This window comes from Ctenopharyngodon idella, chromosome 4 (assembly GCF_019924925.1).
Source record: "Ctenopharyngodon idella isolate HZGC_01 chromosome 4, HZGC01, whole genome shotgun sequence".
NCBI lineage: Eukaryota > Metazoa > Chordata > Actinopteri > Cypriniformes > Xenocyprididae > Ctenopharyngodon > Ctenopharyngodon idella.
Genome location: NC_067223.1, coordinates 19,992,562 through 20,941,170, shown reverse-complemented (window position 1 = coordinate 20,941,170; position 948,609 = coordinate 19,992,562). Strand labels below are relative to the sequence as shown.

The 948,609-nt window shown below is 37.9% G+C and overlaps 31 protein-coding genes, 3 long non-coding RNA genes and 1 pseudogene across 133 annotated transcripts; 20 read left to right on the top strand and 15 right to left on the bottom strand.

The window, feature by feature from the left end:
• Positions 1–10,488: 10,488 nt before the first annotated feature.
• LOC127510639 (gastrula zinc finger protein XlCGF8.2DB-like) lies at positions 10,489–77,129 on the bottom strand. Of its 12 annotated transcripts, none has more exons than XR_007929688.1 (4): positions 76,975–77,088; positions 76,318–76,463; positions 73,135–73,837; positions 10,489–10,694 (listed from the first exon to the last, which is right to left on the bottom strand). XR_007929688.1 is itself a non-coding variant. In XM_051890489.1 (4 exons), the coding sequence occupies exons 2-4, from the start codon at positions 36,076–36,078 to the stop codon at positions 30,060–30,062; spliced, it is 1,071 nt and encodes a 356-aa protein (XP_051746449.1). In that variant the 5' UTR covers positions 36,079–36,141; positions 76,975–77,129; the 3' UTR covers positions 29,733–30,059. The 12 variants fall into 12 exon arrangements, 11 of the variants coding, with proteins under 11 accessions (XP_051746445.1, XP_051746444.1, XP_051746443.1 ...); XM_051890489.1 differs by lacking the exons at positions 10,489–10,694; positions 73,135–73,837; positions 76,318–76,463 and adding exons at positions 29,733–30,189; positions 30,275–31,130; positions 35,994–36,141 and having other exon boundaries at positions 76,975–77,129; XM_051890485.1 differs by lacking the exons at positions 73,135–73,837; positions 76,318–76,463 and adding an exon at positions 35,994–36,141 and having other exon boundaries at positions 10,489–11,982; positions 76,975–77,028.
• Positions 44,425–68,715, top strand: LOC127510602 (uncharacterized). 12 transcript variants are annotated; one of them, XM_051890363.1, is made up of 15 exons: positions 44,425–44,508; positions 44,601–44,698; positions 44,907–45,040; positions 49,732–49,894; positions 51,122–51,221; positions 51,316–51,494; positions 53,491–53,624; positions 53,847–53,988; positions 56,748–56,881; positions 62,457–62,619; positions 63,845–63,944; positions 64,039–64,217; positions 64,956–65,089; positions 65,301–65,436; positions 68,406–68,715. In XM_051890363.1, exons 2-15 carry the CDS (start codon positions 44,623–44,625, stop codon positions 68,432–68,434), a joined length of 1,803 nt encoding a protein of 600 aa, XP_051746323.1. In that variant the 5' UTR covers positions 44,425–44,508; positions 44,601–44,622; the 3' UTR covers positions 68,435–68,715. The 12 variants fall into 12 exon arrangements, with proteins under 12 accessions (XP_051746323.1, XP_051746334.1, XP_051746322.1 ...); XM_051890362.1 differs by having other exon boundaries at positions 44,435–44,698; XM_051890374.1 differs by lacking the exons at positions 44,907–45,040; positions 49,732–49,894; positions 51,122–51,221; ... (1 more) ...; positions 53,491–53,624; positions 53,847–53,988 and having other exon boundaries at positions 44,432–44,508.
• A 775-nt stretch (positions 77,130–77,904) lies between the features above and the next one.
• On the bottom strand, positions 77,905–909,928 carry LOC127511450 (oocyte zinc finger protein XlCOF6-like). Its single transcript, XM_051892262.1, has 7 exons — positions 909,262–909,928; positions 908,553–908,705; positions 904,084–904,168; positions 403,731–403,777; positions 121,115–122,004; positions 85,661–85,745; positions 77,905–81,917 (listed from the first exon to the last, which is right to left on the bottom strand). Exons 2-7 carry the CDS (start codon positions 908,671–908,673, stop codon positions 81,013–81,015), a joined length of 2,133 nt encoding a protein of 710 aa, XP_051748222.1. The 5' UTR covers positions 908,674–908,705; positions 909,262–909,928; the 3' UTR covers positions 77,905–81,012.
• Positions 88,157–102,133, bottom strand: LOC127510606 (uromodulin-like). 5 transcript variants are annotated; one of them, XM_051890387.1, is made up of 13 exons: positions 102,016–102,133; positions 101,814–101,969; positions 101,504–101,668; positions 98,860–98,991; positions 98,549–98,713; positions 95,253–95,384; positions 94,937–95,101; positions 93,014–93,112; positions 91,908–92,092; positions 91,642–91,805; positions 90,868–91,110; positions 88,869–89,031; positions 88,157–88,692 (listed from the first exon to the last, which is right to left on the bottom strand). In XM_051890387.1, the coding sequence occupies exons 2-13, from the start codon at positions 101,860–101,862 to the stop codon at positions 88,603–88,605; spliced, it is 1,752 nt and encodes a 583-aa protein (XP_051746347.1). In that variant the 5' UTR covers positions 101,863–101,969; positions 102,016–102,133; the 3' UTR covers positions 88,157–88,602. The 5 variants fall into 5 exon arrangements, with proteins under 5 accessions (XP_051746347.1, XP_051746350.1, XP_051746349.1 ...); XM_051890390.1 differs by lacking the exons at positions 94,937–95,101; positions 95,253–95,384; XM_051890389.1 differs by lacking the exons at positions 95,253–95,384; positions 98,549–98,713.
• Positions 105,008–108,121, top strand: LOC127510723 (uncharacterized). 2 transcript variants are annotated; one of them, XR_007929723.1, is made up of 6 exons: positions 105,008–105,320; positions 105,401–105,474; positions 105,563–105,636; positions 106,090–106,143; positions 106,365–106,459; positions 107,757–108,121. It is a non-coding gene; the product is annotated as an uncharacterized LOC127510723 (long non-coding RNA). The 2 variants fall into 2 exon arrangements; XR_007929724.1 differs by having other exon boundaries at positions 105,008–105,474.
• LOC127510631 (gastrula zinc finger protein XlCGF57.1-like) lies at positions 129,769–148,581 on the top strand. 4 transcript variants are annotated; one of them, XR_007929683.1, is made up of 4 exons: positions 129,769–129,898; positions 131,650–131,797; positions 134,970–137,138; positions 137,257–137,816. XR_007929683.1 is itself a non-coding variant. In XM_051890452.1 (3 exons), exons 2-3 carry the CDS (start codon positions 131,713–131,715, stop codon positions 136,403–136,405), a joined length of 1,521 nt encoding a protein of 506 aa, XP_051746412.1. In that variant the 5' UTR covers positions 129,769–129,898; positions 131,650–131,712; the 3' UTR covers positions 136,406–137,816. The 4 variants fall into 4 exon arrangements, 3 of the variants coding, with proteins under 3 accessions (XP_051746412.1, XP_051746414.1, XP_051746413.1); XM_051890452.1 differs by having other exon boundaries at positions 134,970–137,816; XM_051890454.1 differs by lacking the exons at positions 131,650–131,797; positions 134,970–137,138; positions 137,257–137,816 and adding exons at positions 142,926–143,073; positions 145,958–148,581 and having other exon boundaries at positions 129,783–129,898.
• LOC127510621 (tripartite motif-containing protein 16-like) lies at positions 165,276–183,494 on the top strand. 4 transcript variants are annotated; one of them, XM_051890422.1, is made up of 6 exons: positions 165,276–166,036; positions 167,117–167,212; positions 167,299–167,532; positions 174,217–174,376; positions 178,389–178,445; positions 179,490–179,537. In XM_051890422.1, the coding sequence occupies exons 1-5, from the start codon at positions 165,461–165,463 to the stop codon at positions 178,394–178,396; spliced, it is 1,074 nt and encodes a 357-aa protein (XP_051746382.1). In that variant the 5' UTR covers positions 165,276–165,460; the 3' UTR covers positions 178,397–178,445; positions 179,490–179,537. The 4 variants fall into 4 exon arrangements, with proteins under 4 accessions (XP_051746382.1, XP_051746381.1, XP_051746380.1 ...); XM_051890420.1 differs by lacking the exon at positions 178,389–178,445 and adding an exon at positions 179,774–183,494 and having other exon boundaries at positions 165,281–166,036; positions 167,311–167,532; XM_051890419.1 differs by lacking the exon at positions 178,389–178,445 and adding an exon at positions 179,774–183,494 and having other exon boundaries at positions 165,286–166,036.
• On the top strand, positions 188,584–293,912 carry LOC127510594 (nuclear GTPase SLIP-GC-like). Of its 44 annotated transcripts, XR_007929679.1 has the most exons (19): positions 213,507–213,593; positions 221,338–221,366; positions 221,464–221,526; positions 222,140–222,447; positions 222,812–223,018; positions 223,134–223,328; positions 223,421–223,599; positions 223,748–223,787; positions 224,015–224,092; positions 224,231–224,324; positions 224,473–224,609; positions 224,707–224,877; positions 224,970–225,115; positions 226,082–226,205; positions 226,445–226,553; positions 227,197–227,330; positions 227,419–227,503; positions 227,639–227,928; positions 249,103–249,456. XR_007929679.1 is itself a non-coding variant. In XM_051890316.1 (18 exons), exons 2-18 carry the CDS (start codon positions 242,683–242,685, stop codon positions 273,549–273,551), a joined length of 2,130 nt encoding a protein of 709 aa, XP_051746276.1. In that variant the 5' UTR covers positions 188,584–188,642; positions 242,667–242,682; the 3' UTR covers positions 273,552–274,282. The 44 variants fall into 44 exon arrangements, 42 of the variants coding, with proteins under 42 accessions (XP_051746276.1, XP_051746283.1, XP_051746277.1 ...); XM_051890316.1 differs by lacking the exons at positions 213,507–213,593; positions 221,338–221,366; positions 221,464–221,526; ... (14 more) ...; positions 227,639–227,928; positions 249,103–249,456 and adding exons at positions 188,584–188,642; positions 242,667–242,695; positions 267,330–267,392; ... (13 more) ...; positions 273,285–273,369; positions 273,505–274,282; XM_051890323.1 differs by lacking the exons at positions 213,507–213,593; positions 221,338–221,366; positions 221,464–221,526; ... (14 more) ...; positions 227,639–227,928; positions 249,103–249,456 and adding exons at positions 188,584–188,642; positions 242,667–242,695; positions 242,793–242,855; ... (13 more) ...; positions 273,285–273,369; positions 273,505–274,282.
• LOC127510691 (aerolysin-like protein) lies at positions 310,788–333,543 on the top strand. Of its 2 annotated transcripts, none has more exons than XM_051890618.1 (2): positions 310,788–310,856; positions 332,281–333,543. In XM_051890618.1, exon 2 carries the CDS (start codon positions 332,298–332,300, stop codon positions 333,243–333,245), a length of 948 nt encoding a protein of 315 aa, XP_051746578.1. In that variant the 5' UTR covers positions 310,788–310,856; positions 332,281–332,297; the 3' UTR covers positions 333,246–333,543. The 2 variants fall into 2 exon arrangements, with proteins under 2 accessions (XP_051746578.1, XP_051746577.1); XM_051890617.1 differs by lacking the exon at positions 310,788–310,856 and adding an exon at positions 328,233–328,494.
• LOC127510715 (uncharacterized) lies at positions 345,881–355,432 on the bottom strand. 2 transcript variants are annotated; one of them, XR_007929707.1, is made up of 4 exons: positions 355,412–355,432; positions 347,604–347,740; positions 347,496–347,522; positions 345,881–346,082 (listed from the first exon to the last, which is right to left on the bottom strand). It is a non-coding gene; the product is annotated as an uncharacterized LOC127510715 (long non-coding RNA). The 2 variants fall into 2 exon arrangements; XR_007929708.1 differs by lacking the exon at positions 345,881–346,082 and adding an exon at positions 346,089–346,443.
• LOC127510705 (up-regulator of cell proliferation-like) lies at positions 381,763–390,236 on the bottom strand. Its single transcript, XM_051890643.1, has 3 exons — positions 390,016–390,236; positions 389,795–389,864; positions 381,763–387,129 (listed from the first exon to the last, which is right to left on the bottom strand). The coding sequence occupies exon 3, from the start codon at positions 387,119–387,121 to the stop codon at positions 383,528–383,530; it is 3,594 nt and encodes a 1,197-aa protein (XP_051746603.1). The 5' UTR covers positions 387,122–387,129; positions 389,795–389,864; positions 390,016–390,236; the 3' UTR covers positions 381,763–383,527.
• On the bottom strand, positions 396,984–400,972 carry LOC127510618 (gastrula zinc finger protein XlCGF57.1-like). Its single transcript, XM_051890416.1, has one exon. It carries the CDS (start codon positions 400,622–400,624, stop codon positions 398,951–398,953), a length of 1,674 nt encoding a protein of 557 aa, XP_051746376.1. The 5' UTR covers positions 400,625–400,972; the 3' UTR covers positions 396,984–398,950.
• On the top strand, positions 411,688–417,078 carry LOC127510644 (gastrula zinc finger protein XlCGF57.1-like). Its single transcript, XM_051890496.1, has 3 exons — positions 411,688–411,832; positions 412,523–412,668; positions 415,662–417,078. The coding sequence occupies exons 2-3, from the start codon at positions 412,584–412,586 to the stop codon at positions 416,918–416,920; spliced, it is 1,344 nt and encodes a 447-aa protein (XP_051746456.1). The 5' UTR covers positions 411,688–411,832; positions 412,523–412,583; the 3' UTR covers positions 416,921–417,078.
• On the top strand, positions 420,663–424,518 carry LOC127510686 (gastrula zinc finger protein XlCGF8.2DB-like). Its single transcript, XM_051890602.1, has 3 exons — positions 420,663–420,800; positions 421,453–421,577; positions 423,301–424,518. Exons 2-3 carry the CDS (start codon positions 421,481–421,483, stop codon positions 424,176–424,178), a joined length of 975 nt encoding a protein of 324 aa, XP_051746562.1. The 5' UTR covers positions 420,663–420,800; positions 421,453–421,480; the 3' UTR covers positions 424,179–424,518.
• On the top strand, positions 426,771–432,331 carry LOC127510701 (membrane-spanning 4-domains subfamily A member 4A-like). The gene is made up of 8 exons (XM_051890640.1): positions 426,771–426,855; positions 427,308–427,512; positions 427,866–427,991; positions 428,116–428,184; positions 428,840–428,956; positions 429,217–429,333; positions 430,220–430,300; positions 432,083–432,331. Exons 2-8 carry the CDS (start codon positions 427,333–427,335, stop codon positions 432,140–432,142), a joined length of 750 nt encoding a protein of 249 aa, XP_051746600.1. The 5' UTR covers positions 426,771–426,855; positions 427,308–427,332; the 3' UTR covers positions 432,143–432,331.
• LOC127510700 (membrane-spanning 4-domains subfamily A member 4A-like) lies at positions 447,324–492,847 on the top strand. Of its 5 annotated transcripts, none has more exons than XM_051890636.1 (8): positions 447,324–447,464; positions 447,896–448,100; positions 448,531–448,641; positions 448,743–448,811; positions 451,531–451,674; positions 451,921–452,034; positions 452,310–452,384; positions 452,515–452,888. In XM_051890636.1, the coding sequence occupies exons 2-8, from the start codon at positions 447,921–447,923 to the stop codon at positions 452,581–452,583; spliced, it is 762 nt and encodes a 253-aa protein (XP_051746596.1). In that variant the 5' UTR covers positions 447,324–447,464; positions 447,896–447,920; the 3' UTR covers positions 452,584–452,888. The 5 variants fall into 5 exon arrangements, with proteins under 5 accessions (XP_051746596.1, XP_051746595.1, XP_051746598.1 ...); XM_051890635.1 differs by having other exon boundaries at positions 452,304–452,384; positions 452,515–452,884; XM_051890638.1 differs by lacking the exons at positions 448,531–448,641; positions 448,743–448,811; positions 451,531–451,674; ... (1 more) ...; positions 452,310–452,384; positions 452,515–452,888 and adding exons at positions 484,871–484,981; positions 485,078–485,146; positions 489,655–489,798; positions 489,957–490,070; positions 492,517–492,773.
• LOC127510699 (membrane-spanning 4-domains subfamily A member 4A-like) lies at positions 508,145–577,536 on the top strand. Of its 5 annotated transcripts, XR_007929699.1 has the most exons (10): positions 518,520–519,258; positions 521,997–522,272; positions 542,241–542,298; positions 550,689–550,794; positions 550,972–551,082; positions 551,178–551,246; positions 562,453–562,569; positions 569,564–569,689; positions 574,823–574,932; positions 575,416–577,536. XR_007929699.1 is itself a non-coding variant. In XM_051890634.1 (9 exons), the coding sequence occupies exons 2-9, from the start codon at positions 522,017–522,019 to the stop codon at positions 574,835–574,837; spliced, it is 858 nt and encodes a 285-aa protein (XP_051746594.1). In that variant the 5' UTR covers positions 508,145–508,233; positions 521,997–522,016; the 3' UTR covers positions 574,838–577,536. The 5 variants fall into 5 exon arrangements, 2 of the variants coding, with proteins under 2 accessions (XP_051746594.1, XP_051746592.1); XM_051890634.1 differs by lacking the exon at positions 518,520–519,258 and adding an exon at positions 508,145–508,233 and having other exon boundaries at positions 574,823–577,536; XM_051890632.1 differs by having other exon boundaries at positions 574,823–577,536.
• LOC127510643 (uncharacterized) lies at positions 583,540–588,297 on the bottom strand. The gene is made up of 2 exons (XM_051890495.1): positions 588,131–588,297; positions 583,540–585,445 (listed from the first exon to the last, which is right to left on the bottom strand). The coding sequence occupies exons 1-2, from the start codon at positions 588,173–588,175 to the stop codon at positions 584,288–584,290; spliced, it is 1,203 nt and encodes a 400-aa protein (XP_051746455.1). The 5' UTR covers positions 588,176–588,297; the 3' UTR covers positions 583,540–584,287.
• LOC127510620 (tripartite motif-containing protein 16-like) lies at positions 607,351–612,304 on the top strand. The gene is made up of 6 exons (XM_051890418.1): positions 607,351–607,987; positions 609,092–609,187; positions 609,274–609,507; positions 609,881–610,040; positions 610,941–610,988; positions 611,208–612,304. Exons 1-6 carry the CDS (start codon positions 607,415–607,417, stop codon positions 611,744–611,746), a joined length of 1,650 nt encoding a protein of 549 aa, XP_051746378.1. The 5' UTR covers positions 607,351–607,414; the 3' UTR covers positions 611,747–612,304.
• Positions 627,450–647,769, top strand: LOC127510632 (E3 ubiquitin/ISG15 ligase TRIM25-like). Of its 5 annotated transcripts, XM_051890456.1 has the most exons (9): positions 627,456–628,942; positions 630,914–631,009; positions 631,656–631,889; positions 636,533–636,580; positions 639,156–639,230; positions 639,336–639,465; positions 640,315–640,517; positions 643,770–643,806; positions 643,918–644,217. In XM_051890456.1, exons 1-9 carry the CDS (start codon positions 628,370–628,372, stop codon positions 643,983–643,985), a joined length of 1,464 nt encoding a protein of 487 aa, XP_051746416.1. In that variant the 5' UTR covers positions 627,456–628,369; the 3' UTR covers positions 643,986–644,217. The 5 variants fall into 5 exon arrangements, 3 of the variants coding, with proteins under 3 accessions (XP_051746416.1, XP_051746418.1, XP_051746417.1); XR_007929684.1 differs by having other exon boundaries at positions 627,453–628,942; positions 640,315–643,806; positions 643,918–644,127; XM_051890458.1 differs by lacking the exon at positions 640,315–640,517 and having other exon boundaries at positions 627,461–628,942; positions 643,918–644,150.
• Positions 649,058–662,526, top strand: LOC127510677 (gastrula zinc finger protein XlCGF7.1-like). Of its 2 annotated transcripts, none has more exons than XM_051890581.1 (3): positions 649,058–649,069; positions 659,042–659,210; positions 661,424–662,526. In XM_051890581.1, the coding sequence occupies exons 2-3, from the start codon at positions 659,090–659,092 to the stop codon at positions 662,302–662,304; spliced, it is 1,002 nt and encodes a 333-aa protein (XP_051746541.1). In that variant the 5' UTR covers positions 649,058–649,069; positions 659,042–659,089; the 3' UTR covers positions 662,305–662,526. The 2 variants fall into 2 exon arrangements, with proteins under 2 accessions (XP_051746541.1, XP_051746539.1); XM_051890579.1 differs by lacking the exon at positions 649,058–649,069 and adding an exon at positions 656,611–656,685.
• LOC127510657 (gastrula zinc finger protein XlCGF8.2DB-like) lies at positions 649,408–652,747 on the top strand. The gene is made up of 2 exons (XM_051890512.1): positions 649,408–650,104; positions 651,392–652,747. Exons 1-2 carry the CDS (start codon positions 649,984–649,986, stop codon positions 652,447–652,449), a joined length of 1,179 nt encoding a protein of 392 aa, XP_051746472.1. The 5' UTR covers positions 649,408–649,983; the 3' UTR covers positions 652,450–652,747.
• Positions 663,024–681,456, bottom strand: LOC127510719 (uncharacterized). The gene is made up of 2 exons (XR_007929719.1): positions 679,134–681,456; positions 663,024–663,673 (listed from the first exon to the last, which is right to left on the bottom strand). It is a non-coding gene; the product is annotated as an uncharacterized LOC127510719 (long non-coding RNA).
• On the top strand, positions 667,919–678,068 carry LOC127510635 (gastrula zinc finger protein XlCGF57.1-like). The gene is made up of 3 exons (XM_051890467.1): positions 667,919–667,995; positions 668,794–669,013; positions 676,596–678,068. The coding sequence occupies exons 2-3, from the start codon at positions 668,842–668,844 to the stop codon at positions 677,849–677,851; spliced, it is 1,428 nt and encodes a 475-aa protein (XP_051746427.1). The 5' UTR covers positions 667,919–667,995; positions 668,794–668,841; the 3' UTR covers positions 677,852–678,068.
• LOC127510653 (gastrula zinc finger protein XlCGF57.1-like) lies at positions 689,700–695,630 on the bottom strand. 2 transcript variants are annotated; one of them, XM_051890507.1, is made up of 3 exons: positions 695,533–695,630; positions 693,927–694,068; positions 689,700–692,619 (listed from the first exon to the last, which is right to left on the bottom strand). In XM_051890507.1, exons 2-3 carry the CDS (start codon positions 694,009–694,011, stop codon positions 691,478–691,480), a joined length of 1,227 nt encoding a protein of 408 aa, XP_051746467.1. In that variant the 5' UTR covers positions 694,012–694,068; positions 695,533–695,630; the 3' UTR covers positions 689,700–691,477. The 2 variants fall into 2 exon arrangements, with proteins under 2 accessions (XP_051746467.1, XP_051746468.1); XM_051890508.1 differs by having other exon boundaries at positions 695,414–695,544.
• Positions 700,811–705,377, bottom strand: LOC127510598 (extracellular calcium-sensing receptor). Its single transcript, XM_051890349.1, has 6 exons — positions 705,286–705,377; positions 704,815–705,103; positions 703,882–704,718; positions 703,575–703,805; positions 703,184–703,307; positions 700,811–701,709 (listed from the first exon to the last, which is right to left on the bottom strand). Exons 1-6 carry the CDS (start codon positions 705,360–705,362, stop codon positions 700,811–700,813), a joined length of 2,457 nt encoding a protein of 818 aa, XP_051746309.1. The 5' UTR covers positions 705,363–705,377.
• LOC127510569 (interferon-induced very large GTPase 1-like) lies at positions 723,678–735,250 on the top strand. Its single transcript, XM_051890156.1, has 6 exons — positions 723,678–723,949; positions 724,117–724,195; positions 724,284–724,377; positions 728,597–729,199; positions 729,549–729,607; positions 730,610–735,250. Exons 3-6 carry the CDS (start codon positions 724,374–724,376, stop codon positions 735,116–735,118), a joined length of 5,175 nt encoding a protein of 1,724 aa, XP_051746116.1. The 5' UTR covers positions 723,678–723,949; positions 724,117–724,195; positions 724,284–724,373; the 3' UTR covers positions 735,119–735,250.
• On the top strand, positions 759,019–760,753 carry LOC127510708 (uncharacterized). The gene is made up of 4 exons (XM_051890647.1): positions 759,019–759,402; positions 759,543–759,596; positions 759,690–759,821; positions 760,019–760,753. Exons 1-4 carry the CDS (start codon positions 759,081–759,083, stop codon positions 760,306–760,308), a joined length of 798 nt encoding a protein of 265 aa, XP_051746607.1. The 5' UTR covers positions 759,019–759,080; the 3' UTR covers positions 760,309–760,753.
• On the top strand, positions 770,117–829,732 carry LOC127510577 (NACHT, LRR and PYD domains-containing protein 3). Of its 3 annotated transcripts, XM_051890221.1 has the most exons (11): positions 770,117–770,285; positions 777,836–778,171; positions 782,177–782,332; positions 785,864–786,019; positions 805,240–807,108; positions 820,051–820,224; positions 820,389–820,562; positions 820,832–821,002; positions 826,533–826,694; positions 827,357–827,403; positions 827,521–829,732. In XM_051890221.1, the coding sequence occupies exons 3-11, from the start codon at positions 782,190–782,192 to the stop codon at positions 828,081–828,083; spliced, it is 3,459 nt and encodes a 1,152-aa protein (XP_051746181.1). In that variant the 5' UTR covers positions 770,117–770,285; positions 777,836–778,171; positions 782,177–782,189; the 3' UTR covers positions 828,084–829,732. The 3 variants fall into 3 exon arrangements, with proteins under 3 accessions (XP_051746181.1, XP_051746180.1, XP_051746182.1); XM_051890220.1 differs by lacking the exon at positions 777,836–778,171; XM_051890222.1 differs by lacking the exons at positions 777,836–778,171; positions 785,864–786,019.
• LOC127510636 (gastrula zinc finger protein XlCGF57.1-like) lies at positions 842,247–851,374 on the top strand (annotated as a pseudogene).
• On the bottom strand, positions 869,496–875,513 carry LOC127510612 (gastrula zinc finger protein XlCGF26.1-like). Of its 3 annotated transcripts, none has more exons than XM_051890406.1 (3): positions 875,431–875,513; positions 874,549–874,703; positions 869,496–871,702 (listed from the first exon to the last, which is right to left on the bottom strand). In XM_051890406.1, exons 2-3 carry the CDS (start codon positions 874,631–874,633, stop codon positions 870,090–870,092), a joined length of 1,698 nt encoding a protein of 565 aa, XP_051746366.1. In that variant the 5' UTR covers positions 874,634–874,703; positions 875,431–875,513; the 3' UTR covers positions 869,496–870,089. The 3 variants fall into 3 exon arrangements, with proteins under 3 accessions (XP_051746366.1, XP_051746368.1, XP_051746367.1); XM_051890408.1 differs by having other exon boundaries at positions 874,549–874,698; positions 875,431–875,503; XM_051890407.1 differs by having other exon boundaries at positions 875,348–875,442.
• On the bottom strand, positions 883,072–890,369 carry LOC127510670 (gastrula zinc finger protein XlCGF8.2DB-like). Its single transcript, XM_051890570.1, has 3 exons — positions 890,294–890,369; positions 889,032–889,180; positions 883,072–885,448 (listed from the first exon to the last, which is right to left on the bottom strand). Exons 2-3 carry the CDS (start codon positions 889,114–889,116, stop codon positions 884,514–884,516), a joined length of 1,020 nt encoding a protein of 339 aa, XP_051746530.1. The 5' UTR covers positions 889,117–889,180; positions 890,294–890,369; the 3' UTR covers positions 883,072–884,513.
• Positions 909,929–920,850: 10,922 nt separating the features above from the next.
• LOC127510661 (gastrula zinc finger protein XlCGF8.2DB-like) lies at positions 920,851–926,596 on the bottom strand. 4 transcript variants are annotated; one of them, XM_051890522.1, is made up of 3 exons: positions 926,457–926,596; positions 925,712–925,835; positions 920,851–921,967 (listed from the first exon to the last, which is right to left on the bottom strand). In XM_051890522.1, exons 2-3 carry the CDS (start codon positions 925,794–925,796, stop codon positions 920,964–920,966), a joined length of 1,089 nt encoding a protein of 362 aa, XP_051746482.1. In that variant the 5' UTR covers positions 925,797–925,835; positions 926,457–926,596; the 3' UTR covers positions 920,851–920,963. The 4 variants fall into 4 exon arrangements, with proteins under 4 accessions (XP_051746482.1, XP_051746481.1, XP_051746480.1 ...); XM_051890521.1 differs by having other exon boundaries at positions 925,712–925,852; positions 926,457–926,507; XM_051890520.1 differs by having other exon boundaries at positions 925,712–925,848; positions 926,457–926,506.
• Positions 926,597–931,210: 4,614 nt separating this feature from the next.
• LOC127510684 (gastrula zinc finger protein XlCGF8.2DB-like) lies at positions 931,211–935,801 on the bottom strand. Its single transcript, XM_051890601.1, has 2 exons — positions 934,983–935,801; positions 931,211–932,814 (listed from the first exon to the last, which is right to left on the bottom strand). The coding sequence occupies exons 1-2, from the start codon at positions 935,065–935,067 to the stop codon at positions 931,907–931,909; spliced, it is 993 nt and encodes a 330-aa protein (XP_051746561.1). The 5' UTR covers positions 935,068–935,801; the 3' UTR covers positions 931,211–931,906.
• Positions 935,802–942,965: 7,164 nt separating this feature from the next.
• LOC127510650 (gastrula zinc finger protein XlCGF57.1-like) lies at positions 942,966–947,507 on the bottom strand. Its single transcript, XM_051890501.1, has 3 exons — positions 947,447–947,507; positions 946,595–946,785; positions 942,966–944,502 (listed from the first exon to the last, which is right to left on the bottom strand). Exons 2-3 carry the CDS (start codon positions 946,713–946,715, stop codon positions 943,382–943,384), a joined length of 1,242 nt encoding a protein of 413 aa, XP_051746461.1. The 5' UTR covers positions 946,716–946,785; positions 947,447–947,507; the 3' UTR covers positions 942,966–943,381.
• Between the last annotated feature and the right edge of the window lie 1,102 nt (positions 947,508–948,609).

Here is a 948,609-nt window from a genome sequence, read left to right as displayed (position 1 = left end):
CCTTCTGCTCACCTGCTCACACTCAGCAATCACCCGCACCTGATCATCATCACCTCATCGCACAAGCAGCATTTAAGCACACACTTTACTCTGGCACTTTGTCTGGTCTCGTTTGAAGAAGGACTCACTTACCTACTCTACTTACCTGCATGTATTGTCGCTCCATTGTCTCTCCTGATCCTCCGTGCCTCCAGCATCTCCCTGATCGTCTGTGTCTCCAGCATCTTCATTCCCCGGTCTCCTTCCATGCTTCACCATTATCACCGAAGTGTGTGCTCGGCTGCTTATGTCCACAATCTCCTCAACTCCAGCATATGCTGATAAGGTAGGTTTTGAAGCTGGTATGGGGCACCTACAAAGAACTGTCAGTATTACCATTCATTATTGCATTGCTGCTTCGACTGATATACTCACCTGCCTGTTTGCTTTACCTGCCACGTCTAATAAACACTCTTATTCATTTCTGCTGTAGTTCAGCAGTGGTCTGCAGAAGAGACCAACGCTCTCCTCGCCATCTGGTCAATGAGGGAAATCCAAAAGGAACTAGAAAGTAGTGTGAGAAGAAAAAAAAAGTCAAGATGCCCTCATTATTGCCGTTAAGGACGTGGCAGCTGGCCTATGATTCTTTGAATAAATTGCTAGCATTGCTTAGCAGTCAAATAAATGCATCTGTATGTCAAGTCAAGTCATCTTCATTTATATAGTGCTTTTCACAATACAGAATGTTTCAAAGCAGCTTCACAGTGATAGTAGGAAAATTAAGGGACTGAGATCATAAATAAAATATAATAAAATGAATAAAATATTCTGGGAGCGTACGTCTACTCACCAAGAAGCCATCCCTCTCCAGCAGCTCCAGCTTCCAAGCGCTGTCCTAAATAACTGTTCTGTAAAATGAAGGAATCGTGAGTTCCTCCAGGCCAGCGTGCAACAACGTTTATTATGGCATCGCAGACTATTTGAACTTTGATGGAATGATTTTTTTTCTGGTCACATAGTTAACTGCATTTGTGGATGGTGCTTTGATATGCACATGGGTACAGTCTATTGCACCAATGGTATTATGTATGCCACTCATCTCGTGGAAACCTGTCTTAACTACCATCTGGTGTGCCACACCGTAGGGAAATTACATAAGCCTTGTAATAGCTTTTACCACTTTGTGAATGGCACGGCTTATGGAGGGTTGAGAAATTCCTGCTCGGTCTCCTATTTCCCTTTGGAATGTTCCTGTGGCAAGAAACCCAATGGTAGCTAGATCTTGGAGATGTGGTGCTATGGGGCGAGAGCGGTTAGTGAAATGGCTTAGGTGTGGTTCCAGAGTTGCATGAATCAACAAGGACTTCTCTCAGCAACCTAAAGCGACTGAACAGCCATTCTTCACTCCCAGCAAACATGTCCATGCTCTCTCTAGAGATGTGCTCTCTCCTGAGAGCTCGCAGCGCAATGTCTTCGAGCAATGCCAAGTGTGCCATGCATCTTAAAAACAAGTTGAGACACACTAATTACCCTTTATATAGGTGTAGATCAGGTGATTGTCGTTTGGACCTATAAATACATATAATGTGTATAATAAAAATTGAATTTTCACATACGCACATATATTTATATACACTGATCAGGCAAAACATTATGATCACCTTCTTAATATTGTGTTGGTCCCCTTTTGCTGCCAAAACAGCCCTGACCTGTCGAGGCATGGACTCCACTAGACCCCTGAAGGTGTGCTGTGGTATCTGCACCAAGATGTTAGCAGCAGATCCTTTAAGTCCTGTAAGTTGTGAGGTGGAGCCTCCATGGACGGACTTGTTTGTTCAGCACATCTCACAGATGCTCGATTGGATTGAGATCTGGGGAATTTGGAGGTCAAGCCAACACCTCAAACTCATTGTTGTGCTCCTCAAACCATTCCTGAACCATTTTTGCTTTGTGGCAGGAGCATTATCCTGCTGAAAGAGGCCACAGCCACCAGGGAATACCGTTTCCATGAAAGGGTGTACATGGTCTGCAACAATGCTTAGGTAGGTGGTGCGTGTCAAAGTAACATCCACATGGATGGCAGGACCCAAGGTTTCCCAGCAGAACATTGCACAGAGCATCACACTGCCTCTGCCGGCTTGTCTTCTCCGCATAGTGGATCTTGGTGCCATGTCTTCCCCAGGTAAGTGACGCACACGCACCCGGCCATCCAGGTGATGTAAAAGAAAACATGATTCATCAGACCAGGCCACCTTCTTCCATTGCGCCGTGGTCCAGTTCTTATGCTTACGTGCCCACTGTTGGTGCTTTCGGCGGTGAACAGGGGTCAGCATGGGCACCCTGACTGGTATGCGGCTATGCAGCCCCATACGCAACGTATTCTGACACCTTTCTATCAGAACCAGCATTAACTTCTTGAGCAATTTGAGCTACAGTAGCTCGTCTGTTGGATTCGCTCCCCACGTGCATTAGTGAGCCTTGACCGCCCATGACCCTGTCGCCGGTTCACCACTGTTCCTTCCTTGGACCACTTTTGATAGATACTGACCACTGCAGACCGGGAACACCCCACAAGAGCTGCAGTTTTGGAGATGCTCTGACCCAGTCGTCTCGCCATCACAATTTGGCCCTTGTCAAACTCGCTCAAATCCTTACGCTTCACTTCACTTGATCCAGCAGTGTGCAGTCCACTTACACAGTTTAAACATAACAATAATACACAGTACACATACAACAATAAACAATGTTTATGTGTACTGTGTATTATGCATAAAGTAGATTGTGCAATGTGTGTAGTTTGACTTGTAAAGTGTAAATAGTGTGAGTGGACTGAACGCTGTTGGAACAAGCATTAAAGAAATTCACTCACTGTAGTAATACAACCATCAGGCTAAATTACAAACCTTCAGTTAACATATAACTGACCTGCATGAGGAAGAAAATGGAGGAAGCAGAGTCATCCACCAGCAGTACTGCCTTGTCCATGCTCAGGTACTGGCTGAACATGTTTGACCTCAGTGTAGACGATAGAGGTGATCCACACTGAAACTGTCTCCATGTTCCTCACAGACATTATGGAGCACACAGCAGGTCAGCACCATCTTCTTTACAAGTTCCAGGCTCCAATCATTTCTCTTCAGGAGACAGCGCAATCGTCCTTTCAGCCTCTCAAAGCTCATCTCCGCTACAGACCTTGCACTGCTTAATCTGTATGTCTGTTGTTGGGGGGTCAATCTGCCGGTGTCTGACAAGAGTTTCATTACTCTGCAGGGGGTGAGCAGGGTCTCCTATTAGGTAATGTCCAACATCACAGCCAGCAATGTTCACTTTGTTTTGACCCAACAGATGTCCATCAAGTCAAGTCATCTTCATATTCTTAATAGGAAAATGAATGGACAGAGATTGTTTTGGCTTTACAGCAGCTCTAGGAAAAAGTTATTATCAAGCTAAAGTAGGTTTTTTTTTAACTTTTTTATTAGGCCTTTATTATGATAGGACAGTGATTAGACAGGAAGCGAAGTGAGAGAGAGAGAGGGGGACGGGACCGGGAAAGGACCACGAGCCGGGACTCGAACTCGGGTCGCCCGAAGAGCATTTACGCTACATGTCGGCGCCGACCTAAAGTAGGTTTTTGATAGAATCCCTTCCGTTGTAAAAATCGTTAAATATTAACTTGAATGACACCTTTTTAACTAAAAACAAAGCGTTCTTGCCACAGGGGATAGTTTAGTTAATCACGTCGACGGTTTTAAAGGGATAGTTCACCCAAAAATGAAAATTTGATGTTTATCTGCTTACCCCCAGGGTATCCAAGATGTAGGTGACTTTGTTTCTTCAGTAGAACACAAATGATGATTTTTAACTCCAACCGTTGCGGTCTGTCAGTCGTATAATGCATTGAAACGGTAACACCATCTATAAGTGTCAAAAAAACATGCGAAGACAAATCCAAATTAAACCCTGCGGCTCGTGACGACACATTGATGTCCTAAGACACGAAACAATCGAGAAACCGAACAATATTTATATCATTGTTTTACCTCTAATACACCACTATGTCCAACTGCATTCAGCATCCAGTTAGTGAGGTCAAAAAACGAGCTCTGATGACGGAAGTGATCTCTCACGCTTATACTTCAATGAGTGCGAGACATCACTTCCGTTGTCAGAGCGCGATCAGACCTCACTAACCGGATCTGCAGAGCAGTTGGACATGGTGTTTTAGAGGTAAAAAATGATATAAATACTGTTCGGTTTCTCGCACAAACCGATCGATTCGTGTCTTAGGACATCAATGTGTCGTCACGAGCCGCAGGGTTTAATTTGGATTTGTCTGTGCATGTTTTTTTGACTCTTATAGATGGAGTTCCCATTGACAAGCATTATACAACTGACAGACCGCAACGGTTGGAGTTAAAAATCATCATTTGTGTTCTACTGAAGAAACAAAGTCACCTACATCTTGGACGCCCTGGGGATAAGCAGATAAACATCACATTTTCATTTTTGGGTGAACTATCCCTTTAACTATGTTTTTACTACCTTTCTGGACCTTGAATGACAGTAATTATGTAAAAAAAAAAAAAACTCTTGGATTTCATCAAAAATATCTTAATTTGTGTTCTGAAGATGAACGAAGGTCTTATGGGTGTCTGATGACATGAGGGTGATGAATTAATGACAGAAATTTCATTTTTGGGTAAACTAACCTTTTAAGGCCGACAGGCCACATCTTGAAAGACATATCATCAGATTTAGAAGACCATTGTCTGTGGAACAGCAAGTTTCAGTGTGTATCTGGAGGCTGGCTACAAACCTGGAATTCAGGTCACTTTCACATTTATTTGGGATTGGATTGTCCACTGCTTTTATGGTAACAAAACATGTAACATCAGTCATTGTACAGGAATGGCTCCAGGTGTACATCAAAACACCTTCTGAAGATGAATTCAAGGTCATCATTCAAGGTTTTCGTGACCATTGGGGTTTCCCACAATGTAGAGGGGCTGTAGATGGTACCCACATTAGTATTTTATGTCCACCTGACAGCCCTGCAGACTATTATAACCGTAAAGGCTTTTATTCAGTCATTCTACATCGAATGAGGTTTTGGGACAACTGTGTTTATGTTTTCGTCAGCCCATACATCTAACTTTCGCGATTTGGTACGATTGCGTTCATAATATCAGCAGCGAACCGTACCGGGGTTCACTTGAACCGCACCCCAGACCACCCTTTTTAAGTGGACTCTGGTGGGCACCCGAGTTCATTAGACTATCATCCAAACGTACCGAACTCTGACGTCAATCGAACCCGGTTGCGCACAAAAAAGTGCTAATATGAAAGCACCCTTAATTATTTGAGAACTTTTACTCATATTTAGGCAGTTGCTTATTGCTGTGGTTTACTTAAAAGATTTTGGTCATATTTCCCACCCTAAATGATCATTTTATTAAAGCTGTATAGCATTGGACTAGCCTCTTTTTTTTTTGGTAAAATAGAAAAAAAAATATTTATATGCATTTTGTTTGTCATGTGTGACTATTGTACATCTAACATAGTACATAATCTGTGCTGTCCTAATTATAAATAAAAAATTTGATTGATAAATATGATATCATGAGTGTTTCAAAGCAAGCATTGTTGGGGAAATATTCATGAAAATATGAGGAAAATAAAATGACACAATATTCTCTCATTTATTTATGTAGGATAAAGAGATACAGATCAAGAATCAGTAACAAACTACACTTAAAATGTAATACTTTAACATTCTATATTTACTATTTGAGTAACGTGATATTCATGTCTGTGTCAGTGCTGAAACTCTTCATACAAAGTTACATGTATAGACAGCTCAGACGTTTGTACAGACTTTTATACAGTAATCTATTTCAAATTTCAAACACACATTGGTTCTCATTAATACAGGTTCATATGTTAATGATTCTTCATGATTTTCATCTTAATTCATACGCTGAAGGTTCAGAATTATTGGAATCACATTCTGCAAAGCTCCTGTTATCTTAATGGAAACAGTAGAAAACCACTGAAAGTGTTGAAGTTATTCTGGCTATCACCATATATCCTCCTGCCAGACCAAAGTCTCACATAGACAACATCTCCAACCTCCAGGATCAACACAACTCCATTTGAGGCGTTTAACCGATCCTGAGCCTGAATATCATGTGCTACAACCACCTTCTCTCCATTCTTATAAATGGAGGCAGTCGCTGTAGCTCCACCATGACCATATACAGAGACTCTGAACATGTACGCTCCTTTCAGTGGGGCTGTGAAAATACCTGAATCAAATAACAAGAGATACAGAATCAGCTGTTTCCTGTATTATTGCTCAATTACCAAACACACTGTGTAATAGTTTTGAAAGATGACAGATCATTTAATTCTCTTAAACACATTACACAATGCAGAGAGGTCTGAATGGAGCAGAAGGTTTTATGACTCCATTTCATTGATAATTACCTGTAACTGGGTTGTAGGCGTTCCCTATGTTTGTGAAAACTTTCCTGTAGGTTAGTGTGATTTCAGTGGTAAAAGGACCAATATGACCACTGCTCGATTGCATCAGTCCAGCTGAAAAAGCTATTTCTCTGTCTGTTAATGAAAAACATTAGCAATATTGTGATATATTACTCTATTATGTTGAGAATGTATACACTGATTTTAACATCATTCAAGCACACTTTCACCTCTATTTTCCTTTCTCAACTCCTCCACTTGACTCAGAGTAAGATTTGAAATTTCTGTGAAGGAATAAAGATTCTGTTAAATGACATTTACACTGATTATTGTAATAGATAACACAAATTACACAGTATACACTAAACTTTACACTAACATTTACACTATGTAATGTATTGTATTGGTGTTTTACTTTGAGGATCATTGATAAAAGAGTGAATGTTTTGATGAGGTACCATCATTTTTCTTGTTCAGCTCTTCCAGGATAAATGTCTGTTGTTCTGCAGCTTACTCAGCTTCCCTCAGTCGCGTCTCTAGAGCTCTGATGTTTGCTTTCTGCTCTGTAACGGTGGCGGTCAGTTCTCTCAGTGCTGCATGGATGTCAGGGATGCCCAGATTGCAGTATTGTTGGCTGTCAGTTGAAGCTTCAGCTCTCAAAGTGTCTGTTTGAGGTGGATTCTGTCTTCCGTCCTCAGAGCTGATCTGTTGACTGATCTCATTCTCATTGAGTCCTCCATCTACCTGCTGCTGGACGACAAACACAAAGGTTTCCAACAGCAGCAGTATACATACTAAAGCCTTCATTCTTCACTGAGGTTTGTTTCCAGCTCTTGCTCTGTCATCCCCACAGCCTCTCATTGTTCCTTTTATAGTGTCCTGGTTTACTGTCTTTTGCACATGATTTATATTACTCCGGATGATGAAAGTAACTCAAGCTAATTGTTAACCATAATTAAAGGAATGTTCCAGGCTCAGCAGATGTTTAGCTCTATTCACAATATTTGTGGCACTATGTTTGACTCAAAGTTTTTTTTTTTTTTAAATCTATATAGGTCAGCTGTCCTTATGGGACACGGAGGGATAATCATGGAAGCTTGCACCTGTGAAAGGATTGTCTGATCTGCACGCTAGCGCAGGTTAAAATCTCACACTTTAATAATATTTATAGCACCTAACTAAATAAAACAGACTGTGTGACTGTAAGGAATGATTACCTCAAAATGTACGTCCATGTGTGAGTTTGAGTGAATTTATTTAAATTAAATACATTAGTTATTGTCACGTGCCAGTGATTATCTTGACCTCTGATATATTTCTGACCTCTGGTATAGATGGTCACTCCACTCTCTGGTATCCATGTGCATATCTTACAGCAGTTACCAGGTTTATCAGCTTTATATTATGGCAAAAAAAAAAAAAAAAAGAGGAAACAATGGTTGTAAATTTGCACAGAGAAAATTAGTAAGATATGTTTACATATATAATGTTTAAGCCTTGTGGCTAAACTATTGAAACAGTGTGCGTTTAAATGTTTACTGCTTGGCCCATTTACATCAATTGTAAGTGCTTGACAATTTTCTAACTAAAGAACGAGTTGACATTTTTTCTGTGGTGATTGATATCATGCCACAAATGTTGCTGATGGAGTTCAAATTGTGTTGAATCCACAAAATTCCTTTAAATATTATTTTATAACAACATCCTGTATCAACAGATGTAAAACTGAATAAATGCATAAAACTTGTCAACTTAAATTTAATGACATGTATAAAAACATAAAATATAATTATTAACCTGATTTACAACTTTTGACAAGCAAGAATGCCCTAGATTTTGGGAAAGTGTATTTATGCACTAAGGATAAGTTTGACATTGGCTTGTTTTATGATATCATAATATGAGCTGTGTTTTTACCTTTGTTAATTATTACTCACTTATAGGTTCTGTCAGAGAGTTCAACCTTTTCTACATTTACACATTTGATTAAATGTATTTTTCTTCTTTTTTCTTTTGGACATGTTTATTCAGCGTTAATATGGTCAGTGTACAAAGAGAGGGAATAAAAACACCTCATAACAAACATGAACCCCTCACTAAAGTCTCCAAACAAGGAGAATGATATAAAATGAGTAGACCTACAAAAAAAAACACACTATATTGCCAAAAGTTTTGGGACGCCTGCCTTTACGTGCACATGAACTTTAATGACATCCCATTCTTAATCTGTCAGGTTTAATATGGAGTTGGCCCACCCTTTGCAGCTATAACAGCTTCAACTCTTCTGGGAAGGCTTTCCACAAGGTTTAGGAGTGTGTTTATGTGAATTTTTGACCATTCTTCTAGAAGCGCATTTGTGAGGTCAGGCAGTGATGTTGGCGAGAAGGCCTGGCTCACAGTCTCCGCTCTAATTCATCCCAAAGGTGTTCTATCGGGTTGAGGTCAGGACTCTGTGCAGGCCAGACAAGTTCCTCCACACCAAACTTGCTCATCCATGTCGTTATGGACCTTGCTTTGTGCACTGGTGCACAGTCATACTACCATTTTATACACCTGTGGCCATGGAATTGATTGGAACACCTGAATTCAATGATTTGGAGGGGTGTCCCAATACTTTTGGCAATATAGTGTAGATAGAGACTGTTATAGAGTGACTAAAATATTTTTGTAATGAGAAGTGTAATGAGTACCTTAACAGTTGTTTATTGAGAAGAATGAAAATTTTCTCTTCCTCGTGGCAGCATGTCGCTATAAAGATGGGTGATTTCTAGGTTGTCTCCAATGTGAAGATCACAGAGAGCTTGGGGACCAGACTGCAGCTTGAGATTCAGAATGGGAATCTCTAAAAATGCAGTCAACCAAATATAGAAAAAGTTATTCGGCTCATATTGTCTGTTGTACAATCTTGACTACTGCTCTACCGTCAGTGTTGGGGTAACGCATTACAAGTAACTTGAGTTACGTAATCAGATTACTTTTTTGAAATGTCTTTTGCTAATGTCCTCAAAGGCAGTCTTGGTACCTTAGGCAAAGACACTGCATGCCAATTTCAAGTCAATCACACTTAGGGTTGTGTAGTTATAGCCATTTCTATGTTATTTCCATGATATAGCGCCACCAAGTGGCCAGTCGCTGCATGCTTTTTCACACAATCCACAGAATGAGCTCTTACATATGTGTGCCTAGTTTGGTAAATAAACAAGTTAAAGCCATTTTAGTAGAATTGGCTCCGCCCACTTCAAACATTTTGGTGGCCTTTAGAGACTGTGAATTGAAATTTCAACTTTTTTTGATAATTATTGACTGTTACGTGCTTGGATTGTTGTTCCCTCCCCTTTTGTTATTGCTTGCTGTGTTTCTCCCCTTTGTTATTGGTTTCTTCCCGTTTTCCCGCTAAGACTTACAGTTCGGTCTGCCGATCACTTTGTGAACCAAATGGCCCATACAGATGTATGGCCCACAGAAACTGATGGGTGTGAATGACAAAGAAACAGCATTGCTCAGAGTAGATTGCAGGGTAGATCGATCTCCTGTGGGAGGTCCTAACAGTGTTCTATTGTTTGTAGCCCTTTTGTCTTCATGTATAAAGTTCTGTCCTACAGACAGAACTTTTGGTTAAGATATTTTGAAGGCCGACATGCTGACATTGCTGCTGAAGAACTATGCTACACTACTACCTTCAATAAATTCTTCTCCCCACAAGAACTCTGGTCAAGCTTACTTATGTATTAGAGAAATCAAATACATTGGCGAGCCACCCAATAGACTGCTCAGCCAAATACAAGTCTACAACAGTAGACCTACCATTGGTCCGTGGTGATTATGTAATAGGTAGGTGTGCTCTGGGGCTTCATCTTCTTTAATGAGGGCTGCTCTATAGTAGAAATTGAAGTTGTAATTCTATTGAAAGTGACACAATCACTTTTTCATGTTTAATACTGTAAAGCTGCTTGATTTAAAACAATCTACTGTGACTGGGAAGCTGAATTGCAGATCTGGTGCAAACATATCCACATCACTATGATCTGAAGCTTTCACAACTGCACTTTTTCCTCGCATTTATTTTGTTACTGAAAGGAAAATGCACAGCACATATTTACACATTCATTTAAATGCCACAAGAGATATTCACTTAAGTCCGCTGGCACAAAGCAAAGACTGGAAAAGAACTTTGCAGTGAGTATATCAGGGCTGGTACAAGACCTCTCTATAACAAAAACTCTTATGTGAACCTTGAGTGAAGGCTCACGTGGTACTTTAAGGTTCCTTTATATTTAAAACTCTTTCCACATAGATCACATATGAACGGATTCTCCCCAGTGTGAATTCTCATGTGCATGTTAAGGGTTCCTGATTGGTTTAAACTTTTTGTGTGAGTTCTCATGTGGCCTTTAAGGTGGCCTTTTAGTCTGAAACTCCTTCCACACTGAGGGCAGGTGTAAGGCTTCTCTCCAGTGTGAATTCTCATGTGCATGTTAAGGGTTCCTGATTGGTTGAAACATTTTCCACATTGTTGGCAGCAGAAAGGGAGCTCTCCAGTGTGAATTCTCATGTGGTCTTTAAACGGACCTTTGCGACTGAAACTCTTTCCACACTGAGGGCACGTGTAGGGTTTCTCTCCTGTGTGAATTCTCATGTGGTCTTTAAGGTGTCCTTTTAGTTTGAAACTCCTTCCACACTGAGGGCAGGTGTAAGGCTTCTCTCCAGTGTGAATTCTCATGTGTGTGTTAAGGATTGCTTTTTGCTTGAAACTTTTCCCACATTGTTGGCAGGTGAAAGGTTTCTCTCCAGTGTGAATTCTTATGTGGTCTTTAAAGGGTCCTTTGCGACTGAAACTCTTTCCACACTGAGGGCACGTGTAGGGTTTCTCTCCTGTGTGAATTCTCATATGGTCTTTAAGGTGTGCTTTTAGTTTGAAACTTTTCCCACATTGTTGGCATGAGAAAGGGAGCTCTCCTGTGTGAATTCTCATGTGGACTTGAAGGTGTCCTTTTAGTTTGAAACTTTTTCCACACTGAGGGCAGGTGAAAGGCTTCTCTTCAGTGTGAATTTTCATGTGGTAATTAAGTCTTCCTTTTCGGTTGAAACTTTTTCCACACTGAGGGCAGGTGAAATGCTTCTCTCCAGTATGAACGCTCATGTGGCAGTTAAGACTTCTTTTTAGGTTAAAAACTTTCCCACACTGTTGACAGGTGTAAGACTTCTCTCTAGTGTGAATTCCCATGTGCCTTTTCAAGTTTCCTTTTCGAGTGAAACTTATTCCACACTGTTGGCAGGCATAACGGCTCTCTCCAGTGTGAACGTTCATGTGGACTTTAAGGTTTCCTTTTCGGTTGAAACTCTTACCACACTGTTTACAGATGAAATGACTTCTAGTCTCTCTTTTTTGTGAGGAAGTCTTTTCAGTCTGTGAGCAACTAAAAGATTTTTCTTCAGTTATGAAATCATGTTGTTTCTCATTCAGATCTTTCTCTTTCATGTCATTCAGATCTTGACTGTCCTCTTCCAGCGCCATCAGGTCTAAGGCAAAAAAGACAAAGATTAACCCCAGTTTGAATGGCACAAAGCAACAGACATTAAGGGTGTATTCACACTAGGCATGGTTTCCTTGTATAATGAACGATTTTTATTTATTTTTTGCCCTCATAGTTCACAGACAATGTTTGTACTGTAAATATGCTTTAATATTAAATATGGGATATTTTTTCCTAATGAAAGAGTGCTCCGACATAACTAGTGAAAGTGAACTGTTATTTTTGGCTTGTGATATTTCTGCTCATTGTAAATCAGATACAGATAAATTAGCACAGTACCAGTACATTTATTTGAATGCATTAATGAGAGAGTGGTTGAGAGTGGTTGTGAATTAGTCATACCATCTCACTATTAATTGTGAAGCTGTGGGTTGTAAGTAGTTACTTCAAAAGTAGAAAAATATATATCTTTTGAGTTTCTAAGCTACTTAAGTGATAAATCTTAGGACAGCATCGACGAGTTTCTGCACTCCTATCTGTGCACGCGATCTTCACGTGTTGTGTAGCTACTATCTGTATGAGTGTTAGTGTACCACAATGCATCAGCGCAGTAGCTCAATATAATGATACACATCCAATGGTCTAAAATGGCTTAATTGTCCAAAATGGCAAGCCTTAAAACACATACAGTTGACAAAGTTTAGTGAAGATGCAAGTGAAAGTGATTTCACTTCGGGGCTCGCCGCTCGCACACTGTCTGTGTGTGCTGACTCAGCTTTTGAGTTCGCCTCCTTGTTGCTTCCATGCCGCTGACTGAACGGGGCAGAGTCAACAACATACGTGGTAGTATGTTTTTAAGGGGAAAGTATTAACAGGATTAAATAACTGATATGGGAAAATTACGTTGGTTAGAGGTTCTGAATTTGATTAATCGTCCAGCCCTAATACGCCTTACCCAACAAACAAACTTACAGTTCTTCAACTCCGTAATCCCCAAACTGTAACCCCAAACCAGGTACTGGTTACTATAGCAGCAAAAACACATCAGCAAGATAAGACCGAAGGAATTTGTGACCGAAAAGAATTTTAGAGAGTTGCACTCTCACTTCACTTTCAAACAAATACACTTGAGAAATTGATAAACGTATCCAAGTTTCCCATCTCTAGATTTTCCTTTTTTATTGTTTTTGCCTATGAATCAATTCACACTCTTTTGAAACAGTGTTTTAGAATTGCTCACTGTAGTTAACAAAGATCACATGTATAGCATGTTTAGTATCTATGATCTGCAATTTTAACACGCACGACTTCAAATCCTCTTATGAGACGAACACCATCATCAAGTTTGCAGACGACACAATCGTTGTAGGCAGAATAACCAAAAACAACGAATCAGCCTACAGAGCAGAGGTCAAGAACTAAGAGAGCTGGAGCCGAAATAACAACTTGATCCTCAATGCAACAAAGATGACGGAGAAGATCCTGGACTTCAGAGGGCTGAAACCCTCTGCCCATTGCCCCATAGACATCAATGGTGAGAGAGTGAAGGTGGTGCAGAGTTTCAAATACCTGGGAGTCCATATCAGCCAGGATGTTACCTAACCACAATCTGGACCTGAAAGATCCTGCAACAAATCATTGATTCAGAAAAACCCTTCTCTCCAAGCCAAGGACACCGACAAGGAGATCCCCATTTTAAAGTCGACAAGCAAGTACCTCCAGATTCTAAAGCTGAACTGGTGCACTAAATTAATGATTCATGGTTTGTTCAGGTCAGGTCTTTTGAAGTGCATACTTTGCTAGAAAATGCTCATTTCATTACATCTCTTAAAACTCATTCTCATTTCCTTTCTTTCTGCAACGTGTATGAATGTTTGTGTGTGTGAGTGCGGGTTTTGTGTTAGATTAGTTTGTGTTAGAATAATCAATAAAGTCTCCTGTAGATTTTAAAAGAAAGTGTCTTGTGTTTGTGCTTGTAAATTTAATGTCTTAAACTGTCAATCTTGTTACCGAGCTACTAATTAGTGTTTTCACGATAGTTGAATATTCATATCTGCTACAAGAGCTTATTACTGCCTGAGCAAATGAACACTGGACGATTCAGTTACTCAGTCGTAAACTAAATGACTCTTTATAATTCCCTATAAATTAATTATTTCATTTGAGCTGATTTGTTCTTACATTTATAAGCCACTTTATATAGAACTATATAGGAATCTAGTGGTTACAACATGGCATTACAAAAGTTCCTTTTATTTTACTCCCACCAGATGGCACTAACCTATCTTCAGTTACATTGGGAGTTACATTTTAAAGCTTCGGTCATTTTTGAACACGAAGAAGCCAAGTGTGACTCCTAACGAAGAGGACCAGAGGGTTAAACACAGATAGCAATGTGTGCTGTTCAGGTCTCACCTGCGCTCGCGCCCAATCAACATCCGGTGATGATGCCGTAAAATGACTGCTCATATAGAGCACTTGGCACTCGCATTGAACCAAGTTTAGGGGAAGCCAGAATGCGTATCCATCGACAGAAACTGTCGAACTGCGTGTGAGTGCGTGGGCATCTGCGATAGAGGCTATTTAGTTTGTTTAATGAAAGAAAAAGGTATAGACCTGTTCTATAGGAAAGGTAACCTTAAATGACTTCTGTTGTGATCTGGCGCTATATAGAAAATAAAATTAAATAAAATTAAGTTGAACTTCAAAGGGGGAATTTGTGCATGTCTGATTGGTCCAGATGCTACATCTCATAGTACCCAGTTAAAAAAAAAAAAGTATTATTGCATTCATAGAGCGAGGCTTTCACTGATAATTTTCAGCTTAACGGAAGTTACACCCATAATCCGTGCCAAGAGTCATGGGGCGTAGGAACTGGGAACTAACATGAACAAACAATGAACAACTGTATTTTCATTAACTAACATTAATGAAGATTAGTTAATACAGTAACAAAAGTATTGCTCACGGTTAGTTCATGTTAGTTACATTAACTAATATTTAACTAATGAACCTTATTGTAATACGTTACCAAAAATTGTGATGCTTAAAGTCATCATGAAATCAAAATTGACCCATTTACTTTGTTAGCACATATTACTAGTCTTGTGGTGAACAATTAATTTTTGCAAGTCAATATACAGAAAAAAAAAATGTTGTCGTGGTAATCTTTAATCAAAATCTGAAAAGTTACTTCCGGTCTGAAATTGTGTTCCTTCTCTGATGACGTCAGTTTGACGGCTTGTGTTGAAAACGTTTAAACCACTCCCCTTCAACCGTTAGTCTATGAGCCAGAGATGGAGAGAAGGAGCGCTAAAGTAAAACCCTGCCCTCTATTCAATATTCAGTTTCACCAGGAAATACGTCAGAACACTGGAGAAAAGTCGTTTGCAATTTACTGTTGTAGCGTCTGCGCAGGATCAGGTTCATCAACACAACTTTAAATTAAAGAAAGCTTTTTAACGTTTGACCTCCTTCGTATAACTCACAGACCATGGCTCCGACAAGTCTGGGTCAGATTGCCCCATTGGCATCTTTGTTGCCTCATTGAAGCTAAGCAGAAGACATCCTCACCAGCTCCGGGGACTTCAAAAGAGGCACCCTTGTTCACCCCATGTTGGGTTAATGGCCATGTGCCCACAGATACTGACCAAAACCCCAATACACATCACACACACACACATACAGACACACACACACATGGAGACTGTATTTACATGTAGCCTCAAAATATGACTATGCCAAAGTGTACCCGTTGTTGTATTCAAGTGTGCATGCATGTATCCATACTATATAAGTTTAGTTATGACGATACTTGTGTGAGTTGTACCCCCAAACATTTAGATGCGAGTGCAAGACTGTATCTCTGTCTTTATGTCTTTTTCACACTGTCATGTTTAGTCTTAAATGAATCCTCTCAGGATGCTTTAATTAACTATGTGTGTTCTGTTACGATACCATGCATTAGTCTATTTCTAAGGTCTTTTGGAGTAAAAGTTACCAATTCTGAAACCATCATAAATTATGCAAATTGAGCCGCAAGACCAGACAAAGAGAACTTTTCCCTACTCAAAATCCACACTGGACATTGGCTGTTCAATAGGGCTGGGTAAAAAATATCGATTTCCGGATTTTAATCGATTCTCATTTTTACGAACCGATATCGATTCCTAAATCCCAAGAATCGATTAGTCTGTTTTCAGTTTATGAATGAGCAGAATATGTACTGCACCTCCCATCCAATAAATCGCAATTATCTTTGTGCTTTGTTACTTTTGATATGAAGCAAAGTCTCAGATTTTATTCATTGTAGGCTATTAATTCATTCTTATGATTTGAAAAACAAAGAAATGAAAAAAAAAAAATAGGCTAAAAGGTAGCCACAAATTAGCTACAGTGGAATTAAAACGCAGGGACGAAATATCCCAATAAAATGGCCTCATGTTTCAACTAAAGCGAATGATTAATGCGCGAGTTTATGACTGAGTTCAGTTTAAGAGAGTGAAACCAACCTGTTTGTGTCTCAATTTCTTCTTGTTTCACACTGAATGTTTCTTCAATCTTCATGTCTTCATTTTTCTCTTTATTAAATGTCATCTTTATAATAGTGTGTCATGTGGATCTCAGTCGCTTCATCAGGAGTTTTTCTGTGTGTTTGTCCTGTTTAATTAACAGAAAGAAAAATAAATCCACACTAAATCTCTGTGTGTCTCAATTAGCTCTAGTTCAGTAGTTGAGCACACTGGTAAGAGAGTCAGAGTGAGAGTTAATGGACTTTAATCATCTGATTAGACTAAAAACATTAGAAAACTAGAATTGCAAATCAATAAAGGAACAAATTATACAAACTCTATATTTAATCATATTATGATTTATTACATTTTCTGTAGTCTACATTTATTAGATTACACAGATTAACATCAGCAGTTAATTAGTTATATTATTCATTTCACATGTCTGTTTGTTTACATTTGGTTCAATTGACTCGGAGTTTCGAAAAGCTCCGAAATCTGATTCACTAAATGAGACGAACCTTTTCTGTTACTCATGTGTGAATACGATTTACTGTTTAATCTTGTTATTATATACACAAATTCACAGTTGTCTGCAAACTGTCTCAATTTAAACACTTTGAATGACTACAAACACAAACCTTTCTTCAGTCGAATCACATCAGATGCAGCAGCAGCGCGACGCAGTTTTTTGACGTCACACAGCCACACCAAAATAAAAGTCCCGGACGAACGCTAAAACTAATAGAAATCTTCAAACAGAAAAACATTCATATTGTTGATTTATGGGATGAATCAGAGATTCCAAAAGTTATCGATACCATACCGTTTTTCAAGAGCTTCTGGCTTATATCTAAATGTAAGCAAGTGTGAACTGCTCTCAGTTCAATAATCTACAAAGCACTGATATTCTCAGTCAAGGATAAAGTCAAAATTCTTGGTCTTCATATTACAAAGGATTGTAAAGAACTTTAAAATATTTTAAACTCATTAAAAGAATTTGTAGATCAAAATTAAATGTGTAATTGCAGAGAGATCTAACTAATAGAAATATGTATTTATTCCATCTCAATTTCTCCACAGAATATCGGGGCAATAAAATTAAATTTGGTAATGTATTTGGTATTTAATATAATTAAATTCTGAATGGAGTACTTAAATTAAAATGGTTAAAATAATTTATTCTAAATTGTTAATTAACTTTAGCTTACGTTTCCTTTGATTATCTTAAAAAAAAAAAATGTGACTATAATATAAACAAGTTCCCTATTAAGCTCTAAGATTTCCATTAATTAAGGTTGGACATTGATTTACAAACATAATTTTACTCCCCACAATAACGGGTACATACTGAAGAGTAACAAAGGATTGGATAGAAATGAACATATGATTAGTCTTTGATCTTACTAATAATGTTCTTTTATATGAGCAGTTATTCCTTCATACAGCAAAAAAAAGTTTATGATTCACTAGATTAAAGTCATAGCTTGGTTTCTTCAATTGTTACTCCACTTATTGAGAGAGAATGGTGTTAAGTTTCTAAATAATGCAGGTCCATCAAGACCCCCAAAGTTTCACAGTCCTATAGCTCATCCTGGGTCGACATTTCATTCAGTAACATTAGGCAGTTTTGATTTATATGCCGTTTAATCTTGATGATCATGTATTTTACATATGCGTATGCTTACATAGGTTATCGCTTGTTTCTGCTTCTTCACCTGTGTTTTGATCAGGAGATTCAGTACTCTTTCAGAAGATGCGCAATAGTACCCCCTAGCGTATAACAGTGAAAACACAGAAAGCCAAAACTTTCCATCAATGGCGGGGAAGCGTTTTCTCATAAACAATAAAAAATTTCTGTCAAAGGCAGGAAAAGAGTTAAAGGGTTAGTTCACCTAAACATGAAAACAATGTCATTACTCACCCTTATGTCATCCACACCCGTAAGACCTTCGTTCATCTTCGGAACACAAATTAAGATATTTTTAATGAAATCCGATGACTCAGTGGGGCCTCCATAGATAGCAAGATCATCGACACTTTCAAATACCCAGAAAGGTACCAAAACAAAAAGTATTCTCGTCGCTTTATAATATCAAGGTAGAACCACTATACTCACATGAACTGTTTGAAATATGTTTTAGTACCTCTCTGGGCGTTTGAAAGTGTAAATTAACTTGCTGTCTATGGAGGCCTCACTGAGCAATCGGATTTTATCAAAAAATATCTTAAATTGTGTTGATGAAGAAGGTCTTACAAGTGTAGAACTACATGAGTGTGAGTAATAAATGACATTATTTTCATTTTTGGGTGAACTAACCCTTTAAATGAAAGAGAAAATGAACAGAACAGAAAGTAACAGAAGCTTGTACAATACATTTATAAGGCATAATTAAGCATGAAAATAACTGAAGGAAATGCATATTTGCTAAACAAATTAAACCAATGAATAGGATTCATATTATTTTGGTTTCTCCATCTAATATATTTAAAAATTACAAATGCAATGATAATACAGGTATCGTATCGATGAGTACCAAATATCAAAGTATCAGTATCAGAATAGTTCTGGAAAAAGTGGTATCGGTGCATCTCTAATAATATTATATTAATTACTGTGCACTTTCATTTTAGTTCCTCTTCAGAATAACCATCGTTTTTTTTCTTTCCCCCAAACCTTACGTTGTTTTTACCTTTTTATTATCTGTGATTAATTTTTATTTTATTGATGAATAGAAAAAAATTAATATGAAAAACATTTACATGTTCCATTCTGAGGCTCCACCTTCTTTAATGAGGGCTGCTTCTTAGTAGGAATTGAAGTTGTAATTCTATTTAAAGTGACACTATCTCTGTTTTTTCCATGTTTAATACTGTAAAGCTGCTTGATTTAAAGCAATCTGTATAATTGTGTGTGTGACGTGACTGGGGAGCTGAACTGCAGATCTGGTGCAAACATCCACATCACTATGATCTGAAGCTTTCACAACTGCACTTTTTCCTCGCATTTATTTTGTTACCGAAAGGAAAAATGCACAGCACATATTTACACATTCATTTAAATGCCACATGAGATGTTCACTTAAGTCCGCTGCTACTAAGCAAAGACTGGAAAAGAACTTTGCAGTGAGTATATCAGGGCTGGTACAAGACCTCTCTATAACAAAAACTCTTATGTGAACCTTGAGTGAAGGCTCACGTGGTACTTTAAGGTTCCTTTATATTTAAAACTCTTTCCACATAGATCACATATGAACGGATTCTCCCCAGTGTGAATTCCCATGTGCATGTTAAGGGTTCCTGATTGGTTGAAACTTTTTGTGTGAATTCTCATGTGGTCTTTAAGGTGTCCTTTTAGTCTGAAACTCCTTCCACACTGAGGGCAGGTGTAAGGCTTCTCTCCAGTGTGAATTCTCATGTGTGTGTTAAGGATTGCTTTTTGGTTGAAACTTTTTCCACATTGTTGGCAGGTGAAAGGCTTCTCTCCAGTGTGAATTCTTATGTGGTCTTTAAATTGTCCTTTGCGACTGAAACTCTTTCCACACTGAGGGCACGTGTAGGGTTTCTCTCCTGTGTGAATTCTCATATGGTCTTTAAGGTGCGCTTTTAGTTTGAAACTTTTTCCACATTGTTGGCAGGAGAAAGGGAGCTCTCCTGTGTGAATTCTCAAGTGGTCTTTAAGGGTTCCTTTTAGTTTGAAACTTTTTCCACACTGAGGGCAGGTGAAAGGCATCTCTTCAGTGTGAATTTTCATGTGGTAATTAAGTCGTCCTTTTTGGTTGAAACTTTTTCCACACTGTTGGCAGCTGAAATGCTTCTCTCCAGTATGAACGTTCATGTGGCAATTAAGACTTCTTTTTAGGCTAAAAACTTTCCCACACTGTTGGCAGGTGTAAGACTTCTCTCTAGTGTGAATTCCCATGTGCCTTTTTAAGTTTCCTTTTCGAGTGAAATTTATTCCACACCGTGGGCAGGCATAAAGGCCCTCTCCGTTGTGAACTCCGATGTGGACTTCAAGGTTTTTTTGCTGACTGAAACACTTTCCACACTGTTTGCAGAGGAAATGACTGCTAGTTTCTGTCTTTTGAGCTCTTTTTTGTGAGGAAGTCTTTTCAGTCTGTGAGCAACTAAAAGATTTTTCTTCAGTTATGAAATTCTGCTGTTTCTCATACAGATCTTTCTCTTTCATGTCATTCAGATCTTGACCCAGCACCATGAGGCCTAAGGCAAAAAATGCAAATAAAAGTTATCCCCAGTTTAAATGGCACAAAGCAACAGACATTAAGGGTGTATTCACATTAGGCATGGTTTCCTTGTACTGTACCCTGACGAGATTGTTCTCACACCCCCGCTGGCCCGCACTCACATTGCACTTAACGCTTTGGAGCATGCTTAAGTTATTTACAATGCAACTTTTTGTTTTGAAGAAAACAGGAAAAACGCACTTTCGCTAACAGACTGCCTAATAGATTTATCATTCATGCCGTGCAGCGATTTTCACTTGATTGCAGTGTGGATGGTTGAGCAAAATGTGCCGAGGAATGATACGAAGCGACCACACTAGTCAAACAAACCAGACTTGAGGTCAAACACGGTCAGAGTTAGAGTTCTTCATGGTTAGATTTCTTCAACTCCGTAATCCCCAAACCGGTTACCATAGCAGCGAAAACACATTAGCAAGATCAGACTATTTTATGACCGAAAGGAATTTTAGAAAGTTGCAATAAAATAAACTTGGATAAACGTATTCAAGTTTCCCATCTCTAGATTTTCTTTTTGTATTGTTTTTGTATATGAATTAATTCACACTCTTTTGAAATAATGTTTTAGGATTGCTAAACCAGTTTGGGGTTACAGTTTGGGGATTACATTGACGTCCCCGGCAAGACATTAAACTGCGTCCAAAGCACTCTGAGAGGAGATGGGCGCCACCGAGTTCCCTTAGCCCACTGAAAGGACATGATGAAGCAGAAGAAAAAGAATGCCATGACAGATTGGTCGAGGACCGGATTACCAACGACCATGCATCCCACTGACTCCCTTCAAGGTGGGCGTGCCAAGTTAGCTACTGGAGGAAAAACACCAACAGAAGAAACACCAACATGTAGTGGCCTTCCTTGTAAGAAAAGACATCAAGGGCAGCATCATCAGCTGCACACCCATTTCCAGCAGGATCATATCCATCAGGATCTCTGTCAAACCACACAACATGACCATCGTACAAGTCTATGCCCCAACCTCTGACTACACAGATGAGAAATTGAAAAGTTTTATGAACAGCTTGAGTCTGTGGTAGCGAAAGTCCCCAAAAAAGATAATGCTGATGCAAAGGTGACTGGAATGCAAAGGTTGGCCCAGAAGCATATGAGAGCTGGTCAGGCACAGTAGGGCGATTCGGCCTCGGAGAAACTAAAGACTGTGGCATGAGATTTCTGGAGTTTGCCAGAAGCCATCAACTCACCCTGGCCAACACTCCCCAACAAGCTGTCCAGAACTGTAACATGGCACTCACCAAATGGGCAGATCCACAACCAAATCTTGCACCCCAACACTTCAAGTCTAGCATCAACAAGGCCCGCACAAGGACTTTTCCGGTGGCTGACATAGGCAGTGACCATGACCTTGTCATGATGACATTCAGCCTGAAGCTGAACTCCAAATGACGCTCCAAAAATCCTCGCATTCACTTCAACCTTGAAAAGCTTAAAGACCCAGATGTCGCAGAAATCTTCCAGGCCTTAGTCGGAGGAAAGTTTGCAGCCCTTAACTTACTGGACAGTGATGTAGACACACTTGCAAGCTCCATCAGTGATGTGCTATACACCACAGCTCAAGAGGTTCTGGGCAGGCAACGCAAGAAAATTCAATCATGGGTCACAGATGAAGGTCTTGGAGCTCTGTGACAAGAGAAGAGAGCTGAGAAGAAAGAAGCATTCGAGTGACGAGAACAGGATGAAGTACAAGTCTGCCACCAGAAAAGTCAGGAAGAGGAAGAGTGGATAGAACAGCAATTTGATGCCATCGACGGGGGCATGGAATCAGGTAACAGTAAGCAGGCCTACAGTAAATGTCCTCTCCAAGAACGGCCGGCCCAGAGGTTCTGTAATAGAAGACAAGAATGGCAAGCTCCTGACAGATAGAGACGATGTCATAAAGAGGTGGACGGAATACTGTGATGAGCTATACAACTTCTCGCTGAACCCAGACACCTCCATGCTGCAAGACCACTGGACCTGCACTAGTGACGTGGCTGAAAGTCCACCAGTATTGAGGGATGAGGTTGAGGAAGCAATGAGATGACTCAAGCCAGGCAAGTCTCCCAGAGTTGACAGCGTCCCTGCAGAACTTGTGAAAAGTGGAGGAGAACAAACAGCTAAAGCTCTGACCAGACTCTGTCAAATGATATGGCAGCAGAAGAAATGGCCAATGATATGGACACAGTCACTGGTTATACAGTTACCAAAAAATGGAAACAACACACAGTGCCAGAACCATCGGACCATTAGCCTGATTAGCCATCCAAGCAAAGTAATGCACCGTGTCATCCTCAACAGACTAAAGGACAAATCAGAGGAACTTTTGTCTGAAGAACAAGCTGGGTTCAAAGCAAGACGGAACACAGTGGAGGACATCTTCAACTGCAGAGTCCTCATTGAGAAACACCTCCAACACCAAAGAGACCTGTTCCACAACTTCATAGACTTTAAAAAGACGTTTGAGAGAGTGTGGCACGATAGTCTCTTAGGATAAACCATAACCTTTTAACATAGATGAAGGATTAGTCCAGGTCATTCAGGGCCTTTATGAGCATTCCAACAGCACTGTCCTACTAAACAAGATAGGACAGCCCTTCCTAACAAAAGTTGATGTAAGGCAATGGTGCATCCTCTCACCTATGCTGTTCAACCTATTCTTGGAGAGAATTATCCAAGAAACACTCCAGGAACATCATACATCAATACAAACATAGATCTCATGGGCCACGTACACACTGTAAGTTTCAGGAGTGACAACCGCATTTAAATGCGGGAGTGAATCCCCTAAATTATCATTACATGTGTGTACGGAACACAACTCTCAGAGTTTATGGAGTTTATGCTTGTATAGTGTGATGGCCAGAAGGAAGCAGGTCACCTTCAGGACCATGGAAAGCACCATCAGAGCTACCCAGTGATGTTCAGGACCAGGGATAGCTCCTCCAACACAGGTGTGCACAGTTTCCCCTCTGACAGGGAGCCTCAACTGCAGGCTGTTGGGCCCAATCAGCAGCCACATAGAAGAGAACAAAGAAGCCACAGTAGAGCAGAAGCAGGGGAGGTGAGCAGACACAGAGTGCTGAATGTTCCACAGCCCAGGCATTGGACCAGTCCTAACCGAGACAAGCTCATGAGGGTAGAGGCCTAGTGAAGGATGTGAGTAGTCTGAACCACCTTGACTAATCATTAATCTCTTCTGCCTTCCCTCCAGATGTAATTTGATGCCACAAGAAGCAACTTGAGAAAGAAGAAATACCTGAGTTACAGTTTTCTCCATATTCCCCTCTCCTATACCTTATGAAGTATAAAGAATGTTAAGTTTTGCTTCACTGAAAGTCTGCCTGGTGAATTGTTTACTTTGACCTCTTGAGTTAAACCCTCCAATCTTGTATGTGAAGGTTACAATAGCCAGTTTCACACAGCGCGTGGCACTCTTTCTGTGTTGCCATAGTCACCCATTATAAGTGTTTTGGGCTTGTTGTTTAAGCTCGATTAAGGACTAAAAGGTGAACTGACAACCGAATTTAGCTGCAGTGTGTACCTGGCCATAGGTGGCAACAACACAGAACTATAAGACCTAACAGACAAGCTTGTGCACAGGGCAGGTGCGTATGGCATGGAGGTCAGCACAGAGAAGTAAAAAGTTACGGTGAATAATACAACTGATACAAGGGCCAACATCACAATGAATGGGAAACAGCTAGAAGAAGTCATAAACTTCAAATATTTGGGGGTGACCCTGTCAAAGGATGGTACCTGTTCACAAGAGATTCGTATTCGGCTCGCCACAGCTACAGCTGCCATGGCCAGACTCAACAAGAATGTGGATGAGCGACATCAGCTTGTGCAACAAGTACAACTTTTTAAATCACTTGTCGTCTCCATTTTTCTCTACGGATGCGAGACACGGACACTGTTGACAAAGACTGAAAGACAAATCCAGACTTTTGAGACCAAAAGCCTGAGGAAATTGCTCTGCATCATCTACAAAGACCATAAGACCAATGAATACGTGCGAAGTATGGTCAACTCGTGGGTCCTCAAGAACCACTCCTGGCTACAGTCAAAAGGCAGAAACTGGCATGGTTCAGCCACGTTACCAGACACGACAGCCTGTCCAAGACCATCCTGCAAGGAACTGTGGAAGGCAGTCACAGACGAGGCCGACAGAGGAAAAGCTGGACTGATAACATCAAAGAATGGACAGACATGACCATGCCGACCCTCCTGAAGACAGCCACAGACAGATCCTTGTAGAGGACAACTGTTTGAATTGCTTACCGTAGTTAACAAAGATTACATGTATATCATGTTTAGTCTCTATGAGCTGCAATTTTAATTTTCTGTATGTTTGTTTACATTATATTTTGCTAACTTGGTTACATATTACTATTAAAAGAAAAAGTTCTTCCCTCAACACCCAATCAAATTTATGCAAAACACCCACTAAAAGACAAAAGGAACGCAAACTTTCCTTCTGAAAATACAACTCCTTATTCGCTCACTCACCTCCTAAGGTGTGTGTATATATATGAATATCAAATACTAGCATAACTTAATTCTTTTATTCTTTGCCCTGCTTCAGTCTAAACCTTCTTGCTACATCAAACTCAAACTGTATGCTTGTGTATTAAGTTAGAAAAGTTAAAGTGTTTAGTGTAGTTACTACTTTGTTTGTATCACACTTTAGGTTGTTCATTGGTTTGCACCTAAATGGAGTCCCTAATCATGCTGATCACAGCTACATGCTCGTACAAGGTGTTGCATAAGTATTAGGATTTTACTGTCTATGGCCAAGGGAGTATTATCCTACTATAGACCAGTGGTCTCAAACTCATCTCCTGGAGGGCCACTGTCCTGCAGAGTTTAGCTCCAACCCTATTTAAATACACCTGATCCAGCTAATCAAGTTCTCCACGGTTACTAGAAACTTCCAGGCAGGTGAGTTAAAGGTGGATGGAGCTAAAATCTGCAGGACCGTGGCCCTCCAGTAGCGGAGATTGAGACCACTGATATTGACGCTCTCACTAAACTACACTGGACGAGTGTTGGCAGGACGTTTAAGACAGATTCCATCAGGAATCCCTTAAATCATTTACTTGATCCAAATATTCTTACTAGGGCTATCAATAGATTAAAATGTTTAAATCACAATTAATTGCATGCCTTTCATCAAGTTAAGTATACATCATATATCTTGTTTAACGTATTTATTTTGTCAGCACTTGCTATGTCCTGCAGTAAACTATCAGATTGAAGGTGATTTACAAAAAAATATATATATTTTCTGCAAGCTTTTTAAAGCAAATTTAGGTGTCTTAAAGTCCTCCTGTAGTCAATTTTATCCCTTAAAACTAATCTTCGATCGTCTAAAAGGCATATTTAAAAATTTTACTCATGAAACAGTGCTTCAAAGATTCTGCTACTGCACAGGAGTAAATACTAGCGGTCACTCTCCCACGTCAAGGACTCATTTTTACACACATTTTAAGACTCTTCCCTCACTAACTTTTCTCCAGATTTTGTTAGATACTGTTGTATAATTGATATAAATTAATGGTTTTTATTGTTTTCCAATCAGAAGTTGATTTTTGGGTTTAATGTCACAAGAAATTGTAAAAGGCTACTTCTGTATTATTTTTCCTAATTTAACGCGTCATAATAACGGATGGAAGTGGGATCTTCTCAGGTTGAGGGCAGCATTAGTATTTGTCTGGTCATGTGATCTCAACATGTCTGTTCACACGAAGTCACCCGAATAAATAAAACCACTTTAATATGACATTATTCAAAAACATCATTCATTTCTGTAGAGCTGGACATTTTAATAAGGATCAAATGACTGATTTCAGCTTTGAGAATGAAACAAACCTGTTTGTTCCTCAGTTTCTTCTTGTTTCACACTGACTGTTTCTTCAATCCTCATGTCTTCATTCTTCTCCTTAATAAATGCCATCTTTATAATAGTGTGTCACGTGGATCTCAGTCGCTTCACCAGGAGTTTTTCTGTGTGTTTGTCCTGATTAAGATGAGAATAATTACCAGAAAGAAAAATAAATCCACACTAAATCTCTGTGTGTCTCAATCAGCTCTAGTTCAGTAGTTGCACACTGGGAAGAGAGTCAGAGTCAGAGTTAATGAACTTAAATTATCTGATTAGACTAAAAACATTAGAAAACTAGAATTACAAATCAATAAAAGAACACTAATTATACAAACTCTACATTTAATTATATTTTGTATTATTAAATCTTAAGTAAATTATTAATCATTTAATACATTACACAGATAAACATCAGCAGTTGTCATGTAGCGTTTGTTTGTTTACATTTGGTTCAATTGACTGAGAATGAGACGAACCTTTTCTGTTACTCATGTGTGAATAAGCTTTACTAACAAAAACAACGTTCATTCGTGTTATTATATACACTAACAGTTGTCTATAAACTGTGAAATGGTTGCATTAATGTAAACACTTTAAATGAATACAAACACAAACCTTTCTTCAGTCGAATCACATCAGATGCCGGAGAGCGACGCAGGTTTTTGACGTCTCACCGCCACACCAAAATAAAAGTCCCGTCTGCACGCTAACACTAATAGGAATCTACATACAATATTTAAAAATATTTTTTTGCTGTATAAAGAAATATGATTCACTAGATTAAAGCCATAGCCCAGTTTCTTCAATTGTCGTTTCATTCAGTTGATACTCCTCATCTACACTTATTATGAGTGAATGGTGTTAAGTTTCTAAATAAAAGATTCAATAACCAGTTTATTAGAAATATGATCTCTAGGGGCCGGTTTCACAGACAAGGTGATTAAGCCAGGAGTAGGCCTTAGTTCAATTAGGACATTTAAGTAACGTCTGAGATATTGAGACAAAACAACACCACTGACAAATTTTCAGATATGTCAGAGCAAGTTGCTTTCAGTTCAAACATGCATTTTAGTCTGAGACTAGCTTAAGCCTTGTCTGTGAAATCAGGCATAGAAGTATATTAATAGTGAAATTAAAGATCTGAGAACAAAATCCCTACAATATCCAGTTACACCTGTAGCAAACACAGATGTGAAGACCAGGAGACTCTGAATCTTCAGCTGGATTCTTTATTGAGATCGTACTGTGTCTCGCTGCAGTCATCAAGCCTGACTAAAAATGAAACTTTTTGTTTAATCTGCATTTTAGGAGCCTGTCCTTACAGGTGAATACAAAGAGCTCATGTCACAAGTATAAAGCATAAACAAGGCATGTAAAGGATGTAAGCATTTTTTATTTCATCACTGCCCGCGTCCCTTTACCCCACATTGTGGGTCTCTACAGATTGTAAATATTATAAATACTTTTCCACTCATCCACATTTTGTATTAGCTTTACCAATTCTGAAAATAGAGTACACTGCCAGAACAGCTGGCTAACAAGTGCTATAGAGGTATACGTTCATTTTTACTGATTATTACATTTGATTTATTATCTATTAGTGTATATCTAAGGTTTATACATAATTTCCATTACAGAATTCAAGATAAATCCTTTCATCTTACTACTGGAGCTGCCAGTTTGCTAAGTTTCAAATGATTATTAAACAGCGAGCACAAATTATGAAAAAGCGGCAGCCCTTCCTGTGCACTCAGTGTCCGAATTCACTCACTCCTTTTCACTTTTCACTGTAGGGAATAGTGAATGATGGTATAGGGGCGATTTCGAATTCAGCCACAATCATCTACATTAAAAGTAACGAGACTACATGACCTTACCAACTTTTTTTGATAATTATTGACATTCAGACTCATTCAGGTCAGTTGTTCAAAAAGTTTAATCTGGATCAGAATGATCTGGATTTAGAAATGTTTTGCTATCCAGGATCAGGTAATCCATTTTACTTTTGTGCTGGTTTTTGGATTGGATCACCCTGATCCAGATACACACTTTTTCAGATTACCAAATCTGGATTACTAGTACTCTACGGAGCCCCTAAAGTGACAGGGTGAAAAGAAAGAATATGAGATGGTCAATGCTTTTGCATTCTCTCAGAAAAGTTCAGTGTAGCGTTCACCCGAGAAACTTTAAACCTGATATTTTATGGCACCAAAATCTCTTTTTTACTTTACAGTAGGTTAATGAAAGGCTAAATATTTAGCCTAATGTCTACTTCTAATTCATTACATTAACAATTAAACTAATCAAGAGCAAAATAAAAAATGTGTCTATGTATGTATATTGCATGGTAAAAATGTTGTTTTATTACATTTTTGTTCCTGAAATCCACCCTTCTGATGGGATCAGTACAATCCAGATTTTTTTGGATCAGAGATATCCCAATCTTACTAAAAAGTTCTGAACAACACAAACAGATGATTTTATCCAGACCAAAACCAAGATTGGATTTTGTGATCTAATCTGATTTCAGAATCCTTTTTTCCTTTTGAAGAACCCATTTTCAAGATTTGATCCAATCCGATCAGATTACTTTTGAACAACTGGCCTCTGAGTCTCATGTGTATCTGTATTTTTTTTAATAACACTGAGCAAAATTTAAATGTTTTACTCCAGTCAATACACTATTTTGTAAACCTCTAGAAATGTAATAAATGTTACATTTCAAAAAGGTTTTCAATAAACTTCAAGAGAAATTGAAGAACAAACTGGTGTGACGTCTTTTACAACAAAATCAGGCCAAAACGAAGTTTGTTCGGAGTTCGAAACAGCTTCCCAAAATGAACTTTCCTGAAATGTTCTGGTGGGTAGACACTGGTGGGTCGAACTACTATTGGTCTATGGTGATTATGTAATAGGTAGGTGTCCTCTGGGGCTCCATCTTCTTTAATGAGGGCTGCTTCATAGTAGAAATTGAAGTTGTAATTCTATTGAAAGTGACACTATCTCTGTTTTTTTAATGTTTAATACTGTAAAGCTGCTTGATTTAAAGCAATCTGTGTAATTGTGTATGTGACGTGACTGGAGAGCTGAATTGCAGATCTGGTGCAAACATCCACATCACTATGATCTGAAGCTTTCACAACTGCACTTTTCCCACCACATTTATTTTGTTACTGAAAAGAAAAAGCACAGCACATATTTACACATTCATTTAAATGCCACAAGAGATGTTCACTTAAGTCCGCTGCTACTAAGCGAAGACTGGAAAAGAACTTTGCAGTGAGTATATCAGGGCTGGTACAAGACCTCTCTATAACAAAAACTCTTATGTGAACATCAAGGTTTGCTTTGTTTCTGTAAATCTTTCCATTGATGACACATGAAAGGCTTCTCTCTGGTATAAGTTATTACATGAACCCAAGGCTTTTCTGTAACTCATTCCACAGTGATGACATATAAAACCGTTCTCTCATTAGTGAAGACTCATGTGGTACTTTAAGGTTACTTTATATCTAAAACCCTTTCCACATTGATCACATATGAACGGATTCTCTCCAGTGTGAATTCTCATGTGCATGTTAAGGGTTCCTGGTTGGTTGAAACTTTTTCCACACTGAGGACATGTGTAGGGTTTCTCTCCTGTGTGAATTCTCATGTGGTCTTTAAGGTGTGCTTTTAGTTTGAAACTTTTTCCCACACTGAGGGCAGGTGTAAGGCTTCTCTCCAGTGTGAGTTCTCATGTGCGTGTTAAGGGCTGCTTTTTGGTTGAAACTTTTCCCACATTGTTGGCAGGTGAAAGGCTTCTCTCCAGTGTGAATTCTTATGTGATCTTTAAATTGTCCTTTGCGACTAAAACTCTTTCCACACTGAGGGCATGTGTAGGGTTTCTCTCCTGTGTGAATTCTCATGTGGTCTTTAAGGGTTCCTTTTAGTTTGAAACTTTTTCCACATTGTTGGCAGGTGAAAGGGAGCTCTCCTGTGTGAATTCTCAAGTGATCTTTAAAGTGTCCTTTTCGTTTGAAACTTTTTCCACACTGAGGGCAGGTGTAAGACTTCTCTCCAGTGTGAACTCTCATGTGGTAATTAAGTCTTCCTTTTTGGTTGAAACTTTTTCCACATTGCTGGCAAGTGAAATGCTTCTCTCCAGTATGAACGGTCATGTGGTCTTTAAGGGTTCCTTTTCGTTTAAAACTTTTTCCACATTGTTGGCAGGTAAAAGGCTTCTCTCCAGTGTGAACTCTAATGTGGTCTTTAAGGTGTCCTTTTTGGTTGAAACTTTTTCCACACTGTTGGCAGGTGTAAGGCTTCTTTCCAGTTTGAATTCCCATGTGGACTTCAAGGTTTTTATGCTGACAGAAACTCTTTCCACACTGTTTGCAGATGAAATCACTGCTAGTTTCTGTATTTTGAGCTCTTTTTTGTGAGGAAGTCTTTTGAGTCTGTGAGCAACTAAAAGATTTTTCTTCAGTTATGAAATCATGCTGTTTCTTATACAGATCTTTCTCTTTCATGTCATTTAGATCTTGACTCAGCGCCATCAGGTCTAAGGCAAAAAAAGACAAATAAAGGTTAACCCCAGTTTAAATGGCACAAAGCAACAGACATTAAGGGTGAATTTACACTAGGCATGGTTTCCTTGTACTGTACCCTGACGAGATTGTCCCCGCTCCCCCGATGGCCCGCACTCACATTGCACTTAATACTCCAGGCCGGAGCACGCTTACATAATTTATGATGCAACTTTTTGTTTTGAAGAAAACAGGAAGAAAGCACTTTCGCTAATAGACTGCCTAATAGGATTTATCATTCATGCCGTGCAGCGATTTCCAATTAATTGCAGTGTAGACGGTTAAACAAACAGCACACAGGCATGGTGAAGGCGACCACACTAGTCAACTAGACTTTGGAGGTCAAACACGCTTGGGCGCGGTTCAGATTGCCTAGTGTGAGTACACCCTTAGACGAACTCTGAAAGTGCGCCACAGGTGCTAAAGTGACTGAGACAGATCAGACACAATTATTTACTATAGTTAATAAACAATCCACAATACCCTTCACCCAACAAGCAAACTATGAGTTAGAGTTCTTCAACTCCGTAATCCCCAAACTGGTCACCTTAGCAGCAAAAACACATCAGCAAGATAAGACTGTTTTATGACCGAAAGGAATTTTAGAGAGTTGCACTCTCACTCTTTCAAACAAACAAGTACACTTGAGAAATGGATAAATGTATTCAAGTTTCCCATCTCTACATTTTCCTTTTATATTGTTTTTGCATATGGATTAATTCACACTCTTTTGGAATAATGTTTTACAATTGCTAAACCAGTTTGGGGTTACAGTTTGGGGATTACATTGACGTCCCAGGCAAAACGTTAAACTGTGTCCAAAGCACTCTGAGAGGAGATGGGCATCACCGAGTTCCCCTAGCCTACTGAAAGGACATGATGAAGCAGAAGAAAAACAATGCCATGCTGGATTGGTCGAGGACCGGATTACCAATGACCACACATCCCACTAACTCCCTTCAGGGTCGGCGTGCCAAGTTAGCTACTGGAGGGAAAACCACCATCAAACTGCCAATAGAACGAATGGCAGTCAGCACATGGAACATCCGTACTCTTCAGGCATTTAGAAGAATACAAGAGCTAATCCATGCACTAAAGCACTAGCGCTGAGACATTATCGGACTGTGCGAAGTCAGACTCACAAGCTTTGGGAAGATAACAGAAGATGGACATAAGCTGTGGTTCTCTGGAGAAGAGAAGAAACACCAACATGTAGTGGCCTTCCTTGTAAGGAAAGACATCGAGGGCAGCATCATCAGCTGCACACCATGACCATCATACAAGTCTATGCCCCAACCTCTGTCTACACAGATGAAGAAATTGAAGAGTTTTATGAACAGTTTGAGTCTGTGGTAGTGAAAGTCCCCAAAAAAGATAATGCTGGTGCGAAGGTTGGCCCAGATGCATATGAGAGCTGGTCAGGCACATATATATTATATATATATATATATATATATATATATATATATATTTTATATATAAAATATATATATTTTATATATAAAATATATATATATATATCCTTATGGAAAAAATGCTGCGTTCGTTCCGTAAGTAGAATAGGGAAGGCGTAGGACATACAGCGTAAGCTTTTTGAAGAATACGAAAATACAGTTTTGGCGGAGGCACTTGGAAGGCGAACTTTTGTTTATATAAAGCATATACATTTACATTTTTTTTTTAAAAATTACCGATCGTTTCGCTAGATAAGACCCTTATTCCTCGTCTGGTATCCTTTAAAGCCTTTTGAAGCTGCACTGAAACTGTCATTTTGACCTTCAACCGTCTGGAGGCCACTGAAGTCCACTATAAGAAGAAAAATCCTGGAATGTTTTTATCAAAAACCTTAATTTCTTTTCGACTGACAAAAGAAAGACATGAACATCTTGGATGACATGGAGGTGAGTAAATTATCAGGAAAATTTTATATGAAAGTGAACTAACCCTTTAAGAAAGTTAAAAGGCAGAATCAGGTACTTATGAAAAAACTGAAAGAAGGACACTCCAAAGCAGAAAGATACAGGAAAAAACGTGAACGGAAAATAGAGCAAAAGCCTGCTCGCACTATAAGTGAGAAGTTTCACCCCCGAGCAGCTAAAAAAATGTCAAGTGAGAAGAAAAAAAGGGTTGAGGCTTTTCTGCAATTGGATGAGAACAGCATTTTGCTTCCTGGAAAAAAGACACAATTGGAAGAAAAGAGAAGAAACAAAGAAGAATCCTTACAAGCACACTTCAAGACCTTCACAAAGTCTTCAATGATAAGAGTAATAAACTGCACAAAATGTCTTACAGGCAGTTCACCAGATACAAACCATTCTACATCACTCCACCAAAATCATGCGATTGCTGAGAGGGTCACATGGGAACAGTGGAAGAGAGAGCCTATTACAGTCAGAGAAAAAACTACAAGAACTGGGTTAAAAGAACCAAAGCGGGATCAATTGAAGAACTGCTAAAAGTGTTCCAGAAAGACCTTGAGGAACTGGCTAGTCATCATTACAATTGGATTCACCAAGTTAAAGAGTTCAGACATCTCAAGGAGAACGTGCAAAACAATGAAATGGTCCTTCATATTGATTTTAGTGAAAACTATGCTTGCAAGCTTAACTCTGAATTCAAGCCTTTCACTTTGGAGGCAACAGGCAACAAGCAACGCTACACGCAGGGGTGGCCTATGGTATGGGTGGGTCACAGAGCTATGCAACTCTATCACAGTCTCTGAGACATGATGAAAGGGCAGTGTGGGCTCACATCAAGCCAGTTATAGAAGATTTTAAGGCCAAGAGTGATCATGAAATTGATACACTCCACATCCTAAGTGATGGTCCTGCAACCCAGTATCGTAATAGTGCAAACTGCTTTCTTCTTAGAAGCATTCCATACTCTTGGGGTTTCAAAATGGAACTTTTCTGAGAGGTCACATGGCAAAGGGGCTCCTGATGGAGTAAGCGGAGCTCTCAAGCGCATTGCTGACAAGTATGTCCATGGAGGTGGAGATCTTCAAACACCTAAAGATTTGTTCAATTATCTTTGCCAAAACACAGAAAGGATGACCATTAAATGGGTTGAAGAAGATGAAATCTCTACCATAGATAGCTTGCTTGCTTCCTTCAACAGTGTGCCCAGTGGTTGGAATAAGTAACACACACCAAGTGCTCTCCTTTTCACCTGGGGAAATACTATACAGACACCTGAGTTGCTTTTGCAAGTACTAGAGATGTGTCTTTATTATCAGCCAAAGAAACTTCACATTGATGTCTCTGCTTCTAAAGCTGGCAATGTGGAACAGCAAAGTGATCTTCTCCAAGATGTTACCTGTGTGCAACCAAAAGAAGCAACCCACCCAGCTGAAGCAGAATGCACTGATTCCGATGATGACTCCAGCCACACTGTTGGAAAGTTAGTCATTGTCAACTACAATGATAGGCTATATGTGGCCCAGATCATGAAGATATGTTACAACGAGGCAGAGATTAATTGCATGAAGCAAGCTGGTGACAAGAATATCTTTATCTGGCTAAATAACCCATACTGCATATTTTACAGCTGTGATCAAATAGTTTGAACAATATCTGAGCCAGAACCTCTTCACAGATCTGCCAAGCTCTCTCAGATTGACTGACTGAAGTTTAATATGGTCTGAAATGTTTTCGTCTTTCAGCTTCCACTGATGTTTAAAGATCCCATGTGAATCTGTTATTACTAATACTATAAATGTTTATGAATTTTAAATCTAAAACATTCAACTAATTGTAAATTTATAATGTACTTTTATTGTTTAACAATTATAATTGCTGTTACAACACACACTCTCCTCTACTTTTAAAATGTTCATGTTAAAGTTTGTTGACATGAGATGGTGTTTGATTTACTCATATTTCTAAGTTTTATAAATACAATTTAAAAAATTTGTTATATAGTGTGACACTAAATCATTTGATGTGACATTCAGAATTCTGACAATAAAAAGACCTTTTTAGTTATAAATCATAAAAAAGTCAATAGAACAAAAGAGAAATAGTATCAGCAAGAGTCACAAGCATTTTGTTAGATTTATAACAGGGCTTGTCAGAATTAATCTAAAATATCTGGAAAGGCTGAGGAGAGATGTCTTACTTTGCATGATGATTTAGAAAAATAATACAAAATCTAATGGATCTGCACAAAAAAAAAAAAAGTTAAGTCTGAAGATAGAAATAATAAAGATTTATGGTGAAGTTAGTTACTTAGGGAGAGTATATCCCATTTTTATTTTATATAGAATAACTTTTATGTCACACCATATGACAATTTTAGGCACGAATGCAACAAATTGATGAATAAATCCAATTTCCAATACAAAATCTAAAAGACCACATATATTTTTGGAAATTCAAGAGTCAGTACAACACAATTTTTATGCCTAATATTTGAAGTTTAAAAAAAAAAAAAAAAAATCAGGCTTATATGTCAACCACCCAAATGTAAATCTGATATTTCATGCTCTGATTTAAGCAAAATTAAGATTTTGTTAGATACTGTTGTATAATTAAGTGATATAAATTAAGGGTTTTCATTGTTTTCCAATCAGAAGTGGATTTTTGGGTTTAATGTCACAAGAAATTGTAAAAGGCTACTTCTGTATTATTTTTTCTCATTTAATATGTGTCATAATAACGAATGGAAGGGGGATCTTCTCAGGTTGAGGGCAACATAGTATTTATCTGGTCATGTGATCTCAACATGTCTGTGCACATGAGATGACCCGAATAAATAAAATCACTTTAATTAAGACACTCATATGACATTATTCAAAAATATCATTTACAACTGAGTTCAGCTTCGAGAATGAAACCAACCTGTTTGTTCCTCAGTATCTTCATGTTCCACACTGAATGTTTCTTCAATCTTCATGTCTTCATTCTTCTCTTTATTAAATGTCATCTTTATAATAGTGTGTCATGTGGATCTCAGTCGCTTCATCAGGAGTTTTTCTTTGTGTTTGTCCTGTTTAAGGTGAGAATAATTAATATAAAGAAAAATAAATCCACACTAAATCTCTGGGTGTGTCTCAATCAGCTCTAGTTCAGCGCACTGGTGAGAGAGTCAGAGTTAATGGACTTAAATCACCTGATCAGACAAAAAACACTAGAAAACTAGAATTACAAATCAATAAAAGAACACAAATTATACAAAGTCTATATTTTATATTATTAAATGTTCTTTAGGTTACATTACTACACAGATAAACATCAGCAGTTAGTTTGTTTTCATTTGGTTCAATTGACTCAGAGTTTCTAAAAGGTCCGAAAACTGATTCATTAAATGAGACAAACCTTTTTCTGTTACTCATGTGTGAATACGCTTTACTGTTTAATCTTGTTATTATATACACACATTCACAGTTGTCTATAAACTGTCTGAAATAGTTACATTAATTTAAACACTTTAAATAAATATGAACACAAACCTTTCTTCAGTTGAATCATATTGGATGCATCAGGAGCACGGCGCAGTTTTTTGACGTCACACAGCCACACCAAAATAAAAGTCCTGTCTGCATGCTTAAACTAATAGAAATCTACATACAGAAAAACATTCAAATATTGATTTACAGGATGAATCAGAGATTCTAAAAGTTATCAATACCATACCGTTTTTCAAGAGTTTCTGGCTTATATCTAAGCAAGAGTGAACTGCTCTCAATTCAATAATACCAATACAAAGCACTGATATTGTCAGTTAAGGATAAAGTCAAAATTCTTGGTCTTCATATTACAAAGGATTCTCATCCACATTTTGTATTAGCTTTACCAATTCTGAAAATAGAGTACACTGCCAGAACAGTTGGCTGACAAGTGGTATAGAGGTATACATTCATTTTTAATTGATTATTAAATTGTTTATCTATGGTTTATACATAATTTCCATAACAGAATTTAAGAAAAATCCTTTCATCTTACTACTGGAGCTGCCAGTTTGCTAAGTTTCAAATGATTATTAAACAGCGAGCACAAATTATGCAAAAGCGGCAGAATTCACTCACTCCTTCAAGTGAACTGCATTAGTGAACTAATGTAGGGAATAGTGAATGAGGGTATAGGGGCGATTTCGAATTCAGCCACAATCATTTACATTAAAAGTAACAAGACTAAAATATAGCTGCAAGCAGCGATGACGGGCCTAAGCCCAGTGGCACCACCACCCCGGTGGCTTTAGGGCAACTGTGCACGGTGGGCAATGGCATTTAAAATGGTTAAACATAAAAGGTCTATGTCAAATTCACACCACATTTACTGCAGCAACTGATGCCCATATGATCCACAACAGCCTCAAAGCATTGATCTCAAAGCATTTTGAAAGTGACACACTTCCTGCTGCCAGTTGGTGGCGCTATAACTTTGACTCACAGTAGTCACATCCATGTGATCAGCCTCATACAACAAACACACAGCCGAAGCTTCATAAAAATCAATCAATGTATGATAAATTTCCTGTCTCCCTTTTCTCACCATAAATTTGTAAACGGCCAAACTGTTCGAGATATCAAAAATCCGTTGGCAATTTTTCATCATCAATGTCTTGACTTCATGCTGACCGAGTTTGGTGGTGATCAGATTAATCGCCTAGGAGGAGTATATCAAATTCCAGAGCATGTGTTTTTCAAACAACCCATAATAGCTGACTTCCTGTTGAGCTGGCGTATAACTTAGAGCACGAAAGTTGTTAGGCCCAATGAGGTCTATATGTGTAGCAAGTTTCATACGAATACATGCAAGCGTGTTTGATATACGGACCAAGTTTTTGGACTCCGTTCAAGGGGGTGCTGTCGAGCCCCCCTGCCAAGCCTGGGTCCCAGCTTCTGTGGCGTCCTAATGGCCGCAGATTCCAAAGTGTGTGCCAATTTTCAAGAGTTTTTGAGCATGTTAAGGACCCCCAAAAGCCCCGGATGGTTGAAAAAAAAATAATTCTCCTTAAAAAAACAATAGGGCCCTGCACCTTGGGCCCTAAAAACAAAACAACAGCCAACTATAGCTGCAAGCAGCGATGACGGGCCCAAGCCCGGTGGCACCGCCACCCCGGTGGCTTCAGGGCAAATGTGCACAGCCGGCAATAGGCATTTAAAACGATTAAACATCACAGGACTATTTCAAATTCACTCCACATTTACTGCACTATAAGGTGGCGCTATAGAGCCCCTCCTCCCCGCCCATTTCTAAGGTTTGCCCATGTCTACTGGATAACAATCCTGACGTGTTTCGAGTTTCATGCAATTTGAAGCATGCTAAGAGTCTCAAAAGCATCCAAAACGAATATTAAAGTTTGATGCTTTGCCATGGCAACAATATCACGATTCTTTTCACAGGTTTACATCTGCCAAGTTGACATTATTCTGATAAAGTCTGAAGCAAATCAGGTAAAAATAAGAGGGTGATCTCAAAGCAAGTTGAAAGTGACACACTTCCTGCTGCCAGTTGGTGACGCTATAACTTTGACTCACAATAGTCACATCCATGTGATCAGCCTTGTACAATGAACACACAGCCGAAGTTTCATCAAAATCAATTAATGTGTGCAGAAGTTATAACACACTTCCTGTTTCTCTGCACCTATGACTGTGAACCACAACAGCCACATCCATGAGATCATTTAAATTTAGATTAATATCATGTCATAGGACATCATAGGTCACTTTGAAATGAGTGCAAAGTTATCTTTTGCAGCTCAAAATTTTGTAAGTGTAAATCCAGTGTAAATCTAAGTCCAGTGTTTATCTTAAGTTTTTTTATATATATATTTTCTAAACCATTAAAGGTGTCACCCCTCCGTGTGACCACGGAGGTGAATCGGATGGGCATTCAGCGGACAGACACCCTTTTTTTACAGTCTATGACAGACACCGACACACTGTATTTTTTTTGTTTTGTTTTTTGTATTTATTTCAACAAATGACAACCAAAATCAAACCCATAGAAGCTTGTGAACAGTTTTGAAGCGGCTGCGTACAAGTTATACTCATTCACAAGCCAAGTGAGGGTCATACTCGCAAATGTAATGTTAATTATTAAACCAAACAAAATACAACACTTTCAAAAACACTCAGCTTTGTGATTATTTTATTGAGTGATAGGGAGTGGGTTCAATCAGTGACATTATTAGATTATATATACGGCGTCTCCCAGTCACCACCTCAACCTGCTTCCCTTAGTGTTTTTACACGTAGAAAAGGCGAAAAACACCGTCCAGTTTTTTCCCTGAACGATGATGTGAGCTCCTGTTGCAATTCTCAATTCATTTTTCACAATCACAAAAGAAAATCAAAAATACTGCCCTTAACGTCACTGTAGAAAGGCAGCACGACATAAACAAACCCAGACCAGAACGTGACGGCAGCTTCACATTCTCTATCTACCTCCTCGATGGCAGTCAAGTCTTTCAATTCAGTAGAAAAATCGCTCCTCTTCATAACATAAGGTTCACGTCCAAAATATGTTGTGATTTTCTGTTTATACCTTTCTAAACCAGCACAGTACAGACTTTTCCCCATCTCTTCCATTCTAATTTTCACTGCTTGCCCTCCACATTAATTTCGCTCGTCACCAGAACCACGTGATTGCAAACAACCTATTCTGAAACCCATATCAGACGTAAATTTTCACCACTTCTGACACGTGTGCAAAGTTTCATGAGTTTTCGAGCATGTTTAGGCCCTCAAAAATGTGATTCATTTCGGAAAAGAAGAAGAAGAATTGGCCGAGCAATTACAATAGGGTCCTCACACCATCGGTGCTCGAGCCCTAATAATCCTAAAGAAAACAATAGAGCCTTCGCCTTGGGCCCTAATAATAATCCTAAAGAAAACAATAGGGCCTTTGCCCTTTACATGGCTTGGGCCCTAATAATCCTTAGAAAACCAAGAGGGCCCTGCACCACCAGTGGCTTGGGCCCTAATAATCCTAAAGAAAACAATAGGGCCTTCACCTTCGGCTTGAGCCCTAATAATAATCCTAAAGAAAACAATAGGGCCTTCACCTTCAGCTTGGGCCCTAATAATAATCCTAAAGAAAACAATAGGGCCTTTGCCCTTTACATGGCTTGGGCCCTAATAATCCTTAGAAAAACAAGAGGGCCCTGCACCACCAGTGGCTTGGGCCCTAATAATCCTAAAGAAAACAATAGGGCCTTCACCTTTGGCTTGGGCCCTAATAATCCTTAGAAAAACAAGAGGGCCCTGCGCCACCAGTGGCTTGGGCCCTAATAATCCTAAAGAAAACAATAGGGCCTTCACCTTTGGCTTGGGCCCTAATAATCCTTAGAAAAACAAGAGGGCCCTGCGCCACCAGTGGCTTGGGCCCTAATAATCCTAAAGAAAACAATAGGGCCTTCACCTTTGGCTTGGGCCCTAATAATCCTTAGAAAAACAAGAGGGCCCTGCGCCACCAGTGGCTTGGGCCCTAATAATCCTTAGGGGATCAAGAGGGCCCTGCACCACCAGTGGCTTGGGCCCTAATAATAATAATCCTTAGAAAAACAAGAGATAATGATAGAGAGGGACGATTTGGGAAGATATCCAGTCAGGACTGCTGTCCTGTGTGGAAGATGCGCACATTTCAAGTGTAATGTGCTGATCTAACCGCGGGAAAAGCGGCGCTGTTGCGCACTCTACAGGCTCGCGCAGCAGCACTTCAGACTGCTTTGCAATTAATCAGTCCCTCCACGATTTCGCGATTCTGCGATCGCTGAATTTATTGCAAAATCAAGTAAACTCCGCAGTAATCGGAGGATCTTGCATTTTTTCTTAATTGCTGCAGATTTTCCGCAGATTTTGGGCTTGGACACGTCCCGTGACGTCACCGCAACATGCATTTAGTCAACTCGTTTGAGCTGAGCAGCTCGGACCAATAATAGACAACCGGTTGCGACTGGAGTTCAGAGCAGCGGGCTGATCTCGATCACACAACAACATTTCTACACGAGCGCTGAAAGGAAACCACTGGAATTCACCGCAGAATTTAATCACTGTGAAATCTTGTGAGAAACATTCATATTCGTCACAGAACTCTCTGTTAAACCACAGATATCAGATCAAACGATGCCTCTCTGGAAACTGTTTGATCTGATCTGTGGTTTAACAGAGAATTCTGCAACGAATTTACCCTAAATGCTTCTCACAAGATTTCGCAGTGATGTTATTAATTCTGTAGTGAATTCAAGCGGTTTCTTCCCAGCGCACATGTAATCTGGAAACCATGAGAAACATTGTGACACTAACAGAAATGACTTATGGCAGAAATGGTCTAATGTTTTCGAGTGCTTTTAAGTGCTTCGCACAACTTTTCCCAGCACTTCAAAGCTTTAAATATTGCCCAGTTTGAATGTTATTTTTAATGTGATGTCCAAAACATTATTTGTTCATACTTCATAGTTTGTCCCCATTTGTAAAACTAAAAGTTTCACAATGTAGGAAAGCAAACACTTATTTAGAAATAAAAAAGAATAAATTACCACTGTAGTAGATGCTGCAGAGGAGCCCTTATTGGCTTATTAGCCATTTCCACACCCTAGTATATATTTTTAATATTTATTAATGATAATAAAAAAAGTTAATATTATCTGCATCTTTACTCAAGCTCAGTGCTTTTCTGTCAGTCCTCACAGCACTGCCAAATCAGGGGCTGGTGCCACCTTAGAACTTAAAAGGTTAGTTCACCCAAAAATGAAATTATAAAAAATAAATAAAACGATAAAAAAAAACCCAAAACGGTCGTGATTTAAAATGTAAAATTGTCTGTTTGCGTTCAGGTTTGTCCGATGTCTTAGGGCTATTTAAATACATATGGAAATATGAAGAAGTCAAATGAATGAAGCGCTAAATGTAAAACAGTACCCAAACATTACCCAATATATCCTAACTAAAATACTAAACAGATAATAAGATATGATTAGAGTTAGCACTTAATATTTCTGTATACACAAAATCATTCACAAAATCGTACATAAAGGAATGCGCATGATCAGGCTCGTTCGAAGTGTCTACCAATAAAATTTGCTGTATTACAAACCAATGATATTTGGGTTGGCAGGGCGACACGTGTCATTCCGCCCCAATGTGTCGCCCCGCCCCATCGTCCAGGCTGCACTCTGGGGTACTTGCATCAGTCTGACAGTCCAAGAAGCTCCAGTCGCTAGGGATGGGCGATACCACTTATTTTGTTTTCGATACCGATACTTTCAAGGCCATTATCGCCGATATCGATACCGATATGATACCTCTAATATGAACTTATAGATTCCCAGACGGCAACATAGTCTGGCCCAGACCCGGCCCACATCTGGTACATGTGGATTATACACGGACCAGATGCGGGCCGGATCTGTGCCGACACTATGTTGCTGTCAGGGTTTTAACATTTATTCAATTATTGAATTACTAAGAGTAAAATGGGTTATGATACCCACTTAACATTATATTTGAAAGGCATTTTAACATTCAATATGCCTTAATTGCAGTTTATTAGATTATATTTTTGTTTACACGTCGTTAAAATGTTTACTTGGTAAACCATGGAAAATCTAGAAATAAGCCTACTATATGCCTAGCTGAACTATGGTCACTGTAGTAATGGTTCATTTTCATAAGCTGCCAATGACAGGCTGTTGCACCCATAAAATGAAACATTTGTATTCTGACAGAACATCAATATGAACTTTTAACCTTCAATTTAAATAAATGTAATTGCACAAACTATGTAGGCTACTATTTCATTTTGTTTATTGTGAAATAACTAATATTATATCTTTCTGTCTTCTGTTAAGCACTGTTCTGGGCTGCGTTTCCCAAAAGCATCAATGGTTTCTTGCGATACTAAACGCAGCCCTGTTTGAATGTAGTGTCGGCAGTGCGCGAACGCTCTCTGTGATTGATTGGTTCTGACTCGCAGCATTTTCAATTCAATTCAATTCACATTTATTTGTATAGCGCTTTTCACGATACATATCGTTTCAAAGCAGCTTTACAGAGAATGCATATCAACATTACAATTTGGAGACTGCAGTTAGCTAATAATGTAATAATTTAGGCGATTAACATACAATCACTGTTAGCAATTTAATTGGAGGTAGAAGCAAAGAGCTCCTGGAAAAATGAATTACATATTAACAATAATTAGGATTTATAGAATGTGAATGTGCGTGTTGATCCAGATGTTGCATCTTCTGAAGTCATCGCAGGAGTTGGCTTGGCTGAAGAGATGTGTCTTTAATCTAGATTTAAACTGGGTGAGCGAGTCTGAGCCCCGAACATTATCAGGAAGGCTATTCCAGAGTTTAGGAGCCAAATGTGAAAACGCTCTCCCTCCTTTAGAGGACTTAGCTATCCTAGGTACAACCAGAAGTCCAGAGTTTTGTGATCTTAAAGAGCGTGAAGGATTGTAGGGCGATAAAAGGTCGGTTAAGTACACAGGAGCTAAACCATTTAGAGCCTTATAGGTCATTAGCAGTACTTTATAATCGATACGGAACTTAAAAGGTAACCAGTGAAGAGATGATAAAATTGGTGTTATATGATCATATTTTCTTGACCTGGTAAGAACTCTAGCAGCTGCATTTTGTACCAATTGTAGCTTGTTTATTGAGGAAGCAGGACAACCAGCTAGTAATGCATTACAGTAATCTAGTCTAGATGTCATGAAAGCATGAACTAACTTTTCTGCATCAGAAACAGATAACATATTCCGTATCTTAGCAATGTTTCTGAGGTGGAAGAAGGCTGTTTTTGTAACATATGAAATATGATTTTCAAAGGACAAGTTGCTGTCTAATATAACACCCAGGTCTTTAACTGTCGAGGATGGAGTAACAGTACATCCTTCTAAATGCAAATTGTAGTCTGAGAGATTCTGTGTACAGGTTTTTGGCCCAATAAGTAATACTTCAGTCTTATCTGAATTTAATAGAAGAAAATTACTAGTCATCCAATGTTTTACTTCTTTAACACACTCTGTCAGATTGGATAATTTAGAGTTTTCATCTGGTTGTGCTGAAATATATAATTGAGTATCATCGGCATTTGCCTGTTCAGATGAGCAGGAAAATACTTCTACTATAAATTATTCGCTAACATAGGTTATTTGTCCAATTCAATGCATATTGTATGCATTAAATTTATTGTTAAATAAACAAAATAACTGGTAAAAAAAAACACACCTTAGTATCGATATTTTAATTTGAGTATCGATACTTTAAATACTCAACGTCAGTATCGATATATCGATACTTCATATCGATCTGCCCATCCCTACGGCAGTCGCACTTCTGTTTTGAGCGCGAGGCTGACGGACGTACTTTACTCTTGTTGAGTTAAGCCAAGCACGGGTACGACCACTTGAGAGTAAATATAAATATAAAAATATCGCGTTTAGTATATCAACACAGTATTACGGGATTTCACTTTGAATTTTACACAGATTATCCGACAAAACTGTCGAAATGTGTCGATTTTGGATATCCTTGATGATATGCTTCTCTGTCTCCGTTATGTTCGTCGGAGGTGATAACATATCAGGTGGGTTTACTGTTGTTTTGTTGTGTTTGTTAGGAACGCTTTCCCCTTAAGTTTCCCAATGACAGCTCTTGCGGGGTATCCTGTATAATTCCCAAAACTTGCTCCCTTTGAATTTTAGTTTAATTTGTTGTTGAACGCTGTTCTTATTTTATATTTTTCTCTTTTTCCCTCTTGGTCTTCTCTTGTTTCTCTCTTCTAAAAACCTTAGAACTCCCTCCTCCTCCGAAGAATCTGATTTTTATATGGGAAACACCTTTTCGGCTTAGTTTGACATGGGAAAAGCCTGATGATCTGGATCGTAGCTGTATAGTGAACTACATGGTAAATGTGCATCATTCGCAGGTGAGTCGCTCTCGATCCGAAGAATTTTCTCTCGGTGGATACAGTCGCATTAGAAAGTGAACTCTTAATGTAAAATTCTACATACTTTTATTGAAATCGCTAATTTGTTCAGATCTTATCAATTTCGAGTGATCGTGATTATATTTTATTATTTTTAAAATATTATTTAAGCTATTTACTGTTGGAGAAAGAGGTAAGGTGTTTCAATTAACATGCAGTACCCACATTAAAAAATACTATAGTAGTTTATAGTAAATACTATAGTGTTTTTGAACCACTGAACCAAAGTATTTACAACACTTTGTTAATAAATGCTACAGCATACTGTAGTATTAACTATAGTGACTGATAAACTATAATAAATACTGTAGTATACTTTAGTTTTTACTAGTGTACTGTAGTATAATATACCCTATAGTTGTAGAAAACTTAGTACAGTATTGGGTAATTTGTTTATATTACTATAGTTGTTATATTACCACAGCAACTATAGAATTACCACAACAAATTCAAGTACTTTACTATAGTATGGTTCCAAAACACTATAGTATTTATTACACATTACTATAGTATTTTTTTCATGTGGGACAGAATATAAACCTGGGTCTTCTCAGTTGAAGTCTGATCCTTGTCACAACAAAGGTTTGACGGAGTTTGCTATTCATTGGTCAAAAATGTTTTTAGGGTCCACCAATCTACTGAACAGCTGCATCATCCAAAAAAAGTTTTTTCTGGGTATAGCACTTGAGATGAAGATCTCAGGTGAATAAAATCGTATAGACTTTTTATAGTATATATGATGCATTATATTTATCTATTTAATGTTATGTTATGTAACATAAGTAACAGGACCATTTTGAATCATATTTTTTGCCTTTTAAATAGTCCTGCAGTTTTACAGATAAACATTTAAAAAGTAGGCTACTTATATTCCATGTGAGCGCTCAATTAATAGTATGCCATTAAACTATGCATACTTAAAATAAGTGCTGTTTAATTTAATATTTTTCACGTTGATTGATATCATATAATGGTGAAACAGTAATAAAGAAAATGTCTTCGTTGTTCCACATTTCACTCAGTTTTATGATCATACTTGAGTCAAAACAAGGCTAATCTTAGTATGTGACCTTAACACACATATATGCAGCAAAGTTTTTCTCTCTGTAAACATGAGAAGCACTGAACAAACGCTGAACTGGAGTTTAAGTCAATAAAACAAAATCAGGTCTGATCTAATCTAAACTCAAAGTCAACATTGGGTTTGTCATTTACTCATATATTACGTGTGTTAAAGGCAGATTCCACCCTCCCTTCAGAGCGCTCTCCAAAGCCACGCCTCCTTCAAAACACATGAACGCACAAGGAAGGCAGGCAAATTCTGCAAAGCGTCACAAGACTATAGAAGGTGTTAAATTACTTCATGTCTCGAAGCACATAACATTAAAATAATAATGAATGTAAACAACTTACAGAGCTCTAGTTGTATCACCTGACTGCTGCAGATTCATTTCGGTGTTGATAGTGTTGACACAGAAACACATAAATACAGCTCCAGGTAGTCACGGCTTGCCATCTCGGTTTCGACATGGCGTGAATGCAACATAAGCTCGTTAGAAGACGGGGCATCTTCAATTTCAGTTTCGGCCGAACTCATGTTGTCCTACTAATGTTCAGTTCAAGCGAATTCTGCAACTGTGGTGAAAGCACACGCGACACTGTTGCAGAGTAGGTCATGTTGGCAGCTCAACCAATAGGATTAGACTGCCGACATATTGTAAAAGTATCGCCACCACTCTATGATGCATATCGTAACATATTTGCATCGTGAAATATCGTACTGCGATATATCGTTACACCCCTAATGTTGGAGCAATGTGGGAAAAAAGGTTACTAATAGCATACTTGAAATCAAACAAGCTTTTATGAGATGTGTTTTGAGTTTTCGCCAGTACACATGAAACTTGAAACAAAAATATCTGTAGCCATTTGAAATTAGAGGCAATCACTGAATTTAATCACAATACAAACAAACAAAGATGCTACACACGTAGCATGAGCAGTTGTTTTTGATTTGACCTAGATTGTATAATATCAAGATTTAAGGCAAATCATAATTCTGACAGATCATAAGAATCTAGAGTATTTGAAATCCGCAAAACGTCTGAGTCCTCGTCAGGCCAGGTGGGCGCTCTTCTTCACTCGCTTCCTCTTCACTGTCACTTACCGACCGGGCTCCAAGAACACCAAAGCCGACGCCCTGTCCAGAATTCATGAGGGGAGTGAACCGATCAATACTCCAGAGACCATTATTCCCAAGAATCTGCTAGTCGCACCTGTCCAGTGGGATGTTACTACAGAGCTCAATATCACCAACGCTCAAACACAACCCCTGCCCGAATGTCCACCAGAACGCACTTATGTCCCAGAACCACTCAGAAATAAGCTGCTGCATAATATCCATGACAACCCAAGCGCCGGTCACCCAGGTATCACAGCTACTCTTCACTTATTAAAGAACAGATACTGGTGGTCAACAATGCCCGAGGACACCGCACACTTCATAACCAACTGTACCATCTGCAACACTTCCAAATCTTCGCACCAAGTTCCAGCCGGTTTGCTCCAACCATTGCCCATACCACAGCGTCCCTGGTCACACATCGCAATTGACTTTGTCACAGACCTCCCCAACTCACATGGTAACACCACAATATTAACTGTAGTCGATCGTTTCTCCAAGTCATGCCGCTTAATCCCTCTGCCCAAGCTCCCCACAGCTATGGAGACCGCCGAAGCACTGTGTAACTACGTGTTCAGATTTTATGGGTTGCCTGAGGACATAGTGTCCGACCGGGGTCCACAATTCACGTCCCTGGTGTGGTCAGCCTTCTTCCGCCTCCTTAACGTCAATGTCAGTCTTACCTCCGGTTACCACCCACAATCCAACGGGCAAACAGAATGTTTAAACCAAGAACTCACTCGTTTCTTGCGAACATACTGCCAGAACAACCAATCTGATTGAAGTCGATACCTCATGTGGGCTGAATACGCACAGAACTCGCTACAAAAACCTACTACTGGACTCACCCCATTCAAATGTGTGCTAGGCTTCCAACCTTCGTTGTTGCCCTGGTCAGGAGAATCGTCTGAATTACCAGCTGTCAACGAATGGTTACGACACAGTGAAGAGATCTGGAATCGAGCCCACATTCATCTTCAACGTGCTGTAAGGCGACTGGAGGTTCAAGCCAACCGTCATCACCGCCCTGGTCCTGTGGGTCTGGTTGTCCACCAGGGATCTCCGCCTCCGGCTGCCGTGTAAGAAGCTCAATCCTAGGTATGCGAGTCCATTCAAAATTCTCAGAAAAATTACACCAGTGTCGTTCCGTTTAGAATCGCCTGCTAAGTACTGCATTTCTCCCACTTTTCATGTATCCCTGCTGAAACCTGCTGGCGGTCCGGGAGAGGGTCAGGAACCCCCAGGCACCGAGGACCAGAGACCTCCGCCCTTGCTGGTCGATGACAAGGAGGTATATCAGGTTCGGAACCTGCTCGACTCTCGAAGTCGCAACGGGCCCCTACAATATCTGGTCGACTGGGAGGGTTTCGGCCCGGAGGAGCGGTCCAGGGTCAATGCCAAGGACATCCTCGACCCCACACTCACTGAGGAGTTTCATAGGACGCATCCGGAGAAGCCGGCCCCCAGACCCAGAGGGAGACCCCGACATCACTTGCCTCCTCGCGTCAGGAGCCGCTCGCAGGGTGGGGGCTCTGTCACGATTAAGTCACCTGCACCAGATCTCTCGAGCCGCCAGAGGGAGCCGTCACCCGAATATTAGCTCTCATTGGACTACATTTCCCATGCACCCACATATCTGGGACTGATCACCTGCGCACCTGCAGCCAATCATCTCTCTTACTCTCACTATTTAAGCTGCTCTCACACTCACTCTCATTGCGAAGTCTTGATTAGCCACGGTTGTCATTTCTGAGCGTTATTTCCTGTTTGATTTATTGTTACTGACTTGGACTGTTTCCCGTTTTGTGATTCTTGCTGCCTGCCCCGAACTTTGCCTGTGTACTGTTTATTCCTGTCTGCCACCTGCCTCGACCTCCTGCCTGTTTCAGTTCATGCTGTCTGCCGCCTGCCACGACCCTTTGCCTGTTACCTGGTTTATGTCTTTGTCTGAGCACTTCAATAAACTGCAAATGGATCAACACCCTTCTGACTCGTCACAATCATCATAGATGTTCGATTTTTGATTGTTATTCTACCTTTTGGTTTTATTACATTTTTCCATTATCGATTTGAAGTTCTCATGTTATTTCAAATTTAAATTCAATAAATAAATAATTTTTCATCAATGTCATCGGCTGCCTGGATCTCATTTTCACAAGTTTTTGAATCAGTTAGTTCATGTTAGTTAATACATTAGTTAATGTTACCAAATTAATCTTATTGTAAAGTGTTATTGAGGAAATGTTTGTAAAAAAAAAAAAAAAAAAAAAAAATGTATTTAATTGTTTGGAAAGGAATAACAGGAGGGTGGGGAGGCTTTCATGAGAAAGTGACTCATCTTTACTCAGTATGGAGTAATGCACAAACAAAGCAACACAAAATGAACACAAGTACAAACATACTATATCTTACAGTAGTAATTAACACAAAAATCCTCTTTCACCAACAGGAATGTTCAGGAAAATATGATTCCAGAAGATTCCATACCCTGGGCTATAAATTGCATATCTCCACTGAGAATGGACTGTGCATCAATGTTACAACAAACCTTGAAAACTGTGGAAAAAGTGGCAGTAGTCAAGCGACGAACATTAGCATAGCTCCACCTTCAGGTACTTGACACTATAGCCAACTAGCTAATGTAAATTGTGTCCATTTTTTTGTCATTCTATACTGATCCAGAGGCAGCAAACTCAATTTTGATCATGAGCAGTATGTTATTAGTTTATTCTGTCTTAAGACGTTCAGGGAATTAAATTGGTTAATGTTTTATCTTACCTTACTGTATTTATGGTATCCTGTTTTTGCATGTATAGTATTTGATTGTGTTATGGTATTATTGGATACAGATTGCAGAATCCTTTGATTCATTTTAACAAAGAAGAAAGTCACAAGATGAAAAGTTATTATCAAGAGCTGCAGGTTAAATATTGAGTCCACTATAGTTTTTAACTCATCCATCCTACAATAAAAACCCTTTTTTGAAGTCTGCATTACATTGTGACACTATGATCATAAAACAATCTGTGCTGAACAAGAACCAACGCTTTAGATCACACTGAATCTCTGCTTTCTCCCTCTGCAGTAGTACCTTGTATTGTTTTTAAAAGTGGCATTTGTCAGATATGCAGTTAAACAAGTTTTTAGATGTCTAATTAAATGTCAGACTTACTTCCATGAACACTGCAAATTTTTACAAATCAAGCAAGATTTCAAACCCTTCTGCAACTGGTCATTATGTCTAATACAAATCATAATCATTCCAAACTGTATGAAAAATTAGCGTTGCCTCGTCTTTACTTGAGAAAATGCGATTCCAAGTGCACACAACCAGTGCATTGTTGGTTGGTTACAGTGTGTACTTTCTTTTTTTTTTCATCTATTTTAGCAAGTTTTTATATATATTTTAAATTGTTACATTTTTTACAAATTAAATAAAAAAATGAATAAATAAAAATAAGACTACATTTTAAAATTTAAAAAATTCAAATTATTTTAGTAAATATGTCAAATAAATGTTAATTTTATTGCAGCATGTGTTATTTACTATCTATAAATTAAATTATGTGATATCATATATTTTGGCCATTTTGCTCTGTAAAAAAAATCCCCATATAGGTTGACAACAAATAGGCTGAATATCAGGTGAATAGCAGCACATTTTACTTTTATTGTTAGTTCTTCTGGTTTTTAGGAATAATGGCATCTATGATACATCAGGGAACTCAAACATTAAGATTCACTTTTTCCATAATCCACAGATGAATCTCATATTCCAAATGTTTCACTTTTGCAATCTAATCTCGAGCACTGATTTGAAATCTGCAAACTTATTTCAGTGAGGCTGGTGGAAAACAGAAACTACGAATATTCCCACAGCAAGATGAAATGCACTTGGAATCCTGTTGTTGATGTTGAAGACCTCAGTTTATATTACTGGTTTGTCATTTTCTGTTTTGCTTTGTATATTTCCCTTTTTATTTGTCATTTAAGTTCCTTGCATACATGAACTGGTTGTAAACGTGTGTTTCAGGCTACCTCGTTATGAATCAGTAAAAAAGTGTATACCTGATGAGACGTTGAAGCCCAGAGGATGTATCATACACGATGAATTTCTCAAGGACACGTTGGACATATTCTATCTGTTCAACGGCACTTACAATGGTGCTTCCGTAATCAACACGTTCACGGGTGAACGTCCAGTAAAATACGGTAAACATGCACCTTTTCACTTTTCCTCAATTACAGTGTCATGAAAAATTGACTCCCCTCCCAGAAATCGGGTCTTCTTTAGGACCCAGGCTGATCAAAATTTGTTATCGTGATGTCTTTAACTAATTATAACCTATTTCACTGTTGTGTGATGTTTATTACATTAAGTGCACAAACAACATGCTTGAAATATAAAATGAATGCCTATGTATTGAATAATAAAACAACCTGGAAACAGATATTGGAAGCAAAAAACACACACAGATGTATATTATGCTGGTACATAAGAATGAGAAATGCTTAATTTCACAACCCATAGCTTCAGTTATATACTATGAACCATGTAATTTGAAAGACATTAATGCTCATTATAACGCATTTTATACGATATAAATCATAAAGTGATTTTGCAGGAATTATAATCAGGCACTAAAAATACTACTTATAAAAAGCCCGTTGAATCATTAGGATCACTCGGGGTCCTAAAGGAGACCCGATTCCTGGGGGGACACGATTTCTCACCACAACTGCACATTATTCATTGTTTTCACCTGACGTCACACTCGTATAGGAATGCCCACCTGGAGGTAGAGGTCTTCACAGGTCCACTTGAATCCAATAAACCGAGGTCCCACCTGAGACCCGAGCGGGTTGCCACGAGTGCCACGGGTCGGGTATTAGTGGCCTCTGGTCTAGGGTAATTTAAAATAAATGTGCTTTTTCTGAATGGACCCGAGAAGACCCAAAAAATTTTTAAACTATGTTGGGCATTTAACAACATTTTATTATTTAAAACAATTCTATGACAGCATTATTATCTCACTTTTTCTAAGTTCTCTCTGAATCCGCCCTTCTATGTGCACAGTTGCTTCCGCATTTAGACTCTCTATTAATTCAAACATAATTTACATTACTTTTAAGAATAATAAAACAAAGGTTGTGAAAGTGATATCATTGTTCCTTTTGCTTTAAACTTCTAAATTCATCCCAGCTCCTTCCATTTGTCATCATTATCACTTTGGGTTTGAGGATAAAAAAATCACTGCTTGATTGGTGAGTATCCCTGAATTTATATTTAGAAAAATAAACTTTAATCATCTTATGGTCAGGTAAATAACATTACGCCAAAAGTTATAGGACGTAATTACAGTGATGAGTGATTAACATTTCAGCACTTCAGCGCATACTTGCGTGTTCGTGTTAAGTGCATTTTTGAGAAACGCATGTAGAAAAGGAACAAACGTTTGTAACCTCGCACACAGAAATCCATCTTATAGCTATGAGATCCATCAAAAAAAGCTACTCCGGATATGCAGACAATACTAGCGAATCCATGATTTATTAGGCTATCTATTTAATTTTTATCGAGCTATCACGTTTATTTTTCCAATCCACTGGTCACAATTGAAAGCCAAACTTGGAAATAACTTGTATTCATCAGGCAGGCAATAATATAAAGTAATAATAAACAAGTAAATAAATAAATGAATGTAATAGAGCAGCGGACAAAGCATTCAGTAGGACATTGTGATTTTTCCTGACCTACTGCGGGGCTACAGGCTGTGGACACGTCATTGCCGTTTATGTTCGGGTCCATTCGGGTTCGCATAATTTTCCCCCCAAAATAGTTTAGCAGAAACTCTGCCATACAGCTAATTTCATTGGTTAAGGTTAGAAAATAAATGCCGTTGGACCTGTGCTGCAGTTCTGTGGATGTTGTGCCCTCCAGGTCTCTGCGCCAGTCACGTGACTGAAAACTATGAATATCGAGAGTTGTCATTTTCATAACAGCAAACTATTTGAAAAAAAAAAAAAAAAAAAAAAAAAGTTGATCACATTGATGTGTGGGATTACATTGAGTAAAACCTTCAATAATACTGCAATAACTGTATTATTAATGTAAGTTTTTCTAATGCAAGTTTCTTCTGTTTCCTTAAATAGACAGATACATACATTAACAAAAAGTATCTTTTTCTTTTTTGGACTTATTTTGCAGTGAAACTAAACAAACCTCAACTTACAGTCCATCAAGAGAGGCAAAAACTCATTTTTCAAGCAAATGGATTAGATTTAGATGAGTTTGTAAAGGAATGCTACAATTACCAATACACAATCAACATATGCAATAAGGTAAATCATGTCCTCTACATTTTTATTTAATAGTACAGGATCAGGTCCTCTCCATTCTCACTAAAAGTCACAGTTCAAGCATGACCTCAGCAGAGCTATTATTGTGCCATGTAGTGGAGTACAAAATGTCATGTTAAACAAGATCCAGAAAAAAAAAAGTTTTTTTTTTTTGTTTGTTTGTTTGTTTTTTTATCCAATATTTTTCTGTTGTTGTGTTTACAGAATTATACTGTAGAGGAAAAAGAAAAGTCTCAGCACGAGGTGCAGTATAACCCAGCCTGCAAGTACAGAGCCAGAGTGCAGGTCTTCTTCTCACAAAAGTGTGGTGCCGGGAGTAGTGATCTGAGTGACGAGGTGGAATATGGTACGTCTGGACCTAGTAACCTGCATTATAATCAGCTATAATAATCACTCTTTGTTTAGTTTGTCAAAGTTTTAAGAACGTAAGTCATATTTCATGGTATATTCTCATAGTATAAGGAAGCCTGCAACAAGGGTGTCATGATTACCAGCGGGAGTGCCCTTGATAGCCACCAGAGGGCACTCCACCCAGGACTACTGCCTCACTATCACAGACTCAATTTCCCATAATCCACTGCCCGGACTTATTAGCCATGATTACATTCAGCTGTTGTTCATTACCTTGTTAGTTTCTGCCTATATAAACCTGGTTCATTCAGTCACTCATCGCTAGTGGCCTGTTGCATGAGTTTCAGAGTAGGTTTAGAGTTGACAAATCCAGATAAATCCAAACTGGTTAACACTCTGGAGTCGGGTAACGCGCTGGTGCGTTTTGCAGGATTTTTTTCACATTGCAGCAAAACAGGCTTAAAATACTCCATCATTTTTTGTCATAGAGACATAAGTAATATATCAATTGAAACTATAGAATGTCTTTTTATTTGTGTACACTCAAAGTAAAAACAAAATGTTGTGCTTTTTGCAAAATAAAGAAAACTAACATGATGCGTGATCTGTTGTCTCCCTCTGAACGAAGTCCAATCTGATAGTTCTCAGAAAATGAACTATAACTTAGTAAATACTAATGACACAAAAATGAGACTTATGTCTAAAGAAACGTTGAAATGTCAGGTTTTAAATCGTGTAAGTCAAATCAAAAACAAAAATTCTCTGTTTATGTAATCTATATGAAAACAGAGACATGTCAGACTTTAATAGGCCTATACAAAATTATCTTGCATGCATGAGATCACAAAAATCATGTTTTGTTTTGTTTTTTGTCAAGAGTGGACATTATATTAACTTTAATACAATAGCTGATGTGATCCTGTTATCAGAGGGTTTTTTCACATAGCCTACCTGACTGAAAGGACTCATTATGCGGATCTTTTGTCTTCTCAGGTGTGAATCACAGCATTATTCATGAAGATTCACGCCTCCATGCATACTGTGTTTCTTGACAAAAAGTGTCTTAGAAAATTGAAATCTCTCTATTGTTTTATATGAACAAGTAGGCAGGATAATTGCCTGGATAATTCCTTCAAAAACACAAACATGTTCCTCACATATTATGGTAGCCTAGTTTGTGCTGAATACAGTGTAATGACACTTTTTCCATTAATATGTTTATGAACAACTGAAAAAAGCACAAATGTCAGGGCATGTCAAAACTTCTCCAGGGCCCCGAAAATCCTCAGACCCCAGAGGGTTAATTACTCACCCTCATGTCATTCCACACCCGTAAGATCTCCGTTCATCTTCAGAACACAAATTAAGATATTTTTGATAAAATCCGATGGCTCAGTGAGGCGTCCATTTACAGCAAGTTAATTTACACTTTCATTGCCCAGAAAGCTACTAAAAACATATTTAAAACAGTTAATGTGACTACAGTGGTTCAACCTTAATGCTATGAAGCGACGAGAATACTATTACCAATTTAACCAATAGCCCACACCATATTTTTTGTGCGTACAATAGAAACCTTGCAATGCTGAAAAAAATACATCTTCGCATTTATTTTGTATGCAAAGATGTATTTTTTTTTTTTTACTAAAACAGATGTTGTTATGTCGATCTGTAGCAAATAGTATTATTTATGTGCTCAAGTATTTCAGCAATGAATGTTCATATCACTTCTCTGCTTGGTATTTTTCAAGTCCTAACGTTATTGCACAGATTTACAGATGCACGTGATTTTTTATTTTATTTTATTTTTTTGTAGTTTTGCAGCTATGGCTATACAGTGAGTGGTGATTTTAATCTTTTTTCACTCGTACATACGCAGATTATAACACAATTTGGGGGTTGATAAATAAATAATTGGATTTTTAATACCACTTATTTATGCCTACTATAAAATAGGAACCTTTAAAAACTATAACATAGGCCTACAGAACAAATAGGCCAGCATATTTTATTAACAGGTAAACAAGGAAACGAGTTTGCCATTAAACATTTTATTAGCACTTTACAAAGTAATGCAAGCATTGGAAAGCAAATCATCTCGTTAAAAAACGATAAAAAAAAAAAAAACTCAAAACGGTCGTGATTTAAATTGTAAAATAAGCCATTCGGGTTTGTCTGATGTCTTAGGACAACTAAAATACTAAACAGATAATACGATATGATTAGAGTTAGCGCTTAATATTTCTGTATACACAAAATCATTCACAAAATCGTACATAAAGGAATGCGCATGCTCAGGCCCGTTCGACATCTCGAGGCTGACGGACGTACTTTACTCTTGTTGAGTTATGCCAAGCACGGGTACGACCACTTGAGAGTAAAGTAAAAATATCGCGTTTAGCGTATATCAACACAGTATTACGGGATTTCACTTTGAATTTTACACAGATTATCCGACAAAACTGTCGAAATGTGTCGATTTTGGATATCCTTGATGATATGCTTCCCTGTCTCCGTTATGTTCGTCGGAGGTGATAACATATCAGGTGGGTTTACTGTTGTTTTGTTGTGTTTGTTAGGAACGCTTTCCCCTTAAGTTTCCCAATGACAGCTCTTGCGGGGTATCCTGTATAATTCCCAAAACTTGCTCCCTTTGAATTTTAGTTTAATTTGTTGTTGAACGCTGTTCTTATTTTATATTTTTCTCTTTTTCCCTCTTGGTCTTCTCTTGTTTCTCTCTTCTAAAAACCTTAGAACTCCCTCCTCCTCCGAAGAATCTGATTTTTATATGGGAAACACCTTTTCGGCTTAATTTGACATGGGAAAAGCCTGATGATCTGGATCGTAGCTGTATAGTGAACTACATGGTAAATGTGCATCATTCGCAGGTGAGTCGCTCTCGATCCGTCGCTCACTCTTCGAAGAATTTTCTCTCGGTGGATACAGTCGCATTAGAAAGTGAACTCTTAATGTAAAATTCTACATACTTTTATTGAAATCGCTAATTTGTTCAGATCTTATCAATTTCGAGTGATCGTGATTATATTTTATTATTTTTAAAATATTATTTAAGCTATTTACTGTTGGAGAAAGAGGTAAGGTGTTTCAATTAACATGCAATACCCACATTAAAAAATACTATAGTAGTTTATAGTAAATACTATAGTGTTTTTGAACCACTGAACCAAAGTTTTTACAACACTTTGTTAATGAATGCTACAGCATTCTGTAGTATTAACTATAGTGACTGATAAACTATAATAAATACTGTAGTATACTTTAGTTTTTACTAGTGTACTGTAGTATAATATACCCTATAATTGTAGAAAACTTAGTACAGTATTGGGTCATTTGTTTATATTACTATAGTTGTTATATTACCACAGCAACTATAGAATTACCACAACAAATTAATTCAAGTACTTTACTATAGTATGGTTCCAAAACACTATAGTATTTATTACAAATTACTATAGTATTTTTTTCATGTGGGACAGAATATAAACCTGGGTCTTCTCAGTTGAAGTCTGATCCTCGTCACAACAAAGGTTTGACGGAGTTTGCTATTCATTGGTCAAAAATGTTTTTAGGGTCCACCAATCTACTGAACAGCTGCATCATCCAAAAAAAATGTTTATCTGGGTATAGCACTTGAGATGAAGATCTCAGGTGAATAAAATCGTATAGACTTCTTATAGTATATATGATGCATTATATTTATCTATTTAATGTTATGTTATGTAACATAAGTAACAGGACCATTTTGAATCATATTTTTTGCCTTTTAAATAGTCCTGCAGTTTTACAGATAAACATTTAAAAAGTAGGTTACTTATATTCCATGTGAGCGCTCAATTAATAGTATGCCATTAAACTATGCATACTTAAAATAAGTGCTGTTTAATTTAATATTTTTCACGTTGATTGATATCATATAATGGTGAAACAGTAATAAAGAAAATGCCTTCGTTGTCCCACATTTCACTCAGTTTTATGATCATACTTGAGTCAAAACAAGGCTAATTTTAGTTCGTGACCTTGACACACTTATATTCAGCAAAGTTTTTCTCTCTGTAAACATGAGAAGCACTGAACAAACGCTGAACTGGAGTTTTAAGTTCATTTCGGTGTTCATTTCGGTGTTGATAGTGTTGACATAGAAACACATAAATGCAGCTCCAGGTAGAACGTCACGGCTTGCCATCTCGGTTTCGACATGGCGTGAATGGAACATAAGCTCGTTGTTTTGGTTCAGGACTGTAGAAAGGCGGCTGCTGTTTGTTTGTGGCACTCGGTGACTGTCTGTGTACAACTTTGCATAGCCTTACGGAACAAGCTGATGACGTGATGTCTGCGCAAGCAGGGTGCACGGAGGTATGGAAATACATATGTTGACAGGCAGGTAGGACATCGTATCATTCCTTTGGATGAACATTTTTTGGTCCTGAGACTTCCACAGAGGATATTTGTACATGTTTTAATATTTACACCACTTCTATTATTGCTTGCTATCAGGATATGAAGAGAGTTTCAACCAGTATAACAAAAAGTGTTTATAAAACCCTACCTTTAAGTTTCATTTTTCATTTATGAGCCCTGTAAACCTGGCAGCTCTTTGTCCTTTGCCTTAAAGGTGCACTATGTAATATTTTCTGTCCACTAGAGGCCTATTCAAAACAAAGGCGTAGCTTGATGACGCCAAGTTTGAGCGCAGAATCTTGGGACATGTGGTCTTTACCTCAACGGCCGGTGGAAAAGAATTGAGACAGGACTCGGTAAGAAATCATGTTCATGGATGCGATTATTAACGTTACAGTAGTATGAAGCAGAGCAGGACCGAGTGTTGTGGGAGCTGAACGAGGCCGCTGGAGTGATTGCGCAACACACGCCTCACAAGCAGCGGAACGTTTATTATGCCACAGTCGCCGGCGCCGCTTCCGCTTTTCCGGTCATGAGTATGAGGTAACGCAGCTCTGTTTATCATATTAGATACATTTGAGTGTGTTAAAAATGTACAAACCCGATTCCAAAAAAGTTGGGACACTGTACAAATTGTGAATAAAAAAGGAATGCAATAATTTACAAATCTCATAAACTTATATTTTATTCACAATAGAATATAGATAACATATCAAATGTTGAAAGTGAGACATTTTGAAATGTCATGCCAAATATTGGCTCATTTTGGATTTCATGAGAGCTACACATTCCAAAAAAGTTAGCAATAAGAGGCCGGAAAAGTTAAAAAAGAAAAAGAAAAAAAGGAACAGCTGGAGGACCAGTTTGCAACTTATTAGGTCAATTGGCAACATGATTGGGTATAAAAAGAGCCTCTCAGAGTGGCAGTGTCTAGATGTCAAGATGGGCAGAGGATCACCAATTCCCCCAATGCTGTGGCGAAAAATAGACGGCACTGCATCACATACAGGAATGCTACTGTAATGGAAATCACAACATGGGCTCAGGAATACTTCCAGAAAACATTGTCGGTGAACACAATCCACCGTGCCATTTGCTGTTGGCGGCTAAAACTCTATAGGTCAAAAAAGAAGCCATATCTAAACATGATCCAGAAGCGCAGGCATTTTCTCTGGGCCAAGGCTCATTTAAAATGGACTGTGGCAAAGTGGAAAACTGTTCTGTGGTCAGACGAATCAAAATTTGAAGTTCTTTTTGGAAAACTGGGATGCCATGTCATCCGGACTAAAGAGGACAAGGACAACCCAAGTTGTTATCAGCGCTCAGTTCAGAAGCCTGCATCTATGATGGTATGGGGTTGCATGAGTGCGTGTGGCATGGGCAGCTTACACATCTGGAAAAGCACCATCAATGCTGAAAGGTATATCCAAGTTCTAGAACAACATATGCTCCCATCCAGACGTCGTCTCTTTCAGGGAAGACCTTGCATTTTACAACATGACAATGCCAGACCACATACTGCATCAATTACAACATCATGGCTGCGTAGAAGAAGGATCCGGGTACTGAAATGGCCAGCCTGCAGTCCAGATCTTTCACCCATAGAAAACATTTGGCGCATCATAAAGAGGAAGATGCGACAAAGAAGACCTAAGACAGTTGAGCAACTAGAAGCCTGTATTAGACAAGAATGGGACAACAATCCTATTCCTAAACTTGAGCAACTTGTCTCCTCAGTCCCCAGACGTTTGCAGACTGTTATAAAAAGAAGAGGGGATGCCACACAGTGGTAAAAATGGCCTTGTCCCAACTTTTTTGAAAACACTGCGGAAGTCAATGGGTCCATCAACTGTTTGCTTAACGACTTTTTTCAAAACATGTTTTGTGTTCGGCAGAAGTCCGGAATAGAGATGGACCAAAATAAAGCAAAAAAAAAAAAAAGCTTGTTCTGATTTATAGCCAGTCAACCGGTGCATCTCTAGCCTCTGGCATTTTAGGGACTTTCAGAGTTAAACATCCTTCTGAATGTCAGAAGTCACTTCCTTCTCGGAGAGCCAATCAGGTTAGCAAAGAGTATGACCAGTTGTACTGACACTGTAAAGCTTGACAAAGGCTACATTTAAATTTACATTTACATTTACATTTAGAAAAACTGTTCATAAAACCAGTCATTTATATTCACATTGATGTCACATTATGTTACTTTGACCATTAAAGTAGACCAGCTTCCAAGTCTAAGACCCTGATCAACACACACATTATACACAATAACAAGGTTTGGTGAAGTGAGAGGAAGAGGAAAATTTTGGTGATTGTTTTTGTTTGTGTGTTTTGTATGTATATGAAATAAGGGAATAATGAAAGAGAATAAATGCAAATTAGTTTGTGTGATTTGTCCAACTACATGATGCAATACTTTGGTTATGCTCTTGTGTAGTTTGAGGTGGTCAGCCACTGCTTGTTCAAAATGAAACCAGTTGCTTTCACTGTAATTCAATGAAAGCACAAAAGTTCCTGAATAATATTACACACATTTCAGCCAAGTCTTGTTCCCTAGTAAAGAGGAAATGGCAACTCCTTAAGGTTCATTAGTTAACATGAACTAATAATGAACTGCACTTCTACAGCATTTATTAATCTTTGTTAATGTTAATTTCAACATTTACTAATAGATTATTAAAATCAAGAGTTGTATTTGTTAACATTAGTTAATGCGCTGTGAAGTAACATGAATAAACTATGAACAGCTGTATTTTCATTAACAAAGATTAACAAATACAGTAACAAATGTATTGTTCATGGTTAGTGGTGAATCCAAAATGGTCAATATTCATATTGTGCATTTTATTCATATCCTATATTAATCATTTATTATCATTTATGACTTATGATTTTTAATATTACTTATTATTTCAAGTATTCATATAGTCTTACTCAGTGTACTCAATTACTATCATATAACCACATATAATCACATATCTACTCCATATTTTCTCCTTATTGTACTCATTTGTTATTTGATGATCTTTGTATTTTCTTTTACCTGCAGAACTTTGTGTGTTATCATTTTCCAAGTGAACTTTAAGTGTTTCTAGGTAATGGGTCATGGTGACACTTGTGGTTAACTTTGGACGCTTGCCATATTCTGCCGAAGCGAAGATATTCTCAGAACTGATGTTCTTGTGCACATGATGTACCTTTTCCTGCAATAAAATTTGTATTCCAATGAAAGGGGATATTTGAAATGTGTTAACGTTGCTATTATGTTGTTCCAACAAAGGTGTTAAACCCGCTCTTTGGGTGCTATTTTTTAATCTGGTAATGTCAACAGTCACGGGACCATAAAATTACCCAATGACTGTTTTGATAGCAGGAAACCATAAAATGTCATAAATGCCCATAAATTCTCCAAAACAACGGAAAGGTTCAAGCTGACCTTTCTTATCTATCCAAACAGACCTAGAAGGGTGTGATGTAAGATTTTCCTAATGCTTAAGGTATATAACTGGCTTGTTCCTTCAATTGGTACCCTTACTCTTATCCTGACTTGCATCTTGCTGTCTCTCGTGATGCCACTTCTAATGACTTTCTTTCAGATTACTCAGATTCCAGAATTTTATCATCATAGATGTTTGATTTTTGATTGTTATTCTACCTTTTGGTTTTATTAAATTTTTCCATTATCGATTTGAAGTTCTCATGTTATTTCAAATTTAAATTCAATAAATAAATAATTTTTCATCAATGTCATCGGCTGCCTGGATCTCATTTTCACAAGTTTTTGAATCAGTTAGTTTATGTTAGTTAATACATTAACTAATGTTACCAAATGAATCTTATTGTAAAGTGTTATTAAGGGGAAAAATTTTTTATTTAATTGTTTGGAAAGGAATAACAGGAGGGTGGGGAGGCTTTCATGAGAAAGTGACTCATCTTTACTCAGTATGGAGTAATGCACAAACACAGCAACACAAAATGAACACAAGTACAAACATACTATATCTTACAGCAGTAATTAACACAAAAATCCTCTTTCACCAACAGGAATGTTCAGGAAAATATGATTCCAGAAGATTCCAAACCCTGGGCTGTAAATTGAATGTCTCCAATGAGAAAGGACTGTGCATCAGTGTTACAACAAACCTTGAAAACTGTGGAAAAAGCGGCAGTAGTCAAGCGACGAACATTAGCATAGCTCCACCTTCAGGTACTCAACACTATAGCCAACTATCTAATGTAAATTGTGTCCATTTTTTTGTCATTCTATACTGATCCAGTGGCAGCAAACTCAATTTTGATCATGAGCAGTATGTTATTAGTTTATTCCGTCTTAAGACGTTGAGGTAATTAAATTGGTTAATGTTATATCTTACCTTACTGTATTTATGGTATCCTGTTTTTGCATGTATAGTATTTGATTGTGTTATGGTATTATTGGATACAGATTGCAGAATCCTTTGATTCATTTTAACAAAGAAGAAAGTCACAAGATGAAAAGTTATTATCAAGAGCTGCAGGTTAAATATTGAGTCCACTATAGTTTTTAACTCATCCATCCTACAATAAAAACCCTTTTTTGAAGTCTGCATTACATTGTGACACTATGATCATAAAACAATCTGTGCTGAACAAGAACCAACGCTTTAGATCACACTGAATCTCTGCTTTCTCCCTCTGCAGTAGTACCTTGTATTGTTTTTAAAAGTGGCATTTGTCAAATATGCAGTTAAACAAGTGTTTAGATGTCTAATTAAATGTCATACTTACTTCCATGAACACTGCAAATTTTTACAAATCAAGCAAGATGTCAAACCCTTCTGCAACTGGTCATTATGTCTAATACAAATCATAATCATTCCAAACTGTATGAAAAATTAGCGTTGCCTCGTCTTTACTTGAGAAAATGCGATTCCAAGTGCACACAACCAGTGCATTGTTGGTTGGTTACAGTGTGTACTTTCTTTTTTTTTTTTCATCTATTTTAGGAAGTTTTTATATATATTTTAAATTGTTACATTTTTTACAAATTAAATAAAAAAATGAATAAATAAAAATAAGACTACATTTTAAAATTTCAAAAATTCAAATTATTTTAGTAAATATGTCAAATGTTAATTTTATTGCAGCATGTGTTATTTACTATCTATAAATTAAATTATGTGATATCATATATTTTGGCCATTTTGCTCTGTAAAAAAAATCCCCATATAGGTTGACAACAAATAGGCTGAATATCAGGTGAATAGCAGCACATTTTACTTTTATTGTTAGTTCTTCTGGTTTTTAGGAATAATGGCATCTATGATACATCAGGGAACTCAAACATTAAGATTCACTTTTTCCATAATCCACAGATGAATCTCATATTCCAAATGTTTCACTTTTGCAATCTAATCTCGAGCACTGATTTGAAATCTGCAAATTTATTTCAGTGAGGCTGGTGGAAAACAGAAGCTACGAATATTCCCACAGCAAGATGAAATGCACTTGGAATCCTGTTGTTGATGTTGAAAACCTCAGTTTATATTACTGGTTTGTCATTTTCTGTTTTGCTTTGTATATTTCCCTTTTTATTTGTCATTTAAGTTCCTTGCATACATGAACTGGTTGTAAACGTGTGTTTCAGGCTACCTCGTTATGAATCAGTAAAAAAGTGTATACCTGATGAGACGTTGAAGCCCAGAGGATGTATCATACACGATGAATTTCTCAAGGACACGTTGGACATATTCTATCTGTTCAACGGCACTTACAATGGTGCTTCCGTAATCAACACGTTTACGGATGAACGTCCAGTAAAATACGGTAAACATGCACCTTTTCACTTTTCCTCAATTACAGTGTCATGAAAAATGGACTCCCCTCCCAGAAATCGGGTCTCCTTTAGGACCCAGGCTGATCAAAATTTGTTATCGTGATGTCTTTAACTAATTTAAACTAATTTTTCCAATCCACTGGTCACAACTGAAAGCCAAACTTGGAAATAACTTGTATTCATCAGGCAGGCAATAATATAAAGTAATAATAAACAAGTAAATAAATAAATGAAAGTAATAGAGCAGCGGACAAATCATTCAGTAGGACACTGGGATTTTTCCTGACCTACTGCGGGGCTACAGGCTGTGGACATGTCATTGCCGTTTATGTTTGGGTCCATTCGGGTTCGCATAATTTCCCCCCCAAAACAGTTTAGCAGAAACTCTGCCATACAGCTAATTTCATTGGTTAAGGTTAGAAAATAAATGCCGTCGGACCTGTGCTGCGGTTCTGTGGATGTTGTGCCCTCCAGGTCTCTGTGCCAGTCACGTGACTGAAAACTATGAATATCGAGAGTTGTCATTTTCATAACAGCAAACTATTTGGAAAAAAAAAAAAAAAGTTGATCACATTGATGTGTGGGATTACATTGAGTAAAACCTTCAATAATACTGCAATAACTGTATTATTAATGTAAGTTTTTCTAATGTAAGTTTCTTCTGTTTCCTTAAATAGACAGATACATTAACAAAAAGTATCTTTTTCTTTTTTGGACTTATTTTGCAGTGAAACTAAACAAACCTCAACTTACAGTCCATCAAGAGAGGCAAAAACTCATTTTTCAAGCAAATGGATCAGATTTAGATGAGTTTGCAAATGAATGCTACAATTACCAATACACAATCAACATATGCAATAAGGTAAATCATGTCCTCTACATTTTTATTTAATAGTACAGGATCAGGTCCTCTGCATTCTCACTAAAAGTCACAGTTCAAGCATGACCTCAGCAGAGCTATTATTGTGCCATGTAGTGGAGTACAAAATGTCATGTTAAACAAGATCCAGAAAAAAAAGTTGTTGGTTTTTTTTTTTTTTTAATCCTATATTTTTCTGTTGTTGTGTTTACAGAATTATACTGTAAAGGACAAAGAACATTATGAGGTGCAGTATAACCCAGCCTGCAAGTACAGAGCCAGAGTGCAGGTCAACTTCTCACAAAAATGTGGTGCCGGGAGTAGTGATCCGAGTGACGAGGTGGAATATGGTACGTCTGGACCTAGTAACCTGCATTATAATCAGCTATAATAATCACTCTTTGTTTAGTTTGTCAAAGTTTTAAGAATGTAAGTCATATTTCATGATATATTCTCATAGTATAAGGAAGCCTGCAACAAGGGTGTCTTGATTACCAGCGGGAGTGCCCTTGATAGCCACCAGAGGGCACTCCACCCAGGACTACTGCCTCACTATCACAGACTCAATTTCCCATAATCCACTGCTCGGACTTATTAGCCATGATTACATTCAGCTGTTGTTCATTACCTAGTTAGTTTCTGCCTATATAAACCTGGTTCATTCAGTCACTCATCGCTAGTGGCCTGTTGCATGAAGCTAGTTGAACAAACTCCGAGTTTCAGAGTAGGTTTAGAGTTGACAAATCCAGATAAATCCAAACTGGTTAACACTCTGGAGTCGGGTAAGGCGCCGGTGCGTTTTGCAGGATTTTTTTCACATTGCAGTAAAACAGACTTAAAATACTCCGTCATTATTTGTCATAGAGACATAAGTAATATATCAATTGAAACTACAGAATGTCTTCTTTTATTTCTTCTTTTATTTGTGTACACTCAGAGTAAAAACAAAATGTTGTGCTTTTTGCAAAATAAAGAAAACTAACACGATGCGTGATCTGTTATCTCCCTCTGAACGAAGTCCAATCTGATAGTTCTCAGAAAATGAAGTGTAACTTAGTGAATATTAATGACACAAAAATGAGACTTATGTCTAAAGAAACGTTGAAATGTCAGGTTTTAAATCGTGTAAGTCAAATGAAAAACAAAAATTCTCTGTTTATGGTGTTTATGTAATCTGTATGAAAACAGAGACATGTCAGACGTCCGTGAGTCAGCTCATTATCCGCTAATGCGGCCACACCCACGGAGCGAGCGCTATTCAGACGCAAATTCTGAGGCAATACATGTATACATCGTCGCAATCATGTATTTATTATCTTCAAAAGTGTTTATCTGCATGTTATAGCCATGATTATAGCGATCTCTGGAAGCCTCTGTTAGTTCCTGGAATGTCACATGGTATGCCTGTTCTTCATTAGAGTCATTTGTGGACTAAATGTGCACAGAGCGCCCTCCGGCTGCAAGTATGAATTGAAAACACAGTATCCAGCGCACATAGGGATGACAATAAATATTGAATAAATATTACTCTTTATAGAAAATTGACATAAACATATGAGAATCCATCATTATTTCTCCAAATGTGCATGCTTTTAAGCTAAAAGCTTATATGAAATGCCATAAAGGTAACATGAATGTTCAGACGCTTTGCATCACAGAAATACATTATATTTTAAAGTATATTGAAATAGAAAACCATTATTTGGTTTGAGACTTGAGACTTCTTTTAAAAACATTATAACAGTAATGCGTCCAATCTTTTGACTGGTACTATAATTTAAACTATAATAGATCTATACAAAATTTTCTTCACATGATGTGCAATTATACGCGCATGCATGAGATCACAAAAATCATGTTTTGTTTTTTTTTGTGAAGAGTGGACATTATATTAACTTTAATACAATAGCTGATGTGATCCTGTTATCAGAGGGTTTTTTTTCCACATAGCCTACCTGACTGAAAGGGCTCATTATGCGGGTCATTATGCAGGTCATTATGCGGATCCTTTGTCTTCTCAGGTGTGAATCACAGCATTATTCATGAAGATTCGCGCCTCCATGCATACTGTGTTTCTTGACAAAAAGTGTCTTAGAAAATTGAAATCTCTCTATTGTTTTATATGAACAAGTAGGCAGGATAATTTTTTACATCATTTTGAAGCAAAAATTCTATTCTACAACCTCCAATACCCAGAAGTCTTGTGAACACATATGTAATATTTGCTTTTTGGCCTTTTTTCAATAACCACGCATAAACGTTATTATTTATAAACGTAACAATTATAAACGTAACAATAAAAACATGTACATATATGTTGCTCACATATTATGGTAGCCTAGTTCGTGCTGAATACAGTGTAATGACACCTTTTCCATTAATATGTTTATGAACAACTGAAAAAAGCACAAATGTCAGGGCATGTCAAAACTTCTCCAGGGCCCCAAATCAGGATCAGATGTTGCACAACGCTCGGTATAAACTTTCTCTGTCAACTCAGGTTTAATCCAGAGTTTGCGAAATTAAATTAAAGCTGCAAGCAGTGATAAAAGGGCCCTCGCACCCGGGCTCACCGCCACCTGTTGGCCTCAGGAAAACAGTGAACAGCATGTAAGCGAGTAAATACAGGAGAATAATGGCAAAGTCATTTCAAAGGGCCACACTTTTTGCTGCCAACAGGTGGCGCTTTGATTGTAACTGAATATTGCCACGTAGATGTCTTCAGGCCAGGAATGTTACCAAATAAATAAAGTTTGGAGCAGATCGGACATTGTATGCCTGAGTTACAACAACTTCCTGTTTTGTGGCGTTAATCACATACATTAGCACTTAGCCAAGTGTTGCATTATATAATGTGTTTCTAATATGTTTGGTACTTAGTGACATATTGAAATGTGTTCCTGGGAGTGAATTAAAGTGTAAAGCATGCCATTTCCTGTTGCCAGCAGGTGGCGCTATGACTAACCGAATATTGGCAGATAGATGTCTTTAGACCAGGACTCTTATTACACATGTGAAGTCATCTTCGGAACGCAAATTAAGATATTTTTGTTATCCGATGGCTCAGTGAGGCCTACATAGCCAGCAATGACATTTCCTCTCTCAAGATCCATTAATGTACTAAAAACATATTTAAATCAGTTCATGTGAGTACAGTGGTTCAATATTAATATTATAAAATGACGAGAATATTTTTGGTGCGCCAAAAAAACTAAATTACGACTTAAATAGTGATGGCTATATATATGATGTTGATCTGGTTAAATGTCTATGAGGAGTTAATCACAGTGTAAAACATGTAATTTCCTCTTGTCCGCAGGTATGACTGAATATTGCCAAGTCAAGTAGATGACTTCAGGCCAGGACTCTAATAAATCATATGAAGTTTGGGGCAGATCCGACATTGTATACCTGAGTTACAACAGCTTCCTGTTTCATGGCGAAACACTGAACTTTGTCAGGCCGCCACGGACACGTCCTTTGGTGAAAAGTCTGGATCTTCGCAATTTAATGACTTAATATGATGTTGATCTGATTAAAGCTCTAAGAGGAGTTTGTTAAAGTACAACGTGTGGAAATGGCAAAAATTGCACAAATTTTGTAAAGTTAATTAAAAATATCTGACTTCCTGTTCAGTTTCAGTTTTTTGCTCCAAGAGACTTTTTTGTAGGTATTGGGCTGTTACATGTTTGTACCGAACTTCATACCTGTACGTGAAACATAGCGTAAGGGGCACTTTGTTGAAATTTTGTAGGTGCCGCTATTGAGCCATTTTGCCACGCCTAATTCTGAGACCCATAACAGACGTAAATTTTCATCACTTCTGATGCGTGTTCAAAGTTTCATGAGTTTTCGGGCACGTTTAGGCCCTCAAAAATGCAATCCATTTTTGAGAAGAAGAGGAAGAATAAATATAGCTGCAAGCAGCAATGGCGGGCCCAAGCCCGGTGGCACCACCACCCCGGTGGCTTCAGGGCAACTGTGCACGGACTTATTGCACAGGTGGCAACCTATCATGGTACCACGCTTGAATTCACTGAGCTCCTGAAAGCAACCCATTCTTTCACAAATGTTTGTAGAAGTAGTCTGCATGCCTAATTCCATGATTTGGAGGGGTGTCCCAATACTTTTGGCAATATAGTGTATGTGTGCCTAGTTTGGTGAATAAATATTTCCGTTCACAAGTTATAGTAGAAGTTTTAGTAGAAGTGGCTCCACACTTTTTCAGATTACCAAATTTGGATTACTATTGCTCTACGGAGCCCCTAAAGGGACATGGTGATAGAAAGAATATGATATAGGGGGAAAAAACACATTTCAATGCTTTTGCATTCACCCAAGAAACTTAGGTTCACTCGCAAAAAACTTTTGACTGGTTCATCTCTTATGATTATGCCAATGTAGTTTACAAACAATGATTAAAAAAATCCTTTGAATCAAATATTTAAATTTATTTGATATTTACAGCTGTTTGGGGTTCTTTTTTTTACGTTACAGTAGGTTACTGAAAGGCTAAATATGTAACCTAATGTCTACTTCTAATTTATTAGAAGTCAAACTAATCAAGAGCAAAATAAAAAATGTGTATGTATATTACATGATAAAAACGTATTTTTGACCAGTTTTGAAGTTTTATTATATTTTTGTTCCTGAAATCCACCCTTCTGATGGGATCAGTATAATCCAGATTAATTTGGATCAAAGGTATCCCAATCTTACTAAAAAGTTTTAAACAACACAAACTGATGATTTTATCCAGATCAAAACCAAGATTGGATTTTGTAATCTAATTTGATTTCAAAATCCTTTTTTTCCTTTTGAACAACCCATTTTCAAGATTTGGTCCAATCAGATTACTTTTGAACAACTGGCCCCTGAGAATCTTGCTGCACTGGTTTGGTTCCGATGAGGCCAAAAACCTAGGATTAGTTCAAAAAGTAGGTTTTTCGAAAAATCCAAAATACCCAAAAATTTCACCAGAGTGAGATCAAATATGAGGACAAAAGAATAAAAAACACCGCTGTAGTGCCCCCATCAGGCCGATCAGGGCGAGCCTTGTTTATGTTGTAGGTGGTGTGCCGGTTCATTCAACAGTCATCCGTCTGGAAAGCCGTCAGCTCGGACAAACTGACTGATCTAAGACACTCTGAGATTGGTTCAGAGGATGTGTTTTTTCTCAAGGAGCACATTCAGGAAACACAGTTTGGAATTGACAACCATCATTTTTCTCTCTTGTCATTAGTTGTTGTGTCTGTGTTTCACAAACTGAGGATGCACCACATTGCCAAACTGAACAGAGTGGCAACTCAAGAAAAAAGCTCTGCTAAGCAGTTCTGTTCAAAGGATTCTCGATTTTAGATGATTGATGGAAAATGTATAGCCTTTTGTTGTTATTATTATACCAATACTATATTATTATTGTACTAGTCACTATTTAATTTACTATTTTTATTATTGTCTATATTATTTTGCAATTGATATTACATTGTATTTGCTATTATTATACCAATACTTGAGATTATCAATCTATTATAGTTATGCTGTTATATTATTGTCTGTATTCTGTAAATGATACTACATATTCTATTGCTATTATTATAGTATTATTATTATACTATATGCTATTATCAATATATTATTATATTATTGTACTTATACTATTATAGAATTGTACTATTCATTACTATTTTGTTTGCTGTATACTGTTTGTTTATTGACAATATTATATACTACACAAACTATTTACTATTCTCACTTTATCTTATATTTACTATTTGCATTGCACTGTTGTACCATATATGGATTACCATAAGCGATCCATCAGTTATCGTTGTTGTTGTATGTTTTGGAGTATCTATCTATAAATATCTGTATCATTTTAGTGCTATAAAAATACAGAAAGCAGCCTGTGTATTTGATGATTTGTTTCAAGAAAAGCTAAAATTGGGTTAAAGCAAAGACTATAGAATAACACAAGACGTGCCACTCGTATTGTTTTGAATGGGAGAAAGTGTAACGCGGAATAAGTCCCGCCTTCAAAATAAGAGCCAATCGCCGACTGGTAAAGTCATCGCGTCACTGCAGCGGCCGTTAGAAGCTCCGGTTTCTATAGAAACAGTCAGATGCGCGCCTCCGAAACGAGGCACAAGAGACGCGCATTTAGGTCTGCACATGCGCATTAGCTTGATCCAGCCTAAAAAATAGTTTTTTTGTCATGATTCGAGCGTTTGGAAAAAAAAATTGATGAGACAGTTGTTGTCAGATTTCATTGGTGATTTCAAATATGAAATTGAATCGAAAGCTTGGCCAAACAGCTTTGGAGAATTTGATGTTTCCCCATTCAAAGAGATAGGAGCTGCACTTGAATGCCCGAGAGGCATTTCAAAGATGGCCGCCGAGTGAAATGACTTGTCTTAAAGGGACTTTGGTTAAAGACAGAAAATGCCTTTTCCACAATAAGAAAACTTTATTTCGTTTAATGTGAAAATTAAATTATATCTCAGTATGGGCGTTTTCACAATTTCTATACAAGAATAAAGCAGCCAAATACATGACAAGCCTGAGCTTTGACTATTTCTTATTAAATTAAATATTTTATATGTCTAACTACAGAGATTTTAAGTAACTAGATCTTTTTGTACACCATGTACATTATAAAGCACTGAAATCGGCTGATAAATGTAAACAAATTTGTTTTTATCCAGAAAAACTGCAGCTCACCCGTTTACTTGCATTTGTTTACAGAGCAGTCTTGCCCCACACAATATGGCGGACTTGTTGACGTAACAGTCCAAAGAGGCCAATAGGGGGTCTAGTGTTTATTATAATGTCTATGCGCTTGAACTATGCTTCTTCTTCACCTGTGTTTTTATCAGGAGGTTCAGTACTCTTTCAGAAGATGCGTAATAGCCCCCCCTACTGTATAACAATGAAAACACAGAAAGCCAGAAATGTCTGTCAATGGCGGGAAAAGAGTTAAATGAAAGATATAATGATAGAGCAATAGAATGAACAGTGAAAGTAACAGAAGCTTGTACAATACATTTATCAGGCATAATTAAGCATGAAAATAACTGAAGGAAATACATATTAGCTAAACAAATTAAACCTATGAATATTCTTTTGGTTTCTCTAGTATATTTAAAAATGACAAACGCAATGAAAATACAGGTATAGTATCAACGAGTACCAAATATGAAAGTATCTGTATCAGCTTAGTTCTGGTGCATCGCTAATAATATTATTTATTTATCTCTAATAATATTATTAATAAGTTTATTATTATCTTTTTTCAAACCATACTTTGGATTTATTGGTGACATTTTTACATATAAAACAGTTCTTAGGACTTTTTATAATCTGTTATTAAGTTTTATTTTATTAATAAAAAGGAAAAATATGAAAAACTTTACATGTTCCATTGCATTTATTTTATATTTTTTGTAAGTACTAAGCTTGCAGTTCACATGTAAAAATGAGTATTTCCGTGAGTAATGACATCACAAAATCATATATCTGTATTTTTTAATAACACTGAGCAAAATTTAAATGTTTTTCCCCTCAGTCAATACATAAGTGATTTTTGAAATTGCTCTATTTTGTAAACCTCTAGAAATGTAATAAATGTTACATTTCAATAAGGTTTTTGATCCACTTGAGGGCTGCTTCATAGTTCATAGTAGAAATTAAAGTTGTAATTCTATTGAAAGTGACACTATCTCTGTTTTTTCATGTTTAATACTGTAAAGCTGCTTGATTTAAAGCAATCTGTGTAATTGTGTATGTGACGTGACTGGGGAGCTGAGCTGCAGATCTGGTGCAAACATCTACATCACTATGATCTGAAGATTTCACAACTACACTTTTTCCTCGCATTTATTTTGTTACCGAAAGGAAAAAGCACAACACATATTTACACATTCATTTAAATGCTACTTGGGATGTTCAATTAAGTCCGCTGCTACTAAGCGAAGACTGGAAAAGAACTTTGTTGTGAGTATATCAGGGCTGGTACAAGACCTCTCTTTAACAAAAACTCTTATGTGAACATCAAGGTTTGCTTTGTTTCTGTAAATCTTTCCATTGATGGCACATGAAAGGCTTCTCTCCCGTAAAAGTTTTTACATGAAGGTTTTTCTGAAACTCATTTCACACTGATGACAAAACCATTCTCTCATAAGTGAAGGCCCATGTGGTACTTTAAGGTTTCTTTGTATCTAAAACTCTTTCCACATTGATCACATATGAACCGATTATCTCCAGTGTGAATTCTCATGTGCATGTTAAGGCTTCCTGGTTGGTTGAAACTCTTTCCACAATGATGGCATATGTAGGGTTTCTCTCCAGTGTGAATTCTTATGTGGGCTTTAAATTGTCCTTTGTAACTGAAACTCTTTCCACACTGAGGGCATGTGTAGGGTTTTTCTCCAGTGTGAACTCTCATGTGGTCTGTAAGGTGTCCTTTTTGGTTGAAACTTTTTCCACACTGTTGGCAGGTGTAAGGCTTCTTTCCCGTGTGAACTCTCATGTGGACTTCAAGGTTTTTATGCTGACAGAAACTCTTTCCACACTGTTTGCAGATAAAATCACTGCTAGTTTCTGTATTTTGAGCTCTTTTTTGTGAGGAAGTCTTTTCAGTCAGTGAGGAATTAAAAGATTTTTCTTCAGTTATGAAATCATGCTGTTTCTCATATAGATCTTTCTCTTTCATGTCATTCAGATCTTGATCCTCCTCTTTCAGCACCATCAGGTCTAAGGCAAAAAAAAGACAAATAAAAGTTAACCCAAGTTTAAATGGCACAAAGCAATAGACATTAAGGGTGTATTCACACTAGGCACGGTTTCCTTCTACCGTGCCCTGGCGTGATTGTCCCCACTCCCCTGCACTCAGTTTTGAAGAAAACAGGAAGAAAAGCACTATCGCTAATAGACTGCCTAATAGATTTCTGCCATGACAACTCTCTGAGTGTTTGGCATGGTAATGGGTATGACAATGTAAATATGTTTGGTCATGGTGGAATAGATCTGCTATGCTGCTGCTTTTACATGACATGCTGCCATAAGCAAGTAAGAGATGCTGCTGCTGCTTTACAATATAGTGTACATAAATTACCCATAGCAGATCTATACAGGTGGAGCTGGGGAAGGAGGAGGGTTTCTGAAGCACGCTGCACTGCTAAGGCAATGCTACCAAAGTATTTTGAAGTTTGAGCACACAAGCTCATTGACTACTGATACAGCAAGAAACAATCATCCGTGTCCTATAGATAACGATGTGATTACGAGCAGGTTAAATTAGAGGACCTATTAGCCTGCGAAATCTAGAGTTTCATGACAGAACTTTGTATTTCTGTCATGACAACTCTCTGAGTGTTTGGCACGGTAATGTGTACGACAATGTTGATGTGTTTGGTCTTAGTGGAATAGCTACGCTGCTGCTTTTATTGCTGCTGCTGCTGTAGGTTATTGCTGCTGCAGAGCAAGTACAGGACTTGCTACTGCTAAAATATACACAACACACTGCTGTGAGCAATTAAGAGATGCTGCTGCTGTACAATATAGTGTACATGAATTACCCCCCAACAGAGCAGCTGACATGAAATTTGAACAATGCAAACCAAGTGTACTGTAGGTCAGAAAATCCCCCAACATGCGGGAGGCAAATTGGCGATGGGCCTTAATTGCCAAATGGCTTAACTCTATTAGCCTATGACTGTGTGCCTGGGGTACCACGCTGAATGGCTTAACTCTAGTGGCCTATGACTATGTGTGCCTGAGCCAAAAAGCTCAAACATATCCAATTAGAATATGCATTTTGTGTGGCTTTAACAAATGACAACACGTTGAAGGCTAATAGAGATGAGAAATGAAATTTGGACAACATAATTCAACTGCACCAAGAGTTCTACAGAAAAACAGCAGTGTTTATGTACATGGCTGCCTGTGTCATGTTTTACACAACACTACAAAGCAGTCTTACCAAAAGTCTTACCTTTGCTGAGGTAAGAGTGTAGGCTGGATATTTAAAGAGTTACGTTGCAAAAACCTCTAAGGGGTTGTTCACACACAACACGTTTTTCAATTCCAATGTGCTACTTTTCCATTGTTTTTCGTTAGACGGACATGCAAAACCATTGCGCTGATGTCTTTTGCAGTGTTTCGTGCATGACATGGCGTTCTAAAAACGCGGCGCTCAAGTTAAAATCAGCTCGACTTTTAGAAAAACGCATTTCGAGACCTTGCGTCTTTTCCCCATTCCACTTTAAATTAGCATATTTTACCAAGCTCCTATATTTAGGTTCAGTAAGTTCACTTTGATTGGCAATGAAAAGGTTATTAGTCACTTATTGAAATATCTTACTTTCAAAAATGTCACTTTAGTCAATTCATTGGTATTTAACAAATTTTACTGTCTTTGTGTACTTTTTTTGTGCAAAAACATTTAAGTCCACCTCTTTGGACAAAAAGACATAGTAAAACATCAGTTTCTGTCAGTTTACAGCAGCAAAAGGAACAATTATTTGCTACTGGCGGAATCCTGTCACTGCCACTGTAACAATGGACAAAACTTGCAGCTCTGCAATTGAATGCCAGCTCATACTCTCTGAGCTGGCGTGAGCGAGTGGAGGCGGGGCTAATTTGCATATTCATTGATCCTTGTATATTAAATAAGGCAAGGGTGTAGAGTTACATTAAAGCTATTTTAAGGCATGAAGAAAAAAAATTCACTGGAAAATGTTTTTAAATATGTCATTTTGGTGATCAGAGATGAATTTTAAGGGATAAAATAATTGACTACAGGGGGAATTCGTTGACTAACAAATATAAATCTGATCACTCACATTTCATGCTTTCCTTTATGCAAAATAAAGATTTTGTTAGATACTGTTGTATAATTAAGTGATATAAATTAATGGTTTTCATTGTTTTCCAATCAGAAGTTAATTTTTGGGTTTAATGTCACACAAGAAATTGTAAAAGGCTACTTCTGTATTATTTTTCCTAATTTAATATGTGTCATAATAACGGATGGAAGTGGGATCTTCTCAGGTTGAAGGCAGCATTAGTATTTGTCTGGTCATGTGATCTCAACATGTCTGTCCACACGAGGTGACCCGAATAAATAAAACCACTTTAATATGACATTATTCAAAAATATCATTCATTTCTGTTTAGCTGGACATTTTAATAAGGATAAAATTACTGAGTTCAGCTTTGAGAATGAAACTGACCTGTTTGTTCCTCAGTTTCTTCTTGTTTCACACTGAATGTTTCTTCAATCTTCATGTCTTCATTCTCCTCTTTAATAAACGGCATCTTTATAAAAGTGTGTCATATGGATCTCAGTCGCTTCACCTGGAGTTTTTATGTGTTTGTCCTTTTTAAGAAGAGAATAAATAACAAAGAAAAATAAATCCACACTAAATCTCTGGGTGTGTCTCAATCAGCTCTAGTTCAGTAGTTGAGCACACTGGGAAGAGAGTCAGAGTCAGAGTTAATGAACTTAAATTATCTGATTAGACTAAAAACATTAGAAAACTAGAATTACAAATCAATAAAAGAACATTAATTATACAAACACTATTGTTTTTTATTATAAAATATTCTGTTACATTTAATAGATTACACAGATAAACATCAGCAGCTTGTTTGTTGTTATTTTATATTAGTTTCACATGTTTGTTTACATTTGGTTCAATTGACTGAGAATGAGAGCCTTTTCAGTTACTCATGTGTGAATAAGCTTTACTAACAAAAACAACGTTCATTCTTGTTATTATATACATTACAGTGCTACATTCAATAATAATAATAATATCACAGTTGTCTATAAACTGTCTGAAATGGTTGCATTAATTTAAACACTTTAAATAAATACGAACACAAACCTTTCTTCAGTTGAATCATATTGGATGCATCAGGAGCACGGCGCAGTTTTTTGACGTCACACAGCCACACCAAAATAAAAGTCCTGTCTGCATGCTTAAACTAATATAAGTCTACATACAGAAAATAAATTCAAATGTTGATTTATGGGATGAATCAGAGATTCTAAAAGCTATCAATACCATACCGTTTTTCAAGAGCTTCTGGCTTATATCTAAATGTAAGCAAGTGTGAACTGCTCTCAGTTCAATAATCTTCAAAGCACTGATATTCTCAGTCAAGGATAAAGTCAAAATTCTTGGTCTTCATATTACAAAGCATTGTAAAGAACTTTAGAATATTTTAAACTTTAAAAATTAAAATTAAATATGTGATTGCAGAGAGATCTAACTATTAGAATTATCTATTTATTCCATCTAAATTTCTCCACAGAATATTGGGGCAATGAATCAAATCAAATTTCAACTTTATTTGGTTAAAGTGCATAACTGTAAAGGATATTACATTAATGGGGGATTTAATACAATTGATTTCCCTTCTCTGTATAAAGGAATATGATTCACTAGATTAAAGCCTTAAATTTTCAGATATGTCAGCACAAGTTGCTTTCAGTTCAAACATGCATTTTAGTCTGGGACTAGCTTAAGCCTTGTCTGTGAAACCAGGCATAGAAGTATATTAATAGTGAAATTAAAGATCTGAGAACAAAATCCCTACAATATCCAGTTACACCTGTAGCAAACACAGATGTGAAGACCAGGAGACTCTGAATCTTCAGCTGGATTCTTTATTGAGATCGTACTGTGTCTCGCTGCAGTCATTAAGTCTGACTGAAAATGAAACATTGTAGTTTTATATGTATTTTAGGAGCCTGTCCTTACAGGTGAATACAAAGAGCTCATGTCACAAGTATAAAGCATAAACAAGGCATGTAAAGGATGTAAGCATTTCTTTTATTTCATCACTGCCCATGTTCTCAAAGACAACAAAATTAACAGCTAAAGTGTGATTGAGGTAGTGATAGTAGCTTCTTGACGGGGCGCCGTCACCATACTTCAGGGAAGTATTGGACTGTATTGTAAGTATTCAGGAATTCAGGGAATTACCTTCGAGATACTGTAGTATTATATTAACAACTAGGAGTTGTTTAAATTCTCTCAAAAGTTCAGCGTAGCGTTTACTCGCAATGAACTTTTGACTGGTCCATCGCTAATGATTGTGCCAATGTAGTTTACAAACAGTGATAAAAAAAAATTAAAAAAAATTTGTTTGATAATTACAGCTGTTTGGGGATTATTTTATGGCCCCAAAATCTCTTTTTACTTTACAGCAGGTTACTAAAAGGCTAAATATGTAGCCTAATGCCTATTTCTGATTTAGTATTTTAACAGTTAAACTAATCAAGAGCAAAATAAAAAAATTAAAAAAAAGTGTGTATGTATATTGATTACATGTATACCAATTACATGATAAAAATGTTGTATTTTTGACCAGTTTTATTACATTTTTGTTCCTGATATCCACCCTTCTGATGGGATCAGTATAATCCAGATTTTCTGGATCAAATGTATCCCAATCTTACTAAAAAGTTTTGAACAACACAAACTGATGATTTTATCCAGATCAAAACCAAGATTGGATTTTGTGATCTAATCTGATTTCAGAATGCTTTTTTCCTTTTCAAGAACCCATTTTCAAGATTTGATCCAATCCGATAGCTGAAATCCCATCAGATTACTTTTGAACAACTGGCCCCCGAGAATCTTGTTGCACTTGTTTGGTTCCGATGGGGCCAAAAACCTAGGATTAGTTCATGAAGTAGTTTTTTCAAAAAAATACCCGAAAATTTCACCAGCACAAGATCAAATATGAGGACAAAATATGGAAAATTTGTCCATCTTGAGCCAAGGATTCCAATGATATAACACACTTGAGCCTACGCCTAACGGTTTAAGAGTTATTAGGGATTTCATACTTTTCACTGCTGTAGCACCCCCGTCAGGCCGATCGGGACGAGCCTTGGTGACATTGTAGGCGGTATGAGTATTACCAGCCCTTAAAGTTTCAGATCTCTATGACTTACGGTTTGGTCTGCCCGATCACTTTTAGAGGAGAATGTTGATATGTGCTTTCTCTGCTCTTGACTGAATAACTTTTGTAAATTGTAAGCATTAATCTGTATTTAATTTTTACAAGGAAGACTATCCAGTGTTATTTTACATTTGATTACTTCCATTTCTATAGTATTTCTTACCTGAACACTATAGCATATCTCTCTTTATACTATTGCATTTATTTGTGCTGTTGTTTGCAATTTGTTTGTTCTTATTTTATTACTGACTTGTTTATGAAAAAAAAAATTTTCATTGAAGAAAAGTAGATTTTTGTTTGTATGTACTGTCAATTATAGTGCTTAGAAAGAAAATCTAAATCGGCAAAAATCGGTATCAGCAGGTCCATCAAGACCCCTAAAGCTTCACAGTCCTATAGCTCTTCCTGGGTTTCATTCAGTAACGTTAGTTTTGATTTATATGCCATTTAGGGTGCTTTAACATTAGCACTTTTGGTGCGCACCCAGGTTCAATTACATTTGGATGATGTGAACACTGTCTTCTAAACTCGGGTGTGCACCCACAAACCGTACCCGAGTCCGCTTAAAAAGGGTGGTCTGGGGTACGGTTCGCATCTGATATGAACGCAAATGTACCAAATCGCGGAAGTGAACCGGTGCGTTCACACTTGTAGTTCGGTTCGTTTGGTTCATTTGGTCCGGACCAAAAAAGAAAAAAAAAACATTTAGTCCTGGTCCAATTAGCGTTCAGATTGGCATTTTTATCACCGAACCAAAAGATACCGAACCTAAAGGCATAGGGATACGTTCACAACCTGATTGGTCGTATTTTATGACGTATTGCCTAATTTGAGACGGAACTTACCGAACATCCAAAACAATGCTGTGTGCTGAGGTAAATGCGCTCGTTGTGTGTGCGTAGTCTGCATACGATGGTATTTTTGGCCAGCTGGGAACTCGTGAAGAGCTTATAAAATGTGTAAAGGAGTCAAAACAGTGGCGGGAATCCATTCGTCACACACACAAACGATCTGCTGCCTGTGACGGGCAAACTCATGACTATAACGAGAGAAAACCGATATGCGTGAGGATTCTGTCCTTTTTAGGGTCTCATCTTCCTGTTTTTATATCATTTAAATGTCTTTGGCCCGTTTTGCGTTCATATATCATTCAACCGCACCAGAGTTCGTTTGGAAGTGGACCGAGACCCATCTTTTCAGCGGTCTCGGTCCGCTTGTTTGGTGCGTGCCAGGGTTCGGATGGCAGCGTTCACATATGCTCAAATGAACCGCACTAACAGAGCAATCGCACCAGGTTTCGTTTTAATTGAACCAAATATGACAAGTGTGAACGCACCCTAAATGTTGGCAGGTCGAACTACTATTGGTCTATGGTGATTATGTAATAGGTAGGTGTGCTCTGGGGCTCCATCTTCTTTAATGAGGGCTGCTCTATAGTAGAAATTGAAGTTATAATTTTATTATAAGTGACACTATCTCTGTTTTTTTTAATGTTTAATACTATAAAGCTGCTTGATTTAAAGCAATCTGTATAATTGTGTATGTGACGTGACTGGGGAGCTGAGCTGCAGATCTGGTGCAAACATCCACATCACTATGATCTGAAGCTTTCACAACTGCACTTTTCCCACCGCATTTATTTTGTTACCGAAAGGAAAAAGCACAACACATATTTACATATTCATTTAAATGCAACACTCGGGATGTTCAATTAAGTCCGCTGCTACTAAGCGAAGACTGGAAAAGAACTTTGCAGTGAGTATATCAGGGCTGGTACAAGACCTCTCTATAACAAAAACTCTTATGTGAACATCAAGGTTTGCTTTGTTTCTGTAAATCTTTCCATTGATGGCACATGAAAAGGCTTCTCTCCGGTTTAAGTTATTACATGAACCCAAGGTTTTTCTGTAACTCATTCCACAATGATGACATATAAAACCGTTCTCTCATTAGTGAAGACTCATGTGGTACTTAAAGGTTCCTTTATATCTAAAACTCTTTCCACATTGATCACATATGAACGGATTATCTCCAGTGTGAATTCTCATGTGCATGTTAAGGGTTCCTGGTTGGTTGAAACTCTTTCCACATTGAGGGCATATGTAGGGTTTCTCTCCTGTGTGAATTCTTATGTGGGCTTTAAATTGTCCTTTGTGACCAAAACTCTTTCCACACTGAGGGCACGTGTAGCGTTTCTCTCCTGTGTGAATTCTCATGTGGTCTTTAAGGGTTCCTTTTATTTTGAAACTTTTTCCACATTGTTGGCAGGTGAAAGGGAGCTCTCCTGTGTGAATTCTCATATGGTCTTTAAGGTGTCCTTTTCGTTTGAAAGTTTTTCCACACTGAGGACAGGTGTTAGGCTTCTCTCCAGTGTGAACGCTCATGTGGACTTTAAGGTGTCCTTTTCGTTTGAAACTTTTTCCACATTGTTTGCAGGTAAAATGGCTCTCTCCAGTATGAACATTCATGTGGCCTTTAAGGTGGTCTTTACGTTTAAAACTTTTTCCACATTGTTGGCAGGTAAAAGGCTTCTCTCCTGTGTGAATTCTCATGTGGTCTGTAAGGTGTCCTTTTTGGTTGAAACTTTTTCCACACTGTTGGCAGGTGTAAGGCTTCTTTCCTGTGTGAACTCCCATGTGGACTTCAAGGTTTTTATGCTGACAGAAACTCTTTCCACACTGTTTGCAGATGAAATCACTGCTAGTTTCTGTATTTTGAGCTTTTTGTGTGGAAGTCTTTTCAGTTTGTGAGAAATTAAAAGATTTTTCTTCAGTTATGAAATCATGTTTCTCATTCAGATCTTTCTCTTTCATGTCATTCAGATCTTGACTCTCCTCTTCCAGCACCATCAGGTCTAAGGCAAAAAAGACAAATAAAAGTTAACCGCAGTTTAAATTGCACAAAGCAACAGACATTAAGGGTGTATTCACACTAGGCACGGCTTTCTTGTACCATGCCCTTGTACCTCACATTGCACTTTGCTCTGGGCCGGAGCACGCTTGCGTCATTTATGATGCAACTTTTTTTTTTTTAAGAAAACAGGAAGAAAAGCACTTTCGCAAATATACTGCCTAATAGATTTCTGTCATGACAACTTCCGGAGTGTTTGGCATGGTAATGGGTATGAATATGTTGATATGTTTGGTCATGGCGGAATAGATCTGCTACACTGCTGCTGTAGGTTATTGCTACTGCTGCTGTAGGTTATTGCTACTGCTGCAGAGCAAGTACGGGACTTGTTACTACCAATACATACACGACACGCTGCCATGAGCAAGACATGCTGCTGTACAATATAGTGTACATGAATTACCGTAGCAGATCTATACAGGTGAAGCTGGGGAAGGAGGAGGGTTTCTGAAGCACGCTGCACTGCTAAGGCAATGCTACCAAAGTATTTTGAAGTTTGAGCACACAAGCTCATTGGCTACTGATACAGCAGGAAACAATCATCCGTGTCCTATAGATAATGATGTGATTACGAGCAGGTTGAGTTAAAGGACCTATTAGCCTGTGCCATCTAGAGTTTCATGACAGAACTTTGTATTTCTGTCATGACAACTCTCACTGTGTTTGGCATGGTAATGGGTACTACGATGTTGATATGTTTGTTCTTGGCAGAATAGATCTGCTACGCTGGACTTGCTACTGCTAAAACATACACGACATGCTGCTGTGAGCAAGTAAGAGAGCAGGTGACATGAAATTTGAACAAAGCAAGCCAAGTGTATGGCAGGAGGCAAGTTGACGATGGGCCTGCTTTGCTGAATGGCTTAACTCTATTGGCCTATGACTATAGCCGCTTTTCCACCGTCCAGCCGAACGGTTCTTAGAATGGTAAGGAACGGTTCCAGTTGTGTTTCCACTTGAGCCTGGTACGGCACGGCAGTCTAACCGTGCTGAATCGTGCTGGTAGAATCCGTGAAGTGACGTTGCTACTCAGGATTGGTCACTTATCTGTTGCGTGGCTACCAGTTTCTCTGTAGCTGGCTAAGCACTCTATTTGAGTGACATAAACAAATTAATAATAAAATGACTGACGCTTTTGTATTACATTCAAAGAGCGGCCGTTATCAGCCCCACAGTGGAAAATGAAACCGCAACCGTACCAGCTGGCCCGGATCGGCACGGAATAGAACGGTTACGCAATAAGAACCGTTCGGCCCGATGGTGGAAAAGCGGCTTATGTGTGCCTGAGCCAAAAAGCTCAAACATATCCAATTAGAATGCCCATTATGTGTGGCTTTAACAAATGCTAACACATAGGCTAATAGAGATCAGTAAAGAAACCCCCTACAACCACCTGAGCATAGTAAGATGATATAGCATCATTTGATAATTGGCATGTTCAAAACCCTCAATACTCAAATTTGTTAAAGCGGAGGTCATTTGGACAACGGATGAATGACTGTCAAAGGACATCAGGGACAAGATTGTAGACCTGCACAAGGCTGGAATGGGCTACAAGACCATCAGCAAGAAGCTTGGAAGAAGACAACTGTTGGTGTGATTATTCGAAAGTGGAAGAAATACAAAATAACCATCAATCGCCCTCGGTTTGGAGCTCCATGCAAGATCTCGCCTCATGGGGTAAAAATGATGAGAAAGGTGAGGGATCAGCCCAGAACTACACGGGAGGAGCTTGTAAATGATCTCAAGGCAGTTGGGACCACAGTCACCAAGAAAACCATTGGTAACACTACACCACCATGGATTGAAATCCTGCAGTGCCCGCATGGTCGCCATGCTCAAAAAGGCACATGTACAGGCCCATCTGAAATTTGCCAATGAACATCTAAATGATTCAAAGAAGGCTTGGGAGAAAGCGCTGTGGTCAGATGAGACCAAAATTTAGCTCTTTGGCATCAACTCAACTCGCCGTGTTTGGAGGGAGAGAAATGCTGACTATGACCCCAAGAACACCATCCCTACAGTCAAGCATGGAGGTGGAAACATTATGCTTTGGGGCTGTTTCTCTGCTAAGGGTACAGGACGACTTCACCCCATTGAGGGGCCAATGAACAGGGCTATGTACTATAAAAATCTTGGACGAGAACCTCCTTCCCTCAGGCAGAACACTGAAGATGGGTCGTGGATGGGTGTTCCAGCATGACAATGACCCAAAACATTCCGCCAAGGCAACAAATGAGTGGCTCAAGAAGAAGCACATTAAGGTCATGGAGTGGCCTAGCCAGTCTCCAGACCTTAATCCTATCTAAAATCTGTGGAGGGAGCTGAAACTTTGAGTTGCCAAGCGGCAGCCAAGAAACATTAAGGATTTAGAGAGGATCTGTAAAGAGGAGTGGACCAAAATCCCTCCTGAGATGTGTGCAAACCTGGTGACCAACTACAATGTAGTCGTAAACTTTGGACAACACAGTTCAATTGCGGCAAGAGTTCTACAGAAAAACAGCAGTGTACATTTTACACAACACTGCAAAGCAAGCAGGTCTTACCTTTGCCGAGGTAAGAGTGTGGGGCTAGATATTTGAAGAGTTACATTGCAAAAACCTCTAAGGGTCCGTTCACACAGAAAAACAATGGAAAAGGAGCACACTGGAATGGAAAAATGCATTCTATGTAAACACGCTAGACAGACAAAAACCATTGTGCTGGAGTCTTGCGTCTTTTGCAGCATCTCACAAATGACATGGCATTCTAAAAACATGGCGTTCTTTTAAACGAGCACATTTTACCAAGCTCCTATGTTTAGATTCAGTAATTTCATTTTAATGGTAATGAAAAGGTTATTAGTCAGTTATTGAAATGCCTCATCTTCAAAAATGTCACTTTAGTCAATTAATTGGTATTTAACCAATTTTACTGTCTTTTGCTGAAAAACAGCCCATTTTTTTGTGCAAAAAACTCCAAGTCTAACTCTTTGGACAACAAGACATAGTAAAACGTCCATTTCTGTCAGTTTTATAGCAGCAAAAGGAACACTGTTGTGTTTACTTGCTACTCGCAAAATCCTGTCATTGGCACTATAACGATGGACAAAACATGATAAAAACTTCCAGATCTGCAATTGAATGCCGGATCATACGCACACCATCATTCATCTTGAAATCACATGATTTGAGTCTACCAATTGGTTCTTCTGTGAACTTAGAGGCTTTTGCTGACAAAGGTAAGTGGCGTTTAACGGTTTCTGCAAACGAACCAGTATTTCTGAATGAGCTTACGCTAGGTTTTAGCGAATATATAAAAATGTCAATACAATGTAAAGTATTTGACCTGGCTCTTGTTTTAAATTTTATTCTGTTATTATGCTCCTTGTCATCTGTTGTACAAGCAGGATGTGCCAAATGGTCAGTGTAATTTTTGTCCACTGTGATTGGATGGCTGGGTAAAAAGTGACAGTGATGAGTGTTGCGTTTTACCCAAAGTTAAACATTCTTCAAATATCAGCGGCCGGTAAAAAAACGCTAAAGCGCTCACTGTGAAATGACCACATGAAGTGACCCGAATAAATAAAACCACTTTAATTAAGAATAATATCATATGATATTATTCAAAAGTATCACTCATTTCTGTAGAGCTGGACATTTTAATAAGAATCAAATGACTGAGTTCAGCTTTGAGAATGAAACCGACCTGTTTGTTCCTCAGTTTCTTCTTGTTTCACACTGAATGTTTCTTCAATCCTCATGTCTTCATTCTTCTCCTTAATAAAAGCCATCTTTATAATAGTGTGTCACGTGGATCTCAGTCGCTTCATCGAGAGTTTTTCTTTGTGTTTTTCCTGTTTAAGATGAGAATAATTAACAGAAAGAAAAATAAATCCACACTAAATCTCTGGGTGTGTCTCAATCAGCTCTAGTTCAGTAGTTCAGCACACTGGGAAGAGAGTCAGAGTTAATGAACTTAAATTATCTGATTAGATTAAAAACACTCGAAATTAGAATTACAAATAGAACACAAATTATACAAACTGTGTATTTTATAATATTCTGTTACATTTAATACATTACACAGATAAACATCAGCAGCTAGTTTGTTATATTAGTTTCACATGTGTGTTTGTTTACATTTGGTTCAATTGACATTGCGAAATGAGACGAACCTTTTTCAGTTACTCATGTGTGAAAAAGCTTTACTTACAAAAACAACGTTCATTCGTGTTATTATATACATTACAGTGCTACATTCAACAGCAATAATAATAGTAATAACCATTTCACAGTTGTCTATAAACTGTCTAAAATGGTTGCATTAATTTAAACACTTTAAATGAATAAAACACAAACCTTTCTTCAATCGAATCACATCAGATGCATCAGGAGCGCGACGCAGTTTTTAGACGTCACACTACCACACCAAAATAAAAGTCCTGTCTGCATGCTAAAACTAATAGAAATATACACAGAAAAACATATTGTTGATTTATGGGATGAATCAGAGATTCCAAAAGTTATCAATGCCATACCGTTTTTCAAGAGCTTCTGGCTTATATCTAAATGTAAGCAAGTGTGAACTGCTCTCAGTTCAATAATCTTCAAAGCACTGATATTCTCAGTCAAGGATAAAGTCAAAATTCTTGTTTTTTTATATTACAAAAGATTGTAAAGAACTTTAGAATATTTTAAACTCATTACAAATTTGTAGATCAAAATGAATTGTTTGATTGCAGAGAGATCTAACTATCAGAAATATCTATTTATTCCATCTCAATTTCTCCACAGAATATTGGGGCAATAAATAAAATCAAATTTCAACTTTATTTGGTTGAAGTGCATAACTGTAAAAGATATTACATTAATTGGGGATTTAATACAATTGATTTTGTTTGTCTGAATGGAGTACTTAAATTAAAATGGTTAAAATAATTTAATAAACTGAGTCAGCTCACTTGAGGATTGCTTGCTCTGGATTCAGGTTCTTGTATAGTGCTGGTTTTGATACTATTGACCATATCATTTTTCTTGAATGACTATAATGTATGGTAGGTGTCAAAGACAATGTATTACAATGGTTTGCTTCTTTCCTTAAGAATAGGACTTTTTCTGTAAATTTAGGGAATTTTTCCTCATCATCTGCACCTGTTTTGTGTGGTGTGCCCCAGGGATCCATTTTGGGACCTTTATTGTTTTCCATTTATATGCTTCCCTTGGCCCACATTTTTCAGAAATACAACATTTCATATCAATGTTATGCAAACAATTCTCAGTTTTACCTTCCAGTAAAGCTTGACACCACTGATTCATTTGATGTGGATCAAGAGGTGGATGACAAATTATTGCAGCTAAATGAGGATAAAACAGAGGTTTTAATTTTAGGTTGTCCTGCAAATTACTCCCCTGATCTTGAAGCCCAGTTAGGTCCTCTCTCAACCAATGTACGCAAACAAATCAAAAACCTTGGAGTGATCTTTGACTCTTCACTATTTTTTGATAAACAAATTAGCGCTGATATTAGAGGAAACTTTTTTCATTTAAGATCTATTGCAAAGTTGAAGAATCCTCTTTCAAGAAATGATCTTCTTGTGTCATACTGTCCTGCTAGGGCACTTAGACCTTCTAATCACTTGCTCTTAACTGCGTCACGGTGTCGCTACAAATCAAAGAGTGATCGGGCCTTTTCTGTGGCTAGGGCCAGGCTTCGGAATGGTCTCCCCTATCATGTGAGGTCTGCTCCTTCATTGGACATTTTTAAATCTACATTTTAAATCATATTTTTATTCTTTAGCTTTTGGGAACATGTAATTGTTGTCTTTATTGTGTAGACTTCATAGATTTCTACAGGGAGGTGGTGTGTGTACGTGTGTGTATGTAATTGTGTGTGTCAGTTGTGGATGTTTCCCTGTTTGGGTGTCTTGTCCTGTCGTGTCTTGCCTGCCTTGCCGACACATTTATACTACATTGAGTGGAACAGCTCATATTTATCTCTGGATGGGTGTAACTTATTTTTAATGAGCACACAAGTACAGTAAATACTATTGTTCTTACTCTGTCAGAACTACCAGTTACATTTTAAGAGAGTGACATGTTCATTCCCTGCAATGTTATGTACTCTGTAAGTAGCACTTAAATATTTAATTCAGTCAAAACACATGAAACTAAAACTAAAAAAAAAGTCACAAAGTTTTTTCTTCATTGCTAAGAGTTTTATTAAAGGTTAGTTTGGTATAATGTGTTCCAAGATTACTCCTTGAACAAAGAGAAAGAGAGACAGCTAATTATTTCATTTAATTCCATTTATAGTAAATATCCACCCAAATTTAACCCATATACACCCAACAATATAGTTTTGTATATACTGTTTTGAATAACACTTCATCTATAACTATAAAGCAAAACATGTATACAGAGTTATTTTTAAAAGAATTAATTTGTTTTCTCTGGGTTAAATGTAGTTCCTCCAAAATCCTTTTTCACCAACTAGTTAATTTTCATAAGTGATATGTTTATTTAAAATATCTGCAATATTTCTCTTTGAAATCTAGATGTTTAAAGACAAGGAAGTTCTTTAAAACATTTATATTTCTTTTTTTAACAGAGTATTTTGATTAAATTTGTAGGATCTTTCATTTATCAGGTTTACTGAGCTTTCAGACCCATGGAGATTGCTGCAGAGTGGAGGAAGTCCAAAGATCTGTGCCTTCTACTTCTATATCCATGGTTGCATGACTGAAAATGACAGACAAGAAAAATTAAATTTCATGACGGGGTTCATGCTTTCTACAATGCAAAAGCTGTTGAGTTTGTTTTCTTTTAGAAAGACCTGTCGTAAAAAGTTCACAATTTGCTTGAAGGCTATTGTCAGTAATGCAGCATTGTAGTTAAGATTTACTGTCTAAACTTACCAGTGCACATCGGCCGTTCTGTACAAGGCAAAGATGAACCTCACAGTGCAGGAAGACGTGGTCAGAAATTCCTGAGAAGGTGAACATCCTGAAGGAGAAATGGCTCGTTGTATCAATACCATTCTGAAGAACTTCCACTGTGGTATCTTCAGGGTTTGGACATCTAGGAAGTGAGGAAAGTTTTAGAAAGGAAGTTAATAAAAGGAAAATTAGAGCATGACAAAATTTGAATGTCTTGTTTATGATGTACTTTGTCAACAGGGCTGTTTCTAGGCATAGGCGAACTTGGCGGCAACACTTTAGAATAATGGACCATCATTGATAGGTAATCCTGGTAAGTGCTCATTCTCAACATGACTAGACATGACGGCGTTCTTCTTCCACGAGGGGGTTTGGCGTCATGGCATTTGTTTCCAGGCGGACCATTAAAGAACGTGACACGCGTCTCCCGAACATCCTGTAGAATTCAACCAACCAGATGATGACTTCAAACTCCTTAAGTGTTTACAGATAAGTGTGCCATATGCCTCAGACATTCAGCCAACGGTCCGTGGGCATGACGTCTGAGGCTGAGACTAGTTCAAGTGTGACCTAGGTGACTGTACGACCATTTTTTTTTTTTTTTTTTTTTTAAAGCAATGGTTGTTTTTTATGGTATGTAACATGAATACATTTCCTTAAATAGATATGAGGCACAACTTTTTCTGAAGATGCATTTTATAACCATATTCAGACTAAAAAATAGATAATTGCTCACGTTGTCAATAGTAATTAATTGGTAATTCTTTATAATTGGTCAGGGGTAGTTAATAGTCTAAGGAGGCTAATCTCAATCAGTGATTAATGATTACCTAATAAGGAACTATTTTAGCCCTAAATTCACTATTACTTGATTAGTTCATCTTCTTTCCATATTAGTTAAAAGTAGTAATTACAGTGTTAATGTAGTACTAATTTTTAAAGGTGGGGTAAGCCATTTTTCAAAAACGCTGTTGGACGTTGTTGATATTTGAAGTCAACCCAAACAAACCCACCCCTCTCTTCATTGCTCCGCCTCCAAAACTCACCCTCCAGTCCAAACCACCCTGCTCCGAGTCAGTCTCGAACCCCGGCCCGATCGCTGCTGGCATGCGAGGCTAGTGCACTGACAATGACACTAAGCACCTCATTCTCTTGCGGCCGTCAGTGCGCAGTGGTTTAACTGCAGAACTCTCACTATCTGTGAGATGAAGTGGATGTCTGTTTATCACAGCTGACGCGCAACAAAATGCTTCACGAAAAATGAAGTGCAGTTGATGAACGAACGACAAGAAAACACAAAAAATCAAAGTACAGTACTAGGGCTGTAGCTAACGATTATTTTGGTAATCGAGTAATCGTTCGATTATTCTCGATTATCCTCAAGTAATCGCGCCAGATAATAATGCGTTTCATGGATTCTCGTTCGTGGAAAGCGCCACTTCCGGTATTTTACCAGTTACTCGACGCGGGCAAATTGAAATATTCGAATTTAATCGAGGAATCGTTACAGCCCTATACAGTACACAAGAGTAAATACAAACAAGTGTTCGTTGTTAGTCACCAACAGCACAGCAGCTCCAGATAATCAATGACACTCAAACCCAGTTTTACTCACATGAAGGAATCAAAGCAGCCTCCGCGTCTGTTTTCAGGCCTTCCCACTTAGCTCTCTCCAGCGCTGGAAAGATTTTCTAATATAAACGTGGGTCCTAAAGCGCTTGCCCAGTCATAAACCTTCATTCCAGTGATATTCTTTTGGGCTCTTTTGTATTGTGTCTCATCTCTCTTTCTATATCTCTCTTTCTGTTTTTCTTCATATCTCCCTCTTGCTCGTTCTGTCTCCTCGACCGTCATACCCCCATACCTTTAATGCATTACTTCATGCATAGTTACCTATTAATGATGGACTATTTTTATACATTGTATTCACTTTCTGAGATTGTAATCATAGAACTATTTAAACCATCAAGTCACTCACTCTCTACTAATGAGATTCCAGCGAACATGATATTCAGGATCATTAACTGGTGTGGCCCAGCAGTTGTCCAGAACTGTTGCGATTTGATTTCTATCCACTCCTTCCACCTCAACAGCCACATACATCTGCTGGTTCACTTGCACTTGCTCCTCCAAGTATGGGCTAGTAAACTGTGCATCATGGTAGGGCATCATGCGGATTTGGTATGTGCCCTGGCCAGCAGGAAGTTCATTACTTATCACACTGTAGGCAAAAACAAAAAAATATCAGCAGCCATGACTTAAGGAAATTGTAATGGTGATAGCCTTATGAGATTCAAACCACCAGCCTTTCAATTTTTTTTAGCCCTGAGCCTTAGTAGGAATGTAAACCTACTTTCACTGTAACCTTATCAACACTTTTAACCCATTTTGCATTAGGTGGAAATTCTCTGTAAAGTCCTAAATCATCAACCCACAATGAGCAATACATTTGTTACATAATTTATTAATCTTTAACGTTAGTTCATAAAATTACAGCTGTTCATTCTTATTTCATATTAATTCAGGTCCATTACATAACTTTAACAACTTTTGATTTTAATAATGTATTAGTAAAAATTAACATTAACTAAGATTAATAAATGCTTTAGAAGTAATTATCATTGTTAGCTCATGTTAAGTAATGTAGTTAATTAATGTTAACATGGAACCTTAATGTAAAATGTTACCTAAAAAAATTATAGATTGTCTGAATACTACACATTGTTATTCAGAAGACACTGAGTACCCTTACCCGCCTTCGGCTCGGAAACCCATGGGCATAGATAGGGTCTGGATCAGAGGGTACGCACAAGAAAATGTCATGTTCATCCATATATCTCTTGAAATGATGCTCTGTTCAGTGTTCCTCGGGTTAGACTGAATGGAGTTTTGGTAGATGAAGTGAGTACTGTTGCTCTATGAGGAGGTGAACAAATGTCAGTTACACATTACACATATGCATGGATAGGCATCTCATTAGTAGTTTTAGTGATGAAATAGAAATGAAAAGATCATTACCGTCAGAGTGGTACCACATATGTGGCCTTCATTGTCAAAATAAAACAGAAGTCTGCCATTCTCAAGAGTTCCTTTGCAGCTTGGGTCATTTAGGTGCAGCGTCTCAGGATAAAAACCAGATTCAAAGAGCTGGCATCGGGAGAGAGATATGGAGCCAGTGCTGCTGGCACAAGACTCCACAGCATCTGAGCAGATAGAGGATTTCAAAGATACATATATCTATATGTGTGGTTTAAAATTTAATTTGAGATCACATTAAGATTTAGGTGGCAATTTTATTGTGAAAATCAGTGTTGGGTTATCACTAGCAGTTAACAATCCTTTAAACAATCTGAGAGACTGAACAGAGGATTGGAGACCCATGTTTTGTGATTTAACATCTATTAACTCTTTCCCCATCATTGACGGAAATTTCTGGCAATCCATGTTTTCACTGTAACAATGTATCTTTTTCATGAAACTTGCCCACATTCAAGTGAATACATGAAGATATATATATATATATATTTTTTTTAAGCAGTCTCTGTTCTTTCGATATATCGTATGTTCAGATATTCATACAAAAAAATATTCAGGGGGCCATGACAGTTTTGTGAAAATGATCAAAAATTCTAGCGCTGACTGGCAGCTTTTAAAAAATGCGATCTCAAATTCAACTTTAAACCACAGATGTAAGAATTTTACCTGTTTTTGCCCTGTAAATCAGTACATTTTTACAGTGATCAGATTTCCTCAAGAGACTATGTATGACAGTGGTTTCAATATTTAATTTAAACTGATTGTGTTACAACTGACCACACCTTACAATTAACCCTGAGTTTCTCTATACAAACCATTAAAATCAAATGGAGAAAATTGGGTGACATTCTGATGAAAAACAACAAATGTATTTTTTTTATTCAATAAACAATAGTTAAATATCAAACATGCATAATAGTGCTGTAAATCGATTAAAAAATATTATCTAAGGTATATATCTGATTAATTATTTTAATATAAATATGTTTAATATTCTTTTAATAAAGTCAACAAATCAACATTATGGCCAGTATTGACAATACTGATACAAATACAGATACAAGAACAACAAGTGTGAGAGCACTAACCAAAGATTTCAGGATTTGGTCTTTGTCCTTGCAAGCAACCACAGCCATAGACGCCACCTCTCTCCTGGCAAGCCTCATTTTCAGTGCAGTTATCACAAACTAAAACAGACAAGAAGAAAACCATTGCACAAAAAGACATGGAAGCATGCAGTGATTTGGATCTTGACCTATCCATACGTGTTAAAATATATCAGTACATCAGAATGGCTGATGCTATTACCGTTGTATTTACACATTGAAAACAGTTTGGTCCTGCTTCATTAACAGTTTGTAGCAGTAAACGAAGAGATGTCATAATGATCACAAGTTCAGTGTGGAGTACCACAAGGCTCAGTACTAGGCCCGTTGCTGTTCACTTTGTACATGCTACCCTTGAGAGATATCATTAGGCAGCATGGCGTTAGTTTTCACTGTTACGCTGATGATGCTCAGCTCTATATTTCTTTGCGCCCTGACGAAACTTACCAATTCACAAAATTAACGAAATGCATAGCTGATATAAAAAATTAGATGACAAGTAATTTCCTACTAAATTCAGAAAAAAACAGAGATTCTAATTATTTGACCAAAAACCTCTGCACGAAATAACCTAGAATCTAACACTTGATGGCTGCTCTGTTAAGTCTTCGTCGTCAGCTAGGAACCTGGGTGTGCTCTTTGATATATCTAAACTATGGCATATGCTCTCAATGACAAATGCAGAACAGTTAGTTCATGCAATCATGACCTCAAGGCTAGATTACTGTAATGTTCTACTGGGTGGTTGCCCTGCACGCTTAATAAACAAGCTACAGTAGCTAGAGTTCTTACTAGAAGCAGGAAGTATGACCACATTAGCCCGGTTATGTCAACACTGCATTGGCTCAATATTAAACACTGTATAAATTTTAAAATCTTGCTAATTACTTTTAAAGCACTAAATGGTTTAGCTCCCCAGTACTTGAGCGAGCTGTTAACGCATTATAGTCCTTCACGACTATTGCGATCTCAGTATTCTGGCCAGTTGATAATACCTAGAATATCAAAATCAACCAAGATCTAAAAAAAAAAAATCAATCAAGGGAGTAGATCCTTTTCCTATTTAGCACCTAAACTCTGGAACAATCTTCCTAGCGTTGTTCGGGAAGCAGACACACTCTGTCAGTAAATCTTGACAAAAAATACATCTCTTTAACCTGGAATACACGTAACACATTATCAATTTATATTTTCAAATACGTTAAAGGATTGTTACGCTGCATAAATTAGGTCAGCCGGAACTGGGATATCCTACTGCACCTTTAACTGTTGTATAAAATCAATATCACATTTGTAATTGTGCAGATATTCGGAAAACAGCTTGTGTGATATTGCTGAACTATATCATATGATATAAATGTAAGACAAAAACCCCTCCTGGGGCAATTTTGCGCTCATTTCACGAGTTCACACTTACAAATATTCAGATAGAGTAAAAGAATGCGTATTTGGCGTGTTGTCCGAGGAGATTTGGTATTTGGCCCGAACCCAGAGTACTCCCCCCGTATCTTTGGTTAGGATAGTAACCAGGCAAGTGTGAGGAGATGGGGTGGTGGAGGGATGCAGAAAAACAATCGAGCAACATTGGTCAGTCAGCTACATATTTATAGGCCTCCTCTTATACTGATTGGGTAGATCATTTGAACGTTGCTCCTCCTGAACTTTGTTAATAAAACATATCTTGAATTTTAGGGGCATATAACTATATTGTAATAGACTTCATCAGTTGTCGTCCTGCATCATGTTCATCAGCGACTGCATGCAATGCAGCAGGGTGTGTTAAATGTGTTAATAGTTTAAAAAAAAATGTCCCCCCATAATTGATTTGCACCAAATTAACACGTTAAATCAACAGCCCTAGATACAGCCAATGAAATACATTTTTGAAATGGTTAAATCAGTCACCTGATGATGAAGATGTTGGAGGGGTTGGCGATGGTGAGGATGATGTTGTTGGTGCGGAGGATTGTGAAGGTGACGAGGATGATGAAGATGGTCCCAAAATTGGTGAGTCTGGTGAGGTCAATGTTGGTGGAGATGGTGAGGATGGTAAGGAAGGTTGTGAATTCGCTGGTGATGGTAGGGATGAGGAAAATTATGTAGAATTAGCTTCTGTGACATTAAAGTGTTGTGATTTTTAACAGTTTTTTTTTTTTTTTTTAATTTATTAAGACTTCCTGGATGGATGTTTTGTGTTGAGAATATTACATTTTAGTCTTACATTGATTGCATGTCTGATAGTAGTCAGGACAGCAGTCACCAGCAGTCATGCAGATCTCGTCACAGTAACACCCACCACGGTTACATCCCAAACTTCCAGGACAGCAGAGCGCTGTGGGCACTGAACACTGACCTGAAAGACATTAAACCCAAGAGGCTGACACAGAGGACATGTCAAAGAGTTGTGTACAGATCCTAAAATTATCAAGACATGGGAAAATCAATACTTGTTGATCCAAATATACAGCATAAAGAAAAAGAAACATCTTTTGACAGATTTCAGGTCAACTTCACAGCTTTGGAATTTATTACCTTAATTAATTGATTTGTTCATTTTTGTTAATTGTTTTTGTTCTATTTATTTTTCCCCACAAATACCTCTCCTTGTTGTATTTAAATTTATACCACAATAATAGACTTTCAAAATAATAGATAGTAGAATTTTAAAGTTTGTGTTCCTTAAAATACTATTTAAATTTTTAATACAAAAAACACCCTCAATTTTCAACACACACACACACACACATTGGGTTTCCATGTTTTATGGGGATTTTACATAGCCTGATATTTATACTGTATAACCTGTATATGTATACAGCACTCCCTGGTAGAAGAGATTTACATATCAATGGGATTATTCCTGGTAAAATAAAGGATAAATAAAATATTCTATCTCCTAACCCTAAACTTACCCCTAAGCAAAACCCTCACAGAAAGCTTTCTGCATTATTACATTTAAAAAAAAAAAAAAAAACATTCTGTTTGATTTATAAGCTTTTTTCCTTATGAAGACCAAAAAATGTCCCCACAAGGTCAAAGATTTCTGGTTTTGTTATCCCCATAATGTAGGCTTTACCAAGACCACATGTTTGTTTCACTATATTACTGAGGACATTGTATAGACTTCCACTGAATTTATATCAGGATAATGATATTTTCTATCGCCTAACCCAACCCTTTACCCAACCCCTAAACCTACCCATCACAGAAACATGCAAAAAATATATATTTAAATAAAAACATGGTTTGGCCATGTCCTCACTAGTTGGTTGTCATATTTTACTAAGTGAGGACATTTGGCCCTCACAAGTATAATCAAACCTGTACACACACACACACACAAACACACACAGTTAGCACATTTTGTAAAATGCAAAAAAAAACAAAAAAAAAAACAAGAATTTGTGATTTGCTAATTCTCCTTAACTTTTATTTAACTGACAAAAGTACAAAGAAAAGATTTTCGCTGACCAACTTATGCGTATTTTGTAAATATAAACAAATTTTGATTTGGATGGCTGCAACACACTCTAAAAAAAGTTGGGACAGAGGCACGTTTACCACTGTCACATCACATTTTTTAATTTTACTTTTTAATCATTTGGGAATCGAGGATACTAATTGTTGCTGTTTTGCAGTTTTTATCCTTGGGACAAACATTTTCAAAAAGGAGACCAATCTGGACTGCAGGCAGGCAGACAAACACATCCACTTTATGGTGTAAAGTGTCTACGAAACCAGAACATGCAGAATGAGGCCTGGCATTGTCTTGCTTCCCAGGAAAGATGTCATCTTGATGGCAGTATATATCTGTGTTCAATCTCAATATACACCTCCATGTCAATGGTACCTTGCACTGATGCAACCCATATACCATGACAGATGTTTTCTTTTTGCACCTGTCACTGATGAAATTTTGGATGGTCTCTTTCATCTATGAGACTGATGTCCAGCTGTAACGTGGACTCATCTGACCACAGCACACATTTCCACTGTCTTTTAGACCATCTGAGATGAGCTCGGACCCAGAGAATCTCTGCATTGAACAGATGTGTACTTTCTCCTTGTGTAACAGAGATTCAAGTTGGATTTCTTGATGCAGCGTCAGACTGTTAAGTGACAACAGTTTTCCAAAGTACTGCTGAGTCCATGTGGCTGTATTTACCACATTAGCATGATGGTTTCTCATGCAGTGCCATCTGAGGACTCAAAGGTCATGCACATTCAACAGAGGTTTTCTGCCTGGCCCTACACAGACTGAGATTTCTCTGAATTCCCTGAATCTTTTCACAATATTATGTATGGTAGATGGTGAATGACCCAAGTTCTTTGCAATCTTGATTTGAGAAATGTGATTTTTGAATTGTTTGACAATTCTCTCATGAAATGTGAGCAATGACCCATCTGCGCTTGCAAAGACTAAGCCTTTGGTGGACGCTCCTTTTATATCCAAACACGATACCCTCACCTTTTACCAATTCACCTGCTTATTGTGGACTGTTTCAAAACAGTTTTTCTTGTACAATAACATTTTCACCTTTATTTTGCCTGAGTGTGTTGTAGCCATCAAAATCAAAATTGGTTTATATTTACAAAGTATAATTAAGTTGGTCAGCGAAAACATTGGAAATCTTTTCTTTGTACTTTTGTTGGTTAAAATAAAGAGAATTAACAAATCATAGATTCTTGGTTTCATTGCATTTTACAAAAAAAAACTTTTCTAGAAATAGAATTGGAGTTAAGTAAAGCCTTAAAATAAAATCAAGTAATATTGAATATTCATTGTAAGAGCCATAATTTTAATAATTAAAATGTAACACTAAATATTTATATGAAGTAGGTATTTAAATTTGTTTAGGTTTATGTTAATTATGTACATTTCTTGAGCACCCCCTGTTTATTTTGTAACTGTTTGCTCTGTTTTACTATTAGACTGCCATTAAAGGATTATTTAACTTTAAAATGAAAATTACCCCATGATTTACTCATTTTCAAGTTTGGAAATATTTTTGTTGGCAAAAAAAAAATACTGTGTCTAAAACGTAACAGTATTGAACTGTTGTATAAAATCAATGTCACATTTGTAATCGTGCAGATATTCTGAAAAAACTGCACTCTTGCTTGTGTGATATTACTGAACTACTGCATATCATATGATATAAATAGTAGTCAAAAACTTATACATGGGCAATTTTGCCCTCATATCTTGAATTTTAGGGGCATATAACTACATTCTAATAGGCTTCATCACGCAGTCAGTCGTCGTCCTGCATCATGTTCGTCAGCAACTGCATGCAATGTAAGATGACATACAGGTCTGGGCCGGGGATGGGTGTGTTAAATGTGTTAATAATTTTATCACATTATTTTTTTTTTTCATAATTGATTTGCACCAAATTAACATGTTAAATCAACGGCCCTAGTTATCTCAAGTAAAAACCATGCAGTAACAGGGTAACATGTACAATGTGGGATACAGCCAATGAAATACATTTTTGAAATGGTTAAATCAGTCACCTGATGATGAAGATGTTGGAGGGGTTGGCGATGGTGAGGATGATGTTGTTGGTGCGGAGGATTTTGAAGCTGACGAGGATGATGAAGATGGTCCCAAAATTGGTGAGTCTGGTGAGGTCGATGTTGGTGGAGATGGTGAGGATGGTATGGAAGGTTGTGAATTCGCTGGTGATGGTAGGGATGAGGAAAATTATGTAGAATTAGCTTCTGTGACATTAAAGTGTTGTGATTTTTAACAGTTTTTTTTTTAAAATTTATTAAGACTTCCTGGATGGATGTTTTGTGTTGAGAATATTACATTTTAGTCTTACATTGATTGCATGTCTGATAGTAGTCAGGACAGCAGTCACCAGCAGTCATGCAGATCTCGTCACAGTAACACCCACCACGGTTACATCCCAAACTTCCAGGACAGCAGAGCGCTGTGGGCACTGAACACTGACCTGAAAGACATTAAACCCAAGAGGCTGACACAGAGGACATGTCAAAGAGTTGTGTACAGATCCTAAAATTATCAAGACATGGGAAAATCAATACTTGTTGATCCAAATATACAGCATAAAGAAAAAGAAACATCTTTTGACAGATTTCAGGTCAACTTCACAGCTTTGGAATTTATTACCTTAATTAATTGATTTGTTCATTTTTGTTAATTGTTTTTGTTTATTTATTTTTCCCCACAAATACCTCTCCTTGTTGTATTTAAATTTATACCACAATAATAGACTTTCAAAATAATAGATAGTAGAATTTTAAAGTTTGTGTTCCTTAAAATACTTGTCGTGAATATGGCTCCCACGGCTCATCCTCCGGACCGCCGGAGGGAGCCATCTCCGGAATATTGACTCCCTGCCATTCGGACTCCATTTCCCATAGGCCCTCATTCCTGGGACTGATCGCACTTTCACCTGCACCACATCACGCACACACTATTTAAGACACGCACACACACCACATCTTCGCGAAGTCTTGATTTGCTACGGTAGTCATTTCCGAGCGTTATTTCTGTGGACTGATATCTTGTTATTATCCGGACTGTTTATTATCTGTGAACCTCTGCCGCCTGCCCTGAACTTTGCCTGTCCTCTGGACTGTGATTGTTTGCCGCCTGTCTTGATCTCTGCCTGTGACCCGTCTCTGATCCCTGCTGCCAGCCTCGACCCCTGCCTGTCCCTGACTACGGTATTGCTCTGCCCTTGTCTGTACTGCTGCTGTGTTTAATAAAGCTGCTAATGGATCCACACACTGTTGACCCATCATTACAATACTATTTAAATTTTTAATACAAAAATCCCCCTCAATTTTCAACACACACACACACACACACACACTGGGTTTCCATGTTGTTATGGGGATTTTACATAGCCTGATATTTATACTGTATAAACTGTATATGTATACAGGACTCCCCTGGTAGAAGAGATTTACATATCAATGGGATTATTCCTGGTAAAATAAAGGATAAATAAAATATTCTATCTCCTAACCCTAAAATTACCCCTAAGCACAACCCTCACAGAAAGCTTTCTGCATTATTACATTTAAAAAAAAAAAAAAAAAACATTCTGTTTGATTTATAAGCTTTTTTCCTTATGAAGACCAAAAAACGTCCCCACAAGGTCAAAGATTTCTGGTTTTGCCATCCCCATAATGTAGGCTTTACCAAGACCACATGTTTGTTTCACTATATTACTGAGGACATTGTATAGACTTCCACTGAATTTATATCAGGATAATGATATTTTCTATCGCCTAACCCAACCCTTTACCCAACCCCTAAACCTACCCATCACAGAAACATGCAAAAAATATAGGCTACATTTCTTGAGCACCCCCTGTTTATTTTGTAACTGTTTGCTCTGTTTTACTATTAGACTGCCATTAAAGGATTATTTAACTTTAAAATGAAAATTACCCCCATGATTTACTCATTTTCAAGTTTGGAAATATTTTTGTTGGGAAAAAAAATACTGTCTAAAACGTAACAGTATTAACTTCTTTATTGAACTGTTGCAAAGACTATAGAATAACACAAGACGTGTCACTCGTATTGTTTTGAATTGGAGAAAGTGTAACGCTCAATATGGCGGAATAAGTCCCGCCTTCAAAATAAGAGCCAATCGCCGACCTGTAAAGTCATCGCGTCACTGCAGCGGCCGTTAGAAGCACCGGTTTCTATAGAAACAGTCAGACCCGCGCCTCCGAAATGAGGCACAAGAGACGCGCATTTAGGTCTGCGCATGCGCTTTAGTTTGATCCAGCCTAAATACTGTTTTTTTGTCATGATTTGAGCGTTTGGAAAAAAAATGTATGAGACAGTTGTTGTCAGATTTCATTGGTGATTTCAAATATGAAATTTAATCGAAAGCTTGGCAAACAGCTTTGGAGAATTTGATGATTCCCCATTCAAAGAGATAGGAGCTGCATGATGCCCAGGATGCCCGAGAGGCGTTTCAAAGATGGCCGCCGAGTGAAATGACTTGTCTTAAAGGGACTTTGACTGTTGTATAAAATCAATATCACATTTGTAATCGTGCAGGTATTCTGAAAAAACTGCACTCTTGCTTGTGTGATATTACTGAACTACTGCATATCATATGATATAAATAGTAGTCAAAAACTTATACATGGGCAATTTTGCCCTCATATCTTGAATTTTAGGGGCATATAACTACATTCTAATAGGCTTCATCACGCAGTCAGTCGTCGTCCTGCATCATGTTCGTCAACAACTGCATGCAATGTAAGATGACATACAGGTCTGGGCCGGGGATGGGTGTGTTAAATGTGTTAATAATTTTATCACATTATTTTTTCCATAATTGATTTGCACCAAATTAACATGTTAAATCAACGGCCCTAGTTATCTCAAGTAAAAACCATGCAGTAACAGGGTAACGTACAATGTGGGATACAGCCAATGAAATACATTTTTGAAATGGTTAAATCAGTCACCTGATGATGAAGATGTTGGAGGGGTTGGCGATGGTGAGGATGATGTTGTTGGTGCGGAGGATTTTGAAGCTGACGAGGATGATGAAGATGGTCCCAAAATTGGTGAGTCTGGTGAGGTCGATGTTGGTGGAGATGGTGAGGATGGTAAGGAAGGTTGTGAATTCGCTGGTGATGGTAGGGATGAGGAAAATTATGTAGAATTAGCTTCTGTGACATTAAAGTGTTGTGATTTTTAACAGGTTTTTTTTTTAATTTATTAAGACTTCCTGGATGGATGTTTTGTGTTGAGAATATTAAATTTTAGTCTTACATTGATTGCATGTCTGATAGTAGTCAGGACAGCAGTCACCAGAAGTCATGCAGATCTCGTCACAGTAACACCCACCACGGTTACATCCCAAACTTCCAGGACAGCAGAGCGCTGTGGGCACTGAACACTGACCTGAAAGACATTAAACCCAAGAGGCTGACACAGAGGACATGTCAAAGAGTTGTGTTTATATCAGTCTCACCTGATATAAAACAGTTGCTGAACAGTCTGTGGTCATCATTGTCTTATTCTCCTTTCATGATGGGACAAACAGTTTCGATAGTAGACCAATCTGGACTACAGACAGGCATTCAAACACATCCACTCAATGCACTGATGCAACCCATATACTATGACAAATGTTTGCTTTTGCACCTGTCACTGATGAAATTCTGTCTTTGGGACTGAGAACTCCAGAAAGGTATTAAAGACATCATTAAAATAGTCCACGTGACTACAGTGGTTCAACCTTAATTTTATGAAGCGACGAGAATACTTTTTTTGTGCAAAAAAAAAATTAAATAAAATAACTTTATTCAACAAATCTCTCCCTTGTCATTCTGCTCCGCTATTTACATTGCAGCACTTCCAGGTTCTACGTCAGAACGCTGGGGTGGGGCAGTCATATTCCAGGTGCCGGTGCCACCCCTCTAGATATGCCCCTAGATACTCACATACCTGAATGAAAGAGGTTCATTATGAAAGAGGTTCATTATGTGGCTCATTATGCAGGTCTTTGCATCTTTAGATGTGAATTACAGCATTATTCAGGATTATTCACGCCTCCACGCATATTGTCTTTCTAAACAAAAAGTGTCTTACAAAATGTAAATCAATATATTGTTTTATGTGAATAAGTAGTCAGGATTATTTTCTTATCATTTTAAAGCAAAATCTCTAGGCTACTAAACTGAGTTCTCAAAAGTCTTGTGGACACATATTTACTATGCGTTTTGTGGCCTTATTTCAGTGATGTAAATTTTTTGTTTTTTTCAGTAACCACACAAATGTTACTCTCTCAAAAATTCAAACATGTACATACATGTTGTTCAGTTCGTGCTGAATACAGTGTAAAGAGACTTTAGCCATTAATGTGTCTGTAAGCAACTGAAAAAAGCACAAATGCTAGGGCATGTCAAAACTTCTCCAGGGCCCCAAAAATCCCCAGACCCCAGACATAGGGTGACCACCCGTCCCGCATTTTGTGGGACAGTCCCGAAACTGGGAGCTTTGTCCCGCAAGATGCATGTAGTGTCCCGCATTTCAGTTATGTCTGTATTATTATTATTTTTTCATACCTGAAATTACAAAATCACAACAAGAAATTTAATAAAAACTGTGACTGGCATTGAAAAATCTATTTGTGCAGCCATCATTTTCTAGCTGTGAAAATAACCAACCAACGCAATCATAGAGAGAGGTTTTCCCGCTGATAACAACTGAGTGGACAGCGCAAAGGAATAAGTGCGGGGCTCATCGGTTGGTAAAAGTCGGTAAACACAGCTACACCAGCAAGGATTTCATCTTACATACTGGATAAGAACCTCAAGAGCTGCTCAAAGCTGCCCAAATTGATGATTTAAAGCTTGTAATCATCCATTCTCATGGCAAATATTTCAAACGAATATGCGCCGATGCCGTGGATGCTCGGAAAAAGTCGAGCACCTATGGAAAAACGCAAGATATTTTCCATTTTAACCAATAAAAAAACTTGATTGCAACTTTCAGACATGACTTTCTACTCACGATAATAGTTCATTTAAGGCGGTTTCTATGGTGTTAGTATAATGAAAAATGTCGAGAGTGCATCAAATGCACGAGCAGGAATCTCTCCGCTCACAGGCGGATTCCCTTCTCGAGCAAAACTGGACGCGCGCTCTCTCACTCAAATATTACATGTGCTTGCTCAAACTTTGTCCTCCTTTATGTGCACTCGTGAATCTAGAATCGTCTTCTCTCCAGGATTTAATGTTGTCAGAAGCGCAACATTATAGTGTGGGCACCACCAGCAGAAACATTAATAGGCGCATAGCCTATGCCAAGTTTGCCAACGAATGTACATCAATATTTACATAACATAATTTATCTGTCTCACACGTGTCCCGCAAAATCACATCTACTGTCCTGCAACAGATCAATAGCCAGGTGGTCATCCTACCCAGACACCTTTGAGAAAGATTATTGCTACTATTGTGTGTCAATGGCAAAAATAAATAAATAAATAATAGTAATCACAGTTGCTCTTTACAGACACTGAGGTTTTACTTTGGTTGTAGATAGAAAATAATGCACCACTTGTTATGTTGTGTTTTTATTTATTTATTTTTGTTCCCTGTAGTTTGTCACAGAGCATGTATACATATTAAGTTAGTTTAGGAGCGTTGTCTGTCTTACCTGCAGCCAGGATCCTGTTTCTTAGGCACAGGAGCAGTAAGAGAAGCCAAATGTGGACAACTAAAACCTTCATTCTGGTCCAGGTATGTGTGTCTAACTTAACTCAGTTTATAGTCACTTCACCATGGACACAAATACGAGGTAATGTGTGTGAGCTTTTATATAGGTGGAGAAAATTTGGCTGAACAAAAAACATTCTTTGTTTAGTGTCAAGTTACATGCAACTTAAATCAATTACATACTGTTATGCACCTGCCTCTGACAAAGAATGTTTCATTATGCATCAAAGTGGCATTTGTCATAAAGCCTAAAGTCTAAAAGTATGACAGGAATGCTGGAAAAAGCTATTCTATGATTTTGTAATTCAAACATTTTATTTGAGTAATTTACAGAGTTAAGTGAAAGAAAGAGGACCTTAACATGAGTTCAGTGAATTAAGTTAAAATGTTTATTAAATAAATGCCCAAAACTGTACAGTGTGGAATATTTTTATTATTCAGAATAAAAATTAAATAAGTATAATATAGTCAAGTTTTTCTATTATTAAAATTATGCATTTAACTGTGTACAAAGGTCTGTAAAAGAAGGGAATGTGCTCACATACTGAGTCTCCAGAAGTGCCTCCAGAAGTCAAAGGATTTTTTTTTATTTATATTTTTGTGCATATCCGATTGAAATCTGATCAGATTTAGTGAACAGCTGGTTTAGTGAATTCGACTGGTAGTCATATTAGCACCAATTAAAAATCAAAAAATCTAAATCGTTTTGTGTGTGGGGCACCGAACAAAGGGGTGTCTACACTGTAAAAAGTGATTCGTTGGCTCAACATCTATTAATTATCAAGATAAATAGAATAAACTCAAAAATATATATATTCATAACATTTCAAGCTCTACTTAACATTTTCTAGTGTATGCAACACAAAAATGTAAATTAAAAGGTAATTAAAAGTAACATCAACCAGCATTAAAACTTGGTTAAAATTAAGTAAACCTAACATAAAATTTTACGTATTTGTGAGCTGCGTGATATGCAAATATTCTATCCAGCCAATGAGCGAAGCTGGAGCCATTTTGAAGCGTGATGTGGTGAAGACAGCGAGTACTCTGTCAGGTAAGCTGTCTTTAAAGAAAACTAAATAAAATATTAGAGTTTGACTATTTAAACATTCATAAACACGTTTATTGTGTTAGTGGGGTGTATTCCTTAACCGGAAGTGCAACACAACATTTTCTGAAGTTCGATGTGGTGAAGATGGAGATAAGAGGTAAGCTAAAGCTTAGCTTTATATTAACAAAGTAAAACATTAGATTTTGACTTTTTTAACATTCATTAACACTCATTTATTGTGTTAGTGGGGTGTATTCGTAAACTGGAAGCACAACGCAACGTTTTCTGAAGCGCAGTGTGGTGACGATGGTGAAAGGAGGTAAGCTAAAGCTTCGCTTTATATTAACGAAATAAAATATAAGTGTGTCGTTTAATGTCCACTCGTTTATTGCATTTGTAGTCACTGGGGATTTGTTAAACTTGTATTTTTAATTGATATGAATTATTCAACAATCAGAAACATGTTACTTATGAATACTTTGCAACTATTTCTATCTCAAGTTTTGCATGTGATTCAGGAAACCGGTTTGCACGCGATTATATAACATTATATATATTTATAAATGTGCATGCTTCCATCGAACGTATTGAGTGCTTATGCAGTGTTTGTATTCACGAAGACTGCTTAAGGTAAAAGTATCGAGTTTGCACTAATGCATATGCATTAATGCATTGAGTTTTCACACAGCTCCAAAAATAATACATAATAAAAATTGAAAAAGCATTTTTTATGTTGTTTGATACTGTTGTTTTTCTCTATCTGTCTCTCCAGTGCGAACATTTGTGGTGCAACAATAGAAGGATATGGTGCATCCTGTTTTTGGAGGTATACAATTTTGTTAATTTCACACTTGACTATTAATTGTTTTTGACAAATTGGCTTTGCCAAAATAAAAGGTGAACCTGGCATATTTTCTGCATTTTGGGTGATTTGTCTGCTTTTAAAGGCATCATATTTTTTTTCTCAGTCAGTTAAGATACAGTATAAAAGCTTGTGTAAGGAACATGAAAATCAACTTTTTTGTTTCATGTACTTGTACTTTTCAGTCCAATGCTGTCTGCGGAAATACACCGAGAAGTTGATTCAGTGTTTAATGGTGTACATCTCTGACAATGCTGATAATCTCATCAGGCATTATCAGGTGAGTGTCTGGAATACATTGAATGCTATACATAAGGCAGTTGTATTTAAACCTGGTCTTGGGGACCCCCTGCTCTGCACATTTTTGCATGCCTCCCTTATTTAACACCCCTGATTCAGATCATCAGCTTGTTAGGAGAGAGCTTCATGAACTAAGAGAGACATAAGCCCTATACAGTAACTGTTATATACTTTTTTCCCCTAATTTTCCATATATTTGTATTATCCTACGCACATTTAATAGCAAAACAACCTATTTGCAAATTAGCATAAATCACATTAATACATTTTACAGTCCTACTAGCCTGTTGTTGCCACAGTTATGTTCAGTTTTCACAAACTTTTTAGTTTGTTTTCATCCGTCACATCTCCTTTGTCTTAGTTTCTCACCACTCATCTGTTACCATGGACAATTCATCATTTAGTTCATCACCATTACATATTTAAGTTGCTCTTGTTCACTCAGTGTTTGTTCGGTCGCGTTTAAGGGTATATTTACACGACAACGATGTACTAAAAACGTAAAGTTTTTTCTTTCTACAGATGACAGTGTTAATAAAACTATCCCCATTCACACGGGTTTGCAAAAATGGCAAAAAAAAAAAAAAAAAAAAAACTGTATTATGTATGCCAGACAAGTAGTTGGCAATGTCACTTTGAAAAGAAACTAATCGCCTGCACATACGCATTCTATTACAGAGCACTTGCAGAAAACACCTTACCTTTGCGTTGAAAAGTAAGGTAGGATAGACTAAACACGTAATACGCATGTGCGTGCTATCACTGTTTTCACAGATTCTTGTTTTTGCAGTTTATACGGAGATGACAATTGTATCGTTTTCAAAAACTTTTGAAACCCATTTTCAAAAGTTTGTGTTTTCAGGCCACCAAAATGCTGTTGTGTAAATGAACGGCCATAACAGCTAAAAAAGTTTTCCATTTTTTGTTGAAAACGGTTTTGTGTAAACAGCCCCTAAGTTAAGTGTGTTGCATCCTGTTCGCCTGTCATTTGGATTATTGTTATTAAAGCTTTGTGTTGGCACCTTCTTCTTCATCTTCGTCTGTTTGCCTGCAACCACCCGTGACAGTTGTTTAGAGTAAAATAAAATAAAACCGAAATAAAACGATAAACTAACATTTATTTTATTTATTAAATATAAAGGTGATTTCTTGTTATTTCAAAACATTCTATCTCATTTTGTGTTATATAAATACATTATATTTTTCCCACTGTAAAACAATCTGAAACTACCACGTAATGTTGTAAGTAAATACACATTTGCTATGCTTTTCTTTAGGATAGCCATGGTGACCTAAAGGAACTGAAACAGCACACACACTGAGGATTATCACAAAGGTGGCTTCATGGACGATCCTTTAGAGACTGTAACTTTCTTTTGGTCAAATTGTCACTTTTTTCAGAAGTACTACAGTCATGATTTTTGGTTTTAGACTATTTAAGTTGCTGTTTCCAGAATAGTATTGCAATCTCTGTCAGAAAACCTAAAATGCTTTATTTTTGTACTGATTTTACTAATTGTACTAATTGTGTGAAAACCTTTTGTTGAAATGCTGTCCAAAAATTAGGTAAAATGCTGTTTTGTGTTTATTGTATATTTTGTACTTATTTTAAGACATTGAATGTTCTAGAGCAGTACAGTAAGGTCTACAATTAATTAATTTTAAGTTTGTTCAACTCAATTGACTGTCTTTTTTTTAATGTAAATTAGCTTAAATGTTAAGTTAACACAACTTGCTATTACTTGGTAAATTCAACTTGTGTTTTTAAGTAAAGAATGTTGAGTAAACAAATATATTTAAGTACCTATAACAAAGGATTTCTTGTTAGTTTTACATAAATTTGCTTCAAGTTGGATTTACTTAAAAAGTGTGATGCAAAAATAGTGCATATGTATTTTAAGTAAATCCAACACATCATTTTTTACAGTGTATGTAGGTCCGTAAATTTTTGAAAAGCATGTGACTTGAGGCTGAGCTCTAATTTTATTATAGTTTCATAAAGTTCAATAAAGCCCAATTTAATAAGTTTGCAAAAACTGTGATCTCCAGAATACTTAGTAGCTTTCTTCTCTGGCAAACTTGAAGGGGCCACCGCTTCTAACCCTATAATTGATGGAGTGTGTAGCTTTTATTTTCTTAAACAACCATGTAGGAAAACACATCATTGCCATATTCCAGGACAACAATGTTGTGATTTATCAGGCTCAGATTGTGAAAGAATAAATAATACATCATTGTTTACGAACTTGTAGATGAACCGGTTTTACACGTCACTCAAACAAAGAACCAGGAAACACATTTTCTTATAGTTTCATAAAGTTTAATAAAGCTCAAGTTTGCAAATACTGTGATCTCCAAAATACTTATAAGACCATAAGGACAATCTGAAACAAGCCAATTGGAGCTCAGCCTCAAGTCACATGTGCTTCAAAACTTTATGGACCTACATAGACACCCTTTTGTCCGGCACCCCAGACACAAAACGAAAATTATTATTATTATTATTTTTTTAATAGCTGCTAACATAACTACCAGTCGGATATTATGACTAAATAATGTTATTTCATAATTATTGTGCAATAAAGATTTAATTTATTTTTAACAGAATTTAATTTATTTTTTAATTTATTTAGATTTAATTTATCTGAAGTAGCCTACTTCTCTAACTTAAAGGGGACCAGCTGCCACTGCTTCTAACCCTAATTGATGGAGGGTGTAGCTTTTCATATCTTAAACAAACATGTAGGAAAACACATCATGGCCATATTCCAGGATGACAATGTCAAGATTCATCAGGCTTAAATTGTGAAAGAATACACAATACATCATTGTTTACAAACTTGTAGATGAACCGGTTTTACACACATCACTCAAACAAAGAACCAGGAAACATTTCAACTCATCAGTTGAGGAAAAGAGAAACTTACAGTTGTGGTCATAGGTTTTCATTAAAAAGGAAGGAAAAGTTGTCACACCAATGGTGTGTAATAGTCAGTGGATATCAAGCCCAGTTTCAGTGAGATTAACATTAACATCTAAAAAATGTATTGTCAAAAATTAATTTCTAAAAAAAATATTGTCACAACACAATAAATTAAATGAATGGATTAAATGCTTTATTGTACACAAACTGTTCTTCAAACAGGCCACAGAATAAAGATGCAAAACACTGAGCCATTTACTTCATGCTCTGCTGATTGAAAACCCTTCAAAAGGGACATTTGTGTACAAAGCTTGAAGGCAGTTGTACAGATCAGATGATCTCAATGAGATCCATTGTATCCCCAAAAAGGCAGAGAACAAAATCTATGATCATCCTGGAATATGGCCATGATTTGTATTCCTACATGGTTGTTTAAGAAATTAAAATCTACACACTCCATCAATTAGGGTTAGAAGAACTGTTGCCAAACACATAACATGCTAGAAACATAATAATCACAGCAATAATGATCCAATCATAGAAACTTAAACATTTGCCTATTTAAATCCAAACAGCAACTTTTTTATTTTATTATTATTATTATAATTTTGGCTGGGCAGTGTTTATAAAATGTTAGAAAATAATCTGAAAGAAGTATTAACAATCCAATTTAAATATACTTCAACCGGGCTTCATATACAGTGCATCCGGAAAGTATTAAGAGCTCTTCACTTTTTCCACATTTTGTTATGTTACAGCCTTATTCCAAAATTGATTAAATTAATTATTTTCGTCAAAATTCTACAAACAATACCCCATAATGACAACATGAAAGAAGTTTGTTTGAAATCTTTGCAAATTTATTTTAAATAAATGAAAAAAATCACATGTACATAAGAATTCACAGCCTTTGCCATGACACTCAAAATTGAGCTGAGGTGCATCCTGTTTCCACTTATCATCCTTGAAATGTTTCTACAACTTGATTGGAGTCCACCTGTGGTAAATTCAGTTGAGTGGACATAATTTGGAAAGGAACACATCTGTCTATATAAGGTCCCACAGTTAACAGTGCATGTCAGAGCACAATATAAGCCATGAAGTCCTAGGAATTGTCTGTAGACCGACGAGACAGGATTGTATCGAGGCACAGATCTGGGGAAGGGTACAGAAAAATTTCTGCAGCATTGAAGGTCCCAATGAGCACACTGGCCTCCATCTGTAAATAGAAGAAATTTGGAACCACTAGGACTCTTTCTAGAGCGGGCTGCCCAGCCAAACTGAGCGATCGAGGAGGGCCTTAGTCAGGGAGGTGACCAAGAACCCAATGGTCACTCTGTCAGAGCTCCAGCGTTTCTCTATGGAGAAAAACAACCATCTCTGCAGCACTCCATCAATCAGGCCTGTATGGTAGAGTGGCCACACGGAAGCCACTCCTCAGTATAAGGCACATGACAGCCCACCTGGAGTTTGCCGAAAGGCATCTGAAGGACTCTCAGACCATGAGAAACTAAATTCTCTGGTCTGATGAAACAAAGATTGAACTCTTTGGCCTGAATAGCAAGCATCATCTCTGGAGGAAACCAGGCAGTGCTCATCACCAGGCCAGTACCATCCCTACAGTGAAGCATGGTGGTGGCAGCATCATGCTGTGGGGATGTTTTTTAGCGGCAGGAACTGGGAGACTAGTCAGGATGAAGGGAATGATGAATGCAGCAATGTACAGAGACATCCTTGATGAAAACCTGCTCCAGAGCGCTCTGGACCTCAGACTGGGGTGAAGGTTCATCTTCCAACAGGACAACCACTCTAAGCACACAGCCAAGATAACAAAGGAGTGGCTACGGGACAACTCTGTGAACGTCCTTGAGTGGCCCAGCCAGAGCCCAGACCTGAACCCGATTGAACATCTCTGGAGAGATCTGAAAATGGCTGTGCATCGACGCTCCCCATCCAACCTGATGGAGCTTGAGAGGTCCTGCAAAGAAGAATGGGAGAAACTGCCCAAAAATAGATGTTCCAAGCTTGTAGCATCATACCCAAAAAGACCTGAGGCTGTAATGCCAAAGATGGATGTATGCCAAAGGTGCTTCAACAAAGTTTTGAGCAAAGGCTAAATTGTAAAAATAAAACAATACTAATAATATTATTAAATCTAGTATATAGATAAGAATATTTGTTTTCTTTGTTCAGAGGCATTCATGGAAATGTTTCATAAAGTGCAGAAAAGATGTTTGTGATAAGACATGCTAGAAATTAATATGTTAGATGTGACAACAGATAGTTCTTGTATTAGCACAAAACTTGAATTTGGAGCATGGAATTACACTCTGCAGGAATGAGGAACCTACTTAAACTTGTAGACGAACCTGTTTTACACACGTCACTCAAACACACAAGCAGAAAACATTTCAATTCATCAGATGAGGGAAAAAGAAACTTACAGTTGTGGTCATAGGTTTATATAACATTACATTATTAAAGGTACACTATGCAACTTTTTTTGTTAAAAATTTATATAATGAGCCAATGCATCATGAATTCATCTTAACTCAACTCACTGTGTAGACAAAGCAAATTTGGCAGGCAAACAGAAATAACCTAAAGGCCCAATATACTTCAAAAGAAATTGAAGAACGAACTGATGTGTTGTGGGAATTCGAAACGGCTTGTCAAAGTGAACTCTCATGAAAATTTTGCTCCAACTGCAAAACACATTCGTACTACCATTGGTCCGTGATAATAGCGTAATAGGAGGTGTGTGCTGAGGCTCCGCCTTCTTTCACGTGGAACTCTTCTCTGACTCATTTCGTCTTTTGAGTCCGTCGTGGTAAGATCTCCACGGGTGAAAACTGAACACACTGGATAAGTGCTTTATAGTAGAAAATGAGGCACTGACACTGTTTTTCATGTTTGATACTGTAAATCTGCTTGCTTTTAAGCAATCTATTGAATAAAATGCCATATAAATAAACGTGACATGACTTTACTGGAGTGCTAATTTGCAGAGTTCGCGCTAACATACCCATGTTGTTATGATCAGATGCTTTTGCTTTCTATAAAAAAAAGAAGCCTGCTGTTTTCTTATTTTTGTTGTTTATTATTTAGTTACTGAGAGGAAAGCATGCAGCACATATTTACATATTCATCTAACTGTAGCTCTCAGCAGTGTGGGCAGAGTCAGATGTTCGATAACAGTATATTGCTGCTCACATATTTCGAACTTCGTTTCACCCCTAAACAAAGAACCTCACTGTGAGTATATCGGGGCCTTAACTTTCCTTCTGAACTGACAAAAAGTAGCAAAGGATCTACGAAAAAAGAGAAGGCTACAATGAAAAAAACGTCTGGATCAAAAAAGAGCTAAAACCAGAATTAATATCGGTGTTGATTTTCCACGCTGGAGACAACTGCAGGAGTCAAAGGATCTGAAAGATGATGCCATAGTTGCAGTATTTCTTTTGAACAGGTAGGTACATGATATGATTCGATTTTTTGTGTTTAACGCATAATGTAGCTTATGTAGTTTGTGTAGCTTTACGAATTAGCTCAATGACAGCAGCACCCTAGCATCTATTTGGGAAATATTTATATGTTTCCAAAGTTTTCTCACCGGCAAATGACACATGATGTAATCCAATAACATTGTTTCTGGTATGTGCGCGTTCATGTGTTTTGGAGGAGGTGTGGCTTTGGATGGCGATTTGCAGGGTGGGTGGGATCGTATGCTTTTAGTGCTAGCACTCTAAAGTTAGCATTTTCCCAGATCAACTACTGCACCTTTAAATAACTGCTAGAGTTCCAAAAGATACATAGTGTACCTTTAACATTACAAAATATAAATATACTGTAATTCAGTGCATGGTATTATTACAGTAACATGTAGTATGTATTAAGTAGATTACAGTAAAGACTGTAAGATTAAAAGTAAAGTACTGTCAGCTGGGGTTACAGGAGTATTTTATTTTATATATAAAACAATCGCTTCTCCTACAGCATTTGAGAGCTCTTTCTTGGCCATATTTGCTACTCAACTTTACCACAAGCATGGTCTAAACTAGCAAATTAAGTGCCAGTATAGAGTTCCCAAAGGCTTAATTGTGTTGAGGGCTGTCACATTTCAATTTCGATTATTAACTCTCTGGGGACCAACATACTGCACTCTAAGGTCCGCCAGGTAGATCATGTCAAAGCCTACTCCCTTCTCATGGAGATGTGTTTTTGACTGCCCTGAATGCCTGAATTTTCCTGATGATTGCAATCGAGAAATGCTCTTGCAACCAAAAAAGTCCTAAAGATTTTTTTTATGACGGTTGGCTTAGGGATTAGTTTATTGTTTACAATGTAAATAACACAGAATGCAAGGAAATGTGGACCTCTTGATCTAGCTTCATGTTTTCCATTTGAGAAATTTTTAGGTAAAATGGTACAAAAAAAGATCCAGTTCACCAAGTTTTAAAACGTGTACATGAAAAACAGAAAGTGAAGGCAAATAGACAGGAGAATAGTGTCAATCATCATAAAAAAAAAACCTCTCTGGTCCTGTACCTCAGGGATTTGAAGCATGTAAATAATACAAACATTACTATACGGTATGTATTTCTTGTGGAACAGGTGACATTTGTTTTGAGGGAAAGATTGGCCTTGAAAATAATATATTGTACAGTTAATCTGGAGGCACGCATTTAAAGTTCCTTCCTTGGGGCTTTACAAACATAGAAACAGTTTGATTATCCTATTGACTCTTCAGCTCTTGGAATCAGACTTGTACATGGAATACATGGACCTGAGAGTGGAACTGCAAGTTATACCTGTAAGAGAATTCACAAAGAAAATAGTCCTTTTACCAAAAAATGAAGCTTTTGTAGCCTTGCCTCTGCTACATGACTGCTGACAATACGGAATTAATTTGTTTAGCAAAATGCTGTCCTTTGCTGTTGTGGAATTTCAGGATTCCCGGCCTGTCGCCATTATACCAAGACACTAGTTTACTGGGCCAGAGGAAGAGGAGTGTTGCTGGCCACCATCCTCCACTGCCAACATTGACCGTGTAACGCATAGTCAGCGGAGTGAGGATCCATCTGCAGCTTTATTATAACCAGAGTCAAACAGTACAGGGTCGTTACACAGCAATGGCAATAGCGGAGACGAAACTGAATCGTAAACAGGGGCAGGCTTAGGTCGAGGCAGGCGGCAAACATACACAGTCCAGGAAAACAGGCAAAGGGTCAGAGCAGGCAGAGTACAATCACAATCCAAAGAACAGGCAATAGTCAGGGTAGGCAGCAGAGAATCAGGCAACAGGAAAACAGACCAAGATCAAACACAGTATAACAATCCACAAAGAAAACGCTCAGAAATGACCACCATAGCAAATCAAGACTTCACGATGGTGGTGGTGTGTGTCTTGCTTAAATAGCGTGTGTGTGATGAGCTGCAGGTGTGTGCGCAATCAGTCCCAGGTATGAGGGTTTATGGGAGATGGAGTCCAAAAGCAACAGTCAATATTCTGGTGAGAGCTCCCTCTGATGATCCGGAGGAAGCGGAGAGGGAGCCTCACCTGTGACAGACCGATTCATTAGAGAGGGAAGAGGCCCACAAGAAGATTGGTAAAAATTCAGAGTGCAGGTTTTGGCAAAAGTGGATAAATTTGCACATGTTTTTAAGCTTTGCCAATTTAAATATTCAAGTGCAAGAATACACAAAAGAGAACTCAAATCGGTACTCACTCGCTGTGTGAGAAGTTTTGTATGCGCAATCATCCAAAGCGCACACATATTTTATTTGTTATATAAAAATAACCAAAATGCTACAATCCCTGATTGTATTATAGTTCAATTGAAGCTGTTCATCTCTGTCCGGCATGCTAACATTTCTTTACGTATAAACTGATTAGGTTGTTGGTCATTTTGGACGACACACATGAAGATGTTTGTTTTCAGTACACTTCACCAAACCCACACTACAAAAGAATCAAAGTATCATCAAAAACCCAGTAAACCTTGAGTGACATAAGAACAAAATAATAAATGGATAAGAGAATATATGTATAGTCTTTTAGATATTTTCTGATTTCATTAAACAATTTCATGAACACTATTTTCTTTTTTATTAAACATGGACCTTTATTTTCATTAAAAAAATGGATGAAAATTAAAATTAATAAAAGGCGTATTTTGAAAGTATAAGCAATTTAGACAAGCGCAAAATGGGTGCTGATACAGTTAGAGGTTGCCCCGTATCTTCGGAAGCGGAGCCACGCGTCAAAATTCGTGCACACAGTCACACAAAATGGCGCCTTGCGCACTTAATACGCATATCTGCCCACAATGCAATGATGTCATTTTAGCCGTGCACACCTTTGAGCTCATGTGGACGTGGCGTTTATAAACCAGGCTTGGGGGCCGTTCACATGTCTTGTTTAAAAATGTGGAAAACGGAGCTTCCGCTGTGAAACCATCTCTCCTGCCCAATGTCTCTGCATTACATTTTTAATAAAACTGAATAATTTATTAATCTGTTCAGTTGTTTTAAAAACACAATCAGATGCATTAAAAATTCAACATTATATAAATATATATATATATATATTTTTTTTTTAAATCGGACAAAGACTACATTAATTAGACCATGAAAATGTGTTTGTGTCAGTCACCCTGTCTCCACTGACTATAACCCCCTCTACTCACTCAAACTCTGCTTCATAGAGAATTCACTCTATTTTCGTCCGCGCTTTAGCTTTTTTTTGCTGAGACAATCTTTTAAATGTTTCAACAAGGCTCATGAAATGAGGTTCATCATAGTCTTGGGGTTTACTCAGGCTCCTCAGAATGGATTTCTGAGAGGTCTGGCTCTGTACAACTCTTGGACGAAATCGGCCTCTCCTTCACAAATCGCCATGCTACAACACTGTTGATTTTTTGAGAGTCCAAAACAGGAACAAAATAAACTCATTGTGAATTATTATCTAAAGAACAATGTGGCCTATCTTTCATCCCCACACCTATGGGAGTTAAAACTCAAAAAAATTTCAGTTGTTAAAGGATATGCAGGCCTACCACCGCAGAATTAATTTAGAAACATTCTTTGAGGGTAAAAAGAGTCAAAAACAAAAAATTCCCTTCTCAAGAGCTTCAGATCCAGCCTCCCAAAGCAGATTACACAAATAATTAGAGCGGACAACTACACAAACACCTAAACTGGGGCCTAAAAACCTCACAAGAGGTAAAAGAAAAGCTCTCTTAGTTAAAAAGAAACAGGGAATTTATTATCAAACCTGCTGATAAGGGGAACGCAACGGTTATTATGGATAAAACTCAATATATTTAGGAAGGACAGAGACAGTTAGCAGTGAATAAACACTACTGCACCCTAGAGGAACCAATATATCCATAAACTAGAATTATGGTAGAAGAGATAATAGATGAAATGCTTGATAAAAAAAAATTATTAGTGGGGCTCAAAAAGATTATTTATTAGGAGATAGCCCCCCCAGGCCTAGAAGATTTTATTTATTGGCTAAAATTCATAAAGAGCCTGAAAAATGGAGCATCCCCTGAGAAATATAGTATCAGATTATACCAGTGAGACATATTTCACAGCTGAATATATAGAATATTTTTTGAACCGCATATCTATACGTCACCTTAGCTATTTAAAGGATACCTATGATTTCATATCTAAAATTAAAAATACCTAAAGATGCATTTCTCTTCACCATAGATATAGATAGCTTATATTTACAAATATAGAAACTGAGGTAGGCCTCAAAGCTGTAAAGAAGTTTATGGAAAAGTACCCAGACCCCAAAAAGCCAGATCAATATATTCTCAAATTATGAGAGATCAATCTTACAAGAAATTACGTCTAATTTGATTCTAAATTTTATTTGCAGACCAAGGGGACAGCAATGGGCAAGAAATTTGCGCCCTTTTATGCCAATAAATTTATGGCAGACTGGGAAGAATCAGCTTTAACCTCAGCTATTAAAGATGAAAATAAAGAAAAAAATCTCACAAAAGGCATGGATTATTATCCATATAAATATATTGAGCTGGGATTGCTGAAAACTCACCTGCTGTATCATCATCAGCTGTAGCACTGGCACTTGGGACAGGTGGCATTGGTTGTGTCCCACCTCCAAAATATACACAAATCCACTGTCTGCAGAGCTGTCCATTGAGTGGCCTTAGCCCTGTTTCGCCGAATTGACACATATGTGAAATTTAATATTAAAAATATGTTTGTGTATTTATACATATGGGTATAAATGGCACTTTATGACAAAAAGGTTGCAAAGCATGTCTCACATCTAATTTAGATTTGTGACTTTATTTGGCCTTCATGCTTGCCATCTTCTGGGACATCTTTTTAGTCCTTAAGGTATGACTATTTATTAAAATGTTTTTGTATCATTATGGACTTTTTCAATGATACTCATTTGACTGTTTAATTAAGGTCACCCATGTGAGCCATTGGGCAACATAAAAGACAGGCAATTGCCTGCTGATCACTTACTAAGGGAAGAAGTCCAGTAGGGAGTTTGTTGGCCTTGTCACTGATTCAGATCTTGATGGGTTTGAAATGCAATTTCCAAGGAGAAATAATGCACTGGGCTTTGTCTATATTCTGCCCACAATGGAGGACAAGTTGTGGGTGGAGAAAGAACAAATTATCCAACTTCTCAATCCTTTTGTTGACAACAGAGGCCATTATAATTTTAAAGAGGCTGTACTGGCAGAATAAATGAATGAAAAAGATCCATGAAGAAGAATATTCATGAATTATAATATTAATAAAAGAAAAGTGTTAAGCTTTATCCAAAAACAAAATCCCCAGTGTTAAACTAATACTGCTGTTTATGAGTGTAAAAAAGTAACACTGAAGCAGCGTTGAAGTTAATTAAGTGATTAATCGAGTGATGATTTAGCATTAGTGATGAACACCTGCTGTTAACAAGAATCACTGAAAGAAAGAGGAACAGAAAGAAGAGAAAAACTACAACTACAGCGACAACTGCTAATATTACAGCATTCTTACACATACCCCTTTTCCAATGTATCTAAACAGAGAGAGGTGTGAAGGTGCCCCAAGTTTGGTCATGCAGTTGGGGTTTGCAAGAGATTGCCTTCTCAAACTTGGAAAAGACAGCGTGAACTGGCCATCGCTCAGGCACAACTTGGCTTGCCTGGTCATAAACTCATTGCTGCTACAACATGATGGGCCTCCAGGCAACAAATGATCGAAAGGGCATTAGAGCAGGAGAAAGCTCTAACACAAGTCCTGCAAGCTGACAAAAAGACCAGACATTTAGCTCCAACATGGCAGGACAGGGATTTTCTCGAATATGTGAATAAAGCATTATGCCTTAAATAAAACATTCACAGATGCCTTGTCTGGGGAACAGTATGTAAGTTTTTATACTTGAAACCTGTGCTTAATCTTTCCAATGAGCAGGTTCTTAAGCCACATGATGATTAAGGTGAGCATTCTTGACTGTTTGAATGAGAAATATCAAAGTCCCTTTAAGACAAGTCATTTCACTCGGCAGCCATCTTTGAAATGCCTCTCGGGCATGCAAGTGCAACTCCTATCTCTTTGAATGGGAAACATCAAATTCTCCAAAGCTGTTTGCCAAGCTTTTGATTAAATTTCATATTTGAAATCACCAATGAAATCTGACAACATCTGTCTCGTAATTTTTTTTCCAAACGCTCGAATCATGACGAAAAAACTGTATTTTTTAGGCTGGATCAAGCTAATGCGCGTGCGCAGACCTAAATGCGCGTCTCTTGTGCCTCGTTTCGGAGGCGCGCGTCTGACTGTTTCTATAGAAACCGGTGCTTCTAACGGCCGCTGCAGTGACGCGATGACTTTACCAGTCGGCGATTGTCTCTTATTTTGAAGGCGGGACTTATTCCGCCATATTGCACTTTACACTTTCTCCCATTCAAAACAATACGAGAGACTCGTCTTGTGTTATTCTATAGTCTTTGGAAATATACAGACCAGTCCACCCAGGAGCTGCTTGACATGGCTTCCCTTCTCGACACTCACTTTAAAATTTGTGTTATGTGGGTTAGTAAGACTTTATGTATTCTTGACTTAAAATAAAGTCAGTTTTGTTAAGTCTCAACTTTGTTCATGCCTCTTCATCACAACCACACACAACTAAGCCTCATGTTGTTTGTAAGATTTCGTCCTCTGCAAATAAGCTTAATAAAGCCTGAACCTCATCATCAGTCCATCAGTTGTATTTTTTAAACTCCATTGTTGATTCGAATAGCAAACAACTCTTTCTGTTGCGGTGCATGCAGTCTTTAAAAAACGATGGTTGAAATAAAATGCTGCGTGGAGTCAACCAATCAGCATGTTCAGCACGCAAGTCCCACCCCGAAAGCTCCGGAACTTTGAAAAAGTACTACCTAGCAAGCAGGTACTTTCAGAGCGAGAATTTTTTACCCGGAACATCATTTAGACCCTGGTTCCTGCGGTCGAAACACACCGAGTACCACCCCAAAGTTCCTAGTTCCTGGGTAAAGTTCCTGTGGTTGAAACGCGGTTTACCACTTGCTTTTTACTTTTTTGAGAATAAAACAACTTTAATTTTAAACTAAAATATGTTGTTATTGTGTTTGTGTCACAGGAAACTGAAGATGGGACAAAAGCAGTCTCTGATGGCATTCCCAATGTGTTGGAAGATAACACCCAAACAAGCTTAAGCGCTTTCATCCACCCAGGTGCCAGAGGTGGAATACGACATACAGATCTCCGTGGACCTTCAGAGTCTGCTTCTTACGCAAGCCGGTTCCTCAGGACTTCAGAAACTGTCCCCTTTCAGGTCAATTTAGCGCAAATGGAATTATTAATTCATTTATAAGGAATTTTGAATGAATCACTACTTTTACGACCAAGCAAATGAACCGTCCAGCGATCATTTGAATGGGCCATAACATCAATTCTGCAGTGTATATTTATATCCAAACTATAGTGAAAACACTATTTATTAGCAAGGTAACTAAGATCAGCAGTTTAAGGCTATAATATATAATATAATCTTGGTTCTAGTAAGCACTCTTGCTGCTGCATGTTAGAATAGCTGAAGTTTATTAAGCTTGCAGGACTACCACCCAGTAATGCAATGGTCCTAATACTGAGCCTTGTGGTACTCCACAACAAACACGCAATCAGTATGAAACCGCTTCATTTATACTATCAAGATGTCAACTGTAAGACTTTTGTTCATCTTAAGAACACAAATGAAGATATTTTTTATAAAATCTGAGCAAATCTGATTTCTGTTCCTCAATTGACAGCTACGCAACTACCACTTTGATGCTTCAAAAAGTTCATAAAGAGATTGTAAAACTAATCCATATGAATTGAATGGTTTCATCCAAATTTTCTGAAGAGACACGATCGCTTTATATGATGGCTTTTACTAATAAATATTAAATCAAAGCACAGAATTATGATAAATGGAAGGTCATGCATACTTGCTAGAAGTGCAAGTACCAATAAGGTAAGCTTGCACCCATCAAGCAGTTTCGGGTGAGCTTGTTTATGTTTGCTAATCAATGTTTATATGTGAATAAAAGCTTAAATTTCATATGTTCATCATATAAAGCGATCGTTTTGTGTGCGTGTTTTATTGCTATGTTTATGTAAACCTCTTTACCACACTGAGGAACACTGCAATTAATTTTCAGAATGAGTTTTCAAATGCAGTTTCAGGTCTCTTTGATATGTGAAACTCTTTTCACATTGAAGACACGTGAATGGTTTCTCTCCAGTATGAAGTCTCATGTGAATGTTAAGGCTTCCATTTTGAGTGAAACTCTTTCCACACTGTTTGCAGGTGAAAGGGCTCTCTCCAGTGTGAATTCTCATGTGGACTTGAAGATTTCCTTTTCGATTGAAACTCTTTCCACACTGTTGGCAGGTGAAAGGGTTTTCTCCAGTGTGAATTATCATGTGGACTTTAAGGTTTCCAAAGTGATCGAAACTCTTTCCGCACTGAGAGCATATGTAAGGGTTCTCTCCAGTGTGAATTCTAATGTGGGCAATAAGAGTTTGTTTGTGCGTGAAACTCTTTCCACACTGAGAGCATGCGTAAGGCATCATTCCAGTGTGAATTATCATGTGGCTTTCAAGGCTTTCTTTTCGACTGAAACTCTTTCCACACTGTTTGCATGTGAAAGGCTTTTCTCCAGTGTGAATTCTCATGTGGACTTTTAGGTTTTCTTTTCTGTTGAAACTCTTTCCACACTGTTGGCAAGTGAAAAAGCTCTCTCCAGTGTGAATTCTCATGTGGACTTTAAGGTTTCCTTTTTGATGAAATCTCTTTCCACACTGTTTGCAGGCGAAACGCTTCTCTTCGGTGTGAATTCTCATGTGGACATTAAGACTTCCATGTTGAGTGAAACTCTTTCCACACTGTTGGCAGGTGAAATAACTTCTGGTTCCTGTCTTTTGAGCTCTTTTTTGTGCAGAAGTCTTTTCATTCTCGGAGCAACTAAAAGATTTTTTTCTAATTATGAAATCATACTGATCTTTCTCTGTTTCATTCGGTTCTTGACTCTCCTCTTTCAGTGGCATCATGTCTGGGGTGAAAAGAGAGATATGCAAGTTAACCCCAGTTAACACTCATCATACAAAATTCAACAATGGTGACGATCAACACAATATTCAGATCAACAGGGAAACCATCAGGGAACTATTGCCAGAACTTGATAAAATGTAATCAATTTATTTGTCCAATGACAAGCAAGTGCTTCAGAATTAAATCTTGTATCACCTGCACCACTCTATATGTTAAAGAGTCCTTGTCAAAAGATATACAGTATATTAGAAAATCATCACGACAATTGAAATTACAGCTTAATGAACAAATCAGGATATCAAGATATAACTTCTCCATTCGCTAGACATTTCAACGAGCTGGGACATAACATCAAACAAATGGAATGTATAAGGATAGAGGAAGTTTTAGGATCAAGAGGTGGTGATATAAATAAAGAATTATCGAAACGAGAAGCATTTTGGATCTATAACTTGAAATCACTGGCTCCTAATGGTATGAATGAGGAATTAGAGTTTTCTGTTTTTCTATAATGTGATGTAGAGAAAGCTGCATTAAATGATTTTTATTTTTACAAATATCACAAAATAAATTAAATATTCTAAGTGTGAAAACCAATGACGATGGATTTCTGATGACTTCAAGCATTAAGTTTTTTTCACTACTGTGTATTTACTGAATTGATGTGTAAGGTTTTTTGGTCTAATTGACTAATTTATGATTTTTTTTAATTGTAGGATCTTCTGTTATCTTGCTTGGTGTGGGATTGTGCTTTGTACTTTGAACTTCATGAATATTATGTCTTTTGTTGCATATAAATTGTTAGTGGATGCATTCGTCATTCGTAACAAGTATTCTTTTTTCAGAAACATTTACAGACAAATTATGAAAAATGTAAAAATTAAGTTCATAAAATTAACAAATGTAATAAGCTAACCCTGCTAAATCCAACAACTTTTTAAATATGCAAGTCCCCTCCAAGTATTGTAAATATGTGAAATGTATCAACTTTTATCAGAAGGTGAGTAGATTTCCCACTACAGGTGGTCACGTTGATTTTAAATGCTGCCCGTAAGCTACACACACACAAAATGAACAAAGTAACCAGATCTAAATATCTAAAACACCCTTTCAACATGAAACCACAAAATGAGACCCAAACTTTCCCTGCCTCTCAAATGTTTGTATCCCCCAGGATAAGTCGCCCCTTTTAGGGTTAATGAGATTGATTGATTGATTGATTTATAATTAATTAATTGTTTAAATAGCAGGTGGAGGGATTAGAGCATTAGACACACTGAGGAAGGAAGGCCTGTGAGCCAAAATGTCTGTTTTTATTCCCCTGTGAATAATGAGATAAAATATGAAATAAAGTGTCTAAAAGTTTGAGTGCAGATCACAGCTATATTCTTGATTCAATGCAGAGACATTAAAATAATTTATGTCTAGGTATGTTATACTATGTATTGTCAACCGTTCAACTGCATCACAAATCTCTTATGAATTCTTATCCCAGAATTCAGACTACACAATATTTGTGTCTGTTATGATAGTCACCGTGTCAGATAATGTGATTTTGACTCCTAAATTCTTGTGGTGGACAAGACTACATATTCCTGACCAATAATCGGAACTAGTGACTGACAGGTGTTGTTAATGTGACACTCATATGACATTAAAAAAAATATTCATTTCTGTCAAGCTGGAAATTTTAATAAGGATCAAATGACTGAGTTCAGCTTTGAGAATAAAACCAACCTGTTTGTTTCTCAGTTTCTTCTTGTTTCACACTGAATGTTTCTTCAATCTTCATTTCTTCACTCTCCTCTTTAATGAACGCCATCTTTATAATAGTGTGTCACGTGGATCTCAGGAGTTTTTCCGTTTGGACGTATGGTTTGACAGTCTGTCATGTTTAAGATGATAATAATTAACAGAAATAAATAAATCCAAACTAATATCTGGGTGTGTCTCAATCAGCTCTAGTTTAGTAGTTGAGCGCACTAGTAAGAGAGTCTGTCAGAGTCAGAGTAAATGGTCTAAATGACCCGATTAGGCAAAAACACTCAAAAATTAGCAGTTCAAATTAATAAAAGAACACAATTTATATTGAAAGTGTATAGGTTTGATGTATATTGGTATCTAACATTAGCAGTTGGTTTGCAAAATTCTCTTCACATGTTTGTGTTTGTTCTTCTCGTTGCATTTACACTGTTTTGACCAGCATGTCTCATCAGCGCGCGGTGATTCGAGCGAATCGAATCACTGAATCATTTTGCGAAGCATTTGGTTCAATTGACTCGGAGTTTAAAAAGCTCCGTTTCTCCATCGCTACTTGGCAGTGAGTGACCGAATTCATGTTTATGATAAACTGATTCACGATATAGCGAAGAAATGAAACGCACCTTTTGTGTTACTCGCGTGTGGACACGCTTTACTCTTAAAAAGCAACGTTCATAGATGATGAATAAAGCATTACTATGTTACACTGAATAAATAATTAATTCTACATCGCTTGTAAAATACAAAATGGATTTAACCGTTTGTACAGATTTTAACATTTAAAACACAGACCTTTCAGTCGAATTACAACAGGAGCGCGGCGCAGCCTTGTGACGCCACATCGTCGGGACAAAATAAAGGTCCCGTTCACGCGCTGCTGTGTTTAAGATTAAAAGTATGTAGAAGTGTACATAACATTATAATAAATTAGATGTCAGAATAATTTGGTGAAATAATTAAAGGTTGTCCAATGATGTGCACAAAAATATTTGGAACAACTAATAAAAGAGTGTGAGATTTTGTACAACTGTAATGTTTGGGGGCAGAAACCATGTATTCCAGATATCCCTGTATTAAAGTAGTGACAAACGTGATTACAAAAACATGTTAAAAAAGAGTGTTTGAGTTCATAAAGCAGAGTTCATATTGGAGAGTCATTATTATTATTGTCAGTTTTATTCCAATTTATAAATTGTCTGGAAATAGCTATATAATGTCTAAAAATGATTTTCCTAGAATCAGTAGAAGATAAAAAGAAGCAATTAAGATAAAGTATAAATGTAAGGATAAATTCTTTAAATACCAAAAAGCATTTCTAAAAATGTTCACATTTTTGTAAAGCAATAGTAAGTCACGGATGTCAAGGTGTATTTTTGTGTGATTTGCTGATAATGTAGAGTGATTCAAATCGCTCACTAATGAGTGAAAACAGACACAATTCACACTCGCTGAACTCCACAGAAAGATCTGCAGATTTCCTAAAATATATAATTGATCTTAATTATTTTACAGGACATCTGGAGTATACAGATATGAAGAGGATGTGATGGGTGAAGGTGAGGAGAAGTAAAACAAGTGAGAGACGAGGAAGATGAAGAAGAGCTTCATATGATCCTAACATTTTTCACGGGGACAAGAATTGAACCGAATCACTGCATTGTTCTCAATTTGCCTCACAGCACCATCCTTTTAATCTTTTGAACCTTTGTCACTCTGTTGGCTAGAAGATTAATATTAATAAATTGGAATCGAAAATGCCTCCATCACACGCTCGCTGGTTATCAGATGTTCTTTACTGTTTTAAGTTAGAAAAGATAAGACTTCCCCTCAGGAAGTGTTTAAATAAGTTTTGGAAATTGTGGCGTCCTCACTTTCGGTTTATTAAAGAGATTGATTTCTCATCTAGTCCTAATTAGGACATATATTTTGATTGTTTCATTTTAAATATCATAAACGGCTCAAATAATCAATAACTTATAAGTTATTCTGATTGTGGTTTGGTTGGTTTTAAACTATTTCTGCTGTTTTGTGATCCTCTTCTTGAAGTGCACAACATACAATTTAACTGGCAGTTTTGCCAACATATCATCAAGTGATACTGTGTACACATCAGGGGACATCATGTATTCTTTAAAGTCTTTTGTCAAAGGCAGAGCCCATCTTCTATTTCTGACACTCGAATCACTTGAATTTCTTCCTTAGTGTGCTTTTGTTCAGTAAACCAGGACTAAATGACAATAATAAATACAATTTAGAGTGAAAATCACATGTCCTAACAATATAGACCTTACACCAGATTTAAGAAGATATTAGAACATATTGAAGAAAGTACACAAGTGTACTGTGTATAAAATGTCTTGAAGAACAGAGCAATCTTTGTTCCCTCTTCTGCTGGAAATTATATGATGTTCTGAATTTCAGTCTGACATCCAATCTAATGTAACACACTCTTCTTCTCTTAGCATGGCAGTAGCCATGACATTGAAAATCATGGCTCTCTCTCCACAGTGACTGAAATTTTTGGAAAAATTCAAGAAGCATTCATGTCTGCTTTGTCGACTTCCTCATAGGTGATAGACTCCTATAAAAGGAAAAAGACAGCTGAGACCAGTATACTTGAGATGTTTATAGTACTGAGAATCAAGCACTGTAAACAATAAAAAAGCAACTAATCTCTCCATTCTGATGCTTTTCGATATCTAAACTCTGATCAATATTTACATTTTACAGGTCAACTGATCTAATTTCTATAACGCGTCGATTTATGGGTTTTAAACGGATTGGAAATCAGATCATCTGCATTACCAGAGAAGATGTTTTCTGGGATTGCGTAGACCATTGATTTGCTGCTCAGGAAGTGGTTAGGTTCAGCTCCAAAATGCATGTTTTACTCAAATGGCATAGCAGAAGTAGTGTTGTGCATTATCTTCACAGATGTGTATGCTGACGAGTGAAATTTTCCTTGCCCATTATTGAGGATGCAGGAATGAAGGTGGGTAAGAACCTACATAGAGGTCAGTCAGTGCCTCATCCCACCACAACAACACATCCAGAACTTTTTCTCCACTCTTCAGCTGAAGATCCAGAATAGGAACGTGAGTGTGTGTCATCCTCACACCACACAGCTAGAAAATTATGTTCCTGGACATTTATAATTTTTCTTTTATTTAATTCATCAAATTCTGGCAGCAACATAGTGTCGGCCCAGATCCAGCCCACATCTGGTCCGCGTGTAATCTACATGTACCAGAAGTGGGCCGGATCTGGGCCACACTATTTTGCTGTCTGGGATAATTCACCTTATTTGTTTTCCGAATAAGGAAGACCTACAGAACATGCAGTGTAATAGGAACCAGCCAAGAGTGAGGAGTTGGGGGGTGGCGGAGGAATGCAGAAAACTGTGAAGGAACATAATTTTGTGTATATATAGGCATCCTCTCATGCTGGTTGGATAAATCATCTGAACGTATTCCTCCTGAACTTTGCTAATAAAACTATTTATTTATTTGATGGATAGACAGACAGGCAGATGTATTTAGACTTGTTCAGTTTCAGATAGTAAGTTGCTATGGTTATTCACCCTCGTTATCAAGTCTTCTATTGTGGAAGATGGTATTCACATAGCGCTTGAGGTGTCCTAAGGAACGCTATTGGTGAGTTTGTTAGGGGCTTTCACTACTTTGCGCTTTCACCAGTTTATTTTGTGATTTTCGATGTTCCTCTCATATAGGTCATAGCATTTAAGTGAGCCAGCCACAGTCAATAGGCAGAGATCAGCCAGTGTCCATAGTCCCCTTCCAGATGGTCTATACAGGAGCCCACGGCTCGAAATTATGATGGGGAGATGCTTTATTGGGGCTCCAAGCTAGGATTGCTGCAGTATTACTTTGAGAGACATCTAAATATTTTGTTTCCAGGTCCCCTTCATCTTGTACCCAGCTACCACAGACACATCCATTACCATCATTGCCCGGCTGTGTTCTGTGATCAGGCCGTTGGCTGTCGAGCGTCGGTTTGGTGTGTCAGGGCAACTTTGGACCCAGACGCTGCCGACATGAGCCAACCCCGCACTCTGCTTTCGATGGCACACCTTGCATCGTGGGTCACTTCACATCTTTGCAAAATGTGGTTTAAAGTCTCTTTTGTGTTGCATGCTCCTCTGCAGATGGTATCCATTGCTGGGTTTTGTCTTCCCCTTACTCTCCTCAACTTTGTTGACAGCACTCCACCTCTTATCTGGATCCCATGGAGGTGATGCTTGGGAAAGATTTTGTCTGGCTTATCCAGCCAGTGATGACTTGCGTCCATGGAGAGCTTTAGCTGGGCTGCCTATTGGATCCTGGCTTTTCCCATTGTCGTTACCGCTTTTTTTCCTAATCTGTATGGCAGGTTTATTTGCTGCAGGATCTTCTTAAAGGATGTCTGCTCGGTCAACACTTTGTGGGCCAGGAGCTTGTTAGCTTATTAACAGTAGTCATAATAAGCCTATTTCCAGTAGCTACGGGCCTCAGGCTTGCATTGTATCATGAACTCACTCTTTAGACTCCACGGTAATCCTCTGCAAACTTCAATAGTCAGTTGGACCGGCTCATTTGTTTTTTTTTTTTGAGTCCTATGTGCTACTTCGGCTGTGCGTCTTGCATCATCAACCTGGAATTAACGTTTGATTCAGTTCGATTAGTGAACGGGCTTGACCAGTTACTTCCTGAGAACCGGCTCAAAAGAACAATTTGTTCAAGGATCGAATATCACTACTGCAAAGAAACAGAGTGCAGGTCCTGACTGGTCTGGGAAGTAAAGATGCAAGTCTCTGATCTATTACCCACAGTAGATGGAGGTAATGCTCTATTTAAATGCAGAAACACACCAAGCCGATGCCAACGAACCAGTGGCGACGAAAGCAGACTGTGGGGTTGGCTCATGTCGGCAGCGTCTGGGTCCAAAGTTGCCCTGACACACCAAACCGACGCTTGACAGCCAACGGCCAAGTAGCACGTCCGTTCTGCGCCTGAGTAAGATGAAACGTCTTTCCGTACCAGCAGGTGGCAGTAGCTGAACAGCCAATCAGAATGATCAGATGGCCCGACTGACCGACGAGCTCCGACACCGATTCAACATGTCGAATCGGCTGGAAAAAAGCCGGCGAGGACCAACTTCAGCCAACGGTGCAGAACACACTGAGAAAACTTAGTCGGCCGACGAACAAAAACTGCCCGACGGCCGACCGTCGGCTTAGTGTGTTCCGCACACACCAAGACTCTGTTTCAAAAAAATGAAACCGGTCAATGAAATTATTGTGATCAGGCAGAAATAATAGAGCATGTTTTAATAAAATGTAAAAAAAAAAAAAAAACAATTAAAAGGAAAGATTTAAACTCATTAAGGAAGTACGAAACATGGGCGTTGGATCATTTAATATGCAAAGCCTTTTGAAAGACCATGCAGAACAAGGTAAATATGGTGCAATCATAAAATATATTAAAGAAATAGGATTAGACTGGAGAATTTATTCTTATTATTTTTTAATTAATTAGTGCTCCACACTCCAGTCCAGTTGGTGGCGGTAATGCACGGAAAGTTGGTTTGCCAACCGCCATAAAACGTCATTAGAAGAGGAAGAAGCATAAAGGAATAATGGGGAAAAGGGTAGATTTCTTTACAGTTTAAATAATAAAGTAAATCGAAAGATAAAATGTCAATCAGGAAATAAGAGTTTATTTATAATAGAATAATGTTAGGACATTCAAATTTAAATTGCACACTTAAAATTATAAGCGAAACATCCAGACTGGTTATGTGAACACTGTCATGTTGAAGAAACAATACCTCATGTGATTCTTGAATGTATTAAGTATGAACAAGAAAGGAACAATATGATAGAAGAAATAAAGAAAAATGGAATTCAAGAATTAAATTTTAAGGTTTTAATAAAATAATCAAGTGAAATTAATAGTGAAGCTTTCTTTGATTTTATTAGGGAGACGGGGCTGATAAGTAGAATGTAAATCTGTCTGCTCCACACTCCGGAGCAGAAGGTGGCGGTAATGCACCTATTACGCTGGTTGCCAGCCGCCGTAGAAGAAGAAGATGGCTGTGCCGCGCTCCTGCCTCTGTTGTGATTCGGCTGAAGAAAGGTTTGTGTTTCTAAGCATTTAAAGTGTTTAAATTGATACAAACTGTTCAGACAATGTTATAGTTTTTGGAAGCGTTGTAAAATTAATGGATTGTTAATCTGTGTACATTGTAATGCTGCATCTAACATTTATTAGTGCTGTTTTTGTGAATAAAGCGCATCCACACAAAAGTAACAGACGAGATGGTCATATTTACTTGCTTAATAACTGTGGAGACGTCCCAAATGTGATATAATTCAATGCACATGAAATGTTCATAAGGTTTTTCGTTGTGGAAATGGCTTTTTCTGTCACAAACACAGCTCGTGCACTTTGAAACACCAAAAAAGCTAAATAATGTTTTAATTGACCATATTGAGAAAAACGAGAGAAAATAAAAAATTACAAATTAAAAAGTGACACTGGCAGTCAGTCTGTTTTCTATATTTTTTATAGCAACCAAAAGATACAGGTATAATCCAAAACAAATAGTTAGAAGATAATCCTTAATGGATCCAGTAAAATAGTTACAGCGACAGAACATTTATGTATTATGGTAAAAAAAACACAGTATAAATTATATGAAATATAGATATTAACATTATAAATTGAAGCTATGGACCTCTAGTAACTAAGTTTTGCACCTCGATCTAAACACATCATCCACGGTTTACAATCATTAACTGGAAACATGATAAAAACAAAGAAAAAAATGGTTGTTATTCCGGTGGATATTTGATCATTTAAAGTGGAGCACACAAGCCTGATCACATTATTTACTAAAGAAATGCAAGAAAAGAATACAAACATCACATTAAGAGCTTTAGACTTTAAACAAGGTTATACATCCCATAAACTATTAATTATGTGTAAAGACTGTACAAATTAAACAACAGTAATGTTCACATTGCTTTCATGCACTTACTTCACTTTATGATCCAATCATCAAGTATAACAACTAGGGATGTTGACGATTAATCGGCGATTGATTAATTGCCAATAATACATTTGATCGATAACTTAATGATCATCGATTAAGCAGGTTCATGTGCGTGCTGCTCAACTGCGAAACATGTAAAGCAGATACAAGGAAAAATGAAGCAAGTGCGCCGGGTATATATTTGAGACCACAGCTAGAGTTACACCTTCTTCATGACTATGAGTTTGCGTGTGCATTCACAGCCTTTTGCTTTGTGCAAATGTAAGTTGTAATATTGTGTTTATTTTGTGTAGGCCTATCTATATCTGATTTATCTCATATAGGATGCATTTGGTTTTGAATTAATGCTGTAGTAAAGCGTGGTGGTGATCATCGCCTTCAGCCTTCATGCGCAACTAATAATGACTGATTGGAACTGTCATGTTAAATTATAAAGAGAACAATATTGTAATAAAACATTGTGAGTTATTTATACATGTTTCAGCGTGTTGCTCCAGGAAGAGCGCGTCCAAAACAGGAGTCACACATTCTGAGTCACACGTAACTTAGTTGAAGACCGAATGCAATGATTGGATGAACTTTTTTTTTTTTTTGGTTCTGAGACTTCAACAGAAGATTTATGTACATGTTTTAATATTTAGACCACTTTTATAACTGATTGCTATCAGAATGTGAAGAGAGTTTGAACCAGAAAAACAAAAAATTGCCTACCCTACCTTTAACTCTCACTGACTCCCTTACCAGTACACTGAACTAGGAGCTGATTGAGACAGATCCAGAGATTTAGTTTGGATTTATTTTTCTTTCTGTTAATTATTTTAATCTTAAATAGGACAGAGTGTCCGAACACAGAAAAACTCCTGGTGAAGCAGCTGAGATCCACGTGACACACAAGATGGCGTTGATTAAAGAGGAGAGTGAAGAAATGAAGATTGAAGAAGTATTCAGTTTGAAACAAGAAGATACCGAGGAACAAATAGGTTGGTTTTATTCTCAAAGATTAACTTGTTTAAAATACAGGAATGATATATTTTTAAAAAATGTCATACGAGTGTCCTATTTAAAGTATTTTTATATGACATATAGTGTGTCGCCTCTTGTGCAGTTGGGTAAGAATCGCTTGGCACCTCAGGATTCGATTACGATTCAGAGGGCTGTGATGATAAAATGATTATTGCTACATCTTGATGCATTTTTTTTTTTTTCTATACAGGATTTCTTTTTTTTCTGAATGTGACACTAGGTGAATCTTTAGGCACCGATTCTTGATCTACCTTTTCTGAGATTTTAACAGATGTATTTGTGTTGAACATCATTGAACACAATGTTAGCATCTTTTAGATTTAATTGTAGAGGGAAAGCGGTTGATTTTGAGTTTTTTTTTTTTCTGCTATTTTCATCTTCCGGGTTTAAAATCTACACCGGACGGGGCGGTGCACTATAACACTTTGATGACGCGTCGGTGTCTCATAATTAATGAGACTGAGTTTTCTTATCCTATGAGAAGACACGTCTCTTAATTATTCAGGACAACACATGGTTCTTTCAAATGACAGACATGTCGATCGCGCAGTAGATGAGAGAGGCGTTTATGGGTCGCAAGTGTTTGTTTTCATGGTGTAAAAGTTCGGGTGTGTTGCATTGCTTTCCCCACAATGCTGCCAGGGCTAGACTGCCTGCGGGCGGTTGGTGGGCCATCAACTACCGACACATCAAAACTGTTTGTGTGTGGCAAGCATTTTTCTCAAGAGAGCTACGAGAACTGGAGAAAGGTGGACTTTGGCCTTATTCATCCTCTGACAGGTGTTTCAAATAGTGAGATTGCATACAATAAGGTAGCGATGCATTAATGGATCAAAAACAAGTGTTTGTTTTTGCTTTGTAATGGGGCGTTCACATCAGACGCGACTTGCGCAAATAAATTGCGCGTAGTTGGATGCTTGAACATTTTGAGTTTACTCTTCATTTGCGTGTGAAATTCACTTAACAGACGCGAATTCACGTCATGGGAGGGGCTTCTGCCAGGCAGCTCCAGTCTCGTTGCGAAATGGCTGACATGGATTTTGTTGAGAGGGTAGCTGCGCTTTATGTGCTATGGAAGGCTGAAAAACGGCATAGACCATCCATTGTTGTTTCGGATTTCTGCCTTTGCTCGCTACGTCGTAATCATGTCACTACTAGAGCAAGCTCCTGATTGGTTAATGTGGCGCGAATATTCGTCAATGTTCAGATTTTTCAACTTGCACGAATCACGCGTTATGCGCGTCAAACGCTCGATTCGCGAATCGCGCCGCAGGATGTCTATTGCGTCTTTGCATTGACTTAACATGTAATAATAGAGATTTTCCTGTACTGAAAATATACTAATCTATATTATATAATCTATTTTTCATGTTTTTGGAGCATTTAGACATATGTTGAGCATGTGAACGCTATTGTCAATCAGGGGCCGTATTCACAAAACCTTTTATCTTACCACTAAGAGTTCTCCTAAATATCAGTAAAAGTTCTTAGCTAAGAGTTTTCTCTTAAAACCTATTCACAAAGCTGCTGAGCCAAACTTTTACTAAGGAATAGACTGAAGTCTTAAGCTAAGAGTAAGGGTGAGGTTGACCTCACTGCCATTGACTATGCACACAGTGATTGGCTGATGAGGGAGGAGTCAGCGATTTAATCATAGAAATATTGTAGAATGAGGTGTCATGTTTCCATATTAAAATAAAGGTTTTAAAATACAAATGTTGCCCTATTCAAAGAAATATTTTTTTTAATAAAAATGTTGCCATATTCAAATAAAGGTTTTAAAATGTAGGCTAAGTGTCACTAATTAAACTAGTATATACAGTTAATTGTCCACCTCTTAGGTGTCTGCATCTCAAGAGATTGCAGAATTCAAGCAACAAAGTTTGGGAGGAACACATTCAAACGGTCTATCTAATCAGCTCGAGAGGAGGTATATATATACACAGACGAGAGCTGACTAACCTGTAATTACCTCGACAGTTTTCTGCATCCCTCCGCCACCCCACTCCTCACTCTCGGCTGGTGATACGGGGAGAACTTTGGGTTTGGGCTAAATTCCAAGCTTGTAGCCCTCGATGTCCTTGGACAGCACACCAAATACGCTTATATATATTTTTTACTCTATTCAATCATTTGTAAGTGTGAACTCATGAAAACCACTGCCACAGGTAATCGGACAATATTTATTTATTTGTTAAAGATTTATTTTTGGCGTCTCATCGTAGATTCAGATCTATAAATCAAAATGTATTGCATTTATGAAGAAAAGGTTCAGCACCTAAGGCTCTATCGCTATTGCCTCATGGTGTACAGTGTCTTTGGGAGGATTAGGACTTTGTGATTTGATCTTAGTGACTTAGGAGTCCTCTTGACTACTCCTAACGTTTAACAGATTTAGGAGCTAGTTTTAGCGCTAAAATGCTTTGTGAAATACTCTTAGAGCAAAAATTTAGGACTCCTAAAATTAGGACTGACACACCCTTTTTTTTTTTTTTAAGAGTTTCTCCTAAATCGGCGATTTAGGAGCTACTTTTAGCCTTAAGATGTTTTGTGAATACGGCCCCAGATGTTTAAGTTAATCCCCTCGACAGCACTGAGATTGTTCAGCACGAGTTCTGCCCTCTCACGGATCCTTTCATTATAACGTAGACAGCTTCACTGATTTATAATGGTATCGATCTTTACTTGCTTTCTGTATGTATACTTTCTGATTGTTTGTCAAACTGTATGTCAAATGATCTGTGAATTTAGTCTTGGAGAGTAAATACAAAGTTATATCCCTGCAACTTTTTCTATGTAACGTTACTTTGTTCATTTTATTTCTTTTCAAATCAGTCACTCAGTGACTTTTTAAAGGCAGTATTATTAAGGTGATATTACATACTGTTTCTTTGCATTTATTTTGGATTTATTGTCAGAACTGGGCTCGCAGTTCACATAGGTAGGATACTTTGTACTGTATGTGTTTGTCCACCACCATCGAAGACAATTTTTGACCCAGGAAAAATCCTGGATTAGATATAGCACACATGTTTTTGGTTTTGATGCTTTTTTTGTTAACTATTCTGATGTCTTTTGCTTTGTGGCATTAAACTGTTGTTAACTTGTCAAATGTCTTTTTCACTTTAGACCTGATGGTGCTGAAAGAGGAGGGTCAAGAGCTGAATGAAATAGAAGAGAAAGATCATAATGAAAAACATCATGATTTCTTGGCTGGAAAAAAGTCTGCACAGATTGAAAAGATCTCACAAAAAAGAGCTAAAAAGACAGGAAATAAAAATAAATTCACCTGTCAACAATGTGGAAAGAGTTTTGATCAGCGCGGAAACCTTAAAGTCCACATGAGACTTCACACTGGAGAGAGGCCTCACACCTGCAACCAGTGTGGAAGGAGTTTCAATGAAAAAGGAAACCTTAATGTTCACATGAGAATTCACACTGGAGAGAAGCCTTACACCTGTGAACAATGTGGAAAAAGTTTCACTCAAAAAGGAAAAATTAAAATCCACATGAGAATTCACACTGGAGAGAGCTCTCTCACCTGCCAACTGTGTGGAAAGTATTTCAGTGAAAAGGAAAACCTTCTAACCCACATGAGAATTCACACGGACTCTCTTACCTGCCAACAGTGTGGAAAGATTTTCACTCAAACAGGAAACCTTAAAACCCACATGAGAATTCACAATGCAGAAAACTCTTTCACCTGCCAACAATGTGGAAAGAGTTTCACTCAAAAAGGAGGCCTTAAAATCCACATGAGAATTCACACTGGAGAAAAGCCTTTCACCTGCCAACAGTGTGGAAAGAGTTTCAGTGAAAAGGGAAACCTTTCAAAGCACATGAAAATTCACACTGGAGAGAGGCCTTATACCTGCAAACTCTGCGGGAAGAGCTTCTCACAGGAGCTTCACCTTAGGTATCACATGAACGCTCACACTGGAAAAAAGCCGTTTGTATGTACTCAGTGTGGAAAGAGTTTCATACATAAAGTGGAGCTTGAGACCCACATGAGAGTTCACACTGGAGAGAAGCCGTTCAAATGTGTTCAGTGTGGAAAAAGTTTCAGAGGTCAAATAAACCTTAATAGGCACGTGATGAGGATTCACACAAGAGAGAACTGTTTTAAATGTCGTCAGTGCGGAAAAAGTATCAGAGGCATTAATCGTTTTAATAATCATTTAAAAACTCACACTGGAAAGAAGTCTTTCATGTGCCAACACTGTGGAAAGTATTTTATAAATGAAGGAAAGCTTAAAACTCACATGAGATTTCGCAACGGAAAAAGGCCTTTCACATGTCTTAAGCGTGAGAAAAGTTTCACACGTAAGAGAGACATGAAACGACATTTGAAAATGCCCTCTGGAGGAAAGAAATTGAAGTGTGATCAGTGTAAGAAAAAATTTCTTTCGCCATTACACTTAAAGATACACCTGAAAAGTCACACAGATTTGAAACCCTATTCGTGTTCTTCATGTGGAAAGAGTTTCAAATGGCCCTACAATTTAAAATGGCACCAGAAAATACGTATCTGTGTGAAATACCGGCTACGTTCACACAGCAGATGAATGTGGGCCAAATAGGATTTTCTGCTTAATGTTTATTTGTTTATTTTTTGGGATGAGACCGTTCACATGACCTTTATATACTCACCGGCCACTTTATTAAGTACACTTGTTACTACTTGTTAATGCAAATATCTAATCATCCTGTCACATGACAGCAAATGAATGCATGTAGACATGGTCAAGACGATCTACTGAAGTTCAAACTGAGCATCAGAATGGGGAAGAAAGATGATTTTAGTGACTTTGAACGTGGAATGGTTTTTGGTGCTAGATAGGCTGGTCTAAGTATTTCAAAAACTGCTGATCTACTGGAATTTTCATGTATAACCATCTCTAGGATTTACAGAGAATGCTCAGAAAAAGAAAATATCTAGTGAGTGACAGTTCTGTGGGTGAAAAGGCCTTGTTGATGTCAGAGGATGATGGCAAGACTGTGTCAGGTGAGGTTTTTGCAACTCTAAACACAAAACACTTCGAACCTTGAAGCAGATGGGCAACAGCTGCAGAAGATCACACAGAGTGCCACCCCTGACAGCTTAGAACAAGAAACCGGCTACAATTTGGATGGGTTCAACAACATTGGATGATTGGAAAAAATGTTGCCTGGTCTAATGAGTCTCGATTTCTGCTGTGACATTCACATGATTGGGTCATAATTTGGCGCAAACAAAATGAAAGCATGGATCCATCTTGCCTTGTATCAACGGTTCAGGCTTGTGGTGGTGGTCTGATGGTATGGAGGATAATTTCTTTGCACACTTTGGGGCACTTGGTACCAACTGAGTATTGTTTAATTGCCACAGCCTACCTGAGTATTGTTGCTCACCATGTCCATCCCTTTATGACCACAGTGAACCCATCTTCTGATGACTACTTCCAGCAGGATAACGCATCGTGTCACAAAGCTCAGGTCACCTCAAACTGGTTTCTTAAACATGAAAATGAGTTCACTACTCAAATGGCCTCCACAGTCTCCAGATCTCAATCCAATAGAGCAGCTTTGGAATGTGGTGGAATGGGAGATTCACATGATGGATGTGCAGACAACAAATCTGCAACAGCTGCATGATACTATAATGTCACTATGGACCAAAATCTCCAGCACATTTTGAATCTATGCCACAAAGAATTACGGCAGTTCTGAAGGCAAAGAACTGGTACTAGCAAGTTGTACCTAATAAAGTGACAGTTGAATGTATGTGATCCAGATCAGATCATCATATGATCAGCTACAACACTCAACTCTGTTTGTCACATCTATCTTTCAGTGAGTTGCAGTAGACACCCTCTAATTTCCTTTGTATAGAGACATTGCTCCATTTCATATATTTATACTATCGAATCAAAATATTAAACTTCTGTTTTGCAGTGAAACGCTGCCATGTGAATAAAGACAAACTGAATGGAAAAATGTGCATTATTTGAATTCATTTTTCGTGAACGCATACACAGGTAAACATAAATGGGTAATTCTTTGTAAACTCAACCAGAGGCCCCTGGGTAAAAAAAAAAAAAAAAATGTTGATGGTTTTTTTTTTTTCTTGTGGAAGAACTACATAATTGAATGAAAAAGAAAACAAACTATGGATGAGTAAATATTGTGTAATTCACTCTTTTGTTGAGGGGGGTCAAAATATTAAGGGGGGAGGTTATGGCTTCATTTTATTTTTGCACACAGGCAGGTGAGTCAATTCATAAATGCACTATAAGCTTATTGTGATTAAAAAATGGGGGAAAAAAGCACTTTCCGTGTTTTAACTCAAGAAGTATTAGAAGTATCTCAATATCCTTTCAGATTCTGGTTCTTAATGTAGTTTCAGATATTGGTTCGGGAGGAGTCTAATCATTCAGTCATAGGCAAGATGGCGCTCCCCTGTGTGCGACATAGAATAGCGCTCCAAGTCAAGCTTTACCTACAGTAGTTTACTGTCCTTTAATGTATGGTATGTTAGAGCTCATGTTAAGTTTTATCGAGGGACTTTGTAACTAGGTGAACTACAGTGCATCCGGAAAGTATTCACTCACTTTTTGTAATGTTATAACCAAAATGGATTAAATTCATTTTCCTTAAAATTCTACAAACAATACCCCATAATGACATCGTGAAAGAAGTTTGTTTGAAATCTTTGCAAAATTTATTAGAAAAAAAAATATAAAAAAAATCACATGGACATAAGTATACACAGCCTTTGCCATGACGCTTAAAATTGAGCTCAGGTGTATCCTGTTTCCACTGATCATCCTTGAGATGTTTCTACAACTTGATTGGAGTCCCCCTGTGGTAAATTCAGTTGAGTGGACATGATTTAGAAAGGCACACACCTGTCTATATAAGGTCCCACAGTTAACAGTGCATGTCAGAGCACAATATAAGCCATGAAGTCCAAGGAATTGTCTGTAGACCTCCGAGACAGGATTGTATCGAGGCACAGATCTGGGGAAGGGTACAGAAAAATTTCTGCAGCGTTGAAGGTCCCAGTGAGCACAGTGGCCTCCATCATCCATAAATGGAAGAAGTTTGGAACCACCAGGACTCTTCCTAGAGCAGGCCACCTGGCCAAACTGAGCGATCGAGGGAGAAGGGCCTTAGTCAGGGAGGTGACCAAGAACCCGATGGTCACTCTGACAGAGCTCCAGCATTTCTGTGGAGAGAGGAGAACCTTCCAGAAGAACAACCATCTCTGCAGCACTCCACCATTCAGGCCTGTATGGTAGAGTGGCCAGACAGAAGCCACTCAGTATAAGGCACATGACAGCCCACCTGGAGTTTGCTAAAAGCATAGATGTAAACTCCTTTCAAAAATTCACCTTTTTGAGATCGAAATAGGTCACCTACGAGGGGAGGATCATGCCTTCTCAGTTGCCCAAAAAAAAAAAACCTCTGACCTCCTGGCTTCACACCACATGCAACGCTCCTGGGAAGAGTGCACAACGGATGAGAGTCATCTCCACTAGGTCTGCCCGCATGCCTTAACGTAAGAATCTCGTAAAGTAGTGTTATGATAACCTTCCTTTAATTGGCATAAGTATAGCATCTGACTGGGCTGGGCTCTTAAACTTGCAGCTGCCCCAAAAAACATCATACTACAACATACAGGCAAGCTACCTCATTCCGGTGATTGAAGCAGCATACAAGAAGCAGGAATACATCATAAAAGCGCGACTAATCTGCCAGACTCAGGATGGTGAGGGAGTGCAGCTCTGCGGAGATGGGAGAAGTGACAGCCCAGGCCATTTATGCAAATATACAACCTATTTCTTCATGGATGACTCCTCCAATCAGATAGTTGTTTTTGATCTGGTTCAGGTAAACAAATGGACACAACACTAGAATCAATTTACTAAAGAGTTTTGTCTAAAATGTCATAATCTGTAAACTTGTTCCCTCTAGGTGTCCCAGGCCACGAGTTCCATAGCAATGGAACCAATGGGGTTCAGGAAAGGGCTGGAGAGGCTCTTGGATGAAGGCATTGACATCAAAGTGATTACAACGGATAGACATCCATCCACTATCTAATGAAGTGGTTGGTAAGCTAGCTAAGAAATAGATGTACAAGTGACTCTTAGCAAAAATGAGGTTAAAGGGAAAACTAAAGAATTCATAAATAACAAATGGCAAGAAGTGTGGAACTGTGATAGCAAGGGCAGATTTATATATAACATTCAGCAGCGAGTAGGAAATGGAAGAAGTGTTTTTTTCATGTTTTCCTATATTAAACAATGTATTTATTGTAAGCAGGCAGAAACAATAGAGCATGTTTTAATGTAAAAAAAAAAAATGAAAAAGTAAGGTTAAAACTCATTAATGAAGTTTTAAAAAAATGGGTGTTGACAAGCCTTTTGAAAGAACATGCAAAACAAGATAGAATTTATGGTGCTATTATAAAATATATTAAAGAAATAGGAATAGTCAGTAGAATTTAGTTTTTTTTTTTTTTTAATGAGCTGTCTATTAGTGCTTCACACTCCAGTCCAGTTGGTGGCGGTAAATGCACCAAAAGTTGGTTTGCCATCCGCCATAAAAGATCATTGGAAGAAGATGGCTGTGCCGCGGTCCTGCCTCTGTTGTGATTCGGCTGAAGAAAGGTTTGTGTTTCTAAGCATTTAAAGTGTTTAAATTGATACAAACCGTTCAGACAATGTTATAGTTTTTGGAAGCGTTGTAAAATTAATGGATTGTTAATCTGTGTACATTGTAATGCTGCATCTAACATTTATTAGTGCTGTTTTTGTGAGTAAAGTGCATCCACACAAAAGTAACAGACGAGATGCTCATATTTACTTGCTTAATAACTGTGGAGACGTCCCAAATGTGATATAATTTAATGCATATGAAATGTTCATAAAGGTTTTTCGTTGTGGAAATGGCTTTTTCTGTCACAAACACAGCTCGTGCACTTTGAAATACCAAAAAAGCTAAATAATGTTTTAATTGACCATCATTAAAAACGGGAGAAAATCAGCAAATACAAATTAAAAAGTGAGACACTGGCAGTCAGTCTGTTTTCTGTATTTTTATAGCAACAAAGAGACACAGGTATAATCCAAAACAAACAAATAAAGATAGTCAGAATGGATCCAGTAAAATAGTTACAGCGACAGAACATTTATGTAATATGGTGTTAAAAAAAAACAAAAAACAGCATAAATTATATGAAATATAGATATTAACGTTATAAATTGAAGTCTATAGTAACACATCATCCACAGTTTACAATCAATAATTGGTAATATGGTGAAAAAAAAACAAAAAAAAAAACAATGGTTTTGTTATTCCAGTGCATATTTGATGATTTAAAGTGGAGCACACAATCCTACTGTATGTGTATGTGCAATACTTCAGTCTGATCACATTATTTATTAAAGAAATGCAAGAAAAGAATACAAGCAACATATCGCGTTAAGAGCTTTAGATTTAGACAAGGTTATACATCCCATAACATTATTATCGTGTAAAGACTGTACAAATTAAACAGTAGTAATGTTCACACTGCTTTCATGCACTATGAGTTTGCGTGTGCATTCACAACCTTTTGTTTTCTGCAAATGTAAGTTGTAATATAGTGTTTATTTTGTGTAGGCCTATCTATATCTGATTTATCTCATATAGGATGCATTTGGTGAAGAATTAATGCTGCACAATACGAGTCACACGTTCTGAATAGCACCTAACTTAGTTCAAGTTTACTTGTACATTTGCATCACGTTGTGCAGATATAATTTGTGATATTTTTATTTTGTATATATCAGATTAATGTCATATAGGATGTTTCATTAAGTGCAGCGAGAACACAGGTGTAATGACAACTTTTACAAACTAATAGCAAATTTTTTCATGAGTGTAATGTATTAAATATTATCTGCAAATCAATAAATATCAAATATTAATCATAAATGCCTAAATATGAAATACTGTATAATAATCTGTATAATTTGTGTTCTAGTTTTATTTTTGTGTGTTTTTTTTGGCTAATCTGGTCATTTAAGGCCATTAAAGGTAGGGTAGGGAATTTCAGAGAGGCTAGCATTAGCAAGCTAGCTTTGAAAGCATAATAGCGCTTTTCCGCTGCATGGTATGGCTCAATTTTGGGGGGTTTTCCACTGTTTATAGTACCTAGTACCTGGTACTTTTTTTAGTACCACCTCGATTGAGGTTCCAAGCGAGCCATACCGATACTAAAATGTGACGTTTAAACACTGCAGATCACTGATTGGTCAGAGAGAATCGTCACTACCCGCGTCATTGGTTTTGTGACATGAGACGCCAAACCTGCTAGATCTAAATAGTCAGCAACAGCAGTATCATTTGTTCGCACAACTGTTTTTAAACAACTTTCTTTAAACGACCGTCGCACGCAACTTGAAAAAATAAACGGCTATATCATGGTCAGTAGACGAGGCGCAGAAGTTCCTCTCATTGGTAGCGTCTACAATGATGTCACAGTAGTAGAGGCTGCGCAATTATAATGATCAGTCTATAATCCCACCCACTTTGAAGCGGTACTAACTGCAGTGGAAAAGCAAAGTAAAGCGAGCTGAGGCATACCATGTAGAGAAAAAGTGCCTTTAGATCCCAATCTCCCTTCAGAGCCTTTCCAAAGCCACAATTTACTTTCAAAATACACAAACTCACACAGCAGAGTCCGCAAAGCATCATGAGAGATGGTGTTACATTTAGGGATGTGCGAACAGGGTGCACGGATGTATGAAAATACATATGTTGACAGGCAGTTAGGACATCCTATCATTGCATTCGGACCACATTTTTTTGGTCCTGAGATTTCAACAGAAGATTTATGTACATGTTTTAATATTTAGACCATTTTTATAACTGATTGCTATCAGGATGTGAAGAGAGTTTCAACCAGAAAAACAAAGTGTTTAAAAAAAATTGCCTACCCTACCTTTAACTCTCACTGACTCACTTACCAGTGCACTGAACTAGGAGCTGATTAAGACAGACCCAGAGATTTAGTTTGGATTTATTTTTCTTTCTGTTAATTATTCTCATCTTAAATAGGACAGAGTGTCCGAACACAGAAAAACTCCTGGTGAAGCAGCTGAGGTCCACGTGACACACAAGATGGCATTGATTAAAGAGGAGAGTGAAGAAATGAAGATTGAAGAAGTGTTTAGTTTGAAACAAGAAGATACTGAGGAACAAATAGGTTGGTTTCATTCTTACAGAGTCAGTCATTTAAAATACAGGAATGATATATATTTTTTTTAAAATGTCCTGTGAGTATCCTATTTAAAGTATTTTTATTTGACATATAGTGTGTCGCCTCTTGGGCAGTTGGGTAAGAATCTCTTGGCACCTCAGGATTCAATTACGATTCAGAAGCAACTTTTTTTAATGCATCTTTTTTTTCTATACAGGATTTCTTTCTTTTTTTCTTTTTTTCTAAATGTGACAAGGTGAATCTTTAGGCACCTCATTGATTCTTGATCTACTTTTTTTAGGGGTTCAACTAATGATTATTTTGATAATTGATTCATCTGTCAGTAAATACAAAATTGCAGTTTCAGTGCAGCTTCAGAGGGCTTTAAATGATACCAGATGAGGAATAAGGGTCTTATCTAGCAAAATGATCAGTCATTTTTTAAAAAATTAAAAATGAATATGCTTTATAAAGAAATGCTCGCCTTGAAAGTGCTTCCGCCAGACCGCCTTCCGTATTCTTCAAAAAGCTTACGCTGTAAGTCCTACATCTTCCCTATTCAACTTACGGAACTAACGCGGCAATTTAAATAAATAATTTGAATATGGAAAGCGTCATGGCGGAAGCTAGATATTTGACTTCATAACTTGATTAAATATGGATTTTTTTTTTTTTTTTTTATACAAATGCTTCGCTTCAGAAGGCCTTTATTAACCCCCCAAAGTATGCAGTTTTTCCAGTATTTCCATATTCAAAAATGTATTTCAAATATTAATCTCTTAACATTATTTATTGCAGTTGTAATTTTGCTGTGTAAATTATTTCATATATTAAGCATATATACAGTATCTCACAGAAGTGAGTACACCCCTCACATTTTTGTAAATATTTTATTATATCTTTACAAGTGACAACACTGAAGAAATGACATTTTGCTACAATGTAGAGTAGTGAGTGTACAGCTTGTATAACAGTGTAAATTTTCTGTCCCCTCAAAATAACTCAACACACAGCCATTAATGTCTAAACCGCTGGCCACAAAAGTGAGTACACCCCTAAGTGAAAATGTCCAAATTGGGCCCAGAGTGTCAATATTTTGTGTGGCCACCATTATTTTTGGGCATGGAGTTCACCAGAGCTTCACAGGTTGCCACTGGAGTCCTCTTCCACTCCTCCATGACGACATCACGGAGCTGGTGGATGTTAGAGACCTTGCGCTCCTCCACCTTCCTGTTTGAGGATGCCCCACAGATGCTCAATAGGGTTTAGGTCTGGAGACATGCTTGGCCAGTCCATCACCTTTACCCTCAGCTTCTTTAGCAAGGCAGTGGTCATCTTGAAGGTGTGTTTGGGGTCGTTATCATGTTGGAATACTGCCCTGTGGCCCAATCTCCGAAGGGAGGGGGATCATGCTCTGCCTCAGTATGTCACAGTACATGTTGGCATTCATGGTTCCCTCAATGAACTGTAGCTCCCCAGTGCCGGCAGCACTCATGCAGCCCCAGACCATGACACTCCCACCACCATGCTTGACTGTAGGCAAGACACACTTGTCTTTGTATTCCTCACCTGGTTGCTGCCACACACGCTTGACACCATCTGAACCAAATAAGTTTCTTTGGTCTCATCCGACAACAGGACATGGTTCCAGTAATCCATGTCCCTAATCTGCTTGCCTTCAGCAAACTGTTTGCAGGCTTTCTTGTGCATCATCTTTAGAAGAGGCTTCCTTATGGGACGACAGCCATGCAGATCAATTTGATGCAGTGTGCGGCGTATGGTCTGAGCACTGACAGGCTGACCCCCCACCCCTTCAACCTCTGCAGCAATGCTGGCAGCACTCATACGTCTTTTTCCAAACACAACCTCTGGATATGACGCTGAGCATGTGCACTCAACTTCTTTGGTTGACCATGGCAAGGCCTGTTCTGAGTGGAACCTGTCCTGTTAAACCGCTGTATGGTCTTGGCCACCGTGCTGCAGCTCAGTTTCAGGGTCTTGGCAATTTTGTTATAGCCTACGCCATCTTTATGTAGAGCAACAATTCTTTTTTTCAGATCCTCAGAGTTCTTTGCCATGAGGTGCCATGTTGAACTTCCAGTGACCAGTATGAGAGTGAGAGCGATAACACCAAATTTAACACACCTGCTTCCCATTCACACCTGAGACCTTGTAACACTAACGAGTCACAACGAGTTAATCCCCCCCGACACCGCTGAGATTGTTCAGTACGAGTTCTGCCCTCTCACGTATCCTTTCATTATAACGTAGACGGCTTCATTGATTATAACGGGAGTTTTCACAAGTGCAGATTTGTGTACCTCTTGTAGTAATTGACAGTTTCAGTGATTATGATGGCATCGACCTTTGCTTGCTTTTTGTATGTATGCTTTCTTATTGTTTAACTCTATGTCAAATGATCTGTGAATTAATAATAAAAATAATAGCCCTGCAACTTTTTCTATGTAACGTTACTTTATCATTTTATTCCTAACTTTCCAGATCAGTCACTCAGTGACTTTTTACATATAAATTTACAGATTTTTAAATATAAAATGGCCCTAAGCACATTGCCTGTACAGATCATAAAACAATGAATATTTTTTTTATTTCATGGAGAAATAGGATATTACATACAGTTTCTTTGCATTTATTTTGGATTTATTGTCAGAACTGGGCTTGTAGTTCACATAGGTTGGGTACTTTGTACTGTGTGTGTGATGTACTTGTTTGTACACCACCATCAAAGACAATTTTTCACCCAGGAAAAATCCTGGATAAGATATAGCATACATGTTTTTGGTTTTGATGCTTTCTTTTAACTATTTTGATGTCTTTTGCTTTGTGGTATTAAACTGTTGTCAACTGGTATTTGTCTTTTTCACTTTAGACCTGATGGCGCTGAAAGAGGAGGATCAAGAACTGAATGAAATAGAAGAGAAAGATCATGATGAAAAACATCATGATTTCATGACTAGAAATAAGTCTACACAGATTGAAAAGACCTCACAAAAAAGAGCTAAAAAGACAGGAAATAAAAGTAATTTCACCTGTCAACAGTGTGGAAGGAGTTTTGATCAGCGTGGAAACCTTGAAGTCCACATAAGACTTCACACTGGAGAGAAGCCTCACACCTGCAACCAGTGTGGAAGGAGTTTCAATCAAAAAGGAACCCTTAATGTTCACATGAGAATTCACACTGGAGAGAAGCCTTACACCTGTGAACAATGTGGAAAAAGTTTTGCTCAAAAAGGAAAAATTAAAATCCACATGAGAATTCACACTGGAGAGAGCTCTCTCACCTGCCAACTGTGTGGAAAGTATTTCAGTGAAAAGGAAAACCTTCTAACCCACATGAGAATTCACGCAAACTCTCTCACCTGCCAACAGTGTGGAAAGATTTTCACTCAAACAGGAAACCTTAAAACCCACATGAGAGTTCACAATGCAGAAAACTCTTTTACCTGCCAACAGTGTGGAAAGGGTTTCACTCAAAAAGGAAACCTTAAAGCCCACATGAGAGTTCACACCGGAGAAAAGCCTTTCACCTGCCAACAGTGTGGAAAGAGTTTCAGTGAAAAGGGAAACCTTAAAAAGCACATGAGGATTCACACCGGAGAGAAACCTTTTACTTGCAAACTCTGCGGGAAGAGCTTCTCACAGGAGCTTATCCTTAGGTATCACATGAACGCTCACACTGGAAAAAAGCCGTTCGTATGTAGTCAGTGTGGAAAGAGTTTCATACATAAAGTGGAGCTTGAGACCCACATGAGAGTTCACACTGGAGAGAAGCCGTTCAAATGTGTTCAGTGTGGAAAAAGTTTCAGAGGTCAAATAAATCTTAATAGGCACGTGATGAGGATGCACATAAGAGAGAACTGTTTTAAATGTCGTCAGTGCGGAAAAAGTATCAGAGGCATCAATCGTTTTAATAATCATTTAAAAACTCACACTGGAAAGAAGTCTTTCAAGTGCAATAAATGTAGAAAGAGTTTTACAAGTAAAGCAAAGCTTAAAACTCACATGAGACTTCACAATGGAAAAAGGCCTTTCACATGTCTTCAGCGTGAGAAAAGTTTCACATATAAGAGAGACATGAAACGACATTTGCAAATTCCTTCTGGAGGAAAGAAATTGAAGTGTGACCAGTGTAAGAAAAAATTTCTTTCGCCATTACACTTAAGGATACACCTGAGAAGTCACACAGATTTCAGACCCTATTCGTGTTCTTCATGTGGAAAGAGTTTCAAATGGCTCTACAATTTAAAATGGCACCAGAAAATACGTATCTGTGTGAAATACCGGCTACGTTCACACAGCAGATGAATGTGGGCCAAATCGGATTTTCTGCTCAATGTTTATTTGTTTATTTTTTGGGATGAGACCGTTTACATGACCTTTATATACTCACCGGCCACTTTATTAAGTACACTTGTTAATGCAAATATCTAATCATCCAATCACATGGCAGCAATTCATTGCATTTAGGCATGTAGACATGGTCAAGACGATCTGATGAAGTTCAAACTGAGCATCAGAATGGGGAAGAAAGATGATTTTAGTGACTTCAAATGTGGAATGGTTGTTGGTGCTAGACGGGCTGGTCTGAGTATTTCAGAAACTGCTGATCTACTGGGATTTTCATTTGGCTACATTTTGGATGGGTTCAACAACATTGGATGACTGGAAAAATGTTGCCTGGTCTAATGAGTCTTGATTTCTGCTGTGACATTCACATGATAGGGACAGAATTTGGCGCAAACAAAATGAAAGCATGGATCCATCTTGCCTTGTATCAACGGTTCAGGCTTGTGGTGGTGGTCTGATGGTATGGAGGATAATTTCTTTGCACACTTTGGGGCACTTGGTACCAATTGAGCATTGTTTAATTGCCACAGCCTACCTGAATATTGTTGCTCACCATGTCCATCCCTTTATGACCACAGTGAACCCATCTTCTGATGACTACTTCCAGCAGGATAACGCATCGTGTCACAAAGCTCAGGTCACCTCAAACTGGTTTCTTGAACATGAAAATGAGTTCACTACTCAAATGGCCTCCACAGTCTCCAGATCTCAATCCAATAGAGCAGCTTTGGAATGTGGTGGAATGGGAGATTCACATGATGGATGTGCAGACAACAAATCTGCAACAGCTGCATGATACTATAATGTCACTATGGACCAAAATCTCCAGCACATTTTGAATCTATGCCACAAAGAATTACGGCAGTTCTGAAGGCAAAGAACTGGTACTAGCAAGTTGTACCTAATAAAGTGGCAGTTGAATGTATGTGATCCAGATCAGATCATCATATGATCAGCTACAACACTCCACTCTGTTTGTCACATCTATCTTTCAGTGAGTTGCAGTAGACACCCTCTAATTTCCTTTGTATAGAGACATTGCTCCATTTCATAAATTGATACTTTAGAATCAAAATATTAATTAAACTTCTGTTTTCCAGTGAAATGCTGCCATGTGAATAAAGACAAACTGAATGGAAAAATGAACATTGCACTGCATTATTTGATTCATTCTTAGTGAATGCATACACAGGTAAACATAAATGGGTAATTCTGTGTAAACTCAACCAGAGGCCCCTGGGTAAAAAGAAAAAAAAATTAATATATATATGGATGAGTAATTATTGTGTAATTCACTGTTTTGTTGAGGGGGGTCAAAATATTAAGGGGGGAGGTTATGGCTTCATTTTTTTTTTACACACAGGCAGGTGAGTCAATTCATAAATGCACTTAATGCTTATTGTGATAGTTCAAAAATGGGGGAAAAAGCACTTTCCGTTTTTTTTTTTTTTTTCTCATGAAGATGGTGTGCCTATAACTCAAGAAGTATTAGAAGTATCTCAATATCCTTTCAGATTCTGGTTCTTAATGAAGTTTCAGATATTGGTTAGAGAGAAGTCTAATCAATCAGTCATAGTCAAGATGGCACTCCCTTATATGCGACATAGAATCTTCGAGTCAAGCTTTACCTAATTTTTGTTTTGTTAGCGTCTTTACTGTCCTTTAATGTATGGTATGTTAGAGCTCATGTTAAGTTTTATCGAGGGACTTTGTTACAACTAGGTGAACTACAGCGCATCCGGAAAGTATTCACTCACTTTTTATGTTATAGCCTTATTCCAAAATGGATTAAATTCATTATTTTCCTCAAAATTCTACAAACAATACCTCATAATGACAACATGAAAGAGGTTTATTTGTAATGTTTGCAAATTTATAAAAAATAAAAAAAATCACATGTACATAAGTATTCACAGCCTTTGCCATTACGCTCAAAATTAAGCTCAGGTGCATCCTGTTTCCACTGATCATCCTTGAGATGTTTCTACAACTTGATTGGAGTCCACCTGTGGTAAATTCAGTTGATTGGACATGATTCGGAAAGGCACACACCTGTCTATATAAGGTCTCACAGTTAACAGTGCATGTCAGAGCACAAACCAAGATATGAAGTCCAAAGAATTGTCTGTAGACCTCCGAGACAAGATTGTTTCGAGGCACAAATCTGGGGAAGGGTACCGAAAAATTTCTGCAGCATTGAAGGTCCCAATGAGCACAGTGGCTTCCATCATCCGCAAATAGAAGAAGTTTGGAACCACCAGGACTCTTCCTAGAGCGGGCCACCCGGCCAAACTGAGTGATCAGGGGAGAAGGGCCTTAGTCAGGGAGGTGACCAAGAACCCGATGGTCACTCTGACAGAGCTCCAGCATTTCTCTGTGGAGAGAGGAGAACCTTCCAGAAGAACAACCATGTCTGCAGAACTCCACCAATCAGGCCTGTATGGTAGAGTGGCCATACGGAAGCCACTCCTCAGTAAAAAGCACATGACAGCCCACCTGGAGTTTGCCAGAAGGCATCTGAAGGACTCAGACCATGAGAAACCAAATTCTCTGGTCTGATGAAACAAAGATTGAACTCTTTGGCCTGAATAGTAAGCGTCATCTCTGGAGGAAATCACCTGGCCAATACCATCCCTACAGTGAAGCATCGTGGTGGCAGCAGCATGCTGTGGGGATGTTTTTCAGCGGCAGGAACTGGGAGACTAGTCAGGATCGAGGGAAAGATGAACGCAGCAATGTACAGAGACATCCTTAATGAAGTCCAGAGCGCTCTGGAGCAGGTTCTCAGCCTGGGGCGAAGGTTTATCTTCCAACAGGACAACAACCCTAAGCACACAGCCAAGATAGCAAAGGAGTGGCTACGGGACTACTCTGTGAATGTCCTTGAGTGGCCCAGCCAGAGCACAGACTTGGAACTTGATTGAACATCTCTGGAGAGATCTGAAAATGGCTGTGCACCAACGCTCCCCATCCAACCTGATGGAGCTTGAGAAGTCTTGCAAAGAAGAATGGGAGAAACTGCCCAAAAATTGGTGTGCCAAGCTTGTACCCTCATACTCAAAAAGACTTGAGGCTGTATTTGGTGCCAAAGGTGCTTCAACATTGAGCAAAGGCTGTGAATACTTATGTACATGTGTTTTTTTTGTTTTTAATGTTTAATAAATTTGCAAAGATTTCAAACCAACTTCTTGTTGTAATTATGGGCTATTGTTTGTGTAAATTTGAGGAAAGTAATAAATTTAATCCATTTTGGAATAAGGCTGTAACATGACAAAATGTGGAAAAGATGAAGCGCTGTGAATACTTTCAGGATGCCCTGTAGACTTAAAGCTCAGTACATCAAAACCAGCTCCCATTGCGGTCAAACTTTTTGACTTTAAGTTGTAAACTCAAAAAATTGACAAAGATTGTTTGACCTTCTTCGCGCACATACTCCGTGTAGATTTGACAACATGAATCAAGGGTGCCCAACCCTGTTCCTGGAGATCTACCTACCTGCAAAGTTTAGCTCAACCCTGATAAAACACACCTGAATCAGCTAATTAAGATCTTCAGGAGCACTTGATAATTACAGACAGGTGTGTTGAGCAGGACTGGAGCTGAACTCTGCAGGAAGGTAGAGCCGTTTCTCAATATGCGTTCTTGTCTGTACTTTTGTTCTTGTGGACTTGTGAAACGTCATCAGTCGCTGTCCAAGCACTGTTCCAATTCAAAGTTCACATCTAGCCAAGTACAGTTAAAATCCCTGGATGTGTTCTTGATCCGCCCCTTTTATCGAGGATGCATCGAGAGGTGACTTTTGTAGACTTGAGACAGCCAGGTATCCCAGAATGCATCTCACACTAACAGAAAACCCGTGTAATTTAAACATATTACTGTTTTTATGTCATATGTAGTTTTAAGAGTTTTCCAGGCAACAATGCACAGGTTTAAAGCTCAAATGTGTGGTTTATTGCTAAAGATAGCGCTGACGTTTTTGTAGTTGTGAGATCCAGGTGATCACTGAGCGCTCGGCGCTCATGTACCCAGCCAAGTACAGCTTTACCTCGGCTAGTCCTTCTGACATTTGCCGCTGGCTCTATGTCTCTGTAGTGGTTAAACATGACATAATTTGTCTTGTGTATATCTAACGGGCGATCTTTGGTCTCATAAATCTATAATTTGCTTCTTGGAAAATCGTTTTGGCTGAGGGCAAAGTGACGTTTCATAACTTTATATATTTAGGCTCTTTAAATTTACCGTTGTAACCTACTAAAGCACTGACTTGTAAGTTTGACTGAATTATTTGCTTCTTATACTTTTTGCTTATACTTTTATAATGGCTATTATCATTAAAACTAACATTTAACCAAAAGAGACAGGGTTGTGTTTTATGTTACATTTCATTTTATTACAGTGAAGATAATCAGAGTATGCACATACTGCCTGAACCACATATTAATATGTTTAATACTTTTTAAAATGTAAAACAGGCAGGGTTGGAGTGTTTTATATTTCATTTTGTTATAAATGCTATACACGCAGTAAAGATAATCAATGAATGTGTTGCCTAAACCACATTTGTGAGGCTATTAATGTTTAATGTTTTTCAGAATCACCGGACTTGCGTCCTCCCGTCCTCGGGAGTCCGTTCTCCTGAGTCGAACTTGCCAAGTCCGAACTACCAAGGACGCTAGTCCGAACTTCGCATACTTGGTATTGAGAAACGCCTAGGATCTCCAGGAACAAGGTTGGGCACCCCTGACATAAATACATTATGCACCCTCAAGTGGCATGAAATAAAAACTACACAAAATAAAACAAATGGCTCTTACACAGAGCTTTTCGAAACATGTCCTTTGTGCAAGCATAACTGCGATGTCAACTTGGGACATTTGTGTCATTCAGTCAGATCTGCGACCACTGCCAATATACTAAAAAATGGCAGAGCCAGCCTGTGAGAGGAAGCACCCCAGTTGGAAACCTGCAAACATCAGCAGCAGTTTACTTCACTGCTGAATCATTCATTCAAATGGATAAAGTATTTTTTTGGATTATTGTGTGCACACTGTTTTTTTTTTTTTTAAATCACTAAGAATAAACACCGTAATGCCTTGTTCACTTTTAGACACTGTTGCCAAGAATGCACACATTCAACACTACCAAAAATGTAGAATGGCTTACAGTAAAAGGAAACTGAATTATAAAAACAGTGGATTTCATATTGTCTGCAGTTAAAACTAAAACATGGCGAGTTATGCATTTTTCGTAATGCCATCAACTATTAGTATTCTGACAGTCATTGCGCTATGATTGACTATATGCTAATGTTAGATGGAAAACTAGTGCTAGCATTTAGACAGGTTGATTCAATTTTGAGTTGGATTTGCTGTATTTTGAAAAAAAAAAAAAATGTTTTTAGCGTTTTGAAATTGTATTTATTCAACAAATTGTGGTTTTGGCCAGAAAATTAATTATTTGCCCAACTGTGTAATGTAGGTGTGTTGCTGTGCAGAAAAAAATGAGGAAAAGTACTTTAAGTATTGGTAAACACTTGTTAGCAACTGTACAAAAAAAAAATTGCCCTTGACCCTAACCCACTGCTGGTGAAAATGTTGTAAAAGTATTTTCCAATTGACCCTTCGCCAGGAGTTTGATTGACAAGCCATCTAACCAATCATAACGCCGAATCCGCCATTTTGTCCGACAAAGCAGTCAGGAGTTAGAAGATTAACCTCAGTGGACTTGAACTTGAAAAATGGTGTGTATTTACGTCTTTCCGTGTTTTAAACAACATTCCTTCTCATGTTCATTCATGTTTATTTGATGCTATACATTAACTAGTACAGCAATCTGTCACGACACATTAAAGAGCCACAAAAAGGTTTTTATTGTTTGGATTTCTTAAACAAAAATTACACCATTTGAAAGCTGTGACTTTGTTTAATGTCATAAGTAACCTGCTCTGTCTTGTCTGTCGACGTGTTGTCAGTGTCCTCTTTGCTCCGCGATGTATTTTACATTGTGTGTGGCATGACAGCGCCATGGCTTGTCGGACAAAGCAACGCTAAGGGGGGCGGGTCTTTGCGAAGGGTCAATTGTTCTCACCTACACAACAACTCAAAACATCTGGTATTGTCTGTTTTTTTAATAGTAAAATTTGGCTCAATTTCACAGGTGATTAACTAGGCATCCTGAAGGTGATGATACACGGGGCAACTTCAATGTTGCCGAGCAATGTTGCTTGTGCACTTTCCCATTGAGAATAAGCGACAAATTTATATCTGGATACTTTAGATCCATCGTGGGCATTTTTTTGAGATCCTCCAATCAGAATGCTAGCAGCCGATCACATGACCGGCTTGGAGATTTAAGAAGGAATTCAAACAAGATGGTGGCCTCTCAGCGGCAGTGGAGCGAAGAAAAGGAGAGTGAACTTATATCTTTATACGCTGTCATGTGTCAACCCATAACAGGGAATTTACCTCACTTAATGCTTAAAATAGCAACAGATGTCCAATTTAATGTGCATAGGCTGTAATGTAGCCATCGAACGTTTTCAGTTAAATACTAAAAAGATGAGTTCTGCTTAACGTTTTTTGTGGTATAGGCTATAGGGCGTATGGCACGTGAATGAAGCTTTTGACGCGATTGATGCAGGTTCTAATCCGCCTTTTGCCAAACTCACTCTTCTCCCTTTTCCTTCACAAATCAGATCGGAAAAGCATTTATATTTAATAAAAACGAAGAAAATATTTGAAAAGTTGAAATAAAGTGCCTAACAAATGTTTATAATAAAGTATTTATTGGGTTACTTTGAGAAACTACACAACTACACAATAGTGATTCTCCACATAGGAACAAACGACATCACAAGTGGAGTCGACTGTCGTCCAGCGAATGAAAACTCTCATATCAAGAATCTCATTGGTCAATCCACACATTCTGTATTTCGCAATCAGCGCTATTTTACCACGATTGAATGATGACTCCATGATGAAAACTACAATCAAACAATGCAACAGCTTGATTCAACACTGGACTTCACAAACAAGAAATATTCTGTTTCTAAACACTACAAAACCATTTCTCAAAAATGGAAAAATAGTCCAAAACCTTTACAAAGACGACGGACTTCACCTCAATCAAGAAGGAAAACACAAGCTTTTTTCATACTTTCAGCGTTTCCTCTGGCATTTTTGCCAGTTACCACGTGCAAAACATATGAAACATCTCTCATGAAAATATTTCAACACAAACTTGACTTGGTTAATAGATTTGTGAAGCAATAAAATACATTTCACTTAAAGCCTCACATGTTCTTATTGTATTGTTTCCTGAAAAAATTCAATTGAAAGTTTGAAATCAAGCTAACTCGAGCTGTTGCAACAAAATGTCCCCATTGTAAAAACACCCCATTGTTTTTCTTGGAGTGGGCGGGTTTTGATGAGCTTTTGGGCTGGAAATCATCGACCAAATATGGCAACCAGAGGCGGACTTAGTGATTTGGGGGGGATTAAGCGATTCCAGGTATGGGGCCCCAACATTTCCACCATTTTTCATATTAATGAAGTAATTACTGTTTGTGAATCGTCGGCCATTATTGTTCACAGGGAAATTTTATTTTATTTAAATGGGCCCTCTCTTAATATGCTCACAGCACTCATTATCTGACAGGTGTTTCGGCCAGAAAGCACGATCGTCACGATCGTTAAAACTCCCTGTGTGCTATTCGCGTCTGTGTGCTGTTCATGTTCACGGGCTACACTGTATACTCACCGGCACATTGTCATAATTTCCCGGGGCCGTGAATAAACTCATCCCTGTGTTTTGCAGATGTGGGAGAGGGGCTGCTGCAGTTTCTGTGGGAGCAACATTGACTTTGTTGGAAAAAAAGAAGTGACTTTTGCGAGTTAAGCCACAATTTGTACATATCTTCTTTTTTCAGCTCCGCTGGGGTAGCTACATTTCATTCCAAAACCCAGACCAGAAACCCAGTTATTCCGCACTAGTCAACCACTTAGTCTAAAAACCACTGGTCACCTTTTTTCTACAAACATGCCTGTAGAAACATGACCGTTGTGCCCGAGGATGTACACCTGCCTCAGCCAGCACAAAGTTATCGCACACAAAACAGCAAACAAAGAAGAAAGGAAGGTGCTCTTGGCCATAGAGTCAGGCAGGATCAAGGCTCTGCCAATTCTGGCGTGTGGAAAGTTTTCCAACAGACTTGACCACCACATTCGCGCACACGGCAAGATCTTGGTGGTGGCACAGGATGATGCACTCATGTGGTGCAAGAGGAGGGCAGTCATCACCAAGGTGGTCTCGACTTAAGACCTAGAGGAGCAGCTAGGGATGCACGAAGATCTGTCTTTCCCCCAAGACCCAGAAGAGCTAGAGAGGAAGAATGTGACAACATAGGCTGTAAGAAGCAAAAGGAACTTCTCAGGACGCAGGTAGCAGACCTAAATAAACATGTCGATACCCTCACCGAGATGCTGCGGATGGTCACAAGGCGGTACCAGCTGCTGAAGAAGAGGTCCAGTGACTTGGGTGCAGTCAGAATGGGACAGGTGGCCCAAAAGCTCCTCTCCTCAGCTGATGAGGGCGATGCCCCTGCAGAAGAGGACGTGAGGTTCAGCAGTCAGCCCTCTTCACCCGAGGAGCCCTCTGCGACTCAGCAGCCCTCTGACAGCGAGATGACTTTGAGATAGAAGCCCCACACCAACAGCAAGAAGCCCTCCACCAGTCAGCACCTGCAGGACAAAGACCAACCACAGTATGGACAAGGAGAATGTCTGCTGTCATATCTACCACATTAAAAATTAATTGCCTTCATGTCTGGGGGAAAGAGCTAGCTTGCTGACTTCACTTGTAACTTTTCCCTTTGTTGGCTCGGTGCCAAAAAAATTTTATCACTTCTTTAACCCACTGAGCATTTGTCTTCTCACAGTTGGGTCAGCTCCCTCCGACAGGCCAAGATGACTGTGACGACAATACGGCACTACATGTTAATCATCTGTGGCTTCGTTTGTTTCCTCTCCGAAACCCCTCTCGCCTCTTCTGAGTGGTTTGTGTGTTTTTGATGTGTCCACAGGTTACCCAGCACAAGACCAACCAGGCATTCAGCCTGGCCCAGATCGTGTCGACCAACAGGGAGTACAATTGGGTGCAGCGGTTCCTCCGCATCAGCTGCCGGGCATGTCCACGGCGAAGTACCTGTTCTTCACTTCCACCCACAACCCTTGCAAGAACCTCAATAATTACTTTCAGGATGCCCTAAAAAATAAAACGTCACTATGTGATTACTGAAGCACAGACCCCATGCTCTTGACACCTTTTTTCGTCTCCATTTTTGAAGGACCACTGCCTTTTGCTCCTCTGCTGTAACAACATACAAGACTTTGCAAAGAATAAGTGAAAAACACAGGGCTTATATAGGCAGAGTTAACAAGGGTAATGAGAAACAGCTAAAAGTAATCAGGCATAATGAGTCCAGGCTTTGGGAAATGCAGTCCATTATGGCCCTGTCCCAAATGGCACACTTCATGTGCACTTTCTGTCTTGTGGACTTACAATGGCCACTGCAAGACCGCTACAAGACCGTAGGGTGTCCCATTCGGCATTTAAGCTTAAAGAAGGGTGCTTGTGAGCACGCACTTCAGCTGAGCCCGCAAGTTTGCAAGCTACGCAGAGGACTTTACCCAACAGTCAAAGCGGCATTACGCTGTGAAAGTGCGGATTCAGAGGAAGACCGTGAGGGTTTAGGGTGCCATTTGGGACAGGGCCGATGAGATAAAGATGGAAGGAGTGATGAAGATCATGGGCACTCCAGCTGGTGGATGTAACAAAATCATTAAAGCTGCTGTCCGTAACTTTTTTGTGTGTTCAAAATTTACAAAAAATTATAAAATAAGAATGTACAACATGAATCCATTTTCCAAACCGTGTTTTTGTCTTACCCTGAATCATTATGGTACACTTATAATAAAAGTTTATATTCTGACTATTTTAGACCGGTCTGGTAGGAATCGCTGCGGAGTAGCACAGTATGTGCTTGAACCTTCATAGACATAAACAGAGAGAAGTAGCTCCGGCTACAATGTTCTTCTGCAAGACGCATGCAGTTCTATTTATTAACCTCCAGAGCGCCAAAAGTTACTGTCTGCAGCTTTAAAATGGTATGTTTGTGCTATAGCCTAATGATGATGCCATTTTCACCATGGCTCGTATCATGACTCGTGTGAATAAAGGTCTATCACCTTGCAATTCAAATTATTTTTAAAATAATTTTCACTGAAGAGTAATTCTTATTTTTAAATTTAGTTTTTTCCACTACAACAGCTAGATCGTTTTGTGCATATTGTTAGTCGGTGTGACCATTTATAGTACACCTTTTAACCCTAGGATTATTCAGGTAGGGTAAGGAAAGTCAAATCTAGTGTAAACCATAAGATACTCACCTGCCGGCAGGTTGAAGTCCTTCAGGAATGACGTAGAAGACTACCTTGTGGTTGTTCTTTATCGAGGCTCAGTTTATAGTTATAAGTAAAGTCTCACGGAAGGCAAATGTAACAATAAAATATCTCTTTTATTGATTACAATACAAAGCAGTTAATGCAAAATAAAACAAAATAAAACTTAAATCAGCTTAAGCTAAAAAGCTCTATATCATAGCTTTACCCAGCAATATTGGAGATGCTGTTAATCGCCCCTCGTTAGGGTATAAGATGTCCTTCTACTCCTCAGACTTTTATACTAATTTTTGGGACATTCCAACTTCATATTACTCATCAATTGATCAATGCCTATGATCCAATCTTCCTGCTGTAGGTGTATCAGTCTCTGTATCTCTTGCTTACTAAGCCGGATGTCCTTCCTTTGTCGTCTACGCTGTCGTCGTCGTCTTCTAGCACTCTTCCTCTTCTTCACCGAAGTCTTCGTCTGGCTCACCTCCACTTGAGGTTGCAACACACTCTCTTTATCCTTATTGTTGACCTTTGTGGTTGGCTACAATCATCAAACTCATAAACCTAACTCTCACAACTGTTGCTTAGTCATCTTATCTTATAACAAACAAAGGAAGTATTGCAGTTACTTAATTTCATAATAATTCAAGCATATATGGCCTTAACTTAAAAGCAAGCAAATAACAACATTGAAACAAGTAAATAGCAATATCAACATCAAAATCCAAAACAATATTTACATATATAAATATTCATTTGAAGCATATTGTACATTTTATACACAGCGAAAGTAGCCTGCATTTGACCGAAATTACAGAATTGTCAGCAAGCGAACTATCTGGATATCATCATAAATGTTTATATGGTTGTCAGTTCAGGGGACACTACATTTAATTTTGGTTTTAATAAGATTTTCACAATAAATAGGCAAGAATAAACCTGACATCCTCCATTATTCCTGTTCATTCCGACAACAAAGCACCTGAATGCATACATTTGTTATCTAAATTTATGTAGAAGAATGCTCTTAATAAACTGAATATTGTCTTTGTCATATGAAAGAAAGAACTGCTATTTCATTTAAATGTATTTTCTTGCTTTTTATTTTAAGAGAACATGGTGTGACAGATCACACAATTGACCGTGCAGTTTCAGTGTACAAGAACGTTGTAAGTGTATTTTCCTTCAGCTGGAAAAAGAGAAGGGATCTTGCATCTATACAGGCTGAGCTTGGCCTGCCTTCTCATCAGCTCATTACACCACCAGGTGAGGTTCAAGGCAAAAGATGATTGAGAGGGTTTTGGAGCAGGAGAAAGCTTGGGTCCTTGGCTCTGATTAAAAAAAAATAATAATAATAATAAAAAAAATTGTTCCAATTAGGCAAGACATCAATGTCATGGAGTCTGTAAATAAAGCTGTAATTCCTATGCTAGAATTGACAGGTGAAGCATAAGTGAGAGTCTCATACCTCAAAGAGAGGTCGGTTTACCCGGACAGTCCGGATCAAGTGCTCAGACCTCACAGTTTGAGCTGGAACTATCTCAGGCAGGGCTAGAGAAGAAAGTGGTATCAGTGGCAGAGAACTGCAAAATAAGTGCGTATATTGCTGTTGATTTGTTATATTTGTATGCAGTATTCAAAAAGCTATATGAAATATTGCAGTTCTTACCATTACCTGCTGTAAATTATGTTCAACATTTCATGTGCTACTTATTCACAGAGGAAGAGTTCCCCAAACTTCACCCACTTCAAGGATGGTGGATGTAATCAACAATTTATTAAATACTATTAAACTATTAATGATGGGTGTTTCAATAAACTGAAACCACTCCATTGTCAGATACAACCATTGCTCTGCAGATTGATGAAATGGCATCTGATGTGAGGGCGCAATTGGTAGAGAAATATAAGTTAGCAGAGGCCTTTGCATTACAGCTGGATGAGACTACAAATGTCACAACTATGAGCAGCTTTTGGCATTTGTACACTTTGCAGATGAAAATGAAATGCAGGAAGAATTTGTTTTGTAAAAAGCTGCCTGAACGCACAACAAGCTTTGAAATTTTCAAAGTAATTGATGAGTTTTCCAAGAAAATGACATACCCTGGGCAAAATGTATACTGATGGTGCAAGATCCATGGCCAGATTAAAAAGTGGACTAATAGCGCTTGTCAAACAAGTAGCCCCAAATGTGCTGTGGACTCATTGCATGTCTCTGGCTGCGAAAGAGATGAGTGGTGAATTTGCACCGATTTGCAGACATGATGGATTCTGTTGTAAAAGCTGTTAATTTTATTAAGAGGAGCAAACACACCTTTTCGCTTCTCTGTGTGCTGCTGCGGGAGAAGGACACACACACACACAACGCTGCTTTATCATTTTAAGGGTTACACATCTGACACAGTCCATGGGTTAAAAGTCAACTGATGTAGGTAACCGATGTAATCTTTTTTTTTTAATCTCAACTTGGCAACTGGTGACACTTACCACACTATATCAGGGTGAGGCAAAAACAATGAAATTACAATGAAAGCTCCTGCTGATTCTGGGTCCCTTTATTATAACTACAAGGGACAGTTCTCTATTGTTTTTCTGGCAGTGGTGGATGCCAACTACCTCTTCAGAGTACTCAGTCCGTGTATAAAATGCATTATCTTTATTTAAAGCAAACTCCTGGTTTCCCTGGGTAGACGGGAGAGAGCTGGGTGAATGCAATTGAGAAAGCTGCTTACATCATCCTCTTTTCTCTTTTCTTTTACAATGGACATTATTTCGCTTTCAAATTCATCCATGGCACTTGATTTTCTTTTCTTTTTTTTAAGATCCAGTGGTGCCCTGGCTGCTGGTGACTGATACAGGGATGTGGTGACTTGGGACCTGGCTGCTGGTGCTGCCAACCTGGCTGTTGGGGACTAGGCTGTTGGGGACCTGGCTGTTGGGGACTAGGCTGTTGGGGACCTGGATGTTGGGGACCTGGCTGTTGGGGACCTGGATGTTGGGGACCTGGCTGTTGGGGGCCTGGATGTTGGGGACCTGGCTGTTGGGGACCTGGCTGTAGTGATGTTGCATTCTGTGCCGAGGCTTCGGAGTGTGTGTCGAGAAATCCCAGAAGCTTTCAGTAAAGCGCATATCGAGGCTTGTATTGCTTTAAACCAATGGCACCATTGATGACGTCCGAAACCTTGCTTCCACCTGACTGTTTCAGGAAGTGGTTTGAATCTTGGTGCGACATTTTGACATATATAAACCCATGGGATTCCCTCAAAATGTGTGGTTTTAGAATTATAATATCTCCCCTACTGCCTATTATGATCAAAGAATTGATTTACACACATTTGATAGCCCCATTCATTTCAAGCCAATGTGTTTATTACACAGTTAAGTTATACAATCATCATATACCACCAGGAAATACACATTATAAATAGATTAGTCTATGTGGAAATTGATTTTTTTTCTTCACTGTTACTTCTAAAAAGCCAAAATACAGTGTATCACAGATCACATCAGGTCATCTGTAATGTATCTGTTTTACACTCTTTGACCACCAGGTGGTATTGTGAGCAAATGAAGCCTTGAGAAATTAAACCTTTTGTGAACCACTTGGCTGAAAAGCTTCAATGCTTCATGAGGCTTCATCTCACCACCACTAACTGGCTGCTTGAGACCTGCCTGCTGATGCTGGTGACCTGGCTGCACTGGACCTGGCTGTTAAGGACCTGCCTGCTCGGGACCTGGATGCTTATGTTGGGGACTTGGTAGCTCACATTTTGGACCTGTGACTCAGGGACCTGTCAAGTCAAATTTATTTGTATAGCTCTTTTCACAATACACATTGTTTGAAAGCAGCTTTACAAAAAGTCATACTGTTATTTTACAGTGTATTGGGCACACACCTGAGCTCTTAAATGTAAAAAAAAAAAAGTATTAAATGAAATTACACGGTAGTCAAAGTCTAATTTCGGGCAGAATTGCTATATTGTGATTTCTACCTGGCTGCTGGTTCTTGGAGTCTGGCTGCTGAGGACCTGACTGCTGGGATACCTGGAATTTGCATTTTACAATATGATGTCTCGGAAAGGTCATGAATTTTTTTAATTTTTTTTTTATAATAATACATTTATATTTTTTCATAAGTCACAATAGGGAACTATTCTGCAATTGTTTCTGCACCTGTTTGCTTGTGCCTGCACTTGATCCCTGCCTGATGGCCTGTTCTTTTTCTTGAAGTATTTGTGGATAATTCCCACTTCTGGGTCTTTCTGCCACAAATACTTCAATACAACTCATTATATCAAAAAAAATTCATCTTGTTCTGTGTCCTTCTTCACTTCCACTTCTCTTACTGTCTTTTTCAGTCCTTCTCTCTCTCATATAGGTGTCTCTGAGCCCACGGCATTTTTTTCTTGCAAGTTTCAAATGAAAAATAAAAGAATATTGCCAAGTTCATGCAACAAAGTCTTTTGCTTTTGGAGTCTGTTTGGGTAGTTGGACCACACTTTTGTAGCATGTAGAAAAAAAAGTTTCGGAGCAGATGCAGTGAAATCTGAGAAGTTGAGATTTCACAATTCCCCAAAATGTATGTTTCAGGAGAAAGTCCAAGCAACCGGTTTCACGTCTAGAAAATTGACCTCTTTCAGATCAAGCATATACTTGATGGACTTCTGATGGTTGTGAAGGTATTGAGTAAAAGCCAAAAATTCCTCTTTAGAGTGAGTCCACTCACCCCAAATGTCATCGAGGAACTGGAAATACGAGAAAGGCTTAAGAGGGTGGGACGCTAAAGCCGACTCTTCCCACTGCGCCATGAAGATGTTGGCGCATGATGCTGCAAACCTTTTACCCAATTGCCGTTCCTTTTGTTTGCAAATAAAATGGAGTCGAATTCGAAATCGTTTTTAGTCAATTGTTCTCTGGCTGTTTGGGGTCTGGGTATTTTATGAAGAATTTCTTAACAGCCTCCACACCATCATCAAAACTGGTGTTGGTGTGAAAGGCTGTCAAATTTATGAAAAGAACTGTGAGGATGGATAGCTGAATCTCCTGTCTGCTCAACAAATTTACCCTCGGCTACTAATAAAGACACCTTGAACTTTAGTATAGAACGCTGGTCAGGTATCAAGATAAATGTTTTACACAAATTCAGATCATTTTTTAAGTTTAAAGACTTGGTCCAATACAGCAGAATCGACTTTGCGGTGACGGGCCCCCAATTGATCCCGTCTTTTTCCAACACAAAGTATTCGGAAGGGAGGGACAGTTCTTCTGAATATATACGTTCAAATCCTCTATCATCTGCTGTTCTGCAAATGGGAGGCTCTGGAAAAATTGATACCAAAATGTCCACATTGGAAAATCTGTCACAAGTCACTTTAACAAGGTTCTGTAGTTCTTTGATCACTCTGATCTTAAACCTCTATTGGTGATTATTGAGTCAGAAAGAAAGAATGATTTTTTTCAGGGACTTCTGTGATTTGCGCCCACTGGATTAGGTTCGCTGCGTGCTGAACTTGCGTACTGAATGTTTTGCCAGGTTCCCTTAAATACCCAGAGCAGATCTTAAAACCTGTATATATTTACCACAAAAATTTTTGAGAATTGTGTTGGGCCATTTCATGTGCCACAAAGGGCTGCACCTGGTTTTGCAGGAGAGGAGCAATGATTATCAAATATCCACTGATATCCCCCATCAAGGACACCACCCACAACACAAGAACTGAATTCTCCCAAGTTTTCAGTCTTTCAGTTTTTCACATAATACATAATAGAATACACAGCTGTAAAATTGAGACCATTTTACCAATCACACTAAAACATTTAAAATGATACCAAACATAAAAGGGAAAAATAATAGATTCACAACGTACATCAGATGTGATATATAGACATTCTTGGTAAATTTTCAGTGACTTGATTCGGGGTAGAAGGAGTAGGAAGAGGGGAAATCGTAGATAAGCAAGGAGAGAAAGAAGTTTGGGCAAGGGGGTGTCCTATGCTCTTTCTTTGAGATCTTCTCTCCAGATTACTGAGTTTATCAATACGTCCATAATATCATGCTCTTTAATTGAACCTCTGGTGATTAGCCATAACTGCTGCTTTCTGCTAGTAAATAAGTTAATAGATGCTTTGAATTATTTTGTTTTATTACTTTTTGTTACTTACAGACCAGGACCTGGGACTTTCTGACAGTGGAATTCTACGACTTCATTCTTTACTTGAGAAAACACTATATTACCTCAGAAGTCACATCTCCTCTGTACATCAGTTTTACTGTTTAGACAACAATTGTGAGCTTTTGGAAAGATAATAATCTCAGAAAAATCAACATGGATGAGGAGGATATCCAGTATTGTTCTGATAAGTAGAGTCAATTTTCAGTCAGTATAAAAATTGTCCACTCTGTCATCTAGTGAAGTTGCTCAAATGTTTTACCATTCGATCAGTGGCTGCAGTTGAACAACTATGAATGCTATAATAAATGGGTTATACAGAAATGCGGCAGTGCACAGTTCTGATTTGTCGTACATAAGGTAGATGGCGAGAGATGGCGCAGGCAAAAGGAGGATACCAAAGAGGAAAGAAAAGCATGAAAAAGAGGAAAGACCAAGATGGGGAAGATTGGGGAAAACTTGTCACCCAGTTTTCCCCCCCAAAAAAGGTGATTTATGTTCCCAGTTTTGTGCTATGATTCTGAAGCTAGCCCGCATGAAGCTGATTTAATTAACAATTAACAATTCCTCAGCCCAACTTTAATCCACTGGAAGTTTAACAATATTTCCAAGTATGTATGTTTTTCCATGCAATCGAGCAATAGTAATGGAGCACTGACCTTCAAAAACAGTAAAACAATAAAACTGACAATGATAAATTGATATATTCAGGCTTTCCCAAACCTTAGAACCAATTTATGTGAGGAATCGATTGAAATTTACTATGTAGTATTAGTCATATACATCTGCTTTAATTGAAAAGGGCAGGCCACCTTGACAACAAGTCCTCAGCCATTCATTTAAATATGACTCCAGTTGCTAATCCACTGCTTCAAACATGAAGTATGACTACACAATACAATTGCATTGGCAATAAAACAGAGTGCATACATACCACAGACAAAAGGATTTTAAGTGTGCTGAGGTTCTTCTCTCTTAATAAGTACCTACATACCAATTCACTCACTAAATGAGAAACATTTCCTAAAGGAAAGACACCATGAGGAGAAACTACAAACTTTGAGGTAATGTGTGAAAATGTATGTCCAAGACATGCAGCAATAATTGTCCATATTTACCATTGACATGACTTAATATTTCATGATAAACAAAATTAAAACTTTCTTTGGGAATGAAGGAACTGTAACTTGTAACTTGTTGTAGTTTTTATTGTGTTGTCTGCTTATCTATTACATATATTCTTTGAGTGTCTGTTTTAGGCTGACATCTAGTGGACGTTTTATTATCTGTGACCTTTAGGCTGGCAGAGAAAATTGTTTGCTACACGTCACTCAAACACAGAATCAGGAAACAGGAACTCACGTGTTCAGAGAAAGAGAAAGTGAAGTGTAGTTGAGCTGTAAAATGGCAGAAGCCAGAATTTCAGTGGATCAGAATCAGTTCAAGTGTTCAGTGTGTCTGGATCTCCTGAAGGATCCAGTGACCATTCCCTGTGGACACAGTTACTGTAAGATCTGTATTACAGACTGCTGGGATCAGGAGGATCAGATGAGAGTCTACAGCTGTCCTCAGTGCAGACAGACCTTCAGTCCAAGACCTGGTTTAGCTAAAAACACCATGCTGGCTGAACTGGTGGAGAAACTGAAGAAGACTAAACTTCCTGCTGACTGTTACGCTGGAGCTGGAGATGTGCAGTGTGACATCTGTACTGGAAGAAAACACAAAGCCGTCAAGTCCTGTCTGGTGTGTCTGAACTCTTACTGTCAGAATCACCTCGAACAACATGAGAGTTGGTTTAAAGGAAAGAGACACAATCTGACTGAAGCCACCGGACGACTGCAGGAGATGATCTGCCCAAAACACGACAAGATCCTTGAGGTTTTCTGCCGCACTGACCAGAAGTGTATATGTGTGCTGTGTATGGATGAACATAAAAACCACGACACTGTATCAGCTGCAGCACAGAGGACAGAGAAACAGGTATGAATCTACAACTAGACATAGATGAAATAATATAGATGCACTTGTAGTTTTAATTTTATTAACAAAATCTATGATGAAAAGTGTTCATCGACAACCTTTTTTTCCACGATTAAGGGTGTTTACACGGGTGTTTTGGCCATTCATTTACATGACATCGGTGTTTTGGGGGCCTGAAAACGCAAGCTTTTGAAAATGAGTTTCAAAGTGAAAGGTTCTGAAAACGATGACTTTACCGTCTCCATGTAAACAACAAAAATGTCAATTTGTGAAAACTGCATATTAAGTATTCGCGGGGTGTTTCTTGACAAAGTGACATTGCCAACTACTGGCCTAGCCTGCATAATACAGCCTTTTTAGTCATTTTTGCAGATCCATGTGAACGGGGATCGTTTTGACAACAATCGTCTGTTTTTAGTACATCTTTGTTGCGTAAACATACCATACAAGACGAGACCATGACGAGACAACACCAACATCATTAAACGATAAATGTGACTATATTAACATGCAGTATCATTGACGAAAAAGACGAGACTAAAATGTAGTTAAAAAATAAAAAAATTGACCAAAATTCCTCTTTGTTTTTGTCAGAAAAAAGAGGAGACAAAATTTCAACTTTCATGCTTACGGTTGCCAAATTTATAAATATATAGAAATGTATATTTTTTTGTCAATATTGCACACCCCTACAACACTTATGCTATATGTTCATTCATAATCTAATTTCAGGAAACTATGAATCCATGTTTTGAACTAGGGATGCACTGATACTGCGCTCGTGTACTCATACTCATTAAAATGCTCGGATACCAAAAACTGATACCACACAGAGTGTGTACAGTGTTTGTGTCCACTGTCCAAACAAAGAAACGGGTATCCGTACCCAGTATCGGAAAGTGACAAAAATTAAAGTAAGTATTCAGACTAATTCTGAAAAAAGTTGTATCAGTGCATCTCTAGTTTGAACCTTTGAACATTTCCATTCTAGATCTCACCTTCAATATTTGATTCATATCAGCTGTTCACATGATGATTTTGTGGTTGTATTACTGTCACTGTTATTGGTTTGTCATTTAGCACCAGCTGAAGGAGACACAGAGGTTGTTCCAGCAGAGGATTCAGCAGAGAGAGAAAGATCTTCAGCAGCTGAGAGAGGCTGTGGAGTCTCATAAGGTGAGTCTTTAGAAGAAGAGAAGTTTGAGAAGTCTCAGTCAGGACTCACTGAAGCCACTGTGTGATTGTGTTGTGTGTCCTAACAGCGCTCTGCACAGACAGCAGTGGAGGACAGTGAGAGGATCTTCACTGAGCTCATCCGCTCCATTGAGAGAAGCCGCTCTGAGGTCACACAGCGGATCAGAGATCAGGAAAAGACTGCAGTGAGTCGAGCTGAAGGACGACTAGAGCGACTGGAGCAGGAGATCAATGATCTGAGAAGGACAGACGCTGAGCTGGAGCAGCTTTCACACACACAGGATCACATCCATTTCCTGCAGGTAACAGAGATCTAGAGGTGCTGGTCATATAATTAGAATATCATCAAAAAGTTGATTTATTTCACTAATTCCATTCAAAAAGTGAAACTTGTATATTATATTCATTCATTACACACAGACTGATATATTTCAAATGTTTCTTTTAATTTTGATGATTATAACTGACAACTAAGGAAAATCCCAAATTCAGTATCTCAGAAAATTAGAATATTGTGAAAAGGTTCAATATTGAAGACACCTGGTGCCACACTCTAATCAGCTAATTAACTCAAAACACCTGCAAAGGCCTTTAAATGGTCTCTCAGTCTAGTTCTGTATGCTACACAATCATGGGGAAGACTGCTGACTTGACAGTTGTCCAAAAGACGACCATTGACACCTTGCACAAGGAGGGCAAGACACAAAAGTTCATTGCAAAAGAGGCTGGCTGTTCACAGAGCTCTGTGTCCAAGCACATTAATAGAGAGGCGAAGGGAAGGAAAAGATGTGGTAGAAAAAAGTGTACAAGCAATAGGGATAACCGCACCCTGGAGAGGATTGTGAAACAAAACCCGTTCAAAAATGTGGGGGAGATTCACAAAGAGTGGACTGCAGCTGGAGTCAGTGCTTCAAGAACCACCACGCACAGACGTATGCAAGACATGGGTTTCAGCTGTTGCGTTCCTTGTGTCAAGCCACTCTTGAACAACAGACAGCGTCAGAAGCGCCTCACCTGGGCTAAAGACAAAAAGGACTGGACTGCTGCTGAGTGGTCCAAATTTATGTTCTCTGATGAAAGTAAATTTTGCATTTCCTTTGGAAATCAGGGTCCCAGAGTCTGGAGGAAGAGAGGAGAGGCACACAATCCACGTTGCTTGAGGTCCAGTGTAAAGTTTCCACAGTCAGTGATGGTTTGGGGTGCCATGTCATCTGCTGGTGTTGGTCCACTGTGTTTTCTGAGGTCCAAGGTCAACGCAGCCGTATACCAGGAAGTTTTAGAGCACTTCATGCTTCCTGCTGCTGACCAACTTTATGGAGATGCAGATTTCATTTTCCAACAGGACTTGGCACCTGCACATAGTGCCAAAGCTACCAGTACCTGGTTTAAGGGCCATGGTATCCCTGTTCTGGTGCCACACTAGTCGCCTGACCTTAACCCCATAGAAAATCTATGGGGTATTGTGAAGAGGAAGATGCGATATGCCAGACCCAACAATGCAGAAGAGCTGAAGGCCACTATCAGAGCAACCTGGGCTCTTATAACACCTGAGCAGTGCCACAGACTGATCGACTCCATGCCACGCCGCATTGCTGCAGTAATTCAGGCAAAAGGAGCCCCAACTAAGTATTGAGTGCTGTACATGCTCATACTTTTCATGTTCATACTTTTCAGTTGGCCAAGATTTCTAAAAATCCTTTCTTTGTGTTGGTCTTAAGTAATATTCTAATTTTCTGAGATACTGAATTTGGGATTTTCCTTAGTTGTCAGTTATAATCATCAAAATTAAAAGAAATAAACATTTGAAATATATCAGTCTGTGTGTAATGAATGTATATAATATACAAGTTTCACTTTTTGAATGGAATTAATGAAATAAATCAACTTTTTGATGATATTCTAATTATATGACCAGCACCTGTAGAAGAACAGGATCATAGTGGACTTGAGCAAGAGACTCACAGAGAAATATTTCATGAGAGCAGAATGAGCCGTTAAAGAAGTGTTGATCTGTGTGTTCGGTTATTATATAATCATCAGTCAGACTCTCATTTGATAATCTTCTATTGAAAGAGACACTTATAAATGCAGTTCAGCTCTGGAAATCTTAGTAAACATTTTTCTGAGCTCTTTCTTCTGGAAGATGTATTGAGCTTCCAGACAGCAACAGCTCAAAACCTTACTAATTTTTTTTTACAACAATGTGAAATCCATTAACGTGATGGAAGCATTCAACAAACACAATTTTTTTTTTTTTTTTTTTTACAACTTTTCACAATGCTGTATTTTGGTTGCAATTAGGTAATGTTGCAAGACAAGATTTTAAAAACATTTTAAAACCAAATGTACACAATGTGTTGAACATGTATTAATATCTCATGTTTACTACGAAAACAAAACCAGACCACATTGCAACTTTTGAGAGACATATTATCTGGTTGTTAAAAAAAAACATAATATGTACATTGGAATAAGATACACCCCCAGGTTTAATCATTGTGGGTGTTTTCACATATAGTTCATTTTACAAGAACCAAACCCAGTTCCCACTCAGAAAGGGAACCAGCCAAAAGTGACCTCAGTCCTTTTGTTGACTGACATGTAGGCTATAATGGGCGAAGATAAAAATCTTTTTCTTTACTTTACCTTTGTTATTAAAAATAAGAACAAAAATACACATTACAAATACACAGCATAATACGCAAATGAAATAAACTGCTTTTTGTTTGGCCACAGTAGGTGTGTATTTAACAGCAACATTCTAGAAAGAAATTGAATAAACAAATGTAAAAATACATAGACTTCACTGTATAAATTACACATTGATTCTTATTAAAGCTACTGAAGTTCTTCAGTGAAGAGCAGTGAGTGATTTTCTCTTGTTGTTTTAACATTAAGGACTAGCAGCAGTTTGTTTATTATTAGGCTGCAGTCACTTTAAGAGCTCAAGCACGGCATAACTCATGCACTGCGAATAACTGCAGCGTCACGTGAGTGTAACTCTACCACTGCGGTAACGTGTGATGTGAATGTACACTATATTGCCAAAAATTTTGGGACGCCTGCCTACGTGCACATGAACTTTAATGATATCCCTTTCTTAATCCATAGGGGTTTGCAGCTATAACAGCCTCAACTCTTCTGGGAAGGCTGTCCTCAAGGTTTAGGAGTGTGTTTATGGGAATTTTTGACCATTTTTCTAGAAGTGCATTTGTGAGGTCAGGCAGTGATGTTGGCAAGAAGGCCTGGCTCTCAGTCTCCGCTCTAATTCATCCCAAAGGTGTTCTATCGGGTTGAGGTCAGGACTCTGTGCAGGTCAGTCAAGTTCCTCCACACCAAACTCGCTTATCCATGTCTTTATGGACCTTGCTTTGTGCACTGGTGCACAGTCATGTTGGAACAGGAAGGGGCCATCCCCAAACTGTTCCCACAAAGTTGGGAGCGTGAAATTGTTTAAAATTTCTTGGTATGCTGAAGCATTAAGAGTTCCTTTCACTGGAACTAAGGGGCCAAGCCTAAACCCTGAAAAACAACCCCACACCATAATCCCCCCTCCACCAAACTTTACACTTGGCACAATGCAGTCAGTCAAGTACTGTTCTCCTGGCAACCGCCAAACCCAGACTCATCCATCGGAATGCCGGACAGAGAAGCGTGATTCGTCACTCCAGAGAACACGTCTCCACTGCTCTAGAGTCCAGTGGCGGTGTGCTTTACACCACTGCATCTGACACTTTGAATTGCACTTGGTGATGTAAGGCTTGGATGCAGCTGCTCGGCCATGGAAACCCATTCCATGAAGCTCTTTACGCACTGTTCTTGAGCTAATCTGAAGGCCACACGAAGTTTGGAGCCCTGTAGCTATTGACTCTGCAGAAAGTTGGCGACTTCTCTACACTGTGCGCCTCAGCATGCGCTGACCCCACTCTGTGATTTTATGTGGCCTATCACTTCGTGGCTGAGTTGCTGTTGTTCCCAATTGCTTCCACTTTGTTATGATACCACTAACAGTTAACCGTGGAATATTCAGTAGTGAGGAAATTTTATTTATTGCACAGGTGGCAACCTATCATGGTACCACGCTTGAATTCACTGAGCTCCTAAGAGTGACCCATTCTTTCGCAAATGTTTGTAGAAGCAGTTTGCATGCCTAGGTGCTTGATTTTATACACCTGTGGCCATGGAAGTGATTGGAACACCTGAATTCAGTGATTTAGAGGGGTGTCCCAATACTTTTGGCAATATAGTGTATGTCGCATTGTACAGTATTTTGGGATGGAGGCTAGGGGTGGGAATCGCAGGGTACCTCACGATACGATACGATCACGATACATGGCTCACGATAACGATAATATGATACAGCGATTCTGCGATAATCGATATATTAATAGACAATCCTATAATGATACATCACAATATCTAACTATGAAAACAAAATGCCAGTGAACAGGTTAGGTGCAGGTTTTCTCTCTTTATCCGCAAAACGGATAAATCCGATCTTCAGTTCCCACTCTATATGCAGATTTAATTGAGTTCACGTCACTGAAGCAACAAATATGAGGTGTATTTAATTGACCATCAGGTAATTTCAAAATCAAAGACTGCAACAGGAGAGAGAGCGGCAACAGCACTGGTAAGGTCTCATTATTTTTAATTAAGATAACTGTGTGTCAAGCATCTGTGACTTACTTTCACTTTCATATACGGCAGTTTGCGCGTCAGCTTGCTGAAGAGATACTCAGCTGCGGTGATGCGTGATGCAGTAGCGCTGTCGTATCTAACATGTTATTTAGCCTATAACACGCTCTCACAGGTTTCTTTTTTATTATTTTTGGGAGAAGTAAAATTTACATACGTGGTTTCAACAACCAGATGCATAGACTGATGCAGAGACAGTTTTGACTGGAATGCGTCCCAGACCACCTCCTGAAGTGGTTTGAGTGTTCGGATTTACATTCATCTCAAATGCATTTCTGAGGGCATTTAGACCAGCTATCCAATCAGAGAAAATGCATGAAGTGACCAGGTGTAAACAGACCCTTTGACACTCATCATTCATCACGCTTTGACACGCTTACAGATTCACATGGGAGTGTTTGAAAGTAGGTGTCTATCAGCCGATTCCTAATATACCCGCTGATAGACGAATCTGCTGCTAGACCCCTGATTTCAAACACTCCCATGTAGAGTATCTGTGTAAGCACTCAGTGAAGAACGTCAAATCCTAGAATGTCTACGTTTGTCACATCAATGGTGTAAAAGTGCGTCCAGACTTTGAACTTAAACGTGGCTGGGGCAGCTATTATTTTAATCACACTGCTGTCCGCCATCCCATTAAAAACCTCTTTTTCTTACGCTAGTTAACTTTTGTTCACGTTTCCTTCATTCATGTGTTGAGCGCGGCCTTGAAATAGCGATGCTACTATTTAGAGTGCCTTATTTTATTAATTAAAATAGATATTTGGTACAGCGTATCGATTCTCATATCGCACAGAGAAGGACGATGATATATCGCCATATCGATATTTTGTCCCACCCCTAAAGGAGGCACCAGAACTGCAAAAGATACAATGCACTGTAGCGCAATTATTTCTTCAAAAGCAGATTTTGGAGACATTTTATTCATTCACAATCTAAAATCGTGATATCGCACACCTCAAGCCTCTTTCCTGCAGTTTTTGAGAAAACAAAAGAAACATGTTTATGTTCTTATGTGTTGAGAATAGTTGGATTTAAATGCAATCCTCTTTCCCAATATCAAGAAGCGTCTCCTGAAGCCACACAACCCGTAACCTGACAAAAGTTTTGTGTTGTTTTCAGCAGTGACGGAGCATGGCTGCAGCTATGGCAAGCCTCCAGGTTCACGTCAAAACGTAATGCAAAGTGAACTAGGATGTGCGGATTACTTCATCCTTCACTTGTTTCATACTGAGTGGCATTTTCTTAGCCGCAAATGGCCTGCCTGCCCCAGGCCCTCCTGTCACCAATCCACTGTCCGTCGGACCAAATTCCCTCACAGTTCTTCCATTCAATGTCATGTAGAAATGAATCCAATGTGGCAAAAAATTGCTCAACTGTTGCATGTTTCGGGAAGAGGGCAACAGAGCAGTAAATCTTCCGCAATTTGTCCTTCATTGACAAATCTTACGTAAACCAATAATTGTGCTTCTCCGGCAATCTCGGTGCTTTCGTCAAAAATGACCTCAATTTAATTTTGATTATCTGCTCTTTCACATTTGCTGCTATTAGTCCAATACGATTAGTCACTGTATCATTTGAAACTGGAATCAATAGTAATTGATCAGCAGTGCTATGTCCACTCATTACAGAAACTTTAGTCTCTTTAGTGTACGGTAGGAAAAAAGTCCATGTGACTACTTCCAATCAGCTGTTAATTTGGTGCCAGTAGGTGGTGAGTATTTTATACACAAGTTCAAAATAAAAGTTTTCCCTGCTACCTGGAACAGAGTATAGACAAAAAAGAGAATTCTCATTACAAATTTTGGAAGACAATTGGCACATGTTGCGTTATCAACATCCTAATCTTGACACTTGATGAGTGATCATTTTGAGATCCTAAGGATATACAGAATACAACCACTACATGGAGCCGCGAGCTCATGCAGAGCCATAGGAAGCAAGCCATGCATAAAATAAATGTATAAGAAAACCCTGCATTTGCTGTTTGTTTAGTAATTGCTTCCAGCAATTTTGGTATCCATACAGTTGGATTAACACAGTTTACATGGATCCAAGTTCCAAAAATACGGATTTACTAGACAGTTCATATTTAGTGTAAGTGAAATATGCTATAATTTGTTGCTCTATTGTGATATAATGAATATGAGAAGAATGAAGCTGATGCTGTGAAAGTGCTGGATTGAGGAGAGTTACTAAAGATCAACAAGAGCTGCTCAAATCTGACAGTAGTGCAGGTTATTGTCTGAAGTGTGGAGGTGATGAGCTTTGTTTTCTGCTTTCTGTAGAGTTTCCAGTCTCTCTCGGCTCCTCCTGAATCTACAGACATAAATGACGATCCCTTCAGTTCTCTCTCCACTTTTGATGTTGTGAGAGAATCTGTCCTTCAGCTGAGAGAAAAACTGGAGGGTTTCTGCAAAGAGGAGCTCAAGAAGATCTCTGACAGAGGTAAAGTCCTGGGGCCTGATGTTTTGTACACACAAAAAAAGGCACTGAAACGTGCCCACACAATTCCCTTTCGAAAGGGAACTCAACACTGCGTTTAACACGCTTTGGGGAACATCACCACGTGAACCATTGTCTGAAAGCAATTATCAAATCTCACCAATCCTATTGGCCGGCGACAGCCTATGACATCATAATAGACGTGACCCAGAAGTATAAAAGGAGTGCCTAGAAAAGCAGTCAGTATCTTTTTCGTCTTCAGGGACTGCTTTGTTTGATTGTGATTCTTCAAATCTGGTAAGACATTATGTCTACAAACGTTTCAGGAAGTGTGTGGATCCGTGTCCCAGGTTTTTGACACCTGATGACACACACAATCTCCGCTCTCGTTTGACCCTCTTCTCGAGGGAAGAGGGGCCGGCCTCTGTGCCTTGTGGTTCTGGTCCCGCCCGTGCTGAGGCAGAGCGGCGACTGAAATCATGGGGCTCGCAGATGGAGCTTGCTGAGGAGTTTGAGAGAGGTGTAAATCTCTCGCAACCCCCAGTGGCTGACGAGGGTGAGCTCCTGGATGATGATGTTCTTTCTTTGATATCATCGGATCCAGCAGCGAGTGCTCTTCTGGCTTCAAGCCCAAGAGAACAGGAGATGGCTGTTGAAGGTGAGAAGGTGAGCCTTCTGAAACTTCAAGGATTTGAGGGAGGTAACCAATTACAGACGCCAGCAGTGTCAGTGATTGATTTTTCCTCCACGAGGGTAGTTACATCTGCCCTCTCCTTTCTTCTTCTGCCTCCTGAGTAATGATAAAATCTTACCCAGGTGCTTCTTACAATCAGGCCAAGGGCTGGACCCATGATGAAATTTTTCTGATGGCTTGCCTTCTGGCTTGGTAGTAAAGGGGCACTTTCAGGCTCGAAAGAACCAAAGATTCCTCAGAGTTTCCTCATATTTCTCAGAGTTTTCTCAGAGGCTGAGTTTTGAGCCCCAGGCAGATCTATGCTTATGTGTGGACCTATGAGCCCACAGCTATAGCTGGCCTAGGCTGGAACTAGGGTTTAGGTGATATACTGAAGCATTTCACCCTTTATTACTACCCCTGTCAGGTGAGTGTAATTTTTCCTAGTTCTGGCCTCCTCTTATATAGTTTTTTAGGCCAAGGCCCATTTCCCCCTTTTTGGTGTAGGTGCAAGATAGATAGCAGCTAAGGTAGCAGACTTGCTAAAGTTTCCCTGGTGCCGTTGTCTCAGATGGTAGGCCCCTTATCACTATGTGAATAAGTAAATCTTTGTGTTGCTGTGGCCCCACTTCTCTAGAACTTTTTCGTTCTATTCCTCTGAACCGCCTGAATTAGGATTCAAGCTTGAGTGTAACAGTGTTAGCTTTCTTTAAGCTCCTGTTCCCTAGGGTTCAGTGCAGATGTTTCTGTCTTTGGTGAAGAGTACCCACCCTTGATATTGTCTCAGGGTAGAATGAATGAAAAGTAAAGCATTCCCCTGTCTCTCAGGGTTGTTAATGCTCTGGTTCTATTTTGCCCTACACAGTGTGAGCCCAATAACTATTGCTGCCACAGGTTAGTACCTGTTTCTGTAGTAGTAGGCCTTTTTCTGGCCTCCTTCAGAGCATGGTGACTAAGTTTACTCTCCTTTCTGTAAGGGTAAAAAGTGTTTTTACTGAGTATATTGCCTGTTGGAATGCATAACTCAGGTTGAGTTTGCTTAGTGAACCTCACTTTTCAGTTTGGTTCTTATGTAGCTCCCTTTAGAGTTTGAACACTGCCACAAGATGTTGATTGTTGTTTGGAGTAGAAGGCTCTTGTTTGGGCTTCCTTCAGAGCACAATAGCTTGCTGTATCACAAGTTTTGTTGGTAGATGTTTAGTCAGAGTTTGCTCACTTAATACTAGCACTGCCACAGGTTTATGCCCGTGATCATTTGAAGTAGTAGGCCGTTTTTGGCCTCCTTCAGAGCATATGGTGTAATTTTGTACTCCTCTTACTTAAAGAGTAAAAAGTATTTTACTGAGTACATTGCCTGTTGGAATGTGTGAATAGAATTAAGCTCAGGTTGAGTTAAATAGTAAACCTCACTGGATAGTTTGGTTCTCATGTATGGCTCCCTTAGAGCTTAGACACTGCCACTAGCTGACGCCACGTGTCTTTCTGGAGTTGCAGGCCCTGTTTGGGCCTCCTTCAGAGCATGATGGCGTAAGTTTGTACTCTTGCTTAAAGAGTAAAAAGTGTTTTTACTGAGTACACTGCTTGTTGGAATGTGTTGAGGTAGACTGTTATGTGGGCACTCTACAGTCTTATCTGCTAGCTAAACTCGGCTGCAATCAGAACGAGTTCCCATGTTTTGTGGGCTCTTGCATTTTCAGCAATTGAGCTGCTTTAGGTGTGTGGCCTTCACAGGCTGCCCTGTAAGCGAATCCCCCACATCTGGGTGTCTTTAGCAGATTAAGCATGTAGTTTTCACATGGCTGGCCTTTGCAAGGCTGCGGTGATATATTCTACATTGTGTAGAATTAGTTCATGTTGTAGGCTCTCTGGGAGCCTCCATGATTTTGTGCCTACAGTATAGTTTATCTGCTAGGTTGAGCCTAGTACTCCCCTCGTTTAGAGGGTTATTCTGCAGACAGTACTTAGCTCCCTAAGTCTGGTCAGTGGTTGAAGGCCTCTCTGAGGCCTCCCTGTTGAGGATCAGCCCCTAGGCTGCTGTACTCCCCTGTGTTGGGTTCCTTTAGAGTGCACAGCCTCCTCAGTGCAAATAATCAAGCACTGAGTAGATCCTAGGATTGAGCAGAGTTTTACTCCCTTCACTGGTAAGGGTAAAAAGCGCTAAGCTGAGTCCTGCTCTCCAGGATGCCCGTCTCTACGATCTAGTCTGAGATGGTTACTGCCTCTTTGCAGTCCCTCTTACTGGATATCTTCTCTGAAGAATGTGAATTGAGACTCTGTGTACAGACAGGTTGTTGGCCAAGACTTGGTTACTTTAATTTGACCAGGTCAGCCTCCCTGGTGGCAATCAGGGTTGACTTTTTTCCCCTGACAAGTGACTGGCTAGGGTTCCTTCGGGCCCCCCGGCTACATTCCCTTAGAGGTACCCTCTTTCTTTGAAAGGAAGTTTGGTCCCAGAAGCCTTTGAGCGGCCTTGGTAGGCCTTCTTTTGGAAGGCCTCTTAGAGGCTTATAGCTTGTGCTGTTGGCCATAGGGAATGCTGTCACTGACAGCCTATGTGTGACCCGTAGGGGGAGTGGTTCTGGCATTTCAGTTGAAACTGCTAGTTCTGACGTTTGTCTAGCCATTTGTTGGCATGCACTCCCCTCAAGCATGGCGGTGTGGGTATATCGTTCCCCAAAGCATGTCAAACGCAGTGTTGAGTTCCCTTTTGAAAGGGAATGTCTCAGGTTACGTATGTAACCATGGTTCCCTGAGAACAGGGAACGAGACACTGCGTTACCTGCCATACATCGGGGTTGCCTGCTGAGCAGTCCCTTCATATGAAATAGATACTGACTGCTTCTCTAGGCGTTCCTTTTATACTTCCGGGTCACGTCTATTATGACGTCATAGGCTGTCGCCAGCCAATAGGATTGGTGAGATTTGATAATTGCTTTCAGACACTGGTTCACATGGTGACGTTCCCCAAAGCATATCAAACGCAGTGTCTTGCTCCCTGTTCTCAGGGAACCATTTTTACATTTACATTTTTACGTAACCTGAGACGTTTTCCCCACACATTTCGGTACTTAGCAAAAATATGTGTGCACAATACAGACACTCTAGAGTCTAGACCGTGCATCTTTTACTGGAGGGAGAGAAGTAATGAAGTAAGCAGAATGATTTTAAACTCCGTTTTCATTTTGATATACACATTTAGATGAATATTTCACTCTAATGGAGTTAAGCACTAAAATGACAGAGTCATTATCCAGAAGTTGAACAAAAATTATATGAATTTAGAAATATTTGTAGTGGATGCGCTGTTTTTGAACACTTTGCCTGTGTCATGCTACGTTTCAGTGTCTTAATGACAAAGTGTAAGGATAGTCCACTGGAGGCAAGTCTCGACGAACCCAGGTGCAGTTTTATTTCTACAAACAATCAAACGTAAAGACTTGGCTTGGCATGGCATGGCATGGCATGGCATGGCATGGCATGCATGGCTTGGCACAAAAAAAACAAGGAGCTCACCCAAAGTGGTTACACTGACAATACTTGACAAGGATGCAGAGCAAACATGAGGGCTTAAATATACAGAATAATGACAAAACAAGGGACACCTGTGCACAATTAAACCAATGAACCAATGAAACCTGAGACAATGGAAACACAGATGTGCATTTGACTCTGATATTGTGGCGGACACATTAGTTCAGTGATCAAACAGTCAGCATCCTAATGATAACTTCTTCTGTGATCTTCCCAACATTATGAAAAATGCTATTGTATTTAAAGGATAGAATCTAAAGGAAACTGTAATTTTTTTTTTTTAATGTTTTGTCAGTGACACGCTGAGTCAGACAATTATATTTACAGTGCAAAAAACAAAAACAAAAAACAAAAAAAAACCCAAACCTATCTGTTTCCATTAAAAATATACTGTATAAACATCCTAAAACATATGTTTACATTATAGGCAACATTGCATAAATTTGATCCGTTTAAAACAATTAAATACTATTTATAACTCTTCTCTAAAATTTTGATATATTCTAAAACAAGACAAGGACAATAAATGATTTTTAAGCAATGTAATGTGACTACACAAATGGCATTTATAGTGCGTATCTCATATTTTTCTAATGTCTTGTATCGTTAAACAAGGTATCACGTGGATGGGAATATGAATATGAAAATGTTATGTAGTTGAGGATATGAATAGTAAAAGCATTGTAAGCACTACCTTCCGCTGACTGGGTTTTATAAAGGGAATTTTGCAAAGGATGAAATCTACATAAAGTTTTATACATGAGGCCCCTGGAGATTCATCTGCTCTCAGAAATGATCCTCCATCATTTCATATCATGTAGAAGATCATATTAGAAATGTCTTAAGAACGGATGCAGGATCATTTTCTCTTGACATGATAATCACATTCTTCATGTCTGTTGATTTCCACAGTCACTTTCACCAACATTGTTCCCAGAACCAGGAACGACTTCCTACAATGTAAGTCACTAAGAAAACAAGCAGAAAAATCACTGAGTGTGTTCATGTTCTTCCTGTAGAACGAGAAAGAAAACATGACAGAAGAGTTTTATAGTTGATCATATAAATGATGATTTTCACAGGATATCTGGTAAACTGTACTGAGACACTACTAATATACTGAACATGAAGAGTTCAGCTACAATAAAAGATCAGATTCATAAATTCCTGATTCTGATGTGTTTTATCTCCATCAGATTCCCATCAGCTCAATCTGGATCTGAACACAGTGCATAAACTCCTCCGTCTGTCTGAGGATAACAGAGTGGTTACTAACGCTTACAGAGAGCAGCCGTATCCTGATCATCCAGACAGATTTGATGTGCGTCTTCAGGTGTTGTGTAGAGAGAGTGTGTGTGGACGCTGTTACTGGGAGATTGAGTGGTATGGAAGCTGTGTGCATATATCAGTGTCATATAAGAGCATCAGAAGGAAGGGATGGGATATTGAGTGTTTGTTTGGACGTAATTATCAGTCCTGGAGTTTGTTCTGCTCTTCCTCTAGTTATTTTTTAACGCACAATAGCATAGAGACTAAACTCGCTGTAAGGCCCATCAGATGCGGTATAATAGGAGTGTATGTGGATCACAGTGCAGGAACTCTGTCCTTCTACAGCGTCTCTGGAGACACAATGAGCCTCATCCACACAGTCCAGACCACATTCACTCAACCGCTCTATCCTGGGTTTACTGTTTGTTGTAATTCATTAGTGAAACTGTACTGATTTAGAACTTCAGTCATTGAAATAACATGTTACAATGAAATCATGCAATAAATCCTCATATAGAAAGTAATAACTGTGTCATGGTGGCAATGTGTACACAGCAAAAGAGTTAAATTAACAGTGTTCAGTGTTTACATAAGTCCACGCTAGAAAGTGTTACGCCAGGTACACTGCACGATTAGCCCCATTTTTCACTTGCTCATTCACATGAGTGACAATCATGTAGTGTGTACTATCAAAGACTCAAAAGAGAGGCTGATGCGCCACTGATGCCTGTGGTTTATTTAGCATGCTAAATATCTGGACCTGCCTCCAACTCGAGTCATGCAGTGTGAAATGTGTTTTGACTGGAAATTACATCAGTGACAACCTACAGCCAATGACAGAGCAAGATACAAGGAAAGGGATAGTTCTTTTTTTTTTTTTTTTTTTTTGCTGCAAATCAGCGCACAGAAAACTTGGATCACAAGCTTGCATGCATCATTTTAGCAAGAAGAAATCCAGTCTCGCGCATGAACTTGTGTTATTTCCTGTATCAATTCTCGCGTGTTTGGTTATGAAACATAGTTTGTAGACCAGAGTTGTTGGCAGTTCTTCCTACTGAAATGCTGTGTAATGTGATCTATTGACTTTGAAAATCATGTAGGGTGTACCCGACATTAAAGTAATACTAAGCAATGTTGCCGTTTTTGAGATAATTAAATGATTAAGGGATGATTGAGCATTAGTGAATCATTGCAGGAAAGAGGAACAACAAGAACAAAAAGAGAAGACATGAGCAGAAACACAACAACTACAACTGACTTACTGCACAGACACACAGCTTTAGATAAAATTAACTGAAAATAAAAGACATTAAATCTCAGCACAGGATGAGCAGCATTACCATCTTCACTCATTACTAACCAGTTTGACTTTATTTCTTTCATACTTCTACAAACATTCTTCTTGAGAATTAAAAGAGGTTTAGCTCTAGATGTTTTATTGGTTTCATAATGGTAATCATTATGGTGATTTAATGTTTCTTTTAATTGAACTCTTGACCCTAAACATTTTTAAATATTTCAATAATGTTTCACTGACAATTTTTACATTGCTAAAGAAAGAGATTTATAAAGAAGACCTGCTAAAGTTGCCTGCTTGTATGATATTTAAATAAATGCCAAAGTGGTCACTGCCAATTTTTAATTGAAATATACTTGTTTTATTGAATACTTAATCACTAAAATATCTCATTAACTGCAACACTGCTTAAGTGTTACTTTATCACTGTAGATTGAGACAATATGGACTCAGGATGGACTTTGAGCAGTGTTAATTTAATACTGAGGATTTTGCAGTGTGTCTGTGCTTTTCTCAAAATCTATTTGCTTTGATGGAAATCTCACCCCCTGGTTTCACAGACAAGGCTTAAGACTAGTGCCAGACTAAAATGCATGTTTGAGCTTTTTTTAAATGAAAGCAACTTGCTCTGACATACCTTAAAATATGTCAGCAGCATTGTTTTGTCTCAAGATGCACACCAGTAATGTAAATGTTTTCTAAGGCACATTTATATAAGCTACTTAAATGCCCTAATTGAACTAAGGCCTAATCTTGGCTTAGGCTAAGTCCTGTTTGTGAAACCGGGCCTCAGTCATTTAGTTTTTATTGTAGTGTCACATATCATTTTATTATATAAAATTACCTTATTAAGTACCTTTGAGTTGAAATTGACCATGCACTTGATTCATTGAAAGATTTGTCCCATGTATACACTAAATGCTTAATTCTGATTTGCTTATAGATGTTTAAAAGCTCTGGGGTCTGAGGTGTTTTCTGGGCCCTCGATATTTTGACATGCCCTGACATTTGTGCTTATTTCTGTTACTTATAACAATTTCATGGCTATGGCCTTATTTGATAGCTATTTTGCAAAAAAAAAAAATTAATTTTAGTCCTAAATTTATTTATATGATGTATAGAATCTATTTGTGATAGAATCACAAATGAGAGCGTTATTGTTTTGGCAGGTGAATAGTACATCTCCACCTGCATAGATACAAATTTAAAATTAAAGCTGAAAGCAGCGATGAAAGGGCTCTCGCACCTGGGGCCACCGTCACCCGTTGGCCTTAGGAAAACAGTGAACAGTGGGCAACATGCATGTAAGTAGGTAAATACAGTTGAAATATGGCAAAGTCATTTCGACGTGCCACACTTCCTGCTGCCAACAGGTGGCGCTTTGACTGTAACTGAATATTGCCATGTAGATGTCTTTAGGCCAGGACTATTATCGAACGTGAAGTTTGGGGCAGATCTGACATTGTATGCCCAAGTTACAACAACTTTTCGTTTCATGGAGAAACATCAAACTTTGTCAGGCCGCCACGGACACGCCCTTCAGTGAAAACTATAGATCTTCGCAATTTAACATAGCTAAGGCCTTTAGATTAGACTGACCATATATGATGTTGATCTGATAAGATCTCTAGGAGGACTTCGTTGAAGTACAACGTCTGGAAATGGCAAAAAATGCAAAAAATTTGCAGAGAATATTCAAAATATGTCACTTCCTGTTGGGTTTTCAGATTTTGCACCCAGGAACTTTTTTGTAGGTATTGGGCTGTTACATGTGTCGCCGAATTTCATACCTGTACGTGAAACGTTAATCAAGTAACGTTAATCAAGCAAGCTAGTATGCATAGGCCATGAAGTGTTGGCGAAATAACACATTAGCAGACTGGAGGGAATAATATTGAATTTTTTCCAGAAAACTTCTTCCATAACAAACAGAAATTCAAGCACTTTCAAGGACCTGTATCTGTCACGGAGTCACAGCCAATGCCCATCAACATCCAAGCATCGTCAACGGATCTTGACATGCCACCCACTCGTTCACAATCTCCTGAGTACTAATCACCTGCACCTCATCACCCATGGACTATATAAAGCCATTCACTTCCCTCACTCATTTGCCTGGTCTCGTCTACGTACCTGGACTCCTTACCGTCCACTCACCTGAGATCACCGTGTTCCCATCCTGTCGTCTTACGTCTCCATTCCTTTGTCCTCTGTGTTCTCCAGCATCTGCAAAGACATTACCCAGTTATTCTACCAGCTAAGTGACTGTTTCAAAGTGCTTGTTCCAATACTCACCTGCATCCACTGTCTGCCTGTGTTCATGCCTCTGTTCAATAAACTTGTTACACTTACCTCTCTGCCTCCGTCTGTGTCCTGACAGTATCTATGTATGTTTATTTTTTAAACTTTGGAGGGCTTTGTTTTTTTTCCCTTTCATTTCAGATTCACAAACTTTCAAGGATTTCAAGGACCCATGGGAACTGTAATTTCCAAAGCGCTGGAATAATCTACCTCTATATCTTAGACTGTCTCCTTTTCTAGGTTATTTAATCTCCTTGCATTCTATATGAATTTTAATGAGAAAGCTGGTTAGTCATGGCCACATTTATCTTAAAATATAGTTAATGAAAGGTTCAGGATACTCCATAACCAGAATAGTCTATTCGGAGTCTTCAAACCACTCAAGTATTTGTATAACACGGGGGCTGGGAGGTTCCTTCATCAGCTGCATCAGAACCACTTCTAAAATGATTTGGTAGGAATAGCCAGGCTAGAGAAAAAGTGTTCAACAGCAGGTTAGCTGGATGTCTCTATAATCTTGTTATTTTAATATTATTTGTATTCATATATTATCTATACTGCTGTGGATACATCTTTGAAAGTTCTGTTTGGTGCTTCAAATTTACTATACTTACGAGATAATCCACTTCTTCATACCCAGTTTTATTTATAAATTGATGGTGACCTGTGGTTCAAAAGATGGAGAGCATAAGTCACCAACTTGTAATTCTTTCAACTTTATCAAAACAGTGGACACAGATCTACACTGATCCGCAATCACTGTACTCACAAAAAAAGAAAGGAAGGTCTACCTTTCTGTGATCAGACTTCCGAATTCCCATTTTGACACAGCCAAAGGATCCCCGTCCCAGCTCACCAAGCACATCATATTTCGAATGTACTGAAAGATAAATGACAACATGTTAATATAAGTATGATTCTTGTTGTGCCTGAGCAGATTAAAAGAATGTGGATGGGTCTTAATGAGAGTTTCTTTTCAATTCAGATCAGCTACTATAAGGGTGTACTCACACTAGGCACGGTTGCCTTGAACCGAGCCCGAGCGCGATTGTCCCCGCGATTGATTACCCAGCTGAAAAATCCAGCTAAAACCAGCCTAAGCTGGTTGGCTGGTCTTAGCTGGTTTAAGCTGGAAATAGCTGGTCTCCCAGCCTGGGTTAGCTGGTGTTCAGCTGGTTTAAGCTGGTCTTAACCAGGCTGGCAGACCAGCTAAAACCAGCCTGACCAGCTTAGGCTGGTTTTAGCTGGATTTTTCAGCAGGGTAGTGTACTATCAGAGTAGTAAAAAAGATGTTTGCCATCGTAATGATGACAGTAGTACGCACAAAAGTAGCAGCTATTCCGTGCTCAGGCACGGTTTGCGCTCACACTGCGCTCACACTCACACTGCTCACACCACCTCTTCCAAGCAGGCCAGGGCCGGCTAAATGAACCATGCCCGGGCACAGTTTGGACACTAGTCAAACGAACCGGGCTTTGGGGGTCAAACGTGCTCGGACACGGTTCAGAGTGCGTAGTGTGAGTACACCCTAAGATAAAGTAAACTGAAATCAGAATCCACATTTCTTTGCACTTTACGTACTCTGCACATATGGTGCAGGCAGGTAAATGAATCTAACTGCAAATGTTTCAAGTCAATATATTTTTTTGAGTCAGGCGATGGTGTCAGACCTGTGAATGGGTTGCACAATGATACTTGTTATCAATCAGTTACGTGCTTGACATAATTCATGATTAATTGGTGATTCAGTAATAACAAGATGAATCTTTAAGCCGTTTTTTTTGTGTAAATTATATGGTTTTCCTCTAATATGAAAATTAGGGCTGTGACGAAATATTAAAACATGGCAATATTTTTTTGTTGAGGTAAAAAGCAGTTAAATAAACATTTAAACCCTTGCTCTGAACTTGCATGTTTTGATATCCACATGTTATTGTTAAAGAAATAACAGTGGCTGTAGCATTTCTATCGTAAAGTGGCCAAATATTAAAGATTAAGCGTCCAGGTCCAGACTCAGGTAGCCCATTAGGCAAAGTCAGTCTCTGGGAGCTGCCATCAATTTGGATGATCCTCAGAATTGCAGGAGTTGACATAATGCCTCATAATCTGTATAAATGTAATAAAGAAAAAGGTCAAGTATTAGTTATTAGTATAGAATAGCATTCAAATTGCTTTGGAAGACCTGCAGAATTAGGGCTGCACAGTGATGTTTGAACTGTTAATGATGATTATTTTCCTCAGAGGTTGTGTAAGTTCACAATACAGGTGAGGATTCATGTTTGGATTATTAGTTCATCACTGACAAGGTCTGGTCACAGATTTAGTAACAGCAAACAGAGCTGACTGTATTACAATTTCATTAGACAATACCTCAGAATATCTCAGGAGACTAAATCTCCGAAGGTACCCACTAAATAACACACTCAGCAACATATTTCATTAATAATGATAAATAGATGATGACAGAAAATATTGAGTTTTTTAAATTTTATTTTATTTATTTATTTTTTTGTTAGTATCACAAACCTCTACCTCTTATTTGGATGTGCCATTTCAAAGTAACCATATGGGCTGATCCAACGATGTAGTCCACTAGCGGACAACTGTCAGCCAGTTCACAGAGTGCAACCAGAGAGATTTTTTTAAACTCAAGAAGTAGTAAGAGAGAGAAGTAGTTACTACTGGTATCAGTAGTAAGCTCAAAGGATCTATAATGCTCTTTGTACCAACCACAAAGTTCCTTTACAATAAAGTGTACACTACTGTGTAAAGGGCAAATTTGTGAAATTTCAGCAAAATCAGGCAATCCACCAACTGAATTGTGGGAAACTATCATTCCAGTCCTGTGTGTAATGCCCTTACTTGTAACAGAGTGAGTAAGTTGAACCTCCTGCATGTCAGGGTACTTCTGTTTAACAGCCAGAGCTATTTTTTTATTGAGTATCCCTCAGAACATTGTACCAAGAAGAAACCTCAAGCTCAGACTTGCTAAGACATGGAGAACACAAATGATATGCAATCATCATCTGAGGCTTTGAGGCTAATAAGAAAGGCAGATATTTGAAACATTTTGTGTGCCTAACAACCTGCTTAAAGAAGCTGTGTTTGGCCTCGAATCTAACTGTACACTGCCTCAGAAGTGGACCAAAACACCTTATTAAATATGGATAGTGTTCCAGGTAATGGTGTTTAGGGAGAGGCTTAATGCCAAGGAACAACTGTCGGTATCTTTGCCTGTACATAGATATTTTGCTTTCCAGATAAGCAAAAAAGGCACATAAATATAACTTAAAAAAAAAAAAAAAACTCTGTCATTTTTGGTCATACAGATATCAATAATCCAACATTCAAATCCGTAAACTCACAATAAAAATAAAATGTTGTGCTTTTGTAAAATAATGAAAACAAACAGGATGCGCTTTCTGGTGTCTTGTGAACTTGAGCATGTCACAAAAATGAATCGAAACTCAGTATATACTTGCCTCACAGACATGAGAAATATATATCTATGGAAAGCTTGAAATGTCTATTTTTAAATGAACGAATTCAAATGCATATACTCCTGTCCTTCAGATGAGACATTAACCGAGGTCCTGACTCTATGTGGTCATTAAAAATCCCAGGATGTCCTTCGAAAAAGAGTAGGGGTTTACCCCAGCGTCCTGGCCCAATGTGCCTCATGGCCTCCTAATCATCCCCATATACTGATTGGCTTAATCACTCTGTCTCCTCTCCACCAATAAGCATTTCTTATTTTGAATTGTTCAAAGCCTTTTATTCTGGTCAGACCAGTGGTGGGTGGGCCACAGCCATAACTGTGCTCCTGTGCACATTTTTACATTAATTTATTTTTGACCTTTTGTATTTTTGCAAATATCTGTGTTGTATTTGTATTTATATTGCTGGATGTAGCAGAAGTTGGGGCTTTATTTGTAGCTTGAATGTAAATGTGTCTAGGTTCAGTGTGAAATCTATGTGTGTGCAATATTCATGGGATATAACCCATATATAAGTAGAAGTCATAGAGTGAATTGGGCCCAACCTATCACCCGGTGTAATCCTGTTTGAAATTCATGTTGGCAACTGGCATGGGTCCATTATGGAAAACAGATTCCAGTCCCTGTAGCGCCCACGTAGAGCTTGAAGATGGGACCCAAATGGGTTTTTTCATGTTATATAGTTGGGCCCTACCGAACACCCAGTGAAATCCTGAATATAATATACATGGGAAATTGCCAACATGGAAACCATGGACAATCCCACTTACAACCCAAATTTCAAGCCCATGTAGTCACCATGTACCCACATAAAACTTAAAGCTGGGACCCGGATGGGTCTTGCACATGTTGCCCAGTTGGGGCCCACCTAGTGGCAAGTGAAATCCTGCATGAAATCCATGTGGGCAACTGGCATGGGGCCATTATGGAACCTGCGGACAATCCTACATGGGGTCCATTTTTCTGCCCATTTCATACCCATATGGGTCCCACGTACCAATATTGGCTGGGAGTATACAGCTTCAGCACCCCCTCATGATTAAATGTATATCGCTTTCATTTAACATTTCAACTGACTTGACATGTCACATATTTTTATCGATTTTCAACTGGCTCAGAGTGCATCGTTACATTCCTAATTGGAATGTTATTCTTTATTACTTGTCTCGCCTGACTCACGGGCGAGTCATGTGCAGATATAACTGCACATCAATATCGTGTGCTCTTGTAGAATGTCCTGCGCCCCGGCACCGTTCAAGACCAGCAAGTTTTAGGGCTGAAGTTAAACCAATCTGTTCCACCTTTTCTACAGTGGAAATGCACAGACCAGTTTGTCTGAGTTTTGTCGATAGCCGGAGGCGGCCACGTCGTAATCCTCTATGCAGGAAAAACCTCCATAAGTAATCCATATGACTCATACTCTGTCATGATTTGCATTAACGGTCAAACACAACTTTAATGTAGATGCAAAAGAGAGATGCAAAGAATAGGCAAACTCATGTGTTTCCTTGTTAACACAATGCATAATGGTTATGAGGCTTTAACTTCATGTACTTTCACTTTATGTTTTAAGAAGTCCACACCCAAAAGCCGAGTCTGTGTACAGGCAGGTCTAATATCAGATCTCTCATCGGTGCTCAACTTGATAGCAGATTTGACATCAGTGTCCTGTTCCACAGACATTATCCTGAGACATACAAGGTAACACTTCCCTCAAATTATTAGGGATCTTAACTTTTGTTAACATTTAAAAACATAACTGTTAATAGCATTTTGGTTTTAGTTAGTGTTACATAAGTGGTGTTAACTGTTTAATTCACATTTATTTGTATAGTGCTTATCATAATACATATTGTTTCAAAGAACCTAACCTAAAATGCATATCTACATTACAGTTTAGAGTGATCTGTTATCAGAGGTGACTGTGTCCAAATTATGTAATTTCAGAATACATATACAAGTCATGCAGTTAGCTAACAATGTATTAATTTAAGGCAGAAACAATGAACTTATTGAAGTAAAACTGTATCTGTTAATAAATAAAAGATAGAAAGAAAAAAAAGTTTAATAATGAAACGATGTTGAAGCAAAAAGTGTTACAGTCATTCCAGGTCTCCCCTATATATCTAATAAAGAATCCTTTTTCTTTAATAAAGAATCCTTACAGGATAATTAGATAAAATCACCTGTTAAATAAATTAAAAAGTAAATGTTAATGATGTTCCATTTCTGATATAAGAGCAGCATGTTAACCCTAAAAAGGTTTTTGTATCCTGGAGGATACAAACATTTGAGAGGCTGTGGGGAGAGGCAGTGAAAGTTTAGGTCTCATTTTGTGGTTTCATGTTGAAAGAGTGTTTGTTGTGAATATTTAGATCTGGTGACTTTGTTCATACATTCTTTGTTTAGTTCAGGGGCAGCATTTAAAATCAACATGACCACCTGTAGTGGGAAATCTACTCACCTTCTGATAAAAGTGGATATTGATCTATTCCACATATTTACAATACTTGGAGGGAACTTACATGATTAAAAAGTTGTTAAGCATTAGCTTATTATGTTCATTTTTAATTTTATTAATTTAATTTTTTATAATTTGTATGTAAATGTTTATTGACTATACTCTGGCCTGTTTTATAAATTTGGTTCAACACTTTCAATACAAAATTATACTCAATCATTTAGTCATTAATATTCATTTAGTTAGCTATACTGAATTCAGTTTTAGGTCAACAATACATGGACTTTTCAGGCTTTTTTTTTTTAAGCTCACACAAAAACACATGCAAACTTGTGTGTTTGTGAGCGTGTATGAAATATGATACTCAACGCAAACACATGCAAAATTATGTGTGTGTGTGTGTGTGTATGAAATACAATACTCAAAAAACATGCAAAAAAATAAAATAAATAATATATATGTATATAAATGTATATATAAATGTGTGTGTGTGTGTGTGAGAGAGAAAGAGTGTTTTTGTGACATATCAGGACACAAATTTGTATAATGACATGGGTATTACAAGGAGAGGGTGACTTATGAGGACATTACCCCATGTCCCCATTTTTCAAAAGGCTTATAAATCATACAGAATGAGTTTTTTTGAGAAAGTAAAAATGTGCACAGTTTCCTGTGATGGGTAGGTTTAGGGGTAGGGTTGGTGTAGGGCAATAGAAAATACGGTTTGTACAGTATAAAAACCATTATGCCTATGGAATGTCCTCACAATTCACAAAAACAAACCTGTGTGTAGGTATGTGTGTTTTGAGTATCATATTTCATACATCAGGCTTTTATGGCTAATATATGCAATTCATTGCAATACAACAAATAAATGTTCCCCAAAAGCCTGTGTCATATTTGACATTTACTTTAACATGAATTTTAACATTAAAAAATTATGTATAATTATTCAAGTAAACCCAAGTTGCTTCAGTCCAATAAATGTTCTTCTTACATTTACTTTATAAAAACTATTAAAGATTTCACAGCACAAGACAACTTTACTTAATAAAAACAAAGAATGAATTATCAATCAGAGGACAGAAGGAATGAAGTAGATTGTGTACAAAAGGTCATATTGATAATTTATAGGCCCTAGAAGTTTCAGTATTAAATATGATACAGTAGGCTGATATACTCATAAAAAGACATTATACTTACTGTTCAGCGATGCAAACACAGGAGAAAAAGGTGAGAAAAATGCCAAATATATTATATTTTCTTTTAGACATAATTTATGATTCTGGATAATCTGGATTTTTTTTTAATACAGATCACGGTTCTCCCAGGACTCTCCCATGCATTTTAGACAGCTAAACAAAATAACATGTAATTTACTTGAGGTTCTGACAAAATGTTATAAATCTATTTATAAATGTCTAAAATTTTATAAAAAAAAATATTTATTACTTTAAATTAATTCATTGTGTAAAAATCATTTGAAATTAACAAATCTATTGAACAAATCTCTATCAAGTACATTTTAAAAGTCACTGGTCTCCACCTACTGGCATAACAATGTAATAAAATCTTTATTTGAAGCGTAACATTAGTTTCAAAGGTCATTTACTCATTTTAATCGCTGGTGCAAAATCAGTGTTTATATCTGGCCTGCTAAAATGCGGCAGATCATTGTTACAAGGTGGTTCTTTCCTTTTTACACTGGGGTTGTTTACCCCACATTATTGTGTTTCTTGGGTCTGCGCTATTCTCTTCAAAGCAAACAAACCAGCATGACTTTATTTGTTGTTTAGTGATGGTTGTGTTAGCAGGTGCTGCTCAATTCGGCTATTTTTAATATTAATGTTAACTTATGAATTGAATATGTGCACTAAATCTGCGCAGATTACATAAACTTCACAGCAAATTGAGTGAACATCATTTGTAAAACATAACCTGATTTTTACCCATAATTTACGAGTGTTCATTTTAAACCCTGTCATTATGAAATTGCATAATGCTTGCGTGTGTAAAAGCAAACTGTTCAATTACGTTATGACAATATAGTGTAGAGCTCAACTAAAGTAGTATTCGTTAGCAAAATGGTAATGTTAGTAGCGTTATACAAGTTATATTTGGAATAAAAAGTATGTTCGATTGAGTGGAAGAAACGCTAACAACTGTTAAAATCAAAACAAATCAGCCATGTCAGGCTTATTAACAGTCCCAAGATTTACATATTGATACTTATGCCAATTAAATGAAGATTATCATAACGTTACTTTACGCTACTTTAGTTTTCCCAGGAGCATTGCACGTGGTGCAAAGCCAGGAAGTCAGAGCTTTCTTTTTTTTTGGACAACTGAGAAGGCGTGATTCTCATGATTTCATTCCCTATGACTCTGTCTCTCTATGGTCTTCCTTTTTAGGGTTAACAATGGGGTACATAAAGTTGGGGGTGCCCAACCCTGTTCCTGGAGATCTACCTACCAACAAAGTTTAGCTTCAACCCTAATAAAACACACCTGAATCAGCTAATTAAGATCTTCAGGAGCACTTGATAATTATAGACAGGTGTGTTGAGCTGAACCAAAGCCACTGGAAGGCAAGCCTGCAACCTTTAGCCAAAAAAGCGTATCGGCTAATGCCAACGCTCCGCCTCTGGCGGTACACAAGGAAGGAGACCAGGGAATGTTGCGACTGATGTCACTGCCATTACACGATAGGCTGAGAGGTGCCACATGTGATTAAGTTACGCTTTCTCCAATGGTAAGAGATACAGACCCTCTTATCTCCCTGTAATAATACGATCTCTGGCTGAACTCTGCAGGAAGGTAGATCTCCAGGAACAGGGTTGGGCACCCCTGATTTAGACCATGTGCTTGATCTGAGTGTATGTTTTTTCCCCTTCAGGATCACCAATCTCACAATGGCTAGCCAAGGTATGAAAAAGTTTCTAAAAAAAAACATTATTGTTTGCTTTACAGCCACTGATTGATGAAATATAACGAGTGAAATGAATTCTCTCATAGGTACAAAAAGAAGGCGTGATAGTGAATCATCCAACTCGAGCATGGACTCACCACCGAATATGGGCAAGTAAAACCTGAATCTGTCCACTTTTATTTTAATTTAGAGACAAAGTACAGAGCAAATATGCAAATTACTCCTGCCTCCACTCACTCATACAGGCTTGTCTACAAGTCAGTCATCAGAATGGTAATGCGTTTTATGTATATCTCTACAACGTCAGACACATCGTAATTAATATGATTAGCCTTTTGCTTGACTACTTTATCAAACGGCTGCTAATAATATGTTGCTAATGTTACACAAACCATGTTCCCGTTCAGCCTCTCAAATCTCAGTCTGCCTTCTAAAAATCAATATTCTTAGAAATGCTTCAAACATCATAGAACTTCAGTGAAGAAAGACATAAAGTTCATCACAACATCTTAATATACATCATGTACATAATTCACCCGCTATATTGCTAAATGTACCCGATTTTTCATAGCAACAGAAAAATATATCGGGATAACCTGGCTTCTCTTAAGACCCTCCTGCTTTCCAACACAGTAATGATGTGCTAAAGCTTGCCGACGCATTGTGATTGGTTACAAGGTTGTTTGTGACATACGAAACACTGATGAAATCAAACCACGTTTTAGATACTGTCTTTGGTTTACTTCAGTTTTGAAGAAAAAATACTCAGCAATGGTGCTGACTTATGAATTTGCACATTGTTTGTTTCTAACTACATTAAAAACTTGATTTTCACCACAGGAGGGTCTTGAAGTTCTCTATGTTTCAGTTCAATTTGCTTCTGGTTTAATTAAAGACTTTCGGAATCTTCATCTTCATGTGTTTGTATACAGAGTGGTGACACTGAGGAAAACATAAGTATTTCAAACTGTTTCCAAGATTGCGCACTTGTAAAACATCTACAATAGTACAATTAAAGGTGGGGTAAGCCATTTTTTCAACTACGCTGTTGGACATTGTTGATATTTGAAATCAACCCAATCAAACCCACCCCTTCATTGCTCCACCTCCAAAACTCACACTCCAATCCTAACCACCCTGCTCCGAGTTGGTCTTGAACCCCGGCCTGATCGCAGCTGGCCGGTGAGGTGAGTTCAATGATGCTAAACACAGCATTCTCTAGCAGGCATCAGTGTGCAGCCGTTTAACTGCAAAACTCTCACTATCTGGCCACTGTTACACTCGCAATGCAAGAGTGGATGTCTGTTTATCACAGCTGACGCGTGACAAAATGCTTCATGAAAAATAAAGCGCAGTTGATGAACGAACGACAAGGAAGCACAAAAAATGAGCGTACAGTACACAAGAGTAAATACAAAGTGTTCGTTGTTAATCGCCAACAGCACAGCAGCTAAAGACAATCAAACCCAGTGTTACTCACATGAGAAGCGAGATCAAAGCAGCCTCCGCGTCTGTTTTCAGGCCTTCCCGCTTAGCTCTCTCCAGCACTGGAAAGCTTTTCTAATAATAACGCGGGTCCTAAAGCGCTTGCCCAGTCATAAACCTTCATTCCAGTGATATTCTTTTGATTCTCTTGCTCATTCTGTCTCCTCGACCATCATACACCACCTAATGCTGTTTGCTTACATGTTTGTTGTTGGTGTCGGCCTGACTAACTTCCAAACAATATTTTTGAAAAATGGATACCCCACCTTTAAATATCTGTGATTCATATGTTTCTTGACTGATTTTGAATAGCTGTCAATGGAGAAAGATGAGTTTTGCTTATATACTGGTGTAGTTACGGCACCTATCAGCAGGGGCTAACTGGATTACGTTCATCTGTTACATATTAGTTGAATAAAACAAAGTTAAAAAATAAAATTAGGAAAAAATTATTTTAAAACCCTCCCCACTGTGATTCCCTTCTTCACTGCACACAGCTATGAAGATCATGGAGAATGTGAAGAACACCATAAATAGAGCCACTGATAACTCATATGAAGCTTCTATGATTCGAGACATCATTTCAAAGATAAATCAAATGGATAAAGTCAGCAGGAAGAAAGCAACCATTGGGATTTTTGGAAAATCAGGAGAAGGGAAGAGCTCCCTATTGAATGCAGTCTTAGGGAAAAAGGATCTACTGCCATCTGGTTGCTTTGGTGCCTGTACAGCTGTTGTTACTCAGGTGGAAACCAATCTGGAGGACTCCAACTACATAGCAGAGATCGAACTCTTCTCTAAAGAGGTTTCCTCATTTTTAGCTTACCATGCCTTTAGTCAGAGTTCTTTATTAATATGTTAACAAATAAAAACAAACCAAAAAAAAGAAAAAAAGAAAGAAAAAAAATCCTTATTTTCTATATTGTACCTCTGCAGGAGTGGGAGAAAGAGCTCAATGATCTTTTCACAGTTTTGTCAGATGAAAGTGAGGACAGGGATGATGAATTGTTTGACAATGCTGTAGAAAAGATTACTGCGCTGTTTGGAGATGATGCAGAGAAGAAAACTTTAGAAGAGCTCAAGAAAGATGACAAATTTGCTGAGATTGAAACCTTTTTGTCCTTCAGTAAGAAAATCTCAAAAAGTGATGTAAGTTTTTATGATAGTAAATATGTTTAACACTAAAGGTTTCATTACAGTATCAAATGTATAATAATGTATTCTGAATTCTTGTTTGGCAGTGAAGTTAACAATTTCTCCACAGGTCTCTGAATTTACCAATGTTGTTGCAAGTTACATTCAACACAGTGAGTCCAGTCCTGGTGACTGGTACTGGCCGCTTGTGAAGAGTGTGACGATCAAGATTCCAGGTTGTCATGAACTCCTGAAACACATTGCGTTTGTTGATATTCCTGGAACTGGAGACTGCAGTAAGATTAGAGATGACAAGTGGAAATCTGTAAATATTTTACTACACGTTTCAAATCATTATAGAAACACAATCAATTATGCTACTACAACCATGTCATCTAAATCACTATTTCAATCTTGTAGACACTGAGAGAGTGCTCTATTGTTTGGATTGTAAGTGATATCAATCGAGCAATCACTGACAAAGACCCCTGGGGGATTTTAAAGCACTGTACTACAGAACTGGGACCAGGAGGAGAATGCAGACGCATTAACTTCATCTGTACAAAGACTGATGAGATCAATGTACCAGCCTATGTGAGGTATTTGGTTAAAATTACATATGAAGTGAAGGGGAAGAATCTTATAAGAATCCTGATATTAGTAACATACAGCACCTCTTAATACAGCATGTGTTTTAGTCTTGTACTGCAAAGATCAGAATTTCAAGAAAAACAATTTGCGACTTATTTCCTTTCAACATTTCTTTTTAGATCGGCAAGGCTTACTACAGATCAACTCACAGGAGACAAGGTTTGGAAAATTTATTGTTATAGCAAACATTGTTCTCTGAGTAAATTTACTGGTCAGTGAGATCTTTCATATCATTGTAACTGCAATTTAATTAATTTACTGAGAGTAATATCTGCTATTCAGTATAGTGCATAATCAACCACTACAGCAGATTTTTACAATACTTCTATAAAAAACAACTTACACGCATATATTGGTGTATTTAATCATTCTTCAGGATCAGGATAAAACAGTATGCATACTTCATAGAAATGAACATGCCAAGAAGAGGGTCAAAGGAAAGTTTGAACAATCCCATATTAAGGTTTTTGTATTTCCTAATTCTCTTTATTGTTATCAGTATTTTGAATGAATTTTACTCACACGTTTTTTTTTTAATACAACTATTTGATTTATTTATTTATTTATTTTTTATTTATTTTTTTTAGAAAATATTCAGAACTGACAATGATTTTCAAGTTTTTACTGTAAGTTCCAAAGCATTCTTTGACCCTAAATGTAATCTGGAACCTAATGAAACGGGTAAAGTATCCCTATTACCATTTTACCACATTATTCAAGAGAAAAATACATTTTTTAATCTAAAGTTGAATACTTTATGAACCAGACAAAGCTCTGATCACATCCAAATCTTGCCCTTGTGTTTGGAAATGGTTTATACCTGTAGAAATCCCAAAGCTGCAGGATGATCTGGGGATTCTTAACGAGGACATTACCAGAGAACTGACTAGAGATTATGTCAATGAAGCAAAGGGAGTTTTGTCCTTGATCCAAAGTGTCCAATCGGACACAGACAAGGAAACGGTATGAGTCAGAGTTGCTGATATTTTACATGCATGTCTTCAGAATGCTGCCAATATACATTATTATGTAATTCACTGCTGTTTCATGGATGTTTTAGGTTAAAATGAAAGACAAAGTCTCCATGGAGTTTGAGGAGAGCCTGATGAAGGCACTAAATGAATTGGACAGTCGTTTTAACACCATTTATAGTGTTCTGGAACAGTGTCTCTCAAAGGGAGTGGAAAAATCTGTCGAATTATGTGTTGCTTCCACAAATACTGTGATTCAAGTGAGTGTGATTCAAGTGTTGTAAATATTCAGTCACAATTTTCTTGCCTTTTTAACCTTTTTTTTTTTTTTTTTTTTTTTGCTGTCACTCAGAATGTACTTCATCAAACCCTCAGAGCTTTGTGCAGGTATGGTGGGCGCTATTTCTCAAAATCCAAGAATGAACTCCTAGACCTGAACAAGACATTGGCCGAAAACCTGCATGAATGTCTTGAAGAAGATTTCAAACAGATTTTTCCGTAAGAGCTGATTCTTCATTTCACTAGTGCCCCTTCGTTCAGTTTAGAATAGAATAAAATGAAAATAATCTACAATGATCAGTGACTAAGGATGTTTAAGGCTTCAGCATTATAGATATAGATAAGTGCATACAGGTGCTGGTCATATAATTAGAATATCATCAAAAAGTTGATTTATTTCACTAATTCCATTCAAAAAGTGAAACTTGTATATTATATTCATTCATTACACACAGACTGATATATTTCAAATGTTTATTTCTTTTAATTTTGATGATTATAACTGACAACTAAGGAAAATCCCAAATTCAGTATTTCAGAAAATTACAATATTACTTAAGATCAATACAAAGAAAGGATTTTTAGAAATCTTGGCCAACTGAAAAGTATGAACATGAAAAGTATGAGCATGTACAGCACTCAATACTTAGTTGGGGCTCCTTTTGCCTGAATTACTGCAGTAATGCGGCGTGGCATGGAGTCGATCAGTCTGTGGCACTGCTCAGGTGTTATAAGAGCCCAGGTTGCTCTGATAGTGGCCTTCAGCTCTTCTGAATTGTTGGGTCTGGCATCTCTATCACATCTTCCTCTTCACAATACCCCATAGATTTTCTATGGGGTTAAGGTCAGGCGAGTTTGCTGGCCAATTAAGAACAGGGATACCATGGTCCTTAAACCAGGTACTGGTAGCTTTGGCACTGTGTGCAGGTGCCAAATCCTGTTGGAAAATAAAATCTGCATCTCCATAAAGTTGGTCAGCAGCAGGAAGCATGAAGTGCTCTAAAACTTCCTGGTATACGGCTGCGTTGACCTTGGACCTCAGAAAACACAGTGGACCAACACCAGCAGATGACATGGCACCCCAAACCATCACTGACTGTGGAAACTTTACACTGGACCTCAAGCAACGTGGATTGTGTGCCTCTCCTCTCTTCCTCCAGACTCTGGGACCCTGATTTCCAAAGGAAATGCAAAGTTTACTTTCATCAGAGAACATAACTTTGGACCACTCTGCAGTAGTCCAGTCCTTTTTGTCTTTAGCCCAGGCGAGACGCTTCTGACGCCGTCTGTTGTTCAAGAGTGGCTTGACACAAGGAATACGACAGCTGAAACCCATGTCTTGCATACGTCTGTGCGTAGTGGTTCTTGAAGCACTGACTCCAGCTGCAGTCCACTCTTTGTGAATCTCCCCCACATTTTTGAATGGGTTTTGTTTCACAATCCTCTCCAGGGTGCGGTTATCCCTATTGCTTGTACACTTTTTTCTACCACATCTTTTCCTTCCCTTCGCCTCTCTATTAATGTGCTTGGACACAGAGCTCTGTGAACAGCCAGCCTCTTTTGCAATGACCTTTTGTGTCTTGCCCTCCTTGTGCAAGGTGTCAATGGTTGTCTTTTGGACAACTGTCAAGTCAGCAGTCTTCCCCATGATTGTGTAGCCTACAGAACTAGACTGAGAGACCATTTAAAGGCCTTTGCAGGTGTTTTGAGTTAATTAGCTGATTAGAGTGTGGCACCAGGTGTCTTCAATATTGAACCTTTTCACAATATTCTAATTTTCTGAGATACTGAATTTGGGATTTTCCTTAGTTGTCAGTTATAATCACCAAAATTAAAAGAAATAAACATTTGAAATATATCAGTCTGTGTGTAATGAATGAATATAATATACAAGTTTCACTTTTTGAATGGAATTAGTGAAATAAATCAGCTTTTTGATGATATTCTAATTATATGACCAGCACCTGTAAAATTAAGATGAGGCTGTTGACATTACGTTTACAACTAACATTAAATTGGAGCATGATTAATGATTTTAAACATGGACCAACTGCAGACTGCATTTAGAACAGAAAACCAGCAAATGACTCTGTTGCCCAGGAAAATACAGATTGGGTTTAGTGGCAATGCCAGATTAATTTGAATCCAAATGTTTTGTGAAGTAAACATCCTTATGTTTGTTTCCTATGATGTCCAGGCAAGAACAAAAATATGATTGGGCTTGTACTGGCTTTCCCTCTAGCGATGGGTCATTCGTGACAGCAACATTCACTCTACAGAAAACAGAAATGATTAGTTTCACCTCCCAAATCCCCACTGTGTCTTCTGGTTTAAGTCTTTTGTTCATTTGTCACATGAGAGCTGCATAGGTTCTGTATATAGAAAACAGAAATTAGTTAATATTTAGTTTTATATGGTTACTTACAGTTACACAATCCTTTAAATCTGTATGAGTGGGAAAATGAACCTTCACAAAGCAAGATGTCTTAATTGTAGCCCAGTAATAAACTGTTTACAGTTTATTAACAACGTTTATTTTCCCATCAGAAATTATCATAAAATATAAAAGGTACCTTGTGTGATTGAATAGATTTTGAATACAAACCCGATTCCAAAAAAGTTGGGACACTGTACAAATTGTGAATAAAAAAGGAATGCAATAATTTTCAAATCTCATAAACTTATATTTTATTCACAATAGAATATAGATAACATATCAAATGTTGAAAGTGAGACATTTTGAAATGTCATGCCAAATATTGGCTCATTTTGGATTTCATGAGAGCTACACATTCCAAAAAAGTTGGGACAGGTAGCAATAAGAGGCCGGAAAAGTTAAATGTACATATAAGGAACAGCTGGAGGACCAATTTGCAACTTATTAGGTCAACTGGCAACATGATTGGGTATAAAAAGGAATCAGGAATACTTCCAGAAAACATTGTCGGTGAACACAATCCACTGTGTCATTCGCCGTTGCCGGCTTAAACTCTATAGGTCAAAAAAGAAGCCATATCTAAACATGATCCAGAAGCGCAGGCGTTTTCTCTGGGCCAAGGCTCATTTAAAATGGACTGTGGCAAAGTGGAAAACTGTTCTGTGGTCAGACGAATCAAAGTTTGAAGTTCTTTTTGGAAAACTTGGACGCCATGTCATCCGGACTAAAGAGGACAAGGACAACCCAAGTTGTTATCAGCACTCCGTTCAGAAGCCTGCATCTCTGATGGTATGGGGTTGCATGAGTGCGTGTGGCATGGGCAGCTTACACATCTGGAAAGGCACCATCAATGCTGAAAGGTATATCCAAGTTCTAGAACAACATATGCTCCCATCCAGACGTCGTCTCTTTCAGGAAAGACCTTGCATTTTCCAACATGACAATGCCAGACCACATACTGCATCAATTACAACATCATGGCTGTGTAGAAGAAGGATCCGGGTACTGAAATGGCCAGCCTGCAGTCCAGATCTTTCACCCATAGAAAACATTTGGCACATCCATAAAGAGGAAGATGCGACAAAGAAGACCTAAGACAGTCGAGCAACTAGAAGCCTGTATTAGACAAGAATGGGACAACATTCCTATTCCTGAACTTGAGCAACTTGTCTCCTCAGTCCCCAGACGTTTGCAGACTGTTATAAAAAGAAGAGGGGATGCCACACAGTGGTAAACGTGTCACAGACACGCCAGGCTCCAACACCCACCAATCACAGCACACTCCATCTCCCGAGTACTGATCACACGCACCTGCACCTCATCAGCACGCTCATCACCATCAGTACAAAGGACACTCACACACATTCAGTCACTGTCCGGTCTCGTTCGCATCTAGACTTACCTACATGCTTACCTCAAGGACTCCCAGCGATCTACTCACTTGTCTCCAGCGTCTTCTAGTCTCTCCTCGTGTTCCCAGTCTGTGTGTGAGTGTCTCCAGTCTCCAGCAAAGTGTGTTCTCCGCCGTCTTCCAGGATCCTCACCTATTCAACACAAAAGGACAGTATCATCTACTCTCATCTCACCATTCATCTGCAAAGTTCACTGTATACTCATCTGCACGTCTGTTTACTCTGCTGTTATCTAATAAAACTACCATCTCTGCCATCTTCTGTCTCCGATCCTTCTGTATTGTAACAACATGGCCTTGTCCCAACTTTTTTGAGATGTGTTGATGCCATGAAATTTAAAATCAACTTTTTTCCCTTAAAATGACACATTTTCTCAGTTTAAACATTTGATATGTCATCTATGTTGTATTCTGAATAAAATATTGAAATTTGAAACTTCCACATTATTGCATTCCTTTTTTATTCACAATTTGTATAGTGTCCCAACCTTTTTGGAATCAGGTTTGTAAACTGAAATGCATTTCCCCCTCATTATGCATCCCTTTGTTGTTTGGTTTATGTCTTTCTTTTTTCTAACACATTGTTACTGAGGAAAAAAAGATAACCACCTCACAAGGGTTTTCTGGTCATTCTTCTGGAGCCTATGCAGGTATCACTTTTTTTTTTTTTTTTTTGTATGAAGCTCTATTTTGTTTTCTCTTGGCTTCAGAGTGAGTGGACAAACAGGGAAGTCAGTGCAGGAAGAGATTGACAAGTTCAGTGTCATCCAGAGTGATTCTGCTTCTTTCAGATCTCCAACATTAAATCACATTCAGAAATTCATCAAAACAGAGGTGAGTTCAGTTATCTGTAATCTGGGCCTTTTCCTCTGTGCCTGTCTTTACTTTCATTGAAAAATATGTAAACTCTGTTTCCATTTTACAATTAAACAGGCTGGTTTCATAAACCAGTTGGTGTTGAAATGTACAGAACAAACCATTCATTTAGGACTAAAGTAGCCTCCAGCCATCCAGCCTCTGGATGTTTCATGATATTTCTGACTTATTTGTGGCTTTTTTCCACTTTTTGAAAGGAAACTAAACTGAAGGCATCGCTCAACAGAGAAGTTGTTGAAACAAAGAAGCACATCTACTCATCAATCCAAAATACTATTGAGAATGAAATGGCGTCTTGCTATGAAAGTAAGATAACGTTAAGGCCTGGTTTCACAGACAAGGTTTAGCTTAAGCCAGGATTAGACTTTAGTTCAATTAGGATATTTAAGTAGCTTTTTATAAACGTGCCTTAGAAAAAAACATTACTGGTGTGCATCCTGAGACAAAAGAGTGAAACTGACATATTTTAAGATATATCAGTGCAAGATTCAGTTAAAGCAGCTCAGACATGCATTTTAGTCTGGGACTAGGCTCAAGCCTTGTCTGTGAAAGTATGTGCTCAGTGCAGTAACTTAGGTCAAGGATTTAAAGACCTGCTGGTAAGGACGTGAGTTCAACTCAAGTGGCAATTTGTGAGCTATCACTTACTGAATGGGATGCCAAGTGTAACAGGACTAATTCTGTGAAGTCAATCGATTAGGTGACACAAAATGTGCTTTCTCAATGAGAAAGAAAATGATTAAATACTGAGTGTTGCTTATTTTAGAAGCTGTAGCAATAACAGGAACCGGATCCTGGAAGAAAATGCAAGAACTGTTAATAATCACAGTCGATGAGAAAAAACAAGACATGTTCAACAAGGCAAAAAATGAAGTGCTTAAAAAGTTCAATAACTTAAAGGTATTACTCTCACAATCACATGTATTAAGACAAACATGTATTAATTTGTACAATGACTAAACTGAAGCTTTTCTTGTTCTTTGTGAAGATCTGCATAAAGAATGAACTTGAATCAGAGCTAAAGAAATCAATAAAACTCTCACTGTCCCAAAGCAGCAAAATCACATTGATGGGTAAGAGAGAATGTCATATTACACCACAGAAACAAGTAAAGAAATACTGACTGATTATTCACAATGACGGCCTCGTCTCAATCATCAGAAATGTTCATGTAAAATTAACAACATCCTGTATTATGGCTTTTCTAGATGTCTCCAGAGAGATTGAACAGCTGGAGAGCCTGTCAGAGCAATAAAACGCCCAAGAGAAATGATTCAATTAACAGAAGAATCAAATACATTAAAGAGTAACACATTTTAAATGACTGTTTTTATTAGTTTTATGACAAATCTTTTCATGTTATTTTTTATTACTTGTTTATTTGTCTATTTATAGCATTTATTTGTCTGTGTTATTTTTTTTATATGTTTGTTTGGTGGAAGTTTTATCTTAAGTTGTTAACTTTCATAAGATTTCTCTGAAAAGTGGGTTTATTTTAGGTGACAATGCATGATAGACAAATGATACTGTATTGATTTATCACAACTGTTTTACAGCAAGAAACAGAAACAACATTTAAAAGCTTGATATAGCGGTCCCATCAATATCCTTTTGTTGTGATACATATAGATAGAAACAGACATTTCTAAAACATGTAGTAATATCAAAGCAACAGATGTTCTTTCTTTACACTGTTAATGTTAAAAATGTATTTTTTTTTCTTATCTCATGTACATCTTTTTTCTTAGAAAGTACTTTTAGCATGAAAGTAAATGCATATCATACGTTTTAAGTTAGCACATAGTTAGAAACACTGAATAGGAGCAGGAAGTCTGAAACAGCAGCGGCTCACTCACAGCACTCATCAAACAGACAGAGCTGTGCTTACCATATAAACAAAACATGAACATGAGACAAGCACTTAAAATATATAATCAGATAGAGAGCTAAAACCCAGTTCAGCTGCTCTTTCAAAGATGATGGTCACAAGTGCCTATCAAGATCCTGAAAGGACAAAAAAGAGGAATAATAAAAAGTAATCTATATGACACACTGATGTCTATATTTCCTGCTGTAATTGTATTTATTGGGCTTTATGTAAAATGTGATTGACTTGAGTATTGAATAATGAATTCAAATATTTTAATTATGTTTAAGGGAAAATTTCAAAGCTTTTTTTTTCCTGAATAAATAAATAAACAATTATCCCTGCTCTTCCCTCTATTTATTTTAGTTCCAAAATACTCTCGCACAGTTACATCCAGTCAAATTCAAAATGTAATATATATACAGTTGTAAGAAAAAGTATGTGAACGACTTGCAGAATCTGTGAAAATGTGAAAAATTTTAACAAAATATGAGAGATCATACAAAATGCATGTTATTTTTTGTTTAGTACTGTCCCAAGTAAGATATTTTATATATAATCCACAAGAAAAAAAAAAAATAGCTGAATTTATAAATATGACCCAATTCAAAAGTTTATGAAGTATTGATTCTTAATACTGTGTGTGGTTACCTGGATGATCTACGACTGTTTTTTTGTTGTGTGATGGTTGTTCATGAGTCTCTTGTTTGTTCTGAGCAGTTAACCTGAGCTCTGTTCTTCAGAAAAAATCTCCAGGTCCTGCAGATTCTTCCGTTTTTAAGCATTTTTTGCATATTTGATCCCTTTACAACAGTGACTGTATGATTTTGAGATCCGTCTTTTCACACTGAGGACAACCGAGGGACTCAAACACAACTATTAAAAAAGGGTCAAACATTCACTGATGCTTCAGAAGGAAACACGATGCATTAAGAGTTGGGGGGTGAAAACTTTTGAATTTGAATATCAAGGTAAATTATACTTATTTTTTCTTCCGGGAAACATGCAAGTATCTTCTGTTGCTTCCGGAGGGCAGTACTAAATGAAAAGCAATGATATTTCAATAAATTAAGACAAATTTGTACATCTTCATCCTGTTCAAAAGTTTGGATCTTTTGTAACGGGTGCATTTTACTCTCTCTACAACTACAATCAACAGAAGAACATACATCATACCTCAAGGTAAGCAAATAATACATGCAATATTAATAAACACACAATATAATCATAATTCATAAACTGAACACAGTAAAAACAAGCATTTCTTCTCTCTCACAGGTCTACAGGTCTGCTTCCTCACAGACTCAATGTGTCTGGATATTGAGGACTACTTTCCAAATGCTCAATGCTGGGTTCATCCAGACACAACTCTCGTGAGATCCGTTCAACACTTTGAGAAACTACACAACTACACAATAGTGATTCTCCACATAGGAACAAACGACATCACAAGTGGAGCGTCTGCATCGACTGTCGTCCAGCGAATGAAAACTCTCATATCAAGAATCTCATTGGTCAATCCACACATTCTGTATTTCGCACTCAGCGCTATTTTACCACGACTGAACGACGACTCCATGATGAAAACTACAATCAAACAATGCAACAGCTTGATTCAACACTGGACTTCTCAAAAATGGAAAAATAGTCCAAAACCTTTACAAAGACGACGGACTTCACCTCAATCAAGAAGGAAAACACAAGCTTTTTTCATACTTTCAGCGTTTCCTCTGGCATTTTTGCCAGTTTCCATCACAAGCAAAACATATGAAACATCTCTCATGAAAATCTTTCAACACAAACTTGACTTGTTCAATTCCCGAACGTCATCTTTACCTACACAAAAACTACAACACAGTAACAAGTGCATAGCACACAGTTTTGGCCACTATCATTGTTTAAACTAGTTAATTTCAAAGTTTAATTAGGTTACTTTCAACATTAATGTTATGAACAGATAGATGTTATGATAGATAGATAGACATGGCATTAGTTTCTTGTGTGTGAAGCTACATGTGGTGAACCTTACATCAGCCATTGATGCAAAAAACAAAACAAAGATGTTCACATCTATACATAGAATTGATTAAAAGCTACTACAGTAAGTCGGACAAAGCAATATAACTACTGTATTCTATTCTCCAGTTCACAAATTATATGCTAAAGATCAATAACGTGCCTCACTGACACTGAAAAGGGCAGGCCACCTTGACAAGTCCTCAGCCATTGGGGCATCACAAACTACCTCGTGCCTTCTGTATGTAAATGTCTTTTCCATTTTTTGTTTTATGGTTTCTCTGGTGTTTCTCTTCTTCACATCAGAGAGCAGAGATTTCCCTTTGTCCTCAAGGCTCTCTGAAATTTCTCCAGTAGGATATGTGGGACAGAAGTTCATTTTCTGCTCTCCTTGCCTTTTTAGGCTGCATTCTGCTTTCCAGCGGGCTTGAGCTTTAATGAGTTGACTTCCACCTCTAGAAGTCTGAGTCTTCTTAGGCGAGTGCGGTAGTTTGATAGTTGGTATTTTAAACCAAAGATGAATGAGACATTAAGAGATGTTTTAAGCTCAAGAAGTAGTAAGTGAGAGTAGTAGTTACTACTGGGAGCTCAAAGGCTCTGTAATGCTCTTTGTACCAACCACAAAGTTCCTTTACAATAAAGTGTACACTACTGTGTAAAAGGCAAATTCGTGAAATTTCAGCAAAGTCAGGCAATCCACCAACTGAACTGTGGGAAACTATCATTCCAGTCCTTATGTAATGCCCTTACTTGTCACAGACTGAGCAAGTTGAACCTCATGCATGTCAGGGCAAAGTCAGGCAATCCACCAACTGAATTGTGGGAAACTATCATTCCAGTCCTGTATGTAATGCCCTTACTTGTCACAGTCCAAGTCCTTCCAAGCAGTCGCCCCCAGACTCTGGAACGCCCTGCCCCTGTCACTGCGAGTGGACGATTCTGTTGATTCTTTTAAAAGGCAGCTGAAGACACTTTTATTTAGACAGGCTTTTAGTTGATTGGGCTTTTATGTTTTACTATTTTTGTGGTTTTAATTTTATTTATCATAGTTTTATCTGTTTCATTGTTCTTTTATTAATATTGTTGCACTCTGTGAAGCACTTTGTGATTTTATATCTGTGAAAGGTGCTATATAAATAAAAGTTTACTTAAAGTTTACTCACAGACTGAGCAAGTTGAACCTCATGCATGTCAGGGCAAAGTCAGGCAATCCACCAACTGAATTGTGGGAAACTATCATTCCAGTCCTGTATGTAATGCCCTTACTTGTCACAGACTGAACAAGTTGAACCTCCTGCATGTCAGGGTACTTCTGTTTAATAGCCAGAGCTATTTTTGATTGAGTATTCCTCGGAACACTAGACTGAGAAGAAACTTCAAGCTCAGACTTGCTAAGACATGGAGAACACAAATGATATGCAATCATCATCTGATGCCTTGAGGCTAATAAGAAAGGCAGATATTTTAAACATTTTGTGTGCCTAACAACCTGCTTAAAGAAGCTGTGTTTGGCCTCGAATCTAACTGTACACTGCCTCATAAGTGGACCAAAACACCTTATTAAATATGGATAGTGTTCCAGGTAATGGTGTTTAGGGAGAGACTTAATGCCAAGGAACAACTGTCGGTATCTTTGCCTGTACTTAGATATTTTGCTTTCCAGATAAGCAATGGACTCATCACTATGGACAGAGGCAGTAACAAGCTCCATAAGTACAAGCCATGCTGGCTTATCTTCCGGCACTAGGTGTCCAATCAAAAATAGCAACAACCTGAGCAAGCTCCAATTTTCATGGTCATTTCCATTCACTGATTTTCTACTGAAGGTATACCATGAGGTCTATTGGTCTTGTCTCTCCACTTGTAAGGAAAATACAAAATGGTCAATTCATCTAATGTGAAGAGTCTTGTTATAAGCAGTGAGCCAGCTCTACTGGGACAATACCCTCAAATATGTCATGAGCCACATCTGGAGGATACAGAGTAATCACATGAAAATGAGACAAGTTTTCTTTATCGTGATTGCTGTGCTTGCTTCACATGAGTATCATGAAGATCTTTTGTTATCAGGTTGAAAGCACCAGATGCAACACAATGTACCTGAAAATCATAACTCTTTGCTGTACAACACCTGCAGCAATAATCTCCTGAGAAATTCTCAACAAAACCAGCAAGGCTGTGAGCACCTAGATTGTCTGCCACAACAGATTGTACTGTACCCTACACATGAACAGAGGGACGTACACACCAACTTCCTCTAGGATCTTTAGATCTTGTATAACCTTATCATCAGTCTTGCACAAAACTGACAAATAAATTGATGTTAAAGTAGAATGAGACCCGAGAGGAAAGTTAGCCAAAACCCAATAATCGACACAATCTTGTCTCTTTCTAGACGTGCCCAGAGTGTTACATGTCTCAAAATTGTCCACATTAAGTCCTAATCCTATTCTTGGCTCAGAAAGAAAATCATTCTTCCTAAAATATGAACCATCTCTCAAGGACACGTATTCATGTGACACTCCAATTTCCTGCTCTATTGAATGTCTTTCAAAAACTTTGTCAAAAATGTCCTGTTTACTTAACAGCTGTTGTAAGGAATTGAGGTTTCGGACATACTGAAAGTTGGTTTTTTTTTAGGGCATCAAGTATATATTACATTGGATAAACAACATAGAAATTCTCCTTGTAATACAATTTGTGCTGATAATCACTGCTAAGAGAACCACCCTATTCAATTATCTTTTACACAGGAAACCAAAACACTTTTACAATTTTTTTCAATTATGGATTCATCAACTTGTATATTTTGTTGACGGAATATTTCATGGACATGATCTGTACATATAGGGGACTGGTGCAGCCGAAACCAAATAATGAAGTTCTCCTAAAACTCATCAATTGCAGCAATTGGCACATGTGTCAAACACTCCAATTTCAATAGAGCAGCAGCAAGTCTTCGCTCAATTTCAGTTGTAGTCCCTCTGTTGTAGAATGTGAAGATAGGTTAACATCCACACCCTCATCCTGATCTTGATTCTCAGTAAGTGCTTCAACTGCTGAAGAAGATTCTCTTTTCTTACAGTGACGACTTCAGGTTTAAAATTCATCTGTGTGTGAGAGCAATGTTTTTGATTTCAATGAGACTTCCAAGTTCCATGAATATTTGTTTGAAAGTCATATCCTACAAACATAAAACTGACAGTCTCATTACGCTTGAGATTTGTGATAATATATTTGAAGTAATCCTTTTCCGAGGTCAAGTCATTACAAGCACAAATATGACGTAAAAATTGCAGGTTCTAATTAGGCCTAACCTCTGTGAAGTGGAATTTATTTTGGTGCACAATTAAGGCATTCCACATTTTAAAAGTGCACAGACAGTCAATGTAAGTACACGGGTAATGGATAATTTGACCAAAATGAGGGTGTTTCAGTTTATAATGTTGCAACAACTGAGATCTACTAGCCAAATGTTCTGCACAACTCTTAAATGCCACATTCATGCATTTTGGCAAATGGGACATAAATGACATACCCAAAATAAAAAAGTTGCTGCTCATAAGTCATTCTGAACAGACACATAACTAACATATATTTACAAAGCTAACACTTGAGAGTTTACAGTGCAAGACTCAGAATTATTTTTTTTAAATGTATAAAAAGATCATGTGTATGTGATATAGCAACTTCTAACCTCAATTAAATTAAAGCCATGAATGTGGTCATGCTTCATTTCAAATATAAGTGTGACATCTCTAAAACTATGAATTTGATGAAGCATTTCCTATGATGGTGTTGTGAGTTTTTAGAGAAGGCTAATAAAATATTTTATTGCCCTGTAAACACCCATTTGCAGTCTATTGTCTGGCGAGGAGAACTGTCCAATTCATGTTCTCTTGTTCTCACTCGACAAACCTTTCACACTTCTGCCGTGAATGAGACCTAATCTTCATTATTCTTTAGAAATATGTTTTCCAGTGTTCTATTTTTAGAGTCAGTTTTCCTAATGGGGATCACTGGAGCACAGACCCCATGCTCTTGACACCATTTTATGTCTTTATTTTCGAAGGACCACTTCCTTTTGTTCCTCCGCTGTCTTCACTTAGCAAACAATGCAACAGCAATTTTCAATGACCCTCTGAAAAAAATCTGAAAAATATTCACTGCTCTCACCTCCTCACATATTTGTGCCATACAGGGATCTCAGTGTAGATGATTCTCTGGTGAAGTGGAAGGGCAGACTGGCAATTCGTCGGTTCATTCCAACTAAAAGGCACAGATTGGGTTTTTTGTTTTGTGTGATGCGCTCACTGGTTATGTGCAGGACATGATCATTTACTCCGGATCTACCAGTGACATCCAACACTACCAAGGACTTGGGATTTCTGGGTCTGTTGTAACGACACTACTAGCACCTTACCTAAGAAAGGGTCATGTCCTTTATGTAGACAACTGGTACAGCAGTCCCACACTTTTTCAGCACCTCTCATCTCTTGGCACTGGAGCTTATAGGATTGAGAGTGAAAACAGGAAAGGGATGCCAACATGACAAAGGGTGAGGGAGAATTCAAAGAAAAAGAATCACAGTTGTTGGTCAAATGGCACGACATGAGTGATGTTCATGTCCTTATGACTGTCCACCCAAATGGAATGGCAGCCACAGGAAGGCTTCATTCCTCATGTCTGTAGTCAGAGCTCTGTCTCCTGGTGTGACAGACCTCTCTGAATTTGGAGAAGGTGCTGCGGGGCTGCCTTAGTTGGTGCCACTCAATGCAGGAACTCTGCTCTTTTGTACTCTAGGGTCCCAGCCTGTAACCATGAAGTGGCAGCTGTGGGGAGAAGGAGCATTTGTGAGTGGACAGACACTCTCTTTGCTGGAAGGTGATAGGATAAAACACTTTCTTTTTGCACTTTCCCAAAACTCAGAGTCAACCAGAGGATCATTAATGTCCATAGTCATAGTTGTTATCAGTGGAGCCGGATCCCTTGGAAGATCACGGTAGACTTCATCCACCCTGAGTGTGGAAAGTTCAGGCAGAGGTGAACTGACAACCTTATACAAGTTACTCCTATGGAAAAGATAAAATAAAAATCCTATTGGATTTCATCAAAAATATGTTAATTTGTGTTCCAAAGATGAATGAAGGTCTTACGGGTTTGGAATGACATGAGTAATTGTGAGTAATTAATGACAGAAATTTCATTTTTTGGTGAACTAACCCTTTAAATTAATATACTCCGTCATTTTTGGTCATACAGATATCAATAATCCAACATTCGAATCCGTAAACTTACAATAAAAACAAAATGTTGTGCTTTTGTAAAATAATGAAAACAAACAGGATGCGCTTTCTGGCATCTTGTGAATTTGAACATGTCACAAAAATGAATCGAAACTCAGTATTAGGGCTGGGTAAAAAAATATCGATTTCTCGATTTTAATCGATTCTTATTTTTACGAACCGATATCGATTCTTAAATCCCAAGAATCGATTAGTCTAGTCTGTTTTCAGTTGATGAATGAGCAGAATATGTAGCGCCTTCCATCCAATAAATCGCAATAATCTTTGTGCTTTGTTACTTTTGATATGAAGCAAAGTCTCAGATTTCAAATGACCTCCATCTTATTATGAGATTCAAAAAATAAATACCGTTTTGGCGCTGTTTAATGTGACGTGACAGATCGCTGTAGCACCTCAGTTAAAGAGAAGTGGCAGCACGAGCGCACGTGAACATCATCTCCTCTGCTTTAATACCAGTTACAGCGCAAAATAAACATGAATAAACATCTGAAGGTATGTTAAAATATACAGTACAACTTACCGAAATCCGTATTATGTCTCGTGTAATAGCTCAGTGTTTCAACCTCAGAAAGACTTCAATAAAGCAGCTTGTAAACAATGTCACGTAACGTCAAATTTACCTCAGAAAAAACATATTCAGTGACATTATTCAGCTAGAAAAGTGTACTCTAGAAAGCAACATTCTGATAAATATAGCTATGCAGTACATTACATTACATATTCATTATAATTTTTAATGTTCTTCAATATTTAATGCATGTTTGAATAAATCAGTTATGACAGCCGCGATTTAAATGTTTATATTTCAAAAACGAACTGGAGTAGAAATATGATTATGTAATTCTAAACTTTATTTATAATAAAAACATAATTGAGTGTAATTTAAGTGTTTGTATATAAATAAATTAATTTAACCTTCAATATTACTATAGTAGTACCAACTGACTCTCATGTGTAGTTTACAGAATTAGTTGAGATTTTTTTTCCTCTAGAAAATTTGCCATGTACTGTAACTGAAACACTACATCCAAAATAATCAGAATCGAATCGAAATCGTAATAAAATCGAATGATTTGTGAATAGTAATCGAATCGAATCGTGAAAATTGTGTCAATACCCAGTCCTACTCAGTATATACTTGCCTCACAGACATGAGATATGTATATCTATGGAAAGCTTGAAATGCCTATTTTTAAATGAACGAATTCAAATGCATATACTCCTGTCCTTTGGATAAGACGTTAAACCAAGGTCCTGACTCTCTGTGGTCATTAAAAATCCCAGGATGTCCTTCGAAAAAGAGTAGGACTTTACCCCAGCATCCTGGCCCAATGTGCCTCATGGCCTCCTAATCATCCCCATATACTGATTGGCTTAATCACTCTCTCCTCTCCACCAATAAGCATTTATCTTATTTTAAATTGTTCAAAGCCTTTTATTTTGGTCATTCTGGTCAGACCAGGGGTGGGTGCACATTTTTACATGATTTTATTTTTGACCTTTTGTATTTTTGCAAATATCTGTGTTGTATTTGTATTTATATTGCTGGATGTAGCAGAAGTTGGGGCTTTATTTGTAGCTTCAATGTAAATGTTTCTAGGTCCAGTGTGAAATCCATGTGTGTGAAATATTCATGGGATATAACCCATATATAAGTGGAAGTCATACAGTGAACTGGGCCCAACCTATCACCCGGTGTAATCCTGTTTGAAATTCATGTTGGCAACTGGCATGGGTCCATTATGGAAAACAGATTCCAGTCCATGTAGTGCCCACCTAGAGCTTGAAAATGGGACCCAGATGGGTTTTTTCATGTTATATAGTTGGGCCCTACCGAACACCCAGTGAAATCCTGAATATAATATACATGGGAAATTGCCAACATGGATACCATGGACAATCCCACTTACAACCCATATTTCAAGCCCATGTAGTCACCACATAAAACTTAAAGCTGGGACCCGGATGGGTCTTGCACATGTTGCCCAGTTGGCCCACCTAGTGGCAAGTGAAATCCTGCATGAAATCCATGTGGGCAACTGGCATGGGGCCATTATGGAACCTGCGGACAATCCTATATGGGGTCCATTTTTCTGCCCATTTCATACCCATATGTGCCCCACGTACCAATATTGGCTGGGAGTATACAGCTTCAGCACCCCCTCATGATTAAATGTGTATCGCGTTTGGTTTAACATTCCAACCGACCTGACTTGTCACATATATTTATCGATTTTCAACTGGCTTGGAGTGCATCGTTACATCCCTAATTGGAATGTTATTCTTTATTACTTGTCTCGCCTGACTCACGGGCGAGTCATGTGCAGATATAACTGCACATCAATATCGTGCGCTCTTGTAGAATGTCCTGAGCCCTGACTCCGTTCAAGACCAGCAAGTTTCAGGGCCAAAGTTGAACCGATGTGTTCCATCTTTTCTACAGTGGAAATGCACAGAACAGTTTGTCTGAATGTTGTCGATAGCCGAAGGAGGCCACCTCGTAATCCTCTATGCAGACAAAAACCTCCATAAGTAATACATATGACCCATACTCTGTCATGATTTGCAACGGTCAAACACAACTTTAATATAGATGCAAAAGAGAGATGCAAAGAATAGACAAACTCATGTGTTTCCTTGTTAACACAATGTGTAATCCTTATGAGGCTTTAACTTCATGTACTTTCACTTTATGTTTTAAGAAGTCCACACCCAAAAGCTGAGTCTGCGTACAGGCGGATCTAATATCAGATCTCTCATCGGCGCTCAACTTGATAGCAGATTTGACATCAGTGTCCTGTTCCACAGACATTATCCTGAGACATACAAGGTAACACTTCCCTCAAATTATTATGGATCTTAACTTTTGTTAACATTTAAAAACATAACTGTTAATAGCATTTTGGTTTTAGTTAGTGTTACGTATTTGTGTTAACTGTTCAATTCAATTTACATTTATTTGTATAGTGCTTTTCACAATACACATTTCAAAGCTGCTTTACAGAAATGTCAACATTACAATTTAGAGTGACCTGTTATCAGAGGTGATCAGAGAGTCCAAATTATGTAATTTCAGAAATGTACATATACAAATCACACAATTTGCTAACAATGTATTAATTTAAGCAGTGTATTAATATAAGGCAGAAACATTGAGCTCCTTAAAGTAATACTGTATCTGTTAATAAATAAATTTAAAAAAATTAAAAAAAAAGTTTAATAATGAAACAATGTTGAAGCAAAAAGTGTTCTAGTCATTCCAGGTCTCTAATATATCTAATAAAGAAACCTTTTAAGTTTAATAAAGAATCCTTGCAGGATAATTGGATAAAATCACCTGCTAAATTACTTAAAAAGTAAATGTTAATGATGTTCCATTTCTGATATAAAGAGCAGCATGTTAACCCTAAAAAGGTTTTTGTATCCTGGAGGATACAAACATTTGAGAGGCTGTGGGGAGAGGCAGTGAAAGTTTAGGTCTCATTTCTTGGTTTCATGTTGAAAGGGTGATTATTGTGAATATTTAGATCTGGTGACTTTGTTCATACATTCTTTGTTTAGCTCACGGGCAGCATTTAAAATCAACATGACCAACTGTAGTGAGAAATCTACTCGCCTTCAGATAAAAGTTGATATATTTCACATATTTACAATACTTGGAGGGGACTTACATATTTAAAAAGTTTGTTGTTAAGCTTCAGCTTGTTTTGTTCATGTAGAATTTTATTAATTTTTAAATCTTTCATAATCTGTATGTAAATGTTTATTGACTTTATACTTTTGGCCTGTTTTATAAAATCAGTTCATATATTCTTTGTGTATTCAGAAATATTCTGTATTTTTACGTGTGTATATATTTATATACGTGTGTGTGTTTGCATGTGCATGTGTATGTGTAATGTATGGAGTGGGGCAACGGAATTGGAGATCCACGTGCAAGGCAAGAGAGTAATCCAAAACACAGGCAATGGTCAAGACAGGCAGCAAACGATCAAAAACAAAAAGGCAGGGCAGGGCACGACTAAACAAAACAATACTCAGCAATGTGTGTGTGTTATGGGGCATTCACACCAGACGCGACTTGCGTGAATAAATTGCGCTATTTGCGCGTAGTTGGACGCTTGAACGTTTTGAGTTTACTCGCTTCATTCGCGCATGAAATTCACTTCACAACAGATGTGAATTCGCATCATGAGAGGGGCTTCTGCCAGGCGGCTCCAGTCTCGCTTCTGCACACTTCCTCTTAATAAACACATCAACTCGTCAGCAGGAAAGTAGTTGTAAAATATGGCGAATAAGCTCAATTTGCCGGCTTTAGCTAGCTTGTAGTCTCTCTCTATATATATATATATAGCTCAATTTTTTTTACAACTTACCAGATTGTCCGACCTCCTCACTCACTTTCTTCCAAGCAAGATCCTTTTTATTCCTGTTTCTATAAAGATGTATTGTACAGCGAAGATGATTTTGTCCTCCATTGTTGTTTCGGATTTCTGCCTCCTCTCGCTACGTCGTAATCACGTCACTACTAGAGCAAGCTCGTGTATTCGCTCGTGCGAATTATGCGTCAAACGGCCAAAACGTTCTATTCACACCGCAGGATGTCTGTTTGCGTCTTTGCATTGACTTAACATGTAAATCACTCGCGCTTAACGCTTCATTCACGTCTGGTGTGAACGCACCATTAGAGTGCAGCTTATAAAGTGTCACTGATGGGAAACAGGTGTGAGTGTGTGATTAGTTCCTAGATGGGGAATTGTGGGAAATGGAGTTCATATAACCAAGTTGATTAACACAGACCCAGGGCACACGTAACAGAGCTCCACCTCAAAGGAGTGGCTTCCAGACACTCCTAAACAGTCCAGGAGGGAGATGGAGTGGAGGCGGAACAGGGGGCGGGATGGAGGTCCAGGTCCGTGGGGAGGAAGGCGGCCTGGAAACTGAAACAGGGCAGACGACCAGGGCGAAGAAGGCTGGACAGACGACCAGGGCGAAGAAGACTGGACAGACGACCAGGGCAATAGACTTGAAGACCCCCACGGCAGAGCAGACGGCCACCAAAGCAGTTCAGATGGGCTTAAAGACCCCCACGGCGGAGCAGATGACCACCACTGCAGCTCAGACAAGCTTGAAGACCCCCACGGCGAAGCAGACGACCACCAAAGCAGTTCAGACGGGCTTGAAAACCCCCACGGCGGAGCAGACGACCACCACTGCAGGTCAGATGGACTTGAAGACCCCCACGGCAGAGCAGATGACCACCACAGCAGCTCAGGTACCACTGGGAACCAACATGGCTAAACAGGAGAAACTGAAACATAAAGCACAGAGAGGTTAGCATTGGCAACTAGGGCTATGACAGTACAGGCAGGGAGCTTAGAAACCCCTCCAGGGCTTTGACCGGAACGTCCGCTCTGGTCATATAGTGGTGAGCAGACAGTTCAGGAACAACCTCTGCGGTTGCGTCGGGACAAACAAAAAGTTCTGGTATGACATCTGCGGTCATGTCGAGGCAGACAGGAAACTCAGAGACCACTTCCATAGTCGTGTCAAGGCAGACAGGAAACTCAGGGACGACCTCTGTGGTCGTGTCAAGACGGACAGGAAACAGACACTGGACTGCACTCATGGACAAAGGTGGACTCAGGAATAGACTCATAGATTGAAGCAAGCTCAGGAGCAGATTCATGAACTGGAGCGGGCTCTGGAACTGGAGCTGATGTGTGCGCAGCCCACACGCGCCAAATGGCTGTGGCCATAACAGCCAATGCTGCAATCTCTGAGGGCTCAGGCGTGGCAGCCATCTCGGCTGAGGGCTCTGGAAGCTCTGCTGACACGTGACGAGGCACTGGAAGATCTGCTGACACGTGACGAGGCTCAGGAATGGCTGCAAATACAGGAACGGACTAGAGATCGACCGATATGGGTTTTTCTATAACCGACGCCGATGCCGATGTTTAGAGGTCAGGGTCAGCCGATGGCCGATATGTGCTGCCGATTTTTAGGGCCGATATCTTGAAGTTTTCCCTTTCATTTGCATGCTAAAATGTCACACTAATAATAAGTGGATGCACAACATTTCTAAACTTAGCATCATTTATTGAACACTGACTTGATTTACATAAAGTTTTAGAGGATTTATCAAGCTGAATTTTTCAAGTTTGTTGGAACATAAATGTAAACTTAAATATACATTTAAATAAAATACAACTTTATAAATAAAAATCAATTAAAAACTTTGTCATGTTGCACAGCCTTGTATGCAAGGACAGTGCTAAACTCTTAGTGATTTCTGACATTCTTGACGGTTAACGTTAGACAGGTTTAATGAGGATAATAACTGTGCGACATATACAGGTGCTGGTCATATAATTAGAATATCATCAAAAAGTTGATTTATTTCACTAATTCCATTCAAAAAGTGAAACTTGTATATTATATTCATTCATTACACACAGACTGATATATTTCAAATGTTTATTTCTTTTAATTTTGATGATTATAACTGACAACTAAGGAAAATCCCAAATTCAGTATCTCAGAAAATTAGAATATTGTGAAAAGGTTCAACTTTGAAGACACCTGGTGCCACACTCTAATCAGCTAATTAACTCAAAACACCTGCAAAGGCCTTTAAATGGTCTCTCAGTCTAGTTCTGTAGGCTACACAATCATGGGGAAGACTGCTGACTTGACAGTTGTCCAAAAGACGACCATTGACACCTTGCACAAGGAGGGCAAGACACAAAAGGTCATTGCAAAAGAGGCTGGCTGTTCACAGAGCTCTGTGTCCAAGCACATTAATAGAGAGGCGAAGGGAAGGAAAAGATGTGGTAGAAAAAAGTGTACAAGCAATAGGGATAACCGCACCCTGGAGAGGATTGTGAAACAAAACCCATTCAAAAATGTGGGGGAGATTCACAAAGAGTGGACTGCAGCTGGAGTCAGTGCTTCAAGAACCACTACGCACAGACGTATGCAAGACATGGGTTTCAGCTGTCGTGTCAAGCCACTCTTGAACAACAGACAGCGTCAGAAGCGTCTCGCCTGGGCTAAAGACAAAAAGGACTGGACTGCTGCTGAGTGGTCCAAAGTTATGTTCTCTGATGAAAGTAAATTTTGCATTTCCTTTGGAAATCAAGGTCCCAGAGTCTGGAGGAAGAGAGGAGAGGCACACAATCCACATTGCTTGAGGTCCAGTGTAAAGTTTCCACAGTCAGTGATGGTTTGGGGTGCCATGTCATCTGCTGGTGTTGGTCCACTGTGTTTTCTGAGGTCCAAGGTCAACGTAGCCGTATACCAGGAAGTTTTAGAGCACTTCATGCTTCCTGCTGCTGACCAACTTTATGGAGATGCAGATTTCATTTTCCAACAGGACTTGGCACCTGCACACAGTGCCAAAGCTACCAGTACCTGGTTTAAGGACCATGGTATCCCTGTTCTTAATTGGCCAGCAAACTCACCTGACCTTAACCCCATAGAAAATCTATGGGGTATTGTGAAGAGGAAGATGCGATATGCCAGACCCAACAATGCAGAAGAGCTGAAGGCCACTATCAGAGCAACCTGGGCTCTAATAACACCTGAGCAGTGCCACAGACTGATCGACTCCATGCCACGCCGCATTGCTGCAGTAATTCAGGCAAAAGGAGCCCCAACTAAGTAATGAGTGCTGTACATGCTCATACTTTTCATGTTCATACTTTTCAGTTGGCCAAGATTTCTAAAAATACTTTCTTTGTATTGGTCATTAGTAATATTCTAATTTTCTGAGATACTGAATTTGGGATTTTCCTTAGTTGTCAGTTATAATCATCAAAATTAAAAGAAATAAACATTTGAAATATATCAGTCTGTGTGTAATGAATGAATATAATATACAAGTTTCACTTTTTGAATGGAATTAGTGAAATAAATCAACTTTTTGATGATATTCTAATTATATGACCAGCACCTGTGTATATATATATATATATATATATATATATATATATATATATATATTAGTCATTGGTCGGAACACATCATTTTATTAGGCTGATGTCCATTTCGCATTACACAGTTGATGGAAACACACGCAGATGCGCATATTCTTGAGCTGAATTTTTATTAATGCAAAGTTGGATGGAAACCCGGCTATTATCTGCATCAAACCATGCTTCCGAACAAATGTCATACACTTCTGCGCAGTGGCGTAGCGCAAATCCGCGGGGGTTCAACCAAGAAGAGGAGCCAATGGATATCACACAAGAAACAACGTGCAAACTTTGTGGAAAAGTTATGCCGGTAAAAGCTTAACCTCGGTCAGTATTCAAAGTGAAAGTAAAAGTGACGGAGCTGCCTGATGCTGCATTAACGGAGCATTTTCTCTCAGAGACGAATTTCAACATAATATGCTGATAACGGTATATAACTGTCTTAATTTATTCCATTATTTCTCTTGTTGCCCGTACATATAGTGAAACAAATGAGAAGAATAGTATTTCGTGTTAAACAGCTTGTTTTTTTTTTTGTGTTTTTTTTAAGTTGGTGCTTGAAGTAGCCTAAAGTTGCTCTTAATTTTCATGTATGACTGCAGTGTTAGGAAATATCATAGACTGTTAATAATTTTAATTATAGGTCTAATTCATTGTATAATAGACCTAAAAAATGTTTAAAACATTTTCAAAGAGGAGCTGCACGTCACAGCACGTCAGTTATGCGGTGATGCGCTGTGAAATTATTGCGGGGCAAATTTATTATAATATTAATTTAATAATAAAAGTAGCTTACCTAATAGTAATAATAATATCCTTAAAGATATCCTTAAATATCCTTATCCTTAATCCTTAAAGTTAACTACAAGTAAGCGAACCTTCAACCAGCTGTAGCATTATGCCAGTTCCCGACAGTTCTATGCTATCCGTTGTTTCTTTCACTAAGTGAAGCAACACTTCATAGTTTACTAGTAGCCTAATATATAGTAAATATATGGCCATAGGGCTTTGAAATATCAGAATTTAAGTCTTAGGCTACCTTTATCTCCCAGTACTGTTGTTGAATCTTTCAAAAGTTTCAAATCACATGCGGCAGCAGCACATTCCACCGCACCAATAACACAGGGCTGCCCGCGGACGTGCCTGGCTTTAAATCGGCGCTACTAAACAAGGATATCGGCCGATGCCGATATATTAAAAAAAGACAAATATCGGCCCGATATATCGGCCGACCGATATATCGGTCGACCTCTAGAACGGACTCTAATGCAGCCATCACGTGAACAGGCTCTGGTGAGGGAATTACTGGGTTTGGAAGTGATAATCGCGATAATCAGAGTGGAAGGCATAGAACTTTGCAACGGTACAAGCTCCTCTGCCATCTCATTATATTTAAAATCATCTTGCATTTTTCCTCTATTTTCTTTATATGATCACTCCAAGTCAGTTTAGAGTCAAATACAAACCCTAAAAACCGAAAGGAGTTTACCTGCGCTATTTGTCTCCCATACATCAATATCTTTGCTTCATTAACCTTTCTAGTAAAAACCATCATCTTTGTCTTTCCTACTGAAAATTTAAAACCCTAAAGAATAAGACCATTTTTCAATCTTTCTTACTGCTTTTTGCATCTTCTCTTGTATTAATATTAGATTCTTACCATTTTTCCAAAGAACAATATCATCAGCAAACTATGATTTACCAATATCATATTTTAATTCATAAAACACATCATTAATCATAACAGAAAAAAATTAATGGGCTGATCACGCTACCCTGTGGAGTCCCATTTTCTACTCTGTATCTACTGGACAATGTTGTTCCAATTTTAACCTGGATATATCTTTCATAAAAAAAAAGCAATGTGTGTGTGTTAGAGTGCAGCTTATAAAGTGTCACTGATGGGAAACAGGTGTGAGTGTGTGATTGGTTCCTAGATGGGGAATTGTGTCCATATAAGTCCATATAACCAAGTTGATTAACACAGACCCAGGGCACATGTAACAGTATGAAATGATTCTCAACAAAATAATTCATGCAAACACATGCAAACTTGTGTGTGTGTGTATGAAATATATTCAACAAAAACACATTCAAATTCTCTGATCTAATTTGAGGGTATTTACTTCCAAATTGAAGGAAGGGTTTAGGAATTATATGAAAATTGTGCATGTGTCCAAATATATATGGACCTAACTGTATATGTGTGTGTGTGTGTGTGTGTTTGCTCAGTATCATATTTCATATATTAGGCTTTTATGGCTCATATAAGCTTGTTGTATCTTATTTGACATTTACATTAACATAAAAAAAATAATAAAAAAAAATAAACTGGCCCTGGACGTTTGAATATTAATTATGATACAGTAGGCTGATATATTCATATAGACATTATACTTATTGTTTAACAGAATTTTACTTTAAGTTATGAAAGGTTAAATATTTTTAAAAACGTAGCTAATATATTGTAAAACTCATTGCCAAACAAGCATTCATTTTTCAACTAATTTCTTGTTAGGGTTAACAGTGGGGTACAGAAACTTGGTTAAAAGATTTAGACCATGTGCTTGATCTGAGTATATGTTTTTTCCCCTTCAGGACCATCAATCTCACAATGGCTAGCCAAGGTATGAAAGTTTCTAAAAAAAACAAAAACATAATTGTATGTTTGCTTTACAGCCAGTGACTGAGGAAATATAATGAGTGGAATTAATTTTCTCACAGGTACAAAACGAAAGCGTGATCATGAACCATCCGACTTGAGCATAGAGTCACCGCTGACAACAGGCAAGTAAAATCTGAATCTGTCCACCTTAATTTAATTTTGAGACAAAGCAGCTACAGAGAAAATATGCAAATTAGTCCCGCCTCCATTCACTCACAGGCTCGTCTACAAGTTAGTGTATCAGAATGGTAATGCGTTTTATGTATCGCTCTCTATAACGTCAGACAAATAATTCATATGACAAGCCTTTTGCTTGACTATGTTATCAATAATAATATAATAATAATAATGCGTTGCTAATGTTACACAAACCATGTTCCTGTTCGCCATCTCAGTCTGCCTTCTAAAAATCAGTATCCTTAGAAACACTTTCAACACTTGCTATATTGCTAAATGTACCTGATTTGTCATAGCAACAGGAAAATATACTGAGATAACAATAGTACAACAAAATATCTGTCATTTATGTTTCTTGACTGCTTTTGAATGGCTGTCAATGGAGAAAGATGAGGTTTGCTTATGTACTGGTGTAGTTACGGCACCTATCAGCAGGGGCTAACTGGACTACGTTCATCTGTTACATATTAGTTGTCTGAGTTAAGTTTTATAAATAAAACAAAGTTTTCAATATTTCAAAACCCTACCCACTGTGTTTCCCTTCTTCACTGCACACAGTTATGAAGATCATGGAGAATGTGAAGAACACCATCAGTAGAGCCACTGATAACTCATATGAAGCTTCTATGATTCGAGACATCATTTCAAAGATAAATCAAATGGATAAAGTCAGCAGGAAGAAAGCAACCTTTGGGATTTTTGGTAAATCAGGAGAAGGAAAGAGCTCTCTACTGAATGCAGTCTTGGGGGAAAAGGATCTACTGCCATCTGGTTGCTTTGGTGCCTGTACAGCTGTTGTTACTCGGGTGGAAGCCAATCTGGAGGACTCCAACTACATAGCAGAGTTTGAACTCTTCTCTAAAGAGGTTTCCTTGTTTGTCTTATCATGCCTTTACTGAGAGTTCTTTATTAATATGTTAACAAATAAACAAATAAAACAATTCAATTCAATTCACATTTATTTGTATAGCGGTTTTCACAATACATATCGTTTCAAAGCAGCTTTACAGAGAATGCATGTCAACATTACAATTTGGAGAATGCAGTTAGCTAATAATGTAATAATTTAGGCAATTAATTTACAATCACTGTTAGCAATTTAATTGAAGGTAGAAGCAAAGAGATCCTGGAAAAATGAAATACATATTAACAATAATATGTATTTCATATAAAACAAGCAAAAAAAAAAGAAAGAAAGAAAGCCTTATTTTTTATATTGTACCTCTGCAGGAGTGGGAGAAAGAGCTCAAAGATCTTTTCACAGTTTTGTCAGATGAAGACGAGACTCATGAATTATTTGACAATGCTGTAGAAAAGATCACTGCGCTGTTTGGAGATGATGCAGAGAAGAAAACTTTAGAAGAGCTCAAGAAAGAAGTCAAATTTGCTGAGATTGAAACCTTTTTGTCCTTCAGTAAGAAAATCTCAAAAAGTGATGTAAGTTTTTATGATAGTAAATATGTTTAACACTAAAGGTTTCATTACAGTATTAAATGTATAATAATGTATTCTGAATTCTTGTTTGGCAGTGAAGTTAACAATTTCTCCACAGGTCTCTAAATTCAGCAATGTTGTTGCAAGTTACATTCAACCCAGTGAGTCCAGTCCCGGTGACTGGTACTGGCCGCTTGTGAAGAGTGTGACGATCAAGATTCCAGGTTGTCATGAACTTCTGAAACACGTTGTGCTTGTTGATATTCCTGGAACTGGAGACTGCAGTAAGATTAGAGATGACAAGTGGAAATCTGTAAATATTTTACTACACGTTTCAAATCATTATAGAAACACAATCTATGCTACTACAACCATGTCATCTAAATCACCGTTTCAATCTTGTAGACACTGAGAGAGTGCTCTATTGTTTGGATTGTAAGTGATATCAATCGAGCAATCACTGACAAAGAACCCTGGGGGATTTTAAAGCACTGTACTACAGAACTGGGACCAGAAGGAGAATGCAGACGCATTAACTTCATCTGTACAAAGACTGATGAGATCAATCTAACAGCCTATGTGAGGTATTTGGTTAAATTTACATATGAAGTGAAGGGGACGTATAAACATGATATTAGTAACAGCAACATCTGTTTTAATCTTGTTATGATGCAAAGTTCAGGATTTCAGAAATAACAATTTGTGACATTTCTTTTGAACATTTCTTTTTAGATCTGCAAGGCTTTCTACAGATCAACTCACAGGAGACAAGGTTTGGAAAAATAGAAATGTTATAGCAAACATTGTTCCCAGTAAATTTACTGGTCAGTGAGATCTTTCATATCATTGTAACTGCAATTTTAATTAATTAATTTACTGAGAGAAATATCTGCTCTACAGTATATTGCATAATCAACCACTAAATACGATTTTACAATACTTCTGTATTAAACAACTTATTCTCATATCTTGGTGTATTCAATTATTCTTCATGTTTAGGAAAAAGTATGCATACTTCATAGAAATGAACATGCCAAGAAGAGGGTCAAAGAAAAGTTTGAACAATCCCATATTAAGGTTTTTGTATTTCCCAATTTTCTTTATAGTTATCAGTATTTTGAATGATTTTTACTCACATGTGGGTTTCTTTAATACGACTATTTGATTTAATTAATTAATTAATAATTTTTTTTTTTTTTTTTTTTTTTTTTCCAGAAAATATTCAGAACTGACAATGATTTTCAAGTTTTTACTGTGAGTTCCAAAGCATTCTTTGACCCTAAATTTAATCTGGATCATAGTGAAACAGGTAAAGTATCCCTATTACCATTTTACCACATTATTCATGACAAAAATACATTTTCAGTTAATCTAAAGTTAAATACTTTTTGAACCAGTCAAAGCCCCAATCACATCCAAATCTTGCCCTTGTGTTTGGAAATGGTTTATACCTGTAGAAATCCCAAAGCTGCAGGATGATCTGAGGATTCTTAATGAGGACATTACCAGAGAACTGACCAGAGATTATGTCAATGAAGCGAAGGGAGTTTTGTCCTTGATCCAAAGTGTCCAGCCGGACACAGACAAGGAAATGGTATCAGTCAGAATTGCTGATATTTTACATGCATGTCTTCAGAATGCTGCCAATATACATTATTCTGTAATTCACTGCTGTTTTATGGATGTTTTAGGTTAAAATGAAAGACAAAGTCTGCATGGAGTTTGAGGAGAGCCTGATGAAGGCACTAAATGAATTGGACAGTCGTTTTAACACCATTTATAGTGTTCTGGAACAGTGTCTCTCAAAGGGAGTGGAAAAATCTGTCGAATTATGTGTTGCTTCCACAAAAGCTGTGATTCAAGTGAGTGTGATTCAAGTGTTGTGAATAATCAGTCACAATTTTCTTGCCTTTTTAACCTTTTTTTTATTTTATTTTTTTATGCTGTCACTCAGAATGTACTTCATCAAACCCTCAGAGCTTTGTGCAGGTATGGTGGGCGCTATTTCTCGAAATCTAAGAATGAACTCCTAGACCTGAACAAGGCATTGGCCGAAAACCTGCATGAATGTCTTGAAGAAGATTTCAAACAGATTTTTCCGTAAGAGCTGATTCTTCATTTCACTAGTGCCCCTTTGTTCAGTTTAGAATAGAATAAAATGAAAATAATCTACAATGCTTGATCAGTGACTAAGGATGTTTAGGGCTTCAGCATTATAGATATAGATAAGTGTGTATAATTAAGACAAGGCTGTTGTTGTTATGTTTACAATTAGCATTAAACTGGAGCATGATTAATGATTTTAAACATGGACCAACTGCAGATTGCATTTAGAGCAGTAAACCAGCAAATCACTCCGTTGCCCGGGAAAATACAGATTGGGTTTAGTGGCAATGCCAGATTAATTTGAGGCCAAATGTTTTGTGAAGTAAACATCCTTATGTTTGTTTCCTATGATGTCCAGGCAAGAACAAAAATATGATTGGGCTTGTACTGGCTTTCCCTCTAGCGATGGGTCATTCGTGACAGCAACATTCACTCTACAGAAAACAGAAATGATTAGTTTTAACTCCCAAATCCCCACTGTGTCTTCTGGTTCAAGTCTTTTGTTCATTTGTCACATGAGAGCTGCATAGGTTCTGTATATAGAAAAAGAAATTAGTTAATATTTAGTTTTATATGGTTACTTACAGTTACACAATCCTTTAAATCTGTATGAGTGGGAAAATGAACCTTCACAAAGCAAGATGTCTTAATTGTAGCCCAGTAATAAACTGTTTACACTTTATTAACAACGTTTATTTTCCCTTCAGAAATTATCATAAAATATAAAAGGTACCTTGTGTGATTGAATAGATTTTGAATAAATTGAAATGCATTTCCCCCTCATTATGCATCCCTTTGTTGTTTGGTTTATGTCTTTCTTTTTTCTAACACATTGTTACTGAGAAAAAAAGCTAACCACCTCACAGGGTTTTCTGGTCATTCTTCTGGAGCCTATGCAGGTATCACTTTTTTTTTTCTCCTTTTTTTATGAAGCTCTATTTTGTATTCTCTTGGCTTCAGAGTGAGTGGACAAACAGGGAAGTCGGTGCAGGAAGAGATTGACAAGTTCAGTGTCATCCAGAGTGATTCTGCTTCTTTCAGATCTCCCACATTAAATCACATTCAGAAATTCATCAAAACAGAGGTGAGTTCAGTTATCTGTAATCTGGGCCTTTTCCTCTGTATCTGTCTTTACTTTCATTGAAAAATATGTAAACTCTGTTTCCATTTTACAATTAAACAGGCTGGTTTTATAAAGCAGTTGGTGTTGAAATGTACAGAACAAACCATTCATTTAGGACTAAAGTAGCCTCCAGCCATCCAGCCTCTGGATGTTTCATGATATTTCTGACTTATTTGTGGCTTTTTTCCACTTTTTGAAAGGAAACTAAACTGAAGGCATCGCTCAACAGAGAAGTTGTTGAAACAAAGAAGCACATCTACTCATCAATCCAAAAAACTATTGAGAATGAAATGGCGTCTTGCTATGAAAGTAAGATAACATTAAGGCCTGGTTTCACAGACAAGGTTTAGCTTAAGCCAGGATTAGGCCTTAGTTCAATTAGGATATTTAAGTAGGTTTTTATAAACGTGCCCTAGAAAAAAACGTTACTGGTGTGCATCCCGAGACAAAAGAGTGAAACTGACATATTTTAGGATATATCAGTGCAAGATTCAGTTAAAGCAGCTTAGACATGCATGTTAGTCTGGGACTAGGATTAAGCCTTGTCTGTGAAAGTATGTGCTCAGTGCAGTAACTTAGGTCAAGGATTTAATGACCTGCTGGTAAGGATGTGAGTTCAACTCAAGTGGCAATTTGTGAGCTGTCACTTACTGAATGGGATGCCAAGTGTAACAGGACTAATTCTGTGAAGTCAATCGATTAGGTGACACAAAATGTGCTTGATGGCAAAAGCAGTTACACTTTAATGCATTTTGTTCACACAAAGTTGCCAGTTGAATTTCATCAACAGTATTTGTTTCAGATGAGTCAGTCAGACAAGTAGCTTTTACTTGCTATCATTTTCACTATTTTCACAACTATGTTCTCTAGTTTTATTGCAAACACATTTCTTTGTTCTGATGTGTCTCCATGAGAAAGACAATGAATGGACACTGAGTGTTGCTTATTTTAGAAGCGGCAGCAATAACAGGACCCGGATCCTGGAAGAAAATGCAAGAACTGTTAATAACCACAGTCAATGAGAAAAAACAAGACATGTTCAACAAGGCAAAAAATGAAGTGCTTAAAAAGTTCAATAACTTAAAGGTATTACTCTCACAATCACATGTATTAAGACAAACATGTATTAATTTGTACAGTGACTAAACTGAAGCTTTTCTTGTTCTTTGTGAAGCTCTACATAAAGAATGAACTTGAATCAGAGCTAAAGATGTCAATAAAACTCTCACTGTCCCAAAGCAGCAAAATCACATTGATGGGTAAGAGAGAATGTCATATTACACCACAGAAACAAGTAAAGAAATACTGACTGATTATTCACAATGACGGCCTCGTCTCAATCATCAGAAATGTTCATGTGAAATTAACAACATCCTGTATTATGGCTTTTCTAGATGTCTCCAGAGAGTCTGAACAGCTGGAGAGCCTGACAGAGCAATAAAACACCCAAGAGAAATGATTCAATAACAGAAGAAACAAACACATTAAAGAGTAACACGTTTTAAATGACTGTTTTTATTAGTTTTACGACAAATCTTTTCATGTTATTTTTTATTACTTGTTTATTTGTCTATTTATAACTTTATTTGTCTGTGTTATATTTTTTTATATGTTTGTTTGGTGGAAGTTTTATCTTAAGTTGTTAACTTTCATAAGATTTCTCTGAAAAGTGGGTTTATTTTAGGTGACAATGCATGATAGACAAATGATACTGTATTGATTTATCACAACTGTTTTACAACAAGAAACAGAAACATTTAAAAGCTTGATATAGCGGTCCCATCAATATCCTTTTGTTGTGATACATATAGATAGAAACAGACATTTCTAAAACATGTAGTAATATCAAAGCAACAGATGTTCTTTCTTTACACTGTTAATGTTAAAAATGTATTTTTTTTCTTATCTCATGTACATCTTTTTTCTTAGAAAGTACTTTTAGCATGAAAGTAAATGCATATCAAACGTTTTAAGTTAGCACATAGTTAGAAACACTGAATAGGAGCATCTATATGACACACTGATGTCTATATTTCCTGCTGTAATTGTATTTATTGGGCTTTATGTAAAATGTGATTGACTTGAGTGTTGAATAATGAATTCAAATATTGTAATTATGTTTAAGGGAAAGTTTCAAAGCTTTTTTTCCCTGAATAAATAAATAAACAATTATCCCTGCTCTTCCCTCTATTTATTTTAGTTCCAAAATACTCTCGCACAGTTACATCCAGTCAAATTCAAAATGTAATATATATACAGTTGTAAGAAAAAGTATGTGAACCACTTGCAGAATCTGTGAAAATGTGAAAAATTTTAACAAAATATGAGAGATCATAAGAAAAAGCATGTTATTTTTTGTTTAGTACTGTCCCGAGTAAGATATTTTATATAAAAGATGTTTACACATAATCCACAAGAAAAAAAAAAAAAAAAAAATAGCTGAATTTATAAATATGACCCAATTCAAAAGTTTATGAAGTATTGATTCTTAATATTGTGTGTGGTTACCTGGATGATCTACAACTGTTTTTTTGTTTTGTGATGGTTGTTCATGAGTCTCTTGTTTGCTCTGAGCAGTTAAACTGAGCTCTGTTCTTCAGAAAAAAATCTCCAGGTCCTGCAGATTCTTCAGTTTTTAAGCATTTTTTGCATATTTGATCCCTTTACAACAGTGACTGTATGATTTTGAGATCCGTCTTTTCACACTGAGGACAACTGAGGGACTCAAACACAACTATTAAAAAAGGTTCAAACATTCACTGATGCTTCAGAAGGAAACACGATGCATTAAGAGTCGGGGGGTGAAAACTTTTGAATTTGAATATCAAGGTAAATTATACTTATTTTTTCTTCCGGGAAACATGCAAGTATCTTCTGTTGCTTCCGGAGGGCAGTACTAAATGAAAAGCAATGATATTTCAATAAATTAAGACAAATTTGTACATTTGTTCAAAAGTTTGGATCTTTTGTAACGGGTGCATTTTACTCTCTCTACAACTACAATCAACAGAAGAACATACATCATACCTCAAGGTAAGCAAATAATACATGCAATATTAATAAACACACAATATAATCATAATTCATAAACTGAACACAGTAAAAACAAGCATTTCTTCTCTCTCACAGGTCTACAGGTCTGCTTCCTCACAGACTCAATGTGTCTGGATATTGAGGACTACTTTCCAAATGCTCAATGCTGGGTTCATCCAGACACAACTCTCGTGAGATCCGTTCAACACTTTGAGAAACTACACAATAGTGATTCTCCACATAGGAACAAACGACATCACAAGTGGAGCGTCTGCATCGACTGTCGTCCAGCGAATGAAAACTCTCATATCAAGAATCTCACTGGTCAATCCACACATTCTGTATTTCGCACTCAGCGCTATTTTACCACGACTGAACGACGACTCCATGATGAAAACTACAATCAAACAATGCAACAGCTTGATTCAACACTGGACTTATCAAAAATGGAAAAATAGTCCAAAACCTTTACAAAGACGACGGACTTCACCTCAATCAAGAAGGAAAACACAAGCTTTTTTCATACTTTCAGCGTTTCCTCTGGCATTTTTGCCAGTTTCCATCACAAGCAAAACATATGAAACATCTCTCATGAAAATCTTTCAACACAAACTTGACTTGTTCAATTCCCGAACGTCATCTTTACCTACACAAAAACTACAACACAGTAACAAGTGCATAGCACACAGTTTTGGCCACTATCATTGTTTAAACTAGTTAATTTCAAAGTTTAATTAGGTTACTTTCAACATTAATGTTATGAACAGATAGATGTTATGATAGATAGATAGACATGGCATTAGTTTCTTGTGTGTGAAGCTACATGTGGTGAACCTTACATCAGCCATTGATGCAAAAAACAAAACAAAGATGTTCACATCTATACATAGAATTGATTAAAAGCTACTACAGTAAGTCGGACAAAGCAATATAACTACTGTATTCTATTCTCCAGTTCACAAATTATATGCTAAAGATCAATAACGACACTGAAAAGGGCAGGCCACCTTGACAAGTCCTCAGCCATTGGGGCATCACAAACTACCTCGTGTCTTCTGTATGTAAATGTCTTTTCCATTTTTTGTTTTATGGTCTCTCTGGTGTTTCTCTTCTTCACATCAGAAAGCAGAGATTTCCCTTTGTCCTCAAGGCTCTCTGAAATTTCTCCAGTAGGATATGTGGGACAGAAGTTCATTTTCTGCTCTCCTTGCCTTTTTAGGCTGCATTCTGCTTTCCAGCGGGCTTGAGCTTTAATGAGTTGACTTCCACCTCTAGAAGTCTGAGTCTTCTTAGGCGAGTGCGGTAGTTTGATAGTTGGTATTTTAAACCAAAGATGAATGAGACATTAAGAGATGTTTTAAGCTCAAGAAGTAGTAAGAGAGAGTAGTAGTTACTACTGGGAGCTCAAAGGCTCTGTAATGCTCTTTGTACCAACCACAAAGTTCCTTTACAATAAAGTGTACACTACTGTGTAAAAGGCAAATTCGTGAAATTTCAGCAAAGTCAGGCAATCCACCAACTGAACTGTGGGAAACTATCATTCCAGTCCTTATGTAATGCCCTTACTTGTCACAGACTGAGCAAGTTGAACCTCATGCATGTCAGGGCAAAGTCAGGCAATCCACCAACTGAATTGTGGGAAACTATCATTCCAGTCCTGTATGTAATGCCCTTACTTGTCACAGACTGAACAAGTTGAACCTCCTGCATGTCAGGGTACTTCTGTTTAATAGCCAGAGCTATTTTTGATTGAGTATTCCTCGGAACACTAGACTGAGAAGAAACTTCAAGCTCAGACTTGCTAAGACATGGAGAACACAAATGATATGCAATCATCATCTGATGCCTTGAGGCTAATAAGAAAGGCAGATATTTTAAACATTTTGTGTGCCTAACAACCTGCTTAAAGAAGCTGTGTTTGGCCTCGAATCTAACTGTACACTGCCTCATAAGTGGACCAAAACACCTTATTAAATATGGATAGTGTTCCAGGTAATGGTGTTTAGGGAGAGACTTAATGCCAAGGAACAACTGTCGGTATCTTTGCCTGTACTTAGATATTTTGCTTTCCAGATAAGCAATGGACTCATCACTACGGACAGAGGTAGTAACAAGCTCCATAAGTACAAGCCATGCTGGCTCATCTTCCGGCACTAGGTGTCCAATCAAAAATAGCAACAACCTGAGCAAGCTCCAATTTTCATGGTCATTTCCATTCACTGATTTTCTACTGAAGGTATACCATGAGGTCTATTGGTCTTGTCTCTCCACTTGTAAGGAAAATACAAAATGGTCAATTCATCTAATGAGAAGAGTCTTGTTATAAGCAGTGAGCCAGCTCTACTGGGACAATACCCTCAAATATGTCATGAGCCACATCTGGAGGATACAGAGTAATCACATGAAAATGAGACAAGTTTTCTTTATCGTGATTGCTGTGCTTGCTTCACATGAGTATCATGAAGATCTTTTGTTATCAGGTTGAAAGCACCAGATGCAACACAATGTACCTGAAAATCATAACTCTTTGCTGTACAACACCTGCAGCAATAATCTCCTGAGAAATTCTCAACAAAACCAGCAAGGCTGTGAGCACCTAGATTGTCTGCCACAACAGATTGTACTGTGCCCTTTACACATGAACAGAGGGACGTACACACCAACTTCCTCTAGGATCTTTAGATCTTGTATAACCTTATCATCAGTCTTGCACAAAACTGACAAATAAATTGATGTTAAAGTAGAATGAGACCCGAGAGGAAAGTTAGCCAAAACCCAATAATCGACACAATCTTGTCTCTTTCTAGACGTGCACAGAGTGTTACATGTCTCAAAATTGTCCACATTAAGTCCTAATCCTATTCTTGGCTCAGAAAGAAAATCATTCTTCCTAAAATATGAACCATCTCTCAAGGACACGTATTCATGTGACACTCCAATTTCCTGCTCTATTGAATGTCTTTCAAAAACTTTGTCAAAAATGTCCTGTTTACTTAACAGCTGTTGTAAGGAATTGAGGTTTCGGACATACTGAAAGTTGGGGGTTTTTTAGGGCATCAAGTATATATTACATTGGATAAACAACATAGAAATTCTCCTTGTAATACAATTTGTGCTGATAATCACTGCTAAGAGAACCACCCTATTCAATTATCTTTTACACAGGAAACCAAAACACTTTTACAATTTTTTTCAATTATGGATTCATCAACTTGTATATTTTGTTGACGGAATATTTCATGGACATGATCTGTACATATAGGGGACTGGTGCAGCCGAAACCAAATAATGAAGTTCTCCTAAAACTCATCAATTGCAGCAATTGGCACATGTGTCAAACACTCCAATTTCAATAGAGCAGCAGCAAGTCTTCGCTCAATTTCAGTTGTAGTCCCTCTGTTGCAGAATGTGAAGATAGATTAACATGAACACTCTCATCCTGATCTTGATTCTCAGTAAGTGCTTCAACTGCTGAAGAAGATTCTCTTTTCTTACAGTGACGACTTCAGGTTTAAAATTCATCTGTGTGTGAGAGCAATGTTTTTGATTTCAATGAGACTTCCAAGTTCCATGAATATTTGTTTGAAAGTCATATCCTACAAACATAAAACTGACAGTCTCATTACGCTTGAGATTTGTGATAATATATTTGAAGTAATCCTTTTCCGAGGTCAAGTCATTACAAGCACAAATATGACGTAAAAATTGCAGGTTCTAATTAGGCCTAACCTCTGTGAAGTGGAATTTATTTTGGTGCACAATTAAGGCATTCCACATTTTAAAAGTGCACAGACAGTCAATGTAAGTACACGGGTAATGGATAATTTGACCAAAATGAGGGTGTTTCAGTTTATAATGTTGCAACAACTGAGATCTACTAGCCAAATGTTCTGCACAACTCTTAAATGCCACATTCATGCATTTTGGCAAATGGGACATAAATGACATACCCAAAATAAAAAAGTTGCTGCTCATAAGTCATTCTGAACAGACACATAACTAACATATATTTACAAAGCTAACACTTGAGAGTTTACAGTGCAAGACTCAGAATTATTTTTTTTTAAATGTATAAAAAGATCATGTGTATGTGATATAGCAACTTCTAACCTCAATTAAATTAAAGCCATGAATGTGGTCATGCTTCATTTCAAATATAAGTGTGACATCTCTAAAACTATGAATTTGATGAAGCATTTCCTATGATGGTGTTGTGAGTTTTTAGAGAAGGCTAATAAAATATTTTATTGCCCTGTAAACACCCATTTGCAGTCTATTGTCTGGCGAGGAGAACTGTCCAATTCATGTTCTCTTGTTCTCACTCGACAAACCTTTCACACTTCTGCCGTGAATGAGACCTAATCTTCATTATTCTTTAGAAATATGTTTTCCAGTGTTCTATTTTTAGAGTCAGTTTTCCTAATGGGGATCACTGGAGCACAGACCCCATGCTCTTGACACCATTTTATGTCTTTATTTTCGAAGGACCACTTCCTTTTGTTCCTCCGCTGTCTTCACTTAGCAAACAATGCAACAGCAATTTTCAATGACCCTCTGAAAAAAATCTGAAAAATATTCACTGCTCTCACCTCCTCACATATTTGTGCCATACAGGGATCTCAGTGTAGATGATTCTCTGGTGAAGTGGAAGGGCAGACTGGCAATTCGTCGGTTCATTCCAACTAAAAGGCACAGATTGGGTTTTTTGTTTTGTGTGATGCGCTCACTGGTTATGTGCAGGACATGATCATTTACTCCGGATCTACCAGTGACATCCAACACTACCAAGGACTTGGGATTTCTGGGTCTGTTGTAACGACACTACTAGCACCTTACCTAAGAAAGGGTCATGTCCTTTATGTAGACAACTGGTACAGCAGTCCCACACTTTTTCAGCACCTCTCATCTCTTGGCACTGGAGCTTATAGGATTGAGAGTGAAAACAGGAAAGGGATGCCAACATGACAAAGGGTGAGGGAGAATTCAAAGAAAAAGAATCACAGTTGTTGGTCAAATGGCACGACATGAGTGATGTTCATGTCCTTATGACTGTCCACCCAAATGGAATGGCAGCCACAGGAAGGCTTCATTCCTCATGTCTGTAGTCAGAGCTCTGTCTCCTGGTGTGACAGACCTCTCTGAATTTGGAGAAGGTGCTGCGGGGCTGCCTTAGTTGGTGCCACTCAATGCAGGAACTCTGCTCTTTTGTACTCTAGGGTCCCAGCCTGTAACCATGAAGTGGCAGCTGTGGGGAGAAGGAGCATTTGTGAGTGGACAGACACTCTCTTTGCTGGAAGGTGATAGGATAAAACACTTTCTTTTTGCACTTTCCCAAAACTCAGAGTCAACCAGAGGATCATTAATGTCCATAGTCATAGTTGTTATCAGTGGAGCCGGATCCCTTGGAAGATCACGGTAGACTTCATCCACCCTGAGTGTGGAAAGTTCAGGCAGAGGTGAACTGACAACCTTATACAAGTTACTCCTATGGAAAAGATAAAATAAAAATTCTATGTAGGATAAAAAATTAAAAAAAAAAAAAATCCTATTGGGTTTCATCAAAAATATGTTAATTTGTGTTCCAAAGATGAATGAAGGTCTTACGGGTTTGGAATGACATGAGTAATTGTGAGTAATTAATGACAGAAATTTCATTTTTTGGTGAACTAACCCTTTAAATTAATATACTCCGTCATTTTTGGTCATACAGATATCAATAATCCAACATTCGAATCCGTAAACTTACAATAAAAACAAAATGTTGTGCTTTTGTAAAATAATGAAAACAAACAGGATGCGCTTTCTGGCATCTTGTGAATTTGAACATGTCACAAAAATGAATCGAAACTCAGTATTAGGGCTGGGTAAAAAAATATCGATTTCTCGATTTTAATCGATTCTTATTTTTACGAACCGATATCGATTCTTAAATCCCAAGAATCGATTAGTCTAGTCTGTTTTCAGTTGATGAATGAGCAGAATATGTAGCGCCTTCCATCCAATAAATCGCAATAATCTTTGTGCTTTGTTACTTTTGATATGAAGCAAAGTCTCAGATTTCAAATGACCTCCATCTTATTATGAGATTCAAAAAATAAATACCGTTTTGGCGCTGTTTAATGTGACGTGACAGATCGCTGTAGCACCTCAGTTAAAGAGAAGTGGCAGCACGAGCGCACGTGAACATCATCTCCTCTGCTTTAATACCAGTTACAGCGCGAAATAAACATGAATAAACATCTGAAGGTATGTTAAAATATACAGTACAACTTACCGAAATCCGTATTATGTCTCGTGTAATAGCTCAGTGTTTCAACCTCAGAAAGACTTCAATAAAGCAGCTTGTAAACAATGTCACGTAACGTCAAATTTACCTCAGAAAAAACATATTCAGTGACATTATTCAGCTAGAAAAGTGTACTCTAGAAAGCAACATTCTGATAAATATAGCTATGCAGTACATTACATTACATATTCATTATAATTTTTAATGTTCTTCAATATTTAATGCATGTTTGAATAAATCAGTTATGACAGCCGCGATTTAAATGTTTATATTTCAAAAACGAACTGGAGTAGAAATATGATTATGTAATTCTAAACTTTATTTATAATAAAAACATAATTGAGTGTAATTTAAGTGTTTGTATATAAATAAATTAATTTAACCTTCAATATTACTATAGTAGTACCAACTGACTCTCATGTGTAGTTTACAGAATTAGTTGAGATTTTTTTTCCTCTAGAAAATTTGCCATGTACTGTAACTGAAACACTACATCCAAAATAATCAGAATCGAATCGAAATCGTAATAAAATCGAATGATTTGTGAATAGTAATCGAATCGAATCGTGAAAATTGTGTCAATACCCAGTCCTACTCAGTATATACTTGCCTCACAGACATGAGATATGTATATCTATGGAAAGCTTGAAATGCCTATTTTTAAATGAACGAATTCAAATGCATATACTCCTGTCCTTTGGATAAGACGTTAAACCAAGGTCCTGACTCTCTGTGGTCATTAAAAATCCCAGGATGTCCTTCGAAAAAGAGTAGGACTTTACCCCAGCATCCTGGCCCAATGTGCCTCATGGCCTCCTAATCATCCCCATATACTGATTGGCTTAATCACTCTCTCCTCTCCACCAATAAGCATTTATCTTATTTTAAATTGTTCAAAGCCTTTTATTTTGGTCATTCTGGTCAGACCAGGGGTGGGTGCACATTTTTACATGATTTTATTTTTGACCTTTTGTATTTTTGCAAATATCTGTGTTGTATTTGTATTTATATTGCTGGATGTAGCAGAAGTTGGGGCTTTATTTGTAGCTTCAATGTAAATGTTTCTAGGTCCAGTGTGAAATCCATGTGTGTGAAATATTCATGGGATATAACCCATATATAAGTGGAAGTCATACAGTGAACTGGGCCCAACCTATCACCCGGTGTAATCCTGTTTGAAATTCATGTTGGCAACTGGCATGGGTCCATTATGGAAAACAGATTCCAGTCCATGTAGTGCCCACCTAGAGCTTGAAAATGGGACCCAGATGGGTTTTTTCATGTTATATAGTTGGGCCCTACCGAACACCCAGTGAAATCCTGAATATAATATACATGGGAAATTGCCAACATGGATACCATGGACAATCCCACTTACAACCCATATTTCAAGCCCATGTAGTCACCACATAAAACTTAAAGCTGGGACCCGGATGGGTCTTGCACATGTTGCCCAGTTGGCCCACCTAGTGGCAAGTGAAATCCTGCATGAAATCCATGTGGGCAACTGGCATGGGGCCATTATGGAACCTGCGGACAATCCTATATGGGGTCCATTTTTCTGCCCATTTCATACCCATATGTGCCCCACGTACCAATATTGGCTGGGAGTATACAGCTTCAGCACCCCCTCATGATTAAATGTGTATCGCGTTTGGTTTAACATTCCAACCGACCTGACTTGTCACATATATTTATCGATTTTCAACTGGCTTGGAGTGCATCGTTACATCCCTAATTGGAATGTTATTCTTTATTACTTGTCTCGCCTGACTCACGGGCGAGTCATGTGCAGATATAACTGCACATCAATATCGTGCGCTCTTGTAGAATGTCCTGAGCCCTGACTCCGTTCAAGACCAGCAAGTTTCAGGGCCAAAGTTGAACCGATGTGTTCCATCTTTTCTACAGTGGAAATGCACAGAACAGTTTGTCTGAATGTTGTCGATAGCCGAAGGAGGCCACCTCGTAATCCTCGTAATACATATGACCCATACTCTGTCATGATTTGCAACGGTCAAACACAACTTTAATATAGATGCAAAAGAGAGATGCAAAGAATAGACAAACTCATGTGTTTCCTTGTTAACACAATGTGTAATCCTTATGAGGCTTTAACTTCATGTACTTTCACTTTATGTTTTAAGAAGTCCACACCCAAAAGCTGAGTCTGCGTACAGGCGGATCTAATATCAGATCTCTCATCGGCGCTCAACTTGATAGCAGATTTGACATCAGTGTCCTGTTCCACAGACATTATCCTGAGACATACAAGGTAACACTTCCCTCAAATTATTATGGATCTTAACTTTTGTTAACATTTAAAAACATAACTGTTAATAGCATTTTGGTTTTAGTTAGTGTTACGTATTTGTGTTAACTGTTCAATTCAATTTACATTTATTTGTATAGTGCTTTTCACAATACACATTTCAAAGCTGCTTTACAGAAATGTCAACATTACAATTTAGAGTGACCTGTCAAGGCAAGAGAGTAATCCAAAACACAGGCAATGGTCAAGACAGGCAGCAAACGATCAAAAACAAAAAGGCAGGGCAGGGCACGACTAAACAAAACAATACTCAGCAATGTGTGTGTGTTATGGGGCATTCACACCAGACGCGACTTGCGTGAATAAATTGCGCTATTCGCGCGTAGTTGGACGCTTGAACGTTTTGAGTTTACTTGCTTCATTCGCGCATGAAATTCACTTCACAACAGATGTGAATTCGCATCATGAGAGGGGCTTCTGCCAGGCGGCTCCAGTCTCGCTTCTGCACACTTCAGAAGCGTGAACGCACCATTAGAGTGCAGCTTATAAAGTGTCACTGATGGGAAACAGGTGTGAGTGTGTGATTAGTTCCTAGATGGGGAATTGTGGGAAATGGAGTTCATATAACCAAGTTGATTAACACAGACCCAGGGCACACGTAACAGAGCTCCACCTCAAAGGAGTGGCTTCCAGACACTCCTAAACAGTCCAGGAGGGAGATGGAGTGGAGGCGGAACAGGGGGCGGGATGGAGGTCCAGGTCCGTGGGGAGGAAGGCGGCCTGGAAACTGAAACAGGGCAGACGACCAGGGCGAAGAAGGCTGGACAGACGACCAGGGCGAAGAAGACTGGACAGACGACCAGGGCAATAGACTTGAAGACCCCCACGGCAGAGCAGACGGCCACCAAAGCAGTTCAGATGGGCTTAAAGACCCCCACGGCGGAGCAGATGACCACCACTGCAGCTCAGACAAGCTTGAAGACCCCCACGGCGAAGCAGACGACCACCACTGCAGGTCAGATGGACTTGAAGACCCCCACAGCAGAGCAGATGACCACCACTGTAGCTCAGACAGGCTTGAAGACCCCCACGGCAGAGCAGATGACCACCACAGCAGCTCAGGTACCACTGGGAACCAACATGGCTAAACAGGAGAAACTGAAACATAAAGCACAGAGAGGTTAGCATTGGCAACTAGGGCTATGACAGTACAGGCAGGGAGCTTAGAAACCCCTCCAGGGCTTTGACCGGAACGTCCGCTCTGGTCATATAGTGGTGAGCAGACAGTTCAGGAACAACCTCTGCGGTTGCGTCGGGACAAACAAAAAGTTCTGGTATGACATCTGCGGTCATGTCGAGGCAGACAGGAAACTCAGAGACCACTTCCATAGTCGTGTCAAGGCAGACAGGGAACTCAGGGACGACCTCCGTGGTCGTGTCAAGGCAGACAGGAAACTCAGGGACGACCTCTGTGGTCGTGTCAAGACGGACAGGAAACAGACACTGGACTGCACTCATGGACAAAGGTGGACTCAGGAATAGACTCATAGATTGAAGCAAGCTCAGGAGCAGATTCATGAACTGGAGCGGGCTCTGGAACTGGAGCTGATGTGTGCGCAGCCCACACGCGCCAAATGGCTGTGGCCATAACAGCCAATGCTGCAATCTCTGAGGGCTCAGGCGTGGCAGCCATCTCGGCTGAGGGCTCTGGAAGCTCTGCTGACACGTGACGAGGCACTGGAAGATCTGCTGACACGTGACGAGGCTCAGGAATGGCTGCAAATACAGGAACGGACTAGAGATCGACCGATATGGGTTTTTCTATAACCGACGCTGATGCCGATGTTTAGAGGTCAGGGTCAGCCGATGGCCGATATGTGCTGCCGATTTTTAGGGCCGATATCTTGAAGTTTTCACCTTCATTTGCATGCTAAAATGTCACACTAATAATAAGTGGATGCACAACATTTCTAAACTTAGCATCATTTATTGAACACTGACTTGATTTACATAAAGTTTTAGAGGATTTATCAAGCTGAATTTTTCAAGTTTGTTGGAACATAAATGTAAACTTAAATATACATTTAAATAAAATACAACTTTATAAATAAAAATCAATTAAAAACTTTGTCATGTTGCACAGCCTTGTATGCAAGGACAGTGCTAAACTCTTAGTGATTTCTGACATTCTTGACGGTTAACGTTAGACAGGTTTAATGAGGATAATAACTGTGCGACATTATATATATATATATATATATATATATATATATATATATAATATTAGTCATTGGTCGGAACACATCATTTTATTAGGCTGATGTCCATTTCGCATTACACAGTTGATGGAAACACACGCAGATGCGCATATTCTTGAGCTGAATTTTTATTAATGCAAAGTTGGATGGAAACCCGGCTATTATCTGCATCAAACCATGCTTCCGAACAAATGTCATACACTTCTGCGCAGTGGCGTAGCGCAAATCCGCGGGGGTTCAACCAAGAAGAGGAGCCAATGGATATCACACAAGAAACAACGTGCAAACTTTGTGGAAAAGTTATGCCGGTAAAAGCTTAACCTCGGTCAGTATTCAAAGTGAAAGTAAAAGTGACGGAGCTGCCTGACGCTGCATTAACGGAGCATTTTCTCTCAGAGACGAATTTCAACATAATATGCTGATAACGGTATATAACTGTCTTAATTTATTCCATTATTTCTCTTGTTGCCCGTACATATAGTGAAACAAATGAGAAGAATAGTATTTCGTGTTAAACAGCTTGTTTTTTTTTTTGTGTTTTTTTTAAGTTGGTGCTTGAAGTAGCCTAAAGCTGCTCTTAATTTTCATTTATGACTGCAGTGTTAGGAAATATCATAGACTGTTAATAATTTTAATTATAGGTCTAATTCATTGTATAATAGACCTAAAAAATGTTTAAAACATTTTCAAAGAGGAGCTGCACGTCACAGCACGTCAGTTATGCGGTGATGCGCTGTGAAATTATTGCGGGGCAAATTTATTATAATATTAATTTAATAATAAAAGTAGCTTACCTAATAGTAATAATAATATCCTTAAAGATATCCTTAAATATCCTTATCCTTAATCCTTAAAGTTAACTACAAGTAAGCGAACCTTCAACCAGCTGTAGCATCATACCAGTTCCCGACAGTTCTATGCTATCCGTTGTTTCTTTCACTAAGTGAAGCAACACTTCATAGTTTACTAGTAATATATAGTAAATATATGGCCATAGGACTTTGAAATATCAGAATTTAAGCCTTAGGCTACCTTTATCTCCCAGGACTGTTGTTGAATCTTCCAAAAGTTTCAATTCACATGCGGCAGCAGCACATTCCACCGCACCAATAACACAGGGCTGCCCGCGGACGTGCCTGGCTTTAAATCGGCGCTACTAAACACGGATATCGGCCGATGCCGATATATTAAAAAAAGACAAATATCGGCAGACCGATATATCGGTCGACCTCTAGAACGGACTCTAATGCAGCCATCACGTGAACAGGCTCTGGTGAGGGAATTACTGGGTTTGGAAGTGATAATCGCGATAATCAGAGTGGAAGGCATAGAACTTTGCAACGGTACAAGCTCCTCTGCCATCTCATTATATTTAAAATCATCTTGCATTTTTCCTCTATTTTCTTTATATGATCACTCCAAGTCAGTTTAGAGTCAAATATAAACCCTAAAAACCGAAAGGAGTTTACCTGCGCTATTTGTCTCCCATACATCAATATCTTTGCTTCATTAACCTTTCTAGTAAAAACCATCATCTTTGTCTTTCCTACTGAAAATTTAAAACCCTAAAGAATAAGACCATTTTTCAATCTTTCTTATTGCTTTTTGCATCTTCTCTTGTATTAATATTAGATTCTTACCATTTTTCCAAAGAACAATATCATCAGCAAACTATGATTTACCAATATCATATTTTAATTCATAAAACACATCATTAATCATAACAGAAAAAAATTAATGGGCTGATCACGCTACCCTGTGGAGTCCCATTTTCTACTCTGTATCTACTGGACAATGTTGTTCCAATTTTAACCTGGATATATCTTTCATAAAAAAAAGCAATGTGTGTGTGTTAGAGTGCAGCTTATAAAGTGTCACTGATGGGAAACAGGTGTGAGTGTGTGATTGGTTCCTAGATGGGGAATTGTGTCCATATAAGTCCATATAACCAAGTTGATTAACACAGACCCAGGGCACATGTAACAGTATGAAATGATTCTCAACAAAATAATTCATGCAAACACATGCAAACTTGTGTGTGTGTGTATGAAATATATTCAACAAAAACACATTCAAATTCTCTGATCTAATTTGAGGGTATTTACTTCCAAATTGAAGGAAGGGTTTAGGAATTATATGAAAATTGTGCATGTGTCCAAATATATATGGACCTAACTGTATATGTGTGTGTGTGTGTGTTTGCTCAGTATCATATTTCATATATTAGGCTTTTATGGCTCATATAAGCTTGTTGTATCTTATTTGACATTTACATTAACATAAAAAAAATAAATAAAAAAAATAAACTGGCCCTGGACGTTTGAATATTAATTATGATACAGTAGGCTGATATATTCATATAGACATTATACTTATTGTTTAACAGAATTTTACTTTAGGTTATGAAAGGTTAAATATTTTTAAAAACGTAGCTAATATATTGTAAAACTCATTGCCAAACAAGCATTCATTTTTCAACTAATTTCTTGTTAGGGTTAACAGTGGGGTACAGAAACTTGGTTAAAAGATTTAGACCATGTGCTTGATCTGAGTATATGTTTTTTCCCCTTCAGGACCATCAATCTCACAATGGCTAGCCAAGGTATGAAAGTTTCTAAAAAAAACAAAAACATAATTGTATGTTTGCTTTAGAGCCAGTGACTGAGGAAATATAATGAGTGGAATTAATTTTCTCACAGGTACAAAACGAAAGCGTGATCATGAACCATCCGACTTGAGCATAGAGTCACCGCTGACAACAGGCAAGTAAAATCTGAATCTGTCCACCTTAATTTAATTTAGAGACAAAGCAGCTACAGAGAAAATATGCAAATTAGTCCCGTCTCCATTCACTCACAGGCTCGTCTACAAGTCAGTGTATCAGAATGGTAATGCGTTTTATGTATCGCTCTCTATAACGTCAGACAAATAATTCATATGACAAGCCTTTTGCTTGACTATGTTATCAATAATAATATAATAATAATAATGCGTTGCTAATGTTACACAAACCATGTTCCTGTTCGCCATCTCAGTCTACCTTCTAAAAATCAGTATCCTTAGAAACACTTTCAACACTTGCTATATTGCTAAATGTACCTGATTTGTCATAGCAACAGGAAAATATACTGAGATAACAATAGTACAACAAAATATCTGTCATTTATGTTCCTTGACTGCTTTTGAATGGCTGTCAATGGAGAAAGATGAGGTTTGCTTATATACTGGTGTAGTTACGGCACCTATCAGCAGGGGCTAACTGGACTACGTTCATCTGTTACATATTAGTTGTCTGAGTGAAGTTTTATAAATAAAACAAAGTTTTCAATATTTCAAAACCCTACCCACTGTGTTTCCCTTCTTCACTGCACACAGTTATGAAGATCATGGAGAATGTGAAGAACACCATCAGTAAAGCCACTGATAACTCATATGAAGCTTCTATGATTCGAGACATCATTTCAAAGATAAATCAAATGGATAAAGTCAGCAGGAAGAAAGCAACCTTTGGGATTTTTGGTAAATCAGGAGAAGGAAAGAGCTCCCTACTGAATGCAGTCTTGGGGGAAAAGGATCTACTGCCATCTGGTTGCTTTGGTGCCTGTACAGCTGTTGTTACTCGGGTGGAAGCCAATCTGGAGGACTCCAACTACATAGCAGAGTTTGAACTCTTCTCTAAAGAGGTTTCCTTGTTTGTCTTATCATGCCTTTACTGAGAGTTCTTTATTAATATGTTAACAAATAAACAAATAAAACAATTCAATTCAATTCACATTTATTTGTATAGCGGTTTTCACAATACATATCGTTTCAAAGCAGCTTTACAGAGAATGCATGTCAACATTACAATTTGGAGAATGCAGTTAGCTAATAATGTAATAATTTAGGCAATTAATTTACAATCACTGTTAGCAATTTAATTGAAGGTAGAAGCAAAGAGCTCCTGGAAAAATGAAATACATATTAACAATAATATGTATTTCATATAAAACAAGCAAAAAAAAAAGAAAGAAAGAAAGAAAGCCTTATTTTTTATATTGTACCTCTGCAGGAGTGGGAGAAGGAGCTCAAAGATCTTTTCACAGTTTTGTCAGATGAAGACGAGACTCATGAATTATTTGACAATGCTGTAGAAAAGATCACTGCACTGTTTGGAGATGATGCAGAGAAGAAAACTTTAGAAGAGCTCAAGAAAGAAGTCAAATTTGCTGAGATTGAAACCTTTTTGTCCTTCAGTAAGAAAATCTCAAAAAGTGATGTAAGTTTTTATGAGAGTAAATATGTTTAACACCAAAGCTTTCATTACAATATTAAATGTATAATAATGTATTCTGAATTCTTGTTTGGCAGTGAAGTTAACAATTTCTCCACAGGTCTCTGAATTCACCAATGTTGTTGCAAGTTACATTCAACACAGTGAGTCCAGTCCTGGTGACTGGTACTGGCCGCTTGTGAAGAGTGTGACGATCAAGATTCCAGGTTGTCATGAACTTCTGAAACACGTTGCGCTTGTTGATATTCCTGGAACTGGAGACTGCAGTAAGATTAGAGATGACAAGTGGAAATCTGTAAATATATTACTACATGTTTCAAATCATTATAGAAACACAATCTATGCTAATACAACCATGTCATCTAAATCACTATTTCAATCTTGTAGACACTGAGAGAGTGCTCTATTGTTTGGATTGTAAGTGATATCAATCGAGCAATCACTGACAAAGAACCCTGGGGGATTTTAAAGCACTGTACTACAGAACTGGGACCAGAAGGAGAATGCAGACGCATTAACTTCATCTGTACAAAGACTGATGAGATCAATCTAACAGCCTATGTGAGGTATTTGGTTAAATTTATATATGAAGTGAAGGGGACGTATAAACATGATATTAGTAACAGCAACATCTGTTTTAATCTTGTTATGATGCAAAGTTCAGAATTTCAGAAATAACAATTTGTGACATTTCTTTTGAACATTTCTTTTTAGATCTGCAAGGCTTTCTACAGATCAACTCACAGGAGACAAGGTTTGGAAAAATAGAAATGTTATAGCATACATTGTTCCCAGTAAATTTACTGGTCAGTGAGATCTTTCATATCATTGTAACTGCAATTTAATTAATTTACTGAGAGAAATATCTGCTATACAGTATCATACATAATCAACCACTAAATACGATTTTACAATACTTCTGTATTAAACAACTTATTCTCATATATTGGTGTATTCAATTATTCTTCATGTTTAGGAAAAAGTATGCATACTTCATAGAAATGAACATGCCAAGAAGAGGGTCAAAGAAAAGTTTGAACAATCCCATATTAAGGTTTTTGTATTTCCCAATTTTCTTTATAGTTATCAGTATTTTGAATGATTTTTACTCACATGTGGGTTTCTTTAATACGACTATTTGATTTAATTAATTAATTAATTAATTAAATTTTTTTTTTTTTAATTTTTTTTTTTTTTTTTCAGAAAATATTCAGAACTGACAATGATTTTCAAGTTTTTACTGTAAGTTCCAAAGCATTCTTTGACCCTAAATGTAATCTGGAGCCTAATGAAACGGGTAAAGTACCCCTATTACAATTTTACCACATTATTCATGAGAAAAATACATTTTTTTAATCTAAAGTTGAATACTTTATGAACCAGACAAAGCTCTGATCACATCCAAATCTTGCCCTTGTGTTTGGAAATGGTTTAAACCTGTAGAAATCCCAAAGCTGCAGGATGATCTGAGGATTCTTAACGAGGACATTACCAGAGAACTGACTAGAGATTATGTCAATGAAGTGAAGGGAGTTTTGTCCTTGATCCAAAGTGTCCAGTCAGACACAGACAAGGAAATGGTATCAGTCAGAATTGCTGATATTTCACATGCATGTCTTCAGAATGCTGCCAATATACATTATTCTGTAATTCACTGCTGTTTTATGGATGTTTTAGGTTAAAATGAAAGACAAAGTCTGCATGGAGTTTGAGGAGAGCCTGATGAAGGCACTAAATGAATTGGACAGTCGTTTTAACACCATTTATAGTTTTCTGGAACAGTGTCTCTCAAAGGGAGTGGAAAAATCAGTCAAATTATGTGTTGCTTCCACAAAAGCTGTGATTCAAGTGAGTGTGATTCAAGTGTTGTGAATAATCAGTCACAATTTTCTTGCCTTTTTAACCTTTTTTTTTTTATTTTTTTTTTTTTTATGCTGTCACTCAGAATGTACTTCATCAAACCCTCAGAGCTTTGTGCAGGTATGGTGGGCGCTATTTCTCGAAATCTAAGAATGAACTCCTAGACCTGAACAAGACATTGGCCGAAAACCTGCATGAATGTCTTGAAGAAGATTTCAAACAGATTTTTCCGTAAGAGCCGATTCTTCATTCCACTAGTGCCCCTTTGTTCAGTTTAGAATAGAATAAAATGAAAATAATCTACAATGCTTGATCAGTGACTAAGGATGTTTAGGGCTTCAGCATTATAGATATAGATAAGTGTATATAATTAAGACAAGGCTGTTGTTGTTATGTTTACAATTAGCATTAAACTGGAGCATGATTAATGATTGTAAACATGGACCAACTGCAGACTGCATTTAGAGCAGTAAACCAGCAAATCACTCCGTTGCCCAGGAAAATACAGATTGGGTTTAGTGGCAATGCCAGATTAATTTGAGGCCAAATGTTTTGTGAAGGAAACATCCTTATGTTTGTTTCCTATGATGTCCAGGCAAGAACAAAAATATGATTGGGCTTGTACTGGCTTTCCCTCTAGCGATGGGTCATTCGTGACAGCAACATTCACTCTACAGAAAACAGAAATGATTAGTTTTAACTCCCAAATCCCCACTGTGTCTTCTGGTTTAAGTCTTTTGTTCATTTGTCACATGAGAGCTGCATAGGTTCTGTATATAGAAAACAGAAATTAGTTAATATTTAGTTTTATATGGTTACTTACAGTTACACAATCCTTTAAATCTGTATGAGTGGGAAAATGAACCTTCACAAAGCAAGATGTCTTAATTGTAGCCCAGTAATAAACTGTTTACACTTTATTAACAACGTTTATTTTCCCTTCAGAAATTATCATAAAATATAAAAGGTACCTTGTGTGATTGAATAGATTTTGAATAAATTGAAATGCATTTCCCCCTCATTATCATTATGCATCCCTTTGTTGTTTGGTTTATGTCTTTCTTTTTTCTAACGCATTGTTACTGAGAAAAAAAGCTAACCACCTCACAAGGGTTTTCTGGTCATTCTTCTGGAGCCTATGCAGGTATCACTTTTTTTTTTCTCCTTTTTTTATGAAGCTCTATTTTGTATTCTCTTGGCTTCAGAGTGAGTGGACAAACAGGGAAGTCAGTGCAGGAAGAGATTGACAAGTTCAGTGTCATCCAGAGTGATTCTGCTTCTTTCAGATCTCCCACATTAAATCACATTCAGAAATTCATCAAAACAGAGGTGAGTTCAGTTATCTGTAATCTGGGCCTTTTCCTCTGTGCCTGTCTTTACTTTCATTGAAAAATATGTAAACTCTGTGTCCATTTTACAATTAAACAGGCTGGTTTTATAAACCAGTTGGTGTTGAAATGTACAGAACAAACCATTCATTTAGGACTAAAGTAGCCTCCAGCCATCCAGCCTCTGGATGTTTCATGATATTTCTGACTTATTTGTGGCTTTTTTCCACTTTTTGAAAGGAAACTAAACTGAAGGCATCGCTCAACAGAGAAGTTGTTGAAATGAAGAAGGACATCTACTCGTCAATCCAAAAAACTATTGAGAATGAAATGGCGTCTTGCTATGAAAGTAAGATAACGTTAAGGCCTGGTTTCACAGACAAGGTATAGATTAAGCCAGGATTAGGCCTTAGTTCAATTAGGATATTTAAGTAGCTTTTTATAAACGTGCCTTAGAAAAAAACATTACTGGTGTGCATCCCGAGACAAAAGAGTGAAACTGACATATTTTAAGATATATCAGTGCAAGATTCAGTTAAAGCAGCTCAGACATGCATGTTAGTCTGGGACTAGGCTCAAGCCTTGTCTGTGAAAGTATGTGCTCAGTGCAGTAACTTAGGTCAAGGATTTAATGACCTACTGGTAAGGATGTGAGTTCAACTCAAGTGGCAATTTGTGAGCTATCACTTACTGAATGGGATGCCAAGTGTAACAGGACTAATTCTGTGAAGTCAATCGATTAGGTGACACAAAATGTGCTTTCTCAATGAGAAAGAAAATGATTAAATACTGAGTGTTGCTTATTTTAGAAGCTGTAGCAATAACAGGAACCGGATCCTGGAAGAAAATGCAAGAACTGTTAATAATCACAGTCGATGAGAAAAAACAAGACATGTTCAACAAGGCAAAAAATGAAGTGCTTAAAAAGTTCAATAACTTAAAGGTATTACTCTCACAATCACATGTATTAAGACAAACATGTATTAATTTGTACAATGACTAAACTGAAGCTTTTCTTGTTCTTTGTGAAGATCTGCATAAAGAATGAACTTGAATCAGAGCTAAAGAAATCAATAAAACTCTCACTGTCCCAAAGCAGCAAAATCACATTGATGGGTAAGAGAGAATGTCATATTACACCACAGAAACAAGTAAAGAAATACTGACTGATTATTCACAATGACGGCCTCGTCTCAATCATCAGAAATGTTCACGTAAAATTAACAACATCCTGTATTATGGATTTTCTAGATGTCTCCAGAGAGTCTGAACAGCTGGAGAGCCTGACAGAGCAATAAAACACCCAAGAGAAATGACACGATTAACAGAAGAATCAAATACATTAAAGAGTAACACATTTTAATTGACTGTTTTTGTTAGTTTTATGACAAATGTCATTTTTTCACGTTATTTTTTATTACTTGTTTATTTGTCTATTTATAACTTTTATTTGTCTGTGTTTTTTTTTTTTATATGTTTGTTTGGTGGAAGTTTTATCTTAAGTTGTTAACTTTCATAAGATTTTTCTGAAATGTGGGTTTATTTTAGGTGACAATGCATGATAGACAAATGATACTGTATTGATTTATCACAACTGTTTTACAACAAGAAACAGAAACAACATTTAAAAGCTTGATATAGCGGTCCCATCAATATCCTTTTGTTGTGATACATATAGATAGAAACAGACATTTCTAAAACATGTAGTAATATCAAAGCAACAGATGTTCTTTCTTTACACTGTTAATGTTAAAAATGTATTTTTTTTCTTATCTCATGTACATCTTTTTTCTTAGAAAGTACTTTTAGCATGAAAGTAAATGCATATCATACGTTTTAAGTTAGCACATAGTTAGAAACACTGAATAGGAGCATCTATATGACACACTGATGTCTATATTTCCTGCTGTAATTGTATTTATTGGGCTTTATGTAAAATGTGATTGACTTGAGTATTGAATAATGAATTCAAATATTTTAATTATGTTTAAGGGAAAATTTCAAAGCTTTTTTTTTCCTGAATAAATAAATAAACAATTATCCCTGCTCTTCCCTCTATTTATTTTAGTTCCAAAATACTCTCGCACAGTTACATCCAGTCAAATTCAAAATGTAATATATATACAGTTGTAAGAAAAAGTATGTGAACCACTTGCAGAATCTGTGAAAATGTGAAAAATTTTAACAAAATATGAGAGATCATACAAAATGCATGTTATTTTTTGTTTAGTACTGTCCCAAGTAAGATATTTTATATATAATCCACAAAAAAAAAAAAAAAATAGCTGAATTTATAAATATGACCCAATTCAAAAGTTTATGAAGTATTGATTCTTAATATTGTGTGTGGTTACCTGGATGATCTACAACTGTTTTTTTGTTTTGTGATGGTTGTTCATGAGTCTCTTGTTTGCTCTGAGCAGTTAAACTGAGCTCTGTTCTTCAGAAAAAAATCTCCAGGTCCTGCAGATTCTTCAGTTTTTAAGCATTTTTTGCATATTTGATCCCTTTACAACAGTGACTGTATGATTTTGAGATCCGTCTTTTCACACTGAGGACAACTGAGGGACTCAAACACAACTATTAAAAAAGGTTCAAACATTCACTGATGCTTCAGAAGGAAACACGATGCATTAAGAGTCGGGGGGTGAAAACTTTTGAATTTGAATATCAAGGTAAATTATACTTATTTTTTCTTCCGGGAAACATGCAAGTATCTTCTGTTGCTTCCGGAGGGCAGTACTAAATGAAAAGCAATGATATTTCAATAAATTAAGACAAATTTGTACATCTTCATCCTGTTCAAAAGTTTGGATCTTTTGTAACGGGTGCATTTTACTCTCTCTACAACTACAATCAACAGAAGAACATACATCATACCTCAAGGTAAGCAAATAATACATGCAATATTAATAAACACACAATATAATCATAATTCATAAACTGAACACAGTAAAAACAAGCATTTCTTCTCTCTCACAGGTCTACAGGTCTGCTTCCTCACAGACTCAATGTGTCTGGATATTGAGGACTACTTTCCAAATGCTCAATGCTGGGTTCATCCAGACACAACTCTCGTGAGATCCGTTCAACACTTTGAGAAACTACACAACTACACAATAGTGATTCTCCACATAGGAACAAACGACATCACAAGTGGAGCGTCTGCATCGACTGTCGTCCAGCGAATGAAAACTCTCATATCAAGAATCTCATTGGTCAATCCACACATTCTGTATTTCGCACTCAGCGCTATTTTACCACGACTGAACGACGACTCCATGATGAAAACTACAATCAAACAATGCAACAGCTTGATTCAACACTGGACTTCTCAAAAATGGAAAAATAGTCCAAAACCTTTACAAAGACGACGGACTTCACCTCAATCAAGAAGGAAAACACAAGCTTTTTTATACTTTCAGCGTTTCCTCTGGCATTTTTGCCAGTTTCCATCACAAGCAAAACGTATGAAACATCTCTCATGAAAATCTTTCAACACAAACTTGACTTGTTCAATTCCCGAACGTCATCTTTACCTACACAAAAACTACAACACAGTAACAAGTGCATAGCACACAGTTTTGGCCACTATCATTGTTTAAACTAGTTAATTTCAAAGTTTAATTAGGTTACTTTCAACATTAATGTTATGAACAGATAGATGTTATGATAGATAGATAGACATGGCATTAGTTTCTTGTGTGTGAAGCTACATGTGGTGAACCTTACATCAGCCATTGATGCAAAAAACAAAACAAAGATGTTCACATCTATACATAGAATTGATTAAAAGCTACTACAGTAAGTCGGACAAAGCAATATAACTACTGTATTCTATTCTCCAGTTCACAAATTATATGCTAAAGATCAATAACGTGCCTCACTGACACTGAAAAGGGCAGGCCACCTTGACAACAAGTCCTCAGCCATTGGGGCATCACAAACTACCTCGTGTCTTCTGTATGTAAATGTCTTTTCCATTTTTTGTTTTATGGTCTCTCTGGTGTTTCTCTTCTTCACATCAGAAAGCAGAGATTTCCCTTTGTCCTCAAGGCTCTCTGAAATTTCTCCAGTAGGATATGTGGGACAGAAGTTCATTTTCTGCTCTCCTTGCCTTTTTAGGCTGCATTCTGCTTTCCAGCGGGCTTGAGCTTTAATGAGTTGACTTCCACCTCTAGAAGTCTGAGTCTTCTTAGGCGAGTGCGGTAGTTTGATAGTTGGTATTTTAAACCAAAGATGAATGAGACATTAAGAGATGTTTTAAGCTCAAGAAGTAGTAAGAGAGAGTAGTAGTTACTACTGGGAGCTCAAAGGCTCTGTAATGCTCTTTGTACCAACCACAAAGTTCCTTCACAATAAAGTGTACACTACTGTGTAAAAGGCAAATTCGTGAAATTTCAGCAAAGTCAGGCAATCCACCAACTGAACTGTGGGAAACTATCATTCCAGTCCTTATGTAATGCCCTTACTTGTCACAGACTGAGCAAGTTGAACCTCATGCATGTCAGGGCAAAGTCAGGCAATCCACCAACTGAATTGTGGGAAACTATCATTCCAGTCCTGTATGTAATGCCCTTACTTGTCACAGTCCAAGTCCTTCCAAGCAGTCGCCCCCAGACTCTGGAACGCCCTGCCCCTGTCACTGCGAGTGGACGATTCTGTTGATTCTTTTAAAAGGCAGCTGAAGACACTTTTATTTAGACAGGCTTTTAGTTGATTGGGCTTTTATGTTTTACTATTTTTGTGGTTTTAATTTTATTTATCATAGTTTTATCTGTTTCATTGTTCTTTTATTAATATTGTTGCACTCTGTGAAGCACTTTGTGATTTTATATCTGTGAAAGGTGCTATATAAATAAAAGTTTACTTAAAGTTTACTCACAGACTGAGCAAGTTGAACCTCATGCATGTCAGGGCAAAGTCAGGCAATCCACCAACTGAATTGTGGGAAACTATCATTCCAGTCCTGTATGTAATGCCCTTACTTGTCACAGACTGAACAAGTTGAACCTCCTGCATGTCAGGGTACTTCTGTTTAATAGCCAGAGCTATTTTTGATTGAGTATTCCTCGGAACACTAGACTGAGAAGAAACTTCAAGCTCAGACTTGCTAAGACATGGAGAACACAAATGATATGCAATCATCATCTGATGCCTTGAGGCTAATAAGAAAGGCAGATATTTTAAACATTTTGTGTGCCTAACAACCTGCTTAAAGAAGCTGTGTTTGGCCTCGAATCTAACTGTACACTGCCTCATAAGTGGACCAAAACACCTTATTAAATATGGATAGTGTTCCAGGTAATGGTGTTTAGGGAGAGGCTTAATGCCAAGGAACAACTGTCGGTATCTTTGCCTGTACTTAGATATTTTGCTTTCCAGATAAGCAATAGACTCATCACTATGGACAGAGGCAGTAACAAGCTCCATAAGTACAAGCCATGCTGGCTTATCTTCCGGCACTAGGTGTCCAATCAAAAATAGCAACAACCTGAGCAAGCTCCAATTTTCATGGTCATTTCCATTCACTGATTTTCTACTGAAGGTATACCATGAGGTCTATTGGTCTTGTCTCTCCACTTGTAAGGAAAATACAAAATGGTCAATTCATCTAATGTGAAGAGTCTTGTTATAAGCAGTGAGCCAGCTCTACTGGGACAATACCCTCAAATATGTCATGAGCCACATCTGGAGGATACAGAGTAATCACATGAAAATGAGACAAGTTTTCTTTATCGTGATTGCTGTGCTTGCTTCACATGAGTATCATGAAGATCTTTTGTTATCAGGTTGAAAGCACCAGATGCAACACAATGTACCTGAAAATCATAACTCTTTGCTGTACAACACCTGCAGCAATAATCTCCTGAGAAATTCTCAACAAAACCAGCAAGGCTGTGAGCACCTAGATTGTCTGCCACAACAGATTGTACTGTACCCTACACATGAACAGAGGGACGTACACACCAACTTCCTCTAGGATCTTTAGATCTTGTATAACCTTATCATCAGTCTTGCACAAAACTGACAAATAAATTGATGTTAAAGTAGAATGAGACCCGAGAGGAAAGTTAGCCAAAACCCAATAATCGACACAATCTTGTCTCTTTCTAGACGTGCCCAGAGTGTTACATGTCTCAAAATTGTCCACATTAAGTCCTAATCCTATTCTTGGCTCAGAAAGAAAATCATTCTTCCTAAAATATGAACCATCTCTCAAGGACACGTATTCATGTGACACTCCAATTTCCTGCTCTATTGAATGTCTTTCAAAAACTTTGTCAAAAATGTCCTGTTTACTTAACAGCTGTTGTAAGGAATTGAGGTTTCGGACATACTGAAAGTTGGTTTTTTTTTAGGGCATCAAGTATATATTACATTGGATAAACAACATAGAAATTCTCCTTGTAATACAATTTGTGCTGATAATCACTGCTAAGAGAACCACCCTATTCAATTATCTTTTACACAGGAAACCAAAACACTTTTACAATTTTTTTCAATTATGGATTCATCAACTTGTATATTTTGTTGACGGAATATTTCATGGACATGATCTGTACATATAGGGGACTGGTGCAGCCGAAACCAAATAATGAAGTTCTCCTAAAACTCATCAATTGCAGCAATTGGCACATGTGTCAAACACTCCAATTTCAATAGAGCAGCAGCAAGTCTTCGCTCAATTTCAGTTGTAGTCCCTCTGTTGTAGAATGTGAAGATAGGTTAACATCCACACCCTCATCCTGATCTTGATTCTCAGTAAGTGCTTCAACTGCTGAAGAAGATTCTCTTTTCTTACAGTGACGACTTCAGGTTTAAAATTCATCTGTGTGTGAGAGCAATGTTTTTGATTTCAATGAGACTTCCAAGTTCCATGAATATTTGTTTGAAAGTCATATCCTACAAACATAAAACTGACAGTCTCATTACGCTTGAGATTTGTGATAATATATTTGAAGTAATCCTTTTCCGAGGTCAAGTCATTACAAGCACAAATATGACGTAAAAATTGCAGGTTCTAATTAGGCCTAACCTCTGTGAAGTGGAATTTATTTTGGTGCACAATTAAGGCATTCCACATTTTAAAAGTGCACAGACAGTCAATGTAAGTACACGGGTAATGGATAATTTGACCAAAATGAGGGTGTTTCAGTTTATAATGTTGCAACAACTGAGATCTACTAGCCAAATGTTCTGCACAACTCTTAAATGCCACATTCATGCATTTTGGCAAATGGGACATAAATGACATACCCAAAATAAAAAAGTTGCTGCTCATAAGTCATTCTGAACAGACACATAACTAACATATATTTACAAAGCTAACACTTGAGAGTTTACAGTGCAAGACTCAGAATTATTTTTTTTAAATGTATAAAAAGATCATGTGTATGTGATATAGCAACTTCTAACCTCAATTAAATTAAAGCCATGAATGTGGTCATGCTTCATTTCAAATATAAGTGTGACATCTCTAAAACTATGAATTTGATGAAGCATTTCCTATGATGGTGTTGTGAGTTTTTAGAGAAGGCTAATAAAATATTTTATTGCCCTGTAAACACCCATTTGCAGTCTATTGTCTGGCGAGGAGAACTGTCCAATTCATGTTCTCTTGTTCTCACTCGACAAACCTTTCACACTTCTGCCGTGAATGAGACCTAATCTTCATTATTCTTTAGAAATATGTTTTCCAGTGTTCTATTTTTAGAGTCAGTTTTCCTAATGGGGATCACTGGAGCACAGACCCCATGCTCTTGACACCATTTTATGTCTTTATTTTCGAAGGACCACTTCCTTTTGTTCCTCCGCTGTCTTCACTTAGCAAACAATGCAACAGCAATTTTCAATGACCCTCTGAAAAAAATCTGAAAAATATTCACTGCTCTCACCTCCTCACATATTTGTGCCATACAGGGATCTCAGTGTAGATGATTCTCTGGTGAAGTGGAAGGGCAGACTGGCAATTCGTCGGTTCATTCCAACTAAAAGGCACAGATTGGGTTTTTTGTTTTGTGTGATGCGCTCACTGGTTATGTGCAGGACATGATCATTTACTCCGGATCTACCAGTGACATCCAACACTACCAAGGACTTGGGATTTCTGGGTCTGTTGTAACGACACTACTAGCACCTTACCTAAGAAAGGGTCATGTCCTTTATGTAGACAACTGGTACAGCAGTCCCACACTTTTTCAGCACCTCTCATCTCTTGGCACTGGAGCTTATAGGATTGAGAGTGAAAACAGGAAAGGGATGCCAACATGACAAAGGGTGAGGGAGAATTCAAAGAAAAAGAATCACAGTTGTTGGTCAAATGGCACGACATGAGTGATGTTCATGTCCTTATGACTGTCCACCCAAATGGAATGGCAGCCACAGGAAGGCTTCATTCCTCATGTCTGTAGTCAGAGCTCTGTCTCCTGGTGTGACAGACCTCTCTGAATTTGGAGAAGGTGCTGCGGGGCTGCCTTAGTTGGTGCCACTCAATGCAGGAACTCTGCTCTTTTGTACTCTAGGGTCCCAGCCTGTAACCATGAAGTGGCAGCTGTGGGGAGAAGGAGCATTTGTGAGTGGACAGACACTCTCTTTGCTGGAAGGTGATAGGATAAAACACTTTCTTTTTGCACTTTCCCAAAACTCAGAGTCAACCAGAGGATCATTAATGTCCATAGTCATAGTTGTTATCAGTGGAGCCGGATCCCTTGGAAGATCACGGTAGACTTCATCCACCCTGAGTGTGGAAAGTTCAGGCAGAGGTGAACTGACAACCTTATACAAGTTACTCCTATGGAAAAGATAAAATAAAAATCCTATTGGATTTCATCAAAAATATGTTAATTTGTGTTCCAAAGATGAATGAAGGTCTTACGGGTTTGGAATGACATGAGTAATTGTGAGTAATTAATGACAGAAATTTCATTTTTTGGTGAACTAACCCTTTAAATTAATATACTCCGTCATTTTTGGTCATACAGATATCAATAATCCAACATTCGAATCCGTAAACTTACAATAAAAACAAAATGTTGTGCTTTTGTAAAATAATGAAAACAAACAGGATGCGCTTTCTGGCATCTTGTGAATTTGAACATGTCACAAAAATGAATCGAAACTCAGTATTAGGGCTGGGTAAAAAAATATCGATTTCTCGATTTTAATCGATTCTTATTTTTACGAACCGATATCGATTCTTAAATCCCAAGAATCGATTAGTCTAGTCTGTTTTCAGTTGATGAATGAGCAGAATATGTAGCGCCTTCCATCCAATAAATCGCAATAATCTTTGTGCTTTGTTACTTTTGATATGAAGCAAAGTCTCAGATTTCAAATGACCTCCATCTTATTATGAGATTCAAAAAATAAATACCGTTTTGGCGCTGTTTAATGTGACGTGACAGATCGCTGTAGCACCTCAGTTAAAGAGAAGTGGCAGCACGAGCGCACGTGAACATCATCTCCTCTGCTTTAATACCAGTTACAGCGCAAAATAAACATGAATAAACATCTGAAGGTATGTTAAAATATACAGTACAACTTACCGAAATCCGTATTATGTCTCGTGTAATAGCTCAGTGTTTCAACCTCAGAAAGACTTCAATAAAGCAGCTTGTAAACAATGTCACGTAACGTCACATTTACCTCAGAAAAAACATATTCAGTGACATTATTCAGCTAGAAAAGTGTACTCTAGAAAGCAACATTCTGATAAATATAGCTATGCAGTACATTACATTACATATTCATTATAATTTTTAATGTTCTTCAATATTTAATGCATGTTTGAATAAATCAGTTATGACAGCCGCGATTTAAATGTTTATATTTCAAAAACGAACTGGAGTAGAAATATGATTATGTAATTCTAAACTTTATTTATAATAAAAACATAATTGAGTGTAATTTAAGTGTTTGTATATAAATAAATTAATTTAACCTTCAATATTACTATAGTAGTACCAACTGACTCTCATGTGTAGTTTACAGAATTAGTTGAGATTTTTTTTCCTCTAGAAAATTTGCCATGTACTGTAACTGAAACACTACATCCAAAATAATCAGAATCGAATCGAAATCGTAATAAAATCGAATGATTTGTGAATAGTAATCGAATCGAATCGTGAAAATTGTGTCAATACCCAGTCCTACTCAGTATATACTTGCCTCACAGACATGAGATATGTATATCTATGGAAAGCTTGAAATGCCTATTTTTAAATGAACGAATTCAAATGCATATACTCCTGTCCTTTGGATAAGACGTTAAACCAAGGTCCTGACTCTCTGTGGTCATTAAAAATCCCAGGATGTCCTTCGAAAAAGAGTAGGACTTTACCCCAGCATCCTGGCCCAATGTGCCTCATGGCCTCCTAATCATCCCCATATACTGATTGGCTTAATCACTCTCTCCTCTCCACCAATAAGCATTTATCTTATTTTAAATTGTTCAAAGCCTTTTATTTTGGTCATTCTGGTCAGACCAGGGGTGGGTGCACATTTTTACATGATTTTATTTTTGACCTTTTGTATTTTTGCAAATATCTGTGTTGTATTTGTATTTATATTGCTGGATGTAGCAGAAGTTGGGGCTTTATTTGTAGCTTCAATGTAAATGTTTCTAGGTCCAGTGTGAAATCCATGTGTGTGAAATATTCATGGGATATAACCCATATATAAGTGGAAGTCATACAGTGAACTGGGCCCAACCTATCACCCGGTGTAATCCTGTTTGAAATTCATGTTGGCAACTGGCATGGGTCCATTATGGAAAACAGATTCCAGTCCATGTAGTGCCCACCTAGAGCTTGAAAATGGGACCCAGATGGGTTTTTTCATGTTATATAGTTGGGCCCTACCGAACACCCAGTGAAATCCTGAATATAATATACATGGGAAATTGCCAACATGGATACCATGGACAATCCCACTTACAACCCATATTTCAAGCCCATGTAGTCACCACATAAAACTTAAAGCTGGGACCCGGATGGGTCTTGCACATGTTGCCCAGTTGGCCCACCTAGTGGCAAGTGAAATCCTGCATGAAATCCATGTGGGCAACTGGCATGGGGCCATTATGGAACCTGCGGACAATCCTATATGGGGTCCATTTTTCTGCCCATTTCATACCCATATGTGCCCCACGTACCAATATTGGCTGGGAGTATACAGCTTCAGCACCCCCTCATGATTAAATGTGTATCGCGTTTGGTTTAACATTCCAACCGACCTGACTTGTCACATATATTTATCGATTTTCAACTGGCTTGGAGTGCATCGTTACATCCCTAATTGGAATGTTATTCTTTATTACTTGTCTCGCCTGACTCACGGGCGAGTCATGTGCAGATATAACTGCACATCAATATCGTGTGCTCTTGTAGAATGTCCTGAGCCCTGACTCCGTTCAAGACCAGCAAGTTTCAGGGCCAAAGTTGAACCGATGTGTTCCATCTTTTCTACAGTGGAAATGCACAGAACAGTTTGTCTGAATGTTGTCGATAGCCGAAGGAGGCCACCTCGTAATCCTCTATGCAGACAAAAACCTCCATAAGTAATACATATGACCCATACTCTGTCATGATTTGCAACGGTCAAACACAACTTTAATATAGATGCAAAAGAGAGATGCAAAGAATAGACAAACTCATGTGTTTCCTTGTTAACACAATGTGTAATCCTTATGAGGCTTTAACTTCATGTACTTTCACTTTATGTTTTAAGAAGTCCACACCCAAAAGCTGAGTCTGCGTACAGGCGGATCTAATATCAGATCTCTCATCGGCGCTCAACTTGATAGCAGATTTGACATCAGTGTCCTGTTCCACAGACATTATCCTGAGACATACAAGGTAACACTTCCCTCAAATTATTATGGATCTTAACTTTTGTTAACATTTAAAAACATAACTGTTAATAGCATTTTGGTTTTAGTTAGTGTTACGTATTTGTGTTAACTGTTCAATTCAATTTACATTTATTTGTATAGTGCTTTTCACAATACACATTTCAAAGCTGCTTTACAGAAATGTCAACATTACAATTTAGAGTGACCTGTTATCAGAGGTGATCAGAGAGTCCAAATTATGTAATTTCAGAAATGTACATATACAAATCACACAATTTGCTAACAATGTATTAATTTAAGCAGTGTATTAATATAAGGCAGAAACATTGAGCTCCTTAAAGTAATACTGTATCTGTTAATAAATAAATTTAAAAAAATTAAAAAAAAAGTTTAATAATGAAACAATGTTGAAGCAAAAAGTGTTCTAGTCATTCCAGGTCTCTAATATATCTAATAAAGAAACCTTTTAAGTTTAATAAAGAATCCTTGCAGGATAATTGGATAAAATCACCTGCTAAATTACTTAAAAAGTAAATGTTAATGATGTTCCATTTCTGATATAAAGAGCAGCATGTTAACCCTAAAAAGGTTTTTGTATCCTGGAGGATACAAACATTTGAGAGGCTGTGGGGAGAGGCAGTGAAAGTTTAGGTCTCATTTCTTGGTTTCATGTTGAAAGGGTGATTATTGTGAATATTTAGATCTGGTGACTTTGTTCATACATTCTTTGTTTAGCTCACGGGCAGCATTTAAAATCAACATGACCAACTGTAGTGAGAAATCTACTCGCCTTCAGATAAAAGTTGATATATTTCACATATTTACAATACTTGGAGGGGACTTACATATTTAAAAAGTTTGTTGTTAAGCTTCAGCTTGTTTTGTTCATGTAGAATTTTATTAATTTTTAAATCTTTCATAATCTGTATGTAAATGTTTATTGACTTTATACTTTTGGCCTGTTTTATAAAATCAGTTCATATATTCTTTGTGTATTCAGAAATATTCTGTATTTTTACGTGTGTATATATTTATATACGTGTGTGTGTTTGCATGTGCATGTGTATGTGTAATGTATGGAGTGGGGCAACGGAATTGGAGATCCACGTGCAAGGCAAGAGAGTAATCCAAAACACAGGCAATGGTCAAGACAGGCAGCAAACGATCAAAAACAAAAAGGCAGGGCAGGGCACGACTAAACAAAACAATACTCAGCAATGTGTGTGTGTTATGGGGCATTCACACCAGACGCGACTTGCGTGAATAAATTGCGCTATTTGCGCGTAGTTGGACGCTTGAACGTTTTGAGTTTACTCGCTTCATTCGCGCATGAAATTCACTTCACAACAGATGTGAATTCGCATCATGAGAGGGGCTTCTGCCAGGCGGCTCCAGTCTCGCTTCTGCACACTTCCTCTTAATAAACACATCAACTCGTCAGCAGGAAAGTAGTTGTAAAATATGGCGAATAAGCTCAATTTGCCGGCTTTAGCTAGCTTGTAGTCTCTCTCTCTATATATATATATATAGCTCAATTTTTTTTACAACTTACCAGATTGTCCGACCTCCTCACTCACTTTCTTCCAAGCAAGATCCTTTTTATTCCTGTTTCTATAAAGATGTATTGTACAGCGAAGATGATTTTGTCCTCCATTGTTGTTTCGGATTTCTGCCTCCTCTCGCTACGTCGTAATCACGTCACTACTAGAGCAAGCTCGTGTATTCGCTCGTGCGAATTATGCGTCAAACGGCCAAAACGTTCTATTCACACCGCAGGATGTCTGTTTGCGTCTTTGCATTGACTTAACATGTAAATCACTCGCGCTTAACGCTTCATTCACGTCTGGTGTGAACGCACCATTAGAGTGCAGCTTATAAAGTGTCACTGATGGGAAACAGGTGTGAGTGTGTGATTAGTTCCTAGATGGGGAATTGTGGGAAATGGAGTTCATATAACCAAGTTGATTAACACAGACCCAGGGCACACGTAACAGAGCTCCACCTCAAAGGAGTGGCTTCCAGACACTCCTAAACAGTCCAGGAGGGAGATGGAGTGGAGGCGGAACAGGGGGCGGGATGGAGGTCCAGGTCCGTGGGGAGGAAGGCGGCCTGGAAACTGAAACAGGGCAGACGACCAGGGCGAAGAAGGCTGGACAGACGACCAGGGCGAAGAAGACTGGACAGACGACCAGGGCAATAGACTTGAAGACCCCCACGGCAGAGCAGACGGCCACCAAAGCAGTTCAGATGGGCTTAAAGACCCCCACGGCGGAGCAGATGACCACCACTGCAGCTCAGACAAGCTTGAAGACCCCCACGGCGAAGCAGACGACCACCAAAGCAGTTCAGACGGGCTTGAAAACCCCCACGGCGGAGCAGACGACCACCACTGCAGGTCAGATGGACTTGAAGACCCCCACGGCAGAGCAGATGACCACCACAGCAGCTCAGGTACCACTGGGAACCAACATGGCTAAACAGGAGAAACTGAAACATAAAGCACAGAGAGGTTAGCATTGGCAACTAGGGCTATGACAGTACAGGCAGGGAGCTTAGAAACCCCTCCAGGGCTTTGACCGGAACGTCCGCTCTGGTCATATAGTGGTGAGCAGACAGTTCAGGAACAACCTCTGCGGTTGCGTCGGGACAAACAAAAAGTTCTGGTATGACATCTGCGGTCATGTCGAGGCAGACAGGAAACTCAGAGACCACTTCCATAGTCGTGTCAAGGCAGACAGGGAACTCAGGGACGACCTCCGTGGTCGTGTCAAGGCAGACAGGAAACTCAGGGACGACCTCTGTGGTCGTGTCAAGACGGACAGGAAACAGACACTGGACTGCACTCATGGACAAAGGTGGACTCAGGAATAGACTCATAGATTGAAGCAAGCTCAGGAGCAGATTCATGAACTGGAGCGGGCTCTGGAACTGGAGCTGATGTGTGCGCAGCCCACACGCGCCAAATGGCTGTGGCCATAACAGCCAATGCTGCAATCTCTGAGGGCTCAGGCGTGGCAGCCATCTCGGCTGAGGGCTCTGGAAGCTCTGCTGACACGTGACGAGGCACTGGAAGATCTGCTGACACGTGACGAGGCTCAGGAATGGCTGCAAATACAGGAACGGACTAGAGATCGACCGATATGGGTTTTTCTATAACCGACGCCGATGCCGATGTTTAGAGGTCAGGGTCAGCCGATGGCCGATATGTGCTGCCGATTTTTAGGGCCGATATCTTGAAGTTTTCCCTTTCATTTGCATGCTAAAATGTCACACTAATAATAAGTGGATGCACAACATTTCTAAACTTAGCATCATTTATTGAACACTGACTTGATTTACATAAAGTTTTAGAGGATTTATCAAGCTGAATTTTTCAAGTTTGTTGGAACATAAATGTAAACTTAAATATACATTTAAATAAAATACAACTTTATAAATAAAAATCAATTAAAAACTTTGTCATGTTGCACAGCCTTGTATGCAAGGACAGTGCTAAACTCTTAGTGATTTCTGACATTCTTGACGGTTAACGTTAGACAGGTTTAATGAGGATAATAACTGTGCGACATATACAGGTGCTGGTCATATAATTAGAATATCATCAAAAAGTTGATTTATTTCACTAATTCCATTCAAAAAGTGAAACTTGTATATTATATTCATTCATTACACACAGACTGATATATTTCAAATGTTTATTTCTTTTAATTTTGATGATTATAACTGACAACTAAGGAAAATCCCAAATTCAGTATCTCAGAAAATTAGAATATTGTGAAAAGGTTCAACTTTGAAGACACCTGGTGCCACACTCTAATCAGCTAATTAACTCAAAACACCTGCAAAGGCCTTTAAATGGTCTCTCAGTCTAGTTCTGTAGGCTACACAATCATGGGGAAGACTGCTGACTTGACAGTTGTCCAAAAGACGACCATTGACACCTTGCACAAGGAGGGCAAGACACAAAAGGTCATTGCAAAAGAGGCTGGCTGTTCACAGAGCTCTGTGTCCAAGCACATTAATAGAGAGGCGAAGGGAAGGAAAAGATGTGGTAGAAAAAAGTGTACAAGCAATAGGGATAACCGCACCCTGGAGAGGATTGTGAAACAAAACCCATTCAAAAATGTGGGGGAGATTCACAAAGAGTGGACTGCAGCTGGAGTCAGTGCTTCAAGAACCACTACGCACAGACGTATGCAAGACATGGGTTTCAGCTGTCGTGTCAAGCCACTCTTGAACAACAGACAGCGTCAGAAGCGTCTCGCCTGGGCTAAAGACAAAAAGGACTGGACTGCTGCTGAGTGGTCCAAAGTTATGTTCTCTGATGAAAGTAAATTTTGCATTTCCTTTGGAAATCAAGGTCCCAGAGTCTGGAGGAAGAGAGGAGAGGCACACAATCCACATTGCTTGAGGTCCAGTGTAAAGTTTCCACAGTCAGTGATGGTTTGGGGTGCCATGTCATCTGCTGGTGTTGGTCCACTGTGTTTTCTGAGGTCCAAGGTCAACGTAGCCGTATACCAGGAAGTTTTAGAGCACTTCATGCTTCCTGCTGCTGACCAACTTTATGGAGATGCAGATTTCATTTTCCAACAGGACTTGGCACCTGCACACAGTGCCAAAGCTACCAGTACCTGGTTTAAGGACCATGGTATCCCTGTTCTTAATTGGCCAGCAAACTCACCTGACCTTAACCCCATAGAAAATCTATGGGGTATTGTGAAGAGGAAGATGCGATATGCCAGACCCAACAATGCAGAAGAGCTGAAGGCCACTATCAGAGCAACCTGGGCTCTAATAACACCTGAGCAGTGCCACAGACTGATCGACTCCATGCCACGCCGCATTGCTGCAGTAATTCAGGCAAAAGGAGCCCCAACTAAGTAATGAGTGCTGTACATGCTCATACTTTTCATGTTCATACTTTTCAGTTGGCCAAGATTTCTAAAAATACTTTCTTTGTATTGGTCATTAGTAATATTCTAATTTTCTGAGATACTGAATTTGGGATTTTCCTTAGTTGTCAGTTATAATCATCAAAATTAAAAGAAATAAACATTTGAAATATATCAGTCTGTGTGTAATGAATGAATATAATATACAAGTTTCACTTTTTGAATGGAATTAGTGAAATAAATCAACTTTTTGATGATATTCTAATTATATGACCAGCACCTGTGTATATATATATATATATATATATATATATATATATATATATATATATATTAGTCATTGGTCGGAACACATCATTTTATTAGGCTGATGTCCATTTCGCATTACACAGTTGATGGAAACACACGCAGATGCGCATATTCTTGAGCTGAATTTTTATTAATGCAAAGTTGGATGGAAACCCGGCTATTATCTGCATCAAACCATGCTTCCGAACAAATGTCATACACTTCTGCGCAGTGGCGTAGCGCAAATCCGCGGGGGTTCAACCAAGAAGAGGAGCCAATGGATATCACACAAGAAACAACGTGCAAACTTTGTGGAAAAGTTATGCCGGTAAAAGCTTAACCTCGGTCAGTATTCAAAGTGAAAGTAAAAGTGACGGAGCTGCCTGATGCTGCATTAACGGAGCATTTTCTCTCAGAGACGAATTTCAACATAATATGCTGATAACGGTATATAACTGTCTTAATTTATTCCATTATTTCTCTTGTTGCCCGTACATATAGTGAAACAAATGAGAAGAATAGTATTTCGTGTTAAACAGCTTGTTTTTTTTTTTGTGTTTTTTTTAAGTTGGTGCTTGAAGTAGCCTAAAGTTGCTCTTAATTTTCATGTATGACTGCAGTGTTAGGAAATATCATAGACTGTTAATAATTTTAATTATAGGTCTAATTCATTGTATAATAGACCTAAAAAATGTTTAAAACATTTTCAAAGAGGAGCTGCACGTCACAGCACGTCAGTTATGCGGTGATGCGCTGTGAAATTATTGCGGGGCAAATTTATTATAATATTAATTTAATAATAAAAGTAGCTTACCTAATAGTAATAATAATATCCTTAAAGATATCCTTAAATATCCTTATCCTTAATCCTTAAAGTTAACTACAAGTAAGCGAACCTTCAACCAGCTGTAGCATTATGCCAGTTCCCGACAGTTCTATGCTATCCGTTGTTTCTTTCACTAAGTGAAGCAACACTTCATAGTTTACTAGTAGCCTAATATATAGTAAATATATGGCCATAGGGCTTTGAAATATCAGAATTTAAGTCTTAGGCTACCTTTATCTCCCAGTACTGTTGTTGAATCTTTCAAAAGTTTCAAATCACATGCGGCAGCAGCACATTCCACCGCACCAATAACACAGGGCTGCCCGCGGACGTGCCTGGCTTTAAATCGGCGCTACTAAACAAGGATATCGGCCGATGCCGATATATTAAAAAAAGACAAATATCGGCCCGATATATCGGCCGACCGATATATCGGTCGACCTCTAGAACGGACTCTAATGCAGCCATCACGTGAACAGGCTCTGGTGAGGGAATTACTGGGTTTGGAAGTGATAATCGCGATAATCAGAGTGGAAGGCATAGAACTTTGCAACGGTACAAGCTCCTCTGCCATCTCATTATATTTAAAATCATCTTGCATTTTTCCTCTATTTTCTTTATATGATCACTCCAAGTCAGTTTAGAGTCAAATACAAACCCTAAAAACCGAAAGGAGTTTACCTGCGCTATTTGTCTCCCATACATCAATATCTTTGCTTCATTAACCTTTCTAGTAAAAACCATCATCTTTGTCTTTCCTACTGAAAATTTAAAACCCTAAAGAATAAGACCATTTTTCAATCTTTCTTACTGCTTTTTGCATCTTCTCTTGTATTAATATTAGATTCTTACCATTTTTCCAAAGAACAATATCATCAGCAAACTATGATTTACCAATATCATATTTTAATTCATAAAACACATCATTAATCATAACAGAAAAAAATTAATGGGCTGATCACGCTACCCTGTGGAGTCCCATTTTCTACTCTGTATCTACTGGACAATGTTGTTCCAATTTTAACCTGGATATATCTTTCATAAAAAAAAGCAATGTGTGTGTGTTAGAGTGCAGCTTATAAAGTGTCACTGATGGGAAACAGGTGTGAGTGTGTGATTGGTTCCTAGATGGGGAATTGTGTCCATATAAGTCCATATAACCAAGTTGATTAACACAGACCCAGGGCACATGTAACAGTATGAAATGATTCTCAACAAAATAATTCATGCAAACACATGCAAACTTGTGTGTGTGTGTATGAAATATATTCAACAAAAACACATTCAAATTCTCTGATCTAATTTGAGGGTATTTACTTCCAAATTGAAGGAAGGGTTTAGGAATTATATGAAAATTGTGCATGTGTCCAAATATATATGGACCTAACTGTATATGTGTGTGTGTGTGTGTGTGTTTGCTCAGTATCATATTTCATATATTAGGCTTTTATGGCTCATATAAGCTTGTTGTATCTTATTTGACATTTACATTAACATAAAAAAAATAATAAAAAAAAATAAACTGGCCCTGGACGTTTGAATATTAATTATGATACAGTAGGCTGATATATTCATATAGACATTATACTTATTGTTTAACAGAATTTTACTTTAAGTTATGAAAGGTTAAATATTTTTAAAAACGTAGCTAATATATTGTAAAACTCATTGCCAAACAAGCATTCATTTTTCAACTAATTTCTTGTTAGGGTTAACAGTGGGGTACAGAAACTTGGTTAAAAGATTTAGACCATGTGCTTGATCTGAGTATATGTTTTTTCCCCTTCAGGACCATCAATCTCACAATGGCTAGCCAAGGTATGAAAGTTTCTAAAAAAAACAAAAACATAATTGTATGTTTGCTTTACAGCCAGTGACTGAGGAAATATAATGAGTGGAATTAATTTTCTCACAGGTACAAAACGAAAGCGTGATCATGAACCATCCGACTTGAGCATAGAGTCACCGCTGACAACAGGCAAGTAAAATCTGAATCTGTCCACCTTAATTTAATTTTGAGACAAAGCAGCTACAGAGAAAATATGCAAATTAGTCCCGCCTCCATTCACTCACAGGCTCGTCTACAAGTTAGTGTATCAGAATGGTAATGCGTTTTATGTATCGCTCTCTATAACGTCAGACAAATAATTCATATGACAAGCCTTTTGCTTGACTATGTTATCAATAATAATATAATAATAATAATGCGTTGCTAATGTTACACAAACCATGTTCCTGTTCGCCATCTCAGTCTGCCTTCTAAAAATCAGTATCCTTAGAAACACTTTCAACACTTGCTATATTGCTAAATGTACCTGATTTGTCATAGCAACAGGAAAATATACTGAGATAACAATAGTACAACAAAATATCTGTCATTTATGTTTCTTGACTGCTTTTGAATGGCTGTCAATGGAGAAAGATGAGGTTTGCTTATGTACTGGTGTAGTTACGGCACCTATCAGCAGGGGCTAACTGGACTACGTTCATCTGTTACATATTAGTTGTCTGAGTTAAGTTTTATAAATAAAACAAAGTTTTCAATATTTCAAAACCCTACCCACTGTGTTTCCCTTCTTCACTGCACACAGTTATGAAGATCATGGAGAATGTGAAGAACACCATCAGTAGAGCCACTGATAACTCATATGAAGCTTCTATGATTCGAGACATCATTTCAAAGATAAATCAAATGGATAAAGTCAGCAGGAAGAAAGCAACCTTTGGGATTTTTGGTAAATCAGGAGAAGGAAAGAGCTCTCTACTGAATGCAGTCTTGGGGGAAAAGGATCTACTGCCATCTGGTTGCTTTGGTGCCTGTACAGCTGTTGTTACTCGGGTGGAAGCCAATCTGGAGGACTCCAACTACATAGCAGAGTTTGAACTCTTCTCTAAAGAGGTTTCCTTGTTTGTCTTATCATGCCTTTACTGAGAGTTCTTTATTAATATGTTAACAAATAAACAAATAAAACAATTCAATTCAATTCACATTTATTTGTATAGCGGTTTTCACAATACATATCGTTTCAAAGCAGCTTTACAGAGAATGCATGTCAACATTACAATTTGGAGAATGCAGTTAGCTAATAATGTAATAATTTAGGCAATTAATTTACAATCACTGTTAGCAATTTAATTGAAGGTAGAAGCAAAGAGATCCTGGAAAAATGAAATACATATTAACAATAATATGTATTTCATATAAAACAAGCAAAAAAAAAAGAAAGAAAGAAAGCCTTATTTTTTATATTGTACCTCTGCAGGAGTGGGAGAAAGAGCTCAAAGATCTTTTCACAGTTTTGTCAGATGAAGACGAGACTCATGAATTATTTGACAATGCTGTAGAAAAGATCACTGCGCTGTTTGGAGATGATGCAGAGAAGAAAACTTTAGAAGAGCTCAAGAAAGAAGTCAAATTTGCTGAGATTGAAACCTTTTTGTCCTTCAGTAAGAAAATCTCAAAAAGTGATGTAAGTTTTTATGATAGTAAATATGTTTAACACTAAAGGTTTCATTACAGTATTAAATGTATAATAATGTATTCTGAATTCTTGTTTGGCAGTGAAGTTAACAATTTCTCCACAGGTCTCTAAATTCAGCAATGTTGTTGCAAGTTACATTCAACCCAGTGAGTCCAGTCCCGGTGACTGGTACTGGCCGCTTGTGAAGAGTGTGACGATCAAGATTCCAGGTTGTCATGAACTTCTGAAACACGTTGTGCTTGTTGATATTCCTGGAACTGGAGACTGCAGTAAGATTAGAGATGACAAGTGGAAATCTGTAAATATTTTACTACACGTTTCAAATCATTATAGAAACACAATCTATGCTACTACAACCATGTCATCTAAATCACCGTTTCAATCTTGTAGACACTGAGAGAGTGCTCTATTGTTTGGATTGTAAGTGATATCAATCGAGCAATCACTGACAAAGAACCCTGGGGGATTTTAAAGCACTGTACTACAGAACTGGGACCAGAAGGAGAATGCAGACGCATTAACTTCATCTGTACAAAGACTGATGAGATCAATCTAACAGCCTATGTGAGGTATTTGGTTAAATTTACATATGAAGTGAAGGGGACGTATAAACATGATATTAGTAACAGCAACATCTGTTTTAATCTTGTTATGATGCAAAGTTCAGGATTTCAGAAATAACAATTTGTGACATTTCTTTTGAACATTTCTTTTTAGATCTGCAAGGCTTTCTACAGATCAACTCACAGGAGACAAGGTTTGGAAAAATAGAAATGTTATAGCAAACATTGTTCCCAGTAAATTTACTGGTCAGTGAGATCTTTCATATCATTGTAACTGCAATTTTAATTAATTAATTTACTGAGAGAAATATCTGCTCTACAGTATATTGCATAATCAACCACTAAATACGATTTTACAATACTTCTGTATTAAACAACTTATTCTCATATCTTGGTGTATTCAATTATTCTTCATGTTTAGGAAAAAGTATGCATACTTCATAGAAATGAACATGCCAAGAAGAGGGTCAAAGAAAAGTTTGAACAATCCCATATTAAGGTTTTTGTATTTCCCAATTTTCTTTATAGTTATCAGTATTTTGAATGATTTTTACTCACATGTGGGTTTCTTTAATACGACTATTTGATTTAATTAATTAATTAATAATTTTTTTTTTTTTTTTTTTTTTTTTTCCAGAAAATATTCAGAACTGACAATGATTTTCAAGTTTTTACTGTGAGTTCCAAAGCATTCTTTGACCCTAAATTTAATCTGGATCATAGTGAAACAGGTAAAGTATCCCTATTACCATTTTACCACATTATTCATGACAAAAATACATTTTCAGTTAATCTAAAGTTAAATACTTTTTGAACCAGTCAAAGCCCCAATCACATCCAAATCTTGCCCTTGTGTTTGGAAATGGTTTATACCTGTAGAAATCCCAAAGCTGCAGGATGATCTGAGGATTCTTAATGAGGACATTACCAGAGAACTGACCAGAGATTATGTCAATGAAGCGAAGGGAGTTTTGTCCTTGATCCAAAGTGTCCAGCCGGACACAGACAAGGAAATGGTATCAGTCAGAATTGCTGATATTTTACATGCATGTCTTCAGAATGCTGCCAATATACATTATTCTGTAATTCACTGCTGTTTTATGGATGTTTTAGGTTAAAATGAAAGACAAAGTCTCCATGGAGTTTGAGGAGAGCCTGATGAAGGCACTAAATGAATTGGACAGTCGTTTTAACACCATTTATAGTGTTCTGGAACAGTGTCTCTCAAAGGGAGTGGAAAAATCTGTCGAATTATGTGTTGCTTCCACAAAAGCTGTGATTCAAGTGAGTGTGATTCAAGTGTTGTGAATAATCAGTCACAATTTTCTTGCCTTTTTAACCTTTTTTTTATTTTATTTTTTTATGCTGTCACTCAGAATGTACTTCATCAAACCCTCAGAGCTTTGTGCAGGTATGGTGGGCGCTATTTCTCGAAATCTAAGAATGAACTCCTAGACCTGAACAAGGCATTGGCCGAAAACCTGCATGAATGTCTTGAAGAAGATTTCAAACAGATTTTTCCGTAAGAGCTGATTCTTCATTTCACTAGTGCCCCTTTGTTCAGTTTAGAATAGAATAAAATGAAAATAATCTACAATGCTTGATCAGTGACTAAGGATGTTTAGGGCTTCAGCATTATAGATATAGATAAGTGTGTATAATTAAGACAAGGCTGTTGTTGTTATGTTTACAATTAGCATTAAACTGGAGCATGATTAATGATTTTAAACATGGACCAACTGCAGATTGCATTTAGAGCAGTAAACCAGCAAATCACTCCGTTGCCCGGGAAAATACAGATTGGGTTTAGTGGCAATGCCAGATTAATTTGAGGCCAAATGTTTTGTGAAGTAAACATCCTTATGTTTGTTTCCTATGATGTCCAGGCAAGAACAAAAATATGATTGGGCTTGTACTGGCTTTCCCTCTAGCGATGGGTCATTCGTGACAGCAACATTCACTCTACAGAAAACAGAAATGATTAGTTTTAACTCCCAAATCCCCACTGTGTCTTCTGGTTCAAGTCTTTTGTTCATTTGTCACATGAGAGCTGCATAGGTTCTGTATATAGAAAAAGAAATTAGTTAATATTTAGTTTTATATGGTTACTTACAGTTACACAATCCTTTAAATCTGTATGAGTGGGAAAATGAACCTTCACAAAGCAAGATGTCTTAATTGTAGCCCAGTAATAAACTGTTTACAGTTTATTAACAACGTTTATTTTCCCTTCAGAAATTATCATAAAATATAAAAGGTACCTTGTGTGATTGAATAGATTTTGAATAAATTGAAATGCATTTCCCCCTCATTATGCATCCCTTTGTTGTTTGGTTTATGTCTTTCTTTTTTCTAACACATTGTTACTGAGAAAAAAAGCTAACCACCTCACAGGGTTTTCTGGTCATTCTTCTGGAGCCTATGCAGGTATCACTTTTTTTTTTCTCCTTTTTTTATGAAGCTCTATTTTGTATTCTCTTGGCTTCAGAGTGAGTGGACAAACAGGGAAGTCGGTGCAGGAAGAGATTGACAAGTTCAGTGTCATCCAGAGTGATTCTGCTTCTTTCAGATCTCCCACATTAAATCACATTCAGAAATTCATCAAAACAGAGGTGAGTTCAGTTATCTGTAATCTGGGCCTTTTCCTCTGTATCTGTCTTTACTTTCATTGAAAAATATGTAAACTCTGTTTCCATTTTACAATTAAACAGGCTGGTTTTATAAAGCAGTTGGTGTTGAAATGTACAGAACAAACCATTCATTTAGGACTAAAGTAGCCTCCAGCCATCCAGCCTCTGGATGTTTCATGATATTTCTGACTTATTTGTGGCTTTTTTCCACTTTTTGAAAGGAAACTAAACTGAAGGCATCGCTCAACAGAGAAGTTGTTGAAACAAAGAAGCACATCTACTCATCAATCCAAAAAACTATTGAGAATGAAATGGCGTCTTGCTATGAAAGTAAGATAACATTAAGGCCTGGTTTCACAGACAAGGTTTAGCTTAAGCCAGGATTAGGCCTTAGTTCAATTAGGATATTTAAGTAGGTTTTTATAAACGTGCCCTAGAAAAAAACGTTACTGGTGTGCATCCCGAGACAAAAGAGTGAAACTGACATATTTTAGGATATATCAGTGCAAGATTCAGTTAAAGCAGCTTAGACATGCATGTTAGTCTGGGACTAGGATTAAGCCTTGTCTGTGAAAGTATGTGCTCAGTGCAGTAACTTAGGTCAAGGATTTAATGACCTGCTGGTAAGGATGTGAGTTCAACTCAAGTGGCAATTTGTGAGCTGTCACTTACTGAATGGGATGCCAAGTGTAACAGGACTAATTCTGTGAAGTCAATCGATTAGGTGACACAAAATGTGCTTGATGGCAAAAGCAGTTACACTTTAATGCATTTTGTTCACACAAAGTTGCCAGTTGAATTTCATCAACAGTATTTGTTTCAGATGAGTCAGTCAGACAAGTAGCTTTTACTTGCTATCATTTTCACTATTTTCACAACTATGTTCTCTAGTTTTATTGCAAACACATTTCTTTGTTCTGATGTGTCTCCATGAGAAAGACAATGAATGGACACTGAGTGTTGCTTATTTTAGAAGCGGCAGCAATAACAGGACCCGGATCCTGGAAGAAAATGCAAGAACTGTTAATAACCACAGTCAATGAGAAAAAACAAGACATGTTCAACAAGGCAAAAAATGAAGTGCTTAAAAAGTTCAATAACTTAAAGGTATTACTCTCACAATCACATGTATTAAGACAAACATGTATTAATTTGTACAGTGACTAAACTGAAGCTTTTCTTGTTCTTTGTGAAGCTCTACATAAAGAATGAACTTGAATCAGAGCTAAAGATGTCAATAAAACTCTCACTGTCCCAAAGCAGCAAAATCACATTGATGGGTAAGAGAGAATGTCATATTACACCACAGAAACAAGTAAAGAAATACTGACTGATTATTCACAATGACGGCCTCGTCTCAATCATCAGAAATGTTCATGTGAAATTAACAACATCCTGTATTATGGCTTTTCTAGATGTCTCCAGAGAGTCTGAACAGCTGGAGAGCCTGACAGAGCAATAAAACACCCAAGAGAAATGATTCAATAACAGAAGAAACAAACACATTAAAGAGTAACACGTTTTAAATGACTGTTTTTATTAGTTTTACGACAAATCTTTTCATGTTATTTTTTATTACTTGTTTATTTGTCTATTTATAACTTTATTTGTCTGTGTTATATTTTTTTATATGTTTGTTTGGTGGAAGTTTTATCTTAAGTTGTTAACTTTCATAAGATTTCTCTGAAAAGTGGGTTTATTTTAGGTGACAATGCATGATAGACAAATGATACTGTATTGATTTATCACAACTGTTTTACAACAAGAAACAGAAACATTTAAAAGCTTGATATAGCGGTCCCATCAATATCCTTTTGTTGTGATACATATAGATAGAAACAGACATTTCTAAAACATGTAGTAATATCAAAGCAACAGATGTTCTTTCTTTACACTGTTAATGTTAAAAATGTATTTTTTTTCTTATCTCATGTACATCTTTTTTCTTAGAAAGTACTTTTAGCATGAAAGTAAATGCATATCAAACGTTTTAAGTTAGCACATAGTTAGAAACACTGAATAGGAGCATCTATATGACACACTGATGTCTATATTTCCTGCTGTAATTGTATTTATTGGGCTTTATGTAAAATGTGATTGACTTGAGTGTTGAATAATGAATTCAAATATTGTAATTATGTTTAAGGGAAAGTTTCAAAGCTTTTTTTCCCTGAATAAATAAATAAACAATTATCCCTGCTCTTCCCTCTATTTATTTTAGTTCCAAAATACTCTCGCACAGTTACATCCAGTCAAATTCAAAATGTAATATATATACAGTTGTAAGAAAAAGTATGTGAACCACTTGCAGAATCTGTGAAAATGTGAAAAATTTTAACAAAATATGAGAGATCATAAGAAAAAGCATGTTATTTTTTGTTTAGTACTGTCCCGAGTAAGATATTTTATATAAAAGATGTTTACACATAATCCACAAGAAAAAAAAAAAAAAAAAATAGCTGAATTTATAAATATGACCCAATTCAAAAGTTTATGAAGTATTGATTCTTAATATTGTGTGTGGTTACCTGGATGATCTACAACTGTTTTTTTGTTTTGTGATGGTTGTTCATGAGTCTCTTGTTTGCTCTGAGCAGTTAAACTGAGCTCTGTTCTTCAGAAAAAAATCTCCAGGTCCTGCAGATTCTTCAGTTTTTAAGCATTTTTTGCATATTTGATCCCTTTACAACAGTGACTGTATGATTTTGAGATCCGTCTTTTCACACTGAGGACAACTGAGGGACTCAAACACAACTATTAAAAAAGGTTCAAACATTCACTGATGCTTCAGAAGGAAACACGATGCATTAAGAGTCGGGGGGTGAAAACTTTTGAATTTGAATATCAAGGTAAATTATACTTATTTTTTCTTCCGGGAAACATGCAAGTATCTTCTGTTGCTTCCGGAGGGCAGTACTAAATGAAAAGCAATGATATTTCAATAAATTAAGACAAATTTGTACATTTGTTCAAAAGTTTGGATCTTTTGTAACGGGTGCATTTTACTCTCTCTACAACTACAATCAACAGAAGAACATACATCATACCTCAAGGTAAGCAAATAATACATGCAATATTAATAAACACACAATATAATCATAATTCATAAACTGAACACAGTAAAAACAAGCATTTCTTCTCTCTCACAGGTCTACAGGTCTGCTTCCTCACAGACTCAATGTGTCTGGATATTGAGGACTACTTTCCAAATGCTCAATGCTGGGTTCATCCAGACACAACTCTCGTGAGATCCGTTCAACACTTTGAGAAACTACACAATAGTGATTCTCCACATAGGAACAAACGACATCACAAGTGGAGCGTCTGCATCGACTGTCGTCCAGCGAATGAAAACTCTCATATCAAGAATCTCACTGGTCAATCCACACATTCTGTATTTCGCACTCAGCGCTATTTTACCACGACTGAACGACGACTCCATGATGAAAACTACAATCAAACAATGCAACAGCTTGATTCAACACTGGACTTCTCAAAAATGGAAAAATAGTCCAAAACCTTTACAAAGACGACGGACTTCACCTCAATCAAGAAGGAAAACACAAGCTTTTTTCATACTTTCAGCGTTTCCTCTGGCATTTTTGCCAGTTTCCATCACAAGCAAAACATATGAAACATCTCTCATGAAAATCTTTCAACACAAACTTGACTTGTTCAATTCCCGAACGTCATCTTTACCTACACAAAAACTACAACACAGTAACAAGTGCATAGCACACAGTTTTGGCCACTATCATTGTTTAAACTAGTTAATTTCAAAGTTTAATTAGGTTACTTTCAACATTAATGTTATGAACAGATAGATGTTATGATAGATAGATAGACATGGCATTAGTTTCTTGTGTGTGAAGCTACATGTGGTGAACCTTACATCAGCCATTGATGCAAAAAACAAAACAAAGATGTTCACATCTATACATAGAATTGATTAAAAGCTACTACAGTAAGTCGGACAAAGCAATATAACTACTGTATTCTATTCTCCAGTTCACAAATTATATGCTAAAGATCAATAACGACACTGAAAAGGGCAGGCCACCTTGACAAGTCCTCAGCCATTGGGGCATCACAAACTACCTCGTGTCTTCTGTATGTAAATGTCTTTTCCATTTTTTGTTTTATGGTCTCTCTGGTGTTTCTCTTCTTCACATCAGAAAGCAGAGATTTCCCTTTGTCCTCAAGGCTCTCTGAAATTTCTCCAGTAGGATATGTGGGACAGAAGTTCATTTTCTGCTCTCCTTGCCTTTTTAGGCTGCATTCTGCTTTCCAGCGGGCTTGAGCTTTAATGAGTTGACTTCCACCTCTAGAAGTCTGAGTCTTCTTAGGCGAGTGCGGTAGTTTGATAGTTGGTATTTTAAACCAAAGATGAATGAGACATTAAGAGATGTTTTAAGCTCAAGAAGTAGTAAGAGAGAGTAGTAGTTACTACTGGGAGCTCAAAGGCTCTGTAATGCTCTTTGTACCAACCACAAAGTTCCTTTACAATAAAGTGTACACTACTGTGTAAAAGGCAAATTCGTGAAATTTCAGCAAAGTCAGGCAATCCACCAACTGAACTGTGGGAAACTATCATTCCAGTCCTTATGTAATGCCCTTACTTGTCACAGACTGAGCAAGTTGAACCTCATGCATGTCAGGGCAAAGTCAGGCAATCCACCAACTGAATTGTGGGAAACTATCATTCCAGTCCTGTATGTAATGCCCTTACTTGTCACAGTCCAAGTCCTTCCAAGCAGTCGCCCCCAGACTCTGGAACGCCCTGCCCCTGTCACTGCGAGTGGACGATTCTGTTGATTCTTTTAAAAGGCAGCTGAAGACACTTTTATTTAGACAGGCTTTTAGTTGATTGGGCTTTTATGTTTTACTATTTTTGTGGTTTTAATTTTATTTATCATAGTTTTATCTGTTTCATTGTTCTTTTATTAATATTGTTGCACTCTGTGAAGCACTTTGTGATTTTATATCTGTGAAAGGTGCTATATAAATAAAAGTTTACTTAAAGTTTACTCACAGACTGAGCAAGTTGAACCTCATGCATGTCAGGGCAAAGTCAGGCAATCCACCAACTGAATTGTGGGAAACTATCATTCCAGTCCTGTATGTAATGCCCTTACTTGTCACAGACTGAACAAGTTGAACCTCCTGCATGTCAGGGTACTTCTGTTTAATAGCCAGAGCTATTTTTGATTGAGTATTCCTCGGAACACTAGACTGAGAAGAAACTTCAAGCTCAGACTTGCTAAGACATGGAGAACACAAATGATATGCAATCATCATCTGATGCCTTGAGGCTAATAAGAAAGGCAGATATTTTAAACATTTTGTGTGCCTAACAACCTGCTTAAAGAAGCTGTGTTTGGCCTCGAATCTAACTGTACACTGCCTCATAAGTGGACCAAAACACCTTATTAAATATGGATAGTGTTCCAGGTAATGGTGTTTAGGGAGAGACTTAATGCCAAGGAACAACTGTCGGTATCTTTGCCTGTACTTAGATATTTTGCTTTCCAGATAAGCAATAGACTCATCACTATGGACAGAGGCAGTAACAAGCTCCGTAAGTACAAGCCATGCTGGCTCATCTTCCGGCACTAGGTGTCCAATCAAAAATAGCAACAACCTGAGCAAGCTCCAATTTTCATGGTCATTTCCATTCACTGATTTTCTACTGAAGGTATACCATGAGGTCTATTGGTCTTGTCTCTCCACTTGTAAGGAAAATACAAAATGGTCAATTCATCTAATGTGAAGAGTCTTGTTATAAGCAGTGAGCCAGCTCTACTGGGACAATACCCTCAAATATGTCATGAGCCACATCTGGAGGATACAGAGTAATCACATGAAAATGAGACAAGTTTTCTTTATCGTGATTGCTGTGCTTGCTTCACATGAGTATCATGAAGATCTTTTGTTCTCAGGTTGAAAGCACCAGATGCAACACAATGTACCTGAAAATCATAACTCTTTGCTGTACAACACCTGCAGCAATAATCTCCTGAGAAATTCTCAACAAAACCAGCAAGGCTGTGAGCACCTAGATTGTCTGCCACAACAGATTGTACTGTGCCCTTTACACATGAACAGAGGGACGTACACACCAACTTCCTCTAGGATCTTTAGATCTTGTATAACCTTATCATCAGTCTTGCACAAAACTGACAAATAAATTGATGTTAAAGTAGAATGAGACCCGAGAGGAAAGTTAGCCAAAACCCAATAATCGACACAATCTTGTCTCTTTCTAGACGTGCCCAGAGTGTTACATGTCTCAAAATTGTCCACATTAAGTCCTAATCCTATTCTTGGCTCAGAAAGAAAATCATTCTTCCTAAAATATGAACCATCTCTCAGAGACATGTATTCATGTGACACTGCAATATCCTGCTCTACTGAATGTCTTTCAAAAACTTTGTCAAAAATGTCCTGTTTGCTTAACAGCTGTTGTAAGGAATTGAGGTTTCGGACATACTGAAAGTTGCGCTTTTTTTAGGGCATCAAGTATACACTGGATCAACAACATAGAAATTCTCCTTGTAATACAATTTGTGCTGATAATCACTGCTAAGAGAACCACCCTTTTCAATTATCTTTTGCACAGGAAACCAAAACAAACAGCTTTTACAATTTCTTCAATTATGGATTCATCAACTTGTATATTTTGTTGACAGAATATTTCATGGACATGATCTGTACATATGGGGGACTGGTGCAGCCGAAACCAAATAATGAAGTTCTCCTAAAACTCATCAATAGTAGCACTTAGCATGCGTGTCAAACACTCAATTTCAATAGAGCAGCAGCAAGTCTTCGCTCAATTTCAGTTGTAGTCCCTCTGTTGTAGAATGTGAAGATAGATTAACATGAACACCCTCATCCTGATCTTGATTCTCAGTAAGTGCCTCAGCTGCTGAAGAAGATTCTCTTTTCTTACAGTGACGACTTCAGGTTTAAAATTCATCTGTGTGTGAGAGCAATGTTTTTGATTTCAATGAGACTTCCAAGTTCCATGAATATTTGTTTGAAAGTCATATCCTACGAACATAAAACTGACAGTCTCATTACGCTTGAGATTTGTGATAATATATTTGAAGTAATCCTTTTCTGAGGTCAAGTCATTGCAAGCACAAATATGACATAAAAATAGCAGGTTCTAATTAGGCCTAACCTCTGTGAAGTGGAATTTATTTTGGTGCACAATTAAGGCATTCCACGTTTTAAAAGTGCACAGACAGTCAATGTAAGTACACGGGTAATGGATAATTTGACCAAAATGAGGGTGTTTCAGTTTATAATGTTGCAACAACTGAGATCTACTTGCCAAATGTTCTGCACAACTCTTAAATGCCACATTCATGCATTTTGGCAAATGGGACATAAATGACATACCCAAAATAAAAAAGTTGCTGCTCATAAGTCATTCTGAACAGACACATAACCAACATATATTTACAGTTCAAGACTCAGACTGTTATTAATATGGAGATATATATATAAAATATAAAAATATATTTTTTAAATGTATAAAAAAGATCATGTGAATGTGATATAGCAACTTCTAACCTCAATAAAATTAAAGCCATGAATGTGGTCATGCTTCGTTTAAATCTGAGGGTGACATCTCTAAAACTATGAATTTGATGAAGCATTTACTATGATGGTGTTGTGAGTTTTTAGAGAAGGCTAATAAGATACTAATAAAATATTTTATTGCCCTGTAAACACCCATTTGCAGTCTATTGTCTGGCGAGGAGAACTGTCCAATTCATGTCCTATTGTTCTCACTTGACAAACCTTTCACACTTCTGCCATGAATGAGACTTAATCTTCATTATTCTTTAGAAATATGTTTTTCAGTGTTCTATTTTTAGAGTCAGTTTTTATATTTCTAGTGTCACTGTCAGTTTTCCTTATGGGGATGATAAAAAAAAAATGCCACTCTGTGATCACTGGAGCACAGACCCCATGCTCTTGACACCATTTTATGTCTTTACTTTCAAAGGACCACTTCCTTTTGTTCCTCCACTGTCTTCACTTAGCAAACAATGCAACAGCAATTTTCAACGACCCTCTGAAAAAAATCTGAAAAATATTCACTGCTCTCACCTCCTCACATATTTGTGCCATACAGGGATCTCAGTGTAGATGATTCTCTGGTGAAGTGGAAGGGCAGACTGGCAATTCGTCGGTTCATTCCAACTAAAAGGCACAGATTGGGTTTTTTGTTTTATGTGATGCGCTCACTGGTTATGTGCAGGACATGATCATTTACTCCGGATCTACCAGTGACATCCAACACTACCAAGGACTTGGGATTTCTGGGTCTGTTGTAACGACACTACTAGCACCTTACCTAAGAAAGGGTCATGTCCTTTATGTAGACAACTGGTACAGCAGTCCCACACTTTTCCAGCACATCTAATCTCTTGATACTGGAGCTTATAGGATTGAGAGTGCAAACAGGAAAGGGATGCCAACATGACAAGAATTCAAAGAAAAAGAATCACAGTTGTTGGTCAAATGGCACGACATGAGTGATGTTCATGTCCTCATGACAATCCACCCAAATGGAATGGCAGCCACAGGAAGGTTTGATCGCATTACTGGGCAAGCAAAGATGAAGCCAGTCTGTGAGCTGTAAGCTATAACAAAAAGATGTGGGCAGTTGACAAAGCTGACGTGATGACTGATAAGGAAGGTAATCAGCCTGCCTCAGAACTATTTGTGATTCTGAATCTGTGATTCTGATCACTCCATGAGAATGCTGAGACAGAGTTCATCATCATCGACAAGATCCATCCCCTCAGGGCTTTCCTCCTGTGGGGTGATATTGGATGCAGAGGATGAGAAAGGCTGCAGTACTCCTCTACTGCTACAGGTTCCATGTCAAGCCCGTTCCTCATGTCTGTAGTCAGAGCTCTGTCTCTTGGTGTGACAGACCTCTCTGAATTTGGAGGAGGTGCTGCAGGGCCGCCTTAGTTGGTGCCACTCAATGCAGGAATTCTGCTCTTTTGTACTGTTGGCAATTTTGTGTGCTGTCTCTAATGTTGTTTCCAGGGACATCATGTGGTGCTGCTGCTCTTAAGTGCAAACAAAAGAGCAGGTAGAGGGTCCCAGTCTGTAACCATGAAGTGTCAGCTGTGGGGAGAAGGAGCGTCTGTGAGTGGACAGGTTTTAAACACTCTCTTTGGTGACAGGATAACACACTTTCTGTTTGCACTTTTCCAAACTCAGAGTCAACCAGAGGATCATTAATGTCCATAGCCATAGTTGTTATCAGTGGAGCCGGATCCCTTGGAAGATCACGGTAGACTTGAGGTGAACTGACAACCTTATACAAGTTACTCCTATGGAAAAGACAAAATAAAAATTAACAATTAAAAAATGAGTTATAAAGTAAGGGTTGAAAGCAGCCCTGTTATATGAGACGATATGACGAGGTTTTCATCAAAAATATCTTAATTTGTGTTCCAAAGATGATTGAAGATCTTACGGGTTTGGAATGACGAGAGTAATTGTGAGTATTTAATGACAGAAATGTCATTTTTGGGTGAATTAACCCTTTAAATTAAAATACTAAAATAATATAGTCATGTTGGCGCCGATAGCCTAGTGGTTAGTGTGCCGACATATGGCGCAAATGCGTTCACGGCGACCAGAGTTCGATTCCCATCTTGAGGTCCTTTGCTGATCCTGCCCCTCTCTCTCTGCCTAATGCTTTCCTGTCTGCTCTCTACTGTCCTCTCCAAATAAAGGCACAAAAAGGAGCATAAATATAACTTAAAAAAAAAATACTCTGTTTATTTTTGGTCATACAGATATCAATAATCCAACATTCAAATCCATAAACTCACAATAAAAACAAAATGTTGTGCTTTTGTAAAATAATGAAAACAAACAGGACACGCTTTCTGGTGTCTTGTGAACTTGAGCATGTCACAAAAATGAATCGAAACTCAGCATATACTTGCCTCACAGACGTGAAAAATATATATCTATGGAAAGCTTAAAATGTCTATTTTTAAATGAACAAATTCAAATGCATATACTCCTGTCCTTCGGATGAGACGTTAAAACCGAGGTCCTGACTCTCTGTGGTCATTAAAAATCCCAGGATGTCCTTCGAAAAAGAGTAGGGCTTTACCCCAGCATCCTGGCCCATTGTGCCTCATGGCCTCCTAATCATCCCCATATACTGATTGGCTTAATCACTCTGTCTCCTCTCCACCAATAAGCATTTCTTATTTTAAATTGTTCAAAGCCTTTTATTCTGGTCAGACCAGTGGTGGGTGGGCTCCACCTACAGCCATAACCGTGCTCCTGTGCACATTTTTACATGAATTTATTTTTGAACTTTGATATTTTTGCAAATATCTGTGTTGTATTTGTATTTATATTGCTAGATGTAGCAGAAGTTGGGGCTTTATTTGTAGCTTGAATGTAAATGTGTCTAGGTTCAGTGTGAAATCTATGTGTGTGCAATATTCATGGGATATAACCCATATATAAGTAGAAGTCATACAGTGAATTGGGCCCAACCTATCACCCGGTGTAATCCTGTTTGAAATTCATGTTGGCAACTGGCATGGGTTCATTATGGAAAACAAATTCCAGTCCATGTAGCGCCCACCTAGAGCTTGAAGATGGGACCCAGATGGGTTTTTTCATATGTTATATAGTTGGGCCCTACCGAACACCCAGTGAAATCCTGAATATAATATACATGGGAAATTGCCAACATGGAAACCATGGACAATCCCACTTACAACCCATATTTCAAGCCCATATAGTCACCATGTACCCACATAAAACTTAAAGCTGGGACCCGGATGGGTCTTGCACATGTTGCCCAGTTGGGGCCCACCTAGTGGCAAGTGAAATCCTGCATGAAATCCATGTGGGCAACTGGCATGGGGCCATTATGGAACCTGCGGACAATCCTATATGGGGTCAATTTTTCTGCCCATTTCATACCCATATGGGTCCCACGTACCAATATTGGCTGGGAGTATACAGCTTCAGCACCCCGTCATGATTAAATGTGTATCGCTTTCATTTAACATTTCAACTGACTTGACTCATCACATATATTTATCGATTTTCAACTGGCTCGGAGGGCATCGTTACATCCCTAATTGGAATGTTTTTCTTTATTACTTGTCTCGCCCGACTCACAGATTATCCACAGTGTTCGCAGATATAACTGCACATCAATATCGTGTGCTCTTGTAGAATGTCCTGAGCCCTGACTCCGTTCAAGACCAGCAAGTTTTAGGGCTGAAGTTAAACCAATCTGTTCCACCTTTTCTACAGTGGAAATGCACAGAACAGTTTGTCTGAGTTTTGTCGATAGCCGGAGGAGGCCACCTCGTAATCCTCTATACAGGAAAAACCTCCATAAGTAATACATATGACCCATACTCTGTCATGATTTGCATTAACGGTCAAACACAACTTTAATGTAGATGCAAAAGAGAGATGCAAAGAATAGGCAAACTCATGTGTTTCCTTGTTAACACAATGCATAATGGTTATGAGGCTTTAACTTCATGTACTTTCACTTTATGTTTTAAGAAGTCCACACCCAAAAGCTGAGTCTGCGTACAGGCGGATCTAATATCAGATCTCTCATCGGCGCTCAACTTGATAGCAGATTTGACATCAGTGTCCTGTTCCACAGACATTATCCTGAGACATACAAGGTAACACTTCCCTCAAATTATTATGGATCTTAACTTTTGTTAACATTTAAAAACATAACTGTTAATAGCATTTTGGTTTTAGTTAGTGTTATGTATTTGTGTTAACTGTTCAATTCAATTTACATTTATTTGTATAGCGCTTTTCACAGTACATATTTCAAAGCTGCTTTACAGAGAATGCATGTCAACATTGCAATTTAGAGTAATCTGTTATCAGATTTATGTAATTTCAGAAATTTACATATACAAATCACACAGTTAGCTTACAATGTATTAATTTAAGGCAGAAACAATGAGCTCATTACAGTAAAACTGTATCTGTTAATAAATAAATAAAAGATTAAAAAAAGATAAAAAAAAAAAGGTTAATGAAACGATGTTGAAGCAAAAAGTGTTTCAGTCATTCCAGGTCTCCCCTATATATCTAATAAAGAATCCTTGCAGGATAATTGGATAAAATCACCTGCTAAATGAATTAAAAAGTAAATGTCAATGATGTCCCATTTCTGATATAAAGAGCAGCATGTTAACCTTAAAAAGGATTTTGTATCCTGGAGGATACAAACATTTGAGAGGCTGTGGGGAGAGGCAGGGAAAGTTTAGGTCTCATTTTGTGGTTTCATGTTGAAAGGGTGATTATTGTGTATATTTATATCTGGTGAATTTGCTCATACATTCTTTGTTTAGCTCACGGGCTAAAATCAACATGACCACCTGTAGTGGGGAATCTATTCACATTCTGATAAAAGTTGATATATTTCACATAATTACAATATTTGGAGGGGACTTACATGTTTAAAAAGTTGTTGTTAAGCTTCAGCTTATTTTGTTCATGTTGAATTTTATAAAATTTAATTTTTAAATTTCTGTATGTAAATGTTTATTGACTTTATACTTTTGGCCTGTTTTATAAAATCAGTTCAATACTTACTATACTCTTAAATGAAAAATTATATTAAATCATTTAGTCATTAATATATATAATATATAATATATATATAATGTGTGTGTGTGTGTGTGTGTGTAAGAAATATGATACTCAAAAAACATGCAAACTTATATGTGTGTGTATGAAATATATTCAACAAAAACACATTCAAATTCTCTGATCTAATTTGAGGGTATTTACTTCCAAATTGAAGGAAGGGTTTAGGAATTATATGAAAATTGTGCATGTGTCCAAATATATATGGACCTAACTGTGTGTGTGTGTGTGTGTGTGTGTTTGCTGAGTATCATATTTCATACATTAGGCTTTTATGGCTCATATAAGCCTGTTGTGTCTTATTTGACATTTACATTAACATATAAAAATAAACTGGCCCTAGAAGTTTGAGTATTAAGTATGATACAGTAGGCTGATATATTCATAAAGACATTATACTTATTGTTTAACAGAATTTTATAAAGAATGTTTACTTTAAGTTATGAGAGATTAAATATTTTTAAAATGTAGGTAATATGTTGTAATACGCATTACCAAACAAGCATTCATTTTTCAATGAATTTATACCCCTAAAGGGGTGACGTATCCTGGGGGGTAATTAAAAGTCATGTTTTTTTTAATAAAAATCATGAAATGTTATTATTTTTGTCCTAATAAGAGGCAAAATAGCAATAAATAAAAAAATTCTGATGTCTCATTAAGGTCTTGCCCTTGTTAGGGTTAACAGTGAGGTACAGAAATTTGGTTAAAAGATTTAGACCATGTGTTTGATCTGAGTGTATGTTTTTTTTCCCCTTCAGGACTATCAATCTCACAATGGCTAGCCAAGGTATGAAAGTTTCTAAAAAACAAAAACATCATTTGTATATTTGCTTTACAGCCAGTGACTGAGGAAATATAATGAGTGGAATGAATTCTCTCATAGGTACAAAAAGAAAGCGTGATAGTGAATCATCCGACTCGAGCATAGAGTCACCGCTGACAACAGGCAAGTAAAACCTGAATCTGTCCACTCTGATTTAATTTAGAGACAAAGCAGCTACAGAGAAAATATGCAAATTAGTCCTGCCTCCATTCACTCACAGGCTCGTCTACAAGTTAGTGTATCAGAATGGTAATGCGTTTTATGTATCGCTCTCTATAACGTCAGACAAATAATTTATATGATAAGCCTTTTGCTTGACTATGTTATTAATAATAATAATAATAATAATAATGTGTTGCTAATGTTACACAAACCATGTTCCTGTTCACCATCTCAGTCTGCCTTCTAAAAATCAGTATCCTTAGAAACACTTTCAACGTCGGATGAAGCTTCCATGATTCGAGACATCATTTCAAAGATAAATCAAATGGATAAAGTCAACAGGAAGGCAACCATTGGGATTTTTGGAAAATCAGGAGAAGGGAAGAGCTCCCTACTGAATGCAGTCTTGGGGAAAGCAGATCTACTGCCATCTGGTTGCTTTGGTGCCTGTACAGCTGTTGTTACTCGGGTGGAAGCCAATCTGGAGGATTCCAAATACATAGCAGAGATCGAACTCTTCTCTAAAGAGGTTTCCTCATTTATCTTACCATGCCTTTAGTCAGAGTTCATTATTAATATGTTAATAAATTAAAGGAAATAAAGCTTTATTTTTTCTGCAGGAGTGGGAGAAAGAGCTCAAAGATCTTTTCACAGTTTTGTCAGATGAAGACGAGACTCATGAATTATTTGACAATGCTGTAGAAAAGATCACTGCACTGTTTGGAGATGATGCAGAGAAGAAAACTTTAGAAGAGCTCAAGAAAGTTGACAAATTTGCTGAGATTGAAACTTTTTTGTCCTTCAGTAAGAAAATCTCAAAAAGTGATGTAAGTTTTTATGAGAGTAAACATGTTTAACACCAAAGCTTTCATTACAATATTAAATGTATAATAATGTATTCTCAATTCTTGTTTGGCAGTGAAGTTATAGGATTAGTTCACTTTCAAATAAAATTTTCCTGATAATTTACTCCATGTCATCCAAGATGTTCATGTCTTTCTTTCTTCAGTTGAAAAGAAATGAAGGTTTTTGATGAAAACATTCCAGGATTATTCTCCTTATAGTGGACTTCAATGGTCTCCAAACGGTTGAAAGTCAAAATGACAGTTTCAGTGCAGCTTCAAAGGGCTGCACAATTCAACTTACGGAACGAACGCAGCATCAGTTCCAGGACGTAGGACATACAGCGTAAGCTTTTTGAAGAATATGAAAGTACGGTTTTGGCGGAACCACTTGAAGGCAATCATTTGTTTATACAAAGCATATACATTTACATTTTTTTAGAAAATGACCTATTGTTTTGCTAGATAAGACCCTTATTCCTCGTCTGGTATTGTTTAAAGCCCTTTGAAGCTGCACTGAAACTGACATTTTGACCTTCAACCGTCTGGAGGCCACTGAAGTCCACTATAAGGAGAAAAATCCTGGAATGTTTTCATCAAAAACCTTAATTTCTTTTCAACTGAAGAAAGAAAGACATGGAGATCTTGGATGACATGGGTGTGAGTAAATTATCAGGAAAAATTTATTTGAAAGTGAACTAATCCTTTAACAATTTCTCCACAGGTCTCTGAATTCACCAGTGAGATTGCAAGTTACATACAACACAGTGAGTCCAGTCCTGGTGACTGGTACTGGCCGCTTGTGAAGAGTGTGACGATCAAGATTCCAGGTTGTCATGAACTCCTGAAACACGTTGCGTTTGTTGATATTCCTGGAACTGGAGACTGCAGTAAGATTAGAGATGACAAGTGGAAATCTGTAAATATATTACTACACTTTTCAAATCATTATAGAAACACAATCTATGCTAATACAACCATGTCATCTAAATCACTATTTCAATCTTGTAGACACTGAGAGAGTGCTCTGTTGTTTGGATTGTAAGTGATATCAATCAAGCAATCACTAACGAAGACTCCTGGGGGATTTTAAAGCAGTGTACTACAGAACTGGGACCAGGAGGAGAATGTAAACGCATTAACTTCATCTGTACAAAGACTGATGATATCAATCCACCAGCCTATATAAGGTATTTTGTTAAAATTACACATATGAAGTGAAGGGGGGAATCTTTTTATAAGCCTGATATTAGTACACTTGACATTTGATATTCAACAGTGCTTTGATCTGCCTGCATTGACACTATTCTTTAAGAGCTGCTGTGCAGCCAAATAATGTACCAGTTATCAATGTAAAGCTGCTTTGACACAATCTACATTGTAAAAAGCGCTATATAAATAAAGGTGACTTGACTTGACTAGTAACATACAGCACCTCTTAATACAGCATCTGTTTTACACTTTTATGGTGCAAAGATCAGAGTTTCAGAAATAACATGAAGTGGCCAAACATAATCCAGAATAGGCTTGACTTGACTTGACAATGACCATAACACAACTCACCAAACAGCAGGTTACACGTAACAAAGCTAGACAAGAGAACAATGGTAACATGAGGGCTTAATTACAAGAACTTAGGGAATACATGATGACACCAGCCAATGGGCAAGAGACACAAGGAACAAGGGAACCAATGACAAAAACAGAACTGAGAAACCACATGACTAAATAAACCAATCAGAACATGACACATACGGTGCGTTCCAAATGGGATATTTTCAGAGTGAAAACAATAATGGCCGCCATTTTGAAGGGTCGTTCCAAACCTAAGTGCTCAAAACTCACCACTTCAAAGGGCCCTTCGGAACGAAGGATTTCAAAGGGTACAACTGATGGACACTTTGGGCCCCCGTGATCCTTTGCACAGGGAAGTTGTTTGGCATCACAGAATGGGTACAGAAGGCTCGGAGTTCAACTTTACCTATAAATGTATGTATAGTATTTTTCTATTACCACTGTAATATTTATACGAGTTAGATTTGGCACATTATTATGGTCAAAACGACACTGTACTTCAACAAAAAATACTTTACAGCTCCCTTTATCAGTCCATAAATAGACACAATATACAATATGGTGCGATAAACCAAAAATAAATAAATAAACCAACGTTAAACAATCTACTCATCGTTCAGAGCGTGTTTTTTGGTGGGTCGACCAGTGTACAAATTGTGCGACAAAGGCGCTTCCTTGATTGTCTCATTAAGATGATGCAGAAGTGCGTTCCAAAAAAAGAGTTTTTTTGACCCCTACACCCTTCATCCCTTAGAAGCTCTCACTCTGGAGGGTAAACCCTTTGAAGGGATTAGGGCATAGGGATGAGCCCTTCTGAATGGAACACAGGGTAAGGGAGAACATAAGGAGCAAGGGAACAAGCAACATGAATAAACTACAAAATAAAAGACATGAACGTGAAACGTGAACATAAAAACAAAAACATGAACCATAAAACCCCAAAAAAGACAATAACAATTTGTGACTTATTTCCTTTGAACATTTCTTTTTAGATCTGCAAGGCTTACTAGAGATCAACTCACAGGAGACAAGGTTTGGGAAATTTAGAAATGTTATATCAAACATTGTTCCCTGAGAAAATTTACTGGTCAGTGAGATCTTTCATATTATTGTAACTGCAATTTAATTAATTTACTCAGAGAAATTTCTGATATACAGTATTTTGCATTATCAACCACTAAATCAGATTTCACAATACTATAAACAACTTATTCTCATATATTGGTGTATTTAATCATTCTTCAGGATCAGGATAAAACAGTATGCATACTTCATAGAAATGAACATGCCAAGAAGAGGGTCAAAGGAAAGTTTGAACAATCCCATATTAAGGTTTTTGTATTTCCTAATTCTCTTTATTTTTATTAGTATTTTGAATGATTTTACTCACATGTGGGTTTCTTTAATACAACTATTTGATTTAATTTCTTCTTCTTTTTTTTTCTTTTCTTTTTTTTTAGAAAATATTCAACACAGACAATGATTTTCAAGTTTTTACTGTGAGTTCCAAAGCATTCTTTGACACTAAATCTAATTTGGAACCTAATGAAACAGGTAAAGTATCCCTATTACCATTTTACCACATTATTCATGAGAAAAATACATTTTTTAATCTAAAGTTAAATACTTTTTGAACCAGACAAAGCTCTGATCACATTAATCCAAATCTTGCCCTTGTGTTTTGGAAATGGTTTATACCTGTAGAAATCCCAAACCTGCAGGATGATCTGAGGAATCTTAACGAGGACATTACCAGAGAACTGACCAGAGATAATGTCAATAAAGCAAAGGGAGTTTTGTACTTGATCCAAAGTGTCCAGCCGGACACAGACAAGGAAACGGTATGAGTCAGAATTGCTGATATTTCACATGCATGTCTACAAAATGCTGCCAATATACATTATTCTGTAATTCACTGCTGTTTTATGGATGTTTTAGGTTAAAATGAAAGACCAATTTAAGGAGAGCCTGATGAAGGCACTAAATGAATTGGACAGTCGGTTTGACAACATTTATAGTGTTCTGGAACAGTGTCTCTCAAAAGGAGTGGAAAAAGCAGTCAAATTATGTGTTGCTTCCACAAAAGCAATGATAGTACCCGTGAGTGTGATTCAAGTGTTGTAAATAATCAGTCACTGTTTTACTGCCTTTTTAACACTGGTATTTTTTGTACTGTCACTCAGAATAATGGAAGAGGATTTCATCAAACCCTCAGAACTTTGTGCAGGAATGGTGGGCGCTATTTCCCGAAAAGTAGGAAAAAACTCCTAGACCTGAACAAGGCATTGGCCGAAAACCTGCATGAATGTCTTGAAGAAGATTTCAAACAGATTTTTCCGTAAGAGCTGATTCTTCATTTCACTAGTGCCCCTTTGTTCAGTTTAGAATAAAATGAAATTAAAATAATCTACAATGCTTGATCAGTCACTTATGATGTTTAAGGCTTTAGCATGATCAGTTATAGATAAGTGCATATAATTAAGACAAGGCTGTGGTTGTTATGTTTACAATTAGCATTAAACTGGAGCATGATTAATGATTTTAAACATGGACCAACTGCAGACTGCATTTAGAGCAGTAAACCAGCAAATCACTCCGTTGCCCAGGAAAATACAGATTGGGTTTAGTGGCAATGCCAGATTAATTTGAGGCCAAATGTTTTGTGAAGTAAACATCCTTATGTTTGTTTCCTATGATGTCCAGGCAAGAACAAAAATATGATTGGGCTTGTACTGGCTTTCCCTCTAGCGATGGGTCATTCGTGACAGCAACATTCACTCTACAGAAAACAGAAATGATTAGTTTTAACTCCCAAATCCCCACTGTGTCTTCTGGTTCAAGTCTTTTGTTCATTTGTCACATGAGAGCTGCATAGGTTTTGTATATAGAAAAAGAAATGAGTTAATATTTAGTTTTATATGGTTACTTACAGTTACACAATCCTTTAAATCTGTATGAGTGGGAAAATGAACCTTCACAAAGCAAGATGTCTTAATTGTAGCCCAGTAATAAACTGTTTACACTTTATTAATGTTTATTTTCCCTTCAGAAATTATCATAAAATATAAAAGGTACCTTGTGTGATTGAATAGATTTTGAATAAATTGACATGCATTTCCCCCTCATTATGCATCCCTTTGTTGTTTGGTTTATGTCTTTCTTTTTTCTAACGCATTGTTACTGTGAAAAAAAGCTAACCACCTCACAAGGGTTTTCTGGTCATTCTTCTGGAGCCTATGCAGCTATCACATTTTCTTTTTTCTTTTTTTTTTTTTTTTTTTTTTTAAATGAAACTATATTTTGTTTTCTCTTGGCTTCAGAGTGAGTGGACAAACAGGGAAGTCAGTGCAGGAAGAGATTGACAAGTTCAGTGTCATCCAGAGTGATTCTGCTGATTTCAGATCTTCCACATTAAATCACATTCAGAAATTCATCAAAACAGAGGTGAGTTCAGTTATCTGTAATCTGGGCCTTGTCCTCTGTGCCTGTCTTTACTTTCATTGAAAAATATGTAAACTCTGTTTCCATTTTACAATTAAACAGGCTGGTTTTATAAACCAGTTGGTGTTGAAATGTACAGAACAAACCATTCATTTAGGACTAAAGTAGCCTCCAGCCATCCAGCCTCTGGATGTTTCATGATATTTCTGACTTATTTGTGGCTTTTTTCCACTTTTTGAAAGGAAACTAAACTGAAGGCATTGCTCAACAGAGAAGTTGTTGAAATGAAGAAGGACATCTACTCATCAATCCAAAAAACTATTGAGAATGAAATGGCGTCTTGCTATGAAAGTAAGATAACGTTAAGGCCTGGTTTCACAGACAAGGTTTAGCTTAAGCCAGGATTAGACTTTAGTTCAATTAGGATATTTAAGTAGCTTTTTTATAAACGTGCCTTAGAAAAACTGCCAAAAAAAAGAAAGAAAGAAAAAAAGAGCATGTGCTCAGTACAGTAACTTGTGTCAAGGATTTAAAGTCCTGCTGATAAGGATGTGAGTTCAAAATTTTTTAGGACAGACCTGTCACTTACTGAATGGGATGCCAAGTGAAATCTGACTAATTCTGTGAAGTCAATCAATTAGTTGACACAAAATGCACTTGATAGCAAAAGCAGTTACACTTTAATGCATTTTGTTCACAGAAAGATAAAGCCAGCTGAATTTCATCAACAGTATTTGTTTCAGATGATTCAGTCGCTTTTACTTGCCATCATTTTCACTATTTTCACATATTGTAAACACATTTCTTTGTTCTGATGTGTCTCAATGAGAAAGACAATGAATGAACACTTAGTGTTGCTTATTTTAGAAGCTGTAGCAATAACAGGACCCGGATCCATGAAGAAAAGGCAAGAACTGATAATAACCACAGTCGATGAGAAAAAACAAGACATGTTCAACAAGGCAAAAAATGAAGTGCTTAAAAAGTTCAATAACTTAAAGGTATTGATCTCACAATCATTAAGACAAACATGTATTAATTTGTACAGTGACTAAACTGAAACTTCTCTTGTTTTCTGTGAAGCTCTACATAAAGAATGAACTTGAATCAGGACTAAAGAAATCAATGAAACTCTCACTGTCCCAAAGCAGCAAAATCATTGATGGGTAAGAGAGAATGTCATATTCAATGACGGCCTCGTCTCAATCATCACGAGCGCTCTGAAATGTAAAATTAACAACATCCTGTATTATGCTTTTCTAGACGTCTCCAGAGAGATTGAACAGCTGGAGAGCAATAAAAAGGCCAAGAGAGAAATGACTCAATTAACAGAAGAAACAAACACATTAAAGAGTAACACATTTGTCTTTTCATGTTATTTTTCACATTTTTAATTTTTTTTTTAACTCAATTATTTGTCTGTTATATTTTTTTTTATTTGTTTGTTTGGTGGAGGTTCTATCTTAAGTTGTTAACTTTCATAAGATTTCTCTGAAAAGTGGGTTTATTTTAGGTGACAGTGTATAGATACACAAATTATACGGTATTGATTTATCACAACTGTTTTACAGCAAGAAACGGAAACATTTAAAAGCTTGATATAGCGGTCCCATTTTCAATATCCTTTGTTAGTGATACAAATACAAACAGACATTTCTAAAACACATGTAGTAATATCAAAGCAACAGATGTTCTTTCTTTACACTGTTAATGTTAAAAATGTATTTTTTTCTCATCTCATGTACATCTTTTTTTCTTTCAAAGTACTTTTAGCATGAAAGTAAATGCATATTTACGTTTGAAGTTAGCAAATAGTTAGAAACACTCATCTGAATAGGAGCAGGAAGTCTGAAACAGCGGCTCACTCACAGCACTCATCAAACAGACAGAGCTGTGCTTACCAGGAAACAGCAGAAAAATAAACAATTAATGACAAAATTCTTCTAAAGTAAATAACAAAACATGAACATGAGACAAGCACTTAAAAAATAAAATCACATGGAGAGCTAAAACCCAGTTCAGCTGCTCTTAGGAAGATGATAGTCACAAGGTCCCGAAAGGACAAAAAAGATTAATAATAAAAAGTATATTCATAAAGACATTGATGTCTATTATTTCCTCCTGTAATTGTATTTATTGGGCTTTGATTATGTAAAATGTGATTGATGTGAGTAATGAATAATGAATCCAAATATTTTAATAATGTTTAAGGGAAAATGTCAACGCTTTTTTTTTTTTTCTCTGAATAAATAAATAAATAAATAAACAATTATCCCTGCTCTTTCCTCGATTTATTTTAGTTCCAAAATACTCTCTTACAGTTACATCCAGTCAAATTTAAAATTTAATATATATGTATGTATACAATATTTGGTAACACTTTACAATAAGGTTCATTAGTTAACATGAACTAATAATGAACTGCACTTATGCAGCATTTATTAGTCTTTGTTAATGTTAATTTCAACATTTACTGATACATTATTAAAATCTTGTTAACATTAGTTAATGCACTGTGAACTAACATGAACAAACAATAAACTGTATTTTCATTAACTAATGTTCACGAAGATTAGTAAATACAGTAACAAATTTATTGCTCATGGTTAGTTCATGTTAGTTAATACATTAACTAATGTTTAACTAATGAACCTTATTGTAAAGTGTTATTAAGTATTTTCTAATTTCTTGATGTATTTACGTTGTTAGAAAGGCATTGTTGGACTAAAATTGTGAAGTTGTTTATCTGACAGGGCTTGATTGTGTAAATCGAGGAATCGATTGGATTTCATTGGATTATACTTAATTTTCATTGGTTTTAAACAATAGTGGGGCAGCGGCAAACAAAATACAGTTTGTCATGATTTTCATGCATGTAATTTTATTCAGTTTAGTTATTAAGTCAGCAATACTTGTACATCACATCCACTGCCACATTTTCAATGTGAGAAAGTAAAGCTAACAGAGACGATAAACTATATCTTACAGTGGTTTTAGCATGTAAGAGATCTAATAGAGTGGTGGATCTCGGACGTCACTTTGTAGGCCAATCGGCAGTTCACATCACAGTTTCCTTCAACAAAAACCCAATAGGATTTTTCCACAGGCTTTTGGATTATTTCACATTTTGTTCATCAAGATCATTTTCACAGATAAACATAAGTTAGTAGTAAAAAGCTAAAGATAGGCTATAAATTAACTACGCCACGGTCCCACGAGTTCAACGTCACCATCACTAAGCTTCTGACAACTCTTGCAGTTTTTATCTAAAAACATTTGAGAATAGTTTATAAGGGCACAATTAAGAGCATAATGAGGCTGTAAAAGCTGACTGAGTTTACCTGTTTTGTTTGATGACGTTTAATCTCTCCTACTGCTTTTAGCAACTTGTTAGCAATCGTCATTTTCAAGACAGCTAACAGCTTAAAAAAAAATCATGAGTAGGGTAATACTGATGTATTTTATGTTATAGAATATAACATGAAAGTGTCTTGAGCTTGGGTTATACCACAGACCTTATTTCAGCCATTTAACCAAAACTCATTGATTTTGGGGCTACATGGAACCTAAAATGCTAACTCGTTTCCATGTTTTGGCCTACAAAGTGATGTAATGCTGCAACACTCTATAAACTTAATACAATATAAATACTATTGTGTCAAAGAATAGTATGTATTCATTAGTATTAAAATCAGCTTATGTATTCAATGAAGTGGTATCATGGTTGGCTAAATACCACAACCATATAGCATCTAAACAAACAGAGCAGCAGTTTGTAAATCAATATTTTAATTATTACATATGTGTCCTCATGCAGAAAGTCCATAATTGAGACCCATAAAAGTATTAAACTTTTGACATTCTAGAAAAAATCCCTAATATGGATTAAGACATCCAACAATCTAGCTGAATAAAATGCAGATAGAGATGTTTTGACTGATTAAACATGAAGAGAATCAACACACCATTGTGACAGTATATGGTTTATCTGTGTTCTTCAAAACATCTTGGTTATTTTCGTAAGGATAATGTATATAATGCAATGCTAAACGACACAGTCAAAATCTCACATATTACTCTTTCATTGATAGTCATTTTCAGCACATCAATGGACACCGTGTATATTTATTAAATATATTTCTCCACTAATGTTCTTCATTTCTATCGCGCGATACAGGACTTTTATTTTGATCTGAAGACGTGACGCCTTAAGGCTGCGCGCTCCTGCATCTGTTGTGGTTCGAGTGAAGGTTTGTTTTCAGCGTTTAAATCAATAAAACCTGTTCAGACAATTTTATAGCTTTTACAAACTATGCCAACCGAGTCATTATTGAGTGTAACATTGCAACGTTTCATATAACATTGATGAACGTTATTTTTGTGATTAAAGCACATCCACACACGACTAACAAACTGTTTTACGATAAAGGTAGTTAAATAAGACGCAACTTTTATGTTAAACACGATTTCGGTCACCGGCACGTAGTGATGTGAGAAAATAACTTTTTGAAACTCAATTGAATGAACTGCTTCTCAAAATGATTCACTGATTCGATTCGCTCGAATCACCGCGCGCTGACGCCACCTGCTGGTCAAAACTGTGTAAATGCAACGAAAACACAAACTTGTGTAATGACAACTTTCACAACTAAAGTGTAATCTATTAACTTACTGTAATGTAAATTATGTAAATAATATAACTTCTTGTAAATCATTACTAATTTGTGGTCTTTTATTAATTTGTAGTTCTAGTTTTGAGTGTTTTTGTCTAATCAGGTCACAAAGCCATTAACTCTCACTCTGTCTCCCTTACTAGTGCGCAGAACTACTGAACTAGAGCTGATTGAGACGCATCCAGAGGTTTAATTTGGATTTATTTTTCTTTCTGTTAATTATTCTAATCATAAACAGGACAAACACACAGAAAAACTCCTGTTGAAGCAACTGAGATCCATGTGACACTATTATAAAGATGGCGTTTATTAAAGAGGAGATTGAAGAAATGAAGATTGAAGAAACAATCAGTGTGAAACAAGAAGAAACTGAGGAACAAACAGGTCAGTTTCATTCTCAAAGCTGAACTCAGTCATTTGACCCTTATTAAAATGTCCACCTCTACAGAAATGAGTGATATTTTTGAAGATTGTCCTAAGGTAAAGCTGGTTTTATTTGACATGGAGCGGGTCAGACATGTTGAGATCACACGACCAGACAAATATTAATACTGCCTTTCAAATGCATTAAATTAGGAAAAATAGTACAGAAGTAGCCAAAACAACAGTTATTTTCTGTAACATTAAACCCAGTATCTACTTTCGAATTCTAAACAATGAAAACCAATCATTTCTAGCACTCAGTTATGTAACAGTATCTAACAAAAACATTTATCATGAAGCAAACCATAAAATTTGAGCAATAAACTTTTTTTATTGTAATTGTTTTCTTCTCGTCAACAACATAACCCTATATTTACACATCAAATAAACAGTAACAGTATTTAAACATACTATTAGTTTTGTGCGATATTCTCCAGGGCGAGTGTCCTTAAATTGATCATTATTTTTGTTTCTTTATTCATTTAATTATTTACTTTGATTTATAATCACAGAAAATGAGAATATTTTTTCTATTCTGTGAGCAGCGGTGGAGTGTTTATTAATAAATAAGGTTATGTGCCGGTAGTGAAATAAAACATTGACTAATCATTTGTGGAGCTGATTTAGAGTACTCCATTTATTATGTTTGTTGTGATGTTAAATAAAGCCATAAAAACTGGAGAATATTTCATTATGTGGGTGGGAAAATTACGGACACACATTATCCTCTCATGCGCTCTTGACAGTTTGTGAATAGATCACATTGCAATTCAATTTTAATAATAATAATAATAATGTAATAATAATAAGATTTTTTTTTTGTGACTTTTGCAATCACAATGGCTGATTTTGGGGTGGTAACAGCCAGAAAATTGTGAAACACTTGTGTTTTTTATAATTAGGATATCACATTTACCATATTAGGTATTATGTTAAATGCACAATAGTCATACATGACACAAATAACAAACAAAATGCATAAAGCTTGTTTGTTTTAGTATCTTACCAAATTCTGAAACATTTTCACTTTTAAAACAACCTATGGTCAATTTTCCAACCTGAACTATATAAACATTAGCAGCAGGTGTAGTAATTTATACTGTACATTCTGTGTGGAAATCCAATTCATATATTTGCAAAAAATGACAGTCAATCTGTACTTCACTGACCAAAACCAAACTTTATCTTCGCTTTACCAAGATGGACATGTTAAAGTAATTGTATGTCCAATCTTAAATCATCATACCATCTAGCCATATAAAACAAAAATCACTTGCTTACTTCATTTCGATCGAGTCCAGCGGCTGTCATCCTTGAAGCCATCTCCGACATGGTTAGCTGCTTGTGTTTCCTCTGATTCACAGGTCTGTTTGTCTGAGAAGTTTGCTCCCGCTTAGATGAGTCGATAGTAGACTTTCTTTTGTAATCTAAAATATTATTACATGGGTGAAAAACAATTTACCCCCACTCTCGTGCAATATATCGGGATATTGCTTAACATGATCCTTGGCGCTTATGTGTGAGGGCAGATAAGACATATTGTTTCGCCATGTTTCTGACAGAACGCTCACAGACATCACATGTGCAACATTTTTAACCAGGTAAAAATGCATTGCAACTTTAATTAAATTAGAGAATTCAATTATATGATATTTTAAAGGGTTAGTTCACCCAAAAATGAAAATTCTGTCATTAATTACTCACCCTCATGTCGTTCCACACCCGTAAGACCTTCGTTAATCTTCGGAACACAAATTAAGATATTTTTGATGAAATCTGATGGCTCAGTGAGGCCTCCATTGACAGCAAGATAATTAACTCTTTCAAATGCCCAGAAAGCTACTAAAAACATATTTAAAACAGTTCATGTGACTACAGTGGTTCAACCTCGATATTATGAAGCGACGAGGCTGGTAAGAAATAGAGCCGGAAATAATGCGATCTCCCAGAATTGCTGTTGAAAACTGTTGATATTTTAAATCAACCCAAACAAATGAACTCTCTTCATTGCTCCACCTCCAAAATTCCCGAACACTTTACAGCCCACATCTAATCGCCTCGCTCCGAGCTGGTCTCAAGGATGCTAAACGCGGCATTCTCTAGTCTAGCGTCTGTTTTCAAGCCTTACCACTTAAGTTCCACCAGCGCTGGAAAGCTTTTCTAACGTTAACGTGGGTCCTAAAGCACTTGATTGATCATAACCCTTTTTTTCAGTGACCATCATACACCCCGTACTGCTGACTGGCTACACATTTATAAATTGCTTTCTGCACCTTTAAATGTTCTAATTAAACTTGGAACAAAGTGTCTTTTTATATCTATACTAAATATATTTAGCCAACACTGATTTGTTTAATGCACAGATCTATTTTGAAATTTGATGCTTTTAATCCAGTATGGTTATCACAATGAATCATCTCAGTGACTCACAAAACAATAATTTAGCAGATTAAAGATGAGCTTCTTCAGGCCATTGTAACTTTCTGGTGCAATTACCTGCAACAGATACTAATGCTCACATGGGATTTTGATTACTAAATTTGGGTATGTGATTTTTATTTTTTATTTTTTATCTCCATATGGCATGGTTGACTGCTACTCACGAAAATGCGCTGTGATATGTCCATCCCATATCTTGTGAAAATCTATGGTTATAGCGCCACTTAGCGGTCAAGAGCAGAAATGCATTTCACGGCTCAACCTCAATGGTACCCGCGCTGGCAAAAAAACACATTCTGGTTGAGAACCATATGTAGGTGATCTGTCTTTTGTTTCAGAGTGAATTTGGCAAATGCTGTGGCTAATAACACTACAAAAATTAGAGCTTTTGTCTTCTTGATTTAAGAATTTTTAGATATTTGGACTAGAAAGAAGCATTTTCTAGACAAGTAAAAATTATTGTCTTGTTTTCAGGAACAGAAAAGTCAACATTTTTCCTTAAAACAAGCAAAATAATCTTATTTTGCTTACCCCATTGCCAGATTATTTTGAATGTTTTAAGGGACAAACTCTTATTTTTGACTTAATTTTTCTGAAAACAAGACAATAATTTTTACTTGTCTAGAAATTGCTTCTTGATTTAAGAATTTTTAGATATTTGAACTGGAAACAAGACAAAAACTCTAAGTAAGAATAGCATTTTTTGCAGTGCAGTTTATTCTCTGTGCAGTCTGACCGCAGTTGTGCCAGAAGCGGTCAGTGTGTCTAGTAAGCGATCTAGAAACCAGCTATTTGTTTACCCAGCAACATTTCTAAGATGGAAGCAGGCTGTTCTATAAACAATGGAAAGAACCGATTATCGTTATCGAAGAACTGATTGCTGTCAACACAACAGCCAGGTTCCTGATTGTAGAAAACAATGTAACAGTGCCTCCATCCATCTAGCTGTATTGAGGTTTTTTTTTTGTCTTGTCAAAATTTAATTTTGTCTTGTCAGAGTTAAAATTACTAGCCATCCCATATTTGATATCTTTAAAACTTTCTGCTACTTGGAGAGTTTTGGTTTTTCAGGATTTTTAAGAATATAAAACTGAGCATCATCAGCATAACGGTGTGAAATCCAATGATAACATCTCAGAAAAAACATGTCTCGTCATTTACTCAAGTGGTAGCGGTCAAACAGATGGGTGATAAAAAGTGCTTATTCTTGTCCATAAATGCACAATAATTCTCATGCTATCCAAGAAAATGTCATGGTCTTTTTTTGTCAAAGGATCTAATATTACGTAAAGAAAGATGTAGCCATAATAGCAAATCAAATGCAGGTAATTTGTTACTTTAATAAGAACAGTTTCTGGTGGTGTTTGAATTTGGACTAATGGTTTGATAACTGCCAGCTTGAAGTAGTTGGGATATGTCTTTAAGAAAATTGAATAGAATTAAAGGGTTAATTCACCCCAAAATGAAAATAATTTCATTTATTACTCACCCTCATGTTGTTCCACACCCCTAAGACCTTTGTTCATCTTCAGAACACAAATTAAGAAATTGAAATCACGTGACTTTGGCGCTCCGAACCACTGATTCAGTTTGTAAAGCTCCGAAGCTTCATGAAGCAGTGTTTTGAAATCGGCCATCACTAGATATTGTTAAAAAGTAGTTATTTTGGCACACAAAAGATATTCTCGTCGCTTTATAATATTAAGGTAGAACCACTGAACTCACATGTTTTAAATATGTTTTTAGTACCTTTATGGATCTTGAGATTTTCAATGGCATTGCTGTCTATGCAGGCCTCACTGAGCCATCGAATTTCAACAAAAATATCTAAATTTGTGTTCTGAAGATGAACGAAGGTCTTATGGGTGTAGAACGACATGAGGGTGAGTAATAAATGGCAGAATTTTCATTTTTGGGTGAACTAACCCTTTAATAACGTTGAGAAGAGGTTCTGAGATTAAAACAGCTCTTTAAGTATATCAGTGCATATAGGATCTAGCATACATGATCTTGGATTTGATGCTTTAAATGCCCAAATCTTTTTATCTCTTTGTGCCATTAAACAGGGGTTAACTTGTATTTGTCTTTTCACATTAGACCTGATGCTGCTGAAAGAGGAGAGTGAAGTACTAGATGAAATGGAAGAGAAAAGTCAGTACAAGAAACATCATGATTTCATAAATGGAGACAAATCATTTAGTTGCTCACCGACTGAAAGGACACAAAAAACAGCAACTAGTCCTTTCACCTGCCAGGAGTGTGGAAAGAGTTTCACAAGAAAAAGTAACCTTAAAGTCCACATGAGTGTTCACATTAGACAGAAGCCGTTTATTTGCCAGGAGTGTGGAAATAGTTACTCTTCAAAAAGTAACCTTAAAGTCCACATGAGAGTTCACACTGGAGATAAACTTTTCACATGCCCTCAGTGTGGAAAGAGATTTGAGCAACGAGGAAACTTTATTATCCACATGAGAATTCACACTGGAGAGAGACCTTTCACCTGCCAACAATGTGGGAAAAGATTCATTAAAAAGGGAAACCTTAAAAGCCACATGAGAATTCACACCGGAGAGAAGCCGTACACATGCCTTCAGTGTGGAAAGAGTTTCACTCAACAAGGAAGCTTCAACAGGCACATGAGAATTCACACTGGAAAGAAGACTTACGTGTGTCATCACTGTGGAAAAACTTGCAAAAACAAAGCAAACCTTGAGATCCACATGAAAATTCACAGTGAAGAGAAGCCTTTCACGTGCTCTCAGTGCGGAGAGACTTGCAGATTGAAAGGAAACCTTCAAAGTCACATGAGAGTTCACACTGAGAATAAGCCATTCACATGTGTTGTAGCGAGTGAGACACATCAGACTAAAATATTTGTTATATGTAAAAAATAATTGACGACGGGCCATTGAATTATTAGAAAATAATGTACACCTGTGGTGGTAATGCAGTATGTATGATAGTCTAATGTTTAGTTAATAAAGTCTTGTTCATGAATGACGTCAACTCTAGTGAATGACATCATTTTGAGCACACAAATTTAGAATATCGCATAAAACATTTGTGAATAAAGCAGTTTCCTTCCAGTGAGTCGAAGAGAACAAAATCGTCACTTTTTTGATAAACTGGCACTAAATATCACTAAGAAAAATGGAAGTTGCTGCAGTAGAAGGGATAGTAATAATTATTTTTCGTATAATTATTATAGAGCATGCAGATGAAACACAATAAATGTTGTCATATTATCTTGCAGTTGTTATCTCCAGTTATGCCGTCCCATTGCAAAGTCGCATGTCTTTTTTGATGCGCATCATGGAATTTATTCAGTAAAAGTGTTTCCATCGTACACAGCAAAATCTCCAGAGTTAAATCAACTCTGCTCAGAGTACATATGGTCCCTCTCTAAATAGTATTAAAATAACACTGAAGCAGAGTTAAGGTAATGAGATAATTAAGCAATTAATTAAGTAATGATTGCGTATTAGTGATGAACACCTGCTGTTAACAAGCAGAATCACTGAAGAAAAGAGAAACACAAGAACTACAACTGACTTCAGTCACAGCCATATTAATTGCTTAATTATCTCATTAATTTTAACTCTGCTTCAGTGTTACTTTAACACTATTTAGAGAGGGACCATATGTACTCTGAGCAGAGTTGATTTAACTCTGGGGATTTTACTGTGTAGTTTGTACACATTTTCGTGTCGTTTCGTTTCGTAAAAATTTATCCAACTTAGTTAAGCACAGTTACGTTTTTTTGTTGATTTTTTTTCAAATTTATGCACATCTTGGTGTTTCCACCTAGTGTTTTTTATGCGATATCCCAAAATGCGCAAAAGATAGGTGGACAAAAATATAGCAGGGGCTTTTGTGTACACAATACAACTTTAAACACGTCTTGCAAAGACTTTCATGCCTACTTGATTGGTAATCAAGGACTGTTGGGAAAGATTCAATCTTCAGGAAAATATACCAGAGAACACAAGGAGGATTGAAATTATGTTTGACCGAAATAGTATATATATATATATATATATATATATATATTTATGACAACTGATTTTTTACCTTATTTGAACATATGGCCATGAAAAGAAACAGTGTCATATAAAATGTGTTAAAAGCTAAACTATTTTTTTGATTCATTTGATATTATTCTATTGTTGAGAGCCAAAAGTTGAATGGAAAGGATGTTTTACTTTATGTATTAAAGTTCAATAACATAGTTGTATGCTTTTCAGCCCACAATAACTTTATCATAATATAAAAGCACTGACCTCACTGCTTTATAACATCATGCATTGTTGAAGAGAAAAAAGCCAAGGGTCAAGAGCCCAACTAAAGCAAACACTGATCTCCATGATGGTGGCATCATTTTTTTTTTCTTTTCTTTTGTTCTTTTCTTTTTTTCTGTCTCTCTCTTGACCAATAAAACAACATCTAAACTCATCTAAATTCTCAATAAGGACTTCTGTAGATGTGTGAAAATAAAGTGAATCTGGTTAGTAATAAGTGAAGCTGGTAATGCTGTTTGTGGAATTGTTTAATCAGATCTGGAGAGATTTTGGCCCGGTTTCACAGACAGGGCTTAGCCTAAACCAGGATTAGGCCTTAGTTCAATTAGGGTATTTAAGTAGCTTTTATAAATGTACCCTAGAAAAACACGTTACTGGTGTGCATCTTGAGACAAAACAATGGCTCTGACATTTTAAGATATGTCAGTGCAAATTACTTTCAGTTAAAACTGCTCAAACATGCATTCTAGTCTAGGACTAGCTTAAGCCTTGTCTGTGAAACCGGGGGTTAATGTCTTTTCAGTTGATTTAATTTAAGGCTGTGGCTGAAGTCAGTTGTAGTTCTCATGTTTCTGGTTTTGGCTTATCTGAAGGACATCACTGGACCCTTACTGGACCCCCTGCAGGTCTGTGAATGATGCAGTCAATATGGGACTGCATTCTGTCCAGCAGCACCTGGACAGACCAGGGACTTATGTGAGGATCCTGTTTGTGGACTTCAGCTCTGCTTTTAACACCATCATCCCATCACTCCTCCAGCCCAAATTAACTCAGCTCTCTGTGCCCACCTCTGTCTGTCAGTGGATCACCAGCTTCCTGACAGACAGGCAGCAGCTAGTGAGGCTGGGAAAATTCTCATCCAGCACCCGCACCATCAGCACCGGCGCCCCTCAGGGCTGTGTTCTCTCCCCACTGCTCTTCTCCCTCTACTCCAATGACTGCATCTCTAAAGACCCCTCTGTCAAGCTCATGAAGTTTGCAGATGACACCACACTGATCGGCCTCATCCAGGACGGTGACGAATTTGCTTACAGACTGGAGGTTGAACAGCTGGCTGTCTGGTGCAGTCTTAACAACCTGGAGCTCAACACGCTCAAGACAGTGGAGATGATTGTGGACTTCAGGAGAAGTCTCCCCCCACTCACCATCATGAACAACACTGTGATTGCAGAACATCTTTTAAATCTCTCTTTTTAAACCACTTTTAAAAATAGAAATAAAAGAAAACAAATTTACATAATTTAAATTATCCTTTTCAATAAAACTTAATAGAATTGTTACATTTATGTAATAACCCTTTTGTTAAGATTTCTTTTCACAACAGATCCATTATAGCCCACAAAACAAAAAAAGAACATAAACTTGACAATCTTAAAACATTTCAGCAAAATGACATAAGCATCAAAACATATAAATTCAATTATATAGCAACGACTTGTTTGTCTTGCACATATCTTTATCATGACATCACTGTTAATCATACTCAATACCTAATTATTTTTAATCTGAAATTCAATTTTCACAACATTTCACAGTACTCAGACCATGTCAACAGTACAGCGTTCGAAATCAAATAATTAAGACTTCCTTTAAAGTCAGTTTTAAACTCAAATGTCTTGTCAGTTATAACTGCTTAGGCTAAATGACCAAAGTCTTAACCCTCTTATTTGGCAGTGATACTTATAATCTCATTAGGTTTGCCACTGCACCAAAATTGTCATGAACATAAACACAAACGGACAGATTTTTTTGATAATCTTCCATATCACTTATAAATTATACAAATTTGTACTATAAGACATTATCAATTTCTTTAAAGCTGTTTTTGAAACATCTTTTTTTTATCACATTAATTTCAACTGCTTTACTTTTTGTTATTACTTTGTCACTGTATTCCTCTATCAAATTGTTAGTCTGCAGATCCAAAAATATATTAGCATTATTGTCTCAGTCCCATTATTATCTCTACTGTTTTGCAGAAACCAAAATATTATTCTACTCAAATCTTAAACCCTAGATTGCAGAGACAGCCTTATAGCTTATTTGACCTTCAACCCTTAAAGGGTTAGTTCACTCAAAAATGAAAATAATGTCATTAATTACTCACCCTCATGCCGTTCCACACCCGTAAGACCTTCATTCATCTTCGGAACGCAAATTGAGATATTTTTGTTTAAATCCGATGGCTCCGTGAGGCCTACATAGGGAGCAATGACATTTCCTCTTTCAAGATCCATAAAGGTACTAAAAACATATTTAAATCAGTTCATGTGAGTACAGTGGTTCTATATTTATATTATAAAGCGACGAGAATATTTCTGGTGCGCCAAAAAAACAAAATAGAGACTTATATAGTGATGGCCGAATTCAAAACACTGCTTCAGGAAGCTTTGACTAGAGACTTTGAATGAGAGAAAGGGCTTTGAGTTATTCAGGACTGGTACACTGCATTTTCATAAACTTGCAACATCAAACTTTATCTATATCTTGACTCTGGCCCAGCTTAAGACTTTGCCACAATTGACATTCATTTTTGAATTAACATAATTTTTATATTTGTCTTTTACCCACATACCAGGGGATTTAGAAATGACAAATTTCTAACAAGTCGAGTCTCATTTTTGTCATTAAAACCTATATACCTAGATTATACCTAGACTCTTTTGGGGTCATGACATGGTCTCTGCTGGTCTCAAGCAGAGTGCCAGTTGTCCACCGGTACAAAGGACCTGCACAGAACACTTAGCGCCTGTGACTCCATGCTTGCACAGGGAGCGTCCCTTGCAACCATGGAGACATTTGTGAGAGACGCTGTGTAATATCATTGCGCCTGCTGCAGCCATGGTACGACAGCAAAGTTCCTTGATTATTACGCCGGAATGAGAGTATAGTTCCTAGCCATATCGGCCTAGAAACTCACAACTTTTCATTTTCCGTCGGTCTTAGTACACGATGTAACTACAGAAGTGTCAAGTTTTAAATAGGAAAAATATCGAAACTCTTTGGTCATTTTTGAGCGAGATGCTAACGGTCTAATCAGATTCAATGAACTATGCTAAGCTATGCTAAAAGTGGTACCGCCAGACCCGGAGATCGGCTGAATGGATTCGAAAACGGTAAAACCCAACTGTTTAACTCTAGGGGAGTTGGAAAATTAGCTTAGGAGTGTTCCTTTAAAACCGGACTGGAATTTTTCATAGATATAGATTTTTTATTTTTTATTTTTTTTGCAAGGAGCACAATTGAGCGGACACGACTTTTTCTAGTATTTTAGACATAAATGGAAGATTTGAAATGGGTCTGAATTTGCTAATTCATCTGGATCAAATTGTGGTTTCTTAATGAGAGATTTAAAGGGTTAGTTCACCCAAAAATTAAATTTCTGTCATTAATTACTCACCCTCATGTCATTCCACACCTGTAAGACCTTCACTCATCTTCAAAACACAAATTAAGATATTTATGATGAAATCCGAGAGGTTTCTGATCCCCAAGAGAAAGCAATGTAATTACCACATTCAAGGTTCAGAAAAGTAGTTAAGACATCGTTAAAATAGTCCACATGACTACAGTGGTTCAACCTTAAAGGTGCTGTAAGTAGAATTTGAACAACGCTGTTGGACATTGTTGATATTTGAAATCAACCCAACAAACCCACCCCTATCTTCATTGCTCCGCCTCCAAAACTCACCCTCCAATCCTAACCACCCTGCTCTGAGTCGGTAACTGCAACTGCAAATCTGGCCACTGTTACACACGCAATGCAAGCAGATGTCTGTTTATCACAGCTGATGCGCAACAAAATGCTTCACGAAAAATAAAGCGCAGTTGATGAACGAACAACAAGGAAGCACGAAAAATGAACGTACAGTACACAAGAGTAAATAAGTGTTTAAAGCGCTTGCCCAGTCATAAACCTTCATTCCAGTGATATTCGTTTGAGCTCTTTTGTATTGTGTCCCAATTCTCGTTCTGCAGCTTTTTTTTCTTATTTTCAAAACTCCCTCTTGCTCGTTCTCTCTCCTCGACCGTTATACGCCCCCTAATGCTGATTGGTTACATGTTTGTTGTTGGTATCGGCCCGACTAACTTCCCAACAGTGTATTTGAAATACTACTGAGTCCCCCATTCATTATGATTGTTTAATGTTAAAGATAAAATCATGGTATCTTTGATCTGATCTTGTATGTAATTATAAATTCTGCAATAAAAAAAATGAGTGACAGGTGCACTAACACCTCATAGCATCAGTAACTCGACAACCCTACCTAGAACGGTTTTCCTCAGCGTCGGGCTGCTGCTCGAAGATCTCCGAGTACGAGTGCCGATACTTTTTTTCTGGTACTCGCCGATATCGATACCGATGCCTATACATTTATTAATTTCTCTTTTTTTTTCTTTTTGGTGATGTTGTAGTTTTCCAAGCACAGTGAGACTAATGCATGTAGGACAGCTTCTTTATTATTACTCTAATAATCTAACTGTTATATAAAAAGAAATTTACAAACAAATTACAAACAATACAACAAATACTAGAGATACAAATGAAATAAACTTGTTTTTCAGATACAGTAGATTTATTTAACATGTATACATTTATTTAACATCTTTTGTTGTTTTATTAACATTAATGACAAATATTTAATTAGGCTACGGTCCCTTTAAGACCGAATCCATGGATACTGACACATATCCTGTTTTCACCCAAATGTTTACGTCCACTTAAGCCATAACCGACTGTATTTACGTGAGATACTCCACGATGGACATTTTGACAACTATGTGTGCATTTGACCATTCAGGCGCGAGGAGAACTGATCGCGCGCTGTCTGAGAGAACTGGGATCGCGCGCAAGAAAGAGAGAGAGAGAGCGTGCGAGCGAGAGAGAGCGCTTCTGGTCTGTGTCATTCAGCCCGATTCCGCCTATCCCGCCTTCACTAACCGATAACGAATTGTGATTGAAAGCATGCAGTCCGCAATGTGTGGGTTGTCATCATTAGTTTTTAAGTATTTCCACACCTCTGAGGCTGACATTGATTCTGCTGCTGCCGCCGGTGTCTCTGTGCACGGAAAATTATGTAACTTACGTCACATGAGGTATCAGTCTTTGGTATCGGGGGTATTTTTACAAGTACAAGTACATGAGCTTGGTATCGGGCGATACCGATACTGGTATCAGTGCATCCCTAATAATAACCCATAGCAGATCTATACAGGTGGAGCTGGGGAAGGTGGAGGGTTTTTAGAGGAACTCTGAAGCGCACTGCAAACTGCTATAGTGAAATGTAACCAGCCATTTAAATGTGTGAGCAACAAGCTCATTGGCTGCAGATGTGACATGAGCAATCAGCTATAATTATCATCAACTTGCGTTAAGGTCCCATCAGCTGCGCCCTCTAGAGTTTCATGACTGAACTATGTATATAAATGAACTAAATTAATATCTAATGATTTTTACAATGGAGTGAATCAATACTGAATTTACTTAAGCTGGACAATGACACCATTTTTTCCAAAATTATTTCCTGCTATCACTGTAAAGCTGCTTTGACTCAATCTGCATTGTAAAAAGTGCTATATAAATAAATGTGACTTGACTTAAGAGTTGATCTTGCTTTAGTTTGAAGGTGTTTGTCACTCTCTAGCAACCCCATAGAACCAGGCCTGAAACAGGACAAATTGCATTCCGTATGTGTCTTAAAACAGACCAAAGAGTGGAAAGGGGAAATGGGGGGAATTAATGAATGTCATTTTATTTTTATTTTTTTCCTTGTCATTTATTTTATTCATTAAAATAAATGACAAGGAAAAAAATAAAAATAAAATGACAAGGAAAAAATACATGAAACAAGCAAGATCCATCTCTTCATTCAATCCAGTAGGGGTTATTTGTTGTTTTTTTGTAATCACCTACCACCTATTGATTAAGTTCAGCTGGTAATTAGTAATTGTGTCTATAGAAGAAGAGTGTTGTTAATGTTTGTTTCATGAGCACTGAAGAAAGCATGAGCTAAAACGCCTACTCTTTGGTCGGTTTTTAGGACACTTTTCACTTTTTTTGCACTTTTTTTTTCACTTTGCAGATGTAAAATTAAAGTATTTTTTGTGATAGACCCTTGCTTTGGTCTAATTGTATGTTTTTCAGTGTTGGACAATTTTGGCTATTTTGTGATTAACATTTTTTATTTATTTTCAGGCGCTTTTCAGAATACAACATAATGCATCTGTACAAAATCAACATTTTCACCCTAATATCAGCACCCACCCACACAAGAACTACAGCTTGAGGTCACAACTTGGCTATACAATTCAATACAATAAGTATAACTTCCAGCAATTATTGGTGAGAAAAGGAAAATAATAATAATAATAAAAAAAACAACATGAACATGTTTCTCTCATATAATAATTACTGCCCCCTTTCCAAATAAGATAAATATCTGGACCATTTCTTATAAAATAAATTTAGTTTGTCCATCTATTTATAAGACATATTTTCAAATGCAGCCACTCTACCTAGTTCTGCTATCCATTCCTGAAAGGAAGGGGCCTCTTCTGACTTCCAGCTCCTAAGAATTATTTGTCTGCCAATCATTAAACTGGATTGTATCCAGTATCTTATGTGTTTATCTCAAGAGTGCTGCTGCGGGGGAAATGAATAATACAATTTGGCTTAAACATGAGACATACTTTATATTAAGGGCTTTAAAAAATAACTCGTAAGATTAAGATATATAATTAACACGTAGGCCTATCGTTTAAAGATGCTCTGACAGAGTCATGTGCTGACAGATTTTTGCGCTGTTTAATGCTTTTGTGATGTGGTGTTTTCCTAAGCGCATAACTTACATTTCACAGGTATATTCTCCATCTGTAAATGTTAGAAAGTCATACAAATATTTCCATTTTGCTGTCAGGAATGGACGAGCCTTCTGCTAGCGAATCTCATTCTCCTCTAAACTTCATAGACTTCCGTGAACGAGCGCCGCTACACTAATTCGCGCCAAACAGTCGGAGGTATATATATATATATGTATATATATATATATATATGTGTGTGTGTGTGTGTGTGTGTGTGTGTGTAGCTGTTGTAATAGTGGCAGCATGCTGAATGTTGGAGAATGAAAAAAAGAAAAGATGCTTGTGCATGTTTTTATCAACAAGCAAAATCTCCAGTCTTCCACATGCATCTTTAAAAAGATTGTGTTTAATTGTGAGTGAGAGGTGGGGGGAGCTGGTTACACTGACTCAGGGTGTGTTTTAGGTACTGCCTGTCCCCTTTGGAGCTTTATTTAAGCAGCAGCCTGACCAAACACATCTCACTTTTCCAGCTTTGACCAGACCAGCTGCTCTTGAGAAGAAGTTCGGACTGCAGTCATCCATGTAAGTATACTTTCTCTCACGGGCACTTGACTTAAGATGTAGCTAACAGTTTCTGAAGCTGCATGAGATTATCCTACCCGATTTTCTGGCACTGTAAAGGGTACAAAGGGGCTAAAGGCACACCGTAAGAAAAATGTGCTTTTCACTTCTCCCATATTGTATGATAGCAGGGAAAAAAAGTGGTTTGTTTGTTTGTTTAAAAATCTTAAAAATGTATGAGGGGGCCTCAAAAGGCACAAAGTATTGATTGACAAAGAATCTCCTCCTGTAATGTTAAGACCGATTACACATGTAACACAAGTTCTTCAATTACTTCTAATTTTGTCAATCATGTATAAGCTGTTTTACATTTAGGCCAAATTGTTTGGTGTTTTTTTTTTTGGGTGGTGGGGGTTGGGTGTTCAGGGGAAATATATAGATGTGTGTGTATACACAACATTTGCTGTTTTCAAATAGTCTTATATGATATCAATACATAAATATTCATATAGATTCATACTTTGTGTAATCACTTTAAAATAACCTATAGAAACTGGTTCTGTAATAATGTTTTTAAAATGACATTTAGTTAAAAAAAAAAAAAAAAAAAAAAAAGACAATTTATGAAATAAATCCTGTGTTACAAGCAATGTTTCCTTGAATTATTTTCTTGCTGCACAAAACTTTTCTCTATTGAGTGGACTTTTGGGCCACATGAGCAAAAATATTCCTGGTATCAGACACATAAACACAAAAAGTGGTTACATCATTTAGTTGTAACTTTAATGTGCTATTTCTATTTGATTTGACAATTTAGTGATATAAAACCACATTTCTGAAAAGAAGCAATTCAGGTTGTCCAATTGTTTAAAGTCCTGTTAACTTTTAAATTTTTACTTAAGTTTTGAACAATTCGGAGTTATAAAGTCAGAATTGCGAGATATAAACTCACAATTATTTTTTACGTTTTAAAAAAGATATTTGAGGACTTGTGCAGCAATAAAGCAGTATAGCAAATTAGATCAAAGAGGAAATATTAATAATCATAACTTATGAATAATTTTGAATATTTGGATCTGATTAACTCAATGTAGCTAAATTAATATTACAATCAATGAATCAGTTCGTCCAGCGAACACTTTTGATTATTCATTAATTCTAAGAAAAGTGTATTTTTCATTGCCATAAACAAAAATAATTGTTTATTAGCATGTACAGTGCGTAGAGCGTGTAACAAAACCAGGAATTGTTAAATTGACCTTGGTGCAAGCAGAGAATAAGAACCAAATAAGTATTGTGCAAAAGTTTTATTAACTAAAACTAAAAGTTTTCTTAACTAAACAAACACATACACACAATCACACATGCAGTACATGGGTAAAATGAAAAGTAACAGAATGTTAGATGCAGTTTTGGGGGATGGGTTCACAGAACTTTGGGAGAGTGAATTTTCTGGATTATTCAGTAATATATAATGAACAATCGTGTGTCCGATTGGTCCAGAATACGGCAGCAATGCATGATGCTGAGAAAAATAAAGATAAAAGTTAAGAAAACCACTTGAACAAAGAAAATGATCAGCAAAATGTGTGTACATCACAGTGGGACTCAAAGTCACAATTATACAAGTATATTGTGTGAAATCATCTGTTATATGAAATATAGCCCTTATTGAATTACCACGTAAACTTGTGTGACCTACTGCTGTGAAATTTCATGCAGACTGTCAAGATGTCAAGATACCTTCTCTGGGCTGAAGGCCAACCAGTGCAGTAGAGGGGAGGCGATAGCAGCAATCAAGCATGCAGACATTGTGGGGCGTGTTCAGCAAGCAAGATGAGGCCTTGGATTAACAACGAGCTGTCCAGAGTGGAACAAAGCCATATCACCAGAGCAGAGGAAAATGGTGGTAGAGGAAACAAGTAGACAGGAGGAAGCAGCAAAGTGGGCCAAGGCATTCTTCCTTGGTGGACAAAGTGGGACAGGGTGGAGAAGAGGAGGATCAGCTGGAAGGACTTGTAGAGTATAGAAGCAAAGCAGCTTAGCTTTATTATCAGAGCTACTTATGACATCCTTTCAACACCAACTAATCTCCAACAGTGGTTGGGTGAAGATCCTGGGTGTGCTTTCTGCTCCAGCCCAGCTTCCCTCAAACACATACTGATGGGGTGTAAAGTCAGCCTCACCCAGGGTTGTTACACATGGTGTCACAACCAAGTCCTTAAGAGCCTTGCCTCCACCCTTGAGGAAAAATGTATTACCACTAATTATTTACCACCAGTGAGTGACTTCCCACATGCCATCTTGGTCCATGAAGGGGCAAAAGTAACCAGGAACAGGCCATCACTGGAGCATAACCAGCTTCGGATAGCCTGCGACTGGAAGATGCTGGTGGATATTGGTCGGCAGCCTATTTTCTCCCCAGAGATCACAACCACTACCCTCAGGTCTGATATAGTTCTCTGGTTCCCTCAGTTAAGAAGGTCTTCATAATTGAACTCATTGTATCCTGGGAAGATTCATTGGAAGAGGCTTATGAGTGTAAATACCTAAGATATGCTGAGCTAGCTGCTGAAATACAACTTTGCGGATGGAACTCTGAAATCCGTCCGGTGGAAGTAGGATGCAGAGGATGCCAGAACATCTCAGTTACGTATGTAACCCTCATTCCCTGAAGGGAGGAAAGGAGACGTCACGTCAGTGACTGATGAATTGGGATCTCGATTGAGAGCCCAATCACCTTCGAGTGTAATCTAAATGAGCCAATGCAATGTGCTTTGGCTCGTTTCATTTACAGTCAAAGATCATTGGGCTCTCAGGCGAGATCCCAAATCATCAGTCACTGATGTGACGTTGAATGTGACTTCATCTACTACTAACCTGCTAAGAGACCTGGGAATCAGAGGCTAGAGCTTGTGCCGAACCATTAAAACTGTATCCGAGGCAGCTGAGAGAAGCAGCCAGTGGCTCTGGATAAAGAAGCAAGATTCTGACTGGCTCCAAAAATATCAAGGGGGGAAATGGAGCTGAGGGGGGTTGTACCTGGGATGCCAGGTATCACCGTTGAGCCCTCTGGAGATGTTTTGGGCTAATCAATGAAATATCACTGAAAGAAGGTGCCCACCTGATGACCCCAATGACGTACCTACCCTCACATGACATACCTGTGTCCCATAAATCCAGTCCTATTCTGCAACATCAGAGTACCTGCAATTGTCAAGATCAAGGATCCAGTTGGTACATGCTCGTGTAGCGGGTACAGGACCTCCGTATCAGCTGACAGTTAAGCGTTCCCAGCAACCTGTGGAATGGTGGAATAAAGACAGGACAAAAATGTGACATGTTAAGCATTGGCAAAACAAGTAAGCTCATACAAAGAAAATTTGTCAGTTGGAAAGTCACCAACTTACTCACTTCAGCCGTCGAAATTCCTGCCACCGAAGAGACAAAAAATCTGTTGTCCTGATGTCACTAAATGGGATGGCCTTTTCTTAAAGGGACAGATTCCCCAATACGACAGGGCGGACAACCATTCAAGGGACATGAAAAAAAAAACTCTTCTTTTTTATTAAATAAAAATATTGTTTTTATTACCAAATGATCAGTACACTCAAATAATCTCTTATTTAAAAAAAATATTAATAGGAATTTTTTTTTTTTTAAATTAATGATTTGACTATATTTTACAAATTGAATGAGCAGTGCATGGGACATAGCAAAATAACACACATCCTACAAAACTAAAAAATAAAAAAATCTAGAAAATGTATCTAAAGAGCCAAGTAATGCTTTTGTTATGAATATAAAAACTTAGCCTTATATCACACACCCTTTGATAGTTATTTTTATGTTAATTTATCATGGCAAATGAGTTATTTATGTACAGGACACCAAAAGGCACCCTACAGTGATATTGACCCATATAACTGACGAGACCAGACAAAGAACAACAGAGAGGCAGGAACTTAAGTAGTGAGGATAACAAGGTGATAAATGAGACACGGCTGACAAACATGAACTAATAATGAAGGTGACAATGGAAACCAAGTGGCGGGAACTTAAAGAAACACAGGAACCAATGAAAACTCAAATAAAGAGTCACCCCTTTTATGTTATAATTAGTAGGTACTGTAGTCCACGGTAACTCTACTAAATTTTGCTCTAACTCTACTAAACTGACACGTTTAAGAGCAGAGAATACTGCTTATTTTGTTAAGATTTTGTTAACTTATTTTATTTATTTGGCTTTTTTTTATCATTCAAATTTGGCTGGGTGGTTAATAACACATATTCTAATATCGCTTTACACAGACTTTAAGATCCTCCAGCTGAAATAGTTCACTCACATCACTGAGCTATGGAGGACGAGGAGTGAAGACTACAAATAAAATGAGGGAATTAATTATCAATGTAATAATACAAACATAAAAATGTAAATAAATTAAATCATTTTAGAAATAGACAAATTAATTGACATATTCAAGTGTTTATTTAATTTGTTTTAAAACGTAAAATAGAAAAATGAAATTGTAAATGAATAAATATTTATTAAATACATAATACATAATTTTAAAATTGTGTTGAGCTGAGGAGTTCAGGGTTTTGTGCACCACACTAATTTGCATAAATCCTCAGACATTCTTGTCCTCAATAAGGAGTCAAAATATTGAGTCTCGCAAACAAGAATGTGATTTTTTCTGGGACTCCACACACTTTTCTTCAGCTTATGGTGTGTGATAAGGCATCATCCATGTCTAGCGATAGCAACATTGCAACTTTTCGCCCTCTTTTACCCCTAATTTCCACCCGACTGAAATGTGCACAAGGTTTTTGTTTAAACTTTATCAGGCCTGCAGCAACATGCTCATGTAGGGCAGAAGCATCCCTCTATAGGAAGCCTTTTAGTTGCATCTTTGCAGCTTCTCCGTGTCTTCGGTTGAACAGTATTATTTTAGCTAGAGTTGCTCTGCAAAGTTTCCCATAGACTTGAGCTGATGGCAATTTCCATCTTACGATCCCTATAATGCTCCTGGGGTGCTTTTAACGTGTATCGATAAAGGAACAGATAGGTTTTCTGACCTGCAGTATCCTGATATGTACAACCACCTCATCAACTGTCTCTTGTCCTACTCTGGAGACTCTTTAAAAGCCTATAAAAACCTGGAGGGGTACAAATGAACACAATCTAATTTTGTTATGAACATTCAAATTCTTTTGAGTCTGCCGGCTAAATCCTGCTTCGTCGTCATTGGAAGGGTAAGTCAACTGTGTTGTTAGGTAACGTAATCGACCCTAGCTGTCCTTTTTTGTAGGTAGCCAGCATAGCTATATCACTTTGAGTACAGTAGACATCATAAATGTCATGAAATCTTAACTCGTTTAATCCCAATTTTTTCCCAGACATGAAAATATTCAAATGAGGTGTCATTAGCTGCCCCTTGAAATAATCAATTGTTTTTTTAATTTTTATAGAAATGTGTGTGAAAAAAAAAATTGTGTTTTATGTTCGGCCACAATAGACTCTCTTCACAGACTGTGATGACACGTTTTAACGGTCATCAATATCGTAAATCCTGCAAAAACAATTTTTTTTTCATTTTTAAAAAAAAAAAACGTATGTACATTTATAACACTATGCTTAGTATTATATTACCTTTGCATCAAATTACAAAAATCTAGTTAACGCTGCTGTGAGGGTGTTTCTAATACAGCAGTTTGCAGGTTGTTTTGAACTAACTGTAAAACTGGGAGATTTCTGGGGACAGAACACAAAAAACCAGGACTGTCCCCGGAAAACGGTGGATAGTGATCTGTCACGCCGCATTAAAGAGCGTCAAAACAACATTTTCTGTTTAAATTTCATAATTAAACGGACAGAATTTGAAAGATGACACTTTGTTTCTTATGTAAACTTATTGCGATTATTATATAAGATACCAAAATAAACAAGATTTTTGCATTTTGCATCAAACATAATACATAATATGGTAAATGTGGTATCCTAATAATAAAAAAAAAAAACTTGCAATTTTTTTTGCAAATTTCTGGAAATTACCACCACACAATCAGTCATTTTGATCGCAAAAAACACACACACACACACATACAAAATAACAAAATCCTGGTGGGACTTGAGCTATGGTGAAGTGCGAGTTCTAATAAATTAATTTACTTTGCAAATAATTTTGAGGCTTTTGAAAAAGTCTCAAAAGTTGCTAAATCTAGCGACAAAATCGCTAAATTGGCAGCACTACAGAAGACTGCTTAACCGGAAGGTGATGGACGCCGTCAGAATAAAAGCCCTCTCTTAAAGGAGCCTTGACAACACTACCTATAAACGAAGAGACCAGACTGGATATTCATTAACTTCATTTTCCTTCTTTTGTATTTGAAGAAAGAAAAACACACACAGTTTTGGAATGCTGACAGAATTTTGGGGTGAACGATTTCTTATATTCTTTTTCTTAATACTTTTTCATTTACTGATAAATTGTTTTCACAACTTAGGATATTTTAATATTATATCATGGATGGGATTGCAATACCCTGGCTTGATGTATCAGTTTTGATATGTTGTCATGTATCTGCTCTTGCTAACACTACAGAATGCTGTACATTAAAGGAATAGTTCACTTAAAATACCAATTCTGTCATTTATTCACCCTCATGTCGCTCCAAACCTGTATGACTTCTTTGGACCACACTGACTTCCATTGAATGGACAAAAAATAATAAAAATATGAATAAATAAACCCAGTGACATGTGACACGAGGGAATTATGACAGAATCTTCATTTTAGGTTAACAGTCCCTCTTCTTGTTGTGCAGCATTAAAGGCATTGTTTTGTTTTTTGTTGTAAAGTGGTTCCTTAAACCTTAAAAAGGATTCATTCATCTCTCAGATCATCTTCTTTGCTGCAATCAAGTTTGCCTCAAAGTGCCCGGACGGTTGGTGAATTGTTGTGAACCCTTGTGTTAGAAGTAATGCAAGTTATTTGCATTAACTTTACAAGTTTCTCAGTTGATCTTATCTGAGCTTCAATCCTGTCTATACAGGTGTGTTCAAACCTGCTCCCGGAGGCCAATGTCCTGCAGATTTTATCTAGATTTTTATCTTGATTGGCAGGTTCAGATGTGGCCCTCAAGGTTCAGGTTTTGACCCCTGGACTAAAGTTATTGTTAGTGATTGATGGTTAGGTGAGGCTGCCCTCTGCTCTCCTATCTGTTGACTAGTTAGAAAAACTACTTCTACTTACTACTTTTGCATAGTTTTGCATTGATATTTGCATTCAGACCTAACCTTTCATCAGAATGTTTATATTACTAAACAGGTTCTTGAATACTTTTTATTTTGTGATAAAGTGATTACGATTATTGGATAGTTTAATGTCCTAATGAGAATTGCAAATACATGTCCGGGTTATAATATTGTACGTACAGATTTCATGAAAAATGCATTTAAAAAAAAAAAAAAGAAAAAAAAGTTTTGTGAACGAGCCTGCTTTTGCTGATGACACCATCAGACCAAACAGTTACCGTTGTTGAATTACACCGTATTATACCGATCCAACAGTTACCGTTGTTGCATTATACCGATCCAACAGTTGCCGTTGCTGAATTACGCCGTATTATACCAATCCAACAGTTACCGTTGTTGTATTACGCCGTATTATACTGATCCAACAGTTACCGTTGTTGCATTATACCGATCCAACAGTTGCCGTTGCTGAATTACGCCGTATTATACCAATCCAACAGTTACCGTTGTTGTATTACGCCGTATTATACTGATCCAACAGTTACCGTTGCTGAATTACGCCGTATTATACCGATCCAACAGTTACCGTTGCTGAATTACGCTGCATTATACCGATCCAACAGTTACCGTTGCTGAATTACGCCGTATTATACCAATCCAACAGTTACCGTTGCTGAATTACGCCGTATTATACCAATCCAACAGTTACCGTTGTTGCATTATAGCGATCCAACAGTTACCGTTGCTGAATTACCCCATATTATACCAATCCAACAGTTACCGTTGTTGCATTATAGCGATCCAACAGTTACTGTTGTTGTATTAAGCCATATTATAGCGATCCAACAGTTACTGTTGTTGTATTAAGCCATATTATAGCGATCCAACAGTTACTGTTGTTGTATTAAGCCATATTATACCGGTCCAACAGTTACCGTTGTTGTATTAAGCTGTATTATACCGATCCAACAGTTACCGTTGTTGCATTATACCAATCCAACAGTTACTGTTGTTGTATTAAGCCGTATTTTACCGATCCAACAGTTACCGTTGTTGTATTACGCCGTATTATACTGATCCAACAGTTAACGTTGCTGAATTACGTCATATTATTCTGATCCAACAGTTACTGTTGTTGTATCATACCAATCCAACAGTTACTGTTATTGTATTAAGCCGTATTATACCGATCCAACAGTTACCGTTGTTGTATTAAGCCGTATTATACCGATCCAACAGTTACCGTTGTTGCATTATACCAATCCAACAGTTACTGTTGTTGTATTAAGCCGTATTATACCGATCCAACAGTTACCGTTGTTGTATTAAGCCATATTATACCGATCCAACAGTTACCGTTGTTGTATTATACCAATCCAAGTTACTGCTGTTGTATTAAGCCATATTATACCGATCCAACAGTTACCGTTGTTGTATTATACCAATCCAACAGTTACCGCTGTTGTATTAAGCCGTATGTTACCAATCCAACAGTTACCGTTGTTGTATTATACCAATCCAACAGTTACTGTTGTTGTATTAAGCCATATTATACTGATCCAACAGTTACCGTTGTTGTATTAAGCCGTATTATACCGATCCAACAGTTACTGTTGTTGTATTACGCCGTATTATACCGATCCAACAGTTACCGTTGTTGCATTATACCAATCCAACAGTTACTGTTGCTGAATTACACCATATTATACTGATCCAATAGTTACCATTGCTGAATTATGGTGTATTATATCAATCCAGGTTTTTCAATTGCATTGCTTCAAAGTCAGGATTAGAATATGTGACCAACAGCGAGTCCATTTTTTTGCTTGGAACAGTTTGCAATTGTACCGCATATGGAACCATGTTCTTAAGAAAGTGCTACCATTATTGACTTTTAAAAACAAATATATCAAAAGCTTCTGTATCCTCTTATCAGTATTTGTTTTAAAACACTTTTCCACCATCAAGACGAATGGTTCCAGTTGCATTTCCACTTGAGCATGGATCAATATGGTATAATTTCTGGAAAACACTGGCCTGGATTTCCCAGCAAGGTAGCTACTCAATCCTGCTGGAGGAATGTCTCTAGTGATAGATGGTTTTCTAGTGCATACTGTAGCGTCTGGACCATTCAGACACACAATTATTCATTATATTTAATGAATTATCCAAAAACTCACTCTCTCAAAGTTCTGTGAACCAATCCCCCTAAAACTGCAACTAACATCTCAAACGTAGCTAACACACAGGCAGAACTAGGTGTCCTGTTACAGGACACAAGAAAACTGATAAGAACTTTTATGATCAGAAAGAATTTTGCAGAGACTAGTGAATCTGACTTCATTCTTTCTGAGAAGGACAAATAAACCCTCTTAATCCTATATATTCTATATATAACCACTTGAGAAATGTATAAACATGTTCCCATCTCATGACTTTCCTTTTATAGGCTTTATTCTATGTATTAATTCTCTCTTTTGAACTATTTTGGTATTAATGTTTCAAAGCTGCAAATTTATAGTTAACTAAAATCACATGGGTAGCATGTTTGGTATCTACGGACTCCAACTTCCGTTTCCTATTTGTTAATTAATGTTACATGTTACTAACTCTGTGACACATTAGTATTATAAAAATCTAGAAGGTTCTTGTCTCATTCATCCAATCCAGTTTCTTATGATAATATCCTGCCAAAGTCACAAAAGCCTCGTAAAGTTCCCTCCGAGAGAACAACTCCTTATTGGCTCAGACACCTCAAGAGGGTGTGACATCTTCACCCTTTAAAATCACTGATCACAAGATCACAGTCTCTCTTTTCCTTTACTGAAAAATGCTGATGTGAAGATGATGCTGTACTAGGAACTTCTAAGGAACCCCAAGCTTGTGCCAGGCTTCGGCCTTATCCTTCCATTCACCAAAGATCCACTGAATCCAACTGGTTCTTTCTCATCAAGACAACATCAGCAAGGATCAACTGGAGCCTTAACAAATTGCATCAGGACAAGTTTAATTCAAATTGGCGAGACATGGAAGTATCAAACTTAGTCTCATTATTTGATACAACTATAGTTGCCGCAGAGTATAGTTGTCATTTTCCTTTTGTACGCATTTTTCTAGATGTTTTCCATGTTTTATGTCTCAATGACATGCAAGAAAACAACCAAATAAATTACTCCAAGAACAAAAAAAAGGTATTCACTTCCTTCCTGTCACATGAGGCTGTCAACTTCCTACCCCTACTTCCAGGAAGCATGGCGAAGGCAAACTCTCCCAAAGAAACGTCATTTTCATGTTACTAATAAGTATTTTTTGTTGACATATAGATATCTACATAATAAAGAAGGTCTCTAGAATCATCCAAACAAAACAAATCTTACAAGAGATCTATAGTTTTTTTGTACACTTAGTCAAAAGCCCAAGCGGCAACTATAGTTGCCGGTGGGCAAATGACTTGTAAGTACATATGTTATGGGGAAACATAACTTCCTATTCCAAATGTCTTTTGAAAGAAATTGTCTGTATGCACTGTTATTTATATACAGGTGCTGGTCATATAATTAGAATATCATCAAAAAGTTGATTTATTTCACTAATTCACTATTTCACTAATAATAAAATTAGAATATTCCGAAAAGGTTCAATATTGAAGACACCTGGTGCCACACTCTAATCAGCTAATTAACTCAAAACACCTGCAAAGGCCTTTAAATGGTCTCTCAGTCTAGTTCTGTAAGCTACACAATCATGGGGAAGACTGCTGACTTGACAGTTGTCCAAAAGACGACCATTGACACCTTGCACAAGGAGGGCAAGACACAAAAGGTCATTGCAAAAGAGGCTGGCTGTTCACAAAGCTTTGTGTCCAAGCACATTAATAGAGAGGCGAAGGGAAGGAAAAGATGTGGTAGAAAAAAGTGTACAAGCAATAGGGATAACCGCACCCTGGAGAGGATTGTGAAACAAAACCCATTCAAAAATGTGGGGGAGATTCACAAAGAGTGGACTGCAGCTGGAGTCAGTGCTTCAAGAACCACTACGCACAGACATATGCAAGACATGGTTTCAGCTGTCGCATTCCTTGTGTCAAGCCACTCTTGAACAACAGACAGCGTCAGAAGCGTCTCGCCTGGGCTAAAGACAAAAAGGACTGGACTGCTGCTGAGTGGTCCAAAGTTATGTTCTCTGATGAAAGTAAATTTTGCATTTCCTTTGGAAATCATGGTCCCAGAGTCTGGAGGAAGAGAGGAGAGGCACACAATCCATGTTGCTTGAGGTCCAGTGTAAAGTTTCCACGGTCAGTGATGGTTTGGGGTGCCATGTCATCTGCTGGTGTTGGCCCACTGTGTTTTCTGAGGTCCAAGGTCAACGCAGCCGTATACCAGGAAGTTTTAGAGCACTTCATGCTTCCTGCTGCTGACCAACTTTATGGAGATGCAGATTTCATTTTCCAACAGGACTTGGCACCTGCACACAGTGCCAAAGCTACCAGTACCTGGTATAAGGACCATGGTATCCCTGTTCTTAATTGGCCAGCAAACTCACCTGACCTTAACCCCATAGAAAATCTATGGGGTATTGTGAAGAGGAAGATGCGATAGAGATGCCAGACCCAACAATGCAGAAGAGCTGAAGGCCACTATCAGAGCAACCTGGGCTCTCATAACACCTGAGCAGTGCCACAGACTGATCGACTCCATGCCACGCCGCATTGCTGCAGTAATTCAGGCAAAAGGAGCCTCAACTAAGTATTGAGTGCTGTACATGCTCGTACTTTTCATGTTCATACTTTTCAGTTGGCCAAGATTTCTAAAAATCCTTTCTTCGTATTGGTCTTAAGTAATATTCTAATTTTCTGAGATACTGAATTTGGGATTTTCCTTAGTTGTCAGTTACAATCATCAAAATGAAAAGAAATAAACATTTGAAATATATCAGTCTGTTTGTAATGAATGAATATAATATACAAGTTTCACTTTTTGAATGGAATTAGTGAAATAAATCAACTTTTTGATGATATTCTAATTATATGACCAGCACCTGTATTTGTTTATTTGTTATATGTGACCCTGGACCACAAAACCAGTCATAAGGGTCAAAAAAATTGAGATTTATACATCATCTGAACGCTGAATAAATAATCTTTCCATTGATGTAGTTGTTAGGATAGGACAATATTTGGCCGAGATACAACTATTTGAAACCTGGAATCTAAAAAAAAAAAAAATCAAAATATTAAGAAAGTCGCCTTTAAAGTTGTCCAAATGAAGTCCTTAGCAATGCATATCCACTCACAAAAATACATTTTTGATATATTTATGGTAGGAAATTTACAAAATATCTTCATAGAACATGATGTTTCCTAATGATTTTGGGAAAAAAAGAAAAATCGATAATTTTGACCCATACAATGTATTGTTGGCTATTGCTACAAATATACCCATGCGACTTATAACTGGTCTTGTGGTCCAGGGTCACGTATAGAAGTAAAATTTTCTTAATTTTATTTATTTATTTTCATTTAACTTTTTGATTCACAATGCCCTGTTGGGGCAACTTAATGGGCTGCACTGTGTTCCACCACTTTAAAACAAATGTATTTGTTGTGTTTTCATATTTAAGAGATTATAAGCTAGATGCAGCTTTTTTGGGTTTTCATTGAATGTTCTTCGACTTCTATACATAATAAATGTGTTTATGAATAGAGATTGATCTGTTGAAAGCAGTTATTTTGAGTTAGATGCCAAATGTTCTCCTCCTATTCAAATTTGACAATGAAAGGGTGCTTACAACATATTTGCCCACCGGCAACTATAATTGCCGCACATTCAAATACAATTTTTAAGAAAAAAAAACAAAAACCTGGGGAAAATAAATGCAAAACATGTTCACATGGGACACTATTAACACAACTATATGCATGAAACCATTTAGAAAAATTTGGGCACAAATGGGTTAAGTATCCTTACCCCTTTTAAAGAAGGGCCTGTTAGAACTAAACTGATGGTTTGCTCAAGGCTGTTGATTTGAATTTCAAATAATGCTGTAACATCTTGCTTTCCTGTATTCTGCTTCAGCTCTCTCTTTCCCGTGGTAAACTGTATGCATGTTTGTGCGTGAATGTTAGAGTAGTTTAAGTGTTTAGTTAATAAAGTCTTCTTCATGTCACACGTAATGTTGTCTGTGTTATATGCTCTCATACTGGAGTCCCTAATCGTGCCGATCCTGACTACATGCTCAGAGTAATTCTAAGAAATGTTCATTTCCAGGTTTTGGGAAATAACATTCTTATTGTACAGTACTAATCAACAATTAACACTGTGTGTTCATTGGACAACAGGTTAATTGATTGTAATATTAATTTTATTACATTAAGTTAATTTTATTAACTGATCCAAATATTTATAATTAATTATAAGTAGTTATGATTAATTATTCATATTTCTTTTGAGCTAATTTGCTACAATACTGTATATAAACTTGTATAAAATATGAATTCTCATGAGATCATGTTGCAACATCTAATTGGGTGAATTCAATACAGTGGCAGTAGATTCGACGGACATGTCTGTGATTGGCAACATCACTCATCGCTGCAAAAACACATAAATATAAACATTTGCACTCTTCAGAGCGTAAAAACAAATAAATGCTGGAGCCGAAATGCCATTATAGTTTAAACTAAGTTTATATCCATATCAAGACAACTCTTTAACCTGGCTTACACAAACATTTAGATCAAATGGTGAAGAAGAATGGCATCTACAATAATATTAGTCTCTCTTTTTATCCCAAGGTTTACCATAGTCAGCTGGATCCGGGCAGTATCCAGATCCAATGGAGAACCTGCGCCTAGACACAACCACAAAGCATCCCTGAAGTATCAGCTGAGATTGTCAACTAGACAATCGCCTGTGATCCCAATCTGACTTATGATCTGTAAAGCTGCCTGAATCATAATCATGCACTGTTCGTTGTTGGCCAGAGGAGAACTGGACTGGTTTCTCCCACGTTTTTTTTTCTTTTTTTCTCCATTTTTGTCACCTGATGGAGTTTGGGTGTGTGTGTGTGTGTGTGTGTGTGTGTGTGTGTAACCAATAGGTTTTCTATTCTTACTGGCTAAATGTTTTGTGCCCAAGATTTAATTAGATTGTTTTAAAATATATGAATACATTTCTCTCTGGTTTTGTTTGGCAACTTTTATGGTTATTAGAAGAACATTAGAATATTACAATATAAAACATGCAAAGCAGAAGTTAAAATCACTAAAATGATAATAAATAATAAAAGCACAGACTAAATTTTAAGTTGGTAAGATGAAACTCAGTAATTGGCCTACAGTATATTGGCCTTGATTTACCCCATTACAATTGTAGCGAATCAGTACAGGTATTTAATTAATTTATGGGTGAAATATATGAATATAATAAATCATAAAGCTTTATGATTAATTATAATACATATACCGACCCGAGAGGGAATTATACATATATTGTGAATTAATTACAACGAATTATAATCAATCACATATATGATTAGTTCTGGTTTGATAATAATTTAGAGAAACTATTAGTTTGTCCAGCAAACCGTTAGCTCCTCATAGCCGATTATAAAAGGAAGGTTTTTCTCTGGCCACGAGAAAGACTTCCTATTCTAGCATCAATGCGTAAAGCAAGGATACTGGATCGAAACGTTAAAGTGACCTGGGTTTGTTGCATGAGCAAAAAAAACAATCGAGCATGAATATAATGTATTTAATATATGAAACTACGGATACAGAGACTATACTACTAGACATACACAAACAATACACATATATAGAAAACGAAAGTAAAGTCAAGAAAACAGAGGTGATCAAAGGAATGGCAACTTACTAACAGTTAAAACCTTTGAGAGCCAGCAAGGAAACTCAGCTTACACATCGAGCTTAAAACGCTTTGGAAAGAATGGTTCTATACTTGCATAGGTTCAGGTGCTGTGGTCGTTTCGTGTTTCTGCAGGAGTTTCGGTGCGTGCGGCTGAAGCGATTGGTCCTTTTCCGAGAAGGTGTTCTTCGGCGGGATTTTCAAACACGGGTTTAACTTAAGAGTAAGATAACCGGAAAAGAAAGAAAAAGAGTCCGTCTCCTAGGCGATGAAGAGTGAAGACTTAGGGCGACGGATGAAGAGGGTTTGACAAAGAAACTTGTTGCCAAAAGATGGTCGTCCCGAAGAGAGGGGGGGCGCGTGATGGAAGCGCGGTCGCCGAGACGTCCGGGAGAGACGGGTGTTAAATGGCGAGAGACAATCGAGAGACAATGAGAGATGCGTGTCATTGTGTTTTAAGGACAACAGGCCAGAACGCCTCCTGGGATACATCAGCCAATGATGAGGGTGCGATTCTGGCGGGCAAACTCTTTCTTTGTCTCCATTTATGACCTAATTTGCATGGTTTATGAAGTGTCTGATCTGAGTACATTTTCTTCAAAGTACCATTGAGAATAGAAAAATGCATTTTACAGTCATGTGACATACATTTTCAATTAGAGCATAACGAAAGCTTTACAATGAGACCAAACTTGTCAGATGGCAAAGACATAAAAGGTGAGATACAGTTTATACTTGAGTTTTATCGTTTAGAAGAAAACTGATACACTACAGTCATAGCTAAGCTTATATACTAGGGATAAATACATGCACCTTTAAATACAGCGACGGGTACATATTGGCACAGTCATATTTGGAGGATAAATGTACATTCACAATCTCCATGCGTGTTTGTGAGTGTCTGTATGTGTGTGTGTATTGGGGTTGTGGCCAGTGTCTGTGACCATATCACCTTTAGTCCCACCAGGGTGACTCTTTGAAGTCTCTGGAGCTGGTGAGAATATGTTCTGTTTTTCTTTACTGGGGTAACAAAGGTGCCAATGGGGCAATTGGTCCCGGACTTGCCGGAGCCGATTCGTGATTTACATGCACAGTTCAGGAGGCTAAAAGCATTCTGAAGATTCTAAAGTTGATTGACCCCGCCGGATCTATCCAGACGCTACACAATAGTCAATTTACAGTTGCTGCTATGAAATATTTGCATGACTTTCTAACATTTACAGATGGAGAATAAACCTGTGAAATATAAGTTATGCACTGAGGAAAACACCATGTCTCAAACGCATAAAATAGCACAAAATGTATGCTGTTTCTTATGGTGGATCGATTTGATCTATGATCGACCTCTAGGGCTGCTTAAGAAAAGCGTGTACTCGCAATTACCTTGACTAGGTAAACCTGGATCAAAATAGCGGGATAGCGTGAACTTCAATTACCTTTTATGAAACTGCTTTAGCCCCAACTTATTTGTTAGGTTCATTCAAGTTCATTCGTAGCTTTTCTTTGCATCTTTTATGAAACAGCCCTCAGGCCTAAAACAGGATAAACTGCATTCTGTATGGTTTATATATGCCTGTGGCATGCTACTTTGATGTCTTTATTATGGGACGATATTATACGGAACTGTTGCCAACCCTACGTGCGTGTGGGCTATTAGACCAAGACTCTATCACAAAAATTACTTTAACATCTGCAAAGTGAAAAAAGTGCAAACGTGTCTTATAAACAGACCAAAGAGTGGAAGGGAAAAAGGAGGGAATTAATGAAGGGGTTATTTGTAATTTTATTTTCCCTTTATTTTCCTTTTTGTTGTTGTAATCACCTATCACCTATTGATTAAGCTCAGCTGGTAATTTGTAATTGTGTCTATAGAAGAGTGTTGTTAATGTTTGTTTCATGAGCACTGAAGAAAGCATGAGCTGAAACGTCTACTCTTTGCTCGGTTTTTAGGACACTTTTCACTTTTTTCACTTTGCAGATGTTAAAGTATTTTTAGTGATAGACCCTTGCTTTGGTCTAATTATATGTTTTTCAGTGTGGGACAATTTTGGTTATTTGGTTGACCGAACTTTTTTTGATTTACGCACCTGAGAACAGACTGGCTATCTTTTCTTTTTGAGTGTTTACAATATCTTTTTTGTGTAGGCTATTAGTCAAGGGAAATTAAAATCTTAAGTAATTTTGATTTAAATTGTTTATATGTTAGTTTATACTCTGTACATACACTGCTGTAATAGTGGCAGCGTGCTGAATGTTGGAGAATGAAAAAAAGAAAAGATGCTTGTGCATGTTTTTAATTTAGTGCAGTTTTACCAACAAGCAATATCTCCAGTCTTCCACATGCATCTTTAAAAGGATTGTGTTTAATTGTGAGTGAGAGGTGGGGGGAGCTGGTTACACTGACTCAGGGTGTGTTTTAGGTACTGCCTGTCCCCTTTGGAGCTCTATTTAAGCAGCAGCCTGACCAAACACATCTCACTTTTCCAGCTTTGACCAGACCAGCTGCTCTTGAGAAGAAGTTCGGACTGCAGTCATCCATGTAAGTATACTTTCTCTCACGGGCACTTGACTTAAGATGTAGCTAACAGTTTCTGAAGCTGCATGAGATTATCCAACCCGATATCCAACCCAAAAAAAAAAAAAAAAGTGGTTTGTTTGTTTAAACATCTTATAAATGTATGACATGTATAAATGTATGACAAAAGGCACAAAGTATTGATACAAATACTAGAAATAAGAATAATGTTTTTAATAATGTCCAAGTTAATACTTGTTCAAAACAACTACTTTAACTAAGTTTGTTCTATTTGGTTTTTTCTCTCGTTTGGTTTATTTTGTTAATTAAAAGAATTTTTGTTCAGTAAAAATACTGTCATTAAAATGTTAATTTTAAATATACAGTACAGAAACAAAATTATTTTAGAAATTAAGATTCTGAAAGCATTGAATGAGATCCCATAATAATTTAATATAGCTTTGCAGTAGTAACAAATAAATACAATATTTTATTATATGATATTAATAATAATAATATATTAAAAAAAATGATGGTTTTTCATATTCTTCCGTTATTGAAAAACTCTCGTTTTTTACAGAGTTTTTATAGGCTATATCATGTGCATGATTTACTATTTTGTTCCCTCGATTTATTAATCATGTGCACGATTTAATAAAACGAGGGAACGAATTAGTAAGTCGTACACACGATTTAATTTTTTTTCTTGCATGTCATGTGCGGGGCTCTGTACGTTTTATTTACCTTGAACAAAACTGAAAAACATTAACAAGACCTTTGTATCAAAATAGTCAAAAATGTTATTGATTCTCATAAGATTAAATTGGCGCAGAATCAACTTTTACGTTGCTGTCCACGATCATGTCAAGGATCGAGAAGGGTCTGTCTGCGTCCCGCAGAACAAAAAAAAACACACCCTTTCAAGTTACACCAACTACTACAAGTTATGCTTCCCGTGAAGAAACAAGCATGGATATCATTGACTAAAACAATCTCTTGAAATTTTGTTTTATGTATGAAATGTTTGTAAGACTAACTTATATTCCTTTCAAATCTTATGAAGTATGAAATAACATCTGTTAGTAAAACATAAAATAAATAATGCAGTCAAATTAATACAAACCCATGGTAATTAACCTGTAACTAAAAGCCTACCCCCAACCTTAAACTTTATCTAAAACCTACCCAACATCCAGAATAGCTGTTTCATTGAAGGGGGCGTAACTTGAGGTAGGGGGGCGTAATTTGTTGGAGCGTAGTTTGTAGTTCGGCGTGATGCAGTCTGACACACTTGGAAGATCAGTCAAATTACAACATGGAGATCAGCTTTTGAAATAGTCTATTCATTTCTCAATGTCACAAACCACATATTCAACAACATATAAAAACTAAATAATCTTTAGAGTAATTTGACGAATAAAAGTGGAGGAAAAAAAAACAAGTCAAAAATATAGATATACCATTGATATATTTGTATTCAAGAAACAAAACTCATCAAAAGAAATGCTGATAATAATATGTCTGATTATATTATAAATGAATGCAAAAGATGCTGATTGATTGTATGATAAATCATAAACAAGAGGAATATAATAATTTTTCATTTTTGGTTACACCAAACATAAAATAATAAAATAATATACAAATATTTAATATGTTATTATTGGCTATATTTTTTATTAATCTCTTTACCTAATTAATGTTCTGTATATTATGTTATGTTTTGTAAATGCCTGACAATCATGGCAATAAAGCTTTATGACTATTTCTGAAGGTGCACTTGAGGGAATTTTATGGGAAGTTTGATTTACGGGAATTAAAAATTTTGGTATATATTTATTTATACACATTATGCTATTTAATTGAGCTACTGAATAATAGCCTATAGGGGTCAATATAATAATATTTTATTATTTTTTATTATTATTATTATTAAGTAAAAAAGACAAGATAAGTGAGGCTGTGGGATGGGAGAGAGAAAAATAATTGGGATAAATATTCTTATAACATTTGTTGATAATAACAAACTTCATTCAAATGCTGTCTATAAGCACTATGTAATATAGGCCTAAAAGTATAGTATAGTATAGGTTAATATAATCATTTCTTAATTCCACATTTTTTTTGTCATCCTTAATTTAAAATAAAATATTAATTTATTATCCCCTTATTTGTCAACGGTGGGCCGCTTGGTGCTCTTTTTATTTATTGCCTTTTTTCGAAAGCTTACAAACTCAAAGATTCAGCCTGTGAAAACTGTTTTGAAATTGGATGTTGCATTACCATGGTACTTTAATTTCTTTAAGCGCACTCCTCTAGTGGGTGGTGTCAGGTTTCATATTACAATATTTATTTTAGCTACTTTATAGTTAAAACCTTTTCTAATCTTGACAAAACACATATCGTTGGAAAGGTCTGAGTCTCACGGTTCCATATTTGCCATATTTCTTTTGTGATAGAAGTGATATTTGACAGAAATTTATCAATTTGTAACAGGAGAATGCATAAAAAAAAGTTCAATAGAATGTCGGTGACACCACAGTGGCTATTTTTGGTACAGCGCTTAAACAAAATCTCATAGGAACTTCAATTTTTGTGATATCGACTTCAAATTTGGAACACAACTTGGTTAGACATATAACTTTCATTTTATAGCAATTTTAGAATATAAAATATTTGATAAAATATACATTTTCCCAGAATAAGAAGAAGACTAAGAGCCAAATAATTCCCCTTACTATTGATTTAATGAAAACTCAAATGAAATGTAACTGAATATTGTGTATCGGATTCACGTGAAAGGTGATTTCTGCATATGAAGAGCACGCCAAATGAAAGCATGAACTTGTGCTGTAGATATGCAGTGCCAGGAGATTGGGTTGCATGCAACTACCACAGGACTACACAACAATAGCCGCTTTTCCACCATCGGCCCAAACCGTTCTCATTGCTTAATTGCTCCATTCCATGCCGGTATGGATATGGTTTTATTTTCTGATAACAGCCCTCTTTGGAATGATATACAAATGTGTCTGTCATTGCCTTTATAACAAGAGTTTACAGATGGTATGAGATGTAAATATAGCTACAGCTTTATGGAGGATGATTGGATATTTCTATTATTCTTTTATTAATTTCCATCATTAACTTTATTTCACTCAAATAGCACACTTGGCCAGCTACAGAGAACCGATAGCCAGGCAACAGACAAGTGACGAATCCTGAGTGGCCATGTCACTACATGCAGCAACGGTGCTGATCATTCCGGGTTGAGAGTTGTTTTTAATTGTGTCGTGCCTAAACAAGCTTGAGTGGAAATATAATCAAAACCACTACTTGACATTTTTAGAACCGTTCAACCTAACAGTGGAAAAGCAACTAATGTTTCCCAACCCTGTTCCCAGAGGCATGCCAGAACATCTCGGTTATGAATATAACCCTCATTCCCTGAAGGAGGGAATGGAGATGTCACATCAATGACTGGCGAATTGGAATCTCTTGAGAGCGTTGGTTCATTTCGTTTACACTCAAAGATCATTGGGCTCTCAGGCGAGATCCCAATTCATCAGTCACTGATGTGATGTTGAGTGTGACTGACTGAAAGTGAACTGCACATTTTGCATGATTGCCTATCCAGACACACCTGATTCAACTCATCAGCTTATTAGACCTCGAGACACGAAATGGATGGGTCAGTTAAAAAAACTAATCCAACCTGTACAGTTGTTGTGTCTCCAGAATCTGGGGTGGGGAAACACTGCAAGAAAGTATATAGCTGATGCTAATTCTGATCTGTGATATTATTTTCAGATCAATTTCATTCAAAGATGTCCTACCCAACAACTCTAGAGCTAATTGGTGGAAGGGGAGGTGGTCCATTTTCATTAACTGGTGAGAACAACGGTGCCAGTTTAGAGAAGATCGGGGTTTGGGTTGGAGGATGGCAGGTCAAGGCTGTCAGGGTTTGGCTTTCAGATGGGAGAGTTCAAACTTTTGGAGAACCAGCTGGAGATCATCAAGAGTACAAGTTCCAGCCTGGTGAGTGTTTCACCTCACTGTCCTTGTGGGGGAACGGAGCAGGATCACGTCTCGGAGCTATCAAATTCAAAACCAGTCTTGGGAGAGAATTCTTTGCAAAGATGACAAGCTGGGGTTTAAAAACAGAATATCCCATGGATGTCGGCTCTGGATTTTGTTTGGGAGTTGTAGGAAGAGCTGGTGCTGACATCGACTCTATGGGATTCATGTTTCTCAATGCAGTTCAATCAACAGTTCTCACCAATGTCAACTATCCCACTATCAACCAACTGATACCAAAGGTGACAGTAGAAGAAATCAAATCCATCACTTACAGGAACGACTCCTCCGTCACTCAAGAACAAAAAGTTGAAACCTCAAAGAAAATAACCAACAAATCTTCATGGTCTGTGAGTGCAAGTTTAACAGCAACCTTTAGTATGGAAGTGAAGGCTGGGATTCCAGAGATTGCAGAAGTTACAGCAGGATACAAAGTCGAACTTGGACTTGAAAGCACTTACAGTCAGGAGCAGACAGATGAGAGAACCGAAACTCTGTCTACTGATGTCGATGTGCCACCAGGGAAGAAGGTGGATGTTAACATCACCATTGGAAGAGCCACTTTTGACATGCCTTACACTGGCACAGTGAAGATCACCTGCAAGAATGGCAGTGTGTTACAGTACGAAACCAAGGGCACATACAAAGGCGTCACTTACACTGATATCAAAGTGGTGACTAAGGAATCTCCTCTGTAATGTTAAGACCGATTACACATGTAACACAAGTTCTTCGATTACTTCTAATTTTGTCAATCATGTATCAGCTGTTTTACATTCAGGCCAAATTGTTTTTCCCAAAATGTTTTTTAGGAGGGTTGCATGTTCAGGGGAAATTGTGTGTGTGTGTATACACAACATTTGCTGTTTTCAAATAGTCTTATATGATACCAATACCCATATGTTCATATAGATTCATACTTTGTGTAATCACTTTAAAATAACCTTTAGAAACAGGATTTTTTTAATGACATTTAATTAAAACCCTGTGTTACAAGCAATGTTTCCTTGAATTATTTTCTTGTTGCGCAAAACTTTTCTCTATTGGGTGGACTTTTCGGCCACATGAGCAAAAATATTCTTGGTACCAGACCTGTACATACACACAAAAACAGAGATACATCATTTAGTTGTAACTTTAGTGTGCTATTTCTATTTGATTTGACAATTCAGTGATATAAAACCACATTTCTGAAAAAGAAGCAATTCAAGTTGTCCAATTGTTTACAGTCTTGTTAACTTAAATTTTGAGTTACTAAGTTTTGAGCAATTGGGAGAGATATAAACAATAGAAAAAGCTAGAAATAAACTCAAAACTGTTAGCAAGAAAAAAAGTCAGAATTGCAAGATGTAAACTTGCAATTGTGAGGAAAGTCAGAATTGCGAGAAAAAAGGTCAGAATTGCGAGATAAACTCACTGTTATCTTTTAAGTTTTAAAAACAGGCTTTCATAGATATTTGAGGACTTGTGCAGCAATAAAGCAGTGAAGCAAAATAGCTAAAAGAGAAAATATTAATAATTAATTATAGCTTATGATTAATTATGAAAATTTGGATCAGTTAATCTGATTAACTCAATGTTGCAAAATTAATATTACAATCAATTAATCAATTCGTCCAGCGAACACTTTTAATTATTCATTAATTCTAAGAAAAGGGTATTTTTCATGGCCACAAAAAAAAAAAAAAAAAAAAAAGATTCTTAGCAGGCAAAATGGAAAGTGACAAAATAAAACCGGAAATGGAAACGGAATGAAACAATGAAGAGTCATTTAAAAATGAAAAGAAGCCATTAGCTTATTATTTTCAAATCACCTCGTTAAAAGGATTTTACTGCTTATCCTAAACCTCTGTTTAGGTAAAATATGCCATACTTGCATTGGCTAGGCAGTTGAAGCAGTCTGTAAAGTTTCTGAATACGTGTTTCATGGTTCCTTGAGTCGATGGCGTTGACGTTGCAATCAATTTCTTCTGTGTTGAATAAATAAATGATGATGAACTTGCGTGGTCATTTTGACTCTTTAATGCCTGAGAGAGAGTTCTCTTTCTCTCGAGTAAGCACATGACTGTTGGTAGATTGAGGCCTGCCGATGCAATGCAGAATGGCAAGCAGAAAACGTAGGGAAGAGCTGATGGTTGTCCCACAAGAACATCAACCAGAAGAAGCAGCAGTAGAAGCAAGAAAAGAGACAGGCCACTGTGAAGCTGCCCTATAACTCTTTGTGGAGATCCCGCCTCCATGGGTCAGTGAGCCAATGGGCACTTAAGCTTTTGGAGGGAAGGTTTACAATCCGTTGTCCTTCTAGCAGGGCATTTGCAAATATGATTTGATTTGGTGTTCAAGAGAAGAATGCATGAATGGATAAAATGTATACATTCAATGCAATTAAAGTTGGTTTGGATAAAAGCATTATGCCAAATGCATAAATGTAAATGTCAAATAACAAAACATTTAAATACAATAAACAATAAAAATGTTAAAGTAACCAAATGTTTCAAACAGATTAAAGTGCAAAAGAACACAACTATAAAGGACAATAATACAATTTCAGAACATTTTCAAAGTACCTTCTCTGGGCTGAAGGCCAACCAGTGCAGTAGAGGGGAGGCGATAGCAGCAATCAAGCATGCAGACATTGTGGGGCGTGTTCAGCAAGGAAGAGGAGGCCTTGGATTAACAACGAGCTGTCCAGAGTGGAACAAAGCCATAGCACCAGAGCAGAGGAAGATGGTGGTAGAGGAAACAAGTAGACAGGAGGAAGCAGCAAAGTGGGCCAAGGCACTCTTCCTTGGTAAACAGGGACAGTGGACAAAGTGGGATAGGGTGTAGAAGAGGAGGATCAGCTGGAAGGACTTGTAGAGTACAGAAGCAAAGCAGCTTAGCTTTATCATCAGAGCTACTTATAACATCCTTTCAACACCAACTAATCTCCAACAGTGGTTGGGTGAAGATCCTGGGTGTGCTCTCTGCTCCAGCCCAGCTTCCCTCAAACACATACTGATGGGGTGTAAAGTCAGCCTCACCCAGGGTTGTTACACATGGCGTCACAACCAAGTCCTTAAGAGCCTTGCCTCCACCCTTGAGGGAAAAAAGTAACCAGGAACAGGCCATCACTGGAGCATGACCAGCTTCGGATAGCCTGCGACTTGAAGATACTGGTGGATACTGGTCGGCAGCTTGTTTTCCCCACAGAGATCACAACCTCTACCTTCAGGTCTGATATAGTTCTCTGGTTCCCTCAGTGAAGAAGGTCTTCATCACTGAATTTACTGTACCCTGGGAAGATTCATTGGAAGAGGCTTTTTAGGTCCTTAATCTAGCACATCAAAGAAGAGCTCGGTCTTCGGTGTTTGAACTGTGTTAAATAGCTTGTCACCATCTAACCCCAGAAATAACTTCTGCAGTACTTTAAATGTGTACCTGAGTTCAAGAGGGTAGCTTAAGTTCAATGCATATATTAGTCCCAGCATATGGCATATGGTACATTGTTGAGGTCGTGAAGAACTTTTTGACCTTGCAAAACTACTCCAACATCTGCTGGGCGCTCTTCAATGTCTGCACCTTCAACTTTAAGCACAAGACATTCTTCTGGATTGCCTCCTGAGTGCTGGCTACATCCATATCCTATAGGGGATAAATAAAAGGATAGAATAGTCCTAAATTCTTGTGTCCACAGTATTTAACATCCTTGAAAATACAGCAAAAATTCAAAGACACACTCACCATATAGTCCCTAATGAGATTGCCAGGGTCTTCATACAGGTAGATGCAGAGAGATTCTCTCTTTACATCAATGATGTCAGTTAAAAATTACATTTTACATTGAACGTTCACCTATTACTTATTATTTATTGTAATACATATGTTATTATGATGATTAATAAGATGTTTAAGTGCATCTTGTTAATGTTTAAGTGCCCCTCATTCAAGGTGGTCAAAGCTGTGTGAGAAACAAGTTCAGACCACTTTGCATTGAATAGGTTTGAATGTCTGGGTGGACTTTATTCACTCACTGTCTTCTGCCGTTAAAGCTCTGGAATGTATAATGTCACATATCTTGTGCAATGAGTGGCCCAACTTCAGACCAAGGCTTGGAGTCTGGTAGGAGTGCTGGTCCCACTTTATATTAGGTGGCCTTAACTACTATGTACATACATTTAACCCTAAAGGACCTTCGGGACAAATTTGGGCAAAATCATTTTGATTTGTTTTTAAAACAATAGTTGATTAAGGAGAACTGTCAGACTGGGATTTAGAAGAGTCCTTGGATCAAGACTCTGAAACAGAGGATGGGCAGAGGACATGATGGGGAAGACTCTGAGGAAGAGGATCCTGCTGAAGTCACTTACCAATCAAAAAATAGTGAAACTATGTGTACTGCAGCTACACCTCCTCAGACACCAGGGAGAACACCTGCAGAAAACATGATCAATGATCAATCAACAAATGACCCCTGGACCCACAAGATTTGAATGTTTCCGTGTAGACCACATCAGGTCAGCTTTTGAGCTATTTTTTCCTTATGTAATTCAAAAGACACTGGCCAATTTAGAGGGGAAATGAGTGTTTGGGGAGTCCTGGAAAAAGGTGGACTTACAGGCCTACATTGGTCTGCTCCTGCTGGTAGGTGTTTATCGTTCCCACAGCAAGGCCAAAACCAGCTTGTGGAATGCAGACACAGGGCGGGCAGTTTTTCAAGCTACAGCGTCTCTATGCAAATTCAAAACCTTGACAAGGGTCATCAGGTTTGACAACAGAGACAGCAGACCTGTCCACTGGAGAGAGGACAAACTGGATGCAATTACCTGTTTGTTAACATTAACTTTTTTGAGTTATTGTTAGGTTAGGTTTATTGTTTATTTCCTACCTGTTTGGTACTATTTACTTTTTTGAGATATTGAAAATTGATGTTTTTTGTTTGAAATAAATGATTACTCTGTCTCCTCCTTTGTCTTTTCCTTATAGCATGGTCATATTTGTCTAAGTTTTTTTTTTTTTTTTTTTTTGGCATCTTTGTATATTCTCACCCAACACAAATATTTTTTTTTAAAAATCTACAATTTTAACTTGTGATAAAATCTAAAACTTAAGAGGTTAGGTTTGTTACAACAATGGTTTATAGATTTCAGTCGATTTGCAGCCATTGAGTACTATAGCCATATAGTGGCTATTGATATTTTTGCTATTTTGATATTTTTATACCATCATATGTCACCAGAGTCACCATATTTTTGGGGGGTTTGGCTGTCTGAACTTACTGGAATTATTTATTTATTTATTTTTTACTGAAGAAATATTAAATATAACAAAAAATAAGCATATTTACATAAAAACATGGTACTTTTAGAGGTAAATAAATTCAAATATATATATAAATTTGTCCATGAAGGACCAATTAAGAGCTGCTATATGAAGGACACTTGATGGTTAATATCCATATTTAACACGTTATAAATTAAAATTGTTGAATACCGAAGGCGTAGGATGTAGTGTGTTTTGAACTGCGAGAGTTTTACACTTCCTAAGTTAAATATGGAAGGCGGTCTGGCAGAAGCTAGATATTTTACTTTATAATGTGTTAAATATGGATATTTTTTCTTACACAAATGCATCACTTCTCTTCAGAAGGCCTTTATTAACCCCCCGGAGCTGTGTGCAGTACTTTTATGATGGATGGATGGATGGATGCACTTTCTTGAGTTTCAAACAGGTGGTTTCTGTGCACTGCCATTATGAAGCTTTGGAGCATCAGGGTGATTATTAATATAACTCAGATTGTGTTCATCAGAAAGAAGAAAGTCATATACACCTAGGATGGCTTGAGGTTGAGCAAATCATGGGGTAATTTTAATTTTAAAGTAAACTAATCCTTTAAATCCACCTAATATAAAGTGGGACCAGAGTGTTTTTCATCATGCAAACTGGGTTTAGTGACTAAATCCATTTCTGCTATTTCTGCTTCTTGACAGCTTGCATAACTGCCTTAAAATTTGCAGATCTTACAGTATTCTCAAGAATCTGTATTGAAAATTACCTTCACAGGATCAGCAGAAGTCTTATAATATAGTCATATTTGGTGACTGTCACGGTCACCATCTCTCTCACCTTCCCCGAACTTCATTTCCCATCATCCCTCCTTCTGCTCACGCTCAGCAATCACCCGCACCTGATCATCATCACCTCATCACACAAGCAGCATTTAAGCACACACTTCAGTCTGGCACTTTGTCTGGTCTTGTTTGAATAAGAACTCACTTACCTGTCAGTACTTACCTCTGTACAGCGTAGGCTATTGTCTCCAGCGTCTCCCTGAACTTCTGTGTCTCCAGCATCTCCCTGATCTTCTGTGTCTCCACAGAAGCCGTCTTCCTCATCAGACACTGTTCTCTCTCCACTCGCCATCCAAAGTGTGTGTTTCAGCTGTCATCCACGACCTCCTCAATCACCTGCAATACAAAGAACTGTCAGTATTTTCATCCATTATTGAATTGCTGCTTTGACTGCTTTACTTACCTGCTTGTTTACATTACCTACTACATCCAATAAACTCTCATATTCATTTCTACATGGTTGTGAGTCTGTGTTCCATAACAATGACATCTGTTGACACAGAGCTGTATTTGACACTGTTGCCACAGACAAGACCCTAGTACTTCCGGGCTCTGCCTGATCTTCCACTCGTTTTATCTCCACAGATCTCTCTGAAGAAACGGCAATACATACAATGCATGTAATCTTTTGAATTGTATTTTTTCTTCTTCTTTGGTTTGTGTCAAATGGTTTGTGTCAAGTTTAAATGATCCAATTCCACTCGTTAAAACATCTGTATTGTTTTCAAGCATTTTTCCTGTTTTTTTTTTTTTGTTTGTTTGTTTTCTTGTTTTTTACATTCTTTGTAATGTTTGCCAGTGCCAAAACCTGAGCAACATCCACATTTGTTTTCTCATTGATTAAGTGACGTGTGAATTCACTGCGGTTTTCCACAAATACAACAATAATTCTTCTTGCTTACCGAAGAGTATATATTTGAAAGGGATGGTTTAATGCCGCTTTCACAAGATGCAAAATAAATCTCTGATGTCCCCAGTGTGTATTTTAAGTTTTAGCTCTAAATACCCTACAGATCATTTTTTTTATAGCATGTTAAATTTGTCATTTTTTGAGGGTGAGCAAAAATGCTCTGTTTTTGTGTGTCCCTTTAAATGCAAATGAGCTGCTGCTCTCAAAAGGGGGCGGAGTTTCAGGAGCTCCTGTTAGCGCTTAGCAGCGCCTCACATTACCTCACACACTCAGTGAAAATGTCAGAAACTGTTCAGACTTTTATGTTCAAAACGGAGTCGGACAATGATGAAGAGACTCAAGAAGAAGTGACAACATTTTGAATGTAACAGGACGCTTCTGAACGGTTAATTAATGAATTTATGTAGCTGATGTGGAGTTAACTATCTTAAAGTCATTTATTAGCATATTCTGTCATGATAATCTATAAATCGCTCGTGTGGGAACTGTTGTAAGATCTTGCAGAGCCAGAGAATATATGCTGCATGAAGATAGAACAGGTATAGTTTAGTTTAATTACGGTTATAATTTGTCATTTTGTAATCTTGCTTTTATGACATGTTATTGCATTTGTGTTACATTCTGTATTGCAATAGCATGGCCTCACCCCTTCGTTGTGTGTTCTCAGGAGCAAGGTTTATGTAAATTTTAGGGTTAGTGATGTCACCAACCTGAGAAGAAGCTCGTTGTAGTCCCTACCAGCACTTGGGTAAATTTGGTTTTATATTCGCACATTCGGACTTCTGTATAGGCTACAATAACTTTGTACATTACATTGGACATTCAGTGGACGTTCGCTAATAAGTATGTCATTAAAATAATATTTGCCCATTTTGATCGATTGTGAAAAATGTTGTAGGGTTACAATCGTTGGTTGTAAATATCATGTCGCTGTTCAGAATTTGCAAACATGTACTTTATTGCACATTATTAGAAAGTTCTTAAACGCGGAAGTCCGAATGTGCGAATATAAAACCAACTTTACCCAAGTCCTACCAGCCGTTTGTTGTAGTCCTTAAACAGAGAATTCTTTAAAAGACAATATCTCTGTTTGCATTGAACTTTCAGCACTGTAATTTTGCAGATACTGTTTATGCTCAAGCAGCAACATTACACACTAACTAAAGTTAAAAATGTGAAATCACAATGAACCACCCCTTTGAAGACTGTATACATGGATCTTCCCCACTTCCTGTGCTGTAGTCAACAGATATTTCTTCAGTATTATTAGTCCTTACTTAATTGTGAACTTCTGATACTTGAACTTGCTGTCCTTTCCTGCAAGACCTTTCAAGCTGTGCTGTGCAAACTAGAATTTTCAGCAGTGAATCTTTACCTATGAGTCTTTCTTGGCATTGTCTGCCATTTTGAACTTTCTGCAGTAGATTTAATGGAGGACACTTAGTTGTTTAGGATGCTCATGGTCTGAAGACACTGCTTTCTTCTGACCTGTAAGCATCAGGTACATAGTCGTGATCTGACATTTCCTCAACGGAAAATTGTTCTTCAGAATTTTTTTTTTTTTTTTTTTAACATACTTAAAAAAACAAACAAAAAAAAACATTGAAAGAGTAGTCAAAAATGAAAATGTATTTATATATTAAATACATTTACTCAAACCCATGCCATCCAAGATGTATATGACTTTATTTGATAATCACTATATAATCAGCAAATTTTCCTTTTTGGGTTAACCAATTCTTATAATTTGATAAAATACTTACTGGTGTTAAGGGGTCAGATTTGAGCTTCACATTTTTATCACAACATGTTTTAAGCCAAAAGTAGGAGCAAAACAAAGAATATAATAAACATAAGGTTGGTTCATGTGATTCACTCTATTTAGCAATTAGAAAATTTGTTGCACACAATGAGAAGAAAAAGCTATAAGGAAGTGATGGATAGATAGAATGTGAGAATAAAAGAAAAGAGGAAAAAGAAAGAAATAGTCAAAAAGAAAGTGATAGAAGGCAACTGCTAGAGGTATTGATGGAGAGAGTATGTGTGATTATGAGGGAAGAGAAAATGTGCTACAGTAACTGCTAGATGGATAGTGTAAATGAAAGTGTGGATAGACAGAAAATAAAGGAGAGAAATAAAAGAAAAGAGAATCGCGATCTCTAGAAAGATGGATAAGAGATTCTATTTCTCACACAAGATGGAGAAACGGACAAGAGAATGTTACTAGTCAGTCAGAATCCTCATAGATATACACAGTCTCTTCACTGGGACTGATGTCCTTTATTGCAAATAAGCAGAAATGGGGCTTTCTGTCCACTTTGATTGTTTTCATTTTACTCTTGGGGTTCACATGATCATCGTTGACGAGTCTTCCCAAAGGGCCATCAACCCTGAAAGAGCAAAAAACAATGCTAACTACAAACTGTATTCCATTAAAACAAATTAAAAAAAAAAAAATAAATAAATAAAATAAAAAACAGCGCACCATGGTATACTGGTATATGTGCACCATATGTTAGTTATAACCTCTCCTCGATATTCAACAAGAAAATCTCCCTTTTGAAAGTGGCAACAGCTGAACACTCCTTGACCTAACAAAGAACACATTAGTCAGGAAAAAGGGGCAAAGTTAAAAACTATACTTAAAGGGTTAAGTTCACCCAAAAATGAAAATTCTGTCATTTATTTCTCACCCTCATGCCGTTCCACACCCGTAAGACCTTCGTTAATCTTCGGAACACAAATTAAGATATTTTTGTTTAAATCCGATGGCTCAGTGAGGCCTGCATAGCCAGCAATGACATTTCCTCTCTCAAGATCCATTAATGTACTAAAAACATATTTAAATCAGTTCATGTGAGTACAGTGGTTCAATATTAATATTATAAAGCGACGAGAATATTTTTGTTGCGCCAAAAAAAAAGAATTATTTAGTGATGGCCGATTTCAAAACACTGCTTCAGGAAGCTTCGGAGCGTTATGAATCAGCGTGTCGAATCATGATTCGGATCGCGTGTCAAACCGCCAAACTGCTGAAATCACGTGACTTTGGCGCTCCGAACTGCGGATTCGACACGCTGATTCATAACGCTCCGAAGCTTCATGAAGCAGTGTTTTGAAATCGGCCATCACTAAATAATTCGTTTTTTTTTTTTTTTGGCGCACCAAAAATATTCTCGTAGCTTTATAATATTAATATTGAACCACTGTACTCACATGAACTGATTTAAATATGTTTTTAGTACATTAATGGATCTTGAGAGAGGAAATGTCATTGCTCACGGAGCCATCGGATTTAAACAAAAATATCTCAATTTGCGTTCCGAAGATTAACGAAGGTCTTACGGGTGTAAAACGGCATGAGGGTAAGTAATAAATGACAGAGTTTTCATTTTTGGGTGAACTAACCCTTTAAGCATAGGCCTGTGTAACTCACATTTGAATAAATTCATGTATTTTATTTAAAATATATCCTTTTCTTTGAACATGGATGAAAAATATGCAGCTTCATCTTTCGGTTTTAGTTTGGTCCTCCGGAACCTTGTTGCTGCCATCTCCTGCAAAGGTCCGATGATGATTTTACCCCAGTATAGTGATGGGGACACTATACTGTCAAAAAGCACCATCCTTCGGATGAGTTAAAGCGAGGTCCTGACTCTCTGTGGTCGTTAAAAATCCCAGGATGTCCTTCGAAAAGAGTAGGGGTGTAATTCCGACATCCTGGCCAAATTTGCCCATTGGCCTCTGTCTATCATGGCCTCCTAATCATCCCCATATACTGATTGGCTTCATCATTCTATCTCCTCTCAGCCAATAAGTGTGTGGTGGGCATTCTGATGCAATAAGGCTGCCGTTGCATCATCCAGGTGGATGCTGCACATTGGTGGTGGTTGAGGAGCTTCCCCCTTCCATGTGTAAATCGCTTTGAGTACCCAAAAAAAACACTATATAAATCTAACGAATTATTACACACTTTACAACGTAATTTCTAAATATCAGTGACTTAATCAACTATTTTATACTTTTATTTGTTATAGAGGATGGTAATATTAATAGTGTATTATTTACATGCCAGTAAGCAGCACCAGTAAAACAGTAAAAAGACTTTGGACCTTAAACTTGTGTTTAGTATTCTCATTGATTTGAAACATGCTGCTTTTCTCTTTTTCAGCCACATACTGGATAACTAGTTTATTGTGCCCTAAGAAATATGAAGTTCACCACTTTCACACGTTAACCTCATTGCCACACTGTCCAAATCTTCTGCAAAATAAATGTCAATCTGGCAACATGATCAGTTATTTAATCAGTCGGTAACTTTCATACGCTATATAAATTCTGACGTCACCAAAGGTAAAGGTTTACCGGTGGATTGATAAAAAGCTAATGTGCTTTCAAAAAAAATGTAAAATGATAAGGAAACTTGAATATTATATATAGTCATATTTTAAATGAAACTGTATAATAGTTTCTAATTTTGACTTATACCTTTCCTTAAAAAATGGTTTAAAGGCTTAAATGTGAGGTTTTTATAAATCATTTTATAAAAATGATTTATAAAAAAACTTGTTTTTTTTTTTATATATAAAAAAAAGCTTGTTTTTGTCAACTTGTACTATATGAACTGTTAAGTAGATCATCATTTTACAGTCATTTTATGGTTTACCGTACCGTAAACACTGATCTCCCCCAATACAGTATTAATTTTATTTGTGCAGGTTTTAAAAAAGGTCTTAAAAGCCTTAAAATGGATTTTTCAAACCCCTTTATGTACCCTGTACAGGTAAACAAATCATTTTGAATATTTTTTAATGCCTAACAATTACCTTATTCATATAATTTCATTTAATTGCAAAATTCATGTATATAGTATTCACTGTCTATTTTAACGTTTTAATCAAAAAATGATTTATTTAAAAAAAAAAAAAAAAAAAAAAAAAAACTGAATAAGTGTGAAAAATGTTAAAAGCAGCAATAAGAAAGCTGAAAACTGCATCTCTATCTTGTACGCTGTACCAGCCATCTCTCCTCATTGGATTTTAGAAAGGCAATATGCCCTTTAATTTTGGTTTTAATTGTCAGTACCTCCTTCTTTATGTATACAGACATGATGTAAGGACACAAAGATGAACAGTGGCATGCTCGAATTTCCCACAGAAACCTACCGGTATCGCTCAGTATCACTCAAATTAGAAAACATTATTACAAGTTTACCATTGTGAATTGGGCTAAGGTAAGATTGTTTTGAACACTTGCTAGTTATGTACTGCAGATTTAACTAAACCCATTAGATTTTAGTCTAATCTAAAATCTTATGATATTTACACCGTGTCCTAACCAGACGTGTTGCGATAAGATTCCAGCGACAAACAATTTGACTGTCCACACTAGACGCGACGCGACAATGAGAAGCGCTAAAATCAATCAAAAACCACAGCCAATCAAAAGAGTGTGAGCAGGCTCTCTCGGCAAGAGCACAGCAGACACAATGAAATGGGCAAGTACTTAGTAAAATTTATAAATATTACACTATTTAAACATTGTTTAAAGTACATACGGAGTGACTGAAGCAATCTTTGTCATAGAATACACTTGTTTGTTCGCATTGAGTTTTCAGTTTGAACGTTCTTGTGTCCATTTATTTATTTTCAAGATCTGAGGTGAATTATCCAGTTGTTTTCATTACAGCTAAAAAGCTGAGAACACAGACTGATATTCAAACTCACATTAGACGCTTTTAACATTAAATAAAGCACATAAACAGTACCTGAAATTATCATTGCCATACTTTGTGTTGCCGTTCCAGCGGAGAAATAGAAACCATTTCTAAAATAAAATATTCGCGTGTCACCGTCGCGGCTGGTTAGGACAAAAATCCGATTAACATGGAAAAGATATCTTTTATTGCTTGTCGCGTCTGGTTAGGACACGGTGTTAGTCAATAAAACCAGACTACAACTAAAACAATTTAGATGACTTAAACTAACTCAAAATTTACTATCAAAAGTAACACTGCGCTTCAGTTAATTAAACACTTTTATATAAAACCTTTATTTACATTACAATATTTATAGCTTAATAAAATATATTTGGACACATCAAGACATTTATCCTGAAACGGGCACTTTGCCTTCGCTTGCTCTGTTTGAACACTCATCATCATGTATCCAACAATCTTTGTATGAAAGGGTGGCAGTTTACACCTTTGTATTGTCCTGCACCGCCACCGTGAAGCTACTGACCCCATATCTCTGTTAACCACTACAGCAACATCACTCACACCAAACATATTCACAGAATTATACCTCGAAGATCACTGTAAAACATTTATTTAGTACTGAAACACAGCACATATTATACTGAAACACAATCATAAGCAGTGCATTTTTAATATACTGAAAATAAGTTGATTTAAAAAAAAAAAGATATTTGAAATGCTCTTCACACACTGAAAAGTACAGTTTGAATATGATGTTTTTCTCTTCTGGTGCTTAATCTTTCTCATCCAACTTCATCTGACAATGAAATCAGAAAAATCATTAAGACAATTTACAAGCAGAAACGCACAATAAAGACATCACACTGTTGTTTCTAAAAAATAGAATAAATATTGTGTATATTAAATATAATGTATAATGCTATTTCATGTATTCTGACTTATTTACACTGTTAAAGAGTTGGATTCTCATGCAAAACATGGCCAAAGTTTCAAAACACAAGTTGGATGAATGACAGTATTTCTGTGCCAAAAATACTCTTCCAAATCCTCACAGATATCGGAATCTTTTTTTCGAGTATCGGCCTGAGTGACGTAAACGGGGGCGGAATTCCTTGTACGGGCACTTCTCCCGGAAGGGCACGCACGCACATGTGGACCTGAGCAAGAGAGCAAGAGCACGCCTATCAACACACATTTGGGTTTACAGAAGTCGTCGGCAGCACTGCACGAAATCAGTGGAGCTGAGAGTTTTGTGTTCACACTTTACATTGATGCACTCTCGATATTTGTTATTAAAATAACCATAGAAAATGATAGTTTCAATCACTTTTTTATTGGTTAAAATTAATGGAGAATATCTTGTGTTTTTCCGTGGCTGATCGAGTCCTCAGGATCGGCGCTTATGGTTTCATAAACAAGGCCCAGTTCTACATTGGATTTACAGATCGTTTGAAACTGAAAGATGAAGCGGTCACAGCGGTAATCATCCCGGTCATGAGTCGGACCCGCAGGTGGTGAGCAAAACTGCTTCAAATGTCTGTTTTGTTGGCAATAGGCGCCTAAATGCATATAATGTAAGCAACACGAATTCATTATTCATCATTCATACGCTATATTCATTATAGTGCTTCAAAAGTTATCCAGGGATAATGCGATGGTGTATTGTGTGTGTTTAAATAGGTTTGTTTAGCTGACCATTGATAGCTTGCAGACGATTGCTACATAAAAGCTGCACACTCTTTAGCTTCGCTCACAGGACACGCCCCCTCGGAAATACTCGGTACAGCGTATGTATCTTTTATAAATATGATAAAACTAAAGACTTTTTGGAGATATGAAGGATGCTATACTACTCTATAGGTACTCAAGAATAACATGAGATTGGCAGAAACTTTAGCTTTTATTAAATTATTAAATTAGCTTTGCTGCAATTTGTATAGAGATCATTTACATTTTATCCCATTTCATTCAAACTTCAGCCGTAGTTTGCTTTTTAAGTGAATGTTGTTTAAAATGTTGCCTAAACCAACAAAGCAAAAGCTGAAAAAAGTAATAATTACAGAAATTGTGTCTGACCCTGAAGGCCTGGAGGAGTTGCGAGTTGCGACAACATAAAGGTAAGCTATGTAATCAAAATGATCAAATGTTTGATGTCTTAATAACTTTGTGGTTTCAGTAACATTAATATTCTTACAAAAAGTTCACTCACCTGGAACTCAAGTGGCCATTTTCTTTTCTGTTAACAACAACAGTTTTTCAGATATTAATATGTTGGCCTACAGAATAAATTAAAACTCAATATTCTTTTCTCACTTACTTGCATATACTTCAACCTCACACAAAATGAGAATTTTAAAAATCCCAGGTAGAACAATGTTGACGTATCGGCCCTTGATAGGCTTAAACGTGAATGTTTCTGTGCCTCCATTTGGGATGGACCAAATTGTTGCAGCCCTTTAGATTACATACACACAAATAAAGAGAAAAGTTACATCTCTCAATATCTCTCTCTCCCTTCTGGAAGAAAAAAAAAAAGAGAGAGAGCAATCCTTACAGCTGATTGTTGTTGCCGTTGCTATGCAGGCTATTGCCAATCCGGATCTGAGCACCTGATATCCACTCTCCACAACAGTCTCCACGATTAGTGATGGTAACCTCGGTTATGGAGTAGACACCCATTAAATCCACTCTCCACCAGGGATTATGCTCCATGTTAGTATGAGTGCATGACCCATACAAATAATTTGGATTACTGTTTCCATCTACAGCATGTTTAGCCGATCCAAGGAAAAAGTGTGTAGAAGACTGGACAGTTTTTGCTCCAAGAGCAATATTCCCTGTTTACCATGGGGGAAAAACAAACAAATTACACATATTTCTTGTCTTTTGTTGTGCTGAAATAAACCCCACCATTATGGGTAACATTATACAAAGCTATGTTTTCAACAGGATGTATTAATTAAAATGTTTGACATATTTGAACTCTTTGTAAGAATATTTGCTGTATGTAAATACTTTGAACATTAAGAAAACTCACTTGGAATGTGTTTTCCATATCCTGCGAAAAAAAAAAAAAAAAAAATACACATTAATACACAGAACCAAATTGAACCACAAACTAGAATGAGTTGGTCTAAGTTAGGTATTTTTTCTCTCACACATGTACTAGACAACAATCAGACACTGCACAGAGAACACTGTCATGAGCCTGTATGTGGCCTTCAACACCATAACACGCTATTACACTAACAAATGTACATGAATTATCCCAAACATACCTGGCCAATAAGTGAGACACAGGCCAGGCAGAAGCGCAAGCAACAAAATCACCAGTACGTTCATCCTGACCTCAGAAACAAAGAATACAGCATGTTATGTCAGTGTATGGAGAAATTAGTTTGTCTCATCCTCGTTTTGACAGAGGAGCATATTATTATTCCTCATAATAATATATAGAAGAACCTCGTCAGATCTGCATGCCCCTTTTGCAGCTTATCCAGTCAAATATTAGCAATAATATAACAGCTTTGTGCCTTGAGAATAGTCATTAACTTTTTTTTTTTTTTTTTACTTTTTTTTTTAGTATCCAGGTTGACGCTGTCTTTCAAACATTTTTCTTAGGTGGTTCACTTACAATGAGGACTGAAGCTGATCCTTACCTGTCACCTCCTCAGGTTATGTGTAGTTGAACCTCAGATCAAAAAGAGTTGAGTAAGTGGAGTGATCTCTCTCTCTCTCTCTCTCTACGGTTTCTTCTGTGCTCTTGTATGTACATATAAGTCTTTGTGTGGAGGATGTGTTGCAAAATCAGGTAACTGCTTTTGAAATGACTTCTCTTCTAAATTAGTATTAGAAAATAACACCCACTTCTGTTTCAGCAGGTTGTTTTCTTTTATAAATGGCAAGGTAAGAAAACAGCTTAAGTCATGCTGTCATCTTATCTGCACAAGCAGCATCTGTTATTGCCACAAACACTAGTGACATGCACAAAAATAAAAGCTTTGCCAAATGTTTGTAGAACCCTTAATATGATTACTCTCAAAGGCTATTTCATTCACATCTGCTGCACTGTTGAATATATATGAGAATGTGAATAAAATGCATTTTCTTATTTGTTGGGGAGCATGTTGTGCTGCATGTCTGTTACCTTCCAATGTTGTCTGACCAGAGAGCAGCTGACCCAGCTGAGAGAGACAGGAATGTCATGGGCCGCTATCTCTCTGTTTGGGTGTGAGCTGTCAAACCGTAGGAAGACGAAGCCTTCAGAAAGACAGAGACTAATTTCAGCACAATTTTGACCGTGATGCACTGATTCATTCAATTATCAGTCAAACACCTAACGCCGAAGTTACACTTGTCTAAGGCGAGTGTACTTAGGTAGCATGTTATATATAAAATATTAATATGATATCTAATCATGCGTCATTTTGATGTCAAGTGCTCTTATACTGATGCTGCTGACATTGTTCAATTGACCCTTCGCAAAGACCTGCCCCCCTTAGTTACTGTTGCCATGGCACTTCCACGCCACACATATTCTCACAGAGTGAAAAATACATTTCGGAGCAAAGAGGACACTGACAACATGCCAGCAGACTAGACAGAGCAGGATAATTCTAACAAATACCGTTTTGTGGCTCTTTAATGTATCGTGACAGATCGCTGTAGCGTCTCATTTCAAGTGGCACATGAATCAATCCTTTCTTCCTACCAGTTATAAACGTGAATTAACATTAGAAGGTATGTTGTTTCAACTGCAGAAAGACATCAATACACACCATTTTTTAAGTTCAAGTCCACCAACATTAATTTATTAACTCCGGTTTGTCAGACAAAATGGCGGATTCAGTGTCATGATTGGTCAGACCGCCTGTCAATCAAACTCCCAGCGAAAGGTGAATTGCATTGCAGGAAGTCTCAGAAGTAGAGGACGTGTCAGCAGCAGCAACTGGCAGCAGTTGACCCTGTTGGCACCATGATCCGTACAAGACATGCAATTAGGAGGAGAGCATATAACTTAAGGTTTGGGATACATTAGATAATTTTTAAATCTTAAAGGGATGAAAATTGAAAATTATCCCATGATTTACTCACCTTCAAGTCATCCTAGGTGTATATGACTATCTTCTTTCAGACGAACACAATCAGAGATATATTTAACAATATCCTTTGTCCTCCAAGGTTTATAATGGTTGTGAATGGTAGCCCTAATTCTGAAGACAGAAAAAATGCATCTATCCATAAAGAAAATGAATCCATACGACTCCAGAGGGTCAATAAAGGCCTTCTGAAGTGAAGGGATGCGTTTTTGTAAGAAAAACATCCATATTTAAAACTTTATAAATTCAAATAACTAACTGCCGGCGGACAACCGTACGCATACTGCAAACTGCTGTTAGTTAATGTTAGTGTTTAATGCTCAGTTATGTTGGACATTTAGAGGGGTTTCTGTAATGTTTTTGAATTTTGTGGTTAGCATTATGCAGAAGAGTGGCGCCTGTGTTTAGGCTATGTAATGTTCATTATATATGTTGTGTGTAATGATAAATGAAACTGCTTATAATTGATTTTCCAAATAATTGTTTTAATTTAAGTTTGACAAGTATAAAAAGGTGTAAAAATTTCATTTAAATTGTATTTGACCAAATTGACTTGGACCTACTCATTTACTGTCTGAAGCCACGTCTATCAGCTCCTCCTCTGCTCTTCCTGTTAGGACACAGCGCTCTCTTGCCTCACTACTAAAGGGATCCCGTATCCAGTCCCATTCTGTCATACCTACAGATGATTGATTTAATAGAAAGAGATAAACTTACTATTACAATGAAGTAAACTAATAGAGTGACTCAAATTTAAATGTATAAAATGATAATAATAATAATAATAATAGAACAAAAAATATATCTTACTTCCGATATCGGGAAAATACTCATGTAATTTCTGAATCAGCGCGCCGAGGTGAGTATGTACAGCGTCTCGGATGCATTCACTGTCATTGGCGCACAGTGATGGAAACATATCCCACACTCCTTTTTCCACTCGGGATCTCCACAATTTCAGCTTGCTGGTGAAAGCTGCGATCTTGTCTATATATGTCAAGATGGATGATGATGGACCTTGCATGCTTTCATTCAGTTCATTTATATGAGTGAATATATCCGACAGATAGGCAAGCTTCGTGCACCATTCACCATCTGACAGGTGTACAGCAAGAGGAAAATCAACATTTGATAAAAACTGCGAGACCTCTTCTCGCAGCTCAAGCAGACGAGTTAACACCTTGCCCCGCGATAGCCACCTGACCTCGGAGTGAAGAAGCAGGTGCTTGTGTTCTGAGCCCATTTCTGTGCATAGCGATGTGAAAAGTCGGGAGGAGAGTGCCCCGGCCTTGATAGCATTTACTATTTTGATGGCAGTCTGCAAGACGTCGTTTAACTCAGGGTGCAGTTTCTTACCGGCAAGGGCTTCTCGATGTAAAAAACAAATGGGTGAAAGTAACTAATGGGGCAACCTCCTTTACGCGGGCAAGAAGACCGCTTTTCTTGCCCGTCATCGCCACCGCTCCTTCCGTGCAGAGGCCCACACACTTTTCCCACTGGAAGCCCTCGGCCGTTATGTATCAAGCAGTCAAAAATATCGGCCCCTGTCGTTCGTTCTTTCAGTTCTTCGCAAAATAAAAAATGTCAGTGGAGTCAATGTACCTGACATTAGCCAGCAACTGTGCACTTTTTGCAACGTCTGTGCTTTCGTCAAGTTGTAGAGCAAATGCAGCACTATTCCCGATTTTTTTCACTTGTTTGTTCGCGTATATCAGAAGACATTTCCTCAGTACGCCGTTGTACTGTGTTATCAGAAAGTGGAACTTTAGCGATCTTTCCTGCAGCTTCTTTACCCAGCATTTCCTCAACAATGTCTGTGCAGGCCGGCAGCAGAAGCTCCTCTCCTATGGTGTGTGGCCTTTTGGATTTTGCGATTCGATATGCAGCTAAAAATGAGGCTCGCAGTGCTTTTTCTGGGATGCTGGCTGTGCTTTTGATCAATTTTTGCTGACGAAGATACTCTTCTTTTTTTTTTTTTAGAAGAAAATACGATTACCCTTTGTTGGCGTATGCAGAATGTTTTGTTGTGAGGTGCCGTTTAAGTTTTGAAGGTTTCATGCTAGCACTTGCTAGCTTTTCTAAGCATAAAAGACATTGCGGGACTTCCTCACCCTCTGGACCTCCGCAGGCAATAAAACCAAGATCGAGGTAGGACTGGTCATATTTTCTGTGTGGCTTCTTTTTAGATTTAGTTGTTTTGACTTGATCTGAAGACTTCTCAAAAGTCCATGATGCCTTTAGTTTTAAAAACTTTTAACATACGCTGCGCGACCGCGGTCACTGAATGCTGTGTACGTTACTGACACAGATACGTGACAGTTCAACACAAATGAATCAAACGACTTATTCAGTGAGTCATTCAATGAATGCTATGTTGATTCAGACTCTGATTCTTGTGTGTGTGGCTGCGAGGTCGCACTTGTAGGCTGCATACGTCATCAAGGATGTTTTATTTAGGAAACGTAACCGTAATAAAATTGACTGTTATACCACGTGAAATGTAAAATACTGTAGTTTGCTCATTATCGTACTGGTTTTGATTCACCGTAACGTAAATTTAGCTGCAGCCAAGTGACTTTGTGCGACCCACCTTTTCTCACAGTGGGACCCACAAGTGGGTCCCGACCCACAGTTTGAAAACCCCTGGTCTATTAGAGAGATAATCAGTTATCCAATTGACCATACTCTGATGTACTCCAACATTTTCCATCTTACTTCATAGTACTGTAGGCTGAATAGTGTTAAATGCACTAGAGAAGTCAAAGAAAGTAATTCTGACTGTGCTGTCCGGGGTCTCCAAATGACTTAAAGATTTATGCAAGAGATAGATATGTGCATCATCTACCCAAACACCAGTTTTATATTGCCCCCCCTCGCCTGCACTCACATTGCCCTTAAAGTTCCGGGCAGGAGCACGATTAAGTCATATACAATGCAACTTTTTGTATGGAAGAAAATGGGAAGAAAAGCACTTTCACTAAAATACTGCCTAATATATTTATCATTCATGCCGTGCAGCGATTTTCTCTTGCACGTATCAGAGGATTATTACAAAGGCAGCTGACGTTAATGGAGGAATTTTGCAGCTTTACTCGCAAACTACAATTCCTGTTCATCCATAAGGTGAGAACCAGACCTGCTATAAACCCGAATACATTCTAATTAATTAACATTAATTGAAAAGTGTACTATCCAAGTAGTAATAAAAATATTTGCCGTAGTAATGATGACAGTAGCGCACACAAAAGTAGTAGCTGTTCTGTGCTCCGGCATGGTTAGCGCTCACACTGCATGTGTATCGCGCCTGAACCCAACTGAACCGTGCTCTGGCCTACCTCTTCCAAGCAGGCCAGGGACGGCTAAACGAACCGCGCCCGGGCATGGTACAGAGTGATCACACTACTCAAACAAACCGGGCTTTGGGGGTCAAATGCGCAGGGGCACGGTTCAGAGCGCCTAGTGTGACTACACCCTAGGATTAATACTATCAGGACCTGGAGATTTCTTCGTCTAAATTCTCCTTAACCCACTTCTTACTTGTTCAACTGACATAGAAAAACCAGGAACATACTCAAAAATGGGAGCAAAGGATGAGCTTAGAGCTGGAGGTAAATGTGATGAAGAGCTCTGTGGTATTCAAAACCTCCCAATCAGTTGTTTCAAAACAATCCATTAATGCTTCAGAGGCAGAATCAGACCACATCTTAACTGTTCTTATTACTGGCGGTTGCTTAAATACAACCGGCATATAAACAGACCTAATGTAAACAAGATTATGATCCGATCGCCCCAATAGAGGAAGCGGTGAAGATCTATAAACTTCTTTCACATTTGCATTAAACAAATCTAAGGTTTTATTGTCTCTGGTATCACAGTCCACATACTGAGCATGGCAGCATTGGAATTTAAAATGATATGACTTGAAATAAAGTTTTTGTTTTTTAACACGTTTTTAATTTTCCACCTTTATTCATAAAATTGTTCAAAATATTATTTCGTCGTTATATGTGAAATGTTGTTTGTGACTTTGAGAAATAAATATTTCAAAAGTCGATCTGGCGTGAATAACGTGACTACGCTAAAATTAGAATATTCAAATTAGAAAACAAGCGAGTATTTACTCAGCTAACTATGGCGAGTCAGAAGAGAATATCTGATTTCTTTAAAAATCCATCAGAATTAAAAAAAAAAAGAAAATCTGAAAATGAATCTGAGTCTGAAAACAGAAGTGTTGCTCCCAGAACCTCATCAAAATGAGAAATGAGCGGGCTATCCCATCAGGGCTATCCCAACAGCTGAGCCTGGGCCCCTGCTAATCTCAGTTTCACCACAACAAAATCAGGAGGGGTAGGAAAATTAACACAGTGCTGTCAGATGAAACATTTTCCCGTTCTTTTCAGTCACAGTGGTTTGACAAGTGGAGGTGGTTGCACTATGATGTGAAGATGGACTGCGTGTTTTGCTTCGCATGCTGCCAAGCTGTACAGCAAAAACTTATCGTATCCGAGCAAGGGCAGTCAGATAGGCTTTTTGTGGAATGAGGTTTTTCCAACTGGCGCAAAGCCACATCAAAATTTACTCTGCATGAAAAATCGCCAATTCACAAAGACGTTGTAAGAGTACTTGCTGGATTAAAGCAAACGCCAATAAGTGCGATTTTGTCTGAGATTGCTGCTAAAGAGCAGAAAACAGCGAGGAACGTCCTAGAGAATTTGTGACACCACTTGGGACGGTGTGCTGTATGAGTTAAGGATGGAACGGACCTACAGTCTGCCGAAGGAAAGAGAGTGGGTGATGACCTTGGTGGGGGACCTTGATTAGCTTGTTCAGGTGTGTTTGATTAGGGTTGGAGCTGAACGCTGCAGGACTGTGGCTCTCCAGGACCAAGGTTAGCCAGCCCTGGTCTAGACCCTGAATATAAAATGACCCCATTTTTTTCAAGGAAAAAATGCAGTCTTATATTCAGAACAATATGGTAATGTCTTTTTCCCCCTTCTGGAGTAAAATGAGAGAGAGCAATCCTTACAGCTGATTGTTGTTGCCAATCCGGATCTGAGCACCTGATATCCACTCTCCACAACAGTCTGTGATGATAACCTCGGTTGTGGAGTAGACACCCATTAAATCCACTCTCCACCAGGGATTATGCTCCATGTTAGTATGAGTGCATGACCCATACAAATAATTTGGATTACTGTTTCCATCTACAGCATGTTTAGCCGATCCAAGGAAAAAGTGTGTAGAAGACTGGACAGTTTTTGCTCCAAGAGCAATATTCCCTGTTTACCATGGGGGAAAAAACAAACAAATTTCACATATTTCTTGTCTTTTGTTGTGCTGAAATAAACCCCACCATTATGGGTAATATTATACAAAGCTATGTTTTCAACATGATGTATTAATTAAAATGTTTGACATATTTGAACTCTTTGTAAGAATATTTACTACATGTAAATACTTTGAACATTAAGAAAACTCACTTGGAACATCTTTTGTGCAAAAAAACAAAAAACATTAATACGCACAGAACTAAACTGAATCACAAACTAGAATGAGTTGGTCAAAGTTAGGTCATTTTTCTCTCAGCTTTTGTGCCTTGAGAATAGTCATCAACTGTTTTTTTTAAGTCTCCAGGTTGATGCTGTCTTTCAAACATTTTTCTTGTGCATTTCACTTACAGTGAGGACTGAAGCATGATCCTTAAGGGATAGTTCACCCAAAAATGAAAATTATCCCATGATTTACTCACCCTCAAGTCATCCTAGGTGTACATGACTATCTTCTTTCAGAAGAACACAATCAGAGTGATCACAAGCGAAGATATGCGTTTTAAAATATGGATATTTTTCTCAGAAGGCCTTTATTAACCCCCTGGAGTCATATGGATTACTTTTTTATGTATGGATGCATTATTTTTCACTTCAAAACGTGCCCCCCTCCCATTCACAACCATTATAAACCTTGAAGGACTAAGGATATTTTTTAAATATATCTCCGATTGTGTTCATTTGAAAGAAGATAGTCATATACACCTAGGATGACTTGAGGTGGGTAAATCATGGGATAATTTTCATTTTTAAGTGAACTATGCCTTCACCCGTCACCTCCTCAGGTTATGTGTAGTTAAACCTCGAGTAAGTGGAGTGATCTCTCTCTCTCTCTCTCTCTCTCTCTACGGTTTCTTCTGTGCTCTTGTATGTACATATAAGTGTTTGTGTGGAGGATGTGTTGCAAAATCAGATAACTGCTTTTGAAATGACTGGGCTGTACTGACTTCTCTTCTAAATTAGTATTGGAAAATAACACCCACTTCTGTTTCAGCAGGTTGCTTTTCTTTTATAAATGGCAAGGTAAGAAAATAGCTGAAGTCATGCTGTCATCTTATCTGCACAAGCAGCATCTGTTATTGCCACAAACACCAGTGACATGCACTAAAATAAAAGCTTTGTCAAACGTTTCTAGAACCATTAATATGATTACTCTCAAAGGCTATTTTCATTCACATCTGCTGCACTGTTGAGTATAAATGAAATTGTATTTTCTCATTTGTTGGGAAGTATGTTATTGCAGTCTGTGCTGCATGTCTGTTATCTTCCAATGTTGTCTGACCAGAGAGCAGCTGACCCAGCTGAGAGAGGAATGTCATGGGCCGCTATCTCTATCTGTTTGGGTGTGAGCTGTCAAACCTTATGAAGACAAAACCTTCAGTATGGCACTGAGACTAATTTCAGCACAATTTTGACCGTGATGCACTGATTCATTCAATTATCAGTCAAACACCTAACGCCGAAGTTACACTTGTCTAAGGCGAGTGTACTTAGGTAGCACATTATATATAAAATATTAATATGATATCTAATCATGTGTCATTTTGATGTCAAGTGCGCTTATACTGATGTTGTTGACATTGTTCAATTGACCCTTCGCAAAGACCCGTCCCCCTTTGTTACTTTTGCTTTGTCCGACAAGCCGTGTTCTCAGAGTGAAAAATACATTTCAGAGCAAAGAGGACACTGACAACATGCCGGCAGACTAGACAGAGCAGGTTAATTTTGGTATGAAACAGTCTCAGCTTTCACATTTTGTCATTTTTTAAGAAACTCAAACTATAAAAAGCGTTTTGCGGCTCTTTAATTTGTCGTGACAGATCGTTGTAGCGTCTCATGTCAAGCGGCACGTGAACCAATCCTTTCTTCCTACCAGTTATAAACGTGAATTAACATTAGAAGGTATGTTGTTTCAACCACAGAAAGACATCAATACACATGATTTTTAACATTCAAGTCCACCGACGTTAATTTATTAACTCTGGTTTGTCAGACAAAATAGCGGATTCAGCGTCATGATTGGTCAGATCGCCTGTCAATCAAACTCCCAGTGAAAGGTGAATTGCATTGCAGGAAATCTCAGAAGTAGAGGACTCTCTATTCAAACAAGGCGTGTCTGGGAGCGACCGGCTGTTGGCACCATGATCCGAGGACCAAATCATCTTCGGTATGTACTGCATTGACATTGGTATGTATCAGTCATAATATGCAGACAAAATACATGACAGTTTGTACAAATCCTTCTTTTCTTTTTTCTTTTTTTTTGTAGGCACATTGATTCAAACCACAAATTAATTGCGTAGAGTTTTGTGTTCCATGGGCATTGATGGCTATAGCCGGACTGTTAGAGCATATACTGTACTAAGCTTTTTTTTTTTTTTTAGCAGGGTGTGGCAAGATTTGGTTTGCCTCACAGAGTCAGAGATAGAGGTGGTGGGAACATTGAAATGGCCAGGTACATGAAAAACAATTGTGAAAGTGAAAGAGGAAGTTTTAGTGGGCCGAAGCATCCATAATCAGAGAACTGATTATGCCAGTTGGGCTGAGGTCAATAGGGTTGTGTCAGAGTTCTTTAAGCAACTTTTCCAGTATATGGAACACTGAATCTCCACAAGTGAAGTCCACCATTTTGTGTACCTTGGGCGGATACCGTGATCAGCAAGAGAATTTTACCAGCAGCATTTTCACCATACAAATCTCACAGGAAGAAACTGAGGACTATGGTATTGATTATGATGGCCCTGTAGTTAGGGAAGATAATGAGCAAATAAAAGTTACAGAAAGTAACCTCAGATTAAATCCTGACAATGCGACTCGTTTACAAGCTGCATGTAACCCACTTACTGTTAACAGCAACCGCTATCTTTTTGTAAGAGATTTTATGTCAGTTTGCGATTACAGCATGTCCTCTTGAAAATATGGCACGTACACATGTACTTGTATCATTTAAAGACATTTACAACTGTATTTTCAACTCATTCAGAATCTTTTTCTATTATAAACAGAACAATTAAACACTTTTTGTTTCAGAATATAATTGTTTTGTTTGAGATTGAGATGTATTTATCGCACGTATGGCATGAATGCATAAACTTGTGCTATTTAAAGAGATTTATAACTAGAAAAAAAAGGAAGTTCTTTCAGAGAAAAACAGATCCTTTCAATGTTAAAAAAAGCAAACCCCAAAGCTTTGGCAACATGTATTTGCTTTAGGAAGTTGTGATAACATCTCATTCTCTTCAGTGCTGTGAAGGAAGTGAACGTTTGGGTGCGGTCTCAGTCCTAGATGTGGCAGGGTTTTCAAGCCAGTGGTAATAAAAAAGATGTCGCTGTACTTCAGCTCACTGGGTTCATCTGTAGAACAAACAGTGGATAACATTCCTAAACTACAGGAATATATTTAATTTTAAAACATGTCACCTACTGTCCCTTCATAAAAACATATTTTAACCTTATACACAACTCTCTGAAATACATGATTCTGATTTGGTCAGTCTGATTGGTCATTATCACAAAATAAACCTGCACAGGGTGATCAAAACCCAAGGTGGAGTGGCTGACATCGTACCTACTTATAAAGCAATAATTTCAGCATATGTAGAAAAAAAAAAAAAAAAAAAAAACACCTAAAAAAATGACTAAATCAGCACCTAATGCAAAATTTTACAATTTCAGAACGCGTATCAGTTTAGCATCTGTGTCACCAAGTGATTAAACTGGTTACTTTAAAAACAGTTTGTGCATCAGTTGATCTGTAAATTTGCCTCCTGATTTCTCAAGGTTTCTCAAGCTAAGAAAAAAAAATTCTGCAAGTTTCTCAAGCTAAGAAAAACATTTACATTTTTCACCCAAATAGCTTCTCTATAAATGCAGCTAAATGCCACTAAAAGTGGTTCTTTGGCTCGTAATCATAGGGGAACCTCTTTTGGTACTATATGAAACCTATTCTTAAAGAAGCTTTATAGTATTTGTAAAATGGTGCAATATAGAACCATTAGAGGTGCCATGTATTGTTTTTTGAGCTAGTAGGGCCGATTATCATGCCAGATACTAACATGGAAAATTACTACCAAAGTCAATATGCTTCTAAATGACATTTTTACTTAAAAGATGAATGATAATTAAACATTTATTATCAAATCATGACTGTAAAGATTAAAAATCCAGTACTAAATGCTTACTGAGCAACAAAATACAATACACTTTCAAAACCTTTACATTTATTTCTTTCAGCAGAAAGAATTTTATAAAATAAAATCAGCGCTTATTCAGGTAATAAATATATACAATCACAATATAACACAAAATAATGCAACAAGCTTGAAATATGTTAATTTTAATGCAAATGTTTGGTTTACATATTTACTGTAGCCCTGTAATCAGGTGTTTGGGCCTACGTTAGTTCTTTACTTTATTAGGAAAATCTGTAGTCTTTTTAACATTAGATTAGTGAGAGAGTGAAATTACTGAAAATTGCTGATACACAACCACTTGCTAACTGAGTTGTATAGCAGCATATCTTTCACCGTCAACAGCGCACTAACATTTATGCAAGTCATTCAGGATTTCAAAAGCAATAGAAACTGGAACTAGAACTGGAAGAGGCCCAGAAAGAGAGAATATTGACTCCTAAAGTCTACTCACAGACTGAGTTGTACACCCTTTTTCCAGTGACAGGAAATCCGGCTGCATCCTTCGATTTTAAAACAACACACTCCAAAAAGGTCAGTGTCTTTTTCAGTCCTGTAGGAGATTCCAAACACAAAACATACACACAGGAGGAGGCCCAGTGCCAGATGTCCTCGCTCTCCTCTGTGATAAACAGCAAAACCTACCTCATATACAGCATCAGCATCATCTCATTAAATCATAATAATGACAGTAGTTTAAAAGTAAAACGTCTGATTCACGATAGCTGTAAGTTTGCTTTTGATGTGTGTGAAGTAAACATGGCCAAGAAAAGCAAAAACAAAACAAAAAAACATTCAAAATGTTTTATACTGATTTACATATACTTTATTACCACCAAAATAATGAATAAAATAAAAAATTACAAAAAAACAAAACATGAGGAACAGAGTTGTCTTATCATAATCGATTATCACGATTTCACCTTGATTTCCTCCACCACTGGGCCTTGCTCCATAACCTGAGCTGCAAAAAAATGTAAATAAAAAAGCACATTTAGGATAAGTATTAATGAATCTTTGATGATTTTCCTTTGTTTTGTAATTATAATTGTTATTTTTACACATTAAGCTATGAAAGACTGTGCTGTATTGTCATGGCTGAAGGTTGTGAAGCTGTAGCTTTATTCACCCCACAGGCTTGAGTGTGTTTTTAATTTGATTTTAATTTCACATTTCTATTAGGGCTGGGCAATACGGCTGAAAAAAATTATCACAATATAATGTGTCATATCATTCGGTATCGATAATTATTGAAAAACTACCACCGATGGTGCAATGCAACTTGTTTGAGTTGCTGCTCTAGCAAGGAATATGATATGATGAGGGTTGTTCATGCCTATTTACAATTGAATGCACTTAAGTGAAAGTATAACAAGCGTTATATCAAACATTTTTTCTATTGTTATCGATGAAGGTGTACTATTGATTAATATCAATACCATTTTATCGCCCAGGCCTAGTTTTTATGCAGCAAAAATTACTATAAGACACATTAAAAAAATCTAGCCAGTATTCCAGATTACTTGAAACTTACAAGCAGGTGTTTGTATGTTGCATACCTCTAATTTAAGGGCCTTGGTGTTCGCCTTCAGGTGAGTTATGTTGAGCTTGTCATTTAAGTGGATCGTGCTCAGGGTCTGGTCATGCCACAGGGACATGAGTTTGGACCGGCTTCTGATGACTGAATCCAGGATGTTCATCACAATAGTCATCATTGGAACCTGCAGCTATAAAATGATGGTACATAAAAAAAAAATCAGTATGATAACTTACAAATGCTTAGAAACAACTTGTAAGTGCATTTTTTGTACAGTGTTTTGACAAGGTAAAAATTACTCACATTTTCCACCATCTCTTGAAGTGTCAGATATCCCCCTCGGGAAAAGAGGTCCTGGTCTTTGAGGAATGAGGGCCTCTCTTCCTCATCTGTCAGTGAGAGGTTCAGTAGATGGCTGTGTTTGGTCCGATGAACAGATGTTCTGGCCTGTACCAGGAGAACACTGTGTGATTTTTTTTTTTTTTTTTTTAAACATTAGAAAATTGCAATCTTCAGAACACAAATTAAGATATTTTTGTTGAAATCCGATGGCTCCATGAGGCCTACATAGCCAGCAATGACATTTCCTCTCTCAAGATCCATTAATGTACTAAAAACATATTTAAATCAGTTCATGTGAGTACAGTGGTTCAATATTAATATTATAAAGCGACGAGAATATTTTTGGTGCGCCAAAAACCAACTTATTTAGTGATGGCCGATTTCAAAATGCTACTTCAGGAAGCTTCGGAGCATAATGAATCAGCGTGTCGAATCATGATTCGGATCGCGTGTCAAACCGCCAAACTGCTGAAATCATGTGACTTTGGCGCTCCGAACTCCTGATTCGATGCTGATTCATAACCTCCGAAGCTTCCTGAAGCAGTGTTTTGAAATCGGCCATCACTATATAAGTCTTTTTTTTTTTTTTTTTTTTTGGCACACCAAAAATATTCTTGTCGCTTTATAATATTAATATTGAATCACTGTACTCACATGAACCGATTTAAATATGTTTTTAGTACCTTTATGGATCTTGAGAGAGGAAATGTCATTGCTGGCTATGTAGGCCTCACGAAGCCATCGGATTTAAACAAAAATATCTTAATTTGCGTTCCGAAGATTAACAAAGGTCTTACGGGTGTGGAACGCCATGAGGGTGAGTAATAAATGACATTATTTTCATTTTTGGGTGAACTAACCCTTTAATGCTAACTGCATAAAATGTGGCTAAAGTGTGTATTTTTTATTGAGATTTTAATATTTACCCCATTTCCTTTAATAAATATATTTTACACTAGGTACGCAAAATAGTTACACTCGTGACCTTAAGGACAAAAATGTCCCCATTGGAAAAACTGCAATTTTTAACTCTTTCCCCACCATAGGCCTATTTCACAAAATGGCGGCCGAGAACGGAAGTGATGAAGTATTTCTTCTGGTCGCGCCGGCGCCCGCTATGATTGTCATTCATTACCATAATGGACCGCGAAGAGGTTCATTAATTAATTTACCAAAAACAAGAATAGCAGATGTTGTCTGTTTTGTTAATAGTTTTCAGGGAGATGTAAGACAATTGAAATTGGATAAAGGTTATAAATTCTTTTTTGAGTAATTCATTTTTGATTATCAAGGTATGTATTATGTTAGGCAGTTGCCATGGTAGAATGATCACTGTTGTTTTTATGGATGAATTTAAAAGTGGTTTTAATAACAAAACAAAACAAACAAAAAAACACATCAGCTTGAGGTAAATACATACTGGATTTAATAATGAATGGTATGTTTTCTGATAACCAGATTGTTTCTAATGTATTACTTATCTCAATGTCCTTATTAAAAGAAGCTATATAGTTTAGTAATAACAGCACCACCTGCAGTTATGATTAATATAACATAGCTTTTATATTATAGCAATGGCCATTTTAACCCTTGTGCATTGTTTTGGGCATTTCAAATTAAATTAAAAGCTCATACTTACTATAGATGTACACACAAAATAATTAAATAAATAAGAATGATGTCTTTGTATGTTAGTGTGAAACCTAATGGCTTTAGTTGAAAATTCATGTTATTTTGAGTGTTTTTTTTCCAGTAGATGGCAGCAAACTTTCACTAGACTGGTTCAATTTCAATGAAATTGAGAAATGCAAATCTTTAAAGTGAATTCGACTTAAAATGTTGCTGTTTTATTAAAAACATGAAAATAATGAAGAAATGAAGGCAACTAAAAATAATTGTAATAACAACTGTAGACTAAAAAATAAAGGAGTGATATTACATGTTAAATTATGTATATAAAATTTAGTTACAAAATATAATATAGTTACAAAATCACATTGTACCAGTTAAACACTTCAGTGTACTTCCTAAATGAACAGCACACAAGGGTTAAATAAAGATGTGAAATACATGAAAGTCTTTCTATCACGTTCTTCAGATCACACTTGAAACCATCACCCCACCTGAACTGACAGCATATACATGCTCATGTGCTGCTGGGAGAAGTTTGTGCAACCATCTGGTTGCATTACTGTATCAGACAGCACATTTTAGTATGCTAGGCACCAAGAATGTTCCGGCTGCAGTCCTGGCATAGGCCCCACACCCAGGAAAAAGAAAAAAGAAAACAACTCATCCTTCAAACAGATTTAATTTAACAACAGTTAATAATAAAGCAGTACTACATAATAAATCAGCAGTAATAAATAAAAATAAATGTAAAGTGCCTAATGTGCAAATAAAGTTACAATCTTCTAGTAAAAAAATATATATTAATGTTTTGCCAGGGCACAACTCCAGTGGATGAGCTTGTGGTGCGTAAGCCGAAAGCCTCTGGCAGGAGCAGTGTGCAGTCAACTCTGTACAAAGCATATGGAGGTAATCTCCATATACTAATAAAACACATCTTCAAATTAGGTAACACTTAACACACTGAGGCATGAACATTGTGTTTTAGGACCTTTGCCTGATAATGATGTCCTTGCTGGAGCACCATCCCTCATTTCTCTTAGACCACAGCCGCTAATAGCCAAGATTGTCGATGGGATGTCTGCTGTAACCATGGTGTCATCAAAATTCGGAGAGGTCCCCAAAGGTTCATTGCTTTCTTACCAGTGTCCTGCTGTGCTGCCAAAGGATGTGGTTACTCATCCAAATGCTCCACAATTCCCCCATTTCCTGTCCCACAATAAACACTTCCACAATACAATTTTGTCCCTGGCAGCTGGGCTGAACTCCTGCATATGGAGTCTGGAGGTGACACCTGAAATGTCAGGGATCATTTTTCCATACCATTTGCTACATAGGCGTAAATATTTAATTTGTTTAACATTCTAATAATTCGACACTTTCACTTCATAGACGTCCTTCTCTGATTTATCCATTCCGCTCTGTGTTTGCTCTGTTGTCGGTATTTGTTGGTGGTATCAAAGCATTTCTATAGAGTAGCCTACACAAGCGCAGTATCAGTTTCCGTAATACTTTATAAATTCATAAGTTTATAAACGTGCTAATTCAAAAGAGGTGTAAAAGGTGATGTGTAGGAACCAAGTTGTCGTAGGGGGGTCGGGGGGCATCGTCCCCCAGGAGAAGATTTTTGTGATTTTAACATGTTAACGAAGCATTCTGGTGCACTCTGACAAGAACATAAATGGAAAAAACAACATTTGCTTCAAGTTAAAAAAATAATAATAATAATAATAATAATAAAGTATTGGCAGTAGGGCTGAGCACAAATTTCACAATTGAATGTGATTTTGATTCAGAAGCTTGCGATTTGATTTGATTTGATTACCTTTGATTCAGTATTGATTAATTTGGGGCTTATCAGGTACAGTACATGGCAAATTTCCTCAAAGAAAAAACCTACATATAAGGAAGTTTATATACATTTTTAATGACAATTATTTTTCTACTCTTTTTTTTTTATTTTTTATTTTTATGTGGGCCCAAAACATTTAAATGGTGGCTGTCATGAAACAGATTTATACATTCAATATTGAAGCACATATTAAGTACAAACCCGATTCCAAAAAAGTTGGGACACTGTACAAATTGTGAATAAAAAAGGAATGCAATGATGTGGAAGTTTCAAATGTCAATATTTTTTTCAGAATACAACATAGATGACATATCAAATGTTTGAACTGAGAAAATGTATCATTTTAAGGGAAAAATAGGATGATTTTAAATTTCATGGTATCAACACATCTCAAAAAAGTTGGGACAAGGCCATGTTTACCACTGTGTGGCATCCCCTCTTCTTTTTATAACAGTCTGCAAACGTCTGGGGACTGAGGAGACAAGTTACTCAAGTTTAGGAATAGGAATGTTGTCCCATTCTTGTCTAATACAGGCTTCTAGTTGTTCAACTGTCTTAGGTCTTCTTTGTCGCATCTTCCTCTTTATGATGCGCCAAATGTTTTCTATGGGTGAAAGATCTGGACTGCAGGCTGGCCATTTCAGTACCCGGATCCTTCTTCTACGCAGCCATGATGTTGTAATTGATGCAGTATGTGGTCTGGCATCGTCATGTTGGAAAATGCAAGGTCTTCCCTGAAAGAGATGACGTCTGGATGGGAGCATATGTTGTTCTAGAACTTGGATATACCTTTCAGCATTGATGGTGCCTTTCCAGATGTGTAAGCTGCCCATGCCACATGCACTCATGCAACCCCATACCATCAGAGATGCAGGCTTCTGAACTGAGCGCTGATAACAACTTGGGTTGTCCTTGTCCTCTTTAGTCCGGATGACATGGCGTCCCAGTTTTCCAAAAAGAACTTCAAATTTTGATTCGTCTGACCACAGAACAGTTTTCCACTTTGCCACAGTCCATTTTAAATGAGCCTTGGCCCAGAGAAAACGCCTGCGCTTCTGGATCATGTTTAGATATGGCTTCTTTTTTGACCTATAGAGTTTTAGCCGGCAACGGCGAATGGCACGGTAGATTGTGTTCACCGACAATACTTTTCTGGAAGTATTCCTGAGCCCATGTTGTGATTTCCATTACAGTAGCATTCCTGTATGTGATGCAGTGCTGTCTAAGGGCCCGAAGATCACGGGCATCCAGTATGGTTTTCCGGCCTTGACCCTTACGCACAGAGATTGTTCCAGATTCTCTGAATCTTTGGATGATATTATGCACTGTAGATGATGATAACTTCAAACTCTTTGCAATTTTTCTCTGAGAAACTCCTTTCTGATATTGCTCCACTATTTTTCGCCGCAGCATTGGGGGAATTGGTGATCCTCTGCCCATCTTGACTTCTGAGAGACACTGCCACTCTGAGAGGCTCTTTTTATACCCAATCATGTTGCCAATTGACCTAATAAGTTGCAAATTGGTCCTCCAGCTGTTCCTTATATGTACATTTAACTTTTCCGGCCTCTTATTGCTACCTGTCCCAACTTTTTTGAAATGTGTAGCTCTCATGAAATCCAAAATGAGCCAATATTTGGCATGATATTTCAAAATGTCTCACTTTCAACATTTGATATGTTATCTATATTCTATTTTGAATAAAATATAAGTTTATGAGATTTGTAAATTATTGCATTCCTTTTTTATTCACAATTTGTACAGTGTCCCAATTTTTTTGGAATCGGGTTTGTACAAATACAATGAATATGCAATAGCCTATAGTGCATATATTTAGCAAAAGGCTCCTCTCGAAGTTCATTTCTGTAGCTGACATTAGTTTTTGGACATTGAAAGGCATTTCTGAGGTAGGCTAAATGTGAAATTTTTACAAGCTGTTTTATTGACACCTTTCTGCAGTTGAAACACTGATTGATCGATTGCATGTGACATGATACGGAATTCGGTAAGTTGTACTGTATCTTTTAACATACCTTCAGATCTTCATTTATGTTTATTTTGTGTTGTAACTAGTAAAGTGGATGAGATGGTCGGTTCACGAGCGCTACAGCGATCTATCACGCCAAGAAAGATCGCGACTCACTCCAGTCTATGGGAAAGTAGCCCAATTCGATTCTTGTGAGAGTCACACACACTCACCCCGAAAAAAAACCTCCTCGGATCTACACGATTCACATAAATTATGTATTTTGATTCAAAAGGGCCGTTGTAAATTTTGCTGTAAAGTGACTAGTTTGCAGGTATGATAAATTAGAAAACTGAATAGAGACCATAGTTGATAAAAAGAACAACGTTACTGGCTGGAGATGAGGAGGTGGCCGATGTTACTGGCTACAGATGGGGAAATGGCCGATGTTACTGGCTGGAGATGAGGAGGTGGCCGATGTTACTGGCTACAGATGAGGAGGTGGCCGATGTAACTGGCTACAGATGAGGAAGTGGCTGATGTTACTGGCTACAGATGAGGAAGTGGCCGATGTTACTGACTATAGATGAGGAGGTGGCCGATGTTACTAGCTATAGATGAGGAGGTGGCCGATGTTACTGGCTACAGATGAGGAAGTGGCCGATGTTACTGGCTACAGATGAGGAAGTGGCCGATGTTACTGGCTATAGATGGGGAAATGGCCGATGTTACTGGCTGGAGATGAGGAGGAAGTGGCCGATGTTATCGGCTATAGATGAGGAGGAAGTGGCCGATGTTATTGGCTATAGATGAGAAGTGGCCCATGTTACTGGCTATAGATGGGGAAATGGCCGATGTTACTGGCTGGAGATGAGGAGGTGGCCGATGTTACTGGCTATAGATGAGGAGGAAGTGGCCGATGTTATTGGCTATAGATGAGGAGGAAGTGGCCGATGTTATTGGCTATAGATGAGAAGTGGCCGATGTTACTGGCTATATATATGAGGAAGTGGCCGATGTTACTGGCTATAGATGGGGAAATGGCCGATGTTACAGGCTGGAGATGAGGAGGTGGCTGATGTTACTGGCTATAGATGAGGAGGAAGTGGCCGATGTTATTGGCTATAGATGAGGAGGAAGTGGCCGATGTTATTGGCTATAGATGAGGAGGAAGTGGCCGATGTTATTGGCTATAGATGAGGAAGTGGCCTATGTTACTGGCAGGTGAGCATGAGGAGGTGGGCCGATGTTACTGGCTATAGATGAGGAAGTGGCCTATGTTACTGGCAGGTGAGCATGAGGAGGTGGGCCGATGTTACTGGCTATAGATGAGGAAGTGGCCTATGTTACTGGCAGGTGAGCATGAGGAGGTGGGCCGATGTTACTGGCTGGAGATGAGGTGGTGGCCGATGCTGCTGGCTGGTGAGCATGTAACATCGGCCACCTCCTCCTGCTCATCATGAGGAGGTGAAGTTACTGGCAGGTAAGGTGTGAATGATGGCACTGGGTGACAAGGATAAGAGGATGTTACTAGCTGGTGTTATGATGATGTCACAAAGCAATGTGGAGAGGAGACACATGGCACCAGATTTGGTTGCAATGAATGAAATATAGCAGGCTGGCAGCATGTTCACTTTGTCCAGTATTTTATCTCACCTTCAAGATCTAAAGGACCCTGGTAATTTGCCATCATGCAACAGCAGGACCACATCTGATTGACGGTGCCTGCTAAAGTGAGAGGAACTGGAGAATCTCAAATGTGGTACTCTTTTACTCATCTAATTGCACGTTCAACAAGGATGTGGAGTCTGGCAATGGCCTGGTTTCTCTCAGTTTCCTCTCTGCTAAACTGGTCATTGTGCTTGAAAGGGGGTATGATTAATTTTTCCTTAACATCCTCCAAAAACTTTCCAATGAGGAAGCCCTTATCTGCCATAACCTCGTAACCTGGCTCCAGTAAGTTCAAAATCCCTGACTGCCTTGTCAACTCCTTGTCAGAGATAGAGCCAGTGAATAACTTGGATGCAAATGTGATTGCACCACAGGGTGCCATTCCAATTAAAGCTTTGAAGGTGGTATAGCTCTTGTAGGTTCAGAATGTTTCGGAGTGGAGTGTAATTGCCTCTGGGCTCTCACATCTGAACTCTGTGCAGTCAATAATGACCCTCACATTTGGGCAGTACTGCTGAAATTTCACAGGCATGATGATTTAACATCTCCCCAGTTATTCCAAGAAAACCTGGAAGGCACAGCCTGCGGTGTAAGGTATTTACGACCGGACTATGGATGGACGTGGACTTCATCCTCTGTGACGTGCATAGCACACACAAAAGTGCTGCCCTTCCTCACTGTAAATGACGCCCCCTCATCTCTTCGTATAGCCCAAATCCAACACTTTTTCACATTTTCATCGCTCGGAAAGCCATGAAATGACAAGTAGGGTTGTTTCTTCTTTGAATTGTAACACAAAGGCACACTACAAGATTGACTACTTTTAGTCTCCGCCATTGTTCTGGAAGCGCTTTCACCGGAAAAGAGTTTTCCCTTCTTCCGGTCTCGGCCGCCATATTGTGAAATAGGCCTATTGACGGAAACTTCCGGCTTTCCATGTTTTAACTGTTATACAGTAGGGGGTGCTATTATATCTTCTGAAAGAGTACAAAATCTCCTGATCAAAACACAAGTGAAGAAGCAGGAACAAACAATATGTAATCATATGCATATGTATAAATAACGCTATCACCAACATTAAACAGCATATAAATCAAAACTGCCCAACATCACTGAATGAAATGTTGATCCAGGACAAGCTATATGACTGAAGCTATTTTTGAAGTTATTGTTTAAAAGCAGAGGGTCTGCTTTTTCTTTTGATATATTGCATGTTCAGATACTCATACAACAAAATATTCTGGAGGCCGTTAAATTTTTGTGAAAATTATCAAAAATGCTGGCGGTGGCTGGCAAATTTGTTGTAAATCGCTGGTGGGGAAAGAGTTAATCAAGTGCCATTTAACTACAAAATTATGCAGTCTTTGTTAAAAGGCTTTCATTCTGTTTGCAAGGCTACAAATTATGATTATGATTATTATTTATTTATTTTAACCAGTTGGTGCCATTTTCTCAGTTTGGCCTTTCTCAGTTTATTGGAAAACAGCTTATTTAGATGTATGATTAAATGGTCTACTCTTTCAGTGATGAGTCACAGTTTGTTTATTGTTCACATTCTGTAGAGCTATCACACAACAACATATCATGCCGTAAGAGCTAGAAAAAAATAAACACTGAATAACTGAAACAAGAAAATAAACCAAACCAACACAAACAACCTCATAACAAAAGCATAAACATGCAAAAAAAGAATGATTGTTACCTTGTTCTCCTTTAAACCAGAAGCTAAGTTGTAGTAACCTTAACCTTTCCGTAAATTAACCGTGCACCCTTGCCTAGGTTAGCGCACCTTACTTAGCATCTAAAACCATAAGGTATACATCGCATATATTCTCTGCACTCAGTGAACACGCTGTCAAAATTAAAGTCCTCAACCACAACTTGTTACATTTAACAAATTCAAATCATATACACAAACATAAAAAATAATACAAATAATAATAAAATAAAGACCACAAATAATAAAACAACATAAACATAATACAATAGGGTTCAACATGGTCAAGGTTTAAAAATTAGATGCTTAATTGTTTTTAATCTTCAGTGAATTCATGCTGGCGAGGATTGCTGGCAATTGAAACTGTTCTTTATCTTAATGATTTTTGTGCAGAACAAGCTTGCCCAGAGTTTTCCGCAGCGTGATGCAGCATGTTTCCTTTGCAGATAGCTACACCAACATCAGGATCCACTTCCTTGCCATGTACTTAATGAGAATGAAAATATAGTTGTTGTATGGTTCTAGGTTGAACATTTGTGCCTAAGTTCCTTGAATGCAAAGCCACCATGGAGTACCAGAACCTGTGTGGATACCCTGGCTTTAAAGCTGCACTATGTGACTTTTGGCACTCTAGCAGTTAATAAACAAAACTGCATGCATCTTGAGGAAGAACACTGTAGCCGTCAGAATGCCGGATCAGTATTGGCCGACGCTGTTCATGTGAGCATCATGACGCATCATTGTGACGATGATGATGCAGGAGCTGGCCAATAATGAGTCGGCATTCTGACGTAGAACCCGGAAGTGCTGCACTGTGTTTACTATGTGAACAGCGTAGAAGACTGACATGACAAAGAAATTTTTAAATAAAGTCATTATTTTTGTTTGTTTTATTGCGCACAAAAAGTATTCTTGAAGCTTCTTAACATTAAGGTTGAACCACTGTAGTCACATGGACTATTTTAACACTGTCTTTACTATTTTCTGGGCCTTGAAAGTGGTAGCCTAATAACGTTGCAGTTTGTTGAAGTTATGAAAGCTCTAGGATGTCATCTAAAATATCTTAATTTGTGTTCTGAAGATGAACGAAGGTCTTGGGGTTTGTATGTCCTGTCTTATCAAAACACCCAGCAGTGAAGTGATCAAAGCAGAGGTGGGAGTAAGCAGACGGCCTAAAGTTTTGCCTCCTGGACTTTGCAACCTTCTCTCCTCCTGGCTGGATCTTTTGGAAATCTACACAAAAATCTACAGTTGTACACAAAAAGTCAAATAAAGTTTTTATTTACACAACATTAAGCACATGGTTTGAAAGTTTTTGAACATCACTTGATTACAGCATTTAAACTTCAAATGGCAGGTAAACAATTTAAACAATGAAAGCATTTGTCACTAAAGAAAAATTCCTTGAATATGTGTACTTAAAATATAGCTCTTTCTGGTTGTGTTTTATAGATCAGTAGTTTGTTTAAATAAAGTGTTTGATCAGTTACCAAGTACATGTTCAGTAAATTCATGATACAAATTTTATGGGTTAACGTAAGTAATGGTAAACGGACTCCATGCATGAAGCTCTTTTGAAACTGACAAATGGTGTCGCTATTGGACACTTAATAAATTGTGATTATTGCTTTACTGCTGTGATTTACTGCTTTGATGTTTCTTATGCTGTTGATTGTTTTATGTTTTTTTTTTTTTAAAGAAGAAGCACTACTCTTGCCTTGAAGAAAACAACACTGGGGCAGCGACAAATTTGCACATAAATGACTACTTTTTGTGCTTGAATTCCAACCTGTGGGCAGTTTTGCCGCATCCTTTTTTGAACATCTTTTTACACTTGTATGTGTAGCCCCTCAGGTCCTACTCGCCTCGCTCAGAGCTGGCATTGAACCCGGGTCTCTGGCATGGGAGGCAGGCGCACTAACAGGGAGGCTGTAGAGTACAAGCCCATTTTATTTATTGGCAAACAGGATAAAGGGGCTTTGAAAAAGTGGGTTGCAGATATTATTACCCATCTGCATCCCACTCCTGACACAAGAATGTTTTTGGAGAAGATGTGGAGGGCTTATGAATTTGTCTTGACAAAATGTAAATGATTATTTACAATACATGTATATTTCTTTGTCTATGTACAGATTTGAAATGAAAGCAAACTTGTATTATTGCAACCTCCACAGCACAGCAGCTCGAGAGCCTCAACGTGGAGCATCCAGAAAGCCTCACCATGGAGTCTGAGGCTGTGTTTATTCTTAACCTTGTTCCTCTGTCTTCCCCACTCTCTCCAACCTCTTTCCCCCCTCCTTTCTCTACTACTTTTACAGCTATTCTTCAACCACATTCTTCCCCTCCTTCATCTCTACTGCCATGCTCTAAGTCTTTGCAACAGAGGAAAAGGACAAACACCTATACCTCTTCACCCTGTACCACCTCTATCTCTCCATCTCCATCTTGTTCTAACATTTTCCAGACTTTGAGTCAGGAGAGGCCATGTGTGAAGAACAGAAGAAAGGGTAACATTTGTTTGGCATGGTACATCTTAGTCTACACTATTAATAAATTTGCCCCCAGACAAAGTTGACTCAAGGTAAATTAGATTTATTTGTATAACCTGGGGCTGGTTGCATAAACATAGCCATTATCTTAAGACTGTGTCTAAGAAGTAGTCCGACCAACTAAAGTCACTGAAGAAAGACTGTTGCATAAAATAAGCGCAGCTATCTTTAGTAAAACTAAATCTCATTGCTTTGTGAGGAAAAAGCTGAACAACTTGGCCAACAGTGGGCGCTCTTCACAGTTTTCCTTCACTGAAAAGATTTGCATATTAAAGAAATACAAAGCTGCCAAATCGACTTTAATGAACAAATTTAGTGATTACAATGTGAATAACAAGGCTTGGACCACAACAACTGAAAAAATTTATAGTGTTAATTGGTCAAACCGTACTGTCAAAGATATTCAGAAACGGTTTAAAAATATGGTACAAGAGGTACAGGTTATAAAATATTCAAGCGAAAAAACCCAGCAACAAGAGGAGGACCAACTCATAGAGCTTAAGTGACCGAATGGAATTCAAGTGTAGTTTAGGCAGACCACTGATCGCTAACTATATCAGCTGACGCTCAGCTGATCAATTACTCCACCTACTCTAATCAACAACCGTATTTAAGCCCATTCAAATGCATACTCTTCAGTCTGTCACACACACATTTGCACCCACCTCCACCTCCATTTATACAGCTTTTGGATCCTTTTAGAACTATCATGACCCAGTTTTTTATTTTTTTTTCAATCTTTTGTGATTGTTGCATTTCTTCTGCATTATGTATAGCTAAGAAATATTTGGTTTTTGTCAGGCTGGGGGATTTATGCCTTACCCCAAGAAAATTAGCCCAAGCTTTACTCACCCTCAAGCCATCCTAGGTGTATGTGACTTTATTTTTTCTGATAAATACAATCGGAGGAATATTAATAAATATCCTAACGCATCCAAGCTTTATAATGGCAGTATGTGTTACCAAACGAGTATGAGCTGAAGAAAATGTCTCCATCCACATCCATCCATCATAAACATATTTCACACGGCTCTGGAGGGTTAATAAAGGCCTTCAGAAGTGAAGCAATGCGTTTGTGTAAAAAAAATATCCACATTTAACAAGTTATGAAATAAAATATCTAGCTTCCACCAGACCACCTTCTGTATTCAAATTATGTAAAAAACGGAACTGGCGTGGTGTTATAGTTCAGGTGTGTCTTGCCACAGCCATGGCATGCTCCAGGTATTTTTTCTGAATTTCTTGAATATGACAGATTGTGCCACTCAAGCTCCATGCAAAAGTCACCAATGAGACTGGTAGCTCTGGCCTCACTGGATGGACTTTTCATGTCATCATGCACCTCCCATTATTGTGGATGCTCTACATCTTAAATGCTGGGACGTACCGCAGCTTGTATGCCAACATGCCAAGAATTAGGCAACTCACCACTTCATGCCCTGCTTTTTTGACCATCTTCTTGGCCCTGGAAAATGTGTTGGGATACTGAAAAGCAGCCTTCTGAGACACAAGGTGCATCCCAATGTGAAGGCTGCAGACTTCGAAGGCCACATTTAAAGTGCGATTGCGTCACAGCGACGCGAATAAAAGGCCGTCCCAATTCAACGCCTGCACCCTCCGAAGGCCGCATTTTAAGGCTGAATGCATCACGAAGGCTCTCCCAATTCAGGATGCACCCGCATTTGATGGCCTATTTGCGTCACCGCTGCATGAAGGCTGCTGAAATTCGAAAGTGACTTTAAATGCGCCCTCCATTTCTCAGGCAAATAAATGGTACAACGGATGGACCCTTCGCATCCTACCCAATCCCAGAATAAACTGCATGCAGGTGAGGAAAGAATTTATATTCAAACAACATGGCGAGTTCTGTGGTGGCCGAGGAATTCACATTTAAATGTAAGTATTGTTTTTAATTTACTCAAATAGCTAGTAAGTGTTAAAAGCCAGGGGTCTTTCTTAAAAACATGAACTGAAACTAAAAATCTTACCACTGCACACCTTCATTTGTTTGGTGGTCTGAGGCAAGAAGGGAGCTAGAAGCAGACTGCCGAATTTATCAAAATGTGGCTGATGAAGACCATTTGTTTACTGGGACAAAAAATGGAGGTAAGGCAACGACACATTTGTAATATTTCCACTAGGCTCTATTGTATGTTATAACAATTAGCCATCACCCTATACAAAGCCCAGAAACAATACAAAAAACCTGTATATAAGGCAATAGTCTTTCACTATGTTGTTTATTGTAGTGCTGTCATGCAAGATATGTCTACAAATGTTTTAACCAAACTTGAGCACTTCAGTATGTTTTATGCATGTCCTGCTGTGTCATATTTTCTAATGTTAAGATTGCACCCATCTTAATATTTTTATTAAAGTGTTTGCATTTTCTTTTGGTTTAGGACAATTCTGGAGAAAATGGGCCTGCTTGGCAAATTTACTCCCTTGCAGGCCCAAAAAAATGGGAGAAAAACACAAAGTAAGCAAGTTAATATACCCAAAATTCATTGTGCTGTTGTTGTCAACAAGTATGGTTATTTACTTTGCCTTAGGATTGCAAGTGTCCTGGGACAGGTGAGGGGGTGTCTGGGAAACCCACTGCTGAAACTTGGCTGGATGAGGTGTTAAGACAGAAAAGAGGCCGTGAGGATGAGCTGGTGGAGTTGCTCCGTTAGGACATCCAATTCCAGAGGGAGACAGAGGAGAGCCTGTTTTCTCTTCTTGAATTGTTGAATATCTTTTTTTAAATGTTACTTTGTCAATGAAACAACCTAATTTATGAACTTTTTGATGCAAGTTAAAAATGAAATAAGTTGTGTACGTTATTTATTTTTGTAATGTAATTTATTTGTAAAAGATCTGTAATTTCTGTACATTTTGTATTTTTAATGTCTCACAAAGACAAAACATTTGTATCGTCATGCTACCTTTCAAAATACCAGGCACCCTGGACCCCTTGAGAGCAGCGCGTGGCAACTTTTCATTGCAATTATACAAATTACCCAAAAGCACCAAAATGGGCTGCTCCCCAACAACAGATAGCCCAGTATGAACACTGTCGGAGAGTGGAAAGACTCGACAAATCCTGGTCTTTTGCACATCATTGTTTGTCCAGTTGCACAATGGAGGAGTGGACATGCCAGCACTGGCACTGTTGGCAAAAGCCAGACCAGCAAACCCACACCTGAAGGTCACACTATTTGTGTTGTTGAAGCTGGTCCCCAGGCTGGTCTTCCAATGAACGCCAACTGGCATCATACCCACCCATTCCATCATACTGCTCTAACAGTTTCCTCGGCTGAACTATCAGATGGTTAACAACCTGGGTGACCACTGACAACAAACCTGGTTCATGCTTGTAATCTAAAAAGGGTAGAATCATCGCTGACTGGACAGCAGAGCTGACAATTCCTCCTCCACAGCATGGTGAAACTCACCCTCAAACAGTGCCACCTGTTCGACCCTGCAACCCAAAGTTGACCCAAACTTTCGTTTCAGGTCCTCCACGTAACTGATGTATTGTCTTCCTCTCTGGCTCTACCATGTTTTGGATAACACAGACCGCAGTTGACAATACAACCACCCACAGGGTGCACATGAACATTTTTCGGATGTGAATGGAGTGAAGTTACATACATCTGAGGAAAATTGTCGGTGTAACCCAGGTCATCCTCACACAACAGTCCCCTCAAGGAACGAGAATGTCCAATTTTTTACTATCAAGGTTGGATGAAAAATAGAAAACAATGTGCCCCTAACACAAACTATCTCCTTCAAACCAGGTCTCGCCCACAGCAGGCGCACCCAGGGGTCATGAGCATTTATTTTGCATGCTGTGTGCAGTGAAATTGCTTTCACATATGATGTGTCCACAATTCCACTGAAATCCACAACACTATCGACTTTGACTAAATGTGATCAGAGTAATCATAATGTTGACATTAATGCCAACATCTACGCTTTTTAACCCCTTCTGAAACAGCATCAACACGAAGCCCTGGTCTTCGCAGAGCATGTTCATGTGGCTTAAATTGCCAAAGTCAGCCTTGGTAATAGAAGGCCTGGAAACAACATGAATATCCCTCAGTATCTCAGTCAACGCTTCTTTACAAAGTGACACTGCCAACTACTTGCATGGCATGCATACAGTGATAAAGCATTTTTAGTCGTTTTTGCGGATCCGACTGAACAGGGATCGTTTTGATAATGTTGTCTTCTGTACAAAGAAAAAACTTTTCTGTTTTTAGTACACTGTTGTCATGTTAATGCACCCTAAGTTAATAAATGGTATGATTTTAACTTAATAACCTAAACTCTTCGTATCCAAGTCACCTTTATTTTTATAACCCTTTATACAATAGAAACTGCTTCAAAGTAGTTTTAAACTATTTACAGGAGAGCACTAGAATCAGAGATTCAATTTCTGCTGTAAAGAACCTGTAGCCAGACAAGAGTAACTGTAATAATAATTGTGTGAAGTTCATGCATTATGGAATTATGAAAGTTTAATTCAGCATCGAAGTGGATCAAAATCTTTCATCAAAGTTGTCCTAAGAAGAAGGTTTTAGGACAACTTTGATGAAAGATTTTGCCATAAACCACCACGCACAAACTCAAAAAGGAGATATCAAGCTGAAACCTTGTTCTCCGTTTGTTAAAGCAAAACTAAGCATCAACAGTTTTTCGTTTGTGAGAATGAGAAGAATAATTTAGTGATCAAAAATAACTGGTAGACTACAACTTACCTCCAAATAGCAGGACTTTTTCATCTTTCTGGGATCGCGTAGGCCATTTTATTTCTAGCCGGCTGTCGTCGCCATCAAGGTCAGGCTGCAACGATAAGTCCGATAAATTCCGATAAGTCTCAACCACTCAACTCACTCATGGATTTGTGTGTATGATTGTAACATGATTATTTTCTGCCAGTGTAAACTTATTAAACATATTTACACATATTTGCAAATTGTAGGCTACATTGTATATATTTAAAAATTAATGCATTAGTCATACATTTTAACACTTTCTGAAAGAAATATGCACAAGTAATGAAATGAATTCCAAGCATGAATAAGTAAACTAAAATATTATACTCAAATTTAACTTTATTTAATATTCTGAAGTTGTGGTGTATTTAATGTATTTTTTAAATATACTTTCAGTGCATTGTTACAATGACTATTTTGAGCATACAGTTTAAAATATACCTAAAATATATTTTAAGGTAATGTTCAAAATAAGTACACTTTAAAAAAAAAAAAAATAAATAAAAAATACACAGAACGTTCATTTTAAGTATTTTTTTCTAAAATATATTTTTTAGAAAATATACTGGATTACAATTATTTTAAAGTATGTTAAAAGTTGTATTGTGAAAATAGGTAGAAGCATGATGCTTATATACTTTTTATATATTTAAAGATGATACATTTTTTTGTTAGTGTATTTGCAACGTATGATTGAAAACTTTATACAATAAAGTATACTTTTTTTCACCAGGGAAATTTAATTTGTTATTTTATGGTGAGATTTTGCTTCACTTTCGGCCATAGCTGTATCCGTTCTACCCACAACCCTTTATGTAAGGGACTTCCTGGAATGTCATATGCCCGTTCATCGTGAGTGCCATTTTTTGACTAAATGTGCATAGAGCGCCCTCAGGCTGCTGGTATGAATTCAAAACACTACATCAGAGCATCCAGCGTTCATAATTATTACATTGGCGCATTTTGTCCACAGTTAACTATAATAACCCTGCCTGAAGGGCAAAACATCCACTGAACTGCAGTACACAGTCAATTTTTCAGCTGTTTCAAGCCAAGAATATTTACAAATATTCACAAATGATTTAATGCCGGTCTGGGACGCAGTTTCAGGCCAGGAGTCTCACACTCATCCAGGGCACTCCATAAACGTACAGCTGTTTGTGATCTGTTTTTCTGTTGTAGCCTGAGTTTCATTGTTATTCCATCTTGCATGTTAATTAGTTCAGTTCATCTTCCATGTTTGTCTCCTGTAGGTTACAAATTGATTCGGTTCCTCAGTCCTTACTGTTCTGTTATTTAGTTAGTTTACCCCTCTTTTTGTTCCATTTAAGCACTCTGTATAAGTTCCTTGTGTTTATTTGTTAATGTCTCTGTGTAACACGGTTGTTTCTCCTCAGCATTCTCCTGTTTGTTTTGTTTAATATTGAATTAAAAGGACTATTTTATTTATCTTCATCATCATGTGCTTCATTATCAGCAACAGATCATGACAACAACATTCCATAAGAAAATAAGAATGGTCTGGTTTGATTTCATTGTGACATTGACACAATAAATGCATAGAAATTCATTTCTAGATTCATGGAACACTAACAAAAATGAGCTTCATACAGTTAGTTTGCAAAAAAATGTGCAATTGTTAGGAAGCAGACACACACTGGATGAAGATGAAGTCAACATTGGGACTTTACTGTAGACAGGTGAGAATAATAACACAACTGAGAAATGCATGTAATGCAGTCAAATCAATACAGGGAAGATCAGATTGCAGTGGGAGAAAAAGTCTGTATATCCAAAGGGAGACTAGACAATGACTGTCTCATATGTGTGTGTGTGTGTGTGTGTGTGTGTGTGTGTGTGTGTGTGTGACTCCATTAGATGGCCCAATAAAAGACCAAAATGAGCATAAAAATTTTATATGTCCATGCTTTTTAATATATTTTATCAATACCTTTAGATAATTGATTAATGGTGGTGACTGTTTAATTATAGACAGACAATATATTATTATCGATAAAAGTTACAGAACAACTCCGATGCCGGTAATTAACATGTCATGTTAATTAAACTGATGCAGAGGTCAGCAGTGTTGTGACCTCACTAATACAGACTACAATACAATATATGTCTCAACACAGTCACAGAAAAATAGAGAAGTTACACAACACAAATCAAATTCAAATTCACAAACATACCTCAGTAATGGTACATGACTAAAAATTAAGATTTTTTTGTTGAGAATAAGAATTAATGCATGTATAGGTAAAATAATTGTCACTAAAAGTATAGCACATCATTTGTACCACAGGTTTATGTGTATAATGCACATCTTTATTTTAAAACACTTAGCTTAGTTTCATTCTTTCATGGTTTCTGCCCTTATGCTAAGAACTTATATTTCCCTATAAATGAATGATCAATATATTAAATGATATAAAGGTGTATTTGAAAATATAAAGAATAAAAGGATTAGTTCACTTCTGAATGAAAATTTCCTGATAATTTACTCACCCCAGGATTTTGCTCCATATAGTGGAAGGTCCAAATTGAACCTTGATCCAAACTGGATCGCAGAGCACTGCAAGATGAGCATTTGTGGTAAAAAAGTATACTTTTTTATTTATTTATTTATTTATTTATTTTTTTTAGAAAATGGCCGATCGTTTCACTAGATAAGACCCTTATTCCCCGTCTGGGATCATGTAGAGCTCTTTGAAGCTACACTAAAACTGACATTTGAACCCCATTGAAGTCCACTATAAGGAGAAATCCTGGAATGTTTTCCTCAAAAACCTTAATTTCTTTTCAACTGAAGAAAGAAAGACATGACCATCTTGGATGACATGGGGGTGAGTAAATTATCAGGAAATGTAGAGATGTATATTTGATAAGATATGGAACTGCATGTGTAATACATTTCAGATATATTAACTCATGTCGTATAGGCACACATATACAGAGAAATATATAATGCAATATCTTTCTTATATTTTATAAATAAATATTTACATTATACATGTTTTATATTTCCATGCTTGTTAACGGTAGTTCAACACACCTGCTTGTACTAATGCAGTGTTTCCCAAACTTTTTTCAGTCACGGCACCCTTTGAAAATTTTCACAAATTTGTGGCATCCCACACTAGTGTTGTCACGACACCTTGAAAATTACTGACCACAGGTAAGAACCACTGTATATAGGCCTGTCATATAGATGTTTTTAATATTATCTAATTTTTTGTCCATCCATTGAATGTCTAGGAAATCAGTAATTTCTTCTGAAGAGATTACTTTGACAGATTTTAATTAAGGCTTTTATTCATATATAAATATTGCTCAATTACCATTAAAACTATCTCACCTAGCCTAAATGTTTGCTCACTCTGTGTTTTTATATTGGGATAAATTTGATAGATTGTTTTTAATTTAAGTTAATATATTTTATAATGTAATAATTTTGCAGTTAATCTCCAAATTAATGCTGTGTTAAATACGTTAAATATTTAAACGGGTTAAACAAACAAAATCAATCGCATGCGTTTACTTTGACAGCACTACTTATAGGATATAACAGATGTGTTTATGTGAATATGAGGCAAGACATACATAGTGACAATATTTTTGTGTGTATTTGACTGTAAGCGCAACAACCCATGAAAAAGAGGCAGCTCATATGTACACACTGGGAATGAAATCATGCACAACACCAGCCAAAATTCAGACCAAACTTTCTAACAATTCACATTTTTATTATTAATTTGTTTTTGTTATTATTGGAGACATCAGAGATTGATGGTACATAATGTTTAAATTGATAAGGTGTGTAAAAATTCTTACATGTTTGAAGGAGTTTTTACATGGCAGACTATCACTGTGCTAAAAAGCACACAGCCATTACTTTTTAAATAAAATAATTATAGTCTTAATGGTATTCGGCCAATCGTCAGTCTAACCACAGGCTCTGCTCTTCAGCACAATGGTAACCTCAAAAATCACACATACCAGAAACCCTTTTAAATTCCCAAAATAATAGAACATTAAACACTAACATATTCCTATATTAATATTGAACAAAACACATGAAATAACACTTAATTTTAACATTTACTCTCCTTTAACAGTCAGAAGCAAAGCATGCTGGGAACTAGAAATCTGCTGTAACTCATTCTGTGAATGTGTGTACATACATTCACATTTATATGAGAACATGTATGTGCAATATATGTATACAATACAGGATAAGTTTGAGAATATTACATGTAATGCTGTTTTTGTCTTCATTTATAAATGTTTTATATGTATCATTACATCGCCATACATGGTCATTGCATATATTGCAGCATATTCAAAAAAATAAGCACTAGTTTCTCATATATGGAAATGTATTATGTAATATATCGCATTATATTTTGCAGTGTATTTTCCGATATATTTTTGTTCCGTATGTGTGATTACATGGCTAGAGCAAGCGCAAGACATTTTTTGTATAATTGCACTCATGCATTAGTCAGGACATGCTATGATTAACATTGAAACAGGCTTTGTCTATTTGTCTTTTCATTTGTTGTCATAATTAAAAAAGGCTTTCTTCTGCATCTGCCTTTGTGATATTTTCCCAGGGTATTTCTGCAGGCTCTGCATTGTACTCCTCTGCAAACTGCTCATTGAATTCTGTCATCACATATTTCCAGTATGCTGGGGCATCTATGCTGGGGTCACGATCGATTAGCCAGTCTGGATAGATTTCTTTGAATTTATTATATGGATGCCACTGATCATTGGTGTCACGGCACTTGAAGCGTCCGTTTTTGTACACTAGTGATGTACAGATGTCGGTCACTAGTTTTTTAGAATCATCATTTCTGTAGCGGCCGAGACCTTCTGGTCTGTGGATTAAGACAAAGTGTTTACTGTGAGTTTCTCCTCTAGCCTCACATGGTGCTGTACAGAATGGACACTGTTTCCCACAGCCCTGCAGTTGTTTGAACAGCACATCCTGTGGTTTGGTTTGAAGACAATCTATTTTGCTTTGAAAATCTCTCTCTCTCTCTTGAAAACTTGCTTTCAGTGATTTATCCATGTCCTTCACAGAACATTGAAGGCATTCAGCAAATTTTTGGGGATTTGCATTGTTCAGTGTGCTGATTTTGTCCACTGCATCCTTGGGAATAACAAGCTTGTTTTGAAGTTTCTTGCAGATGTGTTGGATAAATCCCTTGATGTCATTTATATTTGGGTCTTTCTCTGCCTTTTCAATTTCCTGTCGAATTTCCTTCATGACTGCATCGAGAATTTCTTCCTCCAAGGTGATCATTCTGTTCTCTTCTGAAAAGTGCTTTTTGATTTTGTCCAAAATAAAGGCTTTAACAAATGTTTCATGTGACGTAATGAAATGCAAATATGTTTCAAAGTCAGATTTATCAAGAAGATATTTCAAGACTGACATCTGCAATGTTATCCTTGTTCCGAAAATTGCTGAGTTTTCACCATTCTCCATCTTGTCTGCCATTTTCATGCCCATGACCTCAGACATATATCTTTCTAAAGCAGGTTTTAGGCAGTTTGTCGTGAATTCATCAGCTTTCTTCTGACACTGGTCTCATTCACAGTAAAGGTCAATAAAGTCTGAGTGGTATCTTGGTTTGAAGTTCTCCAAGACTGTTATCGGGTTGTTTTCCTTGATGAATTGATTGTGAATGTCTTGGAAATTTCTGCTTGCAAAGCCGCATATGTGCAGTTTAAGGGACAACTCAAAATCTTCCTTTAGCTCAAGATTTCCATGAGCCTGAAGTCTCTCATCAATCATGTTAAGAATTTCCCTGGTGTATGTGTCATCATAATCATCCTTACTTTTCCTCTTTAAGTGAACAAATTCCTCACAGTCCCTGATAAGGTCGTCTGACATCTCTTGAACTAACTTTATATGACTTTTGTTCAACATTTGTCCCAACCTGTCAAAAAAACCTGTTTTGTCTTTGTAGGCAATAAATTTTTCGCAGCCATCACTGTTTAAATCCTTCACTTTGTCAAAGTGTTGAGCCATTGAACTTCCTCTAGTATTAAGATTTTTCCTCAAACAATGTAAAACTCTTGTCCTGATATTTTGTGGTTTGAGCCCTGTGCATCCCAATGTCCTGATAGTCTCCTGCCACATCTTGTCAAACGCTTCATCCAGCATGGACTCTGACATGTCTGATTTGTTCTCACGACAGTCTTTCAGCAAGTTTAGCACTTTCTTCTCCATCGTATCCATGTATGTCTTTTTGATTCCTTCCATCTTCATCATTCCATTTCGACGTGAAAGAGCTGCATCCAGTTTGTTTGTGATAGAATTTGAAAGTTCCGTCTTCAAAGACTTGGCAGAGTTTATAAAGTCTTGTCGATAATTTTCCACTAGTTCAACATGACCTTCTCCTTGTTCATAGTATGATTTGATCTTGTCATTCATTTCATCTTGTCCCTTTGAAAGCTCAGCTTCTGCTTCTTCCAATAAATGACAACGAACATCTTCAATGGTGCACCCATGAGAGTTTTCAAATTTTCCATGGTTTAAAATCTTGGTTTCAGCTTCTAATACCCACGTGTGCATTTGCTTTCTCAGTGTCCAGTCCCATCTGTTGTACTCTCTGCACAGTTTCATGTATGCATCAGCCACCAGGCTGTTTCTGAAACTAAAGATGAACTTCTCATATTTCACAGCATCCCACAAGTCTTTGATCCATTTAAGAAACTCACTGATGTCGTAGGACTCGTATTCTTTTAATATCTCCATTATATGCTTTTTGAGAGCATACACAGACTCACTGTAGCCAATACTCACTGGTGCCATTGGGGGGTTTCCCTGCCACAATCCAGGGATGTAGAAGTCATCCTTATCAGTGTCATAGTTCATCACATCTGTAAATTTGCTGAATTCCAGTTTGTTCTCCATTTTGGCTGCAGCTTGTGTCATTTCATCCAGTTGTTCCAACAGAAATTTACGGTCTCTCATGTTTGAATCATGAGCCGAGACATCAGCAACATTCTGGTGAACAAACAAACACTTGTGTTTCTTACCTATCTCCTTCATCCTGAGGAAGGCGTGAACAATGATCTGTAAAATGTCCTTCATCTCTGTTGAATTCTCCATGGCAATGTTGACAATTGTTACATCACTCAGTCCAACAACAAGAGTTGCCAACTCATTGTCATGTTCATGGCTGTTGTCCAGTTGTGCGAGCTCAGGGGATTTCAGTCCTTCAGTATCAATTATCACTATATAATCACAATTGAGTTTTGCTGGGCAATCATCTGCTACTTTAATAAGCTGCATAAATGCTCCCCTGGTACACCTTCCACTGCTTACTGCAAACTGAACTCCAAACATGGTGTTCAGCAGCGTCGACTTTCCTGAACTCTGGACCCCCAAAACGGTGACAACCATAATCTTGTTTTTGGACTTCACCAGAGTGTTTAATTCAGAAAACACACTAGAAAGCCATTTCACAGGGATATTTGAAGAATCTCCATCCAGTAGTTCAAGTGAAAATCCATCCAATAGTAGTTCAGCACAGAGTTTAGGTAAGTGTTCCAGCAGTTTTCGGTAAAGTTCATCTTCTGACAGTGAGACCGCAGCCTCGTAAAGCTGGCTCATCTCTCGAATGAAGTGCTCCACTCCTAAAGAACTGTTTGAAATCTTTTTGTCAAGCTCAGCAATTTCCAGCTTGTTTCCACTAACATCTTGACATTTCTGTTTGTACTGTTCTCTGAGTTGAGGCAGTACTTCATGTGATCGATTCTCTAGGGTGATTCTCAACCATTTTAAGAAGTAGGCTCTTTCTGGTGTAGATATTGCACTGATAAAGATGCTCATAGTATCAGACATGTCTTTTCTGCGTTGCTCTTCTCTAAGGTTCATTTTTTGCATCTGAAGGTCTTTTCTGTAGTCATTAATATCCTTATCCCCAACTTTTTTCAGTCGGTATTCCTCCTTCTCCAACTTAGCCAGCTTCATCAAGATCTCTCCTTGCAAGGGCAGCTCCTCCTTCTTGAACTGCACAATATCTTCTATTTTTGATGCGATTTCATCTGCGCTTGCTTTGGCGCGCTGACATTCTTCAGCATCCTCATCCACCAAGATTCCCAGATTTCGTGCTATCTCAGCTAAACGAACAACTGACATTTTGTGATTGTTGCTCCTAATTGCATTTTGTAACTTGCTCTGAATTTTGACAACAAAGTCTGCATCATTCTGCTTGCCTTTAAAGATGAAATTGCTTTTCTTCAGATTGCGCTTCTTCACTGTAGCTTTTATGCTCTCGTTGTTGGAGTCCCCCACAAAAAATAGCTCAGGTGTAGATTTCTGACTGGGCACTGAAATGAGCTGTGTATCTAAATGTTGGGATTCAAAGAACACAAACACAGCAGTTGAAGCCTCACAAAGAAAAGTGTACTGTGTTTCAAAGTTCTGGATGTCACCTCTCAAGTTTGCGATCGCTATTGGCTCAGGAAAGACATCAATGTTCTTGTTTCCACAAGGAAGATACCAGGCCATCTCAACCAAGCCATCTGATATTTTCTTGTTGATGTTTCCACAATCCATGTTGAAGTGCACAAAGGTATCAGTGTATTGCTGTGATTTGCTGAACAACTTATTCAGAGTTTCTGATTTGGAAATGTTACACTTACCAAGTCTCACAAAAGACACTAACGGTAGGTCTGACAGAACAATCCTTTCTTCCACAAATGCACTTGAATCTGACAGCGAGTGTGGTCTGTATTTTTTCACAATATCTCTCATTGCCCAAAGCATAAGAGTGATCTGATTGTTATCACAGTTTGGGAGCAGCAGAGGAACTGCAAACTGGCACATGGACATTTTCATGATCATTTCCTGCTGAAGAAAACTGTCAGAACAAAGGAACACAGCAGTCAAAATGTCTAAAGGGTTTACTGACTGAGGACTGCCTGATTCAGCACTAATCTGATCATCATCCCAATCTGAATCTTCTGACCCATCTGATGAGGAACACTTAACACTCCTCGCTGTCCTTTGTAGCAACATCAGTCTCTTTAAGAACAGCCATGGCAGATCTGAAAGGGACTGGACAGGCACATCTGTCACACTGTTCTTGTCGATCTGCAGCACTGTGTGTAGAGTGAGTTTCTTGTCATAATACTCTGCCAAACCCAAATTTTCCAGTAGTTTCTTCATGATCTTCCCTGTAAATTAGAGGAAAATGAGTTACATTTGCTGCCTCTTGCCCAGTCAGCACTGTATGATTTTAAGAACAATGCAGTTTCCCCAAAATAACCTATTTTTGTCTATAGACTCATACAGCACTTCTAAAATGCATTTTACTGTATTAGTGATTAGCAGCTTAATATTTTCAAAAATGAATTGTAATTGCAAATTAATGAATCTGTGCTTGTATTATTAATTATTGTTGTCAGTGTATTGCAATTATGAAGAAAATAATAATAATGCCCCTTATTCATACATAAATTTTTATGCATTGTAAATTATGCAACATTACAGCATTTAAATGCTAGAGTTCTCCTTGCTATGTCATATAGTGTCTCTCTCAGTGAATGGTACAAGTAAAATCTATATATTGAATAATATGCCTCTATCAAGAGATTGCATAAAACATAACTCTCTGAGTACCAAAAATCCACTGAAAATGGTTGAGGTAAATTTAACAGCTTCTAAAGCTAACAAGAGTTCAAATATCAGTATCATAACTACACGTTACCGCATTGACATCCCTATATCTACGAGATTGAACCATATAGGGCCTTAAAAATGAAGATTCCAAAAGAAAAGTTTCATAAGAACAAGAGTATAAAATAACATCAATATATCTTTAACATCTTGAATTAAAGACATTTAAACTTCGGAATATGTTTTTGGCACTCAGAGAGGCGTGTTGTATTCAATTGTTTTGATAGAGGAAAACAAGATCCATTTCTAGTTTCTAGTGTTATTTGTTCTTCAGACATTCTTCTTTAAACACAATAACTATACGCTGTTTAAAAAGTTACCTACATTTGGTTTTTGAATAGGTAAAATTCTACAATTTAGACATGGAGTCACATTGGGCTCTCAATGTCTACGGGACTGATCTATATAGGCCTTAAAAATAAAGATTCCAAAAGAAAAGTTTATTAAGAATGAGAATCTAGAAGGATTTTAAAATATCTTTAATACTTTTAGAGTTACAGGCATGAAAACTTTAGAAAAAGAATATTTATGGACTCAGACAGGTATGTTCTCAGCAATTGAGCTGGAAAAAAAATCAGATACATTTCTAGTTTTAACATTTTTTGTTCTTTATATATTCCTCTTTAAAAAAGAAAAACATATCAGCTGTATGCAAAGTGACCCACATTTAGTTTTTGAGCACTGAAAATGTGTACAATTTACTCATGGAGCAGCATTAAGATGAAGAAGGAAGGTTTGTTAAGAAGCAAAATCTAAAAGGATATTAGGATATTTTAACACTTCTTGAGTTCCTTTTGTGTTATATTCATACTGTACAATATATTCATATAATTATTAGGCTACATTAGTTTACAATTAATATTAAACTTTGCTTTTAAATTAATTTTAAGCAATGCATTCTGGTTAGAAAATTTGTTTCGACTTTGATCACTGCTGCAGCTTGGAATTTATTCAATCCAACAAAAGTCTCAATTCACCCTTTGCCGGAAGTTTGATTGACAAGCGATCTGACCTATCACAATGACGACATTGTGTGTCCCTGTTGCCTCCACCATTTTTTCCAACAAACAAACAAGACAGTAGAGTTAGTAGATTAACATCAGTGGACGCAAACTTGAAAAATGGTGTGTATCGACATCTTTCCATGGATGAAACAACATACCTTCTGATGTTTATTTGTTTATTTTGTGTTATAACTAGTAGTAAAGAGGAAGAGATGATTGGTTCATGTGCCACTTAAACTGAGGCACTACAGAAATCTGTCCAACACATTAAAGAGCCACAAAATGGTATGTATTGTTTGAATTTCTTTTAAAAAAAATGAAAATTTGAAAGCGGAGACTTTGATTCATACAAATAGTAACCTGCTCTGTCTTGTCTCTCAAGTTGTTAGTGTTCATTTTGCTCCGTGATGTATTTTTTTCACTGCATGAGAACACTGAACACCTTTACATGTGCACCAATAATATTTCCAATAATCAGAGTAAGGACCAAGGATTTTTCACATACCCTACAATACAAATGATGAACTTGCGTACAGTAGGCATGCTACGGGCCAAGGTTTTTAACTTAAATCAAAGGCAAATCACATTTCTATGGATGTATTGGAATGTTATTCAACACTGAGATGACTGAGATGTTATTCAGCACTGCTTTCTTCTCTGCATGAAGATATGGAGCAGAGGCTACGCAGCGAGTTCTGTTGACACTTTAGAGATTCAGAGTGGAGGGAAAACTTCAGAATAATATCATGAAGTTAAAAAAAACAAGGCATTCGTGTATAGGACTGAGCACATAATGAGGTAATAATGCGATTAACAACGCTCAGTTTGACCATCACAGACTTTGAAGGTGTGGCCTTCAAAGTCCGTATCCTTCTATGTGTGAAAGTGACATTGTTTATATCAGTGGTTTTCAATCCCAGTTCTCCTGGGACCCACTGCTCTGCACATTTCCTGTCTCTCTTAACTGACACACTCATTGCCGTTCATGGAGCTGTAATGTTGATCTGACTCAGATGTGTTAAATAAGGGTGACATACAAAATGTGCACTGGTGGGTCCCCAGGAGGACCAGGATTAAAAACCACTGATCTATACAAAGATTGTAGGGAAAAAAAGGCTGATGAAGTAGACCAATAGACAAAGATAATACTAGTACTTACTGCACAGGGAATACTCCTCTGAGGTCTGGAGGTTTCAGCACTTTTCCCTTTGATTTTCCATGCGTTATCTCTATGTATAAATAAGAGCATGTTGTCATATTTTTGTCTTTTAGAAAAAGACAAATTGTTATTTGATTGTTAACCGAATATCTGAACACTGAATATCACAAGCAGACATGAATATAAATTAATACTACATCTGAAAAGAAACAGATACTTACCCTGAATTTGAAACGATTCTCTGATGTCTGAAGGGTATGAGGACCAGCCTGAGCTCCTCTCTCTTTTATCTCTGTGGACTGTACCAAACAACAGAGGGGAGGGTGGAGTGATCTTAGTTACAAAAAGAGAGAGAGAGATATTAGAAGAACATAACAAATTTGCGTATTAAAGTTGAAGGATTAAATGCAATAATGGCTATCTCTGTAAAAATGAACACTAACGGTATTTGTGTTAGACTTTCCACTTTCAGTTTTCCTTTCAGTTTCACTTTCCCTTTCAGTCATGTGATTTGCAGGAATTTGCAGAACACCAGTGACAATGCAGATCTGGAAGGCTGTCTGATTTGCAGGAATCAGAACAGGAGTAACAAATAATGCAGATCTGGAAGGCTGTCCAATTTCCCATCATCCTTTACTTTGATCTTCAGTTGGGCAATTTGGCTATTAAAGTGCCCTATTATGCCTTTTTTAGGATTCCTAATATTGTTTTGGGAGTCTCCTACAACACGTTTACATGCATGCAAGGTCAAAAAACACTTTCATTTTCTCGTAATATACATTTAATTTCACTTCAATGATTCGTAAACGACTCGTTTGAAGCAGTTCGAAGAATCAGTCTCTCTAAACCCCTCCTTTCCATGAGCCTACACTGCTCCGATTGGTCAGATGGCCCAGTCCTTTGCAATTGGTCTACCACGCACACCGCGTGCCGGAAACAAAATGCCCATTGCCATAACTGAATGACAGCTATTAATTCGCAAGACATTGTATACAATGTATGGACAGAAAAGATAGCATCGATTTTACTGTATCAATTCGAGTCCGACAATGAAACATCTGAAGTAGTCGATCAACCAGAAACTGATTCGCAATCACGACTGGAGTATGACGTTTCTACATGGTAAGTGTCACCTTAGTTTTCTTTATTTATAAGACGTGATAGCAGCTTCACTGTTATACTTCATGTAGGTGCACCTGTGGGAAATGTATCAGAATGCCTGAAAACCTCTAACATAAGATAAACATTTAGGCCAGATGTGTACAGACTTTTTCATCATAACTATTAACAAAGAAAAATGGCTATATCATTGTTTGACATTACAATGAGTGTTTACTGTTTACAGAGAGAATACTTCAACTAGTTAGCGCGGTCTAGCATTAGCATGAAACGGAAGTTGCGATTGTCTTTTCTTCTCTACTGTGACGTTTATCCGAGTAAAACGGCATCTGAAATGAGAGGGCAGGACTTGATTTCGTCCTTCGGGAATTGATTGGATCGTTGGAAGTTGGGTGTTGCTAACAAAATGGAGGCAGATCTGAATGCCCGTTTGCAGTCAGTTGTGGGGGATTTATCTCCACCGGACTCACTGCCAGCACACTCACGTTAATGTAAGAACTTTATTTATTGAGCATGACGAGGACTGTCAATGGCACTAAACAGCGCGAAAGACTGACTGCCGGTGTGTGTCTGCTGGCACGGAGCAAGTGGAGAAGAGCGAGCGTTTTCGGTTCATTCGTATGGAAGTTGAGCCTCATGTTCGCACGCAGGTTAAGCGTGACTCTTAACTTCCATAGGAATGAATTTAAAAACACTTGGGTCGCTTGCTCCAGTGGACACGCAGCCTGACTGACTGACTGAGTGTGTCCATCAGGTTAAGTCATTCATGAAAAATTTTTTTTTGCCATGTCTAAAGAGTAGTGTTTTCGTAATATCCTTTCAATGTTTAAGGGTACTGTATACCCCAATGACTGGCATCAGTGACAGTTAATGCATTGATCTCTATAAAGTGAAACATCAGCTTTAGCATTTCCCCCTTACATCACTGGATCTGCTGGCAGTTCCAGATAGCTCCGCCCTTGCGCCATAGCATGTGACAGGAAGACGATGAGTCCTTTTGAGTGGGAGGGGAGGTTAATGTTTTTGATTAAAGATTACTACGGCACATGAATTTTAAAAAAAAATAATGAAATGCACGGATAAATTACTTATAATAAATACTACAATATTCCATAAAAAAAATAAGGATTGTCAATTTTGATTTCATGGTGACTTTAACATCCTATTACAATACAGATAAAGCTCCACTCTACTGTATTAATAAAAACGCAGAGGAAAAAAACATTGTTTTGTGTGTTGTAAACTCTTAATTGAGCACAAACATGAATAGCTGATAATGCATAACACTTTGTAAACAAAAGTCGTGCTCCATCCTTGATCATTACCAGTAATAAGACAGACAAGCTGCATTAATCAACACATTTTTAGACAATATTGGACCCACATCTGAATAGCAGAACTACAGAAACGTGAGTTAGCCGGTTAGCAGGAGACATACAGACCAGGGTGTACGTTACACAACATAACATACAAAACTACGAATTTTGAACGATCGCTAGAAAATATAAACATCAATTATTAATCATACTTACAGGTTGAGATTCAGAGAAGCAAGCTGGTCCAAATAAACTGGGCATTGATCCATATTTTAAGTGTTTTGTGAATTCTGAGAAGGCTGTGTAAAGTTGCTAGGTATGAATTCAAGAGATCTGTCTGGCTAAATGACACTGAAAACACGATTTTGAAATTTGAACATATTTTTATTGAACTTTTTTGGTGCAAAGCTTAAACCAATATGTATAAAAGACCATCAGTACACAAACAAATTATACTCTCTCCTTCAGGAAAAATAAATGAAATTAAATAAAATAATAATAATAAATAAATAAATTAAAAAAATTACACATTTTGGCAATAACATAATTACAAAGTATAAAACTAGGACAAATCCTTAGTCCAAGCGAGGTCCAGGAGGCCCGCTCTCAGATTTAGGGGTCCCCAGATAGTCAAAAAAAGGGTTCCATATATTGTAAAAAAGAAACGGTTTATCGTTCATGGCTGTCGAGAAGGCCTCAGGAGTAAATGATAAAACATGGTAATAGATCAATTTTTGTTAATGTCACAGCTTATGTCACACTCAGCAGTGGTAGCAAAAAGTCACACTCACAGAAGGCAATATATTCTAGCTTATTTACAAACCCGATTCCAAAAAAGTTGGGACACTGTACAAATTGTGAATAAAAAAAGGAATGCAATCATTTACAAATCTCATAAACTTATAGTTTATTCACAATAGAATATAGATAACATATCAAATGTTGAAAGTGAGACATTTTGAAATGTCATGCCAAATATTGGCTCATTTTGGATTTCATGAGAGCTACATATTCCAAAAAAGTTGGGACAGGTAGCAATAAGAGGCCAGAAAAGTTAAATGTACATATAAGGAACAGCTGGAGGACCAATTTGCAACTTATTAGGTCAATTGGCAACATGATTGGGTATAAAAAGAGCCTCTCAGAGTGGCAGTGTCTCTCAGAAGTCAAGATGGGCAGAGGATCACCAATTCCCCCAATGCTGCGGCAAAAAATAGTGGAGCAATATCAGAAAGGAGTTTCTCAGAGAAAAATTGTTTGAAGTTATCATCTACAGTGCATAATATCATCCAAAGATTCAGAGAATCTGGAACAATCTCTGTGCGTAAGGGTCAAGACCGGAAAACCATACTGGATGCCCGTGATCTTCGGGCCCTTGGACAGCACTGCATCACATACAGGAATGCTACTGTAATGGAAATCACAACATGGGCTCAGGAATACTTCCAGAAAACATTGTCGGTGAACACAATCCACCGTGCCATTCGCCGTTGCCGGCTAAAACTCTATAGGACAAAAAAGCCATATCTAAACATGATCTAGAAGCGCAGGCGTTTTCTCTGGGCCAAGGCTCATTTAAAATGGACTGTGGCAAAGTGGAAAACTGTTCTGTGGTCAGACGAATCAAAATTTGAAGTTCTTTTTGGAAAACTGGGACGCCATGTCATCCGGACTAAAGAGGACAAGGACATCCCAAGTTGTTATCAGTGCTCAGTTCAGATGGTATGGGGTTGCATGAGTGCGTGTAGCATAGGCAGCTTACACATCTGGAAAGGCACCATCAATGCTGAAAGGTATATCCAAGTTCTAGAACAACATATGCTCCCATCCAGACGTTGTCTCTTTCAGGGAAGACCTTGCATTTTCCAACATGACAATGCCAGACCACATACTGCATCAATTACAACATCATGGCTGCGTAGAAGAAGGATCCGGGTATTGAAATGGCCAGCCTGCAGTCCAGATCTTTCACCCATAGAAAACATTTGGCGTATCATAAAGAGGAAGATGCGACAAAGAAGACCTAAGACAGTTGAGCAACTAGAAGCCTGTATTAGACAAGAATGGGACAACATTCCTATTCCTAAACTTGAGCAACTTGTCTCCTCAGTCCCCAGACGTTTGCAGACTGTTATAAAAAGAAGAGGGGATGCCACACAGTGGTAAACATGGCCTTGTCCCAACCTTTTTGAGATGTGTTGATGCCATGAGATTTAAAATCAACCTATTTTTCCCTTAAAATGAAACATTTTCTCAGTTTAAACATTTGATATGTCATCTATGTTGTATTCTGAATAAAATATTGAAATTTGAAACTTCCACATCATTGCATTCCTTTTTTATTCACAATTTGTACAGTGTCCCAACTTTTTTGGAATCGGGTTTGTACAATGTTGTGGTAAGAATGGCAGAAACCAAAATCTTAATTTTTACAGGATTCCATTCACAAAAAAAAGAAAAAAGAAAAGAATAAAAAAAGTTTGAGGCTAACCATTTAGCTTACATCCAGAAGCAATACAAACACAACAGACCTGGCCATAATGCAGCCTATATATATATATATATATATATATATATATATATAATATAGGGCGTTCTGCAAAATTAACACTAACGGTATTTTGTGTTAGACTTTACACTCTCAGTTTTCCTTTCAGTCATGTGATTTGCAGGAACTTAACAGAACACCAGTGACAATGCAGATCTGGAAGGCTGTCTGATTTGCAGGAATCAGAACAGGAGTAACAAATAATGCAGATCTGGAAGGCTGTCCAATTTCCCATCATCCTTTACTTTGATCTTCAGTTGGGCAGATCGACCAAACTTAAAATAACATTAAGCATTGGGACAGAAGGCTGTGTAAAGTTGCTATGAATTCAAGAGATCTGTCTGGCTAAATAAAACTGAAAACACAAAAGTGTAAGTTTTCTTGAGTGTATATATATATTGTTGTTTGTGTAGGATGACTGACTATTTGATAAATCTTAGAGGAAACCTGAATCTTGATTAAATGTTACAGGAACAGATGAGCGTGTGCATGCTTATCTTGTGGAGAAGCTGATGAAGAAATGCTGCAATCAAAGGCTCTGAGTGAGTATACCACAGAAATGAATACTAAATCTTAAGTTGTAGTTTATGATTCTTGATGTCTGTGCATTTGCTGCAGAGCTTTTGTGATGGAGTAGGGCCTGCAAGGCAAGGTGACGGCGGGAAAACCTGAAACCAAAATATAAAGTAATATCATTTAGTTACTTTTAATACAGAAATCAAATGACATTGTGCTGTTAAAATGACTGCTTTTGAATTACGTTTGTTCATTTTTGCAGGATCTGAAATGTCCACAGGCTGGTGTGAGCACTGAGGATGGAGAGCAACAGCAGCATCCTGGAAATGGTACAGTCCCCATCACTCCACCTTCCCTGATGTTGCTGTGGCCTCTTCATCCTTAGAGAGCCCAAAGCCAGCTAGGGATACAAGGAAAAGACCTGGAGGACATAATCAGAGAGATGGAGGAGAGGGAAGTGGAGAAAGAGCTGGAAGCAGCTGAGAGGGAGGTGAGACGATGGAGAGAAATGGAGAAGGAGGAACGAGAGAGACGAGAACGCAAAGCTAGAGAAAGAGATGACAGATGGCATCAGGAAGCAAGTGAAAGAGAGAAAAGGAGAGAGAGGGAGACAAAGGAAAGATGCCTGCACATCCTTGAAATAATTGCAAAAAAATAAGCTTAATAAATTATGAGACTAAAGCATCTTCTGACCATTTACTTATTTGGATGTGTGTAAAGAACAAACATATTTTAAAATAGAATTAAATTTATTATGAATATAAAATATTATTTATTATAGCTCTATATATAAGAGCCAGAGAAGAATGTCCGAGAGTCTTTGGAAGCTCGGTACACCATTTGGAGGGCTGTGGATTCTCATGTCGAGCAACCTCTTGCGAGGAAGGATACTCGCGTGGCGGCAGGACAAAGACATGCAGGTGGAAAAAGTTGCCATTGTGCACAGCTAGGTTGAAGATGTGTGGGCAGAGGACCTCTCTGCGCCAGCTGAGCATGTGCGTACAAGGGTGCTGTCTGTGCAGAGAGAGAGGCTCGTCCCCAACAGCGGATGGCCTCAAACATGGCTTGTCAAGCATCCGGTCTGCCTTCAAGTCAAAGTTTCTTTTTTATCATTGATTATGACTCAACTAAAGGAAATGTGTCATTTTTATTTGAAGTGGTTATGACCCTTTCCTGGTTGTTAAGGGTGTAGGGCAGGGGCATGTTCTTGTAGTTTTCCAAGCTTCTGGTAGCGAAACGGTTGGACGTCAGGAATATGTTGACGTAGCATTTATGTTTTTGATTTGTTAATGTTTCTCCATGAACTCATCCAGCCAGCACCAGGAATTTTGACCATTTTCACCAAAAGCCCCGCAGAGGCCAGTGGCGTGATTGCTAAGAAGTGTCACCTGTGCACTGCACCGGTCTCGTATCTCTCACGGAGGAGCTCCAGAAGCATAAAGGGAGTAGCGACGATGAGAGAGGACTAGGCCTGGACATTGTTTTATTATGTTTGTGTGTGGCAGTCGTTTGTGAAGGACTGCCGACTTTTTACTTTCGTTTTGTGTTTGTTTATTTTATATCGTTATTAAAGTCTGTTTGGACGTTCGCCAGTTCCTGCCTCCTCCTTCCCTGATCTACTAACCATGTTACAATTTTGTTGTATGAATATATGAAGAAGAAAAAAATATATCAAAAGAAAGAACAGAGCTTTTGCTTCTAAACAAACAAACAAACCATTTTATTCAGAGAAAACATGGATTGCTGGAAAATTCCGTCAATGGCAGGGAAGCGTTGTTCTATAAGTGACGGAAAATACTGTCAATGGCCGGGGAAAGAGTTTGTAACACTTCACACAAATCTAGCATGGAGGTTACACCAATTATTGGGAAAAACAGGCCCATTTCAGAAAGGTAAATGGGACTTGTCTGTGAAACCAGGGGTAAATTTACACCTGACATTGAACTTTTGTCTGTATCCATACAATCCTTTTATTTCCACAGCTATTTGTTACGCTTGTCTACATTCACCCAAAAGCTAATGCTGACAATGCAAATCGAGTTATCGTAAAAAAAAGAAAGAAAAAAAAAAGAGAAAAGTCCCTATGTGGTTTTTGTAAGTATGTAACTTGTTTGATACATGTAATGTTTGGACCTCTGTTATGGATCTGTAAAGGGAGCATAAAAATATTTTTGTAGAGCTCCGTTTGGTGAGGCTGGTTTCTTCCAAGGAGTTTTTTCTCCATTCTAAAACCGGATGGATTTTGGGTTGGTTGCCACTGTCTGGTTTGCTTAGTTGGGAAAACTTAATATCACTATAAAAGAATATGTATTGTATAAAGTGCCATTTAAACAAAGGTGCATTGACTTGACTATGTCTGATCATAATGTTATGTGCCTGGTTCAGATCTACAAATTGGGTTGACCTTGATATTTATTTCAAGTATTATACTAGTTGATTAAGATTTCACTTTTTTAACTTTAGTTAGTGTGTAATGTTGCTGTAAGAGCATAAACAACATCTGCAAAGTTACGACGCTCAAAGTTCAAAGCAAACTGAGATGTTTTCTTTTAAAGAAATCTCTGTTGAAGGACTACAACAAATGGCTGGTCTAGACTACAAGAAGTTTCTTCCTGGGTTAGTGACATCACTAACCCTAAAATTTACATAAACCCCACCCCCTGAGAACACGCAACAAAGGGGTGAGGCCATGCTATTGCAATACAATATGTAACACAAATGCAATAGCATGTCATAAAAGAAAGATAACCATTAGTTATAACCGTATTTAAACTAAACTATACCTGTTCTATATTCATGCAGCATATATTCTCTGGCTCTGTAAGATCTTACAATCGTTCCCACATGAGTGATTTATAGATTATCATGACAGAATATGCTAATAAATGACTTTAAGATAGTTAATTCCACATCAGCTACATAAATTCATGAACTAACCGTTCAGAAACATCCTGTTACATTCAACATGTCACTTCTTCTTGAGTCTCTCCATCATTGTCCAACTCTGGTTTGAACATAAAAAGGCTGAAAAGTTTCTGACATTTTCAGTGAGTCATCGTGAGCTAATCAGCGCTGCTAACAGGAGCTCTTGATACTCCGCCCACTTCTTGAGAGCAGCAGCTCGTTTGCATTTAAAGGGACACGCACAAAAACAGCGTTTTTGCTCACCCTCAAAAAATGACAAATTTATCATGCTATAAAAAAATGATCAGTAGGGTGTTTTGAACTAAAACTTCACATACACACTCTGGGGACATCAGAGACTTATTTTACATCTTGAAAAAGTGGCATTCTATGACCTCTTTAATTAAATAACTCTATACAGTCCAAATTATAGACTGTAGAAAATAAAAAGAATTTAAAATAAAAAAATAAAATAAATTTAATTGTCAAACAATATTTGAGCAGAAAAAAAAAGTTGAGCCACATTCAACGGTGGTGTGAATATAGCTTTGATTTTCTTAGATATATATATTTTCTGGTGCCATTTTACACTGCTGAGCGTACTTTGAAAAATCTTTCCACAACAACAACAAAAAATAAATAAAAAGATGCATGACTTCTCATATGTATCTGTAAGTGCGATTGCAACATTTTTTTTTTTTTAATTACACTGATTACAATTAAATCTTCCTTTTCGTAAACCTCTTGCCACTCTCAGAACTTTGTAAATTTAATTTTGGAATGATTAAGCAAATGACGTTTCATGTCTCTTGGATATGTGAAACACATCCTACACCGAGGGCACTTGAAAGGCTTCTCTCCAGTGTGAACCCTCGCATGAACCTCAAGACTTCCTTTACTTGCAAAACTTTTTCCACACTGAGGGCAGGTGAAAGGCTTCTCTCCAGTGTGAACTCTCAAGTGGATCTCAAGGGTTGATTTGTGTTCGAAAGGCTTTCCACAGTAATTGCACATGAAAGGCTTCTCTCCGATGTGAGTTATTACATGATTCTTAAGGTGACTCTCATCTGTGAAACTCATTCCACACTGATGACATATAAAACTCTTTACTCTTGAGTGAGTCCTTGTGTGGCGATTAAGGGATATTCCTAATCTGAAACTCATTCCACACTGATCACATGTGAATGGCTTTTCTCCAGTGTGAATTCTCATGTGGGCATGAAGGGTTGCTTTTTGTTTAAAACTCTGTCTACATAGAGGGCATGTGAAAGGCTTCTCTCCAGTGTGAACTGTCATGTGGCATTTAAGACTTGACTTTCGAATGAAACTTTGTCCGCACTGTTGGCAGGCAAAAGGCATCTCTCCGGTGTGGATTCTCATGTGGACTTTAAGGCTTGCTTTTGTAGTGAAGCTTTTTCCACACTGTTGGCAGATGAATTGGCTCTCTCCGTTGTGAATTCTCATGTGGACTGTCAGGTTTTCATTTTGTCTGAAACGCTTTCCACACTGTTTGCAGGCAAAAAAGCTCTCTTTAGTGTGAATTCCCATGTGTCTGTCAAGGATTGCTTTTCGATTGAAACACTTTCCACACTGTTGGCAGATGTAAGGCTTTTCTCCAGTGTGGATTCTCATGTGGATTTCAAGGCTTACTTTTTGAGTGAAACTCTTTCCACACTGTTGGCAGGAAAAAGGCTTCTCTCCAGTGTGAATTTTCATGTGGGCGCTAAGATTTCTATTTTGTTTGAAACTCTTTCCACACTGTTGGCAAGTGTAAGGCTTCTCTCCCGTGTGAACTCTCATGTGGTCTTTCAGGCTTCCTTTTCCATTGAAAGACTTTCCGCACTGTTGGCAGGCAAAATATCCCTCTCTAGTGTGAATTCTTATGTGTCTGTTAAGGACTCCTTTTTCATTGAAACACTTTCCACAATGTTGGCAGATAAAAGGCTTCTCTCCAGTATGGATTCTCATGTGGATTACAAGGTGTACTTTTTGAGTGAAAGTCTTTCCACACTGTTGGCAGGAAAAAGGCTTCTCTCCAGTGTGAATTTTCATGTGGTCTTTAAGACTTCTATTTCGATTGAAACACTTTCCACACTGTTGGCAGGAAAAAGGCTTCCCTCTGGTGTGAATTTTCATGTGGATTTTAAAACTTCTATTTCGTTCGAAACTCTTACCACACTGTTGGCATGTGAAATGATTTCTAGTTGCTGGCTTTTGAGCTGTTTTTCGAGACAAAGTATTTTTCGTCTGTGAGCATCTAAATGATTTTTCTCCAAACATGAAATCTTGATGTTTCTCATACTGATCTTTATCTTCAGTTTCATTCAGTTCTTTGCCCTCCTCTTTCAGCACCATCATGTCTAAGTCGAAAACAGCAAATGACACCAGTTTAATAGCCCAAAGTAACAGACATAAAACCAACAACATGAATGCTAGATCTTACACACATTAACTGTCATAACCTATTAATAATATTGTTAACTCATAGCTTTCTTTAGGACATTAACCCCAGGTTTTACAGACAAAGCTTAAGCTAGTCCCAGACTAAAATTCATCTTTGAGCTGTTTCAACTGAAAGCAGCTTTCACTGATATATCTTAAAATATGTCAGTACCATTGTTTTATCTCAAGATGCACACCAGTAATGTTTTTTCTAAGGCACATTCATGAAAGATACTTAAATATCCTAATTGAACTAAGGCCTAATCCTAGCTTAATCTAAGCCCTGTCTGTGAAACCGGCCTAAGAGATTTAATCAAAGACTCATGCAGTTGACACAATAGTTACTTAAAGAACTCAAAAGGAAAAAAAGAAAAAAGCACAATATTACATTCATATTTTCCTTTAAACAGTCATATTTTAAAATCTTATTAAAAAGTTATTACAATTCCCAGACTTAATAAAAACACAGTACAGATGGACTATTGATGACTTCTGAGGAACAACAAACCTGATAGAGATTGTTCTATTTCATTGGCTCAAAATTAATTAAAAATACATTTCCATTTCGATATGGAATCCTATTCTCAAGCGATGTGGGACGCACTTTTGGACAGAATGCTGTTGACTACACTGTCAGTGAAATGTGACCCAATTCCGATTTTTTGCTCATATGTGACATAGATAACGTGTTCCATGAGCGTGTAAACAGGGAAAAAAACGCATGCATCCGGATATTTCAAAATCGGCTTCAAGTCTCATTCATATGTGGAAATAAATCATATATGTGCCAATGCGACTGTCATGTAAACAGGCAGATCAGACTTTCTGAGGCATTGTGTTTTGTACATCATTAAAGGGTTAGTTCACCCAAAAATGAAAATTCTGTCATTAATTACTCACCCTCGTGCCGTTTTACACCCGTAAGACCTTCATTGATCTTCGGAACACAAATTAAGATATTTTTGTTGAAATACGATGGCTCCGTGAGGCCTGCATAGACAGCAATGACATTTCCTCTCTCAAGATCCATTAATGTACTAAAAACATATTTAAATCAGTTCATGCGAGTACAGTGGTTCAATATTAATATTATAAAGCTACGAGAATATTTTTGGTGCGCCAAAAAAAAACAAAATAACGACTTATTTAGTGATGGCCGATTTCAAAACACTGCTTCATGAAGCTTCGGAGCGTAATGAATCAGAGTGACAAAATATGATTCGGGTCGTGTATCAAACTGCTGAAATCACGTGACTTTGGCGCTCCGAACTGCGGATTCGACACGCTGATTCATTACGCTCCGAAGCTTCCTGAAGCAGTGTTTTGAAATCGGCCATCACTAAATAATTCGTTATTTTGGTTTTTTTTGGCGCACCAAAAATATTCTCGTAGCTTTATAATATAAATATAGAACCACTGTACTCACATGAACTGATTTAAATATGTTTTTAGTACCTTGATGGATCTTGAGAGAGGAAATGTCATTGCTCCCTATGTAGGCCTCACGGAGCCATCGGATTTAAACAAAAATATCTTAATTTGTGTTCCGAAGATCAACAAAGGTCTTACGGGTGTGGAACGGCATGAGCGTGAGTAATAAATGACATTATTTTCATTTTTGGGTGAACTAACCCTTTAAAACATCAACAATTGGTACTTCTCCGGGGTTTAATGACTTGATATTATTCTCAGCAGGAAGCACGTGTGGAGGCTGTAAATGACAACAACGCACGAAAACATGGAGGAAAATGCAGGACAGTGGTCGACGGTTAAAGTTACCTTGGTGATGTTTGGATAACTTCGCATATATCGCAGTGGTAGCATCAAGCATATTTCGCGTTCGTCCAGTCATTTCAGATGGTATGGCAAGTGTAAACACATGAATTAGATATGGGTCACAATTGAAAGAACGTGTAAACGGACGTCAAAAAAAATTGAACATAGGCAACAAATCAGAATTGGGCATCAAGACCTGCAGTGTAAACAAGGCCTTAGAAAAAGCTGGATGCGCTTTCTGCTCTCTCCTGAGGGATAGCAGGTAGCGTTTACACAAGCGCGTTCGGCTCTCGAGAGAGTTTAAGACACTTATAGCGATGCATTCGTGTCTGTTCTCGCATGAACTAGTGTCTGGAATCAGGCTGAAAGGTTCTGTTATTTTCTGTTTTTACAAAGCATTTATTGTTAATAATAGCCTATTATTGATGTTATTTATTACTATTACTTCTTTGGCTAAGAAATACATTGGTTAAGATGTTGAATATTCTCATCGCTTCATAACATTAAGGATGGACTATTTTAACTATGTCTTTAGTACCTTTCTAGACCTTGAAAGTGGTGGTTAAACTGGTGTCTATGGACGAGTCATACCTCAGATTTCATCAAAAATATCTTAATTTGTATTCGAAGATGAACGAAGGTCTTATGGGTGTGGAACGACATGAGGGTGAGAAATAAATGACAGAATTTTCATTTTTGGGTGAACTAACCCTTTTATATAGAGATTGTATGATTAATTCACACACACATTCGCTCTCTCATTAATGCATTCAAATAAATGTACTTATACTGTGCTAATTTATCTGTATCTGATTCACAACGAGCAGAAATCTGTAAGAAATATCATAAACCATAGATAAAGTAACTGCTGAAAGTGAGCTGTTATGTCAGAGCACTCTTTCATTAAGAAAAAATATCCCACCTTTAATAGTCAAGCATATTTACAGTACAAACCTTGTCTGTGAACTATGAGGAGGAGGGGGCATAAATAAATAATTGTTCATTAATTGTAATCGAGGTAAAATGTTCAATTAATCGAGATTTTTATTTTAGATAAAAATCAATGGTTTTTTTTTTGTTTTTTTTTCAGTTCATAAGTAGATATTAGGTTTAATGTTATACAATTGTTTTGTTTAGGTTTTATAAGCCTTGTCTGTGAAACCAGGGGAAAGACTGTCATCTCAACATGTTGACTAAAACCACTTTAATTTGGACATTCATTTGATATTCTTTAAAAAATATCACTCATTTCTGTAGAGCTGGACATTTTAATAAGGATTAAATGACTGAGTTCAGCTTTGAGAATGAAACCAACCTGTTTGTTCCTCAGTATCTTCTTGTTTCACTCTGAATGTTTCTTCAATCTCCATTTCTTCACTCTCCTCTTTAATAAACGCCATCTTTACAATAGTAATAAACCCACACTAAATCTCTGGGTGCGTCTCAATCAGCTCTAGTTCAGTAGATCAGCACACTGGTAAGAGTCAGTCAGAGTTAATGAACTTACATGTAAATAACCTGATTAGGCTAAAAACATACTGAACGTTAATATTTAGGTGTTTAAATTATTTTTAGATGACACTGTTTTGAATCGAGCGCACTGAATCATTTTTCAGAAACAACTGGTTCAATAATTAACACGTTTTCGAGTTTAAACTCAGTTTTTCTCATCACTACTTACAACTTTTCTGTTACTCTTGCTTTACTCACACAAAACAAAGTTAGATAAAGTGTTACATTGTTAGATTCAATAATAAATAAGTCATTTTACATCGTTTCTAAAAACTATAAAATTGCCTAGACGAATTAGATTAGTTTAAACATTTCAAACGGATAAAACAAACCATCTTCAGTCGAATCACAACAGATGCAGGAGCGCGGCGCAGCCTTATGCCGTCACACCACCGTACCAAAATAAAAGCCCTGTTCACACACTGCTGTACTAAAATCACAGAAGTACAATATTAAATACATGTCAGAGAAATTTAGATTTGAATCCTTGGAGAAATACATTTTAATACCAATGATGTGATGAAAATATTAAGAACTACTATGGGTGAGATGTTGTGTAAAAGGTTATAACCATTTGTACCATATTTATATTACATTAAAAAATGCAAATACTGAAAAATATGATTAATGCGTAAAATAAAATGTGTTAAATAGTGTGTGAACTCATAATGTAGAGTTCATATATGTCAGTACTAAAATGCATAGTTAGTGTGTTTATATTCAGTGGTCCTATCAAGTTCATTTGATATTAAAATACCTAAATAATAATAATAATAAAAAACGTATAAAATGTCATCTTTCAAGAATCAGAAGAAGATAGTGTGCGAGTTCCTGCCTATTTAGTGATTCAAATCACTTAGCAATGAGTGAACAGACACACTTCAGCTGAAGTTTCTCTAAAAATAATCACATTTTAATTAATCACATTTAATTAATTCATTAATGGTTTTACAGGAAATCTAGAGCTTTAGACCCACATGAAAAGGATAGGATGGGTTAAGATGTTAGATCATCCTGACCTCCAGCCAATGCCAAAGTGTTAAAGGGTTAGTTCATCCAAAAATTAAATTTCTGTCATTAAGTACTCACCCCCATGAGCTTTGTTCATCTTCAGAACACAAATGAAGATATTTTAGATGAAATCTGAGGGTTTCTGAACCACAAGTAGGATGGATAGCATGATCTCTTCGTAGGTGTGTGTGTTCACATTAGCGTATAATGATCTGATATGAGAAGGACTGTACATCTATCTCTTTCACACAGATTATATAAACAGAGAATATTTGTTTTCATTTTTAATTAAAAGTAGACGCTTAAATGTTTATAAAGATATGTCTGTGTGACAAGTATTCGCTGAGTTTTGTTTAGACGTGCTTCAGAAAAAAGTTCATGGAGACAGAGACGGCAGAAAACACTCTGTATGCTTTCTTTATTTTTCAAAAGCACAATGTTTTGTTTTGATTGTAAGTGGACACATTTAAAAGTAGAACCTTTAGTTTCGAATTATGTATTGCTTTTATCTGTATGACCATAAATGATAATACAGCGTGTTTTTAAAAAAAACGAAGCATTAAGACATGTTAAACTGCGCCTCATAAACACAGTCAAGCCTAGAAAAAAACCCACTGAACCACCCCTTTAAGGAACATTGACATTGTCGCAAGCAAACATGGGAGTATAACAAGGTCTATGAACAAAAACTATGGACCATGCTGGCAAGGAGAAGACCCCCCAAAAAATATCAGCAGTAAGACTTAAAGACCTCCACAGGTCCCAGAAGGTAGCAAAATGACTGCCTTTCTCCATCCGCAGCACTGGCTTAGCTGTGATGAGATTGATTTAGCATCTTTCTTCTTTGCAAGTGAGTACCTACACATTGATGGATTTTAGTCTTTTATTAAGTGTGTTACATGATGGAGGGATTGTGGGTACTCCAAACAGCCCATTTCTACAAATATTACACACTGTGGACAACCACTGGGTAGCTGCTAGCAACCTGTTTTACAGGAACAATCAGGATTGCATGTACGACAGTCTTTTTACAGTGCTGTACAACAAAGACAAACAAATTTTGTCATGGTTGCTTAGGCCAATTTATGGTTATTTGTTCTGCTGTCCAACATCAGTCAAATTCTAGCAACTGTTTTGTTTGCAATTGCATTTGCATTATGCTATAACCTAAGGCTAGAAAACTGCCAGTTCTGTGACTGGCAAAATCTAAAACAGAAATATTTTTATCCTGAAGCTGGTTCAGGACGTCTTGGGAAGTGTGATTCATTATTCTTGCTATGACCCATGCAAAAAATGATTGAAATATCTTATGGTTTCAGTTCACTTTTTCATTGCTTTGATTATTAAAAATGTTGTTTCACTAGTATTTAAATTGTCAATTCTTTTTAAAATAACCATATAAAATCAGGTTATTTTACATTTTTCTTTATAAGCAGGGTCTCCTGAACACATGGCTTTTTATTTATGTTTGTGTATGTGTTTTCTTTTGTGACAAGTTAGTAAAAGTTGATTTTGTTAATAAAATCAAATGGCTTGAAAACTGTCATGATCCCTGCCTGTGTCTCCATTGTGTTCACCCTGCTGCTGTTCCTCTTGTTAGTTACCATGGCCACTTATTGGACCATGCCCCCTTATTAACTAGTTATCTTGTTAAAGGAACACTCTACTTTTTTTGAAAATAGGCTCATTTTCCAACTCCCCTAGAGTTAAAGAGTTGAGTTTTACCGTTTTCGAATCCATTCAGCCGATCTCCGGGTCTGGTGGTACCACTTTTAGCATAGCTTAGCATAGTTCATTGAATCTGATTAGACCGTTAGCATCTCGCTCAAAAATGACCAAAGAGTTTTGATATTTTTCCTATTTAAAACTTTTCTGTAGTTACATCATGTACTAAGACTGACGGAAAATTAAAAGTTGCGATTTTCTAGGCCGATATGGCTAGGAACTATACTCTCATTCCGGCATAATAATCAAGGAACTTTGCTGCCGTACCATGGGTGCAGCAGGCGCAATGATATTACGCAGCGCCTGTGACCCCCTGCTTGCACAGGGAGCGTGCCTTGCAACCATGGAGACATTTGTGAGAGACGCTGCGTAATATCATTGCGCCTGCTGCACCCATGGTACGGCAGCAAAGTTCCTTGATTATTACGCCAGAATGAGAGTATAGTTCCTAGCCATATCGGCCTAGAAAATCGCAACTTTTCATTTTCCGTCGGTCTTAGTACACGATGTAACAACAGAAGAGTCAAGTTTTAAATAGGAAAAATATCGAAACTCTTTGGTCATTTTTGAGCGAGATGCTAACGGTCTAATCAGATTCAATGAACTATGCTAAGCTATGCTAAAAGTAGTACCGCCAGACCCGGAGATAGGCTGAATGGATTCGAAAACAGTAAAACTCAACTGTTTAACTCTAGAGGAGTTGGAAAATGAGCCAATTTTCAAAAAAAGTGGTGTGTTCCTTTAAGCTTGTTTGTGCCTGTGTATAAAGGTGTGTTCACGGCACCTTGTAATTCCTGTAGTTACGAGATTCTAGCTTGTAAAAAGCGTTCACGTCCTCGTAAAGCTCATAATTACAGCTTGTAAACTGGGAGTTTTCTGAAAGGTCCTAAGTGTACCACTTGGCTGCTGTCCCACCTGACCGCTGTAGATTCATTTAGGCATTGATAGTGGTGCAATAGAAAAGCATAATTCCCAGTCCAAGAATGTGAACAGCTCCGAATATAACGTCACGTGTTATCTTCTCAAGATTCCGGTAAATACAAGGTGGCGTGAACGCAGCTTAAGTAGTGCCTGTGATTCACTTGTGTTTGTCAGTAGTTGAATCTGTGTTCATATATCTGTTTCTCTGCTCTGGTCCTTGCCTGTGTCTTTGGATCCCTTGATTTGTTTGTATCTTTGTTTCTGTGTCTCTCTGGATTATTTGCCCTTTGGTTTTGATGTCTGCCTGTCTTATGATCTTGGATTTTCCCAATAAATACTGCGTTTGGATCCTTAACCCCTCAAGTCTTGGAGCAAATCATTACAGATACACATATGACGTGTTTTTTTTTAATCCTCCAGTATTTCACTACATAAATGGAAAGTATAAAGAAAATATAAAACTTTCAAGCCTCAATTTAAGATAAATCACTTGGTTTTAATAATTTCTTTTCAGTAAAATATATACTATTTCATGTGTGAGGATCATGTTGAATGGAATGATCTCTAATATAAATTGCATTAGTTGCCTGAAGTAAGTTGTCTTTATAGGCCTCTGAAGTAGAATATCATATCTCCAAAACGCTGCAGTAAAATGATTCGACCATTGATACAGTAATAGACAGGGTCATGAGTTTTAATGAGTGAATACGAGGAAATTATTCAAGTGCTAGAATGCACATTGATGTTTGGGGTGATTTTGCATTCACTTTTCACCCAAACTACAGTAAAATTACTTGAAAATTACAGTACTATACAGTTTACTGTACAGTAAAATTACTTATAGTACAACACAATACAGTAATAGTCAGGGTCACTCTGAACAGGAATCAGTTGAATGAGCAAACCTATAAAGGAAAACTTTTTATGAGTGTTTGAAAATAGGACATGATGCAAGTGCTAAAATGCACTGTGATGCATTAAACCGCTCGATTCATTTGGACTAGTTGTTCGATCTCTTTATGAAGTTTGTGAAGTGTTCAAGTTTCAGTAACAAAGGCAGTCTATGGAAGAAAATCTGACAGCATTCTGTCATCAAAAATATCTTAATTTGTGTTCAGAAGATGAACGAAAGTCTTACAGGTGTGGAACAACATGAGGGTGAGAAATTAATGACAGAATTTTCATTTTTGGGTGAACTAACCCTTTAAAAGGAAAGCTTATAAAGGACTATGTGTAGCTCGCAAAAAAACAGGTTAAAAAGGCAACAGACGAGGAGACTAAAGGCAGAGTTTCTTCCTTGAATAGTATATTAAAAGTGCTTCAGAAGAAATTTATAATTTCAAGCCTCTCTTCTTGAATTTCTGGATGATGTTCCCCGGGAGATCTTTCAGAGATTCCAAAAGAAGAAAAAGTCAGTGTTTCCCACTCAAAATGCAAATAGGGGAGAGTGGGGTAAGATGAGCCATTTTTTATTTATGATCTTTAGCAGTGGATGCCCTTCACAGTCTCTCTCAATCCACTGAAATTTACTCTTCTGGTTAGAGGATATTCTTTTCTCATCTTGCTTTTCTTTGCATGACAGAAAGTCAACATTACATGTAAACACAACAGCCAACACAACAGCAGTGGGTTTTCTCCCATTTTACTCACTGTATGAAACCCATTTATTTGTAAAATGAGCAGACTGCTGTGTAACTAAAGATACTCACTTTCATTTGAGCCAGAAGCAGGTCTGCATAGAACATAGCATCCTCTGCTGCAACGGTGTCCTGCTCAGCCATCTCAATTGCTAAAACTAAATAGCTAAAAATCTATTGGAAAAATAAGACATTGACTGAGTGACCAAAGAACACCAAAAAAAAAATAGTTTTTTTTTTCACAAAGTATCCTTTTAACAACAAAAAATAAGTGTTTCATCTATATAAATGTTTCATTCACAGTAACTGCCTTTCATAAAGCTATTACTATCAAATTTTTCATTTGCATCTCATTCAGTTTAATACATTTGTCTATTAATTAAAGGCGCAATATGTAAGATTTCTGTCTGCTAGAGGTCGCTAGAGGCCTATTCAAAACAAAGGCGTAGCTTGATGACGGCAAGTTTGAGCGCGGAATCTTGGGACATGTGGTCTTCACATCACAGCCGGTGGAAAATAATCGGGATAGGACTCGGGAAGAAATCATGTTCATGGATGCGATTATTAACGTTACTGTAGTATGAAGCAGAGCAGGACCGAGTGTTGTGGGAGCTGAACGGGGCCGCTGGAGCGATTGAGCAACACACGTCTCACAAGCAGCAGAACTTTTATTATGCCACAGTCGCCGGCGCCACTTCCGCTTTTCCGGTCATGAGTATGAGGTAACACAGCTCTGTTTATCATATTAGATACATTTAAGTGTGTTGAAAATGTTATAACGTTACTCTGCGCATTCGCTCAGCGGCTGCTGTGAAACACTGTTGCACACTGCAGTAAGATAGATCGATTTTAGAATATCATATTAAATGCTGGATGGCTTGTGTTGATAAATGGCATGGAATTAATTTTAAAACGTATTGTATGATGGAGAAAATGCTGTATTACTGTTACTAAAAATAAAGCTGCATCTGATTATGCTATGTTAGCTACTTCACAAAATAGTGTTTTTCTCTGAGGCAAAAAATAAAGAAAATCAGATTTAAACAATAAGACTAAATGTGTTGAGCTATGTAACAATAATTAGTTTTCTGTCTATAAATATAACCAAACAGTTGTTCCCTTGTCTATTAAAACATTTAATATATTAAAGCATCTTTGGCGTTTCCATGGTTCCTACAAAATAAAACCGGAAACCGAGGGTAACGCGGGTATGACGCAATTGACAGGCGACTCCTCACACGTCCCGGAGCCTTGGTTAAAATTGCAATTTTCTCACGATTTACAAATAGTTGGAAACATTTGGGATATTGTAAGTACTCAAGTGAACAAAATATATAACACTGGCCTAGTGGTTTTTGGATATTTTACTGCAATAATCTTACATATTGCACCTTAAATACAAATGATCTTAATGGTTAATCAATTAATTATTTGGTACATCTATAGATTTATATAGACACAGATTCTATAGATATAGTTTCTACTTTGTTTGCGGTTTCCAATATGGATAACCAAAAGTAATGAGTTCATTTTACATTATAAGCAATTTAACTTAGATTTTATAATCTAAGAACACACTATGTTCAAAGTGTGTGTGTGTGTGCGCGCATGTTTTTGTGATTTAGGAGGACACAAACTTGTATAATGACATGGGTTTTACACTGGTATTATGACGTAAACATGAAATATGAGTCCATGGTTTAGGAGCGAGTTCATTGTAAATAATGATCCTGACTGTTATGTCACAGTCGGTGTCATGTTGGGATTCGCCCTTTTTTCTGTGGTCTTTTGCACGCACAAGATTTACATATGAAGGAAGAAACAATGGTGTTTGAGGCTCACTGTATGCCATTTCCATGTACAGAACTCTAATTATTCAACTATGCCAAGGTAAATTCAATTTTCAATTCTATGGCACCTTTAAAACAAGCAAAATAATATGCCAATGAGGTAAGCAAAATTATCTTGTTTCACACCGAAAACTAGATTATTTAGTTTACCCCATTATTTAATCACCGCAGATTATTTTGCTTGTTTTAAGCAAAAACTCACTTAATTTTGACTCTATTTTTTTTTCTCCCTGAAAACAAGACAATAATTTTTACTTGTCTAGAAAATGCTTCTTGATTTAAGATATTTGGATTGGAAATAAAACAAAAACTCTAAGTAAGAAAAGCATTTTTGAAGTGTAGCTAAACTGGTAATTGTGATAAATGTGGATTCCCAGAAACAGTGATATATCACTAGGATGTACAGCATATAATAGAGAACAACTTAAATTAGTTCAGTCAGTAAAGGAAAGGTGTGTAAGCATTCACTTAAGGAAGGTAGTGTCTGCAACTAAGTTGTGCTCCATTCAGTAGGTGGCGGAAAATTCACCTTATAGTTGGTTTGTCAACTGCCATTTAAATAACAGAAGAAGAGCAGAGTGTGTACCCCTGCATCCCAATGTGCATACTATCCACCCTAAATAGTACTGAATATTACTAATGTCACATATTATTTAGGATACACATTGAGACGCAAGCCAGGACTTTTATTTTGTCTTCCAATATGACGTCATAAGGCTGCGCCGCGATCCTGCATATGTTATGATTTCGGCTGAAGAAAGGTTTGTGTTTTTATGCTTTTTACGGTGTTTATAACGATACAAACCGTTCGGGCATGTTTAATATTTTACTAACAATGTAAGATTGCTTAATTATTGAATTTAACATTGTAATACTTTATCTAACATAAATGAACATCAATGTTGTCAAGTAAATCGCATCCTCTCATGCGTGACAGAAAAGGTGCGTCTCATTTCGCTCCCTATATCGTGAATGAGTTTATCATAAACACGAGTTCAGTCACTGGCAAGCAGTGATGGAGAAACGGAGCAAAAATGATTCAGTGATTCGATTCGCTCGAATCACCGCGCGCTGACCTGATGTGCTGGTCAAAACAGTGTAAATGCAACAATAACAACGACCACAAACATGAATAATGACAACTTATACAAACCAACTGCTAATGTTAAAATGAAAGCGTTGTATTAAATATAATTCACAAATAATTAAAGACCAAATGTAAATCATTACAAATAAAGACTTGGTATAATTAGCATTCTGCTATTCATTTTTATTTGCTAGTAACCTTTGAGTGTTTTTAGTCTAATCAGATCATTAAAGTCCATTAACTCTAACTCTGACTGACTCTCTTACCAGTGAGCTGAACTACTGAACTAGAGCGGATTGAGACGCACCCAAAGATTTAATGTGGGTTTATTTTTCTTTCTGTTAATTATTCTCATCTTAAACAGGACAAACACAGAGAAAATCCTGGTGAAGCGACTGAGATCCACGTGACACACTATTATAAAGATGGCGTTTATTAAACAGGAGAGTGAAGACATCAAGATTGAAGAAGTATTCAGTTTGAAACAAGAAGATACTGAGGAACAAATAGGTTGGTTTCATTCTCAAAGCTGAACTCAGTCATTTAATCCTGAAAATGATCAAAAATTTTGTCGCTGGCTGGCAACCTAAAAAAACTGTGTTACACATGATTATTTAAACTAATCCAAAGGATGTTCATACACAACTGAACTTAAACTCAGTAGTCAGAATGTGTAACCCTCATTAGATGTGATCTTTTCGTAACAGTGCGCTAAAACACAGGCAGTGTTTTCACACCGAGTCCTCTTTAAAAAGATCTGAACTGAACTGAGACCCCTTAAAGTGTTTGTACCGTTGTGTTTTGGCTCCAGTTCAGTGTTTGATGGCTGACTCATGGCCCCTTTTCTATTTTATGTGCCTCACTAACCAATATATTTACTTGTAAAGAATATTATTATTATTATTATTTAAACAACATTGCTATAAATGCTGTTGAATGATCTTGGAACATGGAATATTCATGTAAGTTGTTCTTATTTTGTACAAAAAATACATTTTGTTTCAATACTGCATTCATATTCTTGCACTATATCACATCCTCCTTTGAAATCACATTTATTTTTAAATTTTTTTTCTTTGAATCATGTTTATTTATTGCAAATGGTAATGAGGACAGCAGCATGGACAAATGCAATGCAAGAAAGATGCAAATGAAATAAATTGCTTTAATATTTTCAGGTAAAATAGGTTTATTTAACAGCAGTGTTCAAGTAAAACTTGAATAATCGAATATAAAAATAAAACAGCATAGTCTTCACTGTATGAATAAAATATTTACAGCATGCCGAGGCGGAGTGGATTATGCTGCCCATCATAAATCAAAGCATGTTACAGAAAATCAAAACATGCATTTAAATTTGTGGTTACTGTGTTTTTTGTAAAAAAAAATTGCTTAAATTGATAGCTGTTCCATCTGTAATTGCAGTTCAGTTCGCAATAGCCAATCAGAGATAATCAAGTTCATTGACTGAGGGTATGTTTACACGACAACGATATGCTTAAAATGGAGAAGTTTTTCCTTTGAGTTTTCAGCATACAGATGACACCATTGTCAAAATGATCCAAATTCACACGAATCTGCGAAAACGCCAAAAATGTCCAATACAATTTTCCATTCTATGGCACCTTTAATTAACAATGGGGGTAGTCTCTGTACCCTAACTTTGAATTAAAGGTGATTACATAGTGTAAATAGTACATAGTTCGGTCTAATCAAACATGGAGTTTGATTGGTTTACCCATTAAAGGATTAGTCCACTTTCAAATAAAATTTTCCTGATAATTTACTCACCCCCATGTCATCCAAGATGTTCATGTCCACTATAAGGAGAATAATCCTGGAATGTTTTCATCAAAAACCTTAATTTCTTTTCGACTGAAGAAAGAAGGATATGGACATCTTGGATGACATGGGGGTTAGTAAATTATCAGGAAAATTTTATTTGAAAGTGAACTAATCCTTTAATGTTAATTAATTCATTAACTATCAAACATGTAGATAAGGCTGCTGTTATTCACGCGTAAATCTATATGATTCCAGTCATAGTTAAGGATAGCTCTTTGTTGTTTCATGATTCAATATTGAGAAGGCTTCTCAGATTACATGTAACACCTCTTATAGTAGCTTAGTGGGTATAGGATCTAGAGCCGCATTTACACTGCAAGTCTTGATGGCCAATTCCGTTTTTTTGACTATAAATCCTATATTTTTTGATGACCTGCTTATATCATTTTTTAAAAGTGACCCGTATCCAATATCTACGGAGCCCCGGACATGACATGCAGGAAAAAAATAGTAGGCTAAATCATGCGCACGATTTATTAATACGTTCCCTCGATTTACTAAACGTGTGCACAATTTATATTTCGTTCCCTCGATTTACTAAAATGTGCGCATGATTTACTATTTCGTTCCCTCGATTTATAAATCATCATGATTTATAAATCGAGGGAACGAAATAGTAAATTGAGGGAATGAATTAGTAAATCGTGCGCACGATTTAATTTTTTTTCTTGCATGTCATGTGCGGGGCTCCGTAAATATCAGTATTTACACTACACTTAGCGAAAAAAAAAAAAGAAAGAAAAAAGGCATTGTGATATCAAGAAATCAATTTCAATAGTACATTGAGTTTATTGAATTTATTGACATAGAATTCATAGAAACATTTTAATGCATTAGTTTCATCCTTACATCAAAATAATAATATAGTCCAAATTTCTTCACAACAGTGAATATGTACAATGATGCATGCAAGAGGAATAATACCGCCTACCACATAGAATAATACCTAGTCCGGTGGTAGAACTTTTGTTAAGCATGTCAGAGGTTCTGGGTTCGAATCCGCCCTCCTATAGGTTTTTTTTACTCCTTAAAACCAAATGCATTCATTAATGATTCTATATCAAGGGCAAGGATATGTTGTATTTTATTTTGTGGTTTCACCGGAACGAATAGGGATAGTCTTCACAACTGGACTAAAGCGCGCGTCTGTGTACGAGCCGCCGTCACCAAATTTCAAAAGCCATCATGATTTCAAAAGCAACACATTTCAGCTCCAGATTGCCCTTTATTTAACACAAACGAATGAAAATAATACTTTGCTAGTCAATTAGATGTTTCATTTGTTATAGATACACCTGTACCACGAGATGTTTCAAAAAAGTCACTTTTTCAATGATGTACGACTTGCATTGACAGGGAAACGTTCGATCTGTCTGCTTACATGGCAGGCGCTAATGGACGTATCCGATTCATACCAGATTTATTTCCACAAATGAATGAGACCTGATCAGAGAATATTGGAATCCTTGCACTATTTTCCTCCTTACATGTTTGTGGGTCATATCCGATCTGTGCCACATGGGAGGAAAAAATGGGTCCATGAACCATGCAGTGTAACTGCGGCCTTGTTGTATGTTGGTTTTGATGCTTTACCTGTATAAATGTTTTGATGTCTGTTGCTTTGTGCCATTACAGTGTGGTTAACTTCTCTTTTTTAGACCTGATGGCACTGAAAGAGGAGACTGAAGAAAAATCTTTCAGTTGCTCACAGACTGAAAAGACTTCCTCACAAAAAAGAGCTCAAAAGACTGGGTCTAGGAGTCACTTCATCTGCCAACAGTGTGGAAAGAGTTTCAATAAAAAAGGAAACCTTAACGTCCACATAAGAGTTCACACTGGAGAGAGGCCTTACATCTGCCAACAGTGTGGAAAGAGTTTCAATAGGAAAGGAAGCTTTAACAGGCACATGAGAATTCACACTGGACAGAAGCCTTACACATGCCCTCAGTGTGGAAAGAGTTTCAGTCAAAAAGGACACTTTAATCTCCACTTGAAAATTCACTCTGGAAAAAAATCTTTCAGGTGCGCACAGACTGAAAATACTTCCTCACAAAAAGGAGCTCAAAAGACTGGGTCTAGGAGTCACTTTACCTGCCAACAGTGTGGAAAGAGTTTCAGTAAAAAAGGAAACCTTAACATCCACATGAGAGTTCACACTGGAGAGAAGCCTTACACCTGCCAACAGTGTGGAAAGAGTTTCAGTAGGAGAGGAAACTTTAACATGCACTTAAAAATTCACGCCAAACAGAAGCCTTACACTTGCCAACAGTGTGGAAAGAGTTTCAGTCAAAAAGGACACCTTAAACTCCACTTGAGAATTCACTCTGGAGAGAAACCCTTCACCTGCAAACAATGTGGAAAAAGATTCAACCAAAGAGTACTCCTGCAAAGGCATATGAGAACTCATACTGGAGAGAAGCCTTCTACACACCCTCAGCGTGGAAAGGCTATCGTTCAAGACAGGAACTTAAAAGTCCACAAGAGAGTTCACACTGGAGAGAGCCCTTTCATCTGCCAGCAGTGTGGAAACAGATTTGCTCAAAAAACAAGCCTTAACAGGCACATGAGAATTCACACTGGAGAGAAGCCTTACAGCTGCCCTCAGTGTGAAAAGAGTTTCAGTCAGAAAGGACACCTTATACTCCACTTGAGAATTCACACCGGAGAGAAACCCTACAAGTGCGTTCAATGTGGAAAAAGTTTCAAACAAAAAGGAGTCCTTAATTACCACATGAGAATTCACACTGGAGAGAAGCCCTTCAGCTGCAAACAATGTGGAAAAAGTTTCAGCCACAAAGGAACCCTTAACAGGCACATGAGAGTTCACAATGGAGAGAAGCCATTTAAATGTTGTCACTGTGAAAAGACTTTCAGACATAAAGTAACCCTCAAATACCACATGAAGATTCATGTATGAAAGAGCTCTTATGTCATCAATGTGGAATGAGTTTCACTGACAGAATTCACCTTATGAATAATGTAATAAGAAAAGAAGGCTTTCATGTGCCATTATTGTGGAAAGACTTGCAGAAATAAAGGAGCCTTGAGGTTCACATAAGCATCCTGATAAACTCAGGCAGTGTTCTTTTTCATTCTTTATTAGGGGTTAAAAGTTCAAAATACCTCAGCAGAAATCTTGGTGAACATCCCCAGTGCCATCAGGAGCTGTGGGTATTACTTTTAACATTAGCATTAGATTTAATTTTTTAATGGCAATGTGAAATAGGGTTAAATTACTACTAATAATAAACAAAAAAAAATAAAGAGTTACAAATTAATCAACCAGTAATGAGTGGGCAGCAAGTGTTGTCTGTCAGAGGGATCAACAGCGAGGTATCTAACACCGGAGAAGCCGTTCCAAAGAATCGGCATCTGTCGTAATCATCGCATTTTAGTCTTTTATAGACAGCTTGTCAATTCCAATATCTTGAGACATCATCAGCTCTGGAAATCCCCTCAAAACTTATATATATATATATATAAACTTATCTATATAAAGCTCTTCGCCTTCCTTCTTTCGGACTCTTCTCCTTTGCTGCCTCCTGTATTTTGTCTACATGTAATAGGACAATTGCATATTTTTCTCAAACTCAATATATGTAATAAATAAACAAGTCTTTTAACAACTGAGCAAAACTTGTATTTGAAAGAACTGTTTATTTAATTTTTTTGCATGTCAGAGGATATATGCAGGGACAGTTTTAGGAAGGAGAAAAATAAGGAAAGGGATATGAGTGGGGCAGGGTCGCCTGGGGCACAACCTTGACGTTTATGGTGGTGATGGGTTTTCTCACACGATTCTTCCCACCATTTCTCACCAACTGTGAGACATCCAGCAACATCCCCAGATGAACTCTGCCCCCTTCACCCAGAACCTCTTCTGTACATCAGTTCATCAGTTCTGTACATCAGTTCTCCATCAGTCCAGAACCAGGTCAGACAACACAGCCAGGCCATCACCCACTACTTTGTCGCCATTAGATGGCGACAAAGACTATCTTTATGAGTGTGTCAGTCAGTAGCGAAGACTTATATTGAAAAGACTGAATTGTTGTGAAAACGGAACACGACGCAACTGACAAATGCTTTGACTAGCGCTGTAAGTCACGGGAAAACCCCTTAACTGTTAAAAGGACAGGATAATACATCAGACATGTAAACAGATTTTCTATTATGAACATAGGACTGACCTGAAGGAAAATGCTGAATCTGCAGGTAATAAACTCGCTCACTCAATCTCTTTCTTACAATACTCTTCTACATAATACAGTAAGCTTCAATGAACAATATCAAATGAGAACATACAGTTTACGTTGCTAAGGGTGTTGTGTAGTGATACACATAACCGTTGGATGAAGCGGTCATAGCTGTGTTTTATCGTGAATAAAACACAGCTATTGACCAATATCAAGGACAGGAACTAACCGTTTTGTAAACTAGCTTAAAGTCAGATGAAACATTGCTGACATTCTCAACAAAGACATGAAATGGACCTTCAACCCGCCTTGGGTGCCCATCATGGCGGTGTTTGCGAGCACTTAAAGGAACACTCCACTTTTTTTGAAAATAGGCTCATTTTCCAACTCCTCTAGAGTTAAACAGTTCTCCGGGTCTGGCGGTACCACTTTTAGCATAGCTTAGCATAGTTCATTGAATCCGATTAGACCGTTAGCATCTCGCTTAAAAATGAACAAAGAGTTTCAATATTTTTCCTAATTAAAACTTGACTCTTCTGTAGTTACATCGTGTACTAAGACCGACGGAAAATGAAAAGTTGCGATTTTCTAGGCCAATATGGCTAGGAACTATACTCTCATTCTGGTGTAATAATCAAGGAACTTTGCTGCCGTACCATGGGTGCAGCAGGCGCAATGATATTACGCAGCGCCTGTGACCCCCTGCTTGCACAGGGAGCGTGCCTTGCAACCATGGAGACATTTGTGAGAGGCGCTGTGTAATATCATTGCGCCTGCTGCACCCATGGTACGGCAGCAAAGTTCCTTGATTATTACGCTGGAATGAGAGTATAGTTCCTAGCCATATTGGCCTAGAAAATCGCAACTTTTCATTTTGCGTCGGTCTTAGTACACGATGTAACTACAGAAGATAGTTAGTTTTAAATAGGAAAAATATTGAAACTCTTTGGTCAGTTTTAAGCGAGATGCTAACGGTCTAATCGGATTCAATGAACTATGCTAAGCTATGCTAAAAGTGGTACCGCCAGACCCGGAGATCGGCTGAATGGATTCGAAAACGGTAAAACTTAACTGTTTAACTCTAGGGGAGTTGGAAAATGAGCCTATTTTCAAAAAAAGTGGAGTGTTCCTTTAATCCAGCAAGGTTGTTGGGTGAAAGAATACCTCCATATAGTGCAGCAACGCTAGAAATGGAATAAACCACGCCAAAACTTCAGCATCACAGATCTCATACTTAATAAAACGGCACCTAGAAACACTTGGTCTATTCAAACAATAGCCTAAAGCTGAGACTATGTTCACAAGTCATTCGCCCGTCTATGCTTTCCAACAAACCAGTACAAGCAGCTTCTTTCACAGTCACCATTTCAAAAGTTCTCATTAATTGGCCTCTTGTCGTAAGAGTGGTAGCTCTCTGTCTGCGAAGGGCACACGTGAGTTCTCCACGGTCGAAGGTGGTGATTCAGGCTTTGGGCCTGGCTGTGTCCTGGACGAAGGGACGCTCTCCAGACACCTGATGATGGTTTCTTTCAGGTTTAATCCGGTGGTGTCTGGGAGGTTCACGGGGTGATAGTAATTTGTCCTCATTCAGAACAGTGACTTCAGGGTTTCATCGTTGAAAGGGGAAGCTGATTTAAAAGAAAAAAAAAAAGATAAAAAGTGTGGCTCTTCTGAGCCACGACCGCAAATATAGTAGCATAATTCATTTATGTTGGTTTGAGATTCACCCTTCGAACTGATTGTTTACTTTGCTCGATGTTGACAAAATGAACGTGCTAAATGAAATAAATGTTGTATGCTTAATTCATAAGTGTGTGATTAATCACAATCAATCACACAAAACGGCACTTTAAAAAAAAAAATCACATTTGTCACTATTTGCATTTGAATATTGTGATATCTGATATAAACAATTTTGCAAAATCTCACACTCTTTTTTTTTTATTGATTTATACAGTACCAATCAAAAGTTTGGGGTCAGTAATTTTTTTCTTTCTTTTTTTTTTTTTTGAAAGAAATTAATACTTTTATTCAGCAAGGATGTGTTAACTTGATAAAAAAGTGATAGTAAAGACTTGTATTATTAGAAAAAGCTTCTATTTTTGAATAAATGCCGTTCTTTTATTCATCAATGAATCCTAAAAAAAAAAAAAATTCTAAAAAATCAGTTCCCCCCCCCCCCCAAAAAAAAAATAAAAAAATAAAAATGTAAGCAGCAAAACTGTTTCCAACATTGAAAATAACTGAGTATCAAATCACCATATTAGAATTGATTTCTGAAGGATCACGTGACACTGAAGACTGGCGTAATGATACTGAAAATTCAGCTTTGCATCACAGAAATTAATTAAATTTTAAAGTATATTAAAATAGAAACCCATTATTGTAAATTGTAATACTATTCACAATATTACTAGATTTCTGTGTTTTTGATCAAATAAACGCAGGCTTGATGAGCATAAGAGTCTTCCTTTCAAAAACATGAAAAAATTGTAACGTGTCCAAATTTTTGACCGGTGTGGACTTTTATTTTGGTTTGGTGCTGTGACGTTATTAGGCTGCGCCACGCTCCTGCATTTGTTGTGATTCGGCTGAAGAAAGGTTTGTGTTTTATAGCGTTTGTAATCGATACAAACCCTGCAGAGTGTTTTATAGCTTTATGGGAGCTATGAAATTATTTGTATGTCACTGAATGTTGCGTTGTTATGCTTAACCATTAACTAACCGTTAAACGTGAGTAAAACGCAGTAGTGATGGAGAAACGGACCTTTTGGAAACTCAAATAAATTATATACACATGAGTAACAAAAGTTGCGACTCATTTCTCTCCCGTTATCGTCAATCAGTTTATAATTAACATGAATTTGGTCACTGGCGAGTAGTGATGGAGAAACGGAGCTTTTAAAACTCCGAGTCAGTTGAAATGATTCAGTGATTCGAAACGCTCGATTCAGCGCGTATAATGAATGGAAACCAATAGCTAATGTTTTCATTAAAGTGCAGTCCATTAATTTACATATCATAGATAAATTCTAAATAATTTGGTCATGTCTATATTTATTTAATTTGTGTTCTTTTATTCATATAGTACTATTTTTGAGTTTTTTAATGACTTTTTGGCTAATGTTTGTCCATTAACTCCGACTCTCTTACCGGTGCGCTGAACTAATGAACTAGGGAGCTGATTGAGACACACCCAGAGATTTAGTGTGGACTTATTTTTCTTTCTGTTAATTATTCTCATCTTAAACAGGACAAACACAGAGAAACTTCTGAGATCCATGTGTGTAATGATGGCGTTTATTAAAGAGGAGAATGAAGACATGAAGATTGAAGAAACATTCAGAGTGAAACAAGAAGATACTGAGGAACAAACAGGTTGGTTTCATTCTCATGTTGGGGTGGGGGGTTGAACACAGCGCCACCTAGTGTTCCAGTGATATAAAGATTTTTACAAAAATGCTTATAAATTTTGATTTTTCACTTTGATTCCTTTAAGCATTATACTGCTGGGTAAGCATTAGTCTTTATTCCTATTGGATCAGAAATAAATGTTTTTATTCATTCTGCGTCCATTCTCATCTGAGCTTCTGTTCATTTTGAGTTTATTCTCATCTGTACTTCAAAACCGGTTGTTTGTCATGTACATTTTTTCTGTTTTTGCTGTTCCTGCTCCGCATTGCACTTCCAGCCCCTTCAGGGCTTGGCCCCGTAATTTGGTGGGCGGAGCTAGTGTAAATAGCGTTTGCCAACAAGGGACGCTATTTGCACTTAGTGTATTAACACTCCGGATAAAAAAAACCTCTCGGATTTCATCAAAAATATCTTAACCTGTTAACTGTCGCCCCCACTTTTTTTATATAGACATGAAAATGCACTATCCAAACTTAAATGGTTGTAATTCAAGAATACTTTGGAATATAGACATAAGGTTGGTCTTGTTTTAAAGATGAAAGATTTGGCAGATTATTGTAGAAGTGAAAAAACTTATGTAAGTGAATCAGAAAATAAGTTATAGAAGTTTAAGTTTATGAAAATATAAAATGTAAAAATGTTATATTTTATATTTTATATAAAATATATATTTTACAAAACAAGATTTACTCTAAAACTGCAAGGAAATCAAAGCCAAAAATCTGAACAAGTTGTGTTCCAAATTTCAGGTTGATATCTCAAAAAATGAGCTTTCAGTAAGATTTTGTTTGGGCGCAATACCACACTTTTTCACTAGATGACAACCAAGCTCCATTACTGACCATATAAGGGCGCCTCCATTTCCATATATGGTTTGAGTGATCTGAACCATATATTTCAATTATTTTCATACAATTTATGAAGTAGACATCCTATACTATATAAGTAGTATGGGAAGTTTGGCAGAATTTGATATGAATTCAGCTTCTAATAAACATAAAAACAACATGTATGTGGGTTATAGATTGCTGGCACAATCATAAATGTATTTTTTTTTTTCTATTAAAAACATTTTCAGACCTTTTTTTCTCAAAAAATTGAATGGATGTTATCTTTTGAACTCTTGGCATGAAAACAAACATGTTTCAACCAATCTTTAATGATTTTTCATGTTCATCGCTATTTCAAAATAAAGGTCTGAACATGCCTTATGAGTATGAAAATATGCTTGTTGCAAATTGATAAATTACTGCTCCTCTGTAATGTTTTTTGAAAATCATATATAGCTTTCAAATGATATATAGTTTGTCAAGATTAGTTTAGGTTTAGTATAGGATATTACTGTTTTAAATATATAATGGCTGTGGGCCCACCAGTGGGCCAGTGACAGTTAACAGGTTAATTTGTGTTCTTAAGATGAACGAAAGTCTTACGGGTGTGGAATGACATGAGGGCAAATAATAAATGACAGAAATTTAGTTTTTGGTTGAACTAACCCTTTGATCCTACCTGTCTGTGCAGCATCTTAACTGTACGATAAACTGTTTAAAACATGCATTCACCCCATTATATGGAGTATCCAGAGGGTATAAACAAACATATCTTGTGGAGCACTCTTTGAGTATGCATGTATTTGTAATTTTGTGCCATTAAACTGGGCTTAAACTTGTATCTGTTTTCACCTTAGACCCGATGCCGCTAAATGAGGAGATTCAAGAACTGAATGATGTAAAGGAAGAGAAACCAGACTTCATAACTGGGGAAAACTATCATAGCTGCTCACAGACTGAAAAGACTTCCTCACGAAAAAGAGCTCAAAAGACAGGGAGTAGACGTTATTTCACCTGCTTTCAGTGTGGAAAGTGTTTCATGCAACGTGAAAACCTTAAAGCTCACATGAAAGTTCACAATGGAGAGAGCCCTTACACCTGCCAACAGTGTGGAAGAGGTTTCACTGGAAAAGGAAGCCTTAAAGCCCACATGAGAGTTCACACTGGAGAGAAGCCTTACACCTGCGAACAGTGTGGAAAGAGTTTTGCACATCTAGGTACGCTTAGTTACCACAAAAGACTTCACACTGGAGAATCGCCTTTCACATGTGATCAGTGTGGAAAGAGGTTCAGACGTAAATTAAACCTTAGGGGCCACATGAGGCTTCACTCAAAAGATAACTGTTTTATGTGTCATCAGTGTGGAATGAGTTTCACAGACGGCGATCACCTTGCGAAACATGTAATAACTCACATTGGAGAGAAACGTTTCATTTGCCCTCACTGTGGAAGGACTTGCTCAAGCAAATCAAACCTTGAGGTTCACGTGAGACTTCACACTGGAGAGAAGCCTTTCACGTGCCAACAGTGTGGAAAAGGTTTCAACGAAAAAGGAAACCTTCAAGTCCACATGAGGCTTCACACCGGAGAGAAACCTTTCATTTGTCTTCAGTGTGAGATGAGTTTCACATATCGAAGAGACCTGAAAATTCATTTGAAAGCTCATACTGGAAATAGCAGTGTTGTGATTGGTCTACCAGTTACTGCGCGTAGAAACAAAAAGCCCATTATGTGAATCAACGCTCTGGAGGCTTCTTAAAGCTCAGCGATTGTACACATTGTAAGGACCGTAACGATGGCGGCGATTTTTCAATGTCAATTTGAGCGCAAGACCTGATGATGAAACGTTGGAAGAACTAGTTATTCAACCAAAACCTCCATCGCAAGGACGACTTGAGCAGGACGTTTCTCAGTTATACACTACTTAGTTTGATGTACATTATGAGATGTTGCAACCAATTCTTCTACATCAGCAACAAGTGTATATCCATCAACAAACCCTTGTGTATATTTCTAATTCATTGAGGTGCACATGTGGGAACTGTATCATGTAACATTAAAGTTTGTAAAACAAATCTTGTTCCATCCTTTATCGTTACTCAGAGTAGTAAGAACGACAGACAATCTGCATTAATGGACACATTTTTAAGTAGTAGTGGCCAACAGCTGATTAGCAGAACTATTTCCGTAATACAGTCATAACATGATTTAACTGATTACACAATATAAAACACAAAACTATGTATTTTGAACTCCTGGTTGAAAATATTTACACGTCAGTAATCGTACCTACAGGTTGTCATACAGAGGAGCAAGTTGGTCCAAATAAAGTGGGTACTGTCCCATCTTTAATGGCGTTTTGTAAATCCCATTTAGACCTCACAGAGATTTGAGAAGCACTCGTGAAAATGTTATTCTGCTGTTGTATCGCTGTGGTAATTTTAACCACTGACTCCTCACATCCTCATCCTTTGGAAGTGTTTACAAAGAGAATTTGCTTTTGTAGAGCAGAAAACAGAGTCTTATCCACATGTACACAACACAAACCAGCTACAGCATTTGACGGCGGGTCAAAGTAGATGTTGTTCGCGAGCAACCATTGAAGACTACAGGCGTTACTTTGTGACGTACACAGGTCACGGAAGTGGGATTTGAATTCCTAACACCTCATTTAGGCTGTTCTGAGTCGATTCTTTCTTTTTAAAGATAACTTTTTATCATGCACTTTGATCTTTAAAACTTTGCAATAGATGCTATTTACACTAAGTGCAAATAGCCGCTGTAAATAGCATCTAATGCTATTTACACATTTCCTTATAAATATATGCTATTTACACTATACCGTGGCATTAATTTACATTAGGTGAAAATAGCGATAGATTCTATTTACACCATGTAAAAGTATCAGTTCTTTGCAATAAGAGTAATATTGGCAGAAACTAACGTGACGTTCTAACCGGAGCGGTTCACGTCCTCAGAATTATGTTTCCATGTCAACAGTATCAACATTGAAATGAATCTGCAGCAGTCAGGTAAAAACTCTTTAAGTTGTTTACATTCATTAGCCCACAGTGGCTTTGGATGGCAATATGCAGGGAGGGTGGGATCTTATGCTTTCAGTGCTAGCAGGCTAACGTTCCCAGATTACCTACTGCACCTTTAACACTGGGGTTTCTGCAGTGTAGGACTTTTTTCTTTTCTTTTTTTTTTTTTTTACCTGATCTTTACTTTGCTAAATAAAAAGGACACAAATCATGATGCATATCACACAAGTCCTTCAGTCATTACACTGGCTTCCAGTTTTATTCAGAATCTATTTTGAAGTATGTCTAATTGTACACAATCCCATAATGACATTGGTCCAAAATACATGGCAGATACTGTATGTTGGTAGAATACAACCCAAATAGAGATCTCAGAACAGAAGGATCAAGTCTGTTAATAACACCTAGAGTAAATTCAAAACATGGTGAGATGGCGTTTAGCTATTATGCCACCCGCAGCTGGAACCGGCTTCCAGAGGATGTCACACGTGCCGTGTCGGTAGCTACTTTCAAGTCCAGATTGAAAACACATCTATTTAACTGTGCTTTTCCTGATTAAGCACTGTTTCTGCGCTGTTCTTTTCTTAAATCCTCTCATTCGTTTTAATGTTAGAATCCTTTCTCATTTTAACTAATGTATTCTTTTTTATATTAACTTATTTTTTTTATTGTATTTTTAATGTTTTAAAAATAAACTTGCCTTGCCTAATAGTCACAGTCTGTCTACTTGTACAAACAGCTATATATATATATATAAAAAGTGACTTTTAGAGAAGAATGAAAATTGAAATAGTTGATAGTTGTTTTTGTTTTTTCAAAAAGATATCAAACCGGTAAAGTGTAAACCCTTTGTTTTGGAATAATGATTGTGTTTACATGAGTATGTAGTTACCACACAAAACAATATTTCATTAAAATTCATCTGACAAGAGGACAATGAATTCTAACGGCTTCAGATTTATTACACTTCTTGTTATCAACCAAAAAGTGTTACCTGCTTTCACTATGGTATTTTAAATCACACTGCACTGATCATCGTTATTTGCACCACATTTTATTCTACAATATTTATATGACTGTTTCCAAACCAGCATGCAGATTGCTTGTTATATAGTACAACATAAACATATTTATAAATACCTCTGTTTTTGTTTTGTTTTTTAATGTCTTTTGTGGTTTTTAAACTTTCCAACCCTTCCTAACCACTGGAGATAGCCCCACCTGCTTCCCCTTTCATTCTGGGAAACAGTATCAGCAATTACATTTATAACATCTTACTTGCATCGGATTATATCAGAAGAGTGGACTGAACTACAGAGCAAAGTGCAAAAAAAAAAAAAAACAACTGAAGAGAAGAGCTTTTTTCTGGTAAAACACTACACTACATCTGACTACCTTTATACAGATGCCTATCTTTGCATTATGTCTGTTTATTTGTATATTTTTACTAAAACGTTATTAACAAATGGATTTCCTTTAATTAGTAATAATCTATAATCGTTGGTTGGGCAATTTTGTAAGTGTTTTTGAAAAAGAGCATGTGCTTAATGCCTAAAATTGAAATCATGTAGATCAAATTAAACATGAGCTGTATGTTTAAAGGTCTGATTTTAGTTGAACAATAATTTAACCAATGGTAATAACTACTATTATCATAACTGCATTCATAAGCTTTTGAACAATGTGAAGACCACATTTATATTATTAAATGTAATTATAATATGGAAAGGTTATAATTAGGAAAGCAGGACAGGGTTTTACATAAATCTATTTTATAATCATATCCGTTACATGTTTTGGTTTACTATGATTTTGTACAGGTCAATTTTAGATTCTGAATCAAGAATGTCCCACACTGCCATACCCATGAACTCTTCAGCGGTTGTCATCCAGGTTCAACCACCAACACAAACCACATCAGGCACTGGGACAAATGCTCCTGTTCCTGTTTATGTACAACAGCTAGCTCAAGTTTCACCTCGTCAGATTCAGGCATTTCTGAAAAGCCAACCAAAAGCCCTTGGGGTGAGACATTTTTTCATGTCAGTGTGTATGTCAGTGGAGAGGTAAGGATAGTAAATGATTAAATTCTAAAAAAAAAAAAAAAAAAAAAAAGGAATGGTACACATTAACAAAGCATACGCATCTTTATTGAAGAATATGACTTATTGCTTTAGTGACACTGCAGAAAAGACAGTAATATAATATAATAAAATAGTAAAATTTACAGTATCAGTCACAGAGAAGAATGTTTTAAGAGTTGCAAACTATCAAATATGTGAAGTAATGGATAAATTTGCACTTGTATATTTTATATTGTTCCCCAAAATTTGATACTGTTTTACTTAATTTATAAAAGACTCTCTTGTCTCTTTCAGACTGTCCAGATAATGATTGGTCTGTTGACTTTCCTTGTGGGGATCGTGTATACATTTCACATAGGCATATCCATAGGCATATCCATTTTTGTGTTCATTCATATCTCTTACTGGGGATCTCTAATCGTAAGAAACAATTATACAATTAAGTATTGTGTCTTTTATAATACAATATTCTACAATATTATAATACAATTACAATACATATTCTAACAGAAGTCTCAATTTTTGCCTTTCTTTATGCTCTCAGTACATTATCGCAGGCTCTCTCAGCATTGCTGCAGAAAACAAGTTTAATTCACCCTGCAGTATGTGTTTGGTATGTACACTTGTTATTTTTAGGGGTCCAAGCACTGGAGGACTGTGTTTGTACTGATTTTCTGTACTGATTTGTTCCTTTCTTATTTTTCTGCTATAAAAGTCAGCTATATACTTTTATAGCAGAAAAAAAGGTGTGGTGTGGTGGCTGTAAAGCACATGACGCAAGAGTAAAGAAACCAAAATAGTCTTTAAAATAAATCCACAGGGAATACGCAGGAGATCACAGGAGAATATAAAAGAAACAACCACTTTCAACATAGATGATACTGGACAAAGGACTCAAGGAAAGACAGGCCTTAAATACATGGGGAGTAGGGATGGCTTGATACCACAATCTAATTCTGTCGTACCAATATTAAAGGGTTAGTTCACCCAAAATTGAAAATAATATTACTCACCCTCATGGCGTTCCACACCCGTAAGACCATCGTTAATCTTTGGAACGCAAATTAAGATATTTTTGTTTAAATCTGATGGCTTTGTGAGGCCTGCATAGCCAGCAATGACATTTCCTCTCTCAAGATCCATTAATGTACTAAAAACATATTTAAATCAGTTCATGTGAGTACAGTGGTTCAATATTAATATTATAAAGCGACGAGAATATTTTTGGTGCGCCAAATCTGTTTAATGTTGTTTTTTTCTACCTACAGGTGAAATGTTCACTTGGAATGAATATTTTCAGTGCTATTATTGCAGGCATTTCCATTCTTTTTATTTCACTGGAATTGGCTTATTGGCTTAAATTTCATGTTGAGGCAAATTATTTGGTATGTCACCAACTTTTATATTCACATTTATTCAGTAATTACATTAAGATAATTTCAGATGTTGTTTTAAATCTCTTGCTATTACTGATCATTTACGATCAAAGGCATTGACATTATACATTTATTGTAAATTTAGTCCAATTTGATCTATAAATGTATATATGAACCTCAAGGATTGTAGTTTCTGAACTGCTGAGCACAGTGTCAGTGTCATTATAATTAATATATTATCATAATTTTTATTTTGTTATTATTCTCAGACCTTTTTCTTGGGAATCCATAGTATAATACTGGTATTTGCCATCCTTGCGTTTTTCATCTCCATCTTTCTGTCAGCATTTGCCTGTAAAGCCACCTGCTACTGCTGCTACACTCAGGTGAGAAATGTGTCAAGTCAGGGGTTCCAAACCTTTTTTGTCAGCTCAACTCCTCAGATACATATATATAATGGAAAAGGTTACTTTAAGGGTCTTCACACACTTCACATTTCAGGGTTCATGCTTTACATATACAAAAAAAAAAACTACACTTTAACAAAAAACACTTTAGTTCTTCACTTTCAAATGTTCAAACCCTCGAGCTTTTAACATTCAAAATTCTTTAAACTTCTATCCACAAAATGTTGGAAACTATGTGAATGTAATTTAACTTTGCACACATTGCGTTCTCAAACGTTAAACTCGGTGCACTTGCAGAAATTCATGCAAAGCAGCATTTACTGTGAACTGAGCCGCTCTAAAATCACAGTATTATAAGCTGCACACGTGTACATGATCACAGTACAGCGCTTCACTCTGAAACTGCATTTTCTGCATAAATGATTCATGTCACATGGTTTTACATGCATAGATGCACCCCATTCACACAAATTCATAGTGATTTGTTACAGACAAGTACCCATGTCCCCAATAATCGGCTTCATTAGCTTAAAACTTCCACCCTGTTAAACACTGCATTGCAAAAATGTCACAATAAAATTGTGAACAAATTTCCTAGCCCACATGTGAAATATTCAGTCAGGATTATTGGGTTATAGTTGAACTTGAGGCCTGAGCTCGACCATGATATTATTTTAGAAAAATCAAAATGAAGGCATAAATTTCCACACAATAGGAATTTCAGAAGGATTTCTGTCTCTTTTTTTTTTCTACTCTATTTGAAGTACATTGAGGTCTGTAAACCTAAAATACTGAAACTGTCATTGAATGTATGGCGTTTCACAGTAAGAAGGCATAAAACTCTACATGTGCATTTTTTCCAAAGGTGCCGTTTGTTCCTCAAGTTGTAACTGCACAACCCAGTGATTTTAGGCCCAATCATTCCCATGATATTAACAACTCAGAGGTAAGAGAAGCAGTTTAACTGGACTTGAGTACTCCAAAAAATCAATGTATTATTTGGATTTAGTGTTGTGTGTCCATGTACTGGAAATGTGTAAGGCATTCAGTAATTAGTGCAATTGTTGTTCAAAGTGCCCCTATTATGGCATTTTTAAAGTTCCTATTTTTTAAAGGTTCCCCAACAACAGGTTTACCTGCATGCAAGGTCAAAAAACACTTTAATTGTCATATAATATGCATTTATTTTTACCTTATTTGCTCAACGACTCCCAAATAATTCGCTCAACGATTCATTTTTCCAAACCCCTCGTTTGCGTAACGCTAATCTGCGGTTATTGGTCAGATGACTTCTGCTGGTTAACACCAGTACAGTAAACAGTGCTTGCATCACTTACATTGTATTATAATAATGATGGTGCTCCGCTCTGTTCTAAAAGTAAAGACTCAGAGAGGAAATAAGTTGTTTTGTGTTTATGTTAGCGAACCTAGCCCACAGCTCGGTGGTAAACACCCAAACAGTCATAGTATAGCCGTTAGCCTTACGCAGAAACGTGTTGATAAAGCACCGCAGTTGTACACCAACGTATTGCTCTATTCTTTATCATAACTCCAAGAAATAACAGCGACAAACGTGACATATTTCTAGACAATTGCGAGCAACCACATATTGCTGATAGCTGGTTAGCCGGAGACCTACAAGCTGCGCCGAGCGTACACAACACACACAACTAAATATGTATTGTGCATGCTACAGAGAAAATAACAGCAACAATTATTAAATGAACACTCCACTTTTTTTGAAAATAAGCTCATTTTCCAACTCCCCTAGAGTTAAACAGTTGAGTTTCACTGTTTTCGAATCCATTCAGCCGATCTCCGGGTCTGGTGGTACCACTTTTAGCATAGCTTAGCATAGTTCATTGAATCTGATTAGACCGTTAGCATCTCGCTCAAAAATGACCAAAGAGTTTCAATATTTTTCCTATTTAAAACTTGACTCTTCTGTAGTTACATTGTGTACTAAGACCGACAGAAAATAAAAAGTTGCGATTTTCTAGGCCGATGCTAACGAGATGCTAACGGTCTAATCAGATTCAATGAACTATGCTAAGCTATGCTAAAAGTGGTACCACCAGACACAGAGATAGGCTGAATGGATTCGAAAACAGTAAAACTCAACTGTTTAACTCTAGGGGAGTTGGAAAATGAGCCTATTTTCAAAAAAAGTGGAGTGTTCCTTTAATCATACTTACAGGTTGTGATTCAGAGGAGAAAGAAGCTGATCCAAATAAACTGGGAACTGACCCATCCTTCAGTAACAACCGGCTTGCGAATCCCTTGTTAAACACATTTAGTTTGAAGAAGCAGTCATCAGTAAAATGAAGGGAACACAGCACAAGTTTCGGGCTTTACTGCTGTGGTTTCGTTGTAAAGATGAACTTTTACCACTGATTCTTCACGCATTGGCAGTGTTTGAGAGGTTTTAAGTTTTCCCTGGTGTCTGCACGCGCAATAAGTGGGCAGGCAATATTTTGACGTCACAACAAAACGACTTGGGATTTGTTTTACAAATGTCTTGTTTAATTGTCTCAGAGTCGACTCTTACTTTATATACGGTGCACTTTCAGATTTAAAACTTTGCAGGATGTTTTCATTCACTTAGCTATGTTACACACTACATGAAAGGTAATTTTCAAAAAAAAATCCATAATAGGGGCACTTTAATATTATCAATAAATAAGCAATCCGTAGGCAAGGTAGCTAATCATAGCTTTTTTTTTTGCAGATACCTACGGTCAGCAACCCGTCCATGTATAACCCTCCTGTAGAAAATCCTCCACAATAAAGTGAATGTAAATAAATATGAATATTAAAACCGACTGAGGACAGAGTTAATACATTAGTACATTAATACAGAGATAATTACATTTTTTTAAGTTGCAAATTTGTAAAACAGTTACTATTCAAGAATAGATGATATTTCATGATTTTCTTTCTTTAGTTAAGTTGTCTAATCATGAGTGAATCTGGATAGATTGAATGAGTAATTGCTTAATACAATATAATTTGTAAGAATAAAGTAAACTGAATAAAAACTGGTTTATTCATGTCATTTTATCTTTGACCTTTATTTAAAGGTCTAACTATATATATGCTGAATATTGCTGGTTAAATCATATTCCATACAAATTGATAATTTTTGACACCCTGATTGACAATGATTGACATTGCTCATATGTGAATTATGAGTAGATTTATGTCCTCACACTCCTGTCAGAATGGATTATGGTGTTTTTATTTCCTGGCCATTGGGTTCTATCCAGTATTTCTGAATAAGAAGAAGGTGTTATGTTTGGGCATGTTCTTTCTGTTTGTGGAATATGAGTGTACAATCATCTTTCGACACCTAGCTAGGAACATGACTAACTGATCTATAGATTAAATAATAATGATAACTAAGACAAAGAATCAAAAACAATCCCCATTATCCCACACACCCTGACTATTTCCTTCTGAGCGGAATCGGTGCCCGGGCGTCTACCAGACAGGAGTAGGAACATCCCTTAACAGTTTATGTTAACAGTCCTGCTGCAGCCGGTGTGTTTGGATGTTCACAGCATCATAATACAATCACAAACCTTTAGGGTGGTTCTTTAGCCTCAAACCATATTGGTAACACTTTATAATAACTGCACACTATGAATCATTAGTAAATAGTCAATTTATCATTTATAAATCATTAATAGACATTAGTAAGCAGTTTATAAATATAGTTATGAATAGAGGTCGACCGATAGTGGATTTTACAGATACCGACTCTCACACACCCTTCTCAACCGCTCCAGCAATGGACGCAACCCGGAAAAACTATCGGTATAGATTTTTGCCGATAACCGACTGTTCCACCATTCAACTATCGGTGCCGATTAATCGGCAAAACTGATGAATCAGTCGACCTCTAGTTATGAATGCTTTGTTCTTGATTTGCTCTATAATGTGTTTATTAATTGTACTTTATTAATGGTCAAAAAATTAAGTATTACATTATTTACAAACCAGTTATTTAGGAGTAGTCAGTGGTTCATAAGATCATTTAGAAACAGAAAAGAAATGATTAATAAACTATTTAAATGTACATTTATACATATTTCGACATATAGTAATAGTTACTCAGTGTTAATAAATGCTTTATTAACACGTATTCCTACTTTAATTCATGATTAATTCAGGTATAAAAAATTTAGTAGTTGTCAGTTAACTATTTTTGTGAGCTCATCTAAAGTGAGGACAATTTATGCCTCGTAAAGCTTTACAAAGAGATTTAAAAGCTCAGTTTTCTTCTAAACAGAAAAAGGAAACAAACAACACAGAAGATAGAAATATTTATTTCAAGATGCAAAAAATGAAACTGTACATTTGATATAACATGAAAAATAAGCCTCTGCAATGTCATAGAAAAATAAAAGTTCCGGTTCTCCTCCAGAAAACATTACTGTGCAATAAAATGAAACTAAGTGTAAACATTGCTGAATAAAAATTTACCAGTGCCAACACTGGATTACAGGAGTGCCAAAATACATCGAATAAAAATACAAATACAACAAATAAAATCGGACAGAGAGTTTGTTTTCTGAGCACCTTGCATTGATTGAGTGGAATAAATGGTATAAGTATAAGAGTGTGAAATGAAAAAAGTATAAGCAGTGTGAAATGTGAAGCAAGAAGACCCAGGGTTAATTATTTCAAGTGTTGAAAAGCCCTAATTTGTGATTCAATATTTGCACTTAATTTTCACTCAGCCATGAAGCTGTAACAAGAAAACCTCCTTAATACACCAAAATATTTTGCTTATTTTCTTCATTCTGTTGCTTTTTGTTAGTGAATATTCATTTTGTTGCTTATTTTTTTATTTATATTCACTTGCTTTATTTTTATTTATTTTTTTGTTGCTTTTTGTTCTTTTTGTTGCTTGTTTAGTTCATTTTTTATTTTTCATTTACATTGCAGAGGCTTATTTTTCATGTTATGTCAAATGTACAGTTGTACAGTTTAAATATTAAGTTGTACATCCTAAAATAAATATTTCTACGTTCTGTGTCGTTTGTTTCCTTTTTCTGTTTAGAAGAAGAGTCTTTAAATCTCTTTGTAAAAGCTTTACGAGGCATAAATTGTCCTCACTTTAGATGATCTCGCAAAAATAGCAGTAAATTAGGCGTTTATTGAGGGAAAAGTCGTAATTAATAGTGAATACATGTTCCCTATACTAAAGTGTTACCAATTACATCACAAAAATAGTTAACTGACAACTACTAAATGTTTTATAACTACCTGAATTAATCATGAATTACAGTAGGAATATGTGATAATAAAGCATTTATTAACACACTGAATAACTATTACTATATGTCTAAATAATAAGATGTATAAATGTATACTTAAATTGTTTATTAATCATTTACTTACACTTTCTAAATGATCTTATGAACCACTGACAACTCCTAAATAACTGGTTTGTAAATAATATAATACTTATTTGAGAAGTGATAAATTGATCATTAATAAACATATTATAGTTATGCTTAAAAGAATAAAGCATTTACAGCTGTGTTTATGAGCTGCTTACTAATGTCTGTTAATGTAGGGACAATGCTTCATACATGATGAATTAACTAATTCTTAACTAATCATAGCATGAGTTATTATAAAGTGTTACCAAATTAGGATATTTTTAATTAAACCTGAGAGAAGTATGTCTCGCACTTGACAGCACAGACATTCAAAAAGTTCAATATACTTTATATCTTATATACAACCACATTTCCAGAAAAGTTTGGACATTTTGTAAAATGCAATAAAATCACAAATCTGTGATTTGTTACTTATCTTGAACCTTTATTTAACTGAAAAATGTACAAATTAGCTTAACTATATTTTGTGAATATAAACAAATTTTGATTTTGATGTCTGCAACACACTTCAAAAGAGTTGGGACAAAGGCATGTTTACCACTGTGTCTGGTAAACTGAGGTTAGTAATTGTTACAGTTTTGCAAATCTCGCCTGATATAAGACATCTGCTCAACAGTCTGTGGTTGTCATTGTCTGATTCTCCTTTTTATGATGGGCCATACATTTTCAATAAGAGACGGATCTGGACTGTGTTGTTTGTGTATTTGTCAGAAGATGGCGCTGTAGTCCACGGGTTGTTACCTATAGAAGGTGTAGAGTAAAAGTGATGATCTGTATAGTTTAGATCAAACTTTGTTGTCCTTTCTCAATGTGAAAGTGCCCAAGCAACATCGCTTGGCAAAATTGCCTGGCAACATTGCTCAAAAAGTTGCCCCATGTATCATCGCCTTAAGAATTTAAGTGTGTTACACCTGGTGCCAATTATACAACGTCTGGCACTGTTGGCTTGCTTGTCATTTTGGTTAACGTCAAATCAGATAAAGTCTGATTTGGTTAACAATGCGTAAATGTGTTCTTAATCCATGGTCTTGGTCTCATCTTGTGCGCATTCTTTTCCACGCGCAGCCGCATCGTAAATACTCCCGAGGTAAATAAAGTACAATAAAATAATGACAGAGCCTCAGTTGCTTTTCAACACTTTTACTTTGTCATGCCTATTCATACAATAGAATATGCAAATGTAACATTCATCGCCATAACCATTCATACTCTAGTTTGTACAATAATAACAAAATTTATGAATAAATTCCTTCATCGCAGAGCCATTTAAAAAACTCTTTGAAAGGCTTTGCTCTGTTATTAGTTCGGACTGGTGACAGTGCGCAATGCTTCCTGTGAAGTGATGTATTCCCATATTCCCAATGCCGTTTGCAGTGCCCTTTGAACTGAACAAGTTCACTCCCTTCGGATTGGAATATCACTTAAGATAATGAAATACCGTGTGAATTTCACTTCACAGTCCACTTACGGTCGAATGGAACACACCTATAGTGAGCATAGATGCACTCTGGTTTTCACGGTGCAATGTGGGACTTTTTAGAGAGCGAACTTTTCAGTGCCCTGGACGGATTCTGCAATTGAGACAACCCTTAAAATGGACGACTTCCTGATCAGTGCCCTGACTACTGAACTAAGGAGCTGATTGAGATACACACCTAGTGATGGGAGAAATTAAGCTTTTCAAAGCTTTGAATTAATTAAACCAATTGCTTTGCAAAATGATTCACTGTTTCGAACCCCTGCTGGTCAGGACAGTGTAAATTCATCAAAAGTTATATACCAAACCAAGGAGAGACAATGGAGGATGCTATTGAGATCTTGATGCCTGTTCGACACTGGATGAGCAAGCAGTGCGAAGGCAGAAGGCAGTGCAGAAAGACAATTTGCAAACATCATGAAATATATATGAAATTGGATCATGAACAGTTGGTATCGATCCATCTTTGAGAATCAACTGTGCAAATCCTGTGTTATTACTGACCCTCATGTGCAAAGCAGTCTGGTGTAAAATGACTTAAATAAAATAAATAAATAAATAAAATTACACCGCTAACCCCTAAACCACTATTAAAACACATAGGCAAGGCAAGTTTATTTATATAGCACATTTCAGACACAATAGTAATTCAAAGTGCTTCACATAAAAAGGAATTAAATTAATCAAAACAACCATAACAGATGCATAAGAAATAAAAATAACAAAAGCAGCAAATAAAAGATTAAAATTAGAACTAACTTAATCTATACAAAACATAATACTTACTGCTAATAAACAACTGGTCTCTGATTTTGGAAAACTTGGGCTACTAAAAGCCATTCCTGCAACAAACATAAAACATACGTCAATTAAAAACAACTCACTATAAATTAACCACATCACATATAATACATCTACACGTAAGACATACAGAAAATGTACCTTACAAACTGGTGTGATGCAGAATTAACAGCAACAAGAATAACTGGTTCAGACCAACACAACTACAACTTAGAATAAAAATATAGCTGCAAGCACCAATTCGGGGGCCAAGCCTCAAAGGGGCACAGCTAATATAACAAGCACAATACATACAGCATGTATAACAAAGATAATAATCACAGCAATCACATCAAAGTGCATCCTACTGAACAGTCAAAGGCTTTACAATGTGAATCTCAAAAGCACAAAATACTATTAAGACGGGGCGCGTGTCCTAAAAGGTTGAAAATCCCTGGTTTAGCTGAGTGCGCCACTCTATTACTGACACACATTCACCAAGCTGCTGAGGAGAGCTTTCAGTTTGAGCAGCATACATAAAGCATTACTGTAGCAAAGTTCAGTATTCAGGAAGGAAGAGGACAGGGTCGGCTTGACTACTGACTGCTTTTTATTTGCACTAATTCTCACAATACAAAACAAAAGGGGTGCAGACAGGCACAAAGCGGTCACAAATCATTCACAATTCTCTCACTCGTAGATCACCAGCGGGGCAGCAGTCAGTAGTCCGTCTCTCCCCCCCCCACTCCTGTTTCTCCTGGTGTTATATACTCTCTCCACACCAATTACTGAAACAAGAGACAGGTGTTCGTCATTTGCATTTAACCCACTCACTCACCGTTCGTCTCCTGACTCTCTCTCCCGCTGCCGACTCGGCTGAACCACGCCCCCCTCGCCACATACCCCCACCGCCCGACTCAGGCCGGGGAGCCATCCGGCCTGCAGCCCCCCCCCCCCCCCCCCCCATTTCTGGAGAGGAAGTCGGCCACAGCCATCTGAGCACCCGGCCTGTGGACCACTTTGAACTTAAAAGGCTGTAAAGCTAGATACCAACGAGTGATCCGCGCGTTGGTATCCTTCATGCGGTGGAGCCACTGCAGGGGGGCATGGTCCGAACAGAGGGTGAATTCCCGTCCCAGGAGATAATAGCGGAGGGTGAGGACGGCCCACCTGATGGCAAGACACTCCTTTTCTATGGTGCTGTACTTAGTCTCTCTCTTTGAGAGCTTCCGACTAATGTACAGCACCGGCCGTTCCTCCCCCTCTATCTCCTGGGACAGGACGGCACCCAGCCCCCTGTCCGACGCGTCTGTCTGCAACAGAAAAGGGAGAGAAAAATCAGGAGAGTGTAACAACGGCCCGCCACATAAAGCAGCCTTCACTTGGGTAAAGGCCTGCTGGCACAGCTCCGTCCACTGGACCGTATCTGGTGCCTCCTTTTTAGTGAGATCAGTCAAAGGGCTGGTGAGGTCCGAATAATTAGGTACAAACCTTCTATAATATCCCGCCAGCCCTAGGAACTGTCTCACCTCCTTTTTGGTCTTGGGACGCGGACAGGTCGCAACTGCTGCCGTCTTATCAATTTGGGGACGCACCTGCCCATGTCCCAAGTGGAAGCCCAGATATCTTACTTCCACCCGCCCAATTGCACACTTCTTCGGGTTGGCCGTGAGCCCAGCCCCTCTCAGCGACCTCAAGACAGCCCTCAAATGCTGCATATGCCGCTGCCAGTCATGACTAAATATAATTATGTCATCTAAGTAGGCAGCAGCATACGCAGCATGGGGCCGTAAAATTCTGTCCATGAGACGCTGAAAGGTAGCCGGAGCCCCGAACAGCCCGAACGGAAGGGTAACAAATTGGTGTAATCCAAACGGCGTGGTGAAAGCTGTCTTTTCTTTAGATAATGGAGACAAGGGGATCTGCCAATATCCCTTTGTTAAGTCCAGTGTCGAATAAAACCGAGCCGTACCGAGCCGATCAAGCAGTTCGTCCACCCGTGGCATTGGATACGCGTCGAATTTCGACACAGCATTCACCTTGCGATAATCCACACAGAACCGAACCGAGCCGTCCGTTTTCGGAACTAAAACTATCGGGCTCGCCCAGTTACTGTTGGATTCTTCTATTACGCCCATGTCAAGCATTGCTCCTAATTCTGCCTGAACCACTTTTTTTTTATGTTCAGGCAAACGGTACGGCCGGCTGCGAACTACCACGCCCGGCTCTGTCTCGATATGGTGCTGAATCAAATTAGTACGGCCCGGTAGGGGCGAGAACACGTCCGCAAACTCTGCTTGTAATTTCGTCAGGTCAGTGAGCTGGGAGGGCGAGAGATGATCTCCTCCGGGGGCCAGTGCGAGAGATTGGTGTTTGGTATTCGCCTCTGGCCCGAGATCATCCTCTCCACCAATCACCATCGCCAACATCACTGCCTCTGCCTCATTCCATTTTTTAAGGAGATTGAGGTGATAAATCTGACGTGCCCCTCTCCTATCAGACCGTATAACCTCATAATCGAGATCTCCAATCCGCCGTGTGACCTCAAATGGTCCTTGCCACTTTGCTAATAATTTAGAGCTTGACGTTGGAAGTAATACAAGCACTTTCTCTCCCGGTGCGAATTTACGCAAGTTAGTTCCCCTGTTGTACAGCCGGCTCTGTCTGTCCTGGGCTTGTAACAAATTCTCCGTTGATAGCCGCCCCAAAGTGTGGAGTTTTGTTCTCAAGTCCATTACATACTGAATTTCGTTTTTGCTCTGAGATGGTCCGTCCTCCCAAGTTTCTCTCAGGACATCCAGTACCCCGCGGGGCTGGCGTCCGTAAAGAAGCTCGAAGGGGGAAAACCCCGTGGAGGCTTGCGGGACTTCTCGCACAGCGAACAACAGGGGTTCTAACCATTTATCCCAATTTTTGGCGTCTTCTTGTACGAATTTACGAATCATGGTTTTAAGCGTGCGATTAAAACGTTCGACCAGCCCGTCAGTTTGTGGGTGAAAGACGCTGGTACGGATCGCTTTAATGCCCAATAATTCGTAAAGTTCGCGTAAAGTACGTGACATAAACGCCGTGCCTTGATCGGTGAGGATTTCTTTTGGAATCCCCACCCGGGAGATTAAAGTAAACAGTGCGTCCGCAACACTCTTCGCGGAAATGCTGCGGAGGGCCACTGCTTCAGGATATCGAGTTGCATAATCCACAATGACTAATGCAAAGCGATGTCCCCTGGCTGATCGCTCTAATGGCCCGATGAGGTCCATACCAATTCTCTCGAAGGGGACCTGCATTAATGGGAGGGGGCGCAAAGGCGCTTTTGGGGTGGCCGGTGGATTTACCAACTGACATTCACGACAAGACGCGCACCACCTGCGCACATTCTCGTGAATGCCCGGCCAAAAGAATCGGGTCATGAGGCGATTTAGTGTTGTTGCCTGTCCTAAGTGTCCAGCCATTGGATTAGAATGAGCCGCTTGGAAAAGCATTTCCCTGCGGCTCCTTGGAACTAACAACTGGGTTGTATCTTCTTTTGTCTGGGTGTCTTGGGTCACCCGATACAACCGATTTTTTATAACTGCAAAATATGGATAAGTAAGCGCCCGTCCAGGCTGGAGAGGCTGACCGTCGATGGTTTGGACCTGCTCAAATGCACGTTTTAGGGTCTCATCCTGAGACTGCTCCAGGGGAAAGTCATCGCGATCCGAGAGAATTATTCTCTCAATTTCACTCTGTTCCCCTGAAGCAGCACTCAGTGGTCCCCGTTCAGTCTCTCCCGCCTGTGCTTGCGCATCCCCAACCATCGCCTTTTTCCCCCAAGAGGCATCCGTGCATAAATAACCCAATAATTCAGAAAATGCTGGCCAATTTGTCCCCAAAATTAACGGATGCCGGAGGTGCGGATTAACTGCCACCTCAACGCTATGCTTTTGGCCCCTGAACTGGATAATGACCGGCACTACTGGATATACCACCACATCCCCGTGTACGCACCGCACCTTAACCACGCGGCTTGTATCCAATGCCCCGGATGAAATCAGGCTTTGATGGATCGAGGTTTGGTTACAGCCTGAATCCACCAAGGCCTGATAGGTACCCCCCTTGATACTCACAGGTATTTGATACCAGCCAGCTTGACCGGGGGCAGCCTGCGGGGCGTCCGGGACCCGGACCATTGTCCCAACCTCCATCACTGGGCACCTGTCCACGAAATGCTCCGGGTCCCCGCAACGCCAACAGGCTGGCCCAGACCTCCCCGCCGCCCCAGTGGCAGGGAGTGGGGTAAATGATTGGTGTGGAGAGAGCGGAGAAACAGGCGCGGGGTCCTGTCCAGCGGAAGTCAGTCCCGCCCTCCTGGGCGGGGCTCTGGGACCCCCAAACTGGCTCGGGTCAACCCCGCCCCGCCCCCGGGGCGGGACTCGAGGATGTACAGGTGGGCGGGACCTGGGGAGAGGGACAGGACGAGAGAGAGAGACAGAAGGGGAAGACGGGGAGAGAGAGACAGATGGGAGGGGTTCGCCGACCCCTGGGCACGCCACCATATGGTCCTCCGCGAGGTGGATGGCTGAGTCCAGCGACGTGGGGCGGTGGCACTGGACCCACTCTGCTGTCCTCCGTGGGAGCCGAGTAATGAACTGCTCCAGTACCACTCGATCGACAATCTTCTCCACGTCGCTTCCCTCAGCCAACAGCCATTTGCGGCAGGAGTCCCGGAGCTGTTGGGCCAACACGAACGGTCGGCCGGACTCGCCCAGTTCCAGGGAACGGAACCGCTGGCGATGTTCTTCAGGGCTCCGGCCGACCCGCTGGAGGATGGCCCTTTTTAGGTCGTCGAAGACCAGGAGATTCTGCACCGGAAGCTGCTGTGCCGCTATCTGGGACTCCCCGGAGAGCAGCGGGACCAGGCGCATCGGCCACTGGTCCCGCGGCCAGCCCGACAGCTCGGCCGTCTTCTGAAAAAGATCGATGAAAACCTCCGGGTCGTCCTCAGATCCCATTTTGTGGAGTGGTAGGTGGGCGGGCACAGCTCGAGGTTCCAGGGCTTCCGGTCGAACCTCCCGGTCAATCCAGCTCCGGAACCTCTCGCGGTCCTCCTGCTGGGCTTGAACAACGACTTGGAAGCACCTCTCTTGATCCTGTCTCAAGTCCAGCAGGGCCTGGTGTTGTTCTTGTTGCATGACCGCGAGGGAGGTGATAATCTCCGCAAATGGCGATCCGGAGGACGATTGCATGGCGGCGGCTTCCGTCTTCCTTCCCGGGTTTCGGCACCAGTGTAGCAAAGTTCAGTATTCAGGAAGGAAGAGGACAGGGTCGGCTTGACTACTGACTGCTTTTTATTTGCACTAATTCTCACAATACAAAACAAAAGGGGTGCAGACAGGCACAAAGCGGTCACAAATCATTCACAATTCTCTCACTCGTAGATCACCAGCGGGGCAGCAGTCAGTAGTCCGTCTCTCTCCCCCCCACTCCTGTTTCTCCTGGTGTTATATACTCTCTCCACACCAATTACTGAAACAAGAGACAGGTGTTCGTCATTTGCATTTAACCCACTCACTCACCGTTCGTCTCCTGACTCTCTCTCCCGCTGCCGACTCGGCTGAACCACGCCCCCCTCGCCACAATTACTTACTTAGAAGTACAAGTGAGAATAAATTAAAAATGAACAGAAATACACAAGAGAATCAACACAGAATGAACAAAAACAATTATTTCTAAATCATGAGGAAGAAATAAATAAACAAAATAATACACAAAAACAAAAAATTTCTCAAAAACTATTTTTGAAGAGTATACATAATACAGCTAAAATTTTACTTATAAGGATATATGTACACAGAGGAAGGCCTTACTACTATTTATTATTAGTGTAGCATGGAGCATGAAAGTTTGCAATTATGCTTATTCTCAATGTTTCTCTTCGGTTCAATGAAAAAATTGACTGATTGACCAAAATATTCTTCTTCAAAATTCAATTTATTTCTTGCAATATTTTGGAAGTTGTTTACAACCAAGTTACCAAAATACGATGAATACACATTGAGCAAACCCAACACACAACAGTAAATCTATTAGCCTAATTACAGTTCACACATACAGTGGCAAGAAAAAGTATGTGAACCACTTGCAGAATCTGCGAAAATGTTAATAATTTTAACAAAATAAGGGAGATAGTAAAAAATGCATGTTATTTTTTATTTAATACTGTCCTGAGTAAGATATTTTACATAAAATATGTTTACATATAATCCACAAGACAAACAAATAGCTGAATTTATTAAAATAACCCCATTCATAAGTATGTGAACCTTTGATTCTTAATACTGTGTGTGGTTACCTGGATGATCTAAGACTGTTTGTTTGTTTTGTGATGGTTGTTCATGAGTCTCTTGTTTGTCCTGAGCAGTTAAACTGAGCTCTGTTCTTCAGAAAAATCCTCCAGCTCCTGCAGATTCTTCAGTTTTCCAGCATCTTTTGCATATTTGAACCCTTTTCAGCAGTGACTGAATGATTTTGAGATCCGTCTTTTCACACTGAGGACAACTGAGGGACTCAAACACAACTATTAAAAAAGGTTCAAACATTCACTGATGCTCCAGAAAAAAACATGATGCATTAATAGATGGGGGGTGAAAACATTTTGAATTTAAAGATCAAGGTAAATTGTATTTAATTTGTCTTCCAGGAAACATGCAAGTATTTTCTGTTGCTTTCGAAGGGCAGTACTAAATGAAAAAAAAAAATGATATTCAAGCGAAATAAGAAAAATGTGGACCTCTTCATCCTGTTCAAAAGTTTTCACCCCCCGGCTCTTAATGCATCGTGTTTCCTTCTGGAGCATCAGTGAATGTTTGAACCTTTTTTAATAGTTGTGTTTGAGTCCCTCAGTTGTCCTCAGTGTGATAAAATGGATCTGAAAATCATTCAGTCACTGTTGTAAAGGGTTCAAACATGCAAAAGATGGTGGAAAACTGAAGAATCTGCAGGACCTGGAGATTTTTTCTGAAGAACAGAGCTCAGTTTAACTGCTCAGAACAAACAAGGGACTCATGAACAACCATCACACAACAAAAAAACCACACACAGTATTAAGAATCAAGGGTTCACAAACTTTTGAACTGGGTTATTTTTTTTATGTAAAATATCTTACTCAGGACAGTACTAAATAAAAAATAACATGCATTTTGTATGATCTCTCTTATTTTGTTAAAATTTTGCACATTTTCACAGATTCTGCAAGGGGTTCACAAACTTTTTCTTGCCACTGTATGCTTATCACAATGTTAGTTGTAGTTGGTGTGGGTGACTTACTATCCAACAAGTTATGGTAATCAAGCTACCAAACAAGCTAGGTAACATACAAATACATCAGTTATCATCTTTTTTTGTTTGTTTTTTTGTCATGACTAATTACTCAGCATCATCTGTATTGAAGAGAAAATAATCACTTCATCCGATGTTTAAAATGAATAAAATAGCCTTGACAGCCTACTTACTGGAGTTCCTCAACTACTGTCTGAAGGACATTGTTCTCTCCCACCGGACTTGTGTGTGTAGGTGACATCTGCAGTGGACCAAACCACTGTGAGGCAAGGGAGGGGGGACTCAAAATGTTTCTAATCTTAAAATGCCCATTTGCGTTTGTATTGTGACTTAGTTACACTTTATGTGCCGTGTCAGGTGGTGAGTAATAACTTCTTTAAATGAATCGTTTTGAGATCGAATTAATGCTAGATTTTTTGCTATAAATTACGGACATGGCATCTGAGGACCAATTCTCATTTTCCTCAGTTATTTTGCTTTATTTCCAGATTCAATCATATGCTTGTTTATACGTACTAGCAGACGTTAGTTGGCTAACGATGCTTTTGGGAAACACACCCCAGGTTAGGTTCATAAAGTAAGCTACCATGGTAACTGACTCTGAGTTTTCACTTAACCTCATTTCTGAAACTGGCCTCTGGTGGACCTAGTTCTCTTGATGAGCTTCCTAGCCACAGCCAATGGCCATAGCTGGAAGAACAGGAGACTGTCACACTTGAAAGTCAGATGACGTAGCTGCGAAATGACGTGACCTACTACATCATCGCCACGGACCAATGGTAGTAAGAAGGCGTTTACCAGCTGGAGTGAACTTTTCCGTAAAGTTTGCTTTGCCAAGCTCTTTTGAACTTTCGAAACAAACAAAAAACAAACTTCATGATTTTGTTCAAAATTACATATCAGTTTGTTCTTTGATTTCACTTGAAGTATATCGGGGCCTTGATAAGTAATTATTAGTACAATTAACAAATATGGCACCAAAAGTTGTCATGACACCGGGAACATGTAACACAAAGAATAATTAAACAACTCAAAAAACAGCATTACCATCTTCACTTATTAGTAACCAGATTGACTTTTTTTTTCTTTTATATGACCACAAGAGTTCTTATTGAAAATGGTTTAGCTCTAGATAATGCTCATTCTTTGTCTTTTTATTTGATATTTCATTGGTATTTATTTGATCTTTTGTACCTACACTTTTTTTTTTATTCAATCAAATACATCCTAAAAAATATGGATAAAAAAAAATGACATAAAGATGATAATAATTGAACATAAAGTTTACATAAATTAGGAGGAAAAAACTACTTACCAGACAGAAAACGCACACAACCCCAACCCAAAAGTGCCTTCCAGTGGTAAAAGCAGGTAATGAAGGCATAATAAACATTAATCACAAGCTTGCAGAAAAGAAATAAAAGGGCATCAAACTTCTTCAAATAACAAAATCTTGTATTTTAGGGTATACCTAATTCTTTCAAAATGCAGTGTACCGGTCAACTCCGCTTCTAAAAGTTGGAACTTCCTTTTTCTTCCAAAACAAAGCATATGGGGGGTGGTGCAGAAATGAAGCCCTATGAAACAAACTGTTGTTGTACCAGAGTAAGTAAAAAGAAAATCCAGAAACTTTAATTTTGGACACATAATATAGTAGTGAGTAATGAGATTGTCACATAATGGAGACACTTCTGGAAATATTTTGTTCAATTTGCACTTCAATGTTCAATGTTTCATTTGAAGTCACCATTATGGCACTCAGTGTTTGCAAATCACCCAAATTCTTGCCCTTTGAGTTTTGTCAAGTTAATTCTCTTACAACAATTCCAATATCGTTTTACTAATAACACTTGTATATTGTTACAGAAAGAGATTAAATGAGAAACAGATCAGCTGCAGTAATCTGTGTAATCTGAATGAGTGATCAGTGTTCGTTTTATGCAATGCAGACAGATACTCAGTCACGAGGTTCTTAGGTCATTCACTGGCTTCCAGTTTTATTCAGAATCGATTTTAAATGTCTAATTGTACACAATCCCATAATGACCTTGGTCCAAAATACATGGCAGATACTGTATGTTGGTAGAATACAAACCAAATAGAGATCTCAGAACAGAAGGATCAAGCCAGTTAATAACACCTAGAGTAAATTCAAAACATGGTGAGATGGCGTTTAGCTATTATGCCACCCATAGCTGTAACCGGCTTCCAGAGGATGTCACATGTGCTGTGTCAGTAGCTACCTTTAAGTCCAGATTGAAAACACATCTATTTAACTGTGCTTTTCCTGATTGAGCACTGTTTCTGCGCTGTACTGATGGCACTGCTCTGGTCTTTTCATAAATCCTCTCTACGTTAACTCATATTAATTTTAATGTTAGAATCCTATCTCATTTTAACTAATGTATTCTTTTTATATATTATTTCTTTTATAGTATATTTTAATGTTCTAAAAACAAATTTGCCTTGCCTAATAGTCACAGTCTGTCTGCTTGTACCTACAGCTATGAAAAAGTGACTTTTAGAGAAGAATGAATATTTAAATAGTTGTTCTTGTTTTTCAAAACGGTATCATATCGGTAAAGTGTAAACCCTTTGTTTTGGAATAATGCTTATATGTTTACATTAGTATGTAGTTACAACACAACAATGATATTTTATTAAAATTCATCTGACAAGAGAGCAATGAATGCTAATAGCTTCAGATTTATTACACTTCTAAGTCACAAAATATTTAATCTTTTATCAACCAAAGAGTGTTACCTGCTTTCACTATGGCATTTTAAATCACACTGCGCTGATCATTGTTATTTGCACCACATTTTATTCTACAATATTTACATGACTGTTTCCAGATTGCTTGTTATAAAGTACAACATATATTTATGAATACTTCTGTTTTTTAACGTCTTTTGTGGTTTTTGAACTTCTGTTTCTCTGAATGAAAGGGCCAGTTTTCCATCCCTTCCTAACCACTGGAGCTCCACCTGCTTCCCCTTTCATTCTGGAAACAGTATATGTAACATTTAGAACATCTTACTTACATCGGCTTATATCAGAAGAGTGGACTGAACTACAGAGCAAAGTTAAAAAAAACATCAACTGAGGAGAAGACCTTTTTTCTGGTAAAACACTACGCTACATCTGACTACCTTTATACAGATGCCTATCTTTGCATTATGTCTGCTTTTTTAAACTAAAATGTTATTAATGAATGGATTTCCTTTATTTGGTAATAATCTATAATGGTTAGTTGGGCACTTCTGTAAGTATCTTTGAAAAAGAGCATGTGCTTAATGCCTAAAATGTAATTTACGTAGATCAAATTAAACATGAGCTGTATGTTTTAAGGTCTAATAGAGTTATTCTAGTTGAACAATAATTTAACCAATGGTAATAACTACTATTATCATAACTGCATTCATAAGCTTTTCAACAATATGAAGACCACATTTATAATATTAAATGTAATTATAATATTTTAAGGTTTTTACATAGAAAATCTATTTTATAATCATATCCATTACATGTTTTGGTTTACTATGATTTTGTACAGGTCAATTTCAGATTCTGAATCAAGAATGTCCCACACTGCCATACCCATGAACTCTTCAGCGGTTGTCATCCAGGTTCAACCACCAACACAAACCACATCAGGCACTGGGACAAATGCTCCTGTTCCTGTTTATGTACAACAGCTAGCAGGAGTTTCACCTCATCAGATTCAGGCATTTCTGAAAAGCCAACCAAAAGCCCTTGGGGTGAGACATTTTTCATAAATCCTAATAATTATCGGTGCGTGTCAGTGTGAAATAAGGATAGTAAATGAATACATTTTAAAAAAGGAATGATACACAATAAAGCATACGCATCTTTATTGAAGAATATAAGATACAATTTATAATTTGCAGAGTAAAATAGTAAAATTTACAGTATCAGTCACAGAGAAGAATGTTTTAGGAGTTGCAAATTATCAAAAATGAGAAGTAATGGACAAATTTACACATCTGCAATGCAATATGTGAATTCATACAATGAGAGTTCCACACAAGTAGAAGTTTTTGGATATTTTTAATGTCCAGCTTGTATTAGACAGTACAGCTGCCATAAATTTATATTGTATATTTTATATTGTTCCTTAAAATTTGATACTGTTTTACTTAATTTATAAAAGACTCTCGTCTTTCACAGACTGTAGAGATAATGATTGGTGTGTTGACTCTCCTGTTGGGCATTGTGTCTACAATACATGCATCATCCATCTTTGTCTTCAGTGGTATTCCTTACTGGGGATCTATCATCGTAAGAAACAATTATACAATTAAGTATTGTGTTTTTTTTTTTAAACACAAGTTACATTACATCTAACAGAAGCCTCAATTTTTGTCTCTCTTTGCTCTCAGTACATTACCGCAGGCTCACTCTCTGTTGCTGCAGAAAACAATATGAATTCACCCGCCAGTTTGTGTTTGGTATGTACACAACACTTGTTATTTTTAGGGGTCCAAGCAACCCTATTGTGTTTGTACTGATTTGTTCTTCCTTATTTTTCTGCTATAAAAGTATATGGATGTCATTGGTGAGGTGGCTGTAAAATGCACAATGCAGGAGTCAAGAAAACAATAATCTTCAATAATAAATCGACAGGGAATACATAGGAGATCGCAGGAGGATATAACAGAAACAACCACTTTCAACATAGATGAGCCTGAACAAAGGACTGAAGAAAAGACAAGGCTAAAATACATGGGGAGTGATTGACTGAAACAGAACAAGTGTGATGGAAGTAATTAACAATCAGGGAAACTAACTAGAGGACTAAGGCAGGCAAAACAGGAACAGAACCCACTGCAAATGAAACCAACACTTAACAATCATTACAGTACAGCCCCCAGGAAAGCGCATCCTCGCGCCGTAACACTCCAACTGAGGAGGGACGGTGGGGGCTTTGGAGGAGGACGAGGGGTTGGTGAAGGACAGTAAACAAGGGGAAATAACAGAGGGAAAAACTAGGGCTGTGATGAAGGTGCAAGGAGCCAGGAGCAGGAGTAGCAGAGGGAGGGAGGATCCATAGTGGTGATTTGGCTGACGACACCCGAGGGAAGACTGATAGAGATAAGCCCAATGGAAGTGGAGCTCTAGGCACAGACTGACAGCAGATGGGACCAAACGACACAGATGGTTTAGGAGACCAAGGCTGAGCATCTGAGGTGGAATTAAGGTGCCAGAGGGAAGGCAGAGCCTGACGGAGCCAAAGGGGTAGATGGACAAAGTGTAGCTGAAGGCCCATAAGTGCTTGAAGCAGGCGGGATAACATCTGACCAAGGCAGAGCTGGAAGGAACAAGGGAGCCCGGTGGAGCATGATAGTCTATGGAGCCAAATCGGAGTCGACAGGTTGACAGGCTGAGGTGGAGTGATGGGATCAGCGGCTGGAGGTGGAGCCTCTTTACCAGGTGAAGCTAGAGACCTCAAGACACGAGGCAAATCCATAGGTGGCATTAGAGGACAAGTCAAGGGGCTGAAGATAACCAGCAGAGGTGGTGCTAAGGAACTGGATGATATTGGAAGAGGAGGTGGGAGAGGGAAGCTAGGTGGACACTCTGGAGACACAGGAGACTTATATTAGTCTCTTTATTCAGAGGTTTAACATAGTCAGCCAGATCCGGGCCGTATCCAGATCAGATGGAGTACTTGCGCCTAGACACGACCACAATCCATCCCTGAAGTGTCAGCTGAGATTGTGTCAACTAGACCATCCCATGTGAAGAAGACCTCATCGACACGACAGCCAGTGGCAAAGATCCCCAATAAAACCGTTTCCATACTGCCGTGATGAATCCGATCTTCAACCAGATTCAACTGGATTAAATATTTTGACTGTCCCAATCCCAGTCTGATTTATGACCTGTAACTTTGTCTGAAACATAATCATGCACTGTTCGTTGTTGGCCAGAGGAGAACTGGCCCCCCAACTGAGCCTGGTTTCTCCCAAGGTTTTTTTCTCCATTTCTGTCACCTGATGGAGTTTGAGGTTCCTTACCGCTGACGCCTCTGGCTTGCTTAGTTGGGGACACTTGATATTCAACAATGTTTTTGATCTGTCTGCACTGACATCATTGTATGAGAACTGAATTGGACGATGACATCACTGTTTTCTCCAGAGCTGCTGTTTACATAAATGAACTAAATTAATAACTAATGATTTTTACAATGGAATGAATCAACACTGAACTTACTTAAGCTGGACAATGACACCATTTTCTTCTACAGCAGCTGTGCAGCCAAATTATTTTCCTGGTAACACTGTAAAGCTGCTTTGAAACAATCTGCATTGTAAAAAGCACTATATAAATAAAGGTGACTTGACTTGACTTGACTTGAAGCTAGACAGGACCAGCAGGGGCACAAGGAAAGTATCCTTTTTCATAATCATAATAAAAATTTGCAAAGGCCAGCTGAGGCTCACCCTCAATGGAGGGAATGTAGGTGGGGCTTTTCTTCATGTCCTTGTATTCCACTAGTATTCCCACGGCGTCACACAATATAGCTGGCTCATGCACCGGATCAGACTGTCTGTGTGCCTCGGGCTCCAGGGGGATGACTGGCTCAATCATTCCACATCATAGCAGGCTTGAGTTCTGTGTCTGTGGTGGGCTCTGGCTTTCGCTCCGTCTAGTGGGGTGATGACTAGGTGATCTCTTGATATGGAGCAGCGCTGATGAAGTCCGCCTCAGTGTTAGAAACAGAACAGGTGTGATGGAGCTAATTAATAATCAGGGAAACTAACCAGAGAACTAAGGCAGGCAAAACAGGAACAGTGAAAACAGAACCAAAACTGAACTTAATCGTTACAATGGGCATCATTGACAGTAATTTGTAGAGATCCTAAATATGTCAAGAAGGTCCTAAAATCTACTCAGGCGCACAGACACATTATTAACATTACTTTATTAACAAATTAACAGGAAGCAAAGTTGGAGAGAGAAAGGGACAGGATCGGGGAAGGTTCACAAGCCGGGACTCAAACTTGGGACGCCTGAAGCGCAACCGCAACATTTGTTGGCGCACTGCCCACAAGGCTAATCTATTTGATTAGCCTTGTGGGCAGTAATCATTTAATAATTTATTTGTTTATTTATTAATTATTATTAATGTTGTTTTTTTTTATTTTGGTTTTTTTGTACCTATAGGTGAAAGGTTCACTTGGAATGAACATTTTCAGCACTTTAACTGCAGGCATTTCCACTATAATGATTTCATTGGATTTGGCTCTAGGGCCGTTCAACTATTCCTGCAACGATTATGCTTGTTATTATATTGAGGTCAAGTATAAGGTATGTCAACAAATTTTATACTCACATATATTTAGTAATTGCAATAAGATATTTTCAGAAGTAGTTTAAATCTCTTGCTATTACTGATTGACATTGACATTTTATGTTTATTGTAAATTTAGTCCGGTTTGACCTATAAATGTATTACCACGTGAACCTCAAGGATTGTAGTTTCTGGACTGCTATACAGACAGTGCCAGTGTCATTATTATTATTATCATAAATTTATTTTGTTATTATTCTCAGACCGTTTTCTTGGGAATCAGTGGTGTATCTCTGGTACTCGCCCTGCTTGCGTTTTTCATCTCCATCTTTCTGTCAGCATTTGCATGTAAAGCCTCCTGCTGCTATTATCCTCAGGTGAGTAATGCGTCAAGTCAGGGGTTCCCAACCATTTTTGTCAGCTCAACTCAACTCAGCTCAACAGTATCTTATTGTTTCAAAAACAGCAGTATAAAAGTGTCTTAGTGTTTCAAAAACAGTACTCTATTCTAGTTGTTTTATGTTGTTACAGTAATTGATTTACTGATTACTGTAAACCTGTAATACTAAAACTGTCTGTCATTGCATGTATGGCGTTTCACAGTAAGAAGGCATAAAACTCTACATGTGCATTTTTTTTCCCAAAGGTGCAGTTTGTTCCACAAGTTGTAATTGCACAACCCAGTGATTTTAAGCCCAATCATTACCATGATCTTAACAACTCAGAGGTAAGAGAAGCCTGTAACTCCAGTTTAATTGGACTTTAGTACTCAGTAATTAGTGCAATTGTTGTTTAATATTTTCAATAAATAAGTAATCCATGGGTAAGGAAGCTGATCTTTTTTTTTTTTCTTGCAGATATCTGCTGTTAGCAACCTGTCCATGTATAACTCTCCTGCAGAAAATGTAAATACATATGAAAATTGAATTGTATAAATATGAATATTAAAACCGACGGAGGATAGCGTTGAGGTCATGCAGTTGTGTGTAATGCTTTTGTGGGACACATGGGTTTTCCCAATGATTTTTTTGTCCATTATCTCTAATGTCCTTTCATTAAAAATAGAACATGAAAGCAAAGAAATGACTCGATCAGATAATAATTACAGATTTTTTTTTTTAAGTCACAAATGTGTAAATCGGAACTATTTAAGACTAGATAATATTTCATGATTTTCTTTTTTTAAGTTAAAAAAAAAATGCCTGATCATCAATGAAACTGCACTTTTGAACAACTAATTGCATAATGTACTATTATCTGTAAGAATAAAGTATACTGAATAAAAAAAATGGCTTATTCATGTCATTTTTACATTTGACCTTTATTTAAAGGTACACTATAACTTTTGGCGCTCTAGCAGTTAATAAACAAAACTGTTTATATATGTCTCATAGATAATACCACATACATGCAAACGTCTTTAATTAATAATTTGGTTTACCAAAGCATCATTTATCAGATTAAAATGGCAACATTACCGTATGATTATTTAGCCATTGACAAGTTATTTACCAACAGCTTTATAGAGCAGGGGTTCGGGCTCTAAGGGAATTTAATCCGGACTCGCCTCCATTTCGTATTTCAAGAGCACTAATGGTGTGTAAGGGGTTAAAAGTGTGGATTTCCTACTTTGATAAACGCGTATTAAACATTTGTTTAGTTTTATGTCTTTTTGAATCCAGCACAAAGCCATTCTGTTTGATTTGTAACAAGACAGTTGGAGTTGTGAAGAGGGGAAATGTCAAACGCCACTATCACGACTAGGGTTGGGAATCATAAAATTTTTTTCCTGTTCCGATTCCAGTTCTGCCTAATGATTCCGGTTCTGATTCTGGTTCCATTAAAATTATTACACAACCAAAAAAAAAAAAAAAAAAATAGTAAGGGGGAAAAATGCACAATACTCAACTCAAAAAGCCCTTTTGTATTTACTATACTTGTAAAACGAGTTTAACAGACTGCTAATCTCAACAAATTCACTAAAACTTTACAATAATGTTCATTAACATTAACATGAACTAATAATGATAATGAACTGCATTTCTAGAGCATTAATCTTTATTTTTCAACATTTACTAATACATTCTTAAAACCAAGAGTTGTATCTGTTAACATAAGTTAATGCACTGTAAACTAGCATGAACAATATGAACAGCTGAATTTTTAATAACTAACATTAACAAAGATGAACAAATACAGTAATAAATGTATTGCTCATGGTTAGTTCATGTTAGTTAATACATTAACTAATGAACCTTATTGTAAAGTGTTACCACAAATTCAACACAAATAAGATGCTTGAACACACATGTAAGATCCAGACAGGTGAAACAGAATATTTTTGTAAGTTGGGTTCATAAAGACATCACTTGTTTCTGAAAGAATGATTCAGTGATAGATTCATTATTAACAGTAATTTGTTGCCACCTAGTGCCGTAACAATGTAATTGATACAGTCGTTATTTGAAGCACCCAGTTACTTTCAAAAGGTGATTTATTCTATTTTGATCGGTAATGTAGACATCATTATTTATATCTGAATAATTAACTTTTGTATGCTTCTGTGATGATCAAAATATTTGTAACAGAAATAATGATACAGTGTGTTTGAAAAGACTGTTTGTGAAGCTGTTTATATCTAAACATGACAACTGCTCTCTCTAGATCAACGGCAGCGCGAACGCAGATTTGAATATAGCGATTTTGTTTTTGTCAAAGGTTTAATATAGACAGGCGAATCGTTGTCATTTAGAAATGAGATCATGTGGGTGATGAAATCGAGAATGCGATCTTTTAAAAATTAATTGTGCAGCTTTAGTGCATCTCTCTCTCTCTGCATTGATATCTGATGTATATGAGTAGCGCGAGGGCTTTTCAATGCATTCATTGCTATAATATTCATGAGGTGAAACGTCTTTATTAAAGGATACGCTCCTCGCACTTCGCTCACCCATCACACCAGAACCATTTTTGGACTATTTCCCAACCCTAATGCATGCGATGCTGACGCAGGCCAATAATGAATAAACTATGCCAACTTTTTATTGAGTTATTGAATAAAGGCATTATTTTTGTTCTGTTTTTGCACACAAAAAGTATTCTCATTGCTTCATAACAAGGTTGAACCACTGTACTGTAGTCACGTGGATTATTATAAAGGGTTAGTTCACCGAAAAATGAAAACAATGTCATTTATTTTTGTTGAAATCCGATGGCTCAGTGAGGCCTGCATAGCCAGCAATGACATTTCCTCTCTCAAGATCCATTAATGTACTAAAAACATTTTTAAATCAGTTCATGTGAGTACAGTGGTTCAGTATTAATATTATAAAGCGACGAGAATATCCGAGCCATCGGATATCAGATTCAACAAAAATATCTTAATTTGTGTTCCGAAGATTAACGAAGGTCTTACGGGTGTGGAACGGCATGAGGGTGAGTAATAAATGACATTATTTTCATTTTAACCCTTTAAAGTTGTCTTTGTACATTTTGAGGTCCATAAATGTAATAATGACGTTGCTGCCTATGTGTGGATCAGAAACCCTTGGATTTCATCAAAAATATCTTAATTTAAATAATTTTCTAACTAGCAAATCATGCTTTGATTGGCAACAAGATTAGATAGTAGCATCAAGTGTATAAGGGTTTACACAGAATGGGATGTTTTTCAAATGTATTGTCTATTTAACCAGTAGGGGGCATCATGTGATTGTGTGTAAAAGCAGTCAGTCTAGCTAATGGTAGTTACAGCATTTACCAGCAGGGGTCAATGCTGCAGGGTTAGATGGAACTCTGAATTGATTAAAAATGTGAAACAACATTTCAATGAAACATTTCATTACAGGAAAAAAGAACAATTTAGGCGATATTTAAAATTAAGTAATGTAAGATATTCATAAACATCCAGATTTTCATTACAATGTTAATGCAGGTAGTTTTTTAATTGTTTACTGAATTGTGTGATAGAAACTTCCTTCTCTTAAATGTTTTATAACCATTGTATTTGAACATATATAATGTGGAGACGGAAGCCGGATTTGACCAAAAAAAAAAAAAAAAACAGTTTTAAACATTCAGAATCAAGGTTGGAACAAATAAAGGACAACAGGCAAATTGATATTAAATATTCAGTTTCTTTTTTTTTTAATTGTCACGTTAATACAGTACTCGTAAATATTGTTTGAAGTATCACCACTCTATTAAACCATCAGACAAAAGTCACATAAGAAATTATATTGACACAAAGAAAATTATCTTGATCTTAAGATTTCCTTTTTTAAACATAATTCCATTACATGCAGATTCAGTTTTTGCACTTATAGTACCTGTGCATAGTGAACATGATTTTACCAAGTAGAATATGTTCCTGGATCAACATCCTTATTGATTCTGGAACAACATTCAAATCATCCAGGTTTGAGGGACATTTAATACTAAGTTTAGGATTACAACTAGGATGTGTAATCCTATGGGCTTTTACATCATTCTTATTCACCTATCAATTACCTTTAATTTTAGGAATAAGTTATGGGTAGGGTTAGGGTTTTTGGACAGTAATGTTGTTCCAGGAACACATCATACTTGGCAAAAACAGGGCGACCACTTGTACATACAGCATTCATAGACATTGTAAACATAAATACACAACATAATATTTTTCTATTTTAAACATAAACATGCTTCAGTATACAAAGTAAAACACCCAGTGTTAAATTAACACTCCCACCTCCAGTTTCACAGACAAGGCTTAAGCTAGTCCTAGTCTAAAATGCATGTTTGAGCTGTCTTGTACTGACATATCTTAAAATATGTCAGAGCCATTGTTTTGTCTCAAGATGCACAACAGTAATGTTTTTTTTTTTTTTTTCTAGTGTACGTTTATAAAAGCTACTTAAATATCCTAAATGAACTAAGGCCTAATCCTGGCTTAAACTAAGCCCAGTCTGTGAAACCGGGCCCTAGTGTTTATATAATTCTCACTCAGCATTAAAAAGTAACACTGAAGAGGTGTTAGAGTGATGATTGACCATTAATGAAGAACACAAGCTGAATCACTGAAGAAAAGAGAAATAAACAGAAACATGAACTGTGACCGACTTCAGTTAATAACAAGTGAACCTGGTAATGCTGTTTGTGGAGTTATTTAATCAGATCTTAAGAGATTTAATGTCTTTTATCTTGATTTGATTTCATCTAAGGCTGTGACTGAAGTCCATCACAGTTCGTGTTTCTGTTTGTCTCTTCTCTTTTTCTGTTCTTATTTCTCTTTTCTTCAGTGATTCTGCTTGTTTACAGCAGGTGTCAATCATCACTCAATTAAGCAACTAATTATCTCATTATCTGTAACACTGCTGCTTCAGTTTTACTTTTTTAACATTATGAGGGGCAGTTTACACAACACCATTTTCAACTGAAAACCAGGGGGGTATTCCAGAAAGCAAGGTTAACTTACCGTCACATATACCCTGAACTCTCAGTTAATTAACCCAAACCTTGCTTACTCGAGGTATGCTGGTTTCAAAAACGCGTTCAGTAGTAAGTTCAGATAAAGAGTATAGAACCCAAGAGGCGACACTTTGATACTTTTTGTGTAACAGCCACTAGATGGCGCTCCGGTAGTGCGGCTGCCATTATGGGGTGAAAATACTAACTGGACCATAGAATCCTTCAAATCTTACGCACCCAAAATCGGCGAATTTCACTGCCAAATCAGAAGCGCAATAGAACGGTTTTTTAAATTAAGTCACCAGTAAATTGTATGGCTCCTACAGTAAATGTTGTATTGTCTTTTATATGTTTTATTTTACCAGTTATGGAATCCAACCATTCAACCATCTGAGGTAACGTAGTTACCCTACTTTATTGAGTATTTCCATTTTATGCAACTTTACACATTTATTAATAGTAAATTAATAATTAATAAATTTAAGATCACCATGTTTGCAGCAAACAATATATTTCAGACCTAGTGGATAGTAATAATATCTAGGTCTGAATTGAAATAGGCTCTAATAGATCACGCTACAAACAACAATCTTATAATACATGATGCATTGCTGTGTCCGTTATCGCATAAATTCCCACTTTTGTACACTTTTGCTTTAACGGACATTAGACAACACTGCAAAATCAAGCTGTTATATTCATATATTTATTGTCCAACATTCCCAATTTTCCTGAAGCATGTCCTTAATTTAATTTCATATGTTGGTAATAATTCATTGTTTATAAGCCTTTTAAAGAAACCCAAACTGACTGGGTTTCTAGAGAGCAAAGGTTTTGTGAAAAAAGTTTAAGACTTAAACACAAAGTGTGTAAAATAAACTGTAAAAAGGATTTGATGATCACTAGTGATAGTATTTTATTCTGTGTCGTCATCATTCAGGTTGGATTTCAGCTTTAATGTACTTTTTTTTTTTAACAAAGCAGCTGATATTGCCATAGAAACTAGTGGACTGCCGACTTGCTTTCACCCCAAAATGGCGGAAACGCAGGGCCGCTGCTGGGCGCCGGTGTTTCAATGGAACTTTCTATTGAGTGTCGCTTCTTGTTAGTGTATATTCTTTGGTTCAGACAACCCAGAGTATGTGGGATGACAATAAAATAAATACCGCTTAGTATAGTATTTGAGTATTTATCCTTTTTTAATTAAGCAACATGTCGTTCATAACTCATAAGTTTTAAATCAATTTAAATGATATTGTTAAGATGCACATTGCAATGAAGAGCTCATGTAAATATTTAGATGCTGGAAGAAATCTTGATATATTGAAAGCACAAATAATAACTGACAGCTCATTAAGAAAAATTAGACATTTCAAGAAGATGTCTAAACATTATATCTTCTTATCTAAATATTTTTGAAAAAAGGCCCTTAAGAGAAAATATAGTGTCCAAAAAGAAAATGGTGTCAAGACCCAATGACATGAAGTGTTCATATTCCATTAGCAACTCATACAGAACTCTTAAAGAACTATGAATAGAATCTAACTGCGAAGGTGCAAGTCTTTCAGCCAGGTTCACATCTCTTCCTCTGTTTTCAGCCCTTTTCATGTTTTCTATGCAAACCAGTGCAAATTTTTCAGCCAAGTTCACATCTCCTTGTCTGATATCAGCCCTTTTTATAAACTCTTCTATCATAAAAAGTGCAAGTCTTTCAGGCAGACTCATATTTGTTCTGTTTATAGCCCTCTTCAAAAAGTCTTTGGCCAGAAAAATGGTATTTTTTTCAGTCAGGCTCACATTTCCTCCTCTGCTTTCAGCCCTCTTTAATTTCATTACAGCATCCTGAATGTTCATCCTGAGTTTTTCTAGAATCATACATTTCACCCGAAACTGTTTGCTAAGCAAAGTATCATCTTCTGCTGTCTGCTCTTGGCTTGATAGTTTTGATAATTTCACATTTGTATGAATACATACTAGATGTAACATGTATGAATCAATTGCCTTGTCAGCTTTTTCCAGATCAGCCAATGCTTGAGTAACATAACCAGCATATTTCTTCTTAATAGTGGCCAGCGCACGGTTATAGAGAGGAACAAACTTCCCGCATGCACCGCCCTCCAAAGCTTTTGTGTACATCTCAATGCTCTCTGCAAGGCGTCCCTTTCCCACGGAGATTGTTTCCAGACCTGATGTAATAGTAGACCATAGTAGATGGAGACTGTTTACTCAAAAGAGTATCCTTTGCATTTGACAAGACCAGCTTCAGCTGTTCTGTCAACAAGGTTGTGCTCTTCTCAATGGACTTTTCCTCACTGAAATGCATTAGGAGCCACAAACCCCAACACTCATGAAGACAGGACACAATTACATCACGCTGGTCAGAAAAAGCATCATCTTCATAAATGTTGTCCAAAATATTAAGGTAGACTGAAAAAAGCTCTTCTTTTTTCATTATTTCTGGAATGTCTTTTTCAAGGAACCCAGAGAGTCTCTTTTGCACCCTAATGTTCCTGACATCCTTTGCCTTTTCCAGTTTGCTTGAATTTGTGTTTAAGAGGTCTTCAAGTGCAGAGACCATTGCCTCAAAGCTTTGAGATCAGGTAGCAATTAACTGTTTCTTCAAACACACTCTCTTGTGACATTTGTGTTAATAAATTATCCGGACAGCTGAGTAAGCTGGTTAGAGATGTGTTTTCACCCATCATGGCCCAGTCAGAGAAATGGCTGGCACACATGATGATTTGAGCGGATCCTGGACTCCCTTGGCGAGCCGTTCGTCCGAAGGCTTGCTGTTCAACACGGATGTTAAGGGGTAAGAAGGTTTGCACCACAAACAGACCTCCTGACTCATTTACACTTTCACAGACCTTTAAGTCTGTACCTCGACCTGCTAGATTAGTTGCAATGATGACTTCCCCCTCTTGAATAGTTAAATCTGTTATTGTAGAGTTATCCATGTTGTTGTTCACGTAGAGTTTTAGTTTATCTAATGAGATGTTGTCTGCAAGGGCCTTATGAAACCTTTCTGCACGTTTGATTGTTTCACAAATGATGAGAGCTGCTTGTGGACCTCGATAGACCGTGGAACTCACTTGATCCTGAACAACATTACAGACCATCTTGATCCACTCGTCCTCTTCAGGTATCACCATGCCTTCCAGCTCATAAAGTTTCCTTTGTCTAAATGAGGGAATCTTACAGGTGTCAATGCCATCGTAAAGCTCCTTCAGCATGTCAAGCTCTGTTTGGTCCCCCAAAGTTCCTGTCATCCCATAGATCTGGTTTGTGTATTTCCTAAATAAACCCACATTAGATAGGAAGTTTGTTATTAGAGTCATGTTGGACAGTTTAGTTTGGTGTTTCATCTCTAGAAACTGCTGAAGTCCTTCTCCCCATCTCATGTCATTCTGCACAACACCAGTGGAACTGTAGTCGACAGGAGCGACGCCGTCTCCATGAAGAACGTATTCATGGTCCGGAGTCATTTTAGTGGCTTGCAGAGCACTTGAATACCAGGTTTGCATCTTGCCTTTGATGAGATCTTCAAGGCCTGGGATATGAGATTCATTTTGTTCTTTTGCTGTCCCTCTTTACTCTTTTTCCTCAATGATGGATCTAGAGAGTCCTCTTTAAAATGCACAACACGAAAAGGAAGAAGAATTGATATTTCTTGTCTATTATTTGTACTTGCAGGACTAATATCGTTTAGTTTCTTTAAAGTCCCATCAGGCTCTTGTTGGTATAATTTAACGAAATACTCGGGTACATATCTCACAAACATGGTTAAAAATGCCACCATTTGCACAACACTTGCATTATCTAGGCATTTTAAAACATTTGTCATGTTTTTGTGTGTTTGCCTTGAGGATGTTATAGGCATAATTCCTGCGTCCACAGCCATCTGCACAATACTAAGTTGATCAATGTTTTTATTTCCATGCGTGATTTCACACAGAACATGAGAGAAGAGCTGAATAGGACCTAAAATCTCTCCAGTCTCTAAACACTTCAGCTGATTGACAAAAAAACTAATTTTAGCCAGTATTACATTGAGAGATTCCATTAGTGCTCAAGTAGACCACTTCAACACCTTCGTCCAACATTAGAGAATCCACCTCATCCACTATCACAGACTGAAACTCTCTATTAGGTCTCACATCATGTCTAAGGAAGCGCTGTTTCAGCCAATCACCTGCAAAACTGACAGTCGTACCATAGACAACCTGACATTTATAGCACTTCTTCAGCTCATTTTCTGATTTGTTGGTGTTGGCATCAACAGTGATACCTAGTTCCTTATAAAATGCAGACCATTCTTTAGCGTCTCTCTCAGCAAGTAAAGGAGAACTGGAGATTATATCAGGGGTTTTTCCCATCATGACCTGATAAGCAGCAAACATTGCCACAATGCATGACTTTCCTTCTCCTGTTCCAACCTGAATAAGCCGACTTGATTTAGAAAGAGCAAGAATGCGCAAGGTTTATATTTCATTGTCTTTTCCACAGCTTTGCAGAGCTTAAACAAAATTTGTTTTTGTTTTTCTTGTAGATGTGGTGCTGTAGGAGCTGACAGACCATCGGACACAGAGGATCTCTCACTTCTTCCATAGTTTGTTCATCAATATTTGCTTGTTCACAGATTTCCTTTACAATCTCATCCAGTGTTTTTGACTATGTCATTAATTTTGGCTTCAACATGATCCACAATCTTATCATTCATTGTCAAATCTGACACATTTATTTGGTGAATCTCCACTTGGTAAAGGATTTTCATCATCCATGTGTGAAAATCTTCATTCTTTTCCTTAAATTGCTCCACAAGGGCTTTAAACAACTTGACGACATCACCTTTTTCCCATTGTCCATTCTTGAGCAGGGAAAGCAGTCTTGATGACAGAAGTTTACCTTATCACTTTTTGTTAAACACACACACACACGCATATACAGTTGTGCTCAAAAGTTTACATACCCTTGCAAAATCTGCAAAAATGTATAGAATTTTTAACAAAGAGGGATTGAAAAAAAATTGCATGTTATTTCATATTTAGTACTGTCCTGAATAAGCTATTTCACATAAGCAATGTTTACATATAGTCTGCTAGACAAAATTACAGCTGAATTTATAAAAATGATTAGGTTGATTCTGTATTAATTTGGAGATTATCTGTGACAAAAATGATCCAAAATCAATTTTTGAGCAAGTACATAACCACCCAGTGTTCGAAACTATCTCCTTACCTTAGCTCGATTCACAACAGTAAGCTTGTAATAATGTTTTATAATAAATCGATACTGGTGGATTTCCGCGGGAAATTCGAGCATGCAGCCATTCGTCTTTGCGTCAGTACGTCACGTCTGTAAACAGAAAGAAAGGAGTCCCTGTTAGTAGATAGTAAATATATTTCCCCTCTAACCTGTCGCAGTCCAGTGCTCGTCTTGCAGTGTTTTTCTCTTAGTGATCGTATTTCATACCTGTTGAATTTACATTTTTAAATGAATTTGACTGATAAACACCCTTACAAAAGCGAATCATGGTTTTACTATAGTAAAACTGTAGTAACTATGGGTGACAACACATTATTTTGATATGTAGACTATTTTATGTTAGTTACAATTGTACTGCATACAAAAACAAGTTAAAACTGACAAGCATCACCGATTCTCTCTTGACAATTTGTTAACAGAATGACAATCACTGTAAGTTCGTTAGCATCGCACGCTAGTTGCTTTCTGACTGTAAACAAGCAGCGAAGAGCCTACAAGACATGCAAAAACAAGCCAAGCTGATGATTAAACAGCAGTATAACTTGCCTTTCATTTAATAGTAATTAATCGAACACCCTTATGAAGGCGAACCATGGTTTTACTATAGTAAAAGTGTAGTAACTTTGGTTAATTTTCGAAAGAGCAGTATTGCTTGTGTGCGTTGGTGCTATTATTCCAGTGTTTGAAATAGCTGAATGAATTTGGCTTATGTTGGAGTAAAACTTAAAGTTCTGTTGAGTTTGGAAAGTTCTGTACACTAATCATCAGATTATCTCTTCTCCCGCCTCTGAATATGTCAGGATTTTGAAATCATCCAGAGCTTTCTCATTTTAAGAGACGTTTAGTCAGCTAGGTGATTACAGCACATTGAATATATAACCAGAATTAACTGAGCAGTATTATTTCAAACCAGATGTGCATCATGAGGCTCAGTGCAAGTAGTCCATTAAGATATTTTTGATGAATTTTTTTTAAAAACATGAAACTTTGTCAGATGGTAGTAGTATTGCTCACTACTCAGACAGCCGGACACATCCGAATCTGCCCATAGGGGGCGCTACAGCAATCAAAAATGCAAAATTCGATTTTATTTCCACCATTTTGAATTTTGTCCATAACCTACTTTTGTGAACTAGTCCTAGGTTTTTTGCCCGATCGGAACCAAACAGAAATATTCTCTCGAGACAGAATGCCAAACGTTATCAAAAAAAAAGTTGAAATTTCGATTCACAGTCGCTAAGGAACTCTTGAACGTAATGAGATATTTTCACCAAACTCGGGAAACGTGTATGGGCTCAATCTTTAAAAAAAAAAAAAAAAATAGCGTCGATTGGACACTTGGTAGCGCTATAACAAAAAAAACATGAAAACAACTATAACTAGATAACTGAAATGCTGCGTTCACGCCACCTCGTATTTACCGGAATCTTGAGATGACAAAATTGGACGTTATATTCGGAGCTGTTCACGTCCTTGGACTGGGAATTATGCGTTTCCATGGCACCACTATCAACGCCTAAATGAATCTACAGCGGTCAGGTGGTACAGCGGCCACGTGGTACATCTGGGAGCTTTCAGAAAACTCCCAGCTTACAAGCTGTACGAAGACGTGAACGCTTTTTACAAGCTAGAATCTCATAACTACAGGAATTACAAGGCCGCGTGAACGCACCTTTAGTCCGATTGACTTGAAAATCGGCATGTCGAAAAACATGGCCACCATCAGCCAATGAAGTTTGAGCACCTATTAGACAGGGTTAACGGAGGCCGATCGGAACAAAACTCAATGGGCATGTTTGACTTTACCCTTTGGATAGCTATAACGGGGACTTTTAGAAAAGAAGCATGGAAAAAATACACTCAAAAGCCTGTAAATGCTAAACAAAAATTTGAAATTTTACAAAAGTAGGTGAGCATGTGCGACATGATTTTAAACAAACATGCAAACTTTTATGGAGATCGGAATATAGGTGGCGCTATAACTGTTACAAAGCTTTGAAAACCATGTAGTACCATATAGTATATAGTATTGTACTGTAAATTGCCTGTATTGGCTGTAAATGGATCTAAGTGGTTACATGCATGCTAAATAAAACATTTTTTTTTCTGCAAGTGCTTAAAGGCCTTAAAGTGCTTGAACCCCATTAATTGCTGCTTGCAGCTATTTTTTTGTTTTGTTTTTTTCGCACAAATGTATTCTCGTTATTTCATAACATTAAGGTTGTACCACTGTAGTCACATTGAGTATTTTAATGATGTCTGTACTACTTTTCTGGACCTTGAATGTGGTAATTTCGTTGCTTTCAATGGGGGATTAAAAAAAACAAGATTTCATCAAAAATATCTTCATTTGTGATCTAAAGATGAACGAAGGTCTTACGGGTTTGGAAAAACATGAGGGAGAGAGTAATTAATGACAGAAATTTAATTTTTGGGTGATCTAATCCAACCACCGGTGTTGATGAAAGTATTGAAAGACATCTTTTTGGCACTGGATAATGGTGAAAATGCTATTCTGATTTTACTCAACCTCAGCTCTGCTTTTGATATGGTGGATCATGATATATTGATTGACCGTCTGGGACACTGGGTTGTTCTTAAGGGAAATTTGCTTTAGTGGTTTAAATCATATCTCACTTGGAATTGATAACAAAGCTTTGGCACATCTTCAAAAAATACAGAATGCTGCTGCCAGAATGCTCAAGTCAGCCAAGAAATTTGAGTCAGTTATTTTGTTTTTAAAATCACTGAAAAGGTTGCTGGTTCAGGATAGAATTAGCTATAATATCTTGTTACTTGTTTTCAAGGCGTTACACAATTTTGCCCCTTCTTATCTTTCTAGTATGTTGGCATTGTATAATCCATCTAGATTTTTGAGAGTGAGGAGGATTTTGTTGTCCTCTCTTTTCTTAAAAAGATGAAATATTGGGTCCATCCAATCCTGAGATTGCATAGAGATGAAGGAGAGTTCCACCTCCTTATGAAGGAGCTGCAAACATTATCCTGAAATTATCACTGTAGGTGTAGGAAATACTGGTGTAATACATAGTCATAAAAACTTTTATTTTCCGTCTCTTTAGTGCTTTGTGCTGCGAGACAAAGTGGATCAACTTGTCAGATGCCATTTTGGATTTTGGCTTTTACTTGTACGGTGACTCTGAATTGTTAAAACTCCTCTCAAAATGCTTGCTACAGATGCGAAAAACGCAGAAAATTGAACCTGATGGGAATTTTTTTATGACGGACGAAAGTTTCGGAGGCAGTGTGTAAACGTGATCGACACAACATGATGTCACAGACACGCCAGGCTCTACACTCACCCAATCACAACGCACTCCCTCTCCTGAGTATTAACCAGCCACACCTGACACTCATCAGCACTCATCACCACAGCAGCATAAAACACAATCCTGAACACTCACTCTCTGTCCGGTCTCGTTAATGCATACTACCTGTTATGCTTACCTCCAGGATTCCTTTATACGACTACTTACCTGTCTCCAGCATCCTCTGTGATCCCTTGTGTCTCCACGTCTTCTGTGAGTTCCAGTGTGTTCGTCTGCTCCACGTCGATCTGCATCTACGCTCCCTGAGAAAACAAAGACAAGTATCAGATCCAGTATCACGTCCCGTCAACGTATCCATCTGCTTCAACTCACCTGCACTCTGTCTGCACGCTCTGTTGTACTTCAATAAACCCTGTTTACACTTACCAGTGTCTCCGCTCCCTTCTGTACGCAACAGAAGACCGGACCAAAGACTGACTTAAATACAACATGAGCACTCCGACCCGATTCAAGACCTGGTTGATGCACTTCGTCGCACATTCACCAGCACTTCCACGGTAACAACACCAGCGAGCACTTCCGCATTCACCGCTGCATCTCCTTTACCATCTGCGGTCGCCAGTCCCATGGCCAAACCGGCGCCCTTCACTGGCCTGGTGGAGGACTGCAACGGTTTCCTCTTGCAGTGTACGCTGGTCCTGGAGATGCAACCGCACTTATACCCGGATGATAGATCAAAGGTGGCTTTCATAATCTCTCAGCTCAATGGAAAAGCGCTTCGATGGGCTGAACCTCTCTGGAATCTGAATAATCCTGTTGTATCATCCTTGTCGAGTTTCATTTCCCACTTCAAGGAAGTTTTTGGAAGGCCCGCTTGGGATTCATCAATTGGTGAGAGATTATGTAAACTGAAGCAAGGTTCACTAACTGTTTCTGATTATGCTCTCCAGTTTCGAACCCTAGCTGCTGCAAGTGGCTGGAATGAACAAGCCCTAATCACCACCTATCATCAAGGCCTCGATCCACGTGTGCGGTTGCATCTCGCTGCATACGAGGATTCCATCGGGCTTGAGAAATTCATCCAGTTATCCATCAGGTTCGCCACTCGTATGCAGCTGTGCCTTGAAGAGCACCAGGGCCAGCCGTTATTTCCATCAAACCTCCGTCAGCCAGAATCCGTCAGCTCCCCAGAACCAGCTAATGATTCCATGCAAATTGAAAACTCTCGTCTTTCGTCGACTGAGCGACAGAGGAGGCTGGCCCAGAATCTCTGTTTGTATTGTGGCCGTGCTGGGCATTACATCTCTGAATGCCCCATTCGTCCAGTTCGGCCACTGGTGAGTGCCATTCTGCCCACAATGAATAAGATGAAACCACTCACAATTGTTGTAAAACTTACTGCTGCTGATTTCTGTCTTCCAGTCAGTGCGCTCCTCGATTCTGGGTCAGCTGGAAACTTTATCTCCGGAGCCCTCTGTCGCCAGCTTAACCTCAAGACAAACCCCACGCCGAAGATCTACCAGATCCACGCAGTAACTGGAAAACCTTTGCGGAAAGTATGTTACAGCGTGGTACCCCTTCTTCTCCAAGTTGGAGTTCTCCACATGGAGGAGATCCAGCTGCTGGTTCTGGAGGATTCAACATCTGACGTGATTCTAGGGCGCCCATGGCTTGAGCAGCACAACCCCACCATCTCCTGGAGGACAGGAGAGATCCTGAAGTGGGGTAACCAATGTTTCCAAGACTGTTTTCCTGAGTTCCCCGTGCTCAGTTGTCCAAGTTCCAAAGAAATCCAAGTCTGTGCTACTACAGTGGAAAGTCCACTTGAGAAATGCTCTACTGACATTCCTGCCTGTTATTCCCACTTCAATGATGTCTTCTGTCCAAAACAAGCCTCCAAGCTGCCTCCCCATCGGCCATGGGACTGTGCCATTGACCTCATCCCAGGTGAGCCAGTGCCCAGGGGGAAGATATATTCCCTGTCCGTCCCGGAGGAGAAAGCCATGGAGGAGTACATCGACGAGGCTCTAAAACAAGGCTACATCCGACCGTCCACTTCCCATGTTGCTTCAAGCTTTTTCTTCGTGGCGAAAAAGGACGGAGGCTTGCGACCCTGCATTGATTACAGAGCTCTCAACCAAATAACCATCAAGTTCCGTTACCCCCTTCCTCTCGTCCCATCAGCTCTGGAACATCTACGCAGCACCACTGTGTTCACCAAGTTGGACCTCCGCAGCGCGTACAACCTCATCAGAATACGTGAGGGGGACGAGTGGAAAACAGCTTTCGTAACACCTACTGGCCATTATGAATATCTTGTCATGCCGTATGGACTGGTCAACGCCCCCTCCGTATTCCAAGACTTCATGCATGAGGTGCTCCGGGAGTTCCTTCACAGGTCCGTCCTGGTCTACATTGACGACATTTTGATCTACTCCCGGAGCATGGCCGAACATCGCCAGCACGTTGCGGAGGTCCTCCAACGCCTGAGGGACTACCACCTTTTCCTAAAGGCCGAGAAATGCACTTTCCATCAGCCCTCAGTGCAATTTCTCGGTTATAACATCGACCGCAGTGGCGTCCGCATGGACGAGAGGAAGGTTGCTGCAGTAAAAGAATGGCCCGTTCCCACATCTGTCAAAGAATTACAAAGATTCCTGGAGTTTGCAAACTTCTATCGACGATTCATCCAAGATTACAGTTCCATCACCAGTCCACTCACCAACCTCCTCCGTGATAAGCCCAAGTCTCTGTCCTGGACTCCAGCCGCCACACTAGCTTTCGAAGCCCTCAAGATGACGTTCACAACCGCTCCCCTCCTGGCTCACCCTGACCCAGATCTCCCCTTTGTCGTCGAGGTCGACGCCTCAACCACCGGAGTGGGAGCGGTGTTATCCCAGCAGCAGGGGAATCCCAGAAAACTCCATCCGTGTGCTTTCTTCTCCAGGAAACTCAACCCGGCGGAGGTAAATTACGACACTGGCAACCGAGAACTTCTCGCCATCAAGCTCGCCCTGGAGGAGTGCAGGCATTGGCTTGAGGGAGCAAAACACCCCTTTGTGGTCCTGACTGACCACAAGAACCTGGGGTATTTACGGGATGCCAAGAGATTGAATCCCCGCCAAGCACGATGGGCCCTGTTTTTCACAAGATTCAATTTTACCATCTCCTATCGTCCTGGATCAAAGAATGTAAAAGCCGATGCCCTGTCCCGCATTCACAGTCTTGAAGAAAGCAACGATGACCCAGAGCCCATCATCCCCGAAAAACTCTTCGTTAGTCCCATTTTCTGGTCAGAAGAGATGCTCCCCGAGTCCAATGCCTCCGCCAACATCCCGCCGGGTTGCCCCCCCGGATTGAAGTATGTACCATGGACACGACGCACCTCCGATTCACTCTGCACATACTTCACTGGGCACTGGCCACCCAGGGGTCAACGAGACCCTCTCGCTGTTAAAACAGCACTTCTGGTGGCCTAATATGACATCCGACGTCAGGAGGTAAGTGCAAGGGTGCAGGGAATGTGCCATCTCCAAAAGTCCACGCCATCTTCCCTCCGGAAAACTCCAACCTCTGCCCGTTCCCACTCGTCCTTGGTCACACCTAGGAGTGGACTTTATCACTGACCTTCCAGTCTCCAACGGATGTACCTGTGTGCTGGTTATAGTAGACCGGTTCTCCAAGTCCTGTCGACTAATTCCCCTGCCTGGACTGCCCACAGCTATGGAAACCGCGGAGTTACTGTTCAACCACGTGTTTAGATACTATGGATTACCAGAAGATATTGTATCTGACCGTGGATCACAATTCACCTCCCGAGTCTGGAAGGCGTTCTTCAAACTCCTAGGTGTGGCCATAAGTCTCTCCTCTGGCTATCATCCACAGACGAATGGGCAGACGGAGAGGAAGATACAGGAGATTGGCCGTTTCCTACGTACCTTCTGTCACGGCCACCAGGACTCCTGGAACCAGTTCCTGGGCTGGGCCGAGTACGCCCAGAACTCTCTCCGTCAGCCCACCACAGGTCTTACTCCTTTCCAATGCGTGCTCGGCTATCAGCCTCCACTGTTCCCCTGGGATGGGGAACCATCAGACGTCCCGGCGGTGGATTACTGGTTCCGGGAGAGCGAGAGGGTCTGGGACTCAGCGCATCTGCAACTCCAACGAGCCCTACGCAGGCGCAGGTTGACAGCCGACCTTCGTCGTTCCCACGCACCCAACTACCAACCAGGACAGAAGGTTTGGTTGTCAACTCGGGACATCAAGATGCGCCTGCCCTGTAGGAAGCTGAGTCCTAGATTCGTTGGCCCCTTCACCATCATCCGGCAACTCAACCCTGTCACCTATCACCTGCAACTCCCTCCTGAGTATCGCATTCACCCAGTGTTTCACGTCTCACTTCTGAAGCCTCACCATCCCTCTGTTCTTCCCTCCACAGAGCCTGGTGACACCGAAGATCCCCCTCCTCCACTCATCGTAGAGGACGGCGTGGCCTACCAAGTCAAAGACATCCTGGACTTCCGGCGTTGTGGTGGGTTCCTAGAGTACTTGGTAGGCTGGGAAGGATACGGTCCCGAAGAACGATCATGGGTCCCTAGGAATGATATTCTTGATCCAAGTCTCCTTGATGACTTCCATGCCAGACATCCCAACAGACCAGCTCCTTGAGGCAGAGGTCGACCACCACAACGTCGGGGTCCGCGGTCCTCAGAAGCAGACCGTGGAGGGGGGAGGTAATGTCACAGACACGCCAGGCTCTACACTCACCCAATCACAACGCACTCCCTCTCCTGAGTATTAACCAGCCACACCTGACACTCATCAGCACTCATCGCCACAGCAGCATAAAACACACTCCTGAACACTCACTCTCTGTCCGGTCTCATTAATGCATACTACCTGTTATGCTTACCTCCAGTGCTCCTTTATTCGACTACTTACCTGTCTCCAGCGTCCTCTGTGATCCCTTGTGTCTCCACATCTTCTGTGAGTTCCAGTGTGTTCGTCTGCTCCACGTCGATCTGCATCTACGCTCCCTGAGAAAACAAAGACAAGTATCAGATCCAGTATCATGTCCCGTCAACGTATCCATCTGCTTCAACTCACCTGCACTCTGTCTGCACGCTCTGTTGTACTTCAATAAACCCTGTTTACACTTACCAGTGTCAATCTTTCGTGATTCACCTCATTATCAGCTCATTATCAGAGCATGCAGCATTCAAACGCAAATTCTGAGGCTATCCATGCAAACAGTCAACGCCCGCAACTCAAAATAATGCATCAAGCTTAGTCAGATTCATGTACTTTTCATCGTTTTGAGATACAGTGAGGAATAATTCTAAAAGGATTTACCTCAGAGGAAGAGCATGACTGGTTTCAATTCCATTTCGAGGATCAACCTGATCAAGCGGAGGATTGTGAATGGTAAGTTTTTTATTCCTATCACGATATAGACGTGTCTGTGAATATTAAACTGCAAAAAGACTGTTTAGATATGAATCCTGCATGTTCCATGTGTCTCTGTGTGAATGAATGGGGCAGACGCGTGGTTTCGTTAGACTAGGCTACTACACATAATTTACATCAGTAGACATGACTTATTGGCTTTTCCCAAAAAATATTGCTATACTGAGATGAGTGAAATAGACTGAAATATGTAATAAATACTGAAACAAAGCTATGTGTTAGCAATGTATTGAACTGCACATTAACATTTATAGGATCTATAATATAACAACCATAATATAGATGGGTTTCTGTGCAACGTCATCACAGAGATGCGCGCGCAACTATGCAGAAAGCAATATGTCTCACCATTACTGAGAGTTAATTTCTTAATATAATCGGCGGAGTCTGCGCTACCTAGGCTTCCAAAGTAATTGATGCTAACCATTTCCTCACCGTCACACACCTAGCAAGCTGTCTTGTACGGTATGTTTACAGAATCAGTTTTCTTTCAAATGCGGTGGGTTGTGCCCATAATATGAACGCAACACATTTAATTAAGCATTTTCCTCCCATAAAGAAAACGCTTAGCTTAATGTACTAAGAGTAAACACTTCTTTGTTTCTTGTGCAGAATTTGATCTTTTAATATCACTTAGTAGGCTACATTAAGCGACGGTAAGCTTTTTCTTTATAACGGTTTTCTATGGGAGGAAAACGCATGATGTATTTAAATGAATGTGTTTAAATTCTGGGCTCAACTGCTTTTCTGTACATAGTATGGTTTATTAGTATGATGTTTACTGAGTTTGGTCTGTTAATATCACTGTCTTAGCACATTAAGCCACGTTAAGCATTTTTCCGGCATAAGACTCCTTAGCGGTTTTTCCCCCTGAATGCGCACGCATCCGGTATTGTTTGTATACAAGAAACCCGTCTATATAAGATGCATAAAATATCATAATATTTATAATATGAATGTTTAGACAATATTTCTTTGGCCTGTTTTGGACAGATTCTAAAGCGTTTACTGAGAAATAGCCTATATAGTGCCACATCAATGAAGCCTTTGTTCGCAATGAATGATGAAAATTCAGCTTTGCATCACAGAAATAAATTATATTTTAAAATATATTAAAATAGAAAACCATTATTTTAAATTGTAATAATATTTCACAGTATTGCTGTTTTTCTGTATTTTTGATCAAATAAATGCAGGCTTAATGAGCAAGAGACTTCATTAAAAAACATTAAAAATAGTAATGCGTCCAATCTTTTGACCAGTACTGTATATAATTTAAAATATAATAGGCTTATACAAAATTTTCACACACGATGTGCATTAATACATGCATACATAAGATCACAAAAATCATGTTTTCTGTTAAGAGTGGATATTATATTAACATTAATACAATAATTGATAGAATCCTGTTATCAGCATCCTCACAGAGGGGTTTTTTGTTTATCTCACAGATTTGAGAATCATAGTGACCAGATATTGCAATAAACTCTTCTTTTTCAGTGAACCCCACACTTTCCACATGTAGCTTGATCTTGACCTGTTTAGTCATAATTTTTGGAGCATCCCTGATTGTCAGTGAAGTGAGGCCAATAGGCAGTGGTATCTTTCCTGACCTCTGGTTGAAGTATGGATCACAAATACCTGATTTACACAATCTATGAGTTATAGTCTTCATCTCTGCCATCACTACCACTGCTTCCAGGGCCGTCCCAAGCATGGGGCGGGGCCCAGTGCGAGGTAGTCTGTTCTCGATAGCATTCCGGAGGGGGATCCCCCTTAGTATATTCACCGAGGGGCCCCCTCAAGCACGGGGCCCCAGTGCGATCGTACCGCCCTAAGGACAGCCCTGACTGCTTCTGTTTTCCTTGATCTTCAACTTCTTTCTTTCTTACTAAGACCTTATCTTCTAATGCACTGTCGTCACTATCATCAATGCTTTCTGGATAATGTAGCTTTTCCTCTCTGTCTTCTATAAAACTTAATAACATAAACCTAAAACTCAGGCAAAAAGACTATTATACTGCCGGCCAGTAATGAACAATAGTGCAGCTATACAGAAAAATAATCTATTTGTTATTTATGCATAACACACACAGATTTTTTTGGTATTTTAGTTATTTAATTTACAAAATGTGCATTAAAAACTTTAGAAAACACATTTGGATGTACAATAAAAAGTATTTCCTAGTCTAAAATTAACTCACAATGGAGCCTTGACAGCATGTGACCAAACATGTGCTCATGTCTCCTTCAGGTCCTTGTTGCCAAAAATGTAAAGCACATGGCACATAGATTTTAATTTTTTTGGCTGAAGGGGATTAAATACACTAAAATGTAATTTTTTTTGGTTGAATATTATTATTGCATTTTAAATGCGATTTTCTCTGCGTCATTTATAAAAGATGAAACAACATAGAGGGTTAATACATTGCTAACAAATTTTATTTCAGTATTTATTACGTATTTCAGTCGATTTCACTCATCTCAGTATAGCAATATAGTTTGGGAATAGCCAATATGGCATATTTACTAATGTAAGTTATGTATTGTAGCCTAAATGAAACCCGCGTCTACACCATTCATTCACACAGAACATGCACTATTCATATTTAAATAGTCTTTTTGCAATTTAATATTCACAGACACTATATCATGATTAGAACAATGAAATTAAGAACAAAAAAAAAACTTACCATTCACAATCATCGGCTTGATCAAGTTGATACTCAAAATGAAATTGAATGTCACGCTCTTCATGAGGTAGATTCTTCCAGAATTATTTCTCACTGCGTCTCAAAATGATGTACATGAATCTGACTGAGCTTGATGTGTTTTTTCGTGTTAATGCGGGTGTTGTTGACTCTGTTGCATGGATTGCCTCAGTATTTGCCTTTGAATGCTGCGCACTCTCCGTGGGCGTGGCCGCATTAGCGGATAATGAGGTGACTCGCGAATGACTGACATCTCTCTCTTTTCAAACAGATTACATAAACGGAGAATATTTGTTTTCGATTTGACTGCCATTACTTAAAACCTGACATTTCAGTGTTTCTTTACACATATGTCTCATGTTTGTGTCATAAGTATTCTCTAAGTTACAGTTCATTTTCTAGAATGGACTTTGAGAGAGACGGCTGATCGTACATCAAGTTCTTTATTTTGCAAAAAGCACAACATTTTGTTTTTACTGTGAGTGCATACAAATAAAAGTACACATTCTGTAGTTTAAATTGATGTATTACTTTTATCTGTATGACAAAAAGTATTTTAAGTCGATTTTGTTGCTATGTGAAGAAAATCCAGCAAAACACGCCGTTGCGTTTGCCGACCCCAGAGAGTTAAGTAAAAATAAATAAATAATGCAAATTACTTCCATTTTCAACTGCTCAACATTCTTGCATAAGCAAACAAAAGTATAAATGCAAATGATAAACAACAGTTTACTATTTTTCATAAGAATAATATATTTTGCTTGTTTAAAAAAGTGCACTTTCAAACCATTTTTTTCCCCCTAAACTTTTTTGGAGAGAGCATTATTTATAATACTTACGATTTGAGATGCTATTGTTGTGTTTGAGTTGTCACAGCAAACCGTCGTTTGTGTAAAGACTCAAGGGAGTTGCATTATATCTGGATAAGAGGAGGTCTCTCCTGTTCTGGAATTCCCAGGAATACCAGCCAGCTTTTCAGTTTGACACGTGATTGGAAGGAACATGAGCTGGGTGGTTTTATTTACTTATGTTTAGAAGACTTTTTTTTTGTAAAACCATGCAAAGTTGTTTTAAAATGTAGTAAATTGAATTGTGCACTAATTCAACAATTAGACTTTTCACAAATGAAACCTGTTGAACCTGCATTGATGTTTTGCATGTATAGAGTCAATAAACTACTTCTATATTGTGCAATTTCTTAAAGACACTAGATATCCTATCCTAATATTTGCCCGTAAGATCATTATTTCAATTTCAATAGTGTTGGAAACTACTGAAAATATCTAATGATGTTGTTACAGTTGTTTCCTTGTGCATACAGGTTTCTTTGTGTTTCAGGTGTCACATGACTACTATACTGGTTTCTTTTTCCTCATATTTAGTTTTCCTTTTAAAACATTCTTCTATTATTGTCCTGCATGATTTTATAAAATAATAGACAGGAGTACTCTGTCTATACATGGAGGGATAGGGATTTTCTTTGAACACTGTGTAATGTTACCTTGCTGTGTGGTAAGTGCTATTTTTATGACACACCATGTGGTTTTGGTCTCAGCCCTTCTCCTTGAGAAAATTTTGTGATATTATGTTGAGACAGTAAAGCCTCGTAGACACCAGGACGATTATCGAGCGCGCTTATCACCAGCGTTTTTCGAGACGTTTCTCGACGCATCTTTGTGTTCATACCCAAGCGATTTTCACTGGCGATGAGCTGAGTGAACGTGCAAATTCACTCCCTGACATTAGATGGCGCTTAATGAAAAACAGAAATAAAAATACAGAAATAAAATGGCATATAATAAACATTTATTGGTGTGGCCAAGAACTGGCATAGCACTCATAGTTTGTAGGGGTCTGCGGGGTGACCTGATAGTAGGACACAGGCGACTGGTGAGGAAAAAAAGCAAAAGAGGGCTGGCCAAACTCAGCATCATTCAACAGCTGATGTGTTGTTAAAGTCATTTTGTCCATTTATAAAAAACATTTTATTTGTACATTTTGCATGTTCATGGCTGTCTGTAGTTGTGAATTTTTCTCCTAGGACATTTCTTTCACTTTTACTTGTGTTGGAAAATACCGAAAATACCAAACGGTGTTGGTATAATAGATCACTTGTGTAGACATGTTTCTTTGCTTTTCAGGTGTGGTGTGGTGACGTGACGTGTTCCTTCAGTGAATGGTGTGGATGCCATGAAATCCATGCTTGTTTTTTATCCTTATTCTGTTATCAGCCTGCATGGATTTTATAAAATAATACAGTCGTAATGTTGGTCTAGGGCTGGGTGGTATATCGAGTTTGTATGATCTATTGATTTATACAACAGTTCTTTCTGGTTCTCGAATCTGATTGGCTGATAGCCGTGTAATATTTTAATGACAACAGAATAACTCCGCTTGAAGCAACTATCATGGCGACCGATCAAATCCACCGTAATCCATATACAGGCGTAAAGGTTGACTAATAGCATTGATTTTTTAAAAATAAAATAAAAATGAGGAAATATAGAGATACAAGGTTTCCGCCTGACACCAACGATCACGGACATCACGACTTGCACGAAGCAGATTATAGATATTTTCTTGATTAGTCTCATAAAGCTGTCTGTAACTTAAGATACAATTTTAACTTTTTGAATAACTTGCACAAAATCTAATTTGTTGTATAATCCAGGGATGTGATTCTCCCGGATTAATCGGGGGGGGGACGATGACGATTTGGCCATTTCTAATTATTGGGGAGGACTTGTCCCCCTCGATGTCTATGGTGGTTACGGCCCTGATGTGCACTACACGTTCCCTTGTTCTTTACTGTCGTGATCAGTTTCACTCGGTAGGCTATAATACCTGTCAAAATAAGAGTCACCCTATTGTAAGACGGATAATACAGACCTTATACACCTTATTCCTGACTAGCCTACTGCGTTTCCAATTATGGGTTCCACTTCCGGTTTGGGGAACTTCCATTTAAAAAGACTGAAACAAATCGTTTCAAATCATAAGGTTGCCCTACAAATAAAGCTTATCCCTCAGTTTGACTGAATGAGCTGTCAGTTTTTCCTTTCATGTTTTATTTTCAGACATCATGAGAATAACGTAACGCTTGGTATTATAACGTAACGTTATAACAAGAATATCTATGGCAAGAGCTCTTTTCAGTCGCTGCTTTCCATCCTCGTGATTATTTTCTTTTGTCCCTTCGCATTCCGCTGTAATAGTATGAAAAAGGACAACATAAACTGCACATTTGTTAGTTATATTTAACCCGTCCATTATTGCTGTGGAAAGAATCGCGCTTTTTCATGGCCTGTTGAAAGTACCTTGTTGATGCTTTTACACTTTTAAATGTCCTTTTAATGTTCGTTGGTTGAAGGGTGAGTAGAATAATGTCATCTCATTGTACCCAGTTTAAAAATAAAACGTATAATTGTGTTCGTACAGCGAGCCTTTCACTGACTGTTTACAGTTTAACGGAAGTTACTCCCATAATTCGCGCAAAGCGTCATGGGGCGTAGGAATAAGGTGGATAAATGATTGTTACACCCACAAAAATATGTACAAAAACAAATTAGAAGATTAATTACATTTAGTTACATTTTGTATACGGGGTGTTTTAATCACACAAACAGCACTTCAGCTCAATTCGAACAAGCGCATTTGGTGGAATAGTACGGAGCTCCTTTCAGGGGTGCAAAATGAGTCTGTTCCCGCCCTGATTGTAAAGCAAAACGTGATTGGTTGTAGCGAGAGTGTGCTGTGATTGGTCAGCGCAACGTGGCCGTTATTTGATTGGCTTGAGTAGTTGGTAGGTGGAGTCGACCTATTTGTGGATTTGTCTGCAGTCCTGACAATAGAATTGTTTCAGAATCCACAAATGCGCAGGAAGAGATCCACAAATGCGCGCAGCGATCCACAAATGCACAGAAAGCAATTCACAAATGTACAGATGGTGATTCACAAATAAATGCAGGCAGAGTTGTGCTTGTGACATAAAAACATATTTGTGAATATGTTTTTTATTAGCAAATCTCATTTTATATATTTGTGAATTGAATTCATTTTTGTGAAACACCTAACATATATTTGTGGATCTCATTCTATTCATTTGTGCAGACGATTATTTTTTGTGAATCTCTTTACATTTATTTGTGGATCATAATCTATTTATTTGGAATTTTGTTCAACTAATGCGAGTTATGTACACATCCACGCTCTGTGTCTTAACTGAGAAGAGTTCAACCTGCAGCCAGATCCTTCCCATACTGCAAAAGTTAAAAGAACATTTCACTGTGCATGAAGGAGATACAGTTTGTGTCTACTCTAAAGACAACAGTCTGGTCAGATCTTTCCCAGCGTTATCAGGTAAAAGAATAATTAACATGAATATCACTTATAACAATAATTGTGTTATGCTTTATTATTTGCACACACTTTACATTAGGTGTCTTTAGTATGTACTTTCACTTTAAAAAAAAAAATAAGTACAAAGTACAAACCCGATTCCAAAAAAGTTGGGACACTGTACAAATTGTGAATAAAAAAGGAATGCAATAATTTACAAATCTCATGAACTTATATTTTATTCACAATAGAATATAGATAACATATCATATGTTGAAAGTGAAACGTCATGCCAAATATTGGCTCATTTTGGATTTCATGAGAGCTACACATTCCAAAAAAGTTGGGACAGGTAGCAATAAGAGGCTGGAAAAGTTAAATGTACATATAAGGAACAGCTGGAGGACCAATTTGCAACTGATTAGGTCAATTGGCAACATGATTGGGTATAAAAAGAGCCTCTCAGAGTGGCAGTGTCTCTCAGAAGTCAAGATAGGCAGAGGATCACCAATTCCCCCAATGCTGCGGCGAAAAATAGTGGAGCAATATCAGAAAGGAGTTTCTCAGAGAAAAATTGCAAAGAGTTTGAAGTTATCATCATCTACAGTGCATAATATCATCCAAAGGTTCAGAGAATCTAGAACAATCTCTGTGCGTAAGGGTCAAGGCCGGAAAACCATACTGGATGCCCGTGATCTTCGGGCCCTTAGACGGCACTGCATCACATACAGGAATGCTACTGTAATGGAAATCACAACATGGACTCAGGAATACTTCCAGAAAACAATGTCGGTGAACACAATCCACCGTGCCATTCGCCGTTGCCGGCTAAAACTCTATAGGTCAAAAAGGAAGCCATATCTAAACATGATCCAGAAGCGCAGGCGTTTTCTCCGGGCCAAGGCTCATTTAAAATGGACTGTGGCAAAGTGGAAAACTGTTCTGTGGTCAGACGAATCAAAATTTGAAGTTCTTTTTGGAAAACTGGGACGCCATGTCATCCGGACTAAAGAGGACAAGGACAACCCAAGTTGTTATCAGCACTCAGTTCAGAAGCCTGCATCTCTGATGGTATGGGGTTGCATGAGTGCGTGTGGGATGGGCAGCTTACACATCTGGAAAGGCACCATCAATGCTGAAAGGTATATCCAAGTTCTAGATCAACATATGCTCCTATCCAGACGTCGTCTCTTTCAGGAAAGACCTTGCATTTTCCAACATGACAATGCCAGACCACATACTGCATCAATTACAACATCATGGCTGTGTAGAAGAAGGATCCGGGTACTGAAACGGCCAGCCTGCAGTCCAGATCTTTCACCCATAGAAAACTTTTGGCACGTCATAAAGAGGAAGATGCGACAAAGAAGACCTAAGACAGTTGAGCAACTAGAAGCCTGTATTAGACAAGAATGGGACAACATTCCTATTCCTAAACTTGAGCAACTTGTCTCCTCAGTCCCCAGACGTTTGCAGACTGTTATAAAAAGAAGAGGGGATGCCACACAGTGGTAAACATGGCCTTGTCCCAACTTTTTTGAGATGTGTTGATGCCATGAAATTTAAAATCAACTTATTTTTCCCTTAAAATGATACATTTTCTCAGTTTAAACATTTGATATGTCATCTATGTTGTATTCTGAATAAAATATTGAAATTTGAAACTTCCACATCATTGCATTCCTTTTTTATTCACAATTTGTACAGTGTCCCAACTTTTTTGTTTTTTGTTCAATCGAAAGAAGCAGATATCGTTATCGCGATTAAAATACGATTAATCGTGCAGCCCTACCTCTACACCCAGTGAAAGGGTCTTTTCTACTGCTGGGGATACAATTAGCCCAGAGAGATCACGCATCCTTCCGGAGAAGGTAGACATGCTGATCTTTCTTCAAAAGAACCGCTGACTTTGCATTTTTAATCTTTCTTACGTTACTGCCTCCAATTGCAACTGCCTATTATATATTTTATGTACAGAGAAATATCAATGTACATTTAACTGGTAAAAGCGAGAAAAAAAAATGTGCATGAGTGTTTAACTTAGTCTGTGAACAAGTGAATAAAACTTGCAAATGGATGGATTTAAAATATGGTCTGTGACTGATTTTTATCTGCTCAGTGCTCAGCACAACAGCGGCCTATTTTTCGTTCATTGTAGGTTATGGAAATTCAGCTTTTTAATCAGTGAAAATCGGGGAAAAGTCAGGGAATTTGACGTTTGGCTTAGAGTGGGAACAGTTGGTTATGTTGGGATTTGCCCTTTTTTCCGTGGTGTTTTTCACGCACGAGATTTACATATGAAGGAGGAAACAATGGTGTTTGAGGCTCACAGTATGTCTTTCCATGTAAAGAACTCTTATTATTCAACTATGCCAAGGTAAATTCAATTTTAATTCTATGGCATCTTTAATTTTGAACCTTGGCTGTCTTCCTCTTCATTGGACTCTAAATACGTGATGCCAATAAACTTGAATATCACCCAATAAGTGCCATAATTAATGTGGATATAACTTTCACTTTAGAACAGACTCGTGCATGTAGTCTCAGTAGTCTTAATGAAACCATGTACGTGTAAGAATCAAAATAGATTTTATTTTCCTTTAAAAAATAAAACAATGATGCAACGTTCAAATATTTGTCATTATTATTATCATTACGAAATATCATTGTCAGTTGTTAGAAGTTACATTATGATGTCTTCTTCAAATTTTATTATGCACTTGCATTATGAATTCTTCAAATTTTAGTATGCACTTTGTTTGTGCTTAGTATAACTATAAAATGATTGTTGATGAAAAAAAAAAATACTTATTGACAGGCATATAGGGGTCCTCTCTAGGGGAGACTGAAATTTTAAGAGCTTTTTCTCACGTTATTGCGTGTCCATCCATATGTTTGGCAGGTAATTAACACGAAAATCATATCAAGTCACGAATCTCAGGAAGCTTCGGAGCGTTATGAATCAGCGTGTCGAATAATGATTCGGATCGCGTGTCAAACCGCCAAACTGCTGAAATCATGTTTGGCTCTCCGAATCATGAATCGACACGCTGATTCATAACACTCCGAAGCTTCATGAAGCAGTGTTTTGAAATCAGCCATCACTATATAAGTCGTTATTTTGTTTTTTTTTGGCGCACCAAAAATATTCTTGTAGCTTTATAATATTAATATTGAACCACTGTACTCACATGAACTGATTTAAATATGTTTTTAGTACATTAATGGATCTTGAGAGAGGAAATGTCAATTCCGAAGATTAACGAAGGTCTTACAGGTGTGGAACGGCATGAGCGTGAGTAATAGATGACATTATTTTCATTTTTGGGTGAACTAACCCTTTAATTTTGGTTTAATTTTCTTGCTTCTTTCCAGGAGTACTACATACACATTTATCACACTGGAGAAGGAACCATGTGGATGTGGCAGTCTCTGCACTTCGAGGTCAGTCAATTGCATTTGAAGCTGAACTTCAGGGACTGTTACTCCCTCATGATGGCGACCACTTGGGCCTTCCCAGTCAATGCCATGCACTGTCTCAACCTAATGTAAGACAAAATAAAGTACTTATTTGTAATTTGAACTTCCTTGAGAGTGTGTACAACTGGCGGTTGTCCACCTAGCCACCAACAGTGTGTTTGTTGTTTGGATGTTTTTTTGTTTTTTAGCATGTGTTGGTGGTTGTGTTCCTGTCTGACTGCAGTGTTCTGTGCTGTTATGTGGGGTGCACGCATGATTGCTGTGTCTTTCTGGATTAGTGAGGCCGACCCACAATTCTGGTAATGTGTTGACTGATTTTTCTGCTATGTTATATGCTATCTCAAATAAAGTTTGCTATTTTTGTACTCGACTCATGTTGGATACCTGACTCTGCTGGAGTGAATTTTTTTCAGAAAGTTTGCTTTGGCAAGCCGTTTCGAACTTCTGAAACAAACGTAAAACAAACTTAATTTTGGCCTGATTGACGTCATAACAGTTTGTTCTTCGACATCACTTGAAGTATATCGGATCCTTAATAAGTCACCTGGGAAAAATTAGACTAATTACCATGAATTAACAAATATGGTACCAGAAACAGGAAGTACAACAAAAGTTCTGACATGACACAGGGAACATGTAACACAGAGGAAGATTAAACAACTTACCATCTTCACTTATTACTAACCAGTTTGACTTGATTTACAGAGGAGTAGGACTAGATAATGTTCATACTTTAATAAATGTTTCATTTAAAGTCACCATTATGGTACTCAGTGTTTGCTAATCACCAAAATTCTTGCCATTTTAGTTGTCAAATTAAGTCTCTTTCAACAATTACAATAGTGTTTTACTAATAACACTTACAAGATTAAATGAGAACAAGATCAGCTATAGTAAGTTGTTTCATGAGTTCACACTTAAATATAATTAAATAGAGTAAAGGTTATGCGTATTTGACGTGCTGTCCGAGGGGAGTGCTCCAAGCTCGGAATTTGGCCCAAACCAGAGTGTTCCACATATTAGTGCAATGATAGTTGTTGTTGTTGTTGTTGTTTCAAAAGAGTATCATACCGGTAAAGTGCAAACCCTTTGTTTTGGAACAATGAGTGCGTTTACATGCACGTTCTTGTGCGATTATGCTTAATAAGCCGACAACGAACGTGGTCATGTAAACGCGGTAACCCGATTTCTTTTATCAGAGTAAGGTCATAAGGTAGTTTTTTGGCTCTTACCCCGATTTCGCGCTGCATGTAAACGCATTAACCTGCTTTCTGTCAGCTTATTGAAGTGCGCATGTGTGATGCATGACAGAAACGCATCCTTAGTGCAGATTTAAACGCATCCAGACAGAGCGAGCGTTTTTCAGGAAAGGAAGAAGGAAATATCACAAACGCAGAGACTTTCAAGACCCAGAAAATTGTAAAAATGTGTTCTCATCTCTCATTCAGACAAAATGCTGCATCTGTAACTGCATGAGAGGCTAATTTATGAGCCGTAAGTTTCCCGCTGACATGTTGCAAGCTTTATTTAACATCACAACTGACATAACATATGGAATACTCAGAGTCAGATAAGCAAATTACTACAGGGAAATAACCTGATTTATTGATAGTCATGTAAATGCGGTTTACTGGTTTGCTTGTAAACAGGGAAAACTGGTTATTTCAATAAGCTGATATTTGTGAGTTAAACATGCTCAATGATTGTGGTTATTTGAGTATGTAGTTACAACGCAACCCAACAATACTTCATTAAAATTCATCTGACAAGAGAGCAATGAATGCTAATGGCTTCAGATTTATTACACTTCTAAGTCACAAAATATTTAATCTTTTATCAACCAAAAAGTGTTTACCTGCTTTCACTATGGTATTGTAAATCACACTGCACTGATCATCGTTATTTGCACCATATTTTATTCTACAGTATTTACATGACCGTTTCCAATCCAGCATGCAGATTGCTTGTTATAAAGTACAACATATATTTATGAATACTTCTGTTTTTAATGTCTTTTGTGGTTTTTAAACTTCTGTTTTCCAACCTTTCCTAACCACTGGAGCTCCACCTCCTTCCCCTTTCATTCTGGAAACAGTGTATATAACATTTATAACATCTTACATACATCGGATTATATCAGAAGAGTGGACTGAACTACAGAGCAAAGTGCAAAAAAACAAACAAAAAAAAAACAAAAAACCATCAACTGAAGAGAAGAGCTTTTTTTCTGGTAAAACACTACACTACATCTGACTACCTTTATACAGATGCCTATCTTTGCATTATGTCTGCTTTTTTAAACTAAAATGTTATTAATGAATGGATTTCCTTTATTTGGTAATAATCTATAATGGCTGGTAGGGCACTTTTGTAAGTATCTTTGAAAAAGAGCATGTGCTTAATGCCTAAAATGTAATATATGTAGCTCAAATTAAACATGAGCTGTATGTTTTAAGGTCTAATAGAGTTATTCTAGTTGAACAATAATTTAACCAATGGTAATAAATACTGTTGTCATAACTGCATTCATAAGCTTTTCAATAATTTCAATAATTCAATAATTAAATGTAATTATAATATTTTAAGGTTTTTACATAGAAAATCTATTTTATAATCATATCCATTACATGTTTTGGTTTACTATGATTTTGTACAGGTCAATTTCAGATTCTGAATCAAGAATGTCCCACACTGCCATACCCATGAGCTCTCCAGCGGTTGTCATCCAGATTCAACCACCAACACAAACCACATCAGGCACTGGGACAAATGCTCCTGTGCCTGTTTATGTACAACAGCTAGCAGGAGTTTTACCTCATCAGATTCAGGCATTTCTGAAAAGCCGACCAAAAGCCCTTGGGGTGAGACATTTTTCATAAATCCTAATAATTATCTGTGTATGTCAGTGTGAAATAAGGACAGTAAATGAATACATCTTAAAAAAGGAATGATACACAATAAAGCATACGCATCTTTATTGAAGAATATGACTTGTTGCTTTGGTGACACTGCAGAAAAGACAGTAATATAAGATACGATTTATAATTTACAGAGTAAAATAGTAAAATTTACAGTATCACAGATAAGAATGTTTTAAGAGTTGCAAACTATCAAAAATGTGAAGTAATAGACAAATTTGTATTGTATATTTTATATTGTTCCTTAAAATTTTATACTGTTTTACTTAATTTATAAAAGACTCTCGTCTTTCACAGACTGTAGAGATAATGATTGGTGTGTTGACTCTCCTGTTGGGCATTGTGTCTACAATACAAGCATCATCCTTCTTTGTCTTCAGTGGTATTCCTTACTGGGGATCTATCATCGTAAGAAACAATTATACAATTAAGTATTGTGTTTTAAACACAAGTTACATTACATCTAACAGAAGCCTCAATTTTTGTCTTTCTCTCTGCTCTCAGTACATTACTGCAGGCTCACTCTCTGTTGCTGCAGAAAACAATATGAATTCACCCGCCAGTTTGTGTTTGGTATGTACACAACACTTGTTATTTTTAAGGGTCCAAGCAACCCTATTGTGTTTGTACTGATTTGTTCTTCCTTATTTTTCTGCTATAAAAGTATATGGATGTCATTGGTGAGGTGGCTGTAAAGTGCACAATGCAGGAGTCAAGAAAACAAAATAGTCTTCAATAATAAATCGACAGGGAATACATAGGAGACCGCAGGAGGATATAACAGAAACAACCACTTTCAACATAGATGAGCCTGAACAAAGGACTGAAGAAAAGACAAGGCTAAAATACATGGGGAGTGATTGACTGAAACAGAACAAGTGTGATGGAAGTAATTAACAATCAGGGAAACTAACTAGAAAACTAAGGCAGGCAAAACAGGAACAGAACCCACTGCAAATGAAACCAAAACTTAACATAATCATTACAGTACAGCCCCCAGGAAGGCGCATCCTCACGCCGTAACACTCCAACTGAGGAGGGACGGTGGGGGCTTTGGAGGAGAATAAGGGGTTGGTGAAGGACAGTAAACAAGGGGAAATAACAGAGGGAAAGACTAGGGCAGTGATGAAGGTGGGAGGAGCCAGAAGCAGGAGTAGCAGAGGGAGGGAGGGAGGAGCCATAGTGATGATTTGGCTGATGACACCCGAGGGAAGACTGACAGAGACAAGGCCAGTGGAAGTGGAGCTCTAGGCACAGACTGACAGCAGATGGGACCAAATGACACAGATGGTTTAGGAGACCAAGGCGGAGCATCTGAGGTGGAACTAAGGTGCCAGAGGGCTGAGGTGGAGCCAGAGGGCTGAGGTGGAGCCAGAGGGAAGGCAGAGCCTGACGCAGCCAAAGGGGTAGATGGGCAAAGTGTAGCTGAAGGCCCGCAAGTGCTTGAAGCAGGGCGGATAACATCTGACCAAGGCACAGCCGGAAGGGACGAGGGAGCCCAGTGGAGCATGAGGATGATGGTCTATGAAGCCAAGGCACAGTCGACAGGTTGACAGACTGAGGTGGAGTGATGGGACCAATTCAATTCAATTCAATTCACATTTATTTGTATAGCGCTTTTCACAATACATATCGTTTCAAAGCAGGTAATAATTTAGGCAATTAATATACAATCACTGTTAGCAATTTAATTGAAGGTAGAAGCAAAGAGCTCCTGGAAAAATGAATTACATATTAACAATAATTAGGATATATAGAAATTTGCGAATGTGTGTGTTGATCCAGATGTTGCATCTTCTGAAGTCCTTGCAGGAGTTGGCGCCGTCTCTTCCAAAGTTTTAGTCATCTGAGGTCTTCTTAAGAGGCTGGATCCAAACTGAAACTGATGTACTCTCTAGTCACCTCGGGACGCCGTCCCGAGGTAAAACGGAAAAGCAAATGGAGAATAATTAGCATAGCTGCTGTTCATAACATTAAGCAAAGATAGTCATGTGCAATTGATCTGATATGAGATGGATTATGTGAATGCTTGGCTAAAGAGATGTGTCTTTAATCTAGATTTAAACTGGGTGAGCGAGTCTGAGCCCCGAACATTATCAGGAAGGCTATTCCAGAGTTTAGGAGCCAAATGTGAAAACGCTCTCCCTCCTTTAGAGGACTTAGCTATCCTAGGTACAACCAGAAGTCCAGAGTTTTGTGATCTTAAAGAGCGTGAAGGATTGTAGGGCGATAAAAGATCGGTTAAGTACACAGGAGCTAAACCATTTAGAGCCTTATAGGTCATTAGCAGTACTTTATAATCGATACGGAACTTAATAGGTAACCAGTGTAGAGATGATAAAATTGGTGTTATATGATCATATTTTCTTGACCTGGTAAGAACTCTAGCAGCTGCATTTTGTACTAATTGTAGCTTGTTTATTGAGGAAGCAGGACAACCAGCTAGTAATGCATTACAGTAATCTAGTCTAGACGTCATGAAAGCATGAACTAACTTTTCTGCATCAGAAACAGATAACATATTCCGTATCTTAGCAATGTTTCTGAGGTGGAAGAAGGCTGTTTTTGTAACATATGAAATATGATTTTCAAAGGACAAGTTGCTGTCTAATATAACACCCAGGTCTTTAACTGTCGAGGATGGAGTAACAGTACATCCTTCTAAATGCAAATTGTAGTCTGAGAGATTCTGTGTACAGGTTTTTGGCCCAATAAGTAATACTTCAGTCTTATCTGAATTTAATAGAAGAAAATTACTAGTCATCCAATGTTTTACTTCTTTAACACACTCTTGTCAGATTGGATAATTTAGAGTTTTCATCTGGTTGTGTTGAAATATATAATTGAGTATCATCGGCATAGCAGTGGAAACTAATTCCATGTCTTCTTATAATATTACCAAGTGGCAGCATGTATAATGAAAATAGCAGAGGGCCTAACACAGATCCAGACCAGCGGCTGGAGGTGGAGCCTCTTTACCAGGTGAAGCTAGAGACCTCAAGACATGAGGAAAATCCATAGGTGGCATTAGAGGACAAGTCAAGGGGCTGAAGATAACCAGCAGAAGTGGTGCTAAGGTACCAGATGATATTGGAAGAGGAGGTGGGAGAAGGAAGCTGGGTGGACACTCTGGAGACACAGGAGACTATTAGTCTCTTTATCCAGAGGTTTAACATAGTCAGCCAGATCTGTGCCATATCCAGATCAGATGGAGGACTTGCGCCTAGACACGACCACAATCCATCCCTGAAGTGTCAGCTGAGATTGTGTCAACTAGACTATCCCATGTGAAGAAGACCTCATCGACACGACAGCCAGTGGCAAAGATCCCCAACAAAACCGTTTTTTTTTCTTATCAGTGTGAAAGAGACTCAAAATACATACCAGTGTTATACATCATTCTAAAGTGTTAAATGTGTACTCTTTTTTGTGTACACTCACAAAAAAAAAAAAAAATGTTGTGCTTTTCCCTCAAATAGCCTTCCTACCTGAAAGGGCTCATTATGTGGGTCTTTGTCTTCTCAGGTGTGAATCACAGCATTATTCATGAAGATTCACGCCTCCACGCATGCTGTCCTTCTTGACAAAAAGTGTCTTACAAAATTTAAATCATTATATTGTCTTATATGAACAAGTAGGCAGGATAATTTTTACATCATTTTGAAGCAAAAACTCTAGCCTACAACTTCCAATACCCAGAAGTCTTTTTAACACATATTTATTATTGATTTTGTGGCCGTATTTCAGTGACTTAAGTTTTTTGTTTTTTCAATAACCATGCATAAACGTTATTTCCTCAAAAATGCAAACACGTACATCTATTTTTCTCACATATTATTGTAGCAGAGTTTGTGCTGAATACAGCAATATTACTTGTTGGCCAATAGTATGTTAAAAGAAGCTGAAATAAGCACAAATGTCAGGGAATGTCAAAACATCTCAAGGGCCCCAGAATCACTCAGACTCCTGGGGGTTAAGCTGGACAATGACACCATTTTCTTCTAGAGCAGCTGTGCAGCCAAATTATTTTCCTGGCAACACTGTAAAGTTGCTTTGACACAATCTGCATTGTATAAAGTGCTATATAAATAAAGGTGACTTGACTAGACAGGACCAGCGGGGGCACAAGAGACTTCATGCTGGATGAGAACAGCGGGGACTGGAGAAAAAGCAAAGAAACTTTTTTCAAATCGTAATAAAAATTTGCAAAGACCAGCTGAAGCTCGCCCTCAATGGAGGGAATGTAGGCAGGGATTTTCTTCATTGCCTCGTGTTCCACTTGTATTCCCACGGCGTCACACGATATAGCCGGCTCATGCACCTGGTCAGACTCTCTGTGTGCTTTGGGCTCCAGGGTGGTGATTGGCTCAATCATTCCTTCTGGTGCTAACATCATGGAGGCTTGAGTTCTGTGTCTGTGGTGGGCTCTGGCTTTTGCTCCGTGTAGTGGGGTGATGACTGGGTTATCTCTGGATATGAAGCAGGGCTGATGAAGTCCGCCTCGATAAGACAGATGTTGTTCTGCAGTTTTTTTTTTCTTATTTTCAAATCTCCCTCTTGCTTGTTCTCTCTCCTCGACCGTCATACGCCCCCTGATGCTGATTGGTTAGACATTTGTTGTTGGACTCGGCCCGACTAACTTCCAAACAGTGGATTTGAAATATCACTGAGTCCCCCTTTAACATGACATGTTAAAGTTCTTGCTAATTTATTAATCTTGTCACGTTTCCGTCACCTGCTGCTTCCTCTCACTCCCCACCAGAGGTCTCATTTTCACCATTAAGACTTTTTCATTGCACACATGCAGTCACTTCACTCTGGACTCCATTTCCCACAATTCCCCACCTAGGAACTAATCACACTCACACCTTTATGATCGTTTGCTGCCTGTCTTGACCATTGCCTGTGTCTTGGATTACTTTTTTGCCTTGCCCTCCTGTATCTGTTTGCTGGTGTTTGACCTCTGCCTGTACAACTACGCTCATTTTAATAAAGCCTGCACGTGGATTCCCAATTCCGTCGTCCAGTTCCCTTCATTACAAATCTGTTTAATTTTTTTTTTTTTTTTCTTGTACCTATAGGTGAAAGGTTCACTTGGAATGAACATTTTCAGCACTTTAACTGCAGGCATTTCCACTATAATGATTTCATTGGATTTGGCTCTAAGGCAATTCAACTATTACTGCAACGATTATGCATGTTATTATATTGAGGACAAGTATATGGTATGTCACCAACTTTTATATTTGTATATATTTAGTAATTACAATAAGACAATTTCAGATGTTTTAAATATCTTGCTATTACTGATCATTTACAATGACTGCTAAACAGTGCCAGTGTCATTATTATTATCATAATTTTATTTTGTTATTATTCTCAGACCGTTTTCTTGGGAATCAGTGGTGTATCTCTGGTACTCGCCCTGCTTGCGTTTTTCATCTCCATCTTTCTGTCAGCATTTGCATGTAAAGCTTCCTGCTGCTATTATCCTCAGGTGAGTAATGCATCAGGAACCTTTTTTGTCAGCTCAACTCCACAGAAATGTATATATATTTATTTATTATAATATATATATTTTTCAAAATTTGTTTTCTACATTTGACCTTTGACCATTTTTTAGGGTGCCATCATTTATAACTGACTTTGTTAATCTTAAGGTAAAAGATTTTTTGAAAATTGTCTGAAACTTCACACACATTTAAATTCATTTTCACTTACATTTTTCTTCAGAAAGTTGACCAGTGTCTTGTTGTTTGAGAAACATTTAAAAAACTTTATACACATTCCATTTAATTTTACTCTACTATATTTGTTTTGAAACTTGTGTATAAAATTATCCAAAACTTGACAGAGATTCAAATGGAATTTCACTCTCTTGAAAGTAATGTAAAGATGTCTTACCCCCGCTTTCACAGACAAGGCTTAAGCTAGTCTCAGACTAAAATGCATGTTTGAGCTGTTTTAACTAAAAGGAACTTTTACCGACACATCTTAAAATATGTCAGTGCCATTGTTTTGTCTCAAGATGCACACCAGTAATATTTTTTTCTACTGTACGTTTATAAAATCTACTTAAATGCCCTAATTGAAATAAGGTCTATTCCAGGCTTAGTCTAAGCCCTGTCTGTGAAACTGGGCATTAGTGCATCAAAACAGTAGTATAACAATGTCTTACTGTTTCAAAAACAGTATTGTAACTATTAGGCCTGTCACGATAACTACTTTTTGTCGTGCGATATATTACCCCAGAAATAATTGCGATATGCGACATTATTGTCATTTTAAGACCATTTTATGCCACTGAATATATAATCATATTATAACAGCATAATAATGCAAGTAGACCTACACACTTTCAAATGACAATGAACTTAACTCTTAAGAATATTTAGATACTGGATTTGAAGAGTCAAAATAATAATAATGTTGAATAAATAATAAATTTTGCTAACAAAAACTGCAAAATAACAAGTAGAAAAAAAAAAAAAACACTTGCAAATGCACAAAAGGCACTTATATGGAGATTTTCCATCTACAGGTTTTCCCCTGACCTTATTTTCTCAGTAAAGTAAGGGTGCACGCTATTGTCAGATGTCCATGTGAACAAAGACACAGATTTAGCAGTCAGATTGGCAGCCTGTTGAGGTATCTGTTTTTCTAGAGGCGTGTTTGAAAAACTTCTTTTAACTTGAGCGCCACGTTTTAGCGTCGTGTCCTGCACGAGATGCTGCGAAAGACGCGAGTGCAACAGTCAAACATGTTTCCATGGAAAAACGGCGCAGTGGAATGCAAAAACACGTTCTCTATGAAAACAAACTACACACTTGCGACCGCCGCATCCTGTTTGAAACTAGCTGTGAGCGTGCACCATTTCGTGCTGTCATGGTTATATTTGCACCAGTGGATTGCGGAAACTGAGTGCATTTGTATTTATTCTTCCAAACTGTCTGCAGTTGTCAGGAAAACACTATAACAACTCGAATGGCGCATTTTTCCACCTGTCGATGTCAGCTCTGTGTATGAAGAAGCTGAGCCCCGCTTTAGTCTCTGAGAGCAGACAAGATGACAGAGGCAGCACGATTGGCAAAATGTTGGTGACATTTATTTTTGTGTAAACATAATGGGCAATATATCGCATCACCAAAAATTATGGAGGTCATGTCCATATATATCGTGCTATAAGTCGATATATATCGACTATCGCGACAGGCCTAGTAACAATGTCTTGGTGTTTCAAAAACAGTATTGTAACGTCTTAGTATTTCAAAAACAGTACTCTATTGTAGTTCTGTTTATGTTGTTAATTGATTTCATGCGATTTTCATTTTCACTCAAAATGAACTACTGAAAAATTGCTACCGTTGGTGGATTTCATCATAAAACAATACTGCATATTTTAATGGATTAAATGTTAATCAACTTTCATGTCACATGGTTTTACATCTATAGATGCACCCCATTCACACAAATTCATAATAATTTGTTACAAACAAATTCCCATTTCCCCAAAAATGTTTCTCAGCTTCACTTTGCTAGCATGTTGTTCTTTCCTAGCTAGTAATCGGCTTGATTAGCCTAAAACTTCCACCCTGTTAAACACTACTTTGCAAAAATGTATAGAAACGTGAACAAATTTCCTATCCCACATGTGAAATATTCAGTCAGGATTTTTGGGCTATACTTGAACTTGAGGCCTGAGCTCGACCATGATACTATTTTAAGCATAAGATTCCACACCAGGAATTTCAAAAGGATTTCTGTCTTTTTTTTCTTTTCTACTCTATTTGAAGTACATTGAGGTTTGTAAACCTAAAATACTGAAACTGTCTGTCATTGCATGTATGGCGTTTCACAGTAAGAAGGCATAAAACTCTACATGTGCATTTTAATAATAATTAATCCATAGGTAAGGAAGCTGATCTTAGCTCTTTTTCTTGCAGATATCTGTGGTCAGCAACCTGTCCATGTATAACCAGAGTGGACAGAGTTGAGGTCATGCAGTTGTTTGCAATGCTTTTGTGGGACACATGGGTTTTCCCAATGATTTTCTGTCCATTATCTTAATGTCCTTTCATTAAAAAATAGAACATGAAAGCAAAGAAATGACTTGATCAGATAATAATTACAGATTTTTTTACAGTCACAAATGGTTAAATCGGAACTATTCAAGACTAGATAATATTTCATGATTTTCTTTCTGTATGTCAAGAAAGTTGCCTGATCATCAATGAAACTGGACTTTTGAACAACTAATTGCATAATGTACTATTATCTGTAAGAATAAAGTATACTGAATAAAAATGGCTTATTCATGTAATTTTTACATTTGACCTTTATTTAAAGGTACACTATAACTTTTGCCGTTCTAACGGTTAATAAACAAAACTGTTTATATATGTCTCATAGATAATGTGTGTGCGCACATGTGTGAAAGATTGTACATACATTTTGTAAAATAAAGACACCCAAGATTTGTAAACATTTAAACATGTTGCGTGCACTAAAGCAAGGCAGACTATCTAATATGAAACTGAGTTCAGTTTAATATTTCAACTCTTTCAAATAGCATAAACTCATCTCATATCCTGACGAAACTGTCACAGAAGGCTGGTGTTTGTTGAATGAGACTTGTCTGATGGGTGTCTTTCTAATGTGGTTGTTAATAGTTGTCTTTTTTATGCTATAGGGCCTTTTTAAATGGTACTTTTGTACCTCAGGAGGTAGAGTCACTCAAACATTGTGTATCTGCTGAAAAACCTTTACTTCAGTTTCTTTAGTTTTAGAATATTGCAGGTTATGCAGGAATACCAGTGAAAACAAAGTCCTGCAATGTCTGAACACTATCACAGACAAGCAGCGGTGAGACAGAGAGCTTCTTGAACTAATACTGCGACGTCTGAACACTCTAGAGAACAAGTTTGATAATGTTTGATAGTGAACACTCAGATACCCTTACTGTTAACATAGGAATTAAGAGCGTATGTAAAGGTCAGGCACTGTTAATCAAATGCCTTTAATTAATTGATCATCAGCAAGTGTGAGCACCTCTATAAAAGCAGAAGTTCTGGAAATCTGAGTGTCTGGAGCCTTCAGGTGTGTGTTAACACAATGCCAAGGAGGAAAGACATCAGCAATGGATTTTAGAGAAGAAAGTGTTGTGGCATCAGTCTGGGAAGGGTTAGGTTTGCAAAGTTGCTTCTGAACAAACCACAAGACTTCTATAACAATGTCCTTTGGACAGATGAGACCAAAGTACAGATGTTTGGCCATAATGCACAGCGCTATGTTTGGTGAAAACCAAAAGAGCATATCAGCACAAACACCTCATACCGAAAGTCAAGTATGCTGGTGGAGGTGTGATGAATTTGGGCTTGTTTTGTACCCACAGGCATTGAGTAGAACATGAACTCCTCTGTATACCAAAGAATTCTAGAGTCAAATGTGAGGCCATCTGTCCGACAGCTAAAGCTTGGCCAAAATTGAGTCATGTAACTGGACAATGATCCCAAGAACATCAGCAAATCCACAACCCTCCCTTTTGGAGAAGCTACGGTGGCCGTCTGGCCGATATGTTATCGTCTGACGCTGCATTCACATGGGGCGTCGGCATTAACGCTTGACGGAGGCCGTGGCTGAAGCTTGCGCTGACGCGACCGTCATAGTGACAACAGCCAATCACGTTACTTTCTGGTGTTGCATGAACGCAATTGGCTAGCAACTGCTCTAGGGTATTTGCATAAGTATTTGCAGTAGGGTATTTGCATCGCCTGTATTGGTGCTTGAAAAGTTGAGAAATCTTCAACTTCTGCCACGAGTGAAGCGACGCAACGGAACCCACAATTCACTGCGGCAATGCACGACATCACCCATTCAAAGTAAATGAGAAGAGTTAACACCGATGCCCCGTGTGAATGCACTGTGAGAGTAGCTTGTGTGAAGCAATGAGGTTTCTTCTTACTTCTAACAAACAACGATCTCTTCTTCTGATAAACCAGATGACTACTACTACTACTACATGCGTATTTAACGTAGTGACGATGAAAGCTGCCTCTAAAAACACAAACAATTTAAAAGAACAACAACATAGTGACTAAACGTGCTCTGTAGAGTGTTTGTCCGTTTAGGGCTGCTGTAGAAACATGCCGGCGCATAATGGCGACTTGAAAACCTGTGGTGTATGTAGATAGAAATGGCTCATTCTAAGGTAATAAAAGCATAACGGTTCATTATGTAAGGTCTTTATACACCACTGAAAACATAGTTATGTATATTATATAGCATTTCAATAGATCTGATGAAATCCTTAAAACTGTAGTTTTTTAGGTGAGAATGTAGTTGTTTAGACCTGAAATAGGTGACTCATATTTAATCATAGCGCCTATTTTACAATTTCGTTTTCGGAGATGCAAGCTCCAGGCCATCAGCGGCCATTCAGTGCTCGCATACACGCTGAGAACAGCTTCATCTCGGCCAGTGCTTCAAGGATTTGCAGCTAAACGGGCAATCTTTGGTCTTATTACTTGTTCCAGAGCAAATCAAATTGAGCTGTTAAGTTTAATAATTTTATGTTAATTATTAAACCAGCTGTTCGTTGCTGACACATCAAACCAAGCTGTATTCATGTTATCATAACTCTCCAACCAATCAAAATAATTTAAATCACTCCTGACAGTAGGCAACATGCGCTTTTCGGCAATATATTAGAGTAATTTCTTGGGGTGCTTCTCAATATCCCTCCTCATTTCCTTGCTCCTCCATCCTCCATCCTATGACCCGGAAACCGATCGAGCTCAGCCATCTTGTAGGACATCTCAATTATTTTATTGCACCGAGAGGAGGCGAGGAACAAGGAGTGAAGAAGCTTCCTGAGGAGTCATGAGCGAGGAGACAGGTGTATCCTTTGCGGAAGTCTTTCACGTCAAGAAACCTGACGCATGTATACATTCTCCCACGTCACATCTGACAACAATAATTTAAATGTATGCTTTACTTTTGCAGTTTAAATAAACTTTACATCTCACATATTTCAACGGGACATCTTGCATTATTAATATTTATTATGATTTTTTAAATAACCAAACTTTTTGGTTTGTCTCTGTATTTCAGCAATCAAATGTATCAGAATCAGTATTATTGCACCTTCAAAGCCATGAATCTCTTCAGGTGTGTCACTGAATCATTGGTAACATCTCCTTCATCACCAGAGCAGTTCAGATGGAAACATACTTAAGATGACTTTGTTCCAGTAAAAGAAGAAGATGTGTTTTATATGAGACAACTTAAGTCTTTTGTTTATTGTCACATAAAAAAGATGAAAAGTTTTTCTTACATGAACATGTAGTGGATCTCAAATGAACCACTGACACCAGGCTCTTTGGCAGACCAAGAGGACAGGAAATACACAAACACATCCACCCTCAGATCAGTGGTTTCTCAGCTCACACCCTCTAGTCACAGGCCGTTCTGAGTAAGGACTCTCAAATAAAGCGTAGTTATAGGTACACAGTTATAGGAACTAGCCACCAAGGTGGTTCCTAAAGAACTAATTTTCCCCCAGGCCATTTTACTTGTTGCATTCGCACCGGCAGTAGGAACAGTAGGGTTAGTTCACCTAAAAATAAGAGCCGCAAAACTCTCCAGACATCTAATGACAGTTTCCCTCCAGTCCAGTCCTGTGGTGTCTAGGAGGTTGATGGGGTGCTTGAAGGTGTTGTGGAGAAAAATAATCTCTTCCTTACAAATGAAGCTCAAGAGGCAGAGTTTCAGAAGTCAAAATAAGACTTTATTGTACAAAGCAACAAAGCCGAGATGCCTGCAGGACATCTGAGTTTGTCTCTGGCTTGGGCGCAATTCTTATACCCTCTTCTTCTCTGTGACTTCGCAATAACCATGTGACTCAACTCTCTGGTAAGATTCAACCTCAGTTTCACACAATTAGGTTTTCCTTTTCTCACCTGTATCTCTAGTAGTGGCAACCTGCCAAATGATTGTCAACCCTTTATCATAGGCAAGATGTAACATTTTCCAAGGAGAACTGGCTCTTCCTAGAGGAGGGAAGCCTCAACATGACATCATTCACAACCACTTGTGGTGTCCTGAAAATACCCTTAACTTGGCAGAATACTCAGTGGGTCACATGACTCCAATACTCCGGACCTGGTGACAGTTCTTGCAGTCATGTAATAGGCCATGAGGCCTTCAAAACACATCTGGCTGTTATATTATTCAAACTATTTCTACAATGTTTTTCTTATATGATTGATTAAACATTCCAACAAAGGTAGCCCTGATCCGGAACAAGGTCTTCAGGGTCTCGCTGTCAAGGGAGCAGGCAACAAAAGTCCTTAACAAATGAAAAAAATTTAGGCTCTCCTGAGCCAGGACGATTATTCTTGCCCTATCATCTATTTTGGGCGGTCTGGTCATCTGTCACATTTTCAGGTGTGTGTGCAGGTAGACAAACAGACAAAGAGTCAAATCGATAAAAATCCAATATGAAGTTTAATCCAAACAGGCAAAGTAATCCAATAAAGGCAGAGAAACACACCATAATGTAAACGTGACCAGACAAGCACTAATTAAACAGGAGGAACTTAAATACACAATGGTGATGGACTAAATGATGAACAGCTTTGATGATAGTGTCCATTGTAACAGATGAGTGATGGGAAAATAAACAAAGGAACATAGGAACCAAGGAAATAATAATAATTCCTTACATTTATATAGCGCTTTTCTGGGTACTCAAAGCGCTTTACAATACGGAAGGAGGAGTCTCCTCAACCACCGCCAATGTGCAGCATCCACCTGGATGTTTTCTGTGGGAAAGATGCAGGTTTTCTGTGTGTCTCTTTGTCTCTGCTCTTCCATGTGGCAACCAACATTCTTTAGCGCAATAAAACTTCTCGGGGGATGGGGGACAGACCCCAGAGTGAGCTTTAAACAATTATTGGTTAACTATAACAAATAATTGTGTCTGATTTGTCTTAGTCGTTACACCAGGATGCCGAGGTTACACCCCTACTCTTTTTCGAAAGACATCCTAGGATTTTTAATGACCACAGAGAGCCAGGACCTCAGTTTAACGTCTCATCCGAAGGACGGTGCTTTTTTTTAATAGTATAGTGTCCCCATCACTATACTGGGGCGTTAGGTATGGGGTTACGTTTCTGACGCAATTCTGCGTGTGCAAGATCATATTTTGAGTGCGCAAAAGGGCATTTTGCATGCGCATGAACTAAATTTTGAGGAGAAATGTTTGTCTCGCAAATAAAAAATTATTTCGAGCGAACGAAAATCAATTTTGCATTTAAAAGAAATTTATTTGGATGTGCGCAGACGTTCTCTTTCGTGTGTGCAACGTTTCACTTGCTTGCTCTCCTGATACCCACGCTGAGTGCTTTCAATTGCCAATGGCTCACATGCTCAACACAACCGAGGCGTTACAATATGACATAATTCCAGCCAATCAGAGATGAGGCTGCTAAATTTTGATTAGCTGGCTTGACAACCAATCACAAGACTCCCTGCTTTACCGACAGAGGAAGAGGTAAAATACATGGTGGAAGAGCGTCTCAGGTTACGTATGTAACCATGGTTCCCTGAGAACAGGGAACGAGACACTGCGTTTGAAACGCATATGGGGAACGTCATCATGTGAACCGGTGTCTGAAAGCAATATCAAATCTCACCAATCCTATTGGCCGGCGACAGCCTATGACGTCATCATAGACGTAAAGTAATATCAAAATACTTCATATCTTTGAAATTATTTAAACAAAAACATTCACAAAAGAGATGTTCTGTAAAAAAAAAAAAAAAACTTGTGCTAAAAATCTTACTATTTAGGATGAATAGTATGCACATTGGGATGCAGGGTTGTTCTCCCTCACTGCAAAAAAAAAAAAAAAAAAAAAATGTGGGTAACAATGACATATGCAAATATAACAGTAAGTGAAGATCTTTCACTGTTATATTTGCATGTCATTGCTACCCACGTAATTTGATTTTTGAATTTTTTTTTTTTTTTTTTGCAGTGAGGGAGAACAAGCCTGCATCCAAATGTGCATACTATCCATCCTAAATAGTGTAAAGTATTTTGATTATTACTTTACCATTATTACATTGCATTTTTGCATTTCTTCTTTTTTTCAATTTCTATTTAACACGGTTTGTGCTTGTTATTAGACTTTATAAGGCACGTCAAGTTTATTTGTATAGCGCTTTTCACACACGCTGGTGATTTTTACTTTCGCTTTCCCTGGCAGCGCTAAATCAAATATAGCCTGAATGTGTGAAGATAAACTCTTCAGACCTTTTACAACAAGTGTTAGTTCCTTGTAACATCAGGAGATAACATGAAGATATTATTAAAACAAAACGGTCTCTTTCCTGCTCGTGTCCCACATCCCTCTCAAAGAGCAGAGCGGTAGGCTATATGACGCATCTTTGTGTAGAAATAAAAAACGAATGTTTTTAAAAAAATAATATTTAACTTTATTTATATAATAATATTTAACTTATTATTTGGGTTACCATTATTTACCGATATTTATTTCATAGTTTTACAGGCTGTAGTTTCATTGAAAGAATAGCTAAAATAAACACGCGCGTCTGTTACAAAATGGATGTTTGAGCTTTTTTTTTTTTTTTTTATATTTCAAAATTTATTTCATTGAGGTATATATACACACACAAACATACACACAAGCTCCAAATATTTATATGTATGATTACCATATTTAATATGTTTTTAAAATAGGCTATATAAAATAGTAAAATAGTATAATAAAAACAGATTTTGCTGCGGTACCGAAATTGGTACAGAGAACCGTAAAATTTTTATGGTATTGGTACCAACTACTGGAATTTTGGTACCGTGACAACACTAGTTCAGATGGAAATAGACTTAAGATGACTTTGTTCCAATAAAAGAAAAAGATGTGTTTTATAAGACACAAATTAAGTCTTTTGTTTATCTTTAAGTTGACAGTCACATAAAGTTTTTCTTACATGAACATGTAGTGGATCTCAAATGAACCACTGACACCAGGCTCTTTGGCAGACGAAGAGGACAGGAAATACACAAACACATCCACCCTCAGATCAGTGGTTTCTCAGCTCACTCCCTCTGGTCACGGGTCGTTCTGAGAAAGGATTCTCTTAAATAAAGCACAGTTCTACGAACACAGTTATAGGAACTAGCCACCGAGGCGTTTCCCAAAAAACTAATTTTCACCCAAAAATGAAAATTCTGTCAATAATTACTCACCCTCATGTCGTCCCAAACCTGTAAGACCTTATTTCATCTTCGGAACACAAATTAAGATATTTTGATGAAATCTGAGGGTTTCTGAGCCACACATATGTAGCAAAGTCATTGCACTTTTCAAGGCCCAGAAAGGTACTAAAGACATCGTTAAAATAGTCCATGTGACTACAGTGGTTCAACCTTAATGTTACAAAGGGACAAGAATACTTTTTGTGCGCAAAAACAAAACAAAAATAACAACCTATTTCAACAATTTTTTTCTCTACCCTGTCAGTCTCCTACACTGTTGACGTAGTACACACCGTGCAGCACTTCCAGGTTCTACATCAAAACACCGGCTCAGTATTGGCCGACACTGTTTATGTGAGCAGCACAACGTATATGTGTGATGCTGACGCAGGAGCCGGCCAATAATGAGTCCGCATTTTGATGTAGAACCTGGAAGCGCTGAGTGTAATTAATATTTATCCTCTAGTAAATAATTACATGTCATTTTGTTTAATCGTGGGAGAAACATGATCTCTATTTAAAAAAAAACAAAACAAAAAAAAAACGTGATTCTCATTTGATTTAGAATCGTGCCGCTCTAACAAATTTAAATAACGCCTGCACATTCAGCAAGAGTCTTACATACCACACAGAATTTTGACTTCATCTATACATGCAACTGAACTAAACCTCTGGACATTTCTGATCACTTTCTTATCTCTTTTAACTTACAACATCCTTCTTTCATTCCACTAAACCACCTGCCAGTCTAATTCAGATGCTCCCTTTCTCCCTACAGCTTTTCCTCTTGTATGTATTGCTCACTTTCCTCACTCCCTCAGATGTTAATAGCACCACATATACTTTATTCTCTACTCTAACATCCTGTCTAGAATAAAATCTGGTCAGCGTGTGGCCAGCGTGTGCTACTCCCTCTAACCCCTGGTTATTCAGTGTTCCTGGTTATTCATCCAGGAACACTGGACCAAACTCAGGGCAGCAATGAAAATGGTGGAAATCAGTGGTGACCTTAGCATGTATCAGTCTTTGCTTTCATGTTTTTCAAGGTTCACATTGCCAAAACAGTACTTCTGACACACACAAACTCTTCAAAAGATCTAGTTCACTCCTCTGCTCCCTTTGCCACCTTCACCTCATCTTTAACAGCTAATAATTTTGATTACTACTTCACATACAAAACTACAACCATCAGCAGTCACTTCTCAGCATCTCACATGCAGGAACTCAAACCAACCACACCCACAGCTAAAAATCTCATCTGTTCTCACAGAAGTCTCTAAGCTTCTTCCTCTCCAGTCATCCTACCACCTGCCCCCTTGACCCCATCCCCCTCACAACTTCTTCAAGCTATTTCTCCCACACTCTTGTGCACCGGCTAGCATATGAAATTCCTACAATGAAAAAAAATAGAGGTAATTCTGGAACTACATAAATTTAATTTCGATAGTGAATCCTGCATTTATATGTAGATGTCACTTCTGAAACTGCAGTGTGTAATTGGCAGTCGGTTCTCTTAGCAGCAAACAAAACTTTTATTCAATGGATTACATATAACCTTGAAAAGAGCACAAAGAACTTTCTCTTAATAATCAATAAAAAGCTGTCACTCATCTCAGTTGTCATATCATTATAATCACTGAATGTCATTTGTTCGGGTTTCTCAAATTACTATCATAAATGAGAACTTCCGATAGGGTTGGACGAACTTTGCTTGTATTCACATGTTTTGTCAAGATGAGAGGTAATTCACGTAGTGACTCCCTGGCCCTGGGTAGTTTGATGTCATTACTAATCACCCTGATGCTTTGACTATGCCAAAGTGCCGGCAACTTGTGAGAAGTGGTGGTACACAAGAAAAAGCGAAGGTATTCTGAAGATTAAAATATAGAAGTGCCGGTATTGTGTGTCGGTGGGTACCAGCCCACTTCGAGTACTGTACACACCAACACATCTTTCCTCTCAGGCATTTTTCCCACTGAATTCAAGCAGGCTTGGGTAACCCCACAGCTTAATCTATATTAAAGACTGCGCTTGTTGAAAGTTACGGACTTGTCTCTCTCCTCACTGCATGAAAAGATTCATTTTGGGGCTAAATTGGACATTGGAAATTTCAGTGAAACTTAAAGTGTACGGGCATGTGCGAAAATTTCCCAGTGAATCCTGTACACGTCCATACACTTGAGATTTTCGGAGACAGGTCATCCGAAATTTTCATTTTATTTGAAAATTATTTTCCTGGAAACTAACTATATATAGACGAGAATACTTTTTGTGCGCAAAAACGTTTAACTTTATTTAACAATATCTAGTGATGGGCGATTTCAAAACACTGCTTCATGAAGCTTTACAAATCTTTTGTTTCGAATCAGTGGTTCAGAGTGCCAAAATCACATGATTTCAGTAAACGAGGCTTCGTTACGTCATAAGTGTTTTGAAATTTCAATAGTTCATGTGACTTTGGCAGTTTGATACGCAGGGTTTGTTTATCAGTTAAAATATGTAGGTTATTTCAAATTAATTCTGTTTTGAATGTTTCAAACTCACTTAAAATAATCAAAAAGCCACTCAATGGTAGCCACCAACTGGTGTAACAAACTGAAGGTGTCACCGATCAGGGTTGCCAGGTCTGTGCAACAAAAATAGCCCTATGCGTTTTTCTCCATCGTATGGCTGGATTCTCCACTGAATTTGTACGTCTGTGGGGTGTTTGTGTGCCAAAATTGTACACGGGGGTGGATATCAACCTGCGGAAAAAGTTTTTACCCGCGGCAACAACTTGAAAGTAGCCCAATTCCGCAGGAAAACCGCAGACTTGGCAACACTGTCAGCAATTATTAGTGAATTAATCTAAATTAGTCTTTTGATGAACAGAATCACAAGATTTGAGTGACTGGGAATCTGGGATTAATCAAAATCCACACTCGTTGTTATGGCTATCTCGGGTTTGTAATCGAGAAAATAAACACTAATAGCTGCTTTTCCACCACAATTACCCGGAACAATTTGTCCCAGGAACATTTTTCCCCCAGACCTGTTTCTGTCTGCATTTCCATTGCAGTCTAAGATGTAGGTGCACACGACTTTCCAGTTCCAGCTGGATTTCGTCCTCCACATATAAGCTTAATAAAGCCTGAACTTCGACGCCGGTCGTATTTTTTTAGCAAATAGATTTTTTTTAGTGAATAGCAAACAACTCTTACTTCACGCACTGCTACAGACTTTTAAAAATGGTGGTTGAAATAAAATGCTGCGTGGAGTCAACCAATCAGAAATTTGAAAAATTACTACCTCGCCAGCAGGTACTTTCTGAGGGGGAAATTTTTGCCCAGACCCTGGTATCTGCAGTTCCTGCGGTGGAAACGCGGCTTATATCACGCACTGACATTTCAGGTCTGGCATTTGGAGCTGAATCACACGAGACTCTCAATTCCTGACGCTTCTGAATCAAATCTTTTAGGAATCGTTTACTGTCTTGACTCTCAAAGTCTGTTATTTCTCCTCCCCCACTGCCTCACTGCAGCTCTTCTCTTGGGCGCGCAGCGGCAGAGAGCGTCCGTTATTTTCTGAGGCTGAGAAAACGTAAATGGTGAGTGTGAATTCATAAAACTATTTTAAATAACATGTTTGCCAGAACATAGCATCAAAAATGTGTTCAATGTTGTATCGTTTTGTATTTTCGAGCCCGACATTGTTTTGAGCAGTTTATTCTCACTCCTGCTGCATTCAAATCATGCGTACGCTGACAGCGTCCGGTATTTTCCGAGAGATTTACATCATGCGAAGGTATTTGTGAGCGTGAATTCATAAAAGCCTTGTAAATAACATGTTCGCATAACACAACATCAAAAGCTTACAAAGTATTTACCAAAACATAAGATTAAGTGTTGTAGATTTTAACTGAGCGAGTGTATGTTATGAAATTAGTCTAGCTAAAATTTGCTAGCTTGGTAAAACTGGTACTTAGCAACTGCTACATAAATTTCTAAGAAGTTAGCTATTAGTAAAATATTCACATTTATTAATTAATGTTAGCCTAAGATAGTGTGCTTGAGTTAACGTAATAGCAGACACCTTCTCAACTGTTCTCAAAGGCTTCAAATACAGCACTTAAGGAGGTGCCGCCAGAATGAGTGGACTATAGGTGCGTTCACGCCATATCGTAATTACTTTAACTGTGAGATTCTAGCTTGTAAAAAGCATTCATGTCCTCGTAGAGCTCGCTTTTAAGCTAGGAGTTTTCTGAGAGCTCCCACGTGTACCACTTGGCCGCTGTACCATCTGACCGCTGTAGATTAATTTAGGCATTGATAGTGGTGCCATAGAAATACATAATTCCCACAGCTCCGAATATAACGTCACGTTTTGTCACCTCAAGATTCCGGTAAATACGAGGTGGCGTAAACGCAGCATATTGCTTCATTCACGTCACGCGTAATTAATAATCTTGAAATGGACTGAGAAAGGTCTGCACACGAAGTCGTCCATTTCTGGCTGTGTCAAGAAACCAGGCACGCCAGAGCACATGTACGGGTTTGATCACGGACATTTACAGTCCGGAAACGTGCCTTTTCATGTAGTGCCTCCCATTCGTAGTGAAAACACTTGAACTGGTTGTTTTCAATCAGGTATCATCTTTAATTTCACAGAACAACCAGCTGGATGATAACCAATAAGGTTATCTGCAGTTTTCGACATAGTTAGATCCTTCTGTCCACCCTCTCATTAATGGGCAAAACTGGAACTTTGCTGGATGAACCTTACCTCACAGGTAGATCATTCAAGGATATCTGGGGAGGTATCCAAACACATCATCTGGTCACAGAGGTACCACAGGGATCAGTTCTTGAACCTAGTCTCTTTTCCATATACACAACATATATGGCTGGGACCTATTATATAGGCACATGGTTTCTCCTACCATTGCTGTGCTGAGGGGACACAGCTATACTTTTCATTTTAACACGATGATCCAACGGTAGCAGCACAGATCTCAGACTGCCTGGTGGGTGAAAGAACATCAAGGGATGTTCCCTTCCGTTTTGAATTTGCCCTTTGTGATCCCAGAACTCTTGTTCAGGCTGCCTCCAAATTTGCAACAATACAGTTTCAGAAAACAGTCGTGAGTTAAAAAACAGCAACAGTTGTAGTTGTGTTTCTATGCGTCTTCTCTCTTTTTGTTGTTCCTCTTATCTTCATTGATTCTGCTTGTTAACAGCAGGTGTTCATCTCTAATGTGCGATCATATAATCGTATCATTAACTGCTACACTGCTTCAGTATACTTTTTTTTTTTTTTTTTACACTGTATGGACTGAACACTGAGTTCATTTTACACTGGGAATTTTGTTGTTTATGAAGCAGTTGTCTGTCTTGACATTACTTCAGCACACTTCCTCTTATCATTTACTGACATGTCACTCTTAACACGTTTGACCACAGCTGAATGTGCAACATCTAGACCTGGAAATTTTGGTCGCACTTTATATTTGGTGTCCATTACTACTATGTATTAAGGGGGAAAAAATTGTTAGGTAGAATGTACTTATTTTGTATTTGCATTGAAAAACAATTTATGAACAGGTTTTATAGTATGTGGGGGAAGGGAAGGTCAACAGTGTAATTGTTGACATAATTACAGAAATTAATTACAGTTAATATCTACATCCAAATGCAATAGTACAATGCATCAAATGATTAATTTAAATCATAGTACATTTAAATTAAGGTCTGCGATTTCCTATTTAATGTAGGACAGGGGTGTCAAACAAAGGTGTCCAATCCGGCCCGGGGGATGATTTGAACAATAATAAAAAAAAAAAAACTGTTATACATGGTCCACCGGCTATAAATTCGAACGATTATTAGTTTTATTTTGGCCAATATCTATTCTGGACTTGCAAACAAACTGCTTTGCAATAATTTCCCAAACTGTCATTTGAAAATATTACGAAGTCTGTAAACATGACATTAACACGGCCACATGGTGAATACGGATGCAAAGAGAAGAACACCGACGCGCCAGCAGAGCAAATACTGTACCAGGCCAAGCTCACTGTTTGTGAAATATAGGAAGAAAAATATAAATATTGAATTGATCTCACAAAGTAATCAATGAAGCTGGCTGCGCAGTAAATCTCTTATTTATATAACTGTTGCAATGAGAGTATTTGCAAGCGTGCATAACTTAGAATACACTCACGGCTCAAAGATTATTATAATTTTTTTTAACTTCACCTCTTATTGGCCATTGCATTCAAGAAATTAACAGATATGTTTGTGATTGGGAACATTACTCAACGCTGCAAAAACATGTAAATAGAAACCTTTGACTTTCTCCAGGGCACAAACGGCCTTATGCCTGCTACTTTCTGATTTTAGCAATTTTATAGGATCATTAAATATCACACTCTGCGACATGGACCAAATTAACTTGGGTGTGACATGTATGCAGACTGTACAATGCTGACTACTGAAGCATAGGCTATGACGCAAATACAAAGCTGAATTTAGATCCATTCATTCATCTTTATTTCGCAACCTGCTGTGACACCCTGCCATCCGGAAAGCAATTTTAAGTGAAGGGGAACAACTGAGGGGTCTTTAAGTATTTGAGAATAATGCAGGTGTCACGGTCATGCTCTGTTCATTTTAGTTCCTGTTGTGTCTGTTTGAGTTCATGTTTGTTGTCATTGGCTTATTCCGTTTAGCTGTTCCTATTTAGTTTCCTCATTTACTCTGTCTATATAATTAATTACTCACCCTCATGAGGTTCCAAACCCGTAAGACCTTTGTTCATCTTCGGAACACAAATTAAGATATTAGATAAGAATTAAAATATGCTACACTGTTTACATCCAGAGCTTTCAGGTTCTATGTCAGAATACTCTCTGAATATACTGTAGATGGATATGAAGAAAGTATGAAGAAAATCCTCTTCAGTTATTTATGAAAATGCTGAATTGAAGTAGTTTCAGAACTTGCGCTAAAAACACCAGTTCAGTAGAAAAACAAGATACATCATCATTATTCATGGTTAATAAATACTACTTTATAAAATACTAGCATATATAGATATCGATAACAATAATTCACTTCAAAAATCATCTTATTTATTATTTTTGTCTTGTTTCTAGTCTAAATATCTAAAAATTCTTAAATCCAGATGTTTTTTTACTAGATAAGTAAAATGACATAAGATATTTTTCTTGTTTTCTAAAAAAAAAAATCAAAATGAAGTGAAAAGCAAGCAAAATTATCTGCCAATGGGGTAAGAAAAATAATCTTGCTTCTGTTTGGGACAGAAACAAGATTATTTGATGATTATTGGCAGATCATTTTGCTTGTTTTAAGCAAAAACTCGCTTCATTTAGATTTTTTTTTCTGGGTTTAAGATTTTTTTTTTTAGATATTTGGACTGGAAACAAGACAAAAATACTGAGAAGGTGCTCACTGCAGAGCAAATGGTTGGAGCTTACGTTAGCTCCCCCTCGCTGGACATCTAGCGAGGAGGAGCGAATGTACAACCACACCCTAATCCTACCCACAACTCTATCTCTCCACCCCACTGGACGTCCAGAGAGGAGAAGCTGGTCATTATATGGTGCGTTCAAGTCCTCCTGGGAAGTCGTGTTTACGATGGTAAGTCACTTTTGTCGGAGTATGATGGCGGTGTGCCTTCTCTAAATTAATTACCCAAAATAACAACACTTCTACTTCTAGAAAATGTATAGCAAAGAATTTGCATTAGTTGTATGTTGCTTTTTTTATGTTTTTAATTAATTTATGAAGCCTTGTAAGCTTTATCGTTACATATTATATTGTTATATTATGATGCTATCGTATTTTTGCTGGGAATCAGCTTACTTCGTTGTAAATAGAAAAGCCTGACAATGTCACTGCTAAATACCTATAAGTATTGTGGTATTTCGCCATGTTTCTCACTGACACGCCCCCAGCTCGTTCAGATCGGGGCTTAAAGAAAATCCCGAGCTCCCCACTCGTATTTACGACATTGTGGTGGCGTTCATGTGCATTCAGCTCGTAAATACGATCTTTCCGACATGACTTGAACGCACCAATAGACTCTGCAGTGAGTACCACCTGAAAATACTAAGTAAAGCTTTTTTTTTTTTTTTTTTTTTTGCAGATAGTTCTACAAAAAAATCTAAATGTAAAAGAATAGCAGAGTCCACATCACAACAATAAAACGAGGAACAATATTATTGGAATCAATTTCAGAACAAATTTTCCAGCTGATAAATCAAATTTTGAGTCTGGCCCCTCCCTTTTCTTTTTTTCCCTCTCTCTCTCTCTGAGTATATATTGGTAGTGAGAAGTTAGTGGTGGCATGATACGAGTGAGAGTGTGCTGCAAAACAAGTGAGTCTCTATTCTTTTATTTCAAAATTTCTCTTAGTTTTATGATTGATTATGAAGTGCTTTGGAAGTATCTCTTGAGTAGTTTTAAGTGTGAGTAGTTGAGAAGAAAGACTAGTTACACTTTATTTTGATGGTTCAGACATTGTTGACTGCAAATAACATTGCACCTAAATGTCATTCTATTTGCGATTTAAGGAAAGAGATGTAAGGAAGCTTCCAGAGATACACAGGTGTATTCTAGGTTTGTCTTTTTTTTTTTTTTTTTTTTCTAAAAACCTGGCGTACATCTAAATTCTCCTTAGATATGCCACAATTTAAATTTGTTTTCTTTGCAGTTAAAATAAAACATACATCTCATACATTTCAGCAGAGTATCTTGCTTTATTAACATTTACTATGTTAATATCCAAACTTCAAAAACATAATCCAAAGCTGATAACTGATCAAAAATATTCTAATATACAAATAAGGTTTTCTTTTGATTCCTCCATTCTCATTTTCATTTGCATCATTCCCCTGCATCCTAAGGGGGTGCAGCTGAGACATGGAAAGCAAATAAGGTTTCTCAAATGAGAAATGAGAATCGCCCATGGATTAACTGGAAAAGGTGTTAACTGAGAGCATGAACATGCACAAATAATTTTGCCTGGCTTTCCAGCAGAATTGGCAAATGCAGTTTTCCACAGAACATAAATAAATAAAAATGTTCCAAATTATCTGTAAATGTTATATGAGTATTGGACTGTGTTGTTTCCTAGGTCTTGGTTCTCAAATATTTCAGACAGTTAAGGGAGGTTTGTACACTGACTGGGAGGGGACATGTTCTTGTGGGAACATGATAAGTCGTGGCCACAAGATCATTTTGTCGACAAGGTAACGACATCCTTATCACGACTTCATTTTGTTGAGGGAACGGCATCTATTTTTCCCATGGCCACGAGTTAAATTTGTAAACAACACATAAATGGATAAGACTATAATAATATTTATTTTTAATTAAGAAAAAGCACGGAATTAAGAAATGATTATATTAACATATTGTGCGTGATGTTACCTAGACAGCATTCGAATGAAGTTTATAAATAAATGTTAAAAGAATATACCTTGAACATTTTTAATCTATTCAAGTCTTTTAAATCCATTTACTGATCATTTATTTATTTTATTTAATATTTTTTTATTATTAATAGTTACATTTAGCTATTCATTGTAAATATATATTTGTTTTATTTTCCCCTTCATTTCCCATATCTCTTTATCTAAGTAACATTCGATACCTTATGTTATAGGCTATGGCCTATGTTAAAAGAATACAGGTGCTGGTCATATAATTAGAATATCATCAAAAAGTTCATTTTTTTATTATAAATTATTTTTAAAAATGAAACTTTCATATATTCTAGATTCCCTACATGTAAAGTAAAACATTTCAAAAGTTTTTTTTTGTAATTTTGATGATTAGAGCGTACAGCTCATGAAAGTCCAAAATCCAGTATTTCAAAATATTAGAATATTTCCTAAGATCAATCAAAAAATGGATTTGCAAAACAGAAAAGTTCAAGTTCTTTAAAGTATGTTCTTTTGTGCACTCAATACTTGGTCGGCAGCACATATTACAGCAAATGACTTGCTCCTAGCACAAATTACTGCATCAGTGAAGTGTGGCATGGAAGTGATCAGCCTGTGGCACTGCTGAGGCACTATTGAGCCTTCAGATCATCTGTATATTGTTGGATCGACTGTTTCTCATCTTTCTCTTGAAAATATCCCATAGATTCAGGTCAGGCATATTGGCTGGCCAATAAAGCACAGTAATATCATGGTCAGCAAACCACTTGGAAGTGGTTTTTGCACTGTGGGCAGGTGCTAAAGTCCTGCTGGAAAAGGAAATCAGCATCTCCATAAAGCTTGTCAGCAGATGGAAGCATAAAGTGCTCCAAAATCTCCTGGAAGATGGCTGCATTGACTTTGCACTTGATAAAACACAATGGACCAACACCAGCAGATGTCACGGCCCCCCCAAATCATTATTGACTTCAGAAACTTCACACTAGACTTCAAGCAGCTTGGATTCTGTGCCTCTCCAGTCTTCCTCCAGACTCTGGGACCATGATTTCAACATGAAATGCAAAATTTACTTTTATCTGAAAAGAGGACTTTCGACCACTGTTCACTGTCCAGTTCTTTTTCTCCTTAGCCCAGGTAAGATGCTTCTGACGTTGTCTCTGGTTCAGAAGTGGCTTGGTAGTCCTTTTCCTGAAGATGTCTGAGTGTGGTGACTCTTGATGCGCTGACTCCGGCTTCATTCTACTCAATGTGAAGCTCTCCCAAGTGTTTGAATCGGCTTTACTTGACAGTATTCTCAAGCTTGCGGTCATCCCTGTTGCTTGTGCACCTTTGCCTACCCAATTTCTTCCTTCCAGTCAACTTTGCATTTAATATGCTTTGATATACAGGTGCTGGTCATATAATTAGAATATCATCAAAAAGTTGATTTATTTCACTAATTCCATTCAAAAAGTGAAACTTGTATATTATATTCATTCATTACACACAGACTGATATATTTCAAATGTTTATTTCTTTTAATTTTGATGATTATAACTGACAACTAAGGAAAATCCCAAATTCAGTATCTCAGAAAATTAGAATATTACTTAAGACCAATACAAAGAAATGATTTTTAGAAATCTTGGCCAACTGAAAAGTATAAACATGAAAAGTATGAGCATGTACAGCACTCAATACTTAGTTGGGGCTCCTTTTGCCTGAATTACTGCAGCAATGCGGCGTGGCATGGATTCGATCAGTCTGTGGCACTGCTCAGGTGTTATAAGAGCCCAGGTTGCTCTGATAGTGGCCTTCAGCTCTTCTGCATTGTTGGGTCTGGCATATCGCATCTTCCTCTTCACAATACCCCATAGATTTTCTATGAGGTTAAGGTCAGGCGAGTTTGCTGGCCAATTAAGAACTGGGATACCATGGTCCTTAAACCTGGTACTGGTAGCTTTGGCACTGTGTGCAGGTGCCAAGTCCTGTTGGAAAATGAAATCTGCATCTCCATAAAGTTGGTCAGCAGCAGGAAGCATGAAGTGCTCTAAAACTTCCTGGTATACGGCTGCGTTGACCTTGGACCTCAGAAAACACAGTGGACCAACACCAGCAGATGACATGGCACCCCAAACCATCACTGACTGTGGAAACTTTACACTGGACCTCAAGCAACGTGGATTGTGTGCCTCTCCTCTCTTCCTCTAGACTCTGGGACCCTGATTTCCAAAGGAAATGCTAAATTTACTTTCATCAGAGAACATAACTTTGGACCACGCAGTCCAGTCCTTTTTGTCTTTAGCCCAGGCGAGACGCTTCTGACGCTGTCTGTTGTTCAAGAGTGGCTTGACACAAGGAATGCGACAGCTGAAACCCATGTCTTGCATACGTCTGTGCGTAGTGGTTCTTGAAGCACTGACTCCAGCTGCAGTCCACTCTTTGTGAAGCTCCCCCACATTTTTGAATGGGTTTTGTTTCACAATCCTCTCCAGGGTGCGGTTATCCCTATTGCTTGTACACTTTTTTCTACCACATCTTTTCTTTCCCTTCGCCTCTCTATTAATGTTCTTGGACACAGAGCTCTGTGAACAGCCAGCCTCTTTGCAATGACCTTTTGTGTCTTGCCCTCCTTGTGCAAGGTGTCAATGGTCGTCTTTTGGACAACTGTCAAGTCAGCAGTCTTCCCCATGATTGTGTAGCCTACAGAACTAGACTGAGATCATTTAAAGGCCTTTGCAGGTGTTTTGAGTTAATTAGCTGATTAGAGTGTGGCACCAGGTGTCTTCAATATTGAACCTTTTCACAATATTCTAATTTTCTGAGATACTGAATTTGGGATTTTCCTTAGTTGTCAGTTATAATCATCAAAATTAAAAGAAATAAACATTTGAAATATATCAGTCTGTGTGTAATGAATGAATATAATATACAAGTTTCACTTTTTGAATGGAATTAGTGAAATAAATCAACTTTTTGATGATATTCTAATTATATGACCAGCACCTGTACACTCTGTAAACAGCCACCCCATTCAGTAATGACCTTCTGTGACTTACTCTCTTTGTGGAGGGTGTCAATGATTGTCTCCTGGACCATTGCCAAGTCAGCAGTCTTCCCCATTAGTGTGGTTTCAAAGAACAAAAGATACCCGGAATTTATACTGTAGGGATGGTCATTTAATGAAACTCAAATGTAAATATTCTAATATTTTGAGATACTGGATTTTGGACTTTCATTAGCTGTACGCTCTAATCAACAAATTTAAAAAAAAAACTTTTGAAATGTTTTACTTTACATGTAGGGAATCTAGAATATATGAAAGTGTCATTTTTAAAAATAATTTACAATAAAAAAATGAACTTTTTCACGATATTCTAATTATATGACCAGCACCTGTATTTTGTTTATAGCCCTTTTTTTTTATTTCTGTAGGGACACGGGAATTTTACAGGAAGCTCATTTACGGGAATTTAACATATTAGTCTATATATTATTTCTTTTATATATATATATTTTTTTTAAATTATTTTTAATAGGCATAATAATAAAAATATAAATAAATAAAGACACAATCAGTGAATGGATTAAAAAGGCTGTGAAATGGGATGGATAAAAATGTTTTCTTGTAGGCCTATATTTTGTTGTTACATAGGCTGTCCTTTTATTATTATTGATAATAACAAACTTCATTTGAATGCTGTCTAGGCAACATTGTGCGCAATACAATATAATATGCAATACGTTAATATAATCATTTCTTAATTCCGTGACAACCTGTGTTCGTTGACAGTTTATCAGCATCCCTCCTCCACCCCATCTCCTCACTTCTAGTTCTATCTATTTTTACCACAACCGGGGGGAATACTCTAGGTTCGGGCCAAAATTCTGAGCTCGAGCCCTCCCCCTGGACAGCTCGCCAAATATGCATAACTTTTACTGTATTTAATTATATGTAAATATGAACTCGTGAATTATTTAAAAATAAATATTATTATAGTCTTATCCATTTCTGATAATTCCAGATTGCTATGGTTGTGCAGATTGTTTACATGACTCATGACTCATGAGAACAAGATATCATTCCCTCAACATAATGAAGTCGTGGCCATGACTTTACATCGCGTGTTCCATCATCATGTTCCCATGAATTAATATCTTAATTAATGGTATTAATGGATCTGTTTGTGGTTCATTTTTTATTGTGATATGTGAAAGCATCAAGGTCCCAGCCTGCTTTGTGTTTTGTTTTGACAAGTGTACCTGCAGGCTTGACATACCCACTGTTCCGTCTTTTCCGTCACTGCTGAAAACAAGGTCCATTCACGATCACGCTCCAGGAGGAATGCTTAATATATTTGAGATATAATATAATATAAAATATTGCTGTAACGAATCGTCACTCAGGCTGGGATCCATTTGCATGCTTTTATTGAATAAGAGCGTGGTCGTACAGGCAGGGTCAAACAGGAGCAGACAGGTACCAAAGGGACAGGCAGAATTGAGGTCGGGAAACAGGCAGTGGTACGGGACAGGCAGATATCACTCACAGATCAGAACACAAGGCAGAGGTCAAAGGCAGGCAGCAGAGAGTCATGGACGGGTAACAAACAGGATCAGCAACAGGTAATCAGACAGGGTAATAATGCTCAGAAATGTTCACCAAGGCAAAACAAGACTTCGCAATTAACTATGGTACAAGGGAGTGCTTTATAGTCCGAGTAATGAGTAACAGCTGTGGTTGTAATCAGTCCAAGGCACAGGCTTGTGGGAAATGTAGTGTGTATGTGAGTGTGTGTGTGTCAGTATTCGGGAGGTGGCTCCCTCCGATGGCCAGAGGAGGGAACCACGGAGCTCGTCTCCATGACAGAGCCCCCCCCTCTGCGAGCGCCTCCTGGCGCGAGGAGGCAAGCGGCGCCGAGGTCTTCCACGCGGTCGAGGGGCTGGTCTCTCCGGATGATTGCCGTGGAACTCTTCCACCAGGTTGGGGTCTAGGATATCATCCGCATTGACCCACGAGCGTTCCTCCGGGCCAAACCCCTCCCAGTCAACCAGGTACTGAAGTATCCTTCCTCGGCGCCTGGAGTCCAGCAGTTCGTGGACTTGGTAGGCCTCCTCGCCCTCCACCAAGATGGGCGGGGGGCCCTGATCACCGGACATCTCCTCCCCCTCCTCGCTGGGACCATCGGCAGGCTTGAGCAGTGACACATGAAATGTAGGAGAAATAAGAAAGTGATTAGGCAGTGAAAGACCAAATGAGACTAGTGTGATTTGTCGTGTGATCTGGAATGGGCCAACGTACCTTGGACTCAGTTTTCTGCATGGGAGTTTGAGACGTAGATCTCGTGTGGACAGCCATACCCATTGACCAAGCTGATATGCAGGACCAGGACGGCGGTGGCGATCTGCTTGTTCTCTCAGACGGTGGACAGCGTGCTGCAGGTGGGTATGTGCTCTATCCCAGGTAGCCTCACTCCGGTTCATCCAGTCATTAATAGCAGGTATGTTGGTGGGTTCCCCAGACCAGGGAAATAGTGGTGGTTGGAACCCCAGTACGCACTGAAATGGTGTCAATCCGGTTGCTGGCTTGCGTATCGAGTTCTGGGTGTACTCAGCCCACAGAAGGTATCGGGACCAGTCGTTCTGGTTACGGTTGCAGTAAGATCGGAGGAATCGGGTGAGTTCTTGGTCAAGCCGTTCAGTCTGACCATTAGATTGTGGATGGTAGACTGACGTTGATACCCAGAGCTTGACAAAAGGCTGACCAGAGGCGGGAGGTGAACTGGGGACCACGGTCTGATACTATGTCCTCTGGTAGACCGTAAATGCGGAAGACCCAGTTGCATAAGTGTTCAGCGGTTTGCATGGCGGTGGGTAACTTTGGTAAGGGGATAAGGCGGCAGGCTTTAGAGAAGTGGTCTATTACGGTGAGTATGGTGGTATATCCGTTGGATGCAGGGAGGTCCGTGACGAAGTCGACAGCGATGTGAGACCAGGGGCGTTGAGGGAGAGGTAGTGGTTGCAGTAGGCCAGCGGGGAGTTGGTGTGAGGGTTTGTTTATGTTACAGACATGACAGTATTTAACGAACTGGATGGAATCTTTGGATAAGGAAGGCCACCAGAACCGGTTTTGCAGTATCTGTATGGTTGTGGTGATGCCCGGATGACCAGATGAAGGTGAGGTATCGACCATTTCCAGGATGCGGTTGCGGAAGTTCACCGGAACGAAGACTTTATCTGGAGGACAATCTGGTGGGATCTCATTCTCAGCGTTGGCTTGTTCCAGTTCCGTCATGATATCCCACTGTATGGGTGCAATAACAAGAGAGGCAGGTATTACAGTTTCTGGGCTTTGGGTGTTGTGCTCACCTTCGTATTGGCGAGACAGAGCATCCGCCTTGACATTCTTAGAACCAGGTCGGTAGGTGACCGTAAAGTTGAATCGGGAGAAGAACAAAGACCACCGAGCCTGGCGGGGGTTGAGTCTCTTGGCGGTACGCAGGTATTCAAGGTTTTTGTGATCGGTCAAGACGACAAAAGGGTGTATGGCCTCCTCCAGCCAATGGCGCCACTCTTCGAACGCCGCCTTCATGGCCAGCAGCTCCCGATCACCGACGTCATAGTTGCGTTCTGCTGCCGTGAGCTTTCTGGAATGATAAGCACAAGGATACAGTTTAGGTGGGTTACCTAGTCTTTGCGAGAGTACTGCCCCAAGGCCGGTACTGGATGCATCAACCTTGACGGTGAATGGGAGAGACGGGTCGGGATGGTGCAGAATGGGCGCAGAGGTTAAGCGTTCCTTGAGTTCCTTGAGTGTCAATGGCGGCAGAGGTCCACGTGAGTTGGTTCTGGCCTTTTTTAACCATGCTGGTAAGTGGGCAGGCTATGGAGCTGAAGTTGTGAATGAATCGGCGATAGAAGTTGGAAAACCACAGAAATCGTTGCATTTCCTTGAGGGTATTGGGTCGTGGCCAGTTGAGGATGGTAGAGACCTTCTTTTCATCCATCGCGACTCCGTCAGGGCTGATGATATATCCAAGGATAATCAGTCCAAGGCACGGGCTTGTGGGAAATGCAGTGTGTATGCGAGTGTGTGTGTCAGTATTTGGGAGACGGCTCCCTCCGTTGGCCAGAGGAGGGAACCACGGAGCTCGTCTCCGTGACAATTGCAATGTTGTGCTACACTAATATAAACTAACCAAGATTATATGCTGCTAGTGATCGTTAGTAATGTCAACATTTACTAACCCTTTCCATTTGTATTTTTATATAGCATGTTCCATAGGTATTTTTGTATGCATAGAAAAAGTTTTCAGCAATATTCAGCTGCTGAATATTTTGTTTTAACTTCCATTTTTTTAATCAGTCCAACTCTTATTTGAGTTTGTAGATGATTGTCCTGACATCACTGTACCTTATACAAGTTCCTCTGGGAAAAAACAACTTTATTTTCTTTTATTAAATATTTAGTATCTTTGTTTTAATTAGAAGATGTTAAAATATTTATTTATCAGGTTCGAGAAATGTCCCCGAACCAAGATTCAAACTTGGACTGAAACACAACTGAAGCTTTGTTTATATGAGGCTATTGGCTCCAACAGATTTAAAAAAAAAAAATATATATATATATATATATACATACACACACACACACAGACACATCGATCAGGCATAACATTATGACCACTGTCAGGTGAAATAACACTGATTATCTCTTCATCACAGCACCTGTTAGTGGGTGGGATATATTAGGCAGCAAGTGAACATTTTGTTCTCAAAGTTGATGTTTAAGCCCGGGATACACTGCACGATTTTAGCAATCCTATAACGTCATTACTTTATCACACTGTACGACATGGATCTATTAAACTTGGGTACGACATGCATGTAGACTGTACGATGATGACACCTATTGAATCGTAGGCTACGATGCAAGTTTCTATAGAAGAATAAAACGTCATCAGCATGCGTTAGTGGTAAACAAAACACCATGTTGAATCACACTTTGGCAGTTGTAGTTTTTATGTGTGCTGGAAAAAAGGAAGTGGCGAAAGAGGAAGAGAAAAGAGCTTGAGGTAAACAGTTTTAAGTTTTAGCGCCATGTCGCGTTGATTTTGTCGCATTTTTTTGGCTGGTCAGTAGACGTAGATCGTAGCAGCAAACACACTGTGTGTTGATCATGCTGAATTTCTGACACTGTCAGAAAATGATCGTAGGCTACCTTTGGTCACAAGACCAGGAAAACGTCATCTTTGAACCTCTCTCACCGTACGACAAAGGTCACCAGGCAACAGGGTCATGGGCGGCCAAGTGTGAAGGCTGGCCAGTGTGGTCCAATCCAACAGACGAGCTACTGTACCTCAAATTGCTCAAGAAGTTGCTGGTTCTGATAGAAAGGTGTCAGAATACACAGTGCATCACAGTTTGTTGCGTATGGGGCAGCATAGCCGCAGATCAGTCAGGGTGCCCATGCAGACCCCTGTACACCGCTGGAATCGCCAACATTGGGCACGTGAGCATTGGAACTGGACCACGGAGCAATGGAAGAAGGTGGCCTAATGTGATGAATCATGTTTTCTTTTACATCACGTGGATGGCGGGTGCGTGTGCGTTGCTAACCTGGGGAACACAGAGCACCAGGATGCACTATGGGAAGAAGGCAAGCCAGTGGAGACCGTGTGATGCTTTGGGCAATGTTCTGCTGGGAAACCTTGGGTCCTGCCATCCATGTGGATGCTACTTTGACACTTACCACCTACCTAAGTATTGTTGCAGACCATGTACACCCTTTCATGGAAACGGTATGCCCTGGTAGCAATGGCCTCTTTCAGCAGGGTAATTCCAGGGATTTTCCTGCATAGAGAATTACGAGGCAGCCGCCTCCGTCAAATTTCGTGCCGCCTGTCGAGTATTCACAAAACTCAGGCAGTCACATGCTCAGATACCCCTTTAGCACGGTTCCCTGCGGCTTGGCCTGTGTCCATTCTTGAACCTTTCCCCCATCCCCACTGCAGAAAATGGGGTTCCGTGCTGAAAAGATCGCTTTCACTCCGGCCCTACAACTTGCTGGCCTTGAACGGAGCCGCTCAGGACATTCTGCGAGAGCGCACGAAAGTGATGCACGGATCGCGGTTATATCCGCATCAGATAATCCGCTGGGTTGGGCCGGCCAATTAATACAAAATAATATTCCAAGTAATTGCGGGCGGGTCACGGGTGGGTGAGAGATAAATCATTAATGTGCTGATTTTAATAAAGACACAGAAGTCTGCAAGGAATGGGTTTCACTCTTTTACTTTCCTTTTCAACGACAATGCATTTCTATTCAGAGGAAACCAATCAAGGAAAGCATGATTAGAGCACCTTCTAGTGGTCATTATATAAAACACAAAGGGAAAAACCCCCCATGAGATATTGCTTAATAACTTAACAGCTTTAATTAAAAATATACACAAGCTAAATTATTCTGATAAGAGTGTTTTCCAACAATGATGTAATGAAACAGTGACAATTTTTGGGAGTAAAACCTGTGTTTAGGCTATTAAGGAAATGTAATTTTGCCAAAGAAGAACTTTTATTTTAGATATTTAAAAAGAGCATACTTAAGTGTCATATGTTATTATATCATCATGCTTAACACTGAGAATTTGAATTTATTTTTTTTATTTTTTTATTTATTTTTTTTTGTGATGATCAGATGCAGATATCTAAATCAGAGAATATTGTAGGTTTGGGAAGTTGGCGGGTGGATGATTTATTTTTAACAGCAGATTTGGGTATAGAGGTACAACCACCACAGTAAACACAATCCTGTGGGAAACACTGTATATATGATAGTGTTCTCAAAATACTAAATCTAATTCTCTTAATATTACAATACCTAAAATATGTGCTTGTAAAAGTCTTTTTTTTTCTTGTTACAGACTGCACAGCCCTAATATAAATTTAAATTCATGAGACCTACAATAATAACCAAAGGTAATTATTATTCTTTTCTGAGCTACAAAAGATTTACAGCAGACATGATTATAGTATCAAGTGAGGTTGATTATGTTGAGCCAGTCCTGTGATGTGATAAACTACTGATCGGTTTATCCACTGCTTACTTTTTTCTGTATTTTTTGCCTTTCACAATTGGAGAGATGCAGCAGTGTTACTGAAAACACAGAAAGCCGGGGTCTGAGTTATTATGAAGTTGTGGTGTGAACAAGAAAGGGTCTGAGATCACTTCAATGCTGAAGAGGAACAAAAAAAGAACTGGGTTTGGTTCTTTTAAAATGAACTATATGTGAAAACACCCTCAGTCTGGTTCATTCTTTGTGTTTTTGTGGCACATGGCACATTGTTTAGTATATTGTTTAGTATATAAGGTATTCCGGTGGTGGTTTGAAAAGTGATCAGATCTGGCCAATTCATTCCGACTGACATGGTTACATGTGACTTTTTTATTCTGATTGCAGTACTTGTCCGACTACAATCGGATTATTAGGGTCCATGTCAACACAGCTACTGTATGCCAAAGTGCTTGGGGGCAATTGACTGCACACACATAGAGGTCAACAAACCTTTGTCTAATTCCATAGGCTTTATTGACATAAAGGGAAAATATTATTTGAATGACCAAGTGTTGTGTAAGCACAAGTACTGTTTCATGGATGTTCTTGTTAAATGGCCGGGCAGTGTACAATTCACAACTGAGTGGCGACCTAAAAGATGGGAGTGTTCCCTCTCCCCTAAAAAGCTATTGGAGGATGAGAATGCTTTCTCTGTTTCTTCTGGGTGATCCAGCTTGACCACCTCGGTGGCCTTTTCAGTCATTAGTTACTTAGAGTAACAATTCCACCTCATCATCTGTCCACACAAAGTTGTCCTTGATTTTCCTCGCCATCATGCTCATTGTTGTACCGGCCGATCTGTGACTAGTAACCAACTGCAGAGTGAACAACCAACTTCCTGTTTATATTTGTGTGCAGGGGTGCCTGCAGGATTTTATCTCAGGGTATGCACAGAATCAGCACCCCCCGCTATTTCTGAGCGGCTTTGTCCCGAAATGTGCGTATTGTTTTTAGAGAAACTTGATTAACGAAAAACGAAGCCTCACTTTCTTTCCAGTCACGTGAATGCTTCAATTTGCATGAAACAAGACCACTACTATATGGAAGTTCAAGTCTATTTACTAACATTTTAAATATATAAGCCTTTAGCCTATATTATATTATCATATATTCTGTCACATAAACAGTATAAAAACAATAAAATAACAGCACAATTTCCTTGCCTCAAACAGCTCAGTAGATATTATTAGTATTATTATAATTATTGTTTTTGTTAATCCATTTAATTTATTGCCATAATTTAATATGTAAATTATATTATCAGAAAACTAAATGCATTTAGTGTCGTCAGGCTTTTATTTGTGCTTAATGGATCATAAAACAATGGAGCTGCGCACTCAGGTTTATGGCTGCTGTAAATTTTACCTGCCACAAGATGGCGCTGCTTTCGACGCTCTTGATTCAATAAAACTTTTCACTGAACATTTAGAGAAAAGCTTTAAAGATTTAAGAGGCCTCATTTCTCCATCCCTACTCAATAGTTTTAGGCCTTTTGCAAATGTTTCAATTGAATTTAGCTGTTTTAGAGAACGTTTACTCATTTTGAGCCTGTTTTTAAACTTTAACTATCTGTAATGTCATTGTTCATGTGTGGAAAAAGCGACAAAATTAAACTAGCCAATCAGATTTCTTTTCACCCATATCCCCCATGCCCACCTATGCACGCACATACACATTTGACATTACAACACACAAACGCACACCTTTATTTATTCTCATTTTCTCTTGCTTTCTTAATATATCATGAGTGTGCGCATATAGATTTTAACAATCAATTTAAAAATTATGTAAAAAATAAAAACGGCATTAATTAGCGCCCTCTCATGGTACGCACAGTGCATACAGCCGTATGGCTGCAGGCATCACTGCTTGTGTGCGCACACCCAGTGTGCATGAATGGTCATGTAACATGCCTTCTCGGTCATGTGGATGGAGATCTTTTCTGAAAACTGTGGAAATACCAGTATGGATGAAGATTTTTTCATTTTAAAATGAAAAGGCACTAGTGTAGACATAAACTTACTGCTTTGACTGTGTTAATTGTTAAATTACGCATGGAGTGCTAGTCTAGAGCACACCCAGGAATTGTGTTTAAATTGGCTGCTTTTTTGTTTTTGTTAATAAAATTATGATATAAGTTGGAGTCCTTGTTTCTTCTTATTACTGCACTAATGAACCTGGGTGACCTCCTGGTCTTATTTCCCTGGGTATAAGCTCCTAGGGTGGTGTAGTCAGGGGTGTGGTTCCAATTTCTAAGTGTTTCCCTTTTTTTTCTCAACCTCCTTGTACATCACAGATGTGAACAAAACTCAAAGCAGTTATTTAATCTAAATTTAATTCTTATTAAATTTAAATTAGAGTATTATGAGCACAAGGAAGACAATTTTAATAAAAGCCTGTGGTGCCATCTTGTTTGCCTGCTGTTTACTACAGTCAATTATAGAGGAATCGCTGACTGTTTAACAGATGAGTTTGGATGCAGTGCCTCTGAGAGACCTGATTTGATCACAGCTTCATTTCATATTCCAAATAACATTTGAGCGTTTAGGTCCACATGTTAAGAGTGAAACTACCTCAGATCTTTTTCTTCTTGTTCTGCAGATGTGAATCAGTGAAGGGAAATGGCATCTGTTGAAGAGCTGCTTATGGACTCACTGAATGAGCTGGAAGAAGCTGAACTGAAGAAGTTCCAGTGGTACTTAAAGAATGAGGACCGTATATCAAAGTCTGAAATTGCAAAAGCAGATATCTTTAAAACAGTGGATATGATAGTGGCCTGTTTTAAACAAAAAGGAGCTGTGAAGATCACGGTGGACACCCTGAGGAAGATTAACCAGAACGATCTGGCTGAGAAGCTAGAGAACAATTACAAACAATGTAATGTTTTACAACCTTTACTCTTTATTCTGCTCATGTTTTTGTGTCATTTATGTTGCCTATTGAGTGATCCCCTCTCTCTCTGCGAGTGAGTGGAGCATGTGTCTGTTACCGGGACATGCAGTTTTTTAGACTGGTTATAGTCACGTTAACAACACATAGTAGCGTTACGTCACCATTCTTTCTTTAACTCTGTGGAAACAAGCAGCTGGTTCGTGACATGCTCCAGTTTGCCTGGCAGAGAACAAGCTTCAGAATGCAAACCATTCTGGTGGAAAAGGGCAATGAGAGTGTTCAGTTAGTGTTGCGATTTTGCTCTTTTTTTTTAAAAATCAATATAGAATTAGTGTTGCGATCTTGCTCTTTTTTTAAATCAATATAGAATTGATTGGTGCTAAAGAAAAACATAGGTAGTAGTGTAGGGAAAGTGAGATGGTCCTCACTGCAGAACACAAGATCCAGAGGGCGGATCTCACTCCTCCCACTTTACATATCCCTAAAACTACCTGTCTCTGCCCCCTGGATCTAAACCTACCCATCTCCACCCCCTGGATCCAACTCCTCCCACTTTACATATCCCTTAACCTACCCATCTCCACCCCCTGGATCTCGTGTGTTCCCTTTCAAAGGCTACACTCAAGCTGCGCTTAGCGCTATGGGAACGTCTTTAGTTGTGACCAGCTGTGAATATGTGTAAAACAACGTCAATGAAATTTACCTATATTTACAGCCTGCGTGACGTAATTGGAATGCGCCGATGCGAGTCTATAATAGGTGCGTCTGCAGGTCTTTTGTCTTCAGAGACCATACTGTGAAGTGTGTGTGAAACAGCTCTGCTCAAACTCTTTCCTTCCTTCATCACTTTGTTAGGAGTTAGATTTGACAGGCAGTGTGCAGAACTTTCTCTCCCTTTGTTCCTTTTTCAACTCTGTCTGACAAGTGAAAAGTGAACACACATATATTATATATTGAGAGAAAGTCATGGCTGAATAAAACAAACAGCGTTCCATCTCCGAATTGGACACACACTAGTATTGTTTTGTTGTTTGGGGAAGAGCATGCTGCCTTTGCGTTGTAACAGGGTGAGTGCAAGCATTGTGAATTTCACAGTTGAAGTGCTTCGCGTTCGCTTTGCTTATTTCAAAGGGGTAGCACCCACAATGTGATCGTGGGGCTTGCGTGGCGATCTGGCTGAGGAGCGAGAGACAGGTCTATTGCGCTCTCTCTCTCTCTCTCTCTCTCTCTCTCTCTCCCCGGATCATGATGTCCTTTTGCCGGGACCGAAGCGTGCCTCGGTGCTTCTTCGGCTCGGGCGGAGGACACTGAAGTGTTTTCCGTTGGAATGGAATGCGAGTTTGTCCGTCTCCGAGCATTCCTCCCGTGATGATAAAGCGAAAGAGAACTGCTCTGGGCGGTCACTCATGCAGTAAAACACTAGTCAGATCCCCAAAGCATTTATAAATAAATATGTGTCTTTGTGCCCGTGACTTCTCGGGTGTGAAGGCACGTGTTGAACAGTTAGTCAGGCTGGTACTGCGCTGTACACAATGGCTGTGTTACAGGCATTCCAGGCTGATCTATGAAAGATTTATGCACAGCCTTTCATTCAGACTGTGTTTACTTGTCTGGTAATTGGCTGCATTTGATTCTGAGGAATTAATAAGTGAAATTGCCATCTATCTATCTATCTATATATATATAGAGAGAGAGAGAGAGAGAGATATTATAAAATTATATATAATATATGTATAAGCAAAATAAAATAGGTCCTCCATGACGTTAACTCGTTCATGGGGAAAACCTTATTTTTTGTGTGCCTTTGTGCCCTCAATGTCAACTTATATCAATATCGTGGGTGCAGGAGCGTGTGATTATACGATGATGCTCCAGTTCGAAGAGATGCTTGCAAGCTATCTCTTCTCTGGAGTTCATCGTCACTTAAAGAGACAGCACTCCCCACCAAGCTATGCATAATAACATCCATACTGGTGAGAAGGCGTTTCGATCAGTGTGTCAGACTGGTACTGCTCTGCACACTTTGGCAGTGTTGCAGGGGGACCAGGCTGACCTGCTGAAAGAGAGGCTTAAAAGCAGACTGTGGCGAGTTGCGCTTCCCCTCGTAAAGACTGGGGACCGGCTCGTCACGCTCAGCAGCCTCATAATATCTAACACCCACCCCTTCTCAATATCTTAACATAAACCCTCCTTCTCCACCACCTCTGGTGCTTCAGGGGGCAGCGGTTTTCAGTAAAATTTTGCATTTTGAATTACATAGACGACTGGCTGATACTAGCACAGTCACAAGAGATGGCGTTACAACACAGAGATGTCGTACTAGCTCATCTAGTTTCTCTAGGGTTGAGACTAAACGAGAAGAAAGTGTTCTCTGTCCTACCCAGAGAACGACATATTTAGGGGTCGTATGGGATTCGACCAAGATGTGGGCACAATTGTCTCCCGCTCGAGTTGAGACCATTCTAACCACCCTGAACAATGTCAGGCTAGGCCAAGATTGCACTGCTCTGCAGTATCAAGAAATGTTAGGTCTCATGGCATCAGCGTCCTCGGTGATTCCTATGGGCCTCTTGCATATGAGACCGTTTCAGTTGTGGCTCAAAGCCGGGGGATTTTGTCCAAGCAATTCCCCCATGGCAAATAAGGGCAAGGGCACGCGCTGAGTGCTTCATGCCCTTTCTAAAATCCATGTTTATGGTAAGGCACGCGCTAATGCTTTGTGCACTTTCAAAAATCCATGTTTATGGTAGGGTTACGCGCTGCGCCTTCCTTCCCTTTCTATGTGCATTGATGTTGCAAGTTGCCAACAACAGAAGGTTCCCGTACCGGCTGGGGAGCGGTCTTAGGTGGCCATCCAGTCCAAAGGGATATGGTGAGGTCATCATCTCGATTGGCACATCAATTGCCTCAAATTGATGGCTGTATTTCTGGCCCTGAAGTACTTCTTCCACCAGTTTAGGGGTTACCATGTACTAGTGCAGGTGGACATTACTGCGGTAGCCTCTAATACAAATCGCCAGGGTTGACTGCGTTTGCGGCATTTTAGTGCAGCGCATTCTGCTCTGGGTTTAGGACAAGTTCCTGTCCCTCAGGGCGATTTGTATCCCCAGATATCTATCCAGACAGAGCATACCGATGGGGGAATAGAAACTCCACCCGAGGCAGTGAAACAAATCTGGTAAAGATTTTATGAAACAGAGATGGACCTCTTCGCCCCAACAGGCAGCGCAATATCCACTCTACTTCTTTCTCAGTCACCCAGCTCCCCCTGGGTCTGGATGTGATACGCATACATGGCCAAGAATGCTCCTGTATGCGTTTCCTCCGTTTTCTATGCTCCCCGGAGTTCTAGCCAGAGTTCGCCAACAAGGGACTTGCCTCTTACTGATAGCGCCGCGTTGGCCAAACAGAATATGGTTCTCTGAGATAATGTCTCTCCTCGATGGCTCGCCATGGCAATACCGAAGAGGAGGGACCTTCTGTCTCAGGCGCAGGGGACAATATTTCATCCCCGGCCGGAGATGTGGAACCTTCATGTCTGGCCCCTGAGGGGAACCAACTGAGGGACATAGGGCTTTCACCTGATGTTATCGAGACCATTTTTAAATGCTAGGGCTCACTTCGCTAGATCAAGATATGCCAACAAGTGGGGTGTTTTTGAAAGATGGTGTATTACACACAATGCAGATCCGGTTAACTGCCAGATTGCTACAGTTCTGTACATTCCACCAGGGGGGTTGCCTCTTCTAGAGACAAAGTATCTACAGACGCACCTGCGGTTCATCTAATTATAGCCTTGCATTGGCGTATTCCGATGATGTCAAGCAGGCTATAAATATAGGTCAATTTCATTGACGTTGTTTTACACATATCACATATTCACAGCTGGTCACGACTAAAGACCATAGCGCTAAAGACCATACCATAGCGTTCCCATAGCGCTAAGCGCAGCTTCTCGTTCCTGCCTTTTCAGGGAACAGGGTTACAGTGAAGTAACCCGGGGCGTTCTGCAGTGAGGGGCTACTGGGGAAAGTCACAGTGGCTTGTAGATGCGCCAGCATAAGGTATCAGCTGGGGAATTGGCAAGACATAAGGGCCTACTCGACCTAGAGGATCACCTTCAAGGTGGCCCACTCGAGGGCCAACCACTTGGTAGCAGATCTAGAACTCTAGGGCTAGTATCAGGGAGGCTCCACTGGAACCTGAGCTACCTGATAACCGTCTGCTCAACTCTAGGGAGATAGGACACTCAGGAACCTAGCTCAACCCGGAGCAATGCTTTCAGGGAGACCCAAGGAGGGCCAACTACTTGGTAGCAAATCTAACTCCAGCAGAGATAGCCACTAGAGGTATTGCAGGCTTGGAGTACTCATTTGCACTGCCATCACAAGCAGTGTACTCAGCATATCGTTTTCTACCCTTAAAAAGAAGGGGAGTACAAATCTATGTGACCAGGCTGACGAGGAGGCCTCAATCAGGGCCTAACACTCTAGCATAACACGGCCACAGGTCCGGGGCTATACTTGAGCTCTAAGGGAATGTGCCCAACCCGCCATGAAAGGTGGGAGTACTCGATAAGCTCAACCTGAGCATCACTGGTGTTGGGCACATATGGGGCACAGAGCTCTGGGAGTGAAGTGAGCTAAACCCGAGAAAGGCTCAAGGGTGAAAGCCTGAGCAAATAAACTCTTGCTCAAAGACAAGAATAACTGTTTGAGCTCAGCTCTGGAAAAATGGAGGCCTCAACAGGAAGAAATTCCACAGGAGGGGCCCACAACACTCGACCCTGCTACTTGATTATAATCAAAGAGCTTTTGGTGGAGAGATTGCTCCAGGCTTGAACTACACAAAGCTACTTCCAAAGCTCTAGAGAGCAGAGACTTCAGCATAGTGCTTTCCACTCTCTAAATGAGAGGAAGTCTAACAATGCTCATGGACAACCACGGGAGGCTTTCTACAAAGCCTATAACACCTGGCTATTTGTCCGTGCCTAACACCACTAGGGAACTGTAGCTCAGCATATCGCTTTTACTCTAGTATTAAGAAGAGTCTCAGCTCAACCTAGGCAGAATGAGAAGGCCGCAAGGCCTGCTACTCGCATTATTAGCCTAAAACAGGGCTTACAGTGCATTGTTCTGCGGTAGACATTTTGTCCTGCACTATGGTTTTGGTACCTTAAAAAAAAAAAAGAAAAGCTGTTTTAACACTATGCTATCTCTCTCTACTTTCTGCATCACTGCAGACACGCGCATTTGATTTGGCACGTATGCTTCCAACTCTTGTGTCGTTTGACTGCTTTAGGTGTGGACTCTGAGGAGTCAAGCAGCAGACATTTTGTCATGCACTATGGTTTTGGCACTTCATGCTATCAAGCATTAGTCTGCCTGACTAATTACTATATCTTTCAGCTCCACTGCTGCTTTGAGCTGGAACACATGAGTGAACAAGTTCATGAATTAAAAGTAGCTTCCTGTGGCAAGCTGTTTTATCACTAACGCCATAGTGGTTGCAGAGTGAGCAGACATTTCTTCCCTGTCTCTCTCTCCACTTTATGTGCTGCGTTAATGCAGGCACGTGCATTTGATTTGGCGCTTACGCTTCCAACGCTTGTTTCATGTGACTGCTTTAGGTGCGGACTCTGATAAATTCTGCAGCAGACATTTTGTTGTGCTCTTTTGTTTTGGCGCTTCATGCTACCAAACATTAGTCTGCCCGAATAATTACTTTTTCAGCTCCACTGCTGCTTTGAGCTGGAACAAATGAGTGGACGAGTTCACATACTAAGAGTAGGCCTAATTTCCTATGGCAAGCTGTTTTAACACTAATGCCATAGTGGCTCAGGCTGCAGAGTGAGCAGATGGTTTTCTCATGCCGGATAGCGGCAATTTGGTTGATGGGACAGCTATTTCACTCTCATCAGCTTCTTTTGTGCAGTTGTTTTGCCACTACCAAGCACTCGCTCATTCGACTGGGTGTTTCTATGAACTGACTCTGAGGAGTTCTGCAGCACACATTTTTCGTGCAACATAAATGTTTGGCGCTTCATGCTACCAACGCTATTTTGCATGGCTAATTACTCTATTCTTGTCAGCCTAACTGGAAATGCATTGAGCTGAACAATTCTGTGAATGAGTTCAGATATAAGAGTAATTTTTCTTATGGCAAGCCATTTTAGCACTCACCATGGTCAGCCTCACTTCATGTGATCGGTGCGGCCCTTAGGCTACCAACACTCTCTTCACACGACTGGCTGCATTTACTTGCTGCAGCATACATTATCGTGCACTATAGCCTATGTTTGGCATTTCATGCTACCAAACAGTGATTTGGATGACTAATTACTCTGTTCTGATCAGCTCCGCTGTTGCGTTGAGCTGGAACTATTGAGTGAATGTGTTTGTGCTTAAGGGTGACTTCCTATGGCAACATCTAAGTGTGTTTGCCTCTCTGTCAGTGGTTCTGCCCCTTGTTGCGTTTCGGACAGATTTTTAACCGTTCTCCACGTCTTAGCTTTCGGAGTCCGAGAAGATAGTCCTAGGCCATGTGTGAAGGGCCTATGTCGGCATCCAAGCTCCCACCTCTGCAGATGGCACTGGCTTGCCCAATCGAATGATTTGACTGGTTCCTGTTTCAGAGGTTTTTCCCACCAGTCAGGTGTCTCGGGATACCTAGACAACTGGCTCATTCTGGCTCAATCCAGAGAGTTAGTGTGTCGTCACAGGGATGTCCTTCTCAACCACCTTCAGTCTCTTGGTCTCAGGTTTAATGCACAGTAGTGTTTTAACTCCTCAGCAGACCACTTTCCTGGGTGTCCAACTCGATTCTCTCTCGATGCAGGTCCGTTTGGCCCCTGCTGGAGTTTTCAGTCTCCGTGCATGCTTGGCCCATTTCAGGCTCGGCCATCATGTTGCGGTGGACATATGTCGCAGGCTTCTGGGGCTCATGGCAGTAGCCTCTCCTGTGCTGCCTTGGGGTCTCCTTCATATGAGACCATTCCTGTGGTGGATGAAACTCAGGGGCATCCGCCCTTCTTGGTCTGCCTTTCGTCTGCTAAGTGTCGCGCGGTTACCTTCGTGCACTTTGAAGGTGGAAAGACACCCCTTTTTTGCTTCAAGGGGTCAAAATGGGCTTAGTCTGCCATTGCTAGGTTGTCACTACGGACGCCTCTTTGACTGGTTGGGGTGCGGTCTTTGAGGGCAGATCAGCGTGTGGTTTGAACGGGTGAGCTTCTCTTGTGGCACAAATTGTGTGGAATCCGTCTCCCGTCTCCATTTTGGCTATCCCAGACTTGGTTCTCGGAACTGAGCTCGCTGGTGGAGGGGTCCCCTTGCCAGATTCCTATTAGGAGAGATCTGTTGGGGCAGTCGCTAGTGACGTCTTCCCGCTATGTTCGGGAGACCATTGATAATGCTTGTGCACCTTCCACTAGATGGCTGTATTTTTCTAAATGGAAGGTCTTTGAGTATTGGTGTTCGACTTGTGCAGTGGACCCAGTCAGCTGCCGGGTTGGTTCAGGGCTGGAATTCCTGCAGAATAAGTTTATGGCTAGAGCGGCTGCAACTACTTTGGAAGTTTGTGTCGCGGCTGTCACTGCCCATCAGAAGTCAGACAAGGTCCCCCTAGGTAGACACCGTCTGGACTGTTCGTTTATGCGTGGAGTTAGACGCTTGAGGCCTGCACGTCCTATTAGTGTGCCCACCTGGGATTTATCGATTGTTCTGGAGGAACTATTGGAGCCTCACTTTGAACCCTTGGAGTCAACTTCAGACAGGATTCTGACTCTCGAGGTGGCACTTTTGTTAGCACTGCTCTCTCTCAAGTGTGTGGGGGATCTGCAGGCTCTTTCTGTAAGTGGGCCTTGCATGGAGTTTGCCTCGGGTCTTGTGAAGGTGTTTCTGAAACCCAGACCTGGTTTTGTCCCCAAAGTTTTGTCCACGTAATTCCGCTCTCAAGTGGTCGTGCTTCACTCTTTCTGTCCTCCTACTTTTTTCCTCTGCTAAGGAGGAGAGGCTTCTTTTGCTTTGCCCTGTTCAGGTTTTAAAGGCATACGTAGACCGCTCTTGCCAGTGGCGGAAGTCGTCTCAGTTGTTTGTATGCTTTGGGGCCAGCCGCAGAGGGCTCGCCGCCTTTAAGCAGAGGATCTCTCCCTGGGTGAAAGATGCAGTTTCTTTGGCTTATGAGGTGCGGAAGCTTCCTTCAACTCTGGGCGTGAAAGCTCACTCTACGAGATATTTGTGTGGTGGCAGGTTGGTCCTCTCCGCACACTTTTATCAGGCTTTATAACCTGGAATTAGATGCAGCTCCTGGTTCATGGGTTCTTTCCGTATGAACTTGTCTATGAACTTGAAATCTGTAAAACGTTGTTTAAATAGCAAATGCATTTGTGCCTATTTGTGCGCCCATGGGCGTGCTGGTCTGAAAACGTTTTTAGGCGCGTTGTTGGAGCGTTAATATTTTGAGGCAATTGAAATAGACTGCGCCATTGACCAACTAAAACCCGGTCTAAAGTCAATGGCGCAATATTTGTTTTGTTATTTAAAGAGCGTGTTAGTAATATGCGCCTATATGCGGGTGCACAACGTGCGTACATTCTTCTTATTATACACACAGGGAAGCGCAGCAGCACACAAACATGCCAAATATTAAAAATAAAAGAATTACAATGTAAAATATTATTATTGTGAGCATAAAGATAAAAATGCTTTGGGGGAATCTGGCTTTTCCCGTAGATGGTCTGCTCACACGCTTTAACCTTGCGCACGAGCAGATTCGTTTCCTTACTATAGACGCGTTCAGTTATTCTGCTTGCAAATTCTGCCTTGTAAATAGCGAATACACCATGGCACGAGCACAACTGGCTTTTAAAGGGAATGGGAGATAAGACTCTGGTTGGTTTATTGCATGTTACACCCAAAACGCACCCATGACTCATTAAGAGAATAGAGACAACCCTTTTAGACCATGCGCCGGGCACACCAACCATTTTTCCCGTCCTTAAACTAGCAAAAGTGGATTTGGACATGCCCTAAGTGCTGTGTGCTTTAGACCATGCACTTAGATTGTTAAAATAGGGCCCACTGATTCAATGATTCATTCATAAATACAGCCACTGAATGAATGACTCGATGACTCAATAAAAACAATGACTTGCCGCCACCTACTGGCGGTTTTAGTTTAATATTTAAAAGTATCACTTTGTTTTTACCATCATTGCATATTTCCCTATTTAACATTTTTTATTTAAAAACATTATTTATTTTATAAAATTATTTATAAAGGTAAAAATATACACTGGAAAATCAATTTAGGGGTCAAATATTGACCCTTAATGGAAAAGGTGTGACTGCAGTCTCAGTAGAAGAGAGGGGGTACTCCACTCTAAAAAGTTTGGGAACCACTGCTTTATGTAATACAGTGTCTGTAATACAGTGTCTGTTTATACATGAATAAAGTTAAACATAAGACCTATACAATTTAAATACCAATGTAGTGGGGTTTTATCAGTTATATTTAAAAAAAAACATGACACAATATAACGTAGCGACTACGTGAAAAGAGCTTTAACTGTTATAAAAATACAGATTTGTGAGCATTAGTGGAACTGTAGCGGATGTTTTCAGAATAAACAGGAAACACACGTGATCATTGTCATGCTGTGAATCTGGCCAATCGTCATCATCAGAGGTCATGCAGCTGCTCTTAAGAAACTACGCAGAATGAACCAGCCAGCTGCTCTCGAATCACTTTTGTGGTACTTTGATGCCATACGTCACAGTCACATGGGGTCGGTGCTGTCTCAAGCCAGACAAAATTTCTTACCGCATACACTGCTTCAAGTCAGATGCCGATCGGTCTGCGCAGCGCTGCATGAAATCGAACAAGCCTAATGACAACCTAACACATGAGAACAAGGGAATCACATGACAATCATGGGGACATGGGAAACACATGACAACAGGGAGCACATGACAAACATGGAAACAAAAGGTGTGTTCGACATTGGATTGGATTCATCTCACGATCACTATTTCATTACAAAGGTATGATTTTGCATGTTGTTATTTGCACACCGACACAAATTACAATATTACTGGTGCTGGAGCATCTATATCGTAAAAAAGACACCGTAAATTGACAGTAAACTTTTAGAAGTTTCTAATGATATAACTTATCTTTATTAATAATAATATTATAGATGGATAGCTCCTTAGCCTGATAAAATGATCACGTCGCACTAGGCAGGCATGGTTTCAGAAACCAGGCACCTCGGTTCCAACCACGTCCTGCCTCTTTGCCCATTTTCAGTTATCCGGGAGTGACGCGCTGCCAAGATGGCAACGGCTGCATTTTCACCTCAAAAATGCTCTTCAGAAATGTACGGGTGACGTCACGGACACTACGTCCATTTTTTTTTTTTTTTTTTTTTTTTTACAGTCTATGGTTTTTACAAGAATAAAATTCAAAATAAGCATATATTATTTAAATACCAATGTAGTGGGGTCTACATATTTATCAGTTTTATTTTGATAAACATGACACAATACAACATTGCGACTACATGAAAAGAGCTTTAACTGTTATAAAAATACAGATTTGTGAGCATTAGTGGAACAAGTTTTCAGAATAAACAGGAAACACACGTGATTGTTGTCATGTGGTGAATCCAGCCAATTGTGAAACAGCTGTGTTGTCATCAGAGCTCGTGCAGCTGCTCCTCAGAAACTGCACTGGCTGACTCAGCCGGCTGCTCTTGAATTGCTCTTGCAGTACTTTGAAGCCATACATCACAGTCACATTGCGTTGGTGCCTTCTCAAATCTGACAAAATTACTTACCGGCATGCACTGCTTCAAGTCAGCCGCCAATCGGTCTGTGCACCGCTGCATGAACTCGAACAAGCCTAAAAGACTTGTAGAAGGCTTGAAGAAGTTTTGACATGCCCTGACATTTGTGCTTTTTCAGTTGCTTATAAACATATGTATGTACATTTTTGAGAGAATATCATTATTGAAAAAAACAAAAAACTTAAAACATACTTAAAACAGTTCATGTGAGTACAGTGGTTCAACCTTCATATTATAAAGTGACAAGAATACTTTTTGTGCACCAAAAAAACAAAATAATGACTTTTCAACAATATCTAGTGATGGCCAATTTCAAAACACTGCTTTGAATCTTTTGTTTCAAATCAGTGATTCGGAGTGCCAAAGTCACATGATTTCAGCAGTACGTCAGAAGTGAACCAACAAATTGGGATATCGCAAGAGAGCCTTATCACCTTTGAGTGTAAACTAAATGAGCCAATGGACGTTGGCATGCGAGCTTTGCGTCACGCGCGCCACCCCCGCGAAAGCGGGTGTATAAATGCGTAAGCGGGTGTACTCGCACTCTGTCTTTCGCTTCGGAGCCGAGCATACGTTTTTCCTGCTAAGATCTCTTCACTGTGATGAACAGAAACGAGCCTGAGGTAGCCTCTTCTTCTGTTACAGAGTGCTGGTGTGACAGTACATTACAGTGGTGGCCGTGAGCTTCTCATACAGCTCTCAACTGCTGTTTTCACAGCAACTGTGTGTGTGTTTATCCAGACAAGGGTTGCGAATTGGGCCGGTTGTCTGTGTGTGTGTGTGTGTGTGTGTGTGTGTGTGTTGATTGTAGGCGACCAGTGTGAACCTACAAAGGGCTTGAGCACTCAGCGTGCCATGTGCCATTGAGCTGCCGGCTGACAGCGCAGGTTGTCATGGCAACCCAGCGCATTGTTCGGTGCTCTAGATGAGACTCAAGTACCTCGAACGAGGTGGAGTCCCCACACCTATACCCCGATCTAGTTTTGCTACTTTTATGCTTTTGTAGTTTTATGCTACTTTGGTGAATAGTCAGGGTGACCTGAGGATTACAGTGTGGGCGCTACAGGCCGAGCTAATCTCCGTGGGCCCCCCACTCCTCTAGCACATTGCAAGCATGTTGAGACTGTGTTCGTGGGTGGTTTATGTTCTCTTATGAGAACATAGCCATGTTGGTGCTCAGCGCATCGCATCGTGTTCCACATAACTGGTAGCTTCTGTGTGGATTGCTGGTCCTTCTCATGAGGGACCTAGTGTTTCATTCAGGGCTCCAGCAGAGGATGAGATGTCGATCGCTACATTGGAGAGAGGGCTGTTGTGCTCTGGAAATGAAGACAAGGCTGAGCATCCCACTGTAGTGGTGTATGCTCATGCTGAATCAGATTCAGAGTTGACTACCATGCTTTCCCAGGCCACTGGGGGTGCAGTGCGACAGGTAATTCGCCTTGCCCCGCCCCCTGCCTTTTAGCCCGGAAATGCATGGAAAAACTTGGCAGTATTGGCAGTGTTCCCAAATGTCAATTTCCCTGACTTTTCCCTGACTTTCACTGACTAAAAAGCTGAATTTCCATGACCTATAATAAACGGAAAAACAGGCCGCTGTTGTGCTGAGCAGACAACAATCAGCCACAGATAGTATTTTAAATCCATCCATTTGCAAGCTTTATTTACTTGTTCACAGACATTTTTAATACAAAAGTAAGTTAAACACTCATACACACTACTTTTTTTTGCATGTTTACCCGATAAAAGTATTTTTCTGTACTATTTCTACAGAAATTAATTTATAGTTTTCATGCTTTCAGGGGTTAAACGCTCTAGAGCAGTGGTTCCCAAACTTTTTGGAGTGTCGTACCCTGAGGCATTTACCATCCCTCTCTTCCACTTAGACTGCACCTTTTAGATTAAAGGATAATATTTGCCCCCTAAATTGACTTTCCAGTGCATGTTTTAATCTTTATAAATACCTTTACAATGTTAATAATGTTTTAAATAAATAAAAAAAATAAACAGAGAAATATGCAATGATGGTAAAAAACATGAAAAGTGATTCTACTAAAACCAGCAGGTGGCAGTCAGTCACCGTCTTAATGCATGAGTCATCGTGTCATTCATTTAGTAATGAACAAGTGGCTGTATTTATGAATGAATCATTGAATCAATTACTTTCACGAACGATTCGTTTAAAGCCACAGATTCATTCATGAAAGCGCTGTGTGTTGTAGTTCTACTGTGGCTTTCATTGGAACTATTATTCCGTTGCAAAATAGAGCAAATACTGTGAAGAACATCACTTTTTGTTTGTTGAGTTTAAATCTTAAATTGATCTCTATGCACTTTCTGTGCCAGGCTATTTTTGTTCTTCATGCTAGTAAGTGCTAAATATACAGGTACATTGTTGAAAACAGCAGTAATGTAGCGCAGTTTGCTAAGGCAGATGACTCTGCACGCAACCTATAGGCACCTGTGTGCATGCTGCTTATGTGGAAATGGATGCAGTCAGTTTTGATCGCAAAATACGTGATATTGGATGTCATGTATTTACAGCATTGTGCTTGTTAGAAATACATGCTCGGTTTTTAATGATATTTTAAGGTGGGGACGAATTAAATGAATGGCAAAACTCAGCATTTTGTTTGCATACCCTCTCTGTCATCCTCAGGTACCCCCAGGGGTACGCGTCCCCCGGATTTTGTTTCTCATCAAGTTCATCATTCAGTCTTTTTATTTCTTCAAATTTAGTTTTTACCGTCTTAGACTGTTTGACACTAGGCTATTTCTGAAAATGGTTAAGATTATTTAAGTCTTAAATAATTATTTAATAATTATGAATTATTTAAGTCCTGGAAAACCCATAATATTTTTCCTTCAGAAGTAGTATTGGTAGTTTATCCAGTGTGCGTATATTAATTTATTCATATTTATTCATTCTACCATGGTGAATAAACAATGGTAACAGCTGCGCACAACCAATTTGAAAATTCACTGCGACTGCTGCTAGGGGACGAAATGCGACAGTCGTATCCTAATGTCGTGTGCAGGGAAAAGGCGGCTTACCATGTCCTTTTTTTTTTTTTAAGCTTACTGTGTCCTAACCAGACGTGACAAAGCTACAAGACAACAAAATCAATCATAAATCACAGCCAGTGATAACAGCGTGTGGGCGGGCTCTGTTCGCAGCTAAACACGAAAACCAAACGAAATTAAACTGAACAAAATTCAACCATAAACACTATTCAAAATAAATACTCAGTGACTGAAACAGTCTTTGTCATGAAATACACTTGTTTGAGCTTTGCATAATATTAAAATGGTTTGAGCTTGAATAACATTTTGCATGACTTTAATGGCCACTATGAGACCAACAATGGATAATTTAGCTCAGATTTTGAAAAAAAATGAAAGGAAACAAAAACATTCAAACTGTAAGCAATAAATACTTTTCATTGTGCATTTATGTCCTTGTTCCCTCTGTATAACCTAAACTATTAGCTAAAAAATCTCAGAAATATAGAAACCATTTCAAAAATAGAATCCTTTGTTGTGTAGCGGCTGGTTAGGACAGTCTTTGAAGTGGTCATTTTGTAGTCAAAGCTCTTGAAATTTACATCTTCCTGCAATGTTTGCCTTAGTTAACAGGTACAGGTGACTGCATTTGACTTAAGTGTTTGCCACTTGACGAGTGGGAAGGGAATAAAATGCCGCTGAAAATAGCCTAACCATAACAATATGCAAAACGTGTGAAACAACGTGTTAAAAAAAAATACGTTATAGAAAAATTATATTTTGATAAATGGAAACTAAAATTTAAAGCGATAAACAAAAATCCCTGATATTCCATGACTTGGACCAAAAAATAAATAAAATTCCCTGATTTCAATGTCTGGAATAGACCTTTTAAAATTCCATGATATTACACAAATTCCATGACCCGTGGGAACCCTGATGGAAGCACTTTGGTGCCCAAAATATGGAATACCAAAAGGGCCATAATCTGCATAAAAGTTTTTCCTCTCTCACTACCCTCAATGGTGGGGTGGCATGTGTTTGGCCCCCCGGCGAGTCTGGGGGAGGCCAAAGCACTCATTTGCACAAGGGTAGTTCGGAGCCGGGGTTGAGCTACGCATGGTGCAAGTCACAGCGCAGGCCCCTGGCCAGACAATGTCCACCCTAATGGTCCAGAGGCACCCCCTAGCTAGCCATGCAGAGGTGTGAGATGTCGTCAAAGTGCACTTTCTTAATGCTCTTATCTCACAAGCTGGCCTTTTCGGTGACACTATCGAGTATGCTTAGCAGTCTCAGCAGTTCAGGTCACCAAGGGCGCCAGTCGCCTGCAAAACAAAAAAACAGGGCTCCAGCACAACTTCAGAAGCTGTTATAATTTTGAAGCCACGCAGGAAGATGACAGCACCTGTTGAAGACAGGTGACCTGGAGATGGACACAGCTGCTTTTCCCCCGGTGGAGTGCCAGGCAGAGAATCTCTTGTTGAAAAACAAGATTACTGTTCAGCCTATGCCGTCAAAGCCAGCGGTAACCAATTCTCACTGGAGAGCAGCTTCCTCTGTCTTTGGGTCTGGCGTGGCTGGTGGTGTGTGACACTATGCCTTGCCACCCTCAGTCCCCTCTCACCTCGCCAGCAGGTGGCAGTGTGTGTGTCTCGAGGCCACCTTCTGTGCCATCTCCCGTACACCCTGTCACCTTGTGGAGTCAGACCCCACTTCGGGCCACGCTGCCGTCTCTCTGCTCCGCCTCGCTGCCCCACTGCCGGTATGTCTTTGGTGCTGTTGGTCCTGCTGGCACGGAGTCTGGGAGCCTGGCTTTCGCTTCCCAGCCCGTCCCGCTGGCTCATCCGCACAATTAGACTTGGCTATGCGATTCAGTTCGCCCAGCGTCCCCCATTGTTCAGGGGTGTTCACTACGCTTGTGTTTCTGTGAACGATGCCCCTGTACTTTGGGTGGAGATCGCTGTCCTCCTGTCGAAGGACGCAATAGAGACGGTCCCTTCAGCCGATATGAATTCAGGGTTCTACAGGCCCTACTTCATTGTACCCAAGAAAGGCAGTGGGTTATGGCCAATCTTGGATCTGCTTGTCCTGAATCAGTTCCTTCTCAGGCGGTCATTCAAGATGCTGACGCAGAAACACATTTTCGAATGCATCCGTCCCCAAGATTGGTTTGTAGCGATCGACCTGAAGGATGCATACTTTTATGTCTTGATTCTGCCTTGATACAGACCCCTTCTATGGTTTGCGTTCGAGGGTCAGGCATAACAGTACAAAGTCCTATCCTTCGGGGCGGCCCTGTCGCCCCGCGTCTTTACAAAGGTCACAGAGGCAGCCATTGTTCCCCTCAGGGAAAAGGGCGTTCACATCCTCAATTATCTTGACGACTGGCTCATTCTAGCTCACTCACGAGATCAACTGTGCGAACTGTGCGGGAATCTGGTGTTAGCTCACCTCAGCCAGTTGGGGCTTCGTGTCAACTGGGACAAGAGCAAACTCACCCCTAGGCAGGGGATCTCTTATCTTGGTATGAAACTGGACTCGGTCAGCCAGACAGCACGCCTCACCGAGGAGTGCATCCAGTCAGTGTTGAACTGCCTGAGTTCGCTCAAGAGCAGGACGGCGGCCCCACTGAAGTCATTTCAGAGGCTCCTAGGGCATATGACGGTCTGCACTCCTGTCACATGTTGCAACATGCCAGCCATCTCCTCTTATGGAGTCAGAAGCATCTGAGGTCGCTTCGTGCCATTCACATCCTAGGCGTGCTCAACCATGCAGCTGACAAGCTCTCACGGCAGCCTCCACTTCCAGGAGATTGGAGACTCTATCCCCAGGTGGTCCAGCTGATTTGGCAGCGTTTTGGGGCTGCAGAGATTGATCTGTTTGCCTCTCCAGACACAGCCCATTGCCAGTTGTTTTACTCCCTGACTGAGGGCACTCTCAGCATGGACACAATGGTACACAGCTGGCCCCGGGACCTTCGCAAATATGCGTTTCCCCCAGTGAGCCTGCTTGCACAGCTCTTGTGCAAAGTCAGGGAGAACGATGAGCAGGTCCTGTTAGTGATGCCCTATTGGCCCACTCGGACCTGGTTTCCAGAACTGATGCTCCTTGTGATAGCACCTATTCCTCTGAGGAAGGACCTTCTGACTCAGAGACAGGGCACCCTATGGCACCCACATCAGGACCTCTGGAAACTTCTTGTCTGGTCCCTGAACAGGATCCCCATCCTGATTCTAGGTGATATACCCTAGTCGGTTGTAGACACCATCACTTCTGCAAGAGCTCCTTTTACGAGGAACTTCTATGCTCTGAAGTGGAACCTGTTTGTCGAGTGGTGTTCCTCTCACCGAGAGAACCCTCAAACATGTTCAATCAAGTCAGTGTTTTCCTTTCCTTCCGGATATGTGCCCAAGGTTCCTACCACTCCCTTTAGAGACCAGGTAGTGAACATGCAAGCACTGTCCTCAAAGGATGCAGACCCAGCCCTAACTTTGCTCTGTCCCGTCCACGTGTACGTGGACAGAACGCAAAGCTTCAGGACCTCAGACCAGCTCTTCGTCTGTTATAGAGAGAGAAGGGAAAGGCTGTCTTCAAGCAGAGGATGGCCCACTGGATAGTGGACACCATCACCTTGGCTTATCAGTCCCAAGGCGTGCCTTGCCCACTCGGGTTGAGAGCCCTTTCCACTAGAGGAGTTGCACGCGCCTCGCTGACAGATATATGTAGAGCTGCGGGCTGGGCAACACCTAACATGTTTGCTAGATTCTATAACCTTTGTGTAGAACCGGTATCTTCCCGTGTACTCCGTTCCAGTAGCCAGTAGCATGAAGGACCCATTCTAAGTGACAGCTTGCAACGCTACTCCCGCCCTCTGGGCCGGATACGTGCATCCATTGCTCTAGCGAGTTCCATGTCTGGTGAACCCTGTAGAGTTCCTCCCCCACCCCCTGCGGCTCGGACATTGCGGAGTGTCTGATGCTAGGTCAAGTGCTCATTACTCGGCTGTGCTTGACTGGGTGCCATATGTTGTGACCCCTACGGCAGTCCCATATGTGTATTTCTCCACGGTAACCTCCTTAAGGTGAGTCCGTGTCTTTCCCTTGTACATGTTTGTATTTTTGAAGGAATAACATTTATGCGTGGTCATTGAAAAAACAAAAAACTTAAGTCACTGAAATACGGCCACAAAATAAATACAAAATATGTGTTCACAAGGCTTCTGGGTATTGGAAGTTGTAGACTAGAGTTTTTGCTTCAAAATGATGTAAAAATTATCCTGCCTACTCGTTCATATAAAACAATATATTGATTTAAATTTTGTTAGACACTTTTTGTCAAGAAACACAGAATGCATGGAGGCGTGCATCTTCATGAATAATGCTGTGATTCACACCTGAGAAGACACAGACCCACATAATGACCCGCATAACGAGCCCTTTCAGTCAGGTAGGCTATGTGAAAAAACCCTCTGCGAGCATGCTGATAACAGGAATACGTTAATATAATGTCCACTCTTGACAAAAAAAACATGATTTTTGTGATCTCATGCATGCATGTATTATTGCACATCATGTGAAGAAAATTTTGTATAGGCCTATGTTAAATTACAGTATCAGTTAAAAGATTGGAGGCATTACTATTATAATGTTTTTAAAAGAAGTCTCAAACCAAATAATGGTTTTCTATTTTAATATACTTTAAAATATAATGTATTTCTGTGATGCAAAGCGTCTGAACATTCATGTTACCTCTATGGCACTTTATATAGGCTATTATATTTGTTATATTATATAGCCTAAATGTTAATGTGCAGTTGACAAACTATACATCATTAAAAAGATCTAAGACTCAAGCTTCACCTTTTGACCTCTGTTTTACTCTTATAGTGACCGTAAATATGTTACTAGCCTATGCGTCAGAAGTTATGAATATGAAAAACAAAGTCGCTACTTTTGACAAAACAACATCAGCATAAAAGCATGCACATTTTGAGAAATATTGATGGATTCTCATATGTTCATGTCAATTTTCTATACAGAGAAGTAATATTTATTCAATATTTATTGTCATCACTATGAGCGCTGGATACTGTGTTTTCAATTCACACACACACATTTAGTCCACAAATGACTCGTTAGAAGAACAGGCATACCATGTGACATTCCAGGAACTAACAGAGATCGCTAACCATGGCTATGACATGCAGATAGACACTTTTGAAGATAATAAATACACGATTGCGACGATGTATACATGTATTGCCTCAGAATTTGCGTCTGAATAGCGCTCGCTCCGTGGGCGTGGCCGAATTAGTGGATAATGAGCTGACTCGCGGATGTCTGACATGTCTCTCTTTTCATTTAGATTACATAAACAGAGAATATTTGTTTTCAATTTGGCTTACACGATTTAAAGCCTGTCATTTCAACGTTTCTTTAGACATAAGTCTCATTTTTTTTGTGATTAGTATTCACTAAGTTACAGTTCATTTTCTGCGAACTATCAGATTGGACTTCGTTCAGAGGGAGACGACAGATCACGCATCATCTTAGTTTTCTTTATTTTGCAAAAAGCACAACATTTTGTTTTTACTGTGAGTGTACACAAATAAAAGAAGATAGTTCACAGATTAAAATGGAGTACAACTTAATTGTATGTGCAAAATTGACGGAGTATTTTGAGTCTCTTTCATACTGATAAGAAAAAAAGCAAGGTGGTATCGCCGACGCGACCACCGGCTCAAGGGGGTTAACTTCTGACGTACGTTGAACGTGACTGACTGAGGGAACGGAGATGTACGTCCCGTCGCCACAGTTCCTGTGCCACCGCTGAGTACGGGCCTCATGCTGGTCTCCTCAGTAAAAAACAGAGTGTGAGTGCACCCACTTCCGCATTTATACCCGCTCGCAGGCGGACCGCGTGACGCAAAGCTCGCACGCCAATGTCCATTGGCTCGTTTAGTTTACACTGTTCACTCCTGATGTATGTCTTCATTCCATCCTTCAGGGAACGAGGGTTACATACGTAAACAAGACGTTTTAAATGATTTAGAGTAAAGTGTTATAAATTTCTCTCTCTCTCTCTCTCTCTCTCTCTCTCACACACAGTTCTGGCTAAGGACAATAAGAAGACATCTGCTCTTGCTGAAACCTATTCATCTCTGGGGTAAATACCAATAACTGTCTGTCTATACATGAAAGTAAAAATATGTAACACCCAAAAGTAATTGCAGGGCCAAACACAACAGCAACAGATATTATACAAATAAATTTAATAGAACAGAGTGGTTTGGAGCAACGCATAATGTAATAACTGCAGATAATGTAAAAACTGCACACAATGTAATTAGTATTACATTATGAGAAATTTATTACATTATCAACTTACCAAAAACATGTCATACTTTCAGAATTGTAATAACTTTTATCTCAGGGAACACATTACATTTCAAAAATGAGAACTTCTTTTATAAAATGTCATATCATGGAACAGTGAATTAGTGCAAATATTGAAATAAAATAATTCAGTAGTAACTGTAAGTCAAGATAAAAAACAATCATTTTCAAACATCACTCAAAATCATGCTTTCAGAAAGCACAAACTGTCCCAATCTGTACTTTTCAGCTTTGAATGGCATGTATTAAGGCACTCTGTATTTTATTACATCTCAGAGGTGCTGGAAGTGATCTCCAAGCCAATGTCAGGAGGGTGAGGCCATTTGAATGCATTATTCCCTCCTGACTGCTGCATGCAGCTCACCTCTATCTCATTGCCCACCACCTTGAGGACTTGCCCTTACAAAAGGTTGGCCATCATACTCCATAAGTATGAATTTCCCATTCAGATCTTTGGGGTTTTCTTTGGCTTGGGGACTTGTGGGAGGGACCTTTAGTAGTATTCTGGAAGTTCACATCTGAGGGATTGTGACACTGGCAGATGGTCTGCTACAGAAACAGGAGATCTCCCTGTGTTGGATTTTGCCAGGTTGTGCAGTGGTCACCTGATGGATTTTTAGTGTTCCTTTCACAGCTGACCCCTCAGATATCTCTCAATGTCTTCATTAGAGATCCAGTAGTACTTGATGCTTGACTCCTTTTCCTTTAACAGCTTGTACAGATGCTCTGGGGTCAGCACATCTGCTCCTCCTTGAACAGCGGAGTCTGCAACACGTTTCACAGCCCCACCAACTCCGTTAGGAGCCCCTTTGCCATGGGACTTTTCAGCGAAGTTCCATGTCACACACTTGATGCCGGAGAGAAATGGTACTGTGCTAAGGAGATAAAAGTTTTTTTTATTCCTGTACTGAGTGACAGGCCCATCACTCATGACATGTAATGTGGTTTGTGGAGGATTGCACCTCTCTCTCACATCCAACACCACTGGTTCTAAGTGGGCCCATGTAGCATGTTCATCATGCCGAAGGGATGAAGAGATGGTGGCATATAACTGACATCCATGTACTGTATAGGCCACACATGTGTGAACTGTGGCCTGTTTCCTTCTTCCTCCAAAATGAAAAGCTTGGACTTCCCTGTTCAGCTTGCATGAAACATTTTCTGAGAAGTCTACATGAAGGCAAACTTCATCTTCTGTCAGGGTTTCTTTTAATGCTCTGAACTCTTTGGCCTGGTGCAACCAATTGAAGTGATGTTTTGCCAGAGAATCAAGTTTCTGGCTGAATAGCTCGAATAGGTTAGACCATGTTTCACTTTGAGTCATCTTAGCAAAATTTGTGAATGTCTTCTGTCCATTCGATTTTGTCTCTCGTGACCACTGCTGCCATGTAACAGGTACTTCCTCCTGAGGTACTGTCACCTCTATATCATTTTAACAGCATTTTGCACAGATTCGATACATGCGATCTTTGTTTTGTGGATCACGCACAATTGAACTCAGCAGCTCTAAAATTCTGGCAGTTTGCAGAAGACCTTTCTGGTGCAGCTTGTCTACTAAAAGCTTAACATTTTCATTGTCCATGCATACACGTGTTCCGATCTGATGCTTTGGGTGGTGTTACATAAAAGGGACAGTGGCGAACAAACTGTCTGTATGATAGCGAGAAAGGCTTTTCTATTTCAGAATTACATTGAACATGGAGCTCAGTGAGGGGTTTAGTTAAGACTCGCCTCTGTTGTTTGCTTTTGTTTTTGGTTATTGTATCCTTTTTCCGGGGTAGCAGGCGACTGTTCTCATCCCGACAGAGAAATTTAACCACTTATTCCTTTCTCTCCAGGGCAAGTTTCTTTGTACCCTTTGGCTTGTTTCTTTCTTGACTGTTTTTTTTTTTTTTTTTTTGCCTTTCTTTAACCTTTCTAGCTCTTCCGCAATTTGTCATAATTTTGTTTTGAAGCTGCCAATTGCCTTTTCAGTTTTTGCATTTCCTTTCATAAGTCTGCCTTCTCTTTTTGCAAAATTCTGTAGTGTTTTTCCATCCTTATTTCTTTCTCTGGTGTTGAGGATGCTTGCGGTTGCTGTGCATCCTGCACATACTTCAGATCAGGAGGGTTAGGCTTAGCCTCTACTGGAAGATCGACTGGATCATCTGCTGCTGATTAATTTATAGATTCAGGTGTAAAGTTCATTATTTTGTCCAGTGCCCTTGTCCCTTCCCTGTGCTTTTTTTGTTAGTCCCTCCATTGCTGCCTTGTTTTTTCTTGTTGTGCTTTGGAAAGCTGACTTTTTTTTTTCACTATTTTTCCATCGTTCTTCATTTTTTGATAACTAAAAAAAAAAAAAAAAAAAAAAAAAAAGAATGTTGTGGGTGATTAAGAGGTAAACAAGCCTACCGATGACATTGTAACATATCTATCTCAATATACAGGTGTTGGTCATATAATTAGAATATCATCAAAAAGTTGATTTATTTCACTAATTCCATTCAAAAAGTGAAACTATTATATTATATTCATTCATTACACACAGACTGATATATTTCAAATGTTTATTTCTTTTCATTTTGATGATTATAACTGACAACTAAGGAAAATCCCAAATTCAGTATCTCAGAAAATTAGAATATTACTTAAGACCAATACAAAGAAAGGATTTTTAGAAATCTTGGCCAACTGAAAAGTATGAGCATGTACAGCACTCAATACTTAGTTGGGGCTCCTTTTGCCTGAATAACTGCAGCAATGTGGCATGGCATGGAGTCGATCAGTCTGTGGCACTGCTCAGGTGTTATAAGAGCCCAGGTTGCTCTGATAGTGGCCTTCAGCTCTTTTGCATTGTTGGGTCTGGCATATCGCATCTTCCTCTTCACAATACCCCATAGATTTTCTATGGGGTTAAGGTCAGGCGAGTTTGTTGGCCAATTAAGAACAGGGATACCATGGTCTTTAAACCAGGTACTGGTTACTTTGGCACTGTGTGCAGGTGCCAAGTCCTGTTGGAAAATGAAATCTGCATCTCCATAAAGTTGGTCAGCAGCAGGAAGCATGAAGTGCTCTAAAACTTCCTGGTATACGACTGCGTTGACCTTGGACCTCAGAAAACACAGTGGACCAACACCAGCAGATGACATGGCACTCCAAACCATCACTGACTGTGGAAACTTTACACTGGACCTCAAGCAACATGGATTGTGTGCCTCTCCTCTCTTCCTCCAGACTCTGGGACCCTGATTTCCAAAGGAAATGCAAAATTTACTTTCATCAGAGAACATAACTTTGGACCACTCAGCAGCAGTCCAGTCCTTTTTGTCTTTAGCCCAGGCGAGACGCTTCTGGCGCTGTCTGTTGTTCAAGAGTGGCTTGACACAAGGAATGCGACAACTGAAACCCATGTCTTGCATACGTTTGTGCATAGTGGTTCTTGAAGCACTGACTCCAGCTGCAGTCCACTCTTTGTGAATCTCCCCCACATTTTTGAATGGGTTTTGTTTCACAATCCTCTCCAGGGTGCGGTTATCCCTATTGCTTGTACACTTTTTTTCTACCACATCTTTTCCTTCCCTTCGCCTCTCTATTAACTCCCTCGGGTCGGCGGTCACGCCGGCGATACCACCACGGTTTTTTTCTTATCAGTGTGAAAGAGACTCAAAATACTCCGTCAATGTTGCACATATAATTAAGAGTTATACACCATTAAAATTTGTGGAATATCTTCTTTTATTTGTGTACGCTCAGAGTAAAAACAAAATGTGCTTTTTGCAAAATAAAGAAAACTAATATGATGCGTGATCTCTCGTCTCCCTCTGAACGAAGTTTAATCTGATAGTTCTCAGAAAATGAACTGTAACTTAGTGAATACTAATGACACAAAAATGAGACTTATGTCTAAAAAAACGTTGAAATGTCAGGTTTTAAATCGTGTAAGTCAAATCGAAAACAAATATTCTGTGTTTATGTAATCTGCATGAAAAGAGACACATGTCAGACGCCCGTGATTCAGCTCATTATCCGCTAATGCGGCCACGCCCACGGAGCGAGCGCTATTCAGACGCAAATTCTGAGGCAATACATGTAAATATCATCTCAATCGTGCATTTATTGTCTTGAAAAGTGTTTATCTGGATGTTAAAGCTATGGTTAGCGATCTCTGGAAGACATGCCATTAGTTCCTGAATGTCCTGTTCTTCTTTAGAGTAATTTGTGGACTAAAGGTGTACAGAGCGCCCTCCGGCTGCAAGTATGAATTGAAAACACAGTATCCAGCGCTCACAGTGATGACAATACATATTGAATAAATATTACTCCTCTGTATAGAAAATTGACATAAACATATGAGAATCCATCAATATTTCTCCAAATGTGCATGCTTTTAAGCTAAAAGACTATATGAAATGCCATAGAGGTAACATGAATGTTCAGACGCTTTGCATCACAGAAATACATTATATTTTAAAGTATATAATAGAATACCGTTATTTTAAATTGTAATAATATTTCACAGTATTGCTGTTTTTTCTGTATGTTTGATATACACCATGATGAGCTTGAGACATGATCACAGAGGGTTTTTTCACAGCCTACCTGACTGAAAGGCCTCATTAATATGCAGCTCATTAGATGTCTTTATGCGATTCTTTTGTCTTCTCAGGTGTAAATCACCTATTATTCATGATGATTCACGCCTCCACGCATACTGTGTTTCTTGACAAAAAGTGTCTTACAAAAACTAAATCAATATATTGTTATAAATGAACGAGTATGCAGGATAATTTTTACATCATTTTGAAGCAAAAACTCTAGTCTACAACCTCCAATACCCAGAAGTCTTGTGAACACAGATTTAATATATATTTTTTGGCTTTATTTCAGTGACTTAAGTTTTTTGTTTTTTCAATAACCACGTATAAATGTTATTCCTTCAAAAACACAAACATGTACATACATGTTCCTCACATATTATGGTAGCCTAGTTTGTGCTGAATACAGTGTGATGACACTTTTTCCATTAATATGTTTATGAACAACTGAAAAAAGCACAAATGTCAGGGAATGTCAAAACTTCTCCAGGGCCCCAAAAATCCTCAGACCCCAGAGGGTTAATGTGCTTGGACACAGAGCTCTGTGAACAGCCAGCCTCTTTTGCAATGACCTTTTGTGTCTTGCCCTCCTTGTGCAAGGTGTCAATGGTCATCTTTTGGACAACTGTCAAGTCAGCAGTCTTCCCCATGATTGTGTAGCCTACAGAACTAGACTGAGAGACCATTTAAAGGCCTTTGCAGGTGTTTTGAGTTAATTAGCTGATTAGAGTGTGGCACCAGGTGTCTTCAATATTGAACCTTTTCACAATCTTCTAATTTTCTGAGATACTGAATTTGGGATTTTCCTTAGTTGTCAGTTATAATCATCAAAATTAAACGAAATAAACATTAGATATATATTAGTCTGTGTGTAATGAATGAATATAATATACAAGTTTCACTTTTTGAATGGAATTAGTGAAATAAATCAACTTTTTGATGATATTCTAATTATATGACCAGCACCTGTAAGATTAAAAAATTAAATTATAATATATGTGGCATATCATTTATGAAATAAATTATTTTAGTTAGATATTGAATAGAATGGGTAGTGGTTTGTTAATCATTCAAATGTAATAACTGTAAACAAATGAACAGAACACCATATTAACTTAAGTTTAATTTATCTAGATATACAATGAACACAATACCTTGCTTTTCTTTTGGCAAGGTACTCTGCCCTCGCAACTGGATCACTTTTTAAATGAGCTCTATGTCGTGCTGTTTTCTCCTTGCTTGATAATGGCATCTGCAAAAACAAATTAAAACAGATTAACTTAAGGATGCAATTTTTTAGTATTTTGGTTATACAGTCCTATATTCTTGAAGAACAGTATTTTTAGATGGACAATTTGCTCTTTTAATTGTCACCATACCATAACAATAATATATATATATATATATATATATATATATATATATATATATATATATAGGATCTTTAAACAACTTAATATCTTACAGAAAGCTTTATATATTTATTAAAATGTATTTAATATATTCAAAAGCATGAATTAACATGACTTTTTTCAGTTGGTTTTAACAGTAACTCTAGTCACGACACCTGACATATTGGTCGCACCACCTGACATTTCAAACTCAACTCAAATCTAACAGGCATTAACTAGGACACCTATGCAAATGTTTGACCACATGCTCAAGGTTATACATACATTTTTTTAATTAAATACACATTTTTATAATAACACGTTTTCAAAGTTTTCCAGGGGTCATACCACCTGACATGATAAGTTGAATCAACCTCACCATTACGCAAAAATGTCAAATTATCTAATATTTATGGGAGGGTGACTAACCTTGTTACTGCATCAAAGGGGTCCTTTGGGGTCTTCTGTGTGATGTCATATGCTGTCACATGGTTTTCTTAAAAGAACATTGCACAAAATTGCAGTTTTATGTCAGTCGCCCTCCCTGACATTTGGAGAAGTCAATTTTTCGGACAAAAGTTTTTTAAGTAATAGAATAGTTTTGAAATAGGACCGACACACTATTTTTTTCTCATTTATAAGGAATTTAACATAAAATCATGCCAAACTATTTGATTAAGAATTTTATTGAGAAAATGAACGTTTTTATTGCAGTTTTGTTCTCTGCTTGTAGGTTCGGACGGTCGCACCACCTGACAATTTTGGTCTTTCAAACACCATAACTCAAAAAATCAATTGAATTTCAATTAAATGAAAAGGGTTTCTTATAAAGGATATTGTATATCAATTTAATATGTGACATGTATTTATTAAATTTCTTTTCAGGAAAATAATGAATTCGGACACAAAAAATGCATGTCATTGACCCATGTATATTTGTAATTTAACCATTCAAGGCCAATAAAGCGCCAAATATAAATCCATAAAAATCTCAGACACTCTGCGAGCAGCCGCAGATGTACCTGCATCTCTCAGACAGTGCTCAGAAACAGTATCTCTCGTGCGTATAGAGAAATAAGTTGTCTTTTGCTGCTGACTGTGATTAAAAGGCTTAAAATCACTTGTTTTAAACCGCAATGCTTAAAAACGTATAAGCTTTCGTGACCATGCAGCACAGCAACCTCACGTGAATGAGTAACTTAAGAAGGCGCAAGTCTGTTGATAGGCTTGTTCGAGATCCAGCGGCACTGTGCAGACCCATCGATGTATGACATCAAATTACCGCATGAGCGATTCAAAAGCATAAGGAGTCGTATGCTCTCCAAAACACTCTCACGGTACTTTGATGTCATACGACTGAAAGCAATAGAGTACCCAGCACATTGAAAAATGACACTAAAGGGGTACCCTGCGTGAAAAAATTTATGACAAGTGCAGTTGTGGCATAATGCTTAGAGAGTTGGACATGTATCCCAAAGGTTGTGTGTTTGAGTCTCAGTACTGGCTGGAAGTGTAGGTGGGGAGAGTGAATAAACACTCTCTTCCACTCTCATTACACACAACTCTGGGTGTGTGTCCACTTGGATGGGTGAAATGCTGAAAACCACAAATGGGAAACCATACTTGGCTACACAAGTCACTTTCACAAATGTAACCAATGGTAATACTATTGACATAATTTAAAGTTGTCATGCAATCAAAATTGACGCTATTTACTTTGTTAGTGCATATTACTAGTCTTGTGGTGAACAGTTAATCCGTACAAGTTAATACACAGAAAAAAAATGTTTGTCGTGGTAATCTTTAATCAAAATCTGAAAGTTACTTCCGGTCTGGAATGGCGTTCCTTCTCAAATGACGTCAGTTTGACGGCTTGGGTTGAAAATGCTTAAACCACTCCCCTCCAACCGTTAGTCTGCTATGAGTGAGAGATGGAGAGGAGGAGCGCTAAAGTAAAACCCTGCCCTCTATTCAATATTCCGTTTCACTTGGAAATACGTCACAACACTGGAGAAAAGTCGTTTGCAACTTCCAGTTCACGGGGACTTTAATTAAGAAGTGATTTAGCAATACTAAGACCTCACTGAACATACAGTATATAATATTTAAAAAAAATAAACTGAAAAGTTTTGCATAGAAAATCTATTTTATACTCACATCCTTTACATCTCTTGATTTACTATGATTTTGTACAGGTCAGTCACCCAGTTTCAACCACTAACACAAACGACACAAGTCAACACAAGTAGGACTGCTCGTGGACTTCAGGCATTTATGAAAGGCAAACCAAAAGCCCTTGGGGTGAGAATTTTTTCATAAAGCCAAATAATTGATTTTTATCTGTGTATGTCAGTATGAGGTAAGAAAAGTACATGAATAAATTCTAAAAAAAAAAAAAAAAGTGGCTGTACATTTTATATTGTTCCCAAAATTTTATAGTGTTTTATTTACTTTATAAAAGTTCTTTGTCTATCACAGATTGTCCAGATAATCACTGGTCTGTTGAGTATCCTGTTTGGCATCATGGCTGGAATTACTTTTCCAAGCTTCTCTTTCATTATTGGTTTTCCTTTCTGGGGATCTGCCATCGTAGGAAACAATTATACAATTTTGTTCTGTCTTTTATAATACAAGTTACATATTTCAACAGAATCCTTGATTTTTGTCTTTCTCTCTGCTCTCAGTACATTACTGCAGGCTCACTCTCTGTTGCTGCAAAAAACAAACTTGCTTCATCCTCCAGTTTGTGTTTGGTATGTACACAACGCTTATTTATAAGGGTTCCAAGCACCAGAGGTGCTGCAACCCTATTGTTTTTGATACTGATTTCTTCTTCTTCCTTAATTTGTAATGTGTAATAGGCATCATTGACCGTAATTCGTAGAGATCCCAAACTTGTCAGGAAGGTCCCAAATGTGTGCATCTACTCAAGTGCACAGATACATCTATCCCACACTAGGTGCCTCAGTAATACACTGAACAAAATTATAAATGCAACACTTGTTTTTGCCCCCATTTTTCATGAGCTGAACTCAAAGATTTAAGACTTTTTCTATGTACACAAAAGGCCTGTTTCTCTCAAATATTGTTCACAAATCTGTCTAAATCTGTGTTAGTGAGCACTTCTTCTTTGCTGAGATAATCCATCCACCTCACAGGTGTGGCATATCAAGATGCTGATTAGACAGCATGATTATTGCACCGGTGTGCCTTAGGCTGGCTTTTCTGATCAACTCTCCTTCGCGTAGAGTTGATCAGGTTGTTGATTGTGGCCTGTGAAATGCTGGTCCACTCCTCTTCAATGGCTGTGCGAAGTTGCTGGATATTGGCAGGAACTGGAACACGCTGTTGTATACGCCGATCCAGAGCATCCCAAACATTTTCAATGGATGACATGTCCGGTGAGTATGCTGGCCATGCAAGAACTGGGATGTTTTCAGCTTCCAGGAATTGTGTACAGATCCTTGCAACATGGGGCCGTGCATTATCATGCTGCAACATGAGGTGATGGTCGTGGATGGTCGTGTCACAACAATGGGCCTCAGGATCTCGTCACGGTATCTCTGTGCATTCAAGATGCCATCAATAAAATGCACCTGTGTTCGCTGTCCATAACATACGCCTGCCCATACCATAACCCCACCGCCACCATGGGCCACTCGATCCACAACGTTGACATCAGCAAACCGCTCACCCACACAACGCCATACACGCTGTCTGCCATCTGCCCTGTACAGTGAAAACCGGGATTCATCCATGAAGAGAACACCTCTCCAAAGTGCCAGCATTTGCCCACTCAAGTGGGTTACGACGACAAACTGCAGTCAGGTCGAGACCCCAATGAGGACGGCGAGCATGCAGATGAGCTTCCCTGAGACGGTTTGTGCAGAAATTCTTTGGTTATGCAAACCGATTGTTGCAGCAGCTGTCCGGGTGGCTGGTCTCAGACGATCTTGGAGGTGAAGATGCTGGATGTGGAGGTCCTGGGCTGGTGTGGTTACACGTGATCTGCAGTTGTGAGGCCGGTTGGATGTACTGCCAAATTCTCTGAAACGCCTTTGGAGACGGCTTATGGTAGAGAAATGAACATTCAATTCACGGGCAACAGCTCGTGGCAAGAGCATGCCAATTGCACGCTCCCTCAAAACTTGCGACATCTATGGCAGTGTGCTGTGTGATAAAACTGCACATTTTAGAGTGGCCTTTTTATGAAGGTAAAATGATGCCATAAAGAATCGCATGTGCAAGGAAAGATTTGTGGAAGTGTACACAAGATTGTAAACTTAAATTAAATTTGCATGCGCGAGGTTAGATTTGTATAGGTGTAAATTGCGTTTCAAGCCCAAGAAAAAATGATTTGCAGCATTTTACTGTTATTCGTAACTGCAGTTCATGAATTGTGAAACTGCAGTTTCATGTTATGGCAAAATAAATAAGATCTGTATTCTTCTGACTTCCATTTTTTTCGCTGAAATTCGGCCAAAACCATTGCAAGCCTGTGAACAGTGATTTGCAAGCGAAAACAACAGTTTAAAGAATTGCAAAACTGATCTGTATGTGTAAAAACAAACTATTGCACATGTCTAAATGACTTGTTGTGTAAGTAGGGCAAAAAGGAACTATACTGTCATTCCGGCGTAATAATCAAGGAACTTTGCTGTCGTACCATGGGTGCAGCAGGCGCAATGATATTACGCAGCGCCTGTGACCCCCTGCTTGCACAGGGAGTGTGCCTTGCAACCATGGAGACATTTGTGAGAAACGCTGCGTAATATCATTGCGCCTGCTGCACCCATGGTACGGCAGCAAAGTTCCTTGATTATTACGCCGGAATGACAGTATAGTTCCTAGTCATATAGTCATAGTCATAGTTCCAACTTTTAATTTTCCGTCGGTCTTAGTACACGATGTAAGTACAGAAGAGTCAAGTTTTAAATAGGAAAAATATTTAAACTCTTTGGTCATGTTTTAACGAGATGCTAACGGTCTAATCAGATTCAATGAACTATGCTAAGCTATGCTAAAAGTGGTACCGCCAGACCCGGAGATTGGCTGAATGGATTCGAAAACGGTAAAACTCAACTGTTTAACTCTAGGGGAGTTGGAAAATGAGCCTATTTTCAAAAAAAGTGGAGTGTTCCTTTAAAATGTGAGAACATTGTAAGATAGTAATTTGTGTGTGTGTGTGTGTGTGTGTGTGTGGACATGCTGGAAAAGAGAACTTCTGTTCTGGGCTGGATTTCCCAAAACCTTCTTAACTCTATGTCGTTCTTAAATTATACCTTAAGCTGTACCTTAACGTTAATACGTGTTTCCCGAAACGTTAGTTATGTATACCTCCTTCTGTAAGTCATTCGTTCATAAGGTTGGTCTGGACCACTCTTAGCTATACCTTATCACTGCTTATTTTCATCTCAGTTTATACAAATATAATTTTGAAGTTGCAATAAACCAGTGTTCATTTAGGCTAATTTAATTTTTTGTCATGCAAAGAATAAAATTGTCATTACACTGATGGTTGTTAGCTTTTTAATTTTATTATCTAAAAGGTACATACATCAGCTGGCAAACCATTAAGCAGTAAAGGCTTAGTCTATTTAAAGGCACTGACTGTGGTGGGGAGTTTGGTCAAACTATGGCAGAGATAGCGAATAGTTGTGCTAAATCAAAGACGGCACCATTTAGTGTATGTGCGCTATTTTATCCGTGAAAACGTTCCCCTACCTTTTATGTCAGAAGCTGCAATAAAAATTTTTTTAAAAATCGCCTGCCACAGCAGCAAATTCAGCAGCTTTTAAATCTTGTTGATCTGACTCAGGCCCAGCGCCACAAGGGGCAAAATGGGGCATCCTCTCAGTTACAATTTGTCCCCCTCCACCCCCTAAACAGGGTTGATTTTAACCTGTTGACGCATACGATCACACCAGTGAATACAACATTCAGTGTGTCACTGCTAAATTCAAACCTGCTTTGGCACTGAGCCAGAGACAGACGCACTCAGTGCTTGTCATATATCACAACTGTTCTGTGTTTTTAACCACATCATGGTTTTTTTTTAGGTTTCAGACATTTAAATAGGCATTTGAATGAAGTACTAACTAGGCTATATAAAAAAAGACATTTATAGGTTGTTAAATTCAAATTCCATACACTGATGTCTATGGAAGCTGCAATAATAATTCTTTCAATTACAAACCCGATTCCAAAAAAGTTGGGACACTGTACAAATTGTGAATAAAAAAGGAATGCAATGATGTGGAAGTTTCAAATTTCAATATTTTATTCAGAATACAACATAGATGACATATCAAATGTTTAAACAGAAAATGTATCATTTTAAGGGAAAAATAAGTTGATTTTAAATTTCATGGCATCAACACATCTCAAAAAAGTTGGGACAAGGCCATGTTTACCACTGTGTGGCATCCCCTCTTCTTTTTTTATAACAGTCTGCAAACGTCTGGGGACTGAGGAGACAAGTTGCTCAAGTTTAGGAATAGGAATGTTGTCCCATTCTTGTCTAATACAGGCTTCTAGTTGCTCAACTGTCTTAGGTCTTCTTTGTCGCATCTTCCTCTTTATGATGCACCAAATGTTTTCTATGGGTGAAAGATCTGGACTGCAGGCTGGCCATTTCAGTACCCGGATCCTTCTTCTACGCAGCCATGATGTTGTAATTGATGCAGTATGTGGTCTGGCATTGTCATGTTGGAAAATGCAAGGTCTTCCCTGAAAGAGACGACATCTGGATGGGAGCATATGTTGTTCTAGAACTTGGATATACCTTTCAGCATTGATGGTGCCTTTCCAGATGTGTAAGCTGCCCATGCCACACGCACTCCTGCAACCCAATACCATCAGAGATGCAGGCTTCTGAACTGAGCGCTGATAACAACTTGGATTGTCCTTGTCTTCTTTGGTCCGGATGACATGGCATCCCAGTTTTCCAAAAAGAATTTCAAATTTTGATTCGTCTGACCACAGAACAGTTTTCCACTTTGCCACAGTCCATTTTAAATGAGCCTTGGCCCAGAGAAAACGCCTGCGCTTCTGGATCATGTTTAGATATGGTTTCTTTTTTGACCTATAGAGTTTTAGCCGGCAACGGCGAATGGCACGGTGGATTGTGTTCACCGACAATGTTTTCTGGAAGTATTCCTGAGCCCATGTTGTGATTTCCATTACAGTAGCATTCCTGTATGTGATGCAGTGCCGTCTAAGGGCCCGAAGATCACGGGCATCCAGTATGGTTTTCCGGCCTTGACCCTTACGCACAGAGATTATTCCAGATTCTCTGAATCTTTGGATGATATTATGCACTGTAGATGATGATAACTTCAAACTCTTTGCAATTTTTCGCTGAGAAACTCCTTTCTGATATTGCTCCACTATTTTTCGCCGCAGCATTGGGGGAATTGGTGATCCTCTGCCCATCTTGACTTCTGAGAGACACTGCCACTCTGAGAGGCTCTTTTTATACCCAATCATGTTGCCAATTGACCTAATAAGTTGCAAATTGGTCCTCCAGCTGTTCCTTATATGTACATTTAACTTTTCTGGCCTCTTATTGCTACCTGTCCCAACTTTTTTGGAATGTGTAGCTCTCATGAAATCCAAAATGAGCCAATATTTGGCATGACATTTCAAAATGTCTCACTTTCAACATTTGATATGTTATCTATATTCTATTGTGAATAAAATGTAAGTTTATGAAATTTGTAAATTATTGCATTCCTTTTTTATTCACAATTTGTACAGTGTCCCAACTTTTTTGGAATCGGGTTTGTATATAATTTGACGAAGTGTTTTATTCATATCAGATACAATCAGGGTATCTTCCGTTCATTCTTTTTTGATTTAATATTGAAATCAGAAAAACGAGAAAGCAGCACTTTTTCCATTTTTCCTTTAAAAAAAAAAATAAAATATTGGCCTGATTTTTCGTTTTTTCTTTCTGGGGTTGGAAACAAATAATCAGGTTAAATATTCAGTCTCTACATGTGGGCGTGAATGAAACACCTCTCTCCGCTGATTGGTCAACCAGACCTCAAACCATGTTGTCATCAGTTGTTCATCGGTTCCGCTCAACAGAATAAAAGTCCCTTGCTGCTACAGCTGTGCTGATTCTTAACACATTTATTGCAACTACATTTCATCTCTTTCTCATCAAACAACCAGACTAGTGAATGGCTTGACACAAACACGTCAGAGTCGGGGCTCAATTCTGTGTAGACATAAATTCATTTACGCGTGAAATATTAGTTTATCTCATAAATATTAATTTATTTTGCAGCTGCACACAACAAGCTTACAACTTTGGCACACTGCCTGTTTTATTTAGCCTAACTGACCAACTATAAAAACTGCGTAGCGAAGCTGCATGACACACTGGACAGCGCGGAGCAAAAGAACAGTACATTAGCCTATAGTAAAGCGCAAACCAATATTGATTTAAGTGTAAATATGCAGCAGTCATAACTTCTGTTTTAGAGAACACCCTGAATTTTGGACAAGGGATGAATTTGAAATGACAGATATAAAAAGATACTACATTATTTCAGTGTATTTTACAGTCACAGCATATCTATTAGGCCTATTCTATTTTGAGTTTGTTTTTTTTTCAAGAGAAGCGTAGGAAATGTAGGTTATCACTGGCGTATGATATGTCAAATGAGTATGTAATAGGCTACATGCTAATTTTTCCTTTTCTTAAAAGCATAAATTTTGTTTAAGGCAATATTCGGAGTTTATTTAATTAATAATGAGTATTAATGGATGTCACACAAAAAGGTGTTTTATTTTCTCTGCCAACTAAACTTCCAATGCAAAGCAGAACCGTTTTGCGACTAACTCCTAGCGCACAGAGCAGTGTTTAGTTCCTGAATGAATCTGAATGAGTCTTTGAACGAATCAGTTGACCGAGTGATTCAATGGCCCAATAGTAGGCTATAGAGATCCACTTGATAATTATTCCTGAATGAATCAGCGTTTTGAAAGAACTGGTTGAATAAATGACTCATTCATTAACACAATGACTTGCTGCCACCTACTGGTGACATTAATTTCATAATCCAAATATCGTTTCATTTTTGTCATTCATTTAATATTTCTGTATTCAAATTGTTGTTTAAAACATTAATCTCATTACATTATGCAATGCCTTCTCTGAGCAGCATTATCTAACATCTCATTAAATAGATCTAAAAGCAACTTCAGATGCTGCTTCTTTGACACCTCTGCAATGCAAAGCCTTTGTTTTATTCAGCTTTAATTGATAACAACCTCTAGCATTATATTATTCTAATTTAATTGACTAAATTTAAGAAATTAACATTAAAGATGGCATGTCTAAATATTTAAAAGATTAGGAAAAAAACCTATATAAAGGTAAAAAATTGCCCTGAAAATCAATTGCCTCTTATGGTAAAGTTATTTTCTGAAATGGACAGATGGCAATAAATAGGCAATAAAATAACTCTTCATCTATTTATTGTTATGTCAGGGCTTTGCTATCTTCTTATAACTGAGAGAGCACTATAATGGCTATATTTAACACTATATTTATTTAACATTACACCAACAAATTAAACTAGTGTTAACCGTTCCTGCTCTATCCCTGATCGTGGTCGGAGATAACAGGGGAGACTTTCACTGCTCCAGGGCCGAAGTAGCTTTCTGTTTAAACTTCGGGGTTAACTCCCTTTCCCTTCGTTCAGTGGCTATAGTGAGTAAACAAATTACAACTTGATTTGGTCAGAAGATTTATTGTTTACTATAGTTGAATGGCGATTAACAGTACAGCCATATAACAGTGCTCCGGTCACAACAACACGTTCGCTCCGCCCTCCCTCTCACTCTTCTCTAAAAACAAAACAGAAACTGCTATTAAAGGGCCCGCACTGTTTTACAACACTAGGCTGAGTTTTTTTTTTTTTTTTTTTTTTTTTTTCACACAAATTTGTGTGATAGCCTATTTTAAATTGGCATCTCAAACAAGTTCAACTCCTTCATTAAATCATGACATCCAATTCCCATTTCAATAAAGTCCATCTCTGAACTAATAGTGCCACTTTGAGGAACTAATAGCATGTGATATCTTTTCATATCTGTCATATTTCAAATTGATCCCATGTCCAAAACTCAGGGTGTTGTCTAAAACATACTCGGTTACTAACGTAACCTCGGCTCCCTTAGATACGGAACGAGTACTGCGTCGTATGCCTTTGGGTTAGACGCAATGGGGGAAACTCCTTTTCTCTGATTTCTGAAGCCTTTTTTAATTATGCAGTGAAACTGCATGGCCATTGGTTCATTTTATTACAAATACACAAACCAATGAACCAGCGAGCCTATGGTGAGAGGGCCCACCAGAGCCTGCCGAATGGGCGGGGCATCTGGCTATATAAGCAGGCGTCTCACCTAGGCAGACTGGTTTAATTCGACTGAAGCGATGACATGAGTTGTGCCACGAATAGCATGGCAAGGAACGCAGTACTCATTCCGTATCTAAGGGAACCGAGGTTACGTTAGTAACCGAGTACATTCCCTTTCGATACTACACTCGTACTGCGTCGTATGCTAGACACAATGGGGACAGTACATTTGGAAGATGGCTATGGAAGAGGAATGACTAATAAGTGACTTAATCTAAGCACTAAAGGGGTTTAGAACCAAGTACAAAAGAAAAAGCCATACTAGTGAACCAGACATACGTTGGGGTTGATAAATGAACCTCACACAGCCTAGGTACTCTAAGGAGGACCGAGAGCGTGCACGAAAAAATGGCTGTGCTTGATTGGACAGCAAACTTGCCTGACCTCTACCCCATAGAGAATCTCTTGGGTGTGCTCTTTGATACCAATCTTTCATTTGAAGGCCATGTTACTAGCATCTGTAAAACCGCATTCTTCCATCTTAAAAATATATCTAAACTACGACATATGCTCTCAATGAAAAATGCAGAACAGTTAGTTCATGCGTTCATGACCTCAAGGCTAGATTACTGTAACGCTCTACTGGGTGGTTGTTCTGCTCGCCTGATAAATAAACTACAGCTCGTACAAAATGCAGCAGCTAGAGTTCTTACTAGAACTAGGAAGTATGACCTTATTAGCCCAGTTCTGTCAACACTGCATTGGCTTCCTGTTAAACATCGTATAGATTTTAAAATCTTGCTAATTACTTACAAAGCACTAAATGGTTTAGCTCCCCAGTACCTGAGCGAGCTCCTAATTCATTATAGTCCTTCACGTCTATTGCGATCTCAGAATTCAGGCCAGCTGATAATACCTAGAATATCAAAATCAACCGCAGGCGGTAGATCCTTCTCCTATTTGGCACCTAAACTCTGGAACAATCTTTCTAGCATTGTTCAGGAAGCAGACACACTTTGTCAGTTTAAATCTAGACTAAAAACGCATCTCTTTAACCTGGCATACACATAACACATTACCAATTTATATTTTCAAATCCGTTAAAGGATTATTAGGCTGCATAAATTAGGTCAGCCGGAGCCGGGAACACTTCCTATAACACCTGATGTACTTGTTACATCAGAAGAAGAATGGCATCTACGCTAAAATTAGTCTTTCTGTTTATCCCGAGGTTCACCGTAGTCAACCGGATCCGGGCCGTATCCAGGTGAGACCAAGGACCTGCACCTTGACACGACCACAACGCAGCCCTGACATATCAGCAGAGATTGAGTCAACTAGATCATCCACTGTGAGGGCCTCATCGACACGACAGCCACGACACAGTTCCTCAACAACCATCCATACCGGTGTGATCCTCAATACGATCCTCAGTTGGATGGAACTGGAATAAATACTTTGAATGTTGCGATCCTATTGGACTTATGATAGCAACCTGAATAGTAACAAAGCACTGTTGGCCAGAGGAGAACTGGCCCCCCGACTAAGCCTGGTTTCTCCCAAGGTTTTGTTCTCCATTTTAACACCAATTTGCCACCTGATGTCACCTGATGGAGTTTGGGTTCCTTGCCGCTGTCGCCTCTGGCTTGCTTAGTTGGGGACACTTGACATTTGACTTGACATTTGATATTCAACAGTGCTTTGATCTGCCTGCATTGACACTATTCTTTAAGAGCTGCTGTGCAGCCAAATAATGTACCAGTTATCAATGTAAAGCTGCTTTGACACAATCTACATTGTAAAAAGCGCTATATAAATAAAGGTGACTTGACTTGACTTGACTATTGTCAAGAGGAAGATGAGAGACACCAGACCCAACAATGCAGATGACCTGAAGGCCGCTATCAAAGCACCCTGGGCTTCCATTACACCTGAGCAGTGCCACAGACTGATCGACTCCATGCCACGCCGCATTGATGCACTAATTCATGCAAAAGGAGGCCCAACCAAGTATTGAGTGCATAGAAATGAACATACTTTTCAGAAGCCTGACATTTCTGTATAAAATATCCTTTTTTTATTATTTTATTATAAATATTATTTTATATTATTTTTTATTGATCTTGTTAAGTATTCTAATTTATTGAGATAGTGAATTGGTGGGTTTTTGTTAAATGTGAGCCAAAATCATCACAATTAAAAGAACCAAAGACTTAAAGTACTTCAGTCTGTGTGCATTGAATTTATTTAATACACGAGTTCCACAATTTGAGTTGAATTACTGAAATAAATGAACTTTTCCACTACATTGTAATTTATTGAGATGCACCTGTATAAACTAACTTCACAAGTTTCAGTTGCACTGATAGAGTAAAATAATTTTATTTGTCATCTTTCATGGACAAGTATTTTCTTTAGTGTAATGCGTTTAAATTCTTCATATTTTTCAATCTCTTAACCTTCAGCAAGAGTTTTGACTCTCTCGTGAGAAGTGAATCACAATTTCTCTCTTTTGCAAGGCATGTGATTGGCTGTTTGCCACTGATGTCACGCATTCATGTGCACGCACTCCACAAACTCAGGATCAAAGCCTGAGTTGACAGAGAAAGTCGATGATCAGCATCATGGTACAAACAAAGCCAGACTGGAGTGGTCTGATTTTGTCAACTTGAAACTAATCCTACAACCCTGAGGGTGTACTCACACTAGGCACGGTTGCCTTGAACCAAGCCCGAGCGCGATTGTCCCCGCTCCCCACTCCCTACTCCCCCGCTGGCCTGCACTCACACTGCACTTAACATTCCAGGCCGGAGCACGCTTACGTCATATACGATGCAACTTTTTTGAATGGAAGAAAACAGGAAGAAATGCACTTTCGCTATTTAGGCTATTTATAATTTATGCCATGCAGCGATTTTCACTTGCACATATCAGAGGATTATTACGAAGGCAGCTGATGTTAATGGAGGAATTTGCAGCCTTAATCGCAAACTACAATTCCTGTTTATCAATAAGCTGAGAAGCAGACCCATTATAAACCCAAATACACTCAAATTAATTATATGAATTAATAAGTGTACTATCAAAGTAGTAATTAAGATGTTTGCCATCATAATGATGACAGTAGCGCACACTGTTCCGTGCTCTGGCACAGTTAGCGCTCACACTGCATGTGAACCGAGCTCGAGCCCAACCGAACTGCGCTCTGGCCCACCTCTTTCCAAGCGGGCCAGGGACGGCTAAACGAATCGTCAAATGAACCGGGCTTTAGGGATCAATTGCGCTTGGGCACGGTTCAGAGTGCCTAATGTGAGTACACCCTGAGTTTGTTCAACTACCATCATGGTACAGGCCCCTGGTCATATTAGACAGAGTCAAAACAGACAGAGCTGCTAGGGCAGAGCCCTGACAATTGGTGCTTCAACACTGATGCTTGCTGCTTGTGGCTAGAATTAATTAATCTATTTATGTATTTATTTATTTATTATTTACTTATGTCAAATACTGTACTTTTATCACATTCCATATACCTTTCTATCTATGTTAACAAGCTAATGTTCTGTTTTCTGTTTTTTTTTACCTACAGGTGAAAGGTTCACTTGGAATGAACATTGTGGCTATTTTTACTGCAGGCCTTTCCATTGTTGCATTTTTAGTGGAGTTGTCAAGCTGCAGTGTTTATTGTGGTAGAGTAGGGTTTGAGGTATGTTAACTTTTATATCCACTTTTTGTGTGTTCAATACACTTGTTAAAGGTCCAGTGGTAGAAAGAGCACTAAAAAGAGTAATAATAAGAGTGCTAACTACTTGAGTACAAGTAGAAGTACTGAGAAATGACTCAATTAAGTGTAAATAAGTAGTTTGCTGAAAAACTACTCAAGTTACTACGTTACAAAGTACTTTAGAATTATTTTTCTATTTTTACCCAAAATTCGATGATTAGCATTATGGAGTGCTAAACACTCTCGTGTAATGTCTATTTCATTCATACTGGAAGCATGAGAATGCTCTCATGCAGAAAGTCCACAAATTATACCCAGAGAAGTATTAAAGTCCCATTGAATTGCCTTGAAACACACAACTTTATTCAGTGTGGAAACGTGATTTCCCCTGAAACAGGAAAACATGGCAGTTCCTCCCCTTTTTTGAAATAGCCAATATAGTTTTGTTTATATCACAGCTCGACCAGAGCTTTTGAGTTTGGTAAAGCAGCATTTTCCTCAATCTCTAACCATTTCTCCTCCTAATCTTTTCCATATCACTTTAAAATATAACATTCTGTGCATAATTAAAATGGGTCTGATGCATTCCCTTTTGAAAGGGAACTCACAATGCGTCCTGAGACACTAATGGGGAATGCCTTTGCATGACTGGTATCTGAAGCAAGTATCAAATCATGGCAATGCTATTGGCCGGCAACAGATGACATCATACTAGTGTGACCAGAAAGTATATAAGGGGCACCTTGAGAACATGCCATCCTCGTTTCGTCTTTAGGGACTGTTTGTTTGAAGCACTGTTCAAGGTAAGAATGGCTTGTTAAAGCAAACGTTTTAAGCGGTGTGCACATCTGTGTCATAAATGTTTGATACTTGATAGCTCACATGACTTGTGCATTCTTTGTTTGAGCATGCATGCTCAGTTCTTGAGGGAACTGTTGGAATGCGCTGTGAGCATTTCCTGCTGAGGAAGCTCCACTCTCGTTTGTTTCTCTTCTCGAGGGAAGAGGGACAGGTTTCTGTGCCCAGTAACGCACAGAAGGTGCTCACTGAAGTGTTTAAGAGAGGTGTTTATCTTTCACATGCTTCAGCGGCTGACGAGAGTGTTTTGGTGTTTGAGTTTGTGTTGTCTTTTGCATCCTCAGGATCAGCAGACAGTGCTCTATATGTAACGTTTTAAGTGATGTGTGGATTTGTGTTTAAAGCTTTTTGACATTTAAAGGATTAGTTAACTTTCAAAAGAAAATTAGCCCAAGCTTTCTCACCCTCAAACCATCCTAGGTGTATATGACTTTCTTCTTTCTGATGAACACAATCATAGAAAAATTAATAAATATCATGACGCATCTGAGCTTTATAATGGCAGTGAACAGGGGTCATGAGTATGAGCTGAAGAAAGTGCTTCCATCCACATCCATACATCATAAACGTGTACTCCATATTGCTCCGGTGGGTTAATTAAAGCCTTCTGAAGCGAATCGATAAGCACAAACGCATCGATTCGCATCAGAAGAATCATCAGAAAATCATCATGTTCATCAGAAAGAAGAAAGTCATATACACCTAGGATGGCTTGAGGCTGAGTAAAGGATTAGTTCACTTTCAAATGAAAATTAGCCCAAGCTTCAATCATCACAACTTGTGCATTGTTTGGGTGAGGAGCACACGTGTTTAGTTCTTGAGAGAGCTGTTTGCACGCACTGTGAGCTTTAGAAAACCCCAGTCTAGTTTTATCTATCTTCTCGAGGGAAGAGGGTCAGGCATTTGCACCCCCGTATGATGAGCCTTCCTTTCCATTTTGATCTCCATTTGATCTTCTGGGCACAGAAGAATCCATATTTGACCCACATCCATCGACATCAGCATGTAAATTATACAGATGTTGAGTGTTTGATTGAGCTTGGATATGTGTCAGTGCCCCCTTAAGATGAAATATTTGTGTGCTATCTCGTGGCTGGAGAGGCATCTACTTTGAAAGCTCTGGCCCTGCTCTTATATGACAGGACATACGTGGCAGCAGATTATGCTGCACTGCACATTATGGTAGTATTTTATGCTTACCAAGCTGACCCACTGAAAGACTGGACCTGCTTTTAATCTTGTCTTTTGTGCTGTCTACGCCCTGTGCTCCCACCCCAAAGTGTCTGTTTATTCAAAATGTTTTAGATTATATTTCTATATATTTTATATAGAGGCATTTTAACTGGGGCCCTGGAGCTCCCATTATTAGGGAAGGTTATCGTGATACTCTAACTATGTGCCTCCTCTCTTTTGAAAGACATTTTGTGAGGTCTTAATATAGTGGGTAGCATTAAGAACAAAATATCCACTGTACTGAATGGCATGGCCTTCTCTCGATTGGAGAGTCAGTTTTCTGAGGCCGCTGCTCATCTGAGCTCCAGATAGTTGATATGTCAGGTATTCGTCCCTCCGGGGGCCACCCTGATAATCTTTTTGTGTTAAGTGAGTTGGCTTCCTCTCGTTAAGAGAGTTGTTTTGTTGAAGCCACCGCTCTACTGAGCTCCAGGTAATATCACGGTTTCAAGTTTATGGCCTTCCGTTAGGACTCCTTGATAAACCTTCCCTAGGTTGAGTGAAGTGGTTTCCTCTTGCTGAGAGAGTGAAGGGCAGTATGCTGAAGCCCTCGCTCCAGACCCTGTTGTGAGTGAGCTGGCTTCCTCTCTCCTGAGAGTGTCTATTTGAAGCTGCCACTCCATTGAGCTCTAGGTAGTTGATGAATTAAGCGTTGGCCTATTGTAAGGCCACCTTGACAATGACCCTATGGTGAGTGTGTTGGTTTCCTCTGATTTGAGAGTTTTTATTTGAAGCCTCCGCTCCTCTGAACTCCAGGTAGTTGATGTCCTCAAGCATTTGTCTGTGTTAAGGCCACCTTGATATTCCCTGTGGTGAGTGTGTTAGTATCCTCTCACTTAGAGAGTCATTATGTTGAAGCCACCACTCCACTGAGCTCCAGGTGACCAGTTATCCTGTGTTGAGTAAGCCGGCCTTCTTTCTTTTGAGAGTGGATAGGCTGAAGTCTCCGGTCCATTGATCTCCAGGAATTAAGATTCTCTGTCCAGCTTAAGACTGGCAGCTAGTGATCCTAGTACGCCTCCTCTCACTGTGAGAGTCGTCCCCGGCCGGGGCTCGTCTTCTGCACTGGGCTAAAAATGCGAGTAGCAGGCCCTGTGGCCTCCTCAATCTGCATAGGTTGAGCTGAGACTCCTAGTGGTGTTAGGCACAGATAAATAGCCAGGTGTTGTAGGCTTTCGTAGAAAGCTTTGTTAGGCTTCCTCTCAGTTAGAGAGTGGAAAGCACTATGCTGAAGCCTCTGCTCTCTAGAGCTTTGGTAGTAGCTTTGTCTAGTTGAGGCTTTAGACCAATCTCTCCACCAAAAGCTCCTTGATTACTATCAAGTCACGGAGTTGAGTGTTGCAGGCCTCTCCTGTGGAATTTTTCCCTGTTGAAGCCTCCATTCCTCCAGAGCTAAGCTCAGATGGTTAATTCTAATCTTGGAGCAAGAGTTTTTGCTCAGGCCTTCACCCTTGAGCTTTGTCTCAGGTTTAGCTCACTTTGTTCTCAGAGCTCTGTGCTCTGACACCAGTGATGCTCAGGTTGAGCACATCAGGTACTCTCTTCTTTCATGTCAGATTGAGTATGCTCCCTTAGAGCCTGAGCACTGCCACAAGCTGACGCCCATGATCTTTTGGAGTAGTTGGGCCTCCTCGAGAGCACAGTGGCATAAGACTGTATTCCCCTTGCTTAAAGGGTAAAACGTGCTTTTACTGAGTACACTGCTTGTTGGAGATGTGATTAGGTATTCCAGGCCTGTAGGCTCTGTGTAAAACAGTCTGTTTCTGCAAGTAAAGACTTGCTATCAGGTAGCTGGCCGTAGCAGGCCTCCCAGAGGGTGAGTTCACAACAATTTGGGTACTTGGCAGCCAGCAAAGACTTGCTATCAGGTAGCTGGCCTTAGCAAGCCTCATCCCCATCTCAAATGTGTATCTGGCATGACTTAAAGCAGATTACCATCATGTTGCAGGCTCCTCTGGGAGCCTTCCTGATTCTAGCCCACAGCTATGTTTGCCTCTAAGTCTAGTCAGATGGTTGAAGGCCTCTCGTGAGGCCTTCCTGTTAGACCAGCCCCTTAGGCTGGAGTTACTCCCCTCACAAGAATCCCTTTGTGCTTTGAAAAACAAGCGCTCTGCAGATCCTAGGATCGAGCAGAATAACTCCCCTCGGTTGCAAGGGTTATAAAGCGCTATGCTGAGTCCTGCTCTCCAGGATGCCCGTCTTGACGATCCGGTCTGACAGTTTGCAGTCCCTCCTCCTGGATGCCTCTTCTGGAGGAAGATGTTTTAGAGGCTCTGTTTAGAAAAAAAGTTGTTGGCCAGACTAGGTTACAAGAATAGACCGGGTCGGCCTCCCTGGTGCCATTCGGGGTTGACTATGCTCCTCTGAGAAGTAACTGGCTGGGGCTCCTTTCGGCCCACTGGCCATATTCCCTTAAAGGGACCCCTTCTATGTGAAGTTGTTGGTTCCAAGCCTTTGAGTGGCCTTGGTAGCCCTTCATTCATTATGGAGGCCTCTTTGAGGCTTATAGCTTGGGCAGTGGCCATAGGGAATGATGTCACTGACAGCCTAGTGTGTGACCAGAAGGGGTAGAATGGTTTTTGCCATTTCTGTTGAAACTGCCATTATTTGTGCTTAGTCACAAGCCACTTCTTGGCATGCACTCCCCTCAGCATGGTGGCGAGGGTATTTCGTTCCCCATTAGTGCCCCCCATTACTCCTGGTCTTCTACTAACCCTTTGACGTGTACAATCACACCGGTGTGATCAGTCTTGGCTGGTCCCTGGAGCGTACGATCACACCGGTGTGATTAGAACGTTCAGTGCATCACGTGATCGACTGCCAAATTCAAATGTGCTTGTGCGCTTTGGCTGGCTCTAAACCAGCTCTTTTCATATATCACAAATATGCAGCGTTTTCAACCGCATAATGTTTATTTTAGGTTTCAGACATTTAAATACACATATGTGCTAACAAAACAGTACATTTAGAGTTTGTAAAATACACAAAATACACACTGATGTCTATAGAAGCGGCAATAACAATCCTTTTCATAATGATTAGATGACATGTTTTATTCATGAAAGATACACATTGTGTAAGTAACTTTAAGGTTTACTCTATTCTTCTCAGTTCACCGGCGCACTTACTTTCATGCATTTCGGGAGAAGTGGATGAATTCATGTGTTGTAAATCTAACAGATCCGATTCTCTGTACTGCGGCACAAACTAACATGGTGGCGGCCATCACATAACTCATCTAACGCGATCATTATAAAGGTGTTTAAACAGCAAAACCCATCCACTTGTACATATTTGACAATCGGAACATCAGATATTTCATGCTATAGTTAACAAATTTACGAACATTCTGAACAAAAAAGGAAAAATGAAATAAACAATAATAAATAATCAGTCATACAGCGCTATTGTGGCTGCGGTATGTCACGTAACAAGCAATGACGCATCACCATGAAAACAATAAAGGTGATACGTTCTAAATAACGGTCGCCTTGAAAAACTCACGCTGGGGGCTTAGCCAGAGTATTTTTAACTTCCTGTGTGAAAGGGCTAAAGGACTTCTGAAGTGAAGTGATGCATTTGTGTAAGAAAAAAATCCATATTTAACAGTAAAATAACTAACTTTCATCGTCACTAACAGTGCAAACGCAATAAAACCAAAGTCCCTTTAAGACAAGTCATCTCACTCGGTGGCCAGCTTTGAAACGCCTCTCGGGCATGCAAGTGCAGCTCTCATCTCTTTGAATGGGGAAACATCAAATTCTCCAAAACTGTTTACCAAGCTTTTGATTAAATTTCATATTTGTAATTACCAATGAAATCTGACAACAACGGTCTCATAATTTTTTTTTTTTTTTTCCAAACGCTTAAATCATGACAAAAAAATTTTATTTTTTAGGCTGGATCAAGCTAATGCGCGTGCGCAAACCTAAATGCAAGTCTCTTGTGCCTCATTTCAGAGGCATGCGTCTGTTTCTTTAGAAACCGGTGCTTCTAACGGCCGTTGCAGTGATGTGATGACTTTACCAGTCGGCGATTGGCTCTTATTTAGAAGGCGGGACGCCACACTGCGTGTTGCACTTTCTCCCATTCAAAACAATACGAGTGAAACGTCTTGTGTTATTCTATAGTCTTTGATATAACTTAAGATATTTGTTGAATAAAAAGGGAGTTTTGGCATGAGTTCAGAACTCAGTCACTGATAAACTCATGCTGTTTGACTGACAGCTCCAATTATTGCAAAGGGAGCATTCTTTGATCGCTTTCTTTATATAATTGAATCACCCTTTAAATAACAGATTATTTTCATCCTACTAAGAGAAACCGTTTGTACATGAATCATTACATATCAGATCAGGCACTAGAACAGTAGGAATAACTCAGTTACTTACATGCATAATTGGTCGAGTCCATATCGTAAAAGTCTGTTTGCAAAGCCTGCGCCGAAATGCGATTGATTTACCAACGAATCCACATTGAATACCGAATAGAAATAAATAAAGCTCAACTGAGACATTCACATTGTTGAAAATAAATAACTATAGATTTCAGTTCTGAAACTTATAGGATATTCTTATAGTATGATGACCTCTTAAGCTCAAGGAAACGTTGTTTTCTTAATTCATGACCCCTTTAATCTGCATTCATCAGTCCAGTCTTTATTTTCCAGTCCAAATATTTTATAGATCTCCAATTACTGACCGTTTACAATACAAAAAGGCATTAAAACTCAGTCCGGTTTGACCTAAATATGTTGTCTTACCGTATGAACAAGGATGCTAGATTCTAGACTGCTGAGCAGACAGTAGCTATACCAGTGTGAGTACTAATTATCAATAATTTTGTCATTATTATTATAATTATTATTATTGTTAATATTTTTCAGGATAATTATCGGGAACATTTCTTGGCAGTTCATGGTATATTGCTGATATTCACCGTCCTTGAGTTTGTCATTTCCATCCATCTGTCAGGATTTGCCTGTAAAGCCACCTGTTGCACTTCCTCAGGGGTGAGTAATGTGTCAAGTCAGGGGTTCCCAAATTTTTTTGTCAGCTGAACCCCTCAGATATGTGTATATATAATGGAAATTGTTACTTTTAAGTTTACGCTTGGTTTCACACTTTACAAAGAACCAATAAACACTACAAATTACAATACAAATATTTATTTCTTAAAGGGGTGGTTCACTGTTTTTTTTTTTTCTAGGCTTGATTGTGTTTATGGGGCACAGTTTAACGTGTCTTAATGTTCAATAAAAAAAAAAAAAAAAAAAAGCCGTATTTTTTATATATTTTACCTTTATTTTACAACACTGTCTCCATTGTCAATTCGAAAGGCCGGTTTGACTTCCTCGTTCTATGATACCACTCCCTGCGAAATACGCAATGGGCTTAGATTGGTTAGCTGGCCCAGTGTATTGTGATTCGCTCAGAGCTGTTTAATATGTTTTTCAACAGCTCTGGATTCGCTGAAGCGTCTAGTGCACGTTGTACGGAAATGGCACGCCCCTTACCATTATGGGCAATAGTTGCACGCTTTCGGTGGAAATGTAACTAATGGCATCAATATTGCTGTATCAGATTGAGCCCGAATCAGACAAAGATAGCAGTAATAATGAAGGGGGTCAAGCAGAACCTCTGCAAGTACGGCTTTTAAAGGATGTTTCTGAATGGTAAGTATTTCCGTTTGTATTTGTGTCAAAGTGTTTAGATATGCTGTCACTTGTAAATGTTACTGCTGTTTGTTAGCTTTCAATATACGGTTTTATCCTGATTAAAGCTTTACTGTAGCCGAATACATGACTGAGTAGTAGCATTTTTGTAAAGGTATCATTTAATTTATAGCATGAACAACTGTTTGTCTATGAACCTAGAAGTTTGTTGGTGTTTTTTGGAGAAGTATGCAATAGAATTTAGCTAACTGGCTAGCGAAGCCAAACCGCATTGGTCTTTATGTCCTTGATGCAACCAAAAAATAGCAACAGAACTATACATTTAAAAGACATGTACAAAAATGTACAAAAGTAAAACATACTTACAGTTTGGGGCCCATTAATAACAGCTTCTGCTTTTAAAGTGGGAACTGCTTCATCTTTCAGTAATAGCCTTGGTGCAAATCCAGCATTAAACTCGTGTAGATTCTGGAAGCTGTCTTCCGCGCCGCATCCAGTGTAGACAATATCACCGATTCTAATGGGTTCTATTATCTTTTGATGTGTTGTGTCGCACCTCTCGCGTCCGGTGTAGACAACTCTTCCTCTTCCAAAATGCCACGTGATGTGGCTTCGCCCACTTTGTTGCGTGTTCCCGGGGGGCAGGGTTTATGTTAATCGCAGGGTTTATGATGTCACCAACCCGGGATGAAGCTTGTTGTCGTCCAAACTGGTCGTAATTGTAGGCATTAAACTGCCATAACTTTAAAAGACAACATCTTAGTTTGCATTGAACTTTCAGCACTGTAACTTTGCAGATACTGTTTATGCTCAAGCAGCAACATTACACACTAACTAAAGTTAAAAAAGTGAAATCGCAATGAACCACCCCTTTAAAATCTTCACTTTCAAATATTCAAACCCTTGAGCTTTTAACATGTAAAATTCTTGAGCTTTAAACCTCTGTCTACAAAAATGTTGGAGATCATGACCCAGTTTCAAGGACAGGGCTTAGGCTAAACCAGGCTTAGGCTAAACCAGGATTAGGCATTAGTTCAATTAGGACATTTAAGTAGCTTATAAATGTGCCCTAGAAAAAAGTACAAGTTGCTTTCAATTAAAACAGCTCAAACATGCATTTTAGTCTAGGACTATCTTAAGGCAGGCCACACACTTTAAGATTCTTGGGTTGTCGCAAACAATTTTTTGTCCAAAAAATCCTCTATTGTGTGGTATCATTACAATTATATAACTGCTCCTGATCGAGACGGAGTGTCCCCGTTCTCAAATCATAAATATCAAACATGTTTGGTATTTACGACTCTGCCTCTGACGTGATACCCGTGATAGCCAATGAGAGTGAGCAAGCTTCACCTACCAGATGTTGCGTGCTTATTTAGCTGAAACAGCAGCCACAAACATGCCATGAAAATGGAGTATTGAGAAAGAAAAATCACCCATATTCTTTTTTCTACACTGTTTTTCACTGTAAAACAGAACAAGCTCCAGTAGAGCCAATTGACAACATTGGTTGTCCTCAATTTGTTTTTCTTCTCAAGTCACGTTTGATCTCGCGAGTCTCCGTGAGATCTTGTGTCACTGTGAAATTGTTCCTGCAGTCAACAGGTGTGTGGTCTCGCATTCCTGTCGAATCATCTAGTGTGTGTTCAGAGGATTATAATGCTAAAAATCAGTTGAAACTCTCTGAAAATTGTCTAGTGTGTCCCAGGCCTAAGCCTTGTCTGTGAAACCAGGGGGGTATTCCAGAAACCAAGGTTAACTTACCATCATATATACCCTGAACTCTCGGTTGATTAACCCAAACCTTGCTTACTCGAGGTATGCTGGTTCCAAAAACACGTTTCGGGACTAAGTTCAGACAACCCAGAGTATGTTCCCGGTTAACACACAAGACATTCTCAACTAAGCGACAAATCGATGATTCATGGAAACAGACGCTAAGAAAAAGTGTGCCATTCTACTTCCTTCTTCTTTTGTTTAATGCCGATTTACATAACCTACTTGGTGCACATCGCCACCTATTGAGTGGTTGTGCAATCATTTTTTTCCAATCTTTTTATTTACAGTAATAAGTAATCTTTATTCACTGAAAATAAGAATTATCTTGTTTGTTTGATGCTAATTATTTAGTAAGATATCACATATGTATTTTATTATAGAAATTATAGCATAGAAAACTTCCTGTTTTCTATAAATAATGACAATAAAAAGCAGATTCATGTGTGAGATGACAATAAAATAAATATATATTAGAATTGAATAAACATTACCGCTTTATAATAGTGCTTTATTTTTTTTAATATATATATATATATACATACACACACACACACACACATTATATTGCCAAAAATTTTGGGACGTCTGCCTTTACGTGCACATGAACTTTAATGACATCCCATTCTTAATCTGTAGGGTTTAATATGGAGTTGGCCCACCCTTTGCCGCTATAACAGCTTCAACTCTTCTGGGAAAGCTTTCACAAGGTTTAGGAGTGTGTTTATGGGAATTTTTGACCATTCTTCTAGAAGCGCATTTGTGAGGTCAGGCAGTGATGTTGGCGAGAAGGCCTGGCTCGCAGTCTCCGCTCTAATTCATCCCAAAGGTGTTCTATCGGGTTGAGGCCAGGACTCTGTGCAGGCCAGTCAAATTCCTCCACACCAAACTCGCTCATCCATGTCTTTATGGACCTTGCTTTGTGCACTGGTGCGCAGTCATTTTGGAACAGGAAGTTGCCATCCCCAAACTGTTCCCACAAATTTGGGAGCATGAAATTGCCCAAAATGTCTTGGTATGCTGAAGCATTAAGAGTTCCTTTCACTGGAACTAAGGGGCCAAGCCCAACCCCTGAAAAACAACCCCACACCATAATCCCCCCTCCACCAAACTTTACACTTGGCATAATGCAGGCAGGCAAGTACCGTTCTCCTGGCAACCACCAAACCCAGTCTCGTCCATCAGATTGCTAGAAAGAGAAGCGTGCTCTAGAGTCCAGTGGCGGCGTGCTTTACACCACTGCATCTGACACTTTGCATTCCACTTGGTGATGTAAGGCTTGGATGCAGCTGCTCGGCCATGGAAACCCATTCCATGAAGCTCTACGCACTGTTCTTGAGTTAATCTGAAGGCCACATGAAGTTTGGAGCCCTGTAGCTATTGACTCTGCAGAAAGTTGGCAACTTCTGTGCACTGTGTGCCTCAGCATGCACTGACCCTGCTCTATGATTTTATGTGGCCTATCACTTCGTGGCTGAGTTGCTGTTGTCCCCCAATTGCTTCCACTTTGTTATGATACCACTAACAGTTGACCGTGGAATATTTAGTAGTGAGGAAATTTCACAAATGGACTTGTTGCACAGGTGGCAACCTATCACGGTACCACGCTTGAGTTCACTGAGCTCCTGAGAGCGACCCATTTTTTCACAAATGTTTGTAGAAGCAGTCTGCATGCCTAGGTGCTTGATTTTATACACCTGTGGCTATGGAAGTGATTGGAACACCTGAATTCAATGATTTGGAGGAATGTCCCAATACTTTTGGCAATATAGTGTATATTAGGGGTGTAACGGTACACAAAACTCACGGTTCGGTACGTACCTCGGTTTTGAAGGCACAGTTCGGTACGGTTTTCGGTATAGCAGGTGGGGAGAAAAAAAAGCTAGTTATTTTTATTAAACAGTGGTTTACTTAACAAATTGTGTTTTCGTCTTTAAATATATTAAATTAAATTATAACAAAGTTTCTTAAGGATAAAAAAAAAAAAATTATCTTTGCTAATGCTATAAACTATGTAGGAAGCCCTTACTTGATCATTATGCTTCTATAATATTAAAGGTTAACAACTGTGCCCAAACTATTTGCCTAAAGTCAATTGCTTTTTATTTTTAGATGAAATAATCAACACTCAAATAACAAATTGTATGCAAATATGTAAGCTGCACCTAACTCAGTTTTTGCATTAACTTCTAAATGTTTTTACTCTCTGTACAGTGATCTGTCACGTCGCATCAAAGAGTATCAAAACGGCACTTTCTCTTTGAATTTCGTGATTTTGTGGACAGAATTTGAAGGATGACACTTTGTTTCTTATCGAAACAATCTTTCTGGAATACCCTATTTGAATGTAAATAAAGTAAACTTAGCACATACTCCCCTGGTTTCACAGACAAGGCTTAAGCTAGTCCTAGACTAAAATGCATGTTTGAGCTGTTTTAACTGAAGGCAACATATACTGACGTATCTTAAAATATGTTTTATTTCATACGGCCATTGTTTTGTCTCAATATGCACACCAGTAATGTTTTCTAGTGAATGTTTATAAAAGCCACTTAAATGCCCTAATTGAACTAAGGTTTAATCCTGGCTTAGGCTAAGCCCTGTCTGTGAAACCAGGCCATTGTGTTCCCTGTTACATCCCTGTGGGTGTGTCTGTGTTTTTTTTCTCTCTCTCACTTCTTGTCATTTTCTTAGGCTCAACCTGTCTGAACTCTGGTTGGTTGGGGAAGCTTTCAAACAGCATGATGTCAACTCCTCCGCTGCCAATCATTCCCGTCAGCATTTAAAAGGACGTCAAAATGAACGTGAGACTTGGCTCCCCTGCCTTCATCTCTGTGTTGCTCTTTTGTATCGTCAGTATTGTTTACTCTGTGACAGTCTTAACCCAACCTTTTTTTACAACCCGAATTCCAGAAATGTTGGACCGTTTTTTAAATGTGAATAAAATGAAAACTAAAAGATTTTCAAGTGACATGAGCCAATATTATTTTCACAATAGAACATAGATAACATAACAAATGTTTAACTGAGAAATTTTACAATTTTATGCACAAAATGAGCTCATTTCAAATTTGATGCCTGCTACAGGTCCCAAATTAGTGGGGACGGGGGCATGTTTACCATGGTGTAGCATCTCCTCTTCTTTTCAAAACAGTTTGAAGACGTCTGGGCATCAAGGTTATGAGTTTCTGGAGTTTTGGTGTTGGAATTTGGTCCCATTCTTGCCTGATATAGTTTTCCAGCTGCTGAAGAGTTTGTGGTTGTCTTTGATGTATTTTTCTCTATAGGTGAAAGATCTGGACTGCAGGCAGGTCAATTCAGCACCCAGGCTCTTCTATGACGAAGCCATGCTGTTGTAATAGCTGCAGTATGTTGTTTTGCATTGTCCTACTGAAATACACAAGACCTTCCCTGAAATAGATGTCATCTGGAGGGGAGCATATGTTCCTCTAAAACCTTTATATATACCTTTCAGCATTCATAGTGCCTTCCAAAACATGTAAGCTGCCCATACCGTATGCATTTATGCACCCCCATACCATCAGAGATGCTGGCTTTTGAACTGAATGCTGATAAAACACTGGAAGGTCTCCCGCCTCTTTAGCCCGGAGGACATGGCATCCATGATTTCCAACAAGAATGTCAAATTTGGACTCGTCTGACCATAGACACTTTTCCACTTTAAAACAGTCAATTTTAAATGAGCCTTGTCCCACAGGACACGACGGCGCTTCTGGGCCATGTTCACATATGGCTTCCTTTTTGCATGATAGAGCTTTAGTTGGCATCTGCAGATGGCACGGCGGATTGTGTTTACCGACAGTGGTTTCTGGACGTATTCTTAGGCCCATTTAGTGATGTCATTGACACAATCAGGCCAATGGGTGATGCAGTGTCGTCTGAGGGCCCGAAGACCACAGGCATCCAATAAAGTCTTCGGCCTTGTCCCTTATGAGATTTCTGCAGTTTCTCTGAATCTTCCAATGATGTTATGCACTGTAGGTGATAAGATTTGCAAAGCCTTTGCAATTTGACTTTGAGGATCATTATTTTAAAGTATTCCTCAATCTTTTTATGCACTCTTTCACAGATTGCCTATCTTTACTTCTGAGAGACTCTGCCTCTAAGACATCCCTTGTATAGCTAATCATGTTACAGACCTGATATCAATTAACTTAATTAGTTGCTAGATGTTCTCCCAATCTTTTCAAAATTTCTTGCTTTTTCAGCCCTTTTTTGCCCCTGTGCCAACCTTTTTGAGACCTGTAGCAGGCATCAAATTTGAAATGAGCTCATTTAGTGGATAAAAGTGTAAAATTTCTCAGTTTAAACATTTGTTATGTTATCTGTGTTCTATTGTGAATAAAATATTGGCTCATGTGATTTAAAAATCTTTTAGTTTTCATTTTAATTAAATTTAAAAAAATGTCCAAACATTTCCAGAATTTGGGTTGTATGAAGACATTATTTATCCATGGCACATTTTGATTCTTTGATTGGTATTTTGATTCTTCATGTAAATGTTGTTCAGAGGCTTGTAAGCTTTATTTATGCATTATTTTATTTTTTTGTCAGGAAATAAATTTTATTTATATAAAAGAAAGTTGGCCATAGGAATGTATAATTCATTTTAAAAGTTAAGAAATCTGTTCAAAGTTGGCAACATTTAGTGAATGATTTTGGGAAAAGATATATCTAGATGCTTCCTTGCAGTTTTCTTTGTTTTCCACTGTTTTTAAAATAAAAGCAGTTATTCACTGTATTTGTTTGCCTTTTGTTTTTGTGTTTCGGCTCAAAATTCATATCAAGATTTGTATTTATCGGCAAATATATTGGTTTCGACTTCGACCAATATTTTCAAATTGGTGCATCCCAGAAAAACATTTTGATAAATATATGCACGAGATTGTATATGCACTGATACTAGTATCGGTATCGGGCCCGATACCAAGCTCATGTACTTGTACTTGTACTCATACTCGTAAAAATACCCCCGATACCAAAGACCAATAAATACAGTCGGTTAATGGCTTAAGTGGACATAAACATTTGGGTGAAAACAGGATATGTGTCAGTATCCATGGACTCGGTCTTAAAGGGACCGTAGCCTATATTTGTCATTAATGTTAATAAAACAACATGATATGTTAAATAAATATATACATGGTAAATAAACCTACTGTATATGAAAAAACAAGTTTATTTAATTTGTATCTCTGTAGTATTTGTTGTATTGTTTGTAATTTGTTTGTAAATTTCTTTTTATATAACAAAAACATATATCGGCAATTATGCCCTTTAAAGGTTATTGGACACTGTGAATTTTTTGTTCTTTAAGTTTGTGACAAGCACATAAAAATTATTACTTTTTTCATTGGAGGAGTAATAAAGAAGCTGTCCTACATTCATTAGTCTCACTGTGTTGTGCTTGGAAAACTGCAACATCAAAAAAAGAAAAAAAAAAAAGAAATGAATAAATGTATAAGCATCAGTATCGGCGAGTACTAGAAAAACAGTATCGGTACTTGTACTTGGTCCTTAAAAAATGGTATCGGTGCATCCCTACATTATACCTTTGCTTTAATAGGCTATGTTTGAATAAATTTGTCATGAAAACAAGTTGGACTACACAGCCATTGTTTAAATGTTTATATTTCATCAACAAACTGGAGTAGAAACAAAATTTTATTTTTAAATAAGTTGATATAAAACTGCTTTATGTGTAATTTAAATGTGTGTACAATTCAGTATTCTTTGAGTGTTGATTATTAAATAAAGATTAATAAATTGATTATTTTAACTTTATTTTCATTTTTTAATTTTTGGCAAAGTGCATCCTGAATTTTCATTTTGGGTTACCACATTTTAGAGTGCCACCCCTTTACTGTCCCCCTTTGGCCACCCCATTAAAAATTTACTGGAGGCACCACTGTTTGTTGATCAAAAAAATTAGAAGACTTGAATGTTTGATGTTGTCGAGGTGTAACTTTTGCTTACAATAAGTTTTGAAGAACAAACAGTGCAGAACTTTTTATTTATTTATTTCATTCAGCATTTTTTTAATTGAATTTCAAAAATACAAAATTCATTTGTTCTCAAAACAATTCATTTTTATCCACATAAGGATGCAATAAGTGCATAAATAAAACAAAATGAAAATAAAAGTGCAACACAAACATATTAAATTCATTTGGCTGCACTGACGAAGATCTCGCCTTTGAAGAAGACTGTTGATTTTGTACTCAAAAAATGTAAGTATAAACTACTTAAAAATTAAGATTATCCCAGAATGAATTGCATTCCTAGCACACCCCAACACTTACGCTCAATAATAATGATAAATGCTGACCAAAACTTAATTATATTACTTTTCGTTTTACTTCTTTAGTAAAACAAGCAAAATGTAAAGTTTTGTCATATGACATAACTATGCATGAATACACACTAGACAATTTACAGTCAAGCAATGAATTAATGCATGAAGTAATCAAATATATAAATTTACTGATAATAATAGCATAATTAATAACAAAATAAATAAATAAATGCATATACAAGTCAATAACACATGAAACAAAGCTTTATTCAAACTTATTGTTCTAACAATCATGTATTTACAGGCGGTGAACCCCACATCCTACTGCCATCTCAACACAGCTGTGCCAATTCTGCAGCTTTATTTTGATGAAGCAGCTGACCACCGTGAACACCTTCATCCATCATGTCCCTCACTGCTGCGTTTCTCAATGGGGACATTGTTGATCCAGAGGATGAGGAAGACCATGATGATGGACCACTGAACCCCACAACCTTGAAGCAAGAGTGGGAGAAGATGTGCGGGACAATCTGGTTGCAACTGTGTCTGGTCCAAACATTCATGTGCTCTCCATCAGCATGACTAAATAAACAGATTAAAACATTTTACAATTCATTCATGTCAGCATTCAGTTTCTTGCCATATTTCATTTCATATTTTTACAATTACAGACTAATTTTTGTTGTAGCTTCATTACTTATCTAAAGCACTGAACTGGTGAGCAGAAGGTTGCTGGTTCGATCTCCGCAGCCGTCACCACCAGTGTGTCCTTGAGCAAGACACTTTACTCCAGGTTACTCCAGCGGGATCGTCCCTGTAATAAGAGCACTGTAAGTCACTTTGGATAACGGTATCTGACAAATGTACAAATGTAAACGTGATTTTTGTAAATCCTTAGTGTCTCGGGCACAAACGCTAATTAAAGCTGCTTATTTCTTAAAGTTTACTTTTTTAAGGTACTACTATAATATAAATGCATACACACATTTCATACAATTTCTATTTGGGGGCATAAAGGGTTAGTTCACACAAACATAAATTCAGTCATTCGAGTCACTCACCTTCACGCTGTTCAATTCATGTGTTCATTTTTTTTTCTTTTTCTGTTTTTTTCTGAACACAAAAGTTGATTTGTCAAGTTTTTCCTGTTGGTTTCTGTTCATACAGTATCAGTCAATGACTTCCAGAAGCTTCATGACATTATTTGATGATGCTTTTGAAGCTTATGAAAGTTGGGCTCCATTGTATGAACAGAAAACAGCAGAACAAACTTGACCAAAATCACATCCTTAATGTCTTTTTCTAGATGCTCTGGCTGGCTCTGGGCTCACTGAGGAAGAAGAGATCACATCAACATCTAGGCCAGATGAGGCAGTAAGGGCAGGAGGAGTGATGGAGGGTCTCATCCATGCCACTACTTCCGGTGAGATGTCATTTGCTGGTGTGTTGAGCATCAGTAGTGTAATACTTAGTTTATAATCAGAATACAGTCACTTAAATAGTCAAGCATAGCATTAATTTAGTTATTCAAACGTAAAACGGTATAAAAAATAAATAAATAAAGACGTACCTCATTGTTCCTCCTCAAATTCAAATTCAATTAGACCATCAGTTTTCACACTTTTATGTGAAAAAAACTTCAAAAATTAAATATTTATTGTGCACTTTAGTTAGATTAATTAAATAAAATGTGTGTTTTTACAAGTGTGCTGAAATCATTGATCTTGACAGCTGCTGTAATTATAAAGGGAAAGCGCGGTGCTCGCTTTCTGTGTCATTCATTCACAAGAAAAGTTATTGTTTTTCTTAAGATTTTTTGAGTATTTCATACTTCACATTGACAAAATGTATTTTTAAACCTAGCTATTTTATAATGTTTAATATTTAGTCAAAAACGAAGTGAAAAAACGATTAGAGGAAATGGCTGATATATGCGCAAATAAATGCTACTTTGCCGCCACCTGCTGGTTAAAGTGGTAATTTTTGTCTTTTTTATTTTTAAATAAGTGTTTTCTATCAAATGTTGAATTTCCTACATTTTGAAACGTTCGGTTTTACGATAGGGACAATGTCAGAAGGATGAACAAGTAATGTTTGTGGTCATCACATTAAAAATAACATTTGAAGTGCTGGGGAAAAAATGCGTGTGCGTGTCTAATTACAGACAATGCGTTTTTAAACGGTCCCAACAGCTTCGTCTTTATTGCAATCAATAAAACTGGTTTATTGGAAAATTAGGTAAATGTGATAAGTGCATTAAAACATGAATACAACATTAAAAAGTCAACCATTGATGGTTTTGTATGAATATACAGCGACTACAGAACAGTTCACTCAGATGTCTATTTCATGTTGTGATGTGCTCATCATCTGCTATACTTATTTAGTATTTATTTAGTAATCGACTTTATGATGTATATAGTCAAAGTCCCTTTAAGACAAGTCATTTCACTCGGCGGCCATCTTTGAAACGCCTCTCGGGCATCCTGGGCATCATGCAGCTCCTATCTCTTTGAATGGGGAATCATCAAATTCTCCAAAGCTGTTTGCCAAGCTTTCGATTAAATTTCATATTTGAAATCACCAATGAAATCTGACAACAACTGTCTCGTAATTTTTTTTTCCAAACGCTCAAATCATGACAAAAAAAACAGTATTTAGGCTGGATCAAACTAAAGCGCATGCGCAGACCTAAATGCGCGTCTCTTGTGCCTCATTTCGGAGGCGCGCGTCTGACTGTTTCTATAGAAACCGGTGCTTCTAACGGCCGCTGTTTTAACACAAGGAACCATGTTTTTGGTTTTCAGTACTCACATTTGAAAGCATCCGTGCCGCTTTTCTCCTCCGTGTTTGATTATGACATCCTCTCCCGTGGCGGAAGTGCATGCTGTAAAACAGGCTGTGAGAAAAGAGAAAAGTAAGAGCACTGTAAACTGCAAGTTTTGCGGGAAAATGCATGAGAGAAATAAACAGAAATATCCTGCATATGGGGAAAAAAGTGGAAAAGACAATAATTTTGCCTCAATTTGTGCAGAACTAAAATGCAGAAAGAAAAAACGGTGTATTACTGAGTCAGATGATGAAAGTTATGAGGAAATTTTGTGTGTAACCGTAGGGACAGTGAACACGGTGACGAAGGATAAACAGAGACCACACTCAAAACTCTTTGCTGCCATGCTCCTGGGAAAAGAACAGGTAAAGTTTCAGTTAGATTGTGGAGCCAGCTGTAACATTATACCTGTCAACCTGTTAAACCCAGCCACACAAATTGAAAAGACTGAGCAAGTGCTGGTGATGTACAATAAAAGCACACTGCAGCCATTGGGGAAATGTAAAGTTACACTGAGAAATCCTAGAAACAACTGTGCCGGCTAGAATTCATGGTTGTAGATGAGGGGTCCGCAGTGCCACTACTGGGCAGCAGTGCAGTACAAGCCATGAATCTAGAGACATCTGAGTTTGCTGAAAATTATGTTATAACGTTATTCCGTGTGTTCGTTCGGCGGCTGCTACTGTGAGACACTTGTTTGAGACACACTGCAGTAAGATAGATCGATTTTAGAATATCATATTAAATGCTGGATGGCTTGTGTTGATAAATGGCATGCAATTAATTTTAAAACGTATTATATGATGTAGAAAATGCTGTATTATTGTTACTAAAAATAAAGCTACATCTGATTATGCTATATTAGCTACTTGACAAAATAGTGTTTTTCTCATGGTAAAGCATGGTACTCGCAAAAAATCAAGAAAATTAGATTTAAACAATAAGACTAAACGTGTTGAGCTATATAACAATAATTAGTTTTCTGCCTAAGCATATATCAAAACAGTTGTTCCCTTGTCTATTAAAACATGCGTCTTTGGTGTTTCCATGGTTTCTACAAAATAAAACCAGAAACTGAGGGTAACGCGGGTATGACGCAATTGACAGGCGACTCCTCACGTGTCCCACAGCCTTGGTTAAAATTGCAATTTTCTCAAGATTTACAAATAGTTGTAAACATTTGGGATATTGTAAGTAACCAAGTGAACAAAATATATAACACTGGCCTAGTGGTTTTTGGATATTTTACTGCAAAATTCTTACATATTGCACCTTTAATGGTGTATAGTATGCTATGATAAAATGCATCAGAATATTTTTACCATGCTTTGTGTAAAACTGCACAAATTATCCAGACCAACATAAACATGCAAATAGGGTGACAAGATAGAACAAAGACTTTCTCCCGGTCATCTTTGATTGGTCATTTACTTTTAAGAGTAATTTGACACAGTATTAAAAATAATCAAAGGACCATCCATTGGGCCAATGACGGAATTCAATGGTGTGGGCGAAAGTATAATGCATGTATGTCCTTGACATCATGCGTCAGGCCAGAGTTTACTCTTCCGCCGCAAATCGATGCGTACTGCCGTCTGTTGGAAGCTAGTTATTATGGTTAATAAAGTTTTAAATATGGATAATTTTCTTGCAAAATCTCATTGCTTCGCTTCAGAATGCCTTTATGAACCCCCTGAAACTGTATGGATTACTTTTATGATGAATGGATGCATTTATTTCGGGCTTCAAAACAGGCCCCCAGTTCAATAAAGCTTTGGAGAGCCAGGACATATTTCTATATATCTCCGATTGTGTTTGTCTGAAAGAAGATCGTCATATACACCTAGGATGGTTTGAGGGTCAGTAAATCATGTGATAATTTCCTTTTTTTTGGGTGAAACAACCCTTTAAATAGATATTTTAGTATATTTAAGTTATTGTTTAGGGCAGTGGTTTTCAATCCTGGACTCGAGAGATGAACTAATCATTTCTGTTTCTGCATTCAGCCTATGGGGCTGGGACTTGATGAACGAACAACTCGAACCCGAAGACTCAAGGGTGAATTAATAATTTCTGTTTCCTGTACAGAACTTATGGGATGTTGTGCATGCACGGTCAACCCGAAATGAACCAATCCCTCTCTGAGACAACTCGTTGTTCCCGAGTCACATTAAAGATTTGTTCAAAATGAACGAATCGCTCATGAACGACACATCACTAGCCAAAACTGTAAGTGCAGATATCTTATAAACACTTCCACCAGTCTTTATGGCATCATTTTATCTTTATTGGAATCAGGATTCACATACAACCAATGCAGTCATACAGTTGGGAAATAAATGTAAAAGAGTAAATATAATTCAGAATGTATTTATATTTGAATTATTCAGCAGATCAAAAACAAACATCATTAGATGCCACTTTAATAAGAACACATTTGATTAAGTGTGATTTATGTGTCATAAAATTTGCACATATCATTTACACAAAACAGGACCTAATTATTGTGGCTGTTCCTGATTCAGATTCACAATCTAAAACATAGAGTAAAATAAGTAAATTGTGTAATGTTAGCATGCACACTAGTAATTAGTAAACATAAAATTATTAAAGGCAAAACCCACCTAAAATATCTATTTGCAATTTAGAAATAATTTTCAGGTGAGAGTTTAAAATGATTATTCCTTTGGATTTTCATTACTGATATTACTGTACTATATTGTTTTATACTAATAATACTACAATTTAGCTGCAAATTACAGCCAGACGTCTCCAAGCCAATATGTTTTAGTCTCAGATTGTAATGTTACTGTGTTTATGTTAAGCGTGCGATTTCATTATGAAGTAAACTATGTTGTTAGATATAATAAATCAACATTAACAATGCCATTTAAATGATTAAAGCCGCACGAGTGTATAGTAGAAATGTATCAACATATAAAAACAGGCAGTCAGAATAAGGGCAATTTAAGCTCATCAGTTTTTACCATGGTAAAAACAGACAAGTTTAAATTTAATTATTTCCAGGGAGCTTTTCATTAAATTCAAGAACAAAGTTTTTGTATTCTCTTGCTTCTCTAATAGCGTTAACTAGTATTGTAGCATCATTTCCGTCTATGGTGAACGGATTTTTCTTACTCAGCTGCTCTAATTCCTGCTCATTTTTAGCGTTATATAACTGAATGATGAACCCTCTGTTTTTTCCAGTAATTCCTTGCTTCTTTGTGCTTTCATTTGGTCCCGCTTTATTAAATGTTTGATAATTTGTGAGCACCCTATGACAGTTTGCACCCTTTGCCAAATTCATCCCATCCAGCATCGACTGTCCAGTCTTCAGGCCTTGGCAACTTAGCGTAAATCTGTCCGGAATAGCGATGATGATAGGGTTTCCGTCTGAAAACACAGCTTTAAAATTGGCACGTGTCTTGACCCGGTTGATCAGGATGGGTGACTCCATATTCCGTCTTCCTTTTTGGATGAAACTCTCCTTTATGGTGTTGAGTCCATCACGCACTAGAACGCAGAAGTTGGGCTCTGGGTAGTACACAAAGAGAGGATTGACCTCTGCCACGGTTACACGAACCATGCGGTCCAGCCAACTCGCAATGTGATAGTCGCTGCTGCTGTGGAACTCATAACCAGTCGACATCACGGTGGGTGGGATGGAGTCTTTCTTCAGCTCCTCTCTCACAATCTGTAAGTATTCACTGTAGATGAAGTTGAATCTGATAGTGTCGCTATCAACAAAACTGAAGTAAACCAAACAACTTCTGTCATCCCCTTTCAATTCCTCCACAAGTGTTTTTGTAGCACCGTCATCTTTCAGATGCTCTCGAATATGCTGGTACGGTGGCTCAGTCGCGTCTTGCGCTATTGTTCCACCTGTTCCCCAGGTGTATGTGATTATAGCATACTTAATTTTACAGTCGTACCTGAAGGTCTTGAGCTTCTTCAGGATCTGAACTAGTTCTGGGCTGTGTTTTCCATTCATGCCAATAACCACGGCTACGTCTTCCAGCACTTCTTTGCCACTCTTGTCCTTCATAAATTTCATTTCCTCTTCCTTAAAGCCTTCACTTAGGGCATCGAGTAGATAACGACACCTTTTCTGTGCATCATCCTCTGAATTCACCTTCAAAGGTATATTGATCAGAAACTTGACCTTTAACCCCTGGTTAAGAGACAGAACACAAGCAATTTTGGTCACTGAAAGAATAGGAGTCAAGTTACTGTACTCTTCTGATGGTAAAACTGTTTATACCACACTAGATAAAACTTTATAATAATTACATCAATGATCATTAGTTAATATACTGTATATTCACATAGCCATAAATATGAAATAATGTGCTTGTTATTGTTTACAAATGAACTTATCAGACATTACATAACGAATAACAGATTTAATGTCAATTAAAATTCTTACAAATGTTATTAAACTTTCCATTCATATGATCATGCACTTTTAAAACATCTATAAATGTCATTAAATTTCAGTTCATACATTACTCAATGCACTTTTTTACATTTACAAATGTAAGGTTAGTTAAGGGGTCAATTTGATTGAAAACAAGTGTTTCCATGAAAAATGTATTTGTTATAAATCAAGGAATTTCCTGTTTAAGGATATAGTATGTGTGATGGAATTTTTTAATTAATCATAACTAACATTTCTTTTTCCTTGCAGGAATAACATTTATATGCTTTTGAAACCTAAATGTCCTCAAACCTTGCATGGGCCTATGTCAGTGTGTGTCTGAATCATGTCCAAAAATAAGAAAAGGGGAAATGAAACCTAGGGACAGCTAGACAACCATCTAAATATAATAGTACTGTGATATTGAGTAACCAACGAACTAATAAACACATGATTTGGGCAGATCTTGCTTTACCTAGTAACATGAGAGTTTGACATATGAAGAACCAATCATATTATAGAATACTTTACCATGCTCCTATCCTATATAAACTGTTGTATTCTTTTTGCTGGTGGGATTCTCTGCGATTGATACAAGGTGCTCCGGCCGTGAATAAAGCATATTCTAAGGCATGGTCCGGAGTCTATCTGGTTATTGCTGCGCAGCAAGTTAGGGAGCACTAGGGTCAAGACGTTGACCGAAATATTATTTGGTGTCGATTAGGAGACACCCCGTAAATCAGGTATATTATTTGGTGTCGATTAGGAGACGCCCCAGAAGATCAGGTATATTATTGAGTGTCGATTAGGAGACGCTTCGGAAGATCAGGTATATTATCAAGTGTCAATTAGGAAGATCAGGTATATTATTGAGTGTCGATTAGGAGACGCCCCGGAAGATCAGGTTTATTATTGAGTGTCGATTAGGAAGATCAGGTATATTATCGAGTGTGGATTAGGAGACGCTCCGGAAGATCAGGTATATTATTGAGTGTCGATTAGGAGACGTCCCGGAAGATCAGGTATATTATTGAGTGTCGATTAGGAGACGCCCCGGAAGATCAGGTTTATTATTGAGTGTCAATTAGGAAGATCAGGTATATTATTGAGTGTCGATTAGGAGACGCTTCGGAAGATCAGGTATATTATTTAGTGTCGATTAGGAGACGCTCCGGAAGATCAGGTATATTATCGAGTGTCATTTAGGAAGATCAGGTATATTATTGAGTGTCGATTAGGAGACGCTCCGGAAGATCAGGTATATTATTGAGTGTCAATTAGGAAGATCAGGTATATTATCGAGTGTCGATTAGGAGACGCTCCGGAAGATCAAGTATATTATTGAGTGTCGATTAGGAGACGCCCCGGAAGATCAGGTATATTATTGAGTGTCGATTAGGAGACGCTTCGGAAGATCAGGTATATTATCGAGTGTCAATTAGGAAGATCAGGTATATTATCGAGTGTCGATTAGGAGACGCTCCGGAAGATCAGGTATATTATTGAGTGTCTATTAGGAAGATCAGGTATATTATTGAGTGTCAATTAGGAAGATCAGGTATATTATTGAGTGTCTATTAGGAAGATCAGGTATATTATTGAGTGTCAATTAGGAAGATCAGGTATATTATTGAGTGTCAATTAGGAAGATCAGGTATATTATTGAGTGTCAATTAGGAAGATCAGGTATATTATTGAGTGTCTATTAGGAAGATCAGGTATATTATTGAGTGTCTATTAGGAAGATCAGGTATATTATTGAGTGTCAATTAGGAAGATCAGGTATATTATTGAGTGTCGATTAGGAGACTCTCGGGTGTCAATTAGGAGACGCCCCAGGTAAACAGGTAAACTTAAGTCAGGTGCATAGGGGAAAATCTACGTGTTGAGCCAATAAAAAAAATAATAATAAAATAAAAACGTTTTGCACTTAAATTACAAGTATGTGTTAAGTTTAGCTAAATACTTGTTAAAGACAACCTTTACACAAAAGTGCTTAAAATTACTAATTAAACTATTTATTCACAACATGTAAATGTAAAAAAGAGCATTAGATAATATATGAATTGAAGTTTAAAGACAATTAGCATTCAAATGTAACAAATAAGCTTTTAGTCATTGTACAATTTTAAAATCATTTGTAGATTTTTAAAAAGTGAATGATCATATGAATTAAAAGTTTAATGACATTTATAAGCATTTCAGCCAATGATCTGTTAAGCAATAGATGTTTGTTAATGATTTATTAATGAAAGTTATTATAAAGTGTTGCCAAACAAGTATGATGTGTCACTATTTAATAAAGAAACTAATTTAATTGTAGCACATACACAATGTGCTTACATGGTACCTATAAGTATAAACTGGAAAGTTAAGTAGTAGTGTTTGTAAAGTATACTAACTACTGTATCATAAATGGTGTTAAATATAATGTCTGACCTGAGCAGAGGGGTCTCTGGGCCTTTTGCTGCCTGCGCTTGCCATCTTCTTGCTCCTAACTGAGTGAAATCTGCCTGCTAATCTGAGTCTTATATAGGATCTGAGGGTGGTTATAATTTTGCAGAGTGAGAAGAAATGGGATTGTTTTCTGATAAAACTGCTGTGCTGTTCAAGCTCTAGGTTCCTCATGACAGTGAGGTCTGTTAGCTGGAATAAACATTTCAGTTAAGTGGAACAGCCTGTTTCAAACAACGCCCAGAGCAGTGTTTCATTCGTCCTTTGTTGCTGGCACTACATACATGCAGTTTACCAACACTAAACAGCAAATAAGGCCTTGTTGGCATTTGCATGAATATAAATATATTACTGCTTGCAAGTGTCTGATTTGTTGACGGGCACCGGATAATCAATAATAAGAGTATTTTCATTTGGACACATTAAATTACAGCTGTAAAACTTAAATCAGAGTTGTGCAGTGAGATGTGGGGTGATGCGGTGAATCAACCACAAAATAAACAAAACATGTAAATGACAAACGCAAGCTTTCAGACTCAAAATCTATGACACAGTTTTCTCGTCCATTCATTTTTAAGTAGCTCCCCAAACAGTAAAACAAATAACTAAATCTAAACCCTCAATTTTACAGACCAGGCTTAAGATAGTCCCAAACTAAAATGCATGTTTGAGCTGTTTAAACTGAAAGAAACTTACACTGATATATCTTATAATATGTTTAAAACATTGTTTTGTCTAAAGACGCAACTATTTAAATGTCCTAATTGAACTAAGGCCTAATCCTGACTTAATCTAAGCCCTGTCTGTGAAACCAGGCCTATACGTATTGTGTGGAAAACAGTCGTTCCCGTGATCATTTGATTCCCATGTTCATGTATGTTGTGAAGCATGTTATAATGATTAGTATGGATTGCACTTTGATAAACCTAAGGTTCATGATCTGTTGTTTATAGTATACATATTTGCATAATGACCCTATAGCAGGTTTGATTTGATAAGAATGTGTTTGATGCTTTGCATCTTTATCGTTCCATGGTACAAACAATATCCTAAACTGTAATGGTACGTATGATTTTTTTTTTTTTTTTTTGGTTAAGTTCTCCATTCCGGTGACAATGAACTTTTGTTGAACTGACTACAGTGTTTTTGTGCAACTCAAACTGTTAGGAAATATTAACCAAGATAGTGAGGTACACCCATTTTTGTGCTGCTTCATCTGTTCTGAGTTTGATCCATAAAGGGAAGAACTACATGATCTCGAATCTTTTCGCAATTTTGAACTTGTTTTAAATTTCTATTGTTTGGCCCACGTTTGGCTTTCACTTTAAGTCAAGTCAACTTTATTTATATAGCTCTATTTACAGTGTAGATTGTCAAAGCAGCTTTACAGTGATAACAGGAAAATAATGCAACAAAGTTTGTTTTGGTTGTACAGCAGCTCTAGAAAAAAACTAAAAGTTCATTGTTGATTCATTTCTAGGGGTGTCACAATATATCAAAATACAATACAACAATATGTATGGTGGATAGTGACAATCTGTATTGTGTGTAGTTCACCCAAAATGAAAATTACTGTGAGAAAAAAAAAAAAAAAAAAAATCAAGTTTACAGAGTTTTAGTGTCAGTACTACAGTACATTAAACTACTAGGCCTATATATTATGTTGAATATAATTTATAATAATGCAATTGGGGAGTATTTGTTGGTCCTGATTATGCCAAATGTCTCATGTTACCAGTAAAAAGTGGCCTACCATATGTCTTTGAGTACCGCAATAATATTTGTATCGCGAGTTCAGTATCGTTACATGAGGGTATCGTTGCACCCCAATTCATTTCCATTGTAGAAATCATTAGTTATTAATGTAATTCATTAATCTGTACAGCAGCTCTAAAGAAAACACTGTATGCAAACTGAACTGGACAATGACATCAATGTTGTCAATGTCAGGGTTCTCTCACTTCGATCTGTGTAATCTTGGGATTGCATTTTATTGTGTTTTCTGAGAGGGTCAGTCTGTCCAATGAGAACTGTGTACTTTGACCCCTCAAGTTCAAAGGGCCACATCTTGAAGCCAAAAAAAAATGCATCCATTCATCATAAAAGTAATCCATACGGCTGCAATGGGATAATAAAGGTCTTTTGAAGTGAAGCGATGGATTTTTGTATGAAAAATTTCCATATTTAAAACTTTATAAACTAAAATAACTAGCTTCCAGCAGATGCCCGTATGCATTGATTTGTGGCGGAAGAGTAACCTCTGACCTGACACATGACGTAATGATGAACGCAGGAGTGCAGAGGATAGAGCAAAACAAAACACCAGCATGAATTAGAAGCCTAAAACTATCATTTTTGAATGTCGGAGGATTTCGATATAAGAGAATAGGAGCTTGAGTTTGTTGCGCACTTGCACAGTACAAGTATGCATACGATCGTTCTAGTTATTTGGCTATAAGCTAGTTATTTGAATTTATAACGTTTCAAATATGGATATTTTTCTTACAAAAATGCATCTCCTTGATTCAAAAGGCCTTTATTAACCTTCAGGAGCCATGTGGATTACTTTGATTATGGATGGATGCAGTTTTTTTTTGTTGTTGTTTTAAAACATGGCCCACCATTCACAACCTGAAAGAAGATAGTCATATACACCTAGGATGGCTTGAGGGTGAGTAAATCATGAGATAATTTTCATTTTTGGGTGAACTATGCCTTTAAGTGCAATTGTAAGTATATTTCTGAGAAGTACATATAAAGTTGACTGAAAGTATACTTTCTTATTTTTAGTTTAAATAAGTATACTAATAGCACACTTGAATAAACTTCTTTTTCGTAAGGGAAGGCTTGATACTTGTGAGTGTGTCTGCCCATTTGGAGTAGGCCTAAACATGTAGATTGGGCATGAGTTGTGTGGGCCATAACAAAAAGAAAATATCAGAACCATTCAACTGGTCACATTCAAAAAAAAAAGAGATAGATTAGTACTTGCTTACTTTGCTCAAGAGCATAATTTATTTAAGTCCATCGGTCATAACAACAAGAAAATATGCTTCTAATCACAGGTTTGTATTATTACCACACAACTTGGCAAAGCTGTTTGCAGATTTTTGCTGAAACTATAGTTTTGAGAAGCACCAAATTTCTGAAGAACTGTTTGTGGGTAACAAAAAAAAAAAACAAAAAAAAAAACTTGTCACCATAGTCAGCTAATGCTGTTAGGAAATGCACCCCTGAACTGTTAAACTGAAGCAACAGTTGTGAAACTTGTGCCGTTGTGAAACTTTCCTTTAATTGAGAAACACTGTTATTCCAACAATGTATGGAATATTTGTTTTACTATGTGCTTTTAGATGCACCAACTTTATAGCCATTGTTACTGGAGGAAATGCTCCACTTAAGTTTCACTGAAATGTTTGTGCACATGCCTGGTGGGGCCAATGTAGGCACAATATGAGCTTTAGATATGGACCCTGCATGAGTTTGTCCATGAGTTCCATTTCAGCCCTATCTGAATTATCCTGGGCTAATTCAGATAGGGCCGACATGGAACTCATGGACAAACCCAATCCTCAAGCTCATATTGTGCCTACATTGGCCCCCTAATGCAATGTTGGCTGGTTTTTGCCAGATCTTTGATGTCATAGCTGTAGATGTAGTCTCCTTCAACCAGTATTCAATATTAAAAAGCAAATTTTGTTGACATGCACTCTACTACTAACTATAAGTAACTTTACAACTACATGTCAACTACCATTCATTAGAATATTAGTAGACTCTGTTAACACTTTATTTTGATGCTTCACCCAACAGGCATTTTACTACGGAGCCCCTAAAGGGACGTGGTGGAAAAAAAATTGGGAAGGTAGGAAATTTGACGTGATGGTGGAAAAAAAAATTTGGGATGGGAGGAATTATTTATTTATTTTTTCAAAACTTTAGCATTCCCACGCAAAGATATTTGCGTTTCCTCGCAAAGATATTATCGTTCCCTTGCTGTGAGCTCGGACAAACACTTCCTCTTTAATGTCTCGCTGGCTGGTAGTAGTGTTTCAGTCAGCTCCATACGTTAATAATGCGCGACTCATAGAGTTTGAACTTGCTGGACTCAAATATAAAGAAATGCAGTCAGTGCTTATGTCAAGCAGTTAAGTAAAGTTGGCAATATATTCACAGATTCGAGCTTCCCGGATCAATAACTCGTGAGCTAAACGTTGTTAAAACACAAATGCAGCTATTTCCAATCAACCTAGATGAGCTACAACAACACAGTTTTCCTCAAATGTGCTTTATAATAAATTGGTCTCTATGAGCAGGCGGCGGAGAGACGAGTCTGAAGGGACCGTCTGCAAAGTGCAAAACCCAAAACCCTTTTGCTCATTTTATATTATGAAAAATACTCAATAACTTCACTGTTCACCAAATTCAGTTCATACGTAACTGCTCTCCCGCTGGTTGTACTGGAACACTTAGTTTGATAAAAAAAAAAAAAAAAAAAGTATAACTTTTATGATTATTAATTATTAAATAAAAAAAATATCTTCACTGTTATAAGTAAAAAAATATATAAATTGTAATACCATCAAATTCAGTAAACAGTTGTAATGCAAAAGCTGTTGTATGTAAGCTGTGTACCAACATCATTTGTGTAAAGAAGGCCTTTATGTGCTACTTGCCAAACTAAGTGAATTTGGTGATAATACAATGTGTTACAGTTAAGTTATTGAGTATTTTTCATAATTTAAAATGAGCAAAAAGGGTTTTGGGTTTTGCACTTTTCAGACGGTCCCTTCAGACTCGTCTCTCCGCCGCCTGTTCATAGAGACCAATTTATATATTATAAAGCACATTTGAGGAAAATTGGGTTGTTGTAGCTCGTTGTCTACGTTAGCCTGCTATGATTGGAAGTAGCTGCATTTGTGTTTTAACAACGTTTAGCTCACGAGTTATTGATCCGGGAAGCTCGAATCTGTGAATATATTGCCAACTTTACTGAAATGCTTGACATAAGCACTGACTGCATTTCTTTATATTCTAGTCCAAAAAAGTTCAAACTCTATGAGTCGCGCATTATTTGTGTGCATTATTAACGTATGGAGCTGACTGAAACGCTACTGCCAGCCAGCGGGACATTAAAGAGGAAGTGTTTGTCCGAGCTCACAGCAAGGGAACGATAATATCTTTGCGAGGGAACGCAAAGTTTATCGGGGAAACGCAAAAGTTTTGCGAGGGAACGCAAAAGATTTGAAAAAAAAAATTTTCCTCCCATCCCAATTTTTTCCACCACCACGTCCCTTTAGGGGCTCCGTATTTTACTAACTATACTGTATGCAAACATTTTTTATGCTCATAGAATTCTCTCATTTTGAACAGCTTCTCTTATAACAGTAAAAACGACCATAGGCTATACAGTCATTAAAGCGGTAATGTTTGCACTTAGATTTTATTATGCATTTAGGAGAGCATTGCAAAAAGCTGCTTACATTAACCTTACTTTCGGGAAGGAAAAAAATAAATAAATACAATCATGGTTATAATTATAGGCCTAAATACATTGGTATAATTAATACAATTAAAATTAATTTGGTTTGTCATGATTCATTTGTGTTCATAATCAGTAAAATAAAAACAAAATCTTCTAACAAGAATAAACACAATTACAAATTATTATTATTGTATTATTAATTAGTTTTAACTATCTTGGAACTATCCAAGCAGCATTTCGCGCTCAGATGTGATGGCGGAATTAATACATTCCTTAAATGTGATTTAAAGAATATATTTAAATTATCCATCCAATTGTCATTTTCTCCTTACAGTCTTGCGAGTTAACAATAATGCCTGACCAGTAAATTACTTGGTGAACAAAGAAAACATTTTGGCATTAGGCATTGGCATTAGTTAATGCCTAAAAATGTAAAAGTTTTACCTTATAAATAGAATTTAGTTTAATTAATTTAAAAATTCGTCACCGGAGTAAATGGGAACATGATTTATTGAAAATATTTGAAAATATAAGTGGTTCTTAAGTCAATACTTTTTTAATGGCTTGTCAAATTTCCATTCCTCCACTGCGTGATTCTAGTGAGCGCTGGATTCTACCCACCACCAGATTGTTGTCAGCACGAAACACATTTTTGTGCACGTCAATGCTGATTCTACAACTGGAAAAATAATCGTTGCAAAAGAAATGATACATAGCTTACATGTCGCATTAAACTGGCAGATTTTAGAATGTTGTAGGCAATACTTTTGCAAGTAATTACAAGTTTAATCTTGTCTTGCCTGGATATTTGGTGTAAACTCGTGAACGCCCCCCAAGAACACCTGAACGCCTCCTTTCAAAAATCTTGCTTCCAACGCCCCCAGTTGTTCTCTGAACAACCCCGTTGAGAAACACTAGATTACACTGACCAAATATGATGTTTATCTGATAAAATGTCTAGGAGGAGTTTGTTAGTACAATGTCTGGAGATTTTGCTCCCAGGGCTGATACATGTGTCTACCGAATTTCATACTTGTATGTGAAATATAGAACCAAGGGCGCTTAATTAAAATTTTGTAGGTGGTGTTATTGAGCCATTCCAATATTGGATGTAAGTTTTCACCACTTCTGACACGTGTGCAAAGTTTCATGAGTTTTCGAGCACGTTTAGGCCCTCAAAATTGCGATTCATTTTGGAGAAGAACAATAATTGACTGAGCAATTACAATAGGGTCCTCACACCATTGGTGCTCTGGCCCTAATAGAAGAATTTAGTTCCCTTTTAAAAGGGAACTCGCATTGCATCCTGAGACGCTTTCCCGCCTCCGCATGACTGGTATCTGAAGCAACTGTAAAATCACGGCGATCTTATTGGCCGGCGACAGCCTATGACGTCATACTAGTGCGACCAGAAAGTATAGGAGCGCCTGGAGAACATATCATCCGCTTTTTGTCTTCAGGGACTGTTTGTTTGAAGCGTGCTGTTCAAATAAAGGTAAAATGCTTGTTACAGCAAATGTTTCAAGCTGTGTGCACGATCCATGTCATAAATATTTGACACTCAATAATACACGACTGGTGCGTTCTTTGTTAAAAGCATGCACGCTCAGTTCCTGAGGGAGCTGTTGGTGTGCACTGTGAATGTTTCCCATTGAGGAAGCTCCATTCTCGTTTGGCTCTCTTCTTGAGGGAAGAGGGACAGGTTCCTGTGCCCGGTGGCTTGGGTTCCACTCGCACTAAGGCGGAGAGGAGACTGAGATCAAAGGGCTCTGAAGAGTTTGAGAGACACGTTAATCTTTTGCAGACTTCAGCGGCTGATGAGAGTGTTTTGCTGAGCGAGGATGCATTGTCTCTTGCATCTTCAGGATCAGCAGATCTTTGCTGGCATCAAGCAGAAAGAGCAAGAGATGGCTGTTGAGGGCGAAGAAGGCAAGATATCCGAGCCCTCGCAGTTAGTTCATGCGTTCATGAACTAACTGCAAGGCTAGATTATTGTAATGCTCTATTGGGTGGTTGTCCTGCACGCTTAATAAACAAACTCCAGCTGGTCCAAAACGCAGCAGCTAGAGTTCTTACTAGAACCAGGAAGTATGACCATATTAGCCCGGTTCTGTCAACACTGCATTGGCTCCCTATTAAACATTGTATAGATTTTAAAATCTTGCTAATTACTTACAAAGCACTAAATGGTCTATTGCGATCTCAAAATTCTGGCCAGTTGATAGTACCTAGAATATTAAAATCGACTGCAGGTGGTAGATTCTTTTCCTTTTTAGCACCTAAACTCTAGCACCTAAGCACCTAAACTCTGGAACAATCTTCCTAGCATGGCATCTATGCTGATATTGGTCTCTCTCTGTTTATCCAGAGGTTTACCGTAGTCAGTCGGATCCAGGCCGTATCCAGATGAGATGAAGGACCTGCGCCTAGACACAACGAAAACGCAGCCCTGACGTGTCAACTAAACTATCCCCTGTGAAGGCCTCCTTCCCTTTCCTTTCCCTATGTATAGGTAAAACGTTATCAAAATGATTCCAGTTCGCATGGATCCGCGGAAACGACTAATAATTCTGTATTATGTGGGCCAGACAAGTAATTTTAATGTCACTTTGTAAAAAATACTAAGCGTCTGTGCACATAAGCATACCTATAGACTAAGCAATTAAATGAACGGCAAGAAAGCATTAAAAGTCTTCTGTTTTCAGTTAAAAAGGTGTCATTTAAGCGGCCCCTAAGTTAATAATTAACAATTTTTACAACGGAAGTGATTCAATCAAAAACTTGCTTTAGCTCAATAACTTTTTCGTAGAGCTGCTGTAAAGCCAAAACAATCTCTGTCCATTAATTTTCCTATTATTACTGTGAAGCTGCTTTGAAACAATCTGTATTGTGAAAAGCGCTATATAAATGAAGATGACTTGACACCTAACAAATAATAAAAAAAGATAAACTCTGAACATTACAAAATAAACCAACAACACATGGTGCTAAAAGTGAAACAAAAATACGTTCAGCAGCACAGATATGTGGTTTATGAAACCAATTTTCAGATTTACACATTTACAATTTTCAGATTTACATACCATACATATTTCAGAACAAGAGTCACGGTGTATTTCGGGATGGTTTATTATTATTTTTTCCCCTGGTCATTATTGTTATTTTGTTTACACAATAAACTGTATTTAACTTAATTTAATTTTTATTTAATTCATAGTAAACTACTGTATCTTCTTTCACAGGAAGGAAAGACTAAGAACATTATTTGACACATTATTCAATATACAGGTGTTGGTCATATAATTAGAATATCATCAAAAAGTTGATTTATTTCACTAATTCCATTCAAAAAGTGAAACTTATATATTGTATTCATTCATTACATACAGACTGATATATTTCAAATGTTTATTTCTTTTGATTTTGATGATTATAACTGAGAACTAAGGAAAATCCCAAATTCAGTATCTCAGAAAATTAGAATATTACTTAAGACCAATACAAAGAAAGGATTTTTAGAAATCTTGGCCAACTGAAAAGTATGAACATGAAAAGTATGAGCATGTACAGCACTCAATACTTAGTTGGGGCTTCTTTTGCCTGAATTACTGCAGCAATGCGGCGTGGCATGGAGTCGATCAGTCTGTGGCACTGCTCAGGTGTTATAAGAGCCCAGGTTGCTCTGATAGTGGCCTTCAGCTCTTCTGCATTGTTGGGTCTGGCATATCGCATCTTCCTCTTCACAATACCCCATAGATTTTCTATGGGGTTAAGGTCAGGCGAGTTTGCTGGCCAATTAAGAACAGGGATACCATGGTCCTTAAACCAGGTACTGGTAGCTTTGGCACTGTGTGCAGGTGCCAAGTCCTGTTGGAAAATGAAATCTGCATCTCCATAAAGTTGGTCAGCAGCAGGAAGCATTAAGTGCTCTAAAACTAACTGGTATATGGCTGCATTGACCTTGGACCTCAGAAAACACAGTGGACCAACACCAGCAGATGACATGGCACCCCAAACCATCACTGACTGTGGAAACTTTACACTGGACCTCAAGCAACGTAGATTGTGTGCCTCTCCTCTCTTCCTCCAGACTCTGGGACCCTGATTTCCAAAGGAAATGCAAAATTTACTTTCATCAGAGAACATAACTTTGGACCACTCAGCAGCAGTCCAGTCCTTTTTGTCTTTAGCCCAGCCGAGCCGCTTCTGACGCTGTCTGTTGTTCGTGTGGCTTGACACAAGGAATGCGACAACTGAAACCCATGTCTTGCATACATCTGTGCGTAGTGGTTCTTGAAGCACTGACTCCAGCTGCAGTCCACTCTTTGTGAATCTCCCCCACATTTTTGAATGGGTTTTGTTTCACAATCCTCTCCAGGGTGCGGTTATCCCTATTGCTTGTACACTTTTTTCTACCACATCTTTTCCTTCCCTTCGCCTCTCTATTAATGTGCTTGGACACAGAGCTCTGTGAACAGCCAGCCTCTTTTGCAATGACCTTTTGTGTCTTGCCCTCCTTGTGCAAGGTGTCAATGGTCGTCTTTTGGACAACTGTCAAGTCAGCAGTCTTCCCCATGATTGTGTAGCCTACAGAACTAGACTGAGAGACCATTTAAAGGCCTTTGCAGGTGTTTTGAGTTAATTAGCTGATTAGAGTGTGGCACCAGGTGTCTTCAATATTGAACCTTTTCACAATATTCCAATTTTCTGTGATACTGAATTTGGGATTTTCCTTAGTTGTCAGTTATAATCATTAAAATTAAACGAAATAAACATTTGAAATATATCAGTCTGTGTGTAATGAATGAATATAATATACAAGTTTCACTTTTTGAATGGAATTAGTGAAATAAATCAACTTTTTGATGATATTCTAATTATATGACCAGCACTTGTATTTTACAAGTATAAGGGTTATTATAGTTAACTAAACCTAAAACCATTAAAAAAAATCTTCATTACTTGAAATAAATGTTAACTGAAATAAAAAATAAATATATATAAAAATGTAAACTTATTTTATTTAATCTAGTTTCCAAGCTTTAGCTTAACCTGATGTACTAAAATAACTAAAACAGAAATAAAAAAAACTATATAGACATTTAAAAGCAAAACTGAATTGAAATGACAAGTACTGAATTGAGGTCTCTTTCATGTCTTTTTGCACTTGAACAATCAAAAACTGTCCGCTTTGATGAGTAAAGTACAGTTGGTTGTCTTAAGTGAACATAAACAGTTTGGAGAATATCAGATGTATATCAGTGTATTGCATCTGTGTATTGTTAGAGAAATGCTTACTTAATGCATTACAATTTAACTAAATTAGATTTTAGTCAACTAAATCTACTGTAGATAGACTAAAACTGAAACAATTTCCGATGACTAAAATAAGACTAAAACTAAATGCCATTTTAGTCAAAAGACTATGACAAAAACTAAATCAAAATTTGCTGTCAAAATTAACACTGATTAATGAATTTCTAAATTCTGAAGTTTAAAATTTTACTTACTGGTGGTTATCTAAAAAGACAGAAGAATAGGCATAAAGACATGTTTAAGAGATTAAAAACTACTTTATTAGTTTGTGGTTTCCATCAAGATGACAAAAAATTAGGAATTCAATATTTTAATCTTTGCTTCAATCTTTGTTTCAAACACTGAAAACCTTTTTTTTTTTTTTTTTTTTTTTTTGAAGACCGTAATAGAAAATTACCTCAGTTTAGTTGTTCCTGAGAGAAAACAATGTTTTTAAAAGCTGGAAACACTGGTTAATAACTTTCCAATCATTTTTCATGAAATCAGAGAAGACAAAATTTTCACTGTAAACTTTTTAAAAAAAGTTTGACTTGTTAGGCACGACTGCAAAGTTAGCTCTAAAAGCTATCGGATCTAAAATTGTGTCAACTGAAGACCCGTTGCCTGCACTTTCTGTTGATGGCTCAGTTGTTGTAGTATTTAAAATGTTGAATGTTAAAAGCTTATTTGCACAATGTGCATCATAAAAAAAAAATAATGCTGGTATTATACTCTTTCAATTTATCCAGTAACCTTTTAAAAAGGATACCTTGAAACTCTGGAACCTGGATGAAAACATCGAAATTAACTGAAATGAAAAACAATTAGTAATCCCTGATGTTCTTTTTTATTGCTGTTTTGTTTTAAATTTTCACCACTAAAAATACAGACAAAACAAAGAACGTAAACATTCAAACTTCTGGAGAACACGGAGGTGTAGTTTTTGTCCACCAGCGGGCAGTACTTCTTTTTTGTTATTCTTTTAATAACATTTAAAAACAAAGAAAAAGCTGATTGGTCCTCTGCTACCAAAAACAGCCATTCACAAACATGTTGGGCTTTTCTAGCTATAGGACACAACTGAAACTTTACAAGATTTTGGTAGATTAATTACCTAAAATGGATATGTTGCTATCGACCCTTAAATTGAACAATATCTGAACGGAAAAATACATGAGCCTATATATTATTTACATAATTAAATCCCTTGTCAAAAAATCCTATTGGAATTTCAGTTTATCCTTTACAATCTTATTGGATTCTTAGAATCATCTGCAGAGTACTCATCTTTTTCAGATAGATCACAGACTGGGAGCATTAAGAACTTATCATTGTGATTTAGGACGTTGTGTCGAGAACATCCCAACAAAACAAGACCTTCCAGCTTCTGTGCCTTAGCAACAAGAGGATAGACACCTAGCCAGTCTTTGACAAGTTTGTCCACCCTATTTGAGACATCAGCACTAGTCATCGTTTGTTTAAGTAGTTGAGGAATTGAATGAAGTATGTTGAATTGCCGTGCAATTTGAGATGGAATATAATTTGTTCCATGACACAACCTCTTCAGTTTTTGGTTGTGACCCTCAAATGAAAATGCAGATGTACACCAAAGAGGTCCAAACATCTTGACAGAAAAGGGCGAGTGTGTGAGTTGATGGACACTGAAGGACATTCAGGACAGTCGTTGTTATCTCCTGCACAAACTTTGTTATCTTGGATGTTGCTGCTGCCAAGTGACTTTCTATGATAGTGTCTTAAGAAACCAAAAAATAGCAGTGACCAGAAGTAGCCAATGTTTCAAAAATGTTGTTGGAAGAAGTTACATTTACTGCTTCCTTCCTGTTTTTTTGTTTTTGTGAAAGCCTGTAATGAATATAATCTGAACAGAGTAAAGTGCACCTTTAGGAGTCTTAAAAATAAATAAAAAATAAAAATTCCCATATAGACCTGAATAGGGACCCAATTGGATCCCATTAAAATCCTGTAGAAATTATCCTACAGGATATTTATGTATTGTCTTATAAAATAATTCCCACAGAATCATATAGGAATCTGATAAGAATCTTCTAAGACAAGACATAAATATCTATAAGACTATTCCTAATGGAATCCTATAGGAACGGTTCCAAAATATGATCCTTTATGATTTTTTGGAAAGGGTTGCTTGTTGGTATTGTATATTTAGCAAAAATATAAACCAAGAAACTAATAATGTCTGTCACTACAGTGGTGTAAAAAGTAATTTTCACACTTTATTTTTTTTCAATGAACATGTATTATATTTGAATGGATAAGTGAAATTGCAAGATGAACTTACAGGGGTAGGGTAGGAGCAAATAGTATGGGAGACCAGGGGCTGGTTGCATAAACCACTTAGGCCCCGTCCACACGGAGACGAGTTTAGCTGTATACACAAAAATTTTGTATCGTATAGGCATTTCATCCACACGGATCCGGCGTTTTCAGAAGGTGAAACCACTATTTTTTGAAACCGGGTTTCAGAGTGGATAAATCTGAAAACGACGCCCTTTGCGTTTTCGTGTGTACATCCAATCCGTATATTTTGTGAAACGATGATGATCATTACCCCACGTGTCGACCCTAGTCAGACACCGATAACAGCGCAAAACAGCAACAACAACAATAATAGCGTACTACATGCTTGTGTTCGTGCTGCAGAAGCTACCGCGCCTAAAGCTCTATTAAAATAAAGCTTTATTTCGAAGCTTTACTAAAGTTTGTATACAGCGCGCAAGGTTTATGCGCATGCTCCAAGTCTTATTCTTTGTTTTTAGTGTATCTCTATTGCAGAATTACAGCGCCACATACTGCTCTGGTATGTATACTACATCGTTTTGAGTCGTTTCAGTGGTTTCGTGTGTATGCAGATATTTCTTGAAATGAGGAAAAAAGAAGATCGGATAGGGTAAGCTCTGGCTTCGTGTGTATGTAGCCTTAGACTAGACTTAAAAGTTATTACTGAACAACAGGTGAACTGAATGAAACTGGCACAGACTAGAAACTAGGTCACACAGGCAAGCAGGGATAACAGCCTACATGTTAATATATATATAGTAGCATGTCGGATTCAATTTATTCTTCAACGTTTTGTTACCAAATTAAAGACTTTCCCTGATCTTCTCGTCTTCGTGCACTTTCACTTTCAAATCTCAACAATGTCACTGTACAACAAACAAAATCTGCTCCTGTTGCAAAGATGAGCAACAGGAATCTGCTCCTGTTGCAATTTTCTTAATAAAGAAAATTGCAGAAATTGAGCTGTAAAGGTGATATTCATGTGTATTGATATTTTCTTACACCCCTGATTGATGGGGTCTTAATTACAATAAGTTAGGATGTTACTTCCGCCATACTGATGTCTAGAGAGAAAGCTATTTTATCTGTCCCACTTTCTGTGGAATAAAGTCCTGCTCAGATGTGTTACAGTAACTGCTTTCTGTCTAAACAAAAGAAACTTTAATGGTTCCTGCAATAATGTGTTAAATTACCCCCCATATTCCTATGTAAAATTAACATCTGCACTGGACAACATATTTAGCACTGCCTTTTATGCTTAACTTGAACAATAAAATAATTATTCATCCTAAAATATGAAATAAATGTCTTTAAATTAAAAGTATTAAATTTAATTTTCTCATTCATGTCAAGATATTGTTATAAATTTGTTATTAAAGGATTAGTCCACTTTCAAATAAAAATTTCCTGGTAATTTACAAACCCGATTCCAAAAAAGTTGGGACACTGTACAAATTGTGAATAAAAAAGGAATGCAATGATGTGGAAGTTTCAAATTTCAATATTTTATTCAGAATACAACATAGATGACATATCAAATGTTTAAACTGAGAAAATGTATCATTTTAAGGGAAAAATAAGTTGATTTTAAATTTCATGGCATCAACACATCTCAAAAAAGTTGGGACAAGGCCATGTTTACCACTGTGTGGCATCCCCTCTTCTTTTTATAACAGTCTGCAAACGTCTGGGGACTGAGGAGACAAGTTGCTCAAGTTTAGGAATAGGAATGTTGTCCCATTCTTGTCTAATACAGGCTTCTAGTTGCTCAACTGTCTTAGGTCTTCTTTGTCGCATCTTCCTCTTTATGACGTGCCAAAAGTTTTCTATGGGTGAAAGATCTGGACTGCAGGCTGGCCATTGATGCAGTATGTGGTCTGGCATTGTCATGTTGGAAAATGCAAGGTCTTCCCTGAAAGAGACAATGTCTGGATGGGAGCATATGTTGATCTAGAACTTAGATATACCTTTCAGCATTGATGGTGCCTTTCCAGATGTGTAAACTGCCCATGCCACACGCACTCATGCAACCCCATACCATCAGAGATGCAGGCTTCTGAACTGAGCGCTGATAACAACTTGGGTTGTCCTTGTCCTCTTTAGTCCGGATGACATGGCGTCCCAGTTTTCCAAAAAGAACTTCAAATTTTGATTCGTCTGACCACAGAACAGTTTTCCACTTTGCCACAGTCCATTTTAAATGAGCCTTGGCCCAGAGAAAACGCCTGCGCTTCTGGATCATGTTTAGAAATGGCTTCTTTTTTGACCTATAGAGTTTTAGCCGGCAACGGCGAATGGCACGGTGGATTGTGTTCACCGACAGTGTTTTCTGGAAGTATCCCTGAGCCCATGTTGTGATTTCTATTACAGTAGCATTCCTGTATGTGATGCAGTGCCGTCTAAGGGCCCGAAGATCACGGGCATCCAGTATGGTTTTCCGGTCTTGACCCTTACGCACAGAGATTGTTCCAGATTCTCTGAATCTTTGGATGATATTATGCACTGTAGATGATGATAACTTCAAACTCTTTGCAATTTTTCTCTGAGAAACTCCTTTCTGATATTGCTCCACTATTTTTTGCCGCAGCATTGGGGGAATTGGTGATCCTCTGCCCATCTTGACTTCTGAGAGACACTGCCACTCTGAGAGGCTCTTTTTATACCCAATCATGTTGCCAATTGACCTATTAAGTTGCAAATTGGTCCTCCAGCTGTTCCTTATATGTACATTTAACTTTTCCGGCCTCTTATTGCTACCTGTCCCAACTTTTTTGGAATGTGTAGCTCTCATGAAATCCAAAATGAGCCAATATTTGGCATGACATTTCAAAATGTCTCACTTTCAACATTTGATATGTTATCTATATTCTATTGTGAATATGAGATTTGTAAATTATTGCATTCCTTTTTTATTCACAATTTGTACAGTGTCCCAACTTTTTTGGAATCGGGTTTCTACTTCAGTCGAGAAGAAATTAAAGTTTTTGATGAAAACATTCCAGGATTATTCTCCTTATAGTGGACTTCAATGGCCTCCAAACAGTTGAAGGTCAAAATTACAGTTTCAGTGCATCTTCAAAGGGCTTTAAACGATACCAGATGAGGAATAAGGGTCTTATCTAGAGAAACGATCTGCCATTTTATAATAAAAAAAAAATACAAATGTATATGCTTTATAAACACAAATGATCGCCTTGGAAGTGCTTCCGCTTTCCGTATTCTTCAAAAAGCTTACACTGTATGTCCTACGCCTTCCCTATTCAACTTACGGAACGAAGGCGGTGCCAGTTCCGTTTTTTCCGTAAGTAGAATAGGGGCGAAAGAAGAAGGGAAAAGAGCTTGAGGTAAGCAGTTTTAAGTTTTAGCGCCATGATTTAGCGTTGATTTTATGTTGCATTTTTATTGGCTGGTCAGTAGACGTAGATCGTAGCAGCAAACACACTGCGTTGATCATGCTGAATTTCTGACACTGTCAGAAAATGATCGTAGGCTACCTTTGGTCGCAAGACCAGGAAAACGGCCGTCTTTGAACCTCTCTCATTGTACGACATAGATTAAGATGAAGACCCTTCCTATCTGAGGATTCCACACAAAAAAGCTCTTGTTCTATCCAGATTGGACTATTGTAATGCTCTCTTGGCAGGCTTTCCAGCACGCACTCTCAAGCCTCTACAACTGATCCAGAATGCCGCAGTAAGACTGGTCTTTAATGAGCCAAAGAGAGTGCACATCACACCTCTCTTCATCAGTTTGCACTGGCTGCCAATAGCCGCTCACATCAAATTCAAGGCTCTAATGATTGCCTACAGAACAACCACTGGCTCTGCACCATTATATCTAAACTCACTACTTCAGACTTATGCGCCCTCCAGACACTTGTGCTCTGCAAGTGAATGGCGCCTTGTAGTGCCATCCCAAAGGGGCACAAAACCACTCTGCTCCTTGTATGTTCCCTGCTGGTGGTATGACCTGTCTTGCTCTATCAGAGCAGCTGAGTCTTCAGCCATTTTCAAAACACTGCTAAAGACATATCTTTTTCACCAACACTTGCCCAGTAATATTAGCACTTACTTTTTCTTTTTTCTATTTCTATTCTCTCTCCATCTATTTAATAAAATAAAAAAATAAAAATAAAAAAAAATCTTTGCTACAAGCACTGGAATAACTGGGACTTGACACGGCACTTGCATACTGTTGCACTCATGTTGATTTTATTGCTTCTACTGTTCTCATTTGTAAGTTGGTTTAGAGAAAAGCGTCTGCTAAAAGACTAAATGTTAATGTATTAAAGAAAATTATTCTGATTATAACAGCCTACTGTATTTCATTTTTAAATATAAAGAATGCAAAAACACGAACACTGCTGACTAACAATGGTTAATAGCAAGTCCCGACAATGGTGTAATTTTACGATCATTTAGTTTCATTTATTTCAGTGTTAATGTTTCAATAATGTTAACAAATTTACTATAAATTAAAAGAACACAAAGTATAAGACATAACCTATTGTCATGCATAGCCTTTCTAATTATACATAAAAAAAACTAACATTTACTTTGCTTAAATTCGATGCAAATAATAAACACATTTATTTTCAGTACTAAATTTGTACTGTAATTTCAGTACTGTGATTATGAATTCTTTTAACTACAATGTTTCAGTTGAATTTATCTGCTCCCACAGCTCTTAATGAGCCACGGCTGACTGAGAATGAACTGACAGGTTCACTCTATTACTTTTCAAAGTCTATGATTATACCACTTAGCGGTAAAGGCAGCAAATACACATCCCTAATGTTGTCGCCATGGGAAAGGCGGCGGTAAAAGTATTATTGTGGTTGAGAATACAGTGTTAGCTGCTTAGTTGTTTACTTTAATGACACATAGCAACACAGCTAATGTTTGACCTTTTATTGAAAATAGCCTACATTTAACTGTTGATGCCTTCCCAAGCACCTGTAAAAGCTGTTGAGTTGTGTTTGAGTTGAGTCAGGCACAACGTGTGAAGGACAAAATATGCTGTATTTTTGTAATTCCTCTAGGTGTCACTAATTTCACAGAATCTACAACCTTAAAGGGTTAGTTCACCCAAAAATGAAAATTCTGTGATTAATTACTCACCCTCATGCCGTTCCACACCCATAAGACCTTTGTTCATCTTCGGAACACAAATTATTTTTGTTGAAATCCGATGGTTATATAGTGATGGCTGATTTCAAAACACTGCTTCAGGAAGATTTGGAGTGTAATGAATCAGCGTGTCGAATCATGATTCGGATCGCATGTCAAACCGCCAAACTGCTGAAATCACGTGACTCTGGCGCTCCAAACCGCTGATTCAACACGCTGATTCATTATGCTCCGAAGCTTCCTGAAGCAGTGTTTTGAAATCGGCCATCACTAAATAATTCGTTATTTTGTTTTTTTGGTGCACCAAAAATATTCTCGTCGCTTTATAATATTAATATTGAACCACTGTACTCACATGAACTGATTTAAATATGTTTTTAGTACATTAATGGATCTTGAGAGAGGAAATGTCATTGCTCCCTATGTAGGCCTCACGGAGCCATCGGATTTCAACAAAAATATCTTAATTTTTGTTCTGAAGATCAACGAAGGTCTTACGGGTATGGAACGGCATGAGGACGAGTAATAAATGACATTATTTTCATTTTTGGGTGAACTAACCTTTTAACTTTTAAATGGTATGGCGCATCGGCTGAAGATGCGCATCTAAATCAGAGACGACAAATAAGAAACCCTGTAGGCAGGTGTTGATTTAAATGTATGCCAGAAGTGTTTACTTTTTAATTAAGAATTAAAAAATTAAAATATAAAAAGTAAACTATAGTGTTAATATTAATTAGCGAGTCCACAAATTGCTTGGGTATGCAGAGCACGCCCTTATATAGACCGCACGCCCTTGAGAGAGAGATATATATATATATATATATATATATATATATATATATATATATATATATATATATAGCGCCTTTTGATACCATTGGCTGTTATTACCATCACACCTCGTCACACTGCTTTACAGACACACCTGTTTGCACACTCAAACACAGAACCAGGAAACAGGGATCACATGAGTTCAGAGAAAGAGAAACTGAAGTGTAGTTGAGCTGTTGTGTGTTTCTGTCTCTGTCTTCATGCAGTAAAATGGCAGAAGCCAGATTTTCTCAGGATGAGTTCATGTGTCCAGTGTGTCTGGATCTCCTGAAGGATCCAGTGACCATCCACTGTGGACACAGTTACTGTAAGATCTGTATTACAGGCTTCTGGGATCAGGAGGATGAGAAGAGAGTCTACAGCTGCCCTCAGTGCAGACAGACCTTCAGTCCAAGACCTGCTTTAGGTAAAAACACCATTCTGGCTGAAATGGTGGAGAAACTGAAGAAGACTACACTTCCTGCTGACTGTTACGCTGGAGCTGGAGATGTGCAGTGTGACGTCTGTACTGGAAGAAAACACAAAGCCGTCAAGTCCTGTCTGGTGTGTCTGAACTCCTACTGTCAGAATCACCTTGAGCAACATGAGAGTTTGTTTAAAGGAAAGAGACACAATCTGATTGAAGCCACTGGACGACTGCAGGAGATGATCTGCCCGAAACACGACAAGATCCTTGAGATTTTCTGCTGCACTGATCAGGAGTGTATATGTGTGCTGTGTTTGATGTATGAACATAAAAACCACGACACTGTATCAGCTGCAGCACAGAGGATAGAGAAACAGGTATGAACTTCAGAAAATCGCAGTCCGCTCTGAATGGTCAGCCAGTCCCAGTCCGTTGTGATTGGAGGGATGCTGGAAGAACTGTCACTGGGACAATGCAGTGACTGCTGTTTATATATGCTCGTAATGATAATTGACAGGACTGAATGATTAAACTCCTCCTGAACCTACGTTTGAAACTTCATTTATAACATCTGACCTGCATCGAACTGCACTCCACGTTATAAAAGTGGGCGTAATCTAAGGCTGCATCCAAAATCGCATACTTCCCTACCATATAGTAGGACGAAAAACAGTTTGCAACAAAAGTCAGATTTCACAATATTCATGAAAGAGCATATAAAAAGTATCCAGATGACCTACTTCTTCCAGTGAAATTCTGAAGTTGATTCATATAATAGACACTTTTTGTGAATGGCAGTGAAGCAACGCAACTGACGCTGGTAGGTTACATGATAGTGACAACATGGCGAATGTAGTACGTCTTTGGTACTACACACATTCATACTATATGGAACATACTTTTTTAGCATTTGTGAAGTAATTACTTATTTAATATATATACCTACTCAAGAGAGTGTGTGATTTCGGATGCAGCCTAAAAATTCTGAAGTGATAAGAAAAATCAAATATGGTGGCATGATTAGTCATGTGACATGCATGAGCCTGTGGGGTTTGATGTTATTGACGTTTCTCCATATCTAGAAACAGAAACATTCTTCAGAATATCTTCTTTTGTGTTCTGCAAGAGAAAATCATACAAGTCTGGAAAGACATGAGGATGAGTAAATAATGAAAGAATTTACATTTTTAAGGCGAACAATCCATATAAAACTAGGCATTGATGAAATAATGCTGTAATATTAATATAATAATAATGTAATATAATAAAAACCTATAACCTTACCTTGCAAGATCTTTAACCCCTCAGTCTCACCACTTCACTGATACTGGATTCATATCTGCTGTAGCAAATTAGCTCAAAAGGGAAATATGAATAATTAATCATAACTCGTTATAATTGTGCGTTTGATCGATCCATAGGCTACACTGTTGACTTGATGATTTATGTGATGTTTCTCCTGTTATTGGTTTGTCCTTTAGCACCAGCTGAAGGAGACACAGAGGTCGTTCCAGCAGAGGATCCAGCAAAGAGAGAAAGATCTTCAGCAGCTGAGAGAGGCTGTGGAGTCTCATAAGGTGAGTCTGGAGAAGAAGAGAAGTTTGAGAAGTCTCAGTCAGGACTCACTGAAGCCACTGTGTGATTGTGATGTGTGTCCTAACAGCGCTCTGCACAGACAGCAGTGGAGGACAGTGAGAGGATCTTCACTGAGCTCATCCGCTCCATTGAGAGAAGCCGCTCTGAGGCCACACAGCGGATCAGAGATCAGGAAAAGACTGCAGTGAGTCGAGCTGAAGGACGACTGGAGCGACTGGAGCAGGAGATCAATGATCTGAGGAGGAGAGACGCTGAGCTGGAGCAGCTTTCACACACACAGGATCACATCCATTTCCTGCAGGTAACAGAGATCTAGAAGAACAGGATCATAGTGGACTTGAGCAAGAGACTCACAGAGAAACATTTCATGAGAGCAGAATGAGCCGTTGACTGAAGTGTTGATCTGTGTGTTCGGTTATTATATAATCATCAACAAATGCATTTCAGCTCTGAAAATCTCTTGGGAAACATTTTTCTGAAAGGTATATTGAGTTTCCAGACAGCAACAGCGCAAAATTTCACCAATATTTAGACTCTTTTTTATAACAATGTGAAATCCATGAACTTGATGGTACCAGTTTCATTAATCAACAAGAGCCAGCTCAAATCTGACAGTAGTGCAGGTTATTGGCTGAAGTGTGGAGGTGATGAGCTTTGATTTCTGTTTTCTGTAGAGTTTCCAGTCTCTCTCAGCTCCTCCTGAATCTACAGACGTAAATGACGATCCCTTCAGTTCTCTCTCCTCTTTTGATGTTGTGAGAGAATCTGTCCTTCAGCTGAGAGACAAACTGGAGGATTTCTGCAAAGAGGAGCTGAAGAAGATCTCTGACAGAGGTAATGTCCTGGGGCCTGTTGTTCAAAAAGTTTAATCTGGATCAGAATGATATGAATTATGAATCCCATGTTTTGCTATCCAGGATCAGGTAAAACTTTTGTGCCGGTTTTTCAAAGCAAATTTGGACTGGATCACCCTGATCCAGATAGACTTTTTCAGATGACCAAATCTGGATTACTAGTGCTCTACGGAGCCCCTGAAGGGACATGGCGATGGGAAAAATATGAGATGGGGGGAAAAATATTTCAATGTTTTTGCATTCTCTCAGACAACTATTGCATAGCTTTCACCCGAGAAACTTTGCGTTCACAAAGAACTTTTGACTGGTTCATTTCTTATGATTGTGCCAATTGATAAAAAACTCATTAAATTAAATATATTTTTGTTTGATATTTACAGCTGTTTGGGGATTATTTTATGGCATCAAAATCCCTTTTCTACTTTACTGTAGCCTTCCCAAAGGCTTAATATGTAGCCTAATAATGTTTACTTCTTTTAATTTATTACTTTAACAGTTAAACTAGTCAAAAGCGAAATAAAAAATGTGTGTGTATGTATATTACATGATATAAATGTTGTATTTTTGACCAGTTTTAAAGTTTTATTAAATTTTTGTTCCTGAAATCCACCCTTCTGCTGGGATCGGTATAATCCTGATTTTTTTTGGATCAAAGGTATCCCAATCTTACTAAAAAGTTTTGAACAACACAAAGATTTGATCCAATCCGATCAGATTACTTTTGAACAACTGGCCCCTGGAGATTCATCTGCTCTCAGAAATGATCCTCCATCATCTCATATCATGTAGAAGATCATATTAGAAATGTCTTAAGAACGGATGCAGGATCATTTTCTCTTGACATGATAATCACACTCTTCATGTCTGTTGATTTCCACAGTCACTTTCACCAACATTGTTCACTGGACCAGGAACGACTTCCTACAATGTAAGTCACTAAGAAAACAAGCAGAGAAACTCACTGAGTGTGTTTATGTTCTTCCTATAGAAGGAGAAAGAAAACATGATTTACGAGTTTAATAATTGATCATGTAAATGATGATTTGCACAGGATATCTGGTAAACTGTACAGAGACACTGAAGAGTTCAGAAACATTAAAAGATCAGATTCATAATTCCTGATTCTGATGTGTTTTATCTCCATCAGATTCCCATCCGATCTCTCTGGATCTGAACACAGTGCATAAACACCTCCGTCTGTCTGATGGGAACAGAGTGATTACATTTACTAACACAAAGCAGCCGTATCCTGATCATCCAGACAGATTTGATGTGTATCAGGTGTTGTGTAGAGAGAGCGTGTGTGGACGCTGTTACTGGGAGATTGAGTGGAGTGGGAATAATGTGTTTATATCAGTGTCATATAAGAGCATCAGCAGGAAGGGAGGGGGTAATGAGTGTTGGTTTGGACATAATGATCAGTCCTGGAGTTTGATCTGCTCTTCCTCCAGTTACTCATTCAGACACAATAACATAGTGACTGAACTCCCTGTAGAGTCCATCAGCAGTATAATAGGAGTGTGTGTGGATCACAGTGCAGGAACTCTGTCCTTCTACAGCGTCTCTGGAGACACAATGAGCCTCATCCACACAGTCCAGACAACATTCACTCAGCCGCTCTATCCTGCGTTTACTGTTTGTTGTAATTCATCAGTTAAACTGTTTATGAATCAGAATAGACTTTAGAGAGATTCTACCCATAATGCTTTGAGCTGCGTGATAAATCAGTAACAGTGAGATGTTTTAGAGTCTTTTATTTTCTCTTCATTACATTAATACTACAGCTGAAATTCTGTAAAGCTCTATTTGTGTTGATGGAAATCACAAGCTATGTTTCCATCACCCTGTTTTTATGCGCATTTTGAAGTATTGCATCAGAAACGAGTGATGGAAACGAACAAACGTTTTTACGCTCGCTTGAGGTGGTTTTTAACTTGAATAATGGGAGATGGAAACACATTTGCAGAATAAATTCTGACGTAGCGAACACTAAACCCACGTGACTAATCCTGTTTCTGTTGATGGTGTTGTAACAAACATGTTATACATTTATGTTTGATTCTGTTATGACGCATTAATTCTGAATGTAGTGGAACTCGTTGTATATGTGTGCATTCAATGCATTTTCCCTTTGGTGCTTGCCATAGAAAGACAAGAGTCATGTGCACTTTTGTACTGGAATGTTGCGGGTTTTTCAGGGTTGTTCTCTTACGTGTGTGCTGCTTAATAAAGTCGAGAAGAGTTCAGACGGCTCATTTATTGTTTTCATATACATAAATGTTTAGGCGAACTCTCGGTCACAGTGTTTTATTTACTGTTGGTCACTAGTTTACCATACCATTGTCATTTGCTCGAACAACGCACCTAATTCGCATTCGTTTTTCTTTCTTTTTTTGCAAACTTTGAAAAGATTTGCTTCACGTTTGGATGGAAACCCAGCTACAGTCATTTAGTTAATATTACTGTTAAAATTAGCTTTAAACTGAAATGATCACACACAGGATTCATTCACATGTATCATTCAATAAGAAATGTTATTTGTTGTAAATTTGCTAAATATCAATTTATTAATAAATGTGAAATATATAAACCCAAATCATATGATAATGCTGTAAATCCTTCATCATTGAATGTATGAGCACGATTATTCTAATCTAATCCAGTTTGAACTGGCCCCTAGGTCCAGTTGTTCAAAAGGTTTAATCTGGATCCAAATTATCTAGATTTGGAAATCCCATGTTTTGCTATCCAGGATCAGGTAATCCATCTTACATTTGTGCCGATAGACATTTTTTCAGGGCCCAGTTGTTCAAAAGTAATCTGATCGGAGATTCAGATTGGATCAAATCTTGAAAAAGGGTGGTTCAAAAGAAAAGAAAAAAAATCTGAAATCGGATTAGATCATGAAATCCAATCTTGGTTTTGATCTGGATACCTTTGATCCAAAGAAATCAGGATTATCCTAATCCCAGCAGAAGGGTGGATTTTAAGAACATAATGTAATAAAACTTTAAAATTGGTCAAAACATTTACATTGTTACACGTTACATGTAGTTACTGTAGTAAAAACTGTAAATTATACATAATAACTAAACCCTAATTTTTCAATGCGCATGGACTCATAAACCGGATTTATTCCCAAATTGTGGGCAACAGGACAACCTGTTTACTGCTTACAAATCGTGTCTATAGAAAAGGCATGTTAATGCATGCTGCATCTATGAATGTTATGCAACTTGTGGGTGTGGACCCCAAGAGGTGACCTTAGCTGACGCCAGATCAGTATTTTGACATGTAAAAAACAACCCTGCGGCAACAGCGTAAAAGTAGCCCAATTTCACTGGAAAACCACGGACTTGGCAACACTGCATATGGCTTACATTTACTATACAAGCTTGTCTGAAATCTGCTAGAATAACAGGCACGTTGGTCTAATTCAGGCAGGCATTACTAGTTGCTTGCAGATGCATGATACAGTACGGTTGGATTAGGCTCCTATTCCTGAGATATTTGTTTTCTAATGTTTCATAATTTTCATTTCGGTAAAATGCACTATAAGCAAGATTTAGTCTAGAGTTTTTGTCGCCAGCAGAAAAATAGGTGCAACATGTTTAATATTATGCAGTAACCAATACAGCTTACAAAAAAACATACATGAATCTGTAGTTGTTGATGATGGCTAATAGGTTAGGTGACATAATCGTAGACTCGGAAAAAAACAAATGAATACAGAAATATCATTATTGTTACAACCAGAGGTTGTGATGAAAATCTGCATTCTCCTGCCTCCTTGATGGCAAATAGTCAGACAGCACTATCCTCTACCAGAAAATTTCAAATTTTAATAGCCCTTTATCCTCATATCTCTGATTTGGTCCAAACTTTTCATTCAGTTATATTAGAGAGCAAGTTTGAGTTGCATTCAGATCTCAGGTCTAACTGACACCTTTATTTTTTGTTTTAATTCAATGTCAAGTGGAAACAAGCACAAACTAGAAGCTGCTCTTCTGCTCTGGGATGTATTTGTTGAAGAGATACAGGCAAGTTTCATTCTTGTTATACACAAATGTGTAATTAATTGACTTCAGTTGGTTTAATGCTCATTTTCACCCATCTGTGTTTCATTTCATGCTATGTCCATAAAGAATTGAGTCACAAACTCAGAAGCCTGAAGTCACAGGATGATCTAAAGTGACCTGGTGGATGAGGGACCGTGATGGGCAACGTGTGACCACCAGCAAACAGAGGAAGAAAGGTTCATCTGCTGGTTAGTGTCCATATTATAAAATGAATGTCAAATACTTTTAATGGAGAGTGATGACGTGTGATCTGGAGTAGGTGCTGGTTTGATAGTGCTGTTGGTATCAATATTCTGTATAGTTGCACATTCATAATGTAAATTAGCCTACATTATAATGCCAAATACATTTAGGTTTAATAGTTTCCATGTTGCAAGTTTGCCAAAGGTCTCAGTGTTTATTTTTTGTAAATCAGGCAAAGAGTTTGAAATAATTGTTCTAATGTGGTTTATGTTATTTTAACTTCCAAACAGTTTGTACTTCTCCATGTGCTAGTTCCTCCATCACAACTTCATCATGTACTAGCTACCAATATCCTGCTAAGTAGAAAAACTACTTTAAAACACTTTTCATAATAATGTATGCTTCATACAGTAGGTCATTATCAAGTCTGGCCAGTCGTCTTCCTTTAAAGTGAATTTTCTTTTTTCAATAATTCTTTGTGTCTTCTCCTGTGCGAAATTCTGATAAAAAAAATAAAAAGGGCTATAGTATCTTATCTAAGGACTCAGTACAAAGTAAAGTAATAGGTTCAAACATTTAAACATTATTCTACACCTGGCTTTTTTTCTTTGAAATCTTTGACAATTTCTTTGAGAATAGCTGGTATGGGGTCTTCACCATGCCTGCCCAGGTCCCCTGAAGATACAGTATAACAGATTAGTTTTACATCTTGATTGGTCGTGGTTTAAGGACACATCTCTACATCATATCTGTACAGTTCTTAGAACGACACAACATCTGTACAAAGCTGAAAATTTGCCCTTATGGTGAAAGCAGAGGAAGTCTTTCTCTACGAAAAGTGGGTAACACTTTACATTAAGGTTCCCTTTGTAAGTTTATAAAGGTGTTTGTTAATGAGTAATAAGTAATTTACAAATGCATTATAAATCATTAATAAGCAGTTATAACTGCATGAATAAAAAGGGCGACTTAAACGCAATACCTGCAAAATAGTGAGCCATTTTTAACTCATGTTATAAATGCTTAATAAATGTATTTATTCACACTTATTTAACTCAAAACCAGATTCCTGGTTTATTTCATGATGCAGCAAAAATTGACTATCATAATTAGGCTGAAGGGTGTTGTATTTGTGGTTTTCTTATGAATATCTCATGACTGCCACTTTTCTTACTATGTTGCTTACCAGAAGTGTCTGTCTTACCCATGAGGATCTTTGGAGGATAGGAAGACTGAAGTCTTCAGCAGTGACTTTCCCAGTCAATATTTGATGATAACTTTGGAGCAAGGCATTGAGGTTGGTTTGGCAGAAGACAAGTAAGATGGCATGCATGAAGACCACGGGTCCATCACATATAATCATGAGTGGACTGATGTTTTTGTGATCCATCTGGAAAGCACTGAGAATATACAGAATAGTTGAGGTGGTGTGGTCACAGGTCACATACGTATAGCTGCTGGAAAAGGAGAAGAACCCTTATTTGGGTTTCTGACCACCAGCTCGTATACGTAAAAAGGACCTGTGCTGTGTTTACTTTTCTTCACAATGCTTTCTGTTGCATTGAGATACAATAGGCCATCTTTACATCTTTGGTGGAATATGTCAATGCTTTTCTTTGACCAAAGCATCACACCCTTTAGATGAAGGATCACTTTCTGGATAACCTCATCCGGTTCAGCTCTTTTTTCTTCTACCATCATCTGGAGACTGAGAGTTTCATTTTTATGTTTCCTGTCCTTCATTCTTTGTCTCCAGGAAATGGATTTCAGAACACCTGGCGATGGTCCCTCATCTCAACAGCCAGACTCTACCACAGATTTTAATAATTTAGGATAAGTGTACCCATTAAGTCCATGTACCCTTTATGCCCACTTTCAACTTTGAAGTCAAATTAAAAAAAAAGAGAAGATCATATTTTATGCTGCTCAATATTTTAACAAATCCAGTGATTTGTTACTTCCCTGACATTTTTTATTGCATGCCAATCACATTTGTCAATGTTGTGTTAGCCCCACTCGTGTACATGCTGTCTCAGGGGACCTCACACAAAGACACCCAAAAACTTTGGTGTTTCCGGACCCTTCAGAAATCAACACATTTCTGCAATTTTCAGCTAATTCTTTGGCAAGTACATTGATATTATGAGATTTTTTGTGTATGAACACATTTTTTTATATAGTTCACCTTTAAATGGAAAGATGAGTTTTATTAGCTTGCGCACACAGCTAATCTCAAGGTCAAACCATTAGCATTAAAAATAGACTGCCAAAGAATTAAGCATGTGAACTACAAACACTAAATGTTTTGTGATTCATTTACATTAATTTACAAATAAATACATCTTAAACTCTTTTGTAGAGCAAATTTTTTTCATGAATTAACTTTTTTTAAAGATGGGCTTAAATGTGGGCACAATGAAAATTACTATGATGCTTAGTCCACATTGTATTTAAGCTCCATGCATGTCTTTGTAAACATATCTTACATTTTAAAGAAAAACATTGTCTTTTTTTCACCATTACTCACTGTGGTACCATTTAAGCCCACCTTATGTGTTTCAATGAGGAATCCCTCCAATTACAAACTTTGATACATTTTCTGAGTGAAAGTGTTTAATGATAACATTTCTTTGTGTGTTTTTACCTTACTTACTTTTACCTTAACTTACCTTACTTACTACTTTAATTTACAACTATATTTATATAGGCCTACAAATCACACACATTAATTCAATTGAGACAGAGCCCATTTTGTCCTAAAGTTCCTTTTGTATAACCAGGCGTAACTTGGGAGCCAAGCCGAGTTAAGGCTCCATACTCTGGGCATTGGGTGGCCCACTAGGAGACCCCGTAAGCCCAGACTATGGAGCCACATCTCGGCTTGGCTCCCGAGACACACCCGGTCAAACTTCCAGCTTGACTCCAGCTACAACTGCAGAGTCAAGCCGACTTAAGGCTGCAGACCACCGGCCTGGACCCCAAGCTACTAACACCTACCCATCCCACCCAGGGCTCTAATCAAACATTAGTAAAAATATTTTTATATATATATATATATATATAGTAAAAATCTGCATTGTTTATCCTTTGATCTTTAATTCATAAAATTAGGAAAAATCTAACCTTTCATTGAAGGAAAAGAATTGAAAGTGGGGGGAAATCACATTATGAAATAAATGTTTTTCTCCAAAACACGTTGGCCACAATTATTGGCACCCTTTTATTCAATACTTTTTGCAACCTCCTTTTGCCATGTCAAAAGCTTCATTTTGTGCTCAGTGACACATTTTTGTGTTGGTTTTGATGTTTGTTTTGGATCACTGTCCTGATGGAAGATCCAACCATGGCCCATTATTGGATTTCTAGCAGAAGTGGTCAGGTTTAGATTTTTTATCTGTTGGTATTTGATAGAATCCATGATACCATGTATCTGAACAAGATGTTGTTACGTACAGAAGGGGACGGAGACACAGATACGAGGTTTAACAGGTTTATTGATGGTAATGCAGAGCGTGAGCAGGATGCAGGTAAGTGAATGCAGATAGACAGAGCAGAATGATGAAGAGCTGGCACTGATACTTGGCTGGATGTTTCTTAAAGATAGCGTGGATGTCAGGAGACGAGGGAGCGAAGACACACTGGAGGAACACTGGAGATGAGGAGACACAGGGAATCACGGAGAACGCTGGAGACAGGTAAACGGAGAGCAAGGGAGTCCAGGAGGTAAGTTCAACACAAGGTAAGTGTAAACGAGACCGGACAGTGACTGTGTGAACTGGTGTGTCTTTTATGTGGCTGTAGTGATGACTGTGGATTGGCGTCAGGTGAGGCTTGTTAGTATTCAGGAGAGGGAGTGCGATGTGATTGGGTGACTGTGGAGCCTGGCGTGTCTGTGACAGATGTCCAGGTCCTCCAGCAGAAAAATAGGCCCACAACATTAAAGATCCAGCAGTATATTTAACCGTGGGCATGGGATGCTTTTTATCCATGTGTGCACCAAACCCATCTGGTGGGTTTGCTGCCAAAAAACTCTTTTTTTAGTTTCATCTGACCATAGAAGCCGGTCCCGTTTGAAGTTCCAGTCTTGTCTGACAGCTGAATATGCTGGAGATTGTTTCTGGATGAGAGCAGAGGATTTTTCTTGAAACCCTCCCAAACAACTTGTGGGGATGTAGGTGCTGTTTGATAATTTTTTTTAGAATTTGGCCTTTGTGTTTACACATATTTGTACTCCTGTGGAACAGGAAGTCATGGCTGGACAATTTCATGCTCCTAGTCACCCTGGTGTGCTAAAAAAAAAAAGTAAATATGAATGGGAATATACTTCAGAGATATTTTACTCATAAAAAATTCTAGGGGTGCCAATAATTGTGGCCAACGTGTTTTGGAGAAAAACATTTATTTCATAATGCAATTCCCCCCCACTTTCAATTCTTTTCCTTCAATGAAAGGTTAGATTTTTGCTAATTTTATGAATTAAAGATCAAAAGGATAAACAATGCAAATTTATTTTTACAGTCATCTTTGATCATATTTATCAAGGGTACCAACAATTTTGTCCACGTCTGTTTATATATATATATATATATATATATATGTATATAAAAATATACTTCCCTGTCACTGAATAAATATATTGATGTTTTACTTCTTTAAAATCAATAGATTTTTATATTTTGTGAATCAATAGTGATTTGGGCTTATTTGGAACACGTGTGGGCTTAAATGGTGCCAAAGTACCGATTAAGCCCATGTTCATAAAATATCTTAATTTTATATTCTAAAATGCACATCAACTAATTAATACATTTTCAAATGAGAGATAAATCTTGCATTTTAACAAATTATTTTTCTTATAAACCATGTTAATATCTATGAAAAACACCTAAAGCTATGCAAATATGCAAATTATGCAAAGCTACAGTAGGATAATTGCTCTCTGCTTGCACAAATCCACGTGATTAAGTATTGCACATAATGGAATGGATGATCCTTGTGTTTGTCAAATACACCTAAATAAGTTAAAGTCTCTGTAAAGCAATATTAAAATATGTTTTCTTAGTTCGTCACATCACAGAAAAAAATTGTTATTAACCACCCAGCCAAATTTAAATGATTAAAAAAAATGCCAAGTAAATGAAATAAGTTATCAAAATTATGAAAAAATAAGCAGTATTCTCTGCTCTCAAACGCTGGGGGCGTGTCGGATGTCAGTGCTGAAACCACGCCCACTCGCGAGAGCTGCCGTCTCAACTGACTTGTCTAATGAGTCAAACATACTGATGCATATAAACAAAAGAATCACGTTAGAGGTTGCAAAATTTAGTAGAGTTACTGTGGACTACCTACTAATTATAACATAAGCACACAAGGCAACTTACACTCATTGGTGGGCACGTACTGCCAAATGTGGCACCAGATGTTGGTACGGGAGATAGTCGGTTCAGCCCCATTCACCAATAACAGCGGATTATCAGTGAATCCCAGTTGTCCCTGATGAAAGATTGTAAAACAATCCGGTGTTTAAATTATCCCTGCAGAGTCGGATGTTGGTGGTGATTGTCAGCTCTCCATCAGGATGGCTCTTCACAATTAATCCACGTCTTCTTCATATCATCGTTTTTAGGAAATTTAAATAAGGAGACCGAGCTGTTTTGTATATTATCGTAACCAGGTAATATGCATTTGCGTGACGAAGGCATAGCTAACTAGCAAAATATATAACCGGGCATAAAGTATGGCTGGAGTATGGAGCCTTAACTCGGCTTGGCTCCCAAGCCCAACTGAAGAAACATAGGTTACCAAAAATTGAGCCATATGGTGCATTTGAAACCCCATACAACAAAGTTTCACTTGAACAACTGGACAGTTTGTTTGTTTATGAATGTTTAGTTATTTTTTCATCTTCCCATATAAAGATTTCGGAAAATGCAGCAATAAACCAACAATAAAGTCATGGGAGGAATGTATGGATGCCTGTTGTTGCTTTGGTAGTTGTCACATCCACTGCTGCTCTGAGCTCTGGATCAGCTGCTGTCCATGGTGCTGAAGCTCTGCAGCTTCACATCATTCCAAGTCAAATCAAGAATCAATTTTCTATCAAGATTCTACAAATAGTCTTTCATCAATGTATTAAATCAAGAATCAAGTCAGACCTGCAGCCTCTTTGATAGGGATAGGAAGTTAGATTCTTTAGCCTGATCACTGTCTGGTGATTTTCAATTTAGTTGAGATCCTGTTTTGCAGAAATATGTACTATTTTCTCTGTTTTTTTGTGCAGCAAAGTCACAAGTCAAAGTCAACACTAAAACACACTTAACAGACGCTGAATGCGAGCGCGTCCACATTCCGCTGAAAATCAACATCATCAGCAGCAGACACGTGCCCATCTCGACATTTTCCATGAAATCACTTCAATCCAGCGGCGCAAATATCCTCAAGGTTATCCAGGAGAGCAGAATATCCAGATATGACGCGGTAGCAGACTGTCTTTTTTTAGTCACTGCCCAAGTACTATTCCAATTCAAAGTTCACACCTAGCCAAGTACAGTTCAATTTCCCGGATGTGTTCTTGATCCGCCTCTTTTAACAAGGATGCATCGAGAGGTGACTTGTGCGGACTTGAGACAGCCAGGTATCCCAGAATGCATTACACACTAACCAGCAAGCGTCAATAGTAAAGGAGAAAACCCACGTAATTAAAACATATCACTGTTGTTATGTCATGATATGTAGTTTTAAGAGTTTTTCAGGCGAGAATGTACTGGTTTAAAGCTCAATTCTGTGGTTTATTGACAGAGATATCGCCTATTTGAAAATTTCAGAAATTTTTTTTGAAAAAATCCAGACAATCACCGGGCGCTCAGCGCTCATGTACCCAGCCGAGAACAGCCTTACCTCGGCTAGTCCTTCTGACGTTTGCCGCTGACTCTGATGTCTCTGTAGTGGTTAAGCATGAGATATAATTAATCTTTTGTATATCTAACAGGCGATCTTTGGTCTCATAAATCTATTATTTGTTCCCTGGCAAATTGTTTTGGCTGAGGGCAAAGTGACGTTTCATAACTTTATATAATTAGGCTATTTAACTTTACAGTTGTAGCTTCCTAGAGCGCTGACTTTGTACGATTGACTGAATTGTTTGCTTTATTGCTTATTGTATAAACATTTGACATTTAACAAAGAGACAGGGTTGTGTTTTATGTTATATTACATTTTATTAGTGAAGATAATCAGAGTATGCACATATTGCCTGAACTACATATTAATGTTTAATATTTTGAAAATGTAAACGAAAAGAGGCAGTGTGTTTTATATTTCGTTTTTTTATGAATACTATACATGCAGTGAAGATAATCAATGAACATTTTGCCTGAACCACATTTGTGAGGCTATTAATGTTTAAGATGTTTTAAATGAAAATGAAAAGAGGCAGAGTGATGTTTTATTACATATTTCGTTTTATTGTTGCCTAAAATATAAATACAGTGATAACCGGAGTAGCCAGAGCGAGCGATCAAGTACGCTGCTGTACCATTTGCAGAATCACTAGACTTGTGTCCTCTCATCCTCAGGAGTCCGTTCTCCTAAGTCGAACATGTCAAGTCAAGTCACCTTTATTTATATAGCGCTTTTTATAATGCAGATTGTGTCAAAGCACCTTTACAGTGATAACTGGTATATATTTTTCACAGCAGCTCTTTAAGAAAATGGTGCCAATGCAGGCAGATGCAAAGCACTGTTGAATATCAAATGTCAAGTGTCCCCAACTAAGCAAGCCAAAGGCGACAGCGGCAAGGAGCCCAAACTCCAACAGGTGACATCAGGTGGCAAATAGGTGTTAAAAAGGAGAAAAAAAACGTTGGGAGAAACTAGGCTTAGTCGGGGGGCCAGTTCTCCTCTGGCAAACGGTGCTTTGTTACGATTCAGGTAGCTATCATAAGTCCGACAGGATCGCAACATTCAAAGTATTTATTCCAGTTCCATCCAGTTGAGGATCGTATTCATCATGCCAGTATGGATGGTTTGTTCAGGAACTATGCCACTGGTTGTCGTGTCGATGAGGCCTTCACAGTGGATGATCTAGTTGACTCAATCTCTGCTGATACTTCAGGGCTGCGTTGTGGTCGTATCAAGGCGCAGGTCCTCAATCTCACCTGGATACGGCCCGGATCCGGTTGACTACGGTAAACCTCGGGATAAACAGAAAGACTAATATTAGCGTAGATGTCATTCTTCTTCTGATGTAACGAGTACATCTGGTGTTATAGGAAGTGTTCCCGGTTCCGGCTGACCTAATTTATGCAGCCTAATAATCCTTTAACAGAATTGAAAATATAAATTGATAATGTGTTATGTGTATGCCAGGTTATAGAGATGTGTTTTTAGTCTAGATTTAAACTGACAGAGTGTGTCTGCTTCCCGAACAATGCTAGGAAGATTGTTCCAGAGTTTAGGTGCCAAATAGGAGAAGGATCTACCGCCTGCGGTTGATTTTGATATTCTAGGTATTATCAGCTGGCCTGAATTCTGAGATCGCAATAGACGTGAAGGACTATAATGCATTAAGAGCTCGCTCAGGTACTGGGGAGCTAAACCATTTAGTGCTTTGTAAGTAATTAGCAAGATTTTAAAATCTATACGATGTTTAACAGGAAGCCAATGCAGTGTTGACAGAACTGGGCTAATATGGTCATACTTCCTAGTTCTAGTAAGAACTCTAGCTGCTGCATTTTGTACGAGCTGTAGTTTATTTATCAGGCGAGCAGAACAACCACCCAGTAGAGCGTTACAGTAATCTAGCCTTGAGGTCATGAACGCATGAACTACCTGTTCTGCATTTTTCATTGAGAGCATATGTCGTAGTTTAGATATATTTTTAAGATGGAAGAATGCGGTTTTACAGATGCTAGAAACATGGCCTTCAAATGAAAGATTGGTATCAAAGAGCACACCCAGGTTCCTAACTGATGACGAAGACTTAACATCAAGTGTTCAGTATTCAAGTTATTACGTGAAGAAGTTTTTGGTTCAAAAATTAGAATCTGTTTTTTCTGAATTTAGTAGTAGGAAATTACTGGTCATCCAATTTTTTATATCAGCTATGCATTCCGTTAATTTTGTGAATTGGTAAGTTTCGTCAGGGCGCGAAGAAATATAGAGCTGAGTATCATCAGCGTAACAGTGAAAACTAACGCCATGCTTCCTAATGATATCTCCCAAGGGTAGCATGTACAGAGTGAACAGCAACGGTCCTAGTACTGAGCCTTGCGTTACTCCATATCTCTTCGTTTACTACTACAAACTGATAACGGTCAGATAAGTATGATTTGAACCATGACAATGCAATTCCACTAATGCCAACATAATTTTCGAGTCTATTTAAAAGAATATTGTGATCAATAGTGTCAAATGCAGCACTAAGATCCAGTAACACTAATAGAGAGATACAACCACAATCTGATGATAAGAGCAAATCATTAGTAACTCTAATGAGAGCAGTCTCAGTACTATGGTACGGTCTAAATCCTGACTGGAAATCCTCACAGATATTATTTCTTTCTAAAAAGGAACATAGTTGTGATAGTCTGCCTTTTCTAGTATTTTTAACAGAAAAGTGAGATTTGAGATCGGACCGTAATTGACATTCTCTAGGATCAAGTTGTGTTTAGATGAATTAATGATATTAAGAAGAGGATCTATGACCTCTGGAAGCATGTCTTTCAATATCTTAGTCGGTATAGGGTCTAACATACATGTTGTTGATTTTGATGATTTAACAAGTTTAGACAATTCTTACTTTCCAAAAGCAGTAAATGAATTGAATTTTTCCTCAGGGACACTACAGTGCACTGTCTGACGCGATACTGTACCTAAGGGCTATTACTAATGATTTAGTTTGTATGATATCAGTATTGGTTAAAAATGTCTGTTATACTCATCAAATGTAAGTGTTTATTTTTGTATTACAGAGTTAGCTCAAGTATTCAGTTCAAATGAATGATACTTTGCTTAATACGTTTAATGCCTTTGGACGCTTGGTAAAATGCTAAATTGTTATGAAGCATATAGAAACAGTATGATATGGTTATGTCAGTTTATGTGGACTAAGTATTAAATTGATTCCAGTAATATGTTTTATGAATGTACTGTATAAATTCATCAGAGCAAACAAACTTAAACACAGGCAGTTCCAAGCCTTTCTCTCCGAGCTAGAGTCTGCTCACAGAGATGTGCTTTACCACACTGAAGTCCGATGGTTAAGCCAGGGCAGTTTTTTTGAGGCGTTTTTATAAGCTGCTACCCGAAATCAATGCCTTTCTTCTGACAAAGGGCAAAACTGTCCCAGAACTGATTGACACAGAACGGAAATAGACCTTGCCTTTATAACAGATGCGACAGAAATGTTGAACGGCCTCAATTTGCAGCTCCAAGGTAAGGGGAAACTAATATGTGACATGTATTCCCACATAAAAGCATTTGAGTTGAAACTAGCACTGCTTGTGGGACAAGTGCAAAAGCAAGACTTCACCCATCTTCCTGTTACCCAAAGCCTCTCATTTGAGAAATCAGTGGCCCCATACCCAGCTGAAAAGTCTGTGGAAGCGCTGGAAATGCTGAAGGTGGAGTTTGATATGTGATTCCGTGATGTACACGTCCACGCTAAAGAAATCTGCCTTTTCCAGAACCCCTTTTCTCCCGACATTGATGAAGTCCTGCCTTTTTATCAGTTTGAATTGGCTGAGTTACAGAACTGTGATGTTCTGAAAGACACATTTAAGCCCAACAGTCTCTTTGATTTCTATGCTGCGCTTCCTAAGGAGACATACCCAAACATCAAAAGGCATACAATGAAGATGTCCACACTTTTTGGCAGCATGTATATCTGTGAGCAAACCTTTTCTTGCATGAAACTGATGAAAACTCTGACGAGATCAAGACTCACTGATGAACATTTGCATCAGTCTTTGAGACTGGCTGTGACAGGAATGGAACATGACAATGGACTTCACACCAGCCAAAAACAAGCCCACAGTTCACACTGATTAACCCCCTGGAGTCGGCGGTATCGCTGGCGATACCACCTTGCTTTTTTTCTTATCAGTATGAAAGAGACTCAAAATACTCCATCAGTTTTGCACATACAATTAAGAGTTATACTCCATTTAATTTGTGAAATATTTTATTTGTGTACACTCCGAGTAAAACAAAATGTTGTGCTTTTTGCAAAATAAAGAAAAATAACATGATGTGTGATCTGTCGTCATCCTCTGAACGAAGTACAATCTGATAGTTCTCAGAAAATGAACTGTAACTTAGTGAATACTAATCACAAAAAAATGAGACTTATGTCTAAAGAAACGTTGAAATGTCAGGTTTTAAATTGTGTAAGTCAAATCGAAAACAATTACAAACAAAATTCTCTGTTTATGTAATCTGTATGAAAAGAGAGACATGTCAAATGTCCGTGAGTCAGCTCATTATCCACTAATTTGGCCACGCCCACGAAGCGAGCGCTATTCATACGCAAATTCTGAGGCAATACATGTATACATCGTCACAATTGTGTATTTATTATCTTCAAAAGTGTCTATCTGCATGTTATAGCCATGGTTATAGCGATCTCTGGAAGCCTCTGTTAGTTCCTGGAATGTCACATTGTATGCCTGTTCTTCCCCACGAGTCATTTGTGGACTAAATGTGCACAGAGCGCCCTCCGGCTGCAAGTATGAATTGAAAACACAATACATCAGAGTATCCAGTGCGCACTGTGATAACAATAAATACTGAATAAATATTACTCCTCTGAATAGAAAATTGACATAAACATATGAGAATCTATCAATATTTCTCCAAATGTGCATGCTTTTAAGCTAAAAGCCCTGATGGATGTTGTTTTGTCAAAGGTAATGACTCTGTTTTTCATATTCATAACTCCTGATGCATATTAACAAATTACGGTCACTATAAGATTTTAAGAGTAAAACAGAAGTCAAAATGTGAAGCTTGAGTCTTAGATCTTTTTAATGATGTATAGTTTGTCAACTGCACATTAACATTTAGGCTATATAATATAACAAATATGATAGCCTATATGAAATGCCATAGAGGTAACATGAATGTTCAGACGCTTTGCATGACAGAAATGCATTATATTTTAAAGTATATTAAAATAGAAAACCATTATTTTAAATTGTAATAATATTTCACAGTATTGCGGTTTTTTTCTGAATGTTTGATATACAGCATGATGAGCATGAGACTTCTTTTAAAAACATTATAATAGTAATGCATCCAATCTTTTGACTGTACTGTAATTTAAACTATAATGGGCCTATACAAAATTTTCTTCACATGATGTGCGATAATACATGCATGCATGAGATCACAAAAATCATGTTTTCTGTCAAGAGTGGACATTATATTAATGTTAATACAATAGCTGATGTGATCCTGTTATCAGCATGTTCACAGAGGGTTTTTTCACATAGCCTACCTGACTGAAAGGGCTCATTATGCGGGTCATTATGCGGGTCTTTGTCTTCTCAGGTGTGAATCACAGCATTATTCATGAAGATTCACGCCTCCATGCATACTGTGTTTCTTGACAAAAAGTGTCTTACAAAATTTAAATCAATATATTATTTTATATGAACGAGTAGGCAGGATAATTTTTACATCATTTTGAAGCAAAAACTCTAGTCTACAACCTCCAATACCCAGAAGTCTTGTGAACACATATTTTGTATTTATTTTGTGGCCTTATTTCAGTGACTTAAGTTTTTTGTTTTTTCAATAACCACGCATAAAAGTTATTCCTTCAAATATACAAACATGTACATACATGTTCCTTACATATTATGGTAGCCTAGTTCATGCTTAATACAGTGTAATGACACCTTTTCCATTAATATGTTTATGAACAACTGAAAAAGCACAAATGTCAGGGCATGTCAAAACTTCTCCAGGGCCCCAAAAATCCTCAGACCCCAGAGGGTTAATAATATGCATAAGTAAATGTTTTGATTTCAATAGCAATGAATATGAAACAATGTCATTGTGATAGTAATAATGCTCTTTTAATAGGCTATATATCTCTTGTAAAGTAATGCTCATTTGTCTGTACGGTGCATAACAAAATAATAAACTAATCTAGCATTAGGAGGCATAATGAATACATTTAAAATCATAATAAAAGCTTCACAATAATACTGGTAAGTAAGAAACACCATGGCAGGCATCAATTTAAATGTATGCCAGAAATGTTTTTTAAGTTAAGAAATGAAAAATAAAAATATAAAAATATAAAATAATAAATATTAGTAGCCTATTATAAATAAGTAATTAAATGTAAGTATAATAAAAATATAGCCTAAGTATTCTTAAAAAATAAGTTTAAATAATGCAAATTGATGACTTTAACAACCACAAAGACTATCGATCAAAAGCCCGGATAGTTACAGATTTGTGGACAGCTTTCCCTGCGCATGAAATCCCCCATTCCAGCAAACCAGTGAAAATGCAAGACAATGATGACGATACATAACAACAGAATGTAGGCAGTGAGTGACAAATTTGAAGAAAATTACGGTTGCTTGGCAAATAAATAAATGACGGACAGTTACTTACACATTGCCGCTTTTTTTTTTTTTTTTTTTTTTACCTCAAACAAAGGAATTTGTAGTAAACTATTGTTAATGTTAAATAGAGAGTCCACAAATTGCTTGGGTATGCAGAGCATTCTCAGCTTATATGGACTGCACGTCCCTGATTTATAAATATTTTTTTTTCTTGCCTTGTAAATATTTTGTGCACAATTTTGGGAATACTGGATTACAAAAGACTGTCAATAAACATCACTGGACTTTTTGACACCACTGACTGTTATCACCATCACACCTCGTCACACTGCTTTACAGACCGATCTGTTTTTCACACGTCTCTCAAACACAGAACCAGGAAACAGGAAACACATGAGTTCAGAGAAACTGAAACTGAAGTGTAGTTGCGCTGTTGTGTGTTTGTGTCTCTGTCTTCATGCAGTAAAATGGCAGAAGCCAGATTTTCTCAGGATGAGTTCATGTGTTCAGTGTGTCTGGATCTCCTGAAGGATCCAGTGACCATCCACTGTGGACACAGTTACTGTAAGATCTGCATTACAGGCTGCTGGGATCAGGAGGATGAGAAGAGAGTCTACAGCTGTCCTCAGTGCAGACAGACCTTCAGTCCAAGACCTGCTTTAGGTAAAAACACCATTCTAGCTGAAATGGTGGAGAAACTGAAGAAGACTACACTTCCTGCTGACTGTTATGCTGGAGCTGGAGACGTGCAGTGTGACGTCTGTACTGGAAGAAAACACAAGGCCGTCAGGTCCTGTCTGGTGTGTCTGAACTCCTACTGTCAGAATCACCTTGAACAACATGAGAGTTTCTTTAAAGGAAAGAGACACAATCTGACTGAAGCCACTGGACGACTGCAGGAGATGATCTGCCCGAAACACGACAAGATCCTTGAAGTTTTCTGCCGCACTGATCAGAAGTGTATATGTGTGCTGTGTACTATGGATGAACATAAAAACCACAACACTGTATCAGTTGCTGCCCAGAGGACAGAGAAACAGGTATGAACTTAAAGGTGCCCCATTATGCTTATTTACAGGCTCATCATTTTGTTTATGGGGTCTACTAGAATACATTTAGATAATTTAATGTCTGTTTTCACCCTCTGTCTGAACACTGTTTGTGTTTCAATTTCTTTAAAACCCACTTTCCGAAAATCGCAGTCCGCTCTGATTGGTCAGCCAGTCCCAGTCCGTTGTGATTGGAGGGATGCTGGAAGAACTGTCACTGGGACAGTGCAATGACTGCTGTTTATATACGCTTGTAATGATGATTGAAAGGACTGACTGATTAGACTCCTCCGGAACCTACATTTGAAACTTCATTTATAACATCTGACCTACATTGAACTGCATGGTTTATAAAGCACTCGTTATAAAAGTGGGCGTAATCTAAGGCTGCATCCAAAATCGCATACTTTCCTACTATATAGTAAGACGAAAAACAGTATATGAAAGAGAAATAAGTCAGATTTCACAATATTCATGAAAGAGTATATAAAAAGTATCCGGATGACCTACTTCTTCCAGTGAAATTCTGAAGTTGATTTATACGATGGACACTTTTTGTGAATGGCAGTGAAGCGACGCAACTGATGCTGGTAGGTTACATGATAATGACAACATGGCGAATGTAGTACATCCAGTTTACATTCATACTACACACATTCTTATAGAACATACTTTTTTAGTGTTCATGAAGTAATTACTTATTTAAAATATATACCTACTCAAGAGAGAGTGTGATTTGGGACGCAGCCTAAAAATTCTGAAGTGATAAGAAAAATCAAATATAGTGGCATGATTAGTGTCACAGATGGTGTTGGGTTTTGCGTTTGCATACTTTATCACAGCTGAAGTGAAATAAATGCAATATTTAAGTAATACACAGATGTGTCAGAGACATTTTCATTCAATACTTTATTCTTGTAAAAACAGAAGCTGTAAGCAGTACATAAAGTTCAACATAAGCATATACTATATAAAAACTAATGTAGTGGGGTCTAAGTTTTATTTTGATAAACATGACACAATATAACATCGCAACTACATGAAAAGAGCTTTAACTGTTATAAAAATACAGATTTGTGAGCATTAGTGGAACTGAAGGCGTGACAGTAAACACGAAACACACGTGATCGTTGTCATGCGGTGAATCTGGCCAATCGTGAAACAGCTGTGTCGTCATCACAGCTCGTGCAGCTCCTCTTGAAAAACTGCGCTGGCTGACTCAGGTGGCTGATCTCGAATCACTCTCACGGTACTTTGAATCCATACCTCACAGTCACATGGCGTCGGCGCTGTCTCAAGTCGGACAAAATTTCTTACCGGCATGCACTGCTTTAAGTCAGCCGCTGATCGGTCTGTGCAGCGCTGCATCAAGTCGAACAAGCCTATTGTTTTGTTCCTGTTTGCCATGTGAGTCCCTTGTCCTCATGTGATTATGTCATGTGTTGTGTTGTCATTGGTTCATTGGTTTGATTGTACACAGGTGTTCCTAATCACAAAGTCCTTGTGTATTTAAGCCCTCATGTTTGCTACGTGTATTTGTCATGCATTGTCCCTGTATCACTGGTTGGTGAGTTCCATGTGTGTTGTTAAGCCAAGCCAAGCCCAGTCAAGCTTTTGTGTCTGTTGTTCATGTTCGGATTCATTTAAATAAACTGCACTTGGGTTCTTAAAGACTTGCCTCCAGTGGATCTCCTTGTTACAATTAGATATGTGGAAAGACATGAGGATGAGTAAACAATGAAAGAATTTACATTTTTGGGTGAACTATCTATATAAAACTAGGCATTGATGAAATAATGCTGTAATACTAATATAATGATAATGCTGTAATATAATAAAACCTATAACCTTACCATGCAAGATCTTTAACCCCTCAATCTCAGCACTTCACTGATACTGGATTCATATCTGTTGACTTGATGTTTTATATGATGTTTCTCCTGTTATTGGTTTGTGCTGCAGAAGGAGCTGAAGGAGGCACAGAGGTCGTTCCAGCAGAGGATTCAGCAGAGAGAGAAAGATCTTCAACAGCTGAGAGAGGCTGTGGAGTCTCATAAGGTGAGTCTGGAGAAGAAGAGAAGTTTGAGAAGTCTCAGGGTATACTCACACTAGGCGCTCTGAAATGTGCCTGAGCGCGTTTGACCCCCAAAGGGGTTGAGTGCGGTTCACATGCAGTGTGAGCGCTAACCGCACTGGAGCACAGAACAGCTGCTACATTTGTGTGTACTACTGTCATCATTACGACGGCAAACATCTTTATTACTACTCTGATGGTACACTTATCAATTCATGTAATTAATTTGAGTGTATTTGGGTTTATAATGGGTCTGCTTCTAACCTTTGATGAACAGGAATTGTAGTTTGCGAGTAAAGCTGCAAACCTCCATTAATGTCAGCTGCCTTTGTACTGTAATCCTCTGATACGTGCAAGAGAAAATCGCTGCGCGGCATAAATTATAAATATATTAGGCAGTATCTTAGCGAAAGTGCATTTCTTCCCATTTTCTTCCATTCAAAAAGTTGCATTGTTTATGACGTAAGCGTGCTCCGGCTCAGAACGTTAAGTGCAGTATGAGTGCAGGCCAGCAGGGGAGTGGGGACAATCGCGCTCAGGCTCGGTTCAAGGCAACCGTGCCTAGTGTGAGTACACCGTCAGTCAGGACTCACTGAAGCCACTGTGTGATTGTGATGTGTGTCCTAACAGCGCTCTGCACAGACAGCAGTGGAGGACAGTGAGAGGATCTTCACTGAGCTCATCCACTCCATTGAGAGAAGCTGCTCTGAGGTCACACAGCTGATCAGAGATCAGGAACAGACTGCAGTGAGTCGAGCTGAAGGACGACTGGAGCGACTGGAGCAGGAGATCAATGATCTGAGGAGGAGAGACGCTGAGCTGGAGCAGCTTTCACACACACAGGATCACATCCAATTCCTGCAGGTAACAGAGATCTAGAAGAACAGGATCATAGTGGACTTGAGCAAGAGACTCACAGAGAAACAATTCATGAGAGCAGAATGAGCCGTTGACTGAAGTGTTGATCTGTGTGTTCGGATATTATATAATCATAAGACAGACTCTCATCTGATCATCTTCTTTTGAAAGAGATGCACTTACAAATGCATTTCAGCTCTGGAAATCTCTTAGATGGTACCGGTTTCATTACTAAAGATCTACAAGAGCCGTTCAAATCGTCTCAGGTTACGTATGTAACCATGGTTCCCTGAGAACAGGGAACGAGACACTGCGTTCGGAAACGCACTGGGGAACGCCATCACATGAACCGGTGTCTGAAAGCAATTGTCAAATCCTACCAATCCTATTGGCCGACGACAGCCTATAACGTCATCATAGCACGACCCAGAAGTATATAAGGGACGCTTAGAGAACCAGTCAGTGCCCTATCGTCTGAAGGGACTGTTCAGCAGGCAGCCCCGATGTATGGCAGGGAAACGCAGTGTCTCGTTCCCTGTTCTCAGGGAACCATGGTTACATACGTAACCCGAGACGTTCCCTTTCGAAAGGGAACACTGCGTTCGGAAATGCATTGGGGAATGATATACCCACGTCGCCATGCTGAGGGGAGTGCATGCCAAATGGCTAGACAAACGTCAGAACTAGCAGCTTCAACTGAAGTGCCAGAACCACTCCCCCTACGGGTCACACATAGGCTGTCAGTGACAGCATTCCCTATGGCCAACAGCCCAAGCTATAAGCCTCAAAGAGGCCTTCCGCAGAAGGCCTACCATGGCCACTCAAAGGCTTCTGGAACCAGCTTTTTTTCAGGAAAAGAGGGTACCTTTAAGGGAATGTGGCCAGGGGGCCCAGAGGGAACCCTAGCCAGTCACTTGTCAGGGGAAAGTACTCAACCATGATTGCCACCAGGGAGGCCTGACCTGGTCTACTTTACAGAAACCTAGTCTTGGTCAACAACCTGTCTGATCACAGAGTCTCCAATCACATTTCTTCAGTGAAGATATCCAGTAAGAGTGACTGCAAAAGAGGCAGAAACTAACTCAGACCAGAGCGTAGAGATGGGCATCCCTTTTTTACCCTTACTAATGAGGGGAGTAATACTCTGCTCAATCCTAGGATCTACTCAGCGCATGATTATTTGCACTGAGGAGGCTGTGCACTCCAAAGGAACCCACACATATAGAACCAAACTATTCAGTGAGATTAACTAATAGCTCAGCCTGAGCTTAATATCAAACAACACATTCCAACAGGCAATGTACTCAGTAAAGCACTTAACACTCTTAAAGCAGAGGAGTACAAAAAATTCCACCAACATTCTCCAAAAGGAGGCCCAGATTGGGCCTGCTACTCCAGGAGACACGGGCGTCAGCCAGTGGCAGTGTCAACACCCACAACAAGCCTGCACCATCACTTTCTTAGAGGAGGCCCAAACCAGGGGCCTGCAACTCCAGAAGACACGTGGCGTCAGCTAGTGGCATCTGTCTAAGCTCTAAGGGAGCCTAATCTGAGAACCAAAAAGTAAAGTGAGGTTACCTAGCTAAACTCAACCTGAGCTTAAATCTACATATTCCAACAGGCAATGTACTCAGTAACAACACTGTAAACCCTGAAGTAGGGGAGTACAAAGAAATATGTTATCGTGCTCTGAAGGAGGCCCAAAACCGGCCTACCACCTCAGCAGACACAGACATAAACCTGTGGCAGTGTCTAAATTCTAAGTGAGCAAAACTCTGACCAAAAACATCCACCAACAAGAGCTTGTGACACTTACAAGCTACAGTGCTTAGAAAGAGGCTTATCTGACGAAAGCCTCCAACTCCATATAATGCAACAGAATTCTTGTGGCAGTGTTTGAACTCTAAGGGAGCTAACAAAGGAACCAAACTGACTAGTGAGGTTCCCAAGGCAAACACAACCTGAGCTATGCATTCCAGCAGGCCATGTACTCAGTAAACACCTTTACTCTTAATGCAAGGGGAGTGCAAAATAATCACCATGCTGTGAAGGAGGCCATAAACAAGCCTACTACTACAGAAACAGGTGCTAACCTGTGGCAGCAACAGAGTATAGCTCACATTGTGTAGGGCAAAAACTAGAACTTAAAGCATAAAAGTGATGCTTTATTTTCATTCATGCCATCCTGAACACAAGGATGGATGCCTTATACCAACCAGAAGTTTACACATCTGTACTGAACCCTAGGGAATGGGAGCTGGATAAAGCTGACACCGTTACACTCAAACTTTAATGTTAATTCAAGGGGTTCAAGGGAAAGGCAAATACAGTATGAATGAAAATTCTAGACAAGTGGGGCCTACACAACACTAGCATTCTCTTATCCACCTAAAGATAAGGGGCCTACCACCTGAGACAACGGCACCAGGGATGCTAATGACAGCCTGCTACCTTAGCTGCTATCTATCTTGCACCTACACTAAAAGGGGTAAAGGGTTTTTTGGCCTGACAACTCAGAAAGAGGAGGCTAGAACTAGGAAACTATACAACCTAACAAGGGAAGTAATGATACAAGGGGGAATGCAAAGCAAACCTAGTTCTTAGCCTAGGCCAGCTAAGCTGTGGGCCCATAGGGCCACACATAAGCATAGATCTGCCTGGGGCTAAAACTCAGCCTACAAACTCATGAGAGAAGAACTCAAATTAGCAAAGCTTAACTCAAGCCAACAATGTCAGGTGGCCCAGGAGGCCGACGCTAGACATAGATCTATCTGAAGTAAAGAGTGCTAACCTCAAAACAACTCTAGCTATAACCAGAGGAGAAGCTACTCTACCAATGGTGGCTGTAAAGGTGGCCATTTTGTCTGCCAAGCCAAAAACAATCGTTGAAGCCAACCTAATGGTTTTTAAAACTTCAGAGCCCTTAAAAACTCCTTATTCTAATTTTCCTCTCTACACGCCCAGGAAAAACCCATAAGGGAAAACTTAAGGTCAGATATACTAAAATGTAAATATAGACCCAGCTTACCTTCCTGCGGCTCGAAGACCAAGACTCTCTATCGTGTAGGGGATGGAATCTAGAGTCCTAGGGCCATCAGAATCATATTCATCATGGGCCCTGTCCTCAGCCTGACTGTAAGAAAGCCTGAGCGTGTTACATTTTAAAATTCCATGACCAGGAGTTGGATGAAGAGAGGAAAGGGCAGAAGTGAACTACCCTCGCAGAGAAGAAACCAATCACTGACGCTGCTGGCATCTGTGGTTGATTACCTCCCTCAGATCCTGCTTCTTCTTCCTAGAGTCCCGCCTTCTCTGGGACTTACTCCGAGGAGGAGGAGGTGCCCGAGAGGCAACACTGGACCTCTGGCCCTGTCTCCGATCCTTGAATTGGGACGGGCCAGGACCTCCTGTCTGTCTGGGCCCAGGATCGGATCTGAGCGGTATGCAGTTCTTAAACGCCGCCGAGCGCGCCTTCACCTCTCTGAACTTTCCCACCACTGCCTCGATGGAGGTACCAAAAAGTTCAGAGGGCGAAACCAGTGCACTGAGGAGAAAGCCCTTTTCTTTCTCCCCGATGTCAGCCAGGTTCAACCACAGGTGTCTCTCCATGGCCACCATCGCTGCCATTGATCTTCCAATCGAAGCAGCGGTTTGCTTAATGGCCCGGAGAGCCAGATCCGTGTCCCTGATCCTTCAGCAAGTCAGCTTGGTAGGCCTGTAACAACGCCATGGTGTGTAAGGCCACACCAGCCTGACCCGCTGCTGTGTATGCCCTGCCATTCAAGCGAGAGGTCACTTTAAGGGGCTTAGAAGGCAGAACCGGAGCTTTCAGTGTCGGGCCTGCCCAGTGACGAGATAGCTAGGCTTTGAAGTTTCAGCAGGCTCACCTGCTTCCTCTTCAACAGCCATCTCCTGCTCTCTTGGGCTTGCAACCAGAAGAGCACTCGCTGCTGGATCTGACAATGTCAAAAACAAGACATTGTCATCATCCAACAGCTCACCCTCGTCAGCTACGGAGGGTTGAGAGAGATTTACACCTCTATCAAATTTCTCCGCGAGCTCCATCTGTGAGCCCCATGATTTCAGCCTGCCGCTCTGCCTCAGCACGAGCGGGGACAGAACCACCAGGCAGCGATGCTGGCTCCTCTCCCCTCGAGAAGAGGGCCAGACGAGAGCAGAGCGTTCTCATTGGTAGATGCTCACAATTCGCACAGACAGCGCCCTCAAGCACTGTCCGTGCGTGCTCTTCCCCCAGACAGAAAACGCACAGATTGTGTGTGTCACCGGGAGTCAAAAACCTGGGACAGGGATCAGCACACTTTCTGAAACGTTTGTCAGACATAGTAAATACTTTCTTACCGGATTCGATGCAATCGCCAAACAGACAAAACAGTCCCTGAAGACGACAAGACACTGACTGGTTCTCTATCTCTCCTTATATACTTCCGGGTTGCACTATGATGGCAAAGAGGAGCTGAAGAAGATCTCTGACAGAGGTAAAGTCCAGGAGATACATCTGCTCTCAGAAATGGTCCTCCATCATCTCATATCATGTAGAAGATCATATTAGAAATGTCTTAGGAACAGATGCAGGGATCATTTTCTCTTGACATGATAATCACACTCTTCATGTCTGTTGATTTCCACAGTCACTTTCACCAACATTGTTCACTGGACCAGGAACGACTTCCTACAATGTAAGTCACTAAGAAAACAAGCAGAAAAATCAATGATTGTGTACATGTTCTTCCTGTAGGAGAAAGAAAACATGACAGAAGAGTTTTATAGCTGATCATTTAAAAGATGATTTGCACAGGATATCTGGTAAACTGTACGGAGACACTGCTGATATATTGAACATGAAGAGTTCAGCTACACTAAAAGATCAGACAGATTCATAATTCCTGATTCTGATGTGTTTTCTCTCCATCAGATTTGCATCCGATCTCTCTGGATCTGAACACAGTGTATAAATGCCTCTGTCTGTCTGAGGGGAACAAAGTGATTACTGGCACGTTCAATGTCCAGTCATATCCTGATCACCCAGACAGATTCGATGTGTGTCAGGTGTTGTGTAGAGAGAGTGTGTGTGGACGCTCTTACTGGGAGTTTGAGTGGAGTGGGAATGGTGTGCGTATATCAGTGTCATATAAGAGCATCAGCAGGAAGGGATCGGGTAATGAGCGTTTGTTTGGACGTAACAATCAGTCCTGGAGTTTGGACTGTTCTCCATCTAAATGCTCATTCTATCACAATAACATAGAAACTGAACTCCCTGTAGAGTCCATTAGCAGAAGAATAGGAGTGTATGTGGATCACAGTGCAGGAACTCTGTCCTTCTACAGCGTCTCTGACACAATGAGCCTCATCCACACAGTCCAGACCACATTCACTCAACCGCTCTATCCTGGGTTTAGTGTTTGTTATAAATCATCAGTTAAACTGTGTTAATGAATCAGAATAGACTTTAGAGCGATTCTACCTATAATGCTTTGAGCTGCATGATAAATCATCATGTCAAAATAAATGCGTGTAATGAATCCTCATATAGACATTAAGATCAGTGTTTGAGTCATGATGAGTGACTGTGTATCTGTGCTTTTCTCAAGCTCTATTTGTGTTGATGGAAATCACAGTCATCCAGTTGTTATTGTAGTGTCACATAAATCATTTTAATATTACTGTTAAAATTACCTTTCAACTGACATGATCACACACAGGATTCATTCAAATGTATCATTCAATAAAAAACGTTATTTGTTGTAAAACTTATGTCAATTTATTAATAAATGTGAAATATATAAACCCAAATCTGATCATACTGTACTGTACTACTGTAAACTCTTGATCAGTGAAAATATGAGCATAATTATTCTAATCTAATCCAGTTTGCTTTAAATTAACCTCCTCCTGAACAGGACTGAATTTACAGACCTGGGTCCAGTTGTTCAAAAGGTTTAATCTGGATCCAAATGATCTAGATTTGGAAATCCCATGTTTTGCTATCCAGGATCAGGTAATCCGTCTACATTTGTGATGATTTTTCAAAGCAAAATAGGCTTGGATCACTGTGATCCAGATACACAATTTTTCAGGGCAGAGTTGTTCAAAAGAATTCTGAACAGATTTCGGCTATCGGACAGGATCAAATCTTGAAAAAGTGTTGTTCAACAGAAAAGAAAAGAAAAGATCATGAAATCCAATCTTGGTTTTGATCTGGATAAACCTTCAGTTTGTGTTGTTCAAAACTTCTTAGTAAAGGCAGGAACACACCAAGCCGACGCCGCCGAACTAGTGGCAACAAAAGCAGACTGCAGGGTTGGCTCATGTCGGCAGCGTCTGGGTCCAAAGTTGCCCTGACACAACAAACCGACGCTCGACGGCCAAGTAACACGTTCGTTCTGCGCCTGCGTAAGATGAAATGCCTTTCCGTACCAGCAGGTGGCAGTAGCTGAACAGCCAATCAGAATGATCAGATGGCCCGACATACTGACGAGCTGTCGAATTGGCCGAAAAAAAGCCGACGAGGACCAACTTCAGCCGACGGTGCGGAACACACTGAGAAAACTTAGTCGGCCGACGAACAAAAACTACCCGATGCGCATACATCTTCAAACATGTACGTAAGGGCAACAATTTTTTTTTGTAATGAGATCACGGTGTTAATGGTATTGTTTATTTCAGTGTTTCTGCATCACGTTACAGGGGGTCATGTGTCAAAATGGCAGCGTATACATTAAAATTAGTTGTTCCTGGAACAGTGGGCTGCTCAGTTAGCACAGCTGGTATCCTACCATTGATATTAGCCTAAGCTAAATTCTACTGACCTGTTGCAGTTTGAAATAAATAAAGTTTTAATCATGTTGTAACATGGGTCAACCATGGGAGCTTTTAGACATGGCTGATGACAGCACTACAACAGACCGAATTAGTATTAGCTAACATTTTTAGCTAAAGTGGTAACGTTAGCCTACGGGACCCCCAGGGGTCAATAATGTTGACTAATCAGTATATACAGAATGTGATCATATCAGGTACAGATATATCATTATTGTTACAACCAGAGGTTGTGATGAAAATCTGCATTCTCCTGCCTCCTTGATGGCAAATAGTCAGACAGCACTATCCTCTACCAGAAAATTTCAAATTTTAATAGCCCTTTACCCTCATATCTCTGATTTGGTCCAAACTTTTCATTCAGTTATATTAGAGAGCAAGTTTGAGTTGCAGTCAGATCTCAGGTCTAACTGACACCTTTATTTTTTGTTTTAGTACAATGTCAAGTGGAAACAAGCACAAACTAGAAGCTGCTCTTCTGCTCGGGATGTATTTGTTGAAGAGATACAGGCAAGTTTCATTCTTGTTATACACATATGTGTAATTAATTAACTCCAGTTAGTTAATGCCTATTTTTCACCCATCTATGTTTCATTACATGCTATGTCCATAAAGAAATGTAACACGGAGTCACAAACTCAGAAGCCTGAAGTCACAGGACGATCTAAAGTGACCTGGTGGAAGAGGGACCGTGATGGGCATCGTGTGACCACCAGCAAACAGAGGAAAAAAGGTTCATCTGCTGGTTAGTGTCCATATTATAAAATTAATGTCAAATACTTTTAATGGAGAGTGATGATGTGTGATCTGAAATAAGTAGTGGTTTGATAGTGCTGTTGGTACTCAATTCAATACTGTACAATTCAATATTGCATAATGTAAATTACATTGTAATGCCAATTACATTTAGGTTTGATAGTTTACATGTTGCAAGTTTGCCAAAGGTGTATTTCAGTGTGTATTTTTGTAAATCAGGCAAAGAGTTTGAAATAATTTTCTAATGTGGTTCATGTTATTTTAACTTTCAAACAGTTGGCACTTCTCCATGTGCTAGTTCCTCCATCACAAGTTCATCATGTACTAGCCACCAATATCCTGCTAAGTAGAAAAACTACTTTAAAACACTTTTCATAATAAGGTGTGCTTCATATGAAAGTACAAGGAGTTAAGTAAAAAAGAAACCTCATTATACCTGCACTTTTGCTATGTTTAGTAACTAGCCAGCAAACGATGATCCTTCCAAAATGCTTTTTCCAAAGTCCCTTAACATGCCTCAAATATTAAAGTTACCACAATTTGGAGCATCAAGCTCTGTCCACATGACAGAAGTAGGAAAACTTTAAACAGCACCAAGTGTTTCTCAGCAAAATCACCTGGTTGTTGTTCAGTTTCACAGTGGGCAACACTACTGACAGCCAGTACCTACACAGAATCTCAAGGGTCATGGGTTTGATTGCCCATTTCCAACTATCCTTTCACCCTCTGCCTTCCCTGCTATTAAAAGCAATGGAAATGCCACAAAAGAAGTCAGTGGTAGTGGAATTGCAATGTTGGATTTCTGGTATGTTTGTATTTTACTCTTCTCTCTTTGAAGATTTTAATATGCAGAGGCTTGAGGACCTTCTACAGGATTCTGAGGGCACTGATGGGCAAGATTTTGCTCAGCAGCCACCATTGTCCAGTTGGTGTCAAAGACATAAAGAGGTCCAACAATGTTGGCAACAGGCGAGGCCACAAAACCTTGCCAACTTGTTTTCAGCTGAGAACATCGTCCAGATGACATGTAATCACTGTCATGTGAGAGAAAACATCATTTATGTGTCCTTTTTACAAAAACATAGTGTAGATACAATAATATGGTTAGTGTTAAATGTAAGGTTATTCATAACACCAAAAGCTGGCTATACCTTGAGTATGCAAACTGTAGTTTTTCTGGGTGGAAGGTTGTGAAAAGGCAATCTGCAGAATATAACGATTTGCCTTTTGTATGATGGGTTATACAGATTTTCCCTGCAGCAAAAGCACCTCGCTGAAAATATTGAATGTAATATGTAGCCCTACAGTGAATCTGTGGTGCAACGAATGAGGTGATGTAATCATCTGTAACACTTCCCAGTGTGCAGTGAAGAATTCACAAAGGGGGGTTGCACATTTAAAGTGTGTTTATTCTGCAAAACAGGAATTAATAGTTTTAGTTGCGGCTCTCGTGGTTATCGCACACCATCTTACGTCACATCTTTATCACAGCCTCAACTTCGGCCGCCACCTGCTGGCGAACTATGAGACTAACATTTCAACACTATATTTAACTACAAATTATATTCTCTTTTAAGGCTTATATTCTTGGAGTGCAATACTCAATCATTGCGCTACACATCCTCCAGCTTTATCACAGCCTCAACACATCACATAAACATTATCCAAAAAAAAAATATTTCCTGTTTCTTTTCCACGACTAAATTTAAATATAATATAATGAAACCAAGATTTATAAATAAATACTTTTCATTTACAACATACGTGCACTTAATTTACTACAATAGAACTTTATTGTTGGCCACATGGCACAACATTTTTTGTTTCTTTGCACCATCAATGTAACAACGGTATTTTTAGCAGACCTTCCTTTATGACACAGTCATTCCTATGTTCTCCTGTGGTTCCCAAGGTGGGCGCCAGGCCTTTTGGCTGAAAGCAATGGCAAAATAAAACATACAGAAATTGTGTATTTAATTTCTGAAATATGTTAAATATAAGGATAGCCTAGACATGGTTTATAAATAATATAACAAAAGTTCTCCTTGCTCCTTTTCAAAAAACACTATCTTCTTACTAGAGTTGGGAACCGAGAACCAGTTCTTATCCAGAACCAGTAAAGTCATCACAATTTCATATACATGAAAATGTATAGCACATCATGAAGAGGAGAATCAGACAACAGTGAACACTGAGGAGGTTACCTCACCCCCATCCTCCCCACAAACTACGCCCCTGGAATACATACACCCCTGTGTATTATCACAACAATGTCAAATTAGTTAAAATTGTATCAACTCTCACTAGTTGATCCAGGATGAATCTTCACATGGTCATCCTGGAATATGGCCATAATGTGTCTTCCTACATGGTTATTTAAGAAATGAAAAGCTACACACTCCATCAATTAGGGTTAGAAGAACATATAACATAATAATAATCACTGCAATAATGATCCAATCATACTTTTTTAGTAGTTTCTAGTAGCTTTAGTAGTTCAGATCACATGATCATTCCTCCAGCAGTCTGCATTCCACCGACATTCCATTAGAATGTTTAACAGTGCTAATTAATTATTCATGATTCTCTGTGGTGATGTCACAGCCAGCACACTATATAAATAAAGCTGCAGGAGTCCTTGAGCCCACATTGTTCTGCAGTAGTGATTTAAGAGCAAACTTCTACTCTACTCAGTGATTGATGATAGATTACAATGGCTTGTAATACTAGCGTTCAATCAGACCATCACAGAGAACTGGCCTTTACAGCCCATTTAGCTGCAAAACTTGCTGTACCACAGCTGGAGGACGTCACTTTTCAATCAGTCATCTGCAACTTCATGTGGAATCTGACTGAGCAGTATGTCTATTTTTATTAGTAAAATCCTCTTATATTCTAGTGATGAAACTCATTTAAAATAGTTGTTGTGTAATTGTGTTAATATTAGAGTTTTTGGTTATTTTGATGGTCCCTTTTAGACATTCTGTTGACTAAAAGTAATGTTGCTCCTACATGTCAACTACTAGTCATTAGAATATTAGTTAACTATTAGTAGACCTTTTAGGGTTAGGGTTAGTAGATTAAGTTGACATGTACTTGCAAATGGGGGTATTCAAAATAAAGTGTTTTTAAGCAGACTGTCTGAAAAATTTATTCAATAATCAATTAATGAATCACTTTTATTAAATAATAAACATTAAAATAAGTTATACAGACATTTAAATTGCACATAAGGTAGTTTATATACCAACTTTTTAATAACAATTATGTTTCTACTCCAATTTGTTGGTTAACCCTTGTGCTGTATTGAAATCCCTATAACACTTGTGGTGTTTCTGGACAAAAATGACCGGCCTGAAAAAAATTGCTTATAAATCTCTTGTTATGCTACCTTATCATAAAATAATGGATTAATTTTTTTTGCCAACTTGTTTTCTTTAAATTAGGACAGGTTTTGTATTTATCTTTTAAACTGATTGATCGTAGGCCTCACTGATTTGAGGATAAAATTCATCTCTGTGCAAAAGAAAGCCTGTAATACTCAAAATAGTCTGTGTAAATGAACGTGTGTGTGTGTATGTGCGCGAATGCACGAGTACGCATGTATCCACACATGCAGAGGTCCGGGACCTTTATTTTTGTAAGCCCACATGTACATATGTAAACATGAACATGATGAACACGCTCCACATTTTTGGGAAGTAGTTAGACTCTGGGTGAGCAAAGTCAGCAAATTTTAGTCCAATGCTATAACATTAACTAGCATTTTCTGGCACGGGACAACACAACATGAGGGTTAAATAATATAACATTTAAATGATGACTGTAATAACTTCTTTTCATGACAGATTTATTCAAACATACATTAAATAATGAAGACAACACTAACATGATAAGTAAAATATAGTGAATATGTAATACAGTGGATATACTTAACAAAACGCCCCTCCCTAGAGTTATTATTTTTCTAGCTAACTAACGAGATACAGACATCAAATGGCTTTCTAAGGTAAATAATGTTAAGCGACATTTTTAAAAGCTGTTTTGATGTCTTTCCCCAGTTGAAACTTTGCTTGAGCGATTACACAAGACATGATACAATTCAGTACATTACACTGTTTCTTTAACATACCTTCTGATGTTTATTTTTGTTTTTTCCGTGTTATAATCTTCAAACTTAAAGCTTTTCAAAGATTTTTCAAACTTTCAGACTAGGCTTTGTCAATCCAACATCAAAGTTTGTCATCAAATTTTACTCATATTGTATTATATTAACAGTTGTCTGTTTTTCAGGAATTTGGAAGTGATTCAGGCGGCATTGAGCTACCCGGTAAGTCTTTTTTTTTTTAACAAAGCAAACAATGTGCAGGCATAAACTTAATGTGATAAAAATCAACTCGCATCATTAGAACTAAAACTCATTTTGTTTTTTTCCACACAGTTCTCCAGACAGCAAATCTATCAAATGCTGACTTCCATTGCAACGTCAGCCGCCACAACTGCAACTGATTTAATGCCAAAACTATCTGGAATAGTGGGCATGAATCCATCTGCAGTTGTGAACTCAAACAGACCAATAACATCAGAAAGACCAGCGATCCTGAAGATGGAACAGCTTCCATATGTGTATCCACTTGAATCCCTTTTTGGGATCACGGTGGATAGTCTCCTCAGCAGCGCTGAATGCGATTTCAGTGACTCTCTGGGTGAAGACGATCCACGTTCTTCTGAACTCGCTGGCATTGTGGTGGAGGAAGTTTGTCATCGGGTGAATGTGGTGATGCACAACAACATGCTGAAGATCAACGCAGCCTCTTCACCATGCTTCGTTTACTTCCGTCCGGATGATTCCTGCACTAATATTGGGGAATTACTGATTAGCGAGGTCATCTGGAAGCTGAGTGTTTTGCATTGCCACATCTCCCGCACAGTGGCCACAAAAGCCATCAGCACGGTCCTTGCGGCAATAGAGGGCAAACTCCCGTGCGCTCTCAGAACGAGCCATACGGTGGAGACCGCAAGCAATGTGATTGACTACATTGTGGAGGATGTCATTCGGGCATGGTCAAAGAATCCTACTGCAGCGTCCAGAACATGGGAAAGTGGGCCTGTCCCAGTTCTGCGGCCGACTTTTGAGTCATCTGAAGGTGGACTGTCACTTGTCCTGCTGGAGTCAGGTCAACCCTCAGGCAATGACGGGCCAAAGACCACCACCTTATTTGACTCACTGATGACCGCTCTATGTATGTCGAAGTGTTACGGTCACTTCAGCCAGCAGGACAACAGTTACGCAGCCTCAGAACGTCTGCATCGAAGGCTCGCAGTTTTAATGAACTGTGTCCTAAGAAGCGAGATGCCACAGGCAGGGAGCGTCTCGGAGGAGATCAGAATGACAGCTACAGATTTCCTCCATTATTTTGTGGAGGAACTCGTGCAGCGTCTTTTTGTGTCCTCCAGATTCCCCCATCCTGCCACACTCCCTGAAAATACTCCAGTGATGCCCTTCATCATCAGAGAAGAGGATTTCGGTCTGACAGTGGTGGATCATCTGACAGAGTTGGTGGTCAGTCAAGTTTTTGACTTGCTGACAAAGAAATTTCCACCGATTGAACATTTTTCAAAACCGATTGAAGTGCACAGTCAGGCTGTGTCAGTACAGGAGGATCTACCAAAACTGACCTTCAGAAATAAGTTAAAGACGATGAAGTCGAACATCCTCAAAAAGGTAATTTCTCCTCTGTATAAGTGTTTAATGTTCTACCTAATACCTGTACTTGTTTATTGAAATGAATTCTGTTTTAATAATGAGTGTCATTTGTTTGCAGATTAAGAATCCCTTTAGATCCAAAAAGGACAAGAACAAGGATGATACTGAGGAAAACGCAGGTGGAGAATCCAAAAAGAAGTCATCATTTTTAGGGTGGACGATTCCCTTCTCCCTGAAAATAAAGTTTCGTGTCTAACGTGAGCCTGCACTGCATCCTGCAACATCTGGACAAACCAGGGACTTAAGCAAGGATTCTCTTTCCTGTTGGATCCTTCAGCTCTGCTTTCAACAGCATGATCCCGAATACCCTCCTGTATAAACTGACCCAGCTCTCTGTACCCATCTCCATCTGTCGGTGGGTCATCAACTTCCTGACAGACAGGCATCAGCTAGTGAAGCTGGGAAAACTCACATCTAGGACCCTCAATATCAGCACTGGAGCTCCTCAGGGGTGCGTTCTCTCCTCTCTGCTCTTCTCCTTCTACACAATGACTGCACCTCTAAAGACCCCTCTGTCAAACTCCTGAAGTTTGCAGACGTCACCACAATCATCAGCCTCATCCAGGACAGTGATGAGTCTGCTTACAGACAAGAGGTTAAAGAGCTGACTGTCTGGTGCAGTCACAACAACCTTGAGTGGAACATGCTCAAAACATTAGAGATGATAGTGGACTTTAGGAGAAACCCCCCTCTCACCAACATGAACAGCACTGTGGAGGCAGTGGAGTCATTCAGGTTCCTGGACACCACCATCTCTCAGGATCTGAAGTGGGACAATCACATTGACTTCATTGTACCTTCAACCTTCAAAGGAGGTTGTTCTTTCTTTGTCAACTGAAAAAGTTCAACCTGCAACAGGCGCAGATGACACAGTTTCACTCAGCTGTCGGTTCTGTGCACTTCTATAACTGTTTGGTTTGGGTCAGCCAGCAAATCAGACATAAGAAGACTGCAACAGACTGTCAGCTGAAAGGATGATTGGTGTGCACCTGCCCAACCTTCAGGTCTTGTACTCCTCCAGAGTGAAGAAATGGGCAGATAACATCATCACAGACCCCTCTCACTCCATACACAACCTGTTTGCACTTCTCAGCTCAGGCAGATGTTACATTTTCCCCCAATGTTATCTCCAGCTTAAACAATTCACACAGCAATTACCCGTTTCTATAATTCATGAGGGCAATAATTAGATATTATGCAGAAGTTCAAATCTGTACACAAGTCTTCTGTTCCAGATGTATACCCCTTTATTATTATCAGGGGTGTAAAGTATTTGAGTAAAAGTAATGAGTTACTGTTCTTGAGTATCTTTGGCTACTTTGTAGTTTTACTGAGTAATTAGTAAATGTACTTTTTACTCCAATACATTTGTGAGTAATGCCCTTAGAAATTTGCAAGTGATGTAAATTCTTAAACAGGAGTACAGACACACAACTGGAGAAACTACATCGCCCTTTTAGCCAAGCCAGAAACGATGTCGGAGTACACGATGTTCAATAAGCAAAAACAAGCACTAATCATTGGCAACAGACAGCGTCTGACAAAACCCAATAAAGTGTCTATTGCTGTTGGTCGGCATCTGTTGTTGCAGTGTGAATTGGCCTTAACAAGTGAGGAATAAGCCTATTTCTCCATACTCCAAAGTTAAATAAATGTTCAATTTAATAAAAATACATTTAACATTTACCATAAACTGCAAATGACTGGATTTTTGGTGGAAACGTTGTCTGAATTTTATTTATAAATAATATGTGATCCATAAACCTTCCCTTTCGTAATGTTATGTTTTTTTGTGTGTGTGCAAGATTAATGTAAAGTGGGAGATTTAGTAGTGATTAATGTATTGTTATGCTAATTTAGAAGAGTTTCTGTTAATGTGGGTTTTTTTGGAGTTTACTGTCATGGTGACAAGTGGTGCATGTGGCTTGGTTTGAGAGCAAGCATGTTAAATGCTTTATATTGCTTAACTCATTCAGCAAGTACTATACCATGCTATTGTTAACATGTTAGCATTTTATGAACTAGCTTGTTATAGCTAGCTATGTTTACACTAAATTGAAGTTACATGATAATATTAAGTTAATGTATGAATTAGTGTACTCAAACCTTTCAAGTTAAGAATAATTAAAATGTATGAGTACAAAATAAAAACCTGCCAATTCTGCTTAATAAAACTTTGAATTACTTAACTTAAACATTTTGAGGCAACTGATTGACAAAAAAAACTGCTCACTAACAAATTCTTTACAGTATCTTATTGAAAACTTAAATTTTTATTAATTCAGTGCTTGCAAAAAACACAAGTTACTTCCTTTTTTTACCTTGGAAAAAAAAAAAAAAAGATTTATGTATAGTATTGTTGATCAACTCTGTTACTGTCAATTCTGTTACATACTGTCAACATTGGTCAGTTCTGTTACCGTCAAACTCTGTTACCAAGGTAGAGTAACATTTTAAACTTGCTACTTGGTAGCATAAATGCTAAGAGCACATGGCACTAATCATGATTAAAAGACTTTTAAACAACCCACTGTGTGATCAGTGATGAATCCTGTTTTCTTTTTAATACTGTGGTAACAATTTTGACGTTTTACAAAATAACTCTTGCTCCTGGTTTCATAGACTTAAACTAATCCTGGACTAAAATGCATATTTGAGCTGTTTTAACTGAAAGTAACTTGTACTGACATGTCTTAAAATATGGCAGAGCCTTTGTTTTGTCTCGAGATATACAGCAGTAATGTTTTCTAGGGTACGTTTATAAAAGCTACTTAAATGCCCTAATTGAACTAAGGCCTAATCCTGGTTTAGTCTAAGCCCTGTCTGTGAAACTGGGCCTTATTGTAATAACTTTTTAGATTAAATATTTTCTCAGAGAGAGCACACATACCTTTCAGTGCTTCAGATCTTATCAATGAGGAAAAGTGATAACATTTCCTGTATCTTACATCGCTGTGGGTGATTATTCCAGCAATTTAAAGGCATGGTACGGTAACTGAACTGACGCAAGATTTATGGACACGTTTTTATAAGATAGTTATTTTTAAACAATTTAATTTTGTAGGATTAGAAAATTACTATTTAGTGCTTTTATAAATACAATTCATTAATTATCTAAAGAAAAGTAAAAAAAAAAAAAAAAAAAGATTTCACAATGATACATGGTGGAAAAATACACTATTTAGACAACAAGAAATCATGATTTGCAGCAATACAAGACAGTTTTTACAGAAATAATTATATTGTTATGGCCTGTAATATCTTGTGATCCATGACAATGAGTAACAAATTATTAAACTAATTAAAAATATAATCATTTGAAAAAAGCAGAAAAAATTATATATATATATATAATATAATACACACACACATTTATGACTCATTCAAGAAGATTAATTAAAAGAGGCTAAAAACATCCTCTTTTTGTATGTTTCAATAGTTTTTGCTATGGTTCTATAAAAAAAATTGCATCAACATTTGTAAATGAATTGTTATTGAAAAACATTTACCAACCAACATCTGGAATAAATTGTTTCTGCACTCAATCATGACTGTTTTGCCTTTTAGACAGAATTTCACATATTACTGTTTTATTGGTAGTTATTTTCAGTACATCGCTGTGCAACATGTATATTTAAATATGTACATTTCACAGCTGAATACCTCTGATATATATATTTTTTAAATGTATCTTTGTTTTCTGTATGTAAACAAATTTCTATCCAATTAAATTTCTATGAACTAAACAGGACTTTTATTTTGGTCTGGTGGTGTGATGTCATAAGGCTGCGCCGCACTCCAGTGTCTGTGAATTGGCTGATGAAAGGTTTGTGTTTTAAGCATTTTGGGTGTTTAAATCAATACAAAGCATTCAGTGTATTTTATGGTTTTATTAGTGGTGTAATATAAATTAAATATTTTTGAATAACATTGTTATGCATTAATTAAACATTATTTTGAGTAAAACACAACTGCACGAATAACAAAAAAAAGGTGCGTCTCGTTTCTCTCCCTGTATCATAAACACAAATTCGGTGATGAAGAAAAATAACTTTTTATAACTCCGAGTGAACTGAACCAATTATTTCCCAAAATGATTCAGTGATTCGAAGCACTTGAATCACCACTCGCTGAATAGACCTGCTGGTCAAAACAGGAAATGCAACGAGAACAGTAAACACAAACGACAGCTTTTACAAACAAATCACAAATGTTTTCATGAATAGTTAATCGATTAAATGTGATCTACAAATCATTAAATATGAAATATAAGTAATAAATACCTAAATAAGAACTTTCAATTTAAATTGTTCTTTTATTTATTTGTAGTGCTAGTTTTCTTTTTGGATAATTAAGGCTATTAACAATCACTCTGGCTGACTCTTACCCATGCGTTGACTACTGAATTACACTGCAAAAAAAAAAAAAAAAAAAAGCTTTTCTTACTTAGAAGTTGTTTCCAGTCCAAATATCTAAAAATTCTTAAATCCAAATGCTTTTACTAGATAAGTAAAATGACATAAGATATTTTTTCTTGTTTTCTAGAAAAAACTTTCTTACCCCATTGGCAGATAATTTTACTTTGCAGTACAGGAGCTGATTGAGATGCACCCAGAGATTTAGTTGGTATTTATTTTTCTTTCTGTTGATTATTCTCATCTTAAATGTGACAGATTGTCGAAACACACAGAAAAACTCCTGGTGAAGCGACTGAGATCCACATGACACACTACTATAAAGATGGCGGTTATTAAAGAGGAGAGTGAAGACATGAAGGTGGTGATTTTTAAAGAGGAGAGTGAGGACATGAAGATTGAAGAAGTATTCAGCGTGAAACATGAAGATACTGAGGAACAAATAGGTTGGTTGTTTTGGTCATTTGACCATTCTTAAAATGTCCAGCTCTACAGAAATAAGTGATATTTTTGAAGAATGTCATATGAGTGTCCTGATTAAAGTGGTTTTTATTTGACATTATTTGACCAGACAAAAAGTCTGTTCTACTTGAAACAGCACTGCGCAAATATCTCATCTTCAGAACACAAATTAAGATATTTTGATGAAATCCGAGAGGTTTTTTCATTCTCCATTGAAACTAAGGAAATTACCACATTCAAAAGTAGTAAAAACATTGTTAATAGTCAACGTGACTACAGTAGTTCAACCTTAATGTTATAAAGCAACGAGAATACTTTTTGTGTGCAAAAACAAAACAAAAATAATGACTTTATTCAACAATGTCTTCTCTTCTGTGTGACACTCGTGCGCTGTTTATGTTACGAAGGTCTTGCGGGTGTGGAACGACATGAGGGTGAGTAATAAATTACAGAATTTTTGGGTTAACTAACCCTTTAAAAGATCTGCTGCTTCCCTCCTTCTAGAAAAATCCATGTGAACTTTTGGTCTCGAGGTGGAACGGGGGAAAAAGTAGTTTGTCCCCTTTTCTATTTTCCTCTAAATTTGTTGTGTGTTGTTCCCTAGGAGACATAATAAATGGTATATTTAGATCAGTCTATAATTAACTATATCTCCTGGGTCAAACTGTGCTTTTTAAATAAAGGGTTTAACTGCCAGTCTTTGGGACATGTCCAAAAGAAAGTTCAGAGTTAGCAGTATTGTGAAGAGCAGTGGTTCTCAACTCTGGCCCTCAAGGTCCCCTTTCCTGCAGAGATTAGCTCCAACATTGATCAAACTCACTTTTCTGTATCTTTCTAGTAGTCCTAAAGACCTTGACTAGCTTGTTCATGTGCTTGATTAGGGTTGGAGGCAAACTCTGCAGAAAAGCAGATCTTGTGGGCCAGAGTTGAGAACCCCTGGTAAAGACATTCTTAGATTACATGTAACACCTCTTTTAGTAGCATAGTTAGGTATAGGACAGGGAGGTCCAATCCTGCTTCTGGAGGGCCACCATCTTGCAAAGTTTAGCTCCGTCCTCAATTAAACACACCTGAACCAGCTAATAAATGTCTTCAGGCAGGTGTATTGGGGCAAGTAGGACATAGACCCTCCAGGAGACGGTTTGGACATCCCTAGTATAGGATCTAGCATATATGTTGTTGCACTACATATCTAAATGTTTTGTTGTTGGTTGCTTTGTGTGATTTAAATTGGGGTTAACTTTTTTGTGGTTGTTTTTTTTTCACCTTAGATCTAATGGTGCTGAAAGAGGAGAGGGAAGTACTCAATGCAGAGAAAGATCAATATGAGAATCTTCATGATTTTATACCTGGAGAAAAATCTTTTAAATGCTCACAAACTGAAAAGACTTCCACACAAACTTTCACTTGCATTCACTGTGGAAAGAGTTTCAATCAACAAGAAAACCTTAAAGTCCACATGAGAATTCACACTGGAGAGAAGCCTAACAGATCCCTTCAGTGTGGAAAGAGTTTCAATCAAGATGGAAGCCTTAAATTTCATATGAGAGTTAACACTGGAAAGAGTCCCTTCACATGCCAGCAATGTGGAAACAGTTTCACTCATAAAGGAAGTCTTAACAGACACATGAGAGTTCACACCGGAGAGAAGCTTTTCCCATGCCCTCAGTGTGGAAAAAGATTTAGTCAACATGGAAACCTTAAAGTCCACATGAGACTTCACACTGGAGGGAAGGCTTACACATGCTCTCCGTGTGGAAAGAATTTTAATCAATTTGCAAACTTTAAAGTCCACATGAGAATTCACACTGGAGAGAAGCCTTACACCTGCCAACAGTGTGGAAGAAGTTTCAACAGAAAAGGAAACCTTAATTACCACATTAGAGTTCACACTGGAGAGAGCCCTTTCACTTGCCAACAGTGTGGAATAAGTTTCACTCAAAAAGCAAGCCTGAACAGGCACATGAGAATTCACACTGGAGAAAAGCCTTACATATGCCAACAGTGTGGAGAGAGTTTTGCTCGACTTGGAAATCTTAAAGTCCATATGAGAGTTCACACTGGAGAGAAGCCTTACACGTGCCTTCAGTGTGGAAAGAGTTTCGATCGTCATGGACACCTTAAGATCCACATGAGAGTTCACACTGGAGAAAAGCCTTACACATGCACAAAATGTGGAAAGAGTTTTGAACAACATGGAAACCTTAAGGTCCACATGAGAGTTCACACTGGAGAAAAGCCTTACACATGCTCTAAGTGTGGAAAGAGTTTCACTCAAAAAAGTCACCTTGAAGTCCACACAAGGATTCACTCAAGAGAGAACTTTTAAATGTCATTCGTGTGGAATGAGTTTCACAGACAAGAAACAACTTAGGAATCGTAGTAACACCGGAGAGAAGCCTTTCATGTGTAAAGATTTGGATAATGGCACTGTTGTATTCTGTAGAGCTGCTTTATAGCTGAGTCACATCTTGCAACATCAACACTGGTATCTGAACTGAATCAGCAATAAACTGAATAACTACATTGCTGTCTTTTGTAGAACTGTTTACAGCTGAATTGACCTTGTTTTAAATGTTATAGATCTTAACTCACTTGAGCTAAATAAATAACACTATTGTCTTTTAGAGCTGTTTTACAGCAAAATCTGAATTGTCTCCATAGTTAAAGCCAGGTTCACACTGAACAATTTTGACCATGATTTGGCCGTCTGAGACAAATTTTGAAAATCATAAAAGATTCCTCTGTTCCTAGGATAAAATCTTTGAATTATCAGTTTTGATCATTAGTTTGACATTTACCAACAGCCGATTAATGACTGTTGCAAATATGACCTTAGACAAAATTTTGCCACTGTCAGAAGATTTGACTCACGTTCCTGCCGCATGACTTGTTCGACGACTGGTATAGTATATGCATAGTATATGGTATAATTGGCATCCCTAAAATACTTTGCACTGGAAAGACATGGAGCCATTATATCCTTCAATTGCTTGTAAAAATACATAGTACACTGCTGATCTGCATAGCAAGAACTTTCTGTTTTATGGCATCTTCGCTGGATTTGTGGATGGCAACCATTTTCCCAAAACAATGTAAAACAGTTCATACAAAAAAAAAAAAAAAAAAAGTTTATACATTATAAAAATGAACAAACTGATGAGTTTTGCACAGCACAAAGAGAAAGAGCGATCAATATTCCAGCTTATGGTAAAGTTATGTACATTAAAAATGACTGGGGACAAATATAATAAGGGTTCCCACTCTTTTTCAGAGATCATTTTCCAGGACACTTCAAATTTCATTTTGATAGGAATAAAAGACAAGGATCATAGATTCACCTCCTAAACTAATATATTCCTCTTTCCAGAAGTCTTTAAAAATACCTGTATAATTTGTTAAAATTTTGTTTTTTTACCATATTATTGAGTATTCAGTCGTTGTACTTTACTGTCTTTTCCTTTTTGTAAAGCACACTTTTTATGTTCATCTTAAATTGTTATAATGTAGCCACTGACTTCCATGATCCCCTTGGTAGACTGTTAAATGATATTCATCATCACTATCCTGTGTAGGAATATGTTTTTGTTGCAGGTTATGACTAATATATAAAGTCCCACAGTGGGAAATATACACCAAAAACTATCTAGAGCATGACAAACAGGTGCTGGTCATATAATTAGAATATCATCAAAAAAGTTGATTTATTTCACTAATTCCATTCAAAAAGTGAAACTTGTATATTATATTCATTTATTACACACAGACTGATATATTTCAAATGTTTATTTCTTTTAATTTTGATGATTATAACTGACAACTAAGGAAAATCCCAAATTCAGTATCTCAGAAAATCAGAATATTGTGAAAAGGTTCAATATTGAAGACACCTGGTGCCACACTCTAATCAGCTAATTAACTCAAAACACCTGCAAAGGCCTTTAAATGGTCTCTCAGTCTAGTTCTGTAGGCTACACAATCATGGGGAAGACTGCTGACTTGACAGTTGTCCAAAAGACGACCATTGACACCTTGCACAAGGAGGGCAAGACACAAAAGGTCATTGCAAAAGAGGCTCACAGAGCTCTGTGTCCAAGCACATTAATAGAGAGGCGAAGGGAAGGAAAAGATGTGGTAGAAGAAAGTGTACAAGCAATAGGGATAACCGCACCCTGGAGAGGATTGTGAAACAAAACCCATTCAAAAATGTGGGGGAGATTCACAAAGAGTGGACTGCAGCTGGAGTCAGTGCTTCAAGAACCACTACGCACAGACGTATGCAAGACATGGGTTTCAGCTGTCGCATTCCTTGTGTCAAGCCACTCTTGAACAACAGACAGCGTCAGAAGCGTCTCGCCTGGGCTAAAGACAAAAAGGACTGGACTGCTGCTGAGTGGTCCAAAGTTATGTTCTCTGATGAAAGTAAATTTTGCATTTCCTTTGGAAATCAGGGTCCCAGAGTCTGGAGGAAGAGAGGAGAGGCACACAATCCACGTTGCTTGAGGTCCAGTGTAAAGTTTCCACAGTCAGTGATGGTTTGGGGTGCCATGTCATCTGCTGGTGTTGGCCCACTGTGTTTTCTGAGGTCCAAGGTCAACGCAGCCGTATACCAGGAAGTTTTAGAGCACTTCATGCTTCCTGCTGCTGACCAACTTTATGGAGATGCAGATTTCATTTTCCAACAGGACTACCAGTACCTGGTTTAAGGACCATGGTATCCCTGTTCTTAATTGGCCAGCAAATTCGTCTGACTTTACCCCATAGAAAATCTATGGGGTATTGTGAAGAGGAAGATGTGATATGCCAGACCCAACAATGCAGAAGAGCTGAATGCCACTATCAGAGCAACCTGGGCTCTTATAACACCTGAGCAGTGCCACAGACTGATCGACTCCATGCCATGCCGCATTGCTGCAGTAATTCAGGCAAATTAGCCCCAACTAAGTATTGAGTGCTGTACATGCTCATACTTTTCATGTTCATACTTTTCAGTTGGCCAAGATTTCTAAAAGTCCTTTCTTTGTATTGGTCTTAAGTAATATTCTAATTTTCTGAGATGCTGAATTTGGGATTTTCCTTAGTTGTCAGTTATAATCATCAAAATTAAAAGAAATAAAGATTTGAAATATATCAGTCTGTGTGTAATGAATGAATATAATATACAAGTTTCACTTTTTGAATGGAATTAGTGAAATAAATCAACTTTTTGATGATATTCTAATTATATGACCAACACCTGTATATCTGTATGTCATATGTCACTATATACTCTATATTTCCAAAAGTTTTGGGACGCCTGCCTTTACGTGCACATGAACTTTAATAACATCCCATTCTTAATCCGTAGGGTTTAATATAGAGTTGGCCCACCCTTTGCTATAACAGCTTCAACTCTTCTGGGAAAGCTTTCCACAAGGTTTAGGAGTGTTTTTATGAGAATTTTTGACCATTCTTCTAGAAGCGCATTTGTGAGGTCAGGCAGCGATGTTGGCGAGAAGGCCTGGCTCACAGTCTCCGCTCTAATTCATCCCAAAGGTGTTCTATCGGGTTGAGGTCAGGACTTGTGCAGGCCAGTCAAGTTCCTCCATACCAAACTCATTCATCCATGTCTTTATTGACCTTGCTTTGTGCACTGTTGCGCAGTCATGTTGGAACAGGAAGGGACCATCCCCAAACTGTTCCCACAAAGTTGGGAGCATGAAATTGTCCAAAATGTCTTGGTATGCTGAAGCATTAAGTGTTCCTTTCACTGAAACTAAGGGGCCAAGCCCAACCCCTGAAAAACAACCCCAACAATTTTGACATTTTACAAAATAACATGGCTTAGTCTAAGCCCCGTCTCTGAAACTGGGCCTTAGTGTAAGAACTTTTTAGATTAAATATTTTCTCAGAGAGATCACACATACATACATCGCTGTGGGTGATTATTCCAGCAATTTAAAGGCATGGTACGGTAACCGATTTGACGCAAGGTTTATGGACACACATTTTTATAAGATCGTTATTTTTAAACAATTTAATGTTGTAGGATTAGAAAAATGACTATTTAGAGTTTTTATAAATACAATTAATTAAATATTATCAAAAGAAAAGAAAAAAATGGAAAAATGGACAAACACATTTATGACTCACTCAAGACGAATAATTAAAAGACAATACAAAAAGAGTATGTTTTAATAGTTTTTGCTATGGTTCTATAAAAAAAAAAAAAAAAAAAATTGCATCAACATTTGTAAATGAATTGTTATTGAAAAACATTTACCAACCTACCACTGGAATAAATGGTTTCTGCACTCAATCATGACTGTTTTGCCTTTTAGGCAAGATTTCACATATTACTCTTTTATTTTCAGTACATCGCTGTGCAACATGTATATGTAAATATATATTTTACAGATGAATACCTCTGATATATATTTTTTCAATTTATCTTTGTTTTCTGTATGTAAATAAATATCAATCGAATTCAATTTCTATGAACTAAACAGGACTTTTATTTTGGTCTGGTGGTGTGATGTCATAAGGCTGCGCCGCACTCCAGTGTCTGTGATTCAGCTGATGAAAGGTTTGTGTTTTAAGCATTTTATGTTTTTAAATCAATACAAAGCATTCAGTGTATTTTATAGTTGTACTAGTAGTGTAAAATAAATATTTTTAATGTAACATTGAAATGCATTAATTAAACTTTTTTTTTTTTTGAGTAAAACACATGAGTAACAGAAAAGGTGCGTCTCGTTTCTCTCCCTGCATCGTGAATAGACCCTTTTCACAGACTGTGATGACACGTTTTAACTGTCATCAATATCGTAAATCCTGCAAAGTTTTCATTTAAAAACAAAAAAACAAAAAAAAAAACGTATGTACATTTATAACACTATACTTAGTATTATATTATCTTTGCATCAAATTACAAAAATTAGTTAACGCTGCTGTGAGGGTGTTTCTAATACAGCAGTTATGGGAGTGAAGGTAAAAATGACATCTTTCTCTCTTCTGACTGCCGTTATTAATCGCTCTCTATTTTTTCCCCTTTTTTTTTTCAAATGGAAACAAAAAATATATTTAATGTATTCTCTCATTCACCGCAATAGAATTTTACCAAACTATGACGACTTCCGCTTCTGAGAAACCCAGAAATGTGAAAAGGGTCTATCAGTTTATCGTAAACACAATTCGGTGATGAAGAAAACTTTACAAAATTCGAGTGAACCAATGGACTACTTGCACTGAGCCTCGTGACGCACATCCGGTTTGATATATTACGGCTCAGTTGTTTCCGGTTATATCTATTTTCAGTGCGCTGTTATCACATAGCTAACTAAACGCCTCTTAAAATGAGAGTCCTCGGGATGATTTTAAATTCCAGACATATTCAGAGACAGGAGAAGAGATATTCTGATGATTACCGTGTAAAGACCTTTCCAAACTCAACGGAACTTTAAGTTTTAATCCAACATAAACTGATTCTTTCATCACACTAGTGATCTACTAGTGATCGCGACGCTGCAGTGTGAGACGCGATGAAAAAGATCAGAATGAACATAATATTATAATTTAATTTTAATCACTATTCTGTGCCATTTTTTCACTGACAATCATTTGTATGTAATTCACACATTTATGCCAAAAATCCTAATATTCAAAGTAGTTGTGCTGTCATTGCATTATTCTTTAAGATTAATTAAATATTTAACATCGTTAAGGCAGTTTTCACATTCATTCAACTATTTCAAATACTGGAATAAAAGGGCACCAAAGCAAGCAATACTGCTCGTATTAGTTACTACACTCTTTCTATAGTAAAACCATGGTTCGCCTTCATAAGTATTTGATTATTTATAACTATTATATGAAAGGTTATACTGCTGTTTAATCATCAGCTTGGTTTGTCTTGTATGCTCTTCTGATCATTTAAATGTAAATTTAACAGGTATGAAATATGATGACTAAGAGAAAAACACTGCTAATGAAAAGACAAGCACTTGACGGCGGTAGGTTAGTGGGGAAATATATTTATTTATTATTCAGAATGCGCATTTGAAAGTGAAATATATTAATAAACATTTCCGTAGGTTGAAGATAAATAATGTTAATGCAGAGAACATGATTAATTGTTTAAAAAACATTTAGCAGCCCTAAAACGTAGTAATAATCTGCGTTTTCACGAGAAGCTCTCTGTATATAAGTGCGCTGAACACTGACCGGAAACACTCGAGCCGTAACAAGTAGAACGCGGAAGTAGTTGTGCAAGTAGTCCATTGTTTCCCAAAATGATTCAGTGATTCGAAGCACTTGGGAAGCAAAACAGTAAACACAAATGACAACTTTTACAAACAAATCACAAATGTTTTCATGAATCGATTAAATGTGATCTACAAATCATTAAATATCAAATATAAGTTGTATTGAAATATTAACTTTCAATATAAATTGTTCTTTTATTAATTTTGTAGTGCTAGTTTTGAATGTCTTTTTTGGATAATTAGGCTATAAACAATCACTCTGACTGACTCTTACCAGAGCGTTGACTACTGAACTGCACTGCTAAAAAAAAATAAAAAAATTCTTACTTGGCATTTTTGTCTTGTTTCCAGTCCAAATATCTAAAAATTGTTAAATCCAGATGCTTTTACTAGATAAGTAACTTTCTTACCCCATTGGCCATAATTTTGCTTGATTTAAGCAAAAAATGACTTCATTTTGATTTTTGCCATTAACTTGTGTCTAGTAAAAGCATCTAGATTTAAAAATTTGTAGATATTTGGACTGGGAACAAGACAAAAAATACTAAGTAAAGCATTTTGAGTTTTTTTTTCAGTGTAGGAAAAGATTGAAATGCACCCAGAGATTTAGTTTGGGTTTATTTTTCTTTCTGTTGATTTATTCTCATTCTAAATGTTATAAATTGTCCAAACACACAGAGAAACTCCTGGTGAAGCGACTGAGATCCACGTGACACTATTATAAAGATGGCATTTATTAAAGAGGAGAGTGAAGACATAAAGATGGTGTTTGTTAAAGATGAGAGTGAAGAAATGAAGATTGAAGCAGTATTCAGAGTGAAACAAGAAGATACTGAGGAACAAACAGGTTGGTTTAATTCCCAAAACTGAACTCAGTCATTTGATCCTTATTAAAATGTCCAGATCTACAAAAACTAATGATAATTTTGAAGAATGTCATGGGAGTGTCCCGATTAAAGTGGTTTTGTTTGATGTGTGTTCTACTTGAAGCACCACTGATATACAAATATGTTTAAGTAACTGTCCTACATAGAAACAGGCACAAAAATTTCACTCAAAAAGTCTCATGAGCATTAATACTAAATGCACAAATTCAGATTTACAATAAACTCAGTTCCTGAATTCACATAACAATAATGGAAAATGATACACATGTGTACATATGCTTTCCACTTATTATTTGACACAAATAACTCATTAATTAAGTCAAGATGAGTCAATATAATACCTTTCCAGATAACTGGAACACAAATATACAAAATTGTCTTCTATACCTCTTTCTGATTCATATGCTTGTTTTCAACTCTCAATCCAACTTAAAAAAAAATAAATAAAAAAAATAGCTCATTTTGTGCAGCTTATTTTTCATTGCGCTCTGAATATATGGAGGTTACAATTAAAATCAAATGCACTTTTGTTTTGTATTTCATTATTCACTGTTTCTGGTTTGAATAGTTTAGTTTCTGAAGTTAAAGGGTTAGTGTTCTGTGCATCTTTTGGTCATTCGTTTTTTTATTTAATATTGAAATCGGAAAAATGAAAAACAGCACCTTTTTTGTTTGTCTTTTTTTCTTTTTTTTCCTCAAACAAAACGAAAAACAAGAATTCGGCTTGATTTTTCGTTTTTCGTTCAGGGGTAGAAAATGAATAAACAAATGAAATATTTGATCTCTACATGTGGGCGGGAATGAAACACTTCTTTCCCCTGATTGGTCGACCAAACATTAAACTGTGCCGTCATCAGTTCTTCCGCAGTTCAGCGTAGCAGATAATAGTTCTCTGCTGCGATGGATTCTTAATGCATTTATTGCAACTACATTTAATCCATTTCTCATCAAACAGCCAGACTAACGAATGGCTTGACACATATTATACCAAGGCAGAGCCTAGACAAGGCTTTCTTCTGTGTGTTCATAAACACGCATAGATTGCTAAATTTATCTCAGAAATATTATTATTATAGTATTAGTTTATCTGAGAAATAGTAATTTACTTCACACCTGCGCTCACAAATAACTAATTGTCAACAACCTCAGTAAGTTGACCGTCTGGATCTCATCTGAGCTTGTGCGAGTGAGTGCGGGGCTAATTATCATATTTATAGATCTGTGTATATTAAATGTGGCAAGGGTGTGGAGTTACATTCAAGATATTTTTTTTTTTTCACTGGAAAAAATGTTTAAGTAATTTTGGTGATCAAAGATCATTTTTAAGTGATAAAATTATTGACTACAGGGGGACTTTAAAACAAATATCTGCTGCTTCCTTCCTGACAAAAAAAAAAATTGCCTATTTAATATTAATAAGTCATCGCATAGAAAAATCTGTGTGATTTACTTTTGGTCTGGAGGTGGAAGGGGAGGATTGGGAAGTTTGTCTTTTATCCTCTAAATTTGTGTTTTATCCCTTAGGAGACATAATAAATGGTCATTTTAGATCTATAATTAACTATATCTCCTGGGTCAAACTGTGCTTTTTTTTTAGTAAAGTGTTTAACTGCCAGCTTGAACGTTTTTGGGACGTCCAATAAAAAGTTCAGCGTTAATCGTATTGTGAAGAGCAGTGGTTCTCAACTCTGGCCCTTAAGGTCCCCATTCCTGCAGAGATTAGCTCCAACATTGATCAAACTCACTTGCCTGTATCTTTCTAGTAGTCCTAAAGACCTTGACTAGCTTGTTCATGTGTTTGATTAGGGTTGGAGGCAAACTCTGCAGAAAAGTGGATCTTGAGAACCCCTGGTAAAGACATTCTTAGATTACATGTGACACCTCTTAGTAGCATAGTAGGTATAGGACAGAGATGTTGAATCCTGCTTCTGGAGGGCCACCATCTTGCAAAGTTTAGCTCCATCCTTAATTAAACACACCTGAACCAGCTAATAAATGTCTTCAGGCAACTTCAGAACCTTCCGGTAGGTGTACTGGTTCAAGTAGGACATAGACCCTCCCTAGTATAGGATCTAGCATATGTTGTTGCTCTACATATTTAAATGCTTTGTTGTCAGTTGCTTTGTGTGATTAAACTGGATTTAATTTTTTTGTGGTTGTTTTTTCATCTTAGATGTAATGTCGCTGAAAGAGGAGAGGGAAGTACTTAATGCAGAGAAATCTGAAGAAAAATCTTTTAAATGCTCACAGACTGAAAAAACTTGCGCAGGAAAAAAAGCTCAAACTATGAGTGATTTCACTTGCATTCACTGTGGAAAGAGTTTCAATCAGCAAAGAAATCTTAAAGTCCACATGAGAATTCACACTGGAGAGAAGCCTAACGGATCCATTCAGGGTGGAAAGAGTTTCAATCAAGATGGAAACCTTAAAGTCCACATGAGAGTTCACGCTGGAGGGAAGGCTTACGCATGCCCTCAGTGTGGAAAGAGTTTTGATCGTCATGGAAACCTCAAGGTCCACATGAGAGTTCACACTGGAGAAAAGCCTCACACATGCCTTCAGTGTGGAAAGAGTTTCAATGAAAAAGGAAACCTTAATGTTCACATGAGAGTTCACACTGGAGAGAATCCTTACACATGCCTTCAGTGTGGAAAGACTTTCAAACAACATGGAAACTTTACGGTCCATATGAGAGTTCACACTGGAGAAAAGCCTTACACATGCCTTCAGTGTGGAAAGAGTTTTGATCGTCATGGAAACCTTAAGAGCCACATAAGAGTTCACACTGGAGAGAAGCCTTACACGTGCCTTCAGTGTGGAAAGAGTTTCGAACAACATGGAACCCTTAAGGTCCACATGAGAGTTCACACTGGAGAAAAGCCTTACACATGCTCTAAGTGTGGAAAGAGTTTTGCTCGACGTGGAACTCTTAAAGTCCACATGAGAGTTCATACTGGAGAGAAGCCTTTCTCCTGCACTAAGTGTGAAAAGAGTTTCACTCAAAAAAAACACCTTGAAATCCACACGAGGACTCACTCGAAAGAGAACTTTTAAATGTCACTAGGGTGGAATAAGTTTTACAGACAAGAAACACCTAATGTAATAACACTGGAGAGAAGTCTTTCATGTGTGAAGACTTGTAAATCTTGAGCTTCACACAATCTGGATAATGGCACTGTTGTCTTCTGTAGAGCTGCTTTATAGCTGAGTCACATCTTGAAACATAAACACTGGTATTTGTACTGAATTGAATCAACAATAAACTGAATAACTACATTGCCGTCTTTTGTAGAACTGTTTTCAGCTGAATTGACCTTGTTTTAAATGTTATAGATCTTAACTCACTTGAGCTAAATAAATAACACTATTGTCTTTTAGAGCTGTTTTACAGCAAAATTTGAATTGTCTCCATAGTTAAAGTCCACTGTTGCCACTACAATTTTGACCACAATTTGGCCGACTAAGACAAATGTTGCAAATCCTAAAAGATTCTTCTGATCCTAGGATAAAATCTTTGAATCGTTAGTTTTGATTATTAGTTTGACATTCAACGACAGCCAAATAATGATTGTTGCGATCAAATTTGACCTCCGACGAAATTCTGGCAGTGTCAGAAGATTTGATTCACAGTCCTGCAGCGGGAAATGTACAATGACTGTCAAATTGTCTTCGTTTTTCAAGACAAGCCATGACCAAATTAGAGATTTCTTTGTAGCCACCATTTAAATCCCATGTGTAATGCAGCTCACTTTCACCTAATGTGTCATTGTGCGTTCGTTTTTTTTTTTTTTTTTTTCAACGAGTCTTGACTGTATATGACAATAATGACAACTGAGATTTTACAGTGTGACAAGGCTTACAGCGGGGATTGTATTCATACAGTCTGACAAGAAACTAGTCGCTGCTTCTCTTATCCACTTCACTAGATTACTAATACCCCAAATTCTGAGTATAGACCATCAACTGTGAAGGCTGAGAAGTTTGAGTTTCATTCCTCTTCTATGTCCTACCTGGAGTATGTGACAAGGAGAGGAGATGGTTAATTCCTAGGCAAAGGCAGTACTAGAATGGTCCTGTCCCACCACTGTTAAGGAACTGCAGAGATTTTTGGGGTTCACAAACCTCTATAGGAGATTTATCCAGTGCTTCAACAGTGCAGCGGCATCTCTTACCACACTACTCAAAGGACGAGAGGATAAAGGCAAACTTAACTGGAATCTGGTTGCATCACTTTGCCTTTTTTGACTTGAGACATGCTGTACTTCAGCACCTACTCTGCATCATCCAGATCCCGCTTTGCCTTTTGTTGTAGAGGTGGATGCTTCAGACACAGGTCTCTATGCAAAACTTTCTCAAAAACACTCTCCTCAGTGGAACGCAAATACGATGTCAGCAACTGTGAACTGTTGGACATGAAAGCCACCTTTGAGGAATGGCGTCACTGGTCGGAGGGAGTGAGACATCTGTTTTTGGTTTTAACTGATCGTTGCAACTTTGGGGTCAGCCAAAAGGCTCAAGCTAGGTGAGCGCCCTTTTTACTAGTCGATTTTTTTTATTACCTACAGTCTGGATCAAAGAACTGCAAAGCTGATGCTCTCTCTCGCATTCATGATTCTGTAATGCACTCTCAAGAGCAGAACCCTCTAGTTTTCCCCTCTGTAGGCCCCTTGAGATAGCAGATTATGGAGGAGATTGAGCAGGCGCTGCTTCACAATCCAGCTCTGGCTTATTGCCCTCCTAGCAAGATTTATGTACCTCCTCCTCTCCAAGTGTGAGTACTTTAATGAGTAGACGTTTATTTGTTCTTGGGCCATCCTGGAATTCCAGTGTCCATCAGGTTACTAACACAGGGTGTCTGCGTATCCTTAAAATGTATTGAATATGTGTTTCAATTAAATACATGTTTCAATTAGTCTTAAATATGTTTATTTTCACTCTTTGCTCTCTGAAATCTTAAAACCATGTTAATGTGTTGTGCCAGGTCTACACCCAGTTCAGTTCTCCTGCACTTGAACGATCAAATGCACACGACTTGAGTATTCACTTATACACAGTTGGTTATATCTTAAGTGAATGTAAATAGTAGGGAGAAAATTTGATGAATATCATTATATTAGATCTGTGCATTAAGACTTATCTAAAGTCACAACCTTCATGGTCTTTGGAATTTTAGACCCAGAATGCTACCTGGAGGACATGCATAGTTTAGCAGACCCTGTTTGACATTCTATTTTAAATATTATATAATTGAATATACAGTATCTCACAGAAGTGAGTACACCCCTCAAATTTTTGTGAATATTTTATTATATCTTTTCATGTGACAACACTGAAGAAATGACACTTTGCTACAATGTAAAGTAGTGAGTGTACAGCTTGTATAACAGTGTAAATTTGCTGTCCCCTCAGAGCTCCACAGGTTGCCACTAGAGTCCTCTTCCACGCCTCCATGACGACATCACGGAGCTGGTGGATGTTAGAGACCTTGCGCTCCTCCACCTTCTATTTGAGGATGCCCCACAGATGCTCAATAGGGTTTAGGTCTGGAGACATTCTTTAGCAAGGCATTGGAATGACATGGAGCCATTATACCCTTCTCTTGCTTGTAAAAATACATAGAAGGTTCCTGCTATGCAGATCAGCAGTGTACTGTTTTCTGGCATCTTTACTGGATTAGTGGATAGCAACCATTTTCCCAAAACCATGTAAAACATAAAATTACCATACTTGATACGTTGAGAGTATGAAGACGGGCATTCAAAGTGTATTGTGAAATTACTTGTACAAAAATCTTTCTCCTTTGGCCAAACCTAAAGCTACATTAATGTGTTTTATGCCAAATGAAAGCTTATTATTGCAGTTTACAGTGAGCCCAATGACTTTGCTGTATCTTGTTCAGAAAGTAAAAGAGCAAAGGTTAAAATGGCCTCGTTTTAAATACATTTAGTTTTGTAGAATTTACACAAATTCATCCAGTTCTCTAAAAAAGTGAAAATTACAGAGTGGCTTATAAACTGAGCGATAAATAGAGTAAATATATGTTTACTTTTGCGCTTCCGCATTCCTCAACATGTCATGTGTCAGGTCACGGGTTACTCATTCGCCATAAATTAATGCGTATGGCCATCTGTCAGAAGCTAGTTATTTTAGTTTAGAAAGTTTTAAATATAGATATTTTTCTTATACAAATGCATTGTTTCACTTCAGAAGGCCTTTATTAACCCCTTGGAGCCGTGTGGATATCTTTTATGATAGATTGATGCACTTTTTTAGGCTTCAAAATATCATCCTCTATGAACTCTCATTATAAACCTTGGAAGAGCCACGACATTATTTAATATAACTCTTGATTGTATTCGTCTAAATGAAGAAAGATCCTATTAACTTAGACAGTGGATCAACTTTCATTAAAAGTTGATCAGGAAACCTAAACCCAATGCTAAACCTTAAATTTACTTCAAAACGTCATGTCATTGTGTACTATGTTGTGGAAGTTAACACTTTTTGGACGCACGTCGAATCACGGCAGAAGCTCATTATTTTATTAAGATATATATAGGATATTTTTAAATATATTTCCGACTGTGTTCATCTGAAAAAGATTGTCATATATACCTAGGATGGCTTGAGGGTGAGTAAATCATGGGATAATTTTCTTTTTTGGGTGAACTATCCCTTTAAAGCATCAAAGCCAACAACATTGTTGTATGTTATACAATAATCCTATACCCAATAAGCTACTGAAAGTGGAGTTTCCTATTATCTCAGAATCTCTTCTCAATTTTGACAGTCCAAAAAAGCTGGCAGTTATCAAACCACTTGACCCAAGTGAACGGGTTTATTATGGGTCAATCCCAAATCTGCCATTCAAGTCTAAAATATTTTTTTTTTAAATTGCGTTCTCTCAACCAGTGTTCATTTTGGCAGCCATTTTGATACCTATTTTATATGTAATGTTTAGACAAATTTTCTCTCTTTAGACCAATTCATTTAAGCTTATGAGATATTTAAATCTAGGTAACAGGCTGTATTGACATTGCAATCTTCGCAGTAGCATTTGTGCAATTCTACATATCCCTTCTCCTTAGTTGGATAGGTTTTTTCACATAAACTGGATATTCTTATTGAACTACATCCTATATTAATTATATTTGAAGTTTCTGAAGAATTTTTGAGACTTGTATGGGTGCAACAACAATTTGTTTCGTATGGGTTAATATTTGATATAGATATAGCCAAAGGATGAGACGATACAATTGTTCACATTTCTACGATAAAGATATACCTGCCCACTTGACAGAAGGTTACTAGAGCTTTGAAAGTGAAGTGGGAACAATTCAACAGGAAAAGAGAAGAAATACAAAATACCTCACAAGACACAGGGAACTCACACATGATAACTAAGACAAAGTGAATGTGACTGTAGCCTGGTTTCCATCTAAGGATTTTTTTTGCGAAAAAAGATTTAGTGCTTTAAAATGTTAAGCTGATGGAAATGCCATAAAATTTCTCAAATGTCGACAAAATATTTTTCCATTTATTTTTAGCGCATAAAATCTATTTCTATGAGTTTGGAAACACTTTTTGTCGAGAAAAGGGGCTTTAACGTGAATAAATGTGGTGTCACATAACAGAATTAGCATATAATAAAATCTCTGCAGCTCAACAAAAATAGGTTGTATTGTATTGTATGCTTTATCAGTTGGAGTTTTCAACGCTGACAAAAAAAGGTAAATAATAAAAGTACTGTCGTGAAATCGTGAGTCTATTTCGATTTCATGATCAGAAGCGGTTCTAGGCTACATGACAAATGAAAATCGCAAACATGACACTTGTAAATAAAATAATTTTATAAGTTCAATTGATCTCAAATAAATTTGGAAAATAAAGTAGTTGACTACAAAAATCTTTAATACAATTTTAGAAATGTTATGTGAGAATAAGACTCAGAAAGCTAATGTAGACCACTTAAAAAAGGTAAAAATACAAATAAAATGGTTTAGTACTCAGCTCCATCTGTCTCTGGAAAAAAATAAATTAACACTGTTTTGATTGGTTTGGTGTTATTGAATTATGAAACCAGAACAAATAACATTTTTTTTTTGTTTGTTTGTTTTTTTGCTTTGAATATGTTCTTGGCCGCGTCAAACCGCAACAAGACGTTAAAGTTTATTGTAGTAAGCAAAGACTGAATATTTCACTGTACCAGTTTGCATACTGGACAATTGAGTTGCTCTGTGTTCAAACCTGCAATACAAAGAGAGGATGTTTTTATGTTCTAAGTTATTTTTTGTGTGTTTTAATAGTTTTTGCTATGGTTCTATATATATATATATATATAATGCATCAAACATTTGTAAATGAATTATTATTGGAAAAAAATTACCAACCAACCACTGGAATAAATGGTTTCTGCACTCAATCATGACTGTTTTGCCTTTTAGACAGAATTTCACATATGACTCCTTTATTGGTAGTTATTTTCAGTACATCGCTGTGCAACATATATATTTAAATAAGTACATTTCACAGCTGGATACCTCTGGATATATATATATATATATATATATATATATATATATATATATATATATATATAAATTAATTTATCTTTGATTTCTGTATGTAAATACATTTCTATCCAATTAAATTTCTATGAACTATACAGGACTTTTATTTTGGATTGGTGGTGTGATGTCATAAGGCTGCGCCGGACTCCAGTGTCTGTGATACGGTTGATGAAAGGTTTGTGTTTTAAGCAGTTTCAGTGTTTAAATAAATACAAAGCATTCAGTCTATTTTATAGTTTTACAAGTGGTGTAAAGTAAATTAAATATTTTTTAATGTCACATTGTAATGCATTAATTAAATATTATTTTGAGTAGAACATCTCTACACACGAGTGACAGAAAAGGTGCGTCTTGTTTCTCTCCATGTATCTTGAATCATTTTATCACAAATTCGGTGATGAAGAAAAATAGCTTTTCATTTCTCTGAGCTGAACTGAACCAATTATTTCCCAAAATGATTCAGTGATTCGAAGCACTTGCTGCTCAAAACAGGAAACACAAATGACAACTTTTACAAACAAATCACAAATGTTTTCATGAATCAATTAAATGTGATCTACAAATCATTAAATATCAAATATAAGTCATAAATGCTGAAATATGAACTTTCAATACACATTTTTCTTGACTACTGAACTACACTGTCAAAGCTTTTTGTCTTGTTTCCAGTCAATATCTAAATCCTTAAATTCAGATGCTTTTACTAGATAAGTAAAATTACAAAATATATTTTCTTGTTTTCTAGAAAAACTTTCTTACTCCACAGTAACTTGTCATTGTAGTTATCTAATAAAAGCATCTAGATTTAAAAATTTGTAGCTATTTGGACTGGGAACAAGCCTAAAAATACTAAGAAAAGCATTTTTTGCAGTGTAGGAACTGATTGAGACGCACCTAGAGATTTATTTTAGGTTTATTTTTCTTTCTGTTGATTATTCTCATCTTAAACATGACAAATTGTTTAAACACACAGAAAAACTCCTGGTGAAGCAACTGAGATCCATGTGACACTTTTATAAAGATGGCGTTTATTAAAGAGGAGAGTGAGGACATGAAGGTTGACGAAGTATTCAGTCTGAAACAAGAAGAGACTGATGAACAATCAAAGATGGCATTTATTAAAGAGGAGAGTGAAGGCATAAGGATTGAAGAAGTATTCAGTTTGAAACAAGAAGATCCTGAGGAACAAACAGGTTGGTTTCATTCTCAAAGCTGAACTCAGTCATTTGATCCTTAAATTGTCCAGCTCTACAGAAATGAATGATATTTTTGAAGAATGTCATATGAGTGTCATAATTAAAGACTTTTTGTTTAGTCATGTGATCTCAACATGTCAGACAAAACCAGTGTTCTACTAGAAGTAGCAATATACTGTTATCAAACATCTGACGCCGTCCACACTGCTAAGAAGAGCGTTTAGATAAATATGTGTTGCGCACTTTCCTCTTAACCCTTTATCGGGCGAAGAACCATATTTGCTAACTTAATCGAACATTCACAATCGCCTCTTTGTGAGCTCGTATAAGCGCATGGATATCTCTCAGGCAATCAACGGATATCAGTCTGCATCACAGATGATCATTGCATCTGACCAATCAGGAGTTGCCCGGGGCATTTCAAACTTCAGCGTCATTCCAGAATTTGTGAAGTACGAATCTACATGCCTACCTATGGTAAGAACAATGGTAAGATTATGAAACTCACACATTATATGGTTGAATAGTTGTGTTAAATGTTGAGATAGATGTTGTTTCTAGAATTAGTGGACGTTGTGGCGTGAAAAATGGTGTGATCATATTTGATCATGCGCCCTGTTCAGGTAAAACTAGCGCAAGTGACAGCATGTCCATTTTCTTAGACATACACCTGATGCATCTATTCAGCCATAATAATATATATTTTGTTTTTTTACAAATAATGCATTATAACGTAGGATAATAGTAATAGTGCATTGAATGTTGCCACAGGTTTGTATAACATTTTTCAGTAATCCAGTGGGAAACTTAAACCATTTATTGAAAAGATCAAGCCATAAATAGTGAAATATGTGTAAGTATGGTCAGTTTTTTGACCTTATAACAGTGTTTAATATACTTAAATAGCATATATTGATGTTTATTTTTACTGTGAGCCTCATTACTGCTAAAATAAGTGGTACAACTAGTACTTATAGTACTATTTTTCACTTTCATTATTATGCAAATGCATTATTATGTAGCCACAGGTTTGTATAACGTTATACATTGATCCAGAAGGAAACCATTTATTAAAATTATCAATCCATAAAGAGTTAAATATGTTTAACTTACAACAGTTTTTATTATTATTATAATTATTACTACTAACCCAGTTTATATTATTGTGGCATATATTGGTGTTTATTTTTACTATGTGTCTTATTACTGCTAATATAAGTGGTTACACCAGTTCTTAGTGCTATTTTTAACTTCTTATTATATATTTACAATATATACGTCAATATTCTTTGTTTTTAGTAAATCAGCACTTCATTGTTACTGTTTTCCTTCACAAATAAGTCAAAGTGGGCTTGAAATTGACTCAAAAACGTATTCACTTTTCTTTTGTAGCTGTCTACTCGGCTCTTCTATGGAAAGAGGCCGATTGTTGTTGTGCCAGCCAATGAGGGCGCCGACAAAGAGGACGATGACGTGGCAGACCCTGACTTCATCCCACCTACCCACAATCTGGACACTCCATGCCTGAGTCACATGGGCCCCTCTGCCAAGAGGAAGTGTATGCGCCCTGCAGTGGAGGAGCTTGAGGACGAGGACTACAACAATGACGAGAACGAGGATGAAGACCACACAGCACCACACGCCAAGGGGCTCACCAAGAAGGGGAAGCCAGCAGCCAACAACCTGGAAGAAGGTTGACCTGGGCAACCAAGCCCTGCCCAATACCAGCACTTTCCCCCTGACTTCATTGAGACTCCATATGATTACTTTACCAGGTACTTCAGCCCCCATGTCAAGCAGCATATAACATACCAAACCAACTTGCATGCGACCCAGAAGATTGTCAACAACACCTTGACCACCACTGAAGATAAGATGATGACCTTTGACTACTGGGCAATGGAGACCAGTGTCCCTCAAGTTGCAAACCTCATGTCATCTAAGAGGTTCAGGCTGATGAGAAGGCTTGTCCAGTTTACTGACAACACCCAGATCCCTGGCACCATTGACAAATTCTTCAAAGTCCGGCCACTGTTCAGACTCCTGGTTACTGCCTTCAGGAGTGAGCCAAAGACCCCCAAGCAGTCTGTGGATGAGGTTATGGTTGCCTACAAAGGCAAGACAGCTGGCAACCTGAGGCAATACATCAAGAACAAGCCAGACAAATGGGGATTTAAGTTGTTTGCCAGGACTTCTGAGGATGGCTTTATTCATGACCTGGTGCTATACAAGGGCAAAACTACGCTGGAGGCCCATGGTGTCCCCATGACGCCTGAACAACAAGCCATGGGTGTCACCAGCCAGATAGTCTCCGTCCTGGCCAGCACCATGTCCTCATCCACCACCACCGCCATCTTTGCAGACAACTTCTTCACCAGCCTGCTGTCATCAAGAGCTACAACGCCAACATAGGGTGCATTGACAAGAGTTACATGCTGGTCCACCTCTACCGCATCCCTATGAAATCCAAGAGGTGGTACATGCGGATGTTTGCATACGCAATAAACGTCAGCCTGGATCATGTACAGACGGGACAGCAAGGCTCTTCCTGTGGATGGCCTGTCGTTAAAGAACTTCTGGATCCAGGTGTTCAGGGGTTGCAGCATCCAGAGGCAAGTCATGTCTCGCCCCTGAAGGAGCTCATCATTTCCATGCGCCCCCAGCACCTCTGATGATGTCCCCAAGCCTGTCCGGGGACACCAAAGCCACACCCCAGATGCTTCTGAGCGGTTTGACATGTCCCTGTTCCATGCCCCCTTCTACACCAACCGCCAGACCTGCAAGTTCTGCAGCAGGAAGGGGGCAATATTGAGGTCAAATGTTTTCTGCAGGGTCTGTAAGATCCACCTGTGCCTCAATATTGATCACAACTGCTTTATCAAGTACCATGAAGCAGATGAAGCAGTTGTCTGAGTGACTGGACTTGAATTATGACACGTGAAAAAGAGAAAATGTTCCTAAATAAATATTCTATTAAGTTTATATGTTTTAATAATTTTTTTAAATGTTTTATGTGTCTTATATATATCCACTTTTTGGAAAACAAATTACCCTGGTTTGTCGAAGTAGTTGCAATGTTCTTAAAATAAAATAATAAAGTTGTTAAATATTCTATGAAGTTTATATATGTTTAATGTATTTATTTATATTTTATATATGTGTCTTATATTTTAAATATATACACTTATTGGGAAAAAATTACCATAGACTGGCGAGGAACCATATATGGTAACTTCATTGACCTTGATTTGCAACATTTTTTTTTTTTAGTTACAAAAGTTCAAAAGTTTTGTAATAACCTCCTCTAATTAGTAAATCACACAAGGTCCCCAGATAATCACAGATAATCACAGATAATAGCACTTCATCAAGGCCACATTTTGAAATGGCCCGTTTATATCCATACTAATCAAAAACGTTGAGCTTTTGCATAATTATTAATCTAGAGCAGTGGTGCCCAACCCTGCTCCTGGAGAGCTACCATCCTGCAGATTTCAGCTTCAACCCCAATCAAACACACCTGAATCAGCTAATCAAGGAGTGCAGGGTTGCTTGATAATTACAGACAGGTGTGTTGGAGCAGGACTGTACACCCCTGCTCTAGAGAGTCCAGAGAATTATACTGCATTGGTTTTATTCAGATTGAGCAAAATATTCTAGAATACTTAATGAACGAATTGTTTGATGTTAGAGTTAGGAAAACTAACAAATGATATCAACATTATATGATCAAAGATGGAAAAGGCCATTTACAGTTAATACAGGCAATTTATCATAGAAAATATATGGTTTTTACAGTTTTTTGTTATAGCACCACCTATTGCCCGACCTCCACCATATGCGCATCAAATTTGGTCTTGATCGGACTAACGATTTCTAAGATATTCGCAAAAGTTCATTAAGCGCTAAATCACAAATTTGCACACACCATAAGGCGAAACCTAGCATGTTTCCCATGAAAATAGTTATGAGCATTTGAAAATTTAATTTTACCACTAGGTGGCACTAGCTCAAAACTTCTCAGGCTCCTTCAGGACACTGTGCCATAATGAGTTTCATTCCGATCGGCCTCCATTAACCTTTGCTCTGTCCAAATACCCACACTTGCGGTCTTGGCCACTTGAGAGCACGTGCATACGACAGGAAGTAAGTGCACAAGACTGTCCCATGTCTTAAAAATGCTCTAGTGCATTGCTCTTAATGCACACTAAACCCACACAATCTTGAATACTGCTTCGGAGCGGTATTCAGGGCTAAGCATATCCCATCGTGCATTATGTTCGGGAATACACGCTCCGAAATTGTGAGATGTCCAGGAAAACATTCGACTGCAAGTTAAAATAATTATATATTACATACAATTTGGTAGTAAAATTTAAAGTGTTGCACATTTTATTTATGTAAAGATGAGTAGGCTATGTGTATTTTGTACATCATTTGCAACTGCTTTTTATCACTTGAAGCACCACAATTTCAAAATTGTCTTCTGTTACTGAAATGTTTGATCTGATGTCACTTTTATATTTTTAAGCTCTAAACAACAACTATAATAATATTGCAATAGATAATTTATCAGATTTTTAAAATATTTTTATTGTTGAGACCCATTCAAAAGTATGGAATGTGTGACATTTAAAAACTTGCAGAAATTAAGAAATTAATAAAATTTAAATTTAAAAATACAATTTATCTAGTTCTTTCTTTCTTTATATAGGCCTATGTGACCTTGAAGTAATCCAAAGTAATCAGATTACATTACTTTTATATTGTGGTACTTGGATTACGTTACTGAATACTTTTTTTTATGAAGTAATTTGTAACTGTAACGGAATACATTTTTAAAGTAACCCTCCCAAGCCTGTGCATAGTCAGTGCAGGGAAGAGGTATATGATTTTATCCAATAGACAATTTAACCACCACTTTCAAGTTGCAGAAAGGTACTAAAGACCTCGTTAAAAAAGTCGACGTGACTGTAGTGGTTCAACCTTAATTTTATGAAGCGACGAGTATACTTTTTGTCCACAAAAACTAAACAAAAATAACTTTATTCAGCAATATCTTCTCTTCTGTGTCATTGTCGTACTCTGTTTATGTTCAGTGCTTTCAGGTTCTACGTCAGAACGCTGGCTCCTGCGTCATGTAATGAATTACAATGAATGAATTAATTAATTAGCTCAAATTATGGGTGAAATATATATAATTAAATCATAACGCGTTATGATCAATTATAATATAAATCGACCAAAAAAGGAATTATGCACATATATTGTGAATTAATTACAACGGATTATAATTAATTACATATATGGTTCAGAATTAGTTCTAGTTTAATAGTTAATTTAGAAAGACTGGTCTAGTTAGTCCAGCAAACTCTCAGTTTTCCTTATCGACTATTATAAAAGGAGATTATTCCTCTGGCCATGAGAAATCATTTCCTATTTTAGCATTAAAGCGTAAACCAGTTTGCAAAATCGAAACATAGAAGTGACTTGATTTTCTGAATGAGCAACAGAGACAATCGAGCATGAATATAATGGATTTAATATATGTAACTACAAATACATAGGCTATACAGCTAAATATACACAAAGAATACAAATATTTACAAAAGCGAAAGTAAAGACAGGAAAAGAGAGAAGACAAAGAGTAGCAAAACTTACAGACATTCCTTAAGAGCCAGCAAAGAATCAGTCTCACTTGGTTAGGTCATTTAACTTAGCGCATCTAAGATAGATAGAAGCGGTAGGCTACTTGCATGAGTTTTAAAAAGATACAGGTGAAGATTCAGGTAAGTTTGAACTGAGAACTTGAAAGTTTGCTTTGTCGAAGGTGGTCGTTCCAAAAAAGGAGAGGAGCGCGGTCGCCGAGATGTCCGGGAGAGACGTGCGTGTGGTTGTCTTTTAAGGACAAACAAGCCAAACCGCCTCCTTGGGTGAACAGCCAATGTCCAGCATGGATTTTGAGGAGGGAAAAGTTCTCTTTGTCTTGCCTTGCGGCTCAATTTGCATAATTTATGATGGTTTCAGAATTGATAACTTTTACTCCAAAAGACCTTAGAAATAGACTAATCCATGGTATCCTAACAGAACATACATAATTAATTAAAGCATCCTGAGAGGGTTCATTCAAGCCTAAACATGGCCGGGTTAAAAAGACATAAAGACATAGATACAGTCTTACACTCGCATATAAAGGTTTGGGGTACAATTCACACATCTATAGTCACAACTTAATATTAAATACATGATTAAAACTGAAATGCAGGCTTACAGGATTACATTTTAATCATATTTTGAATGTGACTTAAAGAGAGTCCTGGTATGTTCCTCTGTGTGTGCACGTACGTGTATTGGAGTTTGATGACGTCTGGAATGTGGCCGCGTGGCTTGCTGTAATTCGATCTGAGTTGATCGCAATCATTTGTCACAAGGGAGAGATTCGTGGGTCCATCGCCACGGCCATAAAATGTGTCACGTGAGCTGTTAATGTCAGCCAGGCCGGAGCCAATGTGAGATTTACAAACAAAAGTTCAAGAAGGTAAAACTTTAACAAAGTTTATAGTTGACTTGCTAGTCTGATCATGTGCAGACGCTACAGTCAGCATCACACACACACAACTCGGCCAATACTGAGCCGGCATTCTGACATAGAACCTGGAAGTGCTGAACATAAACAGCATACAACAATGACACCAAAGAAAATAAGAGAAGTCTAATGGGTGTGGAACAACATGAGGGTGAGAATTTATTTTTGGTTAAACTAACCCTTTAAAACAAACATCTACTGCTTCCTTGCTGACAAAAATATTGCTAATTTTATATTAATAAATCATCACAGAAAAATCCATGTGATTTTCCTGGGGGAAGGGGAAGTTTGTCCCATTTTCTTTTTTCCTCTAAATCTGTTGTGTTTTATCCCCCAGGAGACACAATAAATTGTATTTTTAGATCAGTCTATAATTAACTATATCTCCTGGGTCAAACTGCTTTTTTAATAATGGGTTTAACTGCCAGCTTGAAGGTTTTTGGGACATGTCCAATAAAAAGTTCAGAGTTAGCAGTATTGTGAAGAACAGTGGTTCTCAACTCTGGCCATCAAGGTCTCCTTTCCTGCAGAGATTAGCGCCAACATTGATCAAACTACACCTGCCTGTATTTTTCTAGTACTCCTAAAGACCTTGACTAGCTTGTTCATGTGTTTGATTAGGGTTGGAGGCAAACTCTGCAGAAAAGTTGATCTTGCGGGCCAGAGTTGAGAACCCCTAGTAAAGACATTCTTAGATTACATTTAACACCTCTTTTAGTAGCATAGTAGGTATAGGACAGAGATGTGAAATCCTGCTTCTGGAAGGCCATCATCTTGCAAAGTTTAGCTCCATCCTCAATTAAACACACCTGAACAAGCTAATAAATGTCTTTAGGAAACTTCAGAACCTTCCGGCAGGTGTATTGGGGAACGTAGGACATAGACCAGGAGACGGTTTGGACATCCCTAATATAGGATCTAGCATATATGTTGTTGGCTACCTTTTTTGATTAATCTGGGTTTAATTTTTTTTGTTGTTGTTTTTCATCTTAGATCTAATGGTGCTGAAAGAGGAGAGGGAATTACTCAATACAGAGAAAGATCAATATGAGAATCTTCATGATTTAATACCTGGAGAAAAATCTTTTAAATGCTCACAGACTGAAAAGACTTCCACACGAAAAAAAGCTCAAAAGTCAGGAACTAGAAGTTATTTCACTTGCATTCACTGTGGAAAATGTTTCAACCAACAAGGAAACCTTAAAGTCCACATGAGAATTCACACTGGAGAGAAGCCTAACAGATCCCCTCAGTGTGGAAAGAGTTTCAATCAAGATGGAAGCCTTAAAGTTCATAAGAGGGTTAACACTGGAAAGAGTCCCTTCACATGCCAACAATGTGGAAACAGTTTCACTCATAAAAGAAGTCTTAACAGGCACATGAGAGATCACACTGGAGAGAAGGCTTACGCATGCCCTCAGTGTGGAAAGAGTTTTAATAATCATGGAAACCTTATAGTGCACATGAGAATTCACACTAATGATAAGCCTTACACCTGCCAACAGTGTGGAAGAAGTTTCATCAGAAAAGGACACCTTAATTACCACATGAAAGTTCACACTGGAGAGAACCTGTTCACTTGCAAACAGTGTGGAAAGTGTGTCAGTCATAAATCAAGCCTTAAGAGGCACATGAGAGTTCACATTGGAGAGAGCCCTTTCACGTGCCAACAGTGTGGAAAGAGTTTCAGGCATAAATCAAGCCTTAAAATGCACATGAGAATTCACACTGGAGAGAGCTTTATAACTTGCCAACGGTGTGGAAAGAGTTTCCGTCGAAAATCAAGCCTTAACAGGCACATGAAAGTTCACATTGGAGAGAGAGCTTTCGCTTGCCAACAGTGTGGAAAGAGTTTCACTCAAAAAACAGGCCTTAACCGGCACATGAATGTTCACACTGGAGAGAGCCATTTCACTTGCCAACAGTGTGGAATAAGTTTCACTCAAAAAGGAAGCTTGAACAGGCACACAAGAATTCACACTGGAGAAAAGCCTTACACATGCCAAGAGTGTGGAGAGAGTTTTGCTCGACATGGAACTCTTCAAATTCACATGAGCGTTCACACTGGAGAGAAGCCTTACACATGCCTTCAATGTGGAAAGAGTTTCGATCGTCATGGAAACCTTAAGATCCACATGAGACTTCACAACGGAGAGAAGCCTTACACATGCTCTAAGTGTGGAAAGAGTTTCACTCAAAAAACACACCTTGAATTCCACATGAGGATTCACTCAAAAGAGAACTTTTGAATGTCACTAAGGTGAAACGAGTTTTACAGACAAGAAACACCTAATGTAATAACACCGGAGAGAAGCCTTTCATGTGTAAAGACTTGTAAATCTTGAGGTTCACATAAACTGGAAAATGGCACTGTTGTATTCTGTCGAGCTGCTTTAAAGCTGAGTTACACCTTGCAACATCAACACTGGTATCTGAACTGAATTAACAATAAACTAAATAACTACATTGCTGTCTTTTGTAGAACTGTTTACAGCTGAATTGACCTTCTTTTAAATTGATGAATGTCACACTGTTATAGATCTTAACTCACTTGAGCTAAATAAATGATTTTATTGTCTTTTAGAGCTGTTTTACAGCAAAATTTGAATTGTCTCCATAGTTAAAGTCCACTGTCCCACTGTACAATTTTAACAACAATTTGGCCATCTGTGACAAATTTTGCAAATCCTAAGATTCCTCTGATCCTTGGATAAAATCTTTGATTCGTTAGTTTTTATCGTTACTTTGACATTCACTGACAGCCGATTAATGATCATTGCAATCAGATTTGACTCACAATCCTGCAGCGTGACTTGTACGACAACTGTCAAATTGTCTTTGATTTTCAAGACAAGCCATGACAAATGAGAGATTTCTTTGTAGCCACCATTTAAATCCCATGTGTAATGCAGCTCACTTTCACCAAATGTGTCATTGGTTGATGATGTAAAAAATGTCGTTTTTTGTGTGTCCGTTGACTGTCATACATTCTGACAGTGTGACAAGGGTTACAGGGGGGATCGTATTCATACAGTCTGACAAGGAACTAGTCGCTGCTTCTCTTATCCACTTCACTAGATTGAGCATAGACCATCAACTGTGAAGGCTGAGAAGTTTGTTTCATTCCTCTTCTGTGTCCTACCTGGGGTTAGTGACAAGGAGAGGAGATGGATAATTCCTAGGCAAAGGCAGTACTAAAATGGTCCTGTTCCACCACTGTTAAGGAACTGCAGAGATTTTTGGGGTTTTCACAAACCTTTATAGGAGATTTATCCAGTACTTCAGCAGTGCAGCGGCATCTCTTACCACACTACTCAAAGGAGGAGAGGATAAAGGCAAACTTAACTGGAATCTGGTTGCATCACATTGCCTTTTCAGACATGAGACATGTTGTACTTCAGCACCTACTCTACATCATCCAGATCCCGCTTTGCCTTTTGTTGTAGAGGTGGATGCTTCAGACACAGGTCTCTATGCAATACTTTCTCAAAAACACTCTTCTCAGTGGAATGCAAATACAATGTCAGCCACCTTTGAGGAATGGCATCACTGGTCAGAGGGAGTGAGACATCTGTTTTTGGTTTTAACTGATCGTTGCAACTTTGGGGTCAGCCAAAAGGCTCAAGCTAGGTGAGCGCTCTTTTTCACTAGAGTAGATTTTTTTATTACCTACAGTCTGGCTCAAAGAACTGCAAAGCTGATGCTCTCTCTCGCATTCATGATTCTGTAATGCACTCCCAAGAGCAGAACCCTTTAGTTTTCCCCTCTGTAAAAGTAGGCCCCTTGAGATAGCAGATTATGGAGGAGGTTGAGCAGGCGCTGCTTCACAATCCAGCTCTGGATAATTGCCCTCCCAGCAAGATTTATGTACCTTGTCGTGGAAATTCCCAATACTAATCTGACTTCACCACTGATAATTCAAACAACCTCCAGTTGTCAATATAATATAAGACAATACTACAGTACCAATACAGTACAACAGTACCTTCGAGGTAATTCCCGTCCCGAATATAATACAATATAATACTACAGTATCGAGGTAATTCCCTTCTCGAATACTTCTAATACATTTCCAATACTTTGAGGTAATTCCCCTCCCGAAGTAAGGTGACGGCGTCCCGTCAAGAAGCTACTATCACTACCTCAATCACACATGAGCACACAGGTCTTTAGCATCTATACACTCTGACCGTCCTTCTCAGGTGTACGCTGCTCTAACACAGGATCATTAATACTAACTCAGAGTATTACAGCCTCACCCGTCCTGGAATTCCAGTGTACATCAGGTTACTAACACAGGGTGTCTGTGTATCCTTAAAATGTATTGAATATGTGTTTTAATTAAAATGTCTTAAATATGTTTATTTTCACTCTTTGCTCTCTGAAATCTTAAAACCATGTTAATGTGTTGTGCTAGGTCTGCACCCAATTCAGTTCTCCTGCACTTAAACGATCAAATGCACACGACTCAAAAATGACCAAAGAGTTTCGATAAAGAGACGCTGTGCAATATCATTGCGTCTGCTGCACCCATGGTATGGCAGCAAAGTTCCTTGATTATTACGCCGGAATGAGAGTATAGTTCCTAGACATATCGGCCTAGAAAATCACAACTTTTCATTTTCCGTCGGTCTTAATACATGATGTAACTACAGAAGAGTCAAGTTTTAAATAGGAAAAATATCGAAACTCTTTGGTCATTTTTGAGCGAGATGCTAACGGTCTAATCAGATTCAATGAACTATGCTAAGCTATGCTAAAAGTGGTACTGCCAGACCCAGAGATCGGCTGAATGGATTTGAAAACGGTAAAACTCAACTGTTTAACTCTAGGGGAGTTGGAAAATGAGCCTGTTTTCAAAAAAAAGTGGAGTGTTCCTTAAAAGTCCATGCTGATTATATCAGAGATGGCAGAGAGAATTATTCATTCCAGTGTCTGTTTCGCTTTAAAACACGAACTCTGTCATATTGTGTCATTGTATCTGAAGAGGGTGAGCCCTCCTGCCTCGCGCTGTTCCTGTCTGAACGGAACGTCAAAACATCCCATCACTGTATGGCCAGATGATATGAAAACTATGTTTCTCGGCTGGATAAAGCAAACCAGCTTCTTGATATGAAAGTTTTGATTGATGAGGATAACAATCAAAGTAAAGACGATTGCGGTGACGTGCAGAAGCACGCGTGAGTCTGTTATATTGATGGGCAAACAAATCATGTATGAGCACTCTCGACGCACTGATCGCACATTGTATTTATGCACAGACACATTTCAGCACGGACACTTTTCAGTACATTCACGTTGTTTTCACACACGTTCAGGATAATGTTTGGATTTGTCCTGTGTTTGTTGCTGTTAGGAATCGTTCTTTGTTTAAACTAAACTAATTTAAAACTTGCCAATTTAAACATTCATCCGTAAGACGCGAAAGAGAACTCGCACGCTCTGTGAGGAGATTTGTGTGTGCGCTAAGCCGAAGCACGTTCATGGAGAGCCGCGTCACAGCGCACAAATACTCTCACGCAAGTCTTGCACCTAAACGGACAAATTCACACAAAAATTGTCAACATTCCCATCTTAGCGAGTATCCTAACAAAAGTAGGTTATGTCTTAAGGGACAGCAGTCTAATATTCCTGCTCTCTTTTTTAATGTTAATCTAAAGACAAAAGATGACTTGACTGAATAGCTTTTGTAACTTAATGTTTCATCTTTATTTAATTATTCAAATAAGTTTATATACAGTTATTTTATATTTGATTACTACGTTCAATTTCTGTACCTGAAAACCATTGATAGATAGTTAAAAAACCTGTAAAGCATTGTTGATTTTTTTTGTACATAAATGTATGAATTATATTAAATATCATTTGGTTATTTGGTGTCCTTTTTTGGAAAGACAACTAAATTTAAGCTGAAAAATACAGTTTTGTGAAAATCACACTTCAATATGATGATTAGGCAATGATTGCAAAATGGACGTGTTAAACAAGATAAATGGTGTATGCTTAATTTCACGATAAGTGCGCGATTAATCGTGATTAAGGGTGTGCGATTAATCGCGATTAATATATATATATATATATATATATATGAGTAGGTAAATATAAGAACTACAATAACAAACCAAACATAAAGAAGAGATAAGGCACAGACAGTAGCCTACTGCCACCTAGTCCGACTCGCTTCAGCCACTGGATCACTGGGTTCACGTCGCTGTGGTCCTTGTCAGTTACAATAACTATAATCCTCACCAGCCACTTCTGCTTGGGATTCAGAAATCTCACTACATCATCAATGTGATTTCTGTAGACTACCTCCAATTGTTCAGCAGGAAAGCCTTTTACATTACATTGGGGTATAATTGGCATCCCCTAAAATATTTTGCACTGAAAAGACATGGAGCCACTGACTATTTTATGACATTTTTAAGTACAAATAGTGCGAGTAGTGTGTTCACACAGAAAATTCCAAAAAGAAAAAGTGCACTTTAAATACCCGGATGATGCACTAAATCAGGGGTGGGGAACATTGATCCTGGAGGGCCATTGTCCTGCAAGAGTTTAGCTCCAACCCTGAAAAAAAACACTCACCTGCCTGTAACTTTAGTAATCCTGAAAACCTTGATTAGCTTCAGGTGTGTTTAATTAGGGTTAGAGCTAAACTCTGCAGGACAATGGCCCTCCAGGATCAACGTTCCCCACCCCTGCACTAAATTAACGGAAAAAACGAAGTTTGGAATGTTGGACACTTCATGCACTCAACTGTCGCAGCTTTAATTACGTAGCGGAGGGGAAGGGGGGATCGGACTCCATTGTTAAATGACAAAATAACCTTATACAATTCACACACTACATGGATGAGTACATAGTGCATAAGTACATAGTGTATAGTGCGTCATTTGGGACGCAACTAGTGTTCATTTTGGCAGCCATTTTTAATTTAATCTTCATCTTCAGACAAAAATGCTTATTAGTCTTAGTCAAATTTTAGTCATTTTTTGTCTTTCATAGTTTTAGCCAATGAAAAGTCATTGTATTTTTGTCAACTTTTAGTCGTTACATTTAGTCAAACTGCAGTTACCAACATTAGTTTTGATACCTATTTTATATATAGTGTTTAGACCAATTCATTTAAGCTTATAAGATATTTAAATCCAGGTAACAGGCTGTATTGACATTGCAATCTTCGCAGTAGCATTTGTGCAATTCTACATATCCCTTCTCCTTAGTTGGATAGCCTGTATGCTGTCTGCTAATTTATAAGGTATGATCATACATTAAGGATAGATAAAAGTGGTATTATAATTCAAGTATCAAGTAAAAAACAACAACAAAAAAATAATAATTTGGTTGCTGAAGAAAAACAGCATTTGAAACTTCAAAATTCAAATAAAAGTGCATTGAATACAGAACACAGATGTTCAAAAGCAGCTATACATATACATGAACATATATTCTTGAGTTCGACATACAGTACCTTTGTCTATTTGGATTTATACCAAAAAAGGATTCATTCCAGTAACTACATTTATGGATAATTTTAGTTTGTTAATCCTTCCTTTAAAAAAATCACTTTTAACTATGCTCAGTTTTAGAGAGAAACTATGCTTCAATCAGGATTTAAGTCCCATTGTAGCACAGATACCTTCCTTTTTAAAACATCTTTTTTTAAATAGGCTCTTTCGACCAGTGATGGGAATAACGGCGTTATAAATAAACAGCGTTACTTTTTTCAGTAACGAGTAATCAAACTAATTACTTCCCCCCCCCCGTTACAACGCCGTTAATGACAAAAAAAAAAAAAACGGCGTTAGTATAATTGAGCTCACTGAAGCGGTTTTCATCCGAGTAGGCTCTCTCTCAGCCATAGGACCTGCAAAGTTTTTTCTCTGGTGTGTGCGTTGGACAACTGTTGTTCATTTAAGCCACTAATTACATTTATATTAATTTGATTTCTTAAATACTGGAGAGAATAAACCATAATAATGAGCGTTTATGTAATATAGGCTATATAGCACTCAAGCGCACGCATAAAGCTTGCCATAAAGAACCGGCAAAAGTAATGATTATGAATGTGACAAAAACAGCAAGGAGACATTTTAATTGTTTATTAATAAACAAATGTTTTCTGAATCTGTGTCGGCTGCAAAGATAAATTTGACATTGCTGACTCATCATCTCCGCATGGACGCGCTTAGAGAGAAAATGCACATTTCATTCGGATTACATAATCAGAGAGTAGCCTATTTCTTTTCGTTTTGAATTATTTGTTTAAAAGTAGACATTTCAAGCTTTCTATAGATATATTTCTCATGTCTGTGAGACAAGCAGCCACTGAGTTTCGGTTCATTTAGCATATAAGACGCGCTCCAGTTCATGTGCAAGTGATCGCGCCGGCACCATGATTATATTTTCTGCTATATTTGCTTCTTATTTATTAAATCCAGGCAATTGCTTGATGAAACATTGGTTAAAATTAAGATACAATTTTTACAAAACGAAATTCACTTTAAAGAAAGGCTTTCTACAAAACAAAACTTAATGAAGTGGTCAAAATCATGTCTGAGCCATTCCATGTCTCCCGATATATTGCGCATCTTATGATGTATCCTATCTTACTCATGTTGTTCATTTTTCATAATCAAATAGATGAATTTAAAACAAAACATTAAAGAAATAATAATTTATTTTTAGACATATTTAATATTGGGGGCATCCAAGTTAATTGACATATTTGATTTTTTTTTTTAAGTAATGCAATAGTTACTTTCCCTGGTAATTAGTTACTTTCATAATGATGTAACTCAGTTACTATTTGTGAGAAGTAACTAGTAACTATAACTAATTACTTTTTTAAAGTAACATGCCCAACACTGCTTTTGACAACATAAACTCTATTTGTACAGAACTAGGTTTCTATGCAAGTTTGAGTTAAAATTCTTATGACCCAACATCTGTAATTTCTGAGCTGATTGAGACACACCCTTAGTATTCTCTTCACCAATTTAGCGTTTTCTGCGATCTTTTCCGCCGTCATGGTGCATTCCAGCGACATGGCAAAGAAAGCCGATCCTGATTAGTCCTCGTGTGTGCATTCAAAGTGCTGATTGGCTCACAGATAGAACCTTATAGAACCAAGTTAGAGTTAGACTTTGTAAATTGTTTTCTAAAAAAAAGGTCCTAAAAAAAGGTCCTAAAACTAGAGCTTTGAAAGTGAAGTGGGAACAATTCAACAGGAAAAAAGAAATACAAAATACCTTACAAGACAAAGGGAACTCACTCATGATAACTAAGACAAACTGAATGTGACTGTAGCCTGGTTTCCATCCAAGGATTTTTTTTTTTTGCAAAAAAAAAAAAAAAAGATTTAGTGCTTTAAAATGTTAAGCTGATGGAAATGCCATAAAATTTCTCAAATGTTGACAAAAAATGTTTCCATTTATTTTTAGCGCATAAAATCTATTTCTATGAAACACTTTGGAAACACTTTTTGTTGAGAAAAGGGGCTTTAACGTGAATAAATGGGGTGTCACATAACAGAATTAGCATATAGATGCAGCGTCCGCATGTTCAAGATGAGGAAAATACTGTCTTGAAAATCTCTGCAGCTCAACAACAATAAGTTGTATTGTATTTTATGTTGTATCAATTGGAGTTTTCAACAAAAAAAAAGGTAAATAATAAAAGTACTGTCATAAAATCGTGAGTCTATTTCGATTTCATGATCAGAAGCGGTTCTAGGCTACATGACAAATGAAAATCACAAACATGACACTTGTAAATAAAATAATTTTATAAGTTCAATTGATCTCAAATAAATTAGGAAAATAAAGTAGTTGACTACAAAAATTTCTAATACAATTTTAGAAATGTTATGTGAGAATAAGCATCAGAAAGCTAATGCAGACCACTTAAAAAGGTAAAAATACACATAAAATGGTTCAGTACTCAGCTCCATCTGTCTCTGGACAAAAAAAAAACATTACAGAATTTCACATATGACTCCTTTATTGGTAGTTATTTTCAGTACATCGCTGTGCAACAGTACATCAGTACATCGCTGTGCAACATATATATTTAAATATGTGCATTTCACAGCTGGATACCTCTGATATATAATATTTTATATAATATATATATATATATATATATATCTGGACACTCCATGCCCGAGTCACATGGGCCCCTCTGCCAAGAGGAAGTGTATGCGGCCTTGCAGTGGAGGAGCTTGAGGACGACTACGATGACAGCAACGATGACTACCACTACGACAACAACAACGACGAGAACGAGGACGAAGACCACACAGCACCACACGCCAAGGGGCCCACCAAGAAGGGGAAGCCAGCAACCAACAACCTGGAAGAAGGTTGACCTGGACAACCAAGCCCTGCCTAATACTAGCACTTTCCCCCTGACTTAATTAAGACTCCATATGATTACTTCACCAGGCACTTCAGCCCCCATGTCATCAAGTATGTAACATACCAATCCAACATGTATGCGACCCAGAAGAATGTCAACACCACCTTCACCACCACTGAAGATGAGATGATGACCTTTGTGGCTATCCTGCTCTACATGGGGATTTCTGCTGCCCTCCATTGATGACTACTGGGCAATGGAGACCAGTGTTCTTCAAGTTGCAAACCTCATGTCATCTAAGAGGTTCAGGCTGATGAGAAAGGCTTTTCCAATTTACTGACAACACCCAGATCCCTGGCACCATTGACAAATTCTTCAAAGTCCGGCCACTGTTCAGCCTCCTGGTCTTCAGGAGTGAGCCACAGACCCCCAAGCAGTCTGTGGATGAGGTTATGGTTGCCTACAAAGGCAAGACAGCTGGTAACCTGAGGCAATACATCAAGAACAAGCCAGACAAATGGGGATTTAAGTTGTTTGCCAGGTCTTCTGAGGATGGCTTTATTCGTGACCTGGTACTATACAAGGGCAAAACTACGCTGGAGGCTTCTCTCCATGTGTAAAGACTTGTAAATCTTGAGGTTCACATAAACTGGATAATGGCACTGTTGTCTTCTGTAGAGCTGCTTTATAGCTGAGTCACATTTTGCAACATCAACACTGGTGTCTGAACTTAATCAACAATAAACTGAATAACTACATTGCTGTCTTACAGCTGAATTGACCTTGTTTTAAATTGATGAGCTAAATGCTGTTTTACAGCAAAATTTGAATTGTCTCCATAGTTAAAGTCCACTGTCCCACTGTACAATTTTAACCACAATTTGGCCATCTGTGACAAATTTTGCAAATCCTAAAAGATTCCTCTGATCCTAGGATGAAATCTTTGATTCGTTAGTTTTCATCGTTACTTTGACATTCACCAACAGCCGATTAATGATCATTGCAATCAAATTTGACCCCCAACGAAATTCTGGCAATGTCAGATTTGACTCACAATCCTGCAGCGTGACTTGTACGACAACTGTCAAATTGTCTTTGATTTTCAAATCAAGCCATGACAAATGAGAGATTTCTTTGTAGCCACCATTTAAATCCCATGTGTAATGCAGCTCACTTTCACCAAATGTGTCATTGGTTGATGATGTAAAACTCAAGTTTTTTTGTGTGTCCGTTGACTATCATACATTCTGACAATAATGACAACTGAGATTTTACAGTGTGACAAGGCTTACAGCAGGGATCGTATTCATACAGTCTGACAAGGAACTAGTCGCGGCTTCTCTTATCCACTTAACTAGATTGCTAATTCCCCAAATTCTGAGCATAGACCATCAACTGTTCATGAAGGCTGAGAAGTTTGAGTTTCATTCCTCTTCTATGTACTACCTGGGGTATGTGACAAGGAGAGGAGATGGTTAATTCCTAGGCAAAGGCAGTACTAGAATGGTCCTGTCCCACTACTGTTAAGGAGCTGCAGAGATTTTGGGGTTCACAAACCTTTATAGGAGATTTATCCAGTGCTTCAGCAGTGCAGCGGCATCTCTTACCACACTACTCAAAGGACGAGAGGATAAAGGCAAACTTAACTGGAATCTGGTTGCATCACATTGCCTTTTTCTGACTTGAGACATGCTGTACTTCAGCACCTACTCTGCATCATCCAGATCCTGCATTGCCTTTTGTTGTAGAGGTGGATGCTTCAGACACAGGTCTCTATGCAATACTTTCTCAAAAACACTTTCCAGCAGAATGCGAATACGATGTCAGCAACTGTGAAATGTTGGACATGAAAGCTAACTTTGGGAAATGGCATCACTGTTTGGAGGGAGCAAGAGTGGTCTCTCTTTTTCACTAGAGTACATTTTTTATTACCTACAGTCTGGATCAAAGAACTGCAAAGCTGATGCTCTCTCTTGCATTCATGATTCTCCCGATTTAAACTCTGTAATGCACTCTCAAGAGCAGAAATCCCCTACTTTTACTCTGTAAAAGTAAGCCCCTTGAGATTGAGCAGACGCTGCTTCGCAATCCAGCTCTGGCTAATTGCTCTCCCAGCAAGATTTATGTACCTCCTACTCTCCAAGTGTGAGTACCTTAATGAGTACACATTTATCTGTCCTTGGCCCATCCTGGAATTCCGTTGACCATCAGGTTACTACACAGGGTGTCTGCAGATCCTTAAAATGTATTGAATATATCTTTCAATTAACATGTATTAAATTTATTTTCACTCTTTTCTCTCTAAAATCTTAAAACCATGTCAATGTGTTGTGCCAGGACTGCACCCAACTCAGTTCTCCTGCACTTAAACCAGAGGTTTAACGTTTTCCGAAAACCAGTCAGTATCTGGTGTGACCACCATTTGCCTCACGCAGTGCAACACATCTCCTTCACATAGAGTTGATCAGGTTGTTGATTGTGACCTGTGGAATGTTGGTCCACTCCTCTTCAATGGATCACTGCATCATCAATGTTATTTCTGTAGACTACCTCCAATCGTTCAGCAGGAAAGCCCATTACCATTACATTGAGATATAATTGGCATCACCTAAAATGCTTTTCACTGGAAAGACATGGAGCCATTATACGCAACGGTCCACTTATGCCAAAAGAGTAACTAATTGATGCAATGTAGGAGTAGCATAAGTTTTGAAGCCTCTTGCGGTTCAAACAAATAGGGCTGGGCAACAAACTCAAACTTCTCTTCTATCCTCTGCGCTTTCGCATTCGTCAATGTCATGCGTCAGGTCAGAGATCACTCTTTTGCCATAAATTGATGTGTATGGCCGTCTGTCAGAAGCTAGTTATTTCCCTCAATTTACTAAAATGCGTGCACGATATACTATTTCGTTCCCTCGATTTACTAAAACGTGCGCGCGATTTACTATTTCGTTCCCTCGATTTACAAAATGCACACGATTTACTATTTTGCACAGACCGATCAGCGTATGACATCAAAGTCCTGCGAGTCGTTTGCTCTCCAAAAGCTCTCGCAGTACTTTGATGTCATACACCGATCGGTCTTTGCAGCGCCGATGCATCTTGCACAAGCCTAATCTTTCAAACGATTCATTCAAAATGCTTATTAATTTACGAACAAAGCAAATTACTCTTTATGAGTAAGTCCCTGCATTCCAATGTCCAAACTATCCATCCTAAATAGTATGTGAGATTAAAATAAGTGTGTCCCAAAGCATAGTATGCTGAAAAGAGTAAATCCCTAGATGGTCTACTATTTCCAGTAGATTTTCGAAGTGTGGATCCATCAACACTATAAAGGCTAATATTGCCCAGAACACATTGCACTTTGGAGGAGGATTCAGATCAAAACTACAAACACGAGTAAAAAGTGTTAAAAAACAACAAAACACAGTGACAGGATGCGTGTCAAGATGCAATTGTATGTAGCAAATTAGCTCAAAAGAAATATGAATAATTAATCATAACTAGTTATGATCAGTTAATAGAATTAACTTAATGTAATAAAATTAATATTACAATCAATTAACCTGTTTGTCCAGTGAAACCCTCAGTGTTAATTGTTTATTAATTCTAAGAAATGTTCATTTCCAGGTTATGGGAAATATCATTCTTACTGTACAGTACAACTCAGAGCCTGTAGTCAAGATCTGCATGATTAGGGACTCCAGTATATAAGCATGAAAAACGGACAACTTTACATGTGACATGAACAAGACTTTATTAACTAAACCCTTAAACTACTTTAACATTCACGCACAAACATGCATACAGTTTACCAAGGGAAAGAGAGAGCTGAAGCAGAATACAGGAAAGCAAGATGTTACAGCATTATTTAAAATTCAGCAGATCAACAGCCTTGAGCAAACCATCAGTTTAGTTATAACTTTTGTTTAGTTCTTTAAAAGGGGTAAGGATACTCAATGTGTCAAATAATGAGACAAAGTTTGATACTTGCATGTCTCGCCAATTAGAATTAAACTGTCCTGATGCAATTTGTGGGGGCTTCCGTTGATCTTTGCTGATGTTGTCTTGATGAGAGAGATCCAGTTGGATTCAGAGGATCTTTGGTGAATGGAAAGACAAGGCCGCAGCCTGGCACAAGCTTGGGGGTCTTCAGAAGTCTTCTAGCTCAGCATCATCTTCATATCAGTGTTTTTCTATAAAAGAGACCCGTGATATTGAAGTGTGAAGATGCCACACCTTCTTGAGTTGACCGAGCCAATAAGAATCTGGTCCTTTAGAGGGAACTTTTACGTGTTTTTGTTCTCTAGCAGGATATTAGCATAAACATTGGACTGGATGCATGAGTGAAGAACCTTCTAGATTCTTATAATACTAATGTGTCACAGAGTTAGCAACATGCAACATAAATTACTAAATAGGAAACGAAAGTTGGAGTCCGTCGATACCAAACATGCTACCCATCTGATTTTAGTTAACCACAATATGCAACTTTGAAACATTAATACCAAGAGTTCTAAAGAGAGACCTAATACATAGGCCAAACCCTATAAAAGGTAAATCATGAGATGGGAAAATTTGTTTCTCAAGTGGTTTAATATATAGAATTAAAAGGGTTTACTTGTCCTTCTCAATGAGAATTAAGTCAGAATCACAAGTCTCTGCAAATTATTTCTGATCGTAAACCTTATCAGTCTTCCTGTAACCAGAGTCTTGGTGAAAACTGTATTTGTTGCGGTTTTCGGGGGATGGTTCAAAGACCTTTATTGAGAGAGTTGAGTTTTCTGGATTATTCATTAAATATAATGAATACTCTGTGTTTGTTTGGTCCAGATGCTACATATATGACGTGATAGTATGTCCCAAAGCTTGCACACTCAAAAGTTTGTACTTTGTGTTCACAAAAAGAGTACATATTTTTAGGGCGTAGCATAAGTAAGCGAATTGGGACGCAGCATTTCTGAATGGGTCATTGAATCACTTTCTCAAATGATTCATTCAAAATTGTAGATTCATTTAGAAACGAAACACCACATTCTGCTCGGGTTTTGTTTGTGTGAAACACATTTTTTTTGTAAAATGTATATCACTTATATTAACTTGTATTGTAACATGCCCATGTTAAGTTGTGAGTTCTATGCCAGATGTGAACGATTGGCCATAGTTTCGTCAATCCTGAAGCTTGCGCAACGTCTTTTACAATTTAACTTTCGCACTACATGATTTTGGTATTATTGTAAAAATAAAAAAGGGATTTCATTATCTGTAATGACAGAAATGTTTAACAAAAATGCCTATAAAATTATACTTGTTACAGGATTCGAACAGCATCAAAAATTTAGTAAATTCAAGGGTCTCCCATCTGCACAACTTTTCATGTGTGATGACAAAAACTATTATTTTTTATTACACTTTTTACAAAATTAAATGTTATCATCCAGAGTGATTATGCAAGTGATTTCTGAAACTGATGTATTTAGTAAACCAAATACAGAACACTACAGTTGATTTCAGGAATGAGTTTTCAAATGACATTTCAGGTCTCCGTGATATTTGAAACTCTTCTCACACTGAAGACACATGTAAGGCTTCTCTCCAGTGTGAAGCCTCATGTGAATGTTAAGGTTTCCTTTATGTATGAAACTCTTTCCACACTGAAGGCAGGTGAAAGGCTTCTCTCCAGTGTGAACTCTCATGTGAACCTCAAGGACTGATTTGGTTATAAAAGTCTTTCCACAATGATGGCACACGTAAGGCTTCTCTCTAGTGTGAGTTATTACATGTTTCTCAAGGCGACTGTGTTCTGTGAAATTCCTTCCACACTCATGGCATGTAAAACGGTTTACTCTCAAGTGAGTCTTCATGTGCTGATTAAGGTATACTTTACGACTGAAACTCTTTCCACACTGAGCACATATGAATGGCTTCTCTCCAGTGTGAACTCTCATGTGAGACTTAAGATATTCTTTTTGTGAGTAGCTCTTCTCACACAGTTTACAGGTGAAAGGTCTCTCTCCAGTGTGAGTTCTCATGTGGTAATCAAAGTTTCCTTTATGTGCAAAACTCTGTCCACACTGTTGGCAGGTGAAAGGCTTCTCCCCGGTGTGAGTTCTCATGTGTACAGTAAGGTGTTGTTTTTGAGTAAAACTGTGTCCACACTGTTGGCAGGTGTAAGGTTTCACTCCAGTGTGAATTCTCATGTGGGAATTAAAGTTTTCTTTACGTGCAAAACTCTGTCCACAGTGTTGGCAGGTATAAGGCTTCTCTCCGCTGTGAGTTCTCATGTGTACGGTAAGGTTTTGTTTTTGAGCAAAACCCTGTCCACACTGAGGGCAGGTGAAAGGCTTCTCTCCGGTGTGAATTCTTAAGTGGGAATTAAAGTTTTCTTTCTGTGCAAAACTCTGTCCACAATGTTGGCAGGTGAAAGGCTTCTCTCCAGTGTGAGTTCTCATGTGTACAGTAAGGTGTGGTTTTTGAGTAAAACTCTTTCCACACTGATTGCATACATTTGTCTTAGCTTCTCTCTTTATTAATGTAGTCTTTTCAGTCTGTGTGGATTTTTCTCCAGTCATGAAATCATGATGTTCATCACAATGATCTTTCTCTTCTATTTCATTCAATTCTTGACTTTCTTCTTTCAGTACCATCAGGTCTAAAGAAAATAAGAAAGAAAAAAAAGATAAATGCAAATTAACACCAGTTTATTGGCACAAAAGAACATACAAAACATATCAAAATAGTGCATTAAAGGGTTAGTTCACCCAAAAATAAAAATTCTGTCACTAATTATTCACCATCATGTCGTTCCAAACCCGTAAGACTTTCGTTCATCTTTGGAACACAAATTAAGATATTTTTGATGAAATACGAGAGGTATATGACAGCAATATAATCACCACTTTCAAGGTCCAGAAAGGTACTAACGACATTGTTAAAGTCGACGTAACTGCAGTGGTTCAACCTTAATTTTATGAAGCAACGAGAATACTAATTTGTGTTCTGAAGATGAACAAAGGTCTTACGGGTGTGGAACGACATGAGGGTGAGTAATTAATGACAGAATTTTCATTTTTGGGTAAACTAAGCCTTTAAATGGATAATTCATCCAAAAATGAAAATTATCCCATGATTTACTCACCCTCAAGCCATCCTAGGTGTATATGAATATCTTCTTCTAAAAATATCCTTAGTTCTCCAGAGTTTATAATGGTTGCAAAGGGGTGGCCACATTTTGAAGACAAATATCCTTAATGAGCTTCCGACGCGACAGCCATACACATTCGACGGACATCCAAAAAGCGCTAACTTCATTGACGTAGTACACAATGACACAATGTACTACGTGTGGGACATAGCATAGTATGTCAAGGCGTAGTGTAGAACATCATGTCATTGTGTACTACGTCGAGGAAGTTAACACTTTTTGGATGTACGTCGAATGTGCATGCCTGTCGTGTCGGAAGCACGTTATTTTACTTTATAAAGTTTTAAACAAGTATATTTGTTTTACACAAATGAATGGATTCACTTCAGAAGGCCTTTATTAACCCCCTGGAGTCATATAGATTCATTTTTTTTATGGATGGATGCATTTTTTTGTCTACAAAATGTGGGCAGCCATTCACAACCATTATAAACCTTGGAGGACTAAAGATATTTTAAAATAAGGTTCAAAAATGAAGCTGAAATCAAGCTTTCAGAAAATAAAGTAGAGAAAGCTGCAGGCACTGTTTATCACATTTGTATGCTAATGTTTTTGACATATGACTAATTTATTGTGTGATTCAATGAATATTTGAATGTTTCTAACCCACTGTCTTTGAGGTTTGATAGAGCGAGTGCCCCAAGACTGGTTTGATACAGAAGAGTCTATAAGAAAAAAATCCCTAATAGAGAACAAATGGAAAGTTGATAACTAACATTTACTTTATTCAAAATAAATGTTCAAAGAAAACTAACCTGTTTGTGTCTCAGTATCTTCTTGTTTCACTCTGAATGTTTCTTCAATCTTCACATCTTCACTCTCCTCTTTAATAAATGCCATCTTTATAATAGTGTCACGTGGATCTCAGTCGCTTCACTAGGAATTTCTCTGTGTGTCCTGTTTAAGATGAGAATAATTAAAAGAAAGAAAAATAAATCCACACTAAATCTCTGGAGGCGTCTCAATCAGCTCTAATTCAGCTCACTGGTAAGAGAGTCAGTCAGAGAGAGAGTTTAAGGTGCAGTAAGTAATCTGGGAAATGCTAACTTTAGCCTGCTAGCATTGAAAGCATACAATCCCACAGAAGAATTTCAAAATATTGTGTTTTTTTATTTATAATATGCTCTAGTTAAGTAACATAACATGACAAGGGAGCTATTTTGCGAATATTCTCACGATTGCAAACGTTACATTGATTTTAGTTCAATAAACAAGTAGTTACACACACAATATTGATAGTTGCGCTCTGTTTCATCAATGAAAATAGCTCCAAACAAAGATCACAGCAGAACTATTGCGAATCTCAAAGCAACACTCAGCAGTGTTTTGTTACTGAATGATTCAGCTTTTTGAGTTGTAATTTTTCTGTGTAAATTATGTAATTTAATTGGTAATAGCCCTATAGTGCATATTGAATTCATTTATCAAATGTAAGAATTTGACATGAAAGATGACGCATACATTTTATAAGATTAAAAAACGGCCTTTATAAAAGGTAAAGAACATCCTAGGGTAAATATCAAAAATGTGCAGATTTAAGAATGTAAAAGCTGAAAGAATGCTGATAAAAATATTTACACAACCAAAAATCTCAGTGATGCAGTGCTTTTGTGGGGATTTTTTTGTATGGGATATTGTCTGCTGATATGAAAAGTTCTATGTATATCATAAATAGCATTTATGACAGTGATATTTTGTTTTATTCTTACATGTAACACATTAAATATATAGGTATGTAATATAATGTGTATTTCTATAACAGGTTTGGTCTTAAATTTCATACAAGGTGGTATTAAAAAGTCTTCAATTTAACTTGTTTGTATCTGTAGACACCCTGATGTCTGTGTGAACAGGCTGTGCAGTGGTACTAAACAAACACACAATGACTGACAGGGAACACATACTATCATTTCATTCAGAGAAAACGCAATGATTCAACTGACATTTTATGCTCCTACGCCTTCCACAGACAATATAAATATTTATAAAAATACATTTACACCGCTTAACATAGTGTTTGCTGTCAGGATATGAGATTTTCAACCAGCATAACAAAAACTGTTTCTGTAGAGAATCACCTATTGCACCTATAATAGCCTTAAATGACCTGAATAGACACACAAAAAAGATTAGAACTAGCACTAAAAATTACACACACTTAATATCTGTGATTTATATTTGGTATTTTAATAGATACATTTAATAGATTACACTAGTTTAATAATTAGAAGTCATTACACACCTTTTACACACGTTCATTAATAGTAGATCAAGTATTACAATGTTACATTCAACAAATATTAAGCCATTTTACAAAATCTAAAATTCCCTGAACGGGTTGCAGTGTTTAAGAACACAAACCTTTCTCCAACCGAATCATAACAGATGCAGGAGCGCGGCGCAGACTTATGATGTCACACCGCCAATATAAAAGTCCCGTTCAGACGCTGCTGTGCAAAATCACAAAGGTGCATAGAAATTTACATAGGCTACAATATACAAATAATTAAATAGATGTCAGGATAATTCAGAGTTTAATTATTGGTGAAATACATACATAAATGAATGTTTTCTAATATTAATAACTTCTAATGAAAAAGATTTTTAAAAAAATAATGAAAAGGGCTACTTAATAGCATTTAAATTCAATACAGAGTAATATGACTATGGACTTAAAGATATATGACTAACTGAATTTACAGGCATGTAGAGAAATCACCCTAAAAGTAAAACCAATCTTTTCTCCATATGACGTTTTGCCTTCATGATTTGTTAAACAAATCTATGAAACTATTGGCCCAGACTTAATGAATATCATAAACAATTGTCTTTTGACTGGGATTGTTCTAAATTAACTTCTGTGACACTAATCCCATAATAAGTCCTTGCTTGATTCCACAGTTTACTCCAATTGTTGTATACCTATTTCTTATCTGCCCTACATTTTTAGAAAAAATAATAATACTTATACAATTGCAAAATTATTTGAGTGTTAACTGTATTTCAGTTCATTTCCAGGCTTTAAATACTTTACACAGCACTTCTGAAGGTTTTTAATGATATTTTAATGATGACTGATACATGTAATACTATTTATTTTATTTATCCCTTATTTAACCAGGAGAATCCCATTGAGATATTTCTATCTCTTCTTCCAGAGAGACCTGGTCAAGACGGCAGCACGTGAAGTTACACACAGAAAGAATCACAAAAAGAAATGCCACAAATTACTTAAAAGAAATTAATGAGATAGTCAGGAAAAACAATGCTCAGTGCATCTAGATTAAGTACATTTTGCAAATCATTCCAAACCCAAGGAGCATAAAAAGAAAAAGCACATTTACTATGGATTTGATGATCTTAGTTCTGCTTTTGATTTTGTTGACCACGACGTCTTGCTTGGATCGCTGCATTCAGAGGCACTGTACTGGATTGGTTTCAGTCCTATGTGTCAAACAGGAGATTCTCAGTTAGTATTGGTAAGCACTCTTCTTCTGTAGCTCATCTTACTTGTGGTGTCCCCCAGGGCTCGACTCTGGTGCCGTTGTTGTTTTCACTGTACATATTAGGTCTGATTTTTAGGAGATTTGGTGTCTCATATCATTGCTGTGCTGACGATACTCAACTCTACATACCATTAAAATTCAATGACAAGCCTTAAACCAATTAATAGCCAATTAGTCTCCATGAACTGAAATTATGGCTTACCGATAATTTTCTGCACCTCAACACACACACATACAAATGTCTGGCAAGGATTTGTTCCAGTCCCTCTCATACATGTTTGGAAAACTGCTGTAAAAAAGTCATAATCAGCTTCGTTCACAGGTAAGGCATCTGGGGATAGTGGTGGTGTTTGTAGCAACAAACTGATTTGAGACCTGCAGTATTTTGTGTTTTGCCCTCTGGTTTCTTCTGTTTATCCTCCGCCATCTTTTCAGATTTTCCCCTCTTTTTGTAAGTTGAGAGACACTCTTTAACCGCTCATTTACCTTTCTCTTTTTTAATGCTCTTTTTTCCTTCCGGAAATGGTGTGTCAGCCCAACTTTTAAAGGACATTCCTCACCTTATATCAATTCACTGTGCCGCTCATCGCTGGGAGCTCTGTGTTATATAAGCGATTAAAGAAGATTGCAACATGGCTAAACTTCAGGGGCCGTATTCACAAACCATTTTATCTTACAACTAATGGTGCGTTCACACCAAACGTGAATGAAGCCTTAAGCGTGAGCGATAGACATCCTGCGGCACGATTCGCACGAATTGAGCGTTTCAGGCGAGTTGAAAAATCGGAACTTTGGCGAATATTTGCGCCGCGTTAACCAATCAGGAGCTTGCTCTAGTAGTGACGTGATTAGGACGTAGCGAGCGGAGGCAGAAATCCGAAACAACAATGGAGGACAAAATCATCGTCACTGTATGTGGATACCCGGAGCTGAATGCCAGCTCACAAAATGCCAGCGCTGACGCATCTCGAACAAGCATGTCAATAGACTCACGCTTTCTTAAGAAGCTTTTCTTGAGAAATCAGACCTCAGTGCATGAATGCAGTTCAAGGAGAGTGGTTAGGAAGGTGTCAGAGCACTTCAGTGGTCTTCTGTCTCGGGAGGGAATTTGCACTGAGGATGTTCTGTCTGACTTCTAAAGTTACGAGGCATTTGCCAGGGGCAGATCAGTTATCCTTATGAGGGACACATTTTTGAATATCCTGATGTCAGGTGTGTATAGTACTGTACTGACAGGAATGAATATTAAATTCTGAATCCTTGTATCTGCGTAATTTACAGGACAGTTCAAGAATCTGGTGCCTCTGATGAATGTCCACCTAGTCACACCAGTCAACACAGCAGTGTATGAGGATTCTCCACCATAAAACGAGTGAAGTCTGATTGGAGTACCAGTCCAGCTCCAGCGATTTATGTTTTTATCAATGGAGAGCCCAGCTCTTAAGCACTGTGATGCCAGACTGGTAGAAGAAAGGCGGTGGACCTGCAGCCAAAAACGACGTCAACCAGGGTTTAACAATCAAGAAATATGTCCAGCGACTCTGAAGATAAAGAAGTGCTGGACTGAATGTGACACACACACTACTATATATGTTCAAATGTTTTGTAAACCTACAATAAATAATTAGATTTACACTTCAATTGAAGTGTAATTTTTTTTCTTTTTTCTGGACAACTAACTTTTCCTCTGACAAGCGAATGGCAATTTTACCGTACTGCCCGAAGGAAAATCACATGACAATGCTTAATGTCAAAGCCTGAAATGTCCAAATAAAAAATGTTTTCAACAAGCTGAGAGAAGTCGATCCATTTCTTTCAAATGACAACCAAAATCATAGAAGCTTGTGAACAGTTTTGTTCTGCTTGCAAATTCTATTAATTAAGGTCACCTTTAGTATGCATTATTCATTAATATAGATATTTACATCACTATTATATGTTTAATAAATTTCAACTTTCCAGCTTTGCCATTGGCCAAAAAATTTAACACCTAAAGAAATATTTGTCTTTACGGCGTTCAATAATGACATAACGCTACTATATGTTCTTTACCTGCCTATAACCAGTCCAAAACACATTGGGCCTCATTCATGAAATGCATAATAATCTTCCTATTTTCAAAATGTTAGTTGCTACAAAAGAAATTTACACAGCACTTACCACTGTCACCGTCACTTTTTACCCAGCCATTCATTTATTCATTTATGTTAACAAGTAGAATATCAAATTATAGCTTAATACAGCCCAAGAAATCAGCTTTTTGCAACAGGATTATTTAGCATTATTTTGTTTTGTCTTTTAGTCTGGCTTAAATGTCTTTTAGTCTGACTGTATGCCACAGTTGCCAGCGCCGGCGCTGTTTCCGCTTTTCCGGTCATGAGTATGAGGCAACGCAGCTCTGTTTATCATATTAGATACATTTGAGAGTGTTGAAAATGATGTTATAGCGTTACTCTGTGCGTTCACCCGGTGGCTGCTGTGAGACACTGTTACACACTGCAGTAAGATAGATCAATATTAGAACATCATATTAAATGCTGGATGGCTTGTGTTGATAAATGCAATTAATTTTAAAGCGTATTGTATGATGGAGAAAATGCTGTATTACTGTTACTAAAAATAAAGCTGCATCTGATTATGCTATGTTAGCTACTTCACAAAATAGTGTTTTTCTCTGAGGCATGGTAAAGCATTGTAGACCCTGGTCATGGTAGACTATAGACCCTGGGTATTGAATGCTTTTTTAATATTCCCCTATTTTCTGCTATCTGTTTCATTCCTGTTTCATATGAAGCAATTTACTTGAATAAAATGAAATGAAATGAAATGAAATTAATAAAATGGGATCTAAACAACCTTTATCACCTATAAGATTGAACTAGAAACCGCAGCATATTCATTCTTTGTTTGATGTTCATTCATTGAGTTTACAAGATGCTTTTTTATAAAATAAGTATGTCAGCTGTGCCCTCTACTGGCCTCTTATCCATCCACCAATCACACAGAATGTAGCATCGCGAGAGGATATTAGCCGGACTTCCAGAGAGCATTATGCAATGATCAGGCAAATGTACAGCCAATCAAAACTGAGCACTGGTCTAGTAACAGTAGGTGTGCGGCGTGGCGCTACGCAGACCGATCAGCAAGAGTTGCCGCTTGCAGTCGGGGGTGGAATTGAAAACGTAGCCATCAAATTGGACACTTTCTGCTTTTCATACTGATGCTCACATAGTGTTTGCGTACTTTATCACAGACAAAGTGGATTAGATGCCATATTTGTATATCCATATTTAAACAAGTTATGAAGTCAAATATCGAGCTTCCGCCAGACCGCCTTCTGTATTCAATGTACGTGTAAAACTCTTGCAGTTCACAAAGCTTACGTTATGTCATGCGCCTTCCCTATTAAACATATGGAAAAAGTATAATTGACGCGACACCAGTTTACACTTTCTTCGTAACTTGTATACAGAAGGCGGTCTGGTGGAAGCTCGATATTTGACTTCATAACTTGTTAAATATGGATATTTATTTTACACAAATGCATCGTTTCGCTTCAGAAGGCGTTTATTAACACTCCGGAGCCATGTGGAGCACATATTTATGATGGATGGATGCGGATGGAAGCACTTTCTTCAGCTCATACTCATTGAACACTATCACTGCCATTATAAAGCTTGGATGCGTCAGGATATTTATTAATATTTCTGCAATTATGTTCATCAGAAAGAAGAAAGTCATATACACCTAGGATAGGTTGAGGGTGAGTAAAGTTCATTTCAAAGTGAACTAATCCTTTAAGCATTATATAATGTTTGTTAAGGATTTCTTGACAAAAGATATTATAAAGTGTTACTAAGTCTGGTGCAAGTGTCATGCCATTGTGAAATATTTTACTGGAACATTAGTGCTCTCTAGCAAAGAGGGACTTTGTTTTTAGTGGCAGAACAGCATGAGTGTCTGAGATTAATAAAAGATTTTACTTTTATTCATTGTCACAGGCCAAGACACATTATCACCTCATAAAGTGATTCAACATACATAGTTTTTCTTTTTTTATTATATTCATTAAAAATGAAGTGAATGTTAACAAGCATTCAAAGACACGAAAGAGTGCATCATGACATGGTAAATCATTTTTGATGCATGAGAAACTTTTTAGAATTCCTCTCAGGCATGAAAATAATGATGTAACATTTAGGTGCAAAAATGCACAAAAGTACTCCATAACTTGAAGCTAAAATGGCAAATATCTCCACAGCTACAGTAAACTTCCCAGGGGAACTCACATAAGCTGGGATAAAAGTGATCCAAACAGCACAGAATATGAGCATACTGAATGTGATGAATTTGGCTTCATTAAAATTATCAGGCAATTTTCGGGCTAAAAAAGCCAGGATGAAGCAGAAGGCAGCTAAGCAGCCAATGTAACCCAACACACAACAGAAAAGGGCGACTGAACCCAGGTGACATTCTAAAATGATCCGGTCGCGGTACAGCCAGGTGTTCTTCACTGGATATGGCGGTGCTGTGACAAGCCAAGCCACGCAAACCCCACCCTGCAGGACCGAACAAAAGAACACACCCAGTCTCTGCTGAGGGGGGCGAAACCAACGTGCAGTGTTGTTACCAGGCAACGTGGCTTTAAAGGCCATAAGCACCACTAGAGTCTTGCTGAGGAGACAGGAGAGGCAGAGAGCAAAGGTCAAGCCAAAAGCAGTCCGTCTAAGAGGGCACGCCCAGCGTGATGGCTGACCCAGAAAGGTTAGTGCACATATGAAGCAGAGAGTGAGAGAAATCAGCAACAGAAAGCTCAGTTCCGAATTATTAGCCCGAACCAGAGGTGTGTCACGATGGCGAAAGAAGATTGCAGCAACTGTCATTGCAGCAACAGCACCCAGAATGGCTATAGCTGCCAGGACCATGCCAAAAGCCTCTGAGTAGGATAGGAACTCGATCTGCTTGGGAACACAAAGGTTGCGACGTTGATTGGACCAGAAGTCTTCAGGGCAAAGCATGCATTCAGGTTGATCTAAAAAATGGATGCATAAACACACAGAAAAGGACATTAAAGGGTTAGTTCACCCAAAAATTAAAATTATGTAATTAAAGTATTAGTTCACTTTCAAATAAAATTTTCCTGATAATTTACTCACCCCCTTGTCATCCAAGATGTCCATGTCCCTCTTTCTTCAGTCGAAAAGAAATGAAGGTTTTTGATGAAAACATTCCAGGATTATTCTCCTTATAGTGGACTTCAATGGACCCCAAACGGTTGAAGGTCAAAACTACAGTTTCAGTGGAGCTTCAAAGGGCTTTAAACAATACCAGACAAGGAATAAGGGTCTTATCTAGCGAAACGATCGGTCATTTTCTGGCACTGTGTTTGTTCCGTAAGTTGAATAGGGAAGGCGTAGGACATACAGCGTAAGCTTTTTAAAGAATATGGAAGTGCGGTTTTGGCGGAACCACTTGGAAGGCGATCATTTGTTTATATAAAACATATACTTTAAAATTTTTTCGAAAATGACCGATCGTTTTGCTAGATAAGATCCTTATTTCTCGTCCGGTATCGTTTAAAGCCCTTTGAAGCTGCACTGAAACTGTAATTTTGACCTTCAACTGTTTGGAGTCCATTGAAGTCCACTATAAGGAGAATAATCCTGGAATGTTTTCATCAAAAACCTTCATTTCTTTTCGACTGAAGAAAGAAAGACATGAACATCTTGGATGACATGGGGGGTGAGTAAATTATCAGGAAAATTTTATTTGAAAGTGAACTAATCCTTTAATGTTATGAAGCGACGAGAATACTTTTTGTGCGCCAAAAAACAAAACACCTTTATTTAACAATATCTAGTGATGGGCGATTTCAAAACACTGCTTCATGAGCTTTACGAATCTTTTGTTTCGAATCAGTGGTTCGGAGCATGTATCAAACTGCCAAAGTCACGTGATTTCAGTAAACGAGGCTTTGTTACGTCATAAGAGCTTCAAAACATTCCAAAATTTCAGTGGTTCATGTGACTTTGGCAGTTTGATACACACTTCTGAACCACTGATTCAAAACAAAAGATTCGTAAGCTTTTGAAGCTTCATGAAGCAGTGTTTAGAAATCGCCCATCACTAGATGTTGTTGAATAAAGTTCTTGTCGCTTCATAACATTAAGGTTGAACCACTGTAGTCACATGAACTTTTTTAAATATGTTTTTAGTAGCTTTCTGGGCATTTGAAAGTGTTGCTGTCAATTGAGGCCTCACTGAGCCATCAGATTTTATCAAAAATATCTTAATTTGTGTTCTGAAGATGAACGAAGGTCTTACAGGTGTGGAATGACACGAGGGTGAGTAATTAATGACAGAAATTTCATTTTTGGGTGATCTAACCCTTTAACCTAAACTTCATTCAAGAGAAAGATGTTTTAATGGTGATTTGTAATAGTTTAAAAAAGGTTAACAGACACTAATAACAGTCATTGTGTGTGTGTGTGTGAGTCTGATAATACCAGTTGTATTGCTGATGCTGCCCTCTGCACAAAGCACACAGTCATAGCAGCATACAGGCTGACCCTCTCGTGTAACCTTCCTGTATCCCTGTGGACAACTAACAGAGCACACAGACACTGGTATCTATAAGAGAGAGAGAGAGACATGGCATTATAATGAAAACCTTTGTGTGATTATAGTCACTACCCAATAATATAAAATAATTGATAAAAATAAATTCCCAAGTTCCAAGTATTTGAAGAACTGATAAAAAAAAAGTATGTCACCTTTGATAAAATGTCTGCTAAATGTAAAACAATTATCAAACACTATTTAAAATAAGTTAAAATGTCCATTCAGAAAAATAAATTTTGATTATCAGTAACCAAGAAAGAGAATACATCATTTTACCTTCTTAGTTCCTCCATGCCAGATGATTTTGTCCTGGTTCAGCACTAACTGCTGTGCTGTTGAAAGCGAGGAGTCAAAGCGACCCACTGTAACATACTGTACCGGACCCTCATCTGACCCTCTCTGCCAGTTCACGATGTCGTATGATCCGGCAGGGTCTCCGTTCTTATCAAAGTGGATCAAATCTCCAAATATGTTTGTGTAGTTCACTTTCCTCAGAACCTCAACAACCTGGAGATCATTAATGCACAGATAATGTTACCATTAAAGTCAAAAATATGGCTTAAAAAATCATATACTGCTGTACCTGCCATGGCTGTAGGTTATGAATATCCGGGCACTGCTGTGTCGAGGCAGACCCTTTCTCTCTTTGACACCGAAGCAGGTTATGCAGTGCATGTGCCACCGTGTAAACAGCCTTGTGCATGTTGTATGTCACCCTGAGCTCTGACACATCATTGTAGATACTGTGAATGTCCTGGACTTTCTCCGTGCCAGTACAGCTATGGCTGTAGTACACTTGTTCAGTTGTGGAGGGAGCAGGAAGCCTTGTGTTTAATGAGCACTGGAATTGTGTTTCCCAGAACTCCCTCGCAAATGCATTGTAAGGCTCAGCCAGGGGCTGTACACTTTCAAGGAATTGTTTGAAGCCGGGTATCTCAGCTCGGCGGATGGCGAAGCCGATGGTGCCACTTAGTGAGGGGTAGTTCTCTTTAGTGGAGATGAGAGTGGAAGTCACCCAGGCTTCACTGGCCACCCACTGCTTCCCGGTCACATTCTGACGAATTATTTCATCCACTACTGGCTTGATGTCCTCCTCGATGGCAAAAACCACCAAAACACGTGCTGTAGAATCTCGAATGGTCTTGACGATGTCCTGCAGCTGTTGCTGAGTTGGCAGTTTGGGTATGATTACTCGAAAAGCCACACACACGCCCAACTGTGCCACTGCGGTGGTGAACAGATCGATGCCTGTGCGCCCATAAGCGTCGTCGGCTCCCATTGTGCCCACCCAAGTCCATCCGAAGTGCTTCACCAGACGAGCAAGAGCGTTGGCCTGATTAACATCACTGGGAATTGTGCGAAAGAAATAAGGGAACTGGTGCTTGTCACTTAGGCAAGCGCATGAGGCAAAATAACTCACCTAAAGCAGAGATGTGGACAGAGATTCAGACAAAGAGTATACAAATACAGAATTCCTTCATTTTAAACAATTTTGTCTTGCTGATCTTGCCCTCACCAGCGGGATGCGAAACAGGTTGAGTACTCTGGAAATGGCCATTGACAGGGTGGATCCAGAGTCCCCAATAATGATGGGGATGCTCGGGGAGGAGCATTCCCCCGAACTGCTCCTCTTCATCGGTTGAGAGACTACAGACAATGCAGTCCTCAGAGACAGAGCAGTCAGCCCACATGTGTCATACAGCCTATAGCCCAGTGTGATGTTTGGCAGAAGGGTAGGGTTTCGGTTGATCTCCTCAATGAAAAAGATCATTGACTGAGACCAGCGGAACACTCGCATGTTAAACCTGGAAGAAGAATTGAGCTTCAGTTCATTTCAAAACTCAAAAACAGAATATACAAGCACAGGCTGATACAAAGTCTGAACATTTAGTCTCTAAACAAAATGTGTTAAGGATATCAGTACATATACGCAATAAACTCTAAAATAAACAATAATCAGCTTTGCAGGCTGATTTTTTTTCGTTACCCCCTACATTTCCTCTGGTCTGGCGGACTTCTAAAGTTCAGCTCCTGGTCGACGCCTTTGGAGTGGATGGGAAACATCCCAGCCAGAACTACATGGCCCTCCTTATAGACAACAGTTGAGTCTAGGTCCTTCCAGAGTTTACAGTCTGCCTCTGAGTTGCTTTGAATGGGGTAGAGAAAAGAAAATACCAAATGTACAACCTTGAGGATTGGCATCTTCATCTCGATCACTGCACAGTGTTCTTCTAAGCCACAACTGAAAACTGGGGATCTGGGTGAAGGACTTTATAGAGGTGATGTACTGAAGAAGCTCTCTACAGGGACATGAAATGAGGACACACACACACACACATGCACACTAATCTGGACAAAGCCATACGTACACACGATATACAATGTGTTAGCCTAATATCGAAACATCAATTCAACCTATTCATGAAAATGAAACCCAATAAAATAACAAAGAGCCTCTGGTAGAATCTCTTCAAAACAGGTTTATTTCAGTTCATATTTCTATTTCATATTCAATAAGAGGACAAGAAAGGACAGTCCCTGAAACAGAGGGTTTGTGACATTCAGAAACAAGATAAGAATAAAAAAAAATCATACAAATTTTTAAATTAAAGTTTCTTTAAATGAAAATGAAAATAAATGAAATTTTCAGGAAGCCATCTTTGCCATTCTTCAATTAATTTATTTTAGACTATACTAATGTTGACCTTGTTAAGCTCGATATTTTAAAACTATTATGAGAAAAACAATCACAGATCATATTTTGACACACATACATTGGGTTTCCATGTTTTATGAAGACATTCTTTAGACATAATGCTTTTTATTTACAAACTATATATTATATCTCCTACCCCTAAACCTACCCATTATATTTTCTTCATTTTTAATTTTTCAAAAAACGTCACTTGGTATGATTTATAAGCTGTTTTCCTCATGGGGACCAAAAAATGTCCCAACAAGGATAAGAATTTCGGATAGGGTTGCACCAGTACCGATACCAGTATTAGTATCGGGCCCAATACTGTGCTCGTGTACTCGTAGCCTACTTATTAAAGGGTTAGTTCACACAAAAATGAAAATTCTTTTATTAATTACTCACCATCATGTTGTTTCACACCGTAAGACCTTCGTTCATCTTCGGAACACAAATTAAGATATTTTTTATAAAAATCCGTTGGCTCAGTGAGGCCTGCATTGACAGCAAGTTAATTTACACTTTCAAATGCCCAGAAAGGTTCTAAAGACATAATTAAAACAGTTCATGTGACTACAGTGGTTCAACCTTAATGCTATGAAGTGACGAGAATACTTTTTGTACACCAAATAAACAAAATAACGACTTTATTCATCAATATCTAGTGATGGGCGATTTCAAAACGCTGCTTTATGAAGCTTCAAAGCTTTACAAATCTTTTGTTTTGAATCAGTGGTTCGGAGCGTGTATAAAACTGCAAAAGTCGCGTGAACCATTGAAATGTTGAAACATTTCAAAACACTTATGGCGTAACAAAGCCTCGTTTACTGAAATCACATGACTTTGGCAGTTTAATACACGCTCTGAACCACTGATTCGAAACAAAAGATTCGTAAAGCTTCAACAACTAGATATTGTTGAATGAAGTCATTATTTCGTCTTTTTTGCGTACAAAAAGTATTCTCGTGACTTCATAACATTAAGGTTGTACCACTGCAGTCACATGAACTGTTTTAAATATGTTTTTAGTAGCTTTCTGGGCATCTGAAAGTGTTAATTATCTTGCTGGCAATGGAGGCCTCACTGAGCCATTGGATTTAATCAAAAATCTCTTAATTTGTGTTCTGAAGATGAATGAAGGCCTTACGGGTGTGGAACGACATGAGGGTGAGTAATAAATGACAGAATTTTCATTTTTGGGTGAACTAACCCTTTAAAATGCTCCGATACCAACAACCGATACTATGCAGTGTGTGCAGTACAGTGTTTGATTATTTGCTCTTATGTTAATACTGACTGTTTTCTTGGAGGACTTGCTCTTCTATCAAAATTATAATAGAGAATTATGATATTTCACTGGTATCTAAACATTTGAGCCACTGACTCAACCAGACCAGTAGAAAAAAATCCTCAGCATTGAGGCTCTAAATTTGCCTTGTGCTAAATGAAAGATAAAATATGATAGAATGAGCAAAAGAATGAACAGAGGCTTGTACAATACATTTCAACAGGCTTAATTAAGCATGAGAATAACTGAAGTAAATATACATTTGCTAAACAAATTAAATCAATGAATATGATTCATATCCTTTTTGTTTCTCGACCTAATTCAAATGCTGTGAAAATACAGGTATCGGTATTGTTATCAGCGAGTACCAAAAACGAAAGTATTGGTATCTGCCTTTTTCTGGAAAAAGTGGCATCGTGCATCCTTAATTTCGGATATTGCCATCTTTGTGGGGACATTTTGTCCGCATAATGTAGGGTTTATCTGAACCACACACACATAAACAAACAGTTCAGGTATGCCCCATATATTATGGGGACAAAATGTCAACACAAAGTGTTTCTTCCAAAATCTTTGTCCTTGTGGGGACATATTTTGGTCCTCATGAGGAAAACAGCTTTTAAACTAAACTAAGTGATGTTTTTTGAAAACCTGAAAATTAAAAGATGCAGAAAGTTTTCTGTGATGGGTAGGATTAGGGTTAGGGGATAGAATACAGTTTGTACAGTATAAATATGTCTGTATAGAATGTCCCCATAAAACATAGAAACCCAACGAATGTGTATGTTTATGTGTGCAAAGCAACCACATATTTACCATGGCATGTAATAATTTAAGAACAGAAAACTCTATATTTTTTGACTACTACTATGACTATGGGAGAGGCAACATTCCCTTATAAATTCCTTATACTCTCTTAACATTTAATCAGTATTCTTTTCAAATAAAGGGACTAAATATCATTAAATCCTGAGAATGATCCAATGAAATTCATAATGTTACCAGTGTTGTGAAATGACCTTTCCTTAGGGACTAGAGTGTCTACTTCTCTTTTCCCCTGATGACGAAGAAGAGGCGGATATGATCAACCTTATTACACACTTGTGGCTGAAGTGGATAAAATCATTAGTGTGCAGTTGTTATTGCAGCGTTCAATGAGCGGAAGAGAATGGATGATTACATGCTTTTTAATTTTTTTAATTATGGCACATGGCTTTTTATGCTCAGGGGAAATGGTTCTCTTTCACTATTGAGGACAGAATGAATTATGACAGAATGAATTATGACAGAACAAAAAAAAAAAAAAAAAGATGGGATCTTACAACTAGAGGGTAAAAACATGGGTTGGAAAGATTTAGACTTTGGCTTCAAATATTAATACTGTTTCAATCATGTTTTATGTGGAAGGTTTATCATTTTGATAAAATGAACTTTAATTGTAATAAACAGAGCAACATTCATATTTGAAGGACATAACAATTGTTTATTTTATTAAACAAAACCACAAAAAGCAATCTAATAACAGTTTATTGAGGGGATCTGGTGGAAATCAAGAACACTTAAACTTTTAATCAATAAGCAGTTCAATATTTCCTTTCTGAAATAGATTTGGACATCAAATATCTCTTTGTATTTTTCTCAGGTTTAAGCAGAATGATGTAACATTTTGGGGTGAATATACACAGCAGCAGGCCATAACTGGAGGCCAGAATGGCAAAAATCTCCACGGCCACAGTGTACTTCCCCGGTGAGCTGACGTACGCCGGCACAAATGCAATCCACACGGCACAGAAGATCAGCATGCTGAAAGTAATGAATTTAGCCTCATTGAAATTATCTGGGAGCTTTCGAGCAAAGAAGGCCAGCAAGAAGCAGACAGCTGCAAGCAGGCCGATGTAGCCCAGCACCAGGGAGAAGGCCAACGGAGAGCCCACATCACACAAAAGAATAATCCGGGCAGTTTCACGAGTCATGAGCTTACGTGGGACAGGAGGTGCCACACTCAGCCATGTGCAGCAAATCACCAATTGCACAGCCGTGCACAAGAAGATAATGCCACGCTGCTGTAGAGGACCGAACCATTTCATGACATTACTGCCAGGTAGTGTGGCTCTGAAAGCCATGAGTACCACCATAGTCTTCCCAAGGATGCAGGACAGACAGAGGGAGAACGCAATACCAAATGCAGTGTGGCGAAGCCCACAGGACCAAGATGTGGGCTGCCCAATAAATGCTAGTGCACACAAAAAACAAAGCCACAGTGAGCTAAGAATGAGGAAACTGAGCTCCGAGTTGTTAGCTTTGACTAGGGGTGTGTGGCGTTTAAGGGCAAATATCAGAGCAACTGCGAGTGTGAAACAGGATCCCAGCAGAGCCACAGCCAGCAAAGTGATGCCCATGGTATCGTTGTAGGAAAGGAACTCCACCAGCTTCGGGATGCAGGTGTCTCGTCTAGTATTGGACCAGAACTCAGGGAGGCACTTTTCACACTCTAAGGCATCTGATAAATAAAAGTAGAAGATAATCTTTCCTCTACGATCAATACAGTAGTCAACATTTGAAGTGGACCAAAAAAGTTGTCCTAAGAAGAAGGTTTTAGGACAACTTTGATGAAAGGTTTTGATCCCCTTCAAATGTTGACTACTGTATTTATAGTGCACGGTAGCAAAATACATTTAAAAAAATCTAAATTAGTCCTCGAAAATGATAGTTTAGTTATACACAAACATCAGCAGGACAGAGTTGATTTAGGACAGGGGTCTCCAAACTCGTTCCTGGAGGGCCGCTGTCCTGCAGAGTTTAGCTCCAACACACCTGCTTGAAAGTTTCTTCTATGCCTAGCGAGACCTTGATGGTGATAAGCTGGTTCAGGTATGTTTAATTGGGGTTGGAGCTAAACTTTGCAGGACAGCGACCCTCCAGAACCAAGTTTGGAGACCTCTGATTTAGGACATACCTGTTTGATTGCTAACCTCCCCAGCTGCACAGACAATGCAATCAAAGCAGCAGAGAGGAAAGTTTGGCCTGGTAGCCTTTCTAGTGCCTGGAGGACAGCTGGTGCTGCAGACGGACATAGGGACCTGCAATTCAGAGAAAGGACAAACTACAGAGATACTCATCATGAATTTATGCACAAGTACCCAGCAAATACAAGAGCTACAGGGAGGAAAAGCAAACAAAATTGTAAAATAAATAAAAGTAATTCACACTGGAGCATTACTTGTCTCTGGTTTCCATTCCAGATTATGTTTTTCTCTTCAATCACTAGTTTAGGCTGCATCGTTTCATCAAATCTCCCCACGGTGGCGTACCGCACCTCTCCGTTGTCAATGAGCTGCCAGTTGATGAGATCATACATGGCCACAGGATCTCCATTGTTGTCGAACTTGGTCTCCTCACCAAAGTCATTAGTAAAGTGGATATGCTTTAAATAATCCAGGAGCTTCATGTGTATGAGTGATTGGATTAGACGCAAAGAGTGGATAAAAGAAAGACAAAATATAAAGAGGGAACAGTTGTAACATCTGTTTAAACTTCATTATCTAAACTAGAGAACATCTTTTACCTGCCATGGCTGTATGCTGCTGGAGTTGGGGCACGATCTCCCAGCAAAAGGTCCTTTGCCTGGTTCACAGTGCAGCATTGAATCCAGAGCATGTGCAATGGCGTACACTGCCTTATAAACATTATAAGAGATTCTGAGCTGAGATACATCCGAGTAGATGTTACCTGTATTGGCAAGTACTTCAGAGCCATTACAGGGGGGTCTAACTGAGGTGCTCTTGTTGCTTGTGCCTAGAGAGCACTTAAACATCTCCTGCCAAAACTGCACAACAAATGGGTCCTGCGGGTATTTGGAGGGATGTAGCCGTAGCAGGAAAGGCTGCAGTTGAGGTATATCAGCCCTGCGGATGGCATAGCCCATAGAGCCCTGAAGGATGGAGTGGAATTCAGGAGTGGAGAGGACGGCTGCTGTGATCCAGGCCTCGCTGGCCAACCATTGAATACCAGTGAGGTTTTGCTGAAGGGCCTCCCAGAAGAGAGCTCTTGCATCTTGCTCTAGAGCAAAGACCAGCACCACACGGGTTCCTGTCTCACGGATCCTCTTTACAATCCTTGACATCTCTGTTTGGTCATGGTTTTTTGGGATAATTTCATAAAAAGCGATACATGCACCTAGTTTGGTCACCTCATCATTAAAAATCTGAGCCCCACCACGGCCATAAGCATCATCCCCTGCAAATGTGCCCAACCAGCTCCAACCGAAGTGTTGCACTAGCTGTGCAAGAGCATCCACTTGGAAAAAGTCACTAGGCATAGTCCTCAGAAATGAAGGAAACTCTAGTTTATTACTGAGACATGCACAGCTTGAGAAATAGCTTACCTAGGGAGAGGAGAGGAGTTCAGACAGTGTAGTATACATGATTGAAAAACACGAATGTACTTCTGCAAGCGCAATAAAAATGCACAACTCACCTGTGGAACGTGAAAAACACCCAGAAAGCGTGCAACCACTAGGGATAATGTGGATCCTCCATCACCAATGACAACAGGCACCCTGCCTCGGCACTCTGGTTTGCCTGTGCCCTCTTCATTCACATTCATTAGGGCCAAGGCTGTGCGGAGGGCATGAAAAGGGGTACTGCATGAGTCATAAATCTTATAACCCAAAGTTAAGTTGGCTAGGAGTCGTTTATCTCTGTTGATCTCCTCTATGGCAAAAATCATTGTCTGCATCCATCTAAAGGTTCGGAAATTAAACCTTTTTGGGACAAAGAATATTGAACAAAATCACGTTTCAATGTTCATAACATTACTACAGTAAATGGCTAAATATTGTAAAAATGCTCAACAATATACATCTGAATTTCATTAAGAAGCAAAGGAGGGAAAAAAGAAAACATCATACAATTTCAAAATATTAAGTATAAGTGCAGCATTGTAATATTTTATGATAAGACTGACCCTGAGCACTGCGTAGGATGTGGCTCTGCAGTAAAAGACGGAGGAGATTCCAGCACAGTGTCGTGTAGAGAAAAGAGGGCACCGATCATGATGTCTCCTTCACTGGTTAGCACAGGCAGGTCTGAGGTGCTGCGGATGAGTCGACAGGTCTGAGAAGCTGTGAAGAGATCAGAGTGCTGAAGAACAACACTGTCACACAAACATACACACTACTATATGCCATCCTTTCTCTGTACACTTCACTGCTTAAACCAAATTATACAGCACTTTGAAGCTTCATTGCACACAAAGAGGGGTTTCCTACATGAGATGATGCCACTAATATTTACAAAAGCATGAACGCACATTCTAGCACACTCTCACTAACATAGTGCACACAAGATTCACCTATGCCCACCTTTATACTTTACTCAGAAGCAACCTCAAATAAACTTGCATGAACTAACATTCCCTGAGGGAATTTCTTAGTGCATGAACAGAACATCACAGAAACAGATTATTTTTGTATTATAATTTTATTGTGAGACAATATGAAATGAATGTTTTCTGCAAAATTGTGTGGCTAGTAAACTAATTAATAAATCAAAGAAAGACCAAATTACAGAATAGGCTATATGGTTTAGAAGTAGGAAAAATGGGCAAGCGTAAGGATTTGAGCGAGTTTGATAAGGGCCAAATTGTGATGGCTAGATGACTGGGTCAGAGCATCTCCAAAACTGCAGCTCTTGTGGGGTGTTCCCGGTCTGCAGTGGTCAGTATCTATCAAAAGTGGTCCAAGGAAGGAACAGTGGCGACAGGGTCATGGATGGCCAAGGCTCATTGATGCATGTGGGGGGCGAAGGCTGACCCGTGTGGTCCGATCCAACAGACGAGCTACTTTAGCTCAAATTACTCAAGAAGGTAATGCTGGTTCTGATAGAAAGGTGTCAGAATACACAGTGCATCACAGTTGCTGATTGGTGTGTTTATATACATATATATATAGAGAGAGAGAGCAAGAGTGCTTTTTAGTTCAAAGCCTACCATTTCGATAGAAATTTCAATAGATCTGCTGAATAGCTCATTACAGGTTCTTCTACAACATTGATGGCATTTTATCACAATTACTGCTATGAGCTGTGTTCAAACACGGGGGTATACTAAGTGTACCTCCAGGCTATAGTTTTCATTGTCTTCACACTAATATTACCAAGAGACTGCCACTGCTGTATGCTATGAGCACCTATGATGAGCTCTCCCAGGATCAATTTAGCACTTGAGATTATTTTAAACTGCTATAGTGTTGGCTGTTACTGAGAGTAATTTTGAAATTGTAAATGAAAGATAGTAGGGTATTATGTTTGTGTAGTTGTACCTACTTAACCAAATTTTAGGGACAATATTGTATCATGCAGTGAGCTATGTCTGACAAAACCTCCTTTTGGGGACATCTGAGAACATCCCCATTTGGAAGAACTATGCATGAATGAAGTATACGGCAAGCGGTGACTTTTTTAACCGGGTATACTGGGTTGCGCGTCATGTCAAAGAATGTGCCCAGTTCAGATACGCTGGATGGGTTTTTATTATCCCTGCTGAAAAATCCAGCATGGGATGCTGGTTTGCTGGTTCTCCATCATGAGAAGCAGGTTTGCTGGTGGACCAGCATAAGGTATGTTTTGCACGCTGGGATAAGCTTGGGATGCTGGTGTGCTGATGGACCAGCTTATTTTGTCTTTTGGGTGCTGATATGATTCCAGCAAGACCACAACAAAGCTTGCATATGTGTTAAAAGTTGTTGAAGTATGTTTGAAGTCACCATTATGGTGATTAGTGTTGCATTATGCGACTTTTAGTTGGGCACTCGGCCCTTGACTTTGGTTGAATTAATTCTCTTTCAGCAATTGACTACAATATTTCTGCAATGACATACTTTTTACTATGTACACACACATTTTGTGAGTTGAACGCTCCATCTGGCTACCTGTTTTGACCCTGTCAATAACTTACTTGTTTCATTGATAAGACATGAAGGTGTAATTGTGGAAATAAGTATGAATATTTGAGATACAGCACTAATGATATATCAGTTGTTGGGGATTTTACAGTTAAAGACCCAAGGACCAGATATGATGAATGAAGACCTGAAGTCAGAGTAAAAAAAACAATTGAAGAAAATTTTACTGAAGAGAATAGTTTACAGTTTCATCAGCAGAAGTCGGCTTCAACACTCAGAAGGAGTTCGTAGGCTGCTCTCCATACATTCATAATGAGAGACGAGTGCGACATACAGCTCGAGAGCAGTGGAACTTTTATTATGCCGCAGTCGCCGCTTCCTCTTCTTTCGGTCAAGTATATGTGGGGTAAAGCAGCGCTGTTTTACCATATTAGATGCATTTGAGTGTGTTGAAAATGATGTTATAACGTTACTCTGTGCGTTCGCTTGGCGACTGCTGTCATATTAATATAATCAAGAAAACGAAATTCAAACAATAGGTTTGAGCTATATAACAATGATTAGTTTTCTGTCTATAAATGTATCTAAACAGTTGTTCCTTTGTCTAATAAAACATATAATATATTAAAGCGTCTTTCGGTATTTCCATGGTTTCTACCAAATAAAACCAAGGGTAACGTGGGTATAATGTCATTGATAGGAGACGCACAGACACGGTCTGTGTCCTGGGTACAATTTTTTATTTCTCTGGATTTAAATATTCTTGGAAACATTTGGGAAAGTACACAAGTCAATAAAATATATAACACTGTTCTAGTGGTTCTTATTCCAAAAATCTTACATATTGTGCCTTTAAGCCTTGTCTGTGAAACCGGGGACATTTTTTAAATACTTTGTTGTTTCCACATTAATTTGATGATTCACTGTGAAAAAATATTTATGATTACAAACTTTAATATTAGGTGTGATTAATCATGATAAATTACAGAAACCTGTACTGTGTGTGTGGTTTAGGTAGGCCTATGCCCTACTACGGTATGGGGACAAAATATCCAAACAACAATTGCTGCAATATCCAGAATAATTGTTCTTGTGAGGACGTTTTTTGGTCCCCATTAGGAAAAAAAAAAAAAAAACATATTAATCATACTAAGTGATTTTTTTTGAAAATATAAAAATGCAGAACGTTTACTATGAGGGTTGTGTTTAGGGGTAGGGTTAGGGGCTAGAATACACAGTTTGCACAGTATAAAAATCATTATGTCTATGGAATGTTCCCATAAAACATGGAATTCCCTATTTGTTTCCTGTGAACATGATTCGCCATCCTTGTTTGTTCACATTAATCAGGTGTTTTAAAATGATTTAAAAATAAAATGGAAACACGTTGCAGTTTAGGTGCATACCAAGAAATACTTATCATGAAGCAGAACAGCAAAAGTCTGTTTCATAACTTTTATTTTTTAAAAACATTAATCTCCAAACTTTTTTTTCTCATGCTCAGCATAACCAGTACATAATATGTGTGAATTTATTTGGTTACAATAATGATCTCATGGTGGAGAGCTGCACTGTTCTAAATAATACATTTTATAGTGTATTTGGCTTTCTTTATACCCATTAATGTGGCTAAAATTGAGCTACTAAATGAATTTCGTTAACATTACATTAATGCATTAAAGGCAGTACTGTTGATAAACTATTTCATGTTCAGTTAAATGAAGCATTTTCTTGACATTTTTGCAGTCTAATACAAGATCAAAATGAGTTAAAACAAGTATAACAAAGACTCAAGCAGGAGCACAGTATTAACCTTGAGCTACTTTAGTCTCTAAGGCAAAGCTACTTTGACAGCCAAAACAAATAGATCAGTCTTGGGGGGCAGCCAAATTGTTTGTGAGCCTTTTAACAACAACAAAACCTGTTAACAAAATGTTATTTGTTCCGTATCTTAATCAGTGTTCACCCAGGGTTGTGATTTAATCAGAAGTAAGAGGTGCAAAGCAGTGATGTGGTATAATCAGTCAAGCGTTATAGGGAAATCAGCTTTACTTATCCAATTTGTCATTGGCCTCGGTGTAGGACAGGTGTACAGCAGCCTTTTAGGCGTGTGCTGACAAGTGACTGTTTTCTTCTCAGGCAACGAAATAAGATCCCAAGGTGTCATTATGGAAAAACAACAATTTGTAGCATTGCATCAAAGTTAATTAACAGATTCACTAAACACCGAAGCTTGTCTTGAGGTGTTTGGAGAATTGTTCTTTTCAATGAAAACATTTAATTATCATAAGCTTCTTGTGAGAGACTGGACCCAGAGGTACAATTAAAGTGCATGACATGGATAACCAATAAAATAAATGTATAGTGAACTTTGAAATAAACAACTCTTTTAATCTTTGTAGCAGTTTTTATATTTCTTTTATTTTATAAATCTTAAAATTTAACCTTCAAACTTATAGCGAACAAATTTTATATGTATAAAACAGTGTTAATGTCAATGTTACATCTTATATTAATAACTGAACCCTTTCATTTGTATTTGCTTTTTCATTGCTTATTGCAAAAAACATTAATTTCAGATCTGTACACTCAAAGAATAAAACACATCCAATCTCATATCAAACATAATTTTTCATAGTTCAGTCACTGTAGTGCTCTTTTACATTTTGAATACATAAATGATTTATTATTTTTATTAATGTTTTTGATTGTAAAATATACAGTTAAGTTTGAGTCATATTCTTCACTATAGTGATGACATTTGTGTACGATATACATAAAAAAATCTGTGTGAGCATTTTCCCACAGAGAGCAAGATAGACTGCAAGAAAAAACAATCAGTGACTTTCAGTTAAACATTAGTAAATAGTCAATTCATCATTTATAAAGCATTAATAGACATTATTAAGCAATTTATAAATACAGTTATAAATGATTTGTTCTTAATTTATAAGCATACAGTATCTATAATGTTTAATAATTGTTTTTTATAACTTATATAAAACGGTTACCACACAATACAAATATGTATCAATGCAACTTTCATGAAGTAAAATCACTAAAAGCCTTCCTTCCGCCGGAAAAAAATAGTCCCTGACCGTGAACAGCGACAGAAGTTACATTATCACACCAATAGATGGCGGCAAAGACTGTCTTTATGAGTGTGTCAGTCAGTAGCGAAGGCTTTTACATTGAAAAGACTGAATTGTTGTGAACACGGGCCAAGACGCAACTGACAAATGCTTTGACTAGCGCTGTCAGTCATGGGAAAACCCCTTAACTGTTAAAAGGACAGGATGATACATCGGACATTTAAACAGATTTTTTTATTATGAACATGGGACTGACCTGAAGGAAAATGCTAAATCTGAATGCAGGTAATAAACTCGTTCAATCGATCTCTTTCTCATAATACTCTTCTACATAATACAGTAAGATTCAATTAACAATATAAATTGAGAACACACAGTTTACATTGCTAAGAGTGGTTGCTAAGGGTGTTGTGTAGTGATACACAGAACCGTTGGGTGAAGCGGTCATAGCAGTGTTTTATTGTGAATAAAACACAGCTATTGACCAATCACAATCAAGGATAGGAACTAACCGTTTTATAAGATAATTTAGAAAGTGTAAGTAAATGGTTAAACTATTTAACTGAACATTTATACATCTTATTTAGACGTTGTAATAGTTACTCAGTGTGTTAATAAATGCTTTATTAACACATATTCCTACTGAAATTCATGATTAATTCAGGTAGTTATAAAATATTTAGTTAACTATTTTTGTGAGCTCAATTAAAGTGAGGATTATTTAATCCTCGTAAAGCTTTACAAAGGAGATTTAAAGGCTCAGTTTTCTTCTAAACAGAAAAGGAAACAAACAACAGTGTTACAGAACATAGAAACATTTATTTCAAGATGCAAAAAATGAAACTGTATTACTGTACACTTGATATAACATGAAAAATAAACCTCTGCAATGTCATAGAAAATAAAAATTCCTGTACAGCTCCAGAAAACATTCAGTAAAACGACACCAGTGCCAACACTGGATTACAGGAGTGCCAAAATACAACAAATAAAATCAGACTGACAAAAATAGTTAACTGACAACTACTAAATATTTTATAACTACCTGAATTAATCATGAATTACAGTAGAAATATGTGTTAATAAAGCATTTATTAACACACCGAGTAACATTTATTATATCTCTAAATAATATGTATAAATGTACATTTAAATAGTTTATTACTCATTTACAGTACTTACACTTTCTAAATGATCTTATGAACCACTGACAACTCCTAAATAACTGGTTTGTAAATAATGTAATACTTAATTTAGAAATCATTGATCATTAATAAAGAATAAAAATAAAATGATTGAACACATAGATATGCTTATAAATCAAGAATGAATGATTTAGAGTTGTATTGATGAACTGCTTACTAACGTCTATTAATGTAGGGACAATGCTTTATAAATGATGATTAACTATATTTACTAATGCTTAACTAATGATTCATAGCAAATTATTATAAAGGGTTATATATATATATGGTTGATGAACTAGCCTTATAGACACATGTATTGTGGAGACATGATCACATGTTTGAAATAAATTTCAGGAAGTTTGTGGACTGGGTGTGTAGTTTATGCTGACAAGCATGAACACAAAGCCTTCGACAGGCTACAACCTGAAAAACAGACTGATGAAAAAGTCTCCAGTGGCATGTACTCACCTGGGAGCAAATTTGATCGGCATCTTCACCAACATGGAACATAAGAAACTCTTTCAATTAATTAATGCACAGCTAGAAGCTACACCATTTTAATGACATAAACATTTGAAGGGGTGGCAGTAAACAACAAAGGCAGTGAACAAAACACATGACGCAACTTTGTTATATCAGATGAAATTATTCAATTTTTTTTTTTTTTTTTGTCTCTGAAATGTCACAAGTATGATTTTAAAATGCATCAACAGGCCCAAAGAATGTAAATTTACATTTAACATGTTGACTTGTTTAGAAAACAAGGATGAATATGTAAAAGATTCATTTATTAGAAAAAACAGGCACATCGTAGTAGGAAAGGGCCAGAAATGTACACAATGCATAATGCTGCTGTTTATTCATCCTATCAGGATGGCAGTATCTATCTTTAGGGAAAATGCATTCCTGTCAGGAGATGATTTAAGACTTTTGTTAAGGCTGTATGTTGATGATTTTGAGGTGTGTAACCCTCTTGGTACCTCTCTTAGAACACACAAGCTCTGTGCAGTGTATTGGACTTTAAAGGGTTCGTTCAACCAAAAATGAAAATAATGTCATTTATTACTCACCCTCATGTCGTTCCACACCCGTAAGACCTTCATTCATCTTTGGAACACAAATTAAGATATTTTTGATTAAATCCGATGGCTCAGTGAGGCCTGCATTCAAAGCAATGACATTTCCTCTCTCAAGATCCATAAAAGTACTAAAAACATATTTAAAACAGTTCATGCGAGTTCAGTAGTTCTACCTTAATATTATAAAGCGACGAGAATACTTTTTGTGTGCCAAAAAGTATGGGCCGATTTCAAAACACTGCTTCGGAGCAGTGAGCAGTGAAGGTGAGTAATAAATGACATTATTTTCATTTTTGGGTGAACTAACCCTTTAAGCAATTTGCCTACTATCTCTAAAACAATCGTCCATTTACTTGGCTGTGCTGTGTAAAAGCAATGATGTGAAACAATACGGCTTTAACAGAATCCTTGAGCCTCTTGAGGACCTGGCACATTAAGAAGCATTTTCATTCCTTCAGTTGGTCAATTTGTGAAGAGTACTGTTCATGTTGTGATTGCAGACAACCTTGGGGCCCATAGCATAGCTGGCTATGTCGAGAGCTTTTCTGGTGAGTATTACTGCAGATTTTGCACTGGAAAGAGCTTGGACATTCAGACTAATGAGGTCAGGTGCGTTTAGCCTTACCCTGCATTTTTTTTCCTACATCAAATATTATTTGTAGGACCTCCCATCCAATAATCGCAAAAAGATATGTGCTTTATTATTACTTCTGATAAGAATTAAAGTTTCAGTTTTCAAATTCTGTCCATTTTTATCATGAAATTCAAACAATAAATGGCATTTTGACGCTCTTAAATGTGACATGTCCGATTGCTGTAATGCCTCAGTTCAGGCGGCAGTCGGAGTGCGAGTCTTTTCTTCCTCTTCAATAGTTATATCTCGAAAAACATGCATGAACATCAAAGGTATGTTGAAAGTACACTGTACAACTTACCAGAATGTATCATGTCTCATGTAATCACTTTATTTGTGTTTCAACCCGGAAAGGCGTCAATAAAACAGCTTGTAAACAATATGTCACTTTCACCTCAGAAATGTTTTCCAACGTTTCTTAGCAATCTATATATATAAAAAAACACTAGAAAGGAGCTTATTTACCGTTAATTATATGTTTGTGCAAATGTGCCATGAAGACAAGTGCTTATGAAAACTACCTTATGTAATACAGGTACAGGTATAAAGTTTTATACATTTCAGTTTTTATTTCCTTAAAAAAAAAAAAAAACTATCGGTATTGGCTGATATAATTCTGAATAATCAGCTACCGGTATCGGCAGAGAAATTTAGCATCGGTGCATCTCTAGAAATATGTTATATTTTAAGCATTTGAATTGTCACATTACGCATGGAAAATTAGGAAACGCAAATGTAAACTGTTTTTGTGGCCGTGTTTCAAAAGCATTGCTCAATATGCTTGCATAGACTTCAGCATTTCTTGGTAGACTTGGTATTTCTCTCCACGTTCGGAGCTGGTGTGCGATTCTCGTCAACAATAAACACAAGCTCTTATCAGCCCCATCCGTTTACATTAAATGTGATTAATAGTGGATAATTTCACTTCCGTGTCAAAGTATTTGTTATCAGATTTGATGAAGGTAGCTGCTTATGTTCATGTGTGCCAAGACAATTTAGAAATCGAGACAGAGCGATGTTTTTCAGCCATGTCTGGAATAAATGTGGTAACCATATATACATACAGTTAGGGTGATATTAAATGATTTAAACTGTGATATAACATAAGTCATTAATTTCCTGTGTGACTTCCTGCAAATGCACATCCAAACCTCTTGCGTTTCGTTTAGTCACACCACAAGGTGTCATTGTGGCCTCAAAGCTTCAGCATTGCCACTCTGAGCTCGATTGCTGATGTCTGATGTAAAACATGCCCTTCTCATTAGCATACAGACAAAGAAATGTAGACATAAATACATATATACATAAATAAATGTGGAAAAAATACAATTATGCATAAATAAGGAAATAAAAGTATAAATACTCATTTATTTTTTTACATTTCCTTGTATATTTATGTATTTATTTTTACAAGTTCACATGTGCATATTTGGCGCGCTGTCTGGGAGGAAGGCTCCGAGCTCGGAATACTGGCCCGAACCCAGAGTACTCCCCCCGGTGTGGTAAAAATAGATAGAACTGAAATGAGGAAATGGGGTGGAGGAGGGATGCTGATAAACTGTCTAACGAACAGATTGTTGATAAGTCTGTTGTAAATATACCTCTTGTCATTGGTTGAGTTAATTAACTGAATCCTCTCCACTTGCACACATAGACATCAAAGGGGGCTTGAGCACCTGTGGCCTGTTGTATGAAGCTAGATGAACAAACTGAGTTTAAGAGTAGGTTTGGAGTTGACAAATCTATATAAATCCAAACTGGTTTAGATCCGGTTTAGCAGTCTCGCAACGCTCTGTATAAACGTTCTCTGTTAACTCAGGTTTAAGCTGGTAGCAGCTGGCAGTTTGATTCTGGCAGGTCACGTGACCATTGATTTTTGGCAGATTTTGTATTTAGCGCTCGTCTCTCTCTAGCTCTGACAAATCACATTAATTTATTATTGTGCATTTGTTGATATGACTATGTTCTTTACATGATTTGTGTTTTAGGGTACTGTATCGTAATTAAAACAGTCAAATGACTGCGATCACAACTGGTTGCTTCTTGACGCTTTGCTGGCCGCTCAATCTAGCCTGTCGGGACATTCGAAAATGCTTAACGTGAAAAACGCGTAACGCGGCTTAAAGTATTTCCTTGCAGCGAGAGTGATAGGAAATGCGTTATACTTGGAGCTCAACAGTGGATTGAGTGGCCTGTGAAGCGTCAATAAGCGACCGGTCGGGACAACAGTCATTTGACTGATTTATTTGGGATAACCCCCTCTAAAACGCTGACAATATAAAATAATAGATTAATAAGAATATATTTATTTAAAAAAAAAAAAGTATTTCCTTGCAGCGAGAGTGGTAGGGAATGCATTGACTGAAAAGGTATAGCAGTGCCCAGGAAATGTTCTGCATTTATTCCATCTTTAGTTTTAAAAGATGTGGTGCAGTCATTAGTTTTATAGCATCTTTAGTTCTGCCCAATAATATGGTCAAGTGCATCTGAGAAATGCCTAAAAAAACCTTCAGATAGTTCAGAACAGGTTAGTGCTTTATTATCCATTTCGGGCTAATGTTGGTGACATGCATAGAAAACTACCATGACTGTTGAAGGCTAAATTACATTTATGATTGTTGGTATATTTTCATAAGGTAATCAATTATCACACACCATGATTTTTCTTTGAAAAGCTTGTATATGTGGGTATTAGGCATGATTATAAAACATGTCAAGTGAGTAAGTCTAAACCATGTCTGCAAACAAATTCGTGGCTCTGTTGTTGGAATATCTAAACATTTTCTTCAAAGCACATATGTGCAATTACTCTTTCGTATATTTATGGGAACCATATGCTTATAAATATGTAGATGTATGTTTTATGTGCTGCTGCTACTGCTAAGATGTATAGTTTTGTGATGCGATTAGTGTAATTGTATTTTTGATTATTTTACTTATTTATATGATTTTTTTTTTGTGTCTTGTACAGATTTGTAGACCCCAGGAAATTTAGCAACCATTTTGTGGGAGCTAATGGACATACAAATAAACAATAAGTAATTGATTGTATTAAGAATTAGCAAGTTACATAGACGTGGGCTTTTAACTTGCATGGTTGGTCGGGTGATTTTAGAAAAGATATCACGTGATTTACTAGACATCAGACTTTTTCTTTAAACTGCAAATCATGTTAGACTGTATCCACTGCGCCGTCTCACTCTAATAGGCTGTTCAGTTTTGTGAACGAGTCAGTGCACGAGAATAAAAGCGAAAGTGATGAAAGTAAAGACAGAAGGCTGTTCGAATTTTCAAATGAAATTAGAATTTAATTTCATCTAACAGTCATCTCACCTGAGCATTCCATAACATGAGCCGCCTGGAATGTAGAAAGTGTTCAACATGATTAATATTCAAAATGGTAAGCAAGCGCTGCTTTATTTACGGTTTGTATATCTGCAGTTCTAGTTTCTATTTATATCAATAGGTGTTTTTACAAAAAATATCATGTGATTTACTAGACATCAGACTGTTTCTATAAACTGCAAGTCATGTTAGACTGCGTCCATTGGCGCCGTCTCGCTCTAATTGGCTGTTCAGTTTTGCGAACGAGTGCACGAGAATAAAAGCGAAAGTGATTAAAGTCAAGACAGCACAGACAGAAGGCTGTTCGAATTTTCAAGTGAAATTAGAATTTCATCTAACAGTCATCTCACCTGAGCATTTCAATGCGTGAAAATTTTCATAACATGAGCCGCCTGGAATGAAGCGTTCAACATGATTCATATTCAAAATGGTAAGCATGGTTATTTACGGTTTGTATATCTGCAGTTCTAGTTTCCGTTTATATCACCAGGTTTTTTAGATAAGATATAATGTGATTTACTAGACTTCAGGCTATGTTTCTATAAACTGCAAATGCTGTTAGACTGGATCTAAACCTATATTTGCATCTACTTTAAGCAGGAATGGTTCAAGTCTCTAGCGTTATGACTTCATAACTCCTACATCCCACAGATGGTGAACACAAGCTAAATATAAAGTAAGTTGTCTAGAAAAGTAGACTCTACAGAGAAATTATACACCTTTTGCACATTTATAGACCTTAATAAAAAAAGAAAACATTACAGTATCTTTTTCAGGATAACGAACAGCCTGTAGAAAAAAGGAGCAGCAGCAAATCACGTGAACTATCTGACTCTGGTCCATCGCTCAACATTATGGGTAAGAAAACATTTGATTTTTACTACAATACTTATGCTGAATGAGACTTGTTCTACTACTTATATAGTATTTTAGTGTTTCATTATCTTGAAGTAAATACACCCGATGGTTTTTACAGGAAAACAGTGAATCCAGAAATAAATATTTACAGAATTATGTACAAATAATCAAACAAAACACAGGAGTGAGGGACAAAGAGCAGGGCTAAAGCAAAGAAATCAACAAAACAAAACATATACTAACTTGCATCATTTAAAGTAACATTACTAAACTAACAAAGAAATAAAGCACGAAAATAAATTTGCACAACTAACAAACAAACATAAATACATGCAGTAGCATCCACTCCTTACCTGGTGTGTATAAACAACTCAATCTCTAATGTGTTGCATTGTGTAAGTCACGTGACATATTAAAGGGTTAGTTCACCCAAAAATGAAAACAATGTCATTAAGTACTCACCCTCATGTCGTTCTACAGCTGTAAGACCTTCGTTGATCTTCGGAACACAAATTAAGATATTTTTTATTAAATCCGATGCGTCAGTGAGGCCCGCATTGAGAGCAAAGCCATTGAAATTCTCAAGATCCATAAAGCTACTAAAAAAATATTTGAAACAGTTCATGTATTCATTGGTTCTATCTTAATATTATAAAGCAACGAGAATATTTTGTTTTTTTGGCGCACAAAAAGTAAAGACTTTTCAACGATATCTATATGGGCCGATTTCAAAACACTGCTTCAGGAAGCTTCTGAGCTTTATGAATCTTTTGTTTTGAATTAGTGATTCGGATATCCTATCAAATGGCTAAACTGCTGAGATCACGTGACTTGGCGCTCCGATCCACTGATTCAATTCGTAAAGCTCCAAAGCAGTGTTTTGAAATTGGCCCATATAGATATCATTGAAAAGTCCAAAAAAACAAAATATTCTCGTTGCTTTATAATATTAAGACAGAACTGATGTCTCTGATGTACTCACAACACTTTACGGTCATTTAAGACTTATTTAACTCATTTACAACTGTGCTTTGAGGATACTCGAAAAAGTGGACAATTTGGGATACTTCTGTGTGTTTTTGTCTGTTCAAGCGCGAAAGAGAACTCAATGTGGCCGTTTACGTTTGGGTTTACATCGCATCCCATCTACTCGTACAGTGTGAGTTTGCAACCTTGCTGAAATCGCACAATGTATCTCACGTCCTTAACACTAGAGCCGCCAGGTGTCATTGTATACCTAAAATCGTCAGCGGGTAAAATTTACCCACACACACGACTACTATTTTGATATGGCTAAAAAACGTTTAATGTCACTGTATTATGCCACTGTCTTCACAAAGTAATGTTTAGAGTCATAAAATGACAATGTTTAGTCATCAACTATGTTTTTGTCCTGTTGTTTTATGTTCAAGGCTATTTTAAGCAGGCTATACTAATCACCTTTCTTAACAGTGAAAATGAGAATTAGAAGGAAATAAATACATATTTGGGTGTAACATATTTGGCTAAAAATTCTTCCGGGATGCAATGTGTTATCCAGTGATCCCAGAACTGTCCATGCTTATTTTCCAATGTGGAATAATCATTTTAAAGCTTAGAATCTCGGCTTTTTAATGCATCTAACCATTTTGATCAACTCTTAGTGCTGAGTAGTCTCTATAAACCGGAATGTACTGCCCGCCGGCACCACCTAGCAATGAAAACATTAATAATATATATTTGTTTGTTTTTATCAGCAGTTTTTCAGCATGAGAATGGTCAATTGTAATGTAATTTATATTTTCTAAAAATTTAAAATGTGTTCTATCAAATGATACCTATCTTTTGACTCTCCTTGCTACAGTTTTGGAGTTAAGAGTCTTTACTTTTGTGTTTGTCACTTAGAGAAAAAAAAAAACAACTCTAAAAATGCCTTCAGGTCTTTAAAGGCAATTTTGTCAATATTTTGATTTTTTTACACCCTCAGATTCCAAATTTTCAAATAGTTGTATCTGTCCTATCCTAACAAACCATACATCAATGGAAAGCTTAGTTAGCTTATTCAGCTTTCAGATGCTGTATAAATCTCAATTTCAAAAAATTGACCCTTAAGGTTTTGTGGTCCAGGGTCACATTTAGTTTTCAATGGCTACATTTACATGCACCCAAATAATCCATTTGTAATCGGATTGAAAAACGTTCACTTAAACACCTTAATCGATCCGAATGATCGGATTGGAAGGGGTGGTTTATTCCTTTTCTAATCTGATCCAACAGCAAAAAATTACCATGTAAACGCTTGAATCCAACTACTTTCCCAATCGTATTCAGAAGACTCTGGGGCACATGCGCAGTGCAATGTTGACATTGACCATTGTGGTGTTTCTAGTGTGTATATTGGTTCTGTCTTCCCACGTTCCCAGACTTTTTGTCACCATGGTCACTGAGTATTCAGTTCAGGTGTGTCTTGTTACTCTTCTCATTTGTTCTCGTTGTTTGCCATGTGCTTATACAGTGGGTACGGAAAGTATTCAGACCCCCTTAAATTGTTCACTCTTTGTTATATTGCAGCCATTTGCTAAAATCATTTAAGTTCATTTTTTTTCCTCATTAATGTACACACAGTACCCTATTTTGACAGAAAAACACAGAATTGTTGACATTTTTGCAGATTTATTAAAAAAGAAAAACTGAAATATCACATGGTCCTAAGTATTCATACCCTTTGCTCAGTATTTAGTAGAAGCACCCTTTTGATCTAATACAGCCATGAGTCTTTTTGGGAAAGATGCAACAAGTTTTTCACACCTGGATTTGGGGATCCTCTGCCATTCCTCCTTGCAGATCCTCTCCAGTTCTGTCAGGTTGGATGGTAAATGTTGGTGGACAGCCATTTTTAGGTCTCTCCAGAGATGCTCAATTGGGTTTAAGTCAGGGCTCTGGCTGGGCCATTCAAGAACAGTCACGGAGTTGTTGTGAAGCCACTCCTTCGTTATTTTAGCTGTGTGCTTAGGGTCATTGTCTTGTTGGAAGGTAAACCTTCGGCCCAGTCTGAGGTCCTGAGCACTCTGGAGAAGGTTTTCGTCCAGGATATCCCTGTACTTGGCCGCATTCATCTTTCCCTCGATTGCAACCAGTCGTCCTGTCCCTGCAGCTGAAAAACACCCCCACAGCATGATGCTGCCACCACCATGCTTCACTGTTGGGACTGTATTGGACAGGTGATGAGCAGTGCCTGGTTTTCTCCACACATACCGCTTGGAATTAAGGCCAAAAAGTTCTATCTTGGTCTCATTAGACCAGAGAATCTTATTTCTCACCATCTTGGAGTCCTTCAGGTGTTTTTTAGCAAACTCCATGCGGGCTTTCATGTGTCTTGCACTGAGGAGAGGCTTCCGTCGGGCCACTCTGCCATAAAGCCCCGACTGGTGGAGGGCTGCAATGATGGTTGACTTTCTACAACTTTCTCCCATCTCCCGACTGCATCTCTGGAGCTCAGCCACAGTGATCTTTGGGTTCTTCTTTACCTCTCTCACCAAGGCTCTTCTCCCCGATAGCTCAGTTTGGCCAGACGGCCAGCTCTAGGAAGGGTTCTGGTCATCCCAAACGTCTTCCATTTAAGGATTATGGAGGCCACTGTGCTCTTAGGAACCTTAAGTGCAGCAGAAATTTTTTTGTAACCTTGGCCAGATCTGTGCCTTGCCACAATTCTGTCTCTGAGCTCTTCAGGCAGTTCCTTTGACCTCATGATTCTCATTTGCTCTGACATGCACTGTGAGCTGTAAGGTCTTATATAGACAGGTGTGTGGCTTTCCTAATCAAGTCCAATCAGTATAATCAAACACAGCTGGACTCAAATGAAGGTGTAGAACCATCTCAAGGATGATCAGAAGAAATGGACAGCACCTGAGTTAAATATATGAGTGTCACAGCAAAGGGTCTGAATACTTAGGACCATGTGATATTTCAGTTTTTCTTTTTTAATAAATCTGCAAAAATGTCAACAATTCTGTGTTTTTCTGTCAAAATAGGGTACTGTGTGTACATTAATGAGGAAAAAAAATGAACTTAAACGATTTTAGCAAATGGCTGCAATATAACAAGAGTGAAAAATTTAAGGGGGCCTGAATACTTTCCGTACCCACTGTATATCCTGTGTTCTCACCCATTCTCTGTTCATCCTCATTTGAGATAGCGTTTGGTTGTTTATTCCTTGTTTATTCTTTTGTGTTTAATATAGATCACAATCTGACCATTGTGTTATTTGGAAGCTCTGCGGCAGTCCAGTTTCGATATGACAATATTTTACTCGGAGAAATACAAGAAGATATTGGAAATGTAAAAAAATCCTGGACCGTTCCTTTGCATAAGATATCAGGACATAACATCTCAGTGATCAACATGATTGGCTTACACGAGACTGCACTTGATCTGGACCAGTTAACTTGTCAACTAGTGAATGAAAATGAAATCATCGCCTTCATCTTTGTTGTGCGATCAAGTCGGTTAACAGATGCTGATAAGATGGGTATTGAGTGGCTTCGAAGAGTATTTGGTGACAGAGTTCTTCAGTTTGTGTTGATTCTTTTCACCTATGAAAGCGAGGAAGACTCTGATTCAATAATAGATGATCTGAAGAAAAACTCTACTCTGGAGCATCTACTGAAGGAATGTGGTGGAAGATATCATACTTGCAGCAAAGATATGAACAAAGAGTCAGAGATGAAAGACCTGATGAACAGGATTGAGCGTCTGTTAATTGATAATGAGCAGAGGTGCTACACTAGTGAGATGTACAACACCGCAATAAGAGAGAGAGAAGACCTGCAAAGGACATGTCAAAGTAAGAAAAGAAGATTTGGTTTCCTGATGTATCTGATATGTTTATTTACTCCTGACTCTAACACTTCCATTCATAATTTACCAATTATACTATTATAGACTCATATGTTTTATAACACAGGAAAGAACAAGCAAGACTTAAAGACAAAAGAAACAACTCCATCCAGTTTCATCAAATCACTGTCATCATTTACTAACCTTCATGTTGTTCCAAGCCTTTTTTTCTGTGGAATACAAATACAAATTAACATCGGATCCATTTGACTTTTCGTAGTATGGACCAATCGTTTTAAATGTATTTAAATTTAAAATCCATTTTAATATTCACTCTCCTTTTTTTCTGTCACAAGAACAGAACAAGAGAATGGAAGAAAGCATGGAATACAACACAGCAACAGAGATACATGGGGTATGTGTAGAGTGAAGTGCTAAAATACAACTGGAGCAGGAAGTCAGATAAAAAAATACACAGCTTATATTACTTTCTGTGATTTTAAATACTTTACACAAGACAATGTCTTTATTTTAGAAAATTGTAAATAAAGTTGTAAGATAATCCACAGCAAGCTTTCATTAAAGGATTAGTTCACTTTCAAATGAAAAATAGCCCAAGCTTTACTCACCCTCAAGCCATCCTAGGTATATATGACTTTCTTGTTTCTGCCGAAGACAATTGGAGAAATATTAATTAATATCCTGATGCATCCAAGATTTATAATGGCAGTGAAAGGGATCAATGAGTATGAGCTGAAGAAAGTGCTTCCATCCACATCCATCCATCATAAATATGTGCTCCACATGGCTCCGGGGGGTTAATAAAGGCCTTCTGAAGAGAAACGATGCATTTGTGTAAAATAAATATCCATATTTAACAAGTTATGTAGTCAAATATCGAGCTTCCGCCAGACCGCCTTCTGTATACAAGTTACGAAGAAAGTGTAAACTGGCGTCACGTCAATTACACTTTTTCCGTAAGTTTAATAGGGAAGGCACATAGCATAGCGTAAGCTTTGTGAACTGCAAGAGGTTTACACTTTCTGTGTACGTTGAATACAGAAGGTGGTCTGGTGGAAGCTCGATATTTAACTTCATAACTTGTTAAATATGGATATTTTTTTTACACAAACGCATCGCTTCGCTTCAGAAGGCCTTTATTAACACTCCGGAGCCGTGTGGAGCACATAATTATGATGGATGGAGACAGTCTTTCTTCAACTCATACTCATTGATCCTTATCACTGCCATTATAAAGCTCAGATGTGTCAGGATATTAATTAACATTTCTCCAGTTGTCTTCGTCAGAAACAAGAAAGTCATAAACACCTAGGATGGCTTGAGGGTTAGTAAAGCTTGGGCTAATTTTCATTTCAAAGTGAACTAATCCTTTAATTGTGCTGTTTTTTTTTTTCAGGCAGAAGTGGACAGGCATTCAGAAGATGGTGCAAGCAAAGGAAATGGAATCAAAGAAAAAATAGAGCATCTTTTTCAAAGACTTCATCTTGATAACAGCAATAACTGTACACTGAGAGCTTCAGATGTTCTTCAACTAACATCGCATTCATTACAGTCCCATGAGTCTTGTTCTGAGAAGGACCTCATTAAGACTTTCCTACAAAAACTACTGATGATGAACTACAAAGCAAGATACATTAAAACTATAGATACGCAGCATGACAAACAACAAATAAATGATGATTTATCTGAAGATGAGGGTGATGTTGATATTTTCAGAGAAATGCAGTGTCAAAAAAATGAAGAAACAAACAGAAGAGATGCTATTCACCTGATGGATGTTCAGATGGCCCTGTTATATTATGCTGATAGTTTCCTAAAGCAGCTGATAGTGACTAAACTTTCTCAGTGTCAGTATGCTTTGCCTCTGCTTGTTCCTGATCCATTCATACAAAAGATTGAGTTTCCCCTCTGGACATTCAGACAAATCAACCAGAGCTGGAAGATGAAAGATACCAACAATGAAATCATCAGTAAAATCCAGCCAGTCTGTAAGGCAGAAACACCCATGGTGTCTTTCTTCAGGTTTGGCTCACTGTCCTCATCCAAATCTCAGCTTATGAACAATCTGATCAATGAGAAACACAACACGTTCTTCCACAGGGACTGCACAGGCAGCAGCAAAACCAGAGTCCTGATGGATGGAGTGGTGGAGATCGCCTGGTACTGCCCCTCTGGAAAAGACGCAGATAAATTTACTCAATGTGTTGCATTCTGTAACCTCCATGGAGATGCAGGAGCCAATGAGAAACAGCTGCAGATCCTCACTAAAATGGCCTCAGTCAATGTTGTTATCTTACCACGACTTGACAAGAATGACAAGAGTGGAAAACAGATCCAAGAGCTGTACAAAGACAGAAAGCCACTCATTTGTCTTTTTACTGAGGATGAAAGTAGAATAAATGAGACAAGAAAAGGAAAATACAAAATTGGATTAAAAAACAGAAATCAGTCAAATGTATCTGAAGAACTTGTACATGCTATAAATAAATGTCTGGCATCATCAGAAACATATTCTATTTTCAGACTTGAAGATGTGTCTAAACACTCAGAAATCATAGTAGATGAGGATCAAGTCAATGACTGCAGAAGAGGGAAAGAAGCAGCCCAGCAGATGATGGGTTTACTGGAGAAAAAAGATCTGACAGAAATCAAAGAATCATTTCTGCCCTGTCAGGGGAAACTGTGGCATCAGTGGTGTGAAAAGAACAAAGAACTACATCGATCTCACGGAAATGAAAAAGACATGGAAATAAAACAGAAACAAGATATGAAGAAAATCCGCGAACAGCAGCATGTGCTGGACATTGGCGAGTTCATGAAGTTGTTTATTACAGAAATGGATTCACAATCTTCAAATGAGAAGATATTTTTTCTGAAATGGCTTGGAATCCTCCTGGATGAATATACCTCAGCTGACCTTTCTGCTCTTCATTACAAGTATGATGAGAAATGGTCAGAAGTCTTAAAACTGAAAGACAAAAATGACATACCTGAGCAACAGGTGGCAACAAATTTGACAGATAAACAAACAGAACTTGATAGGATATCCAAAGAACTTCAAGCTGCAACCTTTGGCTTGGAGCACATCCTGAGGGAGATTGGTCAGATCTATGAATCATGTAAATCAGTGAATAAGAACAAGGAAGGCCTGCCGTGTAATTTCTCTTCTCTCCCGCGTCTTGCAGCCGATATGATGGTCTCTGGATTCCCACTGGAGCTGATGGATGGAGATGCTGCTAATGTTCCTGTGGACTGGGTTACTGCTGTTCTACACGAGCTCATCAAGAAACTGGGAAACCAGAGAGTCTTTGTGCTTTCAGTTTTAGGTATTCAGAGCTCTGGGAAATCTACTATGCTGAATGTCATGTTTGGACTGCAGTTTGCTGTCAGTGCTGGCAGGTGCACCAGAGGAGCTTTCATGCAGCTGATCAGAGTGTCAGAGGAGATGAAAGCACAGCTGAAGTTTGACTATATTCTGGTTGTTGATACTGAGGGGCTCCGTGCTCAAGAACTGTCTGGAAGGTCAACAAGACACCAGGACAATGAATTGGCCACATTTGTAGTTGGTCTTGGTAATCTGACTTTGATCAACATCCTTGGAGAAAACCCATCAGAGCTGCAGGAAATTCTTCAGATTGTTGTTCAGGCCTTTATGAGGATGAAGGAGGTAAATCTGTCTCCCAGCTGCATGTTTGTGCATCAGAATATTTCAGAAGTCACAGCTGGAGAGAAAAACATGGAGGGTAGGAGACGGCTGCAAGAGACGCTGGATGAGATGACAAAACTCGCTGCTAAAGATGAAGTCTATATTGCAGAATGTTTTAGTGATGTCATTACTTTCGATATTCGGAAAGATGTGAAATATTTTGCACAGCTCTGGGAGGGGAGCCCACCAATGGCACCACCAAACCCATCATACTGTGAAAACATCCAAGAGCTAAAGACAGCGTTTTTTAGCCATGCCTCAAAATCAAATGGCTTAGAGCTGACAGACCTAAAAGCTCGTATTAATGATCTCTGGGAGGCTTTACTGAATGAAAGATTTGTATTCAGCTTCAGAAATTCCTTGGAAATTGCAACATACCGAAAACTAGAGACGGAATACAGCAAGTGGTCCTGGAGTCTTCGCAGTGCCATGCTGGAAACTGAGAACAAACTCTACAACAACATAGAAAATGAAACAATTAATGAGGTTTCAGAAAGTGATCTTCATGGAAAACTAAAAATGAAAAGTGAAGAAGTAGAAAAATCAATGTCAGAATTCTTTGAGAAAGACAAAGATAAAGATATATTGAAACAGTGGAAAGCATCATTTTACATCAAAATCAAAGATCTTAAAGACAACATTGTGAGAGAAACAATGAAGAAATTAAATGAGATTCTTCAGCAGCGAGATATAAGGAAAGGGATTGATGCTCAGAGAACATGTCATGAAAATACTCTCTTGGAAAAGAGCAAAGAACTTGCAATAAAACTCAAAGACAAAGCCAATGATGAAACAGTCCTGAAACAAGAGTTTGAAAAGTTTTGGGAAGAAGGTCTTAAGAGTGTTGAGAAGATTACCAAAGAAAGTTCGCAAATCAAAGGCATTGATGTATTAAGAGACATGAAACAGCTCCTCACTGACTATGAAAGTGTCCCTTTAAATGCCTGGAAAGAGAGCAAGGATATTTTCTCTGTGTCAAGTTATTCAGATTATGTACAGTTAAAGAAATCCAGTGGAATTACAGGATGTATTAAAAATGCCTGCAGGTCAGCTAAAGAGAAGCTTGGTTATAAACTATCTCAGGTGGATGAAACACAAATTAGAACCCTAGTCAAAGACATTGCTGAACACGCAGACATAAAGATAATGTCATATAACATTTCAAAGATGGGCTACAATAAAACCTACATTCAAGAAATCGCAGATTATGTCAAAGCAAGAATAGTAGATCATGAGGAACATACCAATAATTATAAGTTGATGAATGAATTTTACATAGATTTGTTAGTGTCCATCTGTAAGAGAGAAAACAAGTTAATTACTGACCAGCACAGAAAGTTCAGGGAAGCCAACGATCCTGTTTTCTACTTTGAAAAGAAGAGCGAAGAATACTACAGTATTTTCCATAAATACTGTCAAGGTGCAACATCAGCTGCCATTTTTGGTGAGATCATCTGTCAGAAACTGAAAGAGCCCATTCAAAATAGTGTCTACAAAAACATTGCCAGAAGTTTGGCTAATGAAATGAAAACAAACTGTGAATCGCTAAATGGAAACAGATCTAAACTGGAGAAACACATCCTCAAGACACTGGCAGAACAGGAGGATTTTCAAAAATACATGAACTACATTTACTTTCCCAAAGATCACTTCAAGAGTTTCATCAGAGATGAAGTCAATCGGTACATCACTGCTAACGGAGTCAGTGTTTGGTCCATGATGAAGGAGAATATTGAACTCCTGCAGCAGAAGATCATGACAGCGGCTCATAAAGCATCTGAATCGATCAGCGGAGATGTTCAGAACTGGCTGAATCACTTCACTCTGCAGCTCTCAGATGTGCTGATATTCTCTGTTAAGGATCTCAGTGGAGTGAGTCATGATGGTGTTGATGATTTCAAACTCCTAGAAGATGTGATAAAAACAGAACTTGGTTCAGTAATATCTGAAATTCAACGTGAATTCAGCACAGAGACATTATCAGAAAATCTAGAACAAAAGGACAGACCAGATGAGATTCTGATTGATCATCTCTGTCAGTGCTGCTGGGTTCAGTGTCCATTCTGTGGAGTCACCTGCACCAACACTTTAAAAAATCATTCTGGAGATCACAGTGTTCCTTTCCATCGAGTGGATGGACTCACCGGATGCTGTTACGACAGAACAGAAGATCTCGGTACAGATTTTTGCACACATTAGTGAGAACTGATAATATGTTCTATACAGGTCAATGGATTCTATGCAGAGAATACAGAAAAGCAGGAAATGTTTACGCAGAGTGGAGCATCACCCCTGACTACTCTCAGCTGCCGTACTGGAAGTGGTTTGTGTGTAGATTTCAGAAAGATCTGGAAGAATACTTTGCGAAAACATTCCAAAATTGGGATCTAATTTCAGATGAATGGAGTCAATACTCAAAAGAGCAAGCTATTGAGAGCTTGGATGAATACATCTAACTACACAAGTGTACATTAATCTCTTGTAGGTCTCTGAATTATAGACCACAGTTTGAAATGAGTTTCTGTTCCACACTTAAGTGATTCTGACTTCATCTATACCTTAGCAGTGAAGCAACTCAGAGAATATAACACAAGTTTAAAGATGTTTAATAAAAGTTCTCCGTTCCACATACCAGTATTTGTAATCAGAAATGAAAATTCTGTCATAATTTACTCGCATTCATTCTAAATATCTTTGACTTTCTTGCTTTTGTGGATCAAAATATATTCTGAAAAACTCAATGCATACAAAAAGCTTTAAAAAGGACAAAGAGCATTAACAAGAACAAAAAGCAAATACTATTTTCCCCCTGTAGCTTAAAATGTCAGTACATTTAATTAATACAAATTGATATATTAATACAAAGTAACAAAATTGCAGGGAACCTGTCCCTAAACTTACCCGTATTCCACCTTAATAGCAGCAAAAATGTTTTGCAATACAATATGAACACAATAAGTATTTATTTTTTGATGCAAGTACATAGTAGTTAAGGTCAACTAATATAAAGTGGGATCACGATTTACAAAAAAACATCAGTGGGTTCTCTTTTTTTCGTATTTACATTTTTTTGTTCTTCCCACTAGAGGGCAATATACTCTGTGTTGGGACAAGTGCACAAGAGTAGTACTGGTGATAAGGGCCGGTGTAATCAAGTATGTGTAATTAAGCAGTTATTGGTGGCAGGAAAAATACTGATTTTACTGTTGATATGTAACCACCCTGCACTGCATTTGATAATGCTGCATTCAAATTCTGTCATCTTCATTAAATGGCAACGTGACCCAAAGACATATCACTGTGTGGACATTGGTTATTTTTTATAAAACACCTCTACCACATCTACATAGTTTTCAGACCTGTAGTGAGATCTATGTGCTGAAAAGGGGTTTTATGACATTTTAACATTTATCTAGAGTAGTGAAGAGATGAATATGAATGTTCCTCATGACATTTGGTACATACATACACACATATACATATAGGACCTTGGCCTCTAGGCCCACTTGTGTATATGGATATTTTTACATTCTCATTTCCTTTCCCTGCATCTCAGCTTCACCCCCTTAAAAGGCTACTTCACCCAAAAATTAAAATTTTGTCATCATTTACTCATCCTTATGTTGTTCCAGTACCGTATAAGTTTCTTCTGTTGAACTAAGAGAAGATATTTTTAATAATGTTGATAGTTGATAGTTGACAGTTGACAGTAGCCTTTGACTTCCATAGTAGGAAAAAAAACTACTATGGAAGTCACTGGCTACATCAACTGTGTGGTTATCAACTATCTTAAAAATATCTTCTTTTTTAATAAAAATATAATAAAAGTTATTTAAAAAAAAAAAAAAAAAATCTGCAAATATAGGTCTTCTAGGCCAATTAAGAACGAAGCAAACCAGTTCAGCTTACCTGACCATGGTCTTGGCTAAGCCTGAGATACATAATCAGAAACATTCTGTGTTTTCTATGTTCATATATTTTATTTATCAGATATGCTTGTCCACCTGTACCTTACCATATCAAAACGTTGGTAGCTGCCTCTTTTTGGATGTATCTGTACGCAATGCCTAGCTTCTCTGCCTACAAGACTGCAGTGAAAGAGAAACTAATACAACTCATACGGTTGCACGAAAAATGGCACGATGGCAGAAAGCAGAAAACGTAGCGTGGTGCTACTCTCTCAACAGCGGAAAAAGTATTGCACAATGCAATATTTGTGATCAGAGAGTCACACACTGCAACAATACAAGCAACCTTTTTAAACATTTGCAAACAACACACCCTGAAACGTATAAAGAGGCTGAACAAAAACAAGCTTTTCAGCTGCCCAGTCTCCCTCTGTCCGACAAAAGACGTTATTTTGAAGAATGGTGAATGGAGATTCATAGGCCTGTCATCACTCCTCTGTTACAATAGTCATATTATTCTCCCTCTTTTCCAGACACTGACCCATATACATGTTAAATGTACAGCCTCTTTGAATGGATACATATAGTTAAAAGCACAACACAAATACACACACACACTCTTACAGTGAAGAATAATTATGTATACACATATTATGATAACATAAATATCAGACATGTAGCCTAATATATGGCTTAGGATAATATCAATCCTGTATTCATCGTGCTTGTAGAGGTACCTACAATGTTAAATAGTTTAGAAAGATTGTAATGTTTTGGAATACAAGGCACAATGTCTGTTAATAAAACACAAAACTGTCATTTTTATGTCAAATATTACTGGGGTGCTCTATTTATAGCACAATTCAAACACAAGAGTGTTACATGAAATATAGTACAACTGTTTTTCTATCAGTGAGTGCTCTGTGTATAATTGTGCACTATTTAAAAAAGTGACATAAAATAAAAAAATATATATATTTATATAATAATATATATATTAAGGGGCCCCCACACACTGTCTTTGCGTAGGGCCCAGGAATCGGTGCTACTCCCCTGCATGTAATACCTTCATTATCATTGTTCAAAATGTAACAATGGTAATACTTTACAAAAAGGTCTCAGTAAGGTCAACATAAACTAACAATGAGCAATAAGAATACAACTGTTCATTGTTTGTTCATGTTAGCTCAGATCTGTTAAATAATATTAACAGACACAACTTTTTTTTTTTTTTTTTTTTAAAAAGAAAGCTAAAAATGTTGAAATGAACATTAACTAAGATTAATAGATGCTTTAGTAGTATTTCGTTTAGAAATAGTGTTATTTGCTCTTATTATGAAACAGGAGTTTTATACTAGTTTGACTGTTGTCAGACTAATGTTAACCATTGAAAGCCAAACAGCTATCAAAGAACTGTTTTAGTAAACCTGCAAATCCCAGAATCTAACGCACACTTTTTACTATCCTGATGGATAAATTCAAGACCCAAATTATGACCTCTACTGGACCCACGGCAGGTCGGCTCTCTAACTCTCTCTCGGATGGTTCAGGCACAGGCTGCTCTTCACTGGATAGCAGAGTGATGTTTACTCCAGACCACCTGGATCCTGTGGCTCCTCTTCCCAGTCTTGATGACATCAGTCTGGACCTGTTGGCTCTGAGATTTCCCTGGAGCCATTCAGATCCCCAGCGCTCGACCCAACCCGGTGAGTGAACCTGTGTGCCCAATCATGTGATGTTTAGAGTTTTGTATGGCTGCTGCGTTGCTCTACTTGCGGTGCCTTCGGGGCTTGGCCCCGAATTGCTGCTTGCAGCTATATTTTCTCATAGGGATTGAAGAGGATACCCGCCATCTAATTACGTGGCATGGCGCCAACCTCTGTTTATTTACAGGTCGGCGAAATGTGGCAACCATATGATATGAGTAAAATACAGCATAATATTAAATAACTTTAATAGTAATGTTATGCAGCATCTTACTTGTAGGAAGCACAGATTGTGTTGTATTTTTCTTGGACATTTATCTCAAAGTATGGCCTCAAGGGGAGTGTCACTCCGTCCTGGGCCAAGAAAAAATGGGAGAACCTTAAACAAAAATATAAGGTAAAATCACAGTTTATATGTCAGCCAACTTATTTTGATTCGTAGCAAATAACTATTGTAATGGACATTGACTGAAATTTAATTACAGACATTACAGGCAATTATTATTATATCAAATTGTTAAAAATAAATAAATAAAATAAAAAAATTATATATAAGGGCGCTCCTTTCACCGGCAGTGCCGAAAATACACCCAAAGCAGCTCGGTACAATCCGGCCCAACCAAATTATAAAATTACAAAAATAAAATTACATTGGCTATTGGAAAGATGCCACTAAATTACACCTGAAAAGAGATTATAAACCAGCAGAATACCTGAGCTGCGTGAAAGAGCTTATACTGAGAACAGCACTCAGCAAATACAGACTGAGTGTTCAATTTCACTGCCCCTGAAAACCCGACAAGAATTAAAAAAATTATGAATAAAGAGAAAGAGACATATATGCAGCATTGGAAAGAACAAACCAAAGAGCAAAGTCGTCTCCAATGTTATCTTAGACTAAACAAGAGAGTACAGTCTGGCTGACTATCTCATCTCAGTCAGGAATACAACACATACACATTTATTTAATAAGTACAGATTTAGTGACCACCAGATGGCCATAGAAAGAGAACAACATAAGAAGATGTGGTTACCTAAAGAAGAGCGAATCTCTAATGAATGTAGATCAGGAGCAGTTGAGACGGAGGCACACTTCCTCCTCCACTGACTCACTGTACAGTCAAATACAGCAGATTATTCCTGAGTTCCAGTCACTACATGAAATTGACTAATTTAAAATCTTACTTGGTGAAGAACCTAATTCCTCTTTAGTAGCACATCATATTATATAATATAGTATGTCATGCCAATAAAGCAATATGAATTGAATTGAGAGAGACAGAGAGAGAACATTCATTCAAGAGCTATTTAGTGGAAAAACATCAACTCAATTCAACAGTTTGGTTCAGACATTCAAAAGCTAAAAAAATTAGGAAAAATAACCCAGGAAGAATACATCTCTGATTGGAAGAACAAAGTAGCACAATTAAAGAAATTAGAATACTTCTATGGAATAAAGTCTGATCATAAATTGGCACCATACCTGATCAATATTAGAGATTATCATCAGAGAAAGCTCCTGAAGAAGTATCACATAAGCGACCACAGTCTGTGTGTAGAGACGGGCCGACACAAGCAGAGCTGGAGAGCCAGAGAGCTCAGATTGTGTTCTCGCTGCACTTCCTCAAGGACTGAAGCAAATATAAACACATTAGAGACACTTATTTCACTCAAATAGCTCAAATTTTACCCAAATTCCAGCAAATGAGCCACATAGACAAACTCAGCACAGTATGTGTTCCCTGCCATCATATGAGGGACAAAGACTGAACCCACTTTTCCCTTTATCACTGCTCTTTGCATCCATTTACTTTGTCTTTTATTAAATTGTACAAACTATATGATATATGAATAAATAGTTGTGTCGCGCACATATAATTATTCTTCTGCCCCGCATAGAGCATCCACTGCCTGTATGTTCATCAACGCTGTCATTTTTCTCTTCTGCATCCATGATGTCTCCATTTCTCAAACAGATGTTATGCAGTACAGCAGGCCACTACCTATGGTGCATAAAGGAAATAAACCTCAAGGGCTTTCAAGAAGAAGAAGAAGAAGAAAAAAAAAAAAAGAGTGCCGCTTGGTTTTCAGAACCCCAAAAATCCGCTCCACAACACTGCGTGCTTTTAACAGGTTGTGGTTAAAAGCCTGCTGAACTGGTGTGTGTAGAGGGGGTCATCAAACTAATTGGGGTATCCACTATTACCCACTATACACCAGCCAGGGGATAGACAGAGCCTCTGGTGGAAGACTGGGCCGTGTTTTAGCACCCTGGCATCATGAACAGGCCCAGGGAAACCTATAAACACATCTAGACATTTTAGACAAGAAACTGTGGAATTGTGTAATCATAGATTACCTGGAATTGGACTGAATGGATTAATTTTTGGAATAATTTTAATATTGATATTTATTAACTAGGGCTGTCAATTGCTAAAAAAAAAATAATAATAATAATGGTAACACTTTAATTTAGGGTCCAATTTTCTGTTAACTAGCTCATTAGCATGCATATTTCTAGGATATTGGCTGTTTATTAGCACTCATAAAGCACATATTAATGTCTTATTCTACATGACCATATTCTATATCCCTTAATCCTACCCCATACCCTTAGCCTATAGTTTTGAGGGACATATGTTGTTTTTAATTTAGCCTATTTTTCTTTGTGACATTTTTTTCTCTGTGACATTTTTTACAGTGTTGACAGTATCATAAAACAATAACAAATAAAAAATCTAGCCAACATTTTATGTTTGTTATCCCCAATCACATTATGGACTCGTCTGACTATAGGAAACTTTTCCACTTTGAAACAGTCCATTTTAAATGAACCTTGGCCCACAGAAAACGACAGCGCTTCTGGACCATGTTCACATATGGCTTCCTTTTTGCATGATAGAGCTTTAGTTGGCATCTGCAGATGGCACGGCGGATTGTGTTTACCGACAGTGGTTTCTGGAAGTATTCCTCGGCTCATTTAGTAATGTCATTGAAACAACCATGCCAATGAGTGATGTCTGAGGGCCCAAAGACCATGGGCATCCAATAAAGGTCTTCGGTCTTGTCCCTTACGCACAGAGATTTCTCCAGTTTCTCTGAATCTTTTGATGATGTTATGTACTGTAGATGATGAGATTTGTAAAGCCTTTGCAATTTAACGTTGATGAACATTTTATATTTGTTATCACCAATCACCCTTTCTTTAATAATGGGAAGTTTAAATGTGAGATTCTGGAAACGAGATTTAAATTTAGCGGGACCCGTTGGGTTGGGAAGAAAATCATTATAAGTGGATAGCGGGTGAATTTTAAGCTTTAAGTTTCTCTGTTCTTTCTTTTTGCAAATAATGAAACCATTGAAAAATCAGGGTGACAAGAAGACTTGCTAGAGTAAAAGTATTTATTAAGCTTGAAAATGTAGGAGTTTAAACAAATTAAAGTACTCAACGAAAAAAAAAAATGAAAACAGCTACTTAAGTACAGTAACAAAATATTTGTACTCCGTTACTTAACCCCTTTGGATGTGGACGGGGCTTAACCCTTTTGCGGCATCAGAAAAGAGAACATTCCAGGGTTGAGTTTCCTGAAAACAACTGTTAGCAAACTGTGGTCGCAAGTCATATTGAACTTTATTGGTAACAACGGAACTTGCGACCATAGTTTGCTTTGGGAAACGCACCCCTGAACGGCTTGATTTTCCTGATTTTTGGCAGCATAAAAAATGAGTGGGTGGATTTTTACCACTAGTGGTTGTGTACACACTGCAGACACATATACAGGTGCTGGTCATATAATTAGAATATCATCAAAAAGTTGATTTATTTCACTAATTCCATTCAAAAAGTGAAACTTGTATATTATATTCATTCATTACAAACAGACTGATATATTTCAAATGTTTATTTCTTTTAATTTTGATGATTATAACTTACAACTAAAGAAAATCCCAAATTCAGTATCTCAGAAAATTAGAATATTACATAAGACCAATACAAAGAAAGGATTTTTAGAAATCTTGGCCAACTGAAAAGTATGAACATGAAAAGTATGAGCATGTACAGCACTCAGTCGATCAGTCTGTGGCACTGCTCAGGTGCTATAAAAGCCCAGGTTGATCTGATAGTGGCCTTCAGCTCTTCTGAATTGTTCGGTCTGGCATATCGCATCTTCCTCTTCACAATACCCCATAGATTTTCTATGGGGTTAAGGTCAGGCGAGTTTGCTGGCCAATTAAGAACAGGGATACCATGGTCCTTAAACCAGGTACTGGTAGCTTTGGCACTGTGTGCAGGTGCCAAGTCCAGTTGGAAAATGAAATCTGCATCTCCATAAAGTTGGTCAGCAGCAGGAAGCATGAAGTGCTCTAAAACTTCCTGGTATACGGCTGCGTTGACCTTGGACCTCAGAAAACACAGTGGACCAACACCAGCAGATGACATGGCACCCCAAACCATCACTGACTGTGGAAACTTTACACTGGACCTCAAGCAATGTGGATTGTGTGCCTCTCCTCTCTTCCTCCAGACTCTGGGACCCTGATTTCCAAAGGAAATGCAAAATTTACTTTCATCAGAGAACATAACTTTGGACCACTCAGCAGCAGTCCAGTCCTTTTTGTCTTTAGCCCAGGCGAGACGCTTCTGACGCTGTCTGTTGTTCAAGAGTGGCTTGACACAAGGAATGCGACAGCTGAAACCCATGTGTTGCATATGTCTGTGCGTAGTGGTTCTTGAAGCACTGACTCCAGCTGCAGTCCACTCTTTGTGAATCTCCCCCACATTTTTGAATGGGTTTTGTTTCACAATCCTCTCCAGGGTGCGGTTATCCCTATTGCTTGTACACTTTTTTCTACCACATCTTTTCCTTCCCTTCGCCTCTCTATTAATGTGCTTGGACACAGAGCTCTGTGAACAGCCAACCTCTTTTGCAATGACCTTTTGTGTCTTGCCCTCCTTGTGCAAGGTGTCAATGGTCGTCTTTTGGACAACTGTGAGGTCAGCAGTCTTCCCCATGATTGTGTAGCCTACAGAACTAGACTGAGAGACCATTTAAAGGCCTTTGCAGGTGTTTTGATTTAATTAGCTGATTAGAGTGTGGCACCAGGTGTCTTCAATACCGAACCTTTTCACAATATTCTAATTTTCTGAGATACTGAATTTGGGATTTTCCTTAGTTGTCAGTTATAATCATCAAAATGAAAAGAAATAAACATTTGAAATATATCGGTCTGTGTGTAATGAATGAATATAATATACAAGTTTCACTTTTTGAATGGAATTAGTGAAATAAATCAACTTTTTGATGATATTCTAATTATATGACCAGCACCTGTATATGTTCAAATCCTATTTAAAGGTGAATTTTACATAATAGGTCCCCTTTAAGGCTTACATGTTGATCAAAACTCTTTCCACACTTAGGACATGTGTAAGGCTTCTCTCCCAAGTGTGTTCTCTTGTGGTTATTGAGGTTTCCTTTTTGGTTGAAACATTTTCCACAATGAGGGCATACATAAGGCTTGTCTCCAGTGTGAATTCTCATGTGCCTTTTAAGGCTTCCTTTTTGGGTGAAACCTATTTCACACTGTTGGCAGACGAAAGGCTTCTCTCCAGTGTAAACTCTCATGACTGTAAGGTTTCCATGTACATTGAAACTCTTTCCACCTTGAAAAACAGTGAGATAACTTCTAGATCCAGTGTTGAGAGCTCTTTCTTGCGAAGAAGTCTTTTCAGTCTGTGGGCAACTAAAATATTTGCTATGCAATCATGATGTTTCTTATATTGTTCTTTCTCTTCAAAATTTATATAAAATTTAGCCCCAGTTTGTCAGCAGCGATGGCCTCATGGGCAGCGCGCCGACATGTAGCACCAATGCGCTTCGGGCGACCCGAGTTCGAGTCCTGGCTCGTGGTCCTTTCCCGATCCCGTCCCCCTCTCTCTCTCATACTTCGCTTCTTGTCTAATCACTGTCCTATCATAATAAAGGCAAAAACGCCAAAAAAATAAATCTTTAAAAAATAAAAATAAAAATTTAGCCCCAGTTTAATGGCACAAAGTACCAGACATCAAAACAGTTAGACATGTAAAGCAGTTCCTGGTACTCCACATTTTGTGTTGCCCTAATCAAACACACCTGATTCAACTCATCAGCTCCCAAGTCTATGTGTCTATCAACAGTGTTCGGCAGTATCACTTCACTAATGGTGACGCTGTAAGTTTATCTGCTTCAAGAACAGAGCCGTTATTACCTCACTAGTGAGAAATGTCATGTAGCTTTTAAGTTGCTAAACTATTTTACTGATAAACTCGTCAGAGCAGCACTGACAACACATTAATGTGTGAGTGTGTTGTTTTTATCTTCTTGTTTACTATATTTATTTGTTTGGTCAGTGAAGTTGTTAAGGGAAGATTTATTAAGGGCCAAACATGAAATTGTTATTTGAAATTTAAATATATAAATGTAAGTCTGTATATACAGATGCAAATCTGCATATTTATTATATATATATATATATATATATATATATATATATATATTCAATTACATACAGTGTAATCCTGAATATATTAATGTAAATTTGAATATATAAATAAATAAATCATGAATAAATAGTTATGTCAGAATGTATATTTATAAAGATCCTATATTCGTTATTATGACATGAATAAAATTAGGGAAAATAATACAGATGTAGCCTAAACAAAAATGTACTTTGTGTAGCAATGAATTCAAAATTGACTTCTGAATTAAAAAACAATGAAAACCATTTTCTCTCACATAAATATTCAATAGAATCTAACAAAAATATTTATTTTACATAAAGCAAACAGTGAAATGTGAATAATGAACGTTACATTTGTTATCTACAAGTTTTGTTTTTTGTTTTCATCCAAAAGCACCTGAAGATAAAATGGTATAAATAGCAACAAATGTTCATTGAATCAAGCAATAAATAAGTCATATGTCAAAAACAGCAGCCCTATAATAAAACATTTCTCCCGCTGACACAGCTTGATAGAGTTACTGCTGCTGCCTGCATTTGTTCTTCATTTAAAGGGCTTTAATTAGCAAAAGAAATGGCCAGAGACTTTAACAAGGATCAAATGACTGAATTCAGCTTTGAGAATGAAACTAACCTGTTTGTTCCTCAGTATCTTCTTGTTTCATTCTGAATGTTTCTTCAATCTTCACGTCTTCACTCTCACATCAAGTCTTATCAATGAAAAAGAAAAGTTCACCCTTTTGGTCTAAATAAGTGTGGGAAAAAAACAAGCATATGTTTTCCATGTTCAGTGATATTTCCTGGTTAATTGTTATTTGCTACAATGTTGTTTAAACTGAAAGAAACATAATTTAATGTTACACAAACTTTTTGTATTTTTGTCATTTTAGGCTGTCATATAACAGCAGTTCCCTTTCGATACTACACTTGTACTGCGTCGCTAGACTCATATGGGGAAAACTCCTTTTTCTCCGATTACTGAAGCCTTTTTCAATAACGCAGTGAAACTGCACAGCATTGGTTCATGCAGGAGAAATAAACGAACCAATGGCGAGAAAGCCCGCCTGAGCCCACCAAAAGGGGCGGGGTATCTGGCTTTATAAGCAGGCATTCTGGCATAGGGTCCTCAGATCAATTCTCCTTCAGCGATGACGATCTTCTCTTCGCTGACACCGAGACTACTGACACCTGCTCGCCGTTGACACGTCACAGCGGATTCAGCTGAGACTCGCTGGCCTGCTTCAGCTCGGTGCTCACGAAACCAGCTCGCCTTCACACTGCTCGCGAGCCGCCTCGACGCCTGCAAGCAGACTGATCAGCGCTTCCCCTGCCGCCATCCGGTGAGCATCTGAAAGAGCCAATTTGTAAAAGAGCTAAATTTCTATAAAAGTTCTTTAAAAGAGCAGTGCCGTTGTTGCAAATGTCGTGCCACAGCTGTAGCTCGTGCAGGGCACCCCTGCCTTGCACCTCGATGACGGGCACAGTGAGTATGTCTCATGCCTGGAGAAATCCCACGCCAAGGCTGCACTCACTGAGATGAACTGCTCTCACTGTGAGAGCATGAGTCTCGCCTCTCTGCGCTTGCGGATAGCTTTCTTTTCAGAGAGCGACTCCGCCCCTGCGCCCTCCCGTTTTCTTCCTCCCAGGAGCCTGCGAGGAAAAAACAGCGGGGCAGGAGAACTCAGTGCTTGGATTCGAGTGAGCTCACACCGGCTCAAGCCCTGCGTGCCTCATTCTCTCCACATAGAGAATCATTGCCTGTCCTTTTCGTCTGCCCAGACCAGCGTCCCTCTGCCGGTGCGAGTGACATGGTCTCCTTCGGCGGCTCAGAAGAGGATCCTCTAGATGACAGCATGTCTCTAGCGGCTTCCGATACGGAGGAGTGGACGGGCCCTGCTGAAGACCCCGCCCCTTAACGTCTTTAGAGCCCATCGACACTGGAGCTGGGATGGATGCCAATCTCTTCCGCGTTCTCTCCAGAGCTGTCGAGGAGCTCGGTCTTCTTTGGTCTCCCCCTGAGGAGCCCACACTCAGCCGTTTGGATGAGTGGTACCTGCCGGGGCGCCACCAGCCCCTCGTCAACGTGCAGCTCCGTTTTTCCCAGAGGTCCACGATGAGCGGACTAAATCTTGGCCTCTGCTTAAAAAAATTAAATAAATAAATATTATTCTAGCTTTGTGCATTTTTTTTAATCAAAACTTGAATGTGGTTAAGTTCAATTTATGTCAGTTGTCATGTAGTCCTTAATATTATATATGCTTTATGTTTTGTTATTTTTTTGTTGTATTTTAATCTGAAACAAGAGGAAGAATCGGATGACAAACGTGATCAAGAATATGTTCTCAGAAACTGATACAGAAGACAATGAACCAGTAAACAACATTAAAAATTTCTGGTTGATAAAGAATCAACTATTGGTTAAGTGGATATAGTACTTATATATAGGTGACACTAGTGACATCAATGGAAAATCTGCCAATGAAAAACCAACAGTCAAAAATTCAGACACAAATATCTGTATCAAAATGACATTTTTTTGCTTTGTTACCAAGAAAGCTAATTTCAAAATAGCTAGCCACCTCAAAACTCACTTAGTCTCCGTGCAGGCACAAGAAGTAGGAAGGAGTTGTGAGAAACTTTGATACAGGGAAAAGAGTACTTAGCCTAGAAGCAGTGGTTAAGTCAGCATGTTTGAGCACTGTTGAAGATGGAGCGCTTAAGATGTTAAGTCGCATACATGACGATGACATAGCAAGCGTAGCTCACAATGATTTTTGCTTTCTACAGTTGGCTAAATCCCTTTACAACAAAAATGGACATGACTCTTCAAAACATGACTATATCTGCCAAAACCAGTCAGCTTGAAAGATTCCTACAGACCATGCGCAAAAAGTCTCCAATCCTAACTTTAGAGGATGCTGTAAAACCAGGAAATTTCATAAATGTGATTGAGGCAGTAAAAGAAAGGATTTGACAAGGATTAGAACAAATACAAAACTCCAAGCCTTGCACTGAAAAATGGAAACTCCTTTAAAATGACATTGCCATGATCTCATGGCTGAAGACAAGGACCTAATTAAATCCTTCCAGAAGCTTTATTGAGCAAAGTGGTCAGAGTACATATCACAGTGTGTTTTAAGCACCATGAAATATAACAAACAAACTATATTAGAACTCACCTCACAAACATCTTGATGAAAATGCAGAAAAAGCAGCCAGATCACCGAAGGAGGTGGCAACAGTGCAGAATTATTCTAGCTTTAGTCAAGAACATTGACTAAGATTGTTCTCCAGAAATTGGAAGAACTTAAATGCATCCAATTTCATCTAGAGATTTTCCTTGTAGATCATGCAGCTGTCCTTGTTCCAGTGCAAGAGTAGCTTGGAAATCTTTGCACTTTGTATGGTGGGCTCAGACAGCCGGTAGAATTGTCTATGCACCAATATAATCGTGTCTCAAGAAATCAGCAAGCTGATCAAGTTCATTTTTCTTTAAGTTTAAAATTTGTGATGTGGTTGTAAATAATTAGGTTTTGTCGTAACACATTCATCTGCAAGCTTTCTGAGACTTTGATGTCCTCTGTAATAAGCAGGCTGCTGGTATAGCAAATAAGTACTGTTCTGGCACACCACATTCCTTTCTTTTCTCAATCATCAGATTGAGTGTTTGTCTTTTCAAGTGTTAGTAATGTCAATTCAATTTCAATTTATTTATAAAGTACAATTAAAAACAACTGCCACTGACCAATGTGCTATACAAAAATGAATAACCATTAGATAAAATTCAGACAAAGACAAAGCCATGAAAAAAACACACCAAAGCATAGAAAAACATATTTAACTAATACATACAAGACAGATGTTACATCCTGCATGAATCTAGGGGTATAAGAAGACGCAACAAAAGTATTTTAAAGAGCGTTGGTCTGAGTCCTGCCACATCACCACAAGCAACAAGTTACCATAAAGATTTTTATTTCACAGCTCGTGGAACAAATACAAAAGGTATTGTAATAAAATAAATAGAAAAGAAAATGGAAGCAATAGCTTCAGGAGAGGACAAGGCCAAAATAATAAACAAAAAAGCAATCTAACTAAGTAGTTAGTTTAGTTTAAACTAGTTCTAACAAAGAAAAGAAAATAACTGAATTGTACTCAAACTCCCTTCCTGGCCCCAAAACAGGAGAAAACAGAGTTCAACAAAAATGGCACCCACCTCCCTACAGCTTCCAAATAAAACAAACAAACACAAATAAGCAAATATTAAAGTAACTGCTAAACAGCAGCAGCTATAAACCAAAAAAGATAAACAAAACTGACAAAGATGAGGGGTAGTATGAAGCTCCACATCTAAACTGCAAAAGTAAGTGTTGGAGAAACTCACAACAAATCAAAAATACTACAATACCAGTGTAGAATATTAAGCAGCTCAACAACCAAAATTGTAAATGTTACACATATAGAAAGCAGCAGGCGTCGTTTCTGGTGCAACACATTTAATAAGTTTGTTTTGCATGCAAATCTGCAAGGAAATAAGTAACAGGATATAGTCAACCACATATGGAGCGTCTCAATTCTGTGTGTTAGCTATCTGCTTGTCTCGCATTAACTGCTGTATTACGCGTTCTCTAGCAGACCTTGGCGAGAGCTCCCCCTAGTGGTTTGGATCATTTACACCACCGTGTACACATGAAAAGATGTAACCTTCCTGCAGATAGTATCTATTAAAGTATATAAAAAGGAGTCCCAAACACATTTCAAGCACTTTTAGACATTTAGTCAGGATAGATTACCACTTCTGTAGAGAAATATATAAAACTCAAATTTTTATGTCTTTTCTTTACACTAGTGCCACATAAACTGCAGCAACAGGCTAGGCAGGACAAAGACAGCGCTCTGGAGAAAACTCTTGGGGGAACGTTTTCTCAAACTCTGGTAGCTGCTGCTCTGCTTTTATGCTGGCTCACTCTTAACTGGTAAGCGGGTACAGCTGGGGCCAATCAGCTACCTGCCAGGCAGACTGAGTAGGAGGAGCCAAAGAGGAAACAGAGAAAGAAACAGAAAAAACACACACAAAAAAAGGTACAACGGAAAGAAACTCACCATTATTACACACAACTCCAAACACACATATTTGTGACAAACAGTAATTACTGAGATTTTTGTGTTTGTTTGGACACTCAAAGACTGTTCTGTTCTGCAAATAGATCCAAACCCAGAGTTTTGGAGGGCACGCCTACAGAAGGCACAACAATTTTTCATTACGTGACATAACAGTTCACCAAAAAAGTCGGTGAGTAACAGAACGTCGCTGTTAACCCTTTAGGCTCGGCAAAGACGAGAAAAAGTATTAGCCATTTATTTATATTTGTTGCTAATTTGCCACTTCATGTGCGGTCTGACACAAACCACGTTACTTGTTTTATTGTGCAGAGAGAAAGTTGGGCATGCTAACATGTTCTCTTGTTTTACTAGCAGACTTAAAGGAATTGGAGAAGAACGGGATTGCAGTATCAGATGAAACAGTACCTAAGGAACCTTGTACTGTATTGCTGGAGATAATCTGGGATCACACTGCATTAGTGGCTTCTCTGAAAATTTCAGCCGTGCATAACATTTCTGTTGATACTGTCTAATAACCCGATCTGAATTTCAGGGTGACGATCCTAATTTGTGTGGACCAGAACGTACCATTGAGAGCTACAATTCAGCTGTTGATCACATCCAGACTGAAGATGCACTAGACATGGAAGGAGTAAAATTCAAGTCAGTATTCAATTCGTTGAAAGACTTTAATGTGGTTTGCCACCTTGTCTAGGACACAACATCTTTGAGGGTGTTTTGTCTTATGATGTTACACTGTTATCTTAAGTATTTCATCCAAAAAAAAACATGGTCCTCTGAATTCAAATACTGTGCTGAACGGACGCTTCTCGTAATCCATGTGAGGTCAACCCTCAAGCAGCTAAACTCTCAGGAAACAATACAGAACTGAAATTTTTTGTTTGTTCACATGACAATCCTGCACACGAAAGGAAGACCGGAGAAGAAAAAGGGTAAATGTAAGCTCGGTGTGATTTAGCTCCAAGATGGGAAGTATAGAGAATGGTTAGCTGGTGCAAACTTTGGACAATTGGTATTAAAGCAATGGAGTCCCTTATGAAATCGGAAAAGCACAGATGCAAGTTAAGTAACTAAAACCCACAGCTTCACTATTAGTAGAGAGACGCTGCACAGACAGGTAGGATTAATTCACATACGCAATCGCTCTAATGCATTTTAATAAATGTAACCTTTCTGTGCTACTTTTTCTGCATCTGATTTAGAACAAGCAGAAATATATAAGAAATATAATGACCCATAGACAAAATAACTGATAAACTAAACTAAAGACGTCATCAGTAATTAGTCAACGTCGACTCGGCTTATATCACATAAGGTCATTTGGTTTCCCACATGCACTGTAAGCGGTAGATCATGCGCGCATTAAAAAGTAAAGAGCGACACAATTCATTACTAGAGTGCACACTAGTGATTGAATGAAACCACAACTACACAAAGATATGGGTTTAACATCTTTAATAAATTGTTTTGAATGATTGTGTATCTTACCCGTGGTTCTGCCGGGATCCATGACTGCAGCATAGAACAAAGTTCAATGAAAATGGAGATATTTTCTTTTAAAGAATTCTCTCTTTAAGGACTACAGTAAACGGCTGGTAGGGACTACAGCAAACTTTTTTAGAAGAGGAAGAGTTGTTGTAGTAGAGTGTTGTTGCCATGCTGTCATTTTACGCCGGACTGCTTCACAAACGAGGGTCAATTCAACGCTGGATTTGCACAAAAGATTAACATGACGGCACATGCTAGTCGATGAGTTGAATCAACTCCACAGCAACTGCATAAATTTATCCACTAACCGTTCAGAAACGTCCAGTTTCATTCTAGAAGTTGAAACTTCTTCCTGAATCTCTCCTTCAGGGTCGACTCCGGTTTGAAGAATGTAAGGCTGAACACCGTTACTGACAATCCTCATTTTGGCTGCGTGAGATTCTCCAGCTTTGTTGTTGTTGAGCAATCGAAGCACGAGCTGTTAAAGCTCCGCCCTCTTCTGGAAAGCTTTCCAGGAGCAGCAGCTCGTTTGCATTTAAAGGGACACACACAAAAACAGTGTGTTTTTACTCCCACCCAAATAGGGACAAATTTGACAAGCTATAATAAACGATCTGTGGCGTATTTTGAGCTGAAACTTCACACACACATTCTGGGGACACCAGCGACTTATATTTCATCTTGTAAAAGGGGCATTATAGGTCCCCTTTAAGTTGTTTCTGATATTAAAGGAACACTCCACTTTTTTTGAAAATAGGCTAATTTTCCAACTCCCCTAGAGTTAAACAGTTGAGTTTTACCGTTTTCGAATCCATTCAGCCGATCTCCGGGTCTGGCGGTACCACTTTTAGCATAGCTTAGCATAGTTCATTGAATCTGATTAGACCGTTAGCATCTCGCTTAAAAATGACCAAAGAGTTTCAATATTTTTCCTATTTAAAACTTGACTCTTCTGTAGTTACATCGTGTACTAAGATCGACGGAAAATGAAAAGTTGCGATTTTCGAGGCCCATATGGCTAGGAACTATACTCTCATTCCGGCATAATAATCAAGGAACTTTGCTACCGTACCATGGCTGCAGCAAGCTCAATGATATTACGCCGGTCTTAGTACACTATGTAACTACAGAAGAGTCAAGTTTTAAATAGAAAAAATATTGAAACTCTTTGATCATTTTTTAACGAGATGCTAACGGTCTAATCAGATTCAATGAACTATGCTAAGCTATGCTAAAAGTGTTACCGCCAGACCCGGAGATCGGCTGAATGGATTCGAAAATGGTAAAACTCAACTGTTTAACTCTAGGGGAGTTGGAAAATGAGCCTATTTTCAAAAAAAGTGGAGTGTTCCTTTAAATTAGGCTAAAAATATGCTGTGCATATAAAGTTTTGAACTACTCTGTCATTTAGACACACACAGAACTCAATAGCATATGAAACTCAACAATGGTGACAGTCAATAAAAAGCTGCAATGCATGCCATGTACCAGCATAGTACAAAACTCATCCATGGCTCCCAGCATGCATTGAGGCATGAATGAATTATGCAGCTGAATTGTCCTATTATTTTCTTATATTCTCGCTATTTACTTTTGCTGATGATGTGACTTTGTAGTAGATTGTTTTGTTGATGCCTAAATGCCTAGTTGAAAATTCTTGCAAAATACATTGTGTAGATGATCTCTGCTCAACTTATAGTGCTTTTATACAGTTCAGAAGTGAATGTCATAAACATTTAACTGCAGCTGATCTTTTTCTACTTCAATTTCGTTCTGTAACAATGTCCAACTTTTAGTGAAGCACTATTGCATTTGTTGAAAGAGAATGAATTTAAAAGTCAAGCGCTCAACGAATGGAAACATTAATTACCTTAATGCAATATATTTAATGGGTTTTTTTTCTTCTCCTTTGGTGAACTAATCCACAAATGATGAACTATGGATTTATCTGCAGAGTTCATGTAATTTTATGTGTTCAGGGTCTGATTTGAAGCTTTTACTGCAGGATTGTTTAACAGCCTGCATGTCATTTTTATGTGCATGTGAAAGGAAAATATACTTTCATTATTGATTTATCACTTTACACTTTATTGTGGTTTACACGCTCTGGCGGCACCTATGATTAAGAAAAACAAATAAAAAGCACATAATCTTACCAGACAACAAATTCAGACATTTCAATCTAGTAGATGTCGATGTACATGTTATCACACGTGCAGAATATTGCACCTTCCCCTACATTTAATTATTAACTTAGATTTACTACTTTTTGTCTGAAGAAATTTGAAATGATTAAAATACTGTAAACCACTAGTGATTTTTTACAATATGCCTAGATTCTAAATTCACAGCAATGTCAAGGAAAGAGTAAAATGGGAATGAGAAATAGACATAAACATACAAAACAAAATTTTTCTTTTCCTTATTTTTTCCAACTTATTTGTGTTCTGTAAAGCTGTGCAACAATCTGCATTGTAAAAGGCTCTATACAAATAATAATAATGGTCACACTTTATTTTGGGGACCAATTCTCACTATTAACTATGCAATTTGCTCAATAAACTCCTAATTACTGCTTATTAATAGTTAGTAAGGTAGTTGTTAAGTTGAGGTATTGGGTTGGATTAAGGGATATAGAATATGGTCATGCAGAATAAGGCATTAGTATGTGCTTTATAAGCACTAATAAACAATCAATATGCTAGTAATATGCATGATTAAAAATAACTAGTTAATAGTGAGAATTGGACCCCAAACTAAAGTGTTACCAGGCCAACTCTCACGGATTTGGCATGAGACTCACGTCTCTGTCTCATGCTACTCAAGTAAATCTCACGCCAAATGTGCTGCACAGACCGGTTGGCGTATGACGTCAAGAATCACGAGAATTTTAAAAGCCTAATTGTAATGTAATTTTAAACCATTCAAGCACAAGCACTCATACTGAATAACTATACTGAAATGAGTTCTCTCACAAATACACACAAAAAATGTCAAAATGTCTCTATTATGATGTTAAAGCTGCAGTCCGTAACTTTTTTTGGTGAAAAATTATCCAAAATCAGTTTTTGAGCAAGTACATAAACTATCAAAACTATCTCCTTACCGTAGCCCGATTCACCACAGTAAGCTTGTAATAATGATTTATAATATATCGATACTAGTGGATTTCCGCGGGAAATTTGAGCATGCAGCCGTTCGTCTTTGCGTCATTACGTCACGTCTGTAAACAGAAGGAAGGAGTTCCAGCTAGTAGCTATATCATGTGAGGATTCTACTTGTAGCGAATCATTTATAGCCTTTTCTCACAGCAGCTGAAATAGCTAAACTTATCATTTTGATGGCGGATTGTAATCCAGAAAGGTTCAAATGACAATCATCAGTGACAACTGGAGATTCAGCCGTGGTCAAAGAGCAAAAGACGTCGGACTGCGGAGTGGCTACAGAAATTGAAATCTACAGGTAACACTAATACACACTAAATACACAGTCATGCAATGCTGATGTTGTTAACATTAACAATTTGAGAACAAAGTATAACAACAATAATAATTTGCATGGTTTGATGCGATATAAGCTAAGCGATCGTTAGATTTATTCACCATTGGCAACGCAATTTATTGTAGGCTAATGCTTTTCCACTCAGTTGGTCAGAACAAAAGTGGCAGACATGTTACTTGTTCAGATGACATTTTCTGGTAAAAATTCCTACTTTGGTTATACTTCAAGACTACAATCTGTGATTCCGAAGTACAGTTTCACACCGGTTCGGTGACTGACAGCAAACATTAGATTCATCTGTGCCGAGGCACAATGCACGTAAAGATAATAATTCCGCAAATAACTGCAATTGCAGGTTTCAAACAGAGATGGCGACAAAGAGGTAAATCTTACGGACAGCAGCTTTAATCAAACAACAAAAGACAGAGAAAATTTGCTCGCTGTTCTTGACTGAATAACTTTTGTAACTATATTTGTAATTTATAATTTATTAACGTTAAGTGCAGTATTATTTTATATTTAATTAGTTTCTGTCCCTGAATACCTGAAAATCTTACAACGCTGTTTATTTCAATCCTATCATTGATCAGTTGTATTTATTTGTGCGATTGCTAGTTGTTTATTTGTTCTTTTTTAGTGTTTACTTGTCTTTAATAATGCTTGAAACTTCTATTAGTTAAGCTAGATGTTTTTGCTATGGTATTTTTTAAAACATAGACAAACGTTCCTTAAGTAAGTGTTCTTCAGCCTGTTAATTTTTTGTTGATGGTATTCAGCTACAATGAAATGTTTTGCAATAAGACTTAGAATAAATGTGAATGATATCTAAGGTTTTTTTTTACCTTATTGGAATCGAAATTAGAAATCGTTAAGAATCGGAATTGATAAGCAGAATCAGAATCGTTAAAACTCAAACAATACCCAACCCTAGTTTTAATTAAACCAATAAAGACCTGCAACCTCTTGATTGGACCAGTCTGTACCAGTCTCATTTTCCCCACACCATTCAAGGTCACTGTATATAAGCTGCTGACCCCCACCTGTGCAGCGATCACCAATGATGTTTAGGCACCATTGTGAAATGTAGTCTTTGTGCACACAATGCAGATTTACATGTCTAAAATCACTATTATTAGCTTATATATGAATGCTGTGATAGGTGTTGTATTCCTATAGGTTGATGCGAGTGACCTGGGAGTCAGCTGATGCAAGCTTTACTGATGTGACTTGCCAGAACTGACGCTAACGCTGAATTTTGAGTTGTATATTTTAACCTTTAATAATAATACCAGCTGACAGTGCTCCCTTGTATGTTTACAGCATTAGTTGAGAGATTTTTTTTTTTTTCTGGAGAAAAATTAACATGTAGCTACTGTACCTGATATTTATCCAAATTAATCAATAATGAATCAAGATCAGAATCGTATCGCAAGCTTATGAATTGAAATCATGAAATTTGTGTCAAGCACAAATAAAAACAGATATTGTACCATGTAAACATTGTATCATGTTGTCACTGAACTTAATCACATTGAATTCTGTTATATGAATTGCTTTGGATTAAAGCATCTGCCAAATCCATAAATGTAGCATGTGCTCAACAGAAGTAAACACGCAAGACAAGAGCACATGGCATATTTATGGATTTGGCAGATGCTTTAATCCAAAGCAATTAAGATTACAGAATTCAAAGGAATAATAAAAAACAGTTCCATGTGCTCACAATACGTGCAACTGGACAAGAGCAAATGGCAAACACAGTCGAAACGAACAGTGCATTGCACACATGAGCACATGGCACAACAACAAAGATGTCAGAATCCTGTCACCAAACCGTGAACATGACAGACCCGAGTGACAGGATCCTGACAATTCTTGCACCTAAAAAAGTTGTAAATCAGGTTAACAATTACATTGTTTTTATGTATATCATTAAATTGATTTAACTTTTTTATGAACTGTTTATTAGAATATTGTAAAACATTTAGTTTTCAAGATTAACTTTTAAAGAAAAGCTGGAGTAATTGATAAAGGAAGACCTACACCAGAGCTTAATTTTGTGCAGAAAGCCAAAGCTTTTTAAAGCATTTCAATCCCAGCAATTATAAGCGACTCCTGGATGACAGCATCAGTCAGTAAGCTAAAGCTTTACTGCTGGAATTGTTTGCTAAGTTGGGTAAGTTATTTAAAATCTAGTTATCTGGGTTATTTGGTTCTGTTTATTTGTTTCACTTTCATGAACTTTTAGTTTGTATTCAGTTGTTCCTTTGTTCCAGTTTCCCGCTCCTTGTTTGTTGTCATGGACACTAATTTGTCATTTGATTTAGCTGTGTTCCCCCTTATTACCATCAGTATTTATGTCACTCTGTTTCAGTTGTCATTTGTCCGGACTACGTTATGTTAAAGGGTTAGTTCACCCAAAAATGAAAATTCTGTCATTTATTACTCACGCTCATGCCGTTCCACACCCATAAGACCTTTGTTAATCTTTGGAACGCAAATTGAGATATTTTTGTTGAAATCCGATGGCTCCGTGATGCCTACATAGGGAGCAATGACATTTCCTCTCTCAAGATCTATAAAGGTACTAAAAACATATTTAAATCAGTTCATGTGAGTAAAACACTGCTTCAGGAAGATTCGGAGCATAATGAATCAGCGTGTCGAATCCGCAGTTTGGAGCGCCAAAGTCACGTGATTTCAGCAGTTTGGCGGTTTGACACGCAATCCGAATCGTGATTCGACATGCTGATTCATTACGCTCCGAATCTTCCTGAAGCAGCGTTTTGAAATCGGCCATCACTATATAAGTCGTTATTTTGTTTTTTTTTGGCGCACCAAAAATATTCTCGTCGCTTTATAATATTAATATTGAACCACTGAACCTACTTACGGGTGTAAAACGGCACAAGGGTGAGTAATAAATGACATTATTTTCATTTTTGGGTGAACTAACCCTTTAATATTATAAAGCGACGAGAAAATTTTTGGTGTGCCAAAAAAACAAAATAACGACTTATATAGTGATGGCCGATTTCAAAACACTGCTTCATGAAGCTTCGGACTGTTATGAATCTTTTGTGTTGAATCATGATTCGGATCGCGTGTCAAACTGACAAACTGCTGAAATCACGTGACTTTGGCGCTCCGAACCGCTGATTCGACACTCTGATTCATTACTCTCTGAATCTTCCTGAAGCAGTGTTTTGAAATTGGCCATCACTATATAGGTCGCTATTTTGTTTTTTTGGCGCACCAAGAATATTCTCGTCGCTTTATAATATTAATATTGAACCACTGTACTCACATGAACTGATTTAAATGTTTTTAGTACATTAATGGATCTTGAGAGATGAAATGTCATTGCTGGCTATGCAGGCCTCACCGAGCCATCGGATTTCAACAAATATATCTTAATTTGTGTTCTGAAGATTAACGAAGGTCTTACGGGTGTGGAAAGGCATGAGGGTGAGTAATTAATGACAGAATTTTCATTTTTGGGTGAACTAACCCTTTAACACTTGTGTCTGCTCATTTACCTGTCATGGGATGGCTATTTGAAGCTCATTAAAGCATATTGAACCTCTTCATTTTCTTCGTGTTCCTGTCTCTGACCTTTGCTGACACTAATAGGTTATGTGGCTTAGTTTGAGAGGGCCAAGGTTCAAGAGTCATGGTTTGCTAAAACTGAGAGATGAGCCAAAATTATTTCCTGTTGTGATCAACATTGTCTCAGATGTTGTCTCAGCATCTACTGAACCCGGAACATCCCTTTATTTTACCAGATTAACAATTAACTTGGTTAACTACTTTTTTATCTGAAGGAATATAAAGCATGAACAAAACACAGTAAATCAGCACACTATAAAAAGAACCTGAGAGGTTGTGAGAGAGAACCAAGTGAGAGCTGGAAGCAAGCATCAGTCAAGAATGAAGGGTTTAATATGTATACTGCTGCTGTTGGGATTTTCTGTGTTTTCCATACAGCAGCAGGAAGATGGAGGACTCGGTGAGAATGAGGTCAGTGAACAGCTCAGCTCTGAGGACGGAAAACAGAAACTAGCTTCAACTGACAGCCAGCAAAACTGCCATCTGTGCTTTCCTGACATCCATGCAGCACTGAGAGGACTGACCGCAATGATTACAGAGCAGAAAGCAAACAACCAAGCCTTAGAGTTGCGACTGAGAGATGCTGAGAAAGCTGCAGAACAACAGATGTTCCTCCTGGAAGAGCTGAACAAGAAAAATGATGGTACCTTACCAGAACATTCACAGTTTTATCAATGATCCAGAGTAAAAACCAAACAATGCAATGCATGTGGTAGTTTATACAGCATAAATTGTTATCCATCTATAACAATAAACTTCATCTAACAGAATATTTCTTCACAGCACTCTCAAATCTTACTCAGAGTCAAGTGGAGGAGTTGAGAAAGGACAATAGAGGTGAGACAGTTTGCTTGAGAGATGTTTTTCAGTATATACATTCAGAGAAATGTAGTAATATATCACAATGCTGGTGTATTGTCTGTCTTGCAGATAAAGAGATAGCCTTTTCAGCTGCACTGATGCAATCTAGCAGTGGAAATATTGGTCCTTTTACCACTGACATCACACTAACCTACAGGAACATCTTCACAAACATAGGAAATGCCTACAACCCAATTACAGGTAATTATCAATGAAATGGAGTCATAAATCTTATAATAATGAGAATCCTTCCATTCCATTCAAACCTCTGTGTGGTTGTGTGATATAAGAGAATTAAATGATCTGCCATCTTTCAAAACTATTACACAATGTGCTTGGAAATTGAATAATCATACAGCAAACTGATTCATTTCTGTATCTCTTGTCATTCGCTTTAGGTATTTTCACAGCCCCACTGAAAGGAGCGTACATGTTTCATATCTCTTTATATGGTCCAGCTAGTCAATCAATTCCATCAACTATAGGTATTATTAAGAACGGACAGCTTGTGGTTATGGCACATGCTCATCAGGCTCAGAATGTGGTAAACTCCTCTAAAGGAGTTGCGTTGCTCCTGGAGGTTGGAGATGTTGTCTATGTAAGACTTTTTGCTAACAGGCGGATATCAGATAATCAGAATAATCACAACACATTCAGTGGTTATCTACTGTTTCCTTCAAGAGGATAGGTTTTCAAAATGTGACTCAAATGTTTATGTATATTTAATGTATGATGTGAATTTGGAGTGAAATTGACAGTCAGATAAAAATCATGTAGAATCATATGAACATGCATTAATGAAGACTAATGTGTTTGGAATTTGCAGTAGATACTGTATAATAATAATAATGTCAGTATTGTACACTACGCTCACAATAAACTCTGAGCTGTCTAATCTAAAAAGGACAGTTCTAGGTTGAGGAAGCTTTTATGTTTATCATCCATTATAAATGTTAAAATGGTGTCATTGTCCCCATCTATTAACAGTAATTCTTTTGTGTTTGAAAATACAAAGTGTACCTTGTTGCTTGTTTTGATCCTTTGAATCTGTATCTTCTTTGTGTTCTATAAAACTGCTTTGGATGAGTTTGTATATTGATATTATTCAATAAAAAAACTGTTTTGGAACTTATAATTTTCACTGCTTTGGTGCAAGTTTGCTGAATATTGAATATTGTGCCTAAATACTTGACAAATGCGTTCACAAACATGTAACTATGTTATTGAACGTTAATACATAAAGTAAAACATCCTTTCCATTCAACATTTGGCCCTTAACAATAGAATAATAACAAAAGAAAAAGAAAAACAAAGCTTTTAACGCATTTTACAAGACACTGTTTCTTTTCATGGACATACATTTAAAATAAAATTAAAAATCAGTTACCAAAAATAAATCGAATCTTGTCCCAAGTGAATCAAACAAATAGGACTAATAATTCATATAGGTTCACAAGAGCTCAAATGAATACACATAAACTTAATCTGTTTAAAATCTTTACATATATTAATGCATGTTGGTATGAGCCGGAGTCATTAATTCAGTTATTGCATTCTGTTGTCCTGTGTATATCTTCTTGTGTATCTCTTCTCTGTGTATGTGCACACAGCGCTCACATTCTTCATTAGTTCACGATTTGTTTAACAGCCTGTCAAATGTTATTAGCTAGAACTGTTATACAAAGAAAGAAGACAGAAAAAGTATTACCATTTGCCGTGTGGTTGATGTCCAATGTCACCAGCTGAGCAGAAATACCATCTATCATTGTTTACCATGTTCGTAGAGTTAGTTTGTGGAGTAAATATATAGGCTATTAAAAGAACACTCCACTTTTTTTGAAAATAGGCTCATTTTCCAACTCCCCTAGAGTTAAACAGTAGAGTTTAACCGTTTTCGAATCCATTCAGCCGATCTCCGGGTCTGGCGGTACCACTTTTAGCATAGCTTAGCATAGTTCATTGAATCTGATTAGACCGTTAGCATCTCGCTCAAAAATGACCAAAGAGTTTCAATATTTTTCCTATTTAAAACTTGACTCTTCTGTAGTTACATCGTGTACTAAGACCGACGGAAAATGAAAAGTTGCGATTTTCTAGGCCGATATGGCTAGGAACCATACTTTCATTCCGGCGTAATAATCAAGGAACTTTACTGCCGTAACATGGCTGCAGCAGGCGCAATGATATTACACAGTGCCTGAAAATAGTCCCCAGCTAGGTAACTTCCAACGTGACTGGCACTAAGTTTGTGTTTATACCTATCTTCTGAATCGTCTCTCTCACAAATGTCTCCATGGTTGCAAGGTACGCTTCCTGTGCAAGCAGGTGGTCACGTTGGTTAGGTTGACGGAAGTTAGCCTATTTTCAGGCGCTGCATAATATCATTGCACCTGCTGCACCCATGGTAATTGTTGAATTGTTTTACATCCATTTTGGTGTTAATTTGATTTATCATTGTTTTCCTATTGCTATTTTACCGAACTACGACTGAGCTAGGCATAATGGCCGTGCTGAGTCAGTCATGTCTGTTTTAAAGTTTTAAATAGCGATGTAAACGAGGCCTACATTAAAATCTCGTTACATGTGATTATATGACTGTTCATACATCGATAAACACTGTGCGCTGACAGTTCAGACAGCAAATCATATATTTATATATACATGTGCTTTGTATTTTTATATTGCTATCATGTTAACGTGACCTAAAAATAACAGATTGTACACCTATAACTTTGAACGCGTTGTCTCACGCACAAGCTGGCACGTGCACGGGGGAGGGAGAGAGAGAGAGGACTCATTGGCCTGTGTATTTCAAATGAAATCAACCATCTGTAATATTTAATTATGAAAAGATATAATTTCATGGCCTAAATGTTTTACTTCCGTTATATACACATTAAATATTAATGTAATAATTTCTCTTGAATGTATACATTTCATCAGCACGTTCATCCATACAGAGCAATATTTGACTGAAAAATTAATTCTTGTTTCTTTTTCCTCCCTTTTCCTTGTGTGTAATCAGATCAGGTTCTGCTCTGTAGTATTAAACTCACTGTCTGACACATTCTCAATTTTTGCATTGTAGATTGCACCATATAACGTACTTTCTGTACTTTCATAAACATTTTGCTTGTTATCTGTTAATCTTTTGGGTATCATTTTTTTTTTTAAATGAAATGGTCCTCACTTAACAAATGCTATATCTGACAGTACAGTGGTGTCATGTCACAATGAGCACGTTTACATGCACAGTGGCGTCTGCAGCCATACGGCATTTTTATTTTTTACATAATTTTTAAATTGATTATTAAAATCTTTCTGTGACATATTAAGAAAGCAAGAGAGAATGAGAATAAATAAAGGTGTGCGTTTCTGTGTTGTAGTCAAATGTGTTTATGTGCGTGCATGGGTGAAAAGAAATCTGATTGGATAGTTTAGTTTCGTTGCTTTTTCCACACATGAAAAATGACATTACAGATAGTAAATGTTTAAAAACAGGCTCAAAACGTTTAAACGTTCTCTAAAACAGCTAAACTTTTTGAAACATTTGCAAAAGGCCTAAAACTATTGAGTAGGGATGGAGAAATGAAGCATCTAAATATTTGAAGCTTTTCTCTGAATGGCTACGTTTACATGCACCAATTTTCGTCAATCTGAATGAATTGAATCCGATTGCAGATCTGTTTACATGTACTCTAAATATTGTAATCTGATTCAAATATCCGTTTATATGTGTTTTATGGTAACCCAAGTGTGACACTAATTTCTTACAACAGTTCAATAAACAAGTAGTTAATATTAATCACTTACGTTTTAGGTGCAATATTGTCTGTTTTTTTGTTCTATTGTAGCAGCGAAAATAGTTCCAAACAAGGCAGAACCAGCGCATCTCGCAGCTACGCTCAGCCGTTCTGAATGATTCAGCGTTTTGAACGAATCGGTTGAGTGAAGATTCAATGGCCCAATCATAAACAACTGCTTCATTCTTGATTCAGCCTTTTGAATGAATCGTTTGAATAAATGAATCAGTGGCTCACTCATGAAGATGGTCACTTGCCGCCATCTACTGGCGGTTTAATTTCATGTTTAAAAGTATAAATTTCCCACCAACATTTCTTACTTGTATATTCAAAAATATTTAAAGAATCTCATAACATTATTGAATGCAGTTGTACTTTTTCAGTGTAAATTATTTAATTTGGTAACAGCCCTATAGTGGGGGGTGGGGGGGGATGCCCTTTATAAAGGTTAATTATTATTATTATTATTATTATATAAGGAATATTTATAAAATATCCCCAGAGAAATTAACAAAAATATGCAAATTTAAATATGTCACTGCTGATAAAACACTGATGAGAATGTTGCTTGTTTCAGAATAAATTGTATTTACAACTCACACACACACACACAAAATTCTATTTTTTTTATCCAGGCAAGCTAGTTTTTTTACTCTGACAAGTAAATGACCAATTTAGTTGTCCAAGGGACAAGCACAAAACAAGGCTTAATGTCGAACTCTTTATTTTGTATTTATATTCTCTCCTATAATGGTAGCATCACTCTTATATTTGATACTGACACAAAGGAGAAGGCACAGGCCTACAGAAAGATTTTATTGTCATCAGATGTAGCTTTGCACAGTACCAACATCTATAGAATGATTTTGATCAGCATTTTATTGTTCATAGCAGAGGGCTCTCTCAACTTGTTATATTTTAGTTTCTCAATTGATACGATTTTATAGTCTTCGCATACACATGCACCCCTCGATAGCCTGAAACCACAGAGCCCCCCCCACATAACAAATCCCAATTTAACCCCTGGTCAAAAGCATCAAATCTTGGCAATATTAAGAGGATTTGGTATTTCCAATTAATGTAGGCCTGTTACATTCTTCTAGTCTATTATTACAACTATTAGGTTCGGCTTATTTTATTATTAAATTAATATTATACGTGCTGCGAGGATAATAAAAGATTAGGCTATTAGCTATCTTTGAAAATGTTTTAAACATTTTTTTTAGGTCTGTTATACAATAAATTATAGGCCTATAATTAAAATTATTAAGAGTATAAGCTATAATATTGTCATCAATGAAAATTAAGCGCAGCTTTACTTCAAGCACCGACTTTAACCTGTTTAACACGAAACACTATTATTCTCATTTGTTTCACTAGCCTATACGGCCACAAGAGAAATAATGGAATAAATTAAGACGGTTATATACTGTTATCAGCATATTATGTTGAAATTCGTCTCTGAGAGAAAATGCTCCGTTAATGCAGCGTCAGACACCTCCGTCACTTTTTACTTTAAATTTCTGTAGTGAATACTGACCGAGGTTGAGACTTTTTCAACAGCGTAACTCTTGCGCAAAGTTTTCACGTTGCTTCTTCTGTGATATCCATTGGCTCCCCTTCTTGTTTTAAAACGGAAAGATTTCCAATATTATGACGAACTACGCACTGCCTGTTGGCATCTTTACAACTTAAGATGTGAACGTGAACTTGCGCACTGCGTGATGCATATCAACATTGCACTGCGCATGTGGCCCAGAGACTTCTGAATACAATTGAGAAATAGTCGGATTCAAGCGTTTACATGGTCATTTTTTGCTGTTGGATCGGATTACAAAAGGAATAAACCACCCCTTCCAATCCAATCGAAATTTCATTCGGATCGAGCTCAGTCGGATCGATTAAGGTGTTTACATGAACGTTTTTCAATCCAATTGAGCCGTCAATCCGATTACAAATGGATTATTTGGGTGCATGTAAACGTAGCCAATGTTTTGGGAAAAGTTTCACAGCAAGGATGAGTTTCTGTCATTTATCACACATGCGCACTTCAATAAGCCGACAGAAAGCAGGTTAATGCATTTACATGCTGCGCGAAATCGGGGTAAGATGCAAAAAACTACCTGTTCTGACTGGTTAATGTAAGCCATTTATGACCTTACTCCAATAAAAGAAAACAGGTTATCACGTTACAGCTTATTAAACATAATCGGCTTAAGAATGTGCATGCAAACGCGCTCATTCTCAGATGTCATTGTACATATTCATGAATAAAAGTTTTAGAGTTGGGGTACTCGGACTCAGACTCGAGTCCAATTTTCAATGAACTCGGTCTTGTCATGCACTCGGGAGAATTTGTACTCGGACTTGACACAGACTTGGACATTTTGGACTTTGGAAATTTCCAAGTACAGTCGAGTCTGGGCACTGAAGGACACAATATAGTATTATTCAAAAACTAATCGAAACTGCTTACATTGAATTGTTGCAGTGTTGAGCATTGTAGCCAATCGCAGACATTTACGTTGAGCGCGTGAACGCAATGGCCCATCAGAGGCGTTCTGGAGTCGCCATGTGAAGAATTGGCTCAAAATGTATGTGTTCAGAATCAGCACAAGCTTTATACTTTATTCGATTTTGAAGGACACAATATAGTATTATTCAAAAACGAATCGAAACTGCTTACATTGAATTGTTGCAGTGTTGAGCATTGTAGCCAATCGCAGACATTTACGTTGAGCGCGTGAACGCAATGGCCCATCAGAGGCGTTCTGGAGTCGCCATGTGAAGAATTGGCTCAAAATGTATGTGTTCAGAATCAGCACAAGCTTTATACTTTCGCAAACCCCCTCATAACCAGCAAAGTCTACTCTTGACCAGTGGTGGACGAAGTACACAAATCAAGAACTTGAGTAAAAGTACAGATACGTATCATAAAATATTACTCAAGTGAAAGTATTTAGTGCTCCTTTTCAATTTTACTTGAGTAAAAGTACAAAAGTACTTGATTTTTTATTGTACATAAGTAAAAAAGTACTGATTGATGAATGTTTATTTTGTAATTTATATAGGCCACTTATATAATTTAATGTTATATTATATATTTTATATAATCCTATTGCTCAAAATAATTATGAATGATTATGAATTGTCAAATAGCCAGCACTAGTCAGTATGGATGGAAGATTAGTGGATGCAGATACATAATATGTAATGTGTGTTGGCAAACAATATAAAAACAGACAAAACATATAGGGCTAAATTCATAAAAAAATTTTTTAAAAATTGCTGCAGCAGCGGGGAAGATGAACGTGGATGAGTTATTTTAATTTGTGTTAGAGTTGCACGATTCTGGATTAAATGAGAATCAAGATTTTTATTTGTTTCTTTCAAATAGAAATCATGATTCTCCCATGATTCTGAATAGACAACTAAACAAAATTGTGTATAATGAATTACTAGAGGACAGAATATTAATTGCTGCAGTCTATTTAAAAATATTTAATTAATTAATTAAAAAAAAATAGGTTTGAATGAATGATTTAATGACTCACTCATAATTACTTCACTTGTTTCATGACTGGATGAATCAATGTTTTTGAACAAATCTTTTGAATGAATCATTCAATGTCAATACATTTTAACAGTCACTTGTCGCCTCCTAGTGTCGTAACGATGTAATCGATACAACCGTTATTTGAAGCGGCAAGTGGAATGTGATTTGATCTGATTGAATCGAGATCACGATCTGTAGACTCACTGATGTGGACTTGTCGCATTAAAGCATTTCAGTGCGCTTAAACAGATCGCCCTTTACAGCAGATTTAGTTCAAAAACAACTGACCTAAATATGATTTTCAGTTACAATAATTCATCCTAAAATTCAACATTAGTAGGCTGACTTACTTTTCACCATCAGTCGCGCACGCACTCAGAGGATCCCCAGTTCTTGGCTAATTTTCAGTCAGATTTGTAAATTCATTCACTGGAGAGTCGCTCTGAACGGATCATTGAATCAGTGATATGCTGACTCGAGAACAGCTGCAATACGATCAGTCCAATTCGCGAATTTATTGTTGATGTGATTTGTGAACCGATTTAACAGGATGATTGAAAAGAAGCAGTTCGTGCACGAATCGGACACCGCTTTTGCATGTCTGAGCATGTGACGATTTCTTCATTTTAAAATAAGGAGTAACGATATGTTTTATGAAATGTAGTGGAGTAAAAAGTACAATCTTATGCTTTGGAATGTAGTGAAGTAAAAGTTGCTCAAAATAAAAATACTCGAGTAAAGTCCAGATACTTGAAAAATATACTTAAGTACAGTAACGAAGTAAAAATACTTCGTTACTGTCCACCACTGCTCTAGACACGATGTAAATAAGAAATGACAAGTGTTTTCGTGAGAGTGCAGAACTTGGTAAGTGACGGCTTAAAGTGAACGCTATTGACAATCAGAATAATAGTTTTGTTTTTCATTTTGCTAGAGGACCAGTGGTTACGTTCACACTGCAAAGTTTTAGGAGTGAAAAAATGTATTCCATTACAGTTACAAATTACTTCATAAAAAAAGTATTCAGTAACGTAATCCAAGTACCACAATATGAAAGTAATGTAATCTGATTACTTTTGGATTACTTTAAGGTCACACACACACACGTATATATATATATATATATATATATATATATATATATATATATATATATAAATATATATATATAAGAAAGAAAGAGAAATTTGGGGGGGGGGGGCTCAACTTTACTATAAATAAATTGCATTTTAAATTTAATTTCAAATATTTCTTCTCAATTTCTGCAAGTTTTTAAATGTTACACGTTCCATACTATTGAATGGGTCTCAACAATAAAAATATTTTAAAAATCTGATAAATTATTGCAATATTATTATCATTGTTGTTGTTTAGAGCTTAAAAATATAAAAGTCACATCAGATGATAACCAAACTGAACAAGCTCGGATCAAACATATCTGTTTATGTTTGTTCTCCTTTAATTTTAATGTTTAGCATTTTGGTTACTTTTAAAACCTATTAAAACTAAACAATCATGTCTCATTTCCACAATTTAGGAATACACAGCCCTGAATATATGCTATTCAGACATCTAGTGGCTACAGTAGATTATTTTTAGTCCTTTGATAAAGAAAGTGTTTTCGTAGCTGGAAGGCAAGAGTTTGCACTGTACAACCATGTTGTTTTCATTTTTCTTTTTGAAAACAAAATAGCATTGAAATTTACATGAATTAAAAGCTTTTTTCCCTGCGGGCAACATCAGTAGACTAGCAGCAGTGATTCAATCTGTGTCTGAGGAGATTGTAGATGGTGTTATTTGCGCATGCACCAGCAGGTGTCTCGCGTGAGTCATCACTGGCAGCAGAACCAGGAAAAACTGTATAATCAAGCGGCGCTTAATATGTGTTATCGTGCCAAAATAATGATTTATTTAGTTTTAAATGAAACAATTGTAATCCTGATAGTATCCCCGCTTTTTCACAATGTAACTGTAATCTGATTACTATGTTTTTTTGACGTAACTGTCAAAAAAACAAAAACAAAATTTTGTATCCTGATTACGTAACGCTGTTACATGTATTCCGTTACTCCCCAACCCTGCATGTAAATGTGGCAGTAAATCCGCTAATTTTGGTTCTGTGGGAGTCATGAAATTGCGACGATTGACATAGTAACCATAGCAACATTTTGGCATCTCAAGCCTGTTAACAAGAAACATGAAGGCAACAGTTTGGATGTGTAATCTACATAGATCATGACATGCATTAATGTAAATTCTATTAACCAACATTATTAATTGCAATGACATCAAGGGAAATAATCAACAATTATTATTTTTTTGTCATCGTTCTGCCCTATTTTACATAAAGCCTGCTTTTTTAGCACTTTTTTTTTGATAAGCTATTTCACATAACAAATGTTTATTACGTATAGCCTAGTCCACAAAAATACAAAAACAAAATTCAAGACACATAACAAACGCTTGATTTATAATATTGTGTGTCACTACCTTCCACAACTGTTTTTTGTTTTGTTTTGTGATGGTTGTTCATGAGTCCCTTGTTTGCCCTAAACAGTTAAACTGAGCTCTGTTCCTCAGAAAAATCCTTCGGCTCCTGCACATTCTTTGGTTTTCCAGCATCTTCTGCATATTTGACCCCTTTCTTGCAGTGATCTGATTTTGAGATCCATCTTTTCACACTGAGGACAACTGAGGGGGACTCAAACACAACTATTACAAAAGCTTCACATATTCAGTGATGCTCCAGAAGGAAACATCCATCAGGGTGTACTCACACTAGGCGCTCTGAACCGTGCCCAAGCGCGTTTGACCGCCAAAGCCCGGTTCGCTTGACAAGTGTGATCGATTCTTTCCGTGTCCGGGCGCGGTTCGTTTAGCCGTCCCTAGCCCGCTTAGAAGAGGTGGGCCAGAGCGCGGTTCGGTTGGGCTCGAGCTCGGTTCGCATGCAGTGTGAGCGCTAACCGTGTCTGAGCACAGAACAGTGTGCGCTACTGTCATCATTACGACGGCCGCTGATATTTTGTCAGAAATAAAAGAAAAGAAATGCTGGCAGACCGCCAGGTTGTTATGATTTCCTCTTATAGGTTACAATATAAACCGGCGGACCCGTTCAAAAGTGAAACTACTTAAAGCAACTCCATTTCGTGAAAGGAAGAACATGAACAACATCAGGAGAGAAAGACTGTTTGTGAATAATATGATTTAGTTTAAGAACAGATCAGTTTAATGCTGTTATCTAGAGAGAGAATGGATTTACGAACTGAATGAAGTTTGTGTTTGATGTTCTTCGTTGTTGAGACAGAGGTAGGTTTGAACAAACACATTTCTGGATTCATTCTCATGTATTGGTAGACCCAGTGGTGTAGTCTATGTGTAGTCTACCCACTTAAAAAAACGCGAGGATATGTAACCATCCAATAAATCACAATATGATATTTGTGGTTTGTTGCTTTTGACATGAAACAAAGTCTCATATTTCTCAAAGTCTCAAGTTGCCCATTTTACTTAGAAATAATAATAATAATAAAAAAAAAACATAAATACCGTTTGGCGCTCTTTAATGTGTAGAGACAGATCGCTGTAGCACTTCAAGAGAAGCGGCAGCCTGACGCGCACGTGAACTGATCCTCTCCTCCGCTTTAAGTTACCAGTTACAGCGCGAAATAAACATGAATGAACATCTCAAGGTATGATAAAAGATACAGTACAACTTAACGAAATCCATATGTCTCTTATAATCGCTTAATCAGTGTTTCAACCGCGGAAAGACGTTAATAACAGCTTGTAAACAATGTCACATAAGGTCACGTTTACCTCAGAACAAACATATTCAGTGACCATAAACTCGTTCAGCTAGAAAAATGAACTCTTGAGAGGAGCATTTAACTAAATATATACGTATTACATATAAATTATAATTTTTAATGTTCTGCAATAGCCTATATTATGCATGTTTGAATAAATCCGTCAAGTTGACAGCCACCATTTAAATGTTTATATTTCAAAAAACGAATTGGAGTAGAAATAATTTTAAAGTTAGTAGGCCTATTATTATAACTTAATTATTATAAGAATTTCCTTAAGTGTAATTTAAGTTATTATACAAATCAGTTCATTTTAACCTTCAATATTAATGTAGTAGCCTACCAACTAATTCCCATATAGGGCCTATATTTACAGCATTAGTTGAGATTTTTTTTTTTTCTTGAGAAAATTTGCCATGTACTGACCTGATATACAGTATATCCAGAATAACTGATACTGAATTGAATTGCAAGTTAGTGAATTAAAATGCATAACTATGATGGTAGACTGGCAGGAAATGGTGCAAAACAAAACAAAGTCCAAACAGGGTGATATTGTGACATACTGATAAGCCTCATCTTTTCATTATTGTCACACTCTAAAAAAAATCCTGGGTTGATAATGGACAAACCCAGCGATTGGTTTGTTTTATTTAACTCAACTATTGTTTAAAAATGACTATATGGCTGGCTTAATATTAACCCAAAATAGGTTGGAAATTGAAAATCAGAATTACTAGAGGCAACAATAATAATCAAAGGTGAACATTTATTAATAAACAATTTAATAAATGTTTATTGTTTAATTATTATATTTAATATTAATAAATGTTAATTTCCAACATATTTTGGGTTCATTTTAAGCAAGCAATACAGCAATTTTTACACAATAGTTGGGTTAAATAAAACTATCCAGCAGGTTGGGCAAACATTTGTCCATTTTCAACCCAACTTGGGTCGTTTTTAACCAAACATTTTTTAGAGAGTAATAACTTGAAACTTGCACTCTTAAATGTGCATTGAAACTTGCTAGCTGATAAAATATGCTCCAGGGATCATATTCATATAACATCTAAGGCTATCTTAACTGGCTGAGTTAGAAAATCAGTCCAGAGTCCCTTCAGCTGTAAATGTCACTGGCTGTTAAAGTCTTTTGTTGATTATAATAAATTGACATTCTGATAACACACACATAAGCAGTCTTTCAGAATGCTCTCAATAACATGTAGCCTAGATCAGATGCATACTACATGCATTAGTGAGTGTGGCGGTGCTTATGGGGTGTCGATCTGGGACAGGCAAGTATGAAGCTGGGAGGGAAAAAATCACAGTATACTCACTACAAAAAAACTAGACTACACCACTGAATCTGCATGTGTGAATACTTAAATATATACATATTACATATAAATTATAATTTGTAATGTCCTGCAATAGCCTATATTATGCATGTTTGCATAATATCCTGTCCTACTGTAATGTAAGAATATTTTCAGATGCTTTAGTCTCTACTGAGAGTTTTTCTCTTGGCAGCCTTTAAGTACTTGCTGATCAAATTAAGTCTGGCTTTTGCAGTGACAGAAATACAGTAACAAAAACAGAACTATCCTGTGACAAAGTGTCTGCATTCATAGCTTAGTAAAGCCATAAATATTTCAAAAGTCATCCAGTAATTGGTTTAAATATGAAGAGTGATTTCTCAGAGATTAAATAGATGGGGTTCAATCTCCAGGCTGGCTGGCAAGGATTTTTTTTTTCACTAATGTTCAGCCATATAGCTGATGGAAATGCCATTTGTCAATAAGACCCCGGTTTCACAGACAGGGCTTAGCCTAAGCCAGGATTAGGCCTCAATTCAATTAGGATATTTAAGTAGCTTTTATAAACGTACACTAGAAAAAAACATTGCTGGTGTATATCTTAAGACAAAACAATAACACTGGCATATTTTAAGATCAGTACAAGTTGCTTTCAGTTAAAACAGCTCATTTTAGTATAAAACAAGCCTTGTCTGTGAAACCAGGAAGAGTAGAGGATCTCGGAAAAGTCAAACGTTGCATTTTGGCCAATTACAGAGTAGCAATAATTCTCAGCATGTGAGACATTTATCTCTGGGGGTCTTTGCTACACCTATTTGTTTTAGTATAAAGTATATTTAGTATGGAAGCGTACAGTCACACATAACTCTATAATTACTATATTTCTGCTGCATTCTGTTATCGGAGTTGGATGTTAGGCTATTTCACTCGCTGGCGTTTTCAGCTCAAGAACATCACAAATGATCATTCAGATATGTGTAACATACTGTGCGATTACATGATTTATTTCTTATTAAGGCTTATTAAGACATTTAAAGGCTAATTCACACTCCAAAGGCCAACCAACACCACAAACACAACTGGATCACTGTCATGTTCACGCAGACAGTTCCATGCCCTGCAAATAAATAAATGAAAACTTAAAAAGCAGTGAGCCATTGAGCCAACGGTGCAGCTGGTCCCAGTCAGGATAATGTCAGATTTTTATTTAGCCTTCATTTTTAGGATAATTTAACATCATTTGACCGTCCATCGGAAGAATGGTTTTCTATGGGAGGAAAAGGCTAAATGTGTGATTAAACGCGTTGCGATCATATTCTGGGCTCATCTGATTTTTTTGTACATAGTATACTTTATTAGTATGATGTTAACTGAGTTTGGTCTTTTAAAATCTCTGTCTTAGTACATTGTCACGTTAAGCGTTTTTCACGTTAAGCATTTAAGAATGTCCCTGGGAGGGGTCCCGCTGACCTGGTGACTGATTTGGTCCGCTGCCCTGCTCACGTTCATTTATTTAGCTTATTATTAATTATATTACTATTATTACCTGCCCGATGCACACAAGTGATTTCTGAATTCGGCATTCAATTTACACTATGATCTCTGGTGAACGACTTCTGCACGCAAAAGAAGAACTGTACATGAAGATGCAGTGGTATGGGTGGCATTTCTTGATGAATGTTCACTCTTAAGATGTGCGTCTCTGTGTCAGATAAATGACATTTTAGACAATTATGTTTCTTCTGTGTCCATGCAATATATGCACATATTGAATCAGTATGGTTTTTTGTAGCTTATTTCTAGCTTACTTGAACTTCGCATGTTATATATGGTTTAACATATTTCAGAGGCGACAAAAAATTTAATTTAAAATGGACTGAGCAAAGCTCTCTACAAACTTGATTCTAACCTCTACTCATCATTGTGTAACCTCATTATGGCCTATAACTTTTGGCATAATGTTAAAAAATGTTATTTAGGCTATTTTAGTTGCCATTTGCTGGCCTATAACACAAGTAAAAATATAGCCTAGCTAAGCCTATAAAATTATAGTAATAGGCTATGAAAATGTATATAAAATTCTAAAATAAAGCACAAACTATAGCAGCATTCATTATAAACAACATACAGCATAAAAGTAAAGCCAAAACGAATTAATTTAAAAGTGAAACACGGTGTTGGTATAGGACTCTCATTCAGCACTAATCCAAATGTTTCCATATTATTCGAGATGTAGGCTAACATTTAGTTGCTAAACTATTACTTATTAATGTAAACAAGTTTTTGTACTTCATTCTTGTTCATTGTCCTTGTAAAATAGCATCCTTCACATGAGCAAATGTGCTTGGCATAACACCACAGATAACGGACCGTTTAAATTGAGCAGTGTAACTTTTTATAGCCTATATGTTTGGTCGACTGCATTTTATTTTGATGAACAGGCTGCAATGTCAATTTAGCAATACAACTGATATGTTGTGTGTAGAGATGGGACGGTATGAAAATGTCATATCATGATTATAGTGATCAAGATTATCAATATTATCACAGTTTTGTTAAAGTGAGAGGAAAATGTTCAAAAAGTTGTTCAAAAAACTGATACGCACACTGAAAACATTTCAAAATCAACAAACACCAAATGAAATTAGCAGCTCTATGCACTTTTTTTTAAAGCATCTGAGTTTTATAAGATTTTAAAACATCTCGTGCCACTTGAATTGAAAAATTAAAACAACTAACCATCTCTGTCAACAAATTTTGGAAGATATTTATTTGCAAAGATTTAAACTGCCACAGTAAGAGAAGGCTATATTCATAATCTATGGCAAAAATACTATTATAAATGAGGTTAGTGGATAATTCAGCAGCAAAAGTTATTCTTATAGTTTTTATAGTATAGTGAAAGTGTAAATATTCTTGCTGTACAATGTCATCAACAAGCAGAGAACGAAATAAAATGGATGATAAATGAATATTGTTGGTCTCCGAACATACATAGCAAGTACTCTAAATTGTGTCGACATTTTTAGTCTGAAACAAATTATCTGCGAAATCAGTTACAAGTAACAGTGCCACGGATATTCTGTATCATAGCAACAAAGCGTCTGATCTGAAAAAATAAAAAACCGCTGCGCTGTCGAAATGCTCTGAAGTGCTCACAGCTAGGCGTGTTCAGCTGGCTAAAAATGCTTTGGTGGACACAATGCCTTATGGTCATACAGAAACTTTAAAGCGTGTGTTCACGTTTATTTGTTAACATGTACAAATAAAAACAAGTCACTGTCCTTTTGTAAAATAAAGAAAACAAACAGGATGCGCTTTCTATCATTTCTGTGAACAGGTTAGTGGAGCACAAAAATTAGGCTAACCAAAACTCAGCATAGCCTGTACTACGCAGTTTTTTCTTTTGTTATGTAATTAATTGAAATTAAATATGAAATATTGTATTTTTAATGGGTCACAGACACTTATACCTTCTGATTTAATTTAATTTAATAAGCCTACAATTTGCATGATATTGAGCGGAAAGAAATCATGTAATCGAGCCTGCTATGTTACACATATCTGAATGATCATTCGTGACGTTCTTGAACTCAAAGCGCCAGCAAGTTAATAAGTTATAGAGTTATGTGTGACTATTACGCCTGCTAATCACTTCCATACTAAATATACTTTATACTAAAACAAATAGGCAGAGACCCGCAGAGATAAATGTCTTGCACGCTGAGAATTATTGCTACTCTGTAATGACTTCTCCAAGATCCTCTACTCTTCCCTGTGGAACCCGGAAGTTGGACCTCTGACCTACTTTCACTTTCGTTTTGAATTTTAGAATATTGAATTTGGTGTTTTGAATTTGTTCTTGTTGAAAATTTGTAGATGTATTTTTAAGAAGTGAATATTTGCAGTTTAAGAATTCAGAACAAAAAAATACGCTGTTTGAAAATACATAGGTAGAAAATTTTGCTATAAAAAAATTAGCTTTTGTTAAATATCAAATGTCCAGGATTCAAGTTTAAAAACAAAATCAAATTCAAAACTATATAAAATGGCACTTAATATTCAATTCTGTTAAATGACACTTGTCTATAATTCAAAATTACACAATTCAAATTCAAATCACATTGTCATATTTCTAGCTCCATAGGAACAGGAAAGAAGATACAGTTATTACTTGCAACCGAATAGGGCATAGTGTTTTAAATCACTCTCTGTTCAAAATAGGAAAACATAAAAATGGGCAAATGTAATTATTTTAATCAGGCAGAAACAATAAAGCATGTTATAATAAACTGTAAAAAAGAAAAAAAAAAGAAAAAAAAAGATTAAAACTCATCAAAGTAGGAAGCAGAATGGGCATAGAAACATTAAGTATGCAAAGCCTTTTGAAAGAACATGCAGATCAATATAAGATAAATACAGCAATTATAAAATGTATTAAAGAAATAGGATTAGAAAAGAGAATTTAGTGGTTTTGTTGTTGTTGTTGTTTTGGGTTTTTTCCCCTCCACTTTCTTTCACTGCCTATTAGTGCTCCAGTCCAGTTGGTAGCGGTAGTGTACCAAAAGTTGCCTGGCCAACTGCCATAAAATACCATTAGAAGAAGAAGAAAATAGATAAGAGGAATAAAAATGGCTAAGACAACATGAATACCTATTAAAACTCCAAAATATATAAATTAGCACTATAACATAAAGAGCAGGTACAACATGTCCTGTGTGACAGCTGGACTGAGCAGCCAGTGCATGCGGCAGTAACAAACCTGTCGGGATCACTGATAGACTGCTTTAATTGAGATAAAATCCTCTAAAACATCTATCATGTAAAAGACAAGAATCACAGATACACTGTAATAAATGAATATAATTAGCTGGAGCGAGAGAGGAAGGAGGAGTGCAAAACACATAATCTGCCCAAAATCAATGGTTGCTGAAACTTGCAGAGGTGGCCTGACAGCCACCAGCCAGGCACTGACAGGTCACATATGCTGGTGCTGTAAGGCAGTTGGGGATTGAACCCCTACTGGGATGAAAAAGAGCACATCAGGGCAGCGGCAGCTCTACTGACTGTGAATCTTAATAATAACAATAATATTTAAAATATCAGTAAGCTTAAAGCTGTAGTCTGTAACTTTTGGTGCTCTAGCGGTTAATAAACAGAACTGCATGCATCTTGCGGAAGAACATTGTAGCCGGAGCTACTTCTCTCCGTTTATGTCTATGACGAGTTACGCAGTTACTGTGATACTCCGCAGCAGTTTCTACCAGACAGGTCTAAAATAGTCTGAATATAAACACTTATTAATAAGTGTATCATAATGATTTAGGGTAAGACAAAAACATGGTTTGGAAAATGGATTTATGTTGTACATTTTCGTTATATAATTTTTGTAAATTTTGAACACAAAGAAAGTTACGGACAGCAGCTTTAATATATATAAATTCACCATTTATTGGATACTTTCAATTGGGAAGTGGCTGTCCCGAACCATAACTCCTAAATTTCAACTTGTGAAAATGATATTGAAATAATTTTTTTGATTTTTTTCCATTGCTTTTTTTTTTTTAAATAGAAAAAAGAAAAAAAATTTTTTTTTAAAGCACGCTAACTATAACGATAACTATTTTTCCTTGAGCTTTTGATAATTAAGAGGTCATCGTACTATAAGAATATCCTGTTTCAGAGCTGAAAACTTCCTTGTTAATCCAATAAAAGCTTTTATTGACACCAGGCCCATTGAACGACTGATCCTGGAATGTGCCAAACCCTGCCTCCTCAGAAGAAATCAACACCTACTTCATCATTGCAACATTAGCCCCGCCCACTGGCATGTTAGTGAGCTGAGGAGGAGAGGAGAGCAATACAGGACAAATATAACATTACCTTTCAAAGGATCCTAATGCTAGGAATATGGTTATTTATTTTCAACAATGTGAATGTCTCAGTTGAGCTTTATTTATTAGTATTTGGTATTTCAATGTAGATACTTTGGTAAGTCAATCACATTTCGGCACAGGCTTTGCAAACAGACTTTTACGTTATAGACTCGACAGTAATGCAACAACATGTAAGTAACTGTGTTACTCCTACTGTTCTAATGCCTGATCTGATATGTAATGATTCATGTACAGTCAGATGTTCTTTGTCTATATGTAAGTAAATCAAACCAGTGACTAAATGGCCAACCTCACGATTTTGTTTCTGTTATTCTGAAAATAATCTGTTATTTAAACAGTGATTCAATTATATAAAGAAAGTGATGTTTCAGTGAATGAGTTCTGGACTCCTGCCAAAACTCGTGTTTTTTTCAACAAATCTCTTAGTTATATCGCGTTTGCACAGTTAGCTACAATGAAAGCATTCGTTAGTGTGCAGAGATTGAGTTTAAATGACGAGATCACTGCTTTCCATGCCACATTAAATGCAATGTAGCCCTTTTCACGATTAGTTAACCTTGAGAGCTGTAATAGTAAAAACGTGCTAAAAGAGATGGAAAGATGTCAGCCAATCACAGCAGTGGGCATTTATACTGAAGTCTCACAGTAGACACGCTCCTTGAAACAGAGTGTTCAAATCAGAGGGCTAAAATCAGGGTAGCAATAATACCTTTTATTTCTTAATTATGACAATTTTGATGTAAACAGCATACTAACATTAAGTGCACCCCAGGAAACATTATAAAATAATAAAAAAAAATGCAGTTCATGACCCCTTTAAAACCAAGCATGTATTTCTAATAGGCACAATGCCGTAAATACATGACATCCAATCAACATCCATGCCTTTTGCGGTCAAAACTGATTGCATCCATTTATACATAAGTAAACTACTAGCATGAAGAAAAAAATAGCCTACCACAGAAAAGCGCATAGAGATCATTTTAAGATTCAAACTCTTGATACAAAACATACCTTTTGTGAGCTTGTTTTTAATGTTGATAATATTATATGAGCATGAATGCAAATCCAAATATCCACACGATTGCAAAAGTGACATTGATTTTATACAACAGTTCAACAAACAAAAGGGTAATATTAAGCAGGATGCGATTTGTAGGGGGGGATGGGGGGGATAAAAAATATTACCCCCAGGTGATGCTACTCCACAAACCACCAACAGAGTATATAATATACCAAAAATAAAAATATTTTTTTATTTATTTTTTTACAACAAACGGGACACTTTTCAGGCGCGCATTCCAACTTCGCCTCAGCGCCAGGCACAAGTCAAACGAGCGCGGAAAAGATAGGTGAGGACGAGGGAGCTTCACTTGAACAACAGTGAACTGCGGTCAGACGAGATGTCAGGCTATGTCAGTAAAATGAACATGATTGTCCAATCAGCCGTTATACTGTGCTCGCGGCGTGCGCTCAAGAATTGCACACGCAAATGCAGCGGCGCGTGCTGCACATTACTTTATTATAGCTTAAATAAAGCGCAAATGAAACTACGGGCATGCACCGTCGTTCTTCTGTTGTACATTAAGTCATCACAACGTCACTTGCATGTATAGGCTATTTCTTGACATTGTTTCAAAGCAATTGTTATCCAATTTGTTGGCCTTAAAACGTCTTAAAATGCACGTCTACACCAAGGAAATCAAATTTTTTTTGGGGGGGGAGCATGCCCCTGTACCCCCCTAGACTAGTAAACTACATTTTGTGACCTTGGTAATTATGAAACCCTGCGTACGGCCCTGGTTCTATTTTATCTAACGAAATATGAGGTAAACGTGTATCTCTCCAGATGTGCGCACTTTGGGACTAAACGTTTGCGTATGCACTGTGATCAAAAATAAATAGGAGCAAACGCGATTGAATGTAGAGGTTTATGTCTCGTTATTCTATTAAAAAAAAATCAATAACTACTGATTGATTTTGCATGATTTTGCATTACTATTAGAAATTAAGAATTATTAGTGTCATTGTAAATAGTGGTGCAAATATCGAAGCTATCTAATCTGTCTAATACTTCAAAACTCAAGGTTAAATCAGAATATTTTTTGTAAAAATGTTTCTGTAACAGGCAGCTGCCAAAAATTAGCCCCACTGTGGTTTGTGATTTATTTTAAAAAGGAAAAAAAAAAAAAAAACCTTTTCAAAACATCCCCCCCTCTGGTTTTTTCACAAATCGCATCCTGATATTAAGTGATGTTCTTCACAGTATTGTCAGTATTTGCTCCATTTTGCAATGAAATAATAGTTCCAACGAAAGCCACAGCAGAACTACAACACACAGCGGTGTTTTGTGAATGAATCTGGGACTTTGAAAGAATCGATGGTGAAAGTCATAGATTCAATGATTTATTCGTTCATTCGACTTGCCGCCACCTACTGGCAGTTTTAGTATTTAAAATAATCACTTCACGTTTTTATCATCATTGCATATTTCTCTATTGAACATTTTTTTTAATTTATTTAAAACATTATTAATGTTGTAAAGGTATTTATAAAGATGCACTGGAAAGTCAATTTAGGGGGCAAATATTGTCCTTTAATGGAAAATGTGCAGTCTAAGTGGAAGAGAAGGGGTACGCAGAAGAATGGTAAATCCCTCAGGGGGTACTCCACTCTAAAAAGTTTGGGAACCACTGTTCTAAGCTCACGTGCTGTTGTTTCAAAGTGTGTTCAACATGTTTTTGCTGTTCTTGTTGCATTTACAATAACCACCATTTGAGTGAATAGCTAGTGTAATCGATCTAATCTAACAGTGAATTTAGCTGACAAAGTCAATATAGTGGAATAAAAACAATGCCTAGTCTTTTTCACTGCAACTTCAAAGGAAGCAAGACAACGTTGTCGAAACTAGCGTAATTTTCTTACACTGTTTGTCTGGCATAATGATCTCATCGTTAATACTTCTCACCTTTTATTCAGAGGGTATGACGGATTGTTTTCCGTATATATCAATTTTCTTTAAAGTATCCTTGAAAGGAGGGTTTGAATTCTGAAACAGTTGTGGCTTTTTCTGGACCTCTGCGATTACTCCGCAATGGCGTCTGCCATTTGAAATGCGTGAGCCCTTAAATTAGAATGAATTCTGATTGGCTGTCAGAGTTTTATCATTTAGCAGCTGGAAAAAAATCGTTCTGAAAGTGATCCTAACGTTATCTATATTGTTATCATTATAGCTGTGGTGTGGACAGTGCTATTCTTTTATATTTAGAACAATTTTTACAACTATATCTTTAGCGTTATCTTTATAGCTATCGGTGTTGGTGTGATCGGGCCTTTATTCCATAAAATTTAGTTTTTATGTGTGTACAACTGTTCAGAACTGTGCTAGTTAACCATGTAGTGAATAGCATCTGTGAGCTAGGCTCAAAAGAATCTAAAATCGTCACAACCGAAACTTCATCACATTTCGGTTGCGACTGTTTCGGTAGTGACATTGTTTTGGTAGTGACATATAAAGGGAACATATAATCATTAATATGGGGGAAATAAACAAAATTTTAGTACAGTTATGCAAATCATTAGAATTTTAGTAGTTAAAATTAGTTAAAATTCAAGTTAAAATTCTGTAATGTGATGTGGTGGCTACCAAAACATTACTGTCACTACCGAAAATGTGCAGTCACGAGTGAAACATGGGATGTTTTGTCAAAAATAAAGTATATTGAATTATCAACTAAGATGTTATTATAGTGTTTGGTTCAATGTATATTCAAACTAATGAATCCTTCACCTTTACAAGGTAGATGTAAACAAAATATTAATAAGTCAATGTAACCCTTCTTATTAAAATATTTATTATTGTGTTTCGGTAGTGACAAATTTGGGGAGAGGAAAAATATTCCAAAACTTTCTGAAAATACAATATGAGAATTAACTGTACAATTACTAGAAATGTGTACATTGGATATTATACAATTTGCATACAAAATTTGTGGAAATAGAAATTTTTTTCAAGACATTTCCAACTCTGACCTTGAACCAATTCTATAGAATGGCCCATATATTTTAATGTTGTTTGGCATGAGAATTCATCAAGACATTTCTTTTTACATTATTCTTCTTGTATGTCTAAAGAAATCAATTCATTTGTATATTTTTACTGTCTGTTTCTACAGCACTGCCTGTAATATGAGTCTCTATAAGAGAGAGGAGGAGGATGTTCACACACATAAAGCATCATCTCCAGAACCCAGCTGTGTGTCTATGAAGAGTGATGCATCCATGGGAATCCCCCCTAAACTCAGTGCTGAACCAGTGACCTCTGACCCTGAGTGAGTATAAACATGATTTTTCTAGCTGTAGTGAAACCTTTAATTACATTTTCAGCAAGTTGTGGAATATACAGTATGTGTTACACTGCTGTTCAAAACTGTTCATCTATATATATATATATATATATATATATATATATATATATATATATTTCTGTGATGGTAAACCTAAATTTTCAGCATCATTACTCCAGTCTTCAGTGTCACATGATCCATCAGACATCATTCTAATATGCTGATTTGTTGCTCAAAAAACATTTATGATTATCATAGATGAAAATGGGGGAAAATGTGATGCATTGTTTTTGTTTAGCATGATTCTTTTATGTACAGAAAGTTTGAAGATTTTTAAATGGAAATCTTTTATAATATTCTTAATGTCTTTTACTGCCATTTTTTTATCAGTGTAAAAAATAAAAATGATTAAATTAAAATGATTAATTTGTCAAACAAACAAACAAAAAAGAACTATTTGATCAGTATTGTACAACATCAGAAAAGGGTGTGTGCAAATGATTTGAATAATCTTTAGAACAGACTAGAGGCTGCTGGAATGGATTGATAAAGTCTGTAGTTTGTAAGTTTGTGTTTGTGTTTTATGTTCAGTTCATTGCTGGTGAGAAAGTTTTGAATGAACACATTTCTAAAGTCATTATTATACATTGATAAAATTAATTAGTGTGTACTTAAAATTATATTTATATTAATCTTGGCAGTGATTAATTATTCTTATAAAATTTTACTTGTTTTTGTCATTCAAACTAAAATAAACTTGAGGCTTTATAAAAATAAACCCAACCCACCCTGAGAATATATATATATATATACACACAGTATCTCACAGAAGTGAGTACACCCCTCACATTTTTGTAAATATTTTATTATATCTTTTCATGTGACAGCACTGAAGAAATGACACTTTGCTACAATGTAAAGTAGCGAGTGTACAGCTTGTATAACAGTGTTCAATAGGGTTTAGGTACCCTCAGCTTCTTTAGCAAGGCAGTGGTCATCTTGGAGGTGTGTTTGGGGTTGTTATCATGTTGGAATACTGCCCTGCGGCCCAGTCTCTGAAGGGAGAGGATCATGCTCTGTTGGCATTCATGGTTCCCTCAATGAACTGTAGCTCCCCAGTGCCGGCAGCACTCATGCAGCTCTAGACCATGACACTCCCACCACCATGCTTGACTGTAGGCAAGACACACTTGTCTTTGTACTGCTCACCTGGTTGCTGCCACACACACTTGACACCATCTGAACCAAATAAGTTTATCTTGGTCTCATAATGGTTCCAGTAATCCATGTCCTTAGTCTGCTTGTCTTCAGCAAACTGTTTGCGGGCTTTCTTGTGCATCATCTTTAGAAGAGGCTTCCTTCTGGGACAACACCCATGCAGACCAATTTGATGCAGTGTGCGGCGTATGGTCTGAGCACTGACAGGCTGACCCCCCACCCCTTCAACCTCTGCAGCAATGCTGGCAGCACTCATATGTCTATTTCCCAAACACAACCTCTAGATATGACACTGAGCACGTGCACTCAACTTCTTTGGTCGACCATGACGAGGCCTGTTCTGAGTGGAACCTGTCCTGTTAAACCGCTGTATGGTCTTGGCCACCGTGCTGCAGCTCAGTTTCAGGGTCTTGGCAATCTTCTTATAGCCTACGCCATCTTTATGTAGAGCAACAATTCTTTTTTTCAGATCCTCAGAGAGTTCTTTGCCATGAGGTGCCATGTTGAACTTCCAGTGACCAGTATGAGAGACTGAGAGCAATAACACCAAATTTAACACACCTGCTCCCCATTCACACCTGAGACCTTGTAATACTAATGAGTCACATGACACCGGGGAGAGAAAATGGCTAACTGGGCCCAATTTGGACATTTTTACTTAGGGCTGTACTCACTTTTGTCGCCAGCGGTTTAGACATTAATGGCTGTGTGTTGAGTTATTTTGAGGTGACAGCACATTTACACTGTTATACAAGCTGTACACTCACTACTTTACATTGTAGCAAAGAGTCATTTCTTCAGTGTTGTCACATGAAAAGATATAATGAAATATTAACAAAAATGTGAGGGGTGTACTCACTTCTGTGAGATACTATATATATATATATATATATATATATATACACATACACGTACATATTAGGCCTGTGCAATAAAACGGTATCGATATCGACAGTACGACGGTATATCGACGGTATCATCTTAATCGATAACGATAGAAAAAATGTTCGATATAAGTCTCAATATAGTTTCACTTAAATGCGTTAAAATGTAAACAAACATTAAGTTCGGTTGCATGAACAACTCTCAAGCTTGCTCCGTCCCTGGATCACAAACAAACGCGCTATGAGTGACACGCAAACAAGTTGCTGTGGAGGTCAGTTGCGCAATCACCACGTGAGATCAGAACACACAAACACATGAAAATGAGTGCTGTACCTGCCGGCGACGAGAAGATTGTGAATAAAAAAGCACATTTCAGTTCGTCAGTGTGGCAGTTTCATGGTTTCCTTACGTCTTACAGTTGATCTACTTCAAAGTTCATCTTGAGAGAACAGTTTGTCATGTAGGTTTAAACAGCTGCACAGTCTTTTCATCCACACAGTATCTTTATTTCTGTTACAAATATTAAGGTTATCACAAAAGTATTGAGATAAAAGTTTATAGTTCAGATATAAATACTAATGTCTATGTTATCGATCAAAATTGAGCAAATCAGCTTCTGAAAGAAGCTTGGCACTGAAAACGACGTATTTATCGATTACATTGTTTCACCACCAGGTGGCGACAAGTGAGTGTTAAAAAATGTATTTGACATTGAATCTTCATTCAAGATTATTTCAAATACACTGATTCATCCAGTAATGAAACAAAAGTATTTATGAGTGAGTCATTGAATCATACATCCAAACAGATTTTTAAAAAATAATTAATTCAAATAAATTAAACATTTTAAAATAGACTGCAGCAATTGATATTTTGTCAGAACCTCTAGTAAATGACATGTTATTTTGTTTAGTTGTCATTCAGAATCGTGATCTTAGTTTGACAAAACAAAAGTTTCTCAATTTATCCAGAATTGTGCAGCTCTAAGTTTCTTTAACGCTTATTTTTTTAATCTTCATATAAAATATAAGAAAGATTTGTTTACATTTTATTTTTTATTTAAAATTACTTGTTGTTTGTCTTAATTAAAAATGCATTGGTTAAATTCAAACTTTTTTTTCTACTGTTCTTTTTTTTGGAAAAAGAATATTACTTTTTTTTTTCAATAATTATCAATACCGAACATTATGAAACATTATATCGTGATAATTTTTTAGCTGTATCGCCCAGCCCTAATATATATTGTTCAGACTTGCTGTAAGATTTTGTGAGTAGTGATTATTTATAATCTTATATTTGTTGTCAAGTCAAATTGGTAAAGCACATCCAAGAGTAATTTTTTAGTGTTTTCTTTTTTTAAATGATTCCTCCCTTATTCTTTTTTTCTTTTCTTTTTTTTTTTTTTTTTTACAGCACAACCTATAACATGAGTCTCTATAAGAGAGAGGAGGAGGATGTTCACACACATAAAGCATCATCTCCAGAACCCAGCTGTGTGTCTATGAAGAGTGATGCATCCATGGGAATCCCCCCTAAACTCAGTGCTGAACCAGTGACCTCTGACCCTGAGTGAGTATAAATGTTTTACTTGAGTAAACCATATTCTGTGTTATGTCTATTATCCATATTATCTATCCATCTCAAATGTCTGCAGCACATCATTCAACTACAGTATGTAGGAAACCATATCAGTCATAGAACCAAAATTTGAGTAACATTTGAGAGGTCAGGAAATCATTGATTCACTATCAGCATTTATAATGGTCTGTTTGAATAATCAGTTCCGACTAGCTGGAAGGCATGCGTTTAAACTGTTTAATCAACAGATGGTTCTGGTCAGTTTATGAACCATTATGAATTAATGTTCTGCTATTTTTAAGCCAAAAAAAAAAAAAAAATGCACACATCCAGAAACTTTAGGCAGGTGCTCGATCAAACTAAGCATTCACTAGAAATAAACAAGAATATGTACACATCCAGAAACTTTAGGCAGGCCATAGTACAGAAATGGCTCTTCTTAAAGTATGTAATGATATATTGGTTTCTACAGATTCTGGAAACTCGGTGGTTTTAGTTAGGGGTGTTCGATTCCAGGTTTTATGGAGTCGACTCTGACTCCCGACTCCCACTGTACATCAAAACAGGGTCATAAATAAGCAAAATGACAGTCCTTACGTACTTAATTAATTCATTTTTCCCCAGCACGAAGCCTTAAATCCCCTCAAACAACACGCGTTTAGCGTGACTGTCCAAATCAGTCCAATTTAGCAATGACTTGATGAGTAGCTAACTGCTGATACCTAATTTTACAGAAAGAAAAGTCACGAAAAACATGAGGTCGAATATTATGTCAGAATTAAATTAACAAAGAAGATTCGGTAACACTTTAGAATAACTCACGCTATGAAGCATTAGTTAAGCATTAGTAAATAGTTAGTTCATCATTTATAAAGCATTAATAGACATTAGTAAGCAGTTTATAAATACAGCTATAAATGCTTTGTTCTTGATTTATAAGCATATCTATAATGTGTTTAATAATTGTATTGTCATACTTTATTAATGATCAATTTATAATTTCTAAATTAAGTATTACATTATTTACAAACCAGTTATTTAGGAGTTGTCAGTGGTTCATAAGATCATTTATATGTAAATGATTAATAAACAATTTAAATGTACATTTATGCATCTTATTATTTACATATAGTAATAGTTACTCAGTGTGTTAATAAATGCTTTATTAATACATATTCCTACTGTAATTCATGATTAGTTTGGGTAGTTATAAAACATTTAGTAGTTGTCAGTTAACTATTTTTGTGAGCTCATCTAAAGTGAGGACTATTCATGCCTCGTAAAGCTTTTATAAAGGAGATTTAAAGGATACAGAACATAGAAATATTTATTTCAAGGAAAAAAAATGAAACTTTACGATGGGTAACTTGATATAAAATTTAAAGTAAACCTCTGCAATTTCACAGAAAGTAAAAATCCCTGTACTCCTCCAAAAAACATAACTGTGCAGTAAAATGAAACTAAGCTTTTGCAATCTGATATAAAAATAAATTTCTGTAAAGTGTAGACATTGCTGAACAAAATTTTACCAGTGCCAACACTGGATTACAGGAGTGCCAAAATACAACAAATAATGTTTTTATAAAACAATAATGTAGTAAAATATTTCACAATGTCAAAAATACCTCAGTACTAACTTTAAAACATTAGAGAACAGCAGTGCAGAAGATCACTGAGCCTTTAAATCTCCTTTATAAAAGCTTTACGAGGCATAAATAGTCCTCACTTTAGATGACCTCACAACAATATTTAACTGAAAACTACTAAATGTTTTATAACTACCTGAATTAATCATGAATTACAGTAGGAATATGTGTTAATAAAGCATTTATTAACACACTGAGTAACTATTACTATATGTCTAAATAATAAGATGTATAAATGTATGTTTAAATAGTTTATTAATCATTTACTTACATTTTATAAATGATCTTATGAACCACTGACAACTCCTAAATAACTGGTTTGTAAATAATGTAATACTTAATTTAGAAATGATAAATTGACCATTAATAAAGTATGAAAATACAATTATTAAACACATTATAGATATGCTTATAAATCAAGAACAAAGCATTTATAGCTGTATTTATAAACTGCTTATTAATGTCTATTAATGCTTTATAAATGATGAATTGACTGTTTACTAATGCTTAACTAATGCTTCATAGTGTGCAGTTATTATATATGTATGTATAATTACAAACTAAAGTCAATTTGACTGTTATCTATTTCTAAAGTAAGCTACATGTAGGATAATGTATGTGACAAAGTTTCTGTAACAGCTCTCTGACGCGATTCGTCAGTGTCCGAATTACTCGCTTCATTTCGTTCACTCCTTGGTTCTAGTGCACTCAACTGCCATGCACTAAATAGGAGAATCAGTTAACAAGTGAGCGATTTTGGACACAGCAACAGAGTCGACACCGAGAGTCGATTCCCGTGCTGGAGTCAATCCCGAATCTGAAGCTATTCAGAGTCGACTCGCCATCACTAGTTTTAGTACTTTTGGACCTAACAGCATCTTTCGATGCAGTTAATCACTCCACTCTTATTTCTCGCTTAGAGCACTATGTGGGCCTACAGGGCAATGTTCTTAAATGGTTTACATCCTATTTGTCTAACAGATGCTATACAGTTAATATTGTAAAGTGTACCTCATCCATAGCAAAGCTTACCTGTGGTGTCCCACAAGGCTCCATTTTATTTTCCCTCTATATGTTCCTGCTGGGTAATATTTTCAGAAAACATGGAGTTTCATTCCATTGTTTTGCGGAAGCTTTCCAAATTTACTTATCATTAAAAAAAGGAGACACAAGCGATTTTGAGACATTGGCAGCCTGTTTGAAAGACCAAGTGAACTAGATGTCTCTAAATTTTCTGCATCTTTATGAATTGAAGACTGAGATTATTGTTTTCGGTCCAGCATCTACTTCAGCTACTTTAACCAACCTTAACCTCGAACCCAACATTAAAACATATGTTAAAAACTTTGGTTTTATTATTGATAGTGACCTTAAAATGGACAAGCAAGTCAATTCAATTGTCAGGTCCAGTTTTTTCCATCTTCGCCAAATCTCTAAAATTAAGCCATTTCAAGGACACACAAAAGGTCATTAATGCCTTTATTTTATCCCATTTGGACTACTGCAATTCGCTCTATTTTGGCCTTAGTCACTCCGTTCTTGCACAGCTACAATTAATACAGAATTCTGCTGCTAGGATGTTGACGTGTACACATAAGCAGGAGCATATTACACCTATACTTGCTTCCCTTCACTGGTTGCCTGTAAGATAGAATTGATTACAAGGTACTCATACTAGTCTACAAATCCATTCATAAGCTTGCTCCCTCATGTTTCTCTGACCTCATTTCAATTCATCAGCCCCCTAGATCGCTTAGTTCAGGGAATCAAATTCAACTAAAGGTGCCAAGAACCAGACTGAAACATAGGGGTGATAGAGCATTTTAGGCAGCCGGTCCCAATCTTTGGAATAGTTTACCACTACACATCATATTAGCACCTACTCTGTCTATTTTTAAGTCCAAACCTAAAAGCACCTTGGACAATGTAGATTGTAATTACATGGTGCTATAAATAAAATGACAAATGACAAGAATCTACCACTGCTGCTTTCTAAGATTAATTTATTAAAATAAACAACGTTTCGACCCAAAGGTCTTCGTCAGTCAACTAATTACCCAATCATTCAATACATGGGAAAACTATTATTATTATTATTATTATTATTTTATTTTCTTCCTCTATTGGATGATTAGGTTATTAGTTGACTAATTAGATCAGGTCTGATGGATCATGCTGTTATAAATCGTTCATAAAATTATAAATTCTGTGCGTTTGTTGCTTGCCTGACGAAGACCTTTGGTTCAAAACGTTGTTTATTTTAATGAATTGAAATTGCTATTACGCGTCTTCTGAAGTGGAACAGTATCTCCAGATCTAAAAACAAGCGAAGAAGCAGAAACATGTGATAGAAGCATTGGTTACACACATGAAAGCTAACGCAATCATCAAACATTCAACAGAATATAAATCAAAACTGCTCAATGTTACCAAATGAAACGTTGCTCCCACAAAGAGGTATAGGACTTTGCCAGAGGTGGAAGTAACGAATTACAACTACTCACGTAAAGTTACTGTAATTAAGTCGTTTTTTCAGGTACTTGTACTTTGAGTATATTTGAGTATATTTTTAAGTCTGCAATTGTATTGTTACTTAAGTACAAATTAAGCTAAATAATCTACTTTGTTACCTTTAAAATCACAATTCGTTACTGAGTATGCCTGCAATTTGAATTAATATTCAAAGCTTTGACCGGCAATTTGGTAGCCAGTAAAGACATTCTATCGTAAACTGACCAATAACAGCCCTGATATGTGGACCGGAAAAAGCCGCTGCAGCAGGTTTTGAAGAGCTGATCATAACAGTGAAGGAGCTCAGAGTAATTTATGGTCTGAAAGTTTGGAAAAACAAACTACATGGTAGTATTGTCAAAAATACCTTTATGTTAATCAGTGTTGGTTGTAACGCGTTACTAAGTACTGTTCATTTTTAGGTAATTTAATTACAGTTACTTATAATGTACTTGCCTTACATACTGTAAATTAGTTCAACAGTTCTGTTTAAATCAATATTGAATTTAAAATTTAAATTTGTCGTCTAAAGGTAAAAGTGAACGCTGCCTCTTTAAAATCGTTAGCTGTGGTGAGTTGAGCGCACCAGTTGGCTGTGTAGTCGCTGTCTGAAGATGTCGGCAGAAGCGAGTGGCTGTTTTGCAGAATGGAAATATTTAAGTTACTTCACTTTTTTGACACAGGTAGGCAAGAACATTACGGTAAAATGTAAGCTATGTCCTAGAGAGAAAAAACTGCACTCGCTCTCTGAGAGACGGTCTTCAGTCAGTGCGCTCTCAACCAAAGCGCACACATAGCTGCCTCTCGCAAGTGTCAGATTTTCACAGTTTATTACACATAAACGTTTAAATACATACACAGTTATGTCAGAATGCCCGTCTTGGCGTATATTCGCGTTGGTTATGTGAATGTGAACAGCATGTAACAGCATATTGTCTCCGTCCATTAGGTCCTAGTGACAGCTGTCTTTAAAGCATGCTACTGTCTACTATTGGCTGTCTGTATTATAAATGATAATCAAACAACAAAAGAAAAGCTTTAATAAGGATTAATCTATATTTAATTTATACAGTTATGACTATGCAGAGTTATTTTATATTTGATTATTCAATTTCTATGGTATTTTTACTTACTACTATTTGACCTACCTGGAAAAAAATATATAGCATTGTTTTATTTGTATCTTTAAATATTTTTACCGTGGTACTGAGTATTGGTTTACTACCGACTACTAGATTTTTGGTATAGTGACATCCCTATTTATTACTAAAAAAAAATGTAAGCATTATAAAGTAAATAAAAGTAATTATAGTATATGTTTTAATAAAGTTAAAATGTTTTAAAAAGCTATAAAAGGCTAAACTATTCCATGTTTGACTAAATTATTAAAAGAATTTCCTTTCTATTGTCTATCCGGTCAAGGTTTATAGGGATTTTAAGAAGTAATTTGAAAGTTACTTATTGAGTAATTAAATTACTTTTCAGACAGAGTAATTAGAAAAGTATCTTAAATACAACATTGATGATGTAATTAGTCATTAATTACTTTTTTGAAGTAACTTACCCAACACTGATGTTAATACATAATTGATACTGAAATATCTGACACGCTTCCAATATTCATTTTCCGCAGTAACTATACAATGAAACCAGCTGCGTTTTCTCCTCTCTGACAGTGAGTTTGACACACACCCACCTCACTCACTCGTTTGAGCCTGAATGTCGGTGCTGGATTGAAATTGAAATGTTTGAAACATTGAAATGTTTCAAAATGGGGCATTTGTATGATTTGTACATATAAATAACCTAAATCTTTTTAACTGCATCACTACATTGTAGACATTACAGGTCAAACCCCTCTGATGTTCAATTTATCTAAATAAACAACATATTACATGGCTGACACACTGCATATAAAAATTAAAGGGCACCTATTATGCTAAATTCACTTTTGCATGGTTTTTGGCTATAAATGTGTGTTGGCAGTGTGTGTACACAACCACCCTATAATGATAAAAATCCAAACACTCCTTTTTTTTTATCCCCATAAATCATAAGTAGTGTCTCAGAACAAGCCGTTTCCTGATCCCTGGCAGTGTGACGTCACATTAGCCACAGGCCCCGCCCACGAATGTTGACAGACACTGCCGTTTTAACATACAACCGCCCTGAGCGAGTTCACAGTGAGTTGGACAGTCCGCCATTACTGCACTGACGAGAATGTCTCCCAAGTGTTTTAGGTGTTCTGTAGCTGGATGGATTAATCCACATAGCTGTCTCCATTTACTTCTGAAATCTGAGCCACTGAAGACGAGGTGGATTAATATTGTTTTCAAAGAAAATGCTCCCACAACTCGGCCGCTCCACAAACAAGTTCACGGAAAGGAAACCGAGATGACAAAAAGCGCATCCTGTTTTCTTTATTTTGCAAAAGCATAATGTTCTGTTTTTAGTGTTGAGTGTACACAAATAAAAGTAAACTTCGCAGTATCGAATGTCTTACTCCAGTGGTTCTCAACCGGGGGGGCGCGAGTAGATCTGCAAAAATTTTTTATCACTAAATTACTGTCATAAAAAGTTATAGTTTTGTATATACATAACTCCTGAATAAAATTAAAATGTGTTTGGACTGATTTAAAAAAAGTTTTGAACAAATTTGATTGGTTTGTCGATAGTGAGCGCAAATAAGCGGTTTTATTAAGCGAGTCATTGAGTCGTTCATTCACGATTCGTTCAAACGGCCGATTCATCAAGAATGAGACAGATGTTTGTGAATGGGTCATTGAATCTTTGACTCAAACGAATCAATCAAAACACGATTGAGTGTTGCTGTGAGATGCGCTATGTTGTGATCTTTGTTTGGATTCATCGGATCTATTTTCGCTGCTAAAATAGACCAAAATAGTCATTATTTCGTCTAAAATGTAAGTGACTTAATATTATTAACTTGTTTGTTGAACTGTCATATCAGTGTCACATTTTCAGTCGCGAGGTGATGGTAAATTAAGTGATGGTCAATTGTCAGCTCTCTTGGTCGCCAGGTCTTGTGATGTATGTTGCTGAACTGTATTCAAATGTTATAAATATAAAAACACCACATTTTGAAATTTAACTGCAGTATGTCAGTTTAGTTTATTTGTGTGTGCTGCGCTCATAGACTTTAGAAAACGGCGCTCATTTGTTTGATTTCTCCTCGAGAAGCTGCGCAAGCCTCAAAAGTTTAAGGTCCTTGCACCCTGACTGAGTCCGAAACTGTCGTATTCGTTTTTTCATATTCGTCTTTTGGTGGCTCTCAATTGTCAAAAACACCCCTCAAAATATTTGCTACGGATGCGAAAAATGCAGAAAATCGAACCATCCGAATTAATTTTTATGACGGACGGAAGTTTTGCACCATAATTAATGATCAATGATGTGCACTTCGTCTAAGCAGATAGGTTAGCAACATAATAGCATAATGACAGACACTGAAGGAATCTCTCTGTGATCGTTCAATGAGTACTGTACACAGTACTGTACAACTTCTGCTGAACTCAGGAGTCAGGTGTGCTGCTGGTGTCGTGCACAGACAGACAGCCTAAAGATAACCCATTTCATGGTCTTTCCAATATTATGAAAAATGCCATTGTTTTTAAAGGATAGATTTTGAAGGAAACAGTAAGATATGCACATGTTATTTTTAAAATGTTTTGTCAGTGACTCGCTGAGTCATACAATAATTTACAATGCAAAAACAAGGCCACCTATGTGTTTCAATTAAAAATATATAAACATCCTAAAATATAGGCTATGTTTAAAACAATTAAAAATACAATTTGTCCAATGGAAAAGAATGAGAACAACTCTTCACTGAAAAGTATTTTATATGATTTATTTTTTTACTAAAACAAGTCAAGGAGAGTGAATGACTTTTTGCAATGTAATGTGACGGCATTTATTTTCATATTTTCCTAATGTCTTGTACAGTTAAACACGGTGTCACGTGGATAGGAATATGCATGGAAATGATATGCAGATCACGTAATGCATAGTAAAACTAGGCGTTGTAAGCTCATATATGGTGATTTTGAGGCGGAGATTCATGTACGCACAATCTTCTGCTGACTGGGTTTTATAAAACGAATTTTGCGCAGGTTCTGGTGTACGCATGGTTTTATAAATCTGAAAACTTTTGTGTGTATGGAAAATCTGGCTTTTATGCGCATGCACACTTTTAGGATGAAATCTACAGAAAGTTTTATACATGAGGGCCCTGATCCTCTTGTGTTTTATGGCAATATCGATGAAAACTGCCATGTGTTTGAGCAGGAATTCAACATATTCATTGCTGCTGCACACTCTGAGAAAGAGCCTCACACGAAAGCATTCATACCGCTTAATCTGGCCGGCTCGGAAGCCATTGAGTGCGAACGAACATTTGTCTATGCACCCACTGTGTATACGGGTGAGTGGGAAAACCAAATAATAATTATTCCGGCTGAATTACGCAAGAACCAGGAATGTCTAACACACAAGTTTTGTGAACTTTGCAGTCCACAAACAAACATAATGATGGAAAGACATATCTAGTCCACAAACAAACATACCTTTTCAGTATTTCTGCTGATTTTTTTCTTACAGTGCAAGACACATCACGCCACCTTGCAAGACTGAACAATGAATGTAGTGGTACCTACAAAACTAAAAGTGTCATGCAAATTCTGAAAAACAGACATGATGTGAATTAGATGTGGAATCAAAGTATATGGGTAATTTGTTATCCTTTTCATTTCTAGAGCTGTAATATGTCTAGTATTGTAGAGGCTTTTACATGGCTGTCACTGGATGGTAAGAAATCATCAGTAATCACGTTAGCTGGTGTATTTTGTGTTTTCCCCTGAGCATTCTATCTCTATAGCTTTTAGAAAACATAGTAAATGAGAAAAATGTTGAACAGCAAAATTACCTTAACCAGTATATCAGTACTTGAAAAGAAACAGAAGCTACATACCAAGCCTACGACCTACGAAACAAGGCACATATTTGCAGGTTTGGAGATTTACAAGAAGAATTGATAGATTTGATTGATTGACTCGTGTGTGGGATACTTAATGATGGAATGAGAAAACTCCTGTTTCTTGACAATGAGCAAACGTTGACAAAACTCATTGAAATATGCCAAATACATGAACTGACTGACCAGCACACTAAAACACTAGCTGGACTAAAGCACAACTTGACAAATGTGGACAGTGTTCAAAAAAGGTAAAAAGAAAACCATTTTGTACTCCTAAACACAGGTCAGACAAATTTGCCTTTTGTGAAAGCAACCATGAGGCAAAACAGGAGAAATGTCCTGCATATGGCCAGCAATGTCACAGGTGCAACAAATGCAACCACTTCTAAAAATGCTGTAAATCAATGAAAATTCATCGCGCACAATATCTAAAAAAGACTAAATCAAATTGATGTTGCCAAAGCTTCAAATAGCAGCGAAGACTCATTCTTTATAGATGGAGTTGCCGTAATTCATCAAAAGGTGTCTAAATCGACTCAAAACAGTCAAAGAAAACCGTAATATCTTGCACAGTGCAAACCAATGGAAAATCTCTCGAACTAAAGATCAACACAGGAGCCTCATGCAACATCATGTCTCTGCAGACATTTGCATAGGTAAAGCAAATGAAAAAAATGTGCAAAAAAATTTACATCCATTGCTCGGGCTGTCTGACTGTCTTCAGATGGGCCTCATTTCTCTCAATAATTCAGTCCACCAGGTCAGTGTAAAAGAAAACTCAAGTTTTGTCCATCAGATTAACACAGAATATGTAGATCTTTTCCGAGATGAAATAGGAAAGCTTCCCGTAATGTACTGCATGAAACTGGACAAAGAAGCTCAACCTCTCGTCCGTCCAGGATGCAAAATTCCTGCAGCAATGCAACACAATGCAAAAGCAGAGTTGGAAGGAATGGTCGCTATGGGCGTTTTCACTCCTGTATCTGAGCCTACTGATTGGGTGCCATCTATGGTGGCCACTCACAAGAAAAACACAGATGAAATAAGACTGTGCATTGACCCTAGGGACCTGAACAAGTTCCTAAAACGTCCGCCTCACCCCATGGGCACGGTGGAAGAAGTGGCAGCGCAGATGCCAAGCTCCACAGTATTCTCGGTGCTTGACGCAAAAAGCTCCTTTTGGCAGATTTCACTGGATCACAGGTCTTCCCTACTGACTACGTTCAGTACGCCATTTGAAAGATTCAGATTTCTTAGGATGCCCTTTGGCATTAATTCGGCCAGCAAGGTCTTTCAGTGCGCTAAGGAAGAGATCTTTGCTGGCTATCCGTGCGCTGTCATAATCAATGACATTATCGTGGGTGGTAACAGCGAGCAGGAGCACAATGCAAACCTAAGGAAAGTGTTGGACTGTGCTCAGGAAGTAACCTTAAGACTTAACCATCAAAAGTGCAAATTCCGCCTAAGTGAGGTGAGCTATGTCGGTCATATTTTCACAAGCAAGGGACTGCAACCTGACCCAGCAAAAACAAAAGCAATCACAGAAATGCTGCCACCAGACAATGTTACTGCGCTGCAGCACTTCCTGGGTATGATCAATTACTTAGGAAAATTCATACTGAACCTTAGTGAGCTGTCTGCCCCTCTGCGCGAGCTGACCTGTAAAAACACAGAGTGGTGCTGGTTTAAACAGCATCAGGACGCTTTTGAAGTTCTGAAGCACAGGATTTCTAGTCCATCTACCTTGAAATACTATGACGTCCTGAAACCTGTCACACCTGTGATGCCTCCCAGTTCGGAATCGGAGCTGCGTCTTCAAGAAGGTGCTCCTGTCGCGTACGCTTCACATACTCTGACGCAAACAGAAGTGCGTTACGCGCAGATCGAAAAAGAACTTCTGGCTGTGGTATTTACGTGCACTAGAGATGCACAGATCAGCTCCAACGTCACCCGAATCCGCCGCCAAAAACAAATCATCCTCCCGCACATATAATTTTCTCTGATTTAGATATCCGCACCCGATCTTCAAATTACAATTATTCTTGTGTGTTAAGCGTGATGATATGGTAAATGGATGATCACCTTTAACAGCGGACTCTGCGATGCCAAAGCTGATGCGCACATCTATAATGATAACATAATACACTGAGGAATGCAGCTTTTAAAAAAACATTTATTTAAAATAAAAGTTCTTTGACAAAATAACATTTTCTTAATGGCATAAACACAAGCTTTACTCCCTTGAAACTTTAACTGGAATCTCACTGTTTCTGTCACTGCGACTTCCCGAACAGGCGAACAAGCACACACACAGGTTTGATTTTGTGAATTGTGGGGACATTCCATAGGCGAAATGGTTTTATACTGTACAAACTGTATTTTCTATCCCCCTACAGCTAAACCTACCCATCACAGGAAACTGTGCACATTTTTACTTTCTCAAAAAAACTCATTCTGTATGATTTATAAGCCTTTTGAAAAATGGGGACATGGGGTAATGTCCTCATAAGCTACCTATGTCATAATACAAATTTGTGTCCTGATATGTCACAAAAATGCGCGCACACACACATACATACATGCCTATATTACTAACGGGACTATCACTCTACACTGGCCAAGAGGGGACCATTGTTTCTGGTCATTTTGAAGAAACAAAAATGACATACAACATTTTCTTTCTAAGGTCTCATTTTTTTTTTTTTTTTTAAAAACATGCGACCTGCAACTCTAAATTTCTGCTCTCTAAAATCAATAGATATTTCCTTCCGTTTTGGAGATGTTTAGAGTGAGATTTGATTTTTTGCACCAATTTAAAAAGATTTCAAGGACTGGACTGTGTTCCTCCTGCCCATCATATAAGAGACTCACTAGCCGTGTTTCCACTGTTGAATCAAAAGCGGGTGTGCTAGTGTGTGCTAGGGCCAGTTGCGTTTCCATTGTCACTTCCAGGGTTTCATTGGGACTTTTTTTGGCCCGCCGAATACCTTGGTCAGGTATTGGCTCAGGAATTACCTGAGTCAGGAGATGGCAGCTTACTATTTATTATTCTTTAAAGTATAAAATACAGTAATCACTCCTTTGAGTCAAAGGTGTAGTCAGCTCTGGGCTTCCCATCTTCAGCTTGGGGTTTCTTGTCCTCAGCTCTGGGCTTCTAGGCGTCGGGGGTACTGAAGTATCAGTATCCAAAGATCTTTCCCAAAGTTTCCCAGATCCTTCTCAAGGCCTCGCAGGTGCGAGCTGTCTGGCTTTTGTGTCCTTGAACTCCAGTAAACTCATCCAAGATGGCTGATGTCCTTATAAGGTTCTAGGAGTAGAACTACAGTTCTCTGTGTCCTTGAGCACACATAGAACCGCACACACTTCTGTGTGCATCAGTCCAGTTCTGCTCCTCTTTCTCATGGACAGGCACACACACACACACACATATCTAACAATAACTGTACATCTCTGGCCATACAATATAATACATTTCTTAGAAACAAACAAAAATAAATAAATAACAATAATATTTTAAGCAATGCCTAATATTTAATACACTGGCCAAATGTGTAGCAACAGACATCCAAAATCTAAACAAGGAGGCAGGATAATTGCATTTTCTTGATATAATACAACAATACATAAACAAATTCACATTGAAACACTACGCAGTGAGTATATCACCATTATTCAAAGAGGTCTTGATGCTACCAAACACAGGGCACGGGGCATTGTATTCTGGCCTTCTCTAACCAAAGACATTGAAAAGGAGGTACTATCATGCTCTGTCTGTAACACTGTAACACCAGCGGAGAGATTAATGTCGAGGCAGATTCACACGTCTCTGCCAATCAGCAAGTCCATTGTGATGCCAGCCTCAAAGAATAACGTTGCTGTCAAGAATCAAATCTCAAAAAAGAGACATTGTCAAAAGACATACTACGACAAGTCCAGCAGGGCTCTCCGACCACTCTTACAAGGAGAGATAGTGAGACTTGCAACGTCCAAAGGCCATGACCGAATCAGACTCGTCAAACAGCTCTGTGATAAACCAAGATCATATCTTGTGGAGTTTGAAGGAAAAGAATACAGACTAAACGGAAAACATATCCTTCCTGTCGTGGAGCCACCACCACAACACAGGGCTCTCAAGTCTCACGAATTCACCGTGAGACACACGCATTTCAACCATTTCACACGCTCACACGCCACACATTGTATTTCTCACGCTGATAACTTGTCCCTCTATATACAATTAATGGAGGAGGCTATTATACATTGCGCGTTGAACTATTATAAGCACCAAGTTCCCGTACGAACGGAACGGACCAATTATCTGCGCAACATGACCGAAGCCCAGTTTATTTAATTGTGCACGCGCAAATGGCTGTATACTCTGCGCGCATTCACCAGTGCGCTCCAAAAGTGTGATAAGATTTGTGCGATTTGTGTTTCTCGCGACACTGAGAAAACATCATCCTGCACCAACATAAAATAGAAAGACCTCCTTTACTAGAATTTACCTATTGTATTTATTGTGGTAAATTGACTAACTTGTAGAATTTATAATAGATTATCCGTTAAGGGAATAGATTTTTCACCAAAGATTTATATTACAACTGTGGCATACTGTGCTATACTATGTGTACTTGGGTAAATTTGGTTTTATATTTCGCACATTCGGACTTCCGCATAGGCTACAATAACTTTGTACACTACATTGGACATTCAGTGGACGTTCGCAAGTAAGTATGCCATTAAAATAATACTTGCCCATTTTGATCGATTGTGAAAAATGTTGTAGGGTTACAATCGTTGGTTGTAAATATCATGTCACTGTTTAGAATTTGCAAACATTAACTTTATTGCACATTATTAGAACGTTCATAAATGCGGAAGTCCGAATGTGCGAATATAAAACCATCTTTACCCAAGTACTATGTGTATAGGCTGCTTTTACCTGTAATCATATCCTTATTGTAACAAATTCTATAAATATATTACAAGACAATTACAAGAAATATAGTTTTTCAAAAGGCCAAGTACAAGTTAGAATTAAGACAAGAGCACAATTGATTTTCCCCATGTGTAAAATGTGTTCTGCTAATAATTACAGATATTAGGAAAAACCTAGCAGATGACAGGAAATTAACATTTTCAATATAAGAACCGTTTAAGTAATGTTCTTTAAGTAAAATTCTGTCAAAATGCTTAAGATTTTAGATGCTTAAATATAAATATGTTAAACAACTTTGTATGTGGATGTAACCACAAAAATAAACAAATAAGCGCGCAAATAAATCTCATGAGGGAGCATGCCCTGTGACCCCGCTAAACCCCCCAACGTTCAAACCAAAACTACACCCAACCCCTTTTTTTTTTTTTTTTTTTTTAGCATTTTGATTTTACATTTCCTAGACGAAATCACTTGCCTGTGATCAAAAATACTGAGAGCTGATGTTGGGGAATATAGCCAAATTCATGCTAAATTATTATTGATGCAGTCAAAAACTCTCCCAACTGCTTTAGCTTAGTTTGGCTATCTGAAACTAAGGAAAGTACTAGAGATGTATTTCATTATTTTATTTCAAATTCTACTATATTAATACTCTTTTCAGCAATGTTAAGACTACATCTCTTAAAGCAGAGCTCTCTGGCTATCATTTCAGTAATATTTACTGGCAATGCATACATTAATCATTGCATTTGTCTGTTTCAAAGATGTCAGAGAAAAAGCAAAAGAGTATTATTTCATTCTGGGCACCAAAGGGTCAGCCCCCTAAAAAGGTTGCTAGATCAGAGGAGGAGACAGTGGAAGAGGTGGAGGCAGAGACGGTGGAGAAGATAGTAAGAGTGACAGTTGGGGAGAAAGTAGAAGAGACCATAGAGGAGACAGTGGACAAGACAGGGAAGAAGAAGAAAGCATTAAGTGGAGCAGCCACCAGGTGTACTTTAAAAAGTGAGTGGCCATTCATTACCATAGGCACCAGCAGCTCCTACAGCTGGTGCTCTGTTTGCAGACAGGAGAACTCAGGTGTGAACAGGCATATAAAACATAAAGGTCATCAGGCCAAAGAACAGGCACTTCAGTCAACAAGCAGCATAATTTCTATTTGTGCTGATCAATTATGAACAACACTAGGTAAAATTAAACTGCTAGCAAAAACTTGAGAGAATTTGGTGGGGCAGAGGGGCCGCTGCTGCAAATATTTGAGTGGCTCCTCCCCTAACAGATGTAATCTCACTCCAAACTTTTAATAAAACTTGAGAGCTCTGACAACAGTTAGAACACAACATTATTTTGCTCCCCTTTGTCCAGACCCCCTTTGCTGAATCAAAGCACAAATACCCTGCTCCAAATGAGGTCAAAGAACAGTGCACCCCACAAGGAGCAGAGAAGAAACCACTGAATGAATATTCAACGAGAATTCTTTCTACAACTTTGAGTTAACTTACAATGTAAGAAACTTTTCACTAAGGAATAATTGTCAAAGTTAAAGGAGGAGGATGTAGAACATAGTAGTGTTCTGTAGCTTTAAATCTAAGCAGACTAAGATCCTAAAGCTTGCTTCTACGCATGCGTGAGTTGGTGTTTCGGTGTTGAAGTTTGTATATTGCGTGTTGAACTCTTGCATGTCTATCAGTAAATATACAGTTGTTAAAAGTGATCTTTGCCTTGCCACTCGTCATTTAACACCACCGAAACGGCTGGCTCTTAACCACACAATCACTTATGATAGGTCAGAAGTGCGCGCGTGTGGTGGCAGAAGAGTGGTGTATTAGCCTTGTTAAAAAAGAATTTACGTATTAAGCTAGCATGTCCGTTATGGACGCGCTGCTTTTGGAGGAAGGTTCGGATGTGTCACTCATCGACAAGTCCGTTAAAAACAAATGGAGATGGGCTTGGCTTGAAGAAATGGGGGAGGATGGCCGTTCACTCTAATCCTGGTGTAAAAAAAATGAAACTGCCAGGTGCGTGTATGTGTGTAGTATTGTTTCCCAAACTGGGTGTCGTCTGGCGAGAGCAGGGGTGCCGTGTAAAAACTCCTTCAAACATTTTTAAATTGTTTAAATGTGTAAAAAAATCATTTATTATGTACCATCATTCTATGATGTCTCTAATAACAACAAATAACACGCACACAAATGTATAATAAATACGCGAATCGTAAGAAAGGTTGGTCTGAATTTCAGCGGGGTTTGCGCATGATTTCATTCCCGTGCTTCATTTCCAGTGCGTACACATAAAGCCGCCTCTTTTTCTTGCCTCGTGTTCACATAAACACATCGGTTATATTCTATAAATAGTGCTGTCAATGTTAACACATGCGATTGATTTTCTGTTTAACATGTTAAAAATACTGAACGCATTTAATGCAGCATCTGTTTTTTCTGTCATCTTTTGGCTAGCGTTACATTATATGATCACGCACTTCTTCATGCAAATGCTTTTAAACCATTCAAGCGCGACAAGACAAACGAGAACGCGCTCTCTGTGAATGTTCTGACAGACACACGACGCACAGAAAGACGCGTGCCAGAATCGAGTTCTCTTTCGCGCTTGCATAATAACACGCAGAATTATGCCAAAATGTCTGTTTTGTCTAGTATTCTCATAAGACCAGTTAAATAAGTATTAAACGAACGTAAAAAGTTGTGAGAAAATGGGACGCGTGCCACATATGCATCATGTGCAGCAGCGGCAGATCTTAAAGTGACAGCAGCCACTAATGCTGTCTGTCATTAATGTTAATCAAAAAGCAAAGGTAACAGAGAAAAGTACTCACTGCCCTTGACTATAGAACTTTTGTAGCTTTAACACTAAAGCAAATTAACACTGTAATTAAAAATTAACAAAGTAAATTTTACCCATGGCTGTTTTTCAAATGTACATAACAGGTTTTCAATAAAACATTCAAGTCTCCCAGTCATTAACTTTTACTAAAATTGTGTAATTTACAATCCCTTGGTGTTAAAAATTGTTTAGATAAAACCAGATCAAAAAAATGGGGCATTTATACCTATAAGCGCCGCGCGGGTCAAATTTACCCTCTATATAATGCCTGTATTTTCGCGCCCCTTATGTTTAAACTTCGTACATTGCTAGGCAACGCCTTTCACTCACTGAATTAGCGGTTATCGGTTTCAGAAATAAAGTCACAATGAGTAAAAGACGGCGATTTATGGATGCCAGAGAAATATTAAAATCCCTAAATGCCATGAGTGATAGAGAGTCTGATGGTGGTGAGATCAGTAATGCGTCCTGGGTCAGCTCAGCATCTGACGGCTCATCTGATGTACTTAATAAAACCATTTTTTGATTACCTGAAGTTTACTGGTGTTGTTTAAATGTTATTTAAATTATAAATCATATAACTAAACAAATTAATAATTAATTAGGTGAAGCTGTGCGCTTGAATTTGTCATCGCATCATACATCCTGCACTGTGGTGAATTATTATTGTTCATAGGCTATTTTAGTAATTTAAATAACATGGGTTATCTTAATATATGATTAATTATAATATTACACCACCGAAATATGTATTTACTTCCTTCTAATTCTCGTTGTCAGCGCAGACTTGTTTAGCTTATATTGACCGTTATGAAAAGTGATTAGTGTAGCATGCATAAAAAAAGCATTGAACATAAAATAACAGGACAAAAATATAGTTGATGATTAGACATAACCATTTCATGACTCTAGACACTTCTTTGTGAAGACAGTGATATAATACAGTGAAATAATATGTTCTTTAGCCATATAAAAACAGGTGTAATGTGCTGCCACAGGTAGGCCTAAATATGACATTTATTATGGGTTTATGTGAAGATTGTTTTAAGTTCACTTAAATTAAAAGATGTTTTATTTTTTGGAGCTTAATAAATGTTACAATTTATAGCTTTCAATTACACTGTAATGTTGAATGGCAATAAATAATGTTTAAAAAAAAAAAAATTCATTGAGACATCAGTAGGAGTGGACTTCATTCATAAAAAGATGCCATTAAACAAGTATTTAAATTATACTGTCTTTATGTTCTTTCTACAGTAATTTGGAAATTAACTGTGAAATTAACTTAAATTAAAAACAAGTTATCAAAATTATCCCAATATAAAAACACAAATACACAGTGAGCAAGGCTAGGTGAGAGTTGTAATGGTAATTGAGCAATATTTATATATGAATAAAAGCCTTAATTAAAATCTGTCATCAAAGTGATCTCTTCAGAAGAAATGACTGATTTCCTAGACTTTCCATGGATGGACAAAAAATTTGATAATTAAAAAAAATATCTATATGACAGTAGGCCTATATACGGCGGTTCTTCCCTGTGGTATTGAAAATTGATAATTTTCAAGGTATCATATCAAAGTTGTATCGTGACAACACTGTGGGGTGCCACAAATTTTTGAAAATTTTCAAAGGGTGTGGTGACGGAAAAAGGTTTGGGAAACACTGTAGTATGTAGTAAGACGGAATCAAAGCTGCCGTTCGTTCTCTTAAGCACACCACCTCCCTGCCTGGTGCATCATCTACCACAATCGAGGTTCGGGCGTCTATGGCTGACCGTGTATGTGACCATAAAGTGCGTACGTGCGCGTATATGTCCAGGGTATAATGGCTAGGTTAAAAACAGAAATAATATTATGTTATATATAGTTTGTGATATTAGCTCACTTTGTGGCAAAAGCATTCTCTGTTGGCTTTTATTATTTGAGAAATAAAAAACCTGTGTTGAAAGGTTGCAATGGTTAATTATTAATCTATGCAAATGGTTAATTATTTGTATGACTACATCACAGAGTCAAGTCTTGTAAAAGCATTAGATTGAAAACACTGAAATTTCATAAAAGTGTGTAAACAATAGAAATGCAGTTCAAAATTGCCTTTATTTAAATGCAAATGTTCCTTGAGTATTTCATTTGTGTAGGTAAAGCATGTACTCACTATACTTCTAAATACAAGAAGAAGAAAAAAACTGCTCTTAAACTGGGTGTGTGACAGGTATGGCTGTGGATTGGTGTTTTAATGCTTTTTCATAGTTTGTCTGTTTATCTCATTGTTTCTGAAGATTGAAGAGAAGTGTTGTGATCAGATCAGTGGCGCCCCATCTGACCTGCACTGACTTCGAGTGTCAGACCCTCATCAGGCAGAGAGTCAAATACCAGCACAAAACCAGCTTGAAGAACAAGTACGAGAGCTTATTTGAGGGAATCAATTTACAAGAGAATCAAACCCTCCTGAACAGGATCTACACACAGCTCTACATCATAGAGGGAGAGAGTGAAAGGGTGAATGAAGAACATGAGGTTTTACAGATGGAGAAAACAGCCAGAACACAAGACACTCCAATTTACTGCAATGACATCTTTAAACCCTTACATGAACCAGAATGTGAGGAGAAAGACAAAATCAAGACTGTTCTTACTAAAGGCATCGCTGGAATCGGAAAAACCGTCTCTGTGCAGAAGTTCATTCTGGACTGGACTGAGGGAAAAGCAAATCAGGATGTAGATTTCATGTTTGTGCTTCCATTTCGAGAGCTCAACTTGATTAAAGATCACCAGTACAGTCTTCATAGACTTCTGCTGGACTTTCATCCTGAACTTCAAGATCTGGACTCAAAGATTTATGAGGAGAGTAAAGTTGTGTTCATCTTTGATGGTCTGGATGAAAGCAGAATGAAACCGATGTTTTCAGATGATGAGAAGGTTTGTGATGTGAATGAGTCTTCATCAGTGGGTGTGTTGATGACAAACCTCATCAGAGGAGAGCTGCTTCCCTCTGCTCTCATCTGGATCACCTCCAGACCAGCAGCAGCCAAACAGATACCCATAAAATACATCAACCGTGTGACAGAAATTCAGGGATTCAACGACCCTCAGAAGGAGGAATATTTCAGGAAGAGAATCAGTGATGAACGTCAAGCCAGCAGAATCATCTCACACATTAGAAGATCAAGAAGCCTCCACATCATGTGTCACATACCCGTCTTCTGCTGGATCTCAGCCACTGTCCTTCAAAACCTCCTGAAACAAGATGACAGTGCAGAAATCCCTCAAACTCTGACTGAAATGTACATCCACTTCCTGCTGATTCAGATCAACATGAGGAATCAGAAGTATGAAGAGAGAAAATCAAAGAGATTCCTGCAGTCCAACAGAGACGTGATTGTGAAACTTTCTGAACTGGCTTTCAAACAGCTGATGAAGGGCAATGTGATGTTCTATGAGGAGGACCTAATTGAGAGTGGCATAGACATCACTGACGCCTCAGTGTATTCTGGGATTTGCACTGAGATCTTTAAGGAGGAATTTGTGATTCATCAGAGGAAAGTCTACTGCTTCATACATCTGAGCTTTCAGGAGTTTCTAGCTGCTTTCATCGAGTTTTATTATCATGCAGTCAATAATAAGAAATCACTAAAGTCATTTCTGAATAAAAAACATCAGTGGTACAGTCAGGGAATCTCTCTGTATGATCTGCTAAAAGCAGCAGTTGATAAATCCTTACAGAGTGAAAATGGACACCTGGATCTTTTTCTGCGGTTCCTGCTGGGCGTCTCACTGGAGTCCAATCAGAGACTCTTACAGGATCTACTGACACACACAGTGAACAGCTCAGAGACCATCAAGAGAATCACACAGTACATTAAAGACAAAATCAAGGGTGAGGAACATCTCTCAGTTGACAGATGCATTAATCTGTTCCTCTGTCTGCTGGAAATGAAGGATCAGACTCTGTACAGAGAGATTCAGGAGTTTGTGAAATCAGAGAATCACTCAGTGAATCAACTCTCTCCATCTCACTGTTCAACAATAACCTACATGCTTCAGATATCAGAGGAGGTGCTGGATGAGTTTAATCTGAAAAAATACAACACATCAGATGAGGGCAGAAGGAGACTGATACCAGCTGTGGTGAACTGCAGAAAAGCTCTGTGAGTATTCATTTATGTCACTGTAGTTTAAACTGAATGTGTCTGTTTTGTTGAGCCACATTAACACTGTAATTCCTCTGTAAAGAAATGATACTGTCTTCTTTGGCATGACAGTAATTTAATTGGGAAATCAGAAGCTGCTTGTAGAGGACAAAACTATTTTAATCTCAGAAATGTTTAGACCCCCTGACCAGTGTTGGTTAAGTTACACTAAAAAAAGTAATTAATTACTAGCTACTTACAACTTCAACAGTGTAATTAGATTACTGTACTAATTACTCACTCTAAAACATATAGCATTACATATTACTAATTACTTCCTAAATCCCATATCAACCTTGAGGAGTTGAACAATTCAAGCATAAACATGAAACTGCTCTTTTAATTCTTTAAAATAAATCATAAAATTGCATAAATTATTCTTGAACTGACCAAAGTATTTAAAGGGAGGTGGTTACTGTAACAGAAGGGAACAGGACAACGGAGTGGGAGATCCACGTACAGGCTTTACTAAAATGAGCGTAGTCGTACAAGCAGAGGTCAAACACCAGCAAACAAATCCAAGAAGGCAAGGCAATAGAGTAATCCAAAACACAGGCTATGGTCAAGGCAGGCAGCAAACGATCATCAAACAAAGAAACAGTCCAGGGTCAAAAACACAGGCAGAGGGCAAGGCAAGGCAAGGAACAAGGAACACGGAGACAAGGTCGAACAAAGGCTGAACAATACTCAGCCATGAGTGTGTGTGTGTGTGAGTGTAGCTTATAAAGGGTCACTGATGGGAAACAGGTGTGAGTGCATAATTGGTTCCTAGGTGAGGGATTGTTGGAAATGTAGTCCAGAGTGAAGTGACTGTGTGTGTGCACTGAAAAAGTCTTAATATAGAAACAGAGACCTCTGGTGGGGAGTGGTCATGTCATGTCATGTTGAGGCAGACAGGAAACTCAGGAAACTCGCCATCTTGTCTCTAGACACTGGCGGAGCGACCATCTTGTCCGTAGACACTGGCGGAGCGGCCCTGACGGGATGAGACTCTGGAATGTTAGCAGTGACGTGACGTGACTCTGGACGATCAGCGGAGACGTGACTTGACTCTGGACGATCAACTGTGACTTGACTGGGCTCACGAAGATCCACTGTGAATGGACTTGGCTCAGGAAGATCAGCTGTGACTTGATTTGGATCATGAAGATCAGCTGTGACTTGATTTGGTGTTGTGGTGGCCACCATTTTGTGAGTGGGTTCTAGCGCAGCCACCATTAAAGGCACTCGAGTTATGTCGCATTCCTCCGCAACCCCCGCAGTGAAAAGAGAGCCAGTTAGCATTAGGGCAAAATCCAAAAATTCAACAAGTGACCCTCGAGGACCATACATGATTAAATAATCTTGCAGTGGTGTGTTTAATCCATGACAGAAGAAATCAATGAGAGCAAAGTAATGCAAGTCAGATAAATGTGCAATGTCCAGAAACTTTTGGATGTGGTCCTCGAGGGTACAATTACCTTGACGTAGGCGGACAAGACGTGTTGCTGGATCCATGTTGTGGCTGGAAATGCTCTTAAAAGCCGCTGGATCTTGGTGGCTGAGTATTCTGTAACGGAAGGGAATGGGACAAAAGAGTGGGAGATCCACGTGCAAGCTTTATTAAAATGAGCATAGTCGTACAGGCAGAGATCAAACACCAGCAAACAGACCCAAGAGGGCAAGGCAATAGAGTAATCCAAAACACAGGCTATTAGTGATGTGACGTTTGACACCAAGGCTTTGAAGCTTGTATCAAAAAAATGAAACATCTCACAGTGAAGCACTGTATCGGAGCTTGATTCGTTTTGCCATAACCACGTGATTGGTGACGTCCGAAGCTTCGTTTTCGCACACAACCACGTGACTGCTTCGTATTCTGATTCACATAACGCGAACCCTTGCGCAGATGTGAAGTGTCATTTGCTTTTTAGCAAAAGAATATGCCAAAATACAAATAAATATTTACATGTGTTCAGTTTGTATTTATTCCCAGTTCATACTTCATTCTATGACAATCATTTATTTTGATAATATATGCCAAAGCTTTCCTATTTCTGCCCCCAAATTTTATTCAGACTCATTTATTCAAATTGTGTAAGTAAAATGACAAGCGAAAGACTTTTTTTATGTATAATAATAATTTACATTGTTTTATACGCTTTTCATAGCACAAACAGATTTATTACATGAAAGCGTCCAAAAGCTGTGTCGTCTGGGACTCAAAGGCAGTTTTTTCCACCTTTTGACCACAAGATGTCGTTATTGTGCACCGTGTTGAAAAGCTTTGAGTAATGAACCTTTTTACGATACACTTGAGGGGAAAGCCTCGGTGCTTTGCAAAGCTTCATTTCGCCATCACTAGTGTGAGTGCAGCTTATAAAGGGTCACTGATGGGAAACAGGTGTGAGTGCATGATTGGTTCCTAGGTGAGGGATTGTGGGAAATGTAGTCCAGAGTGAAGTGACTGTGTGTGCACTAAAAAAGTCTTAATATAGAAACAGAGACCTCTGGTGGGGAGTGGAAGGAGACAGCAGTGGGCGGAAACGTGACAGGTACATTAATAACATACATTTTATTATTACAGTAACATATTTTGATTTCAAATCCAAAATTGTTTTATATAGAATTGTTATTTTTTTATTATGCAAGACAAACAAACATTTACAAATACAAGAACAAAACAAAGAACATAACTTTTTTTATTACATTACATTAAAAAGCATAGGCGTTAACAATATTATGTTCTCCTAAAATATAATGCATAACTTTGCAAGTTATAGCTTCGATTTACATTAACCTAATACTCAATTTTAACAGATTAAGAATCAGAATTATCTTCAGCATGATGGAGTAGGCAAAATTTAAACTTGTGACATACAGTGGGTACGGAAAGTATTCAGACCCCCTTAAATTTTTCACTCTTTGTTATATTGCAGCCATTTGCTAAAATCATTTAAGTTAATTTTTTTTCCTCATTAATGTACACACAGCACCCCATATTGACAGAAAAACACAGAATTGTTGACATTTTTGCAGATTTATTAAAAAAGAAAAACTGAAATATCACATGGTGCTAAGTATTCAGACCCTTTGCACAGTATTTAGTAGAAGCACCCTTTTGATCTAATACAGCCATGAGTCTTTTTGGGAAAGTTTTTCACACCTGGATTTGGGGATCCTCTGCCATTCCTCCTTGCAGATCCTCTCCAGTTCTGTCAGGTTGGATGGTAAACGTTGGTGGACAGTCATTTTTAGGTCTCTCCAGAGATGCTCAATTGGGTTTAAGTCAGGGCTCTGGCTGGGCCATTCAAGAACAGTCACGGAGTTGTTGTGAAGCCACTCCTTCGTTATTTTAGCTGTGTGCTTAGGGTCATTGTCTTGTTGGAAGGTAAACCTTCGGCCCAGTCTGAGGTCCTGAGCACTCTGGAGAAGGTTTTCGTCCAGGATATCCCTGTACTTGGCCGCATTCATCTTTCCCTCGATTGCAACCAGTCGTCCTGTCCCTGCAGCTGAAAAACACCCCCACAGCATGATGCTGCCACCACCATGCTTCACTGTTGGGACTGTATTGGACAGGTGATGAGCAGTGCCTGGTTTTCTCCACACATACCGCTTGGAATTAAGGCCAAAAAGTTCTATCTTGGTCTCATCAGACCAGAGAATCTTATTTCTCACCATCTTGGAGTCTTCCATGCAGGCTTTCATGTGTCTTGCACTGAGGAGAGGCTTCCGTCGGGCCACTCTGCCATAAAGCCCCAACTGGTGGAGGGCTGCAGTGATGGTTGACTTTCTACAACTTTCTCCCAACTCTTCTCCCCCGATAGCTCAGTTTGGCCGGACGGCCAGCTCTAGGAAGGGTTCTGGTCGTCCCAAACGTTTTCCATTTAAGGATTATGGAGGCCACTGTGCACTTAGGAACCTTAAGTGCAGCAGAAATTTTTTTGTAGCCTTGGCCAGATCTGTGCCTTGCCACAATTCTGTCTCTGAGCTCTTCAGGCAGTTCCTTTGACCTCATGATTTTCTTTTGCTCTGACATGCACTGTGAGCTGTAAGGTCTTATATAGACAGGTGTGTGGCTTTCCTAATCAAGTCCAATCAGTATAATCAAACACAGCTGGACTCAAATGAAGGTGTAGAACCATCTCAAGGATGATCAGAAGAAATGGACAGCACCTGAGTTAAATATATGAGTGTCACAGCAAAGTTTCTGAATACTTAGGACCATGTGATATTTCAGTTTTTCTTTTTGAATAGATCTGCAAAAATGTCTGTCAATATGGGGTGCTGTGTGTACATTAATGAGGAAAAAAAATGAACTTAAATGATTTTAGCAAATGGCTGCAATATAACAAAGAGTGAAAAATTTAAGGGGGTCTGAATACTTTCCGTACCCACTGTAATCAGATAAAGATTTAACCAGAAGTCAAAAGAAACCATTTAAAGCAAGCAACATCAATAAAAAAGGCAATCAGGAAAAGAAACTGGTTTTGTCATTTTAGCCTTAACTTGTGTTTGAAAGTTAGCTATACGAAGAAAGCAACTTGTTACTATGCCACTTCAAAATTTGGCATAGTAATAATAACCAGTATTTTTACATATAGAAAGAAAGCTTTACATTTAATATCAATATGCTTAAGTTAAAAAAAAAAAAAAAAAAAACATTAGAAAAACATTGGAAACATTAGAACAATAACATACGATCTATAACAACAGGTGAGTAAGACTATGGCATCCTATAACTAAAAAGTAATTACTTGTAGATAAACAAGAAAAACATTAGAAAAACATTGGAAACATTAGAACAATAACATACGATCTATAACAACAGGTGAGTAAGGCTATGACATCCTATAACTAAAAAGTAATTACTTGTAGATAAACAAGATTGAGGTCAGTCAGGGGAGAGAGAAAAAGAAACAATAATATATATAGCTGCAAGCAGCGATGATGGGCCCAAGCCCCGGTGGCTTCAGGGCAACTGTGCACGATGGGCAATATGCATTTAAACCAGGTAAATTTAAAAAGACAATTGTAAAACAAAATATATGCCACATTTACAATTACATTACTTTAATCCCTCGCCATGGCAACACCGTTCGAGATGTCCAATATGTGTTTGCAATTTAAAATCTTCAGTGTCTTTGTACCAAATTAAAAAAGTTTGGTGTGAATTGTATAAACCCTCTAAAAGTAGTAGTTCAAATTTCAGAGCCTGATTTTACAAAAAAATCCACATTCAAACCAATATAGCCGTCTTGCTGTTGGTTGGAGCTAATGAGTGTAAATTAGAAAGTTGTCCGGCTTGATGAGACCAATATATGTATTTGTCAAAAGGTGGCGTTATAGAGCCCCTCCTCCTCGCTCGTTTCTAAGTCTAAGTTTCTAAGTTTCATGCAATTTGAAGCATGATAAAAAGATTATTAAAGTTTGGCATGTTGCCAAGGAAATAGTAATTAAGATGTCAAAAATCCTTTCGCAGGTCTACATCTTTTGACATTATACTGATGAAGTTTGAAGCAAATCAGTTAAAAATAAGAGGGTGATTTCAAAGAATATTTGAAAGTGACACACTTCCTGCTGCCAGTTGGTGGCACTATGACTTTGAATTACAATAATGACATCCATTTGATTGACACAATGCATCCTCAATGTCTTGTCTTCATGCTGACCGAGTTTGGTGGTGATCAGATGAATCCTCTTGGAGGAGTATATCAATTTCCAGAGCATGTTTTTCAAACAACCATTAATAGCCGACTTCCTATTGGGCGGAGCTAATGACATGGGGAGCAGGAGGTTGTTCGGCCGAGTTTCATACATTTACGTATTAGTATGTATCCATGATTTCAGATTCGATTCTAGGGGGCGCCGTAGAGCCCCCCTGCCACGCCCGTGTCCCAGCTTTGGCCCGGTCCTAATGCCCGTGGATTCTGACCTGTGTGTAAATTTTCAAGAGTTTTTGAGCACTTTAAGGGCCCCAAAAGTCCCCAAAACCTTGGAAAAAATAAATATAGCTGCAAACAGCGAAGGCAGGCCCAAGCCCCAGCGCCACCGCCACCCCAGTGGCTTTAGGAAACCTGTGCATGGCAGGCAACATGCAATCTTAATTTCATTCAAATCAAACAATGATTTTACAGAAAATGAGACACTTCCTGTTTCCCTTTTTTTGTCATTATTTTAATCTGTCACCATGGCAATACTGTTCGAGATACCTTATAATTGTTCACAATTTGGCATCTTCAGTGTCTTTAGTTCATGTTGCCCGAGTTTGGTGGTGATTGCATAAATCTCCTATGAGGAGTACTTAAAAAGTCAGAGCCTGATTATTCAAAAAGTCCACATTCAAACCAAAATATCTGACTTCCTGTTGATCGGAGCCAAAGACTGTATGCACTTTGAAGCATGCTAAGAGACTCAAAAACACCCAAGAATGTGAAAGTTGTTCAGCCAGATGAGATCTATAACTGTATGAAGTTTGGTTACTGTAGGTGAAAAGGGGTGCACTACAGAGCCCCTCAAATACAACCATATAAAAGGGTGTGCCACAGAGCCCCCCCATGACCCCCTCATTACAACTTGTGCCTGGCCCCGATGGCCAACAATTCCTATGTGTGTGCAAAGTTTCAAGAGTTTTTGCGCATGTTAAGGGACCCAAAAGTGCCCAAAAAAATGTACCTAAGGAAAACAATAGGCTCTTCGCCCTTTCAGGGCTTGGGCTCTAATAATAATAATAATAATAATAATAATAATAAATATAGCTGCAAGCAGCAATTCGGGGCCAAGCCCCGAAGGCACAGCAAACAGAGCAGCATTTAAAGCAGAGCAACACTGCAAACAGAACAGCACAGCGAACAGAGCAGCATTGCAAGCAGAACAGCATAGCAAACAGAGCAGCACAGCAAGCAGTACAGCACAGTTTGCAGCATTATAACTTTGGAACAAGGATTAATAAAGAAAATCTGTTCAGTTATTTATGTGTGGATCAGTCCAAAGATCATCTGATCAAATTTTGGTTAAAATTGGGCACAATATGAAGGAGGAATAGTAAAAAAGTGGAATACTGTACTTTTCAAAATGGCCACTACTGTACTAGGTGGAGTCTTGATGTAAGATATTGAATGTGATCAATATGAAGAGAAGAATCAGTTGTACTAAGATTCATTTTTCTGGAACAAAGGGTTCAAAAGTTATAACCTTTACAAAAGTGAATTTTTGAACTGGTGGTGGTGCTATAGAGTTGGTCCTAGGTACTCCAAGTTGGTCAAATTACTTTTAATTACCATTACTACAAGTGTGCCAAATTTGATCATTTTTGATCATTGATAATTGACTACCATTCGGGAAGAACAATTAATTTGTACATAAATGCACTGCATGTTGTATTTGATAGCTCCAGATTAGATCTTTTTTAGGCACAACTTCTGCATCTTTTTCTGCCACAGTACCTCAAGCATTCAGGATCTGTGGTGTAACACATTGAGCTAATCAGTCATGCACGTTCATCAGTCTGCTGAGCAGTGTGAGAAAGAGTTCACAAAAAAAAAAGTTCCTTAGCATGTTAACCAGATTAGTTTGCAAAGTTACTTAATGCCAGCTAAGTTTTGGTTAGCATAAGACAACAAACACAGGCAAGGTCACATTCAGAGACAAATATCTCGGGAACGGTAGTGATTATCAAAAATCCGTTCAGTCATTTCTTTTGTCATTTGGACAAAATTGGACAAAATTTATAGGAGGAGTAGCGAAAAAACAGTTTTTCATATACTTCAATATGGCAGACAGGTACATTTAAGGAAAATGACAAATGACACATCATTGGAATCGGCATAAGCCAGGAAATAAAATGACAAAGCATACAAATTTTGGATAATATTTTCAGAAGTTATAAGCATTTTTGCAAAATTCCTTATATCTTTAGAACACTAGGTGGCGCTATGTTCAAACTTCTCAGGTACCTTCAGGACATTCTGATGATGATACATACATACCAATTTTTGTGAAGATATGTCAAATTGTTTAAAAGATATTGCGATTTATGATAGATTAAAAATGGTGGACATGTGTTTCATCCGATGTTGATGAAATCGATATCCACGGATTCGGCATGGCCCAAGGAATCCATAGACACCAAGATCTTGATTTTCTGACAAACTGTTCAAAAGTTATTGGCCAAAATAGCCACTTTTCAGATCTCATGACCTGTAGGTGGCACTGTTCCCAAATTTGGCATGGACCCTCAGATCCTGGATTCGATGAAGTGTACCAATTATCGTTTTGATTGCTCAAAGTTTGGCCGAGATACAGCCTCTGAACCAATTTCGGGTCGACCTCATTAACTTCATGACATAATAACTTTTGAACAAAGATGAATAAAAAACACCTGTTCAGTCATTTTTGTGCGGCTCAGTCCAAAGATCATCTGATCAAAGTTTGGACAAAATTGGACAAATTTTTAAGGGAGAAATAGTGAAAAAACTGAATACTGTACTTTTCAAAATGGCCGCTACTGTAATGGGCGGAGACTTAATGTAAGATGTTGAATAGCATCAGCATGAAGAGACGAATCAGATGTACTAAATTTTTTCTAGGACAAAGGGTTCAAAAGTTATAACCTTTAGAAGAGTGAATATTTGAACTGGTGGTAGCACTATAGAGTTGGTTCTAGAGACTCCAAATTTGGTCTAATCACTATTCATGAGCACCTCTACAATTGTGCCAAATTTGATAATTTTCTCATGTTCCGTTGATAGGGCTGCCTTAGACTCCCATTGGGGAGGAATAATAAGAAGAAGAAAACTAACGGATACAATAGGGGCTTGGCCCCTAATAAGAAGAAAACTAACAATTACAATAGGGGCTACAGCCCCTTCGGGGCTTGGCCCCTAATAATTAAAGCTTCTAGCATCATTTATCGGGGTTCAAGCATTTAAGGCCTTTAAGCACATATGCGTAAAAAGATGTTACGTTTTATTTAGCAAGCATGCAACCACTTAAATCATAGAAGGAATAGCTATGCCATATGCTAAAACAAACACAGAGAAAGAAAAGGCTTAAACAATAATACTTGATACACACTAGGCATGCTTACACACAAACAAACACACATGCACACACATTTTGTTGTAAATATATATATTTCTCAAATATATCATGGGTAACAAATGTTTACTGCAAGTCTCCTTCAGGTTTCACGTTCCCCATAATGTGGCACAATTGTCAGTACTAATACTTCAATAGATATTAAGTGATGAAATTGGACAAAATGTGATTGCAAATGTTACAATAGTGATTTTATAATGTCTAAATATGAATTATAGAACAATATTAGTGAGTAGAATGACAAAATAACTATTTTGACCAGCAGAGGGCAGCAGAGGACCAGTCATAGGCTCACGTTCATTTTAAAAGTCTGTTTTTGGTTTCAAGTACATTTTCTATGTTAACTCATTTAAACGTACTTACACACATTTTGTTGTAGATATAGATAGTTGTAATAAATGATAGGTAAGAATATGCTTATTCCAGATTTCATATTTAAAACATCATTTTCAGGTCTCATTGCAATCAAAATGTGATATTATTGGAGAAACTGATACCTAAAATGAACAATTAAGTGATAAACCTTGACAAAATGTGATTTTTAATGTTATTATAATAAATTTATAAAGTTTAAATGTGATTTAAAATGAAAAAAAAAAAACCTTGAATGTTTCTTTTTCCTTTATTTTAATGAGCAGAAAGAGCCAATGAGTGGTGTTCTGCTGCCATTCAATTCAGTGAATATGCTGTAGCAAATTAGCTCAAAAAAAAATATATAATAATTAATCATAACTTGTTATAATTAATTATAAATATATGAATCAGTTAATCAAATTAACTTAATGTAGCTGAATTAATATTACAATCAATTAATCTGTTCGGCCAGCAAACACTCAGTATTGATCGTCTATCATGTGTTCAAAAAGGCTATTTTTCATGGCCACAGAAAAATATTGCTTTCTTAACATGTAGCTGTGATCGTAATCGTTATCGGGGACATTGGTTTATAAGCAGATCAGAATCAACTCACAAGAGTGTGCACACAAGTTTTATTTAACTAAATCACAAACACATAACTAAACTAACAATCACAAACATACCATTCACGCATACATAGGAAATGAGAGAGTGAAACTGAATTTGAACCGTATCATAACAGGGGAATGAAGCAATGGAAAGGGTCAAAAATAAAAAGTTGGACGAACCATCAGTTTCAATACTATAAAGCACCTTTGTTAAAAAAAGGGGTTCACAATCTTAATACTAAATCGCCGTTTAGTGTTCAAATGATACTTGCAAATGCCTTAACTGTTGAGCGTCCGGATCTGCAGGTTCAGGAGAAATCCTTGATGGTTCGGTCTGATGGTGCTGAAGTCGTAATCAATATCTTCTGTGTTGAATGAAGAAATTCATACAAACATGCGCTGTTAATTTGACTCTCTTGTGGTCGAGGCAGTTGTGCATGGCTTGAAAGGAAGTGAGGCTTACCAGCCCGGCTCAGGGGCCGGGTTGGTTCTCACGTGACGCAATCGGTAGTATCAGCAGGAACAAAGAGAAGAACCAGGAGAACTCAAATGTGATCTGCTCAGAGCTATTTAGCTTCTCCAGACAGTCGACACCTTCAAGTCTTGGCTTGACCAATGGGAAAGGTGCAATTTTCTAGCGTGAGATTTTGTTTGAAAATGAGTTAATTTGCATGGGGGAGTTAACTAGTAAGTTTGTGTCCATTTATACTCTGATAAATATAACAAACATACAATGCATTCTATGTTACTGTGATGTCCACCAAAATGTAAGTCATTAAACAAGGAGTAATTTGATATTAAACACCACCTAGATGGACTACAATATCAAGAAGTATCATCACATGCATTTATAACACTTTACAATATACAATAGAACAATATACAAACAGATATACTGTATATAAATATAAATATACACATGACTCCCTCAGGACGGATTGAACCGAAGGGCACAGAATATAACATAAAAAAAAAAACACTCAGAATAGCTAACAGATGATTTATTTAGACCGTTTACTTATTGTCGCGGAAAACAGCAGCCACCGGATAGCACTGAGAGGCACAGAGTGTAACCGACAAAGCAATATAAACTCAAGTAGAAAATCAAAACTCACCAAAATGCTGCTAAATATATTCCAAATCCATTGGAGTGGCATAGATGTGTGCTGACACAGCTTGTGAGAACGATATCTCACTGCTCTAGTAAGCTGCACTTGACAGAACATATTTATCACTCATCCAAAAATCTCAACCAGGCGAGAAAGCGAAAGAGGCAGAGTGCTGAGCTACTGTGGCTTATAACCCCCCAGGGCTCAGCATACGTCACTACGTGACTTTGTTGGTATATTCTCTCGACCTGTCTAGCTGGTGCTGCGATAATCCATAGTGTTTACATTGCCTCTGGCAGTCAGTAGGAATGAAACAGAATTGTTGTATTTGATCGATTTTGTGTTTCTGTTTGACAGAGGAACTAAAAGTGGATTAAAGGATTAGTTCACTTTAAAATTAAAATTACCCCACGATTTACTCACCCTCAAACCATGCTAGGTGTATATGACTTTGTTCTTTCAGACAAATACAATTGGAGTTATATTAATAATCACCCCGATGCTCCTAAGCTTTATAATGGCAGTGCACGGAAACCACCTGTTTGAAACTCAAAAAAAGTGCATCCATCCATCATAAATGTACTCCACACTGCTCTGGGGTGTAAATAAAGGCCTTCTGAAGTGAAGCGATGCGTTTGTGTAAGAAAAATATACATATTTAACAAGTTATAAAGTAAAATATCAAGCTTCCACCAGACCGCCTTCCTTATTCGACTTAAGAAGACAACTTAGGAACGCCTCTCGCAGTGCTTACACTATGCCACTGCCATTATAAAGCTTTGGAGCATCAAGGTGATTATTAATATAACTCTGATTTTATTCGTCTGAAAGAAGACATTCATATACACCTAGGATGGCTTGAGGGTGAGTAAATCATGGGGTAATTTTCATTTTAAAGTAAAATAAGAGTGTGAACTTTTAAACGTTAAGAAGGCAATCTGTTAAGAATCAGACGTTGCCTGTTTAAAGTCAGTTAAGAAGTATAACTCTCCCCAGACTTTATGTAAGTTGAAAATGCATAATTTATGCAGCCGTGCACATGGCATACGGAAAAAAAAAAAAAAATTCAGCTCACAGGCATGTTTTATTTTATGTTTTATTAAAGGAAATAAAAGTAAATAAAGCAAAATAAATCCATGTATTAGAAAACTTGCCTACCATTCATAATGCTCCCATTCACAGTAGTCACTTTTTCTATAGTTTTTATATCATGGCATAATGTACACCACTTTAATGTCTATAATAATCTAATATGGGCTAATACTGTGTATTGCACACTGTGTAAGCACACTTTAATCGCTGTAATTTCACTGTAACAGTAGTCAAATGGCTGGACATTTATATCTAAGATAATTAGTCAAAATAGAAACTTATAATACTTTATTGTTATTATTGTTACAATTAATTTAATTATTTTATTTTAATTTATAAATAAAATGTCACAATTCCAGCCTTACCGATTAATGGTGCAAACCTTCCCTTTGTGCCCCCCGGTGGGGATTTCATGAAAGAGTTTCACATGTGTCTGGTTTGTATTTACCGCCACAATCTCACGGTGGTGGTACATGAGTGGTAATCAGTATTCTGGTTGACTACCTACTATATTTGAGCTGATTGTCAGTCAATATTAATTGTTTACCACCTGATTAAGAATAGAGTATTATTGTGTGATCAATGCCATGCACAAATCATAGAGAACAATATTTTGACCCACCTTCTCCTCCATAATATTTAATCCTTTGTTATAGACTTGTTGACTGTAATCTCGCGGATCAGTGCTGTGAAAGTTTGTCTTCATCTCTACAATCATCAAACTCTTCTTTGAGGGAGCTAGACCTGAGTCACAATAACTTGCAGGATTCAGGTGTGAAGCTTTTGTCTGATGGACTAAAGAATTCACACTGTCAGCTCAACATACTGAGGTTTGTGATTTTCATTTTTTTTTTTTTTTTTAAATGAGGCAGCAGTTCTTTGACTAATTAAAAACATTAGAACAATATTAAGGATCATTTGTGGGTCATTTTGGATAAAAATCTCTGTTTAATGAATAAATGTAAATTTGATAATTCTACTTTGTTCTATTTAGATTAACAAGTTGTAATCTCACTGGTCAGTGCTGTGAAAGTTTATCTTCATCTCTACAATCATCAAACTCCTCACTGAGGGAGCTGGACCTGAGTCACAATAATGTGCAAGATTCAGGTGTGAAGCTTTTGTCTGATGGACTGAAGAATTCACACTGTCAGCTCAAAATACTGAGGTTTGTGATTTTCAGTTAAATGTAATTCGGTCCAGAAACAATAAACTGACCCAGTATCTGCTACCGCAATGTTTTTTTATTTGTTTATTTTTTTATATAAGGCAGCAGTTCTTGACTAATTAAAAACACAATAGAAAAATGTTAAGGAAATGGCTTGTTTTAGAAAGATACATGAGGATAATTAAATAATGATTTGTAGGTCACTTTGGATAAAAGTCTCTGCTAAATGAATAAATGTAAATGTGATAATTCTACTTTGTTCTATTCAGATTTACAGGTTGTAATCTCACTGGTCAGAGCTGTGAACATTTGTCTTCATCTCTACAATTTAACTTCTCACTGAGAGAGCTGGACCTGAGTCACAATAACCTGTTGGATTCAGGAGTGAAGCTTCTGTCTGATGGACTGAAGAGTTCACACTGTCAACTCAACATACTAAGGTAGTAAAAATAGATAAAGGTTCACTTGATTATGAAATTAAAAATGCTCTGGTCCTGGGTGTTTATAATATATCAGCAGACCCCAGTGTGTCTAAAGCCTTTGAGTTTGATGATTTATTTATTGATTAAAGTGTCAAGTTTTGTGAGGAGCGTAGATGACCAGAAAATGTTACTGATGTTAGATCACGTCTCCATGTCCAAAATATCAAATCTGACTCCAAATCCTGTCACAAGATTTCCATTTTGTCTTTTATCCAAACGTGTTAACAACAAGTCTTGTCTGGTACCCAAAACTGTATTAACAGTCTTCTATCAGCCAAGAAGTTGACTGAGAAAGCCAAGGAAGAGCAGAAGTAGGAGATGGAAGTAATGCTGATTTTAAAAAAAAAATGTGTAGTTTATTGAATAATCTTAGTTGTATATGTTTCGATGCTCCAGTAAGTTTTTGTGGCTTAAATAAAGTATGTGCTTCATATTGAGAAATAACTATTTAGATTCCCCCTTCTCTTTCTTTTTTTTTTTTTTTTCTCTTCTTCAAATACCTTAATTCAAACTCATTGACGACACTTTGTTCATTCTTGAAGTGAATTTTTGCCTCTGTGGTGATTAGATTCACTGTTCTGGACTGCCGCCTTAAACTTGAGAATGCAAGTACAGAATTATGCTAGTGTGCGATAGATCTGTGAGATGCCCGGGGTGCTGCGTGGTGCTTCCCGTCCGGTGTGTGACCAGTTAACACTCTGCCGGAGTGCTATAGAAGACAATTAAGAGGCACTTTTTCCAACTCGTTCTCATACATGCCGCAAGACTTTTGCGCAAAAAGTGCCCGAGCGCCTTTATTGTTACATGCAGGTTATGGCTTTCTGTGAAAAAAATTTGCCATCAATACTGATGTGAATTTTATCATCATAAAATTATATGATGGGGTATAACTGTCATCATGACATGATATTTTAGGGCATGATTTTCATCCAGTCATGTTTACGTTTAATGTGTGTTACTACCATCTGTTTGCCTGTGGATTATTATTAAATTTGTGTTGGAACTTTATTCTTCTGTCTTGTCATCAGTCTGTAACACCACTAATTTACCATTAAACATTCATTTTGGAGTGAGCAATATTTAGAATTTACAACAAAATAAATGCTGTTAAAATTATAAGAAAAGTCATACAGAATGTTGTTTCTATTTTCTATTTTATTTTATCTCAATGGTGTCTGCAAACAGATATTGACTTGTATACCCGCCGAGAACAGCTTCATCCGGCCAGTGGTTCGAGGATTTGCTGCTGGCTCTTACAGTGGTTAAACATGAGACATAATTCATTTTGGCAAGGCAAGGCAATTTTATTTGTATAGCACATTTCATACACAACGGTAATTCAAAGTGCTTTACATAAAGAGGAAACAAATACATAAGAATACAAATGGAATGAATAAGAAATAAAAATAACAGAGAATAACACTATCTGGATGGAAGAGTTAGGAAGTTTCAGGGAGTTTTTTGTTGTCCGTCAGAGCGGATCTAAACAGATCTATCCATCAGAGCGGATCTAAATGCATCTTCCTCACGCGAAGGGATAAATGTAAAAAATATTTGTCAGGTAGCTCTGCATTTAAACAGTATCCTTACAGACAAATTTTCCTGGACTAACTCTGTCAGAGCTCCATCCAAGGAAACAAATGCTTACTTCCTAATTCTCCCAGCTCTTTCAACCAGACAGCAAGATTTAAAATGCATTAAAAATCAGAAATAAAAAGATGATTCATTAAAGATTGATATAAAATGCATTAAAAATAAAATAAAAACAAGAATAAAAAGATGATACGTATAAAATAAAGTGCAGTCAGTTCGGACATAGCACAGTGCTCAATCAGTAAATACATAGCTAAAAGGATATGTTTTGAGTCTGGATTTGAATGTGACTACTGATCTCTGATCCCTTCAGAAAGCTTGTTCTAGCTGCGGCTGGCGTAACAGCTAAAAGCAGATTCTCCTTGCTTTGAGTGAACCCTTGGTATTTCTAAGTGACTTGATCCTGATGATCTGAGTGATCTGTTAGGTTTATATTCTATGAGCATATCTGCAATGTATTGAGGTCCTAGGCCATTGAGTGATTTATAAACAAGTAACAGTACTTTAAAATCAATTCTAAATGCAACTGGAAGCCAGTGCAAGGACCTGATGTTATGTTCATATTTTTTGGTTCTGCTCAGAATCCTGGCAGCAGCGTTCTGTACGAGCTGCAGCTGTCTTATGGTCTTTTTGGGAAGGCCAGTGAGGAGTCCATTACAATAATCCACGCTGCTGGTGATGAAAGCATGAACAAGTTTCTCTAAGTCTTGACTGTAGACAAAGCATCTAATTCTTGCAATATTTTTGAGATGATAATATGCTGATTTAGTTAATGTTTACTGAAACACAGGTCTCATCATACAAATATTCCTGACTTGATTTTGAGTTGTTTGACCCCTAGAGTGAAGGTATGTGTTCACTTTGAGAACTTCATCTTTGTTTCCAAACGCAATAACTTCAGTTTAGACTTTGTTTAACTGAAGGAAGTTTTGGCACATCCAATTTTTAATTTCATCAATGCACTGGCACAGGGAGTCAGTGGGGCTGTAGTCGTTAGGTGATAGGGCTAGGTAAGTCTGGGTGTCATCTGCATAGCTGTGATGTGCAGTTTGGTTATTTTTCATTATTTGGCTTAGTGGCAGCATATATAGGTTGAACAGGAGGGGGTGCAAGTATTGAACCTTGAGGCACTCCGCATGTCATGGATGTCCAATCAGACTTATGGTCACCGATACTCACATAATAACCTCTCCCTTCTAAGTATGACCTGAACCATTTAAGGACCATCCCAGAAAGCCCAACCCAGTTTTGCAGCCTGTCAAGAAGTATGAAGTAGAACCAGCACTGATATTTTACCTGTATCGGTGTTTAGGCAAATATCATTTATTATCTTTATGAGCACTGTCTCTGTGCTGTGATGCGGTCGGAAACCAGATTGAAAGTTGTCGAAGTATCCATTCAAGCTTAAGAATTTGTTCAGCTGATTGAAAACAACTTTTTCAATGATCTTGCCTATGAAAGGAAGATTTGAGATTGGTCTGTAGTTGCTCAATATGGTGTTATCCAGATTGCTCTTTTTCAGGAGGTGCTTAACAACTGCAGTTTTCAGGGAGTTTGGAAAAGTCCCAGAAAGAAGCAAGGCGTTTACCACTTCTAAGAGATCCGCTTCTAAACAGTTAAACACACTTTTGAAAAAAATGTGGGAAGTGTGTCAAGGGCACAGGTTGATGTTTTAAGGAGCTGTACTGTTTCTTCCAAAATTTTACCATCAATTGCTTCAAAATCAGACATAATAGCTACTTTCTGAGGTCTGTTTTACCCCAGTGCAGCTCAAAGATGTGCTGATCCCAGTGAAATGCTCTCAGACAGCAAATGCTGTGAGTTTGCTTCCTTCTTCTCTGAGAAAATCAATAATATCAGAAAGGGTAATATGATTTGGGGGGTTTGTTAGTCTCTCTACAGTAGCAAAAAGAGCATGGGTGTTGTTTAAGTTGCTGTTTATTTTGGGTACATTTCACAAGTTTGCCTGCCCATTCAGTCTGAATGGTTAATGGTAAAACAAACTTGGCTTGCTGTCCTCAAAGGAGGCTCGAACCCAAGGCTCGGCTTGAGCTCTGAGTTAAACCCCCCTATAACAGTACTGCATAGATGGAGAATAAGAGAAATAGAGGAGGAGATGGGGAGGAGGAGGGATGCTGGAAGAATTGCCCTGGACGAGGCGGGACCAAATGCTGGAAAAATTGTCGCTGGAATGACGCAGTGACTGCTGCTTACATACGCTCGTAATGATGATTGACAGGACTGAATGTTTAGGCTCCTCCTGAACCTACGTTTGGAACTACATAAAATGGGCAATCTTATTAGTCTATTACTTGTTCTTGAGAAAATCGAATTGGGCTATGTTAAATTTAATAAGGCTATATTTAACTTACATCCTGTAGTTTTGTACGTTTGACTGAATTGTACGTTTGTTTTTATTTCCTATTGTCATTTATAATGGCTATTGTTGTTAATTTAAATATTGTTGTTCAATAAATAATATTTTATATAAATAATATGTTGTATTTCGTATTGAGAAAGGGTCCATTAGTGCGTAATATAGATTGAGTGAATGTTACATTAATACGCCATTAGATGGCAGCAAACTTTGCGTGTGAAAGTCAGTCGCAAGACTTTTTAAATTGAAAGGGACTTTTGTAAACAAAGGACATTGTTTTAGCACTGTTAAGGAAAATTCCCTCAACTGTACAATACAAAGATTGCTTTCCTCAGCAGACATTCAAACAAATTTTTATAATGGATATAATATTATGGATATCGACCTGAAGAATGAATGCTATATCAGACACAGGTAATGCTCGCTCAGGCAATCTCTATCTCTCTCTCAATAATGCTGTACAAAATACAATGAGTTCCAATGAAGCGACTCAACATTCCTTCGTTAGTAGTTCTAAAGTGACATTTTAGAAGGAGTAATGGAGGCTTGGTCAAACTGTCAACTTGAGATTTGAATCCGTGGCGAAAGAAAGTAGTTTTGCATGAAAGAGGGTTTTAAAGACACTCTGTTGTTATTTCTTATTTACACACTCGTGCTTTCGAACTGTTGTATAAACGCAATATCACACTCTTAACCATGCGATATGGCTGTATATCAGCATGCTGTGATTACCTAAGGCCGAATCACAGCCGTGCTGATATACAGCCATATCGCAAGGTTACTCGTGTGATATTGCTCATATATTGCTGTGACTTTGAGAATTTGTTTTATTTCTGATATTTCTGTTTTGGCTAGTAGAAGTTCCGAATGGCTGGTAACTTATACATTTTGTAGGCAGATTGGCTGGTGAGTGAAAGTTCTTTTCAAACCCTGACTACAAGCAATAGCAATGGGAAATTACTACTTCACAACAATGTCCTGTGACGATAAAACCTTAAATAGACATTTTCCCTTATATATTATTCATGAAGATAATCATTCTATGAAACCCCACAATCTCAAAATTAAACAACAAAAGCAAACATTGTGCAAGAGCAAGGAAAATAATGTATAAAATCATAATAAAAATAACACAAATGAGTAATTGTTAAATGGTATAAATCAAATAATAAATTACACAAATGACTAATAAATTATCAAACCAATGATTCAATAAATGAGTAATTAATATCAATGGTTTAAAATGAATTTAAGAAAATGAAACAAATGTATGGCTCTGTTGAAGCTACACACACAGGTTGCTACAAAGAATCCTTAGATCCTTCACTGAGAACAATTCTGCTCCATCAACACTGAACACTGAGTTACTCAGTGATCTGTGGATTAAAAAAAAAGTGCTACAATGAATCATTTGATTTAAAGCAGAGTTATAGGAATCTGAACACTTCTGTGTGTGAAACAGTATGAGATGATCTCCAACCCCAGATGATGTGATGTTGAGTGTGTGTGTGTTTGTAGATTATCTGGCTGTATGGTGACAGAGGAAGGCTGTTATTATCTGGCTTCAGCTCTGAAATCAAACCCCTCACACCTGAGAGAGCTGGATCTGAACTACAATCACCCAGGACAATCATTAGTCAAGCTGCTCTCTGATCCAAACTACAGACTGGACAAACTCAAGTATGTTCAACATGAACAATCATCCTGTCATGTGCGTTTGGACATGTGTGCACTCACATGTACATAGATCACTGCATACAGCACATATATACACATACATACTAGACAGAAAAATAAGGGCATGTGTTGAACTCTGTGACTGAAGAAGATTTTGATTTAGCTCAACAGCTGCTTATGACTCATAACAGCATCTGAGAAACAGACTCGATTCTCTGATCCCAAAACATCGATTCAGATGTTGTTGTTGCTCTAGAAATACATTTTCACTGCTGTTAGAGACATTAAGCAAAACGAATCCAAGATACAGACTCCGAGATCACAGTCTAAATGAGAAGAAATGATGTTTGACCTTATGATACTGAATAAAGCAGAGCAAATAGATGAATATCAGTTATTGATTAAAACACTAGCACAAATGAAAGAATACAGACATGATCAGGTAATGTAAAGCTGAGTCTGGCTAAAATCTGAGTCATTATTTACATTTATTTTAAACCCATTTCAGATTTTGGGTTTTCATGTTTGGAATTTAAAAACAATACTTAATTTTTTAATTAAAAAAAAAAAAAAGTGTTTAGATGAGACATTTATCTTCAGTTTAACATCAAATTTTATTTGATATAAAATCTTAATTACTGTGTAAATTGAGTGTGTTTTTATAGTGTGGATCATGGAGGAGAGATCAGGATTACAACAGGACCACAAAAATGTAGGTCTCTTTCTCTCACACACACACACACACACACACACACACACACACACACACCTTAATGACTGTTTTGTTTTGTTATGTTATAAATGTTATAATCTCTCTTCTTGTTTTTAGATGCATGTGATCTCACACTGGATCCAAACACAGTAAACACTCATCTCGCTCTGTCTGAGAGGAGCAGAAAGGTGACATATGTGGAAGAAAAGCAGCCGTATCCTGATCATCCAGAGAGATTTGATGAGTGTCTTCAGATTCTGTGTAGAGAGAGTCTGACTGGACGCTGTTACTGGGAGGCTGAATGGAGCGGCGCGGGGGTTAATATATCAGTGACATATAAAGGAATCAGCAGGAAAGGATGGAGTAATGACTGTAGATTTGGATACAGTAAAAAGTCCTGGAGTCTGAACTGCTCGTATAACAGTTTCACTTTGTGGCACAATAATAAGAGCACAATCATATCTGTCCCTTCACATCGCTTTAACAGAGTAGGAGTGTATCTGAACTTGTCGGCCGGCACTCTGTCCTTCTACAGCGTCTCTGACACACACACACTCAGACACTTACACACATTCAACAGCACATTCACTGAACCCCTATATGCTGGATTTGGGTTTCATTATTCTGATAGTTCAGTGTCTCTGTGTGAGATTAAACAGCTTCCTGTGAGAAAAAACTGAGACACACAGGCCCTCATTTATCAAACGATCGTACGCCAGAAAACTGCGTATGCTCGTTTCCACTCAAAATTTGGCATTTATCAATATGAGCATGAGCGGTGACTACGATCAAATCTCACATCAGGTCTTAGAACGTGTGCGAAAGTTTTTGAGTCAGCGGGAACTTGCGTGCAGCATAGTAAATCTGGTGGAGAATTGTTATGAGAACATTTAGTTTATTTTCCTGACCGACAATCACTCACTAACCAATCATTAACCATTAAACGACACAATTAAAATGTCGAATTAAAATTAAATTAGAATAGATGCGTGTCTTAAAATATCACAAATGTTTTTTTCTTTCCAGGGATTTCGCTTTGTATGCGCAAATGGCAACATCAACAGAACATTAGGATTCACACATCATGCACCTGCAACGCAGAGAAAAACAGAATAATATAGCTACAAGGAATAAAAAAATAGGACTACACGAAATATATTTCATTGAAATAATTAACAGATTAACGAAACAAAAGAGAAAAACTGTGCATCAAGTAGGGCTAGTACAGGCTACGCTCATTTGACGCGTTGTATTCGTTTTCTTTATTTTATTAAATCTAATTGATCACGCGGGCGCCTCATACACATGCAGAAACAACATTATAAATTCATTTCTGCTTTATAATGAATGCCACTATAGCCTAATTTGTGTTTCAATTTATAATATATAGCTTCTTATTTTTCGTTCTTTTTCTGTTCTGAATAAAATAAATTTAAAGGATTTTCTGTGGAGTGAGGTACTAAAATAATGTTTATATATATTAATAATGTTTGTAAGTGTTTAGTTTCATTTACCGGTGTTTTTGTTTAAATTAATTTTATTGTTTGCAATTACAAGGTTGAGGGGTGTTTTTAGAGTAAGATCATTTTCTTTTTCATGTGATTACTTCCTCTTCATGGCCGGGTTACGTTTCTCTGTGTCGTAAACTATAGGGCGAGGCTTCTAAAATTTGGGGCATGATATTTAAATTACTTTTTTTCAGCCGCCACTTTTATCAACACCCGTTCAGTCGTGTGATGGAATTGGCCGCATACGAAAGTTTAATGAATCACACGTGAGCGTTGTCGTAAGCTGATTTATCCGTTCGGATGTACGCTGGTTTCTACGTTCTTTTGATAAATGAGGGCCACAGTTCCACAGAAACACACTCACATTATCTCTCTCTTTAACTCACAGCTGTAAACTCTTTCTCTCTTCTAATCTTAATTTCAGTGTGTATATTATAGAAATACACAAACATTGACTTCAGTCTAAATGAGATGCACCAGTCTTCTATTGTATTTCTGTAAACTGTGACGATCTCTGCTGTTTTGTATCTTTGCGCTTTTACAACAAACTGCATCGGTGCTTCAAAGCTTTTGACACAGTGTTCTACTTTGCCATCTGGTGGTCAATAAAAATTCCTATACCAACTGTGTCATTCAGATGTTTTGTTCTTTGGGATTTCATTGTAAGGTTTATTTGTATATTTAATAAGCGTACATGTCATTAGCAAGATGGCGGCGCGCGTGTGTGTGTGCAGCGATAGAGTTTCCAAATGTCATTGTATTTTTCTGTTCTTCATTTTTACTCCCATTAAACTTGTGGTTTCCACCTTCTAAATAGGCTAATTTATTGGAGTATTAAACATTGTATGTAATTTTTCATTGCACCATTTTATGTGTGTTCCTTATAAAACGACACAAACATGCACATTGTTAAAAAACACAAATACAAATGCAATTACATATTTTTATTCAAGAATATTATTTGTTCTGCTGTGCTGGAGCTTACACGGCACCTTTTTTCCCCCAGCTTTAGAAAATATTGATTCACATGGAACAGATGTGGCTGTGATATTTACTGGCCAAAGCATGTAGATGGGGGTACACTTTATGGACCTGCCAGTATTTGAGAGGGTCCTTACTTCAAGGGAGGTATGCATCATTGATGTATCTCTTGACCTCTATGGTGGCATCAGCTATGCAGAGACACTGAATGACGTCTCTCTAAAGCGCCACTGCACAGTTTATGGAGCACGCCGATCATATTCTTGCAAACTAAAAATAATGCAACGGTTTTCTCTCAACTCGAACTTATATGACTAGACAGATCTATTGTAAAACTAACACTGGAATCAATCATAAAAACGCATGAGACACGAACACCAACTGAAGATTCTATCCTTGTCTCGTCTTTGTTAATCGGCTCCTTCTTAAATTTACCCAGTATGGACACTCCACTCTGTACTCCACCAACACCGTACACCAGCTCACCCGGACAGGAAGACACAAACTCTGCATTCACACACAAACCTCCAGAAAACAAGAGGAAACGCATGTCCAGTCAAGAGATGCACTCATCTCCACATCTGATGGACACCAAACACAGCATAATTCTGAGGGATAACCTAATCTTTCAAGGCCTACAAGAGGTTGAAAATGAGGAGACATTTAAGTCCTTCTTTAGGAAAGAGCTCGACATATCAGAACATGAGGTCAAGAACAATACTTTTTCCAGAGTACATCGCAAGTCACTACAAAGTAGAAGGAAAACAACTGGTCCCAGACCCATCGTGGCCCGGTTCGAACATTTTAAACAACACAAACAGGCTCAGAGTCTGGAAAAATGGCTCAAAGGTAAACCTTTTGGTATTAAGGAACAATTCCCCCATGAAATAGTTGAAAGACAGAAAACTCTCTTACCTATCTTTTATTCCAGTAAGTCCTAATGGAAGAGTTAGTTTGAATCAAGATTAACTGTATATCAGTGGTACACTGTTCAAAGACCCTAATATTACCCCATGGCTGTTCTAAAACGTAAATTGTATATCCCAACTATTTGACATTACAAAGCTATGGGCATGATTAATCTTTTCTTGATTGATTTTATTATAAACAACATGTAAACTATTTACATTATGAAAGTTTGGGCATGCCAGTTCTATATTGGCACTTTTTTCCCCTTTCATTACAGTACTTTCATTCGCCAATAGAGACCATTTTCCAAAAGTCTATGGGAAAAATGCATTGGCTTTCGATCGAGGGAACCCGTGCGCCTCTAACTTCCGGGTTAGCCTACAAAAACACGTCATCCCTGAGGTACTCTATACTGTCTGTTTTGGCTCCATTTCGTGAAAACAGTTTCATCTCCAAGCAACGGTGATTCCTGAATGAATCATTAGGATTAGGACATCACATTAAGATTTACTGCCACCTACTGGCTGTTTTATTTTCATATTTACATTTATTTTCATATTTACACTTTTCATAGACTGTTTTTACTTAAAATATTAAACCTTTTTTTTTCTAAATTCCAAAAATTATATTTAAAAACATTCCTACAACATTATTTACCCATGAGCTGCATTAAGCAGTCTATGTAAATGTGTCTAAATAATACCACTTAAGATGGAGCTTCTGTGCCACTTCTGCAGTGCAAAGATGGATTTTTTGATGATTTATTTTGATTGGTAACAGTCTGATTGGGTCTTATTGTTGTAATTGAATTTATTGTATAACATTTAAAAACAAATTTTCTATTTTAATTTAAGAAATTGATGAAATATGATGCCTACATTTAATAAAATTAGAAAAATTGCTCTTATAATGGTACAAATGTCCCAGGAAATTAATTTAAAGGGGCAAATATCACCCTGCAATGGGAAAGTTAATGTCTGTTATTGATCAGAAAGTGCTCCTAAATTTTTGACTGCTCCTAAATTTTTTTTATTAGGAACATAAGTGCTCCTAAAGAAAAATGTTACCGTAGAGCCCTGATGTAGTTTAAATATTCAGGATATACTCTTTACTTGCCATACAGTAATGGCAAGTAAAGAGTGAAATTGCATTCAGGTAGATTTTGTCATATTACTTTTTTGCATGTATTATTTTCTGTTCTATTTCTGTTCTTACATGCATGTAAGGGAAAATAATAAGGAATGTTAAAGCTCCATCAGAAATATTTGTGGCATTATGTGAATCACAATAAAGGATTATATATATATATATATATATATATATATATATATATATATATATATATATATATATGTATATATTAGTGGTTAAAAAGTAAAATCTTTTTAATAAAAAGTCATCTGTTCTAATGTTATTTTAGGAATTTTAACTTTACAATAAACATCTAAATCTTTTTGAGGGAATAAACCCTTCAAATCTGCCTATTCAGTTTGTGTTGTGTTGTGTAGTCATCTGTTTTCTCCATATTATGATTTTTTCACCTAACGCTTTCAGCTCTGTGATTGGTGGTCCAGCTGTTAAATTACAGAGGGCCAATCCATAGCAAGTCAATGAGAGATGAATTTCAAATGACAGGAAAATTGACCAATCATATTGTCCCTCTAAATGGTTGGGGTTTGTTATCAAGAGGTTTGTGATGCGTTCCATCTACTGTGGGGAACATGATAAAAAAAAAACCTACTGATGAAATAGGAAACCGCAAGCAACATTAATAAGGAGGATATCGTTGCTAATTTATTATCCACACCATTTTCAAGATTAACTTTTAAAGAAAAGCTGAAGTTAATCGGCAAAGGAAGACCTTTGGGATCGAGCCGTCCACCAAGCATCCGAAGCTTCCTGAAGCAGTGTTTTGAAATCGGCCGTCACTATATAAGTCATTATTTTGTTTTTTTGGCACACCAAAAATATTCTCGCCACTTTATAATATTAATATTGAACCACTGTACTCACATGAACTGATTTAAATATGTTTTTAGTACATTAATGGATCTTGAGAGAGGAAATGTCATTGCTGGCTATGGAGGCCTCACTGAGCCATCGGATTTTAACAAAAATATCTTAATTTGTGTTCCAAAGATTAATGAAGGTTTTACGGGTGTGGAACGACATGAGGGTGAGTAATAAATGACAGAATTTTAATCTTTGGGTGAACTAACCCTTTAACCAAAAAAATAAAAACAAGGATAATTAAAACAATTATGAAGAGAATTAAAAGAATAAAATGATGATTCATAGATCAACAGTGGCCTGTTGCATGAATCTAGCTGAATAAAGCTGAGTTTCAGAGTAGGTTTGGAGTTGACAAGTCCAGATAAATCCAACCTGGTTTAGATCAGGTTCAAAGGTCTCACAACGCTTGGTATAAATGTTCTCTGACAACTCGGGTTTAATCCAGAGTTTATGATTAACTCTGAAGCGCGTGCTTCTGAAAGTGTGACACATGCAGCAAACAGCCAATCACACGGAAGATGGGGAGCGTCCGCTTAATTCACTTCTCACTAGCTGTCACTAGCTGAGCAGAAATACATAATCATGTTTCGCTTGGTCCGCTCAAAGTTGCATTGGATTTTCTCCTTAACTCGAGAGGTCCATCTATCATTCATGTTCATGGAGTTAGTTTGTGGAGTAAATATATAGGCTATTAACTGTGTTTACACGGCTTTTTAAAAATGTGTTGCGTGTGTTTGGCCAATCAGTGTATACTTACGTCACTGATAGTTCCTATAGCCCTGGTGTAGACCCTACTCTGAAGTAGGAGCTAATTTAGTTCCCCCAAAACGAGTTCCTGTGGTGCGAACACAGCAAAATCCAGGTACTTATGCCAATAGTTCTTGGAACTACAAAAAGGTTCCTTCAGTGCGAAAGCCCCTTATGTGATCCCAGTGGAGGTGGTCTCTCAGGGCTGAAACAATGTTGCTGCCATTGTCTGTGAAACAACAGTTTTGTCAGCTCACTTGCCTGGTGAGCATCAGTGTGTCTTTCTGTCAAGACAAAGTCCTAGAGATAGGAGGTCATCTGAAAATCCTCTATGAAATGGCAAGTCACAGAGTTCCAGCCATCTGTTGTGAGACATTCAGCAGATGCACTCTTGATTTTTTCCATTATGTCAGCTCTTAACTTGTCATACAGCCTAGGCATTACAGTTTTTGATAGTGTTTTTTCTGCTAGGTGACGGGTCCAGAAGATGGGAATATTCCTTAAAACCCTTATCATCCACTGTAGAAAATGGCTTAAAAAAAACTGCAAAAACCTTCGTTTTCCATTACCTGTAACGTTAATGTTCTCATAGTCCGGTTCTTCACAGTCCACTGATTATGACCAAGCGGCAACCTCCCCCAGTTTCTCTTGAAGCCAATACGGAAGTGACTTAAACTGAAATTCATCGACTGGCCGCTAGGGACAGGCTCCGAAAGAGAGCAGAATCTCATTGAGCCCCATGTTAAAATGCCCAACTTTACAGCAGAAAAATACATATTTACAGCTGGTACAAATTGTGGTTTTGGTCTATACAGCTAATTTTGACCTTCATAACTCTGAGGGGGGTAAATTTTTTTTTTTATAACTCATCCGTTTAAATTATATTAAGCCTTAAAGTTCTGCATAATTAAGGGCGCGGTCACTTGAGTGACAGGTGGATTGCCGCTGAGTGACGCGCTGCCAAAATGGCAACAGCCTGCTTTAGGTTTCAAAAATGCTCTTCAGAAACCTACGGGTGATGTCACGGACACTATGTCCATATTTTTTACAATCTATGATTATGACGCGGCATCCTCTTCTCAGAAACTCTCTATTATCTCAGGAGGTCGGCCATTTGTTTGTAGAATGGGAATGTAATACGCCCATTTCCACTCTTATTGTTGTGGTCTTTGACTGCTTTGTATTTGCATTTTAACCTTTTTATTTTATGTTGGTACTGTAGCCAAGAGCGCTTAAAACCGCACCTTCCCATCTTGCCTGAAATCTCTTCAAATACAGCTTTATTTCTGTAACAACCCTGCATTTTCGTCTGCACTGTCTCTTCTGCCCCTAAGGCTCAAAAGACATAAACCTCAGCATAACTCCACTGGTTTGAGTCTTCGTCCTCCATCACACCATTGAATAGTGTCATGTAATTGTGGTTGGTTTCCACCTGAGTTAACGTCATTCGCCACCGTCCCTTTTTTAATGATGTACAACTCACATTGAGAGATAAATAACCGATTTGTCTGCTTACATGGCAGACGCAAATGCACATATCCGATTGATATCAGATTTATTTCCACATACGATTGAGGTCTGAAACCAAGCTTTTTTCCTGCTTACACATTCATGGGTCATATCTGATCTGTGCCAAATGGGAATTGGATCACTTAAACCATGCAGCATAAATGCGGCCTTATACTTTCGCCTAGCTCCGCAGTGCGAGTCTTTGCTGACTACGCACACACACCTCCCCAAACGGACAGGCGTTTATACTTGACGCGCTCACCGTTGTACTATTCTTTGAAATGACAGGGGGGCGACTCAAAGTAATTGTGTAATTAAAAGATAAAATCCGCTAATATTTGAGGATTAGTGTGTTCAATTACCGTTACTTGCCTTGTTAACATATTTTAGGCTAATGTTAACTTGGATAAAGATGGGTTGCTGTTGTTTTTTATGTTACGTCATGTTCGTTGTGTTTTCACTTATCTCATGCTAAGCATTTTGTCTGTGTACTTTCCTCCAAGTTGTGAAGAAAGAGAGGACATGGCTAGTAAGGAGAGACAGGGACAGGTGACACTATCCAGCAGCAAGTCAGCCAGCAGCAATTTAAAGAAAATGTTTTCAGAAGACTAAATTAAGGCATTAGGTTTACTAATAACAAAAGAGATTAAGTGGAGCAATGACACAAGGCGGCAATAAATTCGGTCCAACAGGTTACAAGACTCTATAGGAACTGCAGATTCCCCTGCTAGCAATCACAACTCTGCAAAGAAGGATGTAATGTGTTAAATTTGAGCCTGGTGTGTTGACGGAGGTCTTAGATTTCTTAAAGCTCAAGGTAGGTGGATTGGCAGACGTTGAAAGGGAGTGTGTACTGTACTTGGATGAAATGGCAATCACTCCAAGTATGGAGCTACACATGCTCACAGGAAAACTGTATGGTGATGTCACTTTGCCAGGTCACACAGGAGTAGCAACACATGCTTGTGTGTTTATGTTGGCTGGAAACAACACGGTGGAAACAAGTAGTGGCATATCATTACAGTGGCAATTCTACCAATGGAGCAGAGTACAGGCCAATAATTACCGAAGTAATAAAAAGGGCAGCATCCATATGGCTACATGTGCTTGATATCACCAACGATATGGGTAAAAAAAAATGTTCCATTGGAGTGAATGGAGTTGTCTTAACTCTTTCTCTACACAGCTCTGAGTACACTTCACCAAAACTAAACTACAAAAGAATCGTGTAAAGCCAAAAACTTGAAAGCGACTTTGGTAAAACCCAGTCAACCTTGAGATTATGACTTGTGACATTAGAACCAAAACATTTTTATGAGAACGTGTACTACATTAAACTACATTAAACAATGACCTCTTAAATATTTTATAATTTCACTTAAGTTTTTCATTTAATTTCATGAACAGTTTTATTAAACATGGACCTTTATTTTCATTAAAAGGGCTTATTTATGCTATTGTAGACTCGTATGGTAAATGTTAATTAATTTAGACATATGCAAACTGGGTGCCGATACAGATGCATCTTCTGAAGAAGAGCTGCGCGTGAAGTTACACAAAATTTTGTTTGCTAAATCGCTTCATGCGCACTCAATTCGCACTTCTGCCAAAGCCGTAATGACGCCATTTTTTTCGCACGCACCCAAGCGAACTTACAGATGCGTTGAGTATAAATCAGGATTCATACTTTTCGCACTCGCCGTTGTACTATTCTTTATAATGACAGGAGGCGACTCGGAGTAATTGTTTTCTAAACCATCAGGAAGCAGTGCTGAGAAGAAGATACACATGTGACGATGTTTGTTTTTTATTATACTTCATAAAACCCACGCTACAAAAAAAAAAAAAATCTAAATCAAGGAATCATTTACAATCTAGTAAACCTTGAGATTAATACTTGTGACATTAGAACAAAATAAATGAATATAAGAACATGTGTATAAAGCTAAATTAAACAGCAAAAAAACAAAACAAAAAAAAGAACATTATTGATGTAGGGGGGTCAGGGGGCACTGTCCCCCAGGATAAGTTTTTTGTGTGATTTTAACTTGTAAATGAAGCATTCTGGTGCACTCTGACAAGAAAATAAATGAAAAAAAAACATTTGCTTCAAGAAAAAAAAAAAAAAAAAAAAAAAAAAAAACTGATTGACACTCGGGCTGGGCATTGACAAATTTCACAATTGGATTCAATTTTGATTCAGAAGCTTGCGATTTGATTTCGATTTGATTACCTTCGATTCAATATTGACTCATTTGGGGTCTATAAGGTACAGTACACGGCTAATTTCCTCAAAGAAAAAAAATCTCTTTATAAGAGCTATTTATAAGATACTTACATATAATTTACACACAAGGAAATATTTATAATAACGTTATAATAAGTTTTGAATGACATAATTATGTTTCTACTCATTTTTTGTGTAGGCCTAAAACATTTAAATGGTGGCTGTCATAAAATGGATTTATACATTCAATATTGAAGCACGTTCAAACGTTCAAGTACAAACGCAATGAATATGCAATAGCCTAAAGTGCAAAATGCTCATCTCTGACAGAGTTTTTGGACATTGAACGGCTTTTCTGAGGTAATTTGACTGTAAATGTGACATTTTTACAAGCTGTTTTATTGACGCTTTTCCGCGGTTGAAACACTGATTGATCAATTATGTGACATGATACGGATTTCAGTAAGTTGTACTGTATCTTTCAACATACCTGAGGATGTTCATTCATGTTTATTTCGTGTTGTAACTAGTAAAGCGGAAGAGATGGTCGGTTCATGTGTGTTCTGTGTGAACTAAAGCGCTACAGCGATCTGTCACACCACAGAGTGCCAAGAAAGATCTCGACACCTGGAGAGACGTCTATGGTCTCACTATGGGAAAGTAGCCCATTTTTGATTCTTGGAGGTTTATTGTGCTTGCAATTTCACCCCAACAATTCAATTTCAAAAGAAATAATGGTAAATTAAATACTAGGAAATTTTAAATACTAGCTTTTTTTAATTTTTTTTTTTTTTACACAGATTTACAAGCGGTTGAGAAATTGTGTGGTTGTGTGGTGAAAACGTGCACAAGTGTATTTTCAAGTCACAAACACGGTCAGTCACTGACGCCGGTATGTCAGCTGTGGTTGCTGCGTTGTGTGTTGGAGAGCGCGGGCAGCTCCTCTGTGACCGGGGTCTAATTCGTAAGATGGTAGCACTTTTTTACCACTAGTTAGTTGCATACATTAGCTTTCTCGAGCACAACGTGCAGAAGCAAGCACCTGGTTCTCTTAACTTCTTACACCAGCTACCAAAAGGCTTGCTGTCTCTGCCTATTTCTTTTATCCACGCCCAGCGCCATTTATCTTTAAATCCTTTACCAATAAGGATGTCTTCCCCAGGCTTCATAAACTTACTCTCCATCCTGCTGACTATGTTTGCTTGCTACTCTCCAACGTGATGTCTCCGCTCCGGCATCTATGCTTAGTAGGACTCGGTTGTAGCTGGAACTCAACCACACATTTTCCAAGACCTGCCCCATTCTACTTCTGATTGGCTTTGGTTAAGAGTGAAAGGTGTATTGCTCTCATACTATTGGTAGGTGAACTCATGAACTTGAACGTGATATCAACAAGTTTTTTTTAAATGTTGGACTTTTTTCCCCAGTCAAACGCCACACGCCCAAGATCCGGCATGGTGCTGGAAAACTTTAAGCCCTGTATCAAACTTTGTTCGAAACTCATTCTCCAGGCAGGGAATACGCTTTTTCCAAACACCTTCTCGACTCGACCTCCTGCTGCAATGTGGCAGGAGTTGTATTGTTTCTCAGCTGGCATTGAAGGGTTCGGGATGAGGGTCACCAGGTAGGTGTGACGGGTGTCCATTGTCACCTAGTAGGTGGCCCTGAAATGCATGGCTTTTAAGCAAATCAGAGGTGGCTGTTATCAAAGATCCTGCTGTCACGTGTAGATCCTGGCCATTGAGCTACAATGTTGGTGATTTGGGTCTTCTCACTTGGAAATCAAGTAGATGTTTCTTATGATAGGACAAATCTTATGAATTGATTTTTCAAAGCTGCAATTGCCCCCGATATTCTTCCAACAATTCTGCTCACTGTTGATTTTTGCACTCCAAAAAGGTCCCCATCCACCATTTACATAACTAAATACGGTTGAGATGGTACCATATTTTTCTGCGAGGAACTCTTTCATTTTCTCCAATCCACCAAATAAGTGCTGCCATTTTGACACTTTAAAGTCGGCATGAAGCAGAAGTCGCGATTGTCTTTTCTTCTCTACTGTGACGTTTATCCGAGTGAAACGGCATCTGAAACGAGAGGGCAGGACTTGATTTCGTCCTTTGGGAATTGATTGGATCGTTTGAAGTTGGGCATTGCTAACAAAATGGAGGCAGATCTGAATGCCTGTTTGCAGTCAGTTGTGGGAGATTTATCTCCACCGGACTCACTGCGAGCACACTCACGTTCGCGCGTTGCATGACGCTCAACTTTGCCTTATTTTCAAAAATGTCACTTTAGTCAATTCATTAGTATTTAATAAGTTTTTTACTGCAAAAACCTCTAAGTCCACCTCTTTGGACAACAAGACATAGTAAACAGTTGCAAAATAACTAAAGATGAAACTGAAAACACTGCAAATGATGAAAACAGAATTCAAAATGTAACAACGAAGAAACCGATCCACACAGTAGGGGGAGCTGTGATGCAAGTGACGTCCACATCTGTTTCTGTCAGTTTTAGAGCAGCACAAGGAAGAGTGTTGTGTTTACATGCTACCTTCAAAATCCTGTCATTGCCACAGTAACGATGGACAAAACATGATAAAACTTGCAGCTCGGCAATTGAAAGTTGGCTCATACGCGCACCGTCATTCATCTTGAAATCATATGATTAGATTCACGTCTTCCGATTGGTTCTTCTGTGGAGTTAGAGGCTTTTGCTGACAAAGGGAAATGGCGTTTTGTGGTTTCTGCCAACAAAACGGTATTTCTGAATGGGTTGACACTGGGATTTAGCGAATTTGAAGTGTATTTGATGAACGTATACTATGTGCGGAGAACATTCGCTCATTGTTATTATCTCATTTTTGACGGAGGTACCGTTCAGCGGCTTTTGCATCTGCACTCTTCACATATTATTTTAGCTAAAGTATTTGTGTAAAAACTTTGTCTTTTGCCCCCATGCTGGTGACTATCTCTAGTGCAGGGGTTGTTTGTTGGTTTTCAGGGTGGTTTCATCAACCATGGCGGTAGTGGATATGCTGCATCCCCCAAAACTGGCACATCTACTCCTGCAAACCTCTCTTTCATACTAGGGGACACTGCATCACTTTGACCCCTCTCAAACAAGGATGAATTGCCAAACACTCTGGCATCATGGACCTTGCCTGGCCAACCCACACTTATGTCCCAGAATTGAAGTCGAAGATCAACCACACCTTGCAGGATGACTGAGTAAAATCCTTTCCAGTTGTAGTAGTCTACAGAACCCAATAAGAGGAATATCCTAGTCCCTTCATGACCTTGATTTCATCAAACAAAACGGAGGTCATCTGAAAGAAGCAGTAGCAAAAGTCATCATGCAGAAACTCGTACTTGCACTGCATGAATCGTGGTGTGTATCATAATGACACCAGGGTTCCCACTCTTTTTCAGCGATCATTTTCCAGGACTTTTCCAGGACATTTTCAATTTTACGATAGCAGGAATAAAATACAAGGATCACACTCTAAAGTAATATATTGCTCTTTAAGTCTTTAAAAGGTGTAGCTACAGTTTGTTGCCATAACTTAACTATAAAATTATTTTTTATATGAGCTCTTAATCATACATTATGACTATGGAAGCTTGTTTCCGCCACAGAATAAAAAATAAAAAAGTTAATTGCATCTTTTTATCTCAGTTGCAGAATCACAATTCTGACTTTATATCTCACAATTCTGACTTTATAACTCGCAATTCTGACTTTATAACAGTTGTTTATATGACGCAATTCTGATTTTATATCTCAAAATTCTGACTTTATATCTCAAAATTCTGACTTTATATCACAATTGCGAGTTTATATCATGCAATTCTGACTTTATATTTCACAATTCTGACTTTATATCATGCAATTGCAAGTTTATATCACAATTATGTAAGCTTGCAATTGTGAGATTTGTTTGAACCAATTGTTTTTTTGAATTTGTGAGATAAAGAGTTCCCTTTTAAATCACTGCAGCGCAATCTCACGAAGTTCTGCACTGTTGTGAAAAGCAGTTAATAGCATTAGCTAACTGCTGCAAGTGGCAACACAAGATTAAACACCATTGAAAATAATACTCTCACATGTCAAACCTCAGCATTCCGGAACTTCGCACTTTCTGCAAGTGATTTCTGCAGGTAATTGTTTTTGGCCAGTGATAAACTCTTTGTTCTTGGCTAAGAAAAAACTGAAGAACTTTTTAAAAAAAAATTTTCAAGGACAGCAACAAGATTTTCCAGGACATTTTACATTTTCTCTCATTTTCCATGTGTTTTCCAGGATTGGAAAGTTTGTCATCAATTTTCCAGGTTTTCAAGGTTTTCCAGGATGAGTGGGAACCCTGTGACACACATTTAAAAACACTCATCACTGACACCATGCAGCTGTAGTCAATAAGATATTAAATATATGTATGAATGTTTTATACACTACAAAAGATGAGCAAAATATTTTTGTCACCATCACAGGACTGTTTTGACTCCAAAGGCCATGTAATTTGTTCAAAGCATGTGTGTGTGTGTGTGTAAATACTCTGCTAAATGTCTTCTTCAAATGAGACCAAACTTTGACTTGAAAATGGAAAATTCACACAGAATGGTTCTGGTTCCTGAATGTTTTAGTATACAAGTTTTGGTCTATAAAAAAAATAATAATAATGAAAAAAGAACAGCACATGATTTTAGTCAAAATGAACTCGAACACAATTTCACAATCACTTTTCCTTTTTTATTTAATGACTTATATTTGTGTTCTTTTTGAGTGCATACATCTTTATGAACTCATACACTGTTTTTTATCATGTTTGTTTTTTTCTATCACATTTGTCACTGTTTTAATTTTAAAATAAGGATTACTTAGTACTTGTAATTTTAGATACCAGAGTGTGAAAAAGACTTTTATTTTGGTCTGGCGATATTATGTCATAAGGATGCGCCGCGCTCCTGCATCTGTTCTGATTCAGCGTCAGAAAGGTTTGTTTTACCTCTTTATCTGTTTAAATCCACAGAAACCGCTCAGTGTTTTAGAGTTTTTACACGATGCGAAATTAGTTGAGTGTAAGGCTGTAATGCTATATCTAACTTTAATGAATGATATTTTGTGTGAGTAAAGCACATCCACTGATGAGAAACAGTAAAACTGCGTCTCATTTCGCTCCCTGTATATTATAAACACGAGTAGTGATACAGAAACTGAACTCTTCAAAACTCTGAGTCAATTGAATCAAATACTTTCCAAAATGATTCAGTGATTCGAAGCGCTCGAATCACTGCACGCGGACGCCACCTGCTGGTTAAAACAGTATAAATGAACGAGAGCAACAAACACAAATGTGTAATGACAATTTTTACAAACCAACTGCTAATATTTTTTATTAAACTGTAATTTAATTATAATCTATGAATCATTAAATATCAAATGTAGATCATAAATGCCTAAATATGAAATTTTGTTCGTTTTTTTGACTTTGTAGAGCTATTTTTTTGAGTGTATTGTCTAATGTAATTTAAGGACATTAACTTTCCCTCGATTGATTGACTCCCTTACCAGTGCGCTGAACTACTGAACTAGGGAGCTGATTGAGATCATTATTATTATTATTATTTTTTGGTTAATTATTCTCATCCTAATCATGACAAATTGTCCAAACACACAGGAAAAACTCCTAATGAAATGACTGAGATCCATGTGACACATTATTACAAAGATGGCGTTTATTAAAGAGGAGAGTGAAGACATAAAGATGGCGTTTATTAAAGAGGAGAGTGAAGAAGTGAAGATTGAAGAAACATTTGGAGTGAAAAATGAAGATGTGAAGCTTGAAGAAACATTCAGAGTGAAACAAGAAGATACTGAGGAACAAACAGGTTGGTTTCATTCTCAAAGCTGAACTCAGTCATTTGATCCTTACTCCAGCTCTAGCAGTAAATGTACATTAAATCAAGCAATAAATAAGTCATAATTTAGTGGATCATATCAAGCCTTCAGAGAAGTTTAAAGCTGCTGATCCTCTCCTCTGGTAGACTAATCATATCCACCTTTTGATTTATAATTTCACGTTTACAAAAGCAACACAAAATCAGAGTTTAGCTCATATGTTGCCATATAGAACATTTTGTACATAATCCCCATTTTGATCATCAATAAACACCACTGACATTGCGGAAAATGCATGTAATATTTGAAGTAGAGTCCTGAACAAAGCAGAGTGAACCCGTTAATATTTGATAAAACTGGTGAAAATGTTTTGTCTCGTAATTTGTGGTAAAGGTGAAGGTTGGAAATCAGTAAGCACTGGGAGATTGTGGGTAGAGATGAAACAATATGAAAATTTCATATTGTTACTATTGACAAATTTGACAAAAATACACATTTTTGTTAATGTGCTGTAAATTTACAGATAGCACTGACACAAACTGAAATAATTTCACCAGGTTTAGCATTAAACCAACAAAGGAAATCAGCAGCACTGTGCAGTTTTTGTGTGAATAGTCTAACAGAGAGGAAGATATTTTGAAGAATGTTGGTAACTTGACAAACAATTGACGGCAGCCATTAACTTACAGATTGGAAAAAATAATACTATGGAAGTCAATGGCTATCGTCAACCATTTGGTTACGACCATTCTTCAAAATATCTTCTTTTTAGTTCAGCAGAAGAAAGAAACGCATACAGGTTTGGAACAACATAATGGTGAGTAAATGATTGTGCCAAACAAATGCAATTAAAGTCAGATGTGAGTTCTTTTTTATGTGCTCATAAATATAAATGTCTTTAACTCAAACGATATGAGAGATTTTCACCAAATTTGACACACTCATGTATGGGCTCACTCTGAGAACACAGGAAAAAAAGTAGTATTGCGCTATTGGTCAAACGCAAACTGCATTTAAAGTGGTTACACTTTATTACAAGGTGACGTAGTTACAGTGTAATTACTCAAATAAGTATTGAGTAATATTAACTAACTACATTTACTTACTACAGAGTTACGTTTAGGGTTTGGTTAAGGTTGGTTACTTGTAATTATGCATAATTAACTTATTGCTATAGTAAGTACATGTAGTAACGTGTAACTACTCACCTTAAAATTTAAAATAAAGTTACAATTAAATCATAACATTTAACTGTATTTATGATTTTTCAACCATTTTGCCTAAAATATTGTACAAATATCTAAAATTGCTCATTTTTGCAGTTGGTCTTGATGCACCATGCCATGTTTGTTTTGCTCCTCATATTGCCCCTGTTGTGCTTGCTCCCGTAAAATGCTGCTTGTGGCTATATTTATTTTTTATTATGGATGCACCAATACCATTTTTTAAGGACCGAATACGAGTACCGATACTTTTTTTTCTAGTACTCGCCGATACCAATACCAATGCCTATACATTTATTAATTTCTCTCTCTCTTTTTTTTTTTTTTTTTTTTTGATGTTGCAGTTTTCCAAGCACAACACAGTGAGACTAATTAATGTAGGACAGCTTCTTTATTATTACTCTAATGAAAAAAGTTATAATTTTTATGTGCTTGTCACAAACTTAAAGAACAAAAATTTCAGTGTCAATAACCTTCAAAGGGCATAATTACCAATATATATAATTGTTGTTATTTACAAACAAATTATAAACAATACGACAAATTAAATAAACTTGTTTTTCAGATACAGGAGGTTTATTTACCATGTATACATTTATTTAACATTAATGACCAGTATAGGCTACGGTCCCTTTAAGACCGAATCCATGGATACGGACACATATCCTGTTTTCACCCAAATGTTTACGTCCACTTAAGCCATAACCGACTGTATTTACGTGAGATACTCCACACGATGGACATTTTGACAACTATGTGTGCATTTGACCATTCAGGCACAAGGAGAACTGATCGCGCGCTGTCTGAGAGAACTGGGATCGCGCGCAAGAAAGAGAGCGCGCACGGTCTGTGTCATTCAGCGCGATTCTGCCTTCGCTAATCAATAACAAATTGTGACTGAAAGCATGCGGTTCGCAACGTGTGTGTTGTCATCATTTATTTTTAAGTATTTCCACACCTTTGAGGCTGACATTGTTTCTGCTGCTGCCGCTGCTGGTGTCTCTGCACGGAAAATTCTGTCAGTTACGTCACATGAGGTATCGGTCTTTGGTATTGGGGGTATTTTTACGAGTACAAGTACATGAGCTTGGTATCGGGCCTGATACCGATACTGGTATCGGTATCGGTGCATCCCTATTTTTTATTATTGCTGTTTTAATCAAGCTACTTGTTCAGTGACCTGGTCAGGCAAGTAAAAATCTTTTACTTGCACCCTCAAAAAATTTACTTGTCCCGTACAAGTAGATTTATTAGTAACTGATTATACCTTAGGTCGTTACCTAAAGTATATCTTCTTAAGTTACCAGGTGTTGTCCATGGCAGTGGTGCTGAATTGGTTGATATCGATGGCTCGAGAATCGATTATCCACTCTATGCAGGGGCTGCTTCACTGCATTATGTGAGAAAGAGGCATCCTTTAATAGTTGACATTGCACTTATCAGGACTCATGGGATCTTATAAAAATAATCTAAATTGGAAACTAGCTCCAACCCTGGATATTTTACATAATTATGAAATAAGCGTGCGAACCTGCAACCTCATGCCCAAATGTATCATGCCTCAACCTGCTACATTAACTGGCAGTATGCCTTCACTGGCCTTTGAAAGGGTCATTTATATTCTTATAAATTTGCCATAGTTTCTTCATTTAGTCCACAAACAGGGCTGATTACCCATCAGCCACTTCACATTATTGGTGTAAATCATTAATTTTTGTTATTGGATGAGTTACTCAATAAAAGCACAACACCTGAAACATAATCAACGGCTACTATGGCAGAGAAAAAAGGCGGAAAAAGTTGGCCATACTATTAGACGAGGTGGCAAACCTCAAAAATATACTTCTTTTGAGTTTTTGGACAACAGTGTCCAACAAAACCAAAAAGGGTATCTGGGAAAGCATAGCCATGAAAATGGCAGCATCAAGTTCCAGCCCACAGAGAGAGTGAGAAGTTGTTTGTAAAAAGTGGCACAATTTTGCTAGTGCAGCCAAAGCGAGAGGTGCTGCAGTCCAGAGAGACCGGGCAAAAACAAGTGGTGGGCCCAGCTCTGTGCCTGCACTCAGATGAGCAAAAGGCCCTCGCAATCCTTGGAGAAGTGGCATCACAGATTATCTTGGGGGGTATAGATCCGAGAGCAGGTGTGGATCCCACTCCATGTTCTCAGAGCAGGCCATCCTTGCCCCATCGCACCCTCATGCCCTTTTCCCCTCACCAGCAGCAGCAGGGATTCTCCAGCACTGGAGTCACCACCCCTGTCTGCATCTTCATCGGCCTCCGCTGAAGTTGCCCAACACTAGCAATCCGGGAGTGGCTCCAGAAGGCATTCTTCCATCTGATGCGACTTCAATGAAGAGTTGGTGAAGCTCAAAAAGAGAAGCTGGAAGGGCCGCGGGGGATCGAGCAGGGGTTACATGAAGCCAACAACCTCGCTCCAGATTCTGGAGAAGCAATATTCTTTGCCCGAAACAAAATTTCAAAGGCCAACCATTTACGTTCCAATCATAATCCCAGGTCAAGTTAAGTGTGATTATGATGCTCAGTAGAGTCCAGTGTTGCGTTATCTTTTTACTCAAACCATTTGATTACATTACAGATGAACTCCAACCCAGTGACTGTGGGCTCCAGGAAAGCAGACTTTTCATGTTTAATTTCCATGATGTGGATTTTCAGTGTTTTTGTTTGAATAAACTCCAATTTGATTAAACACAGACTTGCTGTCATTGATGTTGGGTCTGCAGAGCATCTTTATTGTAAAGAATTCATTGCGCAATGATCATATAATAGTGAAGGATGCTTTAACCATCTTATTGAGCATGTTCAATCCGTTACATTGTTTGAGTACTTCGGGGGTTGAGGGGGAATACGTTACACTATTATGTTAATGAACTTAGTGTTGACTCCTACCAATCTCATGAACTAAATTACTGACAAAAAGCAATGTCATTGTGGCAGGGGTACGAGGGCAAAAGGAATTTACTATAAGAAAAAATGAAATATGATACCATTCACCCTGCCGACTACTCCACTATACAATAATGTTTATACAATTCATAACTCAAAGGCCCTGTTTCCACCTGGTATTAAGATGCGTATTGGTCGATTGGATCAAAGGTGGAAGACGTTAGATACAGGTGTAAACGGGGTCTATAATGTTTTGAGCTTGTCCACTTTCGACCACTTCCAGAGGTAGTCGAAAACGCATTAGACCGGATTGTTTTCGTTTTAGAAATGGTCATGTGGTTGAATGTGTTCTGTAGGAAATTTTTTCCTTGTCGAAGCAGAGACCAGGAGACGTTGGGATATCTTTCAAGCAGAAGTTACTCTTTATTGAGAAACACGCTGTGCGTCGCTGTAGTCATCCAAGTCCAACTAAGGCAGTGTACTTGGTAGTTTATATACATTCCAGGGGGAGGGATACATAGAGTAGAGGTGGAGACAATCTAAACAAAGCATGCAAATGCAGTGCAGGAATCAGCCCATTCCCTACATTTCCCAGCCATGATCTAATCAGCATAACGGTGTCATTCAAATGCATAGGTGCTAATCCACTCAGTCTGACAGTATCGCCCATACCTTTACATTATCATAGAGACAAAGGCACCGCTGTATCTTGAGCTTGTCCTGCCAAATGGTTAGGAAGTGCATGAAGACAAAAGGTTAATGTTATAGACACCTGGGCTGCCTGCCTTGATCTCCTTAAATTGTCATTATCTTTACCTCAAAATGTTAAATACAATATACTTCACCTTAGTATTTCATGTGAGGTTATGTCAGGATGTAGGATCAGCAGATCTTAAACAGATTCTTAAATTTGTAATCCCACAGTTCGAACAGCCACAAAAGACTGCCTACTCTCCATCTACTGACCTAACGTGTAAGGTAAGCACGCGCTAGCCAGACGAGATTTAAACTTTGTTGGCTGAATACCAGTTGGTTTGAAGATGAAAAACGATGTTCTTCACCATTCTTGATTTATAACATGCACTCACAGCGTTCGGCTGGTCTTGTGGCTGTGAGGGCAGAAATAAAAGCTGCTTCTCTCTGTATGATTTTCCGTTATCTCCGGACATGTCTGTAAATTGCGCAAGCTTTTTTTGTTCATTAGATCAAAAGATCTGAAAAAACCCTTACATTTACCCGCCCATAGACCCTCCCCTCGAACAAATCAGGACAGAAGTGGTTGAAAGTGGACAAAAGATACGGATTAAAATACCAGGTGGAAACGGGGCCACAGATACCACCCAAAATAGAGCCAGTCCTCTGCCCCTGGTGCTCAGGCCCTGCCAAGACACAGAAAATGCACATCAAATAAATAAATAGTTACTAGGCGCAGGTTTGAAATCCACTGGTGTATTGAGTATAAGATCTATAGAAGAGATGAGCAACTCTGGTCCTGGATGGCCACTGTCCTACAAGAGCTTAGGTTCATCCTTGATCAAACATGCCTGCAAAATTTAACCCAACCCCAATATTTAACCTCAAGTCTTCAGGACTGCTTGAAAATTACAGGCAGGTGTTTGAGTAGGGATTAAACTTAACTCTAAAAGACAGTGGCCCTCCAAAGCTGCCCATCCCTAATCCATTGTTGGCTTTGATGCTTTAAATGTCTAAATTATTTTATGTCTGTTTTTGCCCTAGAACTGATGGCACTGAGAGAGGCGAGTCATGAACTTAATGAAAGGGAAGAAAAAGACCATCATGATTTCATGACTGGAGAAAGATCGACAAAGGCTACAAAGACTTCCTCCCAAAAAAGAGCTCAAAAGACAAGAATGAAAAGTTTTTTCATCTGCCAACATTGTGGGAAGTCCTTTGATATACGTAGAAACCTTCATGTCCACATGAGAGTTCACACTGGAGAGAAGCCTTTCACCTGCCAACAGTGTGGAAATAGTTTCACTCAACAAGGAAGCCTTAAAATCCACATGAGAATTCACACTGGAGAGAAGCCTTACACCTGCCAACAGTGTGGAAGGAGTTTCAATCGCAAAGGAAGCTTTAAATTTCACATGAGAATTCACACTGGAGAGAAGCCTTACACCTGCAAACAGTGTGGAAGGAGTTTCAGTCGTAAAGAAAGCTTTAAAATACACACGAGAACACACACAACGGAGAGCTCTTACACCTGCCAACAGTGTGGAAAGAGTTTTACTCAAAAAGGAAGACTTAAAATACACATGGGAGTTCACACTAGAGAGAAGCCTTATACATACTCTCAGTGTCATAAGACTGTTGCTCAAGACAGGAACCCTTAAAGCCCACATGATAATTCACACTGGAGAGAGCCCTTTCACCTGCCAACAGTGTGGAAAAGGATTCACTCTAAAAGGAAGCCTTAACAGGCACATGAGAATTCACAATGGAGAGAAGCCTTTCACCTGCAAACAATGTGGAAAAAGTTTCAACCAAAAAGGACACCTTAAAGTCCACATGATAATTCACACTGGAGAGAAGCCTTACACCTGCCCTCAGTGTGGAAAAAGTTTCAACCGAGAAGGACACCTTAAAGTCCACATGAGAGTTCACACTGGAGAAAAGCCTTACACCTGCAAACAATGTGGAAAAAGTTTCAAACAAAAAGGAATCCTTAATTACCACATGAGAATTCACACTGGAGAAAAGCCATATACCTGCAAACAATGTGGAAAAAGTTTCATCCGAAAAGAACACCTTAAAGTCCACATGAGAATTCACACTGGAGAAAAGCCTTTCACCTGCCAAAAGTGTGGAAATAGTTTCAAACAAAAAGGAATCCTTATTTACCACATGAGAATTCACACTGGAGAAAAGCCTTACACCTGCAAACAATGTGGAAAAAGTTTTGTCCGAAAAGGAGTCCTTAATTACCACATGAGAGTTCACACTGGAGAGAAGCCTTATAAATACCCTTAGTGTGGAAAGACTATCATTCAACACCTTAACCTTAACCTCAGGAACCTTAAAGTCCACAGGAGAGTTTATGTGCAGAGTGCCCTTTCACTTGCCAGCAGTGTGGAAACAGATTTACTCAAAAAGGAAGCCTTAACAGGCACATGAGAATTCACAATGGGGAGAAGTCATTTAAATGTCATCACTATGAAAAGACTTTCAAGTATAAAGTATTATTAGCTGCGTTTCCACTGTCGGGCCAAAGGCAAGTGTGCAAGTGCATGCCAGGGCCAGTCGTGTTTACACTGTCACTTCCAGGGCTTCATCGGGCCTAGCCGGGGCTTTTTTGGGGCCAATGGCCAGGGTTTTTTGGCTCGCCGAATACCTTGGTCCAAAGCGGGCCAACTGGGGCTTAAAGGAGTGGTCATGAACAGAAGCGGAGTTTACCTGAGTCAGGAGACAGTCAACACCGCTGCTCATTTCCCAGGCTTCCAGCTAACTTCAACATTTAAGACATTTCATTTGCGATAATAAATACACACATTTATAGAAAATACCTGAGACTGCTTGAGGAACGTAGACAAGTCATGTATAATTATAATCTTGTGTTTATTTGGTTTAATGTTTTTTCTGTCTCTTCCTCTGCCTTTGTTGATACTGGACGAATGCATCCGCATGTCTGTCACACATTCCGGTTAACTTGTATAATTCATAACTCCTGTTTTCTGCTCATGAGCTCCCTCTGTTGCTCTGGCTGATTGGATAACATTATAGAGAGACGGAGAGATCGCTCAAACCTCCTCAGCTCGCAATCACATAATTTCGAGGAAAATTAATAGAAATGATCAGAAATGTGATGTAAACATGATATTTTATCAATATTTTTCTAATTGTGTAAGCCTTTGGACTTAAAAGCCCTGGAGTTGTTTTGTGCATTCTTGTGATTGTAAATAAATGGAAGAAGCAGGTGCAACTGAATATGTACAGGTATGCGTTTTCTTTTATGTGAAATGATAAATGCCAGATTCAGCATGATTGATGTGCACTCCTGACACAAATTAATAAATTACTGTTTACTGTAACGTTTTTTTTATTGTAAAACATTGGTCAAATACCTCTGGAATCTTAAGTCTGTAAGTAGACAAAACGTTTGCTTCTGTCATGCTCATTTTGAAACCTAGCTAGTTTTCAGTCAGCTGGTGAAATGGTGAGGTTGTGACGTTGTTCTGTGGAGGCATGTTAAGGGCAGGTTTTAGGGTCGACAGTGGAAATGCAACTTGATTTTGGCCTCGGCGGCTATTGATGGCCCGAGGCTATTGGCCCCCCAGCACGTTGTTAGCCCTGGATTGCACTGTATTACTTATTATTGCTCTTGCAATGCTTGTTTTTTTGTTTCATTTTATGATTGTGGGGTTTTAAATTTTAAATGAATTGCCTTGAAATGCACAGCTTTATTTAGTGTGGTTACATAATTTCCCCTCAAACAGGAAGACAGGGCGGGATGGTTTTTGTTTGTATCACAGCTCGACCAGAGCTGTTGAGCTTAGTAAAGCAGTATTTTCCACATAATCTCTTAACTTTTTCTCCTCCTAATCTCCTCCATATCACTTTAACCCTCAGAGGTCGGTGGTCATGCGGGCGATACCACCTCGGTTTTTTCATACCAGTGCGAAAGAGACTAAAAAGTTATATATTATTTAAAAACTGTGGAATGTCTTCTTTTATTTGTATACACTCACAGTAAATACAAAATATTAAAAACAAAAAGTGCTTTTTGCAAAATAAAGAAAACTAACATGATGCAACCTAGCTATCTGTCGCTAGGTCTGTCGTCTCCCTCTGAATGAAGTCCACTCTGATAGTCCTCAGAAAATGAACTGTAACTTAGTGAATACTGATCACACAAACATGAGACATACGTATGTCTAAAGACACGTTGAAATGTCAGGTTTTAAATCATGTAAGTCAAATTGAAAACTAATATTCTCTGTTTATGTAATCCTTTTGAAAATAGAGAGATGTCAGTCGTTCGCAAGTCAGCTCATTATCCACTAATGCGGCCACGCCTACGGAGCGCGCGGAGCTTTCAAACGAAAATTTGAGGCGATGCAACAGAGAACGCCCGCATCAGCTCAGAAAAATGCATGAAGCTTAGTCAGATTCATGTACATCATTTTGAGATGCAGTGAGGAATAATTCTGGAATAATTTACCTCAGAGGAAGAGCACTTTCAATTTCATTTCAATCGAGGATCAACTTGATCAAGCTGATGTTGTGAATGGTAAGCTTTATTCTTAAGTTCTTTAATCTAATCATGATATAGTGTCTGTGAATATTAAACTGCAAAGACCATTTAAATATGAATTCTGGCTGCCAGTTCATTTCATGCCACTCATGACCGCCAGGTTCAGGGTCTTCAGCTGGATGCTTCACAGTGGCCCTTGTCTGGTCACCAGCAGCACCATGTTGACGTACTTCACTCATCTGAAATCTGCCTCGTTGCTGTGTTCTACCTGTAAATAATTAAATGAATAATTGGAATTACTTTCAATAAGCACACATGTGTGTGCACATACACACACATATGTTCACAAATAATTACAGACTTGCCAACATGTACGCATTTTGCGTAGCGGGTACGCATTTTGACCTCAAAGTACGCTGGTACGATTTGTCACTCTATACTATGCATAAACCTGGCTCTTTGCACGCGAAGTACTCAAATCAAGCAAAAGAAAGCGTTTGACCAATCATAGCGCTGGGTTCATTTCCCCAAATAGCAAGAGGGGATGATTGACAAATGTGTACGGCCTATCATTAAAAAGAGAGCAAATCGACAGCAACACAAAATCCCGCTCAATCTCCCTCCTTCCGCTCCCGCCTTCTGACAGTGACTGAATTCTCAAGCGAGGACAGTACAGTAGTCACGGTACTTCTAACTCTTTAAGGTAAACGTATATAAAATGCTCAAATAATGTTGAACAACAAATCTAAATAAAATTGAATTCGCTACATGGTTTAGTGATTATGAAAGTGCCGTGATTTGTGAATGACTGACAAGCACGAGTCTGGAGAAACAGGTGTTTATTTATTTATTATCAGTGTTCAGAAACGTAGCCTACATGTGTTGCGTTATTGTGTTAATACTAAAGTATCTAATTATGTTACATAGGCTACTTATTTTGTATGAAAACTAGCACATTTGCTACTTATGCATTTAAAAGTACCGTTGTCTCAGTGCTGTGCGAGCTCTCATACACAAACGCGCGCACACACACACAGAGAGAGGGAAGTTCATTCATTGTAAAATAAAAATTGCCGTGTTTGGTTTAAAATTTGTCCTTGCTTGTTATTTTTCTGTCAGAAAACATTTTGAATTATCCATCCGGGTGTTTTTAAGATTCGTTAACACAACCCCTCGTTATATGTCGGACTAACTTCTACTTGATATTCTTGAATACTTGATACGTTTTCTATTATTGGTCCTTTCTATTCATTGTCAACTATTTTCTATAAATATGTTTGTATTGGCTAACGTTTATTCAGCTAATGCTTGTCTTGTTTATAATGTGCAATGATCAAATTAAAAGACAGCGCTTTACAAATAGAAACCCTTTTTTTCTGTGGGATTTAGTATCATATTTGGATATTGGAATAATAAATTAAGTATTTTAAATGAATCACATACTGTTTTCTAAGGGTTTCTTAATTTTAGACTAGTTTTCATTACAAAACCTGTATAAACGACTCGACTGTCAGGTTAGTCGCGGTATGTAAATATAGCCTACTTGAAATTGCAAACAAAAAAAATATTTTAGTCCATATTAAATAATTGAATGCGATTCACTTGTGGTTGTCAGTTTGTATAAGCACACATTATGCAATGCAATGTTAATCATGAATTTAAAAAATGCTTTTGAGCATTTTTTAAATTCAGCCACGTGGCATCGGAAAATTAGACAAAGTCTCTCCACTCTGCGAAGTTTCACAGTCTGAACTCTGTCCACGCGTAGACTCACAGGTGGGCATTTTCTTCTTTCAAATCCACAGGTTTAACAGCTAAACTAAACTAGCTAGGACTAAAATACCTACAAATACATACAATAAACATACACTATTATATCTAAAAGGTACACTGTAAGACTACTGTAAAGCATAATTGGTCATACATACCACCTAATTTTACAATAGTTACCCCTTAAATTTAAAATGCATAAAGTATAAATAACTTGTAATTTTCAAGGTTCTTACCTTTATTCCTCAAAATTGCATATTATTTCTTTATACCTACAAATACGTAATATAGACGTACATTATTATCAAAAAGTATGCAGTGAATTCGGTTTACTTGCGCTGTAAATTGCAGGCTGTAATCTAAAGCATTACCAGTTGCTGCCATGTGATTGGCTGATTAGGTTTGTCATCATTGACAGAGACTTGTTCAGCTGTCTCAGCATGCAGAACCTTCGTTGGGCTGGTGTAGATGTGATTGTAATAAAGGTGAAGAGGTAAACAACAACACCATTGTTTTAGAAGCAAAATGATTGTACAGTTTCTATATGCACATTGAAGAAGTATGTCAATGGAAACTTCCTGCTTGTGGCCAAGGTAAAATATGCAATAATGTAATTTTTTGGAATGGGTATAATTATTACATTTTGTTCCTCAGTCCCAGTGGCAAAGCCAGCCTTACGACAGGAATATTCAAGCAAGAAACTTACAACTGACAGCTGCTGTGGCATTCAGTGGTGCCTGCTTCATTCAAGTCCGCAAGGTAAGGGACTATAACGCCATTTCCTGCCAGTCATGACAGAATGAACAAAGCTGAAAAACCTTGGCAAGTGACATGAAGGCTGACTCAGGTTGCTATATTTAACAAAGTGAATAAATGTTTTTTTGTCTATTTTCAGCATCATTACTACAGTTTAAGGCAAATGTCATAAGGGAGAGCCTTAGCAGGCTTCATGAGGGTGGTGTTAAAGTTGTCTCACTTACGTGTGATGCCCCCACAAGCAACTTGGCCATGATAAGGGAACTTGGCGCTGACCTAAATATCAACAACATGAAGCTCTACTTCTTGCATCCTGAGGACTCTACACATAAAGTACATGTGTTCCTGGATACATGCCACATGCTAAAGCTTCTTCATAATGCCTTTGCATCTTCACTAAAATTTGAGACAGAAGATTAAGTGGAAGTGAAGCCCTCAATGAACTTCAGGAGAAAGAAGGCCAGCGACTTGGAAACAAGCTAAGGATGGCTCATTTACAATGGAGAAAGCAAGAAATGAAAGTTCACCTGGCTGCACAGCTCTTCGGTGTGGCAGATGCCATGGAGTTCTGTGAGCAAGGCTTGAAGTTGGAGGAGTTCAAGGGTTGTTTTGCAACTGTGCAGTTTGTGCGCACTGTAGATGCAGCTTTTGATGTTCTGAACAGCCGAAATCCTCTCTGAAAAGGTTTCAAAAGCCCCAATCAAGCCAACAACTAAAGACCGGGTTGAGACCATTTTGAAGCAGGCAGAATCTATGCTCCATGGGTTGGGTTATACATAGGCTATTATTAGTAATGTAAATCAATAATAAGTAAGTAAAATAAAGTATATAATATATATTCTAATATATAATTAATTATATATAATTTAAGCGTATAGTTGATCCTGATATGCGCTCATTGTCACAGTTGTAAACACAATGGCATTCATTAAATTAGAAGTTTGGTAGTACCTTTGCACTTGGTTTCACAGACAAGGCTTAAGCTAGGTCCAGACTAAAATACATGTTTGAGCTGTTTTAACTGAAAGCAAATTGTACTGACATATCTTAAAATATGTTAGAGCCATTGTTTTGTCTCAAGATGTATACCAGTAATGTTTTTTTCTAGTGTACGTTTATAAAAGCTACTTAAATGTCCTAATTGAACTAAGGCCTAATCCTGGCTTAATCTAAGCCCTGTCTGTGAAACTGGGCCTTAGATTGGCAGGGCAGATCTCACTTAAGGTTTGAGGCATAACCTTCACAATTAGCTAGAACTGTTTATGATTATTATTATTTTTTTAAGTGTGTAATTACCAGGCTTGGAAGGGTTACTTTAAAAATGTATTCCGTCACAGTTACAAGTTACTTCACAAAAAAAGTATTCAGTAACGTAATCCGAGTACCACAATATGAAAGTAATGTAATCTGATTACTTTTGGATTACTTCAAGGTCCCATATATATATATATATATATATTTTAGGGGTGTAACGATACACCAATGGCACGGTTCGGTTTGGTTCGGTTTACGGTTTTGGAGCCACGGTTCGGTCCGGTTCGGTTCGGTTTGCTGTGGGGGTAGGGTTCATGTCATTTTATCAGAAATGCTAAGGAACAATAGATTCACTTAATAATAACAACAAAAATAACTTGACTTTTTCTTTATTAACTTTGGCTTCACATTTTTAGTGCAGTCAGCATACCTGAGTAAACAAAAATGAAATAAATACTTCCAATGTAGACTAGTCAGAATAAAACATTTATCTCTTTAGCTTAACTTTAGCTTTATTCAGCTTAACAGAGTAAACTAAAATTAAATAAATAACTCCAAGACTAGTCAAAAATAAACACTGGCTTGTCTACTCTAAGAAACATTTGGAATGTTCAATTAAGTTTTAAGTTCTTTTTCAAAAACACCATCATGTCCACATTCTCAGGTGAGAGGCTTGCTCTCTGTGCTGTAACAATGTCCCCTGCTGTAGAGAACACCCTCTCACTGGGAACAGATGTTGCTGGGACTCCTAGGTAGCATTTAGCCAACTTGGCTACATGAGGAAACTGGCTTTCGTTGTCCTTCCACCATGCAAGTGGATTTGACTCCACTGGAAGAGTTGGCACTTGCCTATAACGCTCAACCTCTTCTTTCACCATTTGATATAGAGACTTGGGTGCAGGAGTGCCCGGCTCCACTGGAAATAACTTTCCAAACAGTTCAGAGATTGGTGCCTTTTTGGCTGGAGGATCATCACTGCTGGATGCCACATCTAACTGCTCCTCTGAGACCAAGGGCTAACAAGTACAAAGCCACAAAATAGTTTCAAGTCAATATTGCTAATTGCAATTTATATCAGATGCATAGAAATACCAAAAACAAACATAGTGATTCTCATTTCTGATTTCATTTAGATAGAATGAAGATTGAATGAAAAAAATATACATATATACTGTGTTTGTAAAGTGGTTTTCACAGTACATATTCACTAGTAATATGCATTGCAGCTTTGTGTGAAACTAAATAGTATAGGTAAAATTTAATTTATTAAATTAAGTTTGGATTAAAACAATAATAATAAAAAATACCTGCTGGGGATGGTATTCCAGAATCTTCTCCATCAGGCTATTAAAGAGGTTGCTGCGCATGGTTTCATCCAGAAAGGGCAGAGATTTAAAACGTGGGTCAAGTGCAGTGCTCATATGAAGAAACTGCACAAGCAGCTAATTTTATATCTTCATCAGATAGAGTAACAATGTCCTTAATGTTCCTCTTAATACTCCTGTCTGTAAGTGCGGAGAAAACAGCAGCCTGCTGTTCAAGGTAGCGCTCAAGCATGTCATAGCTGGAGTTCCACCTGGTGGGAACATCCTGAATTAGCTTGTGTGGAGGCAGATGGAGCATCTCTTGTTTGTCCTTCAGCACTGCTGCAGCAGTAGTGCTACGATGGAAAAAGGTGACCACCTTTCGCACTCTGCCTAAAAGCCGTGACATCTGGTTAACTCCCATTCCCTTCTATGATGCCAGATTAACTGTGTGCGCAAAACATCGTATATTTGGTGAAAAACCGGCTGCTTCAACTGCATTAACAATGTTTTTAGCATTATCTGTTGTCACAGGAATAGTGGCATTTTCTCTGTCGAGTTTCCACTCTGCTACAGCTGCCTGTAGTATTCCTGACAGATGATCACTTGTGTGGCTTTCATAGACAGCGCGTGTCTGCAGAACCGGATTTTTAATTACCCAGTTGTCCGTAATGTAGTGCGCCGTGATCGTCATGAAAGACTGAGTTGCACGGGAGGTCCACCCGTCCGTAGTTAAAGCAATGAATTTAGCATTGCTCAGGTCTTCCACTAGTTTGGCTTTTACTTCGCTGTAAAGGTGAGGCAGCACATTCTGACTGAAATGCGGTCGGCTCGGTAATTGGTATCTGGGCTCCAACACACTTAGCAAATACGTGAATCCGTCATTCTCAACAACGGAAAACGGCTGCATATCTAGTGCCATGAAAACACCTATGGCCTTTGTAATTGTTTGAGCACGGTCAGAGTTAGCTTGTAGCTTCATTCTGAAGGCAGTGGGAAAAGTTTCCTGCTTTTGAGGCTTCTTACGTGTGCCGCTAATATCAATGTTGGGGTGATGTCTCCGGAGATGCGCTTGCATATTAGACGTGTTTCCTGTCATATAAGTAAGTTTTGTGAAACAGTTACGACAGATTGTGTGTGCTTTGTCTACGACACGAATTCCATTCCTGTACTCCACTGAAAAACCAAAATGTTCCCACACAAGAGACTTAAATGTGTCCGGGGGATCTGCAATCTCAGGCGGAGCAGCCATCCTGCGTACACAGTAGTAACCGAGTGTGACGCTCACTCCCAAGTCACGTGGCATGACATGCACAAACCAGTAACTTTGGAATATAATATTTAGAACAGCATTTAAAAAGCTCTTATTAGTCGTTACTAATACAATTTAGTCAAATGTATGCAAAGAAAATTTTGTTTAAATTAATAGATTAGTTAGTTAGCGATAAGTGACAACCTCAACAATGGGCAGCAGGAGGCGTGAGAGTACCGCGGTACGCCACGAGAGTTCTGCGATTCGTATCGTGGGTGGTGTATCGCGATCTTTCGGTTCGGTTTGTGATATCGTTACACCCCTAATATATATATATAAAGAAAGAAAGAGAGAAATTTGGGGGAAATCAACTTTACTATAAATAAATTGCATTTTTAAATTTAATTTAATTATTTCTTCTCAATTTCTGCAAGTTTTTAAATGTCACACGTTCCATACTTTTGAATGGGTCTCAACAATAAAAATATTTTACAAATCTGATAAATTATCTATTGCAATATTATTATCATTGTTGTTGTTTAGAGCTTAAAAATATAAAAGTCACATCAGATCATAAACAAACTGAACAAGCTCAGATCAAACATATCTGTTTATGTTTGTTCTGCTTTAATTTTAATGTTTAGCATTTTGGTTACTTTTAAAACCTATTAAAACTAAACAATCATGTCTCATTTCCACAACTTGGGAATACACAGCCCTGCACATATATATATATATATATATATATATATATAATGTATATGTAAAGGGCTATTCAGACATCTAGTGGCTACATTATGGTATTGCAGATTATTTTTTAGTCCTTTGATAAAGAATGTGTTTTCGTAGCTGTACAGCCATGTTGTTTGCATTTTCTTCTTTGAAAACAAAATAGCAGCAAAATTTACATGAATTGAAAGCGTTTTGGGCAGCATCGTTTCAACTAGCAGCAGTGATTCAATCTGCGTCTGAGGAGATTGTAGACGGGTGTTATTTGCACATGCACCAGTGGGTGGCTCACGTGAGTCATCACTGGCAGCAGAACCAGGAAATATTGTATAATCAAGCAGCGCTTAATATGTGTTATTATGGCAAAATAATGATTTATTTAGTTTTAAATGAAATGATTGTAATCCTGATAGTATCCCCCCTTTTTTCAAAATGTAACTGTAATCTGATTACTATGTTTTTTGACGTAACTGTAACGAATTACAGTTACTAGATTTTTGTATCCTGATTACGTAACGCCGTTACATGTATTCCGTTACTCCCCAACCCTGGTAATTACAGAAGCTACCACAGATTTAGACCCCAGTGCCACCCCGTGACAACATGAAGGACTCGCCAAATGGGTAGTTCTCATCCATATTGTTTGTGTAATTATTTGCCTTAATATTGGAGTATCTGTCTGTAAATGAACAACTGAAAAAAAATCTGATTAAAAAATGTCACACTATGTATTGTCAGTTAAACAGACAAGATTGACAGGTCAGTACTGATTAAATAATTATAAAAATGTAATCAGCTTCTCTTATGTATTCTTATCCTTTAGTTTTGTGTTTAAGACTATTTTAAAAATGTGTTGATCTGAGACGAGCACTTTTTTTTTTTTATCCCAGGAGTATGAGAATTTTTTTTAAAGTAATGTATGCTTTCTTTGACTGAAAACAAAAAGACCTCCACCTTATATTACATGAGGTTTTAATGTTGAAGCAATCAATTTACTTTTTTTTTGTTTTCACAAAAATAAAGAGGCTTGCATAAAAGTTAAAATATATTCAGTATTTATTCATACAAAAATAATAAACAACCACATATAAACTCTGTCTTCATTCAGGTGGAAAAGCTGGGGTAAAGCAAGGGGTTTAGAGAATATGGAAGAGGAAGGGAGCCAGAGGAGCTAGAAGCGCCACATTCTGTCAAGTTCCTTGTACATTTGAAGGACTCGGCTGTCAGCTTTGTGGGCGAGGATGTTGCAGTCCAGTCCCATATGTGTGACACGAGCAGCCTCTTGACGTTCTCTTTGAGCTCTCCTCTTCATGTCCTCTATGGTTTGTTGCTGCCAGAGGGGGACGAGAGTCGACACTTGATCAATGCCATCTCTGTTGAACCTCTTCTTGGGTGGACCATCAAAACTGGAATCCTCCAGAGAATGGGTGAATCCATAGTGTGCCATCACAGGATGATTCACTGCCTTGATGGGCTCATCTCGTCTGAAGGGGGTGACCGTTGACACCTGAAAGATTGTATATTATTAATTGTCTTTAGTCAGATGTGACTTTATCTCAGATACAATCAACTCTCTTTGTTTGTAAAGGTGAATGGTCCAAACAAATTGAACACAAAGACAGTGTTCCTGTGTTTTATGTATTAGAAGAAATTCAATACATTGTCAAACAATCCAGTGACTGCTCATACCCTAGTGTTGTGAGATGAGGATGCCACCGGAGGAATCACCGGGCCGCTCTGGTGTCCATCACAGTACTGAGGCTTGATTAATGTTGACCCAAAGTCATGCCCATGTTTAAACTTCTTCCTGGATGGACCCTCAAAAGCAGAATCATCCACAGAGCATTCAGGTTGCTTCCTTGCAGGACGTTTCTTGATTCTGTGCTCTTTTCCCTCCAGCAGCGCCCGACACTCAGTTACAGCAGAACGAAGAGAAAAGTTCTGCTTCTCTGTCTCGCAGTCAGCTGCTTTCTGGTGTTCACCACTAGGGCTTCTGAGACGTTTCCTCTTGCGTCTCATCTCACCGTCCAGGTCCCGTGGTCTTACAGGGACACTCAGTCGGGGGGCGTTCGTCCCAAGCTTGAAGCAGTCTTGGGTGGCCGCTGAGAGCCTCTGGCGCAGTAAAGCTCTTTGAGAGTTCTCATACGACTCAACGTGAGACTCTGCTCTTGACAGAGCATCGTTCTTCACAGTATTGAGAGCCATATTTTGAAACATCAAGAATCAAAATCGAGAACTAAGAGAGCCACTGAAGACACCAGACACACTCACGACTTTCTTCACAGTTCTGATTGATCCTGTAAAGCAGCTGACCTCGGAATCCCTGACCTCTGTGATGTCACAGAGCTGCTCAGTGTTTGACCGCTGCAGATGGACAGACCACCTCAATGCAAGAAATAACTAATACACTAATGAACTCCTCAAAAAAATGAATCAATGTTTTGTTGTCAAGAATAATATATAGGAAGTCTTATTCCTTGTCTGACACCTTGTCTAATTTTACATTGATTCAGTGATATTGACACTATGAATCCTGTGAAGTCTGAAATAAAATCCCTATTAAATAATTAACATTTTGCAGATTCTGCAAGGGGTATGTACACTTTAAAGCACAACTGTGTGTGTGTGTGTATATATATATATATATATATATATATAGATGCTATTTGCAAACCGCCACAACAGGAAAAAGCACAGAAGAACATACAATCTAAATATGCGTGAAATCTCTCAACCGCTGAAAAACATCAATAAAACAGTTTAAGAATATTACCTCAAGCAGCTATATTTACATTAATGAACTCTAGAGGGGAACATTTCACTAAATATATGAACTATATTAGCTTATATATTCATTATATTTACTTTACCTGTTGGTAATTTCTTAATTATTTAATGTGTTTAAATAAATGTGTCATGAAAACAAGTTATGACAGTAACTGTATAAATGAATATATTTCAAAAAAGAATTGAAGTAATAATTTTATAATTACATTTATAAGTTAACATAAAACCTGCCTTATGTGCAATGTACATGTTTTTTTATAAGTGTTAATTATTATATCTAAAAATAAAGAGCAACTGAATTTAATAGTTTGGGCTCTGTTGTTAACGCTAATATTATAGTAATGTGCAAGAAAGGGCTCCCTGTATATAGTTTACAGCATTAGCTGAGATAGATTTTTTTATCCTTAAGAAAAGGTTGATTATAATTGAATTAATTTAAAGAGAGAAACACAATTTGTTCAGTAAACCACTGTTTAATATAAAAGAAGAAATTTTATGATTAGTTTTCTCCCCCCTGCTGTACTGAACCGTGACTTCAATACAGAGGTACGTACCGAACCATCATGTTCGTGTACTGTTACACCCCTTATATATATATAATACAAGCCATCTAACATTTGGTAAACTTGAACATCTGAACTATTTTACACATTATCACAAACACTTGCCTTTGTGATTTTATCATTGAAAAAGCCTGACTTTATCTGTAAAATACTGTTAACCGAAACATGCTCTTGTCTCAGCTAGCAGTCAGTTATTTTACAACGATACATAAAACTGTGCCGCACACGTCCCGAAGCCTGGTTTTTATGCGAAAAATGACGTCAACATAGATGTTGAAAGTGCTGGCACCTAGAAATATGGACAGGTCTTCTATACAGAAGGTGAACTTTTATGATTTGTCTCATATGAACATTGTCAATGGTGACCAAGTGTTCTTATTGCTGCTGCTCCAAAAAAAAAGCATTGCGATGGTCAATCTCAGTTTTAACATGGAAATCCTCCTTACACTGAGCCAAGTTGACTTCAGCGATGTAGTGGATCCAATGTACATACAGTGTGTGTCCTTCCACACTGCATGTAACGTTCATCCCCTAGACACCAGCATTCACTTACTGTGGTCCCACTATGGTGTGCAGGGGGTGGTTGGGTGGTCATTTCTCTACTTTCAACCTCAACGAAACAGCTAACTTCTCCTCCAATCGTGACCATGGGGATATAAATATCTTGTGGGCACTCAGGCAGGTGTTTGAATATTGTGCAAATGTACACAAATTGACTCGCATGTCCAAGGTCCATAATTAATATTTTAGTAACTAATATAATAGTGTGCTTAAAACCTGATTAAAGAAATACAAAACTATGTAACTGTGACCTGTAATGGTCTCCTCTTAAGATCTTTGTATGATACTAGTCAGACTGATTATTTGTGTCAAAAGAGCCAAAGAACTTTAAACAATATGAAGTTTAATACAAAACACTGAAATATTGAATATATTATTCTTTTTTGTAGTTTTTTCCCCCCTCTGTATTCATCACAATTTATTTATATATATATATATATATAAATAATCAGCGGTTCGGAGCGCCAAAGTCACGTTCAGCAGTTTAGCGGTTTGAAACGCGATCCAAATCATGATTCGACACAAAAGATTCATAACGCTCCGAAGCTTCATGAAGCAGTCTTTTGAAATCGGCCATCACTATATAAGTCATTATTTTGTTTTTTTGACGCACCAAAAATATTCTTGTCGTTTTATAATATTAATATTGAACCACTGTACTCACATGAACTGATTTAAATATGTTTTTAGTACCTTTATGGATCTTGAGAGAGGAAATGTCATTGCTGGCTATGCAGGCCTCACTGAGCCATCGGATTTAAACAAAAATATCTCAATTTGCGTTCTGAAGATTAACGAAGGTCTTACGGGTGTGGAACGGCATGAGCGTGAGTAATAAATGACAGAATTTTCATTTTTGGGTGAACTAACCCTTTAAATGATAAATTTAAATCTTGATACTTATTATGGAAGCCCTAAATGGCCATGGATGATTATTATTTTTTCTATCTTGTTTTCTCGTGATCTCGAGATAACAAAAGTTGTCTCAAAACAGACACACTCAAATACAGATTGATTTTTGCTTTTGAGTGAAAGTTGTAGAAAACAGAAAGTTAACTACATGACAAACTGACAAATACAATGTTGGCAAGTCTGTGAATGTTCATTTATTTATTTTATTTTATTTTATTTTGCAGAACAAGTCTGTCACTGACTTACCGAACCCAGTTGCTTTGGATTATACTCAAAGGTGTGAGAAATACAAGAAACTATCCAGAACTCTAATGGACTCCATCTTTACTTTCAAAGACATGACAACATCCGTCACAGAAAAAAAAAAGATAGTCCATTAAAAAAGACATTATGATTTGTTTTACACAATATGAATTTTCTTTGGCAGCTAACTCCAAACTTGTTTTCAAATTTTAATGTAATTGATCTTATTTCTTACAAGTTCACCCAGGCATTGGAGACACTGAGATCAAGGTGTGCATGGCCCAAAAATTTAAAGATCTCAGGAGACAAGCAGAAAGGTGAACATTGTAACCTATTTATCCTGTAATTAATACCAAGTATAAACTTGTGAAATAGGCAATCATTTAAAGCTCAATACTATTTGAAGAGAATGACTTGGTCACAAAATGTCACAAATGATGCTCACCTTTTAAAGTCTAGTTCTTCATAAGGACATGAATGATCCCTTGGCAGTAGAATTCATTATTTTTGCCACTCTCTGTCTGTGTACACCTGGTCTTCTCTAGAACACCACTGAATAAACATGTGAAGGGAGATTTGCCACATATAGTCTCCTGCTCCTCTCCATGTCTTCTACATATGAAAGTGTTTCATCCATAGTAGGACTTCAGGATTTTTTGGTCCAGTGTGTTGTTTGCTGACATGAACAACATAGCCATACCCTGAAAGAGGTTATGCTCTTCTTCTAGGGTGGTGCTGTTAAGAAGAAGGCCAAAACAGTAGGTGGCATATTCCTTTACAGCATAGTCGCCAGTTTCCTTTGAAAATCCTTGGGTTACAGCCTTTATTATATGGGCTGGACAGAGATGGATATGAGCCCATTCGGTAGTGAAAAATGTCAATATTTACATATGATTTGACACTTTATTTTAATAAATATCAAAAATCTTTAAGGTTGAAATAATCTTACATTTCTAAAGGATTGTGTGACACTCCCTGGTGAACCGTCGCATACAGTGAAACAAGTCCAGTTTAACAACCATCTCCTCCTTGTACTTCAGGCAAGTGGCATATAAATTCTTGATGTTTCCTGACGTAACCTCTGCCACTATAGCTTCAGAGATCCTCTAGATTTACGTCCCCCTTAAGTCATACAAGGAAACTTGAACTGCAGCACTTTCATAACCAAAAGAAGACATTTTAGGAACATCCCTAATGTTCTGTAAAGGTTCAGGATTTTAGGGAACACAGCCCAAGGTCATGAGAACGCCCTCCTACATGGGAACCTTTTAAGTCTAAAACCGTTTCCAATTGACGACTTAAAAGATTAGTTCACTTTTAAATGAAAATTAGCCCAAGCTTTACTCACCCTCAAGCCATCCTAGGTGTATATGACTTTCTTCTTTCTGACGAACACAATTTGAGAAATATTAATAAATATCCTGATGCGTCTAAGCTTTATAATGGCAGTAAGCCTTACCAAACTAGTATGAGTTGAAGAAAGTGCTTCCATCCATATCCATCCATCATAAACGTGTACTCCACACGGCTCCGGGGGGTTAATAAAGGCCTTCTGAAGGGAAACGATGCATTTGTGTAAAAAAATATCCATATTTAAACAAGTTATGAAGTCAAATATCTAGCTTCCGCCAGACCGCCTTCCATATTCAAATTACGGAAAAGCAGAACTAGCGCTGCGTTTGTTCCGTAAGTTGAATAGGGAAGGCGTAGGACATACAGTGTAAGCTTTTTGAAGAATACAGAAGGCAGTCTGGCGGAAGCACTTGTGTTTATAAAGCATATACATTTTTATTTTTTTTAGAAAATGACCAATGGTTTCGCTAGATAAGACTTTTATTCTTGTCTGGTATCGTTTAAAGCCCTTTGAAGCTGCACTGAAACTGTCATTTTGACCTTCAACCGTTTGGAGACCATTGAAGTCCACTATAAGGAGAATAATCCTGTAATGTTTTCATCAAAAACCTTAATTTCTTTTCGACTGAAGAAAGAAAGAAACATCTTGGGGGTGAGTAAATTATCAGGAAATTTTAATTTGAAAGTGAACTAATCCTTTAGGGTCATTAACTTCCCTGGAAAGTGAACTTTTATCCTGTCTGGAAAGAGACAAAAAGTGGTAGGTAACATTGTCAGTAATGCATAGTTGTAAGTGATAATTGCCGCTGGAAATCTAATCGGGTATGTGAACTACCATAGTCTGCCATATGTAAACTTTGAAAGCAAATATTCATTTAAACTTAGTTTGTCAGTATTTTGCAGTTTACTGATTACTTTTTTTTTGTCCGTTCTCTTAATTGCAGAATATATTTCTCGTGTGCATCCTGTCCTTTGTGCTATCTTTGCTGTAGACCAGTTGAGAGGGACATAAGACAGGTATGGTGCTCCAACCTGCCATGTGGAAAGGCAACAAATTGTCCTAACCATTTTTAAAACATTTTATACAACATTGTAGCTTATGAAGTTATTCACATTTTAAATTAGCTTCCTCCCTCCGTTCCTCCTGGATTGCAAAGGATGGCAATCAAAAACACTTCACTGAAGATGTCATGATGATTCTTGTCTATGTAAACAGAGATGAGGAGCCAGTGGTGTCCATTGTTCTTGAAGGAAGCAAGGTTAAGGACCTTTAAAATGTGAGAATAACAGCCATGCTTTCCTTATTCTTAGAGGCAGTTTACACAACTTTTTATGTGTTTTGCCCGTTCATTTAAAAGACAACAGCGATTTGGGGGCCTGAAAACGCAAAAATTTGAAAACAGGTTCCAAAGTGCACGTTTCTGAAAATTATACCGCTATAGGTTCAGCATAAACAAAAAAAACGTGAATTTGTGAAAACAGTGATTTCATGCGCATGTGCATTATGTGTTCAGTCTATATAGGTGCATAGTGTTTCTTTACAAAGTGAAATTGCCAACTACTGGCCAGACATGACAATACAGCGCTTTTAGTTATTTTCCTGGATCCATTTGAACTGGATCGTTTTAACAATGTTGTCACCTGTTGTCACACACACACAAAAAAAAAAAAAAACAAGGAAAAACTTTTTTTCCGTTTTTAGTACTTCGTTGTAATGTGTACAAAACCTGAGGCTGTGTATTAGACTATTTAAGTGCAATAAGCTGCGAAAAATAACTCAATTTAGTACTGAGAAGCTTTATGTGTGAGATTTTCCCCCACACTGGACACTTTTAAATCTAGCCTAAATATTTATTCTCTTTAGCTTATGATGTTGCCTGAATTATATAGGGGGTTTTGAGTGGTTTCTGGCCTATCTTGCATGCTTTATGTTATCTTATGAAGTAGTTTTATTATCTTTTATCTTCTGTGTAAAATTGTACAGCACTTTGGTACAACACACGTTGTTTTTAAATGTGCTTTATAAACTTTACTTGCACTTTGATAGGCTCCAGCATCCTTGTGACCTTATTATGATCAAACAGTTTGGAGAATTAATTAATGAATGCCTGTTAAGGATTTTAAATACAGTTGTCAACATTTAAAGTGGATGAAAAAAAGTTAATCAAAGTTGTCCTAAGAAAAAGGTTTTAGGACAACTTTGATGAAAGGTTTAATCCACTTCAAATGTTGACTTCTGTACTTTCTTTAATGTGTATTGTGCAAGACAATAAGCTCATTATACAGATTTTATCAAGTATTTGGGCTTACTGATTAGAACCTGTGGCTGGACGTTAAGACCTAAAATCAAAACCTCAGTTAAAGGGATAGTTCACCCAAAAATGCAAATTTGATGTTTATCTGCTTACCCCCAGGGCATCCAAGATGTAGGTGACTTTGTTTCTTCAGTAGAGCACAAATGATGATTTTTAACTCCAACCGTTGCGGTCTGTCAGTCGTATAATGCATGTCAATGGGAACTCCATCTTTAAGAGTCAAAGAAACATGCACAGACAAATCCAAATTAAACCCTGCGTCTCGTGACGACACATCGATGTCCTAAGACACGAAACGATCAGTTTGTGCGAGAAACCGAACAGTATTTATATAATTTTTTACCTCTAATGCACCACTACGTCCAACTGCCTTGCGCATCCGGTTGGTGAGGTTTGGATTTGTCTGTGCATGTTCTTTTGACTCTTATAGATGGTGTTCCCATTGACAAGCGTTATACGACTGACAGACCGCAATGGTTGGAGTTAAAAATCATCATTTGTGCTCTACTGAAGAAACAAAGTCACCTACATCTTGGATGCCCTGGGGGTAAGCAGATAAACATCAAATTTTCATTTTTGGGTGAACTATCCCTTTAACTGAACATTTTAACTCAATTATGATTTGTGAACGATATTTTTGTTTTTTACCCTCATAGTTCACTCACAATGTTTGTATTGTAAATATGCTTGACTATTAAAGGTGGGATATTTTTTCCTAACGAAAGAGTGCTCCGACAGAACAGCTCACTTTCAGTAGTTATTTTATATATGGTTCATACAGATTTCTGCTCAGATACAGATAAATCAGCACATATTACGATAAATGATCTAAAAATCACGTTCAAATTGGCAAGACTTTAAACACACAATTGTTAAACTTTCATAAGGACGCAAGCAAAAGTGATCGCACTTCGTCTCTGTTTTGACTTGGCGTTTGAGTTCGCCTCTGTGTTGCTTCCATGCCGCTGACTGAACGGGGGCAGAGTTTTTAAGCGGAAAGTATTAACAATATTAAAAACCCGAAATGACCGACATGGGAAAATTACGTCAGTTAGAGGTTCTGAATTTCGGTTTCGATTAATCATCCAGCCCCATTCGAACCTATTGTTATAACATGCCAAACAAAAAATGTGTTTCCTTCAGAGGTTCGGGCTCTTTGGAGTTGCCCAGATGGTCATGCTGCTTTCATGCATTTTATCACGCCTTTATAGTGCAACGGTGGCAACACCCAGAAATAAGAATTTAAATCAAATTAAACAAACTGACCTAAATTAAAATGTTTGGTGTTTGGGGTGAGGCACTGGTCAAAACCCCCAGACAGCTCTAAAACCCACCGGTACATACAAAATATTTTTCTCTTTACACCAACAATAAATGCACAACAAAGTTTTTTGTTCAGTTTCCAATTATATTGTTGCAAATAATCAACAGATAACCAGTCAATAAACTATAACACAGGAAAACTTTTACATCTTGTCACAAAGAGTGAAAGAAGGAGAAAAAAAAATGCGATACTGACAAAGATACTTTTTATTTCTGTATTCAGATAAGCACTTTCGAGAACTGGACTCTTGAAAGTGCTTAAGTGAATACAGAAATAAAGAGTATCTTTGTCAGTATCGCAACATTGAAATGAAGCATTGCGTTCGAGTAAAAAAAAAAAAAAATCCATATTTAACAAGTTATGATGTAAAATATCTTGCTTCAAATTAATTCTCACACTTTAATAGGAATGTTCAGATTTGGCCCACATTCAGCTGCGGTGTGAATGCAGCCTCGATTTTACACAGATGAGTATTTTCTGGTGCCATTTTAAATTGCTGAGCCATTTGAAACTCTTTCCACACAAAGAACAAGAATGTGGTTTCACATCTGCATGACTTTTTAAGTGTATCTGTAAGTGTAAAGGCAAAAGAAATCTTTTATTACACTGATCGCAATTAAACGGCCTGCCTCCAGAGTGAATAGATGCGTGATTTTTGAAATTTCTCCCTTTTCTAAACCTCTTACTACATTCAGAACTCCGCAGTTTCTTTCCAGAGTGAGTTTGCAAATGTCGTTTCAGGTTTAGTGCTGCTGTGAAGCTCTTTCCACACAGTTTGCAGGTGTAAGGCTTCTCTTTGGTGTGAATCCTCATGTGTTTTTTAAGGTTTCCTTTTTGAGTGAAACTCTGTCCACACTTTTGGCAGGTGAAACAGCTCTCTCCAGTGTGAATTCTCATGTGCACTTTGAGGTTTCCTTTATCAGTGAAACTCTTTCCACACAGATTGCAGGTGTGAGGCTTCTCTCCGGTGTGAATTCTCATGTGGATATTAAGAGTTGGTTTATGTGTAAAACTCTTTCCACATTGAGGGCATGTGTAAGGCTTCTCTCCAGTATGAACTCTTGTGTGCCTTTCAAAGCTTCCTTTTCCAGTGAAACATTTTCCACACTGTTTGCAAGTGAAAGGGCTCTCTCCAGTGTGAATTCTCATGTGCCTGTTAAGGTTTCCTGCTTGGTTGAAGCTTATTCCACATTGAGGGCACAAGTAAGGCTTCTCTCCAGTGTGAATTTTCATGTGGGAATTAAGGTATTTTTTCCTGTTAAAACTTTTTCCACACTGTTGGCAGGTAAAAGAGCTATTTTCAGTGTGAATGCTCATGTGGACTTCAAGGTTGTTTTTTCTGTTAAAACGTTTTCCACACTGTTTGCAGGTGAAGGAGCTTGCATCAATGTGAATGCTAATGTGGTCTTTAAGGTGTCCTTTTTGACTGAAACTCTTTCCACACTGAGGGCATGTGTAAGGTTTTTCTCCAGTGTGAACTCTTATGTGCCTGTTAAAGCTTCCTTGCTGAGTGAAACCTTTTCCACACTGTTGGCAAGTGTACGGCTTTTCTCCGGTGTGAATGCTCATGTGCTTTTTAAGGCTTCCTTTCTGAGTGAAACTCTTTCCACACTGTTGGCAGGTGTAAGGCTTCTCTCCATTGTGAACTCTCATGTGGACTTTAAAGTTTCCAAGCTGAGTGAAACTCCTTCCACACTGTTGGCAGGTGTAAGGCTTCTCTCCATTGTGAACTCTCATGTGGACTATAAGGTTTCGACGTTGATTGAAACGGTTTCCACAGTGTTTGCATGTGAAAGGCTTTTCTCCTGTGTGAATTCTTATGTGGACAGTAAGACTTCCATGTTGATTGAAACTCTTTCCACACTGTTGGCAGGTAAAATAGCGTGTAGTTCCAGTCTTTTGAGATCCTTTTTGAGAGGAAGTATTCTCAGTCTCTGAGTTACTAAATGATTTTTTTCCACTTATGAAATCATGTTTTTCATACTGATCTTTCTTTTCCATTTCATCTAGTAATTCATTCTCATCTTTCAGTGCCATCCGATCTAGGGTAAAAAAGAGAAAAATACAAGTTAACCCCAGTTTAATGGCGTAAATCAACAAACATCAAAACAAAGCATCAAAACCAACAACATGTATGCTAGATCCTATACGCAGCACTAAGCTACTGAATAGGGATGCATGATTATGACAAAAATCGTAATTGTCAATTATTCCCTTGAAATTGAAATTGCGATCATTAATTACGATTATCACAATTTACATTGAATTGTGTTTTGAATACCTTTATACCATTGTTTTAAGTCACTATATGTCATTTTTATATAAAAATAAAAAAAACAAGCTGAAAACAATGTCATTTATACATTGCTTTTTTTATTTAAAGAAAAAACCAAACCAAACATATGCATGGTAGGTATAATAATAGGGGCTTTCGCACTGGGTTACACTAGGAACTAGCCACCAACGTGGTTCCCGAGAAATAATGTTCACCTAGGGCCATTTTCCTAGTTGCATTCGCACCGCTAGTAGGAACTCTGAAGTGACGTAAACTGCGCTTGTTGTGACTTTTATTTTGGTAGACATTTTGACAGCACTGAGAACAGCTTAGCCAAAGCCTGAGCACACAGCAGTCACATTCTCCGTTTTCATTAGTTCACGATCTGTTTAACAGTCCTGTCTAATACGTTATTAGCTAGAACTGTTATACAAAGAAAGCAGACAGTATATGAAAAAGTATCATCTTTTGCCGTGTGGTTGATGTCCAGTGTGGCTATCTGATAAGAAATACATAATCATGTTTCGCTTTGTCCGCTCAAAGTCACGCTGGATTTTCTCAGCATATTGAGGCCCATCAATCACTGTTTTTTTATGTTTGTAGAGTTAGTTTGTGTAGTAAATATATAGGCTGTGTACACGGCTTTTTAAAAATGGCAGGCGTAACATGCTCTAAACACACCTCTTATGGTGCGTTCACACCAGACGCGAACGATTTACATGTTAAGTCAATGCAAAGACGCGATAGACATCCTGCGGCGTGAATTGAAATCTGAACTTTGGCGAATATTCGCGCCGCGTTAACCAATCAGGAGCTTGCTCTAGTAGTGACGTGATTACGGCGTAGCGAGCGGAGGCAGAAATCCGAAACAACAATGGAGGACAAAATCATCGTCGCTGTATGCTGTATGTTGGTTTTGATGCTTTATGTTTTGAGCTGTACGATACATCTTCGTACTTTTATAGAAACAGGAATAAAAAGGATCTTGCTTGGAAGAAAGTGAGTGAGTTATTAAAAAAAAAAAAATAAAAAAATAAAAAAAAGCTCTTTACATAATTTGAGCTATATATATACATATTGAGACTACAAGCTAGCTAAAGCCGGCAAATTGAGCTTATTCGCCGTATTTTACAACTACTTTCCCGCTGACGAGTTGATGTGTTTATTCAGAGGAAGTGTGCAGAAAGTGGAAGAGTCTGAGGGACACATATTTAAAGGAAAGGGAGAGCCCCTCCCATGACGCGAATTCGCATCTATTGTGAAGTGAATGAAGTGAGTAAACTCAAAATGCTCAAGCGTCCAACTACGTGCGATTAGCGCGATTTATTCGCACAAGTCGCCTCTGGTGTGAACGCCCCATTAAGCACGCAGAATAATTCAAGTGAATTTTTTTTGTAATCGCACCTTTGAATGATTACGAAATCGTGGCATCCGCAATCATAATCACGATTAGAAATTCGATTAATTGTGCAGTCCTACTACTGAAAGAGGTGTTATATGTTTATAATATTAGAAAATAGTGTTCTCTCAACTATGTTCAGTTTACAGAAAAAAAAGATATGTGAAAAAAAAAAAAAAAATCAGTCAGGATGTGAGCACACAAACTGTACTTAAAGTTGCAAATTAACTGCTTTTGGCATCTGATCATGGCTAAATTTTTTCCCTCAAGTGTTATTAAATCTTTCGACAACATACGCCACACCATTCTCTTGGATAGCTAAAGAATTATGTATACTGGCATTTGTGGATAAGCATTAGCATAGGTTAAGTCCTATCTAATTGACTGCTACAACTTTGTCCATGTAAATGAAAAAGTATGGAGTGCCACAGGGCTCAGTATCATGTCCTTTGCTTTTCTCCTTGTACAAGTTTCCCTGAGGGACGTTATCATTTTATTTCACTGATGCAAATGATACTTAGTTCAATAGTATCAACCTATACTCTTAGAAGGAAAATGTAGAAAAATTACAAAAATTATGTGTAACACTAATTTACACAATTTATCATTAATATTAAATAAAAATGTATAATTTAAAAATTAACAACTTGGGAATTTACCTACAGAATTTAACACAATGTGTGTAGACTGATGTGATTAACGCACATATGGTGATAAACCATATTTGAGGTCAGTGGATGATAGGCGAACGTTTCCTGCCCTGCTTGACTTTGCCAGATGTTTTTTTTTTTTTTTTTTTTTCCCAGAAGGTTTTTTTTTTCTTTCTGTGACAAATTGACTAATAAAACTTTTGGTCGACTGACGATTAGACGAATATTACGGGGCAGTCCTAGTAAAGTTAATCACTCACCTCTCAGGATTTGCTTTATGAAAAATAAATGTTTTTGTTACTGTTGCAAAATTAAGTGCTATAAATGAATGGTTGGCATGTAAAATTAAACTCAGTATCTGCTTTTGAATTTAGATCAAAGTAAATGTGTTAAATGTAATGTTGTTTAGGCTACTTCCATATTATTTTTTCTAATTTTGTGTGAAATGTTGTAATATTGAATGCACTTGAAGGCAGCATTAGTATTTCAAAAACATCAATTTAGTATGTTGAACATTTTAATAAGGGTCAAATGATTCAGTTCAGCTTTGAGAATGAAACCAACCTGTTTGTTCCTCAGTATCTTCTTGTTTCACTCTGAATGTTTCTTCAATCTTCATGTCTTCACTCTCCTCTTTAATAAACGCCATCTTTATAATAGTGTCACGTAGATCTCAGTTGATTCACCAGGAGTTTTTCTGGGTGATTGGACAACCTGTCCTGTTTAAGATGAGAATAATTATCAGAAAGAACAATAAATACAAACTAAATCTGGGTGCGTCTCAATCGGCTCCCTAGTTCAGTAGTCAGCACACTGGTAAGGGAGTCAGTCAGAGTGAGAGTTAATGGCCTTAAATTACCTGATTAGCAAAATACAAATTAATAAAAGAACATTATACAGACACTTCATATTTATGCATTTATTATGTAGCCTATATTTAGTATTCAATAATATGAATTATTATATTTAATAATAAGCAATTTAATGAAAACATTAGCAGTTGATTTGTAAAAGTTGTACAAGCATTTCAAGCATTTGATTCAATTGACTCGCGCTGCGTCCGAAATCGCATACCGTCCGAGTAGGCAATACATTTGAATTTAAATGTACTTCTCAATGGGAAGTATGAATGAAATTCGGAAATGAAAATGTTTTTCGCATAATAAGTAGGAAAGTATTTGATTTCGAGTTTCGAAAAGCTCCTTTTCTCTAATCACTACATGACCAAACTCGTGTTTGTGATAAACTGATTCAGTATATTGGGAGCGAAAATAGACGCACTTTTTCTGTTACTCATGCGTGGATACGCTTTACTCACACAAAATAACGTTCATAAATGTTAGGTGAAGCATTGCAATGTTACCTTCAATAACGCTGAATTCATTTTAAAAACCACAACAATTTCCTAAACGTGTTGTACCGATTTAAATGCTTAAAAACACAAACCTTTCTTCAGCCGAATCACAACAAACACTGGAGCGCGGCGCAGCCCTGTGACATCACGTTGTCAGATCAAAATAAAAGCCGTGAATATATGTGAGCAATATCAATAAACGAGCAATATGTCAGATTCTGTCTAAAAAAACAAAACAAAACAAAAAAAGTCATGTTTGACCCTTTATTAAGAAACCAGAAATCATTGCATTATATTGTTTTACCTTGATTTAATTCAGGTAATAAACTGTTGACTACCCTGTATGGAAATAAAACATTTGGTAAATAACCCTTTTATTTAACAGAAATGTATTTTTTTATCTGTAATATATGTTTAAAGTTGAAGTGTGACTACACTGCTAATTATTTGTACAGCTGTAAATCAAGGAAAAGCTTACATTAATTTATTTCACACTTATTTAAAATGATTTCATACATTTTTTGATTATCCTGTGAAGTAGTAAAACATCTGGCAAATTACGTTTAGTAGATATATATATATTTATATTTGCAATGTACATTTAAAACTGAAGTCTGAATTGTGTTCCTCTAGTTCGCAGCTGTACTGAAACTGAGCAGAGCTGGCACACCAGAACGATTGTAAGTTTAAGTGAATTTTAGGAAAAGATAAATGATTTTTGCTCTCCTAACCCTTTTCCACAAACAGTATTTACAATACTTCAAGCTACAAACGGTGACATACAGAAGTCTGTGACATTGCTGGACAATGCCATTCAGAGCTTGTCTGAGTATCGTGGCGCTTTTGACCAGGTAAAGATTACAGCATGGATGCTTGCAGAAAAATGGGGATCTCAGACAACTTTTGAAAATGTGAGAGTCAGAAGAATGAAACGTCATTATGACATATGAGTTGTGTGAAGATGAGCGCCTGTCCAACACAGAACGTTATTTCAGAGTCAACATTTTTAAAGCGTGTCTACCTGCAAGACATTTAACAGGTTAATACTTTTGCCAAAGCATTGCATACTGGCCCGGGTTCACAGACAGTGTAGTTTCTAAGCAAGGAGTACCCAACTGTCCTGCACCTGTTGTAATCAAACATACCTGAGCAATGTAATCAAGCTGTTTAGGATTATATGGAGATTATATGTGTGTGGCGAGAGATCTACGCACATTACCTGCAAAGATGCGATATGGTGTCTTCCTCCAACTTACCGGCTTTCAAGTTGAATCTTCCAATGCATTCATTTCTCAGGATGTTTTCTGACTTAGTGAGAAACTGAAGTCTAAACATTTAATATTCTTGAAAACCATTCAGATAACAAGAAAGCAAGTCTTTCAAATTATTTCTATAACTGTTAGCCAACCTCCTGGCTGAACGTGTTTATCTTTTGGTAGTTCTTGGAGACTTCAACTTCCACCTAGAAAAACCTCACATCACTTCCTCCTCACTCTTATCCGCAACTTAGCTCAGGAAACAACACACACTTCTCCACAAGTCACCTGTCGGCATAACCTACGCTCACTTTCACCCTCCAGCCTATCCTCTTTGGTCTCATCCATACTTCCTCCCCCTAATCAGCTCTCATCATTAGATACTAACAGTGCAACTGATACCCTTTTCTCCACTCAAACATCTTCTAGACATCTTCTTCCAAATCCTCAGTACTCATCTTGCTGGATCTGTCTGCTGCTTTCAACACAGTTAACCACCAGATCCTCCTGTCAATCCTCAAGACGAAGGGCATCTCAGAAAATGCACTACAATGGTTCAAGTCTTACCTCTCAGATAGATCCTTCAGGGTATCTTAGAGAGATGAGGAGTCTAAAGCTGTCTTCACGTGCTCTCGGAATTACCGCAAATACGAGTTTCGAGGGAAAAATTGCACTTGAACGCCCTCCCATTTCGAATGCGATGAGGTCGTAATCACGACTTCAGAGGTGGGAATTATCAAATTTCTGATAGCACGTGAAGGCAACGTAAGTCACAAAATCTTGCTACTGGGGTGCCTCAGGGCTCAGTGCTTGGACCACTTCTCTTCTCCATCTATATGTCATCGCTAGGATCTGTCATTCAGAAACATGGTTTTTCCTATCATTGCTATGCTGATGACACACAACTCTACCTCTCATTCCAACCAGATGTTCCAACGGTTGCTGTTCGTATTGTAGCCAGCCTGACAGCCATTTCTTGATGGATGAGGGAAACTTTTATCACTGTATATGGTATTATGATGATATTGAATTACATTACAAAAAGGTTGAACAGATAAACTTCACTGTTGTCCTTTTAATAAGGTTTAGGGTTAGGGTTAGAGTGGGGCCCCACGAAAGGGGCTCCTTTTCCGGCCTCGCTTCTGGAAGTTCCCCAAGCTCCCAGAGCTCCACCAAAGACTTTGGTTTTCGCGGAGGTCGGCTCCTCCGGGCGGGTGTGCCTCTCACCCGTCTCTAGTGTCGCACCACCACCAAACAGTTTGGTTTATACCATCCGAACCTTCTACGATGCCCAGGACGGCGCATCGGTCTCCGGCCTTGTCTCGCAACGAGCCCCCTGGAGGTAAGCCAATCCTCCAGAGTGCGGCCCCACGAAGGGACTCCTTTTCTGGCCTCGCTTCTGGAAGTTCCCCAAGCTCCCAGAGCTCCACCAAAGACTTTGGTTTTCGCGGAGGTCGGCTCCTCCGGGCGGGTGTGCCTCTCACCCGTCTCTAGTGTCGCACCACCACAGTTTGGTTTATACCTCCGGGCCATCCGAACCTTCTATGATGCCCAAGACGGCGCATCGGTCTCCGGCCTTGTCTCGCAACATGAGCCCCCCTGGAGGTAAGCCAATCCTCCAGAGTGCGGCCCCGCGAAGGGGCTCCATTTCCGGCCTCGCTCGCGCTTACTGGGAATTCCTCGTTGATGGGAAACAGTTTCAATCCCCAGTCCCGATCACGAGCGGGGTTCAGCGGGTTACCCGCACATCTCGGTGAGCACCCCTGGGCTAGGCGCTCTTTTTTGCTAGAGTCGTGAATACATATATACACACATTTATGTGTGTGTTTTTTTTTAAAGCCGTTCACCCATTGTCATCATCGACTTTGTTCGGCCCGAGGCACGCCGGAGCGGCCCCGGGGTGTGTGCCGGATCCTTCTTTTTTTTTTTTTTTTTTTTTTCAAATAACAAAAAGAACCTTAAACATTTAAATAATAATAATAAAAAAATCAGTCAATAATTATTTCAAACATTTTCAAACAATATCTAGATATGTTTTCTGGGCTTGGCATGTTTAAGTTTAAGCTTTAAATTAAAAAATGTACATTACCCTTCAAAAGTTTAGGATTTTTTGATGTTGTTGAAAGAAATCTCTTCTGCTCACCAGGGCTTCATTTATTTGGTCAAAAATACAGTTTTAATGTGAAATATTATTACAATTTGAAAATGTTGTTTTCTATGTGAATACATTGTAAAATGTAATTTATTGTGATGGCAAAGCTGAATCTTCAGCATCATTACTCCAGTCTTCAGTGTCACATGATCCTTCAGAAATCATTCTAATATGATGATTTGCTGCTCAGTAAACATTACTGATTATTATCAATGTTGAAAACAGTTGTGTTGCTTCAGATTTTTGTGGAAACCATCATACATTTTATTTTTCAGGATTTTTTGATGAATATTTGTCAAACGGAAACACCACTGTGACCAAACATTTTGATGGTGAGGCAGATCATTTGGTCCCATCAGTCTCCACATTTCTGGTGGAGAGTGATCTTTTTTCAATGGCTGGCCGGCTCATAGGACATTCCTATCTTCACTGTCAGGACTAAGCCCTGCTTTTATTTGTTTCCTTACTGGGGGTTCACAAGAGGAAATATCCTCTTAGCTGTGCTTGGAAGACTGCCCCGATCTTGATCATAGAGACAATTGAACTGGTGAGTGCTATTGGATTAAATTATAAAGTCATATTGTATTCTGAAACTGTACTGTTGATCTGTTTGTTTGGTTTTTCAGTTTTTGACAGGGAGCTGACAGAGGAAGAAAAAGACAAGTTCTCAATCTCTGTCTTGCCTGGGACCTTCCTGGTCCAACCAAGGGCAACAGAGTGTGGCTCTTCCAAAACCTTCTAATAAATGTGGTATCAACATTTTATACATGGCTTGATTACTTGAGTATATAACCTGCCTGCCATCTCAGATGTCTTTCTGTGTGCACTTATCACAACAGAAATAACCTGAATATGGTCTGCGTGTCAATGCCATTACACGTCATTTTAAGATCTTATTTTTATATATAAATCTTCATTTTGTAAAAAGGAGATCATCTTAATTTTGTAAAAAGTCCTTTACCAATTATGTTAAATATCTAGGTACCTCTGTAATTTCCCTGTAATATCACATTAGTTATTAAAAAAAATAAAAAATAAATAAGAACAGTGGCAAATTACAAACACTATGATAAATACAATAGAACAAAGATACAAATTAAAAGTTTTAAAGTACAATAGATTTATTTAACTTCGTAAAACATACTATATATTGAACAATGTAAAATGTAAAAATAGAAGACTACATAGTTTCCACTGTATGAATTTTAAATTCTTATTAAAGATCCAAAAGTTATAATAATAGTGGTTCTATAATTTGTCTTTAGTTTGATTAACATTAAAGACAGACAGACAGATCTACTGACATTTTGTTTTCACCCAACTGTTTAAGTGAAAACTCTACACAATGGCCATTTTGACATAACTGTGCGTGAATTTATGTGCTGCAAAAGAGAACTGAATTTGGGATCACCAGGCCTGGTTCCAGCTTTGAAATGTAAGGAAAGGGCCTGGATTGCAGCTTTCTCTGAGCACGTTTTGGGTGTTTGTCAGACAAAGCACCGCATGAGTTCTTTTTTAACGGCTTATTGTGGTTAATATCATAACATGTGGTAACATCATCCTTTTTTTTATCTTCTCATTCTAAAGTGTCAAGTACTCAAACACATTTACATACTGCAATGATATAAATGAAATAGCAAAATCTCTAACGATGACAAGTTATCGTTGTCATGATATCATCATGCCACCTAGCCAAATTCTTATTAATATTCACATTGTAAAAAATATCTACACGGCTAATCTCTACATAACACCTCATGAAATGGTGCTAAGACATGTCCTGATAAAATAACATCTTAGGAAAACTCAGGATACCAATAGCATCGAAGTAATCAAAGATATTTACAAAATCAACTGGACCTACCATTAATTGATCAAACCACCACGAACCCTCACAAAATGGCAACGAGATTCTATAATGTAACTTTAAAGGGTTAGTTTACCCAAAAATGACAATTATGTCATTAATTACTCACCCTCATGTCGTTCCACACCCGTAAGACCTTCAAAACACAAATTAAGATATTTTTGATCAAATCCGATGGCTCAGTCTGCATCGCCAACAGTAACACTCCCTTTTTCAATGCCCAGAAAGCTACTAAAAACATATTTAAAACAGTTCATGTGACTACAGTGTTTCAACCTTAATATTATAAAGCGACGAGAATACTTTTTGTGCGCCAAAAATAACAAAATAGCGACTTTATTCCACAATATCTAGTGATGGCCAATTTCAAAACACTGCTTCATGAAGCTTCGAATCTTTACAAATCGTTTCTTTTGAATCAGTGGTTCAGAGTGCCAAAATAACATGATTTCAGTAAACAAGGCTTCGTTACGTTAAGTGTTTTGAAACTTCAACAGTTCACGTGACTTAACAAGTAAATTGAATTGCTGTTCAAGAAAATACAACTGAGAAATTCCAAGTTGCAAACAGGAAAATGACATCTTAGCTCAACTTAAATAAATGTGTAGTTTGGAATACACAGTATATTTCACTTGAAATGATTTAGATTTCAAAAGAAGAGAGAGCACTGTAACACGAACCCGCTGCAGAGTATGTCGCTGGTTGGGCCAAACCTGCCAGTCAGTGTGGTTTGGCTGGTTATTAATAGTTTTTACGTGCAGACGGAGGTGAACTAGTAACTGTTGTGATGGTTTATATGCTACATCATGTTTGTTGTGCTATTAGTGTACAGTTTATTAACATCATCTTGCGGTATCTGCACCTCAACCTTTAATATTTATAATCTTTGTAAATCCCACCAAACCTGCATTTGAATGAAGATGGGTCATCAACGTCAGCACTTACCACTGCTACACTTGGTGCTCGACTTGTTTGCTGCTCTCGCACCTGTAAAGCGACGTCACAGTAATCAGTTTCAGCGCCCTGCTGTTTAAAATGTGTATCGTGATTCGTTTAACATGACTTGTCACATATTTTCATCGATTTCCAACCGACTCTCGGTGCATTGTTACATCCCTACTGTTCTCTGAAAAATTTCAGAGTCCAAAATATCCAAGCCCATGTCAAGTCTGAGTACAAATTCACATGAATGCGTAACAAGTCAGAGACCAAATTGGACTCGAGTCTGAGTACCCTAAAGGCCTTTGCACACTGAGTCTGAAATTTTCGTATTCATGATTCTAAAAATTTGTCACGCACAGAGACCTTGCACACTGAGTCCGATGCGTATTAATGAATCCGTTGCGAAAAAATTTGCAAAATAATACAAAATGAAGTCTTCAAGCAGTGAGCATGATTTAATTGTCCTCTCTCTTCTTAAAAAGACAAAAAGAAAGAGGAAATATTGGGTACATCCAATCCTGAGATTGCGTAGAGAGGAAATAGAGTTCCATCTCATCAAGGAGCTGCGTGATTATCCCGAGCATTTCAAAGTTTACTTCAGGATGTCAGTGCCTCAGTTTGATGCTTTGCTAGCGATACTGGCACACTTTATCTTTATATTCGGTCTCTTTCTGCACTTTGTTTGTCATACAGTGCTACTGCTTTGTGCTGTAAACGACGTGGATCAACTTATCAGATGGCATTGGGGATTTTGCCGTTTGTGTACGGTGGCTCTGAATTGTCAAAACATCTCTCAAAATGCGTGGCACGGATGCGAAAAACGCAGAAAATTGAACCTAATCCGAATTTTTTTATGACGGACGAAAGTTTCGGAGGCAGTGTGTAAACGTGATTGACACAACCTGAGGTCGTATTTATTTTTTAACGTGCGAACATTTCGGATGCGAATTTCAGACTCAGTGTGCAAAGGCCTTAACTCTACCAAATGTTATAAAGATTAAATTGACAACTAAATAAGCCATAAACACCTAGAATGAGCAAGTAACACAATGTTCATCATTTCATTCAGTTTATGTCCTTTTATTTATCATTTTTCAGTTACATTTTGGCATTTCACAGCAAGATAGAAGTTTACCTATTATTTTAATTCAGAGCCATCATATGACATACATAGTTGAAATAAGAGGGCACTCCCACAACTGCTCAATATTTGAAACTATAGCAAAGAAGGTGGTCAAGTGTGGCCACTGGTGTACATATGCACAAAAGAATGTAGCAAATTAGCTAAAAAAGGAAATAATTATTCATAACTTATGATTAAATATGAATATTTGGATCAGATTAACTTGATGTAGCTACATTTCCATCAGTTCATCCTGTGAACACTTAGTATTGATTATTAATTAATTTGAAGAAAAGATAATTCTTGCTTATCATTTATAGCGCTTAGAACGTGTAACAAGATAGATCATTTAAGTGACATTTATCTGCAGACAGGGACTCAGAACCAAATATGTATTGTGCACAAATTTTATTAACTAAATCACAAACACAACTAATCTAACAAACACACATACATGAGTAAGATGGAACTCGATAGAATGAAGCCGGAAATGGGAACAGGGAATGAAGCTATGGAAAAAGAGTCATTAAACCATGAAAAGAACCATCAGTTTATTATTCCAAAGCACCTCGTTAAGAGGATTTTACTGCTTATCAAAAAGCTCTGTTTAGTTAAAATATTCGTTACTTGCATGGCCTTTGCAGTCTGTTGTTCTGAACAGGTTCTTGGTGATTCCGTGAATCGATGGTGTTGAAGTTGCAATCGATTTCTCCTGCGTTGAATGAAGAAATGATGAACTTGCATGGTTATTTTGACTCTTGTAGTTGGGAAAGATTTCTCTCTCTCTCCAAGGTAAGCACATGGCTGGAGTGCAGGTTGAGGCCTTGCAGCAACTAAGAGATACCAAGAGTCAGTCGGAGGAGCAAGAGGAACAGTCTGGGAGAAGTCACACCTCTTAAGGTTGACCTGACCAATTTCCAAGCTGGAAATTTAGTTTTACGATCCTTTGTCCTTCGAGCAGGGCATTTGCATATGTAACTGGATTGGTTGTTGGAGAAGGAAAGATTCTTGTAATATTAATATGTTGCACAGCTAAAAACATATCATATACACAATCATTTAAATCTTCAAAATACAAACACGTAGACCCCAAACTTGGTATAGGTGAGGTTACATTAGCCATTGGTTCTATCATAACATATTCATAAAACAAAATACCATACAAAAAGACACTACACACAACAGTAATAATCATACACACAATGTCCTGGGATGCATGTTCATTTATAGAACAGTTTGTCCATAAATTGAGGCAAAAGAGTCTGTTTTTACAGGCTTTGTGTCTTCCCTATGGCCTGATTCAAGTGAGTTTAAAGCATAGTTCTGCATTCTTTTAAGTCGTAAAACCATGGCAACCAGGGGCCTGGTACTAATACTTTGGGGGTGGTCGCAGACACCTTGGCACAGGGTTTTAAATATTATTCATTAAATATAACACACGTGTCTCAGTCGTTACAAGAAAATAAAAAGCCACAAGGTATAGTATAAAGAGGTCAAGGATTTAAATAGAAGTTAATACAAATAAAATAAGTGGTAATGAATCAGATATGACCCACATTCAGCTGTGATGTGAAAGTAGCCTTGATTTTAGACATATATGTATTTTCTCACATTCACATGACATTATCTGTATAGGCATATCTGTATGTGTGATGTTTTTATTACACTGATTATCTCAACTGAACTGCCTTCCTCCAGAGTGAACGTGCACATGATTGTTGAAATTGCTCCATTTTCTAAACCTTTAGTCACACTGAGGAACACTGCGATTTCTTTTAAGAATGAGTTTGCACATGTCGTTTCAGGTCTGAGAGATATGTGAAAATCTCTTCACACTAAGACACTTGTAAGGCATCTCTAGTGTGAACTCTCATGTGAGCATTTAGGTTTCCTTTAAGTCTGAAACTCTTTCCACACTGAGGACAAGTAAAAGGCTTCTCTCCAGTGTGAACCCTTATGTGATTCTCAAGGTTTGTTTTCTTTGAGCAAATCTTTCCACAGTGATGGCACATGAAAATCTTCTTTCCAGTGTGAGTTTTTACATGACTCATAAGATTATTCCTTTCTGTGAAACTCTTTTCACAGTGAGGACATCTAAAACAGTTCTCCCTTGAGTGAATCCTTATGTGATTATTAAGCTTGTCTCTATATCTGAAACTCTTTCCACACTGATCACATGTGAATGGCTTCTCTCCAGTGTGAATTCTCATGTGAATCTTAAAACTTTCTTGGTGTGTGAAGCTCTTCCCACATTGTTCGCAGATGTAAGGCTTCTCTCCAGTGTGAATTCTCATGTGGACGTTAAGGTCTCTTTTCTGTTTAAAACTCTTTCCACACTGAGCACATATGAATGGCTTCTCTCCAGTGTGGATTCTCATGTGAGTCTTAAGATTTCCTTTTAGTGAGAAACTCTTCTCACACAGTTTGCAGGTATATGGGGTCTCTCCATTGTGGATTCTTAAGTGGGCAGTAAGGTATTTTTTCTGTGTAAATGTCTTTTCACACTGAGGGCATATGAATGGCTCCTTTTCAGAATGGATATTCAAGTGGATGTTAAGGTTCCTTTTTCGATTGAAACTTTTTCCACAGTGCTGGCAGGTGAAAGGGCTCTCTTCAGTGTGAACACTCATGTGGACTTCAAGATTTTTACTTCCTGTTTGTAAGCAAGTAAGAGATTCTTCTACAGTCATGAAATCCTGACAATTCTCATTCTGACTTTTCTTTTCCATTTCATTCAGTTCTTCCATCTCCTCTTTCAGCAACATCCAGTCTAGGGTGAAAATAAACAAAAACAAGTTAACACCAATTTAATGACCCAAAGCAACAGACATGAAAACATTTAGACATGTAAAGCATCAAATCCAACATGTTTGCTGGATGCAATATTAGTGGGTACTGAAACAGGTCTTGAATAATTGTTTCTTTTAACTAAAAAGAGTTAACTAGTTGTTAACTCTACTTTACTAGGACATGTCCCAAATAGTTTCAATCAGACACTTGTCAAAACCCTTATAAAACCTAGAGGGATGCATTGTGATTGGTATCTGCGTGTCCCAATAAAAATCTCATGGAGCAGGTGGTTTTACCTTTGCTGTGGTTGGGAGTAGGAAGTCAAAAAATATACTGCATGTCCCCGGATTTAACAAGATGGATGGAGTCAACAAATGAAGTTCAGAAAAGATTAAAGTGGGTTTTAACTATACAAAACCAAAACAAGGGATATCTGACAAACATGTTTTGAGATACTTTTTAAAAGTGCATAGTGAGTCGATTGCTCGCAGGTCGTCAGGAAGAGAATTCCATAACTTGGGACTAAAATGACTAAAGGCTGACTCACCAATTTTTATCCGTAATTTTGGCACAACCAACAAATTACTATTTGATGTTTGGAGCGATCTTGCTAGAGTATATTTATTCAACAAATTAGAAAGGTATATTGAGGCAGTTCCATGAAGACATTTAAAAACTCAGAGGATCTTGAATTCAGTTCTGAATGATATATGCAGCCAGTGAAAGGATCTGAGTGTTGGAGTAATGTAATTTCTAATTTCGAGTTAGCATTCGTGTAGCTGCATTCTGAGTTCTTTGAGAAATAAACTGCATGTGAAACAGTACATTGGATACATGCATTTTGTCTTCAAATGACAGCAGCCTAATAGTGGTGTAACGGTACATAAATTCGCCCTGAACCGTCACGGTTCGGTGCATGCAGTCAGACGAATAGAGTCAGTCATAGGCAATCCCCACTCAAATTTAGAAGGGGGAGCGTGATAATGCAACACTGTTTGCTAACCACCACAACAGGAAAAAGCACAGAAGAACAGATAATCTATGCATAGACATATTTACAAGTAATCTCTCAACCAGTGTTTCAACCACAAAAAGACATCAATAAAACAGTTTGAGAATAACATCTCACGTAGCATTACATTTACCTCAGGCAAGTCATTTAGTGTCCACAGCATGTTAGTTCAGTAGAGAAATGAACTCTAGAGGGGAGCATTTATACAAGTTTTTTTTTTTTAAATGTTTATTATATCTAAGAATAAATAGCAACTGAATTTAATAGTTTGGGTTCTGTTGTTAATTGTAACCTTTAATATTATAGTAATGTGCAAGAAAGGGTTCACTGTATATAGTTTACAGCAGGAGTCTTCAAACTTAGAATTAAACTAAGTTTAGCACCAACACACCTGCTTGAAAGCGTCTTGTATGCCTAGTGAGACCTTGATTAGCTAGTTCGGGTGTGTTTAACTGGGGTTTGAGCATAACTTTGCAGGACAGTTACTACGGGACTGAGTTGGTTTACAGCATTAGCTGAGATATTTGTTTTTTATCCTTAAGCAAATGTTAATTATAACTGAATTTATTTAAAGAGAGAGACAATTCGTTAATAAACCAGTTTAATTTAAAAAGAAAAGAAGTAATTTTATGTTTAGTTTTCTCCCCCCTGCTGTACTGAACCGTGACTTCAATACTGAGGTTCGTACCGAACCATCACGTTTATGTACCATTACACCCATACAGCTTAGTATTCCTTGTGTAGTCTGTCATTAGTTACTCACTGCTCTTTAGTAGATTTATTTAATAATTAATAATAATAATTATAATAATAATAATTAATCTATATTTAACAGACTATGCAGTGTTGTTTTACATTTGGTTAATTTCTGTTGATAAAGACTTTTTTTATTATTATATATTATGATTATTATGTTGTTGTTATTATTAATTTCACAGGAATGCTATATGTTAAGCTCTAAGCTGACATAGCTGACCTCTAAGAAAGAGAATGGATTATGCTGCACATGTTGCTTGCCAGCAAATAAAGATTTGTCAATTCATGATACTTTATCATCTCTAAATCTTTCATTCTTAACATACTTTATTGTTAATAATAACTAATTAGCCCCAAAAATCCTGATCGGAAGCACCCTTACTTTTGAGGATGACCAAATCAAATTATAGACAACAAATGTATAGTTAAAGCAAACTGTCAAATTTGAGTGATTATGCAAAATAAATGTGCTTGTTAGATACTGTTGCATAATTAAGTGATAGGAATGAATAATTTTTTTCAGTCAACACTGCATTGGATCTCTATTAAACATTATATACATTTTAAAGTCTTTCTAATTACTTACAGGACTAAACTGTTTAGCTCCCCAGTACTTGTGCGAGCTCTTAATGCATTCTTCGCAGAATAATACAACGCAGAATTCTGGTCAGTTGATAATATTTAGAATATCAAAATCAACTGCAGGCGGTAGATCCTTTTCCTATTTGGCACCTAAACTCTGGAACAATCTTTCTAGAATTGTTCGGGAAGCAGACACACTCTGTCAGTTTAAATCTAGACTAAAAACACATCTCTTAAACCTGGCATACACATAACACATTATAAATATATATTTTCACATCCGTTAAAGGATTGTTAGGCTGCATAAATTAGGTCAGCCGGAACACCCGATGTACTCGTTACTTGTGGCATCTATGCTAATACTAGTCTCTCTGTTTATCCTGAGGTTTACCGTAGTCAGTTGAGATTAAGGACACGATGACAACGCAGCCTTGAAGTGTCAGCAGAGATTGAGTCATCCCAAAGGGATGAAGGCCTCACCGACACGACAGCCAGTGGCACAGATTCCCAACAAACCGTCCCTTACCGGCGTGATGAATACGATCTTCAACTACATGGAATTGTATTAAATATTTTGTCTGTTCTGAACCCAATATGACTTATGACCTGTAAAGCTGCCTGAATCATAATCACGCACTGTTCGCTGTTGGCCAGAGGAGAACTGCCCCCCAACTGAGCCTGGTTTCTCCCAAGGTTTTTTTTTTTCTCCATTTTTGTCACCTGTTGGAGTTTGGGTCCCTTGCCACTGTCGCCTTTTGGATTGCTTAGTTGGGGACACTTGATACTTAATGTGTTTTTTTTATGCAAACTGAACTGGACGATGGCATTACTGTTCTTCAGAGCTGCTGTATAGATAAATGAACCAAAATGAATAACTAATGATTTTTACAACAGAATGAATCAATACTGAACTTACTTAAGCTGGACAATGACACCATTTTCTTCTCGAGCTGCTGTGCAGCCAAAATTATGTTCCCACTATCACTGTAAAGCTGATTTATAAAGTGCTATATATATATAAAAGTGACTTGACTTTCATTGTATTCAATTCAAAAGTAGATGCTGGGTTTAATGTTCCAGATAACAACTGTTGTTCCAGCTACTTCTGTATTATTTTTCCTGATTTAATGCATGAAATACCATTCATTTCTGAGGATCTGGACATTTTAATAAGGATCAAATGACCGAGTTCAGCTTTGAGAATGAAACCAACCTATTTGTTCCTCAGTATCTTCATGTATCACTCCAAGTGCTTCTTCAGGCTTCATGACTTCACTCTCCTCTTCAAAAAACGCCATCTTTACAATAGTGTCACATGGATCACTTCACCAGGAGATTTTCTGTGTTTTTGGACAATCTGTCCTGTTTAAAATGAGAATAATTAAGAAAAATAAATCCAAACTATTTGAGCATTTATGGTTTATATTTGATATGCATCAATTTGTAGATTATACTTAACCCTTACATGCATGGCGTCCACTACAGTGGACAAATGGTTCAAAATGGCTTCCACATATGTAAGTAGTAGTACCATGAATACTCAAAACCTTGTCTACAATTCCATTTAATTAGTGTCTTTGTATCGGTTTGTTGGTTTGAAATATAACTTTAGAAATAAGTATTAACTCCTTTTATTCAGAGAAAAACAGGTACAAAAAAAAAGTTTTTCCCCCCCCAGCTAAACAGGAGGTTAAAAACACATCCAAATTTTAAAAATATATATTTTTTTTTTCTGTGACAAAATCAGTCCACTCCAGTGGACGTCATGCACCAAAGGGTATATTGTGCCTATTGGGCTATTTAGATTGTGTCTTATTTTGTATGTTTTAGTCAAAATTATGATATAAAACAGCAATATTAAATAAATTATAAAACAATTTAGATTTTATAGTTTTTCAATGCTTACAGTTTATAGTTATTTATTAGGTCATTTAAATGCATACATATTTTAAAATTTTAAATTAATAATAATATGATGTTCTTATGTGTATTCATACCATTTGTAATACCACTGCAGTGGACATATGTAACGCCCTCAAAATAAAATATATTGAAAAGAAAAGCATTATTTTTCACTTGTTCAAATGTAAAAACAAACATTAAAAATATTTCTTTGTGATTCAACAATTCATGCATGAAAACATGTGCAGTTGGTTTGTATTATCTTCACACACGTCTCTTTTGTGTTCTCCTTGCATTTACACAGTTTTGACAAGCATGTAACCTCAGCGTGCGGCGAATCGAGCGCTAAGAAACCGTGATTTGTAATATGTGAATCGGAATTGGTTTCGAAAAGGTCCGTTTCTCAATCACTGCTAGCCAGTGACCGAACAGCATGCACCTTTAATGTTCTCATGTGCAGATTAAAAAAACACCTTTCGTTGTGTTATAAGATACATTATAGTATTACATTCCATAATAATTAACTAATTTTACAGTTCTATATAAACACTTTTAATGATTAAAAACACAAACCTTCCTCCAGCCGAATCACAGAAGCATGAATGCGACGGGGGCCTTATGAGGTCATGTAGTCATACCAAAATAAAAGTCTTGTTCACATGTTAAAAATCAGTGAAATTCACATACATTCAAATGACAGTATAAGGGGGTTATTTATGGAATTAATCCCCCACAGAGCTTTTTTTCAAAAAGCTTCTGGCTTATCTAAACGTAAGCAAGTTTGTATTGATCGCAATTATAAGAACTAACTGTAAAGCATTTCTGGTATTCTCAATGAAGGATAAGTCAAGTATGTTGATCTTTATATTACAAAGGATTGTAAAGAACTTTTGAATATTTCAAACTTCTAAGGAATTTGTAGATAAAAAATAAATAAATTTGTGGTTGCAGAGAGATCTACTATTATTATTATTATTATTATTATTTTTTAACTAAAATGAAATCCTTACCACAATCTTATTCCATTTCAGCTTCTCCCCAGAATATAAGCACAATAAGTCTATCAAATTTCAACTTTATTTTCTTATAATGCATTATATTAAAAAGGGCCATGACTGTAAAGAATATTACATTGATGGTGGTTTTAAAAAACTATTTTTACTGTCTGAATGTAATATTTAACCTAAATTGTTAACATCATTTATTCTAAATGGTCATGAAATCTCCCTGAATTATCTTTAATAAAAATGAAATTTGTGCAGAAATGTGACTAAACATATCTTTAGGGCTCAGATTCACAAAAAAGTACTCCTTTATTGGAAATAAATAAAGGAAATAATATAATTTTATAAAAACAATTTACTTACCATAATATCCATCACAGGTACAAAAAAGTATATATAAATGTTATTATATTAGTGAAGTTAATGTTTTGAGAACTGTGCCTATAGGAAATCATCATATATAAGTAAGGGCAATATGCAATTTGATACATCAATTCTGCATTTTTGCTTAGCATGTAAAGCCCAGAACACACCAAGCCGACGGTCGGCCGTCTGGCAGTTTTTTGTTCATCAGCTGACAAAGTTTCTCAGTGTGTTCCGCACCTTCGTCTGAAGTTGGTCCTCGTCAGCTTTTTTTTCGGCCAATTCGACATGTTGAATCGCCGTCGGAGCTCGTCGGTCAGTCGGGCCATCTGATCATTCTGATTGGCTGTTCAGCTACTGACACCTGCTGGTACGGAAAGGCATTTCATCTTACGCAGGCGCAGAACGGACATGCTACTTGGCCGTCGGGTGTCGAGCGTCGGTTTGGTGTGTAAGGCCAACTTTGGACCCAGACACTGCCGACATGAGCCAACCCCGCAGTCTGCTTTCATCACCATTTGTTCGTCGGCGTGGTGTGTTTCGGGCTTAAGTCAACATATATTTCACTTTCTCATATTTTATCTGTGTTTTTTAAAAGATGCATAGAATATAGCCAACAGCCATTTCACCCTCTAGCCCAAGACTGGTTGCCCACTGAAGCTAAGCAGGGCTGAGCCTGGTTAGTACCTGGATGGGAAATCTCCTGGGAAAAACTAGGTTGCTGCTGGAAGAGGTGTTAGTGTGGTCTGTGTGGGTCCTAATGCCCCAGTATAGTGACGGGGCGCTATACTGTCAAAAAGCACCGTCCTTCAGATGAGACATTAAACCGAGGTCCTGACCCTCTGTGGTCAATAAAAATCCCATGATGTCCTTCGAAAAAAGAGTAGGGATGTTACCCCGAAATCCTGGCCATCTGCCTCTGCGTCATCATGGCCTCCTAATCATCCCCATATACTGATTGGCTTCATCACTCTGTCTCCTCTCCACCAATAAGCTGGTGTGTGGTGGGCGTTCTGGCGCAATATGGCTGCCGTCACATCATCCAGGTGGATGCTGCACATTGGTGGTTGAGGAGATTCCCCCTTCCATGTAAAGTGCTTTGAGTACCCAGAAAAGCACTATATAAATGTAACAAATTAGTATTATTGTTATCATTATTTGCATTTAAACTGTGTAATGCAGCTGAAGCGTCAGGAGAAATAATACTGAGCAGTTTGTAAAGTTGTGACAATGTTTTACTCAAAAGTAGTTTAAAGGGTTAGTTCACCCAAAAATGAAAATTCTGTCATTTATTACTCACGCTCATGCCGTTCCACACCCGTAAGACCTTCGTTAATCTTCGGAACGCAAATTGAGATATTTTTGTTGAAATCCGATGGCTCCGTGAGGCCTACATAGGGAGCAATGACATTTCCTCTCTCAAGATCCATAAAGGTACTAAAAACATATTTAAATCAGTTCATGTGAGTACAGTGGTTCAATATTAATATTATAAAGCGATGAGAATATTTTTGGTGCGCCAAAAAATAATGAATCAGCGTGTCGAATCCGCAGTTCGGAGCGCCAAAGTCACGTGATTTCAGCAGTTTGGCGGTTTGACACGCGATCCGAATCATGATTCGATACGCTGATTCATTACGCTCCGAATCTTCCTGAAGCAGTGTTTTTGTCCGGCTTCTCCCCCACCACAGCACATGGTGAGTTTTTAGATATATCCCTGGTGTAATTCTATGCACATTCCAATGTAATTATGAATAACATTGTCAATTGTCTGCCATCAGAGCCAACAGATGAAGATCTGCTTCCGACACCAGGGTAGAAAGGCAGTGCTGACAGATAACCTGCAGATGTGGTGGTATCCTCCCCAGTCACATCTGCAGTATCATTAGCCTTCAGCGTCACTGGACATGTTCTTCACTTGGCCGCTGTGTTTGTGGATGCTTCACAGGATGTGGTCATGCAAGCTGATCTGCAGCTCGCCAAACTGCAGACGGGCTTGTGGGCTCTACAAGGTGGGTGCTGAATTTACGCTGGTACTTTCTGGTAACTGAATACCAGGAGTGTCAGCGCTGCCATAAGAAGCTGGCAGCGTGGTCCTATGACATTCTGGACCACACGATGTTCCCAACTATCCTCACTTACTGGTGAGTCAAGAAGAAATTGTTCTTATTATAGCCAAAAATACATAGGCAGGAGCAATAAAGTACTGAAATGTTACACCGTTAACTAGGCTGGAATGGTAATAATGTAACCTAATTACTAACACAATACAAAACAGCTCAAAAGAATATCACTGGAATGAAGGTTTATGCCTGGGCAGGCACTTTAGGACCCGCGTTTATATTAGAAAAGCTTTCCAGCGCTGGAGAGCGCTAAGTGGGATGGCCTGAAAACAGACGCGGAGGCTGCTTTGATTCTTTCTCATGTGAGTAACACTGGGTTTTGATTGTCTGGAGCTGTTGTTCTGTTGGCGACTAACAACAAACACTTTGTATTTACTCTTATGTACTGTACATTCATTTTTTGTGCTTCCTTGTCGTTCAACTGTGCTTTATTTTTCGTGAAGCATTTTGTTTCGTGAAGCATTTGATAAACAGATTTGATTCGCGTGTAGTCGGACCCTTGAACGTTTTGAGTTTACTCGCTTCAATCGCGCGTGAAATTCACTTCACAACAGATGCGAATTCGCGTCATGGAGGGGCTTCTGCCAGGCGGCTCTAGTCTTGTTGTGAAATGGCTGATATGGATTTTGTTGAGAGAGTAGCTGCGCTTTATGTGCTATGGAAGGCTGAAAAACGGCATAGACTCGTTCGCCGCCGTGTCTGGGTCCATCAATATATATATAGCTCAAATTGAGTAAAGAGCGTTTTTTACAACTTACCAGATTGTCTGACCTCCTCACTCACTTTCTTCCAAGCAAGATCCTTTTTATTCCTGTTTCTATAAAAGTACGAAGATGTATTGTACAGCTCCGGGTATCCACATACAGCGATGATGATTTTGTCCTCCATTGTTGTTTCGGATTTCTGCCTCCGCTCGCTACGTCGTAATCACGTCACTACTAGAGCAAGCTCCTGATTGGTTAACGCGGCGCGAATATTCGCCAAAGTTCAGATATTTCAACTTGCCTGAAACGCTCAATTCGCGCCGCAGGATGTCTATCGCGTCTTTGCATTGACTTAACATGTAAATCACTCACGCTTAACGCTTCATTCATGGTGTGAACGCACCATTAGAGAATGAGGTGTTTAGCGTCATTGTTAATGCATTCGTCTCACATGTCCACGGCGATCGGGCCGGGGTTTGAGACCGACTCGGAGCAGGGTGGTTAGGATTGGAGTGTGAGTTTTGGCAAACCTAGCAATGAAGAGAGGGATGGGTTTGTTTGATTTCAAATATCAACAATGTCCAACAGCGTTGTTCAAATTCTACTTAGAGCACCTTTAAAGGTACTTTAATAAACTTTGCCTTGGTTTGACTGTGTTTTAACAGGTTCTCTTGTGATATACATATGGCAAATTATGTGAACAGCATAGTGAGGACTGGATGGAGAGATACCTGCAATACCTCTCTGTGTGTGACCGGTTTCAGGGCACCACCATGCGGCCCATCACACCTCCAGCACCCATGCTGACTGTACCAACCGCCAATTGGCTCCTCTCTGTTCACACAGAGAATGTTCAGCCCTGGTACGGTGAGCTCAAAGCCAGCGTCACCTCTGTCTTTGGGTCCATCCTGAAGATGGAATCCACAAAATTTTAAATACAACTGTACATATACATTTGATCCTTAGTTAGTAAGGACCACATGCATATGTACCATTTGTATTAAAAGATCTGCAGGTTATCTGTTTGGAGCTTATTGAATTTTCTGTTTTTCAACAATAGGTGGCCAAAAAGCTGGCAGGAACTACAGCTGGGACCACAGAGCCTGGGTCACCAATGTGGGCAATGAACACAGACAGGTCATCAAGGCCGTGCTCACCTCACACGAGGGTCAGAGATTGCTGCCCATGACTACAGTCCTAGTGAAGAGGTATGACGGAGATGTATTTGCTCCCCCCAAACTCCTTTATGTGGACAGAGACTGCTGCTCTTCTGTGGGCACATCCAGAGCAGCTGCCATCTTCAGCGGCTGGAGGGATCTGGAGAGCCTCACTGAAGCGACAGAGCAGCTAATTGGAGAGATGCTGGAAGCCTTCAAGGATGCCAGGGAAACCACAGGCATCCGCCATCTGGGACACTCAAAGACGCAATCTTCCTTGCATCCAGACCCTCCTGGAGTGCAGCTGTACACCCAGGCAGGAAGTATTACAAACGGAGGGCTCACACTTCCTGTCTACAGCTGTGCTTATGGGTCCCTGGAGTCCTTCCACAAGCACTTCATACTCGGTAAGATTATGCACATCCACCTCAAGGTGTGTTTTCGTGATGATTCATTTCATGTTATTTAATGTTTACTTTTTTATATCAGGAATGAGCGCTAACCTGGAAAATTTCCAGGCTCATCTGTTTGAGGGTTTGGAGTGGTGGAAAGAGGACCGTGCTGCTGCTGCCGTCATACACGAGGCCCCGTCGTCACCGCACTGCTACAGTACCTCATTTCAGCAAAGTCTCAATGAACTCAGTAAGCATCTTCTTGGCTATAGTCTTGTGCAAGACTATTCCAAGCCAAGACAGTACACAAGTATGTGTCTATAATGCCCTGCTTTGTTGTTTTCTTTGTAACGCACAGACTTCTGTTCTAAAAAAGCTTTCTATTTAATTTTGTTTTCTCAGGTGAGCTCATTAGGTTGGAATACCTGTCCTGGGAGTTCTGGGAGAACTTTGAGCAGGGCCCAGATGCCCCACACAGAATCCCAGACAGCTTGTGGGATGTAGAAGATGAGGGATTTGGAGATGAGGAAGAGGAGAAGGATTTCCCCTCTTTTCTTTGGTGTCCACCAAGGAAGCTATACACTTGTCTCAGGATATACCGTCACCCTCTCAGTCCTCCCAGGACCTGCCACCTAAGCCCAAGATGATGTACGTATGAACCCAAACATCATTTAGCTTGCCATCACTTGGAGTGCATTTTCATTAACTTCTTTTTTCAGTATTTTTTTTTCTTTCAGGCAGTATGTGCTGGCTCTGAGTGTGTCCTTACCTCAGATCAGCATGGTGCCTCGCACCCCAAAGGTCATTAAACAGTCCTAAATTACTGTTCTTTATTTTAGAACATGTAAATCATCTCGAACAGAATAAAAACGAATTTTGCATACATAAAACGAAAACACAGCTTTCAGTAGTGATGGCGGTTTGCGAACGAATCGTTCTTTTTAACTGGTTCTTTTTAGTGAACCGGTCGAACCAGTTCACCAAATCGGACTGAATCGTTCCAAATAGTTCGCGTCTCAAGTCAGCACTGATCCACAATTTTTTTTAAAGTTACTCACTTTCGGACATTTCTGACAGTCCCTCTGACCCGAAATAAACGAATATCCTGGAGAATATACGTTTTACGTTATTTAAAAAATCCACATTGTTTTATACATATTTTGGACAAAGGGCGACGCCATTTTGTTTAGGTGCGCAGTCGATGACGTCAAATGGTTGCACTGATCGCGGCTCCGTTAACTTGAGCCCACTGTCTCACAACAATGTCTTCTGTTCAGCCTTTTCAATCTGAGCCAGAGCACGAAATTAGTGAAGATGAAAACATCGAAGACATTAATTATGAATTATATCAAAACAAAGACGATCAGAGGGTTGAGGAGGTGAGAGTGGGGCAAAATGGAAGTGTCTCTGTGGCAATTGCTTGCCGATGCTAACCGAGAGGGACAGTGTTTGCTGGAAGGAGATGCAAGTTCTCGCTGGATCTGTTCAAGGTAAGTTTATGGATCGATCTAATGTTGTATGATTGATGTGTCACTTGCTGACTGAATAAACGAACTGACGAATCATCAGGTTCCTCCACGAACAAGCTTGAACTTCCCCAATCGGTGGCTGCGGCGTCATGTTTACATCCTATCAGGATGGCATTGTGTTGTGGTAAAAATAGCAACAGTTAACGCCAGTTGCTTGCAGAGTGCAACCATTTGACGTCATCGACTGCGCACCTAAAGAAAATGCACTGCCCTTTGTCCAAAATATGTAGATTTTTTTTAAATAACGTAAATATTTCATGGGGTTAGATAATGGATGTCTACAAAAGTGCTCACTACGTCCACTGCTCTTCTCCAGGTAACCTAAGCGAATCGCCGTACTTGACCAAGTGATTGCGTATAAACTTCCCAGAGCCTCTACAACATGGTGGAACTTCCGCAGTCGCGTTGTAAACACTGTACGAACACAAGGATGACTTTTTAAAGTGTTTTCAGATCGTCAGAGACTCCCCAACTGTCAGAGAAGCAGGGGGCTTTGTGAGAATGACTGAAGACAAGGCTTTCTGTTTTTCCCTGGCATTGTTTCACAAGATCATGCCAAATGTAAACATGCTGTTCAACCAGCTGCAGAAGAGGAACCATGTTTCAAATAAGCAGTCAAAAAAACATGCAGGATTTTTCACCATTTTTCTTGTACATAGATGTCCTCTGCCTCATTTGTTTAAAGTTATGAGATCTATTATGCAAAATTCACTTTTGCATGGTGTTTGGACATAGATGTGTGTTGGCAGTGTGTGTACACAACCACCCTATGATGATAAAATCCAACCACTCCTTTTTATTTTAATCCCCATAAATCATAAGCAGTGTCTCAGAATAAGCCGTTTCCTGATCCCTGGCAATGTGATGTCACATTAGCCACAGGCCCCGCCCACGAATGTTGACAGACACTGCCGTTTTAACATAGAACCGCCCTGAGCGAGTTCACAGTCCGCCATTACTGCACTGACGAGAATGTCTCCCAAGTGTTTTAGGTGTTCTGTAGCTGGATGGATTAATCCACATAGCTCTCTCCATTTACTCCTGAAACCTGAGCCGCTGAAAACGAGGTGGATTCATTTTGTTTTCAAAGAAAATGCTCCCTCAACTCTACCGAAATTTGTTTATGTCTGCGCGAATCATTTCACACTAGACTGTTTTGATAACGAATGTCAATACGAAGGGACAATACAAAACATACAACCTCCAGAGTGATACTGGATATGGCAGTAATGAAGGTTAGAGCACTTTATTACAGTTCATCTGAGTTGATTTACGGATGTAAAGTTTACCAGTTTATTAAGCACCACCCGAAAAGGCATAAGGTCTTTATATATTTGTTTACTGTTAGTTGTAACTAGTGTTTCTGTGTACTTCACTATGTATGTTGATGATAATGCGAGAGAGAGAAAGTTTATGGATAATATTTTAGTGTTTTAAGCTCTTACAGTGATTTTCTAGAGTGAAAACAGACGCTTCATATTTTATGTGAAATACAATAAACGTTATAAATCTCATAGGTTAACTGACTTGTACTAATATTGTGGATAAAAACAAGAAGACAACGTAAGTTAGAGCCGTAATTAAACTAAACTATACCTGTTCTATCTCCATGCAGCATATATTCGCAGTTTCTGACATTATAGTATGTCCTGACTGAATCCTGACAGGGGAGAACGAGCTCTTGAAGCTCCGCCCTCTTTTGGCCGAGCGCAGCAGCTCATTTGCATTTAAAGGGCACACACTGAAACACACGTTTTTGCTCAATCCCAAAAAGTGGCAATTTTAACATGCTATAAAAAATTATCTGTGGGGTATTTTGAGCTAAAACTTCACATACACACTCTGGGGACATCAGACTTATTTTACATTTTTTAAAAGCTTCAATTTCCTGTGTTTGCAGATTATGTTTGGATTCTTGATACTCCCTCAGCAGTTCCCTCTGATGAGTTAAGAAGGTCTGAAGGTCAAGACTATCATTCTTCGCTTTCCTCTTACTTGCATCAAAAATACATTTTTGGAGATGCAGGCAACACATCAGTAACAACACATGATTTTCATTCTGGGGAAGTTTAGCATTACTCAACCTCTGTGCACCTCTATTATAATGTTTTATTGCCAAGTAACTGATTTCTTGTTCTCACAGGCTAATACTGGTTGCTAAGCCTCAGTTCTCAATAAAATCATACTGTTTGATATGCTAACAAACAGCAACTGGTTTGAATGCTCACTTGAGTCTTCATTGTCAGCAGTGGATGATTCAGTGGTTGTTTAGTTCGGAGGATTCATCTGTGTGTTCAATAATGGTCTCTGTGGACTCAAATGACTTGATTTACAAGACTGGAACTCAGACATGTGCCAGGAATTTGATCCCAATCTTCACACTATAAAAATGTCATTTTCTTCACCAGATCTGCCACTTTGACGCAGAATATCACACATTTTATGTAATTTTGGCGCAGCTTCCCCACTCCTGTTGAATCCACATTAACCCTTAACCCTCATGCATTGTTTGATTCTTGGGGAATTGTGCTGAATCCAATTAGGGTCAGTTTGACCCGGACCATACAGGCAGTGACCAGAAATCACACTATGAAAAAAACATACAATCAGGTACAAATAACTAACTTTTAATATCAATACTTTTCACGATTGACAAAGAATAAATAACTGAATTTATGATCTATAAAAATGTTTTGAACCACCATTTTTAAAACTGCCCCTCTTCGACACCGACGGGACACTTGCCATTATACTTTTATAACAATATTATCTTATTCTAAACCTAAAGTAATCTTGGCCCTGTTTACACCTGGTATTAAGAAGTGTTTTGGTTGATCGAATCACAAGTGGATGATGCTAAATACAGATGTAAACAGGTTTTGAGTTTGAGTTTTGAGTTGAGAAACAAAGTTTTGAGCTTGTCCACTTTTGACCACTTCCAGAGGTAGTCAAAAACGCATTTGACGCTCATGTTGTCAACAGTGTTCGAATAGCCACAAAAGACAGGCTACTCTCCGTCTACTGACGCAATAAACATTACATAATCCATGCAAAACAGACAGGATTTAAACTTCGCCAGCTGAAGCCATAAGCTTGGGTTGAAGATGAACGTGTTAAGTACAATGTTCTCTTAACATTTCTTTTTTTTTTAACACACACACACACAAGCTGATTGCTCTTTGTATGTTTTCCCATCATCTCCAGTTGAGTTCATATGCAAACTGCACGCTGTTATTTCGCCTATTAGATCTAAAAAGCCCGTACATTTACACCGTCCCCTCAAAGGCATCAGGACAGAAGTGGTTGAAAGTGGACAAAGAGATGGATTAAAACACCAGTAAACGAGTATTTGTGTCTCTCTCGTCCACTTGTGATCCAATCGACCAAAACACATCTTAATACCAGGTGTAAATACGGCCCTTGACAAACTATATATAAGCTTTCAGACTTGATGACTGATTTTCAAAAGAAATGACAGAGCAATAGAGAAATAGTGATAGATTCTTCATTTATGATGTGGTGCCAAACTATAACACGTGCTCTGATTCTTTCCGTATGTTTTTTATGTGTTTTAGGGATTTAATTAAAATCAAATATTTTAATATTATGGCCCAAACTAGTTCTTAATAGGATGTCTACTTCATAAATATTTTGAAAAGTATGGAAATATATGGTTCAGATCACTCAAACCATATATGGAAATCGAGAATTACCGCTGCAGTCTGGATGTCATCTAGTGGAAAAGTTTGGTACTGTGCACAAAAAAATCTTACTTATATCAACCTAAAATTTGGCACAGAACTTGTTCCGATATTTAGCTTTGATTTTCTTTAGAGTTGAACATGTTTTGTAAAATATATGGTAACACTTTAGGCCCCATCCACACGGAGACGAGTTTAGCTGTATACACAAAAATTTTGTATCGTATAGGCGTTTCGTCCAGACGGATTCGGCATTTTCAGAAGGTGAAACCGCTATTTTTTGAAACCGGGTCCCAGAGTGGATAAATAAAAAAAAACGACGCCCTTTGCGTTTTCGTGTGTACATCCAATCCGTATATTTTGTGAAACGATTATGTCATCACCCCACGTGTCGACCCTAGTCAGACACCGATAACAGCACAAAAACAGCAACAACAACAATAGCGTACTAAACGCTTGCGTTCGTGCTGCAGAAGCTACCGAGCCTAAAGCTTTATTAAAATAAAGCTTTATTTCGAAGCTTTACTAAAGTTTGTATACAGCGCGCAAGGTTTATGCGCATGCTCCAAGTCTTATTCTTTGTTTTTAGTGTATCTCTATTGCAGAATTACAGTGCCACATACTGATCTGGCATGTATACTACATCGTTTTGAGTCGTTTCAGTGGTTTCGTGTGTATGCAGATATTTCTTGAGACGAGGGAAAAAAAAGATCGGATAGGGTATGCTCTGGCTTCGTGTGGACATAGCCTTAGAATACTGTTCCATCATTAATGAATAACTACACAGGAACAAATTATTAACATTAGCATTATAAACACTTTAGTAACTACTATTAACTAACAAGAAACTGATTAATGAATTATTAAGTAATAGTACCCAGTTGAAGATAGTAGTTCACTATTAGCTAATCAGAACTACTATATACAGGTTCATAATTAACATGAATAATGTATAATTAATTCTAAAGTGAAGATCATGGTAACCCACTAGTAATGACTGAAGTATTACCAAATCCTTAAGAAGGAATTACTAATTATTTGGATCAGTATTCAAATAAAGTCATTGTAAACTTTTGAGGGTTTTGGATAGTAATGACTCAAGCGTTACAACATCATTCTAAATGGAACTACTAATTATTTGGATCAGTATTCTAAAGTGAGAAACATGATAACTCTCTAGTAACTACTGAAGACATTGTAAACTTTTGAGGTTTTTGTACAGTTTTGGATAGTAATTTCATCTGATAGATTTATCTAAGATAAAATGTTATGTAATCTAAAAAGCACTAAAATGTTTTTTAAAAAAAGACACCAATGTAGTTATTCAGTTAGAATTAGTTTAATGTTGATACAGTTCAGTTCAATACTAGTGTAGACGTTGCTAGTTACGATTCAGCTGTAAAGCAGCTCTACTTGTTTGTAAAACTCATTCCACACTGGCTACGTTTACATGCAACTAAATAATCTGTTAGTAATCGGATTGACAACTCATTAGGACTGAAAAGCCTTCATGTAAACACCATAATCGATCCGATTGAGCTCGATCTGGATGAAATTTCGATCGGGTTGGAAGGGTTGCTTTATGCCTTTTCTAATCCGATCAAGAGGCATAAACGCGCACATCAACCCCATCACTTTATTTAGCGTTCATGGAAACACTACGTTCGGATTCATTAATCGGTATGAATAAATCCCGATTGAAACAAAAGTTGAGCATGTAAACATAGCCACTGATGATATATAAAATTGTTCCCTCGAGTGAATTGCCACGTGTTACTGGTTTCCTTTTCGGTTGAAACATTTTCTTTGAGTCCACACTGTGTAAGGGTTCCCTCCGGTGTGAATTCTCATGTGGACTGCATGGAAGAAACAAAACTCTCAACACTGTTGGCAGGTGAAAGGCTTTTATCTTCTGTGAATTCCTTTTTGAGTGACACTTCTTCCACACTTTGTTGGCATGTATAAGGTTTTTCTCCACTGTGAATTCTCATGTGCCAGCTAAGGCTTCCTTTATGAACGAAACTATTTCCACACTGTTGGCATGTGTAAGGCCTCTTTCCAGTGTGAACTCTCATGTGGGCATTAAGCTTTCCATGTTGATCGAAACTCCTTCCACACTGAGAACATTTGTAAGGGTTCTCACCCGTGTGAATTCTCATGTGGATTTTAAGGTTTCCATATTGGGCAAAACTTTCTCCACACTGTTGGCATGTATAGGGCTTCTCTCCAGTGTGAATTCTCATGTGCCTGTTAAGGCTTCCTTTATGATTGAAACATTGTCCACACTGTTGGCAGGTGAATGGACACTTTCCAGTGTGAATTCTCATGTGGACTGTAAGGTTTCCTTGTTGATGGAAACTTTTTCCACAATGAAGGCACGAGTAAGGCTTTTCTCCAGTGTGAATTCTCATGTGCCTGTCAAGACTTATTTTTCGAGTGAAACATTTTCCACACTGTTCACAGGTGAAAGGGCTCTCTCCAGTGTGAATTTTCATGTGGGATTTAAGGTTTCCACGTTGAGCAAATCTCTTTCCACACTGAGGACATATGTAAGGGGTCTCTCCAGTGTGAATTCTCATGTGAACATTAAGGTTTTCATGTTGAGTAAAGCTCTCTCCACACTGTTGGCAGATGTAAGGCTTCTCTCCAGTGTGAATTCTCACGTGCCTGTTAAAGTTTCCTTTTAGAGTGAAACTTATTCCACACTGAGGGCATGTGTAAGGCTTTTCTCCAGTGTGAATTCTCATGTGCCTGTCCAGACTTATTTTACGAGTGAAACTTTTTCCACACTGTTGGCAAGTGAAAGGGCTCTCCCCAGTGTGAATTCGCATGTGGACTTTAAGGTTTCCATGTTGAGCAAATCTCTTTCCACACTGAGTGCATGTGTAAGGGTTCTCTCCAGTGTGAATTCTCATGTGAACTTTAAGGTTCCCGTGTTCAGCAAAACGATCTCCACACTGTTGGCATTTGTAAGGCTTTTCTCCAGTGTGAATTCTCATGTGCCTGTTAAAGTTTCCTCTTAGAGCGAAACATTTTCCACACTGTTGACAGGTGAAAGGCTTCTTTTCAGTGTGAATTCTCATGTGAACTTTAAGGTTTCCATATTGAGCAAAACGCTCTCCACACTGTTGGCATTTGTAATGCTTTTCTCCAGTGTGAACTCTCATGTGCCTGTTAAAGTTTCCTTTTAGAGCGAAACATTTTCCACACTGTTGACAGGTGAAAGGCTTCTTTTCAGTGTGAATTCTCATGTGTACTTTAAGGTTTCCTTGTTGATTAAAGCTCTTTCCAAACCGAAAGCAAGTGAAATAGCTTCTAGTTCCTGTCTTTTTACCTTTTTTTCGTGTTAAAGTCTTTTCAGTCTGTGAGCAACAAAAAGATTTTTCTCCATTTATGAAATCATTAAGATTCTCATATTGATCTTTCTCTTCAATTTCATTGAGTTCTTCACTCTCCTCTTTCAATGCCATCAGGTCTAAGGTGAAAAAAAACATAAGTTAGCCTCAGTTTAATGGCACAATAAAACAAACATCAAAACATTAAGATATGTAGTGCATACATGCAAACAACATGTATGCTAGATCACATACCAAAGGTGTCCAAACCTGTGGAAACTTTCCCCATTACACCTGCCAGAAGTTGTCACTTATAAAACCCCCTTTCCAGCAGAAATTAGCTCCAACTCATCAAACACATCTGAACAAGCTAATCAAGGTCATCTGTATTACTAGAAAGCTAAAGGCAGGTAAGTTTGATCACTGTTGGAGCCAATCTTTGCAGGAAATGGTAGCCTTTAGGGCCAGAGTTGACAACCACTGCTCTTCACAATATTAGTAACTCTTAACTTTCTTTAGAGCTGTCAATTAAACCCTTATTTAAACAAACAAACAAAAAAAAAAGCACAGTTTGATTCAGGAGATATAGTTGATTATAGACTGATCTCAATTAGGGATCCTAGCGATTAATCACAGAGAAGTTAATTGTCAATAATAATTTAATTGACAAAAATGATCTATGGTCGATTAAGCAAGATTATCATTAGTTTGACTAGTTTTGGGGTGTGTCACGGCCTCACACGTGACATGATGAAAAATAGACAAAATATTAATTCATTCCTACAACTTAATTTGTGGCCATGACCCACGATACATTAATTTTGTTCTCTTGTTAAAGGATTAGTTCACTTTCAAATAAAAATTTCCTGATAATTTACTCGCCACCTTCCGTATTCTTCAAAAAGCTTACGCTGTATGTCCTACACCTTCCCTATCCAACTTACAGAAAAAAACTGAACTGGCGACGCGTTCCTTCCGTAAGTTGAATAGGGAAGGTGTAGGACATACAGCGTAAGCTTTTTGAAGAATACGGAAGGCGGTCTGGCAGAAGCACTTGTGAGGCAATCATTTGTGTTTATAAAACATATACATTTTTTTTTTTTTTTTTTTAGAAAACGACCGATCATTTTGCTAGATAAGACCCTTATTCCTCGGACATGGACATCTTGAATGACATGGGGGTGAGTAAATAATCAGAATTTTTATTTGAAAGTGGACTAATCCTTTAAATTAGGCAACAAATTGACTGTCAACTGTATGTGAGACGGAGCGGAATGCGTAAAAAAGAAAAAAGTATACTGGGGCCTTTATGCGCGCATTCTCTCTTTCCTGGTGAGTACGATGTGTGAATATAACAGTATATTCTCCTATATTTCTGAACGTGGACAATTTGCCTCCAAGTCAACACCACACCGTGTCTGCACTATAAGCAATATATTGCAAAACTGTCACCTGGCTGTTTAAAAACAAGCAGGAGCAATGTAGTTTTGACGAGCCACGCACCTGTATTACAAACATATTTGACAAGACAGACAATGAAGAGCAACAGCAGTAGAAGTGTGCATATGTTGATACTTATTCTTTATACACATTTGTCTGGCTTATTACTCATCTCTAAAGTCCTCCAGAAAGTTATTAAATCCCTTCATATGAGTTATCTTTGAAGGAATCCCACTAATTGTACTTGTAGATATAAAACTAGATCGTCTTCAAAATCACTTTTAACTGTGTCTAGATCGTATTCTGAGTTTGGCAAAACAGCCTTTTCATCTTATTCTCCTAGGATATGGAGTATTTTGATGCTAGAAGTGCTCCCATCTTTAATTATTCTTATAGTGCGTTCACACCAGACGCGAATGAAGCATTAAGTGCGAGTGATTTACATGTTAAGTCAATGCAAAGACGCGAATAGACATCCTGCGGCGCGAATTGAGCGTTTCGGGCGTTTGACGCGCATAACGCGTGATTCTCGCGAGTTGAAAAATCTGAACTTTGGCGAATATTCGCGCCGCATTAACCAATCAGGAGCTTGCTCTAGTAGTGACGTGATTACGACGTAGCGAGCGGAGGCAGAAATCCGAAACAACATGGAGGACAAAATCATCATCGCTGTATGTGGATACCCGGAGCTGTACAATACATCTTCGTACTTTTATAGAAACAGGAATAAAAAGGATCTTGCTTGGAAGAAAGTGAGTGAGGAGGTCGGACAATCTGGTAAGTTGTAAAAATTGCTCTTTACTCAATTTGAACTATACATATACATATTGAGACTACAAGCTAGCTAAAGCCGGCAAATTGAGCTTATTCGCCGTATTTTACAACTACTTTCCCGCTGATGAGTTGATGTGTTTATTCAGAGGAAGTGTGCAGAAACGAGTCTGGAGCCGCCTGGCAGAAGCCCCTCTCATGACGCGAATTCGCGTCTGTTGTGATGTGAATTTCACGCGCGAATGAAGCAACTACACTCAAAATGTTCAGGCGTCCAACTACACGCAAGTCGCGTCTGGTGTGAACGCCCCATTAGAAACCTTTTGGAGACTTATTTGAAAGAATCATACTGCATTTTTATATACATTTTGTTATTAAGAATTGTAGTTATGAGTGTTTTCTTTCTTCTTCTTCTTCTTGTATTTCTTGTTTTGTGTCTTTGGAATTTTTTTTTTTTTTTTTTGTGAAACTTTGTGTGCTGCTATTTTGGCCAGGACTCCCCAGTAAAAGAGATTTATATCTCAATAGGATCATTCCTGGTAAAATAAAGGATAAATAAAATAATAATAATTTACAGTGCAGTACAAAGTGTTTTCTCTGCACTGAGTAACTTGAACAAAAGACAGGTTCTCTTGTAATTCGACATTTTTGTTTGAAACGGCTGATAAATAAAACAACTAAAAAAGAAAGCATTTTGTATTATTAATAAAGTAATCGGAGGACAAGATGGTGCTCTACTTTGTTCAAAACCAACATTGGAACACTCCTCGTACAATTATAGTGTTGTTTGCCACAATTAAACAATAACACACTGTAATATTTCACTGTATTATTATTAGGGTTGCAAAGGGGCGGAAAGTTTCAGGTAAATTTCCGGAAACTTTCCACGGGAACTTAACCTGGGGAATTTTGGAAATATTCCAATTTGGAAACTTAACAGGAATTTATGGGAATTTACGGGAATTAATTGGAAATTTTGGGAAATTTATACAGATTTATAAAAAAAACAAAACAAATATAAACATTTTGTTTGGTCATAACATGAAATAAGTTATTTATTTTTCACATTCAATTAATTCTAATTTAGTAAATATGTAAATTAAACATTTTCTATTGCAGCAATTGTTATTTTTATTTCAGTGTCTACAAATCAGTCTAATTTTGCTGATTTGATACTTATTTGTTATCATTGTTGGAAACAGTTGTGTTAACATGTTAGAATGATTTCTGAAGGATCATGTGACACTGAAGACTGGAGAAATGATGCTGAAAATTCAGCTTTGATTACAGAAATAAATTATATTTTTATGTATATCAATTATTACACCATTATTTTAAATTGTAGTTATGTTTTACAATATTAGTTTTTTCTGTATTTTTGTGTATATCAAATGTGCATGTTACGGACTGGGGGAATGCACAGAGCATGCAGGGGGTGTGGCCTCAATATCCCTGCAGTAAGTAGTGTGCTGTGTGAATGTGATTGAGGAATGTGCAGGGTAAAAATTCAACTAAAATTGCATTAAATATGGTTGTTTTAATAAAAATTTTCCTGCAAGATGTTTTTTTCAACTACATTTAAATACCCTGTTATAGGCAAACCTGTAATTTTGCAAATTCCCTGTTTATTCACATTATTCCTGTTAATTCCCATATATTTCCGTTAATTCCCATGGAAAGTTTCCAGCTTTGAAAATTCCCGGAATTTTGCAACCCTAATTATTATTATTATTATAAAAATGATTTTTCATAATGATGCTAAATTTACAACCGAGCATAGTAGAATTAAGTCTATTAAGTTGCAGTTCGTTATAAAATTAGTGCTCACTGGTGGTTTTATTTGCTCATCAAAGCCCTTTGAATGATGAACAAATGTAGACAATAACTCAACCAAATGTAAAGATAATCACTCACATTTCAAGGTTTGCCTTATGAAAAATAAATGTTCTTGTTAGATACTGTTGCATAATTTATTGATAGAAAGTAATGGTTTTCATTGTTTTCAATTTAGAAGTAGATATTGGGTTTAATGTCACATTTAGTTTGTGGCTACTTCTGTATAATTTTTTCTTAATTTAATGTGAAGTCGTCATAATTAATGTAATGAATCGTAATAACGTGAAAATAGGATCTTCTCAGGTTCACTTGAAGGCAGCGTTAGTATTTGTCTGGTCATGTGATCTCAAGATGTCTGTCCACATGAGACGACACACTCCATGTCAAATAAACCCACTTTAATTATGACACTCATATGGCATTCTTCAAAAATATTCATTTCTGTTGAGCTGTTCAGCTTTGAGAATGAAAACCAACCTGTTTGTTCCTCAGTATCTTCTTGTTTCACTCTGAATGTTTCTTCAATCTTCATTTCTTCACTCTCCTCTTTAATAAACACCACCTTTATGTCTTCAGTCTCCTCTTTAATAAACGCCATCTTTATAATAGTGTGTCACGTGGATCTCAGTCCTGTTTAAGAGGAGTATAATTAACAGAAAGAAGAATAAATCTAAATCTGTGTGTCTCAATCAGCTTCTAGTTCAGTAGTCGGCGCACTGGCAAGGGAGTCAGTCAGAGTGAGAGTTAATTAAAAAAATAAAAAAATACTGTCATGAAAATATTTGCAGTTCGTTTGTAAAAGTTGTCATTACACGTTTGTGTTTGTTGTTGTCGTTCATTTACATTGTTTTGACCATCACGTCTCGCTTAGAATCACGCTGAGAAAACATGAATCATTTTGAAAAGCATTTGGTTCAATTGACTCGGAGTTTAAAAAGCTCAGTTTCTCCATCACTACATAACGAATTCATGTATAAACTAATTCACGATAAAGGGAGAGAAATGAGACGCACCTTTTGTGTTATGCGTGTGCTAGATTTACTCACAAGAAATAACGTTCATTAATGTTAGATTAAGCATTACAATGTCACATTCCCAAATATACAATTAATTCTGCTTCGCTTGTAAAACATTAAAGTTCATTGCCTTCCATCGGTTTAAACACTTTAAATGCTTAAACACAAACCTGTCTGCAGTCAGATCACAACAGATGGAAGAGAGCGTCGCAGCTTTATGACAGTACACCACAAAAACCAAAATAAAAGTCCTTTTTACACGCCACTGTCTAAAATCGCAAAGGTACATAGAAATTTACATATGACAGTATATACAAATAATAAAAGATATGACATAAATTCAGAGTTGAATATATTGGTGAAAAACATGTTTAAATGTATGTTGTTCAATGATATGCTGAAAATATTAGGAAACTAACTAAAGAGTGAGAGAGGAAAAACTAATGTTTGGGTGAAGAAACCATTTTATACCAGATATAAATTAGATTTAAAATGCAAATGTAATAAAAAAAAATAAAAAAAACATTAAAATGAGTGTACAAATTCATAAAGCAGAGTTCATACTTGTGTTACTATTAAAACGCAAAAAGTAATTGTTTTTCTCATTTTAAAAAAGTGAATCTCTGAATCTACTTGCAATTCTAAATTTGATCTACTGCGCAGATCCATTTGTCTTTCTCCAATCTCCAAGTATTAAACAGCGACACCATCCGCTCTAATATCAAGCATAGCAAAACGGTTCAGTTAATGAGCAGCCATTCAAATTTCATTGTTAATTTACCCACACCCTTCCAACCTAACCAGTCTGTTTCCTTGTTTTTAGCCCAAATTTTAATTTTCTGCTGATCCCCTCTTCGTCAACGACAATAATATTCCCATCTCTTTTGAAACATTGGTTCCAAAATGCTTTCCAAACAGATCAGACCTGTCACACATACACAATTCAACAATGTAGTTGCTGCTCACTTGTACTGCATAAATCAATAACTCCACCTGCTCTCCTCCTTTCCTCTGCAATTGCAATTTTTTTTTTAGCATGCATCAATGCTAAATTTCCTAAATCATCAATGCTAAATTTCTCCTAAGGTATAGTTCCCCGAACTATACCTTAGGAGGTTGCTTAAGGTATATCCTCTTAAGTGCAACCTTACCTGGTGCTGTCGATGGCGCTGAATTGGTTGATTTCGATGACTTGAGAATCGATAATTCACTCTATACAGGGGATGCTTCACTGCGTTATATGAGAAAGCAGTGGTCTTTATAAAATATTACTTCTACACTTCCTAAATCAAAATGAAAGAAAACAAAATACAGTTTAAACTTACCCGACTCCCTAAACCAAAAACAGCATGAAAAGATAAGAAAAATAAAATGGCTTCAAATCCCCTACATCCCTTAACTTGGCAAAACTTATTTACAAAGTTATTTACAAAAGATATATACAAGTTCGTAGCCAACAGTTCAAAATCAGAATCCAAAATCGGAGTCAATAGGGCATGAGTTAAGTTAACAAGAAATATCTCAGGTACAAAATTGCAATTTCAAATAATCACTCACAATCTCTCTGATACGACACTGTAGACTAGACAAAATGATGACGATACGAAGCGATAGTGACAATAAATCACCAGATGACACAATAATGGCAGAGGTTGAGTGTTTGGGGCGGTCCTTAAATCTGGATCAGGTGTAGAGGAGAATTAATCACAGCCTCCAACAATTTTCCATGAGGAACAGCCCAACCGGAACACAAACATGTACATACACAGACACAGAATGGAATAAATGAGCAAATGACTCAGGAATCAATCTTAAGATGATAATGGAGTTTACTCTACTCCAGTCCGTAACACCAAAACATTAGCAATTTCTGCACAACATACTTGAAACGTCATCTTCAAATCTGTAATATGGTCAGTAGCATGGGAAACAGTTTCCAGCTGATGATAAGTGAGGTTTATTTGAGGTTGTTCTACAGTTATAGCTGGGATCTGTTCATTTTCAGCTGTGGGCAATGACTCAGTGACATGATGAGCCAGGAGTGTGTTTAAATTTTCACGTCTATAGGGATTCTCTTCAAACACATTGTTGATGGCTGTGCTGTCAGTTCCCAACCTTGAGAGCATTCCCTCTGTCCATATTGAAGTCGTTTTATTGTTTTCTGTGTGCAAAGCATGGCGATTACACGTTTCTTTAAAGTGCTGTAGTCAAGTTTGGATTTGTGGAAACTGTGAATGTCATTACTGAGTTCCAGAAGTTCAGAATCCTCACGACTGTAGTACATGCAAAAATAAATCCCTCCACAAACGCTCTATTCTTTGATTGTGGACATTCCCCAGTGATGTGACTCCAGCGCCCAAGTCCTAGTACAAAATTCATGAACAATGCCACTTTTAAGTTCTCACCACCATGATCTGACCTTACCAGTACAGTGCTGGAATAGTTGTCAGTGTTGCAATTTAGGTATGTGATTAGCCACGAATGTCCATCAATGGCATCATGAATCACAAAGCCCCATCTAAAGTATTGACAGCAATAAGTTAGAGTGCCAACCCCGCACTGCTGCCTTCAACCTCGTACTTGGATATTGTCAACTATTTTGTTTATGGTATAAGTTTGTACACCTGTGAACAATTTAAAATCGATAAATCTCTTGAAGCCCTAGAGCAGGGTTTCTCAACCTTTTGCCTACTGCGACCCACTTTTTTTTTTGTAAACCAGTCATATGAACCACTAAGGCTGGAAATTAATAAATAACTGAAATGCCTCTTTAGACCTAGGCTACATTATATGCTTATTATAATTAATTTCCGCGAAAACACACAAACACTTTCAATAGTTAGGCAGACTATGAAGCAAACTGTTTTATTTATTTTTACTCACGTTATTGTGAAATTTGAGACTGCCACTCTGAAATGATGATATCCAGACGCGGTGGAATTGACCCTTTGCCGGGAGTTTGATTGACAAGTGATCTAACCAATCATAGTGCCGTTTTGTCCGACAAAGCAGTCAGAAGTTAGAAGATTAACCTCGGTGGATTTGAACTTGAAAAATTGTGTCTTTCCGCATTTAAAACAACATTCATTCTCATGTCCATTCATGTTTATTTGATGCTATAAATTAACTAGTAGAAAGAGATGATTGGTTCACGAGCCACTTGAGCTGAGGCACTACAGCAATCTGTCACGACACAAAACGGTTTTTATTATTCGAATTTCTTTAAAAAATTACACAATTTGAAAGCTGGGACTTTGTTTAATATCATAAGTAACCTGCTCTGTCGTGTTGTCAGTGTCCTCTTTGCTCGGCAATGTATTTTTCACTCTGTGTGGCGTGACAGCGCCATGGCTTGTCGGACAAAGCAACAGTAACTAAGGGGGACGGGTCTTTGTGAAGGGTGTCGCACACAAACTAGCTGTTGTCAGCCTATTCCTGCTTTTTGTTTTCGTTGCAGTCATGAAAATCCCGACTCGCACAGATAGGTAGTGCTAAATGGTAAGAGAAACTTTGTTGCACAATCTGCGAGTTCTGGATATTCACTGCCTTAGAAGTGGAAGGAGTTTCCGAATCTTCTGCTTTTTTTCTTTTAAAAAACGGATGCATTTTGTCAAGCTAACAGGCCGTGGCTGCGTACAGTATAGTAGGTCTGGCATAGCAATGCATTGCATTCTCCTGTGTCGTCGTTACAAAGCAACGGGGTAAACAGCTGCTAGCATGTGCAACATTACCTAAAGAGAGTAGGACCTTGTCCAATAAGAGCTGTTCACAGCAGGGATAAATTATTGTGATAGGACAGTTTAGAAACAGCGTTAGAAAGTTACGGTAATAATGATTCAACATGCAACATTCGAAAATACAATTCGTTAGAGGTCACTGTTTAAACGAGCCTTTTGTGAAGCGCACTTTTACTGGTTGTGCCAGTGTAACACCTAGAACACAGAGAAAGTCTCGCAACCCCCTATAGAATGATGGTACCCGAAAGATGGTGAACTATGCCTGGGCAGGGCGAAGCAGGGAAAACTCTGGTGGAGGCCCGCAGCGGTCCTGACGTGCAAATCGGTCGTCCGACCTGGGTATAGGGGCGAAAGACTAATCGAACCATCTAGTAGCTGGTTCCCTCCAATGAATCTTAGCCGGAGATGGTGGGGCCAGTGCAGTCACCAGGGTAGTGGTCGATCGGCCAACGCACAGTGCGGTTGAGTGAGTCGAGTGTCGGTGTCAGGACCCCAGAGTATGGGCTATTCTCGAGTCTTGCCAAACTCTCCATCTTGAGCCCGATAACTGCAGCTGACAAAGAAGGCAGTGGTGGGTGAAACTTGGTTAGCGCTATATATTCTCAGACATGCGGCACCAAGGACTGACGACACCAAGTCTTATACTGGAAAAATGATTGATCCACAGCTCGACTCACCCTCTGTACTATTGGGTGTTCCATAAAGGTGTAGTCTGAGGGCTCAATTTTTCAAGCCATTCTTGTAATGGCATTCGGACAAGTTATGGTGGCATAGGTATTGGAGGGCGGATACGGTGCTACCGGGTGACGGCCTAACCAGTAGACAGGACTCGGATATGAACAGACCAAGACTCAGAGATTCCCTATGGTGCGGTGAAACAGCTTACCCTGGAGGGGGTTAATCCTCCATTAAAAAGTATGTCTGTTACAAAGAAGCATAAACTCATGCCGGTAGGTACGTTGCCCGGATTACCAAGGTGCCCTGCGGGAGCCTCGGGATTGGGTTCCCGCAGTAGAGCAAGATCCCCCCAACGTCCCTTGGCCAAGGACGATGGCGGCGTAGGTGGCCAATCGGTTATCGGACTAAAGCCTGGTTGCGAATTACGAGACTGCTCGGTGGTGCTGACTCGGCTCCAAGGGGTGCGAGTAGGAGACAGAGTCCCGCAAAAAGGCTTAGATCCCTAACTGCAAGGGATAGTGAGAATCCGTCTGAGCCTATGGCAAGTTCATCTCTTCCTCCAAATCCAGCCCAACCTGCCAGAGGGTGGCCTCCTTATGCTCCATAAGGAGGAAGCCCGCAAAATGGTAGACAAGAAGGGGGATGATGGCATGGGTTATACTTACGTGCTACAAGCTTGGTTGGATGGCTGCAACCAGCTACCTGAGCTGGTTGAGGCGGCAACACAAAGGATGCTCCAGGGATGTGTCCCGGGGAGAGAGTCCCAGGCCGAAGGCTCCTGATGGAGTCTAGGCAGCCCTCGAACGGCAGGCGGTGCAGACAAAGTCTCACCCGGTGTAGTGGGTTTAGCGCTTGCCAGTTCAAGTTTCTGAAGGACCCAGCCCGCCTTGCGGAGGAGGTATTGGATGGGAAGACACAAGGGCGTTGTCCATTATCTCCTGACTTGGTGCACAGCTCGTTTAAGGATAAGTGGGAGTCCCCCCCCTCCCTTTAGCGGGCTGGGTCAATTTAGGGCAGAGGTGAATGCTGACAACACTCACCTCGTAGGGGCAATCTCTCAGGGCGAGGTCCAAGAAAGTCTCTGGCAAGCTTTGAACGCTTCCGCACCGGGCCCAGATGGGATCGAGAAACAGGACATTCTCGATTAGAACCCCAGGTGTGAGACCCTCACCCGTCTGTTCAACATGAGGTGGTTCACAGGAATCGTGCCTACCCGCCTGAAGAAAAGTCGTACAGTGCTAATTTCGAAGGCATCTGACCCAGGAGCGGTCATGGAGATTGGCAACTGGAGGCCAATCACCATCGAGTCAATGCTTTTAAGGCTCTTCACTAGGGTGATCACCAAACGAATGTCGGAAACGTGTCCGATTCACCCTAGGCAAAGGGGATTTCATCCTACCCCCGGGTGTGCGGAGAACATCGAGGTACTGCAGGGCCTCATTCGCGACCCACTGGTTGAGAAACACTGCCCTAGAGGGCAGACCATAAAGGGACGTTGCTTGTATAAACTGAGACAGTACAGTGCTGGCACAGTTGTCAGTGTTGCAATTTAGGTATGTGATTAGCCGCTAATGTCCATCAGTGGCACCATGGATCACAAAGCCTCATCTAAATTATTGATTGCAATAAGTTAGAGTGCCAACCCCACATTGCTGCCTTCAACCTCGTACTTTGATATTGTCAACTATCTTGTTTATGGTGTAAGTTCGTACACCTGTGAACTATTTAAAATTGATAAATCTCTTGAAGCTGCTGACATTTCACCAATGGCTGGGTACAGGATTTATTTAGATTACGACCGAAGGACTACGACAACACAGTAGTAACATCAAAGGCAGCTTTGCTCTTCAAGTTGGAGGCAGTGGTCAGATGCTGGGAGACAACAACAGTGACTGGCCAACCTGCATATTGGATGATACCAAGTAACAAATGTGGGAGCAGAAGGCAGGGCACAGAATAGACTTCACTTCTGCAAAATCAAAAAGAAAGTCTCTTAATAGTTTCCTGGATGGTGAGTTAGCGAGTGTGCCTGTTTTAAGTACTTCATTGAAGACCTGTAAGTTCAGCATTGCTACACAGGAGCAGTGGGACTCATATCTTGCACAACTGCAGAAAGTATCTCCAAAAGCTGCAATTCTGTCAACTTTGCCTGGTTATTGTGATGCTTTTGCAGACCCAGTACAGTTGTTCTAAATACCCGATTTTCTGTGGTGCGACACTTTTTAATAACGTTAGTATAATGACACTGACACATATACTGAATCAGGTGTTTTTCTCAGGCACTCTTTACTTCAACTGCGGGCAACAGAAGTGTCAATGCATGTCTTTCAAAATAAACGTCTTGTATCTGAAAAACATAGAATTGTGTTTGTTGTTGCCGTGGCTCAAAAAGGACGTAACGAAAATAGGTACACACGAGAAAGCCAAAATAAAACACATTTATTAACAAAATAGAACTTATACAGAAAAAAAATCAGGAATCAGTAGTGTAAAGTTAAATGAATACATGAAAGTGTTGAATGTACAAAAAGAAACAAATTTAAAGGAAGCCAAACGAAATCAAGGCCAATGTGGAGCTCTCCTGTGGCCTTCCATCCTGCTCCTTTAAAAGGCCCAAAAGGAAGTCTAGGCTACATAATAACGTTATTTTCTCGCTGTCATTTTCACGCCGCTTATATTTTAAAGTTAAACATTGCTGCCCAGTAACACTGACCTTTAAAACATAAATATATTATATTATTAAATATAAATTATATATAAATTATATTAAATTATATTAAATATATTATTGCAAAACAATTTTAAAGTATTTGCCAACATATGAATATTTAATAATTATTTACACTGATTATTCATTGTATGAACTGAAATGGTGCCAAGATTTAAAGGGTCAGGAAAACACATAGCCCAGCATATTACGTCTAGCAGTACCGTCGCAAGGGCTGTGGCAAGTGTGCGACTGCACAGGGCCTCTCGCCAAAGTTAAGTGACAGCTGACTTGATGATGTAAAGCCAATAGTTAAAGTTCATGTTTTTGTTCTTCGAAACACTATAACAGACATAGCTAAAAGTGAGACTGTGTATCATGACTGTTTTAGTCAGTCAGTGTGGCATCGCACTTCAAGTTCGTAGCTTTATTCGGTCCATTTTAAATTCTGATTTTGGCCGCCTCTGGAATGGGTCAAACCATAGACATTACCTGAGAAGTTAAATACGCTAAAAATCCGCGATCAAGAATGTGCATTTATTGCATGGACGGAGAAACCATGGATGCCTGCAGGATTTCATCTGACGGTACGCACAAAAGGTTTTTATTTAACACTAAAATGTTAAATAAGCATATACATTCTGACTATTACCAAAGATTACAGAATAACACAAGATGCATCACTCGTATTGTTTTGAATGGGAGAAAGTGCAACTCTCAATATGGCGGAATAAGTCCCGCCTTCTAAATAAGAGCCAATCGCCAATTGGTAAAGTTATCGCATCACTGCAGCGGCCATTAGAAGCTCCGGTCCCTATAGAAACAGTCAGATGCGCACTTTCTGTAGATCATTATCTTTTTTAACTCTTAATGCACTGACAATTAACTGAATATTAACCAGAAAGCAAAAAAATAAAATAAATAAAATTGACTGTTTAAACTGCATTTAATAGGTTATCAGAAGTTTTAAAATAACACTGATTCCTTATCAAAACCATTTACTTCCCCATTGAATATAAATGTTTTTTTTTTAATAAGTAAGCTATAGTCAGTCAGCTAAGAAAGTTGCTAAAAACTGTTTTCTGTGCACACAATTGCACTAAATGTGAACCATACAGGCACAATATAATAAAACTGCACACACATTACTGCGCAATTTGAAAAACTGCTTTTAACATCTTTATATAATAATTCCTCTGAAATGGAATAACTTATCATAGAATAACATAACTTATCGAGAATAAAAACTTTCAAAAAAATCTACTTAATGCTAATAAGTAAACTCAGCTAATGTCAATGAAAATTAATCATTCACTCTGAATATGAAGAATTCCTTCTCAAGAATTCCTTCTCAATGTGAGTTAACTCAACTAAACATAAGTTAACTCAACTTGAAGATAATCTTTGTTTCAACTCACAAATATTCAAGACAATGCATTATTTTAAGTTTAAATTTTAACTTAAAGTAATGTCTTATCTTGATTGACTATTTTTGAGTTGAAACAAAGCTTATTTGCAAGTTGAGTTAACTCACATTTTTAAGGCAGCTGGTGAACTTACATTTCTAAGTTTAACCAGCTGAAAATGTTTTACAGTGAGACTAATATTGGCAAAAGCCTGTTTCTTCTCAGGACGCACAAACTCCGCTGCCTTAACCATACACTTCTTAATGAATTCTCCCTCCAAAAATTGCTTTGATGCTGCAGCGATTTCATTGGCAATCAAATAGCTGGCCTTTACAGATTCGTCAGTCCCTGTTTTTGTTTTTTTTGTGAACAGTGATTGCTGTTTTTTCAAAGATGATTCTAGCTCCTTACATTTTTCTATTCTAAGCTGTCCAGTGTACTTATCATATTTCTCCGCGTGCGTCTCGTAGTGTCTTAATGTTGTACTCCTTCACCACAGCCACAGGTTTAAAGCAGATTAAGCACACAGGTCGGCCATTGACATCACAGAAAAAATACGTATCTTTCCATTTTTCATCCGTCCTTCCAGGTCAATTTTTGGCATGTTTAAAATTAGAAGTGATTGCCAAATCAAGCATCAATTACGTGTTCCACATTTTGCCACCGCTTTATGACGCGCATGTGTGTTATGCCCCAAAGTGTAATATCAGCGCAATTAAATAAAATAAGCAATGTTAAAATAAATGTAAAAAAAATACATAGAAACAAAATAATGCAATAAATAGATTACTGAAATAATGCTTTATTTATTATTTTATATTATTGTAGATCTAATCATTCCCCGGGCTGGATATGACACCTTCGAGGGCCATATGTTTGACACCCCTGCTGTAGACGCTTCTCTTTTTAACATGATAGAATATATTAATTTGCATGTCTGATTAGTTGTCCGGTTATGCGCAACAGCCATATGGGAATTTGTATAAATAGGCTATCTTGTTTGCATGATAGATTTTGATCAATCGTTACATCCCTGACGCCACAATGGCATCATCAGCACCAAAGAGACCAAAGCTCGAAACTGAATATGTGGAAACTGTCGTTGGTTATATCCAAAATGTGACCGACTTGAAGACTTCGCGAGTAAAAGGAACAAAGTACTTCAACGCAATTCTGCAAGTAGTTCGTGAAGAGTACCCCCCACCCCCAAATAGGTTGAGGAGGTGAAGGCTACGATGTCCTGTGCGGGCGAAACACTGACGTCCTAGTTGTGGAAGATGTTGGTTTCCCACAAAAAGACCCACCATAGAAATTCCATAAAACTGTGGCTGTCCTTCAAATGGGCACTAAGAATCCGTTGAGTTTTTTTCTTAATAATTGCTTCGCATTGATACCCTATCAGGGATGGTGAAAAGAGTTGAAGTGAAGATCTCGGCGATGCGGTCACTGGCAAAACAAGTCTAAGAATCATCGCTGCGAGAGATGTAACATACTTCAAAGAGCGCCTACTTACGAGCCAACTGCATCAGCCAGTTTCTACGTGTTCGCTGCCGCCAAATAGCGAAAAGTCAACGTGAAGCGGTCTTGATTGAGGGTGATGCACCTACTAGAAGATTCTCAAGATGTCGAGGATCATTTTCTTGACTCAGAGCCTTATATATTTCAAATGCAAGACGTCGCTGTTGTTTCAATAATGAAAATCGCTGAATCCAAGACTAATTCCGATGGTAACATACCCGAGTCTGCTGAAAAAATGTAAACAACTAAATCTTACTTGCTTTGTTCATAGTTTTATCGCTTTGGTATAAGACATATTGAGTGTTCGTTTACATTTGATTAAACTTGTTTCTGTAATAATTGATTGTTTGCTTTATTATAAAAAAATGTAGGCCTACTTCTATGGTTACAGGCTACTTCATTTTGTTGATATTTGCATGTAGGCTAATAAATGAAATCGTAATTCATATCTGTTTCTTTGGCCATAATTTCACAGAAATAAATTTACTGAACTGCAGGTGTTTTGTTTGACACTGTAAACCTGGATAAGTTATACTAACTCAAAATATTTGAGGCAACTGATTATCTCTATTTTTTTAAGTTTGCAAACTTAAATATCAGTAAGCATAGCTAGTTTTTTTTTTTTTTGAGTAACAGCAAATTACCAATAAACATTAATTGAAATCAAAATATATATTTAGTGTTGTTCATCTTAATTTAATTCAACTCAAGGTTTTAAGTACTGACAACTTTAATTACTTCACTTATGCAACTTAAGAGCTTATTATAGATTAAATAACATGTTATAGCCAGATATGATAGCGCTACTGCATCATGCATCGCCGCAGATGAGCAGCTGAGAATCTCTGCCGCATATGAAACTAAAAGTAAGTTGCAGGCGCTCAAAATACAATCATCTTCATAAAAAGTAATGAGACTACATGATCTTACCAGCGCTGATGCCGTTCTCTCTCCTATTGCAGTCTTTGATTTTGAAATTAGCTGATGATCAATAAAATGCAGCTCATATTTCTTACTTTCGGTGACGTCAACTCCATTAAATCTGCATATAGCGCAGGAAATGAAGATCCGTTTTGCTGAGACTCATTTATGTGGCCAAGTGTAAATTGAATCATTTTGATAAATCAAACAGGCCCCAAAAGCAAAACACAAACTACCAGGATTCAAATGACTAATGATTACGCTACATTGTATGGCCACATAATTACAAGTTATCAAGGGTCTGACATACTAATTTCACTGATATAAAATGGATTCCAGTCTCAGTGGAACTTCCCAAAATGCTCTAGATGGAAAACACATCAATATTCATCCCCCACCAGGAACTGGATAACATTCTACAAACATACATTTTCCATGGTTCTAATGGCACTGGTTGACAGCAGTTACAGGTACTCTTAATATTCAACGTTAATAATGTGCCACTTTGATATAAATGCTTCTCTCAACAAGAGGTGAAATGAGAGGTCAATCAGCAGCAAATGAAATTGGGGTGGCACAATCCGATGTCAGGGGTGTCCAGTGCCACCCTGGACACCTCTGGCTACACCACTGGTTTTGAGTCAAACTTCCAGGGGTAAAAGTTGTGCCGGTGTTACAGTTTAACTGATGCCCATGTTAAATGATCGGCCACAGATACCGGTTACGGTATTCGAATATCATCAAAATGTAGTACATTCAAGGGTCTTTTTTTAGGTGTGATGACAAAAACTGTAAGTTTTGATGATTTTTATTACACTAATCAAAATGAAATGGTCATCATCCAGAGTGAATATGCAAGTGATTTCTGAAACCTCTTACTATAGACAGAACACTACAATTGCTTTTTAAGAATGAGTTTGCAAATGACGTTTCAGGTCTCTATGATATGTGAAACTCTTCTCACACTGAAGACACGTGTAAGGCTTCTCTCCAGTGTGAAGCCTCATGTGAATTTTAAGGTTTCCTTTATGTATGAAACTCTTTCCACACTGAGGGCAGGTGAAAGGCTTCTCTCCAGTGTGAACCCTTATGTGAACCTCAAGGTTTGATTTGGTTATAAAAGTCTTTCCACAATAAAGGCAAACGTAAGGCTTCTTTTTAGTGTGAGTTATTACGTGGTCTGTGAAATGAGTCTTCATGTGCTGATTAAGGTTTACTTTATATCTGAAACTCTTTCCACACTGAGCACATATGAATGGCTTCTCTCCAGTGTGAACTCTCATGTGAGTCTTAAGACTTTCTTTTCTTGAGAAGCTTGTCCCACACAGTTTGCAGGTAAAAGGTCTCTCTCCAGTGTGAATTTTCATGTGGAAATTAAGGGTTTCTTTACGAGCAAAACTCTGTCCACAATGTTGGCAGGTGAAAGGTCTCTCTCCAGTGTGAATTCTCATGTGGAAATTAAGAGTTTCTTTACGAGCAAAACTCTGTCCACAATGTTGGCAGGTGTAAGGCTTCTCTCCGCTGTGAGTTCTCATGTGTGCAGTAAGGTTTTGTTTTTGAGTAAAACTCTGTCCACACTGTTGGCAAGTGAAAGGTTTTTCTCCAGTGTGAATTCTCTTGTGGTCCGTCAGGTTTCCTTTTCCATAGAAAGACTTTCCACACTGTTGGCAGGTGAAACGCTTCTCTCTGGTGTGAGTTCTCATGTGGGCTTTAAGGTTTTGTTTTTGAGTTAAACAGATGAAATGATCGTTAGATATGGTTTTCTGAGCTTCTCTTTTTTGTAAGGAAGTGATTTCAGGTTGTGTGGATTTTTCTCCAGTCATGAAATCATGATGTTCATCACACTGATCTTTCTCTTCCTTCTCATTCAATGACTTGACTTGACTTTCTTCTTTCAGTGCCATTAGGTCTATAGTGGAAAAAAGATAAATGCAAATTAACACCAGTTTAATAGCACAAAGCAATAGACATCAAAATACTGCATTAAAGCATCAAAGCCAACATGTATGCTAGATCATATACCCAATAGTTCAATCAACAAGTAACAGTTAAGCAGTAGATGGAAATCCACTCTCTTCGTTCCAGTCTTCACAGTTGTTTAAGACACCAAGTCATCCATATTTGCACAAAACACAAACCCTGGTTAAGCTTAGTTCCTCTAAACAGGGTCAAAAGACCTAAACCACCATGAGATAAGCTTCTCCATGAAGGTAGAGGATCAACTTCCTACCTTTACTCCTTTTTTCCCTTAAATAGATGAACTCATGCATTTCTTGAACAGAGTGCCCCCTAATGCTCAGGTGAGTAATGACAGTGGTGAATTGGGAAGACTACAGGTACATTAGTAACTGGAAAACGACGTGAGCATTACAGAAGGTCATCTGCTGTGCTGTGTTAATGACTTAATTACTGATATAACTTTATTATTAAAACCCATTTAAATAAACTTCTGAGTTTATAGAAGCGGCTGTTTATAATAAACCCACAGAAGTGAGGAAAGACAAGTATCTTACCTAACACTGATATTTATTGATTTTAAAATATTTTTTCGTCTGAAACTATCCATACTGAAATTAAATGAAAGCATGCGAAAGATTGGTGTGTAAACGATAACTGAGGTAGGTCAAAAAACACACAAGGAGAAGCATTTGTATAACACAATACTAGTTGGAGAGTATCAGCTATCACAGACATTTGCTTTTGGATAGGATTAGATTTCTCAGGACCATTGTTTGCCGAAAAACTGTAGGTAATTTGCCATACAATTTTTACTGAGGTTGCAGACAGAATTAAAATCACACAGTACACCCGTGAAACACAAATTTCTATAATATCCTCAATGAAAACTAGTCACGTCCAAATAGGGCTATAGACCACAACATTCTCTTGGATAGCTTGAGAATTATGTTGGCATCAGTGGGCAAGCATTAGCATGATTTAGGTCTTATCTGCTTATCTTTGTGTAAATGAAGGCATCCCATCAAAAACAAGTGCCACAGGGCTCGGTATTGGGTCCTCTTCTTTTCTCCTTGTATACACTTTCCTTGTGTGACAAACGTGAAATTTCTAGTTTGAACCACATGTCTTTGAGGCTATATTATAAAGTTTGAAACTCGAAAGTTTGAAATTTGAAAGTCTGCAAGTTAGGCTACCCTGTTCATGGAGTGTACATTACGTGTGTTATGCGACAACAATGATAGTGTCACATGTTTGTTCTGTTTTGTTCAGCTCTCCTGGGGCCAGTTGCACCAGCTGGACGTAAAAAAGTTGGGTGTAAGCTGGGTGCAGATTTGTATACCTTTTTCAATTATGTCTTCTAAGTAACTGGCATTGTCAGCCCTTGGTTATTATTAAAATTACCCACTTGCTGCGAGCAGTTTGGGAGGCGGCTGTGTCTTGTGTGTGCGTGCATTGGTTGAGAGCGTGCTGACTGAAGACACGAGTACTTTATGCTTTAAAATGGCTTGTATTTTTGAATTAGTATGAGTTAAAATGATTTGCAAGTGCGAATTCCGTCAAGTTAACTGTCCGAAACGTGCTAAAATCTTGTATTGCAGCGTACATCTCGCTTGCAGAGCAAATTCATTATGGATACTATGGAGGTGAAGCCATTTGCGCATTTTGAGAGAGAGGGAGACTCGGTACCGCTGAATCACTCAAATTGTTTGTGAAACTACATCTCACAGAAAGTTTTAATATAACTGATAAGCTCTGGTAATCTGTTTGGATTCAATCTACATGCTATAGTGCATAAATGTTTTCGGGAATTTCCCGTTTAATACTCGCGAAACCAGTGGGAATGTGCGCAATACCCGCAATCCTGCGCTGAAATTCAGGTCTTGATTATATTGAGGTGTCTTGCAACTTGAGTGTAGTGGATTTTGATTTAACTTAAGCAACGTCTGCTGCTGCCTTACAATTGAGAGACAAATGATGCGTGATCGCTGAAGCAGCTCCAGTTAGCTAGTGCTCGCCTTTCGGTGTGAGAGTGCAAATCTTTCCGTGTCTTCAGCGCTGATTGGCTGGACTTGTGGTGCGTTCGGACAGAGGTGGCTGCATCAGAGCTAAATAGCACATTTCAAAATTGAATTATTTTATCAGCAAACCGGTTTTGAAAATGACCGATAACCATAAAAATGCTTAATATCGGCGCCGATAATCGGTCGACCCCTAGTTCATATGGTAAACCGGTTTCAATTTTCGAGACTGATATGTATTTTTCAAAAACCGCCATACCGGTGCGTTGCTGAAACAGCTGCTGTATCTATTCAATGGCCCTGAACCACAATGTAGAGCATATAGAGAGCAGAGAGAGATAAAAATCACAGAATCCAGTCACAAGAACTTACTGTATAAAGCGTAACGTCGCAATTTTTGGATGAATAAATCAAAAGTAGGGTTGTACAATGAATCAGATATCAATATGGACTAGTGTCTGTGAATAATAACGCTAAAAAAGCCTGCTATTGAAATCTGAAGTCTGTTATGAATGAGTGCCGCATTTTCGTCTACTACTACACATACTGACGCTCGCGATGATTTCAGTGTCTGCTGTCTCACTCACTATACACATGAACTTCATCTGCAGAGCTGCTCTTAGGGTCACTTTATGAACATTTCACTGTTTAATTTGATAAAACTATCGACATTTGTTGTATCTTATACACAGGAAGTTGAAGGTCTTCACAACCCTGTCAAAATAAAAGTTCGGTATAACTTGAAATAACAGAAATATACTATTGTACAATCGAGTATACTTTAATTAATAGAGATAATAATAATAAACACCATTTATTAAAACACAAACTCAAACGGCTTCATTGAAATTACAGAAATTGCACAGTAAAAATGTAGACAACTTATTAATATTATTAATTTAATTAAATTCATTACATTTTAAAATAAATTGTTAGCTTTATGAACTGATTTGATTACATTTTTAAATACATTTTTATTTGTCCTTATATAAACATTGTAATATATTCCCTGTACTCCTGACAGTAAAATATGCCAAAATAAAGGTCCAGAAAACAAACAAACAAACAAAAAAAATTCCGTGAAACCGCCAGAATCTTAAAAAAAAAAAAAAAAAAAACATGATACAGATTTTTGGTCAAACCGCCCAGCACTAAGATGGAGTTCAGGAGAAGAAACACTCATCCTAGATCAACTTATGATGATAAATTTACCACTGAGCTTGATAGAAGATGTGAAATTCACAACAGATGTTTTATTTAGTGCACAATTTTATTAAATCAAACAGTTTGAATGTTTGTGAGTGACACACAATTCAAATCAATTATGTTGCAGTTACTGGCAACTTTATTTGCTCACTAAAGCTCTTAAATAAATATATGCTTTATTAAATATATGCACTATCTGTATGTTTTATTATTTAGTTTGTAGACTATGTTTTCGATGTATTACTTATTTAGTGCTTGATTCAATAAATATTTACTGATATTTACATTATCTTCAGGTATGTGAATATAATATTTTGTTTGAAAAATGTTTTTGACTCTATATTATGAGGTTTAAAAGAGAGAGTGCTCGAATACACTGAGAATGAGGATGAGAAGAAAGAATATCTTATAGACAACAAATGTAAAGTTTATCACTAACATTTAAAATAGATGTACAAAATAAAACCAACCTGTTTGTTCCTCAGTATCTTCTTGTTTCACTCTGAATGCTTCTTCAATCTTCATTTCTTCACTCTCCTCTTTAATAAACGCCATCTTTGGTGTGTCACATGAATCTCAGTTGCTTCAGTTTTTCTGTGGTTGGACACTGTCTTGTTAAAGATGACAGTTAACAGAAAGACAATATATCCAAACTAAATCTCTGGGTGCGTCTCAATCAGCTCTAGTTCAGTAGTCAGTGGCAAAGGAGTCAGTCAGAGTGAATTGACTTAATGGTAAATTAATGGTAAAATAAGCTTAAAACTTGCACAGACACTTGTTTTTGGGATTTATATTTAATATTGTAATAGATTAAACTACTTTAGTAGTTACAGTTGTCATTACACACGCTTGTGTTTGTTGTTCTCGTTCATTTACACTGTTTTGACCAGCATGTGTGCAGCGAGCGGTGATTCGAGCGCTTCGAAACAGTGAATCATTTTGCGAAGCATTTGGTTCAATTGACTCGGTTCAAAAGGCTCCATTTCTCCATCACTACTTGCTAGCGAGAGAATTCGTGTTTACCAAACTGATATAGAGAGCTAAACAGGCGCACATTTTCTGTTACTCATGTGTCTATTCGCTTTAGTCACAAAAATAAGGTCCATTAATATTAAACATTAAACAATAATGAAGCCATTTTACATCATTTTTAAAATCTAAAGTTGCCTAAATGGGTTGCATCGAATTACACTGTAAATGTTTAAGAACACAAACCTTTCTTCAGCCGAATCACAAAAGATGCAGGAGCGCGGCGCAGACTTATGACATGTCGCATTGTCAAAATAAAAGTCCTGTTCACACGCTGTTGTCTAACATCACACAAGTGCATAGAAATTTACATACATAGTTTAATTATTAGTGAAATAGATATCTAAATTAATTGTCCAAAAATGTGCTGAAAATATTAAAATAACTTCTAATGAAAAAGATTTTAAAAAAATAATAATGATGAAAAAATTAGATTTGTCTAAAAAGTAAAAACATTTTACACTATAGGCATACTGTAGCTAATCAATTTTTAGGCTACTCAACATTTTTCAATAGAGAATAAAATAACTACGGCCTTACAGACATTTATATTTTAGTTTTTTGAACAGGTTAGTTGATCGCCTGATACGATGTTACAGGCACACACATTCACACAGTTTACGAGCCGAGCCGCGCCTCTTAAAGGGGCAGTGACTTCAGTTCCTTCATAGATGTAGCATATAGTTAATCTTCTGAATTAAGACAACATTTCAAAACTCATGTGTAAGCAAATGCTGTTGTCTGTATCAAACAGTGACGGTAAATGCAGCATGCATATTTGTATTACTGATATATTACCGTTAAATGCCCTTTTAATTATTGCACAATATTTTCCATGTTGGGAATTCTTTTTTATTATTATGGCAAAATGTTTAAATAATCCTTGAAATATTAACAACATAAATTACAGTTATTATTTATTGGTGGGTTAATTAAGATTATACTGGTAAGCCACAATATTTGACTAATCAGAAAATAATAAATAGAAATACAAGAATTTCTTTCTTTCTTTCTTTGTGACCGTGCCAGCTCAAGAACACCGAACAGACATGTGTGTTGGCTCTTTTGCCTTAGGCTGCCAATCCAGGCTTTCTCAAGCCAACATCAAAGTTTGTGTACAAACTTTAGCGTCTAGTTTGTTCTGCTACTGCAGAATTAACCAGAGAAGCCAGGCGCTTCTGTTTTTGTTTTGTTTTTTGTTTTTGGTGAAATCTGTCATACAGTGAGTACCGGTCTGATGTCCCAGTCTCAGTGTGTGGACATGAGAATTGGTCCATTCCTTTGGGTTCTTCTGCATGTCTTGGTTTCCTCCTGATGTTCTTCATCCACTCAAGATTTACAGTTAACTTGTCTGGCAACACGTCCAGCGATGTCAGAGATGTACACGGTGAGGGGATATTTAAAATTTAGGAGAGCATCGCTGTGGTCTTGTGCAGATTTCTGCCACCATAATGTTGATGGATAATATACACATGGGTGCAGCCCATATGTAATACTCCACCTGTGTTACAGTAACAGGAATGACAAATTACATACATGTTTTCTGCAGAGAGGAGGGTAATAAATCAAAGGCAAAAAAATTTCTTTACACAAAAGAATGTTGTATAACAATACCTTATCTCCAGCTTTTTTTAGATTTACAGTCCCGTATTTGTAAATCAGGTCTTCATCAATGTCTCGGCTTTCACGGCATACAGAGCTCACCCTTTCATTTTGAGAGAGACCTTTAAAAAGTTCAGTTGTAGGAAGCTTGTCATCGACTCTGGTGTGTTGTCCAATCGAAGGTGCAAATGCTGAACATGTCAGAGGACTTATTAAAGGATTGTTAGATGAAATTGAAACTTATAAACACAATAATCTTTCGTACACCCTTTGTTTTGAAATCAGTACCTGCCATCCTGTTTTCCAAGCTGTTCCACAATCACCTGCCACAATCTGTCTTTATATTCCGCACTTTTTTTGTCATACAGTGGTTTGTGGATGAACTTGTCAGACGGCATTCTGGATTTTGGCGTTCGCTTGTACGGTGGCTCTGAATTGTCAAAACACCTCTAAAAATGTCATTAGTTAAAAAGTTTATACACTTTAAGAACAAAGTTGTGTTGATGAATTTAGCTGTAAAAACAGCACAAAGAGAAGGAGTGATCAATATGAATATATCCTTCTATATGAAGCATAAACTTTATTCAATTGACGAAAAGACAAATATATCATTAAAAATGTCACAATATTCCAGCTTATGTTTAAGTCATGTGCATTAACAATGATTTCAGACAAATATAATGCTAAACTATGTGAGTGGCGCGGCATGATTTTGAACATCGCTGCACTTGTACAGCTTTATTCTTATTCTTCTGTATCTCACAACCAACTCTAAAGCCTTGTTTACACTACACGCGTTTGCGGCGCGTTACGGCTCCGGCAAAGTTTTGTTCTGTCCTCTACGCAGTGTCAACTCACACCAGAAGCATTTCGGAAGCGAAGCGGCTGGATAGGCGAGACCACGAGATTTGCCTGTCTGACGTTTTTTTCCTTGACTTTTTTTGTGTTTTTAATGGCTAAATGGTTATATTTTGTCAGATTTAATTGTGTTTATTGCGATACCATACTTTATTTTGCTGTAGCCTACAGACGAAGTTAATAAACTTAAAAGTCCAGTTATGGATGACAAGAACAAAACATTTTCAAGTTTTTCAACTTCTAATCTCTTGTCTTCAGTTTCTGTTTCTGTCAAAACACCTCTAAAAATGCTTGCTACGGATGCCAAAACCGCAGAAAATTAAACCCGATCCAATTTTTTTTATGATGGACCAAAGCTTCTGAGGCAGAGTGTAAACATGATTGACACAACGTGAGCATGTTTTTCAGTGTGCCATTAAAACGATCAAATAACCATCAGTTTGGGGGTGAAATGGTGTTGTTCGGATACCCTTAATGCCCAATTGCTTGTACAGTGACTTCATCGCATTAGCCATGAAATTAGTTCCTTGATCCATGATAATTTCAGAAGGTAGGCCTAATTTCAGAAGGTAGGCCTACTCCAACCCTTGAGATCAAGTCAAGCATTTCATTAAGCATTTCACAATATGTTTAACCTGGATGGAACGCAAAGGGTTCACTTCAGGATATCTAGTTCCGTAATCACAAATTACCAGGGCAAATTGGTTACCTGAACTACTCTTCAGTAAAGGGCCATTTATGTCTACAACTATCCGCTCACAAGGAGTACCAATGATAGTTAAAAGCTGCAGATAACTTCTGTCTGCTTTACGGACAGGAGCTACCCTCTGGCACTCAGAACAGGTCTTATAATATTCTTGTACATCCTGATACAATTTAGTCCAGTAGAATCGTTGACTTATTCGTTCATAGGTTTTCTGCTGACCTAAATGTCCTGACCAGGGTATAGTATGACCCAGATGTAAAATCATCTTACAAAGTTCACTAGGCACAACCAATCTGGCACTCTCTGTATTTAACGCATGCAAAAGATTGTCTTTTCTTTTAACTAGAATGTATGTTCTGCATGAGAGAAAATTGATTTTCTATACAAAAAGGTGACAGTAGCTAATATTCCTAAAAGAGAAACCGGAACTAGGACTATGCACTGCCATTTTTGCGCACACCACAGATGGATTTGAATCTTCAAGTAGAAGTTGCAAATGGCACTGCCATTGTCAGCCCTCGTAGAGGAACAAAGGAAGAATTGGAGGCGGAAATAAGGGGAACCCACTCCAAATGGGTAAAATCTTGGATACTGCAGCGACAGGCTCAAGGCGCTATCTTGAACCTGTTTCAAGATCTTGCATTAACTGAAACTGATTTTAAAAATGTAACTAAAATCTTTCCTGTTTCCTGTTCAGTTTCACATGTTGAAGAAACTCCAATCACCCAAAGGCAAAACACAAACTACCAGGATTCTATCTATCAGGATTCCAACATCTAATGATTACACCATGTTGTATGGCCACGATTACAAGTTATCAAGGGTCTGACATACTAATTTCAGTGACATAAGGCAGCTTGGGAAGTTCCACTGAGCCTGGAATCCATTTTCCAGGCTCAGTGGAACATCCCAAAATGCCTGGGTGCTCTAGATGGAAAACATCAATATTCATCCCCCACCAGGAACTGTATTAACATTCTACAACTAAAACATACATTTCCCATGGTTCTAATGGCACTGGTTGACAGCAGTTACAGATTCCTTTATGTAGATGTTGGTTGCAATGGGCAGATTTCAGATGGTGGAATGTTTGGTGGATACTTAGTGTAGGATACCCTGGAGAATTGGACATCCAACATCCCTGCATCTGACCAGTTTCCCTTAAAGGAGTACCTCATGAAGCCATATCCAAACCACATCCTATCTGCAGAGCAACTTGTCTTTAATTACAGACTGTCGCATACTTGGAGGGTGGTCAAAAATGCTCTTCGAGGTTCCAGGTGTCATTAGTTAAAAAGTTTATACACTATAAGAACGAACAAAGTTGTGTTGATGAATTTAGCTGTAAAAACAGCACAAAGAGAAAGAGTGATCAGTATGAATATATCCTTCTATATGAAGCATAAACTTTATTCAATTGACGAAAAGACAAATATATCATTAAAAATGTCACAATATTCCAGCTTATGGTTAAGTCATGTGCATTAACAATGATTTCAGACAAATATAATGCTAAACTATGTGAGTGGCGCGGCATGATTTTGAACATCGCTGCACTTGTACAGCTTTATTCTTATTCTTCTGTATCTCACAACCAACTCTAAAGCCTTGTGCACGCGTTTGCGGTGCGTTACGGCTCCGGCAAAGTTTTGTTCTGTCCTCTACGCAGTGTCAACTCACACCAGAAGCATTTCAGAAGGGAAGCGGCTGGATACGCGAGACCACGAGATTTGCCTGACGTTTTTTTCCTTGATTTTTTTGTGTTTTTAATGGCTAAATGGTTATATTTTGTCAGATTTAATTGTGTTTATTGCGATACCATACTTTATTTTGCTGTAGCCTACAGATGAAGTTAATAAACTTAAAAGTCCAGTTATGGATGACAAGAACAAAACATTTTCAAGTTTTTCAACTTCTAATCTCTTGTCTTCAGTTTCTGGCCTCCTAGTGATGTGAAATATGAGCAGGAGTTTACACAGGGTGATTATTTTGACTTTATTTTGTATTTGAGCTGTGCGTCTTGGACGCGAGGCACCTATCTTTAGTGAAGTGGCGTGGCGAGCCGCTTCTGAAACATGGCGCTGGTGTAAACACAAGCATTGACTAGAGTGGCCGCGGATCAGCTCCGTTAGCCGCGTCGCATCCGTAACACGCCGCAGACGCGTGCAGTGTAAATAGGGGCTGCCGCGGCACTTTGATATAAATGCTTCTTTCAACAAGACGTGAAATGAGATTACTGTCAATCAGCAGTAAATGAAACTGGAGTGGCACAATAAAGTTATACCATATACGGTATTCGACCAGCATCACAAATGTAGTAAATTCAAGGGTCTCACATCTGCATGACATTTCAGGTGTGATGACAAAATCTGTAAGTTTGATGATTTTTATTACACTAATCAAAATAAAACGGTCATCGTCCAGAGTGAATATGCAAGTGAAACTGCTGTATTTTGTAGAACACTTGCTTTCAAGAGTGAATTTGCAAATGACGTTTCAGGTCTCTATGATATGTGAAACTCTTCTCACACTGAAGACACGTGTAAGGCTTCTCTCCAGTGTGAAGCCTCATGTGAATGTTAAGGTTTCCTTTATGTATGAAACTCTTTCCACACTGAGGGCAGCTGAAAGGCTTCTCTCCAGTGTGAACTCTCATGTGAACCTCAAGGATTGATTTGGTTATGCAACTCTTTCCACAGTGATGGCACATGAAACGCTTCTCTCCATTGTGCCTTATTACATGATTCTTAAGGTGATTGCTGTCTGTGAAACTCATTCCACACTGATGGCATATCAAGCGGTTTACTCTCAAGTGAGTCTTCATGTGCTGATTAAGGTTTACCTTACGTCTGAAACTCTTTCCACACTGAGCACATATGAATGGCTTCTCTCCAATGTGAACTCTCATGTGAGTCTTAAGACATTCTTTTCGTGAGTATCTCGTCCCACACAGTTTGCAGGAGAAAGGTCTCTCTCCAGTGTGAGTTCTCATGTGGGAATTAAGGTTTCCTTTACGTGCAAAACTCTGTCCACACTGTTGGCAGGTGTAAGGTTTCTCTCCGGTGTGAATTCTCATGTGGGAATTAAGGTTTTCTTTACGTGCAAAACTCTGTCCACACTGTTGGCAGGTGAAAGGCTTCTCTCCAGTGTGAGTTCTCATGTGGGCTTTAAGGTTTTGTTTTTGAGTAAAACTCTTTCCACATTGGTGGCAAATGAAATAATTGTTAGTTATGGTTTTCTGAACTTCTGTTTTTTGTAAGGAAGTGATTTCAGGTTTTGTGGATTTTTCTCCAGTCATGAATTCATGATGATGCTCATACTGATCTTTCTTTTCCTCTTCATTCAATTCTTGACTTTCTTCTTTCAGTGCCATCAGGTCTAAAGTGGAAAAAAGTTAAATGCAAATTAACAGTTTAAAAGCATCAAAGCCAACAACATGTATGCTAGATCATATACCCAATGTTTGAAGTAGAGCATTGCTTATCAACAAGTAACAGTTAAGCAGTAGATGGAAATCTACTCTCTTCATTCCAGTCTTCACAGTTGTTTAAGCCACCAAGTAATCAATATATATTCACAGAACACAAACCCTGGTTGAGCTTAGAACTATAAAGTTCCTGTAAACAGGGTCAAAAGACCTAAACCACCATAAGGTAAGCTTCTCCATTAAGGAAGAGTTTTAATGCTGCCTTAACATGCTCTCAAAATTATCATAAATACGTGTTTCCTAGGTAAAAATTGCAAATGAACGCCCTCCCATTTCGAAACTTGAATGCAATGAGCTCGTAATCACGACTTCCGAAGTGGGAATTATCAAATTTCCGATAGCACGTGAAGGCAGTATAACTTCCTACCTTTACTCCTTTGTTCAAGAAATGCATAAGTTCACCTATTTAAGGGAACAGTGCCCCCTAATGCTCAGGTGAGTAATGACAATGCTGGATTGGGAAGACTACAGGTACTTTGCCAAACAATTTTTACTGAGGTTGTGTGAGAAAAACACAGACATGGCAGATTCGGAAAGAAATAAAATCACAAAGTACACCTGTGAAACATAAATTTCTATAATGTCCTCCATGAAAACTAGTCTCATCCGAATAGGGCTATAGACCACAACATTCACTTGGATAGCTTGAGAATTATGTTGGCATCAGTGGGCAAGCATTAGCATGATTTAGGTCTTATCTGCTACTTTGTGTGAATAAAGGCATTCCATCAAAAACAAGTGCGGAGTGCCTCAGGGCTCGGTATTGGGTCCTCTTTTCTCCTTGTATACACTTTCCTTGAGGGACATTTTCAATAGTTTTTACTGTTATGACAATGATATATATTTGTGCTCACAAAAAGCCGGACTAAATTGAGCTCTCTTTCGCATCATCACACTTTTTCAGATCTCTATGTCTGTTCTTCTCTTTCTCACAGAAGTTTACGTTTTTGATTGTTTTATGAGACGTGCAGCAAGTTACAATTCAGATGTGCACATCTACTACGCAGGGCATAAGTAATGACTGGATCGCTTCCCAAATCGTCCCTCCCTAACATTTTTGTCTCGTTTTTATCCATTGATGAAAATGTTAATAGATTTTCATCAGTTTTTGTCATTCAAAACTGTTTTTTATTTAGTTATCACCTCGTTTTCGTCAGTGAAAAAATTTTGTTGACGAAAATTATGAGGAAAATGATTTGTCAAACGAAATTAACACAATCACCCCAATCATCCTAGAATGATTTAAATCATCTGGTAAAATTATTATATTGGAGAAAAACAAAATTTTAGTTTTTTTCCAATATCATGCAGCCCTAGTCACTCTAGTTTTCCCAAATCATCTTCTTGACTGCTCCTGTTAGAAATTCCCAAAAGAAAACAAAAGTTCAGGAAGCAGTGCAGATTAGACACAACATGTGATTGGTAGCTTACTAAAGCTGAAATCAGACTTTCGGAAAATAAAGTAAAGAAAGCTGCAGGCACTGTTCGTCTTAATGTGATGAAGATCCACGCATGTTGCTGCTACATGGAGTTCAGGAGAAGAAACACTCGTCCTAGATCAACTTATGATGCTAAATTTACCACTGAGCTTGATAAAAGATGTGAAAGTCGCAACAGATGTTTTATTCAGCGCACAATCTTTGATTTGAACTATGTCTCACTCACAAACATTGAAACAGTTTGATTTAATCTATTATGTTGCAGTTACTGGCTATTTTATTTGCTCACTAAAGCCCTTAAAATCAATAAATATAGCATGCAGTGAGCCGTCTCAGTGGGAGAAATTTTGTTTGTAGGCTATGTTTTTGACGTATGACATTTATTGCTTGATTCAATGAATATTAACTGATATTTACATTATTTATGTTCAGGTATGTTAATATAATAATAATTTGTTAGAAAAAAATGTTTCTCTTCCTCTCTATTTTATGAGGTTTAAAAGAGAGTGTGCTCCAAGGCTGATACAGTGAGCGTATTTGAGGATGAGAAGGAAAAAAAATCCCTTATACAACAAATGGAATCACTAACATTCAAAATAGATGTACAAAATAAAACCAACCTGTTTGTTCTTCAGTATCTTCATGTTTCACTCTGAATGCTTCTTCAATCTTCATTTCTTCAGTCTCCTCTTTAATAAACGCCATCTTTGTAATAGTGTGTCACATGAATCTCAGTTGCTTTAGGTCACTGTGTTTGGACACTGTCTTGTTAAAGATGTTAATTATCAGAAAGAAAATCTCTGGGTGCGTCTCATTCAACTCCCAAGTTCAGTAGTCAATGCACTGGCAAGAGAGTCAGTCAGAGTGAATGGACTTACCGGTAAATGAACTGATTAGACTAAAAAATAAACTTAAAACTTAATAAAAGAATAAAAATTGCACAGAAACTTGTTTTTGTTTTTTTTATATTTGATATTTTAATAGATTAAACTACTTTAGTAATTACAGTTGTAATTACACACGCTTGTGTTTGTTGTTCTCGTTCATTTACACTGTTTTGACCAGCACGTGTCGCCAGCGAGCGGTGATTCGAGCGCTTCGAAACAGTGAATCATTTTGCGAGTGAATCATTTGGTTCAATTGACTCGGACTCGTTTCAAAAGGCTCCGTTTCTCCATCACTACTTTTTAGTGAGAGAATTCGTGTTTACCAAACTGATACAGAGAGCTAAACATATTTTCAGTTATTCGTGTGTGGATTAGCTTTAGTCACAAAAATAAGGTCCATTAGTGTTATTATAATGTTACATTAAACAATAAATGAAGCCATTTTACATCATTTTAAAATCTAAAGTTGCCTAAATGGGTTGCATTGATTTAAACACTTTAAATGTTTAAGAACACAAACCTTTCTTCAGCCAAATAACAAAAGATGCAGGAGCGCAGACTTATGATGTCACATCGCCAAAATAAAAGTCCTGTTCACACTCTGTTGTGTCCAACATCACACAAGTGCATAGAAATTTACATACAATGTACAAATAATTAAAAATATGTCAGAATAATTCAGAGCTTATTTTTGGTGAAATACATATCTAAATTAATATTGTTCAGTGATGTGTTGAAAATATTAAATATTAAAATAACTTATAAAACATATTACACTATAGGCATACTGTAGCTTACAATTTTTAGTCTACTTAATAGCATTTTGCAATACAGAGTAAAATGGAATACATGGAATACATTTATATTTTTACATTTATAATTCTGGTGACGTACAGGAGTCATACAGTCTGTTATAATGATGCACAAACAACAAACTGTGTATGTGTATCTTATTTCCAGTTAAACAGGATCAAACTTCCCATACAAAGTGAGGCTAACAACAAACCATGTGAGGAATAGCTGGATGCTGAAAAGCATGGAGGATATGCTGCTCAAAACTGGTGCCTCTTGAGCCTCATTCCTTTAATGCTTGGGGACAGGATCAAAACTCCAGCAGAAGATGATGTCTGGCAGTTGTGTCTCAAGCTGAGGGATGTTGTTGATCTAATTCGTGCACCCAAGATCCATACTAACCAAGTAACATTCCTAAGGTTCTAATTGAGTGACTGAGAAGCACTTTATTCCCAGGAAAACCACTGCAAGCTAAACATCATTAGCTTGTCCACTACCCAGAGCTCATTCTCCATTTTGGTCCTCTTATTCGTCTGTGGACATTGCGCTTTGAAAGCAAGCACAGCTATTTTAAGAAATGTGCACAGAAATGTCACAACTTTAAAAATCTCTGCAGTACTTTAGCTGAAAGTACGAAGCCCCACACATGACATGCAGGAAAAAATAGGCTAAATTGTGCGCAGATTAAGTGGACATAGCAAATACAATAAGGCAACTGCTTTCCAAGTACCATTTCAAAGATGTCATGCGGTCCCTTTTCAATTCCTCACAGGACAAAAGTGAAAAGGGTCTGCAGAAATTACCATATTGCAACTGGATTGTTGTTTTATGTTTGATTATTGCAGGAGATACTGTGTGGTCAGCAAAGAAGAAGATTTTTGAAACAGTAGCTCAGAGCTTTGTCTATTATATATATGATTAAAAATGTCATCAGATAAGTACAATACAATTTCTCCATCCTGAAGACAACGGTGTGCGAATCTTCCCTGAAGACAACACATGCCACTTTAAAATTGACATTGCGGTTGCCTCTGCATAATCAGGCATTCTCCAGTCCCCTACTTTTGGTTTTGCCTAAATATGTTGTTTGTGCTTTACTGCTTTTGTAAAAAATTTTTACATTTAATGTAAGGGACATAAGCAGCCACTACGTTGCACTGAGTACCAAATATGTGTTTAGACTATACATTAAAAACACTGAATTGTGTAAATAAAAATAAATAAATAAATAAAAAATTGACTTTACTAAAGCTGTTTACTGGGAGGTTGTGACTGGGAGGATGTTAAATAAATTTAAACTTAAACATCTTTCTGATCCCAAGTTACTTTGTCTTGGTTAAATAACCCATTCGCATTTCTTACTAAAAACTAAAGTTACTGCTTGGTTGTAATTTTTAATAACATTAACAAACAACAAAAAAATACGATATACGGATACGTTTTCACATAAATAGAATTATTTTGTAAACTGGCAGATAAGGACTTTTATTTTGACAGCTTTGGGTTACGTCGTAGGTGCGTTTGCTTCTACACGTAATTTTGAAACACATTTTCAAAGGCAGTTTACATAAACGACAGTAACGATGACAGAACCAGATGACAATATTGTCGACAGAACGAGACGGAACCAGATGACAGAGCAACATATACTAATTTATCTGAAAAAGTAGAATCAATACAGTAAAGACGACAGAACAAATCGGCATAAACAGAGAACATACACATCAACATATACTAATTATCTGAACAACTAGGCAATGACTGTTGACAAGGACAAATGTATAGTACAAAGCACAAAGCAGTCCACTTATTTTTGGCACAAATGGAACCCCATACTACACGATCCCAGACGAGGAATAAGGGTCTCATGTAGCGAAACAATCTGTCATTTTCTAAAAAAAAAAAATTAGATACTTTGTAATCACAAATGCTCGTCTTGCACTAGCTCTGCGATGCATGACGTAGGCAGAAATACTGAGCAAGTGTTTACAAAGCGAACGTGCAAAGACAGTCAAACAGCATTTACCCCAAAAAAAAAGGGTAAAACGACAATGTCAGATAATTTTGAAGTTGGAAGAGAAAATGAGTTTTTTCGCCCTATGACGGTACTTCCGCCTAGGTCACGTGTGACCTTTCCAACATGATTATGTAATGCGTGGCACATCGCAGAGCAGTGCAAGACAAGCATTTGAGGTTAAAAAGTATATAAATTTTTATTTTTTAGAAAATGACCGATCGTTTCACTAGATAAGACCCTTATTCCTAGTCTGGGATTGTGTAGAGCCCTTTGAAGCTGCGCTGAAACTACAATTTGGACCTTCAACCTGTTGGTAACTGTTGAAGTCCACTATAAGGAGAAAAATCATAATTTCTTTTTTGACCGAAGAAAGAAAGACATAAACATCTTGGATGACATGGGGGTGAGTAAATAACCAGGAAATTTTAATTTTAAAGTGAACTAATCCTTTAATGGTTTCTGCATCCAAACAATTTTTTTTTTTTTAGTTGCCCTTTAGACATAATTTAAATGCGCGTTTCACCAAGATTTCCACTCTGAATTCCTCTGACACACACACTTTTAAGAGCCACATCCGTCTTGTTAAACCTGTACTTGTCTTGTCAGTCTCTCTGTCTGTTTACATCTATATTTCTTTTATCTGTCCATCTCTTTGAGTCTTTCTGTCTCTTTGTGTTTCTGCCCATCACCATGCGTGATTCAGAGCTCCAAGAACATCTTATGATCTTGGATAACCTGGTTGTACATCAAGAACTCAAGGATGAGCTTCAAAGTCTTGAGGACTTTCTTGGTGAGCTGCAAGAAAACGAGGCAGCAGCACCAGTGAAGACAACTGAGCCGAGGGTACATGAGGGAGAAAGAGAGACATTCATGGAAATATTTAAATATGCAAGGCCAGGTCAAGTAGGAATCAGTCAAATAAGGGTCAGCATTGTTTTTCACTCAAGATATTTTGAAGAGCTACACTGTTTAAGCACACATGAGTGTATTATATGTATTATATGTAAATTGGTCCGGGTTCTTATGAGTTAAGGTTACTATTACATATTTGTGTAAAGCAGTATAAACTATAAACTACAAAATTAGCACATAAAATTACTACCACACTAAGCTCTTGCAAGTTATTGGTCTTGGCAAGGCTGTGTTTAAAACAATTTGTTCTTCTGAGTGTGTTGTCGATGGCCGGCCACATTGTTTCTTTTTTAATCTGCTTCTATACAAGCATTCCTATTTGCTGCCATTATCTATATGACACCATATAGGCAGATAACTGACAGTAATTGGACTGTTCACATTAGGGTCTGGGAAATTAAAAGTCTACTAGTCTTTCTCTTTAGCTAAATTTTAAACCCTGTGCTTGCGCCATTTCAGGCTGGTAACCACCCGGCTAAAATTTGACTGCTGGATTCTTCCAGCCATATCCTCCAACAACTTTCATTTTCATAAAGGTACTACAAAACACTGCTTCATGAAGCTTCTGAGCTTTATGAATCTTTTGTTTCAAATTAGTGATTCGGATCTCCTATTAAACGGCTAAACTGCTGAAATCACGTGACTTTGGCGCTCCGATTCACTGATTTGATTCGTAAAGCTCTGAAGCAGTGTTTTGAAATCAGCCCATATAGATATTGTTGAAAAGTCGTTATTTTGTTTTTTTGGCGCACAAAAAGTATTCTCGTCGCTTTATAATATTAATATTGAACCACTGTACTCACATGAACTGTTTCAAATATGTTTTTAGTACCTTTATGGACCTTGAGAGTTTCAATGTCTTTGCTCTCAATAGAGGCCTCACTAAGACATCGGATTTCATCAAAAATATCTTAATTTGTGTTCTGAAGATGAACGAAGGTCTTAAGGGTGTGGAACGACATGAGGGTGAGTAATTAATGACGTTATTTTCATTTTTGGGTGAACTAACCCTTTAATAATTACAATAATTTCACACAGAATGGCTGAAACAAAACTGAAATCTGTTACCCCCCTCTATTTCACCCAGAATGCCAACTTTAAGTTTTCCCTCCCCTTGCTTTTACTATTTGTATATATTTGTTGTAATATTTGAAATCATTTTCTAAATAGTTGCTTTCACTCCCCTTGATTTTAATTAAGACATTTCATTATAAACTATTCCATTGATTTTATTTAAATCATAAAACACTGCCCGTCCAAAAGAGAAAAGTTGCACACTCATATATTCAAATTGCCTTTAGCTTTGATTGCATTTGCATTCATGGCATTGTTTCAACAAACTTATGCAACATCACAACATTTATTTCCATCAAGAGATGCATCAATTTGGTCAAGATCTTGTATTGACAGGCAGTGTATGTTTATTATACTATGCAATGGTAGTAAATGTAAACCCTAACGCTCAAAATACTTAATCGGTTTGAGTAGGACAAACTTAAACAAATTAGTTCAGTTAAATTAGCTGTTATGAATATTTAGGACTTTATTTAGGACAGCACTGACATATTTCCATTTTCAAAAGTCTCATCGTTTATACTGAAATGCAACCCCAGCGTTTTCAAACTACAACGGGGTCTGCAGCGAGATTCGAAAACGCCGGTGTAGTGTAAAGGACAGGCGTAACCATAGCAAAACTTATGCGTCTTAAAACAAAAACGCACTAGAGTAAACAGGGCCTCTGGCCGCTTCAGATCCAGGAGAACTGCTTCCACCGGGCATCATCACCATCTTTGTCCCTCTCTGAGGACAATGTAGAGAGGCGGTTCTTTAGAGAACCTTAGCAGCAGAGGCTCGTACAACGTCGAGTGGTGATGGATCGGATAGCCGAAACGAACAGGGCAGTTGCAGCAACTGCTGTTTGTCCAGGTCCGACAGCCTTGAAGGGTTGCTTTGCCCTCCACTGCCGGGTCAAGTTCCTGTCGAGCCAACAGAGACTTCAAATGGCCGTACTGCTCAGGGTATCATGGAGGCTTCTCCTGTGAACAAGAGCTCAACAGGTGAGATTGAAATAAAGCTGGGCAGAGTACAGATAGAGATTTTGCTATTTCATACACAACTGCTTCAGGTTTTTAATGTTAATGTACGGGCGGTCACATTTACTGTATCTCAGCAAAATCTACCATTACTTTGGATTTGTAACACTATGTCATTGCCTAATTTGACATTAGAGATGTTAAGTTTTTTTTCTTCGTTTCAGAAAAACTTGAATGTAAGAAGAGGAAAGGAGTTGGTTCTTTCCTCTAAGGCTCTGAAGAGTCCTTTCCGCTGCTGTTGCCACAGTAGTGCTGTGGATGTTGTGGAGCCAAATAATAATCACCAGTCATTATTTCTCCAACAATATTTTAAACAGTATTGTCATCTTGTTTCAAGCCGTTTCAACTCCCAAATCGAAATCGAACTTCGCCAGATTTTGTTTGAAGCCTTTAGTTTATATTTTTTAATCTACTTGTCACATTTCGTTTCAGTTTCATGGACTCTGCTTGTATTGTATTGTTACCTTTCTGTTGTCATGGTTTCATTTGTTGTCATAGTTACTTATTGCTTTATTGATTACATTGACCTGCTCCTTGTTTAGATCATTAGTTTGCGGTGTTTATGTTGCCTTCAGTTTGCTCTGTTCTTTGTCTGGTGTTGGGTGTGTATACCACATGCTGTTACGTGTTTATTGTGTTAATCGCCTTGTGTCTTTGTTTTGATTTGTTAACTCAAATAAATTTGCTGCACATAGATACGTTTTGCCTCGCCACATCATTTTGCCTGTTCAGATATTACAGAACAAGACTTCTCTTACCAGACAAACTACCCGATGACTGCCATGACGAATGCCAAGTTATCTGGGTATGACCCTTGAGGGAATTTCTGCAAGGACATCAAGTGGGTGTCCCCCTTACCAAAAGAGATGTCCAGGGAATTGCATTTAATTATGCAATGAAATGATTTCAGCCGAAATTACCTGTGTTGTTCTATTTTTCTATTTTCTTTTTTTTTTAAAACAAAACGGGCACTGCACACCAACACCAAAACCTCCTCCCAAATGTGAAGCATGGTGAAAGGTGCATCATGGTTTATGCTGCCTTCATGCTATTAGAATTATCGTAAGTACAAATTTCCTAGGTTAAAATTGCACATGAACACCCTCCCATTTCAAAACTTGAATGTGACGAGCTAGTAATCACCACTTTAAAAGTGGGAATTATCAAATTTCCGATACCACGTGAAGGCAGCATTAGTTAATTGCTTTGCTGCCTCGGGGTCTTTCATTGAAGAAACAATAAATTCAAAACTGTATCAAGACATGTTACAGGAGAATGTCAGAACAGCAGTTCATGACTTCAAGCAAAGTCCCTTTAAGACAAGTCATTTCACTCGGCGGCCATCTTTAAAACGCCTCTCAGGCATTCAAGTGCAGCTCCTATCTCTTTGAATGGGCAAACATCAAATTCTCCAAAGCTGTTCACCAAGCTTTCGATTACATTTTATATTTGAAATCACCAATGAAATCTAACAACAACTGTCTCATAAATTTGGTTTCTAAACACTCGAATAATGACAAAAACTGTATTTTTCATGCTGGATAAAGTTAATCCGCATGCGCAGTCCTAAGTATGCGTCTTTATAGGAAGCACGGGTCTGTTTTTATAGGAACCGGAGCTTCTAACGGCCACTGCAGTGACGCAATGACTTTACCAATCGGCGATTGGCTCTTATTTAGAAGGCGGGACTTATTCCGCCATATTGCGCATTGCACTCCCATTCAAAACAACACGAGTGACGCATCTTGTGTTGTTCTATAGTCTTTGCTTCAAGCTTTAGAGAGGCTGGGTGATGCAACATGACAATGACCCAAAGTATTCACTAAATCAAGTTAGGTGTGTTTGTCTGTAATTGAGTTAAATTAAAGATCAGACCACATTTTAAACGATGCAAAATCCAGATAGTGTTCATAAATTTATTATTTTCACTGTAGGTAGGTAGATAGACGAATGAATCAAATATATGAGTGATGCCACAATACAATCAAAATGAATTTCACACAGATACATATTTTTCTGGTGCCATTTTAAATTGCCAGGCCATTTAAAGGCCAATTCACACTGTACAGACAAACACTAGGTTTTGTCTGATCAGTGCGTTTCCCCTGTTGGCGTCTGTTGGAGTTGGTCCGAGTTTGTTTTCACCTGACTGACCATGTACAATCAGTGTTTGTTGGGGCAGCGTGAACATGAGTTATTTTTCATAAAATTGGACTGCGGTGTGAATTGGCCTTTCCACACAAAGAACAAAGAGAGTCTCACATCTGACTTTTCATGTGTATCTGTAATGGCAAAATAATTTTTCAATTAGACCACAATTAAGTAGTCTGTGTAGGTGGTTGTTCAAATTCCTGCAATTTCTTTCCAGAATGAGTTTGCAAATGACGTTTCAGGTCTACTCGATATGCGAAACTCTTTTCACACTGAAGACACGCGAAAGGCTTCTCTCCAGTGTGAGATCTTATGTGCGTCTTTAGGCTTTCTTTAAGCGTGAAACTCTTTCCGCACTGAGGACAGGAGAAAGGCTTCTCTCCAGTGTGAATTCTCATGTGAATATTAAGGTTAGTTTTGTTTGAGCAAGTCTTTCCACAGTTATTGCACATGAAAGGCTTCTCTCCAGTGTGAGTTATTACATGATTCTTAAGGTGATCGCTGTCTATGAAACTCATTCCACACTGATGACATATAAAACTCTTATCTTTTGAGTGAATCCTCATATGGGTATTAAGGTTTACTTTATGTCTGAAAGTCTTTCCACACTGATCACATGAAAATGGCTTTTCTCCAGTGTGAATTTTCATGTGTGAATTAATTGTTGCTCTATGTTTAAAACTCTTTCCACATTGAGGGCATGTGAAAGGCTTTTCTCCAGTGTGAACTCTCATGTGGCTTTGAAGGCATCCTTTTCGAATGAAAAGTTTTCCACACTGTTGGCACGTGAAAAGGTTCTCTCCATTGTGAATTTTCATGTGGACTTTAAGACTGTCTTTTTGAGTGAAACTTTTTCCACACTGTTGGCAGGTGAAAGGCTTTTCTCCAGTGTGAATTCTCACATGGGCTTTAAGGCTGTCATTTTGAGTGAAACTTTTTCCGCATTGTTGACAGGTGAAAGGGCTCTCTCCAGTGTGAATTCTCATGTGTTTTTTTAGGTTTCCTTTTTCACTGAAACTTTTTCCACAATGTTGACAAGTGTAAGGCTTCTCTCCAGTGTGAATTCTCATGTGGACTTTCAGGTTTCCATGTTGACTGAAACCCTTTCCACATTGAAAGCAGGTGAAATAACCTTTAGTTGCCGTCTTCTGGTCCCTTTTTTCTGAGGAAGTATTTTCAGTCGTTGAGCAACTAAAAGATTGTTCTCCAATTATGAAATCAATATGACTCTCATCCTCATCTTTCTCTTCATTAAAATTTTCACTCTCTTCTTTCAGTGCCATCAGGTCTAAGGAGAAAAAAGGCAAATACAAATTAACCCCAGTTTAATGACACAAAGCAACAGACATCAAAACAAAGCATCAAAACCAACAGCATGTAAGCTACATCCTATACCCATTAAGCTCCGCAAAGAGATGTTTCCTGAAATCTCAGAACTTCTCAATATTGTAATCTCTTCGCTTTCTTTAGGACACATCCCAAAAACTTTAAAGCTAGCAGTTGTAAAACCCCTATTGAGAACTGGTTAATTATAGACAATCTCAATTCTCTTGATTTTGTGTAAAATATTAGAAAAACATTTTCCTCTCAACTATGTTTATATTTACGGAAAAACAGTGAAAATGACATGCTTTTGGCATCTCTCTTCTAGTGCTATTAGATCTTTTGACAACATAGATATTCTCTTGAGAGTCCTGTTGGCATTTGTGTACAAGCATTAGCATGGATTATGTCCCATCTACCCAACCACTACCATTATGTATGGAGTGCCACAGGGCTCAGTATTAGGTCCTTTACTTTTCTCCTTGTATATGTTTCGACTAAGAGACATTCTAATTAGATTTCAACATATGCCAATGATACTCAGATTTATATTTCTCTACAACCTGAAGAAATTGCACAACTCCCCAGGTTAGCAAAGTGTATTAATGATATCAAGGATGGGATAACAAGTAATTTTCTTCTATTAAATTTTGACAAGACAGAGAGATTAATTATTGGAATAAAAACCTTTGCACGTAAGATGCTAGATCTCAGTGGAGATACTGTTACATCACTTTCTACAGTTAAGAACTGGTTGTGACCAAGGTTTTGTTGATAGCAAGTGGAGCTTTATCACATTTCCAATGTTCGCAGAACAGTGAGTGTAAATAAGCTCTAGTTGGTTCAAATTGTAGTGACTTAAGTGCATACTAGATAAAAGAAATATGACATCAGCTACTTTTATCATCACTACACTGACTGTTAGGTATGGTATTGCAAGTGCCACCCACTGGCCCAACGATGGTATACAATGGTGTGGCTGTAGGCTTCCTGCGCATTTTGTCTTTTCTTTCTAAAAACGATTCAAAACACTTAAGTTATTGAAAAATAATTTAATTGCAATTATGTTATGTTGTTGAAATTTATAAAGACGTCAAATTTAAGTTGAAATGCCATTATTGGTCATTTATATAATAATTTATTGCACTGTTTGATTAATCTAAACTCAAAAAAAGACGAAAAAAAATAAAGACATCCCTTTTTCAGGATACTGTCCGAATAAGCTTTACAGATCTTTATTGGAAAGTGTTTAAACAATGTTTTTCATGCTTGTTCAGTGAGCCATAAACAATTATTGCACATGAACCTGTGGAACAGTCTATAAGACACAAACAGTTTACAGGCGGTAGACAATTTACATCACAATTCCTAAAACTTACGTACATATGTAATAAAGACATTATGTTAGCCAGAGCTCTAAAATCTCAGTTGGCAGTTGGAATCACTGTGATTTGAAAGGCTTTCGGTAAGTTGTACTGTATTTTTCAACATTCCTTCTGATGTTCATTTGTGTTTGCTTACTATTAACTAGTAGTAAAGATGAAAAAGTGATGATCAGTTCATTTGCCGCTTGAACTGAGGCGCTACAGCGATCTGTCACGTCATATTTAAGAGCTCCAAAATGGTATTTATCATTTGAATGTGGTAATAAAATTGAGAGAATTCGAAAGATGAGACGGTTTTATATCAAATGTAACCTGTCTTATCGGTTGGTGTCAGTGTCATCTTTGCTTCACTTTTCACTGCGTGAGAACAGTGTCAATTAAGTCTCGCACTGAATGCGTGAGATTTGGCAGCCCTGATCTTATTAGAACACCTAAAATATGTTGCTTGTGAAAAGTTTTTGCTTCAGCCAGTTGAAGGTACGGTACAGGTGTGTGTGTACATGATCAGGATAAGCCAGGAAAAACCCTGCTGGAGTCTTTTAAATAAAAATAACATTGTATTATTAGGTCCAAAATGTAGTTATATGTTACAAAATTATCATTCATTTCTATAGAGGTGGACATTTTAATAAGGATCAAATGACTGAGTTCAGCTTTGAGAATGAAACCAACCTGTTTGTTCCTCAGTATCTTCTTGTTTTACTCTGAATGCTTCTTCACTCTTCATTTCTTCACTCTCCTCTTTAATAAACATTACCTTTATGTCTTCACTTTCCTCTTTAATAAACGCCATCTTTATAATAGTGTCACGTGGATCTCAGTCGCTTCACCTGGAGATTTTCTGGGTGTTTGGACAATCTGTCCTGTTTAAGATGAGAATAATTAACAGAAAGAACTATAAATCCACACTAAATCTCTGGGTGCGTCTCAATCAGCTCCCTAGTTCAGTAGTCTAATTAACTAATAGTAACTAATTAGCCAAAATCAAAACAAGCACTTAAAATTATTAAAATAAATTATAAACTATTTATATTTACTACAAAGTGTTTTTAAATTAGATTTAATAGATTAAACTTTCATCAAAACAGTTGCTATTGGTTAGTAAAAGTTATTATACACGTTTGTTTTTTGGTTGTTGCATTTCCACTGTTTTGACCAGCAGGTCTCTTCAGCGCGCGGTGATTCGAACGATGTGAATCAGTGAATCATTTTGCGTAGCAATTGATTCAGTTGACTTATGAGTTTTCAAAAGCTCCGTTTCTCTCGACACTACTTGCCAGTAACCGAATTCGTTTGTAAGATACACTGATTCACGATGTACGGAGAGAAATGAGATGCACCTTTTCTTTTTCTCATGTGTGGGTTACTCACGGATTAATAACGTTCATAAATGTTTTATTAGACTGCTACATTCAATAATAAAATATTCATTTAACAGTTCAAATTATACAAATAATTAACAACTGCTAAAATTATACAACGGTTTGAAATGACTAAAACACTTTGAATGCTTTAAACACAAACCTTTCTCCAGCCGAATCACAAACGCAGGAGCGCAGCGCAGCCTTATGACGCCAAATCGCCACTCCAAAATAAAAGTCGACTTCTTGTTTCTTCAAAACAAAAAAATCAACATATATTCGCGGCATTCTGAGTTGATTTCTTGTTGAAATACATATTTAAATTAATGTTGGTCAATAATGTGCTGAAAATAACTACCAATGAACAAGTTTAAACCACATCCAATGTGAGATTTTGTCTAAATAATAATAATAATAATAATAATAATAATGTCCAGAGCTCATTTTAAATGGCTAAACACTAATGTTTGTGTGCAGAAACCATTTATACAAGGGTTTGATAACTGTTTTCAATAACAAACCAATTTTTGTTTGATCAAAGATATATTTTACAATAAGGGTTTGTCAATTAAAAATTAAAACTTTATGAGGGCCACAGACTGGTTCAACATACATGTACACTGCAGAAATAGTATGTCAGATCTGTCTGAATATAACCTTTGTCTCTGTCAATGTCTGGCTCTGCTGCAGACGTCAGTGGGAAGGTACGCATACTGTCTGTGCCAACTCTACTACATCGACCAGGTTAATGACACGTTTGACATCGACCCTCATTGTTGTCACTAGTGGGCAGAAAATCAATTTCATAATACATAAATCAATAGCTCTGATTTTAAAACCTAGTTGTCTTGCTTTCTGATGTCTGAAGTCAGCATGAAACTGAAGTTGCGCTAGGCTTTTCTTCCCTATTGTGACGTATTTCCAAGTGAAACGGCTTCTGGAAAAAGAACAAATGTAGGTTTTTGCTTGGGTTTTTTTTTTTTTTTGGTCCACAAGGAATTGATTGCAATGTTGTGGTTTGCTATTGGTGGAAGATGAGAATTGGGTCAAATATATACAGTTAACAAATGTAACAATTTAAAAACCCTAAGAGAACTTTTGTCTCTTCATCCATTAATTCAAGCCTAATAAGATATAGACTCTTTGTTTTGGAGTAAAAATATCGAACTGAAAAAGTTGCCAAGATAAAATTTCACGCAGTAACAATGCTAGTTATGCTAAACAGCTTTGTTAACAATGATCATTTTTAAAGTAAAACCCTAAACAAACAGAGCGGACCTTGATCGTGTTGATATTGATATCAATAACGGAGTTGACCACCCGTAG

What these genes read in the sequence shown, in the direction of transcription:
- LOC127510639 (XM_051890485.1), bottom strand. Translation starts at nt 36,078, where the DNA reads ATGACATTTAATAAAGAGAAGAATGAAGACATGAAGATTGAAGAAACA. An exon ending in AGATACTGAGGAACAAACAG is followed by an intron (nt 11,983 to 35,993) that starts GTTGGTTTCATT and finishes TTTTTGCCTTAG; the next exon opens with ACCTGATGGCGCTGGAAGAG.
- LOC127510602 (XM_051890363.1), top strand. Translation starts at nt 44,623, where the DNA reads ATGTGTCGATTTTGGATATCCTTGATGATATGCTTCTCTGTCTCCGTT. An exon ending in TAGCATAGCTCCACCTTCAG is followed by an intron (nt 49,895 to 51,121) that starts GTACTTGACACT and finishes AACTTATTTCAG; the next exon opens with TGAGGCTGGTGGAAAACAGA. An exon ending in CAATCAACATATGCAATAAG is followed by an intron (nt 53,625 to 53,846) that starts GTAAATCATGTC and finishes TTGTGTTTACAG; the next exon opens with AATTATACTGTAGAGGAAAA.
- LOC127510606 (XM_051890387.1), bottom strand. Translation starts at nt 101,862, where the DNA reads ATGACTTCTGGTGACTGCTGTCCTGACTACTATCAGACATGCAATCAA. An exon ending in TCCAACATCTTCATCATCAG is followed by an intron (nt 95,385 to 98,548) that starts GTGACTGATTTA and finishes AATGTCTTTCAG; the next exon opens with GTCAGTGTTCAGTGCCCACA. An exon ending in AGAACGGCCGATGTGCACTG is followed by an intron (nt 88,693 to 88,868) that starts GTAAGTTTAGAC and finishes TGTCATTTTCAG; the next exon opens with TCATGCAACCATGGATATAG.
- LOC127510631 (XM_051890454.1), top strand. Translation starts at nt 142,989, where the DNA reads ATGGCATTGATTAAAGAGGAGAGTGAAGAAATGAAGATTGAAGAAGTG. An exon ending in AGATACTGAGGAACAAATAG is followed by an intron (nt 143,074 to 145,957) that starts GTTGGTTTCATT and finishes TTTTCACTTTAG; the next exon opens with ACCTGATGGCGCTGAAAGAG.
- LOC127510621 (XM_051890419.1), top strand. Translation starts at nt 165,461, where the DNA reads ATGGCAGAAGCCAGAATTTCAGTGGATCAGAATCAGTTCAAGTGTTCA. An exon ending in ATCACATCCATTTCCTGCAG is followed by an intron (nt 167,533 to 174,216) that starts GTAACAGAGATC and finishes TGCTTTCTGTAG; the next exon opens with AGTTTCCAGTCTCTCTCGGC. An exon ending in CAAGAAGATCTCTGACAGAG is followed by an intron (nt 174,377 to 179,489) that starts GTAAAGTCCTGG and finishes TGATTTCCACAG; the next exon opens with TCACTTTCACCAACATTGTT.
- LOC127510594 (XM_051890316.1), top strand. An exon ending in CCACAAAAGCTGTGATTCAA is followed by an intron (nt 270,744 to 270,835) that starts GTGAGTGTGATT and finishes GCTGTCACTCAG; the next exon opens with AATGTACTTCATCAAACCCT. An exon ending in AAAAGTTCAATAACTTAAAG is followed by an intron (nt 273,197 to 273,284) that starts GTATTACTCTCA and finishes TTCTTTGTGAAG; the next exon opens with CTCTACATAAAGAATGAACT.
- LOC127510691 (XM_051890618.1), top strand. Translation starts at nt 332,298, where the DNA reads ATGTCCTACCCAACAACTCTAGAGCTAATTGGTGGAAGGGGAGGTGGT.
- LOC127510705 (XM_051890643.1), bottom strand. Translation starts at nt 387,121, where the DNA reads ATGAAGAAACTACTGGAAAATTTGGGTTTGGCAGAGTATTATGACAAG.
- LOC127510618 (XM_051890416.1), bottom strand. Translation starts at nt 400,624, where the DNA reads ATGTTGTTGGTTTTATGTCTGTTACTTTGGGCTATTAAACTGGTGTCA.
- LOC127510644 (XM_051890496.1), top strand. Translation starts at nt 412,584, where the DNA reads ATGGCGTTTATTAAACAGGAGAGTGAAGACATCAAGATTGAAGAAGTA. An exon ending in AGATACTGAGGAACAAATAG is followed by an intron (nt 412,669 to 415,661) that starts GTTGGTTTCATT and finishes TCTCTTTTTTAG; the next exon opens with ACCTGATGGCACTGAAAGAG.
- LOC127510686 (XM_051890602.1), top strand. Translation starts at nt 421,481, where the DNA reads ATGTGTGTAATGATGGCGTTTATTAAAGAGGAGAATGAAGACATGAAG. An exon ending in AGATACTGAGGAACAAACAG is followed by an intron (nt 421,578 to 423,300) that starts GTTGGTTTCATT and finishes TTTTCACCTTAG; the next exon opens with ACCCGATGCCGCTAAATGAG.
- LOC127510701 (XM_051890640.1), top strand. Translation starts at nt 427,333, where the DNA reads ATGTCCCACACTGCCATACCCATGAACTCTTCAGCGGTTGTCATCCAG. An exon ending in CTTACTGGGGATCTCTAATC is followed by an intron (nt 427,992 to 428,115) that starts GTAAGAAACAAT and finishes TTATGCTCTCAG; the next exon opens with TACATTATCGCAGGCTCTCT. An exon ending in CACCCTGCAGTATGTGTTTG is followed by an intron (nt 428,185 to 428,839) that starts GTATGTACACTT and finishes TTCTACCTACAG; the next exon opens with GTGAAATGTTCACTTGGAAT.
- LOC127510700 (XM_051890635.1), top strand. Translation starts at nt 447,921, where the DNA reads ATGTCCCACACTGCCATACCCATGAACTCTTCAGCGGTTGTCATCCAG. An exon ending in CACCCGCCAGTTTGTGTTTG is followed by an intron (nt 448,812 to 451,530) that starts GTATGTACACAA and finishes TTGTACCTATAG; the next exon opens with GTGAAAGGTTCACTTGGAAT. An exon ending in ATGATCTTAACAACTCAGAG is followed by an intron (nt 452,385 to 452,514) that starts GTAAGAGAAGCC and finishes TTTTTCTTGCAG; the next exon opens with ATATCTGCTGTTAGCAACCT.
- LOC127510699 (XM_051890634.1), top strand. Translation starts at nt 522,017, where the DNA reads ATGGCATCTGTTGAAGAGCTGCTTATGGACTCACTGAATGAGCTGGAA. An exon ending in GAAACCTATTCATCTCTGGG is followed by an intron (nt 542,299 to 550,688) that starts GTAAATACCAAT and finishes GATTTTGTACAG; the next exon opens with GTCAGTCACCCAGTTTCAAC. An exon ending in GTGGTAGAGTAGGGTTTGAG is followed by an intron (nt 562,570 to 569,563) that starts GTATGTTAACTT and finishes AATATTTTTCAG; the next exon opens with GATAATTATCGGGAACATTT.
- LOC127510643 (XM_051890495.1), bottom strand. Translation starts at nt 588,175, where the DNA reads ATGGCAAGCGCAGGCAGCAAAAGGCCCAGAGACCCCTCTGCTCAG. An exon ending in CCAGAGACCCCTCTGCTCAG is followed by an intron (nt 585,446 to 588,130) that starts GTCAGACATTAT and finishes TCTCTTAACCAG; the next exon opens with GGGTTAAAGGTCAAGTTTCT.
- LOC127510620 (XM_051890418.1), top strand. Translation starts at nt 607,415, where the DNA reads ATGGCAGAAGCCAGATTTTCTCAGGATGAGTTCATGTGTCCAGTGTGT. An exon ending in GAAGAAGATCTCTGACAGAG is followed by an intron (nt 610,041 to 610,940) that starts GTAATGTCCTGG and finishes TGATTTCCACAG; the next exon opens with TCACTTTCACCAACATTGTT. An exon ending in CAGGAACGACTTCCTACAAT is followed by an intron (nt 610,989 to 611,207) that starts GTAAGTCACTAA and finishes TATCTCCATCAG; the next exon opens with ATTCCCATCCGATCTCTCTG.
- LOC127510632 (XM_051890456.1), top strand. Translation starts at nt 628,370, where the DNA reads ATGGCAGAAGCCAGATTTTCTCAGGATGAGTTCATGTGTTCAGTGTGT. An exon ending in GAAAAAAGGTTCATCTGCTG is followed by an intron (nt 639,466 to 640,314) that starts GTTAGTGTCCAT and finishes CTCTCTTTGAAG; the next exon opens with ATTTTAATATGCAGAGGCTT. An exon ending in AGGCGGCATTGAGCTACCCG is followed by an intron (nt 643,807 to 643,917) that starts GTAAGTCTTTTT and finishes TTTTCCACACAG; the next exon opens with TTCTCCAGACAGCAAATCTA.
- LOC127510657 (XM_051890512.1), top strand. Translation starts at nt 649,984, where the DNA reads ATGGCGGTTATTAAAGAGGAGAGTGAAGACATGAAGGTGGTGATTTTT. An exon ending in AGATACTGAGGAACAAATAG is followed by an intron (nt 650,105 to 651,391) that starts GTTGGTTGTTTT and finishes TTTTCACCTTAG; the next exon opens with ATCTAATGGTGCTGAAAGAG.
- LOC127510677 (XM_051890581.1), top strand. Translation starts at nt 659,090, where the DNA reads ATGGCATTTATTAAAGAGGAGAGTGAAGACATAAAGATGGTGTTTGTT. An exon ending in AGATACTGAGGAACAAACAG is followed by an intron (nt 659,211 to 661,423) that starts GTTGGTTTAATT and finishes TTTTCATCTTAG; the next exon opens with ATGTAATGTCGCTGAAAGAG.
- LOC127510635 (XM_051890467.1), top strand. Translation starts at nt 668,842, where the DNA reads ATGGCGTTTATTAAAGAGGAGAGTGAGGACATGAAGGTTGACGAAGTA. An exon ending in AGATCCTGAGGAACAAACAG is followed by an intron (nt 669,014 to 676,595) that starts GTTGGTTTCATT and finishes TTTTCATCTTAG; the next exon opens with ATCTAATGGTGCTGAAAGAG.
- LOC127510653 (XM_051890507.1), bottom strand. Translation starts at nt 694,011, where the DNA reads ATGGCATTTATTAAAGAGGAGAGTGAAGATGTGAAGATTGAAGAAACA. An exon ending in AGATACTGAGACACAAACAG is followed by an intron (nt 692,620 to 693,926) that starts GTTAGTTTTCTT and finishes TATTTTCTTTAG; the next exon opens with ACCTGATGGTACTGAAAGAA.
- LOC127510598 (XM_051890349.1), bottom strand. Translation starts at nt 705,362, where the DNA reads ATGTTTCCCATCCACTCCAAAGGCGTCGACCAGGAGCTGAACTTTAGA. An exon ending in GGCATGGAGGAACTAAGAAG is followed by an intron (nt 703,308 to 703,574) that starts GTAAAATGATGT and finishes TCTCTCTTATAG; the next exon opens with ATACCAGTGTCTGTGTGCTC. An exon ending in CAGCATCAGCAATACAACTG is followed by an intron (nt 701,710 to 703,183) that starts GTATTATCAGAC and finishes TCCATTTTTTAG; the next exon opens with ATCAACCTGAATGCATGCTT.
- LOC127510569 (XM_051890156.1), top strand. An exon ending in CCTGCAAAGGACATGTCAAA is followed by an intron (nt 729,200 to 729,548) that starts GTAAGAAAAGAA and finishes TTCTGTCACAAG; the next exon opens with AACAGAACAAGAGAATGGAA. An exon ending in CAGCAACAGAGATACATGGG is followed by an intron (nt 729,608 to 730,609) that starts GTATGTGTAGAG and finishes TTTTTTTTTCAG; the next exon opens with GCAGAAGTGGACAGGCATTC.
- LOC127510708 (XM_051890647.1), top strand. Translation starts at nt 759,081, where the DNA reads ATGAAGGGTTTAATATGTATACTGCTGCTGTTGGGATTTTCTGTGTTT. An exon ending in GCTGAACAAGAAAAATGATG is followed by an intron (nt 759,403 to 759,542) that starts GTACCTTACCAG and finishes ATTTCTTCACAG; the next exon opens with CACTCTCAAATCTTACTCAG. An exon ending in GTTGAGAAAGGACAATAGAG is followed by an intron (nt 759,597 to 759,689) that starts GTGAGACAGTTT and finishes TCTGTCTTGCAG; the next exon opens with ATAAAGAGATAGCCTTTTCA.
- LOC127510577 (XM_051890220.1), top strand. Translation starts at nt 782,190, where the DNA reads ATGAGTCTCTATAAGAGAGAGGAGGAGGATGTTCACACACATAAAGCA. An exon ending in GTGAACTGCAGAAAAGCTCT is followed by an intron (nt 807,109 to 820,050) that starts GTGAGTATTCAT and finishes CCTTTGTTATAG; the next exon opens with ACTTGTTGACTGTAATCTCG. An exon ending in TGTCAGCTCAAAATACTGAG is followed by an intron (nt 820,563 to 820,831) that starts GTTTGTGATTTT and finishes TGTTCTATTCAG; the next exon opens with ATTTACAGGTTGTAATCTCA.
- LOC127510612 (XM_051890406.1), bottom strand. Translation starts at nt 874,633, where the DNA reads ATGGCGTTTATTAAAGAGGAGAGTGAAGACATGAAGATTGAAGAAACA. An exon ending in AGATACTGAGGAACAAACAG is followed by an intron (nt 871,703 to 874,548) that starts GTTGGTTTCATT and finishes TTTTTACCCTAG; the next exon opens with ATCGGATGGCACTGAAAGAT.
- LOC127510670 (XM_051890570.1), bottom strand. Translation starts at nt 889,116, where the DNA reads ATGGCGTTTTTTGAAGAGGAGAGTGAAGTCATGAAGCCTGAAGAAGCA. An exon ending in AGATACTGAGGAACAAATAG is followed by an intron (nt 885,449 to 889,031) that starts GTTGGTTTCATT and finishes TTTTCACCCTAG; the next exon opens with ACTGGATGTTGCTGAAAGAG.
- LOC127511450 (XM_051892262.1), bottom strand. Translation starts at nt 908,673, where the DNA reads ATGGCGTTTATTAAAGAGGAGACTGAAGACATAAAGGTGGTGTTTATT. An exon ending in AATCTTAATGATTTCATAAA is followed by an intron (nt 403,778 to 904,083) that starts TGGAGAAAAATC and finishes AGAAATGGAGAT; the next exon opens with TGAAGAAACATTCAGAGTGA. An exon ending in AGAAACTGAGGAACAAACAG is followed by an intron (nt 81,918 to 85,660) that starts GTCGGTTTCATT and finishes TTTTTGCCTTAG; the next exon opens with ACCTGATGGTGCTGGAAGAG.
- LOC127510661 (XM_051890522.1), bottom strand. Translation starts at nt 925,796, where the DNA reads ATGGCGTTTATTAAAGAGGAGAGTGAAGAAATGAAGATTGAAGAAGCA. An exon ending in AGATACTGAGGAACAAACAG is followed by an intron (nt 921,968 to 925,711) that starts GTTGGTTTTATT and finishes TTTCCACTATAG; the next exon opens with ACCTAATGGCACTGAAAGAA.
- LOC127510684 (XM_051890601.1), bottom strand. Translation starts at nt 935,067, where the DNA reads ATGGCGTTTATTAAAGAGGAGACTGAAGAAATGAAGATTGAAGAAGCA. An exon ending in AGATACTGAAGAACAAACAG is followed by an intron (nt 932,815 to 934,982) that starts GTTGGTTTTATT and finishes TTTCCACTTTAG; the next exon opens with ACCTGATGGCACTGAAAGAA.
- LOC127510650 (XM_051890501.1), bottom strand. Translation starts at nt 946,715, where the DNA reads ATGGCGTTTATTAAAGAGGAAAGTGAAGACATAAAGGTAATGTTTATT. An exon ending in AGATACTGAGGAACAAACAG is followed by an intron (nt 944,503 to 946,594) that starts GTTGGTTTCATT and finishes TTTTCTCCTTAG; the next exon opens with ACCTGATGGCACTGAAAGAA.